The sequence below is a fragment of the Ambystoma mexicanum genome, chromosome 2p (assembly GCF_040938575.1).
Source record: "Ambystoma mexicanum isolate Mex_15411 chromosome 2p, UKY_AmexF1_1, whole genome shotgun sequence".
NCBI lineage: Eukaryota > Metazoa > Chordata > Amphibia > Caudata > Ambystomatidae > Ambystoma > Ambystoma mexicanum.
Genome location: NC_090923.1, coordinates 184,091,292 through 185,143,111, shown reverse-complemented (window position 1 = coordinate 185,143,111; position 1,051,820 = coordinate 184,091,292). Strand labels below are relative to the sequence as shown.

Genomic DNA, 1,051,820 nt, shown 5'->3' with positions numbered 1-1,051,820 from the left:
AATCTGCAGGAGGGGAGCAGCCCCATGGAAACAGCACTGGCATATCCATGGCTCAGAAGAACAAACAGTCGTTGGAGGAGATAATTACACGCCAGCACCAACTCTCCACACTCCTGAATGACCATGTTGCAGAATGTGGGGGTGCAAGGGCAGCAATGGAGCAATGCACAGAGACCCTGAGGGCAGCAATGGAGCAAAGCACCGAGACCCTGAGGGCAGCAATGGAGCAAAGCACCGAGACCCTGAGGGCAGCAATGGAGCAAAGCACCGAGACCCTGAGGGCTGAAATGCAGTCCTCCACAAAGGACATCTGTGGCGAACTTGCTGCCGTGCGGCACGTGCTTTCTGAGCTAGCTCACTCTATTCGGGAAATGCGTCCCAATGATCAGCCAGGCACATCCTCCGCTGGCAGTTCAACCCCAAGCAGCCCCGTCCGCCAATCGGGCAGGAACCTGCATAGCACAGGCAGGGGTGCCCCGGGGGCCGGGAGAGGGGGCTGCCAATAGTGGCTGCCCAGTGTAAAAATACATTAGCCACTTAATCACAGGGTGTGTTGGGGAGTTCTGGGGGGAGGGGGGAGGAGGGAGTGGGTGTGTTAGGGAGTTCAGAGGGGAGGGGGGAGGGAGGAGTGGGTGTGTTGGGGAGTTCAGCGGGGAGGAGGGAGGGGGGAGTGGGTGTGTTGGGGAGTTCAGGGGGGAGGGGGGAGGGAGGAGTGGGCGTGTTACACAAATTCACATTTACAATACACTTTTCACTTTTGCACTAATCAAATGTGTGGACATTGTTCATTGCGTATGTGTGCTTTATTGGTGTACAGTCCACAGTGTGCATGTCACAGACACACACAGTGCCCCAAGTGCCGTCTCCATGTGACACACACCAGCCGTGTGTGCTAGAAGCATTGGTTGATGATATTTTGACGCACTTCACGTCCCTCCTGTGCATCGCCTCCTCCATGAGGTGCGGCCCCATCTGCACCCTCCTCATCCTCATCGCCAGGTGGTTGCAGTTCAGCGTCAGGGGGCAGGGGCACATTGATGCACATATTGTGTAGCATTACACATGCCATGTCCATCTTTGCCACCTTTTCATGGTGGTATAGGAGTGACCCACCAGACCTGCTGTGGCAGCGAAACCGTACCTTCAATAGGCCAAATGTCTGCTCAATCACCACACGGGTTTGTGTATGTGCACAATTAAAGTCCTCCTTGTGCTGGTTCTGTGGGTTCCGGACTGGGGTAAGGAGCCACCTCTTCAAGGGATAGCCTGCATCACCTGTATGTGGGCAACAATGTATGTGTCAGTCATGACATCAGATTCCATTAATGACTTGGCTGCATGGCATGCATTCATCTCTCACTGTGTACTTCATTTACATGCACTATTGGAGTCACACTATGACACCGGTATATGTGTATTCCTCTCATGGACAGTTTTGCATGCCGTCAGCCAGTGTATGCAGGGGGGTCCAGTGCCTTGTGTGTGCCCATCCACTCTGTCAGTCCATTGCGTTTCTTTTGGTGCCCTGGCAGGTGTACAGTGATATCAATGCTCACATCATGGCAACATTGCTGTCAGCCTCATGTTGACCTCACTGGGGACTTCAAATGTCGTTATGCTATTTTGATGTCCTCGGTGTCTGTGTAGTGGTGTATTGAGGTTGATGACCGTCATTTGCCTCCTTTGTGCGCAGTTATTGGGGACTGCCCTTTCAGTTGACGGTGTTGGGTGCCGTATTTTGGCTGGAGTCATTGCATGTAGGTGCATTTCGTTGAGGTGGATGCGGTCCGATTCAATGCAGTGCACTTGCGGATGGATGTGTCATGGTTGGGAGACACCTTCAATCACATGGTAGGGCTTCTTACATGGGGCATTATGTGTTCAGGTGTCTGCTGAAGTTTGGCCTGCTTTGGGGTATGTGCTGGCTCCATTGTCTCTGGTAGTCGCTGCCAGGTGAAGTATGCACCCCCCCCTTTCAGCCAGGTAAAGTATGCATCTCCCCCCCCTTTCAGCCAGGTAAAGTATGCATCTCACCCCCCCCTTTCAGCCAGGTAAAGTATGCATCTCACCCCCCCCCTTTCAGCCAGGTAAAGTATGCATCTCCCCCCCCCCTTTTAGCCAGGTAAATTATGCATTGGTACGTCAATCACCTACCCACTTCACATTTCAATGGCCATGACATGAGACTCACCAAGTAGCCAGGATCTTGGCCCTGCATGTCGCTCCATGTAGCGTGGTATTGTGGAGTTACGCAGGACCATTGAATGATGGGTTGATCCGAGGTATCGGGCACAACAATGTGTGATGATCTTGTTTGAGTCACATACCATTTGCACGTTGATTGAGTGGAATAGTTTACGGTTGCGGTACGCTACCTCAATGGCATGTGGGACCACCAATTCCACATGGGTGCAGTCGATGGCACCAATGCACCCAGGTATGCCGGCTAGTGCATGGAAACCCACTTTAGTGTTAGCAATCTCCTGGGCAGACCGTGGTAAGGAAATGTGGTCGTCTGTGTGCTTGAGGAGGGCATCGAGCACTTGGATCAGCGTACGTGAGAATAATGGTTGTGAAATGCCATGCAAGTGCCCCACTGTGTGCTGGTAGGTGCCTGTGGCCAGGAAGTGGAGCACGGACACTACCTTCAGTAGGGGGGGGGGGATGGCGGTGGGTGTTTCAATCATGCTGACGATGTCGTCGTGTATCATGTCCACAGTGGTGGTGATGGTGTCCCGGTCCAAACGGTACAAGGTGTGGATCTGTTCAGCGGTGAGGTTGAATGGACTGGCTCGGATGCGTGGGATTAGGGGCTGCCTGCATGGTGGCACTAGCTGTGCTGGTGGGGCTTGCTGGCCCTGCCTTGCCCTCCTTTTCCTCCTGTGTCTCCTCTGTGCTGCCTGTAGTTGTTGTTGTTGTTGTTGTTGTTGTAGCACTTGCATTGCAATCAGGTCCTCCAGCCCCAACATTGCTAGTCGTATTGGAATCATTGTGGAATGTGCCTGGGTGTGGGAAGGGGTGGGGTGTGCTCTTTTTGTACTTGGCCAGTCTGTATTGCCTCCACCTGTGCTGATTGTGTGCACCTGTGGCAGCTGGGAGCACTGCACATGGCCATTTACGGTTGGTCCTCGATGGCGGTATTAGCACCATGGCGCTAAGGTACTTTACGGCCTTCGCGAGGGCGTTAAGAGCATGTCCGCTTGACTCGTGATATTCCCCACTTTGCGCCTTGCCGGTATTTACGGCATGGGGGTTGCGTGCCCGCGCACTTGGTGCTGTTAGCGGCACCGTTGATTACGGTGCCGCTAATTGCCCTTTCGCGGGTCATGATCTGACCTAGCGGTAAGCGATGCCGGTAATCCTTTACCGGCATCGTTTTTCACTTACTGCCAAGGTTGTAATGAGGCCCCATGATCAATAACGGTGGATAGGTGGATAGAATCATCTGCAGAGCGTGCTACTGAAAAGTAGATCACTTCTTTTTGCTGCAAGGTGCTTCTCTCTGAAATTCGTTAAGAATTCATTGAACTTTTTTCCCTTCAGAAAGAGCAAGAACACAGCCTTAGTCACATAGGCTAAACTTTATAAACATAGGCATAACCCAATCAAGCAGGGATTGCATACTAGCAGCCAATATATATGCTTAATGAACCTACATCAAGAAACACATTCATCTGGAGCTTCACCAAAACACCAGCTACCTGGTGTTTGGGAGTCATTTTCAGAAACACTGTGGTACCAAGAGTGACTTCCTCTTAATCTGGATGTAATCGCATAATGGAGTGATGGGTGATGACAGAGACACGTTTAACATAAACTATAAATAAGAGCAGGGTGTAGGCATTCAGAATTGCAGCAGTTCTCATCCCTCCAGTGGCAGATGACTCATTAGGGAAGTCATGGGGCAGTTTCCATCACCTTTCAGCCATCACTGTAAAGAGACAATGGGCCTCATTACAACTCAGGCGTTAAGGGTTAACCCTTAACGCCTGATTCCGATTTTAACGGCTGCTTCTAGCAGCCGTTAAAATCCATGGCGCTAAACTGCCTTGGTGCTAATTACGCCACCGTAATTTACGGTGGCGTAATTAGCACCTTCCCCACTCCCATTATGCCCTATGGGGCAAAAATGGGAATGGGGAAGGGTAAAATCGGAAATGGGGATTTGCCGCCCCACTCACCTTGGAATGGGGCAGTAAATCCGCCATCCACCATGGTGTAAACGTAGTTTACACCATGGTGGTAAAGTTGGCGTACTTACTGCCTGGGTCGTAATGACCCCCAATGTCCAGCAATGGCAAGGGGCTTAACATGGTCTCCTATACGCCTATATATTGACACTCTCTGTACCGCTCATGTGGAACGTGGTGGCACCCTAAGCCAACTCCGGCCCACATGAGCAATACAGGGTTGCCCCAGATTCTAAAGCATTGAAACCTCAAGTCTGAGCCAAATGGTAGCAATGGTTAGACCTTTCAATATGTAGAGACACCCCTCCCCTATCCTTTGCTCACAAAGACTTGGAGAGGGCAGGATCTTCGCTCGATGCGACGTGCTCTTTGCCGCCTCGAGCGACGTTGGCGTAAAACCTTTTCTGACTCTGATCTTCTAGTTTTCTCTTCCTATCATGGAATATATGATCATATGCTTCTCTCAGCTAAATTATCATATTACTCAGATCTTTTACATGCTCAATCTGCTCCCCCTAGACATCTGTTTCAAACACTCTCTCGTCTTCTTTCTCTGCCTTCTACTGATTGCTCTGTTAATTCTACTTCCTCTGCCTCTGATCTTGCTGCTTATTTTTCTTCCAAAGTGGCTCGTCTTTCTGCAGCAATTCCTCCTCCATTGGTTTCTTCCTCTTGCTTGATCTCATCCTCCTCCTTAATTCAGACGATTTCATCATTCTCTCAGATTTCAAACTCTGACACTTCCTCCTTGTTAGCACGTGCTCATGCCACTGCTTTCCTTTCTGACCCGATTGCTCCAGTACTCATATAGCAAAAGTCTATCCTTCTTTGGTTTCTTATCTTAGTTTTCTTTTCACATTTCTCTTCTCACCTTGATCTTTTCTTCTTCTTTGAAGCATGCGTCTATTGTCCCTATTCTCAAGAAACCTTCCTAAGATACCTCTCTCCATCACATTTCTGACCAATCTCTCTACTACCTTTCTAAGCCTCTTGAAGGTCTTGTTTATTCTCAGGTGTCATATTTTGCAGCTGATAACCCCATTCTTCCTAGCTTTCAATCTGGTTTTCGTCCCTTCTACTCTATCGAAACTGCCCTTCTCTCTTTCTTCAACTCCTTACTTTCGGCTCGTTACTCTAACATTCCTCACTTCTTATTCTTTTGGATTTATCAGCTTTGTTTGACACAGTGGATCACACTTTGCTTTTAGCGTCTATTGCTTATTTTGGCTTTTCTGGTACGGTTCTATCTTGGTTTAATTTATATCAATCTTATCGCACATATTTTGTCTCCTAGCTCATATCAGTGTCTAATACTATGCCTCTTACTCATGGTGTTCCTCAAAGTTCTGTTTTGGGTCCTTTTCCCTCTTTTCATGTCTCCTCTTGCTGCCATTACCTCATCCTGTGGGATATCACATCATTTTTATGCTGATGACACCCAACTCTTTCTGTCTTTCCCCTATTTTTCCTCTTCTATTCATGATAATCTCACTTCTTGTCTTTCGGCACACAATTCCTGGATGTCTGACCATTTTCTTGTTCTGAACACTACTAAAAAGGAGGTATTCGTTGTCCCTGCTAATACCATCCCTCCTGTCTCTCTGCCTCCATTCATTTATTTTGCTTCTGCTCCCAATTTCTTCTACCGCTCATACTTTTGCTTTTCTCACTACATTTCGATTATTTCACGTTCATGTCGCATTCATCTCTTAATATTCGTAGAGCTTGACATTTTCTTATGTTCAATGCTACTAAACTCTTGTTTTATTCACTTATTTTTTCACGTCTTTTCTATTGCTCAGCTGTACTTTTTGGTCTTCCTGTTTCCCGGCTAGCTCATCTAAAATCTTTCTTTAACGTCTATGTTCATCATCTATATTCCCGTTCTCCTCGTGAATCCATTTCTTTGTCCTTATCGTCTCTTGGATGGCTATCCTTTCATTCACATCTGAAATTTAATTTTCTTTGTATTGCTTTCAAGTCTCCTTATGGTCTTTCTCCTCCAAATCTCTCATCTCGTATCTCTTTTTATGTTCCCTTTGTTCTCAGTCTCAATTTCTTTTATAGGTTCCTAGTCCCCATTCCGCCCATTATCAAATATGTTCTCTTTTATTATTGGCCCCTCTTAATTAGAATGCCCTCCCTCTTTCTATTTGCTTGATGTCCTCTTATTCCTTATTCCATTCTTCTGTTAAGACCTATCAAAAAAGCTTAGAATGTTATATTGTTCTTTCTCATTTTATTGTACTGGAAGTTTGATATGTACAGCGCTTCCAAATAAATACAAAGAAAAGACAAAATATTTCCTAGCCAACTTTATTCCCTCCCTCCGATCCCATCAGAAAGCTAGGTCTCTGGATGATCACTGCCATGACCTGACTTCTACATATAAAGAAAGTCACATAAGGAAACTAAACTTCCTTCCCACTCTTATCCCGACTAAGATTGAAAAAATATTGGAAGGAGACTTAGCTAGCTCCGGCCTGCATCATGTCAATGTGCTTTCTGCTGGCTTGTCAACCACCTTAGTTATAAAGCTCAATGAATTCAGAATGTGGCTCTTCATCTCATTTTGGAGTCTCGAAAACACTTCTAGACTTAGTTGCAAGTCTATCTGCAGTGCAAGGCATTGATTTAAATGATGCTACGGAGGAGGCATGGTGACCAAGAACCACAGCAATGCCCAATGTAGGTGTGAGGTGGCAAGGTCTTGGATGTTGGAGCAAAAGTTAGAAAGAGAAATGAAGATTCCAATATCTTCATAAATAATAACAACTACAATGCACAATTGAAGCAATATATGCTTCAAAATTAAGAGAAGAGTCTAAAATAAAAGCAAAGGAGCGTGCAGAGTGAGCTAACGCAGACGAAATACCCAAAGGAGAAAGGGAAGGGAGCCAAGACTACGCTGGGAATGAGGATCCTGAAGAATAAAGTAGACCAAACCTTTTCTTCGTGGGGTTAATTTTAAGGAAGCAAGTTGACGTCTGGATATAGATGATAAAGCGATAGCACTTGACACGTGGGCATTGGCTAGGGATGACTCTTAGTTTAAATTGACGGTCATCTGTGTAATGATGCATGGAGACTCATGTTTCTTCAAGCAGATCACACCTAGCGGTTTCATGTAGACATTAAAAGAGTATGCCAGATAGGATGTAACCCTTTGACTAGTCCCCCGTATCTGTCATGCAGGTGGCCAGGAAAAGGCCATCGCTATTGGATCCAGTTCCTGGGGGTGACCAGTGACGGAGGATCACCTGGATGGGGGGTCCTCGGGGAGTTGAAGTGGGACACTAACAGGTGAGACGCGGCATCCCCCTTCTTCCAACACCTTTTCCCCATCCTACCAGGTAGGATACTCAGAAACCCCTCACCTTTTCCAACACAAACACTTATGCACAAAGACAATGGGCTAACACCAGAGCCATTTACCATGACATGTCCCAACACAAGGGCAGTCAGGCAATTTACCAGAATCACACACACCTGACGGCCCTTTCCCTTGATGGAGAACGAAAGCACACTACGGGCAAGGCAGACCGCACAATGAGGCATCTATCTCAGTATGGCAATTCCAGAGGAGGTGAAAGGTGGTGTGAAACGAAGGGCCGACAAGGAGAGTAGCAACCTTGCCCTTTCCGACCCAGACCTGCAAAGCCTCTGTGAAAGGAGTCCTAAGACCACGAACAATAGCCAGCATGTGTTGCAAAAGATGTCAATGGTACACAAAGCCCTCCTACACTGATAATCAGGAGAGGGAGAGATGCCTGCTACTGTGTTACTGTCCTTGACTCCAGAGACAAGAAAAGCCAAGCAGTTCATCACAGCTGGTGAGTCTAGGGAAGAACCGATAAGAAACGAAGGTTGCAAATGGCAAATTGTGGGAAAATCAAAGAACTGTTAACTCCTAAGGAGAAAACCAGCTGCAGAGGTGTCCAGCACCACGTGGGTGCCCATTCGATAGACTCTGGTTAATTCCTCCATTGTCAAAACTGCCGATACCAGAAGGCCTTGGTAAAGTTTTGGGAAAAGGTCAAAGGAGTCTAGCAAAATCCCCTGTACAGTCGAAAGTCTTCGACCGACAAACCATTGGAAAACTAAGGGAACTGGCTCCCACATAGTAAGAAAGTAGAAGAAACTAAGAGGCTGGCAAACGTAAAACAGACAGAGGGATGCCTACAGAACGGGGCAAAGCATGATGCCCCAATGATCATTATGTTGACAAGAGTGAACCAGGCAGAGGGATGTCCACAGTGGTTTGTCTAAATCGACATTAAGACTTATATACACAACAGGTGAAAGTGTTTTGAGGATAGCTGTAGTGAACCCGATGAGGGGAGGCTAACATTTGAGAAGGGTCTGAACCCAGAAGAGGGGGATCCAGTTGTGAAAATGTATCACCCAACGTACAAGCGGAAAGGAACCTTTTGTTTGTTATTATTGAACACATCAGATCCACAGAGGCAAGAGCCTGTAGAAAAAAGACTTAACAACCGAAGGTCCTGATAGCTGAGAACGGAACTGTCATCTCGTGCTGGGAAAGCTTGAGAGTGTGCTGTGCTCAGGAGTCCAGCCTTGTCCCGTGCTCAAAATGTGGGGAAGGGAGACACCTTGCTACCACATCCTGACTTATCATTTGTGAACACTTCTTTATTGTGAATCCTATCCCACACTATTTTTGTATTTTAGTTGTAAGGGTTGGCAATAGTTGTTTTAGTATAGGTCCTTTAACTTGACAAGACACCACTACGACTGCCTTATTATTATTTGATAGTTGTATCTTGCTCCCATTTTAGATTTAGGTTTAGATTAGGCGTGCATATACAGTTTAATAAACAGCCTTGAATTGTGAACACTTGTGTGTGTCTTTACTGTTGCCACCATGAGTTCCTTACAGTCTGATCTGGAGGATCCCACCTGCAACAATTGGGTGTGAACAGTCCGAAAGGAGGAAATCAAATCCAAATCCCCAATTCTCACTCAATCAAAGAGCAGAGCATAAAAACCCCATGATCAATTGTATCAACTGTCACTTATACACATCAGAGCACAAGAAAGGAAGCACCCGGCTCCTTCAGGACCTCCATGGTGTCATCAACGACCTTCAGAGTGCTGATTTCAAACATTAGAAGAATGCAGAGTTTCTTTTTTTTAGCAAAGGAAGGAACTGTCCAGCCTGCAGAGGGGGGAAAATCCCAGAACTCAAAAAGATTCCCTAAGTGGCAGCCAAAATGGGGATGAAGGTTAAATGATCATTGTCAGAAAAAGCAGCAAAGTGCCTAGCATTAATAATCCAGAGTGTCAATCCCCTTTGCCAGAAGAATTTAGCAATTGACACTAAATAGGGGCAATGGATGACATTCCTCCAGAAGGCTAGCTCCGATTCCCATAAGTCTGCTTCTGCTGTTGAATTCTGTGGGGAGAGCTGAATCTGAACCAGGGAAGCTAGCAAGAGGAAGCTGGGGCAAGTACTTGTGGCTGGTGCACTATGGTGTACATCAGTAGGCAGGAGCTGAGCAACTGAGCGTGTATCCTATGAATTGGAGCACCAGAGGAGTTTTAGGTTTGGAATGCGCTGATATCGTCCCATGCCTCATTTGCTGGCCAGCTCTGAACAAGGAGATTTTAGTCCCACACCAAGGTGCAGCTTGTATACATCACAGTTGCCTGCCTGGCTTTCCCAAGACCGAGGTTCGTAATTTTGGTCTAATTTTCATTTACGAGCGAACAGGTTATCAGAATATCTGTCTGGTTCATCTGCGGTTTGTTTGTCAAGACTTGAAACCGCTGTGTGTGACTTTCTGCATCATCAACAGATCTAGAAACATGCTATTGATAAAAGTTACTCAATAATCCCGAATCTGATCATGTTTTTCATAGCAAGAAGTCGCCCCGGTTTTAGATTGAGATTGTAACCTGGCAATTCAAGGCACTGAAAAAGAATTCAAAACTGGCTCCAATCAGCTGACCTGAATGGTCTCAAAATTTTGGTTGTCATTCTGAGCTTGCCGGTGTTGGAAAAGAGTCAGTAAAATAGCATTCATTCTGTGACCGCCACTTTCCAAATTTGGAAGCAAAGTGAAAGATATACCTCAGGCACATATCTGTATGTATCTCCATTTTACCTCTAAAAACAAGAGGAATTAGCACGAACGGAATTACCACCCGTGCCAATGCCTCCAAAATCTCCTTGGAGTCATATTGGGCCTCATTCAGACTGTGCCAGCCCAAAAACAAGGGTGCCAGTAAGCTTACCGGCACTGTTGTTTCCGGATCGGCATATTACAGGTCTGTCTGCCGGAGCCGCCATGCCCGACAGGTCTGACCCTGCCGGGCACAGCGGCCACGGTAGTCAGACCCATCACAGGAACACCAGCACTGTTACCAATGGTGCCGGTGCTTCTGTGTCCCCAGCCCCATAGAGGCCCATGGCACTCTATAGGAATGGGGACCGTCATTTTACAGACGCCTGACATTTCGGGCCGCCGGGGTTGTAATCTCCTGCTAGCACCGGGAAGTTAGGAGGTGGTAAATATTTACGGTCTGGCGGCAACCCACCGATAGCACCGGCACGGTTACCGCCGGAGCCGTAATGAGCCCAATAGACTCCAAGAATTAAGACGTCGCCATGCCACCACCCGTAAGCAGGTGGATTTAGCTCAATTACAAGATGCAGCAACATAAGAGTTTTACAGTTGTTCCTCAGAAATGAGTGCCAAACTTGTAATGAGGACCATTGTATTATGGTAGTTTTATTTGTAAGTCAGTCCAATGTATTGCACGAAAAGTGAGCTGGGGAAGGAATGTACAAGAACAAATCCATTGAGGATACAGCTTCTTTACAATTGGATGCCAAGGTACTGAATCTGTCATTCAAGAGGAGGGTAGTGTACACACAATGGGCCTCATTACGAGTTTTGAGGTAGCCATACCCTTAATAAGGGCATGGGTGCCTCCAAACTCGGGTCCGGGTCCGTGGTCCCTGAATGGGGAAATACCGGGCCATACCGACTTTGGAGGGCCCGGTATTTCCCCATTTAGGGAAACCAGACCCGGACCATCCCCATTCCCATTTGAGCCCTCATGGCGGGCCCGTTGTTAGCATGCTGGCCGCCTTGCGGGACCCGCAAAGGAAGTCTGGTCTGACCAGACGTCCAGAGCGGGTCCCGCGAGGTAACCTAGTAATGAGGCGATATGGGGTTAACAGCGCAGGCACCTTTACCAGCGCCATTATCCCCTTACCGCCTCACTTGTAATGAGGCCCAATATGTCCAATGGGTACTGTAATACTACATGGAAATGTAGCAACACTCTAGTATTGCAGTGCCTTTGGTTTAATATGTGGGAAAAAGTAAAATAATAGTAAATAAGTCATGCATGAGCAGACAGGTAAAGCAAAGGATAAATATTCCGAGTCAGCTGAAAAAGCATTTTCACACAAGTTCTGCCCTCTTCTGGTGACCCTTTTCCTGGGCACCCACGCCGAGTGCTGGAAGTGACCATGTCACATGACATCACTATCCAATGAGCATAAAAGACGCTGTGGCAACAAATCTAAGGAATGCCACTAAGCCCTGCACGTGCATCAGTGGCAGTAGGCAGACGGAGCAGAGATGGCTTTCCTTCTGCCTGCACTTCTCTGCCCCCCCAGGCATATCTGTGGCTCAATTTTCGAAGTACCTGGATAATTCATAAAGATGTGAAAATATTTGGCGCTTTGGATATTTCCTTCGTTTTGGAGGAAAAGTGGGGGCACAGAACGGATGCCCCATGTCCGCTGTGCATTCCCGCTCCACCTTCAAAAGCAGCTAGTTTTACACCCATATTACATTTTAATGCTGTAATAAAATCAAAGAATTCCTATAGAATCTGCCTGGTTTTTTTAGAACTGCTAAAAGCAGGTGGACTCCATAGGAATCCATTTTAAATCAAGCCTGCCGTGTGGTCATGGCAGGCAGCATTTACACTTTTTGGAATACAAAATGCAGAAGAAGGTGTAAAGGCAATTTTGAAAGTTTGTACACTCTTTTTATGCACTGAGTTTTGCAAATGACTAAAAGTGTATGGGGGGACCTTGGTATTTTAATTTTGTTGCAACCTGTTACAGCAGAGAAGCTGCCAAGTCTCCAGGGACCATTTATATAAAATGGTGTATGTGCAGTGTGTGCAGGCACATGTTTGCCCCTGTGCAAACAACGGCACAAGAAGGTGCTGCAGATATTATGCACCACTGTATTTCTAATTTAATAAGTCCCAGGTTTTGCTGACGCATGTTAGCATTGCTGTTTGCTGCAGTGACACTTTGGCTGAACTATCGTTAAGGTTCATTGCATTTTCCGTAGGAAATCTGAAACTTTGCATCTAGATAATTGTTTAAATCATGGAGCAAAGCTCCCCATAAAATGGTGTCTAGAGGACAAACTGCTGACATGGTGCTGACCTGGAGACCGCTTTTTAATATTAGGTTCGGAACGAGACCATATAATTGTGTGATTGTGAGGAAACTATTGTATCTCTCTCTGTGCCTCAAATTGTAAATATTTGTACTGTAACACATCCTACTCTTGAGGAAGAATCTGAAGACCCCCTGTTACCCAATGCCGTTCTTGTAACTTCCTCGATGCTGACTGCAAAACTCACCTTGCAAATGGCATTTATAATGGATTCCTAAGAAATCTGTCTGCTTTTAGCAGGTGCCAGTAACAGGTGGATTCCATAGGAATCCATTAATTTTGTAGCAGCATGAACATCTCCTTCTGGCGTAAAATAAGGTGGTTTTGCCGGAGGAGGTGAAAAAGTATATATCCCTTTCCGTATACCTCTCTGCCTGCAAAACAGATCTAGCATCTCCCGGAGTGTAAGAGCCTTGATTAAAACATTGCCTTCTTTTTATGCTCAGTGGGGATCTAACATGAGGATGTGAGGATTGCACCAGCATACTTCATGCCATAGAGGATGCAGGCTTGGCTTCTGAGGCATCCGTCTGATAAAGCCTGGTGCTCCACCATCCAAATCACGCTCGCCAACAAAACGGACACGAAATGACTGCGAAAAAAAGCACACCTCGCTGCCAAAATCCCTTTATCTGACGCACTGTGATCCCAGCCCCTCCCAAACATTTCCTTCCCCCACCATTCAGTTTCTCTCAAGTATCTCAAGCGACTGTACTGGAAACCATCAATCATTAAAACCTTCCAACTACAAGGCAGATACTTGCCTTGCTCACAAAGTCAAGTCATGTGCTACAACGTTGACTCCCATCATTACAGAATTTGTTAACGCCTCTTTCCCGTCCAATGTGGTCTCCACAGCATCAAAGCCGGGTTACCAGGTTACCCAGCTCCTCAAGACACCTTCATTTCACCCCACCTTTCCTACTAACTACCACCCCATCACCACTGTCCCTTTCCTGCTCAGAATACTGGACTGTTTGGCTTACCCCTAAGTCCAACCATTCGTAGACGATCACTACCTCCTAGGAGCAAGACAATCTAGCTTCCACCCTAAACACAGCCCTAAACAGCCATGCTCGACCTCAAAATCAAACTACACATCAGCGACTCAGGTAACCTGGCCATTCTCCTCCTTCTTGACCTCTCTGGAGCATTTGACTTAGTGGACATGACACCCTATGCCAGCACCTCAGTTCGCATTTCCACTTCTTCCCTGAGGACACCACTTGGTTCAAATCCTTCCTAAGCAAACGCACTTCCACAGTTTTCATTAGAGACTCAGCAGCTGAACCCATCACAGTCCCTCTTGGTGTTCCCCAATCTCACTGACCCTTTATAGTACTTACACCAATCCACTATTTGACCTTCTTGACTCCATCAGTATTACCTACACCAATTTCGCAGATGACACCCAAGTCCTCATTCCAATTACAGGCAATCACACCAGTGATACTGTCACTATCAACAGGGTGTATAGAATCATCCAAAGCTGGATGGCTACCCACAATCCTTGTCTTAATGATGACAAAATGGAGCTACTTGTTGTGGCCTCCCCCTACCATCTCAAAAACCTTAACGCAGCCTACTCCTCCTTTTCCATTGATGGCACTGACATTCTTGTCCTGAAGCATGTCCAAACCCTGGGTGTCTATCTGGATGCAGAGCATGTCCATGAGCAAGCCCATCAACGCCAAGGCCTCATCCTCGCCCTACACTGCTAAACTCATCTCCTTGAGCAGAACATTTCTTTCACAGAACTATTGCCTCATGCTTACAAGAGCTTTCATCCTTAGTAAACTAGACTATTGCAATGCACTCTGCATTGGCACCTCTGGAACAACCCTCTCCAAACTCCAACTATTTCAAAACAAAGCCCTTTGTGCAGCATTGAGCGTATGTCGTTCAGGCCACATCTCAGCAACGGTTTATAGTGATTTTTTCGACAGTCAAAGTTTCAAAATATAAATGTTTCGACAACAAAGCACCGAAAAACAAATGTCAAATGCATTTTTTTTTATGGAGGGGTCTCCCCAATCCCCGTTTTTAAAAAAAAACAACACTTATTTTACTATACGCAACTACAAAGTAGTTTTTGTATTACAAAGTTTTGTGTTTCGAAACTTTTTTTTAAAATTATAACTGGATACCCTCAGCAACCGGGCCAGAGTTCCACTGGCTGTCCATCAAAGCCCATCAAAGCCTGCATTCAATTTAAAATGTTGTCCATTTCACACCGCTGTATCTACAAAGAGGCACCCATCTACCTCAATAACAGCATTGTGAGTTTCAGTGCCACAGAGCCCTCTCTTGGGAGCTCTCTATCAAACATCATCAGAAACAAGCACTCCTACCCAACCTTCAGAAAACGTGTGAAAACTTGGTTGTTTAACAAATATGATTAGTGTCTCAATTTCTGTATCTACTGTTTTCCTAGCACTGTACAAACACTGTGATACCGCCTGGTCTGGGCATTACACAAATGCAATACATTATCTGCGGCGGATATTAGACTGGTGCTCCTGAGTGAGAAGAAGGGAAAGGTCCCTTGCCCTGATACAGTTCCGGTTGACCTCTATGTCGATGAACCAACGATATGGTTGCCATGTTTGCAAAACTCTTTATTTTTGTTTTATCCTCAGATTAAGTTCCCCAGTCCTGGACAAAGGCAATCATTGTGCCCATCTTCAAGAAGGGGAATCGGGATCTCCCGACAAATTACAGACCCATCTCCCTTGTTGATGCTGGGGGAAGATCTTTGCAAAAGCCATCCTGATGCATCTTGAGAATTGGATGCTCGAGGACGGGTTATTGAGCCACTTACAGGCTGGCTTCCGGAGGGGAATTAGTACTGTGGACCAGTGTCTGAGACTTCGCTTCATGCAGCATTGGTCCACTCTGGAGGAACTGTGTATTCCCTTGGAGTTGCTCGCTGCGTTAAAGTTCTTATATAATAATAACTAGCAGTACCACGCGACATTACACAGGTCTGTAGCTGACATGCACATGGGGGTCTGTTATAGCCTTGTGTATATTTTATTGTATCATAACTTCCTATTTTTGAAAACCGCGAAATCAGGAAGCGCCCAAAAATCACCTATACTGATAGCAGAGGGCTGTACCCCGCTCCACCCCTGTGCAGGGCGAATGGGTGGGGTTGGTCAAATGTCATTATTTCCAGTACACCCCAGACTGGTATACCGACCTTGTGTCCTAATTTCCTATTATTGGAAAAGTTGCAAAATCGGCAATCTCCTGAAATCGCCTATACTGATAGCACAGGGCCAGACCCTGTCCTGTCCAAGGCGAATGGGTGGAGTTGGTCATATTTTACTATCACCAGTACACCCCAGACTGTTATGGCAACCTCGGGCCAAAATATCAGCCCACCAACTGTTGTGGGGCTGGAGCCAACAATCGCAAAATCGGCAATCTCTCCCGAAATCGCCTACACTGATAGCGCAGGACCGGACCACGCCCTGTGCAGGCTGAATTGTTGGGGTTGATCAAATTTCACTATTGCCAGTACACCCCAGACTGGTATGCCGACTTTAGGCCAAAACTTCAGCCCACCAAATGTTATGGGGCTGGAACCAATGCCTATACTGATAGCACAGGGTCAGACCCCGCCCTGTTGATCAGGTTTCACTATCGCCAGTACACCCCAGACTGGTATGCCGACTGCAGGACAACATTTCAGCCCACCAACTGTTATGGGGCTGGAGCCAACACAGAACATATAAGCACGCTTTCACAAATACATATATAGATAGTTCTGTGACCAGATGGGGGCTTAATGGAGCTACATCAACTAGGGTGGGAATAGAGATCGGGTTATGCCAGGACTCTGTCCTGGTCCCCTCACTATTCTGTATATTTATCAATAGAGTGATCAGCAAGCGCAGGAAAGTCCAGCAGATGCTCCCACCCTGGCAGATGATAAAATAGCCATTTCAATGTTTGCAGACGATGCAGTCCTACTTTCTTTGACACCAAAGGAGCTGCACCGTCAGCTGGAGAGATTTTCACATTTTTGTTATGAAAATGGCCAGTCTTTTAACTGCCAAAAAACGAAGTCTATGGCTTGCAGTGGGAGCATAGTGAAAAAGCTACCGAGAATGAAACTTAGTCTCCTGATCGCTCCCTGATCGCTCCCTGATCGCTCAATTGAATAATCTAGCACCTGACTACCTGAGGGACAGGCTCACGCTTTCTCAGCCATCTAAATGCCTAATATCAAGGGACCAAACTTTGCTGGCTATTCCTTCATCCACATTTGTATCAATAGGGGACAGAAGATTTGCAGTGTTTGGGCCTAGACTCTGGAATAGCATACCCAGGGAAATCAGGACGCTTGACTTGCTCTTTAAGTTTCGTAAGGCCCTAAAAACATTTCTGTTTAAATAAAGCAATGGCTCTGTCAGGCCTCTCTCAACTGCTTGGCCTTTATGACAGATGCCGGGTTATATACATTTCTGGTATTGCTCTCTGTAAATGTCGTCACTATACGGTTTGGTCCGTTTCGAGCGCGTTACAAATCCTTCAGATCAAAAAAAATCAAATCAGGTTGCTACCTATGACTGCTTGGGATTTAGAATTTAAGATGACAGTACTTGGGGAGAGCAGCTCGAAACATCTAGGGTTGTGTTAGTTATATATAGTGATGCGCTCACTAAGTTCACGAGAGAACATGGAGGTGGCCTTGTGAGAGTAGCCCTTGAGGTTTACAAATTGCAGGCCAGAAAGGCAGCTCTCTATGCCGCAGAGCTATGGGGGCGACCGAATATCCTGGGCCTGTCAGCTATAGAAAATAGATTTTAGAAATATGTTCCAGGCTTACCTTCTACTTCCCAAACCTTCCTGTTACCTTTGAACTTGATGCGCAGCCCAGAGCTAATCTCTGTAAAGTGAAACCAATGTATAACAGGGTCTGGCTGTGGCCCAGTGACAATCTTTCTACATTTAGGCAAGCAGTAAAAGATGTGAATTACAATCTTTAGGCCTTCTCGATATCTGGACCTGCCCAGAATTAATTTGAAGCGGGATCAAAGGCCAAATTGCAGGTGCCATTATTGTGAGGAAGATGAAATACAGGTGAGAGTGATCCTCTCTACCCCTTGTAGTGGCTGCTAGCATCTTGAACAGACACTGGCCTTTGAGGGCTATTTAGATCTTATGCAGCCCAAGCAGATCATGGCCTTGTTTTTAAAGGTTTGCATGGGTATTCTTGCTGTGCAGCTACCACAAACAAACGGAACCCCTACCAGCAGCCCTCTTGCCCCTTATGTATAGATTTACTCCATACAGTTTTACTTTGCCCTTGTTAGAGCAATCTAAGAAGGAGTTTGTTCATTCCTGTGCAGTCAGAACCGCTACCGGGGCAATGCTATTGTGTTTTGCTGCCAAGAATTCCTTGGCCGCCCATTGAATGTGCAATTACCTACTCTGAACCTGGGGACAGAGAATTAGTCTTATTTCAGGTATGTGATGACCTCAGACGGTCTGTGGCATGTCCTGCTATGTTTCTGCTATAATGAGTGATTCATTTTGCATATCAAATAGTTCAGTGAGATGCACTGGCCTTTTGTAAAAGATCACATCCCGTAGGGTTTGAAAATGTTTTAACTAGACCGCTTATTTCTGGATGGATCTATAGATTGATTGTTTTAATGATTGTTGTAACTGTGTAGTGTGCTATGATAACAATGTCTACTTTTAGGTTTTTCTATTCACGTCAAATGCCTTTTGAATTTCTCCGAATTTACCTCTACTATAAGTGTAATAGCTCTGATTGTATTGCCATTTAGGGTTCAATTGTGATTTTTAATATTTTTTGTAAACATTGCTTTTATGACATTTTTATTGAAATAAAGCTTGCACGAAATGCAATAAATAAATAAATATCAAAGAAACCTGCATCACCAACAGAATTATAACCAGAAAAACAGCAGGAGGGAGAGCCCTCTCTATCGCCCCTCAATCACATACAGTGGACACTGATTCTCACTACTGTTTGCCCCTCCATCAAACATCAGAGCACTAAAAACGTCATTCTGATATTTGCTAACGTGGAAACACCAGCTATGCATGTTTTGACTGAATGTGAGTACTCTTTAGGTTGCAAAGTGTAAATGTGGCGAATACCCACCTGCGGTCTATAAGCAAGTGCTTATTTTACAGCAACAAGAAGACATCCTGCATATATAAACCATTTGCATGCGGTCGAAAAAAAGACACAAAACGCAGAGAAATATTAAACGCCTGAATGAAGGCACAAACCAAAGCATGGAGGCTCTATACAAGATAGATAATGGTCACAATTTGCAGAAATGACACCAAAGGGGCCACTTTATTTTCATACATTTCAAATCTCATACTGATTGAATCGGCACTCTTTCTGCAGCTAGGGGGAAGCCCGTCACCCCGCCTGGCATCAATGCCTGCAGAGGGCGTTGAGATTGGTGTGCGGGAGGATAGCTCATGGGCATCGTGGTCGTCTTGGAAACAAGATGACACAGAGCATCACAGGGGCGTGGAAACCTCTGGATAGTAAGCGCTTTATAAATAACCCATCACATCAAATTACAGGTATGCAGCCTGAGGTGTAAGTGAACCTCTGGTCCTTGTTACCTACTGGCTGGGTGTGGCAACAAACAACTCAAACTTGCTGCTCATCCCGGCTGACCCAAAACCTGATTTGGAGATCTTGGCCCTTGCTGAAGCAGACCACTCTGTTATACTTTAGAGCAAGTGGCGTATTCACGGTCATAGCGGCACTTGCCCATATCATCAGACAGCTCTGCTTTCCAAGAATCCGTACGCAAGCTCCAGATGCCAAGATGGAGCATATCAGCTTACCAGCATGCCCAACCGCGATGATTTAAAGCTACATTTTTTTTATATTAGTATTTGGGGCTTCATTACAAGTACAGCATGGCAGTACAAAACGGGTGGTAAAGTGGAAGTTACTCTGTTACCGCTGCATTACCGCACATCTGTACTAGGATTTCGGCTGTGAAGTGGACAATGTACCTCAAGGAAAAAGTTGAAGGTAAATCTGACACTTTACTGCCAAAAATCGGCGGAATCGGTAGAATTAGTGCCGGCGGCCATTCCGCCAAAATCCCCATGGAGTCCAATGGACTCCAATAAATGGGGATTAACGATGTCTACCACCACTAGAAATCCTGTGGTAAATCCCCCGGGACAAGTGATGACAACAGTAAATCCGTTTAATGGTATTTTAGTGGATTTACTCCCGAAATACCACCAAACCTGTAATGAGGCTCTAGTTTAAAAAAATTAAATGTACTTTGCCAAGAAGCACAATACAAAAGGGTTATTGATGGCTGCAGCAGTCCCATTTCTGAGTGATCCAGAAATCTTGCCAAGGTCAAGATTAAGTAGTTAATACTTTTAAACAAGCTTGTGATGTGCATGGGGCTGGAACAGTCAATAGAAGACAGAACCAGACTGCCATAAAATACATGTTTGGTAAATATAGTATTCACAAAAACACACAGATTTCAAATCCAGTGGGGGCAGAGGTTGGGGATTATTGGGGGTAAAATAGCACTCTGTCCGTAGGGCTCCCTCCTGGGAGAGCAGGTGGTGCTTATAAGGAATCCTGAGCTCGGTCAATGCTTGAATGGCCATAACATCAAGAAGTAGGGAGTGCCAATGATGACGAGCCAGGAGGGTCAAAGAGTGGGAGGGGACACAAGAGGTTGGTTACAATTGATCATCTATGCTTTAAAATCACATGGCAATCAATTCTACAAACTCCAGGTAACACGTAGGCAATATGACCCCAGGTCGGGTAATGCCCCCAGGGCCATAGTTAGAAGCCTGAGTGGAGCAGGGGCTTTAACAGAGTCCTGGGGACATTATCTGACCGGTAAGGCCCCGACTCCGGGATTCATATTGTGATTAGCACCCCAGCCCATTAGACTGGGGAACTAATGGTCTTTTGTTTTGGTTACGAGGCGTGTTGCGTTTCGGAACCAGACATTTTTTTTTTAAATGCCCATCGCGGACTTCCAAATGTAGTCCGTTTCTCTTTCCATGGCAGCCATGGTTAACAAAGAAAATGGCCGACATGGAACAGGAGAAGGGACTACCAGTAGTCCCTTGTCCCTTTGCATGGTCACCATTGAAATCAAGGGGAAAACAATAAGCAAAACAAATAGCCACCATGGAATAGAGAGAAGGACCTACGCATAGTCTCCCTTTCCTTGGTGGCTTGAGTGAGTTGAAAAAAAGAATGCTAGAGTCTGGGGACTGGTGCGTGGAAGACGCAGGAGCACGAGTGGGATTACCAACAGGTAAGGCATGCAAACACACCAATCGGTGCGTTTGTTTCATTGTTATTTCAGCACACCGGCTACTAATGTACGTTAGCTCCTTTGTGTCTTTTCAGAGCGTCTAATCTTCCACTGACTGCATGAGGTTACAGATACTAGAGAATTAGCATATTTACCCCAAAATATGGGCACTTTTTGCATTTTACTAGAACTGGCTAATACCTTACAAAATATCCTTGGATGAGCTGTATGTATATATCCTGGTTTATTTAATTGTGGTCTGAAAAGGCCACCTTTTAGCTTATAACTCTGAAGAACACCGAGAGAAGCAAATCAATCCTTTGCTTTCTTGTTTCTTATCTTTTACTTTAGTCCTGAGGCCCTTTGGAGGCATTTTGTTGTATCATTTGAATGAAAATCTAACTCTTCTTCTTCCACTGTATGGCCCTCATTACAACCTTGGCGGAGGACCGTGGTGCTATTAGCACCATGGTCCATGCCGCTAAGGTTGCAATTCCGCCATGGTGGATGGTGGAATTACTGCCCCATTCCAAGGTGAGTGGGGCGCTAATTCCCCACTCACCAATGGCCCCTTCCCCATTCCCATTTTGCCCCATAGGGCATAATGGGAATGGGGAAAGGCGATAATTACGGCACCGTAAATTACGGTGCCGTAATTATCGCCAAGGTCCCTTTGCGGCATGGCTTTTAACGCCTGCAAAAAGCAGGCGTTAAACAGCCATCCCGCAAAGGGAACCTTGTAATCAGGCGTTAAGGGTCGGCGCCATTTACGGCACCGTAAACCCCTTAACGCCTGAGTCGGAATGAGGCCCTATGTTATGTGGAAACCAAAGTGACCTCATTTATCGGTTTACTGGGACTTGGGATCTTTCTCCTTACATCAATGCCTTACCTTTTTGGAACAGTTATTAATAAACATTGAGACAATTTGGTGTCCATATAGTTGTCGGATTACTGATGCATGTCTCATTAACTTTTATACACAAGACTGGAATTGATACATTGGTGCGGAGCAAGGCATTACATTATTCAAAAACCAAAACATAGAGGCTATACATCGACTGGATTGAATTTGACTAGATTAGGTCATATCCTCATCAATCATTAAACATGTCATAATACCACAAAGTATTGTCTTTATGTCTTGTCCTAACTTTTGACTAGATTAGTGTTGATCAGAGTAGATTAGATAATCACTCCCGTTTTTAATGAGTATAGTTTGAAACTTTTGGTTGATTGTTTTGTTGAATCTTTTTATCTCCTCTGTAATCCTTAGATATATTGGACACATGTATGTGAAAAAACAAAATCTTTGCATTCATGACATGTTTTTATTGTTTCTGATGATACATGTTTTTCTCATTGTTTAATTTGCTTCAACAAATGTTATTTATAGGTCTGTCTGTACTTATACGCACCGAATAATGGTGCATAGTTTGATAGGAGTATTCCTTGTATTAAGCAAATGATCTTTCCTTTGAATTATTTATAATATCTTTGGAGAAGAAACAGGAACTTGGTTATTAGTGTATTAAAGGATGTTAAGCCTGGCAGGCATAGCAGTGGTGATGAAATGCTGAGGTTTCAGGTCAATCAAATCAAATAGAATCCCCATTGACAACCGGGAGAAATATCACTGCATGTTTAGAGTGGTTGAACATTAAGCTACAGAGCATTCCAGTAATGGGTAGCAGATGGGCCATTAGTGAAATTAAAAAGACAACTTGGGTGGGAAGGAGGGAACGGTGAAGAAGATCTAAAAATCATCAGCAAATAGGTGATTTGAGAATCCAAAGGATGAGATACAATTTTCAAGAGAAGAGGCTCAGAAAGTGAACAGGATGGGGACAAGATCATACTCTTGTGGGAACCCTACCGTGATGTGGCCCAAGGGTTCCAGAAAAGAAAGAAGCAAACAGTCCGTTAGTAGGTCACACAAGCAAGTATGGTGACCCGAAAGCAAAGATGGGGAATTGACTGAAGAGTGTAGGGACGGTCAACAGTGTCCATTCGTCTCCAGAGAGTCAGTGATGTGGTGGAAGACTACAATATTGCGGAAGAAGAGAGACTAATTAATAGTTGGATGGGTTACTGGGCGAATATCCGCCTTGAAACTGGCTAGGAAGAAACCAGAGGACCATGGTGCACAGTCCCACTGTAAAATCTCCACGGTTTCCTGTAGGCCAGTCTAATGCTGGGGCCCGCTCAGACCTCAACTGGAACTGCCAACTGGAAAGCTACCCAGGGGATCTGTTGTTTTTTTGGTCTACCTATCACTGAAATTAACTATCTGTTTGCATGCTCAAACTGTGCCCAACAGGCTCTCTTCTTTCTCTATGACAAATTGCATTACATTAAAAAGAAAGAGCTTTCCTTTTGTGTTATTGTAGGTTAAGTATTTATTGTAGGTTAAGCATTTGGAAATATGTACTACAGTTCAAAAGTTGATCTGCGAAGAACATGTAGTTTCCTTTATAAATAACCCCCACAAAGCTACCACTTATTGACTCAATGTCCCAAATAACAAAAACACTGCCAATTTGCACTCATCTGCGTACCAGCATATCAGATTTTCCAGACAATGAGACACCCATTCAGAGCAGGGACAGAATGCTGGGTGCTATTTTTGCATTTAGGCCTTTAATAACCAGCTCCCACATAGAGAATTAACTCTGGGTAGAACACATCAGCATGGCCTTCAAAATTAAAATAAGTATTAAATTAAATAAAGCAGTCATCCATTATCCCTGAAATTATTGAAGGGAGGTGCCTCAAGTTGGTGATAACTGAACAATTTTCAGCAAATCTAGCAAACATTACTAATCCCACAGGGCCTGTTCTTAGTTGACCCGCCCTCCACTTTCAACACCAACCTCACCTTGATCAATAACCCAGAGGCCACAGAGAGGAAAGAAACATCTAAGCCACAAACACCAATGTCCAAGTGATGATTCAAGCAGGATCTACAGAAAACATATTCCTAAAGCATCTGAGCACAACTGGTGCATGTTGCATCCAATACCTGATTCACCAAATGATTAAAAGGTAGACATGAGGTTTCCTTGATCAGTCCTTTTATTCAATATTCAAATTTCCATCTCTTGCAAAATCCTCCTCCTCCATACCAGAAGCACCTGTAGATAACAACCTTACAAGCCACCCCCTCCCTGCCTTATAGGACAATACCATACAATGCAAAGAAGTACTAGAAAAAGTAGGCCAAGAAATGAACGGTGCTTGAGAGGAACTTGCAGAAGACACTAACCAAGTGTTTATGTTATGTTAATAGGCTTTTATATACCCCTGTAATAATTTTAAAATGCCTATGCGTGCACGTAGAGTGGATTATGACACCTCCAGTGGTAGCCAGACCTTAGTCTGTGGAAGTAAAAAGGATTAGGGAGAAGACAAGAGGATGGAAAAAGGGAAATAGAGGCTACAAATAAAGGTGAGGGAGGGATAGCATGGGTGTGTGCCTATCCTGTTCGGTGGACCATGGTTCGATAACACAGAGAGAAGGGTATGTCCTAATTGTTGTTGTAATAGGACTGTTGTCCAAGGCATTATTGTTAGAACACAATGTAATGCTTGGATGATTGAAGGACTTGAGTTTATGCACAGGCAATCCTAGAAGTTTACAGTTTTCATGAAAAGAACCCAACTATGATTTGGGGGAAAGTGGGTGACTGCTGTGATGAGAAACGTGCATGGTTTGATGCACGGGAACAAGGTGGATAACGATGATTATCACTTCTTGGATACTTTTCCAATGGATTTGCATCAGCCTCTCACTGACTCAAGGGTCTCCAAGATTTGCTGTGGCTGCCGACCAGTGAGCTGCTTAATGTGTAAAAAGAACAGAGACCTCCCCAGAAACAGTAGGAGCAACAGAAACAGCAGCTCCAGACAATCACCACTAACAAGGTCGTCAAATAGGAGAGGAAATCCTGCAGGTGTATCGGGATAACAAGCACATTTGTATGCGTGATTAGTCCAGTGGCAAATGCTGTACTAAGTTATCTTGGCATTCTCCTTTTCATTGAGGTTCAGCCTCAATGCCGTTAAGACTAAAGTAATGGTCTTGAGGCGGTCAGCAGCTGATCAGGCATTGTGGATTGCTGACTTCTGGCCTTCCTCACTGGGCCCTCTTGCCAGACCTGGTATTGGTTGTTAAAAACCTGGGGATTAAGGTGGCGTCTTCCTTATCATCTTATCTGCAGGTCACAGCTAGGTGCAGTTCATTGCATCTTAAATTGAAGATCTTGAGGAAAATTATTCCGTTCATTCTAGCAAACTTGCGTAATCTTGGTGTCTCGACGACCATTGCTGGTACTTTAGACTAATGTAACTAGACACTGCTTTCCCAGCCTAAATTCCTGATTCAACTTCTGCAGGTACTGCAGAACTCTGCAGCACGCTTGGATACTGGTCACCCTAGATTTTATGATGTTTCCCTGGTGCTTCAGAGCCTTCATTGGCTTCCCATGGATGCACGTACTACGTTTATGTCCATGTGCATTGTTCATCAGGCTTACTATGGAGAAGGTGCTATCTACCTCCGGGATAAATGTGTCAAGTATACCCCCTCCGAGAAACTTTGCTCTGCTAATTCTTTGTTACTGATGGTTTCACACTTCACCAGAGCCACTATTGGAGGGAGAGCCTTCTCATTGGCTGCCTCTTAGCTGTGAAATTCGGGGCCTCTTAGGCTATGGGCGAAAAGTGACCATCTTGACTTTAGAAAGGCCTGAAAACTTTTATATTTAACTAGCTCATCTGGCTCTCCTTCACTCGTTACTTTGCCACAGTGACCATCCTCTCTTGCGAGGGACGGATCGTCCAGCACTAAGATGCCCTTGGATCTTAGCCACACTTTACAAATTCGGAAATAAATAAATTGGCCAGTCTGGCAAGTTGACTTGAGAGTGATGTCATGTCTGAGTGTGTAAGGAGATAACATGCAGGTTATGTGGAGACTTTCAACCCATACTAACGTGTCTCGATACTATTCTGCCTTGTACCAAAGAACATAATTTGCAACTAAATGGCTCAAAAACTGAGGTTATACTGTTTGATGCTGGAAAAAGGAAAAACCTGCAGAAAGTCTGAAACATCCCATTGTTTGGTCAGACTCTTCCATTGTGCGCTTAGGTAGAAAACCTTGGAATTTTATTTGATAGAGCCCTGCCCTTTAAGTCGAAGTTCAATGCAGAAGTTCGGAGTTGTGTTTTTCAACTCAGGATACAATGGCTAATGGCTCATAACAGAATTCAATATCTTTATGATCTGGCCTCTAAACCTTTGAGCAATTGCTTAGTTTGGTTTGGTCCCCCTCGCCCACTACGGTGCTCTTCACGTTTGCGAGTATGCCTGCTTCAGTTTAATCTCTCCTCCATCGATGGTCATTGCTTGTGTATAAGGCAGCCAAGACATCGTAGGGTCTCCCTGCCCAGATACAAAATCTTGGGTCTATCTCCTCCTTCAAAAATCAAGTTAAAATAATTCCATTAGCAGTACGATGAACAGTTGCGGTACTATACACATGTTCTTAATCAATAAATTGGTGGAATGTAGATATGTGTGCCATCTGAAGGAGTCCAGATAAGACACTTGAGAGAGATATACGTGTCTGGAAGGGAGATATTCAGTTTGTCTATTTTCTTACTTTTTTCCTGAACCTGGTATTAGAAAGAAAGAAACTTAACATACGTTTGTACTTCTGCCTGCCATCCGCTTTTTCTGCAAAGTACTACATTTGAATGATAATGAGTATTGTCAACAGAGGCTCGGGAATGGACTACCATGGTGCTTTGGTGCCAGAAACTGCCTTTATGGGTCACCAACCTCGAGTGAAGAGTCCTCCCATACAGGTGGGTGAATCCCACGCTTTTTGAGTGGTCTGTGTGATTTGTGATGAATATAATGGAGTCATCACAGATTCCCCAGTGGTGAACTGCTCCCATGTGGCCATAGGATGGCAGCCGCTACCTGATTCTGAACCTGGGGCGGTTTTATGAGGGAGAATCACATGGGAAGTACTGGAGAGAGGCTTTGGCTCCATTGGTTGAGACGCAGTATTCTTCCCCTTCCAATGAAGACCACCCTTTGATACCCAAATTCCTTATGGCATATTGCCATTCTAGTCAGGTCTCCACCTTTGGCCCAAACACCCACAACTCCCACATACCACCCTCTGTTCCTAATGTGCCTTATTGTAAGCCTCCTGAGGAAAACCATTTAGATAGTGAAGCCCAATGACATTCAATGACCCCAACTCCCATAAACACTCAGGTACTGAGGTGAAGAGGCGGACGAGAGAGTTTGTGTGGAATGACCAGTGCCCAAAGTACAACACACAGGCTAGTTGTTTTGCAAAGCCTACTTTGCGCAGAACATTTAAAGATGGTGTCCGCACTCCAAAGTCGAGCAGCAGGAGCAACAGTGCAGGAGAGCACGCTACAATCCAGGCAGAGGCTCGCAGATGCGAGACGCACAGGAAAGCTCCCCAGGAGAGAAGAAGGGATGCCGCAGACGAGCAGGAAAATCTGTGGAGACACAAGGAGCTACGCAGAAGCTCCTGGGTGTCAGGCCACTCGTGGAAGCAGTGTTTATCTGTCCAGAGTGAGAGAGGAAGCCAGCATGTGACCATGGAGCCGCACAGAACGCGGGGGAGACTGCCTCAGACTCCAGGGTGGAATATCGAACAAAGCAGCTGTTCCACAAAGGCGCAGGCAGAGTCAGAGATACCAGGAGAGACCAGTGAGTCTACCCAAAGTGTGCTAGCCCGCATGTCATATATATGAGTCTGTTAATGATGCAAAAAGCATAACAAAAATATTTCAATGCAGTCAAGACAAAATATTGTCGCAGCACCGAATAAGAAGAATATTTGTAAGCAGGCAAGAGACAGTGTTAAGAGAAACCCTAAACCCAATACAGGTACATGAGATGCCATTTCGGGGGAGAAATATGCGCAAGTGCTACCATAGGCCAATATACCTAGTACCTCACGGTATAGCCTATTTATGAATAACCAAGGAACTGTGAATCAATAAAGAGAAGTCCTGGCAGGCGAGTACACCAAGCAATTGAAGTTCTGTAAAGATTCCAGAGAGGAGAGTATACCAAGGGATCTGAAAGGAATTATAAAATAAATCCTGGCTGGCAAGTATACCAGGTGGATGAGATTTAATGAAGATTCCTGGCAGGGGAGTGCACCAGGCAATCAACACAGTTAATGGAAAACCTTACAGAAACACTGTTGCAGAACTTGTGATTCAAACAAAGACTTTGTGAGTTGTAATTTAGACAAGATCTTTGTGAGTTCAGTGAAGAAACTAAGCAACTGTCAATTGAAGTGGACATTTGTCATCCTAGTTAAAAAACCAGGGGAAGGGAATCAACACCTGATCCAGGGCTTTTACCTTTGGAGAACATTTCTTTTGGAGTGGTTATTACATATTTGGGTTTTGAACACTTTTTGCTAACATCCATAATAAGACCTTTCCATGCACCCTTTATTGTTTTGTTTTAGAGTGAGGGTCAGGATAGGACGTTTTGGACACAAAACTGATCATTAGTTTTGATTTTTAGGTAGGGAAAATCCTCCCAGAATAGGGCCAGGTTAGGCAGTTTTCCAACCCATTTTTGACACCCCTCCCCTATCCTTTTACTCACAAAGACTTGGAGAGGACAGGATCTTCGCTCGATGCGACGTGCTCTTTGCCGCCTCGAGCGACGTTGGCGTAAAACCTTTTCTGACTCTGATCTTCTAGTTTTCTCTTCCTATCATGGAATATATGATCATATGCTTCTCTCAGCTAAATTATCATATTACTCAGATATTTTACATGCTCAATCTGATCACCCTAGACATCTGTTTCAAATACTCTCTCGTCTTCTTTCTCTGCCTTCTACTGATTGCTCTGTTAATTCTACTTCCTCTGCCTCTGATCTTGCTGCTTATTTTTCTTCCAAAGTGGCTCGTCTTTCTGCAGCAATTCCTCCTCCATTGGTTTCTTCCTCTTGCTTGATCTCATCCTCCTCCTTAATTCAGACGATTTCATCATTCTCTCAGATTTCAAACTCTGACACTTCCTCCTTGTTAGCACGTGCTCACACCACTGCTTTCCTTTCTGACCCGATTGCTCCAGTACTCATATAGCAAAAGTCTATCCTTCTTTGGTTTCTTATCTTAGTTTTCTTTTCACATTTCTCTTCTCACCTTGATCTTTTCTTCTTCTTTGAAGCATGCGTCTATTGTCCCTATTCTCAAGAAACCTTCCTAAGATACCTCTCTCCGTCACATTTCTGACCAATCTCTCTACTACCTTTCTAAGCTTCTTGAAGGTCTTGTTTATTCTCAGGTGTCATACTTTGTAGCTGATAACCCCATTCTTCCTAGCTTTCAATCTGGTTTCCGTCCCTTCTACTCTATCGAAACTGCCCTTCTCTCTTTCTTCAACTCCTTACTTTCGGCTTGTTACTCTAACATTCCTCACTTCTTATTCTTTTGGATTTATCAGCTGTGTTTGACACAGTGGATCACACTTTGCTTTTAGCGTCTATTGCTTATTTTGGCTTTTCTGGTACGGTTCTATCTTGGTTTAATTTATATCAATCTTATCGCACATATTTTGTCTCCTAGCTCATATCAGTGTCTAATACGATGCCTCTTACTCATGGTGTTCCACAAAGTTCTGTTTTGGGTCCTTTTCCCTCTTTTCATGTCTCCTCTTGCTGCCATTACCTCATCCTGTGGGGTATCACATCATTTTTATGTTGATGACACCCAACTCTTTCTGTCTTTCTCCTATTTTTCCTCTTCTATTCATGATAATCTCACTTCTTGTCTTTCGGCACACAATTCCCAGATGTCTGACCATTTTCTTGTTCTGAACACTACTAAAAAGGAGGTATTCGTTGTCCCTGCTAATACCATTCCTCCTCTCTCTCTGCCTCCATTCATTTATTTTGCTTCTGCTCCCAATTTCTTCTACCGCTCATACTTTTGCTTTTCTCACTACATTTCGATTATTTCACGTTCATGTCGCATTCATCTCTTAATATTCGTAGAGCTTGACATTTTCTTATGTTCAATGCTACTAAACTCTTGTTTTATTCACTTATTTTTTCACGTCTTTTCTATTCCTCAGCTGTACTTTTTGGTCTTCCTGTTTCCCGGCTAGCTCATCTAAAATCTTTCTTTAACGTCTATGTTCATCAACTATATTCCCGTTCTCCTCGTGAATCCATTTCTTTGTCCTTATCGTCTCTTGGATGGCTATCCTTTCATTCACATCTGAAATTTAATTTTCTTTGTATTGCTTTCAAGTCTCCTTATGGTCTTTCTCCTCCAAATCTCTCATCTCATATGTCTTTTTATGTTCCCTTTGTTCTCAGTCTCAATTTCTTTTATAGGTTCCTAGTCCCCATTCCGCCCATTATCAAATATGTTCTCTTTTATTATTGGCCCCTCTTAATTAGAATGCCCTCTCTCTTTCTATTTGCTTGATGTCCTCTTATTCCTTATTCCATTCTTCTGTTAAGACCTATCAAAAAAGCTTAGAATGTTATATTGTTCTTTCTCATTTTATTGTACTGGAAGTTTGATATGTACAGCGCTTCCAAATAAATACAAAGAAAAGACAAAATATTTCCTAGCCAACTTTATTCCCTCCCTCTGATCCCATCAGAAAGCTAGGTCTCTGGATGATCACTGCCATGACCTGACTTCTACATATAAAGAAAGTCACATAAGGAAACTAAACTTCCTTCCCACTCTTATCCCGACTAAGATTGAAAAAATATTGGAAGGAGACTTAGCTAGCACCGGCCTGCATCATGTCAATGTGCTTTCTGCTGGCTTGTCAACCACCTTAGTTATAAAGCTCAATGAATTCAGAATGTGGCTCTTCATCTCATTTTGGAGTCTCGAAAACACTTCTAGACTTAGTTGCAAGTCTATCTGCAGTGCAAGGCATTGATTTAAATGATGCTACGGAGGAGGCATGGTGACCAAGAACCACAGCAATGCCCAATGTAGGTGTGAGGTGGCAAGGTCTTGGATGTTGGAGCAAAAGTTAGAAAGAGAAATGAAGATTCCAATATCTTCATAAATAATAACAACTAGAATGCACAATTGAAGCAATATATGCTTCAAAATTAAGAGAAGAGTCTAAAATAAAAGCAAAGGAGCATGCAGAGTGAGCTAATGCAGACAAAATACCCAAAGGAGAAAGGGAAGGGAGCCAAGACTACGCTGGGAATGAGGATCCTGAATAATAAAATAGACCAAACCTTTTCTTCGTGGGGTTATTTTTAAGGAAGCAAGTTGACATCTGGATATAGATGATAAAGCGATAGCACCTGACACATGGGCATTGGCTAGAGATGACTCTTAGTTTAAATTGACGGTCATCTGTGTAATGATGCATGGAGACTCATGTTTCTTCAAGCAGATCACACCTAGCGGTTTCATGTAGACATTAAAAGAGTATGCCAGATAGGATGTAACCCTTTGACTAGTCCCCCGTATATGTCATGCAGGTGGCCAGGAAAAGGCCATCGCTATTGGATCCAGTTCCTGGGGGGTGACCAGTGACGGAGGATCACCTGGATGGGGGGTCCTCGGGGAGTTGAAGTGGGACACTAACAGGTGAGACGCGGTATCCCCCTTCTTCCAACACCTTTTCCTCATCCTACCAGGTAGGATACTCAGAAACCCCTCACCTTTTCCAACACAAACACTTATGCACAACACGAAAGACAATGGGCTGACACCAGAGCCATTTACCATGACATGTCCCAACACAAGGGCAGCCAGGCAATTTACCAGAATCACACACACCTGACGGCCCCTTCCCTTGATGGAGAACGAAAGCACACTACGGGCAAGGCAGACCGCACAATGAGGCAGCTATCTCAGTATGGCAATTCAAGAGGAGATGAAAGGGGGTGTGAAACGAAGGGCCGGCAAGAGAGTAGCAACCTTGCACTTTCCGACCCAGACCTGCAAAGCCTCTGTGAAAGGAGTCCTAAAACCACGAACAATAGCCAGCATGTGTTGCAAAAGATGTCAATGGTACACAAAGCCCTCCTACACTGATAATCAGGAGAGGGAGAGATGCCTGCTACTGTGGTACTGTCCTTGACTCCAGAGACAAGAAAAGCCAAGCAGTTCATCACAGCTGGTGAGTCTAGGGAAGAACCGATAAGAAACGAAGGTTGCAAATGGCAAATTGTGGGAAAATCAAAGAACTGTTAACTCCTAAGGAGTAAACCAGCTGCAGAGGTGTCCAGCACCACGTGGGTGCCCATTCGATAGACTCTGGTTAATTCCTCCATTGTCAAAACTGCCGATACCAGAAGGCCTTGGTAAAGTTTTGGGAAAAGGTCAAAGGAGTCTAGCAAAATCCATTGTACAGTCGAAAGTCTTCGACCGTCAAACCATTGGAAAACTAAGGGAACTGGCTCCCACATAGTAAGAAAGTAGAAGAAACTAAGAGGCTGGCAAACATGAAACAGACAGAGGGATGCCTACAGAACGGGGCAAAGCATGATGCCCCAATGATCATTGTGTTGACAAGAGTGAACCAGGCAGAGGGATGTCCACAGTGGTTTGTCTAAATCGACATTAAGACTTATATACACAACAGGTGAAAGTGTTTTGAGGATAGCTGTAGTGAACCCGATGAGGGGAGGCTAACATTTGAGAAGGGTCTGAACCCAGAAGAGGGGGATCCAGTTGTGAAAATGTATCACCCAACGTACAAGCGGAAAGGAACCTTTTGTTTGTTATTATTGAACACATCAGATCCACAGAGGCAAGAGCCTGTACAAAAAAGACTTAACAACCGAAGGTCCTGATAGCTGAGAACGGAACTGTCATCTCGTGCTGGGAAAGCTTGAGAGTGTGCTGTGCTCAGGAGTCCAGCCTTGTCCCGTGCTCAAAATGTGGGGAAGGGAGACACCTTGCTACCACATCCTGACTTATCATTTGTGAACACTTCTTTATTGTGAATCCTATCCCACACTATTTTTGTATTTTAGTTGTAAGGGTTGGCAATAGTTGTTTTAGTATAGGTCCTTTAACTTGACAAGACACCACTAGGACTGCCTTATTATTATTTGATAGTTGTATCTTGCTCCCATTTTAGATTTAGGTTTAGATTAGGCGTGCATATACAGTTTAATAAACAGCCTTGAATTGTGAACACTTGTGTCTGTCTTTACTGTTGCCACCATGAGTTCCTTACAGTCTGATCTGGAGGATCCCACCTGCAACAATTGGGTGCGAACAGTCCGAAAGGAGGAAATCAAATCCAAATCCCCAATTCTCACTCAATCAAAGAGCAGAGCATAAAAACCCCATGATCAATTGTATCAACTGTCACTTATACACATCAGAGCACAAGAAAGGAAGCACCCGGCTCCTTCAGGACCTCCATGGTGTCATCAACGACCTTCAGAGTGCTGATTCCAAACATTAGAAGAATGCAGAGTTTCTTTTTTTTAGCAAAGGAATGAACTGTCCAGCCTGCAGAGGGGGGAAAATCCCAGAACTCAAAAAGATTCCCCAAGTGGCAGCCAAAATGGGGATGAAGGTTAAATGATCATTGTCAGAAAAAGCAGCAAAGTGCCTAGCATTAATAATCCAGAGTGTCAATCCCCTTTGCCAGAAGAATTTAGCAATTGACACTAAATAGGGGCAATGGACAACATTCCTCCAGAAGGCTAGCTCCGATTCCCATAAGTCTGCTTCTGCTGTTGAATTCTGTGGGGAGAGCTGAATCTGAACCAGGGAAGCTAGCAAGAGGAAGCTGGGGCAAGTACTTGTGGCTGGTGCACTATGGTGTACATCAGTAGGCAGGAGCTGAGCAACTGAGGGTGTATCCTATGAATTGGAGCACCAGAGGAGTTTTAGGTTTGGAATGCGCTGATATCGTCCCATGCCTCATTTGCTGGCCAGCTCTGAACAAGGAGATTTTAGTCCCACACCAAGGTGCAGCTTGTATACATCACAGTTGCCTGCCTGGCTTTCCCAAGACCGAGGTTCGTAATTTTGGTCTAATTTTCATTTACGAGCGAACAGGTTATCAGAATATCTGTCTGGTTCATCTGCGGTTTGTTTGTCAAGACTTGAAACCGCTGTGTGTGACTTTCCGCATCATCAACAGATCTAGAAACATGCTATTGATAAAAGTTACTCAATAATCCCGAATCTGATCATGTTTTTCATAGCAAGAAGCCGCCCCGGTTTTAGATTGAGATTGTAACCTGGCAATTCAAGGCACTGAAAAAGAATTCAAAACTGGCTCCAATCAGCTGACCTGAATGGTCTCAAAATTTTGGTTGTCATTCTGAGCTTGCCGGTGTTGGAAAAGAGTCAGTAAAATAGCATTCATTCTGTGACCGCCACTTTCCAAATTTGGAAGCAAAGTGAAAGATATACCTCAGGCACATATCTGTATGTATCTCCATTTTACCTCTAAAAACAAGAGGAATTAGCACGAGCGGAATTACCACCCGTGCCAATGCCTCCAAAATCTCCTTGGAGTCATATTGGGCCTCATTCAGACTGTGCCAGCCCAAAAACAAGGGTGCCAGTAAGCTTACCGTTACTGTTGTTTCCGGATTGGCATATTACAGGTCTGTCTGCCGGAGCCGCCATGCCCGACAGGTCTGACCCTGCCGGGCACAGCGGCCACGGTAGTCAGACCCATCACAGGAACACCAGCACTGTTACCAATGGTGCCGGTGCTTCTGTGTCCCCAGCCCCATAGAGGCCCATGGCACGCTATGGGAATGGGGACCGTCATTTTACAGACGCCTGACATTTCGGGCCGCCAGGGTTGTAATCTCCTGCTAGCACCGGGAAGTTAGGAGGTGGTAAATATTTACGGTCTGGCGGCAACCCACCGGTAGCACCGGCACGGTTACCGCCGCACCCGTAATGAGCCCAATAGACTCCAAGAATTAAGACGCCGCCATGCCACCACCCGTAAGCAGGTGGATTTAGCTCAATTACAAGATGCAGCAACATAAGAGTTTTACAGTTGTTCCTCAGAAATGAGTGCCAAACTTGTAATGAGGACCATTGTATTATAGTAGTTTTATTTGTAAGTCAGTCCAATATATTGCACGAAAAGTGAGCTGGGGAAGGAATGTACAAGAACAAATCCATTGAGGATACAGCTTCTTTACAATTGGATGCCAAGGTACTGACTCTGTCATTCAAGAGGAGGGTAGTGTACACACAATGGGCCTCATTACGAGTTTTGAGGTAGCCATGCCCTTAATAAGGGCATGGGTGCCTCCAAACTCGGGTCAGGGTCCGTGGTCCCTGAATGGGGAAATACCGGGCCATACCGACTTTGGAGGGCCTGGTATTTCCCCATTTAGGGAAACCAGACCCGGACCATCCCCATTCCCATTTGAGCCCCCATGGCGGGCCCGTTGACAGCATGCTGGTCGCCTTGCGGGACCCGCAAAGGAAGTCTGGTCTGACCAGACGTCCAGAGCGGATCCCGCGAGGGAACCTAGTAATGAGGCGATATGGGGTTAACAGCGCAGGCACCTTTACCAGCGGCATTATCCCCTTACCGCCTCACTTGTAATGAGGCCCAATATGTCCAATGGGTACTGTAATACTACATGGAAATGTAGCAACACTCTAGAATTGCAGTGCCTTTGGTTTAATATGTGGGAAAAAGTAAAATAATAGTAAATAAGTCATGCATGAGCAGACAGGTAAAGCAAAGGATAAAGATTCCGAGTCAGCTCAAAAAGCATTTTCACACAAGTTCTGCCCTCTTCTGGTGACCCTTTTCCTGGGCACCCACGCCGAGTGCTGGAAGTGACCATGTCACATGACATCACCATCCAATGAGCATAAAAGACGCTGTGGCAACAAATCTAAGGAATGCCACTAAGCCCTGCACGTGCATCAGTGGCAGTAGGCAGACGGAGCAGAGATGGCTTTCCTTCTGCCTGCACCTCTCTCTGCCCCCCCAGGCATATCTGTGGCTCAATTTTCGAAGTACCTGGATAATTCATAAAGATGTGAAAATATTTGGCGCTTTGGATATTTCCTTCGTTTTGGAGGAAAAGTGGGGGCACAGAACGGATGCCCCATGTCCGCTGTGCATTCCCGCTCCACCTTCAAAAGCAGCTAGTTTTACACCCATATTACATTTTAATGCTGACATAAAATCAAAGAATTCCTATAGAATCTGCCTGGTTTTTTTAGAACTGCTAAAAGCAGGTGGACTCCATAGGAATCCATTTTAAATCAAGCCTGCCGTGTGGTCATGGCAGGCAGCATTTACACTTTTTGGAATACAAAATGCAGAAGAAGGTGTAAAGGCAATTTTGAAAGTTTTTACACTCTTTTTATGCACTGAGTTTTGCAAATGACTAAAAGTGTATGGGGGGACCTTGGTATTTTAATTTTGTTGCAACCTGTTACAGCAGAGAAGCTGCCAAGTCTCCAGGGACCATTTATATAAAATGATGTATGTGCAGTGTGTGCAGGCAGATGTTTGCCCCTGTGCAAATAACGGCACAAGAAGGTGCTGCAGATATTATGCACCACTGTATTTCTAATGTAATAAGTCCCAGGTTTTGCGGACGCATGTTAGCATTGCTGTTTGCTGCAGTGACACTTTGGCTGAACTATCGTTAAGGTTCATTGCATTTTCCGTAGGAAATCTGAAACTTTGCATCTAGATAATTGTTTAAATCATGGCGCAAAGCTCCCCATAAAATGGTGTCTAGAGGACAAACTGCTGACATGGTGCTGACCTGGAGACCGCTTTTTAATACTAGGTTCGGAACGAGACCATATAATTGTGTGATTGTGAGGAAACTATTGTATCTCTCTCTGTGCCTCAAATTGTAAATATTTGTACTGTAACGCATCCTACTCTTGAGGAATAATCTGAAGACCCCCTGTTACCCAATGCCGTTCTTGTAACCTCCTCGATGCTGACTGCAAAACACACCTTGCAAATGGCATTTATAATGGATTCCTAAGAAATCTGTCTGCTTTTAGCAGGTGCCAGTAACAGCTGGATTCCATAGGAATCCATTAATTTTGTAGCAGCATGAACATCTCCTTCTGGCGTAAAATAAGGTGGTTTTGCCGGAGGAGGTGAAAAAGTATATATCCCTTTCCGTATACCTCTCTGCCTGCAATACAGATCTAGCATCTCCCGGAGTGTAAGAGCCTTGATTAAAACATTGCCTTCTTTTTATGCTCAGTGGGGATCTAACATGAGGATGTGAGGATTGCACCAGCATACTTCATGCCATAGAGGATGCAGGCTTGGCTTCTGAGGCATCCGTCTGATAAAGCCTGGTGCTCCACCATCCAAATCACTCTCGCCAACAAAACAGACACGAAATGACTGCGAAAAAAACCACACCTCGCTGCCAAAATCCCTTTATCTGACGCACTGTGATCCCAGCCCCTCCCAAACATCTCCTTCCCCCACCATTCAGTTTCTCTCAAGTATCTCAAGCGACTGTACTGGAAACCATCAATCATTAAAACCTTCCAACTACAAGGCAGATACTTGCCTTGCTCACAAAGTCAAGTCATGTGCTACAACGTTGACTCCCATCATTACAGAATTTGTTAACGCCTCTTTCCCGTCCAATGTGGTCTCCACAGCATCAAAGCCGGGTTACCAGGTTACCCAGCTCCTCAAGACACCTTCATTTCACCCCACCTTTCCTACTAACTACCACCCCATCACCACTGTCCCTTTCCTGCTCAGAATACTGGACTGTTTGGCTTACCCCTAAGTCCAACCATTCGTAGACGATCACTACCTCCTAGGAGCAAGACAATCTAGCTTTCACCCTAAACACAGCCCTGAAACAGCCATGCTCGACCTCAAAATCAAACTACACATCAGCGACTCAGGTAACCTAGCCATTCTCCTCCTTCTTGACCTCTCTGGAGCATTTGACTTAGTGGACATGACACCCTATGCCAGCACCTCAGTTCGCATTTCCACTTCTTCCCTGAGGACACCACTTGGTTCAAATCCTTCCTAAGCAAACGCACTTCCACAGTTTTCATTAGAGACTCAGCAGCTGAACCCATCACAGTCCCTCTTGGTGTTCCCCAATCTCACTGACCCTTTACAGTACTTACACCAATCCACTATTTGACCTTCTTGACTCCATCAGTATTACCTACACCAATTTCGCAGATGACACCCAAGTCCTCATTCCAATTACAGGCAATCACACCAGTGATACTGTCACTATCAACAGGGTGTATAGCATCATCCAAAGCTGGATGGCTACCCACAATCCTTCTCTTAATGATGACAAAATGGAGCTACTTGTTGTGGCCTCCCCCTACCATCTCAAAAACCTTAACGCAGCCTACTCCTCCTTTTCCATTGATGGCACTGACATTCTTGTCCTGAAGCATGTCCAAACCCTGGGTGTCTATCTGGATGCAGACCTGTCCATGAGCAAGCACATCAACGCCATGGCCTCATCCTCGCCCTACACTGCTAAACTCATCTCCTTGAGCAGAACATTTCTTTCACCGAACAATTGCCTCATGCTTACAAGAGCTTTCATCCTTAGTAAACTAGACTATTGCAATGCACTCTGCATTGGCACCTCTGGAACAACCCTCTCCAAACTCCAACTATTTCAAAACAAAGCCCTTTGTGCAGCATTGAGCGTATGTCGTTCAGGCCACATCTCAGCAACGGTTTATAGTGATTTTTTCGACAGTCAAAGTTTCAAAATACAAATGTTTCGACAACAAAGCACCGAAAAACAAATGTCAAATGCATTTTTTTTTATGGAGGGGTCTCCCCAATCCCTGTTTTAAAAAAAAACAACACTTATTTTATTATACGCAACTACAAAGTAGTTTTTGTATTACAAAGTTTTGTGTTTCGAAACTTTTTTTTAAAATTATAACTGGATACCCTCAGCAACCGGGCCAGAGTTCCACTGGCTGTCCATCAAAGCCCATCAAAGCCTGCATTCAATTTAAAATGTTGTCCATTTCACACCGCTGTACCTACAAAGGGGCACCCATCTACCTCAATAACAGCATTGTGAGTTTCAGTGCCACAGAGCCCTCTCTTGGGAGCTCTCTATCAAACATCATCAGAGACAAGCACTCCTACCCAACCTTCAGAAAACGTGTGAAAACTTGGTTGTTTAACAAATATGATTAGTGTCTCAATTTCTATAACTACTGTTTTCCTGGCACTGTACAAACACTGTGATACCGCCTGGTCTGGGCATTACACAAATGCAATACATTATCTGAGGCGGATATTAGACTGGTGCTCCTGAGTGAGAAGAAGGGAAAGGTCCCTTGCCCTGATACAGTTCCGGTTGACCTCTATGTCGATGAACCAACGATATGGTTGCCATGTTTGCAAAACTCTTTATTTTTGTTTTATCCTCAGATTAAGTTCCCCAGTCCTGGACAAAGGCAATCATCGTGCCCATCTTCAAGAAGGGGAATCGGGATCTCCCGACAAATTACAGACCCATCTCCCTTGTTGATGCTGGGGGAAGATCTTTGCAAAAGCCATCCTGATGCATCTTGAGAATTGGATGCTCGAGGACGGGTTATTGAGCCACTTACAGGCTGGCTTCCGGAGGGGAATTAGTACTGTGGACCAGTGTCTGAGACTTCGCTTCATGCAGCATTGGTCCACTCTGGAGGAACTGTGTATTCCCTTGGAGTTGCTTGCTGCGTTAAAGTTCTTATATAATAATAACTAGCAGTACCACGCAACATTACACAGGTCTGTAGCTGACATGCACATGGGGGTCTGTTATAGCCTTGTGTATATTTTATTGTATCATAACTTCCTATTTTTGAAAATCGCGAAATCAGGAAGCGCCCAAAAATCACCTATACTGATAGCAGAGGGCTGTACCCCGCTCCACCCCTGTGCAGGGCGAATGGGTGTGGTTGGTCAAATGTCATTATTTCCAGTACACCCCAGACTGGTATACCGACCTTGTGTCCTAATTTCCTATTATTGGAAAAGTTGCAAAATCGGCAATCTCCTGAAATCGCCTATACTGATAGCACAGGGCCAGACCCTGTCCTGTCCAAGGCGAATGGGTGGAGTTGGTCATATTTTACTATCACCAGTACACCCCAGAGTGTTATGGCAACCTCGGGCCAAAATATCAGCCCACCAACTGTTGTGGGGCTGGAGCCAACAATCGCAAAATCGGCAATCTCTCCCGAAATCGCCTACACTGATAGCGCAGGACCGGACCACGCCCTGTGCAGGCTGAATTGTTGGGGTTGATCAAATTTCACTATTGCCAGTACACCCCAGACTGGTATGCCGACTTTAGGCCAAAACTTCAGCCCACCAACTGTTATGGGGCTGGAACCAATGCCTATACTGATAGCACAGGGTCAGACCCCGCCCTGTTGATCAGGTTTCACTATCGCCAGTACACCCCAGACTGGTATGCCGACTGCAGGACAACATTTCAGCCCACCAACTGTTATGGGGCTGGAGCCAACACAGAACATATAAGCACGCTTTCACAAATACATATATAGATAGTTCTGTGACCAGATGGGGGCTTAATGGAGCTACATCAACTAGGGTGGGAATAGAGATCGGGTTATGCCAGGACTCTGTCCTGGTCCCCTCACTATTCTGTATATTTATCAATAGATTGATCAGCAAGCGCAGGAAAGTCCAGCAGATGCTCCCACCCTGGCAGATGATAAAATAGCCATTTCAATGTTTGCAGACGATGCAGTCCCACTTTCTTTGACAACAAAGGAGCTGCACCGTCAGCTGGAGAGATTTTCACATTTTTGTTATGAAAATGGCCAGTCTTTTAACTGCCAAAAAACGAAGTCTATGGCTTGCAGGGGGAGCATAGTGAAAAAGCTACCGAGAATGAAACTTAGTCTCCCTGATCGCTCCCTGATCGCTCCCTGATCGCTCAATTGAATAATCTAGCACCTGACTACCTGAGGGACAGGCTCACGCTTTCTCAGCCATCTAAATGCCTACGATCAAGGGACCAAACTTTGCTGGCTATTCCTTCATCCACATTTGTATCAATAGGGGACAGAAGATTTGCAGTGTTTGGGCCTAGACTCTGGAATAGCATACCCAGGGAAATCAGGACGCTTGACTTGCTCTTTAAGTTTCGTAAGGCCCTAAAAACATTTCTGTTTAAATAAAGCAATGGCTCTGTCAGGCCTCTCTCAACTGCTTGGCCTTTATGACAGATGCCCGGTTATATACATTTCTGGTATTGCTCTCTGTAAATGTCGTCACTATACGGTTTGGTCCGTTTCGAGCGCGTTACAAATCCTTCAGATCAAAACAAATCAGGTTGCTACCTATGACTGCTTGGGATTTAGAATTTAAGATGACAGTACTTGGGGAGAGCAGCTCGAAACATCTAGGGTTGTGTTAGTTATATATAGTGATGCGCTCACTAAGTTCACGAGAGAACATGGAGGTGGCCTTGTGAGAGTAGCCCTTGAGGTTTACAAATTGCAGGCCAGAAAGGCAGCTCTCTATGCCGCAGAGCTATGGGGGCGACCGAATATCCTGGGCCTGTCAGCTATAGAAAATAGATTTTAGAAATATGTTCCAGGCTTACCTTCTACTTCCCAAACCTTCCTGTTACCTTTGAACTTGATGCGCAGCCCAGAGCTAATCTCTGTAAAGTGAAACCAATGTATAACAGGGTCTGGCTGTGGCCCAGTGACAATCTTTCTACATTTAGGCAAGCAGTAAAAGATGTGAATTACAATCTTTAGGCCTTCTCGATATCTGGACCTGCCCAGAATTAATTTGAAGCGGGATCAAAGGCCAAATTGCAGGTGCCATTATTGTGAGGAAGATGAAATACAGGTGAGAGTGATCCTCTCTACCCCTTGTAGTGGCTGCTAGCATCTTGAACAGACACTGGCCTTTGAGGGCTATTTAGATCTTATGCAGCCCAAGCAGATCATGGCCTTGTTTTTAAAGGTTTGCATGGGTATTCTTGCTGTGCAGCTACCACAAACAAACGGAACCCCTACCAGCAGCCCTCTTGCCCCTTATGTATAGATTTACTCCATACAGTTTTACTTTGCCCTTGTTAGAGCAATCTAAGAAGGAGTTTGTTCATTCCTGTGCAGTCAGAACCGCTACCGGGGCAATGCTATTGTGTTTTGCTGCCAAGAATTCCTTGGCCGCCCATTGAATGTGCAATTACCTACTCTGAACCTGGGGACAGAGAATTAGTCTTATTTCAGGTATGTGATGACCTCAGACGGTCTGTGGCATGTCCTGCTATGTTTCTGCTATAATGAGTGATTCATTTTGCATATCAAATAGTTCAGTGAGATGCACTGGCCTTTTGTAAAAGATCACATCCCGTAGGGTTTGAAAATGTTTTAACTAGACCGCTTATTTCTGGATGGATCTATAGATTGATTGTTTTAATGATTGTTGTAACTGTGTAGTGTGCTATGATAACAATGTCTACTTTTAGGTTTTTCTATTCACGTCAAATGCCTTTTGAATTTCTCCGAATTTACCTCTACTATAAGTGTAATAGCTCTGATTGTATTGCCATTTAGGGTTCAATTGTGATTTTTAATATTTTTTGTAAACATTGCTTTTATGACATTTTTATTGAAATAAAGCTTGCACGAAATGCAATAAATAAATAAATATCAAAGAAACCTGCATCACCAACAGAATTATAACCAGAAAAACAGCAGGAGGGAGAGCCCTCTCTATCGCCCCTCAATCACATACAGTGGACACTGATTCTCACTACTGTTTGCCCCTCCATCAAACATCAGAGCACTAAAAACGTCATTCTGATATTTGCTAACGTGGAAACACCAGCTATGCATGTTTTGACTGAATGTGAGTACTCTTTAGGTTGCAAAGTGTAAATGTGGCGAATACCCACCTGCGGTCTATAAGCAAGTGCTTATTTTACAGCAACAAGAAGACATCCTGCATATATAAACCATTTGCATGCGGTCGAAAAAAAGACACAAAACGCAGAGAAATATTAAACGCCTGAATGAAGGCACAAACCAAAGCATGGAGGCTCTATACAAGATAGATAATGGTCACAATTTGCAGAAATGACACCAAAGGGGCCACTTTATTTTCATACATTTCAAATCTCATACTGATTGAATCGGCACTCTTTCTGCAGCTAGGGGGAAGCCCGTCACCCCGCCTGGCATCAATGCCTGCAGAGGGCGTTGAGATTGGTGTGCGGGAGGATAGCTCATTGGCATCGTGGTCGTCTTGGAAACAAGATGACACAGAGCATCACAGGGGCGTGGAAACCTCTGGATAGTAAGCGCTTTATAAATAACCCATCACATCAAATTACAGGTATGCAGCCTGAGGTGTAAGTGAACCTCTGGTCCTTGTTACCTACTGGCTGGGTGTGGCAACAAACAACTCAAACTTGCTGCTCATCCCGGCTGACCCAAAACCTGATTTGGAGATCTTGGCCCTTGCTGAAGCAGACCACTCTGTTATACTTTAGAGCAAGTGGCGTATTCACGGTCATAGCGGCACTTGCCCATATCATCAGACAGCTCTGCTTTCCAAGAATCCGTACGCAAGCTCCAGATGCCAAGATGGAGCATATCAGCTTACCAGCATGCCCAACCGCGATGATTTAAAGCTACATTTTTTTATATTAGTATTTGGGGCTTCATTACAAGTACAGCATGGCAGTACAAAACGGGTGGTAAAGTGGAAGTTAATCTGTTACCGCTGCATTACCGCACATCTGTACTAGGATTTCGGCTGTGAAGTGGACAATGTACCTCAAGGAAAAAGTTGAAGGTAAATCTGACACTTTACTGCCAAAAATCGGCGGAATCGGTAGAATTAGTGCCGGCGGCCATTCCGCCAAAATCCCCATGTAGTCCAATGGACTCCAATAAATGGGGATTAACGATGTCTACCACCACTAGAAATCCTGTGGTAAATCCCCCGGGACAAGTGATGACAACAGTAAATCCGTTTAATGGTATTTTGGTGGATTTACTGCCGAAATACCACCAAACCTGTAATGAGGCTCTAGTTTAAAAAAATTAAATGTACTTTGCCAAGAAGCACAATACAAAAGGGTTATTGGTGGCTGCAGCAGTCCCATTTCTGAGTGATCCAGAAATCTTGCCAAGAAAAGGTTAAGTAGTTAATACTTTTAAACAAGCTTGTGATGTGCAAGGGGCAGGAACAGTCAATAGAAGACAGAACCAGACTGCCATAAAATACATGTTTGGTAAATATAGTATTCACAAAAACACACAGATTTCAAATCCAGGGGGGGCAGAGGTTGGGGATCATTGGGGGTAAGATAGCACTCTGTCTGTAGGGCTCCCTCCTGGGAGAGCAGGTGGTGCTTATAAGGAATCCTGAGCTCGGTCAATGCTTGAATGGCCATAACATCAAGAAGTAGGGAGTGCCAATGATGACGAGCCAGGAGGGTCAAAGAGTGGGAGGGGACACAAGAGGTTGGTTACAATTGATCATCTATGCTTTAAAATCACATGGCAATCAATTCTACAAACTCCAGGTAACACTTAGGCAATATGACCCGAGGTCGGGTAATGCCCCCAGGGCCATAGTTAGAAGCCTGAGTGAAGCAGGGGCTTTAACAGAGTCCTGGGGACATTATCTGACCGGTAAGGCCCCGACACCGGGATTCATATTGTGATTAGCACCCCAGCCCATTAGACTGGGGTACTAATGGTCTTTTGTTTTGGTTACGAGGCGTGTTGCGTTTCGGAACCAGACATTTTTTTTTTAAATGCCCATCGCGGACTTCCAAATGTAGTCCGTTTCTCTTTCCATGGCAGCCATGGTTAACAAAGAAAATGGCCGACATGGAACAGGAGATGGGACTACCAGTAGTCCCTTGTCCCTTTGCATGGTCACCATTGAAATCAAGGGGAAAACAATAAGCAAACCAAATGGCCACCATGGAATAGAGAGAAGGACCTACGCATAGTCTCTTTTCCCTTTCCTTGGTGGCTTGAGTGAGTTGAAAAAAAGAATGCTAGAGTCTGGGGACTGGTGCGTGGAAGACGCAGGAGCACGAGTGGGATTACCAACAGGTAAGGCATGCAAACACACCAATCGGTGCGTTTGTTTCATTGTTATTTCAGCACACCGGCTACTAATGTACGTTAGCTCCTTTGTGTCTTTTCAGAGTGTCTAATCTTCCACTGACTGCATGAGGTTACAGATACTAGAGAATTAGCATATTTACCCCAAAATATGGGCACTTTTTGCATTTTACTAGAACTGGCTAATACCTTACAAAATATCCTTGGATGAGCTGTATATATATATCCTGGTTTATTTAATTGTGGTCTGAAAAGGCCACCTTTTAGCTTATAACTCTGAAGAACATCGAGAGAAGCAAATCAATCCTTTGCCTTCTTGTTTCTTATCTTTTACTTTAGTCCTGAGGCCCTTTGGAGGCATTTTGTTGTATCATTTGAATGAAAATGTAACTCGTATTCATCCACTGTATGGCCCTCATTACGACCTTGGCGGACGACCGTGGTGCTATTAGCACCATGGTCCATGCCGCGAAGGTTGCAATTCCGCCGTGGTGGATGGCGGAATTACCGCCCCATTCCAAGGTGAGTGGGGCGCTAATTCCCCATTCACCAATGGCCCCTTCCCCATTCCCATTTTCCCCCATAGGGCATAATGGGAATGGGGAAAGGCGATAATTACGGCAGGGTAAATTACGGTGCCGTAATTATCGCCAAGGTCCCTTTGCGGCATGGCTTTTAACGCCTGCAAAAACCAGGCGTTAAACAGCCATCCCGCAAAGGGAACCTTGTAATCAGGCGTTAAGGGTCGGCGCCGTTTACGGCGCTGTAAACCCCTTAACGCCTGAGTCGGAATGAGGCCCTATGTTATGTGGAAACCAAAGTGACCTTATTTATCGGTTTACTGGGACTTGGGATCTTTCTCCTTACATCAATGCCTTACCTTTTTGGAACAGTTATTAATAAACATTGAGACAATTTGGTGTCCATATAGTTGTCGGATTACTGATGCATGTCTCATTAACTTTTATACACAAGACTGGAATTGATACATTGGTGCGGAGCAAGGCATTACATTATTCAAAAACCAAAACATAGAGGCTATACATCGACTGGATTGAATTTGACTAGATTAGGTCATATCCTCATCAATCATTAAACATGTCATAATACCACAAAGTATTGTCTTTATGTCTTGTCCTAACTTTTGACTAGATTAGTGTTGATCAGAGTAGATTAGATAATCACTCCCGTTTTTAATGAGTATAGTTTGAAACTTTTGGTTGATTGTTTTGTTGAATCTTTTTATCTCCTCTGTAATCCTTAGATATATTGGACACATGTGTGTGAAAAAACAAAATCTCTGCATTCATGACATGTTTTTATTGTTTCTGATGATGCATGTTTTTCTCATTGTTTAATTTGCTTCAACAAATGTTATTTATAGGTCTGTCCGTACTTATACGCACCGAATAATGGTGCATAGTTTGATAGGAGTATTCCTTGTATTAAGCAAATGATCTTTCCTTTGAATTATTCATAATATCTTTGGAGCAGAAACAGGAACTTGGTTATTAGTGTTTTAAAGGATGTTAAGCCTGGCAGGCATAGCAGTGGTGATGAAATGCTGAGGTTTCAGGTCAATGAAATCAAATAGAATCCCCATTGACAACCGGGAGAAATATCACTGCATGTTTAGAGTGGTTGAACATTAAGCTACAGAGCATTCCAGTAATGGGTAGCAGATGGGCCATTAGTGAAATTAAAAAGACAGCTTGGGTGGGAAGGAGGGAACGGTGAAGAAGATCTAAAAATCATCAGCAAATAGATGATTTGAGAATCCAAAGGATGAGATACAATTATCAAGAGAAGAGGCTCAGAAAGTGAACAGGATGGGGACAAGATCATACTCTTGTGGGAACCCTACCGTGATGTGGCCCAAGGGTTCCAGAAAAGAAAGAAGCAAACAGTCTGTTAGTAGGTCACACAAGCAAGTATGGTGACCCGAAAGCAAAGATGGGGAATTGACTGAAGAGTGTAGGGACGGTCAACAGTGTCCATTCGTCTCCAGAGAGTCAGTGATGTGGTGGAAGACTACAATATTGCGGAAGAAGAGAGACTAATTAATAGTTGGATGGGTTACTGGGCGAATATCCGCCTTGAAACTGGCTAGGAAGAAACCAGAGGACCATGGTGCACAGTCCCACTGTAAAATCTCCACGGTTTCCTGTAGGCCAGTCTAATGCTGGGGCCCGCTCAGACCTCAACTGGAACTGCCAACTGGAAAGCTACCCAGGGGATCTGTTGTTTTTTTGGTCTACCTATCACTGAAATTAACTATCTGTTTGCATGCTCAAACTGTGCCCAACAGGCTCTCTTCTTTCTCTATGACAAATTGCATTACATTAAAAAGATAGAGCTTTTCTTTTGTGTTATTGTAGGTTAAGCATTTATTGTAGGTTAAGCATTTGGAAATATGTACTACAGTTCAAAAGTTGATCTGCGAAGAACATGTAGCTTCCTTTATAAATAACCCCCATAAAGCTACCACTTATTGACTCAATGTCCCAAATAACAAAAACACTGCCAATTTGCACTCATCTGCGTACCAGCAAATCAGATTTTCCAGACAATGAGACACCCATTCAGAGCAGGGACAGAATGCTGGGTGCTATTTTTGCATTTAGGCCTTTAATAACCAGCTCCCACATAGAGAATTAACTCTGGGTAGAACACGTCAGCATGGCCTTCAAAATTAAAATAAGTATTAAATTAAATAAAGCAGTCATCCATTATCCCTGAAATTATTGAAGGGAGGTGCCTCAAGTTGGTGATAACTGAACAATTTTCAGCAAATCTAGCAAACATTACTAATCCCACAGGGCCTGTTCTTAGTTGACCCGCCCTCCACTTTCAACACCAACCTCACCTTGATCAATAACCCAGAGGCCACAGAGAGGAAAGAAACATCTAAGCCACAAACACCAATGTCCAAGTGATGATTCAAGCAGGACCTACAGAAAATCATATTCCTAGAGCATCTGAGCACAACTGGTGCATGCTGCATCCAATACCTGATTCACCAAATGATTAAAAGGTAGACATGAGGTTTCCTTGATCAGTCCTTTTATTCAATATTCAAATTTCCATCTCTTGCAAAATCCTCCTCCTCCATACCAGAAGCACCTGTAGATAACAACCTTGCAGGCCACCCCCTCCCTGCCTTATAGGACAATACCATACAATGCAAAGAAGTACTAGAAAAAGTAGGCCAAGAAATGAACGGTGCTTGAGAGGAACTTGCAGAAGACACTAACCAAGTGTTTATGTTATGTTAATAGGCTTTTATATACCCCTGTAATAATTTCAAAATGCCTATGCGTGCACGTAGAGTGGATTATGACACCTCCAGTGGTAGCCAGACCTTAGTCTGTGGAAGTAAAAAGGGTTAGGGAGAAGACAAGAGGATGGAAAAAGGGAAATAGAGGCTACAAATAAAGGTGAGGGAGGGATAGCATGGGTGTGTGCCTTTCCTGTTGGGTGGACCATGGTTCGATAACACAGAGAGAAGGGTATGTCCTAATTGTTGTTGTAATAGGACTGTTGTCCAAGGCATTACTGTTAGAACACAATGTAATGCTTGGATGATTGAAGGACTTGAGCTTATGCACAGGCAATCCTAGAAGTTTACAGTTTTCATGAAAAGAACTGAACTATGATTTGGGGGAAAGTGGGTGACTGCTGTGATGAGAAACGTGCATGGTTTGATGCACGGGAACAAGGTGGATAACGATTATGATCACGTCTTGGATACTTTTCCAATGGATTTGCATCAGCCTCTCACTGACTCAAGCGTCTCCAAGATTTGCTGTGGCTGCCGACCAGTGAGCTGCTTAATGGGTAAAAAGAACAGAGACCTCCCCAGAAACAGTAGGAGCAACAGAAACAGCAGCTCCAGACAATCACCACTAACAAGGTCGTCAAATAGGAGAGGAAATCCTGCAGGTGTATCGGGATAACAAGCACATTTGTATGCGTGATTAGTCCAGTGGCAAATGCTGTACTAAGTTATCTTGGCATTCTCCTTTTCATTGAGGTTCAGCCTCAATGCCGTTAAGACTAAAGTAATGGTCTTGAGGCGGTCAGCAGCTGATCAGGCATTGTGGATTGCTGACTTCTGGCCTTCCTCACTGGGCCCTCTGCCAGACCTGGTATCGGTTGTTAAAAACCTGGGGATTAAGGTGGCGTCTTCCTTATCATCTTATCTGCAGGTCACAGCTAGGTGCAGTTCATTGCATCTTAAATTGAAGATCTTGAGGAAAATGATTCCGTTCATTCTAGCAAACTTGCGTAATCTTGGTGTCTCGACGACCATTGCTGGTACTTTAGACTAATGTAACTAGACACTGCTTTCCCAGCCTAAATTCCTGATTCAACTTCTGCAGGTACTGCAGAACTCTGCAGCACGCTTGGATACTGGTCACCCTAGATTTTATGATGTTTCCCTGGTGCTTCAGAGCCTTCATTGGCTTCCCATGGATGCACGTACTCCGTTTATGTCCATGTGCATTGTTCATCAGGCTTACTATGGAGAAGGTGCTATCTACCTCCGGGATAAATGTGTCAAGTGTACCCCCTCCGAGAAACTTTGCTCTGCTAATTCTTTGTTACTGATGGTTTCACACTTCACCAGAGCCACTATTGGAGGGAGAGCCTTCTCATTGGCTGCCTCTTAGCTGTGAAATTCGGGGCCTCTTAGGCTATGGGCGAAAAGTGACCATCTTGACTTTAGAAAGGCCTGAAAACTTTTATATTTAACTAGCTCATCTGGCTCTCCTTCACTCGTTACTTTGCCACAGTGACCATCCTCTCTTGCGAGGGACGGATCGTCCAGCACTAAGATACCCATGGATCTTAGCCACACTTTACAAATTCGGAAATAAATAAATTGGCCAGCCTGGCAAGTTGACTTGAGAGTGATGTCATGTCTGAGTGTGTAAGGAGATAACATGCAGGTTATGTGGAGACTTTCAACCCATACTAACGTGTCTCGATACTAATCTGCCTTGTACCAAAGAACATAATTTGCAACTAAATGGCTCAAAAACTGAGGTTATACAGTTTGATGCTGGAAAAAGGAAAAACCTGCAGAAAGTCTGAAACATCCCATTGTTTGGTCAGACTCTTCCATTGTGCACTTAGGTAGAAAACCTTGGAATTTTATTTGATAGAGCCCTGCCCCTTAAGTCGAAGTTCAATGCAGAAGTTCGGAGTTGTGTTTTTCAACTCAGGATACAATGGCTAATGGCTCATAACAGAATTCAATATCTTTATGATCTGGCCTCTAAACCTTTGAGCAATTGCTTAGTTTGGTCTGGTCCCCCTCGCCCACTACGGTGCTCTTCACGTTTGCGATTATGCCTGCTTCAGTTTAATCTCTCCTCCATCGATGGTCATTGCTTGTGTTTAAGGCAGCCAAGACATTGTAGGGTCTCCCTGCCCAGATACAAAATCTTGGGTCTACCTCCTCCTTCAAAAATCAAGTTAAAATAATTCCATTAGCAGTACGATGAACAGTTGCGGTACTATACACATGTTCTTAATCAATAAATTGGTGGAATGTAGATATGTGTGCCATCTGAAGGAGTCCAGATAAGACACTTGAGAGAGATATACGTGTCTGGAAGGGAGATATTCAGTTTGTCTATTTTCTTACTTTTTTCCTGAACCTGGTATTAGAAAGAAAGAAACTTAACATACGTTTGTACTTCTGCCTGCCATTCGCTTTTTCTGCAAAGTACTACATTTGAATGATAATGAGTATTGCCAACAGAGGCTCGGGAATGGACTACCATGGTGCTTTGGTGCCAGAAACTGCCTTTATGGGTCACCAACCTCGAGTGAAGAGTCCTCCCATACAGGTGGGTGAATCCCACGCTTTTTGAGTGGTCTGTGTGAGTTGTGATGAATATAATGGAGTCATCACAGATTCCCCAGTGGTGAACTCCTCCCATATGGCCATAGGATGGCAGCCGCTACCTGATTCTGAACCTGGGGGCGGTTTTATGAGGGAGAATCACATGGGAAGTACTGGAGAGAGGCTTTGGCTCCATTGGTTGAGATGCAGTATTCTTCCCCTTCCAATGAAGACCACCCTTTGATACCCAAATTCCTTATGGCATATTGCCATTCTAGTCAGGTCTCCACCTTTGGCCCAAACACCCACAACTCCCACATACCACCCTCTGTTCCTAATGTGCCTTATTGTAAGCCTCCTGAGGAAAACCATTTAGATAGTAGAAGCCCAATGACATTCAATGACCCCAACTCCCATAAACACTCAGGTACTGAGGTGAAGAGGCGGATGAGAGAGTTTGTGTGGAATGACCAGTGCCCAAAGTACAACACACAGGCTAGTTGTTTTGCAAAGCCTACTTTGCGCAGAACATTTAAAGATGGTGTCCGCACTCCAAAGTTGAGCAGCAGGAGCAACAGTGCAGGAGAGGACGCTACAATCCAGGCAGAGGCTCGCAGATGCGAGACGCACAGGAAAGCTCCCCAGGACAGAAGAAGGGATGCCGCAGACGAGCAGGAAAATCTGTGGAGACACAAGGAGCTATGCAGAAGCTCCTGGGTGTCAGGCCACCCGTGGAAGCAGCCTTTATCTGTCCAGAGTGAGAGAGGAAGCCAGCATGTGACCATGGAGCCGCACAGAACACGGGGGAGACTGCCTCAGACTCCAGGGTGGAATATCGAACAAAGCAGCTGTTCCACAAAGGCGCAGGCAGAGTCGGAGATACCAGGAGAGACCAGTGAGTCTACCCAAAGTGTGCTAGCCCGCATTTCATATATATGAGTCTGTTAATGATGCAAAAAGCATAACAAAAATATTTCAATGCAGTCAAGACAAAATATTGTCGCAGCACCGAATAAGAAGAATATTTGTAAGCAGGCAAGAGACAGTGTTAAGAGAAACCCTAAACCCAATACAGGTACATGAGATGCCATTTCGGGGGAGAAATATGCGCAAGTGCTACCATAGGCCAATATACCTAGTACCTCACGGTATAGCCTATTTATGAATAGCCAAGGAACTGTGAATCAATAAAGAGAAGTCCTGACAGGCGAGTACACCAAGCAATTGAAGTTCTGTAAAGATTCCAGACAAGGGATCTGAAAGGAATTATAAAATAAATCCTGGCTGGCAAGTATACCAGGTGGATGAGATTTAATGAAGATTCCTGGCAGGGGAGTGCACCAGGCAATCAACACAGTTAATGGAAAACCTTACAGAAACACTGTTGCAGAACTTGTGATTCAAACAAAAACTTTGTGAGTTGTAATTTAGACAAGATCTTTGTGAGTTCAGTGAAGAAACTAAGCAACTGTCAATTGAAGTGGACATTTGTCATCCTAGTTAAAAAACCAGGGGAAGGGAATCAACACCTGATCCAGGGCTTTTACCTTTGGAGAACATTTCTTTTGGAGTGGTTATTACATATTTGGGTTTTGAACACTTTTTGCTAACATCCATAATAAGACCTTTCCATGCACCCTTTATTGTTTTGTTTTAGAGTGAGGGTCGGGATAGGACGTTTTGGACACAAAACTGATCATTAGTTTTGATTTTTAGGTAGGGAAAATCCTCCCAGAATAGGGCCAGGTTAGGCAGTTTCCCAACCCATTTTTGTTTCAATAAATGCCTTTTATTGAGAATATGAATACCTTTTGTCCCACTCTCATTTCTGACACCTCACAGTGTGGTGATAAAGAGTGCACCATGCTGCAGTGGCTTACTTTGGCATTGAGGCAGCAAAAAAAGCTCTTCAGTAAGTTGGATATGGCTGTACTTGCTCCCAAATTGTCACACAGGTGCTCCTGGGAAAAGATCAATATTTGTCAAGTAGGTATGTTGCAATCGCTCTTATTGGATGGCCACACAAGTGTTCCTGCGAGACATGGGTATTTGACAAGTAGATCTACAATGGGTATTGTTGAAGACGGATTGACTTGATATTTGATCATTTATTATTGCCCTATTAAAGTGACCTTTTGTAGGTTTATTGCTACTGTTTCACTCAGGATACAGTCAGGTATGCAAATACAACAGCAGCTTACCCATAACCACTTATTAATTTACTTGTTCCTAAAGGAAACTACTAGATCCATATATATAATTGACTGTGGCTGTGCTCACATCTGATGCCTTACAAATTGCCAATAAGTAAATAAATATATACAGTGGTGATGTTTCTGTTGAACATGTTGCATCAGCAAAGTAGAGTGTTCAGATCAATTCTGCCTTGGGTTCCTCTAGGATGCTGCCCATCCCCTATTGGGAGAATTCCTTTTTATCATATATATATATATATAAATCCAAGAAAAAAACATTGTTAAAGGGACGTTATGGTTAAGTTGCACTACTAAAAACCTACCACCTTCATTGTAAAATGTATACTGAAGAAATTTTCTGGTTCAACTGCCCTACTAAAAACCTATGAAATAAACCAACAAAAGACATTGTTAAAGGGACCTTATGGTTAAGTTGCACTACTAAAAAACCTATGAAATTCAATGAATAAACGTTGCTACAGGGACGTTATGGTTACAGGTAAAACCGAAAACACCAGAAATTCGCCAGTTATGGTAAGGTACGCAACCATAACTCGGGCTACCACTGTGCACTGCAAGGACCAACACCCATGAACTTAAAGATAACATCACAAATGTCATTGATGACATCACTGATGCGATCACATGTGCCTTTAGTTTTAATAACAAGCCTCCATTTCTGAGGTTTTTCAGTTTTACCTGTAACCATAACGTCCCTGTAGCAACGTTTTTCCATTGAATTTCATAGGTTTTTTTAGTAGGGCATTGTATCCAGAAAGTTCCTCTAGCATCGTTTTTTCAGTTAAGGGGATATATTTTTAGTAGCGCAACGTAACCATAACATCCCGTTAGCAGTGTTTTTTGTTAGTGAATCTGATAGGTTTTTAGTAGGGCACTGTAACCAAAACATTGCTTTAGCATGTGAAGGTGCAAGGTTTGTGGTAAAGCACCATAACGTGCCATTAACAACATTTGTGCATGGAATCCTTGGCTGCCCTCATGACGAACCTGTTGAAAGGGCAAATTCCCCTGTGTATGTATGCATTTGTGCCACCCCTTCCCTTTGTTAACAGAGTCTGTGTATTTTAGAAATTGAAGGTGTACATGTTAAATGTTGGGGAGTGTGTGAATGTTTTTTCTTTTTCTGTTAACAATGCAGTGGCGCACAGTACTGTATCAGATGGCTGCAGGGGAATAATATGGAGGTTTCCTAGGGAGACCGCACCTGGCTGGTTTATGTGCAATCATAATGCATGTTTCGGTAGGACTCCAGTACTGGACGCATCTTCCAATACACGTTTCAGTAGTTGTGTGAGCACACATCTGTCTGTTGCACAGCTATTCACATGCGTAGGACATCCTCTGTGTGCTTGTAACACCGCCCCTTTCGCCAGACCTAGGGATTCATACGGTAGGCTATGGCATTTCAAGCACTCATGGTGACTGCGTGGGTTGCTGTGCAGACCTACCAATGTATGGCTGCAGCACGCCTGGCTCTATGAGGCCCACTAGAAAACAAGGAATAGCAACCTCTAATGTACGGTGGGCATTTTAAATGTTGCATTAATTTGATTGATGTGCTGCTTGCCTTTCCATGACCTGTAAAACAGACACACCGTCTCTGCAGTGAGCACTGTGACGGAAAGTGACAAGGGTTTGCCGGCGGGTCGAACAGTTGGAGTAAACTTTTAATTGCAGTTGTAAAAGTCTCCAAAATGGCAAAGCTGGAGCGCCTTGATCACTCACATACAAGTGTATGTAAAGAGAAGTAAACAAACAGCACATTCTTCGGAGCGCAAAGAATATCAGTTGTGGTTAGAAAAGTAGTGTAGCCGCATGGGTCTCGCTGAATACTTCTCTTCCTGCTCCACGTAATTAAGCTGAGTTTTGTATTTTTTTTACCTGCTTCCATAGAAACCCTTTTTTTACATTTTTTAAGTGTTTTTGTTTGTTGTACTTCTTCTTACAATAGCGTCTTCAGTGCAGCCTATAGATTCAAAAACATAATGTCATTGCCACTGGGTGGCAAAGAAATGCCATTTCCATTGAGAAGGTGCACATATCGATAACCAATGTTGTCATTCTCGCAGGAGTACATCCCAGCAGCACGCAAGAAGTTACACATGCTTCTGTTGATAAGACGCCTTCCGACCTCTGGCTGACGACAACATTCATTGGAATAGTTATAAACTGGACTTGGTGGTATACATGAGAAAAGCACCTCCGCAGTTCACGGTACACACGTGAACAAGCCGTGGACCCCAAAAGCAAGCCTCCATAGTGCACGACCACAACGTGTACAGTTGCGCAAGTGGCCACTCGTCGACATTCTGCAAGCAAGTCTCCGAAACTACTTAGACTGACACCGCACCACACAGCGACCACTTCCTCCAAATTCAAATTACCATTAAAACCCCTTTCTACAGCACAAAGCGATCACCCACTATGAAAACTGTGCATCTCGCCATCTCTGCCAGCCTCACTACACAGAGTAATGAAACAAAATATGGCTGCCCTTTCCTGTGACGGACACCTGACCACCTGATTGGGCAATTTACACAGTCGCATTTCCATTGGCCAACGTGGTGAGAAGCCCAGATTGTGGCACGTGCACTCTCCATGTAACACTAGCAGTAACACTAGCAGTTCTGTACAACAGTCCCATGCGTACATACCACAACCAGAAACGTTGTGCAATCCCTCAGCCTCCACAGACCCATTTCCATGGCCACCGGTCTAAACAACCTGGATGCAGCTTTCGTGCTCCCTGTGTGCAAGGGGGAAGAAATGTCAACCAGAGTAAAGGCTTTCGGCTGTAGGGGTGGCTCTGAAAAGTTTTTTTTTTATTTTTTTTTATTATCTGCTTCCACACAAAGAGCTTGTTTTCGGTTTCATAGACTAGTCTGTTTTCTGTTCGTCCTCTGATTTGTACAGGAACATTTTGAATGCATCTTGCAGATGAGCAAAATAAACATCATTACCAATGGACGACAATGAAATGCCATTTGATAGCAAGACCTCCGCATTTGCAGAACTAATGATGTCATTGTTAAATAAAAACATGCCATGAGTGCACAGAAATTCAGACATGCTTCTGTTACTCAGACACCTTCCACCCTCTGGCTGGGTAGAACAGACAATATAAGTGGTCCATACTCTTCTTAGTGGTATGGCGGAGAAAACTCCCTGGCCAGTGGGAAAAAGCCTCTTCACTGCATTCATCAGCTTTTTGAGTCGAAGGAGCAAAAGTAAACAAAACACGTAACCCAAATGCAAGCCGCCATAATGCATATCGACAAGATGCACAGTAGCGGAACTGGCCAGGTCTCTGCAAAGTGCATTTATATCGGCTAAACTGAGCTCATCGACAGCGCACCACAATGCATCCACTGCTTCCAAACCGAAATTGCCATGAAAGTGTCTTTCCTGGGCATACTTGTGCAGATCTATCACAAAGGCATCACTCAAAGTGAACACAATACATTTCTCCATGTCCACCAGCATCTTTAAGCACAGTAATGATACCAGTATTACCACCCCTCCCTTTGCCCCACACCCTCAGTACCTGATTAGATAACCCACACACTGCCATTTCCCTTGGCCAGCATTATGAGAAGCGCAAATTGTGGCACGTGCTCCCCAAAAGTACTGTGAGGGCCGCACCCCAGTAAAGCACGAACAGTCCTTCTTCCCTTTCCACTATCCTCTTCCCGCCACACCCTCATTAGGTATTGTTAAGTAGTCACACACGCATCTACCAATGCCATCCAAGACGTGAGCATCTAACACTGTCAGTTCTCCACAAGACGTCATATGGACCTTTACAAATTCAGCCTGCAAGTGTGCTGTTATTGGAAAGCACGTCCAGTGGAAAGTACAGTGAAACATTGCAGGATTTGTGCATGCACATTCATCCACATGAGCACCAATCAGCACAAAATAAATGTATGATGATTTTTTTGGCAGTATATTTACAACTCTGTTATAAGTGCCTCTGCGCACGATATCTGCCACTAAGCATCCATTATGTTTTTGAAAAGCATAGTGGTTTTTCCCCCATCTCCTACCATGAAGTGGTACTTCAATGGTATCAGCTTGCAACGTTTTCATTAATGTACAACGTGTTCACTGACCTACACCATGTGCTAGTGAACGCACATTACCTCCCTTTGCTTTTTCCACCAAGTGTAAAATGTTCTCGACAACCACTCTTCAAAGGTCACATCCACACCCTCCACACCTGATTGGATAATCCCCCCATTTGCAAGGCCACCATGCTCTGAAGGGCAGAATGTACCACGTTCCACTTCCTAGCTACAGCGAGGGCCACAGCCCACAAAAGCAAACACAGTCCTTCTACCATTTCCACTATTACATTTGCAACACTCCCTCATTAGGTAGAATGAAATAGGCACACAAGCATGTAGCAATCACATGCAAGTCCACTGCATTGAACACTAACATTTCTGTACAGAACTCCAGACGTACCGTTACACACTCACAGTACACGTGTATGCTGACAAGTTCTTCTCATGGCGCAATGTGGTAAGACATTTCTTCAAGCAAGTGTCCTGTACAGGGCAAACCATAGCAAACGGAAATATTTAAAAATGTGTCCCTAATGTGCAACGTGTTCACTGACCTACACCGTGTGCTAGTGAATGCATATTACCTCCCTTTGATTTTTCCACCAAGTGTAAAATGTTCTCAACAACCACTCTTCAAAGGTCACCATCCTTGGAGAGATGCAGAGTTAAGCCTGTATGGTGGCTTTATGTGGTGCTGAGTGTGCCCAAGACCTACTCTCTTGAGTACGTGGCCGACAGCCTACGCCCTTTCGCCATGTGCCCAAAAGTGTACGCCTTGCCCAAACCCTGCACAACACAGTGGCGCCAGGAATGGGAACATTTGCTGCGTGCCGCAATCCTCAAATGTACCATACGATGGGTGGTATAAAGGGCAACCAATACCAAAGACAAACTGCGAAATGTGGCTACCTACTGTGCAATACGTGCAATAATGTACACCATAGGGTACTGTATGCATATCAGTTTACTTGTGCTCCTCTACTACGTTTACAATTTCCAGCCCCACCATTCTTTAAATTTCACCTCCCTCGGATACTTTAAACTGCATGCCTGCGTTATGGTGTTATGGCTACGGTGCAGGCTTAGGCTCTTTGGTGCCTGGCCTACGCCCTTTCGCAATGCATCCACCGGTGTAGGTCTTGCCCACACCCAGCAGAACATAACAGAGTCATGCAGCTGAACAAGTGGTCAGGGACATACCATGCAACCCTACCACTTCTAAGCACCCAGTACTTCACCACTGCACCCAGTGGACACACTACATGACGGATCACTCCATGAGGTCCAGGCATGCAGTAGACACTCTATGATGTGCTACCAATCCCAACACCCATGGAACCAACATCGTATATATTGCTGTGCCGCCAGTGACCACGGAAACAGGTCGCCTCACCAGCTACGGTGCTGTAACGCAGACTTCCTGCAGTCTCCACACAAGGTAGTCGCCTGTGGAGGCAGCTGCGAATTGGTGCAATACGCACTGATATGGTAGACACACGACCGTCTACTTCCACCTACTGACATATATCACATTAACCCCTTCTCATTCCCCCACCCTCTCCTTCCCTTCCTCCCACCACCACATGGCGTAAAGTATGTTTGTCAGTCCCTTTTGGCGCTACATTGTCCTCTGATACACCATGGCAGTGTTTCCCAAAACCTTTGACGCACAGCACGCTTCCCTCCAGTCAACCACCGGCCATGTCCAATGTTCGCCGACAGCACGGCGTACCGCAGGCCAATGACACTTTAGTCCGCGGAGTGAAAAAGGGAAATGGGTCTGCGGAATATTTTGGGAAGTACATTTCAGTTCTTTGCAAGAAAAGTACTGGTCCGATTTGCACCAAACACACAAAAGCATGCTTTCTGACCCAAGACCCTGCTCCTGCCACATATCTGCTCATTCAGTGTATGGAAAAAAAAACATCTTTGGGATCCCCCTATAACTTTGCCCCCCTGCACGAAACCTCAACCAACGTGGCGGAAATATTCAGAGCCAGCCATATACTTATTTTACAAAGTTTGGTGAAGATTCCACCAGGGGGTTAAAAGTTATAAGCTGCCAAAAAAGTGGTCTTTCTATGAGTTTAGCAACTTAACCATAACTACACTGCCGCTACCACGGGCTGTGTAGTTATGGTTAAGCGGCTTACAACTTCGCTCTGCATGGATGAATCCTCACCAAACTTTACAAAAGAAGTATATGGCCCACTCTGAATTTTTCTGCAAAGTTTAGTGAGGTTTGGTCCAGTGGGGGCAAAGTTATAGGGGGGTCCCAAAATAAAAAAAATGTCCCATAGACATAATGGGAAAAAACTTTGCTCACGCCTACAGCCCAACCCTCTGGACGGATTTTCACCAAATTTGTGGCAGGAGCGGCGGCTTGGTCCTGAAAGCGTGCTTTTGTTAATTTGGTGTAAATCCGTCCAGTCGTTTTTTTTAAATGACCAAAACGTGAGGCAAAAAAATGTGTGATATCTATGTCCACTCCGCTGACTCACTTCCCTGTTCTGTCCGCGGACTGGCCTCCGATTGTCCAGAAAATTTGCAGACTTTTGCGTGGTCCACAGGCACTGGGACGCGGTCGCTGATTGGCTGGTGAGAAAACGTGAAATTCATCGGTTTTTCTGAAGCGCCTGCCGTCTTGGATTCGCTGACTTTTTGGGGGTCCGCGGACAGCGCAGTGAAAACATTTTAAAAAAGCAGCATTTCACTTGTCAAACTCAACAAATAATCTCTGGTGATGTGGGGGGGTGAGGATTGGATTGGATATGGCCATAATAAGCCAAAAAACAGGTTGTTTCCCCCCCGAAAGTCCGCGAACACTCCAGATGTCCTGGGGCAGTCCTGTGGTGTTCACAGACACAGAAGCAGTTTTTGGATGGCTTATAACTTTTGCGCCACTCAATGAAACTGCATGTAATTTTTCAATTTTATTCTAGAACTAATCCTGAATGGTGTTGGAAAGTTTTTTGGGATTCTGTCAAGAGGGGGCAAAATTAGAGGTGGTGTCCCAAAATATTGTAAAGGCATATACATGTGGTGTCATTTGACGAATCTGCACAACATTTGGAAAACGATTTTGGATCTAGATATAAATGGGTTTCTAAAGTTTGGTGGGATTTTCTCAAGAGGGGTTGAAATTAGAGGGGGGGTCTTAACATTTTTAGATGGCTAATAACCTTGTTGCTATTTGACGAATTTGGACAAAAGTTTTGAGAAAGATTATAGACCCAACCTTTAATGATTGTGTAAAGACTGAATGGATTTTGTCAAGTGGGGGATAAGTTATATGACTATTGTATGTACATAAATTTTGACACTTTTTAAAAAATAAAACATGGGCGGATTTCGAGCAAACTCGTTCGGAGCATTGGCAAGGACATTAAAGCATGCTTTTGCAAATGTGCCCGTGTTTTATTTTTTGACAAGTGTAATAATGTAGGTACAAAAAATAGTCATATACCTTTGGTGACTGAGGTATAGCCTGTGGCCGTGGGCAGTAGCCAGATTGTCTTGGTCATGGCATAAGGTCATGACACGGACAATCTGGCTACTGGCCATGACCGCTAGGGTTGGAAAATGGTGTTAAAGTGGCTATGTCTACCTGGGACCGGCTATGTGGTAAAGTTATTCGAAGGTAGGATAGGTTTGAAAGGGGAAATAAGCGCTTGTGGTAATATGTTCATAGGGTTTTGCAGGCTGCCATGGCAAGGGAAGAGTGGCTGTGTACGGAGCCCCGCCTTCTCTTTCCATGTTGGCTGTCTTGGAAAAGGATTTTCCTTCCTACAGCGGGACACCGCAGGCATCCCGCTGTAGGAAGAATAATCCTTCCTTCTTAAAGCAGCGTCCGGCTATAGAAAGAGAAATCTATGTTTTAGCACCCTGGGTTCCCGTTTGGGAACCAGGGGTGCTAATGGCCTTTATCCCCCATTTCAGGGGCTGCAATGGACGATAATGGTCCGTAGCCCTCCTTATTTATTTATTTATTTATTTATAAATCATCAGGCTGTGTGGTTACAGTATTTGTTGAGGAAGATGAGGTGGAGTAAGTCGGCTTACTACTTGCTGAGAAAGGAACAACCTTTCTGAGAGCATTGCGGTCATTGGATTTGGTGTGGCGGCACAAGGAGGTGGTCCCGTAAGAGTACTGTGCAGGTAGTCTGCGACTGAGTACAAAATTGCACTCATTGCATTTCACTTTGGTAGCTTTAGCCTTTGGTACACTCCCAACAGTACCAAAGAACTGGCACACCCATGATTCGATCTTGGTGCTAGAAGTAGGCACTTCCTCTACCTCATCGTCTTGGTCCTCTTCGTTGTCTTTGAAAGCACTGTGCTCTTTTTGTTGTGAAGGTCCTCCACCTGGTGGTGGCTCTTGGGGAGGAGGGATGGCAATAACTGATGCCATTTTTAAGATAAATAGCAGTTTTGATAAAATTCTTCCAAGTATGTACTGCGTACTAGATTGGTAATGGATAATGAGTATGAAAAGGTGTAGGAGGTGTGCAAGGGAAATTTTGAAGTTGGAAGTTCCTAGATCAGTAGAAAATGCAGTTCCGAACTGTCCGCGAAGGACAGATCTTATCGTGAAGTGCGTACGGGTTCTCAGACACGTCATCATGCCACGCGCCAGCGTATGGTCATGTGGCACTGTCTGGAAGGTCCACAATGAAGTCAGATGTTCGTAGACGTCTACGGATGCAAAACCAGTTGAAATAGTTGCACAAAAAGTATAGAAGTGTTAAAAATGATTCTAGAAGGTGGGAAATGGCAGAGTTTTATGGTGACACTTTGTAAATTGGAAACAAATATTGTCATATTTGGTAAGTATGATATTAGTAAGTTGTAGGAAAATTGCGTGCACTGGTAAAAACCCATGACATTCACTGAAAAAAAGTTGTTAAAGGGACGTATTGGTTAAGTTGCACTAATAAAAACCTATGAAATTCAACAAAAAAACTTTGTTAAGGGGACGTTATGGTTAAATTGCACTAATAAAAACCTATGAAATTCACTGAAAAAACATTGTTCAAGGGACGTTATGGTTAAGTTGGACTAATAAAAACCTATGAAATTCAATGAAAAAGCTTTGTTAAAGGGACGTTATGGTTAAATTGCACTAATAAATACCTATGAATTTCAGTAAAAAAAGTTGTTAAAATGACGTTATGGTTACAAGTAAAATTGAAAATCCACTGAAATTTGCCAGTCATGGTAAGCTAAGCAACCATAACTCGTGCCACCACTGTGCACTGCTAAGACTAACACCCTAGACATCAAAGATGACATCACAAATATCATTGATGACATCAAAGATGACATCACATGTGCATATACTTTTCATACAAGGGGTTGTGAATGTAATGTTGGCAAAAAAAGTATCAGGGATTATCGGGAAATGTGTAATAAACTACATACTTCATTACGCAATGTAGTGTTCTAAAGAACATTCCATTGCAGTGTTCTTTCTAGTACAGGAACCTCCTCATACAGAAATGTAGGTATTGGCAGCAGCATACACCACAGAGGTGCTATATTTGTAATTTTCCAAAGTTAAATAATAAAACAGTGAATGCTTCTGTATCAGACTTTTCCGTACTGTGAAACATGTACTAAGTAGCTAATAATGCATCACTTACTACATATTTCTACTAATACACACAAAACATAAATAGACTACAATGCATACAAATATGGGGCTTATATATGGAGAGTAAAGTAAGCAAACAAGAGGCAGTATCATTAGCAACTGGTATAATCTACATGATTGTATTCACGCACAAAAATGATTGCTGTGTTTCAGGCCTGCTTCTTCCTCTATATATGTATATCATAAGATGCGATTAAATTCTAAGGAAAGTAGTGTAAGAACATGTGAGAATAGCAATATCTATAAATGTAATACCTTTTGAAAGTTAAGTTTCTGACTGTCAGTAAATAAAACCATCTGGCCTAGATATGGCAGTGGACAAAAAAGAAGGGGCTAGACATGTGATGTCATCGGTGATGTCATCAATGATATTTGTGATGTCATCTTTGATGTCCTGGGTGTTAGTCTTAGCAGCGCACAGTGGTGGCGCGAGTTATGGTTGCTTAGCTTACCATAACTGGCGAATTTCAGGATTTTTTCGACTTTACTTGTAACCATAACGTCCTTTTAACAACTTTTTTTACTGAATTTCATAGGGGCTTATTAGTGCAACTTAACCATAACGCCCCTTTAACAACGTTTTTTCAGTGGATATATGAGTCAGATGCTACAATAAGTGAAAATGATGAACCAGCCATACGTCTGAATTTTTTAGACGAAATGAGACTTTTATGCCAAGATGGCAAAAAACAAAAACAATCGAGAGGAGGAAAGCAAGGTCGGGGAAAAAGCAGAGGCGGCCGGGCGAAACGAGGAGGGGGCAGAGGAGCAACCAATGCAACGAGCAATATCCCTGACAGATTGCTGCGCTCTGGGAAGTAGATGACATGCCCAAGGATGAAGTTCTTAGAATCATCAATCTGTCCAACCACACTCTTACCCATCATCAAGAAAAGGTTTTGAGCCTCGTTTTGAATTTTTGTCCAACCGCACATTTCAATTATGTTCAAACCCGTATCGACTTTTACCATTTTGTACACAAGCTACGCTTAAAAAAGTTTTTTGCAACCACTGAATGCATCAATAGGTGCATACCAAAAGAAGGCGGAAGAACAGAAATAACCATCAAGGATCTGGAAGCTCTAACAGATCTATATGATTTAGAGAGAGAAGCACATCTAGGTGTTACAAATGTGATGAGTGCAATGGACCTTGGAGATTACGACATCAGAACTGATTGGACAATCAAAAGCAAACTTAAATCCAAGTCCAAATTCAATCCTGTCGGTAATCTAGGGAATAATATTGAAGCCTTCCAGACATTGGTCATCGAGGATCTCAAGCAGTATCGAAAGAAAAAGAAATACAGATATAAAGATAACTTGACAGTTATGGAAAGAATGGCAGTAAAATAATTACAGACCCTCAGCAACTGCATAATTCGGATAAGGGTCAAAATATTGTTCTGATGAATAGAGAAGACCATATCAAAAGTGCTTACAAACAATTGCATGACAAAACATGCTATGAGAAAATCGTGGGAAATCCAACCTAAACCCTAGAAAATAAAGTGAGGGACTTCATTGCAATATGGGAAGAAAGAGGTATCTTAACTGAAGATAACTGCAAGTTTCTGAAAACTACAAATTCTGTAATTCCGACGATATGCTTCCTTCCGAAAATTCATAAGGACATCAAGAAACCTCCAGGTAGACCAATAGTCTCCTCGATGGGCTCAGCTCTTGAAAATATGTCTAAGTACATAGATGAAACACTTTTTCCCTTTGTGTCTTCTCTCCCATCTTATATTAAAGACACAACAGATTTCCTGACACACATTGAAAAAATGCCCTGGCAAACTAATTACTTCATGGCCACTATGGATGTTGTTTCTTTGTACACATCCATAGGGCACGAATATGGGAAAAAGGCATGTGAACGTTTTTTGAACACAAGATCTCTAAACTTTTTAGAACACACGAAGATGATTCTTGAGATGATCGATTTGTGTCTGACGAATAATGTTTTCATTTTTAATAATTCATATTTTAGACAAGTGCAAGCCACAGCGATGGACACAACTTTTGCCCCATCATATGCTAATCTTACTATGGGAGCATGGGAGGCTTTGGATGTCTGGACAGAACAAAATCATACAGCTACTGAAAGCATTGTATTGTGGCTCAGGTACATTGACGACCTTTTCATAATATGGAAAGGGTCGGAAAAAGCATGGATAATGTTTGTAAAGCTTCTGAATGACAATGACCACAATCTGAGATTCACAGAAACACACAGTAATACTTTTTTAACTTTTTTAGATATGCATCTTCGAATTGTGGATGAGACATTGACTACGGAATTACACAGGAAACCAACTGGTACTAATACACCTTTGCATACAACCAGCGGCCATTCAAAAAATCTGATATGGCGCATTCTGTATGGCGAGTTCATAAGAATCAGGAGGAATTGCTCAACTCTGAAGGACTATGACTCTGACATCAAAATTGCAGCAAAAGGATTTCTGAATCAATGCTCTCCAAAGAAGGTCATTGCGAAAGCATACATTAAAACGAGGAAAAAAGAAAGATCTTGCCTTCTGATAGGACCTCGCCTGTCAAATGAGTCCACTAATGACAACAATGCAACAAGATTAATTCTGACCTACAACAATGAAACATCCGAAATCAAACATATATTACAGAGACACTTGAAGATTTTGCGACCTGACAAAGACCTTGCACCCATTCTGAAAACTTACCCAGAAATCAGCCTCAGACGCAACTGTTCTCTCAAAGACACTCTGGTTCAAAGCTTTCTAGCCCAAGATGTAATGCCTGGACAAGAAACATGGCTGACGAAACAGAAGCCAGGCTTACGGAAATGCACAAGATGCAACATTTGTAAATATGCCAAGAATTGTTCAAACTGTATACACCCGATTTTAGGTGATTCAATTATGATCACAGACAAAATCACATGTGAGACTGAATACGTGGTGTATGTACTTTCATGTACATGCCAGAAATGGTACATAGGCAGCACCAAATGTAAACTGAAAATAACAATTCAGCAACATGTGAGGGCCATTCTAAATCAGGATCCGAACTATCCAATGGCCAAACACTTCTATGACTGTCATCGATGTAACCTGGAGGGGTTTCCATTTCTTTGGCATTCACAAAATTGCACAAAATCCAAGAGGCGGAGATAGAGAAAAGAAACTCCGCCAGAAAGAGACATGTTGCATCTTGGACTTCGAGAGCAAGAACCCAAAAGGGCATAACATAGATGAAGAAATGTATACCTTTCTGGGCTAACATGTCTAAGGAATCCATGTGTTAAGAATGTTACCAATTTATTTAGATTTTTTCTGTTTATAAGGATTTTGTTCTCCCTTCTTTGTTTGGGAGTTTATTGAACAATATTATTATTGTATGTGGATATTCTGATTTTTGTACTTATAATCCCTCTGATCCTCTAAGGCCAGTTCCTCTAGGGTGTATTTCGGTCAGAGCTTCTCAAGTCTTCGTAAGGGTAAAAAAGTATGGTGCTAATTCTGGTGTTTGTAGGACCCCGGTTGGGGGGTTCATTTTTTATAGTGGTACACTTATGGTGATTTTTTAACTAATTTTGGTGAATTTTACATGTGTATGGTGAGAGTAGGCAGTGACGAGGATGTGTGGATACAAACTAATCTTTGTTCTCATGTATTTTAACCAGCAAATCCAATATGGCCACCGAGACTTTTAATTGTAGATCCTCTGTTTTAAACTCATTGTTGCAGGCTTATATCATCTTGTATATTAGAGTATTATTTGTATTGTATTTGTATTTTATTGATTTATAAAGCGCATTACGCCAAAGCACTGTGCAAAGAACAACATGATACATAAAACATGAACGATAAACTGTTGAAGCATAACAATATGAATCAATCAAACAACAAAACAATGGAAAGAGCAATTAACTGAAAGGGGGGGAGGGAGAAGGGACAGGTTGGGGGTGGAGTGAAGGAGGAGGGCAAGAGGGGGAAAGGGAGGGAGGAAAAGGGGGTAGAGGAGGGGAGGGAGAGAGTCAGGGAAAGAGAGAAGAAGGGGCGAAGTAGAAGGGGATAGGGGATTCAAGGAGGAGGATGGAGAAGAAGAGATTTCAGGGAAGTGCGGAATGAAGGGAAGGTGGGGGAAGAACGGATGGCAAGAGGAAGGGAGTTCCAGTGTAAAGGAGCTAAGAGCTGGAAGGAGCGAAAACGGGAGGAGGCACAGGGAGGAGGAGGTGAAGTGAGAAGGAAATGGTCAGCTGATTGGAGGGAATGGGAGGGAGAGTAGAAGGAGAGAAGGGAGGAGAGATAGGGGGGGCAAGAACATGAAGAGATTTGAAGACAAGACAGAGAAATTGAAATTTAAGTTGTGAGTGAAAAGGAAGCCAGCCAAGGTAGGAGAGAGAAGAGATGAAATCACGGGAGGTAAGGAGACAAAGGGTGCGTACAGCAGAGTCGTAGATAGATTTAAGAGGGGCAAGGTGAGAATTAGGGAGTCCAAAGAGTAAGGAGGAGCAGTAGAAGAGGCGGGAGAAGATAAGGGAGGAGATTAAGAGTTTAGTAGTGTGGAAAGTGAGAGAGGGGCGGATTTTGCGAATATTGAAGAGGTGGAAGCGGCAGGAGCGAGAAGTGAGGGAGATGTGTTGGGAGAAGGAAAGAGAGGAGTCGAAAAGAACGCTGAGGTTGCGAGCCTGAGAAGAGATAGGGAGATTGGAAGGAGGGAAGTGAATGAAAGGGGGAGGAGAGAAAGGGGGAAGAGAGTTAGAGGGAAAAAATAAGACTTCTGTTTTGTCAGTGTTAAGAGAGAGAAATCGGGAAGACATCCAGTTCTTGATGGCAGTGAGGCAGGAAGAGAGCTGTAGGTGGAGGTCAGTTGAGAAGGAGGAGAAGGAGAGGAAGAGTTGAGTGTCATCGGCATAGAAGTGGTGAGAGATGCCAAACGAGGAGATAACAGGGGCAAAGAGGGAGGTTGTACAGAGAGAAGAGAAAAGGGCCAAGAACAGAGCCTTGGGGTATGCCATAATCAAGAGGATAGTTAGGAGAGGACCAACCACCCCAGGATACTGTAAAGGAGCGGGAGGAGAGGTAAGAGGATAACCAGTTGAGCACGGAGCCTTTGAAGCCAAAGGAGGAGAGAGTGAGAAGTAGGAGGGGGTGATCAACAGTGTCAAAGGCTGCAGAGAGGTCAAGGAGAATAAGGATAGAGGATTGTTTAGCATGACGGGCAGTAAGAAGGGAGTTCAGAATAGAGGTGTGAGCAGTTTCAGTGGAGTGTTTAGGACGAAAGCCTGATTGGGAGGGTGGTAGGATAGAGAAATTAGTGGTGAAGGATGAAAGTTGAGAGTATGCAAGGAGTTCGAGAAGCTTGGAAAGGAAAGGGAGAAGAGAGATAGGTCTGAAATTCGAGATGAGGCATGGGTCAGCAGAAGGTTTCTTCAGTATGGGGATGACCGTGGCATGTTTAAAGGCAGAGGGAAAGGTAGCGGAGGAGAGACAAATGTTGAAGAAGGAAGTGAGGTAGGGGATAAGAAGAGGGTAAATCTTAGGGATGAGAAGGGAAGGGAGAGGGTCAGTAGGGGCAGACGTGGTATGGGTTTTGGATAGGAGGGTGGAGACTTCAGAGGGGGAGACAGGTGAGAAGGAGGACATACAGGAAGGGGGAGGGGGGGCAAAGAAGGAGGGAAGTCAGAGGTGGAGGTGGACATTTTTTGCCGAAGGGAGACAATCTTAGAAGAGAAGAAGGTAGCAAAGTCAGAAGGAGAGAGTGAGGAATTAGAGGAGGGATCAGGAGTGGGGTGTGAAAGGAGTCGAGAGAGAGTTTGGAAGATGCAGCGAGGTCGCTTGAGATTGGAGTAGGTTAGAAAAATAAGAGGATTTAGCAGAGGCCAGACAAGAGTCGTAGATGGAGTGATAAGAGAAGTAAGAGGTTTGGCTAGATAGCAAGGGGGTTTTGAGCCAGAGTCTCTCGAGACGTCTGAGAAGGCGTCTTATAGAGAGGAGGTGAGGGGTGAGCCAAGGTTGAGAGGGTTTCCGGGTTGGGCGGAAGGACAAAAGAGGATAGAGATAATCAAGGGAGGATGAAATAGCAGATGAAAGGGAGGAAATAGCATAATTTGCTGATAATAAGGAGTAGTTATGGATAGATGGGAGAAGAGAAGTGCAGGTGTTGGCGAAGAGAGAGGGGTCAAAGTTGCAGAAGTCACGTCGTGAGTAGACTGGAGCGGAAGGGTAAGGTGAGGAGGAGTGAGGGAGAGGAGAAAGGGAAAATGAGAGTAGTGCATGGTCAGAGAGATAGACAGGAAGGTTAGAGAAAGGTGAAGAAGGGTAGGAAGAATTAAAGGTGAGGCCAAGGGTGGAGCCGGAGGAGTGTGTGGGGGAGGAGGGGAGAGGGGAAAGGAGGTAGGAATCAAGGATAGAGAGGAGGGGAGAGAATTGAGGGGGGTAGGGAAATGAAGATTAAAGTCACCAAGTACTGACAGAGTAGAGGGGGAGGGAGAGATTAGCGAGAGGAGGTGATCCAGGTCTTCATAGAAGGAAGAAAGTGGGCCTGGGGGTCGATAGATGATCAGGAGAGAAATAGGGTGGGGAGAGGAAAAGGATTTGTAAAGGAATTCAAAGGAAGGGAAGGAAGGGAGGGCTGGAGAGTTGGGGGAGGAGATAAACCTAGGGTGGTAGAGGAGGCCAACACCTCCATCACGGCCGGTAGCACGAGGGGTATGAGAGAAGGAGGAGGAGGTGGTTAAGGAAGCTGGGACAGATGTGTTATGGGGGGATCCAGGTTTCAGTTAAGCATAGAAAGTGGAGGCGAAAGAATAAGTCAAGAGTTGCTGCGGTTTTATTGCAGATGGATCTGGTGTTCCAGAGTGCTAGGTTCATGAGACTGGAATGGTGGGCAGGAGGGGACCCAATATACGCACCATTTACATTTTTGTAAATGGTGCGTATATTGGGTAGATATAACCCAGTGTCTACCAACCAGTATATTATTGTGTCCTTTATGGCTGATAGCACAAGGCACGTTAATGTATGAACATAGGAATATCTGGAGCACTATGCACTTTAATGTATGAACATAGGAATGTCTGGGAGCAGATGAGTATGTTGCACTTTTAAGGCACTATGCACTTTATTGAAATTACACTATGCACTTTATTTTGCAAATGAAGTTATATAATGACACATGCGATATTGTCTATAGTTATAAGTATGAAGCAACATTTAAAGTAACATATTGTTGTTCACTTATGCCTGCACAATGTATTACCCTATCAGCAAAATGCGTAAGCACTAAGTAATTTTGTAATGGGCTTACGACAACAATTAAAGATCACCACTATATCTTAAAACAGAGTTTTCACAGTGAAAGATGGCAGACATTTGGGCAAATAGATGCAATTGCAAATAATGAGTCCCTCTTTCATGTTTGGTTTTGCCCATTCTGAGATGGCCGACAACTAACCTCTTTCTATGCCTAAAACCGTGCCACATGAGGTATTTTAAATGTTTGGAAACATGGATCACCTGTTGTGATTAAGCGGTGAGGAAACCGCGAAACGCGTAAACTCTGCTATGCGAGGGCCGTATGTTTTGGGAGAACCACGGTGCTAGTGGATTTCATGAGCCATATGTTGCGCACTTTTATTCAATAAAGACTATTTTTTTGATACTGGTTTCCTGAAGCAACATTAATTGACTGGGGGAGTGCTTTGCAACGGACTGCAGAAGAAACAGTCATTTGGACATATATATATATATACACATTTGTGATGTCATCTTTGATGTCCTGGGTGTTAGTCTTAGCAGTGCACGGTGGTGGTGCGAGAAACAGTTGCTTAGCTTACCATAACTGCCGAATTTCTGGGGGGTTTCAGTTTTACTTGTAACGTAAAACCATAACGTCCCTTTAACAACGTTTTTTCATTGAATATATATATCATACATTACTCACTGTAATCATATTTCTGATGCTTGTATGTGCTTAGATGGGCATGCTATGCATAGGCCGTCATCTAGTGGTAGTCGAAGAGCATTACATGATTTATTTTCGAAACTCGGAAAGGGGCGTCGACTGGGTATGTTAGTAATGCTATGCCTAGTGTGACGTCTACTGTACCATGGTCCTTCACGCTTCAAGGTCCCTCAGATTGTTTTGTTTCTGACATGAGGTTGCATGAAATGTAACTTGAGTACAATGACAAGAGAACAGAAAGGTAGCTATAGGAAACATCTTTGCGCCTTCGACTCCAGGAGGGAAGGAAGGGTGGGTGCATGTGAATTGAAGCAGAAACAAGCATCAGAAATACGATTAAATGGTTAATGTATGTCTTCTGAGGCTTATGGATGTGCTTAGATCACATGTTATGCATAGATTAGCGAGCAGTACCTGGAGAAGGAGGTGGGTTGTGAGAAGGTACATCGGCAAATAGATGTTTTAGCACCGCCTCTCCCACCTGTGAATCTGTTTTAGAGTGTGTTTCAAATGCAGTAATGCGGAGTAAATGTGTATGTATGGAGCTCCAAGTAGCTGCTTTGCAAATTGCGTCTAAAGGTACATTTGCAATAAATGCTAAAGTGGCTCCTGTGCTTCTTGTAGAGTGAATTTGCGGTGTAAAAGGGAGTCTTTTTTGATAGTGAGTAGCAAAGCTGCATGCACTTGACTATCCATCTGGAGAGAGCATTTTTTGAAATATGATCTCCTTCCCTACCGGGTGCTATGGAAACAAAGGGTTGGTCTGTTTTTTTGGTTAGAGGTTTAGTTTATGTAGTACAAGACCACCCTTCTTACATCTAATGTATGTGGGCTTCTTTCAGCTGAATTAGTCTTTGGAAAAAAGTAGGTAGTTCAATGGACAGCTTCACATAGAACTTAGAAATAAACGTAGGTGAAAACCTAGGGTGTGTTCTAAGAACTACCTTGTCTTTGTGTATGACAATGAAAGGGTCTTGTACTGAGAGCGCCTAAAGTTAGTGATTCATCTCATAGAGGTGATAGCTACTAGAAGGGCAGTCTTGTAGGTTGATGTTTTAGGCTGGCTTTGTGCATAGGCTCAAATGGGGGACCCATGAGCTTTGTAAGGACGTTAAGATCCCAACCTGGAGGATGATTTGAAATGGGTGGGTGTAGACTCTTTACTCCTTCCATAAATGCTTTGATAACAGGTACCTTCCAACATGACACTTTGTTTTGAGAAGTAGTGTAAGCGGACAGGGCAGCTAGGTGTACTTTCATAGAATTAAATACTAAACCTGAATCTACTAGGTAAAGCATGTAGTGGAGAATGGTAGATGGTGAACATTCAATTGGATTTATGTTTTGTGATCTGCACCAGATGACACATCTCTTCCACTTGTTAAAGTAGCCGTGTCTAGTGTTGGGGTCCTGTGCTTCTTTGAGGATATCCATACACCTCCGTGGAAGATTTAAGGGACCAAACTCTATGACTTCAGGAGCCAAACTGCCAAGTTCATAGATTGAGGATGTGGATGGAGTGTTGTCCCCTTGTGGTTGGCACAGAAGTTTGATTAGTTTGCACATTGCTAGTTTGAGTAGGTCTGGAAACCATGGTTGCTGTGCCCACATGGGAGCGATTAGGATCAGACTGACTTGTTCCTGGTGCATTTTGTGCACTATCCTGCTGAGGAATGGTGTCGGTGGAAACGCGAAGGCACATTGCCCTGGCCAACTCATCCACAGGGTGTTCCCCTTGGACCCTGGTTGGGTAAACCTGGATGCGAAGTCTGGACATTGGGAGTTTAAATTTGTTGCGAACAAATCTAGAGGTAGATGTGCCCGTTGTGTGAAGATATCTTTTAGAATATCCTTGTGAATTTGCCACTTGTGTTCCTCGGGCAGTAGGGAACTTCTGCTTAGGGTCTGTTAGAGTATTGAGTTCCCCAGGAACATTGAGACTAGGAACATGGTCCTCTTGGGTGCCCACTTCCAAATCGTTTGGAATAACCTGGACAGACTTAGAGAGAGTATCCCTCCCTGCTTGTTTAGATAAAACAAACTTGGCACTGCTGCTGTCTGTGAGGACTTGCACTGTCCGACCTGCTAGATGTTGCTGAAATTCTTGCAGTGCTTTGAGTACTGCTAGGAGTTGTAGAAGGTTTATGTGGTTCTGGGCTGCAGCTTGTGTCCACATGCCGTGTGCTGTGTGATGAAGGAATGGGCTTCCCACCCTGAAAGTGAGGCGTCTGTTGTTAGGATCACTTGTACAAGTAGATTGCAAAAGGACTTTCCTTTTATCAATTTGTCTTTGGACCACCAGCGTAGAGCTTGTACTAAGGTAAGAAAAACAACCACTAGATTGTCCCACTGAATGCTTGCCTGAGACCATTGTTTTGCTAACCACTCCTGCATTGGGTGCACATGCAGCTGCGCGTGGCAACACGTAGATGCATGAGGCCATCATCCCAAGCAGGAGCATTACCTTGTGTACAGTTACCTGGCGACTAGCTAGATAATGAGGTACTTGGGACAACATGTTTTGTTCTCTTTTATTTGAAGCGAAGGCTAGCTCCTCTTGTATCTTCATGATAGCTCCCAGAAATTGTTTCACTTGACTGGGGACGTGATTTGACTTTTTCTCGTTAACGGAGAATCTCAATAGGAAAAGTAGATTGATTGTTCTTTGGGTGTTGTGTTTGCATATTTGTGGAGTTTTCCTCCTTATTAGCCAGTTGTCTATACACGGGTGAACTGGGATTGACTCTCTGCCCCCATTGCTAATACTTTTGTGAACACTCTTGTAGCTGAGGCTATGCCGAAGGGGAGTCCCTTGAATTGGTAATGTTCTCCCGCTATCTGGAAGTGCAGATATTTTTTGTGCGCTGGGAACATTGAAATATGAAAGTATGCATCTTTCATATCCAATGTTGCTATGAAATCCCCCTGTTTTAAGAGGGGGATTACCCCCTGCAGTGTTGTCATGCAAAACTTCTGTGGTATGACATATGTGTTCGCTTGGCGCAAGTCTAGCACAAGACGCATAGTTAAGTCTTTCTTTGGCACAAGAAAGTACATTGAACAGATACCCTTGCTTACCTGGTTTGCTGGGACTATTTCTATGGCATCTTTCGCCAGCAAGGTCTTTACTTCTTATAGTAGAATTAGTTTTTCTTGTGGCATCATTCTTCTGTGTCTTGGCGGATGGTTGAGTGGTTTCTGCAGAGGTTCTTTGCAGTACGCTCCTGCCACGGCAGACAACACCCACTTGTTTAATGTGATCCCCTCCCATGTGTGGGTGAATTGAGAGATGCAACCTCCTACTGGAGTAGCATGGGAGGGGACCTGAATTTTGGCATTATTGTTTAGAGGTAGTGGAGCTCCTAGTGGCGGAGGCCCTACCTGGATCTCCTATATCCTCTTTGAAAACCGAAAGATGACTGTCCCTGTGAGTTACCCCTTGATGGTGACTATCCTCCCTCATTGTAGTTTGAGGAGTGCTGTGGCTCTTGTTCACGAACAGATTGTGTGTTAAATGCCCCTCTTTGGACAAAAAGTTGATTAGACAGTTGTCCAAATGATTTTAAGGTGTCATACCCTTCCTTGGCACTTAGCATTAGGTTCGATGGGCATGTTAAGAAGTGAGGCCTGCGTTCCCCGCTTGAAGCCTGACTGCCATAACCAAGCATGGCGCTTGATTAAGGTGCCCTCAGCTATAATACAGCCTGCATTGTCTGCAGCATCCACACAATTTTTCAGAATGCAATTAGCAATTTGTTTGCCCTCTGTAATCATCTTTGTAAGCTGAGATGTAAGTGGCTCGGACACAGGTTCAATCAGCTGTTCTATCGAATCCCACACATGACAACCTTAGCTTGCCAGAAAAGTGTTATTATTGTATTTTCTGGTCTGAAAAGCAGCTGAGGATGCCACTTTCCTGCCTAAAAAGCAAAACATTTTACGTTCCTTGTCAGGAGGTGCCTCAGCAGATGATATGGGTGTGCATGCCCTTTACCTGGTTGTGGTGATGACTAGGGAGTTGGGTTTAAGTTGACCTCTGATATAAAGTGGGTCAGTGTGTACCCAGCCTGAACCCTTTTTCAATGTGGGAGTTAACCGTCTTTGTGAGGTTGTGTGTTAATAGGGAGGGCTGAAAGCACCTTTGCATTGACTAAAGTATGGGAATGAATTGCGTTGCAGACTTCTTGTCCCCCAAAATGTCATTCACAAAATCCTTGTCTTTTTGGACTTCCTGAGTCTCAATTCTGAAGTTTTGTATGGCTTTTTAGGAGCAGCTTTTTATACTGGAGATGATTATCTATCGGTGAGTCAGGCACTGGCTGGTCCTGGTCGTCTGGGGACTGGATGACATAGATATCAGGGTTGTCATTGTTATAGTATTGGTCCTGGTTTTGACTTTACTGATCACCCTGAGAACCTGACAATCGGAAGGGTCCACAATATACAAGTCCTGTGGCACCCTTACAACCTGTGCAGAACCCTGGTGGGCCTCGGAAACTTTCTGGGTGGCGGTGCATGAAATCTACATGCTCATTCAATGGACCTTTGCGAAACAGGAGGGGCAGGAGTCTCTTGAGGGGGGCTCTGTTTTTTCTGACTTTGGGGCTTAGATGGCGTGTCGGTTGAAATGTTGGTGTGCTTCGACGTTTTGGACTTTAAGAGCATTTTCGGACATGCTTTTTTATCAATTCTTGCATTTTTGACACGTTAGAAGAGGGCGTCAAAGGTTTTGGCTTTCGACGCATGCCCTTTGGTGTGTGAAAGGGGGCCTTTTTGGGCACAGTTTCTGCAACGGGCCTACTCAGCGCCTGTTTCGGAGACCTGTCATGCGGCGATCGCGATGGCCCAGAGGACAGAGATGATTTTGAAATGGACACCATGTGGCCATGAACGGTCAGGGGTGTGTCTTGGCCAGCCTGCGTAATGAAGTCGGGGGCTTCCCTTTGGGATTCTCTGGAACCCTGATTGCCTTCAACATTGCTAAGAACATTGAAGCTGCCATCACTGGATTCACACCCCACATCTACGGAGGCCTCGGCCTGCATGGCGTGGCCAGCCCAGCACTTAGTACAACGGTCCTTTAAAGTTTTTGGTTGAAAAAGCTTGCAGGATTCGCAGTGCTCTACGGGTGATTCCGTGGAAGATAGTGGTTGCACACCTCGTGCGTGTCCTTCCAGGGATTATTTGATTGCAGAATAGGCAGAATTTAAAGGGCGTATTTTCCACATTTGAAGGGAAAGGCCGCACAGTGATAAAGCAGAATAGAAGGTGTCAGAATAGGCATTCTCTAAAAGTAAAGAAGTGTATGGCCTCCCCCACTCTCCCTACTGTAAAGGGCCGAACCCCGGCAAGGCGTTGTAGGCTGCAATCACTGTCCGTCGAGACGGGGTTGTCATTGATGCAAATAAATGACTTTGTTAGTACAATTCAGGTATCTACTTACTGTCTCTTTTGGATCAATGCTTTTTTATTGTAACTTTTGCTTACACAGTACAAGCAAACCAAACTATATTATCTATCTATATATATCTATAAGGTTTTAGGGCTAAATTTATTGGGTCACCTACCAGCCTACTATTTACAGGCCATGTATGCATGGCACCTACCAGGCTCTCACATTCATACATGGTAGGTGGAGGCACGTCTCAGAAATAGTGCACCATTCACATTTTTGCTACTCTGCTGGGCCAGCAAAATATATCTTAGGTGGTGAATAATTCTTAAACTCAGCTGAATTTCGGTGTCTCTCTCCTTTCTGACCATTACATGTTAGTGTCAATGTGACCCCTCGCGTTCCTGAGAGTGTTTAATATCAAATGCTGTTTATAGTTTTACAAAGGGACAAAAAAGGAGTTAAGATTATCACTGAAAGAATGATAAAGGCATGCTTTTCAGAATGCACAGTACATGCTTATATCGTTTTCATCAAAGTCAAGCACAAAAGTATCATTTTCATGCCTGGTCCGCAAGAATTAGTAGTTCCATCCGACCACAAATCTCTGGGTTGTGGAAGCACCACACACATTGTAAGAAAAGTTATGCTGTTTATTGAACTGGATAATTCCACATCCAGCCAGTGGCTTTGATCTACATGGCATCATTGGCATACATAGGAGGGGGATCCAATCAAATGCTTTGACTGAATGACATCATCATACATTACAGCAACAACATCCATGGGAATGACATCAATCAGTACACAGGGACAGCCAATCAGCGCTTATTCTAATGTTACCTGGCAACAGAAACAGCCAATAAAAGGTGCAACTCACGTGCAGCATGGGCTCTATATGGCCATACTGGGGAGCCTGCATCATCACTAGTTAGGGACACATTCCAGGGTGCACATAATGTTCCAGGTATTATATAGATCAGGCTAAAGAAGGAAAGTGCACTGTTGTGACTCTGATCACGGGGGAGGGGTTAGTCCTTTACATGGGGTTCATGACAGTCTTTACAGAATTAGGAACTGGGGCAGGGGGATTTGGGGTGACTGGGCTTATAAATGACTGCATACAAACAGACATGTTCACAAAAATCCTGTTAAAATGTGGGAGATCCAGGCCGCCCGCCCAGTGCCCCCGGCGTTCCCTTCGTGTGCTGTTGACCAGTTTCCCACCCTGAGCTGAAACAGATTCAACTTTGTTTCATTACATACATTTGTTTTTCAATTTACTGGAAAATAATGATGTAATTGTACCGTGCAGTGTGGCGGATGGGGAGATTCTCAGTCGCTCCTCTTAAATTAAGTTGTGGTTTGGTTCAATAGTTCCCTCTTTGGCTGCCCAGTGTTCGGCTGAGTTTTGGGCTTGGTGGAGAGTATGCTGGCGTATGTTCCTACATCGCTTTCACATGTGTTATGATCATTGGCAAGCCTGGGTTATCCATGCTTTCTTCATGGTCAGCCATGGATCGGCGATGTTATTTACCGAAGGGTTCGAACCTTGGATGAAACATGGCCGATATCTTTAGTTCCTACAGGGGATGCTTTATCCTCGAAAGCATGGGTATGCAACCTTTCATTCTGGGATATTTTGGCCTTCAAATCCAACCAGCCCTAGCCAGCCGAGTGAAAGGTGAGGGTTCATAGGAGCCGTAGTGCAACACATCTGGAGAGCTGCAAGTTTCAGACCCGGTCTAGAGGGGTGTGAAGTAAAAAGTAGACCGCCGTATTGTTGCAAAAAGACACTTGAGAGGCAAAAGCAATAGCTTTTTTTTTGTACACACCAGAAATATGGTTCCATATGATATCATGTTTTAACTGGTTGGGCAGGCAGGGAATTGAGATGATACAAGAGGGAACTGGGCTGCGGCAAAGATTGTCTTGCCGGCGTGCTTTTCCATGTAGATCCAAGGCCCAAACCCTAGCTCTCTGATGCTGACACCCGTGAGTCTTTGCTGTGCGTTTGGAGTCTCAGTGCAAGCGGCGAAAAGCAATGACTTTACAAACTGCATATGAAAGTCGTCCTTTGCGCAGCAGGACAGTCCAAACTCAAGCAATGAAACGGTCCAAATCTATATATATATATGTTTCATGCTTTGCACATTTTGTACTTTCATGGTGACTGGATTGACAGATGAAATGAGCATCATAACAAGTGTGCATTGCATGCTTAGAAGGAATGCACATTTCAATTGCTATCACACACATGTCTGATAAATTGGTGGTCATTCTTATATTCCCAAAATGCACTTTGTTTTTAGGCAAAGCAGCCACCAATATTCAGGGCACCCACATTATTGGACACCTAGCTCCGCCCCTCAGTCCCACCCATACAACTGACAATCAACCTCCCGGCACATGTTGCCCCGCCCCTCCACCCGACCCTGTGCCCGCGCCTGAAGAGAGTGGAGGGAAGGGATATCTCACAGTAAATATTGTCAATTTTCTGCACTAAGTCTGGGAAGATAGCTCTGGGACAATGCACTTGTCTTGGAAACAAGACAACGCTGAGCAGCATAGGTCCAAATCCCGGGCCCGTGCTTAGAGGTTGGACTCTGGCTTGTGCGATATAAATAACCAATTTTACTTATGTTTTTATTGTTCAGTGAAAGGACATATTTAAAGCTTAGTGTGAAAGAACCAACATTGGATAATTATAGACAGCAAAAATAAAGAAACCTTTTAATATAAGGGAGTCTTCTCTCAAAGTGAGGGAGTCAGGCTCCTGCTGCTTGTACTGCTGTTGCCCGCGTTGTACTGGGGGAGCACGGTATAGGTCTACACTGCACGTATTCTGGGAAAGGGAAGCTGCGTTGCTGCTGCTGATGTTACCCTACTCTTAGCGAATACGATGCTTGAGCTGTTGGTGTGCAAGGTTTTGTGTGTTAGCCAAAGGTGCACCCTCCTAAACCTGGGAGATGCGCCATCTTGCGCGTGGTGCTAGAGGTTTTGAACGCTTTGCCCCGACACCGAGATGTGCATCAAGGTTCTTCTTATGCTGGTATTATTTGTTTAGTTTAGCTAATCCCTCTGCAGGGTGATAGTAATTATACAATTCTCTGCATAGTGTGCAGTTGCTCTCTTATATATGGGATTTGTGACACTTAAATTAAATCAGTTTCAAGTTTTAACTGTGCGTATATTGCACTTTTGCTTCCTGCACTGCAGCTACTCTGCAAAGGTGATAGAAGCCTGCACTTGTTCTGCAAACGCTGTTCCCTTTCTGTCTGGAAAAGATTGCACTGCTTTTGCCAAATACATGTAGTTTGTGTTGCAATGAACAAGTAAGGGAAGCTTGCTGTGCTGCAGCGCACACAGAACTTCTGTACCTTTTTGATATTTCTGGGCACAGCTTAAGGTCTGTGCTGTTTCTTATACCTGTGAGAAAATGTTGCATTGCTGCTGTCTGTGTTATGCTAATTCTGAATGTGTGATGGAAGATTGCCACGCCCTATATAGCCCTTGTGTTGGTGTAGGAGAAGTTAGTTGCTTGTGTAGGACCGGCTTTTTGTGTGTGGGAAGCCTGCACTGCAACTGCCTGTGTTGTTCCTGTTCTGTGCATATGAGTAAAGCTGCCCTCCTGCTGGCTTGTGATTCCCAATCTGTGCATCCTAGGGAATGTACAGAAAAACATTTGGTGGCCAGGGGGTGCGGTAATAAAGGGTTAAACCTACTATAGCCGGTCACATAGCACAGCGAGTTGTACACTCGCCCCCGATATCTGTGCCCAGCTTGCTGTGGCAGGTCTGAACCCCTGCAAGGTCAACTCAGCATTTCATCCTTATTAGGTCGATACATTGAGTACCACTCTGTGGGATAATAATGTCTTCTGTTATTTCAGCTCTCTGAGACCTATAGGTGTGTAGCGCCATATAAGAAATAGATATTATTATTATTACTGACAGGAAAAGATACATCATTTACCTTACATTCCTAAAGTGGGATGGTACCAAGTAGGACAGTGCCATGTGTCCCGGCAGGATAGCTCAGCTGCAACGTGCTCGCCTTGGAAAAAAGACAATACGAAGCAACACTGGTTCGATCCCCGGGTCCACGCTTAGAAACCTCTGGGTATTAAGCGAGTTATAAATACGCAACTAAGACATATTCCTGTAGCAGAGCCTCGATGCCCCTGGGCTGTGTGAGCGCTTTAAAAGAAAATGCAAATAAAAATGTGGTGTTTTCTAGTTGCTCCCTTAACGAAGGCCTTTTTCCCCCTTGATTTAGGTTCATCGGTTGGTGCAAATTGGATGCCTCCCTATGTGCCCCTACCCCAGGTACTTTCCCGAGAGACTGTGGATTACTCAGCATCTGCCGCTCCAGCAACCACTTTCTTTATTGGATGGTGCACACCTTGCCCCATCTGCCGCTCTCTCATCGGTGTTGGAGACTGGGTACAACTATCTACTTGCGCTGCTTGCTCCTTAGTTCTGGGAAGTGCCGGGCCCCCACCACAACTGCTATCACTCTTTCCAGAAGGACTCGAGACTGCATAAAACCCCCCTTCCATATCTACGACTCTCATCTAGTGGAGACCATGATAGATACACCCCTGTCATTACTCCCATTAAGATATCACACACACACAAATACACACAACCCATGCCAGCATTGAAGATACTGCATACAAGCGCCTCACGTTTAACATGTAATCCTTACTGAGCGGTGAAAGTCTAGGCACATCCCTCCACTCCCACTGCGAGAGATTCCCATGCACTCACCACCGCCTGGGCCTGTCCCTCCTTAGATCTACTTGTCTTCTATGGGTTTCTTGTCTAGACTGAACTGCTTCCACCACACTGGTGAATTCCTACCAATCTCTCTAACGTGTTGGAGACACTGCAGGAAGGTCTGCCAATCCTCTTCAATTCTACCACTCTCTGCCGTGCTGGAGACACCCACACTTTTCAGCTCCTTCTGGAGTTGTGGGGCTCCCAAGCAAACTACCACCTTTCTATTGCTCTGTCTCCAGACACACAATGCCACTTCCACCATTTTCGAGTCTAGGCTGAGAGACCACATGAACACACCACTTTGTTTCTATCACACTTTCCTGCGAGCTGGATGCACCACAAGCATGTGTTTGCTCTTCCACTTCTACCATACCTCATCAGACCTGTGGGGGTCCTCCTTTTGACTCCATGAATGTTTCCATGGTACTCGACAGGCATGCATCTGGTCCTTTTTCTCTTTCTGAGGTGCGTCATTCTGGTGAAAAATAATCCCCTGGACCTGAAACACTTTGGGCCGTCCTTCTCTTTGGCCTGTTTCAGACTTTGATTTCCAACAGATTCAACTTGTTCCTGTTCCTCGGCTGTCCCTTGCCTCATCTACTAAAGTAGGATTTATTTAACGAGTTGTATTTTTATGTACCATCCCCCTCATGTACTGGAGACTGTCTCAAATGATGTGAGACAATTACCATTAATGGTAATAAAAATAAGATTAACCCCCTCTCTTTTAAGAAAAGTGTGGGAATGAGCCCTGACTCTAATACTGGTTAGTGGGGGCATCTCTGGGTGGCTATAACAATACTTTGAGTTCTGTGGACTGAGGAGATTAATTTCCGAGAACCCAAATCGGTTCACACTGCAGGCCACTTGCAGATCTCTAACAAATCATACACAGATGTTCTTGTCCCACTGAAGATTTATTTTTTTGATCTCCATGACCACACCCACACTTGCTCTTTCTGGATCTCTGTGAGCAGACTCTGTCTGACTACCGATGGCAGCAATTTTGGCTTACCTCTAATTAGTTAAAAATGGCAGCACATTTCTTAGAAGCCCTTGGCCTGCCCCGACATCTGTTCATTGGAACACTAAATTAAAAAATGAACTCATGTTAGGTACTTACGCAGACAGGTGCACAACGATGAACATTTTCTATTGGCATCAACACGACCATTGTGTTGCTGGACGAAAAGCAGCATAATAAAACCATCTCTAATGATGATCACCCTATTCTCACTTAGTTGCTAAGGACTACAAACATTCGCTCTCCAGATGTTTTGGACTGCATCTCTAATTAGTACAAGAAAGCATGGTCGGAGGTGAGCAATTATCTTGAATTGTACTACAAAAGATTTGTAGAGAGGGAGGCTGCAGACCCCTGACCTAGAAGGACCTGGTTCAGGCCCCACCATGCTACATGCATACCAACATAAACAGCACTCATCTGCAAGGCATGAATTCTTTTTCAAAAATTGATTAGCAGAGTTTGCTAATTAAAAATATTTTCAGCAAACAGACCCATTTGATTAGCAATATTGTACTAATAATGTTAATGTCACCAGTACAGCAGTTAGGCATACTGCTGAAATAAGAAATTAGTTAGAGGAGTCAGTCCTTGCAAATTCTTTAAAATTCGCTAGACCTGCAGGTCAGGTAACTTAGTTTAGCCTAAGAGAAATGCACTCGACCCATAGCAACGGAGGACAACAAATTTAAAATGTGATTTCTGTAAAATGGTGTATGTCACTAGAAGCCCACTTTATGTTTTGCACATTGCTGTCACACAGAGGCCAGCCATGCACAGTAAAACTTGTATTTGACATGTACTGCAAACAAACTTAATGCTAAATAAAAGTTTCAAACATCCCTTGTAAATGCTACTCACCCTTCATAAAATCTACTTGACCATGTGAGCGGGCGAAAGTGATTGCCTTTGCGAGCCATTGGTGAGTGTCTCTAAAATGTCAAAGGTTAGCTGTATGAATGGACACAAATAAATAGAAATGATAAAAAGGCTCTGAAAATAGTTTAGCCAGCTGTCCCCTGCAGGTGATAATATATAATGCAATCGTAATCATAAAGCAAAGCGAGCTCTAGAGGCTAACTACATTGTTTGATATTCTGTGGATGTACCGTTTGGATGGAACTATTAATCACTACTTTGCGTAAGAATCTAGTTTGCTTTGTTCTTTCATTATCTAAGAGGAAAGACGAAAGAAAGAGACTAAGCAGAGTGTATTGCGTTCGAGGCAGAGAACTGGGAAAACTAGGTAGAACATTGTAATTTGTGGTCATCTCAATTTCAGGGTACCTGGTAAAAAGCAACAGGTGATCATATAGAATGTCACAAAATATGGGTTCGCTCATGGGCTGAGCACCAGTTGCAAGATATATTCAACCTGAAGGTTATAGATCTAGGTTTGCCATCAAAAGCATTTCATCATGTAATCATGTACATTTTCAAAAGTGTTCACTCGCCAATATGATACATCTTCCCCAACAAAATGAAAGATAGTTGACACTATGAAATTTAGATACACTACCCGAAACTTACTGCATGGAGATGATGCAGTGTTTTACAGTATCAATACTGCAATTTTGCATTATGTGACAACTTACATTTTAGGAATGGAATTGCAAGACTGTCTTTTAAGAAAATATAAAGTTGACAGATACTGGTCTTTGCCAGACAGGCTATAGAAAGCTTAATAAAAGTATGATTACTTTTGGTTAGCAATTCATTGAAAAAGAAAAGGAAATGTTTGCCTAGCACTCCCACACATGCCCTTGGCACTTAAGAGTGGAGTAGATGATTACTGCTTCACTTTTTCTCCATTAGCACTTGTAGTGAACAGAGAAAAGAGGGTGAAGAGAGCACTGAGAAATGCAGGGCGAGCTGTGCTTTCATTGACAAGGGCAAATTAAATAGCTAACTTTTCTACACAAGTGTCCATTTGATTAGTAAACCTACAGAATTGCAAAGCAAATTGCTATGCAAAACTGCTTATTTTATGACTTGCATCTGAGACATGCCTTAATTTGCAACTGAAATGCATTGCAATCAGTTGCAATTGGTTATTTACTATATTTTCCTAATACACTTTTGTAAAGCCCACCTTTCACGATTAGGGGGTCTCTTGCTGCTGTTTATTTAGAACAGCAAATTAGGGAAGTACAACACCCTTTTGTATGTGTACCTACATGACTCATACCCCTTTAAAAGCGAGTCTGTGGTAAGGTTTGCAGCTACCTCTGTTCTAAGGCCACCAGTAGGAAATCAAATCAAAAACCTAACTCAAACATATACAATAAACTAGAGTTTAAGCTGTTGGGGAACATTCTGTACCTTTCTGTGCGATTTCACGATTTATGCAGCTGTACCTTGGCATAGAAGACCTTGAAAACAACAAGGTGATCAGAAAGAAAATGTGCGTTGTGGTAGAAAAAACTTTCTGCAAATGTGATTTGTTTTTCTGTCTGTGAATATAACGTAGAATCAAAGGTCTGTGCACAGAAAATAGACAAAATCTATACATTCTGTCAAACCTATAGTTTAAGGCACAGAATCACGAGCGGTGACCGAAAAGAGGGAAAAACAACGTGCAATAAGGCAAAATTCACAAACAATTGAAATATTTAAAATATGAACAGAATTATGCTAATTATTCAATTGAACCTATCATTTGAGGGGGGAAGACCTTTTCAGCGAGTGTGGATTGGAAAACATGGCAAAGGAAAACATATCTGTCTGCAATAAGCCCCTTAGTGCCCCAAGACTCTTACGGTGAAGTTCTACACTGTCCCTTTAAAAAACACACTCGCAAGGCATTCTGGGATATGCATGATCATTTTTGTTGACAAATGGGATAATTGAGTCACAATGCATGTACAGCTTCAAAACAGAAAGGGTGTAATTTGGGTTTGTGCGATTCTTGTTTTGGCTTGCCGGTGGGCAGTGCATGTTGTGTTTTATGACTTTAGATGTATGTCACCATTTGCCTCATGTGCAACAGGGGCCAAGGCGGTATGAAGGGCCTTTGGTGGGAGTGGTGGTGGTGGGTCTGTATTGCATTGTATTGTATTGTTTATTTATTTATGTAGCGTGCCTGGCCCTCGGGCATCTGGGCGCTTGCAGAAGTTTAAGTTTGAATATGTGCGGGTCACTGAACCTTCGATTCTGTGATCCACAAATATCCACGTGCCACTATTTTGGGGGTTTGCCCACCCTTAGAGCCATCTACCATCCACTTACAAAGCATCTCCAGTCTGGAATGGTGGATTAGTCCAGTATCGCGATGGTTGGCTGGCACGTGAGGTTTAACTAGTCCACTGCACCATAAAGATCAAGTCTTCCCCCTCTACAACTGGACATAATGCTCTAAATTGAATCCTTCGGAAATATTAGTATGTGCGCTTTATGAGGTGGGGCTGCATGTGTGCGTAAACATAAGCTGTATTGAATAGTACACAAAAGTGCAAATAGTACCCATTAGATCCATAACATCCAATGACAAATATGGCTCATGCTTCATTACCTATCTCTCCTTCGTGCAAGAGGTCAGAAGTGAAGAAAAGAGGGAACCCTTGCCGCCCTTCTACCCCCAAACCCCATACGTGGTGTATTGTGCAAATTCATCTTGGTGGAATGGAATTGCCCCCTCTTACCTGTTCAGACTCAAACAAAAAAGGTAATTAGTAAAAGGACACATAACAATTGAACATTTTAAAAACTATAAGTTAACCTCTCTTTTTCTATATATATATCTATACCACAGTTTTTGGATCGCGGCATGTCCATATTGCAATCGCCGCAACCACTCAACCACTGAATGTTCACGGGGTTTGTTGATTTACACCTGAAAGACTGTGCTACGTTGTGGCCGAAGGTCCCTTCCCCTTTATTCTACCAACAATCCACAGGTTTGAAGTGCATTCTTCTTGTCCGCGTCCGAGTCCGGTTTGGCATTTTCCAGTATAGCGAAATCTGGAACTCCACGCGTCAGACTCAATTTGTTGGGTGTTTTGGAATGTTCTTTGCTGGTCCAGATTCTGCTTGTGTCAGAAAGGTGTGTTCTTGTTCCAGTTCCACAGTACCAGCTGTGCCTCTCAGAGTTCGCTGTCTCCGTTCGGATGTATGGAGGATTGAACATTCTAGACCTCCAGCCAGTGAAACAAACACATGGACAGAGAACACTACAGGGCCGATTTCTTAGGTAAACCTAACAATACACATGAACACCATTTTCCTTGTGTTGGAGATTCCATATAGCCTCCAGTAACATCACACTATATTTTACCACTGTACACTTTCAGTCTATGTTCATGGGCCATTCCAGTTTACATGATTCCATATATATATTTACATGTATGAATGTGTGTAGGGTGGTTATCACAAGACCTAAGGCAAGCACCCTTTCACAAGGCCTCAGGCCGACACCCTCTCGCTTGGCCTTGGGCCTACACACCGTAACCAGGCCTCTAGCTTTCAGCCTATCACTAGGCCTTAAAATGACAAACCTTCAATAGGCCTCGGGCCTATATACGGTCATTAGGCCTCAGGCCTACACACTGGTACCACAGTCAGCACTTCTAGTCTTCAAAACTTCCATTTATATATATATCTTCTGATTTGTTAGTGGCTTCCCCAATAAAAGGTATCTAAGTGGTCAGTTTCCTTGGATACATCTACATTGTGCCCGATTTGTCAGCGGCGTTGTTGGGAAATATTTTCTCAGTCGGTGTTACCGCTGGGCTGCCCACTCCCGAGCTACTACTGCTGCTTGATCGTTGCTGCACGATTGGTCTGACCGGTCTCATGGGAGGCGGCCTGAGCTGAGCCCCAGCCAGTCTGGCAGAAAGGGGGGGCTTGAAAGTGGTCATCATTTCGGTGTTGGAGCTGCTGCTTCGGCGAATGGCCGCATCAGGGTCCCGAATCATTATGGTGTGCAGCGGACTGGCAGGCTCGGAATTCACTGAGCCAATGGATGGGCCTTTCATGGGCTCAAGGGTGTCCAGCACCACATCGGGGGCTTGCTTCACTGTGTTCTGCCTCTCCAGTTCCCGCAGCTCATTCAGAGCTGTGCTCATGGTCTTCTCAATATCCTGCAAAGAGCAAGAAAAACACTGATCAGTTTGTTAACAGTTAATATGTTGCACCACCCAATGTTGGGTGTCACAATAGACAACACTCATGTTTCTTCCAAGAGGGTTCCTATAGAGCATCACTTAGAGTTTCATTGATATACAGTCTCTGGAGGATTGGGCTTATATGAACAACAGAGCAATGGTTTGGAAGAGCCTGCCCAATTAACTGAGTTCGGCATCATTCGTCCAAAGTTTCATTCAACATACTCAAGCCCCCTAAAAATTGAGTTGTGAGTGACCAACACTGCCATGCAAGAGACACGCCATGGTTTATACCAGTCAGAATTCCAATTGATGAATCGGATATTCGAATGCCTTGGGATGAACACAATTAGCCGCCCGTGCACAAGAATGTAATACAACATTGCAGCGCACGTTAGTCAAGAAGAGCTTCCAAGGGGGAACTGAGCAATCGCTATCAGCAAAACATTTAATCTGTGTAATCCACTATTCCATATCAGTACATTATATTTCGTGGGTTTGTTCATTTGTGATTAGCACATTACATTATTATGGTGGAAGTGAGTATGCTCTCCTTGCAAAGACACACTCTATCTGCGGGATAAAGTATTCCGTTATCAGTCCGGTACATTACATTACGTCTGCGGAACTGAGCATTCACTCTCTTGTTACACAAAATTACCAATTAGGTGGCTCATCTCAGCCATCCGGGGTCCTTGAGTTGAGGGCCAGCATAAACAACTGGTAATGATCAGTATTCTGAGCTTTCGGATAAGCACTGCACGCCTTCCAATACCATGCCTCTGGCTTCCTCATCCTCTGTGGATCCCCACTGTCTCACACAAATCGTTCCTCTTCCCCTTCCACCAATCACCAATATCCACTTATCAGCCAGTCCATCTAGTTGCTCTCCTGCACATGGGTACACTATGCAAATTGAGAAAAAGACTGACATAGTTCTTCTCTGTTCACATGGCAGCCATCTTGGATTGTATTTGTTTCCATGAGAAACAAGACTGCACGATCCGTGTGCTGCATTTCTCATGTAAAAATAAAACAATGCACCAACACTCTAGATGTTATGCTATTAATGTCTCCTCCTATGTGTGCTTTTTTAAGCTCTGGCAGCACCTTAAGGAGTTACCTCAAAAAAGGTAATCTCCCAATATTTTTTTCTTACGGGGATCAATTTCTCAAAACGGGCGAGCAATAATAGACTAACTATAAAGAGGTGAGAAAAAGATTACCCCTCTCTACGCTGCTAGAGGTCAGGCTTGGTGATGTTCTGTACTATAACAAAATTAGTACATGTCTTGTTTGATCAACACACAATTTTTACACAATTTACCTTGGGCTACCACAAAACTACAAACACATGTTTTTATATCATTGAACCATATATCTATTGACCACTATTATATTTACTTACAGTAAAAATGTTACTGGATGTAAAAAAATACATATATGCATAAAAGCAGTACACAATGTTCTAAACACATTCTTAAAAAGACAGCATCATCTGTGAGGGGGTCAGTTTTAGTGAATAAGACACACTACGGCATCCAAAAAGCTACGTCTGTGACCGACCGGAGGAGGAAGGCTCGAGTTTTGCCCGACTCAAACGCGCTCAGTTTTTTCAGCCTTATAAGGGACTCCCGCAATTCTATGTGAAGTATCCACAGAAAGACTGTTTTTCTGATGAATACGTGTTACATTGGACAAAAATTCCAAATATAAATGGGATGCTGATGAAGGAAATAAAATCGTGGGTGGAATAATCTATATCCATTCTGAAATTAGAAACTCTACTGGCTACAATTGAGTGGGAATCCTGCTCATGCCTATACTGGATATATTTTCAAATTTGTAATGGGGTATACGAAAGTATTAATACTACATTGAAGAAATGTGTCTGTCCTGAAGAAGGCTGTGAAAATAATGGTTTAACAGGCACTAGAGATAGTGCCCAATGTTACCCTAATGACCGAAACATGTCAACAATTGACAAAAGACTAAAGAACAACTGAAGTCTTGTGCTAAACATCTACAACTTGGATGTAGTGTGTCTTATTCACTAAAACTGACCCCCTCACAGATGATGCTGTGTTTTTAAGAATGTGTTTAGATCATTGTGTACTACTTTTATGCATATATGTATTTTTTTACATCCAATACAATGTGTACTGTAAGTCAATATAAGTGGTCAATAGATATATGGTTCAATGATATAAAAAAGTGTGTTTGTAGTTTTGTGGTAGCACAAGGTAAATTGTGTAAAAATTGTGTGTTATAGTACAGAACATCACCAAGCCTGACCTCTACCGGCGTAGAGAGGGGTAATCATTTTCTCACCTCTTTACAGTTAGCACCTTAAAGATACAAAAGCCGTCACTGCCCAGGAAAGCTGTCACAGTCGGGTACTATTATTGCCTAATTGTATCCCTGAGTATGAGAATTCTATTCTGGTTTATTACATTTTGTCCATTCAATAGAATATTCAATATCTCTTAACAGCAATATCAGATCCTATTGTATTTACTTGGATTTAATATTATTTGCGAGGACATAAAGCAAAGAAGAACAAGCAGAGATAGAATGGGAAGTTACTGATCAAACAAGAACGATTTTACTGCCCTGCGCGAGGTGCAGAAGTTGGTCAGGGAAGTAATTTCTATAGTTATTCCACCGTCACGGATCCTGGTTCGCAAACCTTCTACCTTCACTCATCTTAAATTTGGAGCAAGGGATAGTCAAAAAGTGCAGACGAGAAATCTATCAATCCATTCCAGGTGGTCATGGGGTGATTATGTCAGCTAAGTACGAGGCAGTTAGGCCATATTTACACTTGGAAAACAGGCAAAGGGTGTTGAAGGTAACCTGGCATTGCAGAGGCTAGAATTGCAAGGCACAGCATAGCAGAATTACACTCTCTACTACTTTTCCCAGACGTTAGGCGGTCAGTGGCATTCTGAATGCCCTGGCGTGGGTCCATTAGATATGACAGCAGCCAGGCATAAAGGGCATTGGAGTACTACAGTACCCTTTTGAAATAGCAAGGATTAAAATGGGTGACTTGTGTAGCAACCTGTGTGTTAGCGCTGAAATCCGATTCCCCTATAACTCCCACATTTCTCACTTGAGGAGAGAAAACTTTATTTAGATCATACATTTTTGAAGGTGGAATTTAGCCTGGGGTAGGGGCCAAGTAACAGCATGATGGTCTTCCATGCTTTATGTTTAGGAGCTATGGCTTCAAGCCGGAGCCTCACCTTCAGTGGCGACTGAAGAAACTCCAGAGAAGTCATCATGTGGGCTGTGGACATGCCATATGCATATGCATGAAATGCAAGACATAGTCCCTGACAGGTCCAGAAGGTGGGGAAGGTAAATGTTAAATAAAAGGTGAGACAGGAATGAGTATTGCAGGACAGTACAATCCACTGTACCAGGGTCAAAAGTGAATGTACCTAGCTTTCCTCTCAGCACACTGTTGGAAAGGAAAGAGCCAATTAAATCTAAGGACACTCCTGTGACTCGAGCCACTGATCCAAGAGGTAGAACTAAGCATTACCTCTTTGATACATTAGATTATTTCTGATATAAGACATGGAATTAGGCATTCCCTCTCTGATGCATCACATCCCTTCTGATACAAGACATGGAACTAGGCATTCCCTCTCTGATGCATCACATCCCTTCTGATACAAGACATGGAACTAGGCATTCCCTCTCGGATACATCACATTCTTCTGATACAAGACATGAACTTAGGCATTCCCTCTCTGATGCATCACATTCCTTCTGATACTAGACATGGAACTAGGCATTCCCTCTCTGATGCATCACATGCCTTCTGATACTAGACATGGAACTAGGCATTCCCTCTCTGATGCATCACATGCCTTCAGATACAAGACATGGAACTAGGCATTTCCTCTCGGATACATCACATTCCTTAAGCATTCCCTCTCTGATGCATCACATTCCTTCTGATGCAAGACATGGAATTAGGCATTCCCTCTCAGATGCATCACATTCCTTCTGATACAAGACATGAACTTAGGCATTCCCTCTCTGATGCATCACTAGACACAGAACTAGGCATTCCCTCTCTGATGCATCACATTCCTTCTGATACAAGACATGGAACTAAGGGTCATCCAGAAGTGGACCAGTTGCCCACTGTGCTCAGAGAGGCACAGCTCCACCCTACTGATGATGCCCAACAAGGTTGAAACACGCGTGTGGGGTTGCTGTTGGTACTCTTGTTCATAAGGGAATTGCCATAGCATTTCGGTGCTGGACTGCCCATGTGGGCGGGAAAAAAAAACTGATATGCTAATGGATATTTCCCATCTGTAAAAGGTACAGTGAGCTAAAGTGTGGCTGCAGACTCTAGAGTGCGTACCGTCCCAAAGAACAGGCCATGTTTGCCGTGTTCATTCTCATACAGGAGTGCCCATGACTAATTTTTGAAGACATGGAACTAAGCATTCCCTCTCGGATACACCAAAATCCTTCTGATACAAGATATGAACCTAGACATTCCCTCTCGGGTGCAGCACATTCTTCTGATACAAGACATGGAACTAGGCATTCCCACTCTGATGTATGACATTCCTTCTGATACAAGACATGGAACTAGGCATTCCCTCTCTGATGCATCACTAGACACAGAACTAGGCATTCCCTCTCTGATGCATCACATTCCTTCTGATACAAGACATGGAACTAAGGGTCATCCAGAAGTGGACCAGTTGCCCACTGTGCTCAGAGAGGCACAGCTCCACCCTACTGATGATGCCCAACAAGGTTGAAACACGCGTGTGGGGTTGCTGTTGGTACTCTTGTTCATAAGGGAATTGCCATAGCATTTCGGTGCTGGACTGCCCATGTGGGCGGGAAAAAAAAACTGATATGCTAATGGATATTTCCCATCTGTAAAAGGTACAGTGAGCTAAAGTGTGGCTGCAGACTCTAGAGTGCGTACCGTCCCAAAGAACAGGCCATTTTTGCCGTGTTCATTCTCATACAGGAGTGCCCATGACTAATTTTTGAAGACATGGAACTAAGCATTCCCTCTCGGATACACCAAAATCCTTCTGATACAAGATATGAACCTAGACATTCCCTCTCGGGTGCAGCACATTCTTCTGATACAAGACATGGAACTAGGCATTCCCACTCTGATGTATGACATTCCTTCTGATACAAGACATGGAACTAGGCATTCCCTCTCGGATACATCACATTCCTTTTGATACAAGCCTGAAACTAGACATTCCCTCTCAGATACAACACATTCCTTCTGATACAAGACATGGAACTAGGCATTCCCTCTCGGATACAACACATTCCTTCTGATACAAGACATGGAACTAGGCATTCCCTCTGGGATACATCACATTCCTTTTGATACAAGGCTGAAACTAGGCATTCCCTCTCGGATACAACACATTCCTTCTGATACAAGACATGGAACTAAGCATTCCCTCTCGGATACAACACATTCCTTCTGATACAAGACATGGAACTAGGCATTCCCTCTCGGATACAACACATTCCTTCTGATACAAGACATGGAACTAGGCATTCCCTCTCTGATGTATGACATTCCTTCTGATACAAGGCATGGAACTAGGCATTCCCTCTCAGATACATCACATTCCTTCTGATAAAACCCAGAAACTAGGCATTCCCTCTCTGATACATTCCCTGTTTGCAACAGAATATTCTATCCCTCTAAATAATCACCCATTCTCTCCTATAACACATAAGGGTCTCATCACAAATCTGGTGGTATTTTGGCAGTAAATCTGCCGAAATACCACCAAACGGATTTACCATTACCGCCACTTGGTCCGAAGGAATTACTGCCAGATTACAACTGACAGAATGGTAATGTAAGTCCCCATCTTTTGGCTTTGGTTACTCATGGAAAACGTTTAATAGATCAAATTCAATATTACAATAAACAAAAATACACACATAAGAGAAATCATAACTGTAATAATTTTGAAACCCTCAGCATTGACCTCTGTCAATTGACCACAGCATGTCTCAGCGGTGCTGAAGTGCAGTCACTGAGAAGGTTAAAGTGACATCAGAACTGCCCCCACTGACACTGACCTCTGCCAGGGCTTCTGCCTCCAGTGACTTGTGGTCGCCCAGGCTACTGTGCCGAGTCGATCCGCAGGTGGACCTAAGTGAGTGGCCGTCCATCACTGTTTTCCGCTCTGGATAGTTGATGCTGCCGGCACTTCCAAAGGTGGCCATTCTGCGTTTCTCGGGGCTCTCCATCCTCCCCCTGTTTAGTGACAGTTTATGGGGGCTGCTTGGACAAGCGGCTGCCCGAGGAGGTGTGTCGATCCCTGGACCCAACCCTCTTGGGGGGCTGTGTGTATCGCCTCCGCTCCTGCGACGCGGTATGGCCGCCCCATCGGAACGCAATCTGACCCTGTTAAGGATGAAAGGAGACCTGAATTAGTACCTGTTGCATCTCTAAACTACCAAATGCTTACAGTACTGTGGTAATGCAGCTACCTGACATGACAGTGTCTATTTCAGAAATGAATGTAATACCGCAGGGAGTCAGGTAATCTATACAATATGCTGCGAATGTTCGCTGCTGTCAATTCAGAAGGACCACTAATAGCAACACCAATGCATGGCGACCATCACAATACAACATAACACAGTAGGTTCCATCCAGTTATACTGCTGTAACTTAAGTTTAAGTTGTCCTATGTTTCTTTGTTGTGTGTGTGCACCCAAAAGTCTGCTGTGATTTGATATGCTACCGTCAGGTTGTGTGGGATGGTCACAAAAATATCAGGTTTTCAGGATATCCCTCCTTATTATTTATGATATACATTTACATTTAAATGATATTGAAATGCATGCAGATTTATCTTATGAATATTAATGAGGGATGCCCATGAATCCCAGCATGTTGACCGACCTCGTCGGCCGTTGACTTCCACACTGTGTATGGCCCGTGTGAGTGTTATGTTGAGATGCATGACTGTGGAATGGCATGTGCATAAGTCTCAATTGTAGTTTGCCAGTAGAAATGGTCAAACCAGCCTCGCTTGTTCCACCGAAAAGGTCAGCAAATGTCAGGTTCAGGTGACTGAAAGCTAGACATGTGATCTTCCACCAGATATTGACTTAAGGTTAGCTCCAAGGTGTCTGTTGCTAGAGGTTAATAGACAGGAGTGCCAGTGAGACTGTGGTCATATACAACTGGAAATATACATCTTATGTGTACCTCTGTGTGGGGACTTGACCACATGTGTATATATATCCCTATCTAGCAAGGCATATGTGCATTTGTGTATACAATTTGTGGAACCTTAACGCAAGCACTTCTCTACTTTTATTCATCTACTGATCTCCACATTGCTATCATATCTCTGCTAATATCTATGCATTTACATTTGTGTGTATGCGTCACTCAAAGCATATCACAGCATGGATTGATAATATTGTTAGGTATCTAGCAATTCTTCTGTAACTTAGCAGAGTGTATGTACCTGGTTATTCAGGCTATTTCATTTCCCAATATTGGGATCACCTCTACTTCGAAAACATGCTAAAAGACGAATCAAATAATCCTAAAAATGTATTAATTACCCGAACTGCATGGTATGCCAGACGTAATCTGCTCAGTAATCTACTCCCCTTAAATGTACTCCTTTATCTGATGCTTAGTCACTTCCTCGTGTGATTAGATGATCAGTTATATCTCACACTCGAGGGGAGGCGGGCGTCCTTCCCAGATGATAGAGTTATCATACATTGACGGATATGTTTCCAGTTGTGTTGTATGCAGGGACTAAGGACATATTACTGCAGGCATATATGCAAGAAAGGACAGGGCATAGGACATATAATAGAAAAAACAGGGCATAGGACATATTAAAGAAAGTACAGGATATGGCAACAAAGTATAAATAGGATTCACCCTGACTCGAAAAGGAGAAGATCTGACCATTACATCATGGAGAAGCGGAAGACACTGCAAAGCTGAAGTGACTTGATTTTGTCATAGAGATATTTTATTTATAAACGAGAAAAATCATGAGCAGAATGAAACACTTATGACTATATAGGCTGTGAGTTCCTCTGGGGTCTTACCGGCCCATGACGCCACCAAACCCGTAATCTGGGATATGATCCATTGGCGACTGGATATCATTCTTGGAAGAAGCTTTATCGTCCAGCAAGGGGCCACTGCTAGCCTCACTGTCCGCCTTCTGACTCAGGCTGTCGGAGAAGGCGTCATCCCTGGAAAGAGAGAACATGGCATTAAGTTGAGGGCTTGTGTCCCTCCACCTCCTCTCCACGCCATGTCAGCCCCAGTCTCAAGGATGATCTAGAAGTAATGACTGAGAATCTGTGACCAATCACGCAAAGTGACATTAACATAACTAATGCACCAAGAGAAGCAATGCATTACAGATGTGGTGACCACAGAAATGTGGAAATTCTAATTCAACTTGAACTTTCTGTCATGAGTCATTACCCCCAGTTAAGGGCACAGACGAATTGCTTTGTTTGGAAAGGTAGGCACATTTAATTTACAAACAAAATGAGTTTTCAAGGAGTCACAGACGTGTTAGCCCATAGAGCGACTTTGACCCCATTGGTGGCTCCTGTGGCACGCTGCTTACTTGCTACTTATAGATCCTGGCAAGCTACCCTATTCCACTAGTGTAACATTGTTACCGTAAGTTTCCACATGTATCATTTCTAGGTTACCTGGCACTTCTAGAAACATCTACTCCTGCATAGTAGCTTAAGTGTGTTGGCGTGCTTCCTTTGTTTCTAAGTTATTTATTTAGGTGACTCCCTTACTTTTGACCTCTTCCTAGGGAGCGCCCACGCATTCAGCTACAAGTGTTTTTTCAGTTCTGTAATATTGACTTTTCCCACTGAGATTTGCTATTGACCGCATGCATCTCTACACTGGCCGAGTGGTCTTTAAAGTTTCCATAAGTATAATTTCCATTCAAACCTTATATTTAACATTAAAACTTAGTGCCTCATGGAACTTGCATTCTGCATTAATAATCAGGTTTGCATAAAACTAAATTCACAGTGAATACCCCAGGAATGGATGTTATTGTTCTAAAGCCTATCCATGCGAAAAGGCAGTCAAAGGTGGTCTATCTTCTCTCACCTGTTTCAAGAATTTTCAAATTTCCTCGACAGATCGCAGTTCTTTGAATATGGTGCAAAGTTATGATTCCGAACATGCCTCTAACTACGACTGGCATCATCAACCCTCTCAGATGTACCAAAAGCATGCCAGATCTCAAGCTCTGATCCAGCTGCAGCTGCGGCTCGGAGCATTAAAGGATCCACAGCAGAGATATCTGCCTGACCAAATAGTCACAGATTTGATCCATGGCGGGTTGGCACAGATCATCATTATTTTTTTGGTCAATGCAATTGGTACTATTGAGTTGGGTAACAATAACCATCTGCTATCTGGCTATAGAGCCAAGAAACCCCTTGGCATGAATGTGCGCTTTACAAAAGCCCCTGGTAGGAGGTCATTACTGCAGGTTAATACAATAGTTGGATAGTAACATAGGTATATATATTTTTTTATATTTAAATATTATATCATATATTTTATATCTAACCAATACTTAAAAAAGCTCCCCTTTAACTCCATATTAAGTCAGTCAAACAACTATTATTCGGTAAACAACCTTCAAGTACAAAATAAGACAGGTAAACATAATTCACATAATTTCAGTTTTCAAATAAAAACACGAAATGTGAATAACCCATGCCATATTTCATTTCATAATAGAACAAAAACAAGGCAGCAAGCAATAGTAAATAGTGTACTATACAGAAATACATAAAAGCCAAATAAAAACTGCCAAATTGGACACAATACAACGCAATTGGCGAGGGGAGCGTTGTTCGCAGCCTCGCTCAGGGGATAGATTACTCTGTAGTTGGAGTGGTGGGAACCTTCACTTAAACACAATTTGGTGCTGTACTCCATACTACTGGAGCCATAGTTAGGAGAAATGTAATCTTCAGTGATTACAGTGAGTGATCAACACTTAAACCCTTCTCAGTGGTTGCAGAAATAAAGCATATGCTTGCACAATGTTATGTTAGAATTGCATTGCAAAAAAGAGTTTTACAGTTAGAAAGTTTAAACTAACAATCTGATGAAGCAACACGAACAACTACAATTATATAAGCAAGCATCATTCGTAACCTATAAATTAACTGCAATAAGTTGGAAAATTCAGGGTAATTGGTTCACCAGAACCACCCTCCTGCTGGTTTTAAGTGCAAGGGCCTGCTTGTTGAAGTGTGTATGCAGGACCCCTCAAGCTCAGGTGAGCAATACTGGAATGTTCTCGCCCTTCTATCGACCAGGCGGTCTCCCCATACACTATCTGTCATCAGAGTGCTCGAAGTTAACTCTTGAATGGAACCTTGAATCTCTTGGGGGTGCTACTTTCACAGCAGGACCTTGTTAGGCATACATTGTCTTCTGGGGAACAGGGGTTTTAAATTACTCTCCATCCTGATGTTCGTCTTGTCCTTCCCTAGAATGCTTTGCTACAAGAGACTCTGTTCGTTCCTAAATATAACCAGTAATTCAATGTGTTCACACTCCAACAGATGGTCGAGTCATCTTTAAGCTTCCCAGGCTGCTGGAATGAGCGATGATCTTTGATTGCATCTCGTATGTGCAATGCATACAATGAGGTGGTCCGCACATCTGTGCCTTGACAATCCTGGCGGCAGGACCTTGAACCAAACCCTCAGAGCGCATTGCCCAGAATCGCATGCCCTCCAATGGCCAAAGGTACGGGGAAATATCTATAATAAGACTGTCCATCATGTCTACTACTGATGCAGACCATCTTACATTTCAGATCAGTAACATTATTACAAACCGAATAGACCGCTGAGATCGACCACTCTCCTCCATCTTAATCTCCAAAATACTACTGAGCTTATCTTGGTGGGGGCAAGTTCCGATTCTTGGCACCTACTAATTGGGTCTTGAGGTCAGCCTTCCTTTAGATTATGTATTTTACAGTAGGTGACCTCACACTGACTTTTCACCCCTAGTGCGAAGAGGTCACTGGGACCTACAAATAACATTACGTAACATAACATGCACATTAGAGGAGGGAATGCAGCGATTCATGAGCAAAAATATTCCAGGCGACGGCGGCGCTCTAAATGAAGGATTTGCAATAAATATTATTATGGTATTTATTGGGCGCAAACCTAGCTTCGAGAAGCAGCGGAGAACTTTACAGAGGGATACACCAATACAGATACATTACGGAGCGCTTTACAGACGTATACAACAGTACAGATGCATTACGGAGCGCTTTACAGACGTATACAACAATACAGATGCATAACGGAGTGCTTTTCAGAGGTCACAACAGAACAGATACATGATGGGGTAGGATACAGAGGGGCACAGAGGAGGGGTACAGCTGTACTGGGTGGTGGAGGGGAGAGGGACGGCCGGCGTCTAGCGAGTCAGGTGACGAAGGGGCTATGTGATGGCCTAGGTGTTGAGGAGTTGAGAGTCCTTGAAGAGGAGGGTCTTGAGTTCTTTTCTGAATTGTAGGAGCATGAGGGCGAGTCTAATGCTGGCTGGGAGGAGGTTCAATATTCTTGGGGGGTAGGCATGTTTCTGATCCTTTCTTTTTTGCAGTGGCAGATTTCAAGTCTGCAGGTGTCGTGGCTTCTGGTGGTGCGCTGTCCGCCAGAGAGGCTGAGTTTCTCCGTGAGGTAGCTGGGTGACTTGTGGGTGACTGCCTTATAGATGGTACAGCAAGACTTGAAGATGATTTGTGCATGCAGTGGGAGCCAGTGAAGGTCGATGAGGGCCGGGGTGATGTGGCTGTTTCTGCGTAGACTCTTGATGAGGCATGAGGCCGCATGTAGGACACTTCTCAAGGGCACAAGGGAGGACAACCAGAGGTATTTGAGAAGGTGGGATGGGACCAGTGCTTGAACGGTGGATCTTGCAATCTTATGTTGGGACATATTAGCATCTCTCACCTGGACCAAAACTGTTTTTTAAAGTAAAAAATAGAAGTGTATTCTTTTTGAAAAAAGTGCTTCTTTGCCATGAAAGAACCCCTTTAGGGATAATCAAAAACTGGTCAAAGCTTGATTTTGCCCCATATTGCAGAAATACATATCTGAAATGATCCTAATAGTGGTATACCAGATCTGGTTTATTTTTTATCATAAACAGATGATTATCGTTGTAAATTCAGTAACTCCTCTAAAAAAAAGCATTACAAAAGCCTATAGTTTTATCTTTTGTAGTTGTTTATTGCATTTTACATTTGGCATGGAGGGAAGGAATGAGGAATGCCAATAACCTGTGATGAAGAAATGACAGCATGGGGGAATGAAGGGGAGTGCTGGGGGAGATAGGGGGAGAAATGTGGGGCGGGGGAAATAAGAAATAAATGGCAAAACGAGGGAGAATAGAAATGCCAACGGCTTTAAACTAGGCCAGCAACAGTACACAGGAGCATGGTACAACATTTGAAGGTAGGTGTGACAGTGCAAATGAGGCGAAGAAGTGACGGGGCAAAGGGGGTCAGAACAGCATCACATAGTGGGAAGTTGATCCACAGCACTAGAGGAAGAAGGTGCAACAGCACAAGGGGGATAGGTGCAATAGCACAAGAGGGGAGGCGTGACAGCGCACAGGGGAGGAGGGGCTGTGCAAGTGTAGAGGAGGTACAGCACAAGGGTGAACGAGAGAAAGCACAAGGGGGATGGAGTGACAGCACAAGGGGGAAAGGAGCGAGAGCACCCAGGGAAAGCAGAGTGACAGCGCAAGGAGGGTGGAGGGACAGTGCAAGGGAGGGAGGAGAGAAGGTGCAAGTGGGCAGGAGGGACAGCATAAGGTGGGAGGAGGGACAGTGTAAGGGGCAGGAGGGACAGCATACAGGAGGGAGGAGGGACAGCACAAGTGGGGTAAAGGGCACATGGGGGAGGCACGACAGTGCAAGGGGTGAGGTGGGACAATGCAATGGGGATGCGCCACAAAGCAAGAGTGAAGGAGCGGCTGTGCAAGGGGGAAGGAGGGAGAGCACAAAGATGAATGAGAGACAGAAAAAGGGGGAAGGAGCAACAGCGCAAGGGGGAAAGGCACTGGGTATACCCCTTGGAGTACCCAATGAAATTATTCACCACAAACATGGTTGGTTATCTTTGGGCAGCATAGTAGTATGGAGAAAAATGAATTTCTTGGCAAAGACTTTAAATGTGAATACCAATTCCTTATATGCTGACATCAGGGAAAATCTTCAGGTTTGTTCCAAAGCCTCCTCCATAATGGTTTATAAGGAAAATATGCTAAACATACTTTCCGGCTTTAGCAGTGATATAAATGAATTTACCCCCCCCCTTCCAAATAAAGTAAAGTCTAAATTAGAGAAACAAGATTGGTGTACCACTGCGGCACTCTTCTCTTGGGAGCATCAGCGAGGCAGCTACATCGACTCCAGGTGGCTCAGAATGCTGCTATCACACTGATATACAATCGCTCTAAAACATTATCCATCTCTGTGTACCGGAGGAAGCTACACTGGCTGCCTGTCCATTTTTGGAAGTCTAAATGCTTCAAATGTTGGAAGTAAATGACTTACATGATGAACAAAAATAAGTGTTAATGGTTAGGTAGGAAGACAAGTAGAGTAGAGATCTCCTCCGTTTTAATAAAAAATAAAAAATAAAAACAATACAATGTAGAGAAGCCTTTGACTTCCTGACTCATGGTCTTTGTAAGTGTAATGGAGTTGCATTGCCTTAGAAAAGTCCAAAAAGGGATTAACTGAAGCGCTGCCTACAGGATTTTCATGTAGTGGCTGTTTCCTTGGTTCAAGTGCCACCAGAAAGCAACAGGTGTGGGGTGTTGTTGCTTTAGAGATAGGTAAAAGCTGGATAGGTTGTTTCCTCAGAGTGCTATGTGCTCATTATTCAGGTAGAGTGCTCTAGAAGTGCTCCCTTTCTTGGAGACATAGGAATTCCTCATACAGACTGCATGAGGTATGGTGTGTTTTTCCTCAATGATGTGCTTTTCCTTTATCAAATAGAACTGGGGTGGCTGGGCTCCTCAGATAAAATTGAGTTCCAATTCCATAAGCACACACAGGGATGGTTATTCTCTACTGGGGCCCGCTTCTGGTCACTCTATTGTGATTGCAGCATAGTCCAGCTTAACATGAGGGTTAGCATTGTGAAAAATATCAGTCATCCGGTGACAAAAGGTCTAAAGAACTGTGCCACCAATATGTGCCTGGAAACAGACCATCTCCATAGGGCAGGATGATCTGAACCCTAGCTATTGGGTCAGCCTCGGCACATATAGCTGTGCACTAGTTTCATACCCACCCACCTGCTGAGAAATTCGGCCTGCTGAGCACAACCAATCGCCAAATAACAAGAACCCTTATTACAGGCCCTCTGTCCTCCTTGTTCTATTCCACCATTCCTTTTCGCTGCAGTATAAGCATACAGAATTGGTTCGAGTCAGCTCACCTATTTAACTATTTAAAAGAATCAGCACAGAGGATCCCTGCATTCTCCACACAGCCGCAGATCACAATTCATTAGGGGAGGCAGGGTGCCCCGGGGTGTGTATTGATCCATTGGAGGAACGGGTGTTCTGCTGTATTGTAAGCTGTAGGGACCTCTATGTGTTGAATATGGCAGAGAGCCATGTAAACTTTAGGATTCACAGCACATCAAAGCTGACTTGATCTTCCCTCTCACAATCTCACTAACAAACCATCCCCCAACCCTCCTTGCATTGCATATCCACCAGAGCGCCAAGAGACCACGCAAGTGGCAGCAGTGCGCGGTACAATACCACATAACATAACATTCTATGTTTAATCTTTGCATGCATCTTTTATGATGCCCCACTATATAAACAGCCTTGTCTACAGACCAAGAACAGAGCTCCGATCCAATAGGGAGCTGCTTCTTGAATGCTCCCAAGACAAGATTCATTACCAGGAAGGACAATAGGTTCTCTGTCCCTGGACCGGGGAAGAGAAGATACAGAACTGTGTTCCCAACTTTCACTCACATGTCTTGCACCACGATGTACTGATGCGGTATGAGGCCGTCCACACCATTGTGACGCCCTTCCCACCAGTCGTCGGAGGCCCGATGGTACAGGAGAAGTGAAGCTCCTTTCTTAAAAGACAGCTCTCGCGGAGTACGCCCGAGGTAGTCAAACTTGGCGATAGCCTCAATCTGCTCCACTTCTGCAAAGACACAAAATACAAACACACATTAGAGTACACTGGAGTGGTAGTAAGATCCTAAAGAGTCTCAAGTGCAGGAGACTGTGAAGAATTGGCAGGAGTCCAGAAAGACACCTATTATGGACTGGATAAGAGCAAACCAGGGAACTCAGAGATAGATAAAGGAGAAACAGATTAGGACTGGGAAATGAGGCTCATACATCATGGAAAGTACACACATCATGCTGTGCCACATAAAGGCTTCAAGTTGAGACTGTAGAAGACAACTGAAGAATCCAGAGGGAAATGAAGAAGTATCTGCACATGAATAATAAAGGGAGGGGCTGTGTGTACACAATGCCACAGCACTCTCTTTGCCACAATGTTGCAGCTTAAAAGGCATTTTCTTATCTATGTTACGTCTTTACAACTGTAAGCATGTTTGCTTACCACTTTTATAGCGAGTTTGCTCATTTTTCAGGGTAAAAGCAAGACAGATGTAAAAAAAAAAAGGAGGAGGTGTTAGTAAAACATAAAAAGGCACAGGCATACGGGGGCGTGGACCACTCTTTAAAAAAATAAAAAGGGTCAAGTGCAGCAGATGCAAATGCATAAATGTGTAACCGCAAGGTTACCGCTCAGTAAGCGGAGAAGACAGGCAGGCGCACAGTGGCATCGCTTTTAGCTTAGAGCGAGAACAACGGGCTGAGAACGTACATATTCCTAGGTTTGTTTTAGTAAATCTTTCTGGAACATAAAGCGACGTTTCGCTGCATCCGCAGCTTAGTCACGTGATATGATATGATGTGGCATTTATAACGCACCTGTACACAAGTGTTTCTATGCGCGACAAGACAAGGAGAGGGAAACAAGGGAGGACAAAATATTGATCTTACTAGGCCTTTTGTCATTCAGATCACGCAAGTGCGGGGAAGAGGAAAGAGAAGTCCCAGGAGAGATGGGAAGTGCAATTAACTCACAAGTGCAGCCAGAAGGGCCTTAAGGGTTGCATATACAGACCCTTAAGTGCTGGGGAGCCGGGAGGCAGTGCGAGCACAACTGGACATTCAGGGGCCTGGGCCTGAGTTCAGAGGATGACCAGGTGACCAGTGCAGCAGTCAGGTGCATCAGTAGGGGAGAGGTAGAGAGAAAGCGGAAGCGAAAAGGAAGGTTTTGAGTTGATTCCCGAACTGAAGGTGGTTCTGCTCTAGTTTGAGAGAGACAGGGACGCTGTTCCAGAGGGAGGCCCCAGACGAGGAGATAGATCTGCCCCCAACTCTCTGCTTGGAGAAACATCTGACCCTCAGAGAGTTGGAGGTGGATGAGCGTAGAGCTCGAGAAGGAAGATATTTCACAAGAGAAGGTTTGAGGTACAGCGGCCCCAAGCCCCAGAAAGCCCTGTGGACAATTCACAGGGTCTTTAACTTGATCCTTGCAGCCACGGAGAGCCAGTGAAGAGATTTCAGAGCTGGAGAGATACGATCCCTGGGCTTGAGGCCAAGAACATGTTGTAAAGGTCGAAGAGTAGCGGCAGGAAGATTTAGAAAGAGGCTGTTGCAATAGTACAGCCTAGAGAGGACCAGAGATCTGGAGACAGTGAGCTTCTGGGGGAAAGTCAGAAAAGGCAGAATAGCTTTGGGGAGGTGCAGCTGAAAGTTTGACTTCTTAGAGACATCAAAGATGTGAGGAGGGAAGGAGAGGGTGGAGTCGAAGATGACACCAAGGTTCTTAGCCTCACAGGAAGGAGCAGGAAGAGGACACATAGTGGGCGGCCAGAGAGAGAGAGGAAAGGAGGGAGCAGGTGTCCCAATGAGGAGGACCTCAGTTTTCAGTGATGTAAATGATTATGTCATTTGTGAAGTCATCTTTGATGTCCTGGGTGTTAGCAGTGCATGGTGGTGGCACGAGTTATAGTTGCATAGCTTACCCTAACTTGCAAATTTCTTTTCCATTTTACTTGTAACCATAATGTCCCTTTAACAAAGTTTTTTCACTGAATTTCATAGGTTTTATTAGTGCATCTTAACCATAACGCCCATTTAACAAAGTTTTTTCAGTGATATATGTATACAGTTATTGTGTCATATAGAATTCAGCTATGCCATTTGCATTGAATCTTTGAGTTTTGGGTCCTACAAAAGAGCCCAGTGCTTACTGGGGTAGCCAGAGGAGAGTTAGGCTACTGGGCCTTAAATGGCAGTGGTAGTCACATTGGAAAACCTATGCTCTGGTGTGGTTATACCTTTACATATTGAAACATTTTTTGTGATGACTGCGTGAAAATGCATGACGGCTACATTGATTAAAAGGAGATGGCACCCCGTGCTATCTTCTCTGCCTGAAAGCGGGTGATCATGCTGTGTGGGTCAGTGTGTTGTGTGAAAGTCCAGGAGGGGTGTTGCTGTAAGTCTTAATTGCTGTACTTCACTAGAGAAATGTGAGGTGGAATATAGGTGTTCAGATAATCTGTGACAAAGAGCCAAATGCGGAGCTGAGGCAAACATCAAGGGTCCTGACCCCTTTATCCTTGCTTCTCCCACATTGGCTGCTGTGGCAAAAAATATTGCGACTCCTTGTGTACTTCAAGTTACAGGTCTAGCGTTTAACATTGTCGGGCCTGTATTTTTCATTGTATTTTGGGAATTAATGCATCATTTATAACGGGAAATCCAATACTGTGACAGGAGTGCGTTAGTTAACGAACTCGCTGGGAAAAGAAGTATGGTAGTAATACAAAGCGGCAATTTTATTTTCTTGAACTGTTTAGTCATTTATTGAAAACAGATAATCAACAGCGTGTTATTATGCGCATTTGTTTTGATATATTATTCATGATGGACAATCTAGGGCTATGGGGCAATAGCTCTTTAGAGCATAGAGGATGTAGAATATGTCGAAAGGATTTAGAAACTGCTAGACATGTATTGACCTCATGTGCAATGATGGGAAACCGCTATGTTAAAGGATATGGTAAGTTTGTAACAAATATGGACAGTCTAACTGGTGATCGATTTTCTGCCCAGATTTATTTGGGATCACCGTTGGTTGTAGCTGCGGCTGTTTTTTTTATATTTGACGAGAATTTCTTAAGAAAATTGAATCCTCTGAAATGTCATGTTTTTTTTAGAGCTGTGAATTTATATTGGGTTGCTGTATTTACAATTGTGATGTGTCAACTAGTTGAAATGTATTGGAATTGTTATTATTTAGGTAATTAGAAATGTGATAGACTGAAATTCTGTTGCATTTTGATGTAATGTTATATGTTAAGTTTTGTAAATGTTTGTATATTTGTGTGAAGGTTATGTTTAACTAAATACACAATACAAAACATTTTCAAAAATTAAAAAATCCGAAAATGCAAAGGAAAGAAACAGGACTAGATAAGCTATTAACAGAAGACATGAGCTCTGAATTTATTATCACCCAAAAATGGCAACATAAATTCAGGAATATAGAGTTTATTATAAAGTACGACAAATGCACGCTCGTAGGTATCAAAAGAAGCACTGCGGTGGAGATTGGCCAGGCATAAAAGCTTCATAAGATAACATCACATCACTCACACAAAACAACCTGTAGCAGGCTTACTTGGTTGTGAAGATGTGGTGAATGCAGAAATTCATGAATTCTGTAGTACATATGTTTTTGTCCTATTAAGTGACATTGCGCATGGAATTTCAAACTCGTTTTCATCATTTTTTTTATCATTTATTTTAACCTTTAAATCTATTTCTGTATAACGTAGTGTGCCGGGGAAAATGAACATGAAACTCTGCCACCACGAAAGCCTGCTTATGCATCTACTGAGGCAGTACTTGACCCGGGATCCAAGATCAAAGGCAAAGACAGAAACAGTGGCTGTGTGCATTGTGATTGCACGCTTTGGGGCATATCCACAACATTTTTGTTCACACCAGTAGAGAAAGGGCACCCTTCCATCTTACCATGTCTCACATAAAAAACAAATGTGGGGGAGTCATAAAAGGAAGTCTAACGTACAGCATCGTATATGCACACAATGCAATGCTCTCGTCCACCCCATGTGCACAATCGCACTAATATGGCGGGCGTGGCATGTGTGTCTTAGTTCACGTTTGTGAGAGTCTTCCTGCATAGTGACGTAGGGCTCATCAAACCAGGGGGGAAGGCTAGACCAACAAGGCCACAAACACGCACACACAGAGGGTGTTGTTATGATTCTTTATTTCTCCTCATACAACGTTAAACTGTCAAAAACCCTGAGACCACATTATGCCTGTGTTCCCCGCTCCCATCCCCAACCCAACGTCCCAATGTTTGTCATTATGGCCCAAAACAGAGTCTTCCCACATAACGATGTGGGAGGGCTGTATGGGTCACGCTGCAACGTGACTTCTTCCCCCCTTTTAGAGTATTGCATGGTCCCCTCTTCACCCCATTTCTTCAATCAGTCTTATTGGTTTTATGCAAAGTCACTGGGGTGTTCTGGGGTAAGGCAGTTCTTGGATAGGTGAGCACCTTTCTAGGCACAGTTCGTCCTCCTCAAAATGTTCACTGTCCACTTGGTATGAGTCATCCAAAAATGATCCTTCAGCGCTTTCACTTGACAGCTCCCATTTCGCAGGTATGCGATTTGGAGGTTTTTGGAACAAAGATGAGTTTTGTGTTATGTTTAGTTGACGATCTCTGGAAGCTGTTATCATGTGACCTTTCTTGGCAGTCACCACTAGCATTTCAGGTGCAAAGTTAGAGTCGTCCTTCTTAGTTCTTCACTGGCATACTAATAATTGGTCACCCAGAGATACATCATGCTCCTGTGCTCCTCTTCAAAAATCTGCATCGTTTCCTTCTGTTCTCTATCACGAATTTCGGCTTGTTGTTCAAGAGGAGTGTGCTGCTCTTGATTCGGGGCTTCTGGTAATCTGGTTCTCGTAACCTGTCGAAACATGATGTCCGAGGGGATGACTCCAGTGGTGTTGTGAGGGGTGTGACGAGAGTCACGTAAAAATTGATGTAGTGCCTGTTCAAAGGGTTTGTTGATCAGGTTGGCCGATTTTAAAGTTCTCTTGACGTTAGACATGAATCGTTCAATGATTCTGATAGCCTGAGGCCAGCATGGTTATTTTTCGGTGTACGAAACCCATGTATTTAGAGACGTTTTCAAAGTCATGACTTGCAAAGGGGGGCCCATTATCAGATTTTAGGATCTTGGGTGTGCTATAGGTAGATAACATCCGGTCCAGAGCTGGAATCACACATGTTGCAGCTGTTGAGTCAATGACTTGAGCATCAGGGAAACGAGAATGTGCATCTATGAGTACAAGCACATTTTTCCCATTTTGTAGTGGTCCACAAAAATCTATGACCACTTCTTCCCAAACACTTCCAGGGGGTGTTGATATCTGTGGAGGATTTGGTTTGGGCAGAGGAGCTACTAGCACACACAGATCACACCTAGCAATCACATCCTCCATCATAGCGTCCATCCTTAGAAACCATATTTTTTCACATAGGAGGTGTTTCGTAGAAGTGATTCCCCAGTGACCTTCATGAGCTAATGCAATCACACGTTCACGTAAAGATGACAGGACGATGACTTTGGATTCTTTTAAAATGTAGTACTCAATGACCGTCAGCTCATCCTTGATAAGAACCATGGCCCTTATATCGTCCCTTACAGTTTCTTGTTCATGTTTGGCCTGTTGTCTGTCGTGTGAGCTTCTGTTGGTTCTGATACAATCAGACAATATATGGAGCGCTCTGTAATTTTCGGACTCTTTGCGTATGGTGGCCCAGTCCACCGGTAGTGGTTAAAGATGATGTATGATGTAGTTAATGTAGTTATCAGCTAGTGACGGGCCTGCTTGAGAGGAACCTGTTGGATTTCTTGAGAGATAATCTGCAGGGTTGTTCTCCTTCCCTGGTCGATGTATGATGTCAAATTTATAATCTTGAAGACGTAATCTCCATCTTGCTATCCGAGGGGGCATTCTTACCTTAGGGTAACCAAAAATTTTCAAAAGTGCTTGATGATCAGCAATCACTGTGAACTTTTTGCCATATAATAAGAGATGAAAATATTCACAGGCCCACACTACGGCCAAACTTTCTTTTTCGGCTTGCGAGTAAGCCTGCTATGTAGGTGGAAGGCTTCTGCTTGCGTATGCTATAATAAGTCTACCTGAGGGGTCTGTAGGTTCACATTGTGTCAGTATGGCGCCCAGGCCAACTGGGCTGGCATCTACAATTACTTCAGTTTTTCGGTCAGTATCAAAGTATGCCATGTCTTCAGCTTTGCTGATATTGTCCCGGTTTCAAATGCTTTTTGACATTCTGACGTCCATTCAAATGTTAGATCTTTCCATGTGAGTAACCGTAGTGGATTACTAACTGTAGCATAGTCTTGTAAATATCTTGAACGATAGCTTGCCAGCCCCAGAAAGGAACATAACACTGAAACGTTTTGTGGTGGTTGAGCAGAATTAAGGGCTGCAACCTTCTTCCGGTCCGGTTTCATACCTTTTGCAGAGAATATGTGTCCAAAGAATCTAAGGGATTCTTTCCTGAACTCACATTTCACCCTATTAAGTGTCAGGCCTGCTGTCACAAGAGCTGTGTACACTTTGTATAGAACTGCATCATGTCCTTCTTGTGATTTCCCAAAGACTAGTACATTGTCTGAAGAATTTAAAGCATTTAGGACATGGCGGATGACCTTATGAATCGCTTCTTGGAAACTCTCAGCGGCCGATGAAATATCAAAAGGAACAAGTTACTTACCTGTAACTGTTGTTCTCCAGCATGGGGTCTGGCATGGATTCACATGCTCATGAATATTCCCCGTCGTCAGGCTGGGAATCCTCGGTAAAGAAAAAAAAAAACCAGTATCAGTTTCGTTTCTGATCTGTCTTTTGTAGTAATAACCAATCACTGGTCTCTGCGTCATACTGACCACAGCCAATGACTGCCCTCTACCTAAGCACCGCCTCTGGCAGCCATCTTCAGATTTGGAAGCACGTGAAGTGGCAGTATGACTAAGTGAAGAGCCGCAGAGGGGTAGGCGGGAGGGTTCGCATGTGAATCCATGCCAGACCCATGCTGGAGAACAACAGTTACAGGTAAGTAACTTGTTCCTTCTCCAGCATGGGGTCTGGCATGGATTCACATGCTCATGAATAAAGAATACATAGCAGTACACACATGCACAACCACGGGAGGTGGCAAAGGCTCAACATTAAGCATTACATCAAACTCAACATCAAGCAATCTTACCTCCTCACCAGGCTCACCTCAGGCGAACAGGTTGCGCAGCACTGCTTGGCCGACCCTGGACTCCTCCCTGGAATCCCGATCGACGCAGTAGAATTTCGTGAAGGTGTGCGTCGACCTCCACGTAGCAGCCCTGCATATGTCCAGCAGGGGCACACCAGAAAGGAACGCCGTGGTAGCTGCGATCGCTCTGGTGGAATGGGCTCTCGGATGGCCAGGCAGCGGTCGGTTTGCCAACCGATGACAGTACATGATACAGCCGGAGAGCCATCTGGAAATGGAAGCCTTCGAGAGAGCCTTCCCCTGATTGACAGGTCCAAAGTTCAGAAAGAGTTGTGACGTCTTCCGAAAACACTTCGTGCGGTCCACGTACAACTTCAGCGCTCTAGCCACATCCAGCGAGTGCAAAGTCCTCTCAGCCAGCGACGAAGGCGACGGGAAGAACACAGGCAACACCAAGGGTTCGTTGAGATGGAAGTCCGACGGTACCTTGGGCATGAAGGAGGGGTGCGCCCTGAGCACTACCCTCGTGTCGTGAAAAGTCAAGTACGGGGCCTTGCAGGAAAGGGCCTGGATCTCTACCACCCGTCGTGCGGAGGTGATGGCCACAAGAAACGCTGTTTTCCACGACAGAAACTTCAACGGGGCAGAGTGCAGAGGCTCGAACGGAGGTCCCATGAGCTTGGTCAGCACCACGTTGAGCTCCCACGCCGGGGCCGGCGCCTTCACCGGCGGGAACGATCTTAACAGTCCCTTCATGAACTCTTTCACCAGACGATGAGACCACAAGGACGTCCGGCCCGTGGTTCTGGTGTATCGGGAGATCGCAGCAAGATGAATCTTGATGGACGCGTGTGCCTGTCCAGCTTTGGCCAGCGTCAGCAGGTACGGCAGTACCTGGGGAGCCGTAATCCGTAGAGGGTTAATCTTCTGTGCGTGGCACCAGACAGAGAATCTCTTCCATTTGTGTCCGTAGCATTTAAGAGTCGAGGACGCCCTGGCCTTTGCAAGAACCTCTCTGCAGTCGGCCGGTATGTCGTATCCTCCAAACTCTAGCGCTACAGGAGCAAGGCCTGCAAGTTCAGCGATTTCGGGTCGTGGTGGAGGATGGCGCCTCCTTCCCTGGAGAGTAGATCCGCGTCCACCGGCAGCTTGATTGGCGGGGACGCTGACAAGTCCAGAAGGTCCGGGAACCATATCTGCCTCTGCCACGCAGGTGCGACGAGGATCATCCTGCACCGTGACCTCTTGAGCTGGTTGACGAGCCGGATTAGCAGTGGCAAAGGAGGGAACGCGTAGAGGAACAAGCCCTCCCAGGGGAACGAGAAGGCATCGCCCATGCTCCTCGCCTGGGGAAACCTGCTGGCGAACCTCCGGCACTTGGAGTTCGTCGCCGTCGCGAACAGGTCTATCTGGGGTGTGCCCCACCGTCGGAAGAGGCGATCCACTAGATCCTGCCGTAGTTCCCACTCGTGGCACGAGCGCAGCTCCCTGCTGAGTGAGTTGGCGATGGTGTTTTTTATCCCTGCCAGATGAAACGGCACCAGAAACATCCTTTGGGCGACGGCCCAATGCCACAGGTCCTGCGCCTCCTTGGACAGCGCTGGAGACCTGGTTCTGCCCTGTTTCCTGATGTAAAACATGGTGGTGGTGTTGTCGGTGAAGATCCTCACCACCTTGCCCTTGAGGGACGGAAGGAAGGACCTGAGGGCCCAGAACACTGCACGGAGCTCCAGGACGTTGATATGGAGGAACTTCTCCGTCGGGAGCCAAAGGCCTCTCGCGTGCAGATTTTCGGTGTGCGCTCCCCACCCTTCCAGGGAGGCATCCGTGGTCACTGTCTCCTGGTGGTCTGGGGTCTGGAAGTCCATGCCCGCTGTCAGATGCGTGCGGTTGCCCCACCACCGGACCGCTCGGCGGAAACTCTCGTCGAGTGTGATCCTCTCCTCGAAGCCGCCCGTCGTTTGGATCCAGCGCGCGTCCAGGAACTCCTGCAACGGGCGCATCCGGAGCCTGCACATGGGAATGAGGTAGATGCAAGAAGACATCATTCCGAGGAGGGACTTGATGGACCTCACCTTGGCCGCGTCGGAAACCAACATCCTCTGTACCTTGCCCAGGATGGACCTGGTCCTTTCCTCCGACGGGGAGGCCAGAAGGGACACTGTGTCGAGCTTCGCTCCCAGAAACAGTGCGTTTTGCGAGGGTACCAGGTGGGACTTGGCGTAGTTGATGGAGAATCCCAGGTCCGTGAGAAGGTGGACGGTCCTTGCCGTGTGCTCCACGGCGAGCTCCCTCGTCTTGGCTCGGATGAGCCAGTCGTCCAGGTAGGGGTAGACGTGGATCCCCTCGCGGCGCAGCTGCGCCGCCACTGGTGCAAGGCACTTGGTGAATACCCTGGGTGCCGACCATAGTCCGAAGGGGAGGGCTTTGAACTGGTAGTGACGCCCTTGGACCACAAACCTGAGGAATTTTCGGTGCCCCTTTAGGATGGGAATATGGAAGTATGCATCCTCCAAATCCAACGACGACAGGAAGTCTCCTTCCTCCAGCTGCCCCAGGACGTGCTGGAGGGTGACCATCCGGAACTTCTGCGCCTTGATGAACTTGTTCAGACGTCGCAGGTCTAGGATGGGGCGCCATCCTCCCGTCTTCTTCTTCACGAGGAAGTATCTCGAGTAAACTCCGGAGCCCCGAAGCCTCTTTGGGACGAGTTCGATGACGCCCTTCCTGAGCATCGCTTTTACCTCCAGGAGAAGCTGAGGGACGTGAAGCTCTTTCCTGGCCACGGGGGGGACGCGCGGGCACCTTCTTTGAAACTCGAGCGCGTGGCCCCGGGTTAAGGCGTCCAGCACCCAACGGTCGGTGGAGATGGACTCCCACACGCTGACGAAGCTCGCCAGCTGGCCTCCCACCGGGGTTCTTCGGTGGGGGCCCGACCCCACGGCCGGTTCAATCCTGTTTCGACGAGGCTTTGCCGCCTTGACCTCCTTGGCGACGACGGCGGGCCGCTTGACGGTAGGTGGAGAAACCGCCGCCGGAACCTTTGGAGGTGCCCTTGCCTCCGCTGCTCCGAAAGGGCGTCCGTCGTTGCTGCAGAACCCCAAGGGCCAGGGCCGTCTCAGTGTCTGCTTTAATGGCCTGGAGGGAATCGTCCACTGTTTTCCCAAACATGTTGTTCCCATCGAACGGCATGTCCAGGACTCTGGTCTGTACGTCTTGACGGAAGTCCGTAGCCTTGAGCCATCCACGCCGCCTAAGGCACACGCCGTTGCCCAACTGGAGAAACCCAGTGTCGGCGATGTCCGTCGCAATAGTGATGGCGTGGTCCGACGCCACCTCGCCTTCCTGTAGGATCTCCAGGGCATCCGCCCTCTTGTCGTCCGGTAGGAAGTCCAGCAGGGGAGCCAGTTTGTACCATAGCTCCCTGTCGTAGCGGGCCACGATAGCCAAGGCGTTGGCCGCTTTAACCGTCGTCGCTGCCGACGAGATGACCCTGCGTCCCATAGCGTCCAATTTCTTTCCCTCGCCGTCCGGTGGGGAAGTCGATGTGGAGGCCGCACCTCCCCCCGCTTTCTTCCTGGCCGCCGCGGAGACGACAGAGTCCGGGATAGGCTGCGCCCGGAGGCACAGGGGGGCTGCGTCCGGGACCCGGTACTTCTTCTCGTACCGGTCTCTTCTAGCTGGCGTCGTGGAAGGGTTCTTGAGGAGGGCGAGGCCCTCATCCCAAATGTCGTCCAGTAGAGGCACCGCGAGGACCGTCTTCCTCTTAGCCTCGCGGCGTTGATAAAGGAATCCTTCCTTTTTCTTCTCCTCAGGGCAGAGTTGGAAAAGCTCGGATGCCCTGGCGATCATGGAGTGGAACGATCCAATCTCGTCGGGCGGAGAAGCCCTGGTGGGAGGTGACGACAGTAGATCCTCGTCGTATACCTCGTCGTCCGTACCCGTCGCTGCCGTGTCAGTCCCCGTATCATCCCCTCGGGTGGACGGGGAGGAGGGCTGGACGGGGCGTGACGGCTGAAAAGGAGGTGGAGGGTGAATCCTTCTTTTCTTGGGTGGGGGGGCACCAGAAGGTCCCGGTTCAGGATCCCCCGACGGGAGAGGTTCCTCCGTCGGCAACGGTAGTCTCGTCCTTATCTCTGAACATAAGGACTGTATAGCCAACAAAATGGCCGCCGAGTTGTCTTGCGGCACTGGCAGAGGGGAATCCGACGGGCGATCAGGGGCCGGTCTTCTTCCACGCCAAGGCCGTGGCTTAAGACCTCAATCAGCTCTTCCTCTGAGGTTGAGGCTGAATCTACGACGACGCCCTGCCCCCCCTTTTTCTTCCCCGCCGGGGGTTTCACGGGGGTCCTATCGATGGGCACAAAAGAGGACTCCCTCCGAGGTGGCAGGGAGACTCTGAGCCCCGAGGTCACCACCACTGGTGTAGCCTCCACAGGCTGAGCCAGGGCCGCCGCGACAATATCGATAGAGGGCTTGGCCGGATGGATTAAGGCCTTCACCACCTTAGGTGCGCTCACCGCCTTATGCTTGAGGGGGGGGACACTGCCTTGCTCCCCCTCCGATGGGGCCTTCGAGCTCGACCGGGGCCTCTCCAGGAGCTTCGCCGGGTGCTCGCCCTTCCCCTTACCCAGAGTGTTGGCTCGTGGCTGAAGGTGCCGGAGAGGGTGCGCCCTGCCTGGCGCCCGTAGAGCCCGACCGTTCGGCGCTCCCGGTGCCAGCGGACTCGCAGTGCTTGGCCTTGTGTTGGACCCCCGTCGCCGGGGCATCCTCAAAGGTCTGAGAAGACCGCTCGGATTTCTTCCTCTTCTTCTCGCCTGACGGGCTCTTCCCTTCCAGCCAGTTGGCGAGACGTTGATGGCGGTCCTTCATGGTCCGCTCCGACATGTTGCCGCAAAACGCACAGTCCTTCTCCACGTGCGTCTTGTCCTCATGTAAGCAGTAGAGACAAAAGGAGTGTTCGCCCTCCTTAAAGACGTTCTGCAGCTGGCATCCAGGGCAGATCCTGAGCAGCTTTCCGGGTGTCGAGCTTCCCTTCTCCTGGGCCATGTCCGGGCCTGAGAAACTTCTGGAGTCCTCCAAAAGCGTAGCTCGACGAAATCTTCACCCTTGAGGGGCGCAGACAAATCCGACACGGGTCCCCGTTGATCGGATGGAGAGTCGGTGGAGCTTGAGGCTCTTTTGACCGAAAAAAACGAAGTTTTTGAGAAAAAACGTGAAAAAATAGCACTAACGCTTGAGAGCAATAGCACGAGGATCCCAACACATGAACGTGCGGTAAAAATCTGAAGATGGCTGCCAGAGGTGGTGCTTAGGTAGAGGGCAGTCATTGGCTGTGGTCAGTATGACGCAGAGACCAGTGATTGGTTATTACTACGAAAGACAGATCAGAAACGAAACTGATACTGTTTTTTTTTTTCTTTACCGAGGATTCCCAGCCTGACGACGGGGAATATTCATGAGCATGTGAATCCATGCCAGACCCCATGCTGGAGAACTGAGCATTTTTTATATTGGAATAAACCCAAATGTGTGACAAAGGTGGTGATATATCTAGACTCTGGGGCAATTTCAATTTGATGGTATCCTTTCGTAAGATCCAATTTTGAGAAGTATTTGGCTCAATGTAGTAAGTGAATCATGTCTGTAATCCGAGGTGCTTGATGTCTTTCTCTTTCAATGGCTTCATTTGCCCTTCTCATATCGACACATAGCTGGATAGACCCATCAGGTGATTTATTTGGTACCGGTACTATGGGTGACACCCATTGAGTTGGACCTGTTATAGGCTCTATGACATGTTGTTTTAATAATTTGTTGATCTCATCTTCTACTTTAGACTTTATGTTAATGGGTATCCCTCTATAATGTTGTTCAACTGGTTTTACTTCCGAATTGATGTGAAGATGTGAAGATGGACTTTCCGATTTCTTAATTTACCTAATCCTTTGAACAGTTTTGGGAAAGCAGTCTTTGTCAATGTCTCCTGGTGTAGAAAATTATGTATGGGCCATTAACTGATACATGATGTGAACCAGCCCCATGTCTACTGCAGTTTTAAAACTAAGTATACATCCACTTTTGACTTCAGTCCTAAGGACGTATATTTGCACTTTAGCTACATGTGATTTGTCGGCACATGTTACGGTGGTAATACCCTTACAAAGCAAAGGTGTTGTGGAACCGTAGGGAAAGATGTCAGCAAGGGCCATTTTAAATTTTTAAGCATTTGGAAGAGAATCATAGGCTTTGTTGCTCATTATATTGACAGTGGTCCCTGTGTCGATGAGAAAATCAAAAGGTATGCCATTCACTTGAATGCTGAGGACGGGGCTATGCTGAGTTGCAGTGCTATTATACAGAGCCCATACATACCCTATCTTCTGATGTTCTTCTCCTGAATAGGACATATCACTACTAGAAGGTGACTTCATTTCAATTTATCAGACATATCGCCACCGTCTGCCACGCCGGGAACTGTCAGGAGGCCTGTGTAACTCTTTTGGATATACTCTCCTGTTATCGTTATCTTCTTGTCTTTGCCACCGTGGATCTGTTTCTGGACCCCCTTCTCGTGGATACACAGATACAAGCTTCCTTGGTTCTCTAAAATATCTCCGGGACGAGGTTTCAAAGGGGGGCATTCTTGCACATAGCCCTGTAGTGGTCAAAACCCCCACATGCGGCACACCTCTGTCCTAAGGCAGGGCATTCTCCTGTGTGAGGATACTCATAACCACAACGAATTGGGATTAATTAACACAAATCCAATATCTGAATGAACAATCAAAAATCACCAGTCACACACACTTTACTGAAAGCAGACATTCGATAGTAGAGTTCAAATTTGTAGTACTAGAAACAGTCAGAATCCCACTGAGAGGTGGCAATACCAAACACTTTTAGCCAAAAGAGAAATGTTTTGGATTCACAGATTAGATTCTATGACCCTGACTGGATTTAATGAGGAATTCTCCCTCACACAATTTCTCTAAACCCTGCTGCATAGCTAACAGATCTGCTTGATGACTGAACTACTCCCTAAATGACATACGGTGGAATGGTAAATTGCTGGTAAAATGTCTACTTGATATACAATGTACTGTTGAATTAGGCTAGTTGTAAACAATAAATAACATTCTCAAACTATTGTCTGGTGTATTAAATAACCAAATGTTTCTCTAGTATTTGAAAGATTACGACAATCTACAATGTTATACACATTGATTAACAAAACTACATTGGGGAGAATGTACATGTGAACAGATAACTAACATGTAACCACTGGACTACCATCTCTACTATAACACCAATTTGTTTATTTCTTAAAAACCGTATAATATTCCACAATGTCAGGCACATTGACTTAGAAGATTGCATTGGGTAGAAATTACATGTGAATGTTCAAAATGATTGCACTCATTATTGCATGATTGATATGTAACCACTGGAATTAATATGATAGGGAGATGGTTGCAGTAAGACTGTCACTCCGCTATTTGATGTTATGTAAGGAAATATCGGGAATGGTTCATAACACAAAACTACACTTAGCTGTTAAAATGAAACAAAATGATAAATTAATTCCTTGAGTATTGAAAGCAACACGTTACACCCGCCAATTGTTTCAGATACTTATTTCTTTAAATTTGACTATAGACAGATTGAGATATGCCATAATTCATCAATATAATCGAGTAGGTGACCAAAAACCTTTATTTAATTCATTTTGATTGTTAATAAGAAGGTGAATATCGTGACAGGAACTTGAAGGGCTGCGTCGTCACTGATCGAGTCAATGTTTACCTATGATGTCAGCACATCCACCTGGGTACGCTGAACGTCACTCTTAACACAGCCATTTTGCCTTAGAGAGCGTCTCGGGTCTCAAATGAATGGCAGCACTTGCGAACGCTCCTTTTATTGGTAAGCATTCTTGCTACTTGTTACATTGTACTATTGCAAGTGACATGTAACTACTTATTGTAAGACTTTACTGAGTACATAGACAATGTAAATAGCTACATATTTTTACTCTGCAGACACACGTTTAAAATTGCCTTCCCTCAACATCTTTGACTTCTGCACCCCCTCTCACTTAATGAGGTAAGATGATGCATTTAATGCAATATGCTGGCCATGTAAGGCGCTTTATAAATCAATAAATACAAATAAATACAAATATTAAGCACAGTGGACCGCTTTCTCTGAATCAATGGCTTTACTTTGACATATCCCTTATTATTCTCTTATAAATATTAGATACATGATGTGGACAGCCCATACTCTGCAAGTGTGTGCAGAGATTAAAAAATTAGAGGTTGGCATCCTCATTTTTTCCTATGGAATACTTTTTGACCCAATTCGATATATATCTTGTAGAACCATCATAGACTTTCAATATATTATTTTCTCTAGAATTAAATAGACGACACAACCAACTCCCTAATGTTCCCGTTGTGGGAGTACAGTCTTAAAGGACCGCACTACCAATCAGACGAACACCCTGTGACTGACTACCTACAAGGTTATGCAATTACACATACTGAGTTTAATGACATTGTTTTACCATCAATGATCCTATATTTACTCGAACATCTGGTTCACTTTGTAGATGAGAGTTGAAGCTTGAAGATTGATACAAGCACATGAACAATATGAATATTATGCTCCTGATGAAGGCATTGTGTTTCCTGAAACACGTTGAGCTCGTTTTAATCTAAACTGTGCTTTTAATACTTCTGTGAATATCACTTCTGTGAATATTATTCTTGGGGAAAGTTATGAATAAATACTGGAAAACCTCCAAATATTGCACATACTAATTATAGGTGATTAGTTTTCCCACTTACAACCATTACAAAGCATTTCTAGTAACTTTAGTAAGATTTGACTGACTATATTGTTAGTACATGAGGTGTGCAGGAGACGGGAGGGTCCACTAACAAAGGATACTTATTTTTTTGTGATTGCACATTAGCGACTTTTGGTTTTTCCCCCCTGCACCTGATAACCTTCCTAAATCCATCTTTTAGATGTTTAATCATACTTAATGAAACACCACGTGGGCGCCCCGGATACTTTTTTGTTGTCATTGTATAATGACCACCATATAGTAAGGGCACTGCTGGGTTCCATCTTGCCCCTGGTGCTTACTTGATCCTTAGCACTCACATTGTCTTCTTTAACTTTGCGCTTTGTGCATAGTGCAGAAGGCTTATTACATTCTCATGCCTGTTTTGTTTTGCGCGATCGCTTCTGCATATATCTTCTTTCCAGAGCTCCACGCTGAGCATTAGCAGGATCGCGGGTTCTGCCTAAATTCATATTAGCAGGATGGGGTTGAGGGGTCTGGCTTCTACAGTCCAGGCTTCAAGGCTCGGGAATTCTTCACCAACGAGTATCGGCTTTGCAAAACACTATAGGAAATGCAGACAAAAACTGACTATGTTCCTTTTTTCTCAATAGGGCCGTCTTGCCCTATGGTTTCTGTGTAATATGGTTTCTGTTTCCTGTTTAGCGACAGGATGCCCTTTCAAGGCAACTGTTTGCAGTTTATAAGTCTTTTACGATACCATGCCATACCATGCCATACCCACACCATTGCTTTCCAGTGTCCTTCCCATAGCCAGGCAAGGAGTGTGCAGCAGGAACAGAAGCCATGTGACTTCACATTGTTGGGATGGCACTCCAGATGTTTGGCAGCCACAGTTTAACGTATAGATTCAACATTTGAATGTTACGTACACTAGCCATGTACACGTACACTAACCATGTACACTGCTATGCAGGGTTTATGGCCCGTGGACTAGTGAATAGACTACAGAGAACTGTGTTTGATCTCATGGCCACAGGTTCCAATACAGCCCTTCATGCTTTCAAAGGCAATAAAATAATTCATTGAGTTTGGTAACAATATGCACCTGTTATCAACACCAAGGCGCTCTGCTGAGGGTAAATATACGCTCTGCAACTACACCTGTTATGTTATGCATCTTTCTTAATGTGGTCTTAAATCACTGTAAGGAAATGCTGAACTAGGCAGGAGGCTGTCGGCCCCGCTCCATAGAAGATGAGCAGTGACATTCCATGGCTGTGCCCAAACTAGACTCACAGTGTCGCTTGGCCAACAGACCTCTTCCAATGATTTCTAAATCAACAAGACTTATGCACGCCTCTGAGTGGCCTTTGCAGTGATGTGAGACATTCAACTGTGCCGGTCCTACTACCACTTACCGTCGTCGCTGGTGTGGGGCTCAGTTCCGTTGTCATGGTCCACCTCGTCAATGGTTCCCGGCTCACTGTGAGGGCTGTCGCTACAATGAAAGCAACAAAAGTGATAGGGTTTAAGACCAATGCGGATTAATGTAAGCAGCCGTATTTCCATAGATTCAAATGGAAAGTCACCACTACCGCTACCTGTGTAATGCACCCCTTACTCCCCTTCTCTCATGTTACACAGGGAGTCATACTTTCAAGACAGATGCAGTGCTGCCCATCTTGCACGATAGACCCACCGCTTCTCACCTGTTCTTTCACAACACTCTGGGCTAATAAACTGGGCTTTTTCTTATGGGGTATTGCCATTACAAAACACTTCTGTGAATCAGGCCCTGTGTGCCCTGAGATGTTCCTCTATAGTCAGAAGGGTATGGATTTACTAGAAACATTATGATGTCCACAGCTCCCGCCTGACACCCGAGCTAACACTCTGAAGCGTGCCACTGTTCGGAATGACAATTTTTCCCCTATTTTGACTGAGGCGGTACACACAAATACTCCGAACCCATCAGCATTATGGGTAGATCTGCATACACCAGTACCCTCCCGTACCAGCACCAGGGGGACAACTGTACATGCCATTACTCCTCTCCCATCAGCATTATTAGTAGGACCATACACCTGAGTAGACCTCTCCAATTAAGCATCATGGCTAGAACTGTACACACAATCACTTGTCTTCCATCAGCAGTATGGTGAGATGCGTACCCTTCCCATATCAGTAACATGGGTAGAGCTCTATACACCAGTACCCCTCCTGTATCAGCATCAAGGGTAGAGCTGTACAGACAATTACTCATCTCCCATCAGCATTATGGTGAGATCTGTACACACCAGTGCCCTTCCAGTATCAGCATCATGGGTATAGCTGTACATGCCATTACTCCTCTCCCATCAGCATTATGAGTAGGACCATACACCTGAGTAGACCTCTCCAATTAAGCATCATGGCTAGAACTGTACACACAATCACTTGTCTCCCATCAGCAGTATGGTGAGATGCGTACCCTTCCCATATCAGCAACATGGGTACAGCTCTATACACCAGTACCCCTCCTGTACCAGCATCAAGGGTAGAGCTGTACAGGCCATTACTCTTCTCCCATCAGAATTATGGTGAGATCTGTACACACCAGTGCCCTTCCAGTATCAGCATCATGGGTAGAGCTGTGCATGCCATTACTCCACTCCCATCAGCAGTATGAGTAGGACTGTACACCTGAGTAGACCTCTCCAATTCAGCATTATGGCTAGAACTGTACACACAATCACTTGTCTCCCATCGGCATTATGTTTAAAGCTATGCACACCATAATGTACTCACCAGTACTCCTCCTGCATCAGTATATCATGAGTAGAGCTGCACACACCAATACTCCTCTCCCATCAGCATTATGGTGAGATCCGTACCCTTCCCATTTCAGCAACATGGGTAGAGATCTACACACCAGTACCCTTCCTGTATCAGCATCATGGGTAAAGCTGTACATGCGATTACTCATCTCCCATCAGCATTAAGGTTGAGATCTGTACACACCAGTACTCTCCCAGTATCAGCATCATGGGTAGAGCTGTACATGCGATTACTCATCTCCCATCAGCATTATGGTGAGGTCTGTACACACCAGTACTCTCCCAGTATCAGCTTCATGGGTAGAGCTGTACATGCCATTACTCATCTCACCTCAGCATTATGGTGAGATCTGTACACACCAGTACACCTCCTGTATCAGCATCATGGGTAGAGCTGTGCATGCCATTACTCATTTTCCATCAGCATTATGGCTAGGATTATGCCCACTAGCACTCACTTGTCATCAGCGTTATGGTTAGAACTGTACACACCAGTATAGCTCCTGCCTCAACATCAAGGGAGGAGCTGTTCACGCCAGTGCTCCTCTCCACTTTATGGGTATAATTGGACACATTAGCACTTGTTTTCCAACAGCATTATTGTTACAAGGCATACATAGTGTCCGGCACATATGAGCTTCATGGGGAGAGCTGTACTACTGAATAGCCCGCTCCCATCAGCATTATAAGAAGAGCTGTGCTCCTGAGTAGCCTTCTCCCATCAGCATTATGAGAAGAACTGTACTCCTGAATAACCCTCTCCCATCAGTATTATGTGAAGAGCGGTACTCATGAGTTGCCTTCTCCCATGAACATTATGAGAAGCGCTGTGCTCCTGAGTAGCCTTCTCCCATCAGCACTATGAGAAGAGCTATACTCCTGAATAGCTCTGTCCCATCAGCATTAGGAGAAGAGCTGTGCTACTGAGTAGCTTTCTCCCATAAGCATTATGAGAAGAGCTGTACTCGTGAATAGCCCTTTCTCATCAACATTATGAGAAGAGCTGTACTCCTGAGTAGCCTTCTACCAGCAACATTTAGGAAGCACTGTACTCCTGAATAGCCCTCTCTCATCTGCATTATGAGAGCTGTACTCTTGAGTATCCCCTCCAATCAGCATTACAAGAGCTGTGCTCCTCAGTAGCCTTCTGAGATCAATATTATGAGAAGAGCTGTATTCCTGAGTAGCCCTCTCCCATCAGATTTATGAGGAGCTGTACTCCTGAGTAGCCCTCTCCCGTCAGCATTATAAGAAGAGCTGTGCTCCTGGTTAGCCTTCTCCCATCAGCATTATGAGAAGAACTGTACTCCTGAATAGCTCTCTCCCATCAGCATTATGGGAGGAGCTGTACTCCTGAGTAATCCTCTCCCATCAGCATTATGAGAGGAGCTGTACTGCTGAGTTGGCCTCTCCCATCAGAATTATGAAAAGGGTTGTACTCCTGAGTAACCCTCTCCCATAAGAATTATAAGAGCTGTACTCCTGAGTAGCCTTCTCCAATCAGCATTATGAGAAGAGCTTTTCTCCTGAGTAGCTGTCTCCCATAAGCATTATAAGAGCTGTACTCCTGAGTAGCCTTCTCCAATCAGCATTATGAGAAGAGCTGTTCTCCTGAGTAGCCTTCTCCCATCAGCATTCTGAGAAGAGCTGTACTCCTGAATAGCACTCTCCCTTCAGCATTATGAGAAGGGCAGTACTCCTGAGTAGCCTTCTCCCATCAGCATTATAAGTAGCGCTGTACTCCTGAGTAGCCCTCTCCCATCAGCATTATAAAAAGAGCTGTGCTGCTGAGTAGCCTTCTCCCATCAGCATTATGTGAAGAGCTGTACTCCTGAATAGCCCTTTCCCATCAGATTTAAGAGAAGAGCTGTGCTCCTGAGTAGCCTTCTGCCATCAATATTATGAGAAGAGCTGTATTCCTGAGTAGCCCTCTCCCATCAGCTTTATGAGGAGCTGTACTTCTGAGTAGCTCTCTCCCGTCAGCATTATAAGAAGAGCTGTGCTCCTGAGTAGCATTCTCCCATCAGCATTATGAGAAGAGCTATACTCCTGAATAGCGCTCTCCCGTCAGCATTATGGGAGGAGCTGTACTACTGAGTAGCCTTCTCCCATCAGAATTCTGAAAAGAGTTTTACTCCTGAGTGGCCCTCTCCCATAAGCATTATGAGAGGAGCTGTACTCCTGAGTAGCTCTCTCCCATCAGGATTATAGGAAGAGCTGTGCTCCTGAGTAGCCTTCTCCCATCAGCATTATGAGAAGAGCTGTACTCCTGAATAGCTCTCTCCCATCAGCATTATGAGAGGAGCTGTACTCCTGAGTAATCCTCTCCCATCAGCATTATGAGAGGAGCTGTACTGCTGAGTTGGCCTCTCCCATCAGAATTATGAAAAGAGTTTTACTCCTGAGTAACCTTCTCCCATAAGCATTATAAGAGCTGTACTCCTGAGTAGCCTTCTCCCATCAGCATTATAAAAAGAGCTGTTCGCCTGGGTAGCCTTCTCCCATCAGCATTCGGAGAAGGGATGTACTCCTGAGTAGCCCTCTCCCCTCATTATTATAAGAACAGCTGTGCTCCTGAGTAGTCATATGCCATCAGCATTATGAGAAGATCTGTACTCCCGAATAGCCCTCTCCCATCAGATTTAAGGGAAGAGCTGTGCTCCTGAGCAGCTTTCTGCCATCAATATTATGAGAAGAGCTGTATTCCTGAGTAGCCCTCTCCCATCAGCTTTATGAGGAGCTGTACTCCTGAGTAGCCCGCTCCCGTCAGCATTATAAGATGAGCTGTGCTCCTGAGTAGCATTCTCCTATCAGCATTATGAGAAGAGCTATTCTGCTGAATAGCGCTCTCCAATCAGCATTATGGGAGGAGCTGTACTACTGAGTAGCCCTCTCCCATCACAAGTATGAAAAGAGTTGTACTCCTGAGTAGCCCTCTCCCATAAGCATTATGAGAAGAGCTGTACCCCTGAGTAGCTCTCTCCCATTAGAATTATAGGAAGAGCTGTCCCCCTGAGTAGACTTCTCCCATCAGCATTATGAGAAGAGATGTATGCCTGAATAGCTCTCTACCATCAGCATTATGAGAGGAGCTGTACTCCTGAGCAGTCCTCTCCTTTCAGCTTTATGAGAGGAGCTGTACTGCTGAGTTGGCCTCTTCCATCAGAATTATGAAGAGTTTTACTCCTGAGTAGCCCTCTCCCATAAGCATTATAAGAGCTGTACTCCTGAGTAACCTTCTCCAATCAGCATTATGAGAAGAGCTGTTCTCCTGAGTAGCCTTCTCCCATCAGCATTCTGAGAGGAGCTGTACTCCTGAACAGCACTCTCCCTTCAGCATTATGAGAAGGGCTGTACTCATGAGTAGCCTTCTCCCATCAGCATTATAAGTAGCGCTGTACTCCTGAGTAGCCCTCTCACATCAGCATTATAAAAAGAGCTGTGCTCCTAAGTAGCCTTCTCCCATCAGCATTATGAGAAGAGCTGTACTCCTGAATAGGCCTCTCCCATTAGCATTATGGGAAGAGCTGTACTCATGAGTAGCCCTCTCCCGTCAGCATTATAAGATAAGCTGTTCTCCTGGGTAGCCTTCTCCCATCAGCATTTGGAGAAGGTATGTACTCCTGAGTAGCCCTCTCCCCTCATTATTATAAGAACAGTTGTGCTCCTGAGTAGTCTTATGCCATCAGCATTATGTGAAGAGGTGTACTCCTGAATAGCCCTTTCCCATCAGATTTAAGAGAAGAGCTGTGCTCCTGAGTAGCCTTCTGCCATCAATATTATGAGAAGAGCTGTATTCCTGAGTAGCCCTCTCCCATCAGATTTATGAGGCGCTGTACTCCTGAGTAGCCCTCTCCCGTCAGCATTATAAGAAGAGCTGTACTCCTGGGTAGCCTTCTCCCATCAGCATTATGAGAAGAACTGTACTCCTGAATAGCTCTCTCCCATCAGCATTATGAGAGGAGCTGTACTCCTGAGTAATCCTCTCCCATCAGCATTATGAAAAGGGTTGTACTCCTGAGTAACCCTCTCCCATAAGCATTATAAGAGCTGTACTCCTGAGTAGCATTCTCCCATCAGCATTATGGGAGGAGCTGTACTACTGAGTAGCCCTCTCCCATCAGAATTCTGAAAAGAGTTGTACTCCTGAGTAGCCCTCTCCCATAAGCATTATGAGAGGAGCTGTACTCCTGAGTAGCCCTCTCCCAACAGAATTATAGGAAGAGCTGTGCTCCTGAGTAGCCTTCTCCCATCAGCATTATGAGAAGAGCTGTACTCCTGAATAGCTCTCTCCCATTAGCATTATGAGAGAAGCTGTACTCCTGAGTAGTCCTCTCCCATCAGCATTATGAGAGGAGCTGTACTGCTGAGTTGGCCTCTCCCATCAGAATTATGAAAAGAAGTTTACTCCTGAGTAGCCCTCTCCCATAAGCATTATAAGAGCTGTACTCCTGAGTAGCCTTCTCCAATCAGCATTATTAGAAGAGCTGTACTACTGAGGAGCCTTCTCCCTTCAGCATTATGAGAAGGGCTGTACTCATGAGTAGCCTTCTCCCATCAGAATTATAAGTAGCGCTGTACTCCTGAGTAGCCCTCTCACATCAGCATTTTAAAAAGAGCTGTGCTCCTGAGTAGCCTTCTCCCATCAGCATTATGAGAAGAGCTGTACTCCTGAATAGCGCTCTCCCATCAGCATTATGAGAAGAGCTGTACTCATGTAGTCTTCTCCCATCAGCATTCGGAGAAGAGCTGTATTCCTGAGTAGCCCTCTCCCATCAGATTTATGAGGCGCTGTACTCCTGAGTAGCCCTCTCCCGTCAGCATTATAAGAAGAGCTGTACTCCTGGGTAGCCTTCTCCCATCAGCATTATGAGAAGAACTGTACTCCTGAATAGCTCTCTCCCATCAGCATTATGAGAGGAGCTGTACTCCTGAGTAATCCTCTCCCATCAGCAGTATGAAAAGGGTTGTACTCCTGAGTAACCCTCTCCCATAAGCATTATAAGAGCTGTACTCCTGAGTAGCATTCTCCCATCAGCATTATGGGAGGAGCTGTACTACTGAGTAGCCCTCTCCCATCAGAATTCTGAAAAGAGTTGTACTCCTGAGTAGCCAACTCCCATAAGCATTATGAGAGGAGCTGTACTCCTGAGTAGCCCTCTCCCAACAGAATTATAGGAAGAGCTGTGCTCCTGAGTAGCCTTCTCCCATCAGCATTATGAGAAGAGCTGTACTCCTGAATAGCTCTCTCCCATCAGCATTATGAGAGAAGCTGTACTCCTGAGTAGTCCTCTCCCATCAGCATTATGAGAGGAGCTGTACTGTTGAGTTGGCCTCTCCCATCAGAATTATGAAAAGAAGTGTACTCCTGAGTAGCCCTCTCCCATAAGCATTATAAGAGCTGTACTACTGAGGAGCCTTCTCCCTTCAGCATTATGAGAAGGGCTGTACTCATGAGTAGCCTTCTCCCATCAGCATTATAAGTAGCGCTGTACTCCTGAGTAGCCCTCTCACATCAGCATTATAAAAAGAGCTGTGCTCCTGAGTAGCCTTCTCCCATCAGCATTATGAGAAGAGCTGTACTCCTGAATAGCGCTCTCCCATCAGCATTATGAGAAGAGCTGTACTCATGTAGTCTTCTCCCATCAGCATTCGGAGAAGGGCTGTATTCCTGGGTAGCCCTTCCCCTCATTATTATAAGAACAGCTGTGCTCCTGAGTAGTCTTATGTCATCAGCATTAAGAGACGAGCTGTACTCCTGAATAGCCCTCTCCCATCAGCATTATGAGAAGAGCTGTACTCATGTAGTCTTCTCCCATCAGCATTCGGAGAAGGGCTGTATTCCTGGGTAGCCCTTCCCCTCATTATTATAAGAACAGCTGTGCTCCTGAGTAGTCTTATGTCATCAGCATTATGAGAAGAGCTGTACTCATGGGTAACCCTCTCCCGTCAGCATTATAAGATGAGCTGTGCTCCTGAGTAGCATTCTCCCATCAGCATTATGAGGGGAGCTGTACTCCTGAATAGCGTTTTCGTATCAGCATTATGAGAAGAGCTGTACTCCTGAGTAGTCCTCTCCTATCAGCATTATAAGACGCACTGTATTCCTGAATTGCTTTCTCCCATCAGCATTATGAGAAGAGATGTACTCTTGAGTAGCCCTCTCCTATCAGCATCATAAGAAGAGCTGTACTCCTGAGTAGTCCTCTCCTATCAGCATTATAAGAAGCACTGTATTCCTGAATTGCTTTCTCCCATCAGCATTATGAGAAGAGATGTACTCTTGAGTAGCCCTCTCCTATCAGCATCATAAGAAGAGCTGTACTCCTGAGTAGTCCTCTCCTATCAGCATTATAAGAAGCACTGTATTCCTCAATTGCTTTCTCCCATCAGCATTATGAGAAGAGATGTACTCTTGAGTAGCCCTCTCCTATCAGCATCATAAGAAGCACTGTATTCCTGAATTGCTTTCTCCCATCAGCATCAAAAGAAGAGCTGTACTCCTGAGTAGTCATCTGCCATCAGCATTAAGGTTGATCTCGATCCAGCTTTGTGGGCTAAAACAGGAGTCATATTCGCCAGTACTATTGCACGGCACACCTTAAATGTGCTTAAATGCGCAAATCCGCATTCAGTATAAATTTAACAGACCAGTATTAGTCACATTAGTTCCGAAGGCACAGAGCATGCGGGATGCCGCAGCCGAATACGGCATGGGCCAAAATTATGGAAGTATAATGAATCAATATTACCAGGCACCTGCTGTGTGAGGAGTGCATGCAAAAGCAAGAACAGCTGATAATGACTCAATTTAAGGGAACAACACCACAAGGAATAACCATTACCAACTCATTCAGATCCAATATGATCACAACCAAGACTCGCACAACCTTTTACTATCCAATAATGGCCTGGCCAAAGGCCGACTTGGTTGAAACATGTGTCGGCTTCAGAATTGAATGAAACAATATGTAACAATGAATTCTCTTCTTGAATAATTGACGATGCCAGGGAATATATAAGATTCTATGTCTCCGAGGCTGATGTGACTAATAACAGTCTGTTCAATATATACGGAATGCGGATTTGCGCGTTTGGGCACATCTAACGTGTATGAATTGCTTGTGTGCTGTGGCATTAGGCGAAGACACACAATTTGTGTGCACACGCAGCAACCCTAGTATGATTAATATATATGATAACTAACTTGGCGCAGAATTCATTGTGTCTCATTGCCCAACCTTCACAGAGACATCTTGCTCTATCAATCACACTCACTGGTTCGCCTCTGATCCCACCAGCATTATGGGCAGAGCCATGTTCCCCAATGCTTCTTTTACAGCCATTAACAATACGCCTAGAGTTGTGCTGTACAGCTCCTATACCATCAGCGCTATGCATGCCGCAGTACTCACCTGTATGCCCCCTCTATTTGGAAACTCACCACTACCCCTGTCCTTCAGCACTATGCTCGGAGCCCTACTCACCAGTGCCCCAATGCCGCTGGTAGCACTTTATAAAACAGTACTCACCTATATAAACCCCCACACTCCCATCAGCAATATGCATACTCACCAATAGTCCTCGCCTCCGGTCATGCACTTCTCATACACTGGCCCCTCCAGCTCCCGATGGTTTGGGAACAGGGCCTCGTGGTGTACAATGATGCTTTTGATGACCTCATTGACATGCGCCTGGCACGCGACTGGATCCTGTCCGTCTGGAATGGGCATAAGGGTTGGTCCAAAGCAGATGGCCAGGTTGTAGGGGTCCATCATGTTCTCATCACTGTACTGTGATAGACTAAAGCAAGCAAGAGAAAAAACTTGAGAAGAGGGCAGACATATCAAAGGCAAATACTACAGTGCAGCTAATGGGGGAGTCACTTTAGGAACGGCCAAAGCAGAAAGGAGTTCAAAGAAATCATTAAGCGTGTAGATGTAAGGGGTGTGATAAGAGAATCGTAGAGTTTCTAGATTTCTTGAAAGCCTATGCTTGTTTAAAGCCACCAGTTGACCACCTACCTCTCTATTCGGATCAATACATTAAGAAATCAGATTGATGGGCATGTGTTGCCCAATGACTAACCCCAGATACTTGAACATTAGCTCAGTGAGTATTAAGGCAGGGTATATGTGGAAACCTCAACACAGGCCCAATGCATGATCCTGAGGCCTTTGCGAGTAGCTTTCAGTGGGAACGGAAAAAGGGTTAGTAGATGTACGATTGATATAAAAGAGTGGTTCTCCAACTGCGAACAAGCATGTCCCTTGCGAACGTGGCCCAATAAAGCAGAAGCAATTTAAGATTTGAAAGAGTGGGTGCCTCTATGCATGAAGTAGCGACACACATCCTTCACTGGCGAGACAAAAAAATACAAAAGTAGGCAAAGGAAAGATGACGGACAGGTGTGGGATTTCTGGGTATTGAATGTTATCACAGAATTCGAAACGCGTGATTGAAAACTCACCAACTGGTCCCAGAATTCTCTACAATCCGGGACACACACGCAAGACTCTGCTCTCCCGCCCCTGACTACCATTTCCCATCTGCACTCGTTCTCTCCAACTTCGTCCCGCATCCTGCAGGTAGCTAACGCCTGGATGATAATCTTCATCAGGACCTCCACCCCCCTCAATAACCCACATGACCACCTCAAGTGCAGATTCCGCAGCGGGGACTCCACGGAAACTGCCCTTACGTATTTCTCACATTTTCTGACATCTTCTCACCATTGCAAACCCTTTCTGTCCGAATCCTTCTGGACCTCTGGGCTGCCTTTGATGCCTTGCTGACCTGATCAGGATTCCACTCTCGAATGGATTTCCCCTACCCTTCTAATCATTCCTTCTCCATTTCCTGAAACACAGCGATGTCTGATCCTACCTCCATCCCTGTTGCCCACCAGAAATGCTGCATCGGTGCTCCTCTACTCTTCACCCTCTATATTTTCCCCATCAGATAACTCATCTCCACCTTTGTGTTCTCCTATCACCCCTTTGTGGACAAAACCAAATCTTATTCAGCCTCCCTTCTCTCACACATAATCCTTCATATTTCTGATTGCCTGCCAGCAGTCTGCCACTGGATGGCCCTTTGTTGTCTTCTTTTAGCTCCTTGATGACCAAAGTCACCCATCTCCCAGCATCCAACGCGTCTCTTCAGCTTCCTTCACCTTTCTCATTTCCCCTTGACCTGCTGGTTCTCCACCCTAAGGCACACACCTCTGGTGTCCCTCTTTGCAGAGACCTCACTCTTCACGCCTTGGCTGGTACCACACCTGCTGCCATGAACAATCTGCTCAACATCAGGAAACCCAGACTCTGATACAACCTTTTTCCTAACTCTGGTACTCATTTGTCATGACTACTGCACTAGCCTCATTCTTTCCCACCCCATCTTCTCTTTCTCCCCACTTGACACAATACTCAACTGCACAACAGACACCCTTTATAATCTCTCCTGACCTTCTCCCACTTCTCAACCATGTATCCATGACGGGTGGCTCTCTATTAAAAATCAGAAACTCTTCAAATGTGGACATGGGCCCACTCCACTCTGCCCTTCTCCTTCCTCCATGCAGCTTCTTCCCCAACACCCCTCCTTAATCTTTCCGTTCCTCCACCGCCCTGTGCAACCACTGCCCCGTCTTCCTCACTGCCCCTCACCACTGGCACTCTGTCACCCCCCACATGTCACAAAGACTCTTCTCGCCTATAACACTGGCCTCGAGCTCCACCTCCTGAGTATGGAAGGCACGCGCTCTATATCCCATTACACTGAAAACCCCTTCCCTTGACATCCCAGTCCCTGGAACCACTGTACATACCCGCAGAGTGTGGGTGGGCAGCGCTCTAATTCAGAAATAATATCTCAACTGTATAAATCAATTCTCATGTTTAGTGGACGGAGGACAGCACAGGGGCAACATGCTGGTCTTGGAAGCAAGATCACGCAGAGCACCAGAGGTTCGAATCCCAGATCTGCGCTTAGAAACCGAACTTAGGTATAAATCGTGTTGAAAAAAACAATTAAATACATTAAATAAACGGGGTGCTCGGCAAAGACACTCTACTTGCAATCTGCAATAAGACCTAGGTACAAAGCCATGAGTGAGGATTGCACACCATATACCAATGCGGTCAAACAGTTATGCAAATTCACTGAATGATTAAAAATAATAACTGATTGGTCCTGGTACTGCTTAGCAAAATCACATCTCACAACTTAATCAGTAGAAATGTCAAGTTTTATTAAACCCTGCTAGCAGATGGCAGTGGCCAATGCATTCGGCGGTCCGATAGCACAGTGAGTAGAGCGCTCGCTTTGACATCTACGCAGAGCCTGCTGACACAGGTTCGAATCCAGCAGGGCCAAACTCAGACTTTCATCCTTCCGAGGTTGAAAAATGAGCACCACACACAGTGGGTAATAATAGACAGCGCTCAGATACCTGAGGGTTGTAGCATTATATAAATGCTGAATTAGTATTATTTATTATCATCTCGGACCACCTGGGTCCTTCTTCAGTGCAATGCCTGTCACACATAATCCACAAAAAGGATATCTGCCCCAGAAGGAATGTCTATGCCTTCTCTATTCCTCTCCCCAGCTGATCTGTCTGTTTCTGCACTGGGTTCCTGGTTACTCCCCCTGTATTGGGGCCCAGATCCCTGCCCACCGCCTGCTTACCCGCACTACCTCTTGGCGACCCCTGCACTTGGGCCTGTATCTGCAACCTTACAGTCCCCTTACCTGCACTTATCAGACACTCGTTGTCTGCGCTTAAATTCTGCACTTGCCACATGTCTTTGCACTACGTGCTGTTATTTTTAACTCCTGTTTCAGCACTTTCCATTCCTCCCCTACCCCTTGCAATTCCCCCTTCGCTCTTCCCTGCACTTGCGCGTTCTCAATGTCACTGGGACTAATAAGATCGTTATGTTTTTATTGTTTTTTCCTCCCTTGTACCACTACATTGCCTCGTCACGCCCTGAAACACTTGTGAATGGGCCCGATATAAATAAACTATCATATCATAACATAACAGAATTGATAAAATTATGACCAAATGACTTTCAGTCATGATGAACTTCTAAACATGAATTTAAGGCCAAATTTGAAAAACAAAGAGATGAATTCATAACCAAATGACTCTTGCTGATAGGTCTTGGATGTGGTGTTAGATGGTGGACTGGCCTTGGGTGGGGTTTTGATGTGGTTTTAGATGGTGGACAGGTCTTGGGTGGGGTTTTGATGGGGTTTTAGATGGTGGACAGGTCTTGTGTGGGGTTTTGATGTGGTTTTAGATGGTGGACAGGTCTTGGGTGGGGTTTTGATGGGGTTTTAGATGGGGGGCAGGTCTTGGATGAGGTTTTGATGTGGTGTTAGATGGTGGACAGGTCTTGGGTGGGGTTTTGATGTGGATTTAGATGGTGGACAGGTCTTGGGTGGGGTTTTTATGTGGTGTTAGATGGTGGACAGGTCTTGGGTGGGGTTTTGATGTGGTGTCAGATGGTGGACAGGTTCTGGGTGGGGTTTTGATGTGGTGTCAGATGGTGGACAGGTCTTGGGTGGGGTTTTGATGTGGTTTTAGATGGTGGACAGGTCTTGGGTGGGGTTTTGATGTGGTTTTAGATGGTGGGCAGGTCTTGGGTGGGGTTTTGATGTGGTTTTAGATGGTGGACAGGTCTTGGGTGGGGTTTTGATTTGGTTTTAGATGGGGGGCAGGTCTTGGGTGGGGTTATGATGGGGTTTTAGATGGGGGACAGGTCTTGGATGGGGTTTTGATGTGGTGTTAGATGGTGGACAGGTCTTGGATGGGGTTTTGATGTGGTGTTAGATGGGGGACAGGTCGTGGATGGGGTTTTGATGTGCTTTTAGATGGGGGACAGGTCTTGGGTGGGGTTTTGATGTGCTTTTAGATGGGGGACAGGTCTTGGATGGGGTTTTGATGGGGTTTTAGATGTTGGACAGGTCTTGGATGGGGTTTTGATGGGGTTGTATATGGTGGACAGGTCTTGGATGGGGTTTTGATGTGGTTTTAGATGGTGGACAGGTCTTGGGTGGGGTTTTGATGTGGTGTTAGATGGTGGACAGGTATTGGGTGGGGTTTTGATGTGGTGTCAGATGGTGGACAGGTCTTGGGTGGGGTTTTGATGTGGTGTCAGATGGTGGACAGGTCTTGGGTGGGGTTTTGATATGGTTTTAGATGGTGGACAGGTCTTGGGTGGGGTTTTGATGTGGTTTTAGATGGTGGACAGGTCTTGGGTGGGGTTTTGATGTGGTTTTAGATGGTGGACAGGTCTTGGGTGGGGTTTTGATGTGGTTTTAGATGGTGACAGGTCTTGGGTGGGGTTTTCATGTGGTTTTAGATGGTGGACAGGTCTTGGGTGGGGTTATGATGGGGTTTTAGATGGGGGACAGGTCTTGGATGGGGTTTTGATGTGGTGTTAGATGGGGGACAGGTCTTGGATGGGGTTTTGATGTGCTTTTAGATGGGGGACAGGTCTTGGGTTGGATTTTGATGTGCTTTTAGATGGGGGACAGGTCTTGGATGGGGTTTTGATGGGGTGTTAGATGGGGGACAGGTCTTGGGTGGGGTTTTGATGTGGTTTTAGATGGTGGACAGGTCTTGGGTGGGGTTTTGATGTGGTGTTAGATGGTGGACAGGTCTTGGGTGGGGTTTTGATGTGGTGTCAGATGGTGGACAGGTTCTGGGTGGGGTTTTGATGTGGTGTCAGATGGTGGACAGGTCTTGGGTGGGGTTTTGATGTGGTTTTAGATGGTGGACAGGTCTTGGGTGGGGTTTTGATGTGGTTTTAGATGGTGGGCAGGTCTTGGGTGGGGTTTTGATGTGGTTTTAGATGGTGGACAGGTCTTGGGTGGGGTTTTGATGTGGTTTTAGATGGGGGACAGGTCTTGGGTGGGGTTATGATGGGGTTTTAGATGGGGGACAGGTCTTGGATGGGGTTTTGATGTGGTGTTAGATGGTGGACAGGTCTTGGATGGGGTTTTGATGTGGTATTAGATGGGGACAGGTCTTGGATGGGGTTTTGATGTGCTTTTAGATGGGGGACAGGTCTTGGGTGGGGTTTTGATGTGCTTTTAGATGGGGGACAGGTCTTGGATGGGGTTTTGATGGGGTTTTAGATGTTGGACAGGTCTTGGATGGGGTTTTGATGGGGTTTTAGATGGTGGACAGGTCTTGGATGGGGTTTTGATGTGGTTTAAGATGGGGGACAGGTCTTGGATGAGGTTTTGATGTGGTGTTAGATGGTGGACAGGTCTTGGGTGGGGTTTTGATGTGGTGTTAGATGGTGGACAGGTATTGGGTGGGGTTTTGATGTGGTGTCAGATGGTGGACAGGTCTTGGGTGGGGTTTTGATGTGGTGTCAGATGGTGGACAGGTCTTGGGTGGGGTTTTGATATGGTTTTAGATGGTGGACAGGTCTTGGGTGGGGTTTTGTATGTGGTTTTAGATGGTGGACAGGTCTTGGGTGGGGTTTTGATGTGGTTTTAGATGGTGGACAGGTCTTGGGTGGGGTTTTGATGTGGTTTTAGATGGTGACAGGTCTTGGGTGGGGTTTTCATGTGGTTTTAGATGGTGGACAGGTCTTGGGTGGGGTTATGATGGGGTTTTAGATGGGGGACAGGTCTTGGATGGGGTTTTGATGTGGTGTTAGATGGGGGACAGGTCTTGGATGGGGTTTTGATGTGCTTTTAGATGGGGGACAGGTCTTGGGTGGGGTTTTGATGTGCTTTTAGATGGGGGACAGGTCTTGGATGGGGTTTTGATGGGGTGTTAGATGGGGGACAGGTCTTGGATGAAGTTTTGATGTGGTGTTAGATGGGGGACAGGTCTTGAATGGGGTTTTGATGGGGTTTTAGATGGGGGACAGGTCTTGGATGGGGTTTTGATGGGGTTTTAGATGTTGGACAGGTCTTGGATGGGGTTTTGATGGGGTTTTAGATGGTGGACAGGTCTTGGATGGGGTTTTGATGGGGTTTTAGATGGGGGACAGGTCTTGGATGAGGTTTTGATGTGGTGTTAGATGGTGGACAGGTCTTGGGTGGGGTTTTGATGTGGTGTTAGATGGTGGACAGGTATTGGGTGGGGTTTTGATGTGGTGTCAGATGGTGGACAGGTCTTGGGTGGGGTTTTGATGTGGTGTCAGATGGTGGACAGGTCTTGGGTGGGGTTTTGATGTGGTGTCAGATGGTGGACAGGTCTTGGGTGGGGTTTTGATGTGGTTTTAGATGGTGGACAGGTCTTGGGTGGGGTTTTGATGTGGTTTTATATGGTGGACAGGTCTTGGGTGGGGTTTTGATGTGGTTTTAGATGGTGGACAGGTCTTGGGTGGGGTTTTGATGTGGTTTTAGATGGTGGACAGGTCTTGGGTGGGGTTATGATGGGGTTTTAGATGGGGGACAGGTCTTGGATGGGGTTTTGATGTGGTGTTAGATGGTGGACAGGTCTTGGATGGGGTTTTGATGTGGTGTTAGATGGGGTACAGGTCTTGGATGGGGTTTTGATGTGCTTTTAGATGGGGGACAGGTCTTGGGTGGGGTTTTGATGTGCTTTTAGATGTTGGACAGGTCTTGGATGGGGTTTTGATGGGGTTTTAGATGGTGGACAGGTCTTGGATGGGGTTTTGATGTGGTTTTAGAATGTGGACAGGTCTTGGATTGGGTTTTGATGGGGTTTTAGATGGGGGACAGGTCTTGGATGGGGTTTTGATGGGGTTTTAGATGGGGTACAGGTCTTGGATGAGGTTTTGATGGGGTGTTAGATGGTGGACAGGTCTTGGATGAGTTTTTGATGTGGTGTTAGTTGGTGGACAGGTCTTGGGTGGGGTTTTGATGTGCTTTTAGATGGGGCAGAGGTCTTGGATGGGGTTTTGATGTGGTGTTAGGTGGTGGACAGGTCTTGGGTGGGGTTTTGATGTGCTTTTAGATGGGGGACAGGTCTTGGATGGGGTTTTGATGTGGTATTAGATGGTGGACAGGTCTAGGATGGGGTTTTGATGTGCTTTTAGATGGGGGCAGGTCTTGGATGGGGTTTTGATGTGGTGTTAGATGGTGGACAGTTCTTGGGTGGGGTTTTGATGTGCTTTTAGATGGGGGACAGGTCTTGGATGGGGTTTTGATGTGGTTTTACATGGTGGACAGGTCTTGGATGGGGTCCTGATGGGGTTTTAGATGGGGGGCAGGTCTTGGATGAGGTTTTGATGTGGTTTTAGATGGGGGACAGGTCTTGGATGGGGTTTTGATGGGGTTTTAGATGGGGGACAGGTCTTGGATGAGGTTTTGATGTGGTTTTAGATGGTGGACAGGTCTTGAATGGGGTTTTGATGTGGATTTAGATGGTGGACAGGTCTTGGATGAGGTTTTGATGTGGTGTTAGATGGTGGACAGGTCTTGGGTGGGGTTTCGATGTGGTTTTAGATGGTGGACAGGTCTTGGATGGGGTTTTGATGTGGTGTTAGATGGTGGACAGGTCTTGGATGGGGTTTTGATGTGGTGTTAGATGGTGGACAGGTCTTGGATGAGGTTTTGATGTGCCTTTAGATGGGGGACAGGTCTTGGATGGGGTTTTGATGTGGTTTTATATGGTGGACAGGTCTTGTTGCACAACACTGTACATATGGCCACTCCTTGTGTATTGAAATAACCTGCGCTTATTGCTGTCTGCCTTGCCTCGGCCCGAGCCTACCTTGCTTTGCCAAGCATCAACCTTGCTCATCTCTTTGCCCTCTATTGGGCGACACCTGATGCAGGATTGTCCTGATGACTCTTGTTATAGTAGTAAGTGTTTCTGGTCTAAACACATTCCTCTCAACTATCTCTCAGAGGTTGACAAGGACACTCCTGTTCATATTATTCCACCAATCAGTATCTCTGCAACACTATCACACAGTTTTGGCCCAAAGCATTAAAATGAAATCAGAACTCTATGAAACAGCTGACATTTTTCAGAATGAGAAAGGTATTCTCAATTCAATTAGCTTCCCTGTGGCTGTGTCATGAAATTCATTCTTTCCAAATGATGATGTTTGGCATTGGGAAACTAGAAAACACATCTACGCTGTATTACAGAAACTGCACTGGCACTAGTGCAATTAGCAGCAGGGGGGCAAACATTATCCAATTGCAAAACACATATTCTTCCAATTAATGTTTGCACACGTGCCAACAAATAGTGCTAGTGCAAAAATTACTCTGGGGCAGAAATGCATTTAAAGACTTTTCTGCATTAGAGTCAGTTTTGTACCAGTGGTAATTGAGCTTGCAGCAGTGTAAAAAGATAACACGAACCTCACATTTTCATTGAGCACTTTGTGCTATAAACCTTCTGCTCTTAAGAGCTGTGATAAAAGGTGTTTTAACTCAAATGAGTGTAACTCAATGTATCGACTTGTGAAGGTTGAAGGGTTGAGTCGGATCTGCTGGGATTGTAACCAAAGATGGCTGGGAACACACACACATCCAAGGGCAAGCACTTAAAGGCTACGGGCCTCACCACAAGTTGTGTGGTATCCCACAGGGATACTGCACGGGCTAATAGCGTTACCGTCACCTGGTCCGGCGCTATTAACGCAAGATCAAGGGTTGGGCATTTTTGGCGCAATTAGTGCGCGCTAACAGCGTTGCGCTAATTGTGCCCGAAAATGGGCAGTAAATTGGTGCATTTACCCCCAGCTTGGAGCTGGCGGTAAATTCTGCCAGATTCGTGATTGGGGGGACCCTTAAATGTGGTAGTAATAGCATTACCGCCGCATTTAAGGGCTACCGCCCAACTCATGATGAGACCCTAAGTGTCCTAGTGGGCTAGAATTCATATCAGTGAAGTGCTATCCGTCAAGAGGTGCCTGTTAACTCATGTGCTTTTGGAGCTGGGAAGAACACAATGTCGTAATGATAAACTTACTGATTGAGGAAGGCGAAAAGATAGCGCATGACGATGATGACGGCCCGCGGAAGGGTAATCAGGATCTGCTGAATCTGGTGCACACGCTCCGCAGGGTTCTCGATTTCTAGAACACAAGAATACACAACTGCCATTAGTGAGAGTGCTTGCCACCAGCCTTATCCATAAACAACTGTACTGGTTGGTGGGACTGGTATCACCCAACAATCTATTTCTTACACGGCCGCAAGGGAGGATTCTCATTCTAGCCGCTGCTGGCCTATTTGGGACCAGAGGCAGACAGACGATAGGGGCGCTCTCGATGACAGATCATGCAATGATTGGCCTCCACAAGAGCGCCTCCCAATAGACCTTTTGTGGGAGAGTCCCTTTGGACTATGTTGGCCCAATTCATGGAATGTGAGTGAGAAGTCACTATAGGATATTGGGGACCTACCTGAGGGCTCATCACTCACATTCCTCTTTTGCACTTGTTGTCTACGCTGCGATGAGCGCTCTCCATTAGATAATAGAGTTTGCATTAGTAGGCACTAGTTGAGAGCAACAGAACAAAAAACATAATAACTTATCTATGTAGAACTATCATTCTGCATTGGTGACACTTGGCATCGGACAAATGGATGGAAGTGACAGCTCACTTTAGAGGACCAGTCAGATCTTACAGAAAACATTGCACTACGGACTTCCCTCTGACAACCCAAAGGGGAGTAATCCTTGTGATAAGGGCAGCTAATATAGAACCCAAGGGAGATCTCTGTATGGAAAACCGAAGAGCTCATACCAATTGGCCTTGAGTCAGAGCAATCGACTAGACCAGAGCTCTGCATCCTTTGGATCCCCAGATGTTTTATACTACAAATCCCACTAGTTCCAGCCAGCATCGTCAATGGTGATGGATCATGGGAGTCGTAGTCCAAAACATCTGGAGAGCCTCAAGTTGCAGACCACTGAACTAGACCTTGTACGCCTTATTGACTGACCTCTGTGGAAAGCTCCCAATTTGACAATAGAGAGAGGGACGACAAATGTGAGTCGCCGTCTCCTGCTTGTCCTACTGATAGGCCTAGGGCAAGATAGTGGAAGCTTTGCCAATGGGCTGCTAAGTACCTCTAGGGCCTGCAATCCTGCGACTAAGTTTAGTGTAAATGCACAAAAAGGCACAGGACACCTTTCTTAATGGACATGTATGCAATATAAATCAAAACAAGGAGTGGAACAACCCTCCATTCACATTGAGGCCATAATTCAAAGGATGCTGGGATGAACGTGGGTGGTCCGCTCCTAGATTCATATCTGGGTCAATATAGTATTGACAACTCCTTATGCAATTTGTTTGTAGTTTGTGAAATGTTGTATACATTAGCATGTATAGAATATTGAGTATGTGTATCACAAATTAATTTGCCTTTAAACCCCACCGGATCTGACTTCAATGGGTGCTGATGTTCTGCAGATCAAATCAAAGGCCCAAGTGAAGAAGGCATCTTTTAATGATGTCTCGGGTATCTTTAACACCGGGTATATCCTACTCTGGTGGGCTACACGGCTATTAGCATCAGGGTCATTTGCGTGGATGCTTTTTTTGTTGCAATGGGGAACGTTGCTTGCGGTCCACATCAATACAACCTTCCACCATTACATTTTGTTTTTAACTGGCAACCAATAAAACAAAAGCAGCTACTTCACAACAGAAGGACACCCATTCCATTTCGAGGGAGGGTGCAAGGATGAAGGATTTGAGGAGTTGCATAAAGAACCTGGGCCGCTCAAATTGCTTGGGATGTGGACCAACAGCAGTAACTCTTGCCCTTGGTCCGAGCAATCTGATTCGTCTGGATCAGGGTTGTCCAACTCCAGGGCTCGCAGGCCGGAAACCTGATGGGTTTTCAGGATATCTCTCATTAATATTCATGAGCAAAAATGTGCATACATTTAGAATCATAGTATGCAAATTTATCTCATGAATATTAATGGGGGTATCTTGAAAATCTGATATTGATCCGGCCATCGAGGTCTGGAGTTGGACAACCCTGGTTTGGACGAACCTCTTGGGTGCTAATTGTACTTTTACCTGTTCTGTACTAATAATTGGAGACCTTAACAGCAGTACCGTTGAGATAGTTCTACGAACGATACAGTAAATATCATAGATAATTCACCCCTGGTAAGAGTCCTTTCGTTCATACCTTAGACCCGATGGGTATAAATGGAGCTGGAAGACGTCATCGGACCTTGCAAACACTACTGATATATCACTACAGAGCAGCAAGGTTGTGTTACTAGGCATTTGTGCATATGTTTCTGGGTAAAGACAAGCGACACTTATGGAAGGCATATGGTGGAAGCGCGCTGTTGGTCGTTCGCCTATGAGCAGGCACATAGAGCGCTCAACTCAAGAACTGAACCATTTTTAGCGGGCTCCCTCATAAATATGCAATAAGGCATTTCCATTGGACGCCATGCTTGGCCTGCATGCGCATCTGCACTGAGCGCGACGCTGACATTAAATATTCCATAGCTAATGGCTTCTGTTTGAGCTCAGAAGCACGTGCTGGTGTACGCTGCATCCTACGAGGCATCTACCAGATGGAGAAGAGACGATGGCTTTGCGGCACCGTCGTCGTGACACGAGGGCCCTTATAGAGAGAGGTCGCTTGCTCACTAATGAGAGGTCATGCACAGGAAGTAGATGAGGTAGAAAGAATGCCTCCAGAAGGACACATCTAATCCTATCATTTACATATCTTTGCACCTGACTTGAAGAGGAGTTTTAACCCAGCTGCTCCAAAAGTCAATTAAGACGCTGTATTCAGGTGAGCGTGAAATACCAAGACCTCTTCCTGAGAGTGTAATTGGGTAGAGCTGGCATTTCCGACAGAGCCTGTTAGAAGTAATGTTTATGCTGTGTCACGTAACTGCAGGCCAATTTACTGAGCGAGGCTCGTGTGGAGCGCTGTGTGCAGGAGTGTTGCTAGGTCTGGACAAAGATCCGGGGCTACGCTAATGTCGAGACTGTTTGGACTCCGGGCTAGCTAGCCTTTTGGTTGAAGCCCCTGAGCTTTTATCCGGGGCTACAACCAAAAGACTCAGGGCTATAGCCCCCTGCCCTCCTAGCGACACCTCTGTCTGTGTACCCCATGCACATGACTGAGAGGATGTGAAATGGAAGCTCCCACCTTTATGGAAGACTGTTTTATTTTTTCAGCGTGGGCATTCTGTGAGAGAAACACCTCCGAAAAGGTACTCAATAGGAGCACACCAAGAGTACATAGATTTAATTAAGTAGTACAATCAATGTAAATACATTCTGGGTGCTGGGGAGGAATACTGGCCCTGACACGCAGCCTGTGTAATATATGAAAAGGAGAAAAGTGTCTAAACCTAAAGACACTCCCGTCCCCTGCACACCTTCAAAGCTGACAAAATCAGCCAAAACAGAATTTAAATTTGTCAACAAATATATAATTTGTATTTAGAAATCAACCACAAAGTAAATAGGCACAATAATTTCTGACTTACACATAACTTCATGAAAACATACAGTTACTTCAATGTAACAGCCATCATGAAAAAAGGGCAAAGAAAAAAATCTTGCGATGAGACGAAATTCACACTCTATGGGCCCCCTACCTGTCTATGATTGCACTGAATTCTCTAAGCTTCCTTCACAAGGAACCTATAGAGAATGAACAAACTGTACAAGTAGATGTCTCAAATATTGACCACTTGATCATTCGTACTTAGGTACTACACCTTGTATGTCCTCAAATGTGAATGTCCTATGTTTTTGAAAAATACCAGTGTATTACTACACCACTGAACTTCAAAATAAAACCCTTTTGTGCAGCACAACCGTTTCATGAGAATTCTGTGACCACCCAGACAAGGGGTTACCCACTCAGGGTGTAGCAGTGGTTACTCTTCAGCAGAGATCGACGTGACCTTGCTCATTCGTTTGTTGATATTATTGTACCGACCTGGGCAGAGCAAGGCAGTAACCAGGTACCCTTCCGAATACTAGTTTGCCGCTAACATAGAGCCATAACGTCAACCTCCACTGTGAAAGCACCCAGGAAACAAACACATCATGACCTCTAGTTCATCACTGCGAGGCCACCTAACCCATTGGCAGTGACTCATGTGGTTAAGCCATGTACTGGGGCCCTGTCATCAACGTTTGCCATTGCCAGTCTCCATTTGCTTTCTAGGCTTCTTGTCTTCACTACCTACTCAATGCTCCCAACCGTCCACTAGGAGTCACTGTTGTACCAGTGTTTGCCAGCTCTCATAGGACCGCAATTAATGCCACATTTTGACTGACGAATTGGCAATCCCCGTGTTCACTCCCATTAAAATCTCTGCCACCTTCTGTGGTTATACGACCCACGGCTTGCACTCTCAGTTTACAGTTGTACCCATTCTCATCTCCATTTGTTTTATAACACCCCCTTTCCTGGTTTACAACATTAATTTAAAAAACAAAAAAAACTTTATTCCTAAAATTACTGAGTCCGTAAACAATTACAATGCCCTGTTGGCTTGAAAATGTCTTACTTGCACAAGACGACCAGACATCTCTGTGTATTGCCCTACTTGTCTTCACGTCACAGAATTGATTCACAAAATCATCTTCTAAATAAAATGTGCAAGTGTGTTTTCAAGTCAACAAGTTAGACACACCACAGACTATCTGGAAAAATCAGGCTTATGTGGTTTACAGTGGAGTATTTACACACACATTGAGGGGCTTTGGAATGCTAATGGTCCCTTGCCAGTGCGCTGTCACTTGTCAGGAAAAGGGGCCATAAGCACTCTACATTTCACACTTGTGTCTGCCCCACCCCAATAATAAAAGATAAGACATCAAACAAACAGATTTAGGGAATAACCTGGGCCCTGGGAATACCAACTATGGCTTTACGATCACGTTACTACAACACCCTGGTGAGTGCCAACTTGCAGTATGCAAAAAAAAGACCCTTTTGTTAGGATTTCATGGAGGCAGACCTCAGTGTTATAAACATCAAAAAAGCAACCTTTTTTTGCATTTTTGGGGACAAGGATGCATACCACACAGCAGTTTAAATGCCACCAACGGGTTATTGGGCTCACGGAAATAGCAGAGGTGATGGTGAACTAGCGCCCCCAAAGCAGTCGAGAGGAGACCCCCATGCGTGTACTTACTGATAGTGTTTATCAAATCCTGGAACCTTTCCTTAGGAAAGATAGGGTTTTCCAGGCCTCTGAAGTAGAGCTTCAAGACTCCCGCCACAGAGTTAATATCTCGTTCGTTGTGCACCTCCACCAGCGGATCTTCACCTGGAAAAAGAAGACATTCTCCGTCAACCTCAGAGCCAGCTACCAGATCCATTCTGCACAACCTCTCAGTCACATGATCCTTCATTCTCTCCCTACATGCCAAGCAACCCCAGATTTACTCCCCTGCACAGATTCAACGTTCCGCATTCTAATTGGACACAGTACTGCCTTGATCACTTCTGACTGTCGGAGTCGTGGTTCTCAAATCTTGCCCCACGATACAACCCTGTTGTGACCTGAAGCCAGTTGTCGGTACTTCTACATGGAAGGTAGAACTACGTACTTCAGACTTTGTAACTCTGAGAATATGTAAGCAATAATCCCCAAGGCTATGGCAGGTTCCACCTCCATCCCCAGCTGGTAACGTCACCCCACTGAGCTATTGACACCTCAGCATGATGCCCGGAATGACAATCGTTTTCTAGTTGTGAAATGGCACCATGGTCGTTTCACAAGTTACAAAAAAACTGCAAATGAAAATGGTCACCATGGAAAAAAAGAAGAAAACTACTCCTAATCACTTCTCCTTTCCATGGCAATCAGCGGAGAAGTCAGGAGGAGTGCCATGTGCGTCCATTTCATTTACCTTGCACACATTATACTCTGTCCAGATCATGTCTGAGTTACCCTAGGTGTATCTCTCTGGGGTCTGGCAGGATATGACACCTCTAAACACCCTCCATGTTTCAAGGGCACGCTTGAGCACATATCAAGCCATTCAGGCTACATCTGCCTGACTGACCTCAGTACTTTCCTGTTCCATGCTTCGAGGGCATGCTTGAGCACATCTCAAACCATTCAGGCTACCACTACTTGACAGGCAACCACTACCTGACTGACCTCAGTACTTTCCTGTTCAATGCTTCGAGGGCATGCTTGAGTACATCTTAACCCATTGAGGCTACCACTGCCTGACTGACCTCAGTACTTTCCTGTTCCATGCTTCGAAGGCATGCTTGAGCACATCTCAAACCATTCAGGCTACCACTACCTGACAGGCAACCACTACCTGACTGACCTCAGTACTTTCCTGTTCCATGCTTCAAGGGCATGCTTGAGCACATCTCAAGCCCTTCAGCACACCACTGCCTGACCGATCTCAGTACTTTCCTGTGCCATGCTTCAAGGGCATGCTTGAGCACATCTCAATGCATGCAGGCTACCACTACCTGACTGACCTCAGTACTGTCCTGTGCCATGCTTCGAGGGCATGCTTGAGCACATCTCAAGCCATTCAGGCTACCACTGCCTGACTGATCTCAGTACTTTCCTGTGCCTTGCTTCGAGGGCATGCGTGAGCACATCTCAAGCCATGCAGGCAACCACTACCCGACTGATCTCAGTACTTTCCTGTGCCATGCTTTGAGGGCATGCTTGAGCACATCTCAAGCCATTCAGGCTACCACTGCCGCCTGACTGACCTCAGTACTTTCCGGTTCCATGCTTCAACAGCATGCTTGAGCACATCTCAAGCCATGCAAGCAACCACTTCCTAACTGACCTCAGTACTTTCCTGTTCCATGCTTCGAGGGCATGCTTGAGCACATCTCAAGTCATGCAGGCTACCACTGCCTGACTGCCCTCAGTACTTTCCTGTTCCATGCTTCGAGGGCATGCTTGAGCACATCTCAAGTCATGCAGGCAACCACTACCTGACTGCCCTCAGTACTGTCCTGTGCCAATCTTCGAGGGCATGCTTGAGCATATCACAAACCAATTAAGCTACCACTACCTGACTGCCCTCAGTACTGTCCTGTGCCATGCTTCGAGGGCATGCTTGAGCACATCTCAAACCATTCAAGCTACCACTACCCGACTGACCTCAGTGCATTCCTGTGCCATGCTTCGAGGGCATGCTTGAGCACATCTCAAGCCATTCAGGCTACCACTGCCTGACTGACCTTAGTACTTTCCTGTTCCATGCTTCGCGGGCAGCATTCCTGACTGACCTCAGTACTTTCCTGTTTCATGCTTCGAGGGCATGGTTGAGCACATCTCAAGTCATGCAGGCAACCACTGCCTGACTGACCTGAGTACTTTCCTGTTCCATGCTTCGAGGGCATGCTTGGGCACATCTCAAGCCATTCAGGCTACCACTGCCTGACTGACCTCAGTACTTTCCTGTTCCATGCTTCTAGGGCATGCTTGAGCACATCTCAAACCAATCAAGCTACCACTACCCGACTGACCTCAGTACTTTCCTGTTCCATGTTTCGAGGTCATGCTTGAGCACATCTCAGGCCATTCAGCCAACCACTTCCGAACTGACCTCAGTACTTTCCTGTGCCATGCTTCAAGGGCATGTGTGAGCACATCTCAAGCCATTCAGGCAACCACTGCCTGACTGATCTCAGTACTTTCCTGTGCCATGCTTCAAGGGCATGTGTGAGAACATCTCAAGCCATTCAGGCAACCATTATCTGACCGACCTCAGTACTTTCCTGTTCCATGCTTCAAAGGCATGCTTGAGCACATCTCAAGCCATTCAGGCAACCACTGCCTGACTGATCTCAGTACTTTCCTGTGCCATGCTTCAAGGGCATGTGTGAGCACATCTCAAGCCATTCAGCACACCACTGCCTGACTGATCTCAGTACTTTCCTGTGCCATGCTTCAAGGGCATGCTTGAGCACATCTCAAGCCATTCAGGCAACCACTGCCTGACTGATCTCAGTACTTTCCTGTGCCATGCTTCAAGGGCATGCGTGAGCACATCTCAAGCCATTCAGGCAACCACTACCTGACCGACCTCAGTACTTTCCTGTTCCATGCTACAAGGGCATGCTTGAGCACATCTCAAGCCATCCAGGCAACCACTACCTGACTGACCTCAGTACTTTCCTGTTCCATGCTTCAAGGGCAAGCTTGAGCACATCTCAAGCCCTTCAGGACACCACTGCCTGACTGATCTCAGTACTTCCCTGTGCCATGCTTCAAGGGCATGCTTGAGCACATCTCAATCCATGCAGGCTACCACTACCTGACTGACCTCAGTACTGTCCTGTGCCATGCTTCGAGGGCATGCTTGAGCACATCTCAAGCCATTCAGGCTACCACTGCCTGACTGATCTCAGTACTTTCCTGTGCCTTGCTTCGAGGGTATGCGTGAGCACATCTCAAGCCATGCAGGCAACCACTACCCGACTGATCTCAGTACTTTCCTGTGCCATCCTTCGAGGGCATGCTTGAGCACATCTCAAGCCATTCAGGCTACCACTGCCTGACTGACCTCAGTACTTTCCTGTTCCATGCTTCAAGGGCATGCTTGAGCACATCTCAAGTCATGCAGGCAACCACTTCCTAACTGACCTCAGTACTTTCCTGTTCCATGCTTCGAAGGCATGCTTGAGCACATCTCAAGTCATGCAGGCAACCACTACCTGAATGTCCTCAGTACTGTCCTGTGCCATGCTTCGAGGGCATGCTTGCGCACATCTCACGCCATTCAGGCTACCACTGCCTGACTGACCTCAGTACTTTCCTGCTCCATGCTTCGAATTCAGCTACCGCTACCCGACTGACCTCAGTACTTCCCTGTGCCATGCTTTGAGGGCATGCTTGAGCTCATCTCAAACCATTCAAGCTACCACTACCCGACTGACCTCAGTACATTCCTGTGCCATGCTTTAAGGGCATGCTTGAGCACATCTCAAGCCATTCAGGCTACCACTGCCTGACTGACCTCAGTACTTTCTTGTTCCATGCTTCGAATTCAGCTACCACTACCCGACTGACCTCAGTACTTTCCTGTGCCATGCTTCGAGGGCATGCTTGAGCTCATCTCAAACCATTCAAGCTACCACTACCCGACTGACCTCAGTACATTCCTGTGCCATGCTTCAAGGGCATGCTTGAGCACATCTCAAGCCATTCAGGCTACCACTGCCTGACTGACCTTAGTACTTTCCTGTTCCATGCTTCGCGGGCAGCATTCAGGCAACCACTTCCTGACTGACCTCAGTACTTTCCTTTTCCATGTTTCGAGGTCATGCTTGAGCACATCTCAGGCCATTCAGCCAACCACTTCCGAACTGACCTCAGTACTTTCCTGTGCCATGCTTCAAGGGCATGTGTGAGCACATCTCAAGCCATTCAGGCAACCACTGCCTGACTGATCTCAGTACTTTCCTGTTCCATGCTTCAAAGGCATGCTTGAGCACATCTCAAGCCATTCAGGCAACCACTACCTGACCGACCTCAGTACTTTCTTGTTCCATGCTTCAAGGGCATGCTTGAGCACATCTCAAGCCATCCAGGCAACCACTACCTGACTGACCTCAGTACTTTCCTGTTCCATGCTTCAAGGGCAAGCTTGAGCACATCTCAAGCCCTTCAGGACACCACTGCCTGACTGATCTCAGTACTTTCCTGTGCCATGCTTCAAGGGCATGCTTGAGCACATCTCAATGCATGCAGGCTACCACTACCTGACTGACCTCAGTACTGTCCTGTGCCATGCTTCGAGGGCATGCTTGAGCACATCTCAAGCCATTCAGGCTACCACTGCCTGACTGATCTCAGTGCTTTCCTGTGCCTTGCTTCGAGGGTATGCGTGAGCACATCTCAAGCCATGCAGGCAACCACTACCCGACTGATCTCAGTACTTTCCTGTGCCATCCTTCGAGGGCATGCTTGAGCACATCTCAAGCCATTCAGGCTACCACTGCCTGACTGACATCAGTACTTTCCTGTTCCATGCTTCAAGGGCATGCTTGAGCACATCTCAAGTCATGCAGGCAACCACTTCCTAACTGACCTCAGTACTTTCCTGTTCCATGCTTGGAAGGCATGCTAGAGCACATCTCAAGTCATACAAGCAACCACTACCTGAATGTCCTCAGTACTGTCCTGTGCCATGCTTCGAGGGCATGCTTGCGCACATCTCACGCCATTCAGGCTACCACTGCCTGACTGACCTCAGTACTTTCCTGCTCCATGCTTCGAATTCAGCTACCGCTACCCGACTGACCTCAGTACTTTCCTGTGCCATGCTTCGAGGGCATGCTTGAGCTCATCTCAAACCATTCAAGCTACCACTACCCGACTGACCTCAGTACATTCCTGTGCCATGCTTCAAGGGCATGCTTGAGCACATCTCAAGCCATTCAGGCTACCACTACCCGACTGACCTCAGTACATTCCTGTGCCATGCTTCAAGGGCATGCTTGAGCACATCTCAAGCCATTCAAGCTACCTCTGCCTGACTGACCTCAGTACTTTCCTGTTCCATGCTTCGAATTCAGCTACCACTACCCGACTGACCTCAGTACTTTCCTGTGCCATGCTTCGAGGGCATTTTTGAGCACATCTCAAACCATTCAAGTTACCACTACCCGACTGACCTCAGTACATTCCTGTGCCATGCTTCAAGGGCATGCTTGAGCACCACTACCTGACTGACCTCGGTACTTTCCTGTTCCATGCTTCGAGGGCATGCTTGAGCACATCTCAAGTCATGCAGGCAACCACTTCCTGACTGACCTCGGTACTTTCCTGTTCCATGCTTCGAGGGCATGCTTGAGCACATCTCAAGTCATGCAGGCAACCACTACCTGACTGACCTCGGTACTTTCCTGTTCCATGCTTCGAGGGCATGCTTGAGCACATCTCAAGTCATGCAGGCAACCACTGCCTGACTGACCTCGGTACTTTCCTGTTCCATGCTTCGAGGGCATGCTTGAGCACATCTCAAGTCATGCAGGCAACCACTGCCTGACTGCCCTCAGTACTTTCCTGTTCCATGCTTCGAGGGCATGCTTGAGCACATCTCAAGTCATGCAGGCAACCACTGCCTGACTGCCCTCAGTACTTTCCTGTTCCATGCTTCGAGGGCATGCTTGAGCACATCTCAAGTCATGCAGGCAACCACTGCCTGACTGCCCTCAGTACTTTCCTGTTCCATGCTTCGAGGGCATGCTTGAGCACATCTCAAGTCATGCAGGCAACCACTGCCTGACTGACCTCGGTACTTTCCTGTTCCATGCTTCGAGGGCATGCTTGAGCACATCTCAAGTCATGCAGGCAACCACTGCCTGACTGCCCTCAGTACTTTCCTGTTCCATGCTTCGAGGGCATGCTTGAGCACATCTCAAGTCATGCAGGCAACCACTGCCTGACTGCCCTCAGTACTTTCCTGTTCCATGCTTCGAGGGCATGCTTGAGCACATCTCAAGTCATGCAGGCAACCACTGCCTGACTGCCCTCAGTACTTTCCTGTTCCATGCTTCGAGGGCATGCTTGAGCACATCTCAAGTCATGCAGGCAACCACTGCCTGACTGCCCTCAGTACTTTCCTGTTCCATGCTTCAAGGGCATTCTTGAGCACATCTCAAACCATTCAAGCTACCACTACCTGACTGACCACAGTACTTTCCTGTAAGGTATTTGAAATGACACACACAGGTATACTCGTGCTAGCATTTTCCCCAGTGCCTTAAGTGGCCTGCAAAATCGAGCTGGGCATCTTAGGGGGGTGTGGCCAAAAAGGCCTGTGGCTTGGCAGGGCTTGGCACCGCAATTAAGAGGCACCACATGCCTCACTTGAATGTTGTCTGTTAAGCCACGGGCCCGTAAGAGCCCATGCATGGCCTCACAAGCGACATTCGTATCAGGTAAGTGTTGCTGCTTCGTTGCCTCACTGACCCCCTGCCAGGCACCACTTTGCATCGATCATTACCCTCGCAACTGGGACATGAGGGTGATGATCCCTGCATTTCTAATGCAAGGGGTGTCTGGTGGGTGGGGGGGTTGGCGACACCATAAAAAGGCAGCCAAGTCTTTTTTCTAAAGCCTGAAGCTCTCTCTTATAAGCAAGACCTTCAGGCTTTAGAAAAAAAAGCCTTAGCTTCTAGTGGGCTGGGGTTAGTAGGGGACTTTAGGGTTCTCCAGAAGGGCCCCATCTCAGAAACAATTTTCGAAGCCTGCCGGTTCTTCGCCCAGTCTAGCCCCGGCCCACTTAAAGCCCTGACAGTCCCCTTACTGATCAGTGCTGCAATCATTCTACGTTAACTCTACCTGTTTACGAACTATCACACACTCCATCCCTACCCGCCTTTCACTTATTTGCCTGTACCAGTCTTTCATGTTTGTTAAACCATTTTCCCCTTTAACATTTCCCGCTCTGTTCAGCACTGTTCTGTTCTGCTACCTATCAAGGCCTGGATACTTCAGGCAGGGGCATAATATAATTCTCCCACAGACAACCGTCGACGCTCTTGTACCTCTATTGTGTTGACTGGTTCAGCTTAAAATAACATTTTCAGAATATATAACATGTCTTTTGGTGCTTGTTTTCCACTGCGCGAGACTCAAATTCATTTTACCCTTTTCGGCTTTAAATTTACGGTGGTAAGTCTGGGTGCACCTGGGAAGAGGAGAAATATAGCGCCGGGTGTGTTTAATGTCCACACTGCACTCCCTCCCACGCTCCAGTGGAGGAGCTGGGGGCGGCGGGCTGCTGCTCCCACTAGCACCCCCCTGTTGCACAGTGCACCCCTCGAACTCCCGCTGGCGCTCTATTAGCCATCGCCCCCACCCACACTCCTGCGCCAAAAGCTGCCTCTGCTGCTGCTACGCTGCCTGGATTGGAAATAAATTAGTGGGTTCACTTCGGCTACTTTCCACTTTGTTTTGGTCTAGCAGTGCTCATACCTTCCTCCACATACACAAAGTAACCATCTACACCTGCTTCAGTCCACCTTCAAGCATCCACTTCAATGCAACTAGGTTTCCCCACCATTATGCGGCACCTGGATGATACTTGCATGGACACAAAGTAACCATCTACACCTGCTTCAGTCCACCTTCAAGCATCCACTTCAATGCAACTAGGTTTCCCCACCATTATGCGGCACCTGGATGATACTTGCATGGACACAAAGTAACCATCTACACCTGCTTCAGTCCACCTTCAAGCATCCACTTCAATGCAACTAGGTTTCCCCACCATTATGCGGCACCAGGGTGATACTTGCATGGACACAAAGTAACCATCTACACCTGCTTCAGTCCACCTTCAAGCATCCACTTCAATGCAACTAGGTTTCCCCACCATTATGCGGCACCAGGATGATACTTGCATGGACACAAAGTAACCATCTACACCTGCTTCAGTCCACCTTCAAGCATCCACTTCAATGTAACTAGGTTTCCCCACCATTATGCAGACCCAGGATGATACTTGCATGGACACAAAGTAACCATCTACACCTGCTTCAGTGCACAATCAAGCATCCCACTTCAATGCAACTAGGTTTCCCGCGTCAGTGCACCATCAAGCATCCCACTTCAATGCAACTAGGTTTCCCCACCATTATGCGGCACCAGGAATGAAAAACGGTGGGAACAAAAGAGAGCTGATGAGAGAAGGAGGAGAGAGAAACAGAGAGGGGTGCAGAAAGATAGAGATAGAAATGGGAGGAAAGCTAGAGAGAAATGGGAGGAGAGGGGAAGGGAGAGCGAGAGGTATAGATAAATAGGAGAGGGAGAGAGAGAAATAAGACAGGAATATAAAGAAAGGAAGAGGAATAGACGGAAATGAGAGCTCCAGAGGCAGACCAAGATAAAGCAATGGGTCATTTAAGTGTAACTTCGCTCTATGAATAGTTACAGGGCCAGAGCAAGATGGAGATGATTTGGGAAATGAAGCATAGTTACGTACATACTTGATTAGATAAATATAGGTGGGTTGATCACAATATATCAGTGGCACCTACCAACGAGACGAGGGGTAATGGGTAATGATTAGGAAAGAGGAATGGCACCTGAAAATGGGTGGATGAATGGAAGAACAGACGGACGAATGACTCAATGGATGGACAGCAGAGGACGGACAGGCAGAAAGTGTTGACAGAGAGGGAGAAAGAAGTGCACATAACAGAGAAGAAACTGGAGGGAGAGGGTGAGAGAAAGGACAATGGAGAAGACAATGGATTTGGCTGATTTTGGGCAGGAAAGTGGAGGAATTCTGCTGCAGGGGTTTTCTCCGCCTTATCTCCAACTCTGCAGTTCGACTGTGTGTTAATGCGGTGGTAATGCAGTGGTAACTCTGTTACTCTGTTACAATGCTAAGGCAGTGGTAACTCTGTAACCACCGCATTACCACCATTTTTTACCATACCGCCAAACTCGTAATGAGGCCCGAACACTGAAAAGTTACGGAGAGAAAGAGAGTGCTATACAGAAAGAGGGAGTGCTCACCCTGGCGAAAGAGTGAGCACTAGAGAGTGGGTGGCAGAGAGAGACCGAGAGAGAAGGCGAGCAAGAGAGAGGCCGTGCGCGCGCACTATGGACAAAGCGCACAAAAGTGGGGGCAGGTACATACCCACAGCATAGATGAGCACAGTGTTACTAAGACAGAGGTGCCTGGTAACACTTGTAATAGATACTTATCGCCTGCTACATCAGAGCCGTGAGTGCTGAACGGGCACAAAGGCTGTGTAACAAGATCCGTGAAGCAAACACAGAACCACGGAATATGCCAGCACAGAAGGCATATCCTGTTCCCCTGCCCCTCCTCCCCCTTCTGAACGCAGATCTACTGGGGCATCTCTTTACTGCTCAGAATGCACTCGTATCGTACCTCTGTAACTAACTCGGGGCCTGCAGAGTGATACAACAGTTTCTATCAGAAAGGCGTCTCATGCATTCAATGCCACAACACTGTGTTTCCTGAGGCCCCCCTCTCAAGCTTCACACCCTCAGCTATAGACGTGGCCTGCAGAAGTGGACACCAGCAGGGGTGTGGAAAAGATCCGGGGCTACGCTAATGTCGAGAATGTTGGGACTTGTTAGCCCTTTGGCTGTAGCCCCTGAGCTTCTATCCAAAGACCTGGGGCCATAGCCTGACCCTCTAACAAAGACTCTGGATACCAGGCCTCCAGATAACTGGGGACGTTAGAATGGCAACACTACCACGCATTTGCTACTTTGCAAAACTCTCCATTCCCCTTCCTCTCAGAAGAAATATAAAACGCACACACACACCACTCACCTCTCTCTCTCTACCCCCATTGCTTTAATAAAGAGGCCTCTGCTGTGTAGTCCCTCTGCAGTCCTTACACATGACCTCAAAATCCATCTCAACCAAAGCTTCCACATCCTAGACCACATATATGAACACACAATGTTCTTGCTCCAGTCCGCAATCGTAAAATGGTTACAAATGTTGAATGAAGGATTAGTACATTTAAAAAAATCAAAAACTGCTTCTGACATCTGGGACTCTTTAAATTAAATTGACAGCACAAATGCAACCAATTACAATGAAGGAATAAACAGTATTTTCACCTTTCAAGCAATAACAATGTCAGAAACATAGAAAAGAACTGAATAAAGGCATATCACTTAAAATAACACATGTATTTTTAAAGCTCACATTCACCCTCAGAGGGACATCTTGGCACTATTGACAGATAACAGATGTATGTTTATTGTTACCCAACTTAATGGCACTCATTTTATCGACCTCGGAAGGATAAAGGGGTGAGTGGACCTGCCGGGATTTGAACCTGTGTCCATGAGGTCTAACACGGGTCTCTGTAGTGGAGGCATTAGTCCACTAAGTATTTGAGGTTTATATATGGCCTCTTGGTGTACATGCTCCGGACAGCACATGCCGAGGAAGTAATCATCCACACTGCAGCTGCTGCAAAAGGCACTCCACATCACACGTTCTTTATTAAGGCCGCAGAAGTTCAGCAAGTCCTTAAGAGAGGAGATGGTGGGCCCACCGGTGCCCACTACCCAGGTCCCACCCCTCCAACTTATCCGCTACGGAACCCTGGGTTCGGCCTTCTCTAGTTCATAACATATTCAGTCTATGCCTGACAACACACTCTTGGATCTCACTCACTCAGACAGAAAACAGATAAGACAGATACACTGGCAGCCATCTTCTCTCTAGATCTTAAGTGGGATCGCAATGTCATCTCGTTCTGCATGAGCACGTCCCTTGGACCCAAAATATACCTCTTTCAAACGAATTCTTGATGTCGTTCACTTCAACCTGGGAGCCGGGAACTCGGAAAATCCCCTGCTGCTGAAGACCTGCGGGGAATGAGAAGAAAAGGTTAGAGTTCATCTGGACCATCGCCTCCGTGCTCTAGAAGCACCTATCTGCAGCCACACTCCTGTGGTATCCCATGTTCTAATCTGGCACCTTGAACTGTCCTTACCAGCTCCGTCGACGTGCTGCACATTTAAACTAAATCCTCACTAACACCAAAATAAATCCCAATGAAAAAACCAAACATGGGCCGCATATCAGATAACACTTCCAGGTCACGTCAGCATCAACAACTTGCAGGTCACGCCAGCAACAATAACTACCAGGTCACTACCAGGTCACGCAAGCAACAATAACTACCAGGTCATGGCAGCATCAATAACTACCAGGTCGCGTCAGCCTCAATAGCTTGCAGGTCACGTCAGCACAATAACTACCAGGTCACGCCAGCCTCAACAACCTGTAGGTCACGTCAGCATGAATAACTACCAGGTCACATCAGCCTCAATAACTACCAGATCACGCCAGCAACAACAACTACTAGGTCACGTCAGCCTCAATAACTATCAGGTCACGTCAGCACAATAACTACCAGGTCATTTCATCCTCAATAACTTGCAGGTCACGTCAGCATGAATAACTACCAGGTCACGTCAGCATCAATAACTGCCAGGTCACGTCAGCACCAATAACTAACAGGTCATGGCAGCACCAATAACTACCAAGTAACGCCAGCCTCAAAAACGACCAGGTCATGGCAGCACCAATAACTACCAGGTCACGCCAGCAACAATAACTGCCAGGTCATGGTGACAGCATCAATAACTACCAGGTCACGTCAGCCCCAATAACTACCAGGTCACGTCAGCCTCAATAACTACCTGGTCACACCAGCAACAGGTCACCCAAGCAACAATAACTACCAGGTCATGTCAGCCTCAATAACTACCAGGTCACGTCAGCCTCAATAACTACCAGGTCACACCAGCAACAATAACTGCCAGGTCGTGGCAACACCACTAACTACCAGGTCGTAGCTAGTGAGCAGCGTCCAATTGTTACGTGTTCTATGAAGCTCTGGTCATACCCAGGGTCGGACTTAGGCATTACAATTGGCTCTGGCAGCAGGAAAAAGTGACCCAAGGTGGTAAATGACGTTTTGGTGCTTTTGTGACAGCTGTTGAGTAATGCGCAAGGATGAGATTCTGGTCAAATGTGTAGCAAATTGTGCACTTTAATGAATAGTTTTTTGTTTTTTTATACTTGTATTTAATCATAAAAAACAGATTTTTACAAGAGCGTTTTTCAGTCCAACTGAAAGGAGTCCACTCCTAGTTTTGCTTGATAAGTAATGAGTGATGCATGCCTAGCAATTTGATTCATTGTAGGAGCAATCTTCCGCCAACCTCCGGAATCGCCTTTATTCTTTCCAAGGCCAAGTTTAGAAGTTTTGCGGCAGCCCTGTGCCATTGGGTCTTTTCGCCCGTTATCAGGCGTTTCCACCAAGTATCTTCGTTCCCTGTAAAGGAGGTTGCCGTCAGGGTGGAGAAATATGCGATCCTCGCCTGATGAAGAGCAGGACAACACATCAGCAGATGTTTTATTGATTCAATGTCCTCGGGATTAGTACATAATCTACAATTTGTTTTCTCTGAGTCTGCTCTAATCGCTAAAATTTCTCCGGTCGGTAAGACGTTTAGACGGGCTTTTAGAAAAGTTCTCATCAGTAATTTATCGGGATATTTCTTGCAATACGCCATCGGTTCTTTTAATTTGTTGGTATTCATGGGAAGGTGTTCAAGAAGTTTGCAAGAGGATACTGACTCAATGGTATTGATCCAGTCCCAACATTCCAGTTTTGTTTTTATCCTGGTTGGGTTGTCTTTCAGTTCTGCTTCTGTACATGCAATTTGGTGTAATTTTTGTTTTTGCTCCTCAGCCCACTTATTCATAGTTTGATTAGAACCTTTTGCCAGTTCTGATGCCATTATTTGGTAGATTTCAAGACTCTCCGGGTGGGTAATTTTCCTATATAACTGAAGAGAGCTATGGTCCACAACTGCCTTCAATGACAGAAGGCCAAGTTCACGCCTGATTGGGGCAATCGGAGTTGAGTTTGGTAGGCCCAGGACGGCTCTCCATATGTAACCTTCCAATTTTTGCCAAATTAGAGGAGGAATGGAGGGTATGGCATCCATGCCATAAGTCAGTGATGGAACAATCTTTGCTTTGTAGTAATTTATGGCCGGTTGGAGGGAGAACTTTCCGTATTTTCGGTCAACCATTCTCAACTGTGCTGTCAGACATTTGGTTTTTGACCATAGACTGGCTTGCATACTGCTCGCTTTCTTCGAGTTGTCCACGAACACTCCCAGGTATCTGAACGAATCCACCACTTCAATTTGTTTCCCGTTCAGATGCCAGTGGAACCGCTCCTTTTTTTGATGGCCGTTTTTTGCAGAATCATTATCTTTGTTTTGGATTTGTTGGTCTCCAAGTTGTTATCTTGAATATATGATGATAAATTATCCAATTGACGTTGGAGACCCACCTGGGTCAGATCAAGTAGAATTAAATCGTCTGCATATAGCAGTCTTGGGATATGAGTCGCACCTATTTTGGGAGGGAATGATCTGATCTTGTTTTGGCTGTCCTTAAAATCTCCTAAGAATGATATAAACAACGCTGGAGCCAGGGGGCATCCTTGCTTTACCCCTCGACATGTTTGGATGTATTTCGATGTAAGGCCAGCGTTGTTTAGGCGGACTCTGATGGAGGTATCTCTATGGAGGATGACTATGGGCTCTAAGATTGTATTCGGACAGTCCCATGTCTTCAATTTCGCCCAGAGTTTCTGCCTATCCACTCGATCGAATGCTTGAGATAAATCAACAAAAGCAAGGAAGACTCGAGGGCCACCTGTCAGGACTTTTTCTTTAAGTACAGTCAGACACATAATGTTTGCACTGGTACTTGCATTTTTCTGAAAACCAGTCTGTAGAGGATCATAGCAGTTTGCTGAGATCGCCCATTTCCGGAAGTGACACAGAAGGGAGGAGGCGAAAATCTTCCCGATGACGTCCAGAAGAGCTATTAGCCTATAATTCACAGGGTCATCTCTGAAGCCTTTTTTATAAATGGGAACGATCAGCGCTTGAGACCATGATTCCGGTACTGTTTTTTTTTCCCTGCAGAGTTTAAAGATCGCACTTATAAGATTTGACCACTCGACAGGATGTTGCTTTAGGTCACAGTTTGCTAGGCCGTCCGGTCCAGCTGCTCTTGATGAATTTAGTTTCATTATTATGTTGTTGATATCACTCACATCTGTCAGGTCCACCCATGATGAGTCCCCCGTTCTGATGAAATCCTCCTTGTTTTCTTCTGGTTCTTGGAACAGATTTGAGAAGTGTGTAATCCAGTTTTCTTCTGAAACTGGGTTTATCATGTGTGACTTTGAGATCTTGTTTGGTTTATTTATCACTGCCCAGAAGTCACGAGATTTTTTATTAGCTAGTGCCTTCAGCATCAGTTCAGCGTCAGCTTGATATAAAAGGTTCCTTGAATTTTTCAGCCATTGTTTGTAGTCTCTGGTTTCCGTATTTAGAGTTTCCCACAGTGTTGGTAGATTTGCACTTTTTGCTTTTCTTCTTAGTTTTCTTAACGCTCTGCGTTTTACGACCAAAATTGCATTGTATTCGTGGGTATGCTCGATGAACAGCATATTCGGGGTTTTTCTTGGTTTCTTAAAGGCCAGGAGAAGAGGAATGCAGCTCGATCTAGCCACATCGTCTTGCACTATAGGATTCGAAGTTAAAATTGTGAACTGGTCTTTAAGTTTGGAGACATCTGAGGCACTCATTCGTAAACGGGTGTGTTGTGAATTTGTCTCAATTTCGGGCACGTAGAATTGCGAAAGAGTCTCCTGATGTTTACATTTGAGATGCAATAAGTTATGGTCACTGTGCTTTGTTTTGATGACATTGAAGGAGACAATGTTACGGTGTAGAGAGTCGGAGACAAAATGTAATCAAGAGTTGCCGAAGATGCGACCCGTTCCCAGGTCGGTAGCAAGGAATCCGAAATCGTCACTGAGGCCGAATTGTATAGATTGCGAGATTTCATGGTTCTATTCCAGGCCAAACCCCTGTTTAGCGAGGTTGAATTAGTAGATCGATTTCTTTCATTTGAACTGGACGTTGCGCAGTTGGAATTAAGATCACCACAGATCATGATGTTGAAAGATTTGTAGTTGATAGAGATTTCGTCAATTGTATTAGTTACTTCTTCACACATGTTCACAGTTGAAGTCTTTTGGGGGTTCCAGTACACATTTATTATTGCTACCAGCTCTTGTGATTCGGGCTTAGTCTTGGAAGTTCTTGAATTCCATGCGGTTAGGACTGCCAGAATTTCATATGTCCTCTTTACCACCTTCGTAATTGCTACCCCGGAACCAATCCTAGTCGCTGTAAGTAGACCCGATGAAGGGCGGCCTAGTGGTCCCTTGTGGGCCGGTGATATTTCAATAGAGTAGCCATCGAGTGCCGGTTATTCACACAGCCAAGTCTCTTGAAGGCAAATGATGTCATAGCCGCTGAGATCATGGCTCTCAGAGTTGGTAAGGTGTACATGTCCCCTAGTGTTCCAAGATGCTATACTTAAAGTATTGCTTATTGGAATTGTCGCAGACGAATGGGATGCGGGTATCATTGGCTTTGCATCCCTTGATGATTGCTATTTTGCTTGCCCTGGCGTTAAAATGTTGCGGAACCAGCTCCATTTACCCTTCTTTGTTTCATTTTCTGTTTCATGGTGGGTTCGATTGGTTGCTTTTCTTCCTAACAGAGACTCAGTCCGTAAAGGTCTCCTTTCCTGGTCGCGAAAGCGTTCTGATGAGGCTTGATCTATATCTCGAACAGACTTATGGTTTTGTCTCCTCTCTTGTCTGTATTCAAATCTTTCGTCTCTTCTTGACTTATTCGGCCACTGGGATGAAGTTTGTGGACTTTGGCCTCCTCTTCCAGGTCTATATAGGTCTTCGGTTCTAGATTTGAACCTATAGTTCCTTTTTGGGGAAGTCCTGTGGGTGTATCTTGACGAGTCTCTCTGGATCGACGTAGAGATCTCGAATAAACTGAACCCTAGGTGTGCTTAATCCAAATAGGCGTCTTGAGAGAGATCTTTCAAAGCTCGTTGTTTGATATGCAGGTACGCCTTTGCTAGTTTCTTACTGTGGTAAGGTTCTATAAGTACGAAATCGTCTGATTTTAAGTTTTGCAGAGTTTTAGTCTTTTTGAGTATTTTCAGCACCATATTGCGGTTTAAGACCATATACTGGTCCGCTGAGGACGTTTGCTCAATCTTAAAAAGACGTGTCTTCGATAGGGAAGGACCACTCTGTCTTGCACGATCGTCTCTGGTGTTTCTCTGTGGACTCTTTTTCCGAGAAGAGTCAGGGACTGAGTCTGTAGATTGTTTTGGAATGTTGCGAGTTATCGAAACTGGAACACCGATGGGGTCCATTCCTTCGGGGGGTTTTTTTTCCGGTTTTTTTTTTCTGGTTTTTTTCCTTCAGGTTTTTTTTCTTGTGTCAGAGCATTAGAAACATCAGTAGGATTGATATTTTGAACATGAACGCCTTTCGTGGCCGTAGGGTTCATTGAAATCACCTTGGTTTCATCTAAGTGCTGGCTAAGTGCAGAGCCATTAGTGAGCTCTGGGTTATAAATTCTTCAACCGATCTCGGAGAGGAAGACGTACAAATTACTGAGTTATTTGCGCTTTCAATTAGCTCAGGTAAAGTCATGATTTCTTTTACTCGTTCTGTTTGTTTGTTTCTTTTTACCATCAGAGGGTCGAGAGCCGAGATTGTTTGATCTCCGCTTTCTCTCGGTTCGTTTCTCTTTACGATTTTCAATAATGGTTTACTTATAATTGCAGGTGTTACTGATTTTAATATTTCACTCATTTTCTGTTGGTTAGACACTGTTGTGGTGGTATGAGGAAGCTTTTCTGGTTGCCTAATAAAAACCGGTGCCAGGTCTCGAGGCACGGTTTGCCCATCAGTCTGAGATTCCTTGTCCACTGTAGCTGGGGAGGCTTGTTTTAAACGAGACAAAACTTCTTCTATCCTGCTCAGCTTTTCGTCCCAAGTATCGCTACAGTCTTTATTTTTTTGGTCTAGTGCTGTGATAAATCCTTCAACAAAAATCAGTTTGCTATGCATCATTGCGTTTAAAACCGTGCTGTCTTTCAATGAGTCATTAATTGCTTCGTAAAGCTTACAAAAAGGGGCCAAAGCAATGGTGATAGCTGACATGATGATTGGGAGGTCTGTTTTTTTTGAAGGAGAGTCTTTATTACCTGGAGTCGCAATTTCACTCAGTCTTCGATTTTTTGGGGGAGATCTAAGGTGAGATGTTTGTTGGGGTGCTTGGTTTATCACATACGGGAGAGCGTCGGGATTAAAAGTCGCCACATCTGAAAACCGACCGTCTGGCAGGAGACAAATATCTGGAGACATCACGTATGGACTGGATTGTCGGGCTGGAAGTTTTTTAGGCGTGGACGAGATTTGTAAGTCCTGTTCGAGGGGCTAGATGGTTTAGAAGCCCCTTTCGGATTGACCTCCGGCGTGTGTGATTTATCCATAGGTAATCGAATGACCCCCTCTGAGTTGGTACTTTTTTGATGTTCGCCCCTTTCACTGTTCCGATCGATCCTAAGTTGTTTACTTGGTTCACCCCTTTCAGCTAGCCGTTCGTTTCTTGGGGGTTCCAGGACTTCTTTCTCCCCCCTCGGTTGGATGCTTTCAACTGTTTGCATCTGTGCCTGGTTTGGCAGACCCGGCATTTCATTGGTTAATTTCCGTGATTTGCTCACCGGCGGTAGATCCTGGATTACCTCTAGCATTTCAGCGTCCGATAATTCTTTTGTTTGCTCTAGTTTTTTTTAAAATTGTTTATTTATAAAGTCTTTCAGGGCACTTGACAAAAGGGGGGCCGGTAGGGCTAACTTTCCTGTTTTTCTAGCTCTGTGTCCTTTTACTTTGACGTTTGAGGAGTATATTCTCTTTCTCTTTTGGGTTTGTTTTGGAGGTTCCTGTGAGAGTTTAGTTGGCGGTTCCGATGTCGTGGCTGTCTCCACTTGGGCACTCGTCAAATCCAAAAGCGAGTCCGTGAGCAGTATTGCGCATGGATTACTTTGATGGATGGGCAAGTTCTTTGGGAATCCACACAATGACACCCCCTCTACAACCACAGTTCCCTGTGTGGGACATTTATCACCGGCTATTTCTTGGGGGACCAAGTGAGGGTTTTTTTTATTTCGAAATGCATCTTGAGAGGCATGGTACTGGGCCGCCACCGTACTTGTCATTGAGTTTGTGTTGAACAATGTGTCCGTCGTAGATCCCTTGATGGGGCCCCTTGATACCGGCAGTGAGACGACATCGTCCTGGGCGGGCTATGAGCTCGCAATTTCCTCCACACTCGCGTCCTGGTTTCCCGGAGAATCCACCGCATGGATGGCGGTCGCGCTGGGTTCTTTGGGGACAAACCCCTTTGACCTCTCCCCCGACATGCTGCTTCCCGCGGCCACACTCCCCCTGCCTGTGGCTGGATGCACAGGTGCCTGGGTCGCCCGTCCTCCGACGGGAGAGTCCCGAGCACCACTCGTCTCGATTCCGAGACGGGAAGGCAGAGCCTGCCGGGCAGGGGGCTGACTGCCAGCGTGAGGGGGTAGAGGCGGCTGTAATCCATCGAAAAGCGATGCGTCCCGGGGTCTCCCCCCGCAAGTCCATGTCACCGGAGAGACCGGGGATACAGGTATGTCTGGTAAAATATTTTTGTTTTTATTTGATTCGGTGATTTGACCGTGTAGTTCTATTGTTCTCTCTTTTAAGTCCCCTTCTGAGTCTGAGATTTCCGACGCATTTACAGACGTGTCAGTCAAGGGGATTGATTGCGAGTCTATTGATTCAAAGGAAATGTTCGAGGCACTTAGAAGTCCTGCCTCAAATCCCGCCACAGTCCCGTGGATATGTTCGGGTCTTTGTTCACTAATTCCTGTGATCCCTGAAGCTTGGGTCGGGAAAAGAATAATATTCGCTGCATTTGTTGAGGTTTTAGTAGCTGGAGAGACGACTATCGTTGCTTTTGGCGGTAGTCGTTGATCTTTTTGTTTTTGAATAGTTAGCGTAGATTTAAGGTTCATAGTGTTACTTTTGCTTGATTTCAGAGAACTTCGTAGAATTCTAGGGAGCTGCTCCGGGGGAGGGAGGTTCATTGTATTGGTATTAGTGGGTTGGTAAAACTGGTGAGGCTGAGTCTCCGATATTTCAGTCTGATTTAATGTCTCTCTCACCTCCATTGTCCTCAGCTGTCAGCAGCGGACTGCAGAAGACTGCTCTCCCTCTGCTCTCGCTCCGCTCACCGCTCCGCGAAAAATGGCAGGTTTAAGGCACTACAGGCAGCGTAGACAGCGTAAAAAGACTGCAGAAGACTGCTCTCCCTCTGCTCTCGCTCCGAATGAATAGTTGGTCAGTAATATTGGTCAAAACTACAAACTGTCTTGTGGAGTCACTTAAACTGACCCACCTTTGAGAAAAAAGAAAGAAATTGGGCAATGGAGAGGAAAAGAACTGGCACCTATTAGCGTGTTAGGCCTGTACTTAGGGAGCATTGCTCTATTGCCCTATAGGCCAGTCCCAGATTGCTCATGTCTGCTCACAGAACATTCTATCGCCACCTTCTCTAGGTACATCTGGCACATATCACCGTCAAGAATGTACATGTCTCCTCTGGCCCCGGAACATGCGCATCAAGAGCTGGTTACGCAACCACCTCCCTGCCTGTCCGCAACACTTCCTCTACATATTTTCAGCATTTTCTAGAAATGTCTACGTCTGGACTGGCCCTTAAGCGTCCTAGCCGCATTCTCTGCAATACCTTCACAGTCGGATTGCTCATGGACCTATGAGTAGAATTCTCATAAGACCTTTCGTTTAGGGTCCAGTGGTGGACTGGCCTACAGGGAACTCTGGAGATTTCCAGGTGAGCCTCTGCACCACAGGCCTTTTATGGGTGGCATGAAGTAAGTTCTTGGTTACAAATCTTCCAGCATATTTTAATATGGGGCCACTCTGAAAAACACGTGCAGGGTCACTTTTGGGTCGCAGCCCAGCTCTGTTCTAATGTGCTGGTATAGGTTCGGGTCTTGTCCATTGCGTGACCGCCTTGGTCACATCATCCACAAACTCCCAAGTCAGAACGTCTATGAATAACAAGGACGTCTAATCAATTCTGATTGGTTAACTCCCAACCCAAGTCTGCATCCTACCTCGTCATTTCCTGGCGTCTGTTCAGTATGATTGGGCAAATGATGGGGAATGAAGAAAACACAACTCGCACATTGTGCCTGCTCGATGACCTTACTGGTCACAGTGCTTCTGACCTTGCTGGGGGCATATGCTCACAAATGCACTGTCTATAGCGAGATAATGATACTGCCCATTGAGAAAGGCGAGGCCTAATCCCGCGTGCATTCACAGACCTTGGTCACTTTCACAAGTCCACTAACAAATAGAATTAGAGTCAGTCAGTCAACATTATTTATTTCGGACATTTTTGTCCATAAAAAGTAGCAGCAAATTAGTTTATAGCATAAATATATAATCAAATATAAAATACACAATAATACACCTATAATAACACATGTGAACATCATTTGACACCCCTAACAGATCTAAAAGGTTTCAAGCATATTTGATAGATTTAAAACTCTATACTGCAAACTATTATAACGTGACGGTATTCCTGGGACCTTCAGGTTTTCTCTGTCCTTTCCTTTTGCCGTAGTCTCCAGGCTCCTCCTATATAGAGGGATAGAGCCCACGCCTAGAGTGGAGATTCTGCATTTAGTAAAAAATACAGCACTGGGCGATTTTGCATGAATCAATTTCCCTTAAAAAGAGGGAGCAGTAACCTTTTCCTTTGTGAGTCATATGCCGGGTGGAAATGAACAACAGTGCCAGATTCCTTAGTTCTGCCTGGCACATCGGACACCTTGCCTCGATACGTCGACCTGGGGCCAGATTACAGAAATTTTGCACCGGTGCAATTGCAAAGTTTGCACGGTATTAGCACTAGGGCAAGGATTGCCCTATTTTTAAAAACACTTGGACATATTAGAAAACGATTGCACCATGACGAGTGCAGTTTGTCATGGTATAAGCACCAGCGGTAAAAACTGTAGTCCTACTTCTATGTGGGTGGCATGTCCGGTTACAGTGCCCGGGGTCCCGAGGATATTTTAAATTTTAAAAACCCGTCCGGGATTTGGGGTTCAGGTAGATACCATTCCGGTTTTTGGCACAAATCATGACATCTGACCAAAAACCGGGATGGTATCCACCCAATACCCAAATCCCGGGACAGGGTTTTTAAACTTAAAATATCCTGGGGACCGTGGGACGGAGGTGTAAATACCAGGACAGTCCCTACAAAACCCGGACGTCTGTTCACCCCAATTTTCGCATTTATAATCCAAGATATGTACGTTTAAAAAGCATGATACCTCTTAACATAGTGCAGTGAGCAGTGCTACCGTATGCTTCGACTTTTAGTTCTGGCCTCTAGAGGGCGGCATAGCACAAGCTAAAGATGAGTCCGCCTTGCGCAACTCATTTCTGAGTCTTGATGCGGTGTCAACTTACCATATAAATTGATATATCGAATGCAGCTCTCGACCACCAGCGGAATGGCCTGCCCGGAGTCCTTCAAACAGAAACAGAGGTTTTAGTGACTACTTGCTCCAACCGCAGCGATCACATATGAAAAAGACACACGCAGCAAAGAACTCGTGCAAGCGTGTGCGGATGTGTCCAATGGTTGCAGCGACCCTTGTTTGGAGAGGGGGGAAAATCCCATTGAAAAACACTTTCTAAATCAGGCCCTATGTGTCTATTAATTTGCGATTCCAATGGTGTAAATCACTGAGATTCTGTACAGGTGCGGGTGGTGTCTGGGGTCATGGGACTGGGTGGGTGTCTGTGATGTGTGCCCATGTTTTCTGGGGGTGTAACTGTAGGGTGACCAGATGTTCAAAAAAGAAAAACGTGACAGGCCACTGACATAGAAGTAGATCTAGTTCTGTAATAAACACCAAAGAAGGACTAAAATACAAACTGGACTCAAATTAAACTGCAGTCCTACTTCTATGTTGGTGGCCTTTCCCAGAGTATTTTGTGGTCAAAGAACGCTGATTGGGGGAGAGAGGACCTTTGTTAAGCGCGCCATCCGACCTGATGATAATATTTTTTCCATCAGTATGACAAAAAACCGGGACTGTATGTACCTGACCCCCAAATCCCGGGACTGGGTATTTGAACAGAAAAAAGTGTCGGGACACCGAGAAAGAGTGGTAAATAACGTGCGAGTCCCTGCAAAACCGGGACGTCTGTTCCCCCTATGTAACTGGCCATCCAAACATACGTATCACTGCAGGCATGAGTGCATGTGTCTGTGTAATGTTGAAACAAGTTTTTCTGCCCAGGCTTTTTTTTGTGTGCCCAATTGTATGTTGACATGTTCATGTTCAAATTAGACATGGCCAACCCTTAAAGTGCTTGCCTCGAATTACGCTTCGATTCATTCACATAAAGGGTCAAATCACTTTAGAATCAATCAGTCAGTTTAGGTGAAATGTGATTCAAGCTGGCCGTACCCCCACTGTTCAAATCTGATTTGAGCCAGTTCTAACGCCCACAGTTTAGATATTCTCAAATCGGATTCCAGCTGGTTCAAACCCCATTGTTTAGATATGTTATAATCTGATTCGAGATGGTTCAAATCCAATTGTTTAGATATGTTAAAAACTGATTCGAGCTGGTTCAAACCCCATGTTATAATCTGATTCGAGCTGGTTCAAACCCCATTGTTTAGATATGTTATAATATGATTCGTGCTGGTTCAAACCCCATTGTTTAGATATGTTAGAATATTATTCGAGCTAGTTCAAACCCCATCGTTTACATGTTAAAATCTGATTCGAGCTGGTTCAAACTCCATTGTTTGCATGTTAAAATCTGATTCGAGCTGGTTCAAACCCCATTGTTTAGATATGTTAAAATCTGGTTCGAACTGGTTCAAACCCCATCGTTTACATGTTAAAATCTGATTCAAGCTGGTTCAAACTCCATTCTTTACATGTTAAAATCTCATTTGAGCTGGTTCAAACCCCATTCTTTAGATATGTTAAAATCTGATTCGAGCTGGTTCAAACTCCATCGTTTACATGTTAAAATCTGATTCTAGCTGGTTGAAACCCCATTGTTTACATGTTAAAATCTAATTCGAGCTGGTTCAAACCCCATTGTTTACATGTTAAAATCTGATTCGAGCTGGATCAAACCCCATTGTTTACATGTTAAAATCTGATTCAAGCTGGTTCAAACTCCATTATTTAGATATGTTAAAATCCGATTCGAACTGGTTCAAACCCCATTGTTTAGTTATGTTAAAACCTGATAAGAGCTGGTTCAAACCCCATTGTTTAGATATGGTAAATTCTGATTCAAGCTGGTTCTAACCCCATTGTTTAGAACTGTTAAAATCCGATTCGAACTGGTTGAAACCCCATTGTTTAGTTGTGTTAAAACCTGATAAGAGCTGGTTCAAACCCCATTGTTTAGATATGTTAAAATCTGATTCAAGCTGGTTCAAACCCATTGTTTAGATATGTTAAAATCTGATTCGAACTGGTTCAAACCCCATCGTTTACATGTTAAAATCTGATTCGAGCTGGTTCAAACTCCATTGGGTAATTATGCTAAAATCTGATTCTAGCTGGTTGAAACCCCATTGTTTAAATGTTAAAATGTGATTCTAGCTGGTTGAAACCCCATTGTTTACATGTTAAAATCTGATTCGAGCTGGATCAAACCCCATTGTTTAGATATGTTAAAATATGATTCGAGCTGGTTCAAACCCCATTGTTTACATGTTAAAATCTGATTCGAGCTGGATCAAACCCCATTGTTTAGATATGTTAAAATATGATTCGAACTGGTTCAAACCCCATTGTTTAGTTATGTTAAAACCTGATAAGAGCTGGTTCAAACCCCATTCTTTAGATATGTTAAAATCTGATTCAAGCTGGTTCAAACCCCATTGTTTAGTTATGTTAAAACCTGATAAGAGCTGGTTCAAACCCCATTATTTAGATATGTTAAAATCTGATTCAAGCTGGTTCAAACCCATTGTTTAGATATGTTAAAATCTGATTCGAACTGGTTCAAACCCCATTGTTTAGTCATGTTAAAACCTGATAAGTGCCGGTTCAAACCCCATTGTTTAGATATGTTAAAATCTGATTCAAGCTGGTTCAAACCCCATCGTTTACATGTTAAAATCTGATTCAAGCTGGTTCAAACTCCATTGGGTAGTTATGTTAAATCTGATTCTAGCTGGTAGAAACCCCTTTGTTTACATGTTAAAATCTAATTTGAGCAGGTTCAAACCCCATTGTTTACATGTTAAAATCTGATTCGAGCTGGATCAAACCCCATTTTGCTATGAAATAACTATGTGGCGGCAACCTGTCTGCCCGCTGGACAGACCGAAAACGAAAAAATTACGATTTTGAATTTTTTTGTGCACACATGTCACCACAATTATAAGCGGCGGGAGACGCCCCCGCAGCCCACCCAAACACCACTCATATTTTGTATTACCCTAACCCACTCCCCCACATGTAATAGCGGTGAAACGCACAGTCACTATTTCGACATTTTTTCCTTGGTATTTCCAGCTGTGCAGTAATGGGTTGATACCCTGAAGAGGTCAGTGATATGTTAACACCTTGATGTCTGGCCCTGGCCAGTAAAAGCACATTTAAAATGACAGGGCTTTTTACCTGAGAAGATTGGTGCCTCCCTGGGGAATATGAGCAGGGGGTTCATAGCTACATATAGGGATAGGCAGACAGCAGGTTTGCTGAAACCCTAAGTGAGCACTTAAGAGCTATTAAGCACACTGGGCCTGGCTATTTACAGAATGAAGGTGATTTGCTCGCTGATTGAGGTGCTTATACCTCACCTCAGAAAGGACATCATTTATACCCAGCAGTTTACTTGCAAACTGAACCATGGGAAGTATAGCTCAGTGGCAATGCTTTGGTCTTCAAAGGAAAACGACGAAGAGAAACACAGCTTCAAATCCCGGGTCTGCACATTGAAACTCCTCCAGTGTTAAGCACGTTATAAAAAAAACAATTATAATTATAACCAGGAGGAGTGTTATTTACAGTAGCAGACTGGATGCAAACAGGACCACCCGAGACCATGCTGGGTAGCCCCCAAGTACATGCTTGCAGGGCATTGTGGTGAATTGCTTGCCTAAGTCATATGCCCCTCCTGTAGGCCACATCCCAGAGCAATTTGCCCACGCCCCCATTATAAAGCCCTTCTTGTGTTTTCGTAACCCACTTAAAGCACTGAATACATATATGTCTGCAGGGGTCTGGATATGCCATGTTTTGATGCACATCTGACTTTGGTGTCTGTGTATGCACTCATGTCTGCCCTGTCCTGTTCATGCCCATGCTTGTACATGCACATGTATACAGCACTCTGTGCATGCTCCTGCTTGTTTGCACAGATGCATTTGGAGGTTTGTGTGTGCCCATGTTTGTATGCATACATCAGAAGTCATCACTGTATGCCAAGACATGCTTGTGCACATGTCTACTATCGGCTTGTACATACCCATGCATATATGAACCTGTTGTGGTCTGTGTATGTTCATGCTACTGTGCGCACATGTCTCTGGTGGGTAGTTTATCTCCATGTTAATACGCACATATTCCTTGGATGGCCTGTACGTTTTCATTCTTGTATGTACATATCGCTGTGATTGCATGTATATGTCCATGTGCATATGCCTACATGTCGGTGGTGGTCTAAGCATGCTCATTCTTGTATGTACACATAATTCTGCTGGTCTATGTATGTACATGCAAGTATGCGCATGTGCCATTGATGATCTGCATATTGTCATGCTTGCAAGCACATCTATATGTCATTGCGTGTTTACATCCATGTGTGTATGCATGTTAGTGGTGGTCTAAGCAGGCACGTGTCTGTATACACGCATATTTGTGGTGGTGCCCATGATTGTTTTCACACATCTGGGGATCTGTCCAGAACCATGCTTGCCTGCATGCATGTCTGCAGTGGTCTGTGTACGCCCATGCAAGTATGCACATATGCCAGGTGCGGCCTATGCATGTTAGTTCTAATATGCACTTGTCTGCTTGAACATATCTGCATCTTCTGGACATACATGCCATGTTATTTTGCCATCAGCAGAACCAGCACTGACCCCAATCGGCTCCATTCCACCTCCCCTAACCCGCCCTCCCATCGCCCACCACTATCCATGTCTCTCAATCATGGAGTCTTGACTGTCATAAATACCTGGTTCCGGGCTCGAGCGTTCCTTCTTCCTCTGACAGAGAAAGGGGGAAAGAAAGCAGCAGCAGCAGCAGCAGGAGAGCAGGGAAACAAAAGGAGAGAAGTGAAGCGAGAATGAGGCCAGTGAAGGAAACAGGCCCCGCCCACAGGGCCAGCAGAAGCTCAGGTGCACAGCAAGCTACAGTGGTGAAGTGTGAGACCAGCCTAGGGTGCCCTCTGAACCTCCCGGAGTGTCGGCTAGGGACTGCTGGGATGGGAAGCATTCCCAGGGCAGATTCTCCCGAATGCGGAATGCATGGAAAGAAGACTCGCCACTGACCACCCAGTGGATACCACTTTACTTCACACATGTTCTATGCGACCTCCATCGTGCAGCTCGCCATTGACTTTCTATGTAATATGGAGCCGTTTCATCTTGCACTACCGCAGGGGTCTGTACCCTGTGGGTCTCCAGATGTTTTGGACTGCAGCTCGCATGATCCCTCACCCTTGACTACGTGGCGAGGGCTGTTCGGTTTTCTAGTGTAAAACATCTGGAGAGCCAAAGGTTGCAGGCCCCTGCTTACTGAGCTGCCATTGGATAAACACACCATTTGAACTGCACCACGATGCTCCTGCACTAGTTAACTTCCCCTGTCGGTTTATGTCTAGGCGTAGTTGTCATCGTAAAAAAGAGTGCCCACAGAGCGGCTGCAGAGCTCAACCATCTGCTTCTTGCTGTCCAAAGGAAGAAGAGTTGGCCACAATGGGAGGGTTGGGAATGCTTGAGCAGCACTTCTGCACTACTGGAAATTCCAGTACATTGTTTTTAGCTCGTCCCTGCCATTTCATTAGGCGAACAAGCAAACACATTAGTCTTGACCCTTCGCCCTAAACCAGGGGTCTCCAACGTTTGCCTTTCCAGAGGTTATGGACTACAACTCCCATCATCCCTAACCAGCATAGTAAATAGCCAGATATCATGGGAATTGTAGTCTGAAACATCAAAGGTTGCAAACCCCTGCTCTAAACTCAACCCTTCATCCTCCTGAGGACGATTAATTGAGTACCAGAAAAACTGGGTAACTATCACACCTGTGTGGGTGTGAGGTGTTCACCACAGGGTGCTTGAAACATAACTGCTATTGGATCCTGTGCTGCCCGTTTAAGCAGTGATTCTTTAAATGTGCTCTAACTTAGAAATTACCCCACCTTTCGAAAGGTGTGCTATTTTATACCAAGGGCTCTTAAACTGGAAACTGCCTGCCACCTGGTCTGGCTACCAAGTGTATTTACCTGGGGTTAATCTGAGCTGCCTGTTAGTCACAATTGGAGGCTCAAGCTTTTTTTAGGGGTCAATTGTGCAACAGACAATGATGTAAATTAGACTTTCTTAGCATAAGGGAGCCAGCCAAGGCTGTGACGGTCCTTATGCTATGCTCTCTGAAGGATGTTCCGCATGGAGCGTGCACTGTTTAGCTTTACAACCTCTGATAGGTTTAAACAGTTAATTAGAGATGCCAAAATAGGGTGCACTGATGTACCTTATTCAGTTTAATGTTTATGCCACCTAGGCAAGCAATCATTATCTCAAAAAGGGAACATCACATTTTCACCACACATGGCTTGAATTTTGTTCCCTAAAAAAATCAAGTACTTGACTCTATATTAAATTGAGTGTTATTGCCATACTAGGTCTACTTACCTTTGAAGACATTAACATTAACAGAAGGGTGGCACATTTTGGTATGAGATAGTTTAGAGCCAGTTAAGTGATTACACATTTACAAATGGGACCTCATGCTTCATGTGGTCTCCTGTACTGGAGATCCTACCCGGGAACAATGGGTGATCTCTATTTCTCGAAAGGATACAGAATGGTGATGCAAATGGAACCACCAGAACACCTGAGAACAATCAATGGTTCACAAGATTCCTTCGCCTATCCAAAAGAGCAACTCCAAAGCAGTGTATATACCAATAGAGTCTGCCCCGATCTAGAGATGGTAGCTGCAGGGGTATATCAAGCTAAAATGTGATGCTGTTGCCAGGAAGCAAAATTAGGTCATACGGGAGTTAACCCGATAGGAAGAATTTTAAATCCACACCAAAAGATACCCAAAAGACTTTAAAATGTATTCTGCTCCATGAGCTGGCAGATCATATCTGTCACATGAAGACGTAAGTCAGATCTGCTTTATCAAGCTCTAGGTCAGATGTGATCTATGACTGTCCAGATCATACCTGCCCTCTAATGCTCCAGGTGACATCTGATTCATAAAGTAGATCAGCTCTATCAAGTTCGAAGTCAGGTCTGCTCTACAGATCTCAAGGTTATATCTACTTTGTAAACATCAGGTCAGGTCTGCTCTACAGACCTTAAGGTTGCAGATACTTTATAAACACCAGGTTAGGTCTGCTCTACAGACCTCAAGGTTGCATCTACTTTGTAAACATCAGGTCAGGCAGGTCTGCTCTACAGACCTCAAGGTAACATCCACTTTACAATCATCAGGTCAGGTATGCTCTACAGACATCAAGATTGCATCTACTTTATAAACATCAGGTCAGGTCTGCTCTACAGACCTCAAGGTTACATCTACTTTATAAACATCAGATCAAGTCTGCTCTACAGACCTCAAGGTTACATCCACTTTACAATCACCAGGCCAGGTCTGCTCTACAGACCCCAAGGTTACATATACTTTATAAACATCATGTCAGGTCTGCACTACAGACCCCAAGGTTACATATACTTTATAAACAGCAGGTCAGGTCTGCTCTACAGACATCAAGGTTACATATATTTCGTAAACATCAGGTCAGGTCTGCTCTACAGACCTCAACTTTACATCTACGTTGTAACCATCAGGTCCGGTTTGCTCTACAGACCTCAGGATTACATCTACTTTATAAACCATCAGGTCACGTCTGCTCTACAGACCTCAAGGTACATCTACTTTCTAAACATCAGGTCAGGTCTGCACTACAGACCACAAGATTACATGTACTTTATAAACCACCAGGTCAGGTCTGCTCTACAAACCTCAAGGTTACATCTACTTTATAAACATCTGGTCAGGTCTGCTCTACAGACCTCAAGGCAGCATCTACATTATAAACCATCAGGTTAGGTCTGATTTATGCTATGAATATATATGTATGATCTACTGAATGAACCAAAAGTTCAGAGTTGATCTATGCGCTTCCAAGATAGAACCGATCTATGAACTTCCAGGTCAAGTGGGCTTCATAACCACATACACTAGGCCTGCTCTATGAACCTCCAAGTCAGATCTGCATACTAGCTTCCAAACATTTGTGTCAAATCCAGTGTAAGATTTTACCGGTACAATATCCAATATGAACTCCCAGGACAACACTGCATCGAAAAACCTTTTCAGGGTTAGGGAATGGTGGTGACCTTTTTAGAGCAAATTCTATCACGCTGACCAACACTCACCCGTGTTAATGCAGGACTTAACCAAGCTGGGGGAGGCAGAGAGCATACTACAGCCAAGTGAGTGAAGAAGAGAGTGAATATTAGGGGTGCAGAGCAAAGGCGGAAGAGGATCCAGCATAGGCGGAGCAGAGAACTCCTCACCACTTAGACATTGCCTGGCTGCAGGTACCTTTATGAACGCCTCCATATTGCCGTTAAAGAGTTTATAGTTATATATGGAACGAGGCCTAGGTCTCCTCATTTTCTGTGGTTTAGGGGGTAGCGATGGGGGCCTGGGAAAAATAAAACAAAAGAAATCAAACAGAATACAATGTTAAGTACATGACCGGGAAATCATCTTGCGATGCGCAAGACACAAAACATGGCCGACACTTCTGCGGAGTATGGCAACTATCCCTTCGTTAAAGGATTTTGGCTTACAAAAATGTGCATTTCTAGCATTTTGTCACCAGATGCCTGTCTAACTTCACTATATTTAATTGTGTGTGGGTGTGTGAGTTTGTGGGCATGTGTGAGTGGGTGTGTGTGTGTGTGTGTGTGCGGGCATGCGGTATGCCATGGAACTGCTCAGCCACCCTGCCACTTACTAGTAACTAAGGAATTATGTGCATTTTCCGGACAAAAGGAGGCCCCAGTCAAGCACAGAATGCTGCACAATAGCATATTGTTCCATAGCTTGAACCAGGTTGCCTTTATCAAGTCAAATCTTATAAGGCCTCCACCCTACGCTGCACATGAGGCGTTAATGGGTATTTGCTGACTTCTCCTTGATCCAGGTGTGCAGGTGATCTACTGCTCTAACAATCTGACAAACCCCACAGTTGATGGACCTAAGACTTGCTATCGTTAGGATACACAACATCCCACCATGCAAATATATATTAGGTGTTTAATCTCCTATTTGACTATCACTGCACCTGAGGTCAGAGTGAGCAAAGGAGATCTGTGCCAGTCTGTGCTGGGTGTTCCCAGAAGGGACCATGCTGAGAACACAAATCTCCAGCTATTCTAATCTGACAGGCTGCTGTCCTGAGACTGTATGTATTGGGTCTAAGAAACCAATGGCGCAACCAGCCCCAATGGCCTGGGTCATTGGTCCCACTGACGATTTACCCCAAAAGGGAACCCCCTACAGAGTGGTCATCAGTACCCACAAAGCGCTCAGTGGGGGCACAGTTAAAACTACTCTTCCTCCCTCGTGATCCATTCCTTGCAACGTGACAAGCTCCTCGAGGGCAACTGGCGAGCACAGCTCGATGGGGGGGTGGTGATAAACACAACACCTGGGACCTAAAATGCCAGCTGTCGTATATTGTCACCAACCGTCATTATCTGCTCTTATTTTCCCATGAACATGGCATCTGCACAAGGCCAGGGTGCAGACGCCCACTGCCCATCCATGTTGCATCCCTGCACCTCTAGGTTGCTCAGCCTGTGCTATACACACACAAATAATCAAGCCATAGACCAAATGATAACTGTGCAGCACCAACTTGATGACATTATTTAGAAACGTGTACATTTGGGTCTGAACGATGGCTTATTCCGAGGGCCACCTAGGAGTTCATAACCAGTCAGTAAAAAGCATTTGTACCACACTCCCATCCTCACCCCCAAAGTTCAATCGAAATCTATTCAACGCAGTGCAGTGCGTTCTCCCCTGGTTTGCTTGTATATACCCTGATGACACATTGCATCCCCTCCCCCTCCTCTGTTGCTGGCTCCCTTCTCCCTTGTCTCTCTGCCCACCTCACCATGTTCGTCCCCCTGTGACTGTAAAGTGCTCCATTGCTTCCTGAAGCTGGGCCTGCGCTCCGAAAATACCCTAATACCAATTATATTAATAACAACAATGTGCATGGACCCCCTCCTCTTTCAAAAACACATTTTTGTATATAAACTAATACACAAATGAACACGCAAGATGGTGCATCAGGTTTGGGCTAATGAGCCGTTTGCGACTGAGCGCTGTGAAATACAATGTTTCTGGCTTTATACGCTTTTCCCCCTAAATATAGTTGATTGATTGATTGATTGATTGATTGATTGATTGAGATATTTATAATCACACACAACGAACTAAATCGAATCCTGGCGCAGTTGGAATTTAGGACTAAAACTACATTTTCCAATCTAAAATGTATTGTGACCTTGCTTCTGAATTAGAAAGAGAATAAAGCCAGGTCTGACTGCTAGAAAAGTGTTTTATTTTCGGCTACCTGGATGGATACTTTGGAGTCCGCCCCAAAATAAGTGGCACCGCCCAGAATGTTCACGTATGAGTATTACCATTATGCGTCGACTGCCCCAAAAGGGGCCTGCATGAAGCTGGCACAACTAATAGTTTCCATTGAAAGATCGGACGAGGCCAGCGGTGGACCGACTAAAGGGAGTGAACCTAAAAAGGGCATGTACCATGTACTGGAGCATCCCAAGACGGATAGCATGATGTCCCAACTATTGCATGGGCCCCAACTACTACCTGAGCACCTGCATTGCACTCTACCAACTTCTGCGGCATTGTAATGTGATTCAAATCACCAAGGCCTTGTTGAATGACACTGACAACACAACACGCAATGTTGGTTGTGATGAAGGCCAGCCGAGTTGGGGATTGCCTGCTGAGGTCACCCAGGTGTGAGCGGACCAACACAATGGAAGTAGTTAAGTTATGAAATGTCTATTACATTTTTTAAAGGGTAACAGCCCCTGATCAATGGTAGTTAGTGCTGATGGAAAAGTCCTAAATTTTGACTTTGGAAAGAGCCATGCCTTAAGTTGTTAACGGAAGATCCAGTGATCCTCCATTGCTTGCAGACGTGGTAGTAACTGGATCTAAAGGTACACTGCTAATACTGAGAGACACAACCGCGGGCAACGTGGTATAAACTAGAGGAACTTCAGAAGATGTGCTGGATATTACACCTGTAATACCACAACAGTTTCTCATAGTGTGGGAATAGTTCTTCCTTTTATTTTCTCTAGAACCCTATTTATGCTTTCTTCTCGTCCCACATGTGGCTTCTTGATGTGGCATTTCCCAGTGTATTCCAACCTTTGCGTTATGTATTTTTCCTGTTGAACATTGTAATAGCCCTTTGCATCGGGACGAGCTGTACACATAAAGAGTATATTGATTGAACGAGTAGCCTGGTCCCTGAATTGGCGGAGAGTATTATCAATCCACCACAAATGTGATAATGGTGCTGTCGCACAGGATCTACCTGCAATCGGCTGAACTCCAGGGTCATTTGCTTTTCTGCTGGCCCATTTATGGGCCCAGAGAGGACCTTGACGTGATGTAGCACAACCAGAAACCTATGCGTTTCTGCGTCAGCAACGATATCATTGAAACTGCGCACGGGAGGCCAACGGCATAGCCTTATTTTCCTCAAATGAAAGGGATGGATACTGTGCTATCCGAGCCAATTCGATGAGTGATTGTAGAGTTTGCTGGCCCTGCAGTAACACTTGACAGAATAAGGCAGGATGGCTGCAAGATGCGAGTGCCCATAACTGTACAAAATAAGGATCTATATTAAAGTATCTAATTCTACTTATGGGTTAGCTTTAATGGTTCCAAAACCAAGCTGAGTTGCTATAGAGAAACATTATTTTTTCTCAACCAAACAAACCTTTGTGCAAGGTCCCGTCTAGGGTGTCTGCTAGCCGATCCCACTGTATTTGACTTGGGCTGACCAGAGCATAGGAGACTGGAAACCTTCCATAGTCAAATAATAATCCCTTCTGTGGAACAACAAGCCTTGCTTCCAACAGAAGATATTTTTCAAACCTAATTTTCATCCACAAATCCACAGCCCATGTTTTAAATGAGCTAGGTTAAAGGAGACCCAATCACGTATCCAGGATGACCTCTAAGAAGGGAACGATAGACCATATGCGTACAAAGCCTCCTTGCCATCACAGATATTTCTTGCCGAAGAGCCCTTGTTAGGAATGAACAAGTCTTTCAGCGAGTCTTCTTAAACCCTGACTTATCTGGCCACTATAAGTCCTGTGTCCAGAATCCATGAGGAAGACCTGACCGGAAGCTGTGATAGACCATCCTTTGGGTTTGTGATGGTGTGATGATCTTCAAGACATTTATGGTAGTATGTCAGAAACACTGATGGAGCACTACGTTGCAAACTATAACACAAGTGTAGAATAGAAAATAGCAATGCACAGTTTGGCATTGCACTGAAATCTTCGCCCACACCTACAATCCTCATTGAGAGCGAGCATATGTTGAGCTACTTAGAGGACGTTGAGTCGGCTTTGAGCTCATTTCGTGATGGAACCATAGCTCTTGGGCTTTGCGTCAAAAAATCAGTCAACTCCTCTGAGCTGCCCCATCAGCCTTCAGAGGCAACGACTTGTTGTAAGACTCTCTTATTTCCCTCTGGCTCATTAAACCTCCCCCGGTCTCACCCAAGTGGTGATTGAGTCTGCCTTGTCTTTAGTTGAGCCTGTCTGCTAACTTATACCAGTGGACTACACTATTTCCTGAGCTCATACACAGCGTTATAGCTTACGATAACATAATATCTCAACAAATGCATGATCTGCTTACCTTGTGGTACCATATTCAGCTCGTTCACCTAGGAAAGGAAAACAAATATCACCATTACACAACTGCATGAACCAACAGGAGTCACAGATGCAGTATCCATCATAGTATACCTTTGGGGCAACACGTCAATAACAATAAAGTGTCTTGTGACCTGTATGATTGGGGTTATGAGGAATCGGAAATAAACCTGGGAATGCACGGTCCCATGTCTCTCCAGAGGTGCATGTGGTCCTACCAGCTTGAGGATGGAAAAAATAGAAAAAAAGACCGCGGCAGGAAAACACCCTCACCCATATCCCATAAAAGACATATTAATTACTTAATGTGAGTTAGGACAACCAACTGCAAAGAAAGACTGGGGATCATTTTAAAACACTAGTGGTCTCTAGCTAACACTACGAAGGAGGGACCTGTTAGAAACAAGTAAAGAAAAAAAGGGGAAAAGTAGGAGAGAGGTTTAGGGAACTGTGATAATATGATCGAAATTAACATTCCCAATTATATGTGTGCACTCCAAGATGGGCAGAGAACCCAAAATGAGGAAAATGTAAAGCAAAATTTTGCAGAATTTGTATTTATGTTCCTTTTCTTGCTTCATAAAATCTATTCAGTTTTTTTTTAGGTATTTCATGATGTTAGTAGAATATTTGAAAACTTGAAGGAGGCTTGTTTGAAATTTCCATAAATGAATTTGCACTGTTAAAATGTTTCCTGTTCTGTTTTATTTGTAGGTTAAAAAAAAACATTAAAACGTATACATAAACAATAGGGAACGGTTATGCCTATTCATGGACAAAACTCCCAGAATGTGAATCGCTTGATGGAAATCAGAACACCCCTTAAAGTCACGGGTAAACTCTCCAGAGCAGCGGGGAAACAGCCATCACCCAAGAATAGAGGCACAGTCACAGATCTTTCAAGTCAAAATGCAAAGTGCCCAAGGTTGGGGAGATATGAAGAAAGCACTTGCCAATTGAAGCAGGATCCCCGAATTGCAGGTCAATTTCTCTTAAAATTGGAATATTGGGGTATTTTAGGTGCAAATTAGGGAACACTGAAATTAGCTGAATGGGTGATACAGACAGATGTGACACAGGCAGGTTTAGTAATAACTTCACCTTGAGTATTTAATCGGTACTATGTTCATTTGCTTGCCAGTTTTATTTCGATTCGTTTTTTGTTGGAAACATTTCGCTGAATAAACTAATCGCAAAATAGGGGTGATGTAAGGGCCTATAAAGGGTAGAGGGTGTGGGGAATAGGGAATACATAATAGGGGAAGGGGCTTCAGGGGACCATTTTCGGCAACAATCTCATTGTAAAAAACTGGAGAAGATAGAACCAAGAACCTGTTAATCAGTTATGGGCAGCAAATTATATGTACAGTCATGGGCGGTTTACCTTTAAACTGATTGAGAACTTAAATACTAATTGACAAGTATATTTCTGAAACCAAGCCTGCCTACCTACTCCTGTGCCATGCTAAGAATCTCCAACTCGCATAGGTGACCATGGCGGGAGTGGACTGCTCTATGAAGACATCACATGATTGTAAAACAGGCCGGCATCCATTAACGGCTGATAGGACTTTGGGAGGAACTATTGTCATATGAACGGAGACTGACGTCACATTGACTCCAACCCAGCCCCACTGGCTCGTAGATTTATATACTGATCCTTCCGCAAGCATGACCTCCTCTCAATAAAAGAAGAGAACGCCCCCGCCCTGGTCCCAAAGTGATTGGAATGACCCTGTTGCAGGATGATGAGTGACTTTGCAAGCCCTGTCCTGGATACCTCGGACCATTGTTTCATGACCACCCATCCAGCGAAGGAACCCGTCCGCGAAGAACCTAGTGTTTTATTCTAGGTGTCGACATTCTATCATGAGACGGCTCAGAAGGTAAACATCATAGGTAAGCCTACCAGAAAATATGCATTTCCCGTCACAACCTACTCCTGCGATCGTAACTTGTTGAGGAAATTTCGAGGTGGGTCTTTCCTTTTGGAAGGAGGATGGATCAGATGTTAACCCGGATGAGGGTAATTTGCCCTCTTTATTCTAATATCTCCCATGTTTATATGATGCTTCCTCTGCGCTAGAGCATGAGGAGATTGCTAAATTTATTATGTTTTTTTCTGAAATATTTTCACTATTCTCCTTTTAATGCCCATTTTTAAAAATTAAGAAGGCCTTGTTGAAATGTTTCTTTTTATTATGTAGTCGAGGACTTCAAACTATTCAGTGACTTTTATATTAATTTATTGCAGGGGTCTGCAACCTCTGTTCCTCCAGATGCTTTTGGACTTTAACTCCATTCAAGTCATAGTCTGAAACATCTGGAGAGCTGCATGTTGCAGACCCGCGATTTATTGTGGTATGTTCCCAGTTGTCATGAGTGGCCTCAAAAGAGACGTGGCTTGAGGGTCATGGGGGACCTTTATTTCCAACAAATGAGTGCCAGGAAACCAGTGTGTGGTAATCAAGCACTCTATAACATAATAGAAATAGTGATAGACAAGCCAGGTCTTCGACGCTTTAGCTCTTTTCTAAACATCCAGCGGGTTATTTATGATGAGGCCACGTCTGTGGCGGTGTCCAGTCAAAGGTTCGACACCAAAAGGATCAAATGCAAAAGGGTCGAGGCAATAGGACTGAAAACCAAAGGGTCGAAATGTTTTTTTTAAATATATATATTTTTTGGGTTTTCGTATAGTAAAAAAAATGTTTTTTACATCAAAAACAAGGGTTTGGGGATGTCCCCCCCCAAACCTTTGGTTTTCGGTCCTTTTGATTCGACCCTATTGCATTTCGGTCCTTTGGATTCGATCCTTTGACCTTTAACCGTCTGTGGCTTAAGTGACTAATTCATTCACTACTGGGATCTACGTTTAACATCACAGTCACAGGTTTCAGTGCTAGCAGGTCCAGCCAGCCATCATCTTTCCGAAGTCCATAAAATGATTACCATTGAGTTGGGGAACCATTAACAACTTTTATCTGTCAATAGCGCCAAGATACCCTCGTGGTGGGGAATGTGCACTCTACAAATGCACCTGCTATGTTATGTTGTGCAGGCGGGAGGGAGCTCTGCAGCTTAACATAGGAAATGACAAGGCGCGGCACGCGTCAGTTTCCTTCCTGATTCTTGACACGCAGAGGACCATGGCTTCAGAAGAGTGCAGTTATCTGCCCCGTGCTTGCGAAGTGAACTTGGAGGTGAGGAATTCAAGGTCTAGTTCATGTGTTGTTTTGTGCACAAAGCGAGTTGTTTTAAATCTGTCTCTTTTCGCCATAGATGGCCAGCAGAGGGTAAACACTCACTTTAAGCTGTTGGCAATTCATGTGGGGAGAACTTGGAATTTATAATGATTAGCCGGAGTTGACATGCAGGTCATTAGCAGAGCACAGATGTTAAGTCTATAGTTGGGTAGTCACCCTTCATGTTGTGTATCCTCGTGGCCTGGTCGACCTTTGAACTTAACCTGAGCCGAGATGTTCTTCATGTCGTCGATTCGTGGGGTGGGATAGCCGGAAGCCCAGAGGATACAGCATCTAGGTTTTTTTTTTAGGAATAAATGGATGGTTTAAGTGCTTGCACAGTGACCACGTCTCTTGGGCACATGTAGGGTAGGCATTGAGCCCTGCCTTTCCAAATTGGAGGAAGATGCGTTGTGGACCAGTGCGCCGCAGCCGGGGAACAAGTACAACAATGGTCTCTCTTCCTTCCTTCCATTAACATCCCCCAGAAACCAGCTCCCCGGAAGCGTCTGAGATGATGGATCTGGCGTCGCTCTCTGGATGCTGAACCATTATAGCCGCCTCTGACATGACATTTAAACAGTTCCCCTCCAGCCTCAGAGTGAGGGATGGCAGGTCTAGCAAGTGCCAGGCCGTTACCTGGTGATTAATGACCCGGCTCTCCGCAGAGCACCTGAGAGAATAGAGATGGTCTGTTCGATGGCAGAAGAGACATGCAGCCCAGGGGGGAGCCCAGCTGGCCCAGGCAGTCATTCCTTCCATGTGCACACGCGTCAACGTGCGGCGCGTGTAGCTGGGAATAGCGCTGCTGAGGTCTTTCCGGATGTTTCCGGCAGCTGAAAGATGAGGCCTACGAATATGGCCACATATGAAAGCATAGTTAGCCTTGGATAGGGCTTTAGGGATTCTTAAAGTGGAACCAAAACTGAGAGAGGAGACAAGGAACACCTCCACTCTGTCGTCTGAGCCGCGTACCTCCCGGCAGGGCTACTCTTAGTAAGAAGCCTTGATATTGCATACAGTGAGCCAGTGTCTTTGCCTTGCTAACATTTGATAAATGGTTGCCTGCCACCAATTCTGGCCATTGAGTTGCTCATGGTCGGGTGTCAGATGGTCATGATTTGATATGATCCCTGCTGTGATGTTAGGCAATTCTAAACACTTGATCGTCAGGCCACCGCAAGAGAGATATTATGATATGATAGGTTACTTATAACACGCTTAATACCCAGAGAGACCCGGGGATCGAACCTGTGTTGCTGCGTGTCGTCTTGCTTCCAAGGTTAGCACATTGCTGCTGAGCTATCCTCCCGAGACACCAGACAGATCTCAGGTTAAGCGAAATGGGGGGTGTGCCCGGTCCACTGGTGCTTACATATCTTCTGCATATGTTGCCAATGACTCGTGAGGTTAATTAGTGTGTATGTTGAATGTTTTTCTTCTGTTCCGCGATCGTGTGTTGAATCGGCCATGTGGCAGCGGTGCTATGGATCACCGGTTGCCAGGTGGACCCCGATCATCTCACCGCATATTCTTTTAGACAGTAGATGTCTACGCATCCTATTTCTCACCTGCCTCTGTAGCCGGGACGGTACGATGCGCCACTTGTGTTGGTTGAATGGGATATACTTGGTTATAAAGGGGGAGACCCCATGAACCCCCACACTTTAGTGCCTTACATCAAACTCGGGTTAGGTTTGACTAGCTCATTCAGTTTTTGTTAATATTCTGCCAATTACAATTCTTCAATTACAATGAAAGCAAAGCGACAAGTACCAGGACGCAAATGAAGAAAACAAGGCTGGGTAAAATATTCACAGGGGTCATGGCTGGCCTTCACATCTGTACAACAGTCAGAGAACAAATGCCATGAATCACCAAAGCAACAGGGCCACCGGGCGCAACCTGTGCACTGGTTGCAGGCATCTTCAAAGAGACGGATGTGTTGAGACGAGCAGTGCAACTGCACCAAGTGTATACTGGCCCTACCAGGCCATAGTATGGCAGCTGGTAGAAAATGCTGCTAGTACCTGGGCATATTATGCAGTGCCTGGTAAATACCTATCTCATGTCTAGCCAAGAGCCAAAACTGTTGGCTTTGGTAATGCTTGCATTAACCAGAATACAGTACAAGGACCAGCTGCCACCTGTGTAGCTTATACATCAAGTGGGTGAAAGCATATCCCTGTTAAAGAGATTGGGCCTCATTCCGAGTATGGCGGTAAGGGATAGCGGCCACCGGTAACGAGACCGGTGGCGGTAATCCCTTACCGCCATACTCCGAGTTCCCTTTGCGCCCTCGCCCTTAACGCCTGCTTTGAGCAGGTGTTAAAGTCGAGGGCGCAAAGGGGCCTCCAAGCCAATAACGGTGACCGTAATGAACGGTCACCGTTATTTGCATCTTCCCCATTCCCATTGAGCCCTATGGGGGCTCATTTGGGAATGGGGAAGAGCCTTGGTGAATGGGCAATTACCGCCCCGCCAACCTTGGAATGGGGCGGTAATTCCGCCATCCACCAAGGCGCTGCCGGTCCGGGTACGGCGTCAACCAAGGCGTTAATAGCGCCATTGGTTAGCGCCGTACTCGGAATGAGGCCCATTGTTATTATACGACACAGCTGTAATTAAGTGATTACTTAACAAAACGCTGCTTCGAAATAACACCGACATTCCCATAATCTACTAGTTTGCCCTCAGAGTTTCCGCTTTAGCACTACTCTTAGCTATGGCTCACAGGTGGAGAAAAAACCATTCGCTTTAGCACTTAGGCCATGCCTTAGCAGCACAGTATTCTTATATATAATATGGGATGTGGCGCTGGGACTTGGAAGGGTGCACTCCTGTCTCGCCCTCTTTGCAGAGTTCCATCCAGAAAGCCACAACAGTGGGGTTGGCAATGCTTGTTTTGAGTTGCACACTGCCTGGTGGTAGAACGGCCAGGGAGATGTCGCTCCTAGAGTCCTATCTTTCTCTCTTGCTGCGAGAGTGATGAACTTTGGAGTCAATCAAAGGTTTGACTTTCAATGCTGGGTTTGCCAAAGAAAGAATGTGGCAGTGCAAGGGGCCAGAGAGAATGCGGGGGTCATCCCCTAAATTGGGGGTCAGAAGGGGAGGGGCAAAGGAGGCTGGAGGTTTGAAGGAGATTACAGTGATGGGCAGTACAGAGGGACACGAGGTAGCGGGCTGTGGAAGTGTCGGGCCCACCCACCACCCTCTTTTCATAGGTGTATTTGCAGTGGACATTTTGATTCCATTCATTGCAATTTAATGTAACATATATTGGAGAGATACTAACGAAGTCTAGATTATTTAATACCTGTCCCTTTGGGAATTTGAAATTAACACACAACATTGTTTAATGGACCAAGGCCTTGTTATAGTCCATCTGGGTAGAGAGGGTTAACATTCCATGCATACAAATGTGGAATTCATGCCAAGTCACTTCTGAAAAGTGATTGGCTAACCTATTGCCATATATGTGGGCCTATATGTGGTCACTTACTGAGGAAAAAATACCCACTTTAATCAAATTCACACGTAAAAAAGATGTTTGTGTTAACGGCAGGACTCACATCACTGCAAATGGACTGTTGTTGGTTTAATATGCATGCTGGACATGGTGCATTAAAACACACATTTCCTAGACAGGCATCCTATTACAATACTCCAATAATCAACTAATAATATTAAACTGGGGGGTATTTAATCAATGTGATGAGAAGATCGCCCTGTGATTGGCTATAGCGATATTCCTGAACATACCCATGCTAAGAGTCCTCGAATGGCATAGGAAGGAGTCATGTTCAAAAAGCTGCAGTCCTGGGCAGAAAAGACCAAAGAACTGGAATTCGACGTATGGGCCCTTACTTGGAAATTCCCAAGTCCTCTATCAGATGCCCCTTCTGTTTCTCTGCATTGTCTGGGAAGAATCTGTGCACCGCTCTGAGAAATCCTGGTAAGTAGGCTCCAGTTCTAGTCCACATGTACCACTGAGATCTACACATGCAATGGCGACAGTGGTTCGTGTGGAAGGTTAGTCTGAGGTCAGGTAGAAGGGGGCATGTAAGAGCCTGTGGCAGAAAGAGAAAATGCATTGACCCCGGGGATGTGATGACGCCCTACCATACAGACAATGCCAGACAGGGCAGCATTCACAGTCATCAATGCCCAGCAAGGCCTCTTCTCGCAAAGGGTGGAGTTTGGAAGGTGCTGGCCTTTTCAGAGGCTGAGATCTTGTCTCAATGGCCATTGACACCGCAGCATGACACTGGTTTCGGCACAATCTCACCTTCTCCCAAGGTCTGCTTCAGGACATCATGCTTGGCCTGCAGCTTCGTGATGAGGTTGCTGCCATTTAGGAACTCTTTAAATTTCTGGAAGAAGAGGAGAAGTTGTTTCAGTTTTGTGAGTTGCCTCGGGGGTGGGGGGGTGGAGGCAGAGGTGCAACGCCTCACTTTGGGTGATGAAAGAATCAGTGCTTTAAACATTATTCAACGCAGTTAACCCAAAAAATTGTGGCTTTAACGTTACTGTTCGGAGCAGCGGTGCTGGCAAACCAGGAGTCCAGCAATGTGGGCCTAAACCAGCAGTCACTTCCTACGTTCCACTCCTGCCTGCATCGCCATGCCACTGGCCATGCCCCTGGGCTGCCATTTTGCTTTTGCAACCTGTCTACGTCCCTCATCCCACATCTAGCTCCCTGTGGCCTCCGGCACCTCTGATCACACCCACCAAATCCCACACCATCACTCATCTGCCCTTCCAATGCCGCCTGCCCCAAACTGCGGGTGTGATAGTTCAAAGCAACTAGCGTTAAAATAATGAGATGGCCTTAATACATGCAAAAAAGTTTTTTTTTTTTTTTTTAATGGGGAGCTTAGTATAGGATGACATTGTGGTTTCAATAGACTCGAGCCACTTTTACAGACCTTCTGATATTAGTAAGAAGCGTAGACAGGGTAGTGCCTGAGCAGGCAAGGCCCGCCCAAAATCTGTAAATGCCCACTCGGCAGCACTGTGCAGCCAGTTATAGATGTTAATGCCACTGCTGTGGGCCCAACTACATTCGCTTCAGGCCCCACTTGTTAGACAATCCTGGCCACGCCTCTTATTTCGGATAAAATAGGCTTTTAGCATTCACCTGAAATATGAGAAGCTGCTGAAGAATCAGCTGAGTAGCGGGAAGTAGTCCCCCGGTATCTAAGAGGCGCTATGAAGATTCTCTCTCCCTCACTCGCTCTGCATATTTTTATACAAGCAGAGAAGGTGATCTGCCCATGTGTGGCACCTTTCCTTTTCCAATAACAATATAAATCCATAGGGTTATGAGCCAATCAGATCCACCGTACTCAGAGCAGGAGGTGGACCGGTCTTACCGTGAAGTAAAACACCTCAGTCTCCTGTTGGTTGGCCCGCCGCTTGGCAATGTTGATCTTACTCATGTAGGTCTCAGACGCCGCAGACTTGATGGACTCCGTGGAGCGGCTGTGCTGGAAGGCATCCGACACGTCGAAGTCTTCCACCGTCAGCATGTCCTGCATGGTCTGCATGGTGGCGTCCAGCGTCTTGCGGACCTGGAGAGATGGGAGAGGGCGGTTGAGCTCTGGAGGAGGGACAAGCAATCTGAGCTTAAACTGGTAAAGTCATTTGGTGGAATAATAATCCTGTTGCAGAGACCTGTTGAGGCTCTGTTGATGCCATACCTCAATGTTGGATGATTGACACTGGCTTCCACCATTTTAAGAGCAATGAAATATCATTGATTTAAGTAAAGGGTCAGCCACCTTCAGATGTTTCAGACACAGCTCCAATCATCTCCTAACCAGCATCATCAAGGGTAGGAAACCAAGAGATGTAGAGTCCAGAGCTACAAGCTGCAGACTGCTGATTTCGGATTTTCAGTGCTTAGGAGCATTATAACTAACCAATGCTATAAAGGCACATATTATTATCGACATAGCTGCAAAACTGCTGGTAACCTTTAACCTTTGCAAGGACAAAAGATGTCTAACATGAAGATTCTCCTTATGGGAGTGGAGTCAATAAGTAGGAGTGGTGGTCCCTAGACTAAAGAAAGTTAACACTCCCACAAAAATGAAACAGTTCCCCACGATAAATATATAAGTAATTCAAGCAATACTAAAAGAAATTCTGAGGACACACATTCCGGCACAGAAAATGGCGAGTAGGCCACGATACATTTGCAATTTTATATTGGGCCCCATTGATAGTTCTCGCAGCATGGAGAGGAAGCGTGTTGAAAAGCCTTTGTCAGAGCAGTGCAACCACACACCCCCACACTTATGTCCCTCAGCCTAGTTTCACAGCCCCTTGGTCGCAAATTACTGGTCCCCACTTCCAGCGATGGAGATCGAATCAGCCCCCATACTTCCATCATTGATCAGGTTCAGCTAACATTGCGCTCAATTTATAGAGCAAAGCAGGCACATCACGCGGACAGAAATCTCATGATCAGCCAACATTGAGCTCAATTTATAGAGCAAAGCAAGCACATTGCGTGGGCAGAAATCTCATGATCAGCCAACATTGCGCTCAATTTATAGTGCAAAGCACGCACATCACGTGGGCAGAAATCTCATGTTCAGCCAACATTGCGCTCAATTTATAGTGGAAAGCACGCACATCACGCGGGCAGAAATCTCATGTTCGGCCAAAATTGCGCTCAATTTATAGAAGCACGCACATCACGCAGGCAGAAATCTCATGTTCAGCCAACATTGTGCTCAATTTTTAGAACAAAGCACGCACATCACGCAGGCAGAAATGTCATGTTCAGCCAACATTGCACTCAATTTATGGACCAAAGCACACACATCACGCGGGCAGAAATCTCATGTTCAGCCAACATTGCGCTCAATTTATAGAGCAAAGCACGCACATCACGTGGGCAGAAATCTCATGATCAGCCAACATTGAGCTCAATTTATAGAGCAAAGCAAGCACATTGCGTGGGCAGAAATCTCATGATCAGCCAACATTGCGCTCAATTTATAGTGCAAAGCACGCACATCACGTGGGCAGAAATCTCATGTTCAGCCAACATTGCGCTCAATTTATAGTGGAAAGCACGCACATCACGTGGGCAGAAATCTCATGTTCGGCCAAAATTGCGCTCAATTTATAGAAGCACGCACATCACGCAGGCAGAAATCTCATGTTCAGCCAACATTGTGCTCAATTTTTAGAACAAAGCACGCACATCACGCAGGCAGAAATGTCATGTTCAGCCAACATTGCACTCAATTTATGGACCAAAGCACACACATCACGCGGGCAGAAATCTCATGTTCAGCCAACATTGCGCTCAATTTATAGAGCAAAGCACGCACATCACGTGGGCAGAAATCTCATGTTCAGCCAACATTGCGCTCAATTTATAGAGGAAAGCAAGCACATCACGCAGGCAGAAATGTCATGTTCAGCCAAAATTGCGCTCAATTTATTGAGCAAAGCACGCACATCACACAGGCCGAAAACCCATGTTCAGCCAACATTGCGCTCAATTTATAGAGCACGCACATCACGCAGGCGGAAATGTCATGTTCAGCCAAAATTGCGCTCAATTTATTGAGCAAAACACGCACATCACACAGGCCGAAATCTCATGTTCAGCCACCATTGTGCTCAATTTATAGAGCAAAGCACGCACATCACGCAGGCAGGAATCCAATCAGCTCACATGAAACACTACATTCACACAGACGATGTCCAAAAGAGGAACCCTACAATGACGTTCCCATCTTTTGGGGCTCAACTGAGGGTTCCGCAGGAAGGTCTAAACTCTAGTTTCACAGGCGAGATAGACTTCCATTGCAGCATTGCCCAAGTGTCATTCAGCCTCTGCATTCGCCAGGTTGCAAAAGGAAAGAAGCTGTTTGCTGAAGAGCTGCGACAAGCATCACAGCTACAGCAGGTGATAGTTGCAGATTACGTCTCGCCACTGTGGACCCTGGCACTTGGCAGCAGTGGCTTTTCCCAGAGAAGCCCCTCCCTTTCCATGCACCCACTTTTACAACATGTCATGAATAGAAAGAAAGGCAACCATTTTAAAAGCGGAGAGAAAGATCGCTCGAAAGCATCTCTAGGTGGGGTTTGCTTCAACTAGGAGGTCACAAGAGCCAACTGCTGTGACCTCTCTTTGAGAGACCCTAGACCCAAGTGATATGTGTCCTTTTCATGTTAGCACCTTCAGTCAACAACAGAGTTTTCACATAGTCCTCGAAGTTTGTATAACTAGAGAAATGTATACATGTCTGAACTGCAGCATTAAAGTTACATGTGCAGGCCATCACATTATGCTGAATCAGACAAATAAAGTGGCCAGTGTGCAGCAGGGCCAGCCTCCTACTAAAACTGCAGGAAAACAAGGGGAGCGGCAGAGGGCGCCAGGGGAGCGCCAGAGGAGCGCCAGAGGAGCGGCAGAGGAGCGCCAGAGGAGCGCCAGGGGAGCGAAAAAAAGGAGCGCCGGAGGAGTGCTAGGGGAGCGCAAGAGGAGTGCCAGGGGCGCGCCAGGGGAGAACCAGGGGAGTGCCAGAGAAGCACCAGAGGAGAGTCAGGGGAGCACCAGGGGAGTGCCAGGGGAGTGCCAGAGGAGCACCAGAGGAGAGCCAGGGGAGCACCAGGGGAGTGCCAGAGGAATGCCAGGGGAGCACAAGAGGAGCGCCAGGGGTGCGCCAGGGGAGCACCAGGGGAGCGCCAGAGAACCACCAGAGGAGAGCCAGGGGAGTGTCAGAGGAGCACCAGAGGAGAGCCAGGGGAGCACCAGGGGAGTGCCAGAGGAGTGCCAGAGGAGCACCAGAGGAGCACCAGGGGAGCACCAGAGGAGCACCAGGGGAGCGCCAGAGGAGAGCCAGCGGAGCGCCAGGGGAGTGCCAGAGGAGCACCAGAGGAGTGCCAGGGGAGTGCTAGAGGAGCACCAGAGGAGCACCAGGGGAGCGCCAGAGGAGTGCCAGCGGAGCGCCAGAGGAGTGCCAGGAGAGTGCCAGAGGAGCGCCAGAGAAGCACCAGGGGAGCGCCAGAGGAGCATCAGAGGAGCGCCAAAGGAGCGCCAGGGGAGCACCAGGGGAGCGCCAGAGAATCACCAGAGGAGAGCCAGGAGAGCGCCAGGGCAGCTCCAGGGGAGTGCCAGAGGAGCACCAGAGGAGTGCCAGGGGAGTGCCAGAGGAGCGCCAGAGAAGCAGCAGGGGAGCGCCAGAGGAGCATCAGAGGAGTGCCAAAGGAGCGCCAGGGGAGCACCAGGGGAGCGCCAGAGAAGCACCAGAGGAGAGCCAGGAGAGCGCCAGGGCAGCTCCAGGGGAGTGCCAGAGGAGCACCAGAGGAGAGCCAGGAGAGTGCCAGGGGAGCGCCAGGGGAGCACCAGGGAGCGCCAGAGGAGTGCCAGGGGAGCACCAGGAGAGCACCAGAGGAGCACCAGGGGAGCACCAGAGGAGCACCAGCGGAGCGCCAGAGAAGCACCAGTGGAGAGCCAGGAGAGTGCTAGGGGAGTGCCAGTTGAGCGCCAGGGGAGCGCCAGAGGAGCAGAGCTAAGGACTAACATAGCCTCACGCCTTCCTAGGACCGCTGCCTGTACCGGAATAGAGGTGTGGGACTTGTGATTTTTTTTAATATTCTTTTTTTATATTTATGATCCTGGGTAAATGTAATGAATTTTGCTGGCTTTATTCACATCAATCAGTAAAATGAATTGTTATGCTATGAAATTAAGATGATTTGTTTTAATTGAATCATGCTATGTAATTAAGATTATTTGTTTTAATTGAAGGTTGTTAAAGGTTATTTTATAACCATATAACATTAAATAATAAAGAAGAATAAAAACTAAAAAGTGGCCTTTCTTGGAACACGGTTATGGCACATAGATGGGCACTTTGGAGATTTACCATGGCCTGTGGATTGCCTACAATTGTTTGCTGGTTTCCAGAGCCCCACATGCCGCCCAATAACCACCCCAGTGCCCCATTATCACCTCCTCTCTGTTCACATCTCAGGATAGCAATTTCAGAGAGATTCTGGAGCGGGTTACTTACCTCCTCGTTCTCGATCTTCAGGGTGGTAAGTCTTGACTGCAGCTGGTGGTAGCGCATGAGCAGCTCAGTCTGGACCGGCTGCTGCGCACTCACTTGGCACACCTAAGAAAGGAAGCCAGGCACACTCATTACATCACGTGATCTGCACTACCACAAGGGGCAGAAAATAGAAACGTGCCATGGAGCACCAGCCATTGGCTGAGTCAACACATGTGATGTATTTTCTACACATTACACTGAATCGAGTCACATGTGATTAGCCAGGCCGGAAGTTCTTTGTGTGCTGTGCTTACGGTACGTCCTACACTCATTTACAAAGTTCACTTCAGCAGCAGGTGCAATGAAAGGGGGCGGGGATAAGATGGTTCGAATCAAACTCCCTGAAAAAGGGTGGAACCATCTTATCACCGCACTATAAATGGGCGTCTTCCCCAGGGTTGGCACAAGAGACTGCGCCTTGTGTTCCTCACACTCCAATACTTTGCGGCTAGTGCAGTGGCGCCCCGTTGTGTGTGGGAGGGGGGGTTCTACCCCAGTGCTCATGCAATGGGCAGTGCCTTGCTTTCAGTTTAGTGGAAATAGGTTTCTACCCCAGATCTAGTGCAAGGGACTGTGTGCCTGTGTACCTCGTCCCCCATGTGTACCTCGTCCCCATTGTGTACCACGTCCCCCATGCGTACCTCATCCCCCATGAGTACCTCGCCCATGCGTACCTCGCCCCCATGTGTAGCTCGTCCGCCGTGTGTACCTCGTACCGCATGTGTACCTCGCCTCCATGTGTACCTCGACCCCATGTGTACCCAATCCTCCATTGGTACCCCGTCCCCCATGTGTACCTCAATGCCATGTGTACCTCAATGCCATGCGTACCTCGCCCCCCATGTGTACCGCATCCCCCATGCGTACCTCGCCCCCCATGCGTACCTCATCCCCCATGTGGGGCTGGAACTCGAACTTCAGGGGAGGGCAGAAGACCTGGTTGCACAGGTCCATGACTTTGTGCTTGTCGCTGCGGGCATCCAGGTTGTCCACGGCATTCTCGATGATGTCCAGGCCCTCGTGCCGGGAGGTCTCCAGGTTATACTCGGCAGAGAGGTAGGTCCTGAAAGTGCGTGCCAGGCTGGCATGGAACCCGAGATCACAGCACTGAGGGAAAGGAAAACATGAACAGACTTTCAAACGAGGTGCCATGCCAAGTTACCTTCACAGAATTGCAAGGAGCTTAGAGTGCTACAAACCATGACCCCCAGTTCAGCAGCGAGTCACAGGTTTTACACCACTGTAACCCCATCTCTTAACATGAATCACATTTTTCCTTTTTCTCAGTTGTCAACAATCACCAAACCTTTTCTGCACAAAGGCAGTACTTAAGCAAAATACCCTGAGATGGGGGGTATCACTGTGTCTGGTAATGCCCCGGGCCGCATTTACAGGCCCAAGCCAAGCGAGGGCCTTCACGAAGGCCCCGGGCATTACCAGATACGCTAATACCCCCGTAGCGACGTTGTCCGCCATCGATTGGGGAGAAGGGACTACTTCCTTTCCATGGCGGCCATTCGCGCAGGGGAGATGCGCCTGGAACACTAGTGTCCCGGCGCAGGCGAAGGACAGAGCAGCGCAGGTAAGTGGGGTAGACAGGAGAGGAGATGTGGAACAAGGGGGCGGGGAAAGGGCAGAGCGCACACTTACCTGGTTCCCGCCGAGGGAAGATGGTAGCCCCCCACTCTGAGGAGACTGGAACAGGGTCCCCATGTGGTAAAGACCCCGTTCAGAGCTTCCTCATTGGCTGGGGGGCCGCCGGGTACTCATTTTTATTAAACAGGCAAAAATACTCCATTTAGAACAAAGGCTCTTATGAATGGAGCGGTTTGATGTGATTTTTATTTGATTTGAACATTTATCAAACGCTAATGACTCAGAGGGTATATAAGCGCTTGCCAAAGCATTACCAGAAAAGAGAGAAAGAAAGTAAAGCCACGCGAATTCCATCTGAAAGACAACGAATTGTCCAACTGGATTTCTTCAGGGAGAAATTCCAGAGTCTTCTCTCCCTCTGGCTGCAGGTGTAGTATAGACTGTGGCAGCTCACTTGCCCCAGGGTCTACCCTGGCTCTCCTGTGGGATCCTGTATCTGGTACACAGCGGGGGGGGGGGGGTCCTATTTATTATTTATTTATTGACCGTTGGTGTATATGGCACCAGATGCAACAACCGAAGGCTTTGTGCTCGGACTCTAATACATGCCACACCTTTTCAGGTTGGCCACTACTTGCAGATAGCAGAGGTACCATGATCAGTTAAATTTGCCCAAGCCGGTGGCACATGGAGCACAAGCTACGGGCTCTACAAAAACATTCTGCCTCCACCCTATAAAACGGCCTCTTCAAGGCCTTTGGAGCCATTGGCGACCCACTGCTTTGGCAAAAATCATGCACTGGCATGCACTTCCACTAGGCTCTGGGAGGACTGGCATGAGCCATCCTTCTCTGGCACCTGGCGGAAGTTAGTTCACCTTCCAGCAATCTAAAAAGATACCCACTCTCTTAAAATATGCCGAGAAAATAGAAAAGGGGAAAAAACGTATAATAAGAGTTCGAAATTCATCATTCAAGATAACCATTGACCTTGCAGACACCATCCTGCAGCCAATTGTCAATCAATTTCACCCCCAGCAAAGTACAAAACATTTCACAGAACAGAAGAGGATTCATTACATTACATCAAAACTATTTACGAGCTTTGTTCACCGAATATTCTCGCTAGAAAGAGAACCCTGGCAGACATGTGGACTGAAATCTGGGAGGGACTCTTGACACAGAGGCTATCCATGCCTCCTTCACTGGGCTCAAGGAAATCTCAAATAACCTGAAGAGCAGAGAGATCCAACATGAAATAATACAACGTGCCTACTTTGCCCCAACTAGTTTATACGCTATGAAACTTTCTCAATCACCGTCCGGCTGGGGAAAATGTGGGCGACGAGGCACGATGAAAGGCATGATTTATAATCATACGGACCCTGGAGGTCTTGCCCATTCTGTAGTCCTATTGGGCCCCACTGGAGAAATGCAGCCAAGCCGCTTGGTAATCCTGCCTCTGTTAATACAACTGTGTAGAGGTAGATACCGCCACACAGCAGTAGGTGGAATCTGTGGGTATGAGTATCTAGATGCATAAGGTTTATAGTGATTGCATCGAATGCCAAAGCATCTAAAAAAACAACAAAAAAAGCATAGAATGCATTTTTTTAAATTTTTTTATGGGGGGTCCTTCCCCACCCCCTGTTTTTATACACCTTAAACCTCATTATAATAAAAAGAAAAGCTTTACCTTTGGAAAAAATGCATTTGATGCTTTTTTTAAATGCTTTTTTCCCGATCCTTTGTCATTCAATGCTTTATATTCGAAGCAATCACTGTATGCAATAATAATTCTATGACGCACAACATGCTGTATTTGGGAATATTGCATGTTTTTCCGGTATCACACTTCTGGTAATGATATCCGATGAATGCAAGAAGCCCTCACATAAATACCATAATCTGATCCAATATTGTTTTCCAATGGTTAAAATATCTTACTATCGTACTATTTTACAGCATATCAATTGATTTAATGATCACCCTTAAATACATTTTTTAAAAGACAGATAATGTTCTATAATCAGAGCGAAGAGGGTAGGGTGACACAAATACAGCGAGGCACATACAACTTGGAGAAAGAGCTTGAGCAAGTAGTAGCACCATTGCTGCTATGACCAAAGGGAAAGTGTAATGGGAGAAATGGGACATTTTGGAATGAGGGGATGGGAGCCGAAAGAAATGTGATCAGAGACTTGCTTAAGGTTCATCTAAAGTTGGGATTTGCTTGAGTGTATATTTTACTCTCATGGATAAAATAGCAGACGGTGATTGGGAAGTGGAAGGGGACGGAAACGGTGATGTGGAAAATGGTTTAGTTGTATGTGTCTTATAGTATATGTGTCCGTAACGGCTAAAAAATCCTCTTCGGTCTAGTGTGCCTTAGTCAAGATCAGGAACTCAGGTTTGTGGCCCATCTCCTGTGTTAAACGTGTTAATTGCAGGTTGCTAAGCGCCTCAACTCACCAGCTGGTCTGGGAGGGAGGAGTGACTCCAGTGTGGCCTGTTGTTGGCCCGGAGTAAGTTTAAATGTGTGCGCACCTCGGCCGGGCACATACAATCAGGGGCTACACAGACCTCTCCGTAGAGGGCCAACGTAGCATAGGGGGCCCACATGACTACGTCATCACCTCATGCCGGGTGGGATATCTGGAAGAGGGGCTCCATGCCACCAATGTCTTCCTGCGATTGCCACGCAGCAAGGGAACACTTTCCTACCCACCTCCCCTATAAGGAGCTGTGGCTTAGCTGTGAATTCTATAGTCATAACGAGAAAGGGAGAGGCAGTACCACTTGAGGTACCTGATGACACAAACATCTCCAGAGTTGACTTTTATTCGCTCACCAACCAGCGTAGGAACTTTGAGGCCCAGAACCGAGATAGGTTGGCAATGTATTTATTTTTATATATTTTATTTATTGGACATTGTATGGCGCCTATACGCAAGTGTTTCCAGGCGCCACAAGAGAGGAAGTGGGGGTGGGGAGAGAAGGGAATCAAGAGCATAGATGAACCGAAAACAAGCAACGGTTATATCGGCCTTGTGACAATCCTACCATGCAAGGGCTAGAGAAGGTTGGTAGGTGCAGGGGGGAGAAGCGCAGGAGTGGGGTGCCCCCAGAGAAGGTGGCAGGGAAGAGCCAGGGGAAAAGAAGTGCTGTGGGGAGGGAAGGCCAGGTTGGGCTAGTCCAGGAAGTGTTAAGCGCCAGGAGAAAAGGAGGAAAGTAGGATGAGTGCTATGGGAAGGGAGGGCCAGGTTGGGCTAGTCCGAGAAGTGCTAAGTGCCAGGGTAAAAGGGGGAAAGGGAGGATGAGTGAGTGCTGTGGGAAGGGAGGGCCAGGTTGGGCTAGTCCGGGAAGTGCTAAGTGCCAGGGTAAAAGGGGGAAAGGGAGGATGAGTGAGTGCTGTGGGAAGGGAGGGCCAGGTTGGGCTAGTCCGGGAAGTGCTAAGTGCCAGGGTAAAAGGGGGAAAGGGAGGATGAGTGAGTGCTGTGGGAAGGGAGGGCCAGGTTCGGCTAGTCCAGGAAGTGTTAAGCGCCAGGAGAAAAGGAGGAAAGTAGGATGAGTGCTGTGGGAAGGGAGGGTCAGGTTGGCAGAGTCCAGGAAGTGCTAAGTGCCAGGGGAAAAGCAGGAAAGGGAGGATGAGTGCTGTGGGAAGGGAGGGCCAGGTTGGGCTAGTCCGGGAAGTGCTAAGTGCCAGGGTAAAAGGGGGAAAGGGAGGATGAGTGAGTGCTGTGGGAAGGGAGGGCCAGGTTGGGCTAGTCCGGGAAGTGCTAAGTGCCAGGGTAAAAGGGGGAAAGGGAGGATGAGTGAGTGCTGTGGGAAGGGAGGGCCAGGTTCGGCTAGTCCAGGAAGTGTTAAGCGCCAGGAGAAAAGGAGGAAAGTAGGATGAGTGCTGTGGAAAGGGAGGGTCAGGTTGGCAGAGTCCAGGAAGTGCTAAGTGCCAGGGGAAAAGCAGGAAAGGGAGGATGAGTGCTGTGGGAAGGGAGGGCCAGGTTGGGCTAGTCCGGGAAGTGCTAAATGCCAGGGTAAAAGGGGGAAAGGGAGGATGAGTGAGTGCTGTGGGAAGGGAGGGCCAGGTTCGGCTAGTCCGGGAAGTGCTTAGTGTCAGGGTGAAAGGGGGAAAGGTAGGATGAGTGCTGTGGGAAGGGCGGGCCAGGTTGGGCTAGTCCGAGAAGTGCTAAGTGCTAGGATAAATGGGGGAAAGGGAGGATGAGTGCTGGGGGAAGGGAGGGCCAGGTAGGGCTAGTCCGGGAAGTGCTAAGTGCCAGGGTAAAAGGGGGAAAGGGAGGATGAGTGCTGTGGGAAGGGAGGGCCAGGTTGCGCTAGTCCGAGAAGTGCTAAGTGCCAGGAGAAAAGGAAGAAAGGGAGGATGAGTGCTATGGGAAAGGAAGGCCAGGTTGAGCTAGTCCAGGAAGTGTCAAGAGCCAGGTGGAAAGAGGGAAAGGGAGGATGAGTGCTATGGGGAGGGAGGACCAGGTTGGGCTAATCCGGAAAGTGCTAAGTGCGAGGGTAAAAGGGGGAAAGGGAGGATGAGTGCTGTGGGAAGGTAGGGCCAGGTTGGGCTGGTCCGGGAAGTGCTAACTGCCAGGGAAAGGGAGGATGAGTGCTGTGGGAAGAGAGGACCAGGTTGGGATAGTCCAGGAAGTGCTAAGTGCCAGGGGAAAAGGAGGAATGGGAGGTTGAGTGCTGTGGGAAGGGAGGACCAGGTTGCCAGAGTCCAGGAAGTGCTAAGTGCCCAGGGAAAAGGAGGAAAGGAAGGATGAGTGCTGTGGGAAGAGAGGACCAGGTTGGGATAGTACAGGAAGTGCTAAGTGCCAGGGGAAAAGGAGGAAAGGGAGGTTGAGTGTTGTGGGAAGGTAGGATCAGGTTGGCAGAGTCCAGGAAGTGCTAAGTGCCAGGGGAAAAGGAGGAAAGGAAGGTTGAGTGCTGTGGGAAGGGAGGACCAGGTTGGGCTAGTCCGGGAAGTGCTAAGTTCTAGGGTGAAAGGGAGAAAGGGAGGATGAGTGCTATGGGAAGGGAGGGCCAGGTTGGGCTAGTCCGGGAAGTGCTAAGTGCCAGGGTAAAAGGGGGAAAGGGAGGATGAGTGAGTGCTGTGGGAAGGGAGGGCCAGGTTCGGCTAGTCCGGGAAGTGCTTAGTGTCAGGGTGAAAGGGTGAAAGGTAGGATGAGTGCTGTGGGAAGGGCGGGCCAGGTTGGGCTAGTCCGGGAAGTGCTAATTGCCAGGGTAAAAGGGGGAAAGGGAGGATGAGTGCTGGGGGAAGGGAGGGCCAGGTAGGGCTAGTCCGGGAAGTGCTAAGTGCCAGGGTAAAAGGGGGAAAGGGAGGATGAGTGCTGTGGGAAGGGAGGGCAAGGCTCGGCTAGTCCAGGAAGTGCTAAGTGCCAAGGTAAAAGGGGGAAAGGGAGGATGAGTGCTGTGGGAAGGGAGGGCCAGGTTGGGGTAGTCCGGGAAGTGCTAAGTGCCAGGATAAAAGGGGGAAAGGGAGGATGAGTGCAGGGGGAAGGGAGGGCCAGGTTGGGATAGTCCGGGAAGTGCTAAGTGCCAGGGTAAAATGGGGAAAGGGAGGATGAGTGCTGTGGGAAAGGAGGGCCAGGTTGCGCTAGTCGGGGAAGTGCTAAGTGCCAGGGTAAAAGGGGGAAAGGGAGGATGAGTGCTGTGGGGAGGGAGGACCAGGTTGGGCTAGTCCGGGAAGTGCTAAGTGCCAGGGGAAAAGGGGAAAGGGAGGATGAGTGTTGTGGGAAGGTAGGGCCAGGTTGGGCAGGTCCGGGAAGTGCTAAGTGCCAGGGAAAGAGAGGATAAGTGCTGTGGGAAGGGAGTACCGAGTTGGGATAGTCCAGGAAGTGCTAAGTGCCAAGGTAAAAGGGGGAAAGGGAGGATGAGTGCTGTGGGAAGGGAGGGCCAGGTTGGGGTAGTCTGGGAAGTGCTAAGTGCCAGGATAAAAGGGGGAAAGGGAGGATGAGTGCAGGGGGAAGGGAGGGCCAGGTTGGGATAGTCCGGGAAGTGCTAAGTGCCAGGGTAAAATGGGGAAAGGGGGGATGGGTGCTGTGGGAAAGGAGGGCCAGGTTGCACTAGTCGGGGAAGTGCAAAGTGCCAGGGTAAAAGGGGGAAAGGAAGGATGAGTGCTGTGGGGAGGGAGGACCAGGTTGGGCTAGTCCAGGAAGTGCTAAGTGCCAGGGGAAAAGGGGAAAGGGAGGATGAGTGCTGTGGGAAAGGAGGGCCAGGTTGCGCTAGTCCGGGAAGTGCTAAGTGAGAGGGTAAAAGGGGGAAAGGGAGGATGAGTGCTGTGGGAAGATAGGGCCAGGTTGGGCTGGTCAGGGCAGTACTAAGTGCCAGGGAAAGGGAGGATGAGTGCTGTGGGAAGGGAGGACCAGGTTGCGATAGTCAAGAAAGTGCTAAGTGCCAGGGGAAAAGGAGGAAGGAAAGGTTGAGTGCTGTGGGAAGGGAGGACCAGGTTGGCAGAGTCCAGGAAGTGCTAAGTGCCAGGGGAAAAGCAGGGAAGGAAGAATGAGTGCTGTGGGAAGAGAGGACCAGGTTGGGATAGTCCAGGAAGTGCTAAGTGCCAGGGGGAAAGGAGGAAAGGGAGGTTGAGTGTTGTGGGAAGGGAGGACCAGGTTTGCAGAGTCCAGGAAGTGCTAAGTGCCAGGGGAAAAGGAGGAAAGGAAGGATGAGTGCTGTGGGAAGAGAGGACCAGGTTGGGATAGTCCAGGAAGTGCTAAGTGCCAGGGGAAAAGGAAGAAAGGGAGGATGAGTGCTGTGGGAAGGAAGGACCAGGTTTGGCTACCCTGGGAAGTGCTAAATTCTAGGGTGAAAGGGAGAAAAGGAGGATGAGTGCTGTGGGAAGGGAGGGCCAAGTTGGGCTAGTCCGGGAAGTGCTACGGGCCAGGGTAAAAGGGGGAAAGGGAGGATGAGTGCTGTGGGAAGGAAGGGCCAGGCTTGGCTATTTCGGGAAGTGCTAAGCGCCAGGGTAAAAGTGGGAAAGGGAGGATGAGTGCGGTGGGAAGAGAGGGCCAGGTTGGGCTAGTCCGGGAAGTGCTAAGTGCCAGGATAAAAGGGGGAAAGGGAGGATGAGTGCTGGGGGAAGGGAGGGCCAGGTTGGGATAGTCCGGGAAGTGCTAAGTGCCAGGGTAAAAGGGGGAAACGGAGGATGAGTGCTGTGGGAAAGGAGGGCCAGGTTGCGCTAGTCAGGGAAGTGCTAAGTGCCAGGGTAAAAGGGGGAAAGGGAGGATGAGTGCTGTGGGGAGGGAGGACCAGGTTGGGCTAGTCCGGGAAGTGCTAAGTGGAAGGGGAAAAGGGGAAAGGGAGGATGAGTGTTGTGGGAAGGTAGGGCCAGGTTGGGCAGGTCCGGGAAGTGCTAAGTGCCAGGGAAAGGGAGGATGAGTGCTGTGGGAAGGGAGTACCGGGTTGGGATAGTCCAGGAAGTGCTAAGTGCCAGGGGAAAAGGAGGAAAGGGAGGTTGAGTGCTGAGGGAAGGGAGGACCAGGTTGGCAGAGTCCAGGAAGTGCTAAGTGCCAGGGGAAAAGGAGGGAAGGAAGGATGAGTGATGTGGGAAGAGAGGACCAAGTTGGGATAGTCCAGGAAGTGGTAAGTGCCAGGGGAAAAGGAGCAAAGGGAGGTTGAGTGTTGTGGGAAGGGAGGACCAGGTTGGGCTAGTCCGGGAAGTGCTAAGTGCCAGGGCAAATGGAGGAAAGGAAGGATGAGTGCTGTGGGAAGAGAGGACCAGGTTGGGATAGTCCAGGAAGTGCTAAGTGAGAGGAGAAAAGGAAGAAAGGGAGGATGAGTGCTGTGGGAAGGGAGGACCAGGTTGGGCTAGTCCGGGAAGTGCTAAGTGCCAGGGTAAAAGGGGGAAAGGGAGGATGAGTGCTGGAAGGAGGGGAAGGCCAGGTAGGGGTAGTCCGGGAAGTGCTAAGTGCCATGGTAAAAGGGAGAAAGGGAGGATGAGTGCTGTGGGAAAGGAGGGCCAGGTTGGGCTAGTCCGGGAAGTGCTAAGTGTCAGGGTGAAAGGTGGAAAGGGAGGATGAGTGCTGTGAGAAGGGAGGGCCAGGTTGGGCTAGTCCGGGAAGTGCTAAGTGCCAGGGTAAAAGGGGGAAAGGGAGGATGGGTGCTGTGGGAAAGGATGGCCAAGTTGCGCTAGTCCGGGAAGTGCAAAGTGCCAGGGTAAAAGGGGGAAAGGAAGGATGAGTGCTGTGGGGAGGGAGAACCAGGTTGGGCTAGTCCGGGAAGTGCTAAGTGCCAGGGGAAAAGGGGAAAGGGAGGATGAGTGCTGTGGGAAAGGACGGCCAGGTTGCGCTAGTCCGGGAAGTGCTAAGTGAGAGGGTAAAAGGGGAAAGGGAGGATGAGTGCTGTGGGAAGATAGGGCCAGGTTGGGCTGGTCTGGGAAGTGCTAAGTGCCATGGAAAGGGAGGATGAGTGCTGTGGGAAGGGAGGACCAGGTTGGGATAGTCCAGGAAGTGCTAAGTGCCAGGGGAAAAGGAGGAAGGGGAGGTTGAGTGCTGTGGGAAAGGAGGACCAGGTTGGCAGAGTCCAGGAAGTGCTAAGTGCCAGGGGAAAAGTAGGCAAGGAAGGATGAGTGCTGTGGGAAGAGAGGACCAGGTTGGGATAGTCGAGGAAGTGCTAAGTGCCAGGGGAAAAGGAGGAAAGGGAGGTTGAGTGTTGTGGGAAGGGAGGACCAGGTTTGCAGAGTCCAGGAAGTGCTAAGTGCCAGGGGGAAATGAAGGATGAGTGCTGTGGGAAGGGAGGACCAGGTTGGGCTAGTCCGGGAAGTGCTAAGTGCCAGGGTGAAAGGGGGAAAGGGAGGATGAGTGCTGTGGGAAGGGAGGGCCAAGTTGGGCTAGTCTGGGAAGTGCTAAGTGCCAGGGTGAAAGGGGGAAAGGGAGGATGAGTGCTGTGGGAAGGGAGGGCCAGGCTCGGCTAGTCCAGGAAGTGCTAAGTGCCAAGGTAAAAGGGGGAAAGGGAGGATGAGTGCTGTGGGAAGGGAGGGCCAGGTTGGGGTAGTCCGGGAAGTGCTAAGTGCCAGGATAAAAGGGGGAAAGGGAGGATGAGTGCAGGGGGAAGGGAGGGCCAGGTTGGGATAGTCCGGGAAGTGCTAAGTGCCAGGGTAAAATGGGGAAAGGGAGGATGAGTGCTGTGGGAAAGGAGGGCCAGGTTGCGCTAGTCGGGGAAGTGCTAAGTGCCAGGGTAAAAGGGGGAAAGGGAGGATGAGTGCTGTGGGGAGGGAGGACCAGGTTGGGCTAGTCCGGGAAGTGCTAAGTGCCAGGGGAAAAGGGGAAAGGGAGGATGAGTGTTGTGGGAAGGTAGGGCCAGGTTGGGCAGGTCCGGGAAGTGCTAAGTGCCAGGGAAAGAGAGGATAAGTGCTGTGGGAAGGGAGTACCGAGTTGGGATAGTCCAGGAAGTGCTAAGTGCCAGGGGAAAAGGAGGAAAGGGAGGTTGAGTGCTGTGGAAGGGAGGACCAGGTTGGCAGAGTCCAGGAAGTGCTAAGTGCCAGGGGAAAAGAAGGGAAGGAAGGATGAGTGATGTGGGAAAAGAGGACCAAGTTGGGATAGTCCAGGAAGTGCTAAGTGCCAGGGGAAAAGGAGCAAAGGGAGGTTGAGTGTTGTGGGAAGGGAGGACCAGGTTGGCAGAGTCCAGGAAGTGCTAAGTGCCAGGGGAAAAGGAAGAAAGGGAGGATGAGTGATGTGGGTAGGGAGGACCAGGTTGGGCTAGTCCAGGAAGTGCTAGGTGAGAGGGGAAAAGGAAGAAAGGGAGGATGAGTGATGTGGGTAGGGAGGACCAGGTTGGGCTAGTCCAGGAAGTGCTAGGTGAGAGGGTAAAAGGGGGGAAAGGGAGGATGAGTGCTGTGGGAAGGGAGGACCAGGTTGGCATAGTCCAGAAAGTGCTAAGTGGCAGGGGAAAAGGAGGAAAGGGAGGTTGGGTGCTGTGGGAAGGGAGGACCAGGTTGGCAGAGTCCAGGAAGTGCTAAGTGTCAGGGGAAAAGGAGGGAAGGAAGGATGAGTGCTGTGGGAAGAGAGGGCCAGGTTGGGATAGTCCAGGAGGTGCTAAGTGCCAGGGTAAAAGGAGGAAAGGGAGGATGAGTGCTGTGAGAAGGGAGGGCCAGGTCGGGCTAGTCCAGGAGGTGCTAAGTGCCATGGTAAAAGGGAGAAAGGGAGGATGAGTGCTGTGGGAAAGGAGAGCCAGGTTGGGGTAGTCCGGGAAGTGCTAAGTGCCAGGGTAAAAGGGGGAAAGGGAGGATGAGTGCTGTGGGAAAGGAGAGCCAGGTTGGGGTAGTCCGGGAAGTGCTAAGTGCCAGGGTAAAAGGGGCAAAGGGAGGGTGAGTGCTGTGGGTAGGGAGGACCAGGTTGGGCTAGTCCACGAAGTGCTAGGTGAGAGGGTAAAAGGAGGGAAGGAAGGATGAGTGCTGTGGGAAGAGAGGGCCAGGTTGGGATAGTCCAGGAGGTGCTAAGTGCCAGGGGAAAAGGAGGAAAGGGAGGTTGAGTATTGTTGGAAGGGAGGACCCGGCTTGCAGAGTCCAGGAAGTGCTAAGTGCCAGGGGAAAAGGAAGACAGGAAGGATGAGTGCTGTGGGAAGAGAGGACCAGGTTGGGATAGTCCAGGAAGTGCTAAGTGCCAGGGGAAAAGGAAGAAAGGGAGGATGAGTGCTGTGGGAAGGGAGGACCAGGTTGGGCTAGTCCGGGAAGTTCTACGTTCTAGGGTGAAAGGGAGAAAGGGAGGATGAGTGCTGTGGGAAGGCAGGGCCAGTTTGGGCAGGTCCGGGAAGTGGTAAGTGCCAGGGTAAAAGGGGGGAAAGGGAGGATGATTGCTGTGGGAATGGAGGGCCAAGTTCGGCTAGTCCGGGAAGTGCTAAGTGCCAGGGAAAAAAGGGGGAAAAAGTGGATGAGTGCTGTGGGAAGGGAGGGCCAGGTTGGGCTAGTCCGGGAAGTGCTAAGTACAAGGGTAAAAGGGGGAAAGGGAGGATGAGTGCTGGGGGAAGGGAGGGCCAGGTAGGGTTAGCCTGGGAAGTGCTAAGTGCCAGGGTAAAAGGGGGAAAGGGAGGATGAGTGCTGTGGGAAAGGAGGGCCAGGTTGCGCTAGTCCGGGAAGTGCTAATGGCCAGGGTAAAGGGGGAAGGGAGAATGAGTGCTGTGGGAGGGGAGGGGCAGGTTGGGCTAGTCCATGAAGTGCTAAGTGCCAGGGGAAAAGGGGCAAGGGAGGTTGAGTGTTGTGGGAAGGGAGGACCAGGTTGGCAGAGTCCAGGAAGTGCTAAGTGCCAGGGGGAAAAGGAGGAAAGGAAGGATGAGTGCTGTGGGAAGAGAGGATCAGGTTGGGATAGTCCAGGGAGTGCTAAGTGCCAGGGGAAAAGGAAGAAAGGGAGGATGAGTGCTGTGGGAAGGGAGGACCAGGTTGGGCTAGTCCGGGAAGTGCTAAGTTCTAGGGTGAAAGGGAGAAAGGGAGGATGAGTGCTGTGGGAAGGGAGGGCCGGGTTGGGCTAGTCCGGAAAGTGCTATGTGCCAGGGTAAAAGGGGGAAAGGGAGGATGAGTGCTGTGGGAAGGGAGGACCAGGTTGGGCTAGTCCGGGAAGTTCTACGTTCTAGGGTGAAAGGGAGAAAGGGAGGATGAGTGCTGTGGGAAGGCAGGGCCAGTTTGGGCAGGTCCGGGAAGTGGTAAGTGCCAGGGTAAAAGGGGGGAAAGGGAGGATGATTGCTGTGGGAATGGAGGGCCAAGTTCGGCTAGTCCGGGAAGTGCTAAGTGCCAGGGTAAAAGGGGGAAAAAGTGGATGAGTGCTGTGGGAAGGGAGGGCCAGGTTGGGCTAGTCCGGGAAGTGCTAAGTACAAGGGTAAAAGGGGGAAAGGGAGGATGAGTGCTGGGGGAAGGGAGGGCCAGGTAGGGTTAGCCTGGGAAGTGCTAAGTGCCAGGGTAAAAGGGGGAAAGGGAGGATGAGTGCTGTGGGAAAGGAGGGCCAGGTTGCGCTAGTCCGGGAAGTGCTAATGGCCAGGGTAAAGGGGGAAGGGAGAATGAGTGCTGTGGGAAGGGAGGGGCAGGTTGGGCTAGTCCATGAAGTGCTAAGTGCCAGGGGAAAAGGGGCAAGGGAGGTTGAGTGTTGTGGGAAGGGAGGACCAGGTTGGCAGAGTCCAGGAAGTGCTAAGTGCCAGGGGGAAAAGGAGGAAAGGAAGGATGAGTGCTGTGGGAAGAGAGGACCAGGTTGGGATAGTCCAGGGAGTGCTAAGTGCCAGGGGAAAAGGAAGAAAGGGAGGATGAGTGCTGTGGGAAGGGAGGACCAGGTTGGGCTAGTCCGGGAAGTGCTAAGTTCTAGGGTGAAAGGGAGAAAGGGAGGATGAGTGCTGTGGGAAGGGAGGGCCGGGTTGGGCTAGTCCGGAAAGTGCTATGTGCCAGGGTAAAAGGGGGAAAGGGAGGATGAGTGCTGTGTGAAGGGAGGGCCAGGTACAGCTAGTCTGGGAAGTGCTAACTGTGAGGGTGAAAGGGGGAAAGGGAGGATGAGTGCGGGGGGAAGGGAGGGCCGGGAAGGGCTAGTCGGGGAAGTGCTAAGTGCCATGGTAAAAGACGGAAAGGGAGGATGAGTGCTGTGGGGAGGGAGGACCAGGTTGGGCTAGTCCGGGAAGTGCTATGTGAGAGGGTAAAAGGGGGAAAGGGAGGATGAGTGCTGTGGGAAGGTAGGGCCAGTTTGGGCTGGTCTGGGAAGTGCTAAGTGCCAGGGAAAGGGAGGATGAGTGCTGTGGGAAGGGAGGACCAGGTTGGCAGAGTCCAGGAGTGCTAAGTGCCAGGGGAAAAGGAGGGAAGGAAGGATGAGTGCTGTGGGAAGAGAGGGCCAGGTTGGGATAGTCCAGGAAGTGCTAAGTGCCAGGGGAAAAGGAGGAATGGGAGGTTGAGTGTTGTGGGAAGGGAGGATCCAGTTTGCAGAGTCCAGGACGTGCTAAGTGCCAGGGGAAAAGGAAGAAAGGAAGGATGAGTGCTGTGGGAAGAGAGGACCAGGTTGGGATAGTCCAGGAAGTGCTAAGTGCCAGGGGAAAAGGAAGAAAGGGAGGATGAGTGCTGTGGGGAGGGAGGATCAGGTTGGGCTGGTCTGGGAAGTGCTAAGTGCCAGGGAAAGGGAGGATGGGTGCTGTGGGAAGAGAGGACCAGGTCGGGATAGTCCAGTAAGTGCTAAGTGCCAGGGGAAAAGGAGGAAAGGGAGGTTGGGTGCTGTGTGAAGGGAGGACCAGGTTGGCAGAGTCCAGGAAGTGCTAAGTGCCAGGGGAAAAGGAGAGAAGGAAGGATGAGTGCTGTGGGAAGAGAGGGCCAGGTTGGGATAGTCCAGGAAGTGCTAAGTGCCGGGGAAAAGGAGGAAAGGGAGGTTGAGTGTTGTGGGAAGGGAGGACCCGGTTTGCAGAGTCCAGGAAGTGCTAAGTGCCAGGGGAAAAGGAGAGAAGGAAGGATGAGTGCTGCTGGAAGAGAGGGCCAGGTTGGGATAGCCCAGGAAGTGCTAAGTTCCAGGGGAAAAGGAAGAATGGAAGGATGAGTGCTGTGGGAAGAGAGGACCAGGTTGGGATAGTCCAGGAAGTGCTAAGTGCCAGTGGAAAAGGAGGAAAGGGAGGATGAGTGCTGTGGGAAGGGAGGACCAGGTTGGGCTAGTCCGGGAAGTGCTAAGTTCTAGGGTGAAAGGGAGGATGAATGCTGTGGGAAGGGAGGGCCAGGTTGGGCTAGTCTGTAAAGTGCTAAGTGCCAGGGTAAAAGGTGGAAAGGGAGGATGAGTGCTGGGGGAAGGGAGGGCCGGGTAGTGCTAGTCCGGGAAGTGCTAAGTGCCAGGGGAAAAGGGGGAAAGGGAAGATGGGTGCTGTGGGAAAGGAGGGCCAGCTTGCGCTAGTCCGGGAAGTGCTAATGGCCAGGGTAAAAGGGGGAAGGGAGAATGAGTGCTTTGGGAAGGGAGGGGCAGGTTGGGATAGTCCATGAAGTGCTAAGTGCCAGGGGAAAAGGGGCAAGGGAGGTTGAGTGTTGTGGGAAGGGAGGACCAGGTTGGCAGAGTCCAGGAAGTGCTAAGTGCCAGGGGAAAAGGTGGAAAGGAAGGATGAGTGCTGTGGGAAGAGAGGACCAGGTTGGGATAGTCCAGGAAATGCTAAGTGCCAGGGGAAAAGGAGGAAAGGGAGGATGAGTGCTGTGGGAAGGGAGGACCAGGTTGGGCTAGTCCAGGAAATGCTAAGTTCTAGGGTGAAAGGGAGAAAGGTAGGATGAGTGCTGTGGGAAGGGAGGACCGGGCTGGGCTAGTCCGGAAAGTGCTATGTGCCAGGGTAAACGGGGGAAAGGGAGGATGAGTGCTGTTGGAAGGGAGGGCCAGGTTCGGCTAGTCTGGGAAGTGCTAAGTGTCAGGGTGAAAGGGGGAAAGGGAGGATGAGTGCTGTGAGAAGGGAGGGCCAGGTTGGGCTAGTCCGGGAAGTGCTAAGTGCCAGGCCAAAAGGGGGAAAGGGAGGATGAGTGCTGGGGGAAGGGAGGGCCAGGTAGGGCTAGTCGGGGAAGTGCTAAGTGCCATGGTAAAAGGGGGAAAGGGAGGATGAGTGCTGTGGCGAGGGAGGACCAGGTTGGGCTAGTCCGGGAAGTGCTAAGTGAGAGGGTAAAAGGGGGAAAGGGAGGATGAGTGCTGTGGCAAGGTAGGGCCAGGTTGAGCTGGTCCGGGAAGTGCTAAGTGCCAGGGAAAGAGAGGTTGATTGATGTGGGAAGGGAGGACCCGGTTTGCAGAGTCTAGGAAGTGCTAAGTTCCAGGGAAAAAGGAAGAAAGGAAGGATGAGTGCTGTGGGAAGAGAGGACCAGGTTGGGCTAGTCCAGGAGGTGCTAAGTGCCATGGTAAAAGGGAGAAAGGGAGGATGAGTGCTGTGGGAAAGGAGAGCCAGGTTGGGGTAGTCCGGGAAGTGCTAAGTGCCAGGGTAAAAGGGGGAAAGGGAGGATGAGTGCTGTGGGAAGGGAGGGCCAGGCTCGGCTAGTCCAGGAAGTGCTAAGTGCCAAGGTAAAAGGGGGAAAGGGAGGATGAGTGCTGTGGGAAGGGAGGGCCAGGTTGGGGTAGTCCGGGAAGTGCTAAGTGCCAGGATAAAAGGGGGAAAGGGAGGATGAGTGCAGGGGGAAGGGAGGGCCAGGTTGGGATAGTCCGGGAAGTGCTAAGTGCCAGGGTAAAATGGGGAAAGGGAGGATGAGTGCTGTGGGAAAGGAGGGCCAGGTTGCGCTAGTCGGGGAAGTGCTAAGTGCCAGGGTAAAAGGGGGAAAGGGAGGATGAGTGCTGTGGGGAGGGAGGACCAGGTTGGGCTAGTCCGGGAAGTGCTAAGTGCCAGGGGAAAAGGGGAAAGGGAGGATGAGTGTTGTGGGAAGGTAGGGCCAGGTTGGGCAGGTCCGGGAAGTGCTAAGTGCCAGGGAAAGAGAGGATAAGTGCTGTGGGAAGGGAGTACCGAGTTGGGATAGTCCAGGAAGTGCTAAGTGCCAGGGGAAAAGGAGGAAAGGGAGGTTGAGTGCTGTGGAAGGGAGGACCAGGTTGGCAGAGTCCAGGAAGTGCTAAGTGCCAGGGGAAAAGAAGGGAAGGAAGGATGAGTGATGTGGGAAAAGAGGACCAAGTTGGGATAGTCCAGGAAGTGCTAAGTGCCAGGGGAAAAGGAGCAAAGGGAGGTTGAGTGTTGTGGGAAGGGAGGACCAGGTTGGCAGAGTCCAGGAAGTGCTAAGTGCCAGGGGAAAAGGAAGAAAGGGAGGATGAGTGATGTGGGTAGGGAGGACCAGGTTGGGCTAGTCCAGGAAGTGCTAGGTGAGAGGGGAAAAGAAAGAAAGGGAGGATGAGTGATGTGGGTAGGGAGGACCAGGTTGGGCTAGTCCAGGAAGTGCTAGGTGAGAGGGTAAAAGGGGGGAAAGGGAGGATGAGTGCTGTGGGAAGGGAGGACCAGGTTGGGATAGTCCAGAAAGTGCTAAGTGGCAGGGGAAAAGGAGGAAAGGGAGGTTGGGTGCTGTGGGAAGGGAGGACCAGGTTGGCAGAGTCCAGGAAGTGCTAAGTGTCAGGGGAAAAGGAGGGAAGGAAGGATGAGTGCTGTGGGAAGAGAGGGCCAGGTTGGGATAGTCCAGGAGGTGCTAAGTGCCAGGGTAAAAGGAGGAAAGGGAGGATGAGTGCTGTGAGAAGGGAGGGCCAGGTCGGGCTAGTCCAGGAGGTGCTAAGTGCCATGGTAAAAGGGAGAAAGGGAGGATGAGTGCTGTGGGAAAGGAGAGCCAGGTTGGGGTAGTCCGGGAAGTGCTAAGTGCCAGGGTAAAAGGGGGAAAGGGAGGATGAGTGCTGTGGGAAAGGAGAGCCAGGTTGGGGTAGTCCGGGAAGTGCTAAGTGCCAGGGTAAAAGGGGGAAAGGGAGGATGAGTGCTGTGGGTAGGGAGGACCAGGTTGGGCTAGTCCAGGAAGTGCTAGGTGAGAGGGTAAAAGGAGGGAAGGAAGGATGAGTGCTGTGGGAAGAGAGGGCCAGGTTGGGATAGTCCAGGAGGTGCTAAGTGCCAGGGGAAAAGGAGGAAAGGGAGGTTGAGTATTGTTGGAAGGGAGGACCCGGCTTGCAGAGTCCAGGAAGTGCTAAGTGCCAGGGGAAAAGGAAGACAGGAAGGATGAGTGCTGTGGGAAGAGAGGACCAGGTTGGGATAGTCCAGGAAGTGCTAAGTGCCAGGGGAAAAGGAAGAAAGGGAGGATGAGTGCTGTGGGAAGGGAGGACCAGGTTGGGCTAGTCCGGGAAGTTCTACGTTCTAGGGTGAAAGGGAGAAAGGGAGGATGAGTGCTGTGGGAAGGCAGGGCCAGTTTGGGCAGGTCCGGGAAGTGGTAAGTGCCAGGGTAAAAGGGGGGAAAGGGAGGATGATTGCTGTGGGAATGGAGGGCCAAGTTCGGCTAGTCCGGGAAGTGCTAAGTGCCAGGGTAAAAGGGGGAAAAAGTGGATGAGTGCTGTGGGAAGGGAGGGCCAGGTTGGGCTAGGCCGGGAAGTGCTAAGTACAAGGGTAAAAGGGGGAAAGGGAGGATGAGTGCTGGGGGAAGGGAGGGCCAGGTAGGGTTAGCCTGGGAAGTGCTAAGTGCCAGGGTAAAAGGGGGAAAGGGAGGATGAGTGCTGTGGGAAAGGAGGGCCAGGTTGCGCTAGTCCGGGAAGTGCTAATGGCCAGGGGAAAAGGAGGAAAGGAAGGATGAGTGCTGTGGGAAGAGAGGACCAGGTTGGGATAGTCCAGGGAGTGCTAAGTGCCAGGGGAAAAGGAAGAAAGGGAGGATGAGTGCTGTGGGAAGGGAGGACCAGGTTGGGCTAGTCCGGGAAGTGCTAAGTTCTAGGGTGAAAGGGAGAAAGGGAGGATGAGTGCTGTGGGAAGGGAGGGCCGGGTTGGGCTAGTCCGGAAAGTGCTATGTGCCAGGGTAAAAGGGGGAAAGGGAGGATGAGTGCTGTGTGAAGGGAGGGCCAGGTACAGCTAGTCTGGGAAGTGCTAACTGTGAGGGTGAAAGGGGGAAAGGGAGGATGAGTGCTGGGGGAAGGGAGGGCCGGGAAGGGCTAGTCGGGGAAGTGCTAAGTGCCATGGTAAAAGACGGAAAGGGAGGATGAGTGCTGTGGGGAGGGAGGACCAGGTTGGGCTAGTCCGGGAAGTGCTATGTGAGAGGGTAAAAGGGGGAAAGGGAGGATGAGTGCTGTGGGAAGGTAGGGCCAGTTTGGGCTGGTCTGGTAAGTGCTAAGTGCCCGGGAAAGGGAGGATGAGTGCTGTGGGAAGGGAGGACCAGGTTGGCAGAGTCCAGGAGTGCTAAGTGCCAGGGGGAAAGGAGGGAAGGAAGGATGAGTGCTGTGGGAAGAGAGGGCCAGGTTGGGATAGTCCAGGAAGTGCTAAGTGCCAGGGGAAAAGGAGGAATGGGAGGTTGAGTGTTGTGGGAAGGGAGGATCCGGTTTGCAGAGTCCAGGACGTGCTAAGTGCCAGGGGAAAAGGAAGAAAGGAAGGATGAGTGCTGTGGGAAGAGAGGACCAGGTTGGGATAGTCCAGGAAGTGCTAAGTGCCAGGGGAAAAGGAAGAAAGGGAGGATGAGTGCTGTGGGGAGGGAGGATCAGGTTGGGCTGGTCCGGGAAGTGCTAAGTGCCTGGGAAAGGGAGGATGGGTGCTGTGGGAAGAGAGGACCAGGTCGGGATAGTCCAGTAAGTGCTAAGTGCCAGGGGAAAAGGAGGAAAGGGAGGTTGGGTGCTGTGTGAAGGGAGGACCAGGTTGGCAGAGTCCAGGAAGTGCTAAGTGCCAGGGGAAAAGGAGAGAAGGAAGGATGAGTGCTGTGGGAAGAGAGGGCCAGGTTGGGATAGTCCAGGAAGTGCTAAGTGCCGGGGAAAAGGAGGAAAGGGAGGTTGAGTGTTGTGGGAAGGGAGGACCCGGTTTGCAGAGTCCAGGAAGTGCTAAGTGCCAGGGGAAAAGGAGAGAAGGAAGGATGAGTGCTGCTGGAAGAGAGGGCCAGGTTGGGATAGCCCAGGAAGTGCTAAGTTCCAGGGGAAAAGGAAGAATGGAAGGATGAGTGCTGTGGGAAGAGAGGACCAGGTTGGGATAGTCCAGGAAGTGCTAAGTGCCAGTGGAAAAGGAGGAAAGGGAGGATGAGTGCTGTGGGAAGGGAGGACCAGGTTGGGCTAGTCCGGGAAGTGCTAAGTTCTAGGGTGAAAGGGAGGATGAATGCTGTGGGAAGGGAGGGCCAGGTTGGGCTAGTCTGTAAAGTGCTAAGTGCCAGGGTAAAAGGGGGAAAGGGAGGATGAGTGCTGGGGGAAGGGAGGGCCGGGTAGTGCTAGTCCGGGAAGTGCTAAGTGCCAGGGGAAAAGGGGGAAAGGGAAGATGGGTGCTGTGGGAAAGGAGGGCCAGCTTGCGCTAGTCCGGGAAGTGCTAATGGCCAGGGTAAAAGGGGAAGGGAGAATGAGTGCTTTGGGAAGGGAGGGGCAGGTTGGGATAGTCCATGAAGTGCTAAGTGCCAGGGGAAAAGGGGCAAGGGAGGTTGAGTGTTGTGGGAAGGGAGGACCAGGTTGGCAGAGTCCAGGAAGTGCTAAGTGCCAGGGGAAAAGGAGGAAAGGGAGGTTGAGTGCTGTGGAAGGGAGGACCAGGTTGGCAGAGTCCAGGAAGTGCTAAGTGCCAGGGGAAAAGAAGGGAAGGAAGGATGAGTGATGTGGGAAAAGAGGACCAAGTTGGGATAGTCCAGGAAGTGCTAAGTGCCAGGGGAAAAGGAGCAAAGGGAGGTTGAGTGTTGTGGGAAGGGAGGACCAGGTTGGCAGAGTCCAGGAAGTGCTAAGTGCCAGGGGAAAAGGAAGAAAGGGAGGATGAGTGATGTGGGTAGGGAGGACCAGGTTGGGCTAGTCCAGGAAGTGCTAAGTGAGAGGGGAAAAGGAAGAAAGGGAGGATGAGTGATGTGGGTAGGGAGGACCAGGTTGGGCTAGTACAGGAAGTGCTAGGTGAGAGGGTAAAAGGGGGGAAAGGGAGGATGAGTGCTGTGGGAAGGGAGGACCAGGTTGGGATAGTCCAGAAAGTGCTAAGTGGCAGGGGAAAAGGAGGAAAGGGAGGTTGGGTGCTGTGGGAAGGGAGGACCAGGTTGGCAGAGTCCAGGAAGTGCTAAGTGTCAGGGGAAAAGGGAGAAAGGGAGGATGAGTGCTGTGGGAAAGGAGAGCCAGGTTGGGGTAGTCCGGGAAGTGCTAAGTGCCAGGGTAAAAGGGGGAAAGGGAGGATGAGTGCTGTGGGAAGGGAGGGCAAGGCTCGGCTAGTCCAGGAAGTGCTAAGTGCCAAGGTAAAAGGGGGAAAGGGAGGATGAGTGCTGTGGGAAGGGAGGGCCAGGTTGGGGTAGTCCGGGAAGTGCTAAGTGCCAGGATAAAAGGGGGAAAGGGAGGATGAGTGCAGGGGGAAGGGAGGGCCAGGTTGGGATAGTCCGGGAAGTGCTAAGTGCCAGGGTAAAATGGGGAAAGGGAGGATGAGTGCTGTGGGAAAGGAGGGCCAGGTTGCGCTAGTCGGGGAAGTGCTAAGTGCCAGTGTAAAAGGGGGAAAGGGAGGATGAGTGCTGTGGGGAGGGAGGACCAGGTTGGGCTAGTCCGGGAAGTGCTAAGTGCCAGGGGAAAAGGGGAAAGGGAGGATGAGTGTTGTGGGAAGGTAGGGCCAGGTTGGGCAGGTCCGGGAAGTGCTAAGTGCCAGGGAAAGAGAGGATAAGTGCTGTGGGAAGGGAGTACCGAGTTGGGATAGTCCAGGAAGTGCTAAGTGCCAGGGGAAAAGGAGGAAAGGGAGGTTGAGTGCTGTGGAAGGGAGGACCAGGTTGGCAGAGTCCAGGAAGTGCTAAGTGCCAGGGGAAAAGAAGGGAAGGAAGGATGAGTGATGTGGGAAAAGAGGTCCAAGTTGGGATAGTCCAGGAAGTGCTAAGTGCCAGGGGAAAAGGAGCAAAGGGAGGTTGAGTGTTGTGGGAAGGGAGGACCAGGTTGGCAGAGTCCAGGAAGTGCTAAGTGCCAGGGGAAAAGGAAGAAAGGGAGGATGAGTGATGTGGGTAGGGAGGACCAGGTTGGGCTAGTCCAGGAAGTGCTAGGTGAGAGGGGAAAAGGAAGAAAGGGAGGATGAGTGATGTGGGTAGGGAGGACCAGGTTGGGCTAGTCCAGGAAGTGCTAGGTGAGAGGGTAAAAGGGGGGAAAGGGAGGATGAGTGCTGTGGGAAGGGAGGACCAGGTTGGGATAGTCCAGAAAGTGCTAAGTGGCAGGGGAAAAGGAGGAAAGGGAGGTTGGGTGCTGTAGGAAGGGAGGACCAGGTTGGCAGAGTCCAGGAAGTGCTAAGTGTCAGGGGAAAAGGAGGGAAGGAAGGATGAGTGCTGTGGGAAGAGAGGGCCAGGTTGGGATAGTCCAGGAGGTGCTAAGTGCCAGGGTAAAAGGAGGAAAGGGAGGATGAGTGCTGTGAGAAGGGAGGGCCAAGTCGGGCTAGTCCAGGAGGTGCTAAGTGCCATGGTAAAAGGGAGAAAGGGAGGATGAGTGCTGTGGGAAAGGAGAGCCAGGTTGGGGTAGTCCGGGAAGTGCTAAGTGCCAGGGTAAAAGGGGGAAAGGGAGGATGAGTGCTGTGGGAAAGGAGAGCCAGGTTGGGGTAGTCCGGGAAGTGCTAAGTGCCAGGGTAAAAGGGGGAAAGGGAGGATGAGTGCTGTGGGTAGGGAGGACCAGGTTGGGCTAGTCCAGGAAGTGCTAGGTGAGAGGGTAAAAGGAGGGAAGGAAGGATGAGTGCTGTGGGAAGAGAGGGCCAGGTTGGGATAGTCCAGGAGGTGCTAAGTGCCAGGGGAAAAGGAGGAAAGGGAGGTTGAGTATTGTTGGAAGGGAGGACCCGGCTTGCAGAGTCCAGGAAGTGCTAAGTGCCAGGGGAAAAGGAAGACAGGAAGGATGAGTGCTGTGGGAAGAGAGGACCAGGTTGGGATAGTCCAGGAAGTGCTAAGTGCCAGGGGAAAAGGAAGAAAGGGAGGATGAGTGCTGTGGGAAGGGAGGACCAGGTTGGGCTAGTCCGGGAAGTTCTACGTTCTAGGGTGAAAGGGAGAAAGGGAGGATGAGTGCTGTGGGAAGGCAGGGCCAGTTTGGGCAGGTCCGGGAAGTGGTAAGTGCCAGGGTAAAAGGGGGGAAAGGGAGGATGATTGCTGTGGGAATGGAGGGCCAAGTTCGGCTAGTCCGGGAAGTGCTAAGTGCCAGGGTAAAAGGGGGAAAAAGTGGATGAGTGCTGTGGGAAGGGAGGGCCAGGTTGGGCTAGTCCGGGAAGTGCTAAGTACAAGGGTAAAAGGGGGAAAGGGAGGATGAGTGCTGGGGGAAGGGAGGGCCAGGTAGGGTTAGCCTGGGAAGTGCTAAGTGCCAGGGTAAAAGGGGGAAAGGGAGGATGAGTGCTGTGGGAAAGGAGGGCCAGGTTGCGCTAGTCCGGGAAGTGCTAATGGCCAGGGTAAAGGGGGAAGGGAGAATGAGTGCTGTGGGAAGGGAGGGGCAGGTTGGGCTAGTCCATGAAGTGCTAAGTGCCAGGGGAAAAGGGGCAAGGGAGGTTGAGTGTTGTGGGAAGGGAGGACCAGGTTGGCAGAGTCCAGGAAGTGCTAAGTGCCAGGGGGAAAAGGAGGAAAGGAAGGATGAGTGCTGTGGGAAGAGAGGACCAGGTTGGGATAGTCCAGGGAGTGCTAAGTGCCAGGGGAAAAGGAAGAAAGGGAGGATGAGTGCTGTGGGAAGGGAGGACCAGGTTGGGCTAGTCCGGGAAGTGCTAAGTTCTAGGGTGAAAGGGAGAAAGGGAGGATGAGTGCTGTGGGAAGGGAGGGCCGGGTTGGGCTAGTCCGGAAAGTGCTATGTGCCAGGGTAAAAGGGGGAAAGGGAGGATGAGTGCTGTGTGAAGGGAGGGCCAGGTACAGCTAGTCTGGGAAGTGCTAACTGTGAGGGTGAAAGGGGGAAAGGGAGGATGAGTGCTGGGGGAAGGGAGGGCCGGGAAGGGCTAGTCGGGGAAGTGCTAAGTGCCATGGTAAAAGACGGAAAGGGAGGATGAGTGCTGTGGGGAGGGAGGACCAGGTTGGGCTAGTCCGGGAAGTGCTATGTGAGAGGGTAAAAGGGGGAAAGAGAGGATGAGTGCTGTGGGAAGGTAGGGCCAGTTTGGGCTGGTCTGGTAAGTGCTAAGTGCCCGGGAAAGGGAGGATGAGTGCTGTGGGAAGGGAGGACCAGGTTGGCAGAGTCCAGGAGTGCTAAGTGCCAGGGGAAAAGGAGGGAAGGAAGGATGAGTGCTGTGGGAAGAGAGGGCCAGGTTGGGATAGTCCAGGAAGTGCTAAGTGCCAGGGGAAAAGGAGGAATGGGAGGTTGAGTGTTGTGGGAAGGGAGGATCCGGTTTGCAGAGTCCAGGACGTGCTAAGTGCCAGGGGAAAAGGAAGAAAGGAAGGATGAGTGCTGTGGGAAGAGAGGACCAGGTTGGGATAGTCCAGGAAGTGCTAAGTGCCAGGGGAAAAGGAAGAAAGGGAGGATGAGTGCTGTGGGGAGGGAGGATCAGGTTGGGCTGGTCCGGGAAGTGCTAAGTGCCAGGGAAAGGGAGGATGGGTGCTGTGGGAAGAGAGGACCAGGTCGGGATAGTCCAGTAAGTGCTAAGTGCCAGGGGAAAAGGAGGAAAGGGAGGTTGGGTGCTGTGTGAAGGGAGGACCAGGTTGGCAGAGTCCAGGAAGTGCTAAGTGCCAGGGGAAAAGGAGAGAAGGAAGGATGAGTGCTGTGGGAAGAGAGGGCCAGGTTGGGATAGTCCAGGAAGTGCTAAGTGCCGGGGAAAAGGAGGAAAGGGAGGTTGAGTGTTGTGGGAAGGGAGGACCCGGTTTGCAGAGTCCAGGAAGTGCTAAGTGCCAGGGGAAAAGGAGAGAAGGAAGGATGAGTGCTGCTGGAAGAGAGGGCCAGGTTGGGATAGCCCAGGAAGTGCTAAGTTCCAAGGGAAAAGGAAGAATGGAAGGATGAGTGCTGTGGGAAGAGAGGACCAGGTTGGGATAGTCCAGGAAGTGCTAAGTGCCAGTGGAAAAGGAGGAAAGGGAGGATGAGTGCTGTGGGAAGGGAGGACCAGGTTGGGCTAGTCCGGGAAGTGCTAAGTTCTAGGGTGAAAGGGAGGATGAATGCTGTGGGAAGGGAGGGCCAGGTTGGGCTAGTCTGTAAAGTGCTAAGTGCCAGGGTAAAAGGGGGAAAGGGAGGATGAGTGCTGGGGGAAGGGAGGGCCGGGTAGTGCTAGTCCGGGAAGTGCTAAGTGCCAGGGGAAAAGGGGGAAAGGGAAGATGGGTGCTGTGGGAAAGGAGGGCCAGCTTGCGCTAGTCCGGGAAGTGCTAATGGCCAGGGTAAAAGGGGAAGGGAGAATGAGTGCTTTGGGAAGGGAGGGGCAGGTTGGGATAGTCCATGAAGTGCTAAGTGCCAGGGGAAAAGGGGCAAGGGAGGTTGAGTGTTGTGGGAAGGGAGGACCAGGTTGGCAGAGTCCAGGAAGTGCTAAGTGCCAGGGGAAAAGGAGGAAAGGGAGGTTGAGTGCTGTGGAAGGGAGGACCAGGTTGGCAGAGTCCAGGAAGTGCTAAGTGCCAGGGGAAAAGAAGGGAAGGAAGGATGAGTGATGTGGGAAAAGAGGACCAAGTTGGGATAGTCCAGGAAGTGCTAAGTGCCAGGGGAAAAGGAGCAAAGGGAGGTTGAGTGTTGTGGGAAGGGAGGACCAGGTTGGCAGAGTCCAGGAAGTGCTAAGTGCCAGGGGAAAAGGAAGAAAGGGAGGATGAGTGATGTGGGTAGGGAGGACCAGGTTGGGCTAGTCCAGGAAGTGCTAGGTGAGAGGGGAAAAGGAAGAAAGGGAGGATGAGTGATGTGGGTAGGGAGGACCAGGTTGGGCTAGTCCAGGAAGTGCTAGGTGAGAGGGTAAAAGGGGGGAAAGGGAGGATGAGTGCTGTGGGAAGGGAGGACCAGGTTGGGATAGTCCAGAAAGTGCTAAGTGGCAGGGGAAAAGGAGGAAAGGGAGGTTGGGTGCTGTGGGAAGGGAGGACCAGGTTGGCAGAGTCCAGGAAGTGCTAAGTGTCAGGGGAAAAGGAGGGAAGGAAGGATGAGTGCTGTGGGAAGAGAGGGCCAGGTTGGGATAGTCCAGGAGGTGCTAAGTGCCAGGGTAAAAGGAGGAAAGGGAGGATGAGTGCTGTGAGAAGGGAGGGCCAGGTCGGGCTAGTCCAGGAGGTGCTAAGTGCCATGGTAAAAGGGAGAAAGGGAGGATGAGTGCTGTGGGAAAGGAGAGCCAGGTTGGGGTAGTCCGGGAAGTGCTAAGTGCCAGGGTAAAAGGGGGAAAGGGAGGATGAGTGCTGTGGGAAAGGAGAGCCAGGTTGGGGTAGTCCGGGAAGTGCTAAGTGCCAGGGTAAAAGGGGGAAAGGGAGGATGAGTGCTGTGGGTAGGGAGGACCAGGTTGGGCTAGTCCAGGAAGTGCTAGGTGAGAGGGTAAAAGGAGGGAAGGAAGGATGAGTGCTGTGGGAAGAGAGGGCCAGGTTGGGATAGTCCAGGAGGTGCTAAGTGCCAGAGGAAAAGGAGGAAAGGGAGGTTGAGTATTGTTGGAAGGGAGGACCCGGCTTGCAGAGTCCAGGAAGTGCTAAGTGCCAGGGGAAAAGGAAGACAGGAAGGATGAGTGCTGTGGGAAGAGAGGACCAGGTTGGGATAGTCCAGGAAGTGCTAAGTGCCAGGGGAAAAGGAAGAAAGGGAGGATGAGTGCTGTGGGAAGGGAGGACCAGGTTGGGCTAGTCCGGGAAGTTCTACGTTCTAGGGTGAAAGGGAGAAAGGGAGGATGAGTGCTGTGGGAAGGCAGGGCCAGTTTGGGCAGGTCCGGGAAGTGGTAAGTGCCAGGGTAAAAGGGGGGAAAGGGAGGATGATTGCTGTGGGAATGGAGGGCCAAGTTCGGCTAGTCCGGGAAGTGCTAAGTGCCAGGGTAAAAGGGGGAAAAAGTGGATGAGTGCTGTGGGAAGGGAGGGCCAGGTTGGGCTAGTCCGGGAAGTGCTAAGTACAAGGGTAAAAGGGGGAAAGGGAGGATGAGTGCTGGGGGAAGGGAGGGCCAGGTAGGGTTAGCCTGGGAAGTGCTAAGTGCCAGGGTAAAAGGGGGAAAGGGAGGATGAGTGCTGTGGGAAAGGAGGGCCAGGTTGCGCTAGTCCGGGAAGTGCTAATGGCCAGGGTAAAGGGGGAAGGGAGAATGAGTGCTGTGGGAAGGGAGGGGCAGGTTGGGCTAGTCCATGAAGTGCTAAGTGCCAGGGGAAAAGGGGCAAGGGAGGTTGAGTGTTGTGGGAAGGGAGGACCAGGTTGGCAGAGTCCAGGAAGTGCTAAGTGCCAGGGGGAAAAGGAGGAAAGGAAGGATGAGTGCTGTGGGAAGAGAGGACCAGGTTGGGATAGTCCAGGGAGTGCTAAGTGCCAGGGGAAAAGGAAGAAAGGGAGGATGAGTGCTGTGGGAAGGGAGGACCAGGTTGGGCTAGTCCGGGAAGTGCTAAGTTCTAGGGTGAAAGGGAGAAAGGGAGGATGAGTGCTGTGGGAAGGGAGGGCCGGGTTGGGCTAGTCCGGAAAGTGCTATGTGCCAGGGTAAAAGGGGGAAAGGGAGGATGAGTGCTGTGTGAAGGGAGGGCCAGGTACAGCTAGTCTGGGAAGTGCTAACTGTGAGGGTGAAAGGGGGAAAGGGAGGATGAGTGCTGGGGGAAGGGAGGGCCGGGAAGGGCTAGTCGGGGAAGTGCTAAGTGCCATGGTAAAAGACGGAAAGGGAGGATGAGTGCTGTGGGGAGGGAGGACCAGGTTGGGCTAGTCCGGGAAGTGCTATGTGAGAGGGTAAAAGGGGGAAAGGGAGGATGAGTGCTGTGGGAAGGTAGGGCCAGTTTGGGCTGGTCTGGTAAGTGCTAAGTGCCCGGGAAAGGGAGGATGAGTGCTGTGGGAAGGGAGGACCAGGTTGGCAGAGTCCAGGAGTGCTAAGTGCCAGGGGAAAAGGAGGGAAGGAAGGATGAGTGCTGTGGGAAGAGAGGGCCAGGTTGGGATAGTCCAGGAAGTGCTAAGTGCCAGGGGAAAAGGAGGAATGGGAGGTTGAGTGTTGTGGGAAGGGAGGATCCGGTTTGCAGAGTCCAGGACGTGCTAAGTGCCAGGGGAAAAGGAAGAAAGGAAGGATGAGTGCTGTGGGAAGAGAGGACCAGGTTGGGATAGTCCAGGAAGTGCTAAGTGCCAGGGGAAAAGGAAGAAAGGGAGGATGAGTGCTGTGGGGAGGGAGGATCAGGTTGGGCTGGTCCGGGAAGTGCTAAGTGCCAGGGAAAGGGAGGATGGGTGCTGTGGGAAGAGAGGACCAGGTCGGGATAGTCCAGTAAGTGCTAAGTGCCAGGGGAAAAGGAGGAAAGGGAGGTTGGGTGCTGTGTGAAGGGAGGACCAGGTTGGCAGAGTCCAGGAAGTGCTAAGTGCCAGGGGAAAAGGAGAGAAGGAAGGATGAGTGCTGTGGGAAGAGAGGGCCAGGTTGGGATAGTCCAGGAAGTGCTAAGTGCCGGGGAAAAGGAGGAAAGGGAGGTTGAGTGTTGTGGGAAGGGAGGACCCGGTTTGCAGAGTCCAGGAAGTGCTAAGTGCCAGGGGAAAAGGAGAGAAGGAAGGATGAGTGCTGCTGGAAGAGAGGGCCAGGTTGGGATAGCCCAGGAAGTGCTAAGTTCCAAGGGAAAAGGAAGAATGGAAGGATGAGTGCTGTGGGAAGAGAGGACCAGGTTGGGATAGTCCAGGAAGTGCTAAGTGCCAGTGGAAAAGGAGGAAAGGGAGGATGAGTGCTGTGGGAAGGGAGGACCAGGTTGGGCTAGTCCGGGAAGTGCTAAGTTCTAGGGTGAAAGGGAGGATGAATGCTGTGGGAAGGGAGGGCCAGGTTGGGCTAGTCTGTAAAGTGCTAAGTGCCAGGGTAAAAGGGGGAAAGGGAGGATGAGTGCTGGGGGAAGGGAGGGCCGGGTAGTGCTAGTCCGGGAAGTGCTAAGTGCCAGGGGAAAAGGGGGAAAGGGAAGATGGGTGCTGTGGGAAAGGAGGGCCAGCTTGCGCTAGTCCGGGAAGTGCTAATGGCCAGGGTAAAAGGGGAAGGGAGAATGAGTGCTTTGGGAAGGGAGGGGCAGGTTGGGATAGTCCATGAAGTGCTAAGTGCCAGGGGAAAAGGGGCAAGGGAGGTTGAGTGTTGTGGGAAGGGAGGACCAGGTTGGCAGAGTCCAGGAAGTGCTAAGTGCCAGGGGAAAAGGAGGAAAGGGAGGTTGAGTGCTGTGGAAGGGAGGACCAGGTTGGCAGAGTCCAGGAAGTGCTAAGTGCCAGGGGAAAAGAAGGGAAGGAAGGATGAGTGATGTGGGAAAAGAGGACCAAGTTGGGATAGTCCAGGAAGTGCTAAGTGCCAGGGGAAAAGGAGCAAAGGGAGGTTGAGTGTTGTGGGAAGGGAGGACCATGTTGGCAGAGTCCAGGAAGTGCTAAGTGCCAGGGGAAAAGGAAGAAAGGGAGGATGAGTGATGTGGGTAGGGAGGACCAGGTTGGGCTAGTCCAGGAAGTGCTAGGTGAGAGGGGAAAAGGAAGAAAGGGAGGATGAGTGATGTGGGTAGGGAGGACCAGGTTGGGCTAGTCCAGGAAGTGCTAGGTGAGAGGGTAAAAGGGGGGAAAGGGAGGATGAGTGCTGTGGGAAGGGAGGACCAGGTTGGGATAGTCCAGAAAGTGCTAAGTGGCAGGGGAAAAGGAGGAAAGGGAGGTTGGGTGCTGTGGGAAGGGAGGACCAGGTTGGCAGAGTCCAGGAAGTGCTAAGTGTCAGGGGGAAAAGGAGGGAAGGAAGGATGAGTGCTGTGGGAAGAGAGGGCCAGGTTGGGATAGTCCAGGAGGTGCTAAGTGCCAGGGTAAAAGGAGGAAAGGGAGGATGAGTGCTGTGAGAAGGGAGGGCCAGGTCGGGCTAGTCCAGGAGGTGCTAAGTGCCATGGTAAAAGGGAGAAAGGGAGGATGAGTGCTGTGGGAAAGGAGAGCCAGGTTGGGGTAGTCCGGGAAGTGCTAAGTGCCAGGGTAAAAGGGGGAAAGGGAGGATGAGTGCTGTGGGAAAGGAGAGCCAGGTTGGGGTAGTCCGGGAAGTGCTAAGTGCCAGGGTAAAAGGGGGAAAGGGAGGATGAGTGCTGTGGGTAGGGAGGACCAGGTTGGGCTAGTCCAGGAAGTGCTAGGTGAGAGGGTAAAAGGAGGGAAGGAAGGATGAGTGCTGTGGGAAGAGAGGGCCAGGTTGGGATAGTCCAGGAGGTGCTAAGTGCCAGGGGAAAAGGAGGAAAGGGAGGTTGAGTATTGTTGGAAGGGAGGACCCGGCTTGCAGAGTCCAGGAAGTGCTAAGTGCCAGGGGAAAAGGAAGACAGGAAGGATGAGTGCTGTGGGAAGAGAGGACCAGGTTGGGATAGTCCAGGAAGTGCTAAGTGCCAGGGGAAAAGGAAGAAAGGGAGGATGAGTGCTGTGGGAAGGGAGGACCAGGTTGGGCTAGTCCGGGAAGTTCTACGTTCTAGGGTGAAAGGGAGAAAGGGAGGATGAGTGCTGTGGGAAGGCAGGGCCAGTTTGGGCAGGTCCGGGAAGTGGTAAGTGCCAGGGTAAAAGGGGGGAAAGGGAGGATGATTGCTGTGGGAATGGAGGGCCAAGTTCGGCTAGTCCGGGAAGTGCTAAGTGCCAGGGTAAAAGGGGGAAAAAGTGGATGAGTGCTGTGGGAAGGGAGGGCCAGGTTGGGCTAGTCCGGGAAGTGCTAAGTACAAGGGTAAAAGGGGGAAAGGGAGGATGAGTGCTGGGGGAAGGGAGGGCCAGGTAGGGTTAGCCTGGGAAGTGCTAAGTGCCAGGGTAAAAGGGGGAAAGGGAGGATGAGTGCTGTGGGAAAGGAGGGCCAGGTTGCGCTAGTCCGGGAAGTGCTAATGGCCAGGGTAAAGGGGGAAGGGAGAATGAGTGCTGTGGGAAGGGAGGGGCAGGTTGGGCTAGTCCATGAAGTGCTAAGTGCCAGGGGAAAAGGGGCAAGGGAGGTTGAGTGTTGTGGGAAGGGAGGACCAGGTTGGCAGAGTCCAGGAAGTGCTAAGTGCCAGGGGGAAAAGGAGGAAAGGAAGGATGAGTGCTGTGGGAAGAGAGGACCAGGTTGGGATAGTCCAGGGAGTGCTAAGTGCCAGGGGAAAAGGAAGAAAGGGAGGATGAGTGCTGTGGGAAGGGAGGACCAGGTTGGGCTAGTCCGGGAAGTGGTAAGTGCCAGGGTAAAAGGGGGGAAAGGGAGGATGATTGCTGTGGGAATGGAGGGCCAAGTTCGGCTAGTCCGGGAAGTGCTAAGTGCCAGGGTAAAAGGGGGAAAAAGTGGATGAGTGCTGTGGGAAGGGAGGGCCAGGTTGGGCTAGTCCGGGAAGTGCTAAGTACAAGGGTAAAAGGGGGAAAGGGAGGATGAGTGCTGGGGGAAGGGAGGGCCAGGTAGGGCTAGCCTGGGAAGTGCTAAGTGCCAGGGTAAAAGGGGGAAAGGGAGGATGAGTGCTGTGGGAAAGGAGGGCCAGGTTGCGCTAGTCCGGGAAGTGCTAATGGCCAGGGTAAAAGGGGGAAGGGAGAATGAGTGCTGTGGGAAGGGAGGGGCAGGTTGGCAGAGTCCAGGAAATGCTAAGTCCCAGGGGGAAAAGGAGGAAAGGAAGGATGAGTGCTGTGGGAAGAGAGGCCCAGGTTGGGATAGTCCAGGGAGTGCTAAGTGCCAGGGGAAAAGACGGAAAGGGAGGATGAGTGCTGTGGGAAGGGAGGACCAGGTTGGGATAGTCCAGGAAGTGCTAAGTGCCAGTGGAAAAGGAGGAAAGGGAGGATGAGTGCTGTGGGAAGGGAGGACCAGGTTGGGCTAGTCCGGGAAGTGCTAAGTTCTAGGGTGAAAGGGAGAAAGGGAGGATGAGTGCTGTGGGAAGGTAGGGCCGGGTTGGGCTAGTCGGGGAAGTGCTAAGTGCCATGGTAAAAGACGGAAAGGGAGGATGAGTGCTGTGGGGAGGGAGGACCAGGTTGGGCTAGTCTGGGAAGTGCTAACTGTGAGGGTGAAAGGGGGAAAGGGAGGATGAGTGCTGGGGGAAGGGAGGGCCGGGAAGGGCTAGTCGGGGAAGTGCTAAGTGCCATGGTAAAAGACGGAAAGGGAGGATGAGTGCTGTGGGGAGGGAGGACCAGGTTGGGCTAGTCCGGGAAGTGCTATGTGAGAGGGTAAAAGGGGGAAAGGGAGGATGAGTGCTGTGGGAAGGTAGGGCCAGGTTGGGCTGGTCTGGGAAGTGCTAAGTGCCAGGGAAAGGGAGGATGAGTGCTGTGGGAAGGGAGGACCAGGTTGGCAGAGTCCAGGAGTGCTAAGTGCCAGGGGAAAAGGAGGGAAGGAAGGATGAGTGCTGTGGGGAGGGAGGATCAGGTTGGGCTGGTCCGGGAAGTGCTAAGTGCCAGGGAAAGGGAGGATGGGTGCTGTGGGAAGAGAGGACCAGGTCGGGATAGTCCAGTAAGTGCTAAGTGCCAGGGGAAAAGGAGGAAAGGGAGGTTGGGTGCTGTGTGAAGGGAGGACCAGGTTGGCAGAGTCCAGGAAGTGCTAAGTGCCAGGGGAAAAGGAGAGAAGGAAGGATGAGTGTTGTGGGAAGAGAGGGCCAGGTTGGGATAGTCCAGGAAGTGCTAAGTGCCGGGGAAAAGGAGGAAAGGGAGGTTGAGTGTTGTGGGAAGGGAGGACCCGGTTTGCAGAGTCCAGGAAGTGCTAAGTGCCAGGGGAAAAGGAGAGAAGGAAGGATGAGTGCTGCGGGAAGAGAGGGCCAGGTTGGGATAGCCCAGGAAGTGCTAAGTTCCAGGGGAAAAGGAAGAAAGGAAGGATGAGTGCTGTGGGAAGAGAGGACCAGGTTGGGATAGTCCAGGAAGTGCTAAGTGCCAGTGGAAAAGGAGGAAAGGGAGGATGAGTGCTGTGGGAAGGGAGGACCAGGTTGGGCTAGTCCGGGAAGTGCTAAGTTCTAGGGTGAAAGGGAGGATGAATGCTGTGGGAAGGGAGGGCCAGGTTGGGCTAGTCTGTAAAGTGCTAAGTGCCAGGGTAAAAGGGGAAAGGGAGGATGAGTGCTGTGGGAAGGGAGGGCCAGGTTGGGCTAGTCAGGGAAGTGCTAAGTGCCAGGGTAAAAGGGGGAAAGGGAGGATGAGTGCTGGGGGAAGGGAGGGCCGGGTAGTGCTAGTCCGGGAAGTGCTAAGTGCCAGGGGAAAAGGGGGAAAGGGAAGATGGGTGCTGTGGGAAAGGAGGGCCAGCTTGCGCTAGTCCGGGAAGTGCTAATGGCCAGGGTAAAAGGGGGAAGGGACAATGAGTGCTTTGGGAAGGGAGGGGCAGGTTGGGCTAGGGGTCTGCAACCTTTGGCTCCCAGATGTGTTTGGACTACCATTCCCATCCGGCCTGTACAGCATAGTCAATGTCAGGAGATCATGGGAATGGTAGTCCAAACACATCTGGGAGCCAAAGGTTGCAGACCCGCTAGTCCATGAAGTGCTAAGTGCCAGGGGAAAAGGGGCAAGGGAGTTTGAGTGTTGTGGGAAGGGAGGACCAGGTTGGCAGAGTCCAGGAAGTGCTAAGTGCCAGGGGAAAAGGTGGAAAGGAAGGATGAGTGCTGTGGGAAGAGAGGACCAGGTTGGGATAGTCCAGGAAATGCTAAGTGCCAGGGGAAAAGGAGGAAAGGGAGGATGAGTGCTGTGGGAAGGGAGGACCAGGTTGGGCTAGTCCAGGAAATGCTAAGTTCTAGCGTGAAAGGGAGAAAGGTAGGATGAGTGCTGTGGGAAGGGAGGACCGGGCTGGGCTAGTCCGGAAAGTGCTATGTGCCAGGGTAAACGGGGGAAAGGGAGGATGAGTGCTGTTGGAAGGGAGGGCCAGGTTCGGCTAGTCTGGGAAGTCCTAAGTGTCAGGGTGAAAGGGGGAAAGGGAGGATGAGTGCTGTGAGAAGGGAGGGCCAGGTTGGGCTAGTCCGGGAAGTGCTAAGTGCCAGGCCAAAAGGGGGAAAGGGAGGATGAGTGCTGGGGGAAGGGAGGGCCAGGTAGGGCTAGTCGGGGAAGTGCTAAGTGCCATGGTAAAAGGGGGAAAGGGAGGATGAGTGCTGTGGGGAGGGAGGACCAGGTTGGGCTAGTCCGGGAAGTGCTAAGTTCTAGGGTGAAAGGGAGAAAGGGGGGATGAGTGCTGTGGGAAGGGAGGGCCGGGTTGGGCTAGTCCGGAAAGTGCTATGTGCCAGGGTAAAAGGGGGAAAGGGAGGATGAGTGCTGTGTGAAGGGAGGGCCAGGTACAGCTAGTCTGGGAAGTGCTAACTGTGAGGGTGAAAGGGAGGATGAGTGCTGGGGGAAGGGAGGGCTGGGAAGGGCTAGTCGGGGAAGTGCTAAGTACCATGGTAAAAGGCGGAAAGGGAGGATGAGTGCTGTGGGGAGGGAGGACCAGGTTGGGCTAGTCCGGGAAGTGCTATGTGAGAGGGTAAAAGGGGGAAAGGGAGGATGAGTGTTGTGGGAAGGTAGGGCCAGGTTGGGCTGGTCTGGGAAGTGCTAAGTGCCAGGGAAAGGGAGGATGAGTGCTGTGGGAAGGGAGGACCAGGTTGGCAGAGTCCAGGAGTGCTAAGTGCCAGGGGAAAAGGAGGGAAGGAAGGATGAGTGCTGTGGGAAGAGAGGGCCAAGTTGGGATAGTCCAGGAAGTGCTAAGTGCCAGGGGAAAAGGAGGAATGGGAGGTTGAGTGTTGTGGGAAGGGAGGATCCGGTTTGCAGAGTCCAGGACGTGCTAAGTGCCAGGGGAAAAGGAAGAAAGGAAGGATGAGTGCTGTGGGAAGAGAGGACCAGGTTGGGATAGTCCAGGAAGTGCTAAGTGCCAGGGGAAAAGGAAGAAAGGGAGGATGAGTGCTGTGGGGAGGGAGGACCAGGTTGGGCTGGTCCGGGAAGTGCTAAGTGCCAGGGAAAGGGAGGATGGGTGCTGTGGGAAGGGAGGACCAGGTCGGGATAGTCCAGTAAGTGCTAAGTGCCAGGGGAAAAGGAGGAAAGGGAGGTTGGGTGCTGTGTGAAGCGAGGACCAGGTTGGCAGAGTCCAGGAAGTGCTAAGTGCCAGGGGAAAAGGAGAGAAGGAAGGATGAGTGCTGTGGGAAGAGAGGGCCAGGTTGGGATAGTCCAGGAAGTGCTAAGTGCCGGGGAAAAGGAGGAAAGGGAGGTTGAGTGTTGTGGGAAGGGAGGACCCGGTTTGCAGAGTCCAGGAAGTGCTAAGTGCCAGGGGAAAAGGAGAGAAGGAAGGATGAGTGCTGCGGGAAGAGAGGGCCAGGTTGGGATAGCCCAGGAAGTGCTAAGTTCCAGGGGAAAATGAAGAAAGGAAGGATGAGTGCTGTGGGAAGAGAGGACCAGGTTGGGATAGTCCAGGAAGTGCTAAGTGCCAGTGGAAAAGGAGGAAAGGGAGGATGAGTGCTGTGGGAAGGGAGGACCAGGTTGGGCTAGTCCGGGAAGTGCTAAATTCTAGGGTGAAAGGGAGAAAGGGAGGATGAATGCTGTGGGAAGGGAAGGGCAGGTTGGGCTAGTCTGGAAAGTGTTAAGTGCCAGGGTAAAAGGGGGAAAGGGAGGATGAGTGCTGTGGGAAGGGAGGGCCAGGTTGGGCTAGTCAGGGAAGTGCTAAGTGCCAGGGTAAAAGGGGGAAAGGGAGGATGAGTGCTGGGGGAAGGGAGGGCCGGGTAGTGCTAGTCCGGGAAGTGCTAAGTGCCAGGGGAAAAGGGGGAAAGGGACGATGGGTGCTGTGGGAAAGGAGGGCCAGCTTGCGCTAGTCCGGGAAGTGCTAATGGCCAGGGTAAAAGGGGGAAGGGAGAATGAGTGCTTTGGAAAGGGAGGGGCAGGTTGGGCTAGTCCATGAAGTGCTAAGTGCCAGGGGAAAAGGGGCAAGGGAGGTTGAGTGTTGTGGGAAGGGAGGACCAGGTTGGCAGAGTCCAGGAAGTGCTAAGTGCCAGGGGAAAGGTGGAAAGGAAGGATGAGTGCTGTGGGAAGAGAGGACCAGGTTGGGATAGTCCAGGAAATGCTAAGTGCCAGGGGAAAAGGAGGAAAGGGAGGATGAGTGCTGTGGGAAGGGAGGACCAGGTTGGGCTAGTCCAGGAAATGCTAAGTTCTAGGGTGAAAGGGAGAAAGGTAGGATGAGTGCTGTGGGAAGGGATGACCGGGCTGGGCTAGTCCGGAAAGTGCTATGTGCCAGGGTAAACGGGGGAAAGGGAGGATGAGTGCTGTTGGAAGGGAGGGCCAGGTTCGGCTAGTCTGGGAAGTCCTAAGTGTCAGGGTGAAAGGGGGAAAGGGAGGATGAGTGCTGTGAGAAGGGAGGGCCAGGTTGGGCTAGTCCGGGAAGTGCTAAGTGCCAGGCCAAAAGGGGGAAAGGGAGGATGAGTGCTGGGGGAAGGGAGGGCCAGGTAGGGCTAGTCGGGGAAGTGCTAAGTGCCATGGTAAAAGGGGGAAAGGGAGGATGAGTGCTGTGGGGAGGGAGGACCAGGTTGGGCTAGTCCGGGAAGTGCTAAGTGAGAGGGTAAAAGGGGGAAAGGGAGGATGAGTGCTGTGGCAAGGTAGGGCCAGGTTGAGCTGGCCTGGGAAGTGCTAAGTGCCAGGGAAAGAGAGGTTGATTGATGTGGGAAGGGAGGACTAGGTTGGCAGAGTCCAAGAGTGCTAAGTGCCAGGGGAAAAGGAGGGAAGGAAGGATGAGTGCTGTGGGAAGAGAGGGCCAGGTTGGGATAGTCCAGGAAGTGCTAAGTGCCAGGGGAAAAGGAGGAAAGGGAGGTTGAGTGTTGTGGGAAGGGAGGACCCGGTTTGCAGAGTCTAGGAAGTGCTAAGTTCCAGGGAAAAAGGAAGAAAGGAAGGATGAGTGCTGTGGGAAGAGAGGACCAGGTTGGGCTAGTCCAGGAGGTGCTAAGTGCCATGGTAAAAGGGAGAAAGGGAGGATGAGTGCTGGGGGAAGGGAGGGCCAGGTAGGGCTAGTCGGGGAAGTGCTAAGTGCCATGGTAAAAGGGGGAAAGGGAGGATGAGTGCTGTGGGGAGGGAGGACCAGGTTGGGCTAGTCCGGGAAGTGCTAAGTGAGAGGGTAAAAGGGGGAAAGGGAGGATGAGTGCTGTGGCAAGGTAGGGCCAGGTTGAGCTGGCCTGGGAAGTGCTAAGTGCCAGGGAAAGAGAGGTTGATTGATGTGGGAAGGGAGGACTAGGTTGGCAGAGTCCAAGAGTGCTAAGTGCCAGGGGAAAAGGAGGGAAGGAAGGATGAGTGCTGTGGGAAGAGAGGGCCAGGTTGGGATAGTCCAGGAAGTGCTAAGTGCCAGGGGAAAAGGAGGAAAGGGAGGTTGAGTGTTGTGGGAAGGGAGGACCTGGTTTGCAGAGTCTAGGAAGTGCTAAGTTCCAGGGAAAAAGGAAGAAAGGAAGGATGAGTGCTGTGGGAAGAGAGGACCAGGTTGGGCTAGTCCAGGAGGTGCTAAGTGCCATGGTAAAAGGGAGAAAGGGAGGATGAGTGCTGTGGGAAAGGAGAGCCAGGTTGGGGTAGTCCGGGAAGTGCTAAGTGCCAGGGTAAAAGGGGGAAAGGGAGGATGAGTGCTGTGGGTAGGGAGGACCAGGTTGGGCTAGTCCAGGAAGTGCTAGGTGAGAGGGTAAAAGGGGGGAAAGGGAGGATTTGTGCTGTGGGAAGGGAGGACCAGGTTGGGATAGTCCAGGAAGTGCTAAGTGTCAGGGGAAAAGGAGGGAAGGAAGGATGAGTGCTGTGGGAAGAGAGGGCCAGGTTGGGATAGTCCAGGAGGTGCTAAGTGCCAGGGGAAAAGGAGGAAAGGGAGGTTGAGTATTGTTGGAAGGGAGGACCCGGCTTGCAGAGTCCAGGAAGTGCTAAGTGCCAGGGGAAAAGGAAGACAGGAAGGATGAGTGCTGTGGGAAGAGAGGACCAGGTTGGGATAGTCCAGGAAGTGCTAAGTGCCAGGGGAAAAGGAAGAAAGGGAGGATGAGTGCTGTGGGAAGGGAGGACCAGGTTGGGCTAGTCCGGGAAGTTCTACGTTCTAGGGTGAAAGGGAGAAAGGGAGGATGAGTGCTGTGGGAAGGCAGGGCCAGTTTGGGCAGGTCCGGGAAGTGGTAAGTGCCAGGGTAAAAGGGGGGAAAGGGAGGATGATTGCTGTGGGAATGGAGGGCCAAGTTCGGCTAGTCCGGGAAGTGCTAAGTGCCAGGGTAAAAGGGGGAAAAAGTGGATGAGTGCTGTGGGAAGGGAGGGCCAGGTTGGGCTAGTCCGGGAAGTGCTAAGTACAAGGGTAAAAGGGGGAAAGGGAGGATGAGTGCTGGGGGAAGGGAGGGCCAGGTAGGGCTAGCCTGGGAAGTGCTAAGTGCCAGGGTAAAAGGGGGAAAGGGAGGATGAGTGCTGTGGGAAAGGAGGGCCAGGTTGCGCTAGTCCGGGAAGTGCTAATGGCCAGGGTAAAAGGGGGAAGGGAGAATGAGTGCTGTGGGAAGGGAGGGGCAGGTTGGGCTAGTCCATGAAGTGCTAAGTGCCAGGGGAAAAGGGGCAAGGGAGGTTGAGTGTTGTGGGAAGGGAGGACCAGGTTGGCAGAGTCCAGGAAGTGCTAAGTCCCAGGGGGAAAAGGAGGAAAGGAAGGATGAGTGCTGTGGGAAGAGAGGCCCAGGTTGGGATAGTCCAGGGAGTGCTAAGTGCCAGGGGAAAAGGAAGAAAGGGAGGATGAGTGCTGTGGGAAGGGAGGACCAGGTTGGGCTAGTCCGGGAAGTGCTAAGTTCTAGGGTGAAAGGGAGAAAGGGAGGATGAGTGCTGTGGGAAGGGAGGGCCGGGTTGGGCTAGTCGGGGAAGTGCTAAGTGCCATGGTAAAAGACGGAAAGGGAGGATGAGTGCTGTGGGGAGGGAGGACCAGGTTGGGCTAGTCTGGGAAGTGCTAACTGTGAGGGTGAAAGGGGGAAAGGGAGGATGAGTGCTGGGGGAAGGGAGGGCCGGGAAGGGCTAGTCGGGAAAGTGCTAAGTGCCATGGTAAAAGACGGAAAGGGAGGATGAGTGCTGTGGGGAGGGAGGACCAGGTTGGGCTAGTCCGGGAAGTGCTATGTGAGAGGGTAAAAGGGGGAAAGGGAGGATGAGTGCTGTGGGAAGGTAGGGCCAGGTTGGGCTGGTCTGGGAAGTGCTAAGTGCCAGGGAAAGGGAGGATGAGTGCTGTGGGAAGGGAGGACCAGGTTGGCAGAGTCCAGGAGTGCTAAGTGCCAGGGGAAAAGGAGGGAAGGAAGGATGAGTGCTGTGGGGAGGGAGGATCAGGTTGGGCTGGTCCGGGAAGTGCTAAGTGCCAGGGAAAGGGAGGATGGGTGCTGTGGGAAGAGAGGACCAGGTCGGGATAGTCCAGTAAGTGCTAAGTGCCAGGGGAAAAGGAGGAAAGGGAGGTTGGGTGCTGTGTGAAGGGAGGACCAGGTTGGCAGAGTCCAGGAAGTGCTAAGTGCCAGGGGAAAAGGAGAGAAGGAAGGATGAGTGCTGTGGGAAGAGAGGGCCAGGTTGGGATAGTCCAGGAAGTGCTAAGTGCCGGGGAAAAGGAGGAAAGGGAGGTTGAGTGTTGTGGGAAGGGAGGACCCGGTTTGCAGAGTCCAGGAAGTGCTAAGTGCCAGGGGAAAAGGAGAGAAGGAAGGATGAGTGCTGCGGGAAGAGAGGGCCAGGTTGGGATAGCCCAGGAAGTGCTAAGTTCCAGGGGAAAAGGAAGAAAGGAAGGATGAGTGCTGTGGGAAGAGAGGACCAGGTTGGGATAGTCCAGGAAGTGCTAAGTGCCAGTGGAAAAGGAGGAAAAGGAGGATGAGTGCTGTGGGAAGGGAGGACCAGGTTGGGCTAGTCCGGGAAGTGCTAAGTTCTAGGGTGAAAGGGAGGATGAATGCTGTGGGAAGGGAGGGCCAGGTTGGGCTAGTCTGTAAAGTGCTAAGTGCCAGGGTAAAAGGGGGAAAGGGAGGATGAGTGCTGTGGGAAGGGAGGGCCAGGTTGGGCTAGTCAGGGAAGTGCTAAGTGCCAGGGTAAAAGGGGGAAAGGGAGGATGAGTGCTGGGGGAAGGGAGGGCCGGGTAGTGCTAGTCCGGGAAGTGCTAAGTGCCAGGGGAAAAGGGGGAAGGGAAGATGGGTGCTGTGGAAAAGGAGGGCCAGCTTGCGCTAGTCCGGGAAGTGCTAATGGCCAGGGTAAAAGGGGGAAGGGAGAATGAGTGCTTTGGGAAGGGAGGGGCAGGTTGGGCTAGTCCATGAAGTGCTAAGTGCCAGGGGAAAAGGGGCAAGGGAGGTTGAGTGTTGTGGGAAGGGAGGACCAGGTTGGCAGAGTCCAGGAAGTGCTAAGTGCCAGAGGAAAAGGTGGAAAGGAAGGATGAGTGCTGTGGGAAGAGAGGACCAGGTTGGGATAGTCCAGGAAATGCTAAGTGCCAGGGGAAAAGGAGGAAAGGGAGGATGAGTGCTGTGGGAAGGGAGGACCAGGTTGGGCTAGTCCAGGAAATGCTAAGTTCTAGGGTAAAAGGGAGAAAGGTAGGATGAGTGCTGTGGGAAGGGAGGACCGGGCTGGGCTAGTCCGGAAAGTGCTATGTGCCAGGGTAAACGGGGGAAAGGGAGGATGAGTGCTGTTGGAAGGGAGGGCCAGGTTCGGCTAGTCTCGGAAGTCCTAAGTGTCAGGGTGAAAGGGGGAAAGGGAGGATGAGTGCTGTGAGAAGGGAGGGCCAGGTTGGGCTAGTCCGGGAAGTGCTAAGTGCCAGGCCAAAAGGGGGAAAGGGAGGATGAGTGCTGGGGGAAGGGAGGGCCAGGTAGGGCTAGTCGGGGAAGTGCTAAGTGCCATGGTAAAAGGGGGAAAGGGAGGATGAGTGCTGTGGGGAGGGAGGACCAGGTTGGGCTAGTCCGGGAAGTGCTAAGTGAGAGGGTAAAAGGGGGAAAGGGAGGATGAGTGCTGTGGCAAGGTAGGGCCAGGTTGAGCTGGTCCGGGAAGTGCTAAGTGCCAGGGAAAGAGAGGTTGATTGATGTGGGAAGGGAGGATTAGGTTGGCAGAGTCCAAGAGTGCTAAGTGCCAGGGGAAAAGGAGGGAAGGAAGGATGAGTGCTGTGGGAAGAGAGGGCCAGGTTGGGATAGTCCAGGAAGTGCTAAGTGCCAGGGGAAAAGGAGGAAAGGGAGGTTGAGTGTTGTGGGAAGAGAGGACCCGGTTTGCAGAGTCTAGGAAGTGCTAAGTTCCAGGGAAAAAGGAAGAAAGGAAGGATGAGTGCTGTGGGAAGAGAGGACCAGGTTGGGATAGTCCAGGAAGTGCTAAGTGCCAGGGGAAAAGGAAGAAAGGGGGGATGAGTGCTGTGGGAAGGGAGGACCAGGTTGGGCTAGTCTGGGAAGTGTTACGTTCTAGGGTGAAAGGGAGAAAGGGAGGATGAGTGCTGTGGGAAGGGAGGGCCAGTTTGGGCAGGTCCGGGAAGTGGGAAGTGTTAAGACGGATTTCTGAACTCTGTCCTGGTGGCGCAGAAGTTCAGAAGGCCAACCTAATTACTTGGGACAGGGTAACCTCTGGACAAGCCAGACCAATCAAGGTAGCGATCGCGGCGGTCAAGACTAGGTCTCAAGAGGGGTGAGGGTGACTGAAAGCCCGCAGTGAGCACACAAAGCAAGAGCGCTTACAAACTACTCCAAACAGTTGTTTATATCAAAAATAGATACACATTTATTATAAGGCCTTGGAACTAATAACCACAGTAAAAGCAGCAATATACAACGATATTAAACCAACACATACACTATCCACCCAATATATATACAGAATACACAGTTTCACAGCATTAGCAGCACGAAATATGTTATCCACCTGCAGGGGAAGGAAAACCGGCAGTGCGAACCAATGCGTGTGATATGTCCGCCTTCTGAGGCCCCTAACTGGATGGTAGTCCAATCCCTACGAAGAGTGGAGCCTAGCGCTCAAAAGTACCTGCACCCGCCGGTGCCAATGGGCAGAAGGTGAAGCTCTTCGGAGGACGTTGGACAGCTCTGTAGGGTGCCCTAATGAAGGAGAACACGGTCCGCGACTCTAGCGCAGCCTCCACTGTGAGGCAGAAGCAGGGCGCGAGTACGGACAAGGGGTGCTGTATTTACAGCGGGGGAAGCAAGGGGCACTGCAGGAGGGCGACCAGATCCTAGCTAATCTACTCACCGGTCCCCGAAGCAAGCAGGCCCGAGCTTCTCCTCGATAGATGCAGCTTCTGGCAGGTTCTGAAGAGCAGGGAACGTCTCGTCGTCGTGCAGAGTAAAAAGACGTCCCGATCGAAGAATCCTGCACAGTTTTGTCGCCACGGCAGGGCAACGGAACGGCCGGGTGTATTCAAGCCAAACGAGCACCGTTCACCTCTAGCTTAGGGTTGCTAAGCAAACGAAGCGTGTGAGCGTGCCCCGGACTCAGAATACCACCCAACCTGTCGGCGATTACAGAGCAGGACTCCTTAGTAAGCTGGTCAGTCAACTGGATGGCCCAGAGACACTTCCGAAGGCTTACGGCAGGAGTTGATGAAGGTGCCGGGAATAGCTGGTCCTGCTATTCCAATAGGTCGAAGCGCCAGTACAGGCCTTCTGGTTCGATCTTAGGTGGAAAGGGCTTCACCGGACGACAGCAATGAGGAGCAGAAGTTCTTCAGGGGGTCACCAGCGATTCCTCGGTCCAGCCTCGTGTTCGCAGGATACTTGGCTCCTGTATCCCTGGGTCCGTAAGAACTCAGGAGATCGACATGGTAGTGGTGTTTCCAGCTCCCTCTTATCCACGGTTCCCTTCGCGCCAAAACGGAGGGGAGCCAATGGGAGATCCGCTCATCAACACACATACCATACGTGGACCAATCACGGACCACGGTGGTCCCAGGCATTCACACCACCCTAGACTCTCTGGCACCCAGGATGTGTATTGGGACCAGACAGCCCAGCCCACATCCTGGGGGCACTCAAACGACATGTAGAAGCCCGCGAAAGCAACCGTGTTTCGCGGGAAACTACATGCCCAAATAAGGAAGGCCCCGGGTCGCCTGACCCGGGGGAAGGTAAAGGGAGCAAGACGGACAGTGGACGAGACAAAGGAGCCTCGTGGTCCGGCCATTTTGGGTAGCCGGGCCACCCTTTTGTGTTCGCGGCAAAAAGGTGCTCAGAACGGCAAAAGGAGCTCAAAATAAACCAAATGATCGCTGCCACCAGCCCAGTCCCTGAATGACTTGCACCGATCCAAAAACCATCCTACAAGAGTGTCTAGGGTCTGTAGAAGGCTAGAGACCCAAGAGAGCTGTAACTTAGCTTACAGTGCCCTCTTGTGTCGTGTTGCACTAAAATGGCGACACGATAAAAGAAACTACGGGAAACAGCGTTCCCCGGTACTGACTGTCTTAAGGGCATGTCAGTTTCCCCGTAAGAAAGGAGCGAAAGCCCAGAGGAGTACGGCAGAAGGCTGCACTTCTCTGGCAAAGTCAAGAAAACAGGTTGAAAACAATAGCAAAAAGTTTAGGGGTTGCCACATGGAAGGAAAGTTCCCTACAATAACGAAATCTTTCCTAACAGTAAGTGCCAGGGTAAAAGGGGGGAAAGGGAGGATGATTGCTGTGGGAATGGAGGGCCAAGTTCGGCTAGTCCGGGAAGTGCTAAGTGCCAGGGTAAAAGGGGGAAAGGGTGGATGAGTGTTGTGGGAAGGGAGGACCAGGTTGGCAGAGTCCAGGAAGTGCTAAATGCCAGGGGGAAAAGGAGGAAAGGAAGGATGAGTGTTGTGGGAAGAGAGGACCAGGTTGGGATAGTCCAGGGAGTGCTAAGTGCCAGGGGAAAAGGAAGAAAGGGAGGATGAGTGCTGTGGGAAGGGAGGACCAGGTTGGGCTAGTCCGGGAAGTGCTAAGTTCTAGGGTGAAAGGGAGAAAGGGGGGATGAGTGCTGTGGGAAGGGAGGGCCGGGTTGGGCTAGTCCGGAAAGTGCTATGTGCCAGGGTAAAAGGGGGAAAGGGAGGATGAGTGCTGTGTGGAGGGAGGGCCAGGTACAGCTAGTCTGGGAAGTGCTAAGTACCATGGTAAAAGGCGGAAAGGGAGGATGAGTGCTGTGGGGAGGGAGGACCAGGTTGGGCTAGTCCGGGAAGTGCTATGTGAGAGGGTAAAAGGGGGAAAGGGAGGATGAGTGTTGTGGGAAGGTAGGGCCAGGTTGGGCTGGTCTGGGAAGTGCTAAGTGCCAGGGAAAGGGAGGATGAGTGCTGTGGGAAGGGAGGACCAGGTTGGCAGAGTCCAGGAGTGCTAAGTGCCAGGGAAAAAGGAGGGAAGGAAGGATGAGTGCTGTGGGAAGAGAGGGCCATGTTGGGATAGTCCAGGAAGTGCTAAGTGCCAGGGGAAAAGGAGGAATGGGAGGTTGAGTGTTGTGGGAAGGGAGGATCCGGTTTGCAGAGTCCAGGACGTGCTAAGTGCCAGGGGAAAAGGAAGAAAGGAGGGATGAGTGCTGTGGGAAGAGAGGACCAGGTTGGGATAGTCCAGGAAGTGCTAAGTGCCAGGGGAAAAGGAAGAAAGGGAGGATGAGTGCTGTGGGGAGGGAGGACCAGGTTGGGCTGGTCCGGGAAGTGCTAAGTGCCAGGGAAAGGGAGGATGGGTGCTGTGGGAAGGGAGGACCAGGTCGGGATAGTCCAGTAAGTGCTAAGTGCCAGGGGAAAAGGAGGAAAGGGAGGTTGGGTGCTGTGTGAAGCGAGGACCAGGTTGGCAGAGTCCAGGAAGTGCTAAGTGCCAGGGGAAAAGGAGAGAAGGAAGGATGAGTGCTGCGGGAAGAGAGGGCCAGGTTGGGATAGCCCAGGAAGTGCTAAGTTCCAGGGGAAAATGAAGAAAGGAAGGATGAGTGCTGTGGGAAGAGAGGACCAGGTTGGGAAAGTCCAGGAAGTGCTAAGTGCCAGTGGAAAAGGAGGAAAGGGAGGATGAGTGCTGTGGGAAGGGAGGGGCAGGTTGGGCTAGTCTGGAAAGTGTTAAGTGCCAGGGTAAAAGGGGGAAAGGGAGGATGAGTGCTGTGGGAAGGGAGGGCCAGGTTGGGCTAGTCTGGAAAGTGTTAAGTGCCAGGGTAAAAGGGGGAAAGGGAGGATGAGTGCTGTGGGAAGGGAGGGCCAGGTTGGGCTAGTCAGGGAAGTGCTAAGTGCCAGGGTAAAAGGGGGAAAGGGAGGATGAGTGCTGGGGGAAGGGAGGGCCGGGTAGTGCTAGTCCGGGAAGTGCTAAGTGCCAGGGGAAAAGGGGGAAAGGGACGATGGGTGCTGTGGGAAAGGAGGGCCAGCTTGCGCTAGTCCGGGAAGTGCTAATGGCCAGGGTAAAAGGGGGAAGGGAGAATGAGTGCTTTGGGAAGGGAGGGGCAGGTTGGGCTAGTCCATGAAGTGCTAAGTGCCAGGGGAAAAGGGGCAAGGGAGGTTGAGTGTTGTGGGAAGGGAGGACCAGGTTGGCAGAGTCCAGGAAGTGCTAAGTGCCAGGGGAAAGGTGGAAAGGAAGGATGAGTGCTGTGGGAAGAGAGGACCAGGTTGGGATAGTCCAGGAAATGCTAAGTGCCAGGGGAAAAGGAGGAAAGGGAGGATGAGTGCTGTGGGAAGGGAGGACCGGGCTGGGCTAGTCCGGAAAGTGCTATGTGCCAGGGTAAACGGGGGAAAGGGAGGATGAGTGCTGTTGGAAGGGAGGGCCAGGTTCGGCTAGTCTGGGAAGTCCTAAGTGTCAGGGTGAAAGGGGGAAAGGGAGGATGAGTGCTGTGAGAAGGGAGGGCCAGGTTGGGCTAGTCTGGGAAGTGCTAAGTGCCAGGCCAAAAGGGGGAAAGGGAGGATGAGTGCTGGGGGAAGGGAGGGCCAGGTAGGGCTAGTCGGGGAAGTGCTAAGTGCCATGGTAAAAGGGGGAAAGGGAGGATGAGTGCTGTGTAGAGGGAGGACCAGGTTGGGCTAGTCCGGGAAGTGCTAAGTGAGAGGGTAAAAGGGGGAAAGGGAGGATGAGTGCTGTGGCAAGGTAGGGCCAGGTTGAGCTGGTCCGGGAAGTGCTAAGTGCCAGTGGAAAAGGAGGAAAGGGAGGATGAGTGCTGTGGGAAGGGAGGACCAGGTTGGGATAGTCCAGGAGTCCTAAATGCCAGGGCAAAAGGAGGACAGGGAGGTTGAGTGATGTGGGAAGGGAGGACTAGGTTGGCAGAGTCCAAGAGTGCTAAGTGCCAGGGGAAAAGGAGGGAAGGAAGGATGAGTGCTGTGAGAAGAGAGGGCCAGGTTGGGATAGTCCAGGAAGTGCTAAGTGCCAGGGAAAAAGGAGGAAAGGGAGGTTGAGTGTTGTGGGAAGGGAGGACCTGGTTTGCAGAGTCTAGGAAGTGCTAAGTTCCAGGGAAAAAGGAAGAAAGGAAGGATGAGTGCTGTGGGAAGAGAGGACCAGGTTGGGATAGTCCAGGAAGTGCTAAGTTCCAGGGGAAAAGGAAGAAAGGGAGGATGAGTGCTGTGGGAAGGGAGGACCAGGATGGGCTAGTCCGAGAAGTGCTAAGTTCTAGGGTGAAAGGGAGATAGGGGGGGATGAGTGCTGTTTCAAGGGAGGGCCAAGTTGGGCTAGTCCGGGAAGTGCTAAATGCCAGGTTAAAAGGGGGAAAGGGAGGATGAGTGCTGTGGGAAGGGGGGGCAAGGTTTTGCTAGTCCGGAAAGTGCTAAGTGCCAGGGTAAAAGGGGGAAAGGGAGGATGGGTGCTGTGGGAAGGGAGGGCCAGGTTGGGCTGGTCCTGGAAGTGCTAAGTGCCAGGGTAAAAGGGGGAAAGGGAAGATGAGTGCTGTGGGAAGGGAGGGCCAGGTTGGTCTTTTCCGGGAAGTGTTAAGTCCCAGGGGAAAAGGTGGAAAGGGAGTCCTCTTATTATGTCATAAATGGACCCATGGGAGAAAAGCAAACACATTCATAAGTAAAGGAAACTGAAGCTAAGGTGCTAAGGGTGGGGAGAACCAATGTGGGTGAATTGCAGCTGCAGTCTTTCAAGGAGGGAATTACCCCCCCCCCATTAAATTGACCCTACAAATGTAATAATAGCGGGTTGGTTGCAACCTATTTTTTTTGCCAGCAAGTTAATTGTTTATGTGGACTTTGGTTAAGAGAGTTACGGTGATACAATGTAACACATCAAAACACTTCCAATTCAGCGGATGTGGGAAGGGATGACCATTTTAACAGAATTTTAAGGGTTTTGTTACACTACAGATTCTTCATGACAGTGACCACCAATATTATTTCCAAAAGACTCATTGCCCCTGCCTAATAGATGTCTCTGCAGGTCTTAAATATTTTTTTTCACACCCTATACTGACGTTAATTTACCCAAAATAATTTCCGATTATGCTGATTCCCGAGGTAGCGTAGCAGTGTGCTTATTCCCATTATAACGGAAATAACTACTCAAAAATGTAAAAGTATTCCTCATCCTCACAGGCACTCACTATGTGTCCCCCTCCTCTTTTCTTGGTCTCCCTAATTACCACAACTGCTTTTTCCCTCCCTGGTCCTCTCCCATTACCCCCTACCACTCGTCACGTTGTGTGACGCAGTTTCGTTTCCGAGAAGGTCTTGCTGCTCTGATGTGGTCCCCTTGCAAGAGTCCCCTGATAAGATGAATATTTTCTATCCGTAACTGGCTCCCCAGCCCACACCCAGACCCAACTCCACAACTTCACATGGTGTCCTCTTTCACCCTCCCCACCTAATGGGACACTTATTTACATACATGATTACATACTTTTCCCTTTTCCAAGTAGCATTTTTAGCACTTTTCATTTTCGGCTTCTCTTGGTATCAATGGAATGGCTCGCTTCGAGCAACCAAAATAACATTGCGTTTTTCATTCCTGAAAAAACCTGTCGAGCAAAGCACCATGGGGGATATATACATGTTTTTGGGGCGCAGGGAGTACCACTTTTCCATCAAATAATTTAAAAACAACTGGAGGGAGTTACCTCAAAACAGCAAAAGAAATATCTGTGATGATTTGTGCCCAATTTGTGTCTTATTTGATGCAAATTTGTCCAGCGGTTTTAGTGTTACATGTGTATAATCAGTGCACTTTTTCTCTATGGGAAAAGGAATGGGACCTGGCTGAAAACAGTGTTTTTTGGTTTTCTTAATAACTTTAGAAGTATATGCCATTATGTATCAATGAGCTTGAAGGATGGTGAGACAACTTTTCTGTGAGGTCTTCAGACTCCCCCAAAATGCAGAGGAGAGAAAGGGCAGGAGTAGAAGTGGCGAGAAATGGAAGCGATGATTGTGAAGTGTATACATTTCAAGGCCTACAGAGTAAGTAAGGGGGAGCAGGGATTTAAGAGGTGAGGAAGAGCAGAACGTGCCAAGGAGAAGCAGAAACATTCTGAGAGGCCATGGGCAGCAGGAAAGCTAACTGCAGCGGGAGGAGGTGGTACATGGCCTTCATGGGATGATATCCTGGCCGGGGAGTGGGGAGGCGAGCATGTGTGAAGGAGAATGTAGGAGGAACTGCAGCAGAAGGAGGTGGTACATGGCCTTCATGGGATGATATCCTGGCCGGGGAGTGGGGAGGCGAGCATGTGTGAAGGAGAATGTAGGAGGAACTGCAGCGGAAGGAGGTGGTACATGGCCTTCATGGGATGATATCCTGGCCGGGGAGTGGGGAGGCGAGCATGTGTGAAGGAGAATGTAGGAGGAACTGCAGCAGAAGGAGGTGGTACATGGCCTTCATGGGATGGTATTCTGGCCGGGGAGTGGGGAGGCGATCATGTGCGAAGGAGGGAGTAGGAGGAAATGCAGCGGGAGGAGGTGGTACATGGGCTTCATGGGATGGTATCCTGGCCGGGGAGTGGGGAGGCGAGCATGTGTGAAGGAGAATGTAGGAGGAACTGCAGCGGAAAGAGGTGGTACATGGCCTTCATGGGATGGTATTCTGGCCGGGGAGTGGGGAGGCGATCATGTGCGAAGGAGGGAGTAGGAGGAAATGCAGCGGGAGGAGGTGGTACATGGGCTTCATGGGATGGTATCCTGGCCAGGGAGTGGGGAGGCGAGCATGTGCGAAGGAGAGAGTAGGAGGAACTGCAGCGGGAGGAGGTGGTACATGGCCTTCAGGGGATGGAACCCTGGCCAGGGAGTGGGGAGGCGAGTATGTGCGAAGGAGAGAGTAGGGGTACTTGCAGCGGGAGGAGGTGGTACATGGCCTTCAGGGGATGGTATCCTGTCCAGGGAGTGGGGAGGTGAGCATGTGCGAAGGAGGGAGTAGGAGGAACTGCAGTGGGAGGAGGTGGTACATGGCCTTCATGGGATGGTATCCTGGCCGGGGAGTGGGGAGGCAAACATGTGCGAAGGAGAGAGTAGGAGGAACTGCAGCGGGAGGAGGTGGTACATGGCCTTCAGGGGATGGTACCCTGGCCAGGGAGTGGGGAGGCGAGTATGTGCGAAGGAGAGAGTAGGAGGAACTGCAGCGGGAGGAGCTGGTACATGGCCTTCATGGGATGGTATCCTGGCCGGGGAGTGGGGAGGCGAGCATGTGCGAAGGAGAGAGTAGGAGGAACTGCAGCGGGAGGAGGTGGTACACGGCCTTCATGGGATGGTATCCTGGCCGGGGAGTAGGGAGGCGAGCATGTGCGAAGGAGAGAGTAGGAGGAACTGCAGCGGGAGGAGGTGGTACATGGCCTTCATGGGATGGTATCCTGGCCGGGGAGTGGGGAGGCGATCATGTGCGAAGGAGGAACTGCAGCGGGAGGAGGTGGTACATGGCCTTCATGGGATGGTATCCTGGCCGGGGAGTGGGGAGGCGAGCATGTGGCGAGCAAGGCCATGTACCACCTCCTCCCGCTGCAGTTCCTCCTTCGCCTTCATGGGATGGTATCCTGGCCGGGGAGTGGGGAGGCGAGCATGTGCGAAGGAGAGAGTAGGAGGAACTGCAGCGGGGAGCACAGAGACAGAATCTGCATAGACATTTGGTTTGGAACCTGCATAGAAACAAGTGAACTGTTACTTCCATCTGGGACATTACTTTTAATGTCAGTCATTTAACAAGCCACCTGATGTCGCTGCCAGTTCCTTAGAACAGCCCAGGCTGATCACACCAATTAGAAAGCAAAGTGTTCTCAAACAATGCACACTTTGTATACTAAATATCACAAGCTTCGGGCGCTCTGGCACACTGAATATTCAAGAACCAAGGCCTAACAATGCATAACCGTGCCCAGTTGTAGCCACGCACACAGCTCGTAGGGCCTTAACCGATGGAAGATGCTTCAGTCCATGGTGGTTAAGCTTAGTGCCAGGTACATGAATGATGACTTAAACAATCAGGGAGTTTATAATGTTGACTGGGCCATCTCATTGTGAGATGCCTAATAAAACAGGTTCCCTGCAAATGTTAAGCTCATTATGCATAACTACAAGCTGCATACAAGTGTCAAACATGAGGTGCTGACTCACATACAGGCTCTTCATCTGCAGAAGTCACATGTTGTCCTAGTCCCATGCCAGTGTGGACTGAGCAACCAGACCGGGCGTTTTGGCTCACATCATATTGCCTTCTGGTACCTTTAAAGTGAGCAGGAATGCAAAATGCACTAAAAACATCAAAAACTGAGGAACGTGTTCTGAGAGTCCAGTGTCAGTCTATAAGTATGAAAGAAGTGGCGATGTAGCTACCGTGTGTGTGTGTGTGCTAGAATTGCATGTACAGCGCTTCAGAGCAGATTCCTCTGACGTCTAAGCAGTGTAATAAATAACGTTTTCATTTCCAGTCTAATCATAATAATTGCATTGTGCTCTGAATGTTAGAACTTGCAAAGTACAGGCTAGCCACACATCCCTGGAAAGTATTTAACCTGCTGAGCTATCCTCCCCAACAATAATAAACGCAGGGGCAAAAACAGAAGACTAAAAAAAAGCACAGGACTCGACGAGCTACTCCGAGAGCAGAGAGTCGCCATCTTGAGAGCTCTGGGAATAAACGCCACCTGTGCTGATCGGCAGCAGGCGCCTCTCCCAGGCGCTGGGCGTGTCTTGAGAAGCTGCCAAGAGTGAGCTGTCACTGAGGAAACCGAAAGGGAAGCTGCTGTCGCTCTCCAAGCAACTCTGGAGAGTGCTCAGCCTGGAAACAGGAGAGCAGGAGACATCGAGACCATGTCATACTGTGACCACCTCTACCCTGAGAACCGGAAGAAAAGGGAGCAGGTGGCTACTCTGTACCGGCAGCTGCGCCAGCGGATGCTGCCCAACGCCAACACCACCAAAAAACTGGTCAAGGTCCTGAAAGATCACTGGCACCACCAATTAGCACTGGTCAATGGGAGCAGGGATTGGTCGCTCACCGAGGACTGCAGAAACTTGATTGGTCAGCTAGAAGCAGTAGAGCGGAGTATGCTCTTGGTGGACCAGAGGCTGAAGGAGGAGCGTGTACTGGCAATGCGCTGGCAGCTTCAAGGCGTAGCGGAGCCTGAGATGGGCAAGAAGGCCAAACTCCAATCCAACGTGTCGCTGTTGCTAGGACTCATCACAGTGCTCGTGATGATCACATGCATCCATCAGACCTGGCATTACATGGCTACCATGTTTGCTTTCAAATTATTGTCACTGCCCATACCGGTAATCGCTTGTGTTGTGATTACATTTGCCATTGACAGCTTGCGGTATGGCATGGACCTGGTGGTGAGTGCAGCGCTTGGAAAAAGGGAGAAAGACGAGCTTGAGGCTGTAATCCAACAATACAAAACCCAACTTGACAATCTGCAGCTGATGGACATAAAAGTGCCAAGTTGATGGGCTCCAATCAACCATCATGTGACAGAGATGCAGTGAGCCAATAGCTTTCAACCTTATTGCATCGCTTATTCCTAGACACAATCTTTTATAGGAACTGTGAAACTGCAGAACAAGCCTTGAGATATGTTGAGCACTATTGCAGAATACAAATTAATATAGGAGATCAAATCTAAGATCTAATGCAACGTCCTGGCCATCAACTTGCTCAACTCCTTCTAATGAAATCGTCTTTCTGGCACTCCTTTCAACCAACCTGTCAACGCTTGCCTTTTCTTTTCAACCGGGGACCTTTGAAAACCAGCGCGCCACGCCGTAGGATGTGGTGCGACGTGGCGCATGGCTGTGACTTCAACGATGGATGCATTACTGGGGTAAAACAGCAGCTACACCGGGCAATCACATATTATCTTCTGCCACAATTTAGACGTTTTAGTCGTCGCAGAATAATCGTTAAAGGAAACATCTATATCCTTCCTGGATTGACTGGTCCTTCCACAGTACGCAATCATAAGAGCGGACCAAGCAGATAAATTCAGAGGCGGACGGACGGGTGATTATAGTCAAACTATCTTGCAACTGGACCTCACTTAGCATTGTTTCTTTTGGGTGATCTGAACTTGTATCTACTGTCGTGTCATTCTCCTTTACATAACAATTATTTTCATTCATCCTCCTCCGTCTCTCCAAATCTGACCTGGCGCATCAGGTTTGTGGCTGTTCGGCTTGCCCTGTACATGTACTTTCAAGATATGTCAAGCCCTGTTGGAAAGGTGCCTTCAGTTCAATAGTGATTGGACGTAAAGATCTTCAAGGGATTTAGGGGCTGTTTAACAAATGTGGATTTGCGGGCAGATTGGCGCACAAATCCCTGTTTTTCGGCAGCCGTTTAATGTACGTCATTATTACTCCCACTACATCTACACATGCTTATTTTATTTATTAATTTTAATTGGTCATTTATAACGCACTTATTACCCACAGGTTTCTAAGCGCAGACCTGGGGATCGAACCTGTGTTGCTCCGCATCATCTTGCTTGCAAAAGCGAGCGCGTTGCCCCTGGGCTATTCTCCAGAGACAACGTACTGACATGGATTAAATGTAACTATCATTGAGGCATCGTTGACACTCTGTGAGAACTAAATCCCGGCCAGCACATGTTCAACATAGGGTGGGCGCCAACCATAACCCTTATTCTTTGCACCGCCAGACAGACCATGGCATGTCCTCAGTTTGCCATGATAGGTGTGACTTTTCTTTGGGGTCTTTTCAGCGTGTGCCAACTCAAAGCAGAAATGAAAACACAAGCAAACCTATAGAAAAAGGGGTAGAGGGCACAACGAGAAGCATAAAAAAGATATCAGGGTGAACCGCCATCTTGGAAAAAAGACAACATCATAAAACAATACGAAACAAAGTCTGACGAGACACTAAAAAAGACGTTGTGGATGCCCAGGAGACCACTGAAACTCACTGAATTAAAATAATGGATAATGAAGCTAAAATATTACCAAAATTGAGCCAATCACATTCACCACACCTTCTCATGGATGCAATGCGTTTTGCAGAGTCCAGTTCATTCATCACCACCAAAACTGCAGATTAACCAACTCGGCTTGCCGCTACAGCAGGGCGATCCCTTGCTATCCCTATGCTTAACGTGATCAGAAAAGGGAGCTGACATGGCAAGAATGTCTTTGGCGACCGTGATGTGAAAGATACGTGGATGGCACCCAGAACCCCAGTACAAAGCTCACGCTGGAAAAGCCAAGACAGCAAACGTCCAGGATCCTTTTTGTTCTGCTTCAAGCCACACGAATTGTTTAGAGGGCTCAAGAGGCGCTTTAAATCTACAACCAGCTCTGCTTCCCTGAGAGTGATTTGCACGAAAGGAATACATTCTTTGTGGACAAGTTTGCAAAGCTTAGGACTGACAATACCAAGGAACCTTGGACGCTTGTGGCACACATTACAGCGATGGCTTTTTCCTGCCTCTTTACGTCTGATCATGCTCGGTTTACTCCTAGTCAAAGACTCAGCGGGCATTCACTTGCTGGGTGATGCAGTGTGTACACTGTAGACCAGCGGTGCCTGTTTACACATCCTCAATGGCTCTTGATATGGTCCTACACCATGAGGAAAGCCCCATGGCTCCATCTGTGTCTTGTGGGGTTCAATATGTATATGGAACTGGAAGATTCGCTCGTGGGGTCAGGCACCTCTGTACCCCAGTATGCTAAGAGCACGTTACATCTCCCAGTATCATCTTTGTACTCCATCTAGCACATCCATCCACAGGGGGCAGCACATGTTCTGCCGTGGAACCAATCTAAAACTGAGTTGTTTGATTGATTGGTAATTTGTAACGTGCTTAATACCCAGAGGTTTCTAAGCGCTGACCCGGGGAACAAACCTGTGTTGCTTCGTGTCATCTTGCTTCCAAGGCGAGCACGTTGCCCCTGAGCTATCCTACCGAGGATAGCTCAGGGGCAATCAATGCGCTGTTTTTCTTCTTCACCAGTCAGAACGTTTCTTACTTCTCTACCTCCATTGTCTATCTCCTCTGCTTTCCGTTCCACAGTCCATTCACTAGGTTGTGTGTTACATCCAGCCTTCAATGTATGCATTTCCATTCTCAAAACTCTTTCGGCCATGTTGGATTTGGATGCACGCACTGAACGCTGTTTCTTTCTCGACCAGTTTCGTGACTAGGGCGCTAGTTATTTCCAGTTTGGATGGCGGAAATGCTAATACTTCAGGTCTTACCGGTTTCTTGACTGGGTTCTTTGGGAACCGTGCTCACCTCTGTGGCTGTGACAGTGATGTGTGTGTACACATTTGAGCACATCACCCGTATTCGTTTTCACCCTCACTGCCCTCACTGGCTGCGACTGCACTTTGCATTCAGATTAAGCTGGGATGCCTGGAGGAACCTATTGCTCGCTAGATATTTCGGACTACAACTCCCATCTGCCCTAGCCAGCAGAGTCAATTGTCAGGGGTCATTGGAGTCACAGTCCAAAACATCTGAAGAGCCACAGGTTGCTGCCGACTGCTTTAGGCCCTTGTCTTTAGTGATCTCTGTTTAGCACATGGGACAGAGGCCTGCAACCTGCGGCCCTCTAGATGATTTGGACTATGATCCCCATGATCCCCATCATTGTCTGTGTTGGCGAAGGCTGATGGGAGTTGTAGTTTAAAACATATAGAGGTCCAAAGGTTGCAGACCCCTGCTCTATAACTACAAGGGAGTAAGGATCTGAAAAGGCTTTAAACTATGAGCATAAAACATGCAAAGGTCACCCGCCAGTCATTCGCTGCCGCTGCATGAGTTTTTCCTAGTGTTGATTAATGATTGTAACACGTTTGCAGCTGTTTAGTTAGTTCGAAATTGCGTATTGTTCATCGTGTCACTATTTCATATATTTGCTGTTTTCTCACCAATAGATTTTAGTTTGGATTAATGGTACCTTTACATTCCCTTTCTATGTTAATTGTATTTATTAGGATTTTCGTATCACGTTTAAATGCTGTTCAATAACCCTGCACCCTCCGCTCGCCTTCAGGCATAGAAGTGGCGTAAACACATGTACAATACATCAAATAAAACAGAATAAAGGAGCAGGAAAGACAGCTTCTCTTGTCCTTATTAGGAGTTCGGGAACGCGCTTAATACCCAGAGGTCTCTAACCGCGGGCCTGGGGATCGAACCTGTGTTGCTCCACGTCATCTTGTTTCCAAGGCGAGCGCATTGCCCCCAAGCTATCCTCCCGAGACACGCATGCTGCATGTCATAATGATAAAGCCATGATTTGGAGTCATGCAGAGCCAGTAGTTAAACCCCCTTTTCGAATCGCATAAGACACAGTCGGGGATAAGCAGTATTATCCCAGGCAGTAATACCGCCTGGGTAATACCGCATCCATTACTGCATGTGTCAGGATGTAATACCTGCACATGAAAGCAGGGATGTATCTGGCTTTTGGTAACAAACCCCATAGTTAGATGGAGTGGTAAATCAAGTGCTATTTCCAAATACTGCATGTGTTCTAGTTACTGCGCAGCTTGCAATGGGGCTCCTTGGGCTTCATTGCGTGTTTGGTGGTGATTAAGCAGATTCACGTGGGATTACAATTGGTGGTAGGGCAGGGTTAATCTCCATTTTCTGAGTCATAGGCATCCATGTGGACTTCGGCAGAATTACCACCAGCGGTAATTCCGCTAGCTGTAATTCTGGTGATTTTTGCTGGAGGTAAATGCTCCACCTTACCTCTGAACTTGTAATACGGCAGCGCTGTGTTTCCCCACATTGCCGGACTACTAATGAGGCCCATGAGAACATCCACTATTCTAATTTAATTTGCATTTTTAAAGCGCTCACAGAGCCCGGGGGCATCAGCATCAAGGCGCTGTTACAGGAATATGTCTCTTAGTTGCGTATTTATAAGGCGCTTAATACCTGGAGGTTTTTAAGCGTGGACCAGGGGATCGAACCTGTGTTGCTTCCTGTCGTCTTGTTTCCAAGGCAAGCACGTTGCAGCTGAGCAATCCTCCCTATGAATTAATAACTTGCCACTTCTGTGGATTTTGAATGTGGGAGTGATGGAGCTAGAGATAAATAAAAGCTTCATTGGCCAAACAAGCATTTCCATGACCAACATATCAGACTATATATCCAGAGTCAATATATTGTGTTCCTATGACCATTGAGAATCGCTGTGGAATACACTAGATTTGAGAGGAGTAGGGTAGAGAAGTGGGTCTCCAGTGGCGAGGGCACAGATAATTCCACTGGTAAACTACAGGATAGTGTCAAAGACTATGCCCTCAGCACTGAAAAGGGAAACAGTTTTGGCTTGTCTGTAGGCAGGCACGTCCTCTCCATTGACACATTTAAAACATTCCAAGTTGTATATACTACAATTGTCTACAGATCACTGCAACACAATAAATAACATGTTATTTGCTACTAGTGTTTACCTTGTGTATTACAAATAAAAGGAACCTGAGATAAGTAAAGCATTGCAATCATGGCTGTTTGCTGGAAGTCTGTACTCCTTTCCAAATCAAGTTGCTAGCGGCACATTTCATTAAGACGTTTTAATAGTAATAATCAACTTTCATGACATAACAATATCTTTCAAGTAGCTTCCTTCACAGTAACATGTCTTTTTTAAATCACATTAATGTGGCAAGGATATAGATAATGAGCAGCTTTCGAGCGGCAATGAACACAGTACCTTTAAGAGAGCTGTTCCTTCATGATTTTAATTCGAGCTAAAGCCTCAATGATTTGGATAACAGAGCAATGGCCACTTACCAAGCTACTGGTATATATGTATTCCTCCACAAATAAAAGAAGAAAAGTACCTAGCACACATATCCTTTCTATACCCATTATTTGGTTCACACAGGTCGCAAGCGCCACCTCTATGCGCAAAACTAAAAATATGAGTATCGACGGGACACAGTCCATGTCTAGTCTGCAATATATTCTCACTTCCCCATCGTTCTTTCCCTGCTCAGACCTAGATATGAGGCATGCTTTTCCTGCAGTATACGAGCAGTTATTCCTCAAGGATATAAGGAGATGGTAACACCTGAAGAACTTACTCATAGAACTTCAGCACCACGCGCTCAATTTAATATAATGTGTCTTCTTTGGACCTCCAGTGCACTTTCATTTTGCCAGCAATCTTTGCATTTTACAGTAAAACTCCATTCGTCTTCCTTTCTCTGCAATCTGATTACACAACCTTTAAAGCACAGCAGTAGTCCGATGCGCTTCTAGGCGGTGTTTGTACAGTGTATTATTCTGTGCTTTTATGTCCCTCAATGTAAGACATTTGTAAATACATTAATCATAGATAGGTTTCAAACTTCTGTAGCCTCTGGTTTTTACTTAGTAGCAGTGAACTTGCCAAACTCATGCAGTCTCTGTAAGCGAAGACTGCGCGATTGTGTGCAGCCTTTACAAGTCTAGAGTGCCCCTGTGTTTACAACGTATGCGTTGTTCGGGGGTCAGTGGCTGTGAGCGTAAGGAACACATGAATATTGGTCAGGATGGATAGCTTAACAATAAGAGCTTAAGATAGAAATAAGAAGGCTTTGTGAAGTCATGCGATCAATTGCCTTGAAGAAGAACAAGTGGTCGAAACACGTGGGCAACAGAGTGTATTTATGAGGATATTAAGCAGTACCAATTTATACGGCATTAAGCTATATTCGAGTTCCTCATTTATTGGAGAAGAAGCAAAACCATTTGTAAATCAGAGATTGGCCCCAAAAATAGACTGTTTGTGGTTTCAAACGAATGTCAATAGAGATAGAGACAGAGGGCACAAAAGCCGATTCACGAGCCCTTATAAGAAATCAGCACATTTAAGAACACAGACAACCCCACTACATTGCAGGTAACTGAGAAACCAAAGGGAATGTGGGTGGTCATGAAGTATGCAGTTGGGTTGTTCTCATAACCGCAGAGAGAGATGTGACCAGGCTGACATGAGGAGCAATGCTATACAGTGCTCTGAAATCCAGAGGGAAGAACCCAGTAAAGGTTATGCGGCTGTAAAATCGCAAGACTAACTACATATCCCACAGAGTGTAGGTGCTTTTACCAAGACGAGTGTCAATCTTCCCCAGGTACTGCTCTGTGGCTGTTTCGTCAGGTGAACTGATTTAGACTGTGAGGAAATGTAACTAATGGTGAAATTTGCCACTACCAAAGCCCGCTTTATACAGAAGACTGCAAGGCCATCAGTCTCCCGAAAGGTGGCTTAATGGTCAATGTGCGGCCAATGCTGCATGTGGAATTGGACATCCAACTCTGGCGTGATCGGCGTGATCGTTTCGCTTCTCACACACCACTCATAACAAAAAGAGACCACTAGGGAGAAAGTCCCACAAGAAAGCACTGCTGTGGTAGAACCCTACAATCTTCCTCCTTTCAACAGAATATGCAACTCCACAAATTAGCCCCATCAGAGTGGAGCCGGCAAGTTCTGCAACCTGGGGAAGGAATAGGGTTCAGCCAATGGAAAGAAGCCTCCATGTTGTTGTTGATGGATATTAGTGGTCAGTTACATTCTAAAAAGTATAATCTCTGGTCAGTTTAATGTTATCTCTATATAACACTGTATACCAGAAGGGACCCCCCGGATGAGCACTGCCTATAACGGTGCTTAGCCTTCACTTGCCCGAGACTTAAAAGTATATCATAACCTACCAGTGAAAGGCTTCAGTGGATTTCTTAAATTTTCAGGGGGAAAAATACATTCACTTGTAACCATAGTTAAAATAAATAATGTAATGTTATCAAAATGAGCGTCATATTCATACTACACAAATATAAAAACGAATAGCATATACACTAAACACCACCACGCGTGACTTCTCACCCTAGTGACTCAATCTTAAAAATACATAGCAGTACTATTAGATGATATGAATTATAATCTTAAGTACTGAAATCATACTAGATTCATATTTTATTATCTTTTGTAGCACCGTTAAATTACAAGTCCTTGTGCTGAACACGCCATGTTTCTGTCTTGAGTGCTATTTAAAGCAAGACTTTCATCAGGAGCATTGATTACTATCACACTTCTGTGTTCTTTTATTAATGTATTTCCACATGGACTCTCGTTGTCCTGCCATACATTTCCCTTCTTCCTTTGCACGCTAGTGTCTTCTGGGCCTGTCTATAGATGTTCAACGTGTTCACCGATTTTTACGAAAAACGTCAAGGGTGCGATAAACGTCTCCCCCCTGTACATAGATCAATTCAATTTCCTTTATTTAGGTCCATTGATTTGGCCGGTTTCAAAATTGCATTCCTGGTGCATCTTGGGTTATTAAATTTCAAGTTGTTAAGTTTCTAGTTGCTGAATTTCCGCCTGGCATCATTGCCTCTATTCTCTCATTTGCGTTTCTTCGCTCGTTCTAATCGCATTCGTGCTCCTCGCCGCTCTAGGAACTGTTGGACCCCCGGCCAGATATAATTTTGGATCATAACAAAGACCAGAGAAAAAGTCATCTTATTTCTACTGCCACCATATGATCAGAAGTGAAAGGATCATTGCCTGTAAACACCTGAAGGTCAATGGTCATATCAAGATTTTTCTGGAGAGGTCTTCTGGGCATGTCTGGATATGTAATCAATGATCGCATGGGTATCTAAGGAATTACAGCCTGGGGAGAGGGCTGTAACAGGTGTTATCGGCACAAACCAGTAATATGGGCCCGAGGAGAAGCCAAAGGCACATAGCTAAGGGATGATAGGACCTATTACAAACTTTTCCTCCCAGTGATTTAATACCATTACAAGATGGCTGAACAACAAACACGAGTTAATAGAAAGTTAAAAGCAAGTCAACAACACAAAGGTGTTCAGAACATTGCAGTGAGCATTTTCCTGGTGAGTGTTGGTTAATGTAGACACTGCATTGAGGAGGAATGCTCGGAGAGAACCATCGAGCCTTATAACAGTGGTCAAGGTCCCCTGAAGAGCCATTGCTTAGAAGGGCCCACCTACATTCCAATGTTAAAATGCTGCTTCAGGATTTAAAGAAAATGAGGCAGGCAGAAAACATTATACTAAATACATACCATTAGCCAAAATGACCAGAAGAATATTTATATGCCTACCACAGGTGTTGGCCTTTCAATTCTCATTGCTGTAATTATTACCTGCCTCACTGTCAATCATTATCATCTTCTTAGAGGTGATCATTGTTATCCTCTTAGAGGCGATCATTGTTATCCTCATGTGTGTAATCATGATTTTCATTATGGTTGTTGTCAATGTTAACCTCATTAAGCTAATCATTAAGCTAATCATTCAGCTAATCATTCAGCTAATCATTATTATGAATGTTTGCGCAAATGTAATGATCTTAGTTTATTAACTATTATCTTTATGGTCACAGTCATTATTATCCTCAACTGTGCAATTATTATTCTCTTGATTTTTATAATCATCATCTTTATTATGGTCACAGTCTTTATGATCCTCATTGAGCGCAACATTATTATTCTCAACTGTGTACTTATAATGAGCCTGTTTTTTGGAATTATTTTCATTATGGTCATTATCCTCATTGACACAGTCATTATAATGTTTGGCATAATCAATAGATTCCTCATTGCACAGTTATTATTGTCCTCATTGTACTTCAAAGACCGTTTGTCTATCTGGAATCAAGCTGGACGTGTTTAGAAGACTGTTTACTGCATAGCTTTGTGTTCTATATAGCGCTAAAATGCTACCTTCTGACTACTTCCGAGAACTTTGAGACACTGCATGTTCAATCAGACTCGCTAAATGGAGTGGGCATCCCTGCACCGCAAATGCCGTACAGGCCCTGGACCATAGGCCTCTGAGAGGGACCCCAGAAAATGCTTAAAGCCACCCCAATGCCCCTGATTGTTCTGTTTGATAGGTGAGATAGCTGGGTGAGCATACGGGCACTAATGGGGATGAGTTGCCATTTGTATATTCCAAACAGAGACCACAGCCCCCGCCCGCCCCGGAAGACCTCTCCATTTGGCCATAAATTGGTTTGGCTATTGCTCATCATCTGTTCTTTGCAAAAGTAACCCACATATCTGCCTTCCTGTCCTCTTTGCCACCCTCACTCCCCCTTAAACCGCTCTACCGTCAGACTTCTCCATTCAGCCATCAACGTTTGGTTATCGCTCATTGCCGGGATTGAAATTATTCCTTGCAAAGAAACGACTGCTCTACTCTGGTTACAATGATCCTTCTACCCCCTAAAAGATATGACATGATAGATTATTTATAACACGCTTAATACCTAGAGGTTTCTAAGCACGGACCCGGGGACCGAACCTATGGTGCTCTGTGTCGTATTGTTTCCAAGGCGAGCACGTTGCCCCTGAGCTATCCTCCTGAGCGGCAAAAATCACAGTGATTGCATCTCTGCCTCCCTTAGATCTTTGAACTCCCTCTCAGGTTTATGACCTTTGTTCTAATTTGTTCGCCTCAGTTACCCGGCCCTATTTGAACCAGTCCCCTCCTATGTTTATGCTAAAATAGCATCAAATTGTCGATGAGCTAAAAAAACATCCAATTGTATAGACACATATACTTCTGTTATCTTACTCTCATCAGGGCTCTGCAACCTGTGGTTTTCCAGATGGTTTGCACTACGACTCCCATGATCCCTAACCGTTGACTAATTTCTAGTCCAAAACATCTGGTGAGCCACAGGTTGTAGGTCCAACCTTTATGCAATCCCAGCAGTTATTTTCTTTCCAATCTATCACCTACACGGTGCCTTATTCAATTCAACAAGTATTTCTTCTTTGTCCTTTCACAATCCTAATTGTGAATCGTTATGTTGTGGTTGGTGCAGATAATGATAAATGTTTTATAGACTCACTCCTTACTACCTTTAGAGCGATCGCACACCGCGTGGGCCCTGTTTCCAGCACTATAAACTTGCATTGATGAAACATATAACTACAAGTACTTATCCATTTCTCTATGAGGCTCTTTTGTAGACTACAACATGGAGGTAGGAAGTGCAGGACTCTTCACTGACACCTTTCTTCATGCACCTCTGCTCAGCTTGAAAAGGGGGTGCAGAGTGGTGCAGGGTGAGGGCCTTGGGGTGCCATATAAATTCTACATGATATCATGTGGTAGTATTTGAGCAAAGTGAGCGGCTTTCCCTAAAGAACCTTTGCACTCAAGTGCAGCGAGTAGGGAGCACTGACGAGGCCTTTGAAACCTATATTAAGAAATGGGAAACCTCTCATATATATTCAAAGATTTAAACTGCAACGGAGTTCTGGCCGCACGTTTATTGACAGAACCCTGTGTGGGTGTATCATGGCCCATTTCCAGCTCTGGGATCTGAGAAAAGTTAGGATATGTGATTGCGTGCTCTGCTTGGAAACCAACAACCAAGAGGACACAGTCTTCCCTCCTAAGCATGGCCTCCTAAGGAATTTGTGCAATCAGTTTGTGGGTCAGTGTGGTGAAAGTTTGAATCCCAGCACCAATGTGTAATATGGGGAGGTGGGCATTTTTTGACTACTTTTTTACCTCCACACTGGAAACACACCCTCATGCAGAGATGGTTGTTGACGTGGAAACAAATTGAAAAAAGCTGTCCCCAGTTTTCATCTACGGCTCCAGTTTTTTTGCTGGTGGCACTTGGCATAAAGAACCCACAGGATTGATTGATTCCAAATGGACCATGCACGAATTTTCTGTGCTTGCAGAAATCAGGAACTACCTGTGGAAAGTATGGTGACAATGATAGCTGCCAATACAGCATGTTTACACGGTTACCAGTCATTTGGTCGACAACCAAAGGGTCGAATTTTTTTACATTTTTTTTTTGGGGGGGTTCCACCCCCAACCCCCTTTTTATATATACATTTTTTTAACCAAACAAAACGAAAAAATATATATAAATACATTTTTTAAAAAATTCGACCATTTTTTTTCCGACCATTTGGTTTCGACCAAATGGTCATTCGATCTTTTTTTTTCGACCAAATGAGCGGACACCTGTTTACACTCGGGTGGGTGTGATAATGGGCACAGAATCTCAGGTTTCTGCGGCATTCGAGGCACACACGTAGTCATTCAGTGATCACTCTCCACCACTTCCAAAGGTGATCAGAATCTTGAGAAACAGCAGCCGAATAATGGCCCCAGAGGGATTTCACCAAGACCAGCAGGTGCTACGTATATAACACATTCACCAATTCACAGCTGGTCCTTTCTTGGTGCACACGGGCTACTTACATCAATGAGGTCGGAGACATCGTGGATGTAGTACTTGCCGACGGCAGCGTTGGTGGCCGCTAGGTTCAGCAGGTAGTCGTTGCGGGCTTTGGTGCATTTTAGCTTGTTTTCCGAGTATTTGGCTTGCCTCTGGAAAAGAAAAGAGTCGCACACAAGGTCATTGGCTGAATGTTTGTTCAACTGGTAGTAGTGGTGTTGGGTGAAATGGACTGTAGTATATTTAGTGTTTAGGTGTGTGTGTGCGTGTGTGCGTGCGTGCGTGCGTGTGTGTGTGTCTGTCACCCATAGTATCTAACACCCTTAAGGAGTGTAGAGTCTTCAGCATACGTATATCACAGTCAGGCACTACAGGGGTCGAAATGAAGATGTTTTTGAGCAGGAGCTAAAGGTAGCTCCTAGGTACTGGACATCCCCTAGCAGGCAGGAGCTACCCCTAGAGAACCAGGAGCTATTACACAGCGTACCACAATCTTATATTTATGTGAGATGCAAACATGAACTTTTTGTCCATTACATAAAATCCATGATGCTTTAAATGTCAACTAGATGTCTATAATGCTTCTTTAGATTCATTCCCAAACACATAAAGTTAATGGGCATCATTACGAGATTGGAGGTAGCCATGCCGTGTTTAGCGGCATGGCTACCCCCAAACTCGGCTCCGGGTCCTACAAAAGGAGACTTACCGAGTCATTCTGACCTTGGAGGGCCCGATAATTCCCAGACCCGGTACGTCCCATTCCCATTGAGCCCCCAGAGGGCTCAATGGGAATGGGGAGGATGCTAACAACGGGCCCGTTAATGAAGGGCCCGTTGTTAGCATCCTGTTCTGCCAGCGGGTCCCACTCTGCACGTCTGGTCTGGCCAGGCGTACAGAGCGGGACCCGCTGCAGAACTCGTAATTTGGCAGCACGGTATGAACGGTGCCGGTCCCTTACCGGCACCGTTCATTCCGTGGCTGCCACAGTTGTAATGAGGCCCAATGTCACGTAGATATGTTGGTATGGCAGCAAATGGCCGCGTGAGCCAAAGGTAGCTCCTGGTAGCTGTTGGTCTCAAGCTAACCAGGCTCTCCAGGGCTAGAAGCAGGAGCTAAATGGCTCTCAGCTCCCAGCAATTTCGACCCAGGACAGCATAAAATGCCTCTTCCTTATGACTCTAGATTGTAAGGGGGGCAAGAAGGATTCCCCAGGTGGGAGTTGAGTGATTTAGGGGGAAACTGAGGAGACTAGAGGTGTGCATGGTAGTTTATGATGAATAAAGAGAAGTCTTATACCAATCAAATATCAATTCGGCATCACAAGTAGGCTCGTGATGCAGCTTGAAAAAGAATTTAAGATGGCGGTTTGCGAAAGTAAAGAAAGGCAAAGGTGCGGAAAGGGGAGTCAAAGTTTTCAAGACCCATGGGGGTAACAGAAGTAATTCCAAATGCTGCGAGGGTGGAAGAGGGGTCCATGTGGAACCTTAAAAGAGTAATGCAAAGGAGAGATACTGAAAAGCCTGAATGCACCAAAACAAGAGTGTGTGTTCACATTGGCAGTAATTGGGCGTATATGTGTGGAGGGGCTCCGACCACCCAGGACAACAGGTAGAGTGAGAAAACAGCAACATTGTGGGTAGTGATCGACCCATGCTTGGGATTTGAGACTATGAAATATTTAGGGAGTATGAGCATCGCCCTTGGGGTCCGCCGGCGACCTTGGGCCCTGACAACAGGGGGAGGGATGTGTAGTATCTTTAGTGTTTAGGCGTTGTGTCTGTGTGTGTGCGGAACCTACAGTCTCTTACGTCCTTAACGCGTGCAGAGCTTTCTGCATAAACACATCACAGTCAAACAATGTAGATACTTCTCCTTTCTGACTCTAGATTGTAAGTAGGCCCAGGATTGCCCAGATGGGAGTTGAAGAGGAGGAAGTTGAAGCTGTGTGGGGCCCTCTATGATGAGCCATGGCGTTGGACCAGTTACTACATGGACATACCTTCTCCTTCATCTTTTCAATCTTCTTGACGGAGCTGCGGCGCTGGGGCCGGTCCTCATGCCGCAGCAGGTTCACGCTGATATCACCAGACTTGCTGAACTGTTTCTCTTCCTGCTTCTCTGCGTCCTTCAGCTTGCTCTCGGCGCTGATGCTCTCGGCGTGGTACATGTGGTAGGTCTTCATGACCTGAGGAGACAAGTGCGGACAATTGAGGAGCCACAGAGATACAGAAACATTGCACCACTCTAGGCAGAAGGAGATAAATATATGTGGACATTGTCCTAGGGTTCACTTTTTTGTTGAGTATATTTATAGTACATTTTCAACAAGTGCATTTCTGTTGTTGGTTTCTTACAGAAAATGGTTATACAGATTTATGTATTTATGTCTTGAAAAGGATGATTCATTTTGTGATTAATGAATGTTTAATGAATTTTTCAGCGCAATGATTGTGCTCCGTTAACTACTGTTTCTCTGTTGTTGCTTCTTTTCATAAGAACGTTTGTATATGTATTAATTATCTTTAAACAAAATGTTTAGTGGCACACTCATAGGTTTCTTATTCTTTTTATGATACTTTTCTCTTTGTTTTTGCAAAATAAAAAGCATACCCTCAATAGTCTCTTTTTGCTTGCCTCAAAACTTTGGTCTTCTTGTAAACAGTTATGTTCATTATACAGGTACCATGTACTCAGGAATAAGGTGATTAAATCACGGTCAGAAGCTAGATTAACTAAGTAGTAATGACAATCCAAACACTATTTTTACATTTGTATCATAACTACTCCATTTAGTCCCCGGAGTATATGGAGTTCCTCTTTGTTTTCTTCCTGACAGCCAGCACCTCGGGAAGCTCTGGGTAGGAATTGAGCACATATCAGACCCGCCCTGCCAAAAGAGACGGCTTACCAACATTTGAGAGACTTTTCACTGGTTGCGGCAGTCTTTTAGCACTGCCAGCCTGTCAGGAATTCTCTTGATTTCCTTGTGCCAGCCCACTACTGCCCCATAAACAACAAACCCGCCCACTTGTGCACTGCACGTGGTGGTGTCCAGGCTCAGACTGGCCTATAAGACAATGCCCGCAGGGCCAGCCTAGCATACTAGTGCGGGCTCGTAAATTGGGCCAAAGTGAGCCCATTTGATGAGTTACTGCACTCTGCAGCTTGTAGTACCAACTGCTGTTTTGAACAAATGTGATAAAATTCACTGTTTGCAACCTATTGCATTACAATAGGCCACTGGTGAGGTCAAGTGGACTGAACAAGGGTTGTGGAGAGGTCACAGCAATAGAATCTGAAGACAGGAAACGGGTTACCCCTCCCTTAACATTTAGCACAAAACTGTGCACACACTATTCACTTGTACTAAGGCTACCAACACTATAAGCACAAATCTGGAGAGAGAACATATATTATCACAAACACTTTTAATTTCATTTCCTACATATTAAAACATTCTTATAGCAAACAAAGGCAATTCAAAAAAAGATCAAGAATTCCACACTGTGACTGGGGATTAGTATAAAGGGACTTAATAAATTGCAACACAATACAATGGACATGGACTGATAGTCTGTACTATGGCCTAACTTCAAAGAGGCTCTGGTCGAAACTGTACATCAATTCTGTTTTCAAATACAGATCAACTTGTTAATTTACTTTTGTTTATCTGTGGGACAAACAAAGACCCCAGAAAGGTAGGTCTTGTTCTGGTCAACACGTGTTTCGGCCCTTTACTCGTAATGCACATTCTCCCACGTGCTCACGTAGTTCATTCTTAGGGCCATCATCAGGACAAACACATTATTCTATGCCAGAAAAAATATGTAGAGTACCCCGTACATCACAATCCTGGACTTATGGTGCAGGTAATGTCGGAATGGACGAATTTCAGGAAAAAAGGAACTTTATTTCACAAGACTTCTTCCGGAGGCAAAACTACTTGCCCCTGGCATGACAGTCGTGTTTCCTTCTCCTAGCAGATCATATCAAAACCGTCTTCTCACACACGCTATGATGACATCACAGAGCCTGGTGGAAACCGGTATACAGCTCCCAGCTATGAAATCAACGCTCAAGCCGCCGTCTGGAACAAGTCTTGTGGAATAAAATTATTTTTTTCCTGAAATTCGTCCATCCCTACATTACCTGCACCATAATTCCAGGATTGTCCTATACAGAATTTTTCTGGCATAAAATAATGTTTTTGTCCTGATGATGGCCCTAAAAACGAACTACGTGTCACCATGAAAATTGAGCATACACCATCGGCGAATAGGCACGGCAGGCAGTGTTTTAAAATGGATTCCTATGAAGTCCGCCTGCTTTTTTTGCTGGTGTAAAAAGCAGGCAGATTCCATAGGCACATTACAAAAAACAGCCCAGTCTTTGGCTGATTCTGGCGCTACTCCTGTGGGGCAATTGTAAGTGTACAAGCAGCAGGACAAAGGTCTATTACCCTCAGACTGTAGAGGGAAAAAAGACTAAAGAAATGGACGAACTAGACCTTGTTGTAGTCTGCGCTCAAACAAAGGAAAGACTTTCACAGTCAACAAAATCCTAAAAAAAAGGAATAAACAGTTCACTCAAGAAAAAATCGATTGGTATAGTTTTTTTTTTAACTTCTTTTTATTGTTTTACAACATAAGAAGAAAGGGAAAGAACAAACAAAAAAAGAACGCATTCCCCATTTCCCCCTTCCCTCCTCCTCCCCCCTCCCTCTCCCAAAGGCTGCCGCGGTATGTTCGTAGTCCGTCGCCTCCTCGGGCTTGGCTCGAACAGTTGTCGCGTTTATAGCGGAGGGACCGGTCTCTCAGCAGCCTCCCTCCTTTCACTGGGAGTGTCCCCTGCTCTCGTCTATGCGTCTATATGTTGGCCTTTCCAAGTAGGATTTGCACTGTTCAGTGTCTGCGCAGGCCACGGCCAGGCCTCCTTCCCCCCAGTTCTTTCCTTTCTCTGAATTATGTGGTGCCTTCCGGCGTGGGCGGCCCAATTTCCTCATTTCCTGAGTTGCCCGGGTCGCTCATGTCATCCCCGCTTCTGTTACCAAGCAGGTCTTGTACTAGAGAGTTCCATGCCAATAGTCTGGCCCCACTGTTACTCTCCCCCCTTTGAGTGGCTCTCGCCCAGACTGCCGTCTCTGCTATTGTCCATTTTTGTAGGTCGGCCCACCAGCCCTCCTTCGAGGGGCCTTCGCTCTTTTTCCATGCCATCGCTATGCGGCGCTTCGCCAATATTGTCATTAAGTCTTTCATTTTTGCCACATGTGACATCTGCCGGTGCCCCCTTGGGAACAGGCCCAATAAGTATGATGCTGGCGATCCCGCTGGCATGTGTATGTCTGCTGTCAGCGCCTTCTCTTTCACCATGTTCCAGAAGTCTGTTATCTGCGGGCACGACCAGAACATGTGCACCATGTCGGCCTGTTCGACTCCGCAACGCGGGCAGCACCGGGCCTGTCCATCTCCCATCCTCGACGTTCTCTTGGGAGTTAGATATGCTCTATGCACTATGTAGAGTTGCAGCTGCCTGAACCTGGCGTTCCTGGAGACCCTTTTCGTGTACCAGAGGACTTTGTTCCATTCCTCTTCTTCAAAGGGTTGTTGAAGTTCCTCTTCCCATTTCGTTCGTGCTCTTAGTGTCTTTTTGTTGGTGAATCCCAGCAATTGCTCATAGAGTCTGGATATGGTGTGTCCCCCTTCGGAAACATAATCGACTGGTATAGTTGTCTTGGCCTCAAGTTATTCCAATTGTTATCTTGGATAATGTCTTCATTTGAATTATGCAGTCATTCAATTCATTACATCATCACCATTGTGAAATTTTGATGCAATTGATTTAGAGTTCATTGTGTCCAGCCTAATCCCAACACGTGTTTCCCCGCCTGTGATCTGGCGGTTCCTCAGGGGTTTGGTGGCTAGTAAATAATTAAAAAATAAAGCAGATCACTCTCTTTTTTGTAGTTGTAAATTTAACAACAGTATCCTATTGAAACAGAGAGAAGATAAAAAAGAAAAGTATTTACAAGTTTATAATTGGATCTACAGGACAGGTTTTATGGGTCATGTATTACTGTTGTTAAAGAAAACAAAAGTTTTCAATTTACATGTTCAACGTGCTTGGATTTTGTAATAGAAAATTTCAGAGCCGGAGTGTGGCGGTGTGCCTCCTGAGTTGGATTGGTAACGGCACTAAATGGAAAAAGTGAACGTGTGTAAGTATCCCGATGGCCGAATACTACGAGGTTGCCCAATACACAGTATAATGTTAATCTGAAGCAGATTATGCGCATAAGTATATAAAGCTTACCATTAGTTGGATGTTTTTTAACTTGTAAGGCGTTAGTCCGTGCGAGCGGTGCGATTGCCGTTGGCAGTATAATCTGTGCTGTTGTGTCAGAAGCGGAAGTTCAAAACAGCTAGTTTGTTACGCATATGTCACGTGATCGTGTTGCGTGTTGTAATATGCAGCGCGCCATGTTGGAATGGGGTGATCTGATATCTATCTCGTATGTGGATTGTGCTACAATGAGTATTTAGGACAAATGTTACTAGAAATGTACGGCTCAAATTGGTCTCGAAATATGCAGACAGAAAGAAAGTAATGCAAATATGAACAATCTATGCCACATGTTGGATTCATCTATTTAGACCCAAAAACCATTGTGAAGATCCATACATCTAATATTCTAACGTGTTGCAGGTTAAAATACAAATTAAAGAGCCAGAATTCGATTTAGAGATGACAAACGGAGGCAGTCATACAAATTGGCTAAGTCCCCCATATGCACTCGAATCAATTCACAGTGTGAAAATGTGCACTATGGTACACCAAAACAAAAACAAATCAAAATATTAAAGCGCTGCCAGAAACCACACACATATTAAAATTATAGGGAAACGCTAGAAAAATTATTAGTTTGGTATGAAGAACAGAAATAAAGGTATAAAAGAAAATATATGTCATTCTGCAGACTCGTTTTGATATAGCCATATATGGCAGTACAAAAATGCAAATTATACTAATCACGAGTATACTTAATTTTGTTAAAGGAAATGATGTAGCTATTAGTCAACATTTAGACCCATATAAATTGTGTCCATAGACCATATCCAAAAGGCTTCTCTTTTGCGAAGAAGTCTTTCCAGGTTGCCCCCTCTTTTTGGTGGGCAGAGTTTCTCTATCCCGTAACATTTGATTTTGGCTGTGTCAGAGTCCAAGTGATGCTGGTGGAAGTGAAAAGCTAAAGGAGATTTCATGTCCTTATTCTTAATTGCTCTCAGATGTTCTCCTATTCTGATTTTTAATTTTCTTATTGTGCTGCCGATATATGATTTGTTACATGCACATATTATGGCATACGTGACAAATTGGCTGTTGCAGTTGATATATTGTTTTATTTTGATTGTTTTACCATTTGGTTGCAAAAATTATTTTTTCGCTTGCACATATGTGGGCAAATCTGGCAGTTACTACATTTGAAATTCCCTTGAGTCGGAGGTACAAGCCAAGATTCTATACTTTTAGACTGATTTTGTTTGTGTTGTTCATATTTCCTATTGTCCAGGTAAGATGGGCTTATCATTCTCTTCAGGTTCATGCAGTTACGAAAAACCATGTTAGGCTTGTTGTCCAAAAAGGTATTTAGCTAAGGATCTGTTGCCAAAATGTTCCAATTTCTCTGTAGAATTTTATTAATGACATAATTATTTGAGCTATAGTTCGTGATTAACCTTAGTTTGTCTGGTTCAGATACTTTTGTTGTTTTATCTTGTAATAGTTCTGCTCTGTTCTCTCCATAGTTTTTAGTACCATTTTCTTTAGATGTCTTGGGCTATAGCCACGGTTTTTAAATTTTCTGATCAGCGCTTCTTGGTGTTTCGTAAATTCCAATTCTGATGTGCAGTTCCTTTTAATTCACAGGAATTCGCCAAATGGAATACTTTGAATAATGTGATGTGTGGTTGCTCGTTGACAGCGGTCTCTTTGGTGTATAGAGTACTGTGAATAGTGTCATCCTGTATGTAAAGATGGAGATCCATGTTGGCTGAAGTTAATGGTAATTTTTAAATTGTAGTCATTGTTGTTCAAAAATGAGTGATATTGTTGCAGTTTTTCTTCCGAACCGTTCCATATTACAATGATATCGTCAATATATCTCCCAAGAAAGCAATTCTGTTGTTGTTTGTAAAATCTGGATGTTGCCAAGCGAATTGAGTTTCGAAATGTCCCATATACATATTGGCGTATGCAGGGGCGAATTTCGTCCCCATTGCTGTTCCCTGGATTTGTCTGAATATTTTGTCTCCAAAGCAAAAGATGTTGTTGTATAGGGTGAAATGGATCATTTCTAGAATCATCAAATTCTGGTCTTGTAATGAAACTGAACTGGTCTTCAAAAAATGGTTGGCTGTTGAAATTCCTCTGGTATGGATAATACTGGTGTATAATGCTGTAACATCTAACGTACCTAACCAAAAATTGTCTTCCCAATATATGTTTTCTAGTTGTTTCATTGCATGTGTTGTTGATGAAAGAACTTAAACCAGTTGCCAGAGGTTGAAAATAGTGGTCTATATATTCAGAAATCCTTTCGGTAAAGGAACCAATCCTATTGATGAAGGGTCTACATTGGGGTAAAACGGTGAAAGGTTTGTGAATTTTGGGCATGAAATAGATTGTCGGAAGTATTGGATATAAAATATTCATGTATTCACATTCTTCATCTGAAATCAGACCTTGTTCATGCCAATGTGTACTCGTAAAATTCCAATCTGCTAGTAACTTTTTAACAGGGTTCGTATTTAATGGTTGATAACATTCTGTATCATTCAGGTGGTTCATTGCTATTTGTATATATTCTTCAGTCTTCAATAGAACTATGTTACCCCCTTTGTCGGCAGTTCTCACTGTAATGTCACAGTTTTCTTAAAGTTTTTTGATAGCTGATATTTGGTGTTTGTTGAAGTTGTGATTAACTCTAGGTTTTTGATTCCTCAATTGTCAATTGTCTAAGTTCTCCTTGTAGTCCTTTCTGGAAAAGGTCTATTGCATTGTCTGTTGGTAGTGTTGGGGTAAATTGAGATAGAGATTTTAATTTGGTATGTTTCGCAAGATCCAAAGTAATATCTTGTTCTTGTGCAAAAGATGTTATTGTATGGATATCCTCTTCTTCAGCTAAGTTCAGTAGATTGATAGTGTTTTCCACATGGTCTAAAGAAAGTTCTGAACACATAACTGTGGAAGCCATTGTTTTTTGTTTGCTGTTATGTAGAAAGAATTTTCTGAGCTTCAGTTTCCTATAAAAGCGGTATAAATCAGTAATAGTTTCAAAATAGTCATAGGTATTGGTTCGACAGAAAGTGAGGCCTTTGTTCAGTGCTGACATTAGATCTGCAGGTATCACTTGATTAGTAAGATTAATTACTAGGTTTTCCTCTTGTGTTGGTTCATTGACCTTGTTTGTAAGCCATTGTTTTTGCCTGTTCCGTTTTCTTTGTTGGTTGCCTTTGCCTCTGTGTCCCCTCTTTGTCTTGAAGTATGGAGTGTCGTGCTAAAGCCACATTTTAGATTGTGTTTTAGGTTGGAACAAGTTTTCTTGAAATGTCTGTGTTCTTCTTAAAATGAAGAGGAGGGAATTGGATTTTGTGGATTCTCTGTCCCCTGTCCCTCTTCTGGGATGGATTCTGATTATATTTGTTCTGATTCACTTAGAGATTCTGATTCTGAAGATGGTGGGGTTGTGGTTTGTAATGGGCTGATTTGGATTTCTGCAAAATCTGTGATTTTAGTTGTCTGCCTGCTGATTTATTAAAGGTGTACACCCTTTTGAACTTATAATCTAGTTCGTCTCGTAGAAATTGCCGTTGTTTTTTAAGTTTAATTTCTTGTGAACATTTTTCAATAATGTCATCAAGTATTTCGTAATTTTTAAAGGTTTTTTCAGGGATGTTTAACGTTTCAATATTTTCCTTAATTGTACTGATGTCCTTAATTATTTTGACATGTTGTTTTTTGGCATTGTCAATCAATTTCGGAATCATCTGTCTTGATGTGTTTGTAAGTAATTCCTCCCAGTCTTGTAGGCTCCCATAGGCACCCATCGGTTTTAAGCCAGCATAACAATGTTATGTTTTTGGAGGTTTAGGGGGAAAGGGAGGCGGAAACATCACTCTCGGTCCATCCCCCCTCCCATCTTCTGTGCCCCCAGATAGGAAATAAAGGTGTTAAGACAGACGTGGCACCGTTTTGCCAGTGTTTAGGTCTTTAGCATCTTTATGTTTTCTCCAGGGACTTGGAAAATGAGCCTCAGTGTGTCAGATGGACAGCATGCACACAGCAATACACACACATAGAAGTCTAAGGTGTGCCAAATAGAGAACGCAATCATAAGCATGTCATGGGAACACCAGAGTTTGCCAAGCCTAGAGCATTTCCATAGACCTACAATGGCAACACAAGCCAGGACAATGGGCCTCTTTATGAGTGTGGTCGTATAGCGGTGGTAAATCTGCCGAGATACCACCGAAGGGATTTACTGTTACCACCACTTGGTCCGGCGGAATTACTGCTGGATTGCAAGAGGTGATATGGCGGTGTTAGTCCCCATTTAGAAAGTCCATCGGACTCCGTGGGAAGTTCGACGGAATTGCCACTGGTGAAAAGTCTGCTGAAATTGACGTTTCTTTGACAGTAAGGTGGCGGAATAACCTCCAGCATTTTGCTGGAGATTTTACCTCCACCTTACCTCCAAACCCATGGTTCGGCAGTGCGGTAATGTGGCAGTAATGCAGTGGTAACCCAGTTATGTTCATTATACAGGTACCATGTACTCAGGAATAAGGTGATTAAATCACTGTCAGAAGCTAGATTAACTAAGTAGTAATAACAATCCAAACATTTTTTACATGGGAACAGTATTTTTACATTTGTATCATAACTACTCCATTTAGTCCCCGGTGTATATGGAGTTCCTCTTTGTTTTCTTCCTGACAGCCAGCACCTCGGAAAGCTCTGGCCCCGTAAACAACAAACCCGCCCACTTGTGTACTGCACGTGGGGGTGTCCAGGTTCAGAGTGGCCTATAAGACAATGCCACTGCATTAGCACTATTTCTGGCTACACCGCCAAACTCATAATGCGGCTGTGTGCTTAACAGTATTGTCATTGCAATATCCAACCATAGCACACTAGAGGGCATTGAATATTGAACATGATGGAAGCACTAGACTCAAGTGTGTACTTGCGTGCAACGGAAATAGGAACAAGGTCACACTGTACCAAAAGCACTGGTTGAAGCTAAGATTGTACAGGCATAACAGAATAGTGTGTGCCCGGTATAGGGCACTGCTAATGGAATACTATGACACCCATATACCAGAGTCTGCATGTAGGGTGCCCATCCTCACCTTGAATATGTGCCCCCTCCAGCTCCCCTGATATGCAACTGTTCCTTAAGATATGGTATTTGTATTAACTGGAGATGGCAGTCTACACTTCTTCCTATTTTGGCTGCCTGAGTATGACCCATGACTGTCTCTTTGGTTATATATAGGTGCCTTAAGGAGAGAGCGGGTAGCAGCCATTGGTGGGCAGAATGAAGATGTGGGTAAGGCTGAGAGGAGGCAGGAGTTGGCTGTTGGTTGCAGGCAGCTGGAGACAACACAGCATCTGGGAAAAGGCTACACAATGCCTGTGGCCTTTTTGAGCAGAGTGTGCCAACTGGAGAAAGCCTAGGCAAACATTACCATAAGTGACACGCAAGTATTTCTGGCACACTGAATCAAAGTTCATGGGACACGGTTGGGGGTGTAAAGCAGACCCCTCAAATCGATTTATAGCATATTTATAAGGGGCCTATACACAATGGGGTTCATTACAACCCTGTCGGTCCGGTAACAACGGTGTTGGTACGCTACCAGCACCGCTGTTACCGGACCGGCAAACTAAGAGTCTGGTGGCGGGTGCAGTTTCGCCTGCCAGGTCTGACCCGCCAGCAGACTTTGAGGGAAGCACCGGCACTGTTGCAATAACATTTTTCGGCAGCCACAAGACAAAAAGGGGGGGGGGGGCAAGGAGATAAAAACAATAACGGTCCTTTTAATAGGATAAAAACATAGGCCTTGTGACATTCGGATCGTGTAAGTGCAGCAGCAAGAAGTGCATGGGGAGGAGCAGGGGTAGGAGGGCCCAGGGTTGGACAAGTGCTAAGGGGAACCCAGGAGGGCAAGGGCCAGGGCATCACCATCAGGTGCAGGGATGGGGGTGGACCAGACCTGCAAGGGGTGCCAACCCTCCGGGCTGGTCAAGGAGGGAGCCCAGAAAGGCAGTGCTAGGTTGGGCGGGTGCTGAGGTAGACTGGGCGAGCAGGGCCTGGTGCCACGCACGCCGGCAGTCACAGCAGACAGACGGGGCATTAGCAAGGGAGGGTGAGAGGAAAGGAAGTAGAGAAAAGTAGGGTCTTGAGCTGCTTCCGGAACTTAAGGAGATACGGCTCAAGTCTGAGAGAGGCAGGGAGGCCATTCCAGAGGTAGGCTCCTACCGAAGACAGAGATCTACCCCCCACTCTCTGCTTGGAGAAACATCAGATCTGCAGAGAATTGGAGCTAGAGGACCAAAGTGCTCTAGCCAGGTGGTATTTAGGGAGAGAGAGTTGGATATAGCAGGGTCCCAGGCCCCAGAAAGCCACGTGCATGATGCAGAGGGTCTTGAATTTGATCCTTGCCGCCACCGGGAGCCAGTGGAGAGATATTAGAGAGAGATAAGGCTTGCAGTCCTATTCTGGATTAGTAGGAGGAGGCGAAGAGAGGAAAGAGGCAGATTGAGAAAGAGGTTGTTTCAGTAATCCCGCCTAGAGAGGACCAGAGCTCTGAAGACATTGCGCTCTATCATGAGTTGGGCGGTATCCCAGTGTTAATTGCACCCGGATACCGCCCAACTCAATTAACGTTACTGCAACTTGGTCCGGCGCAATTTGTGCCGGATCTCCAGTTGTAGGGGGGGCGTAAATTCCCATGGGGTTCATTGGACCCAATGGGGTTGGGAGGGTGCTATTACCTCCGGTGGTAATAGCATCTGCGGTAATAGCGGTGAAAATGATGTTAAAGCCGGCGCATTCACTGCCCCAGAACACGGGATTGGGTGGAGTGGTAAATGCAGCAGTAATAGAGTTACAGTCGCATTTTCCCGCTCTGCACAACTCGTGATGAGCCCCCTTGAGCTTCTGGGGGAAGATGAGTAAAGGGAGAATGCCTCTGTGGAGGTGGAGCTGAAAGTTGGCCTTCTTGACAAGGTCATTGATGTGAGGGGAGAAGGAGTGAGAGGAGTGACACCAATATTTTTTGCCTCACAAGAAGGTGAGGGAAGGTGGCCCGAGGAGGGCGGCCAGACAGTGGGAGGGAAACAGGGAGCAGGCGTCCCAATGTCTTACTGGCATTAAGGCAGAGATCATTAGCCGTGCACCATGCCTGAGTAGCAGTCAGGCAGTTAGGTATTAGAGAGGAAGTAGAGGAGTTAGAGGAGGGAAGCTTGAAGGAGAGCTGTGTGTCATCGGCATAACACTGGAAGTGAGGCAAGAAGGTGGAGATCAAGTGGGCCAGAAGGGCAAGGTAGATATCCAAGAGCCACAGCGATATGATAGAGCCCTGATGGACGCCACAGGTAGAGTGTGAGGTGGAGTACAGGAAAGGGCCCAGTTGTACCTGGGAAGGTCAGATGGATAGGAAGGAGGTCAGCCAAGCCAGTGCCAGGTCCGTGATGCCAAGGGTAACATGGAGATGATTTATGAGGGTGGCATGATTGACCCTGCCAAAGGCAGAGGAAAGATCGAGGAGGATGAGAACGGAGGGAGAGTTGGAATCAATATTTGAGAGAAGGACTTCACGGGTGTTCAGTAGAGCAGTTTCCGTGTCTTTGGATGCTGTAAAGCCGGACTGGTGGTATTGGAGACAGCCAACAGATTCAGTGTGATGTGTCAGTTGGGGGATGACCAACTTCTCAAGGAGTTTGGCCAGGAAAGGGATGATGGATATGGGGCAATAGTTAGCCAGGCAGTAAGGGCCAGCAGACAGATTTTTTGGGAGAGGGCTCACAAGGGAGTGCTTGAAGGGTAGTGGGAAAGAGCCAGTAGCAAAGGAGTGGTTACAGAAATCGGCCAAGGCAGGGGCGACAGAGATGTTTTTTTGATAGTTCTGGAAGTGCAGGGAAGCACCAGTTTGGTGGAGACTTTCATAGAGCGGACTACTTTAGAAAACTCATCCGGTGCAATGGGAGAGAAGGAGGAGAGTATGCGGGAAGGTGAGAGGGGGGCCAAGGGAGGCAAGAGAAGTTGGGGGTGGGGAAGGGAGTCATGGAGAGTGAGGACAGGATGTCCTGGGTGTTAGTATTGAAGTGGGAGGCCAGTGCGGTGCAGAGGGCCTGAGAGGGAAGAGGAGAAGTGGAAACTGCATTAGGATTAGCAAGTTCCTTACAGATTTTGAAAAGTTCAGCCGTGTTATTGGTGGCTCCAAAGATACAGGCTTGGACATGGGCCCTCTTCTTAGAGCGCATTGAGAGTCTGTATTGCCTTTGGAGCAAGCGGCAGGCCAGTTTGTCAGAGGATGTGCTTGAAGCCTGCCACTTCCGCTCAGCAACTCTGCACTTGCATTTCAGAGCAGCCAGGTCGGGGTCATATCAAGAGTTGTGGGGGAGGCATGCTTCATGCAGATCCTCATGACAGGGGCAAGGATGTCCAGGGAATTGGAGATGGAGAGATGAAGGTTAGCCAGAGCTGATTCGGTATGAGAGTCAATAGACTTGGTGGGAGGAGGAACGAAGGTGGTGGCAAATGCAGTGATTGACACTCGCTTCATCAGTCGAATGACGGAGAAGGAGACTGGAAGTGCGGGAAGAGGCATAGCCGGGGGGCCCGAGAGCTCCAGATGGGAGGAGAGGAGAGCATGGTCAGACCAGGAGAGAGGTGTAGTGAGAGGGTTAGAGATAGCGATGTCTGTGGAGATGAGCGCATCCAAGGTGTCTAAGGCTGAGTGGGTCGGACCGTAGGGCAGAATTGTGAGGGAAAGGCAGTCACAGATGTAACGAAAGAGTACAGTAGCCGCATCAGGAGATTCAAGATGAATGTTGAAATCTCTGAGGAGGGGTAGCTTGGAGAAGGAGTTCAGGAGAGAAGAGGCAAGGTCAGGCCATTCTGATAGGAAAATGGAGATAGGTCCAGGGGGCCTACAGATGGTGGCGAGCATGAGGGAAAGGGTAAGAGAGACACCAAGCCTACAGACGAGGCATTCAAAGGAAGAGTAGGATTGAGTGGGTATGATAGTAGTAGGGACCCATTCAGGGAAGATCAGGGCCACTCCGCCCCCAGACCAGTTGGGCCTGGGCTTGGAGAGGAGTTGGTAGCCATCATGGAGAACAGTGTCAAAAGCAGTGACACAGCTGGCCTTGAACCACGTTTCAATGAGAGCAAGGACGTCAAGGTCTTCGAGGAGGTGACAGATGCCAGAAGAGTGTATGACAACAGAACCTGAATTGAGGGTAGCTAAGTGAACCTGATTGCCACCTTTGAAGGTCTTCAGAGGAGGGGTACAGGGGTGGCGTACAGCCCTTGGGGGGCAAAGAGGCCAGAGGGGTGGCAGAGGGAGGAGTTAATGAGAGATGGAAAACACCTATCCAGAAGGAGGAGATTGGGTTGAAAGCTCTGGGCCATGACAGTACCATTCTGATAGACATTAATGATACACCTAGAGAATGGTAAGTGAGCCAAGAGCACTTCCCATCTGGTTCCACCATTAATGGGCGAAGAGGAGAAAGGAGAAAGGACAGAGACCATATGGGGAGCCCATAGGTCCAGAGAGGGAGCGACAAAGAGGATGTCAGTGATAGTCTGCCTGGAGGAAGCATTGACATGGGTGTCTGCAATGGGTCGACCAGGGTTGGAGGCCAGAAGGCGCTTCTTAAACGTTTTCCTTCCGGGCTTCGAGAGAGAGGGAGGATAGGTTACAGAGTAGTAGTTAGAGTAGATAGGGGAGATGGGGAGAACCATGGAAGAAGGGGGCAGAGAGGTACCAAGGGAAGAGAGGGGGGACAGAGAAGCTGCACAATGCACGGAAGAACTCAGCAGGTGGCCCAGCAGAAAAAACAGGCATGAAGACTGAGGAGCAGGTCCTTCCACAGGTCACCGAGCAGTGATTGTGCAGCTCCAGCGGTAATTGCGAAGCGCAGCACATCATCCCACAGGTCACCGAGCAGTGATTGTGAAGCTCCAGCGGGGAAGGGAAGGGAGTCACACGGCACAAGTCCAAGGGTAAGAATTGCAAAAAGTCATCTGCTGACGCGTGGAATGCAGGGTGCCTGTTGTCAGTGGAAGCAGGGATTGCAGACAGCCTAGAAGCTGACAGATGATGATAGACAGGAGAAGATCTTTTCCTGACTTTCAAGGGCTGCATGGCCACAAGGCACTCCATGGAGGACCCTCTCGGTAACACACAGAGCCAAACTGTGTGATGCTGGCCAAGTCCCATCTCCCACTGCATAGGATCGCCTGGACTCCCCGTTTGTTTAGTGTAAGCAGTAATGGAGCATCAAAGGGTGGGGCCTGACTGCCTAAGGCAGGTCTCAGAAAGTATTGGGGAAATGGCCCAGGTGCGAGAGACCTCAGTTAGGGTAAGGCAGGTTGTATCAGAAAGATGGGTTAGGGCCGGGAACCATTACTGAAACTAGCATCCAATGTCGATGGACCTCAGCAAAGAGGCCAATGTGTATTGGGGACCTGGGCAAATTACAGAAACTAGCAGCCAGTGGTGGGGAGGTCTTGGTAGAGAGACCAAAGGGTGAGGGGCTGTAATCTAGGCAAAGTTTGCTGGACTCTCACCTTCAGTGTGATACTGCCACTCGACTGCTGGAGGCATCCTTCCAGTGCCCTCCGGGAGGGGCGCATGGGCGGGCACTGTAGGCAAGACTGCACTGCCGCTGTGCCAAACTGCTATAAATGCCTACCTACCCAGTGAATAGCGCTCACCTGCAGCACAAGAGAAGGGATGGGGGTCTCTTGCCCTCGCCGAGGTCTGCACAGGCTGCAGATAGACTGTTCAAGGTGGATTTGGAGGCACCAGCTGAGCAGATCGCTCCATATGCTGGGGAGTAGGCTTTGCACTCCAAAGCTTCTATCACCTACTCGACGTGCCACTACAAACCTTCTCCCGTCTCGGGCTCCTCGAGCCTGTCTGTGCCGGCCCATACGGCTGGAAGATCCACTCAAAGCTGCTTGGCCTCGAAGGGCTGCTGATCTCGCGGGAGGCAGAGAAAGAGGAGACCGCTGAGACCAAGACCTCGACGGCCGTACTGCGTGGCCTGCAGCACCCAGCATTCACTAGTATATATGCCTGTATGGGCAGCGCAGACCCTGCTTCTCGACTGTAATGGGTCATTTAATGCACCTCCTGTGCAGCAGGCTCCCATTCAAGGTCCACGAAGGAGCCGGCGTGCTCAGGAGCCCCTGCATGCTTCCCGTGGCCACCGGGAGCTGCTCTGCCCAACATGTACCTTGCTCTGAACGGTTGCTTCCCACCTGGGCTCTGCTGCTTTCGTTAGCACTCAATTTTCATCTGCCACGCAGGGGGAGGTCACACACAATCCAACGCTCTCCCAGGTTATGCTATGCTATCCAGAGCCCCATCCTCCGTGACCAAGTACGCTCCTCTGCGTGAGTGGTCATGCACGTCGCCTCCCGCATGGCGCTCCTGTCATGTCTCAGGTGCTATCTTGCCAGAGCGAGGGTTTAAAGTTTTACAAATTACAATAGTTCCCTGCATCGGTGGGAGCTGCCACTTCCCTGGAAGCTGCACCAGACCCTCCATCACCACTGAGGGCTTGGTACCCCACAGTAGGTTATATCAGTAGGGTGGCAAGAAGGTCCAATGGGCAGCGGAGCGCAGAGCTCACCAGAAGCACTCCCACATGCTTTCCTGGCCAGATGTCCTGGTTCAGCATGGCAGTCTTAAGTGTGGCTTTACTCATAGACAAAGAAGGCACATACCTTCACCCTGAGAGGGGCATCTTATCGCTATTGACAAATAAGGTTTAAGTTACTTACCTGTAACTATTTTTCTCCAGCATGGGTCTGGCATAGGTTCACATGCTCATGAATATTTCCCATCATCAGGCTGGGAATCTTTGGTAAAAGAAAAACAGTTTCACTTTCAGTTTAAAACTGTATTTCCTCTCTCAACCAATCACTGTCCTCTGGGTCATACTGCCCGGTCCAATGGCAGTCCTCTCCCTAAGCCCCTCCTCTGGCAGCCAGCTTCAGATGTGGTAAGCACGTAAAGTGGCAGTATGACCAAGAAGAGCTGCATAAGGGCCGGATAAAGGGTTCACGTGTGAATCCATGCCAGACCCATGCTAGAGAACCTTAGTTACAGGTAAGTAACTTCTTCCTTCTCCAGCATGGGGTCTGGCATGGATTCACATGCTAATGAATAACAAATACAAATCAGTACACATTACACAATCACAGGAGGTGGCAAAGCTCAACTGAAGCAATTAACACTTAACCCTGGAACAGACTCACCTCATGCAAACAGGTTGCTTAGCACTGCTTGGCTGACTCTGGACTCTTCCCTGGAATCCCTGTTGATGCAGTAAAGTTTTGTGAAGGTATGCGTGGACCTCCACCTTGCAGCCCTGCAGATGTCGAGCAGGGGCACACCAGAAAGGAACGCCATCATTGCAGCAATCTCTCTGGTGGAGTGAGCTCTTGGACAGCCCGGCAGTGGCCGGTTCACCAGCCGATGACAGTGAATGATGCAGCCAGAGAGCAATCCTGACATCGAAGCCTTGGACAAGGCCTTCCTATGGTTCACAGATCCAAAGTTCACAAACAATTGAGAAGTCTTCCGAAAACTCTTCGTACGTGCCACGTAGAACTTCAGAGCACAAACAACATCCAGCGAATACAAGGCCCTCTCTGCCGGCGATGAAAGATCCGGGAAGAAAACAGGCAAAACCAAACGCTCGTTGAGGTGGAATTCCAACTGAACCTTCGGCATGAAAGAGGGGAGCTTACGCAGTACCACCCTCGATTCGTGCAAAGTCTGATGCGGTTGCTTGCAGGATAGCGTCTGATCTCACCCACACGTCTGTCAGTGGTGATGGCCACAAGGAAAGCCGTTTTCCACAAGAGAAACTTGAATGGGGCACAATGCATAGCTTTGAAAGGTGCCACCATGAGCCTTGTTAGAACTACATTGAGTTCCCATGTCGGGGCGGGAGCCTTCACCGGTGGAAAAGATCGGAAAAGCCCCTTGAGGAACTCCTTGATGAGTCTGTGGGACCAGAGCGAGGATCTTTCCGGAGTCCTGGTGTAGCGTGAAATGGCCGCCATTTGTACCTTGCTGGATGCATGAGTCTGTCCAGCTCTTGCCAAAGATAGCAAGTATGGAAGGATCTGTGGAGCCGTGACCCTCAGAGGAGTAATCTTCTGTTACCAGCACCACGTAGCAAAACACTTCCACATATGGCCGTATGAACTTTAGAGTCGACAACGTCCTGGCCTCAGCGAGGACTCCCTTGCAGTCCGCCAGCAGCTCATAACCTCCTAACTCTAAGGCTGCAGGATCCATGCCTTTAGGTACAGCGATCCTGGGTCATGAGGAAGGATTTTGCCTCCCTCTCTGGTGAGGTGATCCGGAAGTACGGCAACTTGACTGGAGGCAACGCTGACAGGCTGAGCAGGTGCAGATACTAGATCTGTCTCACATACTGGGGCAATGAGTATCATCTTGCATCAACACTGTCTGAGTGTGTTGATGACAAGTAGCAGGAGAGGAAACGGGGGGAAAGCGTACAGAAACAGGCCTTCCCACGGAAAGAAGAACGCATCCCCCAAGGTCCTCGGTTGATGAAATCTGCTGGCAAACCTCTCGCATTTGGAGTTCGCCGCCATGGTGGAAAAGATTGATTGGAGATCTGTCCCATTTGACGAACAGGCGGTCCACCTGATCCTGACGAAGTTCCCAGTCGTGGCAGGAGTGCAGTTCCCTGCTGAGTGAGTCTGCAATGGTGTTCTTGATGCCTGACAGGTGGAGAGGGACAAGGAAAATCCCCTGTCCAATGGCTCAGTGCCACAGGTCCTGAGTTTCCTTGGAGAGTGCTAGGGACCAAGTGCCCCCTTGCTTCTTTGATGTAGAACATGATGGTGGTGTTGTCTGTGAACATCTTCGAGAAGCCCAGGCATATCGCTCACTCCACCTCCATGTGGTCCGGGTGCAGGCAGTAAAGACACTGCAGATGTTTGTCTTCCACAAAGACATTCCGTAGCCCGCATTTGGTGCAGGGCCTGAAGAGGGTCCTTCCCTCCTTCTCCTCCAACATGGTCAGATGGAGTGAAGTAGGCCCAAGATGACCTTCTGGAAAATGTTGACGAATCCTCACCATTGAGGGGGGCGAAACTTCACCGACAACGGATCTCTGTTGCCGGCCAGTGAGAAAATATGCACAAGGGCTCTTGGACACAAAAATTTAACTTTTCCGGAATATAAAATCTGGAAAACCCTACAAATAGCTCGGAGAGCAAACTCAAGGACTCCCAACACTGAAGCATGCGATAAAAATCTGAAGATGGCTGCCAGAGACGACTGTCATCGGATGGGGACAGTATGATCCAGAGGACAGTGATTGGTTTAGAGGAGAAATACAGTTTTAAAGTGAAAGTGAAACTGTTTTTTCTTTCACAGAGGATTCCCAGACTGATGATGGGGGAATATTTATGAGCATGTGAATCCATGCCAGACCCAATGCTCGAGAACAGATGTTTACTGTTACTCAACTTAATGGTGCCCATTATATCAGACTCAGAAGGATGATGGGCTGAGTGGATCTGCGAGGATTAAAACCCGTAACCATGAGGTCAAGCATAGCCCTATGTAGTCCATGCATTAGTCCACTGAGCCACAGATCCAAGCTTATGAAAGTTGATTTGCTTTTGGCACTTAAACAATTCATAATGCTGGCTGCCCGTCCGGCTTAGACATCTCAATGTCATTTGCTGAGGCAAATCGTGTGCATTTAGTATGAGGTGGAAGTATGGAAATAGCTTGCTCTGGCATTAAATAGTTACGGTACAGCTTCTTATGTATTCAACCCACGAACAACTAGTAAGTGTCTGAGATTCTAATTTATTGTGGTGTACGAGAAGAGAGGTTCTCCTGCAGGCTGTAAGTCAGTAAAGGCATGATATGGGCCATGCTTCTCACTGCGTATCAAAGCCATTACTTATAGGTAACATATGGGACAGCCTTGGGACATCTGTACTTTGTTTTGCACATTACTAATTTCACTAACCACATACACATTTGATACCTTCCAGTGAGATATCCGGTTGTTGGTGGTTTGTACTGATGAGGTATTGATGACTTGTATGGCACCAATGCCGAATAATTCCTTTGGGGCAACCTGTAAACTACTTTCACTTTTGAAGTTTCAATTATATTTCCCTTTCAGTATTATTCTTGTGTCTTACTAAAGAGTTATATGGACAACCAGCTCTCAAATTGCACCACAAAACCGGATTTATTTCACCCATCCCACCCCTTGCTCTTCTCCCTCCTATCTTATTCTTATGGCACAGACCTTATCTATTCTACATACTATATAAGGGGGCAGCTCTTTTAGTATTTTCTTTATGGATAGTTATGTGTTACTGCCATCATAAAAGGTGGCTTTTCACTACAATTAAAGCTGCAACATTCTGGTTGTATCCGATATAAAACATGTCTACCGTGTTAGCTTTATGCTACAGACCAATTGGACATGCGTTGAATGCAGCTTTCACATACCTGCCAGCTGTGCATTTAATTTCTATGTGACTGCATGTCATTCAGTGTGCGTGTGTTCTGCAAGTGAAGTATAGCAGAGCCCTCAACTGCAGACAGTTGCCGGGTTGAATATCCCATTGCCGCTTTTGCACTGCAACCCATAGAATGCAGTGGAGTCCCGCTGTCATATAGTCACTGACAGAGCAGTCCTCTCTGTGCCTGAACACACGGCTTTGCATGGCTTTTGTAAAGTCTTTAAACTAGCTATCTCTGCTAGTAATGTAATAGTCACATACATTATAATTGTCATTCACCTCCAATGGAATGCTCTTTTATGTTCATGTTTACACAGACTACAGTCTTCGGAGGGGGCCTTCCACCCCAAAGCGCTGCAAGGCCATAACAATGGCAGTAGGCACTATATAAATATCAATTAACATAACATAGAACTCATCCTGCAACTGCACATTACCCCAGCCTTACTGCTAGATTGGTAACGTCCAGAAGCCAGAAAGGATCAGAAAAGCATGCCTGATTGGCCTCAGCTGAGGCTTCCCGACGCGGTGCAGTCGTTTTCAAATCCTCACGTTTTCAATAAAATGGCAATGCTCTCTTGGGCACTTGCCTGCTTTAGAGGCGCCACCAAAGGACGGCCATGGGGGGCCATGGCCACCCTTATGAAAAAGCTGCACCCCTGCCCCCCCTACCGGCCTCACCAGGCCACCCCTATGAAAAATGTTTGGGGGCGCCAGCCACACAGTAAAAATGACAGGCAGCGGCAGAGGTCGTCTTTCTGCATGCTTGAGCACTGAAGCGCCATAGTGCGAGCCTCAGACGCTATGATCCATTTTGTCCCAAACTGCTACACAGTGTGCCCAATGATGTGCACCCACAGCATGATGCCAAAGGGCAATGCCAACGGATCCGACTAATCTCAAGTTTAACAAAGTTTAACTGAGGGGATTTAAAACACGTGGGGCAGCACTATAAGTAGGGCAGTAACCGTGAAAACGTGTGGTATTTCACATACCGCTTGTTTTAAATATATCATCTAATGATGAGCTGGGATCACACTGGACATTGACCGCATGGGGTACGTAGCAAATACTGCCTGCGGTAAATAAGTCACAGCACTTTCTATGGAGGGAAAGATGGTAAATATCCCAGGTGATGCCAACTCATAATGAAGCAGTAATTTAAAAACATGCCTCACAGCATCCCGTTCACAGAGAGAAAATACTCTACCAACATGGCCCGCCATGGATTAGGAACCCGGGCCTTTGTATGGAGCCCCTCATCCATTTCAATGGCGGCCAGTGGGGGGGACCGCAGCAGCAGCAGCTGCGGTAATATGGCCACTGAAAGGTACGTAGAAATGGGGGCATTGGGGGGAGGTTTAAAAAGCAGGGTCGGGTGAGGGGAAGATGGAGGGGCAGGGGAGACGACCATCAGGCGGCATAGAACGCAGGCCTTCACTGGTAATGTCAGTCTGCGTTCCTAGCCACCTGTTAGGCAAGATTGTATGCAGTACCCTGTGGGAGACTGCACCAGCCTTGTCCTCTTGGCAATAGTTAAACCAACCTTTGGTATAAGCATGTACTACACAAGTTGGTAGAGTGACTGAGCAGCCAGGCTTATCTCACGAAGGGTCAATGTGAGCTGTAGGGTTGTAACATAGAGTTTCACAGTGAAAAGTATACAAATAAACACTTACACTCAAGGTTTCTTGATTAAACAATTATTTATTAATTTAACAGTCAGTTGAATAAGTCTTCCCTAGAAGGGAGCAAAATAAATAACACAAAAATATACACTCTCAGTTTCAATAAATCAGTAGGTACCCATTTGGGATGGCGCACAGACACTTCATACACCCTGAGGTGACTTAAATAACTGGGACACTGTGGACATTTATATATCACTGGCACATTTAGAGCAATACTGAGTTTGGTGTCAAAAGGAAAGGTTTAGGGAATAAAACAATGATTAAATATTCTTACGCAGCTAAGTTTGTTTGTTTGTTTGTTTGTTTATTCACTTATTATGCGCACCAGACCCGTAGGTAATAGGGCGCAGCAGTATGACAATGCAAGGCTTACATAGTTACACAATATACAGATATATACAAATATAATATAGAGGCTTATGTAGTTACAACAATGTACAAATATAGCGGTTTATGTGGTTATAACAATGTACAATGTACAAATATACAAGTTACAGAATGTTACACTCCGTTTAATACTGAGACTCAGTTAGATGAGGATAATCGGTGCATAGGTAGCTCCAGCTACGGACACAGCCTAAAGGGTAGGAGGCATTGGGTCAGTAGAGATGATGTGTTTTATAACATTTTTTCTGAAGTGTATGTAGGGTTGGTCAGCTCTCAAGTCTTGTGGCAATAAATTCCAAGATTTAGCCACCTTAACAGGGAAGCTATTACCACCAATAGTGGTAAGCCTGTATCCAGGTATAGCCAGGCAGTTAACATTGCCACCTGTAGATGGTCTAGGAGAGATTCTTCTCTGAGGTTTATCTGTAAGGTAGCTAGGGGCAGCGTTATTGAGAGCTTTATGAGTCAATGACAGTGTCTTTAGCTGTATTTTATTGCCATTAGACAGCCATTTATGTTAGCGTTTTAGGGAAGAGATGTGAGTTCTTTTATTTATGCCTAGGGCTGCTCTTAAGGCATTATTTTGTAAAGTTTGGAGCTTCCGGATGGTGGTTTTATTAGCACCACTATAAAGGGCATTACAATAATCAATTCTGGAGAGTATTAGGGCTCTGGCCAGGATCAGGCAGCTATCATCAGAGAGGAATGGTTTGCCAGCTCTTAGCAGTTTACAAGTATAGGCTGTGGAGGAGGTCGGGATTTTATCTGTTTATCAAAAGACAGTGTGGAGTCCAAGTAGAAACCAAGAGTTTTTACCTCCTTGGAGACTTTGATGGTGTTCCCGTCGATTTTAAAGGAAGAATATTCCAGGCCTAGTTTTTTGATGTTGGCCTGAGAGCCCAAGATTAACAACTCAGTCTTATCATCGTTCAAGCATAGGCCATGAATGGCCATCCATGCTTGGATGATAAGATACACTTTGTTCATCAACTTCGTGTCCTTGCTATGATCCCCAGAAAGCGGGAGGAGAATCTGAGTATCATCTGCGTAGTTGGTGTAGGTGATACCCAGATGGTCCAGATTATCGAACAGGGGTTTGGTGAAGATGTTGTAGAGAGTTGGCGAGACACAGGAGCCCTGAGGAACACCGCACAGGATGGGGGTTGGGTCTGCAACTGCCGATGGCGAGAAGACTCTCATAGTTCTCTCACTCAGGAAGGATTCAATCCATCTGATAGCCTCTGGGGAGAAGTGGACGGCAGAGTGAAGGTGTCTGCAAAGGACCTTTTGATCGACCAGATCAAATGCAGCTGAGAGATCAAGTAGGAGCAGAAGTACTGTCTTCCCTTGGTCTCTCAGCTCGTCCATTTGGGATTTTAGATCGATTAAGGCTGTTTCCGTTCCGTGTAATGGGCGGAAGCCAGACTGTCTATTACCTAGGAGTTTATGCAGTTCGAGGTGTTTTTGAATAATGATTATAGGCGGCTTTGTCCAATATTTTGAGTAAAAATGAAACTGTGGTAATGGGCCGGTAATTAGTGGGGATGAGAGGATCTAAAGTCTGTTTCTTGAGGAGAGGGAGCACCCAAGACTGTTTAAGGTTGGCCAGGATGGTACCAGAGGCAAAGGAAGAATTAATCAGTTTAGTGATGAATGGAGATAGTTCTCTGGCAGCATCTTTTATTAGTTGTGCTGGGCAGATGTCTCCTTGACAATTAGAAGGCTTCAGTGACAGGATGATTCTTTCCACCTCCAAAGTGGACATTTTGGAGAAGTGGAAGGTATTATTCTAATCCTGACGGTGAGCTCTGGGCAAAGGGTTTTTGGAGCATGTTAATTTTAATGGCTAGTGCATGTTGGATGTCTGCACACCAAGATTTGTCTTTCGTACCGATATCAGGTATAGCTATTGGTGACTCTAGTTCTTTTAGTATGGAGAAGAGTTCTTTCATACTAGAATTTGATTTGGCAATACGCTCGTCATTAGAGTTGTGTTTTGCCCGGCAGACTTCCTTCTTGTAGTGCGAGGAGAGTGAGGTTAATTTGGCTTTGTTCTCATTGGAAGGGCAAAGTCTCCAATTAGTTTCACTTTTTCTTTTCAAGATGTGAAGGTCTTTGAGTTGGGGTGTAAACCATTTGTTTAAGTGAGCTATTGGTTTGCTAGATCTTAATATAAGAGGGACAAATTTGTCCAGTGTGGTAAGCATAATATTGTTGAATTCATGAACTAGAATGCTGGGCTCAAGATTTTCTGGCAACGCGTTAAGGGTGGGGAGGATAGCAGGGATTACTTTCTCTACTGTAATACTTTTTTTTTATTTCTGGTTAGGCATGGTGGCGCTAGTGGAGGAGCCAATGGAGTGGGTCTAACGGTGGATAGGTAGAAGGACACCAGTGAATGGTCTGTCCATGATAGAGGCAGGATAGATGAGATAGTAGCTGTGCAGTTGTAGTCCGCTATCCAATCCAGTGTTCTCCCTTTTAGGTGGGTAGGTTTATTAACTTTTTGAGACAGACCTAGGAAGTTGATTGTATTCGCTATATCTGTGGTGTTTTTATCCATTTGGTCATTTGAACTTTTTGTTACTTGTTTTTCATTTGTTACTTTTGAACCCTCGCCCCCCATTGCAGTGTAGATTAACCCTTTCGCAGTTACACAAGTTATAGAATGTGTGACGCTTTGGAGGGATAGTTAAAGCACAAAGTCAGAGGTTAGAAGAGTCTTTCAGGGAGCCAGGACATCCAATGTCAATTGAGCAAAAGTCTAGGGGAGCTGAAGCACTTCTTGAAGGTAATTAAAAAGTCTTGCACAATGTTTTAGAAATCTTTGTAGAAAATGAAATCACTGTTGGGCCACAAGCTGGGAGGCTTGTGAAGGGCAAAGCTGCAGAAAACTCTGCAAAAAGCAACCAAGGCAAGTCTAAAATGAAAACTAGTAAGGCTACACAATAAGAGGTAAGCACCCCTTAGTTTACAGTACCTTAGGTCTGAAGAAATTGGTTCCAGCTCGCTTCTGTTGAAGTTGTAGTATAGCAGATCCTGTTGTTCCTGGGCCTCAGTCGTGGGGACAACAGGGAGGACGTTTGGGGACTCCGGCACTACCAACTGAAGGTTGGTGCCAGCAATGGGCAAACTTTAGATCAGCAGCACTTTGCGGTTTCAGCTTCTCGTGAATAGCACCACCGTGGTTCTCGGATACCTTATGGACTTTCCTCGCATCTAGGGTCCAGCACTCTGTTGAGGTGGCTCAGGCTTGGTCAGTCCTGCTTCATGGCAGTCCAGAAGATCTTCCTGGAGCTCGGGTCCGGCTTAAACATGACACACTTGATTCTGGTGTTCCTCTCACTGGCAATCGGTTCTTGCAGCAGCAATGGAAGTACAACCAGCTCTGAAAGGATTTCCAGATGAGTTTGTCTTGGAGTTGTTTGGTCCCACCAACCCAAGGGGAGAAGTCATCCTTTGCAGGGCTTCTCTAGTCGAGGCGAATTTGGAGCTTTAGCAATGCAGCAGAGCTTCACCGGGCAAACCAACAGTTCAGGAGTTGCAGCAAGCGTCTCTTCCAAGTTGTTCTTCGGATTAATTCGTCCAGTGGTCGACTCTGCCTTCCAAGCCAAAGACCTCGCCTTTTATGCATGTTTCTCCCATTCATTCGCAGCCTAGCTGTCACTCACACAGCAGGGGGGTGGCTGTCCTCCAAGGACCTCCTTCACTTCCTGCCCGGAAGGAAAATTTAAATCACTGCCACCAGCCATTAATTGTAGAAAGGGTAACATAAAAATGTTACATGAGAAACTAGACAAAGAGGATACTAAGTAACCCCTCCAGCACCCTATTGTAAGATAGTGTGTGCTGGGTCTAGAAAGTTATACATGTTAAGTAAAGTCAATTTCACTTCACTGCTCTTGGAAACAGTAGTTTACCCAAGACAAGGTATTTAAACCTTTGGGAAATCTGAGAGACTTCCCTGTGCCACTGTACTGAAGGTGCTGAGTGTCAAAGTGTAAAAAGATGATGCCTATGGAGTTTGTCAGACTCCAAAGTCAAAAGAAACACAGTGTTCAAATCAATGTAAAATACATGAGAGAGTGGGGAAAAGGTCTCACCCTCTCCAGGATAAAAAGTAAAAAGTCCTAAAGTCCAGCAAAAAGAGCTGGGGCTCTCTAAGGTAGAAGGGAATTGGCACATTTCTGAGAATTCTCCCTAACACCACCTGATTGGCTGGCTCCGCCGCCCAGGGTGCTTATGATAATTCCTTCACTATGTTCATAAATAGCATCAAAATAGGATGTTAGATTGTATAATTGGAACTACGTTGCACATGGATTGCTGTGATGTCTGCATTCCTCAGCACCTGTGGTGGAGTTAAATCTTAGATTCAGCCGGCCCTGCATACAGGTTGGCCAAGCATAACTTAAAGGAAGCTTTCGCCGGCTCCTGTGTGTAAGTAGTTGCATAGGGCGCTGGGGGACAGGATGTCGATTTTCGAGACATTCTCCCATATCTCCTCTTCTTGTTTCTTTCATTTCATCACAAAATATAGAGCATTACTCACAAAATACTCCCTGTGCATTCGGCTTTTGTGGGGGTATTAGGACTCTGTGGCTGTTACCGCCTGGGAAGGTTTGCCTGCAAGTGCATTGTAGCAACTAGCACAAACTGGCAGGGTTGCGAAAAATCCTTTTCATTAGCTGAGAAGGAGCACACAGAGAGTGTGATGGTCATTTTCCAAAGAAGTAAAACTGCCCAAAAATATGGCGGCGATGGAAAAGATGAAGACCACTACTGGTAGTCCCTTCTCTATGCCCATAGGGGGCGAAGGAATGAGATGTGGAAGGTATATAATGTTGCAGCAAGTAAGTTGAGTGTGGGTTGAGCTGGAGGAAGCAGAGAGTGGTGCAAAAGGGGAAGGAAACCAGGGGTCTATCCTTGTGGAGGGACTTTTGACAGGATGGAGCAAACATGGTTCTATATTCTTTCATAAAGGGATGTTTTTTCGATGGTTTTTTTTTCGAAACATTTTTTTTAAACCTTTTATTTTTAGGGGGTGTTCTCCCCAAGTCGCCCCTCACTATTGTTTTTTATGTATTCCAGACCACCCCTACTCTTTTATGCACTTCCCCACCTCCCCTATATTTTCGATGAGTTTTATCGAGAAAAAAAACGTTAATAAAAAAAACATCAAAAAAAGTCAAACGATGAACTAAAGGTATACGGCGAACATGACGAGTAAAGGTGCCCCTACTTTATCCAAGGGCTTGGACTGCAGGCCAATAGCAGGAAATAAGGCCTACATTCCGAGACCTACGAGTAGCTAGTGCTTGTTGTTATTCCGCACCGTGGTACTAACTTGCCATAAGAATGCCATGGTAACACCAAGATTGAATGTGCCAAATATTTGGCATGACCATTGGGAAACTGCAGCATCAATTTTCCAGTGTGCCAAATACAGAACATGTTCAAAGAATTACCCAGCCGTTAAATGTATGATACATGTACGGTGTTGCCATTGGAAAATCGCTATCATACACTCTAGAAGGCTGCACCAAGTAAAGGGTTTAGTTTAGTTTATTATTTGATAATGCGCTCCAAACCCAGGTGTAGCCGGGCGCAGCAGTTACAAGAATACTTGAACTTAGGTTACATACAGGGGATGCATACAGAAGATACATTACAAGTGTTATTAACGTTTTTTAACATACAGATATAAAGGGATGCAAGATGTGAGGGGCTCATATGAGTCTGACTTCTGGTTTCAGAAGTATCATGGTAATTATTTACAGCGGTTGATCTGGGCCTAGAACAGAGGTTCAGTTTGTTAGTCGTCATTAGTCCAGAGCCAACTTTTCACATTACATCTAAATCTAGAGTAGGGTAGATTAGCTCTCAGTGCAGTGGGGAGTGCATTCCAGGCACGGGCAGCTTTAACAGGGAAGCTTGCTCCACCCGCTTTTGTTAGTCTGAATCTAGGCGTTTCAAGTAGGAAGTGGTTAGAAGCTCTAGTGTGGTAGGTAAGGATTTTCTGGTCAGTCTGGCCGAAATGTATGGGGATGCGGTGTTGTTCAGTCCTTTGTGGGTGAGAGATAGCGTTTTGAGGAGAACTCTGTCACTAATTTTTAACCAATGATGGTCTTTCCTGATGTTGGATATGTGTGCTCTGCGGGGTATGTCCAGGGCTGCTCTGAGAGCATTATTCTGCAGTATTTGCATTTTGTTTATGATGGTTTTACTGGTGCCCGTACATAGGGCGTTACAGTGGTCCAATTTAGACATTACTAGGGCATTGGCTAGTGTGATACAATTGGTTTTGGAAAGGTAAGGTCTGCAAGCCCTGATTAATTTGCAGGTGTAAGCAGTGGAGGAAGCGAGGGAATTAGTTTGTTTTTTAAGAGATAATGTGTAATCAAGGTAGAAACCCAGTGTTTTTACTTCAGTTGCCACTTTAATTATATTGCCATCCATGTTGAAGGCGAGATAATTGGGGCTGATTTTTTAGGTTAGAGTTGGAACCCAGGATCAGTATCTCTGTTTTGTCGTCATTCAGGCAGAGGCCGTGGGAGGCCATCCATGCCTGAATGAGGAGGTAAATCTTGTTTACTAGAGCTGTGTCTTCGACAAAGTTGCCAGATACTGGTATGAGGATCTGTGTATCGTCCGCATAATTGGTGTAGGTTATCCCCAGTCTGTCAAGTTTGTCGTAGAGTGACTTAGTGAAGATATTGTACATTGTGGGGGAGACACATGAACCTTGTAGGACGCCACAGGTGATATGTACTGGGTCCGCAGAAGCTAAAGGGGAAAACACTGTCATCGTACGGTTGGCTAGGAAGGAATTTACCCAGGCTATAGCTTTGCTTGAGAAATAGGCCGCAGACGCTAGGTGGTTGCATAACACTGCGTGGTCCACCAGGTCAAAGGCCGCCGATAAATCAAGGAGGAGGAGCCTAGCTGTTTTACCTTTATCCTTCAATTCATCGATTTGTGTTTTACGGTCGATTAGGGCCGTTTCAGTGGCATGTAGTGCTCTGAATCCAGATTGGTGTGATCCTAGTAGTTGGTTCGTCTCTAAATAGTTTTGGATTGGAGGTAGAATACTCTGTCGATAATTTTAAGGAAAAATGGGACCGTGGTGATAGGCCTATAATAGATAGGGATAGCTGGGTCGAGGGTCTGTTTTTTAAGGAGAGGCAGTACCCAAGATTCTTTAAGGTTTGTGGCTACAGTGCTGGTTCTAAAGGATGCGTTTATTAATTTAGATATGAAGGGTGCTAAGTCTAAGTCTTTAATAACTTGTGCTGGGCAGCTGTCACCTTGACAATTAGATGGTTTCAGGGAAGATATCACCTTTTCGGTTTCCAATATGGATATATTGGTGAATCTGAATGGTTTGCGATTGTTTTGAATGACTGTTCTGGGTGTATCAGGCAGGTGGGTAGTATGGGTTACAGTGGAGCTCAAGGATGCTTTCTTCTTTGCAATCTTAGATTGTTGGGTTGTGATTTTATTAGCTAAGGCATTTTGGATGCTGGTGCACCATTGTTTGTCCTTGGGGACATTGTCTATGGGAGCGAACGGATTTTCCATTTCCCGGAGGATGGAGAAGAGTTCTTTGGAGTTAGAGTTAGCTTTGCTAATTCTCTCATTAAATGTGTCTTTTTTACTTTGGATTATTTCCTTCTTGTATTTTTTAGCAAGGTTGTCGAGTAATGTTTTATTCTCAACTGATGGTGGGTGCCTCCAGGTAGCTTGTAGTTTGCGTTTTTGAATTCGTAATTCTTTGAGGTGGGGGGTGAACCATGAGTTAAGATAGGATTTTCGTTTACTTTTACGTACTTTGATAGGGGCAATTGCATCCAAGGCTTTGGACATAGTAGTGTTGAATGTCTCAACTAGCGTATTGGGGTCAGAGTTAATAGTGCAAGCCATGAGATCTGGTAGGAGGAGCGGAAGTAATTTTTCAGCCGTAATTTCTTTTTTGTTTCTAGTAGGCATGGGTGGTACTGTTTCCAGATTATCTAGTTTAGGAGGCTCTATAGTAGATGAAAAGCAGATGAGGTGGTGGTGAGTCCAGGTTTGTGGTAAAATATTAGAGATGGTGGTAGTACAATTTCGGTTGGCTATCCAATCTAGTGTGCAACCTTTTATATGTGTCCGGGCTAATACTTTTTGGGTAAGGCCATGATCGATTAAGATAGATTGGATGGAGTGGGCCTGTTTCTCCTCAACATAATTGAATCCCAAGTTAAAGTCACCTAGTAAAAGGAGCTGCATGGAGTCTTTGATGATATTAGTGAGGAGGCTAGATAGGTCTTCTTCAAAGTTACCTAGTGGGCCCGGTGGTCTGTATACCAGGAGGACAGTTAGTGTACTGTTATTCAAGATAGGTATTTTAGCCGAGAGAAGTTCGCAAGATGTGATTTCTGGGTGTGGGGTAAGTCTTACAGCTAACTTAGTTTTGGCGATGGTGGCCAGGCCACCTCCCCTAGAGTTGGGACGATCGGCTCTTAGTATATTGTAATTGTCTGGTATGGCAATCATGAGTGCGGGACCTGCGGCATCGTGGAGCCATGTCTCAGTGATCGCGAGGAGATCTAAGTTGTCTGTGGCAAGTATGTCAGCAATTTCCGTGTTGTGTGCTATGAGGGATCTCGCGTTGAGAAGGGCTCCTGACAAGGTAGGGGTTGTCATTTTTTCTTGTATGAGTCTAGGATTGGGAGGGTTGGGCCTCTTCTGGATCTGCGGGAGGTCAATTTGTGTTTTGGGTCGTCTATCTGCAGCTAGGGCAAAAGGGTTGGGGTTGGAGGCAGTTAGAGTTGATCTGGATCCTGAAGGATTGGTTCTTTTGTTTTTGAGGTCAAACAGACGTGGCAGCCTCGCTCTGAGTCGCATGTTTCTCTCTTGCAAGTTGCAAGGTATGGTGTTGGTATGGGCAGCATAAAGACCCCTGTATGCTTCACCTGATTACAAAGGGATTTATTTTATTTTATTGAGGGTCTGTTTATAGCACAGGCCAATCCCAGGAGGGCAGAATAAGTGATAAATAGAAGGGGGGCATACAAAGCAGTGCATAGTTACATTGGCGGGCAAGGTGGTTTAGAAAGGTTTATAGAAGGTCTAGGCATTACCTGTGAAGTGTAAGCAGAGATAGGATGCAAAAGTGAAGCCCCATGAACATCTCAGGACTGTGCATCTGCTCCCCAGTCATTAATCCACTGCTGGCCTTTCTCCAAGGGGTTTCCGAGGTCTTCTATGTGCTATTGTGCCTCCACCTGCTCATCACTGGCAGAGAGGGTTCTTCAAAGAGAAACGCAATGGGCCTTATTACGAGTCCGGCGGTAACCCTGCCGGTGCTTTCGCCGGGTTGCCGGCGGACATGCAACATTTTACCGGCACCTAGCTTGCCGGTGCCATCGGGACATTACAAGTCCCGTCAGACTGTCATGATCTCTGCTTCCAAAAGATCAGGACTTGCCCGACTCCCTTGGAAGCAGACCCATAACCCCGGTTCCGAGTGCCAGCCAGTCCCAATTGGGACCTTTTGGACCCTGTCCTGGCGCCAGTGGCACCAGGCTCATAAAGATGCCCAGTCCCAGCGCTGGAAGCGCCGGGCTCATAATGCTTGGGTGGACTTACCTGCAGCAGACCATGCTGCTTACTTACCTGCCATTGAACCCCTGATCCCCTTCTGTTTGGGACTACTTTTCCTGTTGGGTGGGGCAGGAGCCACTGCCTAGGTTCAGAACACTGGAACTCTTCTGGAAAGCAGGAACTCTTTTCTTACCTAGGCGTGGCTGTGGAAGGAGACACCTAAGCACTACAGGAGGCTATTTAAACCACACCCGATGGATGAATCTTGCTTTGTGTTATTCTGCATTCTCTGCAGCAGAACGCTCATCGTGTCTTCTGCTTCTGATCCTGGGCCTAAGGGAACAAAGGCTTACCATCCTGGAATCCAGTCTTCAGCAGCACCTGTAAAGACAAAGAAAGAACAGGTTAGCACTACGGTCTTCATCAGCAGCGCATCTCTTACCTGGTCCATCGGCTGTCACCAACGCCTCGCGCTGCATTCCGGCATCTGAAAGACAAAGGCTTACCTACTCTTCGCACGCTCCGGAGGCCTTCGGCGCTGCATCCCGCATCTGAAAGACAAAAGAAGGTGCGTTTAAAGACATTGGGCAACTTTATTACTCACGTGCCATTACTCCTTCCCACGCCGAATCCAGTGGGTATTCCAGCACCCTTCAGCTTCTCTAAAGCTCCGAACTTGTACCTGCAAGATAAAAGGGACAGTTAGTGCGCATCGTGAAGCAGGCTACAAGCGCTTACTTACGTGCTTCCAGGCGCTTCTATTCCTCACGCGGGTTCGATCCTCAACTCTCATCACCCCGCCATCCGCCATCGCCAGAACCCTGCAAAACAAGAGATATCATTACAAAAGACTTTTAAGACATTTGAAGTGCCCAGAACTTACCGTTCGTGCAGTTAACGACGGACAGCAGTCCTCTGAGGTCAAGAGGCCTGCACCCTTATCCAGTGAAGAAACTGGTTACAGCACCCTGCCCTGAGGCAGATGGAGAGCTCGGCGTTCACTTACCTAAGGTGAGGGCGTTAACCTTTGGGGTTCTACAGAAGAAGAGAAAGGGAAGAGGAGAGAGGCACCCAATAACCCCAGTTCATTAATCCCATATTTTCTATCTGCAGACATCTTACTCTTCAAGTCAGACATACAGTGCACAGAGGTCCAGCCCAAAGAGCCAACCGTGTGTTACACATCACCTTTGAAGATACGGCATTCACCCAGTCAAGACCGGCGCCTCTGCAGGAATCAGGTGAGCGTTACAGAACACAAAGCCTACCGCAAAACTCCCACCCAGGCGCTATGGAAATCTCAGATACCGACCAGCTAGCCAAGTTACTTGGGGAACTAAGAGCAGAAGTGCATGCAGCCCGTCAGGAAACGAATGCTCTAAGAAGGGAACTGATTATTTCCAAGGAGCGAACAGACGATCTCGCTAGACAATTGCTACAGTCACAAGCCGGACAAACTCTGTTACCCGCATCAGGGGCAAATCTTCCTTCAACATCCTCTACGAACCCAGTGCAGATCAACCTACCTGGGAATGTACCTCTGGCTCCGCCCGAACGATTTTCTGGTGACCCAAAGAGGTTTGCAGTATTTATTAATCAGTGCCGGTTGCACTTCTTATGCCGGCCAGCAGCCTTTCCAACTGATCAAGCTAAGGTAGCTTTCGTGCTTTCGTACCTTAGTGGCAATGCGGGAGACTGGTCGATCCCTCTAGTTAATCAAGATGATCTGGTTCTCCATGATTTTCAAGCTTTTCAGCTCAGTATGGAAAAACTGTTTGCAAGACATTCACTGGGGCAGGCCTTGGACAATGAGCTCCTTTCATTGCGACTTGGGTAATCAAGACCTTTTGGCTTATATTGCGTCTTTCAACAGACTGATAGTGGAAACTCGATGGCCTGTGGACAAAAGGATTACGCTGTTTTATAGAGGTCTACGTGGAGAGCTCAAAGATGTGTTAGCCCAAGTAGTGAATCCCCCGCAAGACTGTTCGGACTATATTGACTTAGTCGTTCAAATTGACCACAGACTGCAGAACAGGAAGGCCGATCGTTCCAAGTTTGATGCTCGAGTATTTTCCAAACCACCAACTCCTACCAAAGGAGTAGACTCCGGGGAACCCATGCAAATAGGGGGCCTGAAAGGACCACTAACACAAAAGGAGCGGGAAAGGAGAAAACAGCTGCAATTATGCCTCTATTGCGGAAACTCGGGGCACTTTCTTCGAGACTGTCCGGTGAAACCAGCCAAGAAGGCAGTAGGAGCTGCAGTTACCAGGGTCACAAACTCTGAGCAGGGAAACGACCTCGCCCGACAAGAATAGAGGTCCTCTTGCCGAGCGTTAAAACCAGTTCAGTGACCTCGCATTTCGTGATACCTATGGTCCTCATTAGCCCTGAACATCCGGATCGATTACATGCGATTGAAGCTTACGTCGACAGCGGTGCCATCGGCAATTATGTGGATCATGAAATGGTTTTGAGGATGAATCTGACTCTTTGTCCAAAGGCTGTAAAGGACGTCATTACTACGGTGGATGGTACGGAGATAGCCTCCGGACCAGTAACGCATACCACCCAAGAAGTGACGCTAGTAAGTCAAGATGGACACCATGAGAAGATCGTGTTCGATGTGATCAAGGCCCCTCAGTTCCAGATTATTCTAGGAATTCCTTGGTTAGAGAAGCACAATCCTCAGATCGATTGGCGAGCAAGAACGGTTTAGTTTCCAGAATGTGTCTCTACTTGTCACCCTCGACCTGGTGTTGCACTGGCAGCAATTTCCTCGGAGGCTCCCCAGTTACCTCCTGAATACCTAGAATTCCAAGATGTTTTCCGGAAGGATCAGGCTAACTCTCTACCTCCTCTTAGGTCTTATGACTGCCAGATAGACCTGATACCTGGATCTACTCCTCCTTGTAGTAGAATTTATGCCCTCACCGAGCCTGAGAATCTTCACCTCCGACAATACCTGGATCAATACCTAGCGAATGGGTTTATTCGTCCTTCCAAGTCCCCTGCTTCCTCAGCTTTGTTCTTCGTTCCAAAAAAAGAAGGGGACCTTAGAACTTGTATAGATTATCGCGCCCTGAACCAGATCACCGTTAAGAATAGATATCCGTTACCTTTGATCCCTGAACTCCTGGACCAAGTCAGAAAAGCATGCATATATACAAAGCTGGATCTTAGAGGAGCCTACCACTTGGTACGAGTAAAAGAGGGCGATGAATGGAAGACGGCCTTCCGCACCAAGTATGGGCTATTTGAATATCAGGTCATGCCCTTCGGACTTTGCAATGCCCCGGCCGCCTTTCAATATTTTATGAACAATGTCCTCAGAGAGCTCATAGATGTGTGTGTTGTTGTTTACATTGACGACATCCTCGTTTATTCTTCATCGGAAACTGAACATCGGAAACACGTGAAAATGGTCCACGAGAGATTGCGTCAACACAAACTTTTCGCTAAATTGGAAAAATGTGTTTTCAACGTGACTGAAGTTGAATTCTTGGGATTCATATTATCACCTAGCGGAGTGCGTATGGATTCAAAGAAGGTCGATGCAATTCTCAAATGGCCATCACCATCCTCCGTAAAAGGTGTTCAAAGCATGTTAGGCTTCGCTAACTTTTACCGCAGGTTTATCCCCGAATTCTCTCGAATAGTCCAGCCCATCACCGCCTTGTTAAAGAAAAACAAACATTTTGAATGGTCTACCGAGGCGGAACAAGCTTTCCAGAATTTGAAGACTAGATTTATCTCTGCACCGATCTTAAAACATCCTCGCCCAGAACTCCCCTACATCGTTGAAACTGATGCTTCGAGCCTTGCCATGGGGGCAGTTCTATCACAAAAGGACCCAGTAACCAATCAGTTTCATCCCGTGGCATTTTGGTCCCGCAAATTCTCGCCTCCTGAAATCAATTACACTATTACTGATAAGGAACTTCTAGCTATCAAGTCCGCCTTTAAGGCTTGGCGGCATTATCTTCTGGGGGCCCGACACACCGTTACTGTGATTACAGATCACCGAAACCTGCAATATTTGAAAACCGCAAAAGCTCAATCCTCTAGGCAACTCCGTTGGGCACTATTCTTTGCCGAGTTTGACTTCATAATTACCTATCGACCTGGTACAAAAAACGGTAAAGCTGATGCCCTTTCTCGGATGGGAGTGGAAGAACATTTGATCAATCCTAAACCTGTACCTATCATTCCCGAACAAAGAATTCTAGGTGTAATCGCCACACAATCCATAGAGGAAGTTAAGGATAAAGCCAGGCTACTGGTAACTCCAGCAGACATACAGAATTGGCATCTGCAGGGAAAGGACTTTACGGTGAAGGACAACCTATTATATTTCCAAGAAAGGTTATACCTGCCCAGCACAGATTTACAGAAAAAGGTAATCTCTTGTTATCACGATTCTTTAATTGAAGGACATTCGGTATGACCAAGACCTCGGAAAAGATCAAGCGCTACTTCTGGTGGCCGTCTTGGAAAAAAGATATCAGAGACTTTATAATGTCCTGTGGAGTATGCGCCCAAAACAAGAGTCAAAAGGAAAAACCAGCCGGCCTCTTACGCCCTATTGACATCCCGCCTCGCCCTTGGCATACGCTTTCTATGGACTTCATCACCGATCTACCTCCATGCTCCGGATACAATACGATCCTAGTAATCGTGGACCTATTCTCCAAGATGGCGCATTTCATTCCACTCAAAGGCTTACCAACAGCAGCAACTCTGGCCCGAGAATTTCTCGAAAACATCGTCCGACTGCACGGTTTTCCTTCAGTTCTAATTTCGGATCGAGGTAGTCAATTTATTTCTCATTTTTGGCGAAGTTTCTGTCGGTCGGCTCAAATTGATGTGAGACTTTCGACCAGCCACCATCCTCAAACCGACGGACAAACCGAGAGGACCAATCAAACTCTGGAACAGTATTTGCGCTGCATGCTACAACAAACTGAAAAAACTTGGAAAGATATCCTTTGGATAGCCGAATATACCTACAATAACTCTGTCCACTCGGGAACTGGGAAGACCCCGTTTTTTCTTTTATATGGTAGTCACCCTCGAACCTCGGAGTTGGATCCACTCCAAGATCTTGGAACACCAGCAGTAGACCACCTGCATTCTACAATCACCCAAGCCTTTAAGGAAGCCGTTTCTCACCTTCAAAGGGCTAAAGAACAATACAAGAAAGGAGCAGACCAACATCGGAAGGAAGCCCCCCAATATCAAGTAGGAGATCAAGTCTGGTTATCCACCAAATATCTACCTCTAAAAGGACCACGCACATTCAACCCAAGATACCTTGGTCCCTATTCCATCACTACCATAGTAAATCCAGTAGCGGTCAAGTTGGACTTGCCCCCTCACATGAAGATACATCCGGTCTTCCACGTCTCTCTATTAAAACCCGTGCAACCGCAAACCCGACTAACTACATCTCCAAAACCTATTCTAGTCGATGGAGAACTCGAGTTTGAAGTCAAAAGCATCCTGGATTCCAAGATCTCCAAATCTAAACTATTTTACCTGATTGACTGGAAAGGCTACGGTCCCCAAGAAAGATCCTGGGAACCTGCAGAATATGTCCACGCGCCTCGTCTAATCAAAAGATTTCATCGAACATTTCCTAACAAGCCCAAACCCCCGGAGAAGCCCGGTTTGGGAGGGGCCTTGAGGGGGGGTGCTGTCATGATCTCTGCTTCCAAAAGATCAGGACTTGCCCGACTCCCTTGGAAGCAGACCCATAACCCCGGTTCCGAGTGCCAGCCAGTCCCAATTGGGACCTTTTGGACCCTGTCCTGGCGCCAGTGGCACCAGGCTCATAAAGATGCCCAGTCCCAGCGTTGGAAGCGCCGGGCTCATAATGCTTGGGTGGACTTACCTGCAGCAGACCATGCTGCTTACTTACCTGCCAGTTGAACCCCTGATCCTCTTCTGTTTGGGACTACTTTTCCTGTTGGGTGGGGCAGGAGCCACTCCCTAGGTTCAGAACACTGGAACTCTTCTGGAAAGCAGGAACTCTTTTCTTACCTAGGCGTGGCTGTGGAAGGAGACACCTAAGCACTACAGGAGGCTATTTAAACCACACCCAATGGATGAATCTTGCTTTGTGTTATTCTGCATTCTCTGCAGCAGAACGCTCATCGTGTCTTCTGCTTCTGATCCTGGGCCTAGGGGAACAAAGGCTTACCATCCTGGAATCCAGTCTTCAGCAGCACCTGTAAAGACAAAGAAAGAACAGGTTAGCACTACGGTCTTCAGTGGCAGCGCATCTCTTACCTGGTCCATCGGCTGTCACCAACGCCTCGCGCTGCATTCCGGCATCTGAAAGACAAAGGCTTACCTACTCTTCGCACGCTCCGGAGGCCTTCGGCGCTGCATCCCGCATCTGAAAGACAAAAGAAGGTGCGTTTAAAGACATTGGGCAACTTTATTACTCACGTGCCATTACTCTTTCCCACGCCGAATCCAGTGGGTATTCCAGCACCCTTCAGCTTCTCTAAAGCTCCAAACTTGTACCTGCAAGATAAAAGGGACAGTTAGTGCGCATCGTGAAGCAGGCTACAAGCGCTTACTTACATGCTTCCAGGCGCTTCTATTCCTCACGCGGGTTTGATCCTCAACTCTCATCAGCCCGCCATCCGCCATCGCCGGAACCCTGCAAAACAAGAGATATCATTACAAAAGACTTTTAAGACATTTGAAGTGCCCAGAACTTACCGTTCGTGCAGTTAACGACGGACAGCAGTCCTCTGAGGTCAAGAGGCCTGCACCCTTATCCAGTGAAGAAACTGGTTACGGCACCCTGCCCTGAGGCAGATGGAGAGCTCGGCGTTCACTTACCTAAGGTGAGGGCGTTAACCTTTGGGGTTCTACAGGAGAAGAGAAAGGGAAGAGGAGAGAGGCACCCAATAACCCCAGTTCATTAATCCCATATTTTCTATCTGCAGACATCTTACTCTTCAAGTCAGACATACAGTGCACAGAGGTCCAGCCCAAAGAGCCAACCGTGTGTTACACATCACCTTTGAAGATACGGCATTCACCCAGTCAAGACCGGCGCCTCTGCGGGAATCAGGTGAGCGTTACACAGACAGGCAAGCTAGGTGACGGTAAATGTTGTTCCCCATTCCCGTGGAGTGCCATAGGATTCCACGGGAATGGGTTTACGGAAGCGCCGGTACCATTGCTAACAGTTCCGGCGCTTCCGTGAAGAGTCTGCCTACTGTGGCCGCTACGCCCGGCAGGGTCACACATGGCGGGCGCAGCAGCCCCAGCAGGCAAACTTGTAATTTGCCGGTCCGGAAACAAGGGTGCCAGTGATGTTACCGGCACCCTTGTTTCTGGACCGGCAATGTTGTAATGAGTGCCGGACTGATGTAGACAGAAAAGACTAGACTTGGCCACATTTCAATGTCTGAAGGAGGAGCATGAGGGTTCCATGTGTTAATATCCCCGCAAAAATATCGCCATACAAACATTTCTCCATATTTTTGCTGCGATATTAAGGCATGGAACCTGTGTGGGACACCCCTGGAACCCCTGTATTATTTTAAAAAGAGCGGGGGACCACCCCGCTCACAAAAAATACCCACAGACAAGGGCCCTCTTGGGTGGCTCTCCGATGAGGGGGCAGATACATGCCTTCCACATATTGGCCCAGGAAGCATGTGCAAGGGGGCGCCTCTCTGTATTAGTACATTTGGTGGGGGAGGGAAGGTTGGCCCAGAGAACTTCACACAAGAGGCCTTCTGTCGACTGATGTGCGTGCTGCGAGATAGAGTAGAAAGGTGGCTTAACTGCAGTGGTGTGACAGAGTGGGCAGTGGACCGTCATAGTGTTTTCCACATCTGTACTATGTGTGGCACGGAGCAGCTCTTGGTATTCGAGCTGTGGGGAAGTGGATTCGAACTGTGAGATGGTGACTAACTCTCGGCTGCAGACTGTCTAGTAATGGGCCTTGGACACACACTGTGCCTGTGCTCCACTCCCTTCACAGTTCTTCCCCTTCAGAAGCCTGTGTTCCGCCGCGTGGCTTTGATATCAGTTCATTGTTTATGGCGGGGGAGGGAAGGGGTCTTCGGCAGTCCCTGCCTTCTGCGCCTGCTTGGGGTGGCACTATTCACTGGAACTAGAGCATTGGCAAACAGCCCTTTCAGCATGTACACCGCTCGCCGCGATTAACGAGACCGTCTCGCCGCATGTGGATCTATGTGATTAATGCAACCATTTTACTGCGATCCCCTAAAATGCTGACTTCTTTTTATTTCGACCCCATTTTCAACCCTTAGATTTGCAGAGGAACACATCTGCAGCCCCATCTACATCCATTTTATACTATATCCATCCCCACACATATATATGGGTGTAAAGGGGATCAAAATAAAAGAAAAGTTGATATTTTAGGTGGTCGCAGTTAAATGGTTGCTGTAATTGAGTGATACCGCTGCATGTTGCCGGGCATGAGGTTGTTTCATTCTGGATTTTAAGGATAGTTTTTCTAAAGTCCTACCAAGACTTCATCAAAAGCATATATCTGAGGCACTACATAAGCCCCACTCTTAGTATAAGGCTGTACCACTTGAGAATAAGGTAGCATGGACAGAGCAGCCAGGCTTCTCTTAGGAGGGCGAGAGGGATGTAGCTTGGTACAAATAAATTGCACCGACATAATTGTACAGCGAGGATCTTCCAGGAGATCTGGTTTAGCGTGAGACGGCCGCCAGGTGTACCTTGATGGATGCATGAGCCAGTACAGCTTTTGCCAAGGATAACAAGTATGGAAGGATATGTGGACCCGTGACCCTCAGAGGGGTAATCTTCTGTGATTGGCACCACATAGCAAACCGCTTCCACTTGTGGCCGTAGGACTTGAGTCGACGGCGCCCTGGCATTGGCGAGGACTTCCCTGCAGTCCGCCGGCAACTCATAACCTCCAAACTCTATGGCTGCAGGAGCCATGCCTTCAGGTTCAGCGATCCTGGGGGTTGTGATGAAGGATTGCACCTCCCTCTCTGGTAAGCAGGTCCAGATGTACCAGCAATTTAACCGGAGGTGATGTTGACAAGCTGAGTAGGTCCGGATACCAAATCTGCCGGGGCGATGAGTATCATCTTGCATCGACACTGTCGGAGTGCGTTGATAACACGTAGCAGGGAGGGAACAGGGGAAACATGTACAGAAACAGACATTCCAAGGGAGGCAAAACACGTTCCCAAGCTCCTCAGTTGATGGAATTTACTGGCAAAACTCTGCCATTCTGAAGTTGTTGCTGTGGCAAAAAGATCGATCGGGGGTCTGCCCCATTTGATGAACAAGCAGTCCACCTGATCCTGATAAAGTTCCCACTCATTGTAGGAGTGCAGCTCCTGCTGAGGGAGTCTATAATGGTGTTCTTGATGCCTGCCAGGTGGAGTGGGACGAGGAACATCCCCTGTCCAATTGCCCAGTGCCACAAGTCCTGAGCTTCCTTGGAGAGCGATGGAGACCGAGTGCCCCCTTGCTTCCTGATGCAGAACATGGTGGTGGTGTTGTCCGTGAAGATCCTCACCACCTTGCCCTTCAGAGCCAGTAGGAAAGACTTGAGGGCCCATAATACTGCCCATAGTTCCAGGATGTCGATGTGCACACCCTTCTCCTCTGGAAGCCACAGACCTCTGGCGTTTAGACATACGGTGTGAGCCCCCCAACCTTCCAAAGAGGCATCCGATGCGACCATCTCCTGGTATGGCAGGGTTTGGAATCCTGTCCCCTGGTGATGTGGGAGCACACCCCCCACCATTCTATCGCCTGTCGGAACTCCTCGTTGAGAGGGATCTTGTCCACAAATCTTCCAGACACTTGAATCCAACGTGCACTCAAGAATTCCTGCAGAGACCGATGAGGTAGATGCAGGACGACATCATGCCCAGCAACAACTTGACGGCCCGCACCGTGGCCATCTTCACCGATGACAGTCGCTGCACCATTCCTTAAATGGCTGCTTGCTTCTCCTCCGAGGGTGAAGCCAGGCTAGTCACTGTCTTGAATCTGGCGCCGAGGAACAGCACGTTCTGCGATGGTGTTAAGCAGGACTTTGGATAGTTCACGGAGAACCTCAGCTCCGTCAGCAGGCGGACGGTCTCCTTTGTGTGCTCGTTGGCCAGCTTCCAAGATAAGACACGTAACAGCCAAATCGTCCAGGTACGGGTACACGTGAATTCCCTACAGATGCAGATGGGCCGCCACTGGGTCCAGGCATTTTGTAAACACTCTTGGGGTCGACTTCAAGCGAATGGTAGAGTCTTAAACCGGTAGTGTTGGCTTTGCCTTGCACCAATTTCTGCTTGGAGAAGTGACTTGCCCGCAGAGAATTGGAACTAGATGAGCTGAGGGCCCTGGAAGGAAGGTACTTAGGAAGAGAGTGTTGGAGATAGTACGGGCCATGGCCCAAGAAGGCCTTGTGGAAGATGCAGAGTGTCTTGAACATGATCCTTACAGCCACCGGGAGCCAGTGGAAGGATTTCAGAGCTGCAGAGATACCCGCCTGGGCTTCAGTCAAAAGATAAGTCTTGCAGTCCTGTTTTGGATGAGTTGCAAAGGCCAGAGGGTAGAGTTAGGTAGATTGAGAAAGAGGCTGTTGCAATAGACAAGCTTAGAGAGAACCATAAAGCCCTACTACACATTTAAGAAAGACAGCAGCATTTCAAGGTAAGTAATGGACCCTGTGACTATTTTGGAAATGCTCTAAGCAGATTCAGGGTAGGCACGACCCAGTGTTACAAGTATACCTTTCTGAATAGTGGAACACACATTCATGGAACAGTATGAACCTACAACTACATTTAGGATACCCTTAAGTTATACTAGGTGAGTAAGACATACTGTTGTAATAAACGATTACAGTTGCTTTTCAGATCAATGGAACACAGACTAAGGTAAGAAATAACTAACTTATTTTCGGATGGGACAAGGCAGACCAAGGTTAGTAAAACCCACAATACACGTATTAACATTACACACAGCTATTTAAGGTAAGTAAAACCCAAGGCAGACTTATTCTAGACAGACTATAGAGCAGGTCAGGGGAAGCAAGACCCAGTAGGTGAACTTACACACTTATATTCTGAAATAAATAGGTGAAACCAAAAGCATTACCTTTGGGACGAGGAGGACCCAAGTCACAGCTGAGTAAAATAACTTTATACATACTTTTCGGAATGGCAAAACACTTTCAAAGGATAGTAAGAACTTTTGCAACTGCTCATATTTCAGAGGGATAGTTGCCAACCAACTCTTTCACAAGTGAGTAACTTTTAAACACTTGTTATACTTTTCAAGGCAGAATCCTTTTCTTATCAAGTCCTTCCTTAGTCTACTGCATGAATTCACTGAGGGGCAGAAGAGGGACCCTAGTGGTCTACGTGCCAGCTGTAGTCATGGTGAAATAGGGTTCAGTTTCAGGAAAAGTCAGAGTTCCTGAGGAAGTCTCTTCAAAACAAGTAGGTAATTCACTTTAGAGTTAGTTAGCATCCAGGGACTTCAGGGAAGACACCCTAGAAGGATTCCAGCAGTGGGCCTGGGTGAACTGGATGAGAGGACTCCCAATCACATGAAACACCCCAAAAGCTACACAGGAATCACACAAGGCTTAAGGTATGTAATACCCCAGCCAACACAGTAAATCAGCACAGAAGAAGAGTTTGCAGCAGGACGTCTTCGGGATCTGCAGCCAAAAACCTGGTTGATGTCATTGTCATGAATACTGGAGACAGGACACTGGAAGGGATTTTGCAGCAGGGATCAACGGGGAAGGCTCCAAGCAAGAGTTTCTTCATGGCTTTGTAGTTTTGGCGCCCTTTTCAGGAGCCAGGAGAAAACTGAATATCGCAGGTCGGATTCTCGTTATTTATCAGGTTCAGCACTCTGGTGAGGGGACTTTTTGGACTTCAATTCAGTCACCAAAGTTTCTGCACGTTTCGGAATTAGGAAAACCATGCACCACAAAATGGCTCAAGATCGCAGGGTATTGGGGTATTGCAGCCCCACAAGTTTGCAGCACAACATGGGATGGCTCAAAATACAGGTCCTCTTGAGTCTAGTGGATCTCACCAGCCTCTGGGAAGAAGCCATCACGTTCGGGACCCCCAGGTAGATTGGAAAGAAGGGTTACAGCAGGCTCTGGTTACACAGCAGGCTCTCCGGTCACCGGAAATCGCTACAGCCGTCTTCTCTTCATCTTCCTCTTCAGATTCAGCTCCAGTGTTCGACTTGTCAGCAGCTTCCAGGTTCGGAGTATTTAGCAGGAACTACAGCACAACTTCTGATATGATATATGTCATTTCTAACGCGCCTGTATATAAGTGTTTCTAGGCGCAACAAGACAATGGGGGAAGACAGAGAAAGGACAAGACAAACAATCCTACTAGGCCATGTGTCATTCAGATGGTGCAAGTGCAACAGCGCAAAAAAGTGCAGGAGAAGGGAGGGAGAGGAGTGCCAGGGAGAAGAAAGAGGAAGTGCAGACAGGCCATCGCGGCTCTGGGGAAGTGCAAGGAAGCAGGGGGCTGTGGAGGTTACAGTTACAGCCCCTAAGTGTGCGGTAGGCCCAGAGGCAGTGCAAGGGAGACTGATCATGGAGGAGCCTGGGACCCAGTGACACTCTGGGGGTAGCCAAGCAACCAGTCAGCACAGCAGACAGGTAGGTCAGCACAAGAGGGAGAGAGAAAGAGAAAGCAGAGGAGAAGAGGAAAGTGGTCTGGCTCATGTTTGAGAGAGCAGGGAGGCCATTCCAGGGGGAGGCACCTGCAGAGGAGAGTGTTCTACCCCCACTCTCTGCCTGAAGAAGCGCCTGACCCTCAGAGAGTTGGAGGTAGCTGAGCGAAGGGCTCGAGAAGTAAGTTATTTAGGAAGAGCGAGTTGGATGTAGTGCAGGCCACGGGCCCAGAAAGCTTTGTGGACAATGCAGAGGGTCTTGAATTTGATCCTTGCAGCTACAGGGAGCCAGTTGAGACATTTCAGGGCTGGAGAGATACATTCCCTGGGCCTGAGGCCAAGGATAAGTCTTGCAGTCCTGTTCTGGATTAGTTGCAGAGGGCGGAGAGTAGCAGAAGACAGATTGAGAAAGAGGCTGTTGCAGTACTCCAGCCGAGAGAGAACCAGGGCTCTGGAGACAGTGGAAGTCTGGGGGGGGGAGTAAGAAAAGGAAAAATACCTCTGAGGAGGTGCAACTGGTAGTGGGCCTTCTTGGCAAGGTCTGTGATGTAGGGAGAGAAGGAGAGAGTGGAATCAAAGATGACACTAAGGTATTTTGCTTCACAGGTGACAGAAGAGGGTCCAAGGAGGGCGGCCACTGTGAGAATGAGCAAGCGGGAGCAGTAGTCCCAATGAGAATGATCTCTGTCTTACTGGCATTAAGGTAGAGATCGTTGGAGGAGCACCAATCCTGAATCTTGGCTAGACAGTCTGAAATGAGCGAGAAAGGAGAGGAGGTTTAGAGGAGCCTGACCGAGAGCTGAGTATCATCCACATAAAACTGAACATTGGAGGAGAAGGTAGAGATCAAGTGGGCCAAAGGGGCCAAGTAGACATTGAAGAGCTAGGGTGAGAGGATAGAGCTCTGGGGAACACCACATGTGGAGAGAGAGGTGGCGGAGAGAAAGGACCCAAGTTGGACCTGGGATGGTCGGTCCAGGAGGAAGGAGGTCAACCACTCCAGGGCCTGATCCGTGATGCCCAGTTTCTCATGCAGTTGATTGATCAGGGTGGCATGATTGACCATGTCAAAAGCAGAGGAAACGTTGAGGATAATCAGGACAGGAGGAAGGATAGAATCAAGATTAGAGAGCAGATTTTGACAGATGTTCAGTAGAGCAGTTTCCGTGAATCTGGCCGCTCCGAAGCCAGACTAATGGTCATGGAGACAACCAACAGATTCAGTGTGAAGAGTAAGCTGGGAGATGGCCAGCTTTTCCATGAGTTTGCCCAGGAAAGGAGTGATAGAGAATGGGTGATAAATTGTCAGACAGGTGGGTTCGGCAGAAGGCTTTTTTAGGAGGGGGTGCACCAGAGAGTGCTAGAGGAGAGAGGAGAAGGAACCAAAGGCGAAAGAGCAGGCATTCTCTCCCTGCATTACCAGGCTGAATAAACAGACTGCGAGTAATGACTAAAAGTAATAAAAGTATTTACACTGCCATCAGCCATTCAAGTAAACTTGCAATTGTACCAAAATGTTACCAGGTAAGTAAGAAAGGGGATACATTGTAGCCCCCCCCCCAATACTCCACATAAGGTGGGGTGTGCTGGCTCACTCAGACAAAATGTTAAGGGAATGAAAATCCCTCTTTATTACTTGGGAACATTAGTTCACCCAAGTATATGAAAGAGAAATTAACACGGGAGCCCAAAGGGGGCAAGCCAGCCTAAGCCCAAAGGTTGTGGGAAACTATAATTTCAACCATACACTATGGAGACATAAAAAGGTCACCCATAGAAAGAGTAAAATACTAGATGAGAGGGGAGAAATATTCCCCTTCACCTAGGGATAAAGTAAAATAGTTGCCAAGTCCAAGCATAAGGGTTATGGGGTTGACACGGGTCAGGAAGATTTATCATATACTTAACACTGGGCATCACAGGGTCCTTCTGAGCATGTTCAAAGGCATGCACGCAGCAGCATTTTCAGTGTGCATCAAATATAAGGAAGAAGCGCCGTCAGAGTCTGCCACAGCAACCGTTCTATATTAGAACTCTGTGGCCACATCACTGGATTAGTGCATTCACCAATTAACCAGCTTAATTAGAAATAGGACATAACGGGTCTATCTAATCAACGCTCGAGAAGCCATAGAGGTAGGGTGGGGCGTAAGGGACATATGTTGAATAGGAATTTGGGTTAGGGACCCTGTTGCCTGTGTTTACTTTTAAATACACATACATAAAGACAGAAATAAGCTGATACCATGTCTGTATTTATTTGTAAAAACAGGGATTTTAGAGAGCCAAAGTTTGCTCACGGAAGCCCACTTCACTGGTGGTGATTACCCAAAACTCACAGCGGTGTTTCTAGTCGAGCGGAAGTTAATTCGAACAGTAAACTGTCTCCGAACTAAACCAAAATGAAGAAAAATATGGGAAAAACAAAAATAATACACTGAAAAAAGACATGAAAAATATAGAGAGAAATTTCTCTTGAATACAATTTTTAAAAGTGGAAGCCTTAATCACAAAATATAACTGTGCAGATAAGTATATAGATCCACATCACACCTTTAATAGTAAGTGGAGTGACCTCAGTGGCAACATACATGTCATCCGCCTAAGCACCCCTCCCTGCTACTGCGTCCCACTGTCTCGCCTCAGCCGAGGTACTGGCAATACTACCACCTCAAAGCACCAAGGATCTGCTCCCCATCATGTTCTGGAATTGCCCCTTGAGGACCCCCTATGCCTAGAGAATGTGAATTGCAATAAAGAAGCAGGCATAGGCTTCCAGTAATACATGTATACTATACGCCTGGAATCTAAGATCCGTCGGAAGGTCCCCCGCGCTTGCGCACCACTGTCTGCAACGCCACCTACCGTGTATAGCTCATTGGTGACCTTCTGCAGCTCCTCGTGCATCTGGAGTCCGATCTCCTTGCTCTGCAACAGAAAAGAGGGAAGGTTGAGTGTGCGTACTGTGTCATCTTTCCACCATCTTCTAGGTCGACGTTTAGTGCTGTTAATGGGCCAATCAGACAAGACTTGCATGCATCCAAGATGTCCGCCTATTGTTTCAGAACGAGTGAGATTGTGTGCATGGGGCTGGGAGAAAGCAATACCACATTTGGGGCAAGGTGGTATCTGAGCAGGCACCTGTGCAGCAATGACACCTAGTCATAGGAAGCAAATACCATGGGTTGAGTACTTGGCACAAACTCGTTGCCGAACTTATGAAAATAGGGTCTAATGCAATGGCAGGAGTCTGTAACCTTTGGATCTCCAGATGATTTGGACTAAAACTCCCATCAGTACTAACCTGCACAGCCAGTGGCAAGGCATCATGGGAGTTGTATTCCAAAACATCTGGATAGCCGTAAATTGCAGACCCCTGCCCTATGGAAAGATGCATTAAAGTCACGAAGACACATTGTACGGAAAAAGGGACCTTGTGAGTTTATATGAGTTGGCCTGCTGGAACAGTGTGTAGATGGCTGGGTGATTTCCTGATAGATGTTACGGTCCAATGGGTTCAGGCCCCCATGTTTTCTTTCCCAAAGTAACCTAACTACTATGCAAGCTCCGTGGTAAGACTGTAACCTACGTCCACAGCAAACGAAGATGTAACTATATTCTTAAGTTAAGGGCATAGATGCCCCAGGGCTTGGTGCGCTATATAAATGTACAAATAAATAAAGTATAGTCAATTCTACTAGAGGAGAAGTCAATGCTACCAGAGAAGACCTATCAATGTAGAAAGTGACCACAGATATCGACGTGCAGGCTCAAGCAACACCTAAAACATAATGTCCAAACCGGAGATCACCCGCAAGCGGCACAATGTCCAGAGTGGGGCCTGCAGTTTAGAGTTCAAATGGGAAGCAAAATCATGCATCCTAAGGAACACAGTGCTCATCAATTGGTGGAAGCTGTAGGACTTCACTGGTGTCTAGACTTCTATGGGATAGTCCGTGAGTAGAAAGGAGAAACTGAAAAACGCGTTGCCTTGGAGGAATGTACAGTCCCTGTGTTAACAGAGAACTGCTAAGAACTACAGACTATTATGAGAGATTGTGTTTCTTGACACAATTAGAGGCAGTGAGGAGATATCATTAGCCAATGCCTATTTCCGGCCTTCTCACTAAATTCCACAAAGGTTGCTGCAGTCAATGATGTACGGAGAACATGCATTAATCCTTCCACGAGTCACCCCAAAACAAGTGCAGCATTTTGCACTGTAACCCTAAAGACTGGGTCATTCAACCCTAAGGGATTTACTGCATCAGTGCCAGACCCGGGACCAGGTGCAGCTAAGATCCTGGAGAGGATAGTCACAACACAGTCGCAGCAATATAGTGCATCCAATGCTTTCCTTCATGATCACCAATCAGGAGTCAGATCCGACACACCACCGAAATGGCTCTCCTTTACCACAGGGAGCTCATCTCGCTCGGCAATAACTTCCAGTAGCCTTGATCCTCCACGACCTATCAGCGGCATACGACACAGTGGACCATAGTGAGCCATGAGATCCTACTTCACCGACTTCACCAATGCATTGACAAATGCTTTGTTGGGTGAAGCGATAAAACATAAAGAATATTTTCATTTCCGATCAATCACTAGGATCTGTGGTGTTTTTGTTGCCCTCTGACTACTTGCCACCAGTGTCATCCTGCTTGGTGGTAGAGTCTGGCAGGCATGTGCAATGCAAAGACATCTCCTAGACCTATATCAGGAACGTCAACAATCAAGCTCAAGTGTGAGTACAAAATCACAACCCATGATGACGTGGAAGGCCTTTCTTGGAGGAGCCACTCCTCTTTTTGCTGCATGCTTCCATTTTTCAACACAACCAGGTTTAATACACGGCCTGACTGAGAGTGTGGCTCTGTGTTTTATGTGCTCTGCATTAAGAGTTCATATGAGTCCTAAGGCCTAGTCTCCCAGAGAAAGTGCCTTTACTCTGTTAGTCGTGTGGCTAGGTGCGTGGTGTTGTTTGCCTGTGCTATCTAATTCCACGCGGTGGGATCCATTTTACCTGGCTGGGTGCTTTTTGACCCCAATCGACATTTATCAAAATGTAGGTTGGGTTTGTTTGACTCAAAGATCCGAGAATTGACATGGCTAGCCCTTGTCCCTCTTTTGTGTAAGAGGAGTTGCCCACTGGATGTGTGTGTCTCAGGACTCGGGCCTGTAGTCAGCCTGAAACAGTTCTGACTGGCATATGCAGTAGCCTATCAGTCACAGTGTGGATTCACTCCGAAGCCACAGCGGTGCTCCTTTCCCAGGAGCTGTTAATACTGGGTCACGGTTCCGGGTCGAAGACCTCCTCTCCCAGAATCTCTCCCTGAATCTTCCGACTATGCCGGCAGTGTCAGACCCAGAAGCAGGTGCACCTTGACTGCCAAGACTCTGAAGACTATCGGTGCTGGACCAACCAGAGAATCGTCATCCCAAGACATCAGGCAAACGGTCTGGTTCTATCTCCCCCGACTGAGAAGCTCCAGAGGCCTGTGCTAATTCGAGTCCTAGAACAGCACTGCCAAACTCACCTTCCCGGACCTTCTTCCGGGAATGGCTCCTCTCCGGTGTGACGTCTTCAAGCTTTTCTTCAACCTTTGCTCTTCCTTGGTGTCTTGTGGGGCCGATCCCATCCTCAGAACCTAAATCTTATGCCTGAGGATGACCTGAAAACCTGCATTACTGGCAACCACCAGCAGCTGCCGAATCACCTTCCCACTCCTCTGGGCCTTATCCTTTACTTTGGAATCACTGAACTGGAAATAATCACTCTTCCGAAGGGTCGTTTGATCCCTCCTGCACTGGTGAGTTGTTGTTGGATGCTTCAGTGGTGGAAGGAAAACGTACATTGCAACCGCATCTACAAACTGTCGACTGTCTGCTACATAAATGCTTTGTCACTCCCAGGGTACCGCTCTCTTGAGTCTCCGACACTGTTCGTGAGTCTTTCCTTCTTACATTTCATCAGCCCTACCCTCCTCCTCATCTTCAAGGAACTCATGAGGGCCTCCACCAAAGAGAACTCCAAGAACTGCTCCTTGGGACACTTTTAAACAAAAGTAACTCTTTCCCGCCAAAGAATGCGTATATTCACACTACTTGCATCCCTTGGTCTCCTCTTGAACTTGCAGGGCCTCGATAGACATGCCTTTACATACCTGTTACTGCCCTTTTCGTTCGAGGAAGGACTTTCTACTGACCCTAAAGACGGGTTACATTGTGAGATCTTCAGTTTTGCAAAGCTTCTTACCGGTGAGGGTATTTTAATTTCTCTTGCCTTTTTCGTACATAAAGATGACATGTTTATAAACATGTATTATGTGGGCGTTATCTTGCTGGTTATTAAGGGAAAGTGAGTACTGTACCTGTGAACCACCTCTCTCCACCCCAATCCCCCCCCCCCCGAGAGTTAGAGTTAGACCTGGGCTGCTCTGTCACAACTACTGGTGAGCTTGAATGAATCACTAGCAGCACCTGAGTCAGGAGCTTGAGCAAATCACTAGCAGCACCTGAGTCAGGAGCTTGAGCGACTCACTAGCAGCATCTGAGTCAGGAGCTTGAGGAAATCACTAGCAGCATCTGAGTCAGGAGCTTGAGGAAATCACTAGCAGCACCTGAGTCGGGAGCTTGAGCGAATCACTAGCAGCACCTGAGTAAGGAGCTTGAAGGAATCACCAGCAGCACCTGAGTCGGGAGCTTGAGGGAATCACTAGCAGCACCTGAGTCGGGAGCTTTAGGGAATCACTAGCAGCAGCTAAATCAGGAGCTTGAGGAAATCATTAGCAACAGCTGAGTCAGGAGCTTGAGGGAATCACTAGCAGCACCTGAGTCAGGAGCTTGAGGAAATCACTAGCAACAGCTGAGTCAGGAGCTTGAGCAAATCACTAGCAGCACCTGAGTCAGGAGCTTGAGCGACTCACTAGCAGCATCTGAGTCAGGAGCTTGAGGAAATCACTAGCAGCATCTGAGTCAGGAGCTTGAGGAAATCACTAGCAGCACCTGAGTCGGGAGCTTGAGCGAATCACTAGCAGCACCTGAGTAAGGAGCTTGAAGGAATCACCAGCAGCACCTGAGTCAGGAGCTTGAGGGAATCACTAGCAGCACCTGAGTCAGGAGCTTTAGGGAATCACTAGCAGCATCTAAATCAGGAGCTTGAGGAAATCACTAGCAACAGCTGAGTCAGGAGCTTGAGGGAATCACTAGCAGCACCTGAGTCAGGAGCTTGAGGAAATCACTAGCAACAGCTGAGTCAGGAGCTTGAGGAAATCACTAGCAGCACCTGAGTCAGGAGCTTGAGGGAATCACTAGCAGCACCTGAGTCAGGAGCTTGAGGAAATCACTAGCAGCGCCTGAGTCAGGAGCTTGAGGGAATCACTAGCAGCACCTGAGTCAGGAGCTTGAGGGAATCACTAGCAGCGCCTGAGTCAGGAGCTTGAGCGAATCACTAGCAGCACCTGAGTCAGGAGCTTGAGCGAATCACTAGCAGCGCCTGAGTCAGGAGCTTGAGCGAATCACTAGCAGCACCTGAGTCAGGAGCTTGAGCGAATCACTAGCAGCACCTGAGTCAAGAGCTTGAGGGAATCACTAGCAGCAGCTGAGTCAGGAGCTTGAACAAATCACTAGCAGCACCTGAGTCAAGAGCTTGAGCAAATCACTAGCAGCACCTGAGTCAGGAGCTTGAGGGAATCACTAGCACCAGCTAAATCAGGAGCTTGAGCGAATCACTAGCAGCACCTGAGTCAGGAGCTTGAGGGAAATCACTAGCAGCACCTGAGTCAGGAGCTTGAGGGAATCACTAGCAGCACCTGAGTCAGGAGCTTGAAGGAATCACTAGCAGCACCTGAGTCAGGAGCTTGAGGGAATCACTAGCAGCACCGGAGTCCGGAGCTTGAGGGAATCACTAGCAGCACCTGAGTCAGGAGCTTGAAGGAATCACTAGCAGCACCTGAGTCAGGAGCTTGAGCGAATCACTAGCAGCACCTGAGTCAGGAGCTTGAGGGAATCACTAGCAGCACCGGAGTCAGGAGCTTGAGCGAATCACTAGCAGCACCTGAGTCAGGAGCTTGAGGGAATCACTAGCAGCACCGGAGTCAGGAGCTTGAGGGAATCACTAGCAGCACCCGAGTCAGGAGCTTGAAGGAATCACTAACAGCACCTGAGTCAGGAGCTTGAGCGAATCACTAGCAGCACCCGAGTCAGGAGCTTGAAGGAATCACTAGCAGCACCAGAGTCAGGAGCTTGAGCAAATCACTAGCAGCACCTGAGTCAGGAGCTTGAGCGAATCACTAGCGGCACAGTAGACCTGAAGACTCTGACCACAGCACAGGGATTAAGGAAAATCCCCCTTAACAACCGGAAAGACATAAAGAATCATTTTAGAACCTATTTCTAGCTCCCAACTAGGGTGCATCACCACCACACACCCGTCACTGAGGATTACATTGCACCCTCAGCTCCCCAACCACAGAATTTTAGTGAAGCAACTCCCTTTGTTGGGACAACCATGAAACCAAAATCATCTCACAGTGGTGCGGTACAAGAGAGCTTGCATAATTAGGGTTGGGCTTCACTGAGCTACTTCTTACTGTGTCTCTCTTACTCCAAAACACGAACACCAGTTCACAAAGCGATTTCTTTCGATGGATAGCCTGGCTTGGCTTCTTAATGATGACTGGATTGGGAGGGGAGGGCTGGGGGATGGAGGGGTGAGAGTGAACAAGTGAGGCAGAACTGAAAGACTGTGTGGGGTGATGCAGGGACGTCCCCTGTGGACGTAGCTGTGTCAAGTGCGTTCTAGGAGATGGCAGAGGGGTGGCTGAAGTATATGTGGAGAGTTGCAGGCAGCGTGGCACGGGGCTTGTAAAGTACAGGGGACAGAGTGAGGGCAGCTCAGGGGCATGGGTGAGTGCACTACATGTGAGCATGGGTGAGTGCAGTACAGGGTTCGGATTTGTTTTACTACATTTAAAGGTAGAGACCATTTGTGGTGTGATTTATTTACACCAACAACATATATTGTGGGCATTACCCTACATGATTCTGATCTTTATTTTAGTAGTCAACATTATCACAGGAAGTGGTTATGTTTTCGATTTGTTTAAGTTATGGTTATTTTATGTTATGGAATTGCATTATAGAGTTATGTTGTTATGTTATGGTGGGTTACATCAGTTTGATATAGAGATATACTATTGTGTTCTGTTATTTACATTACAATACGTTATCATGTGTATAGTGTTGTGGCACTGTGTTATGGAGTTATGCTATGTTGCTATGTGTTTTGTGTTGATGTTCTGTTCGGTTGTGTGCAATGTTATGGTCTCGTGCTGTCATGTGTTTTCAGGTTGTTACACTATGCCTCTGTACTATAGTAGCATGTTATTGTGTTATGTCACACTACACATGTAGTGTCATATGTATAACTTTTATACAGTCTCATAGTATGTTTCGTAACTACAAATGATATGGTTTTGTTCTATGGTGCTTTGTTGCCATACAGTGCTATGGTGTCAATACTATAGTATTTTGTATTGTGTTATGCTACACATCTGTCCTATATTGAGGTGTTAAATTATGGCATCATGGTTTAAGGTTTAATGATAGTTCTGCGGTATGCCTTTATTTTATTTTGATTTTATTTATTTGAATTTATAAAGCGCCCAGCGGCCCGGAGGCATCGTGGCGCTGTTGCAGCAAGTTACTTAGTACAGTAGGACAGGTAATACATAGTTAGTGAAGAACAATGGCAGAATTGCACAATGGCAGCGGGTTATGCGGTTATGTTAGTGCGCTGTGGAAGGTGTTATGTCTCCCTATGTTATCTGTAGTGTTATACTATACATGTTTGGTTTTTACTCTGCAGTGTGTGTAGAAGGCATCCTGTGCCCTTGTGTTATGGTGTTATTTTATATTGTGTCGGTGTACGTCGCAGTGTGATATTAGGTTTAGTGCCATGTCATGTTATTCTGTCATGTTATCATGTTTTAGTATATAGATAATAATCGCAGGGCATCAGTCGTGCCAAGGCGCATTGTACCTCTGGGGCGGGCTTCTAGCGCATCTGAAAAGAAAACGCAAAGCTTAAACATGGGAAACAATTCTGTATGTCTCAGTTCAGCGAGCAACCAATAATGGGGTGACATAGGCCAGGTGTGCAAAGGAATCTGGAGGCGACCTATGCATCAGGTTAATGCGGGAGCTGGAATTACACCGCGTGGTCCGGTGCACAATGGAATGCTTCCCACGCTGGAGTGGATACAGCACGTGCGTGTGGAGTATTCATCTTGGCCGCTTTGCTTGCGTGTGTGCATTTCCAACTTGCTAAGATAATGGATGTAACCTTGAATGCGCCTGACCTTGAGTGCCAGGGATACAATCTCTGAGAACGCGCATTCTTCACAGAGGACTGCACCGCCTGGAAAGCCTGTGTATGTACCAGTGATTGCAACACGCGTGCCATGCTAGGTGACAGCCGTTAGTGACTGCGCAGAGAATGCTTGCAGTGGAACGCAAGGGCTCAATTTGGAGATTGTGCAACCGTAACAACTTGTTCAGTCAATGCCGGGTTTGTTATGCTTTAACTCGCTCACTCAGTAGCTGTGGACACACCGGTTGTGTGCCTCTGTGTGAAGATTAGAGGCGCACATGATTGGCGGTCTTCTCCCATGCAGCAAATTATGGAAGAAACTAGAAAACAAGCTGTCCTGCGAATATCCTGTAGCCTATGTTGTTATGTTACCTTCATTTATAAAGCGCACGGTCGCCCGAAGGCATCATGGCGCTGAGAAGGGAGATCTGATCAACTAGGAGAGGCCACAGAGTAAAGAGTTAGAACAGGGTGGTCTTAAGTGCTTTTCTAAAAGCTAGATGGTTAGAAGTTTTCCTCATGACAGGAGGGAGACCATTCCACAGGTTGGCTGCGGCTATGGAAAAAGCCCTGCAGCCAACCCTAGTGCAGTGATATCTTGGGACAACAAGAAGATCCACAGTGGAGGAGCGTAGGTCCCACTCTGGGAGGTAGCGGGAAAATTTGGCCTGTAAAAACTCGGCCCCCTGACCATGGATAGCCCGATGGACAATGTACATGGCCTTGACATGGCCTTGAAACAGACGCTTTGGCTAACCAGTAGCCAGTGGAGTGAGGGCAGCATCGGAGTGATGTGAGCTTCATACGGAGTACCCTTGCCAGCCTAGCTGCCAGATTCTATACGCACTGTAGCCGTTGAATCAGACCAATAGGCTGCGACAGATACAGCGAATTGCAGTAATCCAAGCGGGAGAGAACCAGTGCTGCGACTAGCAGAGGGCGCAGTGGTTCGGGTATCATTGGTAGAACCTTCTTCAGGATCCTGAGATGGTGGTGGCTTGCTTGGCACACAGCTGTGACTTGATGTGACATAGAAAGGGAGGCAGAGAGAATGACACCTAGAGAATGATACCTATAAAAGCACTATACACCAATAGGTCTGTTAAGATAAGGTTATCACAAGCAGGTCACCTGACAAAAGAAATCTTAACCCCTAACGGCCTAAAGCAAGGTTGCCCTCTCGCAGCAATCTTATTCAGCCTCTACATTTCAGGTATAATGGACTCACAAAACCTTTCCTGCCAACTCCCCCAAACTTTACAACAAACAAATTGCACATATACTCTACGCAGATGACTTAGTAATCGTCGACAAAACGCAAGTTGGATTTCAAAAAAGAATTAACGCTCTAGCCTCATACATTGCCGCAAACGATCTTAAAATTAACGTTAAAAAAACCCGGGTCATGACCCTGGTCCATAACCCAAACCCAAGATCAAAACAATTAACAATATTCCTCGAAGGCAAAAAATTGGAAGAAGTAACCACAATGAAATATCTGGGAGTAACAATAAACCAGTCAGAAACTGAAAAACAATGGGTCGTCACCCTGAAAGAAAAAGCACGATCTCTTCCCTGGTAAGGTTATATACTGCATCGCAAATACAGTGTCTACTCGTTAAAACCGGTAATAACATTCTACAAACAGAAGATCATGGCTCTCTTGACATATGGCTTTGAGACCATGCTAAACCCACCTCAAGATATGTGGATTAGTTTAGAAGTTTCTATCCTTGCCTCCAACATACCCGGCACCGCGAACACGCCACAATTTGGCACTACAATCACTAGAAGCAGAAAAATCCTGGAAGTCTATAGCCCTATATAGAAAGACTCTGCTACAAGACCATATTCCATCAATCGACATATTACATGAAAAGGAAACATCAATAAAAGCTGCAGTCCAGAACCTATGGAAAGACGCTTGCCGGAAAATACTGGAATGTGAGGACATTAGCACAGAGATGTTAATACATCGACCACAAAAAGCAAAAACAAAAAAAAATGCAAAAGAACGATTGGAGTCGAACGATCCAACAGAATGCACAATACAAACTGTCAATAACACATGAGATTGATGTCAGAGCATTGAATCAACTCCCACGATATCTTTAGCAATTTCCAGAACGAGCCATGAGGGACACCTTTCTGAGAATGCATCTTAACATACTCCCAACTAAAGAATTCTTGACAAAGACAAAACAGTTGCCGGAATCTCAAGCCTACTGTAGATTTTGCAAACTTGAGAACCAGATAGAGACTTTATATCACATCACCATGCAATGCGTTGGATGATAAAAGAAATGTGTTCAGAGACATACTGCCACAAGCAAAAATTCAATACCACCCAAATCATCGATGGCCCTTAATACTAGCAGGAAATGATAACCCGTTAATCTTCCGGGTTATTCAATTCTGGAACTCAATAATGGACTGAAACAAAATGGAACTATAAGTATAGCCGAGGAAATGTAAATATGAGTTCAAATTGGGTCTTTTCCTTTCTAACTCTAAATGGACTAAAAATGAATTAGGACTGAGAACTAACCTATAAAAGAAAGGAAACGAAAATGTGAATGTGAAGTTAAATTAATTTACTGTCTTGTCTTCAAAAGTTTGATATTAAAACTTGAGTGAAAAAGTTTGTAAAAAACTAAAACATTCAATAAAAAAAAAAAATGTATGCACTGACCTTACTTGTGAGCGTCTGTGCAGGGATGGAGGGAGTGTACGTGTGTCTGTGCATGCACGTGTGCAATTGAGTGAGCGGCTACGTGAGTATAGAGTGTGCATGTGTATGAGTACTTCATCAGCCTAGCTCTACCTATAATTCAGTACAGTTCGGCCAGAGGGCGCGAGACATTGGGCTAGCTTTCACTAGACTGAAGAGGGCTTGAGCCCAAAGCCTCACCTTGGGCTGCCATGTAGCGAAACCTCACAAGCCGTGAGCTATGACGTAACCAAGGCCTGCAGCAGCCACTTGGATCAACCTTTGGATTCGAAGACTGTCCAAGCCGCACTGTCATTGCACCATCAAACTTCCCCCCAACTGGTTACAGGTGAGAACCTATATCTCAGCTCTCCCTGGTCTTGAAAGGACCCATAACAACTATATAACATTTTATGCAGATCTTTAGGCTGGACTTCTCGGTCTTCTAAGTGCTGTAAAATAGGTGTTATAATTATCCCGTTAAAGGTATTTAAATAATCAATCTCAGAAAAATGAAGGAGTCACTCCTTCCAGGGTTTCATCATGTGACTGCAGGTTTCACACAGATCTCTGAGGAAAGCGCTAAACTCGTTGAGCTATGTACTAGGTCACTGAGCTCTAAACTCGTTGAGCTATGTACTAGGTTGCTGAGCTCTCGTTGAGCTATGTACTAGGTCGCTGAGCTCTAAACTCGTTGAGCTATGTACTAGATCGCTGAGCTCTAAACTCATTCAGCGATGTACTAGGTTGCTGAGTTCTAAACTCGTTGAGCTATGAATTAGGTCACTGAGCTCTATACTAGGAGCAAGAAATGGGATAGACCAGGATATTGGAAATTCCTTTACAATTTCAGCCCAACTCAAGCACTAAGTCTAGGGAATGGGAGGGATCAGGATGAACCTAGCTAGGTGAGAATTTTTTACTCACCTTCTGGCGCTCACCTCTTCTCTTTCTCACCCATCATGCTTGAAAATTCGTGAACAATTCATCACACATGAGGCCCACGTGACTAAGACACATGTACTTTTTAGAAAACCATTTTTAAAATATATAATTCTCAAAATGCTGTATCCCCGCTACTAGGATGTCAATGAGTTGAAACATGGTAGTCATATTCTAGTGCCTTGTCATCAGGACTGGTGAATGCGTCATTCTCTTTGCCTCCCCCAGGTCTCCTCAGACACGGGGTCGGTGGGATAGTCCCAGTGCCGCTGTCTGCTAGAGTGGGAGTCACAAACCTGCACGCTTAACGACACTGCGGCTCCCGGGCTCAGGCAGCGGCGACAAGGCTCGCCGAGACAGGCGTGGTAGGAGGCCAGGCAGTACCTGGTGTTGAAGAGGTGTCCATGCCTGATGTGTCCCCAGTGTCTCCAAAAGCTGTACCCACTTGGCTCATCAAGGGGGTGGGGAGGTCACATGCTGGCTCATTAGGCCACGCCCCCTTGATGAGCTCCGGCACAATGGGCTACATGCACCCCCACCATGCAGCATTTTGTAGAGAGGAGCACCTTCTTCCCGGTGGGGGAGTGGGTGCTGATCTCTGCATTTATTTGCTAAGGGCTTGCCTGGCAATTGACGGCGCCTTGCCTTTTTAGCCTCAATTGTGGTGCTGCCCCTGCCTGGGGAGGGGTAGCTTCATCATTAAGGCTGAAAATGTTAGGCTGCTGGAAGACATAGCCTTTTTTCCTAAGGCCTGAAACTCCCGCGATTGAGCGGGAGCTTCAGGCTTTAGGAAAAAAAGACCTCTGCTTAAAGCGGCCTCACCTTTCTTCCATAATGGTGGTGCCGGTCTATGGACATCCCTTGCTTGAAGGGATGCCTTGCAGGTGCTGCACCACTAGTATGGAATAAAAGCATTTTTTTCTGAAGCCTGAAGCTCTTGCACATGAACGAGAGCTTCAGGCTTTAGAAATAAAAGCCTTGTCCTGTACCGGCCGGGGCTGTCAGGGGAGATTAGTGAGCCCTGGCAGAGCCCCACCTTAGAACGAGATTTATGAGGCTGCTGGGGCTCGGGCCTGGGTAGCCCCGGCCCACTTAAAGCCCTGTTTGTCCCCCTCACCGCTCCTTGCTATGATGAAAAGTCAAATGCACACATCCAATTCCCCACGGATGCACGCCAACATATAACAACGTGAGTCACCGTTCATTCGCAGCGTACGAGTGCAGTTTGGCAAGTGCTAATGGCGTGCATTTCCGCTCGGGAATCGACCATTACTATCGCCATCTATCCGATGTCAGTCAGAACAAGTTGGTTGAATATATCCCTGTTGCTGAAAGCTGCCCCACTACAATGCTATATATTGCATCCCAAAGGTGGCCACTACCCTTCTTCTGGTTCACACTTGATGGATTCGATTCCCACTGACCGCCTTTTGGTTTCTGTAACGGCTGTCAGGGACAAAGGACTCACATAGACACACACACAGACAGACATACGTACTTACGCCACTCAAAGCCCAGCGTATAAAAGAGCAGAAGAGGAGTAAAAGCCCTGGTGGTGTATTTTTCCTGATATGAGAGTTCCACTTTATGGGAACATTTTTAGGGAGTTGCACATTTTCATTTTCATTTTCATGAGAGTGGCAGCTCTCCTTCAAAGCACAGGAATATGCACTAATCTGGAGTGTGGATCTACTTTTGCCGATGGAGGGACTGTCAGTGGGTCTGCTGTGTGGTGCATTTCTACTGATGCACTAAAACGCAGGGCTCGTTCCACTGGGAAGACATGGAAGCACCACAGTGAGGGCCCTGCTGCCCGCCTGCATCATTAAGCCTCACCCGGGCCGCACCTGAAAGATGCGGCTCAGATGCCAAAGCATTCCCGCATTTCCTATTCCTGCCGGCCAGCTCCTTACCTTGGTGTGGTGGTGGGTGGATGGCACTGCCCCTCTACTGCCAAAACCTTCTCCGCGCCACACCTGGCAGATGTGGGCCAGTCCCTCAACGTTGCTCCTGTACCGGCCACTTACATTGCCTGGCCTGGCTGATTTCTAAGACCCGCACCTCCCTCAGCACATTTCTATGTGGTTGCTGGAACTATGCATTTCCCAGCAACCATTCCAGGCTGATTTCCTTTTTTTTATTTTAACCCCCTCTTCACCCTTTACAATGGGACATTCTAGCATTATAGAGCCTGCCCTCGGGCCATGCCTGGAGTTATGGGCCTGTAAACCTTGTTAAATGGCGTACTGTCGTAGAGGAGCAGGTGGACATGATTTCCTTAACTCCCGCCCCCTCACCGCCGTCATACTGGAACAGCAGGAGAAGGGCCCTATATGGGACCCCATGTGTTATGTCTATACTGCATTGAGTATACAAGAGATGAGATGCACAACCGTATCGAATGTATCCCTGCACTGAGAGTGTGGAAGGGTATTGGGCCTCATTACGACCCAGGCGGTAAGTTACCGCCTGGGCCGTGACTTTACCACCATGGCGTAAACTACGTCAATGGTGGTAGGCGGACTTACCGCCCCATTCCAACCTTGGCGGGGCGGTAAATCCCCATTTTCCCATTTTCCCTTCCCCATTCCCATTTTGCCCCATAGGGCATAATGGGAGTGGGGAAGGCGTTAATTACGCCACCGTAAATTAGGGTGGCGTAATTAACTCCATGGTCCCTTAGCGCCATGGATTTTAACACCTGCTAAAAGCAGGTGTTAAATCCGCCATGGCGCTAAGGGACCTCGTACTCAGGCGGTAAGGGTCGGCGCTGTTTACGCCGCCGTAAAACCCTTACCACCTGAGTCGTAATGAGGCCCATTGTGTGGAAGGATGTTAGCACGCAATATTGGACATGATGGAGCATTGAGTAAAATCTGATGAGGACAGAGTGATGTCATGAAGAAGATGTACTAAGACATACTGAAACCACATGAAAATACTTAAGAGTGATGATGTAACTGAAGTGACAAGAGAAACGTACAAAATGATAAAGTGTTCCTATACGCAACGAAGATAAAGTAACTTGCTGGCCAATAAGTGTAAATATGCAGCAACACAAGGTAGATAAGACATACAGAAGCTTTCTATAGAGGGAAATACAACGTGGCAAGGACGGCCATGATAGGAAAATGGATGTCGGCTTGTGTAAAGATTCAATTCAGCTACCTCAGAGACAGAGCAGGGGTGCAGAGTCAAGAGGCACAGGAAAACAGATTTGTGTGCAAAACGAAGAGGAGTCCATGTTGGCCTGGGATCAAGTATGCTAGTTTCAAGGAATAACTGCAAGGCACAAAGGGAGGCTGACAGATAAACTATGTGCATGAGACATATTTCTCTGAGATTAAAGAATAAGAAAACATCTGCAAGAGCCAGGTATTGGACAATTAAAAGTGTGTAAAGTCTGGTGTGGAACCCGTAATCTTAGGGACCAAGATGACCAGTGGCGTAAGAACAGGATTCTGGGAATATCCGGTCAAAGAACTCCATGTCACATGTCACAGAGTTGCTGGGTATCCATGGTCCCCAGAAGTCCTCTGGATTCTAATAGATGGTTGCTCAAGGTGACTTTGACAGCCATTTTTATAGGAGACAAATCCTGCAAGTTTGGTCAATACTGTGGTCAGTGCCAAATGTCGGTCAATCATTGTCAGCATTAAATTGACCTCATCCACCCTCTACTTGTACAGGCCCGCTGCCAAGCTCTCCCAGCACTGTGAGCCGATTATCAGAAATTCGGCCAGACATGTCTGCCTGTATGTTCCTCTGATCCGCTGGGATAAAGAACCTCCCACCAGCAGCAAAACTGCCATAGAGCTACCTTCCAGAGCTCTCCTGGCATGAATTCTGGTATAGCATCTGCGCCCTCTACCAACCCACAGATTCTCGACCACTGTGAACCAGATGGTGCATATGAAATGCTGTGAGCCACACATGGGATCTGAGATCTCTTGATAAGAAAGTCCCACTTCAATCTGTGCAACGCCAGCAGCTGAAACACCAGGCTATCCCTCTGTGTCTATAGGCTAAGCCCCACCACCACAGGCGTGTTGTTGCAATTGAAATGTCTTGTCCCACACTATCCTTCCTCAAAGTATCATAGCCACCATGATGTGGAAAAAAGTCTACCGCCATTTCCCCAGCCACTATTCTGCACACCAATGGCCATCTCAACACAGACTAACACATGAACTGCGTCCTGCGTCGGGGCAAAACATGAAATGGCCACATTGTCTGTTCTTCCAGTAGCCAAAACCAAACTCCATTGTACTCTTTCAGGAACACCTCTGGCAGTTCGATGCCCTCCCTCACTGCCCCCTCATTGCTGACCCTATGATGAGAGAGGAGGGGCTGCTCAATTGCCAATGCCATTGAACTACAGAAAACCATTCCTGGAATGACCAACTTGCAGGCAAATTCAGGTGGCCCACAAAAAACTAATTCTTCAACCTAGCTCGAAGCCTAAAAATCTCTGTCTTGATGCCCCACGTCCTCAGCATTCTCCAGCATCAACAATAGACCCTCATGTTTGTAAGCAGGCTCATTTACATACCAGGCAAACTTAACTTACAGACTGTTCAAGCAGACCAGCCTCGCCAATGGAAACAGCATAGTGGGCACCGTGGGAGCACATGACCTCTAGGCCTTAGAATGTGTGCTCCTGGGGGTGCTTGACTCCATACTTCAAAGGGTCAGACGGTCTGTATCCAAACTCTGCAGGGGTCCCCGGTTGGTGAGACTGGCACCAACAGGTGTACACTGATGAAGAGGACGGCCCATTGTCCCTACCCGAAACATGTGTAAGAAGAACTGGTTGCAGCCCCACAATGCAAGACTGAAATCAATCAAGTATTGGGTCAATGGTGGAGAGTTTGGGGGACGCTCAGAGGAGGTTGCCCGCTGATGTCCACTCTGTCTTTTGCAATCTTCCTGCAATGACTAGCATCTTATTTTCAAGGGCTTTCCTCTGGTTTGGCTCCCTTGAAAGGCTTTCTTGCTGTTACTTTGCAACTCTCAAACAATATTTCAAAGCGCACCTTTGGCACCCTGATGCTCTGTCCTCCCTTTCCTGCTTCCTCTCCCAGGTACCCTTTTGTTGGTCTTGGTTGCCATGGCGATCTGATGCATCTTGTAGGCATGTGGCGTGATACAGTACACACTGCATAAATAATAAATAGATCTCCACTAAAAAGGGAGGCTGATGGCTTTGCATTTGATCCCTAAGTGCATTTTGTTCACATAGTTGCCGATTTAGGACCCAATTCAGATGTTTGTGTAAAATGATTCTGTGGAAGAACAACACTTTTCTTAAAAGCGCCAATTTCTGTCAAAGAAAGAATGTGGTGTACTGACATGAAAGCCTTGACTCCCCTAGTGACTGTCATTTATGCAGGGCAGACACTGAGGGGGCTTTCTCCTTGCATAGCCCTACTTTTGCATACAAAAACGAAGTTTAAATAAGACACCTAGGATGTGTCTTTATCATTTCTGCCCAGATTTGTGTAGGTTTATCCCAGATGGAAAAAGCACTTATCTGATTTACTGAAGGCCCAACGACCGTCAGTAAATCTGAAAAGTGGCAGATGTTTCAGAAAAACTCGCAGTGGCACTGGTGCCCACACCCACAAGGATAGATATTATCAGCTCTTGCAGCTGGAAAGCATGACAGCTCTCCTTCTTCCACCCACCTCAAAATGGTGGTGCAGGGAACTGGAGGGAAGAATGCTGGCTTTGCACACAACTTTTCTCCAGAGCTCAGAGTCAGGCTGTTATTGATGGCAGGGAGGCGAGCCGTGGAACCGTCTTAAGAATCTGCACGTCCCTACCCCCCCAGCATTCACTACACTCCTGCTCAACCCCCGACTCTGGTTGCCCGGCTTCATTCCGCCAAGACACGAGACCTGTTCTGCGTCAACACATGCACAGAATTCAATTTTTGAGATATTGTGGATACATATATCAAGCATACAGAACATTCATGTACTGGCAGGTAGCTTCTGCCACTCAGTGATAGGACTCAACCAGCAGGCTGTGGTCTCAGTGATGACGCATGCATTTTAAGGAGGAAGCACTGCAGCTTGGGAGACTACACTCACTACGAACTGCTTCTCATTTCATCATGTTAAAAGCAGGAGAAAACAAACGTTCCTGGAATCCCTCTTAGGGCCCAGCCACAATATATTTCAATGCAGAATTCTGATGCTATATGATAATGATTTGTTATTTATATAGCACCTTAAGCGAAGGCACTTTACAGAGAACATATTTACATACAATTATCATCCAATTCGAAGTTGGTACTCATTTATCGACCTCAGAAGGATGTAAGGCTGTATTGACCTTGCCGGGATTCGAACCTGCGACCTGCAGATCACAAATAGATTACAACAGCGAGCGCTCAACCCGCTGAGCTATCTCACCATTTTTTATGTTATGTAGTATTGTTGGCAATAACCCAATAAGTTGTCAAGCCAACATAATAGCAAGAACTGAAGATATCTTTTTGGGCACTGAGATGCTCTACTGTGTAAATAGACACTCAAGCGCAAGGAAGGGGCGAATACTGGGCAGATGCGGCGGTGCCACCGCATCCATTATGCGCTCCTTTGCGGCAGAAACGCTGCCAAACACCACTAAACGGTTTCAAAATAAGCAGCTGCTACAGAAAAAAACAATATTGTTAATACAGTGGAAACTGGTGCAGGAGATTAGACTGCAAAGTACATCCAGCGGAATCTGCTTAGCCCAGCAATACAGCACTGGGACAACAAAATCAATCTGTTAGGCTCATCGAATGGCCGATCCCAGCAAGTCAGCAAATTACTGGAAATGCCAGGCTCTGCTGCTGTGCATGCTGGGTAATGCTGTGGGGAAACCAGCGATGGCCATGCGAAGAGTAGGGGGGGGTCGGGGGATATCTGGGCAAGCATCGCCCCAAGGGGCAGCCCCACTCTTATAGAACTGTGTACCAGAATGCAATGCATTATCTACAGAGTGCTGGCTCAGTGCCATGCCTCTGCACTCTGCAGATTTCCTATAGAAAATCCATGAAGAATGTCAGCTGTGTGATGTATGTTATGATGGGTTTGTAGTATGTGAGCGCGTGGATTTGATTAGGTAACTCCCAATTCACTTCCTTTTTAGCTTTGGCTATTTGGTCACACACACACACACTGTTTGCTGCCTGCATTTAAAAATCGAATTTGGCTGTTTTAGCATTCCTTGTGTACCATCTGCTTTGCACTGTTTTCTGCCTCCACTCACAAATTGAATGTGGAGGTGTATAGTTTATTCAACTCTCTGCATCACTCACCAAATGTAATTCTACTTCCTCTGGGTTTCGCGTATTCTCTCCAACCTCATTCTACTTAGCCTCCTATTGTGTTCAGCCAGAACTATGCAGTGCTGCCACTTCTCCCTCATTCCTCGGCTAATCTTCTACCTTCCTATGGCCCTCTCCATCTCTCCTATATTCTATAACTGCTACACTATCACCTATCCCCCTTCTCTCTCCAGGTCCGGCAGGAAGAAACACAAAAAAAGACATTCTGAGTGCAAATCCTGGACTTCCCGTTGCAGACACCTATGTCAATGCCTCCCCTAGAGAGGTTTTCACTGATAACTTTTTCTCTGTCCCTTCTCCTGATTTCTGGACCCCCATCTCATCTCCACTCTCTCTCCCCCCTCACACTCCTCTATTAATGGTGGCACCAAGTGGGAAATCCTCTTGGCTGGCCCCGCATCCTCTTGTTGCTTCGTTAATGTCTATCATACAAGCACCATTCTGGTTCAGAGTCCACAACCCAACCTCGGTCTTTTTGACTGCATTTTGCCTTCTCTCATTCATTTCCTTCCTTCGCCTGCACCCCCCGTCTCCCTCCTCTCAATGGTGTCCTACGCCCCTGCACCCCACCTCAGAAAACCTTAAAAAGCGCTGACCACCTCCACCTGGCGACTCTTAACATCTGCTAAGCCAACAACACTCTTCTGACATCTGTCTCCTTCTTGAAGACACTGACCTCGACTTTCTCACTCTTACCGAGACTTGGTTCAATGCCAGCTCAGTCACTGCCTTTGACTCCCTCCTTTCTGATGGCTTCAAGATTGTCTCCAAGACTCAACATCACTTCACTGGTGGGGAGTTGCATTAATCTTCCATGAGTGGGTTCCTGCCTCCATCTTACCTACCCAGACCTATTCCTCTTTTGAAAGCCTAGTTTGCAAGTTGGTCACCTCTCCCACCTCCACCCTGACCATTGCTACCATCTACCAGCCTCCAGGCGCCGTCTCCCTTTTCCTCTCTGAATGGGCTGACTCCTGCTTTTCTTTACTTTCCTCCACCTCTAATCTTCCCCTCCTGGGTGATATCAACATTCAACTGGACCCCCCTGGCTCGGCATCCACTCTATTCACTGACCTCTGCTCCTCGCTTTCCCTCTCCATTCTCCCCCAGGGCGAACCCACACAGCTGGACACACTCTGGATGCCGTCGTACAATCTAACCTCTTTCTCTCCCCTCCACTAGTCACCCATCCTTCCTGGTCAGACCTCTCTCTCCTCTCCTCCCATCTGGGTCCCATTGGTCCCCTAACCACCCCCCCAAAAGTCGCACCAACGTTGTTCACTATCACCAGCCCGATGAAACGAGTGACTGTGCTGCCTTTTCCTCCACCCCCAGTTGCCCCCCCCACTTCTGACTCTACCTCTGACACTGTCTTCAGCAACCTCGATCTTTCCATTACCAAAACTCTTGACATTCTTACCCCAGTCATGAGGATCTGTATGAAACCAGCCTCAAAGTGTAACACTTGGTATGACACCGACCTTGCAGTTCTGAAACGAGAGTGCAGGGCAGCAGAACGGACGCAGCAAACCTCAGGCTCATCCTCTGACACACTGGAATGCTGCCTGCTCCAAAGGTAATACAGACTTGCCATCCATGCAAAGAAAAGAGCCCACATTCAGGCACAGGTCTCCAGCGCATCCAATAACACGGCTGAACTTTTCAAAATCTGCAGGGAACTAGCCAACCCCCCTGCAGTCTCTTCCTCCCCTTCTCCTTCTCAGGCCCTCTGCAATGCACTGGCCTCACACTTTGACACCAAAATTCAGGACATTCTGACCACCCTTTCTACACTCCCTCACAAACCATCCCATCCACCCCTCTACACTCCCCCTCCCTCCTTTTCCTCCTTCTCTCCTGTCACACCAGAAGAGGTTACCAGAGTTGTCCGCTCCATGAAGGTCTCTTCTAAACAGGTCTCCCCTTGCTCATCCAGGACCATCAAGGATAACATTGGCTCTCTTGCCCCGGCTCTCACTGATTCCTGCAATCTCTCCTTTATCACTGGATCTTTCCCCTCCTCCCCTAAGCACCCCCTTGTGTGCCCACATCTGAAAAAACCATCCTCCGACCATAACTGCCCTGCCAGCTATCGCCCTATCTCCATCACCCTCTTCCTAGGGAAGTTACTTGAGAAGCTGGCTTTGCCCCAACTTAACAATGACAGTGAACTTGTTGGAGGCCTCCATGACCATCAATCTGGATTTCAAGCATCCAGAGGCACGGAAGCTGCACTTCTGAACACCGTGAAGAACTGCTCACATTTCTGGACTCCAACTCCACAGCTGTCCTTATCCTTCTCGATCACAGTTAACCATTCCATCCTCATACAAAGGCTACACAATACGCTTGGTATCTTGGAATGGACACTGGACTGGCTGTCCTCTTTCTCACTAACTGCTCTTGCCAAATCTCCTCTCCTACATCCATCTCCACATGTGGTGTCCCACAGGTCTCTATACTCTCCCCCTGGCTCTTTAACATCTACCTTGATCTCCTTGCACCCCTCATCTCCTCTTTCTCCTCCAACTTCCAGTGTTAAACAGATTACACACAACTCTTCTTCTAACTCCCTGCTGACCCTCTTGCACCCTCCATCATCCCTGACTGCCTATCTGCCATCCAGTACTGGTGCGCCTCCAATTATCTGTGCCTCAGTGCTTGTAAAAATGAGATCCCTCCCATTGGGACCCTGGCTCCCTTCTTCTTCCCTTCACTCTGGCCTTCATCCGTGGGCTCCTCTGCTAAGCCTTCAACTGAAGCCAGAAACCTTGGAGTGATCTTCGACTCCTCTCTTTCCTTCCTCCCTCACACGCAGGACATTGGCAAGAAGTCCAACTATCAGCTTTTCCTTCTCAAAGCAATTCTATCTTTTCTCACTTTCCCTCCGAGGCTCAATGTGAATCAAGCCCTTGTTCTCTCTAGACTTGACTACTGTAACAGCCTCCTCCTAAACCTTCCTTTTTCCACTCTGCGACCCCTCCAGCTCATCCAGAATAGGGCAGCAAGACTTATCCTTGGCCTTAAGCCCAGGGACCTCTCCTGCACTAAAAAGTCTTCAATGGCTTCTGGTTGTTGTGCATATTAAATTTAAATCCCTCTGCATCATCCACGAGGCTGTCTGGGCCCGGGACCACACTATCTTCAACTTTATCTCTCTAAATACTCTTTCCCAAGACCACTTCACTCCTCTGGCATCAACTCTTCGCCTTTAAAGCATTTTGCTACGCAGAGGGAAGGGGGTCATTCACTTTCATCTGCGGGTTTACTCCTTTGGAAAAGCCTCCCACTCCCCCTGCGCCTTCAGCAGGATCTTCTCAAATTCCAAAAGCTCCTTAAGACTTTCCTCTTTTCCTCCTTCTTTCCTCCTTCTCTACTCTGCTAATCTCACAGGTGCTGAATTGGTGTCCTTGGCTCTTATGCATCTTTGGAGCCTTGACCTCCCACACCAATTCTTCCGAGCTCCTGTCTTTCCACAGCACTTTGCATCTACATTACCTCCGTTCTGGAGACTCGCACTTACCCCTGCCGCAGCCTAGGCCATGTAGCACTCAACATTCTAGCACTTCGTCCATAGCTCAACCACAAGCCCGGATACCACAGCACTTACCCCCCTTCCCTCTTCCTTTCTGCACTTGCACGTTCTGAATACTCACAGGCATAGTAGGTTTGCCCCCCTCTTTCTTCCACCTCTGCTCTTAAATATTGTGTTGTAATTTATTTCCCACTCTACCTTTTAATTCTCCATTTCATCTTTCTAAGTAATGTAGCTTTTTTGGGATTTTGCAATCACTTATTTTCTCTCCTTTCTCTATTTCTGTTTGCTTCCATAAGTACATTGTTTGTCCTTTTGTGGCTGTTTGAGGATGTACCTTCTTTCGTTTGTTAATCATTTTGGACAAGGGGAGAGGTCACCAAACGCTCAGCTTCCTCAATGTTCATTGAAGCTTTGGTGGACGTCTTTTAGGAGGATGCGTTTAAAATATATATTTTTTTCCTGAGAGGCATTATTAGAAAGTCATGGTCACGTGTTAGTCTGGGATCTGCTGAGCAATGGGACTTCTTTATTCTTCATTAAGGTAGCGACAGACGGTCCAGGGAGAAAAGGGGAGACTGGTCGACCAAATGGTACCTTAAGGTTTTCTGCAAAACGGCAGAATGGACGCTCTACATCCCTCAACCCTACAGCCCAATGCCGCTCTTCTGGGGCTCAGAGGCGGAATCTCTGCTGGAATTCCTTCCCTATCCAAAATGGCAGACACACAATCGCATACAACGTAGCTGGGGGGTGTTACAAAAGAATGGGCTTGAATTTAGCTCCCAGATCCAGCAGAGAATGTCACAATGGTAACATGCTTTGCAGCAACTCAGGGCCAGGTTGCCAAATTCTCCTGCTGTCGCAAGCTCTTTATTCAAGACATCTCTAGCCCCATCGTGGAGAGTCGTAGGTTCATTGGAGTCAGCTGTATCACAAGCAGAGCGCACCAACCTCATGGTAGCTTCACCCTCTCAAATGCAAAAACGTCCGACAAACTCTTCTTACTTAAAAGCCTGGGTCCTTGAAAACACTTGCCCTGCAGCTTTGATGCTGCCAGTTCAGGAACTCTGGCTAAGAACTTGGTAGCAATTCCTCAGCAGCTCACACAAGCCACCGAAGTACTGATGACCCTGAAACACTCACTCATCGCAGCCCTTCACAAGAATCTCCTCTCACACCTGCAGAACCTAACAGTGTCCATTGCAGGCCACCGTTGACTGCAGAGATTCACAGTGGCCGATCTAGCGTCCGCCCTCTACACAGCACTGAAACTGCGTTGGTAACAGCCTGGGCAACTCCATCAGGGGCCAAGCAAGCCCCAACATTTTTGAGGCTGGTGGGGGCTGGATGACAGTTTTGAAAGATAATCATGAATGGGGGCATTAACCCAGTGGGCAGTCGACCTCCTCTCCCATTCGTCAGACCCCAAGAGGCTAAATAGCCATTATGCCACCCTTTGGCTCATTAGATGCATCTTTCACCCCAATTCTGGGAATATTTAGCGTTACATAGTGATGCTAGTCTTTGGAGGCATCGTCCATGTATAAACTGAGCCCAGCAGTTAAGCCTTTGGCTTCATCATAGTAGGTATAATGGCATCAACTGGGCAGGGTTTTGCCATCTGCCACTCTACATGTCCTGCTGTTACCCCGCAAATGATTGTTTAAAGTGCTCTGCCAGGAGAGAAATTTGTCAGGCTCTTGCGCTAGCACCCTTTTCCTTTGGACCCCCCCTCCTGCCCCCAGCTCAGAGTCACGGCAGAGTGCTGCGTTCTGCCTGCAACCTTCTCTATGTGGGAGGCCAAAGGCCCTCCCAAGCCAGAGGCTTGCGCCAGCCCGGTGCTTCTCTTAGCTTTCCACGGGTCCGACAGCATGGTCATCCTAGTAGGTTTCTTGCCATTGTATGATATCTTGAACAGCACCGCCCTCTTGCATCATTGTCAAGCTAGAGCCAGATACACACCCTGCACCTTGAACTGGGTCCAGTAGTTCCTGTCTAAACATAGCCAGAGCGTAATCATTTGCGTGCCCCCTTATATGTCCTACGAGAAAAACAAGAACACTTTCGTCTAATATGATATGATAGGTTATTTATAACACGCTTAATACCAGGCGGTTTCTAAGCGCGGACCCGGTGATCAAACCTGTGTTGCTCCATGTAGTCTTGCTTCCAAGACTAGCATGTTGCCCCTTAGCTATCCTCCCGAGACCGACAATCAACAATATTTGGGCAGATTGTATTGGACCCCGGGCAGGATGCATTCATTTGGTCTACTGGATAAAGACTCATGTTGGTTTTGTGGAAAGGGGAGAGGGACTTTGCTGCATATGCTGTGGGAATTTTGGGTTGAAGTTCTCTAGTGAGAAACGTTATTACTAGATGTTCTGAGCCTGTGATACTGCTCTTAGGGGATACAATGTGGATATTGAATAAAGGATGGACATGTGGGTTGTTGGAGCATTAATAATTGCTCATAAGCAGTTCTTAAATGTGTGGAAACCAGTAATAAACCTCAGACTGAAGTTTGGTTGAATGATTTTCTTATAGTGTCCAACTGTGATATGATAATGTATAAGAAGAGGGACCAATCTGATTTATATGAGGTTGTGTGGTTATCTTTTAATGATCTGTATGGATAGCTCTGAATCAAGTGATGGGCTTTATGCTGTTGGGTCTTGATATGTGGGCATGTTCAGATGTTAGAATATTTTTTCTTTTTCTGTAAATTTGAGTCTGTTTGTTGCTTCCTTTGAACCCGTTTTATGTTTGTTCACTGCCTATACATTTTTCTCGCTCATATGATAACGTTGTGGGAGTAATGTTGTTGTTCCTGCTTTGTTTTTTAGATAGAAAATATGTGATGTACAAGAACAAAAATGATCAAGAACACTACCTTTAGGGCATACACATCCAAAGAGCACCCAAAGAGTTAAGGCTCAGGGCACCTCATTACGAGTTTATGGGTAACTGGGAGAAAGGGCATTAGTGAGGATAACTGGAAGAAAGGGCACTAATGAGGATAACTGGAAGAAAGGCACTAGTGAGGATAACTGGAAGAAAGGGCACTAGCGAGGATAACTGGAAGAAAGGGCACTAATGAGGATAACTGGAAGAAAGGACACTAATGAGGATAACTGGAAGAAAAGCACTAGTGAGGATAACTGGAAGAAAGGGCACTAGTGAGGATAACTGGAAGAAAGGCACTAGTGAGGATAACTGGAAGAAAGGTACTAGTGAGGATAACTGGAAGAAAGGCACTAGTGAGGATAACTGGAAGAAAGGCACTAGTGGTGATAACTGGAAGAAAGGGCACTAGTGGTGATAACTGGAAGAAAGGCACTAGTAGTGATAACTGGAAGAAAAGCACTAGTGGTGATAAATGGAACAAAGACACTAGTGGTGAAAACTGGGAGAAAGGCACTAGTGATGATAAATGGAAGAAAGGCACTAGTGATGATAACCGGAAGAAAGGCACTAGTAGTGATAACTGGAGGAAAAGCACTAGTGGTGATAACTGGAACAAAGACACTAGTGGTGATAAATGGAAGAAAGGCACTAGTGGTGATGCTGCCCTATTATGGGTTTGTACACCGATTACCTATAAAACCACCTGCATGTGCATGTTGGTATCACTGTTGCATGTTGGTAGCCTTGAAACACTTGTGTATAGGCGCGTTACAAATGCCATATCATATCATATTATATCATATCATATCATATCACACCCAAAATAAATGTAGCAGTTGCAGTATTACAACTGACAGTAATAACTCCATTCCCCAGTGCGGTCCAATGCGAGTACATAATGGGGAATAACAGAAAATTATCATTAGGCCAACGAGCTACACTGAAAGCACCCGGGCACGCGGCAAGCCCAGGGAAGACAGACGGGTTGCCGGGGTGCATAAGAATGCATGCTGCTTTATGAAAGTAACAGGAGAAACGTTGAATGAAACCTGTGAAGTGTTTCCGCATGTAGTAATGGTGACCTTGTTTGGAAGTATTAGCACCAGCAATCCCTCCAAACTCAGAATGAAGCCTAGGACCATGTCCTCCTCTCTGCTCATACTACAGACACCTCTACTTTACCCCAATGGCAAGCAAATATACCTGCATGTCACAGGCCCCCAGAACCCATTCCACAGATTTTGTGAATTGGACCCACAGACCTTTCGAGCTTAGGTGACCCTGCATCGATGGAAGTGATAAGGGGCAGCTGCAATCAGCATGTTGCGAGAAGCTGAAGTAAGCAGATTCTGGTGGCAAGGGGTGAAGAGAGCAACCAGGGTGGTGACAGGAGCCGGTGAAGGCATCCATACCCAGAGGTTAGTCTGGTGAATGCTGCAGTGAAAGGAGCATTGTGGGAGAAACGGGGCTTGAGACATGGAAACGAACGATAAATAGTGAGGTGATAGGAGTGGGAGGTGCTCCTATCTCCACGATAGTGAGGTGATAGGAGCGTGAGGTGCTTCTATCTCCAGGTGACAGGTATGAATGGTAAACAGTATAGTGATAGGAGGGAGATGCGAGAGGAGAGAATGGCAACCTGTGCTGTGCTAGGAGTTAGAGCGGGGAGAGAATGGATAGAAGTGGTCCGAGCCAGTGACTGGTGAGGTGATAGGACCCATAAAAGTGATAAACCTGGAGAAAATGGCGGTATAAAATTAAATGGTAAGAGATGGGTTGGAAAAACACCTCTGTATCCCTGCGCTAAGAGGTACTTTCCCTGTCAAAACAAAACGAATGGGTCAGTGTTTGTAATTGTAACTGTTTATTTGTAAAGCGCTTACACACAAGTGAAGTGCTTTGTCAGAATGTTTAAGACGATATGTCCAGTGTCCAATGTACTATTCTGACCCTCACATTCTAAAATCAACTCTAAAGTGAAAGGGAAATGTCTTTGTCATTGAAAAGTGTATAAATGTTCAAACAAAGAAATGTTAACTCCAACACAAAGGTTCCAAATAAATATGTCTCACAAGACCAGAGGGTAATTTCCTTCCCCCTGATTTCACTTCACCTAATAGCAGTTCTCCGAGTTCCTTTATATCAATAGAATGAGTATACAACGTACTGCCTGGTGTACTCTCCTGTCAGGCTTCCTCTTACTGGATATGTTTTATTCACACTCCTTGGTTATCTATTGATATCTTTCTGTCAGGATTCTCTCATTCGACATTGACCCAACCTGGAAGTCCTCTTGCCAGGGCTTGGCTTTTTCACAAATACATCTTGATTGCAAAGGCCTGGTACACTCTCCTGCCAGGGCTGTACACTTCTGTTCATACACTTGTATTTTGAAATCCCTGGTATACTCTACTGCCAGGGATTCCTTTACTTGTGACTTGTAATGTCTGGTATACTCTCCTGTCAGGACTTCCTTTCAGATGCACACTTCTGTATTTTGGAGTGGCCCGGTATACTCTCCTGCCAGGACTTCCTATACTCGTACTGTACACACTTGTTAACTTGACAATCTCTTGTTTTAACACTGTTTGGTTTCTTTAAGTATTTTAACGTCTTTTGTTCCATCTCATTCTGCTCATTTGCTTATTTTCCTTTCACACCACTGTGTGAATAAATGCACACTTTTGCAACTTTGACAGTCTTTTGATATTATATGGCTTGGTTACTTTAAATGAAATGGCATCTTCCTTCCAGTTTCATTAATTATATTGACTTTATTGTCCTTTAGGCACCATTGTTCATATGCCCCTGTGTCCCCTCTTCCCTCGGGATGACTCACCAAGTTGTTGCAATGGGGATAGCCTCACACGCGGTAAGCCGCCTATGGCCTGGAGATATCCTGGTAACTTCTCTGGGGCTTGCTGCTTTTGCTGTACGCTTCCGGTGCTGCACACGTGTCTCGCTCGCCTGCTGTTCTCCATCCTGGACTCCAATAGCACGGAGGATGCTCTCAAGTACAGCTGACCGTTGGAATGCACATAACAAGGGGGTTGTCCTACCCTCTATGAATCTAAGGGGTGTGCAAGATGAATACAGTACACACTGGTTTTTAGACCCTTTTGGGTGCCCGTGCAATTTGGGCATCCGTTGTTAGACAGAACATGCTTGCTGCTGCCAAACACATATTGCAAACTCATATAAAAATGTCAGCCTTTTATTATTAGTTGGCTGATGCTTTTTTCTTTATGCAAAATATTTAGGTTGTTTTTTATACATAACATTACATGATGTCCATTGTGGAAAACAAACACATAGTTTAAGGATTCGCTATGACATAATTACAAATGGCATGAGGTGTGGGTCAATCACTTATACATTTAACAGACAACTTGTTTGTAAGTGAAATGTTCCATGCCATTGGGTGTAGAGAACACAAGATTAAAGTGCAAATGGAGGAGACGTTGATAGTAGTTCTCCTATGCCCGGCTAAAGTCTGACCTCATATTTGGACTGTTGGAATGCAGTCTTCTTTACTTTGGCGTTCCTGCAGCACCAGACTGGACAGTCTTCCTCCCCAGTTCCTCTCCTGAGATGCCTGACTCCACAGTCCTTGCTTCTGGCTAGCAGTCCTTTGGTCAACACTGAGTGGATAGACGTTCACACTGCAGGGCCCCTGATCTCTCTGTTTAAATATCCAGCCTGCAGTCAGGAGCTTGCAACAACTAGAACACGACATGTGTTCTTGGCCTTTTGCGATCCTCATTACTCAGCTCATCTTCCTCGTGGCAGTGATGTCAGCATTAGAGAAAGGAAAGTCTATTTGTGTTGTTTTACAGGCAAAGTTTGAGCATATGGCTTTAGGGAGTCTTAAGGGCATGTTTGATCTTCTATGTGTAGGGGTTGAAGTGATGTTTCCAGTAATTTTAGAAGAGGCATTTGGCACGTTATTTAATGAGTGGGGAAAAAGCATTTTCATTAGTCTCTGTAGGCAAATCGTTTTAAATAACTTGAGGGAGTTGAACATCGGGTTACATGGGAAGTAATCCTCATCACCCCCTACCTCTTCCTCATTCCAGTTGTCTGCATAATCTCCTTATTTGGATTTTGATGGCCAGATACTCCATCGTTATACTGAGATGAACATTGAGGGTAACAACATGCCATTAAGGCGTGGCGGACTGGGGAAGCCCCCTTCAAGTGAAAAATAGGATATGTGATTTCCTCTGTTGATGTCATCGAGTTTCCTTGAGAGCTAACTCCCCCCATGTGGCCCTCCCACATATAGCCGCCCCCAGGGTCAGGATCAGGTAGCGACTGCTGTCCCCTGGCCACATAGCAGGGGGCTCTCCCAGGGAAAGAAGTGATGACATCCCTGAATTCTTCACAGAAAGTAATGGTGGTCATTTTCTTTCAGTGTGGATAGTAGAGGATTTGTATTGGGGATATAGATATAGTTATGGGACGGCAGGAAGGGTTGTAACATGTCAGGTGGAGACAGGGTCTAGAGAAATCTAGATCCACTACTTTTTCTGAACACTTCGACCTCTGCTTTTATTACAGGACTTAGAAGAGTGCGTAATGTAACAATGAGTGGAACATAAAAAACAGGTGGAATGTATGCTCCAATCCAATAGAAGCGTCACGCTCACCAACCCCACAGCACTCCATCGCACAGAGTAGTTATCTGAAGCCCAATGCAGGTGTTGTAATCTGTCAGGTGAAGAGAGGTCAGGTACATGGCTTGGCTTTGTTGGACTCATGTGACCATAGACGTTAATCCTGGCAGCTTAACCAACCTGTATAGCAGCACTATCCACCCACAGAGTGAGTTACAGATACAATGATGGGCAAGGGCTGAGATACAAACATACTTTGTCAATAGTCCAGCTGCTGCCGTAAAGAGATGGTGCTTCAAAGCCAGCCCACTTCTTTATATTAATGTTGACATTTCCCCTGATCAGTGAAGAAGGGGTGTGGAGAGCGTGGTGTTCCATTGGAAGATCTCAAGATCTTCCAATGGATGCTGAAAACCATCTATACATTCACCAAAAGGTTAACGGAAACATGCCCCAAGCTTGGCCTGGCACAGATGTCTGCAACCTGTGGAACCCCACATGTTTTGGACTACACCTCTCATGATCCCTCACCATGGACTATGCTGATATGGGCTGATGGGAGCTAAAGCCCAAAACATCCACAGGACCAAAGCTTACAGACCCCTGATCTAGCACAGCATAAAATTGATCCATTGTGTATGACACACAATGCCCACAGCTCACCTTCTTGAAGAGCCGGATGACATCGTCGCTGATCTGAGACAGTCGGACGATGACATTGTTCATGAAGATGTCATTCAAGGTGGCATGGTCTTTGCTCTCCCTCCGGGTTTGGCTCAAGACCAGGTACCAGCAGTTTACAGGGGAGAGGAGGTGCTGGTCCTTCCTGTGGAGAAAAGAGACCACCATCTTTAGTTTCTGTCACTTCTATGAATCTCAGCAACCTGGAAAACATTTATTTCGCTTTTTACTTTTGTTTCAACTTGGGTATTTGTGTAGTCCATATTTTGGGCCTGATTCATGGAAGTGAATTATAATGACGTAATCCCATAGGAAAACAATCCATGAATCAGGCACTTAGCCTCAAGACACGGCAGAGCACTGTACATGGGGAAGGTGATAGGGCACTACAGGGAGTAGGATTATCCAGGATTGGAATACTAGAGGGCTACATAGGTGCGATGGTGGGTAAATTGGAGTGATACAAACAGGGCACCATGAGCACCCGGGGGGTCCTTTCCCTGTGATCTTGATTGCTCTGCCAATCCTCTCCCATGGCATCCATTCTCACACTCTCCCCATCTGTGCCTCCATTCCTTACTCCAAGACCCCCTTGTTACCTTTTCCCAGGATTTGAGAGCGATCATTGGATCAAATCCGTTCACCAGTCCCTCTTTTTGTACCACATCCAAACTTTCTGCATATATATTTACCTCTATCGCTTTCACTCGGCTCTCTCGTTCTCCACTTGAACCTCATATCGGTGGGCCTTATAATAGCATACATTCTACGGTATGCATCATGATGACACAAACTAGATGTAGATCACAAATGCTTCCATACACCCTCAACGATAACCATAATTTGGCTATTTTACCAGAAAATAGCTCATGATTGACATTGTATCATTTTACGTCAACCTTGGACACCACGCGCAGCCAAATCTGTTTCCAGGTCTAGTTTGTGTTGTAGTCCCACAGTGAGGGTTCCAAGAAAGCACTTGTATTTTATTTAAATCAAAAACACCTCAACAGCAACTGAATTGTTATGCCGATAAGACAACTGAGTGGCTGAAACGAGCCAATCAGTAAACAAGTCATTCATCCAATCATTGCCCAGGACGGGTTTGTGACTTCAAGCATAGCCATCCCAAGGACAGCATGGCTCATTTGTCTAAACCTGCAATAACTATTTCCATCATAACTCAATGGGTGAGAATGTGGGTATTTGAGATTGAGAGGGGGTAAAACATGTTTACCAACAACATTTGAGTGGAGGCAAAAAATGGTGTGTTGGAGGTCAATTATGACCTCATAATTATGAGGCAGTTGAAGGAAACCGCATGCAGTAAAAATACTCCAAGACCCCACAAATAGGCTGATGTCAAATACTGTGTTAATACCGTTACTGCCTAACTCAATGCAAGGCTGAAGACCTTTTAATTCAACAGGCCTTCAATCTAAGCCACCTCCGACCACCACTCTGACTTCGACCTTCCCGTTGTCTTGTCTTGTTCGTTTCCTGTGTGCCCTGAGGCCCCTAGGCGAGATGGTGCGTTCATCAAAAATGTAAATAAATAAATAAAGAAGTACCTAAATCGCAAAAGGGTGCATGCGCCTACTCAGGACATGTCTTTTAAAGCATTTGATGTAGTGCAGCCTTAACCTAAGGAGCAGCATAGCACTGCATGTGAAAAAGTTACACAGCAGGATCATCGTGGCGTAAAGTTGTATACATAGTGCAGCTTGGGGTGCAGTGTGGAGTTGAGATCAGATAATAGAAAGCAAGATGTGCAGAAACAGGTGTCTAATTGGAAAACTCTGTACAGTTGATTTTTTGTATATTTTTTATATTCATATTTGCGATTTGGGGAGTGGGAGGAGAATGTAATTTTTCAAGAATCCCATAATTTTTTGTTAAGTGCCGAAACCAGCTTTCGAACAAGGGTTTCCAAATTGCAAAGTCAGCAAATGAGTCACTAGACCACACATCTCGGGTGTCCCCTGCAGGGACCAGTAAGTGTGAAATAATCTATCCCTGCAGGGGACCCGTACAGAGGCGTAGACTGGGTAGGGCTTGAGGGGGCAAGGCCCACCCACAATCTGTAAATACCCACTCAGCAGCACTGTGCGGATGTTAATGTCACTGTGTTCAGACCAACTACATCAGTTTCAGACCCCACTTGCTAGACATGCCTGGTTACGCCTCTGGACCCGTAGAAACAAACATTGGCAATGCTAACAGTTTGGGCTTTTGTGTAGGCATGGGAAAAGCATTTCCCAAGCACTGCATAGTGCTATTATCTGCCCCTTGTTGATAGCAGCTGCAAAATGATGCTAGTACCTGGGCATATAATAGCAGTACCTGGCAAATATGTATTACTTATACACAAGTCAAAACTGTTGGCTTTGCCAATGCTTGGTTTTAACAGGAATTCAGAGAAGGACACGCATCGTGCTTATACATCGAGTGGCTGAGGGCAGACCTGGTCAAGGTATTTTTATTACACCAGTTTCGCGTTTACAGATCCAATTCAGCCATTAACTCTGAGAAGAATGCTTTGAAAAAACAAGTGCTTCAAGCACAAAGTTTGATACTGAGGCCGGGGGATAAACCTAGTTTAAAAGGAACTCAGGATGATGTGTTATGGTGGAGGAGCAGGAACTGGGTGGAGATGGCCATAGGGATTAGCATGTCCATGGGCAGTGAATATGTGGGTGTAAGAATGGATCCGCAGCATGTGATATGGAATACATTGGGCGTCATTACGAGTATGTAGGTAGCCATGGTGCTATTAGTGCCATGGCTACCCCCATACCGCATACCAGGTCCGGGTTCTCGATATGGGGACTTACCGGGTCATCCCAACCTTGGAGGAGCTGGTAAGTCCCCATTCTGATAACCATTCCCCATTCCCATTTGATCCCCCATAGGGCTCAATGGGAATGGGGAAGGAGCTAATAACGGGCCCGCAAATAGCGGGCCCGTTATTATTAGCTCCCTGGCCCCTAGCGGCTCCCGCTAAGGGTGGCTGGTAAAACCATCCGGCCTTAGTGGGACCCGGTAAGGGACCTCGGAATGCTGCAGTAAGGGGTTAACAGCACCGGCAACCTTTCCGGTGCCGTTAACCCCTTACCGCCAGCCTCGTAATGAGGCCCATTGTCTTTATTTGCAGTAGGATGCACACAGACCCCTAGCACTCCCTTCCTCCAAGCTAGGACAGTAACAACTGGCGCAGAACTAAATTCAAGCCTAAACATTCTACACTGTTAGCTAAAAATCTTACACTAAATCACATCAGCTGTACTGACATTCCACTTAGAACATGAGGTACACCATAGAGGAACTACACAGATAACTATTTGCATAAGAATCATTATAACAGTGGGTAAATAAACAAACAACACCAACTAAGCGTTGTGTCCCTCCTCATATGTCTCGCATTTCTCCCTGGCTGAACTCTAATGCAGTCGTTTCAGCTAATAGGTGGCGCTTTACCTACATAAAAGAAAAACTAAAAAAGGGAAAATACTTGCATCCAAAGTAAGCAGACCAGGCCATCATACAGCGTCTCCACGTCTCCTGGCAGAGCACTCTCCCACTCCTCTCGATACCACTACCGGCCTGGGCAGCCTTGTACTGCTGCTGTAGCCTTCAGCCCCACCAGGGCCCTGTAACCTTTTTACTGACTTCTTCATATGCACTTGCACTGCTGACTCTGTAACCTCGGGCCTGTAACGCCTATACTTGACTGGACCTGGTCTCTTCAGTATGTATTGCCGCTGTAACCTTAAAACACTTGATTTGAACCTAACTTTAACATGTCATTTTTCTTGCAACCGTAACAAGGGCCTAGATGCCTCAGGGCTTTGTGCGCTGCTATAAATGTAAAAAAAAATAAGGGTTTTTATGGGCAGGGCACTAGAGACCACTTTTGCTTGCTCTTGGATAAAAGGGCCAAGCAGGAGGAAAGCCTACACAATAGGGTGCAAATACAAGAGGGAATTGAAATACCCTTTTCCCAGAGTGATCTTTCCCAGAATTGCAGCATCATCGTCATTAATTAATTCTTCTTTTATAGTGTGCCTAATACCAGAGACCAGTCTCTAAGCCCGGACCAGGATTCAAACCTGTGTTGCTCTGTGTTGTCTTGCTTCCAAAACAAACGCGACAAACACGTTGCCTCTGAGCTATCGTCCCGGCCCCATACAGTGCAGGAATATCCTAAGCATAACCTCTGGGTGAAATCTCGGCTTATGTACTTATTTCATTTGCCAGCTGACACGTGGCGGCAAACATGCCACCTTGCGGCAACTTTGCCAAAAAAAACAGCCAACATATGCACTTGGCTCAGATATTTAATATAAGGTAAAATATGGCTAATATCGATAGATAAGGGGGTGGGGGTTACTGATAGAAGTGGGCTAGCAAGCAGGGGTGCATCGGATGATGATATCGTCCTACTCCACCTCACAGATAGGTGAGTCGGGTTCCGGGCCTAGTGTCTATTATTGGCCATAAAAGGCTTGTTTTGGGAGGTCTACTTTCACAGGGTTCAAAGTGTAAAGAGAATGTGGTTTGTTCAGGAGTGGGTTATTTTTCCAGAGCAGTAGTTGCACTCCAGGTGTTCTGTTCTCGGCTGGTTCCAGGAGCAACCAGACCAGATGATGGAACTGGTAGTCAACTGGCAAGGTGTAGAACCCAAAGGTGCTGGTTCAGGGACACGGAAGGGGCAACACCCCCCGCAACAGTGGTGTTTGGTGGACTTTTAGAGTGGTGGGGTATACATGTTTCCCTTGAATTGGCAGGAGCAAGAGATCCTGAATCAACTCAGGTGGGTCCATGAGGGATTTCTTTTAAACAATGAGTTGGCATGGAGAAATTTACAGCATAAACCTCTGAAATAATGTTGTAAAAAAACATAGAATTTACAATCATTTCTGTAGGGGGAGGCATTATGTCTTGCAATTGATGCCAGGTTGTAATGCAGACTGTGCCCAAAGACAGTTTGGAGGCATATCTCATCAATACGCCATTATTGCCAATGTAAAGCACATTTACATACTGCTTATGCCCAGAGACAATCATTAAACCTTTCTCAAGAATATATGGCAGCCCTGCCTCCCTCTCAGGCTGATGGTACCAAAAGTAAATCATGACTGTGGCAATAACGTATTCCAGCATTGCCACGGTAAGACATTTTCATTCTGCTTGCAGCCCTAGTTCTACCCCATGCCATATTCTCGGCCTAAGTTCAACCCCATTTTCCTCTCTCTGCCCCAGGCCAGTCTCCTTGCCCAAGTCTTCACAATTTGGCTCGGAGTGGCAGGTGAAATGCAATACTATTTGCAGTGCCCGTGTTATGTGCCACTCTGGCTCTCAGTCCCTAGCAAGTGGCTGTGCTGTGTGACTTCCCTCCTGTGCACATCGGAAGAGAAGTCCCGCACAGAAGGGGAATAGCACAGGACGCCTCTATTCGGCTTCCAAAGCAAAGTACAGCCTTCTTACTCCACCCTCAACCTTTGTGTCACACAGTAAAGGGGCGAAGTCAGGGTCCCACCATGCCACTTTAATTTGAGCACACACAAGCTTTCATGACCATCTGATGTGGCGGTGGCACGCACAGTGGTCATCCTTTCACATCCACACTTCAGTTTCTGATGTGTGCTACAAAGGTAAACAATCATTAATGTTATAAGAAAAAGGGAGGATGCCAGAAAAGAGAGAGGAGAGTGTGAGTGTGTGTCTGTGAGAACAATGGGAAGGAGTGAGTAGGTTGTAGGAGAGGAGATGCGTGAGAGACAGGAGTATAAGAAAGTGGATGGTTTGAAAGGGGGCTATGAGGCAAGAGTTGAGGGGTGAGAAAGAGAGGCTGGTGGGCGAGAAAAGTAGGTGATTAAGAAAAAGGCACAACATCCAGGAAATGGACAAAATGAGGAGGCGACAGAGGAGGCTGGCCCACAGTAGAGTGTGTGAGAAAGCAGTGAACCAGACAAGAGTAAGAGGAGCGAATATGTGTAAATGAGGGTAGGGTAACAACGGATGGTGAGAAAGAAGAGGGTGAGAGGGAAGTGTGTGCTGAGGTTGTGAGAGAAAGGAGGGAGCAGGAAGAGATGGTGAGAGATAGGAAAGTCAGAAGAGAGAGAAAGCCGGATGACACGACAGGCTACAGGAAGAAGAGATCACAAAGGTCACATTTAAAGCAAGTATTGACAAAGACAGTAGTCTGGGTGTTTGATTATTGAAAATATGTTCTGTGTGGCCAGGTACCGACCACATATGCCCAGCAGTGGCGGGCTGGCTTAAAGTGAACTCTGGAGATTTCTCTTTAGGTCTCTGCACCAAGGGCCACTTTCATGTGGGAATCCTGGTTACCCTGGTTGTCTGCTCCCTATAACCTCTCTCGATCCACACCAACCCATTTCTTTCATCTCTCCTCGTACACCACATCCATTTGAAGTAAAAGATCTGTTCTCAAGTTTCCAGCATGTTATTCCTCACTCCTAAAAGGTCGTATATGTCAGATCTTTGCTATCTTTAGTTATATAGGGACAAAGGAGCTCTAAGGTTCATCGTTTGGACCTATTTATTCCACATTTTATTGACCAGGAACCACAAAACCCTGTTTATGCCTGCTTTCATTATTATTATTTATTATTATTATTATTATTATTATTTTATTATTTTATTTATTTATGTATTTATTGCATTCAAATTGTAAAATAATTTTTTAGCAATGACAGTTATGAACTTATGGCAAAATTAGAACTAAAAAGGAAACGGAAAAAGACAAGAATAAAGGAATAAAAGAACACAAAAGAAACTTGAGAGATGGAGTAGAACAGAACAGGTTGAAACCAATCAGCTGAATGTTCATTCAGCTGATTGGTGTATCAAAAGATAGTCGCTGGAGAATTTGAACCAAGGCTATAACAGACTTGATTTTCGTACCACCAATTAGCAACGACCACCAAGCTTGAGGATCAGAAGCGGTGAAGTCCGAAAATAGGTGTCTAAATTAAATTGTGCGAAGGTCTTTCAGCCCAATGCATTTTGTAACAATATGCACCAATGTTTCAGTCTCATCAGCTTGCTTACAAAAGCGACAGTTGTTGTCTTTCGACAGTCCTCGTATTGCCTGGATTGCGTGTGTCGAATATAAGTTCAGCTGAGCTCGAAGGAAGTTATTATTATTATTATTATTATTATTATTATTATTATTATTATTATTATTATTATTATTATTAGGGGATATATTGAGCGCAGATCTAGCTTTGGGAAGCAATAGAGAGCTTTACAATCATAGGGGGAAGAACAAGGTTAGGGAGCAGAGAAACAAGGGAGTGGGGATCTAGCAACAGGGGAAGGAGGGCAATTGTCAGCAATGGATCTACAAGTAACCAGCAAAGGAAATAGTGGGGATCCAATCACACCATCTAAGGTACAGTGGGGAGTGGATGGTGTATGGATCTAGGTGCTGCTTGCTACATATTTTCTCACGGTGCAATATTGGACCACTTTGAAAATCATTTTCAGGGCTGCTTCGGGATCCGACTCCATCTCTGCTGCCCGGGTACTGCTATTGTGGAAATGACTTTGTGTGGCTTTCATGTTTCCCAAATGTATTTTCCGCCTTGCACTGCATATGACTGTGTATTCACTGCACTGTTTATTCTAGCTGTTTATTTCTGTCAAGTACTTGCATGTTCCTGTGTGTGTATTGTGTCATGTATTTAACTATTGCATTAACAAGGCTTCATTGTTCTTGGTTCCAACATTGCCTGATCACTATATTTAGTTCCTTCATAATCTTGTTTCTGGCACACTGGACATTGCTCACCTGGGGACTCCACTCACAGCCAGTAACACAGTGATCACATTCCTCCCAACTCCCCTGTCGGAAAACCTGTTCAGCAGCCTCCTTAAGCCAGAAACCAGCCCAAGTGTGATCTGCCGCCTAGGGCAGAACCTTTACTCCCCTTCCCTGAAACCCTATCCCACTACCCAGTGACAGCTGGTCTGCCGTTTTACACCCTGTCAGTCCATATTTGGCCATCATGGGTGCGGGGCGGCCTCTGGAAAGCCACTTGTCCATACCCTGTAATTATCCTGAGTCACCAAGCTAGCCCCTTACCTCTCGCACCCTTTCTGGCAACCTCCTCAATTCCGCAGTCATACAATTATCATCACCTTGGGGCCAACCTGCCCTGCACTCTCACACAGAATCTAGCTTCCCCTATTGTGGGCATGAGCGGGAGTGGGCCTTAGAAGTTTGCCACCTTGTAATTACCTGACAATGTGTGTCCAGACATGCATCAGATCTCCCTGAGAAACCAAACAACTTTTCCTAGAGACAACCAAACACACACTTGTCTGGGTGAAGGGCTGGCCCTGCAGTGGGTGGAGAAAGACCCTTATATAAGCCTGTGGGAAAGGACTGGGGACTCACACCCATCCCCTTGTTTTTGGTTGCTGGTGGCGATGTGCAAATGGGGAGAGGGTAGCAGAGCCCAGGAGGGCCCTTCCACAGGTATACTTGTCTTCCCTCCTTGCATCCGTCCCCCATCTCTCTCTATCTGTGTGTGTGTGTGTCTGTGTGTGACGGTGTGTGTGTGTGTGTGTGTATATGTCTGTCTGTGTGTGTGTGTGTGTGTGTGTGTGTGTGTTTCTGTGTGTGTGTGTGTGTGTCTGTCTGTGTGTGGGTTTCTGTGTGTGTGTCTGTATGTGTGTCTGTGTCTGTGTGTCTGTGTGTCTGTGTGTGTGTGTGTGTGTGTGTGTGTCACGCTATGTGTCTCAATATGTGTGTGTCTCTCTTCCTCCTTCTCTGGTTCTCCCTTGTGTGCCTGTGTGTGCACTCTCTCACTGAGTGCCACCTCTCTGACTGGGCGCCACCTTTCTCACTCTCTCTCTCATTTCCTTTCTCTTTTTATCCTCTCTCTCTCATCCCTTTGTCTCTAGCAACCCCCTTCTCCCACTTTCTCTTCAACCCTTCACTTCGGGTCCCGTTCCTGTTCCCTGTGCATCCAAGGGTACTTCCCAGGCCCACAGGTTCCATGCCAGTGGGTGTACCTAGCTAGTGTGCCTGCCCTCAATGCCCTGCCTTGTGCCTGCAGACCAGTGCAGGCATTCACCTGTGTCCCGTGTGTCTGATTTATCATGCTGGCAATCAGTTTACTCCTCTTCCTGTAATAAATCTGTTCCTGGTTTCTACAAAGACTTTGGTGCCTTCATTGTGTTCCCACTTTTCAGTGTAGCCTGCCAGTTATTGCCAGAGGGGGGACCCAGTCCATCTGCGTACAAAACACACCCCCACCAGGTCTGTTGACTCCCTGGTCCAAAACTGTGACCCTGCCTGGGGTCTCCCACACGGCCTTCCCCATCTTGGCCTGCCTCCCACTTCCACAGTTTTCTGGTGCCTGTGCCTTGGATCCAGAACCTGGTCTAGGTCCCTGATCACTCGAATAGCACCTTAATGTCTGTACCTTCTCTGAGTAAACTCACCCGTGTTCGGCAGCATGCACTCTCTCATCTGTCCATTTTCCCTCTGTCAATTTTCCCTCTTTTACAATCTACAGACCAGTTCCAGAGAAGAGGAGTTCCGGCCCTGAGAGCTGACTGCTGTAGGGTGCGCGGCTGCTGGACCAAGTAATAAGTAAAGAACTGAATTATCAGTCACGTGCTCTGACATTGCCAGATTGTAGCTTGAGGGGAGGGCTCATAGTCTCTGAGGGGGTTGGTAACATTGCGGGTAGGTCAGTGTACCCATCCAGTCAACCTAGGTCTCACTCCCACAGTGGCAAAGCGCTGGCACATTGCCCCTGTCAGAGGAGGATCTGCACACCCACACAACATCACACAATTGTACTGTGAAATTGTAGGGTGTCCCTTCCCAGATAAACTACCTAACTAGTCATAGCATCCAGTTCTCAAGCCCTCATTTTATCTGCTGTGCAGTTTTAACCCGGAGGGGAGTCCCCTACTCCATAACAAACTCACCTTCTAGGCCCATACTGGAGGGTGAACAAGGGAAGCTGTGGCTCATTGCTCACCTTAGGGACCGGTCCACCAAGAGCCTCATTTTAGAGTGCACTACATGTCGCTTAATTCAGTTTACTAGAGTGGTGAGGTGGCATCTTAAAAGTAAGTCCTTCTGTAGATACCTTTGTGGAGTGTGCCCTGATAGCCTTCAGTTTGCTTGTCTGGTTGGCTGGAGCCCTCACCCAGGGGTGAAGTGGTATCTTTATGGTAAGTCGACCCAAAGGTACCTCTCTGAAGTATACACTTGGCACCCTTCATTGTGCTTGTCTGGGCGGCTGGAGCCCTCACCATACCAAAGTGCCCAGTTCCATTTACTAGTACCAGAGCCACCTAGTCTGTACTCCTCTCCTAGACACTCACTAGGAGTGAACAAGGCCAGTAGAGGGCCCAACCTCACCAACGTATCTATTTTTATTGAGTCCATATCCTGGTCGTGAGGGCTAGGTATTTTTTAGGAACACGAGAGTGGGCCTCTAGAGATCGTCTTTGGCTGGAACTCTTTTGTGCGGAGTGCCAGACCTGCCTAACTGTCTGAATCTGAGTAGTTTTCAAGGGACGCCTTGGAATTGTACTTAACACTCCTTTTGGAAGTGAACCAGTAGCTTGGCATTACAGTGCCCCCTGTCCTGCAACAGTTTATCATCCAAACCCTTTCCTAGTTGAGCGCCTGTGAGTGTGCATCTGTGAGTGCCTGTGAGCAATTGTGAGTGCGCTAGAGTAACCGTGGATGGCAGACTTGGATAGTAGGGACTCAGTGGTGCTGACCTACGCCCTGTAGTGATTTAGTATTTGTCAAGACATTTTAGTTTGTGTACAACAACTTTTTGCCTGTCAGAATGAGAAATTCTGCAAGTTAGGGAGTGCGTCTTTCCCCTGATTCCCCTGTGGGACTCATGGCTACAGTGCATGGCCCAGACATTGTCAGACGGATGCTACTATGACATAAACAGACAAAACATCAGATCCTACTGTTCTGGCCCCTAAAAGGCTGCTTTGATGAGACTTGTCTATATGCAGTGCGTGAGGTTCTTAAAAGGGAGAAAGGGAACTCAGCAGTTAGGCAGTCGGAGGCTTGCACGCTGTGGTGCCTGCAGAGTGTGCCTGTGGCAAGAAAGAAGTGGCTGCAACAACAATTGACCCTAGTGAGGAAGCTAGCACAGCCTAATATAGAGAAAATGAGAAATGACCCCAGTTATGGGTGTAACCCCTATATATATAGAAACCCCCTTGAACTGCTGACATAGGTAGAATATAGACTACCCAAAAGCAGACAGATTGACCAGGAATATTTAATAAACACTTGCTCAATCAGTATACACCCAGCGGATTCATCTTAAGCAGAATGTACAGTTATGAACATATAAAACAATGTAAAATACAATCATTAATTTAAAAAAAACATTCAATGGTAAACCTAGACTATAAAGTACTTAAGTGCAAAAAATATTTGCTCAACTTTACACAGTGTCACTATAACACCTAAAGTGTGTGCATCTTACAATTATTCTATAGATTTTATTAAAGATCTGTTGTCCCTTTAATTGCCCAACATGTTTTGTTCTTATTTAATCTGCATCAATCAGTAGAACTTCTTCAGCGGCTACTTGACCTTCTTTTAGCACAGGTGCTATCATTTGTGTTGACTTATTGCATTCGGCAAAATACTCTTGTGCTATGCTACAAGGAGCCATCCAATCTTTACACCCTCTTTGCAAATCAAGGGTGGTGTAATCCAATTATCTACCTATGTATCATATGCGTATTCTAAGTAATACCATTCAAATGTTTTCAGTAACAACTAGGAACCAGCCTTTTCTTTATTTAGGCTTGATTACTTTTAGGCCATTATGATAAGGCAGTGCAATGCGGCGCATGGAAAATTGTATGTCAGCCCCCGCCGGCTACTGCATATTGGGCAGATCTCATCTGGGGTACAGTCCATGTATTTCCTCTCTACTGCGTCTTATCGTTTCTGTTGCTCACGCTCGTCTATATCACGATAAAGGTCAAGCTACACTTGTAAATTCTGGAGTGTTTTCATGTGTCTGTCGTGCATATCATAGCAGCGAATGAATCTCATTATGGAATGCTCTATGTTTTTATGTGATCTATATCTTTCTGTGCTCGGGCGAGAATAGTAGTATCTGTGGATCAATTGCTGTGCGCGAACAAGCCAGTCGCTTAACACTGGTTGCCATAGGTTAAGCGTCTATGGTACTGATTAAGCAAGTGTTTATTAAATATTCCTAGTCAATCCGTCTGCTTTTGAGTAGTCTATATTCTACCTACGGGAGCAGTCCAAGGGGGTACATATATATATATATATATATATATATATATATATATATATATATATATATAGAGAGAGAGAGAGAGAGAGAGAGAGAGAGAGAGAGAGAGAGAGAGAGAGAGAGAGAGAGAGAGAGAGAGAGAGATAAAGGGCATGATTCACAGAGCTTTATTCAATGGGATTGCACCATTATAAAACCCTTCAGTGAATCAGGCCCAAAGTCTTATTGTTCCAGGGATTACACTCCTGCTGCTATATCGCAGCCCCTGGCATCTCCCACAGTATATTTTTAGGGGTGTAACCCCCGCCTGTTCCCAGTGTTGCCCCCAATGACCCCTTCTGCCCCAGATAACCCAGATATTCCTGTGCTTGCTCCCCCACCGAGCTAGTCTGCTCCCTTCCCAGTTCCTGCCCCTTGGGTACACTCCCCTGCTGCATCAGCCCCTGTACTGTCACCCTATGGGGGCCAGTATGGGGCATATAGGCACAGCACAAATTTAGCGGGGGAGGAAGAGGAGGAATCATTTACCACTCCCAGATGCCCCCTGTGAACACCCAGTACTGGGGAGAGCTGAACCCCCAGTACATACCTCAGCCTGTCCCATGACAGTATCCACCGCCAGGCCGGTGCCCATCCCAGTTAGGTCACTGCGTGCATCAGGACCAGTGTGCCTTTTGTAAGGAATGGGGCCACTGGAAGTACAACTGTCCTCAGAGGATTCAGCATAAGCAGAACAAGGCCACTGACCTGTCTTCTCAAAGCAAATCGCAGCTCCCTGCACCATGCCCGCCTGGTCCCTTTCACCTCCCCGCTCAGCCTAGAACCCCAGACCACAATGCTGGTTCCAGCCCAGTACTCCAGCCTGGACAACCCCAGGCCAGATCCCAGACCAATGCCTCTCATCTCCCAGCCAGTAGTAAAAATGGCCAGGGTGCCTCTTCTGGCACTGCCTTACAACCCTTGCCCAGCAGCCAGGTCGGAGTCCCTCCAGTTACCTCAAGCTTGACAGGAACTGGACCACGACGATATGCCCCATGGAAACCCTACTCCTCGCCCTAACCATCTTGTTCCCATCCTGCGGCCCCTATGTGACAGTACAGGTAGGTGAGAAGCATGCCAGGGTGCTGGTGGAAACAAGAGCCACCTTCAGCACACTGAGGCGGGGGGAGTTCCCGGATGCCCCAGTGTCTGGCCGGACTGGCACAGCTGTATGAATAAAGGACATCCCATATAAGGTGCCTGTATCATTGTGGTGCGCTGAGTCCTCTGGCCCACTATGGCACTCTGCTTGACAATGTCGATACTGCCCTAACCTCTTGCCTGTGCACTGCTTCCTTGGTCCATTCTCCTAAGTTATCCTGTACAAATTCCTGTAGCAAAACTGACATCATTGCTCCACACACTGCAGGTTACCCTAGGGACAAAATAGAACACAAAGCTTGAGGAAAAGAGAAAGGAAAAATGGGGAGCTACAAGCTGGCAAAAGTGTGCGCAAAGACAAGACTAAGTTGGCCAGATGCGTTACCTCTTGTCCTCATATACATGAGAATTATGCCCAGCCGCTTTGCTGGGCTCTCTCTATTTGAGAGCATGATGGCAAGAACAATGCCTCTGCCCGGTGCAGCTCCTCCCACTGTGAACAGGTTGCTTTTGGCACTGACTGATGATTCGGTTCTGGCATATTTCAAACACCTTAGTTCCGTTACGAGACAGATCTACCGCCAGGTCAGCGAGGCACAACCTGTGCCAGGCCAGACAAGATTACATTTAGTATAGAAGGGAGAGCTCGAACACTGCACCCCCCTTAAGCACAGACTATTTTTCCCCAAAATCTGCCCTTAACCCCGCTCAGAAACCCTGCCGGCATGGGAACAGTCTATCACATATTTTCTTGGACCGTGGTCCCTTGATCTGTGATTTTATTGGACCTTGGTATTTTGACAATGAACATTTTGGATTTTTTGAATACTTTTTAGCATTTTCAACTTTAATATTTTTATATTTGTATTTTTTAGTATTTTAATAATTTTACATTTAAATATGTTTTACTTTTTTTTCTCTTTCCTTTTAATTTTGGGTTTTGTTTCAAGCTTTCACTCTTTTGAAAGCCAATATTTTTCAATTTATGAGTTGCAAGATCTGAAGTACTATAGATTTGGAGTTCGTCATGCATTTGAGGAGTAACAGTTCAACTTCTGAATGTCATCTAGTATCTCAATGTAACCATCATATGGCTACAGTGTACTAAGCCCACTCTGTTATAAGTGTATTTTATTTTACATTTTCTGTTCCAGCATAACAGCCTTTCCTTTCATTTTTGCACTATGCGCAGTGGTCGAAGTGTACGATAAGAAGTAGTGGAACTATGTTCCCTACTGACCTGCACCGCTCCCCAAAGACCCCATTGCCATGACCCCTCCCATGCACAATAAAAAAACCCAAAAACATGTGCCTGTTCTTTAAGGAAACGTCCTGTGCAGTGCACTGAAAGTGCAAGTTTCAACTTCTTCCTACACTTTTATTTTAAAACGAAACCGTTCAGGAATGGTTTCTTTTAAAATAAAAGGATAGGAACAGTAAAACTTAATTAAAAGAAGTAGAGGAGCACCGCTCCCGACCGCTCCCGCCCACTTCGACCACTGACTATGCCATTGTCCTTTCTTTATCTACCAGCATTGAGTTCTTTCCAGCTTGCTTTCTTGTGAGATCTTTTCATCTGCTTCCCGAAGGTCTTGGAGGACAGAGAAACACTGCCTGTTCTGCACACACTCTTCCCCAATCAGGTGTTCTTTCTCCCCGTGGGTCCTCAAAGCCAATCCGTAATGTCTGCCATCAGTCAGTTAATCACGCTTGCTCTGCTCCCCCTCCAGCGTTAACAATCTACCAAGAGAACTCTTTCCTCAAGACTGCCACTTGGCGGCCCACACACCCAATATAACCAACTGCTGGGTCTGTGCCCATATGCCGCCCCATCAGGGAACAGAGTTCCCGCTCCAAGCCGTACCTGCCAGCATCTCTGAACTATTTCTCCGCCATCCCAGGAAGCCCAGTGCACACCTGGAAAAAGCAGCTCTAATGGTATGGTACAAGGACACCATCCCTGTGTGCTTCAAGTGGGAAAGAGAAGAAGGGGAAGAGGATGTGGGCACCACCACCAGATGCCAGTCTACGGTGCTTCGGTTGCCTAAGCACCCCTGGCTATGCAGCAAACTGGACGTCCTCTCCCTTGAACTCACCTTTTTTCTTACATTGCCTGCTGGGTATGGAAGATACCCTTGCCTGAGTACCTGCCTACAGACACCTGGTTGGCAACTCAAGAACTCTTCTAGATCTGTTCACCAAAGAAAGACATCATGGCAAGATCCGAAATGCCTTTGACCTACAACAAGCCTATGACCTAATGAACACCTACACTCCTCTGATGGACCAACAGCTGTATGGCTTCACATTAATACCCCAGATGGGCGTAATGAGAGTAGGTTGAGCTAAATATCAGTTGCATGAAATTCTGGAAGTGGTGGCAAATTGAACTGCTGTCTCACTTTGAACATTGGCCGCCGAGCAGAGGCGGTTGAGAAAACTGTCTCTCAATAAAAACCTCATGATATTGGCCTTCCATGGCGGAGTAGGTGCACTTTTTGGATTACAGCAGCGTGTATGTGATGCAGACTCCTCTGATTAAATCTTTCACCATGCCGCTCACATCACTTCCTTGGGGCCACCCACATGGATACAGCCAAAGACTTTATGAATTGAATAAAAGACCAGTTCAGATTCTTCTGTGGAAAACTGCTTTCGAATATCTTGTATGCAGTTGGGGGGCTGCTTGCACTAATTGTCACCTGCAAACTACACTGGTGCTTCATATCAAACTATTGCCAAACCCCTGGACACTACTTAACCATGTCTCATATCCCCCTCACATCCTGGAATCCAGACTCAAACCAAGAACTTTCCGGATTGAGGAGTGACTCTGGTCACCAGCCCAGTTAATGTGCCCCTTTTGGGACCAGAGGAGACCTGTGGAAATGGCTGTGTGTGACATTCATGTTTCCCAAATGTATTTCCACCTTGCACTGAATATGACTGTATGTTCAGTGCACTGTTTATGCTAGCTGTTTATTTATGTGAAGTGCTTGAATGTTCCTGTGTGTGCATGTTGTCCTGTATTTAACGATTGCATAAACAAGGCTTATTTGGGCTTGGTTCCAACATTGCCTGATCACTATATTTTGCACCTTCATAATCTTGTTTCTAGCACACTGGACATTGCTCACCTGGGGACTTCACTCACAGCCAGTAACAAAGGGATCACATTCCTTCCAAAGGCCTGGCCAACTCCACTGTCGGAAAGCCTGTTCAACAGCCTCCTTGAGCCAGAAACCAGTCCCATTGTAATCTGCCGCCTATGGAAGAATCTTTACTCCCATTCCCTGAGACCCTCCTCCACTACCCAGTGACAGTTGGCATGCCCTTTTACACCCTGTCAGTCCACTTGTTATGCCCATCATAGGTGAAGCACGACAGACATATGGTTTAGAGTTCAGAATAATTCCATAATCTGCTAATTATGGCGTCAGAACTATCCAAACATACTGCTAAACACCTGTGACATCATCACAGAATACTTAAGAGGTACCATTTACTTGTGGACAGTCATTTACATTGGTGCAATGCTATGAGTATGTCTTCCCATCGGTTTAAAGATAACTTTTTTTAAACTATCACTTTTGTTTTTAGAAACAAGTAAAAAAGAATTGATTGAAAAACGGGGTATGTAAATAGGAAAATAAAATTAAAAGAGGGGGTTAAATCCAGTAACCCACTGAAATGGAGAAAATAATATATAGTTTAAAAGTGATAGACTACAATGGATGGAAAGGCCACCAACTGACTCAGCACCAATGGAACGATATGGTCCATTTTCGGTTCTCTCCCCAGTCAAAGTCATCCTGACCAAGCAATCTGCATGGGCCTGTCCTGGCACCTCAGCCAGGGCACATCCCATCATGTCCCAAGGCCCATCCTGAGGCCTATTTCCACTTAAGTCCACCCATTTTTTAGGCCTACTCCATCCCAAGGCTGAGCAACATCCTATAGCTTAAGTCCATTCCTACCATGCGGCTCACCCCTTTCACAAGGCCCATCCTTACTTTAATGCATACTCCTGACCCAATATCATTCTATGCTCCTTGGAGAATCCTCACCCAAGGGCACAAGCCGACCTTTTCAGAGGGTGGACGCCATCCACCCTAGACGTTTTTTAGGAATGAAAAAAACATTGCTGCCTTCAAATGAACTGCATGATTCAGTGCAGGGCTCACATTTGCACTCGTCACTAGCCACTGACTAGTGATAATTGACATTTAGCATGTAGGAAATGGTGTGCTCTGTGTGTGTGTAGAATGAAGGTGGCGAGTGACTTTTTCATGGTTGGTTGGCAGCTTGCAACTCAACATTTATACTCCAAATTTAGTGTAACTCCCCGGCCGAAGTCGGGATTCCAATGTAGCTCATTAGGATCTGGCGTACCCCTTTTATGCTGCCAACATTAGGGGAACTCGCTTCTCTCTGGTTATTTTTCGAGTTCTCCTGAGAAATCTTCTAAAACACAAATGTTATTTGTCCTGTGCACAATCTCCGATTGCGAAAGACCAATAGTATTAAAAGTGCATATTTGACTTTAGCATAAGTTCACTTCCTATGACATCACATCCCATCGTGCACGTTAGAGGCCCGGATTCTCTGTACTGTTGCCTTTCGTAGTTTCTCGTCAGTTCTCTGATCCTTTCACTCGTAAGTCTGAGTCGGTTTCCTTGAGCTGTAGGTTCTGGGGCTTCAGACAGGAATACTCTTGTGCTATGCTCCGACGGCCAGCTGACTTTCAGGATGTTATGGTCGCTAGCAGCGGTCCGCAATATTTCGAATGAAGCCATCCGGGTTAACATGCCCTCTGATGTAAAGATGTTGTCTATAGTCCCCTTTTGCGCGCCTCGTACCCAAGGCGGGATAAGGTTTGCTGGGAGGAGGGCCTCCTCGATGTTATGAAGGTTTCTGGTATTCATTAGTGTCTGCCATTTCTCCCCTCGGGACTCGGCCTTGATTTTTTCTCTCAGGTGGATAGTTTTTTGTACCCTTTTTTGGGCACATCGCGTTTAGGTCGCCACTTATTATAATTTGCGCCTCTTCTTGGGCTGCTAGAATTACATCGATCTCTGTTTCGATGATATTAAGAAATTTCTCATCCGTGATAGACTGCGGGTTCCAGTACGTAGTGATTATGGCCAGCCATTGGGTCTCCTTTTGTTTTTAATTTCTGTTTATGTGTTTCTCTGTCTTTGCTTCAGAAGAGGGAGCCCATTTAACAAGCACTGCTAGGTGGTTTTGGGTAGCGGCCAGTCGTTTCTTGATTGTAAGACCAATTCCATTCCGGACTGCTACCAAAAGACCGGAGGACGGACGTCCCAGACAACCCTTGCTGGCAGGCGCAACCATGACAGAAAAGCCATCGATTCCTGGTTTGTCAAGGAGCCATGTTTCTTGTAGTGTTATAATGTCATATTCCGCAAGGTTGACTTCACCTGGTCTTGTGAGGTGGTTGAATCCTCTTGCATTGTAATTTCAGAGCAATCTTGAGTCGTTGTGTGTTGTGAAGCTGCTGAAATTGGAAATTGGATCGTTTCTCTGTTTAGCAGACTCACTGGTGTTGATTGCTATTTTTTCATCGAGTACTTCGGCGCTTTGGGCAACCATGCTAGTAGTTGTTTTATGGGAGCAAATGCTGATGAAGTGTTTGAGGATTGTGGGGGTGACCTCATGCTCGTCTCTTCATTTGAGAAGACAGTCATGTCATGTCTTGATGTTTTAGATAAACCTTGTGGAACTGGGCTTGTGTTTCTTTCTTCTCTTTCTATAGCCGCGGGATTTTGGTTTGCTTTTCTTTTTGGACCTGAGCCTTCTTTGCCGAAGTCAAGTGAGGAGGCCGTCCGTTGGCTTGTAGGTTTGACGTGATCGCGGGTGCTCCAGTTGGTTTTTATTGCGGATTGATTTTGAGTGGACCACGAATTATATCCTTATTATGTACAGTTGGGGGAACTTGATTCTATATATTCAAGTATGACACAAGAGTATTATGTATGTTCCGAATGCTGTGTATGATACAGTGCAGTCTCAAATACAGAAAGGTGTGGAATAGTATGACATTATGTGGCATAATATTGTAGGACATCGTATGCAATGACATGAAACTGACATGGTATTAAGTTATGATACAATATGGAATGGTGTAACATTGTGGTATGTACGATATGGAATGGTATGACACAGTATGGCATGATATGCAATATGGTACAATATGACATAGAATGTAATTGTATTATGGTACGACCTGGTATGATACAAAATGGTATACTCCTATTGGCAGAGTTCGAAGTGGCCAGGAACTAGAGGGTAGAACGATGCTCTACATTTTGGGAAAGGCACCCACTCGTCCCTTACTGTTTGCCTTCCTGAACACTCTTCTTGGACAGCTGGTAATGGGCACTTTTGTTTTTTGTTGCGTCCAAACTGGGGATTCAAAGCTGGGCGCTGCTGGGGCAGCGCTCACGTCACATCCCACTGAGCTATCTACAGGCGCTAGCTTGCTTTTGTTAATGCCAGTAACTTGCTTGGGACTTAAGCCCATTCGCAAGCCACAACATAGTCCTGCACCTGCAGTGATCAGATTTTGTTTTATGCATTTAAGCCGGAAAAAAGGGAGATTACTGCAGGCACAGCTGTGTATGTAGGTAATGGGTGGGTGGGCGGCTTTACTCTTTGACATGTATCTTAAGAGGTGAGAATGGTGTGTGATTAGAAAGAAGGAGGGTGCATAAAGGTGCATGCTGTGGGGGCCAATAACTGAAATTAATTGTGGTAGTTTAAGATACCTTTTCTTCCACAATATTTCTTTCATTCAGGCTTGATAGTAGTACCACACAGTGAAGGGGGTGGTGGTCGAGGAAAGGCAGTGCCAGGAAGGCTTCAAAATATACACTCTCTACAAGCGAATTATAATTGACATCTTGGCAAGTAAGACATGATGTTGTGCGCGGCATATAGAAAGGGGGTGAGTGACTTTTTAAGCATGGCTAGTAGCTTGCAAGTTGAAGTTTTTACCCCTGAATGAGGCATGGGGTTTGTATTGGGATCATTGGGAGGGGGCGTGTGGGTGGGTGTGAGCAGCGACGGGTGGGAGGTGAGGGGTATAAAGGGCTGGGGCAGCAGGAAACAGCTCCATTATTTATTTTATTTTTTTGCACACTTTGACCTCTGCCTCTGCGCTGTAGTGCTTAGAATTAGAACAGATGACACAGCAATACATAAACCCGACCGAAGTCTTCGTGTCAGAAGTATCTCTCATGTTCGATTCTTCGCAGTTTAATTTCTGGAGAAACGTAATGCGTGTAAATCGTCACTGTTCAATCCCACCCATTAGCTTTGCCAGTTTTCACATTCCGCACTCATTTAAAATTATCCGGCTCAAGAACAGTGCGTCCAGTGGGCGGAGTGAGCCCCAGACATCCCTCGGGGCGCGCGGCTCCTCCCGGCAGCAGCTGCAACATCTGGTTTCCAGGGAGTGTCCGCTGCTTCACCAGCACTTGTGCACAGAGCGCACAGGCCGGGGTCAGACAGCGGCTGCCGTGGAAACCACGCGGTGCGGGGTGCGGGTAGCGCCCGGCCCTGCACAAGACTCTCTGCCAGACCTGGAAATACGGGTCACAAAGCGCCAGAAAGCAGGTCTGTGAGTGCTCGGGTTACGCGCACGGGCTTGCTCTTCACTGTGCACAAAAGGGTGTACCAGAGGCCACACACAACCGTATTAGTCAACGCGCCAATGTATTGTGTAATGCGCTAAACAATTTCAGCGCACAGGTGGCCAACTCGGAAAAATGCGAGTTTGGGCCATGCCAGACGTTTGGTTTGGCTCGAACAGCCAAAGCAGGAGCAGACATCGGGACTCCTTCGCCGCTCAGACATGCAACAGAAACAGTATTACAGCCAGCAGCACAAGAACACGTATAACTCTTAACGCACCCACATTTGGAAGGTGTAATCACCCCCTGGACTCGGTTCGCACTCATGCGAAGCCCCATACCGCTCCAAAAACAACAGATACATGGACCCCCACCCGCCAAAAACAAAAACATTGGGTTCCAACTGCCTAGGGCGCTGCTACTGTCTGTACTGCACCTGCATCCCGACAACACAGACTAGGAATCCCATTGGTTCTACTCTGGACCAATCAAATCACAAAGACCAAGCCAGACCTTGGGCTAGAGCCTTCATTGGCTTCCCACGTCTGCACCACCTTGTAGTCATAGTAACCATTGAGTCAAGGAGAAGAGATAAACCCCATTGGGTTGCCAGCTGCTTCTGGTGCGGGGCATTGATTATATATTTGCCTTCGCAAAGAAGGGGCAGTGTTATAGTTTTGAAGCGGTGCAATATTATTAATGACCATAAGAACGTTTATTGCCTGGCATTGTACCATCGAGTTGAGAGCTTTTTTCAATCATTTCGCCGTTGCTCGCAGCAGCAATTGACTTAACCACCTTAATTTAAATCACTGCCAGACATAGTGCAGGAATTGGGCAGGATTTCCCCGGATCTGGAATCCAGCAATATTGTTTCTCCCTGGTTCCAGTTAAAGAAAAAGCCCAGGAGCCTCCATACAACTCTATGCGCGCAGTAATCCGCGGTTACCTGCACGCGCAGACTAACTTCCAAGTTCCAAACAGGTCTGCTCTGGAGTGTCGTTTTTCTTTGTTTGTATTTAAGCACATTAAACTGCAGTTAAAGTTAGATGGCTGAAGACACTGCAGTGAATGGGTAATTGGGAGTGGCTATGATCTGTGACTTGTACCTTATGATGGATGACGATTGTGTGAATAGAAATGGCAGAGGTGCATACAGCTGCATGCCCCCGTGAAACCGTGACTACAAGTAGGTGAATTACCATGTGTTTTCTCTCACTGTGTTTCATCCAGTCTTGAAAATACAGTTGTAAAACCTGACAGAAAATGTTTAGGCTTATGTATCTATGCATCCTGGTAATTATAGGCCTCCATTTAAGATGGGGACAATGAAACTAACATTATTCTCTCCTTGCCCAACATGTAACTATCAGGGGTATTAATTACAATATGTAAGCTACGCTGTCAATTAAAGGTTACCCCCTCAATCTTCCAGATGCACACAGCACACATTTTCTTTTGTGCCAGGAGTTTATCATCACAAGCCAATGACTAGTGTCGAGTGTACATTTATTGTCTTGTTAGTATACTGGTTTTATATTGTCAGATTGGTTTTTAGTGTGATTTGTGTACATTTGAAGTTATCAGTAAGAAATTGAGTTTTATTTTAGCTGTGTTTTTGAAACTCTTTCCAAGCCTACCACTCGCCTGCCACACGTCACTCCTAACCCTGCGCCCATCACTCCAGACACTCATAACGCTGTTACAGGGTACCCAGAATACATGTTTTATATTTCCAGCACAGTTTTGTCCTGACCTTTAAAAATTGGAGCTACCATGGAGACTCCTCCAATCCCCTTTACCCATAGGCACCAGAATGCAATGTCCATTGGCAGAAGATTAGAGGCTTCCTTATGAATATACACGAGGCTGACATCATGATGGGGCAGTAAGCTTTAATGACAATAGTTAGTTATTTCAACACTCTGGACAAGATGGAATCTGGCACAGGGTCACACAAATGTGCTCTGCAATGACCAACTTACTTACACCCATGTCCAGTTCTGAAGAGCTAAGAGAACAGAATGTACTACTACTCAAATATAGCTCTGCACCATCTATGCCTGAAAAGGCTCTCAATTATTTAACCTCAAGGTTTGTGGAGCAGGTTTTAGGCAAACATTTAGGCTTGATCACACCTTGTATTGGCCAAGCTAATAGATTTAGACTGTCAAATGTCAAGGGCAGCCTCAAATGCACTACCATGAAGTTCAAACCATTACAAGTGATAACAACCACTAAAGTAACTGGCACAAAAAAAACGGGCCCACAATTGAAAAACAAAAACAAGTATGGGACAATACAACATTGTTCTGTCAAGCATGAAACAGCTGATACACATTACGTGAAGGCAACCAATTGCATCTATCACCCTATCCCTATCACCCCTTTCTTGGACAAACTCATGGAGAAGCTGGTCATCCCCCAACTGACCAGTCATACTGAAACAGCTGGCTGCCTCCACAAATACCAGTCTGACTTCAGAGCATCCAGAGGCACAGAAACTGCTCTCCTGAACACCCGTGAAGACCTGCTCTCTAACCTGGACTCTAACTCCCCCTCTGTTCTGATCCTCCTTGATCTTTCTTCTGCCTTTGACACGGCCAACCACTCCATCCTCATAAATTGTCTCCATGATAAACTAGGCATCATGGACCGGCACTGGCGTGTCTGTCCTCTTTCCTTTCAGACCGTCCCTCCCAAGTGCATTTGGGCCCTTTCCTCTCCTCCACCTCACTCTCTACCTGTGGCGTCCCTCAAGGCTCTATCCTATCACCATGGCTCGTTTATTTATTTGTTTATTTATTTATTTGGCATTTGTAGCGCATCCCAAACCCTTAAGTATCTGGGCACTGGAGAGCAGGTAATACACATTACAGGGTTACTACAAGCAACCATAGAAAACAATGGTTGGGCATAAATCATAATACGCATATTCACAGACCTAAAATATTTACATATACATTTTTCCGACTCTTCAACATCTACCTAGTCCCTCTGGCCCACTTGATCGCCTCCTACTCTCCTCACTTCCAGAGTTATGCTGATGACACACAACTTTCCTTTAAGTTTCCATCTGCTACCTCCTCTCCTTCCTCTCTCATACCCAACTGCCTGACTGCTATCCAGGCGTGGTGCTCTGCCAATGATCTCTGCCTTAATGCCAGCAAGACAGAGATCCTTCTCATTGGGACGCCTGATCCCAGTTCCCCCACACCCCTCTCAGGCCACCTTCCTTGGGCCCCATCCCCTCCTGTGAGGCAAAAAAACCCCGGGGTCATCTTTGATTCCTCTCTCTCTTTCTCTCCACACATCACCGACCTTGCCAAGAAGGCCCACTTTCAGTTTCATCTCCTCAGATGCAATCTCCCCTTCCTCACCTTCCCCCAGAAGCTAAACGTCTCTAGAGCTCTGGTTCTCTATAGGCTAGACTATTGCAACAGCCTCTTCCTCAATCTGCCTCTTTCCTCTCTTTTCCCCCTACAACTAATCCAAAATAGGACTGCAAGACGTATCCTTGGCCTCAAGCATGGCAACCGCATCTCTACAGCCCTAAAATCTCTCCACTGGCTCCCGGTGACTACAAGGATCTAATTCAAGACCCTTTGCATCATCCACAAGGCATTCTGGGGCTTGGGGCCTCTCTACATCCTGCTTTCTCTCCCCAAATACCTCTCTGCTAGGGTTTTTCGGTCCTCTAGATCCAACTCTCTGCAGGTCAGATGTTTCTCCAAGCAGAGAGTGGGAGGGAGATCCCTTTCCTTGGCAGGCACCTCCCTCTGGAATGGCCTCCTTGACCCCTCAGACTATTTCAGTAATGGGATTTCTAATCCAGATTGAAGCATGTTTGTTTTATTTTATTGCAAGATCCTTTCATGTGTTTTGCACTAGCTACGTTTTTGACATCATTGCTGTATTAGGAAAAGATGTGAACTAGATGATCTCCAAACAGCCCTTTAAGATGAGTAGGAGTACCCTGGAGATAGATGGGGATGCAGATTCATACTCATGCATCAAATAATCAAGACAACTCAATAGTTTGACGAAGTGAGTCCGTTTTAATGACAAGTTCATAAAACGGGGAGTACAACGAACATCCGCAATCGCTTGATCTTCTCACTCTTCTTACTTTCAGAAAAAACATAATATATATAGCAAAAACTCGTCATTGCTGACGTACAACATGCGCACGTACTATCATCATTTTACGTGGCAACCTTAAAAACCTAACATACAACGTGATTGGTTATAGGAAGGTAACTTAACATAGGTACTATATCTGTATATGGTAATGGGGCGAGGAGATTGGATAATCAATGTCAGTTGGGGCAACTAAGCCCTCCATTTAAAATGGCCACTATGGACATCACTAAAAGTATAACGTCCCATTGGCTCTACTCACTATAGGATCCTAGATTACATGGTCCACTACGATTGGGTTGGCATCAACCCCACTCATACTTTTCCACCTCCGTCTAGCAGCACGCAGAAAGAACATCCAGGTGCAGAGAGGCTTGTCTGTACCCCAGCTTCCCGCCAATTATGCTACAATCAATCATCAGCTCAGTAGCCATGTGTCAATTCCTGCTTTGTATTTTGGTATTGAGTCTGCTCTGTGTTTTGAGAACTTTTAAGGAGTATGTGCATGGTGAGGATCCATGCGTAGGTGTGAAAGTCTCTCTCTTCCAGTCTGCCTTTGTCACGTGACTGGACACCATGAAATGGGCTTTTCTCTGTGTCTTTTTCATTTATTTGATTTAATTTCACCAGTCCTCTGACGTCTGTAGCTTATCTTGACCTTTCTGAACAGGATCCTCTGTTCTTTTCTCCTTAATTGTATCCAATAGCAGCCCCTTCCAGCCAGATAAGACCTTGGCTTCTTGCCATGGTCATTCTTAGCTGAGTTTTATTCTGTCTCGATTCTTGATTTTCTTGCTGCGACACACTCCATTTGAGGCCTTTCTTAATCTTTGTTCAATTCTGCTCATATACGTAGTGGATTTTCATTTATACATTAAGTGCTTCTTCAGGTATATACTTGTAAATGTTGGTGCTTGCCGCAATCTATTCACTATTGAGCATAAACTAGCTTCACAATTTCTTTGCCTCTTGCAGTTACTTGCATCTGTACACTTTTAAACTGACTGAATATCTTTATTATGTACGCGGCATAAGATTCTTCATCTCGACATCACCTTGGGCTCAAGATGTCACTTATCCATGGTATCTTCTTGGTATTTCGTCTCTTGTCAGTATTCTCAGGTCATTATATTTTCTATATGTGCGTCGGTCCGATTTCGTACGGCGTCACCATTCATCTTCCCTCATTATCTTCTTTGCTTCTTCGGGTATTTCATTCAAACCACTATTATATTGTCTTGAATGTAGATATGGTCTTCACAATGGGTACCTTACTGTCCAGGTTTTCTTAGGTGTCAGTATATTGATAGGTGCTGTTATTTTGATAGGTACTGGCCAGAGCCCATGCGCTTCTCTCTGCTGATTTAATTGATTTCATACGTCACATACTTCTGTGTGAACTCAATAGGTGATGGGAGGGGGGCAGCTGCAGTGGGGGCGATACTCGACACTTCCTCTTCAGATGTGTACAAGCGCATGACTAAGGATGGCAGTATTATGGGTTGGGCGTGTTACTCTGATACACAGCGATCCTTGTTGCTGCTTGCCTGGTGTGTGTAATGTGTTTTAAGTGTGTATTGCAAGAAGTAAATATTATTGTATATTTAATTAGTGATTGGATGGCATAGTAGTTGATGAAATATATGTATTGTACTCTTATGGAATGTCTTTATTCCGAAATAAGGATTATTAATGATCATTATTATAATAATGATTATTATTATAGAAGACCTTGATGTTCCTATACTTAATACAAATGATAACTCTTTGAATTTCTATGTATTTTTATGAAAGTCATAAAATTTGACCTGTGTGTGCTTTGTAAACAACTTTGTAATTAGGTTCCAGTTGTAATAATTGTGTGTTGCCTGTGGTCTCTAACTTAAGCTGAGTCTTGCAGGTGTGTTTGTTTAACATTTCTGCTAAAGGAACACGGTTTGCCATATTCTCAACCATTTACACATGTTTTTCATTGGATCCAACTGGTAGCATATGGGCTTTTGGGCACCTTTTAGTCGCTATTAGAGCAGGGGTTGGCATCGGGAGTTTGTAACCACTTCCACCACCATAGTCCCTTTAGTTATCGATCTTTGCTCAGCGGGGCAGATTGCGTGGCACATTCTTGGATAATGCATTAAGTGGAGGTATGAGCTGGATAAGGGCCACAGGCAAGAGGACGCAAAATTTGCATTACTCTCAGAAGCACTGGATCTCTGACATGCGGGGGCTATCAAATCTGGGTAGCACACAATGGATTACATGTGACATAAACTCCCACCTATAGCCAGCAGGGCCATTGGCTCGGGGAGCTTAGTAGATTCTGAAGACCTATAGTGTGTTGACCTGCCATATGGACGAGAGTCGGCACCTGCGCTGAACACTTAAACAACTGCGATGTCTGATCCTAGATATTGTCACCCAGCACCATATTCACACACATGGTTTGAACACAGTCACACCATGGAATTTGGTGTGTGCCGGCATCGCAATCTGTCTACATATCGATTCACAGAAGCGTGGTGCCAAATAGGTTGGGACGGTATCCAACACCTGCATCACTGCTGTTGGTCTCCTTCCAATGGACCTCCATTGAGCATCTTGAAGCCTCACAGGAGACTATAAAGACTCTACTATCACCTGCAGCCCCTTTACCTACTGCCTGGAAGCCTGGGATCATATTCCTGGGTGGTCGCTCCCTCCCCCCCAACAGAAAAGCGTGGTTTACGACGTGCTGGTAATTATTTCGACAGTAACAGTATGTTTCACTGCCCCATCTGCCCTGGAGACAGATGGTCCCCCTACAAGCAGCTGGCAGGCATGCTAATGAACCTGCCAGAAGTTGGCACTGCTCTTTTGCGGGGGCAGAGTCTGAAATTCAGGCTAACAAGTGGAAGAATCACGCGCCCACTACCTCCATCCTGTGGTGAATGCAAAACATGCCCTGCGGGGCTGCCATAACTGACTCAGACACTCTAAGCCATTGGTGTGGCTCAGATAGCAATGATATTGAGTTCTCTTCCAGTATGAAATACTCCAAAGGGATCAATGAAAACCTGTACTTAAAGGGGAAGTAAAAATAACAACACAGTATGTACCGGCTACCCCTCCCCTCTTGCACCCTCTCTTTTTGTCAATGGATGCAAGACTCTAATGCACAAAGTAATTATGCGTATACTGGTCCAGATTCACACATGACGTCATGGAAACAAATTGTTTACTATTGTTCAAATAACTTTACAGAACCTTAAAAGGATTGTGTGAAAGAACCATGATCTTATAAAGAAATAGTGATGGGGGTTAGTAAAGGTGCTCAAGCAACAAGTACATGTAACACTTATCTTACAAGGAATGAAATGGCCTATTTAACACATAAGACAATTTAGGGTGTTCCTACTACTGTGGACACATCACATATGTATCTGTCCACTTGTATGCTCCAACAATCCTTCTATACAAAAGAGTGGGACCCCCAGATTAAATGTCATGTTGTACATTGATAACAAAGTGAAATTATAGGACAGTGACTCTATGCAACTTGGTCACATTGAGACTGGTCGACACTGTGTGTTTCGACCCTGACTATAAGATCGGGGATTTCAAACCCGATCTTAGGCGCATGAGTGGGCCTTCATCAGAACATGAACCATTTTCAAAATGGGTGTTGCTCCACACCACCTTCCTTATTGTTTAATGTACGGTGGTCCCATGGATTAAAAGCAAAAATAAATGTGTAAAATTGTTATAATGTTTGAGCCTGGGTCTTACGGTACCCATCTCAGTGCCTCAAAATACCAATCCATATAAATGCACTAACATTCACTTATGAGTTTTTAGTGCTCAGGCAGTGGACTGACCGAGAAAGTGGTTCAGTGTAGAGCTGTATATATATATATATATATATCACATTTAATACTACCGCCTTCTCTTTCTGTACTCACTTAAAGATCAAGCATACTTAAAAATTGATGATTTCAAGGATCTGTTCGGGATATAAGGGATCACCCGGATTTCTATTTTATTTCCAGGGAAATATCTACTATGGACTAATCTGTAACAGAAACACTAGATCCTGGAAATTGTGATGATTGTTCAGGCCAAATATTATTTCACGATGTTGTGTCGTGATACGGAGACCAGTACTCTGGAGCGCAGATCACCTCCTCATTACACGTTGTGCGGTAAAAATCGCAAATTACCGGCATGGTGCTATTAACGTGTCCACCCTTGCAAGAGAGCGCTAATAGCGTACCATTACGAGTACGCGGACACGAGCATAGCGCCATGCCGGTAATGACCCTACCACCATGCCGCTAAAGTCCCCAAAAAGTCCCTTACCGGCTTCGCCGAAAGTGCAGATAGCACCTCCGCCCTCACGCTACATGCAAATAGCGGTCACCACTATTAGCGGTGACCATTAAATTGCGGCAACGGAAATAGCGTCATCGCACAGGAACGGGAAGGAGCACGGCGGCCATCTTTAAAAACACAATCCATTGCCATCCTCTGCCCCCTGGACCTGTTTTGAGTTGCTTGCAATTGGAAATCCGCAGGGACACCCTCGACATGCCTAAGGCTGTTAAAAAAAACACGGACCGGCAGCGCAAGGAAAAGTTTATCACGGAGGAGCTAATAATGCTCACACAGACCCTTGTTGCTAATGCCGCTGTGGTCTTTGCGAGCGACATGCATCGGGAGACCCTCATACGAAAGAAGGCAATCTGGGCAGAGGTTGCCTTGAAAGTGAGTGCTGTGGGCACCACCACCCGCAATGTGCTTGAGTGCAGAAAGCGTTGGGATGATCTCCGCCTCCGGGTCAGAAGCATCCTGTCTGCAAACCACAACATTGCCACAGCAGGTGGATCTGATTCGCCCATTAAATTGAAGGAGTGGGAAGCGACCTGCGCCAACCTCATTGGAGTGGAATCAATAGAGGGAGTCGGGACAATGGAGCATGGCGTGGCAACCACTTCAGATGGAGGTGAGTGTACACATGAAAGTATGCACTGTGAATCTTCAGGTCCCCCCAAATGTGAGCCCAGAATCACCTCATGGATGCCCAAACATCCACACATGCATACAACCCTGGCCATGTCAGTGTCAAACCCAAACACACACATGCACACATCACTAGAGACAAGTGCCACACACAACCATGCATGGATGGGCCACTGAACTGACACCTCACCTGCATCCTTACCAATGAAGTCTAAATGCCCACAACTGCATTATTAACGTATACTGCATTAAGTACATAGAACCGTAACCAATACCATCCCCCTCTTTGTCCCCGACAGGGTCAAATACAGACAGTGAGGATACTGGCACTGCATCTCAGGCACCCCCTGCAAGTAAAAAATCAAGGACACAGGACACAGAGGACTCCCCCACGACATCAAGGGGCAAAGGTAGAAGAGTCCACATGCAGAGTGGCAAACATCCGTGGAGTGCCACTGCTAAAATGGAACTGTCCACACCACCAACAACTGCCCCACCTCCTGAGGTGAACCCATCACCACAGATCCCAGCCACGGAGGGCCCACCCTCAGCTGCAATTAGTTCCACAGGAGAGGCGGCAGCCACTGCACCACTCTCAGATGTGGAGGATACAACAGGTTTCCACATGGAGATGCACACCCCAACCCCCCCTGGAACCTCCGAGCCATCACCACAGCAGACACCTGGGTCCAGTGTCCCTGGCGAGGACAACATGGGAGGTTTCAGTAGCCCACCGGTGGCTTCATCTGTTGTCCTGGTTGCATCAGAAGGCGCAGCAGCCACACCACCAGAAAGCAACAGTGCCCTCGACCTGGCCAGCATCAGCCAGCGCCAAGAGGACATAACTGTGCTGGTTGGGCAGCATGTGGAGGAGGCTGCCCGTCTCAGGGCGGAGATTACCGAGACAGCCAGGCACTCCAGGGAGGCGATGGAGGCCTGTACAAACAGGCTGTGTGGGGAGATTGTGCAACTTAGGGAGGTCCTCACACTGATAGCAGACGCAATGGACCGCCAGTTCCCACCACCACCACCAGGACAGTCAGCCACTTCCTCATCCGCCAGTTTGAGGCAGACAAGGCCCCTCCGCCACTCCACACGCACCACCAGGAGCACGTCTAGACAGCCTCCTAATGCTGGTGGTGGCAATGGCAAATAAGGAATGCATGGTCAAGCTTCAACGTGTATAGCTGGAAGACAACATTGTGCCAGACACATAAGGAACTGTTGTGGGGGGTGGGGGAAAGGGTGTTTTGGGGCTGTTGTGGGGGGTGGGGGAAAGGGTGTTTTGGGGCTGTTGTGGGGGGTGGGGGAAAGGGTGTTTTTGGGCTGTTGTGGGGGGTGGGGGAAGGGTGTTTTTGGGCTGTTGTGGGGGGTGGGGGGAAGGGTGTTTTTGGGCTGTTGTGGGGGGAGGAGGGAAGGGTGGTGGGATGTTTGGGGGCATGCACTCTTACATCTTTACATTTCTTAATACACTGGTGTTTGATCCATACACAGGCTTGGACTTCTTCATTGTGTATGTGTACTTTATTGGCGACAGGGTCCATTGTGCGCTTCCAAACAGACACCAGTGCATTACTACCCATATCCATTCCTACAAAAAGAAAAAATGTAACTCAGAATATTTGGTTGATCAGATGCTGTCTCACAGCACGGCCATCCCATCTTGCATGACCTGCATCCCCGTCAACTCTGTCCTCATCACCATCATCATCCTCATCAGGTGCTTCCATTTCTACGTCAGGGGGCAGTGGCACATTCCGTCTGATACACATACTGTGCAGCATGACTCATGCCATGGTGATCTTGGCCACCTTCTCATGGCCATATAGGAGAGCCCCACCAGACCTGCTAATGCACCTAAGCCATGTTTTCAAAAGGCAAAAAGTCTGCTCGATCACGACGCGGGTACGGGTATGTGCACGATTGTAGTCCTCTTCGTGCCTGTTCTGTGGGTTCCGTACAGGGGTAAGCAGCCACCTCTTCAGAGTATAGCCGTCATCACCTGTATGGGGGGACGAATGGGGTCTGGTTACTGTTCACCTGAAGAGCGGCCTGTTCGTTTCACACAAATTGACTTTGCATTGTGATTGAAGTCCACAATTAACAGCATGCATGCAGACGATCTGTGTGACTGCAATGTGCAAAGTTGAGCTAGACCCTGCAAGCGAACATGCCCCATTGATGCCTCCTAAAGTAATTGACATGTCCTGGGTGAGGCCCGATCTTACGTGTCCCTGGGCCCAGGCAGAATTGGTACCACACTGCTAGTGTACTGCCATTCAAACATTTATGTTGCCATGATGAGAGGCATCACTTCAGTGGTGCTATAGGTGTGTGGTACAATGCTATGGGTAGGGGTGATCCCTATGCATGCACTCAAGGGCACATTGCATTATTGTGGTTGTGCAGCGCTGATTCTGTATGACTGTCCCGATGGCATGTAGGAGACTTGTGTATTTTGTGGTGTTGAATGTTGTGCAATGTGGATGTGGATGGATGTTTGATGTTTGTAGACCTAGATTTTTCGCTATGTTGTGTAGCTTATACTTGCATGTCGGTTCATCTCAGGTAGATTGCGGCCTTCCCAGATGGACATTGGCGTACATGTGTATGTGCATTTGTCCTTACGCACGACAAGCTACACCCAGTTGGAGTATGTATCCCCCCAATCACACCCAGTTGGAGTATGCATCTCCCCCCCCCAATAACACCCCCCAGTTGGAGTATGTATCTCCCCCCCACAATCACACCCAGTTGGAGTATGTATCTCCCCCCCCCAATCACACTGCCATGTGCTTGCCCTGCTACTCACCAAGTAGCCACGAACGTTGTCCGGCTTGTCGCTCCATGTAGCGTGGGATGGTTGAGTTCCGCAGGACCATGGAATCATGGGTTGATCCGGGAAATCGGGCACAACAATGTGAGATTATCTTGTTTGCGTCACATACCATTTGGACATTGATGGAGTGGAATTGCTTCCTGTTTCGGTAGACAACTTCGTTGTGATGTGGGACCACCAATTCCACATGGGTACAGTCGATGGCCCCAATGCAACTTGGGATGCCTGCCAGTGAATAGAAGCCAACTTTGGTGTTTGCAATCTCCTGGGCAGTCCGAGGCCTGAATATGTGTTCAGGTGCATGCCTCAGGAAGGCATCGAGTACCTGGTTCAGCGTGCGTGAGAATACTGTTTGTGAGATGCCATGCATGTGCCCCACTGTATGCTGGTAGGTGCTTGTGGCCAGGAAGTGGAGCACGGTCACCACCTTTAGTAGAGGGGGGATTGGCAGTTCTGATGTCTATGAGGCTCACAATGTCATCATGTATCATGTCCACGATGCTGGTGATGGTATCCCGGTCCAGACGGTACAGGGTGTGTATCTGCTCAGGGGTTAGGTTAAATGGACTAGCTGTGATCCTGGGGATTGGTGTCTGCCTCTGTGGTATGACTAGGTGCTGTGGTGGTGCTTGCTGTGCCTGTCTTGCCCTCCTCCTCCTCCTCCTCCTGCGTCTCCTCTGTGCTGCCTGTTGTTGTTGCTGCTGCACTGCAATCATGTCCTCAGCCCATGTAATGCTGCTAGTGTTGGGACCATCTTGGTGTGGGAAGGGGTGTGTGAAGGGGTGTGGTTTGCTGCCACAGTGTCCCTTGCCTCCACCTGTGCTGATTGTATCCACCTGTGGCAGGTGGGAACACTGCTCCGTACTCTTAACGGGTGGTTCACGATGCCGGTATTAGCGCCATGGCGGTAAGGGATTTTGGGGGCTTTACCATGCCGCTATTGGCATGTCCGCTTGGCTTGTGATGGTGTGCTATTAGCGGCATGGCGTTATTTACGGGATGGAGGGTCGCGCGCACGCAGACCTGCCGCTATTAGTGGCACTGTACTTAGCGGTGCCGCTAATAGCGGTGAGCCGGGTCGTAATTGGCATGGGGATTTAACATTACCGGTATTCCATTACCGGTAACGTTAAATCCCTACCGCCTACCGTGTAATGAGGCCCCATATCTCTGATATCATATGGCTACAGTGTACTAAGCCCACTCTGTTATAAGTGTATTTTATTTTACATTTTCTGTTCCAGCATAACAGCCTTTCCTTTCATTTTTGCACTATGCGCAGTGGTCGAAGTGTACGATAAGAAGTAGTGGAACTATGTTCCCTACTGACCTGCACCGCTCCCCACAGACCCCATTGCCATGACACCTCCCATGCACAATAAAAAACCCCAAAAACATGTGCCTGTTCTTTAAGGAAACGTCCTGTGCAGTGCACTGAAAGTGCAAGTTTCAACTTCTTCCTACACTTTTATTTTAAAACGAAACCGTTCAGGAATGGTTTCTTTTAAAATAAAAGTATAGGAACAGTAAAACTTAATTAAAAGAAGTAGAGGAGCACCGCTCCTGACCGCTCCCGCCCACTTCGACCACTGACTATGCCATTGTCCTTTCTTTATCTACCAGCATTGAGTTCTTTCCAGCTTGCTTTTCTTGTGAGATCTTTTCATCTGCTTCCCGAAGGTCTTGGAGGACAGAGAAACACTGCCTGTTCTGCACACACTCTTCTCCAATCAGGTGTTCTTTCTCCCCGTGGGTCCTCAAAGCCAATCCGTAATGTCTGCCATCAGTCAGTTAATCACGCTTGCTCTGCTCCCCCTCCAGCGTTAACAATCTACCAAGAGAACTCTTTCCTCAAGACTGCCACTTGGCGGCCCACACGCCCAATATAACCAACTGCTGGGTCTGTGCCCATATGCCGCCCCATCAGGGAGCAGAGTTCCCGCTCCAAGCCGTACCTGCCAGCATCTCTGAACTATTTCTCCGCCATCCCAGGAAGCCCAGTGCACACCTGGAAAAAGCAGCTCTAATGGTATGGTACAAGGACACCATCCCTGTGTGCTTCAAGTGGGAAAGAGAAGAAGGGGAAGAGGATGTGGGCACCACCACCAGATGCCAGTCTACGGTGCTTCGGTTGCATAAGCACCCCTGGCTATGCAGCAAACTGGACGTCCTCTCCCTTGAACTCGCCTTTTTTCTTACATTGCCTGCTGGGTATGGAAGATACCCTTGCCTGAGTACCTGCCTACAGACACCTGGTTGGCAACTCAAGAACTCTTCTAGATCTGTTCACCAAAGAAAGACATCATGGCAAGATCCGAAATGCCTTTGACCTACAACAAGCCCATGACCTAATGAACACCTACACTCCTCTGATGGACCAACAGCTGTATGGCTTCACATTAATACCCCAGATGGGCATAATGAGAGTAGGTTGGGCTAAATATCAGTTGCATGAAATTCTGGAAGTGGTGGCAAATTGAACTGCTGTCTCACTTTGAACATTGGCCGCCGAGCAGAGGGGGTTGAGAAAACTGTCTCTCAATAAAAACCTCATGATATTGGCCTTCCAGGGCGGAGTAGGGGCACTTTTTGGATTACAGCAGCGTGCATGTGATGCAGACTCCTCTGATTAAATCTTTCACCATGCCGCTCACATCACTTCCTTGGGGCCACCCACATGGATACAGCCAAAGACTTTATGAATTGAATAAAAGACCAGTTCAGATTCTTCTGTGGAAAACTGCTTTCGAATATCTTGTATGCAGTTGGGGGGCTGCTTACACTAATTGTCACCTGCAAACTACACTGGTGCTTCATATCAAACTATTGCCAAACCCCTGGACACTACTTAACCATGGCTCATATCCCCCTCACATCCTGGAATCCAGACTCAAACCAAGAACTTTCCGGATTGAGGAGTGACTCTGGTCACCAGCCCAGTTGATGTGCCCCTTTTGGGACCAGAGGAGACCTGTGGAAATGGCTGTGTGTGACATTCATGTTTCCCAAATGTATTTCCACCTTGCACTGAATATGACTGTATGTTCAGTGCACTGTTTATGCTAGCTGTTTATTTCTGTGAAGTGCTTGAATGTTCCTGTGTGTGCATGTTGTCCTGTATTTAACGATTGCATAAACAAGGCTTATTTGGGCTTGGTTCCAACATTGCCTGATCACTATATTTTGCACCTTCATAATCTTGTTTCTAGCACACTGGACATTGCTCACCTGGGGACTTCACTCACAGCCAGTAACAAAGGGATCACATTCCTTCCAAAGGCCTGGCCAACTCCACTGTCGGAAAGCCTGTTCAACAGCCTCCTTGAGCCAGAAACCAGCCCCATTGTAATCTGCCGCCTATGGAAGAATCTTTACTCCCATTCCCTGAGACCCTCCTCCACTACCCAGTGACAGTTGGCATGCCCTTTTACACCCTGTCAGTCCACTTGTTATGCCCATCATAGGTGAAGCACGACAGACATATGGTTTAGAGTTCAGAATAATTCCATAATCTGCTAATTATGGCATCAGAACTATCCAAACATACTGCTAAACACCTGTGACATCATCACAGAATACTTAAGAGGTACCATTTACTTGTGGACAGTCATTTACATTGGTGCAATGCTATGAGTATGTCTTCCCATCGGTTTAAAGATAACTTTTTTTAAACTATCACTTTTGTTTTTAGAAACAAGTAAAAAAGAATTGATTGAAAAACGGCGTATGTAAATAGGAAAATAAAATTAAAAGAGGGGGTTAAATCCAGTAACCCACTGAAATGGAGAAAATAATATATAGTTTAAAAGTGATAGACTACAATGGATGGAAAGGCCACCAACTGACTCAGCACCAATGGAACGATATGGTCCATTTTCGGTTCTCTCCCCAGTCAAAGTCATCCTGACCAAGCAATCTGCATGGGCCTGTCCTGGCACCTCAGCCAGGGCACATCCCATCATGTCCCAAGGCCCATCCTGAGGCCTATTTCCACTTAAGTCCACCCATTTTTTAGGCCTACTCCATCCCAAGGCTGAGCAACATCCTATAGCTTAAGTCCATTCCTACCATGCGGCTCACCCCTTTCACAAGGCCCATCCGTACTTTAATGCATACTCCTGACCCAATATCCTTGTATGCTCCTTGGAGAATCCTCACCCAAGGGCACAAGCCGACCTTTTCAGAGGGTGGACGCCATCCACCCTAGACGTTTTTTAGGAATGAAAAAAATATTGCTGCCTTCAAATGAACTGCATGATTCAGTGCAGGGCTCACACTTTGCACTCGTCACTAGCCACTGACTAGTGATAATTGACATTTAGCGCGTAGGAAATGGTGTGCTCTGTGTGTGTGTAGAATGAAGGTGGCGAGTGACTTTTTCATGGTTGGTTGGCAGCTTGCAACTCAACATTTATACTCCAAATTTAGTGTAACTCCCCGGCCGAAGTCGGGATTCCAATGTAGCTCATTAGGATCTGGCGTACCCCTTTTATGCTGCCAACATTAGGGGAACTCGTTTCTCTCTGGTTATTTTTCGAGTTCTCCTGAGAAATGTTCTAAAACACAAATGTTATTTGTCCTGTGCACAATCTCCGATTGCGAAAGACCAATAGTATTAAATGTGCATATTTGACTTTAGCATAAGTTCACTTCCTATGACATCACATCCCATCGTGCACGTTAGAGGCCCGGATTCTCTGTACTGTTGCCTTTCGTAGTTTCTCTTCAGTTCTCTGATCCTTTCACTCGTAAGTCTGAGTCGGTTTCCTTGAGCTGTAGGTTCTGGGGCTTCAGACAGGAATACTCTTGTGCTATGCTCCGACGGCCAGCTGACTTTCAGGATGTTATGGTCGCTAGCAGCGGTCCGCAATATTTCGAATGAAGCGATCCGGGTTAACATGCCCTCTGATGTAAAGATGTTGTCTATAGTCCCCTTTTGCGCGCATCTTTCCCAAGGCAGGATAAGGTTTGCTGGGAGGAGGGCCTCCTCGATGTTATGAAGGTTTCTGGTATTCATTAGTGTCTGCCATTTCTCCCCTCGGGACTCGGCCTTGATTTTTTCTCTCAGGTGGATAGTTTTTTGTACCCTTTTTTGGGCACATCGCGTTTAGGTCGCCACTTATTATAATTTGCGCCTCTTCTTGGGCTGCTAGAATTACATCGATCTCTGTTTCGATGATATTAAGAAATTTCTCATCCGTGATAGACTGCGGGTTCCAGTACGTAGTGATTATGGCCAGCCACTGGGTCTCCTTTTGTTTTTTTATTTCTGTTTATGTGTTTCTCTGTCTTTGCTTCAGAAGAGGGAGCCCATTTAACAAGCACTGCTAGGTTGTTTTGGGTAGCGGCCAGTCGTTTCTTGATTGTAAAACCAATTCCATTCCGGACTGCTACCAAAAGACCGGAGGACGGACGTCCCAGACGACCCTTGCTGGCAGGCGCAACCATGACAGAAAAGCCATTGATTCCTGGTTTGTCAAGGAGCCATGTTTCTTGTAGCGTTATAATGTCATATTCCGCAAGGTTGACTTCACCTGGTCTTGTGAGGTGGTTGAATCCTCTTGTGTTCCAGGACATCATTGTAATTTCAGAGCGATCTTGAGTCGTTGTGTGTTGTGAAGCTGCTGAAATTGGAAATTGGATCGTTTCTCTGTTTAGCAGACTCACTGGTGTTGATTGCTATTTTTTCATCGAGGACTTCGGTGCTTTGGGCAACCATGCTAGCAGTTGTTTTATGGGAGCAAATGCTGACGAAGTGTTTGAGGATTGTGGGGGTGACCTCATGCTCGTCTCTTCATTTGAGATGATGGTCATGTCATGTCTTGATGTTTTAGATAAACCTTGTGGAACTGGGCTTGTGTTTCTTTCTTCTCTTTCTATCGCCGCGGGATTTTGGTTTGCTTTTCTTTTTAGACCTGAGCCTTCTTTGCCGAAGTCAAGTGAGGAGGCCGTCCGTTGGCTTGTAGGTTTGACGTGATCGCGGGTGCTCCAGTTGGTTTTTATTGCGTATTGATTTTGAGTGGACCACGAATTATATCCTTATTATGTACAGTTGGGGGAACTTGATTCTATATATTCAAGTATGACACAAGAGTATTATGTATGTTCCGAATGGTGTGTATAATACAGTGCAGTCTCAAATACAGAAAGGTGTGGAATAGTATGACATTATGTGGCATAATATTGTAGGACATCGTATGCAATGACATGAAACTGATATGGTATTAAGTTATGATACAATATGGAATGGTGTAACATTGTGGTATGTAAGATATGGAATGGTATGACACAGTATGGCATGATATGCATTACGGCACAATATGACATAGAATGTAATCGTACTATGGTACGACCTGGTATGATACAAAATGGTATACTCCTATTGGCAGAGTTCGAAGTGGCCAGGAACTAGAGGGTAGAACGTTGCTCTACATTTTGGGAAAGGCACCCACTCGTCCCTTACTGTTTGCCTTCCTCAACACTCTTCTTGGACAGCTGGTAATGGGCACTTTTGTTTTTTGCTGCGTCCAAAGGGGACTCAAAGCTGGGCGCTGCTGGGGCGGCGCTCACGTCACATCCCACTGAGCTTTCTGCAGGCGCTAGCTTGCTTTTGTTAATGCCAGTAACTTGCTTGGGACTTAAGCCCATTCGCAAGCCACAACATAGTCCTGCACCTGCAGTGTTCAGATTTTGTTTTATGCATTTAAGCCGGAAAAAAGGGAGATTACTGCAGGCACAGCTGTGTATGTAGGTAATGGGTGGGTGGGTGGGCGGCTTTACTCTTTGACATGTATCTTAAGAGGTGAGAATGGTGTGTGATTAGAAAGAAGGAGGGTGCATAAAGGTGCATGCTGTGGGGGCCAATAACTGAAATTAATTGTGGTAGTTTAAGATACCTTTTCTTCCACAATATTTCTTTAATTCAGGCTTGATAGTAGCACCACACAGTGATGGGGGCGGTGGTCGAGGAAAGGCAGTGCCAGGAAGGCTTCAAAATATACACTCTCCACAAGCGAATTATAATTGACTCTTGGCAAGTAAGACATGATGTTGTGCGCGGCATATAGAAAGGGGGTGAGTGACTTTTTAAGCCTGGCTAGTAGCTTGCAAGTTGAAGTTTTTACCCCTGAATGAGGCATGGGGTTTGTATTGGGATAATTGGGAGGGAGCGTGTGGGTGGGTGTGAGCAGCGACGGGTGGGAGGTGAGGGGTATGAAGGGCTGGGGCAGCAGGAAACAGCTCCATTATTTATTTTATTTTTTTGCACACTTTGACCTCTGCCTCTGCGCTGTAGTGCTTAGAATTAGAACAGATGACACAGCAATACATAAACCCGACTGAAGTCTTCGTGTCAGGAGTATCTCTCATGGTCGATTCTTCGCAGTTTAATTTCTGGAGAAACGTAATGCGTGTAAATCGTCACTGTTCAATCCCACCCATTAGCTTTGCCAGTTTTCACATTCCGCACTCATTTGAAATTATCCGGCTCAAGAACAGTGCGTCCAGTGGGCGGAGTGAGCCCCAGACATCCCTCGGGGCGCGGGGCTCCTCCCGGCAGCAGCTGCAACATCTGGTTTCCAGGGAGTGTCCGCTGCTTCACCAGCACGTGTGCACAGAGCGCACAGGCCGGGGTCAGACAGCGGCTGCCGTGGAAACCACGCGGTGCGGGGTGCGGGTAGCGCCCGGCCCTGCACAAGACTCTCTGCCAGACCTGGAAATACGGGTCACAAAGCGTCAGAAAGCAGGTCTGTGAGTGCTCGGGTTACGCGCACGGGCTTGCTCTTCACTGTGCACAAAAGGGTGTACCAGAGGCCACACACAACCGTATTAGTCAACGCGCCAATGTATTGTGTAATGCGCTAAACAATTTCAGCGCACAGGTGGCCAACTCGGAAAAATGCGAGTTTGGGCCATGCCAGACGTTTGGTTTGGCTCGAACAGCCAAAGCAGGAGCAGACATCGGGACTCCTTCGCCGCTCAGACATGCAACAGAAACAGTATTACAGCCAGCAGCACAAGAACACGTATAACTCTTAACGCACCCACATTTGGAAGGTGTAATCACCCCCTGGACTCGGTTCGCACTCATGCGAAGCCCCATACCGCTCCAAAAACAACAGATACATGGACCCCCACCCGCCAAAAACAAAAACATTGGGCTCCAACTGCCTAGGGCGCTGCTACTGTCTGTACTGCACCTGCATCCCGACAACACAGACTAGGAATCCCATTGGTTCTACTCTGGACCAATCAAATCACAAAGACCAAGCCAGACCTTGGGCTAGAGCCTTCATTGGCTTCCCACGTCTGCACCACCTTGTAGTCATAGTAACCATTGAGTCAAGGAGAAGAGATAAACCCCATTGGGTTGCCAGCTGCTTCTGGTGCGGGGCATTGATTATATATTTGCCTTCGCAAAGAAGGGGCAGTGTTATAGTTTTGAAGCGGTGCAATATTATTAATGACCATAAGAACGTTTATTGCCTGGCATTGTACCATCGCGTTGAGAGCTTTTTTCAATCGTTTCGCCGTTGCTCGCAGCAGCAATTGACTTAACCACCTTAATTTAAATCACTGCCAGACATAGTGCAGGAATTGGGCAGGATTTCCCCGGATCTGGAATCCAGCAATATTGTTTCTCCCTGGTTCCAGTTAAAGAAAAAGCCCAGGAGCCTCCATACAACTCTATGCGCGCAGCAATCCGCGGTTACCTGCACTCGCAGACTAACTTCCAAGTTCCAAACAGGTCTGCTCTGGAGTGTCGTTTTTCTTTGTTTGTATTTAAGCACATTAAACTGCAGTTAAAGTTAGATGGCTGAAGACACTGCAGTGAATGGGTAATTGGGAGTGGCTATGATCTGTGACTTGTACCTTATGATGGATGACGATTGTGTGAATAGAAATGGCAGAGGTGCATACAGCTGCATGCCCCCGTGAAACCGTGACTACAAGTAGGTGAATTACCATGTGTTTTCTCTCACTGTGTTTCATCCAGTCTTGAAAATACAGTTGTAAAACCTGACAGAAAATGTTTAGGCTTATGTTTCTTTGCATCCTGGTAATTATAGGCCTCCATTTAAGATGGGGACAATGAAACTAACATTATTCTCTCCTTGCCCAACATGTAACTATCAGGGGTATTAATTACAATATGTAAGCTACGCTGTCAATTAAAGGTTACCCCCTCAATCCTCCAGATGCACACAGCACACATTTTCTTTTGTGCCAGGAGTTTATCATCACAAGCCAATGACTAGTGGCGAGTGTACATTTATTGTCTTGTTAGTATACTGGTTTTATATTGTCAGATTGGTTTTTAGTGTGATTTGTGCACATTTGAAGTCATCACTAAGAAATTGAATTTTATTTTAGCTGTGTTTTTGAAACTCTTTCCAAGCCTACCACTCGCCTGCCACACGTCACTCCTAACCCTGCGCCCATCACTCCAGACACTCATAACGCTGTTACAGGGTACCCAGAATCCATGTTTTACATTTCCAGCACGGTTTTGTCCTGACCTTTAAAAATTGGAGCTACCATGGAGACTCCTCCAATCCCCTTTACCCACAGGCACCAGAATGCAATGTCCATTGGCAGAAGATTAGAGGCTTCCTTATGAATATACACGAGGCTGACATCATGATGGGGCAGTAAGCTTTAATGACAATAGTTAGTTATTTCAACACTCTGGACAAGATGGAATCTGGCACAGGGTCACACAAATGTGCTCTGCAATGACCAACTTACTTACACCCATGTCCAGTTCTGAAGAGCTAAGAGAACAGAATGTACTACTACTCAAATATAGCTCTGCACCATCTATGCCTGAAAAGGCTCTCAATTATTTAACCTCAAGGTTTGTGGAGCAGGTTTTAGGCAAACATTTAGGCTTGATCACACCTTGTATTGGCCAAGCTAATAGATTTAGACTGTCAAATGTCAAGGGCAGCCTCAAATGCACTACCATGAAGTTCAAACCATTACAAGTGATAGCAACCACTAAAGTAACTGGCACAAAAAAACGGGCCCACAATTGAAAAACAAAAACAAGTATGGGACAATACAACATTGTTCTGTCAAGCATGAAACAGCTGATACACATTACGTGAAGGCAACCAATTGCATCTATCACCCTATCCCTATCACCCCTTTCTTGGACAAACTCATGGAGAAGCTGGTCATCCCCCAACTGACCAGTCATACTGAAACAGCTGGCTGCCTCCACAACCACCAGTCTGACTTCAGAGCATCCAGAGGCACAGAAACTGCTCTCCTGAACACCAGTGAAGACCTGCTCTCTAACCTGGACTCTAACTCCGCCTCTGTTCTGATCCTCCTTGATCTTTCTTCTGCCTTTGACACGGCCAACCACTCCATCCTCATAAATTGTCTCCATGATAAACTAGGCATCATGGACCGGCACTGGCGTGTCTGTCCTCTTTCCTTTCAGACCGTCCCTCCCAAGTGCATTTGGGCCCTTTCCTCTCCTCCACCTCACTCTCTACCTGTGGCGTCCCTCAAGGCTCTATCCTATCACCATGGCTCGTTTATTTATTTGTTTATTTATTTATTTGGCATTTGTAGCGCATCCCAAACCCTTAAGTATCTGGGCACTGGAGAGCAGGTAATACACATTACAGGGTTACTACAAGCAACCATAGAAAACAATGGTTGGGCATAAATCATAATACGCATATTTACAGACCTAAAATATTTACATATACATTTTTCCGACTCTTCAACATCTACCTAGTCCCTCTGGCCCACTTGATCGCCTCCTACTCTCCTCACTTCCAGAGTTATGCTGATGACACACAACTTTCCTTTAAGTTTCCATCTGCTACCTCCTCTCCTTCCTCTCTCATACCCAACTGCCTGACTGCTATCCAGGCGTGGTGCTCTGCCAATGATCTCTGCCTTAATGCCAGCAAGACAGAGATCCTTCTCATTGGGACGCCTGATCCCAGTTCCCCCACACCCCTCTCAGGCCACCTTCCTTGGGCCCCATCCCCTCCTGTGAGGCAAAAAAACCCCGGGGTCATCTTTGATTCCTCTCTCTCTTTCTCTCCACACATCACCGACCTTGCCAAGAAGGCCCACTTTCAGTTTCATCTCCTCAGATGCAATCTCCCCTTCCTCACCTTCCCCCAGAAGCTAAACGTCTCTAGAGCTCTGGTTCTCTATAGGCTAGACTATTGCAACAGCCTCTTCCTCAATCTGCCTCTTTCCTCTCTTTTCCCCCTACAACTAATCCAAAATAGGACTGCAAGACGTATCCTTGGCCTCAAGCATGGCAACCGCATCTCTACAGCCCTAAAATCTCTCCACTGGCTCCCGGTGACTACAAGGATCTAATTCAAGACCCTTTGCATCATCCACAAGGCATTCTGGGGCTTGGGGCCTCTCTACATCCTGCTTTCTCTCCCCAAATACCTCTCTGCTAGGGTTTTTCGGTCCTCTAGATCCAACTCTCTGCAGGTCAGATGTTTCTCCAAGCAGAGAGTGGGAGGGAGATCCCTTTCCTTGGCAGGCACCTCCCTCTGGAATGGCCTCCTTGACCCCTCAGACTATTTCAGTAATGGGATTTCCAATCCAGATTGAAGCATGTTTGTTTTATTTTATTGCAAGATCCTTTCATGTGTTTTGCACTAGCTACGTTTTTGACATCATTGCTGTATTAGGAAAAGATGTGAACTAGATGATCTCCAAACAGCCCTTTAAGATGAGTAGGAGTACCCTGGAGATAGATGGGGATGCATATTCATACTCATGCATCAAATAATCAAGACAACTCAATAGTTTGACGAAGTGAGTCCGTTTTAATGACAAGTTCATAAAACGGGGAGTACAACAAACATCCGCAATCGCTTGATCTTCTCACTCTTCTTACTTTCAGAAAAAACATAATATATATAGCAAAAACTCGTCATTGCTGACGTACAACATGCGCACGTACTATCATCATTTTACGTGGCAACCTTAAAAACCTAACATACAACGTGATTGGTTATAGGAAGGTAACTTAACATAGGTACTATATCTGTATATGGTAATGGGGCGAGGAGATTGGATAATCAATGTCAGTTGGGGCAACTAAGCCCTCCATTTAAAATGGCCACTATGGACATCACTAAAAGTATAACGTCCCATTGGCTCTACTCACTATAGGATCCTAGATTACATGGTCCACTACGATTGGGTTGGCATCAACCCCACTCATACTTTTCCACCTCCGTCTAGCAGCACGCAGAAAGAACATCCAGGTGCAGAGAGGCTTGTCTGTACCCCAGCTTCCCGCCAATTATGCTACAATCAATCATCAGCTCAGTAGCCATGTGTCAATTCCTGCTTTGTATTTTGGTATTGAGTCTGCTCTGTGTTTTGAGAACTTTTAAGGAGTATGTGCATGGTGAGGATCCATGCGTAGGTGTGAAAGTCTCTCTCTTCCAGTCTGCCTTTGTCACGTGACTGGACACCATGAAATGGGCTTTTCTCTGTGTCTTTTTCATTTATTTGATTTAATTTCACCAGTCCTCTGACGTCTGTAGCTTATCTTGACCTTTCTGAACAGGATCCTCTGTTCTTTTCTCCTTAATTGTATCCAATAGCAGCCCCTTCCAGCCAGATAAGACCTTGGCTTCTTGCCATGGTCATTCTTAGCTGAGTTTTATTCTGTCTCGATTCTTGATTTTCTTGCTGCGACACACTCCATTTGAGGCCTTTCTTAATCTTTGTTCAATTCTGCTCATATACGTAGTGGATTTTCATTTATACATTAAGTGCTTCTTCAGGTATATACTTGTAAATGTTGGTGCTTGCCGCAATCTATTCACTATTGAGCATAAACTAGCTTCACAATTTCTTTGCCTCTTGCAGTTACTTGCATCTGTACACTTTTAAACTGACTGAATATCTTTATTATGTACGCGGCATAAGATTCTTCATCTCGACATCACCTTGGGCTCAAGATGTCACTTATCCATGGTATCTTCTTGGTATTTCGTCTCTTGTCAGTATTCTCAGGTCATTATATTTTCTATATGTGCGTCGGTCCGATTTCGTACGGCGTCACCATTCATCTTCCCTCATTATCTTCTTTGCTTCTTCGGGTATTTCATTCAAACCACTATTATATTGTCTTGAATGTAGATATGGTCTTCACAATGGGTACCTTACTGTCCAGGTTTTCTTAGGTGTCAGTATATTGATAGGTGCTGTTATTTTGATAGGTACTGGCCAGAGCCCATGCGCTTCTCTCTGCTGATTTAATTGATTTCATACGTCACATACTTCTGTGTGAACTCAATAGGTGATGGGAGGGGGGCAGCTGCAGTGGGGGCGATACTCGACACTTCCTCTTCAGATGTGTACAAGCGCATGACTAAGGATGGCAGTATTATGGGTTGGGCGTGTTACTCTGATACATAGCGATCCTTGTTGCTGCTTGCCTGGTGTGTGTAATGTGTTTTAAGTGTGTATTGCAAGAAGTAAATATTATTGTATATTTAATTAGTGATTGGATGGCATAGTAGTTGATGAAATATATGTATTGTACTCTTATGGAATGTCTTTATTCCGAAATAAGGATTATTAATGATCATTATTATAATAATGATTATTATTATAGAAGACCTTGATGTTCCTATACTTAATACAAATGATAACTCTTTGAATTTCTATGTATTTTTATGAAAGTCATAAAATTTGACCTGTGTGTGCTTTGTAAACAACTTTGTAATTAGGTTCCAGTTGTAATAATTGTGTGTTGCCTGTGGTCTCTAACTTAAGCTGAGTCTTGCAGGTGTGTTTGTTTAACATTTCTGCTAAAGGAACACGGTTTGCCATATTCTCAACCATTTACACATGTTTTTCATTGGATCCAACTGGTAGCATATGGGCTTTTGGGCACCTTTTAGTCGCTATTAGAGCAGGGGTTGGCATCGGGAGTTTGTAACCACTTCCACCACCATAGTCCCTTTAGTTATCGATCTTTGCTCAGCGGGGCAGATTGCGTGGCACATTCTTGGATAATGCATTAAGTGGAGGTATGAGCTGGATAAGGGCCACAGGCAAGAGGACGCAAAATTTGCATTACTCTCAGAAGCACTGGATCTCTGACATGCGGGGGCTATCAAATCTGGGTAGCACACAATGGATTACATGTGACATAAACTCCCACCTATAGCCAGCAGGGCCATTGGCTCGGGGAGCTTAGTAGATTCTGAAGACCTATAGTGTGTTGACCTGCCATATGGACGAGAGTCGGCACCTGCGCTGAACACTTAAACAACTGCGATGTCTGATCCTAGATATTGTCACCCAGCACCATATTCACACACATGGTTTGAACACAGTCACACCATGGAATTTGGTGTGTGCCGGCATCGCAATCTGTCTACATATCGATTCACAGAAGCGTGGTGCCAAATAGGTTGGGACGGTATCCAACACCTGCATCACTGCTGTTGGTCTCCTTCCAATGGACCTCCATTGAGCATCTTGAAGCCTCACAGGAGACTATAAAGACTCTACTATCACCTGCAGCCCCTTTACCTACTGCCTGGAAGCCTGGGATCATATTCCTGGGTGGTCGCTCCCTCCCCCCCAACAGAAAAGCGTGGTTTACGACGTGCTGGTAATTATTTCGACAGTAACAGTATGTTTCACTGCCCCATCTGCCCTGGAGACAGATGGTCCCCCTACAAGCAGCTGGCAGGCATGCTAATGAACCTGCCAGAAGTTGGCACTGCTCTTTTGCGGGGGCAGAGTCTGAAATTCAGGCTAACAAGTGGAAGAATCACGCGCCCACTACCTCCATCCTGTGGTGAATGCAAAACATGCCCTGCGGGGCTGCCATAACTGACTCAGACACTCTAAGCCATTGGTGTGGCTCAGATAGCAATGATATTGAGTTCTCTTCCAGTATGAAATACTCCAAAGGGATCAATGAAAACCTGTACTTAAAGGGGAAGTAAAAATAACAACACAGTATGTACCGGCTACCCCTCCCCTCTTGCACCCTCTCTTTTTGTCAATGGATGCAAGACTCTAATGCACAAAGTAATTATGCGTATACTGGTCCAGATTCACACATGACGTCATGGAAACAAATTGTTTACTATTGTTCAAATAACTTTACAGAACCTTAAAAGGATTGTGTGAAAGAACCATGATCTTATAAAGAAATAGTGATGGGGGTTAGTAAAGGTGCTCAAGCAACAAGTACATGTAACACTTATCTTACAAGGAATGAAATGGCCTATTTAACACATAAGACAATTTAGGGTGTTCCTACTACTGTGGACACATCACATATGTATCTGTCCACTTGTATGCTCCAACAATCCTTCTATACAAAAGAGTGGGACCCCCAGATTAAATGTCATGTTGTACATTGATAACAAAGTGAAATTATAGGACAGTGACTCTATGCAACTTGGTCACATTGAGACTGGTCGACACTGTGTGTTTCGACCCTGACTATAAGATCGGGGATTTCAAACCCGATCTTAGGCGCATGAGTGGGCCTTCATCAGAACATGAACCATTTTCAAAACGGGTGTTGCTCCACACCACCTTCCTTATTGTTTAATGTACGGTGGTCCCATGGATTAAAAGCAAAAATAAATGTGTAAAATTGTTATAATGTTTGAGCCTGGGTCTTACGGTACCCATCTCAGTGCCTCAAAATACCAATCCATATAAATGCACTAACATTCACTTATGAGTTTTTAGTGCTCAGGCAGTGGACTGACCGAGAAAGTGGTTCAGTGTAGAGCTGTATATATATATATATATATATATCACATTTAATACTACCGCCTTCTCTTTCTGTACTCACTTAAAGATCAAGCATACTTAAAAATTGATGATTTCAAGGATCTGTTCGGGATATAAGGGATCACCCGGATTTCTATTTTATTTCCAGGGAAATATCTACTATGGACTAATCTGTAACAGAAACACTAGATCCTGGAAATTGTGATGATTGTTCAGGCCAAATATTATTTCACGATGTTGTGTCGTGATACGGAGACCAGTACTCTGGAGCGCAGATCACCTCCTCATTACACGTTGTGCGGTAAAAATCGCAAATTACCGGCATGGCGCTATTAACGTGTCCACCCTTGCAAGAGAGCGCTAATAGCGTACCATTACGAGTACGCGGACACGAGCATAGCGCCATGCCGGTAATGACCCTACCACCATGCCGCTAAAGTCCCCAAAAAGTCCCTTACCGGCTTCGCCGAAAGTGCAGATAGCACCTCCGCCCTCACGCTACATGCAAATAGCGGTCACCACTATTAGCGGTGACCATTAAATTGCGGCAACGGAAATAGCGTCATCGCACAGGAACGGGAAGGAGCACGGCGGCCATCTTTAAAAACACAATCCATTGCCATCCTCTGCCCCCTGGACCTGTTTTGAGTTGCTTGCAATTGGAAATCCGCAGGGACACCCTCGACATGCCTAAGGCTGTTAAAAAAAACACGGACCGGCAGCGCAAGGAAAAGTTTATCACGGAGGAGCTAATAATGCTCACACAGACCCTTGTTGCTAATGCCGCTGTGGTCTTTGCGAGCGACATGCATCGGGAGACCCTCATACGAAAGAAGGCAATCTGGGCAGAGGTTGCCTTGAAAGTGAGTGCTGTGGGCACCACCACCCGCAATGTGCTTGAGTGCAGAAAGCGTTGGGATGATCTCCGCCTCCGGGTCAGAAGCATCCTGTCTGCAAACCACAACATTGCCACAGCAGGTGGATCTGATTCGCCCATTAAATTGAAGGAGTGGGAAGCGACCTGCGCCAACCTCATTGGAGTGGAATCAATAGAGGGAGTCGGGACAATGGAGCATGGCGTGGCAACCACTTCAGATGGAGGTGAGTGTACACATGAAAGTATGCACTGTGAATCTTCAGGTCCCCCCAAATGTGAGCCCAGAATCACCTCATGGATGCCCAAACATCCACACATGCATACAACCCTGGCCATGTCAGTGTCAAACCCAAACACACACATGCACACATCACCAGAGACAAGTGCCACACACAACCATGCATGGATGGGCCACTGAACTGACACCTCACCTGCATCCTTACCAATGAAGTCTAAATGCCCACAACTGCATTATTAACGTATACTGCATTAAGTACATAGAACCGTAACCAATACCATCCCCCTCTTTGTCCCCGACAGGGTCAAATACAGACAGTGAGGATACTGGCACTGCATCTCAGGCACCCCCTGCAAGTAAAAAATCAAGGACACAGGACACAGAGGACTCCCCCACGACATCAAGGGGCAAAGGTAGAAGAGTCCACATGCAGAGTGGCAAACATCCGTGGAGTGCCACTGCTAAAATGGAACTGTCCACACCACCAACAACTGCCCCACCTCCTGAGGTGAACCCATCACCACAGATCCCAGCCACGGAGGGCCCACCCTCAGCTGCAATTAGTTCCACAGGAGAGGCGGCAGCCACTGCACCACTCTCAGATGTGGAGGATACAACAGGTTTCCACATGGAGATGCACACCCCAACCCCCCCTGGAACCTCCGAGCCATCACCACAGCAGACACCTGGGTCCAGTGTCCCTGGCGAGGACAACATGGGAGGTTTCAGTAGCCCACCGGTGGCTTCATCTGTTGTCCTGGTTGCATCAGAAGGCGCAGCAGCCACACCACCAGAAAGCAACAGTGCCCTCGACCTGGCCAGCATCAGCCAGCGCCAAGAGGACATAACTGTGCTGGTTGGGCAGCATGTGGAGGAGGCTGCCCGTCTCAGGGCGGAGATTACCGAGACAGCCAGGCACTCCAGGGAGGCGATGGAGGCCTGTACAAACAGGCTGTGTGGGGAGATTGTGCAACTTAGGGAGGTCCTCACACTGATAGCAGACGCAATGGACCGCCAGTTCCCACCACCACCACCAGGACAGTCAGCCACTTCCTCATCCGCCAGTTTGAGGCAGACAAGCCCCCTCCGCCACTCCACACGCACCACCAGGAGCACGTCTAGACAGCCTCCTAATGCTGGTGGTGGCAATGGCAAATAAGGAATGCATGGTCAAGCTTCAACGTGTATAGCTGGAAGACAACATTGTGCCAGACACATAAGGAACTGTTGTGGGGGGTGGGGGAAAGGGTGTTTTGGGGCTGTTGTGGGGGGTGGGGGAAAGGGTGTTTTGGGGCTGTTGTGGGGGGTGGGGGAAAGGGTGTTTTTGGGCTGTTGTGGGGGGTGGGGGAAGGGTGTTTTTGGGCTGTTGTGGGGGGTGGGGGGAAGGGTGTTTTTGGGCTGTTGTGGGGGGAGGAGGGAAGGGTGGTGGGATGTTTGGGGGCATGCACTCTTACATCTTTACATTTCTTAATACACTGGTGTTTGATCCATACACAGGCTTGGACTTCTTCATTGTGTATGTGTACTTTATTGGCGACAGGGTCCATTGTGCGCTTCCAAACAGACACCAGTGCATTACTACCCATATCCATTCCTACAAAAAGAAAAAATGTAACTCAGAATATTTGGTTGATCAGATGCTGTCTCACAGCACGGCCATCCCATCTTGCATGACCTGCATCCCCGTCAACTCTGTCCTCATCACCATCATCATCCTCATCAGGTGCTTCCATTTCTACGTCAGGGGGCAGTGGCACATTCCGTCTGATACACATACTGTGCAGCATGACTCATGCCATGGTGATCTTGGCCACCTTCTCATGGCCATATAGGAGAGCCCCACCAGACCTGCTAATGCACCTAAGCCATGTTTTCAAAAGGCAAAAAGTCTGCTCGATCACGACGCGGGTACGGGTATGTGCACGATTGTAGTCCTCTTCGTGCCTGTTCTGTGGGTTCCGTACAGGGGTAAGCAGCCACCTCTTCAGAGTATAGCCGTCATCACCTGTATGGGGGGACGAATGGGGTCTGGTTACTGTTCACCTCAAGAGCGGCCTGTTCGTTTCACACAAATTGACTTTGCATTGTGATTGAAGTCCACAATTAACAGCATGCATGCAGACGATCTGTGTGACTGCAATGTGCAAAGTTGAGCTAGACCCTGCAAGCGAACATGCCCCATTGATGCCTCCTAAAGTAATTGACATGTCCTGGGTGAGGCCCGATCTTACGTGTCCCTGGGCCCAGGCAGAATTGGTACCACACTGCTAGTGTACTGCCATTCAAACATTTATGTTGCCATGATGAGAGGCATCACTTCAGTGGTGCTATAGGTGTGTGGTACAATGCTATGGGTAGGGGTGATCCCTATGCATGCACTCAAGGGCACATTGCATTATTGTGGTTGTGCAGCGCTGATTCTGTATGACTGTCCCGATGGCATGTAGGAGACTTGTGTATTTTGTGGTGTTGAATGTTGTGCAATGTGGATGTGGATGGATGTTTGATGTTTGTAGACCTAGATTTTTCGCTATGTTGTGTAGCTTATACTTGCATGTCGGTTCATCTCAGGTAGATTGCGGCCTTCCCAGATGGACATTGGCGTACATGTGTATGTGCATTTGTCCTTACGCACGACAAGCTACACCCAGTTGGAGTATGTATCCCCCCCAATCACACCCAGTTGGAGTATGCATCTCCCCCCCCCAATAACACCCCCCAGTTGGAGTATGTATCTCCCCCCCACAATCACACCCAGTTGGAGTATGTATCTCCCCCCCCCAATCACACTGCCATGTGCTTGCCCTGCTACTCACCAAGTAGCCACGAACGTTGTCCGGCTTGTCGCTCCATGTAGCGTGGGATGGTTGAGTTCCGCAGGACCATGGAATCATGGGTTGATCCGGGAAATCGGGCACAACAATGTGAGATTATCTTGTTTGCGTCACATACCATTTGGACATTGATGGAGTGGAATTGCTTCCTGTTTCGGTAGACAACTTCGTTGTGATGTGGGACCACCAATTCCACATGGGTACAGTCGATGGCCCCAATGCAACTTGGGATGCCTGCCAGTGAATAGAAGCCAACTTTGGTGTTTGCAATCTCCTGGGCAGTCCGTGGCCTGAATATGTGTTCAGGTGCATGCCTCAGGAAGGCATCGAGTACCTGGTTCAGCGTGCGTGAGAATACTGTTTGTGAGATGCCATGCATGTGCCCCACTGTATGCTGGTAGGTGCTTGTGGCCAGGAAGTGGAGCACGGTCACCACCTTTAGTAGAGGGGGGATTGGCAGTTCTGATGTCTATGAGGCTCACAATGTCATCATGTATCATGTCCACGATGCTGGTGATGGTATCCCGGTCCAGACGGTACAGGGTGTGTATCTGCTCAGGGGTTAGGTTAAATGGACTAGCTGTGATCCTGGGGATTGGTGTCTGCCTCTGTGGTATGACTAGGTGCTGTGGTGGTGCTTGCTGTGCCTGTCTTGCCCTCCTCCTCCTCCTCCTCCTCCTCCTGCGTCTCCTCTGTGCTGCCTGTTGTTGTTGCTGCTGCACTGCAATCATGTCCTCAGCCCATGTAATGCTGCTAGTGTTGGGACCATCTTGGTGTGGGAAGGGGTGTGTGAAGGGGTGTGGTTTGCTGCCACAGTGTCCCTTGCCTCCACCTGTGCTGATTGTATCCACCTGTGGCAGGTGGGAACACTGCTCCGTACTCTTAACGGGTGGTTCACGATGCCGGTATTAGCGCCATGGCGGTAAGGGATTTTGGGGGCTTTACCATGCCGCTATTGGCATGTCCGCTTGGCTTGTGATGGTGTGCTATTAGCGGCATGGCGTTATTTACGGGATGGAGGGTCGCGCGCACGCAGACCTGCCGCTATTAGTGGCACTGTACTTAGCGGTGCCGCTAATAGCGGTGAGCCGGGTCGTAATTGGCATGGGGATTTAACATTACCGGTATTCCATTACCGGTAACGTTAAATCCCTACCGCCTACCGTGTAATGAGGCCCCATATCTCTGATATTGGACAAGACTTAATTTCCTGCCATATTGACCTATACAGTATGCTTACCTTTTAATATTTTCATTTAAACATTTTTTGTATTATTGTTTTGGCTGAATTCTCAACCTTTCAACAAATTCAATATACACAGTTATAAAACAACACGATTAAATACATTCACACCTTCAGATTGGTAAGCAAAATATGAGGTTTAAAATTCATTCAATTTAAGTTCATATTTCTAGCGCTTCTAAAAATGAGAACATTGCTAAGAAAGTTGGTGTTTTCCCTGCTAAAAATCAACAAAATCAATATACGCAATTATGCAATGACACAAATTCAAGCACTTTAATTAAATACATTCACACCTTCAAACTTGACAGCAAAAGTAATACTTTAAAATACATTCAATTTAAATTCATATTTCTATTTGTTTGTTTGTTTGTTTTTATTACTTGTAATGCTCACCTAACCCAAGGGTAACAAGGCGCAGGAGCAACAAGAGGATTGTATAGCTTGAATTACATAGAACATATCAGATAGAGTCCCACTAGGGTTACAGTAGAGGACACATTGACAACATAGGCAACATGTGCCAACGTAAGATTATCCAAGGACAATTTACATATAGATAGAATAATTGCAATAGTACACTGTGCATATAATAATATACAATATTCACAATTTACAGGTTTATGTTGTATCGGATCAGCAGGGCGGGGGAGGTGCTAGTGCATTAGTTATCGTGATCCTTAATCCATTGGATAAGATTAGACCTAAATTGTAAGTAAGGAAGGTCTTCTCTTAGGGAAGGCGGTAGTGAGTTCCAGTATAATGCTGCTTTTACAGGCAAACTGCTCCCTCTGGTCAAAGTGCTTTTGAATCTTGGTACCAGGGGGGGCGTGGCCAGCGCCGATGGTGTAAAGACGTGTCTGTGAGGAGCTCCCGTCTCGATCCTGGCCTAGATCCTTAATTCGATCGATATTTTTGACCTGAACAAGATCCAAACCCATACTCCGGTGGGGGAAGCGATTCTGGCCCTGCTCGGCGCAGGAACGAAGAGAAACGGAGCCGACGTCCCTGAAAACGCAGCATCCGAACTGATACCCCCGGGAGAAACAAGATGGCGGACGGCGCCGAGGCCTGACGGAAGAGCAGTTTAAGCCGGCAGCGAGGCAGCGGGGAGAAGGTCCAACGGGCGCTGCCTCCTTCGTCGCGTCGAAGGAGTCCCTGTGAGTAGAGCGGAAAGACCCCAGTGGAAACCAAGCGCAGGACCGGCCGCCCTGGGATCCCCCTCCCCCCCAGAAGCCCCCGAGCGCACAGGAGAGCCTCCGAATTACCCATCTACATCCGAGGCCCTGGAACCGCTGCAGAGGAGACACAGGGGGTGAGCGGACCGCTGCCATTTCGAGGGAGACCCGTCGGTGAACTGCCAGCCGCGAGTGTGGTGGTTCTCCGTGAGCCGGAGAGGCAGCAGAGTTAGCGGACCCTTGCCGCAGTCGTTACAGCGTACTGCACGGGGCCCTCCTCCCTCCTTGAACAGGCAACCGCGCGGTTGAAGAGGGAACGGTCCACGCTCAGACGAACCGGAAGACTTGTAGACCCTAACCCAACACCGGGGAGCAGGAACTCGCCCGTGCCGCAGACAGCAGGGCCCAGCAGGGTTACAGGACGGTGGCCCAGCGTGCTGAGAGATCGCAGAGCACTCCACTGCCCAACCGGGAGAATACCCTGCGCAGGAGCGTATACTTAATTGCACCCCCCTGTGTACTCCGGTGCCATCACTGACTATCGCTGTGCATCACTGCATAACGCTCGCCTTGTTACTCACTGTCTAGGGGCTCATATCAGCCTCCACGACACTAGGAGGGACTAATGTCTACTTCACGAAACAAAAACAGGGGTGCAACAATCATGGACTCGTTCTCAGGGGCTAAACCTAAACAGCCCAGCCAATATGAGATCCCCGCACAGACGGAACCCCCTGCAACAGTTGATGACCCCAGCAACGCCCAAGTGCTGCAGGCCATTGCTACACTCCAAACGTGCATGGAGACCAGGATAGATGAACTTAAGGTGGATATGCAGCTCATCCGCCAAGATGCCCGCAACCTAGCGGAAAAAATAAACACGGTGGAAATAAAACTGCAGGACACCACAGACACTACCAAGGACTTAAAGCACAAAGTTATCGCACTTGAGAAACAAGTGGCTCATCTCGAGGCGAGGTCTGAGGAAGCAGAGGGAAGGGCCCGCCACAGTAACATCCGAGTCCTTGGCGTTCCGGAAGGGATGGAAGGTACTGACCCCACGGAATTTATTGAGTCCCTATTAATGCAAGAGGTTGGAGCTGGCAAGCTTACACAGGGATTCTCCGTTGAGAGAGCCCACCGCTCCCTACAGAAACGACCCCCACCGGGATCACACCCACGCCCGATGATAGCCAAGATCTTAAACTTTCGCGATAGAGAGACGATCCTCAAATTCTCGAGGGACGGAGGCGAGATCAGACGCAACGGCTCCAAGAATGTTATCTACCCAGATTATACCCCGCAAGTGCAGCGCGCCAGGAACTCATTTATACCTATCAAAACCCAACTGCGGAAGCTTGATCTTAAATACATGCTCCTGTACCCCTCGCGCCTTAAGATACTATACAAAGGCAAAGCTGTCTTCATGGAGACTCCGGCAGCAGCCACTATGTGGATGGAGCACAATAATTTGGCTGAGGGAGAAGATCACGCCCTGACGCCCAACGGCTGATCACAAACAGATCTCTTTGCTGTAATGATCAATTAGTTCTTTCAAGGACGGGAGCTATATGGACTACCCACGGACATTGTCACAACCCACCCCACCCCAAGCATGGCTGGCCTATGGCCAACACCACATCCGCACCTCACGACCCGGATCGGCCAATGGGTAGCGGAAGCCCCCGAGCGTTGTCCTCCCAGAACGGCTGCTGGGGGCAACACACAGTTATCTTTCATATTCAATCCACCTGTTCGAGTGGAAGTTAAATTTGTTCATAAGTCTCCGTTTAATATATCAACACAACAATCATGGTCAACAGGAAGATTACAATACGCATTGCTGACGGCCGACCCAGGGGGCATTTGCTCAGCACACGAAGCCGGCTTGAAAACGGACGAGACTGCCATGAGTTCAGCGCTCCAACTCCTCTGCCACCATCATGTCTACACACCTTAAGATCGCCACTTGGAATGTGAGGGGTTTGGGTACCTACTTACGCCGCAACAGAGTTAAGTCCTATCTACACAGGAAGAAGATAGGGCTGGCCCTATTACAAGAAACCCACTTAACCAAGGAATCCACCGCAACGCTCCAATCATACTGGGGTGGACAGGGGTTCGGGTCCGCCTATTCTAAATTCGCAAGAGGGGTGTTCACTTGGATCAGCCCTCACATCCCCTTCCAGCTTAAAAAAGCCGAACAGGACCCGGAAGGAAGGTACGTGATACTCTGGGGCCACATCGAACAAACAGAGATATGCATTGTCAATTCATACCTCCCCAACAACAATATCCCTGCGCACCTCGCTATGTTGTACACAAAGATTACACTGTATAGAGACACATTCTTTATCTGGGGAGGCGATTTTAATTGCGTCAGTGACTCAGTGCTTGACAGATCTGCTCCTCCCTTGGGGGGCCCGTCGACCGCTACCACCGCTATGAATGTCATGCTGAACCGCCTAGACCTGGTAGACATCTGGCGGGAGCAACACCCAGGGGATCGAGGCTATTCCTTCTACTCCTCGCCACATAATCTTCACACCAGAATTGACTACCTCTTTACCGGCAGAGAAAGCTTTCCCCAGATTGTTTCTTCCAATTATTTGGGCCGCACCATCTCTGATCACTCTCCCCTGGTAATTGAATGGAACACCACTGGCCCCAGACCTCCTATACCTACATGGAGGATGCCCACCGAGGCACTTAAAGATTCGGAGTTCAGGGAAGATCTCAGGGAATCCCTAGAGAACTACATTCGTGAGAATAAAGACAGTGTTGACCACCTAAGCACAGTTTGGGATGCACTCAAAGTGGTTGTAAGGGGAGAGGTCATAGCAAAGGCTGGAGGAATGAGGAAACGCCTAAGAACTGAACTTGAATTACTAGAAACTGAAATAGAACAGCTAGAATCCAACACCCTGGACCCCCAACCGCAGGAAGACAGGCTTGCCAGTACTAGGGCCACCTGCAAGGAAGCCTGGGACAGACTGGCCAAATTTGATTATATCACCAGAACCAATAAAGCACACGCCCACGCTGATAAACCTGGTAGACTGCTCGCCTGGCTGTGTAGGAAAGAACACCCTAAACATTCGACTACAGCCTTAAGAGATGCTGATGGCACGCTACATCGGACCCAACATGGGATTAACGACACTTTCGGGCAGTTTTATGCCCAACTATACTCCCATAATGACGTGGTGCCCCCTGAGGAAATTTCAAACACCTTGGATGAAATTGGCCTGCCCCTACTCCCGCTGTCACATAAGGAGGCTTTGGATGCTGATATCACCATAGATGATATAACCGATGCCATCAAGTCTCTGGCCACTTGTAAGGCCCCGGGCAGTGATGGGCTACCTGCCGAATTTTACAAAACCTACGAGCCGGAATTGTCTCCGCTGCTGCACGAGGTGTTCCTAGAAGCCTATGAGTCGGGTATCCTGCCTGGGAGCATGCGTGAGACTTTGGTGGTTCCGCTCCTCAAGCCAGGTAAACCTGCAGATGACTGACTCCTATCACCCTCTTGCGATGCTCAATTATGATGTTAAAATTCTTACAACCATTCTGGCTAAGCGGCTGTCCAGGGTGATCGGAGGAGTGGTGCACCCCGACCAGAGCGGCTTTGTGCCGGGCCGCAACACCACTGCCAATCTTCGTAGGCTACAACATGTATTATCACATTCTACTCATGTGGGGGAACCTTATGCTTTGCTCTCTTTGGACGCCATCAAAGCGTTCGATTCTATTTTCTGGGAATGGCTAATTGCGGTGCTTCGGGAGTTTGGCTTTGGAGAACGATTCGTTAGATGGATCACAGTTCTCTACACTAAACCACGAGTAAAATCTGGCCGGCTCATCTCCACGGCATGGGACATACAAAGGGGCACAAGGCAGGGCTGCCCGCTCTCCCCTATGTTATATATACTTGGGCTCGAACCCATCGCCATTTTTTTTAGGAAACAGTTCTTCGATGCTGGTATAAGGCTAGACGGGGTGGACCACATAATTTCCCTGTATGCAGATGATGTCCTCCTTTATGTGAGGGACCCGCAGTTGAATGTCCCAACCATGCTGGAGGTCCTCGGCAACTTTGCCAAGGTATCAGGCATACACTTCAGCAGACATAAGTCTTGTCTGTTTCCGTTGGGTGTCCTCCAAAACACACACATCGATGACCTCCCCTTGCTGGGTATAAGTTGGCGCCCCATCACGTTCCGCTATCTGGGCATTAATATCTATCATACGCCCGAACTTATGCACGTCAATAACACGGCAGCGGCGCTGCCTCCCTTGCGCAAGTCGATTAGGTTCTGGGCTCGCCTCCCCCTATCCATGATGGGAAGGGCTTCCATCATCAAGATGATTGTTCTCCCCAGATTTCTTTATGGTTTCCAAAACATTTTTTATTATATTAGGACACCCTTCTTTCGCCTTTTGGGGAAGATACTTAAAGACTTCCTGTGGGGAATTAGTAGGCACAAATTTGCATTATCCACGCTGACCCTACCCTATGAGCAGGGAGGCATTCGGCTCCCTGATCTGGAACGATACTACCTAGCTGCCCAACTAAGCTTCGTGGCTAAATGGCTAGCCGATGATGACACCCCCGAAACAATGCTTTTACAACGCTCAATTGCTCCGATCCGGCTAAACGAACTCATCTGGGCCCCTCAATGTCTTGTGAATGGGATTCCATATTTAGCTACCCTGGGTCGTCAGATATGGCAAAGGGTTAAAATTCTTCTCCACTTGAAACATAGATATACTCCGGACACACCGCTCCTTGCCGACCTGTGTCAGAACTCTGTAGACCTTGCTTCCATTAGATACTGGGAAAGGCTGGGAGTGTACACTTGGGGGGGATCTATATAACGAGGGCTCCTTCCGGGATTTCTCCTCCTTGCAGTCAGTCGATGGCGTCCCGGCTGGCCAATTCCTTTGGTACTTAAAGATCCGTAAATTTGCTCGGACCAAATGGGACGCGTGGCCGGAAGAACCTGAAACTGACCCCTTCATAACACTCCTATATAGTTTGGGAGATGGATGGAGGCCTGTGTCCCGTATATACAGCCACCTAATAGATAGGCCCAATCCCCGCAGTCGGGATCTCAAACTCAAATGGGAAGGAGACTTGGGACATGAATTGTCTGAAACAGAATGGGGCAGAGCACTGGCGTTTCCCAACATGGTATCTAGAAACTCTAGATTTAAATTGATTCAGCTTAATATGTTATATCGCTCGTACCTGACACCACTTAGAATAGCCAAAATATATGAGCTACCCCAACATAACTGCCCTTGGTGCGGCAGAGATGAAGCAAATCTACTACACATGTTCTGGGGATGCGTCCAAGTCCGGAAACTCTGGGCGAGAGTGGGACTCCTCTGTAGCGAAGCAGGTATGACCAGATATGAGTGGACCCCAAAGGAGTGCCTTCTTGGAACGTATCCCAGACTGGCCAAGTTCAAACACTCAGTTAAGCTCATGGACCTAGTATGCATTCTGGTCAAAAGGACCATTGCTATGGCCTGGAAGCGACCTGGAGGCCCACAATACCAGGTATGGCGGAACGAACTGGAGCGCTGGATAGGGGCAGAAACCTCTGCTTGGGAGGATGGCGTTACCACATCCCCTGAAGACACGAGCTTGGCACTTTCTGCCTGGAAAACTCTCACCTGGGCCTTACTTAACCCCCCCAATGACGATAAACCCCCTGGAGTAACTTGCCCCTATTGATACACGATATCTGACACGGAATATTTGTGCAGTCCCTAACCTGAACTTATTTGTTGCCTGATCTCCCCACGTTACTTACGCCACTGACCTTACGGAGACTTGTTAATATTGTTTACGTTTTGTTGTTTCTGTTTAATTGTTAATTTCTATTTGGCCTATTTTGTTTAACCCTGACTTATACCAATGTGATCGCACAATGTTACGATGCATCTGTCTTATATAAATGCCAATAAAGAAATTTGAAAATAAAAAATTGAATCTTGGTACCAGTAGTAGGTTGACATTGGCCTTTCTGGAAGGGCGGTGAGATAGCTGTCTAGTGAATTTTCGTTATAAGGTATTGAGAGGCCGAGTCATGGAGGCATTTGTGAGTCAGAGAGACAGATTTAAGGAAGATCTTGTCTTTTGTGGAGAGCCAGTTGACAGATCTAGTGTTTGAGATGTGGGCTTTCTTCTGGAGACTTAGGGCTGCTCTTAGAGCATTGTTTTGCAAGATTTTAATCTTATTTGTAATGTATTTGTTGCTACCTAATCCAGCTTGGACAGGATCAGAGCTCTAGCCAAGGTGATGCAGTTTTTGGAAGAGAGGAAGGGTTTGGCTGCTCTGATAAGTTTGCTGGTATAGGAGGTGGCGGAGGCCATTGCGTTTACCTGTTTTATGAATGATAATGTGGAATCTAGGAGGAAGCCAAGAGTTTTTACCTCCTTAGCCACAGCAATAGTATTATTGTCAATTTCAAATGATGAGTAGTTTTGGCCAAGTTTGTAGAGATTAGCTGTTGTATCAAGAATGAGGAGTTCTGTTTTGTCATCATTTAGGCATAGTCCATGTGAGGCCATCCATGCCTGGATGATGAGGTACACTCTGTTTACAAAGGCCAAATCCTTGTCATAATCCCCCTTCAGCGAGATGAGAATCTGGGTATCATCAGCGTAGTTCGTGTAGGTGATACCCAGGCCATCGAGATCATCGAAAAGGGGCTTTGTAAAAATGTTGTGCAAGGTAGGTGAGACACAAGAGCCCTGTGGCACGCCGCAGGTAATGGGCATAGTGTCAGTAGCTGCTGGTGGGGAGAAGACTTGCATTGTTCTGTTACTGAGGAAGGACTGAATCCAGTCTATTGCCTCTTGGGAGAAGTAGGCGGCCGACTCAAGGTGGTTGCACAGAATCTCATAGTCGACTAAGTCAAATGCTGCTGAGAGATCAAGGAGCAATAGTAATGCCATCTTGCCCTCGTCTCACAACTCGTCTATTTGTGTCTTAAAGTTCACCAGAGCGGTCTCGGTTCCATGTTGAGGGCTGAAACCTGACTGCCGGATTCCTAGGAGGTCGTTATGTTGTAAGTATTGTTGGATTTGTAAGTATGCCATTTTGTCAAGGATTTTGAGAAGGAATGGCACTGTGGTAATAGGGTGGTAGTTTGTGGGGATGGAGGGGTCTAGGTTTTGTTTTTTGAGGAGTGGGAGGACCCAGGACTGTTTCAGGTTATTGGGTATCGTGCCTGAGGTGAAGGATGCATTCATTAATTTGGTGATAAAAGGTGAAAGTTCGCGAGCTGCATCTTTTATGAGTTATGCTGGGCATAAGTCGCCATGGCAGTTTGACGGTTTGAGAGAGGGGATAACGTTCTCAACCTCTTTGATAGAAACTTTGCGAAAGTTAAAGTGTGGAGTGGTCTCATGAGGTGGGGTTGGGATAGATTGCGTCGCTGTCGCATTGCTGTTACTAGGTTTAAAGGGAGTGAGAAGGGTGTCCTTTTTGTGGTTGATCTTGGTTTGCAAGGTAGTAACTTTGTTGGCCGAGGCATTTTGAATGCTTGTCCACCAATTTTTGTCCTTAAGGCAAGAGTCTGGAGTTTGGATGGGAGATTCTACCTCTTTCAGAATTGCAAAAAGCTCTTTAGTATTAGACTTAGCTTGCGTAATTCGGAGGTTGTATGAAGTTTGTTTGGCGGAGACAATTTCTTTTTTGTAAAGGGACGCTTGCTTACTTAGGTTATTCTTATTGGTCTCTGATGGATCAAGTCTCCATATTTTTTCACAACGACGTTTCTCATGTCTAATTACTTTTAATTGTGGAGAGAACCAGGTATTCCCATGTTTACGAGGTTTGCTTTTTCTCATCTTTAGAGGTGCTATGGCATCAAGTGATAACATCACTTTGTTATACGAATCTACCATAGTGAATGGGTCTATGTGCTCTGGGATAGAATTGAGAGTGGGTAATATCAGAAGGATGAGGTTTTCAGGAGTGATGTTTCTTTTGTTTCTAGTGGGCACCGCTGGGGCTAAACTCTTGGTATGCAGAGGAGGTGAGGCCTCTAGTGAGAGCATAATCAGATGATGGTCGGACCAAGGCTGGGGCATTACCGATAGGACCGCAATTGGGCAATTGTGCTTGGCAATCCAGTCGAGGGTTCTACCTTTCGTATGGGTGGGACCTGTGATCTTTAGGGTGAATCCTAATTCTTCTAAGGAGTTATTGATTTGTGTGGCATTAGAGTCTAACGGGTCATTGAATCCCAAGTTAAAATCTCCTAGTATAAGTCTCTGGGAAGAGCTTTTCAGGTTGTTCGACAAGATGTTTGTTAGTTCCTCTTCGAAGAGTCCTGGAGGGCCTGGTGGTCAGTAAATAAGGTGGATAGTTACAGACTGTGTGTTGTTTATAGTTAACTTAGCAGTGAGGGCTTCACATGAGTCTGTAACTATGAGGTGGAGCTAGTTTCAATGTGAGGTTAGTTTTGTATATTATGGCAAGACCTCCACCTCGAGATGTAGTACGGTCTATTCTTAGGAGGGTATAATCATCTGGGATGGCTAGCATAATTGCTCGACCGGCTGCTTCCAAAAATGTTATTGTTGCTAAAACAAGTGAGGTGTTTTCCCCACTAAAAGTCATTGCCCAAGGCTTTCCCTCACATAGATATTTAAAATTCTCAAAATGCTTTTTCAGATATAATTGCCTAAGCAGAGACAAATTTGGACAAATTGTAATCAGGAGTCTTAGTGTTTCTGTCTCTTTTTTACAGAAGCAGCATAACTTTGATTCAAATGTTCGTTGTCTCTAGTCCAATTTATCTCCCTTGTTAACCACAAGTTCAGACAAAGTTTCAAAACCCACCTTCGAATTCTTGGACATGGGAAACACCTTAAATAATTTGGTAAGGTGTTCAGAGGTCTACATTCATATACATAGTTCTGAAAGATCGTACATCGCTAACATTCATCAATTGTCATGCACCAGTCCATTCCCCAACGTTTCTGCTTGCTGCTATCCGGTAACCTAATTAGCATTTCCAGCTATATGCTTCCAGCGTTTAGCCAGCAGAGGCAGCAGAGGCATTGTGCCTAAGTATCGATACTCATGGACCCTCACCAAGGGGGATTTATCAACCTTCATAGTAATCATTTTTATTTTCTTTGCAGCTTTTGTAGTAAAAGACATAACATTTGATTTTTTGGTGTTGATTTTAGACCAATTTTCTTGGCAATATATTTCTAATATATGTAGCTGCCTTTGCAGGCCCACAGGTGTCTGGTTCACTACAAAACACAACCTCACATCCGAAGAAAAACAGGCGTTAAAATCTTTGGCCAGGAACAGAAAAATAGTGATCAAATCTTCTGACAAGGGGGAGGAATAATAGTTGTGATGGATAGAAAGATGTATGAAAGGATGGTAAATTCCTTAATTAGTAACACCAGTCACTATGAAAAAATACGAGTGGATCCAACAGACAGACTCATGGTCATCCTACAAGATCTGTGCACTCGAGGCATAGAGGAAGGTTTTCTCACATCTGAGGAGGCATGCTTTCTAACCCCTAGGGAATGCTGCATACCAACTATATATGCATTGCCCAAGGTGCACAAAGATAGTGTTAACCCTCCAGGAAGACCTATTATCTCATTGTGTGGCTCCATTCTGGAGCCAATAGGGAAATACATCGAAAAGGCCATCCATGCACTGGCTGAAGATTCTCCCTCCTTTTTAAAGGACACCATGGCCACAATTAACTACTATGAAGGTCTCACCTTGGCTGGGATCAGACTCTATTGGTCACTTTGGACATTACCACCCTATATACAAACATCCCCCAGGATGAAGCACTGGCAAGCATTGAACAGAGGTTGCCGGGACGGCCCACACCTCATGGGATTCCAACACAGTTTATACTGAAGCTACTAGAGATTGCTTTATGCAACAACTTTTTTCAGTTTCTAGACGCCATTTACATCCAGAAAAATGCCACTGCCATGGGGGCAGCGTTTGCCCCGAGCTTGGCAAATAGAGACATGGCATTGTTTGAATATCTGTTCGTGTACAATAACAATCCGTTTGGGCAGTATGTCTCCCATTGAAGCGATATATCGATGATGTATTCTTCATTTGGACAGGTGCTGAAGACCATCTAAAGGCTTTCCTTTTGTGGCTCAACGAGTGTAAACCCAACCTCAACTTTACAGGTCATTGGGATCCTATAGAATTACCGTTTCTAGAACTGATCATTGCTCAAAAACAAGGCTGTATTTTTACATCACTATACAGAAAGGACACCGATCGGAATACTTTACTTGAATATTCCAGTCAACACCCCCACTCCCAGAAGGACAACTTACCGTACGGCCAGTTTCTCCTTCTTCGACGGAATTGCACCAACCTAGTGGACTATGAACATCATGCTAATCTCTTGGGAACAAGACTGCTGGAGAGGGGCTACCCACGTAGATTAATTAAGCGATCAGCCAAACGAGCCCGTTGGACTCCGAGGGAACATCTTCTGAGGCCAAGGGAGAAGAAAGAGGACACAGATCGGTTAGTCTGTGTAACCACATTTTCACCGCAAACAGTGCAGATAAAAAAGCTTATCAAGAAACATTGGAACTTAGTTACAAGCATGGGATGCACGAGTGGGCTACCTTTGCTTGCACTAAAACAATCCAAGAACCTTCGAGATCATCTGTTACAATCCAGACTACAAACAATTGAGACTAACTTCACACAGAACAGCCATAGAGCTGCCTGGTCCCACAGTAAAGAACACATTGTGGGTCACTACCCCTGTGGAAAATGCAGTGTATGCCATCTGACTTCTAAAACCATGAGGTTCAAACATGGTCACTTTAATTGGCAACTCCGACAATTTACCAATTGTTCATCGAGTAATGTCATTCATGCCATATGGTGTCCCTGTAAATTATTATATATAGGCATGATGACAAGGAAAGGATCTATTCGAATAGGCGAACATAGATCGCATATTTGCACTAGATGCAGCACTGCACCTTTGGTCCAACACTACATTGCAGAAAATCACACGGAGGATGATATACATTGGATAATAATAGATCAGTTGGCACCAGATAACAGCCAACACTCTATGCAATATAGGCTAACCAAGCTGGAGCAAAATTGGATCTATAGATTGAGGACCCATGAAATCGGCCTCAACGATGACATCCAATGGTCTTTCTTGCTACAATGCTAATATCAGTGTGCCTTAAGATCCATTCTAGGATCCTCAACCATTGTACATTCTGGTGCACTATACCTTAGTATTCTCTTGGATTGCACCACCGACTGAATTTGATCAACATGTGTCACCGGTGGACTCACGCAGAAGGTCATGCTTTAACTGGGACCTGAACCCTTTGTTTTCCCTTTGGGAGCTGTGAGAGTGACATAGTTCATTTGAATACATGGGAGACTTTGTCCAGTTGCTGAGTTTTAACTGGCGGCCTTTTGAACATAAGGTACATATGCATATACATGCACCAACTGTCAATCATTAGATTCTTTCCTCCTTGGGGCGGGCTCAAATGTTTCGATAGCAGTGCTCTTATTAGAGATGCACTTGTCTTTTCAAATTCATAGATTCGGTGTGTCACAGAGCAAACAGTTGCACTTTTCTACCTCCCAATTTCCCGGTGTCAAGAGTTTTGTTCTTAGATAAACATTCCAATACTGCCTTTCTAATACAGTCGGCATGTGCGCCTATAGATTACATCCATGCGGTGTAGGCAATGCTTGTTTTTGCTTTTCAATTATGCAAGGCTCCCGCCCCCTGGGGGCGTGTGAATTGCACCATCACGCTTGGAGGCGTGTTTTTATTTTATACACGTACAAATGGCGACTTGACGCCAGACGTAACACCGAATAGCAGTGGTGCACAGCGGGACCCATTTTTCTCAGACGGTTGGCCGACACTCAAGCAAACACATGAGGTAAGAGCGGGGTAGCACTGCTCCCCGGCCGCGTTATGGGCGAGATGTAAATGGGGTCCGCACAGGCGGCACACATGCCTTGGTGTATTGCATCCCGGAACGTGAGGGATTTTTGACCCTCGCGGACCGACTATGTGCTGCAACGGCCGCGGCACGCAGGCCTCTCCGGGGGGTAGCAACTGGTTTGCTGCACCCCTTGGGTCCTCGCGCCTCACGACAGTATGTGGGGCTGTCTATCCATACGAGGATTCGGTCACTGAGCATGAAGGGTGGGTTGCCTCTTTCCCTTACCTCCCCCTCCCCTCCCTTTTCCTGCTCCCCTCCCTCTCATTGTCTTTAAAATCGCGGACCGATTTAGCAATGGTTATTGTGCGCCTTGGCTGCCTTTGGTGGTGAGCGTTTCTTCCAGCTCCCATTCCCTGTTTCCCCCCTTTTTTGGGGGGGGCAGCAGCTGGTTTTTTTGCATTCTTGGGGGCCCCGTGTCGCACGGCAGGATCCCACGGCCAGTGAGGCACTTCACAGTGCTTTTATTGTGGTCCAGTATCCCAAGAAAGGACTGTCATTGACACGATAACAATAAGTTAAACAGTTTGCTTTAGTAGCTGTTCTGTACTCCTGTCTCTACCGCTCCTACACATTTTCAGCATTAGGTAGTAACAATTGCTTGAACTACTTGGGATTGCCAATTTCCAGTGATTGGCTCCCCTCATTTGGTCTCCCTTTTAATTTCTAGTGGTTGCTGACACCTTGAGTGTGAGACACTGTTCACATCCAGTGTTTTCCTTTGGGCAGAGAATACAAGAATACAGTGATCACGTGTCGTTGGCTCAATACCCGCGAACCAACTGGCCTGCAATATATCCGGCGGGGAGGAAACAACATCTCTGCGGATAAAGGTAAATCACGACGCACTTGCACCTACAATATGGGGTGTGTGACATATGGGTTTGCTATCGGCATAACCATGTGGACCATCATCATGTTTTCTGCTACAATTTAGAAAACAATGCCCTGATGAGATATATATACAATTGTCATTGCAGACACAACAATATCGCAACTAAGAAGGAAATTTAGCCTTGGCTGGGTCCTGCTAATAACACATGAGGAGACTAGATCTGAGGCCTTTATGTTTTGGGTGAGAGAAAAAATAGCTTTTGAACTATCAAGATGGTTTGCCTTCCTGTATCTCATGACTGTCAAATTGGGGAATAGTTACTCCTCCAATAACGTTTTGTTTTTTGTTTTCTGATTTTCTGTTCTTGGTCTTTTCTGATCTTTTCCATTCATTGTTTTTCTACCTCTTCATTGTTTAACTTTAATCTTGTACCTTCTCTGATTTTAACTGAATGGTGGCGTTGCTGTACTTTCCTTCGCTGGGAGAGGGATGGGGGTTGGAGGGCGTCACATGAGAGTCAATACCATTTCCCTTCCAAAAACTTCAGGGAGACCATTTTGGCCTCACCTGTTATAAATATGGGTATACTAACCTGATATTGGGACACGCCTTGAGCACTCCAGGGCATCGCCCAGGACAAAGCAGCATGTCAAGATTCACAATAGTTAAGCTAAATGTCAAAGAAAGCATGAAGGAAACTACAGAGAAGGATTGTAAACTTGGTTTTCTCTCCCTCTCTTTGTTTCTCTTCTCTCTTTTGCCCTCAGTCATCGGTAAAGCGGCTTTCCGAAAAAACAGACTTGGTTCACCACTATTGAACACCTTGTGAAGTGAAAGAAACTAGCTCTTTGAAATTGAACGAAAGTCAATTCACATCAATTTGAATTCTCTTTTTAGAAACTGTGTTTTTGTTTGTAATGTATATGTCCTGATGAGGTGCACCAGACGGAAACTCTATAGACCGTTCTGGCAGCCCGAAACTCGAGTCGACAAAACCATAGAGCCTACTCCTCCCAGAGTTGGCTTTAACTTGGGTCTACACAGATAAAATATGGGGATCAATAAGTGTCCATAAATAATCACTTTGGAACATCTACCCAGTGTTTTTAAAAATATTTGTTAATTAGGCACTTGTGAAACAACTAAAATACCAATACCCTTATAGATGGGATGTTCTGAGTTACAGAACAAGATTATCAGGATTGCGTTTTTTGCACAAGTATGAGTGGTGTTTTTGCATGTATGGGGATGAAAGAGTATTTAAGGAATGATATGTGAGATGTGAGCTTTTTTTGTTGATGTGATAAAATGTGTGTTCTTGACAACTGGTTTTTTATAGATGTGTTATTAATATATTTGATATGTTCTTTTGTAAAAGTTTTCTATAATTAAAATATGATCACATAAACCTTAAACAAATGAATTCTGACATGCTGTTCTGTGTCTAAAACATACACCCTTTAAATAGGGTTGCTGTCTTGGAGGGGATTATGCAGCGTCTTTACGCATAGATTTACATGAATCAATAATAGGAGGGTGTGCACTTATCCATGGATAACTGCAACTTTTGTTTGGTCTGGTCCCCTAGGACCATGTCAACTGAATACAAGAGCCATTGAACCCGTTGCCCCCTAACTTCAGAGGGAATTCCCTTGCCTTTCTCAAGTGAACCCCGATATCCGAGGTTGAACAAAGTTGGGGCAATATACACTGCTGGTTTAGGCCTCTAGCTGCCGGAATTGACTCGGACAATTGTCCTTGAAATTTAGTCTGACCTGCAAAGAGGTTTTAGAATATAAATCTTTTATTATCGTTCGTAAATGGGTTGTACATCTCAATTTTTCTATTTTTGCCCACATGTTAAGGCGGTGAACTGAGTCAAACGTTTGTTTGGAATCTATGAATGCCAAGGAAACTGGCTGACCTGTAAGTTTTACTTGCTCCAGCCTTGCCAAATTAATTGAAGTCCCAAGGCCTGCGACAAACCCAGATTGATGCATATCAAAGGCATTCATTTCCTATACCCATTATATCAATGGTCTCATGATCAGCCAGGCAAAGATCTTGCATGAAACATCGAGGAGCGCTGTCGGTCGATAATTTTGAGGGTCACCTCGGGCCCCCTTCTGAAAGATCTGGATTATAACTGTCTTTCTCAACGGGTTTGGTACCCGACCTTCCTTCAAAATGAGCTTGAACCTTGTTACCAAAACATTGGCCCAGGCCTCTGGGTGGGCTTTCAACATCATGTTAGAAAGACCACCCGGTCCGGGCTTGAGTTACTAGAGAGTGTTATAATGATTTTGATGCCGTCCCTATCAAAAGGTAGGATGTAGGGGACATTCCCATCCCAGGGTGGTTCTTTTACCCCATTCTCTCCTGTGGAAGGCGCAAAGAGGGCCCGAAAGTGGGTAACCCTTACATCCTCAGATATGAAATTAGTCTAGAGTTCCAACTCTTTACTTTTGTTGTTATAATTTAACAACAATCATATTCCTGCCCAATGTTTTGATGCTAAGGCTCTTAGCATTTGTCACGCATCTTTTTGCAACACAAAATGCTTATGTCCTTGAAGCCATTTTTTTATTTTTGTTTAATTGATTTAATTTCATTCCGCCCCTCTTCAGTGTCTTGTAGTCTAATCCTCCTAATTTGCTGTCTCGCTTCCCTTTTTTTTAGGAGCACCTGCAGGTCAAAAATATGAGTATGTGAAGATTTCCACCCAATTACACTTGTTCCTTTGATTGCAAACTGCTACAATATAATTGGAAAGTACTGAATACGGTTGCCATGCAGTCCAAACTGAGTATGGTTGCATGATTTGTCCCCGCCCACACCTTTGAATTTCCCTTATACAAGTCTCTTCCCGTCGTACTAACCAGGAAAATCCATGTTCTGGTGACCAGGTCGTGAATACTATTTTTCTGTGGGGTCACCACCAAGTCATCTATCCAGTCCCATAAAATCCTGGACACGAAGCTATAATCGAGTATTGCAGCATATTGATCTCTAGACCAGGTGGTAAGTGGGGTAATATCCCCCTTCAGTGTGCTATTAACCATAAGAAGGTTTCTAGATTTCATTAGAGCCATCCATGCATTCGTTCTTGATTGCTTTGGCCCAGGTGGATTAGTCAAACAAAAGATGTTCAAATCCCCCCATTATAACCACCTCCTGTCATGAGGGGTCCTGCAGGCGCAGGTCTTGTTAAAGGAGAACTCCCTCCATGAAGTCTTCAACGGTTATCTCTACAGGTTTCCAGTATAGATTAATGATACCCAGTGAACCCCCTGGACATCCTGGCACCGACGACCAAACCAATCTCGATAACTGCGAGAAACCATTAGGAGGCAACCAAGGGGTCAGCCCCAGACCCAGGGCGTTTCTACGTGCTGTTAAAAGACCAGATGTCGGTCTCCCGTGTAAGCCTTTACTAGCTACTATATTAGTGAGAGAATCGACATCCATGACTATCGCCTCCGGAGCCATGTCTCCTGTAAACAAAAAACATCCAGGGTATTCAAAAACAACCAAGGTACCTTTTAAGTGTATGAACGGATTTATATCTACTTCACTTTGAAATGCTCAATGTGCTACTTCTTGCACACATGAGATCTGGAATTCAATCACATTTGTAGGTAGAGATTTTAACTAAAGCTTGGTTTACTGCAGGATCAGCTGTCCATTTTGATAAACTCCTGCCTGAAGGCTTTTCAATTTTGCATGCGGGCACAGTGAATTAAAATGGGGGATGGTGCTCTTCTGTTCAAATCTACCATCAAATAGAAGCTTTAAAGACCATTCCTTGCTTAGCTTAAGCCCCTCCTGTAAGCCAAAACTAAATCATTGGAGTACAGCGAGGTGGAAGGGGACAGAAGGAGGGACACACAGCTTATTTACCCACCCATTTGCTGCCCATGCCCATGCTAATTCGTATAGAGGTTTGGCCATTCCAACACCTACCTACCCATAGCTAATCCCCCTGGAACCGCTTTTGCCTAGCACTATTAAACAGTAACATTAGGTATTGGCCTGCCAGTGTCCTTTGTAAGCAATCCGCTGAGAGTTAATGCTTAAATGTAATTATGTTACTGGTGTAATAGAAATGTCTTAACCAAGCGTGCCTTCAGTCACTTGATTTACATCTGTTTCTTGCACTGAGGTCACAAAATGAATGATTTTGGAGATTGTAATACGCCTAACCACATGCAAAGGCTTACTCACAGATTTGGGTTATTTTACCGTGACGGAAAAACTTTCGGCCGAAAGACTGTAGCGGTTTTGACTGAAAATACATTTTTTCCATCAGCCCAAAATAAATATATGACCTCCCCGTCCCCACTTACTTACCTTGCGGCGTCACACTTCGCTGTGTGCCTCCGACTCGCTGTGTCCCATGCGACGCCTGTTCCCTTTCACTTCCGTGATCGGGAAGCGGCGCCGCAGGGTCCTTTCCTTTTTCTTTTTTTTACTTTTCATGGGAATGGCTGCGGGGGACACCCCTGCAACCCTCACTGACAGTATAGTGAACAAGGGTGTGGGGAACACGCCTCGCAGCCCTCGCAGCCCTTGCCAACGAATGTGGAATTTAGTCGAACTTTTCAGCTAAATCTGATTTTACAGACGGTCTTTTGGGTCTTTCCCTTACTCACTACTCTTGAGTTAGCCCAATTGCACACATTTTCCTACACACTCCCAGGGCATATTTTGTTCTTCATTACTTCTTCTACCTCTTTAATAAGAACTGAGTTAGCACTGAACGTTGACTGGTCAAATAATGTTCTTATTTCTTTTAAAAACCAATCTCTTCTAATATTAAGAGCGGGCCAATGTCAGCCCAGAGGATTGTGGAATCTTCTGAAAGGACTTCTATTTTGAAAAGGCTGTTTCTATTACTCATGGGGACGTGCTCTTTGTTCTGAAACACTATCAGGACGTCACCTTAGAGATGAGTAAATCAAGTTTCTCCTCTTCATTTAAAAAATCTTAAAAAGGAGTCATCAGTTTGATGGTCTTCACAGGATTTACAAAATAATACATGTGAATTACGCCAATTAGAAAAGGTTTAGCATCATCGGGGCAGCCTGAGTTTCTATTATACGGTCTTCAAATATTGCAACATTCTGCAGCCTTGCACTGAAAGCTCCGGGGCTCACTCATACAATACTCTTACTTGGCCAGCCTCACTGTCTCCCGATAAATACTGCGTTGAATTCTCTGTATCATGCATCGGGCTGCGCAGCATTCTGCCCCCCCCCTTCCTTGAAGATAAACTTTCACAATATTTTCCTTCATGTTCCCAAACTTTGTTCGTTATCCCTAGGTTTTGTAGGGTCTGCGCTGGAGGGCGCTCTTTTTCAGATTTGCCTTCGAAGCTCTGGAGCGCTCTTCCATCACAGCTCTAGGAGCTTTCAGACCTCCTTGTTTTCCGTAGGCTCTATGAACATTTCTTTTTGTTTAAATCTAGGTTGGGTGGTCTTTGGTCAGTCTTGTTCAGTAGCGCCCAGATGCCTTCGGGCCTTGGTTCTCGCGCTTTATAAATCGAAATAAATAAGTCAATTTTGGATTTCAGATCTGATCTTACTATGCCGTCAAGGTTACCATTGCCACTATTCAGTCAAAACCCCTTTTTGAAGTTGTATGTTATTGTACCCATTTATTTTATTGATTGAGAAATGTAGTTAAATCAGCTGGTTGTTTATTGAAAAAAATGTCATCCAAAATGAAACTGCAAACAAAACACAATCTATTCTTCTTTACTTAGGTAGATAGAGTCCAGTTTGGGACAGTTTTCTCCTTGGCTTAATGTTACTATTCACTTCTATTCTATCATTTTTAAAACCTACTTAATATGCTGATGACATTAATCCACGCATGTTTAAAAATGCTTCCTTCTAATGCCTAGATCTTCTGTTAAGGTTTTAAAATGCATCTCTCTCTCTCTTAAGACATCTTCTCCGAAACCTTGAAATTGGGCTTCATAAGAGCATTCCTCATAAACTATTTTTTTGACTCTTCTATTTTTAGTCATTTTTGCCCAATCACTAGCTTACTTACCCTTTTTCCAGAAAAACCTTGGAAAAGGCAGTCTTTCTCAAGCTGATTGTACATATAGAGCAACAAAAACTATTTTGCTAATATGAGCCAGGCTTGTAAAATCTACTAGCCCACTAGCATTGTCGAGTAGTTTTATGAAGGGCGAGTTCCATGTGCATGATACTCGACCTTGCTGGCGAGTATGGGGATGTTAGAAACTTATTTTCCATTTACTGCAAACCCACTTTGTTTGCAGTAAATGGCAAATACAAGTTTCACTGTGAATGCTTGACAGTATTGTACCAAATATGAAGTCTGCTTATGGCAACATGCACCATTTTACAAAAAGTAATGGTAACCATTTTGTCACCATTCACCTTGGGGCAAGTGCAATTCTCTTAGGTCGAGTATGTAAACTAAGGAACTTGACCTGCAGATCTAGTGAGTTTGTTAAGAATTTGCAAGGCCCCGATGAGTATGGTCTCAGGCCACAACATAGTATTAAGCTGGCGACCATTCAATTTATGGATGACACCCTCAGGCCAAGTGATAATCTTGGCTTCTGCTTACTCATGCTTCTGAACCTCCTAGCAGCATTTGACACAGTGCACCACAAAATGTTTCTCCTCTATCGAGGCAGATGGGCATAGGGTGGTCTGTTTTGATTTCTTCTGCACCTTCCTGTCTCGCAGATCTCACTCGTTTTCGATGGGATCTTTCCATTTTCATAAGCTGCCCACCCGCTATGGGGTTTTATGAGGTCCATCCTGTCCCCCATCTTGTTCAATCTCTATATGGAGTCACTTGGTTGGGGAGTGGGGTCTGAGACAAAAGTGTGGGGTCAGCATTTATCAATATGGCGTAGACTCCCAACTAAGGTGTCATTTCAAGAGATGTCTCCCGTGAATTCGATCGATTCCTCAATGTTGGCTGCAAATTTGAAATGTAATTCTTCTAAGAGACATAACTAGCACTTTATGAAATATCTTTGCACATGGCATAAAATCATCATTCCTTGAGATTGTTTCAGTCTATTGCGGTGTCCTTGATTCACTCTCATATTGATGGAGTGCTCTCATTATGAGAGCCTCAAAATACATTCTGTGATGCAGCCCTACAGATAAAGGGTGCAATGGCCATTTATACTCCCTAAAAATAGGTGAATACTCCCAAAATTAAACATATGGAGTAAATATACAACACGAAGGGCCTTCTGCGCCTACTTTGACCCACACAGCTCCATGGATATGTTTGAACCAGTAGTAGAAATAGAACCATGTGCTCTAGTAGCTCAGGGGGTTGAGCACTCACTGCTGCAATCTGTGTGTTATCGGGAGTTCGCAGGTTTGAATCCCAGCAAGGACAACTCAGCCTTTCATCCTTCTGAGGTCCATAAATGAGTACCAACTTAAGTTGGGTGATATTATACCTGAATACATTCTACGTAAAGCGCATTGGCGTAAGCGCTATATAAATAAAACATCATTATTACCATCCTGAAGAAACTATTATTACTGCCTGATCCAAAGAGGTTAACATGTAGCTTTTAATGTACAAGAATAATTAAGTGCAAAGAAATAGTAATTTAAAAAACATGTCCTGTTTCCAATTAAACCATATTTTTACTTGCTTATAAAATACTTAAGATTATGAATACAACTTATATTTTTATTCCCCGCAAAAAACTATTTTACTCCGAACTTTAAATAATACGGAGTAAAGTGCTCCCACTTCAAAATCTTATCTGGAGCACATTTGTTTGTAGGTATTTGGAAATATAATTGTATGTCTCCCATTCTCTTTTTGCTACATTGCCTTCCCTTTGAATCCTATATTCACTTTGTTCTGCTGCCTTGCCTTTAAGGCAATCCAGCTTCAACATCCATCCTCCACTGCTGCCAAATTGATGTTCTTTAGGAGAATATGAAGATCGGTACCTTACTTGGAGATTCCTCTAGTGAGTTAAGGCAGCACTTCCAAACAAGCTTGTTCCTGAATAATTCACTGGATTTGGAAATCCCTCCTGGCACCCTTGCACCTTCCACCTAGCCCTTTTCCATTTCATAAGAATCCAAACTGCTAATCTGTAAACCATTTTTTCTTTTGGCCTTTTGTAGCTACTTTAATTTTTCTTTGAATGTTTTTATTTTTATTGTAGTTTTGCATTTTCATGTTTTGTTCTGTTTGTACTTTTCCCTGTCACAAAGCCCTACGTATGCGTACGGCAAAAAGCTGGTCGGATAGCATAGCGAGTAGAGCGCTCACTTTGGCATCCGTGCAGCGCCTGCTGATGCAGGTTCGAATCCCAGCAGTGCCAAACACAGCCTTTCATCCTTCCCAGGTCAATAAATCAGCAGCACACACTGTGGGTAATAAATTGTCAAATTGCAATCAATAAAATAATAAGAGTAAAAACAGGATATGTCGGAGGCAAAGCTCATTTAGAGTGTAGACTGGCAGAATGGCATGGTGGGGCACAAGGTCCCTCAGAAGTAGGGGAACAAATAAAAGCGGGCATAATAGTGAGGAAATATTAGTTAGACAAAGGGCCTCATTATGAGTGTGCTGGTCTGGTAACAACGGTGCCGGTAAGCCTACCAGCACCGTTGTTATCGGACCAGCACATTACGAGTCTGCCTGCCGGAGTCGCTGTGCCGGGCAGGTCTGCCCTGCCAGGCACAGCGGCCACGGTAAGCAGACCGTAACGGAGGCACCAGCACTGTAAATAACGGTGCCGATGCCTCCGTGTTCCCCATTCCCATGGAGTCCTATGAGACGCAAAAGGGAATGGGGAATTACATTTACCGGCACCTGACTTCCCAGGATGCGGGGGTCGTAATCCCCCGGTGATTCCGGCAAGCCAGACGCTGGTAAATATTGCAAGTCCTGTGGCAACCTGCCGGTTTTACCGGCACGGTTACCGCCGGACTTGTAATGAAGCCCAAATCGCCAGCCGGTAGGCGAAGCCGGCCCACTCCCAGCAAGGCCCAGGATAATAAGGCCAATACCTGTCTTCACCTGTCCTCAGCCTTCCTCGCCGTTTGCCCGGACCCCCTGCCGGATTCCAGACCAACCTCAACGGTAAACGCCACTTCGCTTTTAAATTGAACTGCCTAGACTCTGGAAAAGGCTTTGTTACCACAAGCTACTTATTGCCACTCTCGTGCACTCAGGCCTTATTGCATGCTGTATCTGTGCCCAAAGTTGCTGCCATTTCCAGTACATAGGTGCTCAGTCGTATTTAGACTACTGTGTCGCTAATCATCCCTGTCACATATAACTGCACTGTGCCTCACTGCTGCTCGGCTACCCTATGCAATTCTAGCTGCCATTTTTAACCGCATTGTGACCATCTGCTCTGTTCTGCTGATCTGCTCACCAACTGCCTCTAGATCTGTTGACCTGCAGCCCAATGTGTCCTCGCTCAACATACTTTTATAGCCACTAAACTCAATGTTGTGCTTAATCTGCTCTATGTGCTATTCTGAAGTTAGGGGTTATTCTGATTCTAGGTGTTATCTTGAACTAAGTGTTACCCTGAACCTAGGTGCTATTCCCATTCCAGGCGCTATTCTGAATACATGCTACTCTGATCCAAGATGTTAATTGGTACACTGGCGCAATTCTAAACCTAATGCTGTGCTAATTGACAAACGCTTACTATGACCACTTTGCTTACCTGTACCTGAGTCAGATGCCAATCTGCAACCTTGCACTACATGGATTAGGTAGTATTCGGCTACTCCAAGCAGGCCGCACTGTCCACTGCTAGATTTCGACCCTAGACAGGACACACACTGCACCTTACCCCCCTCACACAATGTTCCTCCCGGGCCTTTACTCTATACTACTGAGAACCATTCTCCACATCACCAATTTCGCATGCCTGCCCAGCTCACCCCTTAACTTGACCAGCCTAGGCACCGTATCACCCACCCTCACAGAGCCCAGCACCACAATCATGCTTACCCTACTCGCTCCCCCATGCCTTTCGGACAGGCTGACCAGATTACGATCCAGACTTCCCAAAATACACGAGCCTAGAGCCAGGGACTCCACACAATCCATACTCACACACCGAACATCCATCAGCTCCTGCGCTAACCTTACGCTAAAAAAACCCAAACCTAAACCCGTCAACTCCACTACAACCAACAATAGAGCGCTCAGCACAGCTACCACCCCCACCCCTGCCAAAGCCAAAACCCTACCTATAAAAGGTGCCCTCATCAATGCACGCTCCATGATTGCCCATGCCACGGACATCGCTGATCTCATTTTAGCTGAAGATCTAGACTTCCTAGCCATAACAGAGTCCTGGCTTCATGCAGCCGCAGGCCCAGCCCTTTCGCTAGCCATCCCCACTGACTACACCATCATCCGAGCGGACAGAACTGAAGCTAAAGGCGGTGGTTTGGCCATCATTGCCAAGACCCACCTTAACATCAGACTCAACTCCGCCACACACCACCCATCATGTGAATCACTTACAGCCAAACTACCCATTGCTAACTCCCAAACAATATCCATTCACTTACTATACAGACCGCCCGGACCCCCGGGATCTTTCGAGGAAGACCTCAATGCCATCCTTACCGACAACCTAAAAAACTCCTCACAATGCCTTCTCTTAGGAGACTTTAATTTAGGCTACAAAGACCCCAAAGACAATCAAGCCACTCTCATCAGTAACACCCTGTCTGAACTAGGCTTCACACAAAAAGTAACCAGCCCCACCCATAACAAAGGGAGAACCCTTGATTGGATAGCAGACTATAACTGTGCCGTATCGATCACTAACAACATTCCCCAATCCTGGACCGACCACCACCTCCTCTCCTTCTCACTTGAGGCCTCAAGCCCTACAACCAACATGGCACTAGCCCCAGCCATCCACACGAAAAGCAAAAAAAATATCACAGTAGAAAAACTGATCCCACTCATTCTTCCTACACTAAGCCAACTCCAAGACTCTAATCCCTATGACCTCGTAGAAGGCTATAACAACACCATGCGCATAGCCTTAGACGCCATTGCACCATTGAAACTTAGAAAATCCAAACCAAAAAAGCACCTCAACCAATGGTTCTCCAGCCATCTTAAAACCCTTAGATTGGAAAAGAGTAAACTGGAACAAGTCTGGAGACAATCTCCGACTGACCACAACAAACTATTGCTTAACAAAATAACGGCCAACTATAAAAAAGAAATCATAGCGGCCAAACAAGAATCCTATAACCTGAGAATCTCCCAATCCAACTCCAGCTCCAGAGAATTATTTACTATCCTGAAAGAATTGGAAACCCCGGTAACAATCCCAGATACTTGCGTTAAAAACAAACAATGGTGCACCAGTGTCCAAAATGCACTAAACAACAAAGTCACTGGCCTTCAAACAAAAATTAAAAATAAGAAAGACTCCCTCACCAATCTTACCAACCCCATCAACGCCCACTCGAGCCCTCCACCCTCACACCACACACCTAACTCTGCTCGCTTCAGCTTTTCCAAAGTCTCTTCCCTCGAAGTAGAAAAAATAATTCTTGGCCTTAAACCCTCCAACTGCAAAGGTGACCTCTGCCCCCCACAAATCATTAAAGACGCGGCACGAGACCTCTCACCATTCATCACCAGACTCATCAATGCCTCTTTTTCCTCAGGAACAGTCCCCAGTAACCTTAAAGAGTCCTGGGTCCTCCCTCTCCTCAAAAAACCCTCCCTTGACCCGTCCATCCCAACCAACTACAGACCGATTACCACCGTCCCATTCCTGCTCAAGATACTAGACAAGACAGCATACCAACAAATTCAAAAGTATCTTGAAACAAACCACCTTCTAGGAATAAGACAATCCGGCTTCAGACCCCAACATGGAACTGAAACAGCCCTGATAGATCTGAAAGCCCAAATAGACGACCTTAGAGATAACGGGAAAACTGCATTACTACTCCTGCTAGACCTCTCTGCGGCGTTTGACCTAGTTGACCATAAAATCCTATGTAATCATTTAGACTCAGCTGCCCACTTTTCACAAGAAGCCATCAGTTGGATTGAGTCATTCCTCAACAACAGATCCATGCGAGTCTTCTCCTCCTCTGCCGCCGCCAAACCCATCCCCATTACATGTGGAGTCCCACAAGGCTCGTGCGTCTCCCCCACTCTGTACAACGTGTTCACAAAGCCCCTGTTTGATGATCTAGACGGCCTGGGTATCACCTACACTAACTACGCCGATGATACACAGATCCTCATCCCGTTGACGGGAGATTACAACCAGGATTTGGCCTTGGTGAACAGGGTGTATCTCATCATCCAGGCATGGATGGCTTCGCACAGTCTATGCCTGAATGATGACAAAACTGAACTCATCATCCTTGGTTCTACGTCCAACCTAACCAAACTCGACCACAATTATGCCAACTTCATCATAGATGGGAACCTAATCAAGGTTTCGAAAGAAGTAAAAACCCTAGGAATATACCTCGACTCCTCCCTAACCTTCCACAAACAGGTTAGCTCGATGGCATCCTCTACGGCCTACACATGTAAGCTCATAAGAGCAGCCAAACCCTTCCTCTCCACCCACAGCTGCACTACACTTGCCAGAGCATTGGTATTATCCAAACTGGACTATTGTAACGCCCTCTACATAGGAGCCACCAAACAAATCACCAACAAAATGCAGACGCTACAAAACAACGCCCTTAGGGCAGCACTCAATATTCCCAGGAGGGAACACATTTCCAATATCAGGAAATCCCATAACTGGCTCAGCACAACAGACAAAATCCTGCTTAAAGTAGCATCGCTCACCCACAAATGCCTGAATAATGCTGCCCCACGCTATCTGGCAGACAGAATATGCAAACACAGCCCCATCAGACCCACCAGAACCTCCAATGCTAATCTGCTCACCGTCCCCAGGTTTAAACGCACTAAAATGGGTGGCAACAGCTTCCAGGTGAAAGCACCCCAACACTGGAACTCCCTACCACCATCGCTCAGAACTCCCCAACCTTACTCACTTTTTAGACGCAACTACATCCATTGGTTAAAGAACACAAACCACTAACACCTCTAACACCACACGGCTGCTCTCCGCGTTGCATGCTTTAAGAGAATCTGTAAATTTGTAATACTAAACTTGTATATATTTGTAATTCTTTAAATACATCTACTGCATTCTCTCCTGCCAAACTGTACACATGTTCCTTCATCGTCACACTGTAATTATGTAATGTAAAGTATAATTATGTAATGTAAAGTATAAGCATCCTGTAACCAAGCTTTGAATCACCTTGCTGCTCATGCGCCCTCATACCCTCGGGTCTGGTGCGCAATACAAATGAATAAACTAAACTAAAGTAGCCTTTGTATTAGCCTTTCACTTCCCAAATCTCGGGCAGCTATCCAAGCAATACTCCTCTTACCGGGAGGTCTTCATGAGCTTTCCACGTGCCGGTAGAACACACTCGGCCACAGGAGGGAGTAATAGTCACCTCGTAACCATGTTTCATGGAAGATGACATGTCTGTCTGCAGAAACAACGAGGGTCTCCCAGACGATAACCCGTTGCTAGTCACAATAATGTGCCTGCTTCATTCTTACAAAGGTAAGAGGCCCTTTGGGGGATGATTGGGTTGGCAATTATGCAGATGCCAGGTGGGACTACACTCAAAGAACAGTGTTTCTAACTTCTGACCCTGAACAAACTAAAAGCAGAGAGAAAGACTGTGTAGCTTGGAGAAAATGCCTCAAGTCCTTGTCTGGTGGAAGAGAGAAACCACTCACAGCAGCCACCCACCCCAGCCCCCGCCTCCTGGTGCATCATATTGCCAAGAGAAGACAATCACCTCGCCCCACCTGTTAGACGCATCTTATTGCTAAAAGAGGAAGCACACCAGCCCGCACTCAGATCTCAGATGCATCCTATTGCTGAGTACACATCAACACCAGCACTCACATCTCATATGCCTCCTATTGCTGAGTACACATCAACACCAGCAGTCACATCTCAGAGGCCGCCTATTGCTGAGTACACATCAACACCAGCACTCACATCTCAGATGCCTCCTATTGCTGAGTACACATCAACACCAGCACTCACATCTCAGATGCCTCCTATTGCTGAAAACACATCAACACCAGCCCGCACATCTCAGAGGCCTCCTATTGCTGAGTACACATCACCACCAGGACTCACATCTCAGATGCCTCCTATTGCTGAGAACACATCAACACTAGCACTCACATCTCAGATGCCTTGCTGAGTACACATCAACACCAGCACTCACATCTCAGAGGCCTCCTATTGCTGAGTACACATCACCACCAGCACTCACATCTCAGATGCCTCCTATTGCTGAGTACACATCACCACCAGCACTCACATCTCAGATGCCTCCTATTGCTGAGAACACATCAACACCAGCACTCACATCTCAGATGCCTCCTATTGCTGAGTACACATCAACGCCAGCACTCACATCTCATATGCATCATATTGATGAGTACACATCAACACCAGCACTCACATCTCATATGCATCCTATTGCTGATTACACATCAACACCAGCACTCACATCTCATATGCCTCCTATTGCTGAGTACACATCAACACCAGCACTCACATCTCGGATGCCTCCTATTGCTGAGTACACATCAACACCAGCCCGCACATCTCAGATGCCTCCTATTTCTGAGTACACATCAACGCCAGCACTCACATCTCAGAGGCCTCCTATTGCTGAGTACGCATCAACGCCAGCACTCACATCTCATATGGATCCTATTGCTGAGTACGCATCAACGCGAGCACTCATATCTCAGATGCCTCCTATTGCTGAGTACGCATCAACGCCAGCACTCACATCTCAGATGCATCCTATTGCTGAGTACGCATCAACGCCAGCACTCACATCTCATATGCATCCTATTGCTGAGTACGCATCAACGCCAGCACTCACATCTCATATGCATCCTATTACTGAGTACACATCAACGCCAGCACTCACATCTCATATGCATCCTATTGCTGAGTACACATGAACGCCAGCCTGCACATCTCATATGCCTCCTATTGCTGAGTACACATCAACACCAGCACTCACATCTCATATGCATCCTATTGCTGAGTACACATCAACACCAGCCCGCACATCTCATATGCCTCCTATTGCTGAGTACACATCAACACCAGCCCGCACATCTCATATGCATCCTATTGCTGAGTACACATCAACACCAGCACTCACATCTCCGATGCCTACTATTGCTGAGTACACATCAACGCCAGCACTCACATCTCATATGCATCCTATTGCTGAGTACACATCAACGCCAGCCCGCACATCTCATATGCATCCTATTGCTGAGTACACATCAACGCCAGCACTCACATCTCATATGCATCCTATTGCTGAGTACACATCAACGCCAGCACTCACATCTCAGATGCATCCTATTGCTGAGTACACATCAACGCCAGCTGTCACATCTCAGATGCCTCCTATTGCTGAGTACACATCAACGCCAGCACTCACATCTCAGATGCCTCCTATTGCTGAGTACATATCAACGCCAGCACTCACATCTCAGAGACCTCCTATTGCTGAGTACACATCAACGCCAGCACTCACATCTCAGATGCCTCCTATTGCTGAGTACACATCAACGCCAGCATTCACATCTCATATGCATCCTATTGCTGAGTACACATGAACGCCAGCACTCACATCTCATATGCATCCTATTGCTGAGTACACATCAACACCAGCACTCACATCTCAGATGCCTCCTATTGCTGAGTACACATCAACGCCAGCACTCACATCTCAGATGCCTCCTATTGCTGAGTACACATCAACGCCAGCACTCACATCTCAGAGGCCTCCTGTTGCTGAGTACATATCAACACCAGCACTCACATCTCAGATGCCTCCTATTGCTGAATACACATCAACGCCAGCACTCACATCTCAGATGCATCCTATTGCTGAGTACACATCAACGCCAGCACTCACATCTCATATGCCTCCTATTGCTGAGTACACATCAACGCCAGCACGCACATCTCATATGCATCCTATTGCTGAGTACACATCAACGCCAGCACTCACATCTCATATGCCTCCTATCGCTGAGTACACATCAACGCCAGCCTTCACATCTCAGATGCCTCCTATTGCTGAGTACACATCAACGCCAGCACTCACATCTCAGATGCATCCTATTGCTGAGTACACATCAACGCCAGCACTCACATCTCAGATGCATCCTATTGCTGAGTACACATCAACGCCAGCACTCACATCTCAGATGCATCCTATTGCTGAGTACACATCAACGCCAGCACTCACATCTCATATGCATCCTATTGCTGAGTACACATGAACGCAAGCCTGCACATCTCATATGCATCCTATTGCTGAGTACACATCCACACCAGCACTCACATCTCATATGCCTCCTATTGCTGAGTACACATCCACACCAGCACTCACATCTCAGATGCCTCCTATTGCTGAGTACACATCCACACCAGCACTCACATCCTAGATGCCTCCTATTGCTAAGAGTACACATCAACACCAGCACTCACATCTCATATGCATCCTATTGCTGAGTACACATCAACACCAGCCCGCATATGCATCCTATTGCTGAGTACACATCAACACCAGCACTCACATCCCATATGCATCCTGTTGCTGAGTACACATCAACACCAGCCCGCACATCTCATATGCATCCTATTGCTGAGTACACATCAATACCAGCACTCACATCCCATATGCATCCTGTTGCTGAGTACACATCCACACCAGCACTCACATCTCAGATTCCTCCTATTGCTAAGAGTACACATCCACACCAGCACTCACATCTCAGATGCCTCCTATTGCTAAGAGTAGACATCAACACCAGCACTCACATCTCATATGCATCCTATTTCTGAGTACACATAAACTCCAGCCCGCACATCTCATATGCATCCAATTGCTGAGTACACATCAACACCAGCACTCACATCTCATATGCATCCTATTGCTGAGTAAACATCAACACCAGCACTCACATCTCAGATGCCTCCTATTGTTGAGTACACATCAACACCAGCACTCCCATCTCAGAAGCCTCCTATTGCTAAGAGTACACATCAACACCAGCACTCACATCTCAGAAGCCTCCTATTGCTAAGAGTACACATCAACACCAGCACTCACATCTCATATGCATCCTATTGCTGAGTACACATCAACACCAGCACTCACATCTCAGAAGCCTCCTATTGCTAAGAGTACACATGAACACCAGCCCACACATCTCATATGCATCCTATTGCTGAGTACACATCAACACCAGCACTCACATCTCATATGCATCCTATTGCTGAGTACACATCAACACCAGCACTCACATCTCAGAAGCCTCCTATTGCTAAGAGTACACATGAACACCAGCCCGCACATCTCATATGCATCCTATTGCTGAGTACACATCAATACCAGCACTCACATCTCATATGCATCCTATTGCTGAGTACACATCAACACCAGCCCGCACCTCTCAGATGCCTCCTATTGGTGAGTACACATCAACACCAGCACTCACATCTCAGATGCCTCCTATTGCTGAGTACACATCAACACCAGCCTGCACATCTCATATGCATCCTATTGCTGAGTACACATCAACACCAGCACTCACATCTCAGATGCCTCCTATTGCTGAGTACACATCAACACCAGCCCGCACATCTCATATGCATCCTATTGCTGAGTACACATCAACACCAGCACTCACATCTCAGATGCCTCCTATTGCTGAGTACACATCAACACCAGCCCGCACATCTCAGATGCATCCTATTGCTGAGTACACATCAACACCAGCCCACACATCTCATATGCCTCCTATTGCTGAGTACACATCCACACCAGCACTCACATCTCAGATGCCTCCTATTGCTGAGTACACATCAACACCAGCACTCACATCTCATATGCATCCTATTGCTGAGTACACATCAACACCAGCACGCACATCTAATATGCATCCTATTGCTGAGTACACATCAATACCAGCCCGCATATCTCATATGCATCCTATTGCTGAGTACACATCAACACAAGCACTCACATCTCAGATGCCTCCCTTTCTAGGCCTCATCGCGCCTTGAAACACTTGCGTATAGGCGCGTTGTAAATGCCATATCATTTCATTCTATTGATATGAGCAGGCATTCACTCCAGCCCTCACATCTCACACACCTGTTGTTAAGAGCAGACACCCACGCCAGCTCTCACATCTAAGACTCTTCCTATTGCTAAGAGCAGACACCCCCACCAGCTCTCACATCTCAGACGCTTCCTATTGCTAAGAGCAGACACCCACACCAGCTCTCACATCTCAGACGCTTCGTATTGCTAAGAGCAGACACCCACACCAGCTATCACATCTCAGACGCTTCCTATTGCTAATAGCAGACACCCACATGTGCTCTCACATCTTAGACGCTTCCTATTGCTAAGAGCAGACACCCACACGCGCTCTCACATCTCAGACGCATCCTATTGCTAGGAGCAGACACCCAGACCAGCTCTCACATCTCATATGCACCCTATTGCTAAAAATAGACACCAACGCCAGCTCTCACATCTCAGACGCTTCCTATTGCTAAGAGCAGACACCCACACCAGCTCTCACATCTCAGACACTTCCTATTGCTAAGAGCAGACAATCCACGCCAACTCTCACATCTCAGACGCTTCCTATTGCTAAGAGCAGACACCCACACCAGCTCTCACATCTCAGACGCTTCCTATTGCTAAGAGCAGACACCCACACCAGCTCTCACATCTCAGACGCATCTTATTGCAAAGAGCAGACACCCACACCAGCTCTCACATCTCAGACGCTTCCTATTGCTAAGAGCAGACACCCACACGAGCTCTCACATCTCAGACGCATCCTATTGCTAAGAGCAGACACCCAGACCAGCTCTCACATCTCATATTCATCCTATTGCTAAAAATAGACACCAACGCCAGCTGTCACATCTCAGACGCTTCCTATTGCTAAGAGCAGACAATCCACGCCAGCTCTCACATCTCAGACTCTTCCTATTGCTAAAACTAGACACCAACGCCAGCTCTCACATCTCAGACGCTTCCTATTGCTAAGAGCAGACACCCACACCTCTCACATCTCAGACGCATCCTATTGCTAAGAGCAGACACCCACACCTCTCACATCTCAGACACTTCCTATTGCTAAGAGCAGACACCCACACCTCTCACATCTCAGACGCATCCTTTTGCTAAGAGCAGACACCCGTTCAGCCCTCATATCTCATATGCATCCTATTGATAAGAGCAGTCAACCCCTCCGGCAATCACATGTTAGACACATCCTATTGCCAATAGCAGGCAACCACTTCAGCCAACACCTGTTGACATAAACTCCTAACAAGAACAGACTTCAATCCCATTCCTCACCTGTTAGACACATCCTGCTGCTAAGTGAAGATAATGCCCCCAGCACACACCTGTTAGAGCAATTACCTCTCATGGTGCACAACACTACTCCACCCCTCACTTGGAATAGGGTACCACATAGCTCTGAGGGATAGAATTCATGCACTCACACGTGGGAAAATAACAAAAAAAGGGACACCACAACGTTGCCGCGGTCTGCAGGGATGGATTGGGAGGGGACCACATCACCTTGGGTAGATACCCATGCATTTCCTATAGTGGAAAACACGACATTACACGCAGGGGACCAACATCTCAGACTTAGTGGCTGGAGGGCCAATCACAGCCACTTGGGCCTCTACAGCCATGATGTCACCACGACACAGAGGAATACACAGCCCACTCCTCACGCGTGCATTGCTCTCGACCTTTTTGTCACCAAAGCAGGTGAAAAGACACGATTTTATTTTTGGGTTGGGTGAGAGCCCATTGAAGTGAATGGGCATATAGGAGGCTTGGCATCTGAGACAGCTGATTGTAAGGATGGTGACGTTTTTGTTACAAACTAATCTCGTATTGTATTTATAAACTGAAACCTTCTTCTCACACGAGGGTAAATCATAGAAATTGGAAGCTTAACAGTGCTGACTGGTAGACTTGAGTCTCTGTGGCTGTTCCCTAAATGTCCCTTTGGCTTTCTTCTGTACCCACAGCCCCCTGCGCTGGTTCATTTAGTGAGACTGCAGCTGGGTGAGGTATGCTCCAGAGTCTCGTGGCTCCAAGGCCGGTGAAACAAAGGAGCTGGCGGGTGGGCGGTTGTGTGGATGCTTTTGGCAGGTGAGTTGAGAGCTATGCGTCTGGAATGATTCTGCCTTGGCACCATACCTGCCTAACCTCTGGGTTTAGCCCGGAGACTCAGGGTTGTTATGCTCTTCTCAGGGCCTGCGGGGAAGAGCATGGAGGCTCCGGGTTTATGGCCGTTCAGGACACCACTATATAAATTATCCGTAAATAAGTCATAAACATTCCTGCATTAGGCAAATTGCTGTCTGGGTGCGGGCGACATGCAAAAATAAACGTTTCTGTGATCTGGCTCATGGTTTTTGCGCTGAACGTAACATAACTGCCTGAACATCTAGTGGTATCTTGTCAAGTTATAGAATTTATGTAAACATGGGCGAGTGCAGAACTTTGTGTATAAAGTTACATTCCCTTTTAGAAGGGAAAGAAATGCATTGCCTAGAAAGGAAGAAAACAAAAGTTGAAATTTTTGCCAGGTTTTCCTGTTTTTATTGCAATTGTTAGTTTGGGGAAAAACTGCCCTGTTTCCTTAGCACTTTTTTATGTTTCTTGGTAGTCGTGTTTTTTTTTTATATGTGGGCAGATGTGGGCGTGGGCAGAGCTTGGGTGATGTAATTCTCAGGGTTTTTGGTTCGCTAATGTAGGCAGGTATGCTTGGAACAGAACCCCCACTGTGAGAGGCAGCATATTAAACAGAGGAGACAATTGAACCTTAGTGTGAGCACGTCACAACGCACAGAGCGTACAGGGCGCGCTGACCATGTGCCCCGAGGGTGAATCGACACTGCAGCTTCTGCTGGCGCACAGATATCACGTCACACACAAAGAAGCATTGTGTCTATTAGGAAAAATGTATGCCTGCTAGAAACACTGACGCAAAACAAAAGAGGTGATGGCTGGAAGGTTTAGAATGAATCTTAACCTCTGGCATCACTCTGGGCAACCTCCAGACCATCGTTCTTCGCCTGCCAAGCCATTAGAAAGGGGGAAAGACCATATGCAAATCAGGCTTGGTCCCACCCCCAAAGGGGTAGTCCAGCCCGAACTGCTAGGTCACATCCCTTCCGCACGAGACCACAAGCACCCCCAAACATGTTTCAGCTTTGTTGAGCGTCATCAGTGAGGAGTAGCTTGGGTCTCTAGGCCCAGCAGGCACGGGACCCACGTCTGGGCAGACCCGTCCCACTCGGGGTGACAATAGCAAAACAAAAGAGGTGATGGCTGGAAGGTTTAGAATGAATCTTAACCTCTGGCATCGCTCTGGGCAACCCCCAGACCATCGTTCTTCACCTGCCAAGCCATTACAAAAGGGGAAACATCATATGCAAATCAGGCTTGGTCCCACCCCCAAAGGGGTAGTCCATGCACAACAGGGCAATATTTCTGCCAAACGAGAAACAGTGTTTGCTATACTTTGCCCAGAAAAAAACGCCCATCGTCAATTATGTGCCAACAGAAATGTGCACATTTTAAATACTGTTCCTGGACATAACATGCAGATGCCAGTGTGTGTGTGCCACTGAAGGGCAGTTGGATAATTTTGCCAGAAAATAATACAATTAGAACAGCTGCTATCCTGTGCCAGGCTGCTGCCACCACATGGCTCTTCCCACAGCGCTGCCAATAATATCATAGCAGTGTTCACTGTGCCAGTTTGCTCGGGAAATGCGCCAAGGTGCCCATAAATATGATTACATTGGATTTCGTTTAATGTTTTGCATTCATAAAAAATGTATACAGTAGCCACAAACACAGCAAAATAGTTACAATGTACAATGCACATTGGCAATGCCAATAGTTTGGGCTTTTGTGTAGGCAGGGTAAAGCATTTACCATAGTGGTATCAACTGCCCATCAATGCTAGCAGCTGCAAAATGCTGTGAGTACCTGGGCATGTAATAGTGGTATCTGGCAAATGCATAACACTTATACCCAAGAAAAAACTGTTGGCTTTGCCACTGCTTGTATTTACAGGACTTCAGTGAAGGACACGCATAGTGCTCATAAATCGAGTGGCTGAAGGCAGACCCGGTTACGACATTTATGTTACACCAGTAGCACGTGAACAGCTCTAATTAAGTCATTAACTCCCAGAACACTTCTTTGAAAAATCGCTAGCAGCCAATTCCAGCACAACGTTTGATGGTAAGACTTGAGATATTGAACTCAAAGAGATCCCAAGATGATGTGTTTTGGTTGGGGAGGGGCAGAAAGCGGGGGGGACATAGGGATTAGAAAGATCATTGACAGTTAATGGGTGGGCAAATAACCAAACAACACCTACAGGCTTTGTGTCCCTTCTCATATGCCATTTCTCCCTATTTGTACTGTAATGCAATATTTTCGGCTTATAAGAGCCACCTAGTAGCTAAAACTAAAATGGACAGACAGTAAGAAACAGTATATGTCCCATGAATACGGACCAGACAAAAAAGCACGAAGCTAGTCTAAACAGGAAAATTGCGCCACCGCAGGGCCTATGGGCAAGGGAATGACTGCCCTTTACCTGGCTTCTGTTTTCTGCTAATATGGATGGTACACAAAAGTATCCGTGTGTATACCTCCTCGCAGAGGCACTATAGAATCAGGGGACAATAGGAAAGCTGAGAGGCCATAATGCGATTACTCTAGGCTGTGCAATCGGTGCTCATGAGTAGTAGCAGCAGTAGTTTATCATTTATATAGTGCCTTTATCCCATTAGTATGGCCTCAACGTGCTTGTGGGGGTGAACACCCTTGGGATAGCAGTCCATTGTATGACATTTCTCAGAAGGAATATTGTGCATGTGTGCATTAGGCCTAGATAGGGAGTAAGATGGGCTGGCTGTGTCCCAGTAAACTACCCAGGATGGTCAGGCAGGTGGATAGGTGCTGGGGGTGATAAGGAGAGTGCGCAAGTGCAAGAAACTTGTTCTGTGTCCAGCTAGATCAAATTTGTTGTAGTTGGTCGTAGCTGCCTTCTAATGCAGGAGACTCTTTATGTGTCCAGCTAGACCAAATTTTTACATTGGTCGTCACTGCATTCTGATGGCAGAGATGTTGAGCTTCATGTATTGGTGCGTAGAACGGATGGGTGCGCAGAACGGATAAGGGCGCACAACGTGATGGGTGCGCAGAGCGTGACAGGTGCGTTGAGCGGAAGAGTGCGCAGAGCGGAAGAGTGTCTAAGAACGGTGGAATGTGTAGAGTGGATGAATGCGTAGAACAGACTAGTGGGTAGAGCAGACGAGTGTATGGAGCAGACGAGTGCGTGAGAGCGAATGAGTGCGTGAGAGCGGAGGGGTGCATGTGAGAGTGTAGAGCAGGTGAGTGCGTAGTGCGGGTGAATGCGTAGAGCGCGAGAGGGCATAAAGCGGATGAGTGCTGTGAGCGGACATATGCATAGAGCAGATGACTGCGTAGGGAGGATGACTGCATAGAGCTGATGAGTGCGTAGAGCGGATGAGTGCGTAGAGCGGATGAGTGCGTAGAACATGCAGAGCGGATGAGTGCCTAGAGCAGATGAGTGCTTAGAACGGATGCGTGCTTAAAACGGATGAGTGCTTAGAGCAGATGAGTGCGTAGAGCGGATGAGTGCGTAGAGCGGATGAGTGCGTAGAGCGGATGAGTGCGTAGAGCGGATGAGTACGTAGAGCCATTGAGTGCCTAGAGTAAACGGTAAAGTTTGTGGATGCAATGGGTGACATATGTAGATAGAATAAGTGTATGTGGATAGAACGGGTGACGTATGTTGATGGAACAGGTGATGTATGTCGATAGAACAGGTGAAGTATGTGGATGGAACGAGTGACCTATGTGGATGAAACGGGTGAAATATGTGGATGGAAGGGGCGAAATATTTGGATGGAACAGACTAAGTATGTAGAAGGTACTTGTGTGATATGTGAAAGGTACCGGGAAGTATGTGGATGGTACGGGTGGAATACCTGGATCGGGTGCATAAAACAACTTAGAAATACTCTCAACTGATCGGAGTACATGGAACGATTTGAGTGCGTAGAGCGGATTGGAGTGCGTGGAGCGGATTGGAGAGCGTGGAAGGAATTGGAGTTTGTGGAGCGGACGGGAGTGCGTGGAGCGTACAGGAATGCGTGGAGCGGACGGGAGTGCGTGGAGCGCATGAGGTGGACTGGAGTGTATAGAATTGCGCGACTTACATGGAATGGTTTGGAATGCATCGAACGTTTGAAGAGCATGTAACCCACCATATCACCACACTTACTCTCTTCTTTACACTACCATTCAACTAGAACACAGAGATACTATGACACCATTCGGTATAGCTGTTCTCATACCAACATCTGCCTCATACTCCCCGTCACTCTAACTAAACACTGCTGGTTACACACCCCCCAGCCAGGCGTTCTCCTCAGGCCTAAAGCAGCCGCAATCGGTCTGGATAAATCCTACTAGAACAAACACATACTCTTGATCTTTCAACCACCACACCTACCGCTAAGAAGCAGCTATTACACGAATACCACACCAGCTACACACAAATCCGGTGCTCACACGCACCTTTGACTCTCTCTACTCTCTACTGATCTGAACTTCGGTTCCCAAGGGTATTCAACCCACCAGCGCCTTCAGACCATACCAATGGTATATAAGGTGCTATATAAATGCAAAGTAACATAACATAACATAACATAACGAGTAAGGAGCCGTGCCTGGGACTGGTGTCCACCGAAGTGGCGCTTTACTACATACCTTGAGACTCCAATTGGAGCTTTGCCTTTGGTGTGGCTGAGCATTGGGAGCCGTCCAGTCTGCTCCAGGAGTTGCACTGTACCTTGCTCTGTACAGTAAACTGTGGAGACATCTTATTGTGTCCATGACTAGGTTTCATGAGGTAAGTGAGAGAGAGGGAAGTTCTTCTGGTTGCTGCAGGCACTCACCAGGATTTGAGGGCCTTCCTAAAGGAGAGGTAGTCCTCATTGTAGCAGATGTTCAGAGGAAGCGAGTTCCAGAGGGCAGGAGCTTGGATGGAGTAAGAGGATCCTCCAATTCTGGTGGAATTGAAAGGGGGGGGTCTCCAGGAGGAATGCAGAGCTGGATCTGAGGTTTCTGATGGGTTGGTAGCATCTATACTTGTCCTGGAGGTATTCTAGGCCAGTCTTCTTGAGGAGGGCACAATGCGTGATGCACATGGCCTTAAATGTCGTCCGTCGGCTGACTATTGGCCAGTGTAGTACTCTAAGGGCCTGGGTGATGTGTTCTCTTGGTGAAAGGGCAAGGAGAAGTCTGTCTGCAGAGTTGTGGATTTGCTGGAGTTTTTGGAGCTGGTAGTCAGGAGCGCTAGGTAGAGGAAGTTAGCGTAGTCTAAGTGGGATAAGCTGATAATGAGGATTGCTGACGCTCTGTGACGGTAGGAGAGATGGGGAAGATTCACACAAGGCTGAGTAAGAGGAGATGACAGGTTCTGGACACAGAAATGATGTCATTAGAGAGTGATAGACCAGAGTCAAGGGTGCATCCCAGGTTTTTTACTGAGGCAGGTGCAGTGGGCGGAGCACCCAAGGAGGGTGGGTTGGGGAAGGAGAAATGTTTTACCACATATTAGGATTTCAATTTTTCCTGGGTTGAGTAGAAGGTGGTTGGCTGTCATCCAGTGGTCGATTTCAGAGAGGCAGGAGGCAAGGACAGGGAGGAGGGAGGCTGGGGACTTGGCAATCTTGAAAATGATCTGTGTGTCATCCATGTAGTTGCAGTAAGTTCGGTTATGACAGCGGATGAGTGCGGGCAGGGGGCTAAGGTACAGATTGAAGAGGATGGGGGACTTAGAGGCTGCCTGTTGGACCCGTTTGGGGACAGGGCGAGGAAGGGAGGTGAAAGGAGGGAGGAGCATGATTTGAGAGAGGTTGGAGATAAAAGAGGAGATCCATCTTGGAGTGGCATCCCTGATGCCTAGAGAGTGCAGTCGGTCCATGAGGATGGTGTGGTCAGTAGTATTGACGGCAGCAGAGAGATCCAGGAGGATAAGTGCAGCACAGCCATCTGTGTGTGCTGTTCTTTATAAGTCATCCCAAATGGAGATGAGGGGGGATTCTGGTACCCGGTTGGGTCTGAATCAAGCTTGGGCAGGGTCGAGAAGTCAGTTGGATTCTGTGAAGAGGCAGAGCTTTGCGTATGCTCTGCGGTCTAACTGTCTGCCAATGAAGCGGGTGTTGGAGATGGGGTGGCAATTGGAAGGAAGGAGGGGGTCGACAGTGGACCTTTTAAGAAGGTGCTTAACTTGGGATGTTTTGAAGGCCTCAGGAAAGAAGTAAGAGTATGGTTAATTATCGTTAGTAATGTTTGGTATGGTATGGTCCTGCACTTATTAAGCGCAAACATATCACCACTAAAGAGACATCATGGAGCTGAAACAAGTGGGTCTAAGGGACCCAAGCAGAAAGAGAAACAGAGGGCCCACCCTCGACTGCCCCCCATCCTCCAACTCAGGGTGGGAATAAGAAAGTCTTTACTTTATGCAGGAAGTCTAGGTTTCATTTCAGCAGCCAGACTCCAGGCCTCGCGGTTATAGGGTGTCAATGTTTACCAGCAGTGTCAATGGAATGAGCCTCTCAGCTTGCAACCAGAACAATACAAAACAAGCATTGGGAATGTCAACAGTTTGGGCTTTTGTGTAGGCATGGGAAAGGCACTTGACAGGCACAGCAAGCAGTGGTATTAACTGGCCATTGATGGTAACAGGTGCAAAATGGTGCTAGTACCTGGGCATCTAGCAGCAGTGCCATGTAAATGTCTAATGCTTCTATGCAAGACAAAACGTTTAGCTTTTCCAACGCTTTTTTTAACAGGACTTCAGTGAAGGACACGAAGAGTGCTTATAAATCGAGTGGCTGAAGGCAGACCTGGTTGAGACAATTGTATTGCACCTGTAGCATGTTTACAACTCCAATTAAGTCATTAACTCTCAGAAGACTGCTTCGTAACAAATACTGGCAGGCTCTTTAGTGCAAAGTTTGATGGTAAGGCTTGAGTAAAGTGAGATCAAAGAGCATCCATGAGGAGGTGTTTTGGGTGGGAAGGGGCAGGAACTGGGTGTGAAAAACCATAGGGTTTAGCATGGCCTTGGGAACGACTCCTTGTGCATACTTACCTTTACTTTCTAGATACTCTGAAACGTTTTCTGAACCACACGAGCCTTACCACTTAGGAATATAGTGCTACTTGTAACTTCAGGTATTTCTTTGGATACATCATTACTATTTCACCAATACTCTTGTTGAATCTGGGGATAGCACTAAATATGCTTTTTCACTCTGTGTACCATATTAAGACACGCTACAGGATACAGGCGACTTTCGCCAAGATTATATTTTCACCTTTTTTTCGGTTGGGTTTCTATCCCTTATATTCCTTGAACTGGGAGTGGCTTCCACTCTGGATGCCTGTCCATGCAATATTGACTATCACGAGACAATTGCAGACAATATAAGACCTGCTTAATGGCCTCCCATACGTTTAATGAATTGAGTTGTATACTAACCTTTGGAAGATATTACATTCATTGCATTTTGAGTTTGTAAAATGTATGATTATGTCCACATATGGTATTGATGTACGGTTAATTACTTTGTAGAATTGTGAATTTGCACCCGATGAAGGGATTGAAATCCGAAATGCGTTGTGCTGATACCAACGAACATAAAAGAAACATCTTTTTTACCAACTGGACCGTCACTGAATTTAATCATTTCAATTATATTCATGAAATGATTGTATGATATGTGGTTTAAAAACGATAAACTCTTCATCTGAAATGTGGTTGGTCTATTCAGCAATAAGGTGTGCAGAGGGCGGGAGTATCCGACACTTTGGATACATTTTTCTGTTGCTTGTGTTTCAGACCTAGTGTCAAGGTTGTGTTACCTCCTCTGCACCCAAATTGTTTTCACGGTTATGACTATTTGATTACTTTTTTCTATAAGAAAGGTGTGCAAACAAACTACTCGCTATATATACCCTCTAGTACTGTGACAATGGGCCTCTCCACTGAAGGTTTCCATGTTACCTTCTATCACTGTGACAATGGGCATCTCCACTGAAGGTTTCCATGTTACCCTCTATCACCATGACAATGGGCCCCTCTGCTAAAGGTTCTGCGTGCCACCCTCTAGATGGACCTCTCCACTGATGGTTTCCATGTTACCCTCTAGCACTGTGACAATGGGCCTCTCCACTGATGGTTTCCATGTTACCCTCTAGCACCGTGATAATGGGCCTCTCCACTGAAGGTTTCCATGTTACCCTCTAGCACTGTGGCAATGGACCTCTACACTGAAGGTTTCCATGTCACCCTCTAGCACTGTGACAATGGGCCCCTCTGCTGAAGGTTCTGCGTACCACCCTCTAGATGGACCTCTCCACTGAAGGTTTCCATGTTACCCTCTAGCACTGTCATAATGGGCCTATCCACTATAGGTTTCCATGTTACCTTCTAGCACTGTAACAATTGGCCTTTCCACTGAAGGTTTCCATGTTACCCTCTAGCACTGTGACAATGAGCATCTCCACTGAAGGTTTCCATGTTACCCTCTAGCACTGTGACAATGGGCATCTCCACTGAAGGTTTCCATGTTACCCTCTAGCACTGTGACAATGGGCCTCTCCACTTATGGTTTCCATTTTACCCTCTAGCACTGTGACAATGGCCATCTCCACTGAAGGTTTCCATGTTACCCTCTAGCACTGTGACAGTGGGAATCTCCACTGAAGGTTTCCATGTTACCCTCTAGCACTGTGACAATGTGCATCTCCACTGAAGGGTTCGATGTTACCCCCCAGCACTGTGACAATGGGCCTCTCCACTGATGGTTTCCATGTTACCCTCTAGCACTGTGACAATGGGCATCTCCACTGAAGGTTTCCATGTCACCCTCTAGCACTGTGACAATGGGCCCCTCTGCTGAAGGTTCTGCGTACCACCCACTAGATGGACCTCTCCACTGAAGGTTTCCATGTTACCCTCTAGCACTGTCATAATGGGCCTCTCCACTGAAGGTTTCCATGTTACCTTCTAGCACTGTAACAATGGGCCTTTCCACTGAAGGTTTCCATGTTACCCTCTAGCACTGTGACAATGAGCATCTCCACTGAAGGTTTCCATGTTACCCTCTAGCACTGTGACAATGGGCATCTCGTCTGAAGGTTTCCATGTTACCCTCTAGCACTGTGACAATGGGCCTCTCCACTTATGGTTTCCATTTTACCCTCTAGCACTGTGACAATGGCCATCTCCACTGAAGGTTTCCATGTTACCCTCTAGCACTGTGACAGTGGGAATCTCCACTGAAGGTTTCCATGTTACCCTCTAGCACTGTGAAAATGTGCATCTCCACTGAAGGGTTCGATGTTACCCCCCAGCACTGTGACAATGGGCCTCTCCACTGATGGTTTCCATGTTACCCTCTAGCACTGTGACAATGGGCATCTCCACTGAAGGTTTCCATGTCACCCTCTAGCATTGTGACAATGGGCCCCTCTGCTGAAGGTTCTGCGTACCACCCACTAGATGGACCTCTGCACTGAAGGTTTCCATGTTACCCTCTAGCACTGTGACAATGGGCATCTCCACTGAAGGTTTCCATGTTACCCTCTAGCACTGTGACAATGGGCCCCTCTGCTGAAGGTTCTGCGTGTCACCCTCTAGATGGACCTCTCCATTGAAGGTTTCCATGTTACCTTCTAGCACTGTGACAATGGGCATCTCCACTGAAGGTTTCCATGTTACTCCCCAGAACTGTGACAATGGGCCTCTCCACTGATGGTTTCCATGTTACCCTCTAGCACTGTGACAATGGGCATCTCCAGTGAAGGTTTCCATGTTACCCTCTAGTATTGTGACAATGGGCATCTCCACTGAAAGATTACATGTTACCCCCAGTACTGTGACAATGGGCCTCTCCACTGATGGTTTCCATTTTACCCTCTAGCACTGTGACAATGGCCATCTCCACTGAAGGTTTCCATGTTACCCTCTAGCACTGTGACAGTGGGAATCTCCACTGAAGGTTTCCATGTTACCCTCTAGCACTGTGACAATGTGCATCTCCACTGAAGGTTTTGATGTTACCCCCCAGCACTGTGACAATGGGCCTCTCCACTGATGGTTTCCATGTTACCCTGTAGCACTGTGACAATGGGCATCTCCACTGAAGGTTTCCATGTTACCCTCTAGCACTGTGACAATGGGCCTCTCCACTGATGGTTTCCATGTTACCCTCTAGCACTGTGACAATGGGCATCTCCACTGAAGGTTTCCATGTTACCCTCTAGTACTGTGACAATGGGCATCTCCACTGATGGTTTCCATTTTACCCTCTAGCACTGTGACAATGGCCATCTCCACTTAAGGTTCCCATGTTACCCTCTAGCACTGTGACAGTGGGCATCTCCACTGAAGGTTTCCATTTTACTCTCTAGCACTGTGACAATGGGCCCCTCTGCTGAAGGCTCTGCGTCCCACCCTCTAGATGGACCTCTCCACTGAAGGTTTCCATGTTAGCCACTAGCACTGTGACAATGGGCCTCTCCACTGATGGTTTCCATTTTACCCTCTAGCACTGTGACAATGGGCCTCTCCTCTGAAGGTTTCCATGTTACCCTCTAGCACTGTGACAGTGGGCATCTCCACTGAAGGTTTCCATGTTACCCTCTAGCACTGTGACAATGGACATCTCCACTGAAGGTTTCCATGTTACCCCCCAGCACTGTGACAATGGGCCTCTCCACTGATGGTTTCCATGTTACCCTCTAGCACTGTGACAATGGGCATCTCCACTGAAGGTTTCCATGTTACCCTCTAGTACTGTGACAATGGGCCTCTCCACTGAAAGTTTCCATGTTACCCTCTAGCACTGTGACAGTGGGCATCTCCACTGAAGGTTTCCATGTTACCCTCTAGCACTGTGACAGTGGGCATCTCCACTGAAGGTTTCCATGTTACCCTCTAGTAATGTGACAATGGGCCTCTCCACTGAAAGTTTCTGAGTATTGATCTATAGCACCAGGACAGTGGGCCTGTTACCCTATAGCAGGAGGACAACTGGCTTCTCTACTGAAGGTTCTGTATGTTTCCCTATAGAAGCAGGACAATGGGCCTCGCTTGCTACCCTAAAGTGCCAGAATAATGGCCCTCTCTGCTGGAGGTTCAGTATAATACCCCGTAGCACCCTGATGGTAGCACATGGTACCCTGTCGAGGCGGGACAAAGGCCTCACCGCTGGGGACTGTGTATGTTCCAAGCGTCAAGAGGCCACACGAATGGTCGCATATGTGGTATACAAAACCCAATGACATGACATGATTTACTTGCATGCGTCCTCAGCTGTATCCAGGTACCCCTGGATGCACTCTCATTGCAGTGCTGTATTTTTCCCTTTCAGTGGCAAAAATCACATCATTTCGTTATTTTCGTTGGATACTGCGGGAAAACGTGTGTTTTTCCCCTACTATTTAGAAAGGCTTTTAAGGACCAGGCTGCAAGCGTTGTTGAGGGATATCGTTTTGGGAACTTCCAATAAACACATTTAAATGTCGAGTGCACTCAGCAGTCTTTATTCTTTTACTCCTATAATTGCCTACTTTTAGACGCAGTGGTGAGAGGTGAGGGACTGCTGCATAGCCCATTACAAGCCCCCACCTCGACTCTGTCTGGACATTAATGAGAATTAAAGACGAAACACCGCTGGCTCCGTTCTACAGTTAAATGCCTTTTCTCAAAGTGCCAGAAACGAGGACCGCTAGCTGGGAAGATATGAGCGGCTGTCCCTAAAGCGCTATTAATTTATGGAAATGACGGGCCATGGCGTCTGCTCTGGCCCCTCCAAACAGTTCCCTGGGCACTCATGCGTCGCCAAACTGCGCTTGCGCGGGAGCCATTGGACCGGGCTGCCCATTGAGCTCGCGCTCCAGCCCAGCTGCGCCAGCCATCTCCCGCCTCGCGCCCGCAGTCCCGCCCCCTCCCAGCTCCTCCATCCGCAGCGCGAGGCCCCACATGCGCCCCATCCAGTTTAATGCATTGGCTTCATTCCCCTCCGCGGCAGCAGCTGGGTCTGATTAGGCAGCAAATCCCAGTGGCTCGTCCAGAAAAATATGTCAGGGAGAGAGCTGGCGAGGAAGGGGGTTCATTTTTGTAAGTGGCTCTGTTCTAAAAGCAACTTCCTGTGTGTACCCATGCAGTGGACAGATATCTCCAAAAGTCAATATTTTAGTAAGACATATTCGCGTGTGTAAGAGGCATGTAAATACTCTGCAGGGAGTGAAACTTACAATGTGACTTTATGGGGAAGAGAAGAGTCACAGAGGTCTGCTCTGGAGCAAAGCATGGCATACTCGTGAGTAGCTCAGACTTTCAACTGGGACATGAACCTGAGTCACAACACCTGAAACTGGGGCAACTCTGGAGATGTTCACAGCAAGTGCACTTTGCAAAACAGGGTGGTGATGGCTGGAAGTTTTTGGAATTAATCTAAAGCACTGGCATTGCTCTAGGCAACAAATGTTCAGCCTGAAATGCCATTACAAAAGGCGAAAGACCATATGAAAATAAGGCTGGGTGCAACCCCAAAAGGACTCATCCAAACCAGACTGCTATGTTGCTAACCCTCTGCATGAGGCCAGAAGCCACCCCATGCACAGTGCAGGAAATGGGCTGTTCCTCGTGGAGCAGACCGCTTTCAGAAGAATCAGCGTTTGGGCTGAGTCGGCTGAATTACATTGCAGGCTGCTCCCGAGAATTCAGTACACTGAGCCTGCATACAGAAACTACCACCTCACATACAGTGTTGCAGCTATTCAACCGAGTATATATGTCCTGCATGTATCTCTTTATTAGGGTGAATATTGTGACAAATCAAAACAGAAGAGTCCATTATTTGCTTAAAAGGTTTTTTTAATGAATCATTAAGACATGTTTAACATTTAAAATTGTGGACATTATGTTGTTCCCATAATGCTCTTTAGTTTTATGCAAATCGCCAGGATTGGGTTCTATATAGAGATACTGTGTTTGCGCAACCACGCTCCATAGGCCCCGCAGCCTCCTTCCCAAAGTCCTGCCCCGCCTAAGAAGTGATGGTTCCCCCAATAAATGTTTTCCATTTCCAGCACTGCCCATGCATGTTTCAGCCTCATTGGGCTTCATCAGTGAAGTGTAGCTCAGCTTGCCAAGCACAAGAGATAAATGCATTTGCAAACGATTGGTCAGCGGCATCTCAAAGGTGTCCATCTGCCTCCAGGTTTGCCCGCATTTAGGCTTTGTAACTCTTGAGAAGGGGACCACTTGAGAGGCTCAGAGCCATCTCCTGAAGTGCTCAAGTGCATTTCTGCTCCAGTGCAAATCTGCTCCAGTGCAAATCTTTGTGAATCAGCACAGAGGTGTCTACCAAGAAAGAGGCAATCTGCCCATCCGATGGATGTCTCTGTGCCCATAGCCTTAAGATGCCAACGTTCAAGAGACCACAGGAGGAAGAGTTGAGGAGTTTTGACCATGGGTCCCAAGTGTGACACTCCCTTAAAGTCAAAGGGCAATCAAGACTCTCAAAGAGCGAGAAAGCACTTCAACGTCCAAGGCTCCCTCCCACACAGAAAGTGCCTTCCGAGAAATGTGCAATATCTATCGCTCTAAGAAGGCCTCGGAGGCTCTAGCCTAGAGTTCTCAGAGGTCAGGGGATGGGGGGAGTTTGTGGCAGGGGGGTAAACATTGTAATTTCTAGATGTGAAACTACATTAAAGTAAAAGGGACAGTTGTAGCTTCAAGAGCGCCGGCAGCACCAACATGTGAGGCTCACACTTGTGAAATCTAAGATGTGAGCAGTGACATCCAAGGTGTTTAGGTCACCTCTCCATGTGCAGAAGCCACACTAAAAAACTCCCAAACAGGCTGTCAGTTCTGCCATATCTCTGAAAAAACTCCCCAACAGTCAGTCAGTTCTGCCATATCTCTGTAAAAAAATCCCTACAGGCAGTCAGTTCTGCCATATCGCTGAAGAAAACTCTCCAACAGGCAGTCAATTCTGCCATATCTCTGAAAAAACTCCCCAACAGTCAGTTAATTCTGCCATATCTCTGTAAAAGACTCCCCACAGGCAGTCAGTTCTGCCATTTCTCTGAAAAACTCCCCAACAGGCTGTCAGTTCTGCCATATCTCTGTAAAAAACTCCCCACAGGCAGTCAGTTCTGCCATATCTCTGAAAAAACTCCCCAAAAGGCAGTCAGTTCTGCCATATCGCTGAAAGAACTCTCCAACAGGCAGTTAGTTCTGCCATATCTCTGAAAGAACTCCCCAACAGGCAGTCAGTTCTGCCATATCTCTGAAAAAAACTCCCCAACAGTCAGTCAGTTCTGCCATATCGCTTAAAAAACTCCCCAACAGGCAGTCAGTTCTGCCATATCTCTGAAAAAACTCCCCAACAGGCAGTCAGTTCTACCATATCTCTGAAAGAACTCCCCAACAGGCAGTCAGTTCTGCCATATCTCTGAGAAGACTCCCCAACAGGCAGTCAGTTCTGCCATATCTCTGTATCTGGGCAGAGTCAGACTTGGAGAAAGAAGCCAGCTTTACCCAGGTACAACGCGAGTTATATATAGGATTTCCATTGGGTGCACCGCTGCTGATCAGTAAATGGAGCTTCTGTGAGCCAAGATGCACTCTGCCACTCTTCCCTCCCGCCCACTGCCATCCTTTCCCTAATCGATGGAGCACTAGTGGACAGGCCCACAGTTCTCCTGACAGGCCAAGGCCTTGCTGCCCCCTGGAACACATGCCTCTTCTTCCATACACATGCATCAGTTGCCCACGCAATTGCAGGGGTACCCAAGGAGAAGCCAGAGGTAACAGCTTCTACCACTGGCTAACCCTAGCTGACCTCCCAGGTTGCCTCTTCCAGGCTGCGATCTCAAGTGGGAACTCTTGTGCTCTGCGAGAAGGGCCCAATCTGGCCTCAGTGAAGCAGGGTTTCCTTCTCTCGCGGTCAATGCATGGAACCGGAGAGAACTTTAGGGGAAACAACGAAAAAGACAGAAACAGAAAACACCAAAGAGTTTCTCCATCAGGAATTCAAGCACCCTATGGCAATATCCGGCTCTGGGTCAGTAGGAACATACATACATTACAAAGCTTCTTCGAGTGGTAGACGGAAATTCAGCCATCACAGGTCTATAGCAGTAGCTCGAAAAAGAGAGATTAGGCCCAACTAGAAAAAAAACATGACATTCCCAACGCTCTTCAGCCGCCTGCTCCCCAGAGGACAGGCACTCTTTAGCGAACGGATTTCTTGGACCCCAGAACTTCGCATCAGGGCATCCCTACTCTTCGCTGATATCTTGGTTTTGTTTAATGAGGACAGGTGCTCTTTTGTTGAGGAGTGTGAAAGGGCGGAGGAACTCTTCTGCCATGTTCTATGGGTTCTATGTCATATTTTAGCTTTTTGTCAGTCGCCTAAAAATAAAACAGATTTTTTTCCGGCCACTTTAGGCGGCCTGCAAAAAGTGAAAATCTCAAAAAATCTCTCTCTCTCTCTCTCTCTCTCTGTCTCTGTCTCTCTCTCTCTCTCTCTCTCTCCCCTCTCTCCCCTCTCTCCCTCTCATTTTTTGACCTAATACCGTTCTATGTGCCTAAGTGCCTAAGTGTCTTCGGCAGGCCTATGTGTCTGTCTCCTCTCTCACCGGCTGAATGGCTTTCTTAAATGAGCAAGGAGTTTGTCCTCTTGTTACACGTACCCCCCCCCCCTAACCCCACTTGATCAGTGGTCTTTCTCACAGCCCTTCTTCCTTTTCAGGGTCTAATATCTGTGGACTAGCAGCATTAGAACCGCAATAGAATCGTGATGTTCTCTCTTCCAGGACCGCCCAAAAGTATCCACCTACTAAATGCTGCCGTCATCGACTGGTGAAGCCCTGGTTTTCCTTCAACTCCCAGAATCTGCGATCCTGTATGTTACGCATTCATTCTGCATTTTTATGTCATGTATTCTTGCTTTATTTACACAATGTTTCTATAGCGCCAAGAAGCCCGTTTCAGTAAACAAGTGATCTATCAAGTTCATTGCATTGGACTGGATTATGTCAGAAACATTCGACTGGTCTTCTATTTGCTCAGCCCACTATAACGACATTATAAACAAGCATTGGCAAAACCAACTGATTTTGCTTTTGTGTGCGCATGGGGTAGGTATTTGCCAGGCACTTCAAAAATGCTACTACCTGGACATGAGATGGCAACCATGGAAAACGGTGTGATAAACTGGGCATGTGATTGCAGTCTTGTCAAATGTCTTCCATCTAATACGTATACACAAGACAAAACTGTTGCCTTTGTCAATGCTTATAGTGAACAGGATTTCAGTGCAAGGAAGAAATATAACTGAAATTGATGAAGACACACTTGGTTAAGACATTTGTATTGCAGCAATCGTGCAGTGATAGCTACATTAAGCTATTACCTCTCAGCGGCCTGATAAGAAATAACAGTAGCTGGCCAACGCTTGATGTTACTGCTTAAAAGACCTACCTCAAATAGATACTAGGCGGATGTGTTAGGAGGGGCAGGTGTTGAGTGGCAATGGCCATAGGGATTCGCATAACCGTGGGCAGTCAATGGGTTGGTGAACAACCAAACAATACCAACAAGCTGTGCGTCCCTCCTCACGTCCCTACTCACGTCATTGCACCTCGTTACTTGACAGAAAGACTCAATAGAAAACAACCTACGCGACCAACTAGAGCAGTTTACACCAATTCCTTGATAGTCCCTCCTTTCAAACAAGTAACACTCGGCGGCAATAGCTTGTTATGCAGAATCCTGTGCAGTGCCCTTAGGGACCACTACACACGATTAAGACTACAGGTGGCAATACAAGTTTTACCTTTGGTACAAGCCTGTACTACTAAGTTATAGTGGTAGCAGTAGCGGAGCAGCCAGGCTTATCTCAAGAGTATATGAGCAGCAGCAGAGATTACACAAAAGGACCACAATTACTGTGACTCAAGCAAACACTGACTCAAGGTTTCAGGTAAAAAATATAAGTACATTTATTTTTAAACCATCAGTTACAAACACAACACCTCTATTAAACTTTAAACAAAACCACACATTAAATATACTACAACTAACCAATTCACTGTGTACAGTAAGTCTCAAGGTAAGTACCCTGTGTTTGAATGAACCGGTGTTATGAACAAAACACGATACCGCGGATACGGTTGCGATCACTTTTTGACAGTTCGGTCTACTAAATAAACGCGTATCCGTGACATGAAATTCTACCGGGGCAAAAACACACTTAGCACCTGAGATACCCAGAGGGAGTTGGAGGCAAAAATCACAGGCAATATTTAAGTTAGGCAGACAGTATCGAGAAACACTCAGAAACAGGAGTTCAAAAGTCAAAGGGTCGGAGCCAGGTTTAGATGACACCGGAGGCCTGTGCCGAAGATCACACCATTAGACAGTTCATGATTCTGTATAGCCCAAGAGTACTTGAATATTGTCAATGTTCGGAAGCAAATTATAAGGAGGGAAGACAAGGACGAGCCTTGGAGATGAAGAAAAGGGGTTCACCCGGTTTCCTCAAGTAGAACACAGTACCTTATTTCCACGATGCAGCTGGAGCCCTGGCAGTTGTTCCTGTTGGTTTCCCGCAGACCCACGATTCCTGCAGCTTCGTTGTGAAGGAGGACGTCTGAAGAGGGTCTGCACCACACAGGAATTAAGCCGGCAGCAGCGACAACGAAAAGGTGTGCTCCTTAAAAACAGGAGAGGCTCAGCAGGTGGCTATCCGGACCACTACAGCAGTGTGCAGCGATTCCGAACACGGCGGAGATCTCTGGCTGAAGAAGATGATCTGGTTATCCCCACCAGGCTCAAGGGAAGAAGACTCCAGACTGGATCCTCTCTTAGTCATCGAAGGGTAGATAGCTCAGGACTGCAGCAGGGCTTCACCGGGATGGGGTAGTTGCAGCAGCCGTCGTTCTCTCCGCTTCTCTTCGGTTCCTTGTAGTTCCAGAGGCGACTCTGACTTCTAGCCCAAGAGACCTGCCTTTTATGCGCAAAACCCCCATTCACACAGCTTGGCTGTCAATCATGCAGCGGGGGGGTTGTCCAGTCGGGACAACCACCTCAGCCAATCATGGCAAAGTGCGACTTGGGTTTCCTAGGATTCCCTGTGCAGGGGGTGACTACACCCATCCCTCACATTCAGCCCACCTAGACACCCAGGCGCCTTGAGGAGGGCTTCTGCAGAAGCCCACCAAAAAGACGGTGTACAAAGAACGCAAACCTAGTTTGCCGCGCAAAGTAAAACACAAGAAGGACTTTCACAAAAAGAAATGGCGAATAAACCCACCCGGAGCCAAAAGAAAGATGATTTGGTCAAGCGGGTTTATGTTTGAGGCTAATATAATAGCCAAGAACAGTACCACGTTTATCTAATATAATCGTGGTAGAAAAGTTAGGGTAGATACCACTGCCACCAGCCTAGTCTAAATGTTAAAAGAGCGAAACAATGCTCAGGGAGGTACAGACAGAAAAGGGGTACAGATTAGCCCTTTCCAGTACTCCATGTAAAATGGGGTGTACTGGGTCTGTGGTAAAAATGACTATGTAAAGTAAATGGCAACTTTACCTTTCTCTGGAGGACAGTAGTCAGCCCCAGCGAAATGGAGTTAGAGGGGAAGTCTTAAAGACAACCCTGGGTTACTACACTAAAGGTGCGGTTTAACCCATACAAGAACAGGGGCACTTGGAGTGGTGTGCTCCAGTGCCCTAGATCACACAATGAGTAACAACACATAGGCCAAAACACACGTAAGAATGGAAAAAAAGATGTACACTCTTACCAGGTGGAAAAAATAAACTCCAGAAATCCAGCAAAGCTGCTGGGGGACTCACTAGGTGAGGGAAATTAGCCCTAGAAGGAGAATTCTCCCTAACATAGATTCCCTGTCAAAGCGCCCCAATTGTGGAACTCTCTTCCACCACTCCTTAGGGCTGACCAAACCTACCCACAATTCAGAAAAAACACAATCAATTGGCTAAATAAAAACTAATGATATCTAAGCTCGAGCCGCTCTGGTCTTCACCCCAAATAACCACAGCTGAATACTGTGTCCAAACCATGTATATATTTGCTATACCATATCTGTACATATATCTGTGTTATATTATTTGTATTCCTGTGTACTAATTTTGTAAACTTGTAATTTGCTGTAATGTTTTTTCTGCAACTATGTAGGCTTAAAATATTCTTTGTCGTTCTGCCATGATACCTCCGGATCTGGTTGCGCGTTACAAATAAACAAACAAACAATTCTTCGCTTAGTGGTGTTTAAGTGCCACCTAATAGCCGAAATTAAAAAGGGGCAAAAACAATCTTATTTGAAGCCCGAAAACCTTCTTATTTACAACGTTCCCATAGGTCTTAACATTCCATCCCCTAAGCGAGCATCTGGCCACTTGTTGGGTTTGGGGCTTTTCAAGAAATTGAAACCTAACAACAGTGCCAATTTCCTCTGGGGTCCGAGTTGAGGCACCCAGAAGAGCGAGTCAGCTGCGATATCGTCCCTGTTACCCTCTGCTGCACCTGCTCGTCTGGAGAAGGGGCAGATGTCAGAAGCACTGATGCTGAACTGGTTGCCTTAAAGGCTCGTTATCTGAATATAGATAGGTATTGCGACCTTTAACCCAGAGGGCACCTGAGCTATACGCTTATGTTGTCAAATTCCCTTCAGCATGCTCCCTTCACATAGGGAGAACCCCTGACAGCACGACCCCTCCCCCCACTGGAGTTACACAGTGTCACCACTGGGTACTGTGGTACTACACCCCCTGAAAATAAGTAACACCTGCTACCAACTGATGAAGCCCCCCTTCTGCCGTGCAAGGGGCCTTGCACCAGGAAAACAGGGAGTATTCAGCGCACTGATCCTGAAAGAATTAGGGTGCCTCTGGGAGCTTATCGAATGTACATTGCTGAGGAGAACTGGGATTAGAATTCCTCAGGAAAAAGTTTTCAAAGCAGACAGGGCAAGTTCCGGAAAACAAAAAGGCTCATGGCACCAAAGAGACACACATGATCCTTAAGGACATTCATTTTACTTGAAGAACACAGTTGAAATGCACTGTACATTTTCTTTTATTTAAGTTATAAATCATCTTTTGCACGTCAATTCTTAAAAAAGGGAAAAACAAAAGAGAGACAAAAAGAAGAGAAAGAGGGGCAGAAAACAAGAGAGGGATATTACTTTCCAGATCAATAACATCATTAACCTAAAGTAAACCTCAATGCCCTTGGGCTGTTTGCGCGCTATATAAATATATAAATAAATAAATAAGCCTCCAACTCCTAATAATTTATATAAATCACCCAGTGCACTGTTCCCCACGCTTTTAAGTAACTATACACATCTCTTCTTGTCGATATCATATCTTCAAAGAAGGAATTTCCCAGCAGTCTCTGGACTCATTAACACATGGATGGGGCGAACGAATCCTTCTGCCTCCCCTCCCCAACCCCGCTGCGTCATTCTCAAGCATAATTAATTGTGTAGCAGAACAGATTTTGATACCCCGTGTTGTGCTGATCCAGGCAGAAATGGATTCCCACTGTGTCAGAATCCATGAGCATGTGGCAAGCATATGCGACATCCCGGCTATGCCGCGGACGCATCACGCGCAGCTTTTGGAGGGAGTCCGATGTTCCCACTAGAGGAGGGCCGACTCAGCCCTCCATCAGTAATACTGAGTAGTGTGTTAGTAACACTTGGGATAAAAAAGGTCAATATTGTTTTACTTTTTATTAAATGTGCATCTTTCTCCACCTAGAAAACCCACACTAAAAAAACGACTCAACAGACAGCCAATTCTGACATAACTTAGTACCCCGGGCCAAGTTAGTCTTGGGGAACATAGTCTGCTTTACAAAGATAATTGTACACATATATGCCAGGACTCCCATCAGTAAATGCAGCTACATAGTGTAGTTAAGGTGCCTGGAACGTGAAGTTCTTCCCAAGTTTTAAAGTACAATCCCCTTGACCAATCACCATTGACTATGCTAACTGCGGCTGATGGGAGTTGCAGTACAAAACATCTGGAGAGACAAAGGCTGTAGGCCCATGCTGAAGGCTGTGTCACGCAATATGCACTGGTGCTTCCACAGGCTTCCCATTGACTATGCTGACTGGGGCTGGTGGGAGTTGCCGTACAAAACATCTGGAGAGACAAAGGCTGTAGGACCATGCTGAAGGCCGTGTCACGCGATATGCACTGGTGCTTCCACGGGCTTCCCATTGACTATGCTGACTGGGGCTGATGGGAGTTGCAGTACAAAACATCTGGAGAGACAAAGGCTGTGGGCCCATTCTGAAGGCCGTGTCACCCAATATGCACTGGTGCTTCCACAGGCTACCCATTGACTATGCTGACTGGGGATGATGGGAGTTGCAGTACAAAACATCTGGAGAGACAAAGGCTGTGGGACCATGCTGAAGGCCGTGTCACCCAATATGCACTGGTGCGTCCACGGGCTTCCCATTGACTATGCTGACTGGGGATGATGGGAGTTGCAGTACAAAACATCTGGAGAGACAAAGGCTGTAGGACCATGCTGAAGGCCGTCACGCGATATGCACTGGTGCTTCCACGGGCTTCCCATTGACTATGCTGACTGGGGCTGATGGGAGTTGCAGTACAAAACATCTGGAGAGACAAAGGCTGTAGGCCCATGCCGAAGGCCGTGTCACGCAATATGCACAGGTGCTTCCACAGGCTTCCCATTGGCTATGCTGACTGGGGCTGATGGGAGTTGCAGTACAAAACATCTGGAGAGACACAGGCTGTAGACCCATACCGAAGGCCGTGTCACGCAAAATGCACTGGTGCTTCCACAGGCTTTCCTCATCTGTTTCACAGATGGTGCAATATTGGACATTGCACACTGTATTCGATTAAGGTAAAGTTCTAGTTTATTGAAAATTATGCTTTTTTTAATTACATTTGGAGCTAGCATCATATTCCTCGAGAACAATATGGTTTTAGAACTGTTTCTTTTTCTTTAGTTCTCCTGTTCTTTTACCACCAAGTACAGTCAAGATACTAGAAGTAGAACAGCACAGCACAAAGGCAGAGCTAGTGCCTTCCCAGAGCCTCCATCATTACTATGTTCATCTGCCAAAGCTTTCACAGCAGGCAGGGAAAGTTGTGGAAAAATAACAGGGTCATGGCACCCAAGGAACCCAAGTGCTCCTTGATGGCATTCTTCTTAATTGAGGAACACAACTAAAACGCACTGAACACTTTCTTTTATTTTAATTAGGAATCATATTTTGCAGTTATATATTCAAAGAAGGACTCTTCCAGCAGTCCCTGGGCTCATTAGCCCATGGATGGAAGGAACGAATCCTGTGGCCCCAGTCGCGTCATTATCAGGCATAATGGTCGGTGGCCCAGTTTTTGAAATTCAATTGTGATTTCTTGCATCGGGGGTTATTAATGAATCTTGCACAAACTCAATGGGTTTGCATGAACTTTAACCCTTAGCGTTATGCAATCTGTGGCTGCCCAGATGTTTGAACTATAACCTCCACAACCCCTCACCATTGATTACACTGGCTCGGGTTGATCAGAGCAGTAGTCCAAAACAGCTGGAAATTCAACGGCAGAAGAGTGTGATGCCTAGGAACTCTGCCTGCCACTTTTGATCAAATTATGTTCATGGCCTGAGCACGTGACAAAGGCACAGTAAATTACCTAGCACCTGACTCCACCAAAGCTCCTCCCTGCATCTAGCGACAGTTCTTTCACTGGTAGCAATTCTGGGAGCACCATTTCGGTGCATCGCTGGGCTGTAGACATACGACCAAAGACACAGATACGTTCTTCTGAAGGAGAGGGGTCTACAAACAGTTTCTCTCCAAGTGTTATGGTCTACAACTACCATGATCCCTGATCATTGACTATGCTGGCTAGGACTCATGGGAGATGTAGGTCTTAACATCTGGAGAGGCAAAGGTTGCTGATTCCTATTCTGGAGAGGCGATGTAAGGCGGAATAGCAGTCAACTAATGTACCCAAACCCCAAAGGCGTCATTTGCCATCCACATTCAATAGGAGAATCGGGTAATGTGACCATTATATTGTTGGACTCATATACTTCTTCCTAGGATGAAAATGCTATGTGCCGGCTACTTCCTGTGGTCAGACTATGTCCCAGATAGGAACGCTGAGTTCATTGTAAGCAGCGTATAGGCCACGTCACAGGGCAATCAATAGTCTCCGGGTGCACTATTGCTAGAAGCCCGCTGATATGAATAAAGAATTGTATAATGACCGGGAGAACTAACGTGTGTGTTCAGGGGATTAACAAAGCGCAATACTAGCCGGGAAGCAAGAGAGTACAGTATATTGATGCTGCACGCGGGGGGTTTTGGGTAGTGCGTGGGAGTAGCAGAAGAAGCAGCAATGGGTAAGGGAAAACAGGTGCCTTAAGGGAGAGAAGTAGGGATGAGTAGAGCGGTCAGCGATTGGTGAGATCTTCTTTGAAGAAGTAGGTCTTCCGGTCCTTTCCTGAAGAGTGGGATGGAGGGGCCAGTAATATCAGAGAAAGTCTCTTACTGGTCCCGATGTATTAACAGGAGATATATCTTGTTTAAATATCTATTACTGCTCCTATTCAGAGGAGCAATACATCTCATAATATACATGTGTGTAAACATCCACAAATATCCGAGAGGCCTGTTGCTGTGACTATTCTATTGTTGCTGAGTCGGGATTTGGGTGATATTCCTTAATTGCACCCGGTAAAGTCAGACTTCTTACAGTGTTTTAGATTGTCTGAAAGTCCTAAATCTGAGACCCCCTTTAACACTTGCTCTTTGGCTTCTAATTGCAAACTGGTTTCCAATGCCCTGAGCTTGAAGAAGAGTTGCTGGACCTCGGATCTTTGACGTGCAATTTCTTGGACTTAATTGTGCAGTAGCCTGTCTAAGCTAGCCCTGTCTTTCTTGCTCTTGCTCTTTTCACTTTTGGCCTAACCGCTTGCAAAAGTTTTTACGTTTCCTTTGATTACAGCATTTATTGCATCCCACACGAGAGATTAAAACAAATTGTATATTCCCAGGTCAGCCAATAGATATTGCATGATTGTGTAGGGAATCCAATATGATCAAATGGGGTGCTGAAATCTGGTAGGCTACACGATCAATTAAATTATCAGGAAGTTGGCAGTCGGGAGTAAGGGAACAGCTAAAAGTTGACAGTCCTCAAAATTCAGTCTCAGGTAAGAGGGTTGGAGATTACGTTGAATCCTGCTTATTTCCCGGACTGGGACTGCAGGCGGAGCTCTTGCAGAAGGCACTCTGCATACTGTGCGACGAATACCCTCCACATCCTAAACATGGACGTCCATGGCGGGGAGCATAGGTGAAAGATGCAGTGTGTGCATGGTTTGAAAGAAGTAGTCGGTAATGTACACAGAACCGATGCGAACCGCTGTACTGTGATCGGATGACAAGTCAAAGCTTGTGGAGTCAATGGATCCCAGTCACAAGATGGAGGCTCCTTGCCTCCATCTCATTTCTACATATGCAATGGAACATGGGGTTGGGGGGCGCAGGGAGCATGAACAGAACCGTGCAGAGATCCCTGCTCATGGGTGGTACTGAAACACCATATGATGACGTACTTCCTCATAAGGACATATGTGAAAAACTGGCTTGGAAGCCTAGTCTCTTGGAGTCTACGTGCAGCTTTATGTTGGGTTTGTCCTTCTCGCTTTGAGGACTTCAGACATCAGCAGCTGCAACCATTGGATGAAGTCTGGTATGTTGTATCGATTTGATTACGGTTATTTATGCACTTGAATGAGATATCACAGTAAACCTGTCTTTACAGAGGGAACATGCTGGACATTGCTGATGTCACTGCCAAGCCAGTGATGGCAATGAAACATTATTATTCCTAGCCTATTGTAAGTGCCAGCCAATCAAAGGATTCAGAATTATGTCTAAGAGGCCTAAGAGATAAAAGAGGGCAGGTAAAATTGATTAAAAATGGTACAATATATAGAGCAGTAGAAACGGTCAAGTGCCCAATCGCAGACAGTAATCAAGGCAAACATGAAAGAATACAGCATCATGGTATAACCCTTAGAAATAAAAGCAATGGAAGACGGGTGGAGCGAGTGGAGAGAAGAGTACCTAGAGTCCCCAGGGCAGGACAAAGACTGATATGTGTAGGATATTCCTTCTCTGTGAAAGATAGTGAGCTAAAGACTCTGGCCAAAGCTCTTGTAACCAGAACTCATGTCTGGCAGAGAGTCTCCCAGGACCCCCCCTTGTTATTTGCATATTTCAAGTAACTTTGGGTATCACCCTAAGTTACTAGGGGAATACAGACATGGACCTCTTTCTCACTATTCTTAGAGAGGCACAGCTACATGTTACTGATGAGGGTCAACCAGACCGAAACACGTGTCTGGGGTTGCTGTCGGTGCTCTTCTTCAGAGGAGAATTGCCTAGCATTTTGGTGCTGGGATGCCCTAGGGCAGGACAAAGACTGATATGTGTAGGATATTTCTCCTCTGTGAAGGATAGTGAGCTAAAGACTCTGGGCTAGGCTCTTGTAACAAGGACTCATGTCTGGCAGTCTCCCAGGACCCACCTTGTTATTTGCATAGCTGGATGAAAGGCCTGGACAGACGACTAAATACGTCAAGCAATAACACAGAAATAATGACAGGCTTCCCACAAACTAGTATTGGCAGGTATGTCCCTAATGAAGCAATCTCATAGTCTTAAAAAGGGGTAACATGCAATGCTTGGATTGCATTACAAATTCAGTCATGTTAGACGCGTGATAACTAACTCCTAATGAAATTGTTAATGTAAAATAACAAAAACAAAAACAAGTATTATGTTTTAAAAGTACATAGAAACAAATGATTTTTAAAAAGGTTAACTAGAACAGCATTGCATTTCAAAGTTACAAAGGCAGGCGAATGTGTTTTAGCAAAACACAATGCAAGAATGATTTGATGTGTAGCAAACACATTTCAGTTCTAAACATATAAACATCTACATTCCCACAAAGGCCATAATGTCTACTTGAGTGTACAATTAGATTGACCTTGGAAATGCTTTGTTTTGCATTTAAATTCACAAATTAGATTTTTTTGTTACTTTAAAAAATGCCTCTAATTTAAGGCAGGATAATTTAAGGCAGTATGGTTTCATACTGTAGTGTATAAATATTACATAGTCTTAATAGTTCTTTGCCTCAAAGGCTAACTAAGGACTTACCTTTAGGGTGGCATGATATAATACAAAAATCAGGATGGCTTGAGACATTTACTTGTGTTAGGTAAGAATTGATGCAGTCACACTGTGTGAGACTACACAACACGTATCTGCTTGGTATTAGGCATCCTACCTTTTTGTATAGGTCTGTACTACACAAGTTGGTAGTGTGACTGAGTAGCCATGCCTATCTCAAGAGGGGTACATGTGAGCTGTAGAGCTGTACAAATGAAATCCGTAAATACAAGTAGCCAAGTAACAATTACACTCAAGGTTTCTGTTATAAAAAGTTATTTATTGAATTAACATCAATGTTTAAATACGCGTTCTTTAAAAGGGCAATTCATGTAACAATGTAAATATACTTTTAAATTACTTTTCAGAATCAAAACAAGTCAGTGGATAATATTTGGATATGCTTCTTACACAACTCCTACACCATGAGGTGGCTTCAATTATAAGGATAGTAATGGCATTTATATAGCACACTGGTTATACTTTTTAGATTCTGAGTTTGCAGAAAGGAAAGGGTTGAGGAAGGAAAAGGTTAAACAGGTTCTTACTAGATGTGAGGACAACTTAATCTTCCAATGAAATCTAGACAAGCCTTTCCCAGCCGTAACAGTTCACAACAATCTACCACCCACGAGGGACAGACAATATCAAAGTCAATGGACTAGAAGAGTCTTCAGGGAGCCAGGACAGGAAAAGTCAATTGGAATACAATCTATGGAGCTGAGGCACTTCTTAGATCAGAAACAGTCTTGCACAAAGTTAGAGAGTTTGTAGAAAATCACTTGTGGGGTCACAAGCTATTAAGCCTGTGAGAAAAAGAGTTGGAATCAACTCTAAAGGTAAGCCACTGCAATTCCCAACTGAGAAAAGCCCCATTTAAAGACAATGAGGTAAGTACCCCAAGTCTAAACAGTATCCCTGGCTTGAAGAAGAGTGGCCCGCTGGATTCTGTCCTGCTACAGCAGTGCAGACCTGCGCCTCATTCGTGGGGACAAGAGGGAGGACATCTGGAGGGCTCCTGCTGCGGTACTTGGGAGGTCGTCGGCAGCTCCGGCTCTTTTCGGTCAGCGGCACTTCCGCAGTTTCAGCGCTTAGCAAACAGCACCGTCGTGAATCTCAGATACTGGTTCCTTCACTCCTTTAAGTGTCCACTCTTGTGAGGACACTCGAGATCTGGTCGTCCTGCTTCTGGAGGGTCCTTAGGAGACTCCTGGAGCATCTAGCCAGATTTCTGATGTTTCACTTGACTCGGCTGTGGATTATTCGACCCCTGGCACTCCGTTTATTAAGCAATGAAGAACTACAGCTAGTCGGGGAAGATGGTCCAGTGGAGTTCGTCTCTGGGTTAGTTGGTCCGTCTAACCAATGGGAAGAAGTTGTTCCTTCCGGAGCTTCTCTGCCGAATTGAAAAGGGAGTTTCAGCACAGCAGCAGGGCTTCACCGGACAATTAAAAGGGCCATGAGGTTGCAGCAAGCTATGTTCACAATTTCTTCGTTGGGTCTTTCTCCCAGTGGTCGACTCTGCCCCTAGTCCCAAAACCCTCGACTTTTAAGCAGGTTTCTCCCATTCATGCACAGCTTAGGCTGACAATCACACAGCAGAAGAGGCAGTGAGAAAATGGTGTCACTCACTCCAGGGTTAACATTAAAAAGTCCTAAGTCCAGCAAAAGAGCTGGGGGTTGGCTATCTCTCAGCTTACTCCCCACACTGAATCTGTTGGTTGTCTCTATGATCCTCAGTCTGGCTTCAGAGCATCCAGGGGCACAGAAACTGCTCTCCTGAACACCTGTGAAGACCTGCTCTCAAATCTTGATTAAAACTCTCCTTCTGTCCTCATTCTCCTTGACCTCTTCTCCGCATTCGACACAGTTAATCATACCACCCTGATCGTTCGTCTCCGTGATACTCTGGGCATCACTGATCTGGCCCTGGCATGGCTTACCTCCTGTCTCTTCGACCGACCATCCCAGGTGGAACTCGGGCCCTTTCTCTCTGCTATCACTATCTCTACTTGTGGGGTCCCTCAGGGTTCTAACCTATCCCCCTGGTTTTTCAATATCTACATGGCCGCCTTGGCCCACATGATCTCTTCCTTCACTTCCAACTTTCAATGTCATGCGGATGACACTCAGCTCTCCTTCAAGCTACCCTCAGCCTCTACTTCCTCCACACCCCTTCATTACTGTCTGTCCGCAATTCAGTCCGGGTGTGCAGCTAACAACCTCTGCCTTAATGCCAGTAAGACAGAGATTGTTGTCTTTGGAACCCCTGCTGCCACTTTGCCGCACTCACTCTGGCTGGCCTCCCTTGACCCCGCGCCTACACCCACCAGTGAGGCAAAAGATCTGGGGATCATCTTCGATTCCACTCTGTCCTTCTCCTCACACATCTCAGACATGTCCAAAAAATGTCACTACCTCCTCCAAGATATCCTACCTTTTCTCACTTTCCCCCAGACACTCACTGTCTCCAGAGCTCTGGTTCTCTCTAGACTCGACTACTGTAACAGTCTCTTTCTCAATCTCCCTACTTCTTCACTTTGACCTTTCCAACTCATCCAGAACAGAACCACAAGACTTATCCTTGGCCTCAAGCCCAGAGACTGCATCTCTCTGGCACTGAAATCCCTCCACTGGCTCCCTGTGGCTGCAAGGATCAAGTAAAAGACCCTCTAAATTGATCACAAGGCTTTCTGGGGCTGGGACCCGCACTACTTACAGCGCACTCTTCCCAAATACACTCCCTCTAGAGCACTCCACTTGTCCTCCTCTAACTCTCTGAGAGTGTGCCTTTTTTCCAAACAGAGACTTGGGGGTAGATCCTTATCTCTGCAGCGACCACCCTCTGGAACAGTCTCTCTGCCTCTCTCCATCTTGAGGCAGATCTCCTTAAATTCCAGAAACTCCTCAAGACCTTCCTCTTCTCCTCTGCCTTCTCTCTATCTTTCCCCTGCTAAACTTCAATCCCGACCTGCTACCTCCTCCTTCTGCTCAGCTAGCTGACTATTTTCCTGGATCACCTCAGAACCTTACAGGTCCGAGGCACCCACCACCAGTCCATGCACTTGCCTTCAGGCACCCGCACTACCTGCTGCACAATGCACTTCCCCAAAGAGATAACCCTCTGCACTTAACCCGGCCCTCCTGAACTAGGCGCACCTCTCCCTTACCCCATCCCTCGCACTTCCCGTCAGCGGACTTACACAAACTGAATGCACCGAACCCAGTAATATCACTGTCTGTGACTCCTTGTCAACTTAACCATTCCCCTTCCCCTCCTCTCATCCACTGCCCTTATGTCAATGTCTTCTTCCGTTCATTCGAGCAAGAAATATTCTCTAGTATGGCTGTTGCGTTGTTACATGCCCCGGTGTTCCCACTAGCAAGTGGCAGTACAGCATAGGGACGGAGGATCCTGCGCTCATGTGTGGGATTCACCCTCAGTACAGAGGATCTTGTGCTCCAATGTGAGTTCAGCATAGGGAGGGAGCTTCCTGTGCTCCCGTGTGGTATTCTGCCATTGAAGGGAGGCCCTTGTGTTCCCACTAGGAAGTGGGAGTTCAACATAGTGAGGCAGAGAGGTACCTGTGCTGCAGGGTAGGATTCTGCCTTAAAAAGAAACACCCTGTGCTCTTTGTATGGAGTTAAGCATAGGGAACCAGGTTTCTGTGCTACTTAGTAGGGAGGCCCCTGTGCTCCTAGGGTTGATCTCAGCATAGCGAGGGAGTTTCCTGTGCTGCCTGGACAGTAGATCCCTGTGCTCTGACTGTGGAGTACAGCATAGGGGTGGATGTTCCTGTGCTGCTTAGCAGGGGGGGGGGCCCAGAGCTCCTAGTGTGGAGCCCAGCATAGAGAAAGAACCTTCCTGTGGTTCATGTGCTTCTAGTGTGGAGAGCAGCATAGTGGGAGAAGCTTCATGTGCTTCTTAGTAGGGAGGTCCATGCACATGTAGTGTGGAGTTGAGCATAGGGAGGAAGGCTCCTGTGGTCCCAGTGTGGGGCTCAGCATAGGGGGAGGAGCTTCCAGTGGTAGACAGAAGGGAGGTTCATGTTCTCCTAGTATGGAGTTCACTGGAAGGTCCATGCGCTCCCTTCTAAGTACCTATGGTACTTAGAAGGGAGGTTCATGTTCTCAAAGCGTTGAGTTCAGCATAGCAGGAGAAGTTTCCTGTTCTACCTAGCAGGGAGGTCCATGCACCTTTAGTGTGGAATTCAGCATAGGGAGAAAGATTCCTTTGCTACGTATCAGGGAGGCCCCTGTGCTCCTTGTGTGGAGTTCAGCAAAGAGAGGGAGGTGCCTGTGCTACTTAGCAGGGAAGCCCCCCCAACCCATGCTGAGCTCCACACTGGGAGCAGAGGCTCCTATTATGGAGCTCAGCATGGGGGGAGGAGCTTCCTGGGGAATTTAGTAGGGAGGCCCCTGTGCTGCTAGCGTGGATTTCCGCATAGGAAGAGCGGCTTCCTGTGATACTTAGCAAGGATGCCTCTGTGCTCCTAGAATAGAGCCAAGCATAGGGTGGAAGGTTTCTATGTCACTTTGGAGGCCAGGACCCTATGCTCCTAGTTTGGAGTTCAGCATAAAGTGGGACGTTCCTGTTCTCCTTTGTGGCAGTCTGCCTTAGTAAGGAGGTGTGTGTGCACTTATGGAGCTCAGCATAGAGCAGTGGTCTTCAAACTGTAAGGCTAGTCCTCCTACGTGGGGGTCAAAGGATGGCCGGGGGGAGAGGGTCTTCAAAAAGAGATTACAGTGACTGCTTTCAATAGGCAATATAAGCAGATCTGGCATCTGGGGGGTGGGGGGCAGCAACCCTAGTTTTACTCAAGGGGGGCCTCAACAACAATATTTGTACTCAAGGTGGGAGGGCTCAGCATAAAAAGGTTTGAATACCACTGGCATAGAGGGAAGAGCTTCCTTTGCTTAATAGGAAAGACCTTGAGCACCTAGTCTGGACTAAAACATACAGACACGTGTTCCCTGTGTTCCTGGTATGGAGCACAGTGTTCAAACTGCTTTTTCTCTCTGTTCCTGTTGTGGAGCTCAACATTCAGACAGGTGCGGCTCGTCCATGATGGGTGGGGGGGCGTTGACCCACCGGGTCTTGGCACTCTCTTGCCCATTATGACGTAGCCAGCCCAGTGAAAGACTGAGCACTCTCTCAGCTGTTTTTTTCAGCTAAGGGAGTGCTCTGAACTGTCACATGGAAACATTGTTTCCATTTGATAGTTACAGTTCCCAAGCCATGCACGCTCAACGAACCATGCAAGACTGGGGGCCTCATTACACGGATGGCGGTAAGGATTTACCGGTACCGGTAAATCCTTACCGCCTTACTAAGAGGTCCCTTTGCGGGTTAGGGGATTTAACGCCTGCTTTTTGCAGGCGTTAAAAACCAACCCGCAAAGGGACCCAGGGTGCTAATTACGGTACCGCAATTTGCGGTACCGTAATTAGCGCCTTCCCCATTCCCATTGAGCCCTGTGGGGCAAAAATGGGAATGGGGAAGGGCAATGGTGGAAGGGGGAATTACCGCCCCGCCAACCTTGGAATGGGGCGGTAATTCCCCTTTCCGCCAAGGCGGTGCCAGTATTTTACAGGCATGAACCATGGCGCTAATAGCGCCATGGTTCTCCGCCATCCGTGTAATGAGGCCCTGGGTGTGTTTTGCTTCCACAGCCTTGCATAGCTCACTGGAAAAGCTGGCTGTTGAACTGCATGTGTGTGTGTGCAAGGGGGTGCTCCTGCGCCTCCTCACACATATAAACAGAGCAGGCTGAAGTGGGGCATCTGCTCAACCACGCTCAGGCCCCTGGAGCAGCCATGGCAGTTTTTACTGTTTATGGTTGATAAAGCAAGCATGATAAGTGTGATAATGTAGCTAGACTAGCATTTTAATTCAGCAAGTCTAGCCATTTCTTATTGTGGTATGACATTTTATATTGGGCAACTTTGATAAAGCAAGCAGATCAGTGGTATTATTCTTTCTGTGGCATAACATTTTGTATTGGGCATCTTTGGTAAAGCAAGCATTATAAGTGTTATTACGAAGCAAGATTGGCACTTTTATGCAACCAATCTAGCCATTTCTTATTGCGGTATGATATTTTGTATTGGGCATCTTTGATAAAGCAAGCACGATAAGTGTTATTAAGTAGCTCGAATAGCACTTGAGTGCAGTCAGTTTGGACATGTTTTCATACTTTGGCATGTATATTTGGTTCTATGTCATTTAATCGCCAGGCATTTCAAAGCCTGCAATTTAAACGTGTTTGACAGTTCATCAAATGTTATTTATTTTTTTAGGGGGTCCCCCTCAACAATACACCCCCTCCTGAACCTATTTTTACCCAACCCTCCCAATCTCCCTAAAAAATTTGATGAACTGTCAAAGACGTTTAAACTGCAGGCTTTGTAATGCCTGTCGATGAAAGAACGTTGTACCGTATTTTTAATGGTAAGGCCAAATGGAGTATGTTCTTACGTGGGGATACTGCCATATATTGGCAGAACAAACATGGACATGTTTTCTTATAGTATCATTACTGGCATTATGCGCAAAGCAAACATGAGTATGTTCTTATATGGGAAAGCTAGGGTATAATGGTGCAGCTAGCTTGGAATTGAATGGGCACAGCCAGTGTGAACATGTTTTATACTGGCACATATTGTGGGAAAAGGCATCATGAAAATGTGTTGGAGAAATGCTCCTGTGCACTGTTGGTGACTTGCATCTCTTGGATTTTTTTTATAAGTCCCTACAAAACCAATTGCAAACTTTTCGGCTTTTTACCCAATTTTCTGAAATATTTGCTCTAAAATGCACCATTTTAACCCATTATTTACAAAAAAAGTTCTCAAACCCCCTTGATTGGTGCAGGCTCCCTCGCTTCGCAAGGTCACTGTGGCATATCAAGGACAAATATTTACGGCGCCCCTGTTAAAAAACTTCACAAGCCACCACTGCATTCAGAGACTCGTGTTCCCTGTGTTCCTGGTCTGGAGCTCGGCATTCAGAGCCCCTTGTTCCTTTGTTCATGATCTGGAGCTCGGCATTCAGAGACTCTTGTTCCTTGTGATCCTGGTATGGAGCACAGCATTCAGAGCCCCTTGATCCCTGTGTCACTGGTATGGAGCTCGGCATTCAGAGACTCTTGTTCCTTGTGATCCTGGTATGGAGCACAGCATTCAGAGCCCCTTTCCCTGTGTTCCTGGTCTGGAGCTCGCATTCAGAGCCCCTTGTTCCTTTGTTCATGATCTGGAGCTCGGCATTCGGAGACTCTTGTTCCTTGTGATCCTGGTATGGAGCACAGCATTCAGAGCCCCTTGTTCCCTGTGTTCCTGGTCTGGAGCTCGGCATTCAGAGCCCCTTCTTCCTTTGTTCATGATCTGGAGCTCGGCATTCAGAGACTCTTGTTCCTTGTGATCCTGGTATGGAGCACAGCATTCAGAGCCCCTTTCCCTGTGTTCCTGGTCTGGAGCTCGGCATTCAGAGCCCCTTGTTCCTTTGTTCATGATCTGGAGCTCGGCATTCGGAGACTCTTGTTCCTTGTGATCCTGGTATGGAGCACAGCATTCAGAGCCCCTTGTTCCCTGTGTTCCTGGTCTGGAGCTCGGCATTCAGATCCTCTTGTTCCCTATGCTCCTGGTGTGGTGCACAGCATTCAATGCCTTGTGTTACCTGTGCTCCTGGTCTGGAGCTCGGTATTCAAAGCCTCTTGTTCCCTGTGTTCACGGTGTGGAGCTCGGCATTCAAAGCCTCTTGTTCCCTGTGTTCACGGTGTGGAGCTCGGCATTCAAAGCCTCTTGTTCCCTGTGTTCCTGGTCTGGCGCTCTGCATTCATAGCCTCTTGTTTGCAGGTGTGGATCGAGGTACAATGAACCTGTTGCCAGTGTTTCTGCAGTGGTGCTCTGCATGATGAGGGAGGTTCCTGTGTTCGGAGTATGGATCGAGGCATGAAGAGCCTGATTCCAGTGTTTCTGGTAATGTGCTGGGCATGAAACGCCGGTTCCTGTGTTGCTGGTGGTGTGTTCGGCATGAAGATCTGTGTTCTCTGTTGCTGATGTGGTGCATGGCATGGAGAGCATGTTCTCTGTGTTCCTGGAGTGGTGCTATGCATGTTGAGGGAGAAGCTATAATCCTGTTGCGGATGTTGGCATGGAGAGATGTGCTCTTAGTGTGGTGTTATACATAATGTGGGTGCAGCATAGATACAGCCAGTTTCCTGTGCTCCTGGAAGGGTAATAAGCATGATGATGCAGGTGTTTAGGGCATGAATTTCAGTCCGAGGAGTCTGCTGACTGTGTTCTTGTTGTATAGCGGGGCATTGGGAGCCTGACCCATGTGTTACTGGCACGTTCTTCTTCCTGATGAAGGGTGTCCCAGTGATGGAGCTTGGCATGGAGAGATGTACTCCTAGTGTGCTGTTATACATGATGTGGGAGGTCAATGTGCTGCAGGTCTGATGTCAGTATAGAGCCTGTTCCCTGTGATCTGTGGTGTTATACATGTTCCAGAAGTGCTCCGAGTTCTAGGTGTGAGCTTGGCCTGGGGAGTTTGTACCGGTGCTCCTGGTATGGATTTCTGCACGATGTTGGTGTTGCCTCTCCAGGTGTGGCGTTCTGCATTGGAGCCTTTTCCCTGCGTGCCTGGTTTGTGGTTGACTTTAGGGCCTGTTCCCCGGGTTCCTGCCATGTTCTTCTGCATGATGAGCTACGTCCCTGGTGCAGAGATTGGCACGATGGCCTGCCCTGTTCCATTTATCCGGCAGCACGTTCTTTGGCTTCCTTTCGGTGTCTGTGATCCTGTGATATATCCACTAGTACAAGACTGGGGCGAGGAGGAGGAGGCGATACATAGATTGCGTAGTGGTGATACCCATTACTCGTCCCACTCCTCTTCCCCTCCCAACCTGTCCTGTGCCCAAGCATGCCTCTTTAGGTTTGCTATGATAATACAGAAAATGTGGATGGTTGGTGGACAGATTTAGCTCAACACCTAAGGAGAGGGGGTAGTTTTAGAATTCTTCTAAAGATAAAGAGATGGCCTGTATGTACATGAGGTCTTTCCCGAGAAGTCCACCCTCAATGCTATAGGAGTGTGACAACTAAGTAGGACTCATTAATGGGGATTAGGGGAAAGTAATTTAGGCATTATTCACTGGGGGTGTGTGGATTGTATAGATCCTGATTCCCTGGCCCCTCTGTGAATGGGAGGTATAAGCACGGGCGTAGCTTCCGGGATGTAGGGTACGCCCATCGCAGGATTGCACTGGAGTTGTTTTTTTCTGTGATCAGGCGGGTCTCCGTGTTTGGATCTGCTCTGCAGAATGTAACTGTATTTTAGTGCAACATGCCACATGACTGATGGTGAGCCATCACGTGTTGATCAGAATACTATTGAGGCCTTGGTGCCACCGGGCTGAAGGGGGCTGTCTGAGCCCTCACCAGTATGATGGTGATTCAGAGACCTTTTTTGCTTGAAAGGTAGCAGTGCTCTGGGTGACCTCATGTTACAGGGAGCATTGTTGGCACCATAGAGCTAACCATCCTCCCTGTACTCGTTGTTGGCACCATAGTGCTAGCCATGCTCCCTGTACTCATTGTTGGCACCATAGTGCTAACCATCCTCCCAGTATTCGTTGTTGGCACCATAGTGCTAGCCATGCTCCGTGCACTCATTGTTGGCACCATAGTGCTAACCATGCCCCTGTATTATCTGTTGGCACCATATTTCTAACCATCCTCCCTGTACTCGGTGTTGGCACCATAGTGCTAGCCATGCTCCCTTCACTCATTGTTGGCACCATAGTGCTAACCATTCTCCCTGCACTCATTGTTGATTCTTTAATCTTAACCTATTACGCACCACAGCTCCTGCTTACCTTTCAGGGCCTTGCGCCTTTAACCGCGGTGGTGTGGTCAGGCGCTCTCCCGGCTTCAGGGTCTCGGAGTGCTGCAGCGGGCGTTGCGCTTGCCTGAGGCACTTCATGATTCGTGTAGACAAAGCGCCAAACGTCATGACATTGCACCCTGATTGCAGAGAGTCAGGTGACAGTGCACCATGCCAACGGCTTCCAGAAGCCATGGCAATGGCCCACACAATTGCCACTACGTGCACAAATAAAAGGCAGATGCGTCCGCTCTTCGGTACGTCTTAACACTCCTTTATTTGGTCCGTGACCTTCTTGTTCTTTGACCAGCACTTTGCCCATTTGCTCCTCCTTTGGTCCTGCTAGGGCTCCCTTTGCCTTCCTGCCTTGTGGGCCCTGATCTCCTTCTGCTAACCTCCTCCCCTGCCCTCGTCCCAGTACTTGCTTCTTTCACTCCCTTGGATTCTTATAAGATTCCTTCTGCATCTTCCTCCGAACATGTGATACCCTTAGGTTGGCTACCTTTGGGAGACATTATCTTTGTTATTGTAGCCACCTCCCAGCCTAGTGTTCATCACTGCCTTCACGCCACGTTAATGCCGGGAGGTGATTCCATGGTGTTGGGGAACCGGCAATTAACCTTGCTCGAGCTTTCCAAACACCCGGGGTAGAAGGGGGCTGGGTCCTCTACCTGCACGGACCCCAAAACAACCTGGACGCTCAGCGAACCAGTAACATCGAGAGAGGTGAATGGAAACCACGCTCCCCGCGCCAGGCAGCCGGAAAACATTGTCCCAGTGACTAGGTACTTGACATAAGAATGCGCTCAGTACTCATTGTTGGCACCATAGGGCTAACCGTGCTCCCTGCACTCATTGGTTGCTCCATAGTGTTTATCATGCTCCGTGCAATCATTGTTGGCACCATTGAGTTAACCATGTTCCCTGCACTCATTGGTGGCACCATTGTGACAAATCAACTTCCGGGGCACCAGTGGTCCAGTGATGAATATCGGTTCCTAAACCATCAATGCCCATAGCCAGAGCCTCACGATCCCTAAATTCAAGACCAAACAGCTGGAGGGGTTAGCTTCCCAGTCCTGGCTTGCAAACTTTGGAACACAGTGCCACAAGCTATCAGAAATCTATCATCACTGAACCTATTCAAACATAAAGCTAAACTCTGGCTAGCCACCTCTGATGACCAACTGTCACCTTGAAAAATCCAAACCGTATCACCATGACTTTTGTATGCCTGACTAGTCTGCACTGCGACTGTATTCCTGTATTCCTATGCCTTGTACTCAATGTTTCTCTGTAATGACCTTCTTGTTGATGTAACCACTGTTTTGAAGATATGCGCCCGGTTGCCTCCCGGCCTGGATTGCGCTATACAAATAAAATAAATACAAATACAAATACACCCCCACAGCTCTAGTACACCAGAAGGGATCCGAACATATTGGAAACACAAGCAAATTATAAACCTCCTTGTCCAATTTTGGTAACGTGGATGGAACGGCAGGCTTATCTCCTAAAGGTCGTGGATCGTTGGTTAGTTGCGACACAGCGATAATACAATTATTACCCAATGATAAAAGGGACTGTCCAGTGAAGGCTGTATAAAAATATCTTCTTTATTATTATCACAACAGACAGTTCTAGCACACTACGAAATACAACCCACCCTGTATAGGAATGCAGAGGAGAGACAGTTCCAAAGAAGGAAAAGGAATGCACTCTGGATACTGACAGGAGGGTAGTTGGTAAAGCAATTAATATCAATAGTTCAAGGATACTTGGTTTCAACACAAAGGGAACAATGGGTCGAAAAATGTCACTTTGGGCCTTCGGAGAAGGACCAGGGAGACAGAACCACAATGTCCCTTGTGCTGTAGATGTTCTTGTCGCTCGACAGGGTCGATGTGGTTTCAGGGCACCTTGCAGCTTCTGCAACAGAGTTCAAGACGGAAGACAGCTTCGGGTATCAAGCATTTCGGCAAGTGATGCTGGATGGACAGCTGCAGGCTTGCCTACATGGCTTCTCTGGGTCAGGAATCCTTTTCTCAGTGTTGGTCGGCGGGTCTGAATCACTGGTTGAGGCATCTCGGACGCCGTTAGTGGCTGCCATGTAACAACAGTCAGCGGTGCAGTCAGTGGCAGCTCGAGGGGCTGGACTGCCTTAAAATGTCCTTCAAGGTGGACGTCGCTAGATGCTTGTTGATGCACCCCTCAAAGCTTTAAGGCGGACGTCACAAAGCTGAGGAGATTCTTGCAGGCAGCTGCCTTGTCGTTGGTTTCGGGCAGAGGCTCTATGGCACTTCCCACCTTGGAAGCTTTCTGCAGAGCCTAGCAGGGCACGTTGTGTGCTGGCTCGGTTCCGGTTCTGGAGCTGCTGGGGGGTCCTCTGGATTTTGTATCCCCATCTGTTCCCTGGGAGATGTTTAGGGGAGGGATCTGGCTTCCCTCTTGAAGGTTGCGACCTTCCTTCACTGGCGGAATATGTAAGGCAGACTGTACCTCAATGATGAGTTCTTCTTGTTACTCCTTGCAAAGTCTTGAGATGATCTGCCCAAATGAGGGGCTTTTAAAGCCAATGGGCCACAGTGATTGGTGAGGGCTAGCCTACCTTAATTAACCAATCCTGGGTCTCCACCAACAATCTCCTGTGTGCATGAGATCATAACCAGAGTGCTTTGCAACCGAAAGGGTAAAGGGATGAAAACATGTAATACTAAGTCCCACCCATCTACCTGCCTGTTGTAGTTCTAGGGGTCTCTCTAGTTAATGGCACTCTCTGTGGTTCCTGATTAAGGCAGCAGGTCTCCCTTGAAACTGCCGCTGGACCAGACTTTCTGTCTCGCTCAAGTCACATACACATACCTTCTGAATGGGGTCCCCCTGCAGGGATGACTACTGCAACACGCAGTCTGAGACATGATATTTTACTGTCCATTGATACTAAGGTCGGGAGCTGGCTTCAGGTTGACCGGGTGCATAGCAAAGGTTATTGGGGTTTCCTGTCTCCTTTGTTAGTGTCTGCAGCCAGGCCCCAGGTGGGCCTATTTGAATTAATTTCTGATCAGTATGAAAAGCTGCCACCAGCAGCAGTTAACAAAAGGACAGGGCGGATCCATGGCGCCTTTGTTAGTTAATTAGGCTGGCCATGGCAGAGGGAATATGTCGCCCTCCCCCTTGTGAGAGGACATGGTGTATCCTGGCTGTCATATGCCAACTAAATATGACAGGGGGGACGGCGCCTGTAGGCTGTGTCCACCCAGAGTACACCAGTCTATGGGTATGTTGTGCAGAGAGCATAGAATAATGTGTGCAGATTAGTCCCACACATTTTCTGGAGGTTCATCTACTATCATTCAATTTCTTTAAAAATGTTTAAAAATCCAGGCGAGCGTACACCCACCGTGCGGATGGTCCAATTCCTCACATCCATAGTGTTAACCATGCTCCCTGCACTCATTGTTGGCACCTGAGTGATAACCATGCTCCCAGTACTCATTGTTGGCACCTGAGTGATAACCATGCTCCCTGCACTCATTGTTGGCACCTGAGTGATAACCATGCTCCCTGCACTCATTGTTGGCACCTGAGTGATAACCATGCTCCCAGTACTCATTGTTGGCACCTGAGAGATAACCATGCTCCCTGCACTCATTGTTGGCACCATAGTGTTAACCATAAAAGTGGTTAACAATGAAGTCTGAAACACTTGTTTACGAGCGCGATATAAGTAAAATATCAAATCAATATCATAACCATGGCCCCAGTACTCAGTTTCTCTGATGGTGCTAACAAGTCACCCTGTGACAGTGGTCGAAGTGAGCAGGAACGGTCAGGAGCAACGTTTTATTTTTCACTGTTAACATCTGCACTACTTTTTGCGGCCATTTTCACCATTCCGGAACTGGTATTTTGAAGTGAAAGCACACTTCTCCTCTTTACCGCCCAATATCAGTTACAGCTAAACTGAAATCTGTTTCATCTCAATTGGCTGTCAACCATCATGAGTGAAACCCTTGAAAAACGTGTTGCACGTCGCTCCCTTCCTTCCTACTCTGTCCCCCTCCGGAGTCACAGTGGCACTACTTTATTGTTACACTTCTATCACTGCCCTGGGAAGTAATATTGAGTTGTGCAGAGTGAGTTGCTTGTTAGGAAATCAGTTCCCCCATAATACTGATCAAGCTGCACTCCTGGGTGTAAGGGCGGCGGTCTGTTCGGTTAGGGTGGGCTTCATGGAAACCCTACAGGTGGCTCAGCTGGTTTCTTTTAGGATATGGACATTTTAATGTGGGAGTGATAACGGTCTCGTGTTTAAAACGAGCTAATACAAACAAGTATGGAGTCTCTCATCAGGAGAAGCCAAGGGCTTACTAGGCCGTCAAAGCGAGCGAGATAACACGGGAGAGAAATGGAGCGAGGGAGTGAACGCAAGGAGGCAAGGAAGCTGTGAGCTGCACTCCTCAATCGACGGGACACGTCTGGGCGTGAGTCCCCGGGGCCTGCGCGCGGTTCATGCACAGTTCACGAACCTGTCCGCCTCATCCACAAACCTGATACCCCAGCCCTGCACATGATCGCTGCTATAGCAGCCTGCCAAATCCGACATCCAAGCCGGCGATGGCGGCCAACTTCGGGCCCGGCTGCAGGAGTGCGCGAGATGATGAGAGCAGGATATTGTCTTTCCTGGACAATGGCAGAGAAAGGAAAGGAAAACAGAACTAAGCCTGGGAAAGATCGAGCCATCTAGACAGTATGCCCCATTGCCAGCCTGTTCTTTGGAGAGGAGGGGGCTTGTGGGGGCGGGGGCTGGGGGGAGAATCAGCGTACACAGCTCTAAATACACGGCACTTGCTCGTGAATTTTACCGTTCGCCTTCTGCGGTCGCTTCTAATTGTCCAGCTACACTTGTTTAGCTTCAATGATACCACTCACATATACAAATATAATTGAAGCACAGGATCACTTAAAACAGCACTGTGGCAGACAAAGATGGCAGGAACGTCATTTCACCAAAATGCCTGGGTTAACAGAAGTGACATCACACAACCCTTGACCTCTGATGACATCACAAGAAGCGATGTTATTTGACCCCACCCTGAAGTGACATCACAGGAAGCGATGGAACACAACCTTTCACCCCTTGACAAAAAGGAAGTGGCATTACATAGCATTGTTTCTGAGTACACTACGATAAATATGGTCACAATATCACTGTAATGTGATATACATTTCACACCAGAATGAATCACCATATGTATCCTTAATATCAGTGTGCATAGACCCATGTAACCAAATTGCTGTGAATGCACGCAGACTTTCAGGACCAAATGATAATGTGCTATTATATAGCACTTACGTTTAAGCGCTTTATCTAGAACAAATATAAATACAATATCACCCAGCCTGTGTTGGTTCTCATTTATAGACTTCAGAAGGATGAAAAGCTGAGTTGGCCTTGCTGGTATTCAAACCTGCAATCTGCAGATCACACACACACACATTTCAGCAGCAAGCGCTCAAACGACCGAGCTATCTTACCAGCTATAGCTATTTTACCGGCTATAGTAACATGAGCAATTACATGTCTGAATGTTCTCAAAGAAAGAAAGCAAATTACACTCTGTAGTGGATGCCAATAAACTGGTAACTGAGAGTTAACAACAGGCCTGTTCATCTACAGGTCTGGTGCAAAGTTGGCCACATGTCAAGCCAGCATGGATCTACTTTTCAGGCTTCAGAGGATGGCAAAATATATACAATTGGGAGGGTTCATAACTGTGTACTAAAGAATTTAGAGTAGCGCAGGGAAAGCAGTGCACTCACACGGCATCCCGTACTCTGGGCACTCGTTACCTCATACATGCAAACAAACATCCTGAATAGTACGCCATGGAGATAGGAAAGATATACACATTACAACAAAGCATTAATTGCGGCAGAATTAAATCAAGGGCCACTTGATGTGCTATGATCAAACATTTCTACACTGTACACAAGCTTTTCGGCACAAGGATTTTGTCAACACCGAGGACACCGAAATTGAATGTCTTGTGATGATCATAACAGAGACAACGGCAGAAAAAACCATGCTATAACTGGAACTTGTCAAAAGCAAAATACATATAGTTTTTGTCTGCATTGTGAATTTGAGGTGTTTAAGAACAGACTAAATCTGACTATATCAGTGACTCACCCCCTAAAGTGCGCCTAAAATAAACCTTTAATGAGTCTAGCAATTATTGCATAGAATTCCAGAAAGACACATTATTTCTATTCTTTCTTATTTAGGGTCACCACTTAAAGTGTTACATTTGTGGAAACCCCTGTTTTTTTAAGAGGTCTAAAGAAGAAAACCAGCCACTTCAGAAACAAAGAGCCACATGGTGCTGGCCACTGCCCAGGAGCTTCCACTAAAAAAAAACATATATATTTTCCTTTAGGTAGGGGTAGCAAAGGAGACCACAGTGGCAGTAAGGGAGACCTCAGGGGTTGCATTTGTGATCCCTGGCGACCCCCAAATGATTTCCCTGAAAGATGGACACCTCTAAAAAATGTTGAAAAATAACAGACACACTTTGCCCCAGCAGCAATCATCAGTGTGATAGGGTCCTATAATGGCAGAAGAAGAGGACTATCTGGACTGCACATTCGGCTATCTGCCTAACAATGTAGAATCTATCTGTTCTCCAGGACTGTCTTTGTTATTAAGCTCATGTCACTTTATCTGACTTTGGTCGTTTTCTTGTATAATTCTGTTAGGGCTGTGCACCTCACACTTCTGTTGAGAGGCCCTTCCATGCATTTACCACATGTCAGTAGAGGAGAAGCCTCACTAATTAATCTACACACCGTCCACACACTATGTTTCGGCCCTTCTATTGCAGCACTCCTTCCCCAGGGACACGTCTGATTTGACGATTTATAATGAGGTCACTGCAAACACAAATGCCCTACAACCTACGAGTCTTAACAACAGGACATACAAAGGTGGAAGCAAGCTTTTACGAAAAGCTAGAACGTTGCCAGAGGGATATTATAGCACAAGCGAGGTAGTTCGACAGAAAAAATCCTGCAGAATATTAAAAGATGGAAAGAATAAATAGGAGTAGTTTTGCCGAATGAAGAGCAGGGAAGACCCGATTACTCAGGTAAGGAGCAGCCAGGCCATGCAGACAGACTGGCAGCCAATGTTACTAATCGACGACGACACGACATGTGATCACGAATCTTGAGCCCACAGGCCTGTCTAACGGCCGCATTTGGTACTCCGTACTCTGTTCAGCTAGGATTAAGCTAAGAATGCCCACAGATGCCCACGGGCTTTGGCGCAGTATAAGTACAATAACATAACAAGAAACACGCATGCAACCTCATAACTCCCGCTCTGCTCTCCTGAACTATGCCTGTTTACATCCATGTGTCTCTGTTTACGAGAGTATGCAGATATTGCATCGTGTTTGTAGCACCCACCAGGACTGTGCACAATACTCTAGCGGAGGCCTCACTAATGAGACACAGAGCAATGGCTGCTGAATTCCTGCAGCACTTGTAGGCCATGATGTATGCTACGGAGGTGGTGTATTGGTGTATGGTCTCTAGACTGCGTTACCTGGACCACCTCTTAAAGACACCGCCCAGGAAAAACCACCCAGAAAAGACTGCACCGGAAGAGGTGGGACACTCAAAGGAATCGGAATAAGGAAGACGCAAGCACCAGCAGGGGAGCAGGAACATTTCTGGAGGGAACTAGGGAGTTTTAGAGGAGGAGGGGCCCATGGTTACTTCGGAAGGTTTGGGTGGTGAGTGGGTGTGTGGTGGCCAAGATATGGCTGGGAATGGAGTCTAGGAAGATGTGTGGGAGAGCACAGAATGGAAGCTTTGTGGGGTGAAAACGCTCCCTGCTGGAGCAGAAATACCACCCTTTTGAGGACGCAGGAGAAGGCAGTCTATTGGAAGAGCGTCCCCATTCGGCGGGATACTAACATACAACCAGAGTCTTGGCACGGTGCGCCAAGTGGAACCGGGCAGTACCGCAGAAATGATGGCTGTTGGAAAGCTCTGCAGATTTTAGGGCCCTGCGGAAAGCAAGGGGTGGCCTCAATCTGGGATGGCAGGGGCTTGCAGAGTTGGGATGTGATGAAGACGAGGACTCGCCCTCCAGAGGGTGATGCACATAAGCGAGGGAAGGCTGCTTGTTGAGGGGGTTGTGCAGAAGCCTCCTAGATAGAGGGCAGTTTATGAATGTAGGGGGCTTAGATTATTGACTGCTCATTGGCCATGCATAGGGAGAGAATTGAACTGGACGAGTTTGGAGACACGTAGCCAGTGAAGAGAGGAAACGGCAGGCATGGTCTGATCACATCGACTGAGGGCCAGAAGGAGGCAGGATGCAGCGTATTGTCCTCGATGCAGTCTTCAGATGAGGATGGTTGGAAAGCCCAAGTAGACACTGTTTCCGCAATCCGATCTCGACAGGATGCAGGACTTCACAAGAGAAATGGGGAGAGCAATAGAAAGGGCTGATGACTAGTTAATTTGGGGATCTTGGTTCCACTGGTTAAACTTCCCCCCTAAACATTCCTTAAGTTCTCCTCATTGCCTTGTACCGTAGCTCGGAAATGTGTGTTCGGTACAATGGATAGTCACAGAATCTCTCTCTTAAGAGATATTCCCAGTTCTACTCCACATGCCCATGACTGTGCATTGATCATCATTAAGGACTACGACTACCTCTATGACTGCTCCGTTGCTTAAATCCCTCCTCGACGTTTTCCATTCTCAGGGAGCACTTACAGTGTAGGCCTTAATGCCATACCTTTCTAGGCCGTGTGCAGGGCCACTGTCACCGGCTTTGTTTCGTGCCATCTCTCCAGTTCTTATTCCATTTAATCAAGTTGGGGCTTACTCTGAGGTTAGGCTACCTGCCAGAAACCTTAGTGAACAACAACAGTACTCTGGTCAGGCAAGACCGGCTTTGTGTACTTAAGCACACTTGACAGAAACAGAAGCCTAGGGTTTTGTCCAAGTATATATAATTATTAAAATATCCTTGTGGTAATTATGACATAAATGCGGAAACCCCCCAAAAAGATTTTTTTTTTCACTTTTCAGAATCTTGCTAAATTCGGATTTCTGACAAACCCTATCAAACGTTGTTGCGGGCTTAGGGAAGTAGGTAGAAGAGCTTTGCTGTCTGTGTTTTCTTGGGCATGGCTTCAACATGGCCAGGCTCACCATGCCGTGGGTGTGGCTCCTCAACACCAAGGCTGTCACGCCGCCCCCGCGCCATCTGACTCACTAGATACCACCCACCCTTATCCTCCCCGCCACACTGTACAGCTTTACTCCTCCTCTGTAAAGAGCGCCGTTGTGCATCTGTATTGTTGTATACCTCTGTAAAGCACTCCGTTGCTTCTCGAAGCTAGATGCGTGCGCTTAAAACATTCCAGTCATAACCCCTCGCGGCAAACACCTCTCTCCAGCTATCTCTACTTTCGGCGCACAGCCTCATAGAATACATTTGAGTCCCAAAACAAATTCGGTCCAATTGTACACATCGCTCCTCCAACTTTTTTTCTTTCCAGGCCTCTCTGAGCCTTTTATATATCGCGTGCCCTCATCTCAACTATCTACCGGTCTTTGCTCCTCCCTCCCGTTACTGCAGGTTCTATCATACCCCTCCTTTGCCTCCCCGACAAGCAAAGCTCTTCAACGCCTTAACCTTTGGTAGGCGGAGCTACAGAAATGCACAATAACGTATCTCTGAGTCATGGGTCACATAGCCAATGAAATTTCCAGTCCCGGCGCATTGGGCTGATGTCCAGTGAGAAGTTCAGCAAGGGAGGTTGTCAATGCCACCCTTTCTGGCTTCAATATCACAGAACATCTTCTGTCCGGATGATTGGCGTGTGCCTCTTTCGTTTCAGTCACTCAACACTGCACACAGAGCAATGCTTTCTATCGTGAATGCTACTGGAGAATGTCTTCATTTATTAATTACTTTCATTTTATTTATTTTAATTTTATTGTGCTTTTGTAAGGTGCTTATGCATCCAGTAAATTGTGTTTCAAAGCCTTTTCCATGGATCCTCATCTGTACCCATTGCCCATTCCTCCCTAAAATGCAATGCTTGCACTTACTCCAGTCACTGTTTAAATGTGTATTGTTTTTGTAAATACACATTACTGTCCTCTAGCTGGAATTGTATATTACTCCTCCCCCTTATTGGCCTTGCATATGCCAGTGATGTGTTATTACGACACCAGGAATGTTGATAAAGCGTTCCCATTGAACTAACCCGCTATAGCGCACAGATTGTTCACAACGACACCTTCCAAGCCCACCGTAGCACAGCGGTGTGCCTACAGCCAATTCCCAGTGACTGCCCAGGTGGATTTTTTTTTAACTATCCGCAGGCCTGTGCATATGTACAAAAAGCCAATTCCACACGACAGCTCAGGCAAATGTATATACAATCAATAGACCCCTATACATATGCGTTAATGTAGATATCAAAAGGGGAGCGGTTATTAACCCCAGGAGTTAGAGAATGCTAACCTGCCTTGTACCTAGGCAATTACATGCATCCATCATGTATGCTCTTTCCACTCTTATGTTTCTCATGAAAGAGCAACGCAGAATAAATTAGCGTTATGATACGCCACCCATGGGCAGCACCGTGTGTTATGGGCCCATAATTATTGTTAAATGCCCCGCTGCCCTTGGGTGTTTAACTTGGTTTTCAGGGCCATAACGGCCTGTGCGGCCCTGGGATTGGAATGATAAGGCTTAATTAGAGCATTGGACAATGTGCAATAATGGCTGCTACGCGTGTTGTATCCCAACATTCCAATGTTTCTCCTTAGTCTTTTGGTGTTTTAAACAGAACATCCTCCCCTCATTGGGAGGAAGATTCTAACCTCCCGCCTCCAGTCATTAACAGGGGGTAACATCCCTTGACCCTCAATAAATGCATTTGGTATGCTCTGAACTATCAACTTCGGCCAAGGGGCATTTGCACCTGGTTAGGGCCCTCAGAATGCACCATTATTTCTTATATTATACTCCCTGTTACCCTACCCTCTGCTTCTTCTATTCTCCCATCGCTACAGAGATAACTGCTGTCTTTGTATTTACTGCTTGTCCAACTCTTCTCTGCTGAACCCATCCCATATGCCTATCAGCAGATGTCAAATGTGCCCAGGCCCTGTAATATATGCCCTACATTCCACATGGGTGCTGCTTCTAGTTGCCAATTGAGTGTCCTTTGAACGTAAGGTAGAAGCATACATGCCAACACGGCCCATTCCAAGTCAGTGATGCCAATCCAGTCCTATTTTGTGTTGCATTCTGGAACTTGAAGTCATGTACTTATAATGTAGCAATCCATGACTACAAAAAAACAGTTTTCAAAGAAAACAACAGGACTGGACTATCATCTCCCTAATGCAATGGGGCACGGTGGTATGTATGGGCAGATGTGTCCCAAAAATGACAAGCCGCCTTTGTAGGTTTTTGTGCATGAATTGGGCAGTAAAGAGTGTGCTCTATAGAGAACAGAAGCCATGGTACATGCCACAGAGTCGATGGTGGCAAGCATAAAGGCCCTCATTATACGTTTGCCGGGATACCAGCAAACTGTACTACCATTCCTGCCAGTTGGTCTGCCGGAATGACCAGCAGATTCCAAGGGGCAGAAACACCGGTAAATCCACATTCCCATGGGGGGATGTAGGTGTATTACCGACACCAGTATTACCAGGCCAGTAAAACGGGCAGTTCTTTGCCGGTAGGGTGGCAGATATACGTCCAGCTCTTAACCGGAGGTAAAACCTCCACTCTACTGGAGTCCAGAAAAATTCTGGTACACATTATTGCTGCCACTTTATTTCCAGACCGGCCAACTTATAATGAGGCCCAAAGTGTTAGCTTCTGAAGGCAATGAAGAGACCGTAAAGTAGAAAGAGGACCGCCTCTTTGTGGCCTGTCACGTACTGTGAGGACATGAACCATTCGGAGTTCCCGTATGGATCGATTTGTCATTGGAGGCAATGCTGTCGGTTCCTTTGGAGGCCTGTGCAATGCAGAACGGCTTAAAAGGTAGGCACGCAGTGCTGGGAATACAAACAAAGATGGCTGGCATGTAAGGGATAAGCGGATGTACTGGAAAACCTGGGCAGGGAGCATACGTGACAAGGCCTTGAAGGCCAAGCACCAATGAGAGCCATTCTGCCAGATGCTGGTAACATGCATTGTGGTGCATTGTGGGAGGCACAAGTGCATGTAGGTGACAAAGCAAGTGGGATGGGAAAGGTCTCTTAGCTTCCAGTTGGAATGAAATGGAGGAAGCATTCCACCTGGGAGGCAAAGGCAGGAAGGCAAAGAGAAGCAGGTGACTCTATTTTGAGCCGGCGTGGTGGTGGTGGTTAGGAGGAGAAGGTGATGGTCATGGAGCGGCATTAGGCGATGAAGAGAACGGATAGACAGTGTGTGAGTCATGCGTGAAGAGGTGTCAGTGATGAAATATGCATCGATAATGAATATGAAACGAGTGATAAGAGGACCGGCCGGAGGGGGTGGGGGGGCGGGGGTGAGAGGCGAGCCTTGGAGAGAAACAAGACTCCACAGCAGGAATGGAGCCGGAGCATCTTTTTAGAAGTGCCAGAACACAGGGAAGAAGTGATCAGGAATAACATGACACAGGCAAATACGTGCACCGTGTGTGTTGCCCCCGCAAAAGAGGCTACACAGGCGCTGCTTAATATGTAAGTAAATAAGTACCAGGGCCCAAAGAATTTCTAACACAGCCGGGTCGCCGTGACAGATTGCGGCCTCCCAACCCCCAGAGTGTACACATTTAGGGTTTCAGCTGCAACTCACACTGGCTCATTGGGGCTCATGTGTGCGCCACGCATGGCAGGTGCGTGACTGACAAATACCAATCAAAATAACAGACCATAGTAGTTAGGTCTTGAGATGAGGTTCTACATGTTTAGCTGCTTCCTCAAACCCATCCTTCTTGTTACAAATGTCCTTGGATTCTATAGGTGGCAAGTTGAACATTTTCAAAGTCTACGCATAGAAAGTAGCACAAATGTGCTTTCTTCATATAGTAAAGTGATGGACAAATGCAAACACATGAATTACTAATGGAATCAAGTTGCCAGTGTAACACCTCAGCAAGATCAGCCACCATACCAAAACCTAGGTCTAACTTCTACACCAGGTTATGGTTTAGAATAATTAATATGGTTTTGGAACAGAGGTGCAAACCACAACGAAGCCACTTTGCTACTGTGACTTTGCTGTCACAGCAGCTGACTAACTGGCTCTGTGCCACTGGAAAGCAGCAGCTGCTTATTAGGGCGACTGCCCCCCCACTAATGACACCGGTGACTTTGTGGCACTGATCACAGTCACGTGCCAGTGTGTTTAATATACAGCAGGTTGGCAGCCAGGCACGAGCCTGTATATTGGTGCACTCCATCTTTGGCGAATAACAGACGGAAAGGGGGAACTGCCAGGCTTAACAAGGCCCTGCATGAGCCTTCAGAGGCACTGCAGATCTATTGTAATACTGTCATTTGTGCAGCTACATGTGCACAAGTGCCTGTCCTCTGAACTAGTGAACTGCACCTGGTGCTGTGACTAACTGGCTGCTGATAGCATACAATGCCAGAGTCACCCACCTTGGTGTGGCGATGCTGCCAGGAATTGCAGTAGTGGAGTGGCTACATCGTCATGTATTTATTTGTTTATTTATTTATTAGCTTTTATAAAGCGCACAGCAGCCCTTCGGCATTGTGGCGCTGTTACAGAAACACTTGCTGGTTACAAGGAAGTGGTGAGCATAATGGATATGAGGCAACAGCTTAGCTTAGTGGGTACAAAGGCAGCTTAGCGTGGTGGTTACGAGAACATATTATGCATGAAGGTTACATAGGATACAGTAGCAGTAGGTTTAACTAGAGCAATGCGTGTGCACCCAGCACTGCCACTAAGACCCAAACAAAGGTATTGCATGTATTTATTTATATAGTGCATCTAACCCGTAGGTATCTGGGCGCATATCGGCTGAAATAAATAGATGGACACGCATCACCTGGAGCGGGTAATCAATGGAAACTACAGCAGTTATGTGTTCTTTGCTGGGAATCCGTATTGATATGCTAGATCTTTGTGATTCAATTGTGTGCATCTGCCATGTGCCTTAAGAAACTCCACAAACTGCATTCAATATCATAAAGGCGTTTACTAATCAATTCCCATAATGCTGGCAAATGTGCATTTTGTAGTCTATTTACAACTTTATGTATTCAAAATGAATGTTTATTTTCCATAGGAGAAAAGAAACCCAATGAACCGAGTTAACCTGGTGGATACTAAGAGATGTTTACTTCTACAAAGTACAGCCTTGAAAAAGCGCCAGCAAGATGCAAAATGCACAACGAAACACTTTGAACCCTAGTCAACATGAGGGAAAAGTGGGACCATTTTGTTCAAACAAACAGCAGCCCTGAAAAAGCACCAGTATGGTACGAAAAGTGTGTCCGCTGGAATTAACATGAAAATAATGTTTGATTCTTGATTTAATGTTATGCGGTAAGAATCTGAATTTTAACTAAAAAGACCCAATTTGCAGTGAGAAAAGGATGTAATTTCATGCTCAAATAATTTAGAACACATGAATATAAATATGGAGTAAAATAATGAAAAGAAACGGTTGTATTGCGATTTATTAGAGGGTACATGTATTCTAGGGAATGCAGTTTTGGGAGAGGCATTCAGCTAATAAAAAATCCTTCTATGATATGATAGGTTATTTATAACATGCTTAATACCCATGGTGCTCTGTGTCGTCTTGACCCTGAGCTATCCTCCACAGACAAGGCAAGGATTCAGTCCTCAAGAGATGGTTGAGAAAGAGAGAGGCCACACAGATTTCAAACTATCAGTTCAAGAGAAGGGCATTGACTTAGAAGTGGAAGGTCAGAAGACTCTGGACTAGAGATGGCCCTCAACAAAAAATCAAAATATATCTCTGATCCTTAAAAGCGGATAATGGCTCATCCATCCATCCATCCATCGACAACTTCCAGGCTTGCCCTGATCTTATGAAGAGTTACCTTCGAAGCCTATTCCAGTTCGGCTGCTAAAGAGAGGCTAAAGCTCGAGGCTTGTTCCTAGGGGGGTACCTGAGGGGCTATAACACCGGGTCCTTTGGTTATAGCCCCGGATAGAAGCTCAGGGGCTACAACCAAAAGGCTAGCAAACCCTGAGTTCCAATAGTTCCGACATTAGCGTAGACCCAGATCTTTTACAAACCTAGCAACACCCCTGCCAGCCTGGCCCCTTTGCCCTTTGTGGCTACCCCTTGTATTTCATGCCCTGTTGTTGGTCAGTTGCACCTTAACCATTAGGAAGCGCAGCCTGGCTTCCAGAGCATGGTGCCTGCTCTCAGCCAGACTTCACTTACTTGAACTGATGGTGCTCGCGCGAGCTGCGGATTTTGGAGGAGAAGCGCTCGGCCAGTTTCTCCAGACTCCGCGAGTACTCGAGCTCGATTTCGGCCTTCCGGCGGAAGAACTCCTGCAGGTCCTGCAGCAACTGCAGCCGCGACTCTGACTGCTGTTCAAGGCATTTGAACTGCTCCACCAACTGAGCCCGGATCTCTGTGGGGACGAGAGAGACAAAGAGAAGACAAGTGTGAGTATCAGCGGGCGCGGCAACACTTACTACAAAGCCCACACCGAGGCAGTTCACATGATGTTATTGGATTCTCAGGCATGAGTACCCCCGGCAGATGAGTGTTCACCAAGCTAGGTGACCTCAAGCACAGAAGGGCAGGTAGATGTGGAGGCCCAGAACTCCATTCAGAGACAGAGCGCAACTATTCAAGGGTGGAGAAACAGTCCCTGAAAGGCTATGGACAACAACAGCTCAATTTCTATAATTTAGAATGATAATCCCACAATTTATTCAAGCATTCTGTAACACCTGACCCAATATCCAGGTATCAGTTAACTAAACACATTCAGTTATGTTGGTCAGGTTGCTCAGTGCGCTAATGTGCCAACTGTAGAGTTATTTTTGAGGAATCTGAGGTTCACAGGTTAGAATCCTTACTGCGGTAAATCTGCCTTTTGTTTGTCTGAGTGTAGTGAAAGAAGCACAACTTTAATAGTAACAACTATGCTATAAAGTGATATGAAACTGCAAACCCATGTAAGCAAGCCCCATCTAAAGCCAGATTACATTGGCAAAGATAAAGGTTTCCTTTTGTAGAGTACCCTCTTTCCCTGTTGACTAAAACAGCAGTAAGTCATAGTCGAGAGCTGGGTTGTCCTCAGGGCGCGAGGGCAGGAAACATGTCCGATTTTCAGGATACCCTTCACTAATATTCACAAGATAAATTTGCATACAATAATTCTAAATGTATGCAAATGTGTTCTCATGAACATTAGAGATAGCCCTTGAGGCATGGAGTTGGACACCCCCGGTCAAAAGGATTAAATGAGGTCCCGTGTGAGCTTGTCACCAGAGAGAATATAGGCAGTAACTAGCCCTATGTCGAGAGGGCCATAACCATCCGGGTCCTGGCTTGTTGGTCAAGCCCCATAGTTATAATGACGCAAGCAAAACTGTGAGAATGAGGAGTACTGTCCCCTAAAGAGCTAGGACTGAAATGAGTTACCCCCTTGACATGGGCCAGCAGGTAGCTATGGAAACAGGCAGCTGTCAATCAGAGCCACTCTACTCTCAACTCTTGTATTTGTAAGTAAAATATGTTTCCTTTGCATTCTTGTATCTGAAAATGATGATTCAATCACCATGGCCTACAATTAACAAGATAGACTACCAGGTGTGGGAAATCCCACTAAATGAAACTGCCATTACCCCAGAGGTTAGGCATGTGGTAGCTTGAAGTGTCCACAGGATTCTGAGGCATAAGACTGCATGGGAAAACCCCACATTCCTGCATGCAGTGTTATCACATGGAGAAATATTGCATGCGTTAATGCTTTGGTGTGTAGGTAGCTACCTCCACGCAAATACAGGCGGAATTGAAGCATGTCAGGTTTGAAACTCGGAATTTGGCAGAGCAGTAAAACACGCATGTTTCACCGTTATCACCAAAATAGTCATCAGGGCGCTAGTTAGGGTCCTTCACAGACATGAAGGTGCATTGGCTAGTTAGGGTGAGCCCTGCACCACATCTCCAGGCCTGTATTATTCAGTTACAATCACCCGAATCAAGTCTAATGTTGTTGAATTAAAATTAACAATGTAACTTCCGGATTGCCTTAGTTCCCAGAACATTAAAGTTGGAGAGCTGTGGGCCTGGAATCATGTGGACACCCAACAGATAATCCTGGTATCCTTTTCTGGTAACACTTTCTACAAATCTGCGTATATTTGGATTTAATCAAACCAGTGCTTTAACTGGACCGGTCCTATCCGGCCCTCAGTACCTGCACTTCTTATTTTTGAGCATTTGAGTACCTGCACTTCTCAACGCCTGAAATACAGTTCCAGCACGCCACTATGATGAGAGGTGAAAATGAAAGCTTTTCATTTCACTTCATCGCAACATAAAGGACTAGGCTTTGCTGGGGAAAGCAGCCTCCTCGCCCTCCTCCTCTCTCCACCACCCGAGAGATAAACCTGCATCTACTGTGCTCTCTGTGCACTAGGCGCGGAACACTGTTACACTAAGTGGGCTTCACCTGTTACCATTGGTGTCCTTTGATGGAGTAGGGATTGATTTGGAAAGTCTGGGAAATTAGTTTAAGATGTGTATTTGTTATTAGCAATGGCTATTCTAATATGTAAATGTTTAGGTAATCGGATTTGTGAAGTAACGTTTTCTCGACTCAAAACTCGAGCACAGCTTCAGTTACCTACCGAATTTCTTATTGGGCAATGAAAGCCAACCATAATAAAGCTCTTCTTTAAAGCTTAGTTTACAGCTTTGATATCTGCTAGTTTGATACACAAAAAAAGAAAGTCCCATTTTATATGGCTATTCAAACTTTCTTGACACAATTCATAACAACAAACTGGAGGTTTGTGTGAAAGGATCCCCGGTACACTGCTGTAACAAAGTGTGTGATCCTCGGCACATAATTTAATCTAACTGGGCATTGCCTGTAAACAACAGGGTATGCCGTAAAGGGCCCTTCCCCAATGTGCTGTGCCGACACAGCGGGCGCCAAAAAAGGGTTGCGCTGGAATAACCTTTGATGCATGCCATGAGCCCATCCTCCCCTCTGGCATGGATGACGCATTTCCCGTTTGCAGTGACAGACTGTATTTCTTGAGTTCGTTAATATGTTTGTATTTCTGCATATTTCCAATGTCTCAACGTGCTCCAAACTCGCCAAAGTGTGACCAGTTTCCTAGGTTTGTCGAACCAGCGTTCGGATAAACATAATTGTAATCATTGTGTAAGTAGTGCTTGCTACAGTTTCTTCCATTTCAAAGCACTATAAATAAGCTTTCCTTTAACCCATTTAAATGGTAGTCAATATATTGACTGCAGCAAGAAGATGAATGGCTGAGATTCAGTCCAGTGACTAGCAGGCTGAAAGTCGAGCACAACCGAGAGCACTTATCCCACCGAGCTATCTACAACGAATAACATTAACATTCATAACATGCAGATTTTCCTTCTTTTTGGAGATCAGGAATAACTGTCTGAATTTCATTATTCAGTGGGTGGAAGAGCTCAACTCTTACGTTTTCACTTTTGAAGATACAACAAAATATCGAACTATTGAAAACATGACTCAGGTGGGAGACGCAGGCTTGTGAAACCAAGTGTGTGCCTTAGAGATGGTTTCATCCAAAGCAGATTCAAAGGATTTCTGAACCGGCTCTTCTTCTTCCATGAATCTGATAAGGAGGGGGATGTCTATCTGTGCCTACTTATAAATAAGTGACGTTTTTTAGTTGAGTTTACAACGTGGTTAAAGCATATTATATAGAAATTAGAAATTCCAAAGTTACAGTGCCAACATTCACTTATGAAGCCTAGAGAACACTTCATAAACTCTGACCTCGGCTCTAGTACAAGCCGTGCCTAAGACAGCTCGTGTCTCCTACAAAACCTTCAAAACAAGACCACCACCCCCGGCCGAGACACTCCCCATCTCTGGAGTGCCACCCACCACCAAACAGCCTCAGCATCACCAAACTGAAAACAGAAGAACTGGGGTAGGGAAAACCTTGAACTATGCCTTTTCCTGCTATGCAGTTTGCGTGTGGAACACAACACCAACGCAGATCCCACCGGCCACCGACATCCAACACTTGAAGGGCCTGAAGGCCACACATTTCATAGCAATACAAATCCGGGGTTGGGGGGCTACTCCACGCACCACCCCCCACTTCCTCTCTACCTTAACAAATCCTTAATCCCCATCTACATTTGTAGTGAAATGTGTAAAAACTCGAACAAATGGGCCTCGAACCAATGGGCCTGTGAAGAAACCTTGAAAGAGCATCTCGCAAATCACTATGGCTGCGTTGGACCCTAGAGGTGCCCCTCCCAGACCAGCAGCACCTTCTACCTTCACACCTGTAAACCCCAGGTTACATCCCTTGCGTGGCCCAGCCCTTGGCGTCCCAGCTTGGAACCTGCTTGACAGGTCTTATGCCCACATCCCATGCACGATGGTATGAAGTTTTGCTCCAACAAGAGTGAGTTTTGAGGGGTATTTGTACCTCATCGTTGGCATTATCAACGCTTATAGATTTTACTTTTTCTAGCTTGTAAAGTTATCTCTATTTATTTATTTTTAAATCTGCAGTCCCTTTTTTCATGTTCTTGTGTATTGAAGGTTCCTCAATCGCCAAAAACAGAAAGTTAGATGTTTCTAAAGTTCTCTGTGTACCTCAGAAGGTGGAGTTTTTCATTTTTCAGACCGCAATGTGTCTGAGAAAACAGATTTTTCATTTGTACTTGCGTTTTTTGTACATGTCTTCTGGTCATTCCTGAAACATGTCTATATTTTAAAATGTTGAAAAGTGAATGACACAAGAGTTCCTCATCTGATTTTCTAAATGGTTGTGGTATGCACCGGGTATGGGTGGGTGCCAGGCAGCACATTGTTACGTATTTGTCGTGACGGGATTCTTTTTTATGGGGTCTATAGGAAAACCCAACTCTCTATCGAATGAGAAAATTGTGTTTTTCCGCCTGTTTTTCATTTTGAAAACGTTAATCAAACATCACCGTCTTTGACTTGTACAGTACAGAGGTCATTTATTTTTCAGTTTCTTATGCTAAGTGTCACATAACCTTAACAATAGTATGGTTTCCGCAGCACCATAACATGTTTACATATATATGTTATGTTATCAAGCATTAGTAGAGCGCCCACCACTACCGTAGTGGTATTGCGGCGCCTAGCCTCGTTAGATTATTTAGCGTGTTGTGACCACACAAAGATGTACCCAGGCCTGGTTCTGTGAAAACTGCTGGGTAAGGTTGGGATATGATACGATATTGCATTTATAGCGCGCATCTACACAAGTGTTTCAAGGGCGGTCCAGTGATATTCGGTTCTAGAGTGTATTTTGAGTATGATGCAATTAAGAACTCTAAATGCAGCTGGTGGGATTGTGTAGCAGAGCACATCAACCAACTGAGGATACTAGAGAGTGGACAGGGCTAAACAAGGGTGGGTCCGGAGGGCAAAGTCGTAGGTGCGTACCTTGAAGTTATATGTGATGTGGCCAGGTGAAAGCGCGATAGTGTTGCGCAATTAGACAGAGCGTGGAAAGAAGGGTAGTGGCGGCTCTGTATAGGAAGCCAATATATATACATGGAAACATCTTGCCGGAGCACCGCTCCATCCCCCAGACCCAGGAGTCACCACATCACTCACCCAGGGTCACAAGCAGACCACTTTCTTAAATGCCCACACCAAGCAGTACCTGAAAGCAGTCTGCTCCTTACGTTGCACGCACGAGTAACCCGTTTTCAACGAGCATTCGGAAGACTCAGCATTGCAGGCAGAAACTACCGAAGCCTCACATACAGTGTTGCAGCTGCTCAAGCTAGTATGTATGTCCTACAATTTACAGACATCTCTTTATTTGGGTGAATATTGTGACCAATCAAAATAGAAGAGTCCATTACTCGCTTAAAAGGGCTTCTTACTGAATGACTATAAGACACGTTTAACATTTAAAATTGTGGACATTATGAAGTTCCCATAATGCTCTTTGCTTTTATGCAAATCGCTAGGACGGGTTTTTTGAAGAGATACTGTGTTGCGCAACTTGGTTGGGTACCACGCCCCTATTACCCCGCCTCCTTCCCACAGCACCACCCCTCCAAAAGGGTGACAGTTCCCCCAATACTTGTTTTCCATTTCCAGCACTGAGGACATATGAGACAGTGTGCTCCCAAGCTTTTAAAGGTATCAGATAAAATGACCCCTCCCCCCCACAGTTCTCTATCCGTAATGAAATATGGCTATGTTAGCAAAGCCCTTTGGGAAAATTGAAGCCAAATTTCCTAATAAAGTGCAGAAAAAGTAAAAAGCATAATCACCCACACACCCCAGAGCAGACCATTATGTATTTTACTCATTCAAAATAATATGTGCACAGTAGTTTCCCTCTTAAATATGTACACAGAGCATACAAGTTCCAGAAATACTTCAAACAGTAATAATGAAAAAAATCCTATATTCCCAAAAAACACACTCATACAATCAACCACACACAGCTTGGGATCTCCTTCTAAATAATACACACACACAGTACACAAGCTGCCTTATATATGCTATCCACACCATATAGACTATCACTTATACATGACACACACAAAAAACAAGTCCTTTACACATAGTTCCAGACCGTGTTGGCCCGTGTTAGCCTGTGAGATCTGCAGCCGTCAACCAGCTGCTACGGACAAGGTAAGTGTGGTGCGGGCAGGGGATGCAGCCATTACTGCTCCCCACTAAACTGACCAACCCAATCTAATCCCATCTTATTCTCTATTAGCTGGTTGTCTGGAGCGTCCAGACCACTGTTTGTATAGACATCTTATCTCGCATTTAGCTTGATTGTGTCAGTCAGCCATATCAGCCATTATTGTACTCCATCCAATACCCCACCCGTCTCATTAACCAATATCCTAATCCCCAGGCACTCAGCCTACTTGTTGCTTATCAGCCCAAGTCAGCATTAACCCAACGTGTATAAGCTAGGCTTTCTGATTCTAGCCTGAATGTGTAAGCTTACTATGCGTTGCATCAAGCCAGTTGAGTTAGTCAGGGCCAGTTTACATATTGGGAAGTTATGGATGGAGTAGAATTGTGAATATTAACCTGCGTCACCTCTAGAAAAAATTGTGAAGATTAGCCTTGCATCACATCCAGACAGAATTCTGAATATTAGCCTGCGTAACATCTAGACAGAACTGTGAACATTAGCTTGCGTCAGATCCAGACAAAATTATGCATATTGGCTTGTGTCACATCCAGACAGAATTTTGTATATTAGCTTGCGTCACATCCAGACACAACTGTGAACATTAGCCTGTGTCAAATCTAGACAGAATTGTAAATATTAACTTGCGCCACATTTAAACAGAATTGTGAATATTAACTTGCGTAACATTTAGAAACATTTCTGAAGATCAGCCTTGCATCACATCCAGACAGAATTCTCAATATTAGCCTGCATCACCTCTAGTCAGATTTGTGAACATTAGCTTGCGTCACATCGAGACAAAATTGTGCATACTAGCTTGCGTCACATCCAGACAGATCTGTGAAGATTAGCCTGTGTCACATCTAGACAGAATTATGAATGTTAACGTGCGCCTCATCTAGACAGAATTGTGAATATTAACTTGCATCACATCTAAACAGAATTGTGAAGATGAGCCTTGCATCAGATCCAGACAGAATTCTGAATATTAGCCGGTGTCACATCTAGACAGATTTGTGAACATTATCTTGCATCACATCTAGACAGAACTGTGAACATTAGCTTGCGTCACATCCAGCCAGAATTGGGCATGTTAGCTTGTGTCACATCCAGACAGAACTGTGAATATTAACTTGCGTCACATCTAGACAAATTTGTGAATATTAGCTTGCATCACATCTAGACAGAACTGTGAACATTAGCTTGTGTCACATCCAGACAGAACTGTGAAGATTAGCTTGTGTCACATCCAGACAGAACTGTGAAGATTAGCACTATGATCATACTGCACTAACCAAGAGGAATCATTGAGAACGTTGCTACAACTGCACTGCAGGGAAAGAAAGTGGACCAATGAAAACAGAGTTAAACCTACACTACAGGGAAAGGGGAGAACTGTGGGGGAGACTACAGGTAATTTGGGTAGGAAAAGAGAAAAAGGAACCACCTTTCACAGAATGTGTTCTTCCGGAGAGGAAACTACAGAACCTCTGTAGTGTGGTTCTGTCGTTCCAGCAATATGAGACAATCTGATTAGGAGGATGGAATGGTCCATTGCGTCAGAACGCGGCAGTTAAACCTAGCATAACCATTACAAATAGATGACCTTGTTCAGACTTGGGGAGAAAGTTATGCCAAACGGCTACCAAAGCGGTTTCCCTACCATGTCTGGGACAGAAATTAAATTGAAGTGGATCAAGGATTGTGATTGGCCTCAATAAATGAGCTAGTTGTTGAGTGACAACCTTTCCGATATTTTTTGCCATTCAAGGCAGACACACTATTGGGCGCCAACTATTAAGAACAGATGGATCCAGTTGGCATGTTTTCAAAAGGGGCTCCTTCACAATAAGGACTCCGCAAGGACCCATTCCTGTAAGGGTAGGAATGTCAATTTGGTGATGCAGTTGGTAAGAGCAGACCATTTGCTTTGGCTACCGACGCTGGCAAATTGGTGATAATGTGGGTGGGTTTGAGCTTGCCAAGTAGTGATAAAATATCCTCATTTAGAACTTCTTTCAAAGCGAAGGAGGTGGCCACTTGGGTAATAGTGGTTTCTTCATTATGTAGATTATTCTGAATCACATATTTGTTAAGTAAGAATTCATTGAAATCATTAGCCAAGTCAATGGTAGTTTATAAATTCTACCTAGTACAGGAAGGATTGGTAAAGATTCTGACTATGGAGAAGAGCTTGCTGGTCTACGAAGAGCAGAGTTTACTTGTTTTAGCAAACATGTAATTTTAGCATTGAAAATAGATTTTATTTATAGGAAAAAAGTGCTTCATGGTGATGATGTATTTATCTGGTTTTACACCAAAGCATTTCTTTTTTTCCTGTAAAGACATTTAAGGGTTTTGAATGCCTGTGAATACCAGCTGTTTGACTTTTTGGGGGAGAAATGGGGACATGAAGGAATTTTATCAATAATAGTCTGACAAGCGGCTTGACATTCATAAGAAGTCTAAAGGGAAACCAAGAGAATGGAGTATATTAAACTATACTTCATGATTTAATATGAATCAAGGAGAAAGTCGCTAAATCTACACAGTAGGGAAGGGAAGTAGACTAATGAGAACACAGTTAAAAACACAATCACAGGAATTAAGGCAGACCCATGAAATGGGGTCCCAGCGACACTGCAGCGAATGCACAGAGACCAATGAGAGCAGAGTTACAACTACTCTGAAAGGAAAAACGGAGGCCCAATGAGAACTACCATAAAACTACACTTTAGTGAATACAGACAGAGCAATGAGAATTGAGTTAAAACTTCACTGCATGGAGTAAAGGTACACCAATGAGAACAGAATTAAATCTGCACTGCATGGAAAACAGACCAATGACAACTGCGATAAAAACGACCCTCCAGGGAATAGAGAAAGACCAACGAGAACAGAGTTACAAGCAATTCTGAGCAGATGAATAGTCAAATCCATTCAAGCTCCAGGGATATTCACAAAGACATTTACTACGATGGAGTCCAGTTGAAATGGTTTACCTATGTGTTTGCTCAATCAGAAAACCTGACTGGATTTAAGACGATGTTTAACTCATGAAAATGAACCCGATCAGAAATCTTCAAAAACAATGCATTGGATGAAAATGCACTGACAACAATACATTTCAAGCAATTATAACAAAAGCAAAGAGCTTTCTCAAATAATGTGACCGTGGCATAACACAGCAATATTACTTAAGATATCACAACTGTCTCTCCATAAAGTAAATTACTTTAAATTATTGTATTCTCTTAAGAATATACATCATTTAAGCAGATTACCCATACTGAACTCTGGTCAAAGAAATAAAAAGAAATAGAAAAAAATTTGGTGCATTCTGTAATAAGTTCTAAAAAGCAGCGTGTAATAAATGGCAGCCATTTACATCAGTGGCCATATTAGAATGTGTGTCCCTTCACGTTTGCACAACCGTTTTCATGTCCATATACTGATTACTGAATTAATTAGCGTATGACATGCGAACATCAAATCTGGTGTTCATACATGAGGCTTGCACCTGTGACTGGGGAGCCGTTAGGTCTGCAGCCAGGGGCAATGCCAGCAGCCGTGGCCTCACAGCTTCTAACAGAAAAAGATTGTTGTTTAATGAAATGACTTGCAGAAGGGAAGCTGCAACTACTTATAAGATGAAGGCGTACACTCAACACTAAGCACAATCGACGGTCAGTAAATACGACCCGGAAGAACACTGCCAAATCCATGTCCGAGTGGGACAAACAGGCCTGTGTGTGGGATTACCGGGTTACTCCATGACACTAGGGACATCCTGTCATCAGTCCTCGGGTTTCCTCCTGCTCAGCTTTGCAATATAGCCCATCAGCACACGTAAAGCAAATCAAGAGAACAGCTCCTATAATTCATTCAAAGGGAGAAATGTGACTGGAGAAGTGAGGGTAAAGCTGGAGACCAAGTATGGCCTGCGTGTGTCAAGGGAAGGCAGAAAACATGCTAAAGGGATGGGCCAGCAATAGGCAAGTAAGGGCTAAGCTGGAGACCGTGAAAGCCTTGCATGTCACAAGAAGGCAGAACATTACCAGGCAATTGCCTCAAAACGACACAAACACAGTTTTTGACCCTCATGCTAGTAAATCATGTAAAAGTGTGAAAGTTCAGGTACTACTCAGTCACCCCGTACATTACCGCAGAAAGGAAGTGCCTCTACTCCTTTTCCTTCTCTTTTCATAGTGCAAGCAACTGTAAATGGGTGAGGTGGATTCTTTCGGGCATCGGGCATGGTAAGCAATGAAAGCCCCCCGCGCCCCCATCTCTGGAAGGATAGCCCTACAATAAGATAAATGCTGCATACATGATTTTGCCATGGTTCATTATTTAGCTCTTGCACAATTCTTTCCAAGTAGCTCTGGCAGAAATCAGAGATCAACCAAAGGGGCCGTCGATACTGAGTATTCCCGATTGCAGCGTAATTGGACTGCCCCTTCTATCCCACCACCCACCCAGCTTCCTTCACAGACAGTGGGCACCTCTTCACCTTCCACACGCGAGGGCACCCCTTCAGGCCAAGGGATGGTGCACCCGGCTTGGCAGGGCACTCTGGGCAAGTCACACTCCACCTTTTATCTTTCCTGCTCCTCATCTTATGTGTAGGACCCCAGCAGGGATTTGGCAACATTCTGAAACTGAAATTATGGAGCTGTCTTAACCCAAGGTGAAGAATGCTGGCGGTTAGCAGCACTTCAGCCATGTGGAGAGAGACAACGGGGTGAGACTACTGGAGACATTACCAGAAACGATGGGCCAGATCCACCGAAGCCTTTTATAGTGGTGCAACCTCATTGGAAAATGCTCTGTGAACCAGGCCCTAGACCGTCTGACAAAAGCAGGTCCTTTGCCTGATCCACAGCACTTAAGCAACTTAGCTTTCAGCCGGGCAATCAAGATGCAAAGGAAAGCAAAATGGGCACTTAGCTTTCTCATATCTCAGGCCGCCTTTTCTCTGAAGCAAAATTCCATGCCTCCCATAAACCTTAGCATTCATTGCCTGGTAATGAATGGAGCCGAAAGAGTGCCTGGCTCCCCTTATCTGCCAATTGCAGATCCTTGTTGCCCAAAAGGTAAAATGCATCTATATGGGAAAGATAAAGGAAGGGATTGAGGGAGCAAGAGAGCGAGAGAGAAGGGGAGCGAGAGAGACAGATAGAGAATGAGAGAAACAGGATTTGACAGTGGCAAAGTTAGGAAATGAAATGGTGGCAGTCTGCAGGGGACAGTGGCAGGGGCACGTAGCAGAGACCAAATTATTGTGCTGGGTTAGGTATTTTTAATGACTTGCTATGACTACTAATGTTTTCTTATGACTTTCATGCCCCATTCTGCCATATCTGTGGCTTCAAGTGTATCTACCTATATGGTCCTCTCCCACCTGGTTGGTGGCAATGCCCTTTTGGAAGGCCTTCCGGCGACTACCCTGGCGCTTCTGAGATGTGCCCTGCATGCTGCAGCATGTCTTATCAAAAGACTCTGCCAGTTCGACCACCTCACTCTGGCCCTCAGTGAACTGCACTGGCTCCCGATGGAAGACTGTATCATATTCAAATCCTGCTGCATCATCTACGAGGCTGTCACGCACGCTGAAGTCCCCAAACTACCCCACTGAGAAACTCAGCCTCTCCAGAGGCCTATGTTCCACCAGAAGTAAGGACATGTGCGGACTTGAATTCTGCAGGTTCAGGAAGGAAATAACCAAAAGACAGGCTTCACTGTCTATGCTCCACGAACTGGGCCCCACTTCCCTATCAACATCAGACTCGCACCCTCACTTCTAGAGTCCCTGCAGTAGCTCAAGACGCTCCTCTTCAATGAATGGCTCCACCCCAACACCTATATCCACACATCCTCCACTCCCACCATTACTGAGACTTGGGGATCTGCTCCCCACTGTGTCCTCCCCTAATTGCTTGTAGATCCGTGGCTACCAAACCGCCCACCATCACCCTCTCTTGTGAGCTCCCTGCTCGCTTGTTTCTCTGCTTCCATCACCATGCACTCTGCTTGCATCCCTCTATAATTTTGAAGTGGTCCGTTGCTTCCCAAAGCTTGGTCCGCACTCTATAAATACCCTACAAATAATAAAAATAATAATTTACCATCTTCACCACCCAACCCATCAAGGTCTCTGACTGCTTCCCACACTAAAGCTCTCAAGTTCTACATACCAACGTACAATACACATAACAACTAAGCCACAAACACAAGACAATTGAATGCATGTGAACTGGAAATCTGAAATGTAATAGTAGGCTATACGTTTCTAATTGCAGGTAAACTGTGGTTGGGCAAACTGGAAATGTCCTGGGATGCTCAAACTGGAAGCATACTCAGATTACAAACTGTGTGTATGGTGGGGTTCTCAAATTGTTAAATAGGCCGTCTTGGCTTTTCCGTACGCATACTGAATTTTGGAAATTTGGAGTATAGTAGGGCTTTTGACACTAGGACTATACTGGTAGTACCAACACTGGAGGCTGATACACAGGATGTATCCCAGCTAAATAACAATATACACAATTTAGTCAGATTAAGCGTTCACTGGAGTTGTGCACATTTGTAAAATATAGGAAATGTTGAAACTGGGAGTAGACTGGGATTCTCAAACTTGAAATATGCAGAGCTTGGTAATACTATTAGTCGATTTAGGCTGTGTCTTCAGGAGGTCGGGGAATGGATTTCATCTAACTGGCTCAAATGAAATGGTAACAAGACGGAGGTATTGGTGGTCGGTACCACCTCTCCTCTATTGGACCAATGAGTGCTGGCCAGCCTCCCTCGGCCCTCTCCTGTTCCCTGTGGCATCCGTAAAGAATTTGGGGGTTGTTATTTCCTCCTCTCTTGCTATGGATGCTCAGGTTGCGGCAGTATGTAAGAGCGGTCATTTTAAGCTGCGCATACTCCGGAAGGTACACCCTTTTGTGCCGGAACAATGCTGCACTCCGGTGGTATCAGCACTCATATTGAGTGGTCTAGACTACTGCAATTCCCTGTATCTTGCCCAGCCCCGCTATGTGATTCATTGGGTACAGCTAATACAGAACACCGCTGTCAGAGCTACTCTTCGGCCTCCTATTGGAGCCCACATTACCCCTCTTCTGAGGCAGCTCCACTGGCCTCCGGTGGACAAGAGGATATTGTTTAAATCCCTGTGTATGGTACATCGGGATTTCAACGACCTTGGGCCTGAATATATTTAAGTAAAGTTCCTCCATTACGTACCAACACGATGTCTCCACTCCCACTCTGCTTTCTTGGTTACGGTCCCCCGGTTTAGACTGACGCGTACGGGTGGCCGGGCCTTTTCTGTGGCTGCCGCCAAGGCTTGGAATGCTATTCTCCTGCCACTGTGGATGACAGCTGATCATCTTACCTGTCAGTGTATGCTAAAAACATCTGTGTTCTAATTTTGTTATAGGGTAGCTCTTTATTCATCCTAGCGCCCGGGTGCCTTCGGGTGTTTGTGCGCTATAAATGAGTATAACATAACATACTAGGATTATACAAGGATACAGAAATGGAAGTACATTGGGATTTTACAAATTGTGCATGAGCTTGGATTGTCGATCTGAGAGTGTACTGGGAATGTCAGGCTGCCACTGTACAGGGATTGTGCAGACAGAGAGTGCACTGGAGCACTGCACGGAGAGTTTACTGGCCCTGTCCAACATTACATTTGTGAGAAAACGGCAGTTGTGTAATATTGCAAAATACTGGAATGACCAAAATGGTAATATTCAGGAATTTAGCAAAAGCACACCAGGATTGTTAAAGTAGTAATACACTTGCATAGTGCAAACTGGGAGTGTACTTGGAATGTCAAACTAGGAATATACAATTATTGTCACTCTTGATGCCAGACAATTGAATGCCCCTCTAACAGACATCAAACATCGGAAGACTACACCTCTACAACCAATGTACATACTACAACGCCGGCCAATGCACCCCAGCAGCCCTGCCACGCAAGGCTCCGCTCTGGACACAAATGCCTCTATGCTCTCGATAGAGAACACCGAGTAACTAAACCGCCCGCAGAGCACAGGGCACTTCCGGTAGGAATCCATCGACGCAACCACAAAGCTATCTTGTATTTTCCACCCCTTCCCACTAACCGAACCCAACCCTTCTCACCTAGATCCACCACAGCGCCTGAAGGCGATGCAAATGGCAACAGAGTACAGAATACATCTAAGTAGTTTAAACATATCATAACAGGTTAAATGAAAGCCGAGGACGCACTGCACTAGTGGTGTCATCTGAAAACGACGTACATATTTGTAGTAATTCCACGGCACTAAAGAAACACCCTTGCAGACGGCTCAAGACTTACTAAATGTCTTTATGTACAGAGTTTTAAAAACCTCCAGTGTGTCGCCTTTATTGGCCACTTCATGGCACTTGCCAGTGGAAGTCACTCCTGATTGGTCAGCAGTCTCATTCATGCAGATCTTGCCCAGAAGCATCAGCTGTGCCCTCATTTCTCATAACGAACGGCTGCAAAGATCCCGAATCTCCTGGAAATGGCTGAAATGATCCAAACCCTCCCATAAGAGCATAGAAATGGCCGGGACGGAGAAGCGCGCTCTGGATTAAATACATTACATATGCCATAGTCTCCCTGAGATTCATTTCCCGCTCTTATCTGCCGCCTCCTCACCGGGATCAACTTTCACAAGGTCATCATTGCTGCACTTTTAGAACAAAGCTGCTGTGACAAGTGCCGCCAAACTCTGCCAATCTCAAGAGGCAGCAAAGAGATGGCACAGGGGAGGAGAATGCAGGCGTGAGCACACCTCAAATACTGCACAAAGGTTCCCTTTCGGCACACCACGTGCCTTCCTCTCTGTACATTAGACCACTGTAACTGCTCACGTGAACAGAACATGTGTTGCCAAAGCCAACAGTTTGTGGCTTTTGTGTAGGCAAGAGACAGGCTTTCGGCACGTTCTACCAAAATGGTAATTCCTATACATAAGTAGGCAACATCTGGAAAAGGGTGCTACTAGCCGGGCATTTTACGGCAGTGCCTAGCAAACAATATCCAATGCCCATACAAAATCCAAAACAGCTCGCTTTGAACATGCTTGTTTTTAACCGAAATTCAGCACAAGGAACAGATGCGTGGACACATAGTGGCAATCAATCAAGTGTCTGAAAACACACGGGGTTAAGACACTTTTATTATACCAGGAGCTACTTTGCAGATGCCAATAATCCATTATCTCCAAGAACACTGCTTAGAAGTAATGACAGCCCCCTACGCCCCCTGTAGGTGGATGCTACTGTGTGATACAGCTAGCAAAAAGAGATCCCAAGATGGTGTGGATGGGCGGGTAATGGGTGGGAATGGCCATAATGATTAACATGGATATGAGCAGTCAATAGGTGGGTAAAAATCCAATTAACACCAACAGACTGCGAGTCCCGCCGCACATCTGTACTCCCATGCCAATAGTTTTCGTCATCCAAAATGATCATATTCCAGATGTGAGTAGCTCATGGAGTCCGGTTTCTTTCTTTGCAATCTGGTACCTTTTCCATAACTAATGCAGACTGCGAATACCAAAGTGAAAAGAACAAATCAAGGATGGGATGACCTGCTCACACCTGACATTGGTATAACTTGAGGTGAAACTAGCACTTCTTCCTTATCCAGCTGGCGTCAGATTCATTCCTTGGTACCAATTCCTACAGCAAAGTGTGTGCATGAGGCACCTGGCTGGGCCTGTTGATGTTTCAGGTGGGCAAGCCAACTCTGCTCGGGTGTAGTCAACTAAGACTACAAATCCCACAATGCATTTGTTGGTCTAGTACTGGTAAATTGTTGTTCCGGTGAAACAGTGTCTTCTGATGACCCCATACTTAGGTTAGGAAACGGGCTGGAACTAGACGGAGCGGAGATGTGCTCAAGCTGAGGTCTCACAGGTCGTGCTTCTGAAGACTTGGTGCAGGAAAGCAGAAACAGCCAAAGCCTCACATGCTGTTTAACTGGTGTCAAAATTGGTTAATATGGCTTGAAATTTGTAGACATTTTTTTTGTTAGGGTGAGTATTGTGACAAATGCAAAGAGCAGATTCCAAATTCCATTACTCGCTCAAATCGTTTTTTTTTTTTGCTGAATCACTATGAGACATGTTTCAGATTTGAAATTGTAGCCTTTTTTATGCTCCCATAATGCTCTTTGCTGCTTTTACGCAAATTGCTAGACTTGGGTTCTATGAAGAGATACTGGGTCTAATTCACAGAACGTTTTCCAATGGGGCTTTGTCGTTATAAAACGCTTCTGTGAATTAGGCCCACTGTGTTTCCGTGACCTGGCCTACAGCCATGCCGCTCAGTCCCAACCACTCTTCCCCAAGTTGGAGGGGGCTCGCCCAGTAAATGTTTTCCATTTCCAGCACTGCTGATACTCAAGTCAATGGCACACATTTGATGAAGCCTGGTAGAATAGTAGGCTAATTTGGCCCTGTTCAATCGATCCCCCAGATTACGCACAGGCGCCTGCATCCACCTCGCTCGGCTGAGCCTGACAGGTGCGAACAGTATAGGCCATGCAAACCTGCAAAATGAGAAGTGTCGTGAAGCACCGAGAGGATGCCATCTGATACAAGAGACATATGTTCTGTCTGTCAAGTAGAACTGAAACAAAGGTTAAAAAACAGAAAATGAAGGAAATAATGTGCACCAGCCCCCACTCTGCTGGCGCCACTCGCTACCCACTCATTGCACGCTTGCACTCTACCCACTCACTGCACGCTTGCACTAATGCCTTTTACAGGAAGACTCCCGGCCTCGAAAGCTCTCAGCACCACGGATGGCAATTAAATGCCATTAGAGGAGCACTGAAAATGTAACCTCATTAGGAAAAGGAAAAACCGACGGCGGCTCTCTTCGTGCCATCTCCACGCCAAGCTCCAATCGGAGAGCAGCAAATGGCTCTGCCATTCGCTGGCCTCTTAGCGATGGAGAGAATGGAGAGCCAGGGGTTTGCCAGTGGTCCATAAATCATTCATGAAGCCATTAATAAATGGGCAAACCTGACCTGGGTGAACAACCTGCACTCTCTGTCAGGTACTCTGGCACTTAATAGATTCAGCTGAAGTTCTGTGGCCTATTACTGCTCTGTACATCGCAGAACCATCAGTCTCAGCCTCTCTATCTCTGACTCTCTCTTCTTAACAAATATATGCATTTTGATATATCACAAACAGGTAATACAGAATGCCTCCAACACCGCTGACCATGAAGCCCCCTCAACATCACCACCACACTGATGGTCTTCAGTCCTGCAGACGTTCGCCTCCTACCTGCCCAATAGAGACCAACTCATCCATGTGGGCCCCAACAGATTCCAAAGGCACCAAAAACCCTGCAGAGTTCCACAAAGCTTAATCCCGAGCCCCGTCATCTTCGACCCTCTACATAGAACATCTGGCGGTGCTCCCCAACAATACCAACCTCAAGCTACCCCAAAGCGCAGATGACACACAGCTTTAGCTAGAGATGAAATTCACCATTGACATTCATCGACTGAAGCCCCATCTGCACGTCTTCCAAGCCTGGATGCAAAGTACCCAACTCTTAAAAGATAGAATGTATTCTCCTAGGAAACCCCAGCAAGCATGCCATAGTCAGAACTGGCTGACCAACTTGGAGCCTGCGAATTTCCACCTCAACTTTCACCCAGTGCAAACATCTCTTGGCTTTCCCATGGACTGTGACCCCTCATTCAAAACACACATCGCCAAGAAAGCTCAAGCAGCATGGTACCACCCTGCACTGCTTCAAATTAGTCACGCCCTTCATCTTGCCCTGCGATTCAAGGTAGCTGTCCAAGACCTGATCCTGTTCCACTTCAACTGTGACATCGCCCCAAACAAAGGGGATCCCAGATGCCTCATTGTCCCCTCTGAAAGCTGCCTAGCATGATGCAACTCATGACTTAGATGATTCGCACACAGAACCCTAACCCTGAAGGATCTACACTGCCTACCCCTTTCGAACACTCATCATCATGTTCAAGACTGCCTGCATCACCTACAAAGGGCTTACAGCCAAAACTCAACTCTACTTGTCCGAGGAACTCACCATCCCCAGAAGCCAGTGCACCACCAGAAACCACATCATTGCCAGGCTGGAAACAAAGAACTGCAAGAGTTAACAAAAAAACAGGAAGCAGCCCTATTCTGCTAGGCACCCCATCGCTGGAACAAGTTAGCAATGCAGGTATAACTGTGCTCCCTTCATCCAACGCTTCAGGAAAAACCTAAACATCCAACACTTCAAAGAACCGACTGCTCCACTCAGATATAATTCACCCCCTCCTAGAGCTCACCCCCTTCCTAGTTCCCCATATCAACCCCGAATACATACATACATACATACAATATAGTATTGTACAGTTCCTGGTAACTTCAAGTATTGCAGTGAACTACCGTTGTAAAGGGATGGTGGGTAAAGTGGGGAGGCACTAGAGTGAGTCCACAGTATTTTAGTTTATGAATAAATAACTCTTACATTTAAAGCAGCAAATTACAATCTAGTTCATAAGAAGCCCAGGATATCTGTACTAGAGGCCAACCTGGGTTATACATTTGATCCTTCCTTTCTTTTTTAGTTTTGGCTATTAGGTGGCGCTGTGAGCACTGCCTATACGCTGAAACTATTGCCATGCAAGTGAATATAGGAGAGATATGGGATGTTAAGGGGACACAAAACTTAGTTGTTTTTCTACCCATCCACTGACCATTCACATCCAAGCTTGATCATATGGCCATTGTAAGAAACTAAAGGGTGTCTCACAGACTAATTCCTTGGGATCTGTCATCCAGGTGGCCAGGACACGGCCATTGCTTTTGGATCCAGTTCCTGGGGGTTAACGAGTGCGGCAGGGTCACCTGGATGAGGGGCCCCTGGGGAGTGGGAGTGTGACACCTGATGGAGAGACGCAGTATCCCCTTCCCGATTATCCCTTCACCCCCTTCTCATTCCATGTGTTACTTAACTTTACCCCCCACCCCCGTTCTTACACAAACACGACTACAGGGACTGAGCACTCTGGGAGAAGACAGACTTACACCAGCCCTACCGTGCAGCATATCCCACCATCAGAATCAGGCAGTCAGGCAATTAACCTTAATAACTCACACCTGATTCCCGTTACCCTTCCCGGCACGGATAAAAGGCGGAGCATGAGAGCACACTATGAGCAGCAGGGCAGCGAGCGAGGCGAGGATCGAAGCAGAGCCAGAGAAGGAGAAAGCTATTTGAGGCTGCTGCTTAATCAAGGAAGCCAGACGAAAAGTCACAGGGAGAAACCAAGGAGAGAAGTACTGTGGGATGTTTTTATCCACGCATCCAAGCCCTACCTCAAAACTGTGCAGTACTGACATGGAAAACATCATGATGGCCAGAGCTTCCCAGAAAATGCACAGGGAAATGCATGAAGAATAGGCTGCCACTCATTTTTGCCGATGTTATGGGCACAGAAGGACACTGCCTAAAACCACCATTGGACTACCCACACAGTAGTCTGAAACCATTGGGAATGGCAATGCTGATTGCCAAAAGCAAACCCATGACTGTTGGGAATTCATTTTTTTTTCTTAAATCCCAAAAAGGGGTGCAGTACCAGTACTCACCACTATCCAAAAGCCGGCGTTTTAAAACAACACCAGATTTTACTTTTTTGTAGAAAACTGAATAAATGAACCCAAAGCAAGCCAAAGAAAGACTTACTGAGAGGTGGATACAATCTAAAGTTATATTCTGAAGTGACTTGAAGGTTTATAACAAGACTGGCTGAGCTGTGGATTTCAGCAGTTTAAGTAAATTTGGACTGAAAGACACTAAAAATCTAAATGTTTAAATTGACTGAGTGACCTACTTTTGAGTGTCACATAGGCTGTAATTGTTTAAATGTCATAGTTTTAAACTTAGAATCAGCATTCTAGCTGCATATGTAAAAATGTTTAGTTTTATTTGAATGCAGAAAAACTGGGGAACAGAAATGACATGTAGCTAAAAACTGGCTTAAAGAGATTCCAATTTTGCCTGGCAACTACACCCCATCAGGAGTGAAACTTGAGTCACAGCTGTGTTCCCAGGCCTATCTGCCTTTTGCTGGCCACACTAAGGATATGCCATCTCTCTGATAATTGAATTAAGGGGAGCCCCCACAGAATACAGGAGCTCTGAACAATGCAACCCCCTTCACCCAGGCAGATGGTTTATTGCAGATGTCGTAAAACAGCTTCCTCCTGGAAGGACAGGGGAGGGGCACTGCCTGTGAGAGCAAGCTGGCTTGGCAGAACTGGAAAAACCAGAAATTCAACCTTATGCTGGGGGGAAACCACACCCCTTTGGGGCCAGAACCTAACTCTAAAAAGATGGATCATTCATAGAGCGGACTTGTGAAAATTATTTAAATGATACCATAATTCTTGTGATTTTTCTGCCCACATTTTAAGACGTGTTAGGACCCGGTGGTATGTTCAGGGGTATGTTTTAGCGGAAAAGAGGATATTACTCAAAATGTGTGCATGTGAAAAATCTGACACTTCATCAACTAATGTCCATACTCCTTGCGCACATGTGTGTAAATTTGGGTTAATGTCCGAAATTGCAAAATCAGTTAAAAAGCGCAAATGTTGCCATTTCTGAATGCAAGCTCCCAGGAAGAGCAGAGTTGGAACAGGGGATACCTCCTGTGATATGTGATGGGTGCATGTAATTTCAAACCACTGTGTAGCTATGAAATATGTATTTGGTTCAAATCTAGATTTGTGTGCAAGTTGACAGGGGAGGATCCTCTGACCCATAAAACCTACAGCATCACTCTGATTCACAGTTCCTTCCCCAATCAAGTGGAAGCGGATGAAGTGGCCAATGACAAGTGGAGAGGGGTAGAGCCTAGTGATGATGCACACACACCCATTTTAAAAACAGATAAAAGCAGACAGACAGGACAGATAGGGACCTTCAAATCCATTTGCAGCTGGAAGCTCTGCCGGAAAATCCATACTTTACCTCCATCAATCTCTAGAGAAAGCTGTGCAGAAAGATCCAGACTTCAAATCCATCAATCTCCAGAATCCAGAGAGAGAGCAGACCCAGACCAGACCGTTGTTAGCAGAACCAGAGAGAGCTGACCCAGATCACTGTGAAGTACAGAGACCAGAGTCCAGTCTAAAACCTGACCAGATCCGTGGCGAGGCCCATTTAATTCAAGAATATAGTGTGCGTACCTAGTAGAACTGTGCAGAACCAATCTCTTAGTTAAAATAATATAATCCCAGCTATTTTAATCTAAGTAGAACTGCCTCCTAACTGTCACCTGTCATTTGTAAAGCTGTCACCTGTCATTTTCTATTTGCAAGCTGCACTTGTCTTTTTGAACTTTAAAATTTCAAATCCGAAAAACTACCTTTATTTAATCGCTCATATCTCAGTAACCGTTTGTGCTAGAGACTTGCAGTAACTTTCATCTGGAAGCTGAGATCCTAGGCTGTCCTAGGACCCTAAAACGATATTGATAGTCCTTGTAGTTCCTCTGTAATCGCGCCCGGCGCACTCGGAAAAATCTGCCGCGATTTGACATTTTGCCGCGATTTGCAAGTTTCTCCACGTGTAAAAATCTGCTGCTGCTTGCCTTCCGTTAAAGAAAAAATTTGTTTAACCTGCCAATCATTCCTGAATCATTGCTAGGGTGAGCCTGGACTAATATTAACTTGATACCACTCACCCTGAACCTCCTAGAGGGAATTAAAAGCATTTTAGCATATTTTTCACTTCATTGCCAGCACATATAAAAGCATTTTGGGCCTGTGTTTCCAACTTCTGTAGTGTAAGCTTGCTGGGGTGAACTGAATTACAGTTGATTGCATTTCTGAGAACTGTGTGCTTTCCTTCCATTTCCTTGCATTGCATAAAGGGGGGGAGGGGATTGCCAGAGAAAAGTGATTACATTGCTTTGTTGAAATTATATTGAGTATTTTCTGTATTGCTTTTTCATTCAACATTACATCCATCTGAACTTATATAAAGCATTCTCTACCACCTTCTTCTTCTGTTCCTATTCACAAGTGTGCTAGTGCCGGATTCTCCGTTGTTAATCTTTATCATATCAGATTAAGTGTGATATCCAATTATTAATTTATTATCAAAGTGTAATATATCTATACATTGTTTAATTTTTTTTTTCAAATAAATCTTTTAAATTTGCAAAACAAACCTACTTCTTGGCTCAGTGGGGCCAGGGGGATTCTAAGAGAGGGGTGTTATATAGGGGTAGTCATCCAGAACGCATGAACTGGACATAAAGATATATCAATAAGGGTTTCCATTCAGTATCCCAGACTAGGCATTGACTTAGCTGTAGTGTTGAATTGAATCCTCTTACAGTACCCTTGACCAGTTTGACAAACGATTGCTGGGCTGTTGTGTGACAAAAAAGAAAGGTCTTCAGATCCTGTAAGGCGCCTCTGAGATACCAAGAGCCCACCTCCCAGACTGGACGAGCCAGGAAAGAAGGGCAGCTACACGATCAAAGCCGCGAGCCGAACCTTGCATACAGCCGGTGAGTTGAATGCAACTGTGTGAACCGGGCTGCATATGAGCGAAAGTTGCGGACGGCAACAAAATGTCACATAAGGTGTTTGATGGTAGAAGCAAGTAAAAGGAGAAAGCCGATAAATGTTTTCTTTAAACCTTTAAGAAGTGAACGTTCGATACTCAGTAGCAGGTCCGGCACCACGTGGGTGCCCATTCGAAAGATCTCTGCCAGAAAGTATCTTGTGAATTGAACCTTGGAGATTGGATTGAACTTTGTATATGATTTACCTTTTGAGATTGGATGAAAAAGGAACGAAGTGGTCAGGCAAGGGTAACAGTCAAATCCCTTACTAAGTCAAAAATTTTCAGTTCTGTTATATGGAAAGAAGAAGTTGTTGAAGTGACAAGTCTGAGCCCGATTGAGGGGGGCCTAAAGTGATCAAAAAGGAAGAGATTCCATTGTGAAACAGAAAGGGAAGAAACGGTCCGAGCCTGGCTGAGGGAGACCGAAGAAGTGAACTCTGAGTTTTATTATTTTCGTTGTGTTGATCTAGGCCCTGTGGAAGAAAGGGACTTGATAAAGTATATAGAGACGCTATGCTGAAAGACTCTGATGTATCCTAAAGACTGCCTCCTCCTGCTAGAGAAGTAAGTGTGCTCCAAGTGCCATATTGTTCCGCAATGTCCCGTGCCGGAGCGTGGCGGAGGGCAAGCTATAGGTCAGCAATCCTGCTCTCCCATACCACATGGACTTTTTGATTATCTTACACTGTTTTCTTTTTATATTGCAACACCCCATTTTTAGTATCGGCCCTTTTTATTTGACAAGACGTGACTAAGACAGTGTTTTATTTTGTTTTGATGGTCGTAGCTTGCTCACATTTGTGTCTGTCATACTTGTGATACCATGCCTTCCTTACACCATGTACACCCACTACCTGCCCAAAATAAACACCCATGGGATCTCTTGAGCTAGCTCTGTCACACATCCATGCTGAATATGCCCTGCCAAAGTTATTTCTCAGCTGTCTTTGAAGAGTGAATGAATTATTTCTAGCTGTAAATGAGCTCAAGTTGTAATAGAAATGTCTTAACCAAGTGTGCCGTCAGTCGCTTGATTTATATGCAATATATGCACCCTTGCCCCCATTGCTTGCACTGAATTCCTGTTAAAACCAAGATTTGGCATTCATTTTGTTTCTCACATAGATTAAATGGTTCCATGTGTTTATAATGAATGAAAAAATAACAACAGTGTTTTCGATATTTTCATTATTTTATTTTGATGCACCAAACACCCTCCCCAAAATATTTTAGGACTGGTGTAATTTTATATACTAATTACAGTCCTATAATATTTGGGGAAAGTGTTGGATAGTGCATTTAATTAAAATAATGAAAATATCGAAAACACGATTGTTATTTTTTCATTCGTTATGAAGACTGCATAGTGCATATGGCACTGCCATAATATGGCCAGGTATTACCACAATTGTCCATTTTAGGGCCAAATAAGTACTTTTAAGCTAGTGAAATATGTGTAAGAGTATATCCAATAGTGCTCTCGCAACCATGATATGTTGGGTATCATTCAGAAATGGACTTTGCCAACTCCATAAACTCATTCAATTCAGTAATTGAGGCATATGCAACATAACGTCTACTAGAACCATGTGGGCATGTCTAAGTCATTAAAAAGCATTCATTTAGGAAATTGTTGAGGTTGCCAACACATATTTCAATCTAGGGAATTTCTAAGTGCAGCGAACGACTGCCCCGTACACTCGCTGCTCTGGGATTGGCGTTTACAGTTATCTCTAACCCATATACAGTGCTCTTTTTCTCCAGAGCTAGGCCATAGAAAGCATAAATACATAAGATGTTCATTATGGTGAAGGATTATATAATTTTGTAAAGGTTTTATGAAACCAAATACAATAAATAAATAAATACAAACACAAAATGGAACCAATTGTGAATCCGTGCTTTGCTTGTCATCCCCCCCAAAAGCAGCAGAAGATTGCACGTCTTCTACTAAGACGACCGTGCACAAAACACTGGCTGCGCCGTCCAGGAAAGAGCACTAAGCAAAGATTGGAAGCGCTTTATTGTCACAGCAGGGGACCCCTTGGCTGCTGAGCACCTAGGCACTCAGGCAACACCTGAAGTAGCTCTGCTATGGCTCTGGGGAGGAAGGAAAGGCTGTGGTCATACTGCCATAATAGAGGAACTGTGGTGGCAGGCGCAGGGGTCAAGTCCTAAAAGAAATGTGGGGGAACTCATTAACATACCAATTGAATGCGACGTCACCAGAAATCAGGATATCAAGGTGCACTCTGAAAAAAGTGTGGGGACTCCAGAAAAAAAGTGGAGGGATTCCCTCCACTTGAGCCCCGGGTGGCAGAGCGGGGAATATACAAGACAGAAGCACGTTCAGTACCATTTCTCGGCGGGGTTTCGTGCAGGAATTTGGGCCCCATACCCCCCTCCGCCTTCTCGCTGTCTGTGACCTCACACTGGGACCCCTCTGTGGAAAGTTGATCCAGTTTCCATGGGAAAGCATCCGCTATTGTTTGCATTGAATGGGCTGTAATCTATATGCGGAAGCAGTGGCGGGGGGGGGGGAAAGAACACAGGTGACTGTACAAGAACTGATAGCAAATGCAGTCACGTGTTATGTGATTTCACACAAAACAAAAGAGAAGCCAAAGAAAACCCTAAAAGGGATGCACGTGTGGATATCTTTTATGCAACCGTTCCGTGGTTTCCATCTAAAAGTGGCTGTAACTACTATATGAATTTAAAGAACTCATGATTCAATGAAAGCACGAAAGAAAAAAATCCTACAACAATTATTTGACATTTACTTCACTAAGCACTACACCTGCATAGCACACTTTAGCAACTGAATTGTTTCTAGGAGCTCAGAAAATCAATGCTGCGTTTTGATCAGGCTTGGAAGGATAAGCAGGGTCTAAAATGGTCAGCAGCTGAGAGGTATTTAGCTCCTGCTTCTAGCCTTGCAGCTTGACACCAACAGCCACTAGGAGCTACTTTTGACTCCCCCGATCAACCGATTCCATACATCATACCAATCAGGCCTCTAGCTTATAGAAAAGTTGTGATCCCTCAAAATGAAGCGGAACAGCAGTTGTTTTCAAAAAGAGCAGAAAAATTACGTTTTTGCAAATACACCTGAAATATTTGCAGTTTTTGCAAAAACAAACTTTAAAAAAAATGTGTTCAGGTTCTGAAAATGTGTGGGGTGAAAGTAATGGAATGCGTTAGCACATATCAGCACTTGCGCCAAAAAAAACAGCCCACTCCAAAAAAGCTCATCTGAATGGGCGCATCTTTCTGTTCTGGGACCAAAATGATTTTTTGGACCGCATTTTACAGTGACGGGCCTCTTAAGAGTCCCTCAAATGTGAAATGCGCTCGGAGCCTGTAGAGCATTATTGTCAAGATGGCGCTTCCGACAGTAATGTATTCACGGCGGCGCGGCCATCACAACATTTGCACAACAGCTCAGTTTCGTGGAATTGCGCAGGTCACCTTTGAGAATAATGTCACCTGCCCATTTACAAAAATGGTTTATCTAAAAACAGCATATATCCTGCTTTATTTTTAAATGCCCCATTTTTTGAGGATCTGTGCTGAAATCTACATTTTTGAAAAATTCATAAATAGTCACAATATGAGAGCGGGAAAGAGAGAGAAGGGGGAGTGATGGGCCAGATGGGGAGTGATAGGCAAGAAAGCAGAGGGAGAGCAGTGGGCCAGAAGTGGGGTGGTGGGACAGGAAGCATAGAGGGAGCGGTGGGCCAGAAATCAGAGAGGGAGCAAAGTTCGAGAAAGCAGAGGGAGCGTGAGCTGCAGAGGCCGCAGTGGGCCAGAAATCAGAGAGGGAGAAGTTGGCCGGAAAGAGGCAGTGAGGTGCAGATTCGGAGAAAGGATGAGGGAAGAGTGTTATAGAATGGGGCAAAGGCTGCAAGATGCAAAAGTTGCAAGAAAGGAAGGACTGTAGATGGCTGGAGGAATTGGGTAACGTAAGGAGTGAGTTGGGAGAATGGAGTGTGGCATGGGCTGGAGACTGCGAGTTTCGACTTGACAGTGTGACGGAGCAGTGAGCATGCGCATGACTGAGAGTGAGGGGTTTGCGATTGTACATTCTATGGAGAAGCGGTGAGTGTGAGGGAAGTTGATGAGAGATATCTGGGTGTTTGGACGATTACAGAACAAGGAAGGGATTTATTTTCACCATTACAACTTCTATTAATCAATAAAGCTTATAATATTAAATAGGCATGCACACTTACCAAAAAAGGAGCAAAACAAACACCTTTCTGTCAAGCCATGGACATCTAGGACTCTTCCAATTAAATTGATGCAATACGTAAAAATGTTGACATCCTGGTCCTCTTTAATTTATTCATTTCAATTGTTTATTTATAACACACTTAATATCAACGAGTGGTTTTTAAGCACGGGCTGGGATTCGAACCTGTGTTGCACTGTGTTATCATGCTTCCAAGACAAACACGCAGCCCCTGAGCTATCTTTCCTTCCCTCTCGTATCCTTCTGCACTTCCTCTTTCCTGCAATATGCCAATCTTAAAATCTCCAGTCAATAAAACACTTGCAGCAATATTGCACAAATAAATACATTTTTGGCCAGCAAAATTGACTTTTTTATGCCGTAAAATGTTCCATTTTATGCCGCAATATCCTGGAGGGTCTGTGCAGTGGATCTATTAGTCCCCTGAGCTATATTTTCTGCAGGGTGGGTAGTGGATCTACGTGAAGACGGCTGAAATGTTGACAAATGAGTGACAACGACCTATATTTGAATTACTCATGAAATAGAAATAGTTACTGACGTTCTTGCAATGTAGGTACATTCTGCCAAGTCGCTTAAAGGGACCCTCCAGTCCATATTGCTTTAAAACCTTTGAAGGGATCCTCCCCCTCCCCGGCAGCCCCGCATCTTAATATATTCATTGGGCCCAAGCTACGCTTTAAAAGTGCTTTCTATGGCGAGCTGTGAAGTGCTATAGTTCTACAGTGTGCCACCATTGACCGCGAAATCCCCCATGATAACAGCGGATACAAAAAGCGAGCTGGCAATTAAATGGCCGACCTTTAAAGAGGCGGGAAATGCTGCCGTTTAAATGTTAAAAGCTTTGTTTTCGATGATTACCTTTTATCCAACAATCCGAATGCAAATCCCTGCTCCGTTAGTGGTAGGCAATACATTCCTTCCCGAGGATTCTGCAACGGGTGACCTTTTCTTCTGTCGATTCTGTCCTGGGATGACATTTGGTTTTTGCTTAAATGTTTGTGTGTGTTTTTTTTTAGTGTCTGGGTTCTTTATGGAACCATAGAACACAAGCAGAGAATTATGTACGGTTTTCACATCAACAACGAGCTTTTACAGGCATTGAAAAAAATAATTGCTGATCGGAAGCTGAAAGTAGCTTCTGGTTATCCTGCACCACCCAGAAAGCGGGAAAGCAGCAGGATATCTGGCACCACCTGGAAAGCGGGAGCTGAAAACAGCTTCTGCATATCCGGCACCAACTGGAAAATGGGAGCTGAAAGCGGCTTCTGGTTATCCAGCACCACCCGGAAAGCGGGAGCTGAAAGCAGCTTCTGGTTATCTGGCACCACCCGGAAAGCGGGAGCTGAAAGCAGCAGGTTATCCGGCACCACCCGGAATGCTGGAGCTGAAAGCAGCTTCTGCAGCACCTGGAAAGCGGGAAAGCAGCAGGATATCCAGCACCACCCGGAAAGCGGGAGCTGAAAGCGGCTTCTGGTTATCCAGCACCACCTGGAAAGCGGGAGCTGAAAACAGCTTCTGGTTATCTGGCACCACCCAGAAAGCGGGAGCTGAAAACAGCAGGTTATCCGGCACCACCCGGAATGTGGGAGCTGAAAGCAGCTTCTGGTTATCTGGCACCACCCAGAAAACGGGAGCTGAAAGCAGCTTCTGGTTATCCGGCACCACCCGGAAAGCGGGAGCTGAAAGCAGCTTCTGGTTATCCAGCACCACATGGAAAGCGGGAGCTGAAAGCAGCTTCTGGTTATCCGGCACCACCCAGAAAACGGGAGCTGAAAGCAGCTTCTGGTTATCCGGCACCACCAGGAAAGCGGGAGCTGAAAGCAGCTTCTGGTTTTCTGGCACCCCGGAAAGCAGGAGCTGAAAGCAGCAGGTTATTCGGCACCACCCGGAAAGCAGGAGCTGAAAGCAGCTTCTGGTTATCCGGCACCACCCGGGAAAAACGGGAGCTGAAAGCAGATTCTGTTTTTCCGTCTCGACCCGGAAAGCAGGAGCTAGCTCTGGAGAAGGAGCTAGTGCATAGCAAGCCGGAAGTCCAGCTTCCACATGCAATTCAAACTAGAACGTATTGTCAATTACTACATATGGGACCCGTTGTGATTTAAATTTCTTCTAGAAGTGCTCGAATGCCCCTTTAATGCATTCCCATACAGACTTGGATTAATGTCTCTTGTTTAGTAGGCACCTGTTGGCCTGTGGAGTTGAAAGTAGTTCCTGGTAGCTGTTGGTGTCAAGATAACCAGGTTCCCAGCAATTTCTATCCCTGCTACAGATGTGGGAGCCGCGGCTTGGCAAAGTAGTGGAGTGACTAACAGAAGCAATGCCTTCTGCCCTGCTGGACTTTCCCATTAGTAGCAAATGCATACGTAAAAATGGATTCCACCCGTCTACACAAACCAAGGGGAACAAAATGGAACTTCCACTTCATGCAAACACCTAAAAATCCACAGGAGAGGCCCAAACTACATGAAAAGTGGGTCCAACTCCGGGCAAAACGCAGGAAGTGATCCACGGTCTTGTTTTTAAGACATCTTTCATTCATCCATTAAACTAGGAGACTGTTGCATTGATGAGCTGATCTTTCCACACTAGCGCCGTGGCAATTTTTCTCTGCGTGGAAGATTTGTGTGCACAGAACCTGAAGCTTCCCACCAGTATTTAGTGGGTATCCACGTATGCTGACCGGGATGCACACTTACATTGCTCTCTCTAGCTCCTAGAAGTGATATTGTTTATACAAGGCAACTCAATGACTTTTTTAGTTACCCAAATAGTGTTCTGATGAAGACTGCACAGCAGAAATTACTGACAGCAATATGTAGAGAATACACACTGAATGGATGAACAGACACTCAATGCACATATCGGGAGGATAGCTCAGGGGCAATGTGCTCGCTTTGGAAGCAAGACGACACAGAGCAACACAGGTTCGATCTCCGGGTCCGCGCTTGGAAACTCTGGGTATTAAGCGTGTTATAAATAACCTATCATATCATATCAATCGCCTCTAGACGCTTCCAGGCCAAAGAGAATGTTCCACGTTTTTAATAACACTTCTTGAGTGGAGCCTTGTGATGCTTGCACTTTTTGTAAACACTCATGATTTTAACATGATACATAGGATGATAGTGAAGGGCCTGCAATCACACAACTTTGGTCAGTGGGGAAGTTGGCATCAGAGCCAAAGGGCTAGTTCACAAAGAAGCCCTTTTCGCAGCTAGTTGTAACTCATGTAAACTGAGACAGCTTCTGACCACAACACAAGGCTACCAATGAAATCAGTCGTCATTTACTACTTTCGAAATAATGTGTAAGCAACAGCCGAGTCTCAGAAATGGAGCACTTACACCCATTAATGGTAGTGTGGCAGGTCTCAAACTCACCCCTTCTGTAATAGCTGGGCAAGCTGAAGAATGATGGTCTGGAGGTTGCCCAGAGCAACGCCAGATGTTAGGATTAATTCCAAACCTTCCAGCCATCACTTCTTTTGTTTTGCATAAGTCACCCTGAGTGGGACGGGTATGCCCGGATGAGGGTCCCGAGCCTGCTGGGCCCAGAGACCCAAGCTACTCCTCACAGATGATGCCCAATTAGGATAAAACATGTCTGGGGATGCTTGTGGTCTCGTGCAGAAGGGATGTGACCTAGTAGTTCGGGCTGGACTGCCCTTTTTGGGGTGGGACCAAGTCTGATTTGCATATGGTCTTTCCCCTTCTGTAATGACTTGGCAGGCTGCAAAACAATGGTCTGGAGGGTTTCCCAGAGCTTTGTCAGTGGTTATGAATAATTCAAAACCTTCTACCCATCACTTCTTTTGTTTTGCATAAGTCACCCTGAATGGGATGGGTATGCACAGATGGGGGTCCCGAGCCTGCTGGGCCTAGCGAACCAAGCAACTCTTCACTGATGACGCCCAACAAGGATGAAACATGTCTGGGGATGCTTGTGGTCTCGTGCAGAAGGGATGTGACCTAGCAGTTCGGGCTGGACTGGCCCTTTTGGGGTGGGACCAAGCCTGATTTGCATTTGGTCTTTCCCCTTCTGTAATGGCTTGGCAGGCAAAGAACGATTGTCTGGAGGGTTCCCCCAGAGCAAAACCAGAGGTTAGGATTAATTCCAAACCTTCCAGGGATAACCTCTTTTGTTTTGCATAAGTCACCCCGAATGGACGGGTATGCCCGGATGTGGGTCCCGAGCCTTATGGGCGTAGAGACCCAAGCTCCTCCTCACTGATGATGCACAATGAGGCTGAAACATGTCTGGGGATGCTTATGGTCTCGTGCAAAAGGGTTGTGACCAAGTAGTTCAGGCTGGACTGGCCCTCTTGGGGTGGGACCAAGCCCGATTTGCATATGGTCTTTGCCATTCTGTTATGACTTGGCAGGCTGAAGAACAATGGTCTGAAGGGTTGCACAGAGCAATGCCAGAGGTTAGGATTAATTCCAAACATTCCATCCATCACAACTTTTGTTTTTCCAGAATAAGCCAGGAAAAATGAAATATGTGCCAAAAACATTTGTTTTCTCTTTTCCTTTTCAGCTACAAACATGTTTACTTCACATTTGCCTTCTTAGCGTACCAATCCCAGAAATGTTATTGCATTTTTGTTTACTTTCGCACTTCACACGCAACACTTTCACCTAGTTTGTCCACATGTGAATTGTGTGTTAACAACGTTACTGAGACATTTAACGTTTGTGTATGGACGTCAAATTACACTATTTTGTATAAGTTTGGGTCCATGATGTGTATTACGGACGCACGAATACACATCCAGGACACACCTGGAATTACCATGCATTGCCCTATTAACACCCATTCCTGTATTCTAGTTTCATGAATGCACAATGTACACGCAGGCGCATAATCTAATGATAAAAGCACACTTGAGGAACGCTTCTGTAACCTACTCTCTACAAAGCCACTACTTTTCCAGCAATATTGTATATTGAAGTAACTACTAGAAAAAGTTTTCGGAATTAGCCCAAAGTCTCCAGGTTCCAAGTACAGCAATGAAACCCAGCACAGACTCTCCCTCCCTGCAGCTAATGGTTGCAAACCCTGGATAGTGTTCAATCTTCAGAAGCATTGGCAAAGCCAACACTTCTGGTGTCTATGTAATCAAGGACGAAATATCGGTAAGGCACTGCTATAATGGTACTGCCTGATCACAAGATGGAAACAGCTCGCGAATAGTGTGAGCACCTGAGCATATGAGGGCAGTGCCTGGTAAATGGCTGTCTGATGCCTATTGCTATAATGGTACTGCCTGATCAAAAAATGGCAACAGCTCCCGAATAGTGTGAGCCCCTGAGCATATGATGGCAGGGCCTGGTAAATGGCTGTCTGATGCCTATTGCTATAATGGTACTACCTGATCATAAAATGGCAACAGCTCCCGAATAGTGTGAGCCCCTGAGCATATGATGGCAGGGCCTGGTAAATGGCTGTCTGATGCCTATTGCTATAATGGTACTACCTGATCAAAAATGGCAACAGCTCCCGAATAGTGTGAGCACCTGAGCATTTGATGGCAGTGCCTGGTAAATGGCTGTCTGATGCCTATTGCTATAATGGTACTGCCTGATCATAAAATGGCAACAGCTCCCGAATAGTGTGAGCCCCTGAGCATATGATGGCAGGGCCTGGTAAATGGCTGTCTGATGCCTATTGCTATAATGGTACTGCCTGATAATAAAATGGCAACAGCTCCCGAATAGTGTGAGCACCTGAGCCTATGATGGAAGGGCCTGGTAAATGGCTGTCTGATGCCTATTGCTATAATGGTACTGCCTGATCATAAAATGGCAACAGCTCCCGAATAGTGTGAGCACCTGAGCCTATGATGGCAGGGCCTGGTAAATGGCTGTCTGATGCCTATTGCTATAATGGTACTACCTGATCATAAAATGGCAACAGCTCCCGAATAGTGTGAGCACCTGAGCATATGATGGCAGGGCCTGGTAAACGTCTCTCTGATGTCTATGAAAGAACCACAACGGTTGCCCTTTCCAATGCTTGTTTTTAAGAATTAGCGAATGCAAGGGGCAGAGGAATGGGCTCACAATTGCTTAAAAATCCATTGGTTGAAGACATACTCGGTTAAGCCATGTGTATTAGGCTGGGAGTAGATTTACAATTGAAATGAAGCCACACTTGCTCAGAAGGCTGCTTACACATACAAGGGCACCCATGTAGCAGCACATTGCTTGATGTTATGGTAAGACTGAGCTATCTCAAAGGGATCGCAGGAGAGTGCGTTTTGGGTGGACAGTGGCTGATGGCGGGTAGGAATATCTATAGGGATTAGCAGGTGGTGGGCAGTCAATGGGTCGGAAAAGAGCCAAAGAACAATAACAGGTTGTGTGTCCCTCCTCGCTTCCCATCTCCTTCCTATCTGCACTCCTGTGGCAATAACATAGTACAAACATTTTAGCTCGGTCGAAGCCAAACCTTCAGACACATACCCTAAACTTGCTTCTGGATACTGGGCTTGAAGCCTGTGATAAAGGGAGGCAGGTTGGGATTACGGCGCGTTGGGCTTCGTCTTCCCTAATGCACGATTTAATAAAGATGGTTCTATGTTATGCATTTCCCAATTTATAGAAAATAACCTCAAGAAAGTAATATTAAGGTTCAATTATAACAAAAAAAGAACATAAAAATGTTAAGATGTTGACATGATGGATAGATAGACCCTTACCTAGATAAACCCCTACCTTGTAAAATTGCCTATTTCTGATGATATTGGATGTGAAGCGCAAATGCAGTTTGTGAGGTTGATCTTTAAGTGATTTTTTTTTTTTATGTAACATCTGTTTATTAAAGATTTATCATATACATGAACCTTGGCAAACCACTTATTGCATTTGAAATTGCTTCATGAAATAAAACCATTCATTACAGTGATGGTGGCCCCCGGACCCCCAGATCTTTAAGTGAAATTGATCGTGGGTTGATCTTTAAGTGAAATTGATCGTGTATCGAACTCAGCAATTTTAAGATATTCCTATCAATGGCGACATCTTCCATTTAGTCATTGACAACAATTCTAGGTGTTACCCATTTTTGCTGAATGTTATTTTCGCCAAATTGTTTTTGCCACATTTCTTACCATTATTTTCTACCGCAAAAATATAAATGAGGGGTTTGGGTTAGGTATATAGAAAGAGGGGGTGGGGAGAGGGGTAAGAGGAGGTGCAGGAGGTTTCAATTCGCTTTTTGTGTTAAAAAAGTGATGAAATCGCCAAAAATAATCAGCAAAAATGTCATTCGGCAAAAAATCTCCATTGAACCCAATTCTAGCAGTAGGTTTCTTAATAAAGCGTTTGCTGTGACCCCATACATTTGGTGTAAGCTATGCAGACAGCCTGCTCACACACATACAGGCAACAGGCCCAACAGTACAGGTGAAGTTAACTGGAAGACCCTTAGTGGAAACTGAATTCTTGCTACACAGTCCCCAGGTTTACCCATTAAAGCGTTCACCTGACACACGCATTACCTGGGCACACAGCAGCGGGGGATTAAAGGCAAGCATTGCAGCATATTATGCAGGAGAGCCAGCACACAGCACAACAGCCATTTTGATCTCACTCTCTCACACACCGCTGCATGTATTGAACCCAGAGGGATCCGGCCAGTGGCAGGCTGCAGTCTGGACTCCCTTCATTAAAGTCAACGAGGTCTTAGCCCACCATGTCCCCGAGGACCGTCCGAGCTGAGAGGCAATGAGCATATGACAGACGTTGGGTTTTACAAATCTCAAGTGACATGACTTATTGAATTTCTTTATTATTAAAAATAATAATATCTATTTCTTATATCGAGCCACACACCCATGGGTAGCAGAGCGCTGAAATAACAGAAGACATTATTATCCCATAGAGTGGTACTCAATTTATCGACCTCGGAAAAATGAAAAGCTGAGTTGACCTTGCAGAGATTCAAACCTACCACAGCAGGCCGCGCACAGATATCAGGGGCAAACCCTCAGCGTGCAATGCTATCCGACCAGCATCTAAAAGTTCTAAAAGGGCTCTAAAAAATAGAATCTTTGAGCATTTGAGGTCTATTCGCAATAGAGATTTGAGGTATCCTCTTGCAGTACATCTGTGCATGGAACACCCAGACTTTGAAATTGATAACCTAAAAGTATTTGGTCTTGAAAGCACAAAACAGCTACCTAGAGGAGGGAACAATGAAAAACCTCTTACGTCGTAAAGAAGCTAGACGGATTTGCATTATGGAAACATGTGAACTTGGTTTGAACTCTGAGTCTGAGATGTATAACTGGCTTTGATTCTGATAATGTTGTGAATCAGACTGGTGAACCATCAACTCATATCAAGTGCATTGGTTTATTCAAGTGGTATTCATTGTCATGAAATATCCAATCTTATCTTTTCTTTCCCTCTTTTTTGTTTTCACTTTCTCTGTTTGTAAACATTCAAAAATGTGAATCTTAAAATAGGAATGTAGTTTAATAGAGAAATTAATATTTTGTACAACGATGATTATTATTTTAGCTAATAACTGAGAACAAAGCTAATAACTCTTTAAAAATTCCTGATCAAATATGTCCACCTCTCAAAATTGATAGTATCAAAGTTTAACGCTGAATATAATTATAATTTTTCCAATCCCCATATTGTTGGAGAATGTATAAAAAATGATTTCTCATAAACGTCCACTTGCACGAATCATAGAAATGGCTAAATTTAATCTCTCTTCTATAAACTATATACTTGAATCAAATTTTCAGCACAAGAACCCACACCTAACACTCATATTTGGTTAAAGACAGGTAAAAATTGAATATAATTCTGTGTGAATAGCCGCTGCTCCAAATTGACCGTTGCATGCAACTTGATGATGTCTTAACGTTCCTACGCGTCATCACGTTTGTGCGCATGACGTCATCACACGCATCGGCCGATTCCCGCTATAATAATGTGGTGGTATCAGTCCAGTCCTGTGCCTCGAAAGGGAGACATCAGGACTGGAGTGGCGCAATATGGCCAAAATTAACTGTAGGTGCAGAATCCTTTTCAAACATAGCACTATTTCAGTTTATAAATACCAGAGTTTGAAAGACCACATTTTCCCTCCTACTTAAAACAGATTATTTTCTATTTTTCTTTTGGGTACTCTACAATTTTAACCAGAAGAAAAATGCTGAATGAGCTAATAAAAAGGAACACATGATTGATATTATTTACTATTCTAAGATCAATGACCTCACCACAAGGAATAAGACTTTCTTGGGTGAGTAGCAATTCACTTCAGGCAAATAACAATATTTAAGTACAAATGACATCATGTGAAGTATTGTTGTCGATGCCATTATTTAGATTTTTATAAATTGTATTTGTAGACATCCCTCCTGATGAACCACTGCAAGAAGAGACACGTGTTGAGAGAGTTATAAAAAATAATTTTTGAAAATAAATTGAGGATCATTGGAATAATAAAGTGGTAACAACCTAAGAAGGTTAAAATTGCCTGTTACAGAACTTTGACAAGAGTCTTTCTTTTCTCTTTGACAAATGTCAATAAAACTAAACTGGTTGGCGCATTTGGACATAGCTCTTCGATTTCTCCCCAATGAGGATGGCGCTGCTTGAAAAGAAAACCTGGTGCATGGGGGTCAAACATTTTTATCCTTCCAACTCATGGGTCATCGAGAAAGGCGGAGGCAGCCCAAGCAACACTTAGTGCCACCGGCCCTGTTCATTACTGAATGCACAGGAATAAGCGGGAAGTGGGGCAGTGACACAGACCCTGGCCCCCTGCCTTTTTAGCAAATGTTGAAAAGGAAAGTGCACATGGTTCAGGAATATCCAGGTGGGACTACCTTCCCACTTAGTGGAAACACAGAAATAAAGGCACTGATAATATGCACAAGCCGATCTGTCTGCCCATTCTGCTCATTTGCATACGTATTGTCTTACTGCAGATCCTAGAAGATGGAAATGAACACAGGCATCACCCAGCCCCCATTACTTGCACGCATATTCCCTCTCAGTCCCCCACTAGCTATAGGAACCAGCTATCAATTTAGCCAACACAAACGCTTTTGCTTTCAGCTGTTTACCGCAGTGGCTAAAACATTATGCATTATGCAGCAGCAGCTCAAGGTGCGCACAGGGGGTGCGGCCGAAGAAGCCCCCCCTCCCCACTCCTGCGCTGCCTTGCCTCAAGTTTACACGACACTGAGCTGGAGGCTCCAGCTCAGTGTCATGTAAACTTAAGTATTGTTCTATTAAAGAATGACGCCCGCAAACACACTTTAGAAGAACGGCAGGGGGCTCAGTTCTGTTGTTCGGCTGATGCACCAAAGAATCTCTCCCAGGGGGCTGACAGACCTGGAGCCTGTGCTGACATTATGCATACCTCTCAACTCACAGGCCTTTGGTGGATATCACTCACTGTGCAGTCAGTTCACACACCGGAAACCCCGTATCCCTCCACAGACTTCAATAGGCCTACAGACGTCAATAGGCTGTCACCTGCCAACTACAAAATCATCTGATTTCACAGAAAATCACTCACCAGTGCTCCATAGCTGTTTCGCCTTCATCGCAGAAAATAAAAGGCATCGTGCGGCGCATGACACTGCAGCGCCCCCACCACTGCAGCCCTTGAGGCAACTGATGTCCGCGGACAGTCCGGATAGCTGCCCGCGCTCCCCGGCGCTCAGGAAACAGGGCATCGGGCTACACTGGGATGGCCCCGGTGTCCTCACAGCGAAATGCTGGCACCCTGGAGCCAGCTACGATGCCATGGCGAAGCAAGCCTTCCACGCAATCTGCAGGCTACAGCCTCTGCGCTGTCCTTGCTCCCCCGTTAGCTTCAAAGACGCAAGCATCTCCTTAACCTTCCTCCCACTGCAGGAGAAACCTGGCCACATTTAGCGCGCAAATTACAAGCAAGGCCTAAAACCTGCTGCAAATGAGTGGGCGTCCAACCGGCATAATGATCCGTCTCACTGCAGTGCCACTGCCTTCTATTTCAGGAGGGGCAGAGGACCGCTTTTCTGCTGAGCATTGCGGTCTCCATTCCCCCTCTTAGCTTTGGGCTGTGTTATTTGCGTCTCCACGGAGCTCTCACTGTCTTCCCTCCTGGAACAGGGGTAGGGATGTGGGGCTGATGTCTGTCTGCAGGAGTGCACTCAGGAAAAGGCCTTCACCGGTGCCCAGTTAGAGGAAGCAAAACATTGTTGGGGTATGCCAGTACGCCTGCTTCCGGTATGGCATTGCGCCTGCTTCTGGTATGGCATTACGCCTGCTTCCGGTATAGCATTGTGCCTGCTTTAGGTATGGCATTGCGCCTGCTTCCGATATGGCATTGCGCCTGCTTCCGGTATGGCATTGCGCCTGCTTCCGGTATGGCATTACGCTTGCTTCCGGTATAGCATTGCGCCTGCTTCCGGTATGGCATTGCGCCTGCTTCCGGTATGGCATTACGCCTGCTTCTGGTATGGCATTACGCCTGCTTCCGGTATGGCATTACGCTTGCTTCCGGTATAGCATTACGCCTGCTTCCGGTATGGCATTACGCCTGCTTCCGGTATGGCATTACGCCTGCTTCCGGTATGGCATTACGCCTGCTTCTGGTATGGCATTGCGCCTGCTTCCAGTATGGCATTGTGCCTGCTTCTGGTATGGCATTACGCCTGCTTCCGGTATGGCATTACGCCTGCTTCCGGTATGGCATTGCGCCTGCTATCCCCAAATGATACAAATAAACATTAGGGCAGTGTAGTCAAACTTGTTAAGCTAAAAGTATTGCTGCTGAGCCCCTCAAGTAAAAATTATTGTTGCTGCCCCCACCAGATGACACATCTGCAATATTTTCTATTATAAGCAGTCACTGTAATTCCTTTATGAAGAGCCTCGAGCTCGCCCGGGGCATCCCTTGAGCCCCCTAAGGGGTTAGCCCTGTATTTTGAAGACCACTGCATTAGGAGCTGCACCCCTGAGAATCCTTTGTGCACACATAGTCCCTCATCGTCTCTGTTTAACTTTAGAAGAGTAGTTTATTTTATTTATTTGCATTTTTAAAGTGCTCATAGAGCCCAGGGGCATCGAGGCGCTGTTACAGAATTTGTTGTTGCTGTTTTAGTTGCATATTTATAACGCACTTAAATATCCTGAGGTTTTCTAAGCGCGGACCCAGGGATGAAACCTGTGTTGCTTCGTGTTGTCGTCTTGCTTCCAAGGCAAGCACGTTGCCACTGAGCTATCCTCCTAGGATTAGTGTGTTTGGCCTTCTCGGTGCAAGGCTTCTTTCATGAGTAACACTATTCTCACCTCTCTGACACTTCGACCAGACTGGACATTCTTCAGGCTTGGCCACAAAAACGGCTTTCTCTGCAAAATGTCTACTTCATTAAACTTTTATGAAGCGTTTAATACCAGAGACTCGTCTCTAAACGCAGGACTGGGAATTTGAACCCGTGTTGCTCTGTATTGTCTTGATTCCAAGACAAACGCGTTGCCCTTGAACTATCCCCCCAGCACCTACTTAACTTAGTACTTTCAGAAAAGATTAGTAGAAAGTACTTCTCTCCGAAAAAAAGCACAATTGGACAACAGCAAAAAGTAGTTTAACTGTGAGAGTGAACACTCGAAAATTAAATGGGGACATCACAGGCTGACCTCACAGTGATGAGGTGGTGATCTGGCATACCGTGAAAGCATATTAACACACCATAACATAATATACTCTTGTATATATAGTTAGCTGCAATACTGTGCCTGTAATGGCAAACAGCTGTCATTTTCTGGCTCGGCCCGGATAGGATTTTTCTAAAACACAGGCCTGTGAGGGAGCAACACAGGGTGCTGTTGTCTGAGTGATGCATCCCCTTTGGGATGCTCTTTGACTTAAATTGGAGCCTAGACATTTGTATCCGGATTTTGCAATGCTTATATTCATGTACAGCTGTAAGTGGGGTGGGGATTAAGTGGTAAATATCGGTATCATTAATGCCCATTTTTGCAGCTCGGGTACCTACTCTCGGCATGAATTTCTTTCTTTTTTCAGCTCTTTATTCAAGCTAATTGAAACTTAACAAGGCATGCTAGACTACAGCAAACAGCACCCCGCATTCTATGGATCTGTAGGGAAAGATGAAATGTCTACAGTGTATGGACAGGGTTCAAAACTGCTTGTGCCATTTGGCTGCGGGTGGCAGTTTATTAAAGCTTGACACAAACAGTTCTCGGGATACCCTTCACTCCCCAGCCAAGCAGTGCTCTGTAAACATAGCCACCTAACATTAACTGTGCGTTTAGACATCTGATTAATTAGGCAAAAAGCTACGAGCAGGGGGGCATTACCGCTTCAGGCAATGCGCTGGGGCTCATAGTTATAGGGCTGAGCGAAGTGAGGGCATTAACGCAGGGCCCAGAGCATTACCTGAAGCGGTAATGCCCCCCTCACCGCGAGGGGCTTATTGCTATTAGTACCCCGGCCCATAAGACTGGGGTACCAGAAGCAATTTTTTCAGTTGTGAAATACTCAGGGGTTTCACAACTGGAAAAAAAATAAAAATGGCCGCCAAGGAAGGGGAAACAAAGTCTGTTCTCCCTTTCCATGGTGGCCATGGAAAGTAGTTTGAATTAAGTAAACAAACAAAATTGCCACCATGGTACTGAAGAAGGGACTACACATAGTCCCTTCTCCCTTTCCATGGTGGCCATTAAAAAAATTGGTTAAAAAAGTAAACAAAAAAGCGTCGCCATGGAAAGGAGAGAAGGGACTACACGTAGTCCATTCTCGCCTTTCCATGGTGGGGTGTTGCAGTTCGGGAGCGTTCATGCTGGGGATAGAAATGTTCCCAGCGGGTCCGCTCCTGAAAAGGATCCAAAAAGAAGCAAAGTGGGATGGGGGGGAATCTGTGGATGGGGGGAGCACTTACCTTGTGGAAGTTGCATCTCATGTGAAAGTTAGATTTGCAGCAAGCAGTGTACTAGCGCCTCTTTCCCCAGATGGAGTGCCTGATTTCTGGGTGATCTCCAATACCCAGGAGCTGCTTTTAACTTCTCTTCGTCAAATCTGTATTGATTTCCCTGCAGGATATCCATGTAAGTACCAGATATAAAATAGCTCCCAAGTCCTCAAAAATCTGTTGCGAAAGCAGTGGGTGCCATCTAAATGGGCAGCCACATTGCTAGACATATTCTAGCACAATGTACATGCCCAGTCATAATGAAGCTCTTTATTCTGGTGTGCAGCCAGCTTCTAATACACCCAAAAGGGCACAGAGAGGAATAGTAGTTTGACTGGGGTCCAGTGCTTAATTTGTGGGGCAGGGAGGGTTGCCATGGCCCAGCCCTGGCACTTATTTCTGCGCCCCAGCAATTATTGTCTCAGACTCAGTTTGATTATGAGGTGAAAAAAAGGAGCAGTACAAGAATTGGTGGCAAAAATTGGAGATAGTAGATGAACTCCTATATTTGGGTTTCACCATTTTCTCTAGACCAAATTAAAATAATCACAAGGCACCCTGGTTACCAAATGAAGCATTTCCGGAACAGTGACAGTAAATGTACGTTGGTGTCTGTTCAGCAATTCTATGATGGAAAAATCTTCTAGCCTTGTTGTATGGTATGGAGACTTACCAAACCCCTTTTAATGTAGATTTAACCACCATAGAGAGTCTTATTTGAAAACATGTTCTGTCTTTGCTAAGGACTCTACCAGCTGTTGCAATCCGTTTTGAATATGGGTCTAACATCTCTAAACACCAGATTATTCTGGATATTCTGGAAGAAAATGTTATTATGCTCCAAATTCTTCTTGCTGGGCCGTGGAATGCTTCAGGACATGTGTGGCGTGCCAAGTTTCGCCTGGTCACCGACCACAAGCCATTAGTCCATATGCTGGGCCCTGGAGGGACGTAAATGGCAACGCTCAGACTGGCCAAGCTAGCGGCAAAACTGCAGGAGTACACTTATGAGATCATGCACCTTGCAGGGTGGAAGAACCCTCAGGCAGACTGCATGTCCAGACTATGAGACCGCAGAACCCCGGGTACCACCTTCCTCAAGGATGAATGCATCATAGCGTCCATCAAGGATTTCAGGAGTCACAAGTTCATGGAAATTAGCAAGTCTCATTGGAAGGAGGAACTTCAGCAAGATGAAGCCCTGGGCAAAGTGGCAGGGTGGGGTAGGAATGGGTGGCCCCGTGAAAGGATAATTCCAGAAGTACTAAACCCATACCGGAAGAGATTTTGGAGATGGACGGACTCGTAATGAGGGGAGATCAGGTAATTTCCTCCAGGGGAATGTAGAAAGACATATTGTGCAGAGCCCATGCCTGACATTTAGGCAGCAACATGACAAGACGGAGAGTACGGGATGCATACTGGTGGCCAGGCATGGACCAGGACATCAGAACCATGATTGAGAATTGTCCTGAATGTGCCAACAGTGACAAGAGACGTAAAGTAAGGCTGGCACCCATGATCCCCACAGAAATTCCCAAAGGGGTGTGGCACAAAATTGGGTTAGATTTCATCTACCCCCTGGATGCCATACCACTCGAGCATAAGTACGGAGTCGTTATGGTGGACTACTTGTCTAAATGGGTGGAGGTAGAATTTGTACCAGACATCACCTCCACCCCCGTCATTGAAGTGCTAAATTTGGTGTTACAAAGACAAGGGCTTCAAAAGGTAATTGTGACAGACAACAGTGTCTAGTTAGATTCCAGATAGATGGAAAGCTTCCTCAGGAAACACAACATGGGGTAGTTGAGAGCATGCATTTACCACCCACAGGTCAATGGTCTAGTAGAAAGAGCCAACATGTTTGTCAAAGGGGCCTTACAACTCGCCAGTGCAGCTAGAATGAACCCATAGAAGACAGTTAAAGAAGCTGTGGCTGTAGAACAGTAGATAACGATGCACAGTTGGATCCCTACGACAATCCAGAGACTGCAGGAACAGAGAACACATGGCAGGAGGTCCCACAAAAATTCCTGAAGGAGTGTGGCACAAAATTGGGTTAGACTTCATCTACCCCCTGGATGCCATGCCACTCGAGCATAGGTACGGAGTAGTTATGGTGGACAACCTGTCTAAATGGGTGGAGGTAGAATTTGTACCAGACATCACCTCCACCACTGTCATTGAAGTGCTAAATTTGGTGTTCCAAAGACAAGGGGTTCAAAAGGTAATCGTGACAGACAACAGTGTCTAGTTAGATTCCAGATAGATGTAAAGCTTCCTCAGGAAACACAAGATGTGGCAGTTGAGAGCATGCCTTTACCACCCAAAGGCCAATGGTCTAGTAGAAAGAGCCAACATGTTTGTCAAAGGGGCCTTACAACTCGCCAGTGCAGCTAGAATGAACCCATAGAAGACAGTTAAAGAAGCTGTGGCTGTAGAACAGTAAATAACGAAGCACAGTTGGATCCCTACAAAAATCCGGAGACTGCAGAAACAGAGAACACATGGCAGGAGGTCCAGCAAGGGAGAGTCATGAGGAGCTCCCCTTGTGCAGCAAGCTAGCACCAAGGGGAAAAGGAGCTAGCATCACAAGGGTCAGAAGAAGCAGAGGATGCTTACGCCTCCGAGCACAGATCAGCAGTAAGAGATACTCGACCCCATCGAGAAAAGAGAAGGCCAACCAAATACAATGACTTTGTGATGGAGTAGGACCAAGCTGCTCCAACAAAACGAGGTATGTGGGGAAATCATCCTGCGAGATCTCCGTGCCTGGAGTCTCGCGAGATGACGCATGGGAAGCGCGCTCGAAGGCGGAAGCGAGAGAGAGTTGGAGTAGACCGAAGCGAGAAAGACGTGCCCCGGTGCTCCTCCTGCAGAGAGGCCTGCTGCCTCCATCCAGGGTCGGATTGGCCCCTCAGCCTTTTGACCCGTGGCAGGCCGAAATTGTCCCTGGGGAGCGGGGGTTGGTTTCTGGCCATGCCTGGGCTAGTTTGCAAAAAAATGTATTGAAAAAAGTTTTGTTTTTTCTCCAATTCATTTTTTTCCCAAAAAGGCTTGCATCCTTCTCAGGTCGATAAATGAGTACCAACACAGGTTGTGTGATATTGTATGCATATTTGTTCTATAAAAAAGAGCTTAAGTGCAATAGAATAACATATTATCATTTGGCCTTCGATGTCTGCTTGGATTCACAGTAATTTGACAATATGGATCTATACACACAGATATTAATGATATATATGGTGATTCAGTCTTGTATGAAATGTATATCACATTAGTGAAATCATAACCATATTGTTTCTAGTGTACTTAGGGACAATGCTATTTGATGCCACTTCCTGTTTTGTCAAGGGGTGAAAGGTCGTGTTTCACTTTGGGGTGGGATCAAATGTCATCACTTCCGGTGATGTCATCAGAGGTCAAGGGTTGTGAGGCAAGAGGTGGGCACTTTTTTGAGGCGAGGGGTGGGCCACTTTTTTTTGGGTGACCGGGCCTATTTCTTGTCCCAGTCCGACCTTGCCTCCATCCACCAGTTAGAAGCTGGTTAACATTGACTCCACACAGCCATCCTAATTCCACAGCCTATTCCCCAGGGCGGTTGGTTGCCACATAAGACTTTGGTGTGAGATTCCACACCATCAGACATAATCCTAGAGCAGGGAGAGCAACTGCCATGACCATCCATCTGATCTATAGGCCTCCAGGACCACTAGGGACATTCGAGGAGGACCTCACTAGTCTCATAGCGAATAATACGCAAAACCACTCCCAAACGCTAGTAATGGGGGACTTCAATATCGGCTTCAACGACCCAGACAACAAGCATGCCCACACTATAGCCTCTCTACTGAACGACCATGGGCTTACCCAAAAAATCCTTTCACCTACCCACATTAAAGGCAGAACACTCGACTGGGTATCTGAACTCAATTGTAACATCACCATCTCTGACATTGTCCCTCAACTTTGGACAGACCGCTACTTAATCAACTTTTCTGCCTCACTTGATCTTCTTACTCCTACACTTATCAACATGATACCTCCCTAACCACGAGGAGTAAAAAAGACATCTCTTCCAAAAAACTCATCCCACTTCTCCTCCCTGCCATTAATGGCCCGGAGAATAACACTGATCCAGCCACACTAGTGGACACCTTTAACCAAGCCATGGCCAAGGCTGTAGATACCATTGCCCCCTTAAAACTGCGTAAAGGCAAGCAAGAAGGGCACCTGAACGCCTGGGTCACCCCCCAACTAAATGAACTTAGAAAACAGAAAAGCAAATTACAAGCCACCCGGCGTAAATCGCATACTGATAGTAATAAAGCTAAACTAGCCCAACTATCTAAACACTATAAGAAAGAAATCACAATCACAAAGAAAAACCTATTTAATGACAGAATCACGAAGGCCCAATCTAGCACAAAAGAGCTTTTCTCCATCCTCCGTGAAATGGAAAACCCAATACAATCAACTGACACTTTCCCAAAGGACAAGACATGGTGCACCAATATACAGAGTGCCTTGACTAATAAAATCTCCTCCCTCCAACTCAAAATAATTTAAAAAAAAGACTCCTTGCTCACCGATAACCAACCACCACCACCGCCTCCGGAGTACAACACTACTCCACCATTTAGCTTCAAGACTATCTCTATCATTGACACCGAAAAGGTCATTCTCTCCTTGAAACCCTCCAACTGTAAATAATCAAGGGCGCAGCTAGAGACCTAGCTCCATTCATCTCAAAGCTAATTAATTCCTCCTTCAAATCAAATACGGTACCGACCAACCTGAAAGAATCCTGGGTCCTCCCCTTACTGAAAAAGCAAATCCTTGACCCCTCAATACCCACCAACTATAGACCCATTACGACGGTACCCTTCTTACTCAAAATTATTGACAGGGTAGCTTATCTACAAATTCAAGACTACCTTGAAACTAATCACTTGCTAGGATCTCGACAATCAGGATTCCGCCCCCTCCATGGCACTGAAACAGCTTTGCTAGACCTCAAGACTAAAATTGAGGAACTAAAGGACAATGGCAAAACCACCTTGCTACTTCTGTTGGACTTGTCAGCAGTCTTCGACTTGGTGGACCACGCAGTGTTATGCAGCCACTTAAGACTCGCTGCCAACTTCAGGAGAAGCCATTGCCTGGGTGCAATCCTTTTTAGCCAATCGCACGATGAGAGTTTTCTCTACCTCCTCTTGCGCCGATCCCATCCAAATCTGCGGAGTCCCACAGGGATCCTGTGTCTCACCAACGTTGTATAACATTTTCACTAAACCACTATTCGACATGTTGGACAGACTGCGTGTCACCTACACTAATTATGCAGATGACACCCAGATCCTCATACCCCTTTCGGGCAACTTTGAAGAAGACCTGGCTATGGTGAACAAAATATACACCCTGATTCAGGCTTGGATGGCAACCCATGGCCTCTGCCTGAATGACGATAAGACTGAGATACTACTCCTCGACTCAAATTCTAATCTAAAAAAACTAACCCCAAATTACAAATCCTTTAACATTGACAATAACATTATTAAGATCCTGCCGGAGGTTAAAACGTTAGGATTCTACCTGGACTCCTCTCTCAACCTAAAAAAGCAAGTCAACTCTCTCTCCTCTACTACTGCCTACACTTGCAAATTAATTCGAGCCGCTAGACCATTCCTGTCTAAAGACAGCTGCATTACCCTGGCAAATGCGCTCATCATGTCCCGACTTGATTACTGTAATGCCCTATACTCAGGAGCCAACAAATAGGTCACTGACAAACTTCAAAGATTGCAGAACAACGCTCTTAGAGCAGCGTTGAACATACCTCATAGAGAGCATATCTCTAAATTTAGGAAAGAGGCCAACTGGCTAAAAATAAAAGACAGAATCTTCCTTAAAACTATTAAAACTATATCCCTCACCTCCAAATGTCTCAACACACTAGCACCTCCCTACCTTTTGGAAAAAAATCACTAGGAAAACCGCCACCAGACCACTGAGATCTGCCAATACTTTCCTGCTTGACACTCCCAGATTTAAAAGCGCTCCGGGAGGAACTAGCTTCCCAGTCAAAGCTGCACAAGCATGGAACTCACTCCCTACTGACCTTAGATGCCATCTCCCATACACCAGTTTCAGAATTAACGCCCTCAAATGGCTTGGCTCGAATGACCTATAACATCTCTCTTTCATGACTTGCACAACTCAAACTCTTATGACACACTTTCCTGCTCACCCAAGTGCAACTATAAGCCACCCATCTGGTGTTTCACTTCATTTTCTGTAGTATATGCTATCTTTAAGAATGGCTGTCACTAATCCTGCATTGTACCTGTCTCCCATACTGTAATGTAATCTACGTAATCTATGTAATCTATGCACGTTCCAACTATGTAACACTGTAACTAAGCTTCGAGTATTCTTGTACCACTGCGCCCAGCTGCCCTTGGGCTTGGTGTGCATTATCAAATAAATAAACAAACAAAACAAACAAACAAACTTGTGCTTCGTGCTGTAGGGCCCTGTTTGTTATCCCTGTAAATAAAGCCCGCCACTCAAAGCTGATTGTGTCCAGTGATCGTTTAGTACACATTTAGTACAGTCAGAATCTGAAAGCTGTAAACATCCCTACAGGGCAAACCAAGGTTCCATTCCTACCCCCTCCCTCCCCTTGGGCATTATAAAGAAATGCCCCCTGCCTCAGCGCCTTCTGCATCCCTCATCACAGAATGTCACATGGGCATTTCTCCAACAGCCTACCATCATTAGACAGTGAGACGTGCTTCACACCTTCCTCATTACAGAGGGCCGTGTATCCCCCCCACCCCTCCCCCGTCGCAGACCTCCCACGGTGCACACTGTGATGTGCATAGCTCGGCTGATGACCTAGAGACTGCAACGTGCACAGCCCTCCATCACTAGGCTGAAACCCTCAGACCACTCTAGTCTATAGCAACTGTAAGGTGCACCCCCGCCCCCGCTATAGGCCCGTCATTCAAGAGCACAGACGGTGCACAGTCCTCCCCACTGCACGCTGCAATCCGCGCAGCCTTTTCCCTGCACACTGCAGTATCTGCTCACATCAGCTGCAGACCTCCCTCCTTGCAGGCAGGCGCTCATTAGAGAAGGCAATGCGCGCGACCCAACTGCAGAGCGTCCTCAAGAGACAGTCCTTCCCCCCTACCGTCCTCCGCACACGAAGCGCATTGACCGCCGAGAAGCTGCCACGCGCCGGGCTATAAATAAGCCCACGAACACGTGTGCCCGTTCTCATCTCCAGGACACTTCAGTGCAGGGACTCGATGTCGCGCCCCCTCCGCCGGGCAGATCGGGCCCAGGTGGCAGTGCTTCTTCGGCCGTGCACGGGGGATCTCTCACAGTGTGACGCGCCCCACACTAGAGATGGGCACGCTCTGGCCGTAGTGCTGGGAGATGGCCCCCCGCGGCCTCATTATGGTGTCCATGTATAGGCTGGATGGCGGATGGATGCGTGCCGACTGCCGAGTATGCTTGCATACGTGCAAAGTAAGCAATTGCGGAGCACAAATCATCGGTACTCAGAGATAGCTCCGTATATCAATGCGCCAGCTGCAGAGATCGGTATGAATGGTGTATAGTCACTTGTTTAGATCCGGTAGGAGCGCCTCAACTTTACATCCAAAAGTGCAACCCGTCGCCATCAAAACAGGGATGCATTTGTTTTTCATCTGCACAGTCACCATCAATGAGACATCGCTCCTGTGATGCAGGGAGTGGCCATTAATAAGATACCTCCATGTTGTGATACAGCCAGTCACCATCAATAAGCCATTTCACTCCTGTGATGCAACCAGTCACCGTCAATAAGACATCTCCTTTCCATTGATGAAGCCAGTCACCATCAATGAGACATCTCTCCTGTGGTGCAGGCAGACACCTTCAATAAGACATCTCCCATCTTGTGATGCATCCAGTCACCATCAATAAGACATCTGTACACCTGTGATGTAGCCAGTCACCATCAATAAGACATCTCTACTCCTATGATGACCCCAGTCACCATCAATAAGACATCTCTACTCCTGTGATGACCCCAGTCACCATCCATAAGACATCTCTACTCCTGTGATGCAACTAGTCACCATCCATAAGACATCTCTACTCCTGTGATTAAGCCAGTCACCATCCATAAGACATCTCTACTCCTGTGATGCAACTAGTCACCATCCATAAGACATTTCACTAATGTGATGCAACCAGTCACCGTCAATAAGACATCTCCTTTCAATTGATGAAGACAGTCGCCATCAATGAGACATCTCTCCTGTGATGCAACCAGTCACCGCCAATAAGACATCTCCTTTCCATTGATGAAGCCAGTCACCATCAATGAGACATCTCTCCTGTGGTGCAGGCAGACACCTTCAATAAGACATCTCCCATCTTGTGATGCATCCAGTCACCATCAATAAGACATCTCCACTCCTATGATGTAGCCAGTCACCATCAATAAGACATCTGTACACCTGTGATGTAGCCAGTCACCATCAATAAGACATCTCTACTCCTATGATGACCCCAGTCACCATCAATAAGACATCTCTACTCCTGTGATGACCCCAGTCACCATCCATAAGACATCTCTACTCCTGTGATGCAACTAGTCACCATCCATAAGACATCTCTACTCCTGTGATTAAGCCAGTCACCATCCATAAGACATTGTAAGGGGATTCAATTCAACACTACAGCTAAGTCAACGCCTAGTCTATAATACTGAATGAAAACCCTTATTGATATATCTTTAGGTCCAGTTCATGCGTTCTGGATGACTACCCCTATATAACACCCCTCTCTTGGAATCCCCCTGACCCCACTGAGCCAAGAAGTAGTTCTGTTTTGCAAGTTTAAAAGGTTTATTTGATAATTTAAAATATATATATATATCACACTTTACAATAAATTAATAATTGACTAGCACACTTAATCTGATATGATAAAGATTAATAACGGAGAATCTGGCACTAACACGCTTCTTATAATCACTAATGAGTTGACATGAAATGGATAAGGTAGCACACTGGTAAATAGGTACAGAAGTATAATGTGGTAGAGAATGCTTTATAAGGTTCAAGGAAATGCAAGGTTGAATGAATGAAATGCAGTATAGAAAACAACTTGATATGATTTCAGCAAAACAATGTAATCACTTTTCTCTGGCAATCCCCTTCCCCCCTTGATGCAAGGCAAGGAAATGGAAGGAAAACACACAGTTCTCAGAAATGCAATCAAATGTGATTCAGTTCACCCCAGCAAGCTTAGACTATAGAAGTTTGAAAACACAGGCCCAAATTGCTTTGATATGTGCTGGCAATGAATTGAAAAGTATGCTAAAATACTTTTAATTCCCTTTCAGAGGTTCAGGGTGATTGGTATCTAGTTAATATTAGTCCAGGCTCCCTCTTGCAATGATGCAGGGATAGTTAGCAGGTTAAACGAATTTCTGGCAAATGGAAGAGCAAAACTGCTGTCTTTTTACACGTGAAGAAATTTGCAAATCGCTGTAAAATTCGCGGATGCGCCGAGCGCTATTACAGAGGAACCACAAAGACTATCTCTATCGTTTTGGGGTCCTAGGAAAGCCTAGGATCTCAGCTTCAAAATGAACGTTACTGCAAGTCTCTAGCACAAACGGTTGCGGAGATATGAGCGATTAAATAAAGGTCGTTTTTCAGATTTGAAATTTTAAAAGCTCAAAATGACAAGTGCAGCTTGCAACTAGAAAATGACAAGTGACAGCTTTACAAATGACAGGTGACAGTTAGGAGGCAGTTCTACTTAGGTTAAATAGATTGAATTATATGATTTTAACCAGGAGATTGGTTCTGCACAGTTTTCTAGGTACTCACACTATATTCTTGAGTGAAATGAGCCTCATCACGGATCTGGTCAGGGTTTTAAATTCGCCTCTGGTCTCTGCACTTCACAGTGATCTGGGTCAGCTCTCTCTGGTTCTCTGGTCTGGGTCTCTAGTTCTGGATAGATTGAAGTCTCTAGTTTGGCTCTCTGGAGGTTTGATGGAGGTAAAGCATGGATTTTTCCGGCAGAGCGCGTTGCAGCAAATGGAATTGAAGGTCCCTATCTGTCCTGTCTGTCTGCTTTTATGTGTTTAGAATGTGGGTGTGTTCTAGCATCACTGACCCTACCTCTCTCTCAGCTTCTAATTGGTCAAACTTCCATTTATCATTTGATTGGGGAATGAACTGTGAGTCAGAGTGATGTCATTTTACAGCCTGCAGAAAGTCCACTCCTCCTGTCAACTTACACACAAATCTAGATTTGAAACAAATACATATTTGCAGAGGTACATATTGTTTTAAAATCATATGCACCCATCATGCATTACAGGAGGTATCCCCTGTTCAAACTCTGCTCTTCCTGGGAGCTTGCATTCAGAAATGGCACATATTTCACTTTTTAACTGATTTTGCAATTTCTGACATTGACCCAACTTTACATACATGTGCGCAGGGAGTACGGACATTAACTGATGAAGTTTCAGATTTTTAACATGCATACATTTAGAGTTATCCCCACTTTTCCGCTGACACCCCCCTGAACATACCACCGGTTCTAAAAACCTCTTAAACTGTGGGCAGAAAAATCACAAGAATTATGGTATCATTTATAAAATTTTCACATGTTCGCTCTATGAGTTATGCATCTTTTTAAAGTTATGTTCTGGCTCCAAAGGGGTGTGGTTTACCCTCAGCACAAGGTTGAATTTCTGGTCTTTCCAGTTCTGCCAAGCCAGCTTGCTCTCACAGGCAGTGCCCCTCCCCTTTCCTCAGGAGGAAGCCACTTTTTACGACCATTTACGACTCCTGCCAATAAAACCTTTGCCTGAGCCAGGACAGGGCTTTGTTCACTTTCCTGCAGAGCACAGGTAATTCAATTATCAGATAGATGGCATATCCTTAGTGTGAGCAGCAAAAGGGCAGCTAGGCCTGGGAACACAGCTGTGACTCAAGTTTCACTCCTGATGGGGGTAGTTGCCAGGCAGAATTCAGTTCCTTAAGCCAGGTTTCAGATAAAATGTCACTTTTTGTTCCCCAGTTCCTGCATTCAAATAAAACTAAACATTTTTACATATGCAGCTAGAATGCTGATTCTAAGTGCAAAACTATGACATTTCAACAGTTACAAAGGCATGTGACACCAAACATAGGTCACTCATTTAATCTAAACATTTTCGATTTTAGTGTCTTTAAATCCAGTGCAACTTAAACTGCTGACTCCATAGCTCAGCCAGTTTTGTTATAAGCATTGTTCTGGGCTCTTCATTTCCCAGATTTTGTAGGCCCACAAAACTCCATTCTACCAAATGTCTGCTGGTGTTCAGTGAATATTTTGCACATATTGCAATGTTTGAAATAGGCACTTTGGCTTGCCTTCAGAGAAACACAGGGTGGTTTTAAACTGCCGGCTTTTGGATAGTGGTGAGTACTGGTACTGCACCCATTTTTGGGATTTAAGAAAATGAATTCCCCACAATTCTAGGTTGCATTTGGCAATCAGCATTGCCAATCCCAATGGTTTCAGACTACTGTGCGGGTAGTCCAATGGTGGTTTTAGGCAGTGTCGTTCTGTGCCCATAACATCGGCAAAAATGGGTGGCAGCCTATTCTTCCTGCATTTCCCTGTGCATTTTCTGGGAAGCTCTGGCCATCATGATGTTTTCATGTCAGTACTGCACAGTTTTGAGGTAGGGCTCGGATGCATGGGTAAATACATCCCACAACATCTCTACTCCTGTGATGCAACTAGTCACCATCCATAAGACATTTCACTCCTGTGATGCAACCAGTCACCGTCAATAAGACATCTCCTTTCAATTGATGAAGACAGTCGCCATCAATGAGACATCTCTCCTGTGATGCAACCAGTCACCGCCAATAAGACATCTCCTTTCAATTGATGAAGACAGTCGCCATCAATGAGACATCTCTCCTGTGATGCAACCAGTCACCGCCAATAAGAAATCTCCTTTCAATTGATGAAGCCAGTCACCATCAATGAGACATCTGTCTTGTGATGCAGGCAGACACCTTCAGAAAGACATCTCCCATCTTGTGATGCATCCAGTCACCATCAATAAGACATCTCCACTCCTATGATGTAGCCAGTCACCATCAATAAGACATCTGTACTCCTGTGATGTAGCCAGTCACCATCAATAAGACATCTCTACTCCTATGATCACCCCAGTCACCATCAATAAGACATCTCTACTCCTGTGATGCAACTAGTCACCATCCATAAGACATCTCTACTCCTGTGATTAAGCCAGTCACCATCCATAAGACATCTCTACTCCTGTGATGCAACTAGTCAACATCCATAAGACATCTCTACTCCTGTGATTAAGCCAGTCACCATCCATAAGACATCTCTACTCCTGTGATGCAACTAGTCACCATCCATAAGACATCTCTACTCCTGTGATGCAACTAGTCACCATCCATAAGACATCTCTACTCCTGTGATGCAACTAGTCACCATCCATAAGACATCTCTACTCCTGTGATGCAACTAGTCACCATCCATAAGACATCTCTACTCCTGGGAGGCAACCAGTCACCATCCATAAGACATTTCACTCATGTGATGCAACCAGTCACCATCCATAAGACATTTCACTCCTGTGATGCAACCAGTCACCGTCAATAAGACATCTCCTTCCAATTGATGAAGCCAGTCACCATCAATGAGACATCTCTCCTGTGATATAGGCAGACACCTTCAATAAAACATCTCCACTCTTGAGATATAGCCAGATACCATCAATAAGACATTTCACTCCTGTGATGCAACCAGTCACCGTCAATAAGATATCTCCTTTCCATTGATGAAGCCAGTCACCATCAATGAGACATCTCTCCTGTGATGCAGGCAGACACCTTCAGTAAGACATCTCCCATCTTGTGATGCATCCAGTCACCATCAATAAGACATCTCCACTCCTATGATGTAGCCAGTCACCATCAATAAGACATCTGTACTCCTGTGATGTAGCCAGTCACCATCAATAAGACATCTCTACTCCTGTGATGACCCCAGTCACCATCAATAAGACATCTCTACTCCTGTGATGCAACTAGTCACCATCCATAAGACATCTCGACTCCTGTGATTAAGCCAGTCACCATCCATAAGACATCTCTACTCCTGTGATGCAACTAGTCACCATCCATAAGACATTTCACTCCTGTGATGCAACCAGTCACCATCCATAAGACATTTCACTCCTGTGATGCAAACAGTCACCGTCAATAAGACATCTCCTTTCAATTGATGAAGACAGTCGCCATCAATGAGACATCTCTCCTGTGATGCAACCAGTCACCGTCAATAAGACATCTCCTTTCAATTGATGAAGACAGTCGCCATCAATGAGACATCTCTCCTGTGATGCAAACAGTCACCGTCAATAAGACATCTCCTTTCAATTGATGAAGACAGTCGCCATCAATGAGACATCTCTCCTGTGATGCAACCAGTCACCGTCAATAAGACATCTCCTTTCAATTGATGAAGACAGTCGCCATCAATGAGACATCTCTCCTGTGATGCAACCAGTCACCGCCAATAAGACATCTCCTTTCAATTGATGAAGACAGTCGCCATCAATGAGACATCTCTCCTGTGATGCAACCAGTCACCGCCAATAAGAAATCTCCTTTCAATTGATGAAGCCAGTCACCATCAATGAGACATCTCTCTTGTGATGCAGGCAGACACCTTCAATAAGACATCTCCCATCTTGTGATGCATCCAGTCACCATCAATAAGACATCTCCACTCCTATGATGTAGCCAGTCACCATCAATAAGACATCTGTACTCCTGTGATGTAGCCAGTCACCATCGATAAGACATCTCTACTCCTATGATGACCCCAGTCACCATCAATAAGACATCTCTACTCCTGTGATGCAACTAGTCACCATCCATAAGACATCTCTACTCCTGTGATTAAGCCAGTTACCATCCATAAGACATCTCTACTCCTGTGATGCAACCAGTCACCATCCATAAGACATCTCTACTCCTGTGATGCAACCAGTCACCATCCATAATACATTTCACTCCTGTGATGCAACCAGTCACCATCCATAAGACATTTCACTCCTGTGATGCAACCAGTCACCGTCAATAAGACATCTCCTTCCAATTGATGAAGCCAGTCACCATCAATGAGACATCTCTCCTGTGATGTAGGCAGACACCTTCAATAAAACATCTCCACTCTTGAGATATAGCCAGTCACCATCAATAAGACATTCCACTCCTGTGATGCAACCAGTCACCGTCAATAAGATATCTCCTTTCCATTGATGAAGCCAGTCACCATCAATGAGACATCTCTCCTGTGATGCAGGCAGACACCTTCAATAAGACATCTCGCATCTTGTGATGCATCCAGTCACCATCAATAAGACATCTCCACTCCTATGATGTAGCCAGTCACCATCAATAAGACATCTGTACTCCTGTGATGTAGCCAGTCACCATCAATAAGACATCTCTACTTCTATGATGACCCCAGTCACCATCAATAAGACATCTCTACTCCTGTGATGACCCCAGTCACCATCAATAAGACATCTCTACTCCTGTGATGCAACTAGTCACCATGCATAAGACATCTCTACTCCTGTGATTAAGCCAGTCACCATCCATAAGACATCTCTACTCCTGTGATGCAACTAGTCACCATCCATAAGACATTTCACTCCTGTGATGCAACCAGTCACCGTCAATAAGACATCTCCTTTCAATTGATGAAGACAGTCGCCATCAATGAGACATCTCTCCTGTGATGCAACCAGTCACCGCCAATAAGACATCTCCTTTCAATTGATGAAGACAGTCACCATCAATGAGACATCTCTCCTGTGATGCAACCAGTCACCGCCAATAAGACATCTCCTTTCAATTGATGAAGCCAGTCACCATCAATGAGACATCTCTCCTGTGATGCAGGCAGAAACCTTCAATAAGACATCTCCCATCTTGTGATGCATCCAGTCACCATCAATAAGACATCTCTACTCCTATGATGACCCCAGTCACCATCAATAAGACATCTCTACTCCTGTGATGCAACTAGTCACCATCCATAAGACATCTCTACTCCTGTGATTAAGCCAGTCACCATCCATAAGACATCTCTACTCCTGTGATGCAACTAGTCGCCATCCATAAGACATCTCTACTCCTGTGATTAAGCCAGTCACCATCCATAAGACATCTCTACTCCTATGATGACCCCAGTCACCATCAATAAGACATCTCTACTCCTGTGATGCAACTAGTCACCATCCATAAGACATCTCTACTCCTGTGATTAAGCCAGTCACCATCCATAAGACATCTCTACTCCTGTGATGCAATTAGTCACCATCCATAAGACATCTCTACTCCTGTGATTAAGCCAGTCACCATCCATAAGACATCTCTACTCCTGTGATGCAACTAGTCACCATCCATAAGACATCTCTACTCCTGTGATGCAACTAGTCACCATCCATAAGACATTTCACTCCTGTGATGCAACTAGTCGCCATCCATAAGACATCTCTACTCCTGTGATGCAACTAGTCACCATCCATAAGACATTTCACTCCTGTGATGCAACTAGTCACCATCCATAAGACATTTCACTCCTGTGATGCAACCCGTCACTGTCAATAAGACATCTCCTTTCAATTGATGAAGACAGTCGCCATCAATGAGACATCTCTCCTGTGATGCAACCAGTCACCGCCAATAAGACATCTCCTTTCAATTGATGAAGACAGTCGCCATCAATGAGAAGACATCTCTCCTGTGATGCAACCAGTCACCGCCAATAAGACATCTCCTTTCAATTGATGAAGCCAGTCAGCATAAATGAGACATCTCTCCTGTGATGTAGGCAGACACCTTCAATAAAACATCTCCACTCTTGAGATATAGCCAGTCACCATCAATAAGATATTTCACTCCTGTGAGACAACCAGTCACCATCAATAAGACATCACCTCTCCTGTGATTAAGCCAGTCACCACCAATGAGACATCTCCACCCCTGTGATGTAGCCAGTCACCATCCATAAGACACTTCACTCCTGTGATGGAGACATTCACCACCAATGAGACATCTTCACTTCTGTGATTAAGGCAGTCACCATCCATAAGACACTTCACTCCTGTGATACTGCCAATCCATATCTATACGACATGTTCACTCTTATGATGCTGCCAGTCACCATCAATAAGACATTTTCTCTCCTGTGATGAAGCCAGTCACTATCAAAAAGAACACTCCAGAGGAGTGGCAAGTTAGCCTCCATCAGCAGTACAACTCCTAGAGTACATTAAGTCATTCCCCATCAACAATGTACCTTATCACATAAAGTTAGTCGCTGTTAACAAAAAACCAGGTGGGGTGCGGCCAAAATAACGACCTAAAATTTAAAAGGGGCAAAATATCAACCAACCATCAAATATACTGCTCACAAATCGAAAAAAGCAACCAACTGCAACCTGCGGTTCTTCAGATGTTTTGGGCTACAACTCCCATGAGCCCTCACTGCTGATTATGCTAGTAGGGCTGATGGGAGTTGTTGTCTAAAACATCTGGTGAGCCAAAGGTTGCAGACAATCGATTTGAAAAAAAATGTTTATGTTTGGTCATTCAAATTGATGACATTCTTTCATTTTACACAATCTTAACCACTCGGAGTATCACTTATGGAAGTAGAGCACTGGTTTTGAGGGATACCATTTTCTTCTTTTTCTTTCAGTGATAATATTGCTTCTTCCTGACAATATATATAACGCACATGCTGTGTAACTGGAGAGAGACCCTCAACATTTCTTCATTCCAGTAACAACCCTTCTGGGGCTCTTGTTTGTTTGAACACCCAATAGCCCCCCACCATCCATGCCATAAAACTTGACAATTAAAATTCTTTATTTAGCGCTATTTATGCTGAAAAACTCGATATCTTGAACTCTCTAATGGCACTCTCTTTATCTTGGACTTGATATGCTGATTGGCTGACATTCGCAGCAAGCAGTGGGATTCAGCCACTCAGTCCACATGAACAGACACCACCTGGGATGTGGCCAGTCTCCATCGATAAGCCACCTCCTTCCCGGGGCACAGGGAGCCAGTCACCAATATAGAGACCCCACCTAGGCTACAGCCTGTCGGAGAAAGTTCACAAGGCTCTGCTTGTGACGCTGATGCTCACTCTCGAGGTCCGATTCAGTTGCTGATCAATTATTCTAAAATCGCTTTGAAGACACGAGTGAGGCATCGTGTAGCACTATGGAGCAGGTTGGTATTCATTAATAGTAATGAAGTGACTCGATCTTGGTGGCATCCAACTCTTCACTAGGACATCATCTGATGTGGTAATTCAGATTCAACTGCTTGCTAGCACCCACGGATCTCACTTGGGGATCCAGTGCCTCCCCATAAAACTATCTCGGGGTGATCCGGCCCCTTCAGAAAACTTTACCCCATATGGTGATCCAGCATATCTCCTCTCGTGAATATTATCTCAGTGCAGTGCAACCCCTCCAGGGAACATCCTCTCACATGGTGATCAAACCCACCATAGAAGTGTGTCGTACGTGTTAACCCAATCCTAATGTGGTTCAACCCTCCAATCCCTCTATCATTGTATTATCCCGAGCTTCCGGAGAGCAGGAATTATGTATCTCTTCCAGAGAACCATTTAAGTGGAGTAATCCAACACCCATTGAGTCTTCACTAATCCTAGGAGAACCGCAACCCCTCTCCTCCACAGAACGACATTGCTGTGCTCTGCTGAACCTCTCCAGGTCCCAGCTGCATAACTCCAAATGCATGGCACGCTCACCTGGACTTCTTTCTTGCTCATGCTTGATCTTATCCACTAATTAGTCTTGTTTTCATCTGACCCTTCTAAGAGCTTAGCCCCAGTGCACCCTTCTCTGTAACTGACCTCTTAAATCGAAGACCTTCCTCTCTTCTGAAATTTCCTCTGTCTCATGCCAACCATAGCTCTATGCAGAAGCCAATGTCAGTGTCTACTCTCATACTTACAAGGTGGGAGCCAGGTGGATCTGTTCGAGGCTAATCATAGAACATGGACCAATAGTAGCACTGCTGCTGGTCCTCCTCCACACAGGGAGCCATGGACACTGAACATGACTATGTCAAAGCTATAGGAGCGGGATGGAGGGAGTGCAGTACCAGAGAGATCACAAATGTGTCGGCATTCAAGAAAACACAGCTGCCTACTTCCTAATTGGAAAGTGTCATGTGCAGTTTATTTAGTGCATAAAGTGTGCATCAAAATATTGTATGCACTGTCTAAATTCAATCTTGTTAACCAATCAATGAAAAAGACCATAAGAAATAAAATAGTTTTGCAAAATTCTCTCAGTTGAAGGATGGGTTAGAAGGCTCTGATTTGTAGAGGGAGGGTGTTGCATACTATTGGAAATTTACCTGAGAATATCTGCACCCAAGTGATGAACCTCATGCCCTGTGAGGGCTCTCTACCCTAGAGAATATGGGGCACGCAGGTGCTTTAGATTGAGGAGGCCCCTGGGCCCACTTAGGTCCAACTCCTTACAAAGCCAACAGAGGAAGTCTGATCAGACTCAAACTGCCAGCAGTGTCACAGCTTCTGAGCATCCGTATTCCACACTAACTGGAGTTTCCAAATAAGTCCAAAGATCAGCTCTGCCTTGAGGACATGACCTTAGTACAAATCCATTGGGCTCAAGAGATGTCTAGTGATTGCAGAACGTCCCCTGACACGAGTGGACACATCCCTTGGCAAACTCTGAGGAAAGGATCTCCTATAGGAGTACAGCACTGATCTGAGACAGCATGTTAAGGATCTGGTCAAATAGAAGCATGACACTATGGCCTCCCAGTAATGGGAGCACTGCGAATCCATTGGAAAATGGCATGTCAAGCCTTCCACAAGCCAGCTAGAAGGAGGTCCTCATGATATGAGGACTGTTTTTCAGGATTCAACTTCCGTTGACTCTCCTCCATCCACGTCGCAATTCTGGTATGACATTCGTGCGACAGGAGTTACAGAAGAAGTACATCATTCCGAGTGTCTAGGGCATGCTGGTGTTACTACAGATTATGCCTGTGGATGAAGTCCCTTGATGGCCCACTGCACACATTGGCAAACTCCTACACATCCATAGAATGGCTTTCAACCCTCGGCGGCACTCACTGGAAACCAATGGCATCTACTGGGTATAATCATGCAGTAGAGACTGTGCTGCTCTCCCGTTGTTTTGAACTACAATTCCTATGATCATGACCACTCATCATTCACTATGCTGGCTAGGGCTGATGGGAGCTGTAATTCAAAACACCTGGCGAGCCAAGTGTTGCCGATCCACATTGGTAGCCCCTTTCTTGACTAACCCGCAGGTCTTGGAATAGTCTTTAGTTCTATTTTTTATCCAGAGGTTATTGGATGAATTTGAAGAAAATAACTTTTTTCATTTGTATAAAACGCCTCTGTATTGATATGAGCAAAACTTTAAAAAGTAAGTAATTTAAATGAAGACTTTACAAAACATATACTTCATACTGCAATCCGCGAGTATGGCTTCCCCATTATTACACGTTTTTTAAATAAAAAATGTCACAGAGGACTCCTCCTCATCATTGAGTCCTTCTTGCAGTCCATCAAAAAAGCTATTATCCAAATTCACCAAGATCCTCATCCAACAACTTCCTTTGGCCAGGTTCTCGTTTGCCTGTCAGTGAATGCAGGGAAAGAATATGGAAAACCTCTTTCAGAATACTTCCTCTGCATCTGACATCTCTCCTGGTGAGAGGGGGTCTGCCTATAGTGTGTCAACACCACAAGGCCTCATCGCAGCCTGATTCACAAGCGGGACGATTAGGCCGATTCTGATGATGGTGGAACCACATTGGATGTGAAGTATGGCTTGGCAAATTCTATGCCCCCTCATGCCTTATGCAGTTCCCAGCAACAAGAAAAAAATTGTTGGCACCTAATGAGCATCACAAATAGCAAATACAGAGGATCAGAGTGTGAGCTGGTGGATACGTGGGCGAGAGCAGGTGGGTGAGTAACAAATGCGCATTTTCCTTTGATCCTCTCCGTTCTTTGCCTTTGATTCTGTCTGTCGTTTGCTTTTGATTCTCTCCGTCATTTGCATTTGATTCTCTCTGTCGCTTGCCTTTGATTGTCTCTGTCGCGCTTGCCTTTGATTCTCTCAGTCGCTTCCCTTTGATTCTTTCCGTCTTTTGCCTTTGATTCTCTCCGTCGTTTGCCTCCGAATTTCTCTGTCATGTAGGCCTTCAGCTCGGCCAAGAGTAAATGAGGACAAACCCCTTGACAGACCTCCTTCCCCTCTTCTTCCCACCGCATATGAATGCAGTATCTCCGATCTACAGAGTGGATGCTAAGGAGAATCCTTGCTGAAATAACACAATCTGCAGATGTGGAGCAATTGGGCGGTTCCGCGGAGAATGCAGGAGATTGCACCTGTACCCAATAGTTGGTTTGTCAGTCAAATCAGTGCTTTTCTCCTAACAGTAAATAACAATAACTACAATTTACCTTAATCATCTGGTGTTTCATACAGACCAAGAACAGGCAGCCGACGCCGGGTAAAGCAATGGAGGGATAGGCTCCTGTCTAGGTGATATAGAATAGATGTCTGCTGATTCAGTGATCCTTAATGTGTATTAGAAGCAACAAGCAACGTCAGTGAGATGAAGACCTAGGAAGGATATTGCAATGTGTCCGGAAACAATGACCTTGCAAAGCAAGCTGTTCCTAGAAGGTGTGCAGGTGGAGGAAGACAGCAGGCAATAATGCCTACCTCCAGCGGAGTCTGCTCCGCTGCCCCCATTCATGAAACCCATAGATGTCATCAATCAGCTGAGTGACATCACAAGACCAGGTACACAGAAAATCAACCAGGCAATCAATTCTGCCATTAGGCGATCAATCAGCCGCACAAAGGAAAGCTAATTTAATAACCCTTTTAAATACATGCTGATTCAGGGTAATTGGGTAAACAGATTGCCATGCTGCTAATTACCACTTCCCTTGATCAATAAAATCATTTTGCTCCGACCTAAAAGGGACCATGATTTAACCTTTTCATTGCCGCCGTGGAAAAGGCAGGGATGTGTTATAGGTGTGCAATGCTAGCAGAGGGATTCTTGAAACATTGGTAGCTGATCCTGGATATGGACTCTGACCTACTCAAAACAGCAAATTATTATGCAGTAGATTCCCTAGAACTGGGATGCTTGATATGATGATATGATATGATATGGCATTTATAACACACCTATACACAGGTGTTTCAAGGCACGACGAGGCAAGGGAGGGGGGATAGAGGGAAGGCAGACAACGATCCTACTAGGCCAGGTGTCATTCAGATTGCGCAAGTGCATGGGAAGGGGTAGGGGGGAAAGTGCAGTACATGGGATAAAGAATAATAAACAATAGCTAAAGTACAGCCAGCTGGTGGCAAGTGCAAGGGTAAGTGCAGACATCAGGTGTCAAGTGCTGGTAGTCGAACTGTAGGGATACAGAAAACAGTCCCTAAGTGCGGGAGTTGCCAGTGCAGGTGTGCGACTGGTGGGGGGAGGAAACCTGGGCCTGAGATCAGAGGGTGGCCATGTAACCAGTGCAGTTTCAGTTTCAGCCAGGAAGTCAGAAGGGGAGAGGAGGAGAAAAAGCAGATGCAAAGAGAAAGGTTTTGAGGTGCTTCTGGAACTGGAGATGATTCTCCTCAAGTTTCAGGGAGGCTGTTCCAGAAGGAGGCGCCAGCCGAGGAAAGAGATCTACCGCCAACTCGTTGGGTGGAGAAGCGACTGACCCTGAGGGAGTTGGAGGCCGATGACCGAAGAGCTCGAGAAGGAAGATATTTAAGAAGACAGAGCTGAAGGAATTGAGGCCCCAGGCCCGTGAAGGCCTTGTGGACAATGCAGATGGTTTTCAACGTAATCCTCAAAGCCACTGACCCCTGGGCTTGAGGCCAAGGACAAGTCTCGCAGTCCTTTTCTGGATGTGTTGCAGAGGGCGGAGAGTAGAGGCAGGCAGATTTAGAAAGAGGCTGTTGCAATAGTCCAGCCTAGAGAGAACCAGAGATCTGGAGACAGTGAGCTTCTGGGGAAAGGAGAGGAAAGGAAGAATACCTCTGAGGAGGTGCAGCTGGCAGTTTGACTTCTTAGAGATGTCAGAGATGTGAGGAGAGAAGGAGAGTGTGGAGTTGAAGATAACCCTGAGGTTTTTAGCTTCACATGTGGGAACAGGAAGAGGGCCAAGGGAGGCCGGCCAGAGAGTGACAGGAAAGGAGGGAGGAGGTGTTCCAATGACGAGAATCTCAGTCTTACTGGCATTAAGGCAGAGATAATTGGTGGCACACCACTCCTGGATAGCGGACAGTCAGAGATGAGAGAAGGAGAGGAGGTGGCAGAAGGCAGTCTGTAAATGAGCTGAGTGTCGTCCGCATAGCACTGGAAATTGGGGCAGAGCGCAGCAATGCGTTGGGCAAGAAGTGCCAGGTATTGGTTGAACAGCCAGGGAGAGAGGTTAGACCCCTGGGGAACACCACGGGTAGAGAAAGAGATGGAGGAGAGGAAGGACCCAAGTTGAACCTGGGAGAGTGGATCAGAGAGGAAAGAAGTCAGCCACGCCAGGGCCTGACTGGTGATACCCAGGTTATCACAGAGATGATTGAGCAGGATGGCATGGTTGACCGTGTCAAAAGCAGAAGAGAGATCAAGTAGGATGAGGACAAAAGGGGTGTTGGAATCAAGGTTGGAGAGCAGGTCTTCACAGATGTTCAGGAGAGCAGTTTCCATACTTCTGGCAGCTCTGAAGCCAGACTGATGATCATGAAGACAACCAACAGATTCAGTGTGAAGATTGAGCTGGGAGATTTTTTCCAGTTTTTCCAAGAGTTTGCCCAGGAAGGGAATGATGGAGATTGGGCAATAGTTACCCAGGCAGGACGGGTTGGCAGAGGGTTTCTTAAGGAGAGGGTGAAGGGAAGACTCCAGTGGCGAAGGAGTGGTTGCAGAAGTCGGCCAGAGCAGGAGCCAGGGAGTCAATGAGGTCCTTGATGGTTTTGGAGGAACAGGGATGAACCTGTTTTGACAAGACGGTCCTTGATGGTTTTGGAGGAACAGGGATGAACCTGTTTTGACAAGACTTTCATAGATCGGACTTGTCTAGAAACATTGTCTGGGGAAAACAGGGGAAAGGCAGAGAAGAAGGGAGGAGAGGTGGCCGAAGAAGGACCAGAGGAAGAGGGGGAGTAGAGGGAGGATGAGGAGAGGAAGAGAGAGAGGGCAGGATGTCCTGAGTTTTAGAGATGAAATGAGAAGCCAGAGTCGTGCAGAGGGTCTGGGAAGGGATAGGCGAGATAGAGGCTGCGGCAGGATTAGCCAGTTCCTTGCATATTTTAAAGAGTTCAGCCGAGTTGTTAGATGCTGCAGAGACGCAAGCTTGGATATGAGCTCTCTTCTTGGTGAGGACAGAGAGCCGGTATTGCCTTTGGAGCATGAGGCAGGCCAGTTTGTCAGAGGATGTACATAAAGCACGATTTTCTCTCAGCCACCCTGAACTTGTGTTTAAGGGTGACGAGGTCTGAGTTGCACCAGGAGTTGCACTTGGCTTTGGGCGTCAGGTGAATCCTCATGACAGGGGCAAGAACATCAAGAGTATCAGCAATGGCAGAGTGGAATGGAAAGGGCTGTGGCGGGGTGTGAGTCAACCAAGGGGGTTGAAAAGTGGCGGTGAAAAACTCAACTGACACGCGCTTCATGGGTCGTATGATCGTGAAGGTGGGTGGCAGTGGGTGACCCTGTCAATGGCTTCCTGGCCTCGTCAGTAATTATCTCACCCTAATAGTGACTGGCTAACCTTCTCAGCAACTGATCCATCTTCTCAGTGATTGGCTGATATTGTTGTTGACTTCCTGGTCCTGTCAATAACTGTCTGTCCCAATCAGTGTCCACCCAATTATTTCAATGCCTGTCGTTCTATCACCAACTGCCCCCTCCTCCCCCTCCCCATGTCAGTGATTGGCTAATACGTTTAGGGACTACTGCAATCTATCATCCAGTCAATTGTGGGATGAGCCAGCCATTAACTGAATCAGCCAATCAAAGACTGCCTCATCGCGCCAGTGTCTGGCTGATCCTGTTAATTTGGCCACAATAGACATTTGGCTGGTTCTTTCAATGACAGGCTCATTATATGAACATATGCATCATACTGCCAGTGAATGGCTGATCCTGTTACTGTGAGGGATGAACTACAACAGTTGAGCAGTGGGAGTGCCTGGGCAGCATTACACAGGTACTGAAGTCACAACGTGCTTATTGCGGGAGTCCCATTCACTACATACATAGAGAGGTGTTATCCCCGTTACTGGCTAGACCACCCCTGCGCCCACAATCAAGCTGCAGCATTGTAGTGTCTTGCAGCAGTGTTCACCTAGATGTCAGGACTTAGATCTTGAGGGACAGAGAAATGGGATTTGGGTCTCCAACGCGCCGGATCCCATTTACACAGGAGGTTTTACTTGCCCCCCAACCACTATTTCCTGCAACATATTGACTAGAGGCCCATGATTGGCTCGGATCTCTGCAGGCACACAATTAGGCTACATCTGACGGTATTGCCCCAAAGACCTGTGCAGAAGAGACACAATGACCCAGAAATCGTCAATGCAGAATTTGCATACCATATGCGGTTCAAAGGGGGCGGAAGCAGCCAGCCAGAGGCTCAGCTGGATCCTAGAGGACAAGGAGTGGCCCCTGCCATCAGAGCATATGTACAAGTGCCAGCTGAGGTATCACCCAGGATGGCAGGGCCACTGTGAGAACTAATCTGCCTACAGCTAATCTTGTTACTGTGACAGGGCGCAGTACCAGAGCCATCTAAAGAAAGCACTGCCTATTTGCAAACCAATTTAAAAAATGCAGCGTGCTCGTCCTACACCTGTAGGTGTTTGAGGATAGCAAAGCTGCTATTTGATGACAAAGACTGGGAAAACCATATGCTCTCTAAGCCCCGGAAGATCTTATTTGGGCCAACTCAAAGCATTGATATGAGGATCAGGGAGAGGGTGCCGGGTTTGGTTGCAGAGTCGTATCCTGATTTGGGAAAATCTAGAAGCTCATCATTTATCCATGCACTCCGAATTCCCAAATCCCCATATTGCTGCTGCTCTCTGGAATATTCTGCTGTCAATTGAATGTAAAAAAAAATGCTTTTCCTTAATGAATAAATTACCACTGGCAAAACATGTTCTTCCTGGCCCTCTGCTTCACCAAGGTAACGCCCTCAGATTTTGTAAGCCTTTATTTTCAGAGCAGCTTCTCCCAGCCAGTCACATAGCTCAGTGAGGTAAGTGTTTAGCCTGCAGGTCACAGGTTTCAGTCCTAGCCTGACTCAGGTTTTCCTCCTGGGCAACCATTGGGTTGGCTAATAATAACATCGGACATGCTTACCACTACAGAGAGGCAAAAGCGTGTGACCAAACACTAAGTATAAACGCATGTTATCATCCGTGCTTTGAGAAGGATCTGCCACTTTGCTGGGCGACTCAGCCCAGTTTCTTGACCACCACAAAGTTGTGTAAATGGCAGAGGTGTGCTATACAACCGCTCCTCTGCAACACCACAAATCAAAAGTTGGTCAAGCACCTTCACAATACACTCTCTCCTTCCAGTCACTCCCTCTAAGAGGGCAAAAGAGTTACTGTAAGAAGAAGCTAGTCGTGGGAGGCAGCCACTCTCAGAATCAGCCACTCACACAATCAGCCAGTCACTGAATCAGCCATCGGCGGCCGTACGCACCTTGCAGTGCCCCTTTGTGCCCCTTTGTCTGCCACTTGCCCCTCCTCCTTCCTTTCCTGCTGCCCTAAGAATCAAAGGGGGGTGGGGTGTGTGCTTTGAGGCCTCATGTTACTTATGCTGCTTGTGGCAGCATGTGTTCTGTCCCTCTTTCTCCCTTGCCTTCCTGATTACTCTCCCGCGCTTCTTAGCTGCAGGGCGTCCCCCGCCGCAGCACTCGCCATAAACAGTGGTCAAAGTGGGCGGGTGCGGGGCGGCTCTCTTTTTTTTAATTTAATTTTTTTAAGTTTTACTGTTCCTATACTTTTAAATGAAAAAGAAACCAAACCGGAATGGTTTACTTTTAAAATAAAAGTGTAGGAAGAAGTTCAAACTTGCACTGCACTGAACATTGCCTTACACAACAGGTGTGTTTGTTTGGGGGTGTTGATTGCGCGTGGGGGGGCTATGCTGGTGGGGTCTATGGGGCAGGCCAGCAGCGAACATAGTTCCACTCCTTTTCTTCATACCCTTTGACCACTGCAAGCAGCAATGTGAATACCCACTCTCCTGACAACAATTAAGTGAGCGCCAAGTCTTCCATTTATTCACAGGAGTTTCCGTTCTCTTTAAGAAAGAATGTAAGTTCCAAGTTGCCAGATGGGCTCCGCAGAAGCTAGTTACAGACTGACAATCTATTGTAGGTCCAAGATGCGAGAAACTGCATTCTGGTCTAAAGATCAATGGTGCAGGAAACACCATTTATTCTGACATTTTTAGTTCTACTCTGAAGAACAAAGGCTCACAGCCTAGCGCTGTATCATTACATAACCAGTGAGCCATTTATTCAGAGATTTCCATGAGACAATGATATCTATTTCTTCTTTATTACTAAATCTTGGTTCTCAGAACTGAATAAATCATCCATCAATCAATGGAACCTGATAACAACCACATTTATATGGTAGTAAAAAAATATGTTGGTAAGGGTGTTGCAATCATTTGCAAAACAGATTTTCCTATACAGGCTTTGTAAATTCTTAAAAATCCCACTAAAACGCAGGAAGATTTCCTTAGCTTAGATACTCAGCCGAAGAGAAATGCACTTGCCATTGGTGACGGGTGACAACATATTTACAAGTGCTTCCATAAAATGGTGCATGTGACAATAAGCACATAGAATAACAACTATTATGCTTCCTCACACAGTCTTTAACTTTAAGTTTCAATTTTAGGCTCCATTATGTGTGATTGTATTCTTCTTTATTTTTCTCCCTAAATCTAGCAAATCTTTTATCCTTCACATAGCCGATGCTCTTGCTGGACCACAGTGTGGAAATCTTGTGAATTTAAGAGATTTTTATTGTTATCTTGAGGATAATAGTCCTCATACTCATTCAATATTGGCCAATCTTGCAGATTTAGGACTATCTACGAGGACCCATCATCTCGCATATAATGCAGGTTACATGTTAGATAGTATTTATTCTACATCTTCTATTGATGCCATATTGGAAACATTTCCCACCAACCCAAAAAGAGGGTCAGATCATTTCTGCCTTCCCTTTATTTTTCCACACAGGAAAGACTATCTTTACTAAGAAATAAATAAATTCCCACTAGGAACAGGAACTGGGCTAGGATAAACCCAACTTAATTCCCACAAAACTCAGCAATCTGAATATATATTCTATATCCATTGCTAATCCAAGGACAGTCGTAACCAAATTCTATATTAAACAGGACACGGTCCTGAATGAAATTGCTCTTCCCTAAAAACAGTACACCACAATTAATAAAACAATCTCCTAAATCGTATACACCGGCCTTAAGTGAATTGGGGGCTGAATTTATCGAATGAAGCATGAATGGAGAAAGGAATATAGCCCTATTTTACCTATCAAATTACAGGTACTAAAAATATATTATAAGAAAATGATCTTCGTAGAAAGGAATTATATGAAAATGATCTTTGTAGAAAAAAACTCTATGGAAATCAAATTCTCCCAGCACAAGACAATTCTATAGAATTCTAGAGCACCTAAATGGACTGCATAAGATTGGATCTATTGCAGATATTCAAACTTCTTCATAGAGACTTTTTGACTAATTTGTCACTTTTCTTAGCTGAAAAGGTTAAGAAACTTAGGAATGGCATTGAAGCACACTCTCTGCCCTGGACTCTGATTCTGAATCTGCATCTTACAAGGCAAGCTTCTATCATCACCCAATTTCGTTCGATCAGCACTTGAACAAATCTTTGCTCAGAGAGTGCAGGCAAACTTCAATTTTGCAAACTCTGAAGCATGCTGTGTTACGCCCTCTGTTAAAAAAAGCAAGCATTGACCTTACAGACTTGACACATTTCTATCCAGTTACTCAACTGACTTTATTTGGGAAACTGATGCAAAACAAAGAGTGTACACCTCCAGTATCTAAAACAGCAACTTGAGTTACTTAATACTAAACATGCATGCTCTAGGCCGGGTAGAGAGAGGGTCAGGAGGATGTTTTTGATGATCTCGGGAGTGTGGCCGATGGAGCTGCCTTGGCTGCATTGGTATTGGTAGATCTGTGTACAGCTTTTGATACAGTCGGGAGTGCATTCCTCCTCGGCCGCCGTCACTCACACAGAATAAACATCCAGGCCATGGGAAGGATTCGCTCCTTTCTGAAAGATAGGACAAAAACCAATGCTTGGCCGCCTCTTGGGTCAACTCCTAATACCTGCTCACATCGGGTCCCTCAGGGATCAATTCTTTCTCTGCTGCTTTTTAAAATATATCTTCATCTTCTTGGCACTCTTATTTACTCTATGTTTGGGCTTTATCTCTATATGTACAGAGATGATATTCAGACCCTTCTCGATTTTGGGGCTGATAGACCGCTCAGCACATGCAACTTCAAAAAAAGCATGGTGAAAACAATGGGCTGAATCCAGAAAAAGTACTTGAAGTATAAAGGAAATGATTCTATGTGGGCCTCCATCTTCCCTTTGTAATAACTCAGGCCCATACCCTTAATCTGTCCCTTGTGCCTGAATTCTGGGCATTATTGTTGATTCAGAACTCTCTACGGTCCCACAAGTTAACTGACTAGTAACGTATGTGTGTTCTTCAGCTGAAGGCACTTTGGCGTCTCATGCTGCAGTGTTCAATCCCTAAGATTTTTTGGAAGGCTTCCTATTGAAAGGCCTGTCTTTACCTAAGAAAGTGTGGGTATTAAGAGCCTGAATGATTGCTAAAAAAAATGAACCTGCATGCATGGAAATCCCGTAACGGCTACACCATTGATGATTGGGTGGAGAAACGGTTGACTGAGTCCGCGTATGAGAAGGCGATTTTTAAATGCAGAGAAGAATCTGATCAATTCAATGAACTCCGGGGCCCTTTCCTGGATACATATGGTTAAACGATGTATTGCTTAATTGCTTCGTGCAATATGTGTAATTTAAATGTCTCCTGATGTGCAGCGTCATTAAGATTTGGTTACATTGTTGTTTCTGCAATAGTGTCCTGCTGGATGGGTAATAGATGTGACACTTATACAACATGTCATGTGAATGTTTTTTTTCTTTTTTTACATTGATTCTGTGATGCAACTAGCTTATTCAGTAGGATTGCATGTTTTTTGGTTGACATGTTCCGTTTGTTTTGCTTATGTGTCTTCATTTGCTCTTACTTATTGGTGTTAAGATAAAATAAAAAATGTTGAAACCCCTCAAAAAATAAAAAAAATAATAAACATTATTTTCTACAGAAGAAAGCACCACTCTGCTGAATGCCTTCATCTTATCACACCTTGATTATTATAATGCTTTATACCTTGGGCTGCCAAACCCACAGATGGCACATCTGCAACACATTCAAAATCCGTCGGCTCGTTTCATTTCCTCTTCGAAGGAGACGGATCATAGTTCTGCATCTTTTAGAATATTGCACTGGCTGCCAGTGGCTAACCTCGTCAGGCTTCCCATTAACCTGGTCCTCAGTTTCTTCGCGAAAAGAATACTAAATTCTCCCTATCTCGCGATCTCCGGATAAGAGATCATTAAAGGCTTCATCTATTAAGGGGCAAGATCTTTGTGGCCGCCCATTCCCCGGTCCGGCACCTCAGGTCAGGATTTCTCTGTCGACTTACCTGAGATATCAGGTCGATCACTTACCATTCCATGAGGGCCTGCAGGCATGATTATTCCCACAGCACCTTAGATCTGCCTCCTGCACATACAGAATTGTCATCGCAAACCTAGCACCAAGATGCTTCTAGGCGGATTCTGTGCTTCATAAATTAAATAACATAACACCATCCAATTAGTGACTTGAAATATTCTCTGACTGCATTTGCAAGTAACAAGATATGATTGTCGCTCACATGGCCACATTTCTTTGCCATGAAGAAACAGGCCCGGAATAGGAGTGACAGTCACTGGTGGGGATAGTTAAAACTGAAATAGCTGTCACTGGCAAGAGGATATAGATATTGATATTGTATCTGTATCACGCTCGTACACAAGTATTTCAGAGCGCGACAAGGCAATGGAGGGGAACAAGGGAGAACAAAAACAACGATCTTACTAGAGGAAACAGTTACTAAGAGGATTAGGCTGTCCAGATGAAATGAAGCTGTCACCAATAGGATTAGCCAGCCACTAACAATTGTATCCAATCATTGACATCGGATACTCTAGTGTTGTCTAGTAACTAACAAGATGAGATGATCGCTTCCAGGATCAGCCAGTCACTGACAGCCCTTGATCAGTCAGGCAGTCTCTGGCAGGATTAGCCGGTAACTGACAGAATCATCCGGTCACTGGGAGGTTTAGCGAGGTACTGACCAGATGCGTCCGTCACTAACAAGTTTAGACAACGACTGACATGATGAGGCAGTCACTAGTAGAATCAATTGCTTGCTGGGTCGATAAGTCAGTCTTGCAAGTAACAGAAAACAAAAATGAATTGCAATTGCCTTGTTGGGTAAAAAGGTTTGCATTCCTGCATAGGTTGTATACTCTCCTCTGGAAGGGTTGTCTCAGCTTAAAGGCGAATGGAGCCTGGGGTGGAAGTTCTCAGCCGAACAATTAGGGAGGAATGGTCTTGACATTGGATAGATATATTTTAAAGGGACCCGGTGTAATGTCCACAGAGATGTTGTTAAATATTAGCCAATTGGGCAAGCAGAATGCACGGGGTTAATGGCTTCCTCGTTTTAACACTACTTTCTTGCTGATGTGCATGGTTCTTGAGTACATGGTCCATTAACGGTCAATTAAACAGATTGATTACCTTAGAACCACACATTTGCCTATGTATATAGTTCCAGTAAATTAACACTGCAAAAGCAATATTTCTAATCAATATCACGGGCATACAGGAAGGCTTGGTACCATCCACTATGGATTGCATAGTATTTTATTTATTCTGCCTTAAGAGGGAAATTCTGAATGGGGTGCCGTATAGTGGGAGTGGGGAGCGTGAGCAGTGGATAAGGGAGTGTTAGCATTTCATAGACCAAGGACAAGACAGACTGTCCTTCAAACGGACCGGTTGCGAACAGATCATAAAACACCACTGAGGTGGGATGGGGAAGGTCCGGGGAGGGGTAGGTCGATGGTAGTCTTTCTAGGTTGAGGAGGCAGGTGAAGCTTGAGTGCAGGTCCCAAGGAGTGTATATTCAGAAGGTTCTTCACGTGAGTCTGAAGGGAGCGAGGGTGGTCGGGAAATACATTTTACTGTCATGGGGACTATTCTGGCAGATGAAATGAGCACCATACCAAGTGTGCATTGCATGCTCAGAAGGAATGCACATTTGAATTACTGGCACAGGCATGTTTGATAAATTGGTGGCCATTCTCATGTTTCCAAAATGCACTTTGTTTTATGCAAAGCAGCCAGCATCCTATAATCAGGACACACACATCATTCAGCACTTAGCTCTGCCCACACAACTCACAGTTGCCCCCACCCTACAGGGTTGGGGAGTTCCCCCAGCAAATATTGTCAATTTCCAGCACTGACTGTTCCCTCAGTGCTAGGACACCTCTCACTGTCTGAAGCCAACCTGTCTCTTTCTAATGGCCATTTGCCTCACGTTATCCTTCCTTCATGATCACTCACCCCCAATTCTTTAGCACCCACACAAGTCTCTACCATGCAATCCCCCCACTCAAAGGCAAACCCCATACTCTGCCTTCAGGTTACCATCAATGGGCCATGTCTAAGGATGGCACAGTTCACATGAACGTAGCATCAGAACATCAGCGCTCTTCTTTTGATCGAGGAATTGGTAGCATGCGTCCTCGATCAAAGCTGGTGGATGTGCTGTTGTCCCCTCACCGAGGGCCTGATCCCGTGCTCTGGGGACAGTAGTGTGGAAAGCCGACATTCTCCACTCCAGTTTCCAGCACCACCATTCTGAGGCAGGGGGACAGATTTCAGGGGAGTTGTTGTGCTTTCCAGATGCAAATGGTGTCATAGTGGGTGGGGCTGCGTGTTCACCAGTGTCAGTCACTGTGGGCATTTCTTACAGGTCTGACACTTTTGTGATTCACCAAAGTGTCGCTGAGTCTTCAGCAAATCAGAAAGGTGGTGCTGCCATCAGGGAAAAGCCAAGCTTACACAGGAGAGGCTTGTGCGGTAGATGTTACCAACACCTCACACACCCTTTTTTAAAATGCAAAAGTAGAACTCTACACACAAAGAGAATGACTATTGCCATGGTGAGGCCATAAATCAGGGGCAGTGAAGGCGTGACAGTGCACAGCACCACAGAACTGCCCGGTTGTGCTGAGGTACAGGCAGGCATGCACGCCAATTTGCAGCATGCAGGACTGACAAGATAGATACATTTCTGCAGTCTTAAGGATGGCTCAAGTGGGGCCAGTGGTGAAGGGTATGCAGAGGGTAATGCAGCAACAGCTCTACTGTGCAGTATAAAGGATGCAAAGAGGGTCAGGTGGCATGGGGATCTGGCAGTCTGAAGGAAGGGGCATTTGTGGATATCCCCAGGAGGCCTAATGAGGGAGATATGGGTACAGTAATGTGATTTTGAACCCTGAGGAAGGATAGACAGAGGCAGAAACACACACATTCTCACCTAGTGCCCATCCTGTGTGAGGTAGGAGACAGCTCAACCTGTTGCATGCGCTACTGACACACTACTTTAAGGGTACCCTCAGGTTGGTCAGACATCCACTGGAGGGATGCCAAAGGCAGACCAGCGTCAAGTTCCTGTTACAATTATGATATGTAGCACTGAGTGTACTGGCACTTTACAGGCACATTGTACCACAAGGTCTGCATTAGCCAGGCACTGCCATGCTGTTTCTACCTGGCCATAATACGGCTACCGCTGCCATAATGGTACGTCCTGTGCATCAAATGGTAACAGCTGGCAAATGGTGCTAGTACCTGAGACTTGGTTGTCAGTTCCTGGAAAAGGCATATCTAACGCCCATACGAGAGCCAAAACTGTTGGCTTTGCTAATGCTTGTCTATAATAGGAATTTCGTGAAAGGATCAGATGCAAGAGCGCACATATGAGGCCAACATTAGTGGCCCTATATAAGATCACTTATTGTACCTGATAAATTAACTGGCTAAAGACAGTGTGCACATGATCGGGGAGGGGGATTTTGGGGACGGGGGGGGGCAAAGTGTGCTCTGTGTGACCCAAACATTACATCATACAGTCCTGCAAACATGCCTTTTTGGTCAGCATTGTCTCCGGTGCACCTCTCTGCATACTATAAATAAAGCATCCCTTAGTTCAGTTTCTAAATAAGTTGCTGTCTGGAAATACGTCCTGTTCTCACTTGGTTTTTAAGCAATTCAATCAGTGAGTACATCACCTTCATTGTGTAATTAAAAGACCCAGGCCCAGTGTGCTTAATAGCTTTTCTTGAGTGCCCACCTAGGGTTCCATCTCTCCTGCTAGCTACCTGTCCCGTGAACAGCTGTATTTATTAGCCCCCTGCCCCATTGTGCTATATAAGACTTTGCCACAGGATGAAGCATACCGAGGGGCGGTGGTGTGCACATATTCCCTACGGAGGCACCAGTCTATTGGCTGCGTCACTTTAGATGTGCTTGTTGCCGGCCAATGACAGACAGCCTTTAAAGGCATGAACTTGTCACGGGCATGTTTTCCCCTGCGTTTAGCTCTTTGGTGTGGGGCGGGGAGCATGCGTGGGGAATGATGAAGGGTAAGGTGGGGCTCGTGCTATGAGTCCTCAATGAGAAACCCTGGGAAATCACACATTGGACTTTGCATTTGGAAGAATCCCAGTTATGCACCACACAGTTTGGGTGAGAGGTGGTTTGGAGTGGCCACCACGATGCCCTGCGCATCTCCGATTGGACATATCCGTGACAGTGATTCAACCCTCCAACTCTCAGAGGCACATAATGCGCATAGTCGCAAACATGATCCATTCCAATCTGAAGGTGCTTATCCAGACCGGGTTTTTTTCTTTGCATTCTGGGACTTGTAGTTCGGCTTTTTCAATTATGAAACTCAGACTACAAGTCCCAGAATTCAAAGAAAAAAACACCGACTGGATAAGCACCTACAGATTGGAATGGATGATGTTGGCAACTATGAATGCGCACTGGTCCTCCTTGAATATTTCATTTATAAAAACACCATAACAGGAAATGGAGTGCAAGCCCCGACTCGTGTGACCTGATTTTCACTTATATAGTCTTTAAAGTCAGGTGCTGGCTGGCCTGGTTCACTAGGTTCACGTGTCCCTGCTCGTGTTTCTTTCACTGCATACTCATCTACTGACCCCCCCCCCCACCCCCCGTGCTCTCTTAAGTGCCAGGTGCCTGCTCGTAGGGGGTATAGGAGTACCCCAGGCCAGTTCATGGGAAGCTTTTGGAGACTGGCAGGGCTCTGCCCCGAGTAGTCCCCTAGAGCCATGGCTGAAGGTCCACGTGGTTAGGGTAGTTGTCAGGAGCGGGTTCATAGCTGCAGTTGTACTGTTACCTTTCAGAAGGACGCACAGAGCTCGACTCACACAGAACCCATGGGGTGAGTTTACAGTGGGGAGGGAACATCGATAGGAAACAGCATGTCCATGAGCTGTTAATGGGGGGGGGGGGTAAATAAGCAAGCAGCACCTGTGTGTTCCTCCTCACACCTCGCTGCTACCTGCACTTCCCAGGACCAATGTTTCGGCATCTAGACCGCTCTGTCAGAGCCACTCAATTGCCGAAACTAAAAAGTGCGTTCTGCTGGGATCAAAGCTCCCTGCAGGGGGCGTACGCACCCTCTCTCGACACTTTGCACAAGGTCTTCAGAAGGGCGCACAGGGCGCTGCGAGGCCACACGAGCGACGCTGTCCTCCCTCGTGCCGGAGGGAACCGTGACTTAATGTTTGTTGAAGAGAAATAAACATTGGCGGTATTTCCACTCAACAGCCCGTGTGGACAGCGTGTGACTGAAAATAATGAATGTTTATATCTGTTTATTATGAACGACGATCCCACACACTCCCACAAGGCAGGCTTGCCCGAACTATTACAGACAAGGGCACGCCCAGCTCTTAGTAATGTCACCCACGTCTGCTCCACCACAGGGGCGACTGCAGCATATCTGCACGCCAAGGCACAGAGCCTCAGCAGACCAACTGTCTGGCAATAGCATGGGGGCTGGCTGGGTGACCCTGGGTTTTAAGGACAAAAGCCTTTTGCTATAGACACACTGCAGCCAAGGGACACTTTGCATATCAGTGTTTTTGTGGCAGGGCTTTAAGCGTGATAGGGCTTGCTAGGACACCGTCCCGGCAGTCTCTGAAAAGTGCTTCTGAGTCAGGGATCTACCAGGCCCTCCCAACTATTCGTCGAAGTGCTGATCACTCCAGGCAACCCTTTCATCCAAAAGAGATTTTCTCAGCTGCCTAGTGAAAAGGCTGCATGCAGGGGTTGGCCCTTCTGATTAAAAAATTAAAAGGAGATGAAGTGCACCAAACGGTAGGATAGCAGTGCACCTACAATTCCTTTTGTTTATTAATCAGAGTCGCTGATTCCTGCAGGCAGCCCATTCACCAAGCAGCACTGCTGCTTGAAAGGGCTACATGTAGGGGTTGGCACCTCTGATTAAGAAGAAAAAGGTTTGGCATGCAGCAAAACAAATCACAGAAATCGCATACCTCTCCTGCCTGACTCCCAGTGCCCTCCTTTGTAAGCAATTTCAGCCCACCCCTTCACTGTCCATACTTGGGCCATGTCCCTTGTTGGAGCCCCCACCATTTCTCAACCCACTTAAATCACTGTTAAGTGGCTTATGCATGTATTCTCAATTATCTCTCCAGCTTTTTGTTCTATCACATCCGGCCAGATCCTTGAGATCGGAAAACTAGAACTTTATTAAAATCCACCAGGTACAAAAGATTTGCTCTTGTCGGCTCCATGCCCAGGGATCCTCCTTGTTGAAAGCCATCTTCCTCCAAAAGGTAAAGCAATGTAATCGTGTCGGCCTATGGGAGGAGATTAAACACCACCTTATAGCCAAAACTAAAAATAGAGTGACTGCTTAATTACTGGTGGTACTTCTGAATGTGTAAATGTACGCAATGAAGATGAGTTTTAGGATGATAAATGAAGTAGAGTAAACGGTGCAAACTAAAATGTTGTCTCTCGTGATTAAACTTCTTGAGCAGTCTCCAATTAAGCAACATCACTTATCGAACAGACAGTAAAACGCCTGAGCTCCTCCTCCTTTGCCTCCTGTCACTTCACAGCACTGACACCCCACACCGCGCGCGCACCCCCAGGCGCTCCCTTCCCCACATCTGGAAACCTTTCAGCCAGGCCCCGCCTGGTGGATGGGGCAGGCGGTGCCCGCAGCTTCCGCCCACTTCGAGCTGCCACCTTTCAGAAGCTATTTCCAGATGCATTTTTCAACAAATGTGGATATTCCTAGAGACCTACCACACCCCCGACCCCCTCCCCGCCAACCACATGTAGGCGCGTACTGGATGAAAATGCCGGCTTTTATTCTCAACACGACGTTCCTAATTGGCCTCAATTCGAACATAGTGCTATTTACATCTCGATCTCAAACACCTGTGGCTTTTTTGTTGTTGTGTTGTTCCCTTATTTAATGTTTGCTCCCCTTAACCACAACTCCCAATACTCACCAAAGGTCACTTTGCCAGTGCCCGCCTGCCCTCTCTCCAAACACAGGATGTCTTCTGACTCACTTGTACAGACAAACCACTTCCTGTCCGGTGCCAAAAAGACCCCCATTATATGGTTTACCCATGACTCCATGTCACCGCAGATACCATGAGCACCTGGAGACTGCCCTTGGGTGTTAGCGGTGCGCGGTATAAATCAACATGACATAAAATGCCACAACATTTGCCTTTCAGGCCTCCGTTAATTGCATTCTGGGAGTTGTAGTCTTGGGCCCCTTCATTTGAACAAAAGAGACTAAAGTAAAGCAAAACTCTTTTATTGGAATAGGGTGTTCCCGCTCACCTGTTGTCACATGGGCTCGGACAGGCCCATAAGGCAATGCCTGAAGGGCTGGCCTGCAATGCCGCTGTGGCCAGTATCCTGTGCCAATGTGGCCCACTTATTGGTTACCATGAAATAAGGTATAACATGGCTGCAGAAAAGTGTAAAAGCTATGATGATGAGTACATCACTGAACTACTTAGTAATTCAACACTATTTGGAGGAGAATTGGGGGATACATCAAATCTTACCCGTTGGGATGAATTAACTCAGATTAAAAAGAGATCAGGTCAGAACTACATGGTAGTATAATGTTAGAATATTTGAGAAACAGCATACTACCGATGGGACTCGTAGTAAGAAACGAGCCTAGGATCTTTTTAGATAATAAGGAGTTTTTACTACAGTGGAGCTACATCGGAAATAAATGCGGCAGGGATTGGGTGATCCTAATAATTGATACCGCCAAACAGACTACAGAAAAAATAGCTATAGACCTAATAAAATTGGAGGAAGAAATTAAAAAAATTGTCCCTATTGAACAATATAGAAAACGATTGGACGAATTGTTGAGTGAGATGAAAACATTTAAAGAAGATCTAACAAAAGAACGGATTAGGCGCTTAAAAAAAGATATACAACATTTCACTCATGAGAAAGCCTTCCCGTTTGTCCAGGAGAACTACTTCACTAAAGAACAGGAGGAACAAGTACAAAAGCAGGGTAACACTAAAAGACGAGTTAGGTTCAGAGGAACCTCTTATAGCTCCAGTGAAGAGAGCACAGGGGAAGGTAATAACGCAGGAAGAAGGGGACGAGCTCCAACTAACAACAGAGGCAGGAGGGGCTTTAGGACAGGAGGCGGTATGAGAAGGATCAGCAATAGAGGAAACCCGGTCGGACAACATTTTTTAGAACAGGACCAACAGGAATGGGATCCAGATCAGCGAGTAATGACTCGCAGTATGAAGACATTGTGGTGAATTTATCCGATTATGAATTGACCCCAGATGAAACACAGGCTTTGAATAAAGGCCTAGGGTTTGTGACTACCAACATACACAACCAATTTAAATCCCGAGAGGAGTTCTCGGACTTTATGAGAAAGATCCATTTAAAGCAATTTTTTGATGATACAATTGATAATAGTGAACTAGATAGTGGTCTGCACAGGAAATCTGACTTCTGCCCCCCAACACAAACACAAACGGCCGAAGCCAGAGTTTTTGAAAGCAGGGTGATGCAAGAAGTCGCTATGCTGGAAGAAAAAACTAAAAAAGAGAAAACGTTCTACAATTGTACCCGGACAGAGAAAGCCACCCTGAAGACATTGCTATTTAATGATTCCATCATTATCCGAAAAGCGGATAAAGGTGGGGCCACGGTGTTTTTGAATAGGAAAGATTATGTAGGTGAATGTATGAACCAACTAGGTGATAATAACAACTATCTAAAACTAGAAGGAAATCCAACACAAAAACTTGAAAGATTGATTCAACAGAAAGTGACAAAAGCAGAAGAAAGAAGATGGATAACAAAAAAAGAGGCGGCTTTCCTAACAGTGGATAAACCAAGGATTCCACAATTCTACATACTCCCAAAAATACATAAATCCCTGATTAGACCACCAGGGAGACCAATAGTGTCGGGGTGCGATTCAATCTTGGAGCCATTATCCAAATTTGTGGACCATTTTATGCAACCAACGGTCAGGGAAATGGCTTCTTTTGTGAAAGATACCACACAGATCATAAAAGACATTGAAGGCAGACCATTTGATAATACCACCGAAATTTTGATGAGTTTAGATGTGATAGCCCTTTATACGAACATACCACAAAGAGCATCACTTGAAGTGTTGGAAGAAAGACTACTGAGAGAAACAATAAACACTAACACCCCAGTATCCTTCATCATGTGGTGTGCTGAAATGGCACTGACAGAAAGTTACTTTCATTTCAATGATTGTTTTTACAAACAAATACAGGGCACAGCCATGGGTGCTACATTGGCACCGAGCATTGCAAATCTCTATATGGAGGCCTTTGAAATACACTGCATCTACAATGATACCAATCCATATAAAAAGAACATATTGTTATGGAAAAGGTATATAGATGATGTACTGATCATTTGGAGAGGAGAAGAAAATGTCGCAAGTATGTTTTTCGATTGGATTAACTTACAAAACCAACACCTAAAGTTCACTGTAAACTCAAGTAAGGTAGAGATCAATTATCTCGATGTCACTATCAAAGTGGACCAACAGAAGGGAGAACTTTATGTAAAACCTTATAAAAAATCTACTGATCGCAATGCCCTGTTACATTATACAAGTTTTCACCCAATCCACACACGCGATAACCTACCTTTCGGTCAGTTTCTACGGCTAAAAAAGAACAGCACTAACAATGCAGACTATAGAGAGGGAGCTCAGGAACTGAGAACTAATTTACATAAAAGAGGTTACCCGAAAAAGCTGACAAGAATGGCCATGAAGCGAGCAGATAACATTAACAGGGAGGCAATTCTCGAACAAAATTCTAGAGAGAAAAATAAAGAAAACCTAGTGTTTGTTAACACCTACAGCAATCTCTCGAATAGAATTCAAAAAATTATCCATCGTAATTGGGGTATCCTGGAAAAAGGGAAAGTACCATTACAAAGACCACTGATGGCATTTCGAAAGAGCAGGACAATAAAAGATCAGATCATGCGAAATGACATCACTAAACAGAGTAAACCACAACCAACTCTAACAGAAACATGGGGGATGCGAGCACCAGAGGGACACTATCCGTGTGGATCCTGTGCTTGTTGTCAACAAACTAAAATAACCATGGAAATAGACTTAGGTCTTAAAAGTCCATGGAAACAAAAAGTTCTGACAAATTGCAATTCTTGTTTCGTTGTCTATGTGATCTGGTGCCCCTGTAAAAAGCTATATATAGGGAAGACGGAAAGAAAAATCAAAATCCGTATCACAGAACACAAAAAATAAAGTGCATTCTGCCCCTCTAGTTGGACATTTTACAGAGATGATACACAAACCGGAAGATTTGAGATGGTCAATTGTTTATCTAGTGAGGCCAACGAATGACATAAATCTTGACAGAAGGAAGTTAGCCCAAAAAGAAAAAGAACTGATTTTTCTAACTAAAAGTACAGAATTAGGCTTGAATGAGAAAACAGAATGACAACCCACTCGTTTCCAGACGAAGACATAGGATCAGGCAAGTAGCTCGAGGTATAACTGAGTAAACAACATGATGTTGATGACTTCGAAAAAAATGGCTGAAACTAGTTATGTATAATAATTCCATTATGGATACGCTAATTTGTATCCAAAAACCACGTTGAAATGGATGGTTCAGTTTTAGACTAAGAATTTACTAAAATCTATAAACTATGTGGACAAATAAAATTTGGATTAATATATAAGCATGAGAAACCTGTGAGGAGACCACGACAGACTCAGGTGTCTGTTCGCGCGGTGTTCCGCGGGGTCGCATCGTGCAGGTCTGGTCGAGTGGCGGAGTCATCAAGTAGGCCTACTGGGGGCCGAAGGCAGGATATGACAATTTGGGAATAAATACAAAAGGGAGTTAACGGCGTTGCGCCTTAGAATCACGTGACAATGAGGTCACATGGCAGGTCGTACATAATAAAAAGAGATGGACAACATAAAGGAAAGTAGTTGAAAAACGAAGAGAGAAAGAGACGCCATCGGCGGGGCAAACAGTGGATGTGCTAAAGAGGATCCAAATTTCGAGCTCTGGAAAGAGCAAGATGAAAAAAGAGAATACAACGTTAAGAGTGGGTCAATGAATAGAGCAAGTCAAATTGTACTAAATGACTCGAATACTTAAAAATTAAAAAATTAAAGTACCGTGCCCGTTGTGTTTTTCTATTTTAGAAAAACACATGTGGATGACCTCCATTACGAGCAATGTTGAAATACTTGATCCGGTCCAGCAAGCAATAATATGCACTGCGGGAACAGCTAATCATTATCAAGACCAGTGACCGGATGTACACAATCACTAGGTCAGTATGATAAGTATGGTAACAACTCGATCCATGTGACAGTAACCACAGATAAAAATGGGTAAAATATCAGATTGTTAATAATTAATTTTTCCTGAGTAGGGGCAGATTTAATTGGTCCCTGAGAGGTAGAAGCTGTTGAACATTCCCTTCGAGACATCAGACTTTTCTGGCAAAGTGGACACAGAAGTTGAGGGTAAAAAGTAATTACAATTGATTATTTGCATGGAGCAAGCCATAAGTATAGACATTGTCAATTGATTGACCTTATAAAGGAGGATATAGGATTTATCAATAAGTGATTACTCATGTGAACCCTGCACTCAGCAAGATAGATAGATGATGTCAGAATAGATGTGGAGAAAGAGTTAATAGTAACAACTTCTCCTTTTTGCCGCTACTAAATTCAGAATGTTGTACGTATTAAAAATGTCAACCTGGATATGTTCGAGCATTAATATTCGACTATCCCACACTTGCCTCCCATAGCTATCCGCCTGATGGTTGGACTTTAAGAAAAGACAAAAGGGACCTCATTGACAGTTGATCCCAGAGAAATCACCAACAAGAAGACAAACATAATTGTACATGTCAATGGAATGTGGTAGAATTTTTACCCCTGAAGAATTTCCTTGTGAATAGCGTGAAAGTGTGAAAGGAATGAAACATGTCGGGTACGGTATGAATGCAGTATGAAAGTGAGCATGGGTGAATGAATACAAAGTAAAAGTTTTATGGACTGGGATTTACCCCTCTATGAAAGAGGTGATTAAACTACAGATCCTAATGATATTATCATCTTTCTAAAGTGTTTAATAATTGAATACTACAGGATATTGAATGTGCATAGCTAAATTGAGATTTATTGAAAAATTGTTTGTTGTCTAAAAATTACTTGAGAAAGTTTGCAAAAAATATTTTTTATATTTGTAGATGTGATAAAGTAAAAAAAATGTAACTGATGAAATGCTAATAAAAAAATAACTATTTTTGATATAAATTGGTGTAGTACATGAGAATTTATCAACTATTAATCATATATATAAAAAGGAATAACCACAAAAGGATTTGGGGAAGCAAGCGACCCGGTGAACATAGTGTATTGTGAAACAAAAGTTTTGGTAGAGGGCTGGTCACAAGTGGTCGTTAAAAATTACCTCTGGTCTCTCTAAGTTAGTTGCCACTTATTGGTTCACCACACTTTGCAACTGATAGTTTTAACAAATGCTATTGGCACAATATGTTGTTGAATTCACCATTAACATATTTCCCAAAATATGTGCTTCCCAGTACTACTAAAATATTGTGAAAAGTCACGAATTGGGATTAAGGATGTGGGCTACTTTTTTGTTGATGCATATTGAAGGAATATTTGTTGTCCCAGTCTGATGCTGGTGTCACGTGGCACCTAACCCCAGGACACATCATATTATTTTGTGAGAAGAGGTATACGGTTATGTGGGGTGCATTTAAAGGCCCCAAACAGAAGTCCCTTTCACCTGAATAGCAGCCAATTAAATTCTGCAACCAAAAAGGGCCTGGCTTTTGCTTTCCCTGTCACATGAATGGCAGGAATTTAAAAACCGCAACAAAAACGGCCTGTTTTTTTCTTTTGTTGTTCATGAAAAATTAAAGAACCATGGGAGTGGTGCATACCTAGAATTTTCAATGGACAAGCTGTGGGGGATAAAGCAGCCATCCCATTTGCTGACATAAACACTCATCATTTAATTTAAAAGACTATTTCCTTTTTAGGCATTTTGCACAGCAATCAGACTGAGGATTAATTTTGTTTTTATGACATTTTTCATGTAATTTCCAGGCGGTTTTAGGGGTATCAAATGCATTTACCTGTGACTCTGGGAACTGTAATGGGCAGTTAGACTACGTTTCTGGCTGATCTTGACATGTTACAAATCTGAGAGTTGTTGAAAAGGTGGAAAATGAAATTAGGAATATGCTTGATAACTTACATATTCATAACTGTTGCACATTTCACGAAAATGAGAGAAATTTGACACATGGCATGCTGCATCGTACGGATTTGGCGGTCGGCCTATCTAATTCTCCATGATCAGTTAAAACAGAATATATGTTTCGTATGGCAGTTGCTAGTACAATTATGAAGTTATGATAAATAACTAGTTTTTGCCAAAAAGTTAAAAGGAGAACAAAGGATGGTGATAAATGGGAAAAGACAGATGTTGCTCCAAAACCCCTAAACCGATTGTGACTGTGGGCAGAGAGAGCGAGAGAGAGAGAGAGGGTAACTGTCCAATCCCAGCGGCAGGGATTATGGCAGGGTACGTACCCTAGATTGTAAAATTAGTGATGTAATTTATGCTATATAAGGAGGACTGTACTAGGACAGAGGGAGACACACAACAACTGGGCAAGACAGAAAAAGGAGGACAGAGAGAGGGCTGCAGAAATTTACCATCTTTGAGAGTGAAGTGACCAGACCCCTGCCCGATTTTTCCAGAAAGTCCTAAAATCCAGCTGGCTGTCCTGAATCTTAAACAAAGGCTTGCTATGTAAGTAGCAATAACCCCAGCCTTAAATTGCATAAGCCCTTTGTTTTTGTGGCAGTGCATCCAATATTTTCCCATTGAAAACCCCAATTGCCAGGGTAGTTCAGTCATCTCTCTATAAAATAATCTCTTGTTTCCCTGTGTATGTTGGCATATCCCCATTGAAAAACCCCTTCTTTGACTGTGTAAATCCTTAGTATTCTTGTAAGTAAATCAATTAATTCCCCCATTGAATTTCACAGGATCGTGATTGGTGGCGTTCAAAACCTCCAATCGTTTTCCCAGTGTTGTTGTTAATTGTTATAGTCATTAACGTGTTGCCCAAAAGAATTAATCCTCTTGTGAGCTGAAAAACGAATTTGTCCCTATGTTTAAATTATGCCCTGCTAAACGAATGTTCATTTTCCAGTGTCATTCCTCTTTGAATCCGTCATCCTGAACCAAAAGCGATTTTAGTTTTGTGGCCTAAACCTCTTTCCCAGATTCTACCTGTCAATATAAGACTCAGTGTAAACGCATTTCCATTTGCCACTGTATTTTCCCTTTGCATTTGCTTTCTCCCAAAAACCGACATTTCTACTTTATTTCTATTTTCCCTGGTGTGCTGATTAGTATTTTCTTTGTATTCTCTAAAACTTTGTCTGTCTCCTAAGTGTAAGTGGTATGATTGTTCTTCTATTCTGTCCACTAGCATTTGTGACAAATAATAAAAAAAACACATTCTTCCATTTTGCTCCAAAAACGGATTTTCCCTTTCTTTGCTGGCTTCCCATATTGTGGTGGTGGGCTTCACCCCAAAACTGATTTTCCGCCTATACTCCTACTCCTTGGAATCAATCATTTAATGGAATCAAGTCCAATTGATGTTTGGGGGCGAGTGTTGCAGCGGGGAGTGCTTAACTCTAAGTGCTATCACTTTCTGTGGAATTGTTATTTTCCTGTTTTGTCATTAAAACAAAAGCGAGTGCAACAGTCTATTTCAACCTGGACACTCTAGATAGGATATTGCATTTGTGTTGCCACAATTTTGGTGGCTGATGTATTTTGATTATCCTCATTTACATTGAATAATAAATGAATAAAATATCTTATTAATACACACCGGCCTGATTCCTAGTCCATTGTGACATGGGGTGCTGGTGGAGGTTGAGTGCGAGACGGGTTGGAGTCCTACTAAAAAAGAATCCGTAGTATACTAAAAATAAAAAGCATTTTATTGTGCGCCACATTCATTGTAGGGGAAGGAGTTCCCCGTCTGGTGTGTGCCGTGTAATAAACCGGGACAGTTATCAGGGGGACAGGACTGGCCCGATTGGCTGATGAATGGGCTATAGGGAGCTAGACCAGCCCAGAAGGTTGATGGTGGTTTTAGGTCAGTGTAGTAATGACCATGCTTAGGATCTTGTTGCTTAAACTAGCTCTGGGTCAGTCATGGAGCAAATATCCTGCAAACCGGGCCGGCCTTAGTTTTGACAGCACCCGGGCGGAGTCAACAAAAGTTGGCGCCTCCACCCCCTCCCCCGGCACCTGGGTCCCTGCCAGGGGTATTGGGGGATGGAGACGCTCCGTTAAATAATTAATGAATTAACAAGCGGGAGTTAAGCACTTAATTAGAGCGCCGCTGCAAAACCAGCAGCGTTGCTCTATTTAATTTAGTGCTTAACTCCCCGCGCGTTAATCACTTCAATAGAGCGCAGCCTTTCAAAGGCCATCCCATACTGGTTTGACAGCAAACACCCAATTGTAATAAAAAGCACCCCACCCTCCTACTGGTGTGCCCAGCGCCAGCAGGAGAGCAGGGCGCATGTCATTACAATAGGGCACCTGCCATGCCTTCACCAACCACTCCAGCTCGGGGGAGCCCTTGAAAGACGCCCAAGTGCTGGAATGGCAGGCGGGTTTATGTGGCGCCCCTGGCGGTCGCCCTGGTGGGCCCACCTGCCTGATAATTCCTTATTCATCTTATCCATGGCCGATGGCCCAAATGAACAAGTCTTAAAGCCTCGGCTGACATGGGGGGTGGAGGGGAGTTGCATTGAATGGAGCATAGGCGATGGACATTTCTACCCTAAAGTGTTTCTACACAGTGTGATGGATGTCAATGACAGCTGTCCTTAGACAAATGATTGGCACATAAGGGAGGGGGATCATGGAGATGGAAGAGGGCACCCTTGCTTTTAGTGTCTTGGTGAGAAGACAGGTTTTCAAGTTGTCCCACTCCAGTATTGAGAGACACTGGAGGTTCTTCTGGGCTGGAGAGATGTGGAAGGATTTCCACAATCCGCAGATGATGTGAGCTCAATAGTTCCCCCCACCCACACCACCCATATAGGTGCAGTTCAAGGAAGTACCAAAGATGTTCCAGAGGGCACAGTCAGTACTGGCAGGATATGGCAAGATTGGAATAAATGTTGGAAGGCCGTTTTAATCACCATGCTCATTTGAGAGAAGGCCAAGTTAGAGTCTATTTCGACCATTGCACTTTTTGTAAATGTTATTAGGGCAGTGGTCGAGTGTGTTTATTTGCTCTCTCTGCCTTCCCACTTTACCCTCAGATGTTACTCTCCCCAACTTACTATTTTCGGACCATCTCTTTTCTCGATTCTCCTACTATTCAACCTTCCCCTGTCCACTACTACTTTCCCATCTCCACTCCACGAATGCTCTTCCCTCTCTCCACTCCACTGCTGCACTCCCCTCTCCACTCCACTACTACTCTCCAATCTCCACTAATGCTCTCCCTCTTTCCACTCCACTGCTGCAGTACCCTCTCCACTCCACTACTACTCTCCAATCTCCACTAATGCTCTCCCTCTCTCCACTCCACTGCTGCACTCCACTCTCCACTCCACTACTACTCTCCAATCTCTACTAATGCTCTCCCTCTTTCCACTCCACTGCTGCACTACCCTCTCCACTCCACTACTACTCTCCAATCTCCAGTAATGCTCTCCCTCTCTCCACTTCACTACTGCACTCCCCTCTCCACTCCACTACTACTCTCCAATCTCCACTAATGCTCTCCCTCTCTCCACTCCACTACTGCACTCCCCCTCCACTCCATCTCTCCAATCTCCAATAATGCTCTCCCTCTCTACACTCCACTGCTGCACTCCTCTCTCCACTCCACTACTACTCTCCAATCTCCACTAATGCTCTCCCTCTCCCCACTCTACTCCCCTCTCCACTACTACTCTCCCATCTCCACTAATGCTCTCCCTCTCTCCACTCCACTGCTGCACTCCCCTCTCCACTCCACTACTACTCTCCAATCTCCACTATTGCCCTCCCTCTCTCCACTCCAGTACTGCACTCCCCTCTCCACTCCACTACTACTCTCCAACCTCCACTAATGCTCTCCCTCTCCCCACTCTACTCCCCTCTCCACTACTACTCTCCCATCTCCACTAATGCTCTCCCTCTCTCCACTCCACTGCTGCACTCCCCTCTCCACTCCACTACTACTCTCCAATCTCCACTATTGCCCTCCCTCTCTCCACTCCAGTACTGCACTCCCCTCTCCACTCCACTACTACTCTCCAACCTCCACTAATGCTCTCCCTCTCTCCACTCCACTGCTGCACTCCCCTCTCCACTCCTACTCTCCAATCTACACTAATGCTCTTCCCTCTCTCCACTCCACTGCTGCACTCCCCTCTCCACTCCACTACTACTCTCCAATCTCCACTAATGATCTCCCTCTCTCCACTCCACTGCTGCACTCCACTACTACTCTCCAATCTCCAGTAATGCTCTCCCTCTCTCCACTCCACTGCTGCACTCCCCTCTCCACTCCACTACTACTCTCCAATCTCCACTAACGCTCTCCCTCTTTCCACTCCACTGCTGCACTACCCTCTCCACTCCACTACTACTCTCCAATCTCCACTAATGCTCTCCCTCTCTCCACTCCACTGCTGCACTCCACTACTACTCTCCAATCTCCACTAATTCTCTTCCCTCTCTCCACTCCACTGCTGCACTCCCCTCTCCACTCCACTACTACTCTCCAATCTCCACTAATGTTCTTCCCTCTCTCCACTCCACTACTGCACTCCCCTCTCCACTCCACTACTACTGTCCAATCTCCACTAATGCTCTCCCTCTCTCCACTCCACTGCTGCACTCCCCTCCCCACTCCACTACTACTCTCCAATCTCCACTAATGTTCTTCCCTCTCTCCACTCCACTACTGCACTCCCCTCTCCACTCCACTACTACTGTCGAATCTCCACTAATGCTCTCCCTCTCTCCACTCCACTGCTGCACTCCCCTCCCCACTCCACTACTACTCTCCAATCTCCACTAATGCTCTTCCCTCTCTCCACTCCACTACTGCACTCCCCTCTCCACTCCACTACTACTCTCCAATCTCCACTAACGCTCTTCCCTCTCTCCACTACTGCACTCCCCTCTCCACTCCACTACTACTCTCCAATCTCCACTAATGCTCTCCCTCTCTCCACTCCACTACTGCACTCCCCCTCCACTCCACTACTACTCTCCAAACTCCAATAATGCTCTCCCTCTCTACACTCCACTGCTGCACTCCTCTCTCCACTCCACTACTACTCTCCAATCTCCACTAATGCTCTTCTCTCTCTCCACTCCACTGCTGCACTCCCCTCTCCACTCTACTACTACTCTCCAATCTCCACTAATGCTCTTCTCTCTCTCCACTCCACTGCTGCACTCCCCTCTCCACTCCACTACTCTCCAATCTCCACTAATGCTCTTCTCTCTCTCCACTCCACTGCTGCACTCCCCTCTCCACTCTACTACTACTCTCCAATCTCCACTAATGCTCTCCCTCTCCCCACTCTACTCCCCTCTCCACTACTACTCTCCCATCTCCACTAATGCCCTCCCTCTCTCCACTCCAGTACTGCACTCCCCTCTCCACTCCACTACTACTCTCCAATCTCCACTATTGCCCTCCCTCTCTCCACTCCAGTACTGCACTCCCCTCTCCACTCCACTACTACTCTCCAACCTCCACTAATGCTCTCCCTCTCTCCACTCCACTGCTGCACTCCCCTCTCCACTCCTACTCTCCAATCTACACTAATGCTCTTCCCTCTCTCCACTCCACTGCTGCACTCCCCTCTCCACTCCACTACTACTCTCCAATCTCCACTAATGATCTCCCTCTCTCCACTCCACTGCTGCACTCCACTACTACTCTCCAATCTCCAGTAATGCTCTCCCTCTCTCCACTCCACTGCTGCACTCCCCTCTCCACTCCACTACTACTCTCCAATCTCCACTAACGCTCTCCCTCTTTCCACTCCACTGCTGCACTACCCTCTCCACTCCACTACTACTCTCCAATCTCCACTAATGCTCTCCCTCTCTCCACTCCACTGCTGCACTCCACTACTACTCTCCAATCTCCACTAATTCTCTTCCCTCTCTCCACTCCACTGCTGCACTCCCCTCTCCACTCCACTACTACTCTCCAATCTCCACTAATGTTCTTCCCTCTCTCCACTCCACTACTGCACTCCCCTCTCCACTCCACTACTACTGTCCAATCTCCACTAATGCTCTCCCTCTCTCCACTCCACTGCTGCACTCCCCTCCCCACTCCACTACTACTCTCCAATCTCCACTAATGTTCTTCCCTCTCTCCACTCCACTACTGCACTCCCCTCTCCACTCCACTACTACTGTCGAATCTCCACTAATGCTCTCCCTCTCTCCACTCCACTGCTGCACTCCCCTCCCCACTCCACTACTACTCTCCAATCTCCACTAATGCTCTTCCCTCTCTCCACTCCACTACTGCACTCCCCTCTCCACTCCACTACTACTCTCCAATCTCCACTAACGCTCTTCCCTCTCTCCACTACTGCACTCCCCTCTCCACTCCACTACTACTCTCCAATCTCCACTAATGCTCTCCCTCTCTCCACTCCACTACTGCACTCCCCCTCCACTCCACTACTACTCTCCAAACTCCAATAATGCTCTCCCTCTCTACACTCCACTGCTGCACTCCTCTCTCCACTCCACTACTACTCTCCAATCTCCACTAATGCTCTTCTCTCTCTCCACTCCACTGCTGCACTCCCCTCTCCACTCTACTACTACTCTCCAATCTCCACTAATGCTCTTCTCTCTCTCCACTCCACTGCTGCACTCCCCTCTCCACTCCACTACTCTCCAATCTCCACTAATGCTCTTCTCTCTCTCCACTCCACTGCTGCACTCCCCTCTCCACTCTACTACTACTCTCCAATCTCCACTAATGCTCTCCCTCTCCCCACTCTACTCCCCTCTCCACTACTACTCTCCCATCTCCACTAATGCCCTCCCTCTCTCCACTCCAGTACTGCACTCCCCTCTCCACTCCACTACTACTCTCCAACCTCCACTAATGCTCTCCCTCTCTCCACTCCACTGCTGCACTCCCCTCTCCACTCCACTACTACTCTCCAATCTCCACTAATGCTCTTCCCTCTCTCCACTCCACTGCTGCACTCCCCTCTCCACTCCACTACTACTCTCCAATCTCCACTACTGCTCTCCCTCTCCACTAAACTCTTACTCTGCACTACACTACTACTCCCCTCTTTCAACACTACTACTTCACTCTAACATCTACTCAGTCTCCCTCCTTTGACTCTCACAATCACTTGCCACTCACTCTCTAAACTCGCTCTAACACTCTCACTCACCAACCCTGCTTGCATAACACAGTACCACACTTGCTCTCACCACCCAATACCTCACCTTTTCTTTGAAATGTCCCCACACTCCAATCCGCTGTCCTTCCTCATGCTGGTCTGTTCCTCCTCTGATCTCACCCGAACAGCCAACACCATCCTGTTTCCTGTCGCCCTTCTCCCATTGACTTCCTTCCACCATTACACCTCTTCCCTTGCCCAATTTAGCTCTGACTTCCCCACTTGGGAGTTGTTACATTGATCACAGTTTACAAATAGGGGGCTAAGCGTCCCTCGTTCTTTCACATGGGCCCACCTTGCTTAAACTGGAGTGTGTACCAGTTCGTGTTTAGGGGCCACGTCGCAGCGAAGCTGGACGAAAACAGGTAAACTGTCTTTCATTCAGCTTGGCAGCCGGTCCGCGGACAAGTCTCTGGCTATTTGTAATGGCTTTGTCACCTCTTTAAGAGTGCAGCTGGTGAGCAGGGCGCGTTATCCCTAGGAGCTGCGCGGGCATTCTAATATCTCATCAGGCTGCTCTCTTGCTTCCCACTGGTTGCAATAATGTGACGGCTGGAGTTGTTTGCAGAGTGGCTCTCGCAGGCTGCTGTGTTGCAGGGCAGAAAGAAGGTGGCCAGAGCTGGCTTCAAGAGGTATGGGGTGATGTACAGTGGCCCTCAGGCAGGCACTTCGAGAGGAGATAGGAACTGGGGCCCTCCCAACTGCCACCATCTCCTCTGGGGTAGGACTGTCTCTGGCTTACACCCCGGTTGGACTGCCACTCCAGGCTGAAAGAAGTCCCAATCCTCTCTTGACAATGTCCGATTTATGTATTTATTTATTACATTTGTATAGCGCACAGCAGCCCCTGGGCATCGAGGCGCTGTTACTTGAAGGGAGCTTAGCTACAGGGAGCGGGCTCACGGGGAGCAGAAGTTATACATTAAACAAATATAGAGCAAATATACATTAGGATACATATAATATACATATAGGCATGGTACATTTATGTGAAAACAGGTTTGGCTGGAGATTATTACCTTGTCACTCTACCCAGGCCAAACGGGGGTACTCATGGGTTTAGCATACAGCATTTGAACTCTTATATTTAAAAAGTGATTCACTCACGGTCTGTCTCCTAAACCCTCTGAACTGGCTATTACCCAAGGCACAAATCAAGGCTACAGGCAGGTGGACAGCATCCTCCCGCTTTTTTCAGGACTGGGCGTTATTGAGGGGGGCAGGCATAAAAGGTAGCTGGCTCGCTTTCTGGAATTAATGGTTTAATATACGAGAGTCAAAGCTGCGATTCAAACCAAGCTTATCAGGTTCCTAGGCCAGGCACTAACCCACAGGACCACGTTACCAAAAACCATCAAAAAGGTCACACATTGGGATTTTGCTCTGCAGGGAATCCTACGATAAATATTCTAGGGTTTAAAAGGAGCGATCCTTTCATACTTGTCCAGCAACAAGGCATAGAAAAAATCAACTCTCGTGTTGGAGTTTCTGATTACTTTTCTTAAAGGTAAACGCTTTTTGAATACTTTCTTGAATTCGGGACACAGGCACACAGCAGCACTCCTGGCCCTGCCTGATTGGCCAGCTGTACTACATCTCCTGCCATTGGACGCCGGCAGGCGAAGCCGGCCCTCTCTGACCAAGGCCCTCGAGACTAAGGCTGGAGCCTGTTCTCAGCCTGTTACCTGCCGATCCTGCCACCTGCCAGTTCCCCTGGCCTCCCAACACCAGCCTCCCAAGGTAACATCCACCCGCGACACCTATGCCCCTCAGGGTGACTTGAGCGCTCCATGCCTAAATGCAAGGCAAAATCCTCTCAAAGTCACCCTCCTTCATCGTGTCTGACCACACTCTATTTTGACTGGCTCACAGCCCATTAACAACATTTCAAATCTAGATGTTATGACAAGATTCTGCGCCAAACTACTTTACGACTCTCTGATTTATATACATAAAACTCTCTGCCTTTGCTCTGCTGATCTACCCATTCGCTTTTCTGAATTTAGTGATTAATAAAACTGCACTGTGCCTCATTGATGCTCTGTTACCCTAATGCAATTCTAGTTACCACTTCTAACTGCATTGTGATCATTTCCTTTGTTCTGCTGATCTGCTCACCAACTACCCCTAGATCTGTTGACCTGTAGCCCAATGTGTCCTCGTGCAACATATCTCTATAGCCTCTAAACTCAATGCGGTACTTAATCTCCAAACGCATGTCACGCTTATTCTAAGTGCTATTCGGAATGTAGGTGCTAGGCTGAATCTAGGTGTAATTTTGAACTAAGTGTTACCCTGAACCTAGATGTTATTCCCAATCCAGGCGCTATCCCAAATCTATGTGCCACTCTGAACTCATGCGTTACTCCGATCTACTGCTGTGCTAATTTCAAATGCTTGCTATTTTTGATCCTAATTGCTAATCTGCACATCTGCGCTACTCTAAATCTAAGGGCCACTTTGCATGCCTATATCTGACGATTTTCTGGCAATTTTCATATAACCTATACCTGTCAATTCTAGGTGCCCTCTGGCACAATGCATTTTAGTGTGTTTTGGGACAGTCAATCAATCCTAGGTGCATTTAAGGACAGTCTACTTGCTAGCCATTGTAACTTAATCTATTGTATCACTGTGCCTGCCCATTACCCCGCTACTCTGAATCCGACTACTTGCCTCCCCGCCCATCCCGACCCAGGCGGCTCCCAATCCACCGCAACCCACTCTACTGCCATCTAGTCGACCTCACCATACCATATCCAGGTCGCACACTGACCACCCATGGCAAACCTCCTCTTAGCCATTCTCACCTTAACGACTACACTCGCCTTGCTCCACCACAACATCACCCGCCACAAACCTCGACCACAATCACACCGAACCCAACATCCTCCATACACCTCGACTATGGGTTTCTTCGAGACCCAACACACTGACCAGCCTAACGGCACCCTCAGCCCCATAGAATGGATCCGCCGATTTGCTGCTCCACCCTCTCCCTGGAACCCATGCACATTAAAAGACAGAAACCTGAAACTCGGCTCTCGGTTCATAACCCCTACGACACTCACCAAAAAACACTCCCCTCTTCCCGCGCACAATCAAGCTAACGCCGCCCAAATCTTGAACATCACCCAAACAGCCCGCCTGAGCACATCCAAACAGCCGCTGATCAAGGGCACCCTCATCAATGCCTGCTCCCTGGTCGCCCATGCGCTAGATATCGCAGACTTCATCTCTGCTAACAACCTGCACTTCCTGGCTATCACTGAAACCTGGCTGCACCAAGCAGCAGGCCCAGCGCTTTCCCTCGCCATCCCAGAAGGCTACTCAATACTGAGGAAAGACCGGGACATAGGCAAAGGAGGAGGAGTAGCCTTCATTGCCAAAACATCCCTTGGCCTCAGATTAACCCCACCGCCTAGCTTCTGGTCTGCAGAACTTCTGTCAGCCAAGCTTCAACTCTCAGCCACACAAACCGTACTATTACACCTCCTCTACAGACCCCCAGGCCCCATCACCACATTCGAGGAAGAGATATCTGACCTCTTGACCACCAACACCAAAACAGGATCGCAAATCATCCTCCTTGGCGACCTCAACCTCGGCCTCGGTGACCCAAACGATGCCAATGCACTCTCCCTGGAAAGCACCATCTCCCAACTAGGGTTCAAGCTCAGAATCACAGACCCCACCCACAACAAAGGCAGGACCCTGGACTGGCTAGCGGATCTCAACTGCTCTACGACCATCACAAAAAACGAGCAAACTGCATGGTCTGACCACCACGCCATCTCCTTCTCCATCCAAGGGAAACCACAACCAAACACTCCTACCCCCATCATCCCCCAAGCCCTCAGCAGAAATAACCGCAACATTACCTTACAAAACCTCAGCCCACTCTTAGACAACATCCTTACCCCCACAAACTATGTCAACCTAGATGCGGAGAAACTTGCTGACCTATACAACAAAACGCTAGAATCAGCAGTTGACACCATCGCCCTACTCAAACTCACCAAAGCCAAAACGGCAGCCCACATGAACAAATGGTTCACACCAGAGCTAAAAATCCTCCGAAACTCCAAACGAGCCGCAGAAGCCACCTGGAGAAAAACGCCCAACCCCTCCAACAAAACACAACTCTCAATAGCAGCCACCACCTACAAAACTGCCATCCTCAAGGCCAAAAAAGAGACATATGACTACAGAATTGAGAGCGCCAAATCCAAAACAAAAGAGCTTTTCAATATCCTCAGGGAACTCGAATCCCCTCCACTCTGGCAGAAACCTGTGTGAAAGATTCAGATTGGTGTGAGAGGATTCAAAAAGCACTAGCAGACAAAATCACCATGGTACAATCCAAAATCGAACAGAAAAAGCTTAACCTAACCAAAAAAACAAACCATCTACCGTCCACTACTCCCAAAACACCTACCTGCCCCCACTTCTCCTTCTCACCAGTATCCACTAAAGAAGTAGAAAGCATCATTAAGGGCCTCAAACCCTCCAGATGCCAAGGGGACTCATGCCCAGCTCCCATCATCCAGGAAGGTGCCAACATGCTGGCCCCCTTCATTACAGCCCTTATCAACGCATCCTTCAAATCAAGCTCAGTGCCTAGCACCCTCAAGGAGGCCTGGGTCATGCCACTGCTAAAAAAAACTAGTCTAGACCCCAATAACCCAACCAACTACAGGCCAATCACCACCGTTCCCTACATCCTAAAGATCTTAGAGTGGCCTACCTGCAAATACAGAAGCACCTGGAAGACAATAACCTCCTGGGTCTCAGACAATCCGGTTTCAGGCCAAGGCACGGAACAGAGTCAGCCCTACTGGACCTAAAAATCCAGATGGGCGAGGCAAAGGACAAGGGTAATCTAGCCATTCTCTTGTTACTAGATCTATCAGCAGCCTTCGACCTCGTCGACCATCAGATCCTCACGGAACATCTGATGACGTCAGCGGCCTTCTCTAATCAGGCAACTGCCTGGATCCAGTCCTTCCTAACCAACCGAACCACCCGGGTCTTCTCCCCGGGGGCCTCAGCACTCCCTGTCCCCATCACATGCGGCGTCCCTCAAGGCTCGTGCGTCTCGCCGACCCTATACAATATCTTCACTAAGCGATTGTTTGACCGCCTAGACAACCTGGGTGTCACATACACAAACTATGCTGACGACACCCAGGTTCTCATCACCCTATCAGGGTGCTATGACGAGGACTCCACCAGAATCAACAATCTATACTTGGAGATCCAAGCCTGGATGGCAGAGCATGGGCTATGCCTCAACGATGAGAAAACTGAGCTCCTTCTTATCGGCTCCCAACCACGGCTAAACAAACTAGACCCCCGTTACGCGTCCATCAACATAGAAGGTAACCTAATCACAGTTGCCAAAGAAATTAAAACCCTTGGGATTTATCTAGACTCCACTCTCTCGCTCAAAGGACAGGTACATGCCACAGCCTCATCCACAGCTGACACAAATAAGCTTATCAACGCCTGCAAACCCTTCCTTTCTGCCTCCAGCTGCATTACGCTAGCCAGAGCACTAGTGCTCTCAAAAATTGACTACTGCAATACACGCTTTCTCGGCACGTCAGAACGCAACCTGAACAAACTACAGGTGCTTCAAAATAATGCCTTCAGAGCTGCCCTCAGTATCCCACGACACGCCCACATCTCCAGCATCAGGCAAGATGCTCACTGGCTACCGGTACGAGACAGAATCACCCTCAGATCCCTCGTCATTGTCCATAAATGCTGCTCCAATGATGCACCCAAATACCTGGCAGACAAGTTCCACAACTACACCTCAACTAGACCAACCAGAACGCCATACTCACACTGCCTCTCCGTTCCCAAATTTGCCATAAAAAAAGCCGGCGGTGCCAGCTTCCCGGTCCTAGCTGCCAAACTATGGAATGCTATGCCGCTAATCCTAAGAACAGAACCCTCCTTTTGGACTTTTAGAGCCAAACCTAAAACTTGGCTTTCCAACAGAAACTCTGCCTAATGTACTTCCTCTCCGCATGTCCCTGTCGACCAGCCTGTAACCTGGTCTTCCATAACCTGGCCTTCCACACTTATTGTTGTTATTTCACAGTCTTGTATTATTGTATATTGTATATTCCTGACATGTTGTAACTGCATCTAAGTCTCCGGCGCCCGGTTACCCCAGGGTTCGGCACGCGGTATAAATAAAGAAACTAAACTAAACTAAACTAATAAGCATAGTTCACTTGCAGAAGGGTTCACTTTCTGTCTATGTTAATGGGTGCCGCTCCTGTTATCTCATGTTCCATCCCTGTGCATCCTGCTACCTCCAGCGGAATCCATGAGTGCAGGTTCTACATGGCACTGATGCAGTGCGGATCGTCATCGCCACCACACATGCGCTGGCTCCACCGCCCCGCCCGCGATGCGCTTCCCGCCAGCCGGGTGTAGCAGAACCACTCCAGCTCTGACAGGCCTGGCTGCCTCTGCTTCAGCGGCTGCCAGGGTTGCAGTCTCCCGGGGAGATGATCGTCTTTTTCCTGTCCATCACGCCAGAGCCCTCCACATCTGGCTGGCCCAGCCCCGGCTTCTCACATGCAAACACACAGGGCATGGCGCCAGCGAGGCCGGGGCTTTCTAGAGATCAAAAACAAAACCTTTCCTACAAAGACCCGGGGCGTACAGCTGTCAAATACTGTGTATAGTGTCCCGGTCTGCTCCCAAGTCAAGTCCAGGGGTACTGCCAGGAGGGGGGCAATGCTGCCCTGCGAAAATGGGAACTGGGATATAAGTAGTGGACCCATGTACGCCCCCCCCTTCACTAATCTTGCCCTTGCCTTACAAATGCACAATAAAATAAATAAATAAAATAATCTACTCCTTCCCCACTCTTCCACATACTGTCCAGCCAGACACATTCGAAAGCAGCCTGGCCTCTGCCACTATAAAAGCCCTCCCATCTCTGACCCAGCATCCACCAACCGCTACACCTCATCCACCAGCCCACCATACTCTGCCTATTCCCCGTCGCATCCATGTTCGCTGGACTCAAATCGTTAGTAAGCACGCAAGCAGGACTCCGAGGCAACACAGACCCCACGTGCCTTGCCCCACCCCACACACAGTCTTGCTAGCGCATAGAAAGTACCCGATTCCATTCTTTACGCATAAACATGAACGGTTTCACATGCTGCCTCTCCCTCCTCTGCCCACCCACTCCAACCCTGCCCCCCCCTCTTACAGGTCCTAGCACCAGAGTGCTAGCCACATGGCCGAAATTGTGCTATACAAGACACAGTGACAGTACATTACTTTGCCCACTCTAACAGCAACCATCGGTGCTCTCAATTCCTGCTTTGTAGACCACTGCCCCAGTTCGCTCGGTCCTTGCCCCACTCCTTCTCAATCTCCCTGATTCCACACTCTCCTTCCAACATCAAGTAAGTAAGTCAGGTCGCCTGCTTCTGCTTTTTCTTCTTTTGGCTCCTGCATCGTTCCATTGACTACTCTTAAGTGTGTGTATTAGCAATGGGAGGGATGGTTATAAAAGAAAATATAAATTGCGCTTCAGCGCAGGACTTTTCCTCAGGAAACATGACATCTCATCTAGTGGTTCTTCACTTTCAGTTTCAAGAAGCATTGGCAATGCTAACAGTTTGGGCTTTTGTGTAGGCATGGGAGAGGCACTTGCCCGGCACAGCCGTAGTGGTATTAACTGGTCATTGATGGTAGCAAGTTCAAAATGGTGTGAATACCTGGGCATCTAATAGAAGGGCCTGGAAAATGCCTACTAGTTTCACGCACAAGCTGAAACTGTTGGATTTGTCAATGCTGGTTTTTAACAGGACTTCAGTGAAGGACCAGACGGTGCTTGCTTATAAACTGAGTGACTGAAGCCAGCCCTAGTAAGACATTTTTCTTACACAGGTGGCACATTTACAGCTCCGATGTAGTCATTAACTCTCAGTAGACCTGTTTTAAAAATCACTGGCAGGCACAGTGTTTTTTGCAAAGTTTGATGGTAAGGCTTGATGAAAGTGAGCTCAAAGAATTCTCAGGTGGTGATGTTTTGGGCGGGGAGGATTAGCATGGCCATGGGCAGTCAATAAGTGGGCAAATAATCAAAAAAAAACTATCAGCTTTGTGCCCCTCCTCGCATGCCCTTTCTCCCTATCTGTACTCTAATGCAATCGTTTTGGCTTATAGGTGGTGCAAGAGCCAGTCATAGTGATGGATGCTTCAAACCAGCCAATCACAGTACTCACTAAGGCCCTGATTCATGGCATTATTTGCATGTAAAACAGGGATTTGCGTGCCATTCTGCCCGCAAATCCCCATTCATCAAACAGGGATTTGTGGGCAGGATGGCACGCAAATCCCCATTTTACACGCAAATAATTCCATGAATCAGGGCCTTATTGCTGTCAGGTAGGAGATCTGCCAATCAAAGTGGCTCAGACAGGCAACAAATCATGAATCCTGCTTATGCTTTATCATTACTTTCGTGCAATGCATTCTCCTCTTATCCATTATTTCTACAGAGGTAATATTAAAAGTGCCAAGGACGAGAATAATAGCCTGGCAGTTAAGGGGTTAACAGGCAAAGTTATTCCTGCTCCCAAGTGTGGTAATAAGAAGGGTTTGTGTTATTATGCAGGGCTCTACTCATTTTACTAACTGTTCTCATACAAGCGAAGGCAATGCACTTCGCAGGACTTTCACACCGCGTTTTATTATCTTAGACCGCTGTTAAAGAGTAACGAGGGTGAGATCTTAGAAATATTTATGAAAACTGATGAGTGAGGAGGACGACTGAGGAATGCGGAGGAGTAATGAGGATGTCTGCATTTTAGAGCATCCACATTTCTCCTCCTCACATCTCCTTTTCAGTCCTCCCCACCCATCAATCTTCATTGTAATGTTCTACACATTAATGTATTGTTTCCCTGCATCTGTGTAAGTATTTACATTCTTGTAATTCAAATACTTTCACAGTATGCAGGTACATTTGTGTTTTTATTGTTTGCAATACTTTCAGAGATGGACTTGTATCCCGTACCTCACAGTATAAGAAGCCTGGCACGAGTTGTAAAGAGGCGCATTAAGGTTTATAGACAGCAACTTAAGAGTGGAGAGCAGGAAAGATGATCGAGCCGACGGAATGATGACTTAGCAAGAGGAATGATGACTGGTGAAGACACGCCCCTGCATGCTCACGCCAAAAGAATACAACCGTCTAGGGAAAAAGGCCCAAGTCACCGCTTGCAAGGATAACAAGTATTTATTCCTACAAAATAGAAGTGCATCAGCAAAGAACTTTGCTGCCGCCAAACGTTCTACAGAATTGGGGATGTGCAGCAAGTTAAAAGGACGCCTGGCGTCATCATTGTCATCATCATATACAGTAAAACCCCACGATGCTGGTTGAAGTGACCCTATACATGGGCGGCACACTCCATAGAGGATACTAGGCCTTTGGTCCCAGCCTTCTTGTCTGTCTCTGTCCACGTGGGTGCTGCTGGGCTTGTCATCCACGATAAAACAGGCCTAACAAGTAATTACTTATTTAAACTACAATGCTCCTCTATCACTGTAATGGTGCACCTGGAAGTCACAGAGATGGGCCCAGGGGGAGAGCTAAGGTCCTACCAACTTGCATACTTTACTCACTCCCAGATGTGCCAGCAGCCTCCAAGATCCTCCACCCTTGTTTTGGGCTATAACTTCATCCCTCCGGGGCACCTCACAGCACAAATCATGTGACCCAAACGTGAAGGTAGGATAACCTTGCTTTCTGATCTTTCTGATCGATCAGGGATCTTACCGCTTTATGGTCGTTGTTCTAGGCCTGGTTGGTGCTACGGTTTGTGGGGGTCTTGCGATCAAAGCTTAGGAAAGCTGTAACTCTTAACGTGTGGGGTGTTGGTACTGAGGGGTCATGCTATCTGTATCGTGGAATGGTAACTGCCAAGGGGTGCTCTACCCCCTTCTCCTGGTCTTGCAGAGCACATTCTTACCGGGGCGTGAAGGCCTACAGCCCATGGCACAATGGCAGGCGTGTACCTCGCCGAAGCTCACTCGTGGTGGGGGTTTTGTCTGTGTGGCCCATGCAAGTTTACTATTAACACATTTGGTGTGTTTTGCCACACTTGGGCCTATGTACAAAAACGGCTGCCAACAACTAAGATGACGTTTACATTTGCCTCTACTGTATAGCTCCTCATACATGCACTAAATGATCATAAACTCTCTTGTGTGTACACCCCCCTGTTCCCTCGATGTGCGGTTTACAGTTTGTTTCTCATTCGGAAAGCTAAGAGGGGTGAGCAGATCCTCTGTCCTTCATAACACTGTGCAGGAGGAATGATGAATCTGGAGTAAGAATGAGGACTCTGGAGTAGGAATGATGATTAGGCAGCAGGAATGATGACTCTGGAGTAGGAATGATAACTGGGCAGGAGGAATGATGACTGGAGTAGGAATGATGACTGGTCAAGAGGAATGATGACTCTGGAGCAGGAATGATGACTGAGCAGGAGGAATTACGACTGGGCAGGAGGAATGGTGACTGGGAAATAGGAATTATGACTGGGCCAGAGGAATGACTGTGGAGTAGGAATGATGACTGAGCCAGAGGAATGATGACTGGGAAGTAGGAATGATGACTGAGGAGTAGGAATGATGAATGAGCCAAAGGAATGATGAGTGTGGAGTAGGAATGTTGGACCGGGAAGTAGGAATGACTCACTGGGGAGTTAGAATTATGAGTAGGAATGACTCATTGGGGAGTTGGAATGATGACTGGGAAGTCGGATTGAGGACTGGGGAGTCAGAATGGGGACTTCGAGTCAGAAGGAGGACTGGGGAGTCAGAATGAGGACGAGGGAGTCAGAATGAGAACAGGAGAGTCAGACTGAGGATTTGGGAGTCGAAATGAGGAGTGGGGAGTAGATATGAGTGCTGAACATGGGGATTGAGGACTGGGGAGTCAACATTTCTATGAGGAGTAGGAATGATTACAGAGCAGCCAGAAGGATTACTGAGGAGCAGGAAGGATATCCGGGTAGTAGGAATGGTGACTGGGGAGTAGGAACGCTAATTGAGGAGTAGGAATGGTGATGGGGATTAGGAATGATGACTGGCAGGAGGAATGATGACTTGGGAGTAGGCATGATGACTGGGGAGTAGGAACGCTAATTGAGGAGTAGGAAAGATGATGGGGATTAGGAAGGATGACTAAGCAGTGAGAATGATGATTGAAGTGTAGGAATGATGACATGGGAGTAGGCATGATGGCAGCATGTAGAATGAAAGACACAAGACAAGTAGTGGTGATTTATGCATGAGTTCTGAAGACTAGGAGACAGTAGAACATAGGGTAGGAGTCATTGGAACATACAAAATAACTAAACTGCAAACATGTGTTTCATGTTTTATGGAATATGTTATGTGCGTGTAAGTGTAAATAATGAGTATTGGTACCTAATTGTTGTATGATGTGGCACTACAAAGCACTTTGTTAAATGTTTTATCTATGTTATGGGTGTCAATGTCTTTGAATGTAGTTACTTAGTTTCCATGTTGCACAGCGCTTGCATTTTAACTATTGTTGTCTGTTGACTATACAGAATGTTCACCAAATTATTAAAATGCTTGTTAAAGTTTGTCCTCACTGCAAATACCACAATCCCACATCTGGGATATTTAGATTGAAACAATTAATTGTGCTGCCCATGTAATTATACTAGGTCACTGTTTGTTCATTTGTTAACGCAAAGAGATTACACAGGGAGTCATGGTGTGTTATTAATATCACTTCGGAAGAAGTGAATTAAGGCATGAGGTTTGAGGACAATAACTGATGACTGAGGAGGAGGAATGAGGTACCGGGAATGTTGTGTGGGGAGGATGAATGATAATGCCCTAAACTGTACAATGTGTGATGGCTGAGGAGGAGGGCTGAGGAGGAATGAGAGCTGAGGACCGCTGAAGGGCGAGCACTGATGAGTGAGGATGAGGACAGAGGCTGAGGAAGGACATGGACCAATAAAGAGCAAGGAGTATGATTGAGATTAGGAGACTGACCCTGTCAACAAGTTGATGCTGTTTGGCCACCTTCCCTATTGACCAGTCTGTTTTATAGGCTACCTGGGGCTACCTCCCCCAGCTTCATCCGAGAGACCATACCTCTCCACTCACATGCTTTTGGCGGGTTTCATCTCCTACTTAGGCAGCTCTCTCACCCGCCAAGCTCCTTACACTCCCATAGGAATCAATGGGCTTTCATCCGCCAAATATAAAATATCTGATGTTTTCACCCGCCTAAGGGCCGTGAATGTTTGAGAGCTATGCGAGAGAGTAAGGCGGAACATTCTCGAAGGGCAATCTGCGCTCTCAGCCACGCCCACTCGCCTGCAGGGGAAGTAGCGTGCAGCACTTTCTGTCCTCATAACCCAATATTCCCCTACGACAAGCCCGCCTCCCCTCCGCAGACTCACGCGGGGCTGCGAAGCGCTGTTCCTACAGGGCGGCTGTTCGCATAACAAGAGTCCGAGCATGTGGAATCAATAGCAATCATGTCAGGAGATGGAAAAACACACTGGGCACTTAGCACTAAATGGCGAATGGCTACTGTACATGCCCGGCCGGTGAAGACGCGAGCCTGTGGTTCGTGCCTGACTGCCAGCTCACGGCAGATTACTCGCAAAGCCACTCGCTTGGAAAAGAAAGAGTTCTCCAGCCACACCCAGGCCATGCATGAAGTACATCACTTATATTTGCGATTGCGACACCAATGGTTAGCCTCGCTACTGCTATGCTCCCGACGCTGGCCTTACTGACCGGCCATGTGCTGAGTCGTTGGCACCTAGGACAGCCAAATGTACACACTTTTATACACCAGATCCCACCTGTCAGAACCACCAAAAAACTCACTCGTTCCTGTAGAAACATCACTTCTGAGTCAACTGCCACCCATCTGCTATCCCCTGCAACCACTAGGCCTGCCTTGCACCCGTTTCTATACAACTGTCAGTTATTTAGTTTGCACTTGTTGCAGAATCCAGACTCTGAGGCTAATGTGTAATGTCAATTCTTTGAAGTTATCTAGATCAAAGATCTTGCAGTGTCTCTTTCTGTGATGTTATCCATGGCAGGTCAATGGGTGTGTCACATCATTTCCGCCTATATGTATATTTTTATTATACGGCACTCTAAAACCGGAGATCAGTCTATATGCGCGGGACTGGGTTACAACCTGTGTTGCTCTGCGTTGTCTTGCTTCCAAGACAAATGTGTTGCCTCTTAGCTTTCCTCCCAGCCTTTCTTTTATGACTGTGGAGCAGTGTGGTGCTCGGGTAGTTCAATTACATCATTTGCCAGAACATTTACCAAAAATGCGCCTCTAGGTATGACTCGACAGTGTGTCATGTAATGGGAAAGATTGTGATTTGGGATTGCGGGCCTTATGTTGGTGGTTTATGTCTTAGGCTGATCCAGACAGAAACAAGGGCAAGTGTGGTCCCAGATGTAAACATCCCTGGTCAGTCCTCATCTGGAAAGTAGTCTCAAGCTCTGAAGATTCCGATGCTTCCAGATAGAGGTGAAGACAGTTAGGGCATTGGCAAGCAATGCCCGCCCAAACGCTGCAGCGCTGTGTGGGCATTTACAGATGTTAATGTCACTGCAGTGGACTCAACCACATTAGCTTCAGGCCCCACTTGTTAGACAATCCTGGCTACAACTCTGTTCCAGAGCAATATAGGCGTAATAGAGACAGTCAAGTGACAGGGGCCCAGATAGGACATGGTTTAAACGAACAATGCTACGAGGGGAGGACTCAAATCTTCACCTCTGCACAGAATGGGAAAATGGTGCATCGATTCACTTTCTTGGAGAGATCGCCATTTTTTTCAGCAGAATAATCATTCTAGGGTGCTCCGAACCATAGGGAAGATTAGCTCAGCAGTAACAACAGGGCATCATTTCTCACTAGGAAGATGTCAAACTCATTGGGCCAACCTGACAGCAGGATTGAGGAGGGTAGCAGTGGTAAAAGAGTTTTAAGCCTAGGAGATCAGGAGAAACAAGAGTGAGGGGAGACAGGCAAGGCTGGAGACGAGCAGAGAGGCTTCTCGCTTTTAATATCTGCCCTCAGTTCTGGGATTCAGCAGTGTGGTCTCTTCTTGCTGGCCAAGAGGATGGTTATTGCAAGTGCTCAGGAGCAGACAGTAACTAGCAGTGCACTGGGTTCTCTCCCGGCAACAGCAGAATGTGTTTGGATGCTTCCTCCACAAATTGAAGGGAACTGAGCTGGAAATCTTGGTCACAAGAAGCCAAAGCCACACCTTCTCAAACTTCCCTAATCAGTGTAGTGAATCAACACTGAAACTGGTGTCCTAGACATTGGTCTGACATTAGCAGGGCCAGGCAATCCTTGAGTGTAAAATGCCAATGTGGAATGTGGAGTACATACCCAACTTGGAGTGTAAAACGCCATCCTGTGATGGGGAGGACTTGCCAAACCCTGAATGTAAAACACCAGTCTGGGCAGGGAGGACTCACAGAACCTTGTGGCTGAACCTTAAACCGAGAGTACCCACCAAAACTTGAGTCTAAAACTTCAATATGTGATGAGAGGATTCTCTGAACCCTAACTGTAAGAAAGACGGACAGATAGCACAGCGAGCAGAGCGCTCGCTTTGACAACCGTGCAGAGCCTGCTGAGGCAGGTTCCGAGGTCGATAAATGAGCACCACACAGCGTGGGTAATAAGCAGCGCTCAGAAGCCCAAGGATTTGTAGCGCTATATAAATGCAAAAAAAAAAAGCAATCATAGTTGAGGAGAACTCATTGAGCCTTGAGTGTAGACCATCAAGGTGAGATGGAAGGACTCACTAAAGAACCCTGGATTAGGAATATAAAATCAAGGTGGGAGGACGAAAAGTCAGAGGATAAGGTGTGATTGCCAATTGAAGTACTAGGCCGGGGTGGGAAATCACGTTCTAGGTTAGGTACAGTAGACCGTGCCTGTTCTACCATGACATAAACACCCACACGCTTGCCCTACAATCACCGTCCTAGAGATACTGCCACATTCCAGAATTTATGACCAATGGTTTTGGTCCTCTGCTCTTGCAATTCAATTGACACCCTGATTTGAGTGATCTGTCCCCCCAAATACAGCTGGGTCACCCGAGTACCTGGCCATACTAGTGGACTAACAAATTGGGCTATTTTGTGCTACAGAACAATTGTACAACTTGTTGATACAACTGAAAAAACCCTGTTTTTTCCTGTTCACTGTGCACAAATATGTTTTTTTGCACCACTAAATGATACTAACCCACTCACTGTGTGATTTCTGAACAGCGAGAGTATCCATTGTGTAATTGTTTTTCCAACTATTGGACTTATGTTTCTTTTTCTGTTTAGTAACTAGCCAGCTATGGCTTATGATTTCTTGGTTAATATAAAAAAACAATTGAATTCAATTACAATTAAGAACGAGGGATTTGTGCCTTCTTCTATCACGCTTGATGACCTAATAATGCATGTAAAGGATATTTGGATTACTATTTTGAAGCACTACCCTGAAAGTTTTTATAATAGAGAATTTAGACACCCCGGCATTAGGACAGTGTCTGTAAGTGTATCTGTGGATGGAGCCTTTTCTGTTCCCCACATTCCAGAACTCCGGCACCCCACTTGAAGAGTCTTCCTAATCTGACACCCCGAAGCATCCTTTTCAGTGAAAACAACTAACCTTCCATGCGATCAGGTCACCCCCGTATCTCCATAGGGGGTCCATGGCAACGTAAAATGCAATGCAAACACCCCATGCACGTCCTATGAAGCAAATGATGCCGCAGAGGGGCCACTATAGCTCAGCAGAACTTCAGTGGAAAGAGTCCCACACAACTTTATTTTGGTAACATAGTTTACCGTTTTTACTGGAAGATAACAGAAACATGTTTCCACAAGGATACAGAGTCAATGGAAACACGCAAAAAGGTCCGGGAGCCCCTCTACCGAGAACGAACGTGGACAAATAACCTGTTCTATGGGAAGGTGCCCACTTGGGAGGGTCTACAACCATGTTTAGCTCACTGTACCTTTCACAGAGTTGGAATATCCATTTGCATATCAGAAAAAGTACTGCTACTTGGTTCCAGAGTCATCACAAAACTGAATAAAGAGATTATGTGAGAAAAGTACCTGGGCGAGGGGGGTGTGGAGGCCTCCGAGCCAATGATGAGGCTCAGAACGGGGTCTTTCCCACACCGGGAAAGACCCCAATCCATGCCTCCTCAGAGTGGGAGGCCGCCATCGTCCCTCGCCGGGTAGCAGGTAATTGTGCTCCGCCCGCGTTCCATGCCCTTCCTCCACTCGCCAGCCCTCTTTTCCACATCTGCAACCCACCCCCGCCCCACTTAACTTTTCCTGCCTCGTCCCTCTGCGACGCCCGGAACACTTGTGTTCCTGGTGTGACCCTGGCGCGCGAATGGCTGCCATGGAAAAGAAGAAGGGACCACCTGTAGTTCCCTTCTTGCCGATCCATGGCAGCCATCATCTATTTTTGCTGTTTCTTTCTCGAGTTCAGAAATGGTCAACACGCCGTTCCTCAACTCGAGAAAAAGAAACTATTAATAGCCTGGTACAACGTGCCAGAGTACTAATAGCAATAGAACTCTGGGGGCGGGGGCATTACCCCCCTCCTCGGGGTCTATTGCTTGAAGAACACATTTTATTCTATGGTGAGAAATGCCACAAAAAGTAGAAACGCTTTTTAAACAGGAGGATGCAGCAACGCTGCTGGGTTTCCAAAAAGCATTGAATGTTAGATAGCTCAGTGTGGTAAGCGCTGGCACCTGACAGCTGTGTTCTACCTAAAATCATAGTGAGTTTAGGGTCTCACCATGACCAATTCAGCTCATCATCCTTCCAAAGTTGTTAAAATGATCCCCATAAACGTGGCTAACAATAACATGTATTATTAAAGGACTTAGAAATAAAGCGCTATATAACAACTTGATATTATTTCAGACAAAACAGTACATTGTGAAACGTGGCGGATGCTGGTCTTTCGATATAATGGCGAATCCCCTCTCCTCCTCTCTCTTCTCCTCTAAAACACTGCCAGCTGATCTGAGACGTGGGGGTGTTTAACTCAACGAGGCAGAGGGGGGGCTCCTCCTGGGAGCACGAGATGTACCGTATGTCTGTGCCGTTCCTTCTCAAGCGCATAATATCGTCCCAGGTGTCCACGCTGAGCAGGCGCCCTATCAGGACAAGAACGGCCGCCAATGAGGGTGCAGGGGTTCAGGTGTGCCTTTCATGAGAAGAGAGAGCTGTGCTGGGGGCGAGGGGTAGGTAGGGTAGCATGGGGTATGCACACAGAAGGCTCCTCTCACCGCTCGCTCCCCGGTCCTCAGCTGGCGTTTCTGTTTTCCCGCCCCCAGCGGTTGGATAGGCATTTCTGCTCTATTGCATCTGCGCATGTCGGTGCCCAGGGGATGAGGCGCCGCAGGAAGGGGCAGAAGCCCCGAAGGCCGGGCCGTGAAAGCCTCCCTGCGGAGAGATAAGAAAACACTGCCAGAGAAGCCTGCCTAGCAACGTTCCGGGCACAGGCAGGGAACTGAGCGTGGACGGAGCAGGGGGCAGCAGGCATGCGGTCCACAGCTGCAGGGAGCTGAGCGTGGACTGAGCAGGGGGGCAGCAGGCATGCGTTCCACAGCTGCAGGGAGCTGAGCGTGGACGGAGCAGGGGGTCAGCAGGCATGCGTTTCACGGATGCAGGGAGCTGAGCGTGGACGGAGCAGGGGGTCAGCAGGCATGCGTTCCACAGCTGCCGGGAGCTGAGCGTGGACGGAGCAGGGGGTCAGCAGGCATGCGTTCCACAGCTGCAGGGAGCTGAGCGTGGACGGATCAGGGGGGCAGCAGTCATGCGTTCCACAGCTGCAGGGAGCTGAGCGTGGACGGATCAGGGGGGCAGCAGGCATGCGTTCCACAGCTGCAGGGAGCTGAGCGTGGACGGGGCAGGGGGTCAGCAGGCATGCGTTCCACAGCTGCAGGGAGTTGATCGTGGACGGAGCAGGGGGTCAGCAGGCATGCGTTCCACAGCTGCAGGGAGCTGATCGTGAACGGATCAGGGGGGCAGCAGGCATGCGTCCCAGAGCAGGGGGGCAGTAGGCATGCGTCCACAGCTGCAGGAAGCTGATCGTGGACGGAGCAGGGTGGCAGCAGGCATGCGTTCCACAGCTGCAGGGAGCTGAGCGTGGACGGAGCAGGGGGGCAGGAGGATTCGTTCCATAGCTGCAGGGAGCTGAGCGTGGACGGAGCAAGGTGGCAGTAGGCATGCGTTCCACAGGTGCAGGAAGCTGATCGTGGACGGAGCAGGGAGGCGGCAGGCATGTGTTCCACAGCATCAGGAAGCTGAGCGTGGACGGAGCAAGGGGGCAGCAGGCATGCGTTCCACAGCTGCAGGGAGCTGAGCGTGGATGGAGCAGGGGGGCAGCAGGCACGCGTTCCACAGCTGCAGGGAACTGTACGTGGACGGAGCAAGGGGGCAGCAGGCACGCGGTCCACAGCTGCCGGGAGCTGAGCGTGGACGCAGCAGGGGGCCAGCAGGCATGCGCTCCACAGCTGCAGGGAGCTGAGCATGGACTGAGCAAGGGGGCTGCAGGAATACGGTCAGCAGCTGCAAGGAGCTGAGCGTGGACGGAGCTGGGGGGCAGCAGGCATGCGGTCCACAGCTGCAGGGAGCTGAGCGTGGACGGAGCAGGGGGGCAGCAGGCATGCGTTCCACAGCTGCAGGGAGCTGAGCGTGGACGGATCAGGGGGGCAGCCGGCATGCGTTCCACAGCTGCAAGGAGCTGAGCGTGGACGGATCAGGGGGGCATCAGGCATGCGTTCCACAGCTGCAGGGAGCTGATCGTGGACGGAGCAGGGGGGCAGCAGGCATGCGTTCCACAGCTGCAGGGAGCTGAGCGTGGACGGAGCAGGGAGCCAGCAGGATTCGTTCCATAGCTGCAGGGAGCTGAGCGTGGACGGAGCAAGGGGGCAGTAGGCATGCATTCCACAGGTGCAGGAAGCTGAGCGTGGACGGAGCAAGGGGGCAGCAGGCATGCGTTCCACAGCTGCAGGGAGCTGAGCGTGGACAGAGCAGGGGGGCAGCAGGCACGCGTTCCACAGCTGCAGGGAACTGTGCGTGGACAGAGCAAGGAGGCAGCAGACACACGGTCCACACCTGCCGGGAGCTGAGCGTGGACGCAGCAGGGGGCCAGCAGGCATGCGCTCCACAGCTGCAGGGAGCTGAGCGTGGACTGAGCAAGGGGGCCGCAGGAATACGGTCCACAGCTGCAGGGAGCTGAGCGTGTACGGATCAGGGGGGCAGCAGGCATGCATTCCACAGCTGCAGGGAGCTGAGCATGGACGGATCAGGGGGGCAGCAGGCATGCGTTCCACAGCTGCAGGGAGCTGAGCGTGGCGGTGCCGGGGGGGCAGCAGGCATGTGTTCCACAGCTGCAGGGAGCTGAGCGTGGCCGTAGCAAGGGAGCAGCAGGCATGCGTTCCACAGCTGCAGGGAGCTGAGCGTGGACGGAGCCGGGGGGCAGCAGGCATGCGTTCCACAGCTGCAGGGAGCTGAGCGTGGACAGAGCAGGAGGGCATCAGGCATGCGGTCCACAGCTGCCGGGAGCTGAGTGTGGACGGATCAGGGGGGCAGCAGGCATGCGTTCCTGCAGACTGAGATTGATTATGAAGTAATGATAGCCAGAGCATCCATGAACCCCAATGGGCAGGTGCAAGCTGCATTTTAACCCTAAAGGTGTGGACAGTGTGAGGAGCAGCTGTGGGGGGTGGAAGCAATGTTTGGGAACTGCCTGCCCGAAGTGTCACAAGCGTGCTAGAAATATTTGGGCCCTGACACTTATTTTCTTACAAATTAAGCACAGCTGGTAAGAGATTGGTAATGATGTGGATATGTTAATAAATACGTCCATGCAATATTATCAAAATATTGATACTGAATGTATGAAAATGCATTTCATACACTGTTATTTGCTGTGTGATAACCAGACGGCAACCTGAAAGCCAAAACCACATTGCGTAACCCATAGGGGTGCGAGGCCATGCAAATGGTGACATTACATACAGCAGGAGCGAGAAAAGGACAATGACGAAAAATAATCTTTTCAGAAACATCAGAGGAAGATTGAATAGGTGGATAGTTCCACTAATCAGGATCCATGCTACACAACTTGTGGAATTAGCTATGAGTGTGGCAGAAAGTGGTAATACCACTGTTATCTCTTTAAGGTAGCACTAAAACAGGGCATTTAAGTGGGCCGGGGCTAGCCAGGGCTCAACCCCAGCAGTCTCAAAATAGTGCCCTTGAGTCTCCGAGCCGACATTCCAGACCAGATCTCTTTCTTGCATTAATGTAAATACAAAGCTGAGGGGCAATACTGCTCTTCGCCAGCAGATGTCACTGTCAATCATGTTTATAATTTCAACATACAGTTAAATGCATTTTGAATTAGGTTGTTTTCAAACCAGTTGGATTATTACAACACATGATATCAAACTATTATCATTACAATGATGTTCATGAGTACAGAATCAAAGATTTCGTTCAAAAGATCTGTGGAAATGCATGGTGAAGTGACCTATTTTGATTTGAAGTTGAATTTTATATATGAATATAGTTTGGTCAATATTTTAAGTACAATTATTATATTTCATATATATTTTAAAGTAGAATGTACTCTATTTCACTGAATTGGGTGTGTCGGGTCACTCTTAATTACGTAGGCCCCACTTCTTTGAAAAGCTTTGGGATTTGAGGGTGCTTCAGGCCTTTTTTACACCCCACTCCCAAAAAGGTGCATTATGGTGCACTAGAGCCCCCCTCGATTTCTTAGTCCACTTACAATACTGACTGCAAACTACTCCTGCTTCCAAGTGAAGCAGCCACTCATGACTCTATCAACAATCTGGAGGGTACTCATTTAAGCGAAAGGAAGTAAGGACAAGTCCATCTCACCAGGACTCGAACCTGTGACTGTCAAGGTGCCCGCAGAACTCTGCAGCAAGTGCATGACCCACCGAGCCCAATGACCGACCAATGACCTCCATTGCTGAAATTCACTTCAGTGCAGGAGTGGGCGGAGCCTACAATGATTCTTTATGGGAATTCAGGGCGAACATGGAGGTGCTTGATAACATAACAGGGACATGACAGCCAGTGCTGCCAGGGTGCTCACATACTACCAGGATAAGTAATAAGCCAACAGCATTGTCACGGTAAACAGGAACCAGACATTAGCTCCCAACAAAACTGTATGCATTTAAATTGAAACATTTCTGATACCCATAGCTGCCAAGTTTCCCGGTTCCATCCGGAATCTTTGAGCCAGTCCTGTTCTTTTTTTTTTACACTGCATGCGGGGGCTTGTAAGTCCACCTATTCAATGGGAAAAACGAAACTACAAGTTCCAGCATGCAATTGGAAGCAAAAAGCAGGACTGGCTCCAGGTGTCAAACAGGGAACTGGGAAACTTGGCAGGGAGGCATACCCCGTCAACCAAAAGTCATTTATAATCTGAAACAGCTGCATTTAGGGAGTTCCAATTAGCTGCTCTACAAAGCTCTTCCGAGGCACCCCCTTCCAACTCTGCATAGCTCTCAACTCACCCGCTTTTGGCGGGTTTTACCCGCCAAAGCATCTACACACCCGCCCACCCGCCAGCTCATCTGTTTCACCCGCCTTGGCAAAGGTGGGAGCTACGATTCATATTTTTGCCGGGACCCGATTTCGAGATCCCGAAATCGGGTCCCGGCGCGACTCTTCCTGCGCGAATGGAGGCGTGAAAAGCAAGTGTCATGCTTTGCACGCCCCCATTTCCTCACCCTTCCCCTCCCTGGCGCTCTCCTCCAATGAGAGGATTGTGCTTGGGAGCATTCCTCCCCACCTCCCTCCCGTAAAAGGTCAGCGACATAGAAGTAGGACTGACATTTCATGTTTTTACGGCAGTCTTACTTTTATGTTTATGGCCTTTCTGGGTTTTCACCCGCCTTGGTATCAAAAAAGGTTGAGAGGTATGACTCTGCCTGCGTTTCTGCATTGGCACCTGCGCTCTAAGGATCTGGCGCACACGCCAGAGCAGAGCCAACGCAGGATATCAATTGCCCATTCAAGCCAGGCTTCAGCACAGCCCAGCCATTCTCAGATTGGCCACGTGTTATAACTTCCGGAAACTGCTGGACTGCTTCCGGTATGAGAGTGCCGCTTTACACAAAACCAGCGCGTGCCAGAGAAAGTTACAGAGAAACAAACACGCGTTATTAAATAAAGGTGCCGTCTTAGATTAAGATTCACATCTACCCATAAACTTGAGGGGCACAATGCTTGCTGAGAGCTCACAAGGCCGAATAGCCTGTCCAGTCAGGTGGTGCCCATAGAAACACATGTTTGCCCTTCGTGACATACCAGAGGTTAAATAACCATTTGCGCGTTATACTGGGCTCACGCAAAAGCGCAACCCAACAAGGAAATGCCAGGCAATTCTCCTCTGCACGGAAGTGCCCGAGGCAACACCTGGTCCGGGACGACCTTGAAGTACAATTAGAACACATTTTTTTTATTTTTCTCCTTCTTTCATTATTCCCTTTTTTTCTCTTTTTCCTTTGCTCTAAAACATTGTCGATGAATCTTGATTTTACTCATTTTTTGTATACGTGAAAAGTCGATGATTGGCTAAGAAACAATAAAAAAAAATGTAAAATAAAAAAATAGGACACTTTATACAACAAGCGAAATAAATGTGCACCTACAGAAATGGGCAGATGAACTGCCCAGTACACACGCAAAGCAGCCAATAGGAGACCGGGGTGGTGGTCCGAGATCTGACCACCCATGTCAGGGCTGCTGCCTTCTGCACTCTCCGCAGCTTCTCAAACTAAAGTTGGTCTAGACCTGTGATAACCCACAAACTGTAACTGTGCAATTGTGCAAGTCTAGTCCCGGCTGACAGCCATTGCCACCACCTGTCAGTATTGCTTCACAAAACGAGACTACAGTACCCCGCGGTCTGCTTTAGTTACTGCGGTTTTCTGAGCCTTGCCCTTTTTTGGCAACACAACATATTGCATTTTCTTTTAAGTTCTCACAACAATCTGAAAGGTGCACTTTGTTAGGAACTGGAACACACGCACAAACTTTGCTCCCTCTTTCTCTGCACAATGGACACCCCAGGCCCAGCCGACGCTCCTTAAGAACGGTCGACTTCATTCACACAGGATCTGGTGCCACCACCTGTCCATTTGTGCCCTAGGGCACGACTCTGTAAAGTAATGTTCTCCTTGACCACCAACATGTCTGTTTACACCGAAAAACGCTAGCATTTTCTTCGCACTGAACCGTCTCTTCGATATTTTTCCCAGACTCACCTACTGCACTGCACAGTCTTCACGTTCACTTAAATACAGGGCGTCGCAACTTTTTCAGACTCAGTCGCGTGGGGCATCCCGAGCAGCACCCCCATATTGGCAGTTTCAGGACACAGCAACATATTACTTTGATTCGGGTCATTAAACGTGCGCTTTTTTAGAGCGCACATGGCAGGCTGCCTGCCTTTGCTGGCTGGCACCTTCAGGTTGTCACCTCCCTACGGCTTCTTGCAGTATCCAGCAAGGTTTTTATCAACGCTTTGCCTTTTTACTCTGGTTTCGTCAACCATGGAAACTTAGTGCCTTGATGCCTTCGGGTTTAGTGTGCTTATCAAATGCAAATAAATAAAATAAAATAAATAACCCTGCTGGCAAAGAACGATTAATAGCTTTTCAGTGGACATATACTGTTTCAGCTCCCTGCTGGCTGACTATCGTGACAACCTGCAGCTATTAACACCCTCACTGCATTCTTTTTACTACACTACAATGTAAGCTTCCCCACAGGCGAGTCAGACCATTTTTCCCAGCTGTAGGTAGTGGGGATCCCAGACATTATGTTCAAAATGGGGCACCATCAGTCCTGGTGTTCCTTCCGCCAGCCCTGCCAGTGCTCTATGAACGTATGCTTACATTCTAAAGAATAGGCAATGCCCTGGGCACATGTAGGGAAGCATTTTTTGGTTCATCCCTGGCACGTGGGCCCAGCAAGAATACACTAGACAAATGGTTTATATTCTGTATACATCTGTATAGTGTAAGTCTTGCGATTTATTCATTAATTAACCTTTATACCAGTATTGGCAACTAATGCTGTAATTAAAAGCATGAACAAACATGGAACGAGTGAATTATGGTGCTCCTTAATAAACACAATGTTCTCTAGTCTTTATCTTAAGAACAAATAGTGTGGCCAAACAACCTCTTGAGTCTACCTTAATTAGACAGAAAATAAGATGAAGATTAATGGAAAAGATGTACTTTCAAAAGTTTTTGGTAGGAGCTCCCTGAGGTTGATGGGGGCTGGCTGTTCCATGCTTTCATAGACGTTATCTCCTTGTCTAGCTGCAGAAGTGAAATTGCAGCCTCTGTCTGCAGTGGCTGTGGGTGACAGCAGATGTCAGGAATGCACGTGTGACATGTGAACTTACCCAGTGCCCCTAAAGAGCAGGTGCTGCAGTTGTCAAGAGCCTGGCAAGACAAGGGTACATGTAATGCACTATACTTTTGTCATGGAGCTTCATGAAGGGGGCAGGTCTGATTTGCAGACTTCTCTTTCAGAGACAGACTTACCCGCATCATTGTATTATGTAATAAAAATCAAAAGAGACAGGGCTCTCACACCCTTGCCAGATGGCAGATGCCCCCGGGTTCAGTGCACTTTATAAGTGTCACAATAAATAAATAAATAAATGGCAATCTGTCACAGCCTCACTCATGGTTTACTAGACTATAGAGTTGCTCCCTATATAATAATATTGGCCATTGACATATTGCATTCCACAAAGTTATTAGTCTCTTGCCTTACATATATCAACTTCTTGTAAAGTCACTTCCATTCATGCCCCGGAGTGTCAAAGACTGATGGGCTTCTCTGTGACGTCACTTCTGATGATGTCAATGCATATGCAAATTAGGATGACATGTCTTACTGTACACTGTCTGGGAAATGCCAGAGGCGGCCCTGGAGTAAAAACGAATAGGTCAGTGCCAAATATTCGAAGAGATCCTACAGGCGTTTGTTATTTGTTACGTGTAGTATATGTCTTAAAATGTAATTTGCTACTAATATTTATACCCCTCAATAAATGGATATGGCCGGAGGATGTAGGTGTATGGGCCTCTATACCGTTTTGTAATGCTGGCCACCCTTGTTTGTTCCCCTTAGAAACAAAGGGAAATTCACTGGACTGGTGGCAGAGATATTTAATGATCGCATAGAACTCTGGAAGTCCTGTAATGTTGGACATGCTGGGCCTGGACTATTGGCAATTAGAACATTTCACACCAGGCCTCGTCCTGTGAAAGGTTAGTAGGGCTGGGACAGGGCCCGGGGTGGCTTCCAGCAGGCCCAGCCTGCCGTGAAACCACCCACATTCCCACTTGCTGGCCAGTCGGCTTCTGACTAAGTCACATATCTATTGGCTGAATCGTCAGGACCTAGCCGCAGCCTCGTATTCAGAACTGGGCTCCGTTCGCCGGAAAACAACAGCTTATTTTGCTCCAGTTTTTTCCAGAGAGAAAAGGGTGTGGGCGTCCCACCCTCTGTCATTAGCCATTTTTCTGGCGTCGACGTCTGGGCTGCTCGGGACCTGTGGCTGGCCACCACTAACCAACCGTGGTCTACCACAGGGAACGGAGTGGGAGCGAGAGGAAGAGGCGTCTAGCCTAAATATAGGCACTGTGCGTGGGACGCCCCCTCGCACAGAAAGCAGACACACAACAGTGATGCCCATTCGTGTTCTTTACTTGTGTTTGTCTTTCATCTTTAAACTTAATTTAGGGAGTGGGTGGAGCCTACAATGATCTCCTGTGGGAATTCAGGAGGAACACACTCGCTCATAGCACTTTTGGCCCATCTCCACCTCTACTTCACTTGCCAGCAGAGGCGTTGCTAGGGGGGGCAGGGCGCTGAGGGGGCTATAGCCCCGGGTCTTTTGGTTGTAGCCCTGGATAGAAGCTCAGGGGCTAGAACCAAAATGCTAGCTAGCCCTGAGTCCCGATAGACCCGACATTAGCGTAACCCCAGATCTTTTCCACACCTAGCAACACCCCTGCTTGCCAGCAAGGCAGGGGGCCATTAATGAGTGGATGAATTCAGGCACGGACTGGCCTACAGGGCAATGCCTGAACCAAAAACGCAAAATGCTAGTGTGGCCACTTTTTTGGCCAATGTAGGCCAGTTTGATGAGTTACTTCACTCTGCAGCTAGTAATTTGGACCATTGTTGCTGAATAAATATTCTTTGAATTGCACAATGTGTGCCACATTTTAGCAAAAAAATCTCCCCCTAGGGCACTATTCAAACAATCTTTCACAAAAGGAATGAATTGCATTTTGCAACTGTGGGTCACTTTTTCATGTTGTGCCCGGGACAATGTTATGCCCCAGTCCGACCCTGGATGAATGTAATGATGATTGCTTTTATATTTGAATACTAGTGTCTGTATGTGAGAGTCAGGAGCCTTTTTTGCTTGGGCAAGATCATCTCCACTCCTCTTCTTCCTTTCTCCTCATTCCCTTCCCCCATCAACCAACCTCCCCCGCCTCTGTGTGCTCCCATCCTCTAAAGCGCTGTGAGGCAGACTTATTTCTGCAAGTTCGGCGTGGTCCAAAACAATAAATAAATAAATAAGTGGGTGTATATTAGGGGTAACAACTGATGAGTCCATAGTAGACTTGTAAACTTTGGAGAGGCTGAAAGCAAAATATGAGGACATTTTCCCTTGTCATTCCAATCATCTTTATTTGTGTTTTTAAAGTAAACTCATTCCCCACATCACTTGAGAGGTAATGAGCCCCCCTCCGTCGCCCTCGACACCCCATCCCAGAGTAAGGTGTTAGCTCTACACTGTGTTCCAGCATACACTCTCCGAGGATCTGGCACTGGACACGTGGTCGTCAGGGGGACCAAATAAAAGTCTGCAGATACATGAGGCCAGTACCCAAAATGAGGGTCAAACGGAGACATGAGGCCAGGAACCGAAAAGAGGAGCAACAGATACATGAGACGAGTACCATACATAAGAGATATTACCGATACATGAGGCCTATTACCGATACATGAGGCCAGTACCCAAAATGAGGGGCAACAGATATATGAGGCCAGTACCGTAAATAAGAGCTACTGCAGGCACACTAGGCCAGTGCCTAAAATGAGAAGGGGTAATGAGCACACCTCCCTGCGTAAGACAGCAGCACGCTCTCTCTGAGGTTCTGAGAATGTACATGGGTGCACCAAACCAATGACTACATTAAAGAGACTACCCTAAATTGGAGTTAGTGTGGATATATGAGGCAAATACTCAAAATGAGAAAGACTGCAGATGCATGGGGACAGTACCAAAAATGAAAGACTGCAGCTACATGGGGCCAGTACCAAAAATGAAAGACTGCATATACATGGGGCAAGTACAGAACATGAGAGGTTGCAGATATTTTAGGCTAGTACCCACAACGAGAGACCGTGTATACCTGAGGCCCATAGCCTCAGTGAGAGACATTGCAAATACATGAGGCCAGTAACCAAAAGGTAAATACTGCCAATACCTGAGGCCCATACCATAAATGAGCGAGACTGCAAATACATGAGGCTTGTGCCCTAAATGGGAGGCTACAGATACACAAGGCCAGTGCTCAAAAGGAGAGGCTGCAGATGCATGAGGCCAGTACCCTAAACGAGAGAGATAATAATTATAATTGGTTCTTTATAACGTGCTTAATACCCAGAGGTTTCTAAGCGTGTCCACGTCGTCTTGTTTCCAAGTCGAGTGCGTTGCCCCTGAGCTTTCTTCCAGAGACATGGATGCATAAGACCAGGAAAGATAAGAAGATCCTACTTTTTTATTTATTTTTTGCATTTAAATTGTACAACACGTTTTAGCAATGTATTTTAAATGAATATATAAAACAAAATTTAAAACCAGTTAGCCACTAAAGAAAAACAGCAATATCTAAAAAGGAGAAGAAAAGAAGAATACTTTTTATATTTTTTGTTTCTAACTCAAGATGAGATAAGTCAAGTCAATTTCAAGCCGAATTCAGTTCAACTCGCAGGGCCAGTCTCAAAAGAAATGTTTTCGAGGAATTGAACAACTGCAATTATATTTTTAGTTTGAAGTCCTTGTATTAACAAATTCCACCAAACCAAGGGGTCTAAAGTTATGAATTCAGAAAAAAGAGATCTAAAGTATTTAGTATGTAGATCTCTCAGCCCAGGACATCCCGTCCCAATGTGAACCAGGGTTTCAATCTCGTTGGTGTTTCTGCAAAACCGACAGTGATTTTCTTTGGACAGACCTGGATCCTACTTTTTAAAGAATATATCGCCAATCACGTGTTGCTCCGCTCGCGCAAGCCAATTTCTCTCTGCACCGCCTCTGCCCCTCCTACCTGCCCTAGCTTCTTAGCTACAGCCGTGGCCTGTCAGGAACCTCTGTGCAGGATTGTGGGCTTGCTAGCTAAATTCACGCTTTATAAATCACACGTACATACATGTTGTACTGCCCGAGGGCTGTCAAGGAAGATGAGAGAAGGGGAATAGGAGAAAGGAAAGGAGGAGAAGAGGAACTATGCTGTTGTGTTATGTAGGTTGTTGTTATAATACTCACACCGCTACAGGACTGCTTCAAAGCGCTTCGATGGAAGCGGTAAGGGGAGGAAAAAATATACAGAGGAGTGGGTAAGACATAATAACATGGTCTTATAAGATGGCATGTTGTTTGTGTGTTCCTTGACACGCTCATTATGAAATAGATCATCACTAGAGGCCCCAGTCATAATGAGACCCCAAAAGCATAATGAGAGGGTAGAAGGGGCCATGAAAAGATCCAGAGTCTGACATGTAAGTGAGGTGCCAGGACAGAGGGTCCCAGGCAAACAGTTGAGAGTGATTCGGTGCCACATCCCCCCACCCCCTCCCCAATGTGCACACGCTTCCCCATCATGCTCCCATATGGTTAATCATTATGTGGCCACCCAGACTTCAACTCCCATCATCCCATGACCGCATAATCAGAGGTAAAGGCTCTTGGGAGCTGAAGTCCCAAACATCTGGAGGGCCCTATAATGAGTAACCCGGCCTGAGTGCCCATGTTGACACATCTGGTTCCATCCAAGAAATCACTGGGTATCTGCCCGCAGAGACAGCGGCAGGGCAGCACCAGCCAGATTACCCCTACTATTCACCAATGTGTGACCCCGGGCATTGGGCAAGATGTCACTTCACCTGGAAGGAGAGCAAGACATGGAACAGTCATGTATGTCGAGAGATAGGCATCGAGATTGATGGCCCGAGAGGAACTACAAGTGAAAAGGCCAGCCTCAATCGCATGGCCCCCGCCACCAGGGCTAGGCACGTTCAAGGGTTTACTCACAGACAGAGGGTTGTCTGGGAAACAAAAGTGGCCTCGGAAATGTTTTTCAAAGTGGCCCCATGTACCACCACGTGAGCAAGCCCAAACCCTGACAAGAGGAGCAGAAGACAAGAGTAGCCTCATAGTAGCCTCATAAGAGGAGTGTAAAGAAGAGTACCCTCCCGGGAGGATAACTCTGCGGCAACGTGCTCACCTTGCAAACAAGATGACACGAAGCAACACGGGTTCGATCCCCGTGTCCGCGCTTCGAAACCTCGGGGTATTAAGTGCCTTATAAATACGCAACTAAGAGACATATTCCTGTAACAGCGCCTTGATGCCCCCGGGATGTGTGAGCGCTTTAAAAATGCAAATAATAATAATAAAAGAGGCCTGTGTTACAGAAAACTGCAGGCAAACCTCCCGGATTCCTTGTAGGCCAGTCCAGCACTGGGCGTCTACTTTAAGCGACTACACAATCAACTTAATAGAGGCACCGGGCCCTCACCTGGGAAGACGTCCCCGTTCTGGAAGGTTCGGCCCATATTCGGCGCAGGTGCGTCCAGGTGTATGGGGACCATAGGACGTGTGGTGTCGCGTCCCTGCAGCACTCAGCCGCGTGCTTCCGGAAAGAGGAGCTTGCAGTCCCTGCGAAACGGAGGGGCTGTTTACACCCTTGTGGTAAAGCGATCCCCCGGCTGACCGGGTCGGCCCAGGCCCGTGCCCAATTAAAGGGTTCCAAAGGCGGGGCCCTGCCTGTGAAGGAGCCCCTGGCGCAGCCCGTCTGGAGCCCGGATGGCTCCGCTCGGCGACGCCTCGGCGTGATGTCACTCGGGGATGTTTTTGGAGCGCTTTAGTGGATCTGAAAAGCCCCTGGAATGCAGTGCGGCACTGACTCACTCCCCTGGAATCGGTCCGGGGCCCGGGGGAGTTCTGCTCCACTCGCACGCCCAGCTCCCTTTAATCCGGCTGCGGTGGCGCGCACTTCCCCACCGGCTCACACCGCAGCGGCCCGGGGTGAGCACCGCGCATCGCCCGGGAGGGACCCCGCGTAGCCACCCTGCGAGGGGAGGAGGGGTGCAATGTGTGAAGACTGGCAGGGCATCTAAGGAACTACCTGCCCATCTGACTCATGGACACCCCACAGCCCGCGGGTAAAATAAAACCCATTATCCTTCAAAGGTCAAACGACGAGCAAGACGCGCGCAGCCAAAGATTAAGGCCCTGGTCGCAATTCTAAACCCTATTACGGTTTCCGAGTGAAAGAGTGAAAACGCTGCACGCCTGGCAAACTAGCATGAGGGGGAAGGAGGGGAGCACCGCGACCAACAGCCACTGCAGGCCGACTGCCAGGCGGGGCAGGGTGACACCATCCCTGGGACAGGCGGGGGTTCTTCCAGCCGTGCCCTCCACCCCTACCCCATTCACTGGCTTTTTCTATGTAAGATCGCTCCTACTTTTTTTTCCGCTGAGCCTATTTTTTTTCTCTTTTAGTTTTATTAGTCTCTTTTAGAACATTTTATGCAGAAGGCCATAGGCCTAGGTATTAACAGAGGTTAGAGGGCGGCGGATGGGTGAGGTTTTCTGGCCTTCTGGAAGGAGGGGTGGCTGCAAGGCTGCACATGAGCCTTGACAGACAGCAACACTTCAGTGGCTTTATTCCACAGAGACTCCCACTGAGCTGTGGTATGGCCACGAGGCACTCAATGTGCACCGGTGACTCAGTAGCAGCATAGCACAGATAGTCACCTGTAAAAACACATTCTGCGTACCATCAAACAATTCAAATCCCTTTTCTTAAAATGTTTTCAATCAAATACGATTTTGCTCAACACATAACAATGACATTACATTCAAGACAGGATCGCTTTCACATTCTCCATGTCATTCCCTGAGAAAATAGCCAGGCCAATTTCGCAATGTATCCAGAACACCACCATGTCAAGTTTCCATTGCTCCAGGAAATGACCAGGCCAGTATCTTCACACCCCTAAACAACGACAGTATGACTGTTTCACACTGTTCCCTTTAAAGAAGAGGTCTCCAACCCATGGCTCTCCATTTGTGGTAGAGTACAACTGCCAGGATCCTGCTAACATTGGATATACTAACTCGGGCTGATAGGAGTTGTAGTCTAACACATATGGAGAACCAAAGGTTGCAGGCTCTGCACACACTCTGCCATGCCAATTTCTCATTGGCCCCAGAAAACTGCACCATGCCTCTTCCTATTGCAACAGAAAGTCATTAGGCAGTTATATATCGCCCCATAGAAAATATCCCCAAGCACTGGCCCCTCATTTTGTGCTCCCATCAAATGAATGACTTCCTCCAAAGCAGAAACACCATTCCACTGTCTCACCTACACGTGTGGGCGTGCATGCAATCACACAGGCATAAATGCATACCTCTGCGCTGCCCTCGCCTGTGCTTCGCTACCAATGTCCTCCGGTCACCAGCATCATAGTTCTGTACATTTCAGGGTACAGGGTGACTCAGTGCTGGGTGACTCACCGCCGGGGCAGGGCTGGGGCATAACGAAACTCCCTTCCTTGTGCCCTTGGGTTGAGGGTGTGGTCGGAGAGTCTCTCTCAGCTAATCCCCCACAGGTTAGCCTGTGACTATAAGGACAGAGTCAGGTGAAGACGCCTGTGTCACAAGCTATTCATAGACGATTGAGTTGCTGGCATTAGTGCCTGGCATCACTTCCTGGCACCCTGCCCCGTGCAGCACTCCTTACCAACTATATTAGCATTTAACTTGTCTTTTTATAGTATCTGAAGACTATATTTAGGCCTTTTTTAGTATTCCATACTATTCCTTCTGTGTCTCGGGAGGATAGCTCAGGTGCAACGTGCTCGCGTTGGAAGCAAGATGACACAGAGCAACACAAGCTCGATACCCGGCTCCTTGCTAAGAAACTTCTCAGTATTAAGCGCGTTATAAATAACCTATCATATATCAATACTAGTCTATAAAGATTACTCAACATGCTGAATGCTAATACATTAATAAAAGAATACTAAACACGTGTGTTTTATCATATCTTCACTTCAGCATTGAATAAAACATTATCACTGCTTACCCCTGCCAAGAAGACTAAAAGGAAGAACGGGGCTGAACTGGGCCCTTAGACCTGGTACAGCACAGCAGCTGCTTGAGCGGTGCACTAGTCTATGTATTTGCCAATGAAACTCCATGCACATTAAATGGACCCAAGAGAGTGGCCCCCCTAATGGTGTCCAGCCAAAGGATAGAAAAAAAAGGGCCGAATGCACTTTTTTTTCGAAACCAAAAAGGCCCGGAAAAAAAAGGGTCGAATGCTTTTTTATTTATTTATTTATTTATTTGTTTCGTATGCATAAAAAAGTTTTTTTAAAAAGGAAAACGGGGGGTTGGCGGGGAACCCCTCCATAAAAAAAAAAAAAAAAAAGCGACCCTTTTTTTCGATCCTTTTGGTGTTGAAAAAAAGGCATTCGATCCTTTTGTTTTAGATCCTATCACCTATAACCTCCCCCTAATGCATCTTCAGTTGTCATGTACCCATCCCGGAAGGGTCTTGAAAGTGGGTGGGCAGAACCCTTACCCTTTTACTTAGTGGTCTTTTAGAATTGGCACAGGATTCCAAAGGTGGAGAGCTTTTTAAGTAGTTAATGGTTAACGGCAACTCATCCCAGCAAGGTAGGATGTTGTAGGAGTGTTAATGTAATAGCTGGACATAGAGAACATTATTTTCTATATGTCTATTAGTGTAGAACGATGAATCTTCATAGCTCTCAAGTTTCTGGTGTCCATCCATGAGAAGGCCACCGAGTCCTGTTCTTTCCCCCTTTGGATTCTGGGACTTGTAGTTTTCCCCCCTCCATTTGAAATATAGAAAAACTACAAGTCCCAGAATTCCACGCATGGCCACGAGAAACCCGGGACATCTGAATCTTATCTGGCAAACTTAAAATATATCTATTTTTTAATAAGTATAATCCTGTACTGCCATCTGCTAGATTCCGAGATGGAGAACACCGGGAAGCAGGATGTGAAAAAGCAGGAGCATTCTGCCTAGTAAGTTATTCATTTAGCATTCCTCTGCTTTTGGAGTAACCGGGGCAGTGCGGGAGCTTGCCAGTGAGAAGAGTTGGACAATATGGTAATGAATTTTGAGCAACAAATATTATACATTGTTTGCTTTATTTTGCACTTTGGCAAAGCTGGTCAGATAGCATAGTGAGCTAAGCGCTTGCCCCTGATATCTGTGCGCAACCTGCTGTGGCAGGTTCGAATTCTGGCAGGGGCAAATCAGCCTTTCATCCTTCCGAGGTCGATAAATTGAGCACCACTCTGTGGGAGAAGAATGTCTTCTGTTATTTCAGCGCTCTGAGAACTATGGGTGTGTAGCGCTATATAAGAAATACATTATTATTTTTAAAAAATTATGTTTTTTGCGGAATCGATAAGCACTCAAAGGTTAAATATAGTTGTGCTCTCGGGCATCACAAACATTTGCTATTGGTACTATTCCATCATTGAAACTTGCCATCCCTAATTTACAGCAAAGTTTTTTTACAGTGAAACACTGAAAACCAACCACCAAATTGCTCTTTTAAGCAGTGAGTCTATTTTTTAAACCCAACATTTGGCGGTTTGGATGGGTTAAAACGAGAACACATACAATTAAAGTTCCAGCTTCAAATTCAGGGGGCACGTTTCAGAAAACTGCTTGACGACCAATTGAATTGTAGAACAGCAGCTGAATTCCTCTGCAGGAAGTCCTGCCCCCAGCCTTCCTATATGCTGGAAGCCAGACGTTGCGACATGCACAACACCAGTGATGTGCCTATTCCACATAGAGCCTTCGATAAAAGTTATCCATTGAGAAACCCTACATGATGTATCGCCGTAGAGATGACAATCTCCTGGAAGAGATCCCAGAAGGAATATGAAGATGAACGAAAGAGAAGTTGGCAACGAACGTCATAAGAAGCAAGCGTGACGCACCGAGAAGAGTGGCTAAAGAAGAGGATGTATAGACTTTATGGAATCTGATGATGAAATAAAGAATCGAGTAAACTTTCAAACACAGAGTGAAGATTGCACATGTGAAGAGCACTGCAGAAAATGCAAGCCATTTAATAACTGTACAGATGCAGCAACGCAAATAGACTAAGTAATCATAAAGGCTAGCTATATGTAGTGAATAGACTGCAGGCGGTGCCGTCATTATATAGAACCTGGAAATCGGTGTCACATGTTTAGTAAGCTCGGACCCACGAAGAAGGAAGGATTGCAAAAGCTGTGTTGCAGCAACATTAAGCTAAAAGCATGGAAAGGCCTGGAAGAGCTGTCTGGCCTGGTGTCAAAAGATGAAGTAGCCAAGAACTGGTTATCTTTCTGAAAAGAGCAGTAACCATGAGAGGCTGAATCAATTAAATTAATTAATTGACAATTAATTGACAATTAAATGCTGCAAAATAGGCTGAAGTACGGTCTCCTGTCACGTGAGCTAAGGATGGAAATAGAAGGTGGGCATGCTGCTCTGGATCTGGGATAGCATGTGCCTGTGCTCCCTTTTATTCCCAGGAGCAAGGATACTTTGCAAGGCCAAGTTCAAAGACAATCTGAATGGCATGAGCGATGAGAGATGTTGGGCTAATTGGGTGGGGCGACATGGTCAAAGTCCCCCCCTCTGGCAACTGGGGTACCAGCTTACGTGCTGCTAGTGAGCCGAATGTTCCAGAAGGGTACAAGCGTGCCAACCAATTATAGAGGACTATAAAACGAAGGGCTGTATATTTTGAGAGCCAATAATATACTGTGTACCTAATAACTGATGAGGATGATTTGCACTAGGGGTGGGAATAAGTTGTCCACCTGACTGTAGAGACCCAATCACAACCCGTCCCTATATAGAGAGTATACTTAGATGTTCCCTTTCAGCATATCACAACCCCCTGTAGGTTACTCTTATTTGCCACGTAGTATGACATCGCGTATGATGAATTTCTGCTTTATAAATGTGTTTTTTTATGAAATGCTTTGAAAGAACTTAAGCGAGTGTCCGTTGATGTCCGTTGTAACTCCCTGTTTAAGTCAATTGATATTAAAACACTTCAATGAGACTTTTTGCCAACTTCCAGAGTCGGTCTTAATTGGTGTAAGAGTTATTCTGCATCCCATCTATACACTACGTGTTACTGATTTAAGGATCCCCGGGTTCAGACTGAAACTGAGAGAGCACAATACACAGTGCATAATTTGTGGGGGTATTTGTGAGTCCTGGGTGCCGGGACTTATTTCTCAGCACTAGCACTTATTGTGTCAGATTTAGTTGGATTTTCATGTTTTGTTTGTTTCAACTGCCAGCAGGAGCTACGGCAGTTCGGATGGGGGCCAAGTGCCTCTGCATGCAGGGATGGTTGATTGTTATTCATGAACCTGAATAACCACGAAGGCGCTGCTGTGCTAGTTATCCAATTTCATAAATACCAATTAACCAGAAGGTGACAGCACTGGCTACTGTTGCTGTCATGCCTGCACACTGCTCCAGTCAGCCTACATGACAATGGCACTGACCTTCTACTGTAGTAACCGACAGCACTGCTGCAGCAAGCTGGGTGGCTTAGGTGTGTGGTGCAGCAGGCAGACAGCCACAGTACTAGGGCATGCTAACTAGACCAGTGCGCAGGTGGGTACATGCATGCATACGTGTCACTGATATGGCTAGCATGTGAAAGGCTCTGTTGCACTTCTGCATTCGGGGCAACTTGCAAGGCTTTGTTAAGTTGGGCGCTGCCCCCATTCTCTTTCGGTACACGCCCTGTATGCCAAGTCGTCAACTCTTCGAGCCTGAAGCACCCTGGTGGGCGACTGCGACTGGCACTGAAAGAACAACAAATGGCTGCCATAAGTACCGGGAGGATAGCTCAGGGACAACTCGCTCACCTTGGAAGCAAGACGATGCAGAGCAACACACGTTCGATCCCCGGGTCTGTGCTTGGAAACATCTGGGTATTAAGCGCGTTATTAATAACCAATTACAATTACTTGTCATGCCGGTGGGGCAAGGCAAGAGGGGAAACGGGAACTGCTGAGGAGGCGTGACGGTGCAGAGTGCAGGTTTAGGCAAGCAGAAGGCCTTTCTGCAGTGTTTGACAGGCAAGTTCACCAGCTCCGTAGGGATTTTGACTGCTTATGTCCATCACTTTATAATTGGAAGAAAGCAATTGCGCTATTTGGGGTGATGGACACCTGTCACATTAAGAAGCAGAGGTACATTATAACCAGAATGATGCATTGTTTTGTATCATTTGTATAGCGCCTTTCACCATTGGCATGTGTTAAAACACGCCTCTGAGCATCTGGTTTCTCATTTCAAGAAACAGCTAAGTATGTTACGTTATTCACTCAATCATTCATTCTGTCATTTGTTATAGCGCCTTTCACCGCAATTATGGTGCAGACGCGCTTGTGGTTGAACGCTTTTGTTGATTGGAACTTGTAAATTGCATATCTAATGGGGAATTGCAAACAGCACTCTCAATGCGCGTCAGCCCCTAGCATGTTGACCCTGTGGGCATCAGCAGAGCGGGGGGAGGGGGGGAGTTGGTGGAGATCCAGCCGCAAAGTGACACTGCTGTGCTCGAAAATATCTGGGCCTTGGCACGCTTGTTTTTATAAATTAAGCACTAACAATACACACACCACCACACACCACCACCAAATTAATTAATCACAATTTTACAAGGAAGTTAACAGCAACGCAGACAAAAAAAACACGGTTTACGTAGCACATCAGACCATCTACCTCCTGCTTCATAGCACTTAAACAAAAGGAGTTATTATGACCCCGGTACTCATTTCTTCAGAAATGCGAGGGGTTGTGTTATATTCGCACCTGGTACAAGCACGTCACTTGCTGAGCTATCTAAACGGCAGGGGCACGTGTCCAGTGAATAAATAAAGACTGGGAAACGCTAATACCCGCCCGCTCCCATCCCGTTCTCAATCGAACACACCTGCTCCACTGCCTACGCCGGGGGATAGCCAGCCCAGATCCCCGACGTTAAACAGCAGATGTGCTTAAGCAAAGGTTCATTAAAACGCCCACCACCTTTTTCGTTAAAAACCTGCTTTCATGGCCTGTCAGGCTAAGAGACGGCAGCATTCTCTAAATGCCAAGCCTATCAGCAGCCAAGAGATCTGGCTTCCAAGCAACAGCCTCCAATATTGATGTGTTTCCTGAAGTGTGGCCCTCCTCGATTTAGAAACTGCATGTCGCCACATCTAGATAGGATTGTGAATGTTAGCATCTGCCACACCTAGAAGGAACTTGAATGTTAGCATGTGTCACACTTAGAATTGAGATCATTAGCCTGTGCCGTATCTAGATAATATTGTGAATGGTAGCAGGAGCTACACTTAGATGGAATTCTCAATGTCAGCATGTGCCACACTTAGATAGAATCGTGATCATTAGCCTGCACCACATCTAGATAGGATTGTGAATCTCAGCAGGTCCTACACTTAGATAGAATTGTGAACATTAGCCTGCACCACATCTAGATAAGATTGTGAATGTCAGCATGTCCCACACTTAGATAGAATTGTGAACATTAGCCTGCACCACATCTAGATAAGATTGTGAATGTCAGCATGTCCCACACTTAGATAGAATCGTGAACATTAGCCTGCACCACAATTACATAGGATTGTGAATGTCAGCGTGTCCCACACTTAGATAGAATCGTGAACATTAGCCTGCACCACATCTAGATAAGATTGTGAATGTCAGCGTGTCCCACACTTAGATAGAGTTGTGAACATTAGCCTGCACCACATCTAGATAAGATTGTGAAGGTCAGCATGTCCCACACTTAGATAGAATTGTGAACATTAGCCTGCACCACATCTAGATAAGATTGTGAATGTCAGCATGTCCCACCCTTAGATAGAATTGTGAACATTAGCCTGCACCACATCTAGATAAGATTGTGAATGTCAGCATGTCCCACACTTAGATAGAATCGTGAACATTAGCCTGCACCACAATTACATAGGATTGTGAATGTCAGCGTGTCCCACACTTAGATAGAATTGTGAACATTAGCCTGCACCACATCTAGATAAGATTGTGAATGTCAGCGTGTCCCACACTTAGATAGAATTGTGAACATTAGCCTGCACCACATCTAGATAGGATTGTGAATGTCAGCGTGTCCCACACTTAGATAGAATTGTGAACATTAGCCTGCACCACATCTAGATAAGATTGTGAATGTCAGCATGTCCCACACTTAGATAGAATTGTGAACATTAGCCTGCACCACATCTAGATAGGATTGTGAATGTCAGCATGTCCCACACTTAGATAGAATTGTGAACATTAGCCTGCACCACATCTAGATAAGATTGTGAATGTCAGCATGTCCCACACTTAGATAGAATTGTGAACATTAGCCTGCACCACATCTAGATAAGATTGTGAATGTCAGCATGTCCCACACTTAGATAGAATCGTGATCATTAGCCTGCACCACATCTAGATAGGATTGTGAATCTCAGCAGGTCCTACACTTAGATAGAATTGTGAACATTAGTCTGCACTACATCTAGATAGGATTGTGAATGTCAGCATGCCCCACACTTAGATAGAATTGTGAACATTAGCCTGCACCACAATTACATAGGATTGTGAATGTCAGCATGTCCCACACTTAGATAGAATTGTGAACATTAGCCTGCACCACATCTAGATAGGATTGTGAATGTTGGCATCTGCCACACTTAGATGGAACTTGAATGTTAGCATGTGCCACACTTAGAAGTCCCACTCAATAATACCCAAACTCTCACCATCCACCTGATTTACCGTCCGCCAGGACCCATCGGTACCTTGGATGAAGACCTCAACGCCATTCTAACTAGCAATCTTAAAACCTCATCTCAAGTCCTCACCTTGGGGGACTTTAACCTAGGCTATAACGACCCAGCAGACCCAATATCTAATTCTATAGCCACCAACCTTGCTGAACTAGGTTTCGTGCAAAGAAGCATGGCCCCCACTCACTCGAAAGGTAGAATACTTGATTGTGTGGCTGAACACAATTGTGTAGCAAACATCACCAATATCTCACCTCTAATCTGGACCGACCATCACCTAGTCTCGTTCTGGTTAACTACCGACAGACCTACACCTCCACCCATCACAACAGCACCACCCACTTGTAAGAGGATTCAATTCAACACTACAGCTAAGTCAACGCCTAGTCTATAATACTGAATGAAAACCCTTATTGATATAACTTTATGTCCAGTTCATGCGTTCTGGATGACTACCCCTATATAACACCCCTCTCTTGGAATCCTCCTGACCCCACTGAGCCAAGAAGTAGTTCTGTTTTGCAAGTTAAAGGTTTATTTGATAATTTAAACAATATATATATATATCACGCTTTATAATAAATTAATAATTGAATATCACACTTAATCTGATATGATAAAGATTAACAACGGAGAATCTGGCACTAGCACACTTCTTTATAATCACTAAGGAGTTGACATGAAATGGATAAAATAGCAACAATACTTTTATGGTTTCAAATGGATGCAATGTGGAATGAAATGCAGTAAAGAAAATAACTTGATAGAATTTCAGCAAAAGACAATGTAATCACTTTCTTGGACCATTCACCCCCCCTTTTATGCAATGCAGGGAAATGGAAGGAAGGCACACAATTCTCAGAAATGCAATTCAAATGTAATTCAGTTCACCCAGCAACTTAGACTACAGAAGTTGAAAACACAGGCAAAATGCTTTGATATGTGCTGGAAATGGAGTGAAAATATGTTAAAATGCTTTTAATTCCCTCTAGAGGTTCAGGGTGAGTGGTATCTCGTTAATATTAGTCCAGGCTCACACTAGCAATGATTCAGGGATAATTAGCAGGTTAAACGAATTTCTGGCAAATAGAAGGCAAGCAGCAGCAGATTTTTACACGTGAAGAAATTTGCAAATCGCGGCAAAATTCGCGAATGCGTCTGGCGCGATTACAGAAGAACTACAAGGGCTATCAATATCGTTTTGGGGTCCTATGGAAGCCTAGGATCTCAGCTTCCAGATGAAAGTTACTGCAAGTCTCTAGCACAAACGGTTACGGAGATATGAGCGATTAAATAAAGGTCGTTTTTCAGATTGAAATTTTAAAGTTCAAAAAGACAAGTGCAGCTTGCAACTAGAAAATGACAAGTGACAGCTTTACAAATGACAGGTGACAGTTAGGAGACAGTTCTACTTAGATTAAAATAGGATTGAATTATATTATTTTAATTAAGAGATTGGTTCTGCACAGTTTTCTAGGTACTCACACTATATTCTTGAGTGAAATGGGCCTCGCCACGGATCTGGTCAGGTTTTAGACTGGACTCTGGTCTCTGCACTTCACAGTGATCTGGGTCAGCTTTCTCTGGTTCTGCTAACAGGTCAGCTCTACTCTGCTGGTCTGGGTCTCTGAAGGTTGATGGAGGTAAAGTATGGATTTTCCAGCAGAGCGTCCCGCAGCAAATGGATTTGAAGGTCCCTATCTGTCCTGTCTCTCTGCTTTTATGTGTTTTGAAAATGGGTGTGTGTGAGCAGCATCACTAGCCAGCCCCTCTCCACTTATCATTGGCCAAGCTTTCATTTCTCCCCTGATTGGGGAAGCTAAGTTGTGTCAGAGTGATGTCATTTTACAGCCTGCAGAAAGTCCACTCCTCCTGTCAACTTGCACACAAATCTAGATTTGAACCAAATACATATTTCATAGATACACAGTGGTTTGAAATTACATGCACCCATCACATATCACAGGAGGTATCCCCTGTTCCAACTCTGCTCTTCCTGGGGGCTTGCATTCAGAAATGGCAATATTTTGCACTTTTTAACTGGTTTGCAATATCGGACATTAACCCAAATTTACACACATGTGCGCAAGGAGTATGGACATTAGTTGATGAAGTGTCAGATTTTTCACATGCACACATTTTGAGTAATATCCTCTTTTCCGCTAAAACCCCCCTGAACATGCCACCGGTTCTAAAAACCTCTTAAAATGTGGGCAGAAAAATCACAAGAATTATGGTGTCATTTATAAAATTTCCACATGTCCGTACTATGAGTTATCCATCTTTTTAGAGTTAGGTTCTGGCCCCAAAGGGGTGTGGTTTTCCCCCAGCACAAGGTTGAATTTCTGGTTTTTCCAGTTCTGCCAAGCCAGCTTGCTCTCACAGGCAGTGCCCCTCCTTTGTCCTTCCAGGAGGAAGCTATATTTACGACATCTGCAATAAACCATCTGCCTGGGTCAGGACAGGGCTTTGTTCAGAGCTCCTGTATTCTGTGGGGGCTCCCCTTAATTCAATTATCAGAGAGATGGCATATCCTTAGTGTGGCCAGCAAAAGGCAGATAGGCCTGGGAACACAGCTGTGACTCAAGTTTCACTCCTGATGGGGGGTAGTTGCCAGGCAAAATTGGAATCTCTTTAAGCCAGTTTTTAGCTACATGTCATTTCTGTTCCCCAGTTTAAGTCAAGACATTTTTTTACATATGCAGCTAGGATGCTGATTCTAAGTTTAAAACTATGACATTTAAACAATTGCAACCTATGTGACACTCAAAGTAGGTCACTCATTTCTTTTAAACATTTACATTTGTAGTGTCTTTCAGTCCAAATTTACTTAAACTGCTGAAATCCACAGCTCAGCCAGTCTTGTTATAAACCTTCAAGTCACTTCAGAATATAACTTTACCTTGGATCCACCTCTTAATAAGTCTTTCTTTGGCATGTTTTGGGTTCATTTATTCAGTTTTCTACAAAAAGTAAAATCTGGTGTTGTTTTAAAACGCCGGCTTTTGGATAGTGGTGAGTACTGGTACTGCACCCCTTTTTGGGATTTAAGAAAATGAATTCCCAACAGTTATGGGTTTGCTTTTGGCAATCAGCATTGCCATTCCCAATGGTTTCAGACTACTGTGTGGGTAGTCCAATGGTGGTTTTAGGCAGTGTCCTTCTGTGCCCATAACATCGGCAAAAATGAGTGGCAGCCTATTCTTCATGCATTTCCCTGTGCATTTTCTGGGAAGCTCTGGCCATCATGATGTTTTCCATGTCAGTACTGCACAGTTTTGAGGTAGGGCTTGGATGCGTGGATAAATACATCCCACACACTCTCACCAGAAACAAGAAAAACATCACCGCAGAAAGACTCATCCCAAACCTACTCCCCAAACTTGATACACTCTCTGACAACACAAACCCAGAGATCCTAGTTGAGGAATATAATAAAGCCATGGCCACAGCACTGGACCTCATCGCCCCTCTCAAACTCAGACCGAGCAAACAGAAATCACACCTTAACAAATGGTATACACCATTCCTCAAAAACTTGAGGCAACAAAAGAGAAATTGCGAGGCTACATGGAAAAAATGTCCCTCAGCTGCTAACAAACTCAATCTATCCAAAATAACTGCACTCTATAAAAAAGAAATATACATGGCCAAACAAACTTCCTTTGACTCTCGTATATCGTCAGCCAAGTCCAATATGAAAGAACTCTTTTCCATTCTCAAAGAAGTTGAAACCCCCATACTACCCCTTGATACCTGCACCAAAGATAAAAACTGGTACTCAGAAATTCAGAATGCCCTGGCCAACAAGATCAAGACCCTTCAATCCAAAATCTCTAGCAAAAAAGCGACCTTAAAAGACCTGCCCCCTCCAAAAAAAACAGACAAGTGCACAACCACAGACCCCACCCATTTCAAATTTTCCAAAGTCAATACTCTCGATGTAGAAAAAATCATTTTGTCCTTGAAACCTTCTAATTGCCAGGGAGACCTCTGCACAGCACAGCTCATCAAAGACGCTGCTCGCGATCTTTCACCCTTCATCACGAAACTCATCAATGCCTCTTTCACCACTGGCTCCATCCCCACTAATCTAAAACAATCCTGGGCACTTCCTTTACTAAAAAAAACCTACCCTCGACCCAGCCATACCTACCAATTACCGACCCATAATGACTGTTCCCTCCCTACTAAAAATCCTAGACAAGGTCGCCTACGTTCAAATACAGAAGCACCTGAAAGAACACCACCTCTTAGGATCCAGAGGTGGATCCTCAACATGGAACTGAGACTGCACTCATCGACCTGAAAGCTCAGATTGATACACTCAGGGACAAAGGACAAGTTGCCTTGCTCCTCCTCCTTGACCTCTCTGCAGCTTTCGATTTGGTCGACCACTCTGTCCTATGCTCACATCTCCACACAGCAGCACACTTCTCTTCTGAGGCCATTTCATGGATCACCTCATTCCTTAACGGAAGAACTATGAGGGTCTTCTCTCCCACAGCTGCAGCAGACCCCATACCTATCACCTGCGGTGTACCACAGGGCTCTGGTGTCTCCCCTACATTGTACAACATATTTACCAGACCCCTTTTCGATGATTTGGATCATCTCGGTATCACCTACACTAATTATGCAGATGATACTCAGATCCTCCTTCCGCTTTCTGGAGATTATGGAAAGGATTTGGCCTCGCTAAATAGGGTGTACATCATCATCCAGGAATGGATGGCCACTCATGGACTATGCCTGAATGATGAGAAAACGGAGCTTATCATCATGGGTACAACACACAGTCTAATGAAACTTAGCCCGGCCTACAACTCCTTCAAGATAGATGGGAACAACATAAAAGTTGGACAGGAGGTTAAAACATTGGGTTTCTACTTAGACTCTAACCTCTCCTTCAAAAGACAACTGAGCTCACTGGCATCTTCATCTGCATATACGTGCAAATTAATCTGTGCAGCTAAACCTTTTCTGTCAGACACTAGCTGTCTCACACTTGCTAGAGCCCTTATACTATCCCGCCTTGACTATTGTAACGCCCTTTACCTGGGAACCTCCAAGGCTACCACTAGCAAGTTACAAACTCTCCAGAACAATGCCCTGAGGGCAGCCCTAGACATCCCCAGAAGAGAGCACAACTCAGGATTCAGCCTACAGAACAACTGGCTCCCCTCCAGAAATAAAATTCTCCTAAAGACTGCTTCACTTACTTACAAATCCCTCAACAACGCCGCCCCGATCTACTTGATTAACAGATTCCATAGACAAGCTTCCGCGAGACCCCTCAGAACTGCTTACAAAGACTGCCTTTTTGTCCCAAACTACAAACTTGCCACCATAGGAGGTAACAGTTTCCCGGTAAAAGCAGCCAAATTATGGAACTCTTTGCCTCCCAACCTCTGAGTAGACTTGCCCTACCTGAACTTCTGCTCTAAGGTAATTTCTTGGTTGAAACTGAAGGACTGCCAAGACAACTAAGTGCCAAGTCTATCCTCATGCGATCTGCACACTGTGTAACTTCGTGTGCCACTTTTTACATTTGTATATACCGTATATATTGCTTGCTTTCCTCTGCTGCTTTGTACATTCTCCCGTTGCTAATTTGTACTTTTGACACCTTGTAACCAAGCTTCGCATATTCTTGTAAATGCTGCGCCCTGATACCCCTGGGTACAATTGCGCATTATAAATAATAAACTAAACTAAACTAAACTAGAATTCAGAACTTTAGCCTGTGCCATATCTAGATAATCATTGTGAAGGTTAGCGAGTGCCACACTTAGACGGAATTGTGTAGATCAGCAAATACTACACTTAGACAGAACTGTGAATGTTAGCATGTTAAAGGTCACATAACCCACTAGCCAATATAAACTCAAAATCTCTGCATACTTATCGCACTAAAAAAACTCACACAACCATCTCTCACACAAACAAGCTGCACACACTCCACCACACCACACCACACCACACCACACCACCACATAAGCCACACCAACAGCACACGTGGACTGACACTGATCCAATACTTGCACCAAAGCTGAGCACCCGGTGTCTACCGAGTTGAAGCTGCCAACAGTACACCACTCATCTCACTATCCTACTCCCTCTTCACCTTACTAACCCATCCCACCCTATCGTTTATAGAGCCACCAGAGCCCCTGGGGACTAATTCCGTTGGTGACGGTACACTATATAAGTACCTTTAACATAACATAACACGTAGAGAATACGCAATTACAGACATCGCGAGAACAGCCACGTGATCAGCTGTACACAAAAGACATGGAATGGGGAAGCAGGTTCTCTCCGCCCAGCAGATCCTAGCCCTGCTCTGTGCTCAACATTTGACACCCGAGAGTCCATGCGAAAATCTAGTTACTTCACAATCTCCAGGGCACAAGTCGAGGCTACCTGGCGTCCGCTTACTTTTTCAGATGGCAGAGCCCCACCGTCCCCCAATCCCTGGTTTGTTTATAAGGAATACAAAGACATTTTTTGCTGCACTCACTTAAAGTAAACAATGCCCGCCAGGATTTGAAACCAGGTCCCTGCAGCACTGAGACCAGACACGTCTATTATTCTCATTTATTTATTTATTAGTATTTATATAGTGCATAGCAGCCCTGAGGCATCGTGGCACTGTTACATATAATCATGGCTGGTTGCAGAGGAAGGCTTGGTTACAATTGTTAGGACATACAGACTTAGTTACAGGCATTACTTTAGAGCAACAAGAACAAATGAGAACTAGGTTTCATGCGAGGTAAAGAACATAACAGAGTGTCGGAAAACATACTATGTAACGGAAGTTGCCTCGGTCCCGTGAGGATCCGCACGTAGTGATGTGGGTGTTTCATGAAGTTGTAAAATGTCTCATATGGACATTCTGATCTACAGGTTGTGCTTTCTTACATATTTGTATACATAAAAGGTGCACATCTTTAAAGCTTAGCCAGGAAATGCATATTTGTCCTCTGCACGTCCTTCAACTGGGAAAGACAAATTGAATGACATTTGCATATTTCACTTTAGGATATGTTCACTTTCTGTGACGTCATGTACCGTTGCATATGACAGAGATCCCCTACTTTTTTTAGTACTTGTGCCATGACAATCTCATTCATGAGAAGGAACAATTAAGACATTGGGGAGGATGATTACTAAATGAGCTCAGATCACACGATATCTTCAACAAATTCCTAGCTCCATAATCCATGGCATGGACGACAAAGAGCTCATCCGATTCAGTTTCAATCAGGTAGACTCGGTTGATGGGATTAGATCCGCCACAAGAATATTCCATAGCCTAACCATTCCTTCTGAGTGTAAGCCAAACCTTTACTACTACAGAAACACTTGTGTACAGGCAGGTTATAAATGCCATATCATATCATATCACAGCGACTGACTCTTGTTTACCACTTTGCAGGTGGCGACATGCTCACTATACTTTGAAATCCAATACTAGCACATGTAGATTGTTACTGACCTTCTCTCAGCCAATCAGAATGTTTAGAGTACAGTCAATAACTACTAGTATTGACTGCATACTGAACATTCTGTCTTCAAAGGCAGACAGGGAAAGAACAATGCAATGTCCAGGCAAGATTTCTTTCAACAACAATCAACCATTGATGCAGTAGCCCCGCTCACGACCAAAACACCCCATGCTGCTAAACGAACCAACTTCTGGTTCAACGAAGAGCTTATTTTTCTTCGTCACAACAAAAGCACATTGGAGCAGCTAGACAAAAAGGCCTGTACTATGGCCTCAGCTAACTCACTATTGATAGCCAACAAAACCTACAAATCAGCTGTAATAGCGTACAAAGCAACTTCTTTGAATACCCGCATAAACCACGCCTCTTCCAACAGCAAATAACTATTTACTATACTTAGAGAACCATATGCTCCATCCTCTCCTCCACACCCATCAACTAAAGTAAAGCCTGGTGCACTACTATCCAGAATGCATTAGCCTCTAAAATCCTGACACTACAAAAGATAATTCTATCCAAAAGGAAAATATCGGCCAGCAAATGTATGCCGTCCTTTGCGCCGGATGCCGGCCCTGAAAAATCTACCACCAAATTCAAATTCTCCTCTGTCTCCCAAGACCAGGTCCTTAACACCATCTCTACATTGAAACCCTACAATTGTTTGTAAAGGCGATAGCTTCCCTGCGCACCTAGTCAAACTTTGTGCCCTCAGTTTGGCACCTATCATAACATACTTCATTAATGTCTCCTTCACCACTAATGTGGTCCCTGCGAGTATCAAAGAAGCCTTGGCAACCCCACTTCTTAAGAAACCCTCTCTGGACCCTGCTATCCCCACCAACTACCGACCCATCACCACTGTGCCTTTCTTGTTGAAAACAGTCGACAAAATAGCCTCTACCCAAGTACAAGGGTATCTAGAAAGCAACCACTTGTTAGGAACCAGAAAATCAGGCTTCCAGTCTAAGCATAGCACAGAAACAGCATTATTACACCTGAATCCAAATGAAACTTCACAAAAATGTGCATCCTCCTTCTACTCAACCCGTCTGCTGCATTTGACTTGGTGGACCACGACAAACTGTGCAATGCTCTCTCACGTAACTCCAACAAGTCATTCCTATCACAGCGTACCTCAAAAGTCTCCATCAGCGATGAGGCTGCTAACCCTATCCCTGTACCCCTATGGTCCCTCAAGGTACTTCCCTATCTCCTATCCTATACAACGCATACACAAAACTCCTATTTGCAGCCCTAGACGCCATGGGAGTAATCTACACTAATTTTGCAGATGACACTCAGATTCTTATCCCCATCACGGGAGACCATGAACAAGACTCCACCACCATTAACAAGATTTATGTCATCATTCAAAAACTGGATGGCCAGGAACAGTTTGTGCCTTAATGACGAAAAACTGAGATCCTCATTGTAGACCACCCCTCCCGACTAAAATCAATTCATGCCGACTACTCAGTCATCACCGTTGACGGAACACCCGTCGCAGTACTTAAACCCCAGTACTTTAACAGGTCAAAATACTGGGCGTCTCTATAGACTCTAACCTCACTATGACCAAACACATCAGTACCCTCTCACGACCTACACGGCCAAACTCATCGCACTCAGTCGCCAGTTTCTCACCCTGCAAAACTGCCTCACCCTAACTCCAACCCTCATACTATCGAAACAGGATTATTGTAATATCCACCTAGTAGGAACCACAAACACGAACCTGGCGAAATTGCAACTGCTTCAAAACAAAGCTTTACGGGCAGCTTTTGGCCTAACAAGAAACAACCATATTTCTCACATCAGGAGAGAAGTACACTTGCTACACATCCAAGCCAGCATCCTATTCAAGACACTTATCATCACACATAAATGTATCACCAATAAGGCTGCTTCTTACATTAATAACTGTGTCACCCAAAAAAGGTCAATTAGATCCCTCAGATCAGGCTTTAGCACAAACCTAATTGTCCCAAGGTTCAAGAGCTCCATGCCAGCTTCGCAGTAGCTGCACCCAAGATCGGGAACTCTCGTCCCATAAAAATTAGAAATGAGCCCTCCCACCAGCGCTTTAAGAGTCTTATCAAAACATGGCTCTTCATCACATTTTAACTAGTAGCGTCCTCACTATGACACTTTAGCTCACTGTGATCACTGTTTGTTGGTATGCTCAGCCTGTACTGTAACTATCATGGAACCCGAAATGTAGGGTCTGTATTGTAACAAATTTCTGCTTCTGACCCTGCCTGTGTTGCAACCACATCTGTAACCAGACAAGCATGTTTTATGAAACCTACGCCGTGATACTTCCGGGATTAGGTGTGTAACAAATGCAATAAATAAATAAATAAAATCCTTCTGGAGAGGACATTTTTGTTGTTGCTGCAACATCCTATGTAAGGCACAAAAGAGAAAGCTAAAGCATTGGAAAATACTTCCACTTTCTTATAGAGAAACCACTTACTTTTACATGTCACTTAATGCATGCTCATGTTAAACATGTTTTGGGTTCCTCCAAGTTTGCAATTAAAATGCTTATGTAAACAACCAAGTTGTTTAAAAACTACAAAGTAAAACCACATTTAATATATAAGATTTGTTTATCTATTTACTTTACTCACTGTTAAAGTTAAATGTTTTATTTTTCGTCCAAAACCTGTACTGCTAGTACCACTATGTGCTAATGGCTTGATAGACCTCAGGAGGGGTCATTATTGCTTAGTATAATGACCCATCCCCAACTGATAATGACCCTTCCCTTGTCCATAAGGCTATAGCATAACCTTTCCTTCTGACTGTAAAACAGTTTTTCCTATTATAACGATGCCATCTGCCATAACCAATAGCGGGTGGCGACATGTTCTCTCTAATGCAGTGGTCTTCAAACGTTTTTTGGCCTGGGCTCCCCCTGAGCAAAATGTGGGCAAGCCAGCCTCCCCCACCCCCAAAAATGCCAAATGTAGAGTCAAAATGGCTATGAACTATTGTGCGCTGTCACTGTACCCTACCCCCAGTATAGTCCCTGGGCTCCCCCACCTGCTCCCATCACAGTCTCTGGGCTCCCTCATCCCACTCCTACCCAGTCCCTGGGTTCTCCTCACCCCACCCCCACCACACCACAGACCCTGGTCTCTCCCCACCCTGCTCCCACCACTATCCCATGCCCCCCTTCCTGTTGCCACCACAGTCCCTGGATTTCACCCTGTGCCACTAGTTCCCAGCACAGTAACAGGGCCAGTGGCAGCTGGTGAATATTTTAAATGGAAGGAAATATTTCCCCTCGATATGCCATAGTGACCGAGTGTAGCGAGGGAGCCTGAACCAATCAAGTTGGGATTTGGGAGGGGTGGGTTCTCCCCGAGGGAATTTATTAAAAATAATGGGTCAAAATGTTGCATTTTAGAGCATACTTAAAAAACATTGAGTAAACAGCCAAACAGATTGAAATTGGCACAGAGGAGAGGTGGAGGGAGGGGAGGGGTTGAGGGCAGGCATGGTCTTTTTTAGTCTTTTTTACTGGACATCTATGGTAGATGTGCAGTAAAAAGATATCATCCCTGTCCCCTGGGCCCCATAGCGCCTAACACACTCACACAATCAACATGATTATGTGTGTATGCAAGGCGCTGCGGGTCCAGGGGGAAAGCATTTTTGACTGGACATCTACAATAGATGTCTAGTAACCAAATACCATACTTGTCCCCTGGGCTTCACAGTGCCTCAGAGGAAGAGCTGATTTTGGCAGGTTGGTATGGGGTTTGTGCAACAAAGCCATTTTTAAAATGCCTTTGTTGTTCAACCCACCTTCCACCTACCCCCACTCACCAAAATCAGCTCAATGGACCAACAAAAAAGTACACACACACAAACACACACACTCACACAGCAAGCACTCTATCATTCACACGAGCACCTATGACCATGCACTCACTCATAACACAAGCATCCACACATCGATACACATATTTAAATAAAAATAAATGAACATAAACGTAACTTCTGCCACGGTCCAGACATTTCTTTACAGCGCCCAAGCTCCTGCATCATGAACAGGAATCGGAAAGCAAGAGCTTTCTGGTTTCTCTGGTTTCTGCACATGCGTGCAGGGGCCTGCGCTTGGGTGCTGAAATGCCCTGCTCCAGCCTGATCTGTCTGTATGTGTGAGGAGGCACAGGAGCTCCACCTCGCACATACAGACATACAAATCCCCAGCCAGCATTTCAAATGAGCAATGCAAGGCTCGCGAAGCAAAACGCCCCTAGCCTTGCATGGCTCATTGAGCATGTCTGGCTGGGGAACTGAACTGTCAAAGGGAAACGCTGTTGCCCTTTCACAGTTCAGCCAGCCCAGGAGCGCTTCCTCAGCTGGAAAAAGCAGATGAGGGAGCACTCAGTGTTTCACTGTGCTGGCTCCTCCATAATAGGTGAGGGGGCCACTGGGTCAAAGCCCCCTCACCTTTATGGGTGAGCCGCCCCTGCCCAAGACCACTAACCTGCTTTTTCTTTCCACCATAAACATTTCCAGCTGGATTCTAGCGACCCCGTGAGTGAGGCTGCACCCCCGCAGGGAGGCACGCCCCACAGTTCGAAGACCTCTGCTCTAATGTCTTGTAAATGAAGAAGTGTAGGGCAACTCCCAGCGATCAGAACAAGAAAATACAATCCGCTAGGGACAAATGCTGGGTGCACCCTCTTTTAAGAAAGACAAGAGCTTTTATTTTGTATACAAAAGAATATGGTGACAGGGAATTACAAATACACTGCCAAAGAGCTCTCTGACAACTTTCGTACACGATTCAGGTTATAGGCACACAAATCGTCACTCATGATGCACTCAATATACAGTATTAACTCCCCACCCTCATTGGCTACCGCCTATATACATGCTAATGATTACATATAGCCTATCTACTGATTGGTTCTGCTGTCTCGTCGCTCATCTTCATCACACTTGAGTAGCATCCTTATCCATCATGGAATGCTGCAAAGCAATTGGTTAACATCAACTGGCACCACCCTACCTTTAATCCTAACTATGTGACATGCACCTAGTTATCACATGAAACTCAGTGGGTAACTTCGAGGTCAGCCATGTCCTTGTGGAAGAAGCAGCCCTTTTTCTCATCCCGACACACTGGTGCCCCCATCATGCTCTCCTGACTGTATGGGTATCCTTCTTAGCTCTCCTTGGCACGCTCACATCATTCTCTGCTGTCCCCTTTATCAGTACCCCTCCACAGGATTAAACCTAACGTCCCGCTAATAAATCCAGTTCACGATTGACTTAGAGCCGACTTCCCAGCACATCTGCTAGTTCAAACAGGATGACCGTCATTCTAGGGGGTGCTAGTGTCTTTAATCTTGGCTGGTGTTTTGGTATCCCAAGACCTCTGCCTTCTCTCCCAGGAATACGACCTTGGTACGAAGCCACAGCCCTTCACTTCTTTGGATGAGCACATTCCTACCTAAGTAGTTCAAAGACGGGGGCATATGTGTGTTCTTTGCCACGCCTGGGAATTGGGATGCAATGGTGAGGCGAGGGATAAGGCCTTGTTGTTCTGTGCTTCTGTAGATGCAATGTTAGTTTGTGTGATGACTGTCGTGTATATATGTATGCTACATCTTACATAGTTACATTGCAACACTACTGATTAACTTCTTTCTTTATGATTTCCCACTCCCACCAGTTGTCCCCACCCCTAACACACACCCCTCCCCCCTACACCGTAGCATGCTAATTTCCATACCTTAATATATTTTTCACAATTTAAATCATCTACGAAGGGCTGTGGTCTGGACGTGCATCCCAACAGAAGTCTCTCTGCAAATCTGTATGTGACCCATAGACATACTTATCAGGGTAAGCAACTCTCTCTGAGCCTCATGCCCTGAAGGACATTAACTGCTACTTGTTGAGAGACCAGGCATGCATGGCTCCAGTGCTTAATTTATTAACTATTACGTTTTAGGGCCCTCCACTTGTGATTGCCCTGCTGGCACGAGAGCTGGAAGAGCTTTTATTATTATTATTTTATTTTTTGGTTTGGCTCATGTTCTAAAAAATGCCAATTGTGGACCCTTTTCCAGTATAAAGCAGCATTCCATATGCACTGGATCGTGTACACAACATGCACTGTGCAGAGCAGGGGTGCACAACTTATCTTGCAAGAGGACCGAATATACCTTACATGCTGCCGATAGTGGGACAAAAAGTAAAGGCAGGGGTGGGGAAGATATCAGACATGGGGAAGGGTGTGGCTTGAGGCCTTTTTGACCCCTCAATGTAATTGAACAGCTGGACAAGGAATAGGTATTATGAGGTGTACTTGTCTTTATTTTTAAATTCCATGTGCCTTTAGACCCCACCAAACTGCATACCCCCCACCAAACAGCATGACCCTGGTCCACCTCTATTCCCCCCAGCCCCCACCAACCGCATGGCCCATGGCCCCCTAGCCCCCCACCAAACAGCATAGCCCTGGTCCCCCCTCAAACCCCTCCAACAGCATAGCCCTGGTCCCTTTTTATCCCCCCCACTGATGACAAGGCCATAGTCCCTAGCACCACCTCCAACAGCATGATTCTGTTTCTCCCTATCCCTCCGACCAATGGCATGGCCCTGGTCCACCGCACCCTCAGCAGCATGGTCCTGGTCCGCCCTATTACCCACCACTCCCTTCACCATAGGCATGTTCCATGCCCCCACCCCTACCAAACAGCAAAGCCCTGGTCCCTCCTTATGTGTATAGTATAACCCAAAATGTTATGCCCCATGATCCCCACCCCAAACCAAACGCTATGCTCCATGACCACCACCCCTCAACCAAATGCGATACTTCATGATCCCCACACCCCCAACCAAACACTACGCCCCATAACCACCACGGCAATCAAAAGTCATTCTCATTAACCCCACCCCTAAACAAAACGCCATGGCCCAAGACCCCACCACCAACCAAACCCATCCCCATGACCCCCACCCCAACCAAACACTAAGCCCCATAACCCCCACCCCCAACCAAACACTATCTGCCATGACCCCCCCAACCAAAAGCTATGCCCATGATACACCCCCCAACAAAACACTGTGCCCCATGACCCCCACCCCCACCAAACATTATTCCCCTGACCCCCCAACGAAAAGCTATGCCCATGATACAACCCCCAACAAAACACTGTGCCCCATGACCCCCACACCCCACCAAACACCATCCCCATAACCCCCAACAAAATAAACATCCCCAGCCACGCTCACCCCCCCAACAAAACACCATCCCGACCTGCCCTCCCCCAAGAATGTACTTTCTTGGGTGGGCAGGTGGGTGGGTGGGCAGGCGAGCAGGAAGGCAGGCAGGTGGACAAGCTTGTTGCTAGACAGGATGGCTGGCGAGCTGGCAGGCTGGCTGGTGAGTGGGCGGGCAGACCTCTTCCCAACTTGTACTACGGCTGTCGTGGCAAAGCTGAAATGCCTTACGGCAACAAGCCTGAGTAGCCACACCAGCCGGAGTGCTGGCCCTCTATTGGTGCAGCACACGCACCACCTGGCTCGTAAGAGCTATGAGGTGAATGCACTGGACCAATAGAGGGTCAGTATCTTTCCCGGCCTAGCAAACAAAGACTTTCCTAATGGAGGACGTTCGTTGTTGCTAGCTTGCTGCCCTAGATTAGGAAAGTCTTTAACCTTGGCAGGCATGAAAAAGCAGCATGCCGGGTCGCACTTGGCCCGCGGCCATATGTTGTGTACCCGTGGTGTAGAGTATAGGAAGCACTGTATTGCTCAATATATACGCTGTACAGTACAGTACAGGCCCTGTCTTGAGTGCATACAGGCTGTACAGAAAGGTGCATGCTCTGTAGTGTTAAATTCAAGCACTATACTTTCATTAGTACAGAACAACCCAATAATACACATACTGCGTAAAGCACAGCACGTGCATTTTTTTATAGTCATCAAAATGTTAAGTGGTCCGTACAAATACTGCGCTGGTACTCCGTGCGCACTCTGCATGGCCCAATTGTGGGATATTTTGATCCACTCAACCGCATTTCCCCACATCACCAAGCTGCATTTGCGCAAGAAACAGCAACCTGGCTGTGCTGGCTCCGGTGCGCACCAAGACCTCAAAACTGCTTTTTCGCAGCAACAAAAAGATGGCTGCACCATCCTGCGAAGCCCACTTCAGGCAGGATGGAACAAGGGGACGCAACGAAGCAGCGTGCCAGTGTGTTATGCAACATATAAATGGAATAAAGTGAAAAGGCAGCACTGCTTTGGTGGAAACCCCGAAATCCCCTTCAAAATGAAACTTTTCCACCCTTTAGAAATTCTGTTTTGACGCTGATTCCATCTGTTCTGTCTTAAACCCGGATATTTCATTGTGCCTCAGCAAAACCAGGCATAATTCCTGAATGACAGGCCCAGTCAAACCAACTCTGAGAGAAATCAACCAGGAACTTTACTTTTACTTGCACGGGAACATGTGTTTGGTTCTTTACAAAGGTATCCAAAGCAGCAGTTCATAGAGAATCTAACTCTATGAGTTAGGTCAGTTTCAATATATCTGTGCTTCACACAAAAATCCAGATTTCAAGAAAATGACTATGGCTTCAAAGACAGTGTGGGAATATGATGGAGCTGCCAAACCGAATTTAAAGAAAGAAAAGCTAGCAGTTTTCAACACATGTGAAAAATGGGCTTTTGCAAAAACTAAAGGGAAAAAAAGGCCTGTTTAAAAGTAAACTCTTGAATGAAAGCCTGCTTATTTAGCAATGTGAAGGGTTTTGGTGCTGGTGGAAATGCATACATGGGCTATTTTCTTTCACAGGTTTGTTTTTAAGTCAGGACACAAAATAAGAAAATAAAGGTTTTTAAAACACATGGACTGAATTTGCAAGATTAATAACCAGTTATTCCAGTTGTCAGCTCTGAAACTTCCCTCCCGAGGAAGGGAGCCACACCATAAACTCTCAGCAGAGACTAACACCCCACTGATAATTACAGGGTGGGAAAGATTCTAGTCTAGAGAAACCCACTGACAATGGGACTCCCAGAGCAAGGAAGTTGGAGGTGTGAAGAGGCAATAAAATCTCCAATCAAGATGAGAAACCCCCACCTTGCTGGAAGGAAATGACAGTTGGTTGCAGTTGAAGGAAGAAACAAAAATGATCTGTTGACAATGGACTGCCATTTGTTTCCAAAGACTGTTTCATAAATAAACTTTAAAGACTTTTATCTTAGCAGCGAGACTTTGTAAAAATGTAGAATTTTCGCAGTGTAGAAGTGCATTTTTGGGCTTTCTTTTAAGACTTGGTAAAATTCACTGACACCTTGGGGAGAGAACTGGGAGAATATAGCGGATTACAAGAAAAGCATCCATGTTGCAAATGAGAATGTTTGTACATACATCCCTGATGATCATCCACATCCATGTATAAAGTTGTAGATTTATGAGTGATATAAATCCAATTGAAAAGTGCTAAAAACTGGTAGAAGGGCGAAACCAGGTCTCACAGACTGGAGGATTGGACTGCCATGTGCTGCAGAAAATATGTAATCTGTGTATATAATTTGTTAAGAGATTGCAGTTGTATAAATGTATGTTTGTGGAAAAATCAGATTTTAGTTAAAGTAACTATGGGAGGTTTTTGGACATTGTAAAACTCACACCATAAATCTGACATCATTTTACTGAAATCCAAGCAGCTGAGAGTGAGGCGGAGACTATCACTCTTGTCCAATCCCATTGTTAGAGGCGTGTTTAGTTAAGCCTGCCCCAGTCATATACTTTGATGATGTCACTATGCCTTATAAATAAGTGTCCCTGACAAGACACAGAACAGACTATTCCAGATTTTCCTGCAACTGTGTCCTGTTCCTGTTCCATCTATCCAGACTCCAGATCACAACTACAAAGCCAAAGCATTGCTAACCCTACTCCAGGGCCCACTGCAAAACCTAGGCATTGCTGATCCTGCTCCAGCAAGGCCTAAATTCTGAAAATCCACTACAATCCCCACGTAACCCAAGGGGAAAGCTGTGGTGTTTTGGGGAAGTATCCTTATCCCACTAACTGCATCCAGAGATCCCTCTGTCATCCAGCTGATCTGTAGTATTCAGTGATCAGAATTGCCAGTCCAGAAGTGCTACCCGGTGACCAGAACTGCCCAGCTGTTTGCCAGGCGTGCTGCCGTGTAGTGACCAGAACCATTGATTGTCCAAAATCCAAAAACTAAAAGGTGGATTGCGAGTTTCAATTCCACTCCATCTAAACCCATAGCCTATCTTGTCCTTGTTCTCATCCCACTCTATAAGTCATCCTATCCTTATCCCGATAACTTGTAAAACTGTCAGAATCATTCTTGCAACCCTGCCCTTGATTTCTAGTGTTAGCGACACGCTTCTCTTCATTTCTGTCTTGCATAGATCCTAAGTAATTAGCGATATTGTGTTTAAATAAATTAATTTTCCCTTAAGAAAGGGGATACACTGCGTGAAGGGTTACAACTGCAGAGTAACTTTTAAGATTCACGGGTGGCATTCCTCTTTTCTTAGCCATTCAATCTAGTTTAAGTAAAATGTACCTTTCAATTTTAAAACCGATTCCTCTTTTCACTGCTCTACTTTCCTGAAGATGAACCTCACTCTATCTTGCATAACTCACCCAATTTCCCAGAAGACATCTATTCACGTCTTAGCCATTAAATCTAGTGTAAGTAAAATGTACCTTTCAATTTTAAAACCGATTCCTCTTTTCACTGCTCTACCTTCCTGAAGATGAACCTCACTCTATCTTGCATAACTCACCCAATTTACCAGCTAGAGACCTATTCACGTCCATGGTGTACCTGTGATCTAAAGCTACACCCCAACCAAAGAATCAGTGTATTTCACCCATTGTTATTAAAAACCGTTTGGGTAATTTCAGGCGAGAATTGCAAAGTTTGCAAAGTTCCAGGGTGTCATTTTGCTGCAATCTGTTTTAAACTGTTTTAAACTTTCCACTCATTTTCGAACTGTATGCTTTTGGTAATCCATTCTTTGTGATTGTTAGTGTATTTGCATTGTGGCTTTAGTAAGGAATTATATTTGTTCCTGGGTTGTTAACACACATTCATTATTTATTTGTCCATTTCCGAGTGTCATTTTATAACATTGCAAGGGGTTTTTCTCTCTTATTTGGGGAGGGAAGGTCAGATTTGAATTCTGTTTCCTATTTGTCATTCCTGATTACCTGCTGCTTCTGGTTATCTGTTTATCCACTCACAATTGATTATTTTTTATTTGAGGGAACATTGCAGGGGGAAATTCTAACTTAAGTGCTATCTTACCTAAACCAAAAGTGCTCCTATTCTGCTGTGCTGTATATAGGGTCCATTAGTAAGTTAAACCCAATGCATTGCTCACATTTTCATTGTTATTATCACGCCATTGGTGATTGCTGCCCCATATTAAAAAGTGTATGATTTCTTTTAATTTTCAAATAAATAAATACATATTGTATTTTACCAACCAGCCTGGTTCATTGTCCATTGTGACCCGGGGTAATTGAAAAGGGGCTGTGATATGAGTGGTGTACCATCTCAAAATTGAATCAAGATAAAAAGACAAGCATTTCAGTTGTGCGCCGCATACTAGGCAGAGACCAAGGTGTGTCGCCTGATTGAAATCCTTAACACAATGCATGTTCTCTGTATGCTTGGTTAATCTCCTGCAAATTCTCCACTTGGGATATAAAGATCATTTGAATTGTTTCTTAACTCCATTTATGCTGCATCCTTCCCTTGAATTCCTAGTTCATGGAGGTAACTTAGCATCCCCAAGCATGGACTGCAAGCAGATGCCACCCCGAGGATGCGCATGGCCCTTAACCTGGGGAGGTGGGGTGCAATGGCTTTGAGTTTACCGCAGTGGCCCCGCCATGTGAACCCTGCTCTTTTATTCAGATCTCTCCATGCCATTCAGTGCAGCAGATCAGAGGCCTGAATGGGGGCACAGCTGGTGGGGCTATAGCCCTGGTTCTTTTGGTTGTAGCCCCGGATAGAAGCTCAGGGACTACAACTAAAAGGCTAGCTAGCCCAAGTCCCGGTAGTCCCGACATTAGCATAGCCCCGGATCTTTCCAGACCTAGCAACACTGCTGCAGCGGATACAATGTAATACATTGTGACTAATGCAAATAGACAATTCATTAAGCCACGCGTGTCAGTCCAGGAGATACACACAGCCTGGGATTTGTTAATCTGCATCTAATTACGGTGAATCTGTGAGCACAGTCTTAGTAAGACGGAATCAGTATATATGTTCGAAAATATTAAAACAAATGGGAGAATTAATCGAAAATTGGCTGTACGAAAATTACTACAGGCAAAAATGTCAAATAAATGCCCCATTCGGTGTCATTATAGTGAACAAGGGGCGCAGGGGCTGCGGGGGTGTACCCCGTAACCTCGTTCATTGTAATGCCATCAGAGGTTGCAGGGGTTTTCCCCCACTCCCTAGTAAATAAAGTTTCAACAAAAAAGGAGGAGCCTGCGGCACCGGTTCCCATTCACGTAAGTGGAGGGAACTGGCGTCGCAGAGGGATGGAGGAGACAGCGGCACACAAGGAGGTGTGCCGCCAAGAGGTAAGTAAGCGGGTGGGTGGAAGTGGGTTTTCAGAAATGTCACCGGGAGGGAAAACAGAAAGTTATTTTCGGTCTAACTACTATAGTTATTTTCTCCCTCTGACTTTTCACATTCGATCAATTCATGGTAATCCTAGTAAGACTATAGCCAAGGACAGGGACTCCAAGTTGCCTGGTGCACCTCCCGATATCAACCATACTCCCTTAAACCATAGAGAGCCACAGCCGGTAAATGAGAAGGGCCGCTGCACGCTTGACTAATATGTGGTTTCAACTGTGGCTATGAGCGTTTTACAACTGCAGAAAACCACAGGAAGTGAGTCAGTGTAGCAGGCATTAGCAAGAGCCTAATCATTCCCCAGGGTCTTCCACCTGACGTGACGCTAGCATGTTCCCCATTGCACACATTCTAACCATAGTCTGCAGAGGTCCTTATGCACACAACCTGCCCTAACCTGCTGCAGCTCAGCACAATGCTACCTACCTGTACGCACCTTGGTCCTGTCTGCACAATTCCATCATAATGCTGTGAGCCTAACAAAAATAGTTCCCCCAACCAAACATGAGAGCCCCTGAGGCCTACGGGCGCGTGGCACGATATAATAAATATAAGATAGATAGGTAGATAGATAAACCAACCTGACTTAACAATAGGCGACCTGATATAAAAACACCAATTTACCCCACTCCGCCTACCCATTCAAAGTCAGTGGAACACTTCATTTGACTTTGCTCTGCACAGCCTAAAATAACAGAGCAGAATACAGCCTGACACAAAAAAGTACTTACCAATTCCACACAGCTTCCCCACACACAATACAAGCAGTAGGGCTAATTCAACATCATTCTTCCTAACTTCGTATAGCCTGGCCCAACTATGGTGATGGGGTCAGTGTCTTGGCTCTGTCTCAGTGCACTCCTTACTCTCTTCTTTCAGATCCTGGTGGCCAGCAAGGGTGAAAAGCTAGAGGATCCATAAAGCCCCGGGCATGCCATTGGGACCACCTGCCCTGATGCCTGGGTTCAAGAGTCAAGGAACCTCAGGACCCAGGAATACCCCCCAAACCAGTGAGACCATAAACCATCCCTGAAAATCAATCTCTTAGCAGTGACAAACCAGCTGTCTTTCAATGCAGCAACTGGGCCTAAGGTCAGGCACTAAGATATTTCAAGACCTAATCACGACTTTCCCAGACCCAATCTGGCAATAGGCGAGCCCTATTCCTGCAACTTCCTAACTCGGCAGGGTCAATTTCCATGAAGTTCAATGGCACGGACTACCCTGCTCCAAGGGGAAAAGAGGAAAGCGCTCCCAGGAACCAGTCAAACAGCAGGACAGCCACATCCCTGCAACCTCATAGCTGCAAGGATACCTCCTCCATGCAGAATCTTTGAATCAGTCCTGCTCCCCCACATCCCCACCTCCTTGTCCTGCATGCTGGGACTTGTAAGCCCATCCTTGCAATGGGAAAAACAAAACTACAAGTTCCAGCATGCAACTGCAAGCAAAAACGAGGACATGCTCGAGGTGTCACACTGAACTGGGAAACCTAGCAGGGAGGCCACCACTCATTCACTGACCATGCGTACCCCACACTCAACAGGAAGGCATATGGGGGTGATGCACCACCTGCCCATTTAACAGCTAGGCCTATAAGCAGCAAACTTTACACTGCCCTCCAAACCACTGGTGAGATTCAAAGCAGAGCTCACCCGCAAAAAATGGCAGAAAAGAGGCACCAGCACTCAAAAATCCTGTAGCATTAACCCCTCTCTGTCTGAAGCAGCATAGGAGATGCGGAACGGAGAATATGGGCTGTCAACACCAAACACTCAGAGCGCATAATCTTATTCCAGGCTCGTACTCCAAGACCTCCTAGATTTGCAGCAGAGAAGGACCGGATCCACCACCCAATCATGAATTAGTTACCAAGCCCAGATCCTTTATGAAGACCAGATCCCAGAGCACCAGAAGATCGGAAGCAGGAGTAAAGGAGATTTCAGGAGGAGGTGCAGCAGGAAGGGTCGATGATGAAAGACTCACGTGGAGGTAAGAGTCAATGGAAGAGTCTAGAGAGCTAAGCGGCCTGCGAGCACAGTGAGACCTGGGATAGCTGCTGGAGGCAAGGGCAGCCAGGAGATGCAGCAATGCTCAGGGGCCTGGAAAAGCTGTAGAGGTGGGGGACCCTGAGAGAGCTGAAACTCTTGAGAATGCGGAGTAGAGAAAGATTGCACAGGGGGTGGGGGGCGGGGGTGGATGGGGAGGAACATTTTTGTTTTGCTGTCCGGGGCGCTGCTGCCGCTAGGCCATCTCTGCCTGCGTTTCTGTATATTATGTATCTGTGTACAAAGGGGTGGTGCAAATACGTGACCTTCTTGTGTCCTTATTGTTGCCCCTCTGTGTGTTGTACTCTGAAGTCCGTCTGTGCCAGCGGCGTGTTGTGATCCGTAAGTGTGGCTGCGTGCGCTCCCTGCAGATTGGCATCGTCTGCACGTAGCCCCAGAGAGGAAGCACATCCGCGCGATGCAATAATGAGAGCAAAGGGCCATCGCAACGCGAGTCCGGCTCGTGAAGAGTTCCCAGCAGAAACACTCTACCCTGACCCCGGCCGGCGGCAGCTTTTCCGAGTGCTGGCCGTGAAACACGATGGCAAAGCACCCACCCACCTCCATGACATCAGCAGTGGGCAAATAAAATGTGGGACAAGCGGTGGGTAAATAAAATGGCGGTCAAGTGTCTCCTATAAAGCGTGCACTGTCCTCTATGTGGGATAAAAAGATGCAACAAGAAGCAAAGCAGAAATATCTGGTGTCAATTTTTTAAAAATTAAAAAATTAGATTTGTTTGAATTCCCCGAAAAACAAACTATCTAACTCGTACCACCTGTCACCAATTCCTCTGCCACTTCTACCAACCTACCCAGTAGTGCCTGGCCCCACCCCACAACCTAAGGTTACCACGTTCTGCACTTCCCCCCCAACACACAGCCACCAACCATCACCCCCTCCTCCGAAACTGCAAACAACATTTCATTGTGTCTATATGTTTGTACTGTGGGTAGATATTTTCCCCACTCTGTTTTTAGCCTTTATTTTTTAGGTCACCGTTTTCACTGGCTACCCCTATACATTGAGGGCATGTCCTACAGAATTTTATGAATTGAAGAATTACAAATATTTAATTTGGTTTCCTTTATAGAGAACTGCATGAGTTATGGTTATAGTTAAGAAACTATACCCAGTTCCTGTAGTGTTCAATTACCAGATGTGCATGCCCGGTCTGTATGCCTACTTTTGGAGTAGATTCACCCTCCAAATGATTTTATTGTGATACTGGCAATAAGCTGCTTGACATTATGCGATATATGTTTCAATCCCCTCTGGGAAAGCATTAATTTCTCCTCATTGCCAGAGAGTCCTTCCTTGGCAATCCTTCCAACAGCTATGCATGTCTGCAGCATCTAGGGTTAGCCCTTAGGAAGGGGTGACCAGGCTTCAGAGCTCAGGAGGAGCTGTTTGGTAAAGGGCTACTCTTAGTCCAAGTCTTGTTATCCTCATTCTACGGCACGCAGTGGTTGGGAGATAGCGCCCAGCACGAGTCTTGTCTTCTCGGGCCAAGGGACACAGCGCCCAGCTTTCTTCAGAACTTCTCAGTCCAGACGATATGGTGGCTTGCCCAGTTCATGACGTAAGCTCAAGGGGTACAGCTCCCCCTGTGCTTCCTGACTTTCCTCTTGGCTGCGAAAATATCCTTTGCTCCCCAGATATTGACACCCTCTGGCTGCAGGTCTCCTTTTCAGGCTCTTTGGTGTGATGCCCTCACATGTCAACCAGCGTGCAGCCCTTACCACCCCATGTCTTTAGGGATAACATAACATATAGCAGATATATTTGTAGAGCACACGTTTACCCCGAGGGGCATCTTGGATAACGGTTGTTTATTGTTGCCCAGCTTAATAGTACTCATATGATCCATCTCGGAAGGGTGAAGGGGTGAGTGGACCTGCTGGGATTCGAACCTGTGACCATGAGGTCAAACACAGGCCCCTGTAGTGGATGCATTAGTGCACTGAGTCACAGACCCAGCCCGGACCCTTACAAAGAAAGTTGTTCAACTCCATTGTGTTCATTGTGAATGTTCTGTTGGTCTTGCATTGCGGCACTATATGGCTGCCTGCAACTTCCTCTATCAGACAGAAGCCTGGAACGATCAACTCAACATAAAAGCTACCCACAATGCATTACGAACATCGCCCAATAGACAGTCAGGCAAGACAAGAACTACCAACAGGGCTGCCCACAGCTCCCCATATCAGGCAGCACCCCAGCAAGATGCAATGTACCAGCAAGGCTGCCCACCAGGTACCACCAGCCTCATCCACAAGATACTCACTGGCTGGCAAGACCAACTTCTGCCAGAAGGGTTGCCATCACGCTTTACCAAATCAACTCAGATGCCAGCATGCCCATTCATTACCAAATCCACTCCAATACCTGCCTGCCCTCCCAACTCACATGCCCGCCTCCACCTAGAAAGCTTCCTGATTTGGCAAGACCTTATCCATTCACAATGTTGGCAGCGTTATATGGTCAAATTACCCACAGAGATGGCCCACTTAAAAAAGGTCAGCTCCACCCTCCCAGCACAGCAGTGTCAGACACAGCACCGCACCCCCCAACAGCGTGAAGGTCCGGGTTACCGAGGTACTCCACCTTCCTCTTGATGCGCACATCATCAACATGTTCAGGTTCAGTAGAAAGGGGTGGACAAACAACAGCCCTGCGGTGGGCATAGGGACTGGCATAGGCAGCTGCATAGCTGCTGTGCATAATGTTAAGAACTGAATCAGAAGGATTTCCCTTCATTGTTGCATACTACATTCAGAGTATGTCAATATCTTAGTCATTGCACTCGATGTAAAAATGACCAGCTTAAAGCTCAAGCTGAAGTTACATTTGCTGAACACTGGGGGGAGCTCCCGCTCACAGGGTAATGCCTGATGCCGGGAGCTGCTTTTAGTTCCTGCTTCTCAGTTCTTAATTTTTCTCTTTCTAATGGGAAACTCGGGTAAGAAATTGAGGTTTAATTGAAAGGCCTTATCTCTCAAACTGCAGAGATGTTTCTAGCACGATACAGTCATACTGGGAGAATATTATTTCAGAGTTGTACACTGACTGTAAACACAAGATTTGGTGGAGGAAGAAGTTTCAGGCGGCCTGGGCAGGTGAAAGCCGAGCACTGATCTGGGCGGCAGGATTTGGCCTAGATGTCAATTACCATATAGTCTCGAGACCTGAGCCCTGATATCAAACAGCATTCTGGACCCGGCTGACCCAGCAGAAGGGGAGCGACCAATAGTTTCCTTAAATTGGTTAACTCCAAATGAATTCCGGATATCTCTCCTCTCTCAGATCTGTTTTCCCTTTGATGTATTATCTTGTCATGCCACCCCTGATTGCCTTTGAGAAGCAATCTAAATGAATGTGAATTTTCTAAAGGGTAATTATCGTTAAGAATAATTAGTGTATGCTAATACATGCTAATAAATGCAAATGGAAGGAAACAGACAGCCCTGCTGGAGATTACAGGTCAGGGTTTTGACACATCGTCTGCTAGGGTGACATTTCTTCTGTGTTTGTATGTGGGGGACACCAGGACGTTGTAGATTGCTTTGACAGTGGTTGGCTGGGCGAAGAACATGTTTTTTATGTCGTAAATGTGCCGGTCACACAGGGAAAGGGAAGCCGATGCAGCACAGTTAAGTCCAATGGCAGGAAATATTCCTGAAAACCACACCCTGATCAAATGGGATCCAGAGTAAGTCAAGGAATTATGTATGCTTCACTGATCATAAGATCCAACGACTATTGATTGCGTTTATTCGCAGGCTGCTTTATGCCGATGCTCAACAATGTTTTTTGAGCAACACAGACGACAGTGACTCTGTATCCAGTCATTTTACCGAAAATAAAGCAGTGTGGTAAGTTTCACCAAAAGCCAAAATACTGAAAAATACCAAAAATGATCATTAAATATATATATGGTAGTGGGGTAAGAGGTTAAACTGGGAGGGGATGGGATTTTGGTGGGGTTAAAAGGGTAGAAAAACAGGAGCTTGGGGAACCCCCCAAATAAAAATTTAAAATCTGTATTTGTTCGCTATTTTGGCCACTCTGAAATGTACCACTCCGATTTTACATTTGGTAAAATCACATATAACTCACAACTTCTCTACAGGGAAATAAAATAAATAAATAAACAAAGAGGATCTCACATACACCCAAGTAACCCCTAAGTCTAATAAGGACGATATTGGAATCTACACCGTGAGTGGTTACAGAACTATGCATAGTCTAAACTAGGGAAAACGGAAGGCGCTAATTTATGGAGTTTGACCCACTGTGGGGATTCCCGTGGCACCTCAATTCCATGGAGCGTCAGTAGGAGACCCTGGATCCTGCATTTTCAGATCCAACATTATGGAGTATTACTGGCTCCCATAGGAATCTGAACTTCAAGAGAGAGAAGACAGTGGTTGCTACACTGAGCACTGCTGTAGGACCCGCATGCCAGGGTACTTCTGGAGGCCATTTAAATCTCCATAGAAGGCAAGAAAAGACCCTGGGGCCTGCAGGACTCACATGAAAGGGTCACCAGAGGTCCCATCCAATTCCCAGTTGAAGACATTGGAATTTGAATGGTGACAGTGGCGGATATTGCCATCTTCACTATGAAAAACTGACAAGTTATTCCCAGATTCCTGGAAATGTACCTAGTGGGAGACAGTGAGACATGCACTGGGCACAGGGGGGAAATGAAAGCCTTGCATTCTGCCTGCCCTGTGAAATACTAGAGCTCTCACAGGAGGCAGACAGAAGCTTCACACTGTCATTGGCTACAATAGAAACCACTGTAAAAGGGTAATCAAAGCCAATTACTTTGGGGAAATTTACTTCATTAGTTTTATTTCTTCTAATCGGAATCCACTCATACCCTCACCACCCTCCTACACACCACCAACCATACCCTTTCCCACCTCTCTACACCCCTCCATATGTAAGTATATTTTATTCCCACAAAGTAAATTACTGCATAGCTAATTGCCATGAGGTTCTCACCACGGTACATGAGTGCAGCATAAGTGCAGCATGCGCTGTGAGATATTACAGGGTATTAAATGATGGGATAGTTGAGAAGCCCCCACAAATCTGCATGGGGACTGTGCAGGATGTTGGATTCTGCACTGTAAAATACTACAAAACTCGGGGGTGGCCGCTTCTATCTTTTAGCAACTACCAGAATTTTGTTTAATGGATATGATATGATATGGCATTTATAACGCGCCTATACACAGGTGTTTCAAGGCGCGACGAGACAAGGGAGGGGGAACAGATGGAAGACAGTGACAACGATCTTACTAGGCCAGGTGACATTGAGATCGCGCAAGTGCAGGGGAAGGGGAAGGGGAAAAGTGCAGGGGGAAAAGGGGAGGGGCAGTGCAGTACAAATGATAACAGTAAAATTATAAAAACAATGAATAAATAATGTAGCCAGTTGGTGGCAAGTGCAGAAATCAGGTGTCAAGTGCTGGTAGGGGGCTGTAGGGGTACAGAAACAGTCCCCGAGTGCAAGGGTTGCCAGGTGGGAAGTGCAGGTGTGCAACTGTCGGGGAGGGGACCTGGGTCTGAGATCAGAGGGTAGCCAGGTAACCAGTGCAGTTTCAGACCAGGAGATCAGCAGGGGAGAGGAGGAGAGAAAGCAGAAGCAAAGAGGAAGGTCTTGAGGTGCTTCCAGAACCGGAGATGGTTCTCCTCAAGTTTCAGAAAGGCACAGAGGCTATTCCAGAGGGAGGCCCCAAGAGAAGAAAGAGATCTACCACCAACTCATTGCTTGGAGAAGCGGCTGACCCTGAGGGAGTTGGAGGCGGATGAGTGAAGAGCTCGAGAAGGATGATATTTGGGAAAAGAGAAGGTATTGATGACCCAGGCCCCAGAAGGCCTTGTACACAATGCAGAGGGTTTTGAACTTAATCCTCGCCGCCACTGGGAGCCAGTGCAGAGATTTCAGTCCTGGAGAGATATCATCTCTGGGCTTGAGGCCAAGGACAAGTCTCGCATTCCTGTTTTGGATGAGTTGCAGAGAGCGGAGAGTAGAAGCAGGCAGATTTAGAAAGAGGCTGTTGCAATGGTCCAGCCTAACTCAGTCTACTGGGAGGCACTATGGTTAATTATGCAAAGAATGAACTTTGGGGAACAATTCATAAGTTGGGTCCAGTTCCTATACAACACTCCAATAGCAGAAGTGAAAGTGAACGGATGGCCCTCCCGCAACATCCATCTGGGGAAAGGTACCAGACAGGGCTGCCCACTATCGGCGATGCTGTTTGCATTGATCATTGAGCCATTGGCGGTGATCCTGCGAGACGCACTGTCATGGTCTGGTTTCTGATGGAGCCCAACAGGGGAGGATAAAGCATCTCTCTACGCAGATGACCTTCTGGTCTACCTGGGCGATCCGGCACGCTCATGTCCCATAGTTACACAGATATTGATAAACTATGGCGCCTTTAGCGGCCTGAGGGTGAATTGGGCCAAATCAATACTTTTCCCAGTTAAGGGAGTTGATTGTATACCGCCCGAAGGCTCCCCATATAAAATCGAACTGAGCCAATTCCATTACCTGGACATTCTGATCTCAAACAAACTAGAAGACTATGTGATCCAGAACCTACATCCAATAGTGAAGCAGTTTGCACAGGACGTGGGCCACTGGGAGTCACTACCACTGACACTATTAGGAAGAGCAGCACTCTTCAAGATGCTCACCCTTTCCCGTTTCATATATATATATTACAAAATGCCCCCCTACACATCCCCACAGTGGAGTTTGGCAAAATAGACAAGATAATACGGAAATTACTATGGGGAGGTAAACACCCGAGGATACTCTTCACTGATCAGTATGGGGGTGAGGGATCGAGCTCCCAACTATTCAAATATACTACTGGGCGACCCAGATGGCGACGGTGAATGATATATTACATGGTAACCCGGAATTACCGCACATACAGGCCGAAATAGCAGCAAGACATGGCATACCCCCAATCGAAAGCCTTCATAACACCGGAAGCCATCCCCCCGACCGCACAATAACAACCCACATAGCCCATGTCTGTAGGGAAACACACAGACACATTGGTTGGTAAAACAAAATCACCCCTGTACAACCTCTTTGGAACAATACCTATCTCACGGACCTCAACAAACTGCCAAAATGGCCAAACTGGGAAACAGTGTGAATATTGACTATCCAGCAAATGATCAAAGAGGACAAAATTATAACTTTTGCAGAACTATCGGCCACTCATGATCTTCCACCCACTGAAAACTATCACTACACACAGCTATTTCATGCGCTCACTAAGCAAATGACAAGATTAGTGGACCTGCCAGAATGTACACCGATAGAAAGGAACATAGTCCGTGGAAACCAAAATCACATCTACTATGTACAATGTAATCTCCTTTGCCATGAAAGAGATATCGGGTCAGAAAGCAAAACGGAAGAAGGATGTGGGCCTGATACTACCAGAGGAATGGATAGCAACCTTAATGTACCCCAGAGAGACTGCAATATCAGCTAGGATTGACTCATACAACTGAAAATACTGCACAGAATATACTACCCCCGAGTGGCACTATATAACTGGGGCAAAGTCAGCGACACCAAATGCCTACGCCTTAAACGGGAAGAGGGGACCTTATACCTCATCCTATGGCAATGCACACGGATACAGCACTTCTGGGGAAAATGTGAAAGATTGTGAAGGGTCATTGGTCGGCCAGTCCCAAACTAACCAAAACTCCTTCTCTTGGGAATTGAAGAAGAAGGATAAATGACCCGTTTCGAAAAGCTCCTTCTCTCAGCGACCACAGGGCTTGCAAAAAGGAACATTGCACAATTATGGGGATCAGAGATTGCCCCTCAATATGACCAATGGACAGTAGACGTAGAGGCCTGCATACTAATGGAGCGTTGAGTCTATCAAGCAAGGGGATGCCCGAGGAAAGCAGACAAAATATGGCAGAAATGGGAACTGACAATGTAAAGGTAGTAACAATCAATCCAAGAGACCATGGTATATAAAACTGTAAAACATGAAAAAGACCCAATCCGGGAACTGTCATGGGACGTCAAATAAGTGTCATTGTACCCAAACTGTATATAGTGTCTAACTACAATGCCTCGCTGCCTGTTTGTTTGCAAGTAAGTTATGTTTATGTATTGTACGTTATTATTTTGTAGCAACAAAATACAATAAAATATGTTATTAAAAAAAAGAAATTGTCCAGCCTAGAGAGAACCAGCGGCTGGAGACTGTGAGCTTCTGGGAGAAGGAGAGGAAAGGAAGAATACCTCTGAGGAGGTGCAGCTGGTAGCTTGACTTCTTAGAGATGTCAGAGATGTGAGGAGAGAAGGCAAGTGTGTAGTCGAAGATGACCCCAAAGGTTTTAGCCTCACAGGTGGAAGCAGGAAGAGGGCCAAGATAGGCCGGCCAGAGAGTGACAGGAAAGGAGGGAGCAGGAGTGCTGATGAGGAGAATCTCGGTCTTACTGGCATTAAGGCAGAGAACATTGGCGGCGCACCACACGTGGATAGCGGACAGACTGTCCCCCTGCACCAAAGGTTTCTACAACAGGCCCTGGTGTGCATGTGCATCAAGGAACTGGGGAAAATGGAATAAGGTGGGGTGGTGAAATGGCCCTCAGTGGTCCAAGTGAGCGGGAACGGTCAGGAGCAGCGTTCCACTCTTTTCAAATTTTTTACTGTTAGCAGTTCCACTACTTTTGCAACCATTTTCACATTCCAGAACTGTTTTTTGTGACGTTAAAGCACACTTCTCCGCTTTACTTCCCGCTGGCAGCAACAGCTATACTGAAATCAGTTTCAACTCAATTTGCTGTCAGTCAGCATGGCTGCAACCCTTGAAAAATGTGTTGCACGGTGCTTACTGCCTACTATGTCCCCCGCCGGGGTCACAGTTCCACTACTTCTTTTGGTATACATCTAACACCAGATGTATTGTGGTTCTCTCATACCGGCCATCTCTCTGTGCAGCCATATGGGGGATGCTTATATCTCTGCCAACTATCGCTCTTGTCCTACCAAGATTACATGTTGTGAGAGGGGCGCAAAGAGGCCTCAGGTTTTGCGGCAGCATCAGTGCTTGTAACAGTGGCTCTGCTCAGGTGCCACTGGCCTCGTCTCGCACTTTTCAGAAAAACAACGCTGGTTAGGGATTTTTTTTGTGTCTGTTAGCTGTACACAAAGGATCAGCACTTGTACTACACCAGAATGTGGTTCTTTTGGTCCTCACAGCACTATTCAGAGATGTGCTGGAAAAAAAACGAAAATCGTGAGGATTCCCATCCACCCAAACAGGTACCTCTGGAAGAGGTTCGACAGTGACGTCGAGCCGAAACCCCAGACTCTGACGTTATGATATGGTATTTGTAACGCGCCTATACGCAGGTGTTTCAAGGCGCGAAGTTGGGACAGTTGAGGCAAGATGGTGGCACCTGCCACTGTTAAGGTCTGGACGCTCTGGTTTTCGTCCTTCCTTCTTTGTCCGATGCCGCAGACACGCGTACTATAGACAGAGAAGAGCAGGTTGAGAACAATAAATGGACTCCTGTGGTGGAAAAAAGTCCATTGGTAAAAAAAAAACTCATTAAGATGTAACTGGGTCCAGCGAAGTACAAGTCAAGATGAGCAGGACTCAACTGGTGAGGCTTGGCTAAATGTTGCGAGTGGTGGAAGGCTTGCACAGCACCGGCCAAGGAGGGGATAAGGCAGGGCTCAAGTCGAGGGTACGTGCGTGTGAACAGTGTCCCCCCACTTTTTTCAGAGGGTGGATGCGTTCCCCATGTTATTTTACAGGTGTGTTCAAAACAGGACATGTTGACTGTCTTTTCCGAAATTATGATTTTAAGCATGATCTGGGTATTCGAACCGGTTCACAGGACGGGCACTTCACCACTACACCATATAACCTGGTGAAAAACAATGAACAAATAAAGTTGAAATGCCACATTTTCGGGACTGCACACTCCAGGGATAACAATGGCATTGATTCTTGGAGTTTAAAACGTGGACACTTTTTAACATTGTCAAATCCTATTAGAAGAAAAAATCCTTTCTTGTTTTTTTGTGTATGTTGATTTTATGAAAGGCAAGTGCCCTCTTGTCATGTGCAGTTTATGGGCCTGATTCATGAAACATTTTCCTATGGGATTGCACCATTATAAAACACTTCCATGAATCAGGCCCTATATGTTTATGCAAAGCCAATTAAATGAAATTTGCATATTTCACCTGGATATGCTAATTTCTGGTGACGTAACATCCCAACGCGTATGTTAATGAGTCCCACCACTTTGTTTTTTAGTACTTGACCCCTGGGATAATGGGTGGTTGATGTTTGCAACTGCCCAACAATGATGGACCAGTAAGGCTAAACTCCATGCCCCACGCTGGCCATCATAGTGTGGAAACATCCTGGAAAGTTGGAGGCTTCTTGAAAGTAAGACAAACCTACACCTTGACGGGACCTAGTTTCGCACCACGCCACAAACACCATCTGCACCTATGTCTCGCAATACTGCCTCACAGCGCTATTCCCAGCATGCTGGTCCCAACACACTTCAGCACTGCGGTGAACGCCAAGTTCCCAAGCATCACACTAACCCTGGTTCCCACTTCCAGCCCGCCAAGCCCATGCCCCTGGATGCCACGCCGATCCTGATGCCGAAGCTTAACTGCAGCGATCATCGCAACTAGGGTTGCAGAAAAGATTTTGAAAAATTAGCATTTTACTCCCATTTTATTAAATTGTTGTAAAATGGAGATTTTAGGTTGTAAAAACCGTATTACCATTACCAATGGTGGTTTTAAGCTAGTAAAAATATATTTTCACTATAAAACGAGTTTAGTTGCATACAATAACAGGAAAAACACCGGAGCTTTACTAGAGAAGAAAAGAAAGTTTAAAACAAAAATCTGATGACTATGGGCCTCATTACGACCCTGGCGGAGTGGGTTTACGCCAGCGTTATTCGCGGCGGACCCGTCCGCCCTACTACGAGATTCCGTAGCGCCATGGAGCGTTTTCCGCCTGGTTTTTCCGGGCGGAGAAATCCATGGCGCTACAGGACCTTGTCGTTAATTACGCCACCGTATTTTGAGGTGGCGTAATTAACGCCTTCCCCACTCCCATTATACCCTATGGGGCAAAAATGGGAATGGGGAAGGGTAAAATGGGGGATGGGGATTTACCGCCCCGCCAAGGTCGGAATGGGGCGGAAAATCCGCCAACCCCCATGGCGCTATCGGCAGCTTTCCGCCGTGCTCCAAGGTGCATTTTGCACCGCGATTTCCGCCAGGGTCGTAATGAGGGCCTATGTGTTAGAAGAACGGGATATCAAGGAGCAGGCCTTCAGGGCGCTTTCTGCAGCGCATGCACACGAGCACACGAAGGGATTATCAAGGCAATTGCAAGAACCACCCCTCCGCATTTACCTGCAGAATTGCCTTCACAGAAACTTTGCATCTTTCCTGGCATTCAGTACATTACATTGGCTGCACATATCGAGCCGCAATGCCGGCTCTTATGTGATAATGAGATGAGTGAATGCAGGAAACTCAGGCCCTTTAGCTGAAGAGCCTAAGGGAGTCGTGAAGGAGGCACCGTGAAATCGTGCTGCCTAACTTACACCACGTCTACCTCAAGTGTGTAGGTTCACTTGTAGGCCCGCCCTTATCCTTCAGGGTCTAATTCTTTTTTCAAACCCACCCTCTCTCCCTGTTGCCCTGTGGGCGCTTTGAAACACACCTTACTCGCCTAACAAATGCACAACAAATAAATAAATAAATGAACACTGAGGCGGATCGCTTTTAACTGCAATGACAAAGAACTCTGCAGTATCTACAGAGCCACACATATTGCCCGTGCATCCTCTCATACTAGTAACTAGGCATTTGAGCTCTTTTAGAGAACACTTTTGTGCCATGTCAAATGTTCTATTCTATTCTAGAGGATTTTTATTACGCACCAACTCGCCCGCAGGCCTCAGAGCGCTGACAGACAACACAAACATAAAACCTATAGATAACAGTAGATGGTCATGGGTAAACCGTCTGAACAAGATGGAAGGAGAAGAGACCGAAGTTCCACCTAAATAATACCTGCAGTGCAAGTTTTGGTCGCGCTCATTCGTTAGTGATAGGCCGAGATGAAACTGCGCCTTGGTTCATGAATAGCTGTGTTCAGGTTCAGGGAGGGGTCTGATGCAGAGCATTTATAATCTACTCTCTCACACTCTCCCTATTTTGCTCTCTTCATATCACTCCCATAGTCACTCACTCACCCACTCCAAGAGGCGTACGGAGAGTCACTGAGCCTCCAAGGCCCACTGGGAGGCTGCTGCTTAAGTCTCCCCTTCTCCAAATCTTAACCTAGAAAAAACAGAAACCGTCATAGCTGCTGAGCTGGAAGCTGTAACGAGTTGCCACACACTAACCTCCTGGACCATAAACAACTATATTCATCTTAAAATAGTGCGTCTGTGTGCCCTAAATAGCCCCAAGGTGGCTTGTGCCACACAAGGTGAAGGGCACACGCCTGTTCTCATTATACCTGGCAACTCAGGGGGTGTTCGCCTTCAAGCGCTTACGATCCTTGTGCCCTCTTCAGGAAGGAAGTTTCCAGGTATTGAGGATTATGTCATCCCCCATCAATGAAGGGTATTCTGGTCCTTGTAGTTGACTCAGCAGGGTGCTGAGAACAGTCATTCCCTCATTACTGTAGTATCAGCGCCTCAGTGGGTGGTTTACAATGAAGCATTTCTAAGTGGGGTGAAGTAGCCCAGGTCCAGCCCTTCTGGAGTCCGGATGTCCAAAAAAGAAATGTACCACAAGATGAAGGGTGCAACCCAATTCTCAGTATACTTGGCAACTCAGGTGGTGTTCTTCTTCGAGCACTTTTGAGCCTCACGCTCCCTTCAGGAAGGCAGTCCCAGGTGTTAATGTTTATTTCATCCCGATCAGAACAAGGAATTCTGGTCCTTGTAGTTGCAAGGTGCTGAGAACAGACACTCCCCCATTACTCTAGTAGCAGAACCTCAGTGGGGGGAAGAGGAGGAGGGAGACTGACAGTGCAGGATTCCTAAGTCGGGTGGAGGTGTTTTGTTAAACATTACTTTATGCATTGAAGTTTGCTCCTTTACTTTAGACTATTTCTGAGGCGCAACCAAAGTGGCCTGGGGCATACGGCACTGACAAAGCAGAAAGTGAAGCCTAACTCAGTAAAACACTCCAAACAGGGACAAGGCGTTCCATTTGACAGGTGCAGCCACCCAGAAGGCCCCCCTTTAATACAAGTTTGAGAGAGCCTTTCGGTATGCAGGGTAAAGCCCTGCCAGACATTTAATAGTAAGTAACCTGAAATCAATCCTTGAGACAATTGAAAGCCAATGCAGACTTCTGCGCACCTCCGACACATGCACATACTTGCGCATTCCCATGATCGCTCTGATGGTGCTATTCTGTACTACTTGAAGTTTAGCGAGTTCTCTTTTTCCCACCCCCACCAAAAGGGAGCTACAGTAGTCCATTTTCGATGAGATGATGGCTCGGGCTACCATTTCGCAGCCCTTTTAGGAGAGGAATGGGCGAATGTACAAAAGGAGCCGTATGTAATAGGCCGATGCTGAGACCAAGCTATCGACCTGGACTGTCATATTAAGTGACTGATCAAAAATCACTGCCAATATTTTTCTTTTTCCCTTTGGTGGGGATAACATGATTCCCAATGCGAAAGGAGTCATAATCAGAATTTATCTCCAGAAGTCTAGGCCTGGCACCGACGAGCATAAATTCCGTCTTTTCGTGGTTCAAGGCCAGACCACTCATGTCCATCCATTCATGTATCAGATCATACATTTCCAGCACTGTTATGGTGTCTTTCTCATAAATTCCTGATAGCGGAATGAGGCATTGAGAATCGTCCACATAATTTGAGAAGGATATTTTTTTCTCCTGTAATATTTGGAAGAGGGGAGCCATAAAAACGTTGTCGAGAACCGGACATAAAGAAGCCCCTTGGAGGACGCCATAGCTAGGTGGGACTGGATCAGCTTTTGCTAGCTTACTACAAACCCGCATAGTCCTGTTACCTAGAAAAGACTGCATCCAGCCCCCCGCTTGGGTCACTACAGTTTGCCACCTCCTGTAATCTAGTCAGCAGGAGCGGGTGGGCCACTAAATCAAAAGTGGCGGACATGTCCAAGGGCAACAGCAGCATAGTTGTCCCATCGTTAGTATTTGCCATCATGTTGGACTTTAATTCCAATAGAGCTGGTTCAGTGCTATAGCCAGGTCTAAAACCTGGCTGACCTTTAATCAGGATCGGATGATCTTTTATGTGGCAGAATAGTTGTTCGTAGGCCACTGTCCATAATCTTCAATATAAAAGGAGAATTAGAAATAGGACGATAATTCGTGTCAACTTTGGGGTCCTGGGCTGTTTTTTTTTTAACAGTGGAATGATCCACAAGCTCTGCAATCCCGTCTTAGTCACCAAAGGTCTTTTGAAGATGTGCACACCAATCCTGATCTTTACAGATGGGTTCTTGAAATGTAACGTTAGGTTTTTCTAATTCTTTCAGGATGGCAAACATTTCTTTGGAACCATGTTGGGCGTGCTCTATGCGTACTTCATAGGAGTCTTTTGTAGCTTTGATAACACCCAGTTAAATATCCTGGCTGCCTCCCGATAAGATAACTTATCATCCTCCACCTTGGATTTTTTCCACCGATAAAACTTTTTCAGTTTGACCACTCTTAACATTTTAAGGTCATCTGAAAACCAGGTGACCTCCTCTATATTTGACTATCCTATACTGCAAACACTACTTGGTTGAAGTGCCAATGCATTGGTTCTTTCTGGTTTCAAAACAAAGTTCTAGGGTGGACTATGATGCCAACAGAGCGACCAGGTCAACATCATATCGAGGACTGTGAAATGATGAACTTGTATGTTTCCCTCAAGACTTGTAACGGGCAGCCAGAGATGGTTTAAGTAGGCAGGATGCACCCTGAGAGCTTTCTCGTGCCTGCGTCAATAATGGAGGCCACTCCAGTTACCACTGGAAAGGATAACATAGTGAAAATGCCCAGGGGGAGACGCTTGGCATCTATTTTCAGGCTGCTGTGATGATGGTTACAGCCAAGAAACTGAAGCACGTCCAGGACAATACTTTCAATATTTTCCATGATCATATATCGAGTTGCAGGATTTGGTTCAGATTCTCCACGTGCAATGACCTATCACATTCCTTTGGACCCATCTGCATTGCTTACCTTTAATCTAGAATGTATTTTTCCTTGGTTCATGTATCTGTGTAACAATATACATAATTCACAAGTTACGATGAAAGGCAACGGCCCACTCTTTGTGCAGGTGTGGAACCAGCTTCAAGGTCCACCCTATAGAATACAATGAAAGATTCCACCTTTACTGAATACATATATATGTGGCCTAAGACATCTGAGCCAAGTCACACATGCTGCAGCGCCACCCACTATCCATCACTGGAAGTTCCCCTCAAGTTCAGAGCCACATGAGCAAATCATTGTTGGTATGCAAATTAGTCCCAGAGAAATGTTTTCGTGGATCATGGCAGTGCTATTTTATTCATAACTTCTTCAACCTAAGACAGACATTTCTCAAGGCTAGGCAACTGCATACCGGTTTCACCCGTATTAGGGATCCTCAGTGCAATATAGCCTGACAGCCGTGAGGTTGGAACATTGGGGTATATATCCACACATGTAGGTATTTGTATGCATTATAGCTTTTTTCCCCCTTAATCCTGCCCCCTATTCATCAAACTTAAAAAAGCTGATGACATATTGGTCTTAGCCTGCGACACCATGCCCACAGTGAGCAGCATATATGGACCTGTTTTGGCTCATGGAATAGCTTCTTTTAACCACTGTTTCCATGGTGTTATAAAAGAAACAGCACCAGGCAAAGGTCCACCCAATCTACATCCATGTCCTGGCATTCCTTTCCCTCCATCTCCTCTTCCTAAAGCCAGGCAGCGGCCCTTCTTTCCTCGCCTGTAGCAAAGCCTGGGCTCCTGCTCTTTTTTGTGTTTATCAAAGTAGTGCACCTTGACTTCCTTCTCTGCATATTGTTCCATGAATGTGGGAAGTGCACAGAGTGTGAATGGACAGCGGAGAGAGGCATGCCTCTCTGTGGTGCCACAGAGAGCACGTGTCTGATGCCCATGTAATGTGATTGTTAGAGGTTTGGTAATGCATGTGCTTTGTAGATAGATAGAAAAGGCCTTTTCACCGCTGTGTAGCCATTCCTGGCAGGTCACCTCCAGGTCACAACCAGTGAGGACTGTATTGATGGTCTGAACCTTAGCTGACAAGTATGCATTTCTACTCCACGTAAGATTGCTATGTGTTACAGGGCAGCACTATTGTACACATAGTTTATAAATCCAACACAGATGTCAAGTATGCAGACAATGACATGTGCAGTTGGCCCTCACTGGGGCTCATCAAGGTGGTGCCAGCTGACATGTAATTAGAGCACTGTGGCATGTTTAGCAAACATAGAGACAGATAGTCCAACACACACTTTTTAAAGACAGGGAAATACATTTAGCCAGGAACAACATGAATCGTAATGTACATATGTGAAGTGAAACTCAATAAATTCTAATTTTAAAGTTACAGTAATGCATAGTATACGGAAAACTGGTATTTTGTCATTTCAAACTGCAACATGTGTAATATTTTCGATTTATTGCGGATCTGAACTCACATTTTCAAAATAAACACCCAACTCTAATCTCCAAGAAAAACAGAAACATACAGAAAAAGGCGTGAACACGCTAGCCCTTATATTAAGATGGCGGCTGAGCCGCTCTTCCAAGCCGCTGCATTCTGCAAGAGGTGGGATTTTCCTTTCCTGTGACGAGGAGCTTGTCAGCTGCGCTGCACTGCAAGGACGTTCGCCAGACCCTTTGCAGGACACTCAGCCTCCCCTGCTATGAAAGACAGTTGAAGGCAACCATGTTAAGCAGCCGCATTTTCCTTTGACTAAATTGGTGTTCCCGTACCTATTAAAGGTAACATTGCCCCATTCTAGCCTATGACCACCTAGGCCCCAGATAGGTGTACCTCATGCCGTAAAGCAAGCCACCTCGGCCCACCATTGGGAGGCTCCAGAAGAAGACCACCATAGCGTTTTCAACTGCAGACCACCCTCCTCTCTCTCCCGCTTTGGCAGAACATACTTCTGACATTACCTAACGACGCTCCGCCACCAGACCCAATCAGGGCTACAATAACTCAAAAAGCCGCCAAATCCCTGTGCCATTGAATCCCACACACCAAATTCTGCCCACCGGACACTGCTCCCCCTGCCACCCCCACAAAATTCTAGGCCACTGAATATGCCTCTTGTGCCTCCCCCTTCCTGACCTTCCCACCCCTCATCTAGTGTGACCCCATGCCACACCACCTCAAACGTCATCCCCTTTGTCTCTGTGGCAGCAATGGGGAGCTCTGACCTCATGCCCACAACCAACCCACCACCGAGCACACCCCTGCCCCACTCCTCCATGCGCTCCTTACCACGCTCCTCCTCTTCCTACCTCTGCGCGGCATCCACTGGCCACATATAAGAGGTTTTTTTTACACATTCCCGAGGAGCTCTCATGAGTGAGCAGTGATGTAAGCTGCTTCTGTGAGGGTGGAGGCTGAGTACTGAGGGAGCTACTCAGGAACTTTAAAAGTGCGTGACGAGAGCAATGTTGCCCCTGGAGTTCTAGGAGACAGGCTGGAAGAACATCCTTCATACTCCCTTCGTGCAGAAAGATGGGGTTGGCAAACAATGAATTGTAATAATAATCCAGGCTTATTACAGAAGTGGCACGGGTAGGTGCTAACAAGGAAAACACGCTACAAGTTGTCCCGCTGAATAACTATTCCATATATTACCAATATCACAATTCTAAATAGAGCTTCAAACCATATACCTCAATCTTCTAGGCACTTAATAATAGGCATTTTTACCCAATACGATGGTACTCAATTTACCAGCAGATGAATGAATGCCATATCAATCCTGCTGAGCTTCAAGTCTGTGTCCTTCAGACCAAGCACAGATGTATGGTGGAAGAGAGATTAACTCACCAAGCTATCTTTTTAGCTTGTAGGCACTGTGATGTTCCACTCATGCTGCATAACCAAATATTTGTTGATTTGGGATATTTCCTGTATGTAGATGATATTTAATCCATTACACAGAATATATGTACCATCTGATAAATAGACATACCCAGAGGCAATTGATTGTCGACAAATAGATCCACATTTACTGTGTACCCTGATGAAGCACCTTTGCATGTGAAACAGCATAGGGTTTCTTTAGGAAATTGATTTTTTTGCAAAGAAGTGTTCTTTAAAGGATTAAATATCATCTGAAACCTGTACATCTCTTTAAATGACATTTATTTATTGTGAAGTTCAAGATGACTAACGCACCCTTTATCTCTTTTGTTGACTACGTTATCACACAAGGGGCTAAAGGGACAGGTTTAATCTCCGTTCACACTCCTGTTATTTGCCGAACTACCGGGCAGTGTGGTGCACCAGATGAGGCTACTGTTACTTGAGGTTTTTGCGTACAGTCACATGGCCCTGAACACTCATGCACCTGGATGATGCTCTGCACCGAGAGATGGTCCACCATCCTAACCAATACCAGCATCTAAATCATTGGCATCTAGGAGTGCATGCTCAAATGGCAGCTTTGGCATCTGTTTCCACACGCCAGTAGGGAGCCCAGGCCTGAATCTTTCACTTGTAGCAGTCTTTGGGGCGGGGCGGTCTGTGCGGGGAGTTGGTTATTTTATTTTGAGTTGTTTTTGATTCGTTGACATTTTATTGGTTGTTTTTGATTCACTGAAATTACATTTAACCGTGCTGAACATGCTCATTACCTTCTCAATGTAGCCCAAACCCAACACTCTAGTGATTAGTAGCCAGAGTGACAGGGCTCAGCTGCAGACAATCTGCATCAGAGGAAGGCATCCACACTATACCTCTTAAAATCCCCCACTGCATGACTTCATGTAGGTCTTACACACATGGCTCCAAAATTCGAAACTTTCCCCAAACTTTCTCGATCTTGAGTAGGAAAAGCACATTTGCCGCTTCTGCAATTTTTAGGGTGAGAGAACACAGGCTCTTTGATGGCCAATGTAATTCACGTGACTGGCTCGTAGATATCACACCTTGGCCTTGTAGCATGCTGAGCTATTTCTAGGGAGATGCCACCAGGACTCTGCCCTCTCTGGAATTCTGAGCTCCTCTCAGGATCTAGTCTCACCCACTCTCTACGCAGTGCACACTGCTGTATGCTACCTGTGTCTACCACTCCTACCTATGTTCCCCCCACTTTCATAAAGGACATAGTTCTGCGCCCCCTCCACTGTAAGAGATGCCAGACCAATCCAGGGTCCCTCTGGATTTCTCCTCAAAAGTACATTACCCAAAGGGCACCATCCCGAGACGTCACCATAGCAGTACTGGAAAATGCTCTACATTCCCCACCAGGCCTTCCACCAAACTCCCAACACTAACCTTCTCAACCTCTGCACTGAAACACATGGCTGAATCCATGACAGTATACCAAGAAAGCAACTTGCACACAGTAGTTGAACACTCCTCCCAACAAACATCAAGCCACACAACGCTCTACCCCTGCAATCAACTTAGATATCACAATCGCGCCATGTGATTAAAGCACCTGGAGCATGCAAGGCTCCCAGTATGCAGAGGTCAGGGTGCGTCAGGGTCAGCGTGCTTCAGTTCTGCATGCATCAACATAACAGCAATGCTACCTTCTCTGTTCCCTCTCTGCTGCGCGGACCCACGCCTCCCTTACAGGTGCGCCAGAGCGCCCGGAGACCATGTAAATGGCGTTTAGATCCCGATAGAACAGCAAAGCATATCTGCTGCAGCAACAACCTTCCCTCTGGCTCCCCTCGCTCCCTGGCAACACATGTTAAGCCCCGCCCCATGAACAGGGCGCTTGCTCCAAATACAGTTCACATTCCTGTCGTAAAAAGCATTGCGTTGCAGTGAGAAAATTGTGCAACCCCAGAAGAATTAAAGGCGCTGGATTATGGTCTTTTTGAGGGTTCCCTGGGTCTGCCGAGAGGCCTAGCCAGGGCCAGCCTTAGCGACAGCAGCACCCTGGGCAAATTGATGCCCCCCCCGTCCTCTGGTCAACAGGGTGGTGGTCAGGAGGGCCACATTTGTTTCAAAACTCACTGCTCTGGCGCCTTAGCAGAGGGTTCATCACTGGAATAGGGCGCTCATGCTAATACACGAGCGCCCTCTTCCAATGCAAACAACCTCGCTCCTGCGTCGGACCAGGGAGGCAATCACCACAATAGGGTGCTGATGCAATGCATCAGCACCCTATTATTATTAAATGCACCCCACCAACGCGGCCGCATTTCATTACAAAAGAGCACCTGCCGCGCCCTCTCCCACTACACCAGCTCTGCTGAACCCTTGAAAGACGCCCCCGACCTGGCGTTGCAGGGGGCTAATGGCGCCCTGGGGGGCATGGCAACCCGGGCGGTCGCCCAGCCCACCCTGCCCTAAGGCCGGCCCTGGGCTTAGGTTGGTGCCAGCTATGTACCCAACTGCAGGAAAAGACTGCCACGCGCAGAGTTGGCAGAAGCGCCAACGCACCGAGTAATGCCAGACAAAAACGATCAATATTTTCATGATGGGGCTTCTAATTCTGTCCATGTTTGCTCCTGATGGCAGCTCATTTTTACTCCTTCCCACACGCGAAGAGATGGTGCGATGCCAAGAGAAGCTGCCAGCTGCTGATGACCTGCTCAGTGCAAACTGCAGAGGCGTGCCATGTGTTCGGCATTTGTCAGGTCTGGCCCACACATTCATTTCCCAGAAGACATCAAATGAGAAATGTCTTCCTTAGTAACAGGCTTTTGACAAGCTAAAGGAGATATTTCAAACAAAATATAAAACCCAGGCATTCTGGTTAGGACTCTATATTTCAAATTCAGATTTACACAACAAAACAAAGCCTTGAGAGCAGCCCTGGGGATAAACCGCTCTGACCGCATCTCCACGACTAGGCGAAGCGTCCACTGGCTCCCTATCAAGGCCCGCATAGAGTTCAAAATCCTAACCACTGCTCACCGCTGTGTACAGAAAAACGCACCCCGCTACCTCATTCTGTGTGTTGCCATAACACTGGTGGCGCGCTCGCTCCGATCCTCCTCTTCCCTCACATTGCATACGCTAAAATTCAAATACACACAAGCAGGCGGAGCCAGCTTCCCTGTCACTGCACCCAAGATGTGGAACTCTCTCCCCCTCGCATCCGCAACGAACCCTCATACACAATCTTCAGAAAGCGCATCAAAACATGGCTGTTCAACAGCTATGACAAACTGCTTTGCTGCCCATGGGAGAAACCATGACTATTACCATATTAGCTTTGTCACCATCCGGATTCATTACATTTTGCCTATCCATGTTTGTACCTTGTTCCCTACCCTCCAGGAGCTGTACAAACGCTGTGATACCTTTGTGTCCGAGTGTTACATAAACGCAATAAATAAATAAATAAATAAATAAACTTGATGGTCAAGGCAAGTCAACAAGGCTTGGGGATGCCAATTCTTTGCTTCCTACTCTGATTAACATCAAAAATCCATTTAGAGTCTTGCCGCTTTATTCAGATACCCTGCTCCCCTTGAGGAGCAGGAAGCTTCGGTACATGGTCCCTCCAGTCTGCTAAGACAAATACTATGAACAATTATCTGAGGCTTTAGATAAGTTAGTGCCTGGCTAGTCAGAAATATTAAATCAACAGGTGGGAGGGTGAAACGCTGGCTTTCCACCAGTACTTAAAGCTGAAAACACACAGAACATAGTTGGAGGAAAAATGAGGATTCAAAAGCTACAAAAGCTACACAAGCTACAACTGTTTATAAGCAGGAACTGCTTATAACAAAATGGTTATAAAAAATGGTTGCCCAAGGCTAAATTCTCCTTCTATCTGAGCGCCTTTTTATCTACCTCGAACAGCTCCCAAGTGCTGTTTATGTTCCATTTGAGCTCTGCACTCCTAGCCCCCTTAAGACTTCTCTTACCCCCTCACAAGATTTTTGATTACCGGAGGTATTATCATTAAACTCATAATCAGGCTCATATGTTTTGCTCACAGCCATAGTCCTTTAAGTGCAGAAGGTTTACAGTATAGAAATCCTGGGGTAACTCCCGCTGCAGATTTGACACCAAGAGCCTGATTTGCAGAAATGCTTTTGCATTTTTTCTCCTCTCTCTTCCGTCTCTTCTTCTCCCTTTTATGCCTCTGATCATTTACTTCTCTCTTTTCCCTTTCTTTTTCTGTCCCCTCTGTCCCCCTCCGACTACTTTTACACGCTGTAATCTTTCTTCCTGATTCTTCCTCTTTTCTCTCCTCATGAAGCTCTTCCCTTCTCCTGACTTATCTGCTACTACTCTAGACTCTTCTGCACATTCTGTTCTTGATTCTATTTCCCCTCTACATTCCTTCTCCCCTAATCACAAAATTTCACAGCCTTTGGCTCACTCCAAGTCTGATTTCCCTTCGCGCTATCTTGCGTAAAGCCGAGCGGCTTTGGAAAAATTCCCACTTCCTTTTCCACCTAACTATGCTTTCAATGTTGCATTCTTCTTTTGATTCTCCCTTACTCACTGCTAAGAAATCCTATTTTACTGAACTAACACTTTCTCTATCTCACCATCCTCGTCGTCTTTATCAGCTCCTACACAATGGGCCTCATTACAAGTGTGTCGGTAAGCCTACCGACACCGTTGTTACCGGACCGGCACACTACGAGTCTGCCTGTCTGAGTTGCCCAGCCAGACACAGCAGCCACGGTAGGCAGACTTTCATGGAAGCACCAGCACTGTTATTAATGGTGCAGGTGCTTCCGTGTTCCCCATTCCCATAGAGTCCTCTGGGACTCTATGGGAATGGAAAATTCCATTTTACCGGCACCTGAATTTCTGGACCGGTGGGGTTGGAATCCCCTACTGTTAACGGCAAGCCAGGCGCCGGTAAAATATACAAGTCTGGCGGCAATCTGCCAGTTTTACCAGCAAGGTTACTGCCGGACTTATAACGAGGCCCATAATATCCTTTCTCCAAAAGCCCCTGATCCTTCTGCTTTCTTGTCCCTTTCTTCTTCTGACTTCGCAAACTACTTTACATCTAAAGGATCTCATCGCGAATTGGGCGGTATCCCGGTGGTGCATTCAGAAAACCTTGACTCTACAACCCATAACTAGAAGGAATGCCTATGGGGGCACTTACGGAGCTGAAACAATACTCAGAGGAAACCGATCCTCCCTATCTCCCTAAGCTAGCTTCCATAAACTGCTCCCTACGATAGCTTCCATAAACTGCTCCCTAAGCTAGCTTCCATAAATTGAGGGAAGGGAAGAACAATCTACGGCATATCACTTCACCAATTGAAAGATAGATAAGCTATAATCATACAAAAGAACGATTACAAAGAGATCAGGAGGGAAGGGTAAGGATGAGATGACAACAACACCCTAGCCAACAAAGCAAACACAGGCCGCAATGGATCTCTGACAAGAAATAGATAGGAAGGGAACGGATTACTGTGAAATACAAGCACCAATACCAGAGTGAGAGACAATGCGTGCCTCAACCTGGTACGCTAAGGTCAGAAATAGCACAGTTGGACACTTACCATGCCGTCACTCCTAACAATTAGACGGACAGACTTAAAATGCCAACTCCATAGGACAACCAGATAAGTAGATCATGAAATACAAAGACTAAGAGACATAAAACCCACTAACGCCAAAAGCTCAGATTCCTGCATACATATCTCACACAAAAATCCACACAACCACCTCTTCGCACAGCAGACCGCAGGCACTTCACCACACCGCAGCAACAAACAAACGACACATAACTCGCACCAACAGCACATCAGGACTCTTATCGATCCGATGTTCACATCCAAGCTCAGTGCATGGAGGAAACTGAACTGAAGCTGCCAACAGGACACCACCTCTCTCACTTTCCTAATCCCTCTTCACCCTACTAACCCTCACCCCTCCATCTTGATTGCAGATCTGCCAGAGCACCTGGGGACCCATTCCGTTGGTGATGGTGCACAGTACAAATACCTTTCACATTAAGATACTGCCCAATGCTATAGGCATTACCGCAACTCAGTCTGGGGCAATTTGTGCGGGAATCCGTGTTGCGGTGTGGCCTTAATTCCCCATTCTCATTGGACCCAATGGGGCTTTCTCTGCACTATTAGCGCTGGCACAATTAGTGGTGTGCTAATTGCGCCGGAAAAAGGGCAGAAAGGGGAGGTTTTTACCTCCAGCAAAGAGCTGGAGGTAAATCTCCCACTTTCCACTCAAACTCTGGATTGGGCGGAGCGGTAATGCAGAGGTAATAGCATTAACGCCGCATTTCTACAACTCCGCCAACTCCTGATGACCCCCAAAGTAGCTAATCTTTGTCTTGCTTTCACTCCTTCTCCCTCTCCTTCTTCTTGGCCTTCCCTTCTTCCATCATCTTACTCTTTCTCATTGTTTTCTCCACTTACCCACCTCAATACTTCTGCTCTCCTAAATCATGCTCATCCTGCGGCTTCTCCTTCTTCCTTGTTGTTTCATCCCCCAAGTTTATCCCCACCTTCTTCCCTATCTTTCTTCCCTTATTAATTCTTCTCTTCTACATTTTTTCTTTTCTGCGGCTTTTAAGCATGTGCTTATTCTCCCTTTTCTAAAAAAACCTTCTCTCGGCCTGTCTTTCCGAGCTAACTTTCATCCTATTTCTCTCCTACCCTTTCTCTCTAAATTCTTGAATGGGCCGCCTATAACCAGGTAACCCGTTACCTGAGTTTTCACTCTCTTCTCCCCCCTTGCAGTCTGGTTTCCACCCGTTTTACTCCACCGAAACTGCATTTCTTCATCTTTCTAATTCTCTACTCACAGCTCACCACTCTAAGCTTTCTTCTATTCTTATTCTTCTCGATCTGTCTGCTGCGTTTGATACTGTGGCCCACTACCTTCTTATCGCTTCTCTTTCCACTTTGGGTATTTCAAGGTCCGCTCTCAAATGGTTCCGCTTCTATCTTTTGCAACAAACCTATTCTGTCACTTGGGCTGGACACTGTTCTTCCTCGTTCCCTCTTGGTTATAGTGATCTCCAAGGCTCAGTACCTGGTCCTCTCCTTTTTTTCCTCTTTACTGCTGCTCTCTCTGCTCTTATTTCTTCTTTTTATCTCTCCTTTCATCTTTACACTGATGACACCCACATCGTTCTCTCATCCTCTTCCTTTGATTCTGTCTTGCACTCTACTGTTTGAAACTGTCTTTTAACTGTCCAAAACTGGATGTCTTCTCATTTTCTACATCTCAATCCCTCAAAAACAGAGATTCTGTATTTCCCTTCTTCTACTATTTCTCCCACTCCACCCCCCTCTTTCCTTTCCTTTTCTCCATCCACTCTTTCCTTTTCACTTTAGGTGCGCAATTTGGGTGTTAGCTTTGATCCTTTCCTTTCTTTTTTCTCTCCATATTTCCTATACTGCCCGCTCACACCATTATGCTCTGTTTAACATTCGCTGCTTATCTAACTTTCCATGCCACTAAAATTCTCTTTTCCTTTGTCTTTTGCGGTATCAACTACTTGCTCATCTTCTTTTTTCTTTACCCCCTCGCGCCTCGATTACGTCTTCCTTACTTTCAGTCTCGCTACTTCCTTTTGAATCCCGTCTCTTGTATCACTTTCTTTCACTTGTCTTCAAATGCACCCATGGTCTGGTCCCTCCCTACCTTTCCTCTCTACTCTCGTTCTATGTCCCCTCACGCACCTTGCAATCTCAGAATCTACTTCTCTTGACTGTTCCTAAGCCCCCTTGTGCCTTGTGTCATTTCCGTTCTTTTTCTCTTTTGGCCGCCAAACACTGGAACGCTCTTCCTCTTTCACTTCATTCTTCCTCATCTCTTCTTGTTTTCCAGACTAATCTCCAACTCTATCTTCTTTTATCTTTAGCCTCTTTTCTCTGCTGATGTACATTTCAACTTTGTATCAATTTGATTGTACTGCTTATTTTCGATTCTTTTATTGCTCAGCACCTTAGTATACGCAGCTGCATGCAAATTGTAATGTGCATTAAGATTACCATGAAACATTGCACACCGTTAGCAAATTAGGTCATGCGTCCTATTATATCATGAGCTACAAATTGCGATCTCAGGTTTGCAGCAACTCGCTCTGTCACAAACCAGGGAATAACAGTAACCATTTGCCTTGGTGGTGTGGCAGTGCCCATTCGATGGAGCCTGCCGGGTTCACATGGTTCAAGTTTTGCTTCACACAGGAAGTCTTCCTTTACCACAAGTGGTGGACCTCGCACCTATTTTAAGCCCTGTCCCTTTGTCGAAATGAATAAGCCTCGTGTCCTAAGCAGGCTTGCGTCCCGGGGCTCGATCCCCAGCTGGACGAGGACAGAGTATTCCGGAGCAAATGATGAGTATTCATTAGCCTGAGTACCGGCAATGCAGGGTCTTCTGTGGGATTTGCATATTGCCTAGATATGATTTTGTGCATTGCAGTGGTGGCCAGTGGGTGGAGAGTGTGGGGGTTAGAGGGAACAATGTCATCAGATAAAGGTCAACACAGAACTGTGATGGGTGCTGCATCACAACCAACCACATTTATATATTAGGCTCAATATTTCGGATTGGTCTATTAAATATTGTTGTTAAGGTCTGTTCAGATATCTGTCTGAGAAGAAGAATCGTATGGCATTGGTGAGTATCCAGCGTCCTGACTTATCCAATTTGGGCATTCCCCCTCTCTCCTCCCTGGGAGAAATAAGATTGGCCTGGAAACATTCCAGTGGCCTTTTGCCTATTGGAGGTTGTGATGAATTGCCCTCTGGCAAGGGTGTGAAAGTCTTGGCTTTTTTAATTTGTATTAAGTAATACAATGATGTGGGTAATTCATCTCTGAAATGGAAACCTGCTCATCAGATTCACAGAGCGATCTGTACAGTATTGGGAGGGTTCTGCTATCTTGATTCTCTCGGCCTCTCTTTATCTTTCCTGTTCCCTCCACTTCCTCTGGAGCAAAGCACTTTGGGTGTGACATAATAAGGATATGGTCCATACATTTAAGAACAGGGATTGGACCCCCTAAAGCAGGCTAGCTTTAGTCCAATCAAATGGAGACTTTTTTCTATAAAAGAAGGGTCTCCCATCACGTATTTGAATCATCTTGGGAATCATCTTGAAGCATCTTTGAATCATCACTTGTCAAGATTTCACTGGACCCTCCTGAGAGAGCAGTCCTCTCTAAAGCCCTCAGGTTTGAGGTGAAGGCAGGTGTTCCAAGGCAAAGACCAGCTCTGCCTCTAACCATCCTCAGGGACCAATGGAGGTGAACTCTGCTGCTGGACCATATGCCTGCCTCCCTGCCAGCCACCCTGTTGCTTAAGACCTCACTGTGTTGTAGGTTCCCTGAAAGTGTGGGCCAGCCTCCCCTGTTTTTGGGAGCCCGGGAAAAGGACTGACATTGGCCCTTGAGAATTTAGAGTGGGACTCACAGCACCTGGAAGCCAGAACAGCCAAGGCCTCCGTTGTCGACGATGACCCACTCCGAGCCGTGACTCAAGTGCGCTCGACACCAGGCAATTTAACAGGACACTTTTGGACCTGTTTTTCCTCTGGTGTCCATAGTTCTCTGCACCGCATCCCCTGTTCAGCTGCGTTTGCCGCCTCAACGCTACAGCAAAAGTGTGTCATTGCCTCGGCTCTAACCACGAAGCAAGGCTGCCTTGCTCGAGCCGCCGTCTGAAACACCAGCTTTTTCATTGCCGCTCCTGTAAGTCTATTGACCCAATACTGGTGTTCCCCAAGCAGCGACGTGCAAGCCTCCGCATAGAATCCCCACGCCTGCACATCCTGGTACCAGCTCACAGCTGTTGAACTGCATCCGCCGACTGAAGCTGGGGACTGCCCGAGCCTCACAGCGCGAATAGACGATTCGAGACCGCAGCTATCTTCGGTTACACCCGACTCGACACCTATTTGCCGCTGGGTCATCACAACTGCTGCATCCTTGACCCAACACTGTGATCAGCGCAGGGAGCCTGGTTTGACGCTGTTGAACCACCAAGAAAGTAGAAAAGGTGCTCATGACCTATATCTGGCCCCTGGTCCATCATTGGGCCCTAAAGACTGGATAGGTAATTTGAATCCCCTTTTGCCACTCGAAGAAATATCCTTTGACAATTGTGGTATTTTGATTATCTTTCTCCCCTTGCTGCATCTGTTCTATCAGTGTTTATTCTGTGTTTCTTCTACAGGAGTGGGATTTTAGAGTGTTTTCTAGTTAGTTAATATTGTACATGGTGTGTCTGATTCAAGTATATATTTTTTATAGAAACCTGATTTGACATTCCTTTATTTTGGACTGTTATATTTCGATGTTTGGGTTGATACTGAACAACATTCACACCCCTCTTCAGACTACAGCCTTCCCTCAGCCCACGTTACCATAAAAGGTGAAGGAGATATATCTCTTGACTGTGCCTGTTTTGCCTTTATGATTGTGTTGGCTCTTGATTTATACAAGTGTGAGGATGAGTGGGCGTTTCAGCCTCTACTCATCCACGTATACCTGCAGGGCAGAAGTTCATTGGTCACAGAAGTCTTCAATCAGAAGTTAGGGATGGACTGGGCATACATGGGTATGTGCGTCAAGCTGCCCTCAGATGAATCGGGTACCTTCATAAATATCCAAAGCAGTGAAGGAAGGGGGTGGAGGCATGTTACCTTATCACTCCTTAAGGCACTCATCGTCAGGTCTCCAAGGTCAGTAATGCCCATAAAGCTGCCCTCTGACCCATCACATAACCTCAAATGTATACAAAGAAGTGGTGGTGGGAGAGACCGTGCTACGCTCTCCTCCTTACGGCAATCTCACCAGCTCTTCAAGGTAAGTCAAACATATCAAGCAGCCCTCTGATCTATCACATAACTGCATCCAAAGAAGAGATGTTTGCAGAGAAAATGCTTCCATTTCCCCCTTAAGGCAATCTCACCAACTCTCTTGAGTTCAATGATACATATCAAGCTGTCCTGTGACACATCTCATAACCTCATATGTTTCCAGGAAAGTGATGGTTGGGCATACAGACCATGCTACCCACTCTTCCATTAAAGCAATCTCACCAGGTCTCAGAGTTCAGCGGTGTGCATCAAGCTGCCCTCTGATAAACTGGGGTCCCCCATAAATATATCCATAGCAGTGAAAGTGGGGCATTGTGGGGCTACCTTATCGCCCCATAAGGCACTCTCCCCAGATCTCCAAGGTCAGTAATGCACAACTAGCTGCCTTCTGACCCATCATATAACTTGAGACGTAGCAAGACACGTGCTGGTGGGGCATAGGGATCATGTTGTCCTCTCTTCCTTATGGCAATCTCATCTGTGCATAGCAAGCTTTCCAATGACCAATCGCATAAACTCTGACGTATCCAGACAAGTGCTGATGGGGCATAGGGATCATGCTGTCCTCTCTTCCTTACGGCAATCTCATCTATGCATATCAAGCTTTCCACTGACACATCGAATAACCACAGACGTATCCAGACAAGTGCTGGTGGGGCATAGGGATCTTGCTGTCCTCTCTTCCTTACGGCAATCTCATCTATGCATAGCAAGCTTTCCACTGACCCATCACATAACCTCAAATATATCCATACAAGTGCTGGTGGGGCATAGGGATCATGCTGTCCTCTCTTCCTTACGACAATCTCATCTATGCATAGCAAGCTTTCCACTGACCCATCGCATAATCTCAGACATATCCACACAACTGCTGGTGTGCAATAGGGATCATGCTGTCCTATCTTCCTTACGGCAATCTCATCTACGCATATCAAGCTTTCTGCTGACCCATCGCATAAACTCTGATGTATCCAGACAAGTGCTGGTGGGGCATAGGGATCATGCTGTCCTCTCTTCCTTACGGCAATCTCATCTATCATATAAAGCTTTTCACTGACACATCGAATAACCTCAGACGTATCCAGACAAGTGCTGGTGGGGCATAGGGATCATGCTGTCCTCTCTTCCTTACAGCAATCTCATCTATGCATATCAAGCTTTCTGCTGACCCATCGCATAAACTCCGACGTATCCAGACAAGTGCTGATGGGGTATAGGGATCATGCTGTCCTCTCTTCCTTACGGCAATCTCAACTATGCATATCGAGCTTTCCACTGACCCATCGAATAACCTCAGACATATCCATACAAGTGCTGGTGGGGCAGAGGGATCATGCTGTCCTCTCTTCCTTACAGCAATCTCATCTCTGCATAGCAAGCTTTCCACTGACCCATCGCATAACCTCAGACGTATCCAGACAAGTGCTGGTGGGGCATAGGGATCATGCTGTCCTCTCTTCCTTTTGGCAATCTCATCTATGCATATCAAGCTTTCCACTGACCCATCGCATAACCTCCTACGTATCCATACAAGTGCTGGTGAGGCATAGGGATCATGCTGTCCTCTCTTCCTTACGGCAATATTATCTATGCATAGCAAGCTTTCATCTGAACCATCGCATAACCTCAGACGTATCCATACAAGTGCTGATGGAGCATAGGGATCATGCTGTCCTCTCTTCCTTTTGGCAATCTCATCTATGCATAGCAAGCTTTCCACTGACCCATCGCATAACCTCAGACGTATCCAGACAAGTGCTGGTGGGGCATAGGGATCATGATGTCCTCTCTTCCTTACAGCAATCTCATCTATGCATATCAAGCTTTCTGCTGACCCATCACATAACGTCCGACGTATCCATACAAGTGCTTGTGGGGCATAGGGATCATGCTGTACTCTCTTCCTTACGACAATCTCATCTATGCATAGCAAGCTTTCCACTGACCCATCGCATAATCTCAGACATATCCACACAACTGCTGGTGTGCAATAGGGATCATGCTGTCCTATCTTCCTTACGGCAATCTCATCTACGCATATCAAGCTTTCTGCTGACTCATCGCATAAACTCTGATGTATCCAGACAAGTGCTGATGGGGCATAGGGATCATGCTGTCCTCTCTTCCTTATGGCAATCTCATCTATCATATCAAGCTTTCCACTGACACATCGAATAACCTCAGACGTATCCAGACAAGTGCTGGTGGGGCATAGGGATCATGCTGTCCTCTCTTCCTTACAGCAATCTCATCTATGCATAGCAAGCTTTCCACTGACCCATCGCATAACCTCAGACGTATCCATACAAGTGCTGGTGGGGCATAGAGATCATGCTGTCCTCTCTCCCTTATGGCAATCTTATCTATGCATAGCAAGCTTTCCACTGACCCATCGCATACCTCAGACGTATCCAGACAAGTGCTGGTGGGGCATAGGGATCATGCAGTCCTCTCTTCCTTACGGCAATATCATCTATGCATATCAAGCTTTCTGCTGACCCATCGCATAAACTCTGACTTATCCAGACAAGTGCTGATGGGGCATAGGGATCATGCTGTCCTCTCTTCCTTACGGCAATCTCATCTATCAAGCTTTCCACTGACACATCAAATAACCTCAGACGTATCCAGACAAGTGCTGGTGGGGCATAGGGATCATGCTGTCCTCTCTTCCTTAGGGCAATCTCATCTATGCATATCAAGCTTTCCAATGACACATCGAATAACCTCAGACGTATCCAGACAAGTGCTGGTGGGGCATAGGGATCATGCTGTCCTCTCTCCCTTATGGCAATCTTATCTATGCATAGCAAGCTTTCCACTGACCCATCGCATACCTCAGACGTATCCAGACAAGTGCTGGTGGGGCATAGGGATCATGATGTCCTCTCTTCCTTACAGCAATCTCATCTATGCATATCAAGCTTTCTGCTGACCCATCACATAACGTCCGACGTATTCATACAAGTGCTGGTGGGGCATAGGGATCATGCTGTCCTCTCTTCCTTACGGCGATATTATCTATGCATAGCAAGCTTTCAGCTGAACCATCGCATAACCTCAAACGTATCCATACAAGTGCTGATGGAGCATAGGGATCATGCTGTCCTCTCTTTCTTTTGGCAATCTCATCTATGCATAGCAAGCTTTCCACTGACCCATCGCATAACCTCAGACGTATCCAGACAAGTGCTGGTGGGGCATAGGGATCATGCTGTCCTCCCTTCCTTACAGCAATCTCATCTATGCATATCAAGCTTTCTGCTGACCCATCGCATAAACTCTGACGTATCCAGACAAGTGCTGATGGGGTATAGGGATCATGCTGTCCTCTCTTCCTTACGGCAATCTCAACTATGCATATCGAGCTTTCCACTGACCCATCGAATAACCTCAGACATATCCATACAAGTGCTGGTGGGGCAGAGGGATCATGCTGTCCTCTCTTCCTTACAGCAATCTCATCTCTGCATAGCAAGCTTTCCACTGACCCATCGCATAACCTCAGACGTATCCAGACAAGTGCTGGTGGGGCATAGGGATCATGCTGTCCTCTCTTCCTTACCTCAATCTCATCTATGCATAGCAAGATTTCCACGGACCCATTGCATAACCTCAGACGTTTCCAGACAAGTGCTGGTGGGGCATAGGGATCATGCTGTCCCCTCTTCCTTTTGGCAATCTCATCTATGCATATCAAGCTTTCCACTGACCCATCGCATAACCTCCTACGTATCCATACAAGTGCTGGTGAGGCATAGGGATCATGCTGTCCTCTCTTCCTTACGGCAATATTATCTATGCATAGCAAGCTTTCATCTGAACCATCGCATAACCTCAGACGTATCCATACAAGTGCTGATGGAGCATAGGGATCATGCTGTCCTCTCTTCCTTTTGGCAATCTCATCTATGCATAGCAAGCTTTCCACTGACCCATCGCATAACCTAAGACGTATCCAGACAAGTGCTGGTGGGGCATAGGGATCATGATGTCTTCTCTTCCTTACAGTAATCTCATCTATGCATATCAAGCTTTCTGCTGACCCATCACATAACGTCCGACGTATCCATACAAGTGCTGGTGGGGCATAGGGATCATGCTGTCCTCTCTTCCTTACGGCGATATTATCTATGCATAGCAAGCTTTCAGCTGAACCATCGCATAACCTCAAACGTATCCATACAAGTGCTGATGGAGCATAGGGATCATGCTGTCCTCTCTTTCTTTTGGCAATATCATCTAAGCATAGCAAGCTTTCCACTGACCCATCGCATAACCTCAGACGTATCCAGAAAAGTGATGATGGAGCATAGGGATCATGCTGTCCTCTCTTCCTTTTGGCAATCTCATCTATGCATAGCAAGCTTTCCACTGACCCATCGCATAACCTCAGACGTATCCAGAAAAGTGCTGGTGAGCAATAGGGATCATGCTGTCCTCTCTTCCTTACGGCAATATCATCTATGCATATCAAGCTTTCTGCTAACTCATTGCATAAACTCTGACGTATCCAGACAAGTGCTGATGGGGCATAGGGATCATGCTGTCCTCTCTTCCTTACGGCAATCTCATCTATGCATATCAAGCTTTCCACTGACAAATCGAATAACATCAGACGTATACAGACAAGTGGTGGTGGGGCATAGGGATCATGCTGTCCTCTCTTCCTTACAGGTATCTCATCTATGCATATCAAGCTTTCCACTGACATATCGAATGACCTCAGACGGATCGAGACAAGTGCTGGTGGGGCATAGGGATCATGCTGTCCTCTCTTCCTTACGGCAATCTCATCTATGCATAGCAAGCTTTCCACTGACCCATCGCATAACCTCAGACATATCCAGACAAGTTCTGGTGGAGCATAGGGATCATGCTGTCCTCTCTTCCTTACGGCAATCTCATCTATGCATATCAAGCTTTCTGCTGACCCATCTCATAAACTCTGACGTATCCAGACAGTGCTGATGGGGCATAGGGATCATGCTGTCCTCTCTTCCTTACGGCAATCTCATCTATGGATATCAAGCTTTCCACTGACACATCGAATAACCTCAGACGTCTCCAGACAAGTGCTGGTGGGGCATAGGGATCATGCTGTCCTCTCTTCCTTACGGCAATCTCATCTATGCATATCAAGCTTTCCACTGACACATCAAATAACCTCAGACGTATCCAGACAAGTGCTGGTGGGGCATGGGTATCATGCTGTCCTCTCTTCCTTACGGCAATCTCATCTATGTATACGAAGCTTTCCACGGACCCATCGCATAACCTCACACGTATCCAGACAAGTGCTGGTGGGGCATAGGGATCATGCTGTCCTCTCTTCCTTACGGCAATCTCATCTATGCATATCAAGCTTTCTGCTGACCCAGCGCATAAACTCTGACGTATCCAGACAAGTGCTGATGGGGTATAGGGATCAAGCTGTCCGCTCTTCCTTACCGCAATCTCATCTATGCATATCAAGCTTTCCACTGACACATGGAATAACCACAGACGTATCCAGACAAGTGCTGGTGGGGCATAGGGATCTTGCTGTCCTCTCTTCCTTACGGCAATCTCAACTATGCATATCGAGCTTTCCACTGACCCATCGAATAACCTCAGACGTATCCATACAAGTGCTGGTGGGGCATAGGGATCATGCTGTCCTCTCTTCCTTACGGCAATCTCATCTATGCATAGCAAGCTTTCCACTGACTCATCGCATAACCTCAGACATATCCAGACAAGTGCTGGTGGGGCATAGGGATCATGCTGTCCTCTCTTCCTTATGGCAATCTCATCTATGCATAGCAAGCTTTCCACTGACCCATCGCATAACCTCAGACATATCCAGACAAGTGCTGGTGGGGCATAGGGATCATGCTGTCTCTCTTCCTTATGGCAATCTCACTTATGCATAGCAAGCTTTCCACGGACCCATCGCATAACCTCAGACGTATCCAGACAAGTGCTGGTGGGGCATAGAGATCATGCTGTCCTCTGGCAATCTCATCTATGCATATCAAGCTTTCCGCTGACCCATCGCATAACCTCAGATGTATCCATACAAGTGATGGTGGGGCATAGGGATCATGCTGTCCTCTCTTCCTTATGGCGATCTTATCTATGCATAGCAAGCTTTCAGCTGAACCATCGCATAACCTCAGACGTATCCATACAAGTCCTGATGGAGCATAGGGATCATGCTATCCTCTCTTCCTTTTGGCAATCTCATCTATGCATAGCAAGCTTTCCACTGACCCATCGCATAACCTCAGACGTATACAGAAAAGTGCTGATGGGGCATAGGGATCATGCTGTCCTCTCTTCCTTTCGGCAATCTCATCTATGCATAGCAAGCTTTCCACTTACCCATCGCATAACCTCAGACGTATCCAGACAAGTGCTGATGGGGCATAGGGATCATGCTGTCCTCTCTTCCTTTCAGCAATCTAATCTATTCATAGCAAGCTCTCCACTGACCCATTGCATAACCTCAGACGTCTCTAGAGAAGTGCTGACGGGGCATAGGGATCATGCTGTCCTCTCTTCATTACAGCATTCTACCCTATGCATAGCAAGCTTTCAGCTGACCCATCACATAGCCTCAGACGTATCCAGACAAGTGCTGGTGGGGCATAGAGATCATGCTGTCCTCTCTTCCTTACGGCAATCTCATCTATGCATAGCAAGCTTTTCACTGACCAATCAAATAACCTCAGACATATCCAGACAAGTGCTGGTGGGGCATAGAGATCCTGCTGTCCTCTCTTCCTTACGGCAATCTCAACTATGCATATAGAGCTTTCCACTGACCCATCGAATAACCTCAGACGTATCCATACAAGTGCTGGTGGGGCATAGGGATCATGCTGTCCTCTCTTCCTCACGGCAATCTCATCTATGCATAGCAAGCTTTCCACTGACCCATCGCATAACCTCAGACATATCCAGACAAGTGCTGGTGGGGCATAGGGGTCATGCTGTCTCTCTTCCTTATGGCAATCTCACTTATGCATAGCAAGCTTTCCACGGACCCATCGCATAACCTCAGACGTATCCAGACAAGTGCTGGTGGGGCATAGAGATCATGCTGTCCTCTGGCAATCTCATCTATGCATATCAAGCTTTCCGCTGGCCCATCGCATAACCTCAGATGTATCCATACAAGTGATGGTGGGGCATAGGGATCATGCTGTCCTCTCTTCCTTACGGCGATCTTATCTATGCATAGCAAGCTTTCAGCTGAACCATCGCATAACCTCAGACGTATCCATACAAGTCCTGATGGAGCATAGGGATCATGCTTTCCTCTCTTCCTTTTGGCAATCTCATCTATGCATAGCAAGCTTTCCACTGACCCATCGCATAACCTCAGACGTATCCAGAAAAGTGCTGATGGGGCATAGGGATCATGCTGTCCTCTCTTCCTTTCGGCAATCTCATCTATGCATAGCAAGCTTTCCACTTACCCATCGCATAACCTCAGACGTATCCAGACAAGTGCTGATGGGGCATAGGGATCATGCTGTCCTCTCTTCCTTTCAGCAATCTAATCTATTCATAGCAAGCTTTCCACTGACCCATTGCATAACCTCAGACATATCCAGACAAGTGCTGATGGGGCATAGGGATCATCCTGTCCTCTCTTCCTTACGGCAATCTCATCTATGCATAGCAAGCTTTCTACTGACCCATTGCATAACCTCAGACGTATCCAGACAAGTGCTGGTGGGGCATAGGGATCATGCTGTCCTCTCTTCCTTATAGCAATCTCATCTATGCATAGCAAGCTTTCCACTGACCCATCGTATAACCTCAGACGTAACTAGAGAAGTGCTGACGGGGCATAGGGATCATGCTGTCCTCTCTTCATTACAGCATTCTACCCTATGCATAGCAAGCTTTCAGCTGACCCATCACATAACCTCAGACGTATCCAGACAAGTGCTGGTGGGGCATAGAGATCATGCTGTCCTCTCTTCCTTACGGCAATCTCATCTATGCATAGCAAGCTTTTCACTGACCAATCAAATAACCTCAGACATATCCAGACAAGTGCTGGTGGGGCATAGAGATCCTGCTGTCCTCTCTTCCTTACGGCAATCTCATCTATGCATAGCAAGATTTCCACTGATCCATCGTATAACCTCAGACATATCCAGACAAGTGCTGGTGAGCAATAGGGATCATGCTGTCCTCTCTTCCTTAGGGCAATCTCATCTATGCATATCAAGCTTTCTGCTAACTCATTGCATAAACTCTGACGTATCCAGACAAGTGCTGATGGGGCATAGGGATCATGCTGTCCTCTCTTCCTTACGGCAATCTCATCTATGCATATCAAGCTTTCCACTGACACATCGAATAACCTCAGACGCATCCAGACAAGTGCTGGTGGGGCATAGAGATAATGCTGTCCTCTCTACCTTATGGCAATCTTATCTATGCATAGCAAGCTTTCCACTGACCCATCGCATAACCTCAGACGTATCCAGACAAGTGCTGGTGGGGCATAGGGATCATGCTGGCCTCTCTTCCTTACGGCAATCTCATCTATGCATAGCAAGCTTTCCACTGACCCATCACATAACCTCAGACGTATCCAGACAAGTGCTAATGGGGCATAGGGCTCATGCTGTCCTCTCTTCCTTATGGCAATCTCATCTATGCATAGCAAGCTTTCCACTGACCCATCGCATAACCTCAGACATATCCAGACAAGTGCTGATGGGGCATAGGGATCATGCTGTCCTCTCTTCCTTACGGCAATCTCATCTATGCATAGCAAGCTTTTCACTTACCCATCGCATAACCTCAGACATATCCAGACAAGTGCTGATGGGGCATAGGGATCATGCTGTCCTCTCTTCCTTACGGCAATCTCATCTATGCATAGCAAGCTTTCCGCTGACCCATCACATAACCTCAGATGTAGCCAAACAGGTAATGGTGGGGCATAGAGACCATGATGCCCTCACCCACCCACTCCTCCCCACAGACACTTATAAATAGCACATACAAAGTACACCAAAAAAGATGGCACCCATAGAAAGCACCACAGCATTGATTCTGCAAGTCATATCATTGAGCACTGCCGCATCCGCAAATATATGATTTATGCTACGGAATTGAATAGATTGGGAGTAATTTACACCAGAACATCATTTGACCAAATCACTTGAAAGTAGGCCAAGATGCAATGCAGGTCTACAGCTGAAGATTATTAAAATGCGGACCATGTGCAATCACATATACCATGAAATTGCCTAATATGGGCATTTATAACATCCAAGATTTCATTAATTGACGATCAAGTTATGAAATTTGCTTAGCGCTATGTGTTTGTTACAAACTGTAGGTAATGCAAAAATGCAGCTTAGAAAAAGAAATTAGAAGATCCAAGAGCTATCAGGAGCTGTGGCCTCAAAAACTCAATGGTTACACCATGAATTTTACATCATACAAATTAAGATAGGAACAAACGAAGGTTTGTCAGGATTAAAAAGACACCCACACACTGAAAAGGGAGAGATAGAGCAAAGACTATGGCACCAGGAGAGACACTGGATATTTACCTTAAGAAACACTATTATTGGTTTAACCGCATATCATAAGATGTCTGCATTATTGTAAGAAATATGAAAGGATAGTCACGAAAAAACAAATTAATGTTCAATTGAATCTTATAAACAGTAGATAAGAAACTATGAATATGGCACTGGACAAACCGCTCTAACTCTTGCATGTTGGGCACGGTGAGATCAGCTGCAAGGCTGTAAATGACACACCAAGAAGAAATACTAGTGTAAAGCAAGTGATAGCACAGCCGCCACTGCGGTGTAACAACACAACCCAGATAACCAATTGACCAAAAATGATGTATGAGATCTTAGACTGTAGACTTAACAGGGTGATAACAGAAAAATGTATTCTCTGATAATGTCCTTTCTAGCTTTCGTGCTAGCAACACATTATATTTTATTGCCTTGAAGAAGTGCCTGGATTCACGAAAAGCACATGCCAGCAGTAACCTTGTGTTAAGATGAACTTCTAAATCATTTTTGAAAATAGGAACAACCTGTATTCAAAAGAACCTAAAGAGCTGGACTAATGTCTTGATTTAAGACAATTGTGGACATTGTAGAGCAACAAAAGATACATCCAACATTTAAAAAAATAGCATTCTTGCCACACATACTACAATTTCAATAGGAAGCCATGCCATTGAAGACAGCCAGACGCATTAATATATGGTTCATGCTTCGGGAATGGCTGAAACAATGAAAGATGCCTCCCCAGCAAGGGAGGAAGGAGGAGAACGTACGATGACAAATTGATCCGGTGGGTCACTTGCTGCCCCAACGAAGTGCAAGTATTCTTGCATTAATCAATTTTCTCAACATAAATTAGCTTTGCCTACCCAGGGTACACTTAAAGATGTAATTGTCTGATTGGCAGAGTACGGTTTTGTGCCAAAAAGCTGCCCCCGCCCCTAGCCCTGATGGATGGCATGCAGAGCAATCCAGAAAAAAGGTAGCCTTGGCAGGGGTGGCATCTAGGCCTGTGATTCATGGCAGTGATAACTCTCTGGTGAGCTTCAGCACTGCGGCTCAGAGATTCACTGCAACTGTATAATGTGGCCGCGGCATCATGGATTTCTTAAGACCAAACAACACCCTCCCTCTGTCCCATCTCTCCCTTGAAGCGTAGGATTTGAAACTACCAGGAGCTGGGAGCTATTTGGTGCCTGCTTGTAGCCTTGAAGAGCCTCGTTAAATTGTCGCCAACCCCTACCAGGAGCTACATTTGACTCATTCGCTGCCATAGAAACATACCTAGTTGCTGTGTTTGGGAATGTGTATCATGAAGTAGTACTATGACAAATATAGAATACTGTTTAAGCATAAGTCATATATAAAGAACAAAAGGTTATAGTGTGCATCTCGTGCAGAATTAAGGTTTGAAACTCATTAAGAACTAGCTGCTGGGTGTGGCCTGATATCCAGGAGATATCCAGCATTTTAAATTTGTAATTCCATTCCAGAAATGTATGTCAAAAAACATGAAATGATCACTCGATGATCATCAGTTCATTGTCGTCTCGCTACAGTAACACACACAAAAACTGGCATGGCAGTAAAGTGTTGCCGATAGCTGTGCCCATATATATAATGTGCAGGGAACCAGAAATGTACAAGCGCGGAACTGATCTGGAGACTGTAGAGGAGGTGCCAAGCTCGATTCACACTCCAACCGTCCATTTTGAAGTACTAGGAACGTTCATGCCGAAATATGTGATGTATGATAAGCAAATAAACCAGCAGAGAGCCGCAGTTGGGCCCTGTTCAGCACCTATCAGAAGACCAGCAACTCGTGAATTACTGACACCTAAGAAAACCTGGACAAAGTACCCATTGTACCCATTGAGAAAACCATATCGACAAATGAGACAGAGTGACGATTGTCAGAATGCAATCCCTGAAGAGGCTAAAAAGATACTAAAGGAAGATGAATGGTGACGTCATAAGAACCTGGACTGACTCACAAATAGAAGGTATAACGACCTGAGAATGATGAAAAGAGACAAATCACCATGGATAAGTGACATCCTGAGCCTAAATTGAGATAATCGATATCAAAGATATCAGAAAATATGCCACATGCTCAATGAAGATATTCAGTTAGTTTAAATGGGTACATATGTAAGGAACCGCAAGAAGCAAGAATTCATGAGGCTTGCTTATGCTCATTAGTAAGATATATTGTGGCAAGCGCCACCTATACATATCTACCTCAAAAGAAGCACTTTATATAAGTATACTTCCACTATGCACAAGAGCAGAATCTACTAAAGCTTACTAAAGGTCTCAAGAGGAGAGCTTTGCAGCAAACAAAACCAAGAATTAAAGACAGAGAGAAACTCAGACGAAGGCAAACCGTGCCAAGAAGCCAAGGTCATATCCGCTAAATAGACCAACAGTGGATACAATTTATGAAAAGGAGAACAGAGTATCCTGTTCAGAAAGGTCAAGATAAGCCACAGATGGCAGACGCCGGGTAGAATTAAATCAAATACACAAATTGCATGAAGAATAAGACGATTTCTCAGTGTCGGAATCAATTGACTAGGCGAGCGAGAAGGGATGAAACTTTCACACCTACGCATGGACCTGGGCCATGCACAGATGTCTTAACTTTTCCAGACCAAGAAGCAGTCTCGAGGCCAACCACAAAGAAATTATTGACACATGACCACTGAGGTGATGATTGATTGTAGCAATAATTGGAGGGAAGCTGGGAGTGCAGACAAACTCCCTGCACCTGGCAGGCTATTCTGCACGCTGCCAAGCAAGTGGAAACATATGAGTGGGGTTGATGCCAACCCAATCATAGTGGACTTAGTAATCTAGGGTCCTATAGTTAGTAGAACCAATGAGACGTCTTACTTTTAGTGACGTTTACAGTAGCCATTTTGAAGGAAGGGCTTAGATGCCCCACCTGACAGTGTTTTTCCTATCCCCACTCCCCGTTACCATATACAGATATAGCACCTATATTAAAGTTACCTTCCTAGGACCAATAGAATTGCATGCAAAAGTTTTAAGCATTACACATCAGTGATGATGAGTTTTTAGTATAAATTATGTGTTTTTTCTTAAGTTAATTGGAGTTGAAGCGAGAAGGAAGATCGAGCCATTGCTGTTATTCATGAACTCCCCATTTTTTGTACTTGTCATTAAACGGACTCCCTTTGCCAAACTATCAAGTTGTCATTATTGATTTGATGCAAGAGTATTAATCTGCATCCCCATCCATCTCACAGGTGCTGCTGCTCATCTTAAAGTGCTATTGGGAAACTGGGGTCCCAGTGCACACGACTTAGGTCAAAGGGGGCATCCGGGAAGGTCTTTGCCCCCAATGTGGCAGCCTACCTAGGGCCACACATTGTAGAAACCCACGCATGTGCGTTCACAGCAGTATGTTTGGGTGTCACGCAAGACACTGCCATTCTCCTGTGTAAGAGAAGCTGGCAAGGCAAAAATATGCCTAAAAGATGTACAAACTGGCATATTGACAAACTATTCTGCCAATTTAGACAATGGAGATATGTTGCCAAACTAGGGTGCGCCCGCTCTTTTCTATGGATAGATGTACAACAATAGCAGCCCCCCGGGCTCCAGGTAAAGGTTTGAGGTGGGACTATTCTATTTCTTAGTTTTGGAAGTTGGGAGTAAAAGGATCATTTAGGGAGTACAAAAATAGTTATCATTGCCAACTGGGTATTTATAGGCCAGCAAAAATAAATGTTAATTTTAAGAACTTTAGTATTTTTGTTGTACTACAAACATTATTTGTACCCAGCATTTAACAGAATGTAAAGATATTAAAACACAATCTTATTGGCCCTCTTCAGAATAGATAACACAATAGATAAGCTCCTCTTTAGTCTTGCCCTGTTGATGCCTCTGGTTTGAAGACATTACCACAGCATGGCAGTTAGGAACACAGGGAAGACTCCTGAGTGTTGAGTACTTTCGTGTTGTGAGTATTTAAAACATTTTAGTGAATAAAAAAGACGGGTACGCAGTTATCTTGCAAGTTTGTAGTCCACGACTTCCAGCCTCGTTTGCACTGTATACACATATGGACATGTCCTGAAATAACATTCCAAGTATTTCCCTGATGGAGCAAGGCATGCAGAGAGAAGTACACTCCATGCATGTCTACAGTGGTGCGGAGAATCTGACAGCATCTTTGCTCGTATCTTATATTGATGTGGGTGGAGAGGCTTAATCCCCATGCATTCTTGTCTGCTTTTTAAACTTGGAAATAGCAGGTGGCATCCATATGATTGCTGCCATCCACGCCCCAATAAGGAAATAATCTCCCAGAGTGGAGCATAGAAGTGGGCCATCTTGGGGGATTCAAACTCTCCACCGCATTTGACACATTCAACCATAAAGCGCTATTCAACACCAACCGCATTGGATTCAATGCCACAGTACTTAGATGGTTTGGCTCGTACCTCAACAAATGATACTAGCTCGCCCAGATGGGCACCTGCAGAGCCAAACAACACCCTGTGACCTGTGGTATCTCACAAAGCTTAATTCATTTTCCTGTCACATCTAAACTCTACACTGGCACCACTTTTGGCCAAATTCAACATCAAAATCCAACGGTATGCTGATGACACACAGCTATAACTGAGCTTCACATCCCTGGACAATATTCACCAATTGAAACAGTGTCTCTCCACCATGCAGCCTAGATGTCAGGTGCTTAACTGAAATTCAACCCTATCAAAACAGAGTGCCCCAGCCTTGTGGGCACCACCAAATAGACTGAAATTCAAAACTGGCTGTCAGATGGTCTCAACGGCTTCTCCCCAAACTCCCTCCAATTAAAAAGACCCCTAGCTGCACCATCGATTGTGATCTCTTCTTCAGAGCATACATTGCTAAGAAATCTCAGACAGCATTGGACCGGGTCTCATTCGTGTGCCAAATCAATCCCAGCATCCTTTGCATAGACTTTAGATCCATCATCGAGGCCTTGGTGCTGTCCCACCTGGATGGTGGCGGACCCTCCCGGCAGGTGTCCTAACTACAACTCTGGATCCTCTGAAAGCTGTACTGCACACAACAGCGCACTTCATCTCAGGAATGAATAAAGTGAAGCACATCTGCCATGCATCGCCGTCAAGACAGCCCGCATGAATTACAAAGTTCTAGAGTCTAATATCTAAGAGGCCTTCATAGTTATCTGAAAAGATCACCATCTCAGGAGGTCGATGCAACACCAGGAGCCAGGACTTTTCCAGACTGAAATCCAAGAAGCACAAGAGCAGCCACTCTGGATTAACCTGTCTTCTACCAACAGGCTGACTCCCTCCCTCCTGTGATTCAGGAAATATCTGAGGACTCTGCTCTTCCCGGACTACTTCACCGAAAAATGATGGATCTACGTTATAATAACAACAAAAGCGAGGCTGAAAACATTGAATTTTTATAATCGAAATAAAAGCATTTGCACTTTCTTCTGTTTTTAAATGTGGGGTGAGACACCCCGCCGTACCCCACATCCAGGTGGGACCCTACTGAAAAAACCTTCTGCAGGCCCATCTTGTCCAGCTAACTACTGCTCCATCTCTATCACCCCTTCCTTGGGAAACTCTTGGAGAAGCTGGTCTTCCCCCAACTGACCCAGCACACTGAACTTGTTGGAGGCCTACATGACTAGCAATCAGGATTTCGAGCATTCGGAGGCATGGAAACTGCTTTTCTGAACACCCATGAAGAACTGCTCACATCTCCAAATTCTAACTCTCCAGCTGACCTCATTCTACTTAATCTCTCCTCCGCATTTGACACAGTCAACTACTCTCTTCTTATAAAACGGCCCCACAGTAACCTGGGTATCTCTGAACAGGCACTGGACTGGCTGACCTCCTTCCTCAATGACTGTCCATCCCAGGTCATTCTAGGCCCTTTTTCCTCCCCCATCTCTATCTCCACCTGGGGCATCTCCCAGGGCTCCAACCTTTCTTCCTGGCTCTTTAACATCTATCTTGTTCCGCTTGCACAACTAATTTCGATCTCCGCTAACTTCCAGTGTTATGCAGATGCACAACTCTTCTTCAAACTTCCCTCTGATCCTCTCCTTATCCACTCCTTCTTTCCAGACTGCCTATCTGCCACTGCATCCTGGTGTGCCTCCAATGATCTCTGCCTCAATGCTAGCAAAACTGAGATCCTTCCCATTGGGACTCCAGCTCCCTCTTTCTTCCCTTCACTCTGGCCACCCTCTATGGGCTCTCCCCCTTCAACTTCATCTAAAGCCATAAACCTTGGAGTCATCTTCGACTCCTCTCTTTCCTCCCTCCCTCACATTGAGGACCTTGCCAAGAAGGACCACTTTCAAGTCAACCTCCTCAAAGGAATTCTTCCTTTCATCACTTTCCCCCAGAAGCTCAATGTCTCTAGAGTTCTGATTTTCTCTAGGGTAAACTACTCCAATAGCCGTTTTCTTACTCTACCATCTTCTTCTCTACGACCCCTCCAGCTAATCCAGAACAGGGCTGCAAGACTTATCCTTGGCCCGAAGCCCAGGGATTGAATCTCACCAGCCCTACAATCTCCCCACTGGCTCCCGGTTGCTGCTAGGATCAAATTCAAATCCCTCTGCATCATCCCTAAGGCTTTCTTGGGCCGGGGACCACTCTATCTACAACTGGCTCTCGCTAAATACGCTCCCTCCTGATCTTTACGTTCTCCCAGCATCCATTTTCTGTGTGTGTAGCGCTTTGCTAAAAAGCTGCTTATCCGCTAGAACTTACTCCGAGCTACTCCCAGCAGTTAGCCACACCCCCTCCCCACCCTCTCTCTCTGCACTTGCACCTACTGAATGCTCACAAGGGCTAGTAGGACCGCCTTTATCTTTTATTGTTATATTTGTATTTCATTCCCATGCTCCCTCCCTGATGCCCTGTTAGCGCTTTGAAACACAATTTACTTGCTGTATCAGTGTCTTACAAATGCACAATACATAAAATAAATAAATACAAAATGTCCTAGCCAAACCCCCCATCTATTATTTCAGAAAAAGTGCCAAACTCCAGCAAACATTTGAGTAAAAGAAGTCTGTGTTTTCGGCCTCGATGTGTTGTCATTTGTTTTTTTTGACGCGATACCCATGATGATGGTAGACCAACACGGTTCCACACCCTGTATTGTACAGTTCTCTGTTGCTTTCTAGCTAGATTTGCGCTATATAAATTACCTACTTACATTACATGCCTGCATTAAGATTAAGGGCCTCATCACGAGTTGGGCTGTAGCCCTTAAATGCAGTGGTAACGGTATTACAGCTGCATTTAAGGGCTGGCCCTATCACGACTTGGGCGCTAAATGGGCTGTTTTACCTCCAGCCTTTCTCTGGAGGTGTAAATCCCCTGTTTTCGGCTGTATTGCAGCCGGCTGTATTAGCCCGCATAATTAGCGCTGAAATGCCCCCATTGAATCCAATGGATCCAATGGGGAATGGGGATTTACCACCAACACCCAACCCGTGATCCGGCAGTAATACCGCCGGACTGGTCGGTGCTAGGCCTATTACAGTCGGGCGGTATTACAGCCAGGATACAGCCCAACTTGTGATGAGGCCCTAAGTTTGTTAGCGTGAGAGTGTGTCAAGTGGGTTGAAGTTCAGAGAAGAATTACTTTGCATTTCATATTCCTTCCAAAGTTATTATTTGTTTAACTTGTTCTGTTCCATTATTTTTTTTAACCACAATAATAGTTTGTTGTCTTTTTTGTCAATAAATTGCTGTTTTGCTCTCAGCATGGGACTTTTAAAGGTAACTATACTCCATGAATTGTGTACCTATTACAACCTACTGTAGTTTAGATTGAAATGGCCAGTGCACACAGAAAATGCAAAGCAGAACCCTTGCTGCACACAGCTGCCTCATTCCCACACAGCCCACACAAGCAGATACAGAGCCTATCCCACAGCATCCAATCAGCATTAACTTAGAGTGTGCGAGGGACATGTCCAAAGGCGTAGACCGGGTAGGGCCTGAGCAGGCAAGGCCCACCCAAAATCGGTACATTCCCACTCAGCAACACTGTGTGGGCATTTACAGATTTTAATGTCACTGCGGTGGGCCCAACTCCATCAGCTTAAGACCCCACTTGTTAGACAATTCTGGTTGTGCCTCTGTCATGGCTAGGCCTCTCAGAATGGCCACGCACAGCCTTCATGCATAAGGGTGATGAGATGAGGGCATAGCTGCTTGGCCAGATCTGTGCAGTTTCATGCTGCAGCCCATCTGCTAGAGGCCTTGCATCTTCCATTGACTCACCCACTTGCTGCAACACACTTGCTGGCCCGGCTTATTGCCTAGTCAGCACATTCCACATCTACACGCTGCTGACACGTGCAAACCCTCAATGCATGCAACTAAATAAAGCACTCAAACCCAATGAGCATCAAACTGACGGGAGCCACTGGACGTAAATCCACAGGTATCTATGGCACTGTTCTCACTCCACGCTAAATCGCCATTGCCTCGGTCGCTGCCACACGAAACTAGGAGATTAAATGAGGACTTCTCTCTAGTCATCTTCATGGCCAACACCACTGCAACCCCTATCCCAGAACGACATGAACATACAACAGCTCCCCTCCCGCCCCCCTATGAGTACAATAGCCTGTGAGCAGACTCGGGAAGCAGGCCCAGAGGTTAAGTGTGCACAGCCCCCAGATACTCTTAATGCTGAGAAAGATTTCTTAAGGTTTAAACTATCTGTTTGACCATATTGTGCAGACCCCAATCCCAAACCGCATTTCACTGAGAGTTTCTTTAATCCTCTCTGTCCAAACAATTACATTATCACTGAGTACTTGGGGTCACCCTCTCTTCCTCAAACTCTCCGCATCTACATGGTGAAGAGAAGCAAAGACTTGCCTTCAGTGGAGAGTAGACTCAACGGGCTCAATACAGCGGCATGCCACTGCAGCGGCAGCAGCTTGGGGACTTAAGAAGCTGGTAGCCAGATAAGCAGGGTGGCGACAGGAACAATAGAAGACTTGGGGACTGAGGAAGTTGGCAGCCAGATAAGCAGGGGTCGGAGACAAGAACAATAGAAGACTTGGGGACTGAGGAAGCTGGTAGCCAGATACGCAGTGTGGAGACAGGAACAATAGAAGACTTGGGGACTGAAGAAGCTGGTAGCCAGATACGCAGGGTGGAGACAGGAACAATAGAAGACTTGGGGACTGAGGAAGCTGGTAGCCAGATAAGCAGGGGTCGGAGACAAGAACAATAGAAGACTTGGGGACTGAGGAAGCTGGTAGCCAGATAAGCAGGGCGGAGACAGGAACAATAGAAGACTTGGGGACTGAGGAAGCTGGTAGCCAGATAAGCAGGGGTCGGAGACAAGAACAATAGAAGACTTGGGGATGAGGAAGCTGGTAGCCAGATAAGCAGGGTGGAGACAGGAACAATAGAAGACTTGGGGACTGAAGAAGCTGGTAGCCAGATAAGCAGGGCGGAGACAGGAACAATAGAAGACTTGGGGACTGAAGAAGCTGGTAGCCAGATACGCAGGGCGGAGACAGGAACAATAAAAGACTTGGGGACTTAGGAAGCTGGTAGCCAGATACGCAGGGCGGAGACAGGAACTATAGAAGACTTGGGGACTGAAGAAGCTGGTAGCCAGATACGCAGGGTGGAGACAGGAACAATAGAAGACTTGGGGACTGAGGAAGCTGGTAGCCAGATAAGCAGGGTGGAGACAGGAACAATAGAAGACTTGGGGACTGCGGAAGCTGTCAGCCAAATGAGCAGGGGGAGACATGAACAATAGAAGACTTGGGGACTAAAGAAGCTGGTAGCCAGACACGCAGGGTGGAGACAGGAACTATAGAAGACTTGGGGACTGAAGAAGATGGTAGCCAGATACGCAGGGTGGAGACAGGAACAATAGAAGACTTGGGGACTGAAGAAGCTGGTAGCCAGATACGCAGGGTGGAGACAGGAACAATAGAAGACTTGGGGACTGAGGAAGCTGGTAGCCAGATAAGCAGGGGTCGGAGACAAGAACAATAGAAGACTTGGGGACTGAGGAAGCTGGTAGCCAGATAAGCAGGGCGGAGACAGGAACAATAGAAGACTTGGGGACTGAGGAAGCTGGTAGCCAGATAAGCAGGGGTCGGAGACAAGAACAATAGAAGACTTGGGGACTGAGGAAGCTGGTAGCCAGATAAGCAGGGTGGAGACAGGAACAATAGAAGACTTGGGGACTGAAGAAGCTGGTAGCCAGATAAGCAGGGCGGAGACAGGAACAATAGAAGACTTGGGGACTGAAGAAGCTGGTAGCCAGATACGCAGGGCGGAGACAGGAACAATAGAAGACTTGGGGACTTAGGAAGCTGGTAGCCAGATACGCAGGGTGGAGACATAAACAATAGAAGACTTGGGGACTGAAGAAGATGGTAGCCAAATGAGCAGGGTGGAGACATGAACAATAGAAGACTTGGGGACTGAAGAAGATGGTAGCCAAATGAGCAGGGTGGAGACAGGAACAATAGAAGACTTGGGGACTGAAGAAGATGGTAGCCAAATGAGCAGGGTGGAGACATGAACAATAGAAGACTTGGGGACTGAAGAAGCTGGTAGCCAGATACGCAGGGTGGAGACAGGAACAATAGAAGACTTGGGGACTGAGGAAGCTGGTAGCCAGATACGCAGGGTGGAGACAGGAACAATAGAAGACTTGGGGACTGAGGAAGCTGGTAGCCAGATAAGCAGGGTGGAGACAGGAACAATAGAAGACTTGGGGACTGAGGAAGCTGGTAGCCAGATATGCAGGGTGGAGACAGGAACAATAGAAGACTTGGGGACTGAAGAAGATGGTAGCCAGATACGCAGGGTGGAGACAGGAACAATAGAAGACTTGGGGACTGAGGAAGCTGGTAGCCAGATACGCAGGGTGGAGACAGGAACAATAGAAGACTTGGGGACTGAGGAAGATGGTAGCCAGATACGCAGGGTGGAGACAGGAACAATAGAAGACTTGGGGACTGAGGACGCTGGTAGCCAGATACGCAGGGTGGAGACAGGAACAATAGAAGGCTTGGGGACTAAAGAAGATAGTAGCCAGATACGCAGGGTGGAGACAGGAACAATAGAAAACTTGGGGACTGATGAAGCTGGTAGCCAGATACGCAGGGTGGAGACAGGATCAATAGAAGACTTGGGGACTGAAGAAGATGGTAGCCAGATACGCAGGGTGGAGACAGGAACAATAGAAGACTTGGGGACTGAAGCATCTGGTAGCCAGATAAGCAGAGTGGAGACAAGAACAATAGAAGACGTGGGGACTGAGGAAGCTGGTAGCCAGATAAGTAGGGCGGAGACAGGAACAATAGAAGACGTGGGGACTGAGGAAGCTGGTAGCCATATAAGCAGGGCGGAGACAGGAACAATAGAAGACCTGGGACTGAAGAAACTGGTAGCCAGATATGCAGGGTGGAGACAGGCACACTTGGGGACTGAAGAAGCTGGTAGCCAGATAAGCAGGGTGGAGACAGGCACAATAGAAGACCTGGCAGGTCTCAGATTGGGAGACAGCGGAGCTTGGGCGCTGGGTGTCAAGTGAAACTCAGAGATATGTGAAGCCATCGAGGAGGAAGATGACTCAGGCGGTTCCTTTGCAGCAGCTTGGATGGTGCCCAAGGTGCCCAGATCAGCATGAACGCAGTTTGGAGATGCAGGGAAAACCAGGGTCCACTTCCTTAGCTTTGTGCCTGATGGAGAGCCCTGTCCAGAGTTTCCAGGGTCAAAGTGGATCCTTTCTCTGCACTTCCAACCCAGAACGGTTTCTACGGAACACTTGTAGGGTCTGTCACCTCCAGTGAGAAGGTTCCTCAGTGCTTACGGTGGGCCACCTCCGCCAGCGGTCACCCCAAATGTTCCTCTAGAATGTGTGAGGGAAAGGGCTTCTTGCACTCTTCCTGGAAGCCTGGGTATTCTTCACCTCTATGGAAGACGACTTTGGAGCAGACTGCCCCCCCCCCAACCCACAACTCAGGTTCCAGCTGCATTCTTCTTCTTCAGTAGTCTGAATATCACAATCTGAGAAGAACTGCTGTCCCTTTAATAAAGTCACAATCTGAGAAGTGCTGCTGTCCCATTAACAATATCACAATCTGAGGAGTGCTGCTGACCCATTAATAATATCACAATATGAGAAGTGCTGCTGTCCCATTAACAATATCACAATCTGAGGAGTGCTGCTAACCCATTAATATCACAATATGAGAAGTGCTGCTGACCCATTAATAATGTCACAATCTGAGAAGTGCTGCTGACCCATTAATAATGTCACAATTTGAGAAGTGCTTCTGACCCATTAATAATATCACAATCTGAGAAGTGCTGCTGTCCCATTAACAATATGACAGTCAGAGAAGTGCTCCTTCTCAATTAATAATATCACAATCTGAGAAGTGATGCTGACCCATTAATAATATCACAATATGAGAATTGCTGCTCACCCATTAATAATGTCACAATCTGAGAAGTGCTGCTGACCCATTAATAATGTCACAATCTGAGAAGTGCTGCTGACCCATTAATAATGAAACAATCTGAGAAGTGCTGCTGACCCATTAATATATCACAATATGAGAAGTGCTGCTCACCCATTAATAATGTCACAATCTGAGAAGTGCTACTGACCCATTAATAATGTCACAATCTGAGAAGTGCTGCTGACCCATTAATAATATTACAGTCTGAGAAGTGCTGCTGAACCATTAATAATATCACAATCTGAGAAGTGCTGCTGTCCCATTAACAATATGACAGTCTGAGAAGTGCTGCTGATCCATTAATAATATCACAATCTGAGAAGTGCCGCTGACCCATTAATAATATCACAATCTGAGAAGTGCTGCTGAACCATTAATAATATCACAATCTGAGAAGTGCTGCTGACCCATTAATAATGTCACAATCTGAGAAGTGCTGCTGATCCATTAATAATGTCACAATCTGAGAAATGCTGCTGACCCATTAATGATATCACAATCTGAGAAGTGCTGCTGACCCATCAATAATATCATAATCTCAGGAGAAGTGCTGCTGACCCATTAATAATATCACAATATGAGAAGTGCTGCTGACCCATTAATAATATCAAAATCTGAGAAGTGCTGCTGTCCCATTAATAATATCACAATCTGAGAAGTGCTGCTGTCCCATTAAGAATATCACAATCTGAGGAGTGCTGCTAACCCATTAATAATATCACAATATGAGAAGTGCTGCTGACCCATTAATAATATCACAATATGAGAAGTGCTGCTCACCCATTAAAAATGTCACAATCTGAGAAGTGCTGCTGACCCATTAATAATGTCACAATTTGAGAAGTGCTGCTGACCCATTAATAATATCACAATCTGAGAAGTGCTGCTGTCCCATTAACAATATGACAGTCTGAGAAGTGCTCCTTCCCAATTAATAATATCACAATCTGAGAAGTGATGCTGACCCATTAATAATATCACAATATCACCCATTAATAATGTCACAATCTGAGAAGTGCTGCTGACCCATTAATAATGTCACAATCTGAGAAGTGCTGCTGACCCATTAATAATGAAACAATCTGAGAAGTGCTGCTGACCCATTAATAATATCACAATATGAGAAGTGCTGCTCACCCATTAATAATGTCACAATCTGAGAAGTGCTACTGACCCATTAATAATGTCACAATCTGAGAAGTGCTGCTGACCCATTAATAATATTACAGTCTGAGAAGTGCTGCTGAACCATTAATAATATCACAATCTGAGAAGTGCTGCTGTCCCATTAACAATATGACAGTCTGAGAAGTGCTGCTGATCCATTAATAATATCACAATCTGAGAAGTGCCGCTGACCCATTAATAATATCACAATCTGAGAAGTGCTGCTGAACCATTAATAATATCACAATCTGAGAAGTGCTGCTGACCCATTAATAATGTCACAATCTGAGAAGTGCTGCTGATCCATTAATAATGTCACAATCTGAGAAATGCTGCTGACCCATTAATGATATCACAATCTGAGAAGTGCTGCTGACCCATCAATAATATCATAATCTCAGGAGAAGTGCTGCTGACCCATTAATAATATCACAATATGAGAAGTGCTGCTGACCCATTAATAATATCAAAATCTGAGAAGTGCTGCTGTCCCATTAATAATATCACAATCTGAGAAGTGCTGCTGTCCCATTAACAATATCACAATCTGAGGAGTGCTGCTAACCCATTAATAATATCACAATATGAGAAGTGCTGCTGACCCATTAATAATATCACAATATGAGAAGTGCTGCTCACCCATTAATAATGTCACAATCTGAGAAGTGCTGCTGAACCATTAATAATGTCACAATCTGAGAAATGCCGCTCACCCATTAATAATGTCACAATCTGAGAAGTGCTGCTCATCCATTAATAATTTCACAATCTGAGAAGTGCTGCTGACCCATTAATAATGTAACAATCTGAGAAGTGCTGCTGACCCATTAATAATATCACAATATGAGAAGTGCTGCTCACCCATTAATAATGTCACAATCTGAGAAGTGCTGCTGACCCATTAGTAATATTACAATCTGAGAAGTGCTGCTGAACCATTAATAATATCACAATCTGAGAAGTGCTGCTGTCCCATTAACAATGTGACAGTCTGAGAAGTGCTGCTGATCCATTAATAATGTGACAATCTGAGAAATGCTGCTGACCCATTAATAATATCACAATCTGAGAAGTGCTGCTGAACCATTAATAATATCACAATCTGAGAAGTGCTGCTCACCCATTAATAATGTCACAATCTGAGAAGTGCTGCTGACCCATTAATAATGTCACAATCTGAGAAGTGCTGCTGACCCATTAATAATATCACAATATGGGAAGTGCTGCTCATCCATTAATAATGTCACAATCTGAGAAGTGCTGCTGACCCATTAATAATATCACAATATGAGAAGTGCTGCTCACCCATTAATAATGTCACAATCTGAGAAGTGCTGCTGACCCATTAATAATGTCACAATCTGAGAAGTGCTGCTGTCCCATTAAAAATATGACAGTCTGAGAAGTGCTCCTTCCCAATTAATAATGTCACAATCTGAGAAGTGCTGCTGACCCATCAATAATATCATGATCTCAGGAGAAGTGCTGCTGACCCATTAATAATATCACAATCTGAGAAGTTCTGCTGACCCATTAATAATATCACAATATGAGAAGTGCTGCTGACCCATTAATAATGTCACAATCTGAGAAGTGCTGCTGTCCCATTAACAATATGACAGTCTGAGAAGTGCTCCTTCCCAATTAATACTATGACAGTCTGAGAAGTGCTGCTGATCCATTAATAATGTCACAATCTGAGAAATGCTGCTGACCCATTAATAATATCACAATCTGGGAAGTGCTGCTGAACCATTAATAATATCACAATCTGAGAAGTGCTGCTGACCCATTAATAATGTCACAATCTGAGAAGTGCTGCTGATCCATTAATAATGTCACAATCTGAGAAATGCTGCTGACCCATTAATAATGTCACAATCTGAGAAGTGCTGCTCATCCATTAATAATGTCACAATCTGAGAAGTGCTGCTGACCCATTAATAATGTCACAATCTGAGAAATGCTGCTGACCCATTAATAGTATCACAATCTCAGAAGTGCTGCTCACTCATTAATAATAGTCACAATCTGAGAAGTGCTGCCGACCCATTAATAATGTCACAATCTGAGAAGTGCTGCTGACCCATTAATAATATCACAATATGAGAAGTGCTGCTCATCCATTAATAATGTCACAATCTGAGAAGTGCTGCTGACCCATTAATAATATCACAATATGAGAAGTGCTGCTCACCCATTAATAAGGTCACAATCTGAGAAGTGCTGCTGACCCATTAATAATGTCACAATCTGAGAAGTGCTGCTGTCCCATTAACAATATGACAGTCTGAGAAGTGCTCCTTCCCAATTAATAATATCACAATCTGAGAAGTGCTGCTGAACCATTAATAATGTCACAATCTGAGAAGTGCTGCTGATCCATTAATAATGTCACAATCTGAGAAATGCTGCTGACCCATTAATGATATCACGATCTGAGAAGTGCTGCTGACCCATCAATAATATCATAATCTCAGAAGAAGTGCTGCTGACCCATTAATAATATCACAATATGAGAAGTGCTGCTGACCCATTAATAATATCACAATATGAGAATTGCTGCTCACCCATTAATAATGTCACAATCTGAGAAGTGCTGCTGACCCATTAATAATGTCACAATCTGAGAAGTGCTGCTGACCCATTAATAATGAAACAATCTGAGAAGTGCTGCTGACCCATTAATAATATCACAATATGAGAAGTGCTGCTCACCCATTAATAATGTCACAATCTGAGAAGTGCTACTGACCCATTAATAATGTCACAATCTGAGAAGTGCTGCTGACCCATTAATAATATTACAGTCTGAGAAGTGCTGCTGAACCATTAATAATATCACAATCTGAGAAGTGCTGCTGTCCCATTAACAATATGACAGTCTGAGAAGTGCTGCTGATCCATTAATAATATCACAATCTGAGAAGTGCTGCTGACCCATTAATAATATCACAATCTGAGAAGTGCTGCTGAACCATTAATAATATCACAATCTGAGAAGTGCTGCTGACCCATTAATAATGTCACAATCTGAGAAGTGCTGCTGATCCATTAATAATGTCACAATCTGAGAAATGCTGCTGACCCATTAATGATATCACAATCTGAGAAGTGCTGCTGACCCATCAATAATATCACAATCTGAAAAGTACTGCTGACCCATTAATAATGTCACAATCTGAGAAATGCTTCTGTCCCATTAACAATATGACAGTCTGAGAAGTGCTCCTTCCCAATTAATAATATCACAATCTGAGAAGTGCTGCTGAACCATTAATAATATCACAATCTGAGAAGTGCTGCTGACCCATTAATAATGTCACAATCTGAGAAGTGCTGCTGATCCATTAATAATATCACAATCTGAGAAGTGCTGCTGACCCATCAATAATATCATAATCTCAGGAGAAGTGCTGCTGACCCATTAATAATATCACAATATGAGAAGTGCTGCTGACCCATTAATAATATCAAAATCTGAGAAGTGCTGCTGTCCCATTAATAATATCACAATCTGAGAAGTGCTGCTGTCCCATTAACAATATCACAATCTGAGGAGTGCTGCTAACCCATTAATAATATCACAATATGAGAAGTGCTGCTGACCCATTAATAATATCACAATATGAGAAGTGCTGCTCACCCATTAAAAATGTCACAATCTGAGAAGTGCTGCTGACCCATTAATAATGTCACAATTTGAGAAGTGCTGCTGACCCATTAATAATATCACAATCTGAGAAGTGCTGCTGTCCCATTAACAATATGACAGTCTGAGAAGTGCTCCTTCCCAATTAATAATATCACAATCTGAGAAGTGATGCTGACCCATTAATAATACCACAATATGAGAAGTGCTGCTCACCCATTAATAATGTCACAATATGAGAAGTGCTGCTCACCCATTAATAATGTCACAATCTGAGAAGTGCTGCTGAACCATTAATAATGTCACAATCTGAGAAGTGCTGCTGATCCATTAAAAATATCACAATATGAGAAATGCCGCTCACCCATTAATAATGTCACAATCTGAGAAGTGCTGCTCATCCATTAATAATTTCACAATCTGAGAAGTGCTGCTGACCCATTAATAATGTAACAATCTGAGAAGTGCTGCTGACCCATTAATAATATCACAATATGAGAAGTGCTGCTCACCCATTAATAATGTCACAATCTGAGAAGTGCTGCTGACCCATTAGTAATATTACAATCTGAGAAGTGCTGCTGAACCATTAATAATATCACAATCTGAGAAGTGCTGCTGTCCCATTAACAATGTGACAGTCTGAGAAGTGCTGCTGATCCATTAATAATGTGACAATCTGAGAAATGCTGCTGACCCATTAATAATATCACAATCTGAAAAGTGCTGCTGAACCATTAATAATATCACAATCTGAGAAGTGCTGCTCACCCAATAATAATGTCACAATCTGAGAAGTGCTGCTGACCCATTAATAATGTCACAATCTGAGAAGTGCTGCTGACCCATTAATAATATCACAATATGGGAAGTGCTGCTCATCCATTAATAATGTCACAATCTGAGAAGTGCTGCTGACCCATTAATAATATCACAATATGAGAAGTGCTGCTCACCCATTAATAATGTCACAATCTGAGAAGTGCTGCTGACCCATTAATAATGTCACAATCTGAGAAGTGCTGCTGTCCCATTAAAAATATGACAGTCTGAGAAGTGCTCCTTCCCAATTAATAATGTCACAATCTGAGAAGTGCTGCTGACCCATTAATAATGTCACAATCTGAGAAGTGCTGCTGTCCCATTAAAAATATGACAGTCTGAGAAGTGCTCCTTCCCAATTAATACTATGACAGTCTGAGAAGTGCTGCTGATCCATTAATAATGTCACAATCTGAGAAATGCTGCTGACCCATTAATAATATCACAATCTGAGAAGTGCTGCTGAACCATTAATAATATCACAATCTGAGAAGTGCTGCTGACCCATTAATAATGTCACAATCTGAGAAGTGCTGCTGATCCATTAATAATGTCACAATCTGAGAAATGCTGCTGACCCATTTATAATGTCACAATCTGAGAAGTGCTGCTCATCCATTAATAATGTCACAATCTGAGAAGTGCTGCTGACCCATTAATAATCTTACAATCTGAGAAATGCTGCTGACCCATTAATAATAGTATCACAATCTGAGAAGTGCTGCTCACCCATTAATAATAGTCACAATCTGAGAAGTGCTGCCGACCCATTAATAATGTCACAATCTGAGAAGTGCTGCTGACCCATTAATAATATCACAATATGAGAAGTGCTGCTCATCCATTAATAATGTCACAATCTGAGAAGTGCTGCTGACCCATTAATAATGTCACAATCTGAGAAGTGCTGCTGTCCCATTAACAATATGGCAGTCTGAGAAGTGCTCCTTCCCAATTAATAATATCACAATCTGAGAAGTGCTGCTGAACCATTAATAATATCACAATCTGAAAAGTACTGCTGACCCATTAATAATGTCACAATCTGAGAAATGCTTCTGTCCCATTAACAATATGACAGTCTGAGAAGTGCTCCTTCCCAATTAATAATATCAGAATCTGAGAAGTGCTGCTGACCCATCAATAATATCATAATTGTATTTTATTTATTTATTTATTTACATTTATATAGCGCACAAGCAGCCCAGGGGCATTGAGGCGCTGTTACTTGCATTAAACGTAGTTACATGTTACAGGCATGGTAGAAGTTGTTGACACATTGTGAATGTTACATATATCGCTTTGGTCGTATAATACATGATACATGGAGGTATTCGTGCTGGTGTATCTGGCCTTAAGTGAAGAGGGTGGTCTTCAACGTTTTGCGGAAGGTGGTGAGGGAGGCCTCGCCACGGATAGTGGGTGGTAGGGCATTCCAGTGAGAGGGCGCGAGATAAGGGAAGCTGGATCCGCCCGCTTTTGCTTTTTTTACTCGTGGCACCGAGAGCATGTTGGTATACGGCGATCTGGTTGGCCTGGTGGAGGAGACGAGGTGTATCCTTTGAGAGAGGTATGCAGGAGCAGTGAGGTGGATGCACTTGTGGGTCAGTGTAAGGGCTTTGAATAAGATCCTTTCTTTTATTGGGAGCCAGTGGGCTAGTTTTCTGGCCTCCGAGATGTGTTCTCTTTTTGCAATGCCTTGGGCTGCCCGGAGAGCATTGTCCTGTATTACTTGTAATCTCTCTAAGTTTTTATTGGAGGTTCCTAGGAAGAGTACGTTACAGTAGTCTAGCCTAGAGTCGGTGATGGCTCTGGCTATGTTGGTGCAGTTTTCTTTGGAGAGAAAGGGTCTGACTGCATTGATAAGTTTGGCATGATATGCAGCTGCAGAGGCAATTGCGTTGATTTGTCTGTCCATGGATAGGCTGGAATCCAGGTAGACTCCCAGAGTTTTGACAGAGTCGGAAACTTGAATTTTAATGGAGTCAATGGTGAAGTGGCTGAATTGGGCATCTAGGTTTTTTAGGGTGTCGGGAGAACCTACCAGGAGGAGTTCCGTCTTGTCGGAGTTGAGGCATAGGCCGTTATCTGCCATCCAGGCTTGGATGGTGTTGTAGAGGTTGTTGAGGGTCAGGGAGTCAGTGGTATAGTTACCTGTGAGAGTGAGGAGGATCTGTGTGTCGTCGGCGTAGTTTGTGTAGGAGATGCCCATGGCGTCGAGGATGAGGAAGAGGGGGCATGTAAAGATGTTGTATAGCGTGGGGGAGAGGCAGGAGCCTTGGGGCACCCTGCAGAGTATAATGGTTGGTGAAGCTGCGGCTAGGTCTGAGAAAACTTTCATGGTTCTGTCTTGTAGGAAGGAGGTGATCCACGCTGTGGCTTCAGGGGAGAATTTGGCGGTGTTGGAGAGATGGTGGCATAGGACGCTATGATCAACGAGATCAAATGCCGCTGAGAGGTCGAGGAGTAGGAGAAGAGCTGGTTTACCCATGTCTCTTGCATCGTCCATCTGATTTTTCAGGTCCAGTAGGGCTGTTTCAGTTCTGTGTCTGGGGCGGAAGCCAGATTGTCGGAGTCCAAGGAGTTTGTTCTCTTCAATGAAGTGTTGGACCTGCAGGTAGGCTGCTTTGTCCAGTATTTTAAGGAGGAAGGGGACAGTGGTGATGGGTCTGTAGTTGTTGGGGGAGGTGGGATCGAGCGATGGCTTTTTTAGAAGAGGGCGGACCCACGCTTCCTTGAGGGAGGCAGGGACTTTCCCTGTGGAAAAGGGGGCATTTACAAAGGTTGTTAGGAAGGGAGCTAGTGTTTCCGTGCAGTCTTTGATAATGGAGGCTGGGCATGTATCACCTTTGCAGTTAGAAGGTTTGATGTTCCTCATTATGTTGATGATGTCTTCTTCCTGAATGGGTTTGAAGGAAAAGGGTGAGGGGGGATCAGGGGCAGGCGGTGGGACTGGGATGTGCTTGTTCGTAAGGGCTTGTTTAGTGGCTAGTATTTTGTTTTTGAGGAGGCTAAGTTTGGATTGCATGGCCTTTTGTATTTCGTCACACCAGTCTTTGTCTTTGGTGAAATTCTGGGGGGCGGGAGTGGGTGTCTCGAGCTCTCTAAAAATGGCAAATATTTCTTTAGTGCTAGATTGGGCTTCCGAGATTCTGGATTCAAAGGATTTGGCCTTGGCTTGGGTGATTGCCTTTTTGTATTTGGTGGAGAGGGATTTAAAGACTGTCTTATCTTTTTCGGAATGGGACTTTTGCCACTGTGTGAGTGCGGCTTTTTTTTCGTTGCGGAGTGAGAGGAGGTCGGGTGAGAACCAGGAGTTGGAGTGGGTAGTGGGTTTGGATTTGCGAGGTTTGAGCAGGGCAATGGCGTTGATAGCTGCTTTGATGGCAGTGTCATAAGTTGATGCAAGTGTTTCAGGGTCTGAAGAGAAAGGTGGTCTGAAGGCTGGACCTTGGAGGAAGGGTAGTAATCTCTCCTTGGTGAGTTGGCGGGAGCTTCTGGCGAGGCAGGGAGGGAGAGGTTGGGGTGAAGGGGTAGCTGGGGAGCAAGTGGTGAGGATGCTAAAAGTGACGATGTGGTGGTCAGACCATGGGGTGGGAGTGTTTCCTGTGATGATGAGTGGACAGTTGTGCTGCGCTATCCAGTCAAGCGTTCTACCCTGGGTGTGAGTTAGGCTAAGTATGGTCTTCTTGTAGCCTAGGGCCTTGAGGGCAGAGTCAAGGGATTTTGCTGCTACGTCCTTACTATCCTGGAGCCCTAGGTTGACATCCCCTAGGAGAATGGCTTTAGATTGTTTTTTGAGGTTGTCAGATAGGAGGTGGATGAGAGAAGCTTGAAAGTCTCCTGCTGGGCCTGGTGGGCGGTATAGAGTGTGCACAGTAATTGTGCAGTGGGGGGAGAGAGTTATTTTGACTTGGAGGTAGTCGCTGTTGTTGTTAGGGGATTTCTCTACCTTTCTGACTGGGAGGTAGTCCTTGGCGATGATTGCTACACCTCCTCCTTTGGAGAGGCGGTCTTGTCTAGTGATGGAGTAACCAGGGGCAGTGCGAGTGAGAGTGCAGGGCCGGAGGCCTCATGTAGCCAAGTTTCTGAGATCATGAGTAGATCTAGGTCTTGGGAGGCTAGGAGGTTGTGGATGTCTAGAGCGTGGGCATTGATGGATCTAGCGTTAATCATGGCGCATTTCAGGTGGGGTTCAGTAGTGGCTGTGGGGGGGGTTGTGATGAGAGAGGGTGGTGTGGAAGGGCTAGGTGCATTGAGAGTGTCGGGGGAGGTGGCCAACATAGATTCTGCACTGGGGGGCTCATTTTCAGAGGTGGTGGACACCTGTGGCATAGCATTTGGCACAATAGCATTCAAAATGGTGGTAGAAGATTTGCATATCACAGATTTTACACTGGGGGGCTCATTTTCAGAGGTGGTGGACACCTGTGGCATAGCATTTGGCACAATAGCATTCAAAATGGTGGTAGAAGATTTGCATATCTTCACCGCTGGGCCCGGGCCTCAGCCTCCACTCATCGCCACTGTTGGGGGTGGGTGCAGTGCCCCCACGCGATGCCCGTAAGCCCCCACCCTGTAAGGAGCAAATAGCACATCTCCTTACAGTTCGGGCTTCACGGTCGCTCTGACGCGGCCAGGAAAGCCCCGTTTATTTATACAGCACGCAGCGGCGTGCAACGTCACGCTGCCGCGTGCGCGTCCCGTCACGGGGCAGCGCCACAGTGTATACGGCCATACCACCTCAGTGCTCCTCAGCCCCATGTTGCAGCCATACCTGATGTAATAATGGTCACTCCAAACGGGGGAACCACGCACCACCTGTTACCCATGAACAGGTTGTAAGCCATTGCTTCCGGGTGGCCCTTTGCCATTCCCCGTTCATCCACCGCTGGGACACCTGTCTCTTCTGGTCTTACCTACTTCCGGGTCGCCCTTAAGCATTCCAGGGAAGTAACTCCATATCTGTTGTGGAGCATAGCCCCCGGCCACTTAGCAGTTGTTCAGGAGTCCAACTGACCCCTATTGTTAAACATGGCATCCATTATCCCGTACTCACTTCTGGGTGGCCCTCGCGGCTTCATTGCCAGTCCTTTAGTTTACAGACCCCACCTTTACGAACGTAATGCAGCTATGCTGCTACCTGAACCTAACTCCTGGCGCGAGCGTACGCTCCCGGAGGGTCAGGCTGCGGAAAGAGGGTTACCTCCTGCAGCCCAGGCCATTTTATGTGCCTCCCCAGGGCCAGCTGGTTCCAGCCAGACCCTGGGGGCACATCCCCTTTGCCCCCCTCAGAAGAGGGGAGGTGAGACGGAGGCAGGGTGCCCAAGGGGCGACGCGCTATGACGGCTGTCCCTCTAGCGCCCCCTGCGTGGGCTGAGCCATCCGCTCAGCTATAGCTGAAGGGCCTTTGTAATTCCTTGGAGTGATGATGCAGGGCTCTTGTAAGTGGGTCAGCACCAGCTCATCACATCAACCCAGTGAAAGTGTAAATCACGCACAAACGGCACATCTCATCCGATTGCAATATTATTAATGTATGCAGTAATAGCACGCCTCATGAGAATATTATCTCACTAATGGGTCAGTGTTAGCCCTTCTCATCGGAAACGGCGCACCAGCAGCACTTCTTTTTAGAGAGTATGATAACGTGGAGGCTCAGCACTTATCATCATATTGGAATATTTTAAAGGGACAGAAGTAGCACCTCTCTTCCCCGTAATATCACTTCTAATCAAATTCTAATACAATGAATCAGAGAGCAGCAGCACTTCCTGTCAGATGTTGATGTATTAATAATGCAGCAGCAGCACTTCTATTCAGATTGTGATGTTCTTATGGGGCAGTAGCAGCACTTCTATTCAGATTGTGATGTTCTTATGGGGCAGTAGCAGCACTTCTATTCAGAGTGTGATGTTCTTATGGGGCAGTAGCAGCACTTCTATTCAGTTTGTGATGTTCTTACGGGGCAGTAGCAGCACTTCTCAGATGGTGAAATTAATGTGACAGCAACACTTATCCTCAGGTTGTGTTTTATTAACAATGTAGTAGCAGCACTTCTCCTTAGATTGTGATGTTCTTATGGGGCAGCAGGAGCACTTCTCAGATTGTGACATTATTAATGAGCCAGTGCCACTTCTCAGATTGTGACATTATTAATGGGTCAGCAGCACTTCTCATATTGTGATATTATTAATGGGTCAGCAGCACTTCTCCTGAGATTATGATATTATTGATGGGTCAGCAGCATTTCTCAGATTGTGATATTATTAATGGGTCAGCAGCATTTCTCAGATTAAGATATTATTAACGGGTCAGCAGCACTTCTCAGATTGTGACATTATTAATGGGTCAGCAGCACTTCTCCTGAGATTATGATATTATTTATGGGTCAGCAACACTTCTCAGATTCTGATATTATTAATGGTTCAGCAGCACTTCTCAGACTGTTATATTGTTAATGGGACAGCAGCACTTCTCAGATTGTGATATTATTAATGGGACAGCAGCACTTCTCAGATTGTGATATTATTAATTGGGAAGGAGCACTTCTCAGATTGTGATATTGTTAATGGGACAGCAGCACTTCTCAGATTGTGATATTATTAATTGGGAAGGAGCACTTCTCAGACTGTCATATTGTTAATGGGACAGCAGCACTTCTCAGATTGTGACATTATTAATGGGTGAGCAGCACTTCTCAGATTGTGACATTATTTCCAACATTTGGGCTTCCTACGGCGAGTGTAAGCTAGGAGACGGGCTATAATGGCTGGGACTCCTTAGCCCAATTCTCTTTTCTTGGCTCAATTTTTGGGACTCCTACACCCACTGGGTGCTACTACAGCGAGGTGGCTGGTGCTTCTTCATCCCCTTCATCATCAGGCTGCTGAGGCCTCATCTTCATCCTCTTCATCATCAGGGTGGACTGCTGCAGTGGCAGACCCTGTGGAGTTCCACCTTCTTCCCCCGGTTGAACCTTTATTTGCCTGGGTGGGGCATCAAGACTGTGCACAGGTGGTGGGTGATTGAGTTGCGGCCCCAAGATCCCAAGAGGGGGTGCCTGTGCGCTCAAGCCCATGAGTGATTCGGAGGATCAGGAGGGTGGTCAAGTAGCAGCTCAACAACAGGCCCCTCAGGCTCTGGTGCCTCCAGTGCAGCCACAGTGGCTGCTCCACAACAACTCCCTCAAGTCCAAGTCGGTGGTGCCGCCTCTGGCACAGCCAATTGCTCAGCAAGGACTTCCCATCAAGGCCCAGGCAATAGCCCATGCGGCCCTGCAGCCCATCCCCGAGTTTGATGTATCGTGCCCACCGTCCAGCATTGGGCCCAGGTGGAAGAGGTGGGTTGACCGCCTTGAAATGTACTTTAGGGCCGCACAGGTGACGGATGATGACAGCAGGGTGGCGACGATGCTGTACTCGGCAGGGGCCTTCGGTCCAGAAGATTTTTGAGTCGCTTCCAGCAGGGGATGGCTCCTACGATAAGGCAAAGACTGCCCTCCAGGCTCACTTTCTCCCTCATGCCAACTCGGACTATGAGAGATTTGTAATGCTGTCGGCCAAACAAAAGGAGGATGAAACGCTGGACACTTTCTATGGACGCCTGCGCCGCGTCTCCCTGGCATGCGCATGGGGAGACGCGAAGGACATGATACGCACCATGCTGATCCAGGCCTGCTCCTCGGGCAAACTAAGAAGGCAAGTCCTGAGGGAGCCGGGAATCACCCTACCCCGCATCCTCGCGCTGGGCCGGTGCCACGAGGTGGCAGAGGCTCGGGCATCCAGGATGGAGGCGGGGTCCCGCTCAGTCAAGTATGAGGAGGTGTGTGCCATGTGGCGGGGTGGTAGAGGATCGAGAAGGCCTGGGGTAGGACCTCGTGACAGAGCAGGAACAGCAGGTGAATCTTGCCAGAAATGCGGATACGACCTTCCGCACCCGACTGAGTGTCCGGCGGCCGGAAGAACGAGTGGTAGGTGCGGACTGCCTGACCACTTCTCAAGGGTGTGCAAGGCAGCCCTGCCCGTGATGGTGCCGAGAGGCCTGGCTTGGACCGGGTTTCAGCGCCAAAGCCACCCACCAAACGTAGCCCAGGTGGACCAGTGCAGGGAAGATGCCCACGTGGAGGAGGCCGACGAGGAAGAGAACATTTTCTTTGTCTGTGGGGATCCTGAAGGGCAAGAACAGGAGACAACCGAGGTGCGTGGTGGAAGTCAATCAATCGCCAGTCCCGGTCCTGGTAGACACTGGAGCATCGGTCAATCTGATGGCCCGCGGGCATTATGATGCTCTGGACTCGCCCCCCAAGCTACTCGCACCGAAAGCTCGCATATTTGCATTTGGGGGACTGGAACCAATCCCACTGGATGGCGCATTCGTGGCAAAGGTGGAACATGAGGGCTCGCAGAGCAAGGCCCGATTCTACGTAACGCCAGTGAGTACCAACACTCTCCTGAGCTGTGCCGCCGCTGAGGCTCTCGGAAATGTCACCTTCACATCTTCAGTGTACCTTGAAGACATTAATGATCTGCTCAACAAGTATGCCGCCCTCTTCAGTGGAATTGGACGGATGACTGGTGACCCGGTGAGGTTGCATATTGATGACTCTGTGCAGCCCATTGCCCTGAAACACCACAGGGTGCCGTTCCACCTCCGGGAGCAGGTGGACAAGGAAATGGATAACCTTGTGAGCTCGACATTATTGAGAAGGTGGAGGGCCCGACTCCCTGGGTATCCCCGATTGTGGTGGCGAGGAAGCCCAAGCAACCTGACTCTGTCCGTATCTGTGTAGACATGAGGCTGCCCAACAAGGCCATCAAGAGGGAGCGTCATCTCACCCCCACATCATTGCAGAGGTACAAGGGGCTCGTTTCTTTTCCAAGTTGGACCTCCGGGCGGGCTATCATTAGGTAGTCCTCCACCCGGAATCGAGGTATATCACCACATTCACCACTCACCGGGGGTTATACCGCTACAAGAGACTGAGTTTCGGGGTGTCATCGGCAGCGGAGGTGTTTCAAAATATCATCCGAGGTGCCCTCGCAGATCTGGAGGGTGTGATAAACATCAGCGATAATATCTTGATGTTTGCAAGGACCGAGGTGGACCATCTGAGAAAGCTGGCGAAGACGTTTGAGAGACTGCAAGTGCTAGGCCTCACCCTTCATAGGGACAAATGTGAGTTCCTGCGCCCTTCCATCGAATTGTTCGGATTCGTATTCAAGGAGGGAGGGGTATCGCCAGACCCCAAGAAGGTCCAGGACATTAAGAAGGCACAGCCGCCTGAGTCGGTGTCCGATGTGCGGAGCTTCCTCGGCATGGTCACCTACTGTGGGCGGTACATTCAAGACATCGCCTCTAGGTCTGAACCCCTTAGGGCTCTAACGAAGAAGGAATCCGCCTGGCACTGGGGCCGACTTGAGCAAGCTGCATTCGAAGACATCAAGAGTGCCCTGGCAGCTGAGGACACGATGGCGTTTTTCGACCCGTCGTTACCATCTGAGATCATTGTCGATGCCAGCCCATTTGGTCTGGGTGCCGTGCTAACCCAGGTAGACCGTGATGGGGGTGTTCGGCCAGTGGCGTACGCCAGCAAAGCGCTGTCCGAGACTGAACAGAGATATTCACAGATTGAGCGGGAGGCTCTGGCGGTCCTTTGGGGCTGCAGGCACTTCCGGCTCTATGTCCTGGGACGCCCGGTGACGGTTGTTACCGACCACAAGCCCCTGCTTCCCATTCTGGCAGGGTCCTCCTCAAAGCCACCGGCCAGGATCGAGCGGTGGATGCTCGCTCTTCTAGAGTATGGGGTCACCTTGGTGTATCGGCCGGGGGCCAGGAATGACCCCGCAGACCTGGGTAGAGGTCGGTCATTAAAGACAATGCACGACGGGATAAAGATCTTGGGGCAGACGCTCCCGAAGACTGACATGTTTTGGTCAGATGTAATGCCACGGAAAGTGTGGCAAGGTGCAGGGTCCAAGGTGACCATGGAAAAATCTAGAAAAAGGGTGAACAAGAATATGGAGAGGTTCATGCACTTGGAAGGACTCGGTTTTGTCAGGCGCAGGGCGTTGTGCGACAAGGACCCAGTAAATGTTGCCAGGGACTGGGTTCACCTGTCTGACAAGGGGCACACTGTTTTCCTCTTGAATAGGTTTGCAGCTCTAAAAAGGTGAGGGTGTACCTAAGGAGCTATGGTGATTAGTTTGGGCTGAAATAGGTGAGGGCACTGTGGGTCACAGGGGGGAACCCCAAAGTGTGGCAGTGTTACAAGGGCAGTCCTAGAGAAGGAGGGTCCGGCTGGAAGCAGCTGGCCCTGGGGAGGCACATAAAATGGCCCGGGCTGCAGGAGGTAACCCTCTTTGCGGCCCAGCAGCAGCCATCCTCCCTACCAGCCGAGTATTACAGGTAATGACGGTTGAGCAGGATTGTTGCATGCATTAACTGAATTTTCTTTTCAAATAGGGATGTTTGCAGTGTTTCTAATATGTTTCTTTCTGTCCCAGGTGGAGGTAAATGGGCAGTCCTAGAGAAGGAGGTACGCTTCGGATGCTCCTGTGAGCTATACCCACTGGCTGCATGAGTCAGGATGGCGATCGATGGGCACTGACACCCTTAGGGACAGTTGGGACTCAACAACTCATTGCAGTGGCCCGAGACTCACTCCATACAAGGTTATGGGAGAGACTGGCCAGACAGTTGGTCAACCAGAGGCAGGCCGTTCTCGCTAGAACGGGAACCGGGTGTGACCGTGTTAACTGGGCCGGAAATGTGCCAAACCGAAGTGAGGAGATCCCACTGGTTTGTGAAATCCCGGGAATGGTGAGCGGCCACCGAGGGAGGTATTTTGGATGCCAGACACACTTGTGGCTTGAATAAGGCTAGGACCGCCCGTAAGGATGACTCCAATAAAGTGACCATGTTTATTCCAATCCAAAATATTGTCGTCTGCTAAAATGATTTGGGTGGTAATAACATGTGATGAATGTCAAGGATTGGGGGCTCCAGGGCTTCAGTAAGGGTTAGCCCTCCTGTATAGTTGCCCACTATTAGAAGGTAGGTCTGCTGAGAAGAGTCTTTACTCCCTGCTTAAAGCTCCGTCCACTGGGAATACAGCATTGCTGCCGGGAAGAGCAGGGACTGGAGCACAGTAAGAACAGTCTCGTGTGTGTTCTTGAGGAAGCTGCCTTGCGAAGGTAAACGTAGGTGAGACCACCAGTGTGTTAGGCGGTAGAATCCAAAAGTAAGCCCCTTTGCCCTGCTCGCAGGTGCCCCCTCTCAGCATGACCTCAATTCGGAACTAGTAATGGGTGAGCACGCATACGCAGCAAGCCTGCCCCATATCCTCCAGTTCCTCAGACACTGTTCTGAGGCTCCCCGTCCCACTGCTTTGTATTTGTAAACAGGACCCCGCTTCAAAGCTCCAGCAGATGTTCCGGCTCTTGGCAATTACCCCGAGGCGACATAAAGCTTAATGGAGAAGTTAAAAGGCGAGGCTCTGGCGCTCTGCAGCAGAACAATGTGTGTGCGGATTAGTGCATGCAGAGCGCACATGCCAATGCGTGAGAATCAGCACATGTACAGAAGACACATGATAGCAATGTGTGTGTGTGTGTGTGTGTCAGACATGCCAATGTCTACGAGAATCAGTGCATTTATAGAAGACATACCAATGTGTGCATTAGTGCTTGCATAGCGCACATGCCAATGCGTGAGAATCACTACATGTATAGAAGACACATGATAACAGTTTGTGTGTGTGTGTGTGTGTGTGTGCGTGCGTGTGTGTGTGCGCGCATGCGTGCGTGTCGGTCAGAGCATGCATAGCGATATGCCAATGTGTGTGAGAATCAGTGCATGTATAGAACCTCTATACATGCACTGATTCTCACACACATTGGCCCTCATTACGACCCTGGCGGAAAGGGGTTTACGCCGGCGTAAACCATGGCGCCCCTTTCCGCCTGACTACGAGTTCCCGTAGCGCCATGGTGATTTTTACGCCTGCTTTTTGCAGGCGGAAAAATCCATGGCGCTACGGGACTTGTTGTTAATTACGCCACCGTAATTTACGGTGGCGTAATTAACGCCTTCCCCACTCCCATTATACCCTATGGGGCAAAAATGGGAATGGGGAAGGGTAAATGGGGATTGGGGACTTACCGCCCCGCCAAGGTCGGAATGGGGCGGTAAGTCCGCCAACCACCATGGCGGAGTTGGCAGCTTTGCGCCATGGACCATGGTGCAAATTGCACCATGGTCCTCCGCCAGGGTCGTAATGAGGCCCATTGTCATAGATATAATAGAAGACAAACCAATTTGTGTGTCACTGTAGCATGGTGCACATGCCCAATGCGTGATGAGAATCAGTGCTTGCATAGGAGGCACACAATAGCAATGTGTGTGAGTGCCAAAGCATGCATAGCTGACATGCCAATGTGTGTGAGAATCAGTGCAAAAATAGATGTGTGCATCACTGTACCATACCGCACCTAGCCAACGCGTAGGAGAACCAGTGCTTGCATAGGGGACACACAAGAGCAATGTGTGTGAGTGCCAAGGCATGCATAGCTGACATGCCAATGTGTCTGAAAATCAGTGCAAGAATAGATGTGTGCATCACTGTACCATACCGCACCTAGCCAATGCGTAGGAGAGCCAGTGCTTGCATAGGAGACACACAAAAGCAATGTCTGTGAGTGCCAAGGCATGCATGGCTGACATGCCAATGAGTGTGAGAATCACTGCATGTATAGAAGACATACCAATGTATGCGTCACAGTAGCATGGCACACATGCCCAATGCGTGAGAGAATCAGTGGTTGCATAGGAGGTGCACAATAGCTGTGTGTGCGAGATTCAGTGCAAGCTGGCGGGCGTGCCAATGTGTTTGAGAATCAGTGCATGTATAGGATACATACACATATGTGTATCAGTGCATGCATAGCAGACGTGCCAATGTGTGTGAGAATCAGTGCATGAATTGGATACATACACATATGTGTATCAAAGCATGCATAGTGATGTGCCAATGTGTGTGAGGATCAGTGCATGTATAGGATACATACAAATGTGTGATATTAGTGCAAGCGTAGCAGACATGCCAATGACCATACCCCGGGCCCTATCTAATACAATCAAGCTGTACAGCGGCGCAATTTTAGCCTGCGCTCCGCTTGCGAAGAGGCCCCAAAATGCCTAGTATGTTATAGAGTGCAACGCTTAGTAAAGCGCAGGCCAGACAGGACAAGTTGCATTTTAATGAGCCGCAGTTCTGGGGCGGGTCAATATGGGATACAAGGAAGCAATTGGCTGAGTCTGGAGAATGTGTAACAGCTGATTGACAGCTAACGCATGCCAGTCGTTTTCCTTTAATAAAGGGAAACGTTTAGTTAAAAAAACAAATGAAAAGTTCACTGAATTGGACCTGTACAGAGGTCTGTTCGAAAATAACTTTTTCTTTTAATGCGTCACCTCCTTTATTTATTGTATTTGTTGGTAGCGCCCAGACCTGGAGGTATCCAGGGACGTCATTTCAAGAAAATGCTAGGGGTAGCGGAAGGGCCATCACATGACCCTTGACCCCTGTTGACATCACAGGAAGTGATGCCATTTGACCCCACCCCGAAGTTATATCGCGGGAAGCGATGGAACACAACCTTTCACCCGTTGACCAAACAGGAAGTGGCATCACATAGCATTGTATACTATGAAAAATATGGTTACGATATCACTATAATGTGATGTACATTTCATACAAGAATGGATCGCCATATGTATCCTTAAGATCAGTGTGTATAGGCCCATATTACCAAAATACTGTGGATGCAAGCAGACGGTCATGGCCAAATGATAATGATGTGTTATTATATAGCACTTACGCTTAAGTGCTTTATATAGAAAAAATATACACCCAATATCACCCAACCTGTGTTGGTACTCATTTATCGACCTCAGAAGGATGAAAGGCTGAGTTGAGGCGTTTAAGAACAGACTAAATCAGTGACTCACCACCTGAAGTGTGCCTGAAATAAACCTTTAACGAGTCTAGCAATTATTGTATAGAACTCCAGAAAGACACATTATTTGGTATTCCTATTCTTTCTTATTTAGGGTCAGTGCTGAAAGTGTTAGACTTGTGTCACTCCTGTTCTTATTTTTCTTCTTTTTTTTAAGGGGCCTGAAAAAGAAAGCCAGCCACTCCAGAAGTAAAGAGCCACATGGTGCTGGCCACAGCCCAGGAGCTGGCTTTTATTTTTTTTAGAGGTCGCAAGGGAGACCTCAGAGGTTGCAGTTGCGACCTCCGGCGACCACTAAATGATGTCCCTGGTCAGGTATCCCGGTGATAAGAAGGCATTGCATAAGTTGCAAAACCATAGAAATGATTCTTGGGAACACGTCACACCTGTGCACAAAAAGTGCGTCCCTATCGCTCTTCGCAGGGGGCCGCTAAAAGAATATACTTTAATTCGATATTGTTTTTCAAAATGCCTACAAGGTGAGCGGAGGCGCCCAAACATCGCGTTCACGCTCTACACCAGGCGCGCACCTTTCAATAAAAAGGGCCACACCGTCAGGTGAAGCGGGGAGCGGGTTGCAATGCTCCAAGCCACGTGACCCTGGGAAGCAGAATTACCTGAACCTGCGGTTGGCACCCGAGGGGGGAAAGTACAGCGGCCAAATAAATCACTTCTGTGTGGTGGCATTATCACTGTGCCAACCATCTGGTTTCTCAGGATGCGTGTTGTGGTCTGCCACCCAGGGCGAGCCGCCTTATTATCTGACAGCACAATAAAAATGAAACCAGTCCGTCGGGTGGCCTTGCAGGATGTCAATAAACGACCCTATTTTGACGAAGACACAACGAACAGCTCTCCTCTGTGTCCTGCTGTCCTCCTCAAGTCACTGCAGCCAGGGTGTAGTGGCCTCTGAATAAAGTGGCGCAAATGCAGGGGTGAAGTCCTACCAAAAAAAGAGGGGGTGGGGGGCTTACTCACATACCAATTGAATGTGGTGTCACCCGAAATTAGCATATCAAGGTGCCCTCTGAAGAAAGTGGGGGAACTCTCTCCACCCGCGTGTACCCTCGACTTGAGCCTGCGCACATGTAATGGTTTGGAGTACTTTTTTACTGCAGGTTTACAGTAGTTTGGGTGGCACCAAGGCCCTAGTGGGCATGAAAGAAGCTTGGAAAGTACTATACATAAGCAGGCTGGGTCGTAGCTGTGCAGACAGTCACAGATGCGTGGTCACCAGCTCTTGGCAGGAGCTGTGGCAGAAGGCGTCCACTTCCTGGTGACCAGAGACGGGCCACCACATTGGCAACGAAGGCGGACTGGGGCCCGCACACCATCGTGTGGGGGCTGCCGGAAGCCTGCTGCATGCATCGCGGTGTCGGCCACAAAGACAGGAGGAGGCGGCCGCAGCCGCGAGGTGACAGAGCCGTGTGTGGCTCAGGGCCCCGTGCAAGCGTTTGTACGGGCCGCCTGGTGCCTGTGGTGCAGCCAAGTTACATCTGGAGGCTGGCATAGCTCGCACCACTACCTAACTTTGACGTGGTGGGTGCGCCTGCCAGTCTGAGTACCTGGTGGACAGCCTGGGTAGAGATCCTAGAGCTATACTTTGAGGCGATGGAAATGAAGGACAAAGCGAAACGCCCAACCCTTCTGTACTCCGCCGGGCTGGTTGTTCAGAAGCTGTTCAAGACATTAAGGCACGCAAATCAGTCCTATGCTGCAGCCATCGCAGCACTGAACGAATACTTCAGGCCCAGGGTCAACAGGGACTATGAACGGTTCACGATGGGGTGCACGAGGCAAGAGGAAGAGGAGAGCCTCGATGCATATCACAGGAAGCTGCACGGCTTTGCACTGTCCTGCGCCCTGGGCAATTTCGAGGAGGACAAGATCAGGGCACAGGTCATCTACGGCTGCAGTTCTTCGAAGCTGCGCAAGCAAGTCCTGAGGGACCCAGCGCTAACCCTCAATCGCATACTGGCACTCGGCCGTGCCCAGGAGCTGGCGGCGGTGCGGGCCTCAGTCATGGACTCGTCCAGACATCATCTCAAGCTGGAGGTCCGCATGCAACAGATCAAGTTGGAGGAGGTGTCTGTCGTCGGAAAGTGGCAAGGAGTGAGGCCAACGAGGAGAGGGCATTGACCAAGGAGAGATCCCGATGCCACATATGTCATCAGTGCGGGTGGGATCATCCATACCCACAAGACTGCCCTGCGAAGGGGCACATCTGTGGAAGGTGGGGGAAGATGGATCACTTTGCACGGGTGTGCCTCGCCCCGACGCCCACCAGCATGGTTGGGACATCGGGGGGAGTGAGTCGAAGGGGAGAAAGACCCCCAGAGTGGCTGCGGACCAGGTGGCGGAAGACAAAAGGAGAATGCTACATGAGGTGAAAGAGGAGGAAGATGAAGAAAACATATTCTTCCTGTCCTGCAGCAGCGCCAACGGCCAGTTCGATCCCGGAATATTCTGAGGCGGAACGGCCCGCTGTCGGGCCCGTGGTGTGAGTATTGGAACACACCTGTTGGTTGCAGTGTTTAAAGTTGAAGGTTATAACTAGCCATTAGGTGGTGTCCGGACTGGAATGCACCTTATGTTTGCAGTGGTTATGTAGGATTAAAATGGGTGTGTGGACTGGAATGCACCATGTTGGGCCCAGTATGTGGTCACTGTTTTGTAGTGGGGGGTGATTTTCTTTTGTTATAATAAAGGAGGGATGTTATGTGTGGGTCTAGTGTTTTCATTATGACGCCTCTCTAATAAAACGGCTCTGCTGGCACGCACACAGCAGTGCAGCAGAGCCCCAGGAAGCAGCAGCTCGTGTCTGTGTGAGTTCTTTGTATGCCTGGAGCCACGTGATCGCGGCTCGGGGGTGCAGCTCGGCCCGGGGTGCCCCCAGCGCCGAGGCTGCCAACTGTGGGGTGATCCCCAAGCAGAGGTAGCTGGTCCGGTGATCCGGACTTAGCAGGGTGTCCCCTGCTCTCGGTCCGCTGGGTGCCTCCCAGCGTGGCTGCTCCGTCGGGTGATCCCGACACCATCCGTAGCCCGTACCGGTGACAGGAGGCGGGCCACCACACCAGGGTGCCCACCAACTTCAATGCCGTGGTGGGGGTGCCATCTGTTCCTCAGAACGAGGTCCTCTGAAGTAAATAACATACACAATATCCTTCACGGGCAGGCCTATGATGGAGCTTGGCACGGTGCACACCCACTTTATTGCACTTGAAAGAGGGCATCAGCCGTTCCCCCAGAACTGGGTCCTCTGTTCCATCTGGTCCACACAGTATAACCTTCCTCCCCAGTATGCCCCTTCTTATCCGCTGTGGGAATGGAAATGAAATTGAATGGGCGTAAGCTACTAGTTAAATCCGTCATAGAATTTGTTGGGACCACTGACTGGCGACCAGACTGGGAGGCTGATGTTTCTGAACTAAAAAGAGGACTTGAATTGAAAATCGAAAAATAGGATTGGTGCAGTCATTTTTATCACTTGGCCAAACTGAAACAATATACTCATGTATCAGAAATGACATATAGCTATAAAAAGGGACTACCATATTTGTTGATTAGTCCTTCGTCGTCTGCATGTAGATTTATTCTTCTGATGCAATAAACCACCTCCCGGTTGTTGTCGGTAATTGGCCCGGTTTTAAACCTGCCCCCTGACAAGACGTGCTGTTGTATATGCAATAACATACTCGCGACTTTCAAGCTCGTGATGATGGAGTGTAGCCAATTGGGCTCTGCCTATATGTGGCTTTTAGGATAATATTCATGTTTTCGATACTATTAAGAACACTGCTTTACAAAAAAATGTGGTTAAACTCTAAAAGTAACAGCTTGCACCTTGCACTTATAGGATATGGCTGATGATGGCGCAGAAGTTGGTTTAACTCTGTAACAGCTTGCACCTTGCACTTTATAGCATATGGCTGATGGTGGCCCAGAGGTTGGTTTAACTCTGTAACAGCTTGCACCTTGCACTTTATAGGATATGGCTGATGATGGCGCAGAAGTTGGTTTAACTCTGTAACAGCTTGCACCTTGCACTTTATAGCATATGGCTGATGGTGGCCCAGAGGTTGGTTTAACTCTGTAACAGCTTGCACCTTGCACTTTATAGGATATGGCTGCAGGTGGCCCAGAAGTTGGATTAACTCTGTAACAGCTTGCAGCTTGCACTTTATAGGATATGGCTGCAGGTGGCCCAGAAGTTGGATTAACTCTGTAACAGCTTGCACCTTGCACTTTATAGGATATGGCTGCAGGTGGCCCAGAAGTTGGATTAACTCTGTAACAGCTTGCAGCTTGCACTTTATAGGATATGGCTGCAGGTGGCCCAGAAGTTGGATTAACTCTGTAACAGCTTGCACCTTGCACTTTATAGGATATGGCTGCAGGTGGCCCAGAAGTTGGATTAACTCTGTAACAGCGTGCACCTTGCACTTTATAGGATATGGCTGATGGATGCACAGAAGTTGGTTTAACTCTGTAACAGCTTGCACCTTGCCCTTTATAGGATATGGCTGATGGATGCACAGAAGTTGGTTTAACTCTGTAACAGCTTGCACCTTGCACTTTATAGGATATGGCTGATGGATGCACAGAAGTTGGTTTAACTCTGTAACAGCTTGCACCTTGCACTTTATAGCATATGGCTGATGGATGCACAGAAGTTGGTTTAACTCTGTAACAGCTTGCACCTTGCACTTTATAGGATATGGCTGATGGATGCACAGAAGTTGGTTTAACTCTGTAACAGCTTGCACCTTGCACTTTATAGGATATGGCTGATGGATGCACAGAAGTTGGTTTAACTCTGTAACAGCTTGCACCTTGCACTTTATAGGATATGGCTGATGGATGCACAGAAGTTGGTTTAACTCTGTAACAGCTTGCACCTTGCACTTTATAGGATATGGCTGATGGTGGCCCAGAAGTTGGTTTAACTTTCTAAATATGCAATTATGTAATTGTGTAACTGTAATCTATGTTAGGAACATTTTAAAGAGTTTTTTTTAATTTTATAATTGCTTTAACAATGGTATTTAAATGTCTTAGATTAATTCATTTTATATATTATCTGAAAAGTTCTTATGAATTATACGCATTACATTTAAATCAAATTAAAAAAACATATAACTTTCAGATAGGTATATGGAGGAGCTTGCCAGGCTGCCCACCCTATTGCATTTGATAGAATCCACCCTGTAACCCCAGAACTGGCTCATCTGGTAAACCAGGCACAGAAAGTATAACTTTCAAAGAAACATGGGGTGGAGCTTTCCAGTGCCCCCTCCCTCCTACTCCTCTGAGTAGGACGGGTGGGCACACCGACACACAGATTTTACAGCTAAGGGCATGGTAAGTCTCACCAGGGAGCCACTGGGGAAGAGCACGTCTTTGATGGTGTTGCAGGCTGCTTAACGATGAAGCGAGCGCACGACAAGGCAAAGGGTGCACACGTTAAATAGTGAAAGTCTGTTTACTTTTCAGCAGAGTCATGAAACCATAAAAGGCTAGTACTTAACCCCTGCACATGCACAAAATGGCTAATTGCAGTGGGGGAGCAGGGTGTAGGGGGCGGGGGGGAGATCGATTGTATTAGTGGGGATGCAGGAGCATCCATGGGGGTGGATCCTATGTCAGTAAAGCAGCCAGGTGAAGAGATTGATTGTATTCATGTGGATGCATGTGGATCCGTGTGGGTGGATCCTATGTCAGTAAAGCAGCCAGGTGAAGAGATTGATTGTATTCGTGTGGATGCATGCGGATCCGTGTGGGTGGATCCTATGTCAGTAAAGCAGCCAGGTGAAGAGATTGATTGTATTCGTGTGGATGCATGCGGATCCGTGCGGGTGGATCCTATGTTAGTTAGGGATGAGCATGCTGCAGTGAAAGAGTCATTTCCCCCCGTATTGTTATTTGCATGGAGTATTTGCCCATTTTCAGGGTCGCCGGTTATCTGTAGGGCTGATTGTGAGGGTGAGTGGGGCTAAATGGCACTTGGTTCAGGCCAGCGAAACCCCTTTCACTGGCACTGTGATGCTTTCCTGAAACACTTTAGGGTGGGTAAGCATTCAATACTGGTGGGTTGGTCTTTATTCAGTCAGGTAGCTTGGGGAACAGAGCATCTGTCCCCAGGGCCATGGACCATGGAGACAGATACACCGGATCAATTCTTCTTTAGGGAATTTCAAGGAATCTGCCTAAGCCCCTACCATCCAAGGGGCTTCATTTCATGCCTAATAAAACATCACATTTGGCACTATTATAAGGCAGAGTGGGGCCAAATGGCACTTAAAACGGACCAGTATAAAACCTTGCATCCGTCCTGTGCTTGGTTCATTCCATGAGCAACTTACAATGGATAGGTGTTCAATGCAGGTGGGCGGGCCATTAACCAGTCTGGGTGCATGGCACGTGGAGCATCATTCCACACCGCCCGGGGAGCATCATTCCACACCGCCCGGGGAGCATCATTCCACACCGCCCGTGGAGCATCATTCCACACCGCCCGTGGAGCATCATTCCACACCGCCCGGGGAGCATCATTCCACACCGCCCGTGGAGCATCATTCCACACCGCCCGGGGAGCATCATTCCACACCGCCCGTGGAGCATCATTCCACACCGCCTGGGGAGCATCATTCCACACCGTCCGTGTATTTGGAAGATGGAATGTTGAGAAGCGCAAGGATGGCGCAATGCAAGTGCTTCTGGGGAGCCACTGAAACGCCGGCAACGCACCGCATTTGTTGAGTGATGTTCTCAAAAGACTCTTATTAAGTTCATAGGTGCTAGTTATCATAACAAAGGCAAGACTCTGATGTTGAAAGAGAATATATTTTTTCACTTATTAGTCCACCAATTAAATACCACATACACCAAACGCACATTTCCCCCTGAATGTTGAAATGTATGGATTTATGGATGACATTTTTCTCCCCTTTCCCCTGTCACTGTTCCCCTCTCCCCTCCCCTGCACTTGCGCAATCTCAATGTTACTTGGCCTAGTAAGATCGTTGTCTCTGTCCTCCCTCTGTTCCCCCTCCCTTGCCTCGTCGCACCTTGAAACACTTGTGTGTAGGCACTATAAATGCGATTTCAGATCATATCATAAAGAACCCTGATAAAAGGAGTGCTCTTCCTGAGAAGAAGGTCTACACCAGATTTCCTATGCATTAGGAATAGTCCTGCAAATACTGACTACCCTCTGCTCTCACCTTATCATTAACTAACCCACAGCAGAGCAGAACGGGGAATATCATTGGGTAATAACGCCAAGGGCTATGCAGGAGTGCATACTGAGCTAATACAGGAGTGCATTGTCACTATGAAGCGAGAAGAATGTGAATAAATAAAGGCAATTTATCTACTTGGGACAGGCCCTTAACCAACAACCAAACAATGTTGTTTCCTAAGTCCTCTCTGCTATTATTCAGAGCTTAATGTGAAAAATATGCAACTATGGCTTTCATCCGCACTATGCGGGGCAGCTATGGCTGGTAACGACCCACCAGCCCGAGCCAAGTTAGGCCTGAGGAAAGCGAATGCTGCGGGACTTTACCGGCCATGGCCACCCCCCACAGTGGGGGTGAAAGCCATTCACAGCCCAAGGTTTATCCAGGGTGTGAATGCTGCACAAGCACGTCAATCTCCAGAGGAAGAAAAAAACAAGAAACCAAGATGGCCGTCACCATAGGGAAAAGGAGCCGAGTCCCTTTTCCTTTTAAATGGTGGCCGGAGCGAGAGGAGCGCAGGACCAGAGCATAAAGCTCCCGTCCTGCAGTAGGTGGGGAGGGTGTGAGGAAGAGGTTTAGGTTAAGAGGGGAGGGAGGTGGGGAGGCAACAGGGAAATGCCTCGGGTGGCTGGAAACAGCGGGTGGAGAATGTACATTTTTGCCTGCTGTTCCAGTCACCTGATTGGCTCAGTACCCTTCCCCGGGTACGAATGTATTATATTGCAATTCATATTATGATACTTCTGTCCAGTCGACCTGTAATCCCAAAACACTAACGCACTGATGGGGAAAGTCGCCATGAGCAGAAACAGCTCTGTTCTTTCATGCATGCATGTTGGAGTCCAGGATGGGAAGCCCTACTTCCTTTCCTGGTTCACGGCCACTCTACAAGGGAAGACACCCTTCTGCTACTCTGCGCTTGCCAGTGTCCCCTTTCTGTGTCACCTGAGCTGGCCTGGGGCACATGTTATGTTATGTTATGTTACTTTGCATTTATATAGCGCCTTATGTACCATTGGTATGGTCTGAAGGCGCTGGTAGGTTGAACGCCCTTGGGAACCGAAGTTCAAGTCAGTAGAGAGAGTAGAGAGAGTCAAAGGTGCGTGTAAGCACCGGATATGTGTGCAGCTGGTGTGGCATTCGTGAAATAGCTGCTTCTTAGCGGTAGATTTGGGGGTTGAGAGGTCAATAGTATGTGTTAGTTCTGGCAGGATTTATCCAGACCGAATTGTGGCTACGTTGGGCCTGAGGAGATCGCCTGGCTGGGGTGTGTGTAACCAGCAGTGTTTAGTTAGAGTGTTGGGGAGTTTGAGGCAGATGTTGGTATGAGAACAGCTATATCGAATGGTGTCATAGTATCGCTGTGTTCTATTTGAGTGGTGGTGTAAAGACGAGAGTAAGCGTGGAGATGTGAATATGGTGGTTTACTGTAGGTGCTTGAGATCGCGCCCACTCCAATAGTTCCATGAACTTCATCCGTTCCATGTATTCCGACTGTTCCGTTCATTACGACAGTTTCAAGCACTCAGACCATTCCTTTCAAAGCTCTTTCCGATGTTCCACGCACTCCCATCCGTTCCACGCACTCCCATCCGTTCCATGTCCTTCAACCATTTTATGCACTACTCCTTTCATTCGTTCTACCCACGTTATCCTTTCTCCATGCATCATCCATACACATACGTCATGCATGAACAACAATGGCTCTTAGGTGTCAGGACTTACCCAGAAGCATCCTCAGTACAGCAATTTTCACAAGGACTAATCCACATGTTAACCTCTCCCAGCATGAGTCTGTCCACTGAGCACTAAACAAAAACACTAAACCAGTGTTCTTCAAAGTGTGGTGCTTGACATCTTAGGGGTGCCCAATACTTGTCCGAGTGGAGGGGGCAGGGGGATGAGACTGTTAATAAAGATATTAGCGGACTACTTTCAATAGAAAATATAAACAATTCAGAGAAATGTAAGAACTTGCAGCTTTTGGGGGGTCCCGGAAAAAATATTTTTACGGGGCTCGGGACAAAAAGGTTTGAATACCGCTGCACTAAATAGTGAAGCGCTTCTTGGATCTGGACATCAGCTACTGGGAATCAGTGAAGAAAGAACGGCTGGGACATTCAAGCAGGCCTCTTTTATATATAATAATATAATTGGTTATTTATAACGTGCTTACTACTGAGAGGTTTCTAAGCACGGGCACGGCGATTGAACCTGGCTCCGCGTCGTCTTGCTTCGAAGGAGACTGCGTTGCTCTTGAGCTATCCTCCTGAGACAGGTGTAAGTGTAACAATTTATACAACACACCCGGGAGCCAAAGCAATAGGGAATAACAGCTACGCGTGTGCCTGACCCTTCATGCCACCACCAGTGCTCAGGTGGTGTGTGGCGACCAGTGGCTTGATTGACTGATTGATTTGGTATTTATAATGTGCCTATACACAAGTGTTTCAAGGCGCAAGGCTGAAACATCAGCTTGCACACACAGAACCGCAGCTACAGCGCAACCTACTGATAAGAAAGCCTCCCTTGCATTCGCTTTAAAGAATATTTGGGCTGCAAGAAAGTAAGTGTTTTTTAACTTTTAAGATATATTTTTGTTTGGCTTAAAATACGTCAGTCAAGAATGGGATCAGCATTTCTACTTTCCATGAAAATCTGTGCCTCACAAATTCCCAAATTAAGGAGTACAATGCTTTCCCCCTCAAATGGTCATGCAAGCTAAATTGCGAAGCACGTCTATGCTCTGGAGATGAGCTAATGGGAGTGAGTGATGAGGGGCATCGGGTGAGAGTGCTAAGTCTGGCCATTTATTCTAGGAGTCTGATTGGCAGGAGAGACCTCACAGACTTTGGCACACACACTGAATGCTCACTCACCTCGGGAGGATAGCTCAGGGGCAACGCGCTCGCCTTGGAAGCAAGACGATACGGAGCAACACAGGTTCGATCCCCTGGGTCCACGCTTAGAAACCTCTGGGTATTAAGCGCGTAATAAAGAGCCCATTACAATTACACTCCTCTTCCCCAATACTGCTCCAGTGGGTGTCACTTATCAAGATGGGGCACTCATGAAATGCACACTCCTTTGTACAACTGTATCGTTCAGTGATGTGACATAATGTGTAAAATCTGTGCAAGTTACAATAACATTATTTTTTTTTAAAAGATGGGACACTCCATCGGGATGGCTTTTTGGGGTGCAGATATTAAAAGGGAGATGGAGGAAGACTGCAGAGTGGACTCTATCCTTTCGATTAGATATAGCCTGGGAGCCAAATGCTCACCGCAACATTTTAACCAAAGCCCTTTTGTGATGCCCCACTCCGGAAATGCTAACATTTCACATAAGAATACTGTGGTGGGTGTTTTCACACTATGTAAATAAAAGGAGACGTTCTATTGCACAAACTGCTTGTAAGACACTGAGGAGTTCAAAGCAAGTAACTGGGAAAATGATGTTGCCTTTCAACCGTTACCCAATCCCCAACCTTAACTTGATGAAATCTTGTAGAAGGTTCCTAATTTGCTGGGAGCTGGGAGCCATTTAGTTGCAGCTTGTAGCCCGGTTAGCTTGACGCCAAGAGCAACCAGCAGCCAACTGGCTTCACATAGCCATACCTACCCACTATTACCTGTGTGTGTTCTGGAATGGGTATACAGGAGCATTAGGACACACCAAGAATACGCAGCATAATACGTGATATGTAATGGAGGCGAGGTTAGAGTGTGCACCTCATTTGCGAGTTAGATTTTCAACTTGCTATGCACTTGCTCCTCGTTCCTCAGTGGAAGTCCCTCCTTATTGCGGTGATGCCGGATACCCGGATACCCGGATTCTGCTTTTAGCCGCTGCTCATCAAATCCTTATTTTGATCCCTGTATAGGATACCGCTCATGGCATCAGAGAGGCCATAACAGGGAACAAATATAGGTTGTTGTGTATAAATAAGTCTCCTCGGGAACAGTTGCTATTGCGTCTGAGATCAGAGTCAATCATCGCCAGAAAACAGTATGTGGCCTCTACTCTGCTTGTACTGGCAAAGTCGCAGGTATCACAACCTCGAACATGCAGGTGCAATATTAACTTTATTTTTACAGAAGAATGAGGAGCAGAAACTGCTGTTTTTGGCTCCCATCTGCTTGCTCTGTTTCCTGCTCTTCTGGAAGCACCTCTGAAATGATGAATGCTGTAATTAATAGTTACTCAGTGTTCGGCACTCCAGATGTGTTGGACTTTAACTCCCATTAGTTAAAGCCAGCATAATCTGGGTCCAAGGGTCATGGGAGTAGTAGTCCAAAACATCGGAAGGTGTGCATCAACCCCTTCGTATCTTCTCAACTTGTTAGCTCTACGGTCGCTACCCTAGTCCTGCTTCTCCCCGCCTCCACTTTTTCCCTGTTTTCCTTTATTCTTACTCCACAGACTAAGGGCTGGTTCCCAGGCTGGGGCACGATGGGTCATTTTCTCAGGCAAGGTACTGGTGTCGTAAGACAATTACAGTGAATTTTGAATTTTGAAACATTTATAAACGCGCACACAACAAACTAAATCCTATCCTGGCACAGATGGAGCGAATTCAAAGAACTAGGAGCAGACAGGACAAATGGATCATATTAAGGACAACACAAGCTGAGGAGTAATCCAAGATCTTAAGTTTATTTCAAGAGATGGGTTTTAAGACCTGCTCTAAAACTCATCAGCGAGTTAGCTTGTCTCAGGTATAATGGGAGACGATTTCACAATCTGGGTCCGATCACGGAAAAGCACCGCTCTCCTCTAGATCTGCACTTCAGTGGCGAATGAGGCAGGATAAAAGCTTCATATGTGTGTGTGAGCACTATTCATCACTGCCAAGACCCTACTGTGCCAAGTCCACACAGACCAAGAAGAATCCTAACTCAGGACTACACACTCAACCCGAGAAGATGGAGTAATGAGGCTCAAGCCTCGGGGTCCAGAAATCACAGCTGATGGATGAAATCTATCTGCAAGAAGAAGACAGACAGTGAGTACTATTCACATCAAATAATATTCCCTGTGTAAAGATGCAGTTCTTATAAAGGGTAAAAGCTACAGGATGAAGGAGAATTTGGCCCGATGTGCACTGTGCCCCATTATATGGCAGCAATCCTGCTCTGGGGTGCTGCTTTATATGTTGAAAGGGTGGCACTGACTGAAGGCCCATGCGGTTCTCTATGCCGGGACGGCACACCCGTGTGACCGACCAGTTGTGCAAAATGAAATGCTTAATAAAGTGAAGTCGATGGTTGCTGTGAGCTGGGCCGAGACAAATAAAGCACCAAAAGATGACGGAAGACATTGATGAAGAGCCCATCAAAAACGTTCCACTTCTCGCAGCCAATACAAAAGCTTGAAATGCCGGCAATTGCCCATTGATATTTGCCAGCGCCATCTTGCTTTCCGAAGCTTGAGTCTTTTGTGGCATCTTTCGGCCACCTGTAGACTCTCTCTGGCCGTGCTTTGTTTACCTGGGACGGTGAGAGAGGGAAGTCTGAGAGGTTCCAGGTAATAATGTCCCCGCAAAAATGTCCCTGTTTTTTCGCTGATACATATCACATTGAATATGTAGGGGACAACCCCGCAACCAACGTTTTTTTTTAAAATGGGAGCAGGGGTCATCCCCGCAACCCGTCCTCATACATAATGTCACCATATATGATGTCGTCAATGGCTTTTCCCGGCGACCTTATGTATGGGGGACATTATGTATGGGGACATTATTACCTGATACCATCTGGGAGAGTCAGACAGCTGTTGGGTCAGGCAGAGCAGAAGATATTGGGTCAAAGAGAGGAGCGCAACAGGGTGAAGCCGGGCGCAAGGGTGAGGACTGCTGCAAGGGCAGAGGAGGTGCCAGGCTGATGGGTGAACAGAATGCGAGGAACACGTTCCCGCAGGATAGGGAAGAGCGCGCAACAGAGGGGGTCTTAAGTGTGAGGACGCTTGCCGCTACTAGGAAGAGGAGAAAAGTGAGCCACAGAAACGCTGTGAGGACGTTCCCTGCTGCTGGGGGCAGGGCCGCCAGTCGTGCAGAACAGTAGCAGAGGCCGCTTTTGGTGCCGGATAGTAGGATGCCAGCGGGAGGCTGGTGGGTGCACTGGGCACCAGGGGGGAGCCAGGTGGGGCGGCCGGCCCTCCTGCCTCCCCCGGGCTCCGCCACTGGTATAGAATTAGGTAGCTTTCACCCGGCAGTTAACCGAGTGACAAGAATTTAAAAACTGTGGGCATGATCACGAGTTTGCCTTTCTTTCCTCTGGTAATGTGGGCATACCTTTGCGTGGCAGTAAACTGGTGGGCATGAATAGTTGCAGAATTGAAACTCGTGGTTTTGCGAGTGATAAATGATACAAAATGATAACCTGCTCGGGTGTTTGTGGACCATGAAAAGAAGCAGGACACGAGGGGCAACTAAGGAGGTGCTAATAGGCGTAATTCCCAATTCTTGTGAAAAAACAGCTTTTAAACCCCCAGACCCTCATTATGACCATATTCATAATTTGGGGGCCACAACAGTGGCCGAAAAACAGATACATAATAAGAATCCTGCAATACACCGGAAGAGAGGGGGAAGGACTTCGATAAATGCTCGCCTCATTAGCTCACTCTCATGCTGCAAAGTTTTCAAAACCTGCCCTTGTTTATTATCGTCTCTCCATGAGACCATCTGCAAACTAGAAACTAGACTGGATCACAAGGGGAAAACTAGGAAACAGTCCTTCGCATGCTACTCCCTCTGGAACTCATACTCAGCGGCAATCCAGACTGCTCCAAGCCTCCTTCAGTTCTGGAAAGAACTCTTCCAACAACACCTTCGTGTCACCAGGATCGCCGGCTATCTTGTGCACACCGCCATCCACCGCCATGCATACATTACACTGTGATCATTTTTGCTAATGTTTACATGATGACTTGTTAAATTGTCGCTATCAATTCTTTGCGCTATGACCTGTACAGCGCTCCGTTGCTCCCAAGCTAGGTTAGCGCTATAATATAATAATTATAATATATAACAATATCAATGAGAGCATCCAACTCTAATTAAGCAATATAACCCAAGGGGGGGTGGGCATTACCAGTGAGGTAATGCACCGGAGCAGCAGATAAGGCGCGAGTGAAGCGATACCCCGGGGCATTACCACACTGTTAATGCCCCCACCGGCTGTTTATATTGCTTAAATAACATATCCCTTCGACAAAAATCCAGCACTTTCGAAACCTAGATTAAATTCAAATTTCTTTCTGCTGTTAAATTTAAGGCAGTCCCTGTAGCTTTCCAGGGCCTCGTGTAGGCCTCATTGTCACTGTTTTATTCCTAGTCGTGTGCAGTGGAAAGGATTTCAGTGCTAAACTAGAAAAAATAATGTCTTCATTACTGCGCGTCCTAAAACATGGTAATCACCGCACGATTAATGCCCAGTTAAATGAAGACACTTCTTAAACACTGCCTTGTAATGCAATAAACAAATATTAGTACCTAGGCTTTTTTGTATGTTTCATTAAGAATCCTATCCATAATTCGATCACAATCTCTTTATAACTGTAACTCATGGAAGCAGCATTAGAGGGAGCAGGCTTTTTAGGAGCACACTCCTTGGTAAAGCAAGCACAAGTATTGAGCGTCAGCGAGGAGCTCTACCCCTCTATCTGCCTACTCCAGTAAACTACACGCACACTACTTCAGCTCCTGAAAGATGTATTTATGTTGAAATACCTTATCACCTGAGCTTCAAGGTGATGCATACGTTTGCCTGGTGGCTCCGTGTCATGAAGGACACCCTACTCCACTCCTGGACTTTGCTTTGACCTTGGTTTTACTTCAGTCTATTTCATTCAATTGAAGTGACCCAGCACTGCAACTCCCAGCAGTCAATTGATGGGGAAGTGAAAGCCAATACCTGGAGATGGTGTCCCTCCTGATATGGAGTCATCTGGCAAAGGTAGCGCTACATCACCACTGTGTAGTTTGACAGTAAAAACCTGATAAGGGGTGTTCACAGAAAGCACAGATGAGTGCTAAGCAGCAGCAATGTGTCTTGCACTGGTAGCAGAAAAGTGCAAAGCTTGGTAAACAGCTGAAGTTGGGTCATGTTCCACATACCTGGTAGCACTTCAGCACATGCCAAGTGCAACACACTCCATCAGCAGAGGATTAAACTGCCCGAGGAAGGTAAGGCGCTAGATCCAGGACCTCTGGAAGATGAGTGGAGACTTCAGGGGTCGAAGCTGTCGTATCAGCATCTATCAGGTGAATGCCCTGAAGAACAGCGTTGCCTGTAGTTTCACTTGGACGCTGGACGTCCCCAGAGGGATGTCCAGAGTTGTGGAGCTGCCATGAAGGCAGCCCTGCCGCTCTTGCAGATTGAGTAAACCTGGATTCAGAGACAACAAGAGCAGCGCCATCTATCGAGATCCTGAAGCTTTGCCTGGGGGGTGGGTGTTCGAGTGAGCCAGTTTGAACCATTTCACCGCCAGGACCTCAGTGCTTTCCTATGGAAGTTTGGATGTAAACAGCGCTTGATGCTGCAGTGCAAGTTTTTGAATTGGGATCTCTTTGCACAGCCATTGCAGGATGAACAGATTAGTGTTGGCGGATCTGGTTCGTGTAACCAGGAGAAGTTTGGATACTCTATTGTGAAGGGGTAGATTGAAACTGAAAATACATTGTCTGGGCAGGAGAGTGAGCAGGCTATTGCAGTGTTCTGGCTTCCAATGGCTGGTCAGTGTTGTATGTCATAACCAGGTGTGGCTTATTCGTGCAGATAATTTTCCATGAGACTGATAAGGTCAGTCTCATGGAAAATTACATTTTACATCAGAGGTGCAGGAGTTAAAATGCCACCTAAGGCTGCAGTGACTTTGGGTCACAGCAACTGTCAGGAATTCCCATGTGACTTTTGAACCCGCTGCTTGCTGCTGAAGAGCAGGTGCTGCAGTTGGGAGGGGACTGGTGCAGTAAATGTACATTAATGCACAATGTTTTTGTCATTGAACTCTATGAAAGGCGTGTCTGAGAAGCATACCGCCCTTTCATAAACAGAATGACCTGCATACGTTTTTAATCAAAAACTAAAGGCTTTAACACCCTTGCAGATGGCAATCCATCACAGTGCTATACCACCAGGGCATGCCAGAGCATGGCAAACACATGCATTTGATCGCGAAACCAAAAGACGTTCTATTTGAGTCTCAGAATTGGCACTGTGGACCCTGATTATGCAATTCATAGAATTTCATGAGACACTTAGGAAAACATGTTCCACTGGACCCGCGGATGTATGCAGGACTTACAAATCCTAGTGAGAGGGGATATGCGAAAACAGATTGAGAAGCTCGGCTCACACTTTTAGTGGAATTCCCAGACAATGGTTTCAGGTCATGCAGTCTGTGCACCACCCACACACAGATAACATGATGAGCAGCTGAAGGTAATATTGCACCTTTGCCAACACACGAACAATACACTGTATGTGCCATGTACATACACCTTAAACGGGTGAAACCTGCTGGCTGTGTTTAGTTTATCAGAGTATCATGTACAGGGCACGGCCGAGGCTGAGCTGTAAACTACCCGCATGTACTACATACACACTACAGCCAAGGGTTGTGGGTAGTATTTAAGGTTACTGGGGTGGTAGAGCCTTATACAGCAGTCTACTACGGGTTACCAGTAACATAGCAAAAGGCAGCCACTATGCACATACCCTAGAAATGGTGCACAGCAGAGGGCCGCCGCCCTGCTATGCGGGTGCAGCTGTCTTTCAGCAGGTACGTTGCAAATGCACGTGTGGTGAAGATGATGTGTTGCTTCAGCTTGGTTAGCTGGTTATTTCACGACCATGCTCTGAGTGTATCTGTCCACCGCTTAGGATTCGCTCCGCACTAGTCAGACATGGCGGGATTCAAGTCATTTCATTAGAGGGAAGGTGGTTGCTGTGGTCATTATGTTTATGATCAGCACAAACATTTGACTTTTTTGGTTATTGATAGAAATCCCCTATGGATGTATACTGGTTTTAAGCATGAACTCATGTATGGTATTCGGGCATGAAGCGCGGGAAACTGAGCAAGAGATGCCCCCTCTGGTTGTAAAGAAGTAATTTAAAAAAATAGCACTGAAGTCTTTTTTTGTGGCATTTATTTGGATGTTGGGTGTCTCTTCATTGGATGTAGTATTTAGGCCAAGTCAACTTAAAAAGGATTCAGCTGAAATATTCAAAATACATCGTTGTTTTATTATGCAGCCCTCCAGACTTCAACTCCCATGATGCCTAGTCAGCTTAGGATATGGTGAAGACTGTAGTCCAAATCATCTGGTGGGCCATATAATCAGTAACCATTCACTAGAACAATCTTATTGTTAAGAGAGAGAGGTCAAAGGACAGCATGCACAACTCTTTGTGTAACTTAACTTGCTTATTCCAATTCGTTGGCCTATATTTTAAAGAGATATTGTTGATGAAACACTTTGCCTTTTAACTGTGATTCTCGGTTGGATGCACTTAATCCATAACTAATCAGACAGGTAACCCCTTCGGGGGTTCTGTTCCAGCTGGCATTCTAGTAAGTTTCCATTTTCTGAACCATTTGGTTGCAATGGGAAGGCTGGGATGTGTGGCCTATAAGTCAATCCTTGTCATGCTGGGAGCCTGGAGTAGCTGGGAACCTAGAGTGCAATAGAAGGAATGCCTTCGCTTCATTTCACAATTCCAAGTTCCTAGAAAGTGCTGTCATCGTTCATCCCCTAGAGACAATTAAGCGTGTACTCTAAACATAACCAGCCAGCAGCACAACAACACAGCATTGATCACCCCGCTGCCTCTCCGAAGCCACTTTCATAATGCACCATCTACCCACCCCACAAATGCAGACTATGCCCAAACTCCCACCTCTATGCAGCCTATGTCAGAATGCACAACATACTCAAACCCGACTCCCAAAGGCAAAAGGCAGACTATCAGCTCAACTGAAACCTCTATGCAGCCTGTGTCAGAATGCACAACATACACAAACCCGACTCCCAAAGGCAAAAGGCAGACTATCAGCTCAACTCCCACCTCTATGCAGCCTGTGTCAGAATGCACAACATACACAAACCCGACTCCCAAAGGCAAAAGGCAGACTATCAGCTCAACTGAAACCTCTATGCAGCCTGTGTCAGAATGCACAACATACTCAAACCGGACTCCCAAAGGCAAAAGGCAGACTATCAGCTCAACTCCCACCTCTATGCAGCCTGTGTCAGAATGCACAACATACTCAAACCCGACTCCCAAAGGCAAAAGGCACACTATGCCCCAACTCCCACCTCTATGCAGCCTGTGTCAGAATGCACAACATACTCAAACCCGACTCCCAAAGGCAAAAGGCACACTATGCCCCAACTCCCACCTCTATGCAGCCTGTGTCAGAATGCACAACATACTCAAACCCGACTCCCAAAGGCAAAAGGCAGACTATCAGCTCAACTCCCACCTCTATGCAGCCTGTGTCAGAATGCACAACATACTCAAACCCGACTCCCAAAGGCAAAAGGCAGACTATCAGCTCAACTCCCACCTCTATGCAGCCTGTGTCAGAATGCACAACATACTCAAACCCGACTCCCAAAGGCAAAAGGCAGACTATCAGCTCAACTGAAACCTCTATGCAGCCTGTGTCAGAATGCACAACATACACAAACCCGACTCCCAAAGGCAAAAGGTAGACTATCAGCTCAACTGAAACCTCTATGCAGCCTGTGTCAGAATGCACAACATACTCAAACCGGACTCCCAAAGGCAAAAGGCAGACTATCAGCTCAACTCCCACCTCTATTCAGCCTGTGTCAGAATGCACAACATACTCAAACCCGACTCCCAAAGGCAAAAGGCACACTATGCCCCAACTCCCACCTCTATGCAGCCTGTGTCAGAATGCACAACATACTCAAACCCGACTCCCAAAGGCAAAAGGCACACTATGTCCCAACTCCCACCTCTATGCAGCCTGTGTCAGGATGCACAACATACTCAAACCGGACTCCCAAAGGCAAAAGGCAGACTATCAGCTCAACTCCCACCTCTATGCAGCCTGTGTCAGAATGCACAACATACTCAAACCCGACTCCCAAAGGCAAAAGGCAGACTATCAGCTCAACTCCCACCTCTATGCAGCCTGTGTCAGAATGCACAACATACTCAAACCCGACTCCCAAAGGCAAAAGGCAGACTATCAGCTCAACTCCCACCTCTATGCAGCCTGTGTCAGAATGCACAACATACTCAAACCCGACTCCCAAAGGCAAAAGGCACACTATCAGCTCAACTCCCACCTCTATGCAGCCTATGTCAGAATGCACATCCTACTCAAACCCGACTCCCAAAGGCAAAAGGCAGACTATCAGCTCAACTGAAACCTCTATGCAGCCTGTGTCAGAATGCACAACATACTCAAACCGGACTCCCAAAGGCAAAAGGCAGACTATCAGCTCAACTCCCACCTCTATGCAGCCTGTGTCAGAATGCACAGCATACTCAAACCCGACTCCCAAAGGCAAAAGGCAGACTATCAGCTCAACTCCCACCTCTATGCAGCCTGTGTCAGAATGCACAGCATACACAAACCCGACTCCCAAAGTCAAAAGGCAGATTATCAGCTCAACTGAAACCTCTATGCAGCCTGTGTCAGAATGCACCTTCTATCCAACCCCAACTCCTGAAGGCAAAAGGCAGGCTATAGCCCGAGCTGTCACCTCTATGCAGCCTATGTCATAATATAGCTTCAGCTGTCACCTCTATGCAGCCTATGTCATAATGCACCTTCTACCCAACCTCAACTCCTGGTGGCCCAATGCAGACTATATCCCACTCCCCTCGCCATGCAGCCTATCCCAAAATGCACCTTCTACCCAACCCCAACTCTCGGTGGCAAAATGCAGACTATAGCCTCAAATCCCATCTCTATGCAGCATTTGTCATCATGCACATTCTACCCAAAACCAGCTCCCTGAGCCGAAGTCCAGAACTAGCCTCCACTTAATTCTCTGTTACAATGCACCCTCTATTAAGCCCCAGCTCCCTGGGGCATGGGCAGAAACTAGTCACCACTCCAACTTATATGTACCCTAAATCACAATACATCCTCTGTTTCACCCCAAACCTCTGAGTGGAAAGTAAAGAATAGCCCTACACCCTCCCCTGGCACTCAGTAGCCAGACCAAAGACGCCCCCCGAGACAGAATATAGCCCCCTACTCTGTGCCCTTTAAAGCCTTGATCAGATCAACGACAAAACCCTTCATATTTCCCATAGACCTCCATACACACCCCAAAACCTGATGACAAAGCCCCCAACACCTGGCCTACTTCAGGGTGGGACAGGCCAGCAGCCTAGACCCAGAAAGGTCCTCTCTTCCACCCAGGGGCGGACGGGGAAACACATGCAGCCCAGGAAATGTGTTCAGGGTGCTTCATGTTTCATCGTGCGAGAAAGTCCAACTACACTAACCTGAGCTTGGGGGTTCACTGTCAAGAAAAATTTAAAAACTGGGTCCAAGTAGTGCATTTTAAAGCACGATCGTCTCTAAGTAAGGGTTAAAAAGTAGTTAAAGATAACAAAAAGAGACATTAACCATTTGATAGATTGAGGAATTATATTTTGGAAGCTTTATAAAAATGCATTTGCTTCAAAGTGATGTGGGGTGAAGGATGATGAGAGATGGGAGGAAGGGTACAGGATGCCTGGTAAAGGGTGTAAGAGGAGTCGAAAAACAGGGAAACCAGAATAAAGATGGCCATGGTGCAGAGGCCCACTAGGACATCCCAACAGTTCTCCATTGGCCAGTCCACCACTGCTTTCACCATTGGCTATCAGTAACTTAGACTAAGACCGCTCGCACCCATCTCTGCTTCACTGCAGGCTAGATAACAGCAAAGAATACTCTTTCATTGGCTCTCAGAAGCTTAGTGCAAGACAGCTCACACCCACCTCTGGCTCCCTGAAGGCTAGGCATCTTTCATTAGCTCTCGGCAGCTTAATGCAAGACAGCTCACACCTACCGCTGGCTCCCTGAAGGCTAGATATCTTTCAATGGCTCTCAGTAGCTTAGTGCACGACGGCTCACACCCACCTCTGGCTCCCAGAAGGCTATATGTCTTTCATTAGCTTTCAGAAGCTTAGTCCAAGACGGCTGGCACCCACCTGTGGCTCCCTGAAGGTTAGATATGTGTCATTAGCTCTCAGCAGCTTGGTGCAAGACAGCTCCTATCCACCTCTGGTGCTCTGAAGGCTAGACATCTTTCATTAGCTCTCAGCAGCTTAGTGCAAGACAGCTCATTCCTACCTCTGGCACCCTGAAGGCAAGATATCTTCCATTCGCTCTCAGCAGCTTAGTCCAAGACAACTCACACCTACCCCAGGCTCCCTGCAGGCTAGATATCTTTCATTAGCTCTCAGTAGCTTAGTGCAAGACAGGTCACACCAAGACAGCTCAAACCCGCCTCTGGCTCCCTGAAGACTAGATATCTTTCATTAGCTCTCAGCAGCTTAGTGCAAGACAGATTGCACCTACCCCTGGCTCCCTGAAGGGTAGACATCTTTCATCAGCTCTCAGCCGCTTAGTGCAAGACAGCTCGCACCCACCTCTGGCTCCCTGAAGGCTAAATATCTTTCATTAGCTCTCAGCAGCTTAGTGCAAGACAGCTCACACCCACCTCTGGCTCCCGGAAGGCTAGATATCTTCCATTGGCTCTAAGCAGCTTAGTGCAAGACAGCTCGCTCCTACCTCTGGCTCAATGAAGGCTAGATATCTTTCATTGGCTCTAAGCAGCTTAGCGCAAGACAGCTCGCACCGACCTCTGGCTCCCTGAAGGCTAGATGTCTTTTGTTAGCTCTGAGCAGCTTACTGCAAGAAAGCTCGCACCCACCTCTGGCTCCCTGAAGGCTAGATATCTTCCATTGGCCCTAAGCAGCTTAGTGCAAGACAGCTCACACCTACCTCTGGCTCCCTGAAGGCTAGATATCTTCCATTGGCTCTAAGCAGCTTAGTGCAAGACAGCTCGCACCCACCTCTGGCTCCCTGAAGGCTAGATATCTTCCATTGGCTCTAAGCAGCTTAGTGCAAGACAGCTCACACCTACCTCTGGCTCACTGAAGGCTAGATATCTTTCTTTAGCTCCCAGTAGTTTAGTGTCTTTGCTCCTGTGCTCATGCAAGCTGTTCCTGGATGGGTAGCAAATTGCATGTGACTTTGGGCTCATAAAAAGCTAATTGGGAGCAATAAAACGGTGCCATGTTCCTCTTTTTAAAAATGTTCCTTCGGTGGCGCATTCCTCCAGCCAACCCTTCCATGCAGGCGTCCTTTCAACCCCTCGACGCATCTGGAACAGCTGTGAAGCAGGATAGGGTGATGTGTCCCGGGAGGTAGCTGATGCCCACATAGTGGCAACCACAAACCTTAAATAACCCAGGTATCTGCCCATTCAAACCTGTGATCTCGACTTCCTCATCTTGGCACTTCCTCATCCAGGCCTCGGTGAGATCTGCCGGGCCGTTCCCTCACACCCTATCAGACCTGTGCCAGGCCTCTCATCCTCTCTTTACCGTGAGAATGGCGCACAGAGTGGCCACAACGATTGCGGGTCAGCAGCCTGCCTGGCCCATCATACCGTAGGCCTGCTGGCTCTGTTACTGTCAGTGAGAGGCTAAGCTCCTGCCTCCCCTGGGGTGCCATCCACACCAGAACAGACTACTCAATATTACCCTGGGAGATAGTGAAAGAGATAGAGACAGGCAGACAGAAAGGGAGAGAGAGTGGATGAAGGTGGAAGAGAGAGAGAGATAAAAGGAGAGCGTGACGGAAGGAGAGAGAAGGTGAACGAGAGAGGGGGAGAGAAAGACAGCAAAGGAGCGAGCAACAGAAAGAGAGAGTAGGGAGGAATAGAGGCAAGAGACAGACAAAGAGAGAGTTAGAGAAAGAGAGAGAATGTGAACGAAGAGACAGAGAGAGAGAGAAAGTGAGAGAGAAAGAGTGAGGGGTTGGGGGAGAGGGAGAGGCGAAGCGGGGAGAATGGTGTGTAGACAGTGAGAGGGAGGGAGGAGACAATGAGGGAGAGAGTGGGGGAAGACACCAAGAGAGGAGGGTGGAAGAGAGAGAGGACAGAGAAAGAGAGACAAAAGGAGGCAGGGGGGAAGGAGCGTGAAGGTGATTGTCTTTTCCCCCATAACCACCCATGCCATGATACTTTGTCCACTCTCCGCCCCTCACAATACCCAGAAAATATAATCTCACCCTACTTCATTCTTGAGCATAAAGAAATCTTTGCCCATTTTTTTCTAAGGTTGGTTAATTCGTCCTTTTCTAACAATCATGTTCCGGACTCTCTAAAAAAAAGGTTACTATTACACCTCTGATTAATAAACCTGGCATAGACACTAAAGACCCAAAGGATCTAAGACCTATAACCAACTGCAATTTCCTTTTAAAGTTCCTGGATAAAAGCGCTACCATTCGACTGCAGTCTTTAATAGAAACATCGACCCTTTTGCATCCAAGACAATCTGGCTTGCGCCCCTGTTACAGCACTGAAATTGGCCTCCTGGACCTCCAAACCAACATGCTGAACATTGCAGACAAAGGAAAAACTGGAATGCTTGTGCTGTTTGATTTATCCCCATCATTCCATCTTATACATCATGATCGACTTCTACTCACTTTGAGAGACAAAGGCCTCTAAAGCCCAGATGCCATCACTTGGGTGCAACCATTCCTATCACCTCGAACCTCCACAGTGTGCTGGGGAGACTGCACCTCACCCCCAGTTTCTAATAACTGCGGGGTTCCACAGGGGGCCTGCATGTCCCTGCTGCTCTTCAATCTCTACACTAGGCCTCTATGTGATCTGCTAGATGAGTTAGGAGTGTTCTTCAGCAGTTCTGCTGATGACACTCAGCTAGTACTTGAGCTGACAGGGGACTATGTCACTGATGCTATCAATCTGCAAACTATTTACAGTCCCATTGAAACTTGGCTGAATGCAAACGGGATGTGTCTCAATGGGGACAAGGCCGAGCCCATGATTTCGGCTTGGCAGGTATTAGATCTAAACTTGACCACAGATACCAATCGTTTGCCTTTCACAACTGTAGTTTTGAGGGTGGAAATACCACAATTCAAGCTTGTCAATAGCTCAGGAAGGTATTTTCCTGTTACAGCTGCTAAGGTCTGAATTCTCCTCAACTGGAGCTTAGTGCATTTCGATGATAACTGAAAACATTGCTTATTCACTAAAACTCCATTAATCCCCTTCTGCTAATCCTGTTTTCTTTTTGTGTTGTTCCCTGTGTTTTTGTTGGCACCCCAATGCCTGCGGGTTTCCGGCGCCATAAATAAACAAATACATAAATAACTGTGGCCTAAATCTGACAAGCAAACAGAGTTGCAGTGTTTCGTTGAAATTGCAAGATATCTGCCTTCAGTGGCTAATTGGAGAACTCCTTTTGGAGATGAATTAAAGTTGTAAAGGTTCGCTGCTGTTCTTTAAAGTTCAACCGGTGATTCTATACATGTTTTTTTTAAAATACATATGCCTGGGAGTGCCTCGGGGAAAATCGTCCTGGTGTGCACTGCAATATTGCTCCAGGGTACTGGTAGAGAACAGACAGTTTGCATTCAAGGATTCTCCTTCTTGTATTTCTGTACATTTAATTTTTAAAGAGACTACATGTGCTTTGGTCACCGGGAGACAGGAACTCAGATGTCCTTGTAACACCTCTGAAGGGGCACCTGAAACAAATTGGTAGGAGAGGAGTGAGATGACAACTCTAGCAAGCCGAGGAAAGTTTATCACCCGGTGAGCTGTGCCCACAAGATGACCGTGCATTTTTAAAACGATTGGACAGAAGCTCTGTCTCTTATTACATGCACACTGGAGGCCTTCAGAGATTGGATGACACCCGCCTGAGCTCTTCAGCGATTGGACAGAAGCTCTGTCTCTTATTACATGCAGGCTGGAGGCCTTCAGAGATTGGATGGCACCCGCCTGAGCTCTTCAGCGATTGGAAAGAAGCTCTGTCTCTTATTACATGCACACTGGAGGCCTTCAGAGATTGGATGGCACCCGCCTGAGCTCTTCAGCGATTGGACAGAAGCTCTGTCTCTTATTATATGCATGCTGGAGGCCTTCAGAGATTGGATGGCACCCGCCTGAGCTCTTTTGTATGAATCAACCACATTCAAATAGTTTTCCAGTGAATCAAGTCTAGCACATAAATCAGTAATCATGGGTTGCAGTAAATCGCCCGGCACACCCGCGCCCTGTATTCTTGCAAGCAAACTAGGGTTTTAGCTTAGATGCTGATGGCAGATATGCAACCAAGAGCTCAACTGGCCCCCTTCAAGCCACCCTAGAATGCCAGGGCTGGAAGTCACCCCCGCTGGTCTCCTGAATAGCAGTAAGAATTGAGCTGCAACAAGAGGGGCCGGGAGCGAGTCCGCTATTGGCCGGGCTACGCATTCCCAGAGTGGGATACATAGGGGGGATATGGTGTTTGTTCCCCTAATGATTTGAACAGAACTGCCCCCCAAACACATTTTAAGAGCAAAATACAAGGCACTTTCTTGCCCAGGCTATGCAGACTGATCAGTCTGGGCAATGATTAGGGTCAATATCGCATAGTTACTTCTTTATTAATGTGCCACACATTGGACAAGCCCGTACCATACGGTTTACCTGCTCCATATAGATCCGGCCAAACTAAGCAAAGTAAAATGCCCTCCGGACCTATGCACTGCACCCTGTCCTTCTTTGCAGCTAAGCCACTGCTATAAACGTTCCCTAAATATCATTTAAACATGACACTCATTCGACAAACCCAATGGAGAATGTGTTAAATGCAACATATTGGAAAGGTGCACATGGACTTCCGGTCAAGAGACAATCAAGATACATCCATATGGATGCTTTGTCGTGGTGCACATGGGACACGCGCAAAGGGAAACACTGTCGCGACACCCGCAGGGTGTGCCACAAGGATGTCCACCCACTGGACTCAAAGGATGAACCAAAGCTGTATCAGGCCAAAGAGCCCATTGGAAATGTCCAAGCAAACTCAGCCCCCCCCCGAAGTGGATGCTTTGCCGTTGGACACATAGGCTATGCCTAAATGGACATATGATCATGGAAGCCACATAACACATAGCGCTTGGCATGTCCATATCGTCAGGCAACACATTGCAAATGCCCGAATGTTAACAGAAGAACATTGTATACCGCCAAAAGGATATTAGGTTCCCTGGAAAGATTGAACACACACATTGAGACATCTAACCTCAGAGCAAGCAGGACACATCTAAGTGGAGGACCCATTAAGCCACAGACTGGACATGGCCATCCTGACGCCAACTCTTAAAAGGGTCCGAGGCCAATGAACCACACGGTTTCCTCCAACCCTAATACCCTCTAGGGCAGCGGTCTGCAAACTGTTTTTATACAGAGCCACCTCTTGATTAAAAATATTGTTTCTGCTCCCCAGCCTCCCCACCCCATCCCACCCCACCCCCTCACTCCTCCTCCCCTAACCCCTCCATAGAATAGTTTCTTCTGATTATATTTTCTATTGCAAGCAGTCACCTGAATCCTGTTTTTTAAATATTAAAAACAGTCATCTTTATCCCTTTATAAAAAGTCTGGGACCCCAACCCCTTCCCCCCACCTCCTAGTCCCACCCTCCAACCCCCCCAGTTTGAAGAACACTCCTCTAGGGCACCAGAGAAAAGCAACAATGTATATATACCCCGTGCGTCTACGGACGCACAGAGCACCATGCCACTGCCTTCACGGTGGCATCGCGACAGCGCAAAAAAGAGGAAGGCCCCCGAAGGCTAGTTTCGGCACCTTGCACATCATGCCAGTGTGTGGAAATGTGTAGTGTGGCAATGTGTCGACTTCTCGGACAAATCGTCATTGCATCGCCTTGACTGGATACTCTCGTGGGATACACAGTTTCCACTCACAGGATCTTCTCCAGGGAGCAGATGCCGGTAACAGGATCTCCCATTTAAAGCGCCCGCCGCTAAGAGGCGCCTCGTTTACAATTTGCACATGCCATCTAAATGGACCCCCTGCTATAAGCACATCACATTAGCTCATCATTATAAGCGCATTCTGCTAACAGATATTCCTAACGAGCCCTATTCCGAGCGCCTTCCACTTTCACGCAATTCCATTACCAGCAAATTGCACGACTTTCATGCACTCCGTTTACAAGAAGCATGTCTGAGATTTTAATAGAATCTCTAACTGCCTTCTGGAAAGGAAACATCCTGGACTCTGTGCGCCCACATTTCATCCTGAAGCGCCTGCGGGGTGAGACTGAGACCGTGTAAGCACTCAGCTGTGTCCCATCCCACATTACCAGGTGTGCCTCCTCTTGAGAAGGTTAAGTGGCCAGAGAGCCTTTTGCTATCGTGTTCAGAGGGTGGCTTCCTTGGAGTACCAATTAGGCCTCGATTCCAGCACTCAGCCCCTTAAGAGGCCCAGGTTCCCTAACACTTCCGTTACCCACCTTGGGGGTCTCCCGCCAAGCATGGAGTGTTCTAACCTGGGGAGAGCGCTCGGCTGCAGCTAAAACAGGGGGCACACATGGAATCTGACCTAACGGATTACACATGGCCATACCAGTTGTTAGTTTTGGCTACTAGGTGGCGATAAAGCGCCACCTACAAGCTGAAACTATTACATTAGAGTACAGCTGCAGAGAATGGTATATGAGGAGGGACACGAAGCTTGTATGCATTGTTTGGCTATTTGCTCATCCATTGACAGCTCATGGCCATGCTAATCCCTATGGCCATTCCCACCCACTTCCTGCCCCTCCTCACCAAACCACGTCCTCCTGGGAGCTATTTGAGCTAGCTCTATCATGCCTTACCATCAAACGGTGTGCTGAAAGCGCCTGACACTGTTTTTTCAAAGCAGTATTCTGAGTTAATGACTTAATTGCAGCTGTGAATATGCTACTGGTGTAATAAAAATGTAATACAAATGTCTTAACCAGGTTTGCCTTCAGCCACTCAATTTATAATCACTATGTGTGTCCTTCACTGAAGCCCTATTGAAGGAAGCATTGGCAAAGCCAACATTATTGGCTTGTTTATAAGTATTAGACATTTGCCAGGCACTGCTATTATATGCCCAGTTAATCGCACCATTTTGCAGTTGCACCATTGATGGCCAGTGTTGTCATTGCCAGTTCTTGAACGTCCGAAGCAACACAGGTTCGATCCCCGGGTCCGCGCTTAGAAACCTCTAGGCATTTAAGCACGTTATAATATGCAACTAAGACAACAACAACAAAATTCTGTAATAGTGCCTCGATGCACCCGGGCTGTGTGAGCGCTTTAAAAATAATTCAAATAAAATAAAATAAATCAAGAAATACATGCCCCAGAAACCAAAGAAAAGTTATTACTGGAGAGTCAAGTCCTGAATACAATGATCCACGTTGTCATCTTTGCCAGATACCTACATATAAGCGATTAAACAGCCAAACACTGGAAGGAATTAAGAGAGGAGATTCAGATTTTGTCTTGACATTTACAATGCTCCCCTTCCTTTCCTGATTTATTGGTTGAAATAAAAGTCTTGTAAGGGTGTGGAGCGACCACCAACCGAGAGTGTACTGTTCCCAATAGGGTCCCTCTGAGGCAACATCTAATGCAGAGAACGGCAATCTTTGGCTCTCCAGAAGTTTTGAACTACAATTACCATCAGTCCTAGACAGCATAGTCAATGGTGAAGGATCATGGGAGTCACAGTGCAAAACATCTGGAGGGTCACATGATGCAGACCAGTGACAACTGTAACAATGCAGTGGTGGTGGGTGCTTTCACTGCGTGTGTCAGTGTTAGACAGCACACCCTAGACTTGAGGGCAAACTGCCCCCCCTACGTCTATTAGGCTTTCTTTTTAAAAAGGCCTCTCTTCTACGGCGCTGTCCGAAGATTGCTAACGTTCAGGGCCCAGGTGCTGCGGGCTGAAGAATCAGAGAGTGAGGGTAGGTGGGACACGTAGTGTCGGAGAGTGTGGGCAGATGGGACATGTAGTGTCGGAGAGTGTGGCTAGGTGGGACACGTCGTGGGGTGAGCAGTGTTCAGCAAACACCTTTACCTGAACTATTCATGCCAAAGATCACTATTAATATATTGGATCATAGAAAAAGATAGGGCATTGTCCAGTGCGTTTACAAGGATGGCATGGCTGGCACAGAAGCAGAGCATCCACCAAGCTTGACCCAACGAGGTGGCGAACGGCCTGCCCAGACCCCCACCCTACTGTCCTTTAAAGGGCACCAATCCTATTGCTTTGTACAGTTCTCCCCTAAGGACCACCCATCGCTCATTGTAGGCCAGGTCGCGACACTCGAATGCAGTGGTTAGGCCCCTTACCCTGCAAGCCGTGCATCCCTGTATCGAATCCTAGCTGGCGCAGCTCATCCTTTCATCCTTCTGAGGTCGATACATTCAATATCGTTAAATTGGACAGTATAAAGTCCCTAATTCCAGCTGTTAGAAAGAGGAGAGATCCTTCACAAAGCGCTACATAAAAAGAAGACATTCATAGTATTGCCCGCTTCTTCCATTCAAGTAAGGCCACTGGGAACCGATAGAATTCCACTTAAAATGAGGGCATCTCAAATGCATAAAGGGGGTGGGTTCACAGATAAGCGCTCACCCCCACACATAGGGCCGGCCTCACTCGACATGGCGGGTTTGAATCATAGGCCCATCCAAGGTCGATGAAATGAGTACCATGAATTTGGCTAACAACAGCTATCATAGAGTTTAGAAGCAGAAGTAATTCGGCATTAAGCACTACATATTATTTTGCAACCCTGTTGGGGTCAGTCGTTATTCGGTTATGGTCTGCTGCTCTTAGCCAGAGCGGTAACTCATTTGGGAGGTGATTTCAGAAGACTGTGGAGGTTTCCAGTGATATTAACGAATATCAAATAAGAAATAACATTGTCAACGAATAGAAAATACCCAAAAACCGAATATTTTATTAAATATATATATAGTAGTGGGGTAAGGGATGAAAATGGGTGGGGAGGGGGTTGAGATGGGTTTATAATCATAGGAAAACATGGGGCTTACCCCCCTCGAATATAAAAAATAAAACGCCTTTTCCCCGGTATTTTCTATTTGTTAAAAAAGTTTTCTTTATTCCATTTTTAATTAATAACACATAGATCCGTCTGTGGACCCCCCTCAGTATCTTTGCCTCATCCCACACGCGGTCCGTGGCAAGCTGCATGCCACACGCACAGGCTAAGTTACTTCCTGTGCCCTGTAATTGTTGGACATTGCACCCCTGAAGTGCCAGCTGTGCGTGTGGTGTGCAGCAAGGACTGCCTCTGGCACTAGAGTGGCCCTTAATGCAAGTGTGCGTGTGGTGTGCAGCAAGGACTGCCTCTGGCACTCGAGTGGCCCTTATTGCAGGTGTGCGTGTGGTGTGCTGCACGGACTGCCTCTGGCACTAGAGTGGCCCTTAATGCAAGTGTGCATGTGTTGTGCAGCAAGGACTGCCTCTGGCACTAGAGTGGCCCTTAATGCAGGTGTGCGTGTGGTGTGCAGCAAGGACTGCCTCTGGCACTAGAGTGGCCCTTAATGCAGGTGTGCGTGTGGTGTGCAGCAAGGACTGCCTCGGGCACTAGAGTGGCCCTTAATGCAGGTGTGCGTGTGGTGTGCAGCAAGGACTGCCTCTGGCACTAGAGTGGCCCTTAATGCAGGTGTGCGTGTGGTGTGCAGCAAGGACTGCCTCTGGCACTAGAGTGGCACTTAATGCAAGTGTGCATGTGGTGTGCAGCAAGGACTGCCTCTGGCACTAAAGTGGCCCTTAATGCAGGTGTGGATGTGGTGTGCAGCAAGGACTGCCTCTAGCACTAGAGTGGCCCTTAATGCATTCTGAGGCGGAACACAAACAGGTGTGCGTGTGGTGTGCAGCAAGGACTGCCTCTGGCACTAGAGTGGCCCTTAATGCAGGTGTGCATGTGGTGTGCAGCAAGGACTGCCTCTGGCACTAGAGTGGCCGTTAATGCATTCTAAGGCGGAACACAAACAGGTGTGTGTGTGTGGTGTGCAGCAAGGACTGCCTCTGGCACTAGAGTGGCCCTTAAAGCAGGTGTGCGCGTGTTGTGCAGCAAGGACTGCCTCTGGCACTAGAGTGTCCCTTAATGCAGGTGTGCATGTGGTGTGCAGCAAGGACTGCCACTAGCACTAGGGTAGCCCTTAATGCATTCTGATGCGGAACACAAACAGGTAACGTGTGGTGTGCAGCAAGGACTGCCTCTGGCACCAGAGTGGCTCTTAATGCAGGTGTGCATGTGGTGTGCAGCAAGGACTGCCACTAGCACTAGGGTGGCCCTTAATGCATTCTGATGCGGAACACAAACAGGTAACGTGTGGTGTGAAGCAAGGACTGCCTCTGGCACTAGAGTGGCCCTTAATGCAGGTGTGCATGTGGTGTGCAGCAAGGACTGCCTCTGGCACCAGAGTGGCCCTTAATGCAGGTGTGCATGTGGTGTGCAGCAAGGACTGCCACTAGCACTAGAGTGGCCCTTAATGCAAGTGTGCATGTGGTGTGCAGCAAGGACTGCCTCTGGCACCAGAGTGGCCCTTAATGCAGGTGCGCATGTGGTGTGCAGCAAGGACTGCCTCTGGCACTAGAGTGGCCCTTAATGCAGGTGTGCATGTGGTGTGCAGCAAGGACTGCCTCTGGTACTAGAGTGGCCCTTATTGCATTCTAAAGTGGGACACAAACAGGTGTGTGTGTGGTGTGCAGCAAGGACTGCCTCTGGCACTAGAGTGGCCCTTAATGCAGGTGTGCATGTGCTGTGCAGCAAGGACTGCCTCTAGCACTAGAGTCGCCCTTAATGCATTCTGATGCGGAACACAAACAGGTAACGTGTGGTATGCAGCAAGGACTGCCTCTGGCACCAGAGTGGCCCTTAATGCAGGTGTGCATGTGGTGTGCAGCAAGGACTTCCACTAGCACTTGGGTGGCCCTTAATGCATTCTGAGGCGGAACACAAACAGGTAACTTGTGGTGTGCAGCAAGGACTGCCTCTGGCACTAAAGTGGCCCTTAATGCAGGTGTGCATGTGGTGTGCAGCAAGGACTGCCTCTGGCACCAGAGTGGCCCTTAATGCAGGTGTGCATGTGGTGTGCAGCACGGACTGCCTCTGGCACTAGAGTGGCCCTTAATGCAGGTGTGCATGTGGTGTGCAGCAAGGACTGCCTCTGGCACTAGAGTGGCCCTTAATGCATTCTGATGTGGAACACAAACAGGTAACGTGTGTTGTGCAGCAAGGACTGCCTCTGGCACTAGAGTGGCCCTTAATGCAGGTGTGCATGTGGTGTGCAGCAAGGACTGCCTCTGGCACCAGAGTGGCCCTTAATGCAGGTGCGCATGTGGTGTGCAGCAAGGACTGCCTCTGGCACTAGAGTGGCCCTTCATGCAGGTGTGCATGTGCTGTGCAGCAAGGACTGCCTCTAGCACTAGAGTCTCCCTTAATGCATTCTGATGCAGAACACAAACAGGTAATGTGCGGTGTGCAGCAAGGACTGCCTCTGGCGCCAGAGTGGCCCTTAATGCAGGTGTGCATGTGGTGTGCAGCAAGGACTGCCACTAGCACTAGGGTGGCCCTTAATGCATTCTGAGGCGGAACACAAACAGGTAGATTGTGGTGTGCAGCAAGGACTGCCTCTGCACTAAAGTGGCCCTTAATGCAAGTGTCCATGTGGTGTGCAGCAAGGACTGCCTCTGGCACTAGAGTGGCCCTTAATGCAGGTGTGCATGTGGTGTGCAGCAAGGACTGCCTCTGGCACTAGAGTGGCCCTTAATGCAGGTGTGCATGTGGTGTGCAGCAAGGACTGCCTCTGGCACCAGAGTGGCCCTTAATGCAGGTGCGCATGTGGTGTGCAGCAAGGACTGCCTCTGGCACTAGAGTGGCCCTTAATGCAGGTGTGCATGTGCTGTGCAGCAAGGACTGCCTCTAGCACTAGAGTCTCCCTTAATGCATTCTGATGCAGAACACAAACAGGTAATGTGCGCTGTGCAGCAAGGACTGCCTCTGGCACCAGAGTGGCCCTTAATGCAGGTGTGCATGTGGTGTGCAGCAAGGACTGCCACTAGCACTAGGGTGGCCCTTAATGCATTCTGAGGCGGAACACGAACAGGTAGATTGTGGTGTGCAGCAAGGACTGCCTCTGGCACTAAAGTGGCCCTTAATGCAGGTGTGCAGCAAGGACTGCCTCTGGCACCAGAGTGGCCCTTAATGCAGGTGTGCATGTGGTGTGCAGCAAGGACTGCCACTAGCACTAGAGTGGCCCTTAATGCAAGTGTCCTTGTGGTGTGCAGCAAGGGCTGCCTCTGGCACTAGAGTCGCCCTTAATGCATTCTGAGGCGGAACACAAACAGGTAACGTGTGGTATGCAGCAAGGACTGCCTCTGGCACCAGAGTGGCCCATAATGCAGGTGTGCATGTGGTGTGCAGCAAGGACTGCCACTAGCACTTGGGTGGCCCTTAATGCATTCTGAGGCGGAACACAAACTTGTGGTGTGCAGCAAGGACTGCCTCTGGCACTAAAGGGGCCCTTAATGCAGGTGTGCATGTGGTGTGCAGCCTCTGGCACCAGAGTGGCCCTTAATGCAGGTGTGCATGTGGTGTGCAGCAAGGACTGCCACTAGCACTAGAGTGGCCCTTAATGTAAGTGTCCATGTGGTGTGCAGCAAGGACTGCCTCTGGCACTAGAGTGGCCCTTAATGCAGGTGCACATGTGGTGTGCAGCACGGAATGCCTCTGGCACTAGAGTGGCCCTTAATGCAGGTGTGCATGTGGTGTGCAGCAAGGACTGCCTCTGGCACTAGAGTGGCCCTTAATGCATTCTGATGTGGAACACAAACAGGTAACGTGTGGTGTGCAGCAAGGACTGCCTCTGGCACTAGAGTGGCCCTTAATGCAGGTGTGCATGTGGTGTGCAGCAAGGACTGCCTCTGGCACCAGAGTGGCCCTTAATGCAGGTGCGCATGTGGTGTGCAGCAAGGACTGGCTCTGGCACTAGAGTGGCCCTTAATGCAGGTGTGCATGTGCTGTGCAGCAAGGACTGCCTCTAGCACTAGAGTCGCCCTTGATGCATTCTGATGCAGAACACACACAGGTAACGTGTGGTGTGCAGCAAGGACTGCCTCTGGCACCAGAGTGGCCCTTAATGCAGGTGTGCATGTGGTGTGCAGCAAGGACTGCCACTAGCACTAGGGTGGCCCTTAATGCATTCTGAGGCGGAACACAAACAGGTAGATTGTGGTGTGCAGCAAGGACTGCCTCTGGCACTAAAGTGGCCCTTAATGCAGGTGTGCATGTGGTGTGCAGCAAGGACTGCCTCTGGCACCAGAGTGGCCCTTAATACAGGTGTGCATGTGGTGTGCAGCAAGGACTGCCACTAGCACTAGAGTGACCCTTAATGCAAGTGTCCATGTGGTGTGCAGCAAGGACTGTCTCTGGCACTAGAGTGGCCCTTAATGCAGGTGCACATGTGGTGTGCAGCACGGACTGCCTCTGGCACTAGAGTGGCCCTTAATGCAGGTGTGCATGTGGTGTGCAGCAAGAACTGCCTCTGGCACTAGAGTGGCCCTTAATGCAGGTGCACATGTGGTGTGCAGCACGGAATGCCTCTGGCACTAGAGTGGCCCTTAATGCAGGTGCACATGTGGTGTGCAGCACGGAATGCCTCTGGCACTAGAGTGGCCCTTAATGCAGGTGTGCATGTGGTGTGCAGCAAGGACTGCCTCTGGCACTAGAGTGGCCCTTAATGCATTCTGATGTGGAACACAAACAGGTAACGTGTGGTGTGCAGCAAGGACTGCCTCTGGCACTAGAGTGGCCCTTAATGCGGGTGTGCATGTGGTGTGCAGCAAGGACTGCCTCTGGCACCAGAGTGGCCCTTAATGCAGGTGCGCATGTGGTGTGCAGCAAGGACTGGCTCTGGCACTAGAGTGGCCCTTAATGCAGGTGTGCATGTGCTGTGCAGCAAGGACTGCCTCTAGCACTAGAGTCGCCCTTGATGCATTCTGATGCAGAACACAAACAGGTAACGTGTGGTGTGCAGCAAGGACTGCCTCTGGCACCAGAGTGGCCCTTAATGCAGGTGTGCATGTGGTGTGCAGCAAGGACTGCCACTAGCACTAGGGTGGCCCTTAATGCATTCTGAGGCGGAACACAAACAGGTAGATTGTGGTGTGCAGCAAGGACTGCCTCTGGCACTAAAGTGGCCCTTAATGCAGGTGTGCATGTGGTGTGCAGCAAGGACTGCCTCTGGCACCAGAGTGGCCCTTAATGCAGGTGTGCATGTGGTGTGCAGCAAGGACTGCCACTAGCACTAGAGTGACCCTTAATGCAAGTGTCCATGTGGTGTGCAGCAAGGACTGTCTCTGGCACTAGAGTGGCCCTTAATGCAGGTGCACATGTGGTGTGCAGCACGGACTGCCTCTGGCACTAGAGTGGCCCTTAATGCAGGTGTGCAGGTGGTGTGCAGCAAGGACTGCCTCTGGCACTAGAGTGGCCCTTAATGCATTCTGATGTGGAACGCAAACAGGTAACGTGTGGTGTGCAGCAAGGACTGCCTCTGGCACTAGAGCAGCCCTTAGTGCATTCTGGGGCAGGTCACCACACTCTTGCCACAGTGCTAATAACATGTTTTTTATATAGTGCTTCATACACAGGATTCCTCCTAGTTCTAAATGCTTGTTTTTATTATTACCCAACTCAATGATCTTCAATGTATAGACTTTTGAAGAATGAGTGGCTCAGTCTGCCCCGTGGGATTCAAATATGTAACTGCAGTTTGCACACAGATTCCACAAGCCTGCACTTGACTCGCTGAGCTATCATATTGGATGCCCATGGTCAATAGCAGCAATATTTAAACTGTAACCATCACAATGCACCCTTTTGGTGCATGGGGCTTTTCCTGCAAAGTGGCGGGCTAGTCGCTTTGGAATCTCCCGACGCCCCTTATAGGGCTGTCTGACGCTCTGTGCTCCTCGAGGTCTCTCGCGCAGTGGGTTACACATGGTACCCACCAAACCTCCCAACTCTCAGAATACAGCCTTTGAAGTCCTCCAGATGCCACGGATTAGTAGCAGCCACATGTTGGGGTCTCTGAATTCATGTGGTTGAGGGTGTTGCCACCACTGGAGGCGAGGCTCGGTTGTATGCCAGACGCAAGCAGGAACACATTTCACAAATAGTCAAGAGCCTTCTGTCTCTACTGGAGGAGGTTGGTGCCTGTGGAGGGGAAGGATGCCACACTAGCGGGGGGCCAGGGGTATGCCCTCATGTTCTGTGGGGATGGCAATACCTTCTCTAGGGTTATTTGTTTGTTCTCAGCCGTCCTTCATTTCGTTGAGCAGCAGCAGACAAAGCGGCGAAGGCCTCAGTGGTTGGCAGTGGGAGTGGCAGCCATTTTCAAATCAGTGGGAAATGGCCACCTCCTGAGCCCACCATTGTTTTCTCAGAGCACCGTTCACATGTTATCGTGTGTTGATTTATACCGCGCATAGCAACCCCCCCCAAGGGGATTCTCCAGGCAGCACCAGGTTTAAAAAGGTCCGACCACCTCTCTCCAAACATCAGCTCAGTACAAAACCAAACTGTTTTCTAAAATTGGTAACCACCACTTGATTTCAAAACGTGCGTTCTGTTTAGTTTTTGGCAAGAATGTGCGATGTATTCACAGCATGCATTATGAATGGATAACATGATGATTGTATCAAGCAATGCAGAAAAGCGGGTGCCATTCATGTAAAACCCATAGAGAGAGATTAAAGACTTCTTGCGTTTCCTCTACCATTGCAGTGCAGTCTGGTACTTGTATGTGTGTGTTAATAGTGTGAAAGTATACGGTTCAAACACTGTGCGTGAATACAGAAGGATGTGAGCTAGAAGCCGAACCTTGTAAAATATCTCAACCCTTCCCCAGTACAATCTTAAAGCTTCCTTGAAAGCTTTTTTCTGCATGTTTTAAAATCCAACTGCTGCAAATCGGCAGACCATTATGATATGATAGGTTTTTTATAACGCACTTACTACCCAGAGGTTTCTTGCTTTCAAGGCGAGCACGTTGCCCCTGAGCTATCCACCCTTCAGTGGGTTAGTCCTTAGTATCTCTTCCTTCAGATAGGCGAGTAGGCTATTTGGGAATGACAGGATGGAGAAACTGCCCAGTATAAAAATGAATGCATTTGTAACCCTGGCCCTCTTTCTTCCCCCTTCTATTGACACCTGTTCAGCACTTCATGCTAGATTCCCCCAGCTTCCAAGTGCTATAATAACAGGTGTTATTATTAACACAATCAATGGGACTTAATTGATAAACCTCAGAAGGATGAATGCCACTGATGATTCATCAAGAACCCTCAATCCATTGCTTTTCAGTTTTGGTGCACAGCAGAGAGTCGGTACAAAACAACCCATAGACAGTTGTGGGGTTTAATCAAAGTCCCCAAACCAACAGAACTGAAGGGTCCACTGGAAAAATGACCTGCCAGCCTTCAAGAACCATCACACTGAAAATTGGCCTATTTAAGCAGACTATGTGGGTGTCTTTCTGCAGTAAAAATCCAGAGAAAGCTAAAACAAAAATGTAATCAGGGTGCAGAATGGAAATGCACATCACATTGCTGGCTGAGAGATAAATGCAGCACTTTCACTGAACTTGCCACGCTAACAACGCATTTTGGCACAAAACGAACAGCAGATAATTAAAAATATATTTTATTAATGACTGAACTAAACCGCCCTGTAATTCAACTGTCCTATTTAAAAACCAATGCTGTGTGAAAAGAAAGAAGAAATCCACTGATGCAAAAGTAAAGTGAACCCTGATCAGTGAAATACACATTATTTAAAGAATAAAGGCTGGTGTTAGGAAATGCAATATGTGAGTTCATTCAGCCAAGGACAATCTGTGGGTCTCTGGGCAGAATTTGGAAATGGCTTCCCTACTGCAAGCCTGTTGGCCTCTGGATCTGCCAGATGAAACTTCAGAAAATCTCCTTTGGTAATTCTGGGCAGCTGTCCCTCTTGGTAATCTTTTTGCAGCTCCCCTGTTGGTGATTTTTTAGCAGCTCCCCGTTGGTGACTTTTAGCAGCTCCCCTGTTGGTGACTTTTATCAGCTCTCCTGTTGGTGATTTTTATCAGCTCTCCCCTTCCATCAGAGTGCATCCACTTTATATAGCAGTGATGACAACATCAAGATTTCAATATGGGCAGTGCCCTGCAAAATTCCCGCACTTTTGATTGGTCCTTCCCGTTTCTCTCCAACCCCCAAGCCCAGCCCCTGTCTAAGGATTGGTTCAGGAGTCTAGAACAGAAATTTGGCAACTCCGATTTGAAATTCCCCTTTTTTACTTTTGTCCCCTTTAGCCAGAAAGTAGCTATATGGCAAAACTTTGTAATTTACTTGTAACTGCCATAATGTACATCCTACCCAGGATTGATCACAATATGTTTTTGATAACATGGACAATTAATTGTTGATTGTTACGACCCAGGATTGGTCATGATGTGCTTTTCATAACATGGATAATGAATCATTGATTGATAAAAAAATATCAATACAAAATTTGTTTCTGAATCACAACCCACGATTGGGCACGATATGCTACTGACATTATGAAAAATGAAGTTTTTTTCCTTATTTGCTATTTGTGTTTCATAATTAACTGCACTGATGTTTTTGTTTATATTTCTGTTATATATTACCTTGGCACAAATGTTAACTCACTCATGGTCTTGTGTCCCGAAAATATAGCATCTCAAGTAAATACCCAAGGCAATGCTATATAGATATGCAAAATACTCATGCAAAAGAAATAAAACTAGGCCACTCGAAAACGGCCAAAACTAGGAAAATAAACTGGTTTGTACTCCTTTAGTAAAAACCGAACCGTAGGTTTATGAAGGCTATCAGGTATCCAAATGGTATCTGGTCATTGCATTGACAACCAAAGCATCGACAGACAAACCATCTAAAAAATAAAAAAATCTAAAAAAAAAAAGCATCTAATGCATTTTTTTTAGATGGTAAAGGGTTTAGTTCAATGAAAATTGGTTCTTAAGGTTAAAAAAGGGGGGTTTGGGAGGACCCCCCAATAAAAAAAAAAAAATGCATTAGATGCTTTTTTATTAGATGCTTTTTTTGAGATGGTATGGCATTAGATGCTTTGGCTGTCGATGGAATGACTATAAACCATCCAAATACCTCCTATAAATACCAGACTTGCAAACATGCCGGCTTGACGCATGTAAAATTTGACATTGGCAGGACACCATTTGTTATATTGTTATTATATTGCCCATAGTTCTTGCCAGTAGCGGGTCCCCCTTTTGTTTGCAAGAGCTCAGTCCCTAGGTGCCAGGCCCAGAGATTTCCAAAAGTAGATTGTCCAACAAAAGGTCAGCGGGGGGGGTCTATTTAATTAAACCCATTCCCTTTTATTGGTGGGTTCTTTTCCATTAGTGGGTGGGGGCAAACGGTGTAAATCCATAGCCTATTTGACTGAATAGAATTGAATAAATTCCCATTTAGCAAAACACTATCGGGTGATTTATTCTAACATTCGAAAGTACAAAGCTCATTCCCAGTGCACGCTGAAAGATATAGCCTGTAATTTAGTTGGGTAATCCTATTTGTCCTGTTGACCCTGACTTCTTTAAGAAAGAGGGGTGTCCTTGTACCTAAACTAGAACAATTCCTAAATTGCCATCTTCCCCAACACAGGCCTTTAAGTGGAGGAGGTATGAAAATCCCAAATTCCTAAATAATCCCAATTTTTACTGTCCAACTTCCCCAACACAGGCCTTTAAGTAGAGAAGAGTCTGAAAATCCTACATGTCTACATCACCCCAGTGTTTCTTTAAGTGATGGGGGTCTGAAAAATAAACTTCTTAAACTGTCCCCACTCCCTAGACCTGGCCTTTGAATAGAAGGGTGCTGCCTGCAATTGATGGTTGGGTTTTTGAGGCTGGGTGCGAAGCGCCTGCAAAAGAGAGACCTCATGTATCGAACATTGTAAACCAAACTGCCAGCCTTTTTAAGCACGGAGGAAAAATAGAAATTGCACAGAGCTGCATATGTAAAGTGATTTTGTTCATTGACCAGTGTTCATTATACCTTGAATTGAAATCTGTATAAAGTGAAGTATTATGATTTGAGATTTCCCAACCAATTTGTGTGATTTAGTGACGTAAAAAGAAACTTAATTGGAGCCACAGCGAAGGTGTCATGTGTAGTTTTAGTGTGATCTCCATTATCTGTAATTCCAATAAATTTAAATACACTTTCTGTACACCGGCCTGGTTCTTGGCTCATTGGTGGCACAGGGAGACGGATCTAAGGGGCATGATATGAATATGAAATACGTCTGACAATTAATCCATTAAACAGTTTGTTGTGTGACACCATGATTGGGGAAGGAAGGAGCTCCCAGTGTTGAGGGTGTCCTCTCAATAAACCATTACAAATTGCATCATCCTCAGGTAAGTGTCTGTGATGCTACGCCCTATGATGTCATGTTTTGTGATGTCACTCCCGGTGATATCACTTCCAATGTCATCACTTGGGTGGAATATTGCACCTAAAGGCTGAGCCTCCACTCTATGCGAATTTAAAAGTTGGCACCCCTGGAAGCGTTGCACAGCTGACCTACCCAAGCTCGGACTGGCCTATAGATGAAAAGAGAAATGCCAGAGGGGCAGGCCCAACAAGATAGTGACAATGACCTTGAGGACCATCTTGTAGATGTTGTTGATGTTCCTAGGATAGGTGGTCACTCGTTAAGAATTCTACTGTATGCCGATATCCGTCGCAATCTCTTGGATCCAGCGGGTAAATGTCTATTAAAGCCTGACCAACCTGTCCACTCTAATAAGCATAGGAGAGACTGCCTGGGTTGTTTTTCCAATCCCCACTTGTAGTTTAGCATGCCAAGTGTGCGGTCTAATGCTATCCTGGGAGACTCCCCACTGCACACCCTGCCTTTACTTCCACATCTAAGGTCATATCCCTGTTCAGGCTACGTACAATATGTTGCAATGACATCTATGCACAATAATTTTGATAGCCCAACAGCGGCCTCCACTCTCACAACAGTCCACGTTCACACAAACACATAACTATCCGAGAGCCCAATTTCATGCTCCAAACTCTTCAATACTAGAAACCGACCCATCTCTAACTCTGCACACAGACTCTGGAACAGCCTACTGGCCACACATAGACAAAACCCCTCAACGCCCGCCTTATAAGCATTTCACTCTCCCTACACTGGATTGTAGGACTGAACATCCAGGTGCAATGGACAAGGCCTCCTGGAGAAAAGGCCACTGTCAATATCAAAGCTGCTTTGTGTAGCTCCCAATTGCCATTTGTGTGGTGCCATACTGCTCTGTCCTTGTCTGTAGGCGCATTTGCTGCACAGCTTAGGTGTGTGATCCACCAGCGTCTGCTACATGGAGTCGCAGACTTGAATGTGGACTCCTTGCATGTGGTGCCTTGCAGGTTTACAGCATTGTCAGTGCAGTGGTCCTAAATGGGGCTGCAAGCTTATCGCTGTGGCCAAATTGCACAGAGATAGACTATTCAGTGATTTGTGGAGGACAGGTGTGGTCTAGGGATCTTCCTTGGGTTTCTCATGACCTCCAATATAAGGGGGCAATATCAATTTAGCAGAGCCTAGCCTGAGTGTGACGGTTAGGGTTACGTAGGATTATGGGTATGTCTGGGTTGTGTATGCCAGGGGAGAGCACCACGCATGCTGCTCTGTAGTAGCTCGGTGCATTTAAGTGCAGCCACACAGTCTACCAAAGAGGATCCTACACCAAATAGCGCCCTGGAAACTCCCTTCAGTTAGCCAACATGAAATCTGCCAATCAAAGTTTAAATGGCTTCAACATACAGGGTTCGAAGTTATGGAAGAGTCTTAATGAAGGACAATATCAAATCCAAGCAACATCCTTGGAAGATGTATGAAAACCGATCTGTTAAAAAATAAGACTATAGAATGATACCAAGAAGAGCAAGCCTCGGGTGAGGCTGGTTAGAGGGTCCAGTGTGCGTTCTGGTAAGATTATAACTTTGATATACAGTTTAGCTCACCTTCCTTCACCAACTACCCCCTCTCAGACCAACCTCACTCAGCAGTGGGGATCATAGTCACTAACCGCTCAGGGTCAGCAAGAGACATGTGGGAAGGCCTGCCTCCTCTTAATTCCATTATTCAAATAGCTGTTTAACCTCTGGCCCTCCTGCCCTGAACTGCTCTTACACCCAGCACGTCTGTTCCCTTTTTGGCAGAGGAAGCAATGACATTCAAGGGGAAAGTAAATATACGGAAGTCAAAAAGTTCAAAATTAAACTTCTGGCAATAATTGAGGCACAATGTCCATAGTTAGGTGAGGTGCTCTGCAGATTTATCTTGCACCTCGTTTATTTAAGTCTGATAAAAATACTAGAAGTATATCAGGTAACCTGATTTATAAGAATTCAAATCTGAACACCTTTATGGAAGAGATCGATGGAAGAGGCCGATAAACCGCGAATACACTTTCTCGTATTGAACATGTCTTCTCCTGCCACATCGCCCATTTCGTTGTTCTCCTGAATCCCACTGGTGATGACAAAGGCACTCTGGAAAACTCTAATATGTACAGAAAAATGAGCCATATCTTCAGATCACTCATGAATTCTTCTGTAGTTGGCGGGAAACCCTCATTTCACTCCCTAGCCCCTTCCTGTGGACCACGCAGTGGCTACATGCACCAAGTACATCCTGAGAAGAAGCAAAGAAAGAGGATGGCAAGCCACAGACACTCGCTATACAAGGCAGCTGTCAATCCAAAGGCAGGGAAGACTATGGAAGCTTAGGAACCCTTTCCCAGAGGCGTGCAACTCTGAAAGGCGGAGCGTGCTTACGTACATTGCCCACATGACTGCCAGATATTTGACCATCTCTACCCCAGAGTTACAGACCTGTCCTGCAGACTGAGGAGTCCCCCAGGAATTAAGTCTGCCTGCTAAGATATCATCAAATTCGTCGTTTAAATTAGTTAAGGTTTCACGATGACTGTGTTTTGCTGGTGGAAGAAGAAAATGGATGATCCAAGCTCCTAATCTCTTAATTTTCAAGGCAACACCTATGGTCAACCCAGATTCCTCATTTCTCACATAAATTAATGGTCTTCCTTTAGGTTGATCTGTGTGTTCAACTTTCTTTTGACAATTTCCATCCACAGATATAATTTTGTGACAGTTTCTCTACTTTCCTTCTAGCAAGCTCCTCACACCACTGACTATACAAAGTTGTCCTTTAGGCCCGGCTTTGATTAGGGTACCCTTTCTCAGGGCAGGACCAAGCAGATAAGTATGGGCCATGATTTATGGCCAGTGGGGTATGTCTCCAATGGGAACACACATTGTTCAGACCTCTCAATGTTATTGTAGACTAATGGGTGATATCATCTGGAGGCCCAGCTTGCAGTACTTTCAGTATGCAGATGACACCCAGCTCTATGTCCCTTTCTGAAGGGCTTTGAATCCTTGACAAGCTACTTGACTGGAGTGGCCATCCGGATGGTAATGTCGCAATAGGGTCAAAACTGACCCAAGACAAGACTGAAATAATGATTGTGGTTTCGAAAAGGAATTAGTGGTTGGGTGTGTTGGAGCGCAAGTAGGCACCCAAGTATTAATACTAATGCACAGTTGTTGCAGTGGTTAAGTCAGGGTCTTTCGATCTCAGACCAGTCAGAGGTCAACGCACCCTCTGATTGTCAGAAGACCTAGGATTTTTGGTCAGTGCCCTTATGTCCACACATGGGGTCTATGCAAATACGCTCAATGCAGGGCTGCCTGTGGGCCTAAACCGAACACTATGAGTAAATACCTGGCGTACCTCTAAACACACACTCAGAAACAGGGACTATAAACATATTCTGGGTACCAAAAATCTGATTGCTAAAATGTAACTCGGACTTACATCTCCCTTGTAAAATGGGAACAATTTGTTCATATCACTCATCAACAAGGGGAATAAAGTCAAGAAATTCAAAAGCACGATTTATGAACATTACATAATCATGATACACTGAAGTTCTCGTGCTGCTATGAAGTGCTACATTATCACAGTTCTTTGTGTGAACACTTTAACAACTTATTATTTTCAAAATGACTAAGCGAGTCATTAAACCAGAATGTATGAAATCACAAAATTGTTGTTTTGTTTAATAAAGTACAAAAATATATAAAAGCAATTATCATCAAATGTAATTTAGGCCAGCCACGTTTCATTTTCTTATTAAACCTTATTGCATGTGGGTCTTCGCATATTGCTTTCATTGTACGTGAAACGTCCTGCCTAATGTCTTTGCTATCATGCATACCCTTTTTTGTTGCACGTTCCCTTATCTTCTTCCTAACTAGTAATTACTAGTTTCGACACCCATGGCACCGAGGTCTCGCCTTCATCAGGGCAATATATATCCAACTATCAACAAGAAAGAAGTACATAATTACCTCCCCAACATCTCTGCCCTCCATAGCTTCCAATACCTCAAGTAACAATAAAAAGAAAATGACTCAAAATGTATTTATAATAAATGGTCCTCAGAATTCCACTTCATAAATTGCTAATTTAATAATAATGAAAAACACTTGAATGCGTTACCAGGTCATTTGTCATTGCCCGGGTTCATTCCTCAGCACCTGAAGGAACGGCTGTGATCTACAACAAATAGACAGACCCTAGTGATTTAGTGATGAAGTAAAACCAATTTTTTTAGGTTTAATCCGCATTTATCAAAAGCTTAGGGCACTCAGTGCTGGATTAATTCTCTTGTGAGACACGCTCCGCATAGTGTGCTGTGCTCTCTACCCCGGGAATATTTTCAATTGAAGTGCCTGTGTTTCCTAAAGAGACGGAAAGCAAGACTAACTCCTATCGCCAATCCAGGGTAACAACATTATTTTCACGCACTTCTCCATTTGGTATATTACATTGACCTTTGGTCCCATCGCGCGGTGTACACTTAGCTGCCAAGTTGCCCTGTGCCATCTGGGGTTGCCTGGAAAGCAAAAGTGGCCCTGGGAATGTTGTTCAAAGTGGCTCCAAAATACACCATGCTAGCGAGCCCAAGTCCCACAAAAGAATGTCGAAAAAGGTGGCTAAATGGTGATTTGGAACGTGGCCTAAACACCGGAGGTTAGCAAAGCGGCACCATGGGGTGCTACACAAAAAAAAAGTTTTCCTTCGTTTGCAACAGCCCTGTTGCCGCGCCCGCCCCGCTGGACGAAGGAAAATCCTTTCCCAAGATGGCCTCCATGGAAAGGGCGTTCCCTTTCCATGGCGGCCGACCAGAGTGCTCAGGAAGGCGAGGAGCCATGGCGGGCAGCGACCAGAGCTGCCACTGCCTAAAGGTAAGTGGAGGGAGGGGGTGTTTAGTGGAAAAGATTTTTTTTTTAAACGCAGCCCGCGGCAGGGAGGCACCCTGCGCGTTCCATAGAACGCGGGCTGAGATCAGAGATGTCAGCTTCTGTTCGGCGGAATATGATCGGCTGCGCCTCCCCCACCTGCCCTTCCGTGGTAATGTACATTTTTCCTAAATAGGGATTAAAAAGTAACAGGAAACACTGACAAATAAGCATTTTTAAGAGTGAGCAATAGCATACTGGTAACTTTTTGAGATGGAAGGAGGGGATGATGGGAGAGATGGAGCCAGGGTTCTACCCCTGCGTGATATCTTGCGTCAGTCCGGGTAAACACTGCTACTTCCAACTTCAGGCTAGGACTTGTAGACACATAAGTACAATGGGAAAAACAAATTTACAAGTGCAGGCATTAATGGGAAAACCAGGACTGTATTAAGGTGTCAAACTTGACAAAAAACAGCTTGGTGGATGTGGGTGCACACGTCCTGACTCATCAAAAATCCTACGTCTCATGGAGTCGAGCATCCGATTTGGGAAAGTTAAAGCTCTGTTAACAGGACGCATGCCATCTGCACTGCTATACTGCCACTGTACATATGAATATGGGTTCATCAACAGCCACCTAGCAAATTACAGCTGTGTAGAAGGCAGCTGCTCGAAGGCGGCAACATGTTTTGGGCTACAAGTATGTACCCCCATTCTCTGTGATCTGCACTTTCTTTCCTGTGTGATGCACAAGCTGGCCATTTTGTCCCCAAACCCTTCGAAGGAAGAAGGGACACAATATAAACCAACCCACCAAGTACGTCAAAAGGGCGGTAATGCGAAATAAAAGACCGTAAGAGGAGCTGTGCCTTGCCATAGGGGTTCATTATGTGCCGGGGACGAGTGTGCTCGTCCTATTTGCATAGACATGATATGATATATTATTTATAACGCGCTTAGAGACCCGGGGATCGAACCTGTGTTGCTCCGTGTCATCTTGCTTCCAAGGTGAGCACGTTGCCCCTGAGCTATCCTGCTGAGACATGCATACTAGCCCAGCAGTTAAGGGGTTAACATTCGCTGGGTTGAAGCATCTCCAGATAGCTTCCAAAGGAATTGAAAGCACTGCCCTGGCGTTTCGTGTGCAGTGCTGCCTTTACCTTATTTTTTCAGGTACTTCTAATTCTTTAACTGTTAACACTGTTTGGTGCCCCCTTTAAACACCTGAAAATAAACCTGATGATGATGAACTCACAGAAAGTCCTGAAGGAGCCGTTTGTAGAGCTTGTTACGCAATGGATCAATTTGATGGAAGCGTGATCCACAGTGTGATACCCCGCCCTACTATCTTTGTCTCCCTGTAGGGCAAAATAAGCCGGCTGCGAATCCCACCAAGCCTGATCACGGGTTCTGGATGCCAGGCTAGGAATCGCCCCATTTCTGTCGGCAGCTTCCAATGCTGGAGAATGCGAACCTCTTCTTCAATGATCAGCACAGACTAAGCACCTTCTGCCTGCAAGATATACTCCACTGTGATCCCCGAGCAGGCATCCCTGCCCCTCTGGCCCCGATCAACATCTGAGCACTCACTCACCTATGGATGCTGCGTGCCCTGTATAGAATGACTGTGCCAATTTAACTCATGTGTAGAGGGCTCCCTACCGGTCCTTCATGCACACCGACAGGGTGTTCTGGCATTCTTCTAAGCGTGCGATCATTTCATTTTCATCTTCTCTATCCCTTGCAATCCCATCTCTTGATACACCTTGTGTACTATCCCCAGAGCACTCCTGCAGGCAACTTCCACCCCTTATTAAGGTACGTGCAGCCACGCGGACCTGACTTCTTCCAGTTCAAGTGTAACTTGTTATGTATGTTGCAGGTTAGTGCACCCACCCACCACCGTGTATGACGCGGGGCAGCAATATATGACACTACTCTTGTACACGGTCTAATACTGCAGTAAATCCATTGAACCACTGAACTCGGGCACGGCTAACCACTGTCTGCACGGGTCATCAAGTGTCTGAATCTCAGGCTGCTACTGGGCTGTGATCAGGTAAGCATAGGATCCAGGCTGCTACTGGTCTGTGATCAGGTAAGCATAGGATCCAGGCTGCTACTGGTCTGTGATCATGTAAGCATAGGATCCAGGATGCTACTGGTCTGTGATCAGGTAAGCATAGGATCCAGGGTGCTACTGGTCTGTGATCAGGTAAGCATAGGATCCAGGCTGCTACTGGTCTGTGATCATGTAAGCATAGGATCCAGGATGCTACTGGGCTGTGATCAGGTAAGCATAGGATCCAGGCTGCTACTGGGCTGTGATCATGTAAGCATAGGATCCAGGGTGCTACTGGGCTGTGATCCGGTAAGCATAGGATCCAGGGTGCTACTGGTCTGTGATCGGGTAAGCATAGGATCCAGGCTGCTACTGGGCTGTGATCATGTAAGCATAGGATCCAGGCTGCTACTGGTCTGTGATCATGTAAGCATAGGATCCAGGCTGCTACTGGTCTGTGATCAGGTAAGCATAGGATCCAGGCTGCTACTGGTCTGTGATCGGGTAAGCATAGGATCCAGGCTGCTACTGGGCTGTGATCAGGTAAGCATAGGATCCAGGCTGCTACTGGTCTGTGATCATGTAAGCATAGGATCCAGGCTGCTACTGGTCTGTGATCAGGTAAGCATAGGATCCAGGCTGCTACTGGTCTGTGATCATGTAAGCATAGGATCCAGGATGCTACTGGGCTGTGATCAGGTAAGCATAGGATCCAGGCTGCTACTGGGCTGTGATCATGTAAGCATAGGATCCAGGGTGCTACTGGGCTGTGATCCGGTAAGCATAGGATCCAGGGTGCTACTGGTCTGTGATCGGGTAAGCATAGGATCCAGGCTGCTACTGGGCTGTGATCATGTAAGCATAGGATCCAAGGTGCTACTGGTCTGTGATCAGGTAAGCATAGGATCCAGGGTGCTACTGGTCTGTGATCAGGTAAGCATAGGATCCAGGGTGCTACTGGTCTGTGATCAGGTAAGCATAGAATCCAGGGTGCTACTGGGCATAGGATCCAGGGTGCTACTGGTCTGTGATCAGGTAAGCATAGGATCCAGGCTGCTACTGGGCTGTGATCAGGTAAGCATAGGATCCAGGTTGCTACTGGGCTGTGATCAGGTAAGCATAGGATCCAGGGTGCTACTGGTCTGTGATCATGTAAGCATAGGGTCCAGGGTGCTACTGGGCTGTGATCAGGTAAGCATAGGATCCAGGGTGCTACTGGGCTGTGATCAGGTAAGCATAGGATCCAGGGTGCTACTGGTCTGTGATAATGTAAGCATAGGATCCAGGCTGCTACTGGTCTGTGATCATGTAAGCATAGGATCCAGGGTGCTACTGGTCTGTGATCAGGTAAGCATAGGATCCAGGCTGCTACTGGGCTGTGATCAGGTAAGCATAGGATCCAGGGTGCTACTGGCCTGTGATCAGGTAAGCATAGGATCCAGGGTTCTACTGGTCTGTGATAAGGTAAGCATAGGATCCAGGGTGCTACTGGTCTGTGATCATGTAAGCATAGGATCCAGGGTGCTACTGGGCTGTGATCAGGTAAGCATAGGATCCAGGCTGCTACTGGTCTGTGATCAGGTAAGCATAGGATCCAGGGTGCTACTGGGCTGTGATCAGGTAAGCATAGGATCCAGGCTGCTACTGGGCTGTGATCAGGTAAGCATAGGATCCAGGGTGCTACTGGGCTGTGATCAGGTAAGCATAGGATCCAGGGTGCTACTGGGCTGTGATCAGGTAAGCATAGGATCCAGGCTGCTACTGGGCATAGGATCCAGGGTGCTACTGGTCTGTGATCAGGTAAGCATAGGATCCAGGATGCTACTGGTCTGTGATCATGTAAGCATAGGATCCAGGGTGCTACTGGCCTGTGATCAGGTAAGCATAGGATCCAGGGTGCTACTGGTCTGTGATAAGGTAAGCATAGGATCCAGGGTGCTACTGGTCTGTGATCATGTAAGCATAGGATCCAGGGTGCTACTGGGCTGTGATCAGGTAAGCATAGGATCCAGGCTGCTACTGGTCTGTGATCAGGTAAGCATAGGATCCAGGCTGCTACTGGGCTGTGATCAGGTAAGCATAGGATCCAGGCTGCTACTGGGCTGTGATCAGGTAAGCATAGGATCCAGGGTGCTACTGGGCTGTGATCAGGTAAGCATAGGATCCAGGGTGCTACTGGGCTGTGATCAGGTAAGCATAGGATCCAGGCTGCTACTGGGCATAGGATCCAGGCTGCTACTGGGCATAGGATCCAGGGTGCTACTGGTCCGTGATCAGGTAAGCATAGGATCCAGGGTGCTACTGGGCTGTGATCAGGTAAGTATAGGATCCAGGCTGCTACTGGTCTGTGATCATGTAAGCATAGGATCCAGGGTGCTACTGGTCTGTGATCAGGTAAGCATAGGATCCAGGGTGCTACTGGTCTGCGATCGGGTAAGCATAGGATCCAGGGTGCTACTGGTCTGTGATCAGGTAAGCATAGGATCCAGGGTGCTTCTGGTCTGTGATCATGTAAGCATAGGATCCAGGGTGCTACTGGTCTGTGATCAGGTAAGCATAGGATCCAGGGTGCTACTGGTCTGTGATCATGTAAGCATAGGATCCAGAGTGCTACTGGTCTGTGATCAGGTAAGCATAGGATCCAGGGTGCTACTGGTCTGCGATCGGGTAAGCATAGGATCCAGGGTGCTACTGGTCTGTGATCAGGTAAGCATAGGATCCAGGCTGCTACTGGTCTTTGATCAGGTAAGCATAGGATCCAGGGTGCTTCTGGTCTGTGATCATGTAAGCATAGGATCCAGGGTGCTACTGGTCTGTGATCGGGTAAGCATAGGATCCAGGCTGCTACTGGGCTGTGATCAGGTAAGCAAAGGATCCAGGGTGCTACTGGTCTGTGATCAGGTAAGTATAGGATCCAGGCTGCTACTGGTCTGTGATCATGTAAGCATAGGATCCAGGGTGCTACTGGTCTGTGATCAGGTAAGCATAGGATCCAGGGTGCTACTGGTCTGCGATCAGGTAAGCATAGGATCCAGGGTGCTACTGGTCTGTGATCAGGTAAGCATAGGATCCAGGCTGCTACTGGTCTGTGATCAGGTAAGCATAGGATCCAGGGTGCTTCTGGTCTGTGATCATGTAAGCATAGGATCCAGGGTGCTACTGGTCTGCGATCGGGTAAGCATAGGATCCAGGCTGCTACTGGGCGGGGATCAGGTAAGCATAGGATCCAGGCTGCTGCTGGTCTGTGATCATGTAAGCATAGGATCCAGGGTGCTACTGGTCTGTGATCAGGTAAGCATAGGATCCAGGGTGCTACTAGTCTGTGATCAGGTAAGCATAGGATCCAGGGTGCTACTGGTCTGTGATCAGGTAAGCATAGGATCCAGGGTGCTACTGGTCTGCGATCGGGTAAGCATAGGATCCAGGGTGCTACTGGTCTGTGATCAGGTAAGCATAGGATCCAGGGTGCTTCTGGTCTGTGATCTGGTAAGCATAGGATCCAGGATGCTACTGGTCTGTGATCAGGTACGCATAGGATCAAGGGTGCTACTGGCCTCTGATCAGGTAAGCATAGGATCCAGGGTGCTACTGGTCTGTGATCTATAAAGCATAGGATCCAGGGTGCTACTGGTCTGTGATCAGCTAAGCAAAGGATCCATGGTGCTACTGGTCTGTGATCATGTAAGCATAGGATCCAGGGTGCTACTGGTCTGTGATCAGCTAAGCATAGGATCCAGGGTGCTACTGGTCTGTGATCATGTAAGCATAGGATCCAGGGTGCTACTGGTCTGTGATCATGTAAGCATAGGATCCAGGGTGCTACTGGTCTGTGATCAGCTAAGCATAGGATCCAGGGTGCTACTGGTCTGTGATCATGTAAGCATAGGATCCAGGGTGCTACTGGTCTGTGATCAGGTAAGCATAGGATCCAGGGTGCTACTGGTCTGTGATCAGGTAAGCATAGGATCCAGGGTGCTTCTGGTCTGTGATCAGGTAAGCATAGGATCCAGGATGCTACTGGTCTGTGATCAGGTACGCATAGGATCCAGGGTGCTACTGGCCTGTGATCAGGTAAGCATAGGATCCAGGGTGCTACTGGTCTGTGATCTATAAAGCATAGGATCCAGGGTGCTACTGGTCTGTGATCAGGTAAGCAAAGGATCCATGGTGCTACTGGTCTGTGATCAGGTAAGCATAGGATCCAGGGTGCTACTGGTCTGTGATCAGGTAAGCATAGGATCCAGGGTGCTACTGGTCTGTGATCAGGTAAGATTAGGATCCAGGGTGCTACTGGTCTGTGATCAGGTAAGCATAGGTTCCAGGGTGCTACTGGTCTGTGATCAGGTAAGCATAGGATCCAGGGTGCTACTGGTCTGATCAGTTAAGCATAGGATCCAGGGTGCTACTAGTCTGTGATCAGGTAAGCATAGAATCCAGGGTGCTACTGGTCTGTGATCAGGTAAGCATAGCATGCAAGGTGCTACTGGTCTGTGATCAGGTAAGCATAGGATCCAGGGTGCTACTGGTCTGTGATCAGTTAAGCATAGGATCCAGGGTGCTACTATTCTGTGATCAGGTAAGCATAGGATCCAGGGTGCTACTGGTCTGTGATCAGGTAAGCATAGGATCCAGGGTGCTACTGGGCTGTGATCAGTTAAGCATAGGATCCAGGGTGCTACTGGTCTGTGATCAGGTAAGCATAGGATCCAGGGTGCTACTGGTCTGATCAGTTAAGCATAGGATCCAGGGTGCTACTAGTCTGTGATCAGGTAAGCATAGAATCCAGGGTGCTACTGGTCTGTGATCAGGTAAGCATAGCATGCAGGGTGCTACTGGTCTGTGATCAGGTAAGCATAGGATCCAGGGTGCTACTGGTCTGTGATCAGTTAAGCATAGGATCCAGGGTGCTACTGGTCTGTGATCAGTTAAGCATAGGATCCAGGGTGCTACTGGTCTGTGATCAGGTAAGCATAGAATCCAGGGTGCTAATGGTCTGTGGTCAGGTAAGCATAGAATCCAGGGTGCTACTGGTCTGTGATCAGGTAAGCATAGGTTCCAGGGTGCTACTGGTCTGTGATGAGGTAAGCATAGGATCCAGGGTGCTACTGGTCTGTGATCAGGTAAGCATAGGATCCAGGGTGCTACTGGGCTGTGATCAGTTAAGCATAGGATCCAGGGTGCTACTGGTCTGTGATCAGGTAAGCATAGGATCCAGGGTGCTAATGGTCTGATCAGTTAAGCATAGGATCCAGGGTGCTACTAGTCTGTGATCAGGTAAGCATAGAATCCAGGGTGCTACTGGTCTGTGATCAGGTAAGCATAGCATGCAGGGTGCTACTGGTCTGTGATCAGGTAAGCATAGGATCCAGGGTGCTACTGGTCTGTGATCGGTTAAGCATAGGATCCAGGGTTCTACTGGTCTGTGATCAGTTAAGCATAGGATCCAGGGTGCTACTGGTCTGTGATCAGGTAAGCATAGAATCCAGGGTGCTACTGGTCTGTGATCAGGTAAGCATAGAATCCAGGGTGCTACTGGTCTGTGATCAGGTAAGCTTAGGTTCCAGGGTGCTACTGGTCTGTGATCAGCAAAGCATAGGATCCAGGGTGCTACTGGTCTGTGATCAGGTAAGCATAGGATCCAGGGTGCTACTGGTCTGTGATCAGGTAAGCATAGGATCCAGGGTGCTACTGGGCTGTGATCAGTTAAGCATAGGATCCAGGGTGCTACTGGTCTGTGATCAGGTAAGCATAGGATCCAGGGTGCTACTTGTCTGATCAGTTAAGCATAGGATCCAGGGTGCTACTGGTCTGTGATCAGGTAAGCATAGGATCCAGGGTGCTACTTGTCTGATCAGTTAAGCATAGAATCCAGGGTGCTACTGGTCTGTGATCAGGTAAGCATAGCATGCAGGGTGCTACTGGTCTGTGATCAGGTAAGCATAGAATCCAGGGTGCTACTGGCCTGTGATCAGGTAAGCATAGGATCCAGGCTGCTACTGGTCTGTGATCAGGTAAGCATAGGATCCAGGCTGCTACTGGTCTGTGATCATGTAAGCATAGGATCCAGGATGCTACTGGTCTGTGATCAGGTAAGCATAGGATCCAGGCTGCTACTGGTCTGTGATCAGGTAAGCATAGGATCCAGGCTGCTACTGGTCTGTGATCATGTAAGCATAGGATCCAGGATGCTACTGGGCTGTGATCAGGTAAGCATAGGATCCAGGCTGCTACTGGGCTGTGATCATGTAAGCATAGGATCCAGGGTGCTACTGGGCTGTGATCCGGTAAGCATAGGATCCAGGGTGCTACTGGTCTGTGATCGGGTAAGCATAGGATCCAGGCTGCTACTGGGCTGTGATCATGTAAGCATAGGATCCAGGCTGCTACTGGTCTGTGATCATGTAAGCATAGGATCCAGGCTGCTACTGGTCTGTGATCAGGTAAGCATAGGATCCAGGCTGCTACTGGTCTGTGATCGGGTAAGCATAGGATCCAGGCTGCTACTGGGCTGTGATCAGGTAAGCATAGGATCCAGGCTGCTACTGGTCTGTGATCATGTAAGCATAGGATCCAGGCTGCTACTGGTCTGTGATCAGGTAAGCATAGGATCCAGGCTGCTACTGGTCTGTGATCATGTAAGCATAGGATCCAGGATGCTACTGGGCTGTGATCAGGTAAGCATAGGATCCAGGCTGCTACTGGGCTGTGATCATGTAAGCATAGGATCCAGGGTGCTACTGGGCTGTGATCCGGTAAGCATAGGATCCAGGGTGCTACTGGTCTGTGATCGGGTAAGCATAGGATCCAGGCTGCTACTGGGCTGTGATCATGTAAGCATAGGATCCAAGGTGCTACTGGTCTGTGATCAGGTAAGCATAGGATCCAGGGTGCTACTGGTCTGTGATCAGGTAAGCATAGGATCCAGGGTGCTACTGGTCTGTGATCAGGTAAGCATAGAATCCAGGGTGCTACTGGGCATAGGATCCAGGGTGCTACTGGTCTGTGATCAGGTAAGCATAGGATCCAGGCTGCTACTGGGCTGTGATCAGGTAAGCATAGGATCCAGGTTGCTACTGGGCTGTGATCATGTAAGCATAGGGTCCAGGGTGCTACTGGGCTGTGATCAGGTAAGCATAGGATCCAGGGTGCTACTGGGCTGTGATCAGGTAAGCATAGGATCCAGGGTGCTACTGGTCTGTGATAATGTAAGCATAGGATCCAGGCTGCTACTGGTCTGTGATCATGTAAGCATAGGATCCAGGGTGCTACTGGTCTGTGATCAGGTAAGCATAGGATCCAGGCTGCTACTGGGCTGTGATCAGGTAAGCATAGGATCCAGGGTGCTACTGGCCTGTGATCAGGTAAGCATAGGATCCCGGGTTCTACTGGTCTGTGATAAGGTAAGCATAGGATCCAGGGTGCTACTGGTCTGTGATCATGTAAGCATAGGATCCAGGGTGCTACTGGGCTGTGATCAGGTAAGCATAGGATCCAGGCTGCTACTGGTCTGTGATCAGGTAAGCATAGGATCCAGGGTGCTACTGGGCTGTGATCAGGTAAGCATAGGATCCAGGCTGCTACTGGGCTGTGATCAGGTAAGCATAGGATCCAGGGTGCTACTGGGCTGTGATCAGGTAAGCATAGGATCCAGGGTGCTACTGGGCTGTGATCGGGTAAGCATAGGATCCAGGCTGCTACTGGGCATAGGATCCAGGGTGCTACTGGTCTGTGATCAGGTAAGCATAGGATCCAGGATGCTACTGGTCTGTGATCATGTAAGCATAGGATCCAGGGTGCTACTGGCCTGTGATCAGGTAAGCATAGGATCCAGGGTGCTACTGGTCTGTGATAAGGTAAGCATAGGATCCAGGGTGCTACTGGTCTGTGATCATGTAAGCATAGGATCCAGGGTGCTACTGGGCTGTGATCAGGTAAGCATAGGATCCAGGCTGCTACTGGTCTGTGATCAGGTAAGCATAGGATCCAGGCTGCTACTGGGCTGTGATCAGGTAAGCATAGGATCCAGGCTGCTACTGGGCTGTGATCAGGTAAGCATAGGATCCAGGGTGCTACTGGGCTGTGATCAGGTAAGCATAGGATCCAGGGTGCTACTGGGCTGTGATCAGGTAAGCATAGGATCCAGGCTGCTACTGGGCATAGGATCCAGGCTGCTACTGGGCATAGGATCCAGGGTGCTACTGGTCCGTGATCAGGTAAGCATAGGATCCAGGGTGCTACTGGGCTGTGATCAGGTAAGTATAGGATCCAGGCTGCTACTGGTCTGTGATCATGTAAGCATAGGATCCAGGGTGCTACTGGTCTGTGATCAGGTAAGCATAGGATCCAGGGTGCTACTGGTCTGCGATCGGGTAAGCATAGGATCCAGGGTGCTACTGGTCTGTGATCAGGTAAGCATAGGATCCAGGGTGCTTCTGGTCTGTGATCATGTAAGCATAGGATCCAGGGTGCTACTGGTCTGTGATCAGGTAAGCATAGGATCCAGGGTGCTACTGGTCTGTGATCATGTAAGCATAGGATCCAGAGTGCTACTGGTCTGTGATCAGGTAAGCATAGGATCCAGGGTGCTACTGGTCTGCGATCGGGTAAGCATAGGATCCAGGGTGCTACTGGTCTGTGATCAGGTAAGCATAGGATCCAGGCTGCTACTGGTCTTTGATCAGGTAAGCATAGGATCCAGGGTGCTTCTGGTCTGTGATCATGTAAGCATAGGATCCAGGGTGCTACTGGTCTGTGATCGGGTAAGCATAGGATCCAGGCTGCTACTGGGCTGTGATCAGGTAAGCAAAGGATCCAGGGTGCTACTGGTCTGTGATCAGGTAAGTATAGGATCCAGGCTGCTACTGGTCTGTGATCATGTAAGCATAGGATCCAGGGTGCTACTGGTCTGTGATCAGGTAAGCATAGGATCCAGGGTGCTACTGGTCTGCGATCGGGTAAGCATAGGATCCAGGGTGCTACTGGTCTGTGATCAGGTAAGCATAGGATCCAGGCTGCTACTGGTCTGTGATCAGGTAAGCATAGGATCCAGGGTGCTTCTGGTCTGTGATCATGTAAGCATAGGATCCAGGGTGCTACTGGTCTGCGATCGGGTAAGCATAGGATCCAGGCTGCTACTGGGCGGGGATCAGGTAAGCATAGGATCCAGGCTGCTGCTGGTCTGTGATCATGTAAGCATAGGATCCAGGGTGCTACTGGTCTGTGATCAGGTAAGCATAGGATCCAGGGTGCTACTAGTCTGTGATCAGGTAAGCATAGGATCCAGGGTGCTACTGGTCTGTGATCAGGTAAGCATAGGATCCAGGGTGCTACTGGTCTGCGATCGGGTAAGCATAGGATCCAGGGTGCTACTGGTCTGTGATCAGGTAAGCATAGGATCCAGGGTGCTTCTGGTCTGTGATCTGGTAAGCATAGGATCCAGGATGCTACTGGTCTGTGATCAGGTACGCATAGGATCAAGGGTGCTACTGGCCTCTGATCAGGTAAGCATAGGATCCAGGGTGCTACTGGTCTGTGATCTATAAAGCATAGGATCCAGGGTGCTACTGGTCTGTGATCAGCTAAGCAAAGGATCCATGGTGCTACTGGTCTGTGATCATGTAAGCATAGGATCCAGGGTGCTACTGGTCTGTGATCAGCTAAGCATAGGATCCAGGGTGCTACTGGTCTGTGATCATGTAAGCATAGGATCCAGGGTGCTACTGGTCTGTGATCATGTAAGCATAGGATCCAGGGTGCTACTGGTCTGTGATCAGCTAAGCATAGGATCCAGGGTGCTACTGGTCTGTGATCATGTAAGCATAGGATCCAGGGTGCTACTGGTCTGTGATCAGGTAAGCATAGGATCCAGGGTGCTACTGGTCTGTGATCAGGTAAGCATAGGATCCAGGGTGCTTCTGGTCTGTGATCAGGTAAGCATAGGATCCAGGATGCTACTGGTCTGTGATCAGGTACGCATAGGATCCAGGGTGCTACTGGCCTGTGATCAGGTAAGCATAGGATCCAGGGTGCTACTGGTCTGTGATCTATAAAGCATAGGATCCAGGGTGCTACTGGTCTGTGATCAGGTAAGCAAAGGATCCATGGTGCTACTGGTCTGTGATCAGGTAAGCATAGGATCCAGGGTGCTACTTGTCTGTGATCAGGTAAGCATAGGATCCAGGGTGCTACTGGTCTGTGATCAGGTAAGATTAGGATCCAGGGTGCTACTGGTCTGTGATCAGGTAAGCATAGGTTCCAGGGTGCTACTGGTCTGTGATCAGGTAAGCATAGGATCCAGGGTGCTACTGGTCTGATCAGTTAAGCATAGGATCCAGGGTGCTACTAGTCTGTGATCAGGTAAGCATAGAATCCAGGGTGCTACTGGTCTGTGATCAGGTAAGCATAGCATGCAGGGTGCTACTGGTCTGTGATCAGGTAAGCATAGGATCCAGGGTGCTACTGGTCTGTGATCAGGTAAGCATAGGATCTAGGGTGCTACTGGTCTAGGGTGCTACTGGTCTGTGATCAGGTACTACTGGTCTGTGATCAGGTAGGCCTAGGATCCAGGGTCCACATGGTCATATATCAAAGCTCTCAGGTCACCCTCATTTGGTGGGCCAAACCTTATGTTTTTCATCTTACTTGTAAACAAAAAGTTGATCCAATTTCTACATAGACGCCATGCGCACAACATTCGCCCAGCCAATGAATTTCAATGGAAAGTTCAGGATCTTCTAACATTTCAGGCTCAGGGGATACTTCTTTGAAAATTGTTACACATGGAGTTCGGTTCCAGGAGCATCCAAAGAGGGTACGGGTAGGAGGAACGAGCACACACGAGGGCGAGAAAACAACTTTCCAGCGATGGATGAGAAGCGGGTGCATTCAGCAACTATAAAGCCTCGGGAGGAGTTTGCCATCAACACAATCAAGGTTCTGGGATGAGTCTGATCACATTCCGGGCCATCCTCAAGCAAGGACAGCGCATGAAGCAAAAAGCACGCCCCAGCACTTCCTGCACAGCATCTTATGCTCCTTTAGGGGGCCCCATTGACTGCTCAGTGGGTGGCCAGAGGGACACTCTGCATAGCGGGCCGCCCCTCTGGCCACCCCCTACCCCAGCGAGTATGTAGCACCTATCCTACTCCCTTGGAGGCAGAAGGGGCGTTCCCGGGCCCAGCCAAATCTGGCTTTGTGCTCCGGGGAGCAGTTATAAGGCGGGCTGCTGCTGGGCTCTTTCACTTTGTTGCAGACCCCCGCCCGGAATTACGGGGTGGTCCTACCCGGGGGGGGGAGTTTGACGCTGCAGTTTCGGACTTTGGCGATTCCCGATGCCTGCCCTCGAGACAGGTTCGCACAACGGGCACTGAGTCCCTTATGGACAGTTGAGACTCCTCATAAACAAGATTCATTGGTCCCGGGAAATTACAACCAGAGGCGGACGTCCGCTATTCCGCAAAACCGGAAGTGACAAATGTCGTATTACGATCCTGACAAACCAAGAGTGCTACCTTAGAAGTCTAAGGAGATGTGGCTTTTCTTATGTGGCTGGGACCGCCCCAAACTTTGTATGACTCTAATAAATGTGATCTTGTGTTTCAAAAATATATTCCAATTGTCCTTGTGATTATTATGAAGAATGTAACCGTTGCATCTAGGTTTTTAGACCCTGGGGAAGCGGGGGCGGCATAGTGGGGAAGGGCCCCCGCTAAGTTGACTGTACTGCGAGCTTTGCAAACTTCCACCATTATGGCGCAGAGTTTTGTCTGTCAATAGAACATTCTTGTCATTCACACCTTGGACACTGTGACCTGACAAAGTTTCTCCCATCAACACTGTACTTGTGAGGAGCGGATGCGTTGAACACTTCTTGTCTTGGATATGTTGACTCCTAAAGCTGTGGAGAGGAACTGAGACATTGTTGTCATGGCGACAATTGGCATCACCGTATTTCCATATGTCTGACTGTACAAGAGCTTTGCACAAACATGCTGGGGATTGCAAGTAATAACAGTACGGTGACACCTGCAGCAGAATCATCGGAGTGCACATGAACAGCGCTACTGCACCTTAGGAGGGCTAGCTTTCGCCGCCGCAATGTGCACTGCGGAAGTCCAAACCTCACACAGGCTATGCCAACAGTCTTCAGGAAACTGCTTGACTGATGCCTTTCCCCCAGTAAGATTAGTAAACAGGAGATCTGAAGGACATACGAAAGTGTAGAAAAGCGTAGGTTTACTAAAGAACTACACACAAGCTCTAGTACTCACACATGCCAATAGATGCAACGCCCTACTAACTGGCATCTCGACCACACTCCGAGTCCTCCCACAGCCACACACCTGATCACGGGGTTCAGCTGTTTGACCACAACCGCCTCCTCCTACGCGAACCAATGGATGCAACCAGTGGTGGAAATGGAAAACATGTGGTGGAGGATCCCACAACACAAGGGCTGGGGTGCGGGAGGGGAGGGGCCAGGAGGGGCATGGTCTAGAGGGGGAGGGGCTCCTAGTGGACATCCAGCAATGCTGGAATACTAACAACAAAAAAAAAGCAAACGCCTGCGACGGCAGCATTGCCTTTTACCGTGGCCTACATGTACAAATGATTCCTTTCAGTTGTACATGTAGCAAGCATTGTGCATTACACACCAGTGCCAAAGCCCGCGGTAAAAGGCAATGCTACTGTCGCCGGCTGTTTTCTTTTTTTTTACGTTTTCCAGCGCCGTTCATGGGCTTGGGCGGCTGACTCTGGCCGGATCCCAGGATCCAGCTACACATCTGGTGCCGGATCTCGGATCTGCCGAGAGCCGGCCCAATGACCAGAACTGGATGCTATGCCCTACTACATGGCATCTCGACCACACACCAAGTCCTCCCACAGCCACATGCCTGATGACGGGATTAAGATGTTTGAGCACAACTGCCTCCTCCTACGAGAACTGCACTGTGAACATATCCAGTAGGGATACCCCTCAAAGGAGATTGTATCATAGACAGCGTCACTTCTGGCTGAAGGCCTGCCTATCTCACCACAAAGCTCACCAGTATGGATGCCTAACACATCTCCAGTAGTCAGACGATCACAAGGCTCGAAGCAAAACTGGCACACAAGGCAAAGAAACAGGAAGCAAGCATTGTCTTGCTACACACCAGCCTTCTGGAAGACTATCCCATTCACTCCAAAATGCACTTAAGGAAGAACCTCAAGACGGTACCCTCAGGAAGTACCTAGGATATATACCTGGAACCATCAGCGTCGCCCTCCCCCCCCGTATAAAAGCACAACTGTGGGGCAGGACTGCTAAAATCAACAGGCGGAACTAGTCCCATCTGTTGGAATCCTCACTCAACAGTGTTCAGCCCTCCATTGCTCCATATCAAGGCTTGTACTATATAAACCAAATACTAATACAACAGACAATATAAGAAACATAAATAAGCCTAAACAAACGGTTCTGCGTGAAAATGCCCAGAGAAAAATGTATGTAAACACTCTACAGGATCACCCCTATCTTTTATCCATAGAAAGGACACCTACTCAAAAAAACTGGCTGTAATATAGTATACCACAAGCACAAAGCAGGATACCCTACCTTCGTAGCCTCAAATAGGGGACACCACAGTCTGTGTAATTAATTTATATTGGATACAAAATTCAGCTGCACACTATTTTCAAAAAAACAATATGTAATTTGATGGCATTACTTCTCTCAAAAACACTTACACAGGCAACATCATATCATTGAACAATGTATTACTATTAATACACATTAAAATCACAAGAAACATTACTAATTCAAACCAACAGCCTCTGTGCAAAATTGCATTAAAGTGATATGAAAATATCATATAGTGCAAAATGCATGATCGTGCTTGCTTTAAGTGCAACAGTATTTCAATGTACTGTATGTGGGAATAGTATATAAGTATCCTATTATTGGAAACAAAATCTAATAGACCTTATTTTGAACATGGTCCCCAACTGAGCACATGTGTGATTAACACAATTCTAATCATAAATGGACACTCTAACCTAACACGTACAATTTATCAATGTTTAGGATACCACATAACCCACAGGGAGTCTAAACCCCCTCCAGGATGACAAACATAGACGTCACACATTAAACGTCGATATTCAGGTGTCGACAGTGTGTTTCGGCCCAAGTAATGATGGAATACATTCATCCATGATGTTTACTCCAGTAGTACAAAGGGCCTTCATCAGGACGTATATCAATTTATATACTGAACTTAACTCATGCACATGTTGGAGTAGAGACTTTCGGTTCCAAAGAAATCTCTTAATTGGTGTTCCATTTAGGTATGGGGCTGTTCATTTTCAATTCCAAGCTGGATGTGCAGACTTAATCCCCGCCATGCCCACATATATGTGATCTTGTGGCATCAACAACAATTTCTTCTCACTCACTACAGGTAAGAGTAAGTATTCCTCTCTAATTGTGGAGACTGTATTACACAGACTGAGGTGTCCCCTTTTTGAGGCATATGAGGGTAGGGTATCCTACTCTGTGTTTTTGGAATACATAGAAAAATTAAGTCATGTGAAAAATAGTCAGCAAAAAGTAGTTGCAAACAATGTAGTCATTCAATACAAGCTATGCAAAGTGTGAAATTGTTGCCAGAAATAAGGTCGCCAAAAGAAATATTTTTAAATACACAGATGTACAAGGCTGTAACCTAAACAATGACCAAAACCTCTACTAAAAACCTCCACAATGTCCCTAACTGAGTTCATAACCCTTACCTTAGCTCTAATTCTGACCCTTATTCATCCCTGAACCCTCGCCTAACACTAACCCTGTACCACGCAAAAGCAGTTTAATTGCAATACAAAACACCAAGTAAATAGAAAATGAACAGTGACCCTAGCACCAACCCCATTACCAGTTTGACACAAAATCCATAGCCATTGACCCAACCCAAACCCTTGCTCTAATCCTGGTTCTATGTTATTTGGCTAAATACAAACTGGTCGAAATTATTTTTACCAAATTATTTACTGATAAATGCGGGGAGAGAGCCCTCACGCCTCCTCTCACCTATAATTCACCCCCTTTCTATATACCTTACCCCAACCCACCATATACCTATTTTTGGTAAAGACATGCAGTAATACATCTGACCAAAGTGGTGAATACCTCAATCCTAACCTTGGTCTTACCCTTACCGCAACTCTAACACTTACCCTAAAGTTCTTTGGTTTTTCAGGATTCACATAAGGTCTCGTCCAGACCTCTCAATATTTGCCTCCAGGGCAGGGTGCTCAGCCAATCAGAATACACATTCCCTGCCCGCTGTCCCAGCCACCCGAAGCCTGTCCTGGGTGGTGCCATTTCTTTTGTTTTTGTTAAGCGGGGAGGCAACATGGAGCCTCTCCCGGTTGCTTCCCCGCCCTACCCTCCCCAAAAGTCCCCTGATCCCCTTTCCCACCTCCTCCCTCCATCCCCACTTACCGCTTGCAGGACTGGAGCTCTGTGCCCCGGTCCCGGCACTCCTCCCTTCTCCCAGCCACCGCCATAGGTCAGTATTCACTTTAGCTCCCTCCCAGACCTCGGGTTTCCCAGTATTCACTTTAGCTCTCTCCCAGACCTCGGGTTTCCCAGTATTCACTTTAGCTCTCTCCCAGACCTCAGGTTTCCCAGTATTCACTTTAGCTCTCTCCCAGACCTCGGGTTTGCCAGTATTCACTTTAGCTCTCTCCCAGACCTCAGGTTTCACAGTATTCACTTTAGCTCTCTCCCAGACCTCAGGTTTCCCAGTATTCACTTTAGCTCTCTCCCAGACCTCGGGTTTCCCAGTATTCACTTCACCTCTCTCCCAGACCTCAGGTTTCCCAGTATTCACTTCACCTCTCTCCCAGACCTCGGGTTTCCCAGTATTCACTTCACCTCTCTCCCAGACCTCGGGTTTCCCAGTATTCACTTCACCTCTCTCCCAGACCTCAGGTTTCCCAGTATTCACTTTAGCTATCTCCCAGACCTCGGGTTTCACAGTATTCACTATAGCTCTCTCCCAGACCTCGGGTTTCCCAGTATTCACTTTAGCTAGCTCCCAGACCTCGGGTTTCCCAGTATTCACTTTAGCTATCTCCCAGACCTCGGGTTTCCCAGTATTCACTTCACCTCTCTCCCAGACCTCGGGTTTCCCAGTATTCACTTTAGCTATCTCCCAGACCTCGGGTTTCCCAGTATTCACTTTAGCTCTCTCCCAGACCTCGGGTTTCCCAGTATTCACTTTAGCTAGCTCCCAGACCTCGGGTTTCCCAGTATTCACTTTAGCTATCTCCCAGACCTCGGGTTTCCCAGTATTCACTTTAGCTCACTCCCAGACCTCGGGTTTCCCAGTATTCACTTTAGCTCACTCCCAGACCTCGGGTTTCTCAGTATTCAATTCACCTCTCTCCCAGACCTCAGGTTTCCCAGTATTCACTTTAGCTCTCTCTCAGACCTCAGGTTTACCAGTATTCACTCTAGCTCTCTCCCAGACCTCAGGTTTCCCAGTATTCACTTCAGGTCTCTCTCCCAGACCTCAGGTTTCCCAGTATTCACTTCAGGTCTCTCCCAGACCTCAAGCCTCTCAGTATTCACTCTATCTCTCTCCCAGACCTCAGGTTTCCCAGTATTCACTTCAGGTCTATCCCAGACCTCAGGTTTCCCAGTATTCACTTCAGGTCTCTCCCAGACCTCAGGTTTCCCAGTATTCATAATGGGTATGCCCCCTGAATTAATGTGCTTTTCAGGCAACTAATATTTGCACAGGTCTTTCTGTATGGGACCTCATTCCTATGTTCCTGACTCTCACCAATAGCCCATCTGGGGCAGTGTCTGTCCTGGATTTTACAGTTTCCACAGTATTAGCTTCTGCGAGCAAACCGCGGTTTCCCCATGTAGCCGGGGAGTCTGGCACAGCACATCTGCATGTGCTTTCCACGTCTTTTTATGCTCCTGTGCTGGTGAGAAATTGTACAATCAAAGTCATGATTGCGTCCCTCCTTCAGTGGTGGGTTCACTTTAGAAATCCTCATTGCCTGGTTATTTTTTTTTAATGATTTTATTAGTCTTTTTGTTGTCAGTCAAATACTTTATTTTTGGTACACCGCCATATAAGTTGCATCAACATTCATCACAATAACAATTAAATACAACTAAAACCAAATCAATTTCCATTACTTGGTCAATACAGTAAGTGCAATAAAATGCAAAATGAAGGCCCTACAATACAAGAAATGCAGTAGAAACACAGAATAGAGGACCCTACATGGTTAACACCCTATGTCCCCATAAAAACCAGGCTATAAAACACAGGAACGAGAGTTCATTCAATCACAGCAAAACATCAATGGAAGCTGAGCCTCAATTAATTAATAGCAGGAGATGATTATAAATAAAATACGTGCTATCGTGCTAAAGCATAAGAGTAGCAATAAGTGCCATCCATAAAGAAATAAGAATAATTATTATTATTATTATTATTCAGCTGTTCACATTGGCTAGGGGGTGGTTAATTCAAACTAGGTTCAATGATTGGCTCTGAGCATTCTCCGTGCCGGGCCATCGGCACCAATTGGGAATCAATGACCTTTGGGTTATTAACCCTGAGGGGTCACGCGTTCTTCTCTCTAGAGTGAGAACCAACCAGCCTGTTCATGAGTGAACGGCCGTCTGAACTCTAGACTCGCAGGTATGCTATCCGTTGAGTGCGTCCCATACCTTCTGTGCATTGGGTCTTCCCGAGCCTCTTGCAGGTGCAGTCCGCGATTAGGCCTATCCTGATTTTAGGGCTTTTTGATGCCGCCCTGTTTTTCTTTTGAGATGGAATAATTGCTTTTTTGCCCTGTATCCCAATCGATATTGGTACATGTATTCCACTGCCTGGGTATGCAGGAATGGACTTTTCACAGAAGGTAGCACAGTAGCATGGCTCTAAGGTGTGGGGAGGTAAGACTGCGGGGTCCCACTTCTTTCACCCTCTGGAAGAAACTTCGGGTAGCGTTCAGGTCAACCCAGTGCCTAGCGGCTCATCCACTCACACAGTAAGATGGGGAGTTTACTCAACTCACCCGATCAGTAACAGACATTGACAGCTTTCTTACGTGCAGTAACAGATAGTAAGAGGTTACCCATGTAAGAGCATTGTCTGCTCACATGTTACCAGTAGCAGGTACTGTCAGCTTCAGCCCATCTCAGTAACAAGGCTGGACAGGTTCCACTTGACCAGTCTCATATATTCCCAGCATGCACATAGGGCTATTGATAAGTATTTCCAGCCACATTGAAAGGCGTTCTACTATCAACAAGTGTCCGTAACAGAACCATGTTTCAGTTTCTATGGGCTGAGATCCGGAACCAGGGATTGCCACCCATGTCATGGCCACAGTAGCAGGCATGTTCAGCCGCCACACAAACCCTCAAAGCAAGGAGTTGCAAGGATCTAAGCAGGGTCTCTGCGGGGGGCTTAGTCTGTAGCACAACTTGGGTAACTGTGATAAAACCTCCCTTAAGCAGCATAGGGAGCACATTTGTTTTGTCGATTTTTCGCAGGTGTTCTTGTAACTGATGAACAGAAGCGTGACTGGTTGAGCCACTCGTAGAAACTTTGATCCCTATTGCTCCATTCACAAGCCTGCCCTCCTACTTTCCTCTAATCTCCTGTCTTCTTACAGTGCATCGCAGGATCAGGCGCTCCTTCCTTTGAAGCAGCACCACAGCATCACAAGCGCATGTGTAGTTCAATTCTATGTTCTTTCATCGTCGGTCATTTTTACGACTGCCTTTTAAATGAGTAAAAAATGCCAAAAAAGGATTTTCTTGTTAAGTGGGTTTCCACCTAAACCCCCCTGCTACCTATTTGTAACTATTCCCGATCCCCTAGCCCCTTATCTACCCTTTCCCACACGCCCAACAAATTTCGATAACCTAGTCGTAAAAATGACTGTCGATGAAACGAAGGTATACCATGTAGTAAATCGACTGCATGCAACTCAGTCCTACTTCACGACTTCGGATTGCAATCCATAACACATTTTCACCCAGAGACGGCCATTCCGCAATTAGAATGTATGCTTTATTGGCTCGTTTACTTGATTAAACCTGGGAAACCAAGGCAGGTCTTTTTTTTTGTTTGTTTTTTGTGAAGACTTTTCCTGAAGAATTCATTCAGTTACAGTAGACAAGAGGCAAGGGCAAATGTAATTGCTAAAACTTTCAAACTAAAACAGTTTCTAAAGTTGTGAAAGCAATGTTAAATAAACAAAATATAAACCTTGATAAGATGGAGGAGAATCATGAATTCATGTTTGTATATGTGGCTTAGCGACACCAGGTGATGGGAAGTGCCAAACACAGAAGCAATGAAGAACATTTCAATTGATTGCAGTTGCTTATTAGAGCTGATTTACACAGTCATTAACCGGGAGCAAAATTAAGATCGGATACTGAGGAGCTAAAGCAGCTCCTCGGTATCCAGCAGTAACCAATGGGCAAGAGCTACCTCTGGCAACAAGGAGCTAGTGCGTAAAGTTCTGAAAATCTAACTTCCCCTTAAGATGCAAACTTAACATTTGTCCATTATTAATGACCCCATACACATTAAATGTCATATAGCCGTGTCCCAAACCTTGTTTATAGATCCTACCAAATGCACCAAGTTGACGTCACATAGGTATGTTTGTTTGGCATTGCTTGGCTTCAAGAGCCAAAAGTAGCTCCTGGTAACTGTTGGTGTCAAGCTACCCAGATTCTCCTAGGCTACACGCTGGAGTTTAATAGCTGCCAGTTCCCCTCAATTTCGAACCCTGCTTTAAAATGGTTTCTATAAGTGTGAAACAGTTCCTCTTTGTTTTAGTTGGTATTCATTTTTGACATGAAAAACAACGTCGTCATTGTGCTCATGGGCTACGCAAAGTGGGGCTGGGCTCGAAGTTAAAGCAGCATAGTTTCCAACGCTTGCCCAATCTGAAGAGTTTTGTTGTGTTAAACCATCACCTTAAAACCACCTCAACTCATGTGTTTCACTAAATTTCAACACAGGAAATGGAAACCAGTGGGCACACCTCAAGCACTAGTGTCCTGGGAGGATAGCTCAGGGGCAACGCACTTGCCTTGGAAGCAAAACGACACGGAACAACACAGGTTTGATCCCCAGGTCTGCGCTTAGAAACCTCTGAGTATTAAGTGCATTATAAATAACCAATCATAATCATCAGATCACAATTAATGCTATGTGGATATAGAAACGTATAATCCTTATTGTCACATTTTACGCTAAAAGGCTGCCAGATAAACATATATTCTCAGAATAATACTTATAGGGACATTGCGGTCACAATGAAAACGTAAAAAACACTGAAGTTTTCAATATGGCAGTTAAGGTTAATAACGTCCCCATAACTCCTCCCCGTCAACACCAAACTCCCCCCCCCAGTCCCTCCGACCCCACCCCAATTCACATTTCAGGAGGAGCTCAAGCCTCTCCTCTTCTAGGACTGGTTTCTTCCTAACATCTAAGTCTGCACACCCTCCACACCCAACCTTACCTGAGACTGGGTATCTGCCCCCCCCGCAGTTTCCTCCCATGTTTGCTTGAGGATCACTTGCTGCCAGATTGCCCCGATAACTCGTCACCCCCTTGTATCCCCGCTCCCCTCGCCGTGTACTCCCCCTGTGACTTGTAAAGTGCTCTGCTGCTTCCAGAAGCTCGAACCTCCCTCAATCCATTCCCTAGTAATGATGACTCCTCGCCTGGACAATGAACTGCTGGTGGCATTACACATGAAGTCACAGATGACAACACAAATGGCACCAGTGATGACGTCACTGTTGAAATCAATGAGTGCGTGTTCCGAAGGAGGAGAAGATAGTGGATTGAGTTCAGGGTATACAGGATCTGTATGGCATATCCTCGGGCCCCAAGTGGGCACAGAGGGTACAAGCAATATGTCGTGGGTACAGGAGTAAGCAGTAGGCGCTGTATCCACAAGCCGTACTTTGTGTGACATCATCATGAGCAATACCTGGCAGGGGGCCCGTGTGGTTGTGCTGTTAACCATACATTATCAATTTGCAGTGGTTGTAACAGTAATGTCTCTTCCGCAGTTTTTCTTCCTGGCAATTCGGAACCCTGTGGACATACAGAGTTGTGGACTGGGAACCAAAGGAGGCCGTGGAAATAATGTTCAAAGTGGCCCCATCCTACACATTTTCAGCAATCCGAGCCCTTTCCCTATGAGAACATTTGGAAATAAAATAGGTTACCACGCACAAGAATCCCAGGGTGCTGAGGGCTACCAGGAAATCTCCCGAGTTCTCAATAGGCCAGTCCACCTCTGGACATATATATCCAGGGTTAGTTTCAGCTGCATAGCTGAAGGGTTGGCGCTGGATAGAGCTGTATCTTGCCACCAACAGTCCCAGTTAGCTTTGAATGCCCAGCAGGGGTGTTGCTAGGTCTGGAAAAGACCAGGGGCTACGTTGATGTCAGAACTGTAGGGACTGGGGGCTAGCTAGCCTTTTGGTTGTAGCTCCTGAGATTCTATCTGGGGCTACAGCCAAAAGACCAGGGGCTTTGGCCCCTTAGCCCCCCCTCCTCCCCTCCCCAGCAACGCCTCTGATGGCCAGCAATGTGTAAATCAGCACGTGGCATAGCACAACCTGATTTCCACACACCAGGCCGTTTCGTGACCTGAGGTATACAACACCGCTGTGGTAGGGACTCTGAACCAGCAACGTCAGCGTTGCCACCAGCAGCAACGCACTGACGTGGAAGGCATGCATGCCTGGTACTTTCAAACACGACAAGGGTGACTTGAAGAGAAATACAAAATATAGCCTCTGACAAGAAAATAAATAGCGCGAAAGGGTTGAGCAGAAGGGGGGGGGGGCTGTTGCGGAGGCAGCGCAGCGTGACGCAGCTGAGCCGGCGGAAGGACACAAAGGAGGGGCTGTGGCCGTGCGGTCCTAACGGCTCTCCAGTGAGTCTCCCGTCAAACCCTCGACGCTCATTTTACCGTATGCGTTTTTTTTTTAAAATAAGGGCAGTGCTGACAGAGATACTCCAGGGCACTCAGGTAGGCCGCGCAAAGTTCAGGGTTCTCGGCATTTTCCTTAGGAAGGCCCCACAGCAGTGCTGTAAGTGGCTCGGTCCAGGGTTCTTAGGGGGCGTGGCCTGGCAGGGGGTCGGTGTCTTAATTAGGGGGCAACACTTACCTCACCTGAACACTGCCTCTTAGGCCATGCCCCCGTAACAGAACACGTTCGATTTTGCAAAAGGGCAGGGCCTGTAGCCTAACAGGCACCCTTTAGGTCAGTTAAGTGTTTCCTTGTCTTTAAATTCCAGCGCTGACCGCATGCCAGTCCCTCCTTTCTCTGGACATCCAGGGATCATCTCCCTCTCATTGGGGGTGATGATCCCTGCACCTCACATGAAAGGGGTGCCTGGCCGAGGGGTTGGGGACGCAATGAAAAGCTAGGTTTTTGTTATTGCAAAGCCTGAAGTATTGATTGCATGCAACAGCTTCAGTCTTTACCAAAAAAGCCTTGCCTTTTGATTGTGTCGCCGAACCCCAACCACCCCCGCCCAAACACCCCTTTCATTAGAGATGCTGGGAGGTCAGTAAAGCAATGACAAGGCAACACCTTTTATGCGCAAGAGCTTCAGACTTTACAAAAAAGCCTTGCCTACTACCAGAGTGGTGGGCTGGGCTTAGCAGAGCACTTCAGGGGCTCCAGCAGGGTCTGTTCCAAATGCAATATTTGGAGCCTGCCGGGGCTCTGACCCAGCTAGCCCCAGTCCACTTAAAGCCCTGCCCCACAGCCAGACACTGTTTTGATAAAGTGAAAAAACATGTTTGTGTAATGTGAAATTCGAATATGTAACCCCATGTTGCAAGAAACGTCACAGTTGTATGCCTTCTATGCATGGTTTTTGCTTGAAAGACCAACGAAAAGCTCTACTGGTGCTTTGACCCACCTCAACCACGGGCGACTGGACCGCTGTGACCGAGGAGACGCCATCACAATAGGAATCTTTTCAAAAGGCCCAATCGCTCCCACTGTGGTGAGGAACTGAAGGAACAGAAAGAGAAGCTAGCGACACATCTCCACAATGGAGGAGGCAAAGGGGATGGGGGGGTGGAGATAGGTGGGGCAGAGGAGGGTCTAAGATCATTCAAACATCCCGAATGGAGCTGTGACCTATCTCGGCCTTCACCGCCTGTTCTCATGCCATGGCGGGAAACAGGTGCAGCGCTTCCTGTGTCCGGGGAACGCCGGGATGCCCTTTGAAGTGCCAATCCTTCTAGGAGGAGAAATGTTCCCTAAATCCCTGCTTGATTGCCTGGAGGATAAAGCGGCAATACCACCGTGGGGCACATGTCCGGTTTAGTGACTTGATGCAGTGCACTAACAGGGCCGAGAACATGTACGATATTTTACCATCTCTTGGTGAGCGAATCATGTGGGTTTGCAGCCAAGGTTCTCGCCGTACAACTACTGAACCTCGGTCCAGGACCTGCAGCGCCGTGTTGCACACTTCGAGTGGGTGAAGAAGATACATTTTTAAATTACTTAAAAACACAGAGGGGGCTTGGGCTATATACGCCCCTCAAAAAAGTGGGCAGACCACGGCCACGCGTGTGGTCCCTTGGCTTGTGCCCTGGTAGCATAGCAATAGGACACTTCACAGAATATGCCATATCCTGCTTGTGGATTTGGTGTGTTTGACTGATGTCTGCAGGCTCATTGATGGACTCGTTTATTGTGATGTATTGATAAGTATAGGTCTATTGATGGCTGTATACCTATTTACAGATATATGGATCGAAGTATTAATAAATCCCCTTAACATCACATACCTTCCTGATGGAGCGATTGATTTCTGTGTAAATCTGTATTGGTGGGTGTATTGAAGTGCACACATGCACTGATGCATGGATCATGCATTAAGGTGCATGGCATTTTGCGCTTTCTAGTGTGGGCTGATGCATTGCACTGAAGGAGGTGAATTGATTGGCAGGTGCCTTGATTACAGGTGTGCTGATGGATGCGCTGGGTTCTATTGTGCTTCTTGTCCTGTACTGGTGCTTTCTTGGGTACTGGGGAGCGTATTGAAGTGCGCACATGCACTGATGCATGGGTCATGCATTAAGGTGCATGGCATTTTGCGCTTTCTAGTGTGGGCTGATGCATTGCACTGAAGGAGGTGAATTGATTGGCAGGTGCCTTGATTACAGGTGTGCTGATGGATGCGCTGGGTTCTATTGTGCTTCTTGTCCTGTACTGGTGCTTTCTTGGGTACTGGGGAGTGTATTGAAGTGTGCACATGCACTGATGCATGGGTCTTGCATTAAGGTGCATGGCATTTGGCGCTTTCTAGTGTGGGCTGATGCATTGCACTGAAGGAGGTGAATTGATTGGCAGGTGCCTTGATTACAGGTGTGCTGATGGATGCGCTGGGTTCTATTGTGCTTCTTGTCCTGTACTGGTGCTTTCTTGGGTACTGGGGAGTGTATTGAAGTGTGCACATGCACTGATGCATGGGTCTTGCATTAAGGTGCATGGCATTTGGCGCTTTCTAGTGTGGGCTGATGCATTGAACTGAAGGAGGTGAATTGATTGGCAGGTGCCTTGATTACAGGTGTGATGATGGGTGCGCTGGGTTCTTTTGTGCTTCTTGTCCTGTACTGGTGCTTTCCTGGGTATTGGTGGGTGCATTGAAGTGCGCACATACACTGATGCATGGGTCATGCATTAAGGTGCATGGCATTTTGCGCTTTCTAGTGTGGGCTGATGCATTGCACTGAAGGAGGTGAATTGATTGGCAGGTGCCTTGATTACAGGTGTGCTGATGGATGCGCTGGGTTCTATTGTGCTTCTTGTCCTGTACTGGTGCTTTTTTGGGTACTGGGGAGTGTATTGTAGTGTGCACATGCACTGATGCATGGGTCATGCATTAAGGTGCATGGCATTTTGCGCTTTCTAGTGTGGGCTGATGCATTGCACTGAAGGAGGTGAATTGATTGGCAGGTGCCTTGATTACAGGTGTGCTGATGGATGCGCTGGGTTCTATTGTGCTTCTTGTCCTGTACTGGTGCTTTCTTGGGTACTGGGGAGTGTATTGAAGTGCACACATGCACTGATGCATGGGTCTTGCATTAAGGTGCATGGCATTTTGCGCTTTCTTGTGTAGGCTGATGCATTGCACTGAAGGAGGTGAATTGATTGGCAGGTGCCTTGATTACAGGTGTGCTGATGGATGCGCTGGGTTCTATTGTGCTTCTTGTCCTGTACTGGTGCTTTCTTGGGTACTGGGGAGTGTATTGAAGTGCACACATGCACTGATGCATGGGTCTTACATTAAGGTGCATGGCATTTTGCGCTTTCTTGTGTAGGCTGATGCATTGCACTGAAGGAGTTGAATTGATTGGCAGGTGCCTTGATTACAGGTGTGACGATGGGTGCGCTGGGTTCTTTTGTGCTTCTTGTCCTGTACTGGTGCTTTCTTGGGTACTGGGGAGTGTATTGAAGTGCACACATGCACTGATGCATGGGTCTTGCATTAAGGTGCATGGCATTTTGCACTTTCTTGTGTAGGCTGATGCATTGCACTGAAGGAGGTGAATTGATTGGCAGGTGCCTTGATTACAGGTGTGCTGATGGATGCGCTGGGTTCTATTGTGCTTCTTGTCCTGTACTGGTGCTTTCTTGGGTACTGGGGAGTGTATTGAAGTGTGCACATGCACTGATGCATGGGTCTTGCATTAAGGTGCATGGCATTTTGTGCTTTCTAGTGTGGGCTGATGCATTGCACTGAAGGAGGTGAATTGATTGGCAGGTGCCTTGATTACAGGTGTGATGATGGGTGCGCTGGGTTCTTTTGTGCTTCTTGTCCTGTACTGGTGCTTTCCTGGGTATTGGTGGGTGCATTGAAGTGCACACATGCACTGATGCATGGGTCTTGCATTAAGGTGCATGGCATTTTGCGCTTTCTAGTGTAGGCTGATGCATTGCACTGAAGGAGGTGAATTGATTGGCAGGTGCCTTGATTACAGGTGTGCTGATGGATGCGCTGGGTTCTATTGTGCTTCTTGTCCTGTACTGGTGCTTTCTTGGGTACTAGGGAGTGTATTGTAGTGTGCACATGCACTGATGCATGGGTCATGCATTAAGGTCCATGGCATTTTGCGCTTTCTAGTGTGGGCTGATGCATTGCACTGAAGGAGGTGAATTGATTGGCAGGTGCCTTGATTACAGGTGTGCAGATGGATGCGCTGGGTTCTATTGGCTTCTTGTCCTGTACTGGTGCTTTCTTGGGTACTGGGGAGTGTATTGAAGTGCACACATGCACTGATGCATGGGTCTTGCATTAAGGTGCATGGTATTTTGCGCTTTCTTGTGTAGGCTGATGCATTGCACTGAAGGAGGTGAATTGATTGGCAGGTGCCTTGATTACAGGTGTGCTGATGGATGCACTGGGTTCTATTGTGCTTCTTGTCCTGTACTGGTGCTTTCTTGGGTACTGGGGAGTGTATTGAAGTGTGCACATGCACTGATGCATGGGTCTTGCATTAAGGTGCATGGAATTTTGCGCTTTCTAGTGTGGGCTGATGCATTGCACTGAAGGAGGTGAATTGATTGGCAGGTGCCTTGATTACAGGTGTGCTGATGGATGCGCTGGGTTCTATTGTGCTTCTTGTCCTGTACTGGTGCTTTCTTGGGTACTGGGGAGTGTATTGTAGTGTGCACATGCACTGATGCGTGGGTCATGCATTAAGGTGCATGGCATTTTGCGCTTTCTAGTGTGGGCTGATGCATTGCATTGAAGGAGGTGAATTGATTGGCAGGTGCCTTGATTACAGGTGTGCTGATGGATGCGCTGGGTTCTATTGTGCTTCTTGTCCTGTACTGGTGCTTTCTTGGGTACTGGGGAGTGTATTGAAGTGCACACATGCACTGATGCATGGGTCTTGCATTAAGGTGCATGGCATTTTGCGCTTTCTTGTGTAGGCTGATGCATTGCACTGAAGGAGGTGAATTGATTGGCCGGTGCCTTGATTACAGGTGTGCTGATGGATGCGCTGGGTTCTATTGTGCTTCTTGTCCTGTACTGGTGCTTTCTTGGGTACTGGGGAGTGTATTGAAGTGTGCACATGCACTGATGCATGGGTCTTGCATTAAGGTGCATGGCATTTTGCGCTTTCTAGTGTGGGCTGATGCATTGCACTGAAGGAGGTGAATTGATTGGCAGGTGCCTTGATTACAGGTGTGCTGATGGATGCGCTGGGTTCTATTGTGCTTCTTGTCCTGTACTGGTGCTTTCTTGGGTACTGGGGAGTGTATTGTAGTGTGCACATGCACTGATGCATGGGTCATGCATTAAGGTGCATGGCATTTTGCGCTTTCTAGTGTGGGCTGATGCATTGCACTGAAGGAGGTGAATTGATTGGCAGGTGCCTTGATTACAGGTGTGCTGATGGATGCGCTGGGTTCTATTGTGCTTCTTGTCCTGTACTGGTGCTTTCTTGGGTACTGGGGAGTGTATTGAAGTGCACACATGCACTGATGCATGGGTCTTGCATTAAGGTGCATGGCATTTTGCGCTTTCTTGTGTAGGCTGATGCATTGCACTGAAGGAGGTGAATTGATTGGCAGGTGCCTTGATTACAGGTGTGCTGATGGATGCGCTGGGTTCTATTGTGCTTCTTGTCCTGTACTGGTGCTTTCTTGGGTACTGGGGAGTGTATTGAAGTGCACACATGCACTGATGCATGGGTCTTGCATTAAGGTGCATGGCATTTTGCGCTTTCTTGTGTAGGCTGATGCATTGCACTGAAGGAGGTCAATTGATTGGCAGGTGCCTTGATTACAGGTGTGCTGATGGATGCGCTGGGTTCTTTTGTGCTTCTTGTCCTGTACTGGTGCTTTCTTGGGTACTAGGGAGTGTATTGAAGTGCACACATGCACTGATGCATGGGTCTTGCATTAAGGTGCATGGCATTTTGCGCTTTCTTGTGTAGGCTGATGCATTGCACTGAAGGAGGTGAATTGATTGGCAGGTGCCTTGATTACAGGTGTGCTGATGGATGCGCTGGGTTCTATTGTGCTTCTTGTCCTGTACTGGTGCTTTCTTGGGTACTGGGGAGTGTATTGAAGTGCACACATGCACTGATGCATGGGTCTTGCATTAAGGTGCATGGTATTTTGCGCTTTCTTGTGTAGGCTGATGCATTGCACTGAAGGAGGTGAATTGATTGGCAGGTGCCTTGATTACAGGTATGCTGATGGATGCACTGGGTTCTATTGTGCTTCTTGTCCTGTACTGGTGCTTTCTTGGGTACTGGGGAGTGTATTGAAGTGTGCACATGCACTGATGCATGGGTCTTGCATTAAGGTGCATGGAATTTTGCGCTTTCTAGTGTGGGCTGATGCATTGCACTGAAGGAGGTGAATTGATTGGCAGGTGCCTTGATTACAGGTGTGCTGATGGATGCGCTGGGTTCTATTGTGCTTCTTGTCCTGTACTGGTGCTTTCTTGGGTACTGGGGAGTGTATTGTAGTGTGCACATGCACTGATGCGTGGGTCATGCATTAAGGTGCATGGCATTTTGCGCTTTCTAGTGTGGGCTGATGCATTGCACTGAAGGAGGTGAATTGATTGGCAGGTGCCTTGATTACAGGTGTGCTGATGGATGCGCTGGGTTCTATTGTATTTCTTGTCCTGTACTGGTGCTTTCTTGGGTACTGGGGAGTGTATTGAAGTGCACACATGCACTGATGCATGGGTCTTGCATTAAGGTGCATGGCATTTTGCGCTTTCTTGTGTAGGCTGATGCATTGCACTGAAGGAGGTGAATTGATTGGCCGGTGCCTTGATTACAGGTGTGCTGATGGATGCGCTGGGTTCTATTGTGCTTCTTGTCCTGTACTGGTGCTTTCTTGGGTACTGGGGAGTGTATTGAAGTGTGCACATGCACTGATGCATGGGTCTTGCATTAAGGTGCATGGCATTTTGCGCTTTCTAGTGTGGGCTGATGCATTGCACTGAAGGAGGTGAATTGATTGGCAGGTGCCTTGATTACAGGTGTGCTGATGGATGCGCTGGGTTCTATTGTGCTTCTTGTCCTGTACTGGTGCTTTCTTGGGTACTGGGGAGTGTATTGTAGTGTGCACATGCACTGATGCATGGGTCATGCATTAAGGTGCATGGCATTTTGCGCTTTCTAGTGTGGGCTGATGCATTGCACTGAAGGAGGTGAATTGATTGGCAGGTGCCTTGATTACAGGTGTGCTGATGGATGCGCTGGGTTCTATTGTGCTTCTTGTCCTGTACTGGTGCTTTCTTGGGTACTGGGGAGTGTATTGAAGTGCACACATGCACTGATGCATGGGTCTTGCATTAAGGTGCATGGCATTTTGCGCTTTCTTGTGTAGGCTGATGCATTGCACTGAAGGAGGTGAATTGATTGGCAGGTGCCTTGATTACAGGTGTGCTGATGGATGCGCTGGGTTCTATTGTGCTTCTTGTCCTGTACTGGTGCTTTCTTGGGTACTGGGCAGTGTATTGAAGTGCACACATGCACTGATGCATGGGTCTTGCTTTAAGGTGCATGGCATTTTGCGCTTTCTTGTGTAGGCTGATGCATTGCACTGAAGGAGGTGAATTGATTGGCAGGTGCCTTGATTACAGGTGTGCTGATGGATGCGCTGGGTTCTTTTGTGCTTCTTGTCCTGTACTGGTGCTTTCTTGGGTACTAGGGAGTGTATTGAAGTGCACACATGCACTGATGCATGGGTCTTGCATTAAGGTGCATGGCATTTTGCGCTTTCTTGTGTAGGCTGATGCATTGCACTGAAGGAGGTGAATTGATTGGCAGGTGCCTTGATTACAGGTGTGCTGATGGATGCGCTGGGTTCTATTGTGCTTCTTGTCCTGTACTGGTGCTTTCTTGGGTACTGGGGAGTGTATTGAAGTGCACACATGCACTGATGCATGGGTCTTGCATTAAGGTGCATGGCATTTTGCGCTTTTTTGTGTATGCTGATGCATTGCACTGAAGGAGGTGAATTGATTGGCAGGTGCCTTGATTACAGGTGTGCTGATGGATGCGCTGGGTTCTATTGTGCTTCTCGTCCTGTACTGGTGCTTTCTTGGGTACTGGGGAGTGTATTGTAGTGTGCACATGCACTGATGCATGGGTCATGCATTAAGGTGCATGGCATTTTGCGCTTTCTTGTGTAGGCTGATGCATTGCACTGAAGGGGGTGAATTGATTGGCAGGTGCCTTGATTACAGGTGTGATGATGGGTGCGCTGGATTCTTTTGTGCTTCTTGTCCTGTACTGGTGCTTTCCTGGGTATTGGTGGGTGCATTGAAGTGCACACATGCACTGATGCATGGGTCTTGCATTAAGGTGCATGGAATGTTGCGCTTTCTAGTGTGGGCTGATGCATTGCAATGAAGGAGGTGAATTGATTGGCAGGTGCCTTGATTACAGGTGTGCTGATGGATGCGCTGGGTTCTATTGTGCTTCTTGTCCTGTACTGGTGCTTTCTTGGGTACTGGGGAGTGTATTGAAGTGTGCACATGCACTGATGCATGGGTCTTGCATTAAGGTGCATGGCATTTTGCACTTTCTTGTGTAGGCTGATGCATTGCACTGAAGGAGGTGAATTGATTGGCAGGTGCCTTGATTACAGGTGTGCTGATGGATGCGCTGGTTTCTATTGTGCTTCTTGTCCTGTACTGGTGCTTTCTTGGGTACTGGGGAGTGTATTGTAGTGTGCACATGCACTGATGCGTGGGTCATGCATTAAGGTGCATGGCATTTTGCGCTTTCTAGTGTGGGCTGATGCATTGCACTGAAGGAGGTGAATTGATTGGCAGGTGCCTTGATTACAGGTGTGCTGATGGATGTGCTGGGTTCTATTGTGCTTCTTGTCCTGTACTGGTGCTTTCTTGGGTACTGGGGAGTGTACTGAAGTGCAGACATGCACTGATGCATGGGTCTTGCATTAAGGTGCATGACATTTTGTGCTTTCTAGTGTGGGCTGATGCATTGCACTGAAGGAGGTGAATTGATTGGCAGGTGCCTTGATTACAGGTGTGATGATGGGTGCGCTGGGTTCTTTTGTGCTTCTTGTCCTGTACTGGTGCTTTCCTGGGTATTGGTGGGTGCATTGAAGTGCACACATGCACTGATGCATGGGTCATGCATTAAGGTGCATGGCATTTTGCGCTTTCTAGTGTGGGCTGATGCATTGCACTGAAGGAGGTGAATTGATTGGCAGGTGCCTTGATTGCAGGTGTGCTGATGGATGCGCTGGGTTCTATTGTGCTTCTTGTCCTGTACTGGTGCTTTCTTGGGTACTGGGGAGCGTATTGAAGTGCACACATGCACTGATGCATGGGTCTTGCATTAAGGTGCATGGCATTTTGTGCTTTCTAGTGTGGGCTGATGCATTGCACTGAAGGAGGTGAATTGATTGGCAGGTGCCTTGATTACAGGTGTGATGATGGGTGCGCTGGATTCTTTTTTGCTTCTTGTCCTGTACTGGTGCTTTCCTGGGTATTGGTGGGTGCATTGAAGTGCACACATGCACTGATGCATGGGTCTTGCATTAAGGTGCATGGCATTTTGCGCTTTCTAGTGTGGGCTGATGCATTGCAATGAAGGAGGTGAATTGATTGGCAGGTGCCTTGATTACAGGTGTGCTGATGGATGCGCTGGGTTCTATTGTGCTTCTTGTCCTGTACTGGTGCTTTCTTGGGTACTAGGGAGTGTATTGAAGTGCACACATGCACTGATGCATGGGTATTGCATTAAGGTGCATGGCATTTTGTGCTTTCTAGTGTGGGCTGATGCATTGCACTGAAGGAGGTGAATTGATTGGCAGGTGCCTTGATTACAGGTGTGATGATGGGTGCGCTGGGTTCTTTTGTGCTTCTTGTCCCGTACTGGTGCTTTCCTGGGTATTGGTGGGTGCATTGAAGTGCGCACATGCACTGATGCATGGGTCATGCATTAAGGTGCATGGCATTTTGCGCTTTCTAGTGTGGGCTGATGCATTGCACTGAAGGAGGTGAATTGATTGGCAGGTGCCTTGATTACAGGTGTGCTGATGAATGCGCTGGGTTCTATTGTGCTTCTTGTCCTGTACTGGTGCTTTCTTGGGTACTGGGGAGTGTATTGAAGTGCACACATGCACTGATGCATGGGTCTTGCATTAAGGTGCATGACATTTTGCGCTTTCTAGTGTGGGCTGATGCATTGCACTGAAGGAGGTGAATTGATTGGCAGGTGCCTTGATTACAGGTGTGACGATGGGTGCGCTGGGTTCTTTTGTGCTTCTTGTCCTGTACTGGTGCTTTCCTGGGTATTGGTGGGTGCATTGAAGTGCGCACATGCACTGATGCATGGGTCATGCATTAAGGTGCATGGCATTTGGCGCTTTCTAGTGTGGGCTGATGCATTGCACTGAAGGAGGTGAATTGATTGGCAGGTGCCTTGATTACAGGTGTGCTGATGGATGCACTGGGTTCTATTGTGCTTCTTGTCCTGTACTGGTGCTTTCTTGGGTACTGGGGAGTGTATTGTGGTGTGCACATGCACTGATGCATGGGTATTGCATTAAGGTGCATGGCATTTTGTGCTTTCTAGTGTGGGCTGATGCATTGCACTGAAGGAGGTGAATTGATTGGCAGGTGCCTTGATTACAGGTGTGATGATGGGTGCGCTGGGTTCTTTTGTGCTTCTTGTCCCGTACTGGTGCTTTCCTGGGTATTGGTGGGTGCATTGAAGTGCGCACATGCACTGATGCATGGGTCATGCATTAAGGTGCATGGCATTTTGCGCTTTCTAGTGTGGGCTGATGCATTGCACTGAAGGAGGTGAATTGATTGGCAGGTGCCTTGATTACAGGTGTGCTGATGGATGCGCTGGGTTCTATTGTGCTTCTCGTCCTGTACTGGTGCTTTCTTGGGTACTGGGGAGTGTATTGTAGTGTGCACATGCACTGATGCATGGGTCATGCATTAAGGTGCATGGCATTTTGCGCTTTCTTGTGTAGGCTGATGCATTGCACTGAAGGAGGTGAATTGATTGGCAGGTGCCTTGATTACAGGTGTGATGATGGGTGCGCTGGATTCTTTTGTGCTTCTTGTCCTGTACTGGTGCTTTCCTGGGTATTGGTGGGTGCATTGAAGTGCACACATGCACTGATGCATGGGTCTTGCATTAAGGTGCATGGAATTTTGCGCTTTCTAGTGTGGGCTGATGCATTGCAATGAAGGAGGTGAATTGATTGGCAGGTGCCTTGATTACAGGTGTGCTGATGGATGCGCTGGGTTCTATTGTGCTTCTTGTCCTGTACTGGTGCTTTCTTGGGTACTGGGGAGTGTATTGAAGTGTGCACATGCACTGATGCATGGGTCTTGCATTAAGGTGCATGGCATTTTGCACTTTCTTGTGTAGGCTGATGCATTGCACTGAAGGAGGTGAATTGATTGGCAGGTGCCTTGATTACAGGTGTGCTGATGGATGCGCTGGTTTCTATTGTGCTTCTTGTCCTGTACTGGTGCTTTCTTGGGTACTGGGGAGTGTATTGTAGTGTGCACATGCACTGATGCGTGGGTCATGCATTAAGGTGCATGGCATTTTGCGCTTTCTAGTGTGGGCTGATGCATTGCACTGAAGGAGGTGAATTGATTGGCAGGTGCCTTGATTACAGGTGTGCTGATGGATGTGCTGGGTTCTATTGTGCTTCTTGTCCTGTACTGGTGCTTTCTTGGGTACTGGGGAGTGTACTGAAGTGCAGACATGCACTGATGCATGGGTCTTGCATTAAGGTGCATGACATTTTGTGCTTTCTAGTGTGGGCTGATGCATTGCACTGAAGGAGGTGAATTGATTGGCAGGTGCCTTGATTACAGGTGTGATGATGGGTGCGCTGGGTTCTTTTGTGCTTCTTGTCCTGTACTGGTGCTTTCCTGGGTATTGGTGGGTGCATTGAAGTGCACACATGCACTGATGCATGGGTCATGCATTAAGGTGCATGGCATTTTGCGCTTTCTAGTGTGGGCTGATGCATTGCACTGAAGGAGGTGAATTGATTGGCAGGTGCCTTGATTGCAGGTGTGCTGATGGATGCGCTGGGTTCTATTGTGCTTCTTGTCCTGTACTGGTGCTTTCTTGGGTACTGGGGAGCGTATTGAAGTGCACACATGCACTGATGCATGGGTCTTGCATTAAGGTGCATGGCATTTTGTGCTTTCTAGTGTGGGCTGATGCATTGCACTGAAGGAGGTGAATTGATTGGCAGGTGCCTTGATTACAGGTGTGATGATGGGTGCGCTGGATTCTTTTTTGCTTCTTGTCCTGTACTGGTGCTTTCCTGGGTATTGGTGGGTGCATTGAAGTGCACACATGCACTGATGCATGGGTCTTGCATTAAGGTGCATGGCATTTTGCGCTTTCTAGTGTGGGCTGATGCATTGCAATGAAGGAGTTGAATTGATTGGCAGGTGCCTTGATTACAGGTGTGCTGATGGATGCGCTGGGTTCTATTGTGCTTCTTGTCCTGTACTGGTGCTTTCTTGGGTACTAGGGAGTGTATTGAAGTGCACACATGCACTGATGCATGGGTATTGCATTAAGGTGCATGGCATTTTGTGCTTTCTAGTGTGGGCTGATGCATTGCACTGAAGGAGGTGAATTGATTGGCAGGTGCCTTGATTACAGGTGTGATGATGGGTGCGCTGGGTTCTTTTGTGCTTCTTGTCCCGTACTGGTGCTTTCTGGGTGCATTGAAGTGCGCACATGCACTGATGCATGGGTCATGCATTAAGGTGCATGGCATTTTGCGCTTTCTAGTGTGGGCTGATGCATTGCACTGAAGGAGGTGAATTGATTGGCAGGTGCCTTGATTACAGGTGTGCTGATGAATGCGCTAGGTTCTATTGTGCTTCTTGTCCTGTACTGGTGCTTTCTTGGGTACTGGGGAGTGTATTGAAGTGCACACATGCACTGATGCATGGGTCTTGCATTAAGGTGCATGACATTTTGCGCTTTCTAGTGTGGGCTGATGCATTGCACTGAAGGAGGTGAATTGATTGGCAGGTGCCTTGATTACAGGTGTGACGATGGGTGCGCTGGGTTCTTTTGTGCTTCTTGTCCTGTACTGGTGCTTTCCTGGGTATTGGTGGGTGCATTGAAGTGCGCACATGCACTGATGCATGGGTCATGCATTAAGGTGCATGGCATTTGGCGCTTTCTAGTGTGGGCTGATGCATTGCACTGAAGGAGGTGAATTGATTGGCAGGTGCCTTGATTACAGGTGTGCTGATGGATGCACTGGGTTCTATTGTGCTTCTTGTCCTGTACTGGTGCTTTCTTGGGTACTGGGGAGTGTATTGTGGTGTGCACATGCACTGATGCATGGGTTATGCATTAAGGTGCATGGAATTTTGCGCTTTCTAGTGTGGGCTGATGCATTGCATTGAAGGAGGTGAATTGATTGGCAGGTGCCTTGATTACAGGTGTGCTGATGGATGCGCTGGGTTCTATTGTGCTTCTTGTCCTGTACTGGTGCTTTCTTGGGTACTGGGGAGTGTATTGAAGTGCACACATGCACTGATGCATGGGTCTTGCATTAAGGTGCATGGCATTTTGCGATTTCTTGTGTAGGCTGATGCATTGCACTGAAGGAGGTGAATTGATTGGCAGGTGCCTTGATTACAGGTGTGCTGATGGATGCGCTGGGTTCTATTGTGCTTCTTGTCCTGTACTGGTGCTTTCTTGGGTACTAGGGAGTGTATTGAAGTGCACACATGCACTGATGCATGGGTCGTGCATTAAGGTGCATGGCATTTTGCACTTTCTTGTGTAGGCTGATGCATTGCACTGAAGGAGGTGAATTGATTGGCAGGTGCCTTGATTACAGGTGTGCTGATGGATGCGCTGGGTTCTATTGTGCTTCTTGTCCTGTACTGGTGCTTTCTTGGGTACTGGGGAGTGTATTGAAGTGCACACATGCACTGATGCATGGGTCTTGCATTAAGGTGCATGGCATTTTGCGCTTTCTTGTGTAGGCTGATGCATTGCACTGAAGGAGGTGAATTGATTGGCAGGTGCCTTGATTACAGGTGTGCTGATGGATGCGCTGGGTTCTATTGTGCTTCTTGTCCTGTACTGGTGCTTTCTTGGGTACTGGGGAGTGTATTGTAGTGTGCATATGCACTGATGCATGGGTCATGCATTAAGGTGCATGGCATTTTGCGCTTTCCTGTGTAGGCTGATGCATTGCACTGAAGGAGGTGAATTGATTGGCAGGTGCCTTGATTACAGGTGTGATGATGGGTGCGCTGGATTCTTTTGTGCTTCTTGTCCTGTACTGGTGCTTTCCTGGGTATTGGTGGGTGCATTGAAGTGCACACATGCACTGATGCATGGGTCTTGCATTAAGGTGCATGGCATTTTGCGCTTTCTAGTGTGGGCTGATGCATTGTAATGAAGGAGGTGAATTGATTGGCAGGTGCCTTGATTACAGGTGTGCTGATGGATGCGCTGGGTTCTATTGTGCTTCTTGTCCTGTACTGGTGCTTTCTTGGGTACTGGGGAGTGTATTGAAGTGCACACATGCACTGATGCATGGGTCTTACATTAAGGTGCATGGCATTTTGCGCTTTCTTGTGTAGGCTGATGCATTGCACTGAAGGAGTTGAATTGATTGGCAGGTGCCTTGATTACAGGTGTGACGATGGGTGCGCTGGGTTCTTTTGTGCTTCTTGTCCTGTACTGGTGCTTTCTTGGGTACTGGGGAGTGTATTGAAGTGCACACATGCACTGATGCATGGGTCTTGCATTAAGGTGCATGGCATTTTGCACTTTCTTGTGTAGGCTGATGCATTGCACTGAAGGAGGTGAATTGATTGGCAGGTGCCTTGATTACAGGTGTGCTGATGGATGCGCTGGGTTCTATTGTGCTTCTTGTCCTGTACTGGTGCTTTCTTGGGTACTGGGGAGTGTATTGAAGTGTGCACATGCACTGATGCATGGGTCTTGCATTAAGGTGCATGGCATTTTGTGCTTTCTAGTGTGGGCTGATGCATTGCACTGAAGGAGGTGAATTGATTGGCAGGTGCCTTGATTACAGGTGTGATGATGGGTGCGCTGGGTTCTTTTGTGCTTCTTGTCCTGTACTGGTGCTTTCCTGGGTATTGGTGGGTGCATTGAAGTGCACACATGCACTGATGCATGGGTCTTGCATTAAGGTGCATGGCATTTTGCGCTTTCTAGTGTAGGCTGATGCATTGCACTGAAGGAGGTGAATTGATTGGCAGGTGCCTTGATTACAGGTGTGCTGATGGATGCGCTGGGTTCTATTGTGCTTCTTGTCCTGTACTGGTGCTTTCTTGGGTACTAGGGAGTGTATTGTAGTGTGCACATGCACTGATGCATGGGTCATGCATTAAGGTCCATGGCATTTTGCGCTTTCTAGTGTGGGCTGATGCATTGCACTGAAGGAGGTGAATTGATTGGCAGGTGCCTTGATTACAGGTGTGCAGATGGATGCGCTGGGTTCTATTGGCTTCTTGTCCTGTACTGGTGCTTTCTTGGGTACTGGGGAGTGTATTGAAGTGCACACATGCACTGATGCATGGGTCTTGCATTAAGGTGCATGGTATTTTGCGCTTTCTTGTGTAGGCTGATGCATTGCACTGAAGGAGGTGAATTGATTGGCAGGTGCCTTGATTACAGGTGTGCTGATGGATGCACTGGGTTCTATTGTGCTTCTTGTCCTGTACTGGTGCTTTCTTGGGTACTGGGGAGTGTATTGAAGTGTGCACATGCACTGATGCATGGGTCTTGCATTAAGGTGCATGGAATTTTGCGCTTTCTAGTGTGGGCTGATGCATTGCACTGAAGGAGGTGAATTGATTGGCAGGTGCCTTGATTACAGGTGTGCTGATGGATGCGCTGGGTTCTATTGTGCTTCTTGTCCTGTACTGGTGCTTTCTTGGGTACTGGGGAGTGTATTGTAGTGTGCACATGCACTGATGCGTGGGTCATGCATTAAGGTGCATGGCATTTTGCGCTTTCTAGTGTGGGCTGATGCATTGCATTGAAGGAGGTGAATTGATTGGCAGGTGCCTTGATTACAGGTGTGCTGATGGATGCGCTGGGTTCTATTGTGCTTCTTGTCCTGTACTGGTGCTTTCTTGGGTACTGGGGAGTGTATTGAAGTGCACACATGCACTGATGCATGGGTCTTGCATTAAGGTGCATGGCATTTTGCGCTTTCTTGTGTAGGCTGATGCATTGCACTGAAGGAGGTGAATTGATTGGCCGGTGCCTTGATTACAGGTGTGCTGATGGATGCGCTGGGTTCTATTGTGCTTCTTGTCCTGTACTGGTGCTTTCTTGGGTACTGGGGAGTGTATTGAAGTGTGCACATGCACTGATGCATGGGTCTTGCATTAAGGTGCATGGCATTTTGCGCTTTCTAGTGTGGGCTGATGCATTGCACTGAAGGAGGTGAATTGATTGGCAGGTGCCTTGATTACAGGTGTGCTGATGGATGCGCTGGGTTCTATTGTGCTTCTTGTCCTGTACTGGTGCTTTCTTGGGTACTGGGGAGTGTATTGTAGTGTGCACATGCACTGATGCATGGGTCATGCATTAAGGTGCATGGCATTTTGCGCTTTCTAGTGTGGGCTGATGCATTGCACTGAAGGAGGTGAATTGATTGGCAGGTGCCTTGATTACAGGTGTGCTGATGGATGCGCTGGGTTCTATTGTGCTTCTTGTCCTGTACTGGTGCTTTCTTGGGTACTGGGGAGTGTATTGAAGTGCACACATGCACTGATGCATGGGTCTTGCATTAAGGTGCATGGCATTTTGCGCTTTCTTGTGTAGGCTGATGCATTGCACTGAAGGAGGTGAATTGATTGGCAGGTGCCTTGATTACAGGTGTGCTGATGGATGCGCTGGGTTCTATTGTGCTTCTTGTCCTGTACTGGTGCTTTCTTGGGTACTGGGGAGTGTATTGAAGTGCACACATGCACTGATGCATGGGTCTTGCATTAAGGTGCATGGCATTTTGCGCTTTCTTGTGTAGGCTGATGCATTGCACTGAAGGAGGTCAATTGATTGGCAGGTGCCTTGATTACAGGTGTGCTGATGGATGCGCTGGGTTCTTTTGTGCTTCTTGTCCTGTACTGGTGCTTTCTTGGGTACTAGGGAGTGTATTGAAGTGCACACATGCACTGATGCATGGGTCTTGCATTAAGGTGCATGGCATTTTGCGCTTTCTTGTGTAGGCTGATGCATTGCACTGAAGGAGGTGAATTGATTGGCAGGTGCCTTGATTACAGGTGTGCTGATGGATGCGCTGGGTTCTATTGTGCTTCTTGTCCTGTACTGGTGCTTTCTTGGGTACTGGGGAGTGTATTGAAGTGCACACATGCACTGATGCATGGGTCTTGCATTAAGGTGCATGGTATTTTGCGCTTTCTTGTGTAGGCTGATGCATTGCACTGAAGGAGGTGAATTGATTGGCAGGTGCCTTGATTACAGGTATGCTGATGGATGCACTGGGTTCTATTGTGCTTCTTGTCCTGTACTGGTGCTTTCTTGGGTACTGGGGAGTGTATTGAAGTGTGCACATGCACTGATGCATGGGTCTTGCATTAAGGTGCATGGAATTTTGCGCTTTCTAGTGTGGGCTGATGCATTGCACTGAAGGAGGTGAATTGATTGGCAGGTGCCTTGATTACAGGTGTGCTGATGGATGCGCTGGGTTCTATTGTGCTTCTTGTCCTGTACTGGTGCTTTCTTGGGTACTGGGGAGTGTATTGTAGTGTGCACATGCACTGATGCGTGGGTCATGCATTAAGGTGCATGGCATTTTGCGCTTTCTAGTGTGGGCTGATGCATTGCACTGAAGGAGGTGAATTGATTGGCAGGTGCCTTGATTACAGGTGTGCTGATGGATGCGCTGGGTTCTATTGTATTTCTTGTCCTGTACTGGTGCTTTCTTGGGTACTGGGGAGTGTATTGAAGTGCACACATGCACTGATGCATGGGTCTTGCATTAAGGTGCATGGCATTTTGCGCTTTCTTGTGTAGGCTGATGCATTGCACTGAAGGAGGTGAATTGATTGGCCGGTGCCTTGATTACAGGTGTGCTGATGGATGCGCTGGGTTCTATTGTGCTTCTTGTCCTGTACTGGTGCTTTCTTGGGTACTGGGGAGTGTATTGAAGTGTGCACATGCACTGATGCATGGGTCTTGCATTAAGGTGCATGGCATTTTGCGCTTTCTAGTGTGGGCTGATGCATTGCACTGAAGGAGGTGAATTGATTGGCAGGTGCCTTGATTACAGGTGTGCTGATGGATGCGCTGGGTTCTATTGTGCTTCTTGTCCTGTACTGGTGCTTTCTTGGGTACTGGGGAGTGTATTGTAGTGTGCACATGCACTGATGCATGGGTCATGCATTAAGGTGCATGGCATTTTGCGCTTTCTAGTGTGGGCTGATGCATTGCACTGAAGGAGGTGAATTGATTGGCAGGTGCCTTGATTACAGGTGTGCTGATGGATGCGCTGGGTTCTATTGTGCTTCTTGTCCTGTACTGGTGCTTTCTTGGGTACTGGGGAGTGTATTGAAGTGCACACATGCACTGATGCATGGGTCTTGCATTAAGGTGCATGGCATTTTGCGCTTTCTTGTGTAGGCTGATGCATTGCACTGAAGGAGGTGAATTGATTGGCAGGTGCCTTGATTACAGGTGTGCTGATGGATGCGCTGGGTTCTATTGTGCTTCTTGTCCTGTACTGGTGCTTTCTTGGGTACTGGGCAGTGTATTGAAGTGCACACATGCACTGATGCATGGGTCTTGCTTTAAGGTGCATGGCATTTTGCGCTTTCTTGTGTAGGCTGATGCATTGCACTGAAGGAGGTGAATTGATTGGCAGGTGCCTTGATTACAGGTGTGCTGATGGATGCGCTGGGTTCTTTTGTGCTTCTTGTCCTGTACTGGTGCTTTCTTGGGTACTAGGGAGTGTATTGAAGTGCACACATGCACTGATGCATGGGTCTTGCATTAAGGTGCATGGCATTTTGCGCTTTCTTGTGTAGGCTGATGCATTGCACTGAAGGAGGTGAATTGATTGGCAGGTGCCTTGATTACAGGTGTGCTGATGGATGCGCTGGGTTCTATTGTGCTTCTTGTCCTGTACTGGTGCTTTCTTGGGTACTGGGGAGTGTATTGAAGTGCACACATGCACTGATGCATGGGTCTTGCATTAAGGTGCATGGCATTTTGCGCTTTTTTGTGTATGCTGATGCATTGCACTGAAGGAGGTGAATTGATTGGCAGGTGCCTTGATTACAGGTGTGCTGATGGATGCGCTGGGTTCTATTGTGCTTCTCGTCCTGTACTGGTGCTTTCTTGGGTACTGGGGAGTGTATTGTAGTGTGCACATGCACTGATGCATGGGTCATGCATTAAGGTGCATGGCATTTTGCGCTTTCTTGTGTAGGCTGATGCATTGCACTGAAGGGGGTGAATTGATTGGCAGGTGCCTTGATTACAGGTGTGATGATGGGTGCGCTGGATTCTTTTGTGCTTCTTGTCCTGTACTGGTGCTTTCCTGGGTATTGGTGGGTGCATTGAAGTGCACACATGCACTGATGCATGGGTCTTGCATTAAGGTGCATGGAATGTTGCGCTTTCTAGTGTGGGCTGATGCATTGCAATGAAGGAGGTGAATTGATTGGCAGGTGCCTTGATTACAGGTGTGCTGATGGATGCGCTGGGTTCTATTGTGCTTCTTGTCCTGTACTGGTGCTTTCTTGGGTACTGGGGAGTGTATTGAAGTGTGCACATGCACTGATGCATGGGTCTTGCATTAAGGTGCATGGCATTTTGCACTTTCTTGTGTAGGCTGATGCATTGCACTGAAGGAGGTGAATTGATTGGCAGGTGCCTTGATTACAGGTGTGCTGATGGATGCGCTGGTTTCTATTGTGCTTCTTGTCCTGTACTGGTGCTTTCTTGGGTACTGGGGAGTGTATTGTAGTGTGCACATGCACTGATGCGTGGGTCATGCATTAAGGTGCATGGCATTTTGCGCTTTCTAGTGTGGGCTGATGCATTGCACTGAAGGAGGTGAATTGATTGGCAGGTGCCTTGATTACAGGTGTGCTGATGGATGTGCTGGGTTCTATTGTGCTTCTTGTCCTGTACTGGTGCTTTCTTGGGTACTGGGGAGTGTACTGAAGTGCAGACATGCACTGATGCATGGGTCTTGCATTAAGGTGCATGACATTTTGTGCTTTCTAGTGTGGGCTGATGCATTGCACTGAAGGAGGTGAATTGATTGGCAGGTGCCTTGATTACAGGTGTGATGATGGGTGCGCTGGGTTCTTTTGTGCTTCTTGTCCTGTACTGGTGCTTTCCTGGGTATTGGTGGGTGCATTGAAGTGCACACATGCACTGATGCATGGGTCATGCATTAAGGTGCATGGCATTTTGCGCTTTCTAGTGTGGGCTGATGCATTGCACTGAAGGAGGTGAATTGATTGGCAGGTGCCTTGATTGCAGGTGTGCTGATGGATGCGCTGGGTTCTATTGTGCTTCTTGTCCTGTACTGGTGCTTTCTTGGGTACTGGGGAGCGTATTGAAGTGCACACATGCACTGATGCATGGGTCTTGCATTAAGGTGCATGGCATTTTGTGCTTTCTAGTGTGGGCTGATGCATTGCACTGAAGGAGGTGAATTGATTGGCAGGTGCCTTGATTACAGGTGTGATGATGGGTGCGCTGGATTCTTTTTTGCTTCTTGTCCTGTACTGGTGCTTTCCTGGGTATTGGTGGGTGCATTGAAGTGCACACATGCACTGATGCATGGGTCTTGCATTAAGGTGCATGGCATTTTGCGCTTTCTAGTGTGGGCTGATGCATTGCAATGAAGGAGGTGAATTGATTGGCAGGTGCCTTGATTACAGGTGTGCTGATGGATGCGCTGGGTTCTATTGTGCTTCTTGTCCTGTACTGGTGCTTTCTTGGGTACTAGGGAGTGTATTGAAGTGCACACATGCACTGATGCATGGGTATTGCATTAAGGTGCATGGCATTTTGTGCTTTCTAGTGTGGGCTGATGCATTGCACTGAAGGAGGTGAATTGATTGGCAGGTGCCTTGATTACAGGTGTGATGATGGGTGCGCTGGGTTCTTTTGTGCTTCTTGTCCCGTACTGGTGCTTTCCTGGGTATTGGTGGGTGCATTGAAGTGCGCACATGCACTGATGCATGGGTCATGCATTAAGGTGCATGGCATTTTGCGCTTTCTAGTGTGGGCTGATGCATTGCACTGAAGGAGGTGAATTGATTGGCAGGTGCCTTGATTACAGGTGTGCTGATGAATGCGCTGGGTTCTATTGTGCTTCTTGTCCTGTACTGGTGCTTTCTTGGGTACTGGGGAGTGTATTGAAGTGCACACATGCACTGATGCATGGGTCTTGCATTAAGGTGCATGACATTTTGCGCTTTCTAGTGTGGGCTGATGCATTGCACTGAAGGAGGTGAATTGATTGGCAGGTGCCTTGATTACAGGTGTGACGATGGGTGCGCTGGGTTCTTTTGTGCTTCTTGTCCTGTACTGGTGCTTTCCTGGGTATTGGTGGGTGCATTGAAGTGCGCACATGCACTGATGCATGGGTCATGCATTAAGGTGCATGGCATTTGGCGCTTTCTAGTGTGGGCTGATGCATTGCACTGAAGGAGGTGAATTGATTGGCAGGTGCCTTGATTACAGGTGTGCTGATGGATGCACTGGGTTCTATTGTGCTTCTTGTCCTGTACTGGTGCTTTCTTGGGTACTGGGGAGTGTATTGTGGTGTGCACATGCACTGATGCATGGGTATTGCATTAAGGTGCATGGCATTTTGTGCTTTCTAGTGTGGGCTGATGCATTGCACTGAAGGAGGTGAATTGATTGGCAGGTGCCTTGATTACAGGTGTGATGATGGGTGCGCTGGGTTCTTTTGTGCTTCTTGTCCCGTACTGGTGCTTTCCTGGGTATTGGTGGGTGCATTGAAGTGCGCACATGCACTGATGCATGGGTCATGCATTAAGGTGCATGGCATTTTGCGCTTTCTAGTGTGGGCTGATGCATTGCACTGAAGGAGGTGAATTGATTGGCAGGTGCCTTGATTACAGGTGTGCTGATGGATGCGCTGGGTTCTATTGTGCTTCTCGTCCTGTACTGGTGCTTTCTTGGGTACTGGGGAGTGTATTGTAGTGTGCACATGCACTGATGCATGGGTCATGCATTAAGGTGCATGGCATTTTGCGCTTTCTTGTGTAGGCTGATGCATTGCACTGAAGGAGGTGAATTGATTGGCAGGTGCCTTGATTACAGGTGTGATGATGGGTGCGCTGGATTCTTTTGTGCTTCTTGTCCTGTACTGGTGCTTTCCTGGGTATTGGTGGGTGCATTGAAGTGCACACATGCACTGATGCATGGGTCTTGCATTAAGGTGCATGGAATTTTGCGCTTTCTAGTGTGGGCTGATGCATTGCAATGAAGGAGGTGAATTGATTGGCAGGTGCCTTGATTACAGGTGTGCTGATGGATGCGCTGGGTTCTATTGTGCTTCTTGTCCTGTACTGGTGCTTTCTTGGGTACTGGGGAGTGTATTGAAGTGTGCACATGCACTGATGCATGGGTCTTGCATTAAGGTGCATGGCATTTTGCACTTTCTTGTGTAGGCTGATGCATTGCACTGAAGGAGGTGAATTGATTGGCAGGTGCCTTGATTACAGGTGTGCTGATGGATGCGCTGGTTTCTATTGTGCTTCTTGTCCTGTACTGGTGCTTTCTTGGGTACTGGGGAGTGTATTGTAGTGTGCACATGCACTGATGCGTGGGTCATGCATTAAGGTGCATGGCATTTTGCGCTTTCTAGTGTGGGCTGATGCATTGCACTGAAGGAGGTGAATTGATTGGCAGGTGCCTTGATTACAGGTGTGCTGATGGATGTGCTGGGTTCTATTGTGCTTCTTGTCCTGTACTGGTGCTTTCTTGGGTACTGGGGAGTGTACTGAAGTGCAGACATGCACTGATGCATGGGTCTTGCATTAAGGTGCATGACATTTTGTGCTTTCTAGTGTGGGCTGATGCATTGCACTGAAGGAGGTGAATTGATTGGCAGGTGCCTTGATTACAGGTGTGATGATGGGTGCGCTGGGTTCTTTTGTGCTTCTTGTCCTGTACTGGTGCTTTCCTGGGTATTGGTGGGTGCATTGAAGTGCACACATGCACTGATGCATGGGTCATGCATTAAGGTGCATGGCATTTTGCGCTTTCTAGTGTGGGCTGATGCATTGCACTGAAGGAGGTGAATTGATTGGCAGGTGCCTTGATTGCAGGTGTGCTGATGGATGCGCTGGGTTCTATTGTGCTTCTTGTCCTGTACTGGTGCTTTCTTGGGTACTGGGGAGCGTATTGAAGTGCACACATGCACTGATGCATGGGTCTTGCATTAAGGTGCATGGCATTTTGTGCTTTCTAGTGTGGGCTGATGCATTGCACTGAAGGAGGTGAATTGATTGGCAGGTGCCTTGATTACAGGTGTGATGATGGGTGCGCTGGATTCTTTTTTGCTTCTTGTCCTGTACTGGTGCTTTCCTGGGTATTGGTGGGTGCATTGAAGTGCACACATGCACTGATGCATGGGTCTTGCATTAAGGTGCATGGCATTTTGCGCTTTCTAGTGTGGGCTGATGCATTGCAATGAAGGAGTTGAATTGATTGGCAGGTGCCTTGATTACAGGTGTGCTGATGGATGCGCTGGGTTCTATTGTGCTTCTTGTCCTGTACTGGTGCTTTCTTGGGTACTAGGGAGTGTATTGAAGTGCACACATGCACTGATGCATGGGTATTGCATTAAGGTGCATGGCATTTTGTGCTTTCTAGTGTGGGCTGATGCATTGCACTGAAGGAGGTGAATTGATTGGCAGGTGCCTTGATTACAGGTGTGATGATGGGTGCGCTGGGTTCTTTTGTGCTTCTTGTCCCGTACTGGTGCTTTCTGGGTGCATTGAAGTGCGCACATGCACTGATGCATGGGTCATGCATTAAGGTGCATGGCATTTTGCGCTTTCTAGTGTGGGCTGATGCATTGCACTGAAGGAGGTGAATTGATTGGCAGGTGCCTTGATTACAGGTGTGCTGATGAATGCGCTAGGTTCTATTGTGCTTCTTGTCCTGTACTGGTGCTTTCTTGGGTACTGGGGAGTGTATTGAAGTGCACACATGCACTGATGCATGGGTCTTGCATTAAGGTGCATGACATTTTGCGCTTTCTAGTGTGGGCTGATGCATTGCACTGAAGGAGGTGAATTGATTGGCAGGTGCCTTGATTACAGGTGTGACGATGGGTGCGCTGGGTTCTTTTGTGCTTCTTGTCCTGTACTGGTGCTTTCCTGGGTATTGGTGGGTGCATTGAAGTGCGCACATGCACTGATGCATGGGTCATGCATTAAGGTGCATGGCATTTGGCGCTTTCTAGTGTGGGCTGATGCATTGCACTGAAGGAGGTGAATTGATTGGCAGGTGCCTTGATTACAGGTGTGCTGATGGATGCACTGGGTTCTATTGTGCTTCTTGTCCTGTACTGGTGCTTTCTTGGGTACTGGGGAGTGTATTGTGGTGTGCACATGCACTGATGCATGGGTTATGCATTAAGGTGCATGGAATTTTGCGCTTTCTAGTGTGGGCTGATGCATTGCATTGAAGGAGGTGAATTGATTGGCAGGTGCCTTGATTACAGGTGTGCTGATGGATGCGCTGGGTTCTATTGTGCTTCTTGTCCTGTACTGGTGCTTTCTTGGGTACTGGGGAGTGTATTGAAGTGCACACATGCACTGATGCATGGGTCTTGCATTAAGGTGCATGGCATTTTGCGATTTCTTGTGTAGGCTGATGCATTGCACTGAAGGAGGTGAATTGATTGGCAGGTGCCTTGATTACAGGTGTGCTGATGGATGCGCTGGGTTCTATTGTGCTTCTTGTCCTGTACTGGTGCTTTCTTGGGTACTAGGGAGTGTATTGAAGTGCACACATGCACTGATGCATGGGTCGTGCATTAAGGTGCATGGCATTTTGCACTTTCTTGTGTAGGCTGATGCATTGCACTGAAGGAGGTGAATTGATTGGCAGGTGCCTTGATTACAGGTGTGCTGATGGATGCGCTGGGTTCTATTGTGCTTCTTGTCCTGTACTGGTGCTTTCTTGGGTACTGGGGAGTGTATTGAAGTGCACACATGCACTGATGCATGGGTCTTGCATTAAGGTGCATGGCATTTTGCGCTTTCTTGTGTAGGCTGATGCATTGCACTGAAGGAGGTGAATTGATTGGCAGGTGCCTTGATTACAGGTGTGCTGATGGATGCGCTGGGTTCTATTGTGCTTCTTGTCCTGTACTGGTGCTTTCTTGGGTACTGGGGAGTGTATTGTAGTGTGCATATGCACTGATGCATGGGTCATGCATTAAGGTGCATGGCATTTTGCGCTTTCCTGTGTAGGCTGATGCATTGCACTGAAGGAGGTGAATTGATTGGCAGGTGCCTTGATTACAGGTGTGATGATGGGTGCGCTGGATTCTTTTGTGCTTCTTGTCCTGTACTGGTGCTTTCCTGGGTATTGGTGGGTGCATTGAAGTGCACACATGCACTGATGCATGGGTCTTGCATTAAGGTGCATGGCATTTTGCGCTTTCTAGTGTGGGCTGATGCATTGTAATGAAGGAGGTGAATTGATTGGCAGGTGCCTTGATTACAGGTGTGCTGATGGATGCGCTGGGTTCTATTGTGCTTCGTGTCCTGTACTGGTGCTTTCTTGGGTACTGGGGAGTGTATTGAAGTGCACACATGCACTGATGCATGGGTCTTGCATTAAGGTGCATGGCATTTTGTGCTTTCTAGTGTGGGCTGATGCATTGCACTGAAGGAGGTGAATTGATTGGCAGGTGCCTTGATTACAGGTGTGATGATGGGTGCGCTGGGTTCTTTTGTGCTTCTTGTCCTGTACTGGTGCTTTCCTGGGTATTGGTGGGTGCATTGAAGTGCGCACATGCACTGATGCATGGGTCATGCATTAAGGTGCATGGCATTTTGCGCTTTCTAGTGTGGGCTGATGCATTGCACTGAAGGAGGTGAATTGATTGGCAGGTGCCTTGATTACAGGTGTGCTGATGAATGCGCTGGGTTCTATTGTGCTTCTTGTCCTGTACTGGTGCTTTCTTGGGTACTGGGGAGTGTATTGAAGTGCACACATGCACTGATGCATGGGTCTTGCATTAAGGTGCATGGCATTTTGCGCTTTCTAGTGTGGGCTGATGCATTGCACTGAAGGAGGTGAATTGATTGGCAGGTGCCTTGATTACAGGTGTGACGATGGGTGCGCTGGGTTCTTTTGTGCTTCTTGTCCTGTACTGGTGCTTTCCTGGGTATTGGTGGGTGCATTGAAGTGCGCACATGCACTGATGCATGGGTCATGCATTAAGGTGCATGGCATTTTGCGCTTTCTAGTGTGGGCTGATGCATTGCACTGAAGGAGGTGAATTGATTGGCAGGTGCCTTGATTACAGGTGTGCTGATGGATGCGCTGGGTTCTATTGTGCTTCTTGTCCTGTACTGGTGCTTTCTTGGGTACTGGGGAGTGTATTGAAGTGCACACATGCACTGATGCATGGGTCTTGCATTAAGGTGCATGGCATTTTGTGCTTTCTAGTGTGGGCTGATGCATTGCACTGAAGGAGGTGAATTGATTGGCAGGTGCCTTGATTACAGGTGTGATGATGGGTGCACTGGATTCTTTTGTGCTTCTTGTCCTGTACTGGTGCTTTCCTGGGTATTGGTGGGTGCATTGAAGTGCACACATGCACTGATGCATGGGTCTTGCATTAAGGTGCATGGCATTTTGCGCTTTCTAGTGTGGGCTGATGCATTGCAATGAAGGAGGTGAATTGATTGGCAGGTGCCTTGATTACAGGTGTGCTGATGGATGTGCTGGGTTCTATTGTGCTTCTTGTCCTGTCTGGTGCTTTCTTGGGTACTGGGGAGTGTATTGAAGTGCACACATGCACTGATGCATGGGTCTTGCATTAAGGTGCATGGCATTTTGTGCTTTCTAGTGTGGGCTGATGCATTGCACTGAAGGAGGTGAATTGATTGGCAGGTGCCTTGATTACAGGTGTGATGATGGGTGCGCTGGGTTCTTTTGTGCTTCTTGTCCTGTACTGGTGCTTTCCTGGGTATTGGTGGGTGCATTGAAGTGCGCACATACACTGATGCATGGGTCATGCATTAAGGTGCATGGCATTTTGCGCTTTCTAGTGTGGGCTGATGCATTGCACTGAAGGAGGTGAATTGATTGGCAGGTGCCTTGATTACAGGTGTGCTGATGAATGCGCTGGGTTCTATTGTGCTTCTTGTCCTGTACTGGTGCTTTCTTGGGTACTGGGGAGTGTATTGAAGTGCACACATGCACTGATGCATGGGTCTTGCATTAAGGTGCAAGGCATTTTGCGCTTTCTAGTGTGGGCTGATGCATTGCACTGAAGGAGGTGAATTGATTGGCAGGTGCCTTGATTACAGGTGTGACGATGGGTGCGCTGGGTTCTTTTGTGCTTCTTGTCCTGTACTGGTGCTTTCCTGGGTATTGGTGGGTGCATTGAAGTGCGCACATGCACTAATGCATGGGTCATGCATTAAGGTGCATGGCATTTTGCGCTTTCTAGTGTGGGCTGATGCATTGCACTGAAGGAGGTGAATTGATTGGCAGGTGCCTTGATTGCAGGTGTGCTGATGGATGCACTGGGTTCTATTGTGCTTCTTGTCCTGTACTGGTGCTTTCTTGGGTACTGGGGAGTGTATTGAAGTGCACACATGCACTGATGCATGGGTCTTGCATTAAGGTGCATGGCATTTTGCGATTTCTAGAGTGGGCTGATGCATTGCACTGAATGAAGTGAATTGATTGGCAGGTGCCTTGATTACAGGTGTGCTGATGGATGCGCTGGGTTCTATTGTGCCTCTTGTCCTGTACTGGTGCTTTCCTGGGTATTGGTGGGTGCATTGAAGTGCGCACATGCACTGATGCATGGGTCATGCATTAAGGTGCATGGCTTTTTGCACTTTCTAGTGTGGGCTGATGCATTACACTGAAGGAGGTGAATTGATTGGCAGGTGCCTTGATTACAGGTGTGCTGATGCATGTGCTGGATTCTATTGTGCAACTTGTCCTGTACTGGTGCTTTACAGGGTATTGGTGGGTGCATTAAAATGCGCTCATGCACTGATGCATTTGTCATGCATTAAGGGTCTTTGTTTTTTTGCGCTTTCTTGTGTGGGCTGATGCATTGCACTGAAGGAGGTGAATTGATTGGCAGGTGCCTTGATTACAGGTGTGCTGATGGATGTGCTGGGTTCTATTGTGCTTCTTGTCCTGTCTGGTGCTTTCTTGGGTACTGGGGAGTGTATTGAAGTGCACACATGCACTGATGCATGGGTCTTGCATTAAGGTGCATGGCATTTTGTGCTTTCTAGTGTGGGCTGATGCATTGCACTGAAGGAGGTGAATTGATTGGCAGGTGCCTTGATTACAGGTGTGATGATGGGTGCGCTGGGTTCTTTTGTGCTTCTTGTCCTGTACTGGTGCTTTCCTGGGTATTGGTGGGTGCATTGAAGTGCGCACATACACTGATGCATGGGTCATGCATTAAGGTGCATGGCATTTTGCGCTTTCTAGTGTGGGCTGATGCATTGCACTGAAGGAGGTGAATTGATTGGCAGGTGCCTTGATTACAGGTGTGCTGATGAATGCGCTGGGTTCTATTGTGCTTCTTGTCCTGTACTGGTGCTTTCTTGGGTACTGGGGAGTGTATTGAAGTGCACACATGCACTGATGCATGGGTCTTGCATTAAGGTGCAAGGCATTTTGCGCTTTCTAGTGTGGGCTGATGCATTGCACTGAAGGAGGTGAATTGATTGGCAGGTGCCTTGATTACAGGTGTGACGATGGGTGCGCTGGGTTCTTTTGTGCTTCTTGTCCTGTACTGGTGCTTTCCTGGGTATTGGTGGGTGCATTGAAGTGCGCACATGCACTAATGCATGGGTCATGCATTAAAGTGCATGGCATTTTGCGCTTTCTAGTGTGGGCTGATGCATTGCACTGAAGGAGGTGAATTGATTGGCAGGTGCCTTGATTGCAGGTGTGCTGATGGATGCACTGGGTTCTATTGTGCTTCTTGTCCTGTACTGGTGCTTTCTTGGGTACTGGGGAGTGTATTGAAGTGCACACATGCACTGATGCATGGGTCTTGCATTAAGGTGCATGGCATTTTGCGATTTCTAGAGTGGGCTGATGCATTGCACTGAATGAAGTGAATTGATTGGCAGGTGCCTTGATTACAGGTGTGCTGATGGATGCGCTGGGTTCTATTGTGCCTCTTGTTCTGTACTGGTGCTTTCCTGGGTATTGGTGGGTGCATTGAAGTGCGCACATGCACTGATGCATGGGTCATGCATTAAGGTGCATGGCTTTTTGCACTTTCTAGTGTGGGCTGATGCATTACACTGAAGGAGGTGAATTGATTGGCAGGTGCCTTGATTACAGGTGTGCTGATGCATGTGCTGGATTCTATTGTGCAACTTGTCCTGTACTGGTGCTTTACAGGGTATTGGTGGGTGCATTAAAATGCGCTCATGCACTGATGCATTTGTCATGCATTAAGGGTCTTTGTTTTTTTGCGCTTTCTTGTGTGGGCTGATGCATTGCACTGAAGGAGGTGAATTGATTGGCAGGTGCCTTGATTACAGGTGTGCTGATGGATGCGCTGGGTTCTATTGTGCTTCTTGTATTTGTATTTATTTTATTTGTAGCACGTGCCAGGCCCAATGGCATCCAGGCGCGAAATCTTAGTAGGCATAGTTACAAAAAGTGAGCATCATATACAAAATATACAACAGAACGTAAATTTACAGTATAGTACACAATTGTATATATAAGGTATATTATAACAGACATAATTACAGAGGTAAGAGACAATAGACATCAACATGTAAACTTACAAGAAGCACAGAAAATATACAGCAGAACGTAGTCTTGGTCAAGCTGAGACAATCCCAATTTTTGTACTTCACAATCACATTAGGCAGTTTATCATAGGAACATAAATTAAGCGAGACAAAATTTAGTGGAGGCAGATAACGCTAGGTGATTGCTACAGGCAGAAGGCTAAAATTAGATTTGAGAGAGAAGCCAAGATTTTGTTTTCAGTTTGAATGAATTGAATGAGGGCTCAGTTCTGATGGTGGACGGAAGAGTGTTCCAAAGCTTAGTGTCCAGGACTGGGAAGCTCACGCCCCCGGCTTTTTGGAGTTAAAAGCTTGGCAGAGATAGGCTGTGTGTATGAGCAGTTCTTTGTGGTCAGAAGGTAGTGTTGAGGGAAAGGCGGTTGGAGAGGTAAAGGGGGGCCATGTTAGTCAAGCATTTGTGAGTAAGGGCAAGTGTTGTCAACGCAATTCTCTGTTTGACAGGGGGCCAATGCAGGTTAGTCCTGATATTGGAAATATGTTGGTTTCTTGGAATATTTAAGGCCGCTCTAATGGCATTATTCAGGGTGATTTGCAGTTTGTTAAGATTGGCCTGGCTGGTCCCCAGATAGAGGGCACTACAGTAGTCTATCTTAGACATGATAAGCGTTCTGGCTAGGGTGATGCTATCGGGGGTGGCCAGAAAAGGTCTGCAGGCCGCAATGAGTTTGCAGGTATATGCCGACGCTGATCTGACGGCATTAGTTTGTCATGTCAGGGACAGGGTGGAGTCAAGATAGATGCCCAAGATTTTAGTATCCTTGGACACTTTAATGACATTGCCATCAATGATGAAGGACTGATACGAGTGATCTAATTTATTAAGCCATTGAGAGGAGCCCAAAATGAGGAGCTCTGTCTTATCATCATTAAGACAGAGTTTGTGTTGGGCCATCCAAGCCTGGATTACCAGATATACTTCATTCAAAGCCTTGGTGTCAGCAATGTGGTCAACTGTGATGGGGATGAGTATCTGGGTGTGATCAGCATAATTAGTGTAAGAGACACCCAGATAATCAAGAACATCAAAGAGTGGTTTGGTGAACACATTGTAAAGTGTAGGTGACACACACGAGCCTTGAGGGACCCCACATTGGATAGGGGCGGGGTCAGCAGCTGCTGATGAGGAGAAAACCATCATGTGTCTGTTGCTGAGAAAGTAGCTGATCCATGCAGTGGCTGAATCGGAGAAGTAGCTGGCAGAGCGAAGGTGCTGGCACAGGATTTTGTGATTGACCAGATCAAAGGCCCAAGACAGGTCTAGGAGTAGTAGCAAGGCTAATTTCCCATTATCTTTCAGGACTTCAATTTGAGTTTTCAAATCTATCAGAGCCGTTTCGGTCCCATGCCTGGGATGGAAGCCGGATTGTCTTAGTCCAAGGAGATTGTTAAGTTCCAGGTAGTCGTTAATTTGCAGGTAGGCAGCACGATCAAGTATTTTAAGCATGAACGAGACAGTTCTAATGGGCCTGTAATTAGTTGGTATACTCGGGTCTAAGGAAGGTTTTTTTTAACAATGGGATCACCCAAGCATCCTTGCGATTGTCAGGAACAATACCTGTTTTAAAGGAGGAGTTGATAAAGGCCGTTATGAAAGGGGCAAGGTCATGAACCGATTCCTTGATGATGGAGGCAGGGCAGGAATCACCTTGGCAATTGGAAGGTTTAATTCTATTGATGATGACTTCCACTTCGGCAATGGTGAGTGGAGAGAAGGCAAACAGTATTATCTTGGGTGGAGGCAAGAGAGGAGTCATTATAGGAGTGGGCTGGCGATTATCCAGCTTCAGTCCGTTTTGTTTATCTTTAATTTTAGATTGGAGAGAAGAGATTTTGTTCAATAAAGCTGTCTGGATATTTGTGCACCAATTGCTATCTTTAATACAAGTGTCAGGACGTGTGGTAGGAGATTCAAGTTCGGTTAGGATCTTGAATATTTCTTTGGTATTCAAGTCTGCATGCATGATGCGATTATTAAACGACTCTTTTTTGGCATGGTAGATGGCTTCTTGATAGTTGAGGGTGGCTAGGATAAGGCCAACCTTATGAGCCTCTGACTGAAGGCTTCTCCAGCGATTTTCAGTGTAGCGTTTAGCTTTGCAGAGCACTCTTAACTGCGGTGTAAACCAGGACTTAAGGTGCACGTGAGGTTAAGGCTTTCTCTGTTTAATGGGGGCGATGGAGTTTAAAGCTGAGAGCATCGCTTGGTTGTAGGTGTCTGCTAGGATTGTAGGATCAGCGCAGCAGTATGTGACTGTGTTGAGGGAGGGGAGTAAAAGTGGGAGTAATTTCTCTCTAGTTATCTCCCTTTTTTTTCTAGTAGGGAGGGCAGGAGCCATTGTAGGAAGGTGCGAGAGGCTGCTTCAATCTTAAAGGTAATGATATGGTGGTCTGACCATAAGCAGGGTGCATTAGATAGTACATTGATGTTGCATTTGGTATCAGCTAGCCAGTCAAGTTTCCTTCCTTTAATGTGGGTTGGTTCTAGTATGTGCTGAGTGAATCCGAAGTCGGTTAGAGTATTAGCAAGGTCAATGGCAGTAGGGTCCTTAAGGTCACGGAATCCCAAATTGAGGTCTCCTAGGGGAATGATTTGCAAGTTAGTTTTGGATTTATCTAGTAATAAGGTAGAGATCTCATCCGCAAAGGAGGAAGCTGGGCCTGGTGGTCTGTAGATAAGGTGTAAGGTGGCGGTTTGGTTAGGCGTAAGAGGTAGCTTGACTGAGAGTAGTTCCTCAGACTCCAAATTGACATTAGGTACAGCTCTTAAGCCAAGTGAATTTTTGTGGATGAAGGCAACTCCGCCCCATCTAGATTGAGCAGTGTTACGATTACAGCGCGTAATACTGTAATCTGGAGGTATGGCTAGAGATAGCGCAGGTCCAGATGCTGCATGTAACCATGTCTCGGATATAGCAATAAAGTCAAGCTTTTGTGTTGTGATAAGGTCAGCAATGTCTAGTGCGTGGGCAGTGATCGATCTGGCATTGATAGGTGCGCCTTTAATCTGATCAACTTTGGCTGCTAGGGCTGTAGTTTACGGGTGCATATGGCAAGGGGCCTAAGACTGGGTGAGGGGAGTTTGGGCATAGTACGGGTAAAAGAGTTAGAGCGCCTGTTCACGTGACAGAACCTGGATCCTAATCTCTTATTTCTAATGTTAATGGCACAAGGTTGATTCGGTGTGGGTTTCTTTGCGAAGTGTTCTAGCCAGAGAGCAGGGGCATTGAGGTACTGGTTGGCATCGTTATGACTGTACTCATTAGCCACTAGCCGATGGCAACCCATGGTGTGGCAAGGTGGACGCAGTAGCTGATAGCGAGCAGGTATGCAAGTGCTACAATAGGTGAGGGAGAGCAAGAGAAGTGGATTGGTGATGCGTAAGTAAGCAGCCTAGCCGAGATAGACAGGAGTGAGAGCAGAAGATGGACAAAGGTTAATAAGATGCGAGAGCGCTTGATAGGACATAGTGTAATAAGTGCAACTGGAGAACCAGAGAACATGGCATACATAAGAGTCTCACTTAGTAGAACTAAGGCTAAGAATGGTGCTGACGACCATGTAAACTTATTAGGTATCAGTAGTGTCCACAATCAAGCTGAAGGTATAGAGGGGCACGCTAGGCAACATGCAACACAGCACAGGCTAGTAGAAATTACTAGATAGGCTAAGACAGTGGAATCAGGGTGGTTAGGTCACTAGGGCAATCAATAGCTTTGCCACGGTAGCCGTAGACTCCCGAATGGTGTTACAAATAAGCTACAGCAAAGCAGGAGGTGACAGAGCAGATGACACTGCAGTGACAAGGCATAAAAAGGCTAAATACAGTGTCTAATACTAACTGCAGTGACAGGCACAAAGGACAATATCAAGGCTAGATACAGAGTCAGTGCTAAATGCAGTGGCTACGGTGCACAGGGCTAAGGTAAGGGGCAACTACTAAAGCATTGTCAATGGCCCGGTGGGAGAGAGGCAATCACAATGGCGGCAATGCAGAATGTGAGAAACTAGGCATGACAACAAGGCTCATTGCCGGCTATGCAGTGGCACAATGAGGCAGATGCAGACATTTATGGACTGATAGGCTAGGCTGCACATGTGTTACAGATGCATATGAAACATTATAGGGCAAAATGTGCTGCATATTCCAACTATTAAATTCCATAATACAAAACAAAACCAGATAGGTGGGGGCAATTGCCCATGACATGATTTTAATTACCAAGCCTAGCTAGGTTTGGCAGGCAAGGGGCTCCGTACAAAGTTGGTTGCACAGTGTGGCAGGGCTAAAGAAGCAGATCAATGCCAAAAACACAGTACGGTAGGGTGGGCTAAATGCAATATGCTACTATAAGCACACTATGGCAAGATAATCTAAATGCAAAATGCTACTAGGCGCACAGTGTAGTAAGGTAGGCTAAATGCGACAAGCTGCCAGAAACACTCCATGGCTAAATGCAATATGCTATTAGGCACACAGTATAGTATGGTATGGTGGGAGGCATGTGAAAAAGGTTAATTGGAGTGGCGGAATGCTAGTTACACTGCTTGTTGGTCCTTAATAGTCGGGTTAGTTTAGTAAAACATGACAGTCAAAAGTGGTGTAGAGTGCAAGGTGGTTACCGACATTTAGAATGTTTCATGTGGACGTGAGCTGCAAACAGCGTTGCACATTGGCAGGCGTGTGTGCGGTTAACAGTCAGAGTTCTGCAAGTGCAGTGGATCAAAACACTCAGCTTTGCAAGCTGTAGTATTTGCTATGAGCAGTTGAGATAGAGAACAAGTGGAAGCGGGATCACTTTCTGCTGGAGTACTTACAGTGATGAGTGGTGGATCAAAGGGACTGCTCGACCGACCGCGAACCGTGACGGACAGGCGCAGACAGGCCCTTTTGCTGGGCTCTTCTGCGGTTGGCGCTTCTCCCGCCCTCCTGCTTCCGCCTAACGGTGGGGGCTGGGTCGGATGTAGTGGCAATCAGCCAATCCCTGGCGAGGGTGGCTGGGCAGGCCAGTAAATGGCTTCAGAGGAAAAGGCGATGGCCATTAGCCTCGTTTCAGGTAATGGCGCAGATGGGAATATGCTACAAAAATGAGCCGAAGTGGCTAGTAGAGATTCTGGTACTGCTCCGCAGTTATATAGTATGCGGCTCCAATATTTAGGAACGATCTTGGCAGGAGAACAGGATTGCATGTGTTCTCACCGTCGCTGTTGCAGGGTCACTTCGTTTTATTTAGATCAGCATGTGGGCGGCAGAGAGGGGGCTCCTGCCCTGCTCCTCTTCGGCGAAGTGCAAAATGGGTCTTTGCATTAAGGTGCATGGATTTTTGCGCTTTCTAGTGTGGGCTGATGCATTGCACGGAAGGAGGTGAATTGATTGGCAGGTGCCTTGATCACAGGTGTGCTGATGGATGCGCTGGGTTCTATTGTGCCTCTTGTCCTGTACTGGTGCTTTCCTGGCTATTGGTGGGTGCATTGAAGTGCGCACATGCACTGATGCATGAGTCCTGCATTAAGGTGCATGGCTTTTTGCGCTTTCTAGTGTGGGCTGATGCATTGCACTGAAGGAGGTGAATTGATTGGCAGGTGCCTTGATCACAGGTGTGCTGATGGATGCGCTGGGTTCTTTTGTGCTTCTTGTCCTGTACTGGTGCTTTCCTGGGTATTGGTGGGTGCACTGAAGTGCGCACATGCACTAATGCATGAGTCCTGCATTAAGGTGCATGGCTTTTTGCGCTTTCATGTGTGGGCTGATGCATTGCACTGAAGGAGGTGAATTGATTGGCAGGTGCCTTGATCACAGGTGTGCTGATGGATGCGCTGGGTTCTTTTGTGCTTCTTGTCCTGTGCTGGTGCTTTCCTGGATATTGATGGACGTATTTAATGCACAGACCTCCAGTACAGAGCATCCATTGATTTACTGAATTCCTGTTTTCTGGTGCATGGAATGATAGACTGGATTGTTTTAACTGGTGACCTATATTGATGTTTGTTGATGAATTGATTGATGGCATATTGTACTGTTTGGTGTGTAATCTTGTTTGGATTGCTTCCCTTGCTGCATACGATTTACCTCTGCATTACTTGATTGGTGCTTTCTTTCATAGGGATTAGTGTGATGTTTCGAAAGGATTGAAATATTGACACATATTCATTGCAGGATTGCATCCTATTGGGTATTTTATTGATTTGTGTGTAATATAAATATGCACCTATGAACAGCTGTCCATTGCCCCTTAAGCTAAGCCTGCGCTCAACAAATACCCCATAGAATAAATATAAAATATCCATTATTTCAGGTCAAGGACATACTTTTTGAGTGCCGAGTTACCTGCAATGTCCGCCCCCAGCCCCCTCTGGGGTGTGACAACCATATTCCTGTTTGAGGTTAGTTTTGTAGCTTTCACGCCCTGGTGGGGGGCTGACATCGCCGGTAACAGCCCGCCAGCTAGAACCATGGTAAACCCAAGTCGAATGGCTATGTGCTGTTACCGGCCATGTTTGAGCCCCGTTCCGGGGCGTAAAGGTTATTCGCATCGAGGGTTAATCTGGGGTGCAAAAGACTTTATTTTCTCCCCTCAGGAGATTTGTGCTACTTGGGTAGATGATATGATATGATAGGGTATTTATAATGCACTTAATACCCAGGGGGTTCTAAGCACGGACCCGGGGATCGCACCTGTGTTGCTCTGTGTCGTCTTGTTTCCAAGGCGAGCATGTTGCTGCTGAGCTATCCTCCCAACACGATGCACGCTGCCATTGGGAAAAGGGCTATGGCGGAGGGCCGAGCGGGTGGTGTGGTGGACTGGAGGTCAAAGTTCTGGTCCCACAGGTAATTGTGGAGGGAGGGGGTAGGGAGGAGGATTTTTTTTAGTTTGGGGAGACAACAAGAAGAGGCTACCTATTTCCCCTCAGATAAATGGCGCCTTCGGGTGAAGGACCTCGGGTGGCTGGAATGGTGAGCGGGGAATATATATTCTCGCCTGCTGTTCCAGCCACCTGAATGGCGATTGACCCTTCCCCGTGTGGCAATGATTTTTATGCCATGGATCCTGTTTTATGCAACCATGTAACCGGTAATGCACCCAGATACCCAAGGGTTTGGTGCGCTATATAAATAATAAACAAAAATACAAATGAATAACCATTCCAATCAGTTTAATGTATACCGAGCTGATTCTCTGGAACTGGTCGACAATAGGAAGTGCTTGCGGCCACCAGCATCAGAACATTCAAACGATAAGGAGTTGGGTCAGAGGAACTATGAGCTCCTAGAGTAAAAACTCTGGACTTCCGTTCCTAAACAGGTGACAGTGCAGAACAGAGGGCTCCCGATCACCAGATAGAAAAATCGAACTGTGGTGTGGTGGTTGGAGATGCATGGACTCCGAACCGTAGTAGGAGAGACGGGCTCCAAGGAAATAAGGGATGCATGAATGCAAACAGGCATGGCATTAGGGCCTTTCAACCTTATCAGTTGAAATGGGCCCCAAGCCTAAGGTGCCCGCCAGAAGTTGCCCCTTTATTGGCAGTTTTATGGCAGAGCAAAATATATATTTTTTTAATTCGGACATTAAATGTGCAGTTTGCAGCATGATAATGACAGGCTGACATTGCTTGCTGATGCCTTCAGGCTGTCACCTTGGATTCTCCCAGTGTGTCACACACTCTTATTACCTCGTTGCCTTTTTACTCCAGTTTCACCTGCATCTTAACACCTTTTCACTGGTCATTTAGGGCCCGATTCATGAAATATTTGCCTGGTTCAAAGTGAATTTTCAATGCTGAAAAGTGACTGTGCACTGCCGACACAAACCCTGATTCATGGAACCGTGCAAAGTGAATTTTTGCAGTGCAAAATCCAGGCAAAGTCAGCGCATAGTAATTTATGCAGTTCGAAATGACTTTGGCTGGACTTTGCACGGCAGAAATACACTGCACAGTTCCATTAATCAGGGTTTGTGTCGGCATTGCAAAGTCACTTTTCAGCAGTGCAAAGTCACTTGAAACGGGCCAATATTCCATGATGGGGCCCTTAGTGTTTCACCTGCTCAAACACCCCTCCCCCGCCCCCACCCCCACACTGCCTGTCGCGTGATACTTAGCAGCTTTTAACACCTCAATGTTTTCCTGTCTCCGTTCTAATCTAAGCACCCCAAGGTGGCCCCCCAAACATTATGTTTAAATGGTCCCCCATGAGCCTGACATATCTTACGCCGGCCAGGACCACAAACAGCCCCTTCAAGAATTAAAAGCAACAGCCCTCTCAAGAGCAATTTCCTGATCTGCTGTGAGCAGTGTTTCAAGCAAAGTTGGGAAGGAGCCAGAGCAGAAGGGGAAGAGATAAGAATAGATTAAATTAGTGGTTCGGTAAGAAAAACTCTGCAACTTGCAATGACATCTTTTCGTCAGTGATATACGTTTAGTTCCCAGTGAAAACGCCCCCGCAGGACACGGGTTGTCTCTGCGATGGTGACGGACGATGGAGCTGGCGCTTTACGATTGCATAACAAATCTCAAATGCCCCCCCGCAGGCATCTTTAACACTTATCCATAATGACAAAATTCACAGTTTGCAAATATAGGAAAGAACATTATCTTGGGCGAGAACCAAAACTCGCAGAATTGCAGCAATATGTCTGTAATTAATAGGCTACAGCTTGTGGAAATATTTGAAGGATGAGGCAAAGCTGGTGGGGCCATCTGAAGATGGAAGCGGTTATGTTACTGGGCCTTATGCAGCACGCCGCTGCCATTTGCAAGGCCTCCACGCGCTCTGGTGGACCTGAAAATGTGGTGGTGGGTTAGGTTGGTGGGGAGAGAGTGAACGTATGCATATGCCTGTTCTGCAGTGTTGATCAGTTCCGAGGAACCTGGGTACTGTGTGCAGGTCTGTTTCTAGGTGGGCTGTGTCGTGGGCATAGCGGCGCGATGCTGCCGTAGTCACAAGGTTGGGAAAAGTACTTGCCCATTCTTGGAGGCCATGCTTAAGGCGGTCCACTGCACATCTCTCTGCCTGTAAACATTTAAAAATTGTGAGCTTGCTTAAGGGTTGGATTTAAAATGAGAATTAGAAATGGAAGTCTTTCAGATAAGCAGCTTACAGGTCTTTTTTGCTTTTTAAAAACCGTCAAATACTCTCCAAAAAAATTAAAATAGGGAGCAACAGGTATGGAGTTGACTGGCACTTTATACCACCCAGAAAGATGTTGGCGTGGTTATCGACGATATACCGCCCTGTGTCTGAATCACTGGCATTAATGGTTCCCCAAATTATCCTCTAATACTCTCCTTGCACGTTCGCCGCACAAAATACTGCATTCCCTTTTCACCATCCTCTCTACATCCACCCGAAATGTATTCTTCTGCTGGCTCTGCATATTATGGGGGCTACCCCAGTGCTTTAAGTGGTCCAGCGCCCGCAGACACTACAAACTGTGGAGCTGAGCTGGAGTCCTACCAGGGACCCGCGCTCTCACCACACCACAGCGGGACACATTATTCCGCCATGGCTGCAGCCGCGACAGGAGATGCGCCCGCCATTTTCGAGTCAGGCAAGCAGACAGAAGTGCCAGCCAGCCGAAGCTGTGGATGTCTGGCACTTCTGTTAGTCACTGTAACTTACTATTGTGACCCCTCATGCAAGGGGTCACAAGTGGAAGTTAGCGTCCTTTTATTTCTCTCTCCCCAGGTCACTGAGGTGTCTTTGACCTTGGCAAACGTGGGGATTCATTGCCATATTTCTGTGTTTATAAAAGATGGCTTGAAAAGTACACAATTTAAGCCATCTTTTATAAAGCAGACAAAGACGTCTCAGACTTTGTCCGTCGTCAAAGCTTTATAAAAGATGGGTTGAATTGTGTACTTTATAAGCCATCTTTTATGAACATAGAATGTTTTAAAAAATATGGCTTGAAAAGTATGCAAACCATAAGGTATGCACACAACTATATAAATGCTATATATTTGTGTGCATACCTTACTATGGTTTGTGTTCTTTTCAAGCCATCTTGAAGTACACAAACCATAGTAAGGCACGCAAACAAATATATAAATGTAAGAATGTATATATTTATGTGCATACCTTACTATGGTTTGCATACTTTTCAAACCATCTTTTATTTCTATGTTTATAAAAGATGGCTTGCATAGTACACAAACCATAGAAAGGTATACATACCAATATATAAATGCTTACATACATTTATATATTTGTTTGTGTGCTTTTCAGGTGACTCCCACCCTGAAAGCCACGCCCCCCAATGAAGGGCCCCCACCTCAATTTCTTTCCCTACTTAAAGCCCTGGGCTACGAGCACCGGTTCATGGTGTGCTCTCAGGGTGTGCGGCCGCACAAGGGCGCCCCACCGCGCAGCAAATAAAGGGCGCCTTGGCTCCAGTTTACAGGACACTGGGGTGGAGGCTCTCTCTCTTAGTGAGGCCAGTGTAGCGAATTCGCTTGAGTAGGTTAATTGCAGTCAAATTCCTGATGACAAGCGGGTACACTGCAAGTCACTTGTATCTGCATCCAGCAGACTCGGCTTCAAATTGAAGAGTGGGTAAGGGTCAATATTGGACTGAATTTCATCATCTTACATTGAAGCGACAGAGTATTAGTGGCTAGTCTGGATTAGTGGACTACTCTGGTGTAGCTCAGCACTGTTAGCGGGTAGTTGGCCCCAGCAGGGCATGGTAACTCTGCACCGATCACACTCACTAAGGTTCGATATAGTGTGCATTGGTAGCTTTGGTTTTTCAGCTATAGCCAGACCACAATTCTGAAGGTGCCAACTAGGAGACTGGTAGTAACCAGTCATTGCAGACAAGTTTAGTGCAAATGCCAACTAAACCTTTGCAAATTAGTAAGTAATAGTTTCAGGGCAACTAGTCGAGAACCTATATTGGTGCTGGTCAATTTCAGGTAATTTATTATTTGAGTATTAACCTTTGGCTTTTAGATGTTTGGACTACAACTCCCATCAGCATTAGTCAGCATACACAATTGTGAGGGATCATGGGAGTCATAGTCCAAAACACATGGAGTAGTGAATGGGCCAGTTATAGAGCTAGATGGAGGCGACCCCCAACAATCCTTGCCCTGGAGCTAACGCGCGACTGTTCAACTACTGCTATAAAAGGGGGCGAGTGTCAATACTGTAGCTATTCAGCATTCCCTTGAGGAGAAGACATTCTCAAATGATTTGCAGAAGGCAGTGTATTTTGCAGTGTTTGAGGGCACTGTGAAAGGCAAGCATAAAAAAAGGAAGTGCCCTCTTCCAACGAGATGTGTGCCGCTTTGGGGTGTAGCGATTCTAGGTAGATTACTGGAGGGTCGTCTAACTTCAGCGAGTGAGTTATCTCCGAATGAGGCTAAGTCACCATAAGGGCCTTGTAACAGCTTATTAGGTTATTTATTGAGCGCTGGCCCAGCATCGGGAAGCAACGGAGCGCTTTACAAGTCATAGGGGGAAGTACACGCCGAGACAAGCAGGTTGCAAGAGATCAATATAAGGGGGGCTTGGATCTAACAGCGTGCGAGGGAAGAGGGCAGAACATTTTGTAGCAAGGAATCTACTAGCAACCATGAGAGGAAACAGGGGGGAGTCGATCGCCGAGTCTCAGGTTAGGTGGGCAGTGTGTCAGAGCTGATCGCCCGGCCTCAGGTTAGATGGGCAGTGTGTCAGAGCTGATCGCCCAGTCTCAGGTTAGGTGGGCAGTGTGTTGGAGCCGATCGCCCAGTCTCAGATTAGGTGGCACGTGTGTCTGAGCCGATCGCCCATCCTCAGGTTAGTTGGGCAGTGTGTCGGAGCCGAACGCCCAGTTTCAGGTTAGGTGGGCCGTGTGTCGAAGTCGATCTCCCAGCCTCAGGTTAGGTGGGCAGTGTGTCAGAGCTGATCGCCCAGTCTCAGGTTAGGTGGGCAGTGTGTCGGAGCCGATTGCCCTGCCAAGGTGGGCAGTGTGTCAGAGCCGATCGCCCAGTCTCAGGTTAGGTGGGCCGTGTGTAGGAGTCAATCGCTCAGCCTCAGGTTAGGTGGGCCATGTGTCGGAGCCGATCGCCCAGCCTTAGGTTAGTTGGGCAGTGTGTCGGAGCCGATCACCCAGCCTCAGGTTAGGTGGGCAGTGTGTCGGAGCTGATCGCCCAATCTCAGGTTAGGTGGGCAGTGTGTCAGAGCCGATCACCCAGCCTAGGTGGGCAGTGTGTCAGAGCAAATCGTCTAGCCTCAGGTTAGGTGGGCAGTGTATTGGAGCCGATCGCGCAGCCAAGGTGGGCAGTGTGTCGGAGGCGATTGCCCAGTCTCAGATTAGGTGGGTCGTGTGTCGGAGCCGATTGCCCGGTCTCAGGTTAGGTGGGCAGTGTGTCAGAGCTGATCGCCCAGCCTCAGGTTAGGTGGGCAGTGTATCGGAGCCGATCGCGCAGCCAAGGTGGGCAGTGTGTCGGAGCCGATTGCACAGTCTCAGGTTAGGTGGGTCGTGTGTCAGAGCCGATCGCCCGGTCTCAGGTCAGGTGGGCAGTGTGTCAGAGCTGATCGCCCAGTCTCAGGTTAGGTGGGCCATGTGTTGGAGCCAATCGCTCAGCCTCAGGTTAGGTGGGCCATGTGTCGGAGCCGATCACCCAGCCTCAGGTTAGGTGGGCAGTGTGTCGGAGCCGATCGCCAACCTCAGGTTAGGTGGGCAGTGCGTCGGAGCCGATCGCCCAGTCTCAGGTTACGCGTCCCGTGTGTCAGAGTCTATTGTCCAGCCTCAGTTTAGGTGGGCAGTGTGTCTGAGCCGATCGCCCAGTGTCAGGTTAGGTAGGCACTGTGTCGGAGCCGATCGCCCAGTCTCGGGTTAGGTGGGCAGTGTGTCATAGCCAATCCCTGGCCTCAGTTTTGTTGGGCAGTGTGTCGGAGCCGATCAGCCAGTCTCAGGTTTGGTGGGCAGTGTGCCGGACCCAATCGCCAGTCTCAGGTTAGGTGGCCCATGTGTCAGAGCTGATCGCCCAGCCTCAGGTTAGGTGGGCAGTGTATCGGAGACGATCGCGCAGCCAAGGTGGGCAGTGTGTCGGAGCCGATTGCACAGTCTCAGGTGAGGTGAGCAGTGTGTTGGAGCCGATTGCCCAGTCTCAGATTAGGTGGCACGTGTGTCTGAGCCGATCGCCCATCCTCAGGTTAGTTGGGCCGTGTGTCAGAGCCGATCTCCCAGCCCCAGGTTAGGTGGCAGTGTGTCGGAGCCGATCGCCCAGTCTCAGGTTAGGTGGGCAGTGTGTCAGAGCCGATTGTCCAGCCTATGTGGGCAGTGTGTCAGAGCCAGTCGCCCAGCCTCAGGTTAGGTGGGCAGTTTGTCAAAGCCGATCGCGCAGCCAAGGTGGGCAGTGTGTCGGAGCCAATCGCCCAGTCTCATGTTAGGTGGGCCGTGTGTAGGAGCCAATCGCTCAGGCTCAGGTTAGGTGGGCCATGTGTCGGAGCCGATCGCCCAGTCTCAGGTTAGGTGGGCAGTGTGTCAGAGCCAATCGCCCAGTCTCAGGTTAGGTGGGCAGTGTGTCAGAGCCGATCACCCAGACTAGGTGGGCAGTGTGTCAGAGCCAATCGCCCAGCCTCAGGTTAGCTGGGCAGTATATCGGAGCCGATTGCCCAGTCTCAGGTTAGGTGGGTCGTGTGTCGGAGTCGATTGCCCAGTCTCAGGTTAGGTGGGCAGTGTGTCAGAGCCGATCGCCCAGTCTCAGGTTAGGTGGGCCATGTGTTGGAGCCAATCGCTCAGCCTCAGGTTAGGTGGGCCATGTGTCGGAGCCAATCACCCAGCCTCAGGTTAGGTGGGCAGTGTGTCGGAGCCGATCGCCAACCTCAGGTTTGGTAGACAGTGTGTCGGAGCTGATCGCCCAGCCTCAGGTTAAGTGGGCAGTGTGTCGGAACCGATCACCCAGCCTAGGTGGGCAGTGTGTCAGAGCCAATCGCCCAGCCTCAGGTTAGGTGGGCAGTGTGTCTGAGCCGATCGCCCAGCTTAGGTGGGCAGTGTGTCGGAGTCGATCAGCCAGACTCAGGTTAGGTGGGCAGTGTGTCGGAGCCGATTGCCCAGGCTCAGGTTAGGTGGGCCGTGTGTTGGAGCCAATCGATCAGCCTCAGGTTAGGTGGGCTGTGTGTCAGACCCGATCGGCCAGCCTGAGGTTAGGTGGGCAGTGTGTCAGAGCCGATCGTCTAGCCTCCGGTTAGGTGGGCAGTGTGTCAATCCATTTTAAGACGTTGTGCTCACATTCTACAAGAGTGGGCTAGCTCCACTGCTTGCATTAGCGCAGTGCAAGTGAATACTTAGTCAATGTATTTGACATTTAATTACGGGAGGAAGGCAGTGAATGATGGAGTTCGATGATGGCACTTTTGACAGAGGGCATGCATATGAGCTCGCAGCAGATGTGCGAGACCAGCTGGCAGAGATTGCGTTCCAGGAGAAGGCATGAAGTGGAAGTTTTAGGGGAGAAGAAGGAACAAGTAGAGTGATACATGATTAGGGATCTGGATAAATGTGGAGCAAATACAGACCATTTCCATTGAAAAGTAATGACCTTTTATCCACCAAGACCACTTCAAGATGCAGCTCTCTGTAGAATATCTTCTAGTGCCCTCCTGCACTGTGTGTCTACTCATTTCACGGCTAGGGGATCCGCTAATCGCATGGGGAGCACAATGCCAGCACTGGGTGTCGACTAACATTACTGCCAGGGGCACCTGAGTCCTTCGCATTCACTAATAGCACCTGCCCCTATACTGGCTGCCGTCTAATGCCACGTCTAACCTAAGATAACAGCTGTATTTGTAGAGGGGTATCTTGTTATTATAAACGGATAAAAGTCCCTCAACGTCCTGCACACGCTAGTCCCACGAGCAGAACCCTACAATAGGGAAACTCAACCGATTGAAGATGTTCTTCATCCAAGTGTTCAGTCATTTAGAACGCCGCAGGACATTTCTCCATAAGTATTCAATCCCTTTGGAAGAACTCTTGGATAAACGTTTTGAGTGTTTTTTTTTATTCTACGATTTTAGACATCAACATTCAAAGGGTCTCATTACGAGTTGGGTGGAAATTCTAAGGTATATGGTCCAGAAAATAGCCCTGAGGAATTACTGTTACCGCCACTTGGTCAGGCAGAATTTACGCCTGATTACAAGTGGGTGTGGCGGTGTAATTCCCTATTTATTTTGGGTCCATTGGACCCAATTGGGCTTTTTTTCCGGAATTACCGCCCTAGTCATTCCGTCAATTCTGCTGAGTTTTCGGCATTGAGTGGGAAGATTTACCTCCAGGGTTTTGTTGGAAGTAAATCCTCTACTCAAAACCAAAAATCATGATTTGGCATAGTGGGAAAAATTGGCTGTAACTCAGTTACCGCCAATTTTACAACTTACTGCCTAACTCATAATGAGGCCGAAAGTGTTTCAAGGATAACTCTACTCTTTATCAAGTGCTAACAAATATGTTGAGGATATTCAGTAAGTTATAGCAGAGGTACCAACCCCGGTGTGAGTTGCTCATGCTATTAAAGATGGTCGTCTCTTCACCCAGTATCCAGCACACACATGTATTCTACGCAGTATTCTATTCCTCTTAAGGACCATGTGAAATATTTGCTCAAATGTCCTTGTGAAAAAGTTCAAGCTCATTGAACAGAAAATATATATCGGGGTTTGCACCACATTCTACTGAAAGGAGACACAATGTGCCCCATTAACATTTTAAACCAGTTACTTAAATATTAATCTTTTGGGGATTTTTCATCGCAAACTCTTTATCCGATAGCTCTGAGTGACCTTTTTTATAGTGTTTTTTATAATTAACTATGTGTGATGGTTTTAGCAGATCCCCTAGTATTTCTTTTATGTTTACTAACTTGTCACGTGTTCATTCAATGTTATTTCACTGTCTGTTTGAGCTTTCAGTGAGATTTGGCGTTCTAGGGAGAGCACAGGTCTTGTCAGGTTTTTGCCTTGTGGCATTTATGGGGACACTGATTAGGGTTCTGCTTGGGTATTTTATATTTTTTTATGGCTGCCTGTTTAGTAAATATGTGCTATCGCTACAGATGTATAGCAGAGGTTTCTATAACACGACCCATTTTTAGCAGACCTGGAAGCATGAACGTCTTAGTTAAACTGCCAGCATTAGAGCTGGTGACCATAGATCCCTGTCATGGGTTAATTAGTCCACTGAGCCACAGACATGACATAAGGTGCGCATTTGTAAATCGCACGTCCACCCAGTGTTGTCTTTTTGTTGATGGACAGACATTTGTTGTTTATTGACTAGGCCTAGTGACAGTACCCTACTGTGTACCCAATAATATCACTTGCAGTGCATGTCTCCTGCGCTACGTAACCCCCAATACAACTTCTATACTGTTTACCTACTAATAGTGACACTAGTGTGCCAGCCAATGCCAACCTCCACTCTTTATTCACCAATACCACTTCCAGAGACAGCTTTCAGTGGTGGTATACCTTGTAATACTGCAATCGCAGCCTGCCATGCCTCGCGTTTCCCCTCTATTACCCTAGTGCTTGCCGGATTTACCTAGCAATACCACTCCCAGGGTCCACGCTAGGCTGTTTACCAATTAGTACCCATTTCTGCCCTTGCTCCACACTGTGTAAACACAAATAACACATTCACTACCAGCCCTGAACGGTTGTCTCCTAAAGCCACTTCCAGAGTGAGTCTTGTACTACTTATCCACTAATATCACTTCAGAATCCTCACTTGTACTGTGCCACCACTAATCCCTCTTTGAGGAACAGCACTAGCTTTGTGGACTAAATCCCCCAATATAGCTCCCAGTGCTTCTTCTATAGCATTTATCCCCCAAGACATCCTCCTGTACTTCCATTTTATTATCCACTATTGTATACTTGTGAGCTCACTATAGGCACTACCAATTCTGTCATCCTTACACAGTAGGCTCACACCTAAAATTCCAATAAAACCATAAACCTTGCGAAGACTGCTTTCACATAGCACTGGCAGGCACTTTGAGCACAAAGTTTGATTTTATGGCTTGATAAAGCTAGTGCACGAGGATGCGTTTCAGACGGGGTTGTCCAGGAGACTCAAAGCGAAAGCCGCCGCAGTCAGAAATGCAACGTTGTTGTGTTTGTAAATGCTGTAGTTTTCTTTCTACGTTTCACAGGCTCCGGGAAACGTAGAAAGAAAACCGCAGCATTTCTTTGCTGTGCTTTTAAAAAAGAATGAAAATTAAAGCACTTACCAGCAGCAGCTTGTGTTAATCTCTGCTCTTCGGTAATAATGAAGCAAAATCCACCTGCTGGTAGCTTTTGTTTATTACAGCTGGCTGGCTTTTGCTTCATTAGTGCAGCAAGGGCAGAAATTAACAAAAGCACAGGAGGCTCATCCATTTGGATGCCTTCTAGTGCGTGCTTTAAATGTGTGACTTTGAGCCTCATTTGCTCAAAAGTTTACATAGGAACTTTCCTAATGAATATTTTTTATATATATTTTTGATCATGGCCCATCTTTTCAGCCAATGCAATTTTTGATGGCACTATTCCTTTAACTTTCCTTTTAAAAATGTTGTTAATTGCAGGTAACTTTCCTTTTTAAAAACATAAGCCCCACCCTCATGTCCAACTGAAAAGATGGCAATTCGATACATGCAACGCATGTTAGAACGTGCAATGAATTTCTCTTCTTGCACAGTCATTTAAATGTTTTTTTTCTAAAAACGCATACCAGAGCCTCATGTCCAAACTGAAAAGATGGGAATCGAATGAAAGACCAAAGCTACCAATAATAACTGCAACAATTTCCAAAAAGTTGCACACAAAAAATCTTCACCTCACAATGCTGCGCAGTAATTAAATTAAAGCATTAAACCCTTACTAAAACCGACATACAGAAAACCCTGGCAACCTAAATGGATGAGAGCACAACACAAACACATCACAGGAAATAAACAACGTCCTCAACACAACATACCAAACCCACCCAGGTAATTAACCTAATCCTTACTACTATGGGCCACAACATGAAAGACAAACTCTCTGAAAATAGAACAAGCCCAACACTCACCTACCTCTACCCCTGGAACCTTAACACAGTCACGTCCTCCAGGATCCACAAACTTTCCCAAAGTGTGAGCCAATAGACCACACACGGTGGAATGTTCGCCCCCTGCTGGGCTCCTCTGAAAATGCAAGGTAAACCTCCTTTCTGTGCACACATCGTCCTTCTGATACAAATACTGGTGATCAGGGCACCAATTGAAATGTAGTTCTCTTCCGGCCGCCATACTGGGAGGGATCACCTCCAAAGCACTGTGCACAGGGCAACGGCCACAAGCGCGCCAACGGCCAATCACACGAGCTGGAAATATCTCTCTTGAAGGAAAGTCAGTGGTGGCATGTGGCCCGCTCCTCGCAGGTGAGGAACTCCTCTGGGGATCACTCTCCAGTGCACCCTCGGTACGACATCCCGCCTGGATGAATCCTCTTGACGATGGGAGACAAGGACGCCATGGAATGCGGATGGGCTCACCGTGTACTCCTATTCTGGACACGCTCTTCTGCTGCTGGACCGGAGTGCTGCCCACTTGTAACTACACACGGGCTGCCACTCGTTCATTGCTCTTTCCCACTGTAACTGCGGACATATGAACCAAATGCAGGTGATTCTTTCGGCTGAATGCAATGCTGGAGAAACGGCCACACCTACCTACTACTGCAGCAGCAGTATGGGCCAGCCCACACCTCTTTTTTATTTATTTTTTATTTTTCTGGGTGTGGGGAAACCTGCGGGGGGCAGTGTCCAAGATGAGCTGCACCCCCACAGCAGCGCTGACGTCTCACTGAAATCCTCTACCGTCCACTGTAAACCTCGTCGCCAGTGAAATAACGGGAGCTGCTACCTTAAGGTAAGTTACAATACTCTTTATTGTCCTTGGTCCAGTACTCATTCAGGGTTCATGAGACAGCAGGATAGGTAGATAGACGGAGTACAAACTGGGTTCCCCACACCCGTCCAGCCAGCCGCTCTCACTCCAGTCCCAACCGTCCCTTCAGAATTTAGAAACCTGTACATTCCAGACACCAGCAACTCTGACATCACCCCATCCACACGCACGTGTCATTACAACACTCTCCTTGCCTGGTTTACAAAAACATTTTACAATGGTGCAATCCCATTGAAAAATGCTTTGTAAATCAGGCCCTGACTGTCAATGATGGCACTCCTTGTCTGGTCTTGAGTTTCTTTTCCTATTTTACTCATAGCCACCACACCACCCTGACGTCCGCACTCATAAAATGGTGAAGCAATTAAGTAGGCCTTTTTTCATGAGATATCACAGTCAGTAACATTATTTATAACTGATTAATTAATAACGGAACGATGTAGCAATACCTACACTGAATGTTTTTCTAGACTTTGATCTAGACTAAGGGTGTGCAACCCGCAGCGTAGGCCTCTTGGCCTTGGTCCACATTGCTCCTCCGGGGGGGCCATGCCAAGACATGGAATTAAGTTAAGCCTCGAGAATGAGGCCAGCCGAGGCCCCTATCATGTCCTGAATAGGCCCTACTGCTTGCCTGGTGGCACTGAAACAGAGAAGAAGCAACATGCACACATGAACACCTCATTGTCACTGCAAGCTTTCCTGCTAGCAGAGTGCCGCTTGTTCAAACAGGAGAAGATATTTTCAATTGTCTTTTGACAAGCAACAAATATGAATGTAGATTTTTCAATTTTTGGAGATCGGGCAAGAATGGCGAGTGTGGCACCACAGTCTTCTATCGTTTGTGTGCAGGGTCTGGTGTCCTGCATCTTGCATACAGATCACTGCAGCTGGCACATTAACCCATTGAGCTGTCTTACTAGATAGTGGACTTCCGACCTGCAGAGCACAAGCAAACATCTGCAGCAGACCCTTTAACACTCAAAGCCATCATGCATGCATGGATTTGAACCTGCACTCGCCCATTTTGATTTCATGTTTTCAAATACTTTTTAAATAGTAGATTTTTTTGACTGCTGATTAATTATGCTATGCATAACAAAATCTTTTTTATCCCATTCAACCTTTCATGCCAGACATATTTTGTAATAGAAAACTTGGCTGAATCCAATAGGCCACTCCTTTATTTACATAGGCCACTCCTTTATTTACATAGGCCACTCCTTTATTTACATAGGTCACTCCTTTATTTACATAGGCCACTCCTTTAGTTGCATAGGCCACGCCTGTGATAAGGATTCCTTAGTAACTTATACCTCTTAAACCACGCCCCTAATAAACAATCTATAGGCCCCTCCTTTGATTTATCCTCACACTTAATGTAATGTTATTGTCATTAGTATAGCGCCTTTCACCATGGTATGGTCTCAACGCTCTGTAGGTTGAACTCCCTTGGGGGACAGAAGTCCAAGTGTGGGAAAAATTTGTCAGAGAGTTATGGAATCTGTGTGTGCATTTTAGCCAATACGAAAGAAAGTAGGGGTGGCTAAGTCCCTGCAAATCACCTATGTTGATCGGGCAAGTGGCGTGAGTGTGGAGAGGTAGTCTGGAGGGTATGCGAAAAGGCATCAAATGTACATAAAAGCACTGCCCTTATTAAAACATTCATTAAGACATATTTGTAAGCTTCATTGCTCTCACTGTAGGAATGTCCACAAAAGCCTTCAAGGGAGTCGCCCCCTTCAGCCGACAGAGGTTCCGGAACTTTCCACTCGCCTGCGAGTGTTTGAGTGCGCGCGGATGCATCAAGCCTCTCAAGATGAAAACCACAATTAGATTTGGGTAAAATAGAAAACCGAGCAACACGATCCGGGAGTCTAATGTAATGAAGCAGGCACCTCTGCTGCCAGCTATAAAGCAATGACTTGTTTCTGAGATGTCTGGCTTCACTTTAAAGATAGTCCGTTGAGGGACAGCCAAGGCGACGCGACCGACCGGTTTGCATATTTCAAGAATGCATTAAGCCACATCCGGCAACTCACAACTCACAATTCCTCACAGGCAGAAGCAGAGAAGTGCATCCATGGATAGATAGACAGGTAGGGAGCTAGAGAAGGGAAAGGCAGGGGCAAGACAGGACCAAGAAGCCAGATAGGAAACGCTAGGCTAGGCCTACAGAGACCCACACATAGAGTCAGAGGGAAAGAGACAACGAAACTGCAAACAGCAACATGTCAGAGAAACTAAACATACAAAGACATCATAATAAAACATTGACAAAGCCAAGAGTCTTGGTGTTTGCATATACATGGTGTAGATGTTTGCCAGCCCATCACTGCTTGCCACTGCATCATACACCCCGGCATTCACATCATCGGCTCCATATTGTGACGCTGGGGTGAGAATTAAAACCATGCCTTCAGAGATGGATCCCACCTCTTGAGTGCACCCTGCTGACCTCTATGTTTCCCCATGGAGCATGCCCTAAACGTCCCAGGTGCATCCTTTTTGCTTTCGGAAGGATACACAGAATGAAACGTTTGGAACAGAGTGCTTAGTCGAGTTGATCTGCTCATGCATCTGCCATGTATGTGAACCCAGTAATGATTGAAGGCTGGGCCACCAATCAGCCAAAACTAAAAATATGTAAACTGATGGGAGATTAGCCTTGTCGCGGAAGTAGAGGGGAATAGCCAAATAAAGGAACGGATTGGCAAGAAAAGAGACGGTTAGCTAGTAAGACACACAAGTGAGAAGGCTGACAGCAAGCTTTATCGAGCCAAGCTTTATCGAGCCAAGCTTTATCGAGCCAAGCTTTATCTTGCCAATCTGTTTTGGAATATTTGAGGGTCGGATGCAATGGTGGCATGGTTTTGGGCAGAAACCTTTATCATATGAAAAAGGGTTGGAAAAAAGCCTTTCTGTCCCTAAAACTAAGAGGGGTTTCCCCACCCCCAAAGAAAACAAATGAAATTGTCAGAATGTTCAAATTATAAAGTCTGTCCCTGTTGTGTCCCCAAGGGCTAACTTCTATCCATACGAATAATAACATAAAGAACTGTGCAGGGATAACCTCTTCCTAAAGTAAAATGTTCTCTGCAACTCCAACCAACAGAAAAGTTCCCAGTCTCTGGGCATCACAACGGGTGTCAATAAAGAAATGCTCCAAAATGTAGGTCTCCAAGGTTAGGGTCTGGTGTCCTTTCTCCTGGGATCCTTCTTAAAGTGTTTTCTCTCCTTTTGGGACCTCTTTGGCCTGTGATTGCTTGAACAAAAATGTCAATAGGTAGTTCACAAGAACAAACTCTTTATTCTTCGCCTATATATCCTACCAACTTGACACACTCCTTTTGCCAAGTGTAGGATTTGTTGCACTGTATTTTCTTTACTTATCTTGGGTGTTGTTCCCAGACTCGCAGTATTCAGTAAAGCTTGGTTTACTTTCTTGCCAAGCAATGGTCCCTTCATTGTCCCTCTTTTAGGTGTGAGTCCCAGACTCATAATATAACTGCATGGTTCACTCTCCTGCCAAGCAGTTATCCTTTAATGAAACTTCTTGTTTGGGTATGGGTCGCAGACTCACAACATTCAATCTGGATTGGTATACTCTCCTGCCAAGCCTTTGTCCTCTCATGGACTGTCCCTCTATAGGTGCGAGTCCCAGACTTGTAACATTCCCAGTTGCTTGGTTTGCTTAGTTAACTCTCCTGCCAAGTAATAATTCCAACATAGGCTTTGAGTGCGGGTCCCAGATTCACAATATTCGGTTTGACTTTGTTTTAGTTTCTCATGTGGGTGCGCACCCAGACTTGCACTGTTCGGATTGACTTTTGTTTCTGGTTTTATAAATGGGTGTGTGTCCCAGACTTGCACTCGGATCCCCTTTCTGCGGCCTCTGCCTTCATCCCTTAACTCCCCCGGACGTCCTGCACCACTCGGGTAACCCTTGTATCTGTTTGCCTCCCACTGGCGGGTACCAGCATTTCCCGAGTGGCTGCAGCTTCTCTGGAGGCTCCGGTCACGTTTGGGGCTTCATTGTGGCCGGCAGAGGCTTTCCTGGTGTCTGCTTCTTTCCTGCAGTGCGTCCTCTCTGCTGGGCACTCTGCTGGTGCTCAGGGTGCCCGTAGGTTCCAGTCGGCATTAACGTGAGCAGTCCTGGCTTTGGGACCTTGCTCGCATTCTTCTCTTCCTCCGCTCTCGGCTTCCCTCCAGCAGGCTCTCGTCATTCTCGCCGTGGCACGGCTTGCTGGCTTCCTCCTTGGAGGATCGTCTCTCTGTTGCCTCTCAGCTGTCTGATATTTAAACTCCCTCGTTGGGAAAGGGAGTTGCTTTGGGCTAATCATGATCTTTGGGATACTAGAGCGCTCATTCTTCTTTTCGATAGTGATCCTTGAACTCCTGATCATCTTCTTCTTAGTCATGGAGAAGCTAGACTGGTCATTTTTAGGTTTCCACCTGGTGACCCCTGGACTCCTGACCATCTTCTTTTTCTCAGTTCATGTCAAAGAGTTACATGTAACATACTTTGCATTTTATAGGGTTTAAACTTTGTCAAGTGTACTAGATGGACTGACCTGGGCATAACAGATATTGGTCTCATCAAAAGAAAGGAGGGGATGATTTAACATTGGAGAGGGGATTAGGAGTACTAATTTGAGGGCATACTGCATTCTCTGGACATAGTCCTCTTTAATCCATGCAGGGGTTCCTCTCCCATGTGATCTTCCCAGAGGGACTATTGTACAGTGGACACACTGCACTGGCCCTACGGGAGTGGTCTCCCCCCAGAGGAGAAGATACGACATCCTCAGATTCATCGCAAATACCTCTCCCATGACCAATTACCATTGACTGTACTAGCCACAGCTGATGGGAGTTCTAATCCAAAACACCTGGAACGCCAAAGGCTGCAGACCCCTTGGCTAGAAGGATCACCAGGCAGGTGATGTTTGTGAGTGAGAGCTGCATTTGTAACTTTCATAAAGGTAGGAAAACAAAGAACCACTCGCATACAGTGCTTCCCAGCATGCCCCACGCATAGGCGGCCGCCCAGACAACGTGACACTCATGAACAGAACTGAAGTCTCCATTCACTGAAACAGACCCTTAAATAAAAGAGATCAAGTCTGATTATCCTACATTTTCCTAATACTTTTAAGCAAGTAGGACCATCTACTCACATTCTCAAGCTACAGACAAAGCCACGTGGCATGACAAAGATTGCATTGCTTACAGAGAGTTAAACACAATCTGCCATTTCTTATGCAAATCAAATCAAAATATATATGGGGGTGAAGAGGGCAACCGAAAAAGGCAACTCACTCTTGGTTAAAACATAGATTGAGGCCAGTTTTGACTAGCATCAGGAGCCACTCAAGTCCCAGGGCCTTGGGCTCTTTGAATCCCAATTTACTTCATGTATAGGCGTCTATCAAATGCACAATAAATAAAGGCATAGAGTATTACTCAAGAGAGCACCCAGCGCTGTGGCTCTCTATGGATCCTATTGTCACCAGCGGGTGACACATTCCAACGTGTCTATGTAGCCTGCCTTCAAAACACAGTAAGTTATGAATATTGGTTTTCCCTGAATCACGTCATATTTTGTTTTGGCCACAGGCTCACTTGTGCTACTGGTATCTAATGATAATACAAAAGCTTCCATCTTCCTTTTTCCTATCGTCAAATTGTCCCGTTATGGCAAAACTCACCCAGACTTGGGTGATGACTCTAGCTTGTGATGTGCAGAGTGTACTCTCTTGTTTAATTCAGATCTTTCTACTAATAAGATAACTAGAAAGATTGTCAAACTCTATATGGCGAATAAAAGCATCAGTGGGGTTAGGCCTGATGATTGCGTGAAGGACAATGGGAGGTGTCCACGCAGTTGTCCTAGTGGACGGGTGAGTAGATCATACTTTTCCCATCTTGTAGCAATGTTTCCTCCATAGGAATAATAATTTGCATTTATGCAGTGCTAGGAACCCTCAGGTATCTGAGCACTGGTTATTATTACTCACGGTGTTTAGTGCTCAATTATCAACCTCAGAAGGATGAGTTCGGCCCTGCGGGGATGGCAAGCTCTGCACAGATGTCAAAGCAAGCACTCTGCGTCCTGTGCTATCTTGCTGCGCTATCTGACCGGCTATCTGGGATCTTATTTGTGGTTGGGTTAGATGATGTATTGGTCCCTTCACCTCGGCTTCCACGATGCCAAAAGTAGTGGCATTGAAGAATTTTTCAGTGTAGTCTTATAAAACCAGTGAGACCAATTGCAGAAACTGGCTTTTTAACAGGAAATTATGAAGCGCCTTTTGGTGGGTGCCTGGATCGCTTGTCACCAAGAGCTACCAGGGCCTTCCTATAACTCCCTTGCCCAACTGCTGCCACTGAAACAAATCAATGTGCATTACATCTATGTTTGTGAATGTGCATAAAGGAGCATTAGGGTGAATCTAGAAGACTTTTACAACATATTTCGGTCCTATACAATGGACCGAAAGGTAGAGGTAGAGGTTGCATGGCATAGGGAAGTTAGATTTGAAGCATGCTATGCACTAGCCCCTTATCAGCCAGCAGTAGTTCCTGCTTCCTGCGATGCCGGATACCCAGTGACTGCTTTTAGCGCCTGCTCATCAAATCTTTGTGAATCCCAGAACTCTGATGCTTTCTTTTGTTATGCAGGGCTAAGCTCCAAATGAGATATCAAATCAATAAAGTAACAGGCCCGTCTGTCAGTTACATTAGTGAAACTCATTGTAATCAACTCTGAAAGCAAGAACGCCTGGGCTACCCCCTCCTACATTCGACTTGGTGACTTCCGGGTTACATGCAGGTTTTGGCAGTGGACACATTGCATCTCTAAGATAACCGATCAGCTAAGAAAGAACTCCAGTGCGTTCTTTGGGTCCATTAGTTAGCCCAATTAACTGTTTGTAATGCAAGAACCTTCCTGGGTCATTTTTAAAGTCAACCAGTGAACACGATCTAGGATTGTTAAGATTCACATGGTAAAAATTACGATTCAATGTCAACAGAGCTGTAGGTTTCTGTAATTCAATCAGGCAAAACACTGGGGCTCTCTGCTTAAAATAGCATGAATGCTGTCTGGCTATATTGTATGTGAAGTGCAGGGTTCTCTAATTAACCCATTTGATTTCTTTAGAAAGCGCCTTTGACGGAAATCTCGAAAGACTGGACCCTTGCCTTGAGTAGCCAAAGACACTAGGTCCAGTTGACGGGATGTTTGGAAGACTCCTAATGGCAAGATATTCTCTTTGCCACGAGAAGCCACAAAAAAGCCAGTAAAGAAAGAACTTCCCGGGCTTATGCCAGGGAGTACCCACCGGTAGTGGCATGCACATTTGACTTTCATTTTCATTGGGTAATGTTTGCTAGTTGTGGATCATGCAAAGCCAACCTAGCCCTGCAAATCAAAAAATGTCCCAGTGTCCATCAAAGACAGCCAACAGAGGGGATTCAAACCTTTTAAATGGACTAGTATAATAAAAAGAACCCAGTTCTTTAAGAAACCATCTCTGGGCTGGTTGCAACCAGTCTCTTATTGTCTGCCATACAATTACTGCTTCTTTTCCAAAGCGCAGTGTTGGTCTTTCAAGGGAATCGAGATTGATGTATTTCGGATGCAGTGTGTTTTTTTCAATATTGTGCACAGAATCAACACCTATTCCGCTCTCTGAACTTAGCTTCCAAGAAGGCCAAATAGCTTTGTCCACCAATCATTGGCAAACCTGTGGAGTTGGTGCTGTAGGTTGCACAGAATTATGTCTCGGGGGAAACACTGAAGTAAGAAGCATCCACTGGAAGCTTAGACGTCAACTTAAAGAAGCTCCAATAGCCCTTTGTTATCGAACTGTATAACCCCGGAGGGTTCCCAGTCATTGAATCAATGAGCGCAAAGTGGTTCCTCCCGGATCTCATTGAATCATGGAACCACAGAGAAGCCAGAGAAAGCCTGGAGACATTAAACCGCATTCCCCAGGAATGACCTGGTTCATTGAATCATAGGACTTAGAAAACACTTACCGACTAAATCGAATACACCGAGAGCCCTCTTTTGCCAGAATGTATGTAGCTCACTCTCATCAAATCAAAGATGACCAGGGAGCTCTGCTTGCTACATCAAGTAATCCACAAGATGACTTAATCAATAATTAAACACAGCTCAGTTCAAGTGGCGGGTTTCTCGATGAATCAGAGAAACAAGGAGGGTTCTTATAATTAAGGCAGTTATTGTTTTTTTTTTTTTTTACTGCAAACCAAGTTAAAAGAAGAAAGGGCCTTTAAAAAAGGTTAAGAGCATTTAAAACCTAGTAGCATTACAAATGCAGCCAATGACACTTTAAGAGCTGGGGGAGAGGCCGAGTGTCAAATACACACTTGGCAACATGTTTGTAGGCCCAAAACAATAAGAGCTGGAGGGGCCACAGTATTCAACGTTAGGGGAGGACCAGGTCTCCTTGGCCACGCTCTAAGGGCCAAATACGAGCCAAGCCAAGAAAGCTGTCACATGCAACATGGGATGGACTATTTTGAAAAGCACACAAAAATGTGGGCATACCAGAACTAGAGCTAGGAAGGTATTTTAGAATGGGCCCAATCGCATATTGCTCAATTAACCAACATGTGTGATCCTTGGTAAATTATTGAATCTCAATGTCTTGTCCTGCCAACAGTGCGAGTCCATAGAAGTGATTAATTGTGTTAATACATTGATAATTAATCTGAAATACAATCTAAATACAGATAGAAGTAACGTTGTATGTTCTGTTGAGGTTTAGCTGCTGCCTGACATTTATGGAGTTCCTGTAGGAGGTCCTGTATTCAATCAGCAGTGACAGGGCAATGCTGCCTTGTCGTGTGGTGAAGGCATGGCCAGCTATTATGGCCTTAATGCTTGCATCAGGCTCAGAGTGAATGGTTTCTGTTGCTGTATCTATATTTTCTACATTCTGATTGGAAAAGTAGAAGCCCCAGAATGCAAAGCAATATGGGTCTGAAAAAATCTCCTGTACTTACACTACTGTGCTTTCAGCATATTAACACACCCTCTAAAAGCAGTTGTGTAATAAGATCACTCGGGAATAGAACTTCTTCGTGACAAACTTAGAGCACACTGTTATGCATGATGTTAAGAACATTTAACTATCAATACAACCTTTGGTTCTTTATGTCAAGCTGGTAGACCTCGTGTACAGAACATAATATTTAACAGGGAGCTTTGCTGTGTTACTCACTTTAACTGACTTGGAAGCAGACACACATTTGTTGGACAAGTGGAACTCAGTGGGGTCTTTCAGTTTGAAATGCCCCTTCAAAATGGCAATTGTATGACCATCCATGAACAAAAATTGAGAGGCTGTGAAAAACAAAAGAAATGGGTTTCAGAGGTAATGGCAAGGTCATTACGGTGCTGGCCATGGTTGTGGGTGCGTGTGTGTGTGCCTCTGTGACATGGGAAATGGGCATTGCTTAAAGGTGAATACACCCAAATATAAGAGCACATTTGCACAAATATGTATACAGACTGCCCTGTCTTCTCATCATTCGAGCCAGAGGTTTTGCTAGGGGCTATGCTAATGTCGGGACTGTCGGGACTTGGGGCTCGCTAGCCTTTATCCAGGTCTACAACCAAAAGACCCAAGGCTATAGCCTCCTCAGCCACCCCCCTTACCAATATCTCTGATCCGAGCAGAGTTAATACTAAATTTGGCCTGGTATGGGAGAAAGAAAATGCATCCAGGAAGCAGTTAGAAGATGGGGCACGTAGGTGGCCCCTGCTATGGGTGGTGCACACCTGAAACAAGGGTAAACCCAGACCCCCCGGTTTGACTGGGGCTGGCTCGGGCCTCACTAGGCTCGTTCGGCTCTAGAAATAATTTGTAGACATTGGGCCTCATTACGAGTTTGGAGGTAGCCATGGTGCTATTCCGGGTAGTCGGAAGGGGGCCTTACCGGGTCATTCCTACCTTAGAGGACCCGGTAAGTCCCCATTCTGAAAACCATTCCCCATTCCCATTCGAGCTCCCATAGGGCTCAATGGGAATGGGGAAGGAGCTAATAACGGGCCCACAAATAGCGGACCCGTTATTAGCTCTCTGGTCCCTTAACGGGTCCCGCTAACGGCGGGTGGTAAAACCAGCCGGCCCTAGTGTGACCCGCTAAGGGACCTCGGAATGCGGCGGTAGGGGGTTAACGGCACCGGCATCCTTACCGGTGCCGTTAACCCCCTACCGCCGTACTCGTAATGAGGCCCGTTTATTGTGTTTAGCATGTGAGCATGAAACCCAAAGTGTGTGCACGTTACATTGACCATTCAAAGATGGCCGTTAAAAACAAGAAGGGGAGCTTGAAGGGTTAACACGACCTCTTTCCCAGCCCTCTGCTGAATACACTGCAGCATGGAGCAACCTGGGATGCGGCAGGGTCACAAGTGATGACGTATTTAAGCAGTGTTACTGACCGGACCTGGGACATCAAGCATCACATTGTGGCAGATGTACCGTGTCATGGCAGCTGAGAGAAAGGGCTATTAGAAACAGGAACAGGCTTCAGGTCTAGGTAGAAGCACGGCTGTAGCCTGCCTGATGGGCTTGACCAACCTTCATTCATTGCCCTTACCACCCTTCCTCTCCAGTGATGGCCCGACAGAGTAGTGTAGCCAACTGTTTGTGGGAACGTACCACAAGGGAAGGAGACGTGCTGTGGTCTGCAGAGGCTCTCTGCAGCAATGGAACATTGCACTGGCGCTAATTCTCCAGACAGTCTTTACAATAGGTCATTAGAGCTTGAAGACTGAAAACTGCTGGTGCGTCTCGTTTACTGCACTAATTGTGAGCCAGCATTCATCCTTATCTGATCAGTTGTAAACAGAAGCGATAGAGATTTGAAAATAAATTACACTTAGCTGAAAACTCTTATTCAAACAGCATTTTTCACATCAAAAATAGCAAACTGCCTCACCCCAATTTACATGAAATATCATGATTTTGTGTTATTTCGAAACACATTAGACACTTTAAGATACACACGATTAGAAGTATACATTTGTTATTTCCTTGTGTATTTGTCAACGAATACCATGCTCACAGCCGTTGAGATGGAGGGATGTAAAACTCCATTCATGTTTTTTGTCACTTTCCCAAAGGTGTAATAATGACGCGCAGTTGTGTTAAGATGTTATCCCTGAAATCAGTATAATTAATTCAAAATTGCAGTGCATATGATTATATTATTAAATTCATGTTTTAATGAGCAAGGTAGCCCATTGTGTTAAGCTTGTTTTTCAGAACTGTAAGCACAACGTAGAGTGGGAGGTTTTAATATCAGGGTAAATATCATTAATATTAAAATAGTTATTATAATGATCATTATAATTATTATAATTGTTACATAGCCACAGATGCATGTGCAGTAATTCAGTTCTTAGTGCAAAGGCAGGGCATTAAGTAGGTAGACAGAGGTCGGCACAATGTTAATCATAAATTGTGTAGCACATACACCATTTTACATTTACAGTTGCATATAACATACAACCTTTGTATGTTTACAGCCTTTGTAAACTTTAGACTCCATCTACAAAGGAAATGTGATTTAACACTATTTACTATAAACAAATCTCCTATTGGCATGAATCGTTTTTCATGGTGATATTGGATATGTGTCCAGAAGCAGCCAATGGCCTGTGATTCTTTAGGAATCGCAGCTTTGTCATAATGTGTAATTCAGGCTTCGAAATTGAGGAGAGCTGGGAGCTATTTACCTCCTGCTTCTTGCATAGTAAAGCCTGGTTAGCTTGAAACCAGCAACTGCCAGGAGCTGGCTCCAGGGCCAACCGGTGCCTTCCAAACATGTAAATGTGACATTAACTTTGAGTATTTGTGAATGTTAATATGAAGAAGACCTAGACCACATCTTATACACATTTAAACACAATGGTTCATACAAAATGGACAAAAAGTTAAAGGAGCATCTAGGGTAGCTCCTGGTTCCCCTGCGGTAGCTCCTGCCGACCCCCGAACTTGGGCCATGGTTCCAGGATGTGCAATGTAGGGTCCATCCCTTACATAGAAAGCCTGGAGAGAAGACCTCTGATGAGCTTCTCATTGCAATGAGGCGCGCATGGTCTGGGGGAAGCTCAGGCAGCATAGCATCTACTCTTCCCTGTTTGGAACAAGGCAACAGGCCTACAAGCATTTAGGCAGTGGCCAGTACCGTCGCCCCTGAAAAAGAGCCTGAGGTGCTGCTGCAATCTACTCCCACCAGTGATGGGTCCAAAAGACAGCACAACAGTCCTGGTGCTCCCACTTATAGTGGCTGGCTGCCTGAGCTATGAAAAGGAGAATAAAATGGCTGGGCATATATAAGCTGCCAATGCGGGGCACTGGATACGTGAGCAGTACTTCTAACGGGCATGAAGGCGCAGGCGTAGTGACTAGCCAATGCTGGAGATTTCATAACCAGTCAAATCTGTCACTGAGATTGTTGAGACTGGCCATATCAGTAACTGGGTCTAACACATGCCATCCCTGTTACTTAGCATGTTGATACTGACCACTTCTTTTATTGTCAGTGAGAGTATTGTTGGGCATGTGAGGATTAGTCATAGATGTTGTTAGCATGGAGAACTGGCAATACCTGCAACTGTACATGCATGAGCGGGACACATATGGCTGCTAGGAATGTGTGTTTTGGCTATATTTGTAACTGAGTGTGTGATACATAAGGGGTCTGCAAACTCCAGATGCTTTGGATTACAATTCCCACAAGGACAAAGGGATAATGCGAGTCATGGTCCAAAACATCTGGCGAGCCATAGGTTGCAAATTCCTGCGACACATGGTAAGATCCCCTCTTAACCACTCTTGTATTCTTTAACCTGGACTATAGTCCCAGCATCCTCTTTGGTTTCCCCAACTGTGCTTTCTGTCGTTTCGACAAGATCATTAACTTCGCTACCTGGACTCTCTTTGAACTCCCTCACTTCACACCTACTTCCTCATCCCGTCGCCAGGCTAGATGGCTGACGATGCAAAACAGGGACAGATTTAAATGTCTTCTCCTGGTTCACAAATCTCTCCACAGGAAGGCCCCACTGTATCTATCCTCCTCTATACAACTTTACAAGCCTTCTCGTAAGCTCCGCTCTGCCTCTTCGACTTCCCTTTTGGCAACTTGTCCTCCCTGTGCTTCCGCTCCCTTCTGCTCTTTCTCTCTTCTTGCTCCACTTGCACAGAATTCTCCTCTCCCGGACATCCGAGAAATAGTCCACATGTATTTGTTCAAACCAAACTAAAATCCTACCTCCTTGCTGCCGAGTTACCCTAGCAACTTATCTCTCATCTGCCGGCTAGCTAACATTTTTACCTCGCCTCTAACCTGCCTCTGTCCCTCACGTCCTCGGCCTCCACTCCAGCACATCACCCATCATTCTCTCTTGGCACCGTGCACCTGGCCACCCTCTGTCCTTCGGGCCCAGGTACTTGCTCACCCTGCCACCTTCCCGCACTGCCTCCGGGCCACCCCTTACACTGGGGTCTGTATCTGTACCCATACAACCCCCCCTTTTCCTTCCTGCACTTATCAGACCTACCCTGTCTGCTGCCTTAAACCTAGCACTTGCAAATTGCTGGCTGCATTACCACTGTGTGTTGCCTTTATTATTTAGTTATTGTTATTTATGTGTTTCTACTCTGCTTCGCACTTTCCACTTCTCCCCCCTTCCATGCACCTTTCCCCTCCCCCCTCTCCCATGCACTTGCGCATTCTCAATGTCACTGGGCCTAGTAAGATCCCTGTTTGTTCTTCCCTGTTCCCCTCCCTTGCCTTGTCGCGCTCTGAATCACTTGTGTACGAGCGCGATAGAAATAAAATATCAATCAATCAATCAATCAATAGTCACATCCCAGGGCACAGCTTGCCGTACCGCCTAGCTGTATGCAAAAATGTCCAATGTTGGTTGTCCTTAATCTATGTATGTCCACTTGTTTATTGTCCCAGGTGACTGAACCATTTACAGCCCGCCACAACCTGGTCAGAATGTCCCTCAAACAGACCCCATCGTAAGAAGCTCACTGCTTCCGTCAAATCTGTTTTCTTATGTATTGTAAGTTTTTTTTGTGATCAAAAGAGCATTGTTCCTCTTGTATATAAATAAATAAGATCTGCAACAGGGCATAATGAGAAGAGGGTATGTCACTAGCTGGCCAATTGAGAACTGGCCTCACCCCACACTGGGCATAAGGGAACTGACTACACCTGTAACTGAGCATGCAGGAGCTCGCCATTTCCATTACTCATGGCTGGCCTGAGGATTTTAAAGGGGCATAATGTTTTGATTGTTGAGAAATTAATTGAGGAACCTTCTACTAATATGCTCAGTGAGTGATGCACAAGAATTTAAAAACCACTCTGTTTTTTCTGGGCACTGAAGTGAATGGAAGATAGCACAGGGGCCACGTGCTGGGCTTGGAAGCAAGTCCCCACAGAGCAACAGAGGTTCAAATCCCAGATTCGCTCCTAGAAATCAAACGCAGGTACGGTATTAGGCATGTTATAAGAAACCAATTAAATAAATAAAACAATACCAGTGCTGGAGTGATGTAATAAAGCCATACACTACAAATACAGCCCGATTATGCATTAGTGGTAATCGATTAATTGAGTTTGTCAGGCCTGCATTTAAAGTATCACAATAATCTAAATGTGTAAATATTGGAGTTGTCACCATGTCCACCTTACGTCTGAAATTCAGGGGTACAGGGCATGTGAGAGCTGCACATGCCTGTACAATGGCATTGTGGGAACTAGGAATATGTTTGCTGAGCAACTGGTAATATCTATACGCGGGCATAACAGCAATTGGTTATAGCAATAACTGAGCGTGATGCTAAGTGACCATTCCTTTCTAGAGAAAGTAAAAACTGGCCTTTCCAAATTACTGAGCATGGGACGTCTGGCCATAAAAGTGTTAACTGTCCATGTATGTAACTGGTCATGAATGAACTTATCATATATGTAACTGGGCAACTGAGAACTGGCCATATTTGTTACTGGGCATGCGTGACTTGCAATAACTTTTACCAGGAGTGTGGGAACTTGCTCTACGTCCAAAGGTTAATGGCCTTCAATTAGCATGTAAAACCTACACAATCTATTGGCAGGTTGGCATTGATAAGATGTGCTTCTCAATGCATTGTGCAAACTGGGCAACCGTGGTATGTATCACCTGTCGCATTGAGTACACCGCAGTGCTGTGGCACGTTGACCAATATATGCATGACCTTAGCATTTTGGAAACTGGGGAAGCTGTGAATTACTGTGAAAACTGGAACATATACATCACTGAGGCATTGTGGCAAAATATATTCATTAAGCAATGTGTTAACTGGATGAAGAAATGTATCACTGGGGCATTGTGGCAAAATATATGTATTAAGCAATGTGTTAACTGGATGAAGAAATGTATCACTGGGGCATTGTGGCAAAATATATGCATTAAGCAATGTGTTAACTGGATGAAGAAATGTATCACTGGGGCATTGTTCAAGCTTGATAACTAGGTTTCATAATTTGGCAAGATGGACATTTTGCAAATATTCGAATTATCGTGCAAAGTGGGCAAGCAGGCTATACTTTTTGGCATGTGACCTAGAGATTTTTTGGGGTCATTAGTAACATGGGGAACGTATGTGCAGCCACTTGGATCTGTTATATGCGGCAATTATCTATTAATATTGGGGTTATTATGTTCTGATATGAACATTGTGCAGACGTGGGGCTATTATGCAGTCATGTGTGTGTCATTTGTGGGTATTGGTTCGGGGACCACTTGAGAACTAACTGATTAGTTTGTATTGTGCTTAGTGTGTATTGTGCTATGGATAAGGGTCATTGGCGGGTGGTACTATGGTGGTACTATATGTCCCAGTATGGGGGACCGGTGCTGCATGGTAATAATTGTAATAATTGTTCTTTTATAGCGCAATTAATGCCGAGACCAGTTTCCAAGCGCCAGACCGTGATTCAAACCCGTGTTGCTATGCCTTGTCTTGCTTCCAAGACATCCCTGTTGCCCCTGAGCTATCTGCCCGGCCAGTGGTATCAGTGGCACACATTATCTGGTTATTAAGCATGTTAGAATTTTCTTTATGTTGTATTTTGTGTGTCTTTGTTGATTTTGGCTTTTATTTAACTTTAATGTGGGATTGTATTTCTGACTATATACTAACTGTGCCTGGACTGATGGAGTTACATTGCCTTGCAATTTGAAAAGAGAAAAATAAAAGCAATACAAAAAAGAATTATTTTTAAAACCCATCCAGTTTCATTGATGTGTATAACCAAATCTTCCAACATATTTCCAATCCTAGAGCCAAATCGCCCTTCTATATTGGATTTAAATTCAACTTTTGCTTTTTGTTTTTTACATATGCTGCTATCAAAATGTTCTTGTAACTCATTTGGAACTCATTTCCCTAAAGATTGCTCAGAAGGGTGGGGTCTGAATACACGGTAAAATATATTTAAATTCTATTGATTAAGTTACTGGTACAATGTACTTTCAATTCACCATTCACTGACAATTTTCGAAAGACATCATTGACATTTACCACGAAAGACCTACAAATTAAATTAAAATCAACCATAACCAATATCATGGGTTCAATTTGCTCTAATCTACATCCTTTGGCTCTCTGGATGTCTTGGACTACAACTCACATAATTCCATAATATTGACGGTGCTCACTAGGACTGATGGGAGTTGCAGTCTAAAATATGTGGAGAATCAAAGGTTGCAGACTCCAGCTCTAAAGGTTATCATTTCTCCTAAATTTCTTAGATATTCCTTGGGGGTGTGGGGCTATGAACAACCCTTATATACAGATGTCCTCGCACACTCGGCCTATTTTCCACCTATCTTAGTGTCCCAATGTGCTTTAAATAGGACAGTGTGTCACCAATATCCAGAAAAATGCCTTGAGGGTAGAATTCTCCCCCCCCACCCAGCCTCTCCGCAACCTGTTAAGTTAAATTTAGAATGTGTGAAATATTGACTTATATTTCTGGTAGATTGTGCTTTGGTGTGCACTTTGCTCTATTGCGTTTACTCAGCGGCTGTTGAGAGAACCCACTAGATCCCTGTAAATATCTGTTTAAACGTGATGTAAATGTGGCTACATTGAATAGTTTAGGGAATTCTAAAAATTGTAATTTACGCCTTGGAAATTTTGGAGGGTGATAGCCCTCACAACCTCCAAATATGTACTTCAATCATATCTATCAACCATCTTTATTATGCAATGTGCTTGAAAATAAACCGTTTGCCTGTAATGCGCCCAAATATTTGTAGGGGTAAAATAATACCAATAATCAAAAGAACACAAAAAATTTACACTATTTAGCCTCAAGAACACATCGTATCCGTTTACTCTGTTTCCTTGTGTTACTAGGGCTGCACCCCCACAAAAAAAGTAACTCTGTGATACCGGCCTGTGTAGACGCATGAGAGAAAAGCAAATGGCCCTGAAGGACAGCCGGATGAGAGCTGGAGAAGGCTTTCTGGTGTGTAGGTGATCAGTCTCCTTGTGTTCTGTGATTCAAGTTGGGTGCTACCTGAACAGAAGAACCAAGGCAGATTCTAAACTTGCTATTTAGCTCCTGCTTGTAGCCTGGAAAAGTAGGCTGAGTAAACCTCAAGAACCACCAGGAGCTACATTGACTCCTCAGGTAAAATGGTCCCACACAAACATTCCTAGGTTTCATTAACTCTGTGGTTGGAATGTGTCGAAAGGGGGATTGGCACACATCTAGAAGACATTTAAAACTTAATGGGTCATGTCGAGCAGACAAAAGCGCACACGTTGCACCTTATGTTGAAGTTATAGTTGTGACCTCTGTTAGTTGTAGCTGGTGGTTTGATGCTAGCACAGCTCTTCTAGGCTTCAAGGAGCTAAAGAGCTTCCAGTAATTTCATAACACACACACATACCCCCGTGTCTATTTACACAAGTTAAAGATTTTCAGAACAGATAAGAAGAAAGTGTTTTTCGTTAATATTAATTTGTGCAAATGTGGGCTCCCATAGAGGCAATCAGAGCATTCTGGTGCATTGCAGCACAGCATCCCGGTGCATTGCAGCAGAGCATGCCAGTTCACTGCAGAAGAGCACCCCAATGCATTGCAACAGAGCATTCTGGGACATTGCAGCAGTGCATCCCGGTGCATTGCAGCAGAGCATTCCGGTGCATTTCAGCTGAGCATCCCAATGCATTGCAGCAGAGCATCCCGGTGCATTGCTGCTGATCATCCCAATGCATTGCAGCAGAGCATCCCGGTGCATTGCAGCAGAGCATCCCAGTACATTGCAGCAGAGCATCCCAATGCATTGCAGCAGAGCATCCCAGTACATTGCATCAGAGCATCCCAGTGCATTGCAGCAGAGAATCCCAATGCATTGCAGCAGAACATCCCTGTGCATTGCAGTAGAGCATTCCGGTGCATTGCAGCAGAGCACACCAGTACATTGCAGCAGAGCATCCCAATGCATTGCAGCAAAGCATTCTGGGACATTGCAGCAGAGCATCCCTGTGCATTGCAGCAGAGCATCCCAATAAATTGCAGCAGGGCATCCCAATGCATTGCAGCAGAGCATCCCGGTGCATTGCAGCAGATCATCCCAATGCATTGCAGCAGAGCATCCCGGTGCATTGCAGCAGAGCATCCCAATATATTGCAGCAGATCATCCAGGGTCATTGCAGCAGAGCATCCCAATACATTGCAGCAGAGCATCCCGGTGCTTTTAGCTGGAGGTCCTTCTAGCACCTGACTGGCAAACTTGTAGGTGGAGGGTGCGGAAAAATGCCGATATACGGTAATACCGGAAAGTTAATTCCACACCGGCATATTCATATCGAGGCCAAATGACTCCAGCTGCTAAACTAACATTTTGAAAACTCTCTGAGAATCTGGACTGGCCCCAGGTCCACCAGCAGGCTCACTCAGACCTGGGGTTAGTACAGTAAAGGCAAAGTTATACTGCCTGCTAGTGACAGAAAAGGAGTGAATAGGAGCTCTCTCTGAAGTGATTTTGTATGCACGTGGTATGTTATAAAACTTCAAATAAATAAATAAATAATGATACTCTGAAAAGGCAACGCCTTCAGGACCACATTGCTGGGCTCAAGGCGGTCAGTCACGCGGCCAAGCTTAGCCTTCCGAAGCTGTGGAATGGCCTACAGGGATCTTGGAGATTACCCAGTGGGCCTCTGCACCATGGGCCTCTTTTGTGTGGGCACCCTCGTATTCTACTCCCATTATTATCATGTCTCCCACATAACATATCCCCATTTCATCCATCTCATGTCCCCTCATGCCCCCATTCCTTTGAAGTAAAGGATTTGTTATGAAACGTTCCTCCTCCACCTGCTATCTGCCCGTTTTTTACGTCTAGCTACTTTTCTATCCTTATATTGGTACGATGTCCTTTCATCGCAGGATGTTTTTTAACAGGCTTTTTTGCAGCGATTTTTTTTTAAACCCATGGAATTTTTTTAGGGGGTGGGTAGTAAATTATATATATGGGGTTTGGGAATAAATACAAAATTTAAGAAAATGGGAGGATTGGGGGGGTAACTAAAAAAAAATAATAATTTAAATAAAAATTTGATGGGTTTTTTCGTAACAAAATTCACGGTAAAAACCCCTCCGAAAAAACATCCCGCGCTGAAATGACATGGAACCCTTATATTGGGATAAATCCAATATAAAATTCCCTAGTTAGACCTATTTGCACCATAGTTTCTACTGGAGAACTGCCCACGGTGTACACACAATCAAATATGGGGCACTTTGGAAAACCTTTCCAGGGCCACTTTTGGTCCTCTCTTATGCGATCGTAGCCAGACAAGAGCAGAACCGGCCAATGTCTAGCTCTCGATAAGACCCCCTGGTTCCAACTTCCAGACGGATGTATGCATGAATGAATCAGATTTTTGTAAACCTCAAACCTAGGTTGGATGCAATGTAGCACCGTACAACGAGGAGCTACAATTATAGGATACAATGATACTCGTGATGGACAGAGCATCGTTCCTGATACGCTCTTGGCTGGGCTCGTGAACACAGAACACGGCACCAGCATCCTTTAGCCAGGAGACGGGGCTTTGCATTGTGCGGTATAAAGACACAACAACACATGTGTGCCTCAATGTTGTTTTGAACAAAGTGTGTGTTTAATTATTTGCACAATGCTCTTGTAGCACTCATCTGCCCAATCCTTATTCTCAGATGGAAATTCAGATGCACAAATAAACTGCTTCCACTCATCGTAGCGAGATGGGCTTGTCTTTTTGGCTTAACAGCTGAGATAACGCAATTTTATTTTCACAAATTTCTGATAACATTTGTTATCTTACATTGGGCACATCTATGAAAACACAAAAATCAAAATGCACCAAGGCCAGCCTCCCTTTCCAATCTCTTTGGAAAACCTTTGGCCAGTGTTTAAAGGCAGTTAGACTGACAAAAGCAGGACGGAAAACAATCCGTTGCCTTGTATGCAGGAACCTGGACATTCAGAGGCACAAGAAGAACGAGGCCGGCGAGTCAGGCTTTCCCCAACAGACAGAAGATCTCCTGTTATGAGTTATACGTCTCTCTATGTTCTCTTACTGGCAAACCGGGGGGGGGGGGGGGGGGTGATCATCCCAGATCCAACAGAGTCCCAGATAAAGCAAAACGGGCGACAAAACAGTTCACTGCAGTCTTCAAGCGAGACAGACTGGCTAAAGGGCTATTAATAAGATTAAGGACTTGCCACGGATTGTTTATTGATTCATCACTTTGCAAATTATTGCTGTCCTAAAGTGAAAGGATGGAAATAAAGAATGCATTAACAGGAGCTCAAAGCAACTCTTGGCGTTACCCATTAAGATGCAGCTGCTTCTGGGGTGCAAGGTCATAGCACGTTGCATCTCATATGGGAGTTAGGTTTGTGGCACGCTACCTATAGCGTGTTGCATCTCATGTGGGAGTTAGGTTTGTGGCACGCTACCTATAGCGTGTTGCATCTCATGTGGGAGTTAGGTTTGTGGCACGCTACCTATAGCGTGTTGCATCTCATGTGGGAGTTAGGTTTGTGGCACGCTACCTATAGCGTGTTGCATCTCATGTGGGAGTTAGGTTTGTGGCACGCTACCTATAGCGTGTTGCATCTCATGTGGGAGTTAGGTTTGTGGCATGCTACCTATAGCGTGTTGCTTTTGGCAGTTGTTCACATTAAGCCAACCAGGCTCCTCTAGGCTACACGCTGGAGGGACTCTTGCTCAGAATCTGTTTTACTTCCTTAATCACCGAGATCACACTTCTCCCACCTACTTTCTGAGGTGTCTGCCCTCATGCTGGGGCTTAGCTGTTGGCAATGGAAAGCGATCGGCATCAGGACAATTCATTAGATGAAATGTTTTGAAGGAGGGTCAGCCTTCAGTCAGACTATGCACGCCCTCACCCCCACTGCTTAACTCTGATTGGGCAGAGAGATTTCAAGCATGGAAGGACGAACGCCCTGCCTTGAATTACGGGATCTTTCCAGGCTCTCACTGACCACATCATGATGGCATGACGCTGACCATAGTAGACAATGCAAATACAACAGATCAGGCCACAAAACGGGCACTCGCTACCAACCATTGCCTCGTGAAAATGTACTCTTGGAGGGTATGATATTTATAACGCGTTTAATACCCAGTGGTTTCTAAGAGCGGACCGGGGATCGAACCTACGGTGCTCCATGTCGTCTTGCTTCCAAGGCAAGCAAGTTGCTCCTGAGCTATCCAACCAAGGAATTGTGTTCTGTGTGAATGTGGGGACCTGAAGGGGCAAGTTACTTTTTATGGTTGGCTAGTAGCTTGCAGCTTGAAATGTTGACCCCTGAAATAGATCATCTGAAACTAGTTAAAAAAAGGGAGTTCTATCTTTTAGTCTGAGCTGGGTGTCGTCTTGGGATCCTGGAACTAGAATGTAATCAATGAAATACAGGAACACTTCATGCTGGTGCTGTGGGGCACACCTTCTTGCAAACTACAGTCTGCGAGAAGCGTTCCATTGGCCATCATTCTGGTATCTTTTCAAAAATAGCATATTGGGAGCAGGTTGGAGAGACCTTCCACAGTCTAGCAGAAAATGAAACAGTTGAAAGGCCCTGACACCGTCTCTGACTAGACCACAGCCTGCCCCTGACAGGCCATTTGCACATGACCGTTTGAACATCAAACATGTTAAAGAAAGTACAGGAGTTAAAGAGCATAGTTTGCATTTCTATTCATTTGGTAGAAATAATATAGTGTTTTGATAAGAAGACATGGTCATGACATGGACATGGTCCCATTTGCCGTGTTCGGTCGCAGGTGATAATTATTCATTTTGAATGCCCACCTCCCCCACCGCCCCCCATATCAATATTGCGAAACAGACGGTTTGCTGAAAGAGTGAGTTAAAAGAAAGAGAGGCAGTGGATATGGTGCAGCAGGGAGCCCTCCCTACAATGAAGTGAACTGGGAGGAAGAGACCGCCCTGCAAAGATGGGAGCTGCTCTGTACGATAAGTGTGGTTCTGGGGCAAGTGTTGGACGAGCATCTAGCAAAGCTGAGTAAGAACTTCTGCCAAGGACTGGATCAGAACCTGAACCCTCTGATCAGAAGACTCACTGCCACCACTGCAAACCCCTTTGACTGCTTACTGCGGCCCATCACTGCGAAGACCCTGTGAAAACAGCCCTACTGTGACAAGTCCACAGAGACCAAGAAGAAATCCAACCCATGACCCGAGAGGATGGAGTAATGAGGCTCAAGCCTCGGTATCCAAAAACCACCACTGATGGATAAAATCTGTCGGCAAGAAGAAGAAGAAGAAGCGGTGCAAGTGACGGCGCAAAGCAGCATCTGAAGGAGATGAGGACATGGTGTGAGGGTAAGGGGTAGGTAGTAAGAGGGCAATGGCTCTGAGATACAGGAGGGTCAGTGAGGTAAGAGTGGAACCGTGAGGCGACCAGTGCAAGTGCACGAAAAAAAAGTAGTGGAACTATGTTCCCTGCTGGCCTGCACCCACCTCCCACAAACCCCATCGCCACAACCCCTCCCACACACAATACAAACCCCCAAACAAACTCACCTGCTGTTTAAGGGAATGTTCAGTGCAGTGCACATTTAAACTTCTTCCTAAATTTTTATTTTAAAAGTAATCCATTCGGGAAGTGTTTATTTTTAAAATAAAAGTATAGCAAAAGTAACTTAAAAAGAAAAGCAATGGAGCACCGCTCCCTCCCACTGGAGGCGACCCAGAACACTCGTGAGATGAATTGAGGGGGGAGAATAACCCACTGATAGATGTAAATACCCGAAAAAGTCACTTGAAACGTGAGCGATTGTGCACAGAAAGCCCGCCGGCAGGGCGGGTTTGTTAGGTGGCTGATGGGAAGAGCAACCCGCGGCAATGCCTGGCCTGGAAGATCGCGGTGCAAAGTTCTCCCTGCACTACCAGCAAGGACACACGACTGCACACACCCTTACAGTGAGGCAGCCCTCACATCTGTAACAGGGAAGGGCAGCTCGCAATTGAACTAAGTCAAGACTGCTGCTATGAAGGGCAAGAGACAGTGCCAGGAATCGGATACTGGTCACACCCACCTGCATGTTAACAAAACAAGTAGTAGAACAGTAAACTTACAGCATCTTTGCCAAATGCACGCCTATAGCAGAAGGGATCAGCTTGGGTAACGGGCGATATCAAATTCAGCATGATAACATCTCCCACTCAATGGCACTTCAGAACATTCTATAAAGTAGTAAGGACTTAATATTGCATTTTAAGATGGACGTGGAGAGACCAAGGGAACAACACAGAGCGGATGGAAGTAAAAAGTGGTACTGACGCTAAGGGGCACAGCGAGCCCCACTACACCCACTACACCCAGTTCGGAGGTCAACCAACTATATAATTAAAAGGATGAGTCTGGGGCCGGATTGAATGACTGTAGAGAAAGGTCTACCGGCAATGGTGATGTGCCTGCATGCCCCCAGTGCTGTGTATGTTCCTTCTCCTTCCACTCCTCGCATTGTGGAAGCTGCTAACTCAAGGGTGACCGGTGAAGTTGGGCGTCCAGCTCACTGCATTCACACCGGCTACAATGGCTTTGATTGTTCTGATGTAACAGGTACTTTTCAGTAACTGTATGAGCACTGAGACATTTACTGCTCGTCCCTTCATTGGCCCTGCAGAAGAATCGAACATGACAGTTCCTGGGGCCTAGAAAGAAAAGCACTGTACAGTGAACCATGCAAACTGATATCCAGCAATGGCAATCTAATGATATCCAGGGGCTACCTAACTACTGTGCTTCATCAGGACCCTCCCCAACTCCAGTGCTTCAACACAGCCTTACCTAAATATAAAGTACAATGCTTCATGAGGACCCTCGCTGGCAACTGTGCTTCAGTAGGACCCTACCTACTATGCTTCATCAGGACCTTACCTAAATAACGTGCATCATCGGGACCCTACCAAACTACTGTGCTTCAACAGGACCCTACCTGCCTACTATGCTTCAGGAAGGTCTTACATAAATAACGTGCTTCATCAGGACCCTATCTAACTACTGTGCTTCACCAGGACCTTACCTAAAAGGGTTCGAAATGAAGATTCCATGTGCAGGTGCTAACACCAGCTCCTGGGTATCAGGCAACACCAAGTCAGCAGGAGCTACTTCTGGGGAACCAGGAGGAAGTGATTACACCATGCACTACAAATCTAACTTCCACATGAGATGCACACTTTAACTTTTTGCCCATTATGTATGATCCACTATTTTTTAAATATGTCCTTATTCTTCTTCATTAACATTCTCAAACACTAAAAGTTAATGTCACATATACATGTTTGTAAAGCACCAGTTGGCCTGGGGAGACAAAGGCAGCTCCTGGTAAATTTTGATTTCAAGCTTACGAGGCTCCCCTAGGTTAGAAGCAGGAATTAAATATCCCCCAGCTCCCACGAATATTGAACAATGCCTAAGCCATCATATTGGATAGACTCATTGACAGCAACGTGAAGGATTGTGACAACGAAGGTGCAGGACTATGATAACAAAGGTGCCCCGTGACGAAGGTGGAGAAGGTCTGCACCAACAAAGGGAAAAGGTCTGCAGTGACAAAAGAAAAAAGTCTGGTCTGCAACCACAAAGGAATGTTCTGCAACAACAAAGGAATGGTCTGCAACCACAAAGGAATGGTCTGCAACCACAAAGGAATGTTCTGCAACAACAAAGGAATGTTCTGCAACAACAAAGGAATGGTCTGCAACCACAAAGGAATTGTCTGCAATGACAATGGAGAAGGAATGTAATGATGAAGGTGGAAGACTGTGGTGACGAAGGGGGAGGACTAAGATAACGAATGTGGAGGACTGTAAGGACTAATGAAGGAGAACTGTGATAAAGGAGAAGGACTGTGAAGAAGACGGAATGCAATGGACTGTAACAAAATAGAAGGAATGTGCCAAAAGGAAAGGACTGTGATGAATGACTTGATAAAGGAGAAGGACTGTGACGAAGGAAGAGTCTGAGGAAGTAATTTGATGAAGGAGAAAGACTGTGATGATGGAGGACTGTGTTGAAGAACTGTAATGAAAGACTATGACAAAGATGGACAGAAAAAAAGAAATGTGGTGAAGGACTGAGATGAAGAAGAACTGTGAGGAAGGTGAAAGATGGGTAAACATGAGAAGGACTACGATCAAAGCGTTGAACTGTGGCAAAGGAGAAATGCTGTGACAAAGGAGACGGAATGTGACCAAGTATAAGGACTTCAATGAAGAAGAAGGACTGATGAAGTAGAAGGACTATGTTGAAAGAGAAGGCCTCACAAAGAAGCCGAACTATGACCAAGGAGGCCTGTGATGAAGGAGAAGTACTGACAAAGGACTGTGACAAAGGAAAAGGACTGTGTCAAAAGTATGCAATGAGGTAGATGGACTATAAAGAAGAGGGAGCATTGTGAGAAGGGCGGTGATGAAAAAGAACTGTGATGAAGGAAGACTAAGACAAAGGGTAATTTTTATGGAAAAGGACAAGGACCATGACCTAGCATAAGGCCAACACAAAGAAGAAAGACCATAACAAATGACTAGGAAGAAGAATTGTGATGAAGGACAAGAAGCAGGACCGGCGGAAAGACCACAATGAAGGACTAAGAAAGATAAAGACAAGAACAAGGAAAAGGATTATCATGAGGGACTAAGAAGAAGGAAAAAGACCAAGACGAAGAACTGGAAGAAAGAATAGTGACCCAGAGGACACAAAAAATATAATTGTATGATGCAGCCAATGCATGCCAATAGTATTGCCAGTTTCCATCCCAACCAAATATTCTGCTTCTCAACACCATTTGCATTCTCTCTGTTCTTGGTAGCCGTTTTGGTCACATGTTAGTGATAAAGTGCCACTACATATGCCAAAACAGCAAGATAGGATGCATATACCAAGTTTGGATTTGTGCACACAAGGAAGGAAAAGGAGAGACAAAGTACACAGTATTCATTCACCAACACGAAAGACCATACACTCAGAAATACATTTGCAAAGTTGTTTATTCCAAATTGCAGCCAAAATTAAAAACAACCATAGATGCTCAATTTTAAATTAATTACCAAGATGCCAGTAGAAAAGTGCTCTAGCAGCTGCTTGAATTCTGCGCTGTGCATCACAGTCCAACTTTAATACTCAATCACAGTTGAGCACGGGTGAATTATATCACAAACAGACTCAAAGAGAGTTTGGGAAGGGAAATATTTACAATAGGTTGGTATGGATTTTCCTGGGTTCTGTGTATTGTAGTGGATCTACTATTAAAAGAGAATAAGTCACTAATCCAGGGATTGAAATCAGGCTTCATTGAGCAGGAGCTAAAAGCTGCTCCTGGGAATCCGGCATTACCCAGTAAGCAGGCGTTACTTGCCGGGTAACGAGGCGCTAGCAATTGGCAAGTTGCACATTTAACTCAAACATGAGCCGCACATTACAACTTTTTTTCCATTATGTATGATCTTACACACTTTAATTGTCTTCTAGGTGTGCCATAATGCTCCTTCACCTGGTTGATTAAGGTACCTAGGTGGCCTATGGAGTCAAAAGTAGCTCTACTTGGTGCGAAGCTGACCAGGTTTTTCGAGGCTCGAACCCTAACATGAAGCTGTGTACTGGAAAATGTTGCTCTTATTTTAGAACATCACCCAGATACACCTTAGGGAGCTTGCAGCGCACGGTGCACGATCATCTGTGGTGGCCAGATGACTGCATGATAATTTCCACATTTAACATTCTGGGATCCAGAGTTTACTCCAGTTACCAGTGCGGCCGTAAATGCCCTAGAAACCACAGGTATGTGGACTGCAAAACTGGGACTGTCTCTGGTTATTAGATTCACTGGCTGAAGCCAGAAGCTACGACGGCGTCGCTGTCTTGCAAAAGAGCAGATCTCGCGGAGCACGGATTCCGCTTGTGCTTGACGAAAATGAAATATCTAGCGATTTGGCTAACCAGTGATATAGGCCAAATGATGATGGAGAACATGAAGATGGTGGTGACGAGATTGAAATTAGACTCTGAAAGATGGACGATGCTGAATGTATCCCTTTGGGGAAAGGTGAACGCCCTGAAGATGAAATCTGCCCCATGAATTAACTACATCCAAGAATTGATTCCTCCCCCTCCAGGCAGGGGAGCATTGCTCTATTTGGACAAGCAGCTTGAAGATTTCCATACACCGCAGATGATGAAACTATAGAAACTACACCTGCCGTGCGACAAAAGAGGGATATAGGTGCCTAATGTTACTACTTATCACCCAGTTTTTACAATACGACATATACAACAGTTTCTGGAGCCCATTGGAGCCAGGGCGCTGGTAAGTACAGGGACTGGATATAGAAAGGAGACTGGCACGCCTACAGAATTCCTAAGAGATTGCTGGATGGAAATTTCCAAGATCCCTGGCCAAGATCTGCTTTGATCTAGAAATGCATCCATCTGGCTTAACTCCCATGTGAGGATCAACAAGGGAATGCTGCTTAGGCCTGCTTGTTACCTTGGGGGGATGAAATGGTTGGGGGACCTGATGGATAACGGGGCTTGGGTCCCATTTGGGAAGCTGAAAATAGATCATAAACTTGAAGATTGCATGTATGGCAAATACTGCGTCCTAAAACCTGCAATTGGCACTGTGAGGCACACTGAAGAAAATGTTTTGGCGAGCACTATACTACAACTGGTTCAGCAAGGTCATATGGCGTCTTCATTCTATAACCACTTGCTGAGGGCTAGGAAGGGGAACCCAGCACTGTTGGATGCAGGGTCTTGAAACCTTGAGCCAGATATGATTGAAGGGAGGTAGGAGGCTATACAAAGCAACAAACCACAAATATCCTTGAATTGAGGTGAACGGGCTACACAAATAAATTGCTAAACAGTTTATTGGAAGCGGGAGAGAATATGGAGGATATGAATGTGTGATTTGGGAGCTTGTTGGGGGGATATCAGGGAGGAGGACACGCCACACGGTTTCAGATAAGATTTTTTAGTCATGTATTTGACACCCTATATTTTATATATTTGAGTAAAATGATTTTTTAGGAAGTACAAAAGGAATTCCTGTTACCAATGGCTGTATTTTGAAAGCAAGGAAAAATATAGTTTAATTATAGTTGAAACAAACTCTATATAACCTCTACATGATGCTGAGCCAAACGAGAAGGACGAATTGAGATGGGAAATGCATCAAACCTAATGTACTGATGGGAGCAGGAATTGTTACACACGCAGATGCATTGATTAAGAGTGGGGAGCGTGCCGCACAAGGATGCAGGGCGGGGGATGAAAGCAGCGTCTCACCTGGAGGGATGGTTGGAGGACAGAAATGTATCTCACCTTGATAGAGTGCCAAAGGTGGGATCAGGGGAGGGAAATGTATCACACGTAAATGGACTGCCAAGGTTGGGAATGCGTATGGGTACAGAAACTGAGCTGCACACTGATTGAACTCGGGGGACAGGGAACATTTCTCTCATGGAAGAATTCTTGGAGGGGTAATTGCTACGCTCTAGAATGAACGACAGGGGGAGGGCTATAGGTCGCATTTAATCAGAACGTCGGGGGTAGGAAATGTATTGCCACTAACTAACCGTAATAACACTCACCCTTCTGCATACGCCTTCTCAAACTCTGAACTAAACACAACCATACCTCTACAGCACCACAAAGTGCACGCACTTCACAACACCCAGACAACGAAACAAACCATACACAATTTCACCCCAACCCTACACGATACCTACCAACCGAAAATGCACCTGCGCTCAGTGACCGGTTTCTCTGAACTAAAACTGCCAAAAGCACACCAGCTCTCTTGCTCTTCTTCCACTAAGTCCTACTAACAAACCCCTCTTTGCATGACAGAGCCGCCAGAACGCCAAGAGACCACACGGGTGGCAACAGTCCGTAGTGCAAAAACCTTTAACTTGACTTGTATACACAGAGAAGGAACGTTGGAGCATACAATATGGAAATGTAGTAGGGCGAGTTACTTCTGGGGTGAGGTAGCAGGTATAACAATTTGCATTTATATAGCGCTACGAACCATCAGGCATCTGAGCACTGCTTATAATTCATTTACCAGCCTCAGAAGAATGAAAGGCTGAGTTTATTTATCAACCTCGGTAGGATGAAAGGCTGAGTTTATTTATCAACCTTGGTAGGATGAAAGGCTGAGTTTGGCCCTGCTGAGATTCAAACCTGTGTCAGCAGGGTCTTCACAGATGTGAGAGCAAGCACTTGACTCGCTGTCCTATCTGACCCACTGTATGTTAAATAAGTTTATTAAGAATATGACTTCGAAACTTTAATCCTTGGAGAGCACATCCTTCTGGAAGACCTGTCATGCCCACAAAAGAACTGGCTTTTCGGGGTGGCATTAATAGCTAAAAAGTAGGTTTCAGGGGATGGAGGGGATGGAGGTCAGACAAAAAATCGTCAAAGGCACAATAGATTCAGGATGCTCCTACTTGAGAGGGTAGCGAGGAAGCAGCAGAAGGCATTCAAGCGAGTATGAGGACGGGGCAGGAACAATGAATTGGCTCTGGTGTGATATTTATTTATTTATTGTGCATTTGTCAGGCGCTTATACATCAAGAAATTGTGTTTCAAAGCGCCCAGGAACATGGGAACAAAGGCAAATAGAATAAACTGATGAACAGGAAAGGGGCGGTCCTACTAGGCCTTGCGAGCATTCAGAACGTGCAAGTGCAGGTAAGTGCAGGTATCTGGATTTGATATCTGGTTTATTACCATTGTATTTTATTATATTAGAATGCAGATTGAGGGAAGGTCAAGGGGAATGTGTGGCAGGGATGGGACTGTTTAAGGTCACCAATTAATGCTGTATGCTTGCTGGAGGAGATGCTGTGATATGTTAATAACAACGTCGGGACTGGCTGCAGGGTTACACAAGACATGGCTCCCCTTGCCAGCTATGCATAAGGCCATCGAAGCACCCCTTTCAACCCAAAATAAACCCAGCCCTCCTTAGTCCCCGCAGGAAGCAGTACCCATCTGCTCTGGCTCGTGCCGAGAATAACATGGACGCTCAGTTTAGCGAGCGACGCATCTCCTTCCAAATAGAACTGGCAGAACCCAAGAGAGTTTTAATGAAGAAACACTGTGCGTCCGCGTGACGCCTGGGCCTTCCATGTGTTGCGCGTTTCACCCCATGGCAACAGGATACGCTTCCACGGGGCTCGCAGTCCGATTCATTTCGTTTGCAATTGGGGTTCAGCAAATGCAGAGCAAAATGTTCATGCAGCCCCAAATTAAGGCTAAAAGCGCAACCATGTTCTGGGCGATCTGGGGGCTACTACCTCGTGCACCACGCGAATGTTTCCCCTTTTGTTAAAATAAAGAAATGTACAGGGAGCACATTTTCTTTTGGTCGCTGTCGCTTCACTTTCACCCTTTTTCCTTTCTTAAGGTGTGACTGAAATAGAAACAGGACCCTTTCAGTTTTGAAAGCTTTCTCTTTTTCATGGCGGCCATGTTTTTTCCTTTTGAAAAACTCTTTGAAATCCGTGGGCATTTTGCTCAGAGCATGAATGAGTTTCTAAAGAAATGAGGTTCCCTGTCCACACTTAGGATATTTTGGCTAGGGCGTGTATGGTGCCTTTATTATGCACTGGAACACACTTTCTTTCTCTATTCGCTTGTCCTCTGCCCTTCACATTCTCCCAGTCCGCCTAATATCTCACCTTCTCTCAGTCCTCTCCAATAACTGATTACGTGACCATCTTGTCATTTCTCTGTGTCTGAAATTGTTGGTTTCATAAGTACTAGAAATTGACTAAATTAACTGGGGAAGATCCCCCCTCACCACCACCCTCCCCTTTGTGCGGGAAAAGTGGGGATTGTCAGTGGTGTGGGCGAGACTGGGGAACAGATACAACTATCGGATGATGTGCGTGTCCTGAATATAGGAGGGTGTATATCCTAAAAACAAAGTGCATTTTGGGAACATAAGTATGACCACCAATGATCAAACATGTCTGTGCTAGAAATTGAAACGTTCACTCCTTCTGAGCATGCAGTGCACGCTTGGGATGGTGGTCCTTTCCTCTGTCAGAATAGTCACCCTGACAGTAAAATAAGTGCAAAGCATTAAACATGTATACAGCTTTGCACAGTTGAATTGTTTAAGTTTGGGCTGTTGAGCAAAGGACGACTTTCAGATGCAGTCTGTGAAAATATACGATGCTCAACTGCACGAGAAACAGTGTTCGTGCCTATACTGAACGGCACTCCGGCAAGGCAGTACTGTATCATTATTATTGTACTGTTTTTTATTAATCTGTACAGCGTTTTGGTGAAAGCACCTAATAAATTCAAATAGATAATTACCATTTGTCAAGCCATAGCAGTTTATGATGAGTCACATTGACACATGATATGGTCAAACAGTTCAGAAATATGATATCTTTACTCGACAGCCAACACGTGTTTCGACCCTTACAAAAAGTCTTCCTCAGTGCACTTCCTGTATTGGTTAAGTTGTATGAAGTCAAATTCCGCGCACAATTGTGGTCAATCTCTGTATCTTAATGTATTCTTAAGCATCATGTACTGCAATTCTATTGCTCTTCAATTCTCACTACCTATATATAAATTGTCACCCAGAACGCTGCGGTACATACCTAAAGGGTTACTGGGCCTAATAAGGCTGGTTTGCTGAATTGAATAGCTGGGGTTGAACCCTATGGAAGTTTTCCCCACCACAAATCTATAGGTCGTGAGAATTGAAGAGCAGTAGAATTGCAGTACACATTGCTTATGCATACTTTAAGATCTAGAGATTGACCAGAATTGTGTATGGATTTTTACTTTGTACAACATAACGAATATAGGAAGTCCCTCAGGGATGTCATTTAGGGGTCACCAGGGGTCGCAAATGAGGTCTTGCTTGCTACCTCTGTAGTTTCCCTTGCTAGCCCTAAAAAAAATAGCTTTTTTTAAAAACTGTTTTTTTTTAATGCAAGCTCCTGTGGCCAACGCCATGTGGCTCTTTGCTTCTGGAGTGGCTGGCTTTCTTGTTCAGACCTCTTAAAAAAGGGGTGGGTTGCACAAGTCAAACACTTTCAACAGTGACCTCAAAAAAGAAACAATAGGAATACCAAATAATGTTCTTTCTGGAATTCTATACAATAATTGCTAGACTCATTAAAGGTTTATTTCAGGCACACTTCAGGGGGTGAGACACTGATTTAGTCTGTTCTTAAACACCTCAACTCAGCCTTTCATCCTTCTGAGGTCGATAAATAAGTACAAACACAGGTTGGGTGATATTGTATATATATTTTTTCTATATAAAGCGCTTAAGCGTAAGTGCTATATAATAACACATCATTATCATTTGGCCATGACCGTCTGCTTGCATTTACAGTAATTTCGTATTATGGGCCTAGAAATACTGATCTTAACGATACATATGCCAATCCATTCTTGTATGAAATGTATATCACACTATAGTGATATCGTAACCATATTTTCCATAGAGTAGTTAGGAACAATGCAAGGTGATGCCACTTCCTGTTTTGTCAATTGGTGAAAGTTCGTGTTCCATCGCTTCCCACAATATCACTTCGGTATGGGGTCAAATAACATCACTTCCTGAGATGCCATCAAAGGTCAAAGGTCGTGTGATGTCACTTCTGCTACCCCTAGCATTTTGGTGAAATGACCTCCCTGAAGTCCCCCGAGGAAGACCTTTTCTAAGAGACGAACCACGTGTTGGCTCTTGAGTAAAAATATCACATTTCTTAACTGTTTGACTATATAGTGTGTCAATGTAACTTGAATTTTTATCTGATTAGGTTTTGCAGAGGTGTGGCGCAAGTCGCCAGATCCTTTCAACTAATCACTGTTCATGGACCTTGGCCTTCTTTGGCCACCCTACGTTTCTGACCAATGCTAGCCAACCACAAAATATAATATTGTGTTTATAGATAAGTGAGTGGCTATTATTTATTCTGGTAGCTAGCCCGACTGGTAGGTGGCACATTGTTTGCATTTAAGCTTATACTGAGATAGCTGCCATCATTATTAACACGGACTGATAGGGCCGGTACCAGCCACTACCGTCTGCAGACCTGGTGATCATCACCTAAAATGAGACAACTCAGTTTCTGTTTTTCCGTTCGTCCAAAATCGCCAGTAGTGTGGGTTCCAAAATGTTCATTTATTTTATGATGCCTGCTTGGTGAGGGTTAAGTCATTCACTAAATGGGCCTTCTGGACAAACCACAAGAACTACTCATTTGAATCAAATGAGAATATGACCTTCCCCCAACGGTGGTCACCATTTCTCAGTCAGCGTCCCTCAATTCTGGGGCAATATACCTCCCCCCCCCCCTAACTGATCAGAGGGCAAGTGCCTGGACTGTGGTCTCGGGCAGCTCGTTCACCTTCTGCTTATTTGAACCTTCGATGTGTATTCCTGCAAACCCTACATAGCGTGACTATATTACTCCATGCTACTACCTGAATACTAATTTTACAGCCATGGGCTTTTATTTACCAAACTAATGCTATCCGGGGGTTAGAATCCCAGTTCACTCAATGAAAAAATGGGACCAAAGCACCGGATTCCAATGACGTGTAAAAGGAAAGTCCAGAATTGGAAAAGTGGTGACCCGGTGAAGTTGAATCCCCTAGTCACCAACCAAGGGAGATCTGTGGTGCAACAAGGTCTGGGCCTTCTCTTCTCGTGGAGAAACGGCGCCTGGAAGCAAATCGCATTGCAGTGCACGCTATACAAGCCAGTCAACACAAAATAAAATAGCAGCTTTGGGGTGGTAACCATATAAATGCTGCTTTTCAGATATGAACTCTTACTAATTTGATTATCCAACGTGTACGTAGAAATACAGACAATCAAAAAGTGTAAAGCAGGCTGAGGACTCATTAACAGAGGTGGGGGAGCAGATGCACGGTCTTCATGGAACATTATCACGAGACCTATTCCTCCACATGAAACGAGGCTGCTGCTCATCACAGAGGCACGTGTCTCCAGTAGTGTTAGAAGATGACTTGGGTCTCCGGCACACCACTGTCAGAGCTCTCAAGCTTCCGGTAGCCATGTGTGAGAAGGCTATCCACTCCTGTGTCTTTTTTCCTTTTGGATTCTGGGTCTTGTCCCTTTTTGTTCCCCTTTCAAAATGTAGGAAAGCTACAATTTGCAGAGTTGCAAGCAATGGGTGGCCTTCCCAGGCATGGCCATGGGAAACGTGCGCGCGGCACTTTGCAGAGTTCCAAGCAATGGGTGGCCTTCCCAGGCATGGCCATGGGAAACGTGCGCGCGCGCAGCTCTTTCCCAATCCATGAGGTTTATTTTGATTATGTCCAAAATGCTCCACTGAAGCTAACGAACACTACAACTCCCAGAGTCCACTATATTAGTGAAGGAAAAAACAGGCCTGGAAATATGGTGCGAAACGACATGGAATACACTGGCCACCCTATGACCCAAAGGCTCCTTCCTCACTGGTACAAGTTACAGAATTAGCGGGCTTCTGCCAGCAGAGTCCACACAGCCGAAGGGTGGAATTAACAGACATGTTTCATCATGATAACCACGAACTGAAGGGAAGTAATACTGGCCATGTACCAGGCTTCCAAGACCGACCCCTCATTTAAAACAGGTGCATTGAGAGAGGTGCAGTGTAGGTTCACTTCAAAGGATCACAAATACCAGCTATTGCTATGGTTTGTGAAAGAAAAACAAAAAACAGGAGACGGTATATGTTTGGAACATGGACCCACGTGGGAACCTCATACATGAATGTCATCATGTCCAGACCCGGTTTAACTGTGCTTTCTGGGACTCGTAGTCCTGTCTTCACAATGGGGAAATCAGGTACTACAAATCACAAAATGCAAAGCTAAAAGAAAACACCCTGGGCTCACATCTGCTGGTGGAATGGTGCATGTTGGAGTGTATGCGTACGCTCAAATAAAGGTGCAACTTGCTGTAAGAGTATGACGACCCTACCTCAACAACCAAACTCACCCCCTCTCTTCCATGGCACAGGACCACCGTCATTTCAGTCCTCTGGCAAGTCTTGGAGTTTCCTTTCTCAATGTATTATTATCATCATACACTTAACTTCATTTGTAGTTTGCCTTTACTACAATTCCCAGCATGCATTCGTGTGTTTTTTTTTCTTTTTAAATGATAGCCCACGTCTGGAAAAGTGGTTCATTGGAGTCATCTGGTCATACTCTATGCAGGTGTGGAATATGAGTAATCGAATTTAACCAAGACTACAACACCCAGCATGCACAGGAGAACAGCAACATGCAGTATCCCGCGATCCTAGTTTTGCAGTAAAGGGGGGTAAAGATTGTGCTTTAAAGCCAATAATTGGCCCGGGCCTCCAGTTAGCACTAGGGTGACAGCTAAGTCACTCATTTAAAAAAATGCCTTTTTCGTTTCCGAATACGATTTGCATAGCAGATAAATATCGGAGTGCGCCTTTTGAAAAGGGCATTGGGAACACGGATGAGAGACTGAGCTGAGCCATCCCGAGAGCGCGAGGCCCAGCGGCCCAGCCTTCAGAGGCCGCGCGCGCCCGGAAACACCTTGCGCAGATGCGCGCGCGCGCCCCCTCGCCACACGCACTGCGCATGGGCGGACTCGCGGGGCAATTAGCAGCACTGCGTGCGCAAAAAGAATACACATTCATAACCGATGCGCGCGTGCTCACTGATGGGCATCGCATAGCAATATTCATAGTTATCATTTTTAGGATTGTTATTGAACCCGGCCTATATACAGTGCTCACTTGCACAGGTTTGCAGCCGCCCGGGCAGCGATTAAACCGGGTGTGTGGTGCATGGGAAACACGCACCAGGCAGCGCATGATGTAACATCACATCCATGGTCACTGCTGCGCAAGGAGGCCCCAGACGTCACCGGCTAATATCTCTTTCCACCCCGCTAGCCCGGGGAATTGCAGCTCATCTTCTCGGGAGACCGCCTCATTCATCAAACGTGTCTCCGGGTGACAGGCCCCTGTCAGCGGCCGCAGCAGTGCACATTTTAGGCATTCCGAACCCAGCTAATTGCCCTCGCACAGCTGCAATGCAGCTTCCACTGCCCGCTCTGGGAAGTTTATACTGCACCGTCCCCTAGCAGCCGGCCCTGCCCCTCGCCAGATGCCCGGGGGGCGCGGGCGAGGGGGTAAACCAGCAGCGCGCGCATGGGGGGAAAACACAATGCACTGACCTTTGATCTGGGCTTCATAATCCGCTATGATCTCTTTGTCTTTCTTGAATCTGGACATCTTCGGGCCGGGGTCTGTCACACCCTAGATCCCGGGACCCCTGTTCCGTCTCAGTGAGCAGGGATGTGTAGCTCTCGCGACTCGTCTGTTCCTTGTTCCAGATCGCCTCGCGGGACCACCCCACTTCCCAGTTTCAGTAGCTCGAGGGGTCCCCGTTTCTTATTCTTAAACTGGAGTGAGTTGAAAATGGTGGGAAGATCCGGACGGTGGCAGAAAGGGTAACTCCAGGGGTGCCAGGGGGAGGAAGATCAAGGGAAGGGTGGGCAGCTCCAGTGGTCGCAGATCCAGGGGTGCAGAGCTCAAAGGGAGTAGCTATAGGGGTGAGCGGATTCAGGGGTGCCCAGTTCCAAGGAGAGTAGCTGCAGGGGTGGGCAGATTCGGGGGTGCAGAGCCCAGGGAGAGTAGCTACAGGGGTGAGCAGATTCAGGGGTGCACAGCTCCAAGGAGAGTAGCTGCAGGGGTGAGCATATTCGGGGGTGCAGAGCCCAGGGAGAGTTGCTACAGGGGTGAGCAGATTCAGGGGTGCACAGCTCCAAGGAGAGTAGCTGCAGGGGTGAGCAGATTCAGGGGTGCGGAGCCCAAGGAGAGTAGCTGCAGGGGTGAGCAGATTCAGGGGTGCACAGCTCCAAGGAGAGTAGCTGCAGGGGTGGGCAGATTCGGGGGTGCAGAGCCCAGGGAGAGTAGCTACAGGGGTGAGCAGATTCAGGGGTGCACAGCTCCAAGGAGAGTAGCTGCAGGGGTGAGCATATTCGGGGGTGCAGAGCCCAGGGAGAGTTGCTACAGGGGTGAGCAGATTCAGGGGTGCACAGCTCCAAGGAGAGTAGCTGCAGGGGTGAGCAGATTCAGGGGTGCGGAGCCCAAGGAGAGTAGCTGCAGGGGTGAGCAGATTCAGGGGTGCACAGCTCCAAGGAGAGTAGCTGCAGGGGTGGGCAGATTCGGGGGTGCAGAGCCCAGGGAGAGTAGCTACAGGGGTGAGCAGATTCAGGGGTGCACAGCTCCAAGGAGAGTAGCTGCAGGGGTGAGCATATTCGGGGGTGCAGAGCCCAGGGAGAGTTGCTACAGGGGTGAGCAGATTCAGGGGTGCACAGCTCCAAGGAGAGTAGCTGCAGGGGTGAGCAGATTCAGGGGTGCGGAGCCCAAGGAGAGTAGCTGCAGGGGTGAGCAGATTCAGGGGTGCACAGCTCCAAGGAGAGTAGCTGCAGGGGTGAGCAGATTCGGGGGTGCACAGCTCCAAGGAAAGTAGCTGCAGGGGTGAGCAGATTCGGGGGTGCAGAGCCCAGGGAGAGTAGCTACAGTGGTGAGCTGATTCAGGGGTGCACAGCTCCAAGGAGAGTAGCTGCAGGGGTGAGCAGATTCAGGGGTGTGGAGCCCAAGGAGAGTAGCTACAGGGGTGAGCAGATTCAGGGGTGCACAGCTCCAAGGAGAGTAGCTGCAGGGGTGAGCAGATTCGGGGGTGCACAGCTCCAAGGAAAGTAGCTGCAGAGGTGAGCAGATTCGGGGGTGCAGAGCCCAGGGAGAGTAGCTGCAGGGGTGAGCAGATTCAGGGGTGCACAGCTCCAAGGAGAGTAGCTGCAGGGGTGAGCAGATTCAGGGGTGTGGAGCCTAAGGAGAGTAGCTATAGGGGTGAGCAGATTCAGGGGTGCAGAGCCCAGGGAGAGTAGCTACAGGGGTGAGCAGATACAGGGGTGAGCAAATACAGGGGTGTGGAGTCCAAGGAGAGTAGAGGCAGGGGTGAGCAGATTCAGGGATGTGGAGCCCAAGGAGAGTAGCTACATGGGTGAGTAGATGCAGGGGTGCACAGCTCCAAGGAGGGTAGCTGTAGGGGTGAGCAGATTCAGGGGTGCACAGCTCCAAGGAGAGTAGCGGCAGGGGTGAGCAGATCCAGGGGTGCACAGCTCCAAGGAGAGTAGCTGCAGGGGTGAGCAGATTCGGGGGTGCAGAGCCCAGGGGGAGTAGCTGCAGGGGTGAGCAGATTCAAGATGGGCAGACCTAGTGGAGGGCAGATCCACGGATAGGCAGGTTGAGGTCTGCGAAGATCCAGTGGTGGGCAGATCCCAGAGCTGTCAGATCCAGGGGTAAACAGAACCAGGGATGTGTAGATCCAGGTTTAAGCACATCCAGCTGTGGGTGGAGACAGGGAAATCGGATCCAGGAGTGGGCTAATACAGGGGGATTAAATCCAATGATTTGCAACTGCACCGGTAGTTCAGATCCAGGGCTGGCTTCGCAAGAGGCCGGCCTGCTTTCCTGCACTTCTCTCCGGTGGGTGGTTACTCTGGCACAGCCCCTGCCCAGCTCGTCTCTTTCACTCCACTGCAGAGATAATCCGGCCCTTGTCCTTCTGTTCCCGTGCCAGGGAGAGCCCCCTTCATTTGCAAAGTGGGGGGAAGGGTGGGGGGGAGTCCAAGAGACCAGCAGCAGGATCCGGGAGACTCGACCCCTTTTCACGCAACCCCAAGGCACCTGCAACAGAGCAAATCCTCCTCGAGATGGAGGATCGGCAGCAGTCTGGCCCCCAAGAAGCCGATCCCGGCAGCTTCAGCAGCAGCCCCTCCTGTGTACCCAGACCCTCGGGAGGGCGAGGACGCTCTTGCCTGCTGCCCTGGCTGCTCCCTGGCAGCGGATCAGGTTGCAGAGAGCTCCCTTCGCGTGCTCTGCGCCTCCAGGACGGCTTCTGCCGCTTGCCGGGGCTCGGGCGAATGTCAGGCTGGAGTTTCCTGGCTCTGGTGCATGTGTGTCGGTGGTGGGTGTGCACATCAGCAGGTCTGCCTTCACTCAGGGCTGCGCTCTCCAAGAGGAGGTGGGGCGGGTGTTGTTGTTTGGTTCATTCTCTCCCTCTCGCTTCTCTTCTCTCTCTCCTACTCACTGCCTACCCTGTCCCCCCACCCTCCTTCTCTCTTTGCTGCAGGGTTGAATCGAGGGAGCTGCTTACCACGTCCAGGCCCCTCCCACCGGATTGTGTAACAACTGACACATTGTAGCCGACAGGAACAGTTGAATTCCCTACCCAAGAGAGAGAAGCAAGTCACAACTCAAATACAGACATTTCCACACAATGCAGACACACACACACACGGTGACACACGATACCCAGATGCACACAACACACACCAGATCCTTAATGTATACGTTAGCTCCACCTGTGTCCACAATACTAACCCCGGATGCATAGCCACTATGCCAGACTTAGTAACAGAAACGACACCTGTTCCACAAACCTCAAGACAATCGCAGTCATTCCAAACATCCATATCAACAGCACAATTATGCACAAAACAAAAACAGAAACACAAACACATCCAAATAGACGTGCCACACAGATGCACCACTACAGCATTGTACAGAGAAGCACGTACTAAGACACGCACAGAGACAAGCGCATGCATGCATGCACGCACCATTAGCACCTAGAAACATCAGATACTTATCCTCAACTAAACATGCCTGTACAGCACCATATATATATAACCACAAACCTACATCACACAAACACGAACATCTACAGAGAAACTGTCACATCTAAATCAAATGCAGGCACACAGCAAAATACGCAGATTCACGTACAAATATATTCACAAACATGCACAGATACACATGCAAATCGTCCCATTCAACACTACACACCAGTGGTGGATTATTTAAGTGGAAGGGCAAAAATATTTGCCCCAAATATGCCCTAGCAACCGAGCCTAGCGCAGGAGCCTGAACTTCTGAAGGGGCGTTCAGATGGGTTCTCCCCTGAGAAAAGTGGTAAAGCAATAGCTTAAAATGGTGCATTTTACAGAACACTTGTTTGAAAAATTGGGTAAAAAGCCAAACAGTTTTTAATTGGTTTTATAGGGTAACTCATGAAAAAATCCAATAGATGCAAGTTACCAGCAGTGCACACAAGCATTTCTCCAACACATTTTCATGATGCCTTTGCCCACAATATGTGCTGGTATCATAACATTTTCTGGGAAGAATTGCTAATAATCAAAGCGAATATTCCAGATGCAAAAACGATAATGATTTTCTAAAGAAACCAGCAATGCCCAAATTACCCAACCTGATTCTAACAACTCTGTTTGGGGAAAGAAACCAAATAGTGTTAAATCGCCTGTATATACTCTCTTTGTTTGCTGCGATCACGGAACTTGAGTTGATCACCTCCTCAGACATAGCTTTGATGGATTTTATTAACGTACAGAGGTTTGACTACGTTTCGCTTGGTGATTGTATCCCCACTGGTAAGAAGGATCCTGCTTAAAAAAGCTGAATCCCTGCAACGTAGAGGTTTTGACATTATGCAATATGAAAATTGTCAGAATGAACCTTCTAAACATGCCATGACCAATATACCTGAACACAAAAAAGCTTCCATAGCCAATACAAATCTTGAAAGTGCAACCTCTGCTAACAATGATAAATCAGAATGGAGGTGGTTAGCGCTGTCACTTAGAGAATCAATGAATGCATTGAAAGATCTGGGAAAGCCCCTCTAGCTATGCGAGGAACATCATCTCTGCCTCCTGGAATTCTAGAGAATTTCTCCACCTTACCAAAAATGACAAAGTGACTGATGTTTTACAAATGTATGATTTTTTACTGCTGCAAGAAACTTGGGCCACCGATGTGCTACTCTGGGAAGGGTTTGACATTGTCCAATTGCTAGCCACCAAGGGTCTTAGAGGACGACCTACGGGAGGTATGATCACAACGTGTAAACAATCTCTGCAGGCCTTGATAACTGATAAATGGTCGAGTTTGAGCTCGATATTGGCGGTGTCCTATGAGATATTCTAGAATGGAACTGGAATGTACATTTACATTATTAATGTATACTGGAATCCTCTAAAATACACTAAGACACAGCTGATAAATTAATTGAATAATCTGAGTAGGAAAATCGACGAATGGCGTATGTTACACATGAATGGTCTGGTAATTATAGTTGGTGACCTTAATGCAGACTGCAATATTAGTCACGAAGAGATTGACAGGTTGATTCTGACATCCAACCTTGAAACTCCCAATTCTGAAGTAGGTCCAGGTAGCCCAAATCCTAGAGGAGCGATATGGTGTAACTTTATTGAAATTATGGGACTGTCTAAAATAGCTAATGAATGTGATACATGGGCTGCTAGAGGCTGTATCTCAACTTTGGATTATATGTTTGTGACTACCTGCCTTGACAAATACATGTCTGAGTTGCAAACTATTGATATGCCTACTAGTGATCACAAGCTGCTTCACAATAATCTGTGGTTTATATCTCTAAACGAACAAACCACAAATTACACCGAAGGTCTGATTGTAAACTCTAAATGTAATCGAATACGATGGACCTATTCCAAAACCAAGAGATTTACCTCTGTTTTAATGCAGGACTTTTATGACATGTCTATTGAAGAACGTGCTTGGTATTTTGGTACAAACATTTTACTAATCACATTAATCATATTAGATTACATGCTACAGAAAGTAAAAATGCGGAAAAGAAAAACAGATTTATGCATAAACACTCTTTTGATATTGAGGTACATAAACGTAAATCAAAGATGAGGAAAGACATTCATATGATTCTGAGAGAGACTGACTTTAGTGGCCAATCTGCCAATCGGATCAAAAAAATCAAACAACATTACAGAAATTGAGTGATCAGTCACAAGTGTTTAAGAGATCAGAAAGATGGTGAAAAAATGCTCTATGCCATTAAGGGCAAAGACATTTAGAATGTTTGGCAAATTATTAACAACGTTGACCTAACACAAAAAGATATACAATACACTCAAATTAGCGAGAGAAGATGGAGTGAACATTTCTTGAAGATATACGACTGTAACAATGGAGTTTATACAGATGATAATTACGAAACCTGCAATTGGTCTTTAGATATCTCCATTTCAAATATCACACGCATTATAGCGAAATCCAAAAACACGGGAGTGCCCGGACCCAATAATTTATCGAATCTTATAATAAAATCTGATATTAGTCTATGGTCTAAGATCCTCCATATTTTATACACAGACATCTTGACGACAAACGGGGTAATTCATAGATTTCAGCGCAGAGGCAGCGCACGTAAGCAGCGCAGAGAGGTAGCGTGCGCCAGCCGTGTGCGCTAAACAGCATTCTGGCGCAACGCGTATTCATGGAATATCAAAGCCATTTTGAGGGCTGGCGCAGAGAACATCCCGCAGCGCCAGTTACACCCCCAAGAATGCCCCTTGCGCAAGGATAAGGCATTGAAATGCCCAATGCAGCGCAAAGGGCCGCGCTAACCCTGCACCAGTTCACAGGGCCGGTACAGTGTATTTGGGGGCTGCACGGGGAGTTTCACACGCGATAGCCCTTGTGCGAGCGGGATACGTGTATCTTGGGGGCGCGCGGGAAGTTTTACGCATGATAGGCCTTGGGCGAGCGCAGTACGTGTATTTCGGGGGTTTGCGGGAAGTTGAACACGCGATAGGCCTTGTGTGAGCGGGATACATGTATTCTGGGGGTTCGCGGGGAGTTTGACACGTGATAGGCCGTGTGCGAGCGGGGTGCATGTATTCTGGGGGTGCACGGGAAGTCTTACACGCGATAGGCCTTGTGCGAGCAGGGTACGTGTATTCTGGGGGTGCGCGGGAAGTCTTACACGCGATAGGTCTTGTGCGAGCGGGGTACGTGTATTCTGGGGGTTTGTGGGAAGTTTTACACGTGATAGGCCTTGTGCGAGTGGAGTACGTGTATTTCGGGGGTGCGCGGGAAGTCTTACACGCGAGAGGCCTTGTGTGAGCGGGGTACGTGTATTCTGGGGGTGCGCGGGGAGTTTCACACGCGATAGGCCATGTGCGAGCAGGGTACATGTATTCTGGGGGTGTGCGGGAAGTCTTACACGCGATAGGCCTTGTGCGAGCGGGGTACGTGTTTTCTGGGGGTGCACGGGAAGTCTTACACGCTATAGGCCTTGTGCGAGCGGGGTACGTGTATTTGGGGGTGCGTGGGAAGTTTTAAACGTGATAGGCCTTGTGCGAGTGGGGTACGTGTATTCTGGGGGTGTGCAAGAAGGTGTACACGCGATAGGCCTTGGGCGAGCGGGGTACGTGTATTCTGAAGGGTGTGTGGGGAGTTTCACACACGATTTCGCTGGGCGAGCGGGGTATGTGTATTCCTAGTGTGCCCCAACGCGAATTGGCAGTGTGTGTCCTCTCAGGTGTGCCCTCTCCCCCTTCCCAAGCCCTGCAGGCAGCCCACAACACAGGGGACTACCCTGCACCCCTGGCCTTGCCCTGCAGGCAGCCCATCCACCCTGGCCATGCCCCCCAGCCAGCCCACATGTCATCATGCACAAGTGAGCACCGACACATGTCCCCGTGCAACCCCACCCACCCAGCAGTGATAGGCACCTGCCAGCAGGCCCCAACTCATGTCCCCCTGCACCCCCACCCACCCAGCAGTGACAGGCACCTGCCAGCAGGCCCGACTCATGTCCCCCCCACTCACCCACCCAGCAGTGACAGGCACCTGCCAGCAGGCCTTGACTCATGTCCCGCTGCACCCCCACCCACCCAGCAGTGACAGGCACCTGCCAGCAGGCTCCGACTCATGTCCCCCAGCACCCCCACCCACCCAGCAGAGACAGGCACCTGCCAGCAGGCCCCGACTCATGTCCCCCCACCCACCCAGCAGTGACAGGCACCAACCAGCAGGCCCCGACTCATGTCCCCCACAACACATCATCACGATCCACAATCATGGGCCTTATGGCCACCCAAATCACACAACACGCCATCCCAGTCCAAAAACACAACCAAGTATTACATCCACCCCACATTGAAATCCCCATCACATGATACATCCCAAATGGCAAGTATGCACATCAACACCTGTCCCTCACACACACACAATGGGTGCAAGTGATTGAGAAAACACACATCGTGACATGCATGAAACCAAAGAGAGAATACCACACATTGAAGTATGAAATAAAAATGTATTAAACACAAAAGCAAGGGAATTAAATGAAACACACAATAATGGAAATAATAAAGAAAAAGCTGCATGTCCAAAATATAAAATAAAAATGTGTGAAAGCAGAATCCAAATCAATCCAAAGCACATGGGTCCAAAGTGTCTGTCCGTCAAAAGAAATCTAAAGTGAAAAAATAAGACAAAACCATTGATCCATGGAAAAAAAAAGAAGTGAAATCCAGTGTAGAACTTTATACAAAGTACAAATCCAGGGTCCATGAGCCCAACCATTGAAAGGAAACCTACAAAAAACCCTACCTAATGAACAACTATATACAATAAGTTGGGGCATTGGCCAAGCGCCCCAAAATAAATAAAAACAGAAAGGAAACCTAACACTAATTAACTATATACAATGGTGGCAGGCAAGTTCTACGGCTCACTTGTTGATTTCCCGGGCCAGGGCATCATCGAACTCCTCTTCCACGTCCTGGAGGCGGGCCTGCTCTATGGCCCCGAGGTTTTGCAGGGATGTAGCCATGTCCACATCCAACTCCCTGCGAATTGCCTCGAGGCACTCAGCCCGCCTCAGCGCCCTGCGCATGGAGTTCTCCGCCCTGACCATAGTGAGCCGTGCCTCTTCCGCCCGCCTCTGTTCCGCATCTATTTGCTGGCCCAAACGCTGCCACATGGAAGACACTCCCAATCCAGGGTCCTCCTGCCTCCCGGCCGATGCCTTCCCCTCTGATGTTGATGGCCCAAGCCATCATCGCTCCCACCTTGAGCCTGCTGCTGCCGTGCCTGTGCCCTGCCTCTTGATGCCTGCACGTCCTCCTCCTGCTGGGGTGCAGTTGTTGGTGTGGCCACCCCTGCTGGACCTCCGACTCCCGACTGTGGCAGGGATGTGTCCTCCACCAGCCTGGCCGCTGGGTCAGAGGCAGCTCCACACAGTACCCAGGTGATACATGGGCCGGAAGATAGCACGGAGGACGACTGGCGCATAGGGGTTTCAGGTGAGGAGGGGGTCGGTAGAAGGTCCAGCACATGGAGGAATCCAGCTCTGGTGACCCGTCCTAGTAGGTCGACGCGGTCAAAGAGGCATCCGAGATGACGTGCAGAGTCTTCACGAAAACACTGCAGGTCATCTCGCATGCCCCGTTGACGCAACGCCATCCTAGCCAGGACAGGCTCAACACGGTTCCGGATTGCCACGTCCACAGGGAGAGGAAGGCCAGTTGTTGTGTGCTCATCCCCTCCCTGAGAACGGGTCTGGACGTAGGCATCCCTGCTGGTGCGGGATGATGCAGTCACAGGATCGGGGACAGGATTACACACAGGCACCTCCGCGGCGGCCTGTGCTGCCTCCTGTCCCTGACCCTGGACTGCACTACTAGCACCAGTGGAATCCCCCCTCCAGACCCTGTGTGTGTGTGTCCCTTCCACGGCCTCCTCCTCAACCAAACCCCTCACCAACCTGGATGACTCTGTGCCATCTTCCTCCATTGGACCCTGTGGGGTCTCAGCTGCCCCTTCTGCTGCAGAGGAGTCTACCTCTGACCTCCGCCTCTTGGACCTACCCTCGGCAGCTGCGGCCACGGATGCGGCACCAGACTCCTCACTCCCTGACAAGATGACAACATGGGAGGGGAGCCGGGCCTTCCGTCTCTGGCTGGCGGTGCGATCCCTGCCGCTTTGCTCCCCAGCACCATCTCTGCCCTCTTCATCAGTTGACGCTGCAGACAGGGAAAGATAGAACACAAGCATCAGGGCACTGTACAATGGTCTGATACACACATGACAGTTGTACATGAGTTGCAGTGTCAAACTTCAGACATGGCATCACACTCCCCAACACACATGTCATTTCAACTCACACACATGAGCAGGGGAGTTGCTAGGTCTGGAAAAGACCCGGGGCTAAACTGATGTCGGAACGGTTGGGACTGGGGGCTAGCTAGTCTTTTGGCTGTAGCTCCTGAGATTCTATCCGGGGCTACAACCAAAAGATCAGGGGCTATAGCCCCCTAAGCCCCCCCCTAGCAACGCCCCTGCACATGAGCAAATCAACAGGAATGTTGCACCAGGCAGCACCATCCATACACAAACAACACCATGAGCAGCCGAAGGTTAGCCTGACATCACATGCAGGACGGAGAGTGCAGAACACATGCACACATGCCACCAGACATACATGCATCTGTACATCTCCACCACCTGTCGCATTGATAACATCGCCATCCATGTCGCATCTGGCAATCAGCCTCCTACATGTCAGTGTCACATGCATCCATGGTGTATCACAGTTGCACACTTGTCAAATACACACACATGCAAATGTACATACATGCAGGTGGAAGCAGCATCCATGTGTGACACCACAACCATGCCATAGTACATACACAGAAATTTAAGAATGTGTGCACCCACACCTGCATTTGGCCAGCATGCTTACCAACACATACACCATCGATGTGTCTCACACATGAGAGGACTCACATGCGGCAGGCTCATGTCCCTGTACATACACATCCATACATGGCCCTACAAAGACATATGTGCAACCTGCACACTCCTGCCACACCTCAACATGCACAGCGTCCAATCACTACGCATGTACACTTACCGCTCGACTTCAGACGGGTCTTCCTCTAAAGGACCTGGAGGTGGAGCACTGGGCGTATACGTTCCAGGACCATCATCTGGTTGTTGTTTAGGTGGACCCAGCATCCCTCAGCATCCGCTGCCTTCAAGAGGCGCCGGGCCTTGTTGAGGGTCCTGGACCTAAAGTCCTCCCAGCGCTTCCGGACGTGTTAAATGTCGTGGACTGCCACCACATCCACGTTGATGGCAGCCACGATGTCCATCCAGATCCTCTTCCGTCCTTCATTGTCGGCACGCGAACTTCCAAAGGGGGCATCATACTGTCCCAGGACTTGCTCCACCAGGATACCAACTTCATTGGCATTGAAGCTGGTAGTCCTCTGCCTCTCTGGCTGGGGGGTGCCAGTGGTGCCAGATGGTGTTGTGTCCGACATGGCAACCCCAGAGGCAGGTGTGGGTGGGCAACTGGGTCCTGGGGCTGGGCTGTGGAGCGATGGAATACCAGTCGAGAGTGTTCTGTTCCAGCAGGGGTGGTCACAGCAACTGCACCCCTGCAGATGGCTGACGTGCAGGCACCAAACAGCAGGGCACGTGGGCAGCAGGCAGGCAGGCAGCAGCAGATGGCAGGTGGGAGCGTGCTCGGGGCTCTGGGGGGGGCAGGAAAATGGCCTCCTGGGCGCGTGGTCTTCCGTGTGTTGTTGCTTGGCCAGCTTGATAGAGTGATTTGGCACGTGAAAAAACTGCACGTCTGCGTGTAATTCGAGGAAAGGCCCTTAGCGCATAAGCACGTCTGTGACGTGACGCGCAAGGGCGTTTCCCTCAACACGTGAAAAAACTGCACATCCGAGTGTCACTGCGTGTAATTGGAGGAACGGCCCTTAGCGTGTACACACATAAGTGACCTTGCACGTGTGGGCTGGGTTAAAAGGTACATGTTGGACGCCATTTTCTTGTACGTGCTTTTTGTGGAGAGCAAGCGGGTGATTCTTGTACTTCTTGTCGGTTCACACACGATTACTTCACAACGGTTCCAGTTCGTACTCCCTGTATACTCAGACAGCGTTCAATTCTTCTTTTGGCAGTGGTGTGCCAATGCGCACACGCGCATCTTTTTCACGTTCTTTATCCAGACAGACGGTGAGTCGCGCACGTATTTTTCAACTGTGGTTGGCCCCATGTGTTGCGTACCCATTCAGAGGTCATTGTAGGCTATGTGTACCACACGTACGCTTCTTTTTGTGTTTATGGGTGCCACAGCGTAGTGCTGATTCTTTATTCCATGCACGTGGTCTACCAGGGGTCACGTGCACATTAAAATTAGGTTTTTCAGGGTGCCTGTGCGTTGCATGACCCGTCATCTTCCCCCAGGGGTAACAGACAGCCTTGCTAGAGAACTAGTGTACGTATTCCATCTAGTACCCTACCCCTTTCACCCCAATTGCCCAGGACAATTGTTTACTGCAACTCACATTCGCACAACAACATCAGTGCCATGGTTGGGAGGTGACCAAGCAGTAACGGAGGCAAAGGTGGCCGACCTCAAAGAGGTGGGCGCGGTAGGGGACGTGGCCAGGATGTGCAGGGTGGCCCAAGATGCCAGTGTGTGGAGGACCAATCAGGGACACCTATTGTCAATCTGGAAAAGTGAATACCCTTCATTTAAATGATGGACGTATCTTGATGGCCGAAGGCCAACCGTCTAATGCACAGAATTATAGAAATACAGACTGCTATGCTTGACGAACAAGCGGCCATTTTAAACATAGCCAGAATCGCCATTTTGCTTGTTAACCATTGCTCATTGCTTTCTGTCTAAAACTGCTTTGCAGCTTGCAATTCTTACGAATTCTGCTTACTCTGCTCAACTGTTAACATTGTTGTCTGAAGATGAAAGGGCAAGGTCGCGGGACTGAGGAGTTCGTTGAAACTCCTCATGAGTAGCCCAGAAAGGAATGCCCACGCTCCCTCTCTGTAGCCTTGAGGGAGAGCTGCAGGGCATTTAATCATTTCACAGCTGCCAGCCAGTCTCGTACTGTGGTAGAATATGTTAGAATAAAGCAGCTAAAGGCTTGAATTATGCTCTTCTTACGGCCCCTCCTCACAAAACCCTTTAGAGCGTGTCGGCTCCCAGGAAACAAATAGCACCTCATAGATAGCAAAGCTTGGAATGTGGCTCTTCCCCGTGTGCAGCTTGCTTCCAAGAACAGAAGCACCGTGTTCTGTTCAACAACTAGAAGATGCCTCCACACTTTCTAAATTACACATTGTTACTAGAATAGACATCGAAAGTGTCATAATTGTCATACTCGTCGGAAATGTCCATCATCATCCCGTTCAAAGAAACTTAATAAAAGGGGGTGTTAAACATGACATAGCTGATTGTATGATATGCATTTTGCATATATGTAACTGATGTACATAATTCGCTCTCTTGCGTCCCTCAAGGTCTAGAGAATACACGTCGCGGGGCGTGAGACCACAGTTGGCCAATTGGGACTATTTTCGCTTGCAATAGACCCTAGCATTGGGAATTTGAACCTCGTGTCTGGCGCATCCTTTCGTGTGTGGTTATTGCCTTGTTTCCATATCGTGAGGGACCCTTAGGGGCCCCTTTCAAGATGGCACCCGAATATGGACCCTCCCCCACTTGCCCCTTCGTAGACGTTGTAACAGAGTAAAGGCGGAAGAACGCCGAGGACGGGACGATAGAGCCGGGATCAAGAGGTGTACGGGGCGCCCTGTAGAAGTGAGGAGAGATTCCTTCGCAGATCTGCACACATCTGATCCCTGATTGACGTACCGGGCCAGAGGGCAAAGGAGGCGAGGGTCCCGAAATGAGGCAGAAGCCAGAGAAGCGCAGACACGACGTTGGGAGAGGTTGCGTCAGGACAGGCGACTTGTTTTATCAGGTGAGTCATTCACCAATTCAAACGAAAACCTGATTTTTGGTAGAGTGTTGATTTTGCAAATTCAAACGTCCAGGTTAAGGTTAGTTAACCAAGGGGAAGGTTAAAAACATGCCTGGAGTACTGTCCACTTTAGTGGGGCTTTTCCGCTGCGGTAGACAGTCCTTGGAAAGTGGCCAAAGTGCACCGCCTAGGGGAACGCCGGCTTATGACATGTATGCAAAATATGGTGTGGGTGCGATAATATTTTGTGAAATTTGGCATAGGCAAACTAGAAAGCAGCAGGACCATCAGTGGCCGATTAATGGTAGGTTTGAGATTGCGAGGATAGATAACCTAGAAAAGGTGTTGATGAGGAAAAAAGCACGACCTGCAGCTTTTGAGACTATAAAAGATTGGAGGAGGGAAGCAATGCTCCGACTTAGGAGTAGAGAGAAGCATGCGCGTAGGCACAAATCGAAGCTTGAGGTAGCAGAAGAAAAAGAGGAGGAGGAGTGGACGGCAAGTCTAAGACGGGACGGGAGACGTGAGCAAATGAACATAGAAGGAATATACCCGCAGCAGGAACTACACATAGCAGACGAATTAATGGAACATTTGCTAACCCATACGGGTCGAGGCCCAAAACCAGGATCGAAACCAAACACGCCAGTAGTGACTGCGCAGGCCCAACCAGTAGCTCTCATACGCCCTCCCAAAGCCCAAGCACTTCCCCTCACGCAAGCATTAACCCACACCCCAACCACAGCTCGAGCCCTCCCACAAGACGGCTCGACGCAGACCACAGACGCACAATTTCCCAGCACCCAGGAAGGCCCTTCACAGATGCCACCTGTGTCACTTGTCCCATCTGCACCTCTCGCTCCAGAAACAGATTCAGTACCATCCGCCCCTCCCGAAGTCGAAATTGAGACTGGGGAGGCGAGAGGCGGGGCTGAAGGAACAAGATTTGGACGGGTAACTCGCAGCGCGATCAGCAAAGAAAGAAAGATTGAATTATAGCAAGAGGCAGAAATGTACATAGAAGGAAATGATGGGACGGCAGCATTGGCCTCATTATATGGGTACCGAAGAAGCAACGAGAGACAGGTAGTGTTGGAATGCATGGGGGAATTTTTGGTGGGAGAATGGAAAAAGTTACTTGAGAAATTACTGCCACAACGATTGTTAGATTTGAACCCATTAGCATGTTGTAGAATAAAAGATGAAGAAGTAAAGGAACATGTGAATGGACTTTTTGATCTTAAAAATGAGTTGGATAATGAGTATGCTGAAATGTTTGCTGCACCTGGATACAGGGGTTGGGATATTAGAAAAGTTGGGAGAGGGACGGTAGAACCATACATACAGCGGAGACATTCAATGTCATCTGTACAGAGGGGGGACAAGCTGAAAGTATGTATACGGGAAGCGATAAAGTGGGTGTCGAATCCTAGTATCCAAACAATGGTCATAAATGACATATTTGACGAATTTTCCATGCCAATGAAAAGAAAGGCACTGCAATCGATGGCTGAACATTTGATAGAGAAGGATATAAAAAACAATAAGGCTAGCCCACCTGAGATACTAGCGGTATACAAGAGAGCATTCGAGCGAAGTACAGGAGAAACGGGCCTATAACTGGACTTAGGAATACTATTGAACCTAAGAGAAGGGGGAGGGATCGTGAGTGGGGTATTTCCAATGAGAGAGGTTCCGCCCATGTTTATACCAAAAGTAGAGGTCCCTGCGACGGGAACAGTAGTGGCGCAGGTAACACCAGCCCATTTCACCGCCCAGTATGTGCATGTCCCCTTTTCCAGGCAAGAGGTGAATACTATAAAACAGACGATTCCCGATATAAGAAAGAATCCAGCAGGTTTCTACAAGGAAGTAGAGTCAACCCTGAGATCAGCAGTGCTTACTATGAGCGATATAGATTTTATTTTCCCAGTCATTTTTCCAGCAGAAATATGGAAACAGATAAGGACGGTAGATGACGTGGGGGCTTTTGGCGCCACATGGGCGGAGTTACTATTGGAGGACAAAAATAAAAAAGTAGGGGAAAATCCGGGTATCCCACATGGCAGATCTACCAGAACGGATAATGCGGAGATTGAGGGAAATAATTCCAGAAAAAAGGATTCAGTTGCACAAATTAACTACATTTGTACAGGGCAAGGATGAGCTAGTAACAGATTATTTCAATAGATTTGAAGGAGTATTCACAGACTTCAGTGGGCAGGATGTGAGCACAGAGTCGGGGAAAAGGCTATTTGTTGATAAATATGTGAGGGGACTAATATTACCAATTCAAGATATGTTAATGGTGTTGGAAAGTGCCTGGGCAGCAAAACCGGTGAGTGAGATATTACACATAGCCCAATATTACGAGAACAGGGTAAATGTGGCGAAAGAAAGAGAGATGAAGGATAGAGTCAATTTAAAAACGAGGGTGTTACTGCAGCAGGTAATTGGATACAATAGAGGTAGAGGAAATGCACAAGGCAGAGGAAATTTGAATAATATGCACAGGGTGTTATTGGGATTAAATCAATGTGCGTACTGTAAAGAGGAAGGACACTGGCGAGCGCAATGCCCGCACCTACAGAATAGAGGTGGGTTTGGCCAGAGAAGGCCTCATAGAGGACATCAGGGGTCAAATGGCCCAAGCAGAAATAGCATGCAGCAGCAACAGGGATATACCAATGGAGGTAATCAAAACCAATCCTATGGTCAAAACCAAGCTCAACAGAACCAGGCATTGAACCAAAGTGTTCCGAACCACAATCAGGGAGGGCAGGGACAACAGAGAAATGATCAGAGTGGAGGACACCGAGGGGGAAATGGGAATATTTTTGATACACAGCCAAACACGTATTATAGCAGCAGCGGTGACTACACATCAGACGATGTGTTATTTTCGCAATAGGACAGTCCACGGCAGGGGTCGGAACCAGCGTCTATTCCCGTGAATCAGAGAGGACCCTACGTAGAAATGAGAGTCGGGAATAAGGAGCACCGTTTCCTTGTAGATACAGGGGCACAGAGGTGTTCGATAGACCACCACTTGGTTCCGGAGATCCCACTGTCGGGGCAAAAGAATGTTTCTGTAGGGTTCGCTGGTACACCAGTAATTAACCCCGTTCCCGAAGCTGTCCCAATTACAATAGGACCATTTACGGAACAGTGTCCATTTCTTCTGACAGAAAATTGCGGGGAGAACTTGCTAGGATTAAATTTGTTGAGAAAATTGGGGGCAGTTATACATTGTACGGCAGATGGGGTGTTCCTCACGATTTGGCCTCACGATGCACCGGTGACAGAATTTATGTCAAAAGCATTACCAGAAGAGCTAAGTAGAGTACCAACCTGTCTGTGGGCAATGCATGATAACGATGTAGGATGCTTGAAAATAGAGCCAGCAAAAATAACTTTGAAAGAAGGTGTTACATTACCACAAATTCCCCAGTATAAAATTTCTGTTGAAGGTGAGGAGGAATTAAAGAGTATTGTTACTGACCTGGTGAGATTGGGGGTGATTGAAGAAATTGCAGGTAGCACGTGCAACAGCCCGATTCTTCCAGTTTACAAGAAAGGAGGCAATGAAGTACCATATCGTTTCATAATTGATCTGCGCGCATTGAACAAAGTGGTAGACCCACAATTCCCTTTGGTCCCAGATGTCACAACAATACTGACAATGATACCGGCCACTGCAGAATACTTTAGTGTAGTTGATTTGAAGAACGCGTTCTTTAGCATTACAGTGGATCAAAGCAGTAGATATCTGTTCGCGTTCACTCTAGGAGGTCGATCATTCACATTCACACGCATTCCACAAGGATACACAGAAAGCCCCAGCATTTACAGCAGGGCACTAAAAGAACAGCTAGATATGCTAGAACTACCAACAGGTTGCGCACTCCTGAAGTACATAGATGACTTATTACTAGCTGCTGACACAAAAGAGATCTACAAAGAAAGTACTATATTACTATTGACACACCTAGCGACCCATGGTCACAAGGCGAGTTTGAAGAAATTCCAGTATAATCAAAAGGAGGTGTCTTATCTTCTTTCCCTACTTTCGAAAGAAGGGAGAAGATTAACACCAGAACGCATAGAAGTATTTCTAGTATGCCTATTCCAAAAACTCAAAAAGGAGTGAGAGCTGTAATAGGCATGGCCTCTTATTGTCGGCAGTGGATCACTAATTTTGCGTTGATTGTGAAGCCGATGATAAAATTAACTAAAAAGGATGCAGTGATGCCTTTACAGTGGGATGAGGAATGTCAGAAAGCGTTTGAGCAATTGAAAGCTGCATTGTGTGCTGCGCCAGTTTTAGGCACTCCTACTTATAAAAAGATCTTTAGACTATTTGTGAGTGAGAGTGAAGGATGTGCATTGGCGGTTTTGACACAGGAACAAGGTGGAAGAAATAGGCTGTGCGGCTATTATTCTTCCGCGCTGGACCCTGTAGCGCGCGCACTACCACGATGTTTGCGATCTGTTGCAGCGGCTGCTGCGTCAGTGAAACAAACGGAAGGAATGGTATTGGGGCATACTTTAATTCTGATGGTGCCACATGCCATAGACGTTCTATTAAACAGAACACAGACGCAACACCTCACCTCTGCTAGACTAACAAGATATGAGCTCATCTTGTTTGCACCCCACATCCAAATTATGAGGTGTAGTGCATTGAATCCTGCAGAATTAATGCCACTGCCCATAGCAGAAATTGTTGACAACGAATCACCACCCCATGATTGTTTAATGGTCACTGAAGAAGAAACAAAGGGAAGGGTTGACTTGAGCGACATCCCACAGAAAGAGCCAGATGGGGAGTTGTTTTGTGACGGCTCTTGTTTTAAATTACCTGATGGCACAACAATGGCCGCATATGCAATTACTACTCTAGAAAGGGTTGTGGAAAGCAGAAGAATCCCCTACAATTCGGCACAAGCCGCAGAAATTATAGCCTTGACTAGAGCTTGTGAACTCTCTGAGAATTTGAACATGAATATTTATACTGACAGCCAGTACGCCTTTGGCGTGGTTCATAACTTTGGCCGACTCTGGGCTGAGAGGGGTTTCTTGACATCACATGGGGCCAGGATTCAGCATGGCCCTTTGATTGTACGATTGTTGTCTGCACTCACGTTTCCAAAGCGCTTAGCTACAGTAAAATGCAAGGCGCATAACAAAGTAACATGTAAAGTGGGAGAGGGAAACGCATTTGCAGACAGGATTGCGAAACAAACAGCCACTGATTTGAGTACTAGAATGATGACACTACAAACAGAGGAAGTACTTTGTATGATAGAGAATGGAGTTGCCACAGTCAAAGAAATGCAGGCTGAGGCCACGACCGAAGAGATTCAGGGGTAGGCTGAGGGCTCTGCTGAATTAGATTTGGAAGGATGTTGGGTGGACAAAGAGACCAAGAACTGGATGTTGCCAAATTGTCACGTTACCGCAATGGTTACAATGGCGCATAGCCCTACCCACATTTGCACGAAGAAGATGGTACAGCATTTATCCACAGTATGGAAAAATGAGCACATAAAAAAGAATGCAGAAAGGCTAGTGCAGAATTGTATTACGTGCCTGCAACACAATGTAGGGAAGGGAACCGTGACTCCAGTAGGTAGTTTTGGCCCACCCTCCATGCCATTCGAGGTGATCCATTTTGATTTCATAGAAATGGAAAGGTGCCAGAACTACAAATATGTGTTAGTGGTGATTTGTGCATTTAGCAAGTGGGTGGAGGCATATCCTTTAAAAGACTGTACTGCCATGTCAACAGCAAAAGTAATGTTGAAAGAGTATTTCTCCCGGTTTGGGCTGCCCCGTCTCCTGTGGTCAGATAACGGCCCACACTTTGTGGGCGCAGTAGTACTACAGATCTGTGCAGGTCTACAGATAGAGAAACGATTCCACAGTTCCTGGCATCCCAGTTCTGCCAGGCTTGTTGAGAGACATAACGGTATCTTAAAGTCAAAGATAGCTAAAATCTGTGCTGGGAGCAAGTTGAGTTGGGTGGATGCATTACCCCTAGCGCTATTGTGCATGCGCAAGTCTGTGCAGGCTAAAACTGGGCTCTCCCCCTATGAAATTATAATGGGGAGACCGGCAAATGTATGGTGCGCACCGTAGCCCAAAAGATTATGTGAGGTTGAGCATACTGTGTTAAGCACATACTGTGGCCTTTTAATGCAGAAGTTGCGTTTGATTCATCAGCAGGTGCAGGAGGCGTTACCAGTGCGATACACCGGACCGGGGCACTCGCTCGAGCCTGGAAGCTGGGTCCTGATTAAGAACTTTGAGCGGAAGACAGCATTAGCACCCAGGTGGCGCGGTCCCTACCAAGTACTTTTGGCGACGCAAACGGCCATTCAAGTGGACGGTCGCAAGGCATGGATCCATGCGACACATGCCAAAAGATTCCCAGGACTGCTGACAACTTCCGACGACCAGAGAAAGGAAACGGTCTCAGAAACGAAAGAAACTGTTGCCAGTCCACTGCCACAGCATCAGCCTGAGCGAGAAGTGAAAGTTGAAACAAAGCCTAAGCGAGAAGTGAAACTTGAAACAGAGCCCGAGGAGGCTGCCAGAAAGGGGAAAGGGCGAAAAGTGCCCCAACGTTGCTCAGCAGAAACAACATCACTGCCGAGCGACAAAAACTCTACATTGCAAACACCAGCAGAAACAACGCGTGTACCCCTTTGGTGCCCACCAGTTTCTGCAAACGCACCAAAGCCAAAGAAAGAAACTACATCATTGCCACGGCGCTCATCGCTACCCATAATTGTGCCGCAGGCTGACACTGAGCCTGATACTGGAAGTGCAACGGCACTATTTACGGATCATACAACACCAGGAGTGAAACGGTATAATTTGCGGCCACGACAGGCAAAGTGATCCACAGATCTTTGGTGCTTTTCTTTTGCCTTTGGTTCCACTCACGGACGGAGTAGGAGCCAGGGGCGTAGAGGAGAGAAGTGTGAGAGTTGTGCAAGTCGGACAATTCAAGACGCACGGCTCCTCGGTGCGCTTATAATAAAGTACATGTGTCAGGAGCCAGAGCAGGACAAGCTGGACGCACATAAGTACTAAGGCTGATAGAGTACATGTGTCCTAAACCAGAGCAGGACAAGCTGGATGCGCATAGTACTCTATCAATAAAGAATTGTTCAGAAATCGTCTGAGCAGTGGGAGAAAGAACAACTAATCTTGCTCGGAGTGGATAAGTGATCTAGGCTGTGAAAGGGTTTGCAGAATTGAAGTGTGACATTTTCGTTGAACTTTTCTGGCATCAAGAACGAGAGACATTTGCGACGAACTTTGCCAGCAAGAAGAAGGACGATGAAGAACAAATCAAGACCGGTTTCAGCCTCCTCCTGCACCCCTGCTGAAAAGATGATAGTTTTAATGACTGTAAATTTAGGGAAAAAGCATGGTAAAAGGAATAAGGTACTGATTTGGACATTGGTCATGTGTTTCTTAAGTATGGTAGTACCAACAATAACAGCTATTACACTATGGTTCCTGGAGTCCACGCACCCATTAGAAACACTTTTTCCAAAAGCAGCTACTGAAAGCCCGGTTCATGTAATCACTGGTACTTTGTCCCCAATGGAAGAAAGACATAGAGAAGGATATGGCAACAATACATTGTTGCTCATCATGAAAATGACCCATGCGGTTTTAAAGAAAAAGGATTGCTGGGTTTGTGCCCATTTACCACAGCAACGGTGGGAAAGGGATAGGCTGGTATGTACAACCGTTATCATTGGTTTATTCATGTGAAGTATCGTTGAGTGCAATGTTCTTTGGGAAATGGAACAAGAGTAATACAGGTCAGCTAGATGAGACCAATATGAATGAATTTGAGGAAGTGATCATGAGACCTGTGGATTGTTCCATATTCCACAAAGCTCGCGTGTTTTCACCAGATCCCATGAGTAAAAATACACGAAAGAAAACAAGACTAGATAGATTACATAGGCAGAATAGACCGACCCCGCCAACAGAAGAAACATCAGTAATGACATTTCGAATGAGGGATGAATGGAATAAAGATGCTGTGCCCCCTGCCTATACAGTGGATCACAGCCCCAAAACTGCTCCCCTATGTTTAAAGAAAAAAGCACGAAATAGAACCTGTGTACGTAGGGGACCCTGTTTACTTTATATGTGGGGCAAAAGCATATCCATGGTTACCTAGGAACTGGGGAGGTACATGCTACCTAGGTCTACTGTTTCCAGGAGTGTTCCTCTTGGAGACAGCAGAAGTAGCCAGACGAACAAAAGGTAGAACTCAAAGGAGTAGTGAAGATGGAATGATAGCAATAGATATAGCCAAATCGTTTATACCATTCTTGGCCCAAATAGAAAATTCCTATAATATAAGAAAACTGTCTAGAATATTAAAAAATACAATAGATTCAACAACGGATATTTTATTCAATATGACGTTAGAAGAGAAAGGAATAAGACTAATGGCACAACAAAACAGGATGGCTCTCGATATAATATTAGTTGATCGTGGGGGAGTTTGCAAACTCATAAAAACTGCATGCTGTGTGTTTATAGATGATTACTCCCCTACAATATTTAAAGCAATCCAGAAATTACATGTCCTAAGTTCCACACTCTCTACTGAAGAAGGGGGTTTGGGGATAGGATCCTGGTTGTGGGGACTATTGCGGTCCTGGGGTTGGAAGCTAATTTCGATACTAATGGTGGTACTTGGTATATTCATAACATGTTGCTGTTGCATACAATGCCTACCAATAGTTTGCACTGAGACAACTGAGGGATGTACTAAGGGATGTATGCACATGGTGTCGAGAGGAAAACAAACGCATGCCCTTAATAATAGAGACACTGATGAAACAAAAACAGTAAAACAATTCATGGCTATAGACATTAATGATGAAGATGATGCTCGTGATAGCATGAAAGGTTCAGACATAGATACCCCAGACTTATCCTCATCAGAGGAGGATACAATGAATGAATAAGACGTTTGGCATACGGCCAAAAGGAGGGTTTGTCAATCTGGAAAAGTGAATACCCTTCATTTGAATGATGGACGTATCTTGATGGCCGAAGGCCAACCGTCTTATGCACAGAATTATAGAAATACAGACTGCTATGCTTGACGAACAAGCGGCCATTTTAAACATAGCCAGAATCACCATTTTGCTTGTTAACCATTGCTCATTGCTTTCTGTCTAAAACTGCTGTGCAGCTTGCAATTCTTGCGAATTCTGCTCACTCTGCTCAACTGTTAACATTGTTGTCTGAAGATGAAAGGGCAAGGTCGCGGGACTGAGGAGTTCATTGAAACTCCTCATGAGTAGCCCAGAAAGGAATGCCCACGCTCCCTCTCTGTAGCCTTGAGGGAGAGCTGCAGGGCATTTAATCATTTCACAGCTGCCAGCCAGTCTCGTACTGTGGTAGAATATGTTAGAATAAAGCAGCTAAAGGCTTAAATTATGCTCTTCTTACAGCCCCCCCTCACAAAACCCTTTAGAGCGTGTCGGCTCCCAGGACACGAATAGCACCTCATTGATAGCAAAGCTTGGAATGTGGCTCTTCCCCCGTGTGCAGCTTGCTTCCAAGAACAGAAGCACCGTGTTCTGTTCAACAACTAGAAGATGCCTCCGCACTTTCTAAATTACACATTGTTACTAGAATAGACATCGAAAGTGTCATAATTGTCATACTCGTCGGAAATGTCCATCATCATCCCGAGTTCAAAGAAACTTAATAAAAGGGGGGTGTTAAACATGACATAGCTGATTGTATGATATGCATTTTGTATATATGTAACTGATGTACGTAGTTCGCTCTCTTGCGTCCCTCGAGGTCTAGAGAATACACGTCGCGGGGCGTGAGACCACAGTTGGCCAATTGGGACTATTTTTGCTTGCAATAAATCATAGCATTGGGAATTTGAACCTCGTGTCTGGCGCATCCTTTCGTGTATGGTTATTGCCTTGTTTCCATATTGCAAGGGACCCCTAGGGGCCCCTTTCACTATGCCTCCCCCCAATGGGTCGGGGAGATGTAGCTGACACCATCCCGGCTCAGGCCTTGTTAACCCGGCCCATATTGTCAACCGAACCGGCACAGGATGACTCCCAGGCTGACCTCCATGTCACCAAGTCGAAGCCACGTGTGGCGGTGAAAGTTGCTGTCACCAGGCCACGTGGATCTGGGACAGCAATGATATCTGCTGCCCCAAGTAGCCAGGGTGAGGAGGCTGCAGGGGCAGCTGCAGCTCAGTCCACCCAGCTCCGAGTCTCCCAGCCGAGAACTTTCCAAGTCCATCACACCGAGGTTGGTCCTGCCAACATCACCCAGCAGCCAATGCCTGCAGTGAGACCTTTGGTCATCGTGCCTTTGGCTACTTCCATTGCCCAGTCCACCTGCACTTCTGCCCCTACCAACCAGAGCGGCGTAAGCCACTCAGGGTCCGCACCACCTTCCAAAAGGAAGAAGGGTGCTCTTGCCGTACAGGCTGGGACCCCAGACACGGCTACCCGCTCCGGCACGTCAAGGAAGCCTAGTTTCAATGATGCAGAAATAGATGCACTTGTGGGCTACGTGTCGGCCCATGGCCGCAAAATGGTGGTGACTGCAGGGTGCAAACTACAACTGCTCAACGTAGGGCCCACTGGCAGACCATCGTGGACCACATTAGTTCCCTTGGATTTGTGAAGCGCACAGCTGATGATTGCTCTAAGCGGTGGAATGACCTGAAACACAGAGCAAAGAACAAGCTGGCTTCCAATCATGCCTCTACTCTGGTGACTGTCGGTGGGTCTCCACCAGAGGAGGAACAACTCACTGAACATGAGTCTATCGCTGGAGCATTCATCATAGAGAATCAGATCCAAGGCGTGGGAGACCTACCAGATCTTGAAGCAATGTCCGGTGAGTGACCATGCATGTGTGTGCAATCCATGTGAATGTTGCTTGGATGATGTGTTCTGATTGAGTGCCAGGTGAGGCTGTGTAGTCATGACTGCTATGGGTCACCCATGTGGTCCCTCCAAACCATGCCCCGGCCTTGGGTTTCCATTTCACAGTATCCCTTCTGACCGCAGTTGACAATTTGCACATGATTACTGCACTTGCCATTGAACTGTACTCTTACCACAACATTGTTCATACTGTTTTCTTGTTTATTCTGCCTGATTGATGAAATAATTAGCATTTTTACCACACATTTTTGTGGCATACTGCCCCAAATTTGACATACTTCAGTCATAGATTACACCCCACAATGGTCCACATTTCTCAACTTATTATGGGAATGATTTGAACAATCAGGTTGATTGAGTAGTGTGCACCTACACATGGCCTGCACACAATCATTTTGGGGCCCTGTTTGAATGTTGAACATGGCAATTTTATTCTGTCATGTCAAAGTGAGCAACCATTGATGTATCGATGTGCCTGCCATCACTGCATCAGTGAACACTGGCTTTGCTGCAGCGTGTGGCACATGCATGTTCAGTCACACTTTTATCCATGTTTAATTTCATGATGTCCATCTCACATGGATGGGTGACAGTAGTGATTTGCTACCATCTGGGTGTCCTTGTCAAATCTGCCATGGCTATGCTATGTGCCATCTGTGTGCTGGCATGTGTCATGTATGTGGATTGTCCATGCCACTCACAGGCTAATGTGTGATGCCAGTGCTATCCAGCATGCAGCACATGTGTTGGTTTTCCATCTTGGAGTCATCAGTGTCTGCTTTTTTGCCTCCCCTTACAACTCATTGACAGTGCATGCATGCCAGAGTTATTGTCATGTGTGACATGTGTCATTTATGTACTAGATGTCTGCCTCGTCATGCCTATGTGTGTGTGCTATGGTGCTCATGCCTGTTTTCATTAGTTATCTTTAATGTTTTTGCAGGTGATGAGGCACTTGATGCTGTTGAGGAAGAGGAGATGGCACAGAGCCAGGAGTACTCACAGCCACAACCGGGCACCAGTGAAGGACGTGGGGTAGTGGTGGGTGAAAACCCAATCCTCCTACAGACCATACTGTCCATGGGTGTCTCTGGGTACACCTCCGGAGACCTCTGTGAATCAGGTGCTGAATCAGACATTGAGACATATGTCCCGTCGCAGGTGAGTGTTTCTGGCAGGGATGCTGTTCTGTCCAATCCACCTGCACCGGGGGTAGACCCCTCTATGGGGATTTCAGTGTTGGAAAGTCCACCTATGGCGGTTACGGATGCAGGGTCACACTCCACAATATTTGCTCTGTTCCTGGGCCAGCAGATCAAAGGAGGAATGCAGTCCTGCAGTCTCAGGCAGTGCCAGCACAGCAAGGTGCACATCACCTTGCCCGAAACAGTTGTGGTGCCTGCCAACGCGGTGGCCGTGCGCCACCAGGCAATACTGTGTGGGAGAACTCCATCTACACTATAGCAGCTGAACAGGGGGCATTGTGTGAAATGATGGCTCAGGCATTGGATAGGTTGGCCACTTCCATTCTCCCCCCTGAAAGGCAGTTGGCACTCCAGCAGCAGGCAACATAGTCCATTTGCCACTCACACAGGGAGGACATGTTGGCCTCCAACAGGGAGCGACAGGCTGGACTGGAGACTCTGCGCACAGCCATTGTCATGTGTGACATGTGTCATTTATGTACTAGATGTCTGCCTCGTCATGCCTATGTGTGTGTGCTATGGTGCTCATGCCTGTTTTCATTAGTTATCTTTAATGTTTTTGCAGGTGATGAGGCACTTGATGCTGTTGAGGAAGAGGAGATGGCACAGAGCCAGGAGTACTCACAGCCACAACCGGGCACCAGTGAAGTACGTGGGGTAGTGGTGGGTGAAAACCCAATCCTCCTACAGACCATACTGTCCATGGGTGTCTCTGGGTACAGAGACACCCATCTGTAGAGTCACAGGCCCACAGGGAAGCCCTGAAGTTGGAACACAGCTCCCTCAGAGATATTCTGTGTGAACTTGAGGTTTCCCGGAGTACAAGGGCAGAACAGCAGCTGGAGCAGCTGATACGCACACTCTCAGCTAAGCTCCAGGCAACCCCTCAGGAGATCCGGGCATCACGCGAGGCCATGCAGGCAGAAATGCGTGCTACCCGTGAGGTGCTGCATGGGGATCTCCGTACCATCATCCTGCAGAACCAAACCTTTCAGACCTGCATGCTTTCTGCCATGAAGGAGCATGACAGGGCTTTGCGTGGTCTGCCTCCCATATCACGCCCACCTTCTAATGTAGCACCAGAGGGTGATGACAGCGATGGAAGTTCTCCCACTGTAGCGTAGCCGTGCAGGCCATGAGCCCATGGAGGTTTTTTTTTTCTCAACATCCACGCATTTGGGTGTTGGGGTGCACCCTGTACCTCGTCCCTCCTAGGTGGCCTCCCCTTCCCCCCTGGTCCACACATGGCCATTTTTGATTTTTCTTTTTTTTAATATATTTCTTTTGACAATGTGTTTCTTTTTGTGGCTCCCGTAGGCATCCACTGTGGATTCCAGCTGGGCACATGCGTGCTTGTCCTGTCTTTGGGTTAGAAACTTGGGTTCCCCTTTCCATGGGCTCACAAAGGGTGTGACCAAGTGACAGTAACCTACACAGTGACATTGGGCTCCCATAAGTTGTGTGGACAGTCTGGAGTCAAAACTGTGTGTACATCCCTAGTGGGTATTGTTCAAATCTCCACTGCATGGTGGATTTATGTATGGTTCTACATCCATGACTTTTTCCTTATATACATGTACCTTCTTCATGTCTTAACAAGCCCCTCTACTTTGCAGATGCAGTTCATGTTATATGCAGTACACTGAAACATTTGCCTACCATCAACACTCTGCAATTGGAAGGGGTCAATGTGCTGCCTTAGTCAGGTTGTGACACTTTTTTTTATTCTCTTGCTGCTAAGTATTTGTTCATGTGTGTTGTTTATTTATTCATTATTGAGAGCAAATTGTCTGTGGCCTGTTTCCATTTGGAACAGTGCACTTTGTGACACTTGTGTCATGTGTTGTGCATTAATTTGGTTGCTTTCACATTGCATGCCATGCTATGGTGTGTTGGGTAGGTGAGATGGGGAGGGGTTGGGTGACATGCCACTTTTTTGATGTGATATTTTGCAAGGGGGTAGTCCTTCTTGCTGCATGAATGTGTGACTTTTTCTGACACAGCATTGGGTGTCTTTGAGTAGCTAGGGATGCACACAATGTAGCACTTCCAGGTGAACAATCTCAGGCTGGTATGGTTGTCCCTTTTGTCATCATCATTGATTATGAGCTGGTATGTGCCAGGCCTGTGTGCACTCCGGAGGGGTGGAATTTTAGGTGAAGTAATTTGCCACAAGCTGGGTATGGGCTGCCTCACCACTTGCCCTTTCTCTTCCCATGCGCAGCAGGCGTGCATGTGGTTGGGGATGCGGGGGCACCACCATGTCCATGTCCACCGCCATGCCCCGCCGGGTTGCAACGTTGTGCAGGTCACATGCTGCCACTATGATCCTGCACTGTCACGACCCTCGCCCCCAAAATTCCCTCTGTCAAACCCATTGGCCAGGTGGAGTCAGGACTCGGGCCTCTAGAGCCTGGCATCCTCTTCAAAAGCCCTCATGGGGCCAGTCCTGGCGCCTATGGCACCAGGCTCATACACCATGAACAACAATGTGCTTGGGAACTACTTTATTGTATTGTCAGCCAACATGGAGGCATCCACATAGCTTGGTTCATATGTGGTCTAGTGTTTTGGGTGTGGCAGGCCTGGAACTACTTTCCCTGGTACTACTTTACCTGGGCTATATAAACCACACCCTGACTGCAGAACATGCTTCGTGTTACTTTGCAGCTTGCAACGTGACGCTCACCGTGTCCAGCTATTCCCTCGAACCTCGGAGAAGCAGAACCTGCAAGGAGACAAAAGGAACATCATTAGCAGCAGCATCTTACCTGCAGTCTTCATCTTTAAACACTCGCAGCTACTGAGAACAGCTTCCTCGAATCTGCACGCCTCCCGGACAGAACGACCTGAAAGAGGAAGATAGAGGCAACATTAAAGAAAGCAGTAAAGAGGGTAAACACAGGTTAGCAAAGGCAAGACTTTGCAGCGCTGCGCATAGCACTTACCGCATCATAGCGCTCTTAATGCGCCATCATTTACCAGTGGGGCTCAACCAAGCCAGTTCGCCACGCTGAAGCTCCGCATACCTAAGGGAGAAAAAAGAGACATTTTAAACAAAGAAAGGCATGCAGGATAGCAACAAAACTAAAGAACAGCAATAAGACCTACCTGAACAATATCAAACAGGCCGGCGTCAGTGAAGTAACTGGACCGCACTCGCCCATGAAAGACAACACGCCCCTGCAAAGAAGGCAGGACAGAGAGCACGCCTAATTCTACCACAAGGTGAGGAGAGGGTGCCAGATGGACTGAAAGCATACGGGGGTGGAGGGAGGATACTTACCCCAGTCAGTCAGTCTTGAACACAGTCCTCCTGAATTTTCAGGCAGAACCTTCCCCGCAGACCACATCAGGGCAAAGCTGAGAAGCATACCAGCGAGTAACAGGTGAGCGTAAGATGCACACTACTGGGGGCGCATATAGCAGCTGCCCACCAGAGCAGTCAAGGGAGCGAAAGCGTGACTTGAGCACTCCGAATGTGCGCTCCACTTTTCCCCGGGTTGCAATATGGGCTGTGTTGTATTTTACCTCGAGTGGTGTGGTGGGGTTCCGAATTGGCGTCATCATGTAGGTGCTCAGAGGGTAGGCACTGTCCCCTGGGGAGGTGATAATAGTTGTCATTAGTGGGGTTGTGACATTTCTCAGTCTCTGACATGCATGCTTGTGCAGAGGCATTTATACTCACCAATTAGCCATGTGTCGCAATGCCGCCCAGTTTCCAGGTCCCAGTTTAGGGGTAACATTCTGAATATGAAACTATCATGGCTGCACCCTGGATAGTTGACATATACTGAGGTGATGATTCCCTTTGCATCACATACAACCTGCAAGTTGATGGAATGCCAGTGCTTGCGGTTTTGATAGATATGCTCAGTGGCCCTGGGAGGACGTAGAGCCAAATGGGTGCAATCAATGGCACATAGCACTTTGGGGAAGTGTGCCACCCCGTAAAAGTCCTGGACAACAGCCTGCCTTTCTGCAGGTGTTCTGGGCATGTATATGTGCCTGCGGACTGAGGCGTGCAGTCATGATGGCCAACACCTGGTGTAGGCAGCGTGACTGCGTGGCCTGTGACACACACTATGGCACTTGTCCGCTGAAATGACCCAGTAGCCAAGAAGTGCAGTACATTGAGCACCTTTTCCAAGGGGCTCAGTGCTTGGGAGCAGAGGGTGGGGGATGTAAGGTCATCTTCCCACTCCCTGACCAGTTCTAGGATTATGTGTGGTGGAAACCTGTACCTCCCATACACCTGGTCATCAGGCATCCCAAAAAGGCTGGTCTTGGGTAAAAAAATGCGGGGCCTGGCTATCCTCCTCCTCCTGCGATGTCCCACGACCACTGCTGCGAGGAACGGTATATTCATTGTAGCGTCTGAGCTTGTTTGTTGTTTGCGCATACTTTAATGCTGTGCGGGGCCGCTTACGCCTGCTTCCTGCTGGCGTACGTGTTTTCGGATTAGCGCGTTTTTTTTGGCGCACGGATTTCTCCTGTTCGATTCCAAGAATACGTGTTGTTAGCGTGCGTGTGGGCGCTGCGAGCATTTACCTCCTGTACTTTCCCCGTAAGGCCCACATGTTCACGCGTTTTTCCCCATTCCGCGTATTACATCCTGTGTTCCGTCCACTTTTTTTGTGTGCGCTACAAGATGTGCGCTTTCCCTGTGCTTTAGTGACATGTGCGCCCGCATACGCCAGCCACGGATTTAGCGCACATCCCTGGTTTTACTAGCACAGCGCATTCCATGAATCGATGAACGGCTGCGTGCGCGGCGTTGGCACACGTGCGCTGAGATTTTCACGCTTGCGCTCCCCTTTTCTGCGCACATTTATTCCATGAATTACCCTGAAAAACTATACCTGAGTCGTGGAAACTTGCCTTAGTTATTCCTGTTTTTAAAAAGGGTTTGAGGTTAGCACCAGACAGATACAGACCGATTGCCACTACTGACCCAGAATTGAAACATTTTGCATACATAGTTTTAGAAGAATTACCGGAATGGATTAAGTCTAATGATATTCTTGACACCAAACAGATTGGCTTCAAAAAAGGCACAGGCACAGACTGTGGAGGTTTGATCATGAAAAGTATGCTTTCTAAGGCGTTAAAGAAAGATGGAAACTCGATTTTTGTAGCTGCCATGGATCTAAGCAAGGCTTTTGACCTTGTTGATAGGCCGACTCTATGGTCAAAATTGAATGATCTGAAGATGCCTAGACACCTTTTGCGAATTATTATTGAATTGTACTCAGAGACAAAAATAAAAGTAAGATTGAACTCTGAAGGGCAATTGACCTCTGAGATCTTTATCCAAAACGGTTTGCGCCAAGGATGCATGTTGGCAGCCACATTATTAAACTAAAAAATAAAAAATTAAAGAATAAAGGTTTGATTGCACCAAAGCTTGGTATGATGTCATTTGAATGGCTAGTTTATGCTGACAATTTTTTGTTATTCGACTGTACCAAAGTTGGCCTACAATGGATGATCAATGCTTTTGTTAGGTTTGTATCAGATTTGCACTTAAAAATTAATGCTGCCAAGACTACCATTATATGCCTAGGCTGACCCAAAAAGAAATGGCTAAATTGTACATGGAAAGTTGAAGATAAATGCATACACTGTCAAAGTGGTTTCAAATATTTAGGATATTTGTTTCCGGGATCTGGCTCTCCGGCCTTTATAAAGAAGCAATTAAGAACAAAAGCGGAGAGCATACTACGCCAAATGCGTAAACTAGAAAACAAATACTGTAGATACACCTTGGGGCCGGTCAAAAACTTTTATAATATGAAGGGAATTCCAGGCCTGATATATGGGATGGAATTTCAGGATTTAGAGGATTCCGATTATTTGAAACATCTGGAGAGACTGAAATGGAAAGGGATACTGTTTTTCTTACCTAAATGTGTGTCAATCTAGGCAATCAGATACGAGGTAGGCCTGCAATCGTGGAAATCGATTATAAAGTGAAAAAACTATGTCTATGGGGAAAATGTTTAACCAATCCACCTGATATGTTATATTCAATTGTAGGAAATGATAGTAACAACACATATTGCAAACAACAAAACGAAATAATGGAAAAGTACCTTCGAGAACTAGGTCTATCATTAGATACACTCATTTTGAACCCCTTGAAAGTGAAAAAAATGATTAAAGCTTATGATTGGCAACAGACTGTACTATCGGTTATGCTATCAAAAATATCGAACCAAATGTATTCGTTCTGGAAATTTTATTGTGCACTTGAAGTCTATTTGGAGAAATATCCGTCCCGAGACTTACGTAATGCTTTTATGAGATTCAGATTTGATGTTCTAAAAACCAATTACATCTTAAAAAGGTGGAAGCTGGCTGATGAAGAATGGGGATAGTCTCGATTTTGTAGAAAGGAAGGGACGGAAGAGACAGTACAGCACTTATTACTAACTTGTCCAGCCTTACTGAACCAACGTATTATATATTTTGAGCAATTTGTTGATTATTTACATTGCGTCAACAGAGAGCTGTTGTGGTTTCAGATGCGACATGGCAACACATTTAAATGCCTTAAAGATAAGAGTCACTGCATTTCTAAAAAACATTTGCAACCTAACATAATGTTTGTGGCTTATTGCACGTATAATGATGATACTGTTTGAAGATATGCAGAATGATAGGAATTGATTTTGTGTTACTAAATTAAGGGAAATATTGTCCTTTAAATCTCAAAAAAATATGTTTTAGCTCATTGTTGTGATAACTAATCAGCTTAAAGATTGATGGAATTTTAATGTTGAATTATGGATAATATGTTTCTGCTTTTTAAATTGTAATTTTTCTATTGTGATGCAAAAAAATGTGTTTCTTTTTGTAATGGTTTAAAAATAAACCAAAACAACAACAATAAAAAAAAAACAATAACATTTTCATGCTGGCTGTGCCAATACTTTTCCATGCTGGCTGCACCCAAATATGCCAGTCTTCCCATATAAGAACATACTCATGTTTGCACTACGCATAATACCAGTCAATATACTATAAGAAACCAAGCTTGTTCTGCCAGTGTTGTTTGTTTGAGGACATTTGCAACCAGAGAAAGGGAGTCATGAACTTTGCTGTGTTGACAAGTTATTCCCCCTGATTAAGACTACTGAAGTTCCTGAAGTGAAATGTTATCACAGATCCAGGAGAAGGGAGCCATTATCCTGAGCAACAAACATTTCAGCCATATCTCCTTTAGTTGTAAGTGTGAGGGACATAACTAGGGATTTTGACACAGGTCAGTGGACATTTAAGTTGAACAGACATTCTGATAGATCCTTTTTAGTCTTTAGTTGAGACAGGCAAATCCCCTCCCCCTGCAGAAATAGGGACAGTTAGGCCGGTTTCCTTTCTTTTAAAGAAGAATAAAGTATTTGCCAACCATCATGTCACCTTTGTGCCCGACTACTTCTTCTGCACCCATACACTTATCTAAATATGTATAATTTCTTTTCCAGTCCCACAAGCCCAATTTATATATGAACAGTGTCCGTAACATATAAAGTCTAATGTCCAGTCCGGTGTCCATTCAATCTCCTCAAAAACCTTTAAATTCAATAATTCAAATTCTCTCAGCGAGTGGACCTTTGAATAATGCATGTTTCTACCCAACAGATTGAAAAGTGGACAAATCAGATTTTTCACAGTATTGATGTACAGTGTTCCTAGCCTTTGCTTAAGCATTCCAACCAATGAATTTAGCCCTTACTAGGTCCTGGCCCAAAATACACCACCATAGTGTGGCTTCCCGTATATCCAGTCACTTTCATTCACTTAGGTAGATAGCTTCCAAACCATAAAGCACGGCAAGCACTACAGCTTGTTTATATACCATAATAACTATCTTTAAGGTGCACTCACCAGTTCGGGATACAAATGTTTTTGTCATTATCGTAAGCGCCTTATCTTGAATCGGTTATTCTGATATATATGTAGTTTATTCTTGTGCTCTGCTTCTTCAATTGTATAATCAAGATATGAATATGTAAGTACCCTCTCAATGCCTCCCACATGCCTCTACCTGTTCCAAAAGTCACAAACGTAGTCTATTCTAGGTGTAATTCCAATCCGTTTTCCTTAGCAAAATGCACAATTCCTTTGCTGTCCTCTTGAGCCCAATATATGTCCGATATATTAACACCACATTTTTTGCATAAGAGAGCCATTTTACCATTTGATTACCAATTCTAGCAGGCAAAACATTTACTGTGACCAGTCGCCCTGGTGCAGATTGAAAAGAGTGGGGCCCGCACACTCCCTTGCTTAAGACCTTCAAGGGTTTTAATATCATTGGTGCTGGCCCCCATACTACTCAGTTTGACTCGGACACAGGTGTTTTCATGCAGCTGAATAATAAAATCTAGCAGTTCCATATCCAGGTTCCACCTTTTTGGATTCTCCCACAACAGACTCCTCTTTACTGAATCGAATGCAGCCTTGAAATCCACAAATAGTATGTATAGGGATGGATTTCTCTTATCTAGTGCCGATCTAATCAACGATTTTAGGGTCAGAATGTTATATGTCGTGGCAGATCTCTTCCGAAAACCCGTTTGGAGCATACATACATAGAACATTGTTTTCATACGACCATTCCTGCAATTGCTTTAATGGAAAGCTGGCAAAAACCGTAATGTCTGTAATGTACAACATAGACAACAACCTATAGTTTCTAAGGTCTTCTCTGCCGTTCTTGTTATGAACTGGCACCCGAATGGCATTCCTCCAGGACTCCGGGATCACACCATCCTGAGATAGCTAATTAAATAGTGCAATAATTATTTATGCTCTTTTAAGAGCACAACATTGGCGAGTCCTTCTCGACCCGGAGCTCTAGATTTCTTTAACACCTTAATCTTGATTAATGCCCCCTGATATTCAAATTTGAATGTCCTGTTTCTGTGTCTAGGATGATCATTATTGATTTAGCATCTTGAGGTGCCCGAGCCCCATATTTTCCTTTACTATCCTTACCCCAGATGTCCTTACCTACGTGGTTCATCACTACACAATCCTTTTTGCCCTTAGCATTTTGCACTGTGTCCCAGACCTTCTTACTATGTCCCTTGCAGAGTGCAGGAAACATGCACCGCCCTTGTACATTTCGAGTGGAATATTCTCCTACTCTTAAACCAGTTATTAAAGCTGTGTTTACAGGCTCTGATCAGAGTTTACGCTTCACCTCCATTATGGTGGATCTATTTGATCCGCCTAACATCCTGACACAATCGTCTCTTTTCCATTTGTATTTCAACATCACATCCTGCTACATGCTGCCTACCACTAAGCACTTTGTAATGACCCCCTGTTACGCAAATGGTCTCCACGTTGTCAGCAATCTGTGACGGTATTTCATTCCCAGTCGTGTAATGCTACTGAGTCAACAGGCTCCCTCACATGTTACCGAACTATACAACTGCGGAATGTGCCAATGTTCTTATCCGTCCACTTCATTCTCTTACCACCGTGATTCACTCCTCATCACCTATCCTGTCTATGTGAACCTGATTTGTCTCAACATCAACCTCCAAATTGAGCATCGCACGATGGCTATAACCTGTATTTGCCGTGTCAAAGACCGTATCCACTTTAATGGGTCAACATTTACATAGGCATAGTCAAGAGTGGTGGACTTCAAACCATTAAACCATGTGCAGCTGTCGGGTATGTCTCCCTTCGTACGTCCATTTAACATTACGAGGTTCCACTCTTCAAAGAATTCTGCCCAACGCTAAGCTTTCACACTTTGGTCATCGACTGCGACTAACCGATTTAACAATTGTCGTTTCAGCAATTGTGGCATTATCTTTACACCCCGAATTTAGGTCCCCACCCAGCAGTAGCATTCCATCATGGATATCTACACACCATTTCATCATAACATCGTACATTTCATCTTGTATTCTATCAATGTTCTCAGTACCAGCGGGTCAAAGACATTTAAAAGCTTAGATAGGGGTGAGCCCTTAAATTCAATTTCTACTGCCATTACTTGCGACACATTATCAGATTCTTTGATTTCTGTAGCAGTCAAATGGTTACGTACCCCCACTAACAAACAGCCGGTTGCTCTACCCAAAGGGCTTCTCTTTGCATATTTTTGAAAAATAAGAAAGCTGTCTATAGAATAGGGTGTAATCACCCGTGTATGAGAAATAAATCAGTTTTCCGGGTACTTACGGCCACCACAATCACTCGTAAAATGCCTATGCCCCGTTAATTAATCATGGCCGTGTTGATGGTTTCTCCAGTAAAAAAAGGAAAACCACTTCCACTACTTTTCCCCAACTTCGAGACCAGGCCCACCAATCACATGCCAACCATGTTTAGTCAAAGTCACCCTTTACAAGTGATTGGAGTCTGATTCTTGATCGTCTTTAGCCTTGACACTTTTGTCCACCTATATGTCGTACCCCATTTTTAAAAGGTCGGGTATATGTTACACAACTGGGCACAGCATGTCACTAGTATGACAATATAACCTTGTGGTAGGTTTTCCAATGTTTTTGAGAATATCGATATGATATGATATATGATATGGTATTTGTAACGCGCCTATACACAAGTGTTTCAAGGCGCGACGAGGCAGGGAGGGAGGGAAACAAGGGGAAGACAGACAAACGATCCTACTAGGCCAGGTGTCATTCAGATCGCGCAAGTGCAGAGGTAAGGGGAAAAGGAGGAAGTGCAGGGGGAGGAGGTGGGGGGGAAGTGCAGTACAAGGTAAGTAGCGTAAAAAAATAATAAATAATAAATAAAAAGGGCCAGCTGGTGGCAAGTGCGAGGTAAGTGCAGAGCAAGTGCTGGGAAGGGGGCTGTAGGGATACAGTGACAGTCCCACAGTGCAGGGGGAGCCAGGGAGGCAGTGCAAGTGGAGAGTGGCTGGGCCCTGGACCGAGGTTGCTGAGAGTGGCCCAGATGCAGGTTTAGTGCTGAATTCAGTGGGGAGTTAAGCAGGATTAGCAGGGGAGAGGGAGAGAGAAGGCAGAAGCGAAGAGGAAGGTTTTGAGGTGCTTCCGGAACCGGAGATGGTTCTCCTCAAGTTTCAGGGAGGCAGGAAGGCTGTTCCAGAGGGAGGCCCCTGCTGCGGAGAGAGATCTACCCCCAGCTCGTTGCTTCGAGAAGCGGCTGACCATGAGGGAGTTGGAGACGGATGAGCGAAGGGCTCGTGAAGGAAGATATTTAGGAAGAGAGAGTTGAAGGTATTTAGGTCCCAGGCCCCAGAAGGCCTTGTGGACAATGCAGAGCGTTTTGAACTTAATCCTCGCAGCCACTGGGAGCCAGTGAAGAGATTTCAGTCCTGGAGAGATACGGTCCCTGGGCTTGAGGCCAAGGACAAGTCTCGCAGTTCTGTTCTGGATAAGTTGCAGAGGGCGGAGAGTGGAGGCAGGCAGATTAAGATAGAGGCTGTTACAGTAATCCAGCCTTGAGAGAACCAGGGCTCGGGAGACAGTGAGCTTCTGGGGGAAGGAGAGGAAGGGAAGAATACCTCTGAGGAGGTGCAGCTGGTAGTGTGACTTCTTAGAGATGTCAGATATATGAGGAGAGAAGGAGAGTGTGGAGTCGAAGATGACCCCGAGGTTTTTAGCCTTGCAGGTAGGGGCAGGAAGGGGGCCAAGGGAGGCCGGCCAGAGAGCTGCAGGGAAGGAGGGAGTGGGTATGCCGATGAGTAGAATCTCAGTCTTACTGGCATTGAGGCAGAGGTCATTGGCCGCACACCATTCCTGGATAGCAGACAGACAGTCGGAGATGAGGGAAGGAGAGGAGGAGGCCGAGGGTAGCCTGAAAATGAGCTGGGTATCGTCTGCATAGCACTGGAAGTAGGGGCAGAGAGCGGCGATGCGGTGGGCAAGGAGTGCCAGATACTGGTTGAAAAGCCAGGGAGAGAGGTTGGATCCTTGGGGGACACCACAGGTGGAGAAAAAGATGTCAGAGAGGAAGGAGCCCATTTGGACCTGGGAGGGTCGACCGGAGAGGAAAGAAGTCAGCCAGGCCAGAGCCTAACCAGTGATACCCAGGTTATCACGGAGACAGTTGAGCAGGATGGCATGGTTGACAGTGTCAAAGGCAGAGGAGAGATCGAGCAGAATGAGAACACAGGGAGTGTTGGAATCGAGGTTCAGGAGCAGGTCCTCACGGATGTTCAGGAGAGCAGTTTCCGTGCTTCTGGCCGCTCTGAAGCCGGATTGATGGTCATGAAGATTACCAACAGATTCAGCATGGAGGTTAAGCTGGGAGATGGCCAGTTTCTCCAGGAGCTTACCCAGGAAGGGAGTAATGGAGATTGGGCGATAATTGGCCGGGCAGGAGGGGTCGGCAGAGGGTTTCTTGAGGAGGGGGTGCACAAGGGAGTGCTTGAGGGGGGATGGGAAGACTCCAGAGGCGAATGAGTGGTTGCAAAAGTCAGCCAGGGCAGGAGCCAGGGAGTCGATGTGGTCCTTGATGGTTTTGGAGGAACAGGGGTGAACCTGTTTAGACGAGGCTTTCATAGATCGGACTTGTCTGGAAACCTCATCAGCAGAAAAAGGTGGAAAAGCAGAGAAGGAGGGTGGAGGGGCGGCTGCAAGAGAGCAAGAGGAAGAGCCGGGAAGAGAGGGAGGGAGGAGAGAGGAGGAGAGCGAGGACAGGATGTCCTGAGTTTTTGAGATGAAGTGCGAGGCCAGTGCAGTGCAGAGGGCCTGGGAGGGGACAGGAGAGGTAGAGACTGCAGCGGGGTTGGCCAGCTCCTTGCAGATTTTAAAGAGTTCGGCCGAGTTGTTAGATGCCTCAGAGATGCGGGCTTGGATAAGGGCTCTCTTCTTGGTGAGAACGGAGAGCCGGTATTGCCTTTGGAGCAGGCGACAGGCCAGTTTGTCAGAGGATGAACATGAAGCACGCCATTTCCTCTCTGCCACCCTACACTTGCGTTTTAGGGTGACGAGATCCGAGTCATACCAGGAGTTACATTTGGCTTTGGGCTTCAGGCGGATTCTCATGACGGGGGCAAGGATATCGAGAGTATCAGATATAGAGGAATAGAGCATGGAGAGGGCTGTGTCAGGGTGGGAGTCAGCCGAGGGGGGAGGAGGGGGCGAGAAGGTAGCAGCGAAAGCCTCAACTGACACGCGCTTCATGGGTTGGATGACCGAGAAGGTGGGTGGCAGTGAAGAGGGTGGCTTTGCCTGTGGGGTAGGGAGGGAGAGGTGGGAGGATAGGAGAAAGTGATCGCTCCAGGAGAGAGGAGTGGAGAGAGGAAGGGAGAGGGGAAGGTCAGAAGAGATCAGAGCATCAAGAGTGTGCCCTGCAGAGTGAGTAGGCCCAGATGGGAGAATAGAGAGTGAGAGAGAGTTACAGAGTTCGCGAAAGAGACCAGTGGGGGGACAGGAGGCATCGAGGTGGATGTTGAAGTCACCGAGAAAGAGGAGTTGGGTGGTTGAGGACAGGAGTGAGGAGGAGAGGTCAGCCCATTCAGAGAGGAAGGAGGAAATTTGACCAGGTGGCCGATAGATAGTAGCCACGGTAAGGGAATGGCTAGGAGAGAGAGAGAGTCGGCAGACAAGGCATTCAAAAGAGGAGTAGGTCTGCGTAGGAGTGACAGAGGCAGGAATCCACTCAGGGAAGATAAGGGCAACACCACCCCCTGAACGGTTGGGCCTGGGCACGGAGAGGATCTTGTAGCCGTCAGGTAGGAGTGTGTCGAAGCTGGTGGCAGAGCTGGCAGTGAACCATGTCTCAGTGAGACCGAGGACGTCGAGGTCCAGTTCCTCAAGAAGGCGACAGATATCAGAGGAGTGCTTGATGGCAGAGCGAGCATTTAGAGTGGCAATGTGGAGAAGGTTGCCACCTTTGAAAAACTTCCGGGGAGGGGTACAGATCAGAGGTATGCCCTGCGGAGGTGTTAGAGAAGGAGTTGAAGAGGGAGCAAGAGAAGGGGCAGGGAGGGAGGGGAGAGGCAAGGTAGCCGAGGACAGAGGAAGGGGGACAGCGGGAGCGGAGAGGAAGTTGATGAGGCGTGGGAGGCGTCTAGCAAAGAGGTGAAGGTTGGCCTGAGGGCCTTGGACCAAGACGGTCCCGTTAGCATAGACATTAATGATGGCCTTAGAGGAGTGGAAAGGGGCCAAGAGGACATCCCAACGGGTGCCACCATTAATGGGAGAGGAGGAGAAAGGAGAGAGCACAGAGACCATGTGAAGGGTCCATAGGTCAGGTGAAGGCACGAAAAAGAGAATGTCAGTGAGAGTTTCCTTGGAGCAGGCGCTCGTGTAGGTGTCAGCGATAGGGAGGCCTGGGTTGGAGACCAGGATGTCCTTTTTAAACTTTTTCCTACCGGATTTAGTGAGGAGAGCAGGATAGTCAATAGAGAAGCAGTTAGAGTAGATAGGCGAGATAGAGAGCATCATGGAGTAGGAGGGGAGGCGGACGACACGAGTATGCAGACAGGAATTGAGTGGAGGGCACTAGTTTAACACGATACAGAGCAAACAGTAATGCGTAGTAGGTCAGGGCCACCTAAGTTTGAGAATCCTGCGAGGGGAGAAAAAGCACCCTAGTTTAACAGTAAATTGGAAAAGGGGGGGCGAGGCATCATGCGGAAGAGGTGGGCAAGGTGAGGAGGGGTGGGCCGGAGAGCAGAGGAGCTGGTGCCTGGCGTCCCCTGCGGACACCTGCAGACACACAGGGAGCCCAGCTGAGGAGTCGCCCTTGGCCTAGGGCCCTTAGCCGCAGGGGGCTGCCCAGGAGGGGGGAGGTTATAGGCAGAAGGAGAGGAAAGGGGAGGGGGGTGTGGGCGGGCAGGGAGGCGGGAGGGAGAGGAGGACCAGGAAGTGGGAGGGGGGCAGCAGGAGCAGGCTCACAACGCGCTCGGAGCGCGAAATCAAGTTCAACAATAAATTTAAAAACACAAATCCACTCACAGGGCCCAGGCAGGGCTACCTAGCCTGCTGTTCCCTCCGGGCTACCGGCGACCGCTCTCCCACGCACCGCAGAGCTAAGAAAGCGGGCGGGGGGAACGGCCGTCGAGTAGGCCAGAAGGGGACAGTCAGGCAGCCAATCAGAGGGGGGGTGGGCGGGCAGGGAGGCGGGAGGGAGAGGAGGACCAGGAAGTGGGAGGGGGGCAGCAGGAGCAGGCTCACAACGCGCTCGGAGCACGAAATCAAGTTCAACAATAAATTTAAAAACACAAATCCACTCACAGGGCCCAGGCAGGGCTACCTAGCCTGCTGTTCCCTCCGGGCTACCGGCGACCGCTCTCCCAAGCACCGCAGAGCTAAGAAAGCGGGCGGGGGGAACGGCCGTCGAGTAGGCCAGAAGGGGACAGTCAGGCAGCCAATCAGAGGGGGGGGTGGGCGGGCAGGGAGGCGGGAGGGAGAGGAGGACCAGGAAGTGGGAGGGGGGCAGCAGGAGCAGGCTCACAACGCGCTCGGAGCGCGAAATCAAGTTCAACAATAAATTTAAAAACACAAATCCACTCACAGGGCCCAGGCAGGGCTACCTAGCCTGCTGTTCCCTCCGGGCTACCGGCGACCGCTCTCCCACGCACCGCAGAGCTAAGAAAGCGGGCGGGGGGAACGGCCGTCGAGTAGGCCAGAAGGGGACAGTCAGGCAGCCAATCAGAGGGGGGGTGGGCGGGCAGGGAGGCGGGAGGGAGAGGAGGACCAGGAAGTGGGAGGGGGGCAGCAGGAGCAGGCTCACAACGCGCTCAGAGCGCGAAATCAAGTTCAACAATAAATTTAAAAAACACAAATCCACTCACAGGGCCCAGGCAGGGCTACCTAGCCTGCTGTTCCCTCCGGGCTACCGGCGACCGCTCTCCCACGCACCGCAGAGCTAAGAAAGCGGGCGGGGGGAACGGCCGTCGAGTAGGCCAGAAGGGGACAGTCAGGCAGCCAATCAGAGGGGGGGTGGGCGGGCAGGGAGGCGGGAGGGAGAGGAGGACCAGGAAGTGGGAGGGGGGCAGCAGGAGCAGGCTCACAACGCGCTCGGAGCGCGAAATCAAGTTCAACAATAAATTTAAAAACACAAATCCACTCACAGGGCCCAGGCAGGGCTACCTAGCCTGCTGTTCCCTCCGGGCTACCGGCGACCGCTCTCCCACGCACCGCAGAGCTAAGAAAAGAAAAGATATAGTCAATATTGCCAGAGCGCAGCACTCGTAAGGATGGACTTACTGAATAAATGAAGTCTATGAGCCCGATTCAGACAGATTTCATGCCTCCCTGGAAATAGGTCTGCAATAGAACATGATTTATGTCCACATTCCACCCTGCACCCCTGCTCGGAGGTTCTTGTGCAGGGTGCAGTGTCCGGTCCAACTTACAAACATCTGGGACCCTTGGCATATCATTGCCAGTCTCAGGCACATTTGCACCCATATTTGTGTCAGCTTTGATTGTTTGGGTCGATTCCTCATCAATTTCCAGGTCTACAATTTCCATAGACACGTCCTGTACTGCTGGTATCTGTGTTACTTTGATAGCCCAGATCATCAGGTCACCACTTCTCTCTGCTGCTCTTTTCCATCTGCGATTGGCCTTTTTCCTTTTTTTTGGGAGTTGTTTGCAGTTGTAGTTACATCCTTGTCCTCTTTGCCGTTCACGAGCCTGGTGCCTTTCGTTATCTGCTATTTCAATTATGGTGCTGTCATGCTGATCTTCATCCTCTTTATTGTATTGCCCGTCTTAATGTTCGAAGTAAAATCCTCAGGCGTACCCATGATGTTTCCCGAGGCATGATGTTTCAACTACCTCAGTGCACAATGGGTCAAACACATTCTATTTAGAACCGAGTCAGCCGTTTCCAGTTCTCCCAAGAATTGTGAGTGTGTCCTCCTGAACACTGTAAGGGTGCACAAGTAAGAGACTGACACACAGGTGGCATGATTATTGGCATACACTTTTATTAATTCCGTAATCAAAGAGAAAACCTATCTTATTCTGAGAGGGTTTCCCTACCTCAACTAAAACACTAAGGAATTGGTAGGATGTTCATGAATTCAGGAGTCCACCATCTTGTGTTAAAAACCCTACTTCTCTCCCGTACACCTATAACTAAATTAAAGAGGTAATGGATCTTCTTGGTCAAAAAGAATGTCTCCCTTCTTCTGGACAACGGCTCCCAGTACCACTTGTTAGGTAGGATCTTTGCCTGAGCGAATGACCGCTACCTCAGATGTCAAGCCCTTTTCAAGGTACCAAACAAAGTTCCAGATTGAAATGTCAAATAAGCAGCAGTTCCCAGTCCAACTCAAAGGGGAAATGTTCCCTGACAAGTATCAACACTCCTTATACATGTCTGTGTGCATTTGGAATCATTGAGAAAAACTAGGGAGGTTATTTTTCTCTCCTGTAGACAAGCTGCCTATGATTGTTTAATATTGTGGTTAACTTATCCAGAATTAAGTTAGGTGAACACCATTGGTTTTGATGTACTATTTTCAATAAAACAAAATATAAAGATTAATAAACAGCCTTTTCGTGTCCCAGAATTTTGAGGTGGGATTATTGTGGTAGGGGGTGTTCGAATGGGCGTACCTTGCTGCATTAATATGCAAATGAGATCAAATTGTCTGACACTACGCTTAATGAAATAGTGTCTATAGCCTAACTTACCTTAGCACAGCATGATTGTACAGGCTCATATTAGGTTGTGTATGCCTGACATAACCACTTTATTCAACCATATTACCTTGTGGACATCTCTTACTGTCTTGTACATGCTGTAATTAGCTTCTAGTGGCAACTCTATGTAGGCTTTGTATTTCTTTCCTTACATTTAACTCATAGCAGCATAAGCTTGCTCATTCCTGCTTTGTATGTGTGGCACTGTATCTGCTTTTCTGTAACTGCTGTGGCCCTGGGATTGGCAAAGCTCACATGACAGTGGCAATCTTACTAAGCATTACTGCCAAAGAAGAGCTGGACAATGTGTTCCTGGCTCGTAATTAGATAATTAGCTACCCAGAGTCATAACATTCCAGGTTTGAGTTTTGCTTTGATGTTTCAATATTTCTTTTTTTGTTATGTTGTTATTTTATTAATTTTCGGGCCCACACATTATACATCAAATGTATAAATAGCACATACACAGAGTTGGACAGACTGCAATGCTTTATCAAAAACACGTTTTTTGTTTTTTCCATGGGAAATTGTGGGCTAATAATCAGGTTATCAGATATGCTATACCCTTAAAACTTAAATACCTCTATCTGTTTCTGTAAGTATGCGTAATCTGCTCCATTGTACAACAGTGTATGTATGCACAACACTACTTGAAATGTTCCCACCCTGTTGTCATGCATACAAAGGAGGTGTATTACAGATGTTATATAAACATACATTCCTTTGAAAGTGTGCCAGCACGTCCTGTTGACATTCCTGAAACTAGGGGACTCACGGTTAGACAGTCCCTTTAGTGATGATCCCACATGTCATTGTTATTTGCTGCTGCCTGCTCTTTCAATTGTTCAGACCTTTTTCAGGCCTTGAGTACTTCAGCAGTGTTAGGGATTCTTCTGGAGTGGCCCGCCGTCTCACTAAATGTGTTCCTCTCTTCATCGTCCACAACACTTTTCACCACTCCCAGAATTTGTGAGCGGGCTATTTCTCCAATAAGAGGGGGTGGTGTTTGATGGCTGCAGCAGGCCATACATTACAGAGACTCTTATTTCTGTAAACCACTTTCTTACATTTCCAGTAGATCTGGCAGCTCTGCATAAAGGATTCAGGCACTTTGGTCTGCTTAATTGTTGTTCTTCTCATACATTTGTTGGCCTAGGAACTGAAACCATGCATCAGTTAGAACAAAACAGCCTGTCAGTGCTTGCAAAAATGTAATATTCTCCATCTAATTACATGTACGTCTCTCCATGTGGTGGGGCTTACCACCATTCCTGTGATTGTCAGCTAATTCATCATTGCTTAAGAAAGACATAACCAAGCCCACTGAATTGCTCTGTTTGGTGCTTCTTGGCGCTACATGTTCATACTAACAGGAGAAGGACTGCTGGCGTAATGGTGTCCATAGCGTAACACGCAAATGTTTTCATTAAAATAATTATTCATTGCATGTTTTGGCACCTTGTAGTGACATTGTCATTTTGATTTACTTGTAGTCAAAGCAACATATGCAAGTATGGGATAAAAAAAGATGTTTAAAGATGATACCACAAAAAATGGTTGATGAAGGAATTTGAGTAATTTTATATCCACTTCTGTTATCTATTTTCTAATATTCCATGTCAGAAATTATACATAAGTAGCAATATCCGGATCCACGGGACTTGTAACCAAGAAGCATTATGCACGGAAAATAACCTTTTGCAATACATTAGCAAGAAAACCATGAAACTGATAGGGAATATCTGCTTAGATAAATGGAGGTGAGATCGATAATCTGCTTTCGAACACTCCAACATCAGTGAAGGTCTCCACTAGTTATTAGATGATACATGAGTTGCTGATGTTCATTTCTTATATCTGTCAATATAAGTCCTTTTTCGTCTTTTCCCTCCATGTCTTTCTTCTTTGTTTTAATGGAATTACAACTTTAAGAGAAAAATTAATTGTTTGTAATTTATGTAAATGTAGTATGGATTAAAATATGGGATTAAAATAAATGGGATGTTTCAGTTCACAATACACAATAAAGCGCGAAATATATATGTCTGGAATAATTGGTTGTGGGGCTGTACTAAGGGATTGATCCTACGATGTTGTATGGTCCTAATAGATGACAAGGAACTTATTTATATATGTATCGACTGTGCGTTGGATGATAAGGAACAGCATCTGATTCTGTCACCTCTATGTGTATTCACTTTCTCCAGGCATTAATGATGAAGGGTGGTACAATCATCTATAACAGACAGACTGAGCTGTGTAATTCTGTCTAATGTGCTGAGGGATACTCTCCACTATAAAATGGCCACCACTGTGGCCCCCTGACAGCATGTGGCTATTGGTTGATGGACATTTTCAATGGAGGGTATGTGATATCTACATACACCCATAATAAAGCTCGATGGGTGAAATGTGTCCGGTTGGATCCAGCTCCATGTCTCCCCAACTAGCGGGCGTCACCTTTCTAAAGTTAAATTTAAATAAAGTATATTTTTACATTTATGTATCCCAGAGTGCCTCGTGTTCTTTTGTGATGATTGACTATTTTCATTAATAATGTTTTTCTATGTCGTGAATTCAGAAAACTAGAGGAAAACTCCAACAACATAATTATATGCATTTACTAAGGACCAATGAAAGATTAGGGATGAATATGCGATTGTTTTAATAGTACTACTAATAATAAAAACGATAATGGTAATGATAATAGTAGTAATCTTAATAATAACAAATGCCTTTATTTCACTATTCAATTTCTTCTTTTTATTTTGAATATGAATACTAACATTTTTAAATGTACATTTATTAGTATTATTGTTACTGCTACTACTCATGTCAATATTATTTAAAATATTGTATGAAACAATAACACTTAACAATAGCGATTATTGTGGACAGCCGTTGCTTCAAATGTTCAATTTCACTAAAATAAACATATATATATATATATATATATTGAAACATGAATTAATGAATGATAACTTTGCAAACTTGTATTATTTAGAAAGTGTGCCATGCTTACTATTCGTCATCATAGGGATTTGTACTCAATCCTTCTCCTGCATCGGCCCACACGCCCTTCCAAACACATACTAATGTCTTCTAATCAAGCAGATCTGTTTTTGACATAGGCCCGTGTCCTCCAGGCTTCATTGATAACCTCTGGTCGATATGATCAAACTTTATTTCGATAGTTAAAACATCATTATTAAAGTGAAACAAATTACAGTTTGACAAATACAAAACATAAGTGATGAGAACAAATGCTCAACATGGCACAAACGTCCTCCTTAGCAAGAAAGACTTCTCAGTATAGGAATTTACAGCATGAGCAATACTCAGCTCCCATGTCATAATTTACTTTTTTGAGAAAAAAAATCTATTTCTATCAACTCTGTCACATGTACCAAACAAGGCGGTATATTTTCGTATTACTTACCACAGAACCAGCAAGAACCAGTATAGGTTATCCTTGTTAATCCTCCAACAGTTATTCTTCTTCATGAGCCTCAAAGCAGACTTCACGGAAATGTCAAAACCATTTTACTTGAAATCGTTAATGTTCTCACCCAGGTTCACTCAAGTTCACTTCCTATGACTTTCAATTATGAATATCAAAATGTTGGTCTCTCAGTTGCCTTAATCATTTATAGGATATTGTTGCTGATAAGGTAGAGCGCTTAGTCATTCTGCAGGTCAGGAGAATGACATGAGGAAACTGATGTGCGCTAGAATGAATGGCTAGACAGTCATTAACTAGAATGGGTTAAAGGCCACCTCCTGCGCACTATCTACAGAAAAGAACAGGTGGGAGAGATAATAGTCATGATGCCTCATGAACCTCTAAGGGGATTAGATAAACAATGTGCCTTGTGTTAAATAGAAATAGTAAGATGTATCAAGCAGAGCTGTCAAATTCATCACCTAAAGCAGGGGTCGGAACGGTTTGCCTCTCCAGATGCTTTAGACAACAACTCTCATCAACACTAACCATCTAGGTGAATGGTGTGGGGTCCTGGGAGTCATTAATAATCCAAAACACCTGAAGAGCCACAGGTTGCAAACCCCTGTCCTACGGCTATTGTTGATGTTCCATTCACAGGCCATCAAGCCATACAGAAATGATGGGGATGGATTTTTTACTGCTATAGGGATGGTTAGTTTGGACGAGGTTGAGGTCTAAGGCACAAGAGGAGGCAAGTGATGAGATCCTCTCATGCACAAACGAATGCATTATGAACGAACACTCTTGATGTAAGCAGTGGATTTTTAAAGACATTGGGCCTCATTACACGGATGGTGGTAAGGGATTACCGGTACCGGTAAGGGTACCTGTACCGGTAATCCCTTACCGCCTTACTACAAGGTCCCTTCGTGGGTCCATACCTTAACGGCTGGTTTTACCAGCCGTTAAGGATGGGACCCGCAAAGGGACCTTGGAGGTAATAACGGTACCGCAATTTGCGGTACCGTAATTACCACCTTCCCCATTCCCATTGAGCCCTATGGGGGCTCAAATGGGAATGGGGAAGGGCCAATGGTGAATGGGGAATTACCGCCCTGCCAACCTTGGAATGGGATGGTAATCTCGCCATCCACCATGGCAGAATCGGTAAATTACTGGCGGCAACCGTGGCACTAATAGCGCCATGGTTACCGCCTTCCGTGTAATGAGGCCCATTTTCTTTATGTTAACTTTTTCGATACACTGGGCCTCATTACAAGTTTGGTGGTAAGGCAACAACGGCGCTGGTATCGCTACCAGCACCGTTGTTACCGTATCACCATACTAGGAGTTCTGCTTGCGGGTGCCCTTGCAGCCACCAGGTCTGACCTGTTGGCCGTACTGGCACCTGCGAGCAGAACGTGATGGTAGCACCGGTACCGTTTTTAACGGTACCGGTGCTACCACCCTCCCCATTCCCATTGAACCCTATGGGGCACAAATAGGAATGGAGATGTACCGGGCCCGGCACCCGCGAAAGGACAATTACCGGCTGGGCCGGAATAGCCTGGGCAATGGATCCGGATGCAAGTTTGGAGGTAGCCTTGTCGGTAATACCGGCAAGGCTACCTCCAACCTCGTAATGAGGCCCACTGTCTCTAGGTTGTTCTTTCTTAAACATTGTCTTTCAAGGATCCTTCTTGTAGTGTTTATTATGAAGGCCCTTTTGATATTTAAGAATGATTTAGGATATTTTTTTTATTAAGAAATAGGTTTTGGAAAGCAGTTCTTATGGGTAAGCTTACCTTGAATATTGTAAAATGTTTTTTAAAAGTCAGTTTCAAATGCCTGTCCTTTTTAGGAAGTCTCCTGTTCAGTTTCAAACAAATACTGTTTCTTATGTAAACCCAATAGCAATGTTTACTTTTGCATGGTGGTCACTGGTTGGTTGGTGTGGCTAGTGCGCCTACACATTTTACAGTGTGCACAAAACATCAACAATGAACAAGAAATAGACAATAACAAACAAAGGTGTAGACTTGCTGCCTGGTCCTCTGGTCCCTTACATGGTCTATCAGAATCCCAGCACCTCCCACAGGCCGGTCCCCACTTCAGATGATACCTCTGTCACTGCTGCTCTCATTCTACTTTTCACCATAAACCACACAGTGCGCCCCCTTCAATATATCTTTGTTTTTCCTCTGGACACACTGCTGTCAGCAGCGTGTGGGTGGCTCTCTGAGCGGCCGCCATCCTATCTGTAACCACACAGTGGCTAATTTAGGCTAAAACTGAATCACATGCTCTCTCTCTCTCTCTCTCTCTCTCTCTCTCTGTCTCTCTCTCTCTGTCTCTCTCTTTAACACCAGATATTGACATTATATAGCATCTGATTTTTATCTTAAGTTATTCTTAATATGTTCATTAAAGGAGATCCGTTTGTAAAAGTGGTAGGTGCATGCATAGGGGCCACCAGGGCTCACACTTAGCTACTGTTGGGTCCCCTGTGGGCATTTTCTAGAGCAGAGAAGAAAAAAGTAAAAAGAGACGAAAACACCTTTACTCTTTCCTGTTTGCAAAAAATGTAAATGCTGCCTGCAAATTACACTTGACAAATAGTATATACAATGGATTCCTAAGGTATCTGCCTGGTTTTAGTGGTTCCTAAATGCAGGTGGGTTCCATAGGAATCCATTAATTTGACATCTGCATGAACATATCATGCAGTTGTAAACCTAGTTGGTTCATCAGGCCAAGTGGGAATGAGCAGGCAGAATTGTATTCCCTTTCTGTCCTCCAGTCTGCCTACAAAACACTTTTGTCTCCCTTGGGTTAATTTTGCAGAACTTATGTTGTGCCCCTATGTGATGGAAGGAACATTGCCCTGAGGAAGGCTGGCTATCCGTACAGCCGAAACTCAAGCTGGCCACCTCAATTTGTTATTTTTGATCAATTCATTCAAATGGTGTTCTGGCTTATAGTGAAAGCTGTAAGCCCTATTGGAGAAGAATTGTTAACCACTGGGCTTCGCGAATTAATAGCGCATGTCTTCAATTAGAATTCAGCGCTTGGACTGGTCACTCAGTCCTGGTTTGTCCACATTTTGTCCTCTAACTGAATTTGTTATTGCACTGCTTTTGTACTTTCATCTCTTGTTAGTCAGTCTTGCCATTTGTCTTTACTGTTGTCTGTGTCATAGGGGCTTTAGAAAGTAATTGCACTTTATGAACATTTAAGATATTTTGGACATATTGTATGCGCTGTCACTTTAGTAGTTTGATCTTTGCCACTGGTTGCATTGAAAAATATTTTTATAAAAATTCAATTATTTATAATAAATGAAAAATAATTTTAAGTAATTGGCTTCAGTTGTTTACCGTATACATTCTTTGTAATACTGGTAGGATTCTCCTTTGATGTGTTGAATACAAAAAATATTCAACATTCCTTAGAGCATAACTGCCTCATTTACCGTCTCACTTGTATGCTCCACGTGGATTGCAAAGATCTCCGAAGTGTCTGTAGTCACAGCCACTATTACGTCTTGGCTAGACCATTAAAACTCCCTGTAGCCCAGATGAGAAGTTTAATCAAGAGCAGGGGCCCACCATCTCGGATTCTGCTAGGGCTCCCTCAATGGCATGCCTCTCCCCATGTCCTGCAGACAAAGCACACTGTCTATGACATTGAAAGGCATAGGACACTTGTGACAGCAGCCTGGATTCAATCCCTAACAACAGGTTTGCTTTGGGCCAATCAGCTGTAGAACTTTGTCTTTAAAAGGGGGTAAACCATTCCCTTATACGTTCAATGTTTGGACTTCAAGATAAGAAGGATTACTTTAAAACTCTGTTGGGATACAGTTTATTCCAAGGTTCTCACCATAGAATGAAGACAGAAGACTGAAAGCTCTTCTCCTTAAGCATCTCAAGGGAATATTTGGGAGGACCTGCTTTCTGACAAACCCCCTCTGCAACTGAGACACTGTTACCCAGGGCCTGCGTACTGGAAATGGCAGTACATATAAGGTTTGTTTACAAACCTTAATGGCTGGGAACCCAGACAAGGAAAGACCTTGCCTTTGAATAACCTGGACTGTGTCTCACAGCAACTATGACAGCCAGAAGCAGCCTAAAGTCTGTTCACCACGTTCAGACACCTTCGAGCCAGCTTGTCTGTACTCGACTCACTTCAAGCCACTATACGACATGTGGTGCTGGCTTTGGATCTCTAAGTACTACAAACCGCTTACCTGCTTCTTTGAGCCATCTTGACATGTGAAGCGCATTGCTGCAGTGACTCGACCACCGGCTCGTCACTCCTGAAGCACTTGAAAACTGTCTCGATCTGCTGGAAGCCAGAGGCCCGCACCTGTCTTGAATGTCGACTCGAGCAAGAGGAAGCATTGTCCTGATCCAGCTCAACCACATAACCAAACCGTTGGAAGACATTGACGACCTTTCTCAAATACAGACAGAGGCGTAGCCAGGATTGTATAGCATGTGGGGCCTGAAGCTAATGTAGTTGGGCCCACTGCAGTGACATTAACATCTGTAAATGTGCAGGCAGGGTTGCTGAGTGGGCATTTACAGGTTATGGGTGGGCCTTGTGCGCTCAGGCCCTACCCAGTCTATGCCTCTGAATACCGACTTGATCCACAAAAAGACCCAACACGAAGCCATCTCAATGCCGGCTCACCAGTGGAATAGAACAACTCAATAGTCTGTACAGCGACTCGATGGCAGAAAACAAGAAATAAAGGTATTTTCAGTGGTTCTGTCCCCCTGGTCTAACTTAATGCTCCTTAGTGACGTAAAATACCCCCTTCTTTGCCCTCTAAAGACACTATCGAGTATTTTTTGTCATTGGCTACTCAAATCAACTGCCTGCACCCCTCAATTCACACATAATGCCCCCTTTCACTCAAACCCTGCATTTGCTGTGTTCCCTTTACAGTGGTGGGTCTTTAGTGTTTTTAATTAGTTATGCACATTCGTTTTTTAAAGATCTATTTTAATAGTGCTTTGGCTGAACCGTCTTTTATTTTGGTATCACCATCCTATTGTGGTTTGGATTGCTTCTGTACCAGCTCACATCCCTCCTGAAGAGTATAGCCTGCCCACAGACAAAAAAGAGAAGGAGGTATACCTGTCATGTTCTGTGTGTTTGACCTTTAGGATTGGGGTTGCTGCTGCTTTAGTAATAGTGTGGGTCTGAGTAGGCATTGTAGGCAATACTCATTCCTGCACTCCTGCAGAGCACAAGTCATTTCGTCACAAGGTCGTTCTTAAACATTGTGTTTAGGTTGCTTGGCGTACACCTGTCTTTAGCAGAGCCTTTCTTAAACATCGTCCTTAGGGTGGCCTTACTTGAAGGTCAGCTTTTGCGTGGCCCTCATTCATGACTTTTGGGTAGCCTTTTATTAAAAGTCAACTTTTGGGGACCATCCGTAAATTTCTTCTTTTGGGGGCTGCCCTTTTATAATTTACAAAAATGGGAGGGCAGAACGAGTGAGTTAACAGGGAGATGCCCTTACTCTATGAACATAATACCACGAAATCTAGGGCAAATGCCAGCTGTGATTCTAATTTGGCTAACACCAAAACAAGTCTGGTCTCCAAAAACAGGCAAGCCACCTGTTTTCTGGATAAAACTACTGTGGTTGAGGGCAGAATTAGTTTTAAAAGAATACAGTAGAGAGCTGCTGTGGATTTAACCACTTGCAGAAGAAACAAGGCTGTGAGAGAGGACAGAAAAGGATAGAGTTGAAATTCTGTATCTCCCTTCCTCCTACCCGACACTGTCCCTGTGTAGCGCTGGTGTATCACCTACAAATAGGGGACAGAATAAGAAAGAAAACTATTTACTTCTAGTTGTTGTTAATAACATTCAGCCTTGTTGAAGTCATGCTCCTCAACCACTCTCTTCCACTATGTGTCTGTATTGGAAGAGACAAATAGCCAAGTTTCACTCAGTAGTTTAGTGGTTGGATGTGCACACATCCTCTGGGTTACAAAATCTTTAATGACCCAGGGATTGTGTAACAACCATGCACACCACAGTTTAAAAAGAAACACAAATAAAAAATACAATTTGTAAACAACTCACAAATTGTGTTTTAAACCAACATAAAGACGATCCTCACTTCACTATGAGTTTCCCTAGATGTTATTCTTACTGCATCCAGTGGAATGAGGTAAAAAATTGCTCATGTATAGAAAATTGCATTTGTATTTATAGATTGTAGCAATTACTGTCTACCGGTTTCAGCGACAGCGTGTGGAATGTGGTTGCTTTCTTGCGGACAGTCTTATGATATTCAACTCGAAGGTAGGTCTAGTTAGTACATACCAATCGTTGGATTTCAAACAGATAAGGAAAGGCAGGAGAGTTACTGTACTTTACACCTTAGTGTGTCTTTTGGCTGAGGCAGATGGGTGACCCTGTTTAGAAAAAGCAATATACACACGTCACCGTTTGGTTATTAACTGCCATTGAATGGCTTTTGAATGAACAGTTATCTTTGTGTTATTCAAACTGTGGATACACAACACAAAGTATTATTGATTCTTGCCTGTAATTAATAAAAAAAAAGAAATTCTCAAACTGATGTTAGTCTAGGGTACATTTACTAATTTCCAAAAAGGGGAACCCCCACTTCGCAGGTTACCGCCTCCTGATGCTGTGTGTTTTTATGCCATTTGCAGTGTACTGTTCGAAAAGATCCTGGTATCTATAATATTTTAATATACATATATATACACATCCTGTCGCATTAACGACCATGCGGGATCACTGACCTGCGTGTTACCGTTGTATTGGCATCATATTTTCAACTGGGGTCATGAGGATGAGGTGTGTCCTCTGTGGTTTAGAGGTAAAGTCCTGAGCTGGTAGAAAACAAGGAGGTTGGGGGAGAGGAGCAGAGGCTAGTATGCCCCCTCTCTCTATATTCTGGTCGTCTTTAATCTCAGACTTATAAGACAATTGTAAAGCAATACGGGGAGCGTGATGGTAAAAAAGGTAAAAACACCCGGAGCCGTAAGGTATGTGATGCAAGGCACATGCTCCCGGGCCGTAATCCCTCTGCGTTTGTCTTTCTTTATTTCTGACCCGTAGATACTGGGTCTTACCTGATTGTTAAGGTGCTGTGTGCTGTAGTACGTCCGTGCACAGGAGGACATCTGTAGGGTCCGTCTGCCCGGCTGGTTGTACAATCCGTCACTGATCATGTGACTGGTGTCGAACGCATCGCGGTATATTTTTAAACATGAACGTGCATAAGCACTGGGCCGCCGGTCATGTGACGGCTGCCAGCAAAAGGTTGAATTTAATTGGTTATCGCGAGTTCGTGTATCCGGAAGACAGGCACCTCTGTCAGTCAGGCACTGGTGCCTAGTCGCTTCGGACTCTGCTCACCCTGCACATATGTTTTTTTGCCAGGAACCGTATTAAACCCCATCCTACTTGCAAATTGTTTTGTGGAAAAACATCCTCAATTGGTATGAAATAAAAATTAAAAATGTAAGAATTAAGAATTGGCGGACATGGTTCTGCACGTAGTGTGTACGTATAGGTGACTGAATTTATGTCATTTGTTGACATAATCAGGGGACACTTAGAGCATATCGTATCTGTGCCCGGAGGTCTAGACAATCATGGCTAGAGTTTGCCAGGGGATATTCTCATTCAGCCCTAAATGGTCCGATTTCAGGCGAAATACCCATTTTTGCTCTCTTTTTAGGAGCAAATTGGCCATGTCCCCACCTCTCCTCGGACAGGTCACTTTCTCTATTATTGTCCATAGGATTTCATTGGCTTTATGTTTCTTTAGTTTAAGGTGTTCCACCAGTGGAGCATTTTCCCGTTCTGTTCTTATACATGACTGATGCTTTTGTATGCGTTTTTTAATAGGTCTGGTCGACATGCCTATGTATTTTTTATTGCATGGGCAATTAATCATGTAAATGACGTTCGAGGTATTACAGTTTGTCAACAACTGTTGCCGCCATGGAGTGGATAGGTCAAGGTCCAAGTTATGGGATCTTTTTGTGGGGGAGCAGACATTACATTGGCCACATGGCGAGTGTCCTGATGCTGGTGTAGTCTCCCAAAGAGTGGATTGGTTTTGGACTGCCTGGGTGGCATATAGGAATGTATGAGATTGTCTCTCAAATTTTTCCTCTTTTTGATGGCAAAGCGTGGTAGAGGGAGGGTCACTGCGCCCATATTTAGTAGTGGCCAAAGTTTCACGATTTCTCTTTTGATTTGGTTCACCTTATTGGAACAACTGAACACTGCCGTTATTGTTTTTTCACCTATTGGGCGTATTTTTTGCTGCAAGGTGATAGCTCTGGGGATGTTTCTGGCTCTTTTTCTGGACATTTTGATGTTTTTTTTGGGGTATCCCCGTTCTGATAATTTATTTGGCAGAGTCTGTGCTTCGATATCGTATTCTTGTAAGCTCGAACAGTTGCGCCGATAGCGCAAAAATTGACCAAAAGGTAAATTCTCCCGTAGGCTTCTTGGATGAAAGCTTGTGTAGTCCAATAGGGCATTGCGGTCTGTGGGTTTCCTAAAGACCGTTGTGGTCAGTTGTCCCTCGTGTGGTCTAATTTCTACATCTAGGAAGTGTATCACTTCTTTTGAAATGCAGTGTGTGAATTTCAAAAAAGGATTTTGAGAATTCAACCAGTCCAGGAATTCTAAGAAGGAAGTTTTTGTCCCTGTGTAGATTACCAAGATATCATCAATGTATCTCGTCCACAGGGATACCTGTGTTCTATAAGGGTTAGTTGGTGTGTAAATGTTTTGTTCTTCGAATTCCGCTACATAAAGATTAGCGAGGGATGGTGCAAAAGTGGCCCCCATGGCGGTCCGTGAACATTGTTGGTAAAAGGTCTCTTTAGGTAGGAAAAAGTTTTGAGTCAGTGCTAGTTCGGCCATCTGCATAATTGTTTCTATAGGTACTGCTGGTGGAGTCTCCAATTCTCGTAGTACTTTTTCCACAATTTGCAATGTGGCTGTTTGTGGAATGTTAGTATATAATGCTTCGATGTCTAGTGTCACCAAAAATTGAGTTGCTGGATCGAAAGTGACTTCGTGAAGCATGTTCAAGACGCTCATTGTGTCTTTCAAATAAGAGCACATCTTAGGGATTTCCGGTCTTAAAAAGAAATCAACGAATTGTGATAAGGGTTCCAGGATGGATTCAATCCCTGCTACAATAGGTATTCCTGGCGGGGGTGTTATGCCCTTGTGTACTTTCGGTAGCGCATAAAACACAGGTAATTTAGGGAATCTAGGAGTGAGGAATGCCGCCTCTTTGGTGCTAATGTATTCCTCACATGCTGCTTCTTCCACTATATTTGCGATAGCCAGTCCTAAATTGTGAGTGGGATACCCTTTCAGGACTTTGTAATGATTCCGGTTCTCCAGGAGTTTCTTTACCATGAGGTCATAGTCACATGAGTTCATAATGACTGTGGCCCCTCCTTTATAGGCTTGTTTGATAGTTACTGCCGAATTATTTTTCAGACTACGGAGTGCCTCACGTTCAATCTTGGACAAATTCTGAAAACTATATTTTTCTTTTTTTCCAGTTCTTCTAGTTTCTTGAAGATAGCTTTCTCCAATACAATTGATTCTGTAGATACATTTGGTGGATAGAACGTCGATTTCGGATGTAATCCAGTGGTATCTTGTTCTCTTCTAGTATCTGAATTTGACTCTAATTGTCCAAAGTGTTGTCATAGTCTGATGTTCCTCATTAGTCTGGCTACTTCAATTCTAGTCTGGAAGGCATCATGTCGGGTTGTGGGTACAAAACTCAGTCCCTTTTGTAACACCCTAATTTCTGCATCGGAGAGGGTGTGTTCTGACAAATTCATTACTAGTAATTGTGTTGTTGTTGTAGGTCTCTGCCTCTGCTCCTGGTTACTCTGGGTGATCCCTGTATTGGCCCCCTGCCTCATCCGCCTCCTTTTTGGCCACGGCATAAAAAAGAGGCCTTTTTGTTGCCTCTCTGATTGGTGTTAGCAAACTGGACTCGCCTGTCCCCTGACTGGTCACGGGATCTTGAGCTGTTCTGTTCTTATTCCCCTGAGGGTTCTGGCCTGTTGTCTTCATCCGAGCTTCTACTCGAAAAGCTCCATTGAGCCGGTGTGTTCCATTTTTTGAAATTATTGCGTTGTGGTTGCCATACCCACCCTTTTGTGCTAGTGGGTTGTTGTCCCGTTCCCATTTGGGATTCCTCATGGTAGCTATCTATGATATATGGATATGTCTTCTCATGTGTGAAGGATGATATATCTTTCTTCAGTTTATTGATTTTTTCGTTTTTTTGGTCAAATTCAGGTCTTTGAAATCTTTAATCATGGCGTTCAAGTCATCTAGTTTTTTCTTGAAATATCTAGAACTTCCGTTGTCTTTAGTTGGTCAATTTTCAATTCGATTTCGCTCATAAGTTTTATCGAGACGGTTTTGGGCGTATTGATTATAAGTATAAGCCAATCCCTGGTACACTTATTCGTGATAAAACTCCAGTCCTTCCGGAACTGTATCTGATCTAAAAAGATTCTGGGTTCTATTCGGATAATAGGTCCGTCTGGTGCAGCTTGGGCACGTAAATATTCAGTCATAATCAGACCGTGAAGTTCTGTCCTGATGAGTTTTTTCTTTAATCCTTCAAGTTCATTCCATACCTCATTATTTGTCACCACTGATGGTGCTGTTGTGTCTCCAATGAGTGAGGGGGCTGCTAGAATGGTTTCTACTAGGTCTTCCGCAAAAGCCAAGTAATTTGATTCCGTCATCATGTTGATGCTTACATCAGCCATTTGGCTAATATGTTTCTAATAATTAGGGGTGAATCAACCTTCAATTGTTGTGTAAAGGAACCGGATGTTGTTAATACACTCCGGTGTGTTGTGTTAGAAATATTAATTCTAAATCCCAATCACTATGGGAGTTTTTTAAGCCCACGGCTGTCGCCGTTCGAAGATAATTTACAAAAATGGGAGGGCCGAACGAGTGAGTTAACAGGGAGATACCCTTACTCTATAAACATAATACCACGAAATCTAGGGCAAATGCCAGCTGTGATTCTAATTTGGTTAAAACCAAAACACGTCTGGTCTCCAAAATCAGGCAAGCCACCTGTTTTCTGGATAAAACTACTGTGGTTGAGGGCAGAATTAGTTTTAAAAGAAGACAGTAGAGAGCTGCTGTGGATTTAACCACTTGCAGAAGAAACAAGTCTGTGAGAGAGGACAGAAAAGGATAGAGTTGAATTTCTGTATCTCCCTTCCTCCTACCCGACACTGTCCCTGTGTAGCGCTGGTGTATCGCCTACAAATAGGGGACAGAATAAGAAAGTAAACTATTTACTTCTAGTTATTGTTAATAACATTCAGCCTTGTTGAAGTCATGCTCCTCAACCACTCTCTTCTACTATGTGTCTGTATTGGAAGAGACAAATAGCCAAGTTTACACTCAGTAGTGTAGTGGTTGGATGTGTACACATCCTCTGGGTTACAAAATGTTTAATGACCCAGGGATTGTGTAACAACCATGCACACCACAGTTTAAAAAGAAACACAAATAAAAAATACAATTTGTAAACAACTCACAAATTGTGTTTTAAACCAACATAAAGACGATCCTCACTTCACTATGAGTTTCCCTAGATGTTATTCTTACTGCATCCAGTGGAGTGAGGTAAAAAAATTGCTCATGTATAGAAAATTGCATTTGTATCTATAGATTGTAGCAATTACTGTCTACCGGTTTCAGCGACAGCGTGTGGAATGTGGTCGCTTTCTTCAGGACAGTCTTATGATATTCAACTCGAAGGTAGGTCTAGTTAGTACATACCAATCGTTGGATTTCAAACAGATAAGGAAAGGCAGGAGAGTTACTTTACCACCTCCTTAGTGTGTCTTTTGGCTGAGGCAGACGGGTGACCCTGTGTAGAAAAAGCAATATACACACGTCACCGTTTGGTTATTAACTGCCATTGAATGGCTTTTGAATGAACAGTTATCTTTGTGCTATTCAAACTGTGGATACACAACACAAAGTATGATTGATTCTTGCCTGTAATTAAAAAAAATATATATACATATATATATTTTTCTCAAACTGATGTTAGTCTATGGTACATTTACTAATTTTTTACTAATGCCCTTTTATGCCTCCTTTTGGGTGGCTTTCCATGTCTGTTATCTTTTATTTGTCCTACCTTGAATATTGACTTTTGGGTGGCCATGTTGGAATGTTGTCTCTTTGGTGGGCTTTTGAACATTTTCAAAAGGTGCCATCGCTTATTCTCAGCAACCTGGGAGAAGGAAGCTTCAAATACAGAGCTTGTTCCAGAGACAGACATCAGGATCCTCCCACTGGATAATGATGCATGGAGCTGGACAGACACTGTCAAAAACAGACTCTCTCCACTCCACATCACAGCCGGATGGTAACAGGGGTAGCAGGAATTGCTGCCACGATAACGAAACGTATAAAATTCGTCTCCAATTTCACTTTCCTGCTGTAGGTGATAATCTATTTTTTGCCAGAAATTGTGTTTTTGTGGCCGAAATTCCATTTCATTTCAATTTTCGAAATGTTTTGTAGCCTTCCTATAGTGAAAAGGGAAATGTTGAGTGGAATACGCCCAAAACAGCCAATTACTCTGTGTGAAATTGGTGAAGCAGGCACTTTTCCCAGAATTCTCCAATTTCTCTGTCCGGCTAATTTTGGCAAACCCCCACAACCTTAACTAGAACTAACAGGAGGTCACTCATGAACCTATGATCTTTGTCTATATGTGGTGTAAGAGTGCAGCCCAAGTCATGCAGAGAAAGAGATAGAAAATGTAGGCAGTCACCCACTATGGGCCCCAGAATAAGAGTCAAACGCTGCAAAAAAAGCAGACTAATCTCTTCCAACTTGTTGGAAAATTTCAGATTTGCATTCAAACAATCCCATGCTGTGGTAGTTGGAAATATGATTGTGCCGATTGAAAAGACTTTCAGAAGTTTCCATAACGTTCTTTAGTACTGGATTTCTGCTGTCATGCTTCCGTTGCTTTCCCTTGGTGTAGCAAAGAGTTCCCAACTCTCGCGAGAAAGGGCTGGGAAGGAACTAAAGCCCCTTCCTCACAGACCGGAAATCAAGTGAGTATGTTAAGGCAGGCAATTCCTCCCAGATCAAGAGAGCGCGACAGGCACTGCAGGGTCAAGTTACCCTCCCTTCTTAAACCTGAACCTTCATATTACGTGGCCACCTTTCACCCAGGCTGAGCCCAGCCCACATGCTTAGCATACCAGAGCTTTCTACTGCCCGGGTCACGCCAAGACAGGTAACCAATACACCAACGAAAGAATGGTAAAAAAAACAATGTTCTCATAGCCTGCTCGCGAAGGTGTCCTAACAAGAAGGTTTTACTGAAAGCGTTAAGCGAGGGGATTTTCGCCTGGCTTTACCTCATTCCTGCTGTCTCGGGAGAGAACATGGCGTAATGCTAACGCACACTGTCATGCTGGCTTCAATACAATGGATTGCTTTGCAATTTGCCTGCATTTAGCACCTGCGGATTATAAATGCTTCCTGCCACGCCTAGATGGCAGGCAGCATTTGCACATTTCACAAAACAGCGGTCACTCAGTGGGACCCAAAAACAGTTTGCACTTATAATTAAAATAACCCATAATGTGCCAATATCTTTGTTCGTTGACTTGATGGGAAAGCTGACAGTGACCTCACCTCATACTGAAGTTAGATGTGATCCACCCTTGGTAAAGCGCCTATACACAAAAACAGTGTTTCAAAGCACTTCAAGGCAGGGAAGGGAACAAGGGCTCTGTACAATAGAAACATTCTTACTAGCCCTTGAATCTTTCAGAATGAGCAAGTGCTAAAGCGTTAAAGACCGAAGTGTGTCTAAGTGTGCTGGGCTGTTTGGCTGGACCTGTTCTTCAACCCTGCTCAGATTAGCAGCAGTCAGCAAGAAGAAGTTTGTATCGAAGTCGTACCGCACTCTGACGTGCAGCACACTGTTGGATTTATTCACTGGACCGTTTTGCTTCCTATTGGACACCAGACGCTGGCCACGACCCCACCGTAAGCCCCGCCCACTGCCCGCACCGATTGGAGCTAACTTGATTCAAAACACACAGGCACGCGAACCGCACGCACACCGAAGTGGACCATTTTGCTTCCTATTGGACACCAGGTATTTTTGTCCATCCCCCAAGTGAGAACTATCGTGCCTTGCACTTTGTCTCCCATCTGTCTCCCACCTTACTACACTACGGGCACCTGATTCCTCTTTTCTCTTTCAGACCCTGGCCACGACACCGCCATAAACCCTGCCCACTGCCCGCACCGATTAGAGCTAACTTGATTCACAACAAACAGTCACGCGCAGCGCGGGTGCACCGAAGTGTGTCTAAGGGTGCTGGGCTGTTTGGCTGTTCGACGGGTCAGCAGGGTGTAGGTGAAAGTTTTAAGTGTTCGGATAGGAGCGCTTGGTACATTATACTAAATGTAAGTAATTGCCCTTTGCATCTAATTGCTTTGTTGTTCTGTTTTGCTGAACTATCAATCTGCCCAAATGTCTACCTTTAATTTGCAGTAGAATGGCTACATTTTTCAGGCTGCCGTAGATGTGTTGCATTAGGTACTCTTGAATTAGGCACCTAGATATATCTATACAAACTTAAGCATCTGGGCGACTGTGGTGTACCAATTAATTAGCAAATTATCATTGTAAATTAGAGTTTGAAAAATGGTTGGCAGCCTGCATAGTGGCAAAAGTCTTGCTGATGGTAATACACAAACAGGTTTGAACGCAACTAATCCTGTTTTACTACATGACTGCAGAATTGAACACCATTGCACTACAGCTATCGTTGTACGATGATCGTACTACCGATATAAATAATATTCCATACAGCATGCAATCACTGGCTACTGAATCCAATGATGCCACAAATGAGCAACTCCCTTTTTGCATGCCTAATGATTCTGCTGACGACATTGATAAGAGTAAAGCTATGTATAAAATAAATCCTAACACCAAAACACCTCAAAATGTGCCAGAGATCAACTACAAAGTTTTAAATAATATTGACACTCAGTCTGTACTACCAAACATCATCTCGGATGTTTCCTTCATGGCTCCTGCACTCATTGGTGAATGGGAAAAACGTTGCAGAATCTCTCTCACTCCTCAATCACCGGTTGTATTTTTACCTTCTGAAGTTGAAAGAAAGTGTCTACAGAACATACAAGAGGGCAATTCTATTCACTCTTTTGGAGGGCTTGATAAACATCATCGCGAAAAATCATTGAGACCCTCGTGTAGCTCTCCCATAACTAATAATGGGAAAACTGGTTAAGGGGCTAATTCTGATCCTGACCCCCATACGAACAAAACTTTTGATGAAGATATTTGTCGTGAGGAAATGGTTGGCTCTTATCCAGATAAAATTGACGAACCCCGGTTTCAGGGTAAAAAAGATGAGGAAGATTCTTTGAACTTTCCTGTGATACCATCTCTACTAAACCTATTAGATAAGGGCCATGATTTAACCCACATGCACATTAACTCTCTTAAGGAAGGGATGATGGCCCTATCTAATAAAATATCTAAAATCGATGGCATTCTGTTGACCCAAGCAGCTGGACAATCAGAGAGACAGGGCCTAGTCGATGCATGCTTATTAAAAGCACTAACTTCCACTGAACAGAGGGGTAGGCATCAATACACTCAAACAACTGATCCTGCTCCTTCAATGACTCATGATCCACGTATTTATGCTAGAGTTGTTGCGGAAGGCTTAAAGGAGGTTTGTCCTCCAAAAGAGCCATCAGCAACAGCTGAAATTATGGCTGTAGTTAAGGAAAACTCCCTGAAACTGGATATGTATTTTGCTTTCTTACAAGACAGCATTTAGATTTCAAATATGGTGGTGGGAGACTGAGTGAATATGCTGATGCAATTGGCTCTAGGGCAACCTCAAAGGAGGTATCACCCAATAGTCCATCTCCGCTCGTGAATATTATCAAGGAAGCGGAAGCGGAACAAATAAGATGTGACTCTCAAATAGCCTCAAATTTGGCCAATTTGAGTGAAAAGGATGAAGAAATGAACAGTGGGTGTAAGGATAATGATCCAGAAGGAAAGCAGACGATTTACTTGTCTCGAAAAATGAAGCGTGCTCATGTCAGGGCCTTAAAATGGGAAAATAAAACAAAAAAAAGAATTGTAGCGCACAAGTAATGTCTGATAATAAAAAAGCTACTAAGAAAAACAAAACAAAAAAGAAATTGTGAGAAAAATGATGACAAATTAAATGCTGGTTTACCTTTTGACTCATCTATGGGATCTTCAAATGAGCCAAGGATTGACCTGACACAACTGAATGATGAATCCAAGGCTGTCTTAAATATGGGTGAACCCAGTGGGACACATCACGAGACAAAAAAAAAAGGAAAGCAAAAAAATGAGATCTCGAGATGGTCAGGGGGAGGGTGAGCATGCAAATGCAGGACTGCTGACATAAGGTCGCTTATCGACCATTTATCCCATTACTGAAAAAAAACACTGGAAAGACCTTGGAGAGGGAAGCAAGTCCCATGTTTAACATGGGTGCAGTACCTAAACAAAAAATCTTTGCCCCCAGAATGCTAAAGCTAAATCCACAAGTAAAATGTCTAATTCTGCAGCCCCAGTTCACAGTGAAAATCAAGGCATGCCACCTGACCTTGGTAATGGAAACAACGAGTGTGCGGGGGTGTACGAAGTAGAGGGAAATGGAGTGGAAGCTGCTAAGGCCATTAAGGACAGGATGTGCCAATCCCGAGCTAGTTCTGAACAAGATGAAACTGAATATTCCTTCAATAGAGACACAAGGTATTTTCTGGGCTGGTCTAGCGATGAGTCTATTAATTGTAAACAGAGATTGAACAGATAATTTCTGTTTAACATTTTTAAGGGTAGTCCTCAGATGAGGACCCTTCACTTAGACGATATTGAGTGACTAAGGTTGGCTAATCACAATAACCTAAGAATGATCTGTGCTCCACAATCTGTAATAATACTTAGGTTCCCGTGAATAATACTTTGAATCCCGTGGTCTAACATTACGCCTATTTAGGACTATTGAGGAGGCGGATGTGTTCCTAAATGAAGTTTCTAAATTAGATGAACCAATTGGGGAATCATGATCTAACCTTCAGGCTGTCCCTGCTCAAACTGCTGACCTTATAGCTAAACATTTTGAAATGGTGGGGGCAACTTCCAACATAACATGGTTAGCCCCTTTAATTTTGAATTCTCAAATAAACAAAACAAATCATAGATATGTGCTGCTACTGACTCTATTCAAGAGGGTTGTACAATTTTATCTTGGAACTGTTGTGGGAAAAAGAATTTAGAGCAATGGCCATCAAGTTATGCAAAAATGGGTTCACCGACGATTTCATTAATACAGGAAACTATGCATGTCGGTGAGCTCTATATTGATGGATTCTCAACATTTTGTTTGCCTGCAGTCGAGGGCTTAACTGGTCGTCCCTACGGGGGAACTGCGATACTTGTTAACAATGCTATGAATCATAAATCTAAGGATGTCTATGCGAAAATTGGCATGTTGGCTATTGAGTTTTTCTCAAGTGATTTGTCGACTTGTGTGTTCTTAGTTGTATGTGTTTATTTTAACCCCGGAAACACCTCCATAGATGCTGCATTTGATACCATGAATGACATACTAGAAGAAGCAATGATTCGCAATCCGAATTATATGATCGTTATTGGGGGCGATTTTAATGCTGTATGTTCACCATCTATGTCTGCTCATAAAAACAAACAAATCTCTCTTAGTAGCTCTACAATTACCATGGGGAAGTGCTGGGTAGCCTACTTTAAGGAATGGAACATACAAGTGGTAAAATACGAAGCTGACCCCCATAGAGGGACCTGGTTGAGAGGGCCTCTAACGTCGTACAGAGATTGCTTTTTTTATTTCTAGCTCACTAATCACTGTGGTCAACAATGTGCTAATTATTTAAGATACACTAAGTGATCATAATCCGATTAGTATCAGCATTAGATGCGAATTGGCAATCTTAAACACAGAAGCTGCATTGGGATTGGTGACCCTACATTGTGCGCAGACCTCGGTTGGTTGGCATCCAAAAATGTGTAGAGAACTATCCTACTTGGTACACAGAGATGTAATTAGGGTGCCTCACTCTCAAAATTTGTCTACACATGCTCACGTGAGAGAAGAATGGAATACTCACATAATTAAAGAGCATATAGAATATCTTACGCAAAGAGCTGCATTCTATAAGTCAAATGTCTCTAGAGGATATATTCTTCAAATTGCAAAAATCAAATGGGAAAAAAATTGTCTGTTAAGAGCATTAAGGCAGCTGTCACTAAACCATCCCAACTACTATGATGCCAAAAAATGGATAAAATTGAAATACAGCCGCATGCTAAAAACTATAAAAATGAACTCACATCTACATGCCAATCAAAAAATGATGAAGCATATCACTACAAAAAATATCATAAATATCTGGGCAATATTGAACAACAAAAAAGGGGTCGCTGCGCACGATTTAGGGTCCCTGATTGCAGCATCTACATGGCAGGAATACATTAAAAATAAGTATAGTCTTCCTCCTCAATTCCAACACTTTGACTCTGGAATAATATCCCTCAAATGTAATGAATGTATATTCTTCTCTTTGGAGGAAATCTTTGATGCAATCAAAACATTAAATTCTTCAGAGGCGGGCGGGCCTGATGGCTTGCCTGCTTGCATCCTAAAAGATGACCCTTACTTTTGGGGTGCCATTCTCTATACCAAATTCTCCCATATTCTGGCGACCAATATAATCCCAAAGTCATGGCAAAATGCCATCATTATTCCAATATACAAGAAAGGGAACCCAAAGTTGCCTTCGAACTTTCGACCTATAGCACTTATGGATGCCTCAGAAAAAGTATTCTCCATCATTCTACTGCAGCGCTTACAAACATTTATTGAAACAAAGAACATCTATTCAAAATTTCAAACTGGATTTCGCAAGAACATGTGTACTTCCCTAAATGCACTTATTATCTCACATATTCTTGTGCAATCTAAATACCACGATACTGGCGCAGCCTATATGGCAGCACTGGATTTGAGCAGTGCATTTGACACAGCCATAAGAGAAGCACTTTGGACCAAATTATTAAATTTAGGTTTTCCTAAAAGGATGGTGCAATTGATTGCTTTGCTACATAATCGTACAACCTTTCAAATTAGAATAACCAAATCTGGTGTTCTCACAATTCCAATTGAAACCGAAACCGGGGTTAAACAAGGCTGCAACTTGGCCGCCACATTGTTTAATTTATATCTTTGCGATATGGATAAGCTATGGAATGAGAGTAGCATGTATCCTGTGAAACTTGGGGACCTAAAAATATCATGGCTATGTTTTGCAGATGACATCATATTGATTGATCAAACCCCTAGTGGGCTACAATTGAAACTGAATCAATTTTCTAAATTCGTTGCATTACATAACCTGTTGCCTAACTTTTCTAAATCGCAAATTGTCATTTTCCGCAATTACAAAAAAATTAAATCATATACTTGCAGTTGCGCCCCCAGACTTTTTTCGTAGGGGTGGCCTGATGAGGCCACAGGAAATCTTGGGGTGGCACACAGGGGCGGATCCATCCTCAACGTTTTGGCGGGGCTGGATGGCAGTTTTGAAAACTAATAGTAAAACGGGACATTAAACCTATTGCGCTACTGAACCCCCATCGTCCTAACACCTCCTCCCCAAGCCCAAGAGGCTGAGTAGATATCACGCCTTCCTTTGGCCCATTAGATCCAACTTTCACCCCAACTCACCAGAGGCGTAGCCGTTATTCTGTAACAAGTGGGGCCTGGAGCTAATGTAGTGGGGCCCACATTAAGAAGAGCCTGCGGAAGGAAGGGCACTTGTTCTGCCCCCCGGCCAAATGCACAGGAGTGACAGAGAGTACTGAGGGATGGCGAACCAATCAAGGTGGGGTGTCCCCTTGAGAAAAGGTTTCAAATAATGGGTTACAATTGCGCATTTTACAGTACACTTTGAGATACATTAGGTAAAAAGCTACACAGTTTACAATTGGTTTTGTAGGGTAAGACATAAAACGTACGTTAGATGCCAAGCCACCAACAATGCACAGGAGCAATTTCAAACACATTTTCATAATGCCTTTGCCCACCATATGTCAGTACTCTGCAAGTGTAAAAAAGCATTGTCATATTGGTGCACCTATATATGCCAATATTCCCACATAGGAAAATACTCATGTTTGCTTTGTTCATAATGCCAGTAACAATACTATAACAAAGCATGTTTATGCTGGCTCTCCCAATACATGCCAGTATCCCCATGTAAAAACATGCCCCTGCTGGCTTTGCCTTGATGCCAGTGAAAAAAAGGATGTGCCACAGTAAGAACATATACCCTTGCTGGCTACACAGATCCCCCACTCCACATATAAAAGCACTCATCATGTTGGATTTGCTCCCTAACGGCAGTAAAAAAAATGTCATGCCACAGTAACGAAACATAGCCTTGCAGGCAGCACGAATGCCCCCACCCCAATGTAAGAATACTTATGTTGCCTTTGGCCTTAACACCAGTAATAAACTGAAATTCCACAGAAGGAAAACATGCTCTTGCTGGCTAGTTGGTAAGATAGCTCAGCGTGCTGAGCACATGCTTTTGTAAACCGAGTGTGATTCGCAGGTTAAAATCCTGGCAAGGCCAACTCTGCCTTTCACACTTCAAAGTGACCTCCGTGATCTCTACCCTACTCTATGGACCTTGTTCTATTATGTTGCTTTTGCACCTTGTTACCTCTCTGTTACTCTGTACTGTACTGTTTTCTCTGCTCACCAAGCTGCACCACCGCAGTGATACTTACGGGTTTGGGCGATGTCAATAAATGTAATAAATAAATAAAACTAATTAAATGAGTGCAAACTCCGGCTGGGTAATACATTTGATGTAAATATGTTCTCTGTACACCGCTTTGGAGAAAGCGCTATATAAATAGCATATCATCACACAAACACGACATATAAGAACACTTATGTTGCATGCATCAAGTTAAATTCCCCCATGTAAGAATATATATGTTGCCTTTGAGCTTAAACACCAGTAAAAGAAAGACCCAAGTCAAAATAAGGAAACATGTGCTCCCCATGTAAGAACACTCATCATGTTGCCTTTGACCTTAATGCGAGTACAACATTCCATGCCACAGTAAGACACAGCCAGGCCAGCCCCACTGTAGTATACAAAGAGCCAGGTCTGATCCATGCAAAGGCAAGAATGTTTCCCCGGCCAGAGGGAGGAATTAGAGAGCTGACATGGCTTAGCCCCAGAGAAAGGAGAGGAAGATGAGAATGAAAAGAGGAGGTGATCCCTGCATCCTTTCAAAGCAATGAGTAGACAACTTGGGCAAGGGGGAATTTGGGGCACTGTCCAAAGAGCTGTCTAGTCTATGAGGCAAAGGGCAGGCATACACTGGCCCATATGGCAACAGGGCTATACATGTAAGTCCAGCCTAACATGCTAGTATGGGACACTTTTTTTGGTCAAAGTGACACATTTTTTAGGCCAAATGGGTCAGTTTGATGGGTTACTGTAGCTTGCGGCTGATAGTTTTGACCAATGCTACAGAGTAAAAAATGCTTTTTACAAAATCACTATCTGTAACTAATATTACCGAACACTACCCAATGTGTTGTGCCGTAACTGGCTGCCATGAAAAGTATTGAAAAATCTGTCAAAGAAAGGAACAAATTGCAATGTGCAAAGGCGGGCCACTTTTTCTTTGGTGCCCGGGGTTAATTTCATGTTGAGCCCGAACCTGGCAAAGAGGAGTGGGAGGATATATAAAGGGGGAAACTGAATAAGTGGCAACCTTTCTTAAGGTAATAGCAAGTGAAGCACAAGGAGAAGGGATGGATGCTGCCTAAAGGGGGCTGATGTTGTGGGGTAGAGATCAGAGCCCCAAAGAGAGCCCGCGTGTGGGGGGCTTCGTGGAGGATGCGCACCAGACCTGCTCAACACTCCAAAAGCAAGGAAAGAGGGGATACAAAATTAAGCGGGCCTTGTGACATTAATATAAAAAGGATACAAAATCACTTGTACGTTAACTCCATTTAAATGTAGAGTGCTGTCTCAGTTATTGGAGGGTGGACAGAGGGCGATCAGATAGTTGCGAACGATGCATGTAAATACAAAGACACACATAATCACAGACTCTTTACACGCCTGCATGAAACCGTATCTACAAATGATTAACTTAGCCTTGCACATGGGTGCACATCATGTACCAGGCCACTCGAATTTGGAGCCTTTCTTATCCTGGTTATTAATAACCTATGAATGGAGTTTAGCATGCATTTTTGAAGCTAATGCCTCCCTAAGCAGATGTTCTGGGTCTCCTAAACATCAAAGTTTGCACATCCAAGCTGCGTGTCTTTGCGTTCTTCTTGCACTCACTGAAGCCTCCAAGACTGTTCACACCCAGTGCTGCACTTCAGACAGCAGCGACACTCGCCCTTGGGATCTACTGGACTTTGACTCTCTCCAACCTTCAGTGCTACAAGCAATAGTAGGACACTTTTTCTTTGCACTACCCTACACTTTTGTGGGCCGCGCCAACAAAAAAATACTTTTTTTTTTCACACTGAACTGGGCATGTTATTGTTGTCCATGCACAGTTCAGTGCGAAAAAAATAAGTATATTTTTTTTTGCTTTTTCGTGGGGTGGCCAATGGGGGGGGCAAGCGTTTTTATAAGGGTGGCCATGGCCCCCCCCCGGCCACCCCTTGGGGGCGCCCCTATATACTTGGCAACTGGATGGAAATAGAATTGAATGTGCAAGATCAATTTGCTACCTTAAATGACCAACATTCCCAAAAATTTGGGGAATTACACTTGAATGCGAAGGTCCGGCCTTTGGAATCCATGGAGTAGGTGATAATACGAAAATATTGTGACTTTTCCCTAATACCGCTCATTGACTTTACTTGCTGAAAGTGGAACCAATCCTCTTATATGGATTGGATATGTTCCTCCTGGATATGGGAGCAACCCTAAATCATATACAGGGCAACCTATGGAAACACACTTTGGGATTATCTCCATCGGTCCCAAACTCAATCATTAGACATGAAATGGGTTTGTCATCTTTAGCAGCGAGATAGTCATGGCGGAAATCGGCAGGATATGCAGGTATTAAGGCACATTATCATAATTCTCTCTTTTTGATCTAAATGGGATACTTGACACCCGTAAACCTAAATCCCTGGATCGATTTGACACTGAAATGAAAAGCATTCTAGATGACATTGATTGTTCTATTCTAGAACTTACCTTGCAATTGCCAAACGTCAAGCGCAATCTATATGATCGTGATTGGTCTGCAACTTTGGATTGCAATAATAAATATATGACATATTTAGAATGTGAGAAAAGACCAAGGAAGAGAGAGCTGAGATCATCTTATCTTTCCCAATGTCCATCTAGAAAGATACGTCAACTATGCATGCGGTTCAAACTGAACCAGTGTCATACACTTGAGAGAATCCAACATTGGAAAAAACCGATAATGCACTAATCATTTTGAATTGTCGCTTCTGTGATTATGGAACGGTTGAAATCCTGAAACATCTTGTGGTTGATTGTACCTATTTTGAAGATGACAGAAATAATTATTTGGGGATATATGCTCCGAAAGATAGTGACATCTCTAAATCTTCCTTTTGGGAAAGATGTATGTATGGAGGGAGCTTGTCTCTTATACTATCTTTAATACACTTCTTGGGGAAAATTGAAAATGCATTATTAATTCAAAATGAAACTTTACTCACTGGAGGTTGAAATATTGTATAAAATCCGTGCAAAATGAATCCAAATAATGTTGTTTTGTAAAATTCCACGTTTGAGTTAACTTTGATTTTATGATCTAAATTTGGAAAAGAAAAATTTGAACTAAGCAAATTGTTCGTTGATGAATATCATTTTAATAATGGAATAAAAAGTCTTTTTAAGAAATGAAATTGAAAATTTACAGTGATTGTTCTTATTTATCTCTCTTTTATTATATTTTTTATTGTATTTGAGAATGACAATGTTGTAAAAGTTTTCTAAAACTAAACACAACTTTAAATTAAAAAAGTGTTAAAGACATGACATAGAAAAACAAAAACTGTCTTAATAACCTATTTATTTATTATTTATTTATTTGTTAGGCAGCAAAAGCCTGCAGGCATCGGGGCGCCACAAAAAGACAGGTGCAAAAACATAGAAAAGCAAACAGAGAAGAGACAGGACACTTGGTAGGGATCAAGATGGAGAGAGGGGCTGTCACCCAACTAGGGAGGGTCGTTTTCCACTTCTTTCTGAAAGTGAGGTGGTTAGATTCCAATCTCAAATTCAGAGGGAGTTTTTTCCAGTTGGCGGCTGCTCGGTTAGGGAATGGTCTTCCCAAGCCGTTTGCTTTCTTATGTGGATTTACTACAATAAGCCCCATGGCTTTTGATCTCAGTGCTCTGGTAGGATTTTAGTTGACAATTTTAGATTTCAAATAGACCGGGTCTTTGCCATACAGGAACTTGTGTCTCCGAGTTAGCAATTTGAACAAGATACAATCTTTGACCTTCAGCCAGTGTAGATCCCAGCTGGCATTGCTAATGTGGTCCGATCTTGCTTTTTGCTTAATTATTCTGACTGTGTTGTTTTGCATGAGTTGGAGTTTCCTCAAGCTTTGTTTACCGGCACCAAGTAGAAGCGCATTGCTATAATCCAGACAGGATAAGATAGTTGCTCTGGTGAAGGTAGTGCAGTTTACTTCATTGAGTAGAGAAGATCATAAATGGCAAGACTTCGTTCTTTGGCCAAATTCAATCTTGATTTGTTCAAATGGTTAAAGAGTTAAGGTTTGGTTGTCAGCTGTGGGCATGTACTGTTATTTTGATTACCAGAGATAAGAGTTTAAAGAGTCAATGAAATTGTACACTTCCAATTGTGCCACTCCAATACATTAGTATTCAACTTTTGTTGGTAGAAAAAGGAAAAAAAATAATAAATTGACATGCATTGCAAAGGTTAAGAAATAGTTTTTAAAAAAACAAAGAGAAAGTTACTTCCGTTTGAAATACAGTTGGTTATATGACATAAAAACAAACCATTGCTTCATATGAGAATTTTAGATTTTTGTGCCTATTTGGCCACTCACCAATTCTTTGTAATGTTAGTCAGGCTAGATATTTAGGTAGAGTGTTTATGAGGGAGGGAAGAAGGGAGGAGAGAGGGAAGAGACAGACAGGATAGCAAGCTAGAGAAGGGTAGTGAGAGGCCCGTGAAGGCACTACAATGCAGTGCAAAATGGAGGGTGCAGAGATGTAAAACACACCAAAATTTGAATGTCAAGGAGCACACATATGCATAACACAATGGCGGATGCAGGGATGTAAAGCACAGCAACATTTGAAACACAGGAGCACACATATGCCTAACACAAGGCAGGGTGCAAAGATGTCAAACACACCAAAATCCGAATGTTCAGGAGCACACATATGCATGACACAATGGAGGGTGCTGGGATGTAAAACACACCAAAATTCTAATGTCTGGGAGTACACCTATGCATAACACAATGGCGGGTGCAGGGATGTACAGCACAGCAAAATTCGAAACACAGGAGCACACATATGCCTAACACAATGGAGGGTTCAAAGTTGTAAAACACACCAAAATTCGAATGTTCTGGAGGACACATATGCATGACACAATGGAGGGTGCAGGGGTGTAAAACACACCAATATTCAAATGTCCAGGAGCTCACATATGCATAACACAATGGAGGGCGCAGAGATGTAAAACACACCAAAATTCTAATGTCCAGGAGCACACATATGCATAACACAATGGCAGGTGCAGGGATGTAAAGCACAGCAAAATTCGAAACACAGGAGCACACATATGCATGACATAATGGAGGGTGCAGGGATGTAAAACACACCAGAAATTGAATGTCCAGGAGCACACATATGCATAACACAATGGAGTGTGCATAGATGTAAATCACACCAAAATTTGAATGTCCAGGAGCACACATATGCATAACACAATGGCGGGTGCAGGGATGTAAAGCACAGCAAAATTCGAAACACAGGAGCACCCACATGCCTAACACAATGGAGGGTGCAAAGATGTAAAACACACCAAAATTCGAATGTTCAGGAGCACACATATGCATGACACAATGGAGGGTGCAGAGATGAACCCAGGAGTACACCAAAATTTGAAATGCAATATGAAAGCGTGGGGACCTGGTTCGGCCAGCGACCACCAGAGCATCATCACAGGCAGGTACAGACGTGAATGGAAGTGGAGGAAAGAACAGGGATCCGACGGGCAGCAAAGGTCATCATGGATGTAAGTGGGGAGAGAGGCCACAAAACCAGACGGAGGGTGAGAGTGAGGCAATACACGTGGCGCTCTTACCTTGTGCAGCACTGGGGAGGTGAAGTGTTTAGGAGCGTTTCGGAACAGCTGAAAGGCTGATTATTCAAGACAGGACTATCTATGGTGTGGGTGGACGTTAGCTGTGTTTTCCCCCTAAGCAATCTGCGTTGGTCTTGCTACCAAACTCGAGGTCTAGTGCTGAGCTTTCTCTATACTGTTAATAGCTAACCTGGAGTTGAGCACTTGCTTCTGGCATCTTACCATAGTTCCAAATGCTCTATTTTTAATGGGACAGTACCAATGCTCTTCAGCTAGGCTGTTCTACTCTTAAAGGGACAGCGCTTATACTTCTCAGCAGGGATACACTATTTTATTTTAATTTTATGTTTAAATCGTGGACCTAACTTGAAATCAGCGGAGTGCTGTGCATTGTGCATACAATGGCACAGTATTCACACTTCTGGGCAGGGCTGGCCTGGTACACTTTTAAAGGGTATACGTTTAAAGGGACAGTACAAGCAATATTCACTAGTTCTGCTATAGATTTCATAGGACAGCATACACAAGCACACATACACATACACAGCAGGTGGAACATTGGCAGCAATAGTTGAAGCTTCCTCAGGACAGCATCAGTGCAAAGCACCATCACACATAAAGGGCAGTTATAAAACAAGTAATGGCAGTGAAAACGTTCTCACACAGTCACAACATCTTCAAAGGCATTGGACCGCGGCAGTGCAATGCTCCATCACACATAAAGAGCAACTACAGACAGGGCACAGCAGTGTAAGGTGTCTTCACACTCAAAGAATGGGGACTATACTGACAGCAGCAGTGCAAGATTTGTGTTCACACATTTTAAGTACAGAACATATATGTGTACTGCAAGGATTACACACACACACACACACACACACACACACACACACACACACGGTGCAACACAGCAGAAGCATTGTAATGCTAATGCCCTCTATGCCCTGCCCGCAGAGGGAGTGAGGAGGAATGGGGTAAGGGGGAAGTACAACAGGACATGAAGTGAAAGGAGAAGAGAGCCTAACAAGATGCACACATTTGTACAACAGCACAGAGAGGTAAAGCCATTGGGGTCTTTTCACCTAATGACTGCCTAACTCAGCACTTCCTTTGGTCCTGTCATCTGACTGTCATGTAAAAGTACCTGGTTGTGACCACTCCTAGATGTCTCAGGGTTTTGCACGCTTCAGAAATGTAAAGAAAAAAAAGAAAAATTACATTATTGATAGTGTTTATTTTCTATCATACGCCTTCCAAACCGACTTCCAGTCTTCCTCATTAGCTCATCCCCTAGACGTCTTCCTCTTTCCAGGCAGCCCTAATACTCCCACCACGAAAATCCCTCCCCACAATCTGGGATAAGCAACAGGCTGTTTTTAATCTGTATATTCTATTTAATTTAAAATAATTCATTATGAATTTAAAGATCACCCCATAACTTTCAATCATGGGAATTTCACCCATAATATTACAATTAATTATCGTCTACAGAAAGGAAAACTCACCTGCCTAATGCTGTCTAACTTATGCTTTCATTCACAATATAAATAGACAAAGAATTAAATTCTCTCCAATATAAACAAACACATTGATATTTCTGCCGGATTTAAAAAGATAAAATCATTTTAGAATAAAGTTTAAAACAAATTCACTTATTTTATACTGAACTGATCAACAAATGTTGCATTGAAGAAAACTATTGGCTTAACACTTGAGTTACTTAGTCTAGGACTAAATAAACTCTAAAATGTTGGTTTTTAGCATAAAACTAGGAAAATGTTGTTGTGTTGACTCAATTGCAGTTATTCAAAAGGCTTGGGTTCAGGAATTTGTCAGGGGTTTTGACCTGTGTTCAAGTTATTATGCTGCAACATTTGGGGCTGTGGGCTCAGAAAATCCAAGATGGCCGAAAAAGCCCACATTGTGCCAGAATCCAGGAAAACCGCGCAGTTTTTGCGCACACCAAAATGGTCGCCTGACCTGCCACCCACCAGTGTGAGCGTGATGGGCCAGAAGCGCCATGAGTGAAACGTGGTGCCAAAGGAAAAAACAGCAGTGCCTGTTAGCTCAGAAAGCGCTTTGAAATCACCTTTGTTTCTCTGAAATGCAAGCTAAAAATGCCTATTTTAAACATTGCAAGATATTCAAAAATCTCACTGAACACCAGCAGACATTTGGCAGAATATATTCTTGTGTGCAAACAAAATCTGAAAAGATGAAGAGCCCAAAACAATGTTTATAACAAAACTGGCTGAGCTGTGGATGTCAGCAGCTTAACTGAAATTGGATTTAAAACCACTAAAATCGAAATGTTTAAAATAAATGAGTGACCTACTTTTGAGTGTCACATAGGTTGCAACTGTTTAAAGGTCATAGTTTTGAACTTAGAATCAGCATTCTAGCTGCATGTGTAAAAATTGTAAGTTTGATTTGAATGAAGAAAAACTGGGAACAAAAGTGACATTTGGCTGAAGCCTGGCTTGAAGAGATTGAATTCTGCCCAGCAACTACCCCCGACAGGAGTGGAAACTTGCTCAGCCACTGCATTCCCAGGCCTGGCTGCCCTCTGCTGTTCCCACCAAAAGGAGATGACACCTCCCTGATTGAATCAGGGGGGGAGCACCTGGGAGCAGGGAAACAGAACAATGAGCCTTCCTTGGCTCAGGCAAATGTTAAATTAGGGGGGGGGTCGTAAATGGCTTCCTCTTTAGAGAAACTGGGAGGGGCAGTGCCTCTGTGAGCAACTTGAGTTGGAGGAAGTGGACAAACCAGAAATCCCACCATGTGCTTTGGGAAACCACACCCCTCTGGGCCAGAGCATAATTTTAAAAAGATGGATAATTCATAGTACGGACTTGTGAAAATTATATAATGAATATCATTATTATTGTGATTTTTCTGTGCACATTTTAAGAGGTATTAGGACTCTGTGGTATGTTCTTGGGGGTAGTAGTGGAAAATAGGGTATTACTCCGAATGTCTGTATGTTAAAAATCAGACACTTTATCATCTGATGCCCATATTCCTTGTGCATGTTTGTGTAAATTCTGGAAAGGTTTAGAGGTTGTGTTCTTGATGAAAAGGGCAGAATTCTGTCATAAGTGGACACGACATCTTACAAAGACAGGGATCGGATGGTTTGGTGCTACAGAAAATATGTTAACTGGACATATAATATTAGAAAATTGTATGTAGATAAATATGTATTTGGATCAAGAATAGATTTGTGTGCGAATTGACCAGGGGTGGATCCTCTGACCCATAAACTACCACATCATGATGACACTCCATTTCCTTCCCCCAATCAAGGGAGAGAGGAGAGCTTGTCAAATGATAAATTGTGAGGGGCAGGCTTAGCTATGCCCACGCACACACCCACTTTCAAAACACATAAAAAGAGACTGCTTGGACAGGCAAGAGATTCACTTTCCACTTTCTTGCGACGCATTTTGCCGGACCAGACAATATCCAGAAGGACCATATCCAGAACCAGAGACCAGACCACTCTGCAGTGCCAAGAACTTTTGCCAGAACCAGAGACCAGACCGCTGTGAAGTGCAGAGCAGAGCTGACCCAGAGAGCTGTGACTTCAGAACCACCCGCCAGGAGTCCAGTCCAAACCTGATCAGACCTTGACGGCCTATTTCAAATTTATAGTGTGAGTACTCAGCTAGAACTGTGCCAGAACTAATCTCTTAGTTTAAAATAATCTGATTCAAAACATTTGAACCTGTCCAGAACTGCATCATAGTAATCGTGTGTTCATTCTGTCATTTCAAAACTGTAAAAGTGTTATTTTGTCATTCTGAAGTTTACTTTAATTTCGAAAAACTACCTTCACAAATGTGTCCGTATCTTTTGAATTGTAGGTTCTAGGAACGAGATTTAACTTTCATTTGAAAGCCAAGATTCTAATCTTTCCAATAAGCCTAAAACTTTCTATTCCTTATAGTTATTCCGTAATCGCGCTCGACGCATTTGGAAAAATTGCAGCGAATTGTCATTTCGCTCAATTTCGTTTTCTCTCAAAATAGCCGCTTTTGCTTGAACTGCTTAAATTCGTTTTCAACCTGCTAATCCCTCATTGAGCATCACAAGTGTGACTTCAATTAATCCCAAATAGCTATCACCTACCCTGAACCTCCTATAGGGAATTAAAAGCATTTTTAGCATATTTTACTTCATTGCCACCATATTTAAAAGGATTTGCCTGCTTTAAAATCATACCTGTTTTCCTCTAAGCTCGCTGGGGGGAACTGGAAATTTGTATTGCATTTTGTATTCCTGAGAATTGTGTGCTCACCTTCCATCTCCTTATCTTGCATAGGGGGGGGGAGTGAATTGTCAAAGAAAAAGTGATCATATTATCTTTTGTTGAAATCATATCAAGTTTATTTCTGTGCTGCATTTTACCCTCATTGCTTTTCCTTGAAACCATAAAAGTATTTTTTGCTACCTTATCCTTCCTATACTAACTCCTCATTGATTGTAAAGAAGTATGCTAGTGTCAGATTATCTATTGTTGATCAACATTATATTCATAAGGGTGCTATCAAATATTAATTTATTATAAAAGTGTGATATATATATATATATATATATATATATATATATATATATATATATATATATATATATATATATATATATTGTTTAATTTTTCCAATAAATCTTTTAAATTGCAAAACAAACCTATTTCTTGGCTCAGTGAGATCAGGGGGATTCATAAAGAGGGGTGTTATACAAGGGTTTATCATCCAGAGTATAACTTGTCATAAAAATATATAAATAAGGGCTTCCCTTGGGCGTCCCGGACGAGGCACTGACTTAGTGGGATTGCTGAATTGAAGTCACTTAACAAATTCTAGACATGTTTATAATTTTGGGTCATTAACTCCTTCACACTTCTCTCTGTGTAATAAAACAAATACCTAATATATATATATTTTTAAGTCCCTATGCAAAGTTTCGAGCAAATGAAGCTCAAACTTTAAAATTGCAAGCACTAGGGGGCATTCATTTTGTGATTTCAGGCAGCCTCCTCGGCTCGCCTTTGCGGCACTAAACAAGCAGCAAAAGCCCCATACTGGGAGCTTTTGCTTACTTCAGCCTAAGCAGAGCTGAGGAGGCTGCCTTCACTTTCATTTTATGTTTTCTGTACTCCCCAAGCCCAGGGAAGCACTGAAAATGTAAAATGAAGGCAAAAAGCTGAGGCGCAGCAATTAAAAATATAACGTTGTTGTATTTGTGATTGCCGTGGTTGGAAAACCACGGCAATCACAAATACAACAACGTTGTTATTCTGACAGTGGCAGCTTTCGCTTGGAGTCTTTTGGGCTCCCCCAACCCTGAGGGAGTCCAGGAGACTCTCTGCGAAAGCTGCAGCATTCAGAATAACAAAACTTTTGGATTTGTAAATACTGCAGCATTTACAAATACAAAAAAGGTTGTATTTCTAAACACCGCGGCACGGAAACACAACAGCGTTGTGTTTCTGCCTACAGCAGCTTTCACTTTGGGGAGCCCGAGAGCCCCAAAGTCAAAGCTGCTGTAGGCAGTGTTAGGAAAGATTTCATTATTGTAGGGAACTTTCCTTCCATGTGGCAACCCCTAAACTTTTTGCTATTGTTTTCAACCTGTTTTCTTGACTTTGCCAGAGAAGTGCAGCCTTCTGCTGTACTCCTCTGGGCTTTCGCTCCTTTCTTACGGGGAAACTGACATGCCCTTAAGACAGTCAGTACCGGGGAACGCTGTTTCCCGTAGTTTCTTTTATCGTGTCGCCATTTTAGTGCAACACGACACAAGAGGGCACTGTAAGCTAAGTTACAGCTCTCTTGGGTCTCTAGCCTTCTACAGACCCTAGACACTCTTATAGGATGGTTTTTGGATCGGTGCAAGTCATTCAGGGACTGGGCTGGTGGCAGCGATCATTTGGTTTATTTTGAGCTCCTTTTGCCGTTCTGAGCACCTTTTTGCCGCGAACACAAAAGGGTGGCCCGGCTACCCAAAATGGCCGGACCACGAGGCTCCTTTGTCTCGTCCACTGTCCGTCTTGCTCCCTTTACCTTCCCCCGGGTCAGGCGACCCGGGGCCTTCCTTATTTGGGCATGTAGTTTCCCGCGAAACACGGTTGCTTTCGCGGGCTTCTACATGTCGTTTGAGTGCCCCCAGGATGTGGGCTGGGCTGTCTGGTCCCAATACACATCCTGGGTGCCAGAGAGTCTAGGGTGGTGTGAATGCCTGGGACCACCGTGGTCCGTGATTGGTCCACGTATGGTATGTGTGTTGATGAGCGGATCTCCCATTGGCTCCCCTCCGTTTTGGCGCGAAGGGAACCGTGGATAAGAGGGAGCTGGAAACACCACTACCATGTCGATCTCCTGAGTTCTCACGAACCCAGGGATACAGGAGCCAAGTATCCTGCGAACAAGAGGCTGGACCGAGGAATCACTGGTGACCCCCTGAAGAACTTCTGCTCCTCATTGCTGTCGTCCGGTGAAGCCCTTTCCACCTAAGATCGAACAAGAAGGCCTGTACTGGCGCTTCGACCTATTGGAATAGCAGGACCAGCTATTCCCGGCACCTTCATCAATTCCTGCTGTAAGCCTTCGGAAGTGTCTCTGGGCCATCCAGTTGACTGACCAGCTTACTAAGGAGGCCTGCTCTGTAATCGCCGACAGGTTGGGTGGTATTCTGAGTCCGGGGCATGCTCACACGCTTCGTTTGCTTAGCAGTCCTAAGCTAGAGGTGAGCAGTGCTCGTTTGGCTTGAATACACCCGGCCGTTCCGTTGCCCTGCTGTGGCGACAAAACTGTGCTTGTTTCTTCGATCGGGACGTCTTTTTACTCTGCACGACGACGAGACGTTCCCTGCTCTTCAGAACCTGCCAGAAGCTGCATCTATCGAGGAGAAGCTCGGGCCTGCTTGCTTCGGGGACCGGTGAGTAGATTAGCTAGGATCTGGTCGCCCTCCTGCAGTGCCCCTTGCTTTTCCCCGCTGTGAATCCAGCACCCCTTGTCCGTACTCGCGCCCTGCTTCTGCCTCACAGTGGAGGCTGCGCTAGAGTCGCGGACCGTGTTCTCCTTCATTAGAGCTCCCTACAGAGCTGTTCAACGTCCTCCGAAGAGCTTCACCTTCTGCCCATTGGCACCGGCGTGTGCAGGTACTTTTGAGCGCTAGGCTCCACTCTTCGTAGGGATTGGACTACCATCCAGTTAGGGGCCTCAGAAGGCGGACATATCACACGCATTGGTTCGCACTGCCTGTTTTCCTTCCCCTGCAGGTGGATAACATATTTCGTGCTGCTAATGCTGTGAAACTGTGTATTCTGTATATATATTGGGTGGATAGTGTATGTGTTGGTTTAATATCGTTGTATATTGCTGCTTTTACTGTGGTTATTAGTTTCAAGGCCTTATAATAAATGTGTATCTATTTTTGATATAAACAACTGTTTGGAGTAGTTTGTAAGCGCTCTTGCTTTGTGTGCTCATTGCGGGCTTTCAGTCACCCTCACCCCTCTTGAGACCTAGTCTTGACCGCCGCGATCGCTACCTTGATTGGTCTGGCTTGTCCAGAGGTTACCCTGTTCCAAGTAATTAGGTTGGCCTTCTGAACCTCTGCGCCACCAGGACAGAGTTCAGAAATCCGTCTTAACAAATTGGTGTACAGCGGTGGGATACGACTGAAGGTATCCAGTGTTGCGCACGAGCTAAGGCGTTTTCAGGTTATTCCAACCAGGACACGCAGTAAAGTATTGAATATAACGTTAAAAAGGCCATAGTCCTATCAACAGTATGGAAACGAATACTTTATTAACCTTAAATGCTTCGAAATCTGAAACATTGGGGAAGATGTGTGCGGAGAGAGGGGTTTCCTCTCAAGGCACTAAATTGGAAATGATCCAGAGAATCGTGGCGTGGCAAGAAGCGCAGCTTGACGCTATAACTTCCGAGGACAGTGCAGAAGGTGGTGGGGCTGCTCTCACTGGCAGAACCGACGGTTCTGCCGCTGCACTGATCCATCACGACCACGAGGACAGGGAGGATGTAATGTCTAACGTTTCCTCTGCCAGTGTTGATGGGGAGGCTATGCTTGAATTCAAGAAGCAAGAGCTGCGGTTTAGGCAGCAGGAGCTTGAATTCAGCATAGCCAAACTGAAAATCGACCAGGCAGAAAAACAAAAAGACAGGGATCACCAGTTGGAACTGGCCAAGCTTCAGTTCGCAAATGGGTCCAAGGGTCCTGGACATGGTTCTGGGGCTTCCTCTCATCCACGGTTTCCAAAAGATCTGCTCAGTGTGTATGAGGAACGAAATGACATTATGGACTGGTTAAATGCGTTTGAGTATGCATGCGAGGTTCAAGAGGTTGATAATGCGGATAAGATTGCATGGTTACTCAGCAGACTGCCCCATTCTGGTTGCAGTGCCATTATGGAAATGTCGAAGGCTGAGCGCGCTGATTTTGCAATGTTGAAGCAGACTCTCATTTTAAAGTTTGGGAAGACTCCGACCCAATATTTGAAAAGGTTTAGAGAGTATAAGAAAAAGGAAGGTGGTACTTGGGTGTCGTATGTAGCTGAGTCCCTGAAAAACTTGACTGGCTGGGTTGAAGGTTATAAGGTTTCTACCTTCGAAGGCATGATCAATCTGGTCATGCTGGAACACATTTTTGCTTCTTCTTCCCCGGAGCTTAAGCAGCATTTGGCCGATTCGAAGGAGATAGATCCTAAGAAGCTGGCCATTGCAGCAGATTTATGGGTGTCACATCGAGTGTCCCATAAGGACAAAACTCATCCTGGTAAGCAGGAGGAAGGGAAAAAGTCCAAAGATGTGGAGGGTGGGGAATCTGCTAAATCTTCTTCCCATAAGGGCCACAAAAAGAAAAATAAGGGTAAGCCATCCGAGAACTCACAGGGTAGTGGAGGTTCGCCTCCGAAACAGAACTCTGGTTATAATAAGCCTCCCTACGTAAACAGACCCAATGGGGCTTGTTTTTCTTGTGGAGCAACTGACCATGTGAAGGGGGATCCCCGTTGTAAGGTTAGACCTTTGGGGGTCCACTCCGCTAATCTGGCCTTCTCCTCCTACGAGGAAGAAGAGATTACAGGAGCATCCTTCTCCTCAGACTCATTTCCCAGCGGAATAGAGGCTGAGGTAGTTTTAGTGTCCCTGGGTTCCTGGGAGCCTAAAGTCGCAGAGGCGTATGCTAGGATTCCGGATAATACCAAGCACTACTTTAAAGACAGTGTGCTGATCAATGGAGTGGATACTCCAGCTCTTAGGGATAGTGGGTGCAGTCGAACTGTAGTGGATTCTACCTTGGTAGACTCAGAGGAAGTTGCCAGAGCTACTCTGATGCCCACTAAGTTGGCTGACGGCCCCCTCCGTATGTTTCCCGTGATCCCTGTTAATCTAACTTTAAATGGTACAGCAGTTAGGATTCCAGTGAGCATTCAGAGAAACGTCCCGGGAAAGGTCTTGTTGGGCAATGATCTCAGAGCTCTAGGGCTCGTAGGAGACACTGCCGAAAGACCCTACACACGGTCTCAAGCACGGGCAGCATTGGCCAAGTCCAATACGCCGCCCCAGCCGAAGGGGAAACCCAAGGCGAAAGGAGTCAACAAGTCCCGACGGGGGAAAGAGAATATTCCCCCGAACTCGCCTACCACTGCGGTGGAGGGAGTTGGTCAATCGCCCGAGCCTGACGAGGAGGTGGCGATGCCTGAAGTGTTCGACCCCAACGACCATCCTGAACTAAAAGACTTGTTAGTTGAAGGAGGTCCTGATAGGGACGACTTCAGTAAGGGCCAACGTGAGTGCCCATCTCTGGAAGGCCTAAGGAGACAGGCCTGCTCCCAGCTTGAGGGTGAACCTCCTGGGAAGCATCGGATTTATTGGGAAGGTGGACTCCTGTACAGTGAGCCCACAGAGTCTACAGAAGGAGACCATAGGAGGTTGGTGGTTCCCCTTTCTGTTAGACCCTTCCTCCTGCAGTTGGCGCATGAAGTTCCCCTTGCTGGTCACCTTGGAATGAAGAGGACCAAGCAAAGGTTATCTATGCACTTCTACTGGCCCAAGATGGGGGTGCAAGTAGAAAGTCACTGCAGGAGTTGTGCCTCCTGCCAGTTGTCTGGTAAGGTTGGCGCGACAATCCAAGCTCCGTTGGTACCGCTCCCAGTTGTGGGGGTACCATTTGAAAGGGTAGGGATCGACATCGTTGGTCCCCTTGACCCGCAAACATCCTCAGGCAATAGGTTTATCCTGGTGCTGGTCGACCATGCAACCAGGTATCCTGAGGCCATCCCATTAAAGACTGTAACTGCCAAGTCAGTTGCAAAAGCGTTACTCGGCATATTTACTAGGGTTGGCTTCCCTAAAGAAGTTGTGTCAGATCGTGGCAGCAACTTTATGTCGAAGTATATGCAGGCTATGTGGAAAGAATGTGGGGTCACCTACAAGTTCTCTTCTGCATACCACCCCCAGACCAATGGTCTGGTGGAGCGTTTCAACAGAACGCTAAAGAGCATGATTGGGGCTCTGGAGGAGCCCCAGAGGAGGAAATGGGACCTTCTTTTACCATGCTTGTTGTTTGCCTACAGAGAGGTACCACAGGAGGGTGTTGGCTTCAGCCCCTTCGAACTTCTGTTCGGTCATCCCGTACGGGGACCCTTAGCCATCGTCAAAGAGGGATGGGAGATGCCCACTCCCCCTGTTACTACCAATGTAGTTGACTATGTGCTAGGGCTCAGAAAACGGATGGTACTCCTGATGGGCTTGGCTAGTGAAAAGTTGAAGGCAGGACAAGCGCTGGTGAAACATTGGTACGACCAGAAAGCTTCCTTAATTCACTTTACCCCTGGTCAGCAAGTCCTGATCATGAACCCTATAAGGCCTCGCGCTTTACAGGACAAATGGTCAGGCCCTTACACAGTGGTGGAGCCCCTGGGTGAGGTGAACTATTTAGTGGACCTTGGAAGGCCTGGACAGGCTCCAAAAGTGTTCCACGTAAATAGGCTGAAGGCTTTCGTCCCAAGAGTCGAAATCGCAGCACTGCTACTGGCGTCAGACGTTGAGGAAGAGGAGTCAGAACCTCTTCCCGACCTGTTCCAAAGCGGTCCTTCAGATAGCTCCGTTGAGGGTGTCCGAGTGGCCCCTCACCTGACTTCTGATCAGCAGGCTGAGGTGAAAAGTTTGCTTAGGCAGTTTTCCCCCCTGTTTTCACAGTCGCCTGGTTTGACACCTTGGTGCAAACATAACATTGACACAGGAGACAGTGTACCTACCAAAAGTAGGGGATACAGGATGTCGGATAAAGTACGGTCTTATATTAAGACCGAGGTCAACAAGATGTTAGACCTTGGGGTGATTGAACCCTCTAGTAGTCCTTGGTCCAGTCCTGTGGTTCTGGTTCCAAAAGCAGGCACTTCTGAATTGAGGTTCTGCGTGGATTACAGGGCTCTGAATGCTGTCACCAAGACAGACGCTCACCCCTTGCCTCGAACTGACGAGCTGGTGGATACCTTGGGTGCCTCCAAGTACCTCAGCACGTTTGACCTGACTGCGGGCTATTGGCAAATAGCTTTAGCAGAACATGCCAAGGAGAAGACAGCATTTTCAACTCCCGACGGGCTTTACCAATTCCGGGTAATGCCGTTCGGATTGAAGAATGCACCTGCCACTTTCCAGAGGCTTGTGAATCATGTGTTGAATGGGTTGGACGAATTCTGTCTTGCATATCTGGACGATATAGCAGTTTTCAGTGCCACCTGGGAAGACCATGTGAAACACCTCGGGATTGTGCTCCAGGCTCTTCAGAAAGCCCACTTGACCATAAAGGCGAGTAAATGCCAGATTGGACAAGGCTCAGTGGTTTACCTTGGGCATGAAGTAGGTGGAGGAAGGATACAGCCTCTCCCCAGTAAAGTACAAGCAGTACAAGACTGGCCTACCCCCACTACACAAACCCAAGTGAGAGCCTTCTTAGGACTCACGGGTTATTACCGCAATTTTATGGCAGACTATGGCACCATAGCTGCTCCTCTGACTGCCCTCACAACTCCGAAGAAACCCAAGAAGGTAACTTGGACTGACGAGTGTGAGAAGGCCTTCAATGGCTTGAAAGACTCCTTGTGCCAGGCCCCTGTGCTCAGGGCCCCTGATTATCAAAGACCTTTTATCGTGCAGACGGATGCCTCTGACACTGGGATAGGAGCTGTACTATCACAAGTAGATGAGAAGGGTAAGGAACACCCTATCGGTTTTATTAGTCGCCAGCTTAAGGACAGAGAGCTCAGATGGTCCACGGTAGAGAAAGAATGTTTCTCTGTTGTGTGGGCCCTAAGGAAGCTGCGGCCCTACCTCTATGGGACCCACTTCACTGTGCAGACTGACCATAAGCCGTTAAAGTGGCTAATGAACATGAAGGGGGAGAATCCAAAGTTGCTTAGGTGGTCCATAAGTCTACAAGGCTTCGACTTCACTATTGAGCATAGGCCAGGTGTCCAACATAGCAATGCTGATGGGTTGTCCAGAATGTTTTACCGACCTGAACAAGAGACTCATCCAGGGGTGGATTAGTTCCCCCTGTCCATAGTCTGGGAGGGGCGAGTGTTAGGAAAGATTTCATTATTGTAGGGAACTTTCCTTCCATGTGGCAACCCCTAAACTTTTTGCTATTGTTTTCAACCTGTTTTCTTGACTTTGCCAGAGAAGTGCAGCCTTCTGCTGTACTCCTCTGGGCTTTCGCTCCTTTCTTACGGGGAAACTGACATGCCCTTAAGACAGTCAGTACCGGGGAACGCTGTTTCCCGTAGTTTCTTTTATCGTGTCGCCATTTTAGTGCAACACGACACAAGAGGGCACTGTAAGCTAAGTTACAGCTCTCTTGGGTCTCTAGCCTTCTACAGACCCTAGACACTCTTATAGGATGGTTTTTGGATCGGTGCAAGTCATTCAGGGACTGGGCTGGTGGCAGCGATCATTTGGTTTATTTTGAGCTCCTTTTGCCGTTCTGAGCACCTTTTTGCCGCGAACACAAAAGGGTGGCCCGGCTACCCAAAATGGCCGGACCACGAGGCTCCTTTGTCTCGTCCACTGTCCGTCTTGCTCCCTTTACCTTCCCCCGGGTCAGGCGACCCGGGGCCTTCCTTATTTGGGCATGTAGTTTCCCGCGAAACACGGTTGCTTTCGCGGGCTTCTACATGTCGTTTGAGTGCCCCCAGGATGTGGGCTGGGCTGTCTGGTCCCAATACACATCCTGGGTGCCAGAGAGTCTAGGGTGGTGTGAATGCCTGGGACCACCGTGGTCCGTGATTGGTCCACGTATGGTATGTGTGTTGATGAGCGGATCTCCCATTGGCTCCCCTCCGTTTTGGCGCGAAGGGAACCGTGGATAAGAGGGAGCTGGAAACACCACTACCATGTCGATCTCCTGAGTTCTCACGAACCCAGGGATACAGGAGCCAAGTATCCTGCGAACAAGAGGCTGGACCGAGGAATCACTGGTGACCCCCTGAAGAACTTCTGCTCCTCATTGCTGTCGTCCGGTGAAGCCCTTTCCACCTAAGATCGAACAAGAAGGCCTGTACTGGCGCTTCGACCTATTGGAATAGCAGGACCAGCTATTCCCGGCACCTTCATCAATTCCTGCTGTAAGCCTTCGGAAGTGTCTCTGGGCCATCCAGTTGACTGACCAGCTTACTAAGGAGGCCTGCTCTGTAATCGCCGACAGGTTGGGTGGTATTCTGAGTCCGGGGCATGCTCACACGCTTCGTTTGCTTAGCAGTCCTAAGCTAGAGGTGAGCAGTGCTCGTTTGGCTTGAATACACCCGGCCGTTCCGTTGCCCTGCTGTGGCGACAAAACTGTGCTTGTTTCTTCGATCGGGACGTCTTTTTACTCTGCACGACGACGAGACGTTCCCTGCTCTTCAGAACCTGCCAGAAGCTGCATCTATCGAGGAGAAGCTCGGGCCTGCTTGCTTCGGGGACCGGTGAGTAGATTAGCTAGGATCTGGTCGCCCTCCTGCAGTGCCCCTTGCTTTTCCCCGCTGTGAATCCAGCACCCCTTGTCCGTACTCGCGCCCTGCTTCTGCCTCACAGTGGAGGCTGCGCTAGAGTCGCGGACCGTGTTCTCCTTCATTAGAGCTCCCTACAGAGCTGTTCAACGTCCTCCGAAGAGCTTCACCTTCTGCCCATTGGCACCGGCGTGTGCAGGTACTTTTGAGCGCTAGGCTCCACTCTTCGTAGGGATTGGACTACCATCCAGTTAGGGGCCTCAGAAGGCGGACATATCACACGCATTGGTTCGCACTGCCTGTTTTCCTTCCCCTGCAGGTGGATAACATATTTCGTGCTGCTAATGCTGTGAAACTGTGTATTCTGTATATATATTGGGTGGATAGTGTATGTGTTGGTTTAATATCGTTGTATATTGCTGCTTTTACTGTGGTTATTAGTTTCAAGGCCTTATAATAAATGTGTATCTATTTTTGATATAAACAACTGTTTGGAGTAGTTTGTAAGCGCTCTTGCTTTGTGTGCTCATTGCGGGCTTTCAGTCACCCTCACCCCTCTTGAGACCTAGTCTTGACCGCCGCGATCGCTACCTTGATTGGTCTGGCTTGTCCAGAGGTTACCCTGTTCCAAGTAATTAGGTTGGCCTTCTGAACCTCTGCGCCACCAGGACAGAGTTCAGAAATCCGTCTTAACAGGCAGAAACACTGCAGCATTTCTAAACACCCACGTTGTGTTACTGCCTACAGCAGCTTTCACTTTGGAGCTGCTGTAGGCAGAAACACTGCAGCATTTATAAACACACTCGTTGTGTTTCTGCCTCCAGCAGCTTTCACTTTGGAGCTCTCGGGCTCTCCCGGGGGAGCACCGGAGACCCAAAGTGACCCAAAGTGATAGCCACGGCACGGCTTGGAGGAGCGCGAGAAACTTAGAAAGAAAAAATGCAGCATTTTTGAAACACAACAACGTTGTATTTATGTTTGCGGTAGCTTTAGCTTGGAGCCCAGAGGGCAAACATAAATACAATGTTTTAAAATCTGCGGTTCTATTTCTAAGTTTTCCGGGCTCCTCCAGCCCGGAAAACTTAGAAAAAAAAACGCAGCTAGTGCTTATTTTTAAAAAAAATAGCACTTACCGAGATGCAGCTGCAGCTTTCCTGCCTGTAGTCTCTGGTTCCCGTCCTCCGAGTCCAGCACCAATGAAGTAAAAGCCACCCAGTGGTAGCTTTTGTTTAATACAGCTGGCTGGCGTTTGCTTCATTAGTGCCGCAAACGCAAGCACAGGCGGAATCCATTTCACAAAATGGATGCCCCCTAGTGCTTGCAATTTTAAAGTTTGAGCTTCATTTGCTCGAAACTTTGCTTAGGGACTTAAAAAAATATATATTTTAGGTATTTATTTTATTATTGGCCATCTTTTTGGCCAATAATATTTCTGACCGAACCATTCCTTTAAGGAGTACATTGCAATTACTTTATGACTATGACAGACACCAATCTCAAAGTAATGCCATTCCACATTTCAATTCAGAATGTCTAAGGCCTCCAAAGATCCCAAATTGTTGGTGAAAAGCTGTATTATAGTGAAACTACTCAGTGAGTAAATTGTAATGATCAATCTCAAAGTACATTCACCATGTACTAAATTCTTCCTTTCTGTGATATATTTTATAAACATGATTCCACTAAATACTTTCAGTTGCTATCTAGGATTTAATTAATTCTTGGGGTATTTGTTTAAATTCTCTCAGTTTTTTCTATTCATTTCCGGTTTGTCATTAAACAGCCCAGAACAAGTATGTATATCAAAGGACTCCCAGCATCACTGACAGATAGGCTGTTTTTTCAGTCTTCCTGCTCCCATCGTTGGTAACCTGGTTCTATCTTGGGAAAGGCCTCTGCATATAGTGTCATCTGTAAAAGGTCTTTTAACGAAGATTTTCCATCCGCTGCATCCAAGCTGACCCCTACTATGCTTTTATCATGTTGGACAGGCTTTCTTGCTTTACTACTTTCCCCAGAATTCTCCTCTATTCCTATGTGTTTCAGTTAAAACCAAGCAAACTCCACCCATGCGCCATCATTTGGCACACAGCTATTTTAGATTGCACAGATCCTATGATAGGTTTCCTTCATTTTCTCACATGCACTAGGATCTCATCTTTGCTTCAATTGGCCCATGGACTTCTATGTCATAAGAGGATGTTTATACGATGTAACCCTCCCGCTATGAATGTAAAATCAAAATTTAACTGAAATATTACATTTTTTGATAACTGCTTATTATGGATCTACAGCATTAATAACAATTATATATTAATATTTGAAAGAATATTCTGTATCTTCAGACATCATTGTGTCGTTGCATACATAGCAGAGTTAATATAATATGAAGGTTTATTGATAATTCATACATTTCAATATATCCTTTTATATGCATGTTATTCCTCTTAGCACCCTGAATGCAGATGTAGATCTATTTTTCAAACGGGACAAACACTACAGCCAAAAATGTATTTCCCATTTCTATAATTCAAATGCATTTCTTTGGTGCACATTTTATTGTACAATCAAGATCCAATTCAATGTGGGTGGCTGTGTCTGTCTGTGTGTGTATGTAGACCCATTTTTATCAGCTGAGACAGATATTCTGTGAAACAAAGAGATCATATTAATAGGATACTATAATGGAGCTGATGCACTTCCACAGTCAGAGGTCAGGGCTGGTCAGTGGCCTCTGTTTATTAACAATGCACTTTATTAAACCGCCAGACACTGAACTTGTTGACCTCATAATCCGTTTGAAATATAAGAGCATGCAAACTCTAAATTCAGAATTCATTATGGCTTATTTTTTGTTTTTTATATACAGAGATTTGTCCTGGGTACACACAGCTGTTCCATTAAATCAGATCACAGGGAATGAGATGGGTCTGTGAATGCCTGTTTCCAGGAAGGCTGACCCTTGTAGAAACATACCACTTAGGCAAACCTCAACTTCACATCTTAGGTTCCCAGTGAATAAAGGCTACTTGAGATATTCTGGGGCCAATTCATAGAATTCGGCGCACAAGTGGCGCACGCGGCTGGCGCACAGTGTGCGCGTGCGAATCCCTGCGCCAGCCGCGTGCGCCAAAACCCATTTCCGCGCACAGCGTATTCATGGATTCCAGCCACCAAAACCAGCCGTGGCGCATAGTGGCGCAGCGACCTTGCAGCAGCGCCAGTTACGCCCCCAAGAACGCCTTCCGCGCAGGGAAAAGCCATCAAAATCCCCAATCCAGCGCAAAGGGCTGCGCTAACCCTGTACCAGCACGGCAAGCGGGCTACGTGTATTCCAGGGGTTCACGTGAAGTCACTCACGCGATCGGGCCTGGGGGAGCGGGCTACATGTATTTCAGGGGTTCGCGTGAACTTTTTCACGCGATCGGGCCTGGGGGAGCGGGCTACGTGTATTTCAGGGGTTCGCGTGAACTTATTCACGCGATCGGGCCTGGGGGAGCGGGCTATGTGTATTTCAGGGGTTCGCGTGAACTGATTCACGCGATCGGGCCTGGGGGAGCGTGCTACGTGTATTTCAGGGGTTCGCGTGAAGTTCCACACGCGAATAGCCTGGGCGCGTGTATTTCAGGGGTGCGCGAGAAATTCTACACGCGAATAGCCTGGGCGCGTGTATTTCAGGGGTGCGCGAGAAATTCTACACGCGATTTCAGCAGGGTACGTGTATTTCAGGGGTGCGCAAGAAATTCTACACGCGATTTCAGCAGGGTACGTGTATTTCAGGGGCGCGCGAGAAATTCTACACGCGAATGGGCTGGGTACGTGTATTACAGGGGTGCGCGAGAAAATCTACACGCGAATGGGCTGGGTACGTGTATTCCGGGGGTGCGCCTGAAGTTCCACACGCGAATAGCCTGGGCGCGTGTATTTCAGGGGTGCGCGTGAAGTTCCACACGCGATTTCAGCAGGGTACGTGTATTTCAGGGGTGCGCGAGAAAATCTACACGCGAATGGGCTGGGTACGTGGATTCCGGGGGTGCGCGTGAAGTTCCACACGCGAATAGCCTGGGCGCGTGTATTTCAGGGGTGCGCGTGAAGTTCCACACGCGATTTCAGCAGGGTACGTGTATTTCAGGGGTGCGCGAGAAAATCTACACGCGAATGGGCTGGGTACGTGGATTTCAGGGGTGCGCGAGAAATCCTATACGCGATTGGGCCTGTGCGAGTGGGGCAGTGTATTACGTGGGTGTGCGGGAAGTTGAAGAGGTGAATTGCCAGTGTGGGTCCTCCCAGGTCTCCCCTCTACCCCCTCCACGACCTCTGCAGGCAGCCCACACCACAGGGGACTAGCCTGCACCCCTGGTCATGTCCCGCAGGCAGCCCATCCACCATGGGCATGCCCCCCAGCCAAGCCACATGTCCCCCTGCACCCCCACCCCCCACCACTGTGGGGCACCTGCCAGCAGGCCCCCAACCATGTCCCACTCATGTCCCCCTGCACCCCCACCCCCCAGCACTGTGGGGCACCTGCCAGCAGGCCCCCAACCATGTCCCACTCATGTCCCCCTGCACCCCCACCCCCCAGCACTGTGGGGCACCTGCCAGCAGGCCCCCAACCATGTCCCACTCATGTCCCCCTGCACCCCCAACCCCCAGCAGGCCCCCACTCATGTCCCCTTGCACCCCCACCCCCCAGCAGGCCCCCACTCATGTCCCCTTGCACCCCCACCCCCCAGCAGGCCCCCACTCATGTCCCCCTGCACCCCCACCCCCCAGCAGGCCCCCACTCATGTCCCCTTGCACCCCCACCCCCCAGCACTGTGGGGCACCTGCCAGCAGGCCCCCAACCATGTCCCACTCATGTCCCCCTGCACCCCCACCCCCCAGCACTGTGGGGCACCTGCCAGCAGGCCCCCAACCATGTCCCACTCATGTCCCCCTGCACCCCCACCCCCCAGCAGGCCCCCACTCATGTCCCCTTGCACCCCCACCCCCCAGCAGGCCCCCACTCATGTCCCCTTGCACCCCCACCCCCCAGCAGGCCCCCACTCATGTCCCCCTGCACCCCCACCCCCCAGCAGGCCCCCACTCATGTCCCCTTGCACCCCCACCCCCCAGCACTGTGGGGCACCTGCCAGCAGGCCCCCAACCATGTCCCACTCATGTCCCCCTGCACCCCCACCCCCCAGCACTGTGGGGCACCTGCCAGCAGGCCCCCAACCATGTCCCACTCATGTCCCCCTGCACCCCCACCCCCCAGCAGGCCCCCACTCATGTCCCCTTGCACCCCCACCCCCCAGCATGCCCCCACTCATGTCCCCTTGCACCCCCACCCCCCAGCAGGCCCCCACTCATGTCCCCCTGCACCCCCACCCCCCAGCAGGCCCCCACTCATGTCCCCTTGCACCCCCACCCCCCAGCACTGTGGGGCACCTGCCAGCAGGCCCCCAACCATGTCCCACTCATGTCCCCCTGTACCCCCACCCCCCAGCACTGTGGGGCACCTGCCAGCAGGCCCCCAACCATGTCCCACTCATGTCCCCTTGCACCCCCACCCCCCAGCAGGCCCCCACTCATGTCCCCTTGCACCCCCACCCCCCAGCACTGTGGGGCACCTGCCAGCAGGCCCCCACCCATGTCCCACTCATGTCCCCCTGCACCCCCACCCCCAGCAGGCCCCCACTCATGTTCCCCACCACCCCCACCCCCCAGCAGGCCCCCACTCATGTCCCCTTGCACCCCCACCCCCCAGCAGGCCCCCACTCATGTCCCCTTGCACCCCCACCCCCCAGCACTGTGGGGCACCTGCCAGCAGGCCCCCAACCATGTCCCACTCATGTCCCCCTGCACCCCCACCCCCCAGCACTGTGGGGCACCTGCCAGCAGGCCCCCAACCATGTCCCACTCATGTCCCCTTGCACCCCCGCCCCCCAGCAGGCCCCCACTCATGTCCCCTTGCACCCCCACCCCCCAGCACTGTGGGGCACCTGCCAGCAGGCCCCCACCCATGTCCAACTCATGTTCCCCACCACCCCCACCCCCCAGCACTGTGGGGCACCTGCCAGCAGGCCCCCACCCATGTCCAACTCATGTCCCCCACCCCCCCCCACCCCCAGCACTGTGGGGCACCTGCCAGCAGGCCCCCACCCATGTCCCCTTGCACCCCCACCCCCCAGTAGGCCCCCACTCATGTCCCCTTGCACCCCCACCCCCCAGCACTGTGGGGTACCTGCCAGCAGGCCCCCACTCATGTCACCTTGCACCCCCATCCCCCAGCAGGCCCCCACTCATGTCCCCTTGCACCCCCACCCCCCAGCACTGTGGGGCACCTGCCAGCAGGCCCCCAACCATGTCCCACTCATGTCCCCCTGCACCCCCACCCCCCAGCAGGCCCCCACTCAAATTCCCCACCGCCCCCACCACCCAGCTGGCCCCCACTGATGTCCCCTTGCGCCCCCACCCCCCAGCAGGCCCCCACTCATGTCCCCTTGCACCCCCACCCCCCAGCAGGCCCCCACTCATGTCCCCCTGCACCCCCACCCCCCCAGCAGGACCCCACTCATGTCCCCTTGCACCCCCATTCCCCAGCACTGTGGGGCACCTGCCAGCAGGCCCCAACCATGTCCCACTCATGTCCCCCTGCACCCCCACCCCCCAGCACTGTGGGGCACCTGCCAGCAGGCCCCCAACCATGTCCCACTCATGTCCCCTTGCACCCCCACCCCCCAGCAGGCCCCCACTCATGTCCCCTTGCACCCCCACCCCCCAGCACTGTGGGGCACCTGCCAGCAGGCCCCCACCCATGTCCAACTCATGTTCCCCACCACCCCCACCCCCCAGAACTGTGGGGCACCTGCCAGCAGGCCCCCACCCATGTCCAACTCATGTCCCCCACCCCCCCACCCCCCAGCACTGTGGGGCACCTGCCAGCAGGCCCCCACCCATGTCCAACTCATGTCCCCCACCCCCCCCACCCCCCAGCACTGTGGGGCACCTGCCAGCAGGCCCCCACCCATGTCCAACTCATGTCCCCCACCCCCCAGCACTGTGGGGCACCTGCCAGCAGGCCCCCACCCATGTCCAACTCATGTCCCCCACCACCCCCACCCCCCAGCACTGTGGGGCACCTGCCAGCAGGCCCCCACCCATGTCCAACTCATGTCCCCCCCCCCACCCCCAGCACTGTGGGACACCTGCCAGCAGGCCCCCACCCATGTCCAACTCATGTCCCCCACCACCCCCACCCCCCAGTACTGTGGGGCACCTGCCAGCAGGCCCCCACCCATGTCCAACTCATGTCCCCCACCACCCCCACCCCCCAGCATTGCGGGGCACCCTCCACCAGGCCCTCGCCCATGTCCCATCCATTCCCCCCTGCACCTGGGTCCCAACAATCCCCAATCATGTCCGTAATGGCCATCCTCCCCTGCCAAAAGGCCCAACCAACTATCACATCCACCCACATATGAAAGGCAATTACATGTTACACACCCAATGTAAATAATGCAAATGAACACATGTCTGTCACACACAATGGCTGCAAGTGAATGTTAAAACACCCAACATGACATGCATGAAAGCAATGAGATGATACGACACATTGAAGGATGAAAGTAAAAATGTATTGAAAATCAACTAGAATGGAAATGAAATGAGAAAAACCACAAAGAAAAACAACAAAAAGAAGATGAATGTCCATGAAAAAAATCCAAAAAATCAAAAAATCCATACAAGAACCATTTACAAGACAATCCCGGGTCCATGAGCCCAACCAAATGAAACCTAACTATGTCAACTAACTAAAAACTGAACTATATACAAAAAAGTGGCGCATTGTCCAATCGCAACCAAATAAATAAAAAAAATCCAAAGGAAACCTACCACTAACTATATAACTATATACAATGGCAGCGGGCAAGTCCTGCGGCTCACTCTGTGATGTTGCCGGCCAGGGCATCATCGAACTCCATGTCGATGTCCCGGAGGCGGGACTCTGTCCTGGCCCCGAGGTCTCGCAGGGTCAACCCCGTGTCCACCTCAAACTCCCTGCGAGCTTCCTCGAGGCACTCAGCCCGCCTCAACGCCCGATGCATGGAGAACTCCGCCCTGACCATGGTGAGCCGCTCCTCTTCCGCCCGCTGCCGCTCCGCACCTATCCGCTGGACCAACTGCTCCCACATGGAAGACACTGCCATCCCAGGGTTCTCCTGCCCTCCGGCCGATGCCTGCCCCTCTGATCTTGATGGCCCCGAGCCACGATGCCTCCCACGTCGAGCCTGCTGCTGCCTCCGACGCCACTGCCTCTGCCAGCACGACGGCATCCAGGCTGATGGAATCCACCGATGCCGTCGTGCACGTGCCCTGCCAGATGATGCCGGCACATCCTCCATCTGCAGGGGGACAGTTGCTGGTGTGTCCACCCCTGCTGGACCTTCGACTCCCGACTGTGGCAGGGATGGGGTCCCCACCGAGCTGGCTGCGTTGGTCGGGGCAGGTCCACAGGGGGCCCTGGTGGCATCTGGGCCGGAAGACGGCATGGAGCACGACTGGCGCATAGCCCCCACAGAGGAGGAGAGGGTCGCCAGAAGGCCACACACATGTAGGAAACCCCCGACCATGGCGGCTCCCAAATGGTTCACGTACGCACGGTGCTCTTCGTGATGATGTGCATGCTCCTCCCGGGAAGCATGCACCTCATCACGAATGCCAGCCGTGCGCAACGCGACACCAATCAGGACCCTCTCCACACGGCCAGGGGTCCCCTCGTCCGCAGGTAGAGGAGTGTCAGATGACATGGACATCTCCCCTACCTGCGGACGGGCCTGGGATGGTGCATCCCTGCTGGTGCATGGTGGTGCAGTCACAGTGTCAGGGACAGTGACATGCACAGGCACCTCCACGGCGACCTGTGCTGCCTCCTGCCCCTGGCCCTGGACTGCACCACTTGCACCAGCGGGGATGCCCCCACCAGGCCCCATGTGTGGCTCAGTAGCGGCCTCCTCCCCCTCTGTGGAAACCACCAACCTGGATGTCTCCACGCCGTCTTCCACCGGTGCAAGCCCCTGTGGGGGCTCACCCACCCCTTCCGCTGCAGCCGTGGCGGCATCCCCGCCGCTCTGCTCCACAGCGCCTTCTCCGGCCTCTTCTTCACTTGCCACTGTGTAGAGGGAGACATAGAACACAAGCATCAGGGTACTGTACAATGGTCCCCTAGACAGGAAGCAACAGCAGATGAGTGGCACTGTCATACATCACTTCCATCATGTCCCTCCACAACACATGGGTCAGTGCAGGCAAAACACATACAGTAACAGGCATGGCGCATGCCATGGACATTGGTATACATGACCAAGGGACTCATGATTCATACAATGTTGGTTTTAAACTCACATGCATCATGGGTCTTGCCATCACATGCACACACCTCACCGTAGTTCCATCCATCTGGCCTCGTACACCACAGACGCAGTGGATACAAGGATGACTAGGCTGCATCAGTGAATCTGAACATTGTCACAGACATGTGTCATGCATCCATGGCATTTACAAGTCACAGACACGCAGGTCAGACACACACACATGGACACCATACGTGTACATGGGACCAGCACCCATCCCTCACCCCCACCCATGTCCAGGAACAGAGACTGCCATGCTTCCATGTGTCCATTCCGCACAGAGCCCCCCATGTTGCAATAGAACACATCACTGTACTCACATGCCTGACCATGATGTCCCTGCACACACACATACGTACATGGCCTATGTCACACATACAGGCAGGTATCAGACAACCAGCACACTGCAACATGCCCTGTCTCACACAGCAATGCTTGGCCACTTACCGGCCAACTCCAGATGGGTCTGCCTCCGAAGGATCTGGGCGTGGAGCGCTGGGTCTACACGTTCCAGGACCCTCAACTGGATGTCACTCAGGCGTGCCCGGCCCCCCTCCGCGAGGCGCCAGGCCTTATTGAGGGTCCTGGACCTCAAGTCCTCCCAGCGCTTCTTGATGTGCTTGATGTCGCGGGTTGCCACCCCCTCCGCGTTGATGGCAACCACTACATCGTCCCAGATCCTCTCCCGTCCTTCCTTGTTGGCGCGTGGTCTTCCGAAGAGGGCATCATAATGCCCCAGGACATGCTCCACCAGGACACCAACTTCCTTCTCACTGAAGCTGGTGGCCCTCTGCCTCTCTGGCTGGGGGTCGCCACTGGTCTCAGATGGTGCTTGCCCCGACATGGCGACCCCCGAGGCAGGCGTGGGTGGGCAACTGGGTCCTGGGGCTGGGCTGTGGAGCGATGGTATCCCAGTCGGGAGTCTACTGTTCCAGCAGGGGTGGACACAGCAACTGGACCCCTGCAGATGGCTGATGTGCAGGCACCAAATGGCAGGGCACGGTGGCAGCAGGCAGGCAGGCAGGCAGGCAGCAGCAGATGGCACGTGGGAGGCTGCTCGGGGCACTGGGGGGCAGTGATTCGGCCTTCTGGGCAGGAGCGTGGTCTTCCGCGTGTATTCGCGTGGCCAGCTTGATACGGAGTGATTTGGCACGTGAAAAATCTGCACGTCAGCGTGTAATTCGAGGAAAGGCCAATTGGGGCGTAAGCGCGTCTGCACGCATACGCATTTTCATTGGACCAAAGGCCCTCAGCGCGTGAGCGCGTCTGTGACGTGACGTGCGAGGGTGTATCCCTCATTGCACGTGATGACAGAACACACGTGGATTTCAACCAATCGCGTGTGAAAGTTCACGGCACCCCGGAACACACGTACCCAGCCCAATCGCGTGTAGAATTACTCGCGCACCCCTGTAATACACGTACCCAGCCCAATCGTGTGTAGAATTACTCGCGCACCCCTGTAATACACGTACCCAGCCCAATCGCGTGTAGAATTACTCGCGCACCCCTGTAATACACGTACCCAGCCCAATCGCGTGTAGAATTACTCGCGCACCCCTGTAATACACGTACCCAGCCCAATCGCGTGTAGAATTTCTCGCGCACCCCTGAAATACACGTACCCTGCTGAAATCGCGTGTGGAACTTCACGCGCACCCCTGAAATACACGCGCCCAGGCTATTTGCGTGTGGAACTTCACGCGCACCCCTGAAATACACGTACCCAGCCCAATCGCGTGTGGAACTACCCGCGCACCCGGAAACACACGTACCCAGGCTAATCGCGTGTGGAAAACTGCACGTCCGCGTGTAATGCGCGTAATCGCGTGAAAAACTGCACGTCCGCATGTGACGTGACGCGCGCGTGCGTTTCCCTCAGCACGGGTTAAAGGTGAGCGGGCCCAGCAGTTCGCTGTACGTGCCTTCCGTGGAGACCGACGTGTGTTGCTGCTTCCAGTTGTTTCGCGCGCCATCTACTTCACAGCTCTCAAGGACGTATCTCTTCTTTTGGCGGGGGTATTGGCTACGCGTGTTTTTCTGCATCGCGCTAGTCAGACGGTGAGTCGCAAACGCTCCTTTTCCCACTGCGGGTGCCCCTGTGTATTGCACCCATTTTCGATGTCACCGTAGCCTGCGTGTCCCACGCGTACGCGTTATTCGTGTTACTGGGTGCCACCGCGTACTGCGGGAGGTTAAATCCACGCACGTAGGCTGCAGGGTTGCGTGCACGGTTTTACTGCAGTTTTGGGGTGCCTGATCGTTGCGTGACCCGTCACCACATCACCGGGGTCACATACAGCCTTGCAGGTGCAGGGGGGCTGTTAACATCTTGCTTCCCACCCCCTTCACCCCAATTGCCCAGGTCAATTGTGCTGTACACCTCCCATTGGCACCACTCCATCTGTGCCAGCACTATTACATCTGTGCCATGGTTGGGAGGCCACCAAAGGTGAGGGGCGCCTCAGCTGGGCGTACTCCTCGTGGCGGGCGTGGTCGGGGACGTGGCTGTGGTGACCAGGGAGTAGGGGGACTCCAGGGTGTCCAGGGCAGCCACAGAGGGGGAAGAGGCAGGGGTGCGCCACTTGAGCACAATGTTGTGCCATGTGTTGGTGCAGCCATGCCACCACCCCCTGTGGTTCCGGGGGATGCAGCTCCTGCATCTGGCACTGGCACCCGTATGACCCGGCAGTCCGTTCCATCGACTGCCACGGGCCCAAGGGCAGCGGTAGCTGCAGGTGCAGCTGTGGACACCGCCACCCAGGCTCAGGGTCTGCCAGCGCAGGCTGCGTTGGCACTTGAAGAGCCCTTGGTAGATCTCCAACAGGCCAGGGGGGAAACCATAGGGGCACGCCAGGCTGCTCAGACCAAGACACGTGTCCCTGGGGCAGTCATGTCATCTGCTGCCCCGAACAGCCGGGTGTTGGCAAGTGCAGGGGCAGATGCACCCAACAGCACCCCGGTTGTGAGTCTGCCAACCAGGACCGTTGCGGTCAATGACCCTGCCTCAGCTGATGTTGCTGCGCAGGGTCCATTAGTGGGCACCCAGCTGCCACTGACACAAGTCAGGCCTTTGGTCATCCCTCCACCTGCCACTCCCTCGGCTCAATCCACCGAACCCACTGGCCATACTGGTCAGGGCGGCATTAGCCAGCCAGGGTCTGCGCCACTGTCCAAGAGGAGGAAGGTTGCACCTGCAGCACAGGCTGGGACCCCACACACAGCCACGACCTCCTGCACGTCGAGGAAGAAGCCTTTCTGTAAGCAGGAACTGGACTTCCTCGTGGACTACGTGTGGGGACACAGCCGTGACATGCTAGTGGGTGCCAATAGTCAGACTACGGCTGCCCAACGTGACACCCACTGGAAGCATGTTGCGGAACATGTCAGTTCATTCGGCCATGAGGTGCGCACGGCGCAGGAGTGCAAAAAGCGCTGGAATGACATCAAGCGCAGCACTAAGGCTAAGCGTGCCTCAAATTACAACTTGACTCTGGTGACTAGCGGTGGGCCTGCACCAGAGGAGGAAGAACTCACTCCGCATGAGGCTCTCGTTGCGGAGTTCATATCACCAGAATTGGTCGAAGGTGTGGGAGAGATGCTGGACTTTGATGCCCAGTCCAGTGAGTGTTGATGCGTAGTTGTTGAGGACGTGTGTGTTTCACTTGTGGGATGTGTTGTGCATGATTGCTGCTACATGTGACGTGTACATGGTTCTGATGTGTAAGTAATGCAATGCTACCGTCATGCATGTCTCCTCTGCCCGCATGCGGGACTCCATGTGGGCATGCTCCCTTGCCCCTCCTCCGCCACTCTGCACCCCAGTTCCACCTTTGCACTGGTCTGCTACATTCTTGCCAATGTGTAGTTTCTTGTTCATGTGTCCTGTGTAGATGCTAACTTGCAGCTCAGAAACTGCCAGACATATGCCGTGTGGTACAGCCTTAGTACTCGATGCAGGGTATCCCACTTGTACTGTGCATGGGTCAGATGTCCCGCAGGGACATGAGTGCCCATTCATGCTCCATGTGCATTGCACGCATGCCCCTATGTATCCTTGACTGGATGATCACTGTAATATGAGTCCTTGGTTACATACATTGCCTGCCATATTATCGGCCTCCCCATGTCAACTGTGGCTCAGTCCTGCGTTGCACACATGTTTAGGCTCTGACAATCTGTGTGGCTCACAGGCCTCAGCCTGTTCAATGGCCAATGACTCAGTCCAACTCTTGTCGTGTCTTCTTCACACGTGGCCGGCCTCCGGATCTTCCATCATGTGTCCTGCCCACTGTCCCAGCATCATTTGCAGTGTTGTAATTTGAATCACATTAAGCTGTTGATGCCAGTCAACACTGCTTGTCAATACACAGGTGTATGGGCAGCCTTTTGATACCATGCTAGGCATCCCTGCTTTGGTACTGGGGTGGAGGGGTGCTTGGCTGCTAGACATGGTACACATTGAATACACAATGCACGTGATGTCTGAATTTGACATTGCACTGCCTTCACATTTCCTGGCACACACCATGGAGTGCTTGTACATGTAGGTAGTGAGTGGCGTACACATTTTCAGCATTGCATAGACCCACTTCGATGCAAACTGCCACCTTTCAACAGGTCTGATCACAGTAGCTAATCAAAGTAGACCCAGCATGCATGCCAGGTCATATGTTGTGTGTCACATGTCTGCCGGATGCCTTTGCTGTCAGTGTGTGTGTGTGTGTTGTGTGCTACTGACATGTGTAGTGACCTTTTCCTCTCTATTTTTCAGGTGATGACGCAATGGATGCAGAGGATGGTGTTGTCATGCCAGACACAGGGTTGGTAAGACCACATCAACCCGGCACTAGTGGGGGTCGTGGGGTGGTAGGCCACGAAAACCCCCAAGTGCTGCAGTCCATCCTGTCTCTGGCTGCCTATGAGTCCAGCCTTGATGACGACTCTGACGTCCATGTTGAGTTGGATGAGCATCAAGTCCATGTGTCAGGGGTGAGTGATTCTGATGTGGACACTCCTCTGTCTGCGACACCTGCACTGAGGGATCAGACAGTCTTGGTTCCTCCGCCCGTGGTAGATCGGGACGCAGGGTCACCCTCCACACCAGTCACTAATGTGCCTGGGACATCACGTCGACGGGGGCATGTAGTCGTGCAGCCGCAGGCGGTGCCAACACAGCGAGGACCCCCGGTCCTTGGGTCCCGCAGGGGTCAAGCCCGGCAACGCGGTCGCCGCGCGCAACCGCTGTATACTGAGTGGGAGCAAGACATGACTGCCAATTCCGAACGGCAGGGGGCAGCAATGGAGAACATCGCTGACAGCATGGAGCGTGTGGCCCGATCTGTGCTCCCCCCTGCTAGGCAGGTGCTTCTCCAGCAGCAGGCGGCACGGTCCACGGCCCGCTCGCTCAGGCTGGGCATGGCGGCCTCAGACAGGGCACGTCAGGCTGAAATGTCGTCTCTGCGTCAAGCAATTGCTGCTCACGCAGAGGCGCACATGGATGTCCTGAGGGAGGAGTATGCCTCCCTCAGATCCACTCTGGGTGTCCTTATGATGTCCCAGAGGCAGCAGGCAGAGGAGAGGTTTGCACAGCTTGAGCGCACCATCTCGGCTGAGCTACAGGCTTGCCGGGAGGTGCAGCGGTTGTCCAGCCAGGCCTTGCAGGAGGAACTCCCTGTTACACGTGCTACCTTGCAAGAGGAAGCACGTGTATCACGTGAGGTTCTGCATGCAGACCTATGTAACATCGCCACACAGAACCAGGCTCACCTGTCCGGCAGACTTGCTGCCGACGAGGGGCAAGCTGCGACTAGGCGTGGCCAGGCTACTGTGCCACGTCCTCCTTTACAGGATGAGCCAGACTCGGACGACCAACTATCTCCCACATAGGTCGTGCTGTGCAGGCGTTGAGCCCATGGAGGTATTTTTTTTTGGCTCAGCATCATCGCATGTGGATGTTGAGCAGCACCCTGTACCTCCCCCCTCCTGGGTGCCTCCCCTCCCCCCCGGGTCGTATGTGGCCATTTTTGATTTTTCTTTTAGTTTAGTTAGTTAAGTTTCTGTTTGATAGTTAGTTTAAATAGGTAATGTAGGTTTTCCATAGTCAGTGTAATTAGTTAATAGTTGAGTTAGTTTAAAATTTGTAGTCTATTGTGCTTTCATGTGACAGTGCGGTGCCTTGTGGTTTTTGAAGGCATCCACTGTCTGTTCCAGCTGGGCCCTTCATGGTTGTCTTGTGTATGTTTTTGCTGCTTGGGTTCCTTGACTCACATATGCCACTCCTGCCTCCCTTATCCATGGGCTCGCAAGGATGGTTCGGTGTTACAGAATTTTACACAAGGGCTTTGGACTGTCATATCTGTGGCATGTCTGGTGCTTTGTGACTTGTGTTGACACCCCTAGTGGGGATGATTTGGGTGTAATTGTCCACTGTTCAGCTTTTGCTAGATGGGGTGTGTCATGATTAATGTGGACATTGATTGCTATGCATTGTGTATTATGTCTCATATCTTTCCTGTACACGTGCCTGTTGCAATTCATGCTGTAGATAGTGTTCCACACTTTGGAAGTCAAAGACGGGCTGATGGTGTGATTTGTGATGTGACTCTCTGACATGGTCAAGTAATGAGATGCCTGATGAGACACACACAGATCACTTTGATGCATTAATCATTTGTTTCATGCACTTTCTGCAGGGGGATGAGGCACCAGAGCACCTTTGGCAGCAGACATGGCCCATTGGACGACGGAATTCCTGACCCGTTTCTTGGTGCCCACATGCACATGTGTGCACGAGCAGAGCCACAGTGATTGCAGACCCACATCCTAGAACTGCTGACATGTTCCAAGGAACTCCTGGCAAGGTGAGCAGCACAGGGGGGCCACGACACAGCAAAGCTTGCACCAGGCAACTTGCACATGGGGGCTTAGTCACAGCACTGAGGGTGAGCTTAGACGAATATTGGTGTTGAAGCACACAATGCAGCTCAGATGTGTTTGTGGACTGATGGCTGTTGATAGTAGGGTTGTCTGGGACACATGCAGGGGCAGTGGCACATACCCTGCGGTACAACAAGGTTCATTGAGGCACTTGTATCAACCATGTAGCCTTCCGAGACATGGAAAGGGGCAGCTCACAGGGACATACAGCAAGGGACATACTTGGGTGCAGTGCATGTCTATTCCACGTACTTCATGATAAATGCACTGCCAACTTTGTTTTGGTCATGGTGGTACGCAACTTGCTCTGTAGTCATGGCTTGCCATATGGGTCTGTCTGCTTACCCAGGGAACATTGCATGTTGTGTGAATTGTGACACATTGGTGTTCCATTTGCCACGCACCCACCAGCGCCTGACTTACTGCATTGACTGTGCATGACCCGTCACAGGGGTGATGTTATATATGGTTACGAAGCATCGAGCACTGATTGTCTGTTTGTAGAGTAGTTTGTTGCTATGGGGCATGTTTTGTGTTGTGTTTTAGTGTAATTGGCACATACAGGTTGTTGACTGTGTCTCTCTTTGCAGCATTGCAGTGCTCCTGTAACCGGCCCTGAGAGTGCGCAGGCAGGAGGCCAGCACTCAAAACCAGAGCTAAGTGTCTTGTTGTTTTCCTTACAAACTGCCCTGCATAGGCTTGCTGTGGAGTGTACTGATGCATGGATGTATGTGTGGTCCGATTTGGTATGTTTTTTTCCCTAATCACCCGTGATCCTATGCAATTATGAAACCTGTGCCCTCTACCCGGTGTTCCTGCTTCCCGTGCCTATCCAAGCAACGTTCCCTGACCCTCTTTCCCCACTGGGGTTGCGGATGCCTGTGTAAGCCCCGAACTTGCAGGCGCCAAAACCCTAGAGGGGGTGGTTGGTTCGTACCACTCCTGAGCCTGGACTACAGAAGGCCATGACAATGATGTCCAAGTTTGTTTGGATTGTGTATGTGTTCATGCAGGTTGTACATATTCGTGCATTCCCTAGTTTCATGTGTCATTCTTCCTCCCCTCACCTGCCACTCATTCCAGTCATCCAGTGTGTCTACACCTGTCCCGACTGCATATCCCTGAACCTCATTCCCCACCATGATCTCAGGGGCCTGTGTGAGTTTGACCTTGCAGGCACCCGGGACATGGTGTGGGTGGTTCTTTCATGAGACTCCCGCGCCTGTACAGGGGACCTGTAACAGTACACATCCATTCATGGTGCATCATCCTATGTCATGTACCACACATGTCTCACATCCTGTCGTGACATTGTTCTGCTGTGCTACCTTGGTTGTTGCATCATTGTGGTAGTACTTGGCGTTTGTGAGGTACTGCTTCGTCAAGTCATCTACTGGAGGGTGTTTGGGTTCGTTTTCATGCCTTGGATTTTGTGATTTTGGAAATGGTTGTGGATTCTGAGGGTTCAGGCATCTTTTTACACACAAGGTGGGAGATGGACACGAAGGGTAAAGGTGATCCTGTGGCCGGGTGGAAATGAGGGTTGGAGGCTCCATGACCCAGGTGCAGTTGTTCAGTGGGCCCTGGTCATTTGCGCGGGAGGGGGGGGTTGTTGTTGATAGTTGCATTGCCCTGCAGTGTGATGGGAACTCTGACATTGTAATGTTGTTGTCCTATGTACATGTTGTGTTCTGCTGATCAATGCCTGTTCATGTGTTGTGTTTTCCTTTCAGGTGCGAGGGGATAGTTGTGGTTTGACATGCTGGGGTGTACACATGGTGGATGTTCACATGTGATGTGTAGGGAACACTGATGGTCACTTGAGTGCACATGCATATGTGGAGTGTATGTCCCTGCAGAACCACACACTTGCACTCGGATGCACTCCATGTACTCCCACCCTTGCATATCCACGTGTACACTGTTTGCCTTCTGGTGCCCACTGTGTCCCGGCAGCACATGTTCTGTGACCGATTATGGTTCCAGTACATGCCTAATTTGATGTTTGATGTAGTCTGTCACTTAGATGTGATGCTCAGGGTGTGCATCATACGCAATGGCTGTTCACTGTGCTGTGCGCTGAGCAGTGTGATGCAGGAGTGGGACACTGCATACATGAGCTGCAGTGTTGATTTTCCAATGCATAATGTGCATATAGACAGGCATTCATTGTGATGTTACGTCTACGACTGTTGCAATGCATTTGGAAAAAACTTATTTTGGGTGGGACATTTTGTTTGTCTGTCATTTCATCTGATTCCGGGTCAGGCACCATTGTCCGATGTCACTGTACATTTAGGACATGGCAATGTGTACCTTATCGTTACTGCGTCGGTGTATGGGTATTGCCTGCCATGTCATGTTGATGTTTGGGAGGGTTTGACTGACATGACAGTGATGGCCATGGCCTGTTTTGCAGGTGTGTGTGATGCACACCTTGCATGTCCAGGTCATCCGCTTCTCAGAGCAACTAGCTGGGGGTATGTTTCTCTCCACAGCAGGGCCCTCCCCCTGGAACAGACTTCCTGCCTGACTTGAACTTGAGGGGAACCATCTCCAGTTCTGGAAGCACCTCAAGACCTTCCTCTTTGCTTCTGCTTACTCTCTGCCTCTCCCTTGCAGAATTCTTCACTGGAACTGCACAGGAGCTGCTACTGGGACACTCTCACCAACCTCGGTCCCTGGCCCAGCCACTGTCCACTTGCACTGCCACCCTGGCAACCCCTGCACTGCAGTACTGTCTCTCCATCCCTACAGCCTTCCCTTCCCAGCACTTGTCTGCACTTACCTTTGCAGTTGCCACCAGGCGACCTATGTATTATTTTTTTGGCCTACTTCCCCTGTACTGGACTCCCCCCCACCCTTCCCCTTGCACTTTTCCCTTCCCCCTACCCCTGCACTTGCACAATCTCAATGACACCTGGCCTAGTAGTACCGTTCTCTGTGTTCCCTTGTTCCCCCCCCCCCGCCTCATTGCGCCTTAGAATACTTGTGTATGGCCCATGTCATCTCACATGTCATATGTGTGCATTTTGGTTGCACAGGATAGCTTGTGTTTAAGTAGCTAGGGATGCAGACGATGTGGCACTTCCATGGCAACTATCTCAGGGTGGTAGGGTTGTGACAGTTGACTGTCACTTTGTCATCATCGATTGTCACCTGGTATGTGCCAGGCCTGTGTGCACTCCGCAGGGGTGGGAGTTTAGGTGAAAAATGTGGCCACAAGCTGGGTCCGGGCTTCCTCGCCACGTGCCCTGTCCCCTCCCATGGGCAGCGCCTGTGCCTGTGGTTGGGGATGTGGGGGCACCACCATGTCCACCGGGACGCCCTGTCGTGTTGCAACATTGTGCAGGACACATGCTGCCACAATGATCCTGCACACTACTGGTGGTGCATAGAGTAGTTGCCCACCAGAGCGGTCAAGGGAGCGGAAACGTGACTTGAGCACTCCGAATGTGCGCTCCACTATGCCCCTGGTTGCAATATGGGCAGTGTTGTATCTTACCTGGGGTGGTGTGGTGGGGTTCCGGATTGGCGTCATCATGTGTTTGCTCAGAGGGTAGGCACTGTCCCCTGGGGAGGTGATAATAATTGAGATTATTAGGGTTTGGATATTTGTCTGTGTGTGACTTGCATGCATGTGCAAGGGCATTTGTACTCACCTAAGAGCCATGTGTCGCCATGCTGCCCAGCTTCCAGGGCCCGGCTCAGGGCGGACATTCTGTATATGAAACTGTCATGGGTGGAGCCAGGGTAGTTTGCATAGACAGAGGTGATGATTCCCTTTGCATCGTATACCACCTGTACATTGATGGAATGCCAGTGCTTGCGGTTTCGGTAGATGTGCTCAGTGGCCCTAGGTGGACGTAGGGCCACATGGGTGCAATCTATGGCACCGAGCACTTTGGGGAAGTGTGCCACCCTGTAAAAATCCAGGACAACGGCCTGCCTTTCTGCGGGTGTTCTGGGCATGTATATGTGCCTGCGGACTGAGGGGTGCGCTGTCATGATTGCCAGTACCTGGTGTAGGCAGCGTGACTGCGTGGCCTGTGAGACCCCCCCCACTATGGCAGTGGTCCGCTGAAACGACCCAGTGGCCAAAAAATGCAAGACATTGAGCACCTTCTCCAAGGGGCTCAATGCTTGGAAGCAAAGGGTGGGGGATGTGAGGTCATCTTCCCACTCCCTGACCAGGTCTAGGATGATATGGGGTGGAAACCTACACCTGCCGTAGACCTGGTCGTCGGGCATCCCAAAAAGGCTTGTCCGTGGTGCAAAAATGCGTGCCCTGGCTATTCTCCTCCTCCTGCGGTGTCCCACGATCAGTGCAGCAACAAATGGGGCATTCATCGTCGCTGTATATACGCGTTTGTTGTTTGCGCGCACTTTTATGCTGTCCGCGGGACGCCTCCGTGTGGGCGGACTCGTTGACGCCTGTGCACGTCTTTTGCCGTGCACATGTTTCCCGTATTCGGGTGTCATCGCGTGTGATTGGAGGGGAGCGAGCGTACACGCGATTGGCCTGGGTACGTGTGTTACAGGGGTGCGCGAGTAATTCTACACGCGATTGGGCTGGGTACGTGTATTACAGGGGTGCGCGAGTAATTCTACACGCGATTGGCCTGGGTACGTGTGTTCCGGGGTGCCGTGAACTTTCACACGCGATTGGTTGAAATCCACGTGTGTTCTGTCATCACGTGCAATGAGGGATACACCCTCGCACGTCACGTCACAGACGCGCTCACGCGCTGAGGGCCTTTGGTCCAATGAAAATGCGTATGCGTGCAGACGCGCTTACGCGCTTAGGGCCTTTCCTCGAATTACACGCTGACGTGCAGATTTTTCACGTGCCAAATCACTCCGTATCAAGCTGGCCACGCGAATACACACGGAAGACCACACTCCTGCCCAGAAGGCCGAATCACTGCCCCCCAGTGCCCCGAGCAGCCTCCCACGTGCCATCTGCTGCTGCCTGCCTGCCTGCTGCCACCGTGCCCTGCCATTTGGTGCCTGCACATCAGCCATCTGCAGGGGTCCAGTTGCTGTGTCCACCCCTGCTGGAACAGTAGACTCCCGACTGGGATACCATCGCTCCACAGCCCAGCCCCAGGACCCAGTTGCCCACCCACGCCTGCCTCGGGTGTCGCCATGTCGGGGCAAGCACCATCTGAGACCAGTGGCGACCCCCAGCCAGAGAGGCAGAGGGCCACCAGCTTCAGTGAGAAGGAAGTTGGTGTCCTGGTGGAGCATGTCCTGGGGCATTATGATGCCCTCTTCGGAAGACCACGCGCCAACAGGAAGGACGGGAGAGGATCTGGGACGATGTAGTGGTTGCCATCAACGCGGAGGGGGTGGCAACCCGCGACATCAAGCACATCAAGAAGCGCTGGGAGGACTTGAGGTCCAGGACCCTCAATAAGGCCCGGCGCCTCGCGGAGGGGGGCCGGGCACGCCTGAGTGACATCCAGTTGAGGATCCTGGAACGCGTAGACCCAGCGCTCCACGCCCAGATCCTTCGGAGGCAGACCCATCTGGAGTTGGCCGGTAAGTGGCCAAGCATTGCTGTGTGAGACAGGGCATGTTGCAGTGTGCTGGTTGTCTGATACCTGCCTGTATGTGTGACATAGGCCATGTACGTATGTGTGTGTGCAGGGACATCATGGTCAGGCATGTGAGTACAGTGATGTGTTCTATTGCAACATGGGGGGCTCTGTGCGGAATGGACACATGGAAGCATGGCAGTCTCTGTTCCTGGACATGGGTGGGGGTGAGGGATGGGTGCTGGTCCCATGTACACGTATGGTGTCCATGTGTGTGTGTCTGACCTGCGTGTCTGTGACTTGTAAATGCCATGGATGCATGACACATGTCTGTGACAATGTTCAGATTCACTGATGCAGCCTAGTCATCCTTGTATCCACTGCGTCTGTGGTGTACGAGGCCAGATGGATGGAACTACGGTGAGGTGTGTGCATGTGATGGCAAGACCCATGATGCATGTGAGTTTAAAACCAACATTGTATGAATCATGAGTCCCTTGGTCATGTATGCCAATGTCCATGGCATGCGCCATGCCTGTTACTGTATGTGTTTTGCCTGCACTGACCCATGTGTTGTGGGGGGACATGATGGAAGTGATGTATGACAGTGCCACTCATCTGCTGTTGCTTCCTGTCTAGGGGACCATTGTACAGTACCCTGATGCTTGTGTTCTATGTCTCCCTCTACACAGTGGCAAGTGAAGAAGAGGGCGGAGAAGGCGCTGTGGAGCAGAGCGGCGGGGATGCCGCCACGGCTGCAGCGGAAGGGGTGGGTGAGCCCCCACAGGGGCTTGCACCGGCGGAAGACGGCGTGGAGACATCCAGGTTGGTGGTTTCCACAGAGGGGGAGGAGGCCGCTACTGAGCCACACATGGGGCCTGGTGGGGGCATCCCCGCTGGTGCAAGTGGTGCAGTCCAGGGCCAGGGGCAGGAGGCAGCACAGGTCGCCGTGGAGGTGCCTGTGCATGTCACTGTCCCTGACACTGTGACTGCACCACCATGCACCAGCAGGGATGCCCCATCCCAGGCCCGTCCGCAGGTAGGGGAGATGTCCATGTCATCTGACACTCCTCTACCTGCGGACGAGGGGACCCCTGGCCGTGTGGAGAGGGTCCTGATTGGTGTCGCGTTGCGCCCGGCTGGCATTCGTGATGAGGTGCATGCTTCCCGGGAGGAGCATGCACATCATCACGAAGAGCACCATGCGTACGTGAACCATTTGGGAGCCGCCATGGTCGGGGGTTTCCTACATGTGTGTGGCCTTCTGGCGACCCTCTCCTCCTCTGTGGGGGCTATGCGCCAGTCGTGCTCCATGCCGTCTTCCGGCCCAGATGCCACCAGGGCCCCCTGTGGACCTGCCCCGACCAATGCAGCCAGCTCGGTGGGGACCCCATCCCTGCCACAGTCGGGAGTCGAAGGTCCAGCAGGGGTGGACACACCAGCAACTGTCCCCCTGCAGATGGAGGATGTGCCGGCATCATCTGGCAGGGCACGTGCACGACGGCATCGGTGGATTCCATCAGCCTGGATGCCGTCGTGCTGGCAGAGGCAGTGGCGTCGGAGGCAGCAGCAGGCTCGACGTGGGAGGCATCATGGCTCGGGGCCATCAAGATCAGAGGGGCAGGCATCGGCCGGAGGGCAGGAGAACCCTGGGATGGCAGTGTCTTCCGTGTGGGAGCAGTTGGTCCAGCGGATAGGTGCGGAGCGGCAGCGGGCGGAAGAGGAGCGGCTCACCATGGTCAGGGCGGAGTTCTCCATGCGTCGGGCGTTGAGGCGGGCTGAGTGCCTCGAGGAAGCTCGCAGGGAGTTTGAGGTGGACACGGGGTTGACCCTGCGAGACCTCGGGGCCAGGACAGAGTCCCGCCTCCGGGACATCGACATGGAGTTCGATGATGCCCTGGCCGGCAACATCACAGAGTGAGCCGCAGGACTTGCCCGCTGCCATTGTATATAGTTATATAGTTAGTGGTAGGTTTCCTTTGGATTTTTTTTATTTATTTGGTTGCGATTGGACAATGCGCCACTTTTTTGTATATAGTTCAGTTTTTAGTTAGTTGACATAGTTAGGTTTCATTTGGTTGGGCTCATGGACCCGGGATTGTCTTGTAAATGGTTCTTGTATGGATTTTTTGATTTTTTGGATTTTTTTCATGGACATTCATCTTCTTTTTGTTGTTTTTCTTTGTGGTTTTTCTCATTTCATTTCCATTCTAGTTGATTTTCAATACATTTTTACTTTCATCCTTCAATGTGTCGTATCATCTCATTGCTTTCATGCATGTCATGTTGGGTGTTTTAACATTCACTTGCAGCCATTGTGTGTGACAGACATGTGTTCATTTGCATTATTTACATTGGGTGTGTAACATGTAATTGCCTTTGATATGTGGGTGGATGTGATAGTTGGTTGGGCCTTTTGGCAGGGGAGGATGGCCATTACGGACATGATTGGGGATTGTTGGGACCCAGGTGCAGGGGGGCATGGATGGGACATGGGCGAGGGCCTGGTGGAGGGTGCCCCGCAATGCTGGGGGGTGGGGGTGGTGGGGGACATGAGTTGGACATGGGTGGGGGCCTGCTGGCAGGTGCCCCACAGTGCTGGGGGGTGGGGGTGGTGGAGGACATGAGTTGGACATGGGTGGGGGCCTGCTGGCAGGTGTCCCACAGTGCTGGGGGGTGGGGGGGGGACATGAGTTGGACATGGGTGGGGGCCTGCTGGCAGGTGCCCCACAGTGCTGGGGGGTGGGGGTGGTGGGGGACATGAGTTGGACATGGGTGGGGGCCTGCTGGCAGGTGCCCCACAGTGCTGGGGGGTGGGGGGGGTGGGGGACATGAGTTGGACATGGGTGGGGGCCTGCTGGCAGGTGCCCCACAGTGCTGGGGGGTGGGGGGGTGGGGGACATGAGTTGAACATGGGTGGGGGCCTGCTGGCAGGTGCCCCACAGTGCTGGGGGGTCTGGGGGGTGGGGGACATGAGTTGGACATGGGTGGGGGCCTGCTGGCAGGTGCCCCACAGTGCTGGGGGTGGGGGTGGTGGGGAACATGAGTTGGACATGGGTGGGGGCCTGCTGGCAGGTGCCCCACAGTGCTGGGGGGTGGGGGTGCAAGGGGACATGAGTGGGGGCCTGCTGGGGGGTGGGGGTGCAAGGGGACATGAGTGGGACATGGTTGGGGGCCTGCTGGCAGGTGCCCCACAGTGCTGGGGGGTGGGGGTGCAGGGGGACATGAGTGGGACATGGTTGGGGGCCTGCTGGCAGGTGCCCCACAGTGCTGGGGGGTGGGGGTGCAAGGGGACATGAGTGGGGGCCTGCTGGGGGGTGGGGGTGCAGGGGGACATGAGTGGGGGCCTGCTGGGGGGTGGGGGTGCAAGGGGACATGAGTGGGGGCCTGCTGGGGGGTGGGGGTGCAAGGGGACATGAGTGGGGGCCTGCTGGGGGGTGGGGGTGGTGGGGAACATGAGTGGGGGCCTGCTGGGGGGTGGGGGTGCAGGGGGACATGAGTGGGACATGGTTGGGGGTCTGCTGGCAGGTGCCCCACAGTGCTGGGGGGTGGGGGTGCAAGGGGACATGAGTGGGGGCCTGCTGGGGGGTGGGGGTGCAAGGGGACATGAGTGGGGGCCTGCTGGCAGGTGCCCCACAGTGCTGGGGGGTGGGGGTGGTGGGGAACATGAGTTGGACATGGGTGGGGGCCTGCTGGCAGGTGCCCCACAGTGCTGGGGGGTGGGGGTGCAAGGGGACATGAGTGGGGGCCTGCTAGGGGGTGGGGGTGCAAGGGGACATGAGTGGGACATGGTTGGGGGCCTGCTGGCAGGTGCCCCACAGTGCTGGGGGGTGGGGGTGCAGGGGGACATGAGTGGGACATGGTTGGGGGCCTGCTGGCAGGTGCCCCACAGTGCTGGGGGGTGGGGGTGCAAGGGGACATGAGTGGGGGCCTGCTGGGGGGTGGGGGTGCAAGGGGACATGAGTGGGGGCCTGCTGGGGGGTGGGGGGGTGGGGAACATGAGTGGGGGCCTGCTGGGGGGTGGGGGTGCAGGGGGACATGAGTGGGACATGGATGGGGGCCTGCTGGCAGGTGCCCCACAGTGCTGGGGGGTGGGGGTGCAAGGGGACATGAGTGGGGGCCTGCTGGGGGGTGGGGGTGCAAGGGGACATGAGTGGGACATGGTTGGGGGCCTGCTGGCAGGTGCCCCACAGTGCTGGGGGGTGGGGGTGCAGGGGGACATGAGTGGGACATGGTTGGGGGCCTGCTGGCAGGTGCCCCACAGTGCTGGGGGGTGGGGGTGCAAGGGGACATGAGTGGGGGCCTGCTGGGGGGTGGGGGTGCAGGGGGACATGAGTGGGGGCCTGCTGGGGGGTGGGGGTGCAAGGGGACATGAGTGGGGGCCTGCTGGGGGGTGGGGGTGCAGGGGGACATGAGTGGGACATGGTTGGGGGCCTGCTGGCAGGTGCCCCACAGTGCTGGGGGGTGGGGGTGCAGGGGGACATGAGTGGGACATGGTTGGGGGCCTGCTGGCAGGTGCCCCACAGTGCTGGGGGGTGGGGGTGCAAGGGGACATGAGTGGGGGCCTGCTGGGGGGTGGGGGTGCAGGGGGACATGAGTGGGGGCCTGCTGGGGGGTGGGGGTGCAAGGGGACATGAGTGGGGGCCTGCTGGGGGGTGGGGGTGCAAGGGGACATGAGTGGGGGCCTGCTGGGGGGTGGGGGTGCAGGGGGACATGAGTGGGACATGGTTGGGGGCCTGCTGGCAGGTGCCCCACAGTGCTGGGGGGTGGGGGTGCAGGGGGACATGAGTGGGACATGGTTGGGGGCCTGCTGGCAGGTGCCCCACAGTGCTGGGGGGAGGGGGTGCAAGGGGACATGAGTGGGGGCCTGCTGGGGGGTGGGGGTGCAGGGGGACATGAGTGGGGGCCTGCTGGGGGGTGGGGGTGCAAGGGGACATGAGTGGGGGCCTGCTGGGGGGTGGGGGTGCAAGGGGACATGAGTGGGGGGCTGCTGGGGGGTGGGGGTGCAGGGGGACATGAGTGGGACATGGTTGGGGGCCTGCTGGCAGGTGCCCCACAGTGCTGGGGGGTGGGGGTGCAGGGGGACATGAGTGGGACATGGTTGGGGGCCTGCTGGCAGGTGCCCCACAGTGCTGGGGGGTGGGGGTGCAGGGGGACATGAGTGGGACATGGTTGGGGGCCTGCTGGCAGGTGCCCCACAGTGCTGGGGGGTGGGGGTGCAGGGGGACATGTGGCTTGGCTGGGGGGCATGCCCATGGTGGATGGGCTGCCTGCGGGACATGACCAGGGGTGCAGGCTAGTCCCCTGTGGTGTGGGCTGCCTGCAGAGGTCGTGGAGGGGGTAGAGGGGAGACCTGGGAGGACCCACACTGGCAATTCACCTCTTCAACTTCCCGCACACCCACGTAATACACTGCCCCACTCGCACAGGCCCAATCGCGTGTAGGATTTCTCGCGCACCCCTGTAATACACGTACCCAGGCCAATCGCGTGTAGCATTTCTCGCGCACCCCTGAAATCCACGTACCCAGCCCATTCGCGTGTAGATTTTCTCACACACCCCTGAAATACACGTACCCTGCTGAAATCGCGTGTGGAACTTCACGCGCACCCCTGAAATACACGCGCCCAGGCTATTCGCGTGTGGAACTTCACGCGCACCCCCGGAATCCACGTACCCAGCCCATTCGCGTGTAGATTTTCTCGCGCACCCCTGAAATACACGTACCCTGCTGAAATCGCGTGTGGAACTTCACGCGCACCCCTGAAATACACGCGCCCAGGCTATTCGCGTGTGGAACTTCACGCGCACCCCCGGAATACACGTACCCAGCCCATTTGCGTGTAGATTTTCTCGCGCACCCCTGTAATACACGTACCCAGCCCATTCGCGTGTGGAACTTCACGCGCACCCCTGAAATACACGTACCCAGGCCAATCGCGTGTAGAATTTCTCGCGCACCCCTGAGATCCACGTACCCCGCTCAATCGCGTATTTGACTTCCCGCGCGCCACTTTTTTGATGCGCTGGGACTCTACCGCCTGCCTTCGTGTGGCGGCCGTGTTTCAGCTTGTGCGTGTCTTTGCCTGTGCGTGGCTTTGCCCTATTCGATTCCATGAATACGTGTGGTTCGAGTGCGTGTGGGCGTTCCGTCTGCTTCCCTGCAGTACATCCCCAGTTACGCCCTTATTTTCCCGTGTTGTTCCCCATTCCGCGCGTTACGCCCCATGTCCCGCCCACTTTCTGGTGTGTGCGCTGAGGTTGTGCGCTTTCACTGTGCGCATCGCGCACGCCTTTCGCGATGTTGCAGTGACTTGTGCGCCATGCATGGGTTTGGCGCACATCCCGCGGTGAACACGCGCAGGGACTTCCATGAATCGCACGCGTGCGCGTGCGCCTGTTTTTTTCCGCTTGCGCCTGCTTGCGCGAAGATTTTCGGCGCACGTTTGTTCCATGAATCGGCCCCTCTATCTCATATGACAGAAATGGGATATTTACTCAGTCTTTATTTACAATAACACTCAAATAATGAATGTTTCTGTTCACAAATATACTTCACCTCTCCTTGTCATTCTTCTGTTACTAAGCCTGTCCATCATGTCCTTGTACAATACAGAAATACAGGTTATAAAAGTCTGATATTCCCTTTTCAAATGTCTACTACATACAGCAGCAACATTGCCAGAACTAATTTTGTTTTCAAATACAACTATTGTTTATCATTAGTTTACATTATATTTCAGTGCAAAACCATTCTATCTTTTTCATTCTTTATTTGATAGCATCATATTCAACCAGGTAATTGCCTACATGCATTTTTCAAGGGCTAGGCTGTTTGCAGTTTCTTGACGCCAATGTACTATTATTTTAAATGTATGCTTGTGTTTTATAGAAGTTCAGGTGTTTACACCATTTCCCCTTGTAGAAATGCATGTATTGTATGATTAATTTTCACCACCATTCATTTAAGGTGTAAAGGTGTAGTTGTTGACCAACCATGTTGATACTATCATTTTTCTGAAGTTCAGCCAGGTGGAAATATATGTATTAAGGCAAGGAGGGTAGGTGATGTTCTTTATTTTCAGTATGAACCACTAGGGTGGTAGTCCTCTGAGTTGCAGTTTGATGTACATGCTCATTGCAAATTATTTGCTATTGATAAGGGTTCACATTTATTGATTGTGATTAAAGTAAACATAACCATTACATATCAACACATACTACATGTTCTCTTGTATACTATTTACTTTGCTCCATCTATTCCATTGTCCATCGCTGCCTGACCAATAGGTCACCCTCCTATCTTGTCCAGAGAATCAAGAAATACCTTCCAGCCAGACCTCTAAGATCCTCCCACAGTTGCCTTCTCCTGACCCCAGGATTTAGGCAGAAACGTGCCAGTGGTGCTAGCTTTCCGGTGGTGGTGGCCAATCACTGGAACAATTTGCCACTTCACCTATGCTCTGATAGCTATAGACACCTAAAGATGCACCTGTTCACATAACCCTGTATATTTACCCACCTGCTCGATTTACCTGTCTTTCCATCTATTTGTAACTAGCACCTAGATGCCAGAAAGCTGTGTGCGCTTCTATAAATGCAAAAACAAATAATAAAATAATAGTTTATTTGGTTTGGAATAGTTGTATTAAACACTGATGTTACATCCAATCCGGCCAAATATTTTATTGTCAAATTCCAAAATCTTTTTAATATATATTTTTGGGGTACCATATTGTATTCATATTGTATCATTACCATGTAGTCTCAATATCTTGCCAACAAATATTTGAGCCTTTGGCTATTCATCAAGGCATTATTGTTAGTGTGGTTAGTATTATTACAATTCAGTCTTCAGAAAAAAATCCCAATGAAGACACCAAATGATTACAAACATGAAAAAGTTGACTGTAGACAAATTTGAACAAAATAAAAATGAGCAAAAATACAATAATTCCCAGTTAGTAAAAGGATGATGAACAAGAAGATAAAAAAACAAAAACAAGAACACATAATTCATGAATTAATTAATTGTTATACATATTGGGGCTGATTTACTAAGCTAAATAATTAGCTTAATTAAGAGGCTACGTGTTAGGGATAGGGGTTGTGCATCCCAATATCATGGTTATTATACTGCCGCTGACTGGATGCCATCCGTCGAGTAAGACAGGCCCCACAGTCCTATCCTCTACGGACGATGGCGCACAGATGTGCCAGTCCCATGGGACGTTAGGTCTCATCCTCTCCTTAATGTTGGCTTTGTGATATCATCGGGAACGGACCTCTGATAAAAGGAGGAACGAGATGCTGAAGCAGTGTTCTCGAAAACGGTCACACCGCCAGGAACCACACTTCTCACAGTCTCTAGTTTTCAGAGCTAGGGTTAAGTTGATTAGGTATTTAGATGTTTTAGTTTAATTTGAAATCCAGGAACCTTATTGTTTGCTAACGTAAAAGGATTGTTCTTCGTTGATCCTTCCTCATGGGTGCCCTTCCTTAGAAGGGACCACTACACTGCAGAGATTCTGTCAGAATAGGTACAACGAGTACCTTCTAGTTCTAATTTGTTGCACTCTCCTCTTCTTGCTTACCTGTGTATTGTCTCATTGCCCCTCCCTTCACCCCGCTCCAGCTCCAGTATCCTGTATTCTGAATCAAGTTAAGTCGGTATGACTAGTAGCACTTCCGCCTGGGACAAAGGGTTCAACTGCGCTCTTGTCTCAGTCAGTGGGGAGAATTTCTTTCCACTGTGGAGTGCATATTCCATCTGTACTCCTGAGAGATCCTCTGTGGATGCCATCGCCATCTGTGACACTAAGGGCCTGATTCACAGGGTATTTTCAAATGGGGTTGCACCATCATAAAATGCTTATGTGACTCAGGCCTTAAAGGAATAGTGCACTCAAAAATGGTATTGTCCCGATCGTTCGGGCAACTCGTTATAAGCATACAGTGATCGATCGTAAAAATGTTTCCGATGCATCTTACCTTAGTTTTCCTCACTTTTACACATGCGAAAACAATGTGTTGGACGTGGCCATCTTGTGCTAATCTTATCTGTGGATCAATCGCCCTAAGTTCAAGCGCGCTTGCGGCAATAAATCAAAATACCACCCCTGAAGCTGATATCACTTGTTCCAACAATCTGCTCCACCTATTTCCATAACGTTTGTGGCCAGCGTAGCCAGCCCAACGTGCTACGTCATCACCCACACACGCAGAAACAGGAAGATAAACACAAGATAATCACAAAAATCTTCAGAGCGTACCTTCTTTGTCTTGCCCTAAATAGAATTTATGTATACAACATTTCAATAACACATTAACAATAGTCTGCAATGCTGCAAGTACTTTTATTGTTCAAAGAATGTTCACAAGAAATTATAAACTCCAGGAAACAAACGATTTTTTGAATTGTGGAGGTAAGTTAGAGCTGACGACCATCACATGACTCTCGAGCTATGCAGATTACGATTAACGCTCAATGTTCTTTGTCCTTGTGTGTCCTTGTCTTGCCATATGGCACAGCAGCAAAACAATTCAATGACCCCCCTTGGTGCTATGTGTGGGAGAAGACATTTCTTTTATGCACTTTCAAAGCCCAATGCTCTTGCTTCTCTGCGTTCTTACATTATGAATGCTGACATGTTGCCCCTTATTGCCGGAAATGCCAATGGACATATAGGACCATATTGAACATCCCACATAACGCTGATCGAAAAAACACCACTTATGGTAATCCTTCAGTGTTTATTGAAGAAGCCATCTGCTGGCACCTGGAAGCCATGGCGCGGGCAGTATGGTACAAAGTATCTGCAAACAAAACACAATAAAAATACATTTCAGTAGCCGTTCTTTATTTTATTATAACAAGTTACTGTATAAGTCAAAACTGTTTGAAACCTAATCAGAAGCACAACACACCAATATTTAACACACAAATGAAAACAAGGTGTACTACTTTAGACCACGCGTTGCGTACAATTTGAGGGCTATGAAGTAGGTATAGCTCCCAATGGGATGGAGAACCCCATGGAGACAACGAAGAACAAACGGTATTACCCGAATTGTTCGTTTACAATTGTTCGAATGACACAATTGTTCGAATAATAGGGGTCCTAATTGACCTTCTGCACAGTTGACCGTATGGTCATTTTAATATATATTATGGGTTGGGTTGGTGTAATAATATTATAAGGGATTGGGAAGGGTGTTGGGGTGGGGGTTGGATTGGGTGGGAGTCTGCGGGGGGTTTCCCCCCGCATATATATCCTAATTGACCGTTTAAATTTGGTCAATTGTGCAGAAGATCAATTGTTATTCGAACAATTGACATTCAAACAATTCGTATACAACCAGAACAAACATAGCAACCATTCAGCTTGAACCCCGGGCAGGTATCATTATAACGAAGCTTGCAATATTACTGATCGAAAACCGATCACAGTGCACACGGACGTTTACCCCACTGTCAAATATTTATTATGCATTCAGCACCACACTCTAGTTGTTTTTAATCCCAATTAAAATGTTATGTGAACTTGAATTTACATAATTTCTGGAAATTCCATGGTTATTTCCGGCGATGAGCAACCGCTCTGTACGATGTATCACACACTTTCACACTAATTTGGCAGTACATGTCCACTCTCAATATAGTTACATTTATCTTTTTTTTTCTATTGCCCACAACTTATGTCCTTCGAACAATTGCTGCCTAGCATTCAAGGCCAAGTTACAATAAGGCACTTGTCCTATTCAAAGGCAGAGATGTTTAGCTTTTGATTTCAGCAAAAAGAATGCGGGGGAAAAAAGGCATTGAGGCAGTAAAGTGTTTCAGAACAGGAAGGACAGCTTGAAGCATCCATGTAAAGATATGTTACGCCACGTTAGCGTGTCAAAGTTCACAAATTGTGTGTTTTTCAGCCCTCAAGGGAAATTTCAAATAAAGCTAACCTCACCCTCCTCCAGAACTGCTTCATTCAACCAAGCATATTACCTGTTGATGGAGTAGCTGGCTCTAGCATATTATCGTGTCTTTCGCAATGGAACTTGTGAGAGTTAGATAGACCTTAGTGTTAGCTACATGGAGAGATGATCCTAGCTTACACACGCTGCAATCAATAGATGGATGAGCAAAAAAACAATTGTAGCCTTCCACCCCTATGTAATACTGTTATGTACACTGTTTTATCAATGAACTGTGCATGTTCAAACACTGTGTGTGATCTCATTACTGGCTCTGTGGCCTTCCAAAAGGCGCCTTGGGCAGCCCTCTCTGTAGCCATGCAGACAGATGACATAGCACATCCCTGAGCAATGTGTCAACATTTTTTTAAAATGGCAGTAACTGGTAAAAGTTCATGATCGTGCCGCTGAATGAAAAAAGGTTCTTCTTGGTATGTCTGTGTCAAGTCAGGAAGGTGCATGAGGCGTTGAAGAATTGATTCTCACTATTCGAGAAGGGTGTGCCCTTGGCACCAGATCAGTTTTCAGAAGGCTGAGCATACCTGGGTGGCACAGGATAACAAAGCCAACATCGAATGTCTCTGACTGTCTGTCTGCTATCCTGGGGCGGTGTGCCTCCAATGATCTCACCTTCATCCATATGCTCACTGTGTCGCGAGCACTGTTCTGTCTAGGCCTTTCCAAAGGCACCAACATTCGCTTTGTACTGAGAGAACATTTGTGATTTTTTTTTCTTTTTCTGAAAGAAATCAGATACCAGAACGAACTGGACAATATATTTTTATGATCTAGTGAAACTCAGATACTAGTCACAGTATAAACCAATATCTCTGATGCGGGATGTCACATTTAATATAGGGGAGTTTAACCAATGGGTGTAATATTCAATTACAGTTTCTTTTGAATTGAAATTTTTGTTTTTGGCATTCATGATTTGGCATTTATAACACCTCCAGATGTGTATGTGAACACATTTTACAGAGAGCTACAAATCATTTGAATCTAGAAATACGCATTACGATAAGTTTGGATTTTGGAGGACAGGACTCGTGTGACATGTTTTGTGGCATTGTATGGCTCCTGGGAACAAAATCAGCTTACAGTCCGTGACTATGCATGGCCAACACAGTTAATGTCAGATCTTTGACACATCAAAAATCCATATCCTTGTATATTGGCTTGGCCACCCATTGTTTGCTTCATTTTGTAAAGGCCTTGTTGTAACGTGGCACTCCCAATTTTCCTGAAGTTCTCGCTTGATACCTACCTACGTTATGGGCAAGTAAAGCTAGTCTCTTTCTCACCTCAATACCGTCTATGCCGAAGTGCAACCTTTTGGGCTTGTACTTTAGGCACATATTATGGAACACCTCCAAATCTCAAGTGTGACAGAAATCAATAAGTCCCTTCAGGTCTCTTGAAAGCATTTTATCATACACAATCTTTTCAAGTGCTTTGTGTGGAGGTGAACACGGCACCAACCACTTCTTCTTCTGTTCCTCCTTCCTCGACAATGTTCCATGTGCACATTCGTCAAAATGTTGGTTTTCTGTCCATGCGTGTACATTGATACAGTGGTGCATCAATGAATGCCATTTCTCAAGTAGAATTTCCACAGATCCATCACAGGTTTTGGAGCTCCACCAAAGATGGTTGCTGTGGGGTACATTTACCAGCCCCAACAGAAATCCCCAGCATCACAAAACTGCATTTTAGCAGTTACACAAAAGAAAATGGCTGTGCTGTGACTGCTAAGCACATATGGGGGAGAGTTAAACAAAGTTACCCCAAGAATGGCTGCAGTGTGTTTTCTTCATGTGAACCCAAAGAAAATATCTCAAAGGCAGAATGGCTCTGCGCTGCTGGTCTGTCATCTCAAAAATGCAAAACTACACAAGAAAATGTCATGTATTTAAAACGACCTTGCACTGGTGCTACCTTCATTTTGTAAACATCACACAGTTTTGTTCTAGTAAAACACAGCCATGTCTATCTATTTCATATTGAACACTATCAAAGGAGGGCCATCCCCCCCAGAACGGCATTGTTTTGTCAAATAAAGTCTGTGAAGAGCATGGAATTTCATTTCAGTCCGCACGGCTAGGATTCACTTTGGAAACAAATTAACCCATACAAAGTACTTCAAAATAAAGCTCTCTCTCTCGCGCTATATGTCAATTACACAGAAACCATTTTTCAAGCATATCCCTGTGTACAGAAACTGACCAGAGCTATATAATAACTTTCAGAATGCAAATGCGAGGAAAATTGCATCTTGTGAAATCCACATGTAGAAAATGAACACTAGTAAATCAGTTTTTGCAAACTGCTCTTTTGAAAGCTAAATGTGAAATCATCCCAATACTCGCACAGAAACAGTATTATATGTGTGGGGCTGGAGTGGTTTAAATGTATATTATAGTTATTTATAAAAATACATGGGTTCTAGAGAAGAAAGAGAGAAAAAGAAAAAGAAATGTTTGAAAACAGCAGAACACGTTTGGCAAGGCAGGCACTTCAATGGTACCAGTCCCCATGTGAAAGAAAGCCCCTTTACAAATGTGAAAGGTCCAAGGTGTGGAAATTCGCGACCTCATCAGACTGTCCGGCATTTCTACAGCAAGGCACAATGGGCCCCAGGGGAACTAGCCCTGTCATAGAAGTGTTAATTACTTTGACACCTCTCCTCATCTTCAACTGACTAGGATCAAAAGGCGCCATGAGAACCCTGTTGTTCAAACTGACACAAAGGGGGCAGGCCGGTTGTGGAGATTTGAAAGACCGCCCACACAGTGACAAATGCCAGCCACAGACCTGAAAGAACATTTTACATTAAGACATGTATTTAAATAATCTTAAGAAGCAGTAATGTGAGATTGACAGTTTTAATGTACATTTTTAATATCTGTGCCATTTAGGCTTTCCCCAGAAATGCCTTTTTACTGCCATTCACGTTCACCACATGCAAGGATGACACACATAGGTGTGTCTTCCTTGCATGTGGTGGACGTGAATGGCAGTAAAAAGGCATTCCTGGGGAAAGCCTAAATGGCACAGATATTAAATTTGGAGAAAATATGGCAGACACTATTATGCATATAAGGAACCGTTTGTAGAATTTTAGATAAAATGTTTCTCCTGAAAAACTGCAAAATGGTGCCCAAAGGGCAAAGCAGCATTGCACAGACTTGGCATTTGAACCAGCATATTCCTTTTGAAATATGAAATCTGCCTATCTGATTTGTATAATGGTGACGAATGTAAATATAAAGTTGTATTCCATAACTCCTTTTGCTGAAACATTAGGCTTGTGGGACAAAGGAGTCCTAAAATGCATACACCTAAGGGGATGTCACTTCCTTCAGTCCAATCAGCTCGGAAGGAGGTGGCGACAGGAATAGCCTGACCTATCCTAAATCAAAAGGTATGTCTAGATTATTCCCACCCACATTGTAAATTCTCTGATGTCATTCTGCCTACATAAGAGCTATGCAGGGAGGCATAAGGAGATTCAACATTCAAAATTCACCCTGCAATACTCCAAGACTCCAGAACTAGGTCCAGCGGTAGCTGATCCAGATCCAGTCAGAACCACCTCTACAGAACCACATATCCAGAACCTTCTATCCAGAACCACTAATCCAGAACCAGATTCATCCCAATAATTCAGGGAGAAATGAGGAAAGGCTGCTGATCCCTTGGGGGTAATCCAGCAACTAGACCCTGTTGCCCAGCTGATGCATCCCGTTGTCCAGAGTGACCAGACCCCTGTTGCCCAGCTGTTCCCATAAACGAGAGCCCAGCCGCTCACCAGAGACTTGGTTAGCTGCCCAAATTACCCAACTCAAGTGCATTTTGTATCACCCACCCCAGTGCCAAAAAGCTGCCTACACTGCTCAGTTGCCTTGCATTATGTTCAAATCCTATAAAAATCCCATAAGAAGCCTATTAATCTCCTAGATTGTCAGCATCCTCTGTTTATCCGGTCCTTAGAAGAATCTGTATAGTATATATTGGTTACCATAATTCTTTTCATATCCTTTCAGCTATTTGTGTAAGTCCTTAACACTTTTTATTAGATAAATTAATCAAGTCCCCAATAACGAGGTCCGCGGTGCAAATTGGTTACATTTGCAAATTAACCTCCTTGCATGCAGTCTACTGAATCATTTTATTAACAAAACCGATTTTGGCCCGTGTGATTGTTTTCATTATAAAATCCGATATTCATTTCCTATAAAGAAACCCATAATGTCACCCCATAGGAGTCATCCTTCACTTCAGTATCCTATCTGGTATGTGCCTTTGAATCCCATCCCAAAAACTGATTTCTGATTTTGATTGCTAAGATCATTTTCTTAGCTGTTTGCTTGTTTAAAATCCGTACAAAATAAACAATGATGCCATGTGTGAGATGGGTTGGGTGTCTTCTCAAAGCAGAATCCAAAATCAATAAAATTAAAAGTGTTTTTATTGTGCACCACATCCCTTGCCAGTGGAAAGAGTCCTGGTCTGGAGTGTCGTAAATTCTGTCACATTAGTGATGGACTGACACCATTTTGTAAGTTTTTCCGAACCCTTTGTTTTCCCAGCAAGCTGTCATTTTTGTATTGATTGATTTAGCAGCGTGCCATATATCAAATTGATGCAGAATGTGTGGAAACTGCTCTGGCAATGCCTTCGCTATCGAAGCGTGCCTGTTGGTGGCTATCACTTCTGTTTCCATTCCGATTGCAGAAGTTGAATGGATTTGATGAAACCATATTTCTCCATGGCAACAGACGATGAACATTCAGACACCTGCACCACGACAGAACTCACAATTTTTTTACTTTCCTTGTCTTGAAAATGGTAAGTGCAGTAATTTACGGGAAATCCTGGACTATCACACTGTCCGTCGCCAGCTAGCCAGAAACGTTTGCCAGAGAATGTACCATCCATTGACATCTGTTCAACATTCCAAGCATGACTAATAGCAGGGAATAAGAATTCCCTTTGGTATTTGTAGTATTGCATTTTGGCAAAGAACTCAAGACCCAAACACTCTACAAAAACTGGAAATCTTGCTGAAAGTCGATCCGCTGAAAAGTAAATCTGCTGAACGAAGTAGATTCCCAGCTGGCACTTTGCCAAGCATACCATGTAAATGTATTATGGAGGTGGACACAGGTTGCTTGGATTTTCAGGTTGGTGCCTTGTAATACACGAGATACGTTCGCCAATGGCACCCTGCATATCTTGGCCCTGATTGCATGTTCACATTTGAACATGTGTATAGTCTCTATCAGGCAGCTATCAAACACAATGTACTTTTGCTCCTTCAGTAACCAATCATCCTGCAGTACTGATTCTTGTGAGTCGATGGTGGTGGACAAATCCTCAAGACTTTGAAAACTGAAGTCGAGATCTTGTGCAAGATCATCGGTCAATTTCATTGAAACTTCAACCTCTGTCAGTTCATGATGTGATAATTCAACATGAATTAGAGAAACAGCTACATTTGAATGTTTTTTTGGTAGAATATTTTTAGCGGGTGTAGATTGTGTGAAGGGGTCGGCAAGCAGTTGCAAAGCAGCATCACTTTCTTCATTTTCATGTGTTCGACATGGCACAAAGTAGCAATGATCCAGGCTGACTTTGTAAGGGTCGCATGTGACATTCCATTCATTTTCCGGCCAATGGACAAATGCATCACTAGTCTGCTTGTTGACCGTGCCACGCTGCGCCGGAGATATTAGTTGCTCCAATGTGAAATCTGTTTGACAAGCGACATCTTTGGTTTCAAGCGATGTCTGAGACTTTATACTCCTCTTACTTCTGGGCTTCTAAAAGAATAAATAGAAGAAGATGCTGAATGTATTGCACACATACAGAACATACAATGTTGCAACTAAAAACCTAGAAAGACTAAAACATCTGCTCAAAAGCTTGTGCAAAACAAACTGGTACGTTCTTTACCCTTGTTTTCTTGATTTGCTTCGAAACAGTAGCCTTCTCTTTGAAGACGGTGACATCAAGCACCAAAAAAACATTTTTATACAGTTTCAATACAGAAAATTTAATTTCAAAGCAAACAAACATAAGTAAATATCTGCAAATCGAAAACAACTAGACGGACTGGAAAAGATAGCAACATAATGAAAATGTATTCAGAATGTAATGTGATGCTCAAGTCCACTTCATAAATGTATACCTCGGTTGCATGTGCCTCTTCTAAGTCCACATCTGGAATACATTCCTTGAATAGAGTAATATACAAAAAATACATGTCAGCCAAAGTGCACAATTAAAATTTTGCATTCGACAGAGCACCTCCAAGCAAAGTATTTTACATAGACTTTGGACCATATACTGTTAGGGTTGCTGTCGCAACACAAATAGAACGTTAGTATGGACAAGACCTTGAATCAAGTGTACGTGACTTGATAATAACATTCAGTTCATATTTCACCTAATATTCATCCGAGTTCAAACATGGACTTGATTTGAGGTCACCTTGGTAACTGTTCTGCATTAGGGGGGAAGTGCAATGTTACTACCAAAAGCAGGAAAATTTTAAACATTTCACGGTTACATACATTTATGTCTCAAAGTATATCCAATTTTGGATGTACTGTGATTCGTGAAAGTGAAATGTGAATAGAAATACCTCAATCTGTGGACCTGTTCCAAAGGAGGACGAGATAGTAGTCGAAGTTCCACCATCCACCTATAATACAGCACTTGATTTGATACAAATTAAAAAGCAAAATGAAACAGAAAAAATGCAGTGCAGAAAAAGGTACATACTGAACTGAAATGCAGACAATGTTACACACGTATACAAACCCATACCTTCCACTTTGTACATATAAGCCAGTACTGCACATAATACATTTTGATATGTTTACATTGAAAGCATACCACATGCAAGTAGTTCAATTGCATACAAAGAGTAGTGTAATATTATTACTTGGTATGTGTATGAGGTTGATGTTGACAACGGAAAAGAAATTGATGCAGAATCTTTCTCCTTCATTTTCAGCCCAATGTCCGAAAATAGTACAATAGAAAAGGAAAATTAGTACTTGAAAAGTGGATTTATGCGACGCAATAATATTTCACTTTGTGCAGGTCGGTAGGGCTCACCATTGGGATAGAAGGCATGTTGGTGGTTTTGTTGCTTGCGGGGCTCTGTTCTTCCATCAATGTGCTCTGCGTGAAGAAGGACATGTCAACCAACACAATTGACTATGGAAAATGGAGTAATAGAACCGTGATGTAGATAAACAGATGGAAGATAATACTTATTAATGCAGACCATCGTCCTACATACCAACAGACATAACAAACTCAATGCTCACTACCCACCTCACCAGCCGTTTGCGGAAATTGAGTTGAGATAGCATTTGGAAGCAATTTAGGAAGAACTTGCAGTCAACGTTTTTTTGTGTACCTTGACTGGTCGTACATATCCTGGGTGAAGTTCAGGCTGCAGATGCGGAATCGATTGGCCCTTGCGTCAGCCGAGATTTCCTTGGCCTTAATTTCAATCTCGTCCACTTTACAACTGCAATTGCTAAGCCATCTTCTTATTAAATCAATATCCTTTGGAAATGCATGCAGGATAGTACCCAGATCTTTGACGTGGCTTACAGAAGTGCAACCGACAACCACACATGATGACATTCTTGAAAAGTGTGTGAGATCTGTATAAAGAAATATCAACTAGTCGCACAAATAACACAGGATGAATGTGAATAAAGCAATTTGGACCAGAGATTTGTCTTTAAAGTTTAATTAGAATAAAGACAGAAAAGCTGTGTGACAATTGTTATACTGCACATTCTATTAGAGCACACATGAATTGTGGTAGTTATCGAGAAGAAAATACTTGAACTAATCACTAATGCATAAGTCTTTGAGATACATGAGCATTAAAATCCTGGGTACATTTGGTGGAAATCGACATAAACGTTCATAGTAACGTCTGATGAACACAGGGAAGTAATTAGTTGACTTACCCTTACTTTGGCGAACAGATGAGCAGATTCAGCAAGCAGAGGAACAAGCATCCGGTGAACAGGTTGCTCGATGACGATATACCTAGTAGATCTCCCAGATGTTCTCAAGGTAAATCTCAAGGTGTTTAAAAAGGCTTACACAAGTAGGTGTGTATGTAAATGAATGACGTGTTTATAGACACCCACTCTGCCTCCATCCCAATGGTTCCCATCTGCCATATGAACCCACCCTGCCGCCTTTCCATTGCATAGGCATAGGCCTACTCGTACAGCATATAGGGCAATAGGGCCAGGTTTGTAACACAAACGTAAAACTGGTTGTCATCAATGTTTGACAACTAGAGCGTTCACACCCACCCAACCCCCTTGGCAGCGCACGGTCATTGGGACAAAATGTCATTGATACTGGAAGGTTGGGTGGATGGGCATGAGGCGAGCGTGAAAAGGCTGGAACAATGCTGAAAGGACACAAACGTTTGTTGATTACAGGGGCTGGGCTTTGAAGAGGGGAGTCTGGAGACACAGGGTCTGGGGAGGCCATGTGGACAATGGTGAACGTGCTGCAGATGCCTTTGACGTGTACATGGTGTCTGACAACTTGAGCGGTCACGCCCACCCCGCCCCTTCGGAGCATACGGTCATAGGTGGGAAATGCCATTGATACTGGAAGGCAGATGAATGGGGACAAGGTGAGCTCAAAAGTGCACCAACCATGGCTGGACTGGACTACTGGGTACTGTGGGATTTTCCCTGTGTGCCTCTTCACTCTGCATATTTTGTATTTTATGTTCACATTATATCATATGAAAAGGGTGGAGCTAGATCAAAATTTGTAATATGGGACCACTTTGCAAATTATTTACATTGCCTCCATTCGTTCACAGTCCATCCGGGCAACAACCATTCTAGCATGACACTCAATAGACGATTGAGTGTGTTCTTGACTCACTGAAAAACTCAAAAAATATCCTTATTTACTCAGTTGTATTTTATTTAATTGGGTGATGTTGATGGCACCGACAAACTATAAATTGTATACTTGAGTTCGAAGGACAGTATGAGAAAGTCCCCTGTACTGTCCGCTGTCACTGGGGAATTTGTTGAGAATGGCTCGAACGACACAGGCGGGTATTACTCGTCGATTGCGGTATCCAAGCCTCCCATAAACCCACCATGTAAATGACCGATAGGCCACCAGCCTGTACCACCTTAGAAAGAGAAACATACATATTTTAATTAAATTAACCTGATCAGTGTAGCTGCCAACTTCAAAAAGTACATCCAAAAAATCTATGGCATAGTTGCCCTTAGAAAAATGAAGGTGGGATCCCTTACAGCACACGTCCCCACTGTATGCTAAAAGAAATGATTATAACACACCACAGAGGTTTGACTGACCATCTGCCTTGCTTGGATCCTAGTGATATAGGTGGACATATGTTGCGTTTGGGAGAAACATACCGATGCCCAGCATTAGGGATGTGGTGGGTGTTCTGGAATGGTCAGTGCAAGGGGGAGGAGTATCAGCATGAAAGCAACTGGGGGGGTCAGGGCTGGTGGGACCCTGGACTGGAAGGGTTGGGGTTGAGAGGGCACAGGCAGTTTAATAGAGATGAATGTACGCTTGGGATATGGCTTGTCACGGTCTCACGCTCTCCGCAGAGCACATTCTTTCGGTAATGATAATACAGAATTGTAACAAGGGCATAGCAGGACTTTTGTAAGAACAGTGCTCACGCGGAGCTGACAGGGGGAGGTGATGGTGTGGGTGGGCTTGCTCTGGGAGGCACTAAGGAAGGTAGAGCTACATTTCTACAGAGAGATGGATCACAATTCGGAGAAAGTGGTAGACAAACATTAAATTAAAATAGTCTAGGTAGTAAAAATTACAACACATCTAGAGTACACTTACTCATTACTTGGATTGTGCAGCCAAACTGTTTTGCAAAGTTCATGCATAACCACCATCATAATCCTCAACATGGACCTTGTGAGGCAGACTGCCCTGAAGTCATGCAGCTCTGTAACCCAAAGCGGTGGTGTGTCTTCTTCGGCTATGTAGGCCGAGCATCCAGAGTTTTCTCAGCAGCAGCAGTTCTCCACCTCGGTTGGCATGACCTTGCAACGATTGCAGGTACACCACGTTGAAACGTCCCCCATGTGACTCGGCTGCAGCTCATGCAGGGATGATTGATCTTGCAAACTATTGTCTGATTCCCCATCATTTCGGCAACCTTCTTTTTCCATTAATTCCTCCTCTCAATACTCAGGCTCGTACTGGTAGAGCTGTATTGTTGACATTGTATGACAAAGATTTAACCAAAATGCAAGTAACAAGTGAAATCAGTTCCGGTGGATCTAAACTAAATACAGTGAAACTGTTGACTAAGAAACTAGAGAAAGGGTTTGTTTATACTTCGTGAGGAAAGCGGCGTCCTGCCATGTCCATGGAGACAGGTCAATAACTTGTGGACAGAGAATATTGAAACGAGACGTGCATTGGCGTTGTGGAATGGGCGGAACGCGTCTAGTGATGTCAGCTTCAGGGGCGGGTGTTTTGATTGATTACTGCGAGTGCACTTGAACATAGGGCGATGGATCCATGGATAAGATTAGCACAAGAGGGCCGCGGCCAACATGTTTTTTTGCATTTGTGTAAAAGTGAGGAAAACTAAGGTAAGATGCATCTGAAACTATTTTACGCTCCATCACCGTATGCTTATAACGACTTGCCCGAACGATCGGGACAATGAAAATGTTGAGCGCACTATTCCTTTAAGTCCTTTTTTCTAGTTACACTATTTATTTGAGCTTAGTAAATCAGCCCCATGCAAATATATATGTGGGGCTGATTTACTAAGCGGAATAAGTAGCTTATGTAGGAGCCTAAGTCATTTTTTTCTACTTAGACAATTTTTTAAAACTTAGTCTTACTTAAGGCACTTATTTCGCTTAGTACATCAGCCCATTATATTTGTAATTTACTTTATTATGATGTTCTCTAATTTTAATACTCATATTATTGCTCTTTCTTACTCATTTTTATCGAAGAGTGATATGTATTCTTAACTCATACTATTCTATTCTGATGATCCAATCAAGATTATATTTTTTTTTTTTTCCTTTTTTATTTTTATTTTCTATTTGTATATGGTTTAATTTAAACCTTTACAAAATTAAAATCTTTTGGTAAAATTCAAATAAAATCTACAAAATGATAAAAAGAGAATTGTTGACATCTAAAAGCACGTAAAAATGTACAACATTATAGTACAAACACTGTCATCAAGGTAGTGTTAGTGACATCACAATTTCAATTGCATATTCAAACGATGTTCAGAGAATTTTGCAGACATATTTCAAAAATCAAACAACCGCTATCTTGAAAGGTATACCAGAGCCATGCATCATTTCCCATCATAGAGTTTCAGTTAGCAGTCGATCTATTGAATTTACAAATTTAGCTAAGTATTTGATTTGTGCTGCCATTAACGGCTTACATTCTAAAAGGAGATGATATAGAGTTTCTTTCTCTCCCGGCACATGACAGACCTACAAAGAAATTCAACGTTGGTTGTCTCTCTATGTATGTTTCTGAGCCGAATCTCCATAACTTTGCCTGTATTACAAACATTAAAACGAAAACGCATAATCTTGTTACGGAGAGCACAACCTGGATATTTTTGGAGATATGGCTCCACCTCCACCTCCCCCAAAGCTTTTTGATGGGTTACTAGATGAAAATATAGTTTTGAATCGGCCACCTTGGAGATGGTAGTCGAACAGTCTACACATTGAAGCAGTTTTTTCACATAGACGTGATTTTTAACCAGGGTGTCAATATCCAGCCCCAACTTCGAAGGGGTTTCCTTACTTGAGATTTCTAATTTAATCAATCGGTGAAGTCCACATGTACCAGCATTAAGTCCTTGGCCCAGAATTCTGTATAGATTATCGCCTGAATCATACACTAATCTTCTATAAAGAGCTAGCCTACGCCACTTTACCCAAAAATTCCACGTAAGAAGACCCAGCTCATAATGTAGAATTTCCAAAGGAATTGATTTCGGTAGCCAATACATGCAACCCTTCAATACCTTCGATTCTATTTGTGCGATTTCTATCATAATGGCATCGGGAAAGATTTCTAAATCATAAACCATTTAGGGGTAACGTTTAACCTAAAATAACAAAGCAAACGCAAGATGAAAAATTTGCCAAATTGTGCTATTAAAGGATTACCTTTGGATCGCAGGTGCTCTCGATACAACCCTTGGTTATTTCTATTCAGGATCAGGAAACCAAGGTACATCATTGTCGAGTGGACCTTCAATTTTTCTTTAATCAACCACCAGGAGTGAGCCTTCCCACTTTTCTTTGAATAACAATAATCGTTTTATTTGTATTTATTGTAAGATGATTTACTGCTCTGTATTCATAAAAGGCAGTAATCATACATTGTAGACCTTTAGGGGACTAGTCCATGAGAAGGAAGTCATCTGCATATGCTACCCAGGGAATTGAGGTGGTGCCAATTTTGGGAAGAAAAAAGGAACTTTTCTCCAAACAAATTCCCACTTCCGAAACATATAGATTAAACAATGTCGGGTCAAAAAGACATCCCTGTCTTAGTCCATTAGTGATTTCCAAAGGACCCGAAAGGAGGCCATCCATGTTCAACCTAATCTGTACCTGAGAGTGTAGATGAAGGTAAATTAAAATAGATAGCAAACTTAGAGGCATCCCCAGGGTTTTTAATTTCCCCCAGAGTATGTCTCTATCCACGCTGTCAAATGCCATACTAAGATCTATGGCTGCCAGGTAAATAGGGGGAGCGTCTATTTTCCAAGCCTTAGATTGCAAAGTGTTCAAAAGAAGTCCACCCACTTCTGTGCCTATCCCCTTTCTAAACCCAAATTGCAGGGGTGAAAGGATAGATTCTTGTTTCATCCATTGGTTAATTTCCTTTAATATCGATCCCTCAAAGATCTTTGAATCTGCGTTGAGAATGGCAATAGGGCGGTAACTCTTCGGGGAACTCCTGTCTCCCTTTTTAAAAATAGGGACGATAATGAAAGCTGCCAGGAAATTGGTATAGTTTTTGTTCTGATAACATCTTTGAAAAAAAATTGAGAATCTTAGTCCAACCTCCCGTGTCCCCTTTAAATATAGCATTCGAAAGGCCATTACCACCTCCCGCTCTTGAGGAGCTAGATGATTTTATTTGGACTTCTATATCCGTTACAGAGTATTTAACAGAACATGGTAAGGATGAAATCTCACTCTAGTTCCCAGCAGGTGTTTCGTTTCTGTAAACTTGATCGAAATGCCCCAACCATGCCTGCTCCGATATCGGATTAGTTTGAAAGGAAACTTGACAGGATTCCAAATTATTAAGCAATAACCAAAATTGCCTGGATGAACCATCCCTCAGTAAGGATAGCATCTGCTTGTTGCCTATCTGATGAAGAGAATGCCTATAGCCAATAAGCCTGTTTTTATAGGATTGCTTAAGCTTTCTGATGTTATAGTACAATGTATCTACATCAAGGGTAGATTTCCTAAGTTGTCTTATTTCCTTCTGAAGAGCTGATTTCTTTACTCTAACCTTCCCATCATAGGTGTGGGAATGTTTAGCCCCTCACCTAGGGACCCACTTCTTGACAGAAAGAGAGTCAAGTATAGAGCTTACCAATGTAGTGAATTTATTATGGGAATAGAGGACGGTCTTTTCATCTATCCTCAATTCCTCAAACGTTTTCAAAAAAGTCTGTTGGCCTTCTTAATATTACCCTCATGCCATCTTAGTCTAGTTTTAGAAGGATTCAGTTGGACATTAATCGGGTAAGTTAACCTCGGGGATTGACTCCTCCGTGGCGAAAATGAGACCGTAAGAAAACTATGGTCGTTATAAGAGGACTTACTAATCTCGAACTTTGTCACCAATTCTAATAAAAATTGTGACACATAAATGGAATCTATTGTTGAAGAATAGGCCACATTAGACCATGTAGGAGTCAAACTTTCCTTATCTCGATTAACACATACCGATGACAGTCCCCAGTCCGATATTATATACATTTAGAAACCTCTGGCGTCAATCCTACCCTTTTCCATATATCATCCTGTTTTTGATGTGCTCCACAAATATTGTTTTTAAACTACAGCTGCCGACAAGGATGTTTCCGGTTCATCCCCCATGAAATGTATGATGCTTATACAGGAGAACCCTAGATTAGATTATGAAACTATATTTAAGTTTTGGCTATTAGGTTGCACTTTAGTGTTCAGTGCCACCTACCACCTGAAACCATTGCATTTCAGTACAGATAGAAGGGCTGTAAGGTGGGACACGCAGCCTGTGAGCATTGCTTGTTAATTTACCCATGGCTATGGTAATCATTATGGCCTTTCCCATACCCACCTTTTTCCACCTAAAACACACTCTACTGGTATCTCTTTGAACTACTTCTGTCATCCAGTAGCATCAAAGTGTGTGCTGTGTAGCATCTGGCAGTGTTACTTCTAATCAGCCTTCTGAGAATTAATGGCTTGTTTGCCATTGCGCCTTTAGCCACTTGATTCATCTGCAATATATGTTTCCACACATCTGTTCCTTGCACTGAAGTTATCTTTAAAAATAAAAAAGGTTTGACAAAGACAACGTGTTTGGATTCTTCATGGCTATAAATAAGATACTCATTTGCTAGGTATTTAGATCATTTTCCGGCTTGTCCCATTTTATTGCTAGAGAAAACCACTATGGCTGTATATGTCCAATCAGATTAAATGGTGAGTTCCCTGATATCCTTCCACATTAGTGGAATGGTTCTTCAACAGAAATTTGCCAAACTCCTTTCCTGATCATTGTAACCAGGATAAAAACAAACCTTTTGTAGACATTTGTTTGAGCGTGCTATCTTGATGTATGACTCTGTTTCATACTATCATTTCATTTAAAGCGCCAAGAAGTAGTTTGGTTTGAGGTTTAAACCATAGCAGACATTCTAATTAAACCATCTACCCAAAGAAGTCAACATTGGGGTCTCTTCTTGGCACTACAGATAAGTGAGCAAAGGAAAGATAATTCACCTTTGGGATGACCAAACAGTAGCCCCAAACAACCACAACTAGAAATATCAGGTCAAACACTGGGTGGAGAGAGGCAAAAGGCAAGGCTGGCTTTCTGCTGTAGTGTTGGTGACATCATAGTGTACCACCTGTGTCAGGTGGTCAGTGAGAGCTTTCATTCCCTTGCGTATAGCGCCTGGTGTCTCGGTCTGACATACATAGCTCCAATTGCCCTTCAACCTCCTTGGCTTGTATTGGCTTAAAGAAGCAGCCAATGTGGATAAAACATTACAAAGATGGCGGTTGTGGCACAGATATGAGTCCTGGTTACTCTGGAAGCAACAGGGGCTGGGGATCAAAGAGTGCAATGTTGCAGCAGGCAGTCAATCAATCAGTCAATCAAAGCATTTGTAAAGCGCACTTTCGAAGACATCATGGCGCTGTCTAGATGCGAAGAAAGAGAGAACACATAAAGGCAAACATGTGGGTTTTTAGTCTACGCTTGAAAGGCCAAAGTCTTGAGTGTGGCGAAGCCCTAGCCACAGCGCATTCCAGAGTTTCGGACCAGCAATGCAAAAGCCCCGACCTCCGACCCGCTGCCGGCGATAAGCAGCTATCTTGAGTAACACTGCATCCGCAGAGCAAAGTGTGCGCCCTGGGCAACTCCGCCTGGAACTCTTTTCACAACTTTGAGAAACGCCTACTGCAAACCAGCCAGGGCATGCGTGATGCTCTGACTGGTTGCCATGCTAGATGCCATGCTAGAGTTGCCATCATGTTAGTGGAAGACCTGCATTCTTTCAGATCTGTGGAGAAAATGGATTTCTAGCGATTGATGCTATGTCGGCCATCTTGCTGGAAAGTGCTTGCCCTATTTTCCCATGCAGAAAATGGTGCGACAACTACATGACTGGGTGCAGCGAGAAAAGGGCGTAGGCCTCTGAAAAGGGACAAGTAGTCGGTCTACAGACGGATTACCTGTCACTGAGCGTGAGTGACAGTCGGCACTGCCAGCACTTGCCCTGTTTGCTTGCATATTTTATTGCGCACTAGCGCCCTTGCAGGGACACCTGGGCACTGTGTTTCATGGCGCTAGTCAAAAAAGCTGATGGTGACTCCAGGGTCCACACACATATGATATTTGGAATAGATTTGTGGAATTAAACAGGTTTTCGTTATGATTTTCACCTGCATGAAGATCTTTGAAAGACCCCGCACAAATCCTCGTTTAGAAGCCTATGAAATGTAGTTACTGACGGAGGCGGCCAGCGTGAGTCGAGCGAATCAGGGTGGTGAGACGAGAGAGACTCACTGGTGCGGCTTGACAGTGACGCTACGCCACGCAGTACGCACTCGGGCTCAGCGCGGACGGAGCTCTGCGGTCCTTTCCTCTAGCCCACTGAGTCGAGTCTGGCTTTATAGCCCGAGGAGTGAAGGGAGCGTCTAGGGGCTGGGGGAGCCCGGAGCTCGGAGTCCCGCGCGTTGACGGGGTCTGCGAGCGGCGTGGTGTGTGGAGCGAGGAGCCGTATTCCCCCCCCTCGAGTCGGGTGGACGTGGGAGGTCCCGACGGAAGAAGAGGTGAGGGTGGAGCTGAGCGCTATCAGATGAGGCGATCTGAAGCTGCTACGGCAAACCGCTCCTGGCGTATGTGTCTGTGACTAAATCTGATAGGTTCACCTGAAGTCAGATAATATTGCTATTGGTCCATCTAGTCTGACTCAGGTTCTTAGAGAAGCTTTTCTCTCACCCCTCCATAGGTTGGTTCTATATAAGCGTAGGTGCTTGATCTGAGCGATAAAGGTTTTCGGGGGGGGGGAACAACTCCTGAAACGAAAATCAATGAGTTCTAGCTACCTGTAGGAGAAATGTACATAGGAATATCAGTTTAACAATCTAGTACAAGTAAATATGAAAGTCCCTTAGCTTTAACTTTAATAATTGTACATAGATCTCTGATAGATGTAAATGTAGATATTTTTATTTATTTTTATTCTTACTTTTTTTTTTTATAATCGCTGTATGATACTGACTTTGTATGAAATGTTTGGATCTTTGTTGTAATTTGTTATTTGTATGTTAATACTGTTATGTGAAAAGTTCTTTTGAACTGAAACACAATAATAATAAAAAATAAAAATAAAAAAAAAATAAATAGGTGGCCAGACAGTGGATTACTGGAGACTGGTAGCACTGTGTCTGCTGAAAACGACTGAGTAATGGCAACGTTTCACATGTAGCAGTATACAAGCAAATTAACATAACATAACATGACCTCCTGTCTCATGCAGGCGTCGGATTCGATGATAGGACGCTATACATGTAAGTAGGTATCCAGTTACATTTTCGAAAACACATTTTCGACATGCCAAAATCTCGGAACAAAAAAGACGGGAAAAAAAATTCTGAATGTATTCGTTTTAATTTTATGTTTTATTTTTGTTTCGTTAGTAAAAAGAAAAAGTGTCAATAAAAAAACAGGGGGGGTTGCGGGGGAAACCCCCCTTTAAAAAAAATAAAAATTAAAAAAAACATTCAAAAAAATGTTCCCGGCATTTTTGTGTCGAAAAAAGGGGATTTCGAAAATGTGACGTTCGCTCATTGTGTATTCCCAATTTTGCTGCGCCACACTTTGATCTATGCCTGCATATGTTGCACCGCTCCGCGTAAGACATGTCCACATGATCTAAGCTAATTCCAGGGTACCTGCCTTACTCTGCCGTGCCTTTCAACTTGACATTTACCTGATTTGCCAATGCTTGCTGCCAACACTAGAATGTCTTCTCTGCCTGAATTGTTGCACCATTACAATTAGATCACGCCTCTTGCATTCTGCATTGTTCCCTGCCTAACATGCTAATGTATATGCAAGCTTTGGTATTTGCTTTGCCTGTGTACCCTGATCTGATGCACCCCCATTGCTTGACTCTGAATAAGTAGACTTAACCTGTCTTAAACTCATTAGCCTGCATTGCTCGTACAGAGCATGCATTGCCTAGCCAAATAGTGCCTGTAACGCTTACCTATAACTGCCTCACAGACCCAGCAGCCCTTCCTCTCTAACCTCGGTAACATGCTACCACGCTGGTCCACCCTAAGGTCACTGCTCTCCTCATTACAAGTACTACTCTCAGTGTGGTCAATTACCAGGTCATCACACCTACCACCTCCCGATTTAGCTGCACCTAGCTCCTTGCACACCTCATCCATGGCCTTCTCTCACAGATCTCCTGATACCTACCAAAGTACTGCACCTCAATACCACAACATCTACCTCAACGATCCAGCCCTATGGCTCGACCATTTCGCCAAAAAACCCTCACCTAACCAACCATGTCCTATCACTCTTAGAAACCTAAGATTAGGGTCTAGACTTATGGGTAAGAAGGAACACCCCATGTACCTGAGTTCATACCTCAAAACTCATACGCACAGCCCGCCTCCACAAATGGCCACCTCACCCACGCCCCATCACACTCAAACCATCACAGCTTCATCAAGCAACGTTGGTTTAATTAAAGCTGCCCTGATTAACGCAAGATCCCTAGCTGCGCACGCTCTGGACATTGCTGATCTTATCAAAACTCAGGAACTCGACTTCATCGCCATCACCGAGACCTGGCTGCACGCAGCTTCCGGCCCGGCACTCTCATTGGCCATCCCCACTGATTGCTCCATCATCAGATGTGATCGCACCTCGAGAGGTGGAGGAATTGCTTTCATCACTAGAAACTCATTAGGACTTAGAACCATCCCAAGCACTAAGGTGGAAACTGCAGAGTTACTCTCTGTCAAGCTTGGACTCTCAGCTAACCAAACGGCTACCATCCGCCTAATATACAGACCCCCTGGTCCACCCACATCCTTTGTGGATGATATCTCTACGTTAGCACTCAACAATGCTAAATCCAACCCCCAAACCATCATTCTTGGCGACCTCAATCTAAGACACCAAGACCCTAATGATCCTGCGGCCCTCGACCTAGCTAATACCTTAACAGATTTAGGTTTCACTCACCACATACAGGAACCCACCCACATTAAAGGGCGATCCCTTGACTGGCTTAGTGACACCAATTGCAATATTAGCGTAATCTCCAACGCCCCTTGCTTGTGGTCTGACCACCATGTCATCACTTTCAGCATTGAAGCAGCCCCACCACCCAGGCCTTTGGTCTCCCCAGCCACCCTCACTAGAAATAAAAAGAACATTACAACAGAAAAAATACTCCCCCTTATCCTTCCCACACTAAATAACGCTCCTGACACTTGCTCAGACCCCACCAACCTAGCCGACATGTATAACCAGTCACTGCTCGCAGCCATCAACTCTATCGCCCCGCTCAAACTGAGGAAACCCAAACAACGAGCACACCTTAACTCGTGGTTTACTCCCCAGCTTAGAGTGTTACGCAAAGAGAAACGCTCAGCAGAGTCACGCTGGAGAAGTCACCACTCCGACACCCACAAGGACAGTCTTCTGATAGCCACCCTTAACTATAAAGAAGCTGTACTCCAGGCAAAAAAAGATTCTTATAATAACTGCATTATGTCAGCCCAGTCCAATACTAAGGAACTCTTTAATATCCTTAAGGAACTCGAGACACCTGCAGCCCCCCCTGACTCTTGCTCAAAAGATAACACTTGGTGCACCAATATTCAGTCGGCACTCCTGGATAAAATTGCTACCCTCCAATCTAAAATCAGGGACAAACAGAAATCCCTACAGCTTGACCAACCACCGACCACACCTACACTTAATACACATTTAACCTATCCGCATAAACCTTTCTCCTTCTCCCCACTCACTACTAAGTAGAAAACATCATAAACAATTTAAAACCTTCCAATTGCCAAGGCGACCCCTGCCCAGCACCTATTATCAAAGAAGCATCTCATGAGCTAGCCCCGTTCATTACAGCATTCATAAATGCTTCTTTCAAGACGGGTATTGTCCCCGACAACCTAAAGGATGCATGGGTCATCCCACTCCTCAAAAAACCCTCCCTTGACCCTAATATCCCAACTAACTTCAGACCTATCACTACGGTCCCATTCCTGCTCAAGATCCTGGACCGCGCAGCCTACCTGCAGATTCAGGATTACCTCGAACTAAACAATCCCCGGGCTTAAGACAATCAGGGTTCCGCCCTAAACATGGCACGGAGTCAGCTCTGATCGACTTGAAAACTCAGATGGAGTCACTGAAGGACAATGGGAAGCTAGCTCTTCTCCTTCTCCTCGATCTCTCCGCGGCTTTTGATCTGGTCAACCACCAAATACTCTGCCAGCATCTCAAATCCGCAGCCCACTTCTCCGACTCTGCCAATGCCTGGATCCACTCATTCCTGAGCAATAGATCCATGAGGGTCTTCTCACCGCTGGCATCAGGGGATCCCTCCCCCATTCACTGTGGCGTTCCTCAAGGCTCGTGTGTATCCCCTACGTTGTATAACGTATTCACCAAGCCCCTCTTCGATGTGCTTGACTATCTGGGTGTCTCCTACACTAACTGCGCGGACGACACCCAGATACTCATCCCTATCACAGGAGACTACACAGCTGACACCAAAGCCCTCAACAATGTTTACTTGGTCATCCAGGCCTGGATGGCACAGCACGAACTTTGCCTTAACGATGATAAGACTGAGCTCTTACTTTTAGGATCAAATCATCGGCTCAACAAGCTAGACCAAACCTACAAGTCCTTCATTATTGACGGCAATGACATTAAAGTCTCCAAAGATACTAAGACGCTAGGGGTCTATCTTGACTCCTCGCTTTCTCTGAACAGACAAATAAATGCAGTTAGGTCAGCTTCGGCCTATACCTGCAAACTTATCACTGCCTGTAGACCCTTCCTAAACTCCACCAACTGTATCACACTCGCCAGAACTCTTGTTATGGCCAAAATCGACTACTGTAGTGCCCTCTACCTAGGGACCAGTCAGTCTAACCTTAATAAATTGCAAACTGTACAAAATAATGTCTTAAGGGCAGCCTTAAACATCCCGAGACGCTCTCATATCTCCTCCGTCAGATTGGACTTACGCTGGCTCCCGGTAAAACAGAGAATTGCCCTGAAAACCCTAGCTTTGACTCACAAATGTCTGAACAACAACGCCCCACCTTACCTGTCCACTCGCTTCTCACGCCACACCTCCACTCGACCTACCAGAGCAGCCCAAACTCACAGCCTCATCGTGCCTAGATGCAAACTCCAAAAAGCTGGTGGGGTGAGCTTCCCCGTCCTGGCCTCCAAACTCTGGAACACCTTGCCCACACCTATCAGAATTGAACCATCATTCCACTCCTTCAAGAACAATGCTAAAACATGGCTGCTCTCCCAAGTCTCATGAGACCTTGACACAGTCCAGACTCCATGTGGGGTACAGAACTGAATATACATTTTCTCTCTGCTCTGTCCCTGTATTATACGCTGTTAATGGTACCCTTCGGTACATGTACATATGCTGTATATTTTTGTAACTCACTGTAACTACTGCTTTCTGTAACATGTTTAAGAGTATGTACATGTATATATGCTGTATATTTTTGTAACTCACTGTAACTACTGCTTTTTGTAACATGTTTAAGAGTATGCGCCCGGTTGCCCCTGGGCCTGGTTTTTTGCGCTTTATAAATAAAGTCAAATCAAATCAAATTGAAAAAGTCACTAGAAACCATGTAAGTATAGCCAACTCGCTGGCCTGCTGGTTGGAACATGAAAGGAGCGCCCACAGCACAGTCGCTTCTACCATGCTTGCAGACTTTGCCCCATTCTACACACTACAAAATCTGCGCGTCCTTCAAACCAAAAAGGGGCCCCCTTGCCTTCCTGGGTGGTGGTCCTAGATAAACTTGCATATTTTAGGTGGGCAGAGGTCCCACACACTTTCACACTTGTACAAAGATTAATTGGCAATAGTTTGAGGGTCGTCCAGGGGTCAACTATTAGGGCCCAATGTGGGGGTGAGGTGGCAAGCTGTTGCCGTCCCCCATAGAACCCTATAACATGTCACAATGCTTTTTAGGGTTGGTAGTCCCTGCACAGCGCGAGTAGTGGGGTATGTTACTTTTTTATGCTTTTTCCAATACTCCTGCACTTTCAATAGAAAATAAGTCATGTTTACACATCTTAAAGATGCGTTATGGGGAGCAGCTGGGGTCAAGGGATTGGGGAGAGGGGGCTTTTCTCCCCCGTTCATATGAGACATGCAAATAATTGTGGGTCACAGAACCTTTGCATTGGTGAACCCGGGATATGTATGGGTCACTTTTTGTGGCACGGATTTACTTATTATCTACACTTTATGTAATATTGTAAGCAATTACAAACTGTATTGGTTTCTGGAGCCCACATAAAGCGTTCTTTTATGAATGGTAGTTGTGTTGTCAACCACATAAGGATCAAAGTCTATGTTTTCCTTGGTGGGATTTGAAATCGGAAACATTTAAGTTACACATGGATCTCAACTCAACCCACCGAGCTATTTGCGGAACTATCTGTTCTTCCTAAAGGGGGAGACGTTGTACCTCTTGCTCACTGAATTGACAGAGGGAGGTTGTAAGCCCCCTTAATCCTGCTGGCCAATTTAGGGGGAACGCAACCTCCCGTATGCTGCCTCAGTACGGTGCCATCTCCGGTCCCCCGCGACCCCCGACCCCACCAAAACCGTATTTGCTTTCAAAGCTAAAATGATGAGGGCTTTCTGTTGTGATGAATACACGTAGGCGGCTCGTGATTTGCACAGCGCATCCCTGGCTTGTGATGCACGGCCTGGGTGATTTATCTCGCACGTCTCCCAGCGCTCACTCAATTACCAATAGCGCTGCCACCATCTGCCACCGCCCCATTCCCTTCCCATTCACCCCTCCCGTTAGGGAGCGCCCGACATTTCAATCACTTTAATCATTTTCGCAGGCACACAAAGAGCGCCCTGGAGACTAAAGAGGGGGTGGCGGGGGGTCGTGGGAGGTCACGACTGATTTTTTTGATGGAAAATTATGATGTTCCTTCCTCCCCAGCGCACCGTCCCTCACTTCCCCCTAATGACACGAGCATCCAGCTGCGGAGTCAGAGGCGAGGCCTCGGATTTGACGCAAGTTATTATTTTTAGCGTGTGATAGGAATATGGTGCGCCAATTTACTAGACAATTATACATCATGGAGTCCAGAAGCTCAAACAATAAGGATTGGCAAAGCCAACGGAGCTTTTGTGTAGGCATGGAATATGCATTGTCTAGGCACTGGCATAATGGCCATTAGATCGCAAAAACAGCTGGAAAACAGAGTGATTAGCTGGGCATATTAAGCTAGCTCTATCAAGCAGTAACAGCAAACTGTGACCTCCCAGTGTTAATTCTAAGCATTCTGCTCAAGGGAATGGCTTAATTGTAGCTATACATGTGCTTCTGGTGTAATAAAATTGTCTTAACCAAGTGTGCATACAACCACCTGATTTGATTCATATCTGTTCGTTGCACCAATGTCGTGACATTCCTGATTAGAAATCAAAATGCACGATTCACGAGAGCATGGAGGCACTAAAAACGCTGGTGCTTTGAACAGGCAGCCAGTTCGAAAGCCAGAACTTCCGGTCATTCAAGGAGGTACCAGAACTAATTACTGAGGCAGGCTTTTATATTGTAAATAAGGCGGCATTGGGGGGTACATAGCATAGTGTCAGAGAGATGGCTCACGGTTTAGCGTTTCAACGGAAGCTAAATGATGGTAAGCTTAAACATAGGAGCGTGCCTGGGATAGAAGGATTCACGAGAGGATTTTCATTTAAAAAACCTAAACCAAATGACCAGACTATGGTTGTATCGGGCAAGAGTTAACATACGTTTTGGGAAAGCCCGCGGGTCCAACGTGCAGCTTAATGTGGTGCCGTCCAGGCACATTCTATGACTGACACTAAAATCTCCCTGAAGGGCAGGAAGGGGAAGGCATGTGTTTTTCGAGAATTAAAGCAAATTCTGCAAAAAACGATTCACGCAATGCAAAGAATCACTGGCCTGCGCGACGAACAGGATCGTGCACAGAACTGGTGGTCATTTCAAGCAGGGCTTTTTGTTTTGGACTCACAAATTAAAATGTGGGGGTAGTGAAATAATCGTCCTGCTCACTTTAAATGACACATGCACCCGCCTCTCCCACAAGGAACCCTTGAGAATTCACTGACATTACAACGCACGTTGATCTGTTTCTGAGTGTGAACCTGGGTTTAGCATTCCTGTGCTGATTTTGGGTAAATAAAATCGTTTTACCCTTCCAGCGTTTCAGCAGTTTTTACATTATAACACTCCCCTCCCTGGACCAGTCCCATCCCACATCTCCCTCCCCCATGGAAAAATGAAAAACAGCATGTTGTGTTTTCTGAAGGTGGCCGGCATTTTGTTTACTGTGTCATTTTGTAAAAGACAATCGACACTGTGAAGGGAGTCTAAATACACTGACCTATGGTTTTATTTTGGCAGGGGGAAATAATTGTGTACTTATTGTTAAAGTTGTCCTTGACCTTTCCTTCCTGGTGACATATTTTGGGGAAATCGACCTATGTGCTTTGTCATGACAAAGAGAATACGGTATAAAAGCAACATTTCAAACAAAAACAACCACATGTATGTCCCTCCAGTGGTGGTAAGGGCATTGCAACATTGGAAAATCGTTCATCAGGAAAACACGAGGGGTTGCCATCAGTCCAGACATCAGCATCTTTGTTTACAGCTCAAAGACAACAAAATACAAAGAAGTTTGAAGAGTTCTTACCTGAAGCATCTGCGATGAAACACACTGTGAAAGACAGCCAGGTATTCAGTGCATGTACGCCTCGGCCATGAACGGAAGCCCTTGTTCAGTCACAATGAAACCTTCAACTAACTAAAGGCCATTTGTGGGTTTCAATTCATTTATTTCAAGCACCTATCTGCATGTTTAACCTGTGTGGCATTCAAACTCCAAACTAATTATTCACTGTAATATAAGGAAACAACAGACCTGTCTGGCTTGGCATGTGTGCTGTGGTCATCTCCCTCTCCCGGCGCAGGTACAACGCAAACATCCTCTGTGGAAAGCTGGGCCGAGAGGACGCATCTGACAGGTGAGGCTGCCACGGCTCAAGCTGCCGGGGATAGAGGGGCAGTGGCAGCCAGGCAGGGCGGCTACTGCTCGGCCATGGAGTCCCAGTATTGTGCAGCATAGTGCTCAACTCCCGGCTCGCTCAGCACGTTTGGCTTCTTGACCGGAGTTCCAGCCCCAACGTTGGTGTAGGTGTATGTTTGCAACTCGTGCAATTCCTGCGAGAGCTTGCCCATTTTCTCAACAGACAGGCTCCATGCATGCGAATGACCTATGTGGTTTCGGCAATTAAAATTCATGCACTAGAAATCAGGGCTTGTACACAATATATGGGCGAATTGTTTCTCTCTGTTAAATTACATGTATCAACACTTATGAGCCGTATTACTGCAGTTGTTTTCTTTTTAAAAAAAGATTTCATGCACTGGCCACCATGCCTTGTGTGCATACTTGCGCTTTTTGCTATAAATAATATTGTAAATACTTATATTTATGTCTATTATGCAGTGCCTTAAGTGTATCTCATCAGTGTAAAAAAACAAGTCAGATGAATAGTATCATTCCCATTCAATGATGGATGCTAGTTTCAGCTTTTTTCCAGAGAGCTTTCTTAGAGACAGTCATCCAATATGGCTTCCTTCTGGAAGAGCTTAAGAGTTCCAAGATGGGCAGGAATGGGTGAGATTAGCCATAGGGATTACATTGGCTAGGGACAGGGAATGGGGGATTTCACCTGTGTATCCCTCCTCAAATGTCATCTCCATTGGAAACGCATTACAGACCCTCATTCAAAGCCCGTATTTGAAGCTCTTATTAATGACAATAGTTTCAGCTTACAGATAGCGCTTTCAGTGCCCTCTAATAGCTCTAACTAAAAATCACAAAAAAGGAAAAGACATTTTAGTGTGAAGGGTAGCTCAGCTTTTCTAGGTCTGGACAGATGGGGCGTGTTTTACTTCAGCGAGTTTAATGGTAGCAGGTGTGAAGGAATCTTGACAAGTAACAATTCACAAAACAAGAAATCCTTGTAGCACTCCTTGTGTTTCTACGCAGTGTCTCTGCTGTGCCTACATTAACATGTTATAAAAATGAGTTTTACCTCAAAAGCCTTGGTGGCTTTCTACTTGAAACACATAATAACAAAGTGCAATGCTTACATTCTTCTTGCACGTGAGAAAAATAGTGCAGTATGCACAGTCTATATACCTGACTGAACTAGGTCCATAACATAGTGTAGTGTTTGCAATCATTAAGCCTGCATTAAGGACATGACACAAACAATGCAATCTTTTAAGTCTTCATGTGTAGCTTCCTACTCAGGGCATGATACAAACAATGCTGTGTTCCGGGTGCCATCTGCACTATGCATGCCGTATAAACAGCACCACGTGTACAGTTGGTGTGTCTACTTACATTAAGCATATGACAAAACGGGGGCCACATTTGCAATCTGTACATGCCTAGATTAGACACAAGATACATGAGGTAAAAGGACTTAAATATTCTATAGAATCTGAAGAGGAGGTGTCAAGGATGAGCAAATTTCGGGCTCGAGATGAAGATGTTCATGCTACAGAAACGCTGAAGAAAATGCAAAACAGTTTATACTTGTACAGACACAGTAACGCAAGTACACAAAGTGATCTTGAGGCTGGCTACGTAGTGAATACTTGCGGCAATGCACCGATCTATAATACATAGGAATGTATTGAACCTGGATATTCCACAATGCACCTTAGCAGGGCCCGAAACCCCGTGATTGGAAAGAGTTTTCAGTGTGGAGCAGTTGGAAAATAACTGATGGCAGAGGAAGAATTCAAGGAAGGCTTGGCTGGCCCAGCACCAAGAAGACGAGGCCACCGTGAGCCAGGTTGTCCATTCAGTAGTTACATGAACGTGAGAAAGAAACAAACTTCTGTTTGAGGTGGAATGGAAAAACACAGAAGATGTCAAAAGTTCATCATTTAATAGAATTAAATACAGAAACGAGCTCAGAAACACGGCCTTAAGTCACATGGTCAGATCAAAATAGACATTGGGTCGAACTACACCAAAATCAAGAAGATACTCCCTTTTATTCCCAGGCACAGCAAGCTTCTGCAAGGCTAATTTCAAAAGCCTTTAATTGACTTTTATTCCCAGGCACAGCAAGCTTCTGCAAGGCTAATTTCAAAAGCCTTTAATTGACTGGCAGACTGCAAGAGTGATGTTAGATGCTGGGTTAATTGGGAGTGGAGGCATGATCAGGCCCACCCTCCCTGCACCTGGTATGGTAGCCTGCGTGCTGCTGGCGTGTGGAATATTCCAGAAGGGCACAAGGGTCCCAAACCAATGGTAGAAGGCCATGTATGAAAGAGCCCTATAGTTTATGTAACCATTAGAGTGTCGAGTATTAGAGTGACACGAAAGATGACTTGCACTTGGGATGGGCTTAGTGGCCCACCTGACAGTAGAAACCCAATCACAACCCCCGTCATATTGGAACGTATACTTAGATGTTCCCTGTAAACCTATCACATCCCAAGTAGATTTTTGTAGTTTGCCACATAGTGTGACGTCACTCATGATGAGTTTTGACGATAAAAGTTTTGTTTTTTAGAATATGCTCTGAGAGAAATCGAGCAAACGTCCGTTGATGTCCGTTGTAACTCCCTATTTTAGATCATTGCAAATACAACAGACCAAGTTTTCCAACATCCGGAGTTTGTTTTGATTATATATGTTTGAGTACATTCTGCATCCCCATCTATCTCTAAGTATTGCTACCTCGTCTTAAAGGGCCCCAGGTCTATGGGTTCACGTGGTAGCAGAGAGATGATGGTTCAAGACCCATCGACCCAGTAGGCTTTTAAGGGTCTCAGAAATATAGAATGTCCTCTGTGATTTAGCTGGAGGACAGCAAGGCTTGCTGTGGATAGCGGCCGAGAACAAAAACTCTTGCAAAATAAACAAAGTAGGTGGGCCGGGTCCCGCTTTCACGCAATTCCCCTCCCGGTTTCTACAGACAGCTGAGCGGACCGAAGGCTAAGGTGGCCGGTTGAAGAGGAGATGATACCGAGGGTCAGGATCTGGAAAGTGAATGGTGAGTAGATTGAGAGAGGTGGCAAAAGCAAACTATGGATTAAACGGGGAAAGTGATAATGGGGAGAAAGTAACAGGGTTGGTTGGTTATTACAGTTAATGACGAAGAGCATTGATGAGAAGTATTTAGCTGTGGATGATGAGCGATCCATAAAGATAAGCCCAGAATCTTACATCAAGCGCGTCTAGAAGGAGTTGTTTTAAAATCCGAACGGATATAGGAGACAAACAGATAGATCTGCTAAAGAGAACAACTCACACTCCGATCGGAGTCATTATTAGGGGCGAGAGTAGCCACGAGGAGCGTTGGCAGACGTATATGTGGGCTGGCCAGTCTGTTTGTCTGTCTGTATATTGTATGTATTATATGTGATAAAGAAATTATGAAATGTCAAAGAGCGACAATGAGTAGATTGTGGTAAAAGGCTGAGAGTGGATTATTTATTTATTTAGTTGATAAAGATATTGATGGAATAGGTAGATTGAAGTAAAGTGAGACATAGAGGTTTGGAGCTGTGACAATTGGTGCACGCTCATATTGTATTATTTTTCTGAAAAGTATTTTCTGTGTGAACAATAGTAAGTATTGACAGTCGAGTGTGACTAGTCATGATGGAAGATGTTACACCATTCATGCACCTGTGCAAACAGCTGCCAAAACACACACCCAAGCTTAAGCAGTATAGTGCAGAATGGGTTAAGGGCACGGCAGGTAAAATGTTCATGCCATGGCCACAAGGGGATCACTGTCAAAAGTAGTTTTACAACACATGACCACATACCTGCACACAGCGTACACTGGAATAAAGTTAGATAAAAGGTTAGCTAGCTTAGAGCTTTGGAAAATGTACCAGGAGGAAAGGGAAGACCCGCCTCCTAAAGACTGTATGCTTAACCAGTGTAAAGAGGGGGGTGTTTAGCCTTCTTCTCCCCATATCGCGCCTGAAGTAAATGGCGATAGTACGAAAGACGAGGGAGTTTATCCATTAAGGGAGCTTAAAGCAGAGGCAGGATATAGTATTCCAATGCATGAGCTGCCTGCATATAGTAGTGACGAGAGTCCAGAAAAAACTCCAGAAAGGGATGTGATCTCTAAAGTCCCACGGGACAAAGAGAGAAGTGAACTACCAAGTCTGACTCCAGATATAGAACGAGAAATTAAGAGATGGGAAGGAGAAAAGGAGAAAGCTGACAAGATAGCGCTCATGCAGAACGAATGGATGGGTGGTCAGATATTGCTCAAACTTAATGGGAAGAGCATTGAGGAAGTACGGCAAGGGGAAGATCAAGACAAGCAGGATAAAAAAGACAGGGAATGAGAGAAACAATTGAGAGAAGACGAGGCTAAAAAGAAGAATAGACTAAGATGAGATCAACTGTATCAAGAAGAGCAGTTAAGAAAGGAAGAAAGAGCAGAAGAGCAAAGAAAATATGACAATAGGCAGAGAGCAATCGAAGAACGAAAAAGAAAAGAGAAGAGGAAAAACAGAAATTAAGAGACAAAAGAATGCAAAGACACAGAGATGACAAGGTGTGTAGGGCAAATGAAAGAAGGGAAGAGAAAAGACAGGAAGAGGTAAGGATTAGGGAGGAAGTGAAGAAACGAAGAGAATTTGATGAGGAAATCAAAAGAAAAAGAAGGCAGAGGACACGTGACATTGATCGCATTGAGAAAGAACTAATGGTACCAAATTCAGTATTGGCATAGGAGGACATAGAGGAGTTGCTCCCATCACAAGAACCTATGTCAGGACCCTCCAGAGTAAACCTAGAGGAGGATTCTGAGATAGGAGATATTGGAGACAGAATTGGAAAAGCCTATCAAGAGATAAGGGCAAAAGTTGAATCGAGAATTAAAGGGAAAGATGATCGATCTGAAATTGCCCAAACGTGAGGCAAGGAGGGAGGCCTTTTCAGCCTCAAGCATAGAGCCTTGTCTTTGGACAGACTAACTCTGAACAGGGACAAGAAAGAAGATAGTCATACAAGTTGGGGACAAGATATGTCAGACAAAGAAAGGGAAACTTTCCGTGGGGAGGAGGGTGGTGCCTGTGGCCACGAGGGGTGTTTTCCACCAGACAAAGAACTGAAGTGGTCGGATATGGACCTACCTAAACCGAGGACGCCAGAGCTTATGGCGTGGCCAGATCAGCCTAAAAGGTGACCACATAGTGAGAGGGGGGACTCGCCACCATACGTAAGCAGACTAAGGTCATTGCCATAAAGAAGGAGATCAGGAACCATTGCCCCAACTATGTATAGGCAAAAAATGGAAGCTGATTGCGATTTTGGGATTTCGCAGTTTCTCTTGTTAGAAAAGGGAGGGGCCAGACCGCACTATATCCCATGGCCCCAGATGGATAACGGTAACTTAAGGTGAAAGCTCCAGAGTCTGACTTCGGGCACTCGAAAATGGATTTATGAATTAGAGAAAATGACAGAAGGAAATACGGTAGCTACAGGGGACATTAATGGTCTTCTAGCAGCTATCCTTGGGGAAGGGGCTGACTACATTTGGACGAGAGCGGGATATACAAGTGTCACAGCATAGAACACAGCGCATGATGGCATGTGTTTAATGATTGTAGAGTGGCAGTCTGGAAAGCGCTTAGAGTACAGTATCCTAATACATCGGATATGGGAGCTATCATGGCACGTAAGATGCAGGAAGGGGAAGACCTGCTTGCTTACATTCAGAATGTTCAAGAGCAGTGGTCTTTGGAAACTCGCGAGCCGTGGGGAAAATCTATACCTGTATTTTATCATATATTATGTCAGGGGTTGCCAGATCAGGTACAGAGACAGCTCATGAAGCTGGTGGGTATGGGGGCAAAACCATGGCCAGAAATACAGCTGACCATTGCGCACCATTGCCAATTGTTGCAACAAAAAAATTGAACAAGAGAGGACGCTAGGAAGCTCGAGGAAGCTACGTTAGTACAGAAAAAGTTGTCGGAGTATGCTCTAGAAGGTGAAATGCTGACTATTTGAGAAGGGCCAGGATCACAGCAAGTATCAGGTATGCCGCATGTTAATAACCAACAGCATTCGGATCAAGGAAGGAACAAGGTTTATGCCGAGAGGCAGGGGAGGTTTCTGCGGAAGAGGAGGCTTTCAGAATAATGAGGGAAACTTTCAGAATAATCAAGGCGGGTTTCAGAATCCGCAGAATGACAATCAAGGCATGCAGGGAGGGCAAGTTAGGAGAATCCCTCCTGTATGTTGGACATGTGGAATTACAGGGCACATCGCGCGAACATGTGGGAGCCAAGGCTATGTGCAAAATGGGCAATTCTCAAGAGGGGGGAATAGATATCCTCCAGCATATAGCCCACAGAGTAGCGACGGGTTCGACCAAGATCAGAGAGTGTAGCACACACAGGTACCGCAAGCACAGCATGCTTTGCAACCACAGCAAGCACGATTTAATCTGTCACAAGGACAGTCACAGCACGCACCCATGCAGATACAGCAGAGCAGGGGGTGTCACTGTCACGAGAGGGAATCCTTTTACAGGCATGGGAATAAGTATGTACCCACAATAGGACAGCTCACTAGGTGACTTGATGTGTCCAGTACTACCTGTGATGCCTAATACTCAAGAGGAACCAAGTGTTGACGTTACGATAGGAGGCAAATCATTTTATTTTTTTGTAGATACTGGAGCGACTCGCTCATGTATATGTGAGGGAAAATGTTCATTGTCGGGTAATGCCATGAATGCTCAAGTGTTCTCAGGAGCTACAAGTAGAGTTCCTTTCACTGTGAAATTGCCAGTCTGTATAGGAGAGTATGATATGTCTGTCCCATTGTTTTATTCAAGACAGATGCCAGTTAATATACTGGGTCGAGATTTGATGACGAAACTACACATGACGATTTCCTTCATTGATGAAGGCATAGTGTGTTTAACGCCAGGAATACATTATTTAAACGTGCGCAAATTTATCATGGCATTTACAGAGCAAATAGCCATATGAGGGACGCCATTAGAACCAGAAGTCTTTCACTATGGGGTACGCATTTTGTTAACATGGCTACTCAGTTTAGTGGGCAAGATTATGAGAATACCTGATGAAATTTTGTTCAGGCCACAGATTCCCATGGACGAAGAGGGGGGGCAGGTCTTTCCCTTAGAGTTACAGGCAGCTATAGTGTGAGGGCAGTTGGCCATGCTTGAAGGATTTGATGATGACGGCAGGCCATGGAGAACAGTGATTGCTATCGGGGAAGGGTACAGATTAACTGACGTCACTGATGAAGATATGTTAACGAATTAGTGTGCGAAATGATCATTACATATGGCATTAGTATCGAAAGACGAGAAATCCCACAGAATATGTTGATAGTGCGGCAGTGTTCCGCAATTTTATTTTATTTTTAAACATCTTTTATTGAATTTTCAACAAGAAAAAACAGTGCAGGTACACATTCATAATCACAATAGGAATAACACGTGACATTGCAGTTGGTAGTGAGTCCCTCAAAGGGAGAGAAGGGTTGGTTCAATGCGCCGTGAGGCAGTTTGGAATGCGTCCAGGCTCTCCCCTGTTCCTGGTGTTGTTGCTATTCCTCCCACTTTCCCCATATTTTCAGGAACTTCCGGGGGCACCCTCTTGCCTTGTAGGCACACCTGTCCATTTCATTGGTCCACCGATCAATGCCTATCCTGTCCGCGGAGCCCCAGGTGCTGGCCGTCTCTTCCCCAGCCCTATAGCCACATTTAGAAATTACTTTTCGTATTTGATAAGGTCCATTTCTCCCCCTATTCCCAATAGAATAAGTTTGGGGTCCTTTGGGATTGGGACTCCCAGCATTCTGGAGAGGCGCGATAGGCACGTTGTCCAAAAGTCTTGCAATACCCCTCATTCCCAGATCATGTGGTAAAAGGTGCCCTCTGCCCTCTTGCAACGGAGGCAGGTTGCATCGTCGTCTCCCCCCCATCTAGATGTTTGTGTTCTAGAGTAGTATGATCTATGTAGGATTCGGAGTTGTATTCATCTGATTTTTGCATCTATACCAATCTCACGTGGGGACATTAATGCCTCCACCCATTCTTCTGCTTCCAGTGTCCCCAGGTCCTGCTCCCATTTTCCTCTGAGGTGTGTGAGTTCCCCAGAGCCAAAGGAGTTGACACCTGGTAGAGGGTGGAAGTAACCTTGGAGGGAATCCGGTGTGGGAGGATGTTTGTCTCTAGGAGGGAGCATGCAGGTATGTCGGTAAGGTTCTGAAATTGGGTACTGATAGCATGTGTGAGTTGGGGATATCTAAAGCGATCCATAGGCCTTAGTTTGTGTGTTGTATTCAGCGCATCAAAGTCTCTCAGCCGACCCTCGTGACAATGTCTGCCAGTGTGGATATCCATCTTCTCTACCAGGTATCAAAGTGGCCCATTCGCTGGATTTCGGGAAGGTGTGCGTTGTGCCATACGGGCTGGATCAGGGTTGGTTTGCTCTCCCAGCCAATGTGTCTGTGTATTTCCTTCCAGATCCGACGGGTGTGCAGGGACCTCCTGGGGACCCCCTTCAGGTTTTCCATGTCGTCGTAGAGTATTTGTAGAGGAGGCGGGAGGCTGGTTTCCATTATTTCTACCTGGATGTGTGGGACCGTTGGGTCCCCATGCAGCCAATAATTTGCCACCCCTGCTTGTGCAGCCCAGTAGTATATGAGGATATCGCGCAGTCCTATGCCTCCCTCCCACACCGATCAGTGGAGTGTTTTCAGTGCAATGCGGGCCTGTTTCCCGCCCCATAGCACCGTGCGTAGGGACTTGTCGTTATCTGTGAATGTGGCAGCCGGGATTGGGAGTGGGGCATTCTGGAGGACGTATAGAAATCTGGGGAGTGCCAACATCTTAAATAGTGCAGCCCTGCCCAGTAATGAGAGAGGAAGAGTTTGCCAGTGAGAGACGTCATTTTCGAATCTTTCCACTATTGGCTGTAGATTCAGTTTAAGGAAGTCACCTGGTGTGGTGGTTATCTGTATGCCCAGGTAGGTGAAGCCTAGTATCGAGATGGAGTATTTGCAGGGATCTGGGATCGCTTCTTCTCCCCCTTGGACAGGGAAGTATATTGATTTCTGTGTGTTTACCCGAAGGCCCATGAAGTGTTGGTACTCCTCCAGGGTCCTGGTTACCATCGGGCAGGAGGTTACTGGCTTGCTCAGGTAGATCAAGAGATCATCCGCATATAGTGAGACGCGTTCCTCACCCACTGTAGGCCAGGTGAACCCCGTCCATCGTGTATCTGTGCGTAGTCTAATTGCCAGGGGCGCGATGTCGAGAAGGAATAGTAGAGGTGAGAAGGGGCAGCCCTGTCTTGTCCGTCGGCCCATCGGGAATGTCCTGGATGATTTCCCGTTGACCCGCACAGATGCTACGCGGAGGGTGTATAGAAGTCTAGTCCATGACATAAAGTTGTGCCCAAATCTCATGCGTTGCATTATGTCCCATAGGGCCTCCCATCCCACCGAATCGAAGGCCTTTTCAAAATCCACCGCAAGGAGGGCCAGCGCGTCTGGGATCTTGGCCGCTCAGTCCAAGGCCACCCGGATCCTGCAGAGATTAATTTGTGTAGATTTGTCTAGCATAAAACCGCATTGGTCCGGGTGGACCAGAGATCCGATCACCCCGAGCAGCCTGTTTGCCAGGACTCTAGCTAGTATTTTGGCTTCCCTGTTAAGTAATGATATAGGCCTGTACGAGGCACAGTACTCTGGGGGTTTCCCTGCTTTGGGGATGACTATTATATTTATTTTCCTGAGGTCCGGGGGGAGGTAGCCCTGCTCTCTTCTACTACGGAGGAACATACTATGCATATGTTTCATCGTTGTTCCGCTTAATCGTTTCCAGATCTCTACCGGGAAGCCGTTGTGGCCAGGGTTCTTCCCCGTCTGTAGCTGTGATAGAGCTTCCCCGATTTCTTCGTCGGTGATATCAGTGTCTAGCTGGTCTGTTTGTGATCTGGAGAGTTGGGGGATCTTGATCAGTTCAAGAAAGTGTGGGGCACTTGGTGTGGGATCCTCTGTTGGTGGGGAGTATAATTGTTCATAGTAATTGGCAAAGGCCTCCACAATCTCGGAATCGCCCGTTAGGATTTCCCCTTCCTGGGTTTGTATGGCCGTACTTGCCCTTTACTCTGTTCTCGTTGCTCTAGCCAGGCCAGGGTCTTGCCAGCCTTGTCCCCCATCTCATATATCTGGCTTTGGGTTTGCCATTGGGCGGTTCGGGCGTTGTCTAGGGCCCTGTCCTTCAGGATTGCCTGAGCTGTCGTTAGGGCGTCCTGTGCCTCACGGGTTCCCGCTTCCAACAGCTGTTCCTCCCATCTGGTTACTTGGGTCTCTGCTTCTGTGATTGCCTCATTGTGCCGTTTTCTGTGGGCAGTTTTCATGATGCCTACCTCCAAGGAGCCAGGTCCGACCCAGCAACCCCAGAGGCAGGCATCATTCCCCCCAGGGAAGTGCCAGCGGGCCCAAGCTGGGGCCCTTTGGACACAGTCCTGGCGCCTTATGCGCCAGGCTCATGTTGGACCCCTGTCCTGGCGCCTTAGGCGCCAGGCTAATAAAGCTAGACATGTGTTAAAGTGTTTTAATGTGCACCTACCTGATGCAGACCATGCTGCTACATACAGGCCCTCTTGAGGCTTGAATGGAACTACTTTACCTGTGGGACTACTTTCCACCTGGGTGTGGTCGGGAAGGATACATACCTGATCGGTGGAAGGATACATACCTGGAATTCCTTCCAAAGCTATTTAAACCACGCCCGATCAGCAACTCACGCTTCGCATTGTTCTGCTCCTCGCAGCTGGACGCTCACTGTGTCAGCTCCTGCATCTGGACTTCAGCCACGCCTGTCAGCATCCTGGGTCACCTGCAAAGGGAGATAAGAGAGAATTGGTGAGAAAGAAGACCTTACCTGCTAAAGCTGTATCACGGAGACATCACACCGACAATCCTGAAAGGGAAGACATCATTTTTAAAAGCATTTCGCTTCGATCGCTGCAGCGCTGCATTTCACTCACCTTTCCTGGGCACCTCCATCTTCAGCAGCGATCATCCGGATCCGCAGCCACTTCCCAGAGCCTAGAGAGAAAAAGACAAGAACACAAGGTGAGAGAAGGAAGGGAATAGGAAAAGCTCAGTTTCCTTCTAAGACTTACCTGTTGGGTCATTCCCATTTCATTTCGGGTCCTGCCGCTTCCAGGCATTCCGGATACCGGCCCCTATGGGGAAAAAAGACAAAGACATTGAATGAGCGAATGCAAAGACATTACCCGAACGCTCATCCAGAACTTACCTGTCATTATTTGGAACTGCACGTTTCACTTCGGGTCGGCGCCAAATCTCCGGCATTCCGAACCCCGGCCCCTAAGGGGAAAAAGACTTAAGCGTTAGCGCTTGCTGCAATAAGACTATGAACATTATTATAAGGCTTGAACCTTTGAACTTGCAAACAGAACTCTTACAGCGCCTTACCTGAATAGTCAAGCTTAATTGAACTTCCAACAAACCTCAATCCAGTGAAGTAACTGGGTTTCAACGCGCCCCTGCATCAGAAGCAGGATGGAGAGCTCATCCTTCCAGACCCTAAGGTGAGACTTCACGGGGAATCGTGGAAGGGAATCGTGGAGGGTTGGAAGGGAGTGGGAGGCTTGAGCATTATTCCGTCACTAGGTAATACTCCCTTTTCACGCACAGGGGAATATTCCTGCGAGTCAGAGAAGCCAGAGTAGAGGGGCCCTACCTGTCCATCTTCAGAGTCCTGCGCTTCACCATTGAAGAAGCATCAGCACTCGAAGCCAGATCTGCGCCTCTGTGGGAATCAGGTGAGCGTGACAGAACGCGAAGACTACCCACAATTTCCCACCCGGGCGCTATGGAGACTTCCGAGACAGATCAGCTGGCCCAGCTTTTGGGGGAATTACGGGCAGAAGTGCACTCAGCCCGCCAGGAGACTAACGCTCTCAAAAGAGAACTGATCCTATCCAAGGAAAGAACAGATGACCTGGCCAAAAGGTTATTGCAGGCCCAGGCAGGGCACACTCCTTTACCTAATTCCGGAGGTACTTCCACATCAATGGGCTTGAATAACCCGGTACAAATCAATCTACCAGAACACATGCCTTTGGCCCCGCCTGAACGTTTTGCGGGGGATCCCAAGAAATATGCCGTCTTTATGAACCAATGTCGTTTACACTTTCTATGCAGACCCGGGGCCTTCCCTAACGACCAGACCAAGGTAGCCTTTATACTATCTTACCTCAGTGGCAGTGCTGCCGATTGGTCTATTCCATTGGTAAATCAGGATGATCCCATTCTCCAGAATTTTCAGGGTTTCCAGGCCAGCATGGAAAGATTGTTTGCTCGACACTCTCAAGGACAGGCCCTTGATAACGAACTGCTATCCTTACGACAAGGTAATCAGGATCTCCTGTCCTACGTTGCCACCTTTAATAGACTGGTTGTGGAAACTGGATGGCCAGAAAACAAAAGGATCACATTGTTTCATCGAGGCCTGCGCGGAGAGCTTAAGGATGTTCTAGCTCAGATAGTAGATCCACCCCAGGTCTGCGCAGACTACATAGACTTGGTGGTTCGACTTGATCACAGACTTCAAAATAGAAAAGCAGATCGGTTCAAGTACGAAACCCGAGTACCGATCAAAACCCACGCCAACTTCAAGAGTACCGACGTATCCGAACCTATGCAAATCGGCGGTGTCAAAGGACCATTGACGCAGAAGGAACGAGAGAGAAGGCGGCAAATGCAACTTTGTCTGTATTGCGGGACTTCCGGTCACTTTCTTCGAAATTGTCCGGTTAAACCACCTAAGAAGGTGGTTGGAGCCACTGATAACGATTTGTTGACACCTGATTCGGGAAACGACCTAGCCCGACAAGCGTAGGGGTCCGCTTGCCGAGCTTGAAAACAGATTCTTTGACCTCGCATTTTGTCATGCCAATGGTGCTCGTGGATCCAAAACAGCCTCAGCAGTTGCATGCTATAAAAGCATACATCGACAGTGGAGCTATTGGAAATTACATAGACCGTGAATTGGCTTCCAGGATTAAGCTCCCTCTCCGCCCGAAAGTAACCCAAGATGTCATTACTACAGTAGATGGAACCAAAATAGCCTCAGGGCCTGTAACGCATTCCACTGTTGAAATGACACTGGTGGGTCAGGATGGACATAGGGAAACAATCGTGTTTGATGTGATCAAGGCCCCACAATTTCAAGTAATTCTTGGAATTCCTTGGTTAGAAACACATAATCCCAGAATTGACTGGCGAGCAAAGAAGATAAGTTTTCCTGATTGTGAACCAACTTGTTATCCAAAAAATCCAGTTATGGGTCTAGCCTCAGCAACTTCCACCCCTGTACAGCTACCGTCAGAATACCAAGAATTCCAAGACGTTTTTCAGAAGGAAGAGGCTAACACGTTACCTCCCCATCGGTCTTATGATTGCCAAATCGATCTGGTACCCAATGCTCAACTACCTTGTAGTAGGATTTATGCTCTTACGGAACCTGAGAACCTGCATTTGCGTCAGTATTTAGATCAGTACCTAGCCAATGGTTTTATTCGCCCGTCCAAGTCTCCTGTCTCCTCAGCTTTGTTCTTCGTGCTGAAAAAAGAGGGTGACCTTAGAACATGTATAGACTATCGCACCCTAAATCAAATAACGATTAAGAATCGTTATCCTCTGCCCCTGATCCCTGAGCTTATCGACCAGGTGAAAGACGCTTGTGTGTACACCAAGTTAGATCTTCGAGGAGCTTATCACCTGGTACATATAAAAGAAGGCGACGAATGGAAGACTGCATTCCGCACCAAATTTGGGCTCTTCGAATATCAGGTGATGCCCTTCGGTTTGTGCAATGCACCTGCCGCCTTTCAGTACTTTATGAATGATGTTCTTCGGGAACTTATCGATGTCTGTGTCATTGTTTATATCGACGACATCCTGGTGTACTCTTCTTCAGAATCGGATCACAGAAAACATGTTAGGGCAGTTCTTGAGAAATTGCGCCAGCACAGACTATTTGCAAAGCTCGAAAAATGCGTTTTTCATACCACAGAAGTTGAGTTTCTCGGATTCATCCTGCCACCACAAGGAGTCCGAATGGACTCGCGAAAGGTGGACGCCATCCTCAAATGGCCATCTCCTAGCTCGGTGAAGGGAGTTCAGAGCATGCTCGGCTTTGCCAATTTCTATTGAAGATTCATCCCGGAATTTTCCCGAACAGTCCAACCCATCACAGCTCTCCTAAAGAAAAACAAACGCTTTGAATGGACTCTAAAGGCCGAACAAGCCTTTCAGGACCTGAAAACCAAATTCACTCTGCACCTGTATTGAAGCACCCGCACCCAGATCTCCCTTACATTGTGGAAACCGACACATCTAGTTCGGCCATGGGAGCTGTCCTGTCGCAAAGAGACCCAGAAACTAACCAACTACACCCAGTGGCCTTTTGGTCCAGGAAATTTTCTCCTCCTGAAATCTACTACGCAATTACCGACAAAGAGTTACTGGCTATTAAATCTGCTTTCAAGGCTTGGCGTCACTACCTTCTCGGGGCAAGACACACCATCACCGTAATTACAGACCACAGAAATTTAAGTATTTAAAGACAGCCAAGGCTCAATCTTCACGACAACTCCGATGGGCTCTATTCTTTGCGGAATTTGATTTTGTAATTACCTATCGCCCTGGCTGCAAGAATGGTAAAGCGGACGCCTTATCCCGGATTGGCATGGAAGAACCCAATTCGAGTTTAGAACCTGTGCCAATCATACCTGAACAAAGAATCTTAGGCCTAACTTCATTGCAAACTATTGAGGACATCCAAACGCAAGTAAAACAACTTCTAGATTCTTCAGCCTTACTGGAATGGAGTCAAAAGGGTCCTCATTACACCGTTAAGGATGATTTACCCTACTTCCAGGAGCGGTTGTTTCTGCCAAGTAAAGAATTGCAAGAACTTGTTATTGCCAATCATCATGAATCATTAATGGAAGGACACCCTGGTATCGCTAAAACGGAGGAAAAAATCAAACGCCACTTCTGGTGGCCTTCTTGGAGAAAAGACATAAAGTCTTTTGTAATGTCTTGCGGAATTTGCGCCCAAAACAAGGGTCAAAAGAAAAGGCCGGCCGGCCTACTTCAACCCTTGGATATTCCACCGGCACCATGGCACACCTTGTCAATGGACTTTATAACTGACCTGCCTCCTTGTGCTGGTTACAACACTATTCTAGTAATTGTGGACCTATTCTCCAAAATGGCCCACTTTATCCCTTTAGAAGGTTTGCCTTCAGCTTCCACCTTGGCCAAGAAATTTCTGGAGAATATAGTTTGCATACATGGTTTCCCTTCCATATTAGTCTCGGATCGTGGAAGTCAATTTATCTCCCATTTTTGGAAGAAGTGTTGCCAACTAGCACAAATAGATATGCGGTTATCCACCAGCCACCACCCCTAGACCGACGGACAAACCGAGAGAACCAATCAGACTCTCGAGCAATATCTTCGGTGCATGTTACACCAATCCGAGTTAAATTGGAAAGACATCCTTTGGATCGCAGAATATGAATACAACAATTCAGTGCATTCTGGAACCGGACAAACTCCTTTTTATACTTTGTATGGTCACCATCCTCAGACCTCTAACCTAGATCCACCTCTGACCCTGGAAATGCCCGCAGTAAATCATTTGCATTCCACAATAACCCGAGCCTTCAAAGAAGCTGCAACTCATTTACAGCAAGCCAAGAAAAAGTATAAAGAAAACGCTGATTGGCACCGAAGTAAAACTCCTCCTTACCAAGTAGGAGACCAGGTATGGCTAGCAACGAAACATTTACCCCTCAAGGGCCCGCGAACCTTCAATCCCAGATTCATAGGACCTTATCCAATCAAGGCTATAATCAATCCCGTGGCCTTTAAACTGGATTTACCGTCCAACATGCGTATTCATCCAGTTTTTCATGCATCACTTCTGAAGCCAGTACAACCAGGGACCCGACTGTCCAAGCCTCCAGACCCAGTTCAAATTGAAGGGGAATTAGAATTCGAAGTTAAAGACATTTTAGACTCCAAGGTGTTAAAGTCAAAACTCTTCTTGTTGACTGGAAGGGATATGGACCTCAGGAAAGATCGTGGGAGCCTAGTAACCATGTTCACGCACCTCGATTAATACAAAGGTTCCACTGGAGATTTCCGAACAAGCCAAAACCCCCGGCGGGAACAACCTTGGGAGGGGCCTTGAGGGGGGGTACTGTCATGATGCCTACCTCCAAGGAGCCAGGTCCGACCCAGCAACCCCAGAGGCAGGCATCATTCCCCCCAGGGAAGAGCCAGCGGGCCCAAGCTGGGGCCCTTTGGACACAGTCCTGGCGCCTTAGGCGCCAGGCTCATGTTGGACCCCTGTTCTGGCGCCTTAGGCACCAGGCTCATAAAGCGAGACATGTGTTCAAGTGTTTTAATGTGCACTTACCTGATGCAGACCATGCTGCTACATCCAGGCCCTCTTGAGGCCTGAATGGAACTACTTTACCTGTGGGACTACTTTCCACCCGGGTGTGGTCGAGGAAGGATACATACCTGATCGGTGGAAGGATACATACCTGGAACTTCTACCAAAGCTATTTAAACCACGCCCGATCAGCAACTCACGCTTCGCGTTGTTCTGCTCCTCGCAGCTGGACGCTCACTGTGTCAGCTCCTGCACCTGGACTTCAGCCACGCCTGTCAGCATCCTGGGTCACCTGCAAAGGGAGATAAGAGAGAATTGGTGAGAAAGAAGACCTTACCTGCTAAAGCTGTATCACGGAGACATCACACCGACAATCCTGAAAGGGAAGACATCATTTTTAAAAGCATTTCGCTTCGATCGCTGCAGCGCTGCATTTCACTCACCTTTCCTGGGCACCTCCATCTTCAGCAGCGATCATCCGGATCCGCAGCCACTTCCCAGAGCCTAGAGAGAAAAAGACAAGAACACAAGGTGAGAGAAGGAAGGGAATAGGAAAAGCTCAGTTTCCTTCTAAGACTTACCTGTTGGGTCATTCCCATTTCATTTCGGGTCCTGCCGCTTCCAGGCATTCCGGACCCCGGCCCCTATGGGGAAAAAAGACAAAGACATTGAATGAGCGAATGCAAAGACATTACCCGAACGCTCATCCAGAACTTACCTGTCATTATTTGGAACTGCACGTTTCACTTCGGGTCGGCGCCAAATCTCCGGCATTCCGAACCCCGGCCCCTAAGGGGAAAAAGACTTAAGCGTTAGCGCTTGCTGCAATAAGACTATGAACATTATTATAAGGCTTGAACTTTTGAACTTGCAAACAGAACTCTTACAGCGCCTTACCTGAATAGTCAAGCTTAATTGAACTTCCAACAAACCTCAATCCAGTGAAGTAACTGGGTTTCAACGCGCCCCTGCATCAGAAGCAGGATGGAGAGCTCATCCTTCCAGACCCTAAGGTGAGACTTCACGGGGAATCGTGGAAGGGAATCGTGGAGGGTTGGAAGGGAGTGGGAGGCTTGAGCATTATTCCGTCACTAGGTAATACTCCCTTTTCACGCACAGGGGAATATTCCTGCGAGTCAGAGAAGCCAGAGTAGAGGGGCCCTACCTGTCCATCTTCAGAGTCCTGCGCTTCACCATTGAAGAAGCATCAGCACTCGAAGCCAGATCTGCGCCTCCGTGGGAATCAGGTGAGCGTGACAGCAGTTACCAGGGAAATTGCCTCTCCTCGCAGGACAGTTTTGTATGCTTCCCACCGCACGGTTGGGCAGGCAACCACCTCTTCATTTAGGTCGAAGTATTCCGACGTTTTATTAGTGAGCCCTTCCATTATTTCCAGTATTCCCAGATAGTAGGCGTTTAGACGCCAGGTGGGGTCATGCTTATGCTGTTTCCCTTTGAGTTTGATCAGTAGGGGGGAGTGATCCGAGATCCCTCTTGCCAGGGATTCTGCGGCTATTAGTCGGTGGGTCATGTTCGTTGGGGTGAAGATATAGTCCAATCTAGAGAGGGTTCTATGCACGTTGGAATAGAACGAGTAGCCCTTCTCTGATGTGTGGATTGTCCTCCACGTGTCAGATAGCCCCATTGCGTCCGCGAAGGTGTACAGCTTGGTCGGGGTGTCTGCGGCCCTGTTGCCCCTGTGCCTTCTATCCTGCCCGATGTCCATGACCTCATTAAAGTCTCCCCCGATTGCCCACAAGTCTGCCTGTTCCTCTAGCATAATGGGTTGGAGCTCGGTAAGGAGCTCCGCCGTCAGCATGGGGGGGTGCGTACACTGCGATGAGGCCCCAGGTCTCCCCCCACATCTCTCCAAATACCATCACGAACCTCCCCCGAGGGTTTGATATCACTTTATTGGTCTTAAATGGGACCCGCTTGTGTAGGAGGATCATAACTCCCCTGGAGCCTCTGGAGAACCCTGCTAGGTATGTGTGTGGGTAATTGGATTTCCTGAAGAAGCCGCTGGTGGTACCTATTAGGTGGGTTTCAGTGATGAATGCGACATCCAGGGAGTGCCTGTTAAGGTATTGGAGTACCAGTTTCTGTTTTATACCCGTCTCCAAGCCGTTCACATTCCAGGTCAGTAGAGAGATGTGCCTCGTTTGTGCTACATTAGCGTGTGTCCTCCTGTGTGATGGTACTGAAGGATGTGATGCAACTTCCATGTCTCTGTCACTGGCTGTGTTTTGTTCTGTGCCGGGCTCTGGTGCCCCTTCATGTTCACTCTCGCTGTATTTTCGTTATGGTGTACTTCACACGCAAACCTTGAAACTTTTAACAGTGAACTTAAGGTCGGCTCAGTTTGAGTATAAGCGGACCTGCATGCGTCCCCAGGAGTGGCATACCTATTCCCTTCTGCAGTGGGGATAGTTCCGGTTTGGCGTATCACTGGTCTGTGGTGCCTTTATTTTCTTTGAGCCGTTTCCTTTAGTAACTAGAACTCCTAAACTCCCCCCTCCCTGCAGTTCCCCCCAACCAGAAGTACCTGTCGCCCAAACCAAACGATCCATAAACTAAATTGTGTGGGTGGTCAGAAGGACCAAATGCCCCAACTCGTAAAACTTGTAGCTACTCTGAGCTTAGGTAGGGGGGGGGGGGGCCGCTCCTTTTGGCTCCTCTCCGCCCGGGCCGCCCAGCTTCAAAGTTTCTCCTTGGTTCCTGTGGGCCTGGTTTTGTATAGTTGGGTTCTCATGTGGGAACATTTTCAGCTGTTGTCCCGTTCATCTCGTCCATCCCCCTTGGTGATGTCAACTGCTCGGGGGGTTGGTGGGTGCCTCTGTCGTTCCTGTGGGGTGTGTCTCTTCTCGGGCTGGTGGGATGTGGATCGGAGAGAACCTGCATTTCGAGCCAGTCCCAGGTTTCCCGGGGGTTGTGGAACACCTGGACCACCCCTTTGTGGTACACTTTGAAGGTTGCCAGGAAGAATAGTGCATATTTAATGTTCAGGGACGTCAGCTTCTTTTTAACGGAGTCATATGATTACTGTGACTTCTGGACTTCCCTTATGTAGTCAGGGAAGAAGCCGATCCGGTTGCCATTGTAGGTGATTGGGCCCGTTGCCCTCGCCATCTGGAGGAACGTGTCTCGGTCTCGATAGTTCATAAGCTTGGCAATCATTGTGCACGGGGGGCCCCCGGGAACCGGTCTGCCTGTCGGGTCCCTGTGCCTTCTTTCAATATAAAAGAATTTTGAGAGTTTTTTAGGGGCCATCAGTTCTGCTAACCAGTCTTCCAGGAAGAGTTCCATAGAGGGTCCCTCTTCTTTCTCGGGCAGGCCGAGAATGCGAAGGTTGTTGCGGCGGGATCTTCCCTCACTGTCCTCGGCTCTGTGTTCCAGGAGGGTGATTTTCCATTCCACTTGTTCCAGTCGGTCCCCTAGATTTTTAACCGTGTCCTCCAATTCTGAAATTCTTTGTTCTGCATCTCCTACCCTGGAGGTTACGTTCCTCAGGTCCTGTCTCAGGAATGACACCTCAGAGGCCAGGCCGTCAATTTTTGCCTCCACCGAGGTCTGGGAGTTGTTGATCGCTGCCATAATGTCCATAAGCGACAGTGCTAGGCCTGTGTCGCCACCCCTGTCATCTTCCTACCCCTCTTTAGTCGGTCCGGGGAGCCTTGCTGGGGTGCAAGTTGTGTACTTGTCTATTTTGTTCTGCGTTGTCCCTCTGCGGGGTAGGTGTTTCCCCATGTTTGGTACCTTCGTTGTTTCTCACTCTGGGTTGTCCCCTGGGTCGTGAGCCGTTATGTCTCAGGTCTTCTCTGCAGTGTGGTCTCTGCTTCTCATCCGTGTCTGAAGGGTTTCCTCTGTAGGGTATGCAGTCTTTCCACTGGTTTGATGTGTTGGTATATCCCCCTCCGGATTGTTTGCAAGGCTGTGGGGTTTTGTGTCTTAGAGGGGGGGTCTGTTCAGCTGGTACTTCTCCCTCCAGGCAGTTCTGTGGACCTGGGACCGTTATGACTGCGTTGCTGCCCGGCTTACGTGTCTGAGGGGGGGGGTTCCCAGCCGGGCTATTCTGCTAGGGGTTTTGCCTGCCTGGGGTGATGTCTGCCGGTCTACTCCTGTATGGCTGGGGTCCGTCCGGGCCAGGGGTGGTGCGCTTGACAGGTTTTGTCAGCCCGAGTCCTCAATGGTTCCGGGGCAGGTTTCTTTTAGACCCCAGGTCGGCATAACGTTTGCCTCAAGTTCTATAGCTGTCTGGGGTGCAAGCCACGTGTTTCGCTGGTGTGGCCGCTGTCTTGGTGTGCTGTCGTTCCCTTTTTTGTTGCCCGCGGGTGTGCCTGGTCCCTAGGCTTGTTCCCCCAATGCCCACCCACTCGCTCACAGCGCACATGGGTGGCGCCGGGGTGGGGGAGACCCGCGTGGCAGCCGCGTGCAGAGGTTCAGGCTGTCCTGTGGCAGCCCGGTTATTAGGGTGTTGTTCGGGTTTGCAGGCTTATGTCCCCACTGCGGTGTCGGTTGCTAGGTGGGACCCCTGTTACTCAATGGGGGTCTCCAACCGCCAGTGGGGGATGGGCAGTGTGGCCCGATGAGTTGGTGTCCCCCGCCGCGTCTTGTGGAGGAGGGTGGGGGTGGGGGAAAAAAGCCCCCTGCAGTTGTAGCCAGTGTGGGGGGGACCCGGTCCTCTCTCCACCGCCGCTGGGTGCGTCTGCGGGGCATCCCTCAACCTGAGCGCCCAGCCGCTTGCACACAGCGCACACGGTGGGCACCGGGGAGGGTGGGGCCCCCTTGCAGAGGTGGTGTGTTGGGGGTCACTGAGGTGGAGGAGGAGGGAGGAGAGGGGGGCCGCACTGCTTACCTGGCCCCTGGTCCTGTCTCTGCCGTTATTTAGAGTCACGGGGGGCACCCCACAACCCGAGCGCCCAGCCGCTCACACACAGCACACACGGCGGGCGCCGGGGAGGGGGCCCTCTTACAATGGCAGTGTGATGCGGTCGTCTGTGTCGTGGGGCTGCAGTCCACCGGCTCTGCAGATCCCCAGCTACTGGGCATCATCGGTTGGCCTCCAAGGCACGGCGTCCATCTTCTCCAGGCGGGCTTCACAGTCGGCCTCGGTGGATTTCACTGAGGGAGCAAAGGGCCTCTACATGCTCCGATTTGTGTTGGACTTTCGTGGGAGTGGGCGTGGGCACAATCCCTTGCTCAATTTTGATCTTTTAATCTATATCCGCACCAGGATTTAGTCAGGATTTCTCAGGATTCGGGCGGCCCAGGCGGAGCGACGCAGAGTTAGACCAACATCTGACGCCCCCTGGTGATCTCTGCCAGTGTTCCACATTTTTTGATGAACACATGGAAAAAGTGCCAATTTGTTTATGGACTACGGGCCCCTATGACGTAGCCGTTAAAAGGGGTGGGAGAAGTTAAGATTAAGCTGAAACCAGGAGCAATCTTACCTTGAGCAAGGCAGTATCCCATGTCTCGAGAGGCAGATGATGGTACTTTTAAGACTATATCTGCCATGATGGATCTAGGCATCTTAGTGACATCAGAGTCACCATGCAATACCGCAGTGTACCCTGTCAGAAATCGAAAGGAGGGTTGTGGTGTTTAATTCAGGACATGAGGCCGATTAACCAGATTGTAGAGGCAGAATTTCCTCTAGTTGCTAATCCGGCGACCATCCTATGTAGTATCCCGGTTGAGGCACGATATTTCACAGTGAATGACTTGAAAAATGTGTTTTTCTCAATCCCGTTGTATAAGGACTCTCAAGATCTGACGTCATTTATGTTCCGTAAGACTAGGCTGAAAAGTACATGTTTGTCCCAGGGGTATTGTGAGTCTCCATCAATTTTCAATGGTGTCCTGCAGATGGACTTAAGCAATATTGATTTGCCAAGTGTTGTACTGCAATACGTAGATGACATTTTGGTATGTAGCACATCAGAATAGGAGCGCAGACGTGACTCAGCAAATGATTATTCTAGCAGAGAAAGGATATACAGTGGACAAAGAGAAATTGCAGTATTGCCAAGAAGAGCTGTTGTACATGGGTCAGTTAATCTCTCATGAGGGAAAGAAGGTTACGTCTGAAAGAGCTGAGGCAATTCTGAAAACAGCAAAGGCGCACACGATAAAGCAAATGCAACAGTTTTTAGGATTATGTAATTATGTCAGAGCATGGGTGTTTGATTATAGTTCATACACAAGGCCATTGCTGCAGGCCTTGAAAAAGGCACTGGCGAATCAGGAAAAAATTGCATGGACCGAGGAAATGGAGGAGGGATTTTATGAATTAAAAAAGAAAATATACACAGTGCCAGTTTTAGGAATTCCCACTTATTCTGAGAAGTTCCTTTCATTTTCACATACGAATGGAACAGTTGTAAAGATTGTCCCACCCCAATCTTTCTCTTGGCCCTGGCATCTCTGGATGTAGAAAGGAACTCTGGACGCACATCATGAAGCAGAAGCGGGCTTTTCAAATGATACGTTTTATTTCTTCCAGCAGACAAAACACAGGTTAATCAGGTTACAGCCTCGCCAACACCTCTGGAACTCTCTCTTAATCTGAATAAATTCCTGCCTTTTATACCCTTCTTGTTTGCCTCAGTTCCTTATGTGTGATGCAGAACACTCTTATTGGTCCAGGCACTGCAAGACAAGCCCCCTCCTCCTCTAGGATTGGCTGACTGGGTTGCCAGTTCACAAAAACTCCATCTGTTACTGATTAAAATTGTGTGTGCTGTACATGACCTTTAAAATGGAACATTACTGATGTTAGTCCTGGGACAATTTTAGCAACTGCATCATGGTTTCGTGTCCCGGAGACCCCAATATGGGCATCAGCTGTGTCCTCTCTGCTAATTGAACCAGCTGAATGCGTCATCCACATTCCTCCCTTGACTGTTACCTCATTCCCAAGCAGGACGCTGTCAAGATTAGAGATATGGAGCCTCATTACGAGTTTGGAGGCAGCATACCCTTAATGATGGCTGCCACCAAACTCGGGTCCGGGTCCGGGTTCCCTGAATGGGGAAATACCAGGCCATTCTGACCTTGGAGGGCCAGGTATTTCCCCATCCAGGGAACCCGGACCAGGTACATCCCCATTCCCATTCGATTCCCCATAGGGCTCAATGTGAATGGGGAGCATGCTAACTACGGGCCCGTTAATGACAGGCCCGTTGTAAGCATGCTGGGTCGCTCACGGGACCCGCTAAGGACGTCTGGTAAAACCAGGTGTCCAGAGCGGGTCCCCCAAGAGGACCTCGTAATGGGGCAGTAAGGGGTTAACGGCTCTGGCACCTATAACGATGCCGTTAACCCCTTACCACCCCTTTCGTAATGAGGCCCATGGACTCCAGACACCATGTTTTTGATTACTGAACTCTTACTGACCTACCATGAGGTAATTCATTTTTCATTTCAACATGGTTGAACAGAAATTCACTTATTTAAATGCCCTGCATCCCCCTGACCTACCCAAATGTACCTAAAACTTGGGACCTGCGCTACTTTGGATTTAGAATCTTTGATAATATATCATAACATTTACTACCTGACACATTCTCAACTGCACATAACTTTCTGACTCCATAAACATGAATCGGTTTTAAGGCGCTTTGCTGCAAAGCACTATAATTCTTATTTCTACAACATATAGAATAAATGATCACCCCACCAATTATCTACATTTGGATTGAGGCGGAGTGGGTCTATCTCCACTACATTCAGTTTGAGTGGGGGATAGTCATTCCTTTACAGTCCCCCCTTTGGTATAGTATTTAGTCGTCTACTCAATACTTACAACCACACCCATGTCCACCCTCCTCAATTCTTAATGTACATACACATTTCTGACCTAATCACCCTTTTCTATAGGTAATTTACTTTACTCTAAGATATATCCTAACACATTTCTATAACGTCAGTACTAACACATTATACTTTCTTAATCTAAACATGTATGTGTCCCTAAAACTAAATTTATTTACTTTTATTTGAGCTCTACCTCCATTCCCCAGTTTACTTTAAACTAACTATGCGCCTCAGATAATTTCACAGCCACTATGCCTTTTTTGAGAGATAGTCACTACCTGAGGTAACCCAACAGCCCATTATCTGCATACATTTTAGCCATATTGTGGCTCATCGTCCACATCTTGTCTACTACTCTCATCCCACAACATAATTCTTTGCTCCCATTGTCTTGCCCATAGATCTTTTCAAATGCACAAAGTTAATTTTTTCTTTTCACTGTTACACCTTCCACCGACTCATCTCGGTTTGGCATCCGTGGACCGTCTGTGTCCTGTCCACTTTGTCCTCCTTTTTGAGTGGTTTTGCAGCAAGTTCTCGGGCCTTTTACTTTCATAGGCCAGTTCTTCCACTTTGGAGTGTCTCTTTTTCCATAGAGCATTAGCTGTATGTCCATTAAAAGTCAACCGGGGGGGGGCACTTTAGCAAGGGAACACAAGGTTGGGGGAGTCTTTTTTCAGATTTTAACACAGATGGGTAACTGAACAGGGCTTTTCATTGGGTTCCTTGGTGACTTCTCTCTGCTTATGTAGTTGGCCAATTTTTGGAGCCACATAGGTCCCTCATTGTCCACATGTAATATAAAAGCTGAATGAGTTTCCTTTGTAAAAAAATATGTCTCAATTATCAGTACATTTCCTGTCAACCCATCCCCTTAAAAAACCTTGTTTGCATATTCTAGCAAACTTCACAGGCCTTCTAAACAAACTACATATACACATTTTCTGAAAATCCCTACCTCCTAAAAAAACTTTGTTTAAAACATTTTCGGGTCATTCCTGCCTCCTAGACAAACTATATCCAACATATTTTGTTTTGGTATATTAAAACTACTAATTCTGTCCATATTTTTATACATATTCTACTGCATGGTCAGCCTGCATGAACCTGATTTGTTTACAAAAAAACATATATTTTTAATCTTCTCATTTTTCTATGCCCTTATGACATCTGGGCTTTCTCGTTATACAACATGTGTCCTTCTGCGGCCACATTTCCTCCTTTCAAACCAAGGAAACAAAAAATAACAAACAACAAAGAAGCACATTAAAAGGACATAAAAAGAAGGGTGTCTTCTTCTTCTTCGTCTTCTTCTAGGTGCATCCGCAGCAGACGAGAACATTGCTGGTAGCAATCTCTGTTGTCTGTATAAAATCGAAATAGAGACTAAAGTCATTCGGAATCTGGCAAAGAGGTCAAGTTTCTTCCTAACCTAAACCCTTTCTCCTAGCTACTAACAAAAAATGTTTATGTAAGATCATCTCTCACTTCCTTCAGCTCATTTAATTTTATGGCTTCCTTTGACTCGGTGGTGCACATAAGAACAAACTTGTTTACCGGACCTGTATACGGATTAGGCCTATACTTTAGCATTTTTCTTGCTCAGCTGAACGGTCTTCGTCCGCTTAGCAGAACGTGCTGCTCAGCTGTAAATTCTTCATTCAGCTATGCTGTAAATGCTTCATGCCTTTGTTTCTCCATCTTTCTCCCAATTACGTTGGACCATGGTCTTTTCTTTCTGTGCTTTGCTTTCATCCTGTTGAGACAGCCAGAAACATTATTTCCTCCCTAACCCCACTACACTAACCTATCCTACCCCTGTTTTTCTAGACTATGGCACCAATTCTTACTACGTGCCTTCATATTAGATCATATAGCTACAGTGTTTGCCTATTCTGAACATCTTCATACACTCCACAATAATAGGAAAATGGTTACCCACCTTCAGTTTGATTTCTGTGTTAAGCATTTGTCTGAAGTGGCCACACTTTCATGTATTTTTCTACTCTATTCACACCAGAGTGCACCTATCTTGGGAAAAATGGCTACACACTTGAAGACACTATGTCTCTATCTACATCCTTTTTTGTTACTCATCTGGGTCCTCTTACTTTTAGTAATGATCAACTGTGTGTCCACACCCTTTTAGTGTGAACCAGTACTTACCTTTCTTTTTGTCCCTATTTAAGGCCATGCAGACATTTCTCTATTTTTTCTTTCATGCACGATCCACAACTTTCATCTGTAACATAAACCAAAATCGTTGTAGGCACTCAAAAAATTGTAATTTACTTACCTCTGTATTTCTCCTTAAATTGGCTCTGTTCACACTATTCGTTGTCTGATTAATCCTATTTTGGTCAACCATACCTCTTTCTGGTTCTCCATTATTTCCTGATGTTTTTTATTGCTCTGCGCAATTTTTCAATGTCGGCTTGGAATCTTCATTGGTGCTGTTTGTTTTCAATTTTTTGATTTTTTGCTTATTTTATTCTCTCTGTCTAATCCTCTATCAATTTCTTCATTCATCCAATCATTTCTTCATTCAATTTTCTCCTTCATTCATTTTTATTTATTTATATATTTATTTACATAATTTTCTTTTTTCATCCAAATGCCGTCAATTTTTTAAACTGAGCTCCTTACTTTTATACTATTTAGAATAGATTATTTATTTTTATCTTCTCCTAATTCAATTTTCTGGACCTATGCCAAAAAAGGCCCAAAGTCTACCTAACGTTTTGACACTTTTTCCAATTCTTTTTATTCATTGTAAATGCTGCTACATCATTGTCATCTATACTACAAGGTTTCCTTTTCTTTTAATGTGTGATGTTTCCTACAGAAAGCACCACTTCATACTCCATTAAGCCCTATCATCTGTGACGCTACTTAACCTAAATCTTTTTATGAGAACTATTACTGTCCTTCATGATCCATTTCTATTATTCACTCCTTACTCATTTGCCATATTTCCTTACTTTATGGCTGTCTCTAATTTCATGGAGGTCATCTGTTCCCCCTCTTTGCTCATAAATATGTGTGGTCTGAAACTGAATTCATCGTATGCTCTCATCACTTTTCCACTAGGTCACACAATTATCTATAATACCACACTTTTATCACAACAATAAAAACCCTTTAATCTATAACAGAACAATCTCATCAGCCTTCTGCCTTGTTCATGCCCCTATAAATATACCCATATTCAAATGGTGCATTTCTCAAAACAAACAAAACACACTTCTTCTTTGCACACATTGTGGTGTGGTTCTTTTCTATTGACATAATCAAGCAGCGTAGCTATTCTATCACCCTACTATAATGACTACTGGGAGTCATAATGTTTGCTTCCATGGGTCTATTCAATTACACTGCATGCTGCACAAGAGTGCCGCCCACTCGAAGGTCACCCCTCCTTTTCCAACATGCTAGTTCTGCGCGTACTGTCGATGTCACATAGGCAGGGTCACTGTACACCATTTCTTCCTGGTCTGCAAGATTTCTCTGACGTGACAATCAGCACCACTACTTCAGCAGCCTATGACGAAAAACAGGATGGTAGGATATATTTTGGCATTACCTCAACCCTCTCCATTAGTCGTGCGCTTTACCCCAGTGGCACCTGCATCTCTAAGTCTATTACCCTGATTGATTATTAAAGAACCATCAGAAAAAGAGAATCTCCCCCACTGCCACTATTTCTTTCTTTACCCTTGAGGGTTTATCATAAACATTCCTCCAAACACAAACATTCATGAGCTTGCTCAATTTCTGCTGGTGCTTTTCGCTGCACCCATGGCAGAATTCTCTTTTCTCTGTCTGACTATTTAATCGCCAGTTTTAACACAGTCCCCTCATAGGCAGTAGCCCTTGAAGACACCCACATACCCTTAGATTTACCTAAACAGAAAAACCCCTACATGTTCAATAATTTACGTTACAAAATCATCTTATCATTGTACTGTCAGCCCTCATAATGGCATACTCAACGGCTGTCATCTCTAGTCACAAGGGCAGTAACCCTTATTACTGGGTCCAAGGATCCCCCTGTAGTGCGCACAAGGGCCACCCTAATATGAGTCTCTGCATGTAGACATTTATTATATCACTTCTATTTGCATATAGCAAAAAGGACATTTCGTCAGTACAGTTTGAGCATCCTTAAACCGGAGTCTACTCAATATTCCTTCTCTCACTCTCCAAAGACCCTCCTGGATTTGTGAGCTGTACACTAGGGGGCGTTCTGTCCCCATTCTTGAGGATTGTTCATTCTGCATGGATCTTTGGCTTCTACACAAGTGTGTAAAAATGTTCTAACATACCTCATGTGCAATGCATAGGAGGAGGTCTCCTAACCTGCCCATCCGGCGTATTTTTATTGTTGTTCTTCATATTTTGAAACCCATCTGGGTTACTCTGAGAATTTCCCTAACTATTTTTGATGCCTCTATTCTAGAAGCCTCCCCTACCTTATAGTACTGATCCATGATTACCTTGATCAAGCTGCCTTTGGTTCTTTATCTGCGACATGCTTGCTTATTTATTGTGAATTCGATTTGCCTCCACTATTCAAATTGCGCTTTCAGTGGTGTATTTCAACAATTTTTCTGCACTTATTTCACTTTTTCTCACTTTCCCAGCATTATTTTTCTTGTGATTCTTTTCTTGCAGAAGCCTGCACTAATGCACAATGGTCAACTACATCTCTAGTTATGGCCTTATTTCCAGGCCTACTAATGCCTTAGGCTGTGTCAGCATAAGCTCTGACAGCCTCTGGTATTTCAATAGCTCCCCCATCTGGCGTGTCTGGAAGCAGTGCTATAAACGCTTTCAAGCCTAGCACCCTTTAATTGTTTACACAGCACTCCATAATGAGCGGTAATGCCTAAATATCTTACCTTTGACCAACTGTCATCAGTTTTTTGTCCCCACAGCTAGAAGACCATTGCTGTCTTCAGTAGCTAATGCACCTCTTTCTGACACTTTTTCTAGTACATGTATCCACTTCTCAGCGCTAGAAGTCAAAAACCCGGGAGTTTGCAACTTAATTTACTCTTACTCATCTGGGGTCAGGCCACATACTGTGATGTAGCTTGCCCTTTCTATTAGCAAGAGAAACTTTGAAGCCCCAAACTTGTTCTAATTTTTCATTGTCTGCCTGTCCATAGCAAGGGCAAAGGGTCTGCCCCGCCTTTTACCTGGCAATGACCTCAATTTTGTTCCCATGAGATGGCAACTTCCTTGCACGCACCATGAGGTTGGCTTTTAAATTGTTATAACTGTGCCAGTGATTCTGATGCCCGAGATGCAAATGCAACCATCTCCCCTTCAAGGCCACACTGTCAGGTTGCTCTGTCCTGGCCTGCATGCTTGAGGCAGAACACACCTTTCACATTTTCAATCTGCATTGGAGCACGCTTTAAACAAAAAAAAAACAAAAACCTGTCAGTGGTACACTCACTCGTATGCGATTTGTAATTCTTCCCATTACTTCTTAAGTATTCTCTCTGTTTAATCAGCAGTGACCTTAGCGAGCTGTTGTATACAAATGCTTGCTTACTTATATTTGTCAGCATTTTGCGAATGCAACATTCCTGACTATCTTTTATCATGTGCCACTTTCAATTTGGCAAACTTTTTTCTCCAAGGCCGTCCTGTGCTACGTCCCTGTTCTGTGAGTTCTTACTCCCACTTTTCCCAACCTGATGTCTCATCTATTTCAAAACAACCTTTTTTTGTTAAAAATGTAATTACTGTTCTTTTATTCTTGCATACTGCAGAATCTCAATTGTTCTAAATATAAATACACAATCACAAGGAATCAACTATTGTCTATGTCAGCTATTATTTTGACTGATAAAATAAAACATTTGGTGTGCCCATTAATATGTGCTTTGCAAATTGGCATTGCCCATGGTGCTAAGATTAGTTACACTGTCATATATCATGTGCACATTTGGATATGTGTGTGTGTGCGTAAGTGTGATTTGTGTATCATTTATCATGTTAGTGCATCTTCATATGTGTGTCTGCACGTGTGTGTGTGTGCCCTTCCTTATATTAGTACATTTTCATAGATGCTTTCCTATTTTCATGCTTCTTATATGTATATCTTTTATTTTTTATGCATCTGTTGTATACCTTCTCATGTGTATGCTTTCTTTTCAATAGATATTTTCTATGCCTTCCCCATTAGTTTTTTTGCAAACCTATTTAATACACTATTTTCCTTGCATGCTTCCATAGTTCATGCTTTTACAGTGCACTTATTCTCAATTATGGCGCACATAAAAACCCTATGTCATTTCAAAAGCATCCATTGACAGCTTGTTTTTTGCATAATCAAAAACCACTTCACAGCCTAGATACTTTCTAAACCAATGCTCCATCAATACAAAGCAAGCCAGATTCTTCAGCTTTCTAATTTTTTAAAACATCAATCTTTTCAACATCTCAGTTCATTAAAAAAATGTGCTTGCTCCGTCTTAAAACAAAGCCCTTTCTGACATTCATTTCTACACCTGTGCCACGCACAATTCTGCTTATCTCATTTTAGCTGGTCGTTAAACAGAACACTTATTCATTCCTTAGCAGCCACGGCTATCCTGGAACTCTGCCAACTGTGCATTTCTTAACCTAACCTTTTCCTCTGTTCCAGAAACCTTGTAAATCTAATGCGATTTCATACCGTACAAAGCCTATCAGCTTCCTAAAGGCTCTGACCTCATTAATATAAAGGATTTAATCTTTTGTCTGCCTGCAATTTTCTAGCGCAGGGCTTTTTAAGTGACTATGCATTTTTCAACAATAAATCTCCTTTTGCTTTACACAGGATCTGTGTAGCATAATTACAGCTCCCTGCCCTGCAGTGACCTAATTCGGAAAAAAGGGAGAACCTGGCTGTTTTATTTTCTACTAGTTTCTTATCAAAATGGATGCTTTTTGCTTTTTTTGTCATATGGGATGCATGACATAGATTAATTTGTCTAGTGTTAGCAAATCTAAGAATTAACTCCAGAGTTGCTGGGTTTACTTTCTATGCAGGTTTAAAGGGAAGCAGTTTCTTCCAGGTTTTTTCCATTTATTTCACTAAGTTTTGTTCCTATTAATGCTATCAGGCCTGCAAGTCCCTTCTCTTCCAGTAGTAGGTGGGCAGCTGCCGTTTCCCCCCCCCCCCCATCTTCCTGCCTCATTCTGTCTCTCCCCTTCTTCCAGGCCTCATAGCATGCCTTACCTTAATATTGAATGTACAGAGTATGTCCAGATTCTTTAGGCTTGAAGATGGATGGGAATTCATCCCATTCCTTCTGGCAAATGGCTTGCCAAATGTAAAGATTGTCCCACCACCATCCCTCTCTTGGCCCTGGCATCTCTGGATGTAGAAAGGAACTCTGGAGGAACATCATGAAGCAGGAGCAGGCTTTTCAAAAGATCTATTTTATTTCTTCCAGTGGGCAAGACACAGGATACATGAGGTTACAGCCTCACAAACACCTCTGGAACTCTCTCTTAATCTGAATAAAATCCTGCCTTTGATACACTTCTTGTTTGGCTCAGTTCCTTACGTGTGATGCAGAACACTCTTATTGGTTCAGGCACTCCAAGACAAGCCCCCTCCTCCTCTAGGGTTGACTGACTGGGTTGCCAATTCACAAAAGCTCCCATGTCATATCTCCATCTGTTACTGTTAAAATTGTCTGTGCTGTACATGACCTTTAAAATGGAACATTACTGACGTTAGTCCTGGGACAATTTTAGCAACTGCATCATGGTTTCCTGTCCCAGAGGCCCAAATATGGGCATCAGCTGTATCCTCTCTGCTAATTGAACCAGCTGAATTCATCATCCACATTCCTCCCTTGACTGTTACCTCGCTCCCACAGAGTACACTGTCAAGATTATAGATATGGACTCCAGACACCATGGGGGTCATTCCGACCCTGGCAGTAAGGTGTTAACAGCGCCGGTAAAGGTGCCGGAGCCATCAACCCCTTACCGCCTCATTACGAGTTCTGCTCGCGGGACCCGCTAAGGACGCCTGGTAAAACCAAGCGTGCTTAGCGGGTCCCGCGAGCAGACCAGGGTGCGAACAACTGGCCCGTTATTATCGTGCCTGTTGTTAGCACCCTCCCCATTCGCATTGAGCCCTATGGGGGCTCGAATGGGGATGTACAGGGTCCGGTTTCCTTGAATGAGGAATTACCGGGCCCTCCAAGGTTGGAATGGCCCGATAATTCCTCATTCAAGGAACCCGAACCCGGTACCAGGTATGGGGATAGCCATGCCACTTATAGCGGCATGGTTACCTCCATACTCGGAATGACCCGCCATGTCCTTGATTACTGAACTCTTACTGACCTACCATGAGGTAATTATTTCTTCATTTCAACATGGTTTAACATAAATGTACTTATTTAAATGCCCAGCATCCCCCTGACCTACCCATATTTACCTAAAACTTGGGACCTACGCTACTTTGGATTTAGAATCTTTGATAATATATCATAACATTTACTACCTGACACATTCTCTACTGCACATAACTTTCTGACTCCATAAACATGAATCGGGTTTAAAGCGCTTTGCTGAAAAAGCACTATAATTCTTATTTCTAAAACATATAGAATAAATGATCACCCCACCAATTAGCTACGTTTGGTTTGAGGGGGAGTGGGTCTATCTCCACTACATTCAGTTTGAGGGGGTGAGGTGAGTAATCATTCCTTTACACAGTCATGACAGCAGTACTCACACAGAGAACTACATTAGGGTACAAGCCTTTAGCATATTACAGTGGGATTTTAGACCCAGTAATGAGGGGTCATTTCCTCTGTGAACAATCTTTGGCTGCAGCTGTGTTCGCTATTGAGAATTGTGCCAGAACAGTGATAGGGTGTTCCACGACGTTATTTGTTTAGCATGCTTTGTTTGCTGTTTTGGAGAAACCTAAGGGTACATTAACGTCTCAAAGAACCTTGGTTTATGAGGTGGTCATTTTGAATCCGCCGATTAAAATAGTAGGGTGTAAAATGGTGAACCCTGCCACGTTTGTAGCTGAACCGCTGACAGAGGATGAACAAGTGCATGATTTCTCAAATTATGAAGAGGTCTATGACGAAATCCCGAGGGTAAAGGAAAATGCTCTAGCAGCAGGAGAGATTTTCTTTATTGACGGTTCTTCAAGGATCGATCAAACTGATGCAGAAAGACATTCAGGTGCTGCTGTAGTGAAGCACCAGGCTAATGGGGAATTTGAAGTAATAACGAGTGCAAGACTAACATCTCACTTTTCAGCAAAGGCTGCAGAATTAGTGGCGCTGACTGTCGCGCTCGAGAAACACAGAGACCAGGAAGTAACAGTGTACATTGACTTCGCCTATGTGATGTCAACCATGCACGCAGGGCTAGCACATTCGAAAAGCAGTGGCTACCTCCGAGCGGACGGCACTCCAGCGCAATACGCCGCATTATTGGTCAGACTTATTAAAGCACAACTCCCAGTAGCCATTGCAATTGTTAAGTGCGCAGCGCACACCAAGAAAACAGACTTTATTTCATGCAGAAACCAAGCATCGGATGAGGAAGCAAAAAGGGTTGCATATTCACCTGACATAATGAGTTTTGATACGCCTGATGTGAAAGAGAAAATTGTTGTGAATGAAGCTTTAAACACTTATCAAAAACACAATTGATGGAAGTTCAGGTTGAAGCGCCACAGTAAGAGAAAGACCTGTGGACAAGGAGGGGGTGTTCTTCCGAGGCACTGTGGCGACAAGGTGGTGACAAGACAGCACTGGTAAACTGGTGATGCCTGTAGCTTTATTAAAGGTGGCATTAGAACAGCTACACTAGCCGTCGCATGTCACTAGGGAGAGCCTCGCAGCAACAATTGCAGAGGATTGATTCATACCGAACCTGTTAGAACACATTGCTTTATATTTAGTATATTGCATAGTATGTCAAAATTTACAGCTGGGCACACACTGCGAACAGTCAGAGGAGTAATTCCTCGACAAAATGGTCCTTTTCAGCATTTATATATTAATTATGTTGATATGCTGCAGGTCTGTAATGGATGCAGGTATATGATGTGGTGGTGTGCCCCTTCTCAAGGTGGATCGAGGCCAGTCCATGCACAAACCCTGATGTCACTCACTCTGCAAAGTTCTTAGTCCGCAAAGTATTCCCTAGATGTGGAGTATGTGAGGTGCTGAGGTCAGATAATGGCCCACATTTTGTGAATGAGGTATTTGAGCAAATTAGTTTATTGCTTGGTATAAAACACATGTTTTCTTCTGCTTATCACCCGCAAGCAAACAGAATATATATGAGAGACTTAACGGTCTACTCATGGAAAGAATAGCTCAGTTGAAACTGACCCTGAGGAAGGGGTGGCTGCACTGCCTGCCCCTGCCTTATATGCATAAAATAATCAGCCCATCTCTGACCACCACCTCACACCCTACGAGTTAGTCACAGGGAGGCATATGAGAACCCCTCTAACTCCTCCATCGAAGACTAGAAGTGATGCCCAGACAACTGCAGAATTGTTAGGTGCTGAGCTACGTGCGTACTTAACATGTATGACGGCTAGTATCTCTGTCACTTCAGGTCAAGTGGATGGGGTGTCCGTCTCAGAAAACAGATGAAGACAGCAACCAGATCTGAAGAACTATGTTTACCTAAAATCTTTGCTGGAGATAAAGTTTTAATCAGAAACTTTACATGAAAGTGGCACAAGCCCCGTTTCAGCGGCCCTTCGTAGTAGAGGACATTACTCCGTCAGCAGTTAAAGTCTTAGGGAGATGAGCTTGGATACACCAAGGAGACATGAAAGTCTACGCTGGAGAGGCCGCAGCATCCCCAACCCATTCGGAAGCAAGTCAAGGAGAAGAAGTTCAGCACATGCAGACTCGATCGATGATGAGGAAGAAGGACGCAGAGACTGTCCAGTAGACAGAAACGGGTGTACATTTGGACTAAGCAAGGTGTGAAAGAGCTATTGTTCTTGAGCCACAGGAGCTTTGCTGGCATCGGACTGTGGAGTGTGCAAGTAGATAGCTCAGGGGCAACGTGCTCGCCTTGGAAGCAAGACAACACGAGCACTACAGGTTAAAAACCTGGGTCCACCCTTAGAAACCTCTGGGTATTAAAAGCGTCATAAATAACCTATCATATCATATCGTAAGATAACAGAATATGCCAGATATGGGGACTCATTACGAGGCTGGTGCTCCCGTAATGAAGGGACCAGCACCGTTCATTATGGGACGTCCTATTACGAGGTTCTCTTTGCGGGACCCGCTAAGGACACCTGGCGAGGATGCCTGGCGAGGGGACCAGGGAGCTTATAATGTGCCCGTTATTAACAGGCCCATTATTAGCTCCCTCCCCATTCAAATTGAGCCCTATGGGGGCTCAAATGGGAATGGGGATGGGTTTTTTCAATGAGGAATTACCGAATCCTCCAAGGCTGGAATGACCCGGTAAGTCCTCATTGAAGGAACCTGGTACTGGAACCCGGTATGGAGGCAGCCATGCCTTTATTAAGGGCATGGCTGCCTCCATACTCGTAATGAGGCCCATGGACTTTGGCCCTCATTACAACCCTGGCGGTAAGTGAAAAACGATGCCAGTAAATGATTACCGGCATCGTTTTCCGCTAGGTCCGATCATGACCCGTGACCGTTAACTATGATGCCATTAGCGGCATCGTACTTAACGTTGCCGCTAACTGCACCAAGGTCGCGGGCACGCGACCTGCCACGCCGTAAATACCGGCATGGCGCAAAGCTACGCGAATCACGAACCAAGCGGACATGCTCCTAACGCCATCACAAAGCCCGTTAAGTGCCTTACCGCCATGGTGCTAATTACGCCATCGCGAACCAACCGTAAATGGCCATGTGTAGCGTATCCAGCTGCCAAAGGTGCACAGAATCAGCACAGGTGGAGGCAATACAGACTCAGCAAGTACAAAAAGAGCACACCCCACCCCTTCCCACACCCAGTCACACTCCACAATGATTCCAATAGGACTAGCAATGCTGGGGCTGGAGGACCTGATGGCAATGCAAGTGCTACAACTACAACAACAACAACAACAGGCAGCACAGAGGAGGCGCAGGAGGAGAAAGAGGGCAAGGCAGGGCCAGCAAGCCCCACCAGCACAGCCAGTGCCACCACGCAGGCAGCCCACAATCCCACGCATCAGAGCCAGTCCATTCAACCTCACCGCTGAGCAGATCCACACCCTGTACCGTTTGGACCGGGACACCATCACCACCATCGTAGACATGACACACAACAACATCGTCAGCATGATAGAAACACCCACCGCCATCCCACCCCTACTGAAGGTAGTGTCCGTGCTCCACTTCCTGGCCACAGGCACCTACCAGCACACAGTGGGGCACTTGCATGGCATTTCACAACCATTATTCTCACGTACACTGATCCAAGTGCTCGATGCCCACCTCAAGCACACAGACAACCACATCTCATTACCCCGGTCTGACCAGGAGATTGCAAACACCAAAGTGGGTTTCCATGCACTAGCCGGCATACCTGGTTGCATTGGTGCCATCGACTGCACCCATGTGGAATTGGTGGTCCCACATGCCATGGAGGTACCGTACCGCAACTGTAAACTATTTCACTCAATCAACGTGCAAATGGTCTGTGACTCCAACAGGATCTTCACACATTGTTGTGCCCGATTCCCCGGATCAACCCATGATTGAATGGTCCTGAGGAACTCCACAATACCACGCTACATGGAGCGACATGCAGGGCCAAGATCCTGGCTACTCGGTGAGTCTCATGTCATGACCATGGAAATGTGAAGTGGGTAGGTGATCGATGTACCAATGCATACTTTACCTGGCTGAAAGGGGGGGGGGGATGATGCATACTTCACCTGGCTGAAAGGGGGGGGGAATGATGCATACTTCACCTGGCTGAAAGGGGGGGGGAATGATGCATACTTCACCTGGCTGAAAGGGGCGGAATGATGCATACTTCACCTGGCTTAAAGGGTGGGGAATGATGCATACTTTAGCTGGCTGCGAGTAGCAGAGGCAATGGAGCCAGCTCATACCCTAAAGCAGCACAAACGTCAGCTGCCACCTGTAAACATAATGCCTGATGTAAGCAGCCCTACCATGTGAATGAAGGTGTGTCCCAACCATGACACAACCATCTGCAAGTGCATTGTACCGATTCGGACCACATTGACTTCAACGAAATGCACCTACATGCACGGCACCAAACACCATCAACTGAAAGCCCTGTCCCCCATAACTGCGCACAAAGGAGGCACATGACGGACAGAAACATCAATACACCATTACACAGACACCAAGGCCCACAAAATGTCCCTATCAACATCAGTAGTGCTCATTGGGGTCATTATGAGGCTGACAGCAATGTTGCAATGATGTGAGCGTTGATATCACACGACACGTGCCAGGTCACCAAAACAAACGCCATGAACGAACACAGTGGATGGGCACTCACAAGGCACTTGACCCCCCTGCATACATTGGTTGATGGCATGCAAAACAACCCATGAGAGCCATGAACATATACCGGTCACATAGTGTGAATCCATTAGTGCATTTAAAAGTGGTACAAAGTAACAGTTGAATGCATGCCATGGTGGCACGTCATGTTTTGAATTAGATGTCATGACTGACACATACATTGTTGCCCACATACAGGTGATGCAGGCTATCCCCTGAAGAGGTGGCTCCTTACACCAGTCCGGAACCCACAGAACCAGCACGAGGAGGACTTCAACCGTGCACATACACGTACCCGTGTGGTGATTGAGCACGCATTCGGCGTACTGAAGGCACGGTTTCGTTGCATCAGCAGGTCTGGTGGGGCACTCCTGTACCGCCATGAGAAGGTGGCAAAGATCGTCATGGCATGTGTCATGGTACACAATATGTGCATCAGACGAAATGTGCCCCTGCCCCCTGACGCAGAACTGCAACCACCTGACGATGAGGATGAGGAGGGTGGGGATGGGGCAGCACCTCAGGGAGGCGGCGATGCACAGGAGGGGCGTGAAATGCGTTGTACTCTGATCAACCAATGTTTCTAGCACACGCGGATGGGGGGTGTCACATGGAGATGACAATTGGGGCACTGTGTGTGTCTGTTATATGGACACTGGGGACTGTTCACCAATAAATCACACATACGCAATGAGCAATGTCCACACATGTGAATTGTGCAAAAAGGAAATGTGTATTGTAAATGTGATTTTGTTTAACACACCCACTCCCCGCTCCCTCCTCTCCCCTGAATTCCCCAACACACCACTCCCCCCTCCGCCCTGAACTCCCCAACACACCCACTCCCCCCTCCCCCCTGAACTCCCCAACACACCCACTCCCCCCTTCCCCCTCCCCCCTGAACTCCCCAACACACCCCCTCCCCCCTGAACTCCCTACAAAGGTGTGAGGAAGTCTGTGATGCAGTGGCTGATGTTGGATTTCTCGACTGGGCGGCCACTATTGGCATCCCCCCCCTGGCCCCCAGGGCACCCCTGCCTGTGCTACGCAGGTTCCTGCCCGATCGGCGGACGGGGCTGCTTGGTGTTGAACTGGCACCCGAGGAGGTACCTGGCTGCTCATTGGGACGCATGTCCCAAATTGCCTAAACAAGTTCGGAGATCACGTGCCGCACTGCGGCGAGTTCAGCACAGATGTCCTTTGTGGAGGACTGTTTTGCTGCCTTCAATGTCTCTGCGCATTGCTCCATTGCTGCCCTTGCACCCTCACATTCTGCCACATGCTCAGTTAGGAGGGAGGAGAGTTGGTGCTGCCGGGTGATGATCTCCTCCAACGACTGTTGATTTTTCTGGCCCATGGATATTGCCAGTGGTATTTCCATTGGGCTGCTCACCTCCTGCACATCATGCACTGAGCATGGAGAGCCTGGCCAATCCTCATCATCTAATTTCCCCTGTGTGGCATCTTCATGCGGGCTGCTTTGGGACAGGTAGGGGGAATGAGGGTGGGCAGTGGGGGGTCCTACATCAATCTCCTCATCATTCCCTGCATCACTGTCCGAGGAAGCTGCAATGGCAGCAGTTTCCCCGATTGTGCTGCTTCCTGCTGAACCAGTCCCTTCTATGGCCACCATTTGGGGTATGTCTGCTGCTGCTGCTGGTACCGTGCTGCCTGCTGGGGTGCCTGTCAGTGCCCTGTCCTGTGTTTTTGCCACGGATTTTGGCTGCTGCGGGGTTTTGGTCTGTACAGCAGAGGTGGAGGGTTGGTTTGCTGGCACTGTGGCCCTGGCCTTCTTGGCAGGTGTGATGGCAGTAGTGTCTTCATCGTAGAGGTCGGAATTTGAGCCTGTGGTGGAGCAAAGGAGGGAAAGTGTTATTGATGGGTCTGCGGCCATTGAGCGGGCATTGTGATGACTGCCATCATTTTGGTTACTAGATGCGGCACATTTGAGGCAGGGGCATACAGATTGTCTCCCTTTTGTGTGGAAGTAGCATGGAGGTATGTGGGTGCCTACAGTTAGGGTGTGCATACTGCATGTGTACAGGGTTGAGGTTGGTTGTGGCTGTAGGCAGTCTCCTGCTGATGTGTTGCATTTACACTATAGGGCAACATTGTGCTTCACTTGAATGGACTACTTTTGCATGGCTTGATTTGAGGCATCTACCTGCATCGCCTGATGTCAGGGCTCCTCTCTCCATTCCTCCTACCCCCACAATGCTCTCGATGCCGATTGTAGTGGCACAGATTTCCTCCCAGGGCTGCAATTTTATTGGGGACTCTGATCCTCCCCCGGTTGCCATGCCCATGTACCTGTTTGCAGATAGGATGCTCCTAACGCGGAGCCGGAGATCATCCCACCGCCACGGCACTGTCTCGCGTTGCGGGGTACTGTTCCCACAGTACTGACCCGCTGTGCAACTAGGGCCCATATGGCCTTCTTCTTTGCAATTGCCGGTCTGTTCATTTGGCTTGAAAACATTACAGCGGCGCTCTCCTGGAGGGTCTCCGCCAACATGTGCAGCTCTTCCCTGGTGAAACGGTCCTGCCGCTGGCGGTCACAAGTTTTCTTCACAACTTTAGGCATTTTCTTGCAGGAAATATGTAGCTGATGCTTTTTGCCGGTTCTCAGGGTCGGATGTCCACTGGTTGCGGAGGATGCCAATGGATTGTGTTTTTAAAGATGGCCGCTGTGCTCTTTCCCGTTCCGCCGCGATGACGCTACTTCCGGTTCCGGTTATTTACGGTGACCGCTAATTGCGGTGACCGCTAATTATGGTCACCGCTCAGATCGGTGGCCGGGGTGGCGTTAGTGCACCTTGCGCGGCATACGATGCCGGTAGGTGCCGTTTTGGGGGCATTAACGCCATGGCGTAGTTTACATTACCGGCATGGCGCAATGCTCGTGCCCGATGGGTCGTAATGTGCCGCTTTTTACGGCTTCGCTCCAGCACGGACACGTTAGTTGCGCCATGCCGGTAATGTAGAATACTTACCGCCAGGGTTGTAATGAGGGCCTTTCTGTTCAACGACTGGAATTTCTCCTTGGAGGTGCTTATGGTACTTACAGATGCTGATATACACAGAGTACTTCTTGCTGTCTTCATATTTATACTCAGAGCTTACCCTGCTCTTTTTGGGAGGAGCACTGACATACGTCCGTTTCTCCAGGATCCTAAGAATATAAGAATGGCCAGACTATTAGACGCTTATTGGCAGCAATAATGACACAGATAAGACTATTACCTATTACCAGAGCATCTTGCTAGGATCTTTTACTATTTGCTTCAAGTTCATCCCTACCTTGTTTGGAGAGACACCAACACTTTTGTGTTCATGCGAGATCCTATAAACCGTCCAGCAATTAGCCAGTTACTTGTGGAAATCATTGAACAGATTCAGCAACTACTGGAGTATCTGACGAGTTTGCCTCAATAAAAACAAGTTTTTCCTTCCTTAAAAAGTATTCAAGGACAAACATGTTATCTATAGAGCAGGTCCAGAGAGTGAACAGAGTCAACGACGAGTGGAGAGGCGTTGATGTTGGAGCCACATGTATTGGTGCATAATATATGCTTGTTCTAAGTTTATCATTAGTCTTCCGGTTCTGCTAATTCATACTGTATATTTCATTGGTCTCAAGAAAGCAGTGGTCCCTTTGATTCGTCCCACTCGAGTTATCTTGGCAGAACTAGACATTGTGAGACAGCCAAGGCCTTATGTAATTGTCCCTACTCCAGTAGCTCATGTAGAGGTACCTATGCATGTGACAAGACATCCAAACCTTCGCTTTGGAAGATGATCCATTTTTGATTTACTTTATGGTCATTACAGGGAGAACAATTTGTCAAGAATGAAACAGAGACCCAAGAGAAGTACACGGGAGGATGATTATAAATTAAACAATTATTTGGACAGCAGAGCACATTTGGGGTACATCATGTGGTATCAGCACATGAAAGAGGTGTGAAAGAGCCTTCTGAGGAGGATTGCTATGTATGTGCACTCCTGCCTTATGATATGATAGGTTATTTATAACGCGCTTAATGCCCAGAGGTTTCTAAGCGCGGACATAGGGATCAAACCTGTGGTGCTCCGTGTTCGTCTGGCTTCCAAGGCGAGCACGTAGCCCCTGAGCTTTCCTCCTGAGATGCTATGGGAAAGTCTAAGATATTCATACCTATTGAAATAGATGTTCAAACGGCTCATTGCCTTACTCACCTTGCACTCTGCCTTACAAAAGGTCAATTCCACGGTCGAACAGCATCTCTGATATGGGTAAAAGAATGGTCAGCACCAGATGAAGATGACTATGTGCAAGACATAAAGACAAGAGCGAAAGCACACACCAGAAGTCATGTAATAAGATATGAACAGCCTGGTATGAAGGGAGGAGGAATCAGATGGGAAATAAACAGAAGACTCAATTGTCAAGGAAAAACTGATGAAGAGGTTTGAAATTGCAAAGAAAGAGGCCAGATGCAGATCTGGGAAACAATGCTTTCTTCAGACGGATGGGAGGAAGTTGTGGTCATATGCAAAGCACATGCAACAAAAGGATCACACAAATAAGCTGTAGAAAACGCAGAATGATTGTACAAACCTCTATGGTCAAGGATTGCAAAACCTTTAACATGGGTTGAAGATTAAGAAGGCCCATTGCAGATAGTGCCTTTGGCTAGTGCAGAACTGTGCTTCAAAAACAATGGCACAAGAAAAGTTGGAGAGAATCAACAATGCAGACAAATCTTTGATGTACCAGGAATGAAGGACGGGACAGCAGTGATAATGGATCACTCTTGGCCTGTGGATCCAGAGTTTACATGAAGCTGCCCAGAGATTGCGGAGGACTATGTTCTATAGTGATTGTCATGTTCCAGCATTGGTGATCCCAAAGAGTGACTTGAACATTGGTGAATTTCCAAAAGCAGATGCTCACCTGAGGAAGAAGAGTTCTACTGAGCTCCTGAATCAAATGAAAAGGGAGAACTATTTCCCAGCCAAGTCAATAGAAGCTTGTGATGCCATCCCATACGAGCACAGATTGTTCAGTCAGACTTCATCAATATTCATAACAATCTTTATGCCCAGGATTCAGACGGCAGCAATACCAAATGGTTACAAATAACCAGATGGGAGCTTCTGCAGACGATCAACACCACCATAAAGGGTTTCAATGCTATCAAGGAGGAGCTGAGAACCATAAGACTGATGACTCTTCAGAACAAATATGTCCTGGACATGGTCACAGCTATGGATGGAGGTTTTTGTGCCAAAATAGGAGAATCATGTTACACGCTCATGATGACGAGAATGGCACCTTGACAGAGGCCATAACATTGCTGAAAAACCTGCACGTCAAGATGGAGGATGAAGTGGAAGACATTGATGATGAGAGCTGATTTGGGTCAATATTCTCATGGGTTCCACAAAGGATGGCGAAAATGTTCAAGTTACTTGGAGCCCTGTAGGTGATGATCATGTTTGGGTTCTGTGTGATCAGGATAATAACCACACAATGCAAGAAGACTGCAAAGAAAGTAGTAGGAATGAAGATTGTGATTGATGTTGAATCAGGATTCGAACCTTAAAACAAATGAAGAAATCAGAGACTACGTAAAGGCCAGCATCTATGCACCTGAGGGAACGATGTTCCTGTATCCCAAGAACCACAAGAAGTATGTGGGGAGATGGATGTACTGCAGTCCCAATGTACAATGCATGCTTATGACATGGAGTGTTGATGAACATGTGAAAGCAGCAGGATTCCTGAAAGGAGTCATACAGATATGGGTCCAAAAGAAGCATTTCTTCAGATGAGGATGTCTGGATGTGAAGATTGATGAGAGGGTGGTCGATGAATTGCCCAGAGGGGGGAGTGTAGAGGTGGAGTCAAGTACTCCCACCAAAAGCTCCGCCCACATGTTGCCAATATGTTGGGAGCCAGAAATTGCAACACGTGCAGTACCAGTGAGAATGCCTTTGCCACAGAGAATCCTAGAAACAAGATATCCATTAAGAAAACCCTACATGCATTCATGAAGAATTAATGGCCTTTTGGACAAAGTCCCAGAAGAATTGGGAAAACGAGTGAAAGAGAAGACTGGTGACGTTGTAGAGGAGGTCCCAGATATGGCCTGCACCCCTGCCCCTCATTTCGAGGTACCAGGAAAGTACTCACCAAGGTATGTGACGTATGAGGAGCGGATGAACCAACAGAGAGCTGCACTGGGACTCTGCCCAGTGTACATCAGAAGAGCCATACCTGTTGAAGTGCCCATAACCAGACAGCCCTGGGCAGCAGGTTACCCTATCAGACAGCCGTACCAGCAGCTGATACGAAACAATGAGTATCTCCAGACTGTCCATGAGGAGACACAAAGAGCCCTGATGGAAGGCAAATGGTAATGACACGCGGGCCCGGACAGACTTGCATATGAACTAAGGTAACACCCCAGTGCGAGCAGCCGTGAAAATAGATGCAAGAGACATGAAAGAGGAAACGATGTTGAAACACAAAGCAAATGTTGCTGTGAAACAAGATGGAAGAATCTAACCAGCTAACACGTGTAAATAGGCTTGGAACGCAAGAAGCTAAGAAAACAATACTGCTTGCAATGCTTAGTAGAAGAATAGAGTGGCAAGCGCCAACCATATATCTACCTCAATAAGGCACGCTATACAGTGTGACTCCATTTTATAAAGCAGAAGTATGCCAAGGCGGTCAGAGGCCTAACAGCCCAGGTTTCATATCCCAGCCAAAGCCAGGAGAAGGAGCAGAATCGAAACTCAACAAAGAGCAGCTCATGCCTGGGAATTCGAGGTCAACCCAAAGGAAGGGGGGAGAGCGGCAATGCTGGAGAATCGAAACTTCAGAGCATACCAACCTGCCCCCTGAAGGTCAAGATAAGGGGGACCCAGGCAGGTGGTGAGGCCAAAGAAGAATCAAATACAGTAAAAGCTGGAAACTGAAGCAGATTCACGGTGAACAGACATGTGACCAGCCAGGCGCGAAGAGTTACCAACGTCTGATGTCACCCAGATCCAAGGATGCCAAAACTTCTCCAGATAAGAGGCTGCAGTTTCGAGGCCATACCCAGCCAACTAATTGACACATAGCCCAAAAGCACTGATTGATGGAAGGGAGGCAGGGTGAATCTTGGGACACTAGACACCTGGGTGTCCACTCTGCATGCTGCCAATTAAAGTGGAGATTTATGTCTAGGGGTGTAACCCACCCAATCACAATGGACCATGTAATCTAGGGTCCTATAGACACTATAACCAATAGGACGTTGTACTTGTAGTGACATCTATCATGCGTGACGTAGAGGGATGGGCGTAAACGCCCACCCTGTAAGAGTTATCAAATCCTCATGCTCAATTGTCATATACAGATATAGCACCTATACTTAAATTACCTTTCCCAACCAATTATATTGCATGACAAACTTGTAGAGTTAGACGTCATTGATGACGAGTTTAAACTATAACTGTTGCTGTTTGAATGAAGTTCGTGGAAGTTGAAGCGAGACAGGTGATCGCAACGCTGCTGATTTCCAATTGTTTCCCTGTTTGATGTACTTGTCATTAAACGGACTTCATTATTGAGTCGTGTTGGAGTAAGTGAATCCTGCACCCCCATTCCTCACATGGTGCAGCGATCTTGTTTTACAGGTACTAGAGGGTGAGCACTGAGCTATGGGCCGGTCAGTTAGAAGCACACTTGGTAGTGTGAGGAAGGTTTCGGCCATTGATTATTGATTATATAATTCTAAGACACCTATAGACCGACGGCACAAAGTAACTCTAGGCCTTCGGCAATATCACAAGTCCTTTCGCCATTCCGGCTGAGTAGACTGAGAAGCTTCCCGTGGACAATGAAAGCATCATTTCGAAAAATCTGCAGTGGGTCTGAAGGAACCTGCTTTCCAAGCATATCCCTTCTCATTCCCATGGGGAGCCAATCGGACGAAAAGACCGCAAGAGGCTGAAGAGGAACGGGCGGTGATCCCGAGGTTCCAGAGAGGAAAAGATGCGAGCGGTGAGTGAAACAATAAATTTGTTACTTTGGCAAATGTATTGTAGGCATTAAAACAAGTAAGGGAAAGGTAACGGAGGGTGGTGGAGAAAAAATAAAATAGTCAGAAGTAGAGAAGACTGTATATATATAAGGGGTTAATGACTCGAACATAAGAGAGAAAAAGTGGTTACCGGGATAGACACCCGAGATAAAAAGTGGTTACCGGGATAGACACTGAGATAAAAAGTGGCTACCGGGGGGACACCCGAGAGAAAACGAGTGGTTACCGGGGGGACACCCGAGAGAGAACGAGTGGGTACCGGGGGGGACAGAGAGAAAACGAGAGGATACCAGGGGGACACCGGAGATAAAAACGAAAGGATTCGCCTTGTTCCTGCACTTTAATGCAGCGGTCAGAAGAAACGTGAACTCATAGCCCACATAATGGGGGACGATTAGGCTACGGTGACGATTAAAGACAACACCAAAGGAGTTCGTTTAAACTCCATGGCGGGGTATTGATTAGAAGGCAGGTATATGTATGACCAGCTGGTCTCCGTCTAGTCAGTCAAGTGTCTGTCATATGTGTTCTGTTGTATGTCAAATGTAAAGAACTGTATTATTGATTGTGCAAGATGAAGGTTGGGCTTATGCGATTCTGTAACTAAGAGGGAATTGCCAATGGATTGATGTTCTTGAGTAAATTAATAGTATAACATTTTGGCAGGAAAAGATTGGATTGGAGCTTGCGTATTTGGTGCTCGCTCATACTATTGGAAAGATAAAAACCTGCATAAATATTGTTGGTGACAAAATTGAGAATGGAGGAGGTTACCCCACTTGCCCATTTGTGCAAGCAGTTACCCAAGCGTGCACCTAAGCTTAAAAAGTACAGTACTGAGTGGGTTAAGGGTATCGCCCACAATATGTTTATGCCATGGCCACAGAATGGGTCCCTATCCAAAGCCGTCTTACAGCACATGACAACGTATCCACATGCCACATACACAGGGAAAAAGTTAGAGAAACGCCTCGCTGTTCTAGAACTCTGGAAGATGTTCAAACAGGCGAAGGAGATAGAACAACCCGCAGACTGGATATTAAACGTATGCACGAAGGGGGATGAGACGCCTACCGTGCCACCATCCCCGCCTGAGCCAGTCATCGAGGGAAGTAAGTCAGAGGGAGTCTACCCGCTTAGAGAACTAAAGGCAGCCACGGGGTATAGCAACCCTGCATATGAGTCACCTACGTACAGTAGTGACAAAATCAAAGAGAGGGAGGAGGAAACTAATCCTACCTCAGCGGTCCCGAGGGACAAGGAGAGACGCGATGATGAAAGGAAGGACCAGGCACAGAGTTGTGCACCTCTCGTTAAGGAGAGAGAGGGAATGAAATGAAAGGGAAGCGAAGGTAGAACAGATGAAATAGCATTCGCAAAGGACGAATGGATGGGAGGACAGATATTATTGAAACTCGATGGAAAAGTTAGTGACGATGTGAGACCAAGAGACAAGTCAGATGAGACACAAAGGAAGGAAAAGGAGAGGGATAAGGAAATAAGGGATGAGAGAGCGAAAAGAAAGGATAGGCTAAGGCGAGAACAACTATATCGCGAAGAGCAAGGAATACCGCTGATTCGCACACAATACACAGCCTATGAAAAGTACAGGCAGAACATGCTAAAGTTAGAGGAAGAACAAAGACTGCATGAAAGAAACGTAAAGAAGCAGGAAGATGAGGAAATTAGAAGGGCAAAGGAACGTAGAAACGAAAGGATAAGGGAAGTAGATAAGTCTAGAGAAGAAGCGAAAGGAAAAAGATGAGGAAATCGAACGTAAACGCAGACAGAGGGCACAGGATCTTGAATATTTGGAGCGGGAAGTTAAAAAATCCAATCCTATTGTAGAATGGGAAGACATAGAAGAATTCTTTCCTGCAAACGACTCGGTACCAGGTACAAGTGGGACAAATATTGAAGATGACTTTGACACCAGAAGCATCAGGGAAACGATTGATAAAATATATGATGAGATGGGGCTGGAACAAATTTCCCAAGGGGGAAGGGAAGATGAGCGCTTGGAGAACACTAAGCTATATGACACTGAGGATGTCACTCAAAGTAGTGGGAGCAGGGGACTGTCCCTAGAAAGGCTGGAGATTGGTCAGAACGAAGAAGATGCAAGAAGTTGTGTGAACTGGGAACCATCAGCGCCTGACTCTGGTGAAGAGACGGAGGACGTGGTACACGAAGAAGGGAGATGGCACGAAAAGCGGCTCCCAAGGGACCAAGGGGTATGATGGTCAGACGCTAGCGAGTCCGCAACTAGGACACCGGAGTCTGCCACGCAGTCTGGCCGACATAAGGGTACACCCCACAGTCAGAGGTGGGTGCCATTACCTGCCTACGTAGATAGATTGAGGACATTGCCAGGTAGACGGCGATGCGGGAATGCTACCCCAGCGATAGACAGGAGAGCTATGGGGAAAGAGAAGGAAGACTGTGCATTCCAATTCCCGCTGCTAGAAAAGGGGGGAGCAAGACCACAATATATTCCATGGCCACACATGGATCGAGAAAACCTGAAAAACAAGCTTCCATTGCTGACATCGGGAGCCAGGAAGTGGATACATGAGTTACAGAAAATGACGGGGGGAGTCACCTTAGCTATGGGGGACATTAAGGGCCTCCTAATCGCCATACTTGGTGAGAGGGCAGACGATGTATGGAAACGAGCCGGGTACCCTAGGGTAACCATAATGAACACTTCCCATAACAGAGCGCCATTTAATAATTGTAGAGCAGCAGTGTGGAAAGCGCTACGAACGCTGTACCCAGACACTTCCGATATGGGAGCTATAATGACTCGGAAAATGAAAGAGTCAGAGGATCCGTTGATTTATATCCAGAATTTTCAAGACGAGTGGGTACTGGAAACACATGAGTCTTGGACGAAATCTATCCCTGTATTCTACCACATGTTGTGTCAACGGTTTCCCGAACCGGTGCAAAAACAGCTCAAGAAATTAGTGGGTGTTGAAACTAAACCTTGGGCAGAAATACAGCTGACAATTGCACACTACTGTAGATTGTTGCAAGAAAAGAATCGAAAAAAGGAGGCAACTCATAAGGGTGAGGAAGCGAAGCTGGTGCAAAAGAAACTCTCAAAATATGCTCTCGAGGGAGCCATGCTGACAAGCCCAGCTGAACCAAGCGCACAACTAGCAGCTAACCCATCCCAGAATAACCAGGGTAGCACAGGATTTTACCCGAGGGGTAGAGGATTCAGAGGAAGAGGATGGCAGAGTAACCAGGGAGGGTTTCAAGGTAATCAGGGAGGTTTCCAGAACAACCAAGGTGGATTTCAAAATGTGCAGATGGGCAGTCCAGATACGCCAGATGGACAGATGGCCCGACCACCGCCAGTGTGTTGGCTGTGTGGAATGACAGGACATGTGGCGCGTGTGCAGGAGCCAAGGCATGTGGCAAAATGGCCAAAGAATAGGAACGGGCATGGTGAATCAGCCTGCCGTCCCACAACAAGGTGGTGCACAGAATTACACAGTGCAGCAGCAGGCGTCAGGCTTGCAGCAAGGTGCACAGCAAGGGGTTCAACCCTCGAACATGGGTAACTTGCCACAGGGACAATCCCAACAGGGACCGTCGCAAATGTTTCAGGGCACTAACTCCGGAGAAGGAGTCAACCCTGGAAATGGGGGAAATCCACAAGTATACAGTGGGCCGAACTTATATATAAAATAGGACAGCTCACGGGGGTCTCTGATGTGCTCTATCCTATCAGTGACACCAGACCTTAATAGGGAACCTAGGGTGAATGTCGTCATAGGAGGTAAAGAATAAACCTTCTTAGTTGACACGGATGCAACTCGCTCATGCATACGAGAAGGCAAGTTTTCCTTGTCCGGCGAGGCCATAGATACTCAGAGTTTCACAGGAGCTCACAGTAGAGTTCCCTTTACAGACACGCTCCCAGTCTCTGTAGGAGAGTGTGAAATGAATGTACCCCTATTGTATTCATGTCAGACCCCAGTAAAGATTCTGGGTCGAGACTTAATGACGAAGTTGAATATGTCTCGTTCACGGAGGAGGGCATAGTATGCTCTACTCCAGGAATGCATTATTCAACGTATGCAAAATGATCAGAGCATACTCCGGATGTATAGCCATGAGGGCTATACCGTTAGAGTCAGAAGTTTCCACATATGGCGTGCGGGTGCTCATCGCAGGATTGCCAGGCCTTGCAGACAGAACAATGAGAACCCCTGATGAGTTTTTATTCAGACCAAGAATACCGATGCATGAAGAAGAGGGACAAGTATTTCCCTTAATGATACAATCTGCCGCAGTGCGAGGGAAAGTAGCATTGGTCGAAGGATACGATGACGAAGGTAGACAATGGTGCGTGATTATCGCCATCGAAGAAGGGTATCGAGTGACTGACGTCACTGATGACGATCTGTTCAAAAAACACCCTGACCTAGAAGAGACAAGGGTGGAAGTGAGTCTCATATTTTGGGTCAAAATGATCAAACGTGAGGTACATTATTTTTCAATGTTTATTCTTATTTATATTTTTATTTTTATTTTTACGATATTTATTTTTGTGTGATTTTTAGCAGTTCCATCTTTTCATTCTTTCGCATTGAACAGGTTCCAGCATGTCCTCAGGACCAACGCAAATTCGAGGAGTGCACTGGGATCTTACCTATTGTAGATATGCATAATGAATGTGACTTACCAAAGATGTTAGCCTAACATTTTCCATAGTCTAGCAAGGGAACTGTACTCCGTACCCAGAGACCATCAGAACTGCATTTTTTATTGGTCCACGGAGCGTCTCAATTTCAGTGCACCCACCAGACAATGAACGCCTGTGTCCCACGAAAGCACCCATACCCTATATAGTTATCCCAGTTCCAAGAAAAGCTGATGGTAAAGCAAACAAGCTAAAATTGAATGTAATTAGCAGTGGCACATACACACTTGTGGTAATGAATGAAGAAAAAGGCTGGAGACAGGGTTAGCACGGAATGAATGAAAATGTAGCACTGACCATTGCACGCACCCACACATTGAATGCACACGAACAAGGGCAAGTGTCTATGGCTACAGGACCTCAAACGAAGGCAACAGAAAAAACGAGACTGCCTACCAAACAACCAGCCCCAGAAAATAGTGGAAGTACCCAAGAAGAACCAAGTGAGAGTCCCACTAAGAAAGCCATAACAAAGGCACTTGAAAAGACAGAGGCAGCTACAAGAGAGTTCTCTGCAAGGACACAAATACTGATAGATCATTTATTACCGTTCATAGTTAGAGCAAAGAAACTGTACGAGGAGCTGAAAAATAGAACTGCAGAGACAATATAACAACAAGCACGCCATTTCCAAGGCAAGGAACAAGCACCAGGCCCACGACACAGCTACACGTTGGGAAGATGGTGTGCCAATGGTGGTTAGAGGATATCTATAAAAGATTACAAAAGGAAAGGAAAAGAAACACAAAACCTTCTCCTACCACAGCAATACAGCCAAGGAAACCTGCTCAACCGAGACGCCCAGACTGGAAAATCAGCACAGACGCATTCAAGGACATAGTTATAGCAAACTACAGAAGAACGCTGAGAATCAAGAGAAGCCCGCATGAAGATAACAATGAACTCAACGATTACCTGGACAGCACAGCACATCTCCGAAACAACATATGGTACCAACACATGAAGAAAGTAGGAAGAAGGCAATCAGAGGGAGAATGCTTCGTCTGTGCACTTCTACCGTACAGCATGGGAAAATCCAAGATCTTCGTGGCAGTGGAAATTGATGTCCCTACAGCACAATGTATGTCACACGTAGCAATGTGTAACACCAGAGGACAATTTATGGGAAGAGACGCCTCACTTATATGGGGC

At 46.8% G+C, this 1,051,820-nt stretch overlaps 1 protein-coding gene and 1 long non-coding RNA gene across 5 annotated transcripts; one reads left to right on the top strand and one right to left on the bottom strand.

Moving 5' to 3' along the window:
* Positions 1-76,881: 76,881 nt before the first annotated feature.
* Positions 76,882-857,561, bottom strand: SRGAP3 (SLIT-ROBO Rho GTPase activating protein 3). 4 transcript variants are annotated; one of them, XM_069643471.1, is made up of 22 exons: positions 854,595-857,561; positions 474,271-474,466; positions 334,164-334,326; positions 303,936-303,998; positions 256,858-257,043; positions 254,879-255,007; positions 192,290-192,511; positions 191,366-191,467; positions 186,695-186,892; positions 185,608-185,692; positions 178,058-178,085; positions 173,654-173,756; positions 165,285-165,345; positions 154,531-154,608; positions 143,428-143,562; positions 138,244-138,349; positions 128,889-129,116; positions 119,916-119,995; positions 102,266-102,446; positions 95,278-95,427; positions 93,268-93,595; positions 76,882-87,135 (listed from the first exon to the last, which is right to left on the bottom strand). In XM_069643471.1, the coding sequence occupies exons 1-22, from the start codon at positions 854,650-854,652 to the stop codon at positions 86,719-86,721; spliced, it is 3,297 nt and encodes a 1,098-aa protein (XP_069499572.1). In that variant the 5' UTR covers positions 854,653-857,561; the 3' UTR covers positions 76,882-86,718. The 4 variants fall into 4 exon arrangements, with proteins under 4 accessions (XP_069499572.1, XP_069499571.1, XP_069499569.1 ...); XM_069643470.1 differs by lacking the exon at positions 854,595-857,561 and adding an exon at positions 596,295-596,574; XM_069643468.1 differs by lacking the exon at positions 854,595-857,561 and adding an exon at positions 512,221-512,566.
* LOC138566333 (uncharacterized) lies at positions 181,222-473,487 on the top strand. The gene is made up of 3 exons (XR_011301907.1): positions 181,222-181,277; positions 438,381-438,533; positions 473,137-473,487. It is a non-coding gene; the product is annotated as an uncharacterized lncRNA (long non-coding RNA).
* Positions 857,562-1,051,820: the final 194,259 nt, after the last annotated feature.

Bases quoted from the DNA above. Each gene is read 5' to 3' on its own strand.
- SRGAP3 (XM_069643468.1), bottom strand. From the start codon at position 512,380: ATGCCCTGTTTCCTGAGCGCCGGGGAGCGCGGGCAGCTATCCGGACTG. The intron at 192,512-254,878 runs GTAAGTAGCCCG...CCTTTCCCTCAG, and splicing joins ATGTCTCCGACCTCATTGAT to TGCTGTGATCTCGGGTTCCA. The intron at 178,086-185,607 runs GTGAGATTGTGC...TTCCTTTCCTAG, and splicing joins GAAGCAGACCTTGGGAGAAG to GTGAACGAGCTGAATATGGT.